This window comes from Anomaloglossus baeobatrachus, chromosome 3, assembly GCF_048569485.1.
Source record: "Anomaloglossus baeobatrachus isolate aAnoBae1 chromosome 3, aAnoBae1.hap1, whole genome shotgun sequence".
Lineage (NCBI taxonomy): Eukaryota > Metazoa > Chordata > Amphibia > Anura > Aromobatidae > Anomaloglossus > Anomaloglossus baeobatrachus.
This window is the reverse complement of record NC_134355.1, coordinates 373,053,812-374,031,796: the sequence shown is the minus strand read 5'-3', so window position 1 is coordinate 374,031,796 and position 977,985 is coordinate 373,053,812. Positions and strand designations below refer to the sequence as shown.

Genomic DNA, 977,985 nt, shown 5'->3' with positions numbered 1-977,985 from the left:
CTCCTGCAGGGTGAGTGTGCGCTCCGCTCCTGCAGGGTCAGTGTGTGCGCTCTGCCATTGCATGGTCAGTGCAGTCATTAAAGAAAGGGGGATTGGGTGGAACGATGCCCTGAGCTTGGCAAGTACCAAGTGTGCACCCAGCACCCTCATTTCCAAAATAATGTAGACACATATATTTTTTTTGGATAGTCATAGTTGAGAAAACTAAACAGGAAAGATTTTTATGGGGCTAAGTGCCCCACGAGACAATCTGATTAGTTTACATTGGGCATTGGGGTTCTGCCATTATGTTCTTTAAAAAAAAATAATATGGAACACCTTGCTTTAAATTCATCTTGGTGCGTCCTACAATCTGTTCAGATAATGTGCAGGAATGTACCAGATAATATGTGCAATGATCACACTGATCTGGTCAGCATTGGGCAATGTATGCCCCTTCAAAAACCAGTGTCCTGAAAAATGTCAGAATTATGATCAGGCTAAGGATCCCCCTATACATTAGCTAAAAGTCAGCGGGACCAGCCAACCATCTAATGTATATGGTGGCCTCATAACTCTCCCTTGAAATAACTGTATGTGAATGGCGCTTTATGTAGGAAGTCATGTGACCAGGCACTTTAAAGGGTTGATGTTGATTTTTGGATTGTTGATTTGAATAAATGGCCCTAAAAACCCTGCTCTGTTCCTCAGTAAGTAGACTAGTTGCCCCAATGCACTCTTTAGACCCTCATTTACTATAACTAATTGCCCCATCTTTTTCCTTTTCATCATAGGAGACCTATATTGAAATACAGACTGAACATCTGCCTCAGCTGCTCCTCCGAATGATCTCTGCCCTGACCAGCCACCTCCAAGCTTTAGACCTCAAGGAATTGACTGATTCCCTAAGACTTTGCTCGAAGATTCTCAGCAAAGTCCAGCCTCCACTTTTGTCCGCAGGCACCGGCTTCCAGCTACCCAGTGTACCAAATGGCTCTGGTAAAGACAAGGAGGATAGGAAGGTAGGCACTACATTATATCTAATGCTGCTTTTATATGTAGCTCATTAATCTGTATGAGTTTAATGACTTCTAGATGGAAACCTTTTCCCATGGAGACCTGGGGACATTTTTCTTCTTTTTTCAACTTAAATACATGTAGAAGGCAAATGATGCAAAAGTTTTAATAAAACTCAATACAAAAATAATTTTTAGCATTAATAAATTGCACTTAAGTAGAAAAAAAAAGTGTCCCCAAAGGTGGTATACCACTTTATAGAGTTGCGTAATTAAATCATTCAAGTTATTATAATGGAAACAAATGTTCTGTGAGTCTCAGCGTAAGGGGTGCTTTACACGCTGCGACATCGCTACCGATACATCGGCGGGGTCACTTTGTTAGTGACGTACATCCGGCGCCGTTGGCGACATCGCAGCGTGTGATACCAATGAGTGACGATCAACGAGCGCAAAAACATGAAAAGTCGTTAGTCTTTGACACGTCGTTCATTCCCTTAATATCGTTGCTGCTGCAGGTACAATGTTGTTAGTCGTTCCTGCGGCAGCACACATCGCTATGTGTGACACCGCAGGAACGACAAACATCTCCTTACCTGTCTCCACAAGCAATGCGGAAGGAAGAAGGTGGGCAGAAGGGTGGCTTCTATTGGCCGGCTGCTTAGTGACGTCGCGGTGACGCTGAACGCACCTCCCCCTTGAAGGAGGGATGGTCGGCGGCCATAGCGACGTCGCTGCACAGGTATGTACGTGTGACGCTGCTGTAGCGATATTGTTCACTATGGCAGAGATCACCACATATCGGAAGAACGACGGGGGCGGGTGCTATCGCACGCGATATCGCTAGCAATCGCTATCGATGTCTCAGCGTGTTAAGTACCCCTTATTAATGACTTCATTCCAGTATTTTTTTTATTTCATTACATTTTCTACAAGCCTGTTTTCCTTTTCACTTTCAGGCTAACTTCATATGTCCGTACTAACGGTCCGTGTAGAGGCTACAATGTCCTGACTGACCGCTGGCCTCTTGACTCAATCTAATAGCCTCATATATGTCTTGCTAGGCAACTCAAGGTTATTCCATATATAGACTGCGAAATACGGACATGTGAATTCAGCCGTATAGGTTCTTTAAAGAAGTTGTCCACCTATGAGGAAATTTTCTGTAAGCCCTGCAGCTTGCTAAATCTTGGCAGTGTGTAATATATATATCGGTAGGATTCTGCCCTGTTGCCGCTTCCATTGGTTGTCACGTGACCACCAATATGCGATTTGTATAGTTGAGGTCATGGGCTGATTTGAGTCTTAGCCACTTCTCTCAATGTTCAGGTGATGACTGTTGAAACCAGCAAGTGGATGAGAGTCCTAACAGTGTGTAGATTGCACACTCCTGGGATTCAGAAAGCAACAGGACTTGTATTCTCTGGGGCGTGTGTTTATGCTGCTTTGTATTATATCCTTTGAGCGACACCCCCTTGGTATTTACCAGAAAAATTAGCACTGATTAAAAAAATCATATCTCTGTAACTGTTGGATTTTTGTAAAGCAAAAAAACTGCATACACTGAGTAGCAGCAGGAATAAAATAAGCGCAAAAATTGGTCCCTACAAAGATCACTCCTTGGAGTCACAATTTGAAATCTTGGGTTGCATTAGCGTTCTTGTGTCAAATTTTGCCTGTGTCATGTTCCTATATACATGTCTAGAGATAATGTTTGGATATAGAAATAAGCAAATCTATTTGTAAACAATCTGATTTGTAACACATTGTCTGAAAAATTCAGATTCTCCATTTTGCTAGATTCAAAAGGCCAGGAATAGGTTAAAAAATGAACTCCTTTAAACTCCCTTCACATTGGCACTTGCATTACCTATCCCTCCGCCACTTGCCACATGACCACTTGGGACTTGTTAATGGTAGGTCCTAAGGGAGAAAACAGAATTGGTATAAGGATGACCAAGGGAACTGTAGAAGTTTTTTTTTTTTTTCTTTTCTTTTTTATTTGTTTTTTTCTTAAATCTTTTTCAATATTAAGGATGATAGTGGAATGCAACCCCTCTTATGGGAATCTGTCAGTATGATCCTCTCTCCTAAAGGCCACTTTACACACAATGACATCGCTAGCGATGTCGCTGGTGAAAGCACCCGCCCCCGTCGGTTGTGCGTCACGGGCAAATCACTGCCCATGGCGCACAACATCGTTAGTCCCTGTCACACTACTTACCTGCCTAGCGACGTCACTCACTGTGGCCGGCGAACCGCCTCCTTTCTAAGGGGGAGGTTCGTTCGGCGTCACTAAGCGGCCGCCCAATAGAAGCGGAGATGAGTGGCCGGAACATTCCGCCCACATCCTTCCTTCCTTATTGCTGGCTGCCGCAGGTACGATGTTGTTCCTCGTTCCTGCGGTGTCAACCGTAGCGATGTATGCTGCAGCAGGAACGACAAATAACCTGCGTCCTGCAAAAGCAACAATATTTGTGATTAGAACGACGTGTCAACGATCAACGATATGGTGAGTAATTTTGATAGTTAACGATCGTTCCTGCGTTTCACACGCAATGGCATCGCTAAAGAGGCTGGATGTGCGTCACGAATTTCGTGACCCCAACGACATCTCGTTAGCGATGTCGTTGCGTGTGAAGCCCCCTTAAGCTTCTATATGGGCATTCAGATCATAGCAAGCTGAATAAAATACCTTGATATCTGCAACCCAATTTGTTTTTCCAGAGAAATCCACATTTTCTTAATATGTAAATAATCTCTGTTAAGATCTATGGTCCGGACATGGATCTCCCTGAGAATCTGGCTCCAGTGCTTATTTACATGAAAGGGGGAGTTACCAGTGTGGGACATGTAATGACTGACAGTCTTCTCTCTTGCTCTATATGTCTCACACTGATAGCAGCCACTTACATTTAAAATAATCTCTGGTGGCAGAATCTCATGCATATACAATGCTTTGCGAAAGTATTCAGCCCTCTTGAATTTTTCAACCACTTCCCACATTTCAGGCTTCAAACATAAAGATACAAATTTTAATATTATGGTGAAGAATCAACAACAAGTGGGACACAATTGTGAAGTTGAATGAAATGTTTAGCTTATTTTAAACTCTTGTAAAAAATAAACTGAAAATTGGGGCGTGCAATATTATTCGTCCCCTTTAAGTTAATACATTGTAGCGGCACCTTTTGCTGCGATTACAGCTGCAAGTCGCTTGGGGTATGTCTCTATCAGTTTTGCACATCGAGAGACTAAAATTCTTGCCCATTCTTCCTTTGCAAACAGCTCGAGCTGAGTGAGGTTGGATGGAGAGCGTTTGTGAACAGCAGTTTTCAGCTCTTTCCACAGATTCTCGATTGGATTCAGGTCTGGACTTTGACTTGGCCATTCTAGCACCAAGATACATTTATTTGGGAACCATTCCATTGTAGATTTTGCTTTATGTTTGAGATCATTGTCTTGTTGGAAGACAAATCTCTGTCCCAGTCTCAGGTCTTTTGCAGATTCCAACAGGTTTTCTTTAAGAATGGTCCTGTATTTGGCTCTATCTATCTTCCCATTAATTTTAACCATCTTCCCTGTCCCGGCTGAAGAAAACCAGGCCCAAACCATGATGCTGCCACCACCATGTTTGACAGTGGGGATGGTGTGTTCAGGGTGATGAGCTGTGTTGTTTTTACGTCAAACATATCGTTTGGCATTGTGCCCAAAAATGTAGATATTGGTTTCATCTGACCAGAGCACCTTCTTCCACATGTTTGGTGTGTCTCCAGGTGGCTTGTGGCAAACTTTAAACAACACTTTTTATAGATATCTTTGAGAAGTGGCTTTCTTCTTGCCACTCTTCCATAAAGGCCAGATTTTTGCAGTGTATGACTGATTGTTGTCCTATGGACAAACTCTCCCATCTCAGCTGTAGATCTTTGCAGTTCATCCAGAGTGATCATGGGCCTCTTGGCTGCATCTCTGATCAGTCTTCTCCTTGTTTGAGAGGAATGTTTGGATGGACAGCCGGGTCTTTGAAGATTTGCAGTGGTATGATACTCCTTCCATTTCAATATGATCGCTTGCACAGTGTTTCTTGTGATGTTTAAAGTTGTGGAAATGTTTTTGTAACCAAATCCGGCTTTAAACGTCTCCACAACAGTATCATGGACCTGCCTGTTGTGTTCCTTGGTCTTCATGATGCTATCTGTGCTTTAAACAGAGCACTGAGACTATCATAGAGCAGGTGCATTTATACGGAGACTAGATTACACACAGTTGAATTATATTTATCATCATCAGTCATTTAGGACAACATTGGATCATTCAAAGATCCTCAATGAACCTCTGGAGTGAATTTGCTGCACTGAAAGTAAAGGGGACAAATAATATTGCACGCCCAATTTTAAGTTTTTTATTTTTTTACAAGTTTAAAATAAGCAATAAATTTAATTCACCTTCACAATTGTGTCCCACTTGTTGTTGATTCTTCACCATTTATTTAAAATTTTTATCTTTATGTTTGAAGCCTGAAATGTGGGAGAAGGTTGAAAAATTCAAGGGGGCCGAATACTATTGGAAGGCAGTTAATATATCCAGCCCATAACAGCTCTTTTATATATAAGATTCACTTTAATGCTATTTATATATAGTTTCACAAGATCATTCATTTTATTTCCTAGTTGTCTCCAAATTCTGCTGAAATTCCAGGCGATGTGTTTGAAGATGGAGAAAATCCACCAAGCAGCCGATCTTCAGAAAGTGGATTTACAGAATTTGTACAGTACCAGGAAGACAAAGCGGATGATATTGACCGGCCGCTGAGTGATGGGCAGAGTGCAGCTGGTCTGCCCTTGGTTAGCACCTCATCAGAAACTGAAACCGCGTCCACTATAGGGTCTGAAGAGACGATTGTATACCCTTGTAAGAGTCCAAAGGGAACAACTACACGGAGTATAAAGGCAGCACAAAAAACAGCGATGCAGTGCTGCTTGGAGTATTTCCAGCAGTTCCTCACCAGACTTATTACTCTGTACATTCTTCCGAAGAGTGTAGCACCTAAAACACTCACATTAGAACAGTCATCAGGAGGTGAAATAGTTAACACTAAATGGGAGGGCACAGATAATACAAGCGAACAGAAAATACATAAACCAATTTCCCCAAAAGAATACCGTCCAGCCTTCATCGCTGCATGCCAGCTATTCCTTGAATGTTCCAGCTTTCCTGTGTATATTGCAGAAGGCAGCCAGACAGCAGACGTTCATTCAGATAAAGGAGATGGGGGTAAGTGTTAGCCCTACATACCTACAACCCGCGATCTAACTAAAAGTCAATGTAAAATGTACCTACCTCACTTTTAGGCACTTATGTGAAATTACAAAGAAATTTTATAATTAAAAATAACCAAAATAAATTGGGCATAGAGGGCTACATAAATATTTCCATATAGGACAAAGATAGTGCCATGCAGGACCATATCGGTTGTTTTGTATGCCCGTCTTTATGAAGTCAATCGAATTTCTGGACGACACTCATAGCTAGAAAACAGTGATGCAAAAGTGCAGAATACCAAGGAATTTGCTTAAATATGAAATTAAAGTTTTAATGATAAGTCAGCATGTGAAAATAGAAAGGATGGCCCATGTTTTGGTCTCATACCTTGATTTTGGCCTGTGTCTTACGGGTCATATTAAATAAAGGGTCTTAAGTGGGCTTTACACGCAACGACATCGCTAACGAGATGTTGTTGGGGGTCACAGAATTCGTGACGCACATCCGGCCTAGTTAGCGACGTTGTTGCGTGTGAAACGCACGAACAACCGTTAAACGATCAAAATTACTCACCTAATCGTTGATCGTTGACTTGTCGTTCTAATCCCGATTATCGTTGCTGTTGCAGGACGCAGGTTGTTCGTCGTTCCTGCGGCAGCACACATCGCTATGTATGACACCGCAGTAACCAGGAACATCACCGTCTCTGCGGCCGCCGGCAATGAGGAAGGAAGTAGGTGGGCAGGATCTTCGGCCCGCTCATCTCCGCCCCTCCGCTTCTATTGGGCGGCCGCTTAGTGACGTCGCTGTGACGCCGAACAAACCGCCCCCTTAGAAAGAAGGTTGTTCGCTGACCACAGTGACGTCGCTAGGCAGGTAAGTAGGTGTGACGGGTCCGAGCGATGTTGTGCGCCACGGGCAGCGATTTGCCCGTGACGCACAACCGACGATGGCGGGTGCTTTCACCAGCGACATCGCTAGCGATGTCGCTGTGTGTAAAGCCCGCTTTACAGCGACTCTCACAGCACTCAATGTGGGAGAGGAGAAGTAGAGCAGAGATGGCAATGCTATAAGATGCAAAAGGTGTTTTTAATGACACACAGTTCTGCTCTACTACCCCCTCCTTGTAACTACAGTAGATTCTGGCAGTGAGCTCAGTGAGGAGAGCAAAGCTTTGTGTCATTTCATGTCTCAGAGAAAGACAGATCTGACATTTTCTGGTGGACGTCTTCTATTATTTTTTTTTCCCTGTATGATGTCTCCTGCTTATGATTGGTCAATTTCATTTAGGGGAAAAAGTACATGCCCCTGAGACATATCTGAGCTAACTCCCCCTTATTTGCAGGCTAAATTACAGTACTTGCACCAACAGCAAACAAAGGTATCCAACCATTTGGCTATAAACTTCATGTAATTATTAGTACAGCTTAAGAGGTTCCAGGTACATTAAAAATATTACATCAAGGCAAAACCCAACTTGTTTTTGACATAGAGCTATTTTTAGACATATTAATCGTGTAATGGACAATTTAAAATGAAAAACCAACTAAAACGAGACTTGCCCAATTAATTACTTACCGAGGCTCCGGCCACCTGTACGCTGCTCCTGCAGCCTCTCGTTCACTTCCTAGGCCACTCATTACCTTCATTACATATGCATTGCTTTCCCTGCCCACCAGTTGTCCTGGTGTCTGTGATTGGTTGTAGTCAGATGCGCCCCCAGCCTGTGTGACAGCGTCTTCCTGCAACCACTCACAGGCTCTGTCTGCGGGACAGTATCATGGTAAAAAAAAATAAATAACACAATTGGCGTAGGGTCGCCCCATATTATGATACCCAGCACAGATAAAGCATATGGCTACAGGCTGCAACCCCCAGCTCTGCGCTTATCCATGCTGGGTATCAAAATAAGAAGAACCGCATGCGGCTTTTTATTTTTAAACTATTTAAATTAATAATTTAAAAAAAAGGGCTTGCGGTCACCCCCCCTTCCCCCTCCCCCAATTTTAATACCCTGCTATGATAAAGCCCGACAGCTGGGGACTGGTATGCTCAGACTGGGGAGGCCTATGGTTATTAGGCACCCCAGCCTAAAAATAGCATTCTGCAGCTGCCCGTGATTGTTGCATGTGTTAGATGCGACAAGCTCGGCACATTACCCGGCTCTTCCCGATTGTCCTTATGTGTTCGCAATCGGGGTAATGAGGGGTTAATAACTGCGCAACTGTTATCAAGCCTAAGCCTAAGTGTCTATGAGACCCCCCCATCACTAATTCTATAAGTAAAAAGAAATACACAAACACCGAGCAAAATACTTTATTTGAAATAAAATACAAAAAACACCCTCTTTCACCACTTTCTTAACCCCAAAAAATACCCCTGCATGTCCAATGTAATCCACACGAGGTCCCACAACAGTCCTGGCTCTGCTACATCCGAGCCTGAGGAGACCGAAAACATGTCCTATCTCTCCAGGCTCCAGGAAACACTGACAAGAAGGTCCCGGCTGACAGCAGTGACATCACTCAGTTCACCAGAGGTCACACACGGGCTGAAGCCTAAAGCACTCTGGCTTAAAGTACGGGGCCGTGCCCCATACCCCGCCAGCCCTTTAACATGACAGTGCTGGCTAGGGGTCGGGAAGTGTAACCCGCACCCCCCTGCCAGCACTTTCACTGTTAAAGGGCTGCATATCTATTCATGAACCAGGAGGTTCAGGATGAGCAGATCTCTGCATCCGCTCACAGAGGAGTGCTGCACGTCTCATGAACTAGGAGGCTCATCCTGAGCCTCCCGATTCATGAATAGATGTGCAGCACCCCTCTATGTGAGCGAGTGCAGAGATCTGTTCATCCTGAGTCTCCTGGTGCATGACACGCAAAGCACTCCAGTGTGAGCAGGTGCAGAGATCTGCTCATCCTGATCCTCCTGGTTCATGAAGCATGAACCAGGAGAAAATCGCAGGCGCAGAGATCTGCTCACCCCCCCCCCCTGCCATCTAGGGGTCTTATTCCCAGACCTCCGCTTCTATTACAAGCAACTCCATACCCACATAGACTTAGAAAAATAATGTTTATTCCATCTGGAAAACATCGGGCTACATTTTCAACTTTCAACATGCCCTCTATAACGTGACAAATTGCGTCATACCTGGAAGGAGGAAGGAGCCCCTACATTCTAGCATCTACCTTTATTTTTAGTGCACGATCTAGAGTTCTAGACGCACGCAGCGCCGGAAGTGAATAGGTGACCTGGAAGCAGCGTATCGCCGTGACATGGAGCCTTGGTGAGTACACCACGTGTGATCCTATCCCCCCCATCTGTTTCACCAACATCTTTAATCGCTGCGATGGATTCTGGTTCCCATAGACTTATATGGGTACCAGATTCCGGACCTGATCCAGATATTTTAAAAAATGTACCTGCCGGTCCTGGTTATCTGCAAGTCTGCTCATCTCTAGTAACCATGCATCCTGCCATGCCAGATTGGATTGTATGAAACTATTGGCTACAGCATGAGAAAGCATTAGCTGAGTACATTTATTAACGTAGATGATAAGTCAACAGCTCACACTCAGCAGAAAAAAATCTATTGGGTGTGTTTTGTTTTAGCTGGTTACTCTTGATAAATAATTTCTAACACTTTATTCATTCCATAACTAAACACAACTGTGTCCGAAATGTGTTGGTTTTTGCCTTGATGCCATATTTTTAATGTACCTAGAACCCTTTAAGCTGTAGTAATAAATTGGAAACATTTTATATCAAACGACTGTATAACATTGCTTTGTCTGAATCTCAAGCCAAGCTTGGCTTTTACTTTCCAGCAAAGGATCTTCACAGGCAATCTACGGGAGCTGGTGACTGACTGGCGTCAAAACACATAGTTATGCAAAGCTTTTGCCTCGATGAGAAACAAAAAAAGGAGTATACCGGTACAGGGATCACCAAATACAGACAGTTGGCAAAAAATTGTAACTTTATTGGTACAGCACAGCAACAACTAATAAAACACACTCGGTGAAAGGACACACCAATAATAAAATCATTTAAAAAGCCTAAAAGGCATAAGATACAGAGTCGGAGCCCTCGGTTAAAGATGATAGATAGCAATAATAAGTTTATAAACCCCTCTGTGACAACATCAACAGATCACAAAATATTTCACAATAGTAAATGCGTAAATATAATTACTATCTCCTAGAGAAACTGTCACTGATAGAAATAGTATGTCAGATCAAATATAGTACTCAGAGACAACAGGTGCACCTGTGTCCCTGAGGCAACAAATTATAGTACAATAGCACAGGCTTAATATACTGACATATATAGGCTCCTAGAACAGTATAAGATCCTTAAAAGAATGTACAAAGTGGACTAACTAGGAAAGCCATCATATTATAGTGACAGTGGTAATCAAGTGTGCACATCTCAGTGCTAATCTCAATGGTCTAATAAAAAGAACAATGCATCCAAGAGACCAAAAAAAGAGGAGAACGCAGATACCACAGACCCAGCCGGGTAGTTATCACAGAGGTGGGAGGGTTCCGGCGTAAATACCCTAACCCACGCGTATCGCCACCTTAGAAGGTGGCTTCCTCAGGGCAAAGGGGCAATGTGTGGCAGGTGGTCGCTATATTTAAATGTGAGAATAATGATCTAATTGCTTACCAGTGTGAGAGGTACAGCATGGCGCGAGGTAGCAGCGATGGCGGCCGCCATCTTGACTGAATCACATGATTCAGATCAGTCAATGAAGATCAAAGTTTCGTTCGTGCAGTGCGCATGCGCATAGAGTGTAAGAAAATCGCTACAGCGCATGCGTTACGAGTACAGCGTAGAGGAGCCTTCATAGAGAGACAGACAGGGCATGTTCATTCGGGACCTACGCAATTAGCGTAAAGTCAGACGGAGAAGACACAGAGTAATGGAGGGAAGGCAAATACTTGTGCAAACCTACAACCCATCTAGATCGCATTTGATCAAAAGATATACCAGCATGATAAGGGAATGTAGAGCTAAAAGGGGACCAACCTACAGCTCACATTGTTGTAAGGTGCATATCGTCAAGGGGAGCGTGAAAACACAGAGACTAATTCAATCCACGGAAAAACCTATTCAAGGAATGGAAAAATAGAAATGGAAATACTCGTTGCATAGTGGATTTAATAAGAAAAAACTCAAATCCATTTTGGTGGTAAAGACGACTCGACTCACAACCACAGGAGCACACTAAGTGGGATCAGGTACAGTATACAATAAAAGCCAGGGCTCATCAATAGGTCTCCTAGAGGGCAACCAGAACTACCAGAAATGAAAAAAATTCTCCCTTTAAATAAATTTCCAAAAAGAAATAATTTTTTAAATCTCAGTCATGTACATAGTATCTAAAGACATATCGAGAAATTGCATATTGATAAAGAGAATGGTACCCAAACATCAGTTATCCCACAGAATGATACGCAAAGCTTTTGCCTCATTTCAAAAGATTTGACAACAGTTTTTCAGATCAGAAAAATCAGACGAGCAAATTTCAAGTGGATTCAACATAGGTACATACAAACTCCCCACTGTGATGTGTCCACTCCATTTACTGTACTTTAGAGATCCCAGACACACTACCTGTCCAATTGGGCAATATATAGTCCAAAAAAAAAAGAAATTATCCGATTCCTGTGTTTAAAATATTCCAAAGTTTATTCTATATTCATTTAAAAATAGGTTGCCATCGCAGGACAGCAGTACATGTTGATGCGTTTCGATCTTACTATCTTAACCCCTTCATGACCTAGAACATAACGGTACGTCCTAAATCATGAAGGGGTAGTCACCCAAGGCTGCTGCGGTGAGCCGACGGTGATCCCTGCACATGTCTGCTGATTTGGACAGCAGACATCCGATCCACCTGCACCTGATAACCTCTAAGATCGCGCTGTCAAAATGTGACAGCACAATTTAAATGGCCACAGTGGGGAAATCGCCTTTCCTCACAGTCATCTGAGGCCCCATGACGCAATCACAGGGAGCCAATGACTTTCATGGTAACAATGGGCCAAACAGCTGTAGTGCTCTGATCAGAAATGAATGGGCAATCAGACTTCTGATCCTTATAGTCCCCTAGGTGGACTAGTAAAATAAAAGTAAAAGAAAATAAGTTTGGTTTTTTTGTGTTTTTTTTTTTTTTTTTTTTACAAATAAAAATAATAAAAAAAACTAAAAGTTCCACCCCCCATTTGCTCCATTGAAAATTAAAGGGTTAGAAAAAATTTGCGCAAAATGCAATAACAGGCGATCAAAGTGTATCATCTGTGCAAAAATGGTACCATTAAAAACGTCAGCTCGAGGCGCAAAAAATAAGCCGTCACTGAGACTCAGATCCCGAAAAAAGAGAACACTAGGGGTTGCAGGAAATGGCGCATAAAGTGCTAATTTTTTTTGGACAAACTTCTGAATTATTTTTAACCTTTACCAATTCATACCGACCTGAGGGAGGCATCACACAGACACATCAGTTTTACCATGTAGTGAACACTGTGAATAAAATACCCCAAAAACAATCGTGCAATTGGACTTTTTTTGCAATTATTCCAGTACACTATATGGTAAAACTCATGGTTTCATTTAAAAGTGCTACTCGTCCCACAAAAAAAAGCCCTCATATGGCTATATTGATAGAAAAGTAAAAAAGTTACAGCTCTCGGAAGAAGGGGAGCAAAAAAACCCCCAGAAAATTGCCCAGGGGTGAAGTTACAATTAAGACAATAAGGTCAAAGCATGTCAACGTGTATTGCTTGTAAAGGGTGCTTTACATGCTGCGAGATCGCTAGCAATCTCGTTAGCGATGTAACACGCCGAGATTGCATGTGTGATCTCGCTTCAAAATATAACCTATGTGCGATCTCGGCAGTTCGCATGTGCGATCTGGCGTGATATATCGCTAACGAGATCGCTAGCGATGTCGCAGTGTGTAAAGCACCCTTAAGGCTATGTGCGCACAGTGCGTTTTTCACGGCGTTTTTGCGCGTTTTTCGGGTGCGTTTTTGGCCTCAAAACTGCAGGACTTTGCTTCCCCAGCAAAGTCTATGAGTTTTCATTTTTGCTGTCCGCACACATCTGTTTTTTTTCAGCTGCGTTTTTGTGGTGCCACAAAAACGCAGCATGTCAATTATTCCCGCATTTTTCACTGCGCTTTTCATCCATTGAGTTCAATGGGATGTTGAAAGACGCAATGAGAAACGCAAATAGCTGCGTTTTGGTGCGTTTCTAAGACCAAAAACGCAGCTATAAACGCAGGAGGTGGGTAGTAAAGTGACGTGTACAGGAAGAGGATTCCTTCTGTCAGTAAACACAGAAGCGTGAATCCTCCCGGTACCGTCACCGCTGACTCCACCTCCCGTCCTGGGCATGTATGCTGCCGTGCGGCGCCATGTCTCGGCGGGAGGTGGAAGCGGCTGCGAAAACAAAAGTTAACAGTAGAAAAAAAAAAAAGTTATACTCCCCTGTCTGCAGCCTCCCGGTGACATGCCCGCTCCCATCTCCTCTCACGGTATCGCCGCTCTGGCTGTGTGCAGACGGCCGGGAAACCTCCGATGGATGCAGGACCTGGCGATGGATCACCTGACGCAGTCACCTGACGCATCAGGTGATCGTAAGTATCGCGGTGACGCGGGCGCCCGGCCGGTTTAACCTATCAGCGGATGCGTCAAGAGACTTCATCCCTGATTACCGGCAGCTGCTGCAGCGATCGGACAGGATCAGACTCCCGCCCTATCGCTGCAGGAGCTGCCGGTAATCAGCACATAAGTATTTTTTTTTTTTTGCACCGATGCTTCAGCTGATTGTATAAACGGCTTTTATACAATCAGCTGATGTGTGATGTGCTTCAGCCCCTAGAATCTGACACATCATCTGATCGCTTTGCCTTCCAGCAAACCGATCAGATGATATTGGATCCGGATTGGACGGCGCGGGACCCTGACCCAGGATTACTGCGGAGGGGGGTTCTTTATTTCAATAAAGATGGAGTCACTAATTGTGTTGTGTTTTATTTCTAATAAAAATATTTTTCTGTGTGTTGTGTTTTTTTTTTATCTTTACTAGAAATTCATGGTGGCCATGTCTAATATTGGCGTGACACCATGAATTTCGGGCTTAGGGCCAGCTATACAGCTAGCCCTAACCCCATTATTACCCAGCGAGCCAGCCGGCTTCAGGGCAGCTGGAAGAGTTGGATACAGCGCCAGAAGATGGCGCTTCTATGAAAGCGCCATTTTCTGGGGTGGCTGCGGGACTGCAATTCACAGCGGGGGTGCCCAGAAAGCATGGGCACCCTGCACTGTGGATTCCAATCCCCAGCTGCCTAGTTGTACCCGGCTGGACTCAAAAATTGGGCGAAGCTCACGTCATTTTTTTTTTTTAAATTATTTCATGAAATTCATGAAATAATTTTAAAAAAAAAAGGGCTTCCCTATATTTTTGGTTCCCAGCCGGGTACAAATAGGCAGCTGGGGGTTGGGGGCAGCCCGTCCCTGCCTGCTGTACCCGGCTAGCATACAAAAATATGGCGAAGCCCACGTCATTTTTTTTGTTTGGGGGGGCAAAGAAATCCTGCATACAGTCCTGGAAGGAGGATGCTGAGCCTTGTAGTTCGACAGCTGCTGTCTGCTCTCCTGCATACACTATTGGATGGAGTATGCTGAGCCTTGTAGTTCTGCAGCTGTCTGCTCTTCTGCATACACTAGTGGAGAATGAAGAACACATTGAAGAAGGAAATGACATCAGACCTTTTTTTTTTGTTCACTGATAAAAAACGCACCAAATCACGGCAAAACGCGTGCGTTTTTTGCCGCGTTTTTTCAACGCAGGTGCGTTTTTGTGCGTTTTTAGCGGCCAAAACCGCACAAAAATGCAGCGTCAAAAAGACGCAGTGTGCAAACCTAGCCTTAAGCTGGTGTCACACATAACGACGACGACAACGACGTCGCTGCTACGTCACCATTTTCTGTGACGTTGCAGCGACGTCCCGTCGCTGTCGCTGTGTGTGACATCCAGCAACGACCTGGCCCCTGCTGTGAGGTCGCCGGTCGTTGCTGAATATCCAGCTTCATTTTTTGGTCGTCACTCTCCCGCTGTGACACACACATCGCTGTGTGTGACAGCGAGAGAGCGACGAAATGAAGCGATCAGGAGCCGGCACTGGCAGCTGCGGTAAGCTGTAACCAGCGTAAACATCGGGTAACCAAGGGAAGACCTTTCCCTGGTTACCCGATGTTTACGCTGGTTACCAGCCTCCGCTCTTGCTGCCAGCGCCGGCTCCTGCACTGTGACATGTGGCTGCAGTATGCATCGGGTAATTAACCCGATGCATACTGTAGCAAGGAGAGCAAGGAGCCAGCGCTAAGCAGTGCGCGCGGCTCCCTGCTCTCTGAACTGTGACATGTAGCTGCAGCACACATTGGGTTAATTAACCCGATGTGTGCTGCAGGAGAGCAAGGAGCCAGCGCTAAGCGCGGCTCCCTGCTCTCTGAACTGTGACATGTAGCTGCAGCACACATCGGGTTAATTAACCCGATGTGTGCTGCAGGAGAGCAAGGAGCCAGCGCTAAGCGCGGCTCCCTGCTCTCTGAACTGTGACATGTAGCTGCAGCACACATCGGGTTAATTAACCCGATGTGTGCTGCAGGAGAGCAAGGAGCCAGCGCTAAGCGCGGCTCCCTGCTCTCTGAACTGTGACATGTAGCTGCAGCACACATCGGGTTAATTAACCCGATGTGTGCTGCAGGAGAGCAAGGAGCCAGCGCTAAGCGCGGCTCCCTGCTCTCTGAACATGTAGCACAGCGACCTTATGATCGCTGCTTCTGCTGTGTTTGACAGCTAAGCAGCGATCATAACAGCGACTTACAAGGTCGCTGTTACGTCACCGAAAATGGTGACGTAACAGCGACGTCGTTGTCGCTGTCGTTTAGTGTGACACCAGCTTAAGACTGTCACCCCCAGCCTGTTTCCATGGTCCATTATGTAATCAGGCCCCCAGTAGTATTCATTGTCCTGTATCTGGTGGGGGGGGTTGTGCATATATTGTTCCTCTCTTCAGGGGGCCTTGCCGACTTAGGGGGTGGGATGTGATCACCCCTCCTCATCTAGGGGGCTGATCTACAAAGAAGTTGATAAGCAAGGATTCATGCTTTTTGGATGTTGTTGGTGCTGAGAAGGACGAGGATCTGCTCCTGTGGCCAGATCCCTGGTGTCACATTCTGGATTAAAGACTGGAAATCATCGGCCCCATGGTGTAGGACATTTTGCACATCCTGCTGGATTTGAGGAAATATTGGAAGGACCAGTGGCTTCTTTTCCTTGGTTTATTTGGATTCTTCACCAGCCTCAGTCCCTGCCTGCTCTGTCACAGTTGTCCTGCAATTACATCCTATTTTTAAATGAATCTGGGATAAACTTTGGCATTTATTAACAGAGGAGCCAGACTTTTTTCTTGTTTTTTTGGGGCTACAGATTTCAAGTGGAACCCATCTCAAATAAGTGATGTGATTGTATTGTGCCAAGATATTGTATGTAAACAGATCTCAGATGGGTGGTAAGTTCACACAGTTTTTTTTGGAAACAAAAAAATCCTACGAATTTTCCAATAGTAAACGCTGCTTTTTTTTATCATTTATTTTATAATTTTCTTGAACAGTTTCTTGGAAAAATACCTAAAAAAATTTTTTTTTATGGTCGACTTTTAGATTCCACCTCAAAGAAGGAATGACACTTTTTTTCCCCCCACAGCAGGGTTTTCAAAACCTTATTGATCAAAGAATAATGCTAAAACAATACTTGCCAGATGACCATTGAAATTAATAAGAACGGTATTCAGAGTGTACTGGAAGTAATGAAAAAAATGTTTTGAAGACCTGTGTGAATGTTACTTAAGGGTGTTGAGCTATCTAGGGTGTTTTATTATATAGGGAAGAGGTGCTTTCAGGATTAAGAAGGCCATGAATAAGAGCTCCTGAGAGGTCTTCAGTGGTCATAGTTCAGTTATAGTGTAGATTATGGTCCACCTAGTATGAGTGAAGGGACTAAATAACGATCCTCCTTTTCCGTTTCTTTTATAAATCTCCTCCTTAGGTGTTTATTTTTACATTGCAATGACTTGATCGCCTGGAAAATGAAGCAGAAGAACTAAGCTGTGAAATGGCTTTTGGCCTGACTGCTTTTAGTCTTCTGCACCTTGGAGGGTTGTGTAATGTCCTACTCATTATTAGTTTTTTTTTTTTTTTTTACTATACAATGATGTGTTTTTTCCCTTATTCGTAGATTGTGAGAAGGTACAGCCACCATTGTGGCTGCAGACCCTCATGAACGCCTGCAGCGCTGCGGTTGACTTCAGCATACAGAGTGTTGCCATATCTCTGGTCATGGACCTGGTCGGCTTGACCCAGTCAGTGGCAGTTGTAACAGGAGAAAATGCAAATGGCCTGGAAGCTTCTCAGCCCTTGAGCCCAAACCAAGGCAGAGTGTCTGTCGTTATCCGACCTCCCCTCACCGAAGGCAATTTGCTGTATATGGCTGAGAAAACGGATTTCTTCAAGGTAGGTTCAATGACATAGGTACTGTTGGGTATTTATATATTTATTCAACATATTCTTACCATAAATGTAATTTATTTTCTCCGATTAAAATCATGTGTTTTTTTCTGTCTGTTACCACCCTCTTCTGTTCTGATTTCAGAATGTGGCTTTAACGTTGTGGCAACAGATGGGTGACCGGACCCCACAACACCATCAAAGAAGTGTAGAACTTTTCTATCAGCTCCACAACCTGGTCCCATCTTCTAGTATATGTGAAGATGTCATCAGCCAGCAGCTGACGCATAAGGACAAGGTACAAGTGTAATTTGCCGCACCTCCTTGTGAGAAGCCGGGCCTACTACCTCAGAGGATGTTCAGGTCACGGTGTCTCCGATGGCTCCAGCAAATCCCTAGGTTAGGTGGCAAATTATAAAGAGAAAAATAACAGAGATAGGAGACTGAGTTGTGGTGATATCTGCCAGGTATAAGGCCACTGAAGGAAGACAGACACCAAGGATTCTGTGAAAACGTAAATGAGGAACTTTACTGAAATCTTGTAGCCAACCTTTAGTCAATCAAAGTTGTTTTTCAATTTCCAATAGACAGTCATTTCATAGCAATAAATAAAGAGATCTCTTACACAGTGGACTAGTTCAAGCGCTTTTCCTATCCCGGCCTTGGGAGGATGGATGTCACTATCAATTGGATTAACTGCGTTTTTCAGTACTCTGTTGTTGCAGAAACGGGGCGCCCGAATAGGGTGATAATTACACTCCACGCATATCTCAATGGAGGTCTCTTTTTTTTCTGCAGCATCACAGCAACTCAACCGCATCTAACCGGTTTTTCTTTTTTAAACTGCCTCCTCAAGCTCCGCCCCCAACAGCCACTTCCTTGCTTTCAAATCAATTGCAATGCAAATTGAAATACAAACCAAGGCAGTATAGGGCAGTGCAAAGCTAAATAATTTACCTCCTCCCAAGGTAGGGAATAGGTGTCACAAATGTAATCACATAGATAATACAGAACACACATTAGTAGTGGCTTTTCTGGTCACTACACAAGTGCCATGCCTTATACACAGTGACCCCTTTTTATTTTATTTTTTTTTCTTTAAACTGGCTTAAAAAAATCTGAAAGCATTTCAATAAACCATTACTTTTTTGCACAGAAAATTAGAATGGAAGCTCATGGTAGATTTGCAGTCCTGTGGCACCTGACAAGGGACCTTCACATTAACAAGTCTTCATCTTATGGCCGCACATTTGACAGGTTTGTGATTATTGAGTAATGCAGGATTCAGAATGAACCATAAAAAGGTGACTAACACACCATTTCTGAAGAATAATGTTGGGGGGCTGTCAAATCACATTACGTTGTTCCCTCGCTATCTAACTATCTATCAATATAAACACACTCCTTAACATTCAAATTGCAGCACCAAGAAGGAAAAGGCATGGAGTTATGGAAATTACATGATCGATTGATGTGTTAATCATGAAAAAATGGAAACAACATTTTCAAAACATCTCCGAGACACTGCAGGCCAAGGTAGCACATTTAGGCCACGCAAGCTGCTAAAAGTAGCACAAGCAACATATAGCCTGGTGATGTGAGCAAGCTGCGTGACCTTAACATGCTACCATGGCGTGAAGAGTATCTGGACTTTCCTCCCATCAAGTACATTTGGGATGTTATTGGATGGTAAAGGTAGCTGCCAGCAGCATATTTTGATGATTTGCTAGCCTAAGTGCATTGAGCATGATAGAATATTCCTGGGAGAACCATTATTAATTTCATTGATAACATGCCCTGGCGTGTATTTGTTTATATAGCACTCATACTCAGCGCTGAATAAATCAAGATGTTTGGAAATGTTTCCTTTTTTTTCATCATTTTAATCACGCTGACATGTTCGGTAATATGTTATAATTTATGTATATACAATACTGTGTATACGTTTTAGATGGGTGTGTAAAAATGCTGCAAAAAAATGCAAAGTGAACGAACCATGAGAAATCTAAATCAAATCAATATTTGGTATGATCAGCCTTTTGCCTTCAAAACAGCATCAATTCTTCTAGGTACACTTGTACGCAGTTTTTGAAGTAACTCTGCAGAGAGGTTGTTCCAAACATTTCAGAGAACTAACCACAGATCTTCTGTGAACCTAGGTTTGCGCAAATCCTTCTTTTTCTTCAGGTAATTTCACACAGACTAGAACAACTTAGAAACTAGTCCCCTCAGTCAGGAAACACACCAGTGGTTCATGTTAAAAAATTATATTTTATTTTATTAAAGTTAAAAAACAGTAAAAAACAGTAAAAAACAGAGATATCCTGCAAGGGACCGGTGTCTGTATAGGTGTTTACCAGCAGCACATATCCAAGCTGTGTTTTGGAGCCTAAGGGTACCTTCACACTTAGCGATGCAGCAGCGATCCGACCAGCGATCTGACCTGGGCAGGATCGCTGCTGCATCGCTACATGGTCGCTGGTGAGCTGTCAAACAGGCAGATCTCACCAGCGACCAGTGAACAGCCCCCAGCCAGCAGCGACGTGCAAGCGACGCTGCGCTTGCACGGAGCTGCCGTCTGGAAGTTGCGGAGACTGGTAACTAAGGTAAACATCGGGTATGGTTACCCGATGTTTACATTAGTTACCAGCGCACAGCTGTGTGTGCAGGGAGCAGGGAGCCGCGCACACTGAGCGCTGGCTCCTTGCTCTCCTACCATAGCTACAGTACACATCGGGTTAATTAACCCGATGTGTAATGCAGCTACATGTGCAGAGAGCCGGAGCCGGCAGCACAGGCAGCGTGAGAGCTGCAGAGGCTCGTAACTAAGGTAAATATCGGGTAACCACCTTGGTTACCCGATGTTTATCTTGGATACAGCTTACCTCAGCTGTCAGATGCCGGCTCCTGCTCCCTGCTCGCTTCATTTGTCGCTCTCTCGCTGTCACACACAGCGATCTGTGTGTCACAGCGGGAGAGCGGCTTTGAAGAAAACGAACCAGGGCTGTGTGTAACGAGCAGCGATCTCGCAGCAGGGGCCAGATCGCTGCTCAGTGTCACACACAGCGAGATCGCTAATGAGGTCACTGCTGCGTCACAAAAAGCGTGACTCAGCAGCGATCTCGGCAGCGAGCTCGCTGTGTGTGAAGCACCCCTTAGTGAGATAATTTCCCTGGTAATCTCCTTGAATATCTAATAGGTTACTGATGGTGTTTGACATGTTAAATATCTAGCCACTGAAAGTATATTAATAAAATCACAGTATAATCAGGTTACTGGTAGCTGTTTAATATGTTAAATAATTAGTCACTGGAGGTGTAATGAGATAATCGCATCAGGCATTCATTGTTTACATTAGGTTGCTGATAGCATTAGCATGTCAAACATCCAGTCACTGGGAGTGTAATGGCACAATTGTAGTAAAGACGCCTGACATGATTAATCTAGGACTTATTGGCAGCTATTGGCTGCCAATAACTCCTTATTACCCCGATTTGCCAACGCACCAGGGCAAATCGGGAAGAGCCGGGTACAGTCCCAGAACTGTCGCATCTAATGTATGCAGCAATTCTGGGCGGCTCCTGACTGATATTGTTAGGCTGGGGGGCTCCCCATAACGTGGGGCTCCCCATCCTGAGAATACCAGCCTGCAGCCGTATGGCTTTATCTGGCTGGTATTAAAATAGGGGGAACCGCACGCCGGATTTTTTAATTATTTATTTATTTTACTGCACAGTATAGACACGCCCACCGGCTGCTGTGATTGGGTGCAGTGACACAGCTGTCACTCAGCGTGTGGGTGTGTCTCACTGCAACCAATTACATTTGCCAGTGGGCGGGGAAAGCAGGGAATACGAGATTGTTTAATGAGCGGCCGGCTTTTTCAAAAAAGGAAAAGCCGCCGGAGCAGTGTGAACGCCGTGCAGCGCCGGGGATCGGTGAGTATGAGAGAGGGGGGGAAATCACCAGCAAATGAGGGGAGTAGCGCGATCAGCTGAGCTGTCACTGAGGTTACCCGCGGCCACCGCTGCATCCACCGCTGGATCCAGGTAACCTCAGTGACAGCTCAGCCGATCACACGGCTCTCTTCATTAGCTGCGTGCAGGTGACAGGAGCGGCTGTGTCTTCTGCTGCTCCTGTCACCTTCATGCAGCAGAGCTGGATGCGACGCTGGAGGACCGTGGATTACGCCGGACAAGGAGGGCTTTGTTGTGGGTAATAAATTGGTAATGAGGGAATTTGTTAGTGTTTTTTATTTCTAATAAAGGATTTTTCGGGTGCGTGTTTTTTAACTGTAATTTACAGATTAATCATGGAAGGTATCTCGGGGTGACGCCTGACATGATTAATCTAGGACTTATTGGCAGCTATGGGCTGCCAATAACTCCTTATTACCCCGATTTGCCAACGCACCAGGGTAAATCGGGAAGAGCCGGGTACAGTCCCAGAACTGTCGCATCTAATGTATGCGGCAATTCTGGGCGGCTGCTGACTGATATTGTTAGGCTGGGGCTCCCCATAACGTGGGGCTCCCCATCCTGAGAATACCAGCCTGCAGCCATATGGCTTTATCTGGCTGGTATTAAAATAGGGGGGACCGCACGCCGGATTTTTTAATTATTTATTTATTTACACGGCACACAGAGCCGCGCGGCATTACATGAAGTCGGGTGAAGTTCACCTGCTTTTTTGACACGTCCCCAACGACCAGCTAGTCGCTCTGCAGGTCCGGATCGCTGTTAGGTCGTTGGCCAGGTCTGCCTGTTTGACAGCTCACCAGAGACTTTGTAGCGATCCCGGCTAGGTTGAGATCGCAGGTTGGATCGCTAGAAAGTCTCAGTGTGTAAACCCAGCTTTAGGTAATTCTTGGATCAAACCCTATTGTGCTTCACCTTTTTATCTAGGTGTTGAGATTAGGGCTCAGTGGGGCCATATTTCACTTCCAGAACTGCTTGTTCTTCATTGTGCTATGTTTTGGGTCATTGTAGAGTAAATTGAAAGTCAATTAGATGCCTCCCTGATTGTATTGCTTGTTGGATAAATATCTGCCTGTATGTCTCAGCAGTGATAATACCATTAACTTTGACCAAATCCCGAACAACATTTTTTCAAATGAACCTCGACCGTGCTTCACAACTGCCTGCAGACACTCATTATTGTACCACTTTTCAGCCCATCGATGAGCAAATAGTCTTCTATTAAATTCAGATATTTCACATTTTGATTCATCCGTTCAGAGCACCTGCTGCCATGTTTCTCATTTTATGTATCCATGCATGATTGAGTCATGTGGCATTGTTTCTACGCTAAAGGTATGGTTTTTAGTTGCAATTCTTCCATAAAGAGCACTTCTGGCCAGACTTCTACAAACAGCAAGTGGGTGTAACTGGGTCCCACTAGTGCCAGTTCTGAGCTGATGGCACTGCTGAACATCTTTTAGATTTTGAAGGGAAGTAAGCATGATGTGTCTTTCAATTGCTGCACTAAGTTTCCTTGGCTGGCCCCTGCATCTACGGTCCTCAACATTGCTCATTTTTTGGAACTTTTTCAAAAGAGCTTGAAAAGTATGTTTGGAAATTCTAGTCTCCTTTGAAATTTTTGCTGAAAGAGACTTTGCTTATGCAGCACAACTACCTTGTGTTTTCTTACTGTGCTGTCTTCATAGTGAATCACCTGTCACATGCAAAAATCCTCTACATTCTCAACTTTGTAACAGGATTTGGCTGTTCACACCCAGTTTTAAGCCTCCTACACATGTTTGTTAATGTCTTTGTTTCATCCTACACATGAAAATGATATCCATATTTACCTGTTTGTATAATTATTTACTTATACACCTAAAGGCCACTTTACACGTTGCGACATTGCTAGTGATCGCACACGCCCCCGTCGTTTGTGTGTCACGGGCAAATCGCTGCTCGTGGCGAACAATATTGGAGGTATGCGTCACACATACTTACCTTCCTAACGACGTCGCTGTGGCCGGCGAACAACCTCTTTTCTAAGGGGGCAGTTCGTATGGCGTCACAGCGACGTCAATCAGCGGGCCACCAATAGAAGTGGAGGGGCGGAGAGCAGCCGCATTCACGTCACTCCCACCTCGTTGCCGGAGGACGCAGGAACGCTGCTGTTCATCATTCCTGGGGTGTCACACGTAGCAATGTGTGCTGCATCAGGAACGACGAACAACCTGCGTCCAAAATGAGCAAAGATATTTGGGAAATGAACGACGTGTCAACGATCAACGATTTTTCACTGTTTTGCGAACGTTAGCGGTCGCTCGTAGGTGTCACACGCAACGACGTCGCTAACGACGCCGGATGTGCGTCACGAATTCTGTGACCCCAAAAATATCTCGTTGGCGATGTCGCTGAGTGTAAAGCGGCCTTAACTATAGGCCCACAAAACTCCTGTCTCTTTGAAAGTGTACCTAGAAGAATTGATTCTTTGATGCTGTTTTGAAGCAATGGGTGGTCACACCATATATTTTATTTGATTTATATTTCTCTTTTGTTTATTCACTAACACTTCTGTTTTGAAATTATTGTTACTCTGCAGCATTTTATTAGTATGAACATAGCCTAACTGGTGCATCAGTTACCGGATGAATATTTACAGAAGAAACATCTCCTGCTGTACCACAAGTCACTGGCACAGGCACAACTTATTTGGGTTTGCTAAGACTTAGCTGATTTGGTGTACCTGGCAGGCACCCGCTGACGTTACTCAATGAGCTCTGTGCAACCTAAAATAGAGAAGACAGAAAGAGTGATACTGCTTCTGTCTTTTTCCCCTGGGTCCCCGGCTGAGACCTTATCTGCTCCTGATATTTTACAGCAATACCAAAAGACATTACTGCAGATTTGGGATTTGGGTGTTCTCAGTCAAAATACAGTAATTGGTTATTATGCGGTTAAAATAAAGTAGTTTTCTGAAGAGGAATTGCATATTGTCATACTATTGTAATTCTTTCTAAGCCTCATCATTTGTCTCCACCATCATGTTGTACTCCATCGTTGCTTGTGGTACATAATTTTTCCGGATTCTCATCTGCAGGTCCCTGTTTATTATGCTGGACAGTCTGAACAGCTTAGATGGCTGCACATCTTCTGTGGGCCAGGCCTGGTTACATCAGGTTCTGCAGAGACATGATATTGCCAGAGTCCTTGAACCGCTTCTACTTCTGCTCCTTCATCCTAAAACTCAACGTGTATCAGTACAGCGAGTTCAGGCTGAGAGACATTGGAGTAAATCTACTCGACACGTGGAAGAAAACAGGAAAACATCTATCAATAATGATGGTAAATAAACCGTGCGGGATGATATGTATAAAATCTGCAGTTTGCTTATCTGCAATAATTCCCTTTTGATATTATATCCGTTTGATACATTAAAGAGTACCTGCAACAAGGTCAATAGTTTACAGTTTTTGCTCTTATTTTAATCCTACTGCTTCCCTGAATATTTTAGTTGTTTTTTGTTTTTTTTTATTTGCCATACTTTTCCAGAGATATGGGCCTTTTTATTTTGGGCTAGTTTTTATGGTCTTTATCATGGGGGCGTGGCTCACAAGAATCTCCGGGGACGTGTCTTTAGGCTGCTCTACATAATTACCATGTGAGCCACGCCTACTTAGGAAAGACTATAATAATTTGTACTAAATCAATCTATCTGTATCTCTGAAACTGTATGGTAGATTTTAAAATACAAAATACTGCAGCATCGGAAATAAAATAAGAACAAAAGCTGGCCAGTTTTGATTGGTCCTCTTTAAGTCCTAATAATAATTATATGTGCTCCTTTAGTAATACTAAGCCAAAATAATATATTTTCTTGCAGCTATTCCAAGCTCACGGCTATGTTCTGGGACAACGTCTAAGCAGGTTCTAATGGACGAAATTGAGAACTTCAGCCTGACAGTGAACCCTTTGAGTGACAGGCTTTCCCTCCTTAGCACAAGCAGCGAGACCATCCCAATGGGAATATCGGATTTTGAGCTTCCAGACCAGCAGATAGAAATCCTGCAGAGCTCGGATTCTGGTTGTTCTCAGTCTTCAGTGGGAGACGAGGTGGATTCCGAGAGTTTGACTGCTCAGGATAGCTCTAGGGAGGACTCTGTGGAGGAGATTGTTCAGCAAGTTATCACTGACTTGGTTTGCAATGTTCTTAGAAATGTTGGTGAAGATCCTGAAGCAAATTTCTCTGATGCGGATCAAGTTGAGACAACTGATGGAAATAATCCATGCAGCACTGCAGTACAGGAATCTCCTGGGAAAGAGAAAGAAGCCCCTCAAGAGAACGGAAATAACTTCTCAGCCAGAGACCCATCTAACTTTCTGTCTGTGTCAGCAGAAGGTGGCATTGAAAGCTTGGCAAATGCTATAACCAGAAACTTATCCTCTCCTTCAATTATGGCTCAGCAGATACCTGTAGAGTTTAATTTCAACATGATGGGGGGACACCATAGAAAACGGAGTCACAGTAGCATCCAATTTAATTTTAAAGGAAAAGTGGCAGAAAAGGACCAAGCTGGTAAGGAAGGGGGAAATAAAGCAACAGGAACAAAACCAAAAGTAAAAATGGCCAGAAGGAAGGATGAGGACAAGAAAAAAGCACAAAATGAGAAGTTGAAGCAGACAAATGTTTTTTTTAGTGATGGATTAGATTTGGAGAACTGGTACAGTTGTGGAGAAGGTGAAATTTCAGAGATTGAAAGTGATGTGGGATCTCCTGGCATCCGTAAATCCCCTCATTTCAACATTCACCCTCTTTACCAGCATGTGCTTTTGTACCTCCAGTTGTATGACTCCTCAAGGACATTATATGCGTTATCTGCTATAAAAGCCATATTAAAAACCTGCCCGACAGTGTTTGTCAATGCTATATCCACCACCAGCGTGAACAATGCATACACTCCTCAGCTATCTTTGCTGCAGAACCTTTTAGCAAGGCATCGGATTTCTGTGATGGGGAAAGACTTTTATAGCAATATTCCTCTGGACTCGAATCACAATTTCCGAAGCTCCATGTATATAGAAATTCTGATTTCATTATGTTTGTATTTCATGAGAAGCCATTACCCTACGCATGTGAAAGTTTCACAGCAAGATCTCATGGGCAACCGCAACATGCAGATGATGAGCGTTGAAATCTTGACCCTGCTGTTTACAGAGTTAGCTAAGGTGATCGAGAGCTCAGCGAAGGGCTTTGCCAGCTTCATCTCTGATATGCTGTCAAAATGTAAGGTACAGAAAGTGATCCTCCACTGCCTGCTATCTTCCATTTTCAGCGCTCAGAAGTGGCACAGTGAGCGCATGGCAGAGAAGAACATAATGGCCATTGAAGAAGGCTTTTCTGAGGACAGTCTGATTAATTTTTCTGAAGACGAGTTTGACAGTGGCAGTACACTACAGTCTCAATTATTAAAGGTCCTTCAAGGTCTTATTGTCTTAGAACATCGGGTCTTGACGGTTCCTGAAGACAATGAGGCTGGCTTTGATTTTGTTATAACTGATCTGGAACACATAAACCCTCAACAGCCGATGACCTCCTTACAATATATGCACTCGCAGCCAATCACATGTCAGGGAATGTTCCTCTGTGCTGTGATCAGGGCATTGCACCAGCACTATACATGTAAAATGCACCCTCAATGGATTGGACTCATCACATCCACCTTGCCGTACATGGGGAAAGTGTTACAGAGAGTTGTGGTCTCAGTCACATTACAGCTCTGCCGGAACCTTGACAACTTAATACAGCAATACAAGTATGAAACGGGATTATCTGACAACAGGTAGGTGAAATAAAGATGCCAGCCTAATATTCATGTTGTCACTGGAAGCTTCAAGAGTTTAACTTTGTGTTCTTTCTAGGCCTCTATGGATGGCATCATTCATCCCACCCGATATAATACTGACTCTACTAGAAGGCATTACAACAATTATTCACTATTGCCTGCTTGATCCTTCTGCTCAGTATCACCAGGTAAAAAGAGCATGTCAAAGATTCCTTGCTATATTCTGTATATTAGGAATTCTCGTGATATACTGATGTAATAAGCAGATTGGAGTTAGTGGAGACTATAAGAAAACTGTTATAGTTTTAGATTGTCTGAAGGATACCATACACTTGGGATGAGGGCACATTGTTGTGATAGCCTCTGGCAAAATTGCGAGAACAAAAGAATCAGGCATTGAATTCAAACTGCTGACCACCCAAGATCTTCTGTCAGAAGAGAAACAGGAGGTCTCCATCACCATTAAGTCACTGGCAGGTTATAAGTCAGTGGATATTAAAGCAGCACCCCAGCTTGTTTTTATTTTATTTCACCGCTGGAGTGGTGCTTCTAATCCAAGTCCCCTGTATGTCTTATACTCACCCTCCTGAGTCTTCATCTCTAAACAGTATAGCTTCGGCCTGTGATTTATGCTGCATTTCTACACTGGACAGGGTGTTTCCGCTCTCCATTGAGGGGTAGCCCATGCACAGGTGAGCTGGCTATTTTGTGCTCTGTTACTTCTCTCCTGTGATTTGTGACGTGCTGCATTTTCCAGTGTTTTCTAGAGCACGCCGAAAGTCACAACTTACTCCAAGTCTGAGAGCCTCGTTCTGGCTCTCATAGACTTGTCATGATAACTTGTGACGTGACTTCTGTCCAGTCAGAGGTTGCGGTTACAAGATGGTGCCATAAAGCAGGAGTGACATCGGAAAAAAGATGAAGACATCGGAGGGTAGATATAATACTAGGTTAGGGACCTTAGCTTACAAGCACCACTCCAGGGCTGAAAAGAAAAACGCCGGAGTGGTGCTTTAATTGTTTGTAAATTAAGGTTCATGTAAGGCCTGACTGGCTGAAAAACACTTAAGTGGTCATCCTAATAGCACTCTGCAAAGTGGCACGATTGCTCAAGTTGCACAACATGGTTGTAACTCCTTTCTACAGATGGTACAATGTTCAGTGGGTGCAACAGCACACACTAAGTGATATAGAGGATGCATTTTCTTTTCTTGCTTTTTTCTTCTCTGTTTGGTGACAAAGTTCCTTCAAATGCCTGTGTGAAACTTTTTTTGCACCAGTCGATCTAAAATATAGCACAACAAATATTCTTGCCATATTAATGTTTTTGCATACAGGTTTTATGGCAAACTATGTGTGGGGGGGATGAAAAAAAAAAGGGGGAAACTTAGTCATGACTACAAGATCAGTTTGTAGTCTGTAGCCATGGATACACAACTGATTAAGAAACCCGCTGAAAAAAAAAACAGCAGAATATTTTTAATCGAGACTATTTGTAGAGGTGCTTCTTCTAGATATTACTTGTCATCTCTAATTATCAGTCATGCTTTCTAGTATTGACTTCATACTTCTTACGTTGCAGCTCATGGTCAATGTAGATCAGAAACATTTGCTTGAAGCTCGCAGTGGAATCCTTTCTATACTCCATTTAATAATGTCATCCGTCACCCTGCTGTGGAGTATTCTGCACCAGGCTGACTCCTCCGAGAAGAACTTCACAGCAGCTGCTGCCGCAGTCACTACCATCAACCTGGGCTCCACAAAGGTAATAGAGGACATCTAAAAAGAGGAAAAATGACTTCTTGGTATTCCTGACATTTTAGATTAACTCGAAATATCCTGTCATCACAAGCTAACCTTCTAATTTCCCTAAATCACACGTGCAGGTGGCAATTAATCTGTCAAAGTTTCCTTTTATTGCTTTTTACTTTAGAATTTTAATCATGATTTTTGGGTCAACAGAATTTAAGACAGCAGATCTTGGAGCTGCTAGGACCTATTTCCATGAATCATGGAGTTCATTTTATGGCAGCCATTGCCTTTGTATGGAATGAAAGAAGACAAAACAAGAACTCAGCACGTACAAAGGTAAAGAAATCATTTTCCAGGACTACATTGTTACATTTATTACAAATTCTTTTAGCTTATGCGGCTGTTTATAGCTCCAGGTAATAGCTTTTAGACCTATTGCTGCAATGAAAATGTTGAGATGCCACATCCATCTTTAACCCTTCCTGAGAATTTTAATGTGATTGGTGGAAGCGGAGTATCACCATAGATTTTAATTGCAATGCTTTTTACAATCCTCATTATTTTGTATTGCTTACATTCTCAGAATGCACATTTATACACCTTTTTTATTATTTTGATTTGTGCTTAGGTGATTCCATTAGCAAGTGAAGAACAACTTCTCCTTGTGGAGTTGGTTCGGTCAATTAGTGTGATGAGGACAGAGACTGTGATTCAGACAGTGAAGGAAGTGTTAAAGCAGCCTCCCGCAATAGCGAAAGACAAGGTGACTTTTTCATATGATATGCTTATACTATTACAGCTGGTGAGATTTTTGAGTTGATTTTTTTTTTGGAATAATGTACATTATATCAACAAATATATTGGGATACTTACAATATTTTTGTGGCCAAAAGTTGTGAGACTGACATACATTTTGTTTTTCACAAAGCTTGCTGCTTCAGTTTTTATTGTGGCAATTTGTATTAACTTTAGATCATGATATGTCATCATATGAATTGCAAACAATTACAAAAAATTTTTCCCAAAAAATTAATTTAATCACAAAATACACATTTCCACAGAATTTCAGCCCTGCCACAAAACGACCTGCTTATACAGTATAATGTCAGTGATCATCTTGTTCTGTCAGGAGAAAGTGTTAAGGAGGACATATCAGCCGATATAACTCTGACAAACTGATTGATTTATAAGACGCAGACTGGTTGCTTTAAAGGGAGGCTTGCTCTTCGATTCATTGTCTTCTGTCAACCATGGTTACCTACAGGGAAACACATGCGGTCAACATTACTTTGCATCAAAAGGGCTTTACAGGCAAGGACATTGTTGCTTATTAAGGCCCCTATACACATTACATTAATGTTGTCCAAACCTGCCCATATCAACGGGTTCGACTAATGGTCTAATGTGTATGGAGGCACTAGCCGACTGATTGTAGAGAGAACTGTCCATCCCACATGTCTGATTTTAGACTGCCACTTGCCTTGTTCTTTCGGAGATAAAGCACCGGCTGACTTTTCGGTCGTTTGCTTTCTCAGAGAGCACAGGAGAACTTGACTCAGCAATCACTCCTATAAATGGGAGAGTCGACTGAGATGGCTATCAATCAAAGCATTAATCAGCCAACAGCCATTTAATGTGTATGGCCAGCTTGATTGCCCCTAAATCAACTCTTTAACTGATGATCAAGAAGTTCAAAGAGAGAGGTTCAATTGCTGTGAAGAAGGCTTCAGGTGCCCAAGAAGGTCCATTCAGGTACAGAATCTTTTCAGCTTGCTCAGGAAGGCAGCATGCAGATGTTAGTGCATTTGCATACACAGAGAAGGGAAGGTTTTTAGAGGTTTACTTGTGGTCAAGAAGTGCGTTCTCTCCAAGAAAAGTATCAATAACAGACTCCAATTTTGCAGGAAGTATAGGGATATGATTGCAGATGACTAGGGTAATTTTATTTTCTTTGTCGCTCCATTGGGAGACCCAGACAATTGGGTGTATAGCTTCTGCCTCCAGAGGCCACACAAAGTATTACACTTTAAAAAGTTTAACCCCTCCCCTCTGCCTATACACCCTCCCGTGGACCACGGGCTCCTCAGTTTTATGCTTTGTGTGGAAGGAGGCACACATCCACTCATGCATTCTCATAACTTAGTTGTCGGTTGGAAGAAAAGAGGACCCCCATGGGGTCCCCGGCATGCTCCCTTCTCACCCCACTATGTCGGCGGTGTTGTTAAGGTTGAGATACCCATTGCGGGTACAAAGGCTGGAGCCACATGCCGTTTTCCTTCACCATCCCTTATGCGGCTCTGGGAGAAGTGGGATCCTGAGCGGTCATCCATTTACTGGGACCGTGCTCCATCCGCAGCCCCTGGTGGAACCTGCCGGACCAGAGCCTTTTCAACCCCAGGGACCGGGCCCTGCTACTTAAAGTTACTCTGTGTCCCCATTGGGGACTGTACAGGGAGCGCACCTTCTTCCCGGAAGCCGCGGTAGTCGTAAGACTGAGGAGGCAGGTGGACTTCCGCGCCGACCGGGCCTGCTTGTCGGACGTGGCCTCAAATTTAGTCCCCGGCTTCACCGCGGCCTAGTCGCGAAACTCCCGCCCCTGGGCCTGCCTGTCAGGGGTAAGAGCGGGATTACCGACATGATGTCGAATGTGACGGCTGGAGCATCCTGCATGTCTTCCTCCCCCCTCACTGGCCACTGTGGGGACCCCAGACGGTACCCATTGCGGGTACGGAGGCTGGAGCCACAGGCCGTCTCCTTCACCATCCCTTATGCGGCTGGGAGAAGTGGGACCTGAGCGGTCATCCATTTGCTGGGACCGTGCTCCATCCGCAGCCCCTGGTGGAACCTGCCGGACCGGAGCCTCTTCAACCCCAGGGACCGGGCCCTGCTACTTAAAGGTACTGTGTCCCCATTGGGGACTGTACAGGGAGCGCACCTTCTTCCCGGAAGCCGCGGTAGTTGTAAAACTGAGGAGGCAGGTGGACTTCCGCGCCGACCGGGCCTGCTGGTCGGGCGCGGCCTCAAATTTAGTCCCCGGCTTCACCGCGGCCTAGTCGCGAAAATCCCGCCCCCGGGCCTGCCTGTCAGGGGTAAGGGCGAGATTACCGACATGACGTCGGATGTGAGGGCTGGAACATCCTGCATGTCTTCCTCCCCCCTCACTGACCACTGTGGGGAACCCAGACTCCCGCTCTTTGCTGGCGCCGCCCTCGGCCCCACTCCTCCCCTGAGAGCTCCGGCGGCCATTTTCTGGCATTCTGCCGGTGGGTGCTTCTCAGGGGAGCTCAGGGTGAACACAGCACCCGCTGCTGGTCCCCCTAGGGTGCCGGATACATATGTATATATTATATATATTTCTGTTCGGACAGACTGTATACCCTTTGTTCACATTTACCTTCAGTGGTCACTCTCCTAGGAGACAACAGGCACAGGTTTTTCTCGCGGTCTGTATCTCTTGTGGGGTTATGTTACCCGCGGGATCCACCTACCCTCACTGTGAGCAATTCTCGACTCCTGCCTAGCTTGCTCAGCCGGAGCCTCGGGCACTGGTGGGCCCCTCGGCTCATGTAGACCCCCCTGCTCCCCCTGAGCAGGCTGCAGGGACAGAGTCACCGGTGTTGGCCCTCAGTCATTTTCATATGATCAAATGGTCTTCTAAGCTCCTTGAGGCATTGCAGTCCAGACTGGACCTTTCACAGGCCCTGGCCCTGTTAGCTTGTCTCATCCAGGCCCTGCTTGGTTAGCGCCGCAGCGCGCTCCCAGGTTGAGCCCTAGGTCTCAGGCGGAGAACTCCTGCCCGGACCGCAGTCCAAGACCGGCTACGCGGTCTCGCTGGGACTCTTCCCCGACTTCCTCACGCTGCTAGGGATCCCAGCTTGAGGACTCTCAGGAAGACGAGGCGGACGGGGGAGCTCAGGGCTCTGGCCCTGACTTCAACCTTAACCTTGATACTCCTGAGGGGGATGCCTTAGTAAAGAATCTTATCTCGTCCATCATCCAGGTGCTGGTTCGCTCTCCTCCGCCTCCTCCTGTAGAGGAGTCGGCTTCTCAGCAGGAGACACTCCAGTTTCGGTTCCCCAAACGTACACGCAATACGTTTTTTGATCACTCTAACTTCAGGGATGCTGTCCAGAAACCCGGAGCGGTCCCGGACAAGCGTTGGGTTAAACGTCACACTGACACGCGTTACCCCTTTCCATACGAAGTCGTTAAGAGTTGGGCTCATTCTCCCAAGATGGATCCTCCAGTCTCCAAATTGGCTGCTAGGTCCGTTGTGTCTGTTGCAAATGGCTCATCCCTGAAGGATGCCACTGACAGACAGAGCTCTTGGTGAAGTCCATCTATGAGGCCACGGGCACGTCTTTCGCCCCGGCCTTTGCAGCCGTGTGGGCTCTCCAAGCAATCTAGGCTTGTCTGAAGGAGTTTAATGCTGTCACATGGAATTTTGCTCCGCATGTTCCGTCTTTGACTCTCGGGCATCAGCTTTTTCGTCCTGCGCCATGAACGCCGTCCTGGACTCCACTAGCCGCACGGCTGTAGCATATGCTAACTCCGTGGCAGTTCGCAGGGCCATGTGGCTGCGCGAAAGGGAACCAGACTCGGCTTAACTGGTTTGCCTTTTTCTGGCGACCGTTTATTTGGCGAACGATTGGATGATATTATTAAGGAATCCAAGGGAAAGGTCTCCTCCTTACCCCAGTCCAAACCTAAGAGACCTCAGCAAAGAAAAATCCAATCGAGGTTTCGGTCCTTTCGTCCCTCCGCCAAGCCACATTCTTCTTCGTCCAACAGGCCGGAGAAAGGCCAGAGGAACTCATATGCGTGGCGGCCCACGTCACGAGCCCAATAGGCCGCAGGAGGCACTGCCTCCAAAACGGCATCCTCATGGCTCTCGGCCTACCCTAGCCGCATCCCCGGTCGGTGGCAGGCTCTCCCGCTTCGGCGGCGCCTGGTGGCCACAAGTTCGAGACCGATGGGTGAGAGACATTCTGTCTCATGGTTACAGGATAGAGTTCAGTTCTCGTCCTGCAGCTCGTTTCTTCAGAACCTCTGGGCCCCTTCTCAGGTGGCGTGTCAACACGTCGCTCTGGCGACTCTCCAGGGACAAACAGCTTTCTCTGCAGGCGGGGGTGCAATCACTTCTTCGGAGTCAGTCACACCCCTTAAGGCGCCTCATGCACTTCCTGGGGAAGATGGTTGCAGCTATGGAGGCAGTGCCGTTCGCGAACCAAGGCGGCACTCGCAGTCGTCAAGTCTTCCAGGAAGTCCGGCGGATTCTGCAGTGGTTGGAAACCACAGGCTCCACCATCTCCGCAGTTCACGTCCTGGGCGTAGAAAACTGGGAAGCAGTTTTTTTCAGTCATCAGGGCATGGACGCGGGGGAATGGTCTCTGCACCCAAAAGTGCTTTGAGAGATCCATCGCCCCTGAGGAACGCAGGACGTCGATCTCTCAAGGTCCCAGCCTTCATGGCACGGTCTCAGGATCACAGACCTCTGGCAGCGGATGCTTTAGTCCAGGATTGGTCGCAGTTTCGACTGCCTTATGTGTTTCCCCCTCTGGCGATGCTGCCCAGGGTACTACGCAGGATCAGGTCCGACTGCCGTCGCGCCATTCTCGTCGCTCCAGACTGGCCGAGACGGTCGTGGTATCCGGATCTGTGGCATCTCACGGTGGGTCAACCCTGGGCACTTCCAGACCACCCAAACTTGCTGTCACAAGGCCCGTTTTTTCCATCTGAATTCTGTGGCCCTCAACTTGACTAGGTGGCCATTGGTCCCTGACTCCTAGAGTCTTCAGGGTTATCTCAGGATGTCATTGCACCACGAGACAAGCCAGGAAGCCAACGTCCGCCAAGATCTATTACAGGTCTTGGCAAGTCTTTCTATCCTGGTGCGCTGATAACGGCTTTCCTACATGGCCGTTTGCCTTACCCACATTCCTTTCATTCCTACAATTTGGAATGGACAAGGGTTTGTCCCTCGGCTCTCTCTCTAGGGCCAAGTATCCACGCTCTCCGTGTTTTTCTTTCAAAAGCGTCTAGCCAGGCTTCCGCAGGTCCGCACGTTCCTGCAGGGGGTCTGCCACATGGTCCCACCTTACAAACGTCCGTTGGAACCCTGGGATCTTAGCAGAGTCCGGACGGCTCTTCAAAAGCCGCCTTTTGAGCTGCTGCGGGATGTCTCTCTCTCCCGTCTTTCGCAGAAGGTGGCCTTCCTAGGGACAGTCACATCTCTTCAGAGAGTGTCTGAGCTTGCAGCGCTGTCATGCAAGGCTCCCTTCCTGGTTTTCCACCAGGATAAGGTGGTTCTTCGTCCTGTCCCGGAATTTCTCTCTAAGGTGGTATCTCCTTTTCATCTAAATCAGGATATCTCCTTGCCTTCCTGTTGCCCTAATCCAATTCACCAGTGTGAAAAGGTTTTGCACTCTTTCGATCTAGTGAGAGCACTCCGGTTCTACGTGTCTCGCACGGCGCCCCTGCGCCGTTCAGATGCGCTTTTTGTCCTTGTCGCTGGCCAGCGTATGGACTCTCAGGCCTCCAAGTCGACCTTGGCTCGGTGGATCAAGGAACCGGTTCTCGAGGCCTACCGTTCTTCGGGCCTTCCGCTCCCTTCAGGGCTGAAAGACCATTCTACCAGAGCTGTAGGTGCGTCCTGGGCATTGCGGCACCGGGCGACGGCTCAGCAGGTGTGTCAGGCAGCTACGTGGTCTAGTCTGCACACTTTCACGAAGCACTATCAAGTGCATACCTTTGCTTCGGCAGCGCCAGTCTAGGTAGGCGAGTCCTTCAGACGGCGGTTGTCCACCTGTAAGAGGGGGCTGTTTACGGCTCTTCTTATTGAGGTATTCTTTTACCCACCCAGGGACTGCTCTTGGACGTCCCAATTGTCTGGGTCTCCCAATGGAGCGACAAAGAAGAAGGGAATTTTGTTTACTTACCGTAAATTCCTTTTCTTCTAGCTCCTATTGGGACACCCAGCACCCACCCCTGTGCCCTTTGGGCTGGTTGTTCTTTTGGGTTATGGTCTTCAGTTCTCCGAACATCCTTCGGATTGAATTTACTCTAGACCAATTTATAAGTTTCCTCCTTCCTGCTTTTGCACCAAAACTGAGGAGCCCGTGGTCCACGGGAGGGTGTATAGGCAGAGGGGAGGGGTTACACTTTTTAAAGTGTAATACTTTGTGTGGCCTCCGGAGGCAGAAGCTATACACCCAATTGTCTGGGTCTCCCAATAGGAGCTAGAAGAAAAGGAATTTACGGTAAGTAAACAAAATTCCCTTCTTCTCATAGAAAGTCCCCTTGAGTGGAATTATTGTCTTCAGAAGAAAAGGTGAGCACTACCATGGGTCCTGTGTCATGTCAGCAGTAAAGCATCCTAAGACCACTCATGTGTGGAGTTATTTTTCACCCAAGAAGTGGGCGCAATCACTGTGTTGCCTAAAAAACCCTGCTATGAATAAAGAATTGTATCCAAACATCCTCCTAAGAGCAACTTCTACTAACAATCCAGGAGACATTTGGTGATGAACAATGCTTTTTCCCACAATTGAGAACCTTGGCTTGATGAACATAACATTTAAATGTTGTGTTCACGACAAGAAAACATCTTTATCTCAATCCCACTGAAAACCTGTGGTCAAAAGCTGGTGGGCAAAGAAAAACACAGAAATTGTGATAAACCCCAAGCACTGATTTATGCAAAAAGGTTTATCATCAGTCTGGATTTGGCCGAGAAACTGATATCCGAGAATTAAGTCTTTGCATAAACTTCATGTATTTGTCAATAAAAGTTTAATAACTTATAAAATGCTTCTAATTGTACTTCAGTAACTATAGAAACATCTGACTAAAATATCTGAAAACATTGACGTAGCAAACTTTATAAAAGGCAAATTTTGTGTCAGTCTCAAAACGTTTTGTAAGAGCTGTTCAGGAGAAATTTCTTGAGAAATGTTTGTAATCTTTTTGCAAAGATTTCCTAGCAAAACCTATGGGAAAAAAATAGCTGTGCGCACACTGCGTTTTTTTCTCAAGAGAATTCTTTCTGCAGAATTTCTTGAGAAAATTTCATGAGAAAATGTGCATGTTACTTCTTTTCCACAGGTACCTGCGGAATACCCCCGGTATTTCACTCCATTCACTGTAATGTAATCGCGAAATACCGCGGGTATAACGCAGGTAGCAAATGATGTGCGGTATACCCTCGGTAGAGCCGCGGTTTACCTGCGGTAATGTTAATCACTGCCTGCCTTTTGCAGGGAAGTGATGTCATTATGAGAGGAAGAGGAAGCGGAGCAAAGAGTAAACACACAGATCACACTCCCTGGACGCCGCACGGAAGCACTTCAGTGTGACCTCTGGCGGGTGCACGTGCAGTCTGTGTCCCGCTCCAGCCATGCGGCTGCCCGCACAGCAGTGTCAGTGTCTGCCCGCACTGTAGGCTCAGCAGCTTCTCACCCTGCAGTGCTGGCAGCTGCGGGGATGACGAGTGCTGCTGTCAGGAGGTTAGATGAGATCATTACCTGCTGTGACGATCTCCTGCTCTCCTGACGTCAGCACTGTCACTGTCTTCTATTCCCGTCTCGCGGGCGTCCCGAGACTGTGATTAGCGCTGATGTCACGGGCTCTCGCGATATTGCTGAGAACGCGGCGGGCATAGAAGTCAGTGACAGCGCTGACGTCAGGAGAGCAGGAGATCGTCACAGCAGGTAATGATCTCATCTAACCTCCTGACAGCAGCGCTCGTCATCCCCTGCAGTGACCTGGACTGACCTATTGATGTTAGCTCAGGTCACTGCACTACTCTCCCAGCTAATGGGGAACATTCTGTTCTTCATTGACTGGGACATTGACTATGGTATGGATTGTCGTGGGACCCCCTTATTGGATTACGCCGGACCTGGAATTGATTGTTCTTTTCAATAAATTGGTGAAAGAGGGAATGTTTTGGGCAGTGTTTTTTCAAATAAAACTCTTTTTGTTGTCTAGTTTTTATTTCTTATTGACTGGGTTCGTGATGTCAGGTATCTGATAGACGCCGTGACATCACTAACCCCAGGGCTTGATTCCATGTGACATTACACATCTTGCATCAACCCCATATATTACCCCGTTTGCCACCGCACCAGGGCAATTGGATGAGTTGGGGCAAAGCGCCAGGATTGGCAAGTCTAATGGATGCGCCACTTCTGGGGCGGCTGTGGCCTGCTATTTTTAGGCTGGGGAGTGTCCAATAACCATGGACCTCCCTAGTCTGAGAATACCAGACCACAGCTGTCCGCTTTACCTTGGCTGGTGATCCAATTTGGGGGGGACCCCACGTTTTTTGTTTTAAATTATTTATTTAATGTAAAATAACAGCGTGGGGTGCCCTCTGTTTTGGATTACCAGCCAAGGTGAAGCTACCAGCTGTGGTTTGCAGGCTGCAGCCGTCTGCTTTACCCTAGCTGGCTACAAAAGATATGGGGAACCTCACGTTGTTTTTTTTTTTAATTATTTATTAATTTTTTTGGCTAAATACAAGGCTAAGCACCCTTTTAGTGCCACATGAAAGTCACTAAAGGGTGCCAGCTTAGAATATGCAGGGAGGTGGGACATTATCTATCTATTCATCTATCTATCTATCCATCTATTCATCTATCCATCTTTCTTTATCGTTCCTATTGGAGACCCAGACCATGGGTGTTTAGCGTCTGCCTCCGGAGGACACACAAAGTACTACACTTAAAAGTATAGCTCCTCCCTCTGAGCTTATACACCCCCTGGAGAACCAGATCTAGCCAGTTTATCGCTTTGTGTTCAGGAGGCATACATCCACACATGCATTCTCATCTGATTTTTTGATTTTTGGAAAGAGTTTGAAGAAAAGCGCGTCCAAGTCTGGACTCCCGGCATGTCCCTTCTCACCCCACTGTGTCGGCGGTGTTGTTAAGGTTGATTCCAAGGCTGGAGCCTTACATGCCGCGCTCCTTCACCATCCCTCCTGGGCTCTGGCTTGAAGTGGGAGCCAGCACGGTCTCCATGCTTGGCAGGAGACCGGTCTCCATCCGCAGCCCTTCAGGACCCTGCTGGACCGGAGCACTCATCCCCAGGGACTTGGAACCCTACGTATCAGCAAGCTAAGTACCTGAGACGTTTATATATTGGGGGTCCCTGTACTTTATTGTTGTGGGAGAGTGTGCTGATTGTGTTTTATGACATTTCCGGCGGGTTCTCTGGCTGTCGCCTGAGAACCGCGCCGATGGTGCCTGCGCACCGGCCGCGCCGCTCAAATTTAGGCCCCGGCTTCGCCGGAGGCCTAGTTTCCGTTTCACTGCCCTCGCATGTCACTCATGCAGAGGGACAGGCTCGGCTCCGCCCGGCGGCCGTTCTACACAGGGGAGGGACACTCCCCACTGCAGTGTGTGTCCCCTCCCCTGTAGGTCTCTATGGCCCTCCAGATCCCGCTCCTCAGCAAGTCCCGCCCCCTCTCTTCGCTCCGGCGGCCATTTTATCAGCGTTCTCTCTGCAATCAGTACATTGCAGCGCTGGTCTGCAGCATCTCTGCTGAGGTGCTGTGCTTGGGGGTACGGGCTTCGGGATCTGGAGGGCACACAACACCGCTCCAGCGGTCTGGTAAGCCACAACCGGTCTCCGGTTGTGGACCTCTGATTATACTCTCTGGGGTTCATTCTCTGGCAGAGCCCCCACTCCAGCAGCATGTCTGACACGAGGAGCAAGGCTCCAAAGCTGTATTCAGTATGATCTGCATGTAAGCTCCTGCTGCCTGAACCGAGCATATTCCCACATTGTGATGCCTGCTCTAACCTGGCGGTGCCTCAGCCTGGAGTCTCACCCCCAGTGGTCTCTCAGGCTGCTCCTGCTCCTGTGGCTGAACCCCCGGCTTGGGTAGAATCCTTTTCTAGGTCTATCTCCAAGTCTTTTGCAGACTCCATGGGACTTCTGTCCATGACTTTGCTGAACATGCATCAGCCCCTTTCACAGGGTGCCTCTGCTGCTAGGGGTCTCTCAGGACCGGAGCTCACAGAGGATTCATCCTCTGGTCCCAGACCCCGTCCTTCTAAGAAGAGACGCAGGGTTCCCTCTCCTTCCTCGTCCCGCGGCTCTGATTCAGGAGCTGACTCGCAGGACGAGGAGGATGCCTTTACGGGGGGCTCGGAGGTTAACTCCATGTACCCCATTGATCTGTCCGAAAGTGACTCAGATGTTAGTGATTTGATTGCGTCCATTAATTCTGTACTGGATCTCAATCCGCCAGTATCAGAGGAGCAACCCTCTCTGGCAGAAAAGCACCAGTTTACCTCGCCTAATAGAGTAAAGAGTGTGTTCTTTAATCACTCCAGTTTTCAGGCCGCTGTAACCAAGCCCAGGGCCTGTCCTGACAAACGCTTCCCAAAGCGTGGTTCTGATGACCGCTTTCCCTTTCCACCTGAGGTGGTCAAGGAGTGGGCTCATTCCCCAAAGGTAGACCCCCCGGTGTCTAGACTCTCAGCCCGGACCGTTGTATCGGTGGCTGATGGCACCTCTCAAGGATTCCACTGACCGCCAGATTGACCTTCTGGCCAAATCCGTATATGAAGCGGCGGGGGCTTCGTTCTCCCCGACGTTTGCAGCAGTGTGGGCTCTCAAAGCCATATCTGCTTCTCTAGAGGGGATGCATTCCCTCGCCAGGGAATCTATGCCCGAAATGGTTACCTTAACTTCCCAAGCTTCAGCTTTTTCATCCTATGCCATGTCTGCCATGCTGGAGGCTTCTCACCGCACTGCGGTGGCTTCGGCTAATTCCCTCGCTATCCGCAGGATCTTGTGGCTTCGAGAGTGGAAGGCAGATGTTTCTTCAAAGAAGTACCTTGCTGGACTCCCTTTTGCTGGGTCCCGGCTGTTCGGTGAACAGCTGGATGAAATTATTAAGGAAGCTACTGGCGGGAAGAGTACTTCCATGCCACAAAGCAAAACCAGGAAACCTGTCCAGGGCAGGAATCAGTCGAGGTTTCGTTCCTTTCGTTCCTCCAACTGGTCGTCCTCTAAGCCCTCGGCCTCGTCCACTAACTCAGCCAAGGACCAGAAATCCAACTGGCGCCCAAAAGCGCGTCCACAAAAGACCGCAGGAGGTGCTGCCGCCAAGGCAGCCTCCTCGTGACTATCTGTCCGCGCCAGCAACATCCTTAGTCGGTGGCAGGCTCTCCCACTTTGGCGACGCGTGGATTCAACATGTCTCCGATCAGTGGGTGAGGGATATCATCTCCCACGGCTACAGGATAGAATTCTCTTCCAGCCCGCCAAACAGATTTTTTCTCTCAACTCCACCCTGCTCCAAGGCCGCCGCCTTCTCACAGGCCGTGGCATCCTTGCAGGCCAACGGAGTAATTGTACCGGTTCCCGCCCGGGAACGGTTCAGAGGTTTCTACTCAAATCTCTTCCTAGTCCCCAAAAAGGACGGTTCCTTCCGGCCCATCCTGGATCTCAAGCTTCTCAACAAGCATGTTCAGGTGCGGCATTTTCGCATGGAGTCTCTGCGATCAGTCATTGCCTCAATGACCCAAGGGGATTTCCTGGCATCCATCGACATCAGAGATGCCTATCTGCATGTGCCAATTGCAGTTTCACACCAGCGTTGGCTACGTTTTGCAATCGGAGAGGAACATTTCCAATTCGTGGCTCTCCCCTTTGGGTTGGCCACAGCTCCTCGGGTATTCACCAAGGTCATGGCAGCAGTGATTGCGGTCCTGCACCTACAGGGGTTGGCAGTGAACCCTTACCTGGACGACCTTCTAGTCAAGGCTTCATCCAGCGTGGACTGTCAGCGGAGTGTCTCGCTCACTCTCGCCACTCTAGCCCAATTCGGGTGGCTTGTCAATCTTCCCAAATCCATTCTGACTCCGACCCAGAGTCTCACGTACCTAGGGATGCAGTTCGAGACTTTGCCGGCACTTGTGAAGTTGCCCTTAGTCAAACAGCAGTCCCTCCAACTGGCGGTGCGCTCTCTGCTGAGGCCCCGCCGTTATTCCCTCAGGCGCCTGATGCAGGTGCTGGGTCAAATGGTGGCGTCAATGGAGGCTGTTCCCTTTGCCCAATTCTTCCATCTGCGTCCCCTGCAGCTGGACATTCTCCGCTGTTAGGACAAGCGGCCTTCCTCCTTGCACAGGTTAGTGGCTCTGTCGGTGGCTCTGTCGCCACAGACCAGGAGCTCTCTTCAGTGGTGGCTTCGGCCCTTCTCTCTGTCCCAGGGGCGCTCCTTTCTGGCCCCGTCCTGGGTGATCCTCACCACGGATGCCAGTCTATCCGGCTAGGGAGCGGTATGTCTCCACCACCGAGCGCAGGGCACTTGGACTCCGTCCGAGTCAGCCCTTTCGATCAATGTGCTGGAAACCAGAGCCGTGCTTCTGGCTCTCCTAGCTTTTCACCATCTGCTGGCGGGCAGGCACATCCGAGTCCAGTCAGACAACGCGACAGCGGTTGCCTGCATCAATCACCAAGGCGGGACACGCAGCCGCCTGGCAATGTTGGAGGTACAACGCATCCTTCAATGGGCGGAGGACTCCAAGTCTACCATATCCGCAGTCCACATCCCAGGCGTGGAAAACTGGGAGGCAAATTATCTCATTCGTCAAACCGTGGACAGTGGCGAGTGGTCCCTGCACCCGGCAGTTTTTCAGTCAATCTGCCGCAAATGGGGCACTCCGGACGTGGACCTAATGGCATCCCGTCACAACAACAAAGTTCCCGTTTACGTGGCTCGCTCCCACGATCCTCAGGCATTCGCCGCGGACGCTTTGGTTCAAGCCTGGTCCCAGTTTCGTCTGTCCTATGTGTTTCCCCCTCTAGCTCTCTTGCCCAGAGTCCTGCGCAAGATCAGAATGGAGGGCCGTCGAGTCATCCTCATTGCTCCAGACTGGCCCAGGCGAGCTTGGTACCCAGACCTGCTCCTTCTGTCCGTAGAGGTGCCGTGGCATCTTCCGGACCGTCCAGACCTTCTCTCACAAGGTCCGTTTTTCCGCCTGAATTCTGCGGCTCTCAAATTGACGGCGTGGCTCTTGAGTCCTGGATCTTGACGGCTTCTGGTATCCCTCCTGAAGTCATCTCCACTATGACTCGGGCCCGTAAGTCTTCCTCCGCCAAGATCTATCACAGGACTTGGAAAATTTTCCTGTCCTGGTGTCGCTCTTCCGGCCATCCTCCTTGGCCATTTTCCTTGCCGACCCTTCTGTCCTTTCTACAGTCCGGTCTGCAGCTGGGACTGTCCCTCAACTCTCTCAAGGGACAAGTCTCAGCTCTGTCAGTGCTGTTCCAGCGGCGTCTCGCCCGGCTGGCTCAGGTCCGCACCTTCATGCAGGGCGCGTCTCACATCATTCCGCCTTACCGGCGGCCCTTGGATCCCTGGGACCTCAATTTGGTTCTCACGGTTTTGCAGAAACCCCCCTTTGAGCCTCTTAGGGAGGTTTCTTTGTTTCGTCTTTCACAGAAAGTGGTCTTTCTAGTGGCCATAACTTCCCTCAGGAGAGTCTCCGATTTGGTTGCGCTCTCTTCGGAGTCACCTTTTTTGGTTTTTCATCAAGACAAGGTGGTTCTCCGTCCGACTCCGGACTTTCTTCCGAAGGTGGTCTCTCCTTTCCACCTTAACCAGGACATTACCCTACCTTCCTTTTGTCCGGCTCCTGTTCATCGCTTTGAAAAAGTGCTGCATACTCTGCATCTGGTGCGTGCTCTCCGGATCTATCTGTCTCGCACCGCTGCTCTTAGGCGGTGCACATCTCTTTTTGTGCTAACCACAGGTCGGCGCAAGGGCCTCTCTGCTTCTAAGCCAACCTTAGCCCGTTGGATTAGGTCGACCATTTCGGACGCCTACCAGTGTTCTCAGGTGCCTCCCCCGCCGGGGATCAAGGCACACTCGACCAGAGCTGTCGGTGCCTCTTGGGCTTTCAGGCACCAGGCTACGGCTCAACAAGTCTGTCAGGCTGCCACTTGGACTAGCCTGCATACCTTTTCAAAGCACTACCAAGTGCATGCTCATGCTTCGGCAGATGCGAGCTTGGGCAGATGCATCCTTCAGGCGGCTGTCGCCCATTTGTGAAGTTAGGTTCTGCCTACTTCTTAGTTTTTTTGTTTATTTCCCACCCATGGACTGCTTTGAGACGTCCCATGGTCTGGGTCTCCCATAGGAACGATAAAAAAAAAGAGAATTTTGTTTACTTACCGTAAATTCTTTTTCTTATAGTTCCGTATTGGGAGACCCAGCTCCCTCCCTGTTGCCTGTTGGCAATTTCTTGTTCCGCGTGTTTTCACCGGCTGTTGTTGTTGACAGAGTCTCCGGTTGTTCCGGTTCTTGCTCTGTTTTTACTTGTGGGTGGCTATTCTCCTTCAGCTTTTGCACTAAACTGGCTAGATCTGGTTCTCCAGGGGGTGTATAAGCTCAGAGGGAGGAGCTACACTTTTAAGTGTAGTACTTTGTGTGTCCTCCGGAGGCAGAAGCTATACACCCAAGGTCTGGGTCTCCCAATACGGAACTATAAGAAAAAGAATTTACGGTAAGTAAACAAAATTCTCTTTTTCCCTCTATTCATTATCTGTCTGTCTGTCTATCTATCGATTATCTATCTATTATCTATATTATTTATTGCAGTTACAGCATAAAAAACCGCAGGGCCCAACCTTTGGTGCAGTTTTTTTCCGCAGGTGCGGTAATCTTTAACTCCCAGAAGTTTCTCAAGAAATTTTCTTGAGAAAAATCACTTTTCTAGTGCGCACATAGCCTAATATGGAGTTGGTTCTACTGAGTAAATTTAATACTTCCGCTCTTCTGAGATTTTCTACAAGATTTTGGAGGCTGTTTTGAGAATTTCTGCCCATTTATTCAAAAGAGCATTGGTGAGGTGATAAAAGGATATTGGATGAGATGGCCTGGCTTGTAATCTCTTATTCTAGTTCATCCTAAGCTATGGATCTTGCTTTTATGCATTGGAACAAGTATACAATTTTCCAAAATGTATTGGTATGCAGAGGCATTAAGCTTTATGTTCATTGGATGTAAAATGCAATGAGGTTGTGTTTTAAAGGTTGTCCCAGACCAGGTTGTTCCAGTTGGACTGGGATAAACCCTGAAAACAACCTCATTGCATTTTCCCTCCCCCAATAAACTCTGTAGATGACACAATGCACTCAGGCACATAACGTTCTTCTGGCGTTCCCTGAACCCAGACTCTCCGATCACATTACCAATGTTTAGAAATGTGATTCACAACTTCAGTCCAGTGGTGGCATGCTTTACACTATTCCATCTGATGCTTGCCATTGTGGTGATCAAAGGATTGCGTACATCTGCTCGGCAATGACCCTCCAAGTACCGAGCTTTTGTGCTGACATTAAAGGGGTATTCCCATCTCCAAGATCATATCCCATTATGTAGTAGGTGTAATAATAGCACATACCTCCAATTAGAAATATAATCTAGTCCTCCTGTTATAGCCATGTCTCTTACTCATGTGCAGACATTTTAGCTTAGGTATCCATGGTTACGTCCACTCATATAATGTCAGTTAGTTGCTCATGGTCGTAATCATGGATACGTAAGCTGCAATGTCTTGCACATGAGGTAAGAGACATGGCTATATCAGGAGAACTATTATTACGTTTCTAATTGGAGGTATTTGCTAATGATATCGTTATTACGCTTACTACATATTGGGAGATGATCTAGGAAATGAAAATACCCCTTTAATGGCGGAGCAGCTTCAAACCACTTCATTAATGGAGCCAGCAAAGCGTTGGTGATGTTTATGCACTATGGGCCTTAACATTACATGGTCACTTTTCAATAATACTAATCACAGTTGAAGCCTTTTTGCAGACAAACCTCGTACCATGGTGGCATCCTATTACAGGGCCATGCTTCATGTTATTAGTCCTGTAGACCTATTCGTTCATAAATGTTAGTCAAGGCAGACCACAAGGATGGGGGATGGGTTTTATGTACCTGTGGTAATGACTGAATAAACCAGAATTCTGTGATTGATGTGAGTCCCAGTACTTTTGTCTAGATAGAGTAGATCTAGGTAGCATTTATAATCTTAAATATGATCTCCTATCTGCCCAGGACCTAAACTTAAGCTGGGTTCACACATAGCGACAGCGACAACGACGTCGCTGTTACGTCACCATTTTCTGTGACGCAACAACGACCTTGTAAGTCGCTGTTATGATCGCTGCTTAGCTGTCAAACACAGCAGAAGCATCAGCGATCATAACGACAAGCGTTGCTGTGCTACATGTGCAGAGAGCAGGGAGCCGCGCACACTGCTTAGCGCTGGCTCCTTGCTCTCCTAGCTACAGTACACATCGGGTTAATTACCCGATGTGTACTGCAGCTACATGTGCAGAGAGCAGGGAGCCAGCACTGAAAGCGAGAGCTGCGGACACTGGTAAGGAAGGTAAATATCAGGTAACCAGGGAAAGGTCTTCCCTTGGTTACCCGATGTTTACCCTGGTTACAGCTTACCGCAGCTGCCAGATGCCGGCTCCGGCTCCCTGCTCGCTTCAGTTCGTTGCTCTCTCGCTGTCACACACAGCGATGTGTGCTTCACAGCGGGAGTGCGACGACCAAAAAATGAAGCTGGACATTCAGCAACGAGCGGCGACCTCACAGCAGGGGCCAGCTCGTTGCTGGATGTCACACACAGCGACAGAAAATGGTGACGTAGCAGCGACGTCGTTATCGTCATCGCTGTGTGTGACACCACCCTTAGAGGGGCATTGTTTGTTTTTCAATTCCCTTATCCATGGAGGTAGCTTGCATACATTGCTCGTCTGGACATTCATGTCTGGAAATACAATGTTCTACATGGCAACCTCCATTTCAGGAGAACAATTTGTACATCTGGTCATGAGGTATGCATTTGTCTGGTATTGTACTGTATGACAGATGTTGTTATGTAGAAAGGGCTTTAGATTGATAGTCAAATGGTTAAAAATTGAGCTTCCTAATACTGTATTTACAGGGAGTAATTTGTGTTATTTGATCATTTGAATGTTTGTCGGTGTCACTAACAATTGAAAGTCTTTTTCTGAACTCAGTCACTTTATATGACTGCAGATTGTTGAATCCTAAAAGTGTGCAATAGGTATACTGTCAGGCTTCAGCAGTCACAAATTAAATACTTACAATCAGCTTAAATAGGAGCAGATGATAAACGTATCCAGTAGTTGGCACGTGACCACCAGTATGGAAATCACGTATCTGTGGTCACTTTACAACTGCTCAAAAGAGCGGAATCCTGACAATTTTCAGAGTGACTGCAGAAATTTTTGTGGAGCCTGGAAAATCATTTTAATAACACCAAATTATGAAAATCATTACTAATGTTAGTTGACTAAATGAGCCTTAAAAACACTACTCCAGCATTGTTTTTGTTTTTTTTTAGAGCTGGAGTGGTGCTTTAAACTGAAGTCGCCTGCCCCAGTCTTACTTCCCTCCAGCTTTTTCATCTTTTCCCCCCGTCAATCCAGTCCCTCAGCGCCATCTTGTGACCAACTTCTGGCTGGAGGTCTGAAGTTATGTCACAAGCTCTCAGTGCATCTCTATGAGAGACAGAACCAGGCTCCCATAGATGTTTAATGAGTTGTGACCTCTGGCGCCCTCTGTAAAACGCTGGAAAATCCAGCAGGTCACAAATCACCAGAGATCAACAGGAGTGACGCTGGAAACAGATGAAGATGCCAGAGGATGAGTATAAGACAAGGGGCAGGGGACGCACATTTAAAGAGGACCAACCACCAGATTTTCCTTTATAAACTAAAGCCAGTGCTAAACTGGCGCCATCATGTTGATTCTTAACATGCCTTTAGTTGTCAGATCGGATCTATACTTTCTGAACTATAGGCAAATAAACTTTGTGAAATACACTGTTACTTGATTAATAGATGCTGCAGGTCGGATTTTGCTATGCATTGCTGCCCCAACTGCCTTCCTGTCCTTCCTTTTCTGTCTCTCTTATGACAGGGGGAGGAAGGACGGGCAGGCAGACAGGAGCAGGAATAATTAGCAAAACCCGAACCACCTATTAGATATTCTGCAGCACCTATTAATCAAGTAACAATGCATTTCACAAAGTTTACTTGCCTGTATTTCAGAAAGTATACATCCAATCTCACAACTAAAGGTATGTTTAGAATCCGTATGACAGTGCCAGTACAGCACTGGCTTTAGTTTATGTATGAAAACCCTGGTGGTTGATCCTCTTAAAGGGAACCTGTCAGCAGGCTTTTGCTATGTAATCTGAAAACCACATGCTGCAAAGGTTAAAACATAGAATTTAGGCATGCCTGTTTTGTCAAGGTCCAATTTGTTGTTTATTTGCTGCTTGTTTAAGCAGCAGGATCCTTCTCATTGCTCAGGCTACAATGTCACATGTACTGCAGTCCAGCACGCCCCCTCCCCTGACACCTGACTGTAAATGTACAATCTCTATAGAGAGCCTGGTGTGGGCGGAACAGCTTTCTCAGCTCTACATGGATAAATCTAAAAACTCAGATTACTGGCCGCAGCTGTTCTGACACAAAGTGATACATCGTTGGATTCAGGATCTCTTTGCCTACATTATGCTGCTCTCAGATAAAATAGCAAAAACCTGCTGACGGATTCCCTTTAACCCCTTCACGACCTTGGACGGATCTATCCGTCATAGATCGTGTCCCGTTAAGCCCCGCCCCCTGCCGCGGGCAGGCGGCGTGGATCGGCACACATATCAGCTGTTTTCAACAGCTGACATGTGTGCCTGCTAGCCGCGGGTGGAATCGCTTCCACCCGCGGCCATTAACCCCTTAAATCTTGCTGCCAAAGTCTGGCAGCAAGATTTAAATGCGCGCGGCCATGTTTGTTACTCACCGCCGCCCCCACCGGAAGTCACGTGTGTTATCACGTGACTATCGGTGGTTGCCATCGTAGCACAGGGTCATGTGATGACGCCTGCTGCTATGATCTTTCACTTTCATTTTCCCTCGGCCGAGAGCAGAGGGAAAACCAAAGTGAGTGAATCTGCTGATTACAGCGGTATTGCTGTGATCAGCAGATAGCGATCAGCGATCGGATTGCTGATTGCTATAGCCCCCTAGGGGGACTAGTAAAATAAAAAAAAAAAAGTAAAAAAAAAAGTTTTAAAACATAAAAAAAAAAACAAAAAACCTAAAAGTTCAAATCACCCCCCTTTCCCCCCATTGAAAATTAAAGGGTTAAAAAATAAATAAATATACACATATTTGGTATCGCCGCGTTCAGAAATGCCCGATCTATCAAAATATAAAATCAATTATTCTGATTGGTAAACGGCGTAGTGGCAAAAAAATTCCAAACGCCAAAATTACGTTTTTTGGTCGCCGCAAGTTTTGCGCAAAATGCAATAACAGGCGATCAAAACGTAGCATCTGCGCAAAAATGGTACCATTATAAACGTCAGCTCGAGACGCAAAAAATAAGCCATCACTGAGCCATTGATCCCAAAAAATAAGAACTCTACGTGTTTCGGAAAATGGCGCAAAACGTGCGCCACTTTTATTGGACAAACTTGTGAATTTTTTTTAACCCCTTAGATACAAGTAAACCTATACATGTTTGGTGTCTACAAACTCGCACCGACCTGAGGCATCACACCCAGACATCAGTTTTACCATATAGTGAACACCGTGAATAAAATATCCCAAAAACTATTGTACGATCCCACTTTTTTTGCAATTTTTCCGCACTTGGAATTTTTTTGCCATTTTCCAGTACACTATATGGTAAAACTTATGATTTCATTTAAAAGTACAACTCGTCCCGCAAAAAACAAGCCCTCATATGGCAAGATTGACGGAATAATAAAAAAGTTACGGCTCTTGGAAGAAAAGGAGCAAAAAACAAAAACGCAAAAACGGAAAGTGCCCGGGGGCTGAAGGGGTTAAAGCACTACTCCAGCGGTGAAAATCCCCCTACTAAAGTGGTGCTTTAAATACAAGATGAGTTTAAGTGATCTGAGAGAGGTAGTGGTCGGAGCACTAAAGAAGAACTTGCTATATCGGCCCCCAAAATATTGTCTGGAAGATATTAGACATGTACAGAGGATGTTGAAAATGTTTTTTTGTGTGCCCGTGACTACTGGTATAACAGTATGCCCTGCTTCTCTCTATTCTTCTATAGCTAATTGTCTACGGTGCTGATACTACTGCATTGTAGACTATAGCCTTTACTTTTAAACGGAATGTATCATCTTTATTTTAACAAATGTAAACCAGATGGTGATAAATGATTCTTTCTTCTTTCTGTACATGATTATGGGCCAACCATGGTGTATCAGCCACTGCTCTGCTAACAGCAATTACATAGGATTTTAGTGTTAGCGAGTTTTCTATGTCAAACTTTTTTTTTTTTTTTATTTTATTTTAATGCAAAAAATTAGAAATAGAAAATAATCAAATGTTTAAAAATATATGATTAACCGACAAAAAAAGTGACAACTATCTTAATCCATTTATCCCCTTCTCTTTTTAGAAACATCTTTCCCTTGAGGTCTGCATGCTACAGTTCTTTTATGCTTATGTACAGAGGTAAGATTATATTTTCGTGTATTATGTGACGCAGTGCCCAATGTTTCTCCTGCTTGGTGTACTAGGTCAGAAATGCAGTACCAGTTCTAATCTATAGCTAATTTTGTCGTCTGATACCTGTTGGGCATCATTAATAGTAGAAAGCATGACCTATGATGTTAGGATTTATGTATAACCTTGTAATATATGTATTTCAGCTGTTTTTATCAATTGTTTCTCTGTTTTAGGGTTCCTGTGTCTAATCTTGTGGATAGTTGGGCTTCTTTCTTTGCCCTTTTGAAAGAGTCCATCCAGCTCAACCTTCCAGCTCCCGGTCAATTTTTGATACTTGGGTAATACATTTATTACTATACTAGAAGGTGGCCGGATTCTAACGTATCGGGTAGTCTAGAATGTGTATGTAGGTTAGCAGATTGAATAATAAGATAATGAATGGACTGGATGGATTTTGTTTAATTTAGTATTCTTATAATTGTTTATTGGTTTTAAAATGACAAACAACAGAAGGAACAGTTTTAATAGATAAGTCTAATGTTTAATGATGTCATGGCTTGTAATGAAAGAAGGCCATGAACAGTGTAAAGTTAAGTAAAAATATGCTGATGCTGTGATGTGGCCCAATGCTGGTATGTCCCCCATCGTGGTGCAGCCACCATCCTGACATGTGTCCCTATCCTGCGGGCGGCGGAGTGCGGGGGGGGGTGGAGCCGAGCGGGGCCATGGCACTGAAGACGGGGACTGCATGGCTGGGGACAGGTGACTATGCAGGTGTGTGTGAGTGTGTGCTCAGTGTATACATGAGGAGGGCGGAGTGTGGGGGGGGTGGAGCCGAGCGGGCTAATGTGTGCGGGGGTGGAGTGCGGGGGGTGCAGCCAAGTGGGGCCATGGCACTGAGGACGTCAGTGCTGGGGACTGCATGGCTGGGGACAGGTGACTATTCGTGTGTGTGTGTTTTCAGTGTATACATGCGGGGGGGTGGAGCCGAGTAAAGTAATGTCTGCAGGGGGCGAAGGCGAGCAGTGGGTATGTGTCAGCTGGGTTGCCGGTGTGGGCTCCCGGGTATGCAGCACTCACCGGGGAGTTGGGGCTCCGTGTGGGTGCGGGGAAAAGTGTTGGGCGTCGTCCTGTCGGCCCGTAGTTCGGGCTGTTCAGTTAGCTGAGCCGTTGGTCGCAGGCTCTTTAGCGCGTGCGGTGTGGCGACGGTTGTCACTGTAATGACGTCATTTTGGAGCAAGACAGACACAGAATAAGGCAATTATATATATAGATGACCCCTTATGTGTTCCAAGGCTGAGATAAAAAATAGAAAATACCATTTAAAAAAAAGACTGTGCTCTTTCATCGTTTTCAAATGTAGCACACTGTTAAAGTTTGGAAGCGATACTGATGAAATAAACTGGTTGTGGGCTTGTTTAGACCAGTTCACCCGGTTCAGTGGTCAAGAGCTGTAGTTTTTCCAAAATTCTCAAATGCTGAAAGTTAGTTTACAAATTATCTCTTCAGTTAGGAAGTAGAACTCTAGTGAAGGTTGCAATCCTTAAAGTCAAAAGTGACTCTTTAACAAGCCTTTCCATATGACTTAAGATTTATGTTAGATCAGAACCTCAATTTGCAGGCACAGTGTTTCGGGATGGTTGTCTCTTGTCAGTGCAAAGTATGAGATCTGATCCAGCTATATGAGAGGCTAAGACGGGGTCTAAGGGTAAGCTATTCTCCATGTGGAGACTGACACACCAATCCAGCAGCATGCCAGTGGTGAGGAGACTTTAAGCCGCAATGTTCCTATAGGACAATTTGAATATTTCCTAGATGAGCATTGCGACTAAGGGTACCGTCACACTTTAGCGACGCTGCAGCGATCCCACCAGCGATCTGACCTGGTCAGGATCGCTGGTGCGTCGCTACATGGTCGCTGGTGAGCTGTCAATCATGCAGATCTCACCAGTGACCAGCCACCAGCGACGCGTGAAAGCGATGCTGTGCTTGGTAACTAAGGTAAATATCGGGTAATCAAGGTTTGTTACCCATATTTACCTTGGTTACCAGCGCACACCGCTTAGTGCTGGCTCCCTGCACTCGTAGCCAGAGTACACATCGGGTTAATAAGCAAACCGCTTTGCTTATTTACCCGATGTGTACTCTGGCTACGTGTGCAGGGAGCCGGCACTGGCAGCCTGAGAGCGGCGGATGCTAGTAATCATGGTAAATATCGGGTAGCCAAGCACAGCGTTTCGCTTGGTTACAGCATCCGCAGCTTCTAGACGCCGGCTCCCTGCACATTCAGATCGTTGCTCTCTCGCTGTCACACACAGCGATGTGTGCTTATCAGCAGGAGAGCAACATCCAAAAAATGAACCAGCACTGTGTGTAACGAGCAGCGATCTCACAGCAGGGGCCAGATCGTTGCTCAGTGTCACACACAGCGAGATCGCTGATGAGGTCACTGCTGCGTCACAAAAAACGTGACTCAGCAGCGATCTCGCTAGCGATCTCGCTATGTGAGAAGTACCCCTTAGTCTCCTCACCACTGGCATGCTGGATTGGTGTGTCAGTCTCCGCAAGGAAATTAGTTTTTTGGGGTTTTTTTATCACTGTCCGAATGCTCTACTATTAATCAGTTTTTGGTCCTCCTGACAGTCTCTACTGCGGATGTCGGCAATGACATCATATTAAAGGGACATGTGACCACTGCAGTCCATCACTAGTCACAGTGATGATTCACTACAGCCAGTGATCATCTGCAGGAGTCCACATGTTCTGTACTGGGTGGTCAGCCAGAAGTAGAAACCAGCAGGGTACCGGGTAGCATTTTAGAAAGTTATCCTTTAGACACCTTCTTACAGTATGTGACTTTTTGATGTTTTTATGAATTACATTGTTTTCTTCAGTATTCATTATTGACATAATTTTGTTTGTTGTATTCACTCGTTTATTTTAGGGTTTTGAATGAATTTATTATGAAAAACCCCACATTAGATAACAAGAAAGACCAGAGGGATCTTCAGGTAATAGAAAACAGATTAAGTGGTCTGTAACTTTCTGAATCTTCTATTGTAGAGGGATATAGTTTTTGTTTTATCATATTCTCCTCCTGAAGTCTGCAAATAATTGAGTTAAAGGAGAGAGAGATGATATTAGAAGAATAAAGCTTGAATTAAGAACTGGCTAGATTCAATTTATATCATCAGTTTATCAGAGATGAGCGAATACATCAGAGAACCCTGAAACATGCATTGCAATTGTACTTATATATACTTTGGAAGATATGCAAATACTGCTAATAAATATTCTACCATTATGTGGACACAGGAGCTGAAAACATAAGAGTCTCCATTGGTCACAGTAAAAGAAAACCTTGTAGAGTCTGATTCTGCAGTCAAACCCCATATTCCGCTCTTTCCGTCTATAATAAATTTTGTTGGTTAGAATGGAAAAGATGGAAGAGAATATAACAGGAGGATCAGACTACACAGTTTGTTGTCTGTTACCATGGAGACCTATATATCTGCATAGCGGCTGTAGACAAAACAGTAAGAAGGTTTTTCTAAAAACTTTGCATAGTTGATTTTGGTTCCTTTATGTGGCTTTATTCTAGCATTTTGGAGTAGATACAATGTTTTGTTCTCCTCTAATCACGTTTTATTGCAATGTTATGTTATGGCGGCCATAAAAAACCTTAATTCTATCATTTTGGGGTTTTTTTTCTGCTTGCGACAGTTACCGATCTGATTAATTTATTCTATATTTCGATGGATCGGACTTCTACAAATGTAGCGATACCAGATGTGTATTTTTTTACAATGGATTTATTTTTAATGGTGCAAAAGGGGGATGATTTGAATTTATTTTTTTCAAAGTTTTAAAAGTTTTAAAACTTCTTTTTTTTTTTTTTACTTTTTGCTGTTTTTATTAGTTCACTTAGGGGACTTGAACTTGGAACATCCGATTGCTTGTACTTACTACTATAAGCGTGCTGCTTGACACTAGAAATCATTATAGTAGTTGTAGTGTTAGTTCTACTAGCAGATCAGTACCTCATCGCTTCCTTCCTTCCTGATTTTCCTTTTAGGATGTTACTCATAAAATTGTAGATGCCATTGGCGTAGTTGCGGGATCATCATTAGAGCAAACAACGTGGTTAAGAAGAAACCTTGAAGTGAAACCTTCACCTAAGATAACTGTAGATGGGCCGACCGTGGAATCTGATGTGGAAGGTAATGTTTTCTTTAGCGCTAAAGTTGACCTTGGCTGTCGAAAAAAACCCCATAAAAAACCCACTTTAAAAGCACCACTCTAGTGTTTGTTTGTTTTTCAGTGCTGCAGTAGTGATTTAAACATAAGCCCCCTGTCATATACTTACCTTCCGGTGGCTTCATTATTTTTCGGATCCACTTTGGTCCCAAAATGCCATCTTGTGACCGTACGTTCTGACTGGCTGGAAGTCAGAAGTTACGTCACAAGGTCTCAACATAACTCTATGAGGGCCAGAACAAGACTCTTATAGAGATGCAAACTGGAGCCACTGGCCGATAACAAATCAGGGAAGCCCAACAGAAGTGATGCTAGAAACAGAGGAAGATGATGTCAGTGTAAAGGCCCAGTCACACACAACGACTTACCAGCGATCCCGAAAACGATGCGACCTGATAGGGATCGCAGGTAAGTCACTGGGAGGTCGCAGGTGAGATGTCACACAGTCAGATCTTACCAGCGATGCAGGAACAATACAGGTCGCAGTACCGACCTGTATAACGATCTCAGCAGTCACTGTGACCCTGTCACACAGTGTCAAACACAGCGATGTGTGCTGCCCAGCAGGACATCGCCTTTGAAGAAAATGGCCTGGACAATTCTGCAACGTCTAGAGATCTCACAGCAGGGGCCTGATCGCTGGTAGGTGTCACACATAACAAGATCGCTATCGGGATCGCTACTGCGTCACGGAAACCGTGACTCAGCTGCGATCTCGCTAGCGATCTCGTTATGTGTGACGGTACCTTAAGACAGGGGACGGGACTTACCTTTTAAAGCACCACTCCAGCGGTGCAATAAAACAAAACACTGGAGTGGTACTTCAGGTCTTAGCGAGGAAATGATGGGCTGTAATACACTTCAGTTTTTTGCACAAATATTGGTATTTGGAGATGTGGATGTGTCACCAACAAAAATAAAATGCGCAGAAATTCACTTGGAGGGTATTTGAATGGAAATACATAAAATAATGTAAATATTTAAATATTGGCCCCAAAGCATAATACATTGTATCAGAAAGATGTAAGAGTAGTGTGTAGTCATACTTAGAAGTAATAAGCCCTCATCTTACCTGGCAGATGAAGGCTAAACTCTTCAGGCTCTGCATCGGAGTCTAGTAGTCTCAGGTGGAGCAGGTGGTTCGCCCGCTGCTGTTAATCTGTTAAATGCTGTTGTCAATCTCTTGCGTTAGCGCACTGGCAGGGACGTGCGCTCTCTTGACCCCTCAACAGCTTGCCCACAATTTAATCACGGCACACTGATGAGTGGTCATGACAGACGGGGGTCAGCTGATGACTAGAGATGAGCAAACTTCAGGCTCGGGGTTCGGGCTCGGAAAATGACGTAAAAATCCCCGTGGTGAGTATCACGCTGTGTGAGTGATTACCTGCTTTGTGCGCACTGTTGGAAGTGTTTGTTTGTTGCAAATTAGGCTTTTATTCAGCGTACTGAGCTGTTTTGTTCACAGAGAATTTAAAAATAAATAAATAAACCCCGCCCACTTTGTTCCGGAAATGTTTTGCTAGGGACCTAAAGCAAAACGTTTCTGGAGGTGGGTGGGCAATGTGTTGTTTTATTTTTGTTGTTTTTTTTTTTTTTAATTCTCCGTGAACAAAACAGCTCAGTACACTGAATGAAAGCCTAATATGCAAACAAACACTTCCAGCAGCCCGCACAAAGCAAGGTAAGATACAAGCACAGCGCGATACTCACCACGGGGTTTTTTACGTCATTTTCCGAGCCTGAGGTTCGCTCATCTGTCCTGATGACCCCTGTGTCTGTCATCACAGTATTCCAATGACAACTAGCCTGTGGCCACTGTTCATAGAAGACTGTGATTTCTTCAATATACAGCAATGCTGTGGCTGTGCTGTGGCATTGCTGTATATAGAACAAGTGATCAGACCATTGCAGGTTCAAGTCCCGTAAGGGGACTCTTAAATGCAGAACAAAGTAGGAAAAAATGTTTTAAAAAATAATAAAACAAATATAAGTTAAAATCACTCCCTTTTACCACATTAAAATTAAGAAATAATAATTTAAGAAATCACCATATATGGTATTACTGCATTCATAAACGTCTAATATATACAATATCATACTGATCTGAAGAATCATACTGCCAGGTCAGGTTATTATTAGTGAATTGAACCCTGAAAATAAAAATATTTAAATAAAATTTTAAAAAAAATCAGTATATAACTTTTTTTTTTTTTTTGCCACACTTGGAATTTTTTTTTCTGCTTCCCATTACTTCATATGATAAAATGGATGGTGTCTTTCAAAAATACAACTTATCCCACAAAAAAATAAGCCCTCACATGGCTATATCGACAGAGAAATAAAATTATGGCTTTTGGAATAAGGGGAGGAAAAAAACTAAAAATCGCCCGGACCTTAAAGGGTTAAATAATTATAAATAATTACATAAAATAATTGAAATATTATCCCCAAAGCATATTCATGCAGGGTATTAGAAGAATAATTCATTTCCTTTGCTTCTTTTCTTCAGATATGCTGTCTCCGGCTATAGAGATATCACATATCACCCCCTCGGTGTACAGCGTACATGCCCTCACTTTACTAGCCGAGGTAAGAGGTCACCTTTATCATTATTACAGCATCATGTATATAAAATGGCTTTATTCTCTGCCTTTGTATGTTTGCCAGGTCCTTGCTCATTTACTCGATATGGTGTTCTACAGCGATGAAAAGGAGAAGGTTATCCCGTTACTCGTCAATATAATGCACTACGTAGTGCCCTATTTACGGAACCACAGGTAACAATACTCTTCACTTTATTGCCACACATCCCAATGGCATTGAAAAGTGACAATATAAGCCCATGAGTGGTGTAATTCTTTTTTTATTTTTTCTGTTTTTTACCTTTTCCTCCTGTTGTGAATCCATTTATGCTGTTTTTACACTATTGACTTCAATGTCAGACACAATACTAACCTGTGGTTTTCCAGGAAACCAATGAAGGCCATGCCTTGTAGTGCTGTAGGTTAAGCTGTTGTCTTTGCCTTTGCAGTGCTCATAACGCTCCCAGCTACCGAGCCTGCGTGCAGCTGCTGAGCAGCCTCAGTGGGTACCAGTACACCAGGCGCACATGGAAGAAGGAAGCGTTTGATCTCTTCATGGATCACAACTTTTTCCAGATGGATGGCTCCTGTGTTAGTCAGTAAGACCCAGCTCTCCTCCTGACATTGTGCATGTGACAATCAGATTACTATATATATATATATATATATATATATATATATATATATATATATATATATATATATATATAATGTAAAAAATAAGAACGGTTTTATTGCTGTAAAGAGCTCTTTACACCTCCATATTTATTATTAGAACATTTTGCAATCCTATGTTTCTTCGTTTGTTAGTTCCGGTTTCTGTTTCTAAGCTACTCCAGCGGATTGATTCTGATATACAAGTATACAAGGATGGTTGTGCTCCACCTCTAATGATGTATTTTTACCTTGTGCTACAGCTGGAGGGCCATCATGGACCATTTGATGACACATGACAAAACCACATTCCGTGACCTAATGAGTAAGTTTTCTGTTTCTCTGAACTTTTTATTTAACTCTCGAAACTTCCATACACATTTGGTGAAAGTCAGCCAAACTGGTCAACTGTGGCAGATCAGTCAACCATCTAAGGTACATGAGGGGTCTCTCGGCTCGCTTGCTTCCTTGGTGCTAAGCAAAGGTTCTTGTGTATAAGGAAGTCAGGAGAGAGAGCTGTCGGCACCTTAAGGCTACTGAAGATGTTTACTCCACTTGTAACCTCTAATTTGCTTTTACACTTGTTGCTACCCTGCATTTTCTGAATTGCATTGTCTGTTATGTCTCCTTGAGATTTATTAGTGAAATGCTCATATCGCTGTGTTATTGATCGTATTTCTTTCTCAGCTCGAGTAGCTGTCGCCCAGAGCAGTTCTCTCAGTCTCTTCACTAACCGTGACGCGGAGCTGGAGCAGAGGGCAATGCTCTTGAAGAGATTGGCCTTTGCTATCTTCAGTAGTGAGATTGACCAGTACCAAAAATTTCTACCTGATATACAAGGTGAGGCAGCATTAGTGCTTGATCATCTCAGTATTTTTTTATTTAATTATATACCGCCATTAATTGCATACATTTCCGGGATTTGAAGCATCAGGCACTTTCTCTTACATGAACATGTGTCATGTGTCTTTGGATTTTAGAAAGATTAGTGGAGAGCCTGCGGTTACCACAAGTGCCCACTCTGCATTCCCAGGTGTTCCTGTTTTTCCGAGTGCTGCTTCTCAGAATGTCCCCACAGCACCTAACCTCATTGTGGCCAACAATGATCACTGAACTGGTGAGTCCTCCTTGCTTTTCTCTTATGTACGTCACTCTCGGTTTGTTCATTATACAAATTGATAAGTAGCTATCAAAAGATATTTGCAATAACCATGTTATTCTGTGTATTACCAGGTACAAGTATTTCTGTTAATGGAGCAGGAGCTTACAGCAGATGAAGATATCACCAGGTAGGCTTTTATCTCCATCGAGTAGCATATATTTCCTGTATCCATCCCCTTTTTTTTTTTTTTTAAAGGTTTTGTCTGGGATTTTTAAAATTGATGACCTATTTTATCCTTAGTATAGGTCATCAATTTCTGATCAGTGAGGGTGCGACAAGCGGCACTCCCGATAATCAGCTGTTCCCGATGCAGTCACAGGTCAAAACTACTCAGTTGCCGAGCTGCACAGCTCAGTCAACTGTATAATGGTAATGGCCGGGTACTGCATATCTGCCACCTGATCAAGTCAATAGGGAGCAGATATACAGTACCTGGTTGAGGCTACAATTCTGTTGACGGAGCTGTACTATGCAGTTCGGCAACTGATTAGTTCCGATAGGTGGCGGCATCAGGACAGCTGATTGGGGGTGCCTTGCCAGGTGTTGTCACCTCACTGATCAGACATTGATCAATTATCATAAGGAAAGGTCATCAATTTTAAAGTCCTGGAGAACTCCTTTAACACAGAAGATTACCAAAATCCTAGTATATTGAAAACCTGTTGGTCAGACTATCTCCTCTCTGATCACGACTTCTCCTGCACCCTCATCCTGTCCTTCGTTACTAGAACCTACAATCTTGCTCTATTATACATGTCTTCCACAAATCATAACTTCTAGTCTACCACACTAATCCCAACCACTTACTCTAGGATATAAAACCTTTCTTGTCTTCTATTCCTCTCTCTTTCTGGAGCTTCCATAGTGAATTTTACATTCTCCAACCCTTGTTTTGTCTATTACTATAAAGATGATCTCTAGCAGCTTTAGATGTCTGGGTACTGTCATTTTGCAGGTTGTATTAACAATCATAAGTTGAGATGTAGCTTCTCAACATTGATTTCTAATGTCGCATTGCCTTATTATCTAGAATAGGGGTCTTAAACTCAGCTGGGTGTTTGGGCCGCATATAGAAAAATAAATTGAGAGGGGCCGCATTTTTTGCATGACAAAGTGACATTTTTAATGAATTCATGTTTTTTTTTCTACACACCTTTGGATCACTTTTTTGAACATTTTTTGCTTATTATAATAAACCTGCACTTTTTTGTTTAGTTAAGTTTTATGTATGAAACAGCATTTTTAATGGAAAAAAATAAAATAAAATTCATGTTTTATTTTGAATTTTATCACCTTCTTGTAATATTGTTTTAAAATTAGCAGCATCATATAGTAATCTTAGACAACATCTTGTAGTAATGTCCCCATCTGTGTGCCCTCTATCATTGTGCCCATCCTTGTTGTATTGTACCCATCTTTGTAGTATTCCGCCCATCCTTGTAGCATTGTGTCCATCCTTGTAGCATTGTGTCCATCCTTGTAGCATTGTGCCCAGTAGTATTGTGCTCATCATTGTAGTATTGTGCCCAGTAGTATTGTGCCCATCCTTATAGTATTGTGCCCTGTAGTATTGTGCCCATCCTTGTAGTATTCTGCCTATCCTTGTAGCATTGTGCCCAGTAGCATTGTGTCCATCCTTGTAGTATTGTGCCCAGTAGTATTGTGCTCATCCTTGTAGTCTTGTGCCCATCCTTGTAGTACTGTTCTCATCCTTATAATATTGTGCCCATGTTTGTAGCATTGTGCCCATCCTTGTAGTATTATGCCCTGTAGCATTGTGCTCATGCTTGTAGTATTGCGCCCATCCTTGTAGCATTGTGTCCTGTAGTATTGTGCCTATCCTTGTGGCATTGTGTCCTGCAGTATTGTGCCCATCCTTGTAGTATTGTGCCCATCCTAGTAGTATTGTGCCCATTTTTGTAGTATTGTGCTCATCCTTGTAGCATTGTGCTCATCCTTGTAGTATTGTGTCCTGCAGTACTGTGCTCATCCTTGTAGTATTGTGTCCTGCAGTACTGTGCCCATCCTTGTATTATTGTGCCTTGTAGTATTGTGCCCATCCTTGTAGTATTGTGCTCTGTAGTATTGTGCCCATCCTTGTAGTATTGTGCCCTGTAGTATTGTGTTCTGTAGTATTGTGCCCATCCTTGTAGTATTGTGCCCTGTAGTATTGTGCCCATCCTTGTAGTATTGTGCCCATCCTTGTATTGTGCCCTGTAGTATTGTGCCCATCCTTGTAGTATTGTGCCCTGTCGTATTGTGCCTATCCTTGTAGTATTGTGCCCATGCGTGTAGTATTGTGACCTGCAGTATTGTGCCCTTACTTGTAGCATTGTGCCCATCCTTGCAGCATTGTGCCCATCCTTGTAGTATTTTAGTATTGTGCTCATCCATTAGTAATAAGCAAAAAAAATAAAAAATCTCCTCACCTTTCCTCCTTTTCCTGAGTGCACACGATCAGGGTTTGCAGCATATTCAATGCAGCATGTTTCAGCTGCGTCCAAAACTCTGTGACATACAGTACAAGCATATTTGATTGGATTTCTAGAAATCCCATGCCCATTGTGCTTGTGCGGCCAGCAGTAAAAACTGGCCTGCAGTGCGGCTTGCAGAGGCCGCAGCATGTGAATTTATGCTGTGAAGTCACATGCGTCCTCCCTAGGGAGAACACAGTGAGGAGACCGCAGCGCTCCGAACCCTGATCTCGGGCACGAGCAGCTGCGCTCTCCTAAGGAGCAGACTTGCGGCCCCGCAGGTCAGGACCCAACACGTCCAAGATGCAGCGGGTCCTGATTGTGAGCAAATACCTGCTTGTTACGGCCCTTGACGATCGCAGCTCTATACCCGGCGCCAGCAGGACTTTACTACAATTGAATAATTTGCGGTGCCGCGCAGAGGAGCTGTCAGCGTTACACCAATGGCTGCGGCCGGCCAATCAGATGCAAGGAGGCGACGTCATACAGCGACGTCACTTTCATCCATCTGATTGGCGGGCAGCAGCCATTGCTGTAACACTGACAGCTCCTCTGCGCGGAACCACAAATGATTCAGTTGTAGTAAAGTCCTGCTGGTGCCGACTCCCGGCATAGAACTGCGATCGGCAGGGGATCCGCAACAAGCAGCCTCAGGGGCCGCGTGTTTGAGACCTCTGATCTAGAACCATAATAAAACGTCATTTATATTATCTCAAATTTGAATTTTAAAGCAATTTTTTTTATTTTTATATGTGAGAATGTAAAATCTCCCCACCGCTTGGGGAAAGTTGTCAATAGATACCTCTGCCCTGCTGTAGTTATGACTTTCACAGGTTGGTCTAGTGCAGATTTGTGGCAAGCACCCAATGCATGGCATTCTTAGGCTGCACAAGGCTCTTAGACAAAGACTATGATCATATGCATGTATTGTGTAATCTGAAAACAGACTCCGCTGCCTGGACCAACCGCTGGACTCTTGAGTTGATCAAACAGCCACCTTCCGCATACTTTGGACATTTCATTCAGATCTGGAGAACCATACTTGGTTTGGGCATCTTGGTCTGTACAACAGTCACACAATCATATTATTTTATCCAAGGGCCATATGTGGTATAGCTAGTGTACAAAGTGAGGAGCAACATAAGAAGGGTGGCTCTGTGGCTATAAATGCTGCTGTCACTGCTCCATGTCAGAGCTGGAGATTGTTATATATGACTATGCAGTTAAGCTGGAGTCACACACGACGACAGCGACAACGACGTCGCTGTTACGTCACCATTTTCTGTGACGTAACAGCGACCCTGAAAGTCGTTACATGATCGCTAGTAAGCTGTCAAACATGTAGTTTAAAACAACGACGGAGCAGCGATCATAACGACCTCGACGGTCATTGGGACGTGTCACACACGTCACCGTGCAACTGCTCAGACCTTGATAGAGGCATGGTGTTTACCCCTTTGCGTTGCCTTTTTCACGCCCCTCTGTTCCGATTGGTGGAAGAATACAACTACTATAATACTGCTCCTATATACAAGACTACTATCTTATATATAACAATTTGAGAACACAAAGCATACCTACCTTTTCAATCACAAGGTATGATGAAAGATCCACAAAGAACGACGCACTAGCGACACCAGACAGAGACTCTACAATGTGGAACACAGAATGGAACTTTAAGAATGAAATCACTGTAACGCCTTTGGCAAGTTACCCAATCGGAACGCTGTTGTGACCACCAATCGGAGTCGTGGGGGCATTGTAAAAAACACCGCAAAAACACGACCTTGTCCTGCCTTCAGTCCCATGTCACTGCCTTCAGCGTCGTCGCGACCGTCGCTGCTACGTTGTCAAACACAAGGATGCATGTAGCGCAGCGGGATAGCAGTGATCAAAAAAATGAACTGGGATATTCAAGAGCGAGCAGCGATCTCGCAGCAGGGATCTGATCGTTGTTATGTGTCACACATAGCAACGTCGCTGTTGAGGTCACTGCTACATCACAGAAAATGGCGACTTTGCAGCGACGTCGTCGCTGTATGTTACACCACCTTTAGAGTACTTATTATAAAGATCCTTGCAGAATTGTTCACCTTCTAACAGGTAGGGATTGTTTTCATGTAAATACAAAGCTTGCTCTGCATGTTCCTTTGCCAAAAGCACCCCCTTTGCACGGACAAAGAGCATCTGTGCCTGATAGTCATCAACAAATATTGAGTGAGCAAAAACCATATTAAGCATCTGAACATAACATAAGCTTAGATAGGGCTAGGATATAGGGAAGGCACAGTTTGAAATCAATGCCTTATAGTGGGAAAACACCTTAAGGAAATGTGCACGCAGCGTCTTATAGATGCCAGCGTACCTGCATACTGAAGACTCTTCATGTAAACATTGTAGATGTTTTTACTGAAGCAGCTTATTTTTTCTCCTTCGTATTTTTCATCCACCCTCCTCAGGACTTCTGGACCTTCTGTAGCTGGTTTGGAGACAACATACACTGGTGGAAACGGATTCTCCACATCATATAACAGCCAGCGGTGGTTGAACCTCTACCTGTCGGCCTGTAAATTTCTTGATTTAGCCCTGGCGCTACCCTCTGATAATCTGCCCCAGTTTCAGATGTAAGTTGTTCCTATTGTTGGTTTGGTATGGTGCAGTAGTATATATTTGCATTACATCTTCTGGTATAACCCCAGTATTATATGGAAAAGTAGAAATTGTAATTGCCCATATTCCGCCCTCCATATAGCCATCTTCATGTCATATGTTCTAAAATTGATATATACCAGACTACAAGGTATTAGTACCTGCAAAAAGTAGCCTACCATCAGTTACTGATAATCTTTCATTGTTATGCACTAGCTTTATCTGCAAAATTTATGTATTTAACATCTGCTTTTCTCCAGTATATTTTACTGTCATTACTATGTTTTTAGGTATCGGTGGGCATTCATTCCAGAAGCCTCAGATGACTCTGGTTTAGAAGTTCGAAGGCAAGGAACGCATCAGAGGGAATTTAAACCATATGTAGTTCGCCTAGCAAAACTCTTAAGGAAAAGGGCCAAGGTATTGTTCCTGAAATTAATAAATTAGGAGATATAAAAGTATCGGAAATAGTCAGAAAATACTGTTGAGCTCTGTTACAATAAGCATCCAGGTTTCCATCTGAAATAGAGACAAAAAAACCTATTTCACCCTATTATATATATTTTACAGTACAGCGTAATAATTTCAGGCAGGTGTGCAAAAAATGCGGAAAAGTACAAATACTTTCAAAAATAGAAGTCTTAATAGTTTTTTATTTTTGACAATTACTAAAATGACAAATGATTAAACAAAAGAGAAATATAAATTAAATCAATATTTAGTGTGACCATCCTTTTGTCTTCAAACATCATTCTTTTAGGTAGACTTGCACAAAGCCAAGGATTTTGTAGGAGTATTGTCAGGTATAGGAGTAACCAATTATTCCAAACACGGGGCATGTCCAGGTCTCAGCAGGGAGTAGACAGTGTTAGGCTATGTTCACACAGGGCTTTTTTGGTAAGTTTTTGTAGCGTTTTTAAGCTGTGGATTTGCCTTGGCGTTATGCAAATCCATGCGAATAAAAAGCTGCTTTTTACAGTCCCAGCAAAGTCTATGAGATTTCTGAAATCTCATGCACACACATAAACACCTGCAGATTTTTTCCTGTTTTGTCAAATACCTGCGTTTTTAGTCAGGTTTTTAAAGAATGAGCATGTCAATTCTTTGCTGCGTTTTTTCATTGATATAACCCATTTTGTAGAAAAAAAAGCAGCAAATCCGCACCAAATCTGCAGAAAAAACGCCACTAAAAAAACGCAGATGACTCAAAGGAGATTTCCTGCCACAAGGTCAGGTATTGGTCAGGAAAAAAAAACTTACCAAAAAAGCCCTGTGTGAACATAGCCTAAAACATAGGGTCGGATGGCGACTATCAGCCCTTAACTGTCATTACACACAGCAAATCCAAGATGGCCGCCCCCAGTGTTTGAGTAAAAATAGAATTAAATAAAAACTAAATAAACAATTTAATTTTGTATTAAAAATAATTGATTCCATCATCACTACTATTAATACAAAATTTAAAAAAACGTGACACCTTACCTTTAACTTTAATAAGATAGACAGAGTCACTTTGTGTTCTGTTTAACCTACTTGTCGGCAGTGTCCACCTTCTTGATATGGGCACAAAAGCGTGGCTGATTGTGCTTTTGTGCTTACTTCAAAGAGGCAGCGACTGCCAAAACAAAGGCCAGAAAGAGCAAAAAAGAGACCATCTGACTTACTAAAATCAATGGCCTCAGTTGGGGTCTCGCCGCCTGACACCTATTTTTCTGGGGTTAAGTCAAAAGCCCCAATGGAGCTACTGCCATTGCAAAACTGCAATGTTAACTTGAGCCCACACTTGTTTTTAAAAACATTCTTTCTTTTGAAGCTTTTCTCCACACCTACCTAAAATGTTTGCACAAGTTTTGTATATAAACCTCACATATTTTAAAATATATATTGTAATTTATTTTTAGGCTGTACTTTTTTTCTCATAAATAGATACTGTCCTGGCCTAAAGTTTTGAAACGGACAAATTTTAGGTTTTTTTTTTTTTATAGTTTGCTGCTGTAGTTTTTCTGATGGATTAACTCTAGATTCTTATGAATAGTGTTCAGATAAATTGTAAAATAAAATTACAAAGTCCTTTCTTTCCATGAAAATTATCTTAATCACAAAACCCCATTTCCACTGAATTTCAGCCCTGCTACAAAATTACCCTCTTACACCATTTCAATGATTTTGTTAACTTAGAAGAAAGTGTTAATGAGGACAGGGCAAGTAATATCACTAATTGAATTATAAGAGCAGAGTGATTGCTTTAAAAGGGGGCTAGTTCTTCACATCATTGTCTTCTTTTGTTAGTTATGGTTCCCTCCAAAGACATGGGCAGTCATCATTTTGCATCAAAAGGGCTTTACAAGCAAGGAAACTACCGTTTGTAAGATTGCTCCAAAATCAACCATTTATCAAATCATCAAGAACTTCAAAGAGAAGGGAATTTTGTTTACTTACCGTAAATTCCTTTTTCTTTGTCGCTCCATTGGGAGACCCAGACAATTGGGTGTATAGGCTATGCCTCCGGAGGCCGCACAAAGTATTACACTAAAAGTGTAAAGCCCCTCCCCTTCTGCCTATACACCCCCCGTGCTCCCACGGGCTCCTCAGTTTTTTGCTTTGTGCAAAGGAGGCAGACATGCACGCATAGCTCCACAGATTAGTCAGCAGCAGCTGCTGACTATGTCGGATGGAAGAAAAGAGGGCCATTAACAGGGCCCCCAGCATGCTCCCTTCTCACCCCACTCTTGTCGGCGGTGTTGTTAAGGTTGAGGTATCCATTGCGGGTACGGAGGCTGGAGCCCACATGCTGTTTTCCTTCCCCATCCCATTTAGGGCTCTGGGTGAAGTGGGATCCTAATCGGTCTCCAGGCACTGAGACCGTGCGCCCTCCACAGCCCCTGGGGTCTCTGCTGGATGAGGAGCCGAGTATCGTCAGGGACATGGCCCTGCTACTTTGAGGTACTCTGTGTCCCCGTGGGGACCGCGCACAGAAACACTCTAGCATTGCTGGGTGTGTTAGTGCGCCGGGGACAGCGGCGCTGACCGCACTTGTGCCATCACACGCTGCAGCGTGGCTGGGTGTGTTAGTGTATTGGGGACTACCGCGCTGACCGCCGCTGCCATTGTTATACATGCGGCGCGGCTGGGACTGTTAGTGCGCCGGGGACATCCGCGCCGACCGCGCTTATACGGCGGCCGCGCTTATAACTATAGTCCCCGGCTTTTGCGGCCTAGTCTCATTCTCTTCCCGCCCCCAGGCCTGCCAGTCAGGGGAAGGGCGGGACGCTGTACAGAATGTCAGCACTGAGGGCTGGAGCATGCTTTGCATACTCCACCCCCCTCACTGTGCACAGTGGGGCACCAGTTTCCCGCACTTTCTAGGGCACGCCCACGGCCCCCTCCTCTCCTCAGGACGCCGGCAGCCATTCCTGTCAGCTCTTCTGACGCTGGAGAGGGGAGGCAAGCTCTGGGAGACCCAGGCAGGGATTCTGGTGGCCACACAACCGCTTTGAGCGGCCGGTAAGCAGCACCTCAGGTGCTGGCCCCACTTGTGCAGAAGTGTACTTATAGATTATATGATTATAGGCTATACTTTACACTGTATAGTGCACGGTTGATTTTTGGCTATATACCCTCCTGGGTTGCTCAGGGGAGACAACAGCATGGCGCCCACAAGAAGCAGGGGTGTCAAAACACAGGCTTACTATGCTGCCTGCGCCGCATGTACGGCTTCACTACCGGCAGGTTCCACTGACCCTCATTGTGTGCACTGCTCAGCCCCTGTGGCACTTACTCAGCCGGAGTCTCTGCTAAGGGTGGCCCAGGGGGAACCACCTGCTAACACTGTCCAGGTGACAGGGACGGAGTTTACAGTTTTTACTGAAAGGCTTTCTGAGACTATGGCTAAGATACTAGAAGCTTTGCAGTCCAGACCGGTATCTCAGACCATGGGCACTGTGGAATCATTGCCACCTGGTTCCCCTCAGTTGGAACAACCATGTCCTCCCGGGGTGTCTCATAGATCCCAGGGTGAGGTCTCTGACACGGACCGCAGTCCCAGACCGCCTAAGCGAGCTCGCTGGGAAATTCCCTCGACATCATCACATTGTTCAGGGTCTCAGCGGGAGGACTCTCTGTATGATGAAGCGGAGGTAGCTGATCAGGATTCTGATCCTGAGGCCGCTCTCAACCTTGATACTCCTGATGGGGACGCCATTGTGAATGATCTTATCGCGTCCATAAATCAAATGTTGGATATTTCTCCCTCAGCTCCTCCAGTAGAGGAGTCAGCTTCTCAGCAGGAGAAATTCCGTTTCAGGTTTCCCAAGCGTACAACGAGTATGTTTCTGGACCACTCTGACTTCAGAGAGGCAGTCCAGAAACACCGGGCTTGTCCAGATAAGCGTTTTTCTAAGCGCCTTAAGGATACACGTTATCCCTTCCCCCCTGACGTGGTCAAGGGCTGGACTCAGTGTCCCAAGGTGGATCCTCCAATCTCCAGACTGGCGGCTAGATCCATAGTTGCTGTGGAAGATGGGGCTTCACTCAAGGATGCCACTGACAGACAGATGGAGCTCTGGTTGAAATCCATCTATGAAGCTATCGGCGCGTCTTTTGCTCCAGCATTCGCAGCCGTATGGGCACTCCAAGCTATCTCAGCGGGTCAAGCGCAAATTGACGCACTCACACGTACGTCTGCGCCGCAAGTGGCTTCCATAACATCTCAAACGTCGGCATTTGCGTCCTACGCTATTAATGCTGTCCTGGACTCTGCGAGCCGTACGGCGGTTGCAGCCGACAATTCGGTGGCAATACGCAGGGCCTTGTGGCTACGGGAATGGAAGGCAGATTCGGCTTCCAAAAAGTGCTTAACCGGTTTGCCATTTTCTGGCGACCGTTTGTTTGGTGAGAGATTGGATGAAATCATCAAGCAATCCAAGGGAAAGGAAACATCCTTACCCCAGGCCAAACCAAACTTACCCCAACAGAGGAGGGGACAGTCGAGGTTTCGGTCCTTTCGGGGTGCGGGCAGGTCCCAATTCTCCTCGTCCAAAAGGCCTCAGAAGGATCAGAGGAACTCCCGATTCATGGCGGTCTAAATCACGCCCTAAAAAGACCGCCGGTGGTGCCGCTACCAAGGCGGCTTCCTCATGACTTACGGCCGCTTCACACCGCATCCTCGGTCGGTGGCAGGCTCTCCCGCTTTTGCGACACCTGGCTGCCACAGGTAAAAGACCGTTGGGTGAGAGACATTCTGTCTCACGGTTACAGGATAGAGTTCAGCTCTCATCCTCCGACTCGATTCTTCAGGACATCTCCGCCTCCCGAGCGAGCCGATGCTCTTCTGCAGGCGCTGGGCACTCTGAAGGCAGAAGGAGTGGTGGTCCCTGTTCCTCTCCAGCAACAGGGTCACGGTTTTTACTCCAACCTGTTTGTGGTTCCAAAGAAGGACGGGTCTTTCCGTCCTGTCCTGGACCTAAAACTGCTCAACAAACACGTAAAGACCAGGCGGTTCCGGATGGAATCCCTCCGCTCCGTCATCGCCTCAATGTCTCAAGGAGATTTCCTTGCATCGATCGATATCAAAGATGCCTATCTCCACGTTCCGATTGCTCCAGAGCATCAGCGCTTTCTGCGCTTCGCCATAGGAGACGAACACCTTCAGTTCGTGGCACTGCCGTTCGGCCTGGCGACAGCCCCACGGGTTTTCACCAAGGTCATAGCTACAGTAGTCGCGGTCCTCCACTCTCAGGGTCACTCGGTGATCCCTTACTTAGACGATCTGCTGGTCAAGGCTCCCTCTCAAGAGGCATGCCAGCACAGCCTCACCGCTACTCTGGAGACTCTCCAGAGTTTCGGGTGGATCATCAATTTTCCAAAGTCAAATCTGACACCGGCCCAATCGCTGACATATCTTGGCATGGAGTTTCATACCCTCTCAGCGATAGTGAAGCTTCCGCTGAACAAGCAGCGTTCACTGCAGACGGGGGTGCAATCTCTCCTTCAAGGTCAGTCACACCCCTTGAGGCGCCTCATGCACTTCCTGGGGAAGATGGTGGCAGCAATGGAGGCAGTCCCTTTCACGCAGTTTCACCTGCGTCCTCTTCAATGGGACATCCTACGCAAATGGGACAGGAAGCCGACGTCCCTCGACAGGAACGTCTCCCTCTCTCAGGCGACCAAAGCTTCCCTTCGGTGGTGGCTTCTTCCCACTTCATTATCGAAGGGGAAATCCTTCCTACCCCCATCCTGGGCGGTGGTCACGACGGACGCGAGTCTGTCAGGGTGGGGAGCAGTCTTTCTCCACCACAGGGCTCAGGGTACGTGGACCCAGCAAGAGTCCTCACTTCAGATCAATGTTCTGGAGATCAGGGCAGTGTATCTTGCCCTGAAAGCGTTCCAGCAGTGGCTAGAAGGCAAGCAGATCCGAATTCAGTCGGACAACTCCACAGCGGTGGCTTACATCAACCACCAAGGAGGAACACACAGTCGGCAAGCCTTCCAGGAAGTCCGGCGGATTTTGATGTGGGTGGAAGCCACGGCCTCCACCATCTCCGCAGTTCACATCCCAGGCGTGGAAAACTGGGAAGCAGATTTTCTCAGTCGCCAGGGCATGGACGCAGGGGAATGGTCCCTTCACCCGGACGTGTTTCAGGAGATCTGTTGCCGCTGGGGGATGCCGGACGTCGACCTAATGGCGTCCCGGCACAACAAGGTCACGGCATTCATGGCACGTTCTCACGATCACAGAGCTCTGGCGGCAGACGCCTTAGTTCAAGATTGGTCGCAGTTTCAACTCCCTTATGTGTTTCCTCCGCTGGCACTGTTGCCCAGAGTGTTACGCAAGATCAGGGCCGACTGCCGCCGCGCCATCCTCGTCGCTCCAGACTGGCCGAGGAGGTCGTGGTACCCGGATCTGTGGCATCTCACGGTCGGCCAACCGTGGGCACTACCAGACCGACCAGACTTGCTGTCTCAAGGGCCGTTTTTCCATCTGAATTCTGCGGCCCTCAACCTGACTGTGTGGCCATTGAGTCCTGGATCTTAGCGTCTTCAGGATTATCCCAGGAGGTCATTGCCACTATGAGACAGGCTAGGAAACCAACGTCCGCCAAGATCTACCACAGGACGTGGAAAATATTCCTGTCGTGGTGCTCTGCTGGGGGTTTTTCTCCCTGGCCATTTGCCTTGCCCACTTTTCTGTCCTTTCTTCAGTCCGGATTGGAAAAGGGTTTGTCACTCGGCTCCCTTAAGGGACAAGTCTCTGCGCTCTCTGTGTTTTTTCAGAAGCGCCTGGCCAGACTTCCACAGGTACGCACGTTCCTGCAGGGGGTTTGTCACATCGTTCCTCCTTACAAACGTCCGTTGGAACCCTGGGATCTGAACAGGGTGCTGATGGTTCTTCAGAAACCACCGTTCGAGCCAATGAGGGATATTTCTCTCGCACGCCTTTCGCAGAAAGTGGTTTTCCTAGTAGCAGTCACTTCACTTCGGAGAGTGTCTGAGCTGGCAGCTCTGTCATGCAAAGCCCCCTTCCTGGTGTTTCACCAGGACAAGGTGGTTCTGCGTCCGGTTCCGGAATTTCTCCCCAAGGTGGTATCCCCCTTTCATCTCTATCAGGATATCTCCTTACCCTCTTTTTGTCCTCATCCAGTTCACCAATGTGAAAAGGATTTGCACTTGTTAGATCTGGTGAGAGCACTCAGACTCTACATTTCTCGTACGGCGCCCCTGCGCCGCTCGGATGCACTCTTTGTCCTTGTCGCTGGCCAGCGTAAAGGGTCACAGGCTTCCAAATCAACCCTGGCTCAGTGGATCAAGGAACCAATTCTCGAAGCTTACCGTTCTGCTGGGCTTCCGGTTCCCTCAGGGCTGAAGGCCCATTCTACCAGAGCAGTGGGTGCGTCCTGGGCTTTGAGGCACCAGGCTACGGCTCAGCAGGTGTGTCAGGCGGCTACCTGGTCGAGCCTGCACACTTTCACGAAACACTATCAGGTGCATACCTATGCTTCGGCAGATGCCAGCCTAGGTAGGCAAGTCCTTCAGACGGCGGTTGCCCACCTGTAGGACGGAGCCGTTACGGCTCTATTATGAGGTATTATTTACCCACCCAGGGACTGCTTTTGGACGTCTCAATTGTCTGGGTCTCCCAATGGAGCGACAAAGAAGAAGGGAATTTTGTTTACTTACCGTAAATTCCTTTTCTTCTAGCTCCAATTGGGAGACCCAGCACCCGCCCCTGTTTTTTTGTGTACACATGTTGTTCATGTTGAATGGTTTCAGTTCTCCGATATTCCTTCGGATTGAATTTACTTTCAACCAGTTTATAATTTTTTTCCTCCTTCTTGCTTTTGCACCAAAACTGAGGAGCCCGTAGGAGCACGGGGGGTGTATAGGCAGAAGGGGAGGGGCTTTACACTTTTAGTGTAATACTTTGTGCGGCCTCCGGAGGCATAGCCTATACACCCAATTGTCTGGGTCTCCCAATTGGAGCTAGAAGAAAAGGAATTTACGGTAAGTAAACAAAATTCCCTTCTCTTCTAGCTCCTATTGGGAGACCCAGACAATTGGGTGTATAGCTTCTGCCTCCGGAGGCCACACAAAGTATTACACTTTAAAAAGTGTAACCCCTCCCCTCTGCCTATATACCCTCCCGTGCATCACGGGCTCCTCAGTTTTGGTGCAAAAGCAGGAAGGAGGAAACTTATAAATTGGTCTAAGGTAAATTCAATCCAAAGGATGTTCGGAGAACTGAAAACCATGAACCCAAAGAACAATTCACCATGCAACAACATGTGTACACAAAAGAACAACAGCCCGAAGGGAACAGGGGCGGGTGCTGGGTCTCCCAATAGGAGCTAGAAGAAAAGGAATTTACGGTAAGTAAACAAAATTCCCTTCTTCTTTGTCGCTCCATTGGGAGACCCAGACAATTGGGACGTCCAAAAGCAGTCCCTGGGTGGGTAAAAGAATACCTCGATAAAAAGAGCCGAAAACGACCCCCTCTTACAGGTGGGCAACCGCCGCCTGAAGGACTCGCCTACCTAGACTAGCGTCTGCCGAAGCATAGGTGTGCACCTGATAGTGTTTCGTGAAAGTGTGCAGACTAGACCAGGTAGCTGCCTGACACACCTGCTGAGCCGTAGCCCGGTGCCGCAGTGCCCAGGACGCACCCACGGCTCTGGTAGAATGGGCTTTCAATCCTGAAGGAAGTGGAAGCCCAGAAGAACGGTAGGATTCAAGAATTGGTTCCTTGATCCATCGAGCCAAGGTTGACTTGGAAGCCTGCGAACCCTTACGCTGGCCAGCGACAAGGACAAAGAGAGCATCTGAACGGCGCAGGGGCGCCGTGCGAGACACGTAGAGTCGGAGTGCTCTCACTAAATCTAATGAGTGCAAATCCTTTTCACATTGGTGAACTGGATGAGGGCAAAATGAAGGTAAGGAGATATCCTGATTGAGATGAAAAGGGGATACCACTTTAGGGAGAAATTCCGGGACCGGACGTAGAACCACCTTATCCTGGTGAAAAACCAGAAAGGGGGCTTTGCATGACAGCGCTGCCAGTTCCGACACTCTACGGAGCGACGTAACTGCCACTAAAATTCCACCTTTTGCGAAAGACGTGATAAAGAGACCTCCCGCAGCGGCTCGAAAGGTGGTTTCTGAAGAGCCGTTAGCACCCTATTGAGGTCCCAGGGTTCCAGCGGACGCTTGTAAGGCGGGACTATGTGGCAAACTCCCTGCAAGAACGTGCGGACCTGCGGAAGCCTGGCTAGACGCTTTTGAAAAAATACGGAAAGCGCCGATACTTGTCCCTTGAGAGAGCCGAGAGACAAACCCTTGTCCATTCCGGATTGAAGGAATGAAAGAAAAGTGGGTAAGGCAAAGGGCCAGGGAGTAAAACCCTTATCAGAGCACCAGGATAAGAAGATCCTCCAAGACCTGTGATAGATCTTGGCGGACGTTGGTTTCTTGGCCTGTCTCATAGTGGCAATGACATCTTGAGATAACCCTGAGGACGCTAGGAGCCAGGACTCAATGGCCACACAGTCAGGTTGAGGGCCGCAGAATTCAGATGGAAAAACGGCCCTTGAGATAGCAAGTCTGGGCGGTCTGGGAGCGCCCACGGTTGACCCACCGTGAGATGCCACAGATCCGGGTACCACGACCGCCTCGGCCAATCTGGAGCGACGAGAATGGCTCGACGACAGTCGGACCTGATTTTGCGCAGCACTCTGGGCAGCATCGCCAGAGGAGGAAATACATAGGGCAGTCGAAACTGCGACCAATCCTGAACTAATGCGTCCGCCGCCAGAGCTCTGTGATCTTGAGACCGGGCCATGAATGCCGGGACTTTGTTGTTGTGCCGTGACGCCATGAGATCGACGTCCGGCGTTCCCCAGCGGCGACAGATCTCTCGAAACACGTCTGGGTGAAGAGACCATTCCCCCACGTCCATGCCCTGGCGGCTGAGAAAATCTGCTTCCCAGTTTTCTACGCCCGGGATGTGAACTGCGGAGATGGTGGAGGCTGTGGCTTCCACCCACTGCAGAATTCGCCGGACTTCCTGGAAGGCTTGACGACTGCGAGTGCCGCCTTGGTGGTTGATGTAAGCGACGGCCGTGGCGTTGTCCGACTGGATTCGGATCTGCCTGCCCTCCAGCCACCGATGAAAGGCCAATAGGGCTAGATACACTGCCCTTATCTCCAGAATATTGATCTGAAGGGATGACTCTATCGGAGTCCAGGTTCCCTGAGCCCTGTGGTGGAGAAAAACCGCCCCCCACCCTGACAGGCTCGCGTCCGTCGTGACCACAGCCCAGGTGGGGGGTAGGAAGGATTTCCCCTGCGACAGAGAGTTGGGAAGGAGCCACCACTGAAGTGACGTCTTGGTTGCAAGGGACAGAGAGACGTTCCTGTCGAGTGAAGTCGACCTCCTGTCCCATTTTCGGAGAATGTCCCACTGTAGTGGCCGCAGATGGAATTGCGCGAAGGGCACTGCCTCCATCGCTGCCACCATCTTCCCCAGGAAGTGCATGAGGCGCCTCAAGGGGTGTGACTGACCCCGAAGAAGAGATTGCACCCCTGCCTGCAGAGAAAGCTGTTTGTCCCGCGGTAGCATGACTATCGCTGACTGAGTATGAAACTCCATCCCAAGGTACGTCAGAGATTGGGTCGGTGTCAACTTGGATTTTGGGAAGTTGATTATCCACCCGAACTGCTGAAGAGTCGCCAGAGCGACGGAAAGGCTGTTTTGACACGCCAACTGAGAGGGTGCCCTGACTAGGAGATCGTCTAAGTAGGGAATCACCGAGTGGCCCTGAGAGTGAAGGACCGCCACAACAGATGCCATGACCTTGGTGAACACCCGTGGGGCTGTCGCCAGGCCGAAAGGCAGTGCCACGAACTGAAGGTGTTCGTCCCTGATGGCGAAGCGCAAAAAGCGTTGATGTTCGGGTGCGATCGGCACATGGAGATAAGCATCCTTGATGTCGATCGATGCTAGGAAGTCTCCTTGTGACATTGAAGCGATGACAGAGCGGAGAGATTCCATCCGAAACCGTCTGGTGCTCACATGTCTGTTGAGTAGTTTGAGGTCCAGAACGGGACGGAATGAGCCGTCCTTCTTTGGCACCACAAACAAGTTGGAGTAAAAGCCGCGACCATGTTCCTGGGGGGGAACAGGGATCACAACTTCTTCTGTTTTCAGAGCGTTCACCGCCTGAAAAAGTGCATCGGCTCGCTCGGGGGGCGGTGATGTTCTGAAGAAACGAGTCGGAGGACGAGAGCTGAACTCTATCCTGTAACCGTGAGACAGAATGTCTCTCACCCATCGGTCTCGAACATGTGGCCACCAGGCGTCGCAAAAGCGGGAGAGCCTGCCACCGACCGAGGATGCGGTTCAGGGATGCCGAGAGTCATGAGGAGGCCGCCTTGGAAGCAGTGCCTCCTGCGTCCTTTTGAGGGCGTGACTTAGCCCGCCACGCATAGGAGTTCCTCTGGCCTTTCTCCGGCCTGCTGGATGAAGAGGATTGGGGCTTGGTGGAGGGACGAAAGGACCGAAACCTCGAATGTATCTGTCGTTGCTGAGGTCTCTTTGGCTTGGACTGGGGCAAGGAGGAGTCCTTTCCCTTAGATTCCTTAATAATCTCATCCAATCGTTCGCCAAACAATCGGTCGCCAGCAAACGGCAAACCGGTTAAGAACCTCTTGGAAGCCGAGTCTGCCTTCCATTCGCGCAGCCACATGGCCCTGCGGACTGCCACAGAGTTAGCGGATGCCACCGCTGTACGGCTAGCAGAGTCCAAAACTGCGTTCATGGCGTAGGAAGAAAAAACTGACGCCTGGGAAGTCAAAGACGTAACCTGCGGAGCAGAATTACGTGTAACGGCATTAATCTCAGCCAGACAAGCTGAGATAGCTTGGAGTGCCCACACGGCTGCAAAGGCCGGGGAAAAAGACGCGCCCGTGGCTTCATAGATGGATTTCATCAGGAGCTCTATCTGCCTGTCAGTGGCATCCTTTAGCGATGATCCATCTGCAACCGATACTACAGATCTAGCCGCCAATCTAGAGACTGGGGGATCCACCTTGGGACATTGAGCCCAACCCTTGACAACGTCAGAAGGGAAGGGGTAACGTGTGTCAGTAAGGCGCTTAGTGAAGCGCTTGTCCGGAACCGCTCTGGGCTTCTGGACAGCATCTCTGAAGTTAGAGTGATCGAAAAACGCACTCCGTGTACGTTTAGGTAACCGAAACTGGTGTTTCTCCTGCTGAGAAGTCGACTCCTCTACAGGTGGCGGTGGAGGAGAGATATCTAACACCTGGTTGATGGACGAGATAAGATCATTTACTATGGCGTCCCCGTCAGGTGTATCAAGATTGAGGGCAACGTCAGTGTCAGAGCCCTGAGCTGCGACGTCCGCCTCGTCCTCCAGAGAGTCCTCACGCTGGGAACCCGAGCAGCGTGAAGAAGTCGGGGAAGATTCCCAGCGTGCCCGCTTAGCCGGTCTGGGACTGTGGTCCGGGCCGGAGTCCTCCCCATGAGACCTAGGGCCCCCCCTGGGAGCGTGCTGCGGCGCGGGCAGAGAGGGGCCTGGGGGTGAAGATCCAACAGGGCCCGGGGCCTGCGTAGGGACCGGTCTGGACTGCAAAGCTTCCAGCAGCTTGGCAGACCATTTGTCCATGGACTGAGCCATGGATTGTGAGAGTGACTCAGAGAGTTTTTCAGCAAAGACTGCAAACTCTGTCCCTGCCGCCTGGACAGGTGGAGCAACGGATTCTACCTGAGCCGAGGGGCCCACTAGTGACCGAGGCTCCGGTTGTGGAAGTAAAACAGGGGTTGAGCATTGCTCACAGTGAGGGTAGGTGGAACCCGCAGGTAACTTAGCCGCACAAGAGGTACAGGTCGCAAAATAACCCTGTGTTTTGGCCCCCTTGCTCCTTGTGGACGACATGCTGTTGTCTCCTAGGAGAGTGATCACTGAGGGTATATGGGAAGGGTATACAGCCCGACCGAACAGAAATATCTAAATATATATAGTATCTATTCCGGCACCCTAAGGGGACCAGCACCGGGTGACCGGTGTGGCTTACCGACCGCTAAAAAGCAGAGTGTGTGTCCTCCAGATTCCCTGCCTTAGGTCTCCCAGCGTTGCAGAGCTCTTTCCAGGAAATCTTCCACAGGCAGAGTGCCAAAAAAATGGCTGCCGGAGCTCTCAGGGGAGGAGAGAAGCCGTGGGTGGCGTTAGAAAAGTGCGGGAATCTGGAGTCCCCACAGTGATCAGTGAGGGGGGGGAGGAACATACAGGATGCCCTGGCACTCACAGCCGACGTCAGGTCGGCAGTCCCGCCCTTATCCCTGATAGACAGGTCCGGGGGCGGGAGTTTTGCTACTAGGCCGCAATTGAAGCCGGGGCCTAAATTTAACACCGCGGCCGACAAACAGGCGCGGTCGGCGCGGAAGTCCGCCGGCCGTCACAAATAAGCAGCTGCTGCAGCGTCCGGGATGTAGGCGCTCCATGCACATCCCCCATGGGGGTACAGAGTACCTTAGTGATGCAGGGCCCGGTCCCTGAGGATTAACCAACTCCTGTCCGACAGATTCCCCCAGGGGCTGCGGAGGGAGCACGGTCCCAGTGACTGGATGACTGCTCAGGATCCCACTTCTCCCAGAGCCGCTAAGGGATGGTGAAGGAGACGGCATGAGGCTCCTGCCTTTGTACCCGCAATGGGTACCTCAACCTTAACAGCACCGCCGACTTAGTGGGGTGAGAAGGGAACATGCCGGGGGCCCCGTGGGAGCCCACTTTTCTTCCAACCGATATAACTAAAATGAGAAGCTGAGTGGATGTGTGCCTCCTTCCACACAAAGCAAAAATCTGAGGAGCCCGTGATGCACGGGAGGGTGTATAGGCAGAGGGGAGGGGTTACACTTTTTAAAGTGTAATACTTTGTGTGGCCTCCGGAGGCAGAAGCTATACACCCAATTGTCTGGGTCTCCCAATGGAGCGACAAAGAAAAGAGGTTTATTGCTGTAAAGACGTCAGGTCACATAAGAAAGGACCATCTCCTAAAGAGGAGTGGGTCAACACTAGTGCAGAGCTTGCACAGGAATGGTAGCAGGCAGGTGTTAGTGCATCTGCATGCACAGTGATGCAAAGACTTTTTGAGGTTAGTATGTGGCAAAGAAGCCACTTGTCCCCAAGAAAATCATCAAGGGCAGATTGATATTATGTAAGAAGTACAGAGATTAAACTGCAGAGAAATGGGTTATTTTCTCTGATGAAGCCCCCTTAAGACTATTGGGACAGTTGGAAGAATAATTGTCCAGAAAAGAAAAGTTGAGCACTACCATGGGTCTTGTCCGTCCCATTGAGAATTTGTGGACAATCCTCAAAAAGCGGGTGGACAGACAAAAACACAGAAATTGTGAATAACTTCAAGCACTGACTAGACAAGAATGGGTTGCCATCAGTCAGGATTTGGCCCAAAAACTGATATCCATCTTCCTAGGTCAAATTGCATACATTGTGAAAAATAAGGGTCATCACTGTAAATATTGAGCCTTTACATAAACTTGAGGAATTTGTCAAGAAAACTTTGTGTAAATTATCATTTCAGACAGGAAGAGTTCTTGAACTCTAGTGCCATCTATTGGAAGTAGTAATCATAAAAGTCAATATCATCTCTATATGAAGCCTTACCATATGACTTTGGCCGGCTTCAGATCAGTGGTATTCTGCCGCAATGCCGGATTTGGAAATGTGGTACAGTTGAATAAAGTTACATGGAATCGCGGAAAGATAAGTTCAAATGCGGCCGCATGTGACCTTATCTTGACGCAATTCCACAGTATTGAGCTGTACCGCATTTCTGACGGATCCGGCATTGAGGCAGAATACCACTGATGTGCGCGCAGCCTTAGGCTATGTGCCCACGGGAGCTTGCTTCTGCAAATTTTGCCACGGAAAACCTCTAGATTTATCTGTATTTTCCAGATAAATCCGCAGATTTCAGCAAGTAAAGACACTCCCCATGTTACCCTATGGGACATGGGGAGTGTCTGTGTCCACGCTGCAGAATGTGCGGCTGAATATGCTGCGGATGTCCCGCAGCCGCACATAACTGCATGTCAATTATTCCTGCGGAAATACCTGCGGAAATCTGCCTTGCTTCCGGTGCACAGGAGCGTGGTAGAGGAAGGAGCAGGAAGGAGGAGGTGGGCGGGGCTTGCACAAGCTCCGGTCATGTGACAGCCAGAGCTAGTTCAGGCCCGCCCACCTTCTCCTGCACAGTGCAGACGCTGACAGACACGGCGGCCAGAAAAGTGAAGTGCTGCATGATGGAGGTAAGTATGAACTCCCGGATCACTCAGCACTTGTTCTGCATTGAGGATGCAGTGCCGAAGCCATGGTACAGTATCCTCAATACAGAATGCCCGCACTATATCCGCAGGACATTCCGCAAATAAACCGCAGCATTGAAACAGACAAAGTTGTGCTGCGGTTTTCTGAGAGCTCCTGCGGATATAACCGCAGGACACTGTCCCCCATGGGCACATAGCCTAAGGATCAAAGCCAAACCAGAATCTCCATTTGTAGACATGGTGTTTGAGGACATTGCCCCTCATCAGTGCAAAGGATGAGATTGGATGTGACTGTATGGCGGTTTCTGACTGGGATCTAAAGGGTAATGTTTCTTCTTGTGGAGAGTGAAATGCTTGGCATGCCAAGAAACTTTCACACTTCTGAAATGCTTCTAATTCTACGTTAGTAACTATAGAAATATTTGATTAAAAGATGTAAAAACACTAAAGCAGAAAACTTTGTGAACCCCAAAATATTTGTATAAGTCTCTACTTTTGGCCATGACTATATATTTTAGAAAAATCCAAAAGAACCGGTTTTGATTTTTTTAATTTATCATTTATTTATTGATCCAGAAAAATCCAGAAGAGGACAGCTCAGGAAGAATATTAGACTGGGACCCTGGGCACTTACTACTTACCATTTCCACCATTCGGAGCATGGAGCAGCTTCTGCCTTTTTTCAACGTACTCAGTCAGGTCTTCAATAGCAAAGTGACGAGCAGATGTGTTGGAGACTCAGGGAGCCCAATCCTTTATCAAAATTCTTTTCCCAACAAGGATATTAAACTGGAGAACCAAAAAATGTTCTCCAGCAAAGCAAGACAGAAAATTGAGGAGATGCTTGAGAGAGATTTTCTGGAAGGAGTGCTGAAGAGCTGACGTGCCCCATGGCTTCATACCACTGAATATATGGACACTTCCGAGATGTACAGACTTTTTTACTCTGTATCTATTGTAACAAATCCCTTCATAATTCTGTTTTGACTCTTATTTAATTTAAAGATTTTTTTATCTGTAAATAAAAGTGACAATTCTGGATGTGAACTAATCAGATTAACGTAAAATTATGGTGCAGAGTTTGTCTTATGATGTCATTGATTGCTCTAAGAAAATACAGATTTGACAATTTTTTATTCAGGATGAGCTTTTTATTTGGACTTTCAAATCTCAAGATCAGATTATGACTGGAATCACACATGCAGGTTTTGAGCCAAAGTCAGGAGATGTAAAAAGAAGGGAAAACTGATACAGGAGTAGATACAGAGGAGAATATATGTCTCAAAAAGCTGCATCAAAAATTGCATGCGTGATCGAAGGCTGCTTTCACATCAGCGTTTTTTGATGGACGTAAAAAAAAACAGGCAAACGCATGTGACCGGATCCTTGACAAATGCGGTCACTTCATCGCATTTTCACTGGAATCGCGGTAAGGTGTGCTTGCATGCGTCATATACTAGATCCGTTGGTTTGCGGTTTTTTACCTTGTTTTAAAATCGCTACTTGTAGCTTTTTTGAGCTCCATCCAAATACTGCATGTCACCGAATCCTGACTGTTCCGCACGCAATATCGCTCTTGCGCTCTCTCAATAACACTTGCATTTGCATGCGTTCACTGATGTGAAAGCAGCCTAAGCAGGTAGTGATTTTATGGTGTATTTGCTGCTAATTTTGTGTTCCGGATTTTATACACTTGAGTTTTTGTAGGAGTATGCTCCGGGGGGGGCGGAATACTCCCAGAGCAATTGTGTATTAGCTGCCCTCCCCAGCACAGGTGAAAGTTATACACAGCTATATGCTTGTTTTTAACTACCGTAACTTACCACTTGATGTGTACACCTGCCACAGTGTCAGAAGTGCTGACATCCTTTAGGTTATGTGCGCACGTTGCGTATTTGCATGCAGTTACGCTGCACCGCAGCGTAACTGCATACGTCCTGCGTCCCCAGCATAATGTATGAAGATTATGCAGGAGACGTGCGCACGTGGCGTATTAGAGTGCAGCACTTCAGCTGCTGCCCGAAGCACGCGCTCTAAGAAGTGACATGTCACTTCTTTCCTGCGCTCTGCATGCATTCCCCGCTCTGTCTATGGGAGGGGCTGCACTCAGAGCTCATGAAATCGGCTTTTTTTTTTTTTCTCATTACGGACTCTTTCTGCAGCGATATGAAGCGCACGTGTGCTGTTCAAATCGCTACAGAAGTTTCTGCAGGGACAGAACGCTACGTGCGCACATAGCCTTATAGTGAGTTACAACACAGCTACATGCTGGCTCTAAAATGGATTGAAGAAAAAGCCATTCTTCTCTGGAGTCTGCCACTCGCAGCATTTGATTGTAGCAAGCTGCTTGGCGTGAAATCTGTCTCACAAATTAATACAGAGGATTGCTTCAAAGCAACAAGCTGGAAAGAATGGGCTAAGAACTATAAGGCTATGTGCCCACGTTGCGTTAGTTTGAGCAGAAAATCTGCACATAAAAACGCATGTTTTAGCAGGAAAAAAGCAGCTGAAAAAAATGCACATTTTTTTTATTGTTTACGCATTTTTCTTCATCGTTCCTTATGGGAGACCCAGACCATGGGTGTATAGCTTCTGCCTCCGGAGGACACACAAAGTACTACACTTAAAAGTGTAGCTCCTCCCTCCGAGCATATACACCCCCTGGATGACAAATCCAACCAGTTCAATGCTTTGTGTTCAGGAGGTCACACACACACATGCATTCTCATCTGATTTTTGATTTCAAAGATTTGGAAGAAAAGCGGGTCCAATCTGGACTCCCGGCATGTCCCTTCTCACCCCACTGTGTCGGCGGTGCTGTTAAGGTTGATTTTACAAGGCTGGAGCCTTCACATGCCGCGCTCCTTCACCATCCCTCGGGCTCTGGCTTGAAGTGGGAGCCATCACGGTTCTCACTGCTTTGCAGGAGACCGGTCTCCATCCGCAGCCCTTTCAGGACCCTGCCGGACGGAGCGCTCACCCCTCAGGGACCTGGCCCTGCGTCTCATAAGCTAAGTATTGAGACGTTATTGTGGGGTCCCTTGTACATTTATTGTGGGGAGAGTGTGTTATTTCACTTTGTTGTGATTTCCGGACGGTTCTCTGGTTTTTTCCTGAGAACCGCGCCGAAGGTGCCTGCTCGTCGGCCGCATGTAAAAATCTAGGCCCCGGCTTCAGATGCGGCCTAGTTTCGTTTTCAGTGCCCCTGCATGTCATGCAGGGGAACAGTGCGGCGCCGCCCACCGGCCGTTCAGCAGAGGGGAGGACACTCCTCTCTGAGGAGATGTTTCCCTCCCCTGTATTTCTCCTTGGCCCTCCGGTTCCCGCTCTTGGACTAAACCCCGCCCCCCCTCCTCACTCCGGCGCCATTTTATCAGCGTTCACACACTGATCGGCGCTGGCTGCTGCAGCTACTGCATCTGTCTGGGGGTCCAAGCTGTGGAATCCGGAGGGCACACAAAAAGCGGTCTGGTAAGCCACAACCTCTGGTTGTGGGCTTTATTATACACTCTCTGGGGGTCATTCTGAAGGAGTGTATTCTTACTGCAGAGCCTCCACCTCAGCAGCATGTCTCTCACTAGGAGCAAGGCTTTACTCTATATGCACTGCATGTCAGCTCATTCTGCCTGAACCGAGCACATATCCACATTGTGATGCCTGCTCTAACATGGTGGTGCCTCAGCCTGGAGTCTCCCCAGTGGTCCCTCCAGCTGCTGAACCCCCGGCTTGGGTAGCATCGTTTTCTAAAGCTATCTCCCAGTCCTTTGCTGACTCCATGGGACAGCTGTCCCGGACTCTGCTGACCATGCATCAGCCCCCTTCTCAGGGCGCCTCTGCTGCTCCGACTCGCTCTGCAGAGCTCACAGAGGATTTTTTATCTGTTCCCGGACCCCGTCCTCCTAAACGGAGACGCAGGGACTCTTCTCCTTCCTCGTCCCACGGCTCTGATTCACGAGCTGAATTGCAGGGCGAGGAGGATGCCTTTACTGTGGGCTCGGACGCTACCTCTATGTACCCCATTGATCTTTCTGAAGGTGATGCGGATGTTAGTGACTTGATTGCGTCCATTAATTCCGTACTGGACCTCAATCCACCAGTGTCAGAGGAACAAGCCTCTCTGGTAGAAAAACACCAGTTTACCTCACCTAAGAGAGCAAGGAGTATGTTTTTTAACCACTCCAGTTTTCAGGCCACTGTGACCAAGCCCAGGGCCTGTCCTGCCAAACGCTTCCCAAAGCGTAGTTCTGATGACCGTTTTCCCTTTCCACCTGAAGTGGTCAAGGAGTGGGCTCATTCACCAAAGGTAGATCCTCCGGTGTCTAGAATCTCAGCCCGGACAGTTGTATCTGTGGCCGATGGCACCTCACTTAAGGATCCCACTGACCGCCAGGTTGACCTTCTGGCCAAATCTGTATATTAGGCGGCAGGGGCCTCGTTCTCCCCGTCTTTTGCAGCAGTGTGGGCTCTTAAGGCAGTCTCTGCTTCTCTGGTGGAGATACATTCCCTCGCCAGGGATTCTATGCCTGAAATGGTTGCCTTAACTTCCCAGGCTTCGGCTTTTTCATCCTATGCCATGTCTGCCATTCTGGAGGCTTCTCACCGCACGGCGGTGGCTTCCGCTAATTCCCTCGCGATCCGCAGGATCTTGTGGCTTCGAGACTGGAAAGCAGACGCTTCTTCCAAGAAGTACCTTGCTGGGCTCCCCTTTGCTGGGTCCCGGCTGTTCGGTGAACAACTGGATGAAATTATTAAGGAAGCTACTGGCGGGAAGAGTACTTCCTTGCCACAAACTAAAACCAGGAAACCTGTCCAGGGCAGGAACCAGTCGAAGTTTCGTTCCTTTCGTTCCTCTAACTGGTCCTCCTCTAAGCCCTCAGCCTCGTCCACTAACTCAGCCAAGGATCGAAAACCCAGCTGGCGCACGAAGCCGCGTCCTCAGAAGAACGGAGGAGCCGCTGCCACTAAGGCAGCCTCCTCTTGACTATCTGGCCGCGCCAGCAATGTCCTTGGTTGGTGGCAGGCTCTCCCACTTTGGCGACGTGTGGTTTCAACACATCTCCGATCAGTGGGTGCGGGATATCATCTCCCACGGCTACAGGATAGAATTTTCTTCCAGCCCGCCAAACAGATTTTTTCTGTCCACTCACCCCTGTTCCAAAGCCGCCGCCTTCTCTCAGGCCGTAGCATCCTTGCAGGCCAACGGAGTAATTGTACCGGTTCCCGCCCGGGAACGGTTCAGAGGTTTCTACTCAAACCTCTTCCTAGTCCCCAAGAAGGACGGTTCCTTCCGGCCCATCCTGGATCTCAAGCTTCTCAACAAGCCTGTTTAGGTGCGGCACTTTCGCATGGAATCTCTGCGATCGGTCATTGCCTCAATGACCCAAGGAGATTTTCTAGCATCCATCGACATCAGAGATGCCTATCTGCATGTGCCAATTGCAGTTTCACACCAGCGTTGGCTACGTTTTGCAATCGGAGAGGAACATTTCCAATTCGTGGCTCTCCCCTTCGGGTTAGCCACGGCCCCTCGTGTATTCACCAAGGTCATGGCAGCAGTGGTTGCGGTTCTGCACCTCCAGGGGTTGGCAGTGATTCCTTACCTGGACGACCTTCTAGTCAAGGCCTCATCCAGTGCAGACTGTCAGCGGAGTGTCTCACTCACTCTCGCCACGCTTGTTCAATTCGGGTGGCATGTCAATCTGCCCAAGTCCACTCTGTCCCCGACCCAGAAACTTACGTACCTGGGGATGCAATTCGAGACTCTGCCGGCACTTGTGAAGCTGCCCTTAGTCAAACAGCAGTCCCTTCATCTGGCGGTGCGTTCTCTGTTGAAGCTCCGCCGTCATTCCATCAGGCACCTCATGCAGGTGCTGGGTCAGATGGTGGCGTCAATGGAAGCGGTTCCCTTTGCCCAGTTCCATCTGCGGCCTCTGCAGCTGGACATTCTCCGCTTTTGGGACAAGCGGACCTCTTCTTTGCACAGGCTAGTGGCTGTCGCCACAGACCAGGAGTTCTCTTCAGTGGTGGCTTCGGCCCCTCTCTCTGTCTCAAGGACGCTCCTTCCTGACTCCGTCCTGGGTGATCCTCACCACGGATGCCAGTCTCTCCGGCTGGGGAGCAGTATTTCTCCACCACCGAGCACAGGGCACTTGGACTCCGTCCGAATCAGCCCTGTCGATCAATGTGCTGGAAATCAGAGCTGTGCTCCTAGCTCTCGTAGCCTTTCACCACCTGTTGGCGGGCAAGCACATTCGAGTCCAGTCGGACAACGCGACAGCAGTTGCCTACATCAATCACCAGGGCGGGACTCGCAGCCGCCTGGCAATGTTGGAAGTTCAACGTATCCTTCAGTGGACGGAGGACTCCAAGTCCACCATATCCGCAGTCCACATCCCAGGCGTAGAAAACTGGGAGGCAGATTATCTCAGCCGTCAAACCGTGGACAGCGGCGAGTGGGCCCTGCATCCGGCAGTGTTCCGGTCAATCTGCCGCAAGTGGGGCACTCCGGAAGTGGATCTAATGGCATCCCGGCACAACAACAAGGTCCCGGTTTACGTGGCTCGTTCCCACGATCCTCAGGCCTTGGCAGCGGACACGCTGGTTCAGGATTGGTTCCACTTCCGTCTGGCCTACGTGTTTCCCCCTCTAGCTCTCTTGCCCAGAGTCCTGCGCAAGATCAGAATGGAGGGCCGTCGGGTCATAATCATTGCTCCAGACTGGCCCAGGCGAGCTTGGTACCCAGACCTGCTCAGTCTGTCCGTAGAGGTGCCGTGGCATCTCCCGGACCGCCCAGACCTTCCCTCTCAAGGTCCGTTTTTCCGCCAGAATTCTGCGGCTCTCAGATTGACGGCGTGGCTCTTGAGTCCTGGATCCTGACGGCTTCAGGCATTCCTTCCGAGGTCATCTCCACTATGACTCAGGCTCGGAAGTCTTCCTCGGCCAGGATTTACCACAGGACTTGGAGAATTTTCCTGTCCTGGTGTCGCTCTTCCGGCCATGCTCCTTGGCCATTTTCTTTGCCGACCATCCTGTCCTTTCTACAGTCCGGTCTGCAGCTAGGACTATCCCTCAATTCCCTCAAGGGACAGGTCTCGGCTCTGTCAGTGTTGGCCCAGGTGCGCACCTTCATGCAGGGCGCATCTCACATCATTCCTCCTTACCGGCGGCCTTTGGATCCCTGGGACCTTAATCTGGTCCTCACGGCCTTACAGAAACCCCCCTTTGAGCCTCTTAGGGAGGTTCCTTTGTTTCGACTTTCACAGAAAGTGGTCTTTCTGGTGGCCATAACTTCTCTCAGGAGAGTCTCTGATTTGGCTGCGCTCTCTTCGGAGTCACCCTTTTTGGTTTTTCACCAAGACAAGGTGGTTCTCCGTCCGACTCTGGACTTTCTCCCTAAGGTGGTGTCTCCTTTCCACCTTAACCAGGACATTTCATTGCCTTCCCTTTGTCCGGCCCCTGTGCATCGCTTTGAGAAAGTGTTGCATACTTTGGATTTGGTGCGGGCGCTCCGGATCTATGTGTCACGCACCGCCGCTCTTAGGCGGTGCACCTCTCTTTTTGTGCTAACCACGGGTCAGCGCAAGGGTCTCTCGGCTTCTAAACCGACCCTAGCTCGTTGGATTAGGTCGGCCATATCCGATGCCTACCAATGTTCTCAGGTGCCTCCACCGCCAGGGATTAGGGCGCACTCGACCAGAGCTGTCGGTGCCTCTTGGGCTTTCAGGCACCAGGCTACGGCTCAGCAGGTCTGTCAGGCTGCCACTTGGTCTAGTCTGCACACCTTTTCGAAGCACTACCAAGTGCATGCTCATGCTTCGGCAGATGCGAGCTTGGGCAGACGCATCCTTCAGGCGGCTGTCGCCCATTTGTGAAGTTAGGTTTTGCCTACTTCTCAGATTTCTGTTTATTTCCCACCCATGGACTGCTTTGAGACGTCCCATGGTCTGGGTCTCCCATAAGGAACGATGAAGAAAAAGAGAATTTTGTTTACTTACCGTAAATTCTTTTTCTTATAGTTCCAACATGGGAGACCCAGCACCCTCCCTGTTGCCTGTTGGCAGTTCTTGTTCCGTGTGTTTTCACCGGCTGTTGTTGTAGACAGAGGTTCCGGTTATTCCGGGTTTTACTCTATCTCTACTTGTGGGTGGATGTCCTCCTTCAGCTTTTGCACTAAACTGGTTGGATTTGTCATCCAGGGGGTGTATATGCTAGGAGGGAGGAGCTACACTTTTAAGTGTAGTACTTTGTGTGTCCTCCGGAGGCAGAAGCTATACACCCATGGTCTGGGTCTCCCATGTCGGAACTATAAGAAAAAGAATTTACGGTAAGTAAACAAAATTCTCTTTTTTTCACATGCTTTTTTCATGTGTCTTTTTGTGCTATGTCATGGCGACCGCAGGGGTTAAGGCGCTGCCGCCGGCTCACTGGCGGATGTTACAGCTGAGACCCAACTCTCGCTACCAGTAGCAGTGCCAGCACCTCTCTCGGCAGTTTAACTATCTGAAAGCTGCGAGAGGAATCTCTTGACTCTCTCTTGCAATCAAGTCCCTTTAATGCGATCACACAGACCCGTTCGCTGCCATGGTAACCCCAGGTTACTGAAGTACGGATTGCCTCACACACCAGGGCACCTACGTCACCGGAGTTCCCTTCATAAAGGACCCGTGGTAAAGACCGTGAGATGGGAAAATGTCTGCTGACACTGGCTATGTGGCCTAGGTGCAGAGAACCCTGGTGACATCACAAGGTGAACGGAGTTCATGCCGGCTCATCTGTAAGAAACCCCGGTGATCCGCCGGGCATGAACTTGATTCACCTTGTGACATCACCGGAATTTTCTGCCGCAAAGTCCCACGGTAAAGACTGAAAGATGAGGAAATGGCTGCAGGGAACCCCAGTGACATTAAAAAGCACATAAAAATGCACACAAAAAAAGCAAAGTGGGCATTACACGTGTTTTTCCTGCGTTTTTCACTGAGTCCATTGAAATCAATTGGTGAAAAAGCAGGAAATAAACGCAGAAACAATTGACATGCTGCTTCTTTTTTCAGCAACAAAATCTGCAAGGAAAAAAGAAGCAGCATGTGCACAGCAAGTCAGGATTCTCAGACTTTGCTGGGATGCGTTTTCCTTGCTTTTATTGATTAAAAAAAAACAAGGATAAAAGCATGAAAAAAAAGAGAATTTTGTTTACTTACCGTAAATTCTTTTTCTTATAGTTCCGACATGGGAGACCCAAACCATGGGTGTATAGCTTCTGCCTCCGGAGGACACACAAAGTACTACACTCAAACGTGTAGCTCCTCCCTCCGGGCTATATACACCCCCTGGATGACAATCTAACCAGTTCAGTGCAAAAGCTGAAGGAGGACATCCACCCATAAGTAGAGATAGAGTAAAACTCGGCAAAACCAGAACTCTGTCTACTAACAACAGCCGGTGAAACACACGGAACAAAAAACTGCCAACAGGCAACAGGGAGGGTGCTGGGTCTCCCATGTTGGAACTATAAGAAAAAGAATTTACGGTAAGTAAACAAAATTCTCTTTTTCTTTATCGTTCCTTATGGGAGACCCAAACCATGGGACATTCCAAAGCAGTCCATGGGTGGGAAATAAACCAAACTGAGAAGTAGGCAAAACCTAACTTCACAAATGGGCGACAGCCGCCTGAAGAATGCGTCTGCCCAAGCTCGCATCTGCCGAAGCATGAGCATGTACTTGGTAGTGCTTCGAAAAAGTGTGCAGACTGGACCACGTGGCAGCCTGACAAACTTGCTGAGCCGTAGCCTGGTGCCTGAAAGCCCAGGAGGCACCGACAGCTCTGGTCGAGTGCGCCTTAATCCCTGGCGGAGGAGGCACCTGAGAACACTGGTAGGCATCGGAGATAGCCGACCTGATCCAACGAGCTAGGGTCGGTTTAGAAGCAGCGAGACCCTTGTGCTGACCAGTGGTTAGCACAAAAAGTGAGGTGCACCGCCTAAAAACGGCGGTGCGTGACACATAGATTCGGAGCGCCCGCACCAAATCTAAGGAATGCAACGCCTTCTCAAAGCGATGCACAGGGGCCGGACAAAGAGAAGGCAATGAAATGTCCTGGTTAAGGTGGAAAGGAGACACCACCTTAGGGAGAAAGTCCGGAGCCGGACGAAGAACCACCTTGTCTTGGTGAAACACCAAAAAGGGCGATTCCGAAGAGAGCGCAGCCAAATCAGAAACTCTCCTGAGAGAAGTTATGGCTACTAGAAAAACAACTTTCTGTGAAAGTCTAAACAAAGGAACCTCCCTGAGAGGCTCAAAGGGGGGTTTCTGTAAGGCCGTGAGGACCAGATTAAGGTCCCAGGGATCCAAGGGCCGCCGGTAAGGAGGGATGATGTGAGATGCGCCCTGCATGAAGGTGCGCACCTGAGCCAGTCGGGCGATACGCCGCTGGAACAATACCGACAGAGCCGACACCTGTCCCTTGAGGGAATTGAGGGACAGTCCTAGCTGTAGACCGGACTGTAGAAAAGACAGGATGGTCGGCAAGGAGAACGGCCAAGGAGCATGGTCGGAAGAGCGACACCAGGACAGGAAAATCCTCCAAGTCCTGTGGTAAATCTTGGCCGAGGAAGACTTCCGAGCCTGAGTCATGGTGGAGATGGCTTCAGGCATTCCCTCTGAGGTCGTCAGGATCCAGGACTCAAGAGCCACGCCGTCAATCTGAGAGCCGCAGAATTCTGGCGGAAGAACGGACCTTGAGAGATAAGGTCTGGGCGGTCCGGGAGATGCCACGGCACCTCTACGGACAGACGGAGCAGGTCTGGGTACCAAGCTCGCCTGGGCCAGTCCGGAGCAATGATTATGACTCGACGGCCCTCCATTCTGATCTTGCGCAGAACCCTGGGCAAGAGCGCTAGAGGGGGAAACACATAGGCCAGACGGAACTGAGACCAATCTTGAACCAGTGCGTCTGCTGCGAAGGCTTGAGGATCGTGGGAGCGAGCCACGTAAACCGGAACCTTGTTGTTGTGCCGGGATGCCATTAGATCCACTTCCGGAGTTCCCCACTTGCGGCAGATTGATCTGAACACTGACGGATGCAGGGCCCACTCGCCGCTGTCCACGGTTTGACGGCTGAGATAATCTGCCTCCCAGTTTTCCACGCCTGGGATGTGGACTGCAGATATGGTGGACTTGGAGTCCTCCGTCCACTGGAGGATTCGTTGAACCGCCAACATCGCCAGACGGCTGAGAGTCCCGCCCTGGTGATTGATGTAGGCAACCGCTGTCGCGTTGTCCGACTGAACTCGAATGTGCCTGCCCGCCAACAGGTGGTGGAAGGCTAGGAGAGCTAGAAACACAGCTCTGATCTCCAACACATTGATCGAGAGGGCTGATTCGGATTGAGTCCAAGTGCCCTGTGCTCTGTGATGGAGAAATACTGCTCCCCAACCGGAGAGGCTGGCATCCATGGTGAGGATCACCCAGGACGGAGTCAGGAAGGAGCGTCCCTGTGACAGAGAGAGGGGCCGAAGCCACCACTGAAGGGAGCTCCTGGTCTGTGACGACAGAGCTACCAGCCTGTGCAAGGAAGAGATCCGCTTGTCCCAACAGCGGAGAATGTCCAGCTGCAGGGGACGCAGATGGAACTGGGCAAAGGGAACCGCTTCCATTGACGCCACCATCTGACCCAGCACCTGCATGAGGTGTCTGATGGAATGACGGCGGTGCCTCAGCAGAGAGCGCACCGCCAGACGAAGGGACTGCTGTTTGACTAAGGGCAACTTCACAAGTGCCGGCAGAGTCTCGAATTGCATCCCTAGGTACATAAGCACCTGGGTCGGGGCCAGAGTGGACTTGGGCAGGTTGACAAGCCACCCGAACTGAACGAGCGTGGCGAGAGTGAGAGAGACACTCCGCTGGCAGTCTGCACTGGATGAGGCCTTGACTAGAAGGTCGTCCAGGTAAGGAATCACTGCCAACCCCTGGAGGTGCAGGACCGCAACCACTGCTGCCATGACCTTGGTGAATACTCGAGGGGCCGTGGCTAAGCCGAAGGGGAGAGCCACGAATTGGAAATGTTCCTCTCCGATTGCAAAACGTAGCCAACGCTGGTGTGAAACCGCAATAGGCACATGCAGATAGGCATCTCTGATGTCGATGGATGCCAGAAAATCTCCTTGGGTCATTGAGGCAATGACCGATCTCAGAGATTCCATGCGAAAGTGCCGCACCTGAACATGCTTGTTGAGAAGCTTGAGATCCAGGATGGGCCGGAAGGAACCGTCCTTCTTGGGGACTAGAAAGAGGTTTGAGTAGAAACCGCTGAACCGTTCCCGGGCGGGAACCGGAACAATTACACCGTTGGCCTGCAGGGATGCCACGGCCTGAGAGAAGGCGGCGGCTTTGGAGCAGGGGGGGGTGGACAGAAAAAATCTGTTTGGCGGGCTGGAAGAAAATTCTATCCTGTAGCCGTGGGAGATGATATCCCTTTCCCACTGATCGGAGACGTGTTGAAACCACACGTCGCCAAAGTGGGAGAGCCTGCCACCGACCAAGGACGTTGCTGGCGCAGCCAGATAGTCAAGAGGAGGCTGCCTTAGTGGCAGCGGCTCCTCCGGTCTTTTGAGGACGCGGCTTTGCGCGCCAGTTGGATTTACGATCCTTGGCTGCGGTAGTGGACGAGGTCGAGGGCTTAGAGGATGACCAGTTAGAGGAACGAAAGGAACGAAACCTCGATTGGTTCCTGCCCTGGACAGGTTTCCTGGTTTTAGTTTGTGGCAAGGAAGTACTCTTCCCGCCAGTAGCTTCCTTAATTATGTCATCCAGCTGTTCCCCAAACAGCCGGGAGCCAGCAAAGGGGAGACTGGCAAGGTACTTCTTAGAGGAAGCGTCTGCTTTCCACTCTCGAAGCCACAAGATCCTGCGGATCGCGAGGGAGTCAGCGGAGGCCACCGCCGTGCGGTGAGAAGCCTCCAGGATGGCAGACATGGCGTAGGATGCAAAAGCCGAAGCTTGAGAAGTTAAGGCATCCATCTCAGGAATAGAGTCCCTGGTGAGGGAATGGATCTCCGCCAGAGAGGCAGAGACTGCCTTAAGAGCCCACACTGCCGCAAAAGACGGGGAGAACGAGGCTCCTGCCGCCTCATATAGACTTGGCCAGAAGGTCAACCTGGCGGTCAGTGGGATCCTTAAGAGAAGTGCCATCAGCCACAGCTACGACTGTGCGGGCTGAGATTCTGGACACCGGAGGGTCTACCTTTGTGGACTGTGCCCATTCCTTAACCACCTCTGGTGGAAAAGGAAAACGGTCATCCGAACTACGCTTCGGAAAACGTTTGTCAGGACAGGCCCTGGGCTTGGTAACAGTGGTCTGAAAGCTGGAGTGGTTAAAAAACATACTCCTAGCTCTCTTAGGTGAGGTAAACTGGTGTATCTCTACCAGAGAGGCTTGTTCCTCTGACTCTGGTGGGTTGAGGTTCAGTACGGAGTTAATGGACGCAATCAAGTCACTAACATCCGCATCACCCTCAGACAAGTCAATGGGGTACATAGAGGTAGCGTCTGAGCCCACAGTAAACGAGTCCTCCTCGCCCTGCACCTCGGCACGAGAATCAGAGCCGTGGGAAGAGGAAGGAGAAGGATCCCTGCGTCTCCGTTTAGGGGGACGGGGTCCTAGGACATGCTCTGAGAGCTCTGCAGAGCTCAGAGCAGCAGGGGCACCCTGAGAAGGGGGCTGATGCATGGTCAGCAGTGTCCGCGACAGCTGCCCCATGGAGTCGGCAAAAGACTGGGAAATAGCTTGTGAAAAGGATGCTACCCAGGCCGGGGGTTCAGCCACCGGAGGGACCCCTGAGGAGGCTCCAGGCTGAGACACAACCATATTAGCACAGGCATCACAATGTGGGTATGTGCTTGGCTCTGGCAGAATGAGCTTACATGCAGTGCATATAGCGTACATGTTTGCAGCCTTGCTTCGGGTGACAGACATGCTGCTGAGGTGGAAGCTTTGCAGCAAGAATACACTCCTGTAGAATGCCCTGAGAGTGTATAATAAAAAGCCCACAACCAGAGGTTGTGGCTTACCAGACCGCTCTCTGTGTGCCCTCCGGATTCCACAGCTCAAAGCCCCAGTAAAGCGTCAGCCTTCCTAAACAGCAGCAGCTGCAGCATCCAGCGCCGTCCAGTGTAAGAACGCTGAGAAAATGGCGCTGGAAGGAGGAGGGGGGGCGGGTATTAGCCCAAGAGCGGGAAAAAGGAGGGCCAGGGAGAGATACAGGGGAGGGAACATCTCCCCAGAGAGGAGTGCCCTCCCCTCTGCTGGCCGGGCGGTGGGCGGCGCCACGCTATGCATCCTGTATGCATGACATGCAGAGAAGCCGAAACCGAAACTAGGCCCAGACTGAAGCCGGGGCCTAGATTTTAACATGCGGCCGACGAGCAGGCACCTTTGGCGCGGTTCTCAGGGAAAACCCCCAGAACCGGCCGGAATTTACAGTAAAGATAAAACACATACTGTCCCCCTAATAAAAGTACCCGGGACCCCTGAAAAACGTCTCAATACTTAGCTTTTGAGACGCAGGGCCAGTCCCTGAGGGGGGGTTGAACGCTCCTTCCAGCAGGAACCAGACAGGGCTGCGGATGGAGACCGGTCTCCTGCAATCAGAGAGGACCGTGACGGCTCCCACTTCAAACCAGAGCCTCTCAGAGGATGTGAAGGAGCGCGGCATGTGAAGGCTCCAGCCTTGTAAAGTCAACCTTAACAGCACCGCCGACACAGTGGGGTGAGAAGGTACATGCCGGGAGTCCAGACTGGACCCGCTTTTCTTCCAAATCTTTAAAATCAAAATAAAAATGAAAAAAATATCAGCGAATGCATGTGTGTGTGTGATCCTCCTGACACAAAGCATTGAACTGGTTAGATTGTCATCCAGGGGGTGTATATAGCCCGGAGGGAGGAGCTACACGTTTGAGTGTAGTACTTTGTGTGTCCTCCGGAGGCAGAAGCTATACACCCATGGTTTGGGTCTCCCATAAGGAACGATAAAGAAAAAGCAACGTGGGCACAAGACCTAAATATGATTATTATGCTTTATTTGCAATTGTAGACTTTTCTAGTCTGTTCTAAAATGTGGATGTAGGAAAATAGAACCCTTATAAGGAATCTGTCACTCCTATCATGCTGGCCAAACTGACATGAATCGGGAGGAGTCCGGCTGCACAATTGCAGACAGTTATGGGTTGGGGTTTTTTTTCGAAAATGCTGCATTTAACATTGCTATCGCCTGGCTCAAGGTGACTGACAGGTCTTTGGCTAGGTACACACATGGGAGAGACCAGTCAGTCATCAGGCGCAGGGTGGGGAGCCCCATCAGACTTCTATCATCTCTATGGTGTCCATGCATATAGTATCATCTGTGATACAAGGGGTCGTTGTAAAGAGCTCACTGATGCCGGCGTGGTTCTGTAATAGTAGATCACCCTTGTAACAAGTCAGTTTGTAAAAATAGTTCCCTCTTAAATATTTCATGATCAACCAGAGGCATTTAGGAACCACAGCAACTCAGCCACGAAGTAGTAGATCATGTAAGGTTAAAGGGGACCTGTCACCAAATTTTTCACATATAAACTGTGCCCACCACCAGTAAGCCCTTATATACAGCATTCTAGCATGCTGTATAGAAGAGTCCAGGCCACTTTCTAGAACATAAACAACAGCTTTTATTATACTCTCCTGCGGAGCGGTCCGATGGGTGTCTCTGAACTTGCCCTGACGCCTTCTTTCTGCTTGTGATGGCAGTCCTCCCTCCTGGCTTCATGTGATGACGCGTTTTACATCATCCAGAGGCCTCCATTGCGCTCCTGGACACGCAAACTTCTCTGCCCTGCTGAGGGGGCGGGACAAAGTACTGTAACGTGCAGTTGTGGGGAAAGGTCAAAGACCGCTAGCACAGGCCCACTGCAGTACTTTGCTCTGCCCTCAGTAGGGCAGAGAGAAGTGTGCAGGAGCACAATGGTGGACACTGTGTGGGTGACGTAGGAGGCTTCATATAGAAGAAGCAGAGAAAAGAGGACGGCGATCACAAGCAGAGAGGAGGTGCCGGATAAAAATCAGCGATGCCCATCGGACTGGACCGTCTACACAGGTGAGTATAATAAAAGCTTTTTCATGTTATATTGAGCAGCCTGGACTGTTATATACAGTATTCTAGAATACTGTATATAAGAGACAATTTATATGGGGAAAAAAAGTGGTGACTGCTTTCCTTTAAAGTCACTGAGGTGCATAGTGCATAAATGTCGCCAATATTCTGCTGACTCAACTGTTAACCGTAATGTGTGGTGGAGGAGGGTTAATGATATGGGGGCTTTCAGAGGTCGGCCGAGCGCCATAGTTCCAGTGAAGAGAAATCTTAATGCTTCAGCATAACAAGAGATTTTGGACAGTTCTATGCTTTTTAACTAATTAACTTGAGGCTTTTTTTTTTAATATTCCAGCAGCACTGTTCCCCATTGCACATAGCAAGATCATAAAAGCATGGTAGAGGGGGAGGGGGAAGTCTGGTGTGGAAAAACCGCACAGAGCCCTGATCTCCACCCCATATAACATCTTTGGAATGAGCTAAAATGGAGATTGTGAGCCAGGTCCTTTCATGTAGTATAGGTGTCTAACCTCGCAAATTTTCTTATGGATGAACGGAAGAAAAATAGCCAGACACCCTCCAAACTCTTACTCTTCCTAGAGGGATGGAATCTGTTTATGCCTGCAAAGGGGACACGGACTCCATATTAATACCTATGGATTTAGAATGTATTGTCATAGAAGCTCCTGTAGGTGTCCCAATACTTTTCTCCATATAGTGTATGTTAAGAATTTATTTTCCATTTCATTATTGAAACATCAGTTTGTACTCTGACCAGAAACCATTAAAATAGACTGACATCATCATCATCCTCCTCAGGATTACAATGTGGGATAACATCTAGATGGCACCGGATCCAACCTTGTTCACACTGAGCAATGACAGAGTATGACTAGAAAATGCTCCCAAAGTCAATGAAAATTCTGCAGTCTGTTTCCTATGGTCCATATAGCTCAGAAAAGATGACCATCCTCATAATATTGTACAAAAAATAGAAACTAATTAAAAATAAAAGAATTGATTAGTATCTACTTGAGTTAGAAATGAGTGAATAAATATGGAGGACCCCGATTCACCGGCCTAGTCAGCATTCCGTAGGTGCCGGATAAGAACCCTGAGAACAGCCTCCTACCAACAGGCATCCGCTGCTCCTGTTTTGATTACCTAGCCTGTCGCAATGTGCTATATGTGTCATACCGCAACAATGACATCCCACAAGGTAGCTAATCAAAACCGGTAGATTCTGCCAAGCCTTGTACATAAGGCTCCTCTCCAGGGCCCATTATAGTGGCCTGGACTTGGATCTTGCAAATTGATATGCTCATCTCTAATAGAAACCCAGTCTATCATACTATGTAACAAAAATAAAATATATATTCTAAATATATATATATTTTTTCTTTAAAGTGTAACAGTTGTTTAAATTTTTATTTCATAAATCAATAGTACACATGGAAATAAGCAACTTTGTAATACATCTTATCAGATAAATTAGCTTCTTTCGCTGCCAGAATTGATCAGTCATTATCCAAATTCGCAATTCTGAGGCGATGGCAGCTCTTACTGATAAGATTCTATGATGGAGGGAGGAGCTGGAGGCAGAGGGTGGAGCTGGAGGCAGAGGGTGGAGCTGGAGGCAGAGGGTGGAGCTGGAGGCAGAGGGTGGACCTGGAGGCAGAGGGTGGAGCTGGAGGCAGAAGGTGAAACTGGGACGCCAATCGGTGGAGCTGGAGGCAGAGGGTGGAGCTGGAGGCAGAGGGGGGAGCTGGAGGCAGAGGGGGGAGCTGGAGGCAGAGGGGGGAGCTGGAGGCAGAGGGGGGAGCTGGAGGCAGAATGTGGAACTGGGACGCCAATCAGTGGAGCTGGAGGCAGAGGGTGGAGCTGGAGGCAGAAGGTGAAACTGGGACGCCAATCGGTGGAGCTGCAGGCAGAGGGGGGAGCTGGAGGCAGAGGGGGGAGCTGGAGGCAGAGGGGGGAGCTGGAGGCAGAGGGGGGAGCTGGAGGCAGAGGGGGGAGCTGGAGGCAGAGGGGGGAGCTGGGACACCAATTGGTGGAGCTGGAGGCAGAGGGTAGAGCTGGAGGCAGAAGGGGGAGCTGGAGGCAGAGGGTGGAACTGGGACGCCAATCGGTGGAGCTGGAGGCAGAGGGTGGAGCTGGAGGCAGAATGAGGAGCTGGAGGCAGAATGAGGAGCTGGAGGCAGAATGAGGAGCTGGAGGCAGAATGAGGAGCTGGGATGCCAATCGGTGGAGCTGGAGGCAGAGGGTGGAGCATAGACGCCAATCGGAGGAGCTGGAGGCAGAGGGAGGAACTGGTGGCTCCTCCTATCTACATAGAATCCCATCAGTAACAGCTGCCATCTCAGTAATGGGAAAGTCTTCACTGAATACAGATATTACCTCAGAATTGCGAATTTTGATAATGGCTGATCAATTCTGGCAGAGAAAGAAGCAAAGTTGTCTGATAAGAAATATTATAAAGTTGCTTATTTTCATTAATATTCCCCTATTGTAATGTGATAATCAACCAATAAGAAAAAGTGACTAGACAAGAAAACAAGGAACAGCCCAGTCAAATTAAGTTTCAAAATAATGTATTAAAAATAAGATCTGCTATCAAATCCTTCAAGGCACTGTGACACAAATCACGACTGTCCGACAGATCTGTGATAGATCGCCCCGATTGTAAACGGTTTAGATTTTTTAATTTGTTTTTAAAAGAAAAAATTCCAGTCCCACAGAACATTATCCAGTTCCATTATCCAGTAGTAGGTGGCCATACAGACAACGTCCAGGCAGTCGGTGGCACTTCATCGTAGAGGCTTTGGTTCCTCTCCAACTCCTCCGGCAAGGTGGAACACGGCCAGGCACACCTCATGGGCCAAGGCATCTGCATTTTCCTGTCAATGCAGAATAATAAAAGATGCTTTACATAGTTATTCCGGTGAAAATAAATTAAAATAAAATGGTTTGTGCCTCCATTTTATGTGATCTGTGACTTATCTTTCTGTCAACAGATCTGTATCAGGACTTTTTTTTCGCGTGTCAAGGTGTCCTTTTCATTGCTATTATTTTAGAGTACATACGATGTTGGCTACTTATTAGGGAGGTGTGGCAACTGAAATATGGCAATTCCGTTCAAATTTTTTCTTCTTTACAGCATTTATTATATGGATTAAATTTTATATTTTGATAGATTGGACTGATCTAAATGTAGTAACAAATATTTTTTTGTTTTTTTCTTTTGTTTTGTCTCTTTCCCTGTCTGTCTGTTTCCCTGTGTCTGTCTCTTTACCTGCCTGTGTCTGTCTCTTAACCTGTCTGTCTCTTTGTCTGTGTCTGTCTCTTTGTGTCTGTCTGTTTCTTACCCTGTCTGCATTGTGACACACCAACATTCCATTTAAGGGCGTGGCTGCGCATTCTGCTGAAGTTCTGTCTGCACTGTGGCTCCCAGCTCCATCCGCTTTAATGGAGGCAGGTTTTTTGATGAATAACTGTAAAGCGCGGGGTTAAAATTTCCCCTCAAAACATAGCCTATGACGCTCTCGGGGTCCAGAAGTGTGAGCGTGCAAAATTTTGTGGCTGTAGCTGCGACGGTGCAGGTGCCAATCCCGGACACACACACACACACACATTAGATAGTTATTTTAAAGCACCACTCCAGCAATTTTGTTTTGCTCAGAGCTATGGTGGCTATTTAAATCTAAGCCCCCTGTCATATTATGAGCTTGAAAGGTGAGTATATAAGTCTATGAGAGCCAGAACAAGGCTCTTTTAGAGATGCATTGAGTTGTGTTCCCAGTGCTGCATGAAACACTGGAGCTGCCAGCAGATCACAAATCAGAGGAGACCGACCAGAGTGGTGGCAATAGACCATGAAACCGCTGGAAGGTGACTATCAGACAGGGGACTTACATTTAAAGCACCACTCCAGCTGTGAAGTTACACAAAAAAAAACGCTTGAGTGGTGCTTTATTAATCTCCAATGAAGCGCAACCATTGTAATGTCACAAGCTGGTAAAGCAAACCCATCAAAACCCTATAATCTCTTCACACGGGGATGAGGGTAGACAGCAGTATGTAGGTGGTTAAACAGCAGTGAGCGAGGGGAGCCTGAATAATTGCTGTTAAAGAGACGTATTGGCTGTATAACACAACCAGGACACATCATTTATAGAGCAGGCTCAGTTTCTGTCCGATCCATATATATGCACTCGACAAGCACCGTACATGGCCAATGGATGACGGGAGGGGGTAAATAGCTATTTTTACTGTCAAATCCAATGGAATTGCTAAATGAAGGCTCTGATGACTGTAAATGTAGCCTTGCTTCACTCTTATGTGTTTCTGAAGATTATATATATATATATATATTATACACACACTGAAAAAATTATAGACGGAATACTTGATTTTGTTTTCATTTTTCATCAGCTGAACTCAAAGATCCAAAGCCTTTTTCTCTTAAATATTGTTCACAAATTTGTCGAAATCTGTTAGTGAGCTCTTCTGTTTTGCCAAGATAATCCATCCACCTCACAGATGTGGCATATCATGATGCTCATTAGAAAACATTATTATTACACAGGTGTGCCTTAGTCTGGCCTGTGGGGGGGGAGGGGGGAGAAGGGGAGGGGAGGGAGGAGGAAGGGGAGGGGAGGGAGGAGGGAGGGGAGGGAGGAGAGGGAGGAGGAAGGGGAGGGGAGGGAGGAGGAAGGGGGAGGGGAGGGAGGAGGAAGGGGAGGGGAGGGAGGAGGAAGGGGAGGGGAGGGAGGAGGAAGGGGAGGGGAGGGAGGAGGAAGGGGAGGGGAGGGAGGAGGAAGGGGAGGGGAGGGAGGAGGAAGGGGAGGGGAGGGAGGAGGAAGGGGAGGGGAGGGAGGAGGAAGGGGAGGGGAGGGGAGGGAAGGAGAGGGAAGGAGAGGGGAGGGAAGGGGGGAGAAGGGGAGGGGAGTGGGGAGAAGGGGAGGGGAGGGGGGAGAAGGGGAGGGGAGGGGGGAGAAGGGGAGGGGAGGGGGGAGAAGGGGAGGGAGGGGGGAGAAGGGGAGGGGAGGGGGGAGAAGGGGAGGGGAGGGGGGAGAAGGGGAGGGGAGGGGGGAGAAGGGGAGAGGAGGGGGAAGGGGAGGGGGAGAAGGGGAGGGGGAGAAGGGGAGGGGGGAGAAGGGGAGGGGGAAGAAAACCAGTCAGTATCTGGTGTGGCCACAGTTTGCCTCATGTAGTGCAACACATTTCCTTCGCATAGAGTTGATCATGTTGTTGACTGTGATGTGTGGATCGTTGGTCCACTCTTTAATGGCTGTGTGAAGTTGCAGGATATTGCCAGGAACATGAACACGCTGTCAAATACGCTAATCCAGAGCATCTCATACATGCTCAATGGGTGACCTCTCCAGGGAGTATGCTGGCCATGCAAGAGCTGAGGTGTTTTCAGCTTCCAGGAATTGTGTACAGATCCTTGCAACATGGAGCCGTGCATTACCATGCTACAACATAATGTGATGGTCGTAGATGAATGGCACAACAATAGGCCTCAGGATTTTCTCACAGTATCTCTGTGCATTCAGAAAGGCATCAATAAAATGCACCTGTGTTCGCTGTCCATAACATACACCTGCCCATACCATAACCCCAATGCCACCATTGGCCACTTAATTCACAACATTGACATCAGCAAATCACTCACCTACACAATGTCATGCATGCAGTCTGCCATCTGTCTTGTACAATGAAAACCTGGATTCATCCATAGAGAAACCTCTCCAACATGCCAGACGCCTTTGTACACTCAAGTAGGTTACAGCGATGAGCTACAGTCAGGTGGAGAACCCGATGAAGACGATGAGCTTCCCTGGGATGGTTTCTGACAGTTTATGCAAAAATTATTGGATTATGCAAATCGAATGTTGCAGCAGCCTCTAGGTGGCTGGTCTCAGATGATCTTGGAGGTGAAGATGCTGGATGTGGAGATCCTGGGTCATGTGGTCTCCAGTTGCGAGGCCGGTTGGATGTACTAACAAATTCTCTGAAATGCCTTTGGAGACGACTTAGGGGCACTTTGCACACTACGACATCACAAGCCGATGCTGCGATGCCATGCGCGATAGTCCCCGCCCCCGTCGCAGCTGCGATATCATGGTGATAGCTGCCGTAGCGAACATTATCACTACGGCAGCTTCACATGCACTCACCTGCCCTGTGACGTCGCTCTGGCCGGCGAACCGCGTCCTTATTAAGGGGGCGGGTCGTGCAGCGTCATAGCGACGTCACACGGCAGGCGGCCAATAAAAGCAGAGGGGCGGAGATGAGCGGGACGTAAACATCCCGCCCACCTCCTTCCTTCCGCATAGCCGGCGTGAGTCGCAGGACGCAGGTAGGAGATGTTCCTCGCTCCTGCGGCTTCACACACAGAGATGTGTGCTGCCGCAGGAACGAGGAACAACATTGTAACATCGGTATTTCCCAATTCATGGAAATGCCGGACCCTACACCGATGATACGATAGACGCTTTTGCACTTGTTAATCGTATCAAAAAGGATTTACACACTACGATATCGACTGCGACGCCGGATGTGCGTCACTTTCGATTTGACCCCACCGCCATCGCAGCTGCGATGTCGTAGTGTGAAAAGTGCCTCTTAGGGTAGAGAAATGACCATTCAATTTGAGGGCAACAGCTCTGGAGGACATTCCTGCACGTTCCATGAAATTTGTGACTTCGGTTGCATTGTGCTGTATGATAAAACTGCACATTTTAGAGTGGCCTTTTATTGTGGCCAGCCTAAGGCACACCTGTGTAATAATCATGTTGTCTAAACAGCATCTTGATATGCTGCACCTGTGAGGGGAATGGATTAACTCGGCAAAGAAGAAGTGCTCAGCAGCCCTGGTGAAGAATATTCGAGAGAAAAAGGCCTTTTGTGTACATAGAAAAAGTCTTAGATCTTGGAGTTCAGCTCATGCAAAATGGGAGCAAAAACAAAAGTGTTGCGCTTATTACACACACACAAACATACTTGTCCTTTTTTTTTTTTTAAAATACTCACCTGCGTGTCCGCCTCGGCATACACACGGACTACATCCTCGGTTCCAGAAGGACGCACAAATGCTCTGGACATATGGTAGCTCTTGACGAGCTCGTCAATTTTCTCCTGCAATCCTGGTGGCTTTACAGTACGTCTCTCAGCATCTGTTGTGTCTATTACTTTTCTATCTGCAACCTATGGTGCACAAAAAAGAAAGCACTAAAACAGATTTCTTCTGCAGCGTGTGAATGGGGATTTCATAAAATCATAATTATAATATCACTTTTGGCTGATGCTAAACAGCAAAACTGCAGTAAAGTGTCACATTGATAACTGTGTATCCTACAAACGCCTCATTTACTATCCATATCCAAGTCGATGAACCTATTGGTTATATCAAGAAAAAACAAATAGAAAGTAATGGTACTTAACCATTCACACAACATTAAGGCCCTGTGCGCACACTGCGTTTTTTGCCGCGGTTTTTGCTACAGAATTGGTGCAGTTTTTGTTCATAACCTTCATGCAGTCCTTCCCCAGCAAAGTCTACGAGAAATCCAAAATGCTGTGAACACGTTGTGTCTTTTTTCCTTAAAGGTTTTGCTGCAGAATTTCTGCAGAAAAAAAAAGCAACATGTCACTTCTTTTCCGAAGGTACCTGCAGTTTTGCCAATGATAATGGTTAAAAACAGCAACAACAAAAATAGCAGCAAATCTGCAGCAAAACCACAACAAACCGCGGTGAAACCGCATGCGGATTTTGGGTGCGGTTTTTTTACGCAGATGCGGTAATTCTGCCAGAGGGTGCGTATTTTGCTGAAGAAACACATCTACCCAGTGCGAACAGACCCTTATTTTGTTTGATTCCATAACACCGTTAAAAACATTGCTTAATGGGAAACAGCAGAGCATGAGGCATCTTAAGAGAGCAGTGACTTAAGTTTCAACTGTTGGAAGTAATTATCCTAAAAGTCAAACCAGAAACTCCATTTGGAGACACGTTTTGAGGTATTTGCCCCTTATCGATGCAGCTCAGGAACAGTGGTTTGGCTGGGTGAGAGGCTTCTGACGGGTGTAAGGGGTAAAGTTTCTTGTGGAGAGCACCAAGTTGGCTTACGGAGACTTAAGCGGGCTTTACACGCTGCGATCTCGCTAGCGAGATCGCAAACGATTGTACCCGCCCTCGTCGGTTGTGCGACACGGGCAAATCGCTGTCCGTCGCGCACAACCTCGCTTACCCCCCGTCACATGGACTTGCCTGTCCTGCGACGTCGATTTGGCCGGTGAACCGCCTCCTTTCTAAGGGGACGGGTTGTGTGGTGTCACAGCGATGTCACACGGCAGCCGTCCAATAAAAGCGGAGGGGCGGAGATGAGCGGGACGTAAACATCCCGCCCACCTCCTTCCTTCCGCATACCCGGTGGACACAGGTAAGGAGATGTACCGCGCTCCTGTGGCTTCACACACAGCGATGTGTGGTGCCGCAGGAACGAGGAACAACATTGCTAATTAGAAGAAAATGATTTTTTGTTTTAGGACGACCTCTCCGCGGCAAACGATTTTTGACGCTTTTGCGATCGTTTTAGGTCGCACATAAGTGTCACACACTGCGATATCGTTAATGACGCCGGATGTGCGTCACAAACAATGTGACCCTGACGATAATTCATTAACGATATCGTAGCGTGTAAAGCCCGCTTTACAGGCCACATTTCTACAAATTTAATTTTTTTATTTAGATTAGCCTAAGTCATGCGGCAACACACTTTAAATGGGTGATACTGACTTTTAGGATTGCGACTTCCAAGAGAAGGCACTAAATTTCCAGTCCTCTCTGAAGAGGCTGTTTCCATAATAAACTTAGAAGGGGTGGGCTGACACCTAAAATGTATTTTCTAACTATCTAACCACTTTATACAAATGCCTTCACTTCTGCCCTAGCTAATCTCTAAAGGTGTATTTAACTGCACTTCCTATAACGTTTTGTTTGAGAGGCATCTCAAATGTGATATCAGAGGAGGCTGGAGCTGCAGTCACTCCCCACAGTGTCCATCACCTCTCCTGGAACAGAACATCACTAGGGAGCAGCGCTGCAGATACTTACTAGTTTCTTGCATCGCCGCTCCCTGAGGATATCCTGCATCTTGGATGATGGGTCATGGACGCTGTAGAGGGGGGTTAGTGGATCGCCAACATGTTATTCATCTCTCTACGGCTACTTCCATTGCTTGTGTCAGAGAGTGGAGGAGAGATGGTGTTTACTTGCCGCGCCAACGGATCACTTAGACAGATGTTTGGATTAATGTCACTTTTATTTTCATATAGGTTGACGCGTTTCTGGAGCTTCTGCCCCCTTCATCAGGACCATCAGATACCAAATAACATCAAAGAGATTTGATGTTATTTGGTATCTGATGGTCCTGATGAAGGGGGCAGAAGCTCCGGAAACGCGTCGACCTATATGAAAATAAAAGTGACATTAATCCAAACATCTGTCTAAGTGATCCGTTGGCGCGGCAAGTAAACACCATCTCTCCTCCACTCTCTGTTATCTGCTGTTTGGTGGCTGCAGCCGTGGATCGATATCACATGCTGTTATAGTAGTTGTGACTCTCACAACTACATCTGGTGAGTGTTACTCCCCCCCTCCCCTCCCTATAGTTTTTGGGGTAAGACCCTATTTGCGCTTTCTTTCCACAGCCTCTTCTCCATTGCTTGTGTGAAAGATGTCCGCTGGGTGGCGGTGCTAGATGCAGTGAATGACCCAACTCCGCCCACAACCTCTAGCACCGCCCTTAAATGAAGCTGCCCCCAGTGACATCCTGTTCCAAGAGGGGCGATAGATGCTGCTGGGAGTGAGTGCAGCCCCATCCTCTCATGACATGTTTGGACTCCTCTCAGAGAAAACGTCACAGGAAGTGCCGTAAAAAGAAAACACCTTTTGGGATTAGATAGATGGGGAGGAGTGTAGGGAAATGTATCATAAAGATAACTACAAAAGTGGATAGGGGGTAAATATACATAGTTAGAAAATACATTATAGGTGTTGGACCACCCCTTTAACACCCCCACCCCCCATTAAAAAAAAGAGAATTTTGTTTACTTACCGTAAATTCTTTTTCTTATAGTTCCGTATTGGGAGACCCAGACCATGGGTGTTTAGCTTCTGCCTCCGGAGGACACACAAAGTACTACACTAAAAAGTGTAGCTCCTCCCTCTGAGCTTATACACCCCCTGGAGAACCAGATCTAGCCAGTTTAGTGCAAAAGCTGAAGGAGAATAGGCACCCACAAGTAAAACAGAGCAAGAACCGGAACAACCGGAGACTCTGTCCACGACAACAGCCGGTGATAACACGCGGAACAAGAAATTGCCAACAGGCAACAGGGAGGGAGCTGGGTCTCCCAATACGGAACTATAAGAAAAAGAATTTACGGTAAGTAAACAAAATTCTCTTTTTCTCTATCGTTCCTATGGGAGACCCAGACCATGGGACGTCTCAAAGCAGTCCATGGGTGGGAAATAAACAGAAAAACTAAGAAGTAGGCGGAGCCTAACTTCACAAATGGGCGACAGCCGCCTGAAGGATGCGTCTGCCCAAGCTCGCATCTGCCGAAGCATGAGCATGCACTTGGTAGTGCTTTGAAAGGGTATGCAGGCTAGTCCAAGTGGCAGCCTGACAGACTTGTTGAGCCGTAGCCTGGTGCCTGAAAGCCCAAGAGGCACCGACAGCTCTGGTCGAGTGTGCCTTAATCCCCGGCGGGGGAGGCACCTGAGAACACTGGTAGGCGTCCGAAATGGTCGACCTAATCCAACGGCCTAAGGTCGGCTTAGAAGCAGAGAGGCCCTTGCGCCGACCTGTGGTTAGCACAAAAAGAGAAGTGCACCGCCTAAGAGCAGCGGTGCGAGACACATAGATCCGGAGAGCACGCACCAGATCCAGAGTATGCAACGCTTTTTCAAAGCGATGAACAGGAGCCGGACAAAAAGGAAGGTAGGGTAATGTCCTGGTTAAGGTGGAAAGGAGAGACCACCTTAGGAAGAAAGTCCGGAGTTGGACGGAGAACCACCTTGTCTTGATGAAAAACCAAAAAAGGTGACTCCGAAGAGAGCGCAGCCAAATCGGAGACTCTCCTGAGGGAAGTTATGGCCACTAGAAAGACCACTTTCTGTGAAAGACGAAACAAAGAAATCTCCCTAAGAGGCTCAAAGGGGGGTTTCTGCAAAACCGTGAGAACCAAATTGAGGTCCGAGGGATCCAAGGGCCGCCGGTAAGGCGGAATGATGTGAGACGCGCCCTGCATGAAGGTGCGAACCTGAGCCAGCCGGGCGAGATGTCGCTGGAACAGCACTGACAGAGCTGAGACTTGTCCCTTGAGAGAGTTGAGGGACAGTCGCAGCTGCAGACCGGACTGTAGAAAGGACAGAAGGGTCGGCAACGAGAATGGCCAAGGAGGATGGCCGGAAGAGCGACACCAGGACAGGAAAATTTAACAAGTCCTGAGATAGATCTTGGCGGATGAAGACTTACGGGCCCGAGTCATAGTGGAGATGACTTCAGGAGGGATACCAGAAGCCGTCAAGATCCAGGACTCAAGAGCCACGCCGTCAATCTGAGAGCCGCAGAATTCAGGCAGAAAAACGGACCTTGTGAGAGAAGGTCTGGACGGTCCGGAAGATGCCACGGCACCTCTACGGACAGATGGAGCAGGTCTGGGTACCAAGCTCGCCTGGGCCAGTCCGGAGCAATGAGGATGACTCGACGGCCCTCCATTCTGATCTTGCGCAGGACTCTGGGCAAGAGGGCTAGAGGGGGAAACACGTAGGACAGACGAAACTGGGACCAGTTTTGAACCAGAGCGTCCGCGGCAAATGCCTGAGGATCGTGGGAGCGAGCCACGTAAACGGGAACTTTGTTGTTGTGGCGGGATGCCATTAGGTCCACGTCCGGAGTGCCCCATTTGCGGCAGATTGACTGAAAAACTGCCGGGTGCAGGGACCACTCGCCGCTGTCCACGGTTTCACGGTTGAGATAATCTGCCTCCCAGTTTTCCACGCCTTGGATGTGGACTGCGGATATGGTGGACTTGGAGTCCTCCGCCCATTGAAGGATGCGTTGTACCTCCAACATTGCCAGGCGGCTGCGTGTCCCGCCTTGGTGATTGATGTAGGCAACCGCTGTCGCGTTGTCTGACTGGACTCGGATGTGCCTGCCCGCCAGCAGATGGTGAAAAGCTAGGAGAGCCAGAAGCACAGCTCTGGTTTCCAGCACATTGATCGAAAGGGCTGACTCGGACGGAGTCCAAGTGCCCTGCGCTCGGTGGTGGAGACATACCGCTCCCCAGCCGGATAGACTGGCATCCGTGGTGAGGATCACCCAGGACGGGGCCAGAAAGGAGCGCCCCTGAGACAGAGAGAGGGGCCGAAGCCACCACTGAAGAGAGCTCCTGGTCTGTGGCGACAGAGCCACTAACCTGTGCAAGGAGGAAGGCCGCTTGTCCCAACAGCGGAGAATGTCCAGCTGCAGAGGACGCAGATGGAACTGGGCAAAGGGAACAGCCTCCATTGACGCCACCATCTGACCCAGCACCTGCATCAGGCGCCTGAGGGAATAACGGCGGGGCCTCAGCAGAGAGCGCACCGCCAGTTGGAGGGACTGCTGTTTGACTAAGGGCAACTTCACAAGTGCCGGCAAAGTCTCGAACTGCATCCCTAGGTACGTGAGACTCTGGGTCGGAGTCAGAGTGGATTTGGGAAGATTGACAAGCCACCCGAATTGGGCTAGAGTGGCGAGAGTGAGAGAGACACTCCGCTGACAGTCCACGCTGGATGAAGCCTTGACTAGAAGGTCGTCCAGGTAAGGGATCACTGCCAACCCCTGTAGGTGCAGGACCGCAATCACTGCTGCCATGACCTTGGTGAATACCCGAGGAGCTGTGGCCAACCCGAAGGGGAGAGCCACGAATTGGAAATGTTCCTCTCCGATTGCAAAACGTAGCCAACGCTGGTGTGAAACTGCAATTGGCACATGCAGATAGGCATCTCTGATGTCGATGGATGCCAGGAAATCCCCTTGGGTCATTGAGGCAATGACTGATCGCAGAGACTCCATGCGAAAATGCCGCACCTGAACATGCTTGTTGAGAAGCTTGAGATCCAGGATGGGCCGGAAGGAACCGTTCTTTTTGGGGACTAGGAAGAGATTTGAGTAGAAACCTCTGAACCGTTCCCGGGCGGGAACCGGTACAATTACTCCGTTGGCCTGCAAGGATGCCACGGCCTGAGAGAAGGCGGCGGCCTTGGAGCAGGGGGGAGTTGACAGAAAGAAGGGAATTTTGTTTACTTACCGTAAATTCCTTTTCTTCTAGCTCCAATTGGGAGACCCAGACAATTGGGTGTATAGGCTATGCCTCCGGAGGCCGCACAAAGTATTACACTTAAAAGTGTTAAGCCCCTCCCCTTCTGCCTATACACCCCCCGTGCTCCCACGGGCTCCTCAGTTTTGGTGCAAAAGCAAGAAGGAGGAAAAAATTATAAACTGGTTTTATGTAAATTCAATCCGAAGGAATATCGGAGAACTGAAACCATTCAACATGAACAACATGTGTACACAAAAAAACAGGGGCGGGCGCTGGGTCTCCCAATTGGAGCTAGAAGAAAAGGAATTTACGGTAAGTAAACAAAATTCCCTTCTTCTTTGTCGCTCCATTGGGAGACCCAGACAATTGGGACGTCCAAAAGCAGTCCCTGGGTGGGTAAAATAATACCTCGTAAGAGAGCCGTAAAACGGCCTCTTCCTACAGGTGGGCAACCGCCGCCTGAAGGACTCGTCTACCTAGGCTGGCATCCGCCGAAGCATAGGTATGCACCTGATAGTGTTTCGTGAAAGTGTGCAGGCTCGACCAGGTAGCCGCCTGACACACCTGCTGAGCCGTAGCCTGGTGCCTCAAAGCCCAGGACGCGCCCACGGCTCTGGTAGAATGAGCCTTCAGCCCTGAGGGAACCGGAAGCCCAGCCGAACGGTAGGCTTCGAGAATTGGCTCCTTGATCCACCGAGCCAAGGTTGATTTGGAAGCCTGTGACCCTTTACGCTGGCCAGCGACAAGGACAAAGAGTGCATCCGAGCGGCGCAGGGGCGCCGTACGAGAAATGTAGAGTCTGAGTGCTCTCACCAGATCTAACAAGTGCAAATCCTTTTCACATTGGTGAACTGGATGAGGACAAAAAGAAGGTAAGGAGATATCCTGATTGAGATGAAAGGGGGATACCACCTTAGGGAGAAATTCCGGAACCGGACGCAGAACCACCTTGTCCTGGTGAAAAACCAGGAAAGGGGCTTTGCATGACAGCGCTGCTAGCTCAGACACTCTCCGAAGTGAAGTGACTGCTACTAGAAAAACCACTTTCTGCGAAAGGCGTGAGAGAGAAATATCTCTCATTGGCTCGAATGGTGGTTTCTGAAGAACTATCAGCACCCTGTTCAGATCCCAGGGTTCTAACGGCCGCTTGTAAGGAGGAACGATGTGACAAACCCCCTGCAGGAACGTGCGTACCTGTGGAAGTCTGGCTAGGCGCTTCTGGAAAAACACAGAGAGCGCTGAGACTTGTCCCTTAAGGGAGCCGAGCGACAAACCCTTTTCCAGTCCAGATTGAAGGAAGGACAGAAAAGTGGGCAAGGCAAAAGGCCAGGGAGAAAAACCCTGAGCAGAGCACCACGACAGGAAAATTTTCCACGTCCTGTGGTAGATCTTGGCGGATGTTGGTTTCCTAGCCTGTCTCATAGTGGCAATGACGTCTTGAGATAACCCTGAAGACGCTAGGATCCAGGACTCAATGGCCACACAGTCAGGTTGAGGGCCGCAGAATTCAGATGGAAAAACGGCCCTTGAGATATTAAGTCTGGTCGGTCTGGTAGTGCCCACGGTTGGCCGACCGTGAGATGCCACAGATCCGGGTACCACGACCGCCTCGGCCAGTCTGGAGCGACGAGGATGACGCGGCGGCAGTCGGCCCTGATCTTGCGTAACACTCTGGGCAACAGTGCCAGCGGAGGAAACACATAAGGGAGCTGAAACTGCGACCAATCTTGAACTAAGGCGTCTGCCACCAGAGCTCTGGGATCTTGAGACCGTGCCATGAACGTCGGTACCTTGTTGTTGTGCCGGGACGCCATGAGGTCGACGTCCAGCACCCCCCAGCGGCAACAGATCTCCTGAAACACGTCCGGGTGAAGGGACCATTCCCCTGCGTCCATGCCCTGGCGACTGAGATAATCTGCTTCCCAGTTTTCCACGCCTGGAATGTGAACTGCAGAGATGGTGGAGGCCGTGGCTTCCACCCACATCAAAATCCGCCGGACTTCCTGGAAGGCTTGCCGACTGCGTGTGCCGCCTTGGTGGTTGATGTATGCCACCGCTGTGGAATTGTCCGACTGAATTCTGATCTGCTTGCCTTCCAGCCACTGCTGGAACGCTTTCAGGGCAAGATACACTGCCCGTATTTCCAGAACATTGATCTGAAGCGAGGACTCTTGCTGGGTCCACGTACCCTGAGCCCTGTGGTGGAGAAAAACCGCTCCCCACCCTGACAGACTCGCGTCCGTCATGACCACCTCCCAGGATGGGGGTAGGAAGGATTTCCCCTTCGATAATGAAGTGGGAAGAAGCCACCACCGAAGGGAAGCTTTGGTCGCCTGAGAGAGGGAGACGTTCCTGTCGAGGGACGTCGGCTTCCTGTCCCATTTGCGTAGGATGTCCCATTGAAGAGGACGCAGGTGAAACTGCGCGAAAGGAACTGCCTCCATTGCTGCCACCATCTTCCCCAGGAAGTGCATGAGGCGCCTCAAGGGGTGTGACTGGCCTTGAAGGAGAGATTGTACCCCTGTCTGTAGTGACCGCTGCTTGATCAGCGGAAGCTTCACTATCGCTGAGAGGGTATGAAACTCCATGCCAAGGTATGTGAGCGATTGGGCCGGTGTCAGATTTGACTTTGGAAAATTGATGATCCACCCGAAACTCTGGAGAGTCTCCAGGGTAGCGTCGAGTCTGTGTTGGCATGCCTCTTGAGAGGGTGCCTTGATCAGGAGATCATCCAAGTAAGGGATCACCGAGTGACCCTGAGAGTGGAGGACCGCTACTACAGTAGCCATAACCTTGGTGAAAACCCGTGGGGCTGTTGCCAGGCCGAACGGCAGTGCCACGAACTGCAGGTGTTCGTTTTCTATGGCGAAGCGCAAGAAGCGCTGGTGCTCTGGAGCAATCGGTACGTGGAGATAAGCATCTTTGATATCGATCGATGCAAGGAAATCTCCTTGGGACATTGAGGCGATGACGGAGCGGAGGGATTCCATCCGGAACCGCCTGGTCTTTACGTGTTTGTTGAGAAGTTTCAGGTCCAGGACAGGACGGAAAGACCCGTCCTTATTTGGGACCACAAACAAGTTGGAGTAAAAACCGTGGCCCTGTTGCTGAAGAGGAACAGGGACCACCACTCCTTCTGCCTTCAGAGTGCCCAGCGCCTGCAGAAGAGCCTCGGCTCGCTCGGGAGGCGGGGATGACCTGAAGAATCGAGTCGGGGGACGAGAGGTGAACTCTATCTTGTAACCGTGAGACAGAATGTCTCTCACCCAACGGTCTTTTACCCGTGGCAGCCAGGCGTCGCAAAAGCGGGAGAGCCTGCCACCGACCGAAGATGCGGAGTGAGGAGGCCGAAAGTCATGAGGAAGCCGCTTTGGTAGCGGCACCTCCGGTGGCCTTTTTAGGACGTGACTTAGACCGCCATGCGTCAGAGTTCCTTTGATCTTTCTGAGGCCTTTTGGACGAGGAGAATTGGGACCTGCCCGCGCCCCGAAAGGACCGAAACCTCGACTGCCCCTTCCTCTGTTGGGGTATGTTCGGTTTGGGCTGGGGTAAGGATGTATCCTTTCCCTTGGATTGTTTGATGATTTCATCCAAACGCTCGCCAAACAATCGGTCGCCAGAAATTGGCAAACTGGTTAAGCGCTTTTTGGAAACAGAATCTGCCTTCCATTCCCGTAGCCACAAGGCCCTGCGGAGTACCACCGAATTGGCGGCTGCAACCGCCGTACGGCTCGCAGAGTCCAGGACAGCATTAATAGCGTAAGACGCAAATGCCGACGTCTGAGTGGTTATGGACGCCACCTGTGGCGCGGACGTGCGTGTGGCTGAGTCAATTTGCGCTTGACCTGCTGAGATAGCTTGTAGCGCCCATACGGCTGCGAACGCTGGGGCAAAAGAAGCGCCGATAGCTTCATAGATGGATTTCAACCAGAGCTCCATCTGCCTGTCAGTGGCATCTTTGAGTGAAGCCCCATCTTCCACTGCAAGTATGGATCTAGCTGCCAGTCTGGAGATTGGAGGATCCACTTTGGGACACTGAGCCCAACTTTTGACCACGTCAGGGGGAAAAGGATAACGTGTATCCTTAAGGCGCTTAGAAAAACGCTTATCTGGACAAGCATGGTGATTCTGGACTGCCTCTCTGAAATCAGAGTGGTCCAGAAACATACTCGGTGTACGCTTGGGAAACCTGAAACGGAATTTCTCCTGCTGAGAAGCTGACTCCTCCACCGGAGGAGCTGAGGGAGAAATATCCAACATACGATTGATGGACGCAATAAGGTCGTTCACTATGGCGTCCCCGTCCGGAGTATCAAGATTGAGAGCGGCCTCAGGATCAGAATCCTGATCAGCTGTCTCCGCATCATCAACCAGAGATTCCCCCCTCTGAGACCCTGCACAATATGATCGAGGGAAAATCTAAGCGAGCTCGCTTAGTCGGTCTGGGGCTGGGGTCTGTGTCAGAACCCTCAGCCTGGGATCCATGAGATACCCCGGGAGGACATTGTTGGTCCAGCTGAGGTGGGCCAGGGAACAAAGATTCAACAGAGTCCCTGTGCTGAGATACCGGCCTGGACTGCAAGGCTTCTAGTATCTTAGCCATAGTCTCAGAGAGTTTTGCAAACTCCGTCCCCGTCACCTGAACAGTGTTAGCAGGTGGCTCCCCCTGGGCCCCTCTTAGCAGAGGCTCCGGCTGAGTAAGTGCCACAGGGGCCGAACAGTGCACACAATGAGGGTCAGTGGAACCTGCCGGTAGCGGGGTCGTACATGCGGCGCAGGCAACATAATAAGCCTGTGTTTTGGCACCCCTGCCTTTCGTGGGCGCCATGCTATTATCTTCCCTGAGTAACACAATAGGGTATATAGCCAGAAATCAACTGTGCACCATACAGTGTAAAACATATATACCATAAACATATAATGTTACACTACTGCACAATGGGGCTAGCACCACAGGTGCTGCTTACCACCCGCCTAAAGCGGTTGTGAGGCCACCAGAGTCCCTGCCTGGGTCTCCCAGACTTTGTCCCCCTCTGCTGCGTCCGAGGAGCTGACAGGAATGGCTGCCGGCGTCCTGAGGAGAGGAGGGAGCCGTGGGCGTGACCCAGAAAGTGCGGGAACTGGTGCCCGCACTGTGCACAGTGAGGGGGGTGGAGTATGCAAAGCATGCTCCAGCCCTCAGTGCTGCTCGTTCTGTGCAGCGTCCCGCCCTTCCCCTGCCTGTCAGGGCTGTGGGCGGGAGGAAAGGAAACTAGGCCGCAAAAAGCCGGGGACTCTAGTAATAAACGCGGCCGCCGTAAAAGCGCGGCCGGCGTGAAAGTCCCCGGCGCACTACAAGTCCCAGCCGCGCCGCAGTGTTTCCATGGCCGTGGCGGTCAGTGCGGCAGTCCCTATACATAAACACACTCAGCAACGCTGAGTGTGTAATGGCGCATATTAACCCGGTCAGCGCCGTGGTCCCCGGTGCACTAGCACACCCAGCAAAGCTGGAGTGTTGCTGTGCGCGGTCCCCACCGGGATACAGAGTACCTCCAAGTAGCAGGGCCATGTCCCTGAACGATACCCGGCTCCTATCCAGCAGGCTCCACAGGAGTTGTGGATGAAGCGCGGTCTCAGTGCCTGGAGACCGATAGGATCCCACTTCCACCAGAGCCCTAAGGGGGATGGGGAAGGAAAAACAGCATGTGGGCTCCAGCCTCCGTACCCGCAATGGATACCTCAACCTTACAACACCACCGACAAGAGTGGGGTGAGAAGGGAGCATGCTGGGGGCTCTATATGGGCCCACTTTTCTTCCATCCGACATGGTCAGCAGCTGCTGCTGACCAATCTGTGGAGCTGTGCGTGCGTGTCTGACCTCCTTCGCACAAAGCAAAAAACTGAGGAGCCCGTGGGAGCACGGGGGGTGTATAGGCAGAAGGGGAGGGGCTTAACACTTTTAAGTGTAATACTTTGTGCGGCCTCCGGAGGCATAGCCTATACACCCAATTGTCTGGGTCTCCCAATGGAGCGACAAAGAAAAATCTGTTTGGCGGGCTGGAAGAGAATTCTATCCTGTAGCCGTGGGAGATTATGTCCCTCACCCACTGATCGGAGACGTGTTGAAACCACGCGTCGCCAAAGTGGGAGAGCCTGCCACCGACTAAGGACGTTGCTGGCGCTGACAGATAGTCACGAGGAGGCTGCCTTGGCGGCAGCACCTCCTGCGGTCTTTTGTGGACGCGCTTTTGGGCGCCAGTTGGATTTCTGGTCCTTGGCTGAGTTAGTGGACGAGGCCGAGGGCTTAGAGGACGACCAGTTGGAGGAACGAAAGAAACGAAACCTCGACTGATTCCTGCCCTGGACAGGTTTCCTGGTTTTGGTTTGTGGCATGGAAGTACTCTTCCCGCCAGTAGCTTCCTTAATAATTTCATCCAGCTGTTCACCGAACAGCCAGGACCCAGCAAAAGGGAGTCCAGCAAGGTACTTCTTTGAAGAAGCATCTGCCTTCCACTCTCGAAGCCACAATATCCTGCGGATAGCGAGCGAATTAGCCGAAGCCACCGCAGTGCGGTGAGAAGCTTCCAGCATGGCAGACATGGCATAGGATGAAAAAGCTGAAGCTTGGGAAGTTAAGGTAACCATTTCGGGCATAGATTCCCTGGCGAGGGAATGCATCTCCTCTAGAGAAGCAGAGATGGCTTTGAGAGCCCACACTGCTGCAAAAGTGGGAGAGAACGAGGCCCCCGCCGCTTCATATACGGATTTGGCCAGAAGGTCAATCTGGCGGTCAGTGGAATCCTTAAAAGAGGTGCCATCAGCCACTGATACAACGGTCCGGGCTGAGAGTCTAGACACCGGGGGGTCTACCTTTGGGGAATGAGCCCACTCCTTGACCACCTCAGGTGGAAAGGGAAAGCGGTCGTCAGAACCACGCTTTGGGAAGCGTTTGTCAGGACAGGCCCTGGGCTTGGTCACAGCGGCCTGAAAACTGGAGTGGTTAAAGAACACACTCTTTACTCTCTTAGGCGAGGTAAACTGGTGCTTTTCTGCCAGAGAGGGTTGCTCCTCTGATACTGGCGGATTGAGATCCAGTACAGAATTAATGGACGCAATCAAATCACTAACATCTGAGTCACTTTCGGACAGATCAATGGGGCACATGGAGTTAACCTCCGAGCCCCCCCGTAAAGGCATCCTCCTCGTCCTGCGAGTCAGCTCCTGAATCAGAGCCGCGGGACGAGGAAGGAGAGGGAACCCTGCGTCTCTTCTTAGAAGGACGGGGTCTGGGACCAGAGGATGAATCCTCTGTGAGCTCCGGTCCTGAGAGACCCCTAGCAGCAGAGGCACCCTGTGAAAGGGGCTGATGCATGTTCAGCAAAGTCCTGGACAGAAGTCCCATGGAGTCTGCAAAAGACTGGGAGATAGACCTAGAAAAGGATTCTACCCAAGCCGGGGGTTCAGCCACAGGAGCAGGAGCAGCCTGAGAGACCACTGGGGGTGAGACTCCAGGCTGAGGCACCGCCAGGTTAGAGCAGGCATCACAATGTGGGAATATGCTCGGTTCAGGCAGCAGGAGCTTACATGCAGTGCATACTGAGTACAGCTTTGAAGCCTTGCTCCTCGTGTGAGACATGCTGCTGAAGTGGGGGCTCTGCCAGAGAATGAACCCCAGAGAGTATAACCAGAGGTCCACAACCGGAGACCGGTTGTGGCTTACCAGACCGCTGGAGCGGTGTTGTGTGCCCTCCAGATCCCGAAGCCCGGACCCCCAAGCACAGCAACTCAGTAGAGATGCTGCACACCAGCGCTGCTGCAGGGAGAACGCTGATAAAATGGACGCCGGAGCGAAGAGAGGGGGCGGGACTTGCATGAGGAGCGGGATCTGGAGGGCCATAGAGACCTACAGGGGAGGAGACACACACTGCAGAGAGGAGTGCCTCCCCTGTGCTGAACGGCCGCCGGGCGGAGCCGAGCCTGTCCCTCTGCATGAGTGACATGCGAGGGCAGAGAAACCGAAACTAGGCCTCCGGCGAAGCCGGGGCCTAAATTTGAGCAGCGCGGCTGGCGCGCAGGCACCATCGGCGAGGTTCTCAGGCGACAGCCAGAGAACCCGCCGGAAATGTCATAAAACACAGTCAGCACACTCTCCCACAACAATAAAGTACAGGGACCCCCCAATATATAAACGTCTCAGGTACTTAGCTTGCTGAGACGCAGGGTTCCAAGTCCCTGGGGATGAGTGCTCCGGTCCAGCAGGGTCCTGAAGGGCTGCGGATGGAGACCGGTCTCCTGCCAAGCATGGAGACCGTGCTGCCTCCCACTTCAAGCCAGAGCCCAGGAGGGATGGTGAAGAAGCGCGGCATGTAAGGCTCCAGCCTTGGAAATCAACCTTAACAACACCGCCGACACAGTGGGGTGAGAAGGGACATGCCGGGAGTCCAGACTTGGACCCGCTTTTCTTCAAACTCTTTCCAAAAATCAGAAAATCAGATGAGAATGCATGTGTGGATGTATGACCTCCTGAACACAAAGCGATAAACTGGCTAGATCTGGTTCTCCAGGGGGTGTATAAGCTCAGAGGGAGGAGCTACACTTTTAAGTGTAGTACTTTGTGTGTCCTCCGGAGGCAGAAGCTAAACACCCATGGTCTGGGTCTCCCATAGGAACGATAAAGAAATAATTTATATTACTGTGTAGCCTTTTAAAAGAGCCAGCCACTCCCTTTTGACCCTAAAGCGCTGATCAGAGCAGTGAGATATCCCATTTTGAAGTTGTGTCTGAAAGAAGGGAATTTTGTTACTTACCGTAAATTCCTTTTCTTCTAGCTCTTATTGGGAGACCCAGACGATTGACGATTGGGGTATAGCTACTGCCTCCGGAGGCCACACAAAGCACTACACTAAAAAGTGCAAGGCCCCTCCCCTTCTGGCTATACCCCCCCGTGGTATCACGGGTTCTCCAGTTTTAGTGCCAAAGCAAGAAGGAGGAAAGCCAATAACTGGTTTAAACAAAGTAACTCCGAGTAACATCGGAGAACTGAAAAACCGTTCAACATGAACAACATGTGTACCCGCAAACAACAAAAAAATCCCGAAGGACAACAGGGCGGGTGCTGGGTCTCCCAATAAGAGCTAGAAGAAAAGGAATTTACGGTAAGTAACAAAATTCCCTTCTTCTTCAGCGCTCTATTGGGAGACCCAGACGATTGGGACGTCCAAAAGCTGTCCCTGGGTGGGTAAAGAAATACCGCATGTTAGAGCTGCAAAACAGCCCTCCCCTACGGGGGTATCACTGCCGCCTGCAGGACTCTTCTACCTAAGCTGGCGTCCGCCGAAGCATAGGTATGCATCTGATAATGCTTGGTGAAAGTGTGCAGACTGGACCAGGTAGCTGCCTGGCACACTTGTTGAGCCGAAGCCTGGTGTCGTAATGCCCAGGACGCACCCACGGCTCTGGGTGAGTGGGCTTTTAGCCCTGAAGGAACCGGAAGCCCCGCAGAACGGTAGGCCTCTAGAATTGGTTCTTTGATCCATCGAGCCAGGGTGGCTTCAGAAGCCTGCAACCCCTTGCGCGGACCAGCGACAAGGACAAAAAATGCATCGGAACGGCGCGTGGGCGCCGTGCGGGAAATGTAGATTCTGAGTGCTCTCACCAGATCTAACAAACGTAAGTCCTTTCCATACCGGTGAACCGGATGAGGACAAAAGGAAGGCAAGGATATATCCTGATTAAGATGAAATGAGGATACGACCTTAGGGAGAAACTCCGGAATGGGGCGCAGCACTACCTTGTCCTGGTGGAACACCAGGAAGGGAGCCTTGGATGAAGAGCTGCCAGCTCAGACACTCGCCGAAGCGATGTGATCGCAACGAGAAACGCCACCTTCTGTGACAGGCGAGAAATGAAACTTCCTTCAGAGGCTCGAAAGGCGGCTTCTGGAGAGTAACTAGTACCCTGTTGAGATCCCATGGATCTAACGGCCGCTTATACGGGGGTACGATATGACAGACCCCCTGTAGGAACGTGCGCACCCTAGAAAGACGTGCTAGACGCTTCTGAAAGAATACGGATAGTGCCGAGACTTGCCCCTTAAGGGAGCCGAGCGACAAGCCCTTTTCTAACCCCGATTGCAGGAAGGAAAGAAAAGTAGGCAATGCAAATGGCCAGGGAGACCCTCCCTGAGCCGAGCACCAGGTTAAGAAAATCTTCCACGTTCTGTGGTAGATCTTAGCAGAGGTGGACTTCCTAGCCTGTTACATGGTGGCAACGACCCCTTGGGATAATCCTGAAGACGCTAGGATCCAGGACTCAATGGCCACACAGTCAAGTTCAGGGCCGCAGAATTCCGATGGAAAAACGGCCCTTGGGACAGTAATTCTGGCCGGCCTGGTAGTGACCACGGTCGGCCGACCGTGAGATGCCACAGATCCGGGTACCACGATCTCCTCGGCCAGTCTGGGGCGACGAGTATGACGCGGCTGCAATCGGATCTGATTTTTGCGCAGTACTCTGGGCAAGATTGCCAGAGGTGGAAACACATATGGGAGCCGGAACTGCGACCAATCTTGCACTAAGGCGTCTGCCGCCAGAGCTCTGTGATCGCGCGATCGTGCCATAAATGCCGGGACCTTGTTGTTGTGCCGAGACGCCATTAGGTCGACGTCCGGCACCCCCCAGCGGCGACAGATTTCCTGAAACACGTCCGGGTGAAGGGACCATTCCCCTGCGTCCATACCCTGGCGACTGAGGAAGTCTGCTTCCCATTTTTCTACGCCCGGGATGTGAACTGCGGATATGGTGGATGCTGTGTCCTCCACCCACATGAGGATTCGCCGGACTTCCTGGAAGGCTTGCCGACTGCGCGTCTCTCCTTGGTGGTTGATGTATGCCACCACTGTGGAGTTGTCCGACTGGATTCGGATCTGCTCTCTTTCTAGCCACTGCTGGAAAGCTAGTAGGGCAAGATACCCTGCCCTGATTTCCAGAACATTGATCTGAAGGGTGGACTCCTGCTGAGTCCACGTCCCCTGAGCCCTGTGGCGGAGACAAACTGCTCCCCACCCTGACAGACTCGCATCTGTCGTGACTACTGCCCAGGATGGGGGTAGGAAGGATCTTCACTGTGACAATGAGGTGGAAATACGCCACCATTGCAGAGAGTCCTTGGCCGTCAGGGAAAGGGAGACTTTCCTGTCCAGGGAGGTTGACTGCCCATCCCATTGGCGGAGAATGTCCCATTGAAGTTGGCGCAGATGAAACTGCGCAAAGGGAACTGCCTCCATGGGTGCCACCATCTTCCCTAGGAAGTGCATGAGGCGCCTTAAGGGGTGCGACTGGCCTTGAAGGAGAGACTGCACCTCTGTCTGCAGTGAACGCTGCTTGTTCAGCGGAAACTTCACTATCGCTGATAGAGTGTGAAACACCATGCCGAGATACGTTAGTGATTGAGTCGGTGACAGAATTGACCTTGCCAGATTGATGATCCACCCGAAAGTCTGGAGAGTCTCCAGCGTAACATTCAGGCTGCGTTGGCATGCCTCGAGGGAGGGTGCTTTGACGAGTAGATCGTCCAAGTAAGGGATCACCGAGTGTCCCTGAGAGTGCAAGACTGCTACCACTGCTGCCATGACCTTGGTGAACACCCGTGGGGCTGTCGCCAGACCGAATGGCAGAGCTACGAACTGAAGATGGTCGTCTCCTATCACAAAACGTAGAAAACGTTGGTGCTCCGTAGCAATTGGCACGTGGAGATAGGCATCTTTGATGTCTGTTGAGGCAAGGAAGTCTCCTTGAGACATTGAGGTAATGACAGATCGGAGGGATTCCATCCGGAACCGCCTGGCGTGCACATGATTGTTGAGCAGTTTTAGGTCCAGAACAGGACGGAAGGAGCCGTCCTGTTTTGGAGCCACAAAGAGATTGGAGTACAAACCCTCGCCCTCGTTCCTGAGGGGGGGACAGGGATCACCACTCCTTCTGCTCTTAGAGCGTCCACCGCCTGCAGCAGGGCATCTGCTCGGTGGAGAGGTGGGGCCGTTCTGAAGAATGGAGTCGGAGGACGAGAACAGAACACTGTCCTGTGCACGTGAGCACAATGTCCGCCACCCACCGGTCTGTGACCTGTGGCAGCTAAATGTCGCCAAAGGCGGGGGAGTCTGCCATCAACCGCGGATGCGGAGAGAGAGAGAGAGAGCTGAGAGTCATGAGGAGACCGCCTTGGTAGCGGTTCCTCCGGCTGCCTTCCTTGGGCGTGATTGAGCCCGGCCGGAATCTGAGCCCGTCTGAGGTTTTGTAGCCCTTTTGCACGAGGACAATTGGGACCTGCCCGAGCTTGGGAAGGACCGAAACCTCGACTGTACTTTTAGGACAGCATTAATAGGGTAAGTCGCAGTGCAGACATTGCGGGGTTACGGACGCCTCTGCGGTACAGATGTACATGTGCTCAAGGCCAGCTGCGCAAGAACAGCTGAACAGGTTAGGTTGCCTATACGGCTGTGAATGCCGGAGCAACCGACACGCCGATAGCCTCCTAGACAGATTTCAACCAGAGTCCATCTGTCTGTGAATTGGCATCTTTAAGTGAAGCCCCATCTCCAGTGCAACTATGTCTCTAGACGCAAGCCTGGAGCTTGGAGAATCCACCTTTGGACCCTGGGTCCAGCGCTTGACCACGTCAGGGGAAAAGGGATAACGTGTATCTTTAAAAAACGTTTGGAGAAAACGCTTATCTGGTAAGCGTGGTGTTTCTGGACTGCTTCTCTGAAGTCAGCGTGGCCAGAAAAATACTCAATATCCGTTTGAGATACTGAAAAGGGACTTCTCCTGCTGTGAAGCTGACTCCTCCACTGGGGGAGCTGAGGGAGAAAGATCCAACCTTCCATTGATGGACGCTATAGGATCATTCCGTATGGCGTTACCATCCGGTGTATCCGGATTGAGAGCGACGTCAGGATCAAAGTCCTGGAGAGCTGCCTTATCCTACAGAGAGTCCTCCTGGGACCCCCCCGTTCCAAATGAGGTTGGTCAGGAAGATTGCCCATGGCCTGTCTGGACTGCAAGTCTCTATCTTATGACAATATATCTGTCGAAACTGCAACTCCGTCCCTGTCCTTGGACAGGGTTGACAGGTAGTTTCTTAGGCCACGACTAGTAGAGACCCCGGCAGACGAAGTGCTAGAGACCCCGGCAGACGAAGTGCTACAGGGGAGCATGCACACAATGGGACGGTGTCATGAATAGCATCCCATGTAGTAAAAACAGCACTGAAAAACTGTGTTGCTTTTTTGCCGCTGCCGACTAGCCATCTAGAAGTATATAGCCAAGAATGGTGACCGTACAGTGCAATGTATAGCATACAAGCATAAAGTACAATGAACACTGCAGCACAAGCAATACAAGCAGCATAGAAGCCTATGCCCTGGCACCCCTGCTCTTCTGCTGCTGTAGACAAGTCATCTAGGGGAATATAGCCCAGAAGAGTGACCATACAGTGCGATGTATAGCATACAAGCACAAGTACAAATGCACACTGCAGCCCATGCAATACAAGCAGCATAGAAAAAAACCTGTGCCCCAGCACCCTTGGTTTTCAGCTGCTGTAGTCTAGCCATTCCAGGAGAATATAGCTAAAACTAGCGACTGTACAGTGCAATGTATAGCATACAAGCATAAATACAAATGAACACTTCAGTACGTGCAATACAAGCAGCATAGAAAGCCTGTGCCTTAGCACACCTGCTTTCCTGCTGCTGATGTGTCGCTCTCCAAGCGGGCATATAGCGACCTATGCAGTTAAAATACACATGTACACACTGCAGTATATATTGGGGTCAGCACTATGTGTGCCGCTTACCGCCCGCCTATAAGCGGGTGTATGGTCGCCATAGTCCTGCCTGGTTGCCGAAAGTCCGAGCTCGTACTGCAGTAATGGCCGCCGGCGTCTTCCCCAGCTCGTGTGAGGAGGGGCGGGCCGTGGGCGTGCCCCAAGTCAGAGCGGGAATCCGGCGTCCGACAGTGTGCAGTGAGAGGGCTGGAGCATGTAAAAAGGCTCCAGCCCTCGGCGCTGCTGATTGCTCAGCGCCTGTCCCCTTCCCTGAGTGACAGGGAGGGGGCGGGAACGAAGCGGCACTAGGCCGCAGAAGCCGGGGACTGGATTTATAAGCGCCGCCGCCGTAAAAGCGCGGTCGGCGCCCAGTCCCCGGCGGACTACAAGTCCCAGCCACGCCGCCGCTCCCGGAGCGTCCGGCGCGGTAGTTCCCAATACACAAAGTCACTCAGCAAAGCTGCAGTGACTGTAACCCTTTACTGTCCCCGGCGCACTAGCACACCCAGCAAGTCTGGAGTGTGCTGTGCCTGTACGGGGACACAGAGTACCTGTAATGGTGCAGGGCCATGTCCCTGAACGGTACTCCAGCTCCGTATCCAGCAGGTTCAAATGGGTCTGTGGATGGAGCCCGGCGTCAGAGCTTTGAGGCCGGCAGGATCCCACTTCCTCAGAGCCCCTCAGGGGGATGTGGAAGGAAAGCAGCATGTGGGCTCCAGCCTCCGTACCAGCAATAGGTACCTCAACCTTACAACACCATCAACGGGTGAGAAGGGAGCATGCTGGGGGCCCTATATGGGCCCTCTTTTCTTCCATCCGAAATAGTCAGCAGCTACTGCTGACTAAAATCTGTGGAGCTATGCATGGATGTCTGACCTCCTTCGCACAAAGCTTGAAAACTGGAGAACCCGTGATACCACGGGGGGGTATAGCCAGAAGGGGAGGGGCCTTGCACTTTTTAGTGTAGTGCTTTGTGTGGCCTCCGGAGGCAGTAGCTATACCCCAATCGTCAATCGTCTGGGTCTCCCAATAGAGCGCTGAAGAAATGCACTTGGTGGTGACTATGCCCTTCTAGTTCTCAGCCTTAGGCCCCCTTCACACATCCGTGTCTGCGGTACGTGTGACGTCAGTTTTCACATCTACCGGAGACAAGGGCACACGTACACCCATTAAAATCAATCGATTTGCGCACACGTGCGTGTTTTCCCATGGACCGTGTGCTCCACACAGACAGGTCCGTTTTTCTCCGGCAGCACGGGTGTCACACGGACCACACAGATGTGCTCCGTGTGACATCAGTGTGACACGTATCGGAGAAAACCACGTTTTTGTGAAATAAAATTAACTTCTATACTCAACTTCTCCAGTACTGCTGTCTCTGCCGCTGCTCTTACTTGCTTCCGACCCCCGCTCATTATGCTCATTGCATATTCACTGCACTTCGGGCTGGAGGCAGTAGCAGCGGAGAGGCGGCAGCAGCAGGGAGTCAGCAGGGTCAGAGACCGCAGAGCGAGAAACATCAGCACCATGGAGTTCAGCACCAGGGACAGGTGAGCAGAAAGTTCCTGCTCTCCGTGTGTTATCATGGCACACGGAGGACCATACGCACCTTTTACACGTCTGTACAAAACGCGCGTGTTTTTCACGGACGTGTGAAAGAGGCCTTACACTGTATTTCCTATCTAGCAGCACCCTGCCTGGTAGATTAGCAGAACAACACCCATATACCAGAGCCAACAAACTGTTGATAAGGCAGGGCAAGGTGCTACTAGGTAGGAAATACAGCACGTGGCTGAGATCTAGAAGGGCATAGTCACCACCAAGTCCACTTCCAGTACAACTTCAAAGCAGGATCTTTTTTTGCTGCTGGAGCAGTGCTTTGGAATCATAAAGAGATCGAATGTCTTACAATTGTGTGGCCCTTTAAAATATATAAATGGATTAAGTTGGGGGTAAACCTTTCTGAAGAGTTCCCTTTAAAGCATGTGTAACTAATAAGCCTTAGGAGTGAATTACTGTATAGTGATCTCATCCCCAAATGCCACCTACAACTAACCTTTACTTTCAGCTGGCGATTGGGAAGGTCAGTGTAAATTTCATTCCACTTCTGTACAGTAAAGCCCTTGAGGGATAGGATGGCTTCGATGACCAGCATATCAGAGATGGCATCTCCCACTGTCTGAAAACACAGGGTAACAGTTAAAAAACATTAATAAAGACAAAAAGAGCAATGTCTGCTGGCACCATGCTGTACACTTTTCTCACTTGCAGTGAGCATATGGTGGCTCAGCTGTATATGGATGGACTCCATTGTTGTCTACAGGAAGGGAATGATAGTCCTTCCTTTCTCACCTGATTAATGAGATTGATGACATTTCCAAGCATCTGGGCAGCCTTTTTAGACTCTTCACTGACTCCTGCACTGGAGAGCTGCCTAATCTGCTCTTCAGCGGCTTTACTAAACAGAACCTGTAAGATACAACGGTGTATTACGTGTCTAATTACAACTGGACTGCAGCGGCTATATTAAGATCTGAAAATGGCCACAGACTTTCAACAGCTGTCAGCCAACCTAATCATCTAGACCACCCTTATGTCAGCCGACCTAATCATCTAGACCAGCCTTATACACATGCACGCTCGGTTCCACCGAGTGTCCATGTATTCAAAATGGTGAGAGGGATGTAAGCTGCTGCCAGACAACCTTCGTCCTTGAGACGAAAAAAATTGATTGTCCAATTTTAATATACCTGGTCCCCTTTTTCCCTAACGTAGGGCAAATGTTGATCAACAATGAAAGACGGGGGGCGTGTCCTGGACATGGAGGAGTGAGGACGCTCGTAGCCGGAGCTCCCGGGCCTAAAGCCTAACACATTCTCCTCCTCTGATCGCACGCAAGCATAATGTCCCCATAGAAACGGCCACCCACGGCACCTGACCCGGCACCTGGCAGAAGACCCTCCGGAGGCCTGGCAAGATTCCTCTCCTCCCCAGCAGCGGCACCTTACAGCGCGGGCAGAGGCAAGATGGCGACAGCTGGAGCAGGGAGCGTGGTAGAGGGGAAGTCCCCGCAGACAGCGCGGCTGCAGCGCCAGCTAAGTGAAGGGGAGAGGGGGGAGTAGGCGGTTGGAGGCACTGCCGCTCATAGAGGGAGCCCAGCCACGACTAAACCAGCGGGGCCCCCACAGAGAGAAGATGGGGAGCAGACCCCGGGAGGCACCCTCATAGTGGTGCCGCAGGCCGCTTCCAGGCCCCTTAGCGCCCCCAGCCTGAGGGAAAGTGACTCTGGGAATCTAGATACCCCCCTGACTTCCCCCTCCGACATGCTGGATATTCAGACCCTGAGGGAGCTCATCGTAGCCCTCCCCAGCAAAAAGGATCTGGAAGAGGTGGCCTCTAGAATAGAGCAGGCCCAGCTGTCAGCACTGTCCTCAGTGAGGGAGGAGATGGGGGTTCTGGAAGACAGGATCACAGCCTCTGAGCAGGCCCAGGGATCAATGGAGGGCAGGCTGGAGCGCCTGGAGAAAGGCTGGGAAGCCTCTAACCTACGCATCAGAGACATGGCCCTGCTTCTGGATGACCAAGAAAACAGAAGCAGGAGAAACAACATCCGACTGAGGGGCATTCCGGAGTACTGGTCACCTGAACTTCTGCGTTCCAATGCCCTGGCTATCTTTAATACTGTCACAGGCAGACCTCTTGATGTAACTTACCTCCTCGACAGGATCCACAGGGTGGCTTGCCCGAATACCAGGGCATCCTCCAACACTAGAGACGTCCTATGCCGTCTCCATTATTATGGAGATAAGGAGCGGATCCTTCAAGGGGCATGGGCACATGGCCCGATAGAGATGGACGGGGCACTCGTGTCATTGTTCCCAGATGTCTCCAGTCGCACCCTATATATGAGGAGGCTACTTCACCCGCTCTTACGCCGAGTTAAGGAGGCGGGCACCACCTACTGCTGGGGCCACCCCTTCCACCTTATTGCCCGCAAAGGAACTGCTGTCTATTTGCCGAGGAGACCCTCAGATCTACCGGGACTGTTCGCATTCCTGGGGATCGACGAGATGTCGGTCCCGGACTGGCTCGCCTGGGACCCCCGACCCCTGTGATGCGGAGGGAGAGGGGAGGGAGGGGTGGTCCCTCTACCTCGACGGATGAGCGGGGCTGATCCTGCCTGATCATTGAGCCTCTCGGTATCTCTACAGTATTGAATGTTGACATGTGCATAATGTTTACCTTCCAAGTGCTTTAGGGTTTAAAGTTTAAGGTCGTTTCTTCTCATATGTAATAATCTCTGTGTTGTGTGCGGCCAGAGAGGGGGGGGGGACTTCTCCTAACCCCAGCTGGGGTACTAGGATGTAAAGTCCGGCCTTTTTATAGCTGGGCCCGGACTCTGGCCCCTCCGTGGCTCCGTACTCGTACCCGCTTTCCTATTTTCCCTGTGGACCCGCGGCTGGTTCCAAGGTCTGCGAGCTTTGTGTGAGCTTCTATACCCTGTGTGTTTTTTCTCTCCTTTTGCCTTCTCCTTTTTCTCTGCTGTACTTCTGTTTGTATCTGCTCCCAGACTCCTTATTTGTTCCCGTTCCTCCCTCCAGCAGGGCGGACACTCTCTCCCCTCCCACCCCCTCCCCTTACCTTTGCTCACTCTCCCTTCTATCTAAAGCTACTCCTCCCTCCCCCCTATCCCCCTTTTTCTTTTCTCTCTCTCTCTCTCCTTTCTTTTCCCCTTCCTCCCCCACCTTCCTCTCTCCCCTTTTTGCTTTTATCCTCTCCCCTCTTCCTCTCTCTCCCCCCCCCCCCCTTTTTTTTTCCCCACTTTATTTTATTTTATCTTCCCTCCCTTCCTCCCAGGGGCCAAGGTCAGTCAGTGATGAAGAAGACGTGTTCTGAGTTACGCATTGGCTCATTGAATGTGAGGGGATTGCACGATCCCGGGAAGCGCTCAATTCTCCTGAACCTCCTGTGGAGGAGCCGTATACAGGTTGCTTTCCTGCAGGAGACCCACTACAGCTTGAAGAAACCATACAAGCTTTCGGACAAAAGGTACCCGCTTGTGTTTCATTCCCCCTCTCCTGACCCCAGATCCAGGGGAACTAGTATACTAATAGCAGGTTCACTACAATGGGAGACACTAGAGTCAAGGACTGAGGGGGAGGGGAGACTTCTACTGGTGAAGGGGCGTATCTCCTCCCAATTATACACATTCGCGGCCATTTACTTGCCAAATACAGGACAATGCACAACGTTATTACGTTTCCTTGAAATAATGGATGACTTTGCCGAAGGCACTTTAGTGATAGGAGGGGACTTAAATTTCACCTTAGACCCTAATATTGACAATTCTGGGGGAGCTTCTTGTTTGCCACAACGGGCAATACAACGTATCAAGCGGGGGTTGCTCGAATTTCAGTTGATAGACACCTGGAGGCTACTCCATCCTTCAGACAAGGACTATTCATTCTACTCTGCAGTTCATGACAGTTATTCCCGTCTCGACCACCTCTTCGTCCGCCACAGGGACCTCCATGCCCTGCTGGCAGCGACAATTGAAAGCATTTATTTCTCTGACCATGCGTTGATTACGATCTCGCTCGCCCTGGACTACCCCGCCTACAGGCAGTGACAATGGACCTTGAGTAACTCACTACTAAATGACCCGACAGTAATGGATGAGATCTAATCGGCTTTGTCGGAATATTTTGGGCAAAATTCAGCAGGGGAGGTGTCACCCAACATGGTATGGGAAGCCCACAAGTGCGTTGCGGGGAGGCTTTTTATCAAGCATGGTTCGCGGCTGAAAAAAGCAGGGGCAGCAGAGGTGGCTGCACTTCTTTCCGAAATTCACCAACTAGAGACCCTCCATAAGAGGTCCTGTGACCCTGGGTCCAGATCTCGACTGATCCAAAAAAGGGAAGAGCTGCGCACCCTATTGACTCACAAGGCAAAGAGTGTCATGGTTAAATGCAGGAGACATTTTTATGAGTTCGGAAATAAGAGCGGCAGAACCCTAGCCAGAGCGCTACGTCTACAAAGAACGCGGGGATATGTTCAGCGGATCCAGAACCCGGGTGGGAGGTTAGCGACTTTGCCCAGGGATATCGCCGCGGCCTTTGGTAAGTTCTACGCCTCCCTCTACTCTATCGATGACGATAGAACCAATCCAGCCCGAGTAGACTTTCGCCTGCGGATCAGGAAATCTATTCATAATTCAGGAATGCATGGGCTCCGTGCGGAGGCCGCAGAAGGCTTAAAGAGACCCATCACAGAACTAGAATTACTCGAGGCTATCAAAAACCCCCCAACGGGAAAGGCCCCGGGCCCCGACGGCTTCCCCCTAGCCTACTACAAAAAGTTGGGATCAACGCTAAATACTCCCTTCCTTCAGGCCTTCAATAACGTTGCAACGTGCGGACTGTCCCCCATCCCTAGAGACACTTTGTCGGCCACCATAGTGGTCATCCCTAAAGAGGACAAGGATCTTACTCAGTGCGCGAGTTACCGACCCATTTCCCTGTTGAACACTGACTTAAAACTCTTTGCGAAGATCCTGGCGGACAGGCTTTCTCCACTGATGGGAGGGCTCATTCACCCGGACCAGGTCGGGTTTCTGGGGGGGGAGAGAAGCCAGGGACAACACGACCAAAGCGCTAAATCTGATCCATAAAGCCCGCCTGGAGAAGCTGCCATTGATGCTTCTTTCCACAGACGCCGAAAAGGCCTTCGATCGTGTCAATTGGGTTTCTTTATCGCCTCATTGGGGGACACAGAGACCATGGGTTGTATGCTGCTGCCACTAGGAGGCGACACTAAGCAAAAAAAGGAAAACTCCTCCTATGCAGTGTACACCCACCAACTGGCATCATTCCTCAGTTTAAGCTTAGTGTCCATAGGAGGTGGACACACTTGGGGCTGCTCCCAGCCCCTCAGGTTTGTATTTTTTAATCTTTTGCTTTTTCGTTTCAGACACAGCTCGACGGGCGACAGGGTGTAATCGCTCACCCTGCTCTCCCCCCTAGAGGCCGGTCGCACAGAAGTGGGGTCCGTCCGCCACTTCCGTTGTCTTCTGTGCCTGTCTGGCAGGACCCTACCCCCCTAACACTCTCAAGACTGTTTGGGGGGCATCCGCACAGAGGACAGGCGGATGGTCCTTGCCCCCCCTCCCCCTGCACGCTCGCCCTCCACAGCCGGCCTGATCAGGGAGGGGAGACGAAAAATCATTGGAAGATACACGTCTCCCTATGTCTTTCCCAGGAGGCCAGGATCTAGCCAAGGAGGACTATCAGCCACCGGGACAGGTACCAATCCCTTGTCCCGGGTCATGGGGGGCTCAGTTTTTAAAAAAAAAATAAAAAATATAATGTCTCTTTAAATGATTATCCATAGAATTAGCTCTCCTCACCCCGGGTCAGTTCCCCTCCAGGCAGGCAGTACGCTCGGCTCCCCCCTCAGTCCCGACCAGTACGCTCGGCTCCCCCCTCAGTCCCGACCCCGTCCTCGGCGCTGTCCACGGCCCCCCCTTGCGGCCTCACCTCAAAATTTAGTCCCCGGCTTCCCTCCGGCCTAGCTCCCGTCCGGCCACGCCCCCTCCCGGCCAGCCTATCGCGTGAGCTCTCACTTCCAGCAGGCCCGCCTGCTCCAGCAGCCAGTCACAGCAGGCCTCTGCGCGCCCTTTTCCGGCCAACCACGGGCCTCCTCTCTCCCGGCCAATCCCTGCAGGTTTTTTTCCCTTACCTGCGCGCTGTTTTTTCACGCGCTTTTTCCCTGCTCCTCTTCCGACCCGGGCACTCAGCAGCAATCTCTGCCCTGCGATCTCCCTCTGCGGCAGACACGCTCCACATGCAGCCACCGGCCTCACGTCCCTGCAGCTCCTCGGAGCCCCCACCTCTGCTCCCTCAGCCTGCAAACTGGAACTGGACACAGAGACAGCTCACACACAGGACGCCAGAATCTGGGTAAGCCCTGCCACTGGGAGGCAGCTCCTTCCCCAGTACTTCATCCTCCTGGCATCCTCCTGACTGTTTTCCCTTGTCTCTCTCTCATTCCCTTCTGTCCCATGTCCAGCACAAGAGCGACCCGCTCTCAGCCACAGGCCATAGTGCTTCACTTCGCCTGCACCACTTGCCTAAAGAAGTTTCCCTCTGGGCAGTCCTCCCCCATCTGCGTAGCCTGTAGCACCCCTACCATGACTACTATGGAGCCCCCCACCGCCCGTAACGAGGACTCGGCCCCCATGCCTGGGTGGGCCTCAGCTCTCTCTCAGTCCGTGGACAACCTAACTAACATGTCTCAATCCTTAGCCTCGGCTATAGACCGTCTGTCCGCCTCCTCCTCTGGAGTCCCCCCGGCGACCCAGAGCGAGTCTGAGCCCGCAGCACCTCCAGCCCGGCAAGGCAGAACACACAGGAGGTCTAGGAAGCGGTCCCTCTCAGGGTCATCCTCCAGCTCCCCTAGCCCTGTTATGGCCGCCAGAGCATCACGCTCGCTGTCTCCTGCCTCTTCTGCAGCAGCCCCAGATTCGGACCAGGACTCTGCTTCTGACTCCGATCTGGACTCTGAACATATCTCCAAGCTGACCAGTATGATGGACACTCTGGTCATTGCTGTCAATCAGACCCTAGAGGTGAAGGACGTTGATCCGGCTCCTACCAGTCAATCAGTCCCTTTCAAAAGGGCCAAGAAGCTGCCAAGAACCTTTGGCAACCACAGGGAGTTTGAGGATGTTTTCTCCAGACAGTGGGAACATCCCGACAAGCGTTTCCAGAAGCGCAAGCGGGCACAGGTCCTTTATCCCTTTCCACCGGAACTTCTTCAGAAGTGGTCAGTGGCCCCTTCAGTGGACCCTCCGATTTCCCGACTCTCGTCCAGCACTACCCTGCCGCTGTCTGATGGCTCCTCCCTCAAGGATCCCTCGGACCGGACCATAGAATCCTTAGCCAGGTCGGCCTTTGAGGCCTCCGGCTCTGCCATCACCCCAGCCTTTGCAGCCACCTGGGTTTCCAAGGCTGTCTCCGCCTGGGCAAAGCTCCTTCGGCGTGGTATCCTGGCGGACGCTCCCAAACCCGAGCTGGCGGATCTGGCAGATCAGATCGCACATGCCGGAAAATATCTAGTTGCGGTGTCCCTCGACTCTGCTGCTTCCGCCGCCCTGGCAGCCGGCAACATTACTGCAATCCGCAGAGCCCTGTGGCTAAAAGCGTGGAACGCAGACTCAGCATCCAAAAAGTCCCTCAGCAGTCTTCCCTTTTTTGGTGCCAGACTCTTCGGGGAAAAGCTGGACAAGATCATCTCTGAGGCTATGGGGGGCAAGAGTACCTTCCTCCCCCAACAGAGGATCTCCCGTGCCCCTCCAAAGCGGCGGCCTTTGCCCTTTCGTCAATTTTCTACCAACACCAACACACGTCGGGAGCGATCCCCAGCAAGACAGGAGAGACAGAAGCCCTCCTTTAAAGGCAACACCTCACTGGCGTTCCTGGCGTTCACGTGGCCAACAGCCCAAGCCCTCCAGCTCCAGATCCAACAGATTCTCCTCCGCATGACTGGGCCCCCGTCCCTGGATCCTCATCCAGGGTCGGCGGTTGTCTCCGCATGTTCAGAGACACGTGGCTTTCCGTGATAGACGACGCCTGGGTTCGAGACATCGTCTCTCACGGATACAAGATAGAGTTTTCTTCGCTCCCAGGCTCACGCTTCGTCAGGTCCAAACCCCCCAAGGATCCCTCCCTCATCAAGGGCTTCTTCGCAGCCATCCAGTCCATGCGAGACTCCGGGGTCATCATCCCCGTCCCCCCTCAAGACAGATTCCGGGGTTTTTATTCAAACCTCTTCGTGGTACCGAAAAAGAATGGCACTGTCCGCCCCATTCTGGATCTCAAGCGCCTCAACAGGCGGGTCCGTCTCCGGCGATTCCGCATGGAGTCTCTGCGCTCAGTGATAGCGTCCATGGAACCCGGGGAGTTCCTTTGCTCGGTGGACATCCAGGACGCCTATCTCCACATCCCGATCTTTCCAGCTCATCAGAGATTCTTACGCTTCGTGGTTCAGGAGCAACACTTTCAGTTCACGGCTCTCCCATTCAGGCTCTCAACAGCTCCCAGAGTCTTCACCAAGGTGATGGCTACTGTCATGGCTATTCTTCGGACCCGGGGAATTCTAGCCATCCCGTACCTGGACGACATTTTGATCAAAGCTCCCTCGGCATCGGAGTGCCGTGACAGTCTCAACATCACTCTGGATACTCTAACCCGTCTCGGCTGGTTGATCAACAGACCAAAGTCATCTCTGATCCCGTCTCAACGCATCTCGTTTCTCGGCATGATCTTCGACACCTCGCAGGCGAGGGTTCTTCTGCCCAAGGACAAGCTCTCAGCTATCCTCAAGGGGATTTGGAAGCTCCAACGAGCACCCCGTTGCTCCTTTTGGTACTGCATGAGCACTCTCGGGAAGATGGTGGCGTCAATGGAAGCGGTACCCTACAGTCAATTCCATACTCGCCCTCTTCAGGGTTTCCTTCTAGCGACATGGGACAAGTCTCTTCATTCCCTGGATCGGCCAATTGCGATCCCCCCTCGAGTCAGACAGTCATTGGAATGATGGAAACGCTCTCCCCTCACCCTCCAAGGGAGATTATTTCTTCCCCTTTGATGGAAGGTCATCACGACAGACGCCAGCCTGATAGGATGAGGAGCCACATTCCAGGACCTCACAGTGCAGGGTCGCTAGACCGAGCCGGAAGCTAAGCTTCCCATCAACATCTTGGAACTCAGGTCAGTTCGCCTAGCCCTCTTTCACTGGACGGCTCTGCTTCGCGGACACCCAGTTCGGGTGCAGTCCGACAATGCAACCACTGTGGCCTACATAAACCATCAGGGTGGAACACGCAGCCGAGCGGCGATGAGAGAGGTATCTCAAATCCTCGACTGGGCCGAACAGAACATCCCAGCAATTTCGGCGGTCCACATCCCGGGTGTGGACAATTGGGCCGCCGACTTCCTCAGCCGAGAAGGCCTCGACGCGGGAGAGTGGTCCCTCAATCCCAGAATCTTCCAACAGATCTGTTCCAGGTGGGGGACCCCCAACGTGGATCTCCTGGCCTCCAGGTGGAATCACAAGGTGCCCCAGTTCGTCTCCAGAGCAAGAGACCCACTGGCGCTCGCAACGGACGCCCTAGCGATCCTCTGGTCGCAGTTCTCTCTGCCGTACCTCTTTCCTCCGCTTCCGCTTATTCCCAAGCTAGTCAAGAAGATCAAGGCGGAAGGAGTTCCGGTGATTCTCGTGGCCCCAGACTGGCCCCGTCGCACGTGGTACGCAGAGCTCGTGCACCTTCTCGCCGACGTTCCGTGGAGACTTCCAGACGTCCAGGACCTTCTCACTCAGGGGCCTTTTCTTCACCAGAATTCACAGTCGCTCAATTTAACGGCATGCCTGTTGAAGCCGCAGTATTAACTTCCTCGGGATTCTCAGAAGGAGTCGTCCAGACAATGATCAAAGCACGGAAGCCTTCCTCTTCCCGCATCTACCACCGTACGTGGAAGGCCTATTTCCGCTGGTGCGAAGCTAACCAGGTCACAGCCATGACCTTCTCCTTGCCAGTTCTGTTGTCCTTCCTGCAGTCTGGTCTGGACGCTGGGCTAGCACTCAGCTCTCTTCCGTTCTCTTTCACAGGAGGATTGCTTCTCGCTCTCAGGTTCGCACATTAATTCAGGGGGCTGCGCATTCGGTACCCCCCGTTCAGCCTCCGGTGGAGCCCTGGGACCTCAACCTGGTTCTGTCTGTTTTACAGCATTCCCCCTTTGAACCTATGCAAGAGGTGTCTCTATCGTTCCTCTCTTGGAAGGTAGCCTTCTTAGTTGCCATCACGTCAATCAGGCGGGTATCTGAACTAGCGGCGCTTTCCTGCCGCTCTCCATATCTTGTCTTCCACCAGGATAAGGTAGTCCTCCGTCCGGTACCGTCCTTTCTGCCCAAGGTGGTCTCCTCTTTCCATCTTAACGAGGACATTGTTCTGCCTTCCTTTTGCCCGAAACCGTCGCACCCTCGCGAGGTTCTTCTCCACAAGCTGGACTTGGTCAGAGCTCTCCGCCTGTACATTTCCAGGACGTCTCAATTCAGACAGATTCCCTCTTTGTGCTCCCGTCCGGCCCACGCAGAGGCCTACCTGCCTCCAAGTCCTCCATTGCGCGATGGATTCGCTCTGCCGTACTGGAAGCCTACCGGGTAAGAGGGAGAACGCGCCCACTCAGGATTACGGCCCACTCCACCAGGGCGGTGGGAGCTTCGTGGGCGGTCCGTCACCACGCTCCAGCGTCGCAGCTTTGTAAAGCGGCCACCTGGTCTTCGCTCTACACTTTCACGAAGTTCTACAGGGTCCACACTTTTGCATCCTCCTATGCGAGCCTCGGTAGACGTGTTCTGCAGGCTGCAGTGGACCGAGGCCAGCCCTGAGAGTAACATTAGACCCACCCGTGGGACTGCTTTAGGACGTCCCATGGTCTCTGTGTCCCCCAATGAGGCGATAAAGAAAAGTAGATTTTGGGTACTCACCGTAAAATCTCTTTGTTGGAGCCTTCATTGGGGGACACAGCACCCGCCCTTGTGTTGGACATATGTTACTGTTCAATGTTACTGTTGAATGTTGAGTTAATGTTCACTTCTGTAAGATTGTTCGTTTTTCCTTGTTATCGCCTATTGCTTTCTCACTAAACTGAGGAATGATGCCAGTTGGTGGGTGTATACTGCATAGGAGGAGTTTTCCTTTTTTTTGCTTAGTGTCGCCTCCTAGTGGCAGCAGCATACAACCCATGGTCTCTGTGTCCCCCAATGAAGGCTCCAAGAAAGAGATTTTACAGTGAGTACCCAAAATCTACTTTTTCATGACGGAGGCCTTGAGAGCGATTGGGTTAGGCAGATCTATGTTGAATTGGATTGGCTCTCTCTACAGTAGTCCTACTGCAGCGGTTAGGGTGAATGGCCTTCTTTCCGACCAGGCAGGGATGCCCCCTGTCTCCTTTAATATTTGTTTTGACCCTGGAGCCCCTACTGTGTCATATTAGAAGAAATCGTGACATTACTGGTCCTCACACTAAGGCTCAAGAATTCAAAATTGCAGCCTACGCAGATGACCTCCTATTTTTCCTTACAAATCCCCAGGTCTCCCTGCCCAACCTGCTCCGGGAATTCGAGATTTACTCCTGCCTATCCAATTTTAAAATAAACATGACCAAGTCTGAGGCCCTGAACGTGAACCTGCCTCCGGGCACGGTTGCTTCGCTCCAATCATCTTTTAGATTCAAATGGGCCTCCAGATCTCTTGGGTACTTGGGGGTTCGGCTGGCGGCGGATACTAACTCGCTTTTCAAACTGAACTTCCTTCCCCTCCTTGGAACTGTCAGGGAGGATTGTACGAGATGGGCGAAAAGCTGGTTCACTTGGTTCGGTAGATGTGACATTTTTAAAATGAATGTCCTCCCTCGCATCCTTTACCTTCTCCAGGCTCTTCCAATACGGATTCCCAGCTCCTTCTTTAAGGAACTAGCCGAACTGCAAACCAAGTTCATCTGGGATAACAAGCCAGCTCGAATCTCCCGCTCTTTACTGAGCAGACCCAAGAGGAGGGGGGGATGGGAATCCCAGACCTGAAGGTCTACTGCTGGGCCTCACACATGGTCAGGGTTATCGACTGGTGTCGCCACACCAAGACGAAACCCTGGGTGGCACTGGAACAAGGTTTCTCTGCGATCAGTCTTACTGCAGCCCCTTGGATATCGAGCCCTCTCCCCGCTAACCTGAGACATCACCCCACAATCGGCGCCACCCTGGAGTGCTGTTCCCTGAGACAGGTCCGCAGATTACTACTTCCAGTCCCTTCTCCTCTCTCGCCCATAATCGGCTCCCCAGATTTCTATCCGAGTCTGTCGGACCCAGTCTTTCGCCGCTGGATAGAGGAGGGGCGCTTCCGGGCGTGTCACCTAATGACTGACGGGGGCTGGCCCTCGCTCGGGGCACTTACAGAATGCGAGACACCGAGACAGTTGGGAACCTGGAGGTCCATGCAACTCAGACATTACATCAGCTCTCTCCCCGACCACTCGCTATACACGGCTCGTCCCACGGAGTTTGAAACGCTGTGTACCCGGGAGGGAGCGCTACGACACTCTCTTTCCCTGGTGTACAGGATGTTAACAGACCCTGGCGACCTCCCCCCCCCTACCCCCACCCCACCCCACCCCACATTTCTCGCACACTGGGAACAAGACCTGGGTCTTTCCCTGACAGATACGCAAAGGACTAAAATTTTGGCGCTCGCTCACAAGACCTCAATGAGCTCCAGACTTCAGGAATCCAATTATAAACTCCTGTCGAGGTGGTATAGGGTCCCAAACAGATTACACAAGATGTTTCCTGGCGTAGACCCCTGCTGTTGGAGATGTGGGACGGCTGAGGGGGACTTTGTGCACATATTCTGGTCGTGTCCGGCCCTCCGAGGGTTCTGGAACGGAGTGGGGGAGGTGATCAAACATGTGACTGGAACGATGCAGACTCTGGGTCCGGAGTTGTTCCTTCTTCAATTGACTGAGACGTCTGTCTCTGCATACAAACAGTCGCTTCTGCACTTTCTGGTGATGGCGGCCAGGTCATGCATCCCCTTGAAGTTGAAGTCGGACGCCCCCCCTATTCTGTCCCTCTGGGCCTCCAGGGTCAATGAGCTTCTACAGATGGAGGAACTGACCTCCTCCCTACATGACCGATACGAGGGCTTCCACGGGATCTGGCTTCCCTGGATGCAATTTAAGTTTTCTAATGAATACGACCTCCTGCTGCGAGATGCGTAGGAGGAGTGCATTCTCCTCTGCCACTGGCCTTTCCCCTCCGGCAAACCCTCTTCCCCCCCCCCCCCTTTTTTTTTCTCTCCTCTTTTCCTCTTCTCTCATCTTCTTCCCCCTTTCTCTCTCTCCCTTCCCCCTCCCTCTTTCCCCATCTTCCCCCTGCTCTGCCTTATCCCTTTCCCCTTCCACTCTTCTTCTACATCCCTCCCTTTCTTTTCTCCCAACTTGTGTGAACTCTCCCCTGTTGAGAGATGTCTGAGTGATCTTTAGGCACTTTTGCTTCCTTTTTGGTACTTTTCTATCTTGCCTATGATAAAAATTTGAAAAAGAACGGACCCGTTCGACAATTTGCAGGGTTGGCTCAGATGCTAATGATTTTGTACTGAGATGTATTCTACCAAACTCTGTTCAACTGTTTTTGTCTATTTTGTCAACTGACTGCTTTATGGCTTGTAAGGGTCTGTTGTATAAATAACAAATTTAAAAAAAAAAAAAAACAAAGCAATGAAAGACACCAAAGGTTTGGCTGGTCCAGCAGAGGTTGGTGGGTTAAGTCGATGCTAATCTAATATCTATGGCCACCTTTAGCTACATAGAACCCAATTGCAGAAAACAGGTTCCCCCAACCAAAAGGTGATATTGTAAGGTGTGTGGCCAGGACTTCCCTCAAATAGCAGTAATTAACCAAGGTGATGATAATTAAATGGGGGGACTTTTTGTAGCTTATGGCTTTGGCTACAAATCAGAACTGCAGCCATCAATACTTTTTTAGAAACTTAGCTCCTCATGCAGAACAGGCACAATATGCCTGTATGCATCATTAAACTTACCGTTCCATGACCGTTTGCTTCAAAGTAAACTCCAATATCAAACTCTTGTGCTTTATGGTGTAGATGCTTCACACCAGTTTTAGCGCAGTACACTGGAACCTAGAATAGTAAAGATAACATAACATAATAAGAACCTATATAGAAACTCTCCCCATATTAAAGGGAACCTGTCACCACTTTTTTGGCGTATAAGCTGCGGCCACCACCACCGGGCTCTTATATACAGTATGTTAGAATGCTTTATATAAGAGCCCAGGCCCTGTGAGAACATAAAAACACTTTATAATACTTACCTAACGGTCGTGCGGTTGGCCATATTGGCGTGTCCAGTGCCGGCGCCGCCAAAAAGAGGCGGCGCCGGCACCAGAGAACGGAGACGCCCATATGGCCAACTGCGCGACTGTTAGGGAAGTATCCTAAAGTGTTTTTATGTTCTCACAGGGCCTGGGCTCTTATATACAGCATGTTAGAAGGCTGTATATAAGAGCCCGGTGGTGGTGGCCGCGGCTTATATGCCAAAAAAGTGGTGACAGGTTCCCTTTAAAGTAGATTCCAGTTTATGATTTCTATATAATTATACATTAGGCACAGAGGCAACTTATTTCTAGTATATTACATGTCTCTTACCTCATGTGCAGGGCATTGCAGCTTAGGTATCTATGGCTACGACCACAAACAACTTTTTGTTGCTATTATGAAAATGTCGGTGGTGCGGGCTTCAAATAATGATGCCCAGAGTCAGCTCGTGCGCAGATGGAGCTCTCGACTGAAGATCTCATTTGCACATGGGCTGCCTTCGGCCCACTGATCTCCCTACAGCAGACTTAAGGAAAATGGCGCTCGGAGGTGGCGTGTGCGCAGATGAGATCTCGGCTTGTCAATGAGCCGAGAGCTCCACCTGCGTACGCACCGACTCCGGGGAACATTTCTTTGAAGCCCTCACCTCCGATAGTTTCTGGATGCTCCCTCTGCCTCATAGTGCCCACAGAGAGCATCTGGGACACCCGCTGCTCCGCCCGCAGCATCGCCTTACTCCAGCAGCGCCCATACTTGTGACCCCCCCTCCAACACCACTGCTGGCCCACACCAGCAAGACACCACCGGATTATAAGACGGACCCCCTCCCCTCACCCCTTTTATTTCCTCTAAATTTGCGGTGCGTCTTATAATTCGGTGTGTCTTATAAAACGAAAAGTATTGTAATGGGAGATATTTGCTAATATTATTGTTACACCTACTACATAATGGGACAGGCTCTTGGAGATGGAAATAGCCCTTTAACTAGTTTTCTTTCTGATAACACTAAAATCCAGAATCAACAAATAATGTGTGCAATTAAAATGACCTTCATAACTTCTTCCAAGTAACGAGTAGAGCTCCCATTGGCGTAGGCCGTTTGTACAACTGCCATATTAAGCTTCAAATCAACCTGCAACAAGAAATCCCACAATATTTCAATGAGGAGATATACAGGCACAATGTGTAAAAACATAACATATCTAGGAGGCATGATATATAGGACAGAAAATAGTGTAAACATCCTTCTATAATACCATCAGTGCATTAGGCTATGTGCCCACGGGACAATATACCCGCGGACTTTGCCGCAGGTTTCCCGCAGCTGGTCCCCGGAATCTGCAGCTATCCATTGCTGCAGAATTTGAGCATTTTTGTTGCGGTAAACCTGCGTGATAAGTGCGGAAATACCTGCGGAAGTCCCGCCCTCTATCTCTATAATGGAAAGCTGGACATCCGCAGATATTTCCGCATGAAAAATTGACATGCAGTTACGTGCGGCTGTGGGAAATCTGCAGCATTTTCCGCAGCCGCACATACTGCAGCACTGATACAGCACTCCCCAAATCCCATAGGATAACATGGGGAGTGTCTGTACTTGCGTAAACCTGCGGATTTAGGTATGTTGTCCCGTGGGCACATAGCCTTAGGCTACCATGTATTTTAGGCATTGCCTACTCAAGTTTCGTATACACCCATTTTCTGGGTGTTTCATGATAGGTCGGGCAACAAGGATATGGTATCCTATATTATGATACCGGTGTCTTAAAGGGAACCTGTCAGCAGAAATTTTGCCCTAAACCTAAAAGTTTCCCCTTCTGCAGCTCCTGGGCTGCATTCCAGCAAGGTTCCTATAGTTATTCTGCCCCCCTTTAGATCAAAATAAATAGTTTATAAAGTGGTACCTTTCAGTTTGAAAACCTTGTTAATGGTACACGGGGGCGGGCTGTCTGTTGTCCGTTACTGTCCCTCCTGCCGCTTTAGGCCGTCCCCCAACGCTCATTTACATACCTCAGGACACCGCCCAGTGCGTCCAATGTCTCGCGCATGCGCCGTGCCACTGTAGCGGGACTGTGCACAGTGGGACCGCTGGTGACATTGCGCAGGCACGAGATTATGGGCGGTGCTGTGATTTTCATCAGTAAGATCCCGCCCATAATCTCGTGCCCGCACTTTCCCGTCTGCCTCCACCGTTCTGCGCATGCCCTGACCAGATGATCAGTGGTGTCCTGCTCCGCTCCTCCCATCTATTTCCTGCTCCAGGGCTAGATGGGAAAGAGGCGACGTTGGGTCATCTGGCCAGGGAATGCACAGAACGGTGGAGGCAGAGGGGAAAGTGCGGGCACGAGATTATGGGCGGGAGCTTGCTGATGAAAACCACAGCGCCACCCATAATCTCGTGCTTGCACGTCACCAGCGGTCCCACTGTGCACAGTCCCGCTACAGTGGCACGGCGCATGCGCGAGACATCGGATGCACTGGGCGGCGTCCTGAGGTATGTAAATGAGTGTTGGGGGGATGGCCTAAAGCGGCAGGAGGGACAGTAACGGACAACAGACAGCCCGCCCCCGTGTACCATTAACAAGATTTTCAAACTGAAAGGTACCACTTTATAAACTATTTATTTTTGATCTAAAAGGGGGCAGAATAACTATAGGAACCTTGCTAGAATGCAGCCCACGAGCTGCAGAAGGGGAAACTTTTAGGTTTAGGGCAAAATTTCTGTTGACAGGTGTTCTTTTATCCACTAAAATACTGATCCTAAATTCAACATACACTCCATCTTGATTCTACATCCTCGAATGGGTGGATGCATTGGAGTTACAGAAGGTGACGTCTCATGCAGCATATTCTACCCTTATCACTGCTCCCATCAAACCCCACAATCTGTGAGAGGAAGTAAAATTGGACCTGTTATTTAGGGCTGCGTTTTATAGAATGGCATGACCCTTTTAAAATGTTCAACGATATAAAAAGAAGCAAAAATTGTGGTCAAAACAGCAGCCCATCTTAGTCATTCATGATCCATAGCACATATCAGCTTAAATAAGTTATCCAGTCTGCAGTCACTATCTGCCAAATCGTGACCATGTGCAATTCCCTGGATTCTGGAAATGGGTGTGCGGTCTCGTGGAGAGTAGGATCTCTTCTGCCTTTCAGTGTTCTAACAGAGGAGCGTCTAGTTGGCATGTGACTGCCCACTCGCATGGAGAATACAGAGACAATACGATTTGGCACTCATGTGACTGCAGACTTTTTTTCTTAGACTGGGCAACCCCGCTAAATGAGCTGTAAAAGAAGGGAATTTTGTTTACTTACCGTAAATTCCTTTTCTTCTAGCTCCAATTGGGAGACCCAGACAGTGGGTGTATAGCTACTGCCTCTGGAGGCCGCACAAAGAACTACACTTAAAAGTGTAAGGCCCCTCCCCTTCTGGCTATACACCCTCCCGTAGGAGTACGGATTCCTCAGTTTTAGTACCAAAGCAAGAAGGAGGAAAGCCAATAACAGTTTCAAAAACAAATTCAATCCGATAACTAGATCGGAGAACTTAAGAAACAACGTGAACAACATGTGCACCCGAAAAAAACGAAACCCTAAAAACAAATAGGGCGGGTGCTGGGTCTCCCAATTGGAGCTAGAAGAAAAGGAATTTACGGTAAGTAAACAAAATTCCCTTCTTTTTCGCTCCTAATTGGGAGACCCAGACAGTGGGACGTCCAAAAGCAGTCCCTGGGTGGGTAAAAAGATACCACATGAACGGGCTGTCATACAGCCTCTTCCTACAGGTGGGCCACCGCCGCCTGAAGGACCCGTCTACCTAGGCTGGCGTCTGCCGAAGCGTAGGTATGCACTTGATAGTGTTTGGTAAACGTGTGCAGACTCGACCAGGTAGCCGCCTGGCACACTTGCTGAGCCGTAGCCTGATGCCTCAACGCCCAGGACGCACCAACGGCTCTGGTAGAATGGGCCTTCAGTCCAGATGGAATCTGAAGCCCAGCAGAACGGTATGTGTGAAGAATTGGTTCCTTGATCCACCGCGCCAGGGTGGATTTGGAAGCTTGCGATCCCTTATGCTGACCAGCGACTAGGACAAAGAGCGCATCCGAACGGCGTAGAGGCGCCGTGCGAGAAATGTAAATCCTGAGTGCTCTCACCAGGTCCAACAGATGTAAACCCTTTTCAAATTGGTGAACTGGATGCGGACACAAAGATGGCAAAGTGATATCCTGATTGAGATGAAAGGAAGAAACCACCTTGGGAGAAAACTCTGGAATTGGACGCAGTACTACCTTGTCTTGGTGAAACACCAGGAAGGGAGATTTGCAAGATAACGCCGCCAGCTCGGACACTCTTCGAAGAGATGTGACCGCTACAAGAAAAACTACCTTTTGTGAAAGCCGAGAAAGGGGAACCTCTTTCAAGGGCTCGAAAGGCGGCTTTTGAAGAGCAAGGAGAACCTTGTTCAGATCCCAGGGTTCCAATGGCCGTCTGTAAGGAGGCACGATATGACAAACTCCTTGGAGAAACGTGCGTACTTTAGAAAGCTGTGCCAAGCGCTTCTGAAAGAATACGGATAACGCGGAGACTTGACCCTTAAGCGAGCTAAGGGACAAACCTTTTTCCAACCCAGACTGCAGGAAGGAAAGAAAAATTGGCAATGCAAATGGCCAGGGAGAAAACCCTTGAGCCAAGCACCACGCTAAGAATATCTTCCACGTTCTGTGATAGATCTTAGCTGAGGATGGTTTTCTAGCCTGTCTCATTGTGGCAACAACTCCCTGAGATAAACCTGAGGCCGCTAGGATCCAGGACTCAATGGCCACACAGTCAGGTTCAGGGCCGCAGAATTCTGATGGAAAAACGGCCCTTGAGACAGCAGATCTGGACGGTCTGGTAGTGCCCACGGCTGGCCTACCGTGAGATGCCACAGATCCGGGTACCACGACCTTCTTGGCCAATTTGGAGCGACGAGTATGGCTCGCTGGCAGTCGGACTTGATTTTCCGGAGAACTCTGGGTAACAATGCTAGAGGTGGGAACACATAGGGGAGTCGGAATTGCGACCAATCCTGAACCAATGCGTCTGCCGCCAGCGCTCGGTGATCGTGAGACCGTGCCATGAAAACTGGGACCTTGTTGTTGTGCCGTGACGCCATCAGATCGACGTCCGGCGACCCCCAGCGGCAACAGATCTGTTGAAACACGTCCGGGTGAAGGGACCATTCTCCTGCGTCCATGCCCTGGCGACTGAGAAAGTCCGCTTCCCAGTTTTCCACGCCTGGGATGTGAACTGCAGATATGGTGGACGCTCTGCTTTCCACCCACGTCAAAATCCGCTGGACTTCTTGAAAAGCTTGGCGACTGCGTGTTCCCCCTTGGTGGTTGATGTACGCCACCGCTGTGGAGTTGTCCGACTGAATCCGAATCTGCTTGCCTTCCAGCCATTGTTGGAAGGCTCGCAGAGCAAGATAGATTGCTCTGATTTCCAGAACATTGATCTGCAAGGTGGACTCTTCCTGAGTCCACGTCCCCTGAGCCCTGTGGTGGAGAAACACCGCTCCCCACCCTGATAGGCTCGCATCTGTCGTGACCACTGCCCAGGACGGGGGAAGGAACGACTTTCCCTGTGACAATGAGTTGGGGAGAAGCCACCAACGTAGAGAGTCCTTGGCAGTCTGAGAGAGGGAGACCGTCCTGTCGAGGGACGTCGATCTCCCATCCCATTGGCGCAGAATGTCCCATTGGAGAGGGCGCAGATGAAACTGCGCGAACGGGACTGCCTCCATTGCTGCTACCATCTTTCCTAGGAAATGCATGAGGCGCCTCAGTGAGTGCGACTGGCTCTGAAGGAGAGATTGCACTCCAGTCCGTAGCGAGCACTGCTTGTCCAGTGGAAGCCTCACTATCGCTGATAGAGTATGAAACTCCATGCCAAGATAAGTCAGAGATTGGGTCGGGGTTAGATGAGACTTTGGAAAGTTGATAATCCACCCGAAAGTCTGGAGAGTGTCTAGCGCCACCTCCAGACTGTGTTGGCATGCTTCTTGAGAGGATGCCTTTATAAGCAGGTCGTCTAGATACGGGATGACCGAGTGACCCTGCGAGTGCAGAACAGCTACTACTGCTGCCATGACTTTGGTGAAGACCCGGGGGGCTGTTGCCAGACCGAAGGGTAACGCCACGAACTGTAGGTGCTCGTCGTGTATGACGAAACGTAGGAAACGCTGATGCTCTGGTGCAATCGGCACGTGGAGATACGCATCTTTGATGTCTATTGATGCTAGAAAATCTCCCTGAGACATTGAGGCTATGACGGAGCGTAGGGATTCCATCCGGAACCTCCTGACTTTTACGTGTCTGTTGAGCAACTTCAGATCCAGGACGGGACGATACGATCCGTCCTTTTTTGGGACCACAAACAGATTGGAGTAAAAACCGTGACCCTGTTCCTGAAGAGGGACGGAGGTCACCACTCCTTCCGCCTTTAGAGCGGCCACCGCCTGCCACAGAGCATCGGCTCGGTCTGGTGGTGGAGAAGTTCGGAAGAAACGAGTTGGCGGACGAGAACTGAACTCTATCCTGTACCCGTGAGATAGAATATCTCTCACCCAACGGTCTTTGACGCTTGCTAGCCAAATGTCGCCAAAGTGGGACAGCCTCCCACCGACCGCGGGCGTGGGTATCGGAGACCGCAAGTCAGGAGGACGTCGTTTTGGCAACGGTTCCTCCGGCTGGTCTTTTTGGGCGTGACTGAGACCTCCAAGGATTTGAACGTCTCTGGTCCTTTTGAGTCTTTTTTGACGAGGCGAATTGGGACCTGCCCTGTCCTCGAAAGGACCGATAACCAGACTGACCCCTCCTCTGTTGGGGCTTGTTTTGTCTGTGTTGCGGTAAGGAAGAGTCCTTACCCTTGGAGTGTTTGATGATTTCATCCAAACGCTCTCCAAACAATCGGTCACGAGAAAAAGGCAAATTGGTTAAGCACTTCTTGGAATGAGAATCTGCTTTCCAATGTCTCAACCACAGAGCCCTACGCAAAACAACTGAGTTGGCTGACGCCACTGCCGTGCGGCTTGTAGCGTCCAGAACAGCATTAATCGCGTACGACGCGAATGCCGCCATTTGCGAGGTCAATGGTGCTACCTGCGGGGCAAATGCACGTGTGACTGAGTCGACTCGCGCAAGCCCGGCCGTGATAGCTTGGAGTGCCCATACGGCCGCAAAAGAAGGCGCTAATGACGCTCCAATCGCTTCATAGATGGATTTCAGCCAGAGCTCCATCTGCCTGTCAGTGGCATCTTTAAGTGCCGCTCCATCTTCAACAGCAACCAAGGATCTAGCTGCAAGCCTGGAAATTGGAGGATCCACTTTTGGACACTGGGTCCAACCCTTGACCACTTCAGAGGGAAAAGGGTAGCGTGTATCTTTAAGTAGTTTAGGAAAACGCCTTTCAGGATAAGCGTGGGGTTTCTGGATTGCGTCTCTGAAGTCAGCGTGGTCCAGAAAAGTGCTTAATGTACGCTTAGGGTATCTGAAATGGATTCTCTCGTGCTGCGAAGCTGACTCCTCTACAGGAGGAGCTGGTGGGGAAATATTCAACATCTTATTGATGTTAAATATAAGATCATTAACTATGGCGTCACCATCTGGTGTATCTAGATTGAGAGCGGTCCCAGGATCAGAATCCTGATCAGTTACGTCCGCCTCATCACCCATAGATTCATCCCGCTGGGATCCAGACCATTGAGATGAATGTGAAGGCCCGTCATAACGAGCCCGCTTAGGCTGCCCGGGGCCATCGTCCGAGTCAGAGTCTTCACCCTGAGGTGTAGATGCCCGTCCCGGAGCTAGGAGCTGAGGGGGACCAGGGGGCAATGATTGCACAGTGTCCGTGGTCTGAAGTACAGGCCTAGCTCGCAATGTGTCAAGAATTTGTGACATAGTGAGAGACATTCTGTCAGCAAAAGCTGCAAACTCAGTTCCTGTCACCTGGACAGCATTCACAGGTGGTACACCCTGGGACACGTCCAGCAGAGGTCCCGACTGTGCAAGCGCCGCAGGGGCCGAGCACTGCACACAATGGGGGTCCGTGGAGCCTGCCGATAGAAAAGTCCCACATGCGGTGCAGGAAGCATATAATGTCTGTGCTTTGGCACCCTTGCGTTTTACGGGCGACATGCTGCTGGCTCTCTGCATGTGAGAGAGTCTATAGCCAAAAGGGCGACCAGCGCTATGCAGTACAAAGTATTTGTAGCAACAAAATACTAAGAATACTACGAGCACAAGAGGGGGTGAGCCCTGAGGGCTGCTTACCGCCCGCTGAACAGCGGGTAAGAGGCTGCAGAATGCCTTGTCTGGGTCTCCCCGGCTCCCCTCTGCAGCGCAGCGTGTCTGGCAAGAATGGCTGCCGGCTTGTGTGGAGAGGGGCGGTCCGTGGGAGTTCCCAAACGAAAGTGCGGGAACAGTGTCCCCTCTGTGCTGACTGTGAGGGCTGGAGTATGTAAAAACGACTCCAGCCCTCAGCGCTGATGCACTGGCCAGCGTCCCGCCCCTCTCCTGACTGGCAGGTCTGGGGGCGGGAACGAACGAAAGCAGGCCGCAAAAGCCGGGGACTCGAGTTATCAGCGCGGCCGCCGTAAAAGCGCGGGCCGCGCTGAAGTCCCCGGCGCACTACAAGTGCCAGCCGCGCCGCTATTCCAGCGGCCGGCGCGACCGAGTCCTAGACGTGGGCAGCGTCCCGCCCCTCTCCTGACTGGCAGGTCCGGGGGCGGGAACGAACGGAAACAGGCCGCAAAAAAGCCGGGGACTGTAGTTATCAGCGCGGCCGCCGTAAAAGCGCAGGCCGCGCTGAAGTCCCCGGCGCACTACAAGTGCCAGCCGTGCCGCAGCCCCAGCGGCCGGCGCGGCCGATCCCATAAGTGTGCCTGCTTCAGCTAAGCTGAATGAGGCCATGGCACAGGCGCCGCAGCGCTGACGTCCCCCGGCGCACTACAACACCCAGCATGCTGCGGTGTGAGCGCCAAATGCACGGGGACCCAGAGTACCTTAAGGAAGCAGGGCCATGTCCCTGACGTACTCCGCTCCATCCAGCATCTTCTCCAGGGGCTGTAGATGGAGCCCGGTCTCAGTGCCTGGAGACCGGTAAATCCCACTTCACCCAGAGCCCTGTAAAAAGGGATGGGGAAGGAATCAGCATGTGGGCTCCTGCCGCCGTACCCGCAATGGGTACCTCAACCTTACAAACACCTCCGACATAAGTGGGGTGAGAAGGGAGCATGCTGGGGACACTGTATGTGTCCTCTTTTCTTCCATCCGACATAGTCAGCAGCTGCTGCTGACTAAAAACAATGGAGCTATGCGTGCGTGTCTGACCTCCTTGCGCACAAAGCTAAAACTGAGGAATCCGTACTCCTACGGGAGGGTGTATAGCCAGAAGGGGAGGGGCCTTACACTTTTAAGTGTAGTTCTTTGTGCGGCCTCCAGAGGCAGTAGCTATACACCCACTGTCTGGGTCTCCCAATTAGGAGCGAAAAAGAAAAATAAAAAGATCTGAAAACTACACATATGAACTAAAAATGCACACAGTCTGGGTTATGAAAAAGTGTTCTACAATGGTGACGTCTTGTAAGGAGAGTGGTCACAAGTCACCTTTACTAAGAGTTCTTTGATGAAAGTGCTGATCAGCGTGGCAATCTTATCCCCATCTAGAAGGTGGAAGCGACCATCACTGTCCTTGTAATAGTATACAATGCGGTCAGCATCGCCATCAAAGGAACAGCATCGCTCCCCAGGCTTCATATCAATACCTACAGAAAGAGCAAGAGGAAAAAGTATAATACATTCAGGGTGAAAAACTCAGACACAAGGTACAGGCGAGAAGCGGATGTACTCGGCAAAAGCTACATACACTTTATCCTTTTTGTTGTATGCCTGCTTGTTGTGTATCCACAGGGTTCATTTTTTCAATTAATGGAATAGGGAAAAAAAAAACATTTTACTGATTGGTGAGTGCCATAGTTACCACATTTAGCACTCTGCGGGTTAATATGATTTGCTTAGTACCCCTATATATCAGTTTCTGAAATTAGTGAATGCTGTGCTAGTCTGCCACCCTCATTGTTAAAAAAGCCCCCCCCAATCAGTGTATATATGCATGTATTGTACTGTGTGTGTTAATATACTCATCTACCGCCACTCTCTCTGGTAACCTGCCCTTTTCTGCTCCTCTTCTCAGTGCCGTCACTGCTCTCCAGTATTTCCTGTGTCCAGCACGATTCTGCTCATCTTCTCAGTGATGGCACCGCTCTCTAGTATCTCCTGTGTCCAGCGCTGTTCTGCTCGTCTTCTCAGTGCAGTCACTGCTCTCTAGACTCTCAGGTGTTCAGCACTATTCTGCTCCTCTTCTCAGTGATGGCACCGCTCTCCAGTATCTCCTGTGTCCAGCGCTGTTTTGCTCCTCTTCTCGGTGCAGTCACCGCTCTCCAAACTCTCTGGTGTCCAGTGCTGTTCTGCTCCTCTTTTCAGTTAGAAAAATAAATGTTCAGCTCACCAATCCACGTGTTGCTCAGCAGCTCCTAGTCCAGAGCTCAAATCAAATGGTTTGGCATCCACAGGTGCAAATCAATCCAAGGAAAGAAGGGGGGGGGAGGAAAAATCCAGCACCGAAGTATATAAAATGTTCTACAGTATTTATTCCAACAATTTAAAAACATGGATACATGTGCAGATACGCCTTACGCGTTTTGGAGAGACAAAAACTCCTTCTCAGTGCAGTCATCGTTCTCCAATATCTCCTGTGTCCAGCGCTGTTCTGCTCGTCTTCTCAGTACCGTCATCACTCTCCAGTATCTCCAGCGTCCAGCGCTGTTCTGCTCCTCTTCTCAGTGTCGTCACCGGTTGTGAATACGTTTTCCAGTTTGGAGCTCCCTCTTGTGGTCAGTGCTGGCAGTGCAGTGGATGTGTGGAATGGAAGCAACACACCTGTAGAGGACTGGCAATCAGGGTTTGACTGGGCTATTTAACTTAGGCTGCTTTCACACATCCGGTTTTTCCTGTGCGGCACAATACGGCGCTTTGCAGAAAAAATGCAACTTTTTTGCCGCCGGTTGCGTTTTTTTTTGCATAGACTTACATTAGTGCCGTATTGTGCCGCATGGGCTTGCGTTCCGTCCGGTTTTTGCCGCATGTGACAGATTTAACCGATGCGGCGGCCGGATGGAACATTGCCTGGCACGTTTTTTTGTCCGGCAAAAAAAAAAAAAAAAAAAACGCATCGCGCCGATGCGGCGCGATTTGCAATGCATGCTTATGGACGCCGCATGCGGCGTCCTGCGGCAAACACCGCATCCGGCCGCCGCATGCGTTTTTTTCCACTGCACATGCTCAGTAGCCTGCCGCAAGCGTCAAAAAACGGACGGAGCACATGTCAAAAACTTATGCAAAGGATGCGGTTTTGTTGCCGCATCCGTTGCATAGGTTTTATAAGCAGATTGGCCGGCTCTGCTAAAACCGGAGGTGTGAAAGCAGCCTTAGTAGCTTTCTGTTACTTGCTGGTGGTCAATTGCTCCTGTGTGTCCAGGACTTTCTGCAACCAGCTCTGCTCACTTCCAGAACTTCCCTTAGATAAGTGGTCTTGTACCTCTGCTGTTTGTTTACCACCTTTTGTTGCTGTTCTACCTTGATACTATGCATGATTCCTAATTTGTCTGTGTGGAGTTGTGATGGAATGGATTATTCCCTGCTGGGAGTGTCTGTATACTTAGCTCCATGATTCTGTAGGACTTGTGTTTTGTCATACCTGGTATTTTTCAGTCCCTCATCTGTATTAGTGTTTTTTGGATCCCAGTAACATCTGAGTGCTAGTACAGTGGGGGAGAGGTTTAGTAACCTCAGGATTTTTCCATATCAGTAGTGCTGGTATTTATTAAGGTTTTTATGGCTGCAGACAGTTGCTCTTTCCTATCCTTTTCTATAAAGATAGTTTGGGCCTCACCTTTGCTGAAATCTGTCCTTTCTAGCTTTGTATTGTGTTTTTCTATATCACCGTAGCCTTTACATGTGGGGGGGCTATCTTTGGGGACTACTCCGAGGCAGATTAGCTTTCTTATATTTCTATCTGTGAGATTATTTAGTTCTCCGGCTTTGTCGAGGCGTCCAGGTCATCGTAGGCACGCCCCACGGCTACTGTTAGTTGTGTGTCAGGATTAGGTCTGCAGTCCATTAAGTTTCCAGCCACTCGGTTACCTTTTGGGATTCCGCATTGTTTGATCCTTCCTGGTCCCTGACTCATAAGTCACCACTCTCCAATATCTCCTGTGTCCAGCGTTGTTCTGCTCCCCTTCTCAGTGTCGTCACCGCTCTTCAGACTCTGCAGATCACTCTGTGCATGACCCGGAAGTGTCTTTTAAAATGTATGCCTATGGAACCTCGTTCCTACACTCCACAGGTTTATTTTGTAAAAGCCCCTTCCAGGTCACACAAAGTGCAGTGTGACCCAAGCGTCTGAAAAGCAGCAATGTCACTGAGAAGAGGAGCAGAAACGGGCTGGACACTGAAGAAAGTGGACATAGGTCAGTATATTAATACACACACACGCACTCACTCACACACATTTAATGAGAAAACAAATTTATGGGAGGAGTGTGTCTTTAAATAATGGAAAGTTCGATAGAAATGTCTAGAAGATCAATTTCTCTCAGTCTAATCTCTAATGAGGAGATGAGGCTTCCGCAGGGGTTTTCTACAGTATATCCGCCCAATTATGTAATATTGTGGAATTGAAAAATCATCACTACATAACTTGTCAGATTTGTCATTTGGAAGTCTGGGAAAGATTAGGGACACTATTTTTAAGCTGAAGTGTCAATAGTACACTCAAAGGGGGTCATGTACCTTCAGGAGGTTTCTGCTGCACCTTCACATAGTCTGCTCCGCACAAATGGTTTAATCTGCCATTGGAGCCATCATTGAACAGCTGGAGGGAAAGCATGGGCTGAAGATGCTGCTGCACCTCTTTTATCTTCAAGGCACCGATGCCATTGGCCCCATCTATGCTCAAGCACTTCTTTTCTGATCCATAGTCAGGAGACTAACGACAGATAAAAATGGCATTTTATTAGCGGCTATATATCAGCATATACAGGATGTTAATTGTACTGTTAATATAAAGTTATAGTAAATGGTGTGCGGCACCTGTTTGACTAAATCATTAAACGCTTTGGAGAGTTTCTGGTAATATCCTTCAACAGTCGGCTCCCCGTATCTTCCATCCGTATTGCGGCAGCACACAATGTAGTGTAGCTGAGGGGTGGTCACCAGGCCATAATCTGCAAACACAACATTAATAGCACTGAGGGCTGCAATAAGAGCTCCGCTGCAAAAATCCAGGCAAACACTGTAAATATTCATAAGAGAGGCCTTCAAAAAACAAAGCTATGCTTTAACGCTTACCTGTCCTCCCACCCCAAACTTGTAGAAAAGCAAGGTCTTGAATACCTCATCCCCTACACGTTAGAACTGCTTTTAGTGCATATAGCAGTCTAATATGTCCAGGAATTGCTTTGTTTCTCAGGCTCAGTAACTCAGCATTCTGCCAGCACTACAGGTGCGGGAACCTCTTTTACATCATGTCCCAGCATGCACCGCTCATACCATTGTTTAATAGCTTACTTTTCCAAAACTCGCCACTGTCTGTATGCTGTTTGAAGTGATTAGGTTGATTTGTATTAATCTCAATTGGGTAATTAGAAATCAGTAAGAAATCTTGAAATCGTGTCTAGTAAGTAGGAAAGCTATGAGATTTAACAAACAAGTCACTGGAACCCTCCATCCCTTAATCTTTCACACTACATAGCTTGTCAAGCTACCACTATGCTCCTTCACTTGCAGGAGCAATTTGCCCCTTCCTTTTTACCTTCAGGCCTTGCACCTATAATACGCCCATTGCAGTATTTTACGTACCTTGGTATTTGGATTCAAGAGCTGAAACTCCATCAATAACTGCAAGGGAAAGGCTCTCACTGCTCGGCCTGCAAACAGAAATATACAAATGGAAATATAGTGTCCTGTGTTGTGTTGTAACCAAACTACTGCCACCATGTGGTTGAGTCACTACTGAGGCGTTACAATATGTAGGCCAATAGAGAAACACCTATGTATCCTGTAGAGGACGCTGTGGCCTGCATGTACCAGCTATTGGAGAGGGGAGATGAGGGAAAATGATGCTGCGGCACCTGCTACAATCAGTCAGCACCTATACCGAAGCACTGTACAGGATTGTACAGCATGATGTACCAAGCAGAGGAGACAAAAAAGGGGCATCACAACCAGAATTACTCCCCTGTGCCCTTCACTCAGCAGTGTGGCGAAGAGCGCCTCCCACTACACTACACTGCTCATTAGCCTTTGCTGCTCCCGCTTCACCAACCTATGGCCGAACACCCCTACTGCATTCACCGCCCACATCAAAGCAATGTGCCAGGATATACAGTGTGATGTATCCCTAATTCCACATAACAAGCTGGAAGATACACACACACATATATATTATACAGTACAGACCAAAGGTTTGGACACACCTTCTCATTCAAAGAGTTTTCTTTATCTTCATGACTCTGAAAATTGTAGATTCACATTGAAGGCATCACAATTATGAATTAACACATGTGGAATGAAATACTTAACAAAAAAGTGTGAAACAACTGAAAATATGTCTTATATTCTAGGTTCTTCAAAGTAGCCACCTTTTGCTTCGATTACTGCTTTAAACATTCTTGGCATTCTCTTGATAAGCTTCAAGAGGTAGTCACCGGAAATGGTCTTCCAACAGTCTTGAAGGAGTTCCCAGAGATGCTTAGCACTTGTTGGGTCTTTTGCCTTCACTCTGAGGTCCAGCTCACCCCAAACCATCTTGATTGGGTTCAGGTCTGGTGACTGTGGAGGCCAGGTCATCTGGCGTAGCATCCCATCACTCTCCTTCTTAGTCAAATAGCCCTTACACAGCCTGGAGCGGTGTTTGGGGTCATTGTCCTGTTGAAAGATAAATGATGGTCCAACTAAATGCAAACTGGATGTAATACCATGCCACTGCAATATGCTGTGGTAGCCATGCTGGTTCAGTATGCCTTCAATTTTGAATAAATCCCCAACAGTGTCACCAGCAAAGCACCCCCACACCATCACATCGCCTCCTCCATGCTTCACGGTGGGAACCAGGCATGTAGAGTCCATCCGTTCACCTGTTGTGCATCGCACAAAGACACGGTGGTTGGATCCAAATATCTCAAATTTGGACTCATCAGACCAAAGCACAGATTTCCACTGGTCTAATGTTAATTTCTTGTGTTCTTTACCCCAAACAAGTCTCTTCTGCTTGTTGCCGGTCCTTAGCAGTGGTTTCCTAGCAGCTATTTTACCATGAAGGCCTGCCGCACAAGGTCTCCTCTTAACTCTTGTTCCAGAGATGTGCGAGCTGCTAGAACTCTGTGTGGCATTGACCTGGTCTCTAATCTGAGCTGTTGTTAACCTGTGATTTCTGAGGCTGGTGACTCGGATAAACTTATCCTCCGCAGCAGAGGTGACTCTTGGTCTTCCTTTCCTTGGGGCGGTCCTCATGTGAGCCAGTTTCTTTGTAGCGTTTGATGGTTTTTGCCACTGCACTTGGGGACACTTTCAAAGTTTTCCCAATTTTTCGGACTGACTGACCTTCATTTCTTAAAGTAATGATGGCCACTCGTTTTTCTTTACTTAGAATTTGTATTATGGCAAGAAAAAAACAGCTAACAGTCTATTCAGTAGGACTATCAGCAGTGTATCCACCAGACTTCTGCACAACACAACTGATGGTCCCAACCCCATTTATAAGGCAAGAAATCCCACTTATTAAACCTGACAGGGCACACCTGTGAAGTGAAGACCATTTCCGGTGACTACCTCTTGAAGCTCATCAAGAGAATGCAAAGCAGTAATCAAAGCAAAAGGTGGCTACTTTGGAGAACCTAGAATATAAGACATATTTTCAGTTGTTTCACAATTTTTTGTTAAGTATTTCATTCCACACGTGTTAATTCATAGTTTTGATGCCTTCAATGTGAATCTACAATTTTCAGAGTCATGAAAATAAAAACTCTTTGAATGAGAAGGTGTGTCTAATTAGCCATTTTCCCTCTCCGGTGTCATGTGACTCATCAGTGTTACAAGGTCTCAGGTGTAAACAGGGAGCAGATGTGTTACATTTGGTGTTATCACTCACGCTCTCTCATACTGGTCACTGGAAATTCAACATGGCAGCTCATGGCAAAGAATTCTCTGAGGAGCTGAAAAAAAGGATTGTGGCTCTTTATGAAGATGGCCTAGACTACAACAAGATTGCCAACACCCTGAACCTGAGCTGCAGCATGGTGGCCAAGACCATACCGCGGTTTAACAAGACAGGTTCCACTCAGAACAGGCCTCGCCATGGTCGACCAAAGAAGTTAACTGAATATGCTCAGTGTCATATCCAGAAGTTGTATTTTCAAAATAGACTTATGAGTGCTGTCAGCATTGCTGCAGTGGTTACAGGGGTATGGGGTCAGCCTGTCAGTGCTCACATCATAAGCCACACACTGCATCAAATTGGTCTGAATGGCTGTCATCCCAGAAGGAAGCCGCTTCCAAAGATTATGTACAAGAATGGCCACAAACAGCCTGCTGAAGACAAGTAGACTAAGGACATGGATTACTAGAACCATGTCCTGTGGTCTGACAATATCAAAATATATTATTTGGTTCAGATGGTGTCAAGCATGTGTGGCGGAAACCAGGGAAGGAGTGCAAAGACAAGTGCGTCTCCAGGCTTAAACCCTATTACGCATCTGTGGGGCATCCTCAAACGAAAGAAGATTGAGAGTCAGGTCTCTAACATCCACCAGCTCTATGATGTGGTCGTCAAGGAGTATATGAGGATTCCCAATGGCTCCTGTGAAGCTCTAGTGAACTCCATAAGCAGGAGAATTAAGGCAGTACTTTAAAATAATGGTGGCCACACAAAATATTGAGATTTTGGGCACAATTTGGCTATTTTCACTTAGGGGTGTACTCACTCTTGTTACATGCAGTTTAGACATTAATGGCTGTGTGTTCAATTATTTACAGGGCACACCAAATTTACACTGTTATATAAGCTGTACACTGACTACTTTACATTATATCTATCGATCTAAATAATATAGTCATTGTCCTGGGATAGGAAGTCTGCCATTAAGTGGATGCATTAAATTCACTGTCCAGAGCGGACAATCTACTATTTAAAGCACCACTCCAGAATTTTTTTTTCAGTGCTTTAAATCTAAGCCCCTCGCCCCGTCATATACTCACCTTCCTGCATCTTCACTGTTTACTGACGCTGCTCTGATTCCAATGTCGCTATCTTGTGACTGTAACCTCTGAATGGCCGGAAGTCAAGAGTTACATCACAAGTGCCCAATGCATCTCTATGAGAGCCAGAACAGGACCTGAATAAGGCTCCATAGAGATGTATTGATTTGTGATTTCCAGCACGCCTTGTGCGCTGTTGGGTCAGAAATCAATGGAGACCGACCGGAACAACAGCAATAGTGGGTGAAGCCGCTGGAAGGTGATTATTCGACAGGGGGCTTGCATTTAAAATAAAATGCTGGAGTGGTGCTTTGCTAACTAATTACGGAACATAGCAAAATAGTCACAATACTGGTTTTGCAGAAAAAGGATTTATTAGTCCTCAGACAGCCCCACCTTGTACAGAGCTGTAAGCACACACAATTATATGTAGATCCCACAGAAATTCTGCAGAGAAAGTATTGGAGCTTCATATAATATATATATATATATATATATATATATAAATATATATATATATATATATATATATATATATATATATATATATATATATATATATATATATATATATATATATATATACACATACACACACACACACACACACACACACACACATACCAAATGGATGAGATGATTAAATGTATATAGATATATATGCAACAATTTGTCAAATTTAAAAAAAAAAAAACAAAACAAAACATACTGCATAGTCAAAAGCTAATCTACTCAATACAACTAGGTTCACATTTTTGCAGAAGATTCAAATTCTGTTATTTCTGATGGGAAGAAGTGTGGTATCCGAGAGGTGGCAGATCCAGTTAGGCTATGTGCACACGGTGCGTTTTTCTCGGCGTTTTTGCGCGTTTTTCGGGTGCGTTTTTGGCCTCAAAACTGCATGACTTTGCTTCCCCAGCAAAGTCTATGAGTTTTCATTTTTGCTGTCCCCACACAGCGTTTTTTTTTCAGCTGCGTTTTTGTGGTGACCACAAAAACGCAGCATGTCAATTATTCCCGCGTTTTTCACTGCGCTTTTCATCCATTGAGTTGAATGGGATGTTGAAAGACGCAATGAGAAACGCAAATAGCTGCGTTTTGGTGCGTTTCTAAGACCAAAAACGCAGCTATAAACGCAGGAGGTGGGTAATAAAGTGACGTGTACAGGAAGAGGATTCCTTCTGTCAGTATAGACAGAAGCATGAATCCTCCCGGTACCGTCACCGCCGCGTCCATCTCCCGTCCTGTGCATGTATGCTGCCGTGCGGCGCCATGTACAGGCAGGAGGTGGAAGCGGCTGCGAAAACAAAAGTTAACAGTAGAATAAAAAAAAAAAAAAAAAGTTATACTCACCTGTCTGCAGCCTCGCGGTGCCATGCCCGCTCCCAGCTCCTGTCACGGTATCGCCGCTCCCGCTCCGGCTGTGTGCAGTCTCCCCGGGGCAGGACCTTGCTTGCAGGACCTGGCGATGGATCACCTGATGCAGTCACCTGACGCATCAGCTGATCGAGTCTCGGGCTGACGCGGGCGCCCGGCCGGTATCAGCGGATGCGTCAGGAGACTTCATCCCTGATTACCGGCAGCTGCTGCAGCGATCGGACGGGATCAGACTCCCGCCCCATCGCTCCGGGAGCTGCCGGTAATTCAGCACATAAGTGAGTATTATTTTTTTTTTTTTTCTACTGATGCATCAGCTGATTGTATAATCGGCTTTTATACAATCAGCTGATGTGTGATGGGATTCACATCCTTTAACCTGACACATCATCTGATCGCTTTGCCTTCCAGCAAACCGATCAGATGATATTGGATCCTGATTGGACGGCGCGGGACCCTGACCCAGGATTACTGCGGAGGGGGGTTTATTTCAATAAAGATGGAGTCACTAATTGTGTTGTGTTTTATTTCTAATAAAAATATTTTTCTGTGTTGTGTTTTTTTTTTATCTTTACTAGAAATTCATGGTGGCCATGTCTAATATTGGCGTGACACCATGAATTTCGGGCTTAGGGCTAGCTGATAATATACAGCTAGCCCTAACTCCATTATTACCTGGCTAGCCACCCGGCATCAGGGCAGCCGGAAGAGTTGGATACAGCGCCAGAAGATGGCGCTTCTATGAAAGCGCCATTTTCTGGGGTGGCTGCAGGACTGCAATTCACAGCGGGGGTGCCCAGAAAGCATGGGCACCCTGCACTGTGGATTCCAATCCCCAGCTGACTAGTTGTACCCGGCTGGACTCAAAAATGGGGCGAAGCTCACGTCATTTTTTTTTTTTAAATTATTTCATGAAATTCATGAAATAATTTAAAAAAAAAGGGCTTCCCTATATTTTTGGTTCCCAGCCGGGTACAAATAGGCAGCTGGGGGTTGGGGGCAGCCCGTACCTGCCTGCTGTACCCGGCTAGCATACAAAAATATGGCGAAGCCCACGTCATTTTTTTTTTTTGGGGGGGGCAAAGAAATCCTGCATACAGTCCTGGAAGGAGGATGCTGAGCCTTGTAGTTCGACAGCTGCTGTCTGCTCTCCTGCATACACTATTGGATGGAGGATGCTGAGCCTTGTAGTTCGACAGCTGCTGTCTGCTGTCCTGCATACACTATTGGATCGAGGATGCTGAGCCTTGTAGTTCTGCAGCTGTCTGCTCTTCTGCATACACTAGTGGAGAATGAAGAACACATTGAAGAAGGAAATGACATCAGACCTTTTTTTTTTTTGTTCACTGATAAAAAACGCAGTGAGCAAAAACGCAGCAAAACGCAGCAAAAAAACGCACCAAATCGCGGCAAAACGCGTGCGTTTTTTGCCGCGTTTTTTCGACGCAGGTGCGTTTTTGTGCGTTTTTAGCGGCCAAAAACGCACAAAAACGCAGCGTCAAAAAAACGCAGCGTGTGCACATAGCCTTAGAGTATCGGTATCCATAATTAACAGAAACCATGAAGTGTGGACAGAGCTGAGCCACGACCCTTCACTGTGCTTACCGCGTGTCTCTTCCAATGGCTACACACGACAAGTCCTGCATGTTGATGGACTCCTGCTTAATTATGTTGCTCAGCACGGTCTGTAATTCGTGCTCCTCAGCATTCGCCAGGTTAGTTGCATATGACTCCCACTCCTGAATAAGCATTTCTCCCATGGGATCCACCAGCTTTACTCCGTTATCTTCCTAGGATAGAATGGTTCAGTGATGTCATCTGGTACACCATGATATCAGAAAACAGAACAAAAGCCATTTCCACTAACCTCAGGGTTGTGAGAGGCAGTGACCATAACGCCAATAACAGCCTTTGTCTTCTTTGACCTAAGCACAGCTAGTAACCCCATGCGATACATAACATGGTCCAGATGTTCTGCTTTGGTCCGAAACCCTGCAGTGCCATACTGGAGTGTGAGTCCGGCAGGCTTGGCATGGCGGGCAGACGATCTCAGCACGGCTTCCAAATGCATCCTGAAAAATATATACGGTAGTTCGTCAATAGTGTAACATCAATACCATCAAGTTTTAGTGTATCACTAGCTACGGTACCAGTGGTGTAAACCTCTGCACTAGCCCAGTGTGAAAAAGCATTAGCCACAATGCTAGTCAGGGCTGTGGAGTCGGTAAGCCAAACCTTCGACTCCGACTCCTCAAATTCTCTTGCACCGACTCCGACTCCGGCTCCGGCTCCGACTCCTACATATATTGCTTATAGTTAGGTGAAAAATTTATTGTAGTACATGAATATGTGTATGTGAACATCAGACATTTAATAATTTTTATGATACAATAATCAAGATATTTGGATAGAACATAAAATATATTTATTGGAATACAACTTTAGAACACAAAAAACTGTAATAAATTGTAAATATGTAATACACTATGTAATATACAGTAGATTACATATATATCTTGTGTGTGTATATACACTGTATATATATATATATATATATATATATATATATATATATATATATATATATATATATATATATATATTTATATATATATATATATATATATATATATATATATATATATTTTACATATTTACAATTTATTAGTTTGTGTTCTAAAGTTGTATTCCAATAAATATTTTATGTTCTATCCAAATATCTTGATTATTGTATCATAAAAACAATTAAATGTCTGATGTTCACATTGTACTACAATAAATTTTTCACTTAAATATAAGCATTATACTAAATGTTATTATTTAGTAAAATATTCAGCACATTCTGCATTGCACTCCTGTCCCCAATTTATTATATATTTTAGGAGTCGGAGTCGGTGCATTTTATACCGACTCCGACTCCACCAAAATGAGCTCCGACTCCGACTCCGACTCCACGACTCCGACTCCGACTCCACAGCCCTGATGCTAGTATTAGAGCCAGCAGGTAACAATGCTGCCCAGACACCCTGCCATGCTGCTTGGGCTCCGCTCCTCTAAATGAGGGGGTTGTCTGTATCCTGATGGTTTAGAAAAACCCAACTGTAAAGAAGCGTCATCATTCTGGCACGGAGAACTGAGTACTGGCAGCGACCTTTCAATGCAGGGATTTGAAGAGCGCCTTCTAGTGGCTATGCACAAGGATTTTCCATTTAAGAGAAAAGTGGTGATTAACGGGAATCTATGCCCATCCACCCAGTAGCATTCACATGTGTTTGCCAACATTCCCTACCTAACCAGCTCTGTATAATGCTATTCACTAAAATCAATGTTTAAAAAAAAAAAAAAGTAGAACGTGTGCTGTTCTTATGCCAATTAGGACTTGGACTAGTTGAAGGGGCATTGTTTCTCCAGACCAGTTGGGCCTCTAACATGATTTCCAAGTGCCAGTGTCATCACAGCTCTTGGAAATCTTGCGCATGCGTGTGGCTCATTGCTGCAACATCAGTATGCCTCTAAAGCTGGGTCTATGCGTCCAGGCTTCAGAGAGGCAACCTGCGCATGATCGGAAGAGCAGAAGCTGTTCTTCCGATCATGCGCAGCCCAACTCTGAAGCCAAGAGCAATATACCTGACTTCAGAGGCGCACTGACTCTGCCGAAATGAGCCATGGGCATAAGCAAGATTTCCAGGAGCTGCAATGACACTGTCACTTGGAAATCATGTTATCACACCCACAGAGGCATGATAACATGGAAAGAAGGCTGATTAGTATGCACAACTAAAGCTCCTTCAACTAGACACAGCCCTAATTAGCATTGGAACAACAAAATTTATAAATGTTTTTTTAAAGGGAACCTGTCACCAGATTTGGCGACTATAAGCTGCGGCCACCACCAGTGAGCTCTTATGTACAGCATTCTAACATGAGCCCACTGGTGGTGGCTGCAGCATATAGTCGCCAAATCCGGTGACAGGTTCCCTTTAAACAATGATTTTAGTAAATAGAATTAAACAGGGCTGTTTAAGCAGGGAATGTTGGCAAATACATGTGAACGCAGCTGGGATGGAGGGCATAGGGGACCTAAAAGGTTATTTTAAGCATTCTTATACTTGAGGCTGTAGTAAGGGCTCATTCAGATGGGACTTTTTCCACGTACTCGTGCCATCTATGTTTTTCACAGATAGCACTCATATCTATGACAGTGTATGGGGCTGTTCACGTGTGATTTTTTTTTTTTTTGTAAAGAAAAGAGCAAATACTACTCAAGTAGTATACTCACCTGTCTGCAGACTCCCGGCATGTCCGCTCCCATCTCCTCTCCCGGCGTTTATACGATCAGATGATGTGTGATGTGATTCAGGCCCTCGAACCTGACACATCATCTGATCCCTTTGCCTTCCAGTAAACCGATCAGATGATATTGGAACCGGATTGGACGGCGCGGGACCCTTGACCCAGGATTACTGCGGAGGGGGAGGGGTTCTTTATTTCAATAAAGATGGAGTCACTAATTGTGTTGTGTTTTATTTCTAATAAAAATATTTTTCTGTGTGTTGTGTTTTTTTTTTATCTTTACTAGAAATTCATGGTGGCCATGTCTAATATTGGCGTGAGACCATGAATTTCGGGCTTAGGGCCAGTTGATAACATACAGCAAGTCCTAACCCCATTATTACCCAGCGAGCCACCCGGCATCAGGGCAGCTGGAAGAGTTGGATATAGCGCCAGAAGATGGCGCTTCTATGAAAGCGCCATTTTCTGGGACAGCTGCGGACTGCAATTCGCAGCGGGGGTGCCTAGAAAGCTTGGGCACCCTGCACTGCGGATTCCAATCCCCAGCTGCCTAGTTGTACCTGGCTGGACTCAAAAATTGGGTGAAGCCCACGTCATTTTTTTTTATTTCATGAAATAATTAAAAAAAGGGCTTCCCTATATTTTTGGTTCCCAGCCGGGTACAAATAGGCAGCAGGGGGTTGGGGGCAGCCTGTACCTGCCTGCTGTACCTGGTTAGCATACAAAAATATGGCGAAGCCCACGTAATTTTTTTGGGGGGGCAAAAAACTCCTGCATACAGTACTGATGAAGGATGCTGAGCCTTGTAGTTCTGCAGCTGCTGTCTGCTCTCCTGCATATACTAGTGGATGGAGCATGGTGAGCCTTGTAGTTCTGTAGCTGCTGTCTGCTCTCCTGCATACATTAGTGGATGGAGTATACTTAGCCTTGTAGTTCTGCTCCCCCTGCCTCTCCCTCCAGCATACAGTCCTGGATGGAGCATGCTGAGCCTTGTAGTTCTTCAGCTGCTGTCTGCTCTCCTGCATACACTAGTGGATGGAGTATACTGAGCCTTGTAATTCTGCTCCCCTGCCTCTCTCTCCAGCATACAGTGCTGGATGTAGCATGCTGAGCCTTGTAGTTCTGCAGCTGCTGTCTGCTCTCCTGCATACACTAGTGGATGGAGTATACTGAGCCTTGTAGTTCTGCTCCCCTGCCTCTCCCTCCAGCATACAGTGCTGGATGGAGCATGCTGAGCCTTGTAGTTCTGCAGCTGTCTGCTCTCCTGCATACACTAGTGGAGAAAGAAGAACATATTGAAGAAGGAAATGACAGACTTTTTTTTTTTTTTCCCAACAATCTTTAATGGCATTGTTCACTCATAAAAAAACGCATTAAAATGCAGTGAGCAAACACGCAGCAAAACGCGGGAAAAACACATGCTTTTTTTTCCGCGAGAGTGTTTTTTCCGGCCTAAAACGCACAAAAATGCAGCATCAAAAAAACGCAGTGTGTGAACTTGCCAATAAGAGGCTCCTCTGTCCTCCACTCATTACCTGTAGCAATGGCACCTGTTTGAACTTCTTATCAGTATAAAAGACACCTGTCCACAACCTCAAACAGTCACACTCCAAACTTCACTATGGTGAAGACCAAAGAGCTGTCGAAGGACACCGGAAACAAAATTGTAGCCCTGAACCAGGCTGGGAAGACTGAATCTGCAATAGGCAAGCAGCTTGGTGTGATAGGAGCAATAATAAGAAAATGGAAGACATAACAGACCACTGATAATCTCCGTCGATCTGGGGCTCCACGCAAGATCTCACCCCATGGGGTCAAAATGATCACAAGAACGGTGAGCAAAAATCCCAGAACCACACAGGGGGAGCCAGTGAATGACCTTCATAGAGCTGGGACCACCGTAACAAAGACTACCATCAGTAACACACTACGCCACCAGGGACTCAGATCTTGCAGTGCCAGACATGTTCCCCTGCTTAAGCCAGTACATGTCTGGGCCCGTCTGAAGTCTGCTAGAGAGCATTTGGATTATCCAGAAGAGTATTGAGAGAATGTCATATGGTCTGATGAAACCAAAGTGGAACTATTTGGTAGAAACACAACTCGTCATGTTTGGAGGAGACAGAATGCAGAGTTGCGTCCAAAGAACACCATACCTTCTGTAAAAAATGGGGTTGGCAACATCATGCTTTGGGGCTGTTTCTCTGCAAAGGGACCAGGACGACTGATACGTGTACATGAAAGAATGAATGGGGTCATGTATCGTGAGATTTTGAGTGCAAACCTCTTTCCATCAGCAGGGGCATTGAAAATGAAATGTGGCTGGGTCTTTCAGCATGATAATGATCCCAAGCACACCGCCAGGGCAATGAAGGAGTGGCTTCGTAAGAAGCATTTGAAGGTCCTGGAGTGGCTTAGCCAGTCTCCAGATCTCAGCCCCATAGAAAACCTTTGGGTGGAGTTGAAAGTCCGTGTTGCCCAGCGACAGGCCCAAAACATCACTGCTCTAGAGGGGATCTGCATGTAGGAATGGGCCAACATACCACCAACAGTGTGTGGTAACATTATGAAGCCTTACAGTAAACGTTTGACCTCTGTCATTGCTAACAAAGGACATATAACAAAATATTGAGCTGAACTTTTGTTATTGACTAAATACTTATATTCCACCATAATTTGCAAAACAAATCTTGCCAAATCAGACAAGGTGATTTTCTGCATTTGTTTTCTCACTTTGTCTCTCATAGTTGGGGTCTACCTATGATGTCAATTACAGGCAAATCTCATCTTAACAGGGAAAACTTGCACAATTGGTGGCTGACTAAGAAGGGAATTTTGTTTACTTACCGTAAATTCCTTTTCTTCTAGCTCCAATTGGGAGACCCAGACAATTGGGTGTATAGCTCATGCCTCCGGAGGCCACACAAAGTATTACACTAAAAGTGTAAAGCCCCTCCCCTTCTGCCTATACACCCCCCGTGCATCACGGGTTCCTCAGTTTTAGTGCAAAAGCAAGAAGGAGGAAAGCAAATAAATTGGTTTAAAGTAACTTCAATCCGAAGAACCTCGGAGAACTGAAACCATTTAACATGAACAACATGTGTACACGAAAAAACAACAGGGCGGGTGCTGGGTCTCCCAATTGGAGCTAGAAGAAAAGGAATTTACGGTAAGTAAACAAAATTCCCTTCTTCTTTGTCGCTCTATTGGGAGACCCAGACAATTGGGACGTCCAAAAGCAGTCCCTGGGTGGGTAAAAGAATACCTCATAATAGAGCCGTAAAACGGCCCGTTCCTACAGGTGGGCAACCGCCGCCTGAAGGACTCGTCTACCTAGGCTGGCATCCGCCGAAGCATAGGCATGCACCTGATAGTGTTTGGTGAAAGTGTGCAGGCTCGACCAGGTAGCCGCCTGGCACACCTGCTGAGCCGTCGCCTGGTGCCGTAAAGCCCAGGACGCACCGACGGCTCTGGTAGAATGGGCCTTTAGCCCTGAGGGAACCGGAAGCCCAGAAGAACGGTAGGCTTCAAGAATTGGTTCCTTGATCTACCGAGCCAGGGTGGATTTGGAAGCCTGTAACCCCTTACGCTGACCAGCGACAAGGACAAAGAGTGCATCCGAGCGGCGCAGAGGCGCCGTACGGGAAATGTAGATTCTGAGTGCTCTCACCAGATCTAACAAATGCAAATCCCTTTCACATTGATGAACTGGATGAGGACAAAAAGAAGGCAAGGAGATATCCTGATTGAGATGAAAGGTGGATACCACCTTAGGAAGGAATTCCGGAACCGGGCGCAGCACCACCTTGTCCTGGTGAAACACCAGGAAAGGGGCTTTGCATGACAGCGCTGCTAGCTCAGACACTCTCCGAGGTGAGGTGACTGCTACTAGGAAGACCACTTTCTGCGAAAGGCGAGAAAGAGAAATATCTTTCAAAGGTTCAAAGGGTGGCTTCTGAAGGGCCAGCAGAACCCTGTTCAGATCCCAGGGTTCTAACGGCCGCCTGTAAGGAGGAACAATGTGACAAACCCCTTGCAGGAACGTGCGTACCTGAGAAAGCCTGGCAAGACGCTTCTGAAAGAACACAGAGAGCGCTGAGACTTGTCCCTTAAGGGAGCCGAGCGACAAACCTTTTTCCAATCCTGATTGAGGAAAGGAAAGAAACGTGGGCAATGCAAATGGCCAGGGAGAAAATCCCTGATCAGAGCACCAAGAAAGGAATATCTTCCACGTCCTGTGGTAGATCTTGGCAGACGTTGGTTTCCTGGCCTGTCTCATAGTGGCAATGACCTCTTGAGACAACCCTGAAGACGCTAGGATCCAGGACTCAATGGCCACACAGTCAGGTTGAGGGCCGCAGAATTCAGATGGAAAAAACGGCCCTTGAGACAGCAAGTCTGGACGGTCTGGCAGTGCCCACGGTTGGCCCACCGTGAGATGCCACAGATCCGGGTACCACGACCTCCTCGGCCAGTCTGGAGCGACGAGAATGGCGTGGCGGCAGTCTGACCTGATCTTGCGTATCACTCTGGGCAACAGTGCCAGAGGTGGGAACACATAAGGGAGTTGACACTGAGACCAATCTTGAACTAAGGCGTCTGCCGCCAGAGCTCTGTGATCGTGAGATCGTGCCATGAATGCCGTGACCTTGTTGTTGTGCCGGGACGCCATTAGGTCGACGTCCGGCATCCCCCAGCGGCAACAGATCTCCTGAAACACGTCCGGGTGAAGAGACCATTCCCCTGCGTCCATGCCCTGGCGACTGAGGAAGTCTGCTTCCCAGTTTTCTACGCCCGGGATGTGAACTGCGGATATGGTGGAGGCCGTGTCTTCCACCCACCTCAGAATCCGCCGGACTTCCTGGAAGGCTTGTCGACTGCGTGTTCCGCCTTGGTGGTTGACGTATGCCACCGCTGTGGAGTTGTCCGACTGAATTCGGATCTGCTTGCCTTCCAGCCACTGCCGGAAGGCCTGTAGGGCAAGATACACTGCCCTGATTTCCAGAACATTGATCTGAAGGGTGGACTCTTGCTGAGTCCACGTACCTTGAGCCCTGTGGTGGAGAAAAACTGCTCCCCACCCTGACAGACTCGCATCTGTCGTGACCACCGCCCAGGATGGGGGTAGAAAGGATTTCCCTTTCGACAATGAGTTGGGCAGCAGCCACCACCGAAGAGAATCCTTGGCCGCCTGAGAAAGGGAGACGTTCCTGTCGAGGGACGTCGACCTCCCGTCCCATTGGCGGAGAATGTCCCATTGTAGTGGACGCAGATGAAACTGCGCGAAAGGGACTGCCTCCATTGCTGCTACCATCTTCCCTAGGAAGTGCATGAGGCGCCTCAAGGGGTGCAACTGGCCTTGAAGGAGAGATTGCACCCCTATCTGTAGTGAACGTTGTTTGTCCAGCGGAAGCTTCACTATCGCTGATAGAGTATGAAACTCCATGCCAAGATATGTCAGCGATTGGGCCGGGGTCAGATTTGACTTTGAAAAGTTGATGATCCACCCGAAACTCTGGAGAGTCTCCAGCGCAACGTTCAGGCTGTGTTGGCATGCCTCTTGAGAGGGCGCCTTGACCAGCAGATCGTCTAAGTAAGGGATCACAGAGTGTCCCTGAGAGTGCAGGACTGCTACTACTGCTGCCATGACCTTGGTGAAGACCCTTGGGGCTGTCGCCAGACCGAAAGGCAGAGCTACGAACTGAAGGTGTTCGTCTCCTATAACGAAGCGTAGAAAACGCTGATGCTCTGGAGCAATCGGCACGTGGAGATAAGCATCCTTGATGTCTATTGATGCTAGGAAAACTCCTTGAGACATTGCGGCGATGACGGAGCGGAGGGATTCCATCCGGAACCGCCTGGTTTTCACGTGCTTGTTGAGCAGTTTTAGGTCCAGAACGGGACGGAAAGACCCGTCCTTTTTTGGCACCACCAACAAATTGGAGTAAAAACCGTGACCTTGCTGCTGAAGAGGAACAGGGATCACCACTCCTTCTGCCTTTAGAGTGCACACCGCCTGCAGAAGAGCATCGGCTCGGTCGGGAGGCGGAGACGTTCTGAAGAATCGAGTCGGAGGACGAGAACTGAACTCTATCCTGTACCCGTGAGACAGAATGTCTCTCACCCAACGGTCTTGGACCTGTGGCAGCCAAATGTCGCCAAAGCGGGAGAGCCTGCCACCGACCGAGGATGCGGAGAGAGGGGGCCGAAAGTCATGAGGAAGCCGCCTTGGTAGCGGTTCCTCCGGCTGTCTTTTTTGGGCGTGACTGAGCCCGCCAAGAATCTGAGCTCCTCTGATCCTTTTGAGACCTTTTGGACGAGGAGAATTGGGACCTGCCCGAGCCTCGAAAGGACCGAAACCTCGACTGTCCCCTCCTCTGTTGGGGTTTGTTTGGTCTGGGCTGAGGTAAGGATGAATCCTTACCCTTGGATTGTTTAATGATTTCATCCAATCGCTCACCAAACAGTCGGTCACCAGAAAATGGCAAACTGGTTAAACACTTTTTGGAAGCAGAATCTGCCTTCCATTCCCTTAACCACAAGGCTCTGCGTAAAACCACGAAGTTGGCGGACGCCACTGCCGTACGGCTCGTAGAGTCCAGGACAGCATTAATAGCGTAAGATGCAAATGCCGACATTTGAGAGGTTAAGGATGCCACTTGCGGAACAGATGTACGTGTGACAGTGTCAATCTGCGCCAGACCAGCTGAAATAGCTTGGAGTGCCCACACGGCTGCGAATGCTGGAGCAAACGACGCGCCGAAAGCTTCATAGATGGATTTCAACCAGAGTTCCATCTGTCTGTCAGTGGAATCTTTAAGTGAAGCCCCATCTTCCACTGCAACTACGGATCTAGCCGCAAGCCTGGAGATTGGAGGATCCACCTTGGGACACTGGGTCCAGCCCTTGACCACGTCAGGAGGGAAGGGATAACGTGTATCCTTAAGGCGTTTTGAGAAGCGCTTATCTGGATAAGCGTGGTGTTTCTGGACTGCCTCCCTGAAGTCAGAGTGGTCCAGAAAAGTACTCAATTTACGCTTGGGATACCTGAAATGGAATTTCTCCTGCTGTGAAGCTGACTCCTCCACTGGAGAAGCTGAGGGAGAAATATCCAACATTCGATTGATGGACGCTATAAGATCATTCACTATGGCGTCACCCTCAGGTGTATCCAGATTGAGAGCGGTCTCAGGATCAGAATCCTGATCAGCTACCTCCGCTTCATCATACAGAGAGTCCTCCTGCTGGGACCCTGACCAGTGTGATGATGTCGAGGGCCGTTCCCAGCGAGCTCGCTTAGGCCGTCTGGGACTGTCGTCCGCGTCAGAGCCTTCACCCTGGGATGCATGGGACATCCCCGGAGCCCGGAGTTGATCCAACTGAGGGGGACCAGGGGGCAATGATTCAACAGTGCCCATGGTCTGAGGTACCGGTCTGGACTGCGAAGTTTCTAGAATTTTAGTCATAGTCACAGACAATCTATCAGCAAGAACTGCAAACTCCGTCCCCGTCACCTGGACAGTGTTCACAGGTGGTTCTCCCTGGGTCACCTCTAGCAGAGACCCCGTCTGAGCAAGTGCCACAGGGGCCGAACATTGCACACAAAGGGGATCAGTGGAACCTGCTGGTAGAACAGCCTCACAAGCAGTACAAGCAGCATAGAAAGCCTGTGCCTTGGCACCCTTGCTTTTTGCGGACGACATGCTGTCCTCTGAGCAATCTAGGAGGGTATATAGCCAAGAATAGCGACCGTACAGTGCAATGTATAGAATACAAGCATAAAAGTACAAATGAACACTTCGGCGCTAGTGGGGTCAGCACTTCAGGTGCTGCTTACCGTCCGCTGAAAAGCGGGTGTGTGGTCGCCAGAATCCCGTGTCTGGGTCCCCCAGAGCTTGTCTCCCCTCTCCAGCTCCGACTGCACACAGGAATGGCTGCCGGCGTCCTGTGAAGAGGGGCGTACCGTGGGCGTGCCTCAGACAAAGTGCGGGAAACTGGCGTCCCACTGTGTTCAGTGAGTGGGCTGGAGTATGCAAGCAGACTCCAGCCCTCGGCGCTGACGTCCGGCACAGCGTCCCGCCCCTCCCCTGACTGGCAGGCCTGGGGGCGGGAAAGCCACGAGACTAGGCCGCAAAAGCCGGGGACTCGAGTAATAAGCGCGGCCGTCCCGAGGCACGGCCAGCGCGGAAGTCCCCGGCGCACTACAAATCCCAGCCGCGCCGCAGTGTAAAACTGACAGCAGCGGCCGGCGCGGCAGTCCCCAATACATTAACTAACTCAGCAAAGCTGTAGTGAGTAGTGGCACAAGCGCGCAGCGCTGTTGTCCCCAGCGCACTAACACACCCAGCAATGCTGCGGTGTGTCTGCGCGCGGTCTGTACGGGGACACAGAGTACCTTGACGTAGCAGGGCCATGTCCCTGACGATACTCAGCTCCATATCCAGCAGATACCCCAGTGGCAGTGGATGGAGCACGGTCTCCTGTGCCTGGAGACCGGTAGGATCCCACTTCACCCAGAGCCCTAAGGGGGATGGGGAAGGAAAGCAGCATGTGGGCTCCAGTCTCCGTACCCGCAATGGATACCTCAACCTTAAACACCGCCAAGAGTGGGGTGAGAAGGAAGGGAGCATGCTGGGGGCCCTAGTATGGGCCCTCTTTTCTTCCATCCGACATAGTCAGCAGCTACTGCTGACTAAACAGTGGAGCTATGCGTGGATGTCTGACCTCCTTCGCACAAAGCTTGAAAACTGAGGAACCCGTGATGCACGGGGGGTGTATAGGCAGAAGGGGAGGGGCTTTACACTTTTAGTGTAATACTTTGTGTGGCCTCCGGAGGCATGAGCTATACACCCAATTGTCTGGGTCTCCCAATGGAGCGACAAAGAAAAACTTTTTTCCCCACTGTACATGACTGTGTGAAGCATCGTTCAGCTGACAGCCATCTAATGTGCATGGTCGGCTTTAGGGCCTCCTGGTTAGCGCCAGGTTGGTGTGGCCCTCATCACCATGTCCTCTACTTGGTATGTCCTACCTCTCGAGGACATATCCCTGCATACCCACAAACTTTTCTCCTCCCTGAAGTTTACCGGCTTCTTCTCTTCATTTCCTCAGCCTGTGTCACACTTGGGTCCTGTTTTGGGTCTCTAGCTGTCCACACTTCAGCCTGGAGACCCTGTATCTCACTTTGTGATCACAGAACTGCTTTGATCTACCTAATCTTCTCCAGTTAGCATTGTATTTATATCTCACCATGAAGTGCTGGATGGTAGTCACCCCTCCATGGTTGTTCTACAATAGGGAGCCTTTGTTTTCTCACATACTATATCACTGATGGAGCCTCCTGACTTCTATTGACCAAGTGATTAAGGTAATGCTAGCTATATGAACTATTTTGTTATACAAAATTATAACTACAAATATTTCGATATCTTATACCAGTACATCTCACAACTCATCACATAAGCCCAAAAAAGAGAATTTTGTTACTTACCGTAAATTCTTTTTCTTATAGTTCCATATTGGGAGACCCAGACCATGGGGTGTTTAGCTTCTGCCTCCGGAGGACACACAAAGTACTACACTTAAAAGTGTAGCTCCTCCCTCTGAGCTTATACACCCCCTGGTAGCCAGTCCTAGCCAGTTTAGTGCAAAAGCTGAAGGAGAATAGCCACCCACAAGTAGAACCGAGTAGGAACCGGAACAACCGGAGACTCTGTCCACGACAACAGCCGGTGATAACACACGGAACAAGAAAATTGCCAACAGGCAACAGGGAAAGAGCTGGGTCTCCCAATACGGAACTATAAGAAAAAGAATTTACGGTAAGTAACAAAGAAGGGAATTTTGTTTACTTACCGTAAATTCCTTTTCTTCTAGCTCTAATTGGGAGACCCAGACAATTGGGTGTATAGCTACTGCCTCCGGAGGCCACACAAAGTATTACACTTAAAAGTGTAAGGCCCCTCCCCTTCTGGCTATACACCCCCCGTGGGATCACGGGCTCATCAGTTTTAGTGCAAAAGCAAGAAGGAGGAAAGCCAATAACAGGTTTAAAGACAAATTCAATCCGAAGAAACATCGGAGAACTGAAACCATTTAACATGAACAACATGTGTACCCGAAAAAAACAAAAATCCCTAAGAAAACAGGGCGGGTGCTGGGTCTCCCAATTAGAGCTAGAAGAAAAGGAATTTACGGTAAGTAAACAAAATTCCCTTCTTCTTTGTCGCTCTATTGGGAGACCCAGACAATTGGGATGTCCAAAAGCAATCCCTGGGTGGGTAAAATAATACCTCGTAATAGAGCCGTAAAACGGCCCCTTCCTACAGGTGGGCAACCGCCGCCTGAAGGACTCATCTGCCTATGCTGGCATCCGCCGAAGCATAGGTATGCACCTGATAATGCTTGGTAAAAGTGTGCAGACTCGACCAGGTAGCGGCCTGGCACACCTGCTGAGCCGTAGCCTGGTGCCGTAATGCCCAGGACGCACCCACGGCTCTGGTAGAATGGGCCTTCAGCCCTGAGGGAACTGGAAGCCTAGCAGAACGGTAGGTTTCAAGAATTGGTTCCTTGATCCACCGAGGCAGTGTGGATTTGGAAGCTTGCGATCCTTTACGCTGACCAGCGACAAGGACAAAGAGTGCATCCGAGCGGCGCAAGGGCGCCGTGCGGGAAATGTAGATCCTGAGTGCTCTGACCAGATCCAACAAATGCAAACCTTTTTCAAATTGATGAACTGGATGAGGACACAAGGAAGGCAAGGTGATATCCTCATGGAGATGAAAGGGGGATACCACCTTAGGGAAAAACTCCGGAATCGGACGCAGAACCACCTTGTCCTGGTGAAAAACCAGGAAGGGAGATTTGCATGACAGTGCCGCTAGCTCGGACACTCTCCGAAGAGACGTGACCGCCACTAGAAAGGCCACTTTCTGTGAAAGACGAGAAAGGGAAACATCCCTCATAGGCTCGAAAGGCGGCTTGTGGAGAGCAACTAGAACCCTGTTCAGATCCCAGGGCTCTAACGGTCGCTTGTAAGGAGGGACGATATGACAAACTCCTTGCAGGAACGTGCGTACCTGAGGAAGTCGTGCTAGGCGTTTCTGAAAAAATACAGATAGCGCTGAGACTTGTCCTTTAAGGGAGCTGAGCGACAAACCTTTTTCCAACCCGGATTGCAGGAAGGAAAGAAAAGTAGGCAATGCAAAAGGCCAGGGAGAAACTCCCTGAGCAGAGCACGAAGATAAGAATATCTTCCACGTCCTGTGGTAGATCTTGGCGGAGGATGGTTTCTAGCCTGTCTCATGGTGGCAATAACTTTTCGAGATAATCCTGAAGACGCTAGGATCCAGGACTCAATGGCCACACAGTCAGGTTCAGGACCGCAGAATTCAGATGGAAAAACGGCCCTTGAGACAGCAAGTCTGGTCGGTCTGGTAGTGCCCACGGTTGGCCTACCGTGAGGTGCCACAGATCTGGGTACCACGACCTCCTCGGCCAGTCTGGAGCGACGAGGATGGCGCGGCGGAAGTCGGCCCTTATCTTGCGCAGCACTCTGGGTAACAATGCCAGAGGTGGGAACACATAAGGTAGCCGGAACTGCGACCAATCTTGAACTAAGGCGTCTGCCGCCAGAGCTCGGTGATCGTGAGACCGTGCCATGAAAACCGGAACCTTGTGGTTGTGCTGTGACGCCATCAGGTCGACGTCCGGCATCCCCCAGCGGCGACAGATCTCCCGAAACACGTCCGGGTGAAGGGACCATTCCCCTGCGTCCATACCCTGGCGACTGAGGAAGTCTGCTTCCCAGTTTCCACGCCTGGGATGTGAACTGCGGATATGGTGGATGCCGTGTCGTCCACCCACGTCAGAATCCGCCGGACTTCCTGGAAGGCTTGCCGACTGCGTGTTCCGCCTTGGTGGTTGATGTATGCCACCGCTGTGGAGTTGTCCGACTGAATTCGGATCTGCTTGCCTTCCAGCCACTGTTGGAAGGCTTGTAGGGCAAGATACACTGCTCTGATTTCCAGAACATTGATCTGAAGGGTGGACTCTTTCTGAGTCCACGTACCTTGAGCCCTGTGGTGGAGAAACACTGCTCCCCACCCCGATAGACTCGCGTCTGTCGTGACTACTGCCCAGGATGGGGGTAGGAAGGACTTTCCTTTCGACAATGCGGTGGGAAGAAGCCACCACCGAAGAGATTCCTTGGCCGCCTGAGAAAGGGAGACGTCTCTGTCGAGGGACGTCGACTTCCTGTCCCATTGGCGGAGAATGTCCCATTGTAGTGGACGCAGATGAAACTGCGCGAAAGGGACTGCTTCCATTGCCGCTACCATCTTCCCTAGGAAGTGCATCAGGCGTCTCAAGGGGTGCGACTGGCCTTGAAGGAGAGATTGCACCCCTGTCTGTAGTGAACGCTGTTTGTCCAGCGGAAGCTTCACTATCGCTGAGCGAGTATGAAACTCCATGCCAAGATATGTTAGCGATTGGGTCGGGGTTAGATTTGACTTTGAAAAGTTGATGATCCACCCGAAACTCTGGAGAGTCTCTAGCGCAACGTTCAGGCTGTGTTGGCATGCCTCTTGAGAGGGTGCCTTGACCAGTAGATCGTCCAAATACGGGATCACAGAGTGACCTTGAGAGTGCAGGACTGCTACTACTGCTGCCATGACCTTGGTGAAGACTCGTGGGGCTGTCGTCAGCCCGAAGGGCAGAGCTACGAACTGAAGGTGTTCGTCTCCTATAACGAAGCGTAGAAAACGCTGGTGCTGTGGAGCAATCGGCACGTGGAGATAAGCATCCTTGATGTCTATTGATGCTAGGAAATCTCCTTGAGACACTGAGGCGATGACGGAGCGGAGGGATTCCATCCGGAACCTCCTGGTTTTCACATGCTTGTTGAGCAGTTTTAGATCCAGAACGGGACGGAACGACCCGTCCTCTTTTGGCACCACAAACAAATTGGAGTAAAAAACCGTGACCTTGTTCCTGAAGAGGAACGGGGGTCACCACTCCTTCCGCCTTTAGAGTGGACACCGCTTGCCGCAGAGCATCGGCTCGGTCGGGCGGTGGAGAAGTTCTGAAGAAGCGAGTTGGAGGATGAGAGCTGAACTCTATCCTGTACCCGTGAGACAGAATGTCTCTCACCCAACGGTCTGTGACCTGTGGCAGCCAAATGTCGCCAAAGCGGGAGAGCCTGCCACCGACCGAGGATGCGGAGAGAGGAGGCTGAAAGTCATGAGGAAGCCGCCTTGGTAGCGGTTCTTCCGGCTGTCTTTTTTGGGCGTGACTGAGTCCGCCAAGAATCTGAGCTCCTCTGATCCTTTTGAGTCCTTTTGGACGAGGAGAATTGGGACCTGCCTGAGCCTCGAAAGGACCGAAACCCCGACTGTCCCCTCCTTTGTTGGGGTTTGTTTTGTCTGGGTTGAGGTAAGGATGAATCCTTACCCTTGGAGTGTTTAATGATTTCATCTAAACGCTCACCAAACAGTCGGTCACGAGAAAATGGCAAACTGGTTAAACACTTTTTGGAAGCAGAATCTGCCTTCCATTCTCTTAACCACAAGGCTCTGCGTAAAACCACGGAGTTGGCGGACGCCACTGCCGTACGGCTCGTAGAGTCTAGGACAGCATTAATCGCGTAAGACGCAAATGCAGACATTTGAGAGGTTAAGGATGCCACCTGCAGAACAGATGTACGTGTGACAGTGTCAATCTGTGTAAGACCAGCTGAAATAGCTTGGAGTGCCCATACGGCTGCGAATGCTGGAGCCAAAGACGCGCCGATAGCCTCATAGATGGATTTCAACCAGAGCTCCATCTGTCTGTCAGTGGCATCTTTAAGTGCCGCCCCATCTTCCACTGCAACTATGGATCTAGCCGCAAGCCTGGAGATTGGGGGATCCACCTTGGGACACTGGGTCCAGCTTTTGACCACGTCAGGGGGAAAAGGATAACGTGTATCCTTAAGCCGCTTGGAAAAACGCTTCTCAGGATAAGCGTGGTGTTTCTGGACTGACTCTCTAAAGTCAGAGTGGTCCAGAAAAGTACTTAATTTACGCTTGGGATACCTGAAATGGAATTTCTCCTGCTGTGAAGCTGACTCCTCCACTGGAGGAGCTGGGGGAGAAATATCCAACATTCTATTGATGAACGCTATAAGATAATTCACTATGGCGTCCCCATCAGGTGTATCCAGATTGAGAGCGGTCTCAGGATCAGAATCCTGATCAGCTACCTCCGCCTCATCATATAGAGAGTCGTCCTGCTGGGACCCTGACCAGTGTGATGAAGTGGAGGGCCGCTCATAGCGAGCCCGCTTAGGCTGTCTGGGACTGTCGTCCGTGTCAGAACCGTCACCCTGGGATGCATGTGACACCCCCGGAGCCTGAAGCTGTTCCAACTGAGGGGGACCAGGGAGCAATGAGTCAACAGTGCCCATGGTCTGAGTTACTGGTCTAGACTGCAATGTTTCAAGAATTTTAGTCATAGTCACAGACAATCTGTCAGCAAAAACTGCAAACTCCGTCCCTGTCACCTGGACAGTATTCACAGGTGGTTCTCCCTGGGTCACCTCTAGCAGAGGCCCCGGCCGAGCAAGTGCCACAGGGGCCGAGCACTGCACACAATGGGGGTCAGTGGAACCTGCCGGTAGAGCAGCCCCACATGCGGTACAAGCAGCATAGAAAGCCTGTGCCTTGGCACCTTTGCTTCTTGCGGTCGACATGCTGTTGTCTCCTCTGAGCAATCTAGGAGGGAGTATAGCAGAGAATCACCAGCGACCGTACAGTGCAATGTATAGCATGCAAGCATAAAAATACAAATGTACACTTCGGCACTAGTGGGGGTCAGCCCTTGAGGGCTGCTTACCGCCCGCTCAAAAGCGGGTGTGTGGTCGCCAGAATCCCGTGTCTGAGTCTCCCAGTCCCCCTTCTCCAGCTCAGGCTGCACACAGGAATGGCTGCCGGCGTCCTGTGAAGAGGGGCGGACCGTGGGCGTGCCTCAAACAAAGTGCGGGAAACTGGCGTCCCACTGTGTCCAGTGTGAGGGCTGGAGTATGTAAAACAGACTCCAGCCCTCTGCGCTGATGTTCTATACAGCGTCCCGCCCTTCCCCTGACTGGCAGGCCTGGGGGCGGGAACGAACCGAAACTAGGCCGCAAAAGCTGGGGACTCGAGTAATAAGCGCGGCCGTCATATATGCACGGCCAGCGCGGAAGTCCCCGGCGCACCACAAGTCCCAGCCGCGCCGCAGCGAAAAAAACTGAGAACAGCGGCCGGCGCGGCAGTTTCAAATGCATGTCCCCACTCAGCAGAGCTGTAGATAGGAATGGCACCAGCGCGCAGCGCTGTTGTCCCCGGCGCACTAACACACCCAGCAATGCTGCAGTGTGACTGTGCGCGGTCTGTGCGGGGACACAGAGTACCTTGAAGTAGCAGGGCCCTGTCCCTGACGATACTCAGCTCCATGTCCAGCAGATTCCCCAGGTGCTGTGGATGGAGCACGGCCTCAGTGCCTGGAGACCGGTAAGATCCCACTTCACCCAGAGCCCGAAGGGGGATGGGGAAGGAAAGCAGCATGTGGGCTCCAGCCTCCGTACCCGCAATGGGTACCTCAACCTTAACAAACACCGCCGACAAAAAGTGGGGTGAGAAGGGAGCATGCTGGGGGCCCTAGTATGGGCCCTCTTTTCTTCCATCCGACAAAGTCAGCAGCTGCTGCTGACTAAACAGAGGAGCTATGCGTGTATGTGTGCCTCCTTCGCACAAAGCATGAAAACTGATGAGCCCGTGATCCCACGGGGGGTGTATAGCCAGAAGGGGAGGGGCCTTACACTTTTAAGTGTAATACTTTGTGTGGCCTCCGGAGGCAGTAGCTATACACCCAATTGTCTGGGTCTCCCAATAGAGCGACAAAGAAATTCTCTTTTTCTTTATCGTTCCTTTGGGAGACCCAGACCATGGGACGTTCCAAAGCTGTCCCTGGGTGGGAATAAACAGAAAAAACTAAGAAGTAGGCGGAGCCTAACTTCACAAGTGGGCGACAGCCGCCTGAAGGATGCGTCTGCCCAAGCTCGCATCTGCCGAAGTGCTTCGAAAAGGTATGCAGGCTAGTCCAAGTGGCAGCCTGACAGACTTGTTGAGCCGTAGCCTGGTGCCTAAAAGCCCAAGAGGCACCGACAGCTCTGGTCGAGTGTGCTTTGATCCCCGGCGGGGGAGGCACCTGAGTACTCTGGTAGGCGTCCGAAATGGTCGATCTAATCCAACGGGCCAAGGTCGGCTTAGAAGCAGAGACCCTTGCGCCGTCCTGTGGTTTCACAAAAAGAGAGGTGCACCGCCTAAGCGCAGCGGTGCGAGACACATAGATCCGGAGAGCATGCACCAGATCTAGAGTATGCAGCGCTTTCTCAAAGCGATGAACAGGGGCCGGACAGAAGGAAGGCAAGGAAATATCCTAGTTAAGGTGGAAGGGAGAGACCACCTTAGGAAGAAAGTCCGGGGTCGGACGGAGAACTACCTTGTCTTGGTGAAAAAACAAAAAAGGTGACTCCGAGGAGAGCGCAGCCAAATCAGAGACTCTCCTCAGAGAAGTTATGGCAACTAGAAAGGCCACCTTTTGAGAAAGACGATACAAAGAAACCTCCCTAAGTGGCTCGAAAGGGTGTTTCTGCAATACCGTGAGGACCAAGTTAAGGTCCCAGGGATCCAAGGGCCGCCGATAAGGCGGAATGATGAGAGACGCACCTTGCATGAAGGTGCGGACCTGAGCCAGCCGGGCAAGACGCCGCTGGAACAGCACTGATAGAGCTGAGACTTGTCCCTTGAGAGAGTTGAGGGACAGTCCTAGCTGCAGACCGGACTGTAAAAAAGACAGAAGGGTCGGCAACGAGAATGGCCAAGGAGAATGGCCGGAAGAGCGACACCAGGACAGGAAACATTTTCCAAGTCCTGTGATAGATCTTGACGGAGGAAGACTTACGGGCCCGAATCATAGTGGAGATGACTTCAGGAGGAATACCAGAAGCCGTCAAAATCCAGGACTCAAGAGCCACGCCGTCAATTTGAGTGCCGCAGAATTCGGGCGGAAAAACGGACCTTGCGAGAGCAGGTCTGGACGGTCCGGAAGATGCCACGGCATCTCCACGGACAGTTGGAGCAGGTCCGGATACCAAGCTCGCCTGGGCCAGTCCGGTGCAATGAGGATGACTCGACGGCCCTCCATTCTGATCTTGCGCAGGACTCTGGGCAAGAGAGCTAGAGGGGGAAACACGTAGGACAGACGAAACTGGGACCAGTCTTGAACCAGAGCGTCCGCGGCAAAGGCCTGAGGATCGTGGGAGCGAGCCACGTAAACTGGAACCTTGTTGTTGTGACGGGATGCCATTAGGTCCACGTCCGGAGTGCCCCACTTGCGGCAGATTGACTAAAACACTGCCGGGTGCAGGGACCACTCGCCACCGTCCACGGATTGATGGCTGAGATAATCTGCCTCCGAGTTTTCTACGCCAGGGATGTGGACTGCGGATATGGTGGACTTGGAGTCCTCCGCCCATTGAAGAATGCGTTGGACCTCCAACATTGCCAGGCGGCTGCGTGTCCCGCCTTGGTGATTGATGTAGGCAACCGCTGTCGCGTTGTCTGACTGGACTCGAATGTGCCTGCCCGCCAACAGGTGGTGAAAGGCTAGGAGAGCTAGAAGCACAGCTCTGGTTTCCAGCACATTGATTGAAAGGGCTGACTCTAACGGAGTCCAAGTGCCCTGTGCTCTGTGGTGGAGATGTACCGCTCCCCAGCCGGATAGGCTGGCATCCGTGGTGAGAATCACCCAGGACGGAGTCAGGAAGGAGCGCCCTTGGGACAGGGAGAGGGGTCAAAGCCACCACTGAAGAGAGCTCCTGGTCCGTGGCGACAGAGCCACTAACCTCTGTAAGGAGGAAGGCCGCTTGTCCCAACAGCGGAGAATGTCCAACTGCAGAGGACGCAGATGGAACTGGGCAAAGGGAACCGCCTCCATGGAGGCCACCATTTGACCCAGCACCTGCATCAGGCGCCTGAGGGAATAACGGCGGGGCCTCAGGAGAGAGCGCACCGCTAGCCGGAGAGACTGCTGTTTGATTAAGGGCAACTTCACAAGTGCCGGCAAAGTCTCGAACTGCATCCCTAGGTACGTGAGACTCTGGGTCGGAGTCAGAGTGGATTTGGGAAGATTGACAATCCACCTGAATTGGGCTAGGGTGGCGAGAGTGAGCGAAACACTCCGCTGACAGTCTGCGCTGGATGTACCCTTGACCAGAAGGTTGTCCAGATAAGGAAGCACTGCTAACCCCTGGAGGTGCAGGACCGCAATCACTGCCGCCATGACCTTGGTGAATACCCGAGGGGCCGTGGCTAACCCGAAGGGAAAAGCCACGAATTGGAAATGATCCTCTCCTATCGCAAAACGTAACCAACGCTGATGTGACACTGCGATTGGCACATGCAGATAGGCATCTCTGATGTCGATGGACGCCAGGAACTCCCCTTGGGTCATAGAGGCAATGACTGATCGCAGAGACTCCATGCGAAAATGCCGCACCCGGACATGCTTGTTGAGAAGCTTGAGATCCAGGATGGGCCGGAAGGTACCGTCCTTTTTTGGAACTAGGAAGAGATTTGAGTAAAAACCTCTGAACCGTTCCTGAGCGGGAACTGGGACAATCACTCCGTTTGCCTGCAAGGACGCCACGGCCTGCGAGAAGGCGGCGGCCTTGGAGCAGGGGGGAGTTGAGAGAAAAAATCTGTTTGGAGGGCTGGAAGAGAATTCTATCCTGTAGCCGTGAGATATGATATCTCTCACCCACTGATCGGAGACTTACTTTAACCAAGCGTCGCCAAAGTGGGAGAGCCTGCCACCGACTAAGGACGTGGCTGGAGCGGGCCGAGAGTCATGAGGAAGCTGCCTTAGTGGCAGAACCTCCTGCGGTCTTCTGCGGACGCGCTTTTGGGCGCCAGTTGGATTTCTGATCCTTGGCTGAGTAGCGGACGAGGCGGAAGGCTTAGAGGATGACCAGTTGGAGGAACGAAAGGAACGAAACCTCGATTGATTCCTACCCTGGGTGGTGGGTTTCCTGGTCTTGGTTTGTGGCATGGAAGTACTCTTCCCGCCAGTAGCTTCTTTAATGATTTCATCCAGCTGTTCACCAAACAGCCGTGAACCAGCAAAAGGGAGCCCAGCAAGAAACTTCTTGGAAGAAGCATCTGCCTTCCACTCTCGAAGCCACAAAATCCTGCGGATAACAAGAGAATTAGCTGAAGCCACCGCAGTGCGGTGAGCAGCCTCTAGCATGGCAGACATGGCATAAGATGAAAAAGCTGAAGCCTGAGCAGTTAAGGTAACCATCTCAGGCATAGATTCCTTGGTGAGGGAATGCATCTCCTCTAGAGAAGCAGAGATGGCTTTGAGAGCCCACACTGCTGCAAAAGTCGGGGAAAACGCGGCCCCCGCAGCTTCATACACAGATTTGGCCAGAAGGTCAATCTGACGGTCAGTGGAATCCTTAAGTGAGGTGCTGTCAGCCACCGACACAACGGTCCGGGCTGAAAGCCTAGACACCGGAGGGTCTACCTTTGGGGAGTGAGACCACTCCTTGACCACCTCAGGTGGAAATGGAAACCGGTCATCAGAACCACGCTTTGGAAAGCGTTTGTCAAGGCAGGCCCTGGGTTTGGTCACAGCGCTCTGAAAACTGGAATGGTTAAAGAACACTCTTCACTCTCTTAGGCGAGGTAAACTGATGTTTTTCTGCCAAAGAGAGTTGCTCCTCTGACACTGGCGGATTGAGATCCAGCACAGAATTAATAGAAGCAATCAAATCACTAAGATCTGAGTCACCCTCAGAGAAATCGATGGGATACATAGCCTCCGAGCCCCCAGTGAGGGCATCCTCCTCATCTTGAGAGTCAGCTCTTGAGACAGAGCCGTGGGATGGGGAGGGGGAGGAAACCCTGCGCCTTCTCTTAGAAGGACGGGGTCTGGGATCAGATGATGAATCCTCCGTGAGCTCCGATGGACGGAGGTCAGAGGATAGGAGTCCTCTGTCAAGAGTATTAGAGGCACCCTGTGAGGGAGACTGATGCATACTCATCAAAGTCCTGGACAAAAGTCCCATGGACTCAGCAAATGACTGGGATATGGACCTAGAAAAGGACTCTACCCAGGCCGGGGGTTCAGTCACAGGTGCAGCAGCAGCCTGAGAGACCACTGGGGGTGAGACTCCAGGCTGTGGCACCGCCAAGTTAGAGAAGACATCACAATGTGGATAGGTGCTCGGCTCAGGCAGCAGGAGCTTACATGCAGTGCATGTAGAATAAAGCTTTGGAGCCTTGCTCCTTGTGTGAGACATGCTGCTGGAGTGGGGGCTTTGCAGAGAATGAACCCCAGGGAGAATATACAGAGGTCCACAACCGGAGACCGGCTGTGGCTTACCAGACCGCTGAGCGCGGTGTTGTGTGCCCTCCAGATCCCGAAGCCCGGTCCCCCAGTCGCAGCACCTCAGCAGAGATGCAGAATGCAGGATGTCCCAGAGCAGAGTGAACTCTGCCTGAGAAGAGGGCGTTCCTATAAAAAGAGCAGAGCGGGAACTGGAGGGCTATAGAGACCTGCAGGGAAGGAGGGACGCCCAGCAGTGGGGAGTGTCCCCCCCTGTGTAGAACGGCCGCCGGGAGGAGCCGAACCTGTCCCTCTGCATGAGTGACATGCGAGGGCAGGAAAATGAAACTAGGCCTCCGGCGAAGCCGGGGCCTAAATTTAAGCGGCGAGGCCGACAAGCAGGCACCATCGGCGCAGTTCTCAGGCAAAAGCTAGAGAACCCGCCGGAAAAGTTAAAACAATCGCATACAGCATACTCTCCCCTTACAATAAAGAACCGGGACCCCCAACATAAACGTCTCAGGTACTTAGCTGCTGAGACGCAGGGCCATGTCCCTGGGGATGAGTGCTCCGGTCCAACAGAATCCTCAAGGGGCTGTGGATGGAGACCGGACTCCTGCCAGGCATGGAGACCGTGCTGGCTCCCACTTCAAGCCAGAGCCCAGAAGGGATGGTGAAGGAGCGCGGCATGTAAGGCTGCAGCCTTGTAAATCAACCTTAACAACACCGCCGACACAGTGGGGTGAGAAGGGACATGCCGGGAGTCCAGACTTGGACCCGCTTTTCTTCAAACTTTTTCCAAAAGTCAAACAAATCAGATGAGAATGCATGTGTGGATGTATGCCTCCTGACACAAAGCAATAAACTGACTAGGACTGGCTACCAGGGGGTGTATAAGCTCAGAGGGAGGAGCTACACTTTTAAGTGTAGTACTTTGTGTGTCCTCCGGAGGCAGAAGCTAAACACCCCATGGTCTGGGTCTCCCAAAGGAACGATAAAGAAACTGTTATTTTGTGCTTAAATGCGGTTTTCCGGGAAAATAATTTATGCCAAATCTTTATTGACAAATATAGAGAAAAAAAAGCTGACCAGCACCTCCAAAAGGTGTGAACAAGGTGCAAGCTGAAAACACAATATAATAATTACAAGAATATATACAGCAGCACTTAAAGAGCTAAAATATGCTAACAGTCAATGGGGGAACTCTGGCATTGAAATACTGCTACAGGAAAATTAAAAAAAAAATGACAATGCATGTGAGCCCGAACACCACAACAAGGTGATCTCTTACCGGGCTCACATGCATTGGCCAATACATAGGCTAAGTAAGTATTTTTTTCAAATATTCCTACAGCAGTAATGCAATACAGAGTTCCCTTACTTAATATTAGCATTCTAGAGTGCAGCTGTATGTGTTTTTGCAAACTTTATTGAGAGGCAGAAGCGGTGATGTCACAACTATAGCACATGTAGACTGATACAGCAGTACTCAACAGTGATGCGAATGTATGTGGCACAATACTGCTTAGCTTAGTGATTGGCTGCAGTGGTCACACGTCCTGAAATTGTGATATCACAGCTGCAGCCTGTCAACAAAGACCTGGCGTGAAGAGGCGCAGGGATAGGGGAAATGAGTAACTGATTAATTCATTATTTACAACTAGCACAACCAATGAACATAAAGCAAATATTACTGGAAACCCCCTTTAAGAACCTGTGATCACTTCACCACCTGCTGAATTGTAACCATTAGTGTGTCCCCTATTAGTGTGTCCCCATGAGTCTTTCCTATTAGTGTGCCCCCATTAGTATGTTCCCATTACTGTGTGCCCATTAGTCTTTCCTATTAGTGTGTCCCCATGAGTCTTTCCTATTAGTGTGCCCCCATTAGTATGTCCCCATTACTGTGTGCCCATTAGTCTGTCCTATTAGTATCTCTATTAGTGTGTCCCCATTACTCTGTGCCCAATAGTATATCTCTATTAGTGTGTCCCCATTAGTCTTTCCTATTAGTGTGTCTCTATTAGTATGTCCCCATTACTGTGTTCCCATTAGCATATTCTATTAGTGTATCTCTATTAGTATGTCCCCATTAGTCTGTCTCTATTAGGGTGTCCCAATAACTGTGTGTCCATTTCTATTTGTTTGTCCCCATTAGTGTATCTCTATTAGTGTGTCCCAATGAGTCTTTCCTATTAGTGTACCCCCATTAGTATGTCCCCATTACTGTGTGCACATTAGTCTGTCCTATTAGTATCTCTATTAGTGTGTCCCCATTAATCTGTGCCCAATAGTATATCTCTATTAGTGTGTCCCCATTAGTCTTTCCTATTAGTATGTCCCCATTACTGTGTGCCCATTAGCATGTTCTATTAGTGTATCTCTTAGTGTGTCCCAATAACTGTGTGTCCATTAGTCTGTTCTATTTGTTTGTCCCCATTAGTGTATCTCTGTTAGTGTGTCCCCATTAGTCTTCCCTTAATCTTTCCTATTAGCGTGTCCCTATTACTGTGTCCCCATTAATTTGTCCCATTAGTGTGTCCCGTGTCCCTATTACTGTTTCACCATTACTATGTCCCTATGTGTGTCCTTTTACTATATCCCTATTACTGTATCATCATTAGTGTGTCCCATTAGTATGCTGTTGGGGTGCTGGCTCCATCACATGACACACAGTAACTTCCTGCTAGGGGTGCCCGCACACAGCCCTGTCCCCCAGCCCCACACACAGACCTGTCCCCCCAAGCCCCGCACACAGACCTGTCCCCCAGCCCCGCACACAGACCTGTCCCCCCAAGCCCCGCACACAGACCTGTCCCCCCAAGCCCCGCACACAGACCTGTCCCCCCAAGCCCCGCACACAGACCTGTCCCCCAGCCCCGCACACAGACCTGTCCCCCCAAGCCCCGCACACAGACCTGTCCCCCCAAGCCCCGCACACAGACCTGTCCCACAGCCCTGTCCCCCCAGCCCCGCACACAGCCCTGTCCCCCCAGCCCCGCACACAGACCTGTCCCCCAGCCCCGCACACAGACCTGTCCCCCCAAGCCCCGCACACAGACCTGTCCCCCCAAGCCCCGCACACAGACCTGTCCCACAGCCCTGTCCCCCCAGCCCCGCACACAGCCCTGTCCCCCCAGCCCCGCACACAGCCCTGTCCCCCCAGCCCCGCACACAGCCCTGTCCCCCCAGCCCCGCACACAGACCTGTCCCCCCAGCCCCGCACACAGACCTGTCCCCCCAGCCCCGCACACAGACCTGTCCCCCCAGCCCCGCACACAGCCCTGTCCCCCCAGCCCCGCACACAGACCTGTCCCCCCAGCCCCGCACACAGCCCTGCCCCCCCAGCCCCGCACACAGCCCTGTCCCCACAGCCCCGCACACAGCCCTGTCCCCACAGCCCCGCACACAGCCCTGTCCCCCCAGCCCCGCACACAGCCCTGTCCCCCCAGCCCCGCACACAGACCTGTCCCCCCAGCCCCGCACACAGACCTGTCCCCCCAGCCCCGCACACAGACCTGTCCCCCCAGCCCCGCACACAGACCTGTCCCCCCAGCCCCGCACACAGACCTGTCCCCCCAGCCCCGCACACAGCCCTGTCCCCCCAGCCCCGCACACAGCCCTGTCCCCCCAGCCCCGCACACAGACCTGTCCCCCCAGCCCCGCACACAGACCTGTCCCCCCAGCCCCGCACACAGACCTGTCCCCCCAGCCCCGCACACAGACCTGTCCCCCCAGCCCCGCACACAGACCTGTCCCCCCAGCCCCGCACACAGACCTGTCCCCCCAGCCCCGCACACAGCCCTGCCCCCCCAGCCCCGCACACAGACCTGTCCCCCCAGCCCCGCACACAGCCCTGTCCCCCCAGCCCCGCACACAGCCCTGCCCCCCCAGCCCCGCACACAGCCCTGCCCCCCCAGCCCCGCACACAGCCCTGTCCCCCCAGCCCCGCACACAGACCTGTCCCCCCAGCCCCGCACACAGACCTGTCCCCCCAGCCCCGCACACAGCCCCGCACACAGCCCTGTCCCCCCAGCCCCGCACACAGACCTGTCCCCCCAGCCCCGCACACAGCCCTGTCCCCCCAGCCCCGCACACAGCCCTGCCCCCACAGCCCCGCACACAGCCCTGTCCCCACAGCCCCGCACACAGCCCTGTCCCCACAGCCCCGCACACAGCCCTGTCCCCCCCCAGCCCCGCACACAGCCCTGTCCCCCCAGCCCCGCACACAGCCCTGTCCCCCCAGCCCCGCACACAGCCCTGTCCCCCCAGCCCCGCACACAGCCCTGTCCCCCCAGCCCCGCACACAGCCCTGTCCCCCCAGCCCCGCACACAGCCCTGTCCCCCCAGCCCCGCACACAGCCCTGTCCCCCCAGCCCCGCACACAGCCCTGTCCCCCAGCCCCGCACACAGCCCTGTCCCCCCAGCCCCGCACACAGCCCTGTCCCCCCAGCCCCGCACACAGACCTGTCCCCCCAGCCCCGCACACAGCCCTGTCCCCCCAGCCCCGCACACAGCCCTGTCCCCCCAGCCCCGCACACAGCCCTGTCCCCCCCAGCCCCGCACACAGCCCTGTCCCGCAGCCCTCAGCCCCGCACACAGCCCTGTCCCCCCCAGCCCCGCACACAGCCCTGTCCCCCCAGCCCTCAGCACGCATCATTACCTGCACGTCTCTCGGGAAGGTGACGATCCCCGGATGACGTAGCAGCTCAGAGATGCCCAAGAGTATGCAGGCGGTGACGTCACCAACTGTGGAGACGTAGCGAAGCCAGCCTGTGGCCCCGCCCACTGTGCCCTGCATCGGAAGGGGTGTGGCTTATGAAGACCAATCAGAACAGTACACTGGAGGCGGATTAAGCTGAGGTGGCACAGGTTGGTTCTCGCTTCCGTTGTACACGGTATACGTTACATGAACAGCGAGTGTGTGACAGGACAGATAGTGCGTAGTTTCCTTGTGAGCTGCACTGTGGGTCCCGAACAGCAGGCAAGAGGAATAGAAGCTGGTAGCGGTAATTTACCAGCAGGGGTCGCTGTGGCCGCTCCTTAGCTAGACATTCAGAGCTCGGATGTGATTGCATGCAGCTACCACAAGGGGGAGCGCGCTGCACACATGTTTACATTCACCCTCCGCATGCCTAAGCCCATATCAGGAGTGGGGCCTCCAGCCAGAACCTGTATGGAGAGGTTCCCAGCTGCAGTCCTGTGCTCTGGAGCCGCTCCTGATGAAAGCATGGCGTGTGAATAAGGCCTGATGTGGTCACAATAGAGCTGGAGTGCAGGAGAGACCCTGACCACACAAAAGGGATCTAAGGCCATTAGGAAAACGAATGCACTAAATGAGTGACCACGACCGGAGCGGCCACCTTATGGCTGTGATCGCACTGTCCGCAGCCCCGGGTGCAGCTCTGTGATATTTAGGAAAATAATAGAACAACATGCAGAGTTCTTCTTGCTGTTAAAAAAAATTGTAAAAGAAACGTCACTGCGTGCATGGCTGACTTAATTCCGGTATGATGGGGAATCGGCGGAGGAGCCCCCGCCCTACTGATTCCAGGACAGGAGGAGTCCCTTTTCTACCCCAGTAATGTCCAGTCACCATTCAGTGGAGAATTGGGCTCCTTCATCCTAGGTTGAATTGGCCGCGGCCATTGTGGCACTCTACTGCGAGGCTCCTGCCTTATCTGCAGTATGTGTGACCTGCGTCTTCTAATATAAAGTATATTTGCACACACGTCCTTAGCGGACTGACTAAAAGCTATCTAGATGCCTTCTGTCCCTTCGTTAATGCCACTCGTTCTCTAGATGCTGGCACAACTGGTCTACATTGGTGCCACATTGTCCTGGGATAGAGCACAGGCCTGGTCACCAGTTTCCTCAGGGTCCCCATAGTAATCTGATGACATTGGTGCGAGCAATTCATAATTTCATAGCCTTTTTTGCTTTGTCCAGGTGCCATACTTCTGTGATATTAGGATGAGTACAGGCGGGAGAGAATGCCTTGAACTTCAGCTCTTAGAGATGGAAATGCTCTTCTCAATGTTTCCTAGCAAGGAGGACATCGTCATCAATGGCGGGACTTCACTTTCCAGCTTGAGAAGTTATTTAGAAGGCACATACGAGTCCCCACCACCATTTTTGCAGTTTTCTATTTTTGTTAAAACTGAGAATCTGAAGGTAAGAAGTTTTTGTATATAATCTAACTATAATTTGTGTTTCTACAATTCCAAGATATTCAGCAGCTCTTTACAATTCATTCAAGATAAGACATTACAGAGTAAAGCCCCCGTCACACACAGCGAGATCGCTAGCGAGATTGCTGAAACGTCACAGGTTTTGTGACGTATCAGCGACCTTTCCAGTAACATCGCTGTGTGTGACAAGCATCAGCGAGCGGGACCCTGCTGCAAGGTTACAAAACGATCAGGACCATTTTTTGCTCGTTGGTCTCCCGCTGTGCAGCATGCATCGGCGTGTTTGACGACGGGAGACCAACGATCTGAATGTGCAGGGAGCTGGCATCTGGCGGCGGTACGCTGGTAACCATGGTACACATCAGGTAACTATGCAAAGCGCTTTGCATAGTTACCCGATATATACCCTGGCTACCAAGCACAACGTTGTTACACGGGTCTCTGGTGGCTGGTCTCTGATCGCTGTGAAGATCTGCCTGATTGACAGCTCACCAGCGACCATGTAGCAATGTTCCAGCAATCCCTGCCAGGTCGGATCGCTGGTGGGATCGCTGGAACGTCGCTACGTGTGATGGGACCCTTACACATAGTTCAAGGCATACCAAGAGGAGTGAGGGCCCTGCTTACAATCTATGAGGAAATAGGGGGTAAACAAAAGGTAAGTGGTAAAAAGTGCTTGTCTTGTAAGGTCCAGCCATCTGTATAATAAATAGGTGCAATCAAATAATGATGCAAGAACCGGTCACCAGCCAGAATGAGTACAAGTACAGGTGCAAATAGCTATCGAGTGCATGGAAGAGAGAGCAGAAATAGTTAGATTAGGTGCGGTGTATACAGGAAATTAATTGGATTGTCTGGGTTAGAGCATTCCAGAAAATTGGTGCAGCATAAGAGAAGTTCTGGAGACAGGAGTGGGAGGTTCTGATTATAGAGGAAGTTAGTATTAGGTCATTAGCAATATGGAGAGGACAGGTAGAGTGGTACACAGAGATAAGGGAGGAGATGTCAGATAGGTGGGGAGCTTTGTGTGTCAGGGTGATAAGCTTATGTAGGCTTCTGTAGCTGATGGGCAACCAGTGCAAAGACTGATGGATCAATGTAGCAGTTGGACAGGAATATGATGCTGGCTGACATATTCATGATAGAGGGGAGAGTTTAGTGAGAAGGAAACCAATTAGTAGGGTAATGCAATAGTCCAGAAGGAAATTAATCAGAGCAACAGTGAGGCCATGTGCACACGGTGTGTATTTGGTGACTTTATACCTCAGTATTTATAAAACCAGAAAACAAGAGCTGGTATAAAATACAGGCGTGGTGACGTGTTTGTAACTTACCAGGGAGGGTCAGTCGTGGGCGAGAGTTGTAGTCCTCAACCCACCCCGACACGCCACAGACACAGGGGGGCAGAGTGGTGTATGAAGTGGGTGTGGAGGTGGTATCTGCTTAAAGCTGCTCCTCTGGGGCTTCGTCTGGCTTCTCTGGATCCCGTTCACTCTCACCGGCATCACACCCCATGCTTTCAGTAACGAGTCCACCAACAGTTAAAAGATGTTACAGTAAAGTTGTTACAGTTTTAACACACAGCTTCCACTTCTTTAAGGCAGTGCTTACACCATATTCTTCCACAGGCCTTTTTTCCTTATAGAACCCGGCTCTTTTGCTACGGCCATCAAGGAAGGGAGGGTTGGGATATTTATCCTTTTTTTTTTTTTTTTTTTTTTCTGAGCCAACCATTTAGCACAGTGGCTGATCTGATGGCTCGGCTCTTTAGCAACGAGAAGACTCCTTCTGTTGGTGCTACCGCTGTGCTAGTGACCCCGCAGGCCATCTGTCTGTACTACTTACAGCTGCCAGCCTAAGAAAGGGACACTGTCCTCTTTTCATCTTTTACTGGAATTACGCTCTAGCTGAGGGGGCTCACACTTCACTTCAGTCTCCTGGACTCATTCTCTTCTTTCTTCTCTCTCTCTATACCTGACTCCTCCACACCACACAACTTCACAATGCTACATCTGACCCTGCAGGTCCTTTCTCTACTACTCTCTATCTGCCTTGTGCCAGGAAGCTTCTTTCCCTATTTGTCCTTTTTGCTGGGGCCTGTCCTCCCCCTTTTAACCCATGCCATCCTGTCACTCCCTCTCCTTTCCCTTACACTTAGGGACCCAGTGACACCTGGTGGTGGCCGACCTAATTACACAGGAGAGACTCATAACTGTACAGCACATTACTGTCATATTTCACTAAAATACACCAATTTATCATAACATCTTCACTTAAACTAGGGGTGGGGATTGTCCAGCCTGTGGGCAGATTCCCGGCCGCTGACCCTTTAAATCCCCTCGTGCGCTGCTTGTGGCAATGGGCTCTCTCACTGGCCAGTGCCAGCGTGCTCAGGACTTACTTTGTGTTTGGTTTAACACTCTGCGCTTCCGTCCACCAGCAGCTTCACCGCTTCCAGCGATGTGTGCCCACTCTCCAGTGCTGTGTGACTTGCGCCCGCTCTTCGGCGCTGTGTGCCCACCCTCCAGCGCTGGGTTCCCTGTGCCTGCTCTCCAGTGCTGTGTGCCTTGCGCCAGCTCTTTGACGCTGTGTGCTCGCTCTCCAGTGCTGTGTGCCCCCTTCAGTGCTGTGTGCAGCTCAGAGTGCTGTGTATCGCCCTCGATATAGTAGAAAAAAAGGGTTTTTCAGCTCTCCAGTTTGTTGTAAATTCAGCTGGATGAAAGCTCCTGGGCGGTGCTCAGTAGAACAAGGGAGGCTGTAGACAATCAAAGTGAGGAGGTACTCTGGCACAAAACGTCCATGCAGACAGAAATTGTTGAAGATTAAAAAGCATCTTTAATTCATAATTAATAATCATAAGGAGAAAACACACTTGTGAAATATAAAAATATATATTTCACTAGTGTGTTTTCTCCTTATGATTATGACTAAAGACCCAGCGTCTGAAATGCCTCAATCATAGGAAATTTTATCCTCACTATGTATTTTATCTATTAAGAATTAAAGATTTTTTTTAATCTTCAACAATTTCTGTCTGCATGGACGTTTTGTGCCAAAGTACCTCCTCACTTTGATTGCTGTGTATCACCACCAGTGTTGTGTTCCCTCCAATGCTCTGTACCACCCCCAGTTCTGTGTGACCCCTAGTGATAGCTGTGCTCCGCAAGTGTTGTCCGTGTCCCCAGTCTCCCCCTAGTGATGTCTGTGCTCCTCCTAGTGATGTCTGTGCCCCCCTACTGATGCCTGTGGCTGCCCAGTGCTGTCTGTGCCCCCCAATGATGCCTGTGCCACCCTAATGATGTCTGCCGCCCTAGTTGCCCCCCCAGTGCTGTCTGTGCCCCACAGCCAAGTTTATGCACCCCAGTGATCTCTGTGCCTCAGCCCCTTTTGTGATGTATATGCCCCCAACCCTTCTGTGATATATATGCCCCAGCCCCTTCTTTGACGTATATGCCCCAGCCTCTCCTGTGATGTATATTCCCCCAGCCCCTTTTGTCATGTATATGCCCCCAGCCCCTCCTGTGATGTATATGCCCCAGCGTTTCCTGTTATGTGTATGTCCCCAGCATCTCCTGTGATGTGTATGACCCAGCCCCTCCTGGTATATACATCACATTGGAGATGCCAGGGGCATATACATCACAGGAGGGGATGGAGCATATACATCACATTGGAGACGCTGGGGACATATACATCACATTGGAGACGCTGGGGGCATAGCATACACATCACAGGAGAGGCTGGGGCATATACATCTGTATGCCATACAAGAAAATACATATAGGGAATATATTCTAATCGAATCACACAAGTTCCCAATACAAAAATTTTATTATGTTAAAAAAACACACATATGGGCAATAAACACACCGCACTAAGACAATTATAGAAAAATAGTGCAATCCTAAAATTCAGGTATAAATCCAACCTATTCAAACCAGCCTTCCAATACAAAAAAAATCCACAAAAAAGATAACCAATATGTTTAGATGGATTCTTATATACACTGATTACCCAGTGGTCTTATATATAGTAGGGAAAGCAGGGTTGGACAGAAAAAGGATTTCCATCTAGTATACCGGCAAAATTTACAAGAGAACCAAGAATGTACACATTATTACTCAGGAAATCCTTTGCAAGCAATACTTAGCTTCATGTGTTATGGGAGATCCTTTACAAACATGTATAAATAAGGGCAGAAGGCCGCAATCCAAAGTTCAGCTGCGTGTGGATATCTCCAACGCTGGGTGGCCCACTAGCTGTATAGATAGTCCTCTTGTATAATGATAGCGGAATTAAAGCCCGCCTCAACGCGTTTCCCCGTTCATGTGGTTCATCAGGAGGCCCGGGATAGACAAATATAAAAACCAAGTGTCCAGATGCAGAGTCCCATAGTGTACGCCAACTGGGGGAGCAGATAATCCCTGGTCACAGACAATGCTGAAATGATACCGTTCAGGCACTACACAGGAAGGAGGCACTATGCTGAACTTTGCATTGCGGCCTACTGCCCTTATGTATACATGATATTTGTAAAGGATCTCCCATAACACATGAAACTAAGTATTGCTTGCAAAGGATTTCCTGAGTAATAATGTGTACATTCTTGGTTCTCTTGTAAATTTTGCTGGTATATTAGATGCAAATCCTTTTCTGTCCAACCCTGCTTTCCCTACTATATATAAGACCACTGGGTAACCAGTGTGTATATAAGAATCCATCTAAATATATTGGTTATCTTTATTGCGGTATTTTTTGTATTGCAAGGCTGGTTTTGAATAGGTTGGATTTATACCTGAATTTTAGGATTGCACTATTTTCTATAGTTGTCTTAGTGTGGTGTGTTTATTGCACATGTGTGTTTTTTTTAACATTTGATATAATAAAAATTTTGTATTGGAAATTTGTGTGATTCGATTGGGGCATATATATCACAGGAAGGGCTGGGGCATTGCAGGAGGGGCTGGGAGCATATACATCACAGGAGGGGCTGGGAACATATACATCACATGAGGGGTTGAGGGCATACATGTGTGTTGTATGTGCCCCCAGTGTCTCCTTTGATGTATGTGTTTCCTGTGATGTATATACAGCAGTCCCAGTGTCTCCCGTGTGATGTATATGCCTCCAGTGATGTATGTGTCTCCTGTGATTTTATATACAGCAGTCCCTGCATCTTTTATGTGATGTATATGGTTTACCAATCTTATTATCACAAAGAGTTGACTGTGCTCCAGACCGAAACATACCTGGAAAAGCAGTTGTGAGAAGCAACATGATTAGTATCACCAAACATCACAGCCGCACCAAATAGAAGCAGCTCCAGCCACCACAGTAGGGGTGAGTTAATTGTTTGACCAAATATATAGCCGGTTCATTTTCACATTGATAATTTTGTGCGGCCCCCAAAAGTTAATAGAAATTTCCAAATGGCCCCTGGTAGAAAAAAGATCCCCACCCCATGACTTATACTATAACGTTCTTCAGGGGCGGCAGGGCACTGGACACCCTCTTACATGTTTCAATTATACTTTTCCTCTGATTGTTCCACTCCCGTGGTTTTGACTACAAATGCTGAGGTTAAAAAAGCACAAAATACTCAACACGTAGATGCGGCCCAAGAGTTTTTGAGAGACAAAGGTAAGAAAAGGTCGAATTCTAGAGATGTTTTTGGAGAGTAGGTAACATGAGTGGACGAGTGATTAGATGTAGAGAGTGAAGGAAACGTCTGAGTCAAATATGACCGCAAGATAGTGGGCGTGCTGCTGGGGAGTAATGGTAGAACCACATGGAAATGGCAGTTTAAGGTTTTGGTAGTTAAATAGAGGGGGGAATCATGGAGTTCGGTTTTTGACAGTTTCAGTTGTATTTACCTTTTGCTGGGTCTGGGTATGCACAGAAATTGTAGGGATCCATACTAATGTTTCCACCAAGACCTGCCCCCGCCAGTCCCCATAAAAAAAACCCCAAACATTATTTTATATTACGTACATATATATTCGACAATGTTTTTTCACACACAAAGCTCTAATGCTTCCCATCACACACACTTAATCATTAGGCGCCATGTAAACCAACCCAGCCAGGTAGAACTGTGAGACACAATTATGCCATTACTACATATTACATGATGGCCGGGCTTACATGTGCCTCCTACAGGTGTAGATGAAGCTGGCCACTTCAGGTCTGAAAGCTCTGACATCATGTTGCTACCATCCTTGATCTTTGACTGTTGTATTAAGATTTAAAAATCATATGGAAAATGTACAGCATATGTCATTTCTGTGTCTTTGTCTCTCATTGCACTTCTCCCGTTCTATAGGCATTAAAATGGAGTGGGTGCCCCCTTTGCACCTATAACAGATTCTGCTTTGCTGGGAAGGTTTTTTACAAGATTTTGGAGTCTGTCTGTGTGAATATGTACCCATTCATCTAGGAGAGCCATTGTAAGATCAGACTTAAGTGTTGGCCCAGAGGCTCTGGCTCGCCATTTCCATTCTAATTTATCCTAAAGGGGTTTGATGAGGTTGAAGTATGGGATCTGTGTGGACCAGATAAGTTCTTCCACAAAGCCAGTGCCCTGCCCCTTCAGTCTATGACTTCATGACTGTCTATATTGGTGTGATAAAGTGTGAGTGGAGTGGCAGGCTACTAATTGGACCTCTACTCAAAGTACTTCGTAAAGGGGTTGTCCAATCTCAGTAAAAAAGTCTGCAGTCACTCTAAGCGACTGCAGACTGCCATTTGGATTAGCATGCAATGCGCACACTGTTAGGAACCCCCTTTACACCCTGTGTGGGTCAGTGGTCACACGACAACTAAACTTAAGGGCCATTTACACGCTGCGACATCGCTAACGATATATCGTTGGGGTCACGGTGTTAGTGACGCACATCCAGCGCCGTTAGCGACATCGCAGCGTGTGACAGGCTGGAGCGACCTTAAACGATCGCAAAAGAGACAAAAATTGTTGGTAAATGAGAGGTCGTTCATTTACCAAAAATCGTTGTCTGGTACTGTGACGGGAGACACTGGAACAGCACACGATAAGTCCACGTAAAACAGATTTGGGGACCCTTCCCGACAATCCTCGGACCGGATAACAAAGTAATCGTCCTTACAGTAGTCCAAAGAGTTCCACACAATCCCACGGGCCACTGATCTCCAGTCTGTAACTGTTCATACACCGGCTCTAGGATCCAGCCTCAGCTATTCCCTCCCAGAGGATCAATCTTCCTTCTTCAAGTTTCACACAGACTGACTGAATCTCCCAGGTAAGCAGAGTTTACACTAGTTGGACTCTAGGCCCACCTCCCCCTACTCCCAGGGATGGAAGTGCCTCAAGAGGATATAACCTTGCATTTTAGGGGGTGATTACCTACAACAATAGAAATGTACACAGAAGTAGTTCAAATAAGACAATGAACCCAGCTTGAAATAGGAATCTGTACAGCATATACAGTGAGAGGGTAAATTACATCTTCACAATCCCTCCCCCTCCCAACTTGTGTACGTACTAGGGACCTCTACAGGTCACTGGTTAAGTACACACAGGCAGAGCGTTACTTACATGTGGCTTCATGCAGCCACGAATTGGCATCGTAGCTCTCCCACATCATTGCCCAGGAGAACAGCTGCAGGCAGACCACCCATCACCCCAACCACACATCGCCTGACCCCAAAACCAAAGTTCAGATCCACAGTGGCTGTGGGAATAGTCCTCCATTGTCCACCAGCCAGTTCAATAACAATCCCAGGTCCTCTATGGATTGCCTCAGGCCGAACCACTCTGGGATCAGCCAGTGTGAGGAAAGCACCCGAGTCACAAAATCCAACAAGTCTCTGTCCATCCAGCACAACCTCCTGCAAGTGCTTACCTCGATGAGCAGAAGTAGTCATAACTGCGGGTCGCACCCCGTAAACTCCTGGTGGTGCAACATGGGGGGCTGAGTCACTAGGCCAGTCCTCACATAACGGTGCCACATCTTCCTCCATGGCACTGGGCTGTAAATAATTAACAATCCGATTGGGTGCAGGATCAGTCCTCATTTGAACAGCTGGGCAGGAGACTTGCCGATGCCCTGGCTGTCCACATTGATAGCATCTGAGCTGGGTCTCCCTCCATCCAAGGCGTCCTCTTGGGTAAGGGGTAGGGGAACTTGGAGGCCGGCTCCCACCTGAAGGTGCTGTAGGGGTTTGAGGATGATTCCTCCATGGCCTGGCTGGGCATGAGGCCTGCAAATGCCCGGGATGCCTACAAACATAACACCTGCGCTCTGTTACTTCCTCTCCCCGGCGTAGTCCAGAAAGTGCAGTAGAAGCAACTGGAGGCACATTAACACGGGTATCAACATGTGGTGGCTTAGAGGAACGGGGAACAATGGGGACAGAATAACTGGGGGCATCCGGTGTTGTGGAGCTGTTAGGCGTCTCTCCATCCTCCAACAGAACCCTCCACTGAGGCTTGATGGTGAGAGCCTCATCAGCGAGAGCAGCAGCTTCCTCCACTGTCGCTGGTTTTCTCTCACGCACCCATTCCCGGATCTCAGCGGGGCACTGGGCAAAGAATTGTTCTTTTAGGATGACCTGCAGGAAGGTCTCCCAAGATAAGGCCTCCTCTGCCTCCAGCCAGCGATTACATATTTGTTTGAGTCTATGAGCATATATCTTAAAAGACACTTCCCCATCACAGGCTAAAGCACGGAACTGAGTCCTGTAAGTGTCTGGGGTCACAGCATAATGTTCTAGAATAGTCTGTTTAATATCCGCATACTCACAGTTCCACCGAGGGTCCATAGCTCTATAGGCTTCAGCAGCTCCCCCCTCTAGGAGCCCAACCAGATGCCGGACACGCTCCCTGTCCGGGACTTCCATTAATCGACACTGATGCTCAAAGTCCTGGAAGAAGCCCTCAATGTCGCCTGCAGCCTCATTAAACGGCTTAAAGTCTTTGCGGGACACCCTGGGAAGTTCCCTCATGATGGGTGCTGGAGTTACAGTCTGTCTGGAACCTCTCGCGGCTTCCACAGCGAGCTCCTTATCCAGCAGTGCCATCTCCTCCATCCTGCGCTCCTTCTCTTTAGCTCCACGCATGGCCTCCCTCTTATCTTCTATGGTAGCCTCATCTCCAAGCAGTGCCATCTCCTCCTTGTACCACACAACCCATTGACTTTTTTGGGTATTCACCTCCGGCTGCCGTCTTTCTTCCGTTTGCTGTGAGGATCCTTCCTCCACGTCATTTTGCGAACAGACTCCTTCTAGCGCCTCAATCAGCTGCTCCTTGGAGAGTCCTTTGAAACGAACTCCTACTTCACGGGCCTTTGATTGCAGGCTCCCCAAGGTCCAGGTCTTGTACTCTGCAGTGCTGGTTCCTGATGTTGAGCCATTGTCCTCCATTCCTTCTGCTCTGATCCCAGCGCTGCCAACCAGTTTGTGACGGGAGTGTACAACAGAGCAAAGGATGGACGAGGCCGAGGGACGATCCAACAGGTTTATTCACAAGAACACTGGAACAGCACACGATAAGTCCACGTAAAACAAATTTGGGGGCCCTTCCCGACAATCCTCGGACCGGATAACAAAGTAATCGTCCTTACAGTAGTCCAAAGAGTTCCACACAATCCCACGGGCCACTGATCTCCAGTCTGTAACTGTCCATACACCGGCTCTAGGATCCAGCCTCAGCTATTCCCTCCCAGAGGATCAATCTTCCTTCTTCAAGTTTCACACAGACTGACTGAATCTCCCAGGTAAGCAGAGTTTACACTAGTTGGACTCTAGGCCCACCTCCCCCTACTCCCAGGGATGGAAGTGCCTCAAGAGGATATAACCTTGCATTTTAGGGGGTGATTACCTACAACAATAGAAATGTACACAGAAGTAGTTCAAATAAGACAATGAACCCAGCTTGAAATAGGAATCTGTACAGCATATACAGTGAGAGGGTAAATTACATCTTCACAGGTACGTAGCGATGTTGTTCCTCGTTCCTGCAGCACACATCGCTATGTGTGACACCGCGGGAGCGACGAACATCTCCTTACCTTCGTCTACCGGCAATGAGGAAGGAGGTGGGCGGAATGTTCCGGCCACTCATCTCCGCCCCTCCTCTGCTATTGGACGGCTGCCGTGTGACGTCGCTGTGGCGCCGCACGAACCGCCCCCTTAGAAAGGAGGTGGATTGCCGGCAACAGCGACGTCGCTGGGAAGGTAAGTCCGTGTGACGGGTGTTAGCGATGTTGTGTGTCACTGGCAGCGAATTGCCCGTGACGCACAACCGACGGGGGCGGGTACGCTCGCTAGCGATATCGATACCGATACGCAGCGTGTAAAGTACCCTTTACAGTCACATGCTGACTAGACTCCTGCACTTCTCCCAATTCCCTTATATTGAGAGATGTTGGGTGACACAAGTCGGCACATGACTGGAAGTATGTAAATCATAAAGCCACATGACTTCTCCCCTCCTTTACCCCCACACAGGGAATACAGTGGAATTGTGAAAGAAGGCATTGCAAGCTGACACGATTCGGCAGTCTGTTGTCTTTTCTTCTGAGACCAGTTAACCTGTTTAATACAGATGCGCAGTGAGATTAAATGATGAAATGGTCCTGTAATCTATAAAGACGATGAGTTTAAGCCGATGTAATAGAAAAGCAATATAATCTGTTTTACAGGATAAAGAAAAAACGAGCAGAAAACGATCAGATGCCAAATATCCAAAATTCTATTTTTATTAGTGTAAATTATTATCAAATTCCCAGTGGGATAGGCAAAATTGCACCATACAGATGTTATTAAAAATAAACGGTCGGGACCGCAGCAGTCATTACGATTGGGACATATAAAATCCTGCACAAAAGTAACCAATCTCTGTGCTCCAGCTCAACAACTAGTTACCACATGACTGGTGTATCTTTATAAAAAACCATACCAGTACAGCCCGCCAGGGGTCACCAAAGGCTCATAATTCAATCCCAATAGGTAAATATATGGGATAACAGAACCTATGCCGTCAATGTGGTAAAGACATATAATTCACACTTGAATATATAGTGTAGCACAGTGGGTAAACCACATATATTTATCTGCTCATGTGCAGTAATAACAAGCGGTCTCACGGCCGTAATCCCAACACGTGTTTCGGCTTCCTGTGTCCTTCGTAAGGGGGCGTGTCAAAAAAGACCGAGGAAGTAAGTTTATATATCTCCCACATCCAATGTTGGGATGTGGTTTATCCACTGTGCTACACTGTACATCTAAGTGTGAATTATATGTTTTTACCACATTGACGGCATAGGCTCTGTAATCCCATATATTTACCGATTGGGATTGAATTATGAGCCTTTGGTGACCCCTGGTGGGCTGTACTGTTTTTTTCTAAAGATACGCCAGTCATGTGGTAACTAGTTGTTGAGTTGGAGCACAGAGATTAGTTACTTTTGTGCAGGATTTTATATGTCACTGTCGTAATGACTGCTGCGGTCCCGACCGTTTATTTTTAATAACATCTGTATGGTGCAATTTTGCTTATCCCACTGGGAATTTGATTCTAATTTATACTAATAAAAATAAAATTTTGGATATTTGGCATCTGATCGTTTTCTGCTCGTTTTTTCTAAGATTCTTCACGATTTTTGCCTTTATTATGTAATCCTTACATGCCAATATAGTTGTATATGGTATATATGTATACTAGTTATGATGCATGGGTATTCACTGTTTATTTGTTTTACTTTAACAGGATAAAGCAGAGCTGCAGGTGCATCTACCACACAGTTACCCCACAAAGGAACCTCAACTGTTTGTCCGCTCCAGTGCTTTGGACAAGCTGCAGCACAACGATCTCAATAAATGTCTAGCAACCTATGTAAGTTCTTTGGACCGTGGGGATCTGTGCATCACAAATGCAATCCAGTGGTTGACGGACAACATCTCCTCTTATGTGGAGAAATCCAAGAACAGCAATGGAAACGAAGCAGATGCAAAAAATGTTACCATGACTTTCCGTCGTATGTGGATCTATAGCCACCACATATATCGTCAGGAACTGAAGAAAAAGATCTTGGACTGTGCTAAACGACTTAACTTGACAGGTTTCTGCTTGACCGGGAAGCCAGGTGTGATATGTATAGAGGGGAATAAGGAACAATGTGAGGAGTTCTGGAGGGACATCCGCTACCCTAACTGGAAACATATCTCATGTAAGCACACCGAAAGCGTCCAAGTGACTGATTCCATGGATGCTCTAAGACTTTTCCAAACCTTTGAAGAGCTGATTTTTGAAGCACATGGAGATTATGGACTGAGGAACGATTACCATATGGACCTTGGGCAGTTCTTTGAATACCTCCGGCAGCATCAGAGCGATCATATCTTTCAGATATTATTTGGAATCGAGGGGAAATCTTGATCAGTTCAGATCCATTTGCTAATATAAATAAATGGGAGTAAACTACAGCAGTAGGGAGTTTCCTTAGAGGAGTCCAATATCATGAACTGGAGAACCCATAAATACAATGGGCCTCATTCATCAAGACAGGCATTAACAACGTCAGTCTTGATTAGGGGCCATGCTGGAGTCAGACGCTTCTTACCTCTCTTCATGAGTCAAGACCATTGGAGAAGTGGCGTGCTCCTCCATGTGCCACACCGTTCCGCCTGCTTTGTTGGAGCTGCGCAAAAATGGGAGTAAAGGGTGCTTTACACGCTGCGACATCGCTAACGATATATCGTCGGGGTCACGGTGTTTGTGACGCAGATCCGGCGTCGTTAGCAACATCGCAGCGTGTGACACCTAGGAACGACCTTAAACGATCGCAAAAGAGGCAAAAATCGTTGTTCTGTGACACGTCGCTCATTTAACAAAAATCGTTGTCTGGTCAGTAGCGAGGTTGTTTGTCGTTCCTGCGGCATCACTCATCGCTATGTGTGACACCGCAGGAGCAACGAACATCTCCTTACCTCCGTCCACCGGCAATGAGGAAGAAAGGAGGTGGGCGGCATGTTCCAGCCGCTCATCTCCATCCCTCCTCTGCTATTGGGCGGCTGCTTAGTGACGCCGCAGTAACGTCGCTATGACGCCGAACGCACCTACCCCTTGAAGGAGGGATTGTTCGGCGGTCATAGTGACGTCGCTGAAAAGGTATGTGCGTGTGACGCTGCTGTAGCGATAATGTTCGCTACAGCAGAGATCACCAAATGTCGCACGAACGACGTGGGCAGGTACTATCGCGCAAGACCTCGCTAGCGATGTCGCAGCATGTAACGCACCCTTAAGAATGTCAAAAGTCGCATAATTTTAGTGCAGCCACAGGCTGCGCCAAAATTTGTAAATTTTCAAAACTTTTTAGTCCAGAATACTGGCATAAAAGGTTTGATGGATCAGGCCCAATATTTCCACAGTCACTTGAACATGTTCAAATAAAACTACCATATCTTTCATTTTATAAGACGTACCAGATTGTAAGACACATCTAAAATTTAGAGGAAGAAAATGGTAAAAAACAAAACTTTTCGTGAAAATGGGGTCCATCTTCTAATCCGGTTGTATCTTACCGTGGGGGTGGAGGGGGGGTCAGATGAAGGCAGGGGCGGTGGTGGAGTAGGTGTGACGAGTATCTTGGCTATGCTGCGGGTGTTGTAAGGCAGGAGTCATCCTTGGTGATTGTAGGTAACAAATTGTCGGCGGTGCAAGCGTCAAAGAAATGTCGATGTATGCGCAGAGATTGAGCTCTTGGTTTAATGAAGAACCAAGATCTCATCTTATCACTGACCTCACTGCTTCACTACCGTGCGGAGCTGTCGCCCGACCACAGTGCGGAGCTGTGGCCCGACCACCGTGCGGAGCTGTGGCCCGACCACCGTGCGGAGCTGTCGCCCGACCACCGTGTGCAGCTGCCGCCCGACCACCGTGCGCAGCTGCCGCCCGACCACCGTGCGCAGCTGCCGCCCGACCACCGTGCGCAGCTGCCGCCCGACCACCGTGCGGAGCTGCCGCCCGACCACCGTGCGCAGCTGCCGCCCGACCACCGTGCGGAGCTGCCGCCCGACCACCGTGCGGAGCTGCCGCCCCACCACCGTGCGGAGCTGCCGCACCACCACCGTGCGGAGCTGCCGCCCAATCTACACCCCACCTACTGTCTCCTCCCCAAAATCCTAAAGAAAGTAAGCCCGCAAGGGTAGGGCCCTCTTCCCTCTGTACTAGTCTGTCTACTGTAACTTGTGTATGTATTCTCTATGTAACCCCTTCTCATGTACAGCACCATGGAATCAATGGTGCTCTATAAATAATAATAATCACGTGTCACCTCTGGGCGCCATTTTCCTTGAGTCCATTTGTGGAAGATCTATGGACTGGAGGCGTCGTGTGTGCAGATGAGCACGCGCTGACTCCGAGCACCATTTCTTTGAAGCCTGCACCGCCAACATATTTAATCCCTGGAGATGACTCCTGCATTGCCAGGACAGCCGCAGCATCGCTCTATTCCTGCCACCGCCATCTGACACTTCACCATTCTCCCCCACCACTCGGTAAGCTACAACCAGATTATAAGATGCACCCCCATTTTCCTCTCACATTTTTGAGAATAAAAGTGGGTCTTATAATCTGAAAATTACGGTATGTTGGTTGTAGAGACCCTGTATGTTGCCATACTGTGCAGAGATATTTTACTGTTGAAGCCTTAATACAGTTGTGTTTATAAGTAGGGATGTATTCGCCACTTTTCGGCATCCGATGGATAATTGGGTATTCAAGGTATTCGGTATCCGATGGCTAATATGATATTCGCTCCGCTACTTTTATTTTCATTTCTGGACTTCCTGGTGCCTTTTTCCAGCCAATGAACACATCTGACGTTGCTTGCCCTCACAGTAACGCCGCAGCCACCTTTGTTGTGGTGTTACTGTGATTGGCTTGGCCGCACGGCGTCATAGGGGCTATATAAGCCAGCGGCCATTATGGTCAGTCGGTCGCTCCCTTTCTCTTCTTACTCACCTATCACGGGCGTGGTGCTGCACGGCTGTCACACTGTGGCGGGTTCTCTAGCTTTTGAAAATGCCGGCCGCACATTATTCCATCTCGTATTCCCTGCTTCCCCCGCCCACAGGCGCCTATGATTGGTTGCAGTCAGACGCCCCCCCACGCTGAGTGACAGCTGTCTTACTGCAACTAATCACAGCCGCTGGTGGGCGGGTCTATATCGTATAGTTAAATAAATAAATAATGTAAAACATTGACATGCGGTCCCCCCCAAATGATACCCAGCCGAGGTAAGCACACAGCAGTGGGCCGGTATTCTCAGGCTGGGGAGGGCGAGGGCCATGGTTATGCCCCCCCCCTCTCGCAGCCGAGAATATCAGCCCGCTGCTGCCCTGAGAATGTTGCATCCATTAGATGCGACAGTCCCGGCGTGTTATCGGCCCTTCCCGATTGCCTTGATGCGGTGGCAATCAGGGTAATAAGGAGTTAATAGCAGCTTATAGCTGTCACTAAGTCCAAGTTTAGTAATGGCAGCGTCTGTGACACGCCATCACTAAGGCTGCTTTCACACTACGTTTTTTTAACATGCGTCATGAATGTTTTTTTAATGCAAAAACGGATCCAGTGCAAATGCGTTTTCATTTCAATGCATTCGAATTGGCTTTGCGTCAACATGCATTCACATGAGTTTGCATGCGTTATAGTGAGGATCCAGCGACTTGCAGTTTTTTTACTTTTTTCAAAAACACTACTTGTAGCGTTTCTGAGCTGCGTCCAAATACTGTTTCTCACTGGATCCTGACTATACTGCACGCAAACGCATGTGAGCGCTGGCATGCTGATAGACAGGATCCTGCTTGCTCTACTGAGCATGCCCAGAAACCAGCCTGGCGTGATCAGTCCCTCTCTCCGCCTCCCACTCTCCCCGTCCCTCTCTCCTCGTCCCTCTCTCCCCGTCCCTCTCTCCCCGTCCCTCTCTCCCCGTCCCTCTCTCCCCGTCCCTCTCTCCCCCTCCCTCTCTCCCCCTCCCTCTCTCCCCCTCCCTCTCTCCCCCTCCCTCTCTCCCCCTCCCTCTCTCCCCCTCCCTCTCTCCCCCTCCCTCTCTCCCCCTCCCTCTCTCCCCCTCCCTCTCTCCCCCTCCCTCTCTCCCCCTCCCTCTCTCCCCCTCCCCCTCTCCCCCTCCCTCTCTCCCCCTCCCCCTCTCCCCCTCCCTCTCTCCCCCTCCCTCTCTCCCCCTCCCTCTCTCCCCCTCCCTCTCTCCCCCTCCCTCTCTCCCCCTCCCTCTCTCCCCCTCCCTCTCTCCCCCTCCCTCTCTCCCCCTCCCTCTCTCCCCCTCCCTCTCTCCCCCTCCCTCTCTCTCCTCTCTCTCCCCCGCCTGACCGCGGCGGACGCTCGTAACCAAGGTAAATATCGGGTAACCAAGCAAAGCGCTTCACTTAGTTACCCGATGTTTACCTTGGTTACGTGTGCAGGGAGCAGGCAGCCCGGCTCCTAGCAGCTACGGACGCTCGTAACCAAGGTAAATATCAGGTATCCAAGCAAAGCACTTCACTTAGTTACCCGATGTTTACCTTGCTTACCAGCGTCTGCAGCTGTCAGATGCCGGCTCCCAGTCTATCACATTCAGTTCCCCTCACTCCCGATCACATGACTTCAATGCCCGCCCATAAACTTCAAGTGGCAGGATCTTGCAAAATAACACATGCGTTTGCATGTGTTTTTCTTTGTAAAAACAGGATCCACTTTTCCAGCAAAAAAACGTTTATGACGCATGTTAAAAAACGTAGTGTGAAAGCAGCCTAATGTGTAAGTAAATTAAATAAACACAACACCGTAGAATCCTTTATTTGAAATAAAACACCAAAAAGCCCCTCTGTCACCACTTTTTTAATCCCCCAAATACCCAGGCCCGGCGTAATCCACACTGATTCAGCGACATCTGTGAGCGAGTGCTCAATGCAGCCTCATTCCGTGAACGATGCTGCAGAGGTAACTCCAGGTCATTTCTCACGGTCGGTGATGTCAACACATTACCGCTTGTGAGAACTTCAGTGCTGCCGTAAAGCACAACTCAGAGTGACGTCACTGACCGGCAGTGACCCTGCGAGAACTCAGATCCAAGCTCTCGCAGGGTCACAGCTCCATCACACATACTGTTGAGGGGGAAACACATACATCACAAATAAAAGCTGTAATATCATCTATCCATCCATCCATTATCTATCCATCCATCTATCTATCTATCCATCTATCCATTATTCATCTATCCATTATCTATCTATCTATCCATCTATCCATTATCTATCTATACATCTATCTATCCATCTATCTATCCATCTATCCATTATCTATCCATGTATCTATCCATTATCTATCTATCCATTATCTACTTATTATGAAAAAGTTTGGGCACCCCTATTAATGTTAACCTTTTTTCTTTATAACAATTTGGGGTTTTGCAACAGCTATTTCAGTTTCATATATCTAATAACTGATGGACTGAGTAATATTTCTGAATTGAAATGAGGTTTATTGTACTAACAGAAAATGTGCAATCCGCATTTTAACAAAATTTCTGTTTGTGCAAATGTGCAAGAATCAGTGACGAAGTTGAAGTTACGCATTGGATGGATATTTCAGCAAGACAATGATCCAAAACACCGCTCCAAATCTACTCAGGCATTCATGCAGAGGAACAATTACAATGTTCTGGAATGGCCATCCCAGTCCCCAGACCTGAATATCGTTGAACATCTGTGGGATGATTTGAAGCGTGCTGTCCATGCTCGGCAACCATCAAACTTAACTGAACTGGAATTGTTTTGTAAACAGGAATGGTCAAATATACCTTCATCCAGGATACAGAACTCATTAAAAGCTACAGGAAGCGACTAGAGGCTGTTATTTTTCCAAAAGGAGGATCTACAAAATATTAATGTCACTTTTATGCTGAGGTGCCCATACTTTTGCACCGGTCAAATTTTGTTTAAATGTGGATTTCACATTTTCTGTTAGTACAATAAACCTCATTTCAATCCAGAAATATTACTCAGTCCATCAGTTATTAGAGATATGACACTAAAATAGCTGTTGCAAAAGCCCAAATTGTTATAAAGAAAAAAGGTTAACATTAATAGGGGTGCCCAAACTTTTTCATATGACTGTATTTTATTTTTAACAACACCTTCCCTTTAAAGGTTTGTTGTTGTTGTTTTTTGTCGTATTTTTTAAGTGTTCCTATGAAGGTATTTTCTTTTCTTATCTTAGACATTTATCCAGAGAAAAGTAGATTCTGCTTTTGAGACACACAGCTATGTTGATAACAGGGTCCCCTGACTCCATGACACCTGTTGAGGTGGTTGGGAATATGCCCATCTTTCTCCATTGTGTTTTGGTTCCCTGTACAGAAACAGACATATTGAGCAAGGTATAGTTTAATACAGTGGCAATAATTTAGATATCCACATTACCAATATGTCATCCACTGGAAAGTCATCTTTTATTGTAATAGTAGCATAGAAATTTGTATGAGATTAAGATGTGATTTGGTTCCATGTCTGATCTACATTTTATAGGTAGGAAGGAAAGGTATAACATGGTAGGTTAGTGGATGAATAGAACATTTTGTGCCAAAAGTGGAATCTTCAATCACAGAAGTAACCATTGGGTGCAATATTTGCCATGTATTACTGCAAATTAGTTCTGATCTGGAAGAATGATGCCAAATGCCACGTTTCAAGGCTGGCATATGACAGCGCCTCAATTAGGACCTATGCTATATTGTTACATGTACTTATACTGTATCATTGTTTCCAGTTCTGTGTAATTGCTATGAGGTCATGCCAAGTGTTTCTGCCTACGAAACCTATCATTTTGCTAAGCTTTCAATCTGCCAGAGATAATCATCTATGAAATGTGACAGTGTGATGGTTTTGGCATTTTTTGCTTTAGGCAATAAGGTTATTTAGAAGCGATAAAGCTATTGGGCACACTTAAAATTGAGGAATGTTGGCCTATATATTGGTATAACATTTAAGATGTTACAGTCTCAGTACCCAGTGGTAATACACACTGGCATGATGAAACTGTTAAATAGCTTTTTGGAACGGTTACGAAGGTTAAAAGCCAAAAATAATGTTAAGTTAGTTAAAAATGTTTATGTTACATAAAGTCCATTAATCATGGAAGGGAATATTTTACTATGGCACACACTAGATTCTTTACATGTGAAATGTTACATCCTGGAAACTTTAATATTGCACTACATCATATTGTGCTTCAGGTAATATATTACTAATAAACAAAAACCTACGTGATTTAAAATGATGTGTGAAATGCCAAAGAAAAATTGGTTTGAGAACCAACATTGTTTCTAATAACGAGCAGAAGGAAACTTTATATACCTTTGTGGAGAAAGAACAGCTTTCCTGGTTCAATTATGCCATGGAGTATCCCGTAATTATTTGGCACAATTTACTTTACTCATGGTTCCAATGGGTGATATTGCTGTAGTTGTGTGGAGAGTGATTTCTTGGCATGCTCTTGGCTTTTTGTTTGATCATGACCATGTACATACCCTTATGGTTATAAATCCATTTGTGATGCACCCAACGACCTGCAGTCACCAAATCCTAATCATTGGGATGCCATGCAATAGTAGCTTTGATCGTTAGTGAGCAATCTCCGGCCATTATCACCCAAGCTCCTTAGGAGATATGTCCAACAAATTGTTGAATCTATAGCAGGCTTTACATGCTGCGACATCGCTAGCAATGTCGTGAGCGATAGCACCCACCCCTGTCGGTTGTGCGTCACTGGCAAATTGCTGCCCGTGGCACACAACATAGCTAACACCCTTTACACATACTTACCTTCCTAGCGACGTCGCTGTGGCCGGCGAACCGCCTCCTTTCTAAGGGGGCGGTTCGTGCGGCGTCACTAAGCGGCTGCCCAATAGAAGCGGAGATGAGCGGCCGAAACATTCAGCCCACCTCCTTCCTTCCTCATTGCCGGCGGCCGCAGGTACAATGTTGTTCCTCGTTCCTGCGGTGTCACACATAGCGATTCCTGCAACAGCAACTATATTTGGGATTAGAACAACGTGTCAACGATCAAGGATTAGGTGAGTAATTTTGATCGTTAACGGTCGTTCATGCGTTTCACACGCAACAACGTCGCTAACGAGGCCGGATGTGCGTCACGAATTTCGTGACCCCAACGACATCTCGTTAGCAATGTCGTTGCATGTAAAGCCCGCGTATGTCTCACATGATATTTGTTGTTTTGAGGGTAATTAGGTTCTGGGAGAGAGCACTTAAAGGGAAGCATGTAAAAATATCAATTTTACAAGACCATGTTTATTCTGATAATGTCCGTTATAGAGATGAGCAAATATGTTCCAGTGGAATTGAATTTTAGTCAAATATTTAAAAAATCCAAATTCACCAAACTGCAGATTTTTTTGTATTTCGCTTGTACAAGGATTCAGCAAATTGTGGACCACTGGCCACCATTTTTTCTAAACCATAAAGAGTCATCAAAAGCTTAAAAATAATATATACTATATGCTCCCATAAGGTAGCAACATGCACAATGACTTGCCTGTGTGTGGGCAGGTAGAACTGTGTCAGGCCCCATCAGAACCTCAGGTCCCGACCTAGAGTGAGGAGGCGCGGGATTCCGTGATCAGAAGACGCAACGACAATACAGGTGATGAGGAAAGGAGGAGCAGTGAGGTGAGTATAACATTTTTTTTATCCTTTAGATGGCTCTTTTTGGTTCACAAAAATGATGTCCACGAGCCACCATTTTGCAAAGTCTGTGCAGAAGCGAATTGCAAAAAATCCATATTTTAGCTAATATGGATTTTGTAATTTTCGAGTAGAATTCAAATCTACTGGAATATATTTACTCATGTCTGTTGTGTGCTTATGTAATAAAACCGGTCTCACATCTTCATATTTAAAGGGAATCTGTCACCGGGTTTTAGCTAATTAATCTGAAAGCAGAGACAAAGACCCTGATTCCAGTGATGTGTCACTTACTGGGCTGCTTAGTGTAATTTTTATAAAATCACTTTTATCAGCAGGGGATTATTATTAGAAAACTAGTAAACCTGCTGCCAGGTAGTCATCCATATTCATGAGCTTTGTATAGCCATGCCCTCAACACTAATTGGCAGCTTTCTGCGTACAGGGTACATGAACAGATAGCTGTCAATCAGTGGTTTGGGCAGAGATCTACAGTCAGATAACTGCTAGATCTGCAGCAAATAAACAGTAATTTTATCAAAATGACAGCAAACATTATGCTCCTTAATAAATACCCCTCGGCAGGTATAGACTGCTGATTTGTGTGGCTGGGTTCCTCCGAAGTCCGATGCAGCCAGACAGAAGGTAAGGTGTCAATAGTAAATAGGCATAGTTGTGCAGCCTACGGCTGCCGGGCACTGCCAAGGGTCTGACAAATAGAAAAATGATAAAAATCAAGGGCTTTTATTAAAAGTATATATGCCGTATTTTTCAGACTATAAGACGCACTGGACCATAAGACGCACCCTAGTTTTAGAGGAGGAAAATAGGAAAATAAAATTTTAAGCAAAAAATGTGGTCATGACACACTGTTATGGGGCAAGGCTCTGCTGCTGACACTGTTATGGGGGTAATGTCCCCAAATTCTTTACTAAGGTATCCCATCCTGTTAATGATCTTTCTGCCTTGTATATGATCCGCATCCTTGTATATATGTCCCTCATCCTGGTATAGCCCCCATCCTGTTATATAGCCCCATCCTGTTATATACCCCCATCTTGCTCATATACCCCCATCCTGCTCATATACCCCCATCCTGCTCATATACCCCCATCCTGCTATATAACCCATCCTGCTCATAATATACCCCCATCCTGATATATACCCCCATCCTGCTCATATTCCCCCATCCTGCTATATGGCCTGCATCCTGTGGCACAGAAAAAAACGTTTATACTCACCTTTCCTCACTCCCTGCAGCATCGATCATCTTCCTCTCTGTGTTAGCAGCGCCGCTGACCTGTGTGGAGCCGTCACCATTCTCCTGCAGCCTCGCGATGTCTTCCTGTCTGCCGGTCAGCTGATGTGTGTGGAGCCGTGCGCACAGGGATGACGTCATCTCTGTCCTCACCGCTCTTTACACAGATCAGCTGGCTGGCAGACAAGAGGACATCGCGAAGCTACAGGGACTGGTGAGTATACCGTACTTATTCACTGCCCCCCACGCTGCTGATGATGATGTGCAGGGGGCAGTGAATATAGCCGCACATGATCACTCCAGGCTGTAGTTGCCAGTGGTGATTACGCAGGCTGGCTGTTTATTATGCACGCATTCCCCGCCCATGATCCCACCCACCTGTCATCGCCGGCTTCAGCGCTGAGAGATGATGGGCGGGAGGATGGGTGTGCATATGAAATGAGCGGACCCACGTGGTCACGGCAGGTACTGCTATAGCCTGCGCATGCCGACGATGACCCGCTCCACTGCAGCACCCTCATTCCCCGCAGCCCTACATTCAGACTATAAGACGCACCCCCACTTTCCCCCAACATTTGGGGGGGAAAAGTGCGTCTTGTGTCCCTTCAATACTATTGCTATTTTGGTTCATAAAAAAAAGCTTTCAACAGATGTAAACATAGATGGATGTTCAATCAATTTTACACAAATCAGACATGATTTAAAAAAAAACTAATATTGTTTAGGTCCCCACCTCATACCAGCAAAACACATCTGAACCAACAAGACATGAACTCAAAAAGACCTCTGAGGTTGCAACAAGACTCATGGTGCAGATGCTTTATGTTCTGTGAGTAGCAAAGAGAAACCTACAGTCATGGCCGAAAGTGTTGGGACCCTTGAAATTGTTCCAAAAAAAAGTATTTCTCCCAGAAAATTATTGCAATTAAACTTGTTTTGTGATACACATGTTTATTTCCTTTATGTGTATTGGAACAGCACAAAACAACTGAGAATAAAGGCAAATTGAACATAATTTCACACAGAACCCCAAAATGAGCTGGAAAAAATTGTTGGCACCCTCAACATAATATTCGGATGCATACCCTTTGTAATAAATAACTGCAAACAATCACTTTCTATAACCGTCAACAAGATTCTTACACTTCACAACTGGAATTTTGGAACATTCTTCTTTTGCAAACTGCTTTGGTCTCTCATATTTGAAGAGTGCCTTCGCCTTCTCCCAACAGGAATTTTAAGATCTCTCCACAAGTATTCAATGGTATTTAGATCTGGACTAATTTCTCACAAATTCAGAAATCTCCAACACTCTGTTTCGATCCATTTCTGGATGCTTCTTGGAGTATGTTTTGGGTCATTGTCCTGCTGAAAGACCTTTGTCCTAGGATGAAAATCCAGTTAACACTGGGCACTACATTGTGACCTAAAATCCTTAGGTAATCTTCAGATCTCATGATGCCTTGCACACAGTCAGGGCACCCAGTGCCAGAGGCACCAAAACAAATCCAAAACATCCTTGAACCTCCACCATATTTGACTGTAATTACTGTGTTTTTTTCTTTTTAGGCCTCAGTCCAGTTTCGGTAAACAGTAGAATGATATGCTTTACCAAATAGCTTGATCATTGTCTCATTTGTCAACAGTGTGCTTTCCCAGAAGAATTTTAGCTTACTCATGTACATTTTGCCAAACTGCAGTCTAGCTTCTTTATGTCTCTGTGTCAGCAGTGGGGCCCTCCTGAATCTCTTGCCACAGCGTTTCATTGGATTCAAATGTCAATGGATAGTTTGTGCTGACACTGATGCAACCTGAGCCTGTAAGTCAGCTTGAATTTTTTTGGAACTTGATTGCGGCTGTTTACCCGCCATCAAGACTATCCTGCGTTGCTACCTTCTACCATTTTATTTTTCTCTGCTGTCCACATCCAGGGAGATTCTGGACTTCTGAACTCTGCTATAAAGACTTCTCCCACAGCCCATTTAATTGCTGGTGATAGTCTCTGCTTAGGCTGGTTTCACACTACGTCTTTTTAACATCCGTCCATAACGTTTTTTTAGCGGAAGTACGGATCCTGCTTTTACAGCAAATAACGTATGCAAACGCATCTGTTATTTTGCAGGATCCTGCACTGGATGTTTAGGGGCGGGCATTGGAGTCATGTGATCGGGAGTGAGGGGAACTAGACTGGGAGGAGGCTTCTGACAGCTGCAGACGCTGGTAACCAAGGTAAACATCGGCCTTGGATACCCGATATTTATCTTGGTTATGAGTGTCTGCAGCTGCTAGGAGCAGGGCTGCCTGCACGCGTAACCAACGTAAACATCGGGTAACTAAGAGAAGTGGTTACCCGATATTTACCTTGGTTACGAGTGTCCGCAGCTCTCAGGTGGGAGAGAGAGGGAGGAGAGGAAGGGGGAAAGACATAGATAGAGAGAGAGAGGGTGAGGGAGGGAGTAGAGAGATAGACAGATCACGCGAGACTGGTTCTGGGCATGCTCAGTACTTTCTGGGCATGCTCAGTACAAAAGCAGGATCCTGTCTATCAGCACGCCAGCGTTCACCTGCGTTCGCATGCTGTTTAGTCAGGATCCGGTGACTTGCAGTATTTTGACGCAGCTCAAAAACGCTACAAGTAGCGTTTTTGAAACATGTTAAAAAACTGCAAGTCACCGGATCCGCACTATAACGCAGGCAAACGCAGGTGAATGGATGTTAACGCGAGTCCATTGCAAATGCATTGAAATGAAAACGCATTTGCACTGGATCCGTACTTCCGCTAAAATAACGTTTTCAACGGATGTTAAAAAGACGTAGTGTGAAACCAGCCTTAGCTTGGCTCTAGCGAGAAACCTGTGAGATGTGAACCAGGAAGCCATTCAGAGATCATTTGCTGTGTGAAAACCTTGTTGTGTGTTTCTCTTCCTTAGTCCTTTTTGGTTTTACCCCTCTGGTCTGTTCCTGATTACTACTTCTTGTTGTTTGGAGTTCTTTGTATGATTGCTGTTTTATTTTACCCTTGTCTGTCTAATCCGCTCTGTGTCTTTAACCTAGAGCGAGACTTAAGGCCCCGTCACACTAAGCAACATCGCTAGGAACATCGCTGCTAACAAACAACTTTTGTGACGTTGCTAGCGATGTTGCTGTGTGTGACATCCAGCAACAACCTGGCCCCTGCTGTGAGGTCGTTGGTTGTTGCTGAATGTCCTGGGCCATTTTTTAGTTGTTGCTGTCCTGCTGTGAAGCACAGATCGCTGTGTGTGACAGCGAGACAGCAACAACTAAATGTGCAGGCAGCAGGAGCCGGCTTCTGCAGAGGCTGGTAACCAATGTAAACATCGGGTAACCAAGAAGCCCTGTCCTTGGTTACCCGATATTTACCTTTGATACCAGCCTCCCCCGCTCTCACTGCCTGTGCTGCCGGCTCCTGCTCTGTGCACATGTAGCTAGCTGCAGGACACATCGGGTTAATTAACCTGATGTGTGCTGTAAGTAGGAGAGCAGGGAGCCAGCGCTAAGCAGTGTGCGCTGCTCCCTGCTCTGTGCACATTTAGCTGCAGCACACATCGGGTAATTAACCCCATGTGTGCTGTAGCTAGAAGAGCAGGGAGCCAGCGCTAAGCATTGTGCGCTGCTCCCTGCTCTGTGCACATTTAGCTGCAGCACACATCAGGTAATTAACCCCATGTGTGCTGTAGCTAGGAGAGCAAGGAGCCAGCGCTCAGTGTGCGCTGCTCCCTGCTCTCTGCACGTGTAGCTGGTCACTGGTTGCTTGTGAGCTCACCAGCAACTCGTGTAGCCACGCTCCAGCGATCCCTGCCAGGTCAGGTTGCTGGTGGGATCGCTGGAGCGTCGCAGTGTGACAGCTCACCAGCAACCTCCTAGCAACTTACCAGCGATCCCTATCGTTGTTGGGATCGCTGGTAAGTTGCTTAGTGTGACGGTACCTTAACATTCCCACTGCCTTGCACGCTATACAGGGCTGAGTTCAGGGAAGGACAGGTATAGGCATGTCAACTCCAAAATTATCCCCGGCACTCCAAGAAGAAAGAAAACAATGTCTGGGTATCTTTGATGTTTTTTATTGTGTAATAGTCTTATCTCAACGTTTCGGTCACACCTTGACCTTTATCAAGAGAATATATCAGACTATAAAGAAAACATAAAAACAAAATTAATACATAACACAAGAGATGATTACCAGGAGACACAGCTCCGGTCACTTATATACAATGTACAAAAAAGAACATGTAACACGCATTACAGTTGCAGGGTGAAAAAAGTACAAACATATGGGGTAATAGCATATATATACCCAGGGAGAAGATTAGGACATCATCCGAAGAAATTTGTGTGCAAACTGAAAGTTTATCATGCGTATGTATGAAGAGACGAACAAATGCACATACCTATGAGGCAGAGGAGTCAATATATGAACACTACTCGAAAAGGAGCGATACGAGTCACCACTCAAAAGGAGAGAATGATTGGTGCGTGTGAGCACTAGGTGAAAAAACAGGATAATCGTATTAAGAATCATGCAGTGAATCATGACATGTACACGACTATTGAGTGATTTGTGGGTACCTGTGACTAAACGATTGAAAGTCGGGGTCAGCCAGTCAAAGTCTTAAGGAAATCATGTAATGGTATATTACCAGGGTAGAAGATCACATGTCAAAGCTAGATATAAGTAAAAGAAGAGTGAAATGTAAAAGAAGAGAAAAGATTGTGGAAGGGGAGAGGGGAGGAGGGAGGGGAAGAGGGGGGGGAAAAAGTTCTCAGGGTAAGGAGAGATGTATAAGATATGTATAAGAAAAGGTACCTGTCCAATAGAGATAAAGAGTTTCAGTGGCTACCGTATAGGTACAGCGCCAATCTCATCCGGGAGGAGACAGCCTAATAGAGGAAGATGGAGTGAACATATCAGTAAGTGGAGAAACGTGTATGTAAGGATAATTATACTATGTTCACTACCTGTCAACCGGCGTGGGAAGGTGTACAAGATATAATATGTATCCGGAAACCAGTGAAACTGATCTGGAATTGGCACAAGTTATCCAGTGGGTAATGCAAGTCTCCTATACTTGCTTTAAAACATATAGCCCATAATGGCGCAGGTTAATATTCTATAAGAGAGAAAAAAATCTCTTTGAATAAGCAGTTCCACAAAATATGCAGCATAAGGTGAGGTAAAACCTCCATAGGAAATGACTCGCGCTTACTCACAATCTATAAACAGCCGTGAGGAGGAATTGTATAGGAGTCCTTGTTAAAGGTGGTAGTGGGATAGCAGGAGTTATCCTGATTGCCAATATCAGTGTCCTATATTCGTTGCGGACTTATGACATAAGAAACAAAGGTTAATGCAATGGTATGCCAACAATTTCTCAACCATAAGCAAAAATGGGTGAATCAAATAACAGTACCTCTGAAATGAAACAGCCTGTGTGAAGACAATGCCCTGTGCAGTAGGTTATTCCCAGGGGGGTTATTTGATTCACCCATTTTTGCTTATGGTTGAGAAATTGTTGGCATACCATTGCATTAACCTTTGTTTCTTATGTCATAAGTCCGCAACGAATATAGGACACTGATATTGGCAATCAGGATAACTCCTGCTATCCCACTACCACCTTTAACAAGGACTCCTATACAATTCCTCCTCACGGCTGTTTATAGATTGTGAGTAAGCGCGAGTCATTTCCTATGGAGGTTTTACCTCACCTTATGCTGCATATTTTGTGGAACTGCTTATTCAAAGAGATTTTTTTCTCTCTTATAGAATATTAACCTGCGCCATTATGGGCTATATGTTTTAAAGCAAGTATAGGAGACTTGCATTACCCACTGGATAACTTGTGCCAATTCCAGATCAGTTTCACTGGTTTCCGGATACATATTATATCTTGTACACCTTCCCACGCCGGTTGACAGGTAGTGAACATAGTATAATTATCCTTACATACACGTTTCTCCACTTACTGATATGTTCACTCCATCTTCCTCTATTAGGCTGTCTCCTCCCGGATGAGATTGGCGCTGTACCTATACGGTAGCCACTGAAACTCTTTATCTCTATTGGACAGGTACCTTTTCTTATACATATCTTATACATCTCTCCTTACCCTGAGAACTTTTTCCCCCCCCTCTTCCCCTCCCTCCTCCCCTCTCCCCTTCCACAATCTTTTCTCTTCTTTTACATTTCACTCTTCTTTTACTTATATCTAGCTTTGACATGTGATCTTCTACCCTGGTAATATACCATTACATGATTTCCTTAAGACTTTGACTGGCTGACCCCGACTTTCAATCGTTTAGTCACAGGTACCCACAAATCACTCAATAGTCGTGTACATGTCATGATTCACTGCATGATTCTTAATACGATTATCCTGTTTTTTCACCTAGTGCTCACACGCACCAATCATTCTCTCCTTTTGAGTGGTGACTCGTATCGCTCCTTTTCGAGTAGTGTTCATATATTGACTCCTCTGCCTCATAGGTATGTGCATTTGTTCGTCTCTTCATACATACGCATGATAAACTTTCAGTTTGCACACAAATTTCTTCGGATGATGTCCTAATCTTCTCCCTGGGTATATATATGCTATTACCCCATATGTTTGTACTTTTTTCACCCTGCAACTGTAATGCGTGTTACATGTTCTTTTTTGTACATTGTATATAAGTGACCGGAGCTGTGTCTCCTGGTAATCATCTCTTGTGTTATGTATTAATTTTGTTTTTATGTTTTCTTTATAGTCTGATATATTCTCTTGATAAAGGTCAAGGTGTGACCGAAACGTTGAGATAAGACTATTACACAATAAAAAACATCAAAGATACCCAGACATTGTTTTCTTTCTTCTTGGAGTGCCGGGGATAATTTTGGAGTTGAGTTGATTGTTTCTCCAGAGCACCCGAATATATATAGTGAGCCAGATCTATACGATTTATAGGTATAGGCATGTGACCGGCGACAGGGTTAAAAAACCCTGTAGGAACATTAGGGATTGTAGAGATCAGCCTCAGGTGAGTTTAGGAGGTGACCCTGCTCCCCTTTCCCTAGCGCCAGGGCCCACCATTTTAGCGTATATCCTGTGTGTATCACAAGATTATAATTTTGTTCCTCTCACTGAGAACATTCAATAATTCTTGTGTGTTGTGGCGCTAGTCAGGGGTTCCCGTGTAGCTGGTAGAACTCTGGTAGACACCGTAACATTTTTCAACAATTTTGGTTCTCAAGTGCTTAGATAGTTCTTTTCTCATTCTATTCTCTGTGCTTTGTGTGGCACACACAATACAAAGATTGAATGAATGTCTCCCCTTTTTATCTGGTTTCAGGTGTGATTTTCATAATGTCCATGTCGTGCCCAGGGATATGGGGTACACGGTTCCGGGCAGTATATGTCTTGGGAATGTCACTGGGGTGGCCGTTGCCCGGTTCCGTGCCCTGGGCCCTTTTTGTAGGGGTGTATTTACAGGGGATTAGGTTAGTGTTCATACGTGACGCCACTTGCGGTGTTGTGGCTATAAGTATGGAGTCGCCTCTGCAGAATGTCACTACTGGGGCTGGTGTTAATTGCAGCCTGGATGGTAGGCCCTCCGCAAGCAGGGCCGGGCCCCAGAGGATGGGTGATGTGACGGTCGTTGGAAGACGGTAGTCCACACAGAGGTGTAGTGCAACTAGTTTTTACTCACTGCTAGTTGGTGGTAACTGGTTACCCGAGGCCGGCTAGTTTCACCTCCAGGTCCCCTTCGTCCCAGTGTCAGTTCAGTACTCTGGTACCTCCTTCCCCTGCACCTGCTTCTGGTAAATGGGTCCCCGTGGCGTAGAGCAACTGGGGGTCCCTGTTCGGTGGTTTGTCCACTTCTGTCCACCTTATGGTAGCGTGAACCCTGTGGGGTTGGAGTCTCTGGTCCTGTTCTCCCTTTGCTACTGAGTCTTCGGATTTTTAGGGTCAGCGAGGTTAACTAGTGGACTGGATTGGCTCCACCTCTAGGCGGCCATCCATTGGTCCGACCCTAGCTATGTACCATTGCATGGGGGATTGTTGGGGAAAAACTGGGATTACCTGGGTTTTTGTTGTTACCGGTACTGGTCTCCCGGGGCCCTAGGGGGTAGGCCCTGCATCCTTGTGGAGATGCAGAACCTTGTAGCACCCTGATGGCTGCAGGGGCGCTACATCCACACCTGTTACTTGCCACAGGTGAGTTTTAACAAGCATCAAATGCTTAAAACAAATTTATTTACTCACAATTTTGGAAAGGTGCCGGCAATTTTGTCCACCCATTTTTGGAGTTTTGTGTGAAATGATGTCCAGTTTGCCTTTTTTCTCTCTCTTTTTTTTTTTTTTTCTTCTGTTATTCTATTACACACAAAGGTATAAAACAAAACATATATTTGAAATCATTTTCTGTTAGAAATACTTCATTTTTGAAAACAATTTCATGGGTGCCAATACTTTCGCCAATGACTGTATATAGATAAGGCTTGATTTTTCTACAAAATGCTGTACTGGAATGACATCCGATGATTTTGGAGGCCAAGTCTGGAACTTGAGACTTTGAACTTTTTCTGTGTTTCCTACATTCCTGCTCAGACTTCGCTCAAGCTTTCCTGGTTATCAACTCTAAAGGGCGCTTTACACGCAGCGATATCGCTAGCGATGTCGCTACCGAAAGCACACGCCCCCGTCGTTTTTGTGTCACGGGCAAATCACTGCCCGTGGCGGACAAAACCGGTAGTGTGTGTCACACGTACTTACCTTCCTAGCGACGTGGCTGTGGGCGGCGAACAACCTCTTTTTTTAATGGGGAGGTTTGTGCGACGGGGGCCAATAGAAGCGGAGGGGCGGAGACCAGCCGCATTAACAACACGCCCACCTCGTTGCCGGAGAACACAGGTACGTTGTTGTTCGTCGTTCCTGGGGTGTCACACGTAGCGATGTGTGCTGCTTCAGGAACGACGAACAACCTGCGCCCAGCACCAGCAACGACATTTGGGAAATTAACGACATGTCAACGATCAACGATTAGGTGAGTATTTTTGATCGTTGGCGGTCGCTTGTATGTGTCACACGCAATGACGTTGCTAACGAGGCTGGATGTGCGTCAGGAATTCCGTGACCCCGATATCTCGTTAGCGATGTCATTGCGTATGAAGCGGCCTTTAGACTTAATTTACTCGTCATTATTGAAATACATACATGAAGAAAAGGTACTGGTATCAGTGTTATAAAATCAGTGTATGGTCCGTGCAGGAAAAAGGGAGTAATCTGGCTCTACATTCAATTTTTTTAATATTCCATTGAATTGCATTACAGACAAATCATAATCGCATTAGTAACCTATCCTTTGGGTCCAATTTCATGGCTATAATAACCCATCCATCTACATCTTGGCATGTATGTTTCCTCATGCTTTAAGGAATAACGTTTGGAACTCCATTCTATGTCTGAACTGGGTGCAAAAAACCTAAAAAACATCACTATGGGGAGATAAGGTATGCACACCAGTGACTATGGAAGGGGAATACATGCAATAGCAGAAACTGCCGTGTGAATACTGACATGAAAAATTCAATAGCTATGTGTAAGAATGAAATGTGAAAAATGGAACCTGCATTACTGCCATGAATATATGAATAAAGAGAAATTTAGCTACTGAATTGATCAATGCAATAGAGCCCCAACACTACGCCAAAGTATTTCTCTACGTTGGGGTCCCTAGCTTGTGTGTGTCCTCTCATGCAGTTAAAAAACATACCGTGTATGGGAAGCTGAGACCCAGGCTATATATACGATGTGGATTGGCAATAGGTGTGTATGGGGAGGGTTCACAAACGAAAAACTACTAACATTAAGGAATAACGTTTGGAACTCCATTCTATGTCTGAACTGGGTGCAAAACTGCATGAGAGGACACACACAAGCTAGGGACCCCAACGTAGAGAAATACTTTGGCGTAGTGTTGGGGCTCTATTGCATTGATCAATTCAGTAGCTAAATTTCTCTTTATTCATATATTCATGGCAGTAATGCAGGTTCCATTTTTCACATTTCATTCTTACACATAGCTATTGAATTTTTCATGTCAGTATTCACACGGCAGTTTCTGCTATTGCATGTATTCCCCTTCCATAGTCACTGGTGTGCATACCTTATCTCCCCATAGTGATGTTTTTTAGGTTTTTTGCACCCAGTTCAGACATAGAATGGAGTTCCAAACGTTATTCCTTAATGTTAGTAGTTTTTCGTTTGTGAACCCTCCCCATACACACCTATTGCCAATCCACATCGTATATATAGCCTGGGTCTCAGCTTCCCATACACGGTAAGTTTTTTAACTGCATGAGAGGACACACACAAGCTAGGGACCCCAACGTAGAGAAATACTTTGGCGTAGTGTTGGGGCTCTATTGCATTGATCAATTCAGTAGCTAAATTTCACTTTATTCATATATTCATGGCAGTAATGCAGGTTCCATTTTTCACATTTCATTCTTACACATAGCTATTGAATTTTTCATGTCAGTATTCACACGGCAGTTTCTGCTATTGCATGTATTCCCCTTCCATAGTCACTGGTGTGCATACCTTATCTCCCCATAGTGATGTTTCCTCATGCTGGCATGTATGTTTCCCCCATCCTGGCATGTATGTTTCCCCATGCTGGCTCTGCTCCCCCCATTCCCACCTTGGCACAGCCGCACACAAGTTAAAAAAATAAAAATAAACAACACACAACTCACCTTCCAGCAACCGCTCCTCCACTGTGCGCCGCTGGGTCCTCAGTTCCGCGCGGCCAGAAGACGTCATTACACCGACGCCGCTTGCTGACACTCTTCCATCTCCTAGGCAACAGACCTGCGGCCTAGGAGAGGAGGAGTGTCAGAGCGAGGAGAAATGTGCTTCCGCTCCAATACAACTTTGAACTGCCGGCATGAACACACCAGCAGATCAAAGGGGCAGGATGAGGCGACAGCGTGCGTGCCGGCAGAAAGGGCTCTGCGTGCCCCGGCTGTTAGGCGTGCCAAAGGTTCGCCATGACTGGCCTAGGGCATCAAAACACCTTGTCTCGGCCCTGCATGGAGTAACTTCCAGCAGCTGCAGGAAGATGAGGCTTTGATGGTTACTAATCGGTGTCAGTACCAGAGAGGTAGAGACAATGACAGAATCCATAGACAAAGATTTGATCGGAAAGCTACCTTCAAGTATAGGTGGTAAACCAAAATAAAACATTGTAAGAAAAAAATCTAATGTCCAGTAGGTAAGCATCATTAAAAATTTCAATAGAACCTACTGTTGTTTTTTCTATAAGGAGGGAAACAGAGGGGATAAAAGAGGTTGTCCCCTACTTTTACATTGATGACCTATCTTTAGGATAGGTCATCAATGTCTAATCGGCTGGGGTCCAACACTTCGCACCACCGCCGATTAGCTGTTTTCTGCGCCGGCAGCAGGTGGACGGAAATGCTCAGTTCCGGAGCTGCCCCATCAACTGATAGCGGTTGCTGCTGGGTGCTACACATCTTCCTCTCATTCAAATCAATAGCAAGCTGATGTGCAGTACACATGTCACGGGCGGAGGAGGGGACGCTGCGCTCACCCACTGCTCGGGTCCGGCTGCTGCTGCTCGGTGGTGGCTCGAGTGGTGGGCCGGATCCCAGGGGCTCGAGCGGCGTTCCTCGCCCGTGAATGAAAAGGGGGTGGTTTGGTGTGTGGTTTAGGGATATTGTCCGTGACGCCACCCACGGTTGTGGTGAGGTTGTGACACCACCGCTGCTCTGGACGAGGATCCCGGGAGCGATGACAGGGAGCAGTTTGGATGTTGTTTCTCCCCTCCGTGGGTAGGGGGGGGTTGCTTGTCCCGGGGCCCGGTGAGGGTTAGGGATGGCAGGCAGGTTACGGGGCCTGGTGAGGTGCAGGATCGCGGGGGTAGCGCTGTGCGGTGTGTTGGTGTAGTTCTGTGACGACCTGGCTTGTCCAGGGCGCCACATTCCCCCTTAGTAAAATGCAGACCATCCGCGGGCTGCCCGTCCATCACCGGTTTTATTTTTGTTTAACTGCAAAAGAGTAAAAATGGTAAAAACATGTAAAGACATCATAAACATTTTTCAATGGTACGGCTTCCGCTCTTCTCCCACCCAAACAACCTGGCCCTGATGCTGCCCCTAAGAAGAGGGAAGCACCTCTTGACCCCAGTCCAGAACCAAGTTGCCCGAGCGGGTACGGTCTCTTTCAGGGGACCCACGTCCATGGGGAACCCCTGAACCCCCGGAGGATCGCCACCGGTTACGGTAGTGGCGGGCCTGGGCCATCACTTTCCTCCAGGCCCATCCTCCCAAATCAGCCTCTCCGGAGGCGGCAACGGTGTAAGCCAAAACACATTTTTTTTTATTTACATTCCACTAAGTTAGTGGTTGCCCTGCAAGTTCTCGGGCTTGTCCGTAAGCAGTTCCTTACGCAAGGATTGCAGACAGTCCCTACGGGGACAACAGTTGCCGGCAACGACTGGTTTAATCAAAACCTCAATCTGGTTACTTCTTTGGTTGATTTATCTTATCATTCAAAAACTTTTAGCGGTACACTCAACACACAAAGCCCCCTTTAAAGAGTAGTTTCCCTGTACCTAAGTGGGGGTCTACCTAGGTTGGGACGAGTGGACCTTCGGGGCCCAGTGTCAGTGGTGATAGGCAGTGGGGCAGGGGGAACAACCAGTTCCTCCTCCCTGCTATCATGTGGGGCAGGCGGAGGCGTAGGGGAGCTGGTTACAGGTACATCCCTGGGCACTGGCTCATGGTTGATCACTTCCATCACTTCCTCATCCTCGGGTTGTGGGAACAGTATCACTGGAAGAATCACCGCGCCGTTCTGCATAGGCCAGTCTGCCGTAAAATCACCCATCATGGTATGGATTACCTCCTTTTCTTTCTCCGCCGGTCTGGGAACTGGAGCTTCAGCCTCTACCCTCAATGCTGGTGGGCACCTCTTTATATGGTCTCGGGAAACCGTGGCCAATGTTCCTCCTTGGTCACGGCTGATCTGATAAGCCTTCCCATTCTCCCATCCTGTGGGCTGTATTACATACGGGGTTTGTTCCCATTGATCATCCAGCTTGTGGGTCCTTCTTTTTCGCTTCAGCACTACATCTCCAGGCTGGAAGGGACCAGCAGACGCCTTCTTGTTGAATCACTGCTCCTGTTGTCCCCGACTCCATCACAAGTTCTTTTCAACATATTCCTGGACCTGTCGGTACTGTGCTCTCCGCCGAGTGTCCCATTCAGCTGTCGAAGGGAGTGCTTCTGGGGCTTCCAAGCCCATTTCCAAATCCACTGGTAACCGGCCGGGACGAGCCCTCATCAGGTATGCTGGAGTGCATTTCGTGGAGCTGGAAGGGATGTTGTTATACATATCGACCAAGTCAGGTAGTTTCTCCAGCCACAGGTTCCGCTCTTCTAGCGGCAACGTCTTAAGAAGGCCCAGGACCAGGTGGTTCATCTTGTCAAACATGCTGTTGGTTTGGGCATGGTAAGGCATGGTCCGGATTTTCTTGCAGCTGTACAACTGGCAGAATTCTTGGAATACCTCCGCTTCAAAGGCCGGACCTTGGTCGGTAAGCACCTTCTCAGGGTACCCATGTGGTCGGCAGAAATAAGCCTGGAACGCTCTAGCGGCGGTACGGCCGGTTAGGTCTTTAACTGGGACAACCACCATGAACCTTGAATAGTGGTCTACAATGGTTAGAGCGTAGGTGTACCCACTTCGGCTGGGGGTGAGCTTTACATGGTCAAGGGCAACCAGCTCCAGCGGTTGATGCGTAATGATCGGGTGTAGGGGTGCCTTCTGGCTGGCCTCGTCCTTCCTTCTCAACGCGCAGGGGCCACATTCTCGGCACCAGGCCTCCACAGATTCCCGCATTCCACTCCAATAGAACCGCTCTCTCAACAACATTTCCAGCTTCTTCCACTCGAAGTGCCCAGCACCATCATGGTATGCTTGCAGGACGGTGGGCACGTTAGCCTGGGGAATCACCAGCTGGCGGATCTTCTCGTGGGTCTTCGGATTAATCAGCTCACGATACAACTTCCCCTGGTGTAGCTACAGCCGGTTCCGTTCTCGCCACAGGCGTTGGGCTTCGGCAGGGGCGGCAGGGTCTATCCCAGCAGAGCCCTGTTCCACCAGGGTCTTGACCAGGCGGACAGCAGGTGCCTGGTCCTGAGCTTCCTGCCACTCCTGACTAGGCAGCGGGTCCAGGTTCACCCGTTGTTGATGGACATGCACCTTCTCAGTTGACGGCCGGTGAAACGCAGGCAACTTAATCTCTTCGAGGTCGTCATCCTCGGGCCCTTCTTCCGACAGGTGGGGCATCTGAGAGAGTGCATCGGCATTAACATTGGCGCGCCGGCCCGGTACTTGATGGTGAAATCGTAGTTGGCTAGCCTGGCCACCCACCGCTGCTCCAACGCACCCAGCTTGGCTGTGTCCAGGTGGGTCAGCGGGTTATTGTCCGTGAAAGCGGTGAATTTGGCTGCTGCCAGGTAATGGCAGAACCGCTCGGTGATAGCCCACACCAGTGCTAGGAGCTCAAGCTTGAAAGAGCTGTAGTTCTCAGGGTTCCTCTCAGTCAGTCGGAGTTTTCGGCTAGCATAAGCAATCACCTTCTCCCTTCCGTCTTGGACCTGGGATAGGACAGCCCCCAAGCCCACATTGCTGGCATCGGTGTAGAGGATGAATGGGTGGCTGTAATCAGGGTATGCTAGGATTTCCTCTCCGGTCAGGGCCGCTCTCAGCTGGCGGAAGGATTCCTCATGCTTTTCTTCCCACACCAGTGGGGCTCCTAGGGGTCTACCACCCTTGGTCTGTCCCACGAGGACTTGCATGGGGGCAGCCATCTTCGTGTACCCCTTCATGAAGCGACGGTAATACCCCACTAGGCCCAGTAACTGCCTCACTTCCCTCACCGTGGTCGGTCTCGGCCAGTCTTGGATGGCGGTGATCTTCTCGGGGTCGGGGGCGACACCCTCCGCACCCACCACATGTCCAAGGTACTGCACTCTGGGCTTTAGCAGATGACACTTGGAGGGCTTCAACTTCATCCCATACTTAGCAAGGGACGCGAACACCTCGGCTAGGTGCTCCAGGTGGGCTTCATATGTCTGCGAGTACACAATCACATCATCCAAGTACAGCAAGACGGTCTCGAAATTTAGGTGTCCCAGACAGCATTCCATCAGCCGTTGGAAGGTTCCGGGGGCATTGCACAGCCCGAACGGCATGCTGTTGAACTCGCAGAGTCCCATAGGAATGGCGAAGGCAGTCTTCTCTCGGTCTTCTGGCACCACGGCCACCTGCCAGTACCCGCTGGTGAGGTCAAGGGTGGAGAAGTAGTTAGCGGTTCTCAGCGCAGCCAGGGACTCTTCAATGCGAGGCAGAGGGTAAGCATCCTTATGCGTTATCTGGTTAATCTTCCGGTAATCCACACACATCCGCATGGTGCCATCCTTCTTCTTAACCAGCACCAACGGGGTGGCCCAGGGACTACAACTGTCCCTAATAACCCCTGCCTCCTTCATGTTCCTCAACATGTCTTTGGCGCATTGGTAGTGCACAGGGGGAATAGGCCTGTATCTCTCTTTGATATGGGGGTGGGTACCGGTAGGGATGTGGTGTTGGACCTCTTTAATCTGCCCAAAATCTAGGGGGTGCTTGCTAAAAACTCGCTCATACTCCCGTACCACCTGGTATACCCCTTCCTTGTGGTGTGTGGGGGTATCATCAGTGCCGACATGTAGCTCTCGACACCATTCGTCTAACTCCCCCAGGGATGGGTGGGGACTGGCAGCAAGCAGTGCGATCGGGGGAACGGCTTCATCGATGGTGTGGGGATCTAGAGTGAGCAATTTGGCAAGGGTAGCGTACCGGGGAAGCCTAACCTCTTCCTCCCCACAGTTCAGTACTCGCACGGGCACTCTCCCTTTTTTGACATCTACCACCCCTCGGGCGGCCATTACTGTGGGCCAGTGTTCGGAGGACATGGGCTCTATCATGGCGGGGTAGTCTCGCCCTTGGGGCCCTACCGCTGCCCTGCACCAAATCATCATCTCGCTCCTGGGAGGCACAATCAAAGGGGCAGCATCCATCACTCTCACTCCACCAATCTCTCCTCCTGTCGAGTTCACATGTTGGCGATACATCAGGGCCCGGATCTCACGCTGCACAGCTCTCTGTCGGCTCCCTGCTGCTGTGGCGACCAGCTGCTGCAGTAGGGTCAGCACGTCACTCATACAGTGCTCCATCACATTAGTCCCCAGCACCACCTTCGGGTTATGATCACTGGGTTCATTCATAATCACAATCAAACCCTGGTGTTGCAGTTCAGCTCGTCCCACAGTCATGGCCACTTGTTTGTACCCCATTTGAGTCAACGGGAGTCCATCAGCGGCAATTAGTGTCATACTGGCATCTGGGGGGGCTAGTTCGTCCTTTCCCCAATACCGCTGATACAGTGTGTATGGTATTGTGGTTACCTGCGATCCAGTGTCCAGGAGAGCCATCAGCGGGATACCGTCCACTGCCACGGGGATGATGGGCCGAGCTCTGATGTACCGGTCCCGCCAGTCGGGGGGGCCACTAGGTTCTACTCCTGAGGATTGGCCCGTGGTCCCAGGGGTTGCTCGTTTAACGGACACCGTCTGGAGTAGTGGCCGGGCTTGCTGCACCTGTAACAAATCGGAGGTCCATACCGTGAGTCATTGGCCCTTCTCCGCTGCATCCAGGGGACGTCCTCGGGGCTGTCGGCGAGCTGCATCTTCCCCGGGGGCTGGGACCTGGTCGGAGGCTGGAGTGCAGCGAGGATCTTGGCGAGGTCCCCATCCATGCGGCGGACTTGGGCAGCCAGTTCCTCCATCATCCCGCTTGGGGCTGCAGGTACCGGAGGTGTTGGGAGGACAGGGGCCACCATGACGGGAGCCGTCTCAGCTGGCCATGGGGCTGCCTCAGGGACTTCCGATGCTGGAGGCTGCAGAGCTTTAATGGCCCGATCCTTTAACACGGCAAAGCCCACATCAGGGTGTTCTAGGGCCCATAGCCGGAGTTGCTTGCGGTCCTCATCCCCTGTACAAACTGCTCCACTAGCATTTTGTTGCTGTCCGCATCGTTGATGGTGTCTACTCGCTTCAGTGTGCGGAGGGCGGTTTGCAGACGCAAGGCGTAGTCCCGAATGCTATCCACGGGCCGTTGCCGGCATTGGTAAAACTGCATCCGCAGCTCGGCTTTGGTATGGGTCTCAAAGGCAGTCTGTAGCTTCTCAAAGATGGTGGCTACAGAGGACCGGTCCCCCTCGGCCCAGGTCTCCGCCTCCTGCTCAGCCGCGCCGGTTAGCTGCCCCAGCACTACCGCTGCACGTTGCTTATCAGTTAGGGGGTACAATTCCAGTAGCGGGCTAAGCTTCTTCCGGAAGACCTGCAATGCATCAGGTTTCCCATCGTACTGCAGCAGCCAGGTAGCTCCGGGCACATAGGGCAAGGAGAACGGCATCACCTGAGCGAGAGCTGGGGCCACGGCACCTCCCGCCAGTGCGGCCGGGGCCGGGGCGGGACCATTCTCATCCGCGGGTGCCACTGCGGCTGCGACTGCCGCTCCTCCAGCGGCTCCATCGGGCGCAGACATCTTGTTTCCGTCCCCCTTAGTCTTTTTCCGGCTCCTCTTCTACAGGGGCGGGGTTTCAGCTTTCGTGCCTCCACTACTCGGGAAGACGCTCGAGCGGGGACTTTTCGCGCCCAAAATGGCGGCTTCTCCAAATTTTCGGCCAGACACATCCGGCGGTCACAAGGTGCACCTCTACCAGACGGCAGAGCGATAAGATCCTGTTCGTGACGCCAAGTTGTCGCGGGCGGAGGAGGGGACGCTGCGCTCACCCACTGCTCGGGTCCGGCTGCTGCTGCTGCTGCTCGGTGGTGGCTCGAGCGGTGGGCCGGATCCCGGGGACTCGAACGGCGTTCCTCGCCCGTGAGTGAAAAGGGGGTGGTTTGGTGTGTGGTTTAGGGATATTGTCCGTGACGCCACCCACGGTTGTGGTGAGGTTGTGACACCACCGCTGCTCTGGACGGGGATCCCGGGAGCGATGACAGGGAGCAGCTTGGATGTTGTTTCTCCCCTCCGTGGGTGGGGGGGTTGGTTGTCCCGGGGCCCGGTGAGGGTTAGGGATGGCAGGCGGGTTACGGGGCCTGGTGAGGTGCAGGGTCGCGGGGGTAGCGCTGTGCCGCACGGCACGGTGGTACTCACTCAGCCAGTAATTCACACGGAGTCTCTGGTCAAACAAACGGCTGGATGGACGGGTCCCACAGGCGGCTGCGGTTGTTCTCCTCCCGGTAGGTTGATGGTGACTGCCTTTCCCTGCACCTGTGTTGTGTTACGGTTCCAATGGCTTCCCACCGGTAACCTGCTCTCCAGCTTGGATGGATGCTGAGGGAGCCCCTTTTGCCTGCAGGCTCTGGCCCTGGGAACTGTAGCCTTGGCGGTGACTGTGTTTCCCTTTACGGTTTGAGCTGTTGCCTTCAATCGGGTCTTGACTGCTGGGAAACCCCGGAGGTTCCCTTCGCTAACGGATTTGACCAGTTTTACGGCGACTCCTAGCCTGGTCGGGGTCCATAGGCCCTGCCGAATGGTGCTGGCTTCTCTTCACTCCCCGATCCGGTACCGGCGGGCCACCGCCCGTCCCCGGTCTGTACGGTTCACTCCAATCAGCCTCTCCTGCAGACGGTCACCACCGTCTGCGAACCTTGCTGTATGTGCCCGGGCCACGCACCCGGACACGGTCAGTCTCCTCTACCACTTCACTTCCTCAACTCCTCAACTCCTCTCAAAAACTGATCTCCGATCTGACTTCCTTTTCCCGCCTCCAGGACTGTGAACTCCTCGGTGGGCGGGACCAACCGCCTGGCCCACCCCCTGGTGTGGACATCAGCCCCTGGAGGAAGGCAACAAGGATTTGTGTTTGACTTCGGTGTGCCTAACCGGGGTGTGGGGTGTGTTGGTGTAGTTCTGTGACGACCTGGCTTGTCCAGGGCACCACATACAGATACAGCCATTGTCAGAAGACCGGGCAGCTCTGGAACGGAGCATTTCTGGCTGCCTGCCTGCTGCCGCCACTGGCATGGAGATCAGCTGATCAGCAGGGTGGAGGGTATCAGATCTTGGCCGATCAGACATTGATGACCTATCCTAAGGATAAGCCATCAATATAAAAGTAGTGGACAACCTATTTAAGCAAAGAAGTATTGTTCCAGTATAGTTATTACAATAAACTCTTAAGGAAACATGTTGGCAGGCAGTGAGTAAATTAATACAAAGAATAATGAAGAAGGCATTATAAAAACCCCTGTCAGGATGTTTGAGCGAGTCAGGTGTAAAGAAAGCAAAGAAGTAAATACAAAGGGAGAACAAAAGTGTTAATATTTATACAGTACGCTTGTTCTCTGCTGATATAATCTTATAAATGTGCCCCAGCTACGTACTGGGGAGTGGCTGTGTCAGACCTTACAGGGACATGGTCAGCACATGTCACAGCTACTGGCCAAGGGAGGAAGCAAAAGAGAATATGTAGACAGGACAGCATGAGATCGCAGCTGCTGCATTTGTGAAGTAAAACATTTCCCTGCCAGTATTATACTTAATATAAAAAAATGTTTTACCTCACAGAAAGAATCAGCTGCTATCCCATGCTGTCCTGTCTGTGTGACGCCCTGGGCAAGCCAGGGGTCACAGGTCACAACACCACATGCACCCCACATTCCCTGCAGGTACACCAAGGCTAACCACAAAATCCTTGTTGCCTTCCTCCAGGGGCTGATGTCCACACCAGGGGGTGGGCCAGGCGGTTGGCTCCGCCCACCGAGGAGTTCACAGCCCTGGAGGCGGGAAAACCAGGCAGATCAGAGAGAGAGTTTGAAGTGTGAGGAGTAAACAGTGAAGTGGTAGAGGAGCTTAGGAGAGAAGCTGAAGTAAAGTGAAAAAAAACAGTTTTGTAAAACCTGAAGTTGGCCCGGGTGTGTGCCCCGGACAGTGACAGCAAGGTCAGCAGACGGCGGTGATAGTCTGCAGGGGGACTGCTCGGAGGTTGCTGGAAGGACCGCGGACGGGTGGTGACCCGGCGGTACCGGAGCAGTATACGAAGAACAGTCAGCACCAGGGCAGGGGCCTCTCGGATCCCGGCAAGGCTAGGAGTCGCCATAATTTGCCAAATCCGTCAGTGAAGGGGACCTCTGTCTCCTAACAACCAAGTCCCGATTGAAGGCAACAGCTTGACTGTGAAGGAGAGACACCACCACCGCCAGGGCACCAGTTTCCCAGGGCCAGCGCCTGCGGGCAAAGTAGGGCTCCTTCGGCCCAGATTGAAGCCGAGGAGTGGGTATCGCTCGAGCCACCGAGCAGCGGCAGGCCACAGCAGCCGCGGCAGCCGGACCCGAGCAGTAGGGAGAGCACGGCGTCCCCTCCTCCGCCCGCGACATCTGCATACTCTTTTGTTTGCACTTCAGGCCAGGAATTGTGGTGTGTGCCGACCATGTTCCTTCATAGTCAGAGACTGCCATTACACAGGACATAGCAGGTACAAATTTAAAAGATTATCTCAGCTCAGGAACATTTTTTCCTTTTTTGAGCATAGCTAGTTGTGAAACTTATTTTTATTCCAAAATCTAATGATTAAAATGTACTTTGTTCGTGGCACAACCAGGAAAAGCAATTACACAGGGTTTAAACTATAGATCTTAAACACGCTGGCCTCATGTGGCCCCTCAAGCTGCTTCTTGTGGCCCGCAGGCATGAGCCCACCCTTGACGATCACGGCCAGTGCAGGAGCCACAGTAGTCTGCACACTGATTTATTTGAGATGAATGTCTTACCGGCACTGGCAGAGTCAAGCTCTCTCTGCATAACTATTCCAATACCAGTCACTGGCCAATCAGAGGCAAGCAGCTGATGCGTATGATGTCACCTGCTTGCCTCTGACTGGCCAGCGACTGACATTGGAGGAGTGCAGAGAGTGTTTGACTCTGCACGGCAACGGCAAAACGTTCATCTGAATTTTAGATGAAGCACTGACAGTGGCCACGAATGTCAAGGGGGGGACGTGCCTGCGGGCCGCAAGAAGCAGGTAAGAGGACGCCAAAGGAAGAGAGGACAGATGAGAAGAATGTTTGTGTGTATGAGTGTGTAGAATGGCACAATAGGGGACCAGGATGGGACATTAATAGTGTGTGTGTGTGTGTGTGTGTGTGTAAAGAGTGGCACAATAGGAGCCCAGGATGGGACACTGTTAGTGTGTGTGTGTGTGTGTGTGTGTGTTTGTGACACAATAGGGGATCAGAATGAGATATTGCTACAAGAAGAGGATCAGTAAAGGGGGACATTACAAGAAGAGGACCTGCATGGATACATTAGTTAAAGGGGACAAGGATGAGCACATTACTACAGGATGGGGACAAGGGTGGGGCACATTTGTAAAAGGGGACAAGGTTGGGTACATTACTGCAGGATGAGGAAAAAGGTGGGACACATTAGTTAAGGGGGACATTACTACAGGATGAGCACATTACTGCAGGATGGGGACAAGGATGGGACACATTACTACAAGATGGGCACATTACTATAACTATAGGATAGGGACAAGGATGGGGCACATTAGTTAAAGGGAACAAGGCTAAGGCACGTTACTACATGAGGGGCACATTACTACAGGATGGGGACAAGGATGGGGCACATTTGTAAAAGGGGACAAGGATGGGCGCATTACTACAGGATGGGCACATTACTACAGGATGGGGATGAGGATGGGGCATATTTGTAAAAGGCGACAAGGATGAAAACATTACTACAGAATGGGAACAAGTATGAGGCACATTACAGGATGGGCACATTACTAAAGGATGGGGGCAAGGATGCGCACATTACTACAGGAATGGCATATTACTACAGAATGGGGCACATTATTACAGGATGGCCACATTACTACAGGATGAGGACAAGGATGGGGTACATTTGTAAAAGGGGACAAGGATGGGCACTGTACTACATTATGGGGACAAGGATGCGTACATATCAGAACAGAGACCAGGATGGGAACATTAGCAAAATTACTATATGGTGCTAATTGTAAGGCTATGTGCCCACGCTGCGGAAAATTAGCGAAATTTGCCGCAATTTTTTCCCGGAAATTCCGCGGATTTTTCAAAAATCCACAGTACAGCGAGTCCTCAGCCATTTCTTTGGCATTTGGGGAGTGCTGTACGCATGCTGCCTTTTTTTTCCGCAGCAGAAATAATGCGGATTTCCCTGCGGAAAAATCTGCAGCATGTGAATTATTCCTACGGATTTTTCCACAGCGTCCTATCCTGCCTTGATAGAAGACACTGGAGTCACTTCCTCCAGTGCAGAGGAGCGCGGTGGAGCCAGAAGTAGGAGGTGGGCAGGGCCTGCACGAGCTCCGGTCATGTGACGCCCACCTCCTGCAAAGTGCAGACAGACACGGCCGGAGAGTGAAGTGCTGTGTGATGGAGGTAAATATGAACGCCCCGATCACTCAGCACTTGTTCTGCATTGAGGATGCAGTGCCGAAGCCATTGTACTGTATCCTCAATGCATAATACCGCAGCATATCCGCAATAAAACCGCAGCATGTAAACAGACAAAGATGTGCTGCGGTTCTCTGGGAGCTCCTGCGGAATGTCCTGCGGATATATCCGCAGGACACTTTCCCTGTGGGCACATAGCCTAAAGGGCCATTTACACGCTGTGACATTGCTAACGATTTATCGTCGGGGTCACGGTGTTTGTGACGCACATCCGGCGTTGTTAGTGACATCGCAGCATGTGAGACGTATGAGCGACCTTAAACAATCGCAAAAGAGACAACAATCGTTTGTCTGTGAGAGGTCGTTCACTTACCATTTATCGTTGTCTGGTCAGTAGCGATGTTGTTTGTCGTTCCTGCGGCAGCACACATAGCTACGTGTGACATCGCAGGAACGAGTAACAGCATCACACCTGCGGCCGCCGGTAATGAGGACGGAAGGAGGTGGGCGGAATGTTAGTTCCGCTCATCTCCGTCCCTCCGCTTCTATTGGGCAGCCGCATAGTGACGTCGCTGTGACGCCAAACGAACCGCCCCCTTAGAAAGAAGGCGGTTTGCCAGCAACAGCGACGTCGCTAGGCAGGTAAGTATGTGTGACGGGTGTTAGCGACGTTGTGCGACACGGGCAGCGATTTTTCCCATGACGCATAACCGACGGGGGCGGATACGCTCGCCAGCGATATCGGTACCGATAACGCAGCGTGTAAAGTACCCTTAAAACTATATTACTTACAAGAAATGGATAAAATGTAAACAAAAATAAAGCATGACTTTTTTTTACCATCAAAGATTTATTTTTAAAAATATATATATAATATAACAAAAAAAAGTGCAAGTTTGTTATAATAAATGAGCAAAAAAATGTTCAAAAAGAGTGATGCAAAGGAGTAATTGAAAAAAAATATGGCAGGAATAAAATTGTCACTTTGACCTGCAATCAATTATTTTTTTCTATGTGTGGCCCATACACCCAGCTGAGTTTGAGACTCCTGGTCTAAACCAAGGGTGTCAAACTTGGCCTGGTAAATGGGCTACGCATGGGAAAAAAATGTGAAGTCGACAAGATTAATTCCTTGTGGGTTGAGATGATGTTTTCAGATATATTTTTTCTTTCATATGAATTGCTTATAACATTTATTCCAATACAGAAATTGGTCATCCAGAAGGGTTAGACATAGCTCTGTGCAATTGGCATGTCGGTAAGACTAAGGCGGGCTTTGCACACTACGATATCGGAGGTGCGATGTCGGTGGGGTCAAATTGAAAATGACGCACTTCCGGCATCGCATGCGACATCGTAGTGTGTAAAGGCTCGCTGATACAATTAACGAGCGCAAAAGCGTCGTAATCGTATCATCGGCGTGACAGTCCGATGTTGTTCCTCGCTCCTGTGGCAGCACACATCGCTGTGTGTGAAGCCGCAGGAGCGACGAACATCTCCTACCGGCGTCACTGCGGCTTCCGTAGGATATGCGGAAGGAAGGAGGTGGGCGGGATGTTTACATCCCACTCATCTCCGCCCCTCCGCTCCGATTGGCCTCTTGCCGTGTGACGTTGCAGTGACACTGCACGACCCGCCCCCTTAACAAGGAGGCGGGTCGCCGGCCAGAGCGACGGTCGCAGGGCAGGTGAGTCCATGTGAAGCTGCCGTAGCGATAATGTTCGCTACGGCAGCTATCACAAGGATATCGCTGCTGCGACGGGGGCAGGGACTATCGCGCTCGGCATCGCAGGATCGGCCTGCGATGTTGCAGCGTGCAAAGTACCCCTAAATCTGCATACAATGAAACATATGATGAAATGGTTGGACTAACAGGGAGAGTGGTAACATGAAGAAATCATGAGGACTTGTCTGCAATGCTAACACGGTATTAAGGCTTGACAATTTGGTCTGCTTGCCCACTGACCGCATTGCCCAGTGTCACAGGAGTGACATATGAAACATTGTTATGAGATCCAGTTCTAATGCTCATGTGCCCACTTTCTTTTGGTGTCGGACAAGCGCAGCCTGTGCTCTATTTCTTCTGATACCTTGCTATAATAGCCTCCATCTTCTTTTTCAGCAGTAGTAACTCTTTCGTGACATCAGACCAGGACTAGTCTTTTATTTGGAGCGGCGTCAATGATCTTTACGCACCAATGATCCTGTCACCGGTTCACCCATTTTTTTCATGCATCACTTTTACAGGGTACTAATCTCCTCAGACCAAGGACATCCCTAAAGACCTGCCATTTAGTAGCTGCATTTTCTCAAACATCTAGACATCACAATGTGGCCCTTGTGAAATTTGCCAAGTTCCATACTATTATAGTATTCCATTACTATATTTTGTTTTCCAGCACATCAACTTTTCACAAACTGACGGTTCCCTTGCTGCCTAATTTATACCACCCCTTGACAAACACCATCGCTGTGAGATAATCTATTTGTTTTTATATCATGGCTGATCGGATTGTTGTTTGTCTTTGCTGAGAGAATAAGATCAGATGTTCTACTGTATAGGCTTGTATTTTGTAGCATTTCTTTCTAATTGAGATCTGAATGGGTGGGCTACACAATATAAAATGCATTTATTACTTCTTATAAAAGGTTTAGAACGCAGAACACACCCTGTATACACAGCGCATGAAATGTGTTTACAGAGAGGGAATTATATAAGGGTGTAGCCGAAAGACACAACACAACTGGCCTGGTAAACAGATGTGTAAGAAATTGATCTACCGTGGTAGTAACACAGGCTACGAGAATGCGCTGTACTAACTGTAGTGTGATGTGTCGTGATCACTTATATCAGTGGATCTGCATTATAATCTTCAGGTATCCAGAACAATTATAAGGTTTGTGGGGCAACTGATAAATATAAGGGGGTTGTGAGGATGATGCTAGAAGGATAAAAAGTGGTGACAACAGTTTGCTTTAAATGCATGAACATTTTGCAAAAGGTTTTTTTTTTTGTTTTTTTATATTTTCCTTTGTTTGGTTTCTGCAGCTTCTGCTTATCACAGTACATGGCATACTACAGAATGCTATTCGTAATGAAATCTATAAGACAGCTCATCTGATGACACAGGTCTCCAACTTAAAAGATACTGAGAGCCCCATACAGCAAGACGACACCGATCTTAAAGAGATGGGTGTACGCCTCTTCATGAAACTGAAGCACCCGTAAGAGTTGTGTGCACCTATCTGGGCGCCTCAACACACCTTCTATTCCAGTCCCTGCAGTGAACACCGCAGCCTGTCATGCTTTCTTCCCATTCTGCCCTAGCCCTGCCCACTTTATTGGAGCTGGGAAAAGATGGTGTAAGGACGCGAAAAGTCGCATAATTTTAACACAGCCGCCAGCTGTGCCGAACTTATGCAGCTTTTTAAAGCTCTTTATGCTAGGATACTGGAATAAAAGTGTTGCTTAATCAGGCCCACAGTATTTGTGACTACTTACCCTGTTGTCCTATATAAACGTTTGTGTAGCGTGGTAGTCATTTATTCCTGTCTTCTGAGTAAGAAATGAGACACAATACTAGATACATCATACAACCAACAAAATTGGTACCAGACATTGACTTGTAATGTGGTTCATAGGGTATGTTTTTGATAGAAAAAATAGCTTGTAGATTTGTGTGTACCACCGCACCAGGACATCTAACGGATGTGCCAATTCTGGGCCAGCTGCAGGCTGCTATTTTTAGGCTGGGGTGGACCCAATAACCATGGGCCTCCCGAGCCTGATAATACCAGTCCCCAGCTTTCCGCTTTATCTTGTCTGGGTATCAAAATAGGGCAGGACTGCACACCATTTTTAAAAATTATTTATTTAAAAATTAAAAAAAAAAACACATGGTCCCTTGAATTTTGATACACAACCAAAATAATGCTCACAACTTCGTGCTGCAGACTCCAGCTGCCTGCTTTATCTGTACTGGGTATCAAAATACGGGTGACGCTATGCCATTTTTTCCAATTGTTGATTTAATTTTACACTCCACATTTGTGTGAGGTCAACCAATCACAGATGCCAGGACGCCGGCAGTCTGTGAAAGCATCTCTGATTGGTTGCAGTCAGAGGTCCAGCCTGATCCACCGAACCTGAACATCTGCGGGTTCCCCAATCTTTACACGTGACTGCAAGTATGCATCCATTACTAACCCATAGGCTTGTAACTCCAAAAGTATTTACTACGTTTCATCCCATCAGGGCAATCGGGAAAAGCAGGGCAAAGCGCTAGCTGTCTGACGGGTGTGCCACTTCTGGGGCAGCTGGGGGCTGCTATTTTTAGGCTAGGAAGAGCCAATAACCATGTGCCTTCCCAGCCTAATAATAACAGACCCCAGCAGTCTATTTTACCTTGTGTGGCTATCAAAAATAGGGGGGATGTCGTGCTCTTATTTCCAATAATTTAAATAAATAATAAAAAAATGGCATGGAGTCCCTTCTATTTTTGATAACCAGCCAAGGCAAAGCAGACAGCTGAGGGCTGCAGCCCCCAGCTGTCTGCTTTACCTGTGCTGGTTATAAAAAATAAGCAGGAGCCCACCTCATTTTTTTCCCTTTATTGTTCACAGCAACATGTAGGCATCTTTTGCATGCAATAAAACTTGTAGATTTAGATGTGCTGAAGCATTTCAACAAACCTTATTAGCACCTAAACAGCACCCAAAAGCTCACTTCAAGCCAAAGACACCCGGTATCCGGTACGAACCCCAAACTTTACTGTTTGGTTTCACTCATCCTTAATCAAAACCATTACATTTACAGAATTATATCACCAATACCACCGTCACTACAGGAATAAATCACCAAAACCATTAACAGTACATGAAACCATCACCAGACCCACCATTAGCACAGAAATACAGCATCACAAGCACCATCAGTACAGCAATACATCACTGGAAGCACTATCAATACAGAAATACATCACCAGAACCATAAGCCATCCAGACATAAGTCACCAGAACCACAAACAGTACCAAAATACATGACCAGAATCACCAATAGTACAGAAATACATCACAAGAACCACAAACAGTCCAGGAGTACATTACCAGAACCATCAGTACAGGAATACATCACCAAAAGCACCATCAGTACATGAATAGATCACCACAACCACCATCAGCATAGAAATACAACATTAAAAACACCATCAGTACAGGAACACATCACGAGAATCACCATCAGTACAGACATACATTACCAAAACCACTTACAGTACAGATATACACCAGAAAACACACCGTACAGAAATATATTACACAAAACACCATCAGTACAGGAATACATCACCAGAACCACAATTAGAACATTAATATAGCACCACAACCACTATCAGTAAAGAAATACTTTACTAAAAACACAATCCGTACATAAATACATCACCAGAACCACCATCAGCACATGAATCCATGACCAGAACCACCATAAGTACATGAATACATCACCAGAACCACCATCAGTCCATGAATACATCACCAGAACCACCATCAGTGCATACATGCTTAGTGTAGCAATCAATTGTAATGTCAATTCACCCCCATGTACAATTACATTTACATGCAGGTACCTTATAGGCAACATATTCTGTGATTATAGTTGTTTTCTTTACTTTCTTCTCCATCTTGTCCAGACATCATGATGACTTTTCATATCCACAGCTCATCTCTACAGACATCTTTTTTCTCCTGTCTTCTGCAGATCATTCTTAAATATTACATTGTCATTATTCTCCTGAATAAAAATATCTGTTCCATGCTGTGCCTCTAAGTAAATAATTACTCTTCACTGTGCTCCCTGCACAAAGTATGACCCCACACTGCCTCCCTTGCAGTACATGGCCTACCCACTATCCTCAATTTATCATACTGGGCCTCTTATTCAAATTGTCCCCTGACACTGTGTCCCCAGTCTCTATACTGTTCTGCCACCTCATGTTTTCCCCCTTTGTTACATACTGTATGTGTATATGTCCTCTCACACTGTGCTCATACACTGCCCCTAGCTATACTGCCATCCCACATTACCTAGTCTCTATATTGTGCCCCCTTCTACTTTTCTCCTTGAATACACCACCTCACATTCCCGTCCCTCTCAAAACTGTCTCCTCACATATTTCCTTCCACCTGGCCATTCTGTCTGCTCATACATTTCCCTCCACCCATACTGTCATTTCACACATTTCTCCCTGCTTCCCTTACTGTTCCTTCACACATTTAACCCCCTTACTGTCTTACATTCCCACCCCTTCCCCTGCCCATACTTTTTCATCACACATTCCCAGCTCTCCCTGCCCATACTGTCTACTCACACATTTAACCCCCTTCTCCACCGCCTATACTTGTCATACTGTGTCTTGTGATACTTACGTTGCCATCAACCAGCTTCTATACGGCGCAGGAGTGACATTAGCAGCATAATTACCTGACCTGATCATGCTGCTGAAGTTGCTCTGACCTGGAAGTGCTCACAGTTATATCTTGAATTGTACTCGTGCCTGCAAGACGCAAATACAACTGAATGCTGGGAGCTGGCAGTCAGCTTGACAGCAGATTTGGAAAATAGCGTAATCACATTCTCGCGGGTAACAAAATGCAGCCACCTGGGCGACACCTTGAGGCCCTGTCACACACAGAGATAAATCTTTGGCAGATCTGTGGTTGCAGTGAAATCATGGACATATTGTTCCATTTGTACACAGCCACAAACCTGGCACTGATTGTCCACAATTTCACTGCAACCACAGATCTGCCGCAGATATATCTCTGTGTGTGACAGATCCTTTGGACCGCTGCCCTCTGCGTCCAGGGCAAATGCCCTGCCTGCACCACCCCAAGATACACAACTGCATGCACAAAATACAGATAATTCAATCCATATTGTGTATCTGTATTAATCGAATTGTGTCAGCTGCATTTGCTGATTAATAATAGTACATGCCCATCTATTAGACAAAAATAACTGCAAAAAGTATAAACTATTGGTGTAACAACAGCTACAGTCACCATTGCAGTTGCAATATGGCCCATAAGTCCCAACTTCAAGAAAATTGTATATTTTTTGTAGGGAATAACACTGACTTTCTGCTATGAAACACTATATATGGGTTTTCTAATATATATGGCGGTATTATCTATGCCTGCAATTGTTGCAATTTATGCTGCTGTTGCAGTATCCTTGTTAGGTAGTGGGCCTGTGATGAGGCCCTATGAATTCTAGTTATGTCACTGGATAGGATAACATAGTTCAATTCTCTGCAAAGGATTTAGCCAGGTATGTATAAAGTGCTGCAAAGTAAAACATTTTCAAAAATAGCAGTGTTAATAGGTTATTTTTTTTAGCCACTAACAAAATGCAAAGGGAGTAAACAAAACAGAAATCTAAATCAAACCAATATTTGATAAGACTGTCCTTGCCTTCAAAACAATATCAAAGCATCAATTCTGCTAGGTACACTCACAGTTTTTGAAGAAAATCAGCAGTTAGGTTATTGCAAAAATCTTGACGCCCTGATCTCAACATCTCATGGGATTACATGAACAGACAGAAGGATTTGTGCAAACCTGCATCCACAGATCTGTGGTTACTTCTCCGCGATGTTTGGAACAACCTCCTTGCTGAGTTAAGCGGGCTTTACACGCTGCGACATCGCTAATGCGGAGTCGTTGGGGTCACGGAATTCGTGACGCACATCCGGCCGCATTAGCGATGCTGTTGCGTGTGACACCGATAAGCGATTTTGCATCGTTGCAAAAACGTGCATAGTCGCTCATCGGTGACATGGGGGTCCATTCTCAAATCTCGTTACTGCAGCAGGAACGAGGAAGCTCCCCTTACCTGCCTCCCGGCCGCTATGCAGAAGGAAGGAGGTGGGCGGGATGTTACGTCCCGCTCAGCTCCGCCCCTCCGCTGCTATTGGGTGGCGGTTCAGTGACGTTGCTGTGACGCCGCACGGACCGCCCCCTTAGAAAGGAGGCGGTTCGCCCGTCACAGCGACGTCGCCAGACAGGTATGTATGTGCGACGGCTGTTGTGCGACACGGGCAGCGATTTGCCCGTGTCGCGCAACAGATGGGGGCGGGTACCCACACTAGCGATATCGGGACCGATATCGCAGTGTGTAAAGTAGCCTTTACTCCAAACATGGTGTGTAAGTACCTAGAAGAATTGTTTCTGTTTTGAAGGTAAAGAATGGTCACACCAAATATTCATTTGATTTGGATTTTTCTTTTGTTCATTAGCTAATGAAAATAAACTATTAACGTTACTAATTTTGAAGCATTCTTTGCAGCATTTTTGCACAGTAGTTTATATGTAATATGTGTCATTTTACTACCACACTCTACATGTAGCATTTCAGTAGCTGGATTATTTCTGCCTTTTATCTACATTAGTGCCCCTAAATCTTGATTTACGACTCAGTCATGTAATAAACAATAAAGGAATTTTTAAGAAGCTCTACATTGCGCTTTTATTTGAAGTGTGATTTATAAAATTTAGTACTAAGTCAATACAAAAAGTGTTAGACAATAACATTTCTTAATGTTTTGGGGGAGAAAAATCAATCTGACTCCTTTCCTTTGTGTCAGATAGTGACAGTCTGAACTTTCATTGCGTCTTCAGGCCAGGAGTAGGAATCCACTACAAACTGGTCATAGTCCGTGCTGTACATCTGGGAACGGACAAACGCCTCCTTATCCTCGGGCTCTGGGAAGACAGATGCTGTATTATCCTTGTAGGCATTCTCCACAACCTGGAAATACATAGGATTATAAACTTTCAAAATAACATCCATCATAACCACAAATGATCTATTACTTCTGCCATGAATGAATCAATCACATAGTGCTAGATCAAACATCCAACAGTGTAAAGTATACTCGCACATCACGCGTGCTAGATTTATCAAAAAGGTTTATTTGAAATTGCTTCTTTCTTCTACTGAATATATTTACACATACCTACCATCGATAAAAATGGCCTGTAAAGTCAAAGCCACCTCTATATAAACCTTCCTGGTGTATACTCCTATTATTCTCAAGGGTGTTACTTAAAGGGGTTGTCCACTTCTTAAATGCTATAAGATTAAAATATCGAAATCTCCCCTCCTGTACCATCGCCATCCTGGATGTTCAAGGGAGGTTTGTGTACTGCAGCTCATTAGTGGCCGCTGATTGGCTGCAGTGCTCACATGACATAAAATATCACACAAGCTGCGGGAGACCATGCACCGAAATTGCTGGAACAGCGACCTCGTGAGAGGTGGGAATCTCCTAGTTTTATTTTTACAAAGTATTTAAGAAGGGTTTATCCAAATAGTGGACAACCCCTTTAATTATACAACAATTACATGTATACAGGATTTATACTGCAAGTTTAATCATTGTGCTTAAACCATTTTCATTAAGTTATTAAACAGCTGCATTTCAACATCTGTATTAGGCCTTATTCACACATTGCTATTTTTCATCAGTATTTAATTAGTATTAATAAGCCAAAACAAAGAGTGGCTTAAAGACTCAGATCAAGTTTGTTCCACCCTAGATGTTGGCTTAGAAATACAGCGGCAATATACTAACTAAATACTGATGAGTATTTAGTAGATGTGATATCTAAGCCAAGTACATGTGATATTCAGACTCCATTTAGTATAACTGTGCCCCTTAGGCGTACTTTGCACACTACGATATCGCAGGTGCGATGTCGGGGGGGTCAAATCGAAAGTGACACACATCCGGCGTCGCTGTCGATATCGTAGTGTGTAAATCCTTTTCGATACGATTAACGAGCGCAAAAGCGTCATAATCGTATCATCGGCGTAGGGTCCGACATTTCTATAATGTAGCTGCAGCGACGGTACGATGTTGTTCCTCGTTCCTGCGACAGCCCACATCGCTGTGTGTGAAGCCGCAGGAGCGAGGAACATCTCCTACCTGCGTCACCTCGGCTCACGCCGGCTATGCGGAAGGACGGAGGTGGGCGGGATGTTTGCATCCCGCTCATCTCCGCTCCTATTGGCCGCCTGCCGCTGTGACGCCGCACGACCCGCCCCCTTAGTAAGGAGGCGGTTCGTCGGCCAGAGCGACGTCGTAGGGCAGGTAAGTGCATGTGAAGCTGCCATAGCGATAATATTCGCTACGGCAGCAATCACAAGATATCGCTGCTGCGACGGGGGCGGGGACTATCGCGCTCGGCATCGCAAGCATCGGCTTGCGATGTCGTAGTGTGCAAAGTACCCCTTAGAGTTTTCTAGTGATAAAAGTGCATAGTCTGGTTGTAAGGTCCGTAATACAGACTTCACTTTCACAGGAGACACCTCACAATTCACAGACCTTTGGACAAATTTATTAAGACTAGATACGCCAGATTTATTGCAATAGTTCATGCTGTATAATAAAATTGCCACATCTCACTCCTGTCTTATCCAACTTTACACCACCGGTTTGGTGAACTATAGGGCAGATTTTTTGCAGCCAAATTTTGCATCAATTCAACGCGTCTTAGCCCAAGCCCTGTTTCTGGCTAAGCCACTCCCATTTTGTCAGTTAAAGAGTACCTATCCACAGTCGTGCCCCAACTTCCATGTTGTGGGATTGCAGCATCCAAAGCAGAATCCCACAACCTTACCTGTAGTGAATTCTCACTCCTTGCACTAACCCAGTGCTGCCGCGTACTTTACTAAGCGGCTATTGAATGATGTCACCATTCAGTGAAATCTTATAGTACGCAGCAGCGCTGGGTTGGTGCAAAGAGCGAGGTCTCCTTCTTGTACTATGAGAGGGTTGGTGGAATCTGATCTGCATGCTGAAATCTAAAAACCCAGAAGTATGTCCCCGACGTTTTCATCGGGCATTACAGTTATTTATGAACACTTTTGTAATCAGCTGATATTAAGAAAAATCCCCAGTCGGTGGCTGCCCTCTTTTTTATGAAGTAAGAAGGGCAGCACTAGACTATTGATAGACAATCTTTAAGACAAAAATCTGAGAGTAGCATAACGTAGGGGCAGAAATCCTGATTCCAGCGATGTTTCACTTACTGGGCTCTGATTAGTGTCACGCGAAGTTTTACACAAAACTTGCCGACTGTTATGACAGCATCAGACGCTGTTCACATTACAGATTCTGACACTCCGCCCAGTGGTTTCTCTAGTGTTTCTGATATACACAGGCAGACTCGGGTGTCAACCAGCAGTATGCTCAGTCATAGACAGGTTAGCAACAGTTATCCTCTGCTAGCCTGCTTGTTAGGCTTCTGGGATCACATGTTGTAAGGGAGCCTGGACAATGTATGGAGAAAAGAGCTACATATAACAGGGAGCACACCTACAATAGTATATATATAAAAGGCAAATCTTTATTGTGACAGCAAGAATAAAAACACTAAAAAATGTGACACACAAGATAACACGGCCTGATACCCCTTGTGACCCCCGTCATATACACAGCATGAGCAATAATATGCAATAATAAAGACGTCATACATATAAAATATGAATCATGCAAAAATGTATAAAGGCTGATGAAATATCTCACATAAATGCAAGATGCCAACTGGCTTGTACACAATCAGAAAAACCTGCTTAAGGGAATATATATAACCATGTAGTAGCAGTGCCAACCGGCCATAATAAACAGTCATATCCCGAAGGAAAATATATGTATAGGCAACAAGCAGTACCAATATATATCAGGGGACCAGTATCACCTCCTAAAACACGTAAATGGCAAGCGGTTATATATCCACAGGCAAAAACTATATAAAATGTGGCAGCCAAATAATGGCAAAGAAATATACCATGTGCAAGTAAGCAAGGCCAAAGGAGGTACACAGGGGACAGAAAATACCGTGGGGAACCCACGCGTATCGCCGCACAGCGGCTTCCTCAGGGCAAGTGTGTACACAAGTGTGTGTGTTGTAAGGGAGCCTATCACATCTGCTCCTCCCATATTTAGGTTGTAGGAGATCTTCCATCCATAGTGACTATAGTTTCTGCTGTGTTGTTCTGTGTGCTTTGGTGCCCCAGATTTGCCAGAGAAAGAGTTGCTTTATGTTTGGTGCTTTTGTGGAGTTACCCATTGTCTTGTTATTTCCACCCTGCTCTTGTTTTCCTCCTAATTTCCTATTGTCTTAACCTCAAGACCCACCTCTTCCAACAAGCCTACAACCTACAATAGCCCTCAGTCCAGTAGACCACTGCACAACCAGCTCTGTCCTCACCTATTGTACCATCACCCATTCCCTGTAGACTGTGAGCCCTCGCGGGCAGGGTCCTCTCTCCTCCTATACCAGTCTGTCTTGTACTGTTAATGATTGTTGTACGTATACCCTCTTTCACTTGTAAAGCACCATGGAATAAATGGCGCTATAATAATAAATAATAATAATAATAATTGTCTTATACCTCTGTGCATGCGTATTGTGTGACCGAGTTTTTGTTTCTCCTGTTTGTCTATTTCTGTGGGTTAAATCACACTACTGTACTGGCCGCCCTTGGGAATACGATCAGGGCTGGTCAGGAGGAGAGCCAGGAAGGAGACCCAGACATCCCCATCATTAGAGGTATCTCTGAGAATAGGGATAGCACAGGACCATCGTAGTCTGAAGGTCCGCTTAGGGGCCCTGGTTTTCCGCTATCCCCATAGTCCCTCGTGACACTAAGGGGCACTTTGCACACTACGACATCGCAGGTGCGATGTCGGTGGGATCAAATTGAAAGTGACACACATCCGGCATCGCATGTGACATCGTAGTGTGTAAAGCCTAGATGATACGATTAACGAGCGCAAAAGCGTCGTAATCGTATCATCGGTGTAGCGTCGGCGTAATCCATAATTACGCTGACGCGACAGTCCGATGTTGTTCCTCGCTCCTGCGGCAGCACACATCGCTGCGTGTGAAGTCGCAGGAGCGAGGAACATCTCCTACCGGCGTCACCGTGGCTTCCGTAGGATATGCGGAAGGAAGGAGGTGGGCGGGATGTTTACATCCCGCTCATCTCTGCCCCTCCGCTCCTATTGGCCGCCTGCCATGTGACGTCGTAGTCACGCCGCACGACCCACCCCCTTAATAAGGAAGCGGGTCGCCGGCCAGAAAGACGTCGCAGGGCGGGTGAGTCCATGTGAAGCTGCCGTAGCGATAATGTTCGCTACGGCAGCTATCACAAGGATATCGCAGCTGCGACGGGGGCGGGGACTATCGCGCTCGGCATCGCAGCATCGGCTTGCGATGTCGCAGCGTGCAAAGTACCCCTTAGTGTAGTTTTGATAAAAATCACTGATTAATCAGCAGTAGATTATCATTACAGGACTACTTGCCGTGCTGCCAGGTAGTCCAGCATATTCATGAGCTCTGTATAACTGCTAGATCTGCAGCACAGAAAACAATGATTTGATCAAAATTACAGCAAACAGCTCAGTAAGAGAGATACCGCTGGGATCAGAGTCTCTGTCTCTACATTATGCTGCTCTTAGATGGCGGAGCAAAAACCTGGTGACAAATTACCTTTAACTAAAAATGACAAAAGAATGTATTCTTATTCTGTCCATGTTATAATAGTTAATATAGTGTAATTTCTTTACTACTCTTCTCTATTTGCTTATGTGCACACTGGTTTTTTACCGAAAACTAAGCAGATTCTTTCCAAATCCTCTTAAAAATGCAAAAATCCTCAAAACTTGAAGTTTCTGTGTAGTTCCTGCTTCAAAAAATCAACATAAAGACTCAGTACGCACACACCCTCACAGGCGCTGTTGCTTACCTTCACAGCTATCTTCACGGAGACTTCTTGTATTGTCTGTAGAGGTGGGTAGAGACGTCCTTCTTCCAAATGTTTATCAGAAACCTCTTTAGCGATGACCTTTGTGCAAAAATATAGAGTGACACCACTATAGATGCTTACATTTCTTCATGTAATAATCTGACTTACATGACATACTAAGACTCTACACATAACGTATTATTAGCAGTGATTAGATTATTTACTACTAGAAATAACCACTACAATTTCCAGAATTGCATATTTTTCACTATTATTTTTTTAAACAGCTGAAAATGCTGAAAGTCAGAACATAGTAGAGTAATGTAAGATGCATGCTAGTTCTACAAACTCCTGATGAAGGTGCGAAACGCATGTCGAGGTGGTCGTGCAGCCTACACAATGTCCGTGGGATGTATTGCAATATTTGCTGTTTTTCTTTTACCATTTGGTGGATACTTTTGGTAGTGTGTTATTGGGTTTATTGTACTCCGTTGTGACTGATCACATCTATTAGTAAGCCTGTGTATCTCATGGTGGTGCATACATACTAAATGAACAAGGTTAGATGTGAGGATTCCGGTATTGTTGTTAGGGGATTCCTTGCATTGTCTTGTGGGATCTGTCTAATTACATTTATTCCAATTATGATTTAGTCCCATGACCCATGTCACTAGGGAACCTGTCATCAAGATTTTATACCTGAAACTAATGACATGTATGTAGAGGGGCTTAAAAGCCGATGAAATCACTAGCTTGATTGTATAAATCCATTTTGCTGTTTTTGAAAAATGCAGAATTGAAATTGTATGCTAATAAGCTGGAAGCGCTTCAGGGTGGCATGTAGCACTTGAAGCTCTCCTGCCCTCTGTTCCTGTTCCTCGCCTGCTGCATGTCTCCTGTGCTTGATTGACGGTTTACTCTTCTTTCATTGACCTGCCTCCTCTGACTGAGATCTTGTGGAACTGCTGTCAGTGCCTGGGATGATGCATGCGCTGTAAAATCCTTATGATGTTGCTTGATCCAGCTTATCAATCTGTGCCCGCATCACGTCCATCCGAGGAAACGAGCAGCACAGGAACAATCAGCGGAAGAAGTGTCAGCGTCAGGTCAGGGTAGTCCGATCACTTAAACAAGAGTGACCTGTCAGACACTGGAAGCAGGCGGGTGAGGAATAAAGTGGGCAGAATCGCTGCAAGTTTAATGTCCCACCCCAAAGCACTTGCAGCTCATTTGCATATGATTTCAATGTTGGATTTCTCAGAGACTCTAAGGCTCTGTGCGCACTGGGAAGTGGAATTTTCTTGAGAAAATTCCGCATGCCCTCAAAGATTACCGCACCCGCGGTAAAAAACCGCGGGAAACCGCACCCGAAAACCGCATGCGGTTTGCCGCGGTTTGCTGCGGTTTTACCGCGGTATTATTCGCGGTATTGCCGCGGTTTTGCCGCGTGCGGGTTGGGATGTGCTTTATTGCATTCAATGCAATAAAGCACATTGAAGAAAAAAAAAAAAGTCATTTAATTCTGAGAGTAGATAGACAGAAGAATAGATAGAGGGATAGATAGATAGATAGAGGGATAGATAGATAGAGAGATAGATGACAGATCGCTGCATTTCCCACGGTCGGCAGTGAGTTCACATTACCGGCCGTGGGAAATGACCGGTAATTACCTCTGCTGCTTTCATTCAGCCTGTGTCTGTGACAGTCGCGGCTGGATGGAAGCAGCGCTGGACGTCGGACCTGGATTACGCCGGAGTTTTGTTGCGGGAGGGGTTAATAAAATGGTGAACGAGGCTTGTTTGTTTTATTTAAAATAAAGGATTTTTCGGTGTCTGTGTTTTTTTCACTTTACTTACGGGTTGATCATGTCAGCTGTCACATAGACGCTGCCATGATCAAGCCTGGGGTTAATGGCGGTGGTCCCCCATCACCATTAACCCCTTGTATTACCTTGCCACCACTGCTACACGGTGGCAAGAAGAGCCGAGGACACGCCGGTATTGTCGCATATTGCATGCGACAGTGCCGGGGCAGCTGCGGCTGATATTCTCGGCTGCCGGAGGGGGAGTGAGGCGGGGGACATTACCCCTGCCCCTCTCCCTCCCCAGCCTGAGAATACCGGGCCGCCGCTGTGTGCTTACCTCGGCTGGACGGTAAATATGCAGCGGAGCCCACGTTCTTTTTTTTCTATAATTCCGTTTTCTTTCTATGTGTGTTCTATGTGTCTGTGTCTATGTGTTCTATGTCTGTGATGTGTTCTATGTGTGTGTGTGTGTTTACTCTGCACGGCTTCCTCTTCCTGTAATGACATCACTTCCCTGCAAAACCGCAGACAGGCGATGCACATTACCGGAGGTAAACTGCAAAATACCGCAGGGAATAACGCAGGAAAACGCAGTGAACCGCACAGAATTTGCTGCCTGCGTTATTCCCTGCGGGATTTCTTGATTAACATTGAGTCAATGGAGTAAAATCCTGCAGCGATGTGCGGAAAAGAAGTGACATGCACTTGTTTTTGCTGCGGGATTCCCGCAGCAAAACATGCAGCTGTCAAATTCCGCCCAGTGCGCACAGGATTTTTTTTCTCCATAGGATTTGCTGGTGATTCACTGCAGAGATGTTATGAACATTTTCTGCAGCGAAACATGCAGCAAATCCGCGGAAAAATCCGCGAAAAATCCGGTAAGTCCGCACATAGCCTAAAACAAATTTCAAGGTACAGATTTAATCAGCATGAAAGCTCCTGTAAATACATATCATTAGTATGACGTATAAATAAAATCTTCAATCTTCACAACAGGTTCCCTTTAAAATAATTTGGTTTTGTTTATCTTTATTGAGTTTGCAGGGTGCGCTCTAAAAGAAAAAGAAATAAGTAGAAAAAAAAGCAAACAACAGAGAAGAATTCAGACTGTCAGTTTTAATAACATGTCGAAACCAGCAGTGTTGGTGGAAGCTTATAATCAGAAATCCACATGATAGAGTCACCGTAGAAATTTAAAGGGGCTGTCCCACAAACAAAGTACAGTCATGGCCAAAAGTTTTGAGAATGCTACAAATATTAATTTGTACAAAGTCTACTGCTTAAGTTTTTCTAATGGCAATTTGCATATACTCAAGAATGTCATAAAGAGTGATCAGCTTAACAGCAATTACTTGCAAAGTCAATATTGGCTAAGAAAATGAACGTTAACCCCCAAAACACATTTCAACATCATTGCATTCCTGCCTTAAAAGGAGCAGCTAACATTGTTTTAGTGATTGTTCCATTAACACAGGAGTGGGTGTTGATGAGGACAGGGCTGGCGATCAATCAGTCATGATTAAGTAAGAATGACACCACTGGACACTTTAAAAGGAGGCTGGTGCTTGGTATCATTGTTTCTCTTCAGTTAACCATGGTTATCTCTAAAGAAACACGTGCAGCCATCATTGCTCTGCACAAAAATGGCCTAACAGGGAAGAGTATCGCAGCTACAAAGATTGCATCTCAGTCAACAATCTATCGCATCATCAAGAACTTCAAGGAGAGAGCTTCCATTGTTGCCAAAAAGGCTCCAGGGCGCCCAAGAAGGACCAGCAAACGCCAGGACCGTATCTTAAAACTGTTTCAGCTGCGGGATCGGACTACCAGCAGTGCCGAGCTAGCTCAGCAATGGCAGCAGGCTGGTGTGAGTGCTTCTGCACGCACTGTGAGACGGAGACTCTGAGCAAGGCCTGGTTTCAAGGAGGGCAGCAAAGAAGCCACTTCTCTCCAGAAAAAACATCAGGGACCGACTGATATTCTGCAAAAGGTACAGGGAGTGGACTGCTGAGGACTGGGGTAAAGTCATTTTCTCAGGTGAATCCCCTTTTCGATTGTTTGGGACATCTGGAAAACAGCTTATTAGGAGAAGAAGAGGTGAGCGCTACCACCAGTCTTGTCTCATGCCAACTGTTAAGCATCCTGAAACCATTCATGTGTGGGGTTGCTTCTCAGCCAAGGGAATCGGCTCACTCACAGTCTTGCCTAAAAACACAGCCATGAATAAAGAATGGTACCAGAATGTCTTCCAAGAGCAACTTCTCCCAACTGTCCAAGAGCAATTTGGCGCCCAACAATGCCTTTTCCAGCATGATGGAGCACCTTGCCATAAAGCAAAGGTGATCACTAAATGGCTCCTGGAACAAAACATAGAGATTTTGGGTCCATGGCCTGGAAACTCCCCAGATCTTAATCCCATTGAGAACTTGTGGGCAATCATCAAGAGACGGGTGGACAAACAAAAACCAACAAATTCTGGCAAAATGCAAGCATTGCTTATGCAAGAATGGACAGCTATCAGTCAGGATTTGGTCCAGAAGTTGATTGAGAGCATGCAAGGGAGAATTGCAGAGGTCCTGAAGAAGGGTCAACACTGCAAATATTGACTTGCTGCATTAACTCATTCTAACTGTCAATATAACCTTTTGGTACTCATAATATGATTGCAATTATATTTCAGTATGTGATGTAAACATCAGACAAACACAATTAAAAACCAGAGGGCAACAGATCATGTGAAAAAATAATTTTGGTGTCATTCTCAAAACTTTTGGCCATGACTGTACATTTTAATCAATGGATCTTGGAACAATAATACGTTCCACAATTGGATGTGTTAAAAAAATGTTCCTGTGCTGAGATAATGTTATATGATTATCTTAGCCCAGGAACAATTTTTCCAACACATCCAATTGTGGAAATTATTATTCCAAAATCTATTTAAATGTACTTTGCTCATGAGACAATACCTTTAAACCTACTAATCCTATGGAGTAATAAAAAGAAACTTCCATGCAGAAACGTTTTCTGTCATACTTTCTACATATGTTCTTGACTTTGGATATAAAAGGATCATCTCAGAAAATAATGCTATTTCTCGTAGCGGAATGACTGTTGTGGCACATTGTGTAAGTGTAAATCTACGATATGTGGACTAATTTACTGAAACTAATATCTAAGGTAGGCTTGGTGTCAGATTAGAGATACTTTATTGCACATTCATTTTTATTTTTTCATTATTATTCCATAAATCAATAGTACTCATGAAAATAAGAACTTTTGTAATATATCTTATTAGAGAAATCTGCTCTTTTTTTTATTTACCATCTCTTAACCCTAGAACGCATACCTGGGGCCTCGCAGGCCTGCTAGGTCATTTGTTTTCTATGGTAGATTGTTATGCTTGCGCGTTCTAGGGTTAATTATCAATATTTTCAATTTACGGGTAAAATCTGTATTCAACGCAGACAGATTTTAAAATTACCATGATAGATGTCAGTTACTACTGACAAGATTCTATCTATGGGGAGGAGGCAAAAAGAGTGATGAGCTAGAGTCAGAGCTATCCCTCCTGTGTACATAGCATCTTATCAGGAGCTACTGTCATCTCCTATCTCAGTAATGAGACCATCTGTGTTCACTGAGTATAGATTTTACCTATGAATGGACAATTTTGAGAATAAATGATCAGTCCTGGCAAAGAAGCTGATTTCTCTGATAAAGTTGCTTATTTTCAATTGGACTGTGTCACACTAGGTACGGGGAAATACCAATCGCACGGTGAAAGGGAAAAAAATGTCTAAAGCGGGCATTACACGCTACAATATATCTTCCGATGTGTCGGCGGGGTCACGTCGTAAGTGACGCACATCCGGCATGATAAGTTATATTGTAGCGTGTGACAGCTACGTGCGATTGCGATTGAACGTTAAAATGTTCATCGCATGCACGTCGTTCAATTGCTAAAAATTGAACGTGAGGTTGTTCAATGTTCCCAAGGTAGCACACATCGCAGTGTGTGACACCCCGGGAACGATGAACAGATCTTACCTGCATCCTGTGGCTCCCGACGGCAATGCGGAAGGAAGGAGGTGGGCGGGATGTTTACGTCCCGCTCATCTCCGTCCCTCCGCTTCTATTGGCCGGCCGCCGCGTGATGTCGATGTGACGCCAAACGTCCCTCCCACTCCAGGAAGTGGACGTTTGCCGCCCACATCGAGGTCGTATGGAAAGGTAAGTACGTGTGACAGCAAATAATCGTTTGTGCAACACGTTCAACAAATTGAACGTGCCGCACATACGATAGGGGCGGTTACGATCGCATACAATATCGTATGCTTAATCGTAACGTGTAAAGCAGGCGTAAGGAGAGAGAAGATGGTGCCCCCTTACCAAACCTACTGCTAGTCCCTGGGGTCCCTCATAGGTTCTGCACCTATGCGCCTACCTAGCCGCATACCTGACCCTAGATATCCCTAGTGCTAGGCTTACTACTCATGCACTGCCTACTCTCAAGAGGCTGCACCTGCACAGAACCCCGAACAGGGCTTTGATTGGCAAGCACTGACAGAAGAGTGACATGTCAATCAATCAAAGACTGGAGGCCAGTAGAGAGCGTCAAAGAGGGAAAAAGCACAGGAGAGCTAAAAGTACCCCATCCCACTGTACTTGTGATTGAAACTTGAAGGAGTGATTTCTCAAATAAAATTTTAACACAGGTAGTTAGTCTTTAAATGTTGTTCATTGGAAATTATATTAGCTTATAACTTTCTAGGAAGAAAAAAAAAGTAAATGACACAGAAGTACGCATACTGGATCTTGGCATTAGTAAGAATAGGCTTTTCGAGAAATGTGTATTATTACGTATATTACCGTATATCCCATGTGGTGTGGGGTAAATGGCACACACAAATCAAGCTCGTCACACATGGTAAAGCAGCACTCTGTATTATTTTCTTCAAGTATCAATGACTTTTATTCTTCCTCTAATAATTTGTAAATGAAGATTGTATCATGCAGCCAGTAAGACGTTCTGCCCAATCATGCTTTCCCACCTCTCCAGCTCCTTGCCATAACAGTCCATTTATTGTCAGCAAGAAAGACTTGATTCAGGTGTTCATTTTCCATGGCCAAATAAAACAGAGTGTAACTTTGATTTGCGTTGATAAATGTAAGGTATTTCTAGCTGTAATACCTACTAATTGCAGACAATTTGACTGTGATGACAAGCAGTGTTGCCTGTTTTTATGAGCTTTATCAAGCAGAACAAAAAAAATGTCAAGGATTTTACGAACTAATGAAATAGTTTTGGCACAGCCGTCTGGATGCCCAAACCAGCTTCATAGATAATCCCATTAAAAATGTCTTCTGGAGAAAACTATGCTGTAGGGAAGCCAAGAGGTGCACGTGCTGCCTATCATTAGCTGGAAGCGGAGCACCAAGAAAATGAAGTTCAAAGAAGCATAAAATCTTGAATGGGCTTCTAGATTCTTTTCCTTATTAAAATTTCATTATTAAAACTGGAAGAAATGATGAAGATTGAACATTAGTTCAATGGTACGGTATATCATGCCCGTTACTGATCTTTTCTGGCAGCTTTCATTATTGATCCCATTAGATTATACGAGACTCCTTAGAGTTTGATCCATGCGGAGACGACGTCCTCAAACCTTTCTCCATATCTCGTCTTTGTCAGGCCAAGGCATCAGCTGCTCAACTAATGGTATAAAGCAAATCTCTGTCCAATCCTTCCATAGTCATCATTGACATACTGCTATCCTGGTATAATCAGAAGAAAGAACCATTCTCCTGAATAATGCCACCGGATGACCTGCAAACATTTAAACAGTCCGACACTCAGCTGAATGCTGGTCTTTACACCAGTCTGTAAACCAAGCATGCACGTCAACATGACATTCCTGTCTGGCAGTGGAGTAATGGCAAACACTATAGTAAGAAATAAGGCTTATTTTTCACTCTGAAAAGGGTGTATTGGAAATACCTTGGGTCAATTTCTGTACCATCTCATAGTTTTCTGTATTTAAAGAGGTCCCATGAGCAGGATATATGAACCCTAATTGAAGGCACGAGTGTAAAGCCCCTTAAATGCTTATTACTTTCATACCTTGTTTGACGTTTTAATCGCAAGTGCAGTGGGGCGGGCAGTGCACTTCCAGATCTGCTGTGCTCCCTCCCTTTTCCCAGCTCACTGCCGGCCTTTGGTATTTTATTGATAAGTCACTCCTCTCTCTGTGACCTGTCTCTCCTGTGCAGGCACCATTAGTGCCTGGCCTTGTTTCATTAGAAGTAGTGGCGTATGCCTAGCAACCTACTAATATTGTGACACCAATAGATTGGCTTACGCATGACCACTGAGGAAGGATTTTCCGGTCGTGATGGTTACTATACCCCTTAAAACTTAACCTAAAAATAATACACCGACTGCATGCGACTTGGTTAAACAAATTGGCCACAGCAGCCTTTATTACCTATTATTAACATACTACCACAAAGGGGGCGCCGTCCAACGGGTGACCCCAAACACACAATAATAGGTAACACATCATAATAAACGGTACATGAAACCCTATGTAGGCCCGGTCCAGAAACCCTTTCCTACACCAATATCCCTGGCCGCAACACTCCGACCCAGAGATGAGGTATTAATCACCCCACGGATTAATACCCCCCAAACTTTGCAGAACCCCGTGCCTGCAATTTCCCGGAACCCAGAGACACCATACCAAGACAGTGCCTCTCGGTCCAGCTACAAATCCCTTCCAACCGCTTCTGGACCAGACCTACCCCCGCTGCTGCGACAAAACATACATCCCTTTTATAATAATTCCTTGTTGTCTTTTTGTTTTGTTTTTTTGAACATAGTTAAACAAACTCAAAAACACAAAAAGGGAGGGTGGGCGGGAATCTGTCGCCGTCCGGAGTCCAAAAGGGGAGGTAAGACCCTCCCTCATCGCTTTTATACTCTCCCCCCCCTCCCCTACAGGGATCCTTTCACCAATCCCCTATACCTTCCCATAATGCCCCTCATTATAACTTTATTAACCCCTCACTCCCTCCCTTCCCTCTGGTCATGTCGCCCCTCCCCCCTATGGGGTCCATGGCTTTCTTGACCACTGAGGAAGGATTTTCCGGTCGTGATGGTTACTATACCCCTTAAAACTTAACCTAAAAATAATACACCGACTGCATGCGACTTGGTTAAACAAATTGGCCACAGCAGCCTTTATTACCTATTATTAACATACTACCACAAAGGGGGCGCCGTCCAACGGGCGACCCCAAACACACAATAATAGGTAACACATCATAATAAACGGTACATGAAACCCTATGTAGGCCCGGTCCAGAAACCCTTTCCTACACCAATATCCCTGGCCGCAACACTCCGACCCAGAGATGAGGTATTAATCACCCCACGGATTAATACCCCCCAAACTTTGCAGAACCCCGTGCCTGCAATTTCCCGGAACCCAGAGACACCATACCAAGACAGTGCCTCTCGGTCCAGCTACAAATCCCTTCCAACCGCTTCTGGACCAGACCTACCCCCGCCACAGGACAGGACACGTGACACCTTACGTGGCCTGGACCCGCCACACGCCCAAGGCTTGCTCCACACCATCCCGCAAACCCAGGGCCCATAAATCAGAACCAATGTCATTAAGATGAACCCCATCACCTCTCCGAAACTGCCACTTCACCGATTCCAGGTCCACATGCCTCACCACCACGCCGCCGTTTCTCCGCACGAAACGCGCAACCACCCTGTTCACTTGTGCCCGGGCGCGATTAATCTTCTCAACCGACCGGGCCCCCCTCCACCATAATCTGGCCACAATATCCGACCACACCACTATCAGGCCCGGATACCTTGCCCATAACCGCAGTAGGTCGATCTTAATGTCCCGAATCAGGTCGCGGGATGCCCGCGAACCCAGGTCATTCCCCCCCACGTGCAAAACCAACACGTTCGGGGGTCTGTCCATCCTGCAATAGTATTCAAATTCCGGCACGACCCTGCTCCATTCCATGCCCCGCACTCCAATCCACTTGACCGATGCCAGCGATCTCTCCACACCCAACTGCCGACCATTCGGGCGAGCGTCGGCCCGACGGGCCCCCCAAAAAACGAACGAGTGCCCCAGGATCCAGATCAGACACACTCCTACAATAAAAGAAACAATTTTAACAACAACACCAGCATTCCCGATTGCCACAAAGAACAACAAAACCTAACAAAGAACAAACAAACTCCCCACCAGAGCCCTCAACGAGATAATAACTGCGGGCGCACATAACCACGAAAACGAGAGGACTCCCACCGACCAATCCATCTCACCATGTCATCTCCAAGACCCCAACGAGAAGCCTCGGTAGCCGCCCCAATCCTGAACGAATGGGACCCGTAATCCTCTGGGCGCTCACCCGCCCAGCGCAAACAACTCTTCAGCACTGCCACAAACTGATAACGAGACAACCAAGCCCCGTCCTCGTGACGTAGCAGCAGGCCCGGAAGACCGCCCCGCAGACCACAAAACTGACTCACCACCTGCACCGGGCACAAGCCATCCCCTTGCACCGCATACAACACTACCAACCTGCCCCGACCCATCTGGTCCGTCTTGGACCGCCGAAGCCGACACTCCACTCTCTGTCCCACTACCGACACATCCTCGAATAGCAAACCACCCCCACTCACCCTTGACGGGCTCACCAATTCTCCTATCCGAAAAGCCCCGAAAAAAGCCAACACGAAAGCAGTTTTAAACAACACCGTCTCATACGCTGAGACACAAATGCCCTGCAAACCATCCACCAAACGCCGTAACAAGTCCAACGAAATGGGCCGCCTAGTGTCCCGCACCTTCACCCCTTTCCGAAAACCTTTCAATGCTTGCCGTACCCGAAAGTCCCGTGAAACGTCCTGCTCACCCCTAACCTTTAACCAGAAGGCCACGGCCGCCACCCTAAGCGCCACAGCCGACGCTGACCTCCCAGCCCTAAAATCCTCACTCACCAATGCCAAGAGCGCCAGTAAATGATCCACTCGCCCGTTACCAAACATCTCACCCAGCACTGCCTGCCACTCAACCCACACCTTAGCATAACGGCACCAAGTCACCTCGGTCACCGAATTCCTAATCAAACCCGCAATCACTGCCTCACCAGGCTCCACAATTCCTCTGGGCACACCGCTCCGACCTCGTCCGCCCCCGGCAGTAACTCCCGAAACCTGTGGAACTGAAAACGAGATAAAGCGTCAGCCACCCCGTTATCCACCCCCGGCACATGTTTTGCAACCACATGAATATTCCACAGCAAACACTTGAGCACCAAATGCCGCAAATATGCCACTACAGGTCCAGATTTCGCTGACAAACTGTTTATTGCATATACAACTGCCTGATTATCGCAATGGAAGCACACTTTACGTCCCGAGAATTGCGACCCCCACAACTCCACCGCCACCACGATTGGAAACAACTCGAGCAGGGCCAGATTTTTGACAAGGCCACCCTGTCGCCAATCCTCGGGCCACCTTCCCACACACCAATGACCCTGAAAAATGGCGCCGAAACCCGCCGACCCGGCCGCATCCGTATATAGTTCCAGAGCATCATTGGGCACCACCTTCTTCAACCACAAAGTGCGGCCGTTAAAATGTCGCAAGAAGACGTCCCAAACCAACAAGTCTGCCTTGATCTCCCGCGTGACCCGCACGAAATGCGCCGATGACCGTACTCCTGCCGTAGCTGCCGCCAACCTCCTGGCGAAAACACGCCCCATCGGCATAATCCTGCATGCAAAATTCAGCTTTCCAAGCAAAGACTGTACCACCTTAAGCCGCACTTTTTTCGCTGCCAGCATTGCTGCAACCGCACTCCGCAAATCCACAATCTTGTCCTCTGGCAACCTACATTCCATGGCCAGCGAGTCGATTTCAATCCCCAGGAACCGCATAACCGGCGCCGGCCCCTCCGTTTTTTCCTGCGCCAAAGGGATCCCGAACCGATCCGCCACTCTCTGCAAGGCGAACAACAAACCAGCGCAAACCATGGAACCCGCCGGACCAACACACAGAAAATCATCCAAATAATGAATAATGGACGACAAGCCGGACACGTCCCGCACCACCCACTCAACAAAGGAGCTAAAAGCCTCAAAATATGAACAAGAAATCGAGCAGCCCATGGGCAAACAACGATCAACATAAAACTTCCCGTTCCACCAGCAACCCAGAAGGTGCTGACTCTCCGGATGCACCGGCAACAAACGAAACGCCGATTCTACATCCGCCTTTGCCATCAATGCACCGCGTCCTGCCGCCCGTACCAAGTCCAACGCTTTGTCGAACGAGACGTAGTACACCACCGACAATTCCGGCGCAATGTCGTCATTCACAGATGACCCCTCCGGAAATGAAAGATGATGAATGAGCCGAAATTTATTCGGCTCCTTCTTTGGCACCACCCCCAGCGGGGACACCACCAAATTACTGCACGGAGGGCTCTCAAATGGGCCCCCCATCCTGCCCAGCTCAACCTCTTTACCCAACTTCTCACCCACAACCATAGGGTGGTCCCTTGCCGACCGTAAGTTGCGACAAACCGGAGGCAATGCCTCAACCGCCGACGGAATCCGAAAACCGTACAAAAAACCAAACCGCAAAAGCGACGCCGCTGCCCCGTCCGGGTACCTACTTAAAAACGGCGCCATCGCCTCTATTTTCACCGGCGTCCTCCCCTTTTTCCAGACCCGTCCCCAGCCTTGCCTCTCCCTTTCTTAAAGCATTTGGACAAACTATGTCCCCCCCCGCAGCCGGAGCACTCATGCTTGAACCTACACGCTGCGCCAAATTTGCACTGGCCTTCGTTAAATTGCCAGCACAATCCCTTTTTCTGGATCCCCGAGGGCCCGGCTCCCGCGCCCCCCGGCACCCGCCACGAAAGGGCTGGCTCGGGGCCGCCATTAAGCGCATCCATAAGGAAATGTCCTTATGGTCCCCACCGCATGCCGGGCCGCAACGCCTTCCGCTGCCTAAACTGCTCATCATACCGCAGCCATGCCAAGCCCCCGTACGTGTGATACGCCTCCCCGATCGCATCCATATAGCCGAATAGAGCCGAGCAGTGCTCCGGCTCCTTTTCCCCTACCACGCTAGCCAAAATTGCGAACGCCTGCAACCAATTGGAAAAGGAACGAGGAATGAGCCTATAACGGCGTTTTTCTTCCTCCTCCTTTTCCTTCTTGGAATCGCTCGGCTTCACCTTGTCTAGGTTAAATTTTTCCAGGGGCAGCAGGGAAAATATCTCCACATACTCCCCTTTCCAAATTTTTTCCCTTACCTCTTTTTTGAGGTGCGCCCCTAGCGGTCCCTCAAAGCACACATACACCTCGCTCTTAGCCCTATCATCCAGCCTCACCACCTCATCTTCCTTCTCCTTCTCCTTTTCTCCCGCTTTATCGCCTGCAGGCTCCACTACTCCGCTACCTACACCCGCCCCCCACCGGCACCTTCTCGCCGCTAGCCGCCGCCGCGCCATCCACCGCCGACCCTGTCCAGGCCGTCGCCGCCGCCGGCGCTCGCGCTAAACCCTGCAAAAGCCCCAGCAACTGGCTAAGCAAAACTGACCCCTCTGGCGCTGCCGTGCCCGCAGCCACCTCCCCAGCACCCGCACCCCGCGCCGCAAGCAATGCCGAATCCACGGCTAGCTCACCCGACCGTGACGCGGAGACGGAATTCGATACTGCGATGTTGTCCGCCAGCGGCTCCTCTAATTCGTCCCCCGACCTGAGGGCTCCTTCTTCCTCTTCGCTGTAGCCGTCCTCCACCGTCCCAGCTCCAGAGGACGCAGCCGATGCGCCCCCTCCACCACAGCCACCCTCCCGGGCAGCCGCGTGGGCACTGGCGGTGGGCGTCCGCTGCTTTCTTTGCGGCGACAGCCCACAAGACCGTTCTGTCCCCTGGGCCGCCGCCGACCGAGTCCTCTTCCTGGAGGAGCCTCTCCCCGAGCTCAGGGGGCTCCCCACCCGCCGGTTCCCGCCCTCCCCGGGCCTCCGACCGAGACCTCCCGCTGGGTCCCCCCCCCCCCGAGCGAGACCGCGTCCGCCGGGCGCAGAGCTGATGATCTGAGGGACCTGGCGCGCCCTGCGGGGGTCCCACTGTCCCTCCTCTCCTCCGCAGCCGTGCAGGTATCCGGGTGGCGCCTGCCCACACCGGTCCCCCCTGCTGGCTGCCTGCGCCCGGCCCCCCCCAACGTCCCCGGGGGGTAGTGCTGGCCTCCATCCCAAGCCGGGCCCGCTCCTGGTCCGAAGCAGCCGCCGGGACGTGCCCCACCGCCGGGGGGCCCGGCGTCCAGAGCAGGCCCCAGGCTGGACACGCCCCCTCTCCGTGCCTCCAGTTCATGCTGGGCACGGCCCGGTCCCCCGGGCTGCCGCCGGCCTGTTAACTCGAGCCCGCGGCCTGGGACCGGAAGTAGGCCCCAGGCCGGGGCCCGCCTCCATCCAGGCCACACCGCTGGCCTCATTCCATCGCCGGGCTCGCTCCCGGCCGGGAGACGCCGCTGGGCTCTGCACTCCCAGCCCGAGGCCTGAGACAGGAAGAAGGCCCCGGGCTGGCCACGCCCCCCTTCTCGGCCGTCGCGGCCGCGTCGGAGATTCCTCCCCGGCGGCCGGAGCGGACGCAGGGAGTCGCCGCTGCCCGCCCCGCCGCGGAGGGTCCCGAGGGGGGCTCTCACTTGGCCTCCTCGCCCCCCCCTGCGCCCGGAGAGTACCTGAGCGGGGGCCTCGAACGCCGCCCGCGGCTAGAGGGGGAGCGAGGGGCAGGTGCCGACGGGGACACACAGGCAGCCCTGACGTGGGATTGCACTGCCTGGGCCCCGTGCACCGCCATCACCGCTCTAATCAGCCGATTAAGCTCCTGGAGGTCCCGCCATGCTGGTCCTTGTGGTCCTTGTCCTGGGTCTCTAATCTGTCGCCGTCCGGAGTCCAAAAGGGGAGGTAAGACCCTCCCTCATCGCTTTTATACTCTCCCCCCCCCCCCCTCCCCTACAGGGATCCTTTCACCAATCCCCTATACCTTCCCATAATGCCCCTCATTATAACTTTATTAACCCCTCACTCCCTCCCTTCCCTCTGGTCATGTCGCCCCTCCCCCCTATGGGGTCCATGGCTTTCTATGTCATCAGTAGTTTGCTGTGCATGCACCACCCCTTCTCATGAGACAAAACTGGGCAATGATGGCGCCTGCACAGAACTTCAGTCAGGGGAAGACAGGCCACTGAGAAAAGAATGACTTGGCAATCAAAGAACGGAGCTTGGTAGAGGGCAGCGAAAAGGAAGATAGTACAGCAAAGCTATAAGTGCAGTGCCCACCATGCTGTACTTGCAATTAAAATGTCCAGGACTGATTTCTCAAAACATGCCCCAGCAAAATACTACATGCAAGGTATGACTGTAAAAAGCATTAAGAGCATGAAAGGGGCCTTAGACTCATGACTTTATTTAGGGGTTGAATAACCTGCTGACAGGCCCACCTTAGCAGGGCTGTATAGGATTAGAAAAACAAGACTACTTTCACCCAGAAAAGGCACGACAACTGTCATACTTTTCATAAAAAAAATAGTTTATGTCAGCATAATAGATGGATGGGGGATGGAAAAAAAATAGTCTGCTTATTCTTGTCTGTAACCTTTAAAGGGAATCTGTCAGGTGATTTTGTAGTACAGTACCAATGTTATCTATAAATAGTGCTTAAGGAGACCTTTCAGGATCAGTAACTTTTATAGCTGTATGTTATCTTGTTATCTTGTTGTAAGCTCTGTAGAATTCAATGTGACATAGTAGCTAGTCAAGCATATGTAAATACAAACTGCATATTCAGTGCTCCCTCCTCCAACCTCTCAGTGTCAGGGTTGCGTTCTCAAAAAATATCCCAATCTCTGATGATCCCCCAGAGCACCATTAAATCCATCATCAAATGGAAAGAATGTGGCACCACAACAAATCTGCCAAAACACTCAGCCCGGCCAAGGAGGGCATTAATCAGAGAGGCAGCACAGAGACAAAAGTAGCTGCAGAGTTCCCAAGTAGAGACTGAAGTACCTGTCCATACGACCTCAATAGGCTGTGCACTCCATAGAACTGGCCTTTATGGAAAAGTAGCCAGAAAAAAGCTTTTACTTACAGCCAAAAATTGGAAGGTTCGTTTTGAGTTTCCCAAAAGACATGTGGGAGACTCGCTAAGTGTATGGAGGAAGGTACTGTGGTCAGATGAGACCAAAATTGAATGTTTTGGCCATCAAGGTAAACACTATGTCTGACGCCAAACCAAACAGTTGATCACACCAAGAACACCATCTCCACAGTGAAACACGGTGGTGGCAGCATCATGCTGTGGGGATGTTTTCCTGTAGCAGTGATAGAGAAAATGGTCTGAGTCATCGGGTAGATGGATGGTGTGAAATACAAGCATTCTATTGCGCAAAACCAGTTTCATTCTGTCAGTAATTTGAGACTGGGACAGAGGTTCACCTTCCAACAAGACAATGACTCAAAGCATACTGCTAAAGTATCCCTCGAATGTTTGAAGGCGGAACATGTAAATGTATTGGAGTGACCTAGTCATAGCCCAGATGTTAATCCAGTTGAGAATCTGTGGTCAGACTTGAAGATTGCTCTTCTCCAGAGGAAACCATCTAACTTGAAGGTTCTGGAGTAGTTTTGCCTTGAGGAATGGGCAAACCTCTCAGTGACAGGATGTGGGAAGCTCATTTAGACTTGCTCATATAGACTTATCCAAAGTGACTTGCATCTGTAATTGCTTCAAAAGGGTTATCTACAAAGTACTGACTTTAGAGGAGTGAATAGTTATGCACATTGAACTTTTCAGTTGTTTTGGCCTATTTGTTTGCTTCACAATAAAAGAAAAACAAATGTTCACAGTTGTGGGCATGTTCTTTACACAAACTGATGCAAACCCTCAAAAAAAAACCTAACTGAAATTCCAGGTTGTGAGGTAGCAAAACATAAAAATGGCAAGGGGGAGAAAACTTTCGCGAGGCACTGTATATGGCCATAAAGGTCATAGGAAGCTGAATAATATGATATCTTGATACCTGCAATCTGACGTCTTATTACAGAGAAATACACATTTTTCTTAGATGCAAAGGAGCTGTTAAAGGGAACCTGTCACCAGTTTTTTGCCCTATAAGCTGTGGCCACCACCAGTGGGCTCTTATGTACAGCATTCTAACATGCTGTATATAACAGCCCAGACCGCTGTGTAGAACCTAAAAAAAGCTTTATAATACTCACCTAAACCAGTCGCTGCGGTGGATGTGGCTGAAATGGGCGTCTTCATCCTCCGGTGCTGGTGCCGCCTCTTTCGGCCATCTTTGTCGCCGCCTCTGTTGTCTTTCTGAAGCCGTGGTGCATGACGCGTCTAACGTCATACACACTCGCAGGCATTCAGGTCCTGAGCAGGCGCACTTTGATCTGCCCTGAGCAGGGCAGATCAAAGTATTGTATTGCGCATGGACACAGGCTTCAGAAGGAGGACGAAGATGGCCGAAAGAGGAGGCGCCGGCACCGGAGAACGAAGACCAGTTTAGGTGAGTATTATAAAGTGTTTTTTATGTTCTACACAGCGGTCTGGGCTCTTATATACAGCATGTTAGAATTCTGTATATAAGAGCCCACTGGTGTTGGGCGCAGCTTATATGCAAAAAACTGGTGACAGGTTCCCTTTAAGATCTATGGCCCGGGCGGGAACTGATCTCCCTTAGAATCTTTAGAGTTTATTTTAAATAAAAGGTGGTGTTACCAGTGTGAGACATGTAATGACTGACAAATTGCTCTCCTGATCACACACAGCTCTGCAATGTGATGAGAGCTAACACAGTACAGCAGAAGTGAACTCTATCTCAATACAAAAATAGAGCACTGCAGATGCAAATGGATTTGACTATTTTTGTAGTGGGACATCACTAACCAAATGAGGTTATGCTGTAACTCTGGATATTGACCAATATCTCGTGCATTTCTACATCTTTTTATTGACCATTTCTTCATCTTTTACAAGATGCTAACAAGCCCTTTGGTGTTGGCTGGGGGAATTTGGAGTACCTGTTCTTGTGTTGTTCACTTACAAGGTGCTGGACAACCCGCCTGATCTAATGCTCCCATGCATGGCTGGCTCCAGGTTTTTGTGGGCCCCGGGCGGAAGAGTCCCAGTGGGCCCCATCCACACACAGACACACACATACACAGATACGAACTGTACATGTACATATACATATTTAAAGACAAACTCCCAAAAATACATATAAACAGACAAATCTATACAGTCATATACACTGACATACATAGATACACATCATACATGCATACAGACACACACAGCTCTGCTGGATACATATAGACAGACACACACACCCACAGCTATACTGCATACATACAGACAGACACACACAGCTCTGCTGCATAAAGACACAGCTCTGCTGGCTTCATATAGACAGACACACACAGCTATGCTGTATACAGACAGACACACACACACACACACAGCTCTACTGGATTTATATAGACAGAGACACACTGCTCTGCTGCATACATACATGCAGACACACACACACACACACACTGCTCTGCTGCATACATACATACAGACAGAGACACACTGCTCTGCTGCATACATATATACATACATACAGACAGACACTGCTCTGCTGCATACACACATACAGACAGACACACTGCTCTGCTGCATACATACATACAGACAGACACACTGCTCTGCTGCATACATACATACACACTGCTCTGCTGCATACATACATACAGACAGACAGAGACACTGCTCTGCTGCATACATACATACAGACAGAGACACTGCTCTGCTGCATACATACATACAGACACATTGCTCTACTGCATACATACATACAGACAGACACACTGGTCTGCTGCATACATACATACAGAAACACTGTTCTGCTGCATACATACATACATACAGACACACTGCTCTGCTGCATACATACAGACAGACAGAGACACTGCTCTGCTGCATACATACATACAGACAGACACACTGCTCTGCTGCATACATACATACAAACAGACACACTACTCTGCTACATACATACATACATACATACATAAAGACACACTGCTCTGCTGCATACATACATACAGACAGAGACACACTGCTCTGCTGCATACATATATACATACATACAGACAGACACTGCTCTGCTGCATACACACATACAGACAGACACACTGCTCTGCTGCATACATACATACAGACAGACAGAGACACTGCTCTGCTGCATACATACATACAGACAGAGACACTGCTCTGCTGCATACATACATACAGACACATTGCTCTACTGCATACATACATACAGACAGACACACTGGTCTGCTGCATACATACATACAGAAACACTGTTCTGCTGCATACATACATACAGACACACTGCTCTGCTGCATACATACAGACAGACAGAGACACTGCTCTGCTGCATACATACATACAGACAGACACACTGCTCTGCTGCATACATACATACAAACAGACACACTGCTCTGCTACATACATACATACATACATACATAAAGATACACTGCTCTGCTGCATACATACATACAGACAGGCACACTGCTCTGCTGCATACATACAGACAGACACACTGCTCTTCTGCATACATACAGGCAGACACACTGCTCTGCTGCATACATACAGACAGACACACTGCTCTGCTGCATACATACATACAGACACACTGCTCTGCTGCATAAATACATACAGACACACTGCTCTGCTGCATACATACAAACAGACAGACACGCTGCTCTGCTGCACACATACATACAGACAGACACACTGCTCTGCTGTATACATACAGACACACTGCTCTGCTGCATACATACATACAGACACACTGCTCTGCTGCATACATACAGACAGACACACTGCTCTGCTACATACATACATACAGACAGACACACTGCTCTGCTGCATACATACATACAGACAGACACACTGCTCTGCTGCATACATACATATAGACACACTGCTCTACGGCATACATACATACATACAGACACACTGCTCTGCTGCATACATACAGACAGACACACTGGTCTGCTGCATACATACAGACACACTGCTCTGCTGCATATATACATACAGACACACTGCTCTGCTGCATACATACATACATACAGACACACTGCTCTGCTGCATACATACAGACAGACACACTGCTCTGCTGCATACATACAGACACACTGCTCTGCTGCATACATACATACATACAGACACACTGCTCTGCTGCATACATACAGACAGACACACTGCTCTGCTGCATACATACATACAGACACACTGCTCTACTGCATACATACATACAGACACACTGCTCTGCTGTATACATACAGACACACTGCTCTGCTGCATACATACAGACAGACACACTGCTCTGCTGCATACATACATACAGACACACTGCTCTACTGCATACATACATACAGACAGGCACACTGCTCTACTTCTTACATACATTCAGACAGACACACTGCTCTGCTGCATACATACAGACACACTGCTCTGCTGCATACATACATACATACAGACACACTGCTCTGCTGCATACATACATACAGACACACTGCTCTGCTACATACATACATACAGACACACTGCTCTGCTGCATACATACAGACAGACACACTGCTCTGCTGCATACATACATACAGACAGACACACTGCTCTGCTGCATACATACATACAAACAGACACACTGCTCTGCTACATACATACATACATACATACATAAAGACACACTGCTCTGCTGCATACATACATACAGACAGGCACACTGCTCTGCTGCATACATACAGACAGACACACTGCTTTGCTGCATACATACAGACAGACACACTGCTCTGCTGCATACATACAGACAGACACACTGCTCTGCTGCATACATACATACAGACACATTGCTCTGCTGCATAAATACATACAGACACACTGCTCTGCTGCATACATACAAACAGACAGACACACTGCTCTGCTGCATACATACATACAGACAGACACACTGCTCTGCTGCATACATACAGACACACTGCTCTGCTGCATACATACATACAGACACACTGCTCTGCTGCATACATACAGACAGACACACTGCTCTGCTACATACATACATACAGACACACTGCTCTGCTGCATACATACATATAGACACACTGCTCTACGGCATACATACATACATACAGACACACTGCTCTGCTGCATACATACAGACAGACACACTGGTCTGCTGCATACATACAGACACACTGCTCTGCTGCATACATACATACAGACACACTGCTCTGCTGCATACATACATACATACAGACACACTGCTCTGCTGCATACATACAGACAGACACACTGCTCTGCTGCATACATACAGACACACTGCTCTGCTGCATACATACATACATACATACAGACACACTGCTCTGCTGCATACATACAGACAGACACACTGCTCTGCTGCATACATACAGACAGACACACTGCTCTGCTGCATACATACATACAGACACACTGCTCTACTGCATACATACATACATACAGACACACTGCTCTGCTGCATACATACAGACAGACACACTGCTCTGCTGCATACATACATACAGACAGACACACTGCTCTGCTGCATACATACATACATACACACTGCTCTACTGCATACATACATACAGACAGGCACACTGCTCTACTGCTTACATACATTCAGACAGACACACTGCTCTGCTGCATACATACAGACACACTGCTCTGCTGCATACATACATACATACAGACACACTGCTCTGCTGCATACATACATACAGACACACTGCTCTGCTACATACATACAGACAGACACACTGCTCTGCTGCATACATACATACAGACACACTGCTCTACTGCATACATACATACAGACAGGCACACTGCTCTACTGCTTACATACATTCAGACAGACACACTGCTCTGCTGCATACATACATACAGACACACTGCTCTGCTGCATACATACATACATACAGACACACTGCTCTGCTGCATACATACATACAGACACATTGCTCTACTGCATACATACATACAGACAGATACACTGGTCTGCTGCATACATACATACAGAAACACTGTTCTGCTGCATACATACATACATACAGACACACTGCTCTGCTGCATACATACAGACAGACAGAGACACTGCTCTGCTGCATACATACATACAGACAGACACACTGCTCTGCTGCATACATACATACAAACAGACACACTGCTCTGCTACATACATACATACATACATACATACATAAAGACACACTGCTCTGCTGCATACATACATACAGACAGAGACACACTGCTCTGCTGCATACATATATACATACATACAGACAGACACTGCTCTGCTGCATACACACATACAGACAGACACACTGCTCTGCTGCATACATACATACAGACAGACACACTGCTCTGCTGCATACATACATACACACTGCTCTGCTGCATACATACATACAGACAGACAGAGACACTGCTCTGCTGCATACATACATACAGACAGAGACACTGCTCTGCTGCATACATACATACAGACACATTGCTCTACTGCATACATACATACAGACAGACACACTGGTCTGCTGCATACATACATACAGAAACACTGTTCTGCTGCATACATACATACAGACACACTGCTCTTCTGCATACATACAGAGAGACAGAGACACTGCTCTGCTGCATACATACATACAGACAGACACACTGCTCTGCTGCATACATACATACAAACAGACACACTGCTCTGCTACATACATACATACATACATAAAGACACACTGCTCTGCTGCATACATACATACAGACAGGCACACTGCTCTGCTGCATACATACAGACAGACACACTGCTCTTCTGCATACATACAGGCAGACACACTGCTCTGCTGCATACATACAGACAGACACACTGCTCTGCTGCATACATACATACAGACACACTGCTCTGCTGCATAAATACATACAGACACACTGCTCTGCTGCACACATACATACAGACAGACACACTGCTCTGCTGCATACATACAGACACACTGCTCTGCTGCATACATACATACAGACACACTGCTCTGCTGCATACATACAGACAGACACACTGCTCTGCTACATACATACATACAGACACACTGCTCTGCTGCATACATACATATAGACACACTGCTCTACGGCATACATACATACATACAGACACACTGCTCTGCTGCATACATACAGACAGACACACTGGTCTGCTGCATACATACAGACACACTGCTCTGCTGCATACATACATACAGACACACTGCTCTGCTGCATACATACATACATACAGACACACTGCTCTGCTGCATACATACAGACAGACACACTGCTCTGCTGCATACATACAGACACACTGCTCTGCTGCATACATACATACATACATACAGACACACTGCTCTGCTGCATACATACAGACAGACACACTGCTCTGCTGCATACATACATACAGACACACTGCTCTGCTACATACATACAGACAGAAACACTGCTCTGCTGCATACATACAGACAGACACACTGCTCTGCTGCATACATACATACAGACACACTGCTCTACTGCATACATACATACAGACAGGCACACTGCTCTACTGCTTACATACATTCAGACAGACACACTGCTCTGCTGCATACATACAGACACACTGCTCTGCTGCATACATACATACATACAGACACACTGCTCTGCTGCATACATACATACAGACACACTGCTCTGCTACATACATACATACAGACACACTGCTCTGCTGCATACATACAGACAGACACACTGCTCTGCTGCATACATACATACAGACAGACACACTGCTCTGCTGCATACATACATACAAACAGACACACTGCTCTGCTACATACATACATACATACATAAAGACACACTGCTCTGCTGCATACATACATACAGACAGGCACACTGCTCTGCTGCATACATACAGACAGACACACTGCTCTGCTGCATACATACAGACAGACACACTGCTCTGCTGCATACATACAGACAGACACACTGCTCTGCTGCATACATACATACAGACACACTGCTCTGCTGCATAAATACATACAGACACACTGCTCTGCTGCATACATACAAACAGACAGACACACTGCTCTGCTGCATACATACATACAGACAGACACACTGCTCTGCTGCATACATACAGACACACTGCTCTGCTGCATACATACATACAGACACACTGCTCTGCTGCATACATACAGACAGACACACTGCTCTGCTACATACATACATACAGACACACTGCTCTGCTGCATACATACATATAGACACACTGCTCTACGGCATACATACATACATACAGACACACTGCTCTGCTGCATACATACAGACAGACACACTGGTCTGCTGCATACATACAGACACACTGCTCTGCTGCATACATACATACAGACACACTGCTCTGCTGCATACATACAGACACACTGCTCTGCTGCATACATACAGACAGACACACTGCTCTGCTGCATACATACAGACACACTGCTCTGCTGCATACATACATACATACATACAGACACACTGCTCTGCTGCATACATACAGACAGACACACTGCTCTGCTGCATACATACAGACAGACACACTGCTCTGCTGCATACATACATACAGACACACTGCTCTACTGCATACATACATACATACAGACACACTGCTCTGCTGCATATATACAGACAGACACACTGCTCTGCTGCATACATACATACAGACAGACACACTGCTCTGCTGCATACATACATACAGACACACTGCTCTACTGCATACATACATACAGACAGGCACACTGCTCTACTGCTTACATACATTCAGACAGACACACTGCTCTGCTGCATACATACAGACACACTGCTCTGCTGCATACATACATACATACAGACACACTGCTCTGCTGCATACATACATACAGACACACTGCTCTGCTACATACATACATACAGACACACTGCTCTGCTGCATACATACAGACAGACACACTGCTCTGCTGCATACATACATACAGACAGACACACTGCTCTGCTGCATACATACATACAGACAGACACACTGCTCTACTGCATACATACATACAGACAGGCACACTGCTCTACTGCTTACATACATACAGACACACTGCTCTGCTGCATACATACAGACACACTGCTCTGCTGCATACATACATACATACATACAGACACACTGCTCTGCTGCATACATACATACAGACACACTGCTCTGCTACATACATACATACAGACACACTGCTCTGCTGCATACATACAGACAGACACACTACTCTGCTACATACATACATACAGACACACTGCTCTGCTGCATACATACATACAGACACACTGCTCTACTGCATACATACATACATACAGACACACTGCTCTGCTGCATACATACAGACAGACACACTGGTCTGCTGCATACATACATACAGACACACTGCTGTGCTGCATACATACATACAGACACACTGCTCTGCTGCATACATACATACAGACACACTGCTCTGCTGCATACATACAGACAGACACACTGCTCTGCTACATACATACATACATACTGCTCTGCTGCATACATACATACAGACAGGCACACTGCTCTGCTGCATACATACAGACAGACACACTGCTCTGCTGCATACATACATACAGACACACTGCTCTGCTGCATACATACAGACAGACATGCTGCATACATACAGACAGACACACTGCTCTGCTGCATACATACAGACACACAGCTCTGCTGCATACATACATACATACAGACACACTGCTCTGCTGCATACATACATACAGACAGACACACTGCTCTACTGCATACATACCTACAGACAGGCACACTGCTCTACTGCTTACATACATACAGACAGACACACTGCTCTACTGCATACATACAGACACACTGCTCTGCTGCATACATACATACATACATACAGACACACTGCTCTGCTGCATACATACATACAGACACACTGCTCTGCTACATACATACATACAGACACACTGCTCTGCTGCATACATACAGACAGACACACTGCTCTGCTACATACATACATACAGACACACTGCTCTGCTGCATACATACATATAGACACACTGCTCTACGGCATACATACATACATACAGACACACTGCTCTGCTGCATACATACAGACAGACACACTGGTCTGCTGCATACATACAGACACACTGCTCTGCTGCATATATACATACAGACACACTGCTCTGCTGCATACATACATACATACAGACACACTGCTCTGCTGCATACATACAGACAGACACACTGCTCTGCTGCATACATACAGACACACTGCTCTGCTGCATACATACATACATACAGACACACTGCTCTGCTGCATACATACAGACAGACACACTGCTCTGCTGCATACATACATACAGACACACTGCTCTACTGCATACATACATACAGACACACTGCTCTGCTGCATACATACAGACACACTGCTCTGCTGCATACATACAGACAGACACACTGCTCTGCTGCATACATACATACAGACACACTGCTCTACTGCATACATACATACAGACAGGCACACTGCTCTACTGCTTACATACATTCAGACAGACAGACTGCTCTGCTGCATACATACAGACACACTGCTCTGCTGCATACATACATACATACAGACACACTGCTCTGCTGCATACATACATACAGACACACTGCTCTGCTACATACATACATACAGACACACTGCTCTGCTGCATACATACAGACAGACACACTGCTCTGCTGCATACATACATACAGACAGACACACTGCTCTGCTGCATACATACATACAAACAGACACACTGCTCTGCTACATACATACATACATACATACATAAAGACACACTGCTCTGCTGCATACATACATACAGACAGGCACACTGCTCTGCTGCATACATACAGACAGACACACTGCTCTGCTGCATACATACAGACAGACACACTGCTCTGCTGCATACATACAGACAGACACACTGCTCTGCTGCATACATACATACAGACACACTGCTCTGCTGCATAAATACATACAGACACACTGCTCTGCTGCATACATACAAACAGACAGACACACTGCTCTGCTGCATACATACATACAGACAGACACACTGCTCTGCTGCATACATACAGACACACTGCTCTGCTGCATACATACATACAGACACACTGCTCTGCTGCATACATACAGACAGACACACTGCTCTGCTACATACATACATACAGACACACTGCTCTGCTGCATACATACATATAGACACACTGCTCTACGGCATACATACATACATACAGACACACTGCTCTGCTGCATACATACAGACAGACACACTGGTCTGCTGCATACATACAGACACACTGCTCTGCTGCATACATACATACAGACACACTGCTCTGCTGCATACATACATACATACAGACACACTGCTCTGCTGCATACATACAGACAGACACACTGCTCTGCTGCATACATACAGACACACTGCTCTGCTGCATACATACATACATACATACAGACACACTGCTCTGCTGCATACATACAGACAGACACACTGCTCTGCTGCATACATACAGACAGACACACTGCTCTGCTGCATACATACATACAGACACACTGCTCTACTGCATACATACATACATACAGACACACTGCTCTGCTGCATACATACAGACAGACACACTGCTCTGCTGCATACATACATACAGACAGACACACTGCTCTGCTGCATACATACATACAGACACACTGCTCTACTGCATACATACATACAGACAGGCACACTGCTCTACTGCTTACATACATTCAGACAGACACACTGCTCTGCTGCATACATACAGACACACTGCTCTGCTGCATACATACATACATACAGACACACTGCTCTGCTGCATACATACATACAGACACACTGCTCTGCTACATACATACAGACAGACACACTGCTCTGCTGCATACATACATACAGACACACTGCTCTACTGCATACATACATACAGACAGGCACACTGCTCTACTGCTTACATACATTCAAACAGACACACTGCTCTGCTGCATACATACATACAGACACACTGCTCTGCTACATACATACAGACAGACACACTGCTCTGCTGCATACATACATACAGACACACTGCTCTGCTGCATACATACATACATACAGACACACTGCTCTGCTGCATACATACATACAGACACATTGCTCTACTGCATACATACATACAGACAGACACACTGGTCTGCTGCATACATACATAGAGAAACACTGTTCTGCTGCATACATACATACATACAGACACACTGCTCTGCTGCATACATACAGACAGACAGAGACACTGCTCTGCTGCATACATACATACAGACAGACACACTGCTCTGCTGCATACATACATACAAACAGACACACTGCTCTGCTACATACATACATACATACATACATACATAAAGACACACTGCTCTGCTGCATACATACATACAGACAGAGACACACTGCTCTGCTGCATACATATATACATACATACAGACAGACACTGCTCTGCTGCATACACACATACAGACAGACACACTGCTCTGCTGCATACATACATACAGACAGACACACTGCTCTGCTGCATACATACATACACACTGCTCTGCTGCATACATACATACAGACAGACAGAGACACTGCTCTGCTGCATACATACAGACAGAGACACTGCTCTGCTGCATACATACATACAGACACATTGCTCTACTGCATACATACATACAGACAGACACACTGCTCTGCTGCATACATACAGACACACTGCTCTGCTGCATACATACATACAGACACACTGCTCTGCTGCATACATACATACAGACACACTGCTCTGCTGCATACATACATATAGACACACTGCTCTACGGCATAAATACATACATACAGACACACTGCTCTGCTGCATACATACAGACAGACACACTGGTCTGCTGCATACATACAGACACACTGCTCTGCTGCATACATACATACAGACACACTGCTCTGCTGCATACATACATACATACAGACACACTGCTCTGCTGCATACATACAGACAGACACACTGCTCTGCTGCATACATACAGACACACTGCTCTGCTGCATACATACATACATACATACAGACACACTGCTCTGCTGCATACATACAGACAGACACACTGCTCTGCTGCATACATACAGACAGACACACTGCTCTGCTGCATACATACATACAGACACACTGCTCTACTGCATACATACATACATACAGACACACTGCTCTGCTGCATACATACAGACAGACACACTGCTCTGCTGCATACATACATACAGACAGACACACTGCTCTGCTGCATACATACATACAGACACACTGCTCTACTGCATACATACATACAGACAGGCACACTGCTCTACTGCTTACATACATTCAGAAAGACACACTGCTCTGCTGCATACATACAGACACACTGCTCTGCTGCATACATACATACATACAGACACACTGCTCTGCTGCATACATACATACAGACACACTGCTCTGCTACATACATACACACAGACACACTGCTCTGCTGCATACATACAGACAGACACACTGCTCTGCTGCATACATACATACAGACAGACACACTGCTCTACTGCATACATACATACAGACAGGCACACTGCTCTACTGCTTACATACATACAGACACACTGCTCTGCTGCATACATACAGACACACTGCTCTGCTGCATACATACATACATACATACAGACACACTGCTCTGCTGCATACATACATACAGACACACTGCTCTGCTACATACATACATACAGACACACTGCTCTGCTGCATACATACAGACAGACACACTACTCTGCTACATACATACATACAGACACACTGCTCTGCTGCATACATACATACAGACACACTGCTCTACTGCATACATACATACATACAGACACACTGCTCTGCTGCATACATACAGACAGACACACTGGTCTGCTGCATACATACATACAGACACACTGCTGTGCTGCATACATACATACAGACACACTGCTCTGCTGCATACATACATACAGACACACTGCTCTGCTGCATACATACAGACAGACACACTGCTCTGCTACATACATACATACATACTGCTCTGCTGCATACATACATACAGACAGGCACACTGCTCTGCTGCATACATACAGACAGACACACTGCTCTGCTGCATACATACATACAGACACACTGCTCTGCTGCATACATACAGACAGACATGCTGCATACATACAGACAGACACACTGCTCTGCTGCATACATACAGACACACAGCTCTGCTGCATACATACATACATACAGACACACTGCTCTGCTGCATACATACATACAGACAGACACACTGCTCTACTGCATACATACCTACAGACAGGCACACTGCTCTACTGCTTACATACATACAGACAGACACACTGCTCTGCTGCATACATACAGACACACTGCTCTGCTGCATACATACATACATACATACATACAGACACACTGCTCTGCTGCATACATACATACAGACACACTGCTCTGCTACATACATACATACAGACACACTGCTCTGCTGCATACATACAGACAGACACACTACTCTGCTACATACATACATACAGACACACTGCTCTGCTGCATACATACATACATACAGACACACTGCTCTGCTGCATACATACAGACAGACACACTGCTCTGCTGCATACATACAGACACACTGCTCTGCTGCATACATACATACATACATACAGACACACTGCTCTGCTGCATACATACAGACAGACACACTGCTCTGCTGCATACATACAGACAGACACACTGCTCTGCTGCATACATACATACAGACACACTGCTCTACTGCATACATACATACATTCAGACACACTGCTCTGCTGCATACATACAGACAGACACACTGCTCTGCTGCATACATACATACAGACAGACACACTGCTCTGCTGCATACATACATACAGACACACTGCTCTACTGCATACATACATACAGACAGGCACACTGCTCTACTGCTTACATACATTCAGACAGACACACTGCTCTGCTGCATACATACAGACACACTGCTCTGCTGCATACATACATACATACAGACACACTGCTCTGCTGCATACATACATACAGACACACTGCTCTGCTACATACATACAGACAGACACACTGCTCTGCTGCATACATACATACAGACACACTGCTCTACTGCATACATACATACAGACAGGCACACTGCTCTACTGCTTACATACATTCAGACAGACACACTGCTCTGCTGCATACATACATACAGACACACTGCTCTGCTACATACATACAGACAGACACACTGCTCTGCTGCATACATACATACAGACACACTGCTCTGCTGCATACATACATACATACAGACACACTGCTCTGCTGCATACATACATACAGACACATTGCTCTACTGCATACATACATACAGACAGACACACTGGTCTGCTGCATACATACATACAGAAACACTGTTCTGCTGCATACATACATACATACAGACACACTGCTCTGCTGCATACATACAGACAGACAGAGACACTGCTCTGCTGCATACATACATACAAACAGACACACTGCTCTGCTACATACATACATACATACATACATACATAAAGACACACTGCTCTGCTGCATACATACATACAGACAGAGACACACTGCTCTGCTGCATACATATATACATACATACAGACAGACACTGCTCTGCTGCATACACACATACAGACAGACACACTGCTCTGCTGCATACATACATACAGACAGACACACTGCTCTGCTGCATACATACATACACACTGCTCTGCTGCATACATACATACAGACAGACAGAGACACTGCTCTGCTGCATACATATATACAGACAGAGACACTGCTCTGCTGCATACATACATACAGACACATTGCTCTACTGCATACATACATACAGACAGACACACTGGTCTGCTGCATACATACATACAGAAACACTGTTCTGCTGCATACATACATACAGACACACTGCTCTGCTGCATACATACAGACAGACAGAGACACTGCTCTGCTGCATACATACATACAGACAGACACACTGCTCTGCTGCATACATACATACAAACAGACACACTGCTCTGCTACATACATACATACATACATACATAAAGACACACTGCTCTGCTGCATACATACATACAGACAGGCACACTGCTCTGCTGCATACATACAGACAGACACACTGCTCTTCTGCATACATACAGGCAGACACACTGCTCTGCTGCATACATACAGACAGACACACTGCTCTGCTGCATACATACATACAGACACACTGCTCTGCTGCATAAATACATACAGACACACTGCTCTGCTGCATACATACAAACAGACAGACACGCTGCTCTGCTGCACACATACATACAGACAGACACACTGCTCTGCTGCATACATACAGACACACTGCTCTGCTGCATACATACATACAGACACACTGCTCTGCTGCATACATACAGACAGACACACTGCTCTGCTACATACATACATACAGATACACTGCTCTGCTGCATACATACATATAGACACACTGCTCTACGGCTTACATACATACATACAGACACACTGCTCTGCTGCATACATACAGACAGACACACTGGTCTGCTGCATACATACAGACACACTGCTCTGCTGCATACATACATACAGACACACTGCTCTGCTGCATACATACATACATACAGACACACTGCTCTGCTGCATACATACAGACAGACACACTGCTCTGCTGCATACATACAGACACACTGCTCTGCTGCATACATACATACATACATACAGACACACTGCTCTGCTGCATACATACATACAGACACACTGCTCTGCTGCATACATACATACAGACACACTGCTCTACTGCATACATACATACAGACACACTGCTCTGCTGCATACATACAGACAGACACACTGCTCTGCTGCATACATACAGACAGACACACTGCTCTGCTGCATACATACATACAGACACACTGCTCTACTGCATACATACATACAGACAGGCACACTGCTCTACTGCTTACATACATTCAGACAGACACACTGCTCTGCTGCATACATACAGACACACTGCTCTGCTGCATACATACATACATACAGACACACTGCTCTGCTGCATACATACATACAGACACACTGCTCTGCTACATACATACATACAGACACACTGCTCTGCTGCATACATACAGACAGACACACTGCTCTGCTGCATACATACATACAGACAGACACACTGCTCTGCTGCATACATACATACAAACAGACACACTGCTCTGCTACATACATACATACATACATAAAGACACACTGCTCTGCTGCATACATACATACAGACAGGCACACTGCTCTGCTGCATACATACAGACAGACACACTGCTCTGCTGCATACATACAGACAGACACACTGCTCTGCTGCATACATACAGACAGACACACTGCTCTGCTGCATACATACATACAGACACACTGCTCTGCTGCATAAATACATACAGACACACTGCTCTGCTGCATACATACAAACAGACAGACACACTGCTCTGCTGCATACATACATACAGACAGACACACTGCTCTGCTGCATACATACAGACACACTGCTCTGCTGCATACATACATACAGACACACTGCTCTGCTGCATACATACAGACAGACACACTGCTCTGCTACATACATACATACAGACACACTGCTCTGCTGCATACATACATATAGACACACTGCTCTACGGCATACATACATACATACAGACACACTGCTCTGCTGCATACATACAGACAGACACACTGGTCTGCTGCATACATACAGACACACTGCTCTGCTGCATACATACAGACAGACACACTGCTCTGCTGCATACATACATACAGACAGACACACTGCTCTGCTGCATACATACATACAGACAGACACACTGCTCTACTGCATACATACATACAGACAGGCACACTGCTCTACTGCTTACATACATACAGACACACTGCTCTGCTGCATACATACAGACACACTGCTCTGCTGCATACATACATACATACAGACACACTGCTCTGCTGCATACATACATACAGACACACTGCTCTGCTACATACATACATACAGACACACTGCTCTGCTGCATACATACAGACAGACACACTGCTCTGCTGCATACATACATACAGACAGACACACTGCTCTGCTGCATACATACATACAGACAGACACACTGCTCTACTGCATACATACATACAGACAGGCACACTGCTCTACTGCTTACATACATACAGACACACTGCTCTGCTGCATACATACAGACACACTGCTCTGCTGCATACATACATACATACATACAGACACACTGCTCTGCTGCATACATACATACAGACACACTGCTCTGCTACATACATACATACAGACACACTGCTCTGCTGCATACATACAGACAGACACACTACTCTGCTACATACATACATACAGACACACTGCTCTGCTGCATACATACATACAGACACACTGCTCTACTGCATACATACATACATACAGACACACTGCTCTGCTGCATACATACAGACAGACACACTGGTCTGCTGCATACATACATACAGACACACTGCTGTGCTGCATACATACATACAGACACACTGCTCTGCTGCATACATACATACAGACACACTGCTCTGCTGCATACATACAGACAGACACACTGCTCTGCTACATACATACATACATACTGCTCTGCTGCATACATACATACAGACAGGCACACTGCTCTGCTGCATACATACAGACAGACACACTGCTCTGCTGCATACATACATACAGACACACTGCTCTGCTGCATACATACAGACAGACATGCTGCATACATACAGACAGACACACTGCTCTGCTGCATACATACAGACACACAGCTCTGCTGCATACATACATACATACAGACACACTGCTCTGCTGCATACATACATACAGACAGACACACTGCTCTACTGCATACATACCTACAGACAGGCACACTGCTCTACTGCTTACATACATACAGACAGACACACTGCTCTACTGCATACATACAGACACACTGCTCTGCTGCATACATACATACATACATACAGACACACTGCTCTGCTGCATACATACATACAGACACACTGCTCTGCTACATACATACATACAGACACACTGCTCTGCTGCATACATACAGACAGACACACTGCTCTGCTACATACATACATACAGACACACTGCTCTGCTGCATACATACATATAGACACACTGCTCTACGGCATACATACATACATACAGACACACTGCTCTGCTGCATACATACAGACAGACACACTGGTCTGCTGCATACATACAGACACACTGCTCTGCTGCATATATACATACAGACACACTGCTCTGCTGCATACATACATACATACAGACACACTGCTCTGCTGCATACATACAGACAGACACACTGCTCTGCTGCATACATACAGACACACTGCTCTGCTGCATACATACATACATACAGACACACTGCTCTGCTGCATACATACAGACAGACACACTGCTCTGCTGCATACATACATACAGACACACTGCTCTACTGCATACATACATACAGACACACTGCTCTGCTGCATACATACAGACACACTGCTCTGCTGCATACATACAGACAGACACACTGCTCTGCTGCATACATACATACAGACACACTGCTCTACTGCATACATACATACAGACAGGCACACTGCTCTACTGCTTACATACATTCAGACAGACACACTGCTCTGCTGCATACATACAGACACACTGCTCTGCTGCATACATACATACATACAGACACACTGCTCTGCTGCATACATACATACAGACACACTGCTCTGCTACATACATACATACAGACACACTGCTCTGCTGCATACATACAGACAGACACACTGCTCTGCTGCATACATACATACAGACAGACACACTGCTCTGCTGCATACATACATACAAACAGACACACTGCTCTGCTACATACATACATACATACATACATAAAGACACACTGCTCTGCTGCATACATACATACAGACAGGCACACTGCTCTGCTGCATACATACAGACAGACACACTGCTCTGCTGCATACATACAGACAGACACACTGCTCTGCTGCATACATACAGACAGACACACTGCTCTGCTGCATACATACATACAGACACACTGCTCTGCTGCATAAATACATACAGACACACTGCTCTGCTGCATACATACAAACAGACAGACACACTGCTCTGCTGCATACATACATACAGACAGACACACTGCTCTGCTGCATACATACAGACACACTGCTCTGCTGCATACATACATACAGACACACTGCTCTGCTGCATACATACAGACAGACACACTGCTCTGCTACATACATACATACAGACACACTGCTCTGCTGCATACATACATATAGACACACTGCTCTACGGCATACATACATACATACAGACACACTGCTCTGCTGCATACATACAGACAGACACACTGGTCTGCTGCATACATACAGACACACTGCTCTGCTGCATACATACATACAGACACACTGCTCTGCTGCATACATACATACATACAGACACACTGCTCTGCTGCATACATACAGACAGACACACTGCTCTGCTGCATACATACAGACACACTGCTCTGCTGCATACATACATACATACATACAGACACACTGCTCTGCTGCATACATACAGACAGACACACTGCTCTGCTGCATACATACAGACAGACACACTGCTCTGCTGCATACATACATACAGACACACTGCTCTACTGCATACATACATACATACAGACACACTGCTCTGCTGCATACATACAGACAGACACACTGCTCTGCTGCATACATACATACAGACAGACACACTGCTCTGCTGCATACATACATACAGACACACTGCTCTACTGCATACATACATACAGACAGGCACACTGCTCTACTGCTTACATACATTCAGACAGACACACTGCTCTGCTGCATACATACAGACACACTGCTCTGCTGCATACATACATACATACAGACACACTGCTCTGCTGCATACATACATACAGACACACTGCTCTGCTACATACATACAGACAGACACACTGCTCTGCTGCATACATACATACAGACACACTGCTCTACTGCATACATACATACAGACAGGCACACTGCTCTACTGCTTACATACATTCAAACAGACACACTGCTCTGCTGCATACATACATACAGACACACTGCTCTGCTACATACATACAGACAGACACACTGCTCTGCTGCATACATACATACAGACACACTGCTCTGCTGCATACATACATACATACAGACACACTGCTCTGCTGCATACATACATACAGACACATTGCTCTACTGCATACATACATACAGACAGACACACTGGTCTGCTGCATACATACATAGAGAAACACTGTTCTGCTGCATACATACATACATACAGACACACTGCTCTGCTGCATACATACAGACAGACAGAGACACTGCTCTGCTGCATACATACATACAGACAGACACACTGCTCTGCTGCATACATACATACAAACAGACACACTGCTCTGCTACATACATACATACATACATACATACATAAAGACACACTGCTCTGCTGCATACATACATACAGACAGAGACACACTGCTCTGCTGCATACATATATACATACATACAGACAGACACTGCTCTGCTGCATACACACATACAGACAGACACACTGCTCTGCTGCATACATACATACAGACAGACACACTGCTCTGCTGCATACATACATACACACTGCTCTGCTGCATACATACATACAGACAGACAGAGACACTGCTCTGCTGCATACATACAGACAGAGACACTGCTCTGCTGCATACATACATACAGACACATTGCTCTACTGCATACATACATACAGACAGACACACTGCTCTGCTGCATACATACAGACACACTGCTCTGCTGCATACATACATACAGACACACTGCTCTGCTGCATACATACATACAGACACACTGCTCTGCTGCATACATACATATAGACACACTGCTCTACGGCATACATACATACATACAGACACACTGCTCTGCTGCATACATACAGACAGACACACTGGTCTGCTGCATACATACAGACACACTGCTCTGCTGCATACATACATACAGACACACTGCTCTGCTGCATACATACATACATACAGACACACTGCTCTGCTGCATACATACAGACAGACACACTGCTCTGCTGCATACATACAGACACACTGCTCTGCTGCATACATACATACATACATACAGACACACTGCTCTGCTGCATACATACAGACAGACACACTGCTCTGCTGCATACATACAGACAGACACACTGCTCTGCTGCATACATACATACAGACACACTGCTCTACTGCATACATACATACATACAGACACACTGCTCTGCTGCATACATACAGACAGACACACTGCTCTGCTGCATACATACATACAGACAGACACACTGCTCTGCTGCATACATACATACAGACACACTGCTCTACTGCATACATACATACAGACAGGCACACTGCTCTACTGCTTACATACATTCAGAAAGACACACTGCTCTGCTGCATACATACAGACACACTGCTCTGCTGCATACATACATACATACAGACACACTGCTCTGCTGCATACATACATACAGACACACTGCTCTGCTACATACATACACACAGACACACTGCTCTGCTGCATACATACAGACAGACACACTGCTCTGCTGCATACATACATACAGACAGACACACTGCTCTACTGCATACATACATACAGACAGGCACACTGCTCTACTGCTTACATACATACAGACACACTGCTCTGCTGCATACATACAGACACACTGCTCTGCTGCATACATACATACATACATACAGACACACTGCTCTGCTGCATACATACATACAGACACACTGCTCTGCTACATACATACATACAGACACACTGCTCTGCTGCATACATACAGACAGACACACTACTCTGCTACATACATACATACAGACACACTGCTCTGCTGCATACATACATACAGACACACTGCTCTACTGCATACATACATACATACAGACACACTGCTCTGCTGCATACATACAGACAGACACACTGGTCTGCTGCATACATACATACAGACACACTGCTGTGCTGCATACATACATACAGACACACTGCTCTGCTGCATACATACATACAGACACACTGCTCTGCTGCATACATACAGACAGACACACTGCTCTGCTACATACATACATACATACTGCTCTGCTGCATACATACATACAGACAGGCACACTGCTCTGCTGCATACATACAGACAGACACACTGCTCTGCTGCATACATACATACAGACACACTGCTCTGCTGCATACATACAGACAGACATGCTGCATACATACAGACAGACACACTGCTCTGCTGCATACATACAGACACACAGCTCTGCTGCATACATACATACATACAGACACACTGCTCTGCTGCATACATACATACAGACAGACACACTGCTCTACTGCATACATACCTACAGACAGGCACACTGCTCTACTGCTTACATACATACAGACAGACACACTGCTCTGCTGCATACATACAGACACACTGCTCTGCTGCATACATACATACATACATACATACAGACACACTGCTCTGCTGCATACATACATACAGACACACTGCTCTGCTACATACATACATACAGACACACTGCTCTGCTGCATACATACAGACAGACACACTACTCTGCTACATACATACATACAGACACACTGCTCTGCTGCATACATACATACATACAGACACACTGCTCTGCTGCATACATACAGACAGACACACTGCTCTGCTGCATACATACAGACACACTGCTCTGCTGCATACATACATACATACATACAGACACACTGCTCTGCTGCATACATACAGACAGACACACTGCTCTGCTGCATACATACAGACAGACACACTGCTCTGCTGCATACATACATACAGACACACTGCTCTACTGCATACATACATACATTCAGACACACTGCTCTGCTGCATACATACAGACAGACACACTGCTCTGCTGCATACATACATACAGACAGACACACTGCTCTGCTGCATACATACATACAGACACACTGCTCTACTGCATACATACATACAGACAGGCACACTGCTCTACTGCTTACATACATTCAGACAGACACACTGCTCTGCTGCATACATACAGACACACTGCTCTGCTGCATACATACATACATACAGACACACTGCTCTGCTGCATACATACATACAGACACACTGCTCTGCTACATACATACAGACAGACACACTGCTCTGCTGCATACATACATACAGACACACTGCTCTACTGCATACATACATACAGACAGGCACACTGCTCTACTGCTTACATACATTCAGACAGACACACTGCTCTGCTGCATACATACATACAGACACACTGCTCTGCTACATACATACAGACAGACACACTGCTCTGCTGCATACATACATACAGACACACTGCTCTGCTGCATACATACATACATACAGACACACTGCTCTGCTGCATACATACATACAGACACATTGCTCTACTGCATACATACATACAGACAGACACACTGGTCTGCTGCATACATACATACAGAAACACTGTTCTGCTGCATACATACATACATACAGACACACTGCTCTGCTGCATACATACAGACAGACAGAGACACTGCTCTGCTGCATACATACATACAAACAGACACACTGCTCTGCTACATACATACATACATACATACATACATAAAGACACACTGCTCTGCTGCATACATACATACAGACAGAGACACACTGCTCTGCTGCATACATATATACATACATACAGACAGACACTGCTCTGCTGCATACACACATACAGACAGACACACTGCTCTGCTGCATACATACATACAGACAGACACACTGCTCTGCTGCATACATACATACACACTGCTCTGCTGCATACATACATACAGACAGACAGAGACACTGCTCTGCTGCATACATATATACAGACAGAGACACTGCTCTGCTGCATACATACATACAGACACATTGCTCTACTGCATACATACATACAGACAGACACACTGGTCTGCTGCATACATACATACAGAAACACTGTTCTGCTGCATACATACATACAGACACACTGCTCTGCTGCATACATACAGACAGACAGAGACACTGCTCTGCTGCATACATACATACAGACAGACACACTGCTCTGCTGCATACATACATACAAACAGACACACTGCTCTGCTACATACATACATACATACATACATAAAGACACACTGCTCTGCTGCATACATACATACAGACAGGCACACTGCTCTGCTGCATACATACAGACAGACACACTGCTCTTCTGCATACATACAGGCAGACACACTGCTCTGCTGCATACATACAGACAGACACACTGCTCTGCTGCATACATACATACAGACACACTGCTCTGCTGCATAAATACATACAGACACACTGCTCTGCTGCATACATACAAACAGACAGACACGCTGCTCTGCTGCACACATACATACAGACAGACACACTGCTCTGCTGCATACATACAGACACACTGCTCTGCTGCATACATACATACAGACACACTGCTCTGCTGCATACATACAGACAGACACACTGCTCTGCTACATACATACATACAGATACACTGCTCTGCTGCATACATACATATAGACACACTGCTCTACGGCTTACATACATACATACAGACACACTGCTCTGCTGCATACATACAGACAGACACACTGGTCTGCTGCATACATACAGACACACTGCTCTGCTGCATACATACATACAGACACACTGCTCTGCTGCATACATACATACATACAGACACACTGCTCTGCTGCATACATACAGACAGACACACTGCTCTGCTGCATACATACAGACACACTGCTCTGCTGCATACATACATACATACATACAGACACACTGCTCTGCTGCATACATACATACAGACACACTGCTCTGCTGCATACATACATACAGACACACTGCTCTACTGCATACATACATACAGACACACTGCTCTGCTGCATACATACAGACAGACACACTGCTCTGCTGCATACATACAGACAGACACACTGCTCTGCTGCATACATACATACAGACACACTGCTCTACTGCATACATACATACAGACAGGCACACTGCTCTACTGCTTACATACATTCAGACAGACACACTGCTCTGCTGCATACATACAGACACACTGCTCTGCTGCATACATACATACATACAGACACACTGCTCTGCTGCATACATACATACAGACACACTGCTCTGCTACATACATACATACAGACACACTGCTCTGCTGCATACATACAGACAGACACACTGCTCTGCTGCATACATACATACAGACAGACACACTGCTCTGCTGCATACATACATACAAACAGACACACTGCTCTGCTACATACATACATACATACATAAAGACACACTGCTCTGCTGCATACATACATACAGACAGGCACACTGCTCTGCTGCATACATACAGACAGACACACTGCTCTGCTGCATACATACAGACAGACACACTGCTCTGCTGCATACATACAGACAGACACACTGCTCTGCTGCATACATACATACAGACACACTGCTCTGCTGCATAAATACATACAGACACACTGCTCTGCTGCATACATACAAACAGACAGACACACTGCTCTGCTGCATACATACATACAGACAGACACACTGCTCTGCTGCATACATACAGACACACTGCTCTGCTGCATACATACATACAGACACACTGCTCTGCTGCATACATACAGACAGACACACTGCTCTGCTACATACATACATACAGACACACTGCTCTGCTGCATACATACATATAGACACACTGCTCTACGGCATACATACATACATACAGACACACTGCTCTGCTGCATACATACAGACAGACACACTGGTCTGCTGCATACATACAGACACACTGCTCTGCTGCATACATACAGACAGACACACTGCTCTGCTGCATACATACATACAGACAGACACACTGCTCTGCTGCATACATACATACAGACAGACACACTGCTCTACTGCATACATACATACAGACAGGCACACTGCTCTACTGCTTACATACATACAGACACACTGCTCTGCTGCATACATACAGACACACTGCTCTGCTGCATACATACATACATACATACAGACACACTGCTCTGCTGCATACATACATACAGACACACTGCTCTGCTACATACATACATACAGACACACTGCTCTGCTGCATACATACAGACAGACACACTACTCTGCTACATACATACATACAGACACACTGCTCTGCTGCATACATACATACAGACACACTGCTCTACTGCATACATACATACAGACACACTGCTCTGCTGCATACATACAGACAGACACACTGGTCTGCTGCATACATACATACAGACACACTGCTGTGCTGCATACATACATACAGACACACTGCTCTGCTGCATACATACATACAGACACACTGCTCTGCTGCATACATACAGACAGACACACTGCTCTGCTACATACATACATACATACTGCTCTGCTGCATACATACATACAGACAGGCACACTGCTCTGCTGCATACATACAGACAGACACACTGCTCTGCTGCATACATACAGACACACTGCTCTGCTGCATACATACAGACAGACATGCTGCATACATACAGACAGACACACTGCTCTGCTGCATACATACAGACACACAGCTCTGCTGCATACATACATACATACAGACACACTGCTCTGCTGCATACATACATACAGACAGACACACTGCTCTACTGCATACATACCTACAGACAGGCACACTGCTCTACTGCATACATACCTACAGACAGACACACTGCTCTGCTGCATACATACAGACACACTGCTCTGCTGCATACATACATACATACATACAGACACACTGCTCTGCTGCATACATACATACAGACACACTGCTCTGCTACATACATACATACAGACACACTGCTCTGCTGCATACATACAGACAGACACACTACTCTGCTACATACATACATACAGACACACTGCTCTGCTGCATACATACAGACACACTGCTCTGCTGCATACATACATACAGACACACTGCTCTGCTACATACATACATACAGACACACTGCTCTGCTGCATACATACAGACAGACACACTGCTCTGCTACATACATACATACAGACACACTGCTCTGCTGCATACATACAAACAGACAGACACACTGCTCTGCTGCATACATACATACAGACAGACACACTGCTCTACTGCATACATACATACATACAGACACACTGCTCTGCTGCATACATACAGACAGACACACTGGTCTGCTGCATACATACATACAGACACACTGCTGTGCTGCATACATACATACAGACACACTTCTCTGCTGCATACATACATACAGACACACTGCTCTGCTGCATACATACAGACAGACACACTGCTCTGCTACATACATACATACATACTGCTCTGCTGCATACATACATACAGACAGGCACACTGCTCTGCTGCATACATACAGACAGACACACTGCTCTGCTGCATACATACAGACACACTGCTCTGCTGCATACATACAGACAGACATGCTGCATACATACAGACACACTGCTCTGCTGCATACATACAGACACACTGCTCTGCTGCATACATACATACATACAGACAGACACACTGCTCTGCTGCATACATACATACAGACACACTACTCTGCTGCATACATACATACATACAGACAGACACACTGCTCTGCTGCATACATACATACAGACACACTGCTCTGCTGCATACATACATACAGACAGGCACACTGCTCTGCTGCATACATACAGACAGACACACTGCTCTGCTGCATACATACAGACAGACACACTGCTCTGCTGCATACATACAGACAGACATGCTGCATACATACAGACAGACACACTGCTCTGCTGCATACATACAGACAGACACACTGCTCTGCTGCATACATACAGACAGACACACTGCTCTACTGCATACATACATACAGACAGACATACTACTCTACTGCATACATACATACAGAGACACTGCTCTGCTGCATACATACATACAGACCGACAGACACACTGCTCTGTTGCATACATACATACATACAGATACACTACTCTACTGCATACATACATACAGACACACTGCTCTGCTGCATACATACATACAGACCGACAGACACACTGCTCTGCTGCATACATACATATAGACCGACAGACACACTGCTCTGCTGCATACATACAGTACAGACCAAAAGTTTGGACACACCTTCTCATTCAAAGAGTTTGCTTTTTCATGACTCTGAAAATTGTAGATTCACATTGAAGGCATCAAAACTATGAATTAACACATGTGGAATGAAATATGTAAAAAAGTGTGAAACAACTGAAAATATGTCTTATATTCTAGGTTTTTCAAAGTAGCCACCTTTTGCTTTGATTACTACTTTGCACACTCTTGGCATTCTCTTGATGAGCTTCAAAAGGTAGTCACTGGAAATGGTCTTCCAACAGTCTTGAAGGAGTTCCCAGAGATGCTTAGCACTTGTTGGCCCATTTGTCTTCACTCTGCGGTCCAGCTCACCCCAAACCATCTTGATTGGGTTCAGGTCTGGTGACTGTGGAGGCCAGGTCATCTGGCGTAGCGCCCCATCACTCTCCTTCTTAGTCAAATAGCCCTTACACAGCCTGGAGGTGTATTTGGTGTTATTATCCTGTTGAAAAATAAATGATGGTCCAACTAAACGCAAACCAGATGGAATAGAACGCCGCTGCAAGATGCTGTGGTAGCCATGCTAGTTCAGTAAGCCTTCAATTTTGAATAACTACCCAACAATGTCACCAGCAAAGCACCCCCACACCATCACACCTCCTCCTCCATGCTTCATGGTGGGAACCAGCCATGTAGAGTCCATCCGTTCAAGTTTTCTACAAAGACACGGTGGTTGGATCCAAAGATCTCAAATTTGGACTCATCAGACCAAAGCACAGATTTCCACTGGTCTGAAGTCCATTCCTTGTGTTCTTTAGCCCAAACAAGTCTCTTCTGCTTGTTGCCTGTCCTTAGCAGTGGTTTCCTAGCAGATATTTTACCATGAAGGCCTTCTACACAAAGTCTCCTCTTAACAGTTGTTCTAGAGATGAGAAGGTGTGTCCAAACTTTTCGTCTGTACTGTACATACAGACAGACACACTGCTCTGCTGCATACATACAGACAGACAGATAGACACACTGCTCTGTTGCATACATACATACATAAAGACCGACAGACACACTGCTCTGCTGCATACATACAGACATACAGACAGACACACTGCTCTGGTGCATACATACATACATACAGACAGACCCACTGCTCTGCTGCATACATAGACAGACACACTGCTCTGCTGCATACATACACACATACAGACACACTGCTCTGCTGCATTCATACGGACAGACACACTGCTCTGCTGCATACATACATACATACAGACATACTGCTCTGCTGCATACATACAGACAGACAGACACACTGCTCTGCTGCATACATACATACAGACACACTGCTCTGCTGCATACATACAGACAGACACACTGCTCTGCTGCATACATACATACAGACAGACACACTGCTCTGCTGCATACATACATACAGACAGACAGACACACTGCTCTGCTGCATGCATACAGACAGACAGATACACTGCTCTGCTGCATGCATACATACATACATACAGATACACTGCTTTGCTGCATGCACACATATATACAGAAAGACAGGCACACTGCTCTGCTGCATACATACATACAGATACACTGCTCTGCTGCATACATACATACAGACAGACACACTGCTCTGCTGCATACATACATGCATACATACATACAGACAGATACACTGCTCTGCTGCATGTGCATGCATACAGACAGATACACTGCTCTGCTGCATGCATACATACAGACAGACACACTGCTCTGCTGCATACATATATACAGGCAGACAGACACACTGCTCTGCTGCATGCATACAGACAGATACACTGCTTTGCTGCATGCATACATACATACAGACAGATACACTGCTCTGCTGCATGCATACATACATACAGACAGACAGACACACTGCTCTGCTGCATACATACATACAGACAGATACACTGCTCTGCTGCATACATACATACATACGGACAGACACACACGCGGCTCTGCGGGGCACACACACACGGCTATGCGGGGCACACACATGCGGCTCTGCGGGGCCCAAACACACAGCTCCGGGGGCCAGCACATACGGCTCCGGGGGGGGCAGGGAATACATCTTGGGGGGGGAGAAGCCCATACAGCTCACCAGGGCCCATAAATCAGGGGACGGGGAGGGCACATACAGATCGAGGAGGGGTGTAGCACATACCGCTCAGGTCAGCTTACCGCTGGCTGGCACTGCGCCTCCTTCATCTGTAGGACTAAGCAAGACGCTGCGCGGTAGCTCCGCCCACAGATGAAGTTCAAACCAGACCGTTCGCTGTGGTCTGCGCGCCTTAAAGGGACGGCAGCCGCAGATTCCTGCCGAGGACTGCGGTCCCACATCTCGGCCCGGGGGCAGCAGAACTGATGAGGTCGAGTGGGCCCCCCCGGCTCTTTGGGGCCCCGGCATTTGCCCGGGTGTGCTGGGTGCTGACGCCGGCCCTGCCCTCAAGCCCTTTGGTATTGGCTGGAGGAATTTTGGGTACCTGTTCTTGTGGTGTCTACTTTCAAAGTGCCTGACAACCCATCTGATCAAATAGTATGGGCGAAAAGCTGTGCATTACACATCTGTGTGACCGGCACCTTATACAAACCTTATCAGTGTGCTTTTATAATATGAGGCAACCACCCCCTTCATGAATGGAAGGTATGTGAGTGGTTGCTTCAATACATTTATTGTACCTCCATCTTTATCATGAAGGCATGCTGCATCCTGCAGAACATTATTAGTGTGAACTGGTGTTGATAAATACGGCTGCCTTTTTTCTGTGATATTTTTAACATAACCTAAGTATTTATTCTTTCAATTTGAATATTTTTGCAGTTAGACTTCGGAACCAAAGGAAATTATGCTGTAGTTGCATGTATTTTATTCACACAAGAGGTTATACTTTGCATGGTTTACATAAGCCATCTATGACACTCTTATATGCCTTTGTTTGAGATCTTACTATATACAGTATCTACAACTGCAATGGGAAATACTTGATGCTGAAATGGAAAACCTAACATAATTTGTCTCAGCAGGGGAACTCAGTACAGTAAGCTACTTGCTAGGAAAATGAAAAAAAAAAAAATATTAATAGTATATAAAAAATTAAATTTTATGAAGTGAAGAGCAGCTTAAACATGAAGTGAGCTGCCAGTGACCTCTCCTGTCACAGCTCGGTTGTCGCTTACCTCAGCAGTAGTCAGGAAGATGTCATCGCTAATATGCCTCACTCCACAAGCTACAATTCCAAGAGCAACACCGGGGAACACATAGGAGTTGTTACCCTGTCCGGGGTACAAGGTTTGCCCATCTGGGAGAGTGACAGGATCAAAAGGACTTCCACTTGCAAAAATGCCACGACCCTGTAGATTTATGAAATGCAAAAGATGTGTTTAAGATGAAAACAATTATATCATAAGGCATATATCCATATTACTCAAGTGCCAAAAGAAAAGAAACACATGATCAGTAATTTCTGCCCAAAATGTTGGCCTACAATTAAGTCATCTTTTACCTTTATTAACACCTTACCACCGAAGCTTGTTTTCACCTTCCTGACTAGACGAAATTTTCCAATTCTGACCAGAGACACTTTATGGTAATAACTCTAGAAATGCGGCAAGGGATCCTAGTGATTATGAATTTTTTTTTCAAAACAAACTGTAGTTCATATTCGTGGTAAATTTAGGTCAAACTTTTCACTTTTATGCCCTTAAACCAGAGAGTTACTGCATATCACAAAAAATAGATAATAAATAAGACTTCCCACGTCAACTTTACATCAGCATAATTTTGGAAACAATTTTTTTGTGCAGACGTTATAAGGGTTAAAAGGTTATCAGCAATTTCTCAATTTTTCACCAAAATTTACAAAATCAATTTTTTTAAGAATTACATCACATTTTAAGTAATTTTGAGGATCCTAAATGACAGAAGATACCCAATAGTGACACCAATTTAAAAACTGAACCTCTTAAAAGTGCTCAAACCACATTCAAAATGTTTGTTATCCATTTAGGTACTTTAAAGGAACTAAAGCAATCTGGAAGGAAAAAAATAAAATGTTACTTTTTCCCACAAATATATTGCTTTAGCCTCAAAATTTGCATTATCATAAGGGTAACAGGAGACAATGGACCATACAATTTGTTGTGCAATTTTTCCAGAGAGACCCGATACGTGGTGGAAAAACTACTGTTTGGGCAAATGGCAGGGCTCGGGAGGGAAATAGCACCATTCGACTTTTAGAGGTCAAATAGGCTGAAATAGCTCTGGGACACCATGTCGCGTTTGCCGAGTCCCTGATGTGCATAAACAGTGGAAACCCCCACAAGTGACCCTATTTTGGAAACAACACCCCTTCAAGAAACTTAGAGGTGTGGTCAGTATCTTGATCCCCAGGTATTTCATAGAAGTTTATAACGTTAAGCCGTAAAAATGAAAAAATACATTTTTACCATAAAAATGCTGCTTTAACCACAAATTTGTAATTTCCACAATGGTAACATGAGAAAATGGACTGTACACTTTGTATATTTTCTCCTGAGTACACAGATACCCCATATGTCACTGAAATATACTGTTTGGGTGCATGGCAGGGCTCAGAAGGGAAGGCATACTATTTGAATTTTGGAGCACAAAATTGGCTAAAATACATAGGGTTCGCCATGTCGCATTTGAATAGCCCCTGCTGTGCCTAGTGAAAACCCCACACAAGTGACCCCATTTTGGAAACTACTCCCCTTAAGGAATTTATCTAAAGGTTTGGTGAGTACTTTGAACCTACAAGTGTGTCACAGAAATTTATAGGATTGAGCAATGGAAATGAAAAACTACATTTTTACCACAAACAAAAGGTGCTTTATCCCCATATATCTCATTTTCACAAGGGTAACAGGAGAAAATGGACCATGCAATTTGTTGTACAATTTCTTCTGAGTGCACAGATCCTCTGTGCGTTGTGGGAAACTACTGTTTGAGCACACAGCAGGGCTCGGAAGGGAAGGATCGTGATTTGAATTTTGGAGTGCCATTTGGGCTGGAATAGACTGCAGACACCATGTAACATTCAAAGATCCCCTGGCATGAACCCCACCCCCATTATTGAATCCATTCTGAAAAATACACCTCTCAAGAAATTCACCTATTGGTAGTGAGCAATTTTAACCCTCAGGTGATTCACAGAATTCAATAAAATTGGGCTGTGAAAATAAAAATACCATTCATTTTCTCCACTAAAATGTTGCTTTGGATCCAATGTTTTAATGTTCTGAAAGGGTAATAGGAAAAAATGGACCATAACATTTATTACACAATTTCTTCTGAGTTCTCCAATACCGCATATGTGGTTGTAAACTACTTTTAAGGCAAAGGACAAAGCTCAGAAGAAAAGAAGCGCCATATTGTAGTTCAGATCTAGTTGGAATGGTGTGGGGGTGCCATGTCACATTGGCAGAGCCCCTGACATGCCAGAAAAGCAGACCTTTACTAAGTGACCCCATTTTAAAAACTACACCCCTCAATTAATTAATCAAGGGGTGCAATGAGCTTATTGACACCACAGGTGTGTCACAGAATTTTATACCATTTGGCAATGAAGAAAGAATAACTTTTTTTTCACTAAAATGTTGTTTTAACCCCAAGTTTTTTATTTTTAGAAGGACTAATGAGAAAAAAAATGGACCACACAGTTTGTTGTCTAATGTTTCCTGAGTGCGGCAATACCCTCCATGTAATCGGGAGCTATTTTTGAGGTAGTGTGTAAAGCTGAGGAGTGAAGGAACATCATATTGGGCTTCAGAATTTGCTGAAATTTTGCAGGTATCATATCACATTGGCAATGTCCCTGAGGTTTCAGAACAACAGAAATCCCCTAGAAAAAAAGCAATTTTTTAAACTGCACCTCTCAATGAATTCATCCAGGGGTGCAGTGAGAATATTGATACCTCAGGTGTTTCACAAAATGTTATACTATTGGGTGGCGAAGAAAAAATAAGTATATTTTTACCATTAAAATGTTGTTTTAGCACCAGATTTCCAGTTTTGATAAGGGGAATAGATGAAACAGGCACTATAATGCATTACACAATTTCTCCTGAATATGGCACTACACCACATGTGACTGTACAGTACTGTTTGACCATACGGCAGGGCTCAGGAGGGAAAGAGCACCATTTGACTTTTGGAACACATATTTTCTTAGAATACTTTGCGGACTCCATTTGCAGAGCCCCTAACTGCCAGAAAAGCAGAAACCCTCTCCAGTAACCACCTTTTGGAAATTACATGTCACATGGAGTTTTGCTCAAACTTCACTGACTGTGTCAGACTCTGTTTATATTGCAGATTCTATCACTCCGCTCGATGGTTTCTCTGGTGTCTAGATCAACACAGGCAAACATGGACCTGCTGTGTGTTGATTCATAGGCAGGCTAGTATGAGTTAATCTCTGTTAGTCTGCTAGCTCCTTTAGGACACATGTTGTTTGGAGGCCTATCACATCTGCTTCCCTCCTATTTATGCTGGTTGAAACTTTCCACCCATGCCAGCTATAGTTTATTCTATGTTGGTCTGTGAGGACTTACTGGTGAAAGTTGTGCTCATTGCTTGGTGCAGTTGTTGACTTTACCCTGTTATATTGTAGTTTCCATCCTGCTCTTGTTTTTCCTCCTGATCCTCTTATTGTCTTTACCTTTGTGTGTGCGTGCTTTGTAACAGAGTTTTGGTTTTCATTTGTCTGTCCTTTTATCTGTGAGGTTTCATCACACTCCTGTTCCATCCCTCCCTGGGGGGGGGGGGGATCATATCAGGACTGGTCAGGAGCAGGGCCAGGAAGTAAACTGGCCAGGAATATCCGTGAGGATAGGGATAGCATAAGGCCCCCTAGCTTGAGGGACAGCTTAGGGGCCCCAGCTTTCCACTATTCCATAGTCATTGTGACATTACACCCTCTGGGAATTCATCTTTGGGTGCACTGACAATTTTGTATCTGGAAAACACCCATGGAGCCAAATGCAATGAATCTTTCAGTATTAAAAATTGATAAAAGGGCTGTGGAAGAGAAAGCGCAATAGGGTCTTACCCAGGTGATGGGAGGGTGAAAGAAAGTGTTACACTCACCTATAATGGTTGTGCCAGTCACAACCACTATGCACGCATGTAAGAATCCAAGTCCGGCAGCAGTCCCAAATTTGGCTGATAACAGAAAGTGGACGAGGAAAACGGGTTGTAAATCCGCGCCAAGGACTCAGAGAATTCAATGGAGATTTTATGCTTCTTTTATTGGCATGCACATGTCAACACATTTCAGGAGTCACAGCTCCCTTCGTCAGGACAGCAAGCAAGGACCATCAAATCTGCTACAAACAGAAACTGAGCAGTATAAAAAACCTTTGTGATGACATCATCGGACTACCCACTCTCAGGCTTCGGTGAGCCGCGCATGCGCGCTACAGAACACAGGTGGGAACGAGCCACTCCACGCGTACGAACGCGCCTGACGGGAGCAGAGAGGATCAATGCAGCTCTCTGATTGGTCCGCACGTGTTCCTGTTCTCTCTGGATTGGTTGTCCAAGTCGCGACTTGGACAACCAATCCAGAGAAAACAGGAACACGTGTGGACCAATCAGAGAGCTGCATTGATCCTCTCTGCTCCCGTCAGGCGCGTTCGTACGCGTGGAGTGGCTCGTTCCCACCTGTGTTCTGTAGCGCGCATGCGCGGCTCACCGAAGCCTGAGAGTGGGTGGTCCGATGATGTCATCACAAAGGTTTTTTATACTGCTCAGTTTCTGTTTGTAGCAGATTTGATGGTCCTTGCTTGCTGTCCTGACGAAGGGAGCTGTGACTCCTGAAACGCGTTAACATGTGCATGCCAATAAAAGAAGCATAAAATCTCCATTGAATTCTCTGAGTCCTTGGCGCGGATTTACAACCCGTTTTCCTCGTCCACTTTCTGTTATCAGTATTAAAAATTGCAAATAAGCCCTTGTAGTGCCCAGTATATTATGCCCTTACATTGTGCCCCGATCATGATTCTAGAGACACACACTCTGCAAATTAAGCAGGATTTCCTCAATACAAAAACGCCAAACATGTGGACGTTAACTGAGGTTTAGGCACACTGTGGGGTTCAGAAGCTGGGGGGGAATTTGAATTTAAAAACTCAGATTTTGCTGGATTTATTTTTTGGAGGGGGGGTCATAGCGCTCTTCAAGAGCCTTTGTGCTACCAGTAATAAGGAAACATATTATATTTCCGTTAACAGATTATGGACCTCAGTGGAGACTTGTTTTTTTTGTGGGGTGAGTTGAATGCTATTGGTACCAACTTTTGGTACAGAACATTTTGGATCACATTTATCGTTTGCTCTATTTCTTACATTACAGTTTCCATCTACATCTCTGAAATACGTGATTCAGGTGACACCCATGACGTGTCCATTCACTAATGGAGTTACTCTGGACTTCTTTTGCCCACTGTTCAGCAGTGTGCTTCTTTTCAAAGGTGCACAAAATAGTTTTTGACTGCGCTTTTAAAAAGACGCTTAAAAAGATGGGCAACTCCAGACCACAGGCCAGACGGAAGGTCAAAGTTACTCCATCTGCCTCATTACAGTGAATTTTCAATTGGGAATTTTGTCTGAGTAACTTTTTTTTTTTTTATAGATTTACGCATACTGTATATCCCAATGTAAGCATTCAGCGACGAATCCAGGATAATTGTGAGCTGAGCCTTACTGCAGGGGCTAACTAGTTCACTGAAGCGGTTAACTAGTGTGACAGTTTTAAAGATCGAGTTCTAGCTATACCAAATATGTGTACTTTTTTGTTTTTACATAAATATACATTTTTTGGTATAATATTTTTTTCATTTGTTTTGTTCTTTATTCTCAGATTTTTTTTTAATTTTTACAATTGTTTTTCACTTTTTTACTTACTTCCTACATGGGACACCAATTGTTATTACTCTGATCACTGGTATAATGCATTGTAATACATAAGTATTGCAATGGATTATACCTGTCAGTTTTACACTGACAGAACGCCTGTTAGAACATCCTGCTGGGATGGTCTAACAGGCTTGCCATAGCTGGCAGACCTGGAGGTCGTCATTTGACCTTGGGCTGCCATTGGACAATGATCTTGTTGCAGGGGCTTTGATTGGGAAGGAGAGGAAGCACACTCCCCCATCCTGATACAATTCTCCCTATCCTGGGCCTATTCATCCCCTTCTTAGTATAATGCCCCCCATCCAAGGCCCCTTTATGGTATAATGCTTCTCATCCTGGGAACACTTGAATAATAATATCCTCAGTTCTTCCACAATATGTTTTACAAAGAAAGAAACAATTATTCTTACACATTCAGGCAAAAGAAGTGCTGGTGTTGGTCGGCCACCTTCCAGCATGGCCCTGAGTGTTCCCGTTTCATCAGAGCTGTACCTAGACTCTCCTTCCACCAGGCAAAAAGTACTATATATAGTACTTTATCTAAATACTTTGGCCCAGGCAAATGTAGCTTCTCAGCATTACACCCCGAACCTCCTCGCCATGGACAAATGCCACAGTTATCACCTGCTAAGACTTAGGCCACAAGTCATTAAGACTGGCGTTTCATATGCCAGGAACAGGGGCGTAACTACAGCGGTCGCAGAGGTCGCGACTGTGACTGAGCCCGGCAGCTTAGGGGCCCGCTCTGCAGATCAGCAAGCAGCTCCTTTCTGTGAGAGGAGCTGCGCTGTTCTGGCGCAGACCACGCGGCCGCTATATGACCTGGTGCCGCCGCTGACACCGGGCCCCCCTGCCCGTTGTCAGCGGCAGCAGCACCGGGCCCTCCTCCTCTGTCATCACGCACAGCAACAATGAAGAAGCGTGGAGCAGCCCGTGCAGCTCCACGCTCCATCATTCTCCCTCTGTGCCTGCGCGGTGACGTCACTCCTGTGCATCTGCTGTGCTGAGAGCACAGAGAACAGGGCGGGAGGATGCCGACCACAGCTGTAGGGAAATGGAGGAGAGGTGAGGACGGAGCAGCGGGGGAATGAGGAGACGTGAGGACAGCAGCGGGGGAACGAGGAGAGAGGTAAGAACTTGTTTGTTTTATGTTTCATTTTTTTGTTTGTTTTTTTGTTTTTTTAAATCAGTGCATACAAGGAGGCCAGGGGCCAGGGCCTGGGGGACGGCATGGGGGGCTGCCAGCATTATACATGGAGCATGGGGGGCTGCCAGCATTATACATGGAGCATGGGGGGGCTGCCAGCATTATACATGGGGCATGGGGGGCCGGCTACATTATACATGGAGCATGGGGGACTGCCAGCATTATACATGGAGCATGGGGGAGCTGCCAGCATTATACATGGAGCATGGGGGGGCTGCTTGCATTATACATGGAGCATGGTGGGGGGCTGCCTGCATTATACATGGAGCATGGTGGGCCGGCTGCATTATACATGGAGCATGGCGGGCCGGCTGCATTATATATGGAGCATGGACGGCCGGCTGCATTATACATGGAGCATGGGGGGCTGCCAGCATTATACATGGAGCATGGGGGGGCTGCCTGCATCTTACATGGAGCACGGGGGGCCGGCTGCATTATACATGGAGCATGGGGGGCTGCCAGCATTATACATGGAGCATGGGGGGCTTCCAGCATTATACATGGAGCATGGGGGGCTGCCAGCATTATACATGGAGCATGGGGGGGAGCTTGCATTATACATGGAGCATGGGGGGGCTTGCATTATACATGGAGCATGGCGGGCTGGCTGAACTATACATGGAACATGGGGGGCTGGTTGCATTATACATGGAGCATGGGGGAGCTGCCAGCATTATACATGGAGCATGGGGGGGCTGCCAGCATTATACATGGAGCATGGGATGGCTGCATTATACATGGAGCATGGGGGGGCTGCCAGCATTATACATGGAGCATGGGGGGCTGCCAGCATTATACATGGAGCATGGGGGGCTGTCAGCATTATACATGGAGCATGGGATGGCTGCATTATACATGGAGCATGGGGGGGCTGCCAGCATTATACATGGAGCATGGGGGGGCTGCCAGCATTATACATGGAGCATGGGGGGCTGCCAGCATTATACATGGAGCATGGGGGGAGCTTGCATTATACATGGAGCATGGGGGGGCTTGCATTATACATGGAGCATGGCGGGCTGGCTGCATTCTACATGGAACATGGGGTACTGGTTGCATTATACATGGAACATGGGGGGCTGGCTGCATTATACATGGAGATGGGGGGCTGGCTGCATTATACATGGAGATAGGGGGCTGGCTGCATTATACATTGAGTATGGGGGGCTGGCTGCATCATACATGGAGGCCTTGGGTGAATTATAATATATGGAGGACTATGGGGCGCAGTCTAATATATGGAGAACTATGGGGTGAATTATAATACATAGAGAACTATGGGAAATGCATTATAATACATGGAGGACTATGGAGCTGCATTCTAATATAAGGAGTTATGTGGGACCCTTTATACAACATGGAAGGCTATGTGGGGGCCATTATAGTACTTGGAGAACTATATACAAGGGGGGACAAAGATACAAGCAGGGGATGGGAACGTTTTCTGCTGAGGGAAAGGGGCTCTTTCCTTCAGCACCCAGCTTTCCCACGCTCTGCTATACATCTCTCAGCATGATCTGATATGGGAAAGCTGGGTGCTGAGGGGAAGATGTATAGTAGAGCATGGGGAAGCTGGGTGCGGAGGATAAGATGGATATCAGAACATAGGAAAGCTGGGTGTTGAGGGAAAGAGCCAAGTGTCAGCGTCATTATCCTGTACCCCGAGTGTTATTGTCCCGTACCCCAAGTGTCGGTGTACGTAGAGGGGGGCCCAGGTCCGAACTTTGCATCGGGGCCCATCAAACTCTAGTTACCCCACTGGCCAGGAATATGATGTGCTGAATACATTAAGAGGAGCCCACTACTCAATGAATTTGGCACATCCTATAATTGCCGTGCACCTCTGTGCGCCCCTTATGAATTTGATATGCGTGTATAGCCACAAGGAGGTACCTGAAACTGGCATAACGATTTGAAAAGTCACAAAATTTTTGTGCAACTCCATTTTACAACTGTTCATGGTGTTTTAAACACTTTGCTCTATCGGCCCCATAGTCTACATGCTAGATGCATTTTTAGATATTCCATATTTAGACATTCCTAAAATGCAATAAAAAATGAAAATAAAAGCAAACATTGCATTGTTCTCTTCCACCAGTTTCACGATACTTCTCGAGGTACCTCAGTCAGACGGTAGCATTGCTCTGCAGTACACTCCGCTTTGCTTGTTGGATTGCTCAGTGCAAATATTATGGGTCGCTTATTGAATGCCGCCATATCTTTGATAATCTGCTCAGTGAATGCTCCGCCAATTGCCGCAACACCTAAAGGAAAAGATCCCTTATTAGGAGCAGAAAACAGACAAGGTAAAGGCTAGAAATGTACAGATACTTAGATTTTACCTATAAGAGCAGTAGGTTTGATTTCTTTAACCACGTCCTCCAAATGTTTCATTTCCGCATGTGCTTGGGCAAAGCGTTCCTTTTCATGTGTCAGTGAAGATCTTCCCTTTAAAAAGATAGCGGCATAGAATGAAAATGAATGCTATGAATTGATCTATCGTTGTGCATAATATTTTTATATTCTATATATACAATTATTGTATATTCCCTCAGCTCTTCCCTCTACTATGTTGAGGCTATCAGCCATGTAATGAGATTTTCTCCGGCAGAACACGTACCCATTGAAGCCTCTGGTGCTATTCACACGTGCGTGGTTTGTTTTTTTTTGCAAACCACGTTTATGCAAAAAAATCATGAAGACATCCATTTTTGATTAGAGTCGTAGATCAAAATTACCCTTACAAGACTACAGGTCCGTGAAAATCACAGGCAGCACATGGATGGCATCAGTCTGCAATCCGTGTGCTGTCCTTCATTAAAATTACAAGGAATAGGTGAAGTTTTGTAATTTATTATTTTTTTATATGTGAAAGTCACTGATACAGCGCTGATGGTAAATTCTGACACACACTGATGAATATAGGATGAGAAGCATTGATGACACTTGGACTGTTTTTGCATATGTAAAAAAAAATAACAGGCTTCTGAATGAGATCTAAAGGTAGTGAGTGGGATACGTTGTGTGACGCCTTCACTTTTATGGTAGTAACTGCACTAAAGTGCAAGTTCTACAAATGTTCATGTCACATAAGCATTAAATAAAAAGCAGACCTTGAAGCTCCTGGATCCTCATGGGCGTAATACCAAGTTATCCACCCATGAAGCGCTGTTTATAATACTGGTGTCTTGTTATGTGCCAAACTAACATTTGGGTCCCCTTAGAGACAGGGCCTGGATTCAACTACTAGCTCTGCAACCTCTTACCTACACCCTTGATTTCCATGTGATTGAAATTGTCACCTAGCCGAGGCCTAACAGTGTAGCACCTACACATATGAAGCAAAAGTCCCTCATATCCTACAAGCTCTCTGGGCGTGATTGGAGCACACTCGGTTTGATAAGGCCACTCTGGGCATGATTGTAGAACTCTGGGTGTGATCAGAGCACTCTGGGCATGATTGTAGAACTGTGGGTGTGATCGGAGCACTCTGGTATGACTAGAGTACTTTAGGCATGATTGGATCACTTTTGCCATGATAGGAGCTCTTTGTGCATGATCAGAGCACTCTGGGCATCATCGGAACACTCTGGGCATGATCAAAGCACTCTGGCAATGCTTGGAGCATTCAGGGCATGATCGGAACACTCTGGGCATGATTATAGCACTCTGGCCATGCTTGGAGCATTCAGGGCATGATCGGAGCACTTCCCAAAACACAGTCTCCCTAACTACATTCCCTGTCCAGCCTCACCTTTCTATGCCTGACTGATACAGTCAGTGAACTGTCAGTCAAGCAGAAGAAGGTGGCAGCATGTAAGTAACAGATACGGGGAGGCAGAGACTTGTGAAGTGCTCTGCTCACACCCAGAGAGCTTCAGCCTCATCTGCGGAAGGATTAAAACAGCCATTTTTGAGGTCGGGGATCAACAGATTACATAAATAAAAGGTTTAGATGACATTATCATTCAGAGAACAAAACGACCATATAAACAGTTTGGTTGAGTGGCTGTTCTGATGGATTTAAAGAAACTGATTTCCATATTTAGTGAAATCTGCCATAAATGTTCCAGTAGATGGCGCTATGTCCTGAAAAGAAATTGTGTATTGCTTTCAACCTACACATTATTATGGCTATAGTTGTATAGTTGGAAAGTATCTGCTATTGTAAGCAAAACTCTGTATACTTATTTTAGGAATTTCACCAGAGGTCACTACTGGTCAGAGACACATAAATCATAGCATACAGTATGTTATCTAGGGCTCTAATGCTAATTACAATAACTGATCATGTGGCTAATACATAGTTTATGCTGCATTATACATATGTGGCACCCCAGGGTTGCCACAGTAACAACACAAAGGGTTAACCCCCCACACACAACACCAAGACCTCCTGGCCAGAAGGGGGAGACCAAGCTGCTTCCCTGTACATTCTGCTGGGGGGAGGAAATGGTCAGAAGTAGTTTCAGTTTGGAAGTTCAGTGCAGAGCACTGAGGAGACAGGATCTCTGCAGGTTGGAAGCTGGCTTTAGCTCACCTCAGGATCCACTGACCAATTCCAGGCCTAGCTGAGGGTCTGAGGAAAGGAGAAAGCGTACACAGAGGAACATTCCTGGGAGACAGAGCATTGCAGAGCTCATCCCCAGTGGAGCACACAGAACGGATGCTGGATCCGAGACTGCAGGTTACATACTGTACAGTTACCACCAGAGAAGTGAAGATTCCAGATCTTTCACCTGTACCACAGACACAAGCAACAAGCGCAGAGTTCAGGAACATACTAGTAAGGACTCGAGTTGCCTGTCAGGTCGGTACCGAGGAGCACAGAGCCAGCTGCATAGTTCACAGCAGCAGGCCACAGACACACAGTGCAGGCAAGGAAGCCAAAACGGCCCGGCTGGGTGGGAGAAACCCTGAACCCCTCACAGACTCCGTGGACAGTACTCTGCTGAATGCCATCTACAGTAAAGGACAAAGAAACTGCAAAACCGTGAGTCTGCCTGTTTATTGTGCTCGTGTCCTGCTCCCCCCCCATAGACTAACACACTGCCCCGGGGAAAAGGCTCTACCCGTGGGGAGCCGTCCCATCTCAAGCTGCTTTCCATCACCCCCGGAGGTTCTGCAGCAGCGGTGGTCATCTCTGATCACATTCCACGGGTGGCGTCACGAACATAACCCCCCTTTTTATTGTGGAACCAGGGAGCACGGACCGGGTCACGACACCGTGATCCCCTTTCCAGAAGCAACCCCTTGGCCCGGTTCTGGGTATCCCCTTAACCCCTGGCGACACAACTTTGGCGTCACGAACAGGATGCGGACTGGACCCGGCTGCAACCCGGGTGACGTGTGCCTGTAAAGACTTATTGCATCGCATAAAAGACTTGCACTGTGAATTGTTGCAACAAAGAACGGACTTTAAACTTTGCAAAGATACCTGGAAAAATCCAAAAACATCATTGGTAACATTTTCCAGGCGCCATCTTTAATCGCGCCATTAGCTGCTACGCGCGGGAGAACAGCGCGCCTAAACTAAGACTCCGCCTACCGCTTGCAGAGGAGGTGCGCTCGGTGCTGCGACCCGAACGAAAACGCAGAAAAGTGTCCCAGGCTTGCTGTCAAGAAGACTGGTGAAATTAACTAAGGGGGCGCAAAGATGTCGCAGCAGGGAGACGCTGTTGTACCCGGCGGTGCAGCGGCACCTATCATGCCGTTCCTGATGCCGTACACCCCGGGTGCAGTGTGGCTGCCGCAGTACTCAGGTGAGCCCAACACACTTAATGACTTTATCGGAAAGCTAAAAATCTACTACAGCATGTACCCCCTGACAGAAGCTCAGCGTGTTGGTATGCTTATGGGACAGTTAACTGGCAATGCCCAGCGGGAGGCTACATCCTGGCCGGACGATGCAAAGGACACTGTAGAGCATATAATAGCTGGACTAAAAGCAGCTTTTGAATCCACTGCTGGCAGCCGGGCTAAAATGAGGTTCTTTGGATGCAAGCAAAAACCTAGAGAGAGCGCAAGAGACTTTGCCTTAAACTTACAGGAGGCGCTCAGAGCACTTAAATTAGCAGAACCTGCCTTAGCCCCTGGAGCAGATAAGCTGCTGATAGACCAATTCCTGGATGGACTCTCATCCCCTTCCCACCGGGGACAACTGAGCATGATGGTGATCCAGGATCCAGGACTAACATTTGCCCAGCTAAAGGATAGAGCCATCCGCCTCCAGCAGGTGGAGGAGCCGCAGGATATAGACTCTGTTCAACACCTTACAGTGGCACCCCAGCAGCCAGTAGTGCCAGTGACATCGGCCATGTCAGCGGCTGCTGCTAACCACCTGGAGCCGATCACTAATGAGGCTCTACATCAAAAGCTTGAAGCCCTTACAGACACTGTTGCTTCCATGGCTAGAATCGTCCAGGAGCTGCGTGGATCCAAGTCTGCACCCAAGATTGAGCTGGCGACCAGCAAGGAGGATGTCCCGTGGATGAGGCCTAGGAGATACCAAGCGACGAGAGGACGACCCAGCGACCGCTACCAGCCGGATGGACAGCCCATTTGCCGCCGTTGCAATGAGCCAGGTCACTTTGCCCGTGAATGTGCTTTAAATGGGGATCCCCTGGGGAGGCGGGCCGCTCCTCAGGAATGAACTCTCAAGGTCCTTCACCCTGGCACGACAAGTATGTGGGGGGACGTCCAGTCATCCCCATCGTGCTGGATGGCATTCCGCTCAACGCCTTGCTGGACACTGGTTCCCAAATATCATCAATTCCGCATGTCCTTTATAAGAGGTACTGGGCTGATTCAGACGTTAGCAGTGGTCCATCTAATGTTGCATTGAATATATGGGCTAGCAATGGTGAATTAGTACCACAGGTTGGTTTCAGAGAAATGACCATTAAGATTGGGAGAGTAGAATTGCAGAATCAGGGTATTATCATTGTTGATGTTGACCGACGAGAACGTGAACCAACTATGCTGCTAGGAATGAATGTAATTGAAAATTGTTTTGCAGAGGTAATTACTGTCTTGCAGCAGATCGTCGAGACTGCCAAACCTGGGCAACAGAGACTCCTGCAGAAGGAAATTAAAGCCTTGATGCTGAAGCAGCAGGTAGAAATGTCAGGAGGTGAAATTGGCAGTGCAAGGGTAAGTGACCCAATACCTATTGTAATTCCTCCCAAAACAGAAATGCTGGTCTGGTGTAGAGCCGCAATAGGCATCAGAGGGCGAGACTATCAGGCCCTGGTAGAACCCGTGTACTCAGACAGTAGGCCCACTGTACTGACGGCCAGAGGAATAGTTGAGGTACACAGGGGGAGAGTGCCAATACGCCTTCTAAATTGTGGGGAAGATGAGGTCACCCTACCTAAGTATGCTACCATGGCTAAGCTATATACGGTTGATAACAACGCCATCACCACCGTTGAGCCCTTGAAGCCGTCAAATCAGGCGGAGGACAATGGCTCAGAGGGAAAGCTGGAGGATTGGTGCCAAAAGCTACATGTAGGTACCGATTCTACACCCTCCCATCAAAAGCATGGAGTATACAGGGTAGTGAATGAATATGAACAAATATTCAGCAAACACCCATTAGACTTTGGGCAGATCAAAGGGGTAGAGCACACTATACCCACAGGTAACCATCCACCCATAAAGGAGAGGTATAGACCAGTACCACCAGCTCACTACCAATGCGCCAAAGACATGCTCAAAGAAATGAAAGAAGCAGGGGTAATAAGAGACAGTTGTAGCCCCTGGGCAGCCCCACTAGTGCTAGTTAAGAAAAAAGATGGGACCATGAGGATGTGTGTAGACTACCGACAGATCAACCGCATTACACACAAGGATGCATACCCATTACCTAGGATAGAAGAGTCATTGGCTGCATTAAAATCCGCTACTTACTTTTCCACCCTAGATCTGACTAGTGGGTATTGGCAAGTTCCTGTGGCAGAGGCTGATAAGGAGAAGACAGCGTTCACCACACCGATGGGCCTCTGTGAGTTCAATTGTATGCCGTTTGGACTCTGCAACGCGCCTGGTACCTTCCAGCGACTGATGGAGTGCTGCCTAGGACATAAGAACTTCGAAACTGTCCTCTTGTACCTGGATGACGTCATAGTCTACTCCAAGACCTATGAACAGCATCTACAAGACCTGGCGGAAGTGTTTGAAGCCTTATCCGGATACGGCATGAAAATCAAGCCATCCAAGTGTCACCTTCTAAAGCCAAGGGTACAGTACCTGGGACATGTCGTGAGCTCAGAAGGGGTAGCACCAGATCCTGAAAAAGTTACCGTGATAAGAGATTGGCCGAGACCCACCAGCGTGAAAGAGGTGAGGCAATTCCTGGGACTGGTGGGCTACTATAGAAGATTTATAAAAGGGTTCACGAAGCTAGCAGCTCCCCTACAAGACATCCTGGTAGGACAGTCAAAGAAGTCTGCAGCCCGAAATCCTCCTTTCCAGTGGAGTGATGAGAGAGAAGAGTCCTTTAAGAAGTTAAAGTGGGCACTGACAGGAGAAGAGATCCTGGCATATCCAGATTACCATCAACCCTTCATTTTGTACACGGATGCCAGCAACGTAGGACTGGGAGCAGTATTGTCTCAAAAGCAGGAAGGCAAGGAGAAAGTTATTGCCTTTGCAAGCAGGAAGCTCCGGCCTACAGAAAGAAACCCAGAGAATTACAGCTCCTTCAAGTTAGAACTACTGGCAGTAGTTTGGGCTGTAACAGAGCGTTTCAAACACTACCTGGCAGCTGCAGAATTTACCATCTTTACTGACAACAATCCGTTGATCCACCTGGACTCTGCAAAACTAGGTGCGCTGGAACAGCGATGGATAGCCCGACTGTCAAACTACAACTTTGTCATCAAGTACAGGGCAGGCCACAAGAATGGGAATGCAGATGCCTTATCCCGGATGCCACACTCGGGGAACGTGGAAGAGGAACCGGAGGGTCTGGAAGAAATTGAGCTGCCGGCCTTTCACCGTCCTAAGGTGGGACAGTATCAACCGAGTGTCTACCAAAAACAACAGCAGGCAACTCTCAACCCATTAGCACACCACGGATGGGCTGACACACAAGACAGCGATCCAGCTGTGAAGCTAGTGAAAGAACTGCTTACACAACAAGGTGCTTACCCTAATCAGAATGCCCCAGCTGAGACGCAACATCTCTGGAAGGAGAGAGGTAAATTGTTCCTGTACCAAGGGAAGCTCTGTAGAAGGCACACCAATCCAAAAACACATGAGTTGGTCTGGCAGATCATCGTGCCCAAGAGAGATGTCAAGATGGTTCTGGAAGCTTACCACAACGGTGCTGGTCATTTTGGTTGGAAAAAGTTGGAAGTGCTCTTAAGAGAAAGATTCTACTGGGTTGGCATGAGAAAATCAATTGAAGATTGGTGTAGAAAATGCGGACCGTGCAACCTCAGAAGAAAGGATCAACAGAACCAGAGAGCTCCACTCCAGTCCATAGTAACCAAGCAACCACTCGAGCTAGTTGCATTAGACCACGTCAAGTTGTCACCAAGCCGGCCTGGCTATGTCTATGCCTTAACCATCGTGGACCATTACTCACGCTTCTTAGTGGTGGTACCCGTGAAAGACCTTACAGCTAGAACAGCAGCTAAAGCATTTCAGACGTACTTTTGCAGACCCCATGGTTACCCAGAACAAGTCCTTGCAGATCAAGGTCCAGCTTTTGAATCACAGATTTTCCAAGAATTCTGCAACATGTATGGCTGTAAAAAGATCCGCACAACAGCATACCATCCCCAAACAAATGGCTTATGCGAGAAGATGAACCATATTGTGATTGACCTGTTGAAGACCTTACCAGAGTCAGAAAGAAATCAATGGCCAGAGAAATTGCCAGACTTGGTGGACTTGTACAATCATGTCCCGGTGAGTTCTACAAACTGCACCCCCGCTTACCTCATGCGTGCAAGGCCCGGTAAACTGCCAATTGATTTAGATATGGGAATTCTGAAGCCAGATGCAGAAGTTCAAGAATCCAATTGGGATACCCTACGTCAGCAGCAGTATCGCCAAGTACAAGAGTGCGTAGAGAAAAGTCTCCAACAAGCTAGGGGAAGACAGGAGAGAAACTTCAACCAGCATGCTCTAGCAACCCCATTGCAACCTGGTGACCAAGTTCTCAAGAGGAAACGGCGCACAAACAAATTGGATAATCAGTGGGAAACCACCCCATATACAGTCTTACCATCCAGTATGGATAATCCCAAAGTGTGTCTCATCAGTAAGGATGAAGGAAGGACATCAGCTGTCGTGTCAAGAGATCAACTCAAACCGTGTCCTGAAACCCTGAAGACACCAGAAGTCACCTTACCCATACAGGTACAACCTGTCAAGGAGGAAGAAGACGTGTTCCATACAGTCTTAGGAGATTTCCCAAAAACATGGCCAAATTACTATGGAGCAGTAGTAGTCCCAATGATCGCCTTCCCTCAAGTGGTGGAACCACCATCAGAACCCATACCACAAGAAGTCCCAAGACATGAAGAACTGGAAGTTGAAACCGTAGAGGAAGAACAGATTCCTGGTCCCAGTGAGCTTGCCAGTCCTACAGTCAGTACACCATCCTCACAAGTACCAGAAACACCAAATAGGTACACTTCCACCCACACCATTATGCTAAGTACACCCAGTACACCAGCAGTACGCAGGTCACAGCGTAGTACTCAGGGTCAGATACCAGCAAGATATAAAGACTAATGTGGAATTGCATATAAAATGTACATATGTTATAATGTTTATATGAAAAACCGTAACAGTTTAGTGTACAGTAAAGGTGAGAGAAGAGTGGTGTAAGGTGGCAGCCCGGAGAGTTACAACTTGATCACATGTTGGTGGCCCGAGGGCCGTGAGGCCTACTGCACTTACGACCAGAGTAGAGACACCTTTAAGAAGTGTTTGTTGATTGAAATGTTTATTTAATTGCAACGTTAAGACCAAAAGCCCAGTACCTACAGAGACTAAACTGTATGAACACTTATATATTTATGAACATTTTGGACTCTTTTTGAGCTTTAAGGTTTTTGTATTTTTTCCTTTTGAGACTCTGTATATATACAATTGTTGTGATAACTTGTTTGTTTGTTTCACAGTCCCGGAGTACTGTTCTTCACTAAGGGGGAATGTGGCACCCCAGGGTTGCCACAGTAACAACACAAAGGGTTAACCCCCCACACACAACACCAAGACCTCCTGGCCAGAAGGGGGAGACCAAGCTGCTTCCCTGTACATTCTGCTGGGGGGGAGGAAATGGTCAGAAGTAGTTTCAGTTTGGAAGTTCAGTGCAGAGCACTGAGGAGACAGGATCTCTGCAGGTGGGAAGCTGGCTTTAGCTCACCTCAGGATCCACTGACCAATTCCAGGCCTAGCTGAGGGTCTGAGGAAAGGAGAAAGCGTACACAGAGGAACATTCCTGGGAGACAGAGCATTGCAGAGCTCATCCCCAGTGGAGCACACAGAACGGATGCTGGATCCGAGACTGCAGGTTACATACTGTACAGTTACCACCAGAGAAGTGAAGATTCCAGATCTTTCACCTGTACCACAGACACAAGCAACAAGCGCAGAGTTCAGGAACATACTAGTAAGGACTCGAGTTGCCTGTCAGGTCGGTACCGAGGAGCACAGAGCCAGCTGCATAGTTCACAGCAGCAGGCCACAGACACACAGTGCAGGCAAGGAAGCCAAAACGGCCCGGCTGGGTGGGAGAAACCCTGAACCCCTCACAGACTCCGTGGACAGTACTCTGCTGAATGCCATCTACAGTAAAGGACAAAGAAACTGCAAAACCGTGAGTCTGCCTGTTTATTGTGCTCGTGTCCTGCTCCCCCCCCATAGACTAACACACTGCCCCGGGGAAAAGGCTCTACCCGTGGGGAGCCGTCCCATCTCAAGCTGCTTTCCATCACCCCCGGAGGTTCTGCAGCAGCGGTGGTCATCTCTGATCACATTCCACGGGTGGCGTCACGAACATAACCCCCCTTTTTATTGTGGAACCAGGGAGCACGGACCGGGTCACGACACCGTGATCCCCTTTCCAGAAGCAACCCCTTGGCCCGGTTCTGGGTATCCCCTTAACCCCTGGCGACACACATACACAGAAAAGTATTTAGATAGACAAATACAGAAAGACAACAGACACACACTGCCAGAAAACATACAGAAAGGTCACGCAGACGCATCCAGTATAAGTAGCAGTACAACTTTTCTATCTTTTGGGAATTAGTAGTGCTTTGATTTAATTTATTACTCAAGCCTGCATACTATAACAGCTAGTTTGTACTGATGGGCGAGCACTGCCAGACTAGGGTGCTCAGCATTCGTAACAATAACAAGCAATCGAACAGTTGGACGGGCTCAACTCGTGTCAAGATCTGGAAAAATACTTGAGTTTCTCATTGGCTTCCATTATACTTGGTCGAGCCGTCCGAGCGTCCAACTGGTCGCTACAAGTACCGAGCACCCGAGCATGGTAGTGCTCGCTCATCACTACTAGTTACGAGTACTGAGCACCTGAGCATGGTAGTGCTCGCTCATCCCTACTAGTTACGAGTACTGAGCACCCGAGCATGGTAGTGCTCGCTCATCCCTACTAGTTACGAGTACTGAGCACCTGAGCATGGTAGTGCTCGCTCATCCCTACTAGTTACGAGTACCGAGCACCCGAGCATGGTAGTGCTCACTCATTGTAATGCCGGATTCCAGTCCCAGCGTGGAATTCCCATGTGTCTCCTCTCACAGGCCCCAGCGGGGGCGCTCTCACTCTCACCTGTCCAAATGCGGTATTCGTGCACACCCCGGATCCCAGGCTCCGGAGGGGGCGTCCTCCCTCTCTCCTGCCTGGTGGCCCCATCCACTCCTCCTCTGCCCTGGGGTCTACCGCGGCCTCCTCCTGCTGCCAAGCCGCATGCACTGCTTCTGCGAGTGCATGTAGGGTGGGCGCACGGCCACACCCCCTTTCTTAAAGGGCCAGTGTCCCATTACCCGGAAGCTGTTCCTAAGGTCATCTGTTACCTTAAAGGTATTTAAGTCCTCCTCTTCTGACAGGAGGTGACAGAGAAACATTGCCTATACTGCATTGCTAGTTCTCAGGTCTCTGAACGTTACTGTGTCTAGTCCTAGTACCAGTCTCATGTCTCTAACCTCTGTCTTGTCCTAGATGTCTAGGACATCTATGCTGTCACGTCCTAGCTACTACCTCCGTGCTGCCACGTCAGAGCCATCACCTCCGTGCTGGCAAGATTTAAAATAAAAATAAATAAATCTTTATTTTTATATAGCGCTAACATATTCCGCAGCGTTTTACATACATCAGGAACACTGTTCCCATTGGGGCTCACAATCTATATTCCCTATCTGTATGTCTTTGGAGTGTAGGAGGAAACCGGAGTACCCGGAGGAAACCCACGCAAACACGGGGAGAACATACAAACTCCTTGCAGATGGTGTCCTTGGTGGGATTCAAACCCAGGACCCCAGTGCTTTGAGTGACCATCACTGTACTGCCACAACCAAGCACACCTGCAGTGGACTTTAGGAGGCTAATCCTGTCCGTAAGAGACAATCTCCTCAGGTACCTGGCTGCAGAGCATTTAGGCCTTCTGTTGGGATGCCACACAATCCATGTATAGGGGTTCGCTGCTGGTTGCTCCTTCAGGGGAGTCCAGTAGGTTCACCTCCGGACGGTCGCCACCCCTCGGCGACCGTAACACTCATCACTACTTGTTACGAGTACCGAGCACCCGAGCATGGTAGTGCTCGCTCATCACTACTAGTTACGAGTTCTGAGCACCCGAGCATGGTAGTTCTTGCTCATTATTACTAGTTACAAGTACTGAGCACCAAAGCATGGTAGTGCTTGCTCATCACTACTCATTACGAGTTACGAGCACCCGAGCATGGTAGTGCTCACTGATCACTACTAGTTACGAGTTCTGAGCACCCGAGCATGGTAGTGCTCGCTCATCACTACTAGTTACGAGTTCTGAGCACCTGAGCATGGTAGTGCTCGCTCATCACTACTAGTTACGAGTTCTGAGCACCCGAGCATGGTAGTGCTTGCTCATCACTACTAGTTAGAGTACCGAGCACCTGAGCATGGTAATGCTCGCTCATCACAACTAATTACAAATACCGAGCACCAGGGCATGGTAGTGCTCGCTCATCACTACTAGTTTCGAGTTCTGAGCACCCGAGCATGGTAGTGCTCGCTCATCACTACTAGTTACGAGTTCTGAGCACCCGAGCATGGTAGTGCTTGCTCGTCACTACTAGTTAGAGTACCGAGCACCTGAGCATTGTAGTGCTCGCTCATCACTACTCGTTACGAGTTCTGAACACCTGAGCATGGTAGTTCTTGCTCATTATTACTAGTTACAAGTACTGAGCACCAAAGCATGGTAGTGCTTGCTCATCACTACTCATTACGAGTTACGAGCACCCGAGCATGGTAGTGCTCACTGATCACTACTAGTTACGAGTTCTGAGCACCCGAGCATGGTAGTGCTCGCTCATCACTACTAGTTACGAGTTCTGAGCACCCGAGCATGGTAGTGCTCGCTCATCACTACTAGTTACAAGTTCTGAGCACCCGAGCATGGTAGTGCTTGCTCGTCACTACTAGTTAGAGTACCGAGCACCTGAGCATGGTAGTGCTCGCTCATCACTACTCGTTACAAGTTCTGAGCACCTGAGCATGGTAGTTCTTGCTCATTATTACTAGTTACAAGTACTGAGCACCAAAGCATGGTAGTGCTTGCTCATCACTACTCATTACGAGTTACGAGCACCCGAGCATGGTAGTGCTCACTGATCACTACTAGTTACGAGTTCTGAGCACCCGAGCATGGTAGTGCTCGCTCATCACTACTAGTTACGAGTTCTGAGCACCCAAGCATGGTAGTGCTCGCTCATCACTACTAGTTACGAGTTCTGAGCACCCGAGCATGGTAGTGCTCGCTCATCACTACTAGTTACGAGTTCTGAGCACCCGAGCATGGTAGTGCTTGCTCATCACTACTAGTTAGAGTACCGAGCACCTGAGCATGGTAATGCTCGCTCATCACAACTAATTACAAATACCGAGCACCAGGGCATGGTAGTGCTCGCTCATCACTACTCGTTACGAGTTCTGAGCACCTGAGCATGGTAGTTCTTGCTCATTATTACTAGTTACAAGTACCGAGCACCACAGCATGGTAGTGCTCACTCATCACTACTAGTTTCGAGTTCTGAGCACCCGAGCATGGTAGTGCTCGCTCATCACTACTAGTTACGAGTTCTGAGCACCCGAGCATGGTAGTGCTTGCTAATCACTACTAGTTAGAGTACCGAGCACCTGAGCATGGTAGTGCTCGCTCATCACTACTCGTTTCGAGTTCTGAGCACCTGAGCATGGTAGTTCTTGCTCATTATTACTAGTTACAAGTACTGAGCACCAAAGCATGGTAGTGCTCGCTCATCACTACTCATTACGAGTTACGAGCACCCGAGCATGGTAGTGCTCACTGATCACTACTAGTTACGAGTTCTGAGCACCCGAGCATGGTAGTGCTCGCTCTTCACTACTAGTTACGAGTTCTGAGCACCCGAGCATGGTAGTGCTCGCTCATCACTACTAGTTACGAGTTCTGAGCACCCGAGCATGGTAGTGCTCGCTCATCACTACTAGTTACGAGTTCTGAGCACCCGAGCATGGTAGTGCTTGCTCATCACTACTAGTTAGAGTACCGAGCACCTGAGCATGGTAATGCTCGCTCATCACAACTAATTACAAATACCGAGCACCAGGGCATGGTAGTGCTCGCTCATCACTACTCGTTACGAGTTCTGAGCACCTGAGCATGGTAGTTCTTGCTCATTATTACTAGTTACAAGTACCGAGCACCACAGCATGGTAGTGCTCACTCATCACTACTAGTTTCGAGTTCTGAGCACCCGAGCATGGTAGTGCTCGCTCATCACTACTAGTTACGAGTTCTGAGCACCCGAGCATGGTAGTGCTTGCTAATCACTACTAGTTAGAGTACCGAGCACCTGAGCATGGTAGTGCTCGCTCATCACTACTCGTTACGAGTTCTGAGCACCTGAGCATGGTAGTTCTTGCTCATTATTACTAGTTACAAGTACTGAGCACCAAAGCATGGTAGTGCTCGCTCATCACTACTCATTACGAGTTACGAGCACCCGAGCATGGTAGTGCTCACTGATCACTACTAGTTACGAGTTCTGAGCACCCGAGCATGGTAGTGCTCGCTCTTCACTACTAGTTACGAGTTCTGAGCACCCGAGCATGGTAGTGCTCGCTCATCACTACTAGTTACGAGTTCTGAGCACCCGAGCATGGTAGTGCTCGCTCATCACTACTAGTTACGAGTTCTGAGCACCCGAGCATGGTAGTGCTTGCTCATCACTACTAGTTAGAGTACCGAGCACCTGAGCATGGTAATGCTCGCTCATCACAACTAATTACAAATACCGAGCACCAGGGCATGGTAGTGCTCGCTCATCACTACTCGTTACGAGTTCTGAGCACCTGAGCATGGTAGTTCTTGCTCATTATTAATAGTTACAAGTACCGAGCACCACAGCATGGTAGTGCTCGCTCATCACTACTCATTACGAGTTACGAGCACCCGAGCATGGTAGTGTTCGCTCATCACTACTCGTTACAAGCTCTGAGCACCCGAGCCACCATAACTAGTCAATAGTTAACTTTCCATTTAAAGAGATACTGTAACTACTCCATCCACAAGTCATGGCTCTCTGTATTTAGTAGGTAAAAGAAACCTTTACATACTAATAGTTGCCATCCTATCAGACTGTAATACAAGCAGCATATTATATTTTAATAAAGTCCAGCTTTGGACTGCCCAATGCCAAGTACAACGCTAAATCGATCATAAAGTTATCATTGTTGGCATAGCAAAAGTTCTGTTTCACTGGCCAATGGAAAACTGAATGGATTCTCCATACAAGTAGTAGGTGGGTGGCAGTATTGAATTACTGGCAATAGCCAGCACTTATTGCCTTCAGGAACTAATTATAAAGTTTCCAGCATTCAAATGTTATAAGATATAGTGATCTAAGCACTGAATATTGAACAAGGAAAGTATTCTACTCCTGGGGGAAGGGAATATCATGCACTTTGTCATAAAATATATGAGAATCTAAATTACAAGAGTGCTAATGAGCACAGAGCTGGAAATTTATGAGTCCAGGAAATTGTGGAATCGCACCTACAATCCAATCAGGGAGTTTAAAAGTGCGAGACTGTGGAAAAGATGAAAGGTTCACACTTCAAGGTGGCGTTTTAAAGTGTAAAATCATTAAATCTGCTATATACCCAATTACCCTAAATGTATGTGCTCACTGACCCCTCCATGCAGCATGCTGTGTAAATCTTTAGTAGATCGTCTCTGCCTATTTGCATATTTGGTATTAGGATCCTTATGTCCCTCATGAATTGTTGCCTATGGCAAAGGATCTTTGTACCGACTATGGAAATTTAGGTGGCTCCCCAGACAGATTGAGGCTCTTCAGAGTACATGTATGTATAGATTTACGCTTTCATGATATCTGATACCAAAGTTTCAATTTGAGTAAATAGTTTATATAATTACAACCCCACAAATATAACTTGAGCATAAATTATATCTTTATACACCAAAAGCTCTATTCATTGTGTAAAACACCTTGAAATGTAGCAACATCTTTGCACACCTTGGAGTTGCTAAAAAATGTTGCTACTTTTTCCATTGTTACGCCAGTGATGAACGGCTTTGTCAAAGTGGGTGGAGCTGGGGTGGGACGGGGCATTGTAAAGCCCACCTGGCAAATTCATCAAAATTTACTTAGCTTTAATGACGTAAACTAAGACAGAAATGTACTCCAGTCCCCGGTCTGGTGGAGCCACCTAAGTGGCATAGGCCTCTGAATAATAAAGGGCACATATCTTCAGTAGTTCCTTTATTAAGACAGCCATGCACAGTCCCAATGATTCAGCCCTTTTATTGTTTTCCATATAATTTCTCAACTTCAGCCGTTAAAGTGGTTGTCCACTACTGGATATCCAAAGGACAGCGCTCGAAGTGAAGGAGTGGTTGTGACGGTCTGGGAGGTAAGTACGCCATTTTCTTATTTAACTTAGAACACTGAGGTCATAAAATAAGGATATCCAGTATTGGACAATTATTGCCTCTCTCTAAATTTCATAGTTCCTTTATTTATTATGCCTTAGTACAGTATCCTTGTAATTTGGCATAAGGCTCATGTTACAGACTGACTTTTCCAATTTTTAATCAGCCCAGAGACATTGTATCACTGCAATGTTGTGACTTTTGAAGAGAGTCCAAGACTGTTGGGTTTGCTATATTAGCGGGTAGGAAAATTCCCCACTCACCAAATGCAGTCTTTATGAAGAAGACACCCACAAGGTGGAGGTTTTTATAAGGCAGATCATGCTTGACCTATATCTTCTCCACAAGATTTTATATCAACACACTATATAGTATGTGTGATTAAAGCTGATCCATAGCTGACATAAGTAATTAGTACTAATAAATATTACTGTATTGTCATAGTAGTGCGGTAGTATTTGTAATAAGACTGGCTACTTTTTATTATTATTATTATTATTATTATTATTATTGTTATTATTATTATTATTATAGAGGTTGCCAATGTTTTGGAAACTCATTTTTTAAACTAGAATCATGTGATGGTATAAAAAATCATCAGAAAATGTGGACAATTTTTTTCTCACTTGTCATCTATAGCCAATGCTTTTTGCTTTGCGACAGCAGTTATTAATGATTTAGAACGAAGACCATTAAAAGGGTGGTTCACCCATATTTTTTATTGTCTAGATCGATATTATATTGAGAAACAATGTTTTCTCTCAAATATCTTATGTTGTCAATATTGACAGTGAGAGGCGCTATTGCAGACCTCTGTTCCACGCTCCGTGACCCCCCTGGCCTCCGTGACTTCGGGGATCCGGTGACGTGACGCCACATCAAGTTACTGACACTGCGGCCGGCCGCAGTGTCCATGAGTGATGGGCTGTGGGTGGTGTTTCACCGCTCGTCACAGCCCATCTGCTCCCTCCTCCCTCACAGCAGGGCGCTGCAAGCAGGCGACATGCTGGGCTGTGATGAGCGGTGAAACACCACCCACAGCCCAGTGAGTCAGGAAGACTGGGGCTGGCCGCAGGGATGTGCGTGTCCGGAACTTGACGTGACGTCACCGGATCCCCGAAGTCACGGAGCCCGGGGTGTCACGGAGCGGGGAACAGCAGTCTGCAATAGCGCCTCTCACAGGCACTATTGCCAACAAGGTATTTGAGAAAAACGTTATTTCTCAATACAATATCGATATAGACAATAAAAAATATTGGTGAACCACCCCTTTAAGGTTTTGTTCACATGTTGCTTTTTTGCTGCTTTTTTTTTCTGCAGCTAAAACCTGGTCTTATAGTAAAGAAGCTGCTTCTAAATAACAGGTTTTGATGTGTTTTTGCAGTTTCTTTGTTTTGTTGTGGGTTTTTTTTTTGTTGCGTCATTTGTCTACAGGTCATGTATTATAAAGTTAGTTTTATTCAACAAAAATGCAGCAAAAACAAATGGTTGCATTTTTTACAGAGTTTTTGCCCTTCCTCATTGCTTTCTATGGTGAAAAAATGGTGGAAAAATGCTGTAAGAATTGACATTCAGCAGTTTCCAAAAACGCAGCAGTTTTCCAATTCAGTAAGGAATAAAAAGCAATAGTGTTCCTGAGATTTCTGAAATCTCATAGATTTTGCAGGCACTATAAAAAGCAGCTTTTAATTTGCATAAAAGACACAACAAAAAAATGCTGCAAAAACGCAACATATCAACATAGCCTTACAGTTACCTATGTTAAATATTGCAATTTATCCATAAAAAATGGATGCTTTACTGTGCTGCGTATGACATTTGATTTTTTTAAACACCCATAGACTTGAAAAGGTGAGTTTCATCCAATCTATGATAGAAACTAATGTATGCTGCAGCTTTTTTCACACGCAGATTTGGTCAGTGAAATAAAATCGCTCATCTGCACTGCTCCATTGAGTAACAGTGGTCGGAGTGTGGTTTGTTTTCTTACAGACAGCACTCAGATCAAAAATACATCATGTGAACGAGCCCTTACAAGACAAAATATAATGGATGTTCACTGATATGAATGAACACTTGCAGTACTTTAGTAAAGAGAGCCATGGCTGATAATGGTCTTGTGTAGGGCCTGGACGCGTAGAAGTTTGGATTTGCCAGGTTTGGACGGACTTTAGTTAAAAGTTTGATTCATGACCTAGACTTCCCCCAAACTTGACCCTGGACCCCGATCCTCTCATAAGTCAATGGGGATCCCAACTTCTGTGCTGTAAGATGGTTGTAAAAATGGTTGTAGTAAGGGCTAGAGAGCTGCAAAAGAAAGCAAAATGAGGGAAATTGCTCTGTAAACAAATGTGGATAGGAAATAAATAAAAGAAAAAATACATGGGTTCCTCCCTATTTTTGATAGCTAGTGCAGATAAAGCAGACAGCTGTGGGCTGCAGCCCTCAGCTGTCAGCTTTACTTTGACTGGTTATCAAAAATAGAGGGGTTCTCACGCCGGTTTTATTAATTATTTAAATAATTAAAATAAACAACATGGCCTCTGCTTTACCTGTAATAACCAACCAAGGTAAAGCAGACAGCTGGAGGCTGGTATTATCAGCCTGGGAAAGCTAATGGTTATTTGGCCCTTCCCAACCTAAAAATAGCAGCTTCATTAGATGCGCCAATTTTGGCACTTCGCCCGGCTATTTCCTTTTGCCCTGGTGTGGTGTTCATGGTTAAGTCCGTGTTTGAGCCCCAGACACCTGGTGTCCGATATGAACCCCAAACTTTGGCATACAGCTTTACTCTTCCTTAGTCTTGTGCAATAGTAATCCCATTCTGAAGACTCCTCCATCTATTTAAAAGGAGCTGTCCAGATTGACAAGGTATTTACAGTAATAGAATCTGCAGTAATTCTCTTGTACTATACAAACGTACAGTTTCTTGGAATATCCTACAGTACAGCTTTCCTTCTATATATTACGTCCCAGCTGTGCTACCACACCACTCCTGAATTACAGCCTTTCGTTTTGTACATGGGTGTGGTAGTCAGAGGCCTACACTTAAAATTCCGCTCTCACTTGGAAAAGACAGGCTGTCAGATGAAGCAAGTCTTTATCATTCTAGTGTAGAAAGAAAATATAGCTTTTAGAAGAAAGTAAAAATGAACAGTTGAAAAGTTTGTAAATTAAGTATTAAATGTAAAGAATGGATTCTAAAGCCAAAGTAAGAAAGAGAACATATTGGAAAGTCTTCACTTGTATATATAACGGGATACTTGGCTGCTGCCAATAGCTGAGCATATGGAGACATTAGCAGATGTGAAGTGTTGACTGGATACAAGCTTCTATTTTTTGCACTGACAATGTGTGGTCAATTATTTTTAACCTGACTTTCTTTGCTGTACAGTCTGGACCACCGCATTTCAGACATACATCATGATGTTGTCACGGCCGGGCGGTCGGGCAGACCCAGGAGGTGGATCCACTGGACCGAACTCTCTGAGATGGTGGTAGGGAGTCCGGCAGCTGAAGCACTGATGTGCAGTAGAACAGTCCGTGCAAGTGAAGGCAGCGGAGGAGTCCCAGGGACCACGGAGTCACAGAAGGTGGTCTTGGTGACGTAGCTCAGGTTCGGAGGCCGAGGTGATATCAGGCGGGGTCCGGAACCTCTGGAGCAAGATGACGGGTCACCGCAGGGATCCGGGATGGTACGGACTGTCAGATGGCAGACGGACAGCGTGCGGGGATCAGGACACGGCAGACTGGATGGCGAGGCAGGTACGGCTCTACAAAGACAGATAGGTGAGTACAGGCACATAAACACCAAGAGACCTGACTCCTAGCTCAGGGAACACGAAGATCAGGCCCCGCCCCCTTGGACAATGACCCCCTATATACCCTGTACCTGTGCAACCTCATTTCCTGTTAATGGACGCTGGCCCTTTAAGAAAGGGTCAGTGACCGCGCGCGCGCCCTAATGCGCATGCGCGCCGCCCGGGTGCCAGAAGCCAGGGAAGGAGGCTGCGAGGAGGACGCAGGGGAGCCGGCCAGGTCCAGGGAAGCTGTCGGGCGCCGGGATCGGGGGCCCGGAGCCCTGGGACGGACGGAATCCGGTGACTGGGGAGCGGAGAGCGTGGCAGGTGAGCCGGGGAACGGGGGTGAGGACCCGGGGAGCGTGACAGTACCCCCCCCCCCACGCCCCCCTCCCCGCAACCGGGACATGAAGGCACGGATAAGAGGAGTGCCCACGTTCTCCCTGGGCTCCCAAGACCTATCCTCAGGACCATACCCTTCCCAGTCCACCAGGAAGAACTGTCGACCTCGTACGGTCTTCATGGCCACGATATCCCTTACCGCATAGATGTCATCATCGGCAATAGGAGGAGGGGCCGGACTGGCAGCAGCGGAGAAGGGACCAAGGACAACCGGCTTGAGCAGAGAGACGTGGAAGGAGTTGGGTATCCTCATCGTGGCCGGGAGCTGTAGCTTGTAGGATACCTCATTGATCTTGCTGAGGACCTTAAACGGCCCGATGTAGCGAGGACCCAGCTTGTAGGAAGGTATCTTCAATCGGATGTACTGGGAAGCAAGCCAGACCAGGTCACCAGGAGAGAAACACGGAGGATCCAGACGTCTTTTGTCAGCGTGTTTCTTCATCCGCTGGGAAGCGCGCCCAAGGGACGCTTTGACAGAGTCCCAAATGGTAGCAAAGTCACGAACTGCAGTATCAGCAGCCGGGACATCCGATGAAGGGGATATAGGCAATGGGACGGCGGGCTGGAGTCCGTAAACAACATGGAAGGGAGATTCGGAGGATGACTCACTGACGTGGTGGTTATGGGAGAATTCAGCCCAAGGCAGAAGCGAGGACCAGTCGTCGTGATGGGCGTTGACATAGTGACGTAGGTATGAGGTCACGATTTGATTGACCCTCTCCACTTGGCCGTTAGACTGAGGATGGTAAGAAGAAGAAAAGTCCAGAGTCACTCCCAGATGTTTGCATAGAGCCCTCCAGAAGCGGGAGGTGAACTGAGTTCCTCTGTCGGACACTATGTGGGATGGAAAGCCATGCAAGCGGAAGATGTGATGTATATAGGCTTCCGCGAGTTCCTGAGCAGAGGGCAGTCCGGCCATAGGAACGAAGTGGGCCATTTTGGAGAATCGATCAACCACGACCCATATGACTGTGTGCCCGGAGGATAATGGCAAGTCCGTAATAAAGTCCATTGCTATGTGTTGCCACGGGACTGAGGGTATCGGTAAAGGCAGAAGACGGCCATGGGGCAAGTGTTTGGGCGTCTTGTTCCTGGCACAGGAGGAGCAGGCAGAGACAAAAGCAGCGACGTCCGTGCGAAGGGATGGCCACCAGTAATGGCGTACAATCGCACCCCATGTTCTCTTCTGACCAGCATGCCCGGCTGTTTTTGAGGCATGACCCCAGTGTAACACTTTTTGCCTGTCGGTATCGGAGACATAGGTCTTCCCGGGCGGTATCTGGGCTAGGGTAACAGGGGCCACCGGAATGATGTTGCTAGGACAGATGATGGGTTGGGTAGTCTCTTCCTCCTGCTCCATGGGCATGAAAGACCTGGACAAGGCATCAGCGCGTACATTCTTGTCCGCGGGTCGGAAGTGAAGCTGAAAGTCGAACCTGGCAAAGAATAAGGACCACCTGGCTTGCCGTGGGTTCAGTCGCTGAGCGGACCGCAGGTATTCTAGGTTCTTGTGGTCCGTGTAGATGATCACGGGATACACTGCACCTTCCAGGAGGTAGCGCCATTCCTCCAGTGCCAGTTTGACTGCCAAGAGCTCTCGGTCCCCGATGGTATAGTTGCGTTCAGGCGCTGAGAAGCCCTTGGAGAAGAATCCACAAGTCACCATCTTCCCGGAGGAGGACTTCTGCATGAGCACTGCTCCGGCTCCTGAGGAGGAGGCATCCACCTCCAAGGTGAACTGGCGGTTCAACTCCGGACGGTGAAGTACAGGCGAGGAAGCAAAAGCCCGCTTCAAAGAGCCAAACGCGGCGTCGGCCGCAGGCGACCAGTCCTTTGGATTTGCCTCTTTCTTAGTCAAAGCGGAAAGTGGAGCAGTCAGAGCAGAGAAGTGAGGGACGAATTGGCGGTAGTAGTTGGCGAATCCCAGGAAGCGTTGGATTGCCTTCAGTCCAGAAGGGGGAGGCCAGTTGAGAATGGCGGAGACCTTCTTGGGATCCATCTGCAGTCCAGTCTCAGAGATGATGTACCCCAGAAAGGGGAGAGAAGACTGCTCAAAGACACACTTCTCATACTTTGCGTACAGACGGTTCTCTCTTAGTCGTCGTAGAACCAGCTGTACGTGCTCTCTGTGGGTTGGGAGGTCCGGAGAGAAGACAAGGATGTCATCTAGATATACTACCACACAGGTGTAGAGGAGGTCTCGGAACACGTCGTTCACCAGTTCTTGGAAGACGGCAGGGGCGTTACACAGGCCGAAGGGCATCACGCAGTACTCATAATGTCCATCGCGCGTATTAAACGCGGTCTTCCATTCGTCACCAGAGCGGATGCGCACCAGATTGTAAGCACCCCGAAGATCCAGCTTGGTGAACAGACGAGCTCCTCTAAGCCGGTCAAACAATTCGGGGATGAGCGGCAGAGGGTACTTGTTCTTAACAGTGATCTGATTCAGACCCCGGTAGTCGATGCAGGGACGTAAATCGCCCTCTTTTTTCTTGACAAAGAAGAAACCTGCTCCAGCAGGAGAGGAGGATCTCCGAATGAATCCCCTAGCCAGGCTCTCTGAGATGTAAGTCGACATAGCCCTGGTTTCGGCTGGAGATAAAGGATATATCCGTCCTCGTGGTGGCGTTGTTCCAGGGAGCAGGTCGATGGCACAATCGTAGGGGCGATGTGGCGGCAGTACCTCGGATTCTTTTTTATCAAAGACATCAGCAAAGGACCAATAAGCCGAGGGCAGCCCTGGTAGGTTCTCAGGAACCGGAGGTCGTCGGATGGGTTGTGTGGATTTTAGGCATCTCTCATGGCACGAAGCACCCCAGCGGGTGATTTCGCCAGTGCCCCAGCTGACTGATGGTTCGTGAGTCCGTAACCATGGAAGGCCCAGCAGGATCTGATGGGACATGTGCGGAAGGACGTAGAAGGCGATGTTCTCGGTGTGAAGAGCACCGATGCGCAGTTCAACCGGCCTGGTGGTCCAGGAGATGGTGTCAGAAAGGGGTCTCCCATCCACAGAGGCAATCACCAGGGGCTTGTTGAGTGGGATAACAGGCACCTGGTATTTGTCCACGGTGGCTTGCTGGATGAAATTGCCTGCTGCCCCGGAATCAAGATAAGCCTCAGCCGTGAACCGCGTCTCTCCCGTTGTCACTTGCACGGTCCATGTGACCGGATCAGAGAGAGTCCCAGCACCTAGGGTGGCCTCTCCTACCAACCCTAGGCTTTGGAGTTTCCCGGCCTTTCCGGACAGGAACGGAGGAGGTGTGTGCCCTCACCGCAGTAAAAGCAGAGACCCTGGGCAAGCCGCTCTGCTCTACGTTGTGCAGACTGACGCACTCGGTCAATCTGCATGGGCTCGTGGACGGGACTCCCAGCTGTTGATGACTGAGGTACGGAGGGCTTCTGAGGAGGAGATGAATGCCGTAACGGGCGTCTCTCACGAGATAGCTCTTTGGAGCGCTCCTGAAAACGTATGTCCACACGAGTTGCTAGGGCAATCAGGGCATCTAGGGTGGAGGGCACGTCCCGGCCCGCCAACTCATCCTTGATGCGACTCGAGAGTCCCTCCCAGAAGGCGGCTGTTAGGGCCTCATTATTCCACCCGAGTTCTGAAGCCAAAGTGCGAAAACGGATGGCGTATTGGCCCACCGTCAGTGTTCCTTGACGTAGGCGGAGGAGTGATGAAGCAGAGGCAGAAGCGCGTCCCGGCTCGTCAAAGGTGCTGCGGAATGCCTGCAGGAACTGTTGAAGATCCTTGGTCATGGGGTCCTCCTTCTCCCACAAGGGGTTCATCCACGCCAGCGCCTCGCCCTCTAGGTGGGACATTATAAAGGCGACCTTGGCTTGGTCGGAGGCGAACAGATGTGGCAGCTGCGTGAAATGAAGGGAACATTGATTTATGAAGCCCCTGCAGGTCTTGGGATCTCCAGCATAACGAGGAGGTGACGCCAAACGGAGTCGGGAAGCATCTGACGAGGTTGCCACTGGTGCGGGGGCCATGGCTTGCCTGGCGGGGGACCTGGGTGCCGCAGGCGTCATTGATGCTTGTAATGTGTACAGGCGGGTGTCCACGGAGGTCATGAATTGCAGCATGCGGGTCTGGACTTCACGCTGGCGTTGGAGTTCCTCTTGCAGAGCCATTAGTGCTGCAGCGGGATCCATGGCCTGATCTTACTGTCACGGCCGGGCGGTCGGGCAGACCCAGGAGGTGGATCCACTGGACCGAACTCTCTGAGATGGTGGTAGGGAGTCCGGCAGCTGAAGCACTGATGTGCAGTAGAACAGTCCGTGCAAGTGAAGGCAGCGGAGGAGTCCCAGGGACCACGGAGTCACAGAAGGTGGTCTTGGTGACGTAGCTCAGGTTCGGAGGCCGAGGTGATATCAGGCGGGGTCCGGAACCTCTGGAGCAAGATGACGGGTCACCGCAGGGATCCGGGATGGTACGGACTGTCAGATGGCAGACGGACAGCGTGCGGGGATCAGGACACGGCAGACTGGATGGCGAGGCAGGTACGGCTCTACAAAGACAGATAGGTGAGTACAGGCACATAAACACCAAGAGACCTGACTCCTAGCTCAGGGAACACGAAGATCAGGCCCCGCCCCCTTGGACAATGACCCCCTATATACCCTGTACCTGTGCAACCTCATTTCCTGTTAATGGACGCTGGCCCTTTAAGAAAGGGTCAGTGACCGCGCGCGCGCCCTAATGCGCATGCGCGCCGCCCGGGTGCCAGAAGCCAGGGAAGGAGGCTGCGAGGAGGACGCAGGGGAGCCGGCCAGGTCCAGGGAAGCTGTCGGGCGCCGGGATCGGGGGCCCGGAGCCCTGGGACGGACGGAATCCGGTGACTGGGGAGCGGAGAGCGTGGCAGGTGAGCCGGGGAACGGGGGTGAGGACCCGGGGAGCGTGACAGATGTTAACAAAGCCATTTGCATGGTGATACATGTGGGCTGCTGTCCTGACACGGGCAGAACAGGATAAGTAACTTGATGTTTTAAAAAATTTCCATAAGAAACTATTTTCATTATTTTTATGGATCTAACAGTTTTTCTTATGATCTCAACTGTTCTTTGTGAGGCTCTGTGAAACTGTGTTACTCAATGTCATATGCCATTAGACACAACATCTCCTGTGCCTGGATCGAGAGTGCGCTGGTCCATCGCGGCATTATGGCTTCAGACCGTGACCTGTATGTCTTAAGACAATTTTTAATGATTGTATCTGACTCCACTTTGTATAATATAACAAAGCATTACTATCAGAGATGGGCGAGTAGTGAAATATTTGTGTTCGGATTTTGCTTACCGAACACTAACCACTATTCTGGTATTCTTCGAGAATAATGAACCTAATGCAAGTCAATGGGGTACTCTAGAAGATTTCCTAGAAAAATGCTTGGGTTTCCCATTGACTTGCTTTAGGTTTGTTATTTGTAACGAATACTGGAATAGTACTCGATATTTGGTAAGCAAAATCCGAACAAGAATATTTCACTATTCGCCCATCAATGATTACTAGATTTGCATGGATTTGGATCTAATATATATGTAAACTCTTCTATTGATGTTTGGGGGAGAGATTTACTTACACTATGCACAGAAATATTGGGGCACCAACACATGATACCTTCAGGAGCTTTTGAGATATCCCATAATATGGAGACATTCTCCCCTTTGTTCCCTCTACTCTTTTTGGAAGGTTTAGGTTTTTATTTCAAGATTTGAGAGTATGTCTAAGTGTCTAAGAGAATTATTGCCTATTCATCCAGAAGAACATTTGTGATTTCAGACACTAATTTTAGATGACAGTTCTAGGATCACAATCTCTGGTCTATTTCATCCCTAAGGAGCTCAACATGATTGAGATCAGGGCTCTGTGGCCAGTTATTTGTTTCCACACTAACTCATCCAACCATGCCTTTATGGATCTTGCTTTATGCAATGGGCACAGCCATGAAGAACAGAATAGGTCCTTCCCCAAACTGTTCCCATAAAGCTGGTAGCAAACAATTGTCCAAAACGTCTTGGTATGCTGAAGCATTCAGATTGTAGGGTCATAACAGGGGAAATATTGCTGTGTGGGACCACAAAGTGGGCACTATTATATTATATAGCTTGCCATTACTATTTGGGGCACTGAAAATGCTATTACACTGTGGGGCACAAAGATCACACTGTAACATGCTTGGAGTTCAAAATATATGGCATGTTTACTGCATTGTGCACTGTACCAGCCTGTGCACAATATGGGGTACTGTCTTTTAAAATACTTTTAGGTACATTATTTATCTGGCTCTATTGTTTTCTGAAGTTCTGTTATTATTTTTTGGGATGGTAACTAAAGGTATGGCAACATTATTTCTGAAGTACCGTATTTGAGTGGCACCTTGCCTTCACAGGTGAACTAAAGGTAGCAAAAAGGAAACAAAAAAAGCACATAATGGGCAGTAGCAACCAGGAATTTGTGTTGGCTGGAAATAAGTGAGAAAAGATGAGCCAAATATGTCTGTGTTGTGAACTCTGTAGACACAAGTTGTGGCAGCGGGAAGTCTTCATTGTGGTCTGGGCCAGTTAGGAACAGCAGAAAGTGAGTATGAGCACGTCAACATGCGCCACTAAGGCCGGTTTCACACATTCGTCATTTTGCCGCTTTGCCGGATCCGTCATATTCCAGTACAGTGCAATACAGTACAATGGCATTGTGGCAAACTCCAGTCACATGCTGTAATGTGCACTGAAAATGTGACCGGAGCTTGCCGCAATGCCATTGTACTGTACTGGAGTGTGACGGATCCGGCAAAGCAGCAAAATGACGGATGTGTGAAACCGGCCTAACAGAATTGAAAAACAGGTCCCATTTTTTCATTTCAGGACCACTGCACATGCAAGAGAGTTTGTAATGAAAATGTAGTACAAGTGCAGACATACAGGAAATTTTGAGGTTTCCAAATACCCACAAAACATAATATGCCACAAGCCTACACGTGAACTAACATATATAGGTGGTGTATTTTCAGATTTACATTGAAGTGGGACCAGAGGAAACCACAAATTACAAAGCTGGTAATGTCACAGTGTTTGAGCTGAAAATACAGTTCTTTATTTCAAACCAATGGACCACAAGTTTATTCTGACATTGTTCTTTCAGTCGTACGAGTTTAGAGCAGTAAATTCATTTCCATGATACAAGTGTTGAAATCAGTGTTGTAGAAGTATCATTATCTTAATTTTATGTATTCAGCTATATGGTTGGTTTGGGATATTTTTCGTCAGGTTGGAGAGTTCTATTCCTTCTATAAAAGAAGATTTCTTCTCATTCTGACATCAGCAGATAATAACTGCTTCTTGAGGTAATAGAATAAACTTTATTAATGTGTGATGTGAGACGTTCATGTCACTGGAATATCCTGTCATACTGAAATGACTTTAAACTCAGCAAAGCTCCCAGAATACAGCAGGAATATTTGTGTGGTTTATGCAAAATATCACTTTATATAATCTGTATGCTCTGACTTGTCTGAAAAGGTTGCTTAAACCCTTGGTGGCGTCTGCCCTACATGTACTATGCTCACTATATGTATAAAGCAGGCTCAGGAAGTGAGCCTGCTCCATACACTGCTGGTGCCAGTTGTATAACTCAGACAGCTAGCTCCAATCACAGCGGTTCAACCCCTTAGATGTCACTTTTAATCGTCACAACGGGTAGATATGCCCTTGCCCTATTGTCATGTCCTCAGGGGGCCTACTAAATGCCCCTATGTTTGATGTGTTTGTACTCCAATGAGAGCGTGTTAATTTTTAGAAAACATTGATTTTACAGGAGATGATCAAACCATCACGTTTGATTGTCTCCTGTAAAGCCACCTAGGGTGGCTTTATTAAGCCACTCTAGGTGGCTTAATAACATTTTTTAAAACTAGTTAAAGATATTTTTATAGTTTTACAAAATATAAACAAGTATATGTATATACGGTGTGTGTGTGTGTATATTATATATATATATATATATAATACTAGAAGGTGGCCCGATTCTACGCATCGGGTATTCTAGAATTTACGTATTGTGTAGTTCATGTATGATTTTTGTTATATATATATATAGATGTTGTTGTGTGTAGTTACCAAGTGTTTGTGTAGGGCGCTGTACATGTTCTGAGTGTCGCGGGGGGTGAGAGTGGTGTTGTATGTGTGTTGCGTGTGTTGCGTTGTTTGTGGAGCGCTGTGTGTCTGTAGCGTTGTGTGTGTGTGTGTTGTGCGGTTTGTGTGTGTGTGGTGTGTTTTGGGGGGAGGTATGTTTTGAGCAATGTGTGTGTTGTGCGGTATGTGCGTATATTTGTGTGTGCAGCGTTGTCTGTGTGTGTGGGTGTCTGTGTAGGGCGTTGTTTGTGATTCCTAGTGTGTGTGTGTTGTGCAGTGCGCGTGTGTGTGTGTGTTGGGGGGAGGTGTGCACCTCTCATCGTGCTCCATCCCCCATGCTGCGCACCCCCCATCGTGCTGCATCCCCCATGCTGCGCACTCCCAAACGTGCTCCATCCGCCATGCTGCGCACTCCCAAACGTGGTCCATCCGCCATGCTGCGCACTCCCAAACGTGCTCCATCCGCCATACTGCGCACTCCCCATCGTGCTGCATCCCCTATGCTGCGCACTCCCAAACGTGCTCCATCCGCCATGCTGCGCACTCCCCATCGTGCTCTATCCGCCATGCTGCACACTCCCAAACGTGCTCCATCCGCCATGCTGCGCACTCCCAAACGTGCTCCATCCGCCATGCTGCGCACCCCCTATCATGCTCCATCCGCCATGCTGCGCACTCCCAAACGTGCTCCACCCGCCATGCTGCGCACTCCCAAACGTGCTCCATCCGCCATGCTGCGCACTCCCAAACGTGCTCCATCCGCCATGCTGCGCACTCCCAAACGTGGTCCATCCGCCATGCTGCGCACTCCCAAACGTGCTCCATCCGCCATGCTGCGCACTCCCAAACGTGCTCCATCCGCCATACTGCGCACTCCCCATCGTGCACCATCCGGCATGCTGCGCACTCCCAAACGTGCTCCATCCGCCATGCTGCGCACTCCCAAACGTGCTCCATCTGCCATGCTGCGCACTCCCAAACGTGCTCCATCCGCCATGCTGCGCACTCCCAAACGTGGTCCATCCGCCATGCTGCGCACTCCCAAACGTGCTCCATCCGCCATGCTGCGCACTCCCAAACGTGCTCCATCCGCCATACTGCGCACTCCCAAACGTGCTCCATCCGCCATACTGCGCACTCCCCATCGTGCACCATCCGGCATGCTGCGCACTCCCAAACGTGCTCCATCCGTCATGCTGCGCACTCCCAAACGTGCTCCATCCATCATGCTGCGCACTCCCAAACGTGCTCCATCCGCCATGCTGCGCACTCCCAAACGTGCTCCATCCGCCATGCTGCGCACCCCCCATCATGCTCCATCCGCTTGGGAGTGCGCAGCATGCCGGATGGTGCACGATGGGGAGTGCGCAGTATGGCGGATGGAGCACGTTTGGGAGTGCGCAGTATGGCGGATGGAGCACGTTTGGGAGTGCGCAGCATGGCGGATGGAGCACGTTTGGGAGTGTGCAGCATGGCGGATGGACCACGTTTGGGAGCGCGCAGCATGGCGGATGGACCACGTTTGGGAGTGCGCAGCATGGCGGATGGAGCACATTTGGGAGTGCGCAGCATGGCGGATGGAGCACGTTTGGGAGTGCGCAGCATGGCGGATGGAGCATGATGGGGGGTGCGCAGCATGGCGGATGGAGCACGTTTGGGAGTGCGCAGCATGGCGGATGGAGCACTTTTGGGAGTGTGCAGCATGGCGGATAGAGCACGATGGGGAGTGCGCAGCATGGCGGATGGAGCACGTTTGGGAGTGCGCAGCATGGGGGATGCAGCACGATGGGGAGTGCGCAGTATGGCGGATGGAGCACGTTTGCTCAGCCTCTCTCCTTCCAGCCTCCCTCAGCATCAGCCTCCCCCTCCCAGCCTTCCCCAAGATCAGCCTCTCTGCTCCCAGCTTCCTCCAGCACGCCGTGCTCCTCTGCCGACACTCACCCACACCCGATCGCATCCACTCACCCACACCCGATCGCATCCACTCACCCACACAACCGATCGCATCCACTCACACACACCCGATCGCATACACTCACACACACCCGATCGCATCCACTCACACACACCCGATCGCATCCACTCACACACACCCGATCGCATCCACTCACACACACCCGATCACATCCACTCAAACACACCCGATCGCATCCACTCACACACACCCGATCGCATCCACTCACACACACCCGATCGCATCCACTCACACACACCCGATCGCATCCACTCACACACACCCGATCGCATCCACTCACACACACCCGATCGCATACACTCACACACACAGACACTGACGAAATCGCACATACGCGCTGATACTCACAACATCCGGGGATATCACATGCTTCTGGCCATGTGATCACCCGGCAGGTCCTGGAAGCTCACAACAGCACAGTATCGCTGCCGAGAAGCAAGCGATATCCCAGGATGTTGTGAGTATGTGGATGCGATGTGATGTGTGAGGTGTGTGTGAGTGTGATCTGATTTGTGTGTATGTGTGTGTGTGTGCTGTTATGTTATGTATGTTCCGCAGCTGCAGGACCTTGATGTGTGGATGCGATGTGATGTGTGTGTGAGGTGTGTGTGAGAGTGAGTGTGAGCCGGTGTACACTGGTAACTATGATACACATCGGGTAACTAAGGGACCTTAGTTACCCGATGTGTATAATGGTTACCAGCTTTCACGGCCTCCGTTAAGATCCCAGCATCGCAAGGTTATGTCTGGCGCTGCTGGGATCGTGACGGAGCCGGTGTAGAAGCAAGCGATATCCCAGCATGTTGTGAGTGTGTGGATGTGATGTGTGAGGTGTGTGTGAGAGTGAGTGTGATCTGATGTGTGTGTGTGTACTCACCTGGGAATCGGAGCCCCGTGTCAGTTGGGCCAGAGCGAGCGTGCATTGCGTGAGGGGGGCGGGGCCTGCAGAGAGCCGGGGCGAGAGGCCAATCCATGTGGGGGGGCGGGGCCATGGCGAACCCAGCGGCCAATCAGCTTTGTGTCACCGTAAGGACATGTCACGGTGACACAATTTTGGAGCATGACAGACAGACAGACAGAATAAGGCAATTATATATATAGATATAAAGCTGACTGTATGTGTGTGTGTATGTCCGCTAAAGGAATCCGCACCGTTGCATTTACAATCACGAAATTTTGCACAGATGTGACCCGGGGAGCGTTGTAGACTATGTTTTGACAGAAAAATGTAACCCCGTGCTTTACAGTTAGTCTCTAAAATCCTGCCGCCATTAAACTGAATGGAGGTGGGAGCTATAGGTTATTAATAGCAACTGTCAGTGGTTGCTATAGGAACAAAATAAACTGTTAGTTGAAGCTTATGCGGGAGGTTATATGATGTCGGTGGAGAGACAGATAGAGAGAAACAGAAAAAGACAGACAGACAGAGACACAGACAGAAACAGACGGGGAAAGAGACAGACAGACAGACAGGGAAAGAGACAGCCCTGGAAAGAGACAGACAGGCAAAAAGACAAATGGGCAAAGAGACAGACCTGGAAAGAGACAGACATGGAAAGAGACAGACCTGAAAAGAGACAGACCTGAAAAGAGACAGCCGGGAAAAGAGACAGCCGGGGAAAGAAACAGCCGGGGAAAGAGACAGCCCTGGACAGAGACAGCCGGGGAAAGAGACAGCCGGGGAAAGAGACAGCCGGGGAAAGAGACAGCCGGGGAAAGAGACAGTCCTGGAAAGAGTCAGCTGGGCAAAGAGACAGCCCTGGAAAGAGAGAGCCCTGGAAAGAGACAGACTGAGAAAGAGACAGACCTGGAAAAAGACAGCCCTGGAAAGAGACAGACGGGCAAAGAGACAGACGGGCAAAGAGACAGACGGGCAAAGAGACAGCCCTGGAAAGAGTCAGCCGGGCAAAGAGACAGACGGGGAAAGAGACAGACGGAGAAAGAGACAGACGGGGAAAGAGACAGACGGGGAAAGAGACAGACAGACACACACACACATAGAGACAGACAGATACAGAGATGGAGACCGATAGACTGATACAAATACAGACAGAGATAGAAATAGTCAGACAGAGACATAGACACAGACAGACAAGGAAATAGACAGACAGAGAGACAGACAGATAGCGACACACAGACAGAGACTGGGAGAGAGACAGAGAGATAGTTACTATCCCGGGCAACTCCCGGGTACTACAGCTAGTATATATATATATATATATATATATATATATATAAATATTCAAATCACCCCTCTGAAATGTAGATAAAATAAAGATAGTTGGTATTGCTGCATCTGTAAAGCCTGCTTTAGACCTTACGATCCAGCATACGATATCGTATGTGATCGTAACCACCCCCATCGTATGTGCAATCGCAATCGCACGTAGCTGTCACACACTGCAATGTACCTTACGATGCTGGATGTGCGTCACTTACGATGTGACCCCACCGACACATTGTAAGATACATTGCAGCGTGTAAAGCGGACTTTACTGCCTGAACTAATAAAAAAAAAAACTCAGAATGAGAAAAAAAAATTTCTAAGTGCTTGTTTTATCATCACTTCTCACCCCAAAAAACTGAATTAAAGAAGATTGTAAAGCCAAATGTACCCAGAAGTAGTACCACTTAAAAACTACAGCTTGTCCCACAAAAAGCCATCATGCATTCACAGTGACAGAACCAAAATATGGCGATAAACCAATAATTAAAAAAAAAAAATACAATCCCAATTGTAAAATAGCTGGGACGTTGTGTAAAATGTACAGAAAATGAGAATATTATGATATGGAAATCTCTTATAGTCATATTTTATTCACCAGAGAAAATAAAGCAAACCAGAAGGTGAAAGTTAAATATTATTCCATTTCGTTTGAAAAAAAAAAAAAAAATTAGGAATTGATGGCAGGAAGTCATTTCAAAAAAGTTGGACAGGGTTAACAAAAGGAAAGTAAAGCTGGGGTCAAATTTCAACTAAGCTACAAGACTGTATAAAAAGAGAAAATTATAGAGGCAGAGTCTCACACACAAAGATGGTCAGAAGTTCATCAATCTGTGAACAACTATAAAAATTGTAGGAAAATTACCTGGTGACAGATTCTTTTTAAGAGGTATGAAATATCATGTTATTTAATAATTGACAGAACAATCTTACCTTAACTATCAACCCTTTGGAATCCACCATCCATATCTTCTTTATTGCTTTTTCTCTTGGCATCCCTTCTTTCTCCATTGCCATAACAATTAAATCAGCAATTCCCATGGCAGCCTGAAAATTAACAAATTACAAAGTGTGTAATTTAAGGTTGCATAATACAAATATATACTATTTTTGGTGATCTATATGTTTACGGGTGAAAAACTACTAATAGTTAAAGAGGATGGCAGGTCTTTTGGTGAAGGTTTGCAGTCACTTTAAGTGACTGCAAAGTTCTAAATCCTTGCAGTGTGTACACTGCACACTGTCAGCATTCCCTGCTGTTGTGTGTGAGAGCGGGTAGTCACTTGGCTGCAAGTATGCGATTTGTATACTTTGGTCACATTCCAACTAGACGTGTTCAGCCTCATTCAATTCATTTGTACTGAGCAAGGCCGAGCATGTCTAGTCGGCACATGTCTGCATGTATGTAAATTGCGGTCATGTGATTGCTCACTCTCTCTGGCAACAGCAATGAATCATGACAGCTTGCAGTGTACACAGTGTAAGGATTCAGAAGTATGCAGTCACATACAGTAAATGCACACTTTCATCTGAAGACCCAATAAGCCCTTTAATGGTGGTCACTTCTTGTTCATCCTAACAGATATATTGGGGACATGATTTTTTGATGTTTACTAGTATATAACTATTACAGGTTCTCCTCCTGCGCTTGTTAGTGCATTCTTCCTCATAGGTTGTACATGTCTCTTGCTCTAAAAATGGTTGCTGATGGAATGCTTATGACCAGGTCTATAAGGTAATCTCCAATTGAAAAAATGGCTTTCCCAAGTGCAGTGTTTTTCAATTGGAGGAGGCTGATGGACAGGTCTGCATCCGCAGCAATTTGTAAAATGCAGTCTGTGAGGAAAGCTGCAATAGCAAGTGCTGGAGAAGAACCTGGAAGTGCCCCAGAATCATATCCTCAACACATTTATTAAGTGTTGTCCAATAATTAGACAACCACTTTTTAAGTGACGTATTCCCTTTTGTGAAATAGCATATACTAGTCACCTTCCACTTCACCGACGACGCTCCAGCGATGTCAGCGCCATGTCTCCCTTGGTCACGTGACAATGAGATGCCATGTGACCCCTGCAGCCAATCAGCAGTGGCTATTTGGCTGCTGTGCTGTAACTACTTTGATGTGAACTTATAGTAGTGAGAGCGCACCAGCCCATTAAAAGCCGCTGATTGGCTGCAAGAATAGCAATATCACACTGGAGGCCTGTCGCTGACATCATAGAATGGCGCTGACGCAAGAGGTGAGTATCTGTCATTTCTACAAAGGGGACTACTTTATGTAAAAAGTGGTTGTCCAGCTAGTGGAGAATCCTTTAAAAAATGTGCCTGAAAATTCAACAGTGGTCACCACTGAGCCAAGTCAGTAATGATTACAGAATATATGGCCATATACATTTTACAGTTAATAGAATTTCTTTACTCAAGCATCTGATGGCCATGACAACCCATCTGGTCCATTATTGATAACCTCCTGACTTGCATTCATGGCAAATACGACACTGAAAAGTGCTCTGCACATAAAGGTTAATGAAGGCTTTTGTCAATAAGTGAGAAGACAGTGGAAAAGAACATTAGACAAATGTTTGAGGAGTTAATCTACCTCTCCAGCTCCTTGAAACAGAATGATGTGGTCGGACAGTTTATTCTTTGTAATACGAAGAGCGGCAAGAAGTCCAGCAACAGCAACCGATGCAGTGCCTGCAATGCAATATTCACATGTATAATAGGGGTAGTTAGAGCTGGTGTGGACACTATGCAGGATTCCGGACTTGTGAAATCAATTGATAATATAGGTAGAAATAAATACATAAAACTCCAAGTTCAAATATTAGAAGATAGTAATGAAACTACTCATAGACTATACATACATCAATAATAAAAAATGTGATGTAAAGCACAAACATGGAATAGTAGTTCCCGTTGAAAATATGGGGTGCGGCTCTAATGCCAGGCAGATGGGTATTCCATACTGGCATTATTAAATCCATATATTCTATATATTTAGCCTGCTTCCAGCATAGTTTAATAAGAAAGTAATGTATTCTTAATATTATTATTGTCATTTTTAACAAAAAACCAAAGTGTGAAACTCGGGATTATTTTGGAAGAGTTTACAAGATTTCATGAAATGAATGATACATAATGAATACCGGATTTGTCCTTTCACCAATCTGCCAGGACATCTTCACAGCCACAATTCCTGACATCTGCAACTTATGTTCTGTACATTGTGTTATTTTAATGTGTATGTTCAATGTATTGTATAAAAAAAAAACAACAAAAAAATAATAAAACCCACAATGGAGACATGGAGGGACGGTTGTAATGTTCTGTTACTATTTATTAATAACACTTGCAACTACAACGTATAACACGAGGTTAGGACACTGCACTAGACCAGATATACTAACACTCCAGGACAGGACTGTAAGGCTATGTTCACACAGGGTGTTCCTGCAACCTTATCTTGTTGCAGGAAGTCTCCTGGTGGTTTTCTGTGTTTTTGATATGGTTTTTGGCTAGGCTTTTGGTGTGGTTTTTATGCCGTTTTTTTCACTTCCTTGTGATGGGCGGACCAAGTCCAGAGCAACGTAAGTTCAAAAGTACCCAAGTGCCTGGCCTGTGCCGGGATTGATCTGGATCCAACACTTGAGCAATTAAAAATACAAAAGTAAAAATAAAGAAAAAAAAATAAAGCAAGCTAACTATACTTTACCAGTGTCCGGTGTGGCTGTATCTGTTCAATGGGAAAGTTGTGCTTATTTTGCTTTACCAATGTGTAACCCATTTCTTTTTGTGTCTAGGATCACATGAGTTTTGATTCTCACATGCGAGGGATTGGATCAATTATGTTAATAATACTCTGATGTCATCCGAGTGCATGCTGATGGTCTCCATGCACCCATAGACTTGAATTGGAGAGCGTTGTCTAATTTGTGCTGCATCGCAAACACTGATCAGCACTTCCCCATAGAATAACATTGGTCCGAGTGGTACCCTATAAAACACCGGATAGTACTCATCTGATGAATACACCTGTGTGAGCCCATAATCTGACAAACCTTTTAAATTACCTTTCAAGGATAATGTGGTTGCTCTGCTCATTGTTTTTCAGGCAATGAAGCAAAGCTGTTGAGCTGCAGAAACAGAGTGAAAAGTGCATGTTTGTGTCTAAAGGGAACTGTCACCTACTCCCCTGTGGGCTGTCTGGTCCAATGGGCATCTCTGATCTCGGTCCTGCGTCACCTATCTCAAGATCGCTGTCCTTCTTGCTTCGTTTGGATGACGTGTTCTATGTCATCCACATAGTGTCTTCCATTGTCATCTTGTGCACCCACACTTCTCTCTGTCCTGAGCAAAGTACTGCAATGCGCAGGAGCAAGGAAACATCAAAGAAAGCCCATGCATGTGCACTACAATACTTTGATCTGCCCTCAACAGGGCAGAGAGAAGTGCAGGAGTGCAATGGAGGACACTGTATGGATGACGTAGGATGTGTTATCCACACAAAGCAGTAAAAGAGAAAGAGAGAAGGCGCCGGATCAAGATCAGTAACGGCCATCAGACCAGACCGCCGTGTAGGTGAGTAGGTGACTGGTTCCCTGTAGATAGTGTGATAACACACTTGGGGATCACCTTTGCTGGGTTCAAAGGGCACGTAGGGTCTGTATTCACCGCAGGCAGACAGCCAAGATCCAGGTGCAACTGACACTGGGTCAGATTTATTTCGGGGAAGCACAAACAGAAAAAAAAACAGCAACAAAATAAATACTTGCCTGTCCAGTCCTAACTATACATGATGATACCCTATCTACAGACTTGAGGGCTTCTCCCTTCCAGTTAAACCATACAAACATCGAGCTGCTCCCACTCTCCTACACAGACAGGCTTTCTGTGTTCCCAGGCGGAGACACTCACCCGACCTTCCAGCCTCCTTTTACATCCGCCCCTCACCTCCCAATAATCCATTAGTAGCCAGGTGATCCTGAGCAGGCTAGGTCACGTAGGAGAGATACCGGGGCGAGATATACCTGCTCTCATCCACTAATCCCACCTGAGCTTCACAATAGTTATAAAAATACAAAACTCTTAAAAATGTGTTTATAACAACTTGATTTAAATAATCATTTTCTAAAGATACATTATTTTTCAAAGTTGAATACTTTTCCCTATTGCAGACATGGGAATTGCACAAGTCGTATTTACGGCTGTACCTTTCATACTCAGCAATTCTGAATATCTGAAGCAGCTAAAAACATGGCTCTACTAGAACTGTATTTTCCCCCAACAATTTCCCACATTCCCACAATCTGTCCTCACGTCCACATCCTGGCATGCCCTTCCCAGCCTGTGTATTAGCTGCAAAAAAACTTCACACTCGGCATTTTAGAGTCTTGGGTTCTGTTCATGGCTATGACAGTCTACCTCCCAAGCCAAAGCAGACATTATAAATTACGGCCAAACCCTTGCTAAAACATCCTTTTTTTATTTCAGAAAATGTTGTCAAGTGGAAATAGTTCTGTCATTGGAATCACCCGTCCTATTGATGACCTGTACATCTGCATAAAACATCTTAATAATAATTCCAGACTTGTTTGGTGCAGACCCAATGGTGCAGAGATTGTAGCATTCACATTAAAGTGTAATATTAACTGTATCTAATATCAGGTTAATTTTGAAGAATAGGCATTGACAAACATAGTGTGCCATTTTGGCTTCCCCCGAATTCTGTATCACGGTATTGCCAAACCCTTTTGGTCATGCCATGCACCCCCTTTCCTCACCCCACTGTTAAGCATGGTTCATGGCTCATATAGAATTGCACATCCCATGAACGGCAGATAGAGAAATACTTAAATTCAGTGTAAGTTAAATTCTCCTAAATTGTGTGATCAGTCCATACCATTTGGCATACTTCGGCCATTAGCGTTAGCCATAATTTCGCTACCTATATTCAGCTGGTTTCGAATGGTTGAAGTTATGGATGTCTACAATCTGAAGGGAAAGCTTCCTCCTTCCCCCAGGCTCCAGCTCTTTTTGGCAATTTATCCATGGTTTATTGCAGCAGCTGGCGTTGACTTCATAGAAATTTGGCCTATATTCCCATATCCTGGTCTGGGTTTCGTATTTTTATCCTTAGCTGGTGTTTTTCCAGCTGTGTCACTGCCATATATACACAAGGCTGAATTAGGCCCACACTTCTCAAGCACACATGTATGAAGCAGAAAATGAAATCTGAAAGCTGAGAGGACAAACATAAACAGGCAGCATAACATAGCTGACAGTGAACATTGCAGAACGAGAATTGTGAATGTCTAAATAAAGCATAAATGTAAAGAATGGATATAGCAGCCTCTATGCATACTCCATCACTTAACCCATTAACTCATGCTAGATCATTCTCCTCCAGAGAGGCCATCATGGATCAAAACTGTTGAGTCCAATCAACGACAATCAATAAGAATTCATATTTTAATTTCCTACTTACAATGGAGAAATGAATCATGGACACTGATAGACTGATATAATGAAGTTACGTTTCTATTAATGTTAAAGGGTTATTCCCATCTCCAAGATCCTATCCCAATATGTAGTAGGTGTATTAATAATAATATTAGCAAATACCTATAGAAATGTAGTATTGTGCTCCTGATTAGCTATGTCTCTTACCTCATGTGCAGGACATTGCAGCTTGGATATCCATGGTTATGTCCACTCATTTAGTGACAGTTAGTTGCGCATGGTTGTAACCATGAATACCTTAGCTAAAATGCCCTGCACATGAAGGAAGAGACATGGCTATATCAGGAGAATTATGCTGCATTTTTAATTGGAGGTTGTGCTAATATTATTATTACTGAGTTACTAGGCAGCAAAGTGCATTGCATATCTGAGTGTCTCGCTCCTGTGAATACTTATTCCCTAACACATATGATGAAGGTGTGACTCTTAACACCAGCACAAATCGGCTGTTTGAAGTGGCTGTGGTGCTCCTAAAGGGGGTGTTACATGCAGCGATATCGCTAGTGATGTCGCTGGTGAAAGCACCCGCCCTCGTCGTTTGTGCGTCACGGGCAAATCGCTGCTCGTGGCGCACAATATCGTTAGGAGCCATCACACGGACTTACCTGCCTAGCGACGTCGCTGTTGCCGGCGAACCGCCTCCTTTCTAAGGGGGCGGTTTGTGTGGCGTCACAGCGGCGTCACTAAGCGGCCGCCCAATAGAAGCAGAGGGGCGGAGATGAGCGGGACGTAACATCCCGCCCACCTCCTTCCTTCCGCATTGCCGGCGGCCGCAGGTAAGCTGTAGTTCGTCATTCCCGAGGTGTCACACATAGCGATGTGTGCTGCCTCGGGAACGACGAACAACCTGCGTCCTCAAGAATCAACGATTTTATGAAAATAAATGACGTGTCAACGATGGACAATTTGGTGAGTATTTTCCATCGTAAACGTTCGTGCGTGTCACACGTAACGACGTCGCTAACGATGCCGGATGTGTGTCACGGAATTCGTGACCCCGGCGATATATCGTTAGATACGTTGTTGCGTGTAATGGGGCCTTTAGAGTGTTATGTTCTCATTGGAGTTCTGCCAATAGTGCCTAGTGCTACACATTAATACTAATCAAGGGAAATGGACAAGCTTCACAATCTCCCATAAACAGGAACACTCCCTCTGCTGAGCAATCCAAAATTGGATATGTCAGATTTTTATCATCCCTGACATCATCTCTTTGGAGCTCTCATTAACATTAGACTGTCAGAGGAATTCGACAATATCAGCAGGTTTCGTCTGTGTTAGTGTAAAATATATGATGGGCTTCAGTCTAATTATGCTGTATGGAAAAAACAAAACCAATGATAGTGTTGGCTTGTTTAATCACTTCCAGACTGTCAATATACTTTAAATCTCCAGGCAGTCAGTGTTCAACAATGGAAACGAGGAGTTGGCCATCAGACACAGCAGAGCTGTCCATAGAGAAGGCAGGGACAGTTTATTACCATCTCTGCCTGCTGCATCATGATATACACAGCGCTCAAAAAGCACTGTGTATACACAAATATCAAGTGCTTACAGTGCTACCTCCCCCAGACTTATGTAATCTCTGGGTGTAAGGGTACCTTCACACTTAGCAATGCAGCAGCGATCCGACCAGCGATCTGACCTGGTCAGGATCGCTGCTGCATCGCTACATGGTCGCTGGTGAGCTGTCAAACAGGCAGATCTCACCAGCGACCAGTGAACAGCCCCCAGCCAGCAGAGACGTGCAAGCGACGCTGCGCTTGCACGGAGCCGCCGTCTGGAAGCTGCGGAGACTGGTAACTAAGGTAAACATCGGATATGGTTACCCGATGTTTACATTAGTTACCAGCGCACAGCTGTGTGTGCAGGGAGCAGGGAGCCGCGCACACTGAGCGCTGGCTCCTTGCTCTCCTAGCTACAGTACACATCGGGTTAATTAACCCGATGTGTAATGCAGCTACATGTGCAGAGAGCAGGGAGCCGCGCACACTGCTTAGCGCTGGCTCCTTGCTCTCCTAGCTGCTGTACACATCGGGTTAATTAACCCGATGTGTACAGCAGCTACATGTGCAGAGAGCCGGAGCCGGCAGCACAGGCAGCGTGAGAGCTGCAGAGGCTCGTAACTAAGGTAAATATCGGGTAACCACCTTGGTTACCCGATGTTTATCTTGGTTACAAGCTAAGCTCAGCTGTCAGACGCCGGCTCCTGCTCCCTGCTCGCTTCATTTGTCGCTCTCTCGCTGTCACACACAGCGATCTGTGTGTCACAGTGGGAGAGCGCCTTTGAAGAAAAAGAACCAGGGCTGTGTGTAACGAGCAGCGATCTCGCAGCAGGGGCCAGATCGCTGCTCATTGTCACACACAGCGAGATCGCTAATGAGGTCACTGCTGCGTCACAAAAAGCGTGACTCAGCAGCGATCTCGGCAGTGAGCTCGCTGTGTGTGAAGCACCCCTAAGGAGAGAGCAGGATCTACTGGGTCATAGGAGACTCATTCAGCTCTATGCAGGGAATGGCCAGTTTTATGTGAACCCAACAGCAAGGTGACCTTATTTTGTTGGGTCCCTATCAAATTAATGCCTTTCTTTGGGTTAAAAAACATACAATTTATGGGCAGACAAGAACCTGCAGATGTTTTACAATATATATATATATACACACAGTGATATCTTGGATTACGAGCATAATTGGTTCCGGGAGTGTGCTCTTAAACCAAGTTACTTTTATATCAAAGCGAATTTACCCATAGGAAATAATTGAAACTCAGACAATGCATTCCACGACCTAAAATATTTGCTGTATTTATTCAAACTTCTTTCAGTAATACAAAATGCTGTCCTGTATTCTTATAAAATTATTACAGTACACTAATACAACATACTGCACAGTACAGTAAAATCATGTAAAACAAATTAAACTGCACGTTAGCTTACAATAGAATTGTTGGTGAACGAGAGGTACAATACAAGCAATGTACTGTGCTGGTTATCAATAAGAAAGTACAATATTGTATCCACAAATGCAAATTCATAGATATGTTATATAGTATATACTGTACTGTACAATGGTATACTGTATACAGTACATATGTACAGAAAGTTACCTCCAGAGCGAGTCCGAGCTAGATGAAAGGACAAAACCAGAAGTGTACACGGTGAGTATTTGCTCTTAGTGCAAAGCATTGCTCTTAAACCAAGTTACAAATGTTTAGAAAGCTCTGCTTGTCTTGCAAAACGCTCTCAAACCAAGTTACTCTTAATCCAAGGTTCCACTATCTATCTATCTATCTATCTATCTATATATATATACTAGCTGTACTACCCGGCTTCGCCCGGGTTAATAACTGTTGTTAACAAAATAGAATGTATTAACAAAAATGTATTCTGCACACAAAAACCACAGAGCAAATAGATAGAAATGTAATTGTTAAAAGGCAAAAACTAAGCTAATAGAAGCATTTCACAACATATATTTCATCACCACAGATATTCCACACAGATTTAACTAAATTGGCCCAGCAATGTGCTCCGTCTGTCTCTTTCCAGGTCTGTCTCTTTCCAGGTCTGTCTCTTTCCAGGTCTGTCTCTTTCCCCATCTGTCTCTTTCCCCGTCTGTCTCTTTCCCCGTCTGTCTCTTTCCCCGTCTGCCTGTCTCTGTCTGTCTCTAGCTCTCTGTTTCTTTCCCCATCTGTCTCTTTCTAGGTCTTTCTTTTTCCCCGTCTGTCTCCCCGTCTCTTTGTCTGTGTCTTTTCCTGTCTGTCTCTTTCCCTATTTGCCTGTCTCTGTCTGTCTCTTTCCTTGTCTGTCTCTATTTCTCTGTCTCTATCCCTGTCTGTCTCTATCAAGGTCTGTGTCTTCCCCCATCTATCTTTGTCTGTTTCTCTAGCTGTCTGCTCCTTCCCTGTCTGCATGTCTGGCTGTCTCTTTCCCCATCTGTCTCTTTCCCCGTCTGTCTCTTTCCCCGTCTGTCTCTTTCCAGGTCTGTCTCTTTCCTTGTCTGTCTCTGTCTTTCACTGTTTGTCTCTGTCTCTTTCCGTGTCTGACTTTCTCTGTCTGTCTGTCTGTCTCTCTGTCTGTCTCTGTCTGTCTCTCTGTCTGTCTCCCTCTATCCGTCTCCCCACCGACATCTTCTTACCTCACATAAAAGCTTCTTAAACTATGAATGTCTTTTGTTCCTATAGCAACCAATCACAGCTCCTACTAATAACCTGTAGTTCCAGGCTCCATTTACTTTAATGAAGTCATGTTTTTTGGACAGTAACTGTAAAGCGCGGGGTTACATTTTTCTGTCAAAACATAGTCTACGACAGTCCCTGGGTCATATGAGGTGTCTGTGCAAAATTTCGTGATTGTAAATGCGACGGTGCGAATACACTTTTCTTTTCACCTTTTCCCCATTATGTAGATAGGGGCAAAATTGATTGGTAAATTGGAATGCGCAGGGTTAAAATTTTGCCTCACAACATAGCCTATGATGCTCTCGGGGTCCAGACGTGTGAGTGTGAAAAATGTTGTGGCCGTAGCTGCGACGGTGCAGATGCCAATCCCGGACATACACACACACACACACACACATTCAGCTTTATATATTAGATATATATATATATATATATATTTAAAATGAAGCACCATGTATTTTCAAAAAAGATTAATTCAATATCCAAACGTGAAATTGTTTTACAGTTTTAACTGTATGTAGAAACAAAACAAACAAAAATGTGCCAGGTCAGGAACAACGGTAGATGTCCTGGTTTTGAACTAGTTAAACAAGTGATCAGTGGAAGTCTCAGGAGATGGACCCATCAATCAACAATCCTAAGGGCAGACCATCAATTTTCATGCACTTGAAAGTCCTTTGAAGCTCCCTATACTCAAGTCTTTTCATTTCATATTACTGCAAATATCTATTGACATTGTCATTACAGAGTTTTCACTAAATGCTCCACACTTGTATACAGACACCTGAAGGAGAAATCACAGACAGAACATTGGATTTCCATTCATATGATTTTCTGGAAACCCAAAACTCGAAATGTCTATACATGCGTATATTACAAAACAAAACCCACTAAGCCCCTCCACCGCCCTCTCCATACTATCCATATCTAACATACAACATTCACCCATAACAAAAGTGTGACGATAGTATGACTATTATATTACTGTGTAGGTAATACAATACACATCATATCCTCAGAACTGTACAGAAAACAAACAAAATCAAGTCAAAGAAGTAGCCTAAAATGTGTTCTCCAGCACTGCTTCTGGTGCTTGTTTGCCAAAAGAAATTTCTCCCCCTTTATTGAAAGCCAAATCAGCTCTTTCACATTGGAACGAAGACATTTTGGCTGCTTCAATTAGATTTCATGATATCGACCTCTAAACAAATATGGCCAGATGTGTGACTGACATCCTAGCGTGTACTGTACAGCCTTTCCCCAGTTTACCCCTCGTGAATTGAAAGCGTATATAGTGTATAAAGCAACATGCAAATAGGAAAATGATGTTCTGGGTATATGTGTGATGAGTATGGGAATGTATAGACTGGTACGATGTGGACTGGTAACATTAAACAATTAGCGCTATATCCTGAGTCTGATTATATTGGTCGTGTAGGAATTCATTTACTCTATCAATCTCTTTTGTTTTTAGATTACAGAAAAAAGCTGATTGATTATTACATTCTGCACAGGGAATAGCAGAACGTGTTTTAGTCTTAGGATGAATAGTGATTATCTATAGGAGATTATGCCAAATAATTAATGTATAAATAAATCTAAAAAAAAAATATATGATGTAGACTGGTATATAATGGCTTTGATTAATCCCAAAGCCGAAAGAATACGTTATTACATTTATGGGAATTATTAGCTAATGCATATAACTGTACACCGTGGGGACATCTGGAGTTGGGTTGCAATATAGTCAATTTTCTTTCATTTCATTGTCCCTCTGCTTCTCCTTATGTCTCTTACCTCATGTGACCTGCACATAGCTAAACAGGAGAACTATACTACATTTCTAATTGGAGTTATTTGTTATTATTATTATTATTATTATTATTATTATTATTATTTCACCTACTACATATTGGGATGGGATCTTGAAGATGGGAATAACCCTTTAAGTCTTTTGGTAGACATTAGATCAGGTAAATTCATTAGTACACAGTTTCAGAAGGAGTCGTCTGATAGACTGACAGCCCATGTTGGGAGAATTAGTATTGAGGTTTTAGTCCTTTTTGGTGCCACAGGGTCTCACTTTTGTAGGGAATCTGGTCTGCTGTCTGCTTAAACAACAGTGTCATAAGGATTCTGAATTAGCTTAGTAGGCCTGGTATGGGATCTCAATTAGTTTGGGGTTCTGGTTTAGGATTTCAAATTAATTTATGGGGCTGTTCTTGGGTCTGAATTTATTTGTGCTACTTTAGCTGTAGAAGCAAAAGCCATAAATGACTATTGAGTAATCAGGGGAAATAGCCATGGTGGACTGAGCCCAATGCAGAGGACATTTACAACCCAACACATCATCTGTGGGTCACTAGATTTACAGAGGATATTCACGTCTCCATATTCAGATGTCACAGTTTTTAGAAAACAGACAAGTTTTGAGAATTGACAGATTCTCTTTAATTGGTATGTATCGTGCCTGTGTCTGCATCGATCAGTAATATAGCCTCTTGTAAAGCATGAAAATGCAGTACAGGCTGGTATAAATCTGGTATCTGACCACTGTGTATCAGTACTCATATAGAGGTACGGCAGCAAACATGGCATGGTTAGGTGTTTCTATACTTTACATTTATTTTCTTATGAATATTGAATAAAGGGAACCTGTCAGGGGATTCAGACCATGGGCATCATGGATCGCAGCCAAGTTGTACAACTGCAGCCAGGTGTATTATTCTCTGAAACGCTCAGTTGTTTCAGAGAAAATAATATTTAAATATGTAGGTAAGGACCTTAGCTAGAGATGAGACTAGTTTGGCTCCACTCCAGCCTGCTCTTTCCAGCAGTGCTGCACATGAACATAGGGAGAGGCCTGTCAATCACTTAGAGCAGCGCTAGGAAATACCATCCACGGTCCGAGTCAGACTAGTCTTATTTCCGGCTATGGTCCTCACCTGGATCTACAAAGTATATTTTTTCTAAAAGTAGCAAGTTTTCCAGAAAATAATATCAATTGGCTGTAATCATACAACAAGACTGTGATTTATACTGCTTGTGTTTTGGGCAGTATGACTTGTCTGACAGGTTCTCTTTAACCTTTTCACGAACTTTGACATACTCATACATCCTGGTTGGGAAAGCATTCATGATTGCCACCAGAAGCTAGACTTACGTAACAGCCGAGACCCAGCTCTCACAGTCAGCAGCGGTGTCTGCACTGCCCTGGGCTATTTAATCCCCTAAATGCTGCAATCAGTATCGATAGCCACATTTAGGAGGCTGGGAGAGGGAGGGAGCTCCCTCTCCAGTCCAATTTGTTCGCCTGCGATGGCTTGATCGCTTCCTTGGCAACGCAAGGTCATCATGACAACATCCGGTCAGCCAAGATGGCAAGCCTCTTACACCATGCCAGGAGCCTGGTCCAAAAGGCTTCTGTCACTGCATCACTGACAGATGTAATGCATTGTTAAAAAAAAAAAAAAAAGCAGCCAAACATAAAAAAAAATATATATATTTGGTTTTGCTGAAATATCACCAATCTGAAGAATAAGGCAATCTAATCACTTATACAGCACAGTTAACAGAGTAAAAAATAACTAAAAACAATTATTGACCTGCTGTTGATTTGTTCATGCTTGGCGCACATTTATCCTGCATTGTATATTGATCCCTTACACCAGGGTTTCTGTGAAAATTTATGAAATACGTGTGTTACGGGGGGCTGTCTGATAATAAACCTAAAGGAATGTCAGAAAGTCAGGGTCCACCGTGCAAAGACTCTGCTGCAGACTTTGGCAGAGGATAAGGGGTATATAAGTGTACCACTGTAAAAAATAATAGCACAAGTGCAGAGTGCAATACCTCTGTTCAACTCACAGAGGAATATAATTAGAAAATAAAGCAATTCCTCCCTTACTTGGAGGGCATGTGGAATGGTCTCTGTTAAAGATCACAGAGACAAAAGCAGTGAGTGTGAAATGGCACCTACCTAGGTCCGTTCCTCTAGTGGTGCCAGGAGACGGACAGCAGCGTAAGCCACACAAAGCTCCTACCTGCGTTCGCTCCACTAGTGTGCGAGGACACGAACCACTAGATATGGCACCTGCCTAGGTCCGCTCTTCTAGTGGTGCAAAAGAGACGGATAGCAGCGTAAGCCGCACAAAGCTCCTACCTGCGTTCGCTCCCCTAGTGTGCGAGGATATGAACAACTGCCAGACGCAGTATAAGGAACGTTACCCTAGCGGCAACGTCCACCTACGAGTAGAATCACAAGGCCCAGCCGGACCATGTGCCTCAGGCACCTGCCTATGTCCGCTCCACTAAGAGGTAAGGATACGGACTGCAGCCGAAGCTGTAAGGTATAAGAATGCTACCCTGCCGGTAGCGCTCACCTAACATAGCCAGAGAGATGCCTAGAGGGACGTGCACAGGGCGTCTACCCTCATGCATGAACCAAGAGGACTGAGCGCCGGGCGGCGTGCGTCAGGGTCTTATATAGACTCTGTGCCTCATCCAAGATGGAGGACACCAGAGCCAATCCACTGCCAGAATGACAGCAATGACGTCACGCTGGCCTATCACCGAGCAAAGCGTCACAAGCACATGACCAGCGACCAATCGGCACAGAAGGTGTCAGAGACATGTGACCACGTGTCACAAGCACATGACCAGTGGCCAATCAGCTTAGAAGGTGTCAGAGACATGTGACCTCGTGTCAGCGATGATGTCACCCGCACATGTGCAATGGCTCCAAGATAGGACTTGTTCTATTTAATTTTTTGCCTAGCGGCTTTAGATCATTGTATTTTTGGGATGTGCGATCCATGTCTTTTTCTTCATAGTATGGTATATATCATTCTATCCCCCCCTTTTTTTTGCTTGGATCTGCGCTCTCCCCATTTGGCACAGGTGATTTTAATCAGCAGGAGACTGCAAGAGGGGTCAGCCTTCTTTTTGCTCCCAGTCCACATATGGGAGCCAGTGGGAGGTGAGTGTACAGCTCCTCTCACTGTGTGCTGGTGCTGTGTGGTGGCTGCTGTTGTGGTGGTGTGGTGTCGGTGGGGCGGCGCGGCCTGGAGCCTTGGGGGCTTTGCCTTGCAGCATGGGTGCTGTGAGGCACCAGGTCGCCCGCCCTGCTGGCGCTTTGTCGCTGCGGCGGTGGTCAGTGCACAGTGCCGCACAAAAAGGTCAGGTTAGGGACCCACTCAAGAGGTTTGCCGTGACGTGGCAGTGGGCTTAATACAATCTGATCAGAATGGTAACAAAAGAACCTCTTGTTCTATTTAATTTTTTGCCTAGCGGCTTTAGATCATTGTATTTTTGGGATGTGCGATCCATGTCATTTTTTTCATAGTATGGTATATATCATTCTATCCCCCTCTTTTTTTTGCTTGGATCTGCACTCTCCCCATTTGGCACAGGTGATTTTAATCAGCAGGAGACTGCAAGAGGGGTCAGCCTTCTTTTTGCTCCCAGTCCACATATGGGAGCCAGTGGGAGGTGAGTGTACAGCTCCTCTCACTGTGTGCTGGTGCTGTGTGGTGGCTGCTGTTGTGGTGGTGTGGTGTCGGTGGGGCGGCGCGGCCTGGAGCGTTGGGGGCTTTGCCTTGCAGCATGGGTGCTGTGAGGCACCAGGTCGCCCGCCCTGCTGGCGCTTTGTTGCTGCGGCGGTGGTCAGTGCACAGTGCCGCACAAAAAGGTCAGGTTAGGGACCCACTCAAGAGGTTTGCCGTGACGTGGCAGTGGGCTTAATACAATCTGATCAGAATGGTAACAAAAGAACCTCATGTTCTATTTAATTTTTTGCCTAGCGGCTTTAGATCATTGTATTTTTGGGATGTGCGATCCATGTCTTTTTCTTCATAGTATGGTATATATCATTCTATCCCCCTCTTTTTTTTTGCTTGGATCTGCACTCTCCCCATTTGGCACAGGTGATTTTAATCAGCAGGACACTGCAAGAGGGGTCAGCCTTCTTTTTGCTCCCAGTCCACATATGGGAGCCAGTGGGAGGTGAGTGTACAGCTCCTCTCAATGTGTGCTGGTGCTGTGTGGTGGCTGCTGTTGTGGTGGTGTGGTGTCGGTGGGGCGGCGCGGCCTGGAGCCTTGGGGGCTTTGCCTTGCAGCATGGGTGCTGTGAGGCACCAGGTCGCCCGCCCTGCTGGCGCTTTGTCGCTGCGGCGGTGGTCAGTGCACAGTGCCGCACAAAAAGGTCAGGTTAGGGACCCACTCAAGAGGTTTGCCGTGACGTGGCAGTGGGCTTAATACAATCTGATCAGAATGGTAACAAAAGAACCTCATGTTCTATTTAATTTTTTGCCTAGCGGCTTTAGATCATTGTATTTTTGGGATGTGCGATCCATGTCTTTTTCTTCATATTATAAGATAGGACTTAGTCTCCAGCGCTTGCACATGTGCAGTAGCAAGAAATCCGGACATAGTCTCCAGAGCCACAGCAACCGTAACAACGTGATTCAGACAGAACATCTGACAAAATGTTTCTATATTGAGGCACTGGGAGTCACTGTGGACGCTGTCTGGCCTATGATCCAGAAGTGTCCCTGTTTTAGGCATCTTCTTAGGCATGCACAAATGTGCGGCAGGCCACAGGTCTGTGCACCTCTGAAAAGCCGGACACCACTAAACAGAGAAGAAATAGAATCTAGAGTAACTCCACCTGCCTCAATAGTGAATGGATCCATCGGGGCTTCATCTGAATTGACGTGTTTCAGATAATTACATGAAAACCATAATATAAGTACCCAGCATAAAACAGTGAATACATGTAAAGTGATCCAAAATGTTCTATACCCCAAAATGGCATCGATAAAAGCTTCACCTAAACCCACAGAAAAGCATATTGTCGCAAAAAATATTGTCCTACATTTACCATTATCATAAAGTACAATGTGTCACGGAAAAAAAACAGTCATAGAATTACTGGGATCCGTTATTACCTCATAAAGTGACACTGGTCAGAATTCTAAAATTGGTCTGGTCAGGAAGTTGAAAACTGGGTGGGAGGTGAAGGGGTTAAGTAGTTTACATCATGTAGCTTAAGATTCCTTATACCAGAATGTTTTAGTCCTTTTTCTACATTCACATCTATTTGTTGGATAGGAAATGTTTAGCGGTTTCAGCCTACATTCGTCAATTTTATGTTTTCTAATCTGTCCAAAAAGGTGGTCCTCTCCTAATCCCAAAGAAATTGCCTCTTCCCATACTTGAGCTCACTGTTTCAATAGATTTGTTATCTAATTGACTTTTAGCTTTTTCTATATATAATATCTTGTATAAATCTTTTCGTCTCTAGGAAAAAATTGGCATACACTGTTGTATTACTTTAATCTTGTTAGTACAAGTAGGTCAACCTCACGGAAACTGTTAGAAATACTGGATTTATTTCCCCAAACAGGAATTTAAAGATAAAGATTAATAGTAACACAGCTGTTCTTTGCAAAAATTCCACTTAAAAATCAGGAATAATTAATGGAATGTATAACTCAACTTAATAAATAACTACATAAAATAATTACCAAAAACACCAATAAAAATGTAAGTCTGAATCCTTATCTCACAAGGAAGAGACCTATAGACTGCTTAAGGTCCATTAAAATTGAGCGTATAAGACCTCACTCAGACGTATTCTGTGTGTGGCCTCTCCATTGCATTTCTATAGAAAATACACAAAGTATGAAGAGAAGATTTTGCTACTAACATAGGAAGCATTAATTGCATTCACACATACCTTTCTCGGGAGGATATAGTCAAAATGTAAAGAAACTATTTCTTTTCCATGGCCCACTTTGTAAGTTTGCAACATATTAAACCTTTTGGGAAAATGAATCCTGTGGACTTTGCTAAAAAGAGAACATTTCTATAAACATATAAGAACAATGGTCGTCCTTTATCCAGAAATATTGCCATTCATGTCTTATTATTAAATCTTACCTTAGACATAAGTAGAAGTGACAGTTGCCCAGGGCACATGCAGGTAAAGATTATTTTTCTTCTACTTCAGCAATGGCCTTCAAAGAATATAATTCTTTTATCCATTGTTTATTGAGTAGATGTAATACCATTAAAGGACACAGGCCAAAGTGTTAGGGTCAAAGTGATGGAGCCCCTTTACCACCCTTTCTAAATATCACCTTTTATTCTTTGGTACAATATCTACATGTGAGAGTTTCTTCTAATTCTACATTTAGAGAGTTATCTTTGTGACCAAAGTACTCATCAAAGCTTCAGAAGTCATTGAACCAAGAAGTTAAGGCAAAACGTCAGTTACGTATAACTATATGTAATATGTTATTGCACTTATTAATGGTATGCTTTTTGCATAACAGATTACTGAATGACTGTGCAATATTAAAGAATTTTCAATATTGTACACTCTCCTATAAATGCATAATTGTAGGAGACATGGCATGTCTTCTGTTCGCTCCAGTTGGGGTCACCTGCCTACTCTGTCATGTTCCAGGATAAATAGGCAGGACAGTATCCCTCATTTTGCATGCTTTCTCCTTTCTATTATACAGTCATGGCCAAAAGTTTTGAGAATGACACCAAAATTATATTTTCACATGATCTGTTGCCCTCTGGTTTTTAATTGTGTTTGTCTGATGTTTACATCACATACAGAAATATAATTGCAATCATATTATGAGTACCAAAAGGTTATATTGACAGTTAGAATGAGTTAACCCCTTAGGCTATGTGCGCACGTTGCGTAAAAACATGCAGTTACGCTGCGCTTTGCAGCGCAGCGTAACTGCATGCGTCCTGCGGCCCCTGCACAGTCTATGGAGATTGTGCAGGGGCCGTGCGCACGTGGCGTCTAAGAGCGCAGCGCTTCGGCTACTGCCGAAGCGCTGCGCAAAAAGAAGTGACATGTCACTTCTTTCCTGCGCTTTGCCGGCAGCTCCTGCTCTGTCTATGGCAGGAGCTGCAGGCAGAGCGCATGGAATCGGCGCTCACTACGGACATTTCTGCAGCGATCTAAAGCGCACATGTGCTCTTCAGATCGCTGCAGAAATTTCTGCAGGGCTTGTACGCAACGTGCGCACATAGCCTTAAGGACGAAGCCAGATTTGTACTTAATGCCCAGGCCATTTTTTGCAATTTTGACCAGTGTCACTTTATAAGGTTATAACTCTGTAACGCTTCAATGGATCCCAGTGATTCTGAGATTGTTTTTTCGTGACATATTGGGCTTCATGTTAGAGGTAAATTTAGGATGATTTTTTTTATTTTATTTGTGAAAAAATCTGAAATTTGACAAAAAAAATTAAAAATTTTGCAAGTTTCAAACTTTTAATTTTTATGCCCATAAACCGGAGAGTTATGTCACACAAAATAGTTAATAAATAACATTTCCCACTTGTCTACTTTAGATCAGCGCAATTTTTGAAACAACATTTTTTGGGGTTAGGAAGTTAGAAGGGTTCAAAGTTCATCAGCAATTTCCCATTTTTTCAACAAAATTTACAAAACCATTTTTTTAGGGACCACATCCCATTTGATGTGACTTTGAGAGGCCTGGGTGACTGAAAATACCCAAAAGTGACACCATTCTAAAACCTGCACCCCTCAAGGTACTCAAAACCACATTCAAGAAGTTAATTAACCCTTCAGGTGCTTCACAGGAACTAAAGTAATATGGAATGAAAAAAAATAAAAATTAACATTTTACCTAAAAATGTTACTTTTGCACTAATTTTCTTACTTTTTCAAGAGGTAACACCAAAAATTGGACCTCACACTTTGTTACCCACTTTCTTATGAGCGCGCCGATACCCCACATGTGGTCAGAAACCTTTGTTTGGGTAAATGGGAGAGCTCGGAATGAAAGGAGCAATATTTGAATTTTGGAAAGCAAAGTTGGCTGAAACAGATTGCGGGCACCATGTTGCTTTTACAGATCCCCTAAGGTACCTAAACAGCAGGAACCCCCCTCAAGTGACCCCATTTTGGAAACTAGACCCCTTAAGGCTTCTATCGAGGGGTATACTGAGCATTTTGGACCCACAGGTACTTCACAGATTTTGATAACGTTACTTTGTCATATTGAAAATTGTTATTTTTTTTCTCAAAAATGTTGCTTTAGCATCAATTCTCTCACTTTTTCAAGAGGTAATTCCAAAAATTTGACCCAAATGTTTGTTACCCACTTTTTTATGAGCACGGTGATACCTCACATGTGGTCTGAAACCTTTGTTTGGACAAATGGGAGGGCTTGGAACGAAAGGAGCAATATTTGAATTTTGGAAAGGAAATTTGGCTGAAAAAGATTGCGGGCACCATGTTGCATTTGGAGGACCCCTAAGGTACGTAAACAACAAAAAACCACCACAAGTGACCCCATATTGGAAACTAGGCCTCTCAAGGAATTTATCTAGATGTTTGGTGAGTACCCTGAACCCCCAGGTGCTTCACAGAAGTTTATAACGTTGAGCCATGAAAATAAAAAAATAAAATTTTACCACAAAATTGTTACTTCAACCAGGTAGCTTTTTTTTCACAAGGGTAACAGGAAAAAAATCACCATGAAATGTATTCTGCAATTTCTCCTGAGTTTGGTGATATCTTATATGTGGTGGAAATCAACTGTTTGGGCACACGGCATGTCTTGGAAGGGAAGGAGTGCAATTTGACTGAACATTTGGCTGGAATAATTAGTGGACACTATGTCGCATTTGGAAAGCCCCTAAAGTGCCTAAACAGTGGAGGCCCCCCACAAGTGACCCCATTCTGGAATCAAGACACCTCAAGGCTTTTATCTAGGTGTATATTGAGCATTTTGAATCCACGAATACTTCACAGAATTTGATAAGCTTAGGTTGCCATATTGAAAATTTTCATTTTTTTCACAAAAATGTTTCTTTAGCATCACATTTCTCACTTTTTCAAGAGGCAACAACAAAACGTGGACCCCACAGGTTGTTATCCAATTTCTTGTGAGCGCAGGGATACCCCATATGTGGCCAAAAACCTCTGTTTGGATATATGGGGGGGCTTGGAATGGAAGGAGCACCATTTGAATTTTGGAAAAGTTGAAATAAATTGCGCGCACCATGTCACATTAGCAGGGCCTCTTGGGTACCTATACATTAGAAACCCCCCACAAGTGACTCCATTTTGGAAACTGGACCCCTCAAGGATTTTATTCAGAAGTATAGTAAGCATTTTGAATCCACAGGTACTTCACAAAAATGTTGCTGTAGCAACAAATTTCTCTCTTTTAGACTATGTGGCCATGATCCAGCGACACGGCGTCTAGTATCCAGTGTCAGCCTTCCTGCAGAGATGTGAGTGTTGTCCACGGGAGAACGCAGCTGCCCATGCCCACGATTTGGGTTCAGGCTGCTGTGGAGCTCTATGCTACCTGCAGAGCACACTCATCTCCGCAGCATAAATTGACATGCTGAGGCTCGGGAAGCTGCGCCACAGGTCGGTTTATGCTGCGGAGAAAAGAAGCACAGTGGGCACGGGATTTCTAAAAATCCTTCCACTGTGCTTCTACTGCACAACGCAGCGTTATGGACGCAAGGAAAACACTCTGCGCCCAAAACGCTGCAAACCCTGATTGTGGGCACATAGCCTAAAATGCTACAATGGATGAATGGATAGATGTCAAACATATATAAGGTCCCACCCCCCTGCATATTCTAAGCTGGCGCCCTTTAGTCCCTTTCATGTGGCACTAAAGGGTGCCTAGCCTTGTATTTAGCCCAAAAAGAAAAAAAAAATAATTAAAATAAATGACGAGGGGTCCCCCCTATTTTTGATAGCCAGCTAAAGTAAAGCAGACAGCTGTGGTTTGCAGGCTACAGCTGTCTGCTTTACTTTAGCTGGCTATCAAAAATAGGGGGGACCCCACGTCAATTATTTTAATTATTTTTTTTTTCTTTTTGGGCTAAATACAAGGCTAGGCACCCTTTAGTGCCACATGAAAGGCACTAAAGGGCGCCAGCTTAGAATATTTAGCCCAAAAAGAAAAAAAAAATAATTAAAATAAATGACGTGGGGTCCCCCCTATTTTTGATAGCCAGCTAAAGTAAAGCAGACAGCTGTAGCCTGCAAACCACAGCTGACAGCTTCACCTTGGCTGGTGATCAATTTGGAGGGCTCCCCAAGCTGTTTTTTTTTTTTTTATTATTTATAAATAAATAATTAAAAAAACAAAACAAACGTAGGGTCCCCCCAAATTAGATCACCAGCCAAGGTGAAGCTGACAGCTGGGGTCTGGTATTCTCAGGGTGGGAAGAGCCATGGTTATTGGACTCTTCCCAGCCTAAAAATAGCAGACCGCAGCCGCCCCAGAAGTGGCGCATCCATTAGATGTGCCAATTCTGGCGCTTCGCCCCAGCTCATCCCGCGCCCTGGTGCATTGGCAAACGGGATAATAAATGGGGTTGATACCAGGTGTGTAATGTCACCTGGCATCAAGCCCAGCAATTAGTTATGTCACGGCGTCTATCAGATACCCGACATAACTAATTGACAGTAATAAAAAAAAAATTGACAACAAAAAAAAAAATTATTTGAAAAAACACTCCCCAAAACATTCCCTGATTGACCAATTTATTGAAAGGAAAAGAAAAAAAAATCTGCTGTAATCCATTTGGACGTCCCACGTCGCCTCTGGACCTTCTAGAATATGGGGGGCACGTTCAGGGAACGTATCCCCCATTTTCTAGTATTGCAGACCCTCCATTTGAGGAGAGTGGGTGCAAAGAATCTGCACCCACCCTCCCTGGGTCACAGCTGCAGTGTGCCGAGCAGCAGCAGCAGCAGCAGCCAGCGTCTCACAACACAGGAAGCTGTCAGCTGCTCGGCACATGTGACCGCACTCACCGGCGTCTGCTGTGAAGGAGGAGGGGGCCGCGGGGGATCAGCACTCCGACAGGTATGTATGACACCGGGGAACACGGGGGGGGATCCGGCAGGGCCTAGGGAGCAGGTTTCTGTCGCATGTGTTATGGCAAATATGACAGAAACCATAAGAAAAGTGTAAATGCGGCCGGCGCGCTGCTGTGCTCGCCGGTGCGCGCGGCCATCTTGGATTTTCGGGAGGGGGTTGGGGGTCGGAGGGGGCACTTTGGGGATACCGAGGGGACCCGAAAGGACCGGGGGATGAGATTTATCTCCCATCTGACATGTTTGTTTATGCCAGATGGGAGATAAATGATTTTTTACCGGCGCGGTCATTTACTGTAACCTGATCATCGGTATACGGTGTATACCGGTCATCAGGTGAGCGGGGACCGGAAAAACCGGCCAGAATCATGATCTCCAGGGTCTCAGCTACCCCCGGCAGCTGAGACCCCGGAAATTTTCTGACTCTGGGGGCCACTAGACCCTTTTTTCTGACCGCCGTTAAAAAGCGGCGGATCGGAAGAAGTACCCTAATTTATCGCCGTTAAAAGGCGTATCGGCGGTCGTTAAGGGGTTAATGCAGCCAGTCAATATTTGCAGTGTTGACCCTTCTTCTTCAGGACCTCTGCAATTTTCCCTGGCATGCTCTCAATCAACTTCTGGATCAAATCCTGACTAATAGCTGTCCATTCTTGCATAAGCAATGCTTGGATTTTGCCAGAATTTGTTGGTTTTTGTTTGTCCACCCGTCTCTTGATGATTGCCCACAAGTTCTCAATGGTATTAAGATCTGGGGAGTTTCCAGGCCATGGACCCAAAATCTCTATGTTTTATTCCATGAGCCATTTAGTGATCACCTTTGCTTTATGGCAAGGTGCTGCATCATGCTGGAAAAGGCATTGTTTGGGCGCCAAACTGCTCTTGGACAGTTGGGAGAAGTTGCTCTTGGAGGACATTCTCGTACCATTCTTTATTCATGGCTGTGTTTTTAGGCAAGACTGTGAGTGAGCCGATTCCCTTGGCTGAGAAGCAACCCCACACATGAATCGTTTCAGGATGCTTAACAGTTGGCATGAGACAAGACTGGTGGTAGCGCTCACCTCTTCTCCTAATAAGCTGTTTTCCAGATGTCCCAAACAATCGAAAAGGGGATTCATCTGAGAAAATGACTTTACCCAAGTGCTCAGCAGTCCACTCCCTGTACCTTTTGCAGAATATCAGTCGGTCCCTGATGTTTTATCTGGAGAGAAGTGGCTTCTTTGCTGCCCTCCTTGAAACCAGGCCTTGCTCAAGCAGTCTCCGCCTCACAGTGCGTGCAGAAGCAGTCACACCAGCCTGCTGCCATTGCTGAGCTAGCTCGGCACTGCTGGTAGTCCGGTCCCGCAAGTGAAACAGTTTTAAGATACGGTCCTGGCGTTTGCTGGTCCTTCTTGGGCGCCCTGGAGCCTTTTTGGCAACAATGGAAGCTCTCTCCTTGAAGTTCTTGATGATGCGATAGATTGTTGACTGAGGTGCAATCTTTTTAGCTGCGATACTCTTCCCTGTGAGCCAATTTTTGTGCAGAGCAATGATGGCTGCACGTGTTTCTTTAGAGATAACCATGGTTAACTGAAGAGAAACAATGATACCAAGCACCAGCCTCCTTTTAAAGTGTCCAGTGGTGTCATTCTTACTTAATCATGACTGATTGATCGCCAGCCCTGTCCTCATCAACACCCACACCTGTGTTAATGGAACAATCACTAAAACAATGTTAGCTGCTCCTTTTAAGGCAGGAATGCAATGATATTGAAATGTGTTTTGGGGGTTAAAGTTCATTTTCTTAGCCAATATTGACTTTGCAAGTAATTGCTGTTAAGCTGATCATTCTTTATGACATTCTGGAGTATATGCAAATTGCCATTAGAAAAACTTAAGCAGTAGACTTTGTAAAAATTAATATTTGTAGCATTCTCAAAACTTTTGGCCATGACTGTAGGTAGTGTCAAAAAATGTTTGAGTAATTTGTCTTATAGTGCATTTTTTGCAGGATTAGATCAGCGTTAGCCACCGATCCCCACTTATTTTAATGAACGTTGAGTGTCCATTACCTAGCTGTCCTGGCTTGAACTATTTTTGTAGGTATTGACCACTTCACCTGCAGAAAACTGCAGTTTTGGAGTTCTTTTAGTCTTTGTAATTTGATCTTGTCAAAGTCACTTAGATTCTTATGCTTTTCCATTTTTTTCTGCTTCCAACACATAAACTTTAAGTGTCTGTTCACCAGTTGCCTCATATATGCCACTCCTGACAGGTGCCATTGTCAAGCTACGTAACAGACGTCACAATATAATAAAGGGACAAGTCTAAGGTAGATGAACAATAGCAATAGTCTTTTATCAAATTTTAGATTGGTGATAAGATAGGGTATCTCCTCACCCAGGGCCGGCGGCAGCACCAGGCACACATGGGCAAATGCCAGGGCCCCTGGACAGCTCGGAGGCCCATTCGCCGTCTTCAATCCTGTGGGCCCCGGGCTTAGTTCTGGGGAATGCAGTGCTTGGGCCAGCAACCACACTATCCTGGATAGTGGAATTGCCGGCCCTTTAATTCACACTGGAACACAGCATTAACTGCTGAATGCTTCGTGCTCGTCCTGCATTGAAGTTCATCTGCGGGCAGAACTACCGAGCAGCATGCTCCAGTCCCACAGATGAAGACGAGCCGCTGCGCAGCACCAGCCAGCACACTGAGCACAGTGTATGGCCCCCCTCCACCTCAGCTGTATGTTCCACCCTCCCTCCCCCCTGATCTGTATGGGGCCCCCCTCAACCTAAGCGGTATGTTCCCCCCTCCTTCCTCCCAGATCTGTATATTCTACTCCCCTGATCTGTATGGGGTCCCCCTCCACCTGAGCTGTAATGTCCACCCCCCCTGATCTGTATGGGGCCCCCCTCCACCTGAGCTGTAAGTTCCACCCCTCCTGATCTGTATGGCACCCCCCTCCACCTGAGCTGTATGTTCCAAGCCCTCTTTTCCCCTGATCTGTATGAGGCCACCCTCCACCTGAGCTGTATGTTCCACCCCCCCGATCTATATGGAACCCCACTCCTGAGCTGTATGGGCCCTCCCAGAGCAGTAGGTGCCCCCCTTGAGCTGTATGGAACCTCCAGAGCCCAGGCCCTACAGAGCCATATGCGCTGCCACACCAGACCTGTATGTGTGGCGCCCCTGACTGTCAGGTGCCACAGGGTACTAAATCCAACCCCGGATTCCTGGAAGACCAGTGCTGGTCAAACACCACAACACACACACACACAAACCACGCCCTTTACCCCAGACTGGGTAACAGGCTAGAAATGGACTTAACGGGTGGTCACCTATAGGCTGGGACGCATCCAATCCACTAGTCAGAAATCTGGGAGGAGGAGGGGCTAATCAGTGAAGTGGACGGACGACGGACATCTTGTCTGATAGAAAGTAACCAGACACCAAGTCAGTCAGAAGTTGATGTGCTGACAGGAAAGTGTGCAGTGACTAACTGAGTAAAAAGGAGTACGGTTGCCAGGGAGAGTAAGGTGAAGTACTCACTGGACCGAGCACCGATGGGGTACAGCGCCCTAGTTCAGGAAGACGATTTAAGCTCACCTGATAACAATCTGCCCGGAAGGGGACTATCAAGGACCTCACCGATGTTAGTGTCCGGGGCACAGCAGCAGAGAGGGAACCTGGGATCAGGGACAGAGGTCTGACCCACGAGAGGTTCAAGCTGCCCGCCATATGGGCCAAGACAGAGAAACCAGGAGGGGACCCCAAGAATGCTCCAAGCTACGGGGACTGACTGACTACTACTACAGGGTGCATGGAGGTAAAGCTCACCAATTCACTACATCGGCACTGGAACAAAGGGAATACCGGATTGGTAAAGACCAAAACAAACCGGGTGGCAGCAAGTCCAAAGCAGTGAGTAAAGCAAAAGTTAACCTGCAGCACCTGTGTCGACTGAGTTCTTCCTACACGTCCGCACCCATATCCTACAACCACCATCATCCTCCCCTGGGGCCTAGCTCTACTTGCGGAGAGCCATTACATCTAAGCTGCCCAATACCACCAGCCCCAGCAGTGAGAGACTTTGCATCGGCGGCTTTCCCCATATAGCCACATACCACAAGTGGCGTCACTTAAAACTCTTTACTTTTATTTATTTTTCCCTTGTACAAATTCCCCTTTTAAGTGACCCGCCAGGGTCAGGGAACCGGGCAACAGCCACCCAGTGAACTATCCCTGTAATATACTGCCCGGGACCGAGTACCCCAAAGCCCTGGAGTGCGTCATATGTGTTGCCATCCCAGAGCCATATGTGCTGCCACCTCAGATATGCATGTGATGCCACCCCAGAGCTGTATGTGCTGCAACCCCAGATATGTATGTGCTGCCCTCAGAGCCGTGTTCTTTGCCCCCAGAGCCGAATACGCTGCCACCCCAGAGCCTTATGTTCTGCATCCAGAGCTGTATGTGCTGCCACCCCAGAGCCATATGTACTGCCACCCCAGAGCAATATGCGCTGCCACCCCAGAGCCTTATGTTCTGCTCCGAGAGTCATATGTGCTGCCACCCCAGAGCCTTACATGTGTCCCCACAGATCCATATGCGCTGCCACCCCAGAGAAGTATGTGCTGGTCCTACAGAGCCATATGTGCTACCACCCTAGAGACATATATGCTGTCCCCATAGCGTATGCACTGAGACCCCAAAGCTGTATGTGCTGCCACCCCAGAGCCGTATGCGCTGCCACCCCAGAGCCATATGCGCTGCCACCCCAGAGTCGTAAGTGCTGCCACCCCAGAGCCTTATGTTCTGTCCCTAGAACCATATCTGCTGTTGTGACGTCCCTGGACTATCAGGTCGTCACAGGGTACTGCACAAACTGCCCTCCCGTGCAGTATTCCAAAGTTACTCATGGTTCTGGGTCCCTATCTTATGGTGTTGCCTCGAACAGCAAATCAAATCGTAGATACACACTTCACCACACCCACCAGGCACACAAGTGGACGGCTTGAGTGGAATAGAGTCACCCACTTGGGAGGTCAGGGAGGGGAGGTGAGGAGTGTAGTCAGAGTGAAGTCAGAAAGAGTGAGTGAGAGGAGATTGGGAGTGGTGGCTCCCAAGAGAAGCTGGTCTGGACCTAGAGGAGTCAGACCCCCAGTCGCAGGGGATTGCGGCTAGGTGCCTGGACCTGTCAAGGAGGACGGTCAGCAGCCTGGCACTATCACATGTCCGGGACCGAATGCACGGCAGGGTACACAGTCCCTAGGTCGGGGAGAAGCTTCAGGCAACCCGGCAATTAACCTGAGGAGAACGGAGCCTTTATGATCTGTTCCCACCCGCTCCAGAATCAGGGCACTAGTGCAACGAGGGGGATAGGGCCTTCCAACAAAACGGTCCAGAAAATCCCAAGCGTGAGCCCTGAGAGCAGGCTCCCACACTTAGCCACAGTGGGGAGCGAGACCCGGCAAGTTTTAGACTACTGGGCCACCACGTTGAAGTTAAACTTAGTGCCAGGAGGCAGGTCACGGATCATCAGGCAACACCATAGGGGACGAGACCCAGATGTGCTCCCCTCAAGCGGCAGCGATACCTCGAGATTTGGTTTACCCAGTTGTCAGCGTCTGCTTATTGACTGAGTGAGTACCTGAGTGACCCCTGCATCCCCCGGCATCACACTGAGTCTCGGGGCCTTCCCATACCCATGGAGGGTGACAACACCTTAGCTGCCCCACTCCATCACCCCGGGTACTTCCAACTGCAGCGGCGGTACTCCCAATTACCGTACACCACGGGTGATGTCACAAACTATATCTCCCTGTAAATACAACCCTCTTCATTCGAGTGTGGCCCCTAGCCCCCGGGTCCGGAGACCCTCGAGCCATGAATAATCACCCCCGTATCCGAGCGGTTCGACCACTGCAGGCGCGGCACACCTTCAAAAAACTTGGCGTCACAAACAGGATCCAAACAGGACCCACTAACATGGGTGACGTGCGCTTTGAAAGTCCAAACTGCGTGTCAAAAGTCCCATTTCCTGCCATCTCCGCCATCTTTGGTGCCAAAACGCCGTCTTCTCGACCAAAAACGCACAAAGCAGAAGCCCTGCCTTTCGTCCTGAGAGTCTGCCCGGAACCGGAAGTTTCCAGAGGGCCCGAGCGAAGCAGTGAGTGGTGGGCAAAAACCGAGGGGTCGTGACGGTATGTAGCAGAGGAAGAGAAGCAGGGACTCCAGGAACTGCCATAACGTTCCTGAACACCGCAGAACAAAAGATAGCGGCTGCGCGAGACTGGTCACCGGAGCGCACTGCTTCCGGAAGCGCGACCTTGATCGAGCAAGAGATGGAGAAGCTCTGAAGGAGGATGCGGACGCAATTCCTCTTCATACTGTACCACTGGAGGGAAGAGATGGAGCCTGGCAATGGCAGTGCGAGCCCGTAAGATAGAAGTCCCACGTGAGGAGCGGGTAAGCAGTTACCCGGTCCCAGTTGATCAGAGCGATCCGGCCTATGCGGCTGTGGGATCCGGTCTGCCCCCGCTCGCGGCAAGCACTTCCCCACCGCCACTCCTGTCCTCGGCGGATGCCGAGCTGCCTATTCCAACCTCGGCAGCGGAACCTTCAGCCCTAATCTGCGAGGAGCCAGCTGCAGAGCTCCCGACCCCGTCGCCTGAGCAGGCCACGACAGCGGTTACCCCAACACCACCCCGACCAGACCAGTCTCTACCTGAAGTCACAGCGTGCAGACATGTTCTGTGCCTGCGCACTGTGACTTCAGTATGTAGCAGAGCTGGAATTGTCATGGGACCTTGTGTGGATTACGTCAGAACTGGGTGTTTTGGAGTTAATAAAGTGGTGAAAGAGGGTGTTTTTTTGTATTTTATTTCAAATAAAGGACTTTTTCGGTGTTTGTGTTTATTTCTTTTCACTTACAGATTAGTAATGGGGGGTCTCATAGATGCCTCCCATTACTAATCTAGGGTTTAGTGGCAGCTGTGAGCTGTCATTAACCCCTTATATTACCTCGATTGCCACCACACCAGGACAATTGGGATGAGCCAGGTAAAGTGGTGGGATTTGTCGCATCTAATTGATGCAACAATTCTGGTCTGCTGCAGGCTGCTATTTTTAGGCTGGGGGGTTCAATAACCATGGGTCTACCCAGCCTGAGAATAACAGCCTCCAGCTGTCGGCTTTATCATGGCTGGGTATCAAAACTGGGAGGATTGCACGCCGTTTTTTAAAATTATTTCTTTCAATAATTTTTTTAAAAAAATCCCACATGGAGTCCCTTTTATTGTAATACACAGCCAAGATGAGCACACGGCTGAGTGCTGCAGCCTGTAAACGTATTCTTTATCTATGCTGAATATCATAATATGATGGATCTTATGCCAATTTTTCTATATTTATTTTAGCACTACTATAGATACCCAGACAGCATGAATGATTCCAAGCAATCAGAAAAGCTGTCATACAGGGAGGGGCGTAGTCTGACTGCAACCATTCATAGTTGCCAGGACTGCCAGTGGGCGGGAAGCAGTGAATATGTATGAGTGGCCCCTGAAGTAGTGTTACCGCCTTGTGGGAGACTCGGTAAGTATAACGCTTCTGCTGATCCCTATATTCTTTCTTTTTCCTTTTTTTTTTTTTTTAAATGAAAGGGGTGGCTGAATCTAGATAGTTACATGGAGTTCCCTGAGAAATCCGTATCTGGGGATGGTGGAAGGATCCCGAATTTTACAGTCTGGGTTCACCCATCACTACTTATAATGTGATGATAACAAACATTATAAACAACGACTTTATTTAATGACATTTTCAGACTCTGGCTAGCTGGTAAGTAATTAAAGGATTGTGGTTCCCTGTCTGGACAAAAGCAGTTTACTCAGTGGAGAAATGGCTTAAGTTAAGAGCTAAGAAGAAGCATGAAACATCTGGGTTGCTACACATGAGGCACCATAACAACACTGGCCTCTAATTATAAGGCTGACATTACCATTAGGGAGGAATAACATCATCAGCCTAAATTTATCTGAAGTAAATCCTGGTGTAGGAGAACTGTCAGCAGCCGTGTGATTGATGTTATATGGATTTCATATTCTGCATAGATTACCTCCGTCTACAGGACTGTTGGATTAGTGTGGTTCTTATAGCAACGTATCTGTATCAGAGCGGTCAGGTCACATAATATAAGAGAATACACAGTGAGGAAAGGAGATCATTTATGAATGAAAATGATACCTTGTAACCACTCATCTCCTAATTCTAAGTATAGAATTGTAATACTTATGACTACTGGGACCTTTCTCTGCAGCACTGGCTGCACAGAAGCAGCAATTTTCTTTCTTTTTCGTGGTAATATTTGAAAAGTCGTTCTACCCAATTGTGAAAAACGTAATAATTAGTAAAGTCGCATAGAGACTTTAAATATACCAAATTATGCATTGGATTTTGGTTACAGTTTAGATATTTCTATGTTACATATGCAGGTGGGTAACGTTTACGGTCATAGGACCTTCTGTAAACATTCTGATTGTAAAGGATGTCACGTGAGAAGCAAAAAGTTCTTCTGGTCGCTAATTAGAAAAACATCCAGGTATAGGGCACGTCCCATACACTGATGGCTTTTACATGCTTGCACAAAAGAGGATTTTTTGATCATGATTAGTGATGGGCGAACCTGAACTTTAAAGTTGGGTGTCCTTACAAGATACCTAATGTCCTTGCATAGATCTCAAGAACGGACTTCTCAGGCAACTCCGTGTTACTGTTTGGGTTCGGCCACTCAGATAATTAAAAAAAATAAAAAAAATAAGGAATAAAGCAGGAGCGTTATACTTATGGAGTCTCCCGTGTGGCTGTAACACTACTACCGGGTCTGCTCATTAACCCTCATACATATTTACTACTTCCCTGACCCACTGTCACTCACGGTATCTGTGATTGATTGCTGTTAGATCACGCCCCCAACCTGTTTGACAGCGTCTGTGATTGGTTGGAATTACACACGCGTCTGTGTCCCTATAAAGGTGTAAATATAAATAGGTAAATAAATTGGCATAGGGTGCCCTCTATTGTGATACCCAGTGCAGATAAAGCATACAGCTATAGGCTGCAACCAACAGCCATGTACTTATCTTGGCAGTGTAGAAAAATGACGGACGCCATGCAACTTTTTTAAAATTATTTACATAAATAAATTAAAAAGCCATTGTGTGGTTCCCCCGACCCCCCCAATTTTGATACCCAGTCATGATAAAGCCACAGCTGGGGGCTGGTATTCTCAGACTGGGGAGGTCCATGGTTACTGGGCCCCCAGCCTAAAAATTGCAGCCTGCAGTGGCCCAGAAATGTTGCATACATTAGATATGACAATCCCAGCACTTTACCTGAGTCATCGCGATTGCCCTGTTGCAGTGGCAATAGGAGTAATATAAGGGGTTAATGACAGCTCACAGCTGCAACTAAGCCCTAGATTATAATGTAAAGCGTCTATAGGACTTGTCCCCATTACTAAACCTGTAAGTGACACGAAATAAACACAAACACGTAAAAAATCCTTTATTTGAAAAAAAATACAAAAAAACCCCACGCTCTTTCTCCAAATTATTAACCCCAAACACCCAGGTCCAACTTAATCCACATGAGGTTCTACGATGATCCTGGCTGAGCCACAGCTGTGACCGGAGACATCACTGAGTTTACCAGTGGTCACAGCTGGAGGTTCCCACGGTACCCAACCTGTGAACGCAGGTAACCTCACCTCAGGTGAACTGATTGAACTCAATGACCTAACGTCAGGTGAACTGAATTCAATCAGACCTGCATCTCCTGGCAGAAAAACGCATTTCTTCTGCCAAGAGATGCAGATTTGGTGCTGAAATTTATATACTGAATTCCGGCACCAATACTGCATCTCCTGACAAAAAAATGCATCAAAACGCGCTGCAGTTTTCAAGCGATATCTTGCCAGGAGATGTCGATTTGGGGCTGAAATTTATACACTGAATACCTGCACCAAATCTGCATCTTCTGGCAAAAAAGTGAATCTAAACGCGATGCGCTTTTGATGTGATACTGATGTGGTTTTGCTAGAAGATCCAGATTGGGTGCAGTAATTTAGTGCATAAATTTCAGCACGAAATCTGCATCTCTTGGCAAAACAAATGCACAAAAATGGTTTTGACATCGTTTCGGTGCAGTTTTCTGCCAGGAGATGCAAATTTGGTGCAGAAATCTGGTGCACACACTTCAGCACCAAATTTGCATCTCCTGGTAAAAAAACACACTAAAATGTCATTAAAACAGTTTTTATGCATTATTTTGCTAAAAGATGCAGATTTGGCGCTTGAATTTATAGACTAAAGTCCTGCACCAAATCTGTATCTTTTGGCAAAAAAAATGCATCAATACTGCATGAAAACTGCATCATGTTTTGATGCGTTTTTTTCCAGAAGATGCAGATATTGTGCAGGTATTTGGTGTATAAGTTTCTGCAACAATCTGCATTTCTTGGCAAAAAATTGCAGTTTCCTGTCAGGAGATGCAGGTGTGATTGAACTTAGTTCACCAGAGGTGAGTTTACCTGTGGTCACAGACGGAGGACCGTGGGAACCTCCACCTGTGACCGCAGTTAAACTCAGTGACGTCATGGATGACAGCAAAGGCTCAGTCTCTGTCTGAAGCTGCTGCAGGGGGTCATTTTCTGTAATGTGCCCATGTGGGACTTTGTGTGGATTACATTGGACTTGCAAGAGTGTTTTGGGAGTTAATTCATCAGTGTCACTTACAGATTAGTAATGAGAGGTCTCATAGACGCCTCCCATTACTAATGTAGGGCTTAATGGCAGCTGTAAGCTGTCATTAACCTCTTATATTACTTCGATTGCCACCGCATTGGGGAAACTGGGATGAGCTGGGTAAAGTGCTGGAATTATCACATCTAATGCAACAATTCAGGACTGCTGCTGGCTGCTATTTTATCCAGGGGCCTCCCCAGCCTCCATATGTTTGCTTTTTCTTGGCTTGGTATCAAAATTGGGGGGGACCGCACACCGCTTCTTTGCATTATTTATTTTAATAATTTAAAAAAGCCACATAGGGTCCATCTTATTTTGATCCATAGCCAAGATAAGTACATGGCTGGGGCCTGCAGGCTGTAGCTGTCTACTTTATCTGCACTGGGTATCACAATATGGGGGAATCCTATGCCAATTTATTTATTTATTTTTACACCACTATAGGGACGCAGACAGCGAGAGTCATTCTAACCAATCACAGATGGTGTCACACAGGGTGGGGGCGTGGTCTGACAGCAACCAATCACAGACTCCGGGACTGATGGTGGGTGGGGAAAGCAGAGAATATGTATGAGAGTAAATTATTGTACTAGGATGCAGTGTGACAGCACAATATTCCCCATAGATTTATATGGGGTCTGGTGTCCAGGTAGATGATGGGGTTCAAGTCTAGTCCCGAACCGGATTTTTTTAAAAAGTGCACACGGACCTGTAGAACCCGAACATCTGTGGGTTCACCCATCTCTAATCATGATTCAACATTTTTGACAGTCAAAGAAAGTTCTACTATGGATTTTCTGAATAAAAAGTATTATGATAGCTTTTCAAAGAGTAGAGTTTTCCATATTGGTTGCAATCAACAGAGTGAGCGCTATTAAGTATTTAGGTATGCAAATGAGGCTGAAGAACTATTTGTAGATGTGAAGCCTCTGTCCCTCCAGCTTTAATACCCACCCAGCACTGCCTCCTCTTGCTTGACTGATGCCTCCTTTTCCTGAAATCACACAACAGAGGCTTTCAGGCAAGCAGGAGGAAGCAGTGCTGGGCAAGGAATAGAGCTGGAGTGACAGAGGCTTTAGATCTACAAATAGCTCTTCAGCTTCACTTGTTAACCAATTCAAATGCTGATTTCTCCGTAATGAAGGAACAGACTTGCCATGCAGAGGTTTTACTAGACTTATCATTGAAAGAGCTACGTTCAGATAAATGTTTTTTGGGGGGTGAAATTTTAATTAATGGACCTGAACAGTGACATTCAATATTCAGTCAAGATTGGGAATCTCAGGGAACCAGATGTTCAGATACAGTAATACCAATATCAACATGACTTACTTTACGTGTTCATATTTTTACCTACATTTGGCCCTTCAATGTATTTTGAGCTGTGAAACGTTTTGATATATGTATATAGTGGAGTGGGATGTCCATGATGCAGTGGGCTGTACATCTCCTACATTGTATGTAAACCCATAAAAAAAAGTATTTTCAATTGTAGTTAATGAAATCCTGTGAGTTGAATAAACCTCTTTCATCCAATGAAATTACCAAGACAATTGTGACCTTTTTACTTGAGTGCAGCATGTGCATTACATTTACTACACCACTATGGCCATGGCAGCAGTTCTACAATTAATCAGCTGAAGCCTTCAAAAAACCTTTTATCCATGGAAATTTAAACTTTTACATGGATGAAAGACAAGTGATTCATCTATTTTTACTTCTTTTATTTTAGTAATTAGTTATATGTGTATAGTGTTTTCAATAACTGAACATTTGCATGGTTTCTGGGTTTAGAAGTAAATACACTCACAAAATAAAAACATAATAATAACAACACAACTTTTCACTTGAAATCTCAATGGAATTCTAAAATGTATAATTGCCGTATCTTAAGTTCTTTAGCTTGAATAACCAGTTTGTCACCTATCCTATGGTAATAACATTTCGATCGGTGTGGGCTCCATCACAAAGACCTAATATAGTTTGTCACTGACATAGGAACCACACATTGGCAAAACCAGGATACAAAGAATGAAGTGACATATACAAAAGAAACGCATACAATTAATAAAATTGATAATGCTATGTGAGGCCAAGTTCATTAGACCATATTTTCAGACCGAGTGGTCCATGAAAAACCGTGACCTCACACTGAAAGAACTTGGAGTAATGTTAATCAATTGGACTGTTCAGATGAGCATTTTTCTCCTGAACCAAATATGCGAGTGAAAAAAATCACACCATACATTAGTCTATTTTGTACTTGGGATGACATTTACCTATTCAAGTCTATGGGTTTGTAAAAAATTCTGATCCCATTCGGATCAACCGTATAGCATCCAATTTTTCTGGATACATTATAATACTTAAATGGGTGGCTCACTACTTTGGAATAGTGGCTACATCCCTGTAAAACTGATAGTGAAGGCTGTTCTTAAATACCTTGTTCAGCTAATTCTGCTTCTGATCGGCGTTATTGTGGTCCGCTCATCCCCATGAGTTGACCCCCCCAGGCTCCATGACCTCTGCTATCTGGTGATGTCAAGTCAACTTCCAGTTGACCCGACATCACTGAGCCCAGAACTGGTCTTCCTGAGTGACTGAGAAACTCGCGCACTCTCTCCTTCGCTGTACTGTTAATCACAGTCGCCAAAACTGCATTCAGGGAATGTGGACAATGACAGTGGACCTTTGTGGGAACATTTTTAAAAATAAATTGGTGAAACAATTTTTTCTTCTGTGTGTGTTTTTTTGCATTACTGATAGATGCCATTACATTACTAACTTCTGACATTACACCAATGACATTAGCCTCCCACAATATTACCCCATTTGCTACTTCACCAAGGCAATCAGGAACAGCTGGGCAAAAAGCCAGAATCTAATGTCATGCGCCAATAACTGGGAGGCTGCATACTGATATTTTTAGGCTAGGAAGGGCCAAAAACACCATGGTCTGGTAAAACCAGCTTGTAGTTGTTTGCTTTACCTTGGTTGGTTCTCAAAAATAGGGGGATCCCACTCCATTTTTTTAGCTATTTATCTATTAGGTTAAACAATGCTAAACGCCGTTTAGCGCCACATTTAATGCACTAAAGGATACAAGTGTACAATATACAATGTACTGCAATAACAGTTAAACCCTGCCTATATGCCTGCTTCAATCTAAGCTCTCCCTCCTAGATCAACTCTCCCTGAACTGATTCCAGAGGACATAGCGGCCCTGAATCTCATATAAGATTTAATGCGGCCGGCAAATCCCAGTTGACATGGCTACGGCATTACCATGTATGACAGGCAATCAGGCAATCTCCAAATGTTTGTTGGCTGTATAACAGCCCCAAAACATGTGGGGTGGGACTCAAACAGGAACTCTTGTTTGACTGTACACTCCTCCCTTCAGCCTAACACCATTTTTAATTAATGCTGGATACTACTTACCCTTTAAATTTGTAGGCTCTAGTGATGAACGAGCTCTATCATGCACGGGTGCTTGGTATTTGTTAACTCGTTAATAGCAGTTGTATTCTCGAATGGGTGCGACTCGAGTACCCGAGTATAATTGAAGTCAATGAGAGACTCAAGCACCTGAGCACTGTAGTGCTCACTCATCACTGGTAGGCTCGTAGCTCAGGGGAGGCATGAAAGTAGGTTAGGGTTTTTAATACCTGCGGATGTATGAAAACGGATCCCATAAAAATGGTATATAAATGACAATTGAAATTAAAATCTTAGGGGTTTTTTTTTTAATGAAACGTGATCGTTTGTTAAGCTCATGTGATCCTAACCTAATAGAAAGAAGTAGTCATGAAAGCTTTGGAAATACATTATTAAATATATACTAATTTTCCCACAAGATGCCTGGAACACAATTTTATTTACCAGTCAGTTCTGGTTTCAGCGCCCCACAAGCCTAAAAAAGAGCCCAGTAGTCCAAAATGATATTAGAATTTTATTAATTATTAATATCTCCTAATTTTGGAACAGATTACTCAATAGGGTGGGTCTATCAGACTTTCACATAAGCTTCTTGGGTGGAAGATCATGTTCTCAGAGTTTTATAAGCTGCAAGGTTACATTCCTATGTGATCTAAGAGCTAATAGGTGCAGCCTAAAATATCTTGACATTTGTTTGGAATTAGTTACTCATCTTTGTAAATGGCAAACTGGCAATTCACATACTATCTAATAGCTCAGCTTCCAGATAAAACTATTGAGCAGCAGGATTGCAGAATATACCCTAGTTGCATGCACTCAAGGGTTATTCCCAACACTGAAGAGAACTATCAATAGATCATTTGTATATTGGGGTGTCTGATGGCTGCAACCCCACACCAATCCCATTGGAAAGGAGCGGTGGCCACACATGCATGCCTCCTTCTATTCGCTATAGGATTGCCAGTGATTGGCAGCCCCATTCAGAATTTATTCTATGGAATTTTAAAGGGCATCTAAATAACATTACTTTTTTTTCTAGCATGGCTTTCAGTGGTCTAAAATAACAAAAAATAATAATACTCACCTTTAAGAGGTTTTCCCACAAAGTTAATTTTAATCAAAATATACTGGAATAAAAATAAGTTCCACAATTGGATGTAATTAAAAAATGTCCCTGTGCTGAGATCTTATATATGTGCCCCTGCTATGTACTGTGTAATGGCCGTGTCTGACCGTACAGGGACATGGTCTGATCATACCACAGCTTCTGGGCAGGTCAGGATGCAGAAGAGTGTATACCGACGTTACAGCATGGGATCCTAGCTGATTCTTTTTGTGAGGTAAAACATTTCCCTACCTGTTTTTAAGCAATGTTTTACCTCAAAGAAAGCATCATTTGTTATATCATGCTGTATTGTCTTTATACTTTTTTTGCGTCCTCCACTTTCCAGGAGATGTGGTATGCTCAGACCATGTCCCTGTACGGTCAGACATGGCCATTACGCAGCACATAGCAAGGACACATGTATAAGATTATCTCAGCACAGGAACATTTTTTTTATCAAATCCAATTGTGGAACTTATTTTTATTCCAAGGGTACTTTGGCAGATGACATGACTCGCCCACCCCAGGGCTATGGGACACCCGGTGCCGGGCCGGACTAGTCCGGTGGTAGTCAGTGGTGGCTGGGCCCGGCTCCGTGGCCCTGGTGGGTGTCAGTAGAATATGTGGCTTGCTTGTTAATGGTTGTGTTCGTGACGCCACCTGTGGTATGCGGCCAATAAGCCGCCGCTGCTGTGTGAGGCCTCCGGGATGATGTTATGGCAGCAATGGTAGTACTGCTCCCCACAGGTGGAGCAATGCCCGGGGCACAGTTGGTGCTTGTGAATGTCTATGCAGCGGAAATAACAGAGACCACTTCAAGGGTGCAGTTCTAGTTCTTTACTCACAGTTCTTGTCACAGCTGTAGGGACCCTTGGGCTGCTGGGACCACTGTCAGGGACCTCCGCCGTTTCTGGGTGATTCTGAGAGTGAAAGCCGGTTCCTTTCTCTTAGTGTCTCTTCCTTCGGCTGTCTTCCCTAGCCTTGCCTTTGTTAGGATGGACCTGGCTTGGCCTCCACTACAGCCTCCAGGCTGGGGGGTCACCTGTCGGCTGATTACCCCTTTTCTGAAGGTCTGCTATGGGTTCTGGCCCTGGGAGTTTACAACGTTCCCTGGGCCTTGGTTTTTACTGTTTGGAGATTGTCTTTGCACTCCTCCAGTCTCTAGGGACCGTCCCCTGTCGCAGCTTAATCACTCCACCGATGTCAATGTGGAACAGGCCACCGCAGCCTGCAACTACCCGTGGCGCCTCTAGGCCCTCGCTTCGGTACCTATCAAGGACTGCTCGTGGTACCTCCAGGACTACCCGCGGCCCTGCGACTCCTGCTGTTCCTACGTGGTGTCACCTGGACCTCTGGGTCCCAGGGTCTTCACCAGGAAGCGTCTCCTTCAGTTCCTCTGCTCCTGTCTGACTTGGAGCTTTCTTTCCTTCTTTCTTTCTTTCTTTTCTTTCTCCTCCTTGCCTGCCTCCAGCAGGCCTCCTCCTCCCTCCTTTCTCTCGTTCTTGTTCTCCAACTACATGCTAGCTCTTCACCCTTGCTCTCCCTGAGGTAGACTGACTAAACTTGACCTTCCTATCTGTGTCTGCTCTCAGATGGCTCCTCCCACCTCCCAGTTGCTAAGCTGTAACCTATAGGAGCAGGGATGGGTCTTACGACCCCTCCCAGCATGCAGCATGGGAGGGTTGCCTGCCACTTTCCCTGGTCCTAGTATGTACCTAACAATGGGTGTAGTGTGGATTTACCAGGGGACCGGAGTTCACTCTCTTCCTCTCCCAGAATGGGGCATCACACCGCTGGTGGGGTGCAATGACCTGTGGCGATGGAAGCCTCAGGGGCGCCACACTCCCCCACAGCAAATCCCAGCACGTCCTCGGGCTGAAAAACAACAAAAACATGTGGAAGAACTGCAAAACATTTTTGGTATGCAAAACATAAAACAATAAAACATTTCTTCCCTTTATGGGAGGCACATATCAGTGAACGTTGCGAACTTCTTATAAAGAAACTATGTGTGCACTTTCAGTTCATTGCGCAGTTTGGGCACTTCCCCCATAATTCTGGTAGGGGGCACAACGGGTGCAACTATATACATTTTCGGCTACAAGTCCAGTAGCCCGGCAGTTCGTTTCTTTCAATCAAACACTAATGGGACAAATCAACCAGCCATTAAGTCCAATGGCCTGGTTACATAGGACACATAAACAACATACCAGTCACTAAGTCCAGTGGCCTGGTAGGACATAACACATACACTTCCACCGGAGCCCACATTCCAGTTCAGTGGCCCGGTAACACATAACATGGGGGGTGACGTCTTCAAAAAGCATTAGGGGCAGTACAGCAGGAAAGGGTGTCATCTTCGAAAAGAATAAGGGGCAAAACACAAGGGACTTCTTCAAAAAGAATGAGGGGCTATGTACAGTTCAGCAACTCCTTACTTCTTTACTTCTTTACATGTAGGGATTCTTCTCCGGCTCCCCACCTAGCAGCAGGTAGACAGCGGTCAGCACAGTCTGCTGGTCTTGGCGGGCCGCGCCTGGCATGGCGGCGGCCTGTATTGGAGTCGCTGCTGTGACCGATTCTTGACGGGCCGCACCTGGCGTGGCTGCGGCCTGGGCTTGGCGGGCCGCATCCGCGGCGTGGATTAACGTCGCCGCTGCGGCGGGATCTTGCTGGTCCGAGCGGGGTATCGCTGCTGGGGCCTGAGCTGGACGGGCCGGGCTTGGCGTCGCTGCTGCGGTGTGGATGGGCGTTGCTCCGGCGGCGAAATCTTGGCGGGCCGCACCTGGCGTGGCTGTGGCCTGGATCGGCGTCGCCGTGCCGGGCGTCCCTCCAGGGACCGCGGGCATGGCAGCGGGGGTTGGGGCACTCGCGCCAGCAGGGGCAGCATGGGACTCACCCAGATCTAGGCTGGAGATGTTCTGCAGCAGGATCGCCATCGCTGATGTGGGCTCCGGATGGTCGTGGGCGGCACCTCCACACGGGCCTCGCTGCACTGACATCTGCAGACTCCTCATGGCCAGCACCATCTCCTTCCCCCACACGGCTGTCTCCCGTCCGCTCTGCTTCTTCATCCCGTCAGCCATCCTTCCGACCTCAGCCTCCAGCCCAGCGGCGGTCACAGGCCTGATCCAGGTAAGCTCCTCCTGGCCTCCGCTTGCAGGAGCCATTTTCTCTCTCTGCTGGTCTGACATTTAGACTCTCTCTGCCAGCCGGCCAGCTTATCTCGTCGCCATTTCTTCTTCTTCCGCCTTCTATGGTGGGCACTGCTTCGCGCTCTTTTCTTGGACAAGGGGGCGGGGCTTCTCTTCGCGCCCTTTCTTCTTTCACGCCCCCCTTCTTCCCGCGCTCAGTGTCTTCAATGGCGGCAGTTTTTCACAGTAAACACAGGCTATTTCACGATTCTTCAGGCGCACAGTACCCGGTGGAACCGGGCACGAAATCCTGTTCACAGCGCCAAAGTTGACTCGCCCACCCCAGGGCTATGGGACACCCGGTGCCGGGCCGGACTAGTCCGGTGGTAGTCAGTGGTGGCTGGGCTCGGCTCCGTGGCCCTGGTGGGTGTCAGTAGAATATGTGGCTTGCTTGTTAATGGTTGTGTTCGTGACGCTACCTGTGGTATGCAGCCAATAAGCCGCCGCTGCTGTGTGAGGCCTCCGGGATGATGTTATGGCAGCAATGGTAGTACTGCTCCCCACAGGTGGAGCAATGCCCGGGGCACAGTTGGTGCTTGTGAATGTCTATGCAGCGGAAATAACAGAGACCACTTCAAGGGTGCAGTTCTAGTTCTTTACTCACACTTCTTGTCACAGCTGTAGGGACCCTTGGGCTGCTGGGACCACTGTCAGGGACCTCCGCCGTTTCTGGGTGATTCTGAGAGTGAAAGCCGGTTCCTTTCTCTTAGTGTCTCTTCCTTCGGCTGTCTTCCCTAGCCTTGCCTTTGTTAGGATGGACCTGGCTTGGCCTCCACTACAGCCTCCAGGCTGGGGGGTCACCTGTCGGCTGATTACCCCTTTTCTGAAGGTCTGCTATGGGTTCTGGCCCTGGGAGTTTACAACGTTCCCTGGGCCTCGGTTTTTACTGTTTGGAGATTGTCTTTGCACTCCTCCAGTCTCTAGGGACCGTCCCCTGTCGCAGCTTAATCACTCCACCGATGTCAATGTGGAACAGGCCACCGCAGCCTGCAACTACCCGTGGCGCCTCTAGGCCCTCGCTTCGGTACCTATCAAGGACTGCTCGTGGTACCTCCAGGACTACCCGCGGCCCTGCGATTCCTGCTGTTCCTACGTGGTGTCACCTGGACCTCTGGGTCCCAGGGTCTTCACCAGGAAGCGTCTCCTTCAGTTCCTCTGCTCCTGTCTGACTTGGAGCTTTCTTTCCTTCTTTCTTTCTTTCTTTTCTTTCTCCTCCTTGCCTGCCTCCAGCAGGCCTCCTCCTCCCTCCTTTCTCTCGTTCTTGTTCTCCAACTACATGCTGGCTCTTCACCCTTGCTCTCCCTGAGGTAGACTGACTAAACTTGACCTTCCTATCTGTGTCTGCTCTCAGATGGCTCCTCCCACCTCCCAGTTGCTAAGCTGTAACCTATAGGAGCAGGGATGGGTCTTACGACCCCTCCCAGCATGCAGCATGGGAGGGTTGCCTGCCACTTTCCCTGGTCCTAGTATGTACCTAACAATGGGTGTAGTGTGGATTTACCAGGGGACCGGAGTTCACTCTCTTCCTCTCCCAGAATGGGGCATCACACCGCTGGTGGGGTGCAATGACCTGTGGCGACGGAAGCCTCAGGGGCGCCACAGACACATGAATAGATAAGGCCGAGGACAGAACACTTTGTTTCACTGTGCATAAACAATGAAGGCATGGGGGTACTGTCTTGGCTTGCCGCTGTAGTATATAACTCCTTCCACTACTTAATGTCAAAGTTTCCAGTTTTGACATGGTTATGTTTGAAATGCTGCTAGAGGGAATGATGATAGTTTATTGGCCCCATAACTAGTGACAGGTTCTTTTTAAACCCTCCACATAAGTACAGGAACTTCAAAAATAATTTATATTTTGGGTTAATATTGCCGTCTTTGCGCCCCTGTGCTGTAACTCCACGAACCATGCTTGTAAGTGAAAATGTCGCTGGCGGGGGACAGATCACAACCGGGGGGCCGCTCGAGGCACTCGGATCCGAGCAGTGGCTGTGGCTCGAGTGGCAGCCGGATCTGGGGCTCGCGCAGCCGTCCGTCGCCCACGAATGAAAAAGGGTTTATTTACAAGGAAAATTGTCTGTGATGCCACCCGTGGGTTGTGGTGAGGGATGTTGACACTGCCGCTGCCTGTTGATGGGGCGCCCGGGGCTGATGGAGCAGGCGCAGCAAGATGGGATCCCCTCCACGGGTAGGGGAGGTGTAGTCCCGGGGCCCAGGGTATTGTGAGGGATTGCAGAGAGCAGGAAACTCACAGTTCGGTTGTCGTGGTGCTAGATGAGCTGCTGATGATTTGGATGGTCAGTCACCACACACAGTCTGTATTGTAAACCAAATTGCCAATGGCTGGTCACCTTTGGCGGGTGTCTTCGGGTCCCACACCCATATATACAGCCAGGGGCCCTTCCTTCCACACTCTCTGTCTGTCTCTTTCTCGTCTGGACTAGTCTGCTTGAATGGCCTCCGGACCAGATTCCCTCTTTCGGCACCGGCAGGCTATAACCCTGCCCCGGTCGGCCTCAGGTTCCCTGCGACCGGATCTCCGTGCCTGTGGCCCTCGCTGCCACCTAGTCCGGTAGTCCAGGGCTCCAACCCCGACTACCAACCTCTCCAGGGAGCACCAACTCCCTCCTGTCAGCTCTTCACTGACTACAGCTCAACTGAAACTAAATTCTGCTTTTTCAATTCTCAAGCTCTCCTCGACCCCTCCCATTTTCCCATTTTCCTGGGGAGGGGGTAAGTAGGGCCAGATTGGCTGGTGTATATCTGTGTGGGGACTGTGATGGTGCCAAGGAGGATTAACTCTTTTGTGACTACCTGGTTTTGCCAGGGTGTCACACTCCCCCTTGGTTGAATACAGCCCGTCCACTGACGTTTTTATTTTTAACTGCTTCTGAAAAGCAAAAAAGATTACATGTAAAACATTCCATTCCCCGGAGGGAAGGCATATCATAAAAAAAAAGAAACATTTCTTAACATTACGAAACTGTCCTGTCACCAACCACCTGGGGATCCAGATGGCCTCCTCCCGGAACATGAGGACGTTCAACAAGGGTGCAATCCTTAAACAGTCATATGGTAACTTTTAACTTGCGGGTAGCTGTCCATGTTCAGCTACCACTGCTGCCGTTGCTGCTGCCGCCGCTCCCAGTGCGGGGCATGGGGTCCGTGCTCTGCCTCCTGCTCAGGAGCCAGTCCCACTCGGATGCCCTGGGCACCGGCTACGACCGGCCTCTTATACTACCGTGGGCCCCATCGCTCAGTGGCCTGCTTCTCCTCTCTGCAGGTGCACTCTGGCTGCTCCACAGCTAGGATGGGGGACCTGGGAGCGGCTGGCGCCGCATCTGGGGTAGAATTCCGGTCGGGTGCCGCCTCCGTTGCAGCCGGGCGGACCGCTGAAGCCGCCGTAATCACCATTGCGGCCGGGTGAACTGCCGGAGCCAACGTCATCACCGTTGCGGCCATACTCGGGGACGGGTGAGATGTCATCGGGGTTGCAGCCAGCTGTGACATCTTGCCGCTCTTGTGTCCAGGAACGGAATTTTGCAGAGTCCTGGCGTCCCTGCACTTTACAGTTCTCGTTACATGCCGCTCCTTCCTGCTCTCCCCCTTGGTTTTTCGACAGCAGTCTCGCGGGAGCCACTGCCCTTTGCGCTTCCAGTTTTGGGAGTCACCGGCTTCCGCCCGCATCCCGGGGGGGGCTTCAACTTCGCGCCTTTTTTGGGGAGGAAGAAGATGGTGCCGTTGGGGTTTATTTACAAGAGCAATTGTCTGTGACGCCACCTGTGGGTTGTGGTGAGGGATGTTGACACCGCCGCTGCCAGATGATGGGGCGGCCGGGGCTGATGGAGCAGGGGCAGCAAGATGGGGTCCCCTCCACGAGTAGGGGAGGTGTAGTCCCGGGGCCCAGGGTATTGTGAGGGATTGCAGGGAGCAGGAAACTCACAGTTCGGTTGTCGTGGTGCTAGATGAGCTGCTGATGATTTGGATGGTCAGTCATCACACACAGTCTGTATTGTAAACCAAATTGCCAATGGCCAGTCACCTTTGGCGGGTGTCTTCGGGTCCAACACCCAGATATACAGCCAGGGGCCCTTCCTTCCACACTCTCTGTCTGTCTCTTTCTCGTCTGGACTAGTCTGCTTGAACGGCCTCCGAACCGGATTCCCTCTCTCGGCACCGGCGGGCTACAACCCTGCCTCGGTTGGCCTCAGGTTCCCTGCGACCAGATCTCCGTGCCTGTGGCCCTCACTGCCACCTAGTCCGGTAGTCCAGGGCTCCAACCTTGACTACCAACCTCCCCAGGGAGCTCCAACTCCCTCCTGTCAGCTCTTACTGACTACAGCTCAACTGAAACTAAACTATGCTTTTTCACTTCTCAAGCTCTCCTCGACTCCTCCCATTTTCCTGGGGAGGGGGTGAGTAGGGCCCGATTGGCTGGTGTATATCTGTGTGGGGATTGTGCTGGTGCCAAGGAGGATTAACTCTTTTGTGACTACCTGGTTTTGCCAGGGCGTCACAAAAACACTCTGCTATGCCCTGCAATATGGCAGACCACATGCTGTATTTCAGATTGTGTGCGGATCCATCAACAGCAGATCAATCCAACAGATCCATACACAACAAGTTGTTGCCATTTCTGGATAGCAAGAGATGATTAAAAAAAATCATAGATACGTAAATGAATACAAAAAATGTTAAAGTATAAATTATATTTTCAGTTATATAACCCATCCAAGTCAATGAAGAATCTTTACTTTGGAGAAATATATGGATTATAGGGGCTGCAATTCCAGAGCCTTCCTACAGTTTAGAAACAGTGTCCTGTCTGCTCAGAGAATATTGATAAAGACATAAATGGTAGAATGAAAGGTCTTAGGAAAATTCTATTTTTGATCTCGTAAGGACTGATCCTGACAGCAGTGTGTTTTAGAAAATTAAGATGATCCAGATAATTCCCTGAAAAGAAAGGTGGGGTTCGGAAACATATTCTATTCACATTGATGGGCTCTGGTTTTAATTTAACTAACACAAGTTTTACTGGAAAGACATATGAGAAGCATCAGGATTATTATTGTGTTTCACTGTCACTAGCAATAAATAATGTAAAGACTAAAGCCTGCTTTACACGCTGCAATGTATCTTACAATGTGACGGTGGGGTCACGTCGTAAGTGACGCACATCCGGCATCGTAAGGTATATTGCAGTGTGTGACAGGTACGTGCGATTGCGATTGAACGTTAAAACGTTCATCGCATACACATCGTACCTTTCTCTAGAATTGCAATGTGTGACACCCCGGGAACGATGAACAGATCTTACCTACATCCTGCGGCTCCCGGCCAGCAATGCGGAAGGAAAAAGGTGGGCGGGATGTTTAAGGCCTGATCAGCTCCGCCCCTCCGCTTCTATTGGCCGGCTGCCGCGTGACGTCGATGTGACGCCAAACGTCCCTCCCACTCCAGGAAGTGGACGTTCGCCGCCCACATCGAGGTCGTATGGAAGGTAAGTATGTGTGACGGGGGTAATTTGTTTGTGCGGCACGTTCAACAAATTGAACGTGCCACACATACGATGGGGGCGTTGCAAATCGCATACGATATCGTATGTGAAATTGCAACGTGTAAAGCAGGCTTAACATTGATTTCAATTGTTCAATTTCCACATAGCAATTATTAGCTATTTTTGCACAGTTTTTTTTGCACTCTTAATTCCTGTAGTGATCAAATGTGATAAGCTGGGATAGCTGTGTCTGACTAAATACTGTATACTGGTCACAAACTTGGGAATATAAGGCATTTATGGTGACGGTAGAGTTGAGCGATGTTCTAGGTTCGATGTTCGCCAATTTCATGTTTGAGTGATTTTGGGGGGTGCTCGAGATCGAACTCGAACTCGAGCTTGTTGCTAAAACACAGTTCGAGTTAGATTCGAGAACGGTTCGATCACCATAAACGTGGCTTTTCACAGTAAGGCGGGCTTTGCACACTACGACATCGCAGGTGCGATGTCGGTGGGGTCAAATTGAAAATGACGTACTTCCGGCATCGCATGCAACATCGTAGTGTGTAAAGGCTCGATGATACGATTAACGAGCGCAAAAGCGTCGTAATCGTATCATCGGTGCAGCGTCGGCGTAATCCATGATTACACTGACGCGACGGTCCGATGTTGTTCCTCGTTCCTGCGGCAGCACACATCGCTGTGTGTGAAGCCGCAGGAGCGAGGAACATCTGCTACCGGCGTCACTGCGGCTTCCGTAGGATATGCGGAAGGAAGGAGGTGGGCGGGATGTTTACATCCCGCTCATCTCCGCACCTCCGCTCCTATTGGCCGCCTGCCGTGTGACGTCGCAGTGATGCCATACGACCCGCCCCCTTAATAAGGAGGCGGGTCGCCGGCCAGAGCGACGGTCGCAGGACAGGTGAGTCCATGTGAAGCTGCCGTAGCGATAATGTTCGCTACGGCAGCTATCACAAGGATATTGCAGTTGCGACGGGGGCGGGCACTATCGCGCTCGGCATCGCAGCATCGGCTTGCGATGTCGTAGTGTGCAAAGCCCGCCTAAGGCTAGGTGCACACGTTGCTATCTGCATGCGTCCTGCGTCCCCAGCACAATTTCTCTCCCTTTCCTACTCACCGATCACGGGTGTCTCGCTGCACAGCTGTCACAAATCTGCGTTGTCTTTTCCTCTTTAGAAAATGGCTGCCGCTTCTTTAGTCAATTAGTTATTCCGTGCTTTCCCCGCCCACCGGCGCCCATGATTGGTTGCAGTCAGACATGTCCCCAAGCTGAGTGACAGCTGTCTCACTGCAACCAATCACAGCCGCCGGCGGGTGGGTCTATATCGTGCAGTAAAATAAATAAATAATAAAAAAAAAAATGCGGTTCCCCCCATATTTGATACCAGCCAGGATAAAGCCACACAGCTGGAGGCTGGTATTGTCAGGATGGAGAGCACCACTTTATCGGGAGCCCACCACCCTAACAATATAACCCAGCAGCTGCCCAGAATTGCCGCATCCATTAGATGTGACAGTCCGGGGGACTCCACCCAGCTCATCCCGGATTGCCCTGGTGCGGTGGCAATCGAGGTAATAACGTGGTTAATCATGCCAGGCGTCTCCCCAAGACACTTTCCATGATCAATCTGAAAGTGAAAGTAAATAAACACACACAAGCAAAAAATCCTATTCAGCAATGCAAAGCAATGCAAAATAATTTATCATTAGAGGGAGTAGACTAGTGGATAGAGCATAACTTCAGGAGTTCTAATCCCAGTCCCAATAAAGAATTTTTTTTTTTTTTTATTTTTAATTTTAAATTATAATTATTATTTATTTATAAAGTGAAAGTAAAGAAACACACACAGCGAAAAATCCTTTATTTGGAATAAAAGACAAAAAAACACCTCATTTACCTCTTTATTAATCACCAAATACCCCTCCAGGTGCGACGTAATCCACACAACACTGTCAGCTCGGCTACATGAATCTACAGCAGCACCGTAGAACATGATCGCGCTGTATCAGCTCTACGTAGCAATGAAGTAAATTGCGCTGTCAGCAGAGACTTCAGCAATGCAGACGTCAAGATTACCAAATCTGCCTATCTTTATCATTAGAGGCAGTAGACTAGTGAATAGAGCGCTTGCCTAAGAAGATAACTTCAGGAGTTCTAATCCCAGTCCCAATAAAGATTTTTTTTGTTTATTTTATTTTTAATTTTAAATTATAATTATATATTTAGAATTATAATTTAATTTAATTATGCACTGAGGGGAGGATCTGGATATCAGCTGTGAGCCGCGGGACACACCTCTAAAATCGGAGCAGTTCACGGAAAGAGGCTGCATTGCTCTCTCCTCTCTCTCCTCTCCTCTCTCTTTCTCTCTCTCTCTCATTCTCTCTCTCTCTCTTTCTCTCTCTCTCTCTCTTTTTCTCTCTATCTCCCAAGGAGAGGGAAGAAAGTGTTTCAGGGAGGGCTGAGAAAGCATACTATAGCCAAGGAGAGGGAAGAAAGTGTTTCAGGGAGGGCTGAGAAAGCATACTATAGACAAGGAGAGGGAAGAAAGTGTTTCAGGGAGGGCTGAGAAAGCATACTACAGACAAGGAGAGGGAAGAAAGTGTTTCAGGGAGGGCTGAGAAAGCATACTACAGACAAGGAGAGGGAAGAAAGTGTTTCAGGGAGGGCAGAGAAAACATACTATGGACAAGGAGAGGGAAGAAAGTGTTTCAGGGAGGGCTGAGAAAGCATACTACAGACAAGGAGAGGGAAGAAAGTGTTTCAGGGAGGGCAGAGTAAACATACTATGGACAAGGAGAGGAAAGTGTTTCAGAGAGGGCAGAGAAAACATACTATATTATAATATAATTATCATTTATTTATAATTTAATTATGCACTGAGGGGAGGAGCCAGACATCAGCCTTGAGCTGCGGGACACACCTCTAAAATCGGAACAGTTCACGGAATAAGGCTGCATTGCTCTCTCCTCTCTCTCTCTCCTCTCTCTCCTCTCGCTCTTCTCTCTCTCTCTTCTCTCTTTCTCTCTCTCTCTTTCTCTCTCTCTCTCTTTCTCTCTCTCTCTGTCTCCCAAGGAGAGGGAAAAAAGTGTTTCAGGGAGGGCTGAGAAAGCATACTACAGACAAGGAGGGGAAGAAAGTGTTTCTGGGAGGGCAGAGAAAACATACTATGGACAAGGAGAGGAAAGAAAGTGTTTCAGAGAGGGCAGAGAAAACATACTATATTATAATATAATTATTATTTGTTTATAATTTAATTATGCACTGAGGGGAGGAGCCAGACATCAGCAGTGAGCTGCGAGACACACCTCTAAAATCGGAGCAGTTCACGGAATGAAGCTGCATTGCTCTCTCCTCTCTCTCTCGTCTCCTCTCTCTCTTTTCTCTCTCTCTTTTTCTCTCTGTCTCCCTCTCTCTCCTCTCTTTTTCTCTTTCTCTCTCTCTCTCTCCTCTCTTCTCTCTCTCTCTCTCCTCTCTCTCTCCTCTTTCTCCTCTCTCTTCTCTCTCTTTTCTCTCCTCTCTCTTTTCTCTCTCTCTCTTTTCTCTCTCTCCTCTCTCTCCTGTCTTTCTTCTGTCTCTCTCTCTCAGACCTGGCGATGATCAGCTGATGCGGTCACCTGACGGAATCAGCTGACACTATAAGTCGAGTGGTGAGGCCAGCTTTTTACCGCCCGGCCGGCTAAACTATCAGCTGATGCTGTCGGACAGGAGTCTGCACTGAAGTGTGTAGTTTGTTTTTGTTTTATTTGCACTGATGCATCAGCTGATTGTATAATAGCTGTTTATACAATCAGCTGCTGTGTCATGTGATTCAGGCCCTTGAACCTGACACATCATCTGATCGCTTTGCCTTCCAGCAAACCAATCAGATGATATTGGATCCGGATTGGACGGCGCGGGACCCTTGACCGAGGATTACTGAGGAGGGGGGTTCTTTATTTCAATAAAGATGGAGTCACTAATTGTGTTGTGTTTTATTTCTAATATAAATATTTTTCTGTGTGTTGTGCTTTTTTTTATCTGTACTAGAAATTCATGGTGGCCATGTCTAATATTGGCATGACACTATGAATTTCGGGCTTAGGGCCAGTTGATAATATACAGCTAGTCCTAACCCCATTATTACCCAGTGAGCCACCCATCACCAGGGCAGCTGGAAGAGTTGGATACAGCGCCAGAAGATGGCGCTTCTACAAAAGCGCCATTTTCTGGGGCGGCTGCGGACTGCAATTCGCAGCAGGGGTGCCCAGAAAGCTCGGACAGCCTGAGCTGCGGATTCCAATACCCAGCTGCCTATAGGGCTTCCCTATATTTTTGGTTCCCAGCCAGGTACAAATAGGCAGCTGGGGGTTGGGGGCAGCTCGCAGCTGCCTGCTGTACCTGGCTAGCATACAAAAACATGGCGAAGCCCACGGAGTTTTTTTGGGGGGCAAAAACCTCCTGCATACAGTCTTGGATGGAGTATGCTGAGCCTTCTAGTTCTGCAGCTGCTGTCTGTCTGTATGGAGGAGAGCAGACAGCAGCTGCAGAGCTACAAGGCTCAGCATGCTCCATTCACTAGTGTATGCAGGAGTGCAGACAGCAGCTGCAGAACTACAAGGCTCAGCATACTCCATCCAGGACTGTATGCAGGAGTTTTTTGCCCACCAAAAAAATGATGTGGGCTTCGCCATATTTTTGTATGCTAGCCAGGTACAGTAGGCAGGTACGGCTGCCTTCAACCCCCAGCTGCCTATTTGTACCCGGCTGGGAACTAAAAATATAGGGAAGCCCTTTTTTTTAATTATTTCATGAATTTCATGAAATAATTAAAAAAAAAACCAAAGTGAGATTCGTCCCATTTTTGTGTCCAGTCGGGTACAACTAGGCAGCTGGGGATTGGAATCCGCAGCACAGGTTAGCCCGAGCTTTCTAGGTGCCTCTGCTGCGAATTGCAGTCCGCAGCCACCCCAGAAAATGGCGCTTTAATAGAAGCGCCATCATCTTCCTGTGCTGTATCCAACTCTTCCAACTGCCCTGATGCCGGGTGGCTTGCTGGGTAATTATGAGTTAATACTAGCTTTGTTTTACTAGCTAGTATTAAGTCAGAGATTGTCAGGCAAGTTTGACCTGGCCATTAAGAATCTCCAATAAAGGGTTAAAAAAACACACCACACAGAGAAAAAATACTTTAATAGAAATAAATACACAGACACATTAGATTAGAGACTCCATGTTTATTACTCCCTGTCAGACCTCCACGATCCTACTCTTCTGTCTTCTTTCTCCGTCAACCCATGCAGCAGCGCTGCATGGGGGAAGACGCTGCTTTCCGTGCAGTCTATATCACAAAGTGAGTGAGCAGCAGCTGCGTGCTGTAAGCGGTGACGTCACTGCTGACAGGCGCGTTGCTATAGCAACGGTGATCTCCATTATTGACCGGCTGTGGCAGCCAGTGAATAACGGAACGGGGAAGCAGAACGGGGAGCCAACCATGTGGCAGAGCATCTTGCCGGTACACGGGGATGCACAAACGAGCACCGCGTGCCGGACAGATGCACTGACAGGACCTAGCAATGACGTCTAGCCATGTGACCAGTCTGTAGCCAATGAGATAATAGACACGTGACTGGTCACATGCTTTTTTGACGTCACGGAAGGTCCTATCATCAGTGCTGGTTACCGGAAGGACACAGCGATTATCGGAAGGAAAAGCGGCGGGAGACAGTGCAGGACGCGTCGAGGGGACAGGTAAGTGTTTTGGAAATGTTTATTAACTGTATGTGTACATTTATAATGTGTTTTTATGTGTTTGTGTTTGCCTGCCATTGGTTTTAATGGGGTTCTAGAGGTTCGTCGAGCCGTTTGCCGAACTCGAACGCGGCCTCCGTTCGACGAAACGAACTGAACTCGAGCCTCTAGAGGCTTGCTCATCTCTGGGTGACGGCCATTTAGACAAGTAGTTGACAATTTAATGCATGGAGGGACCAGATCTGGCAACGCAAAAGCCCTTGTGATAGGAGTTCACATCCCGATGTTACCCTTTTAAATCTTTTGTGCTCAGTTGCACCAGTCTCCTCAATGAAGCCAACAAATGATCATCACATAATAAAAGTGTCCAAACTATTTTGTAGGCTACTGTTACCAAATTTATACACAAATGTCATGCGTACCTTGGATATCATCATTGAATGTGCAATACTGATTTCGGTATTTGTTTAGCAGACGGAAGGCGTTAGCATTGGCAAAGTCCTCAAACTGTATAAGGCAATTCATGCCATACCTGAAAAAGAATAAAGTTCCCATAAACATAGGTAAGTGACAAGTTCATCAATATGAATGTACAATGTCATTAATCAGCTTGCATAGTTTTCTTCATAGCAGTACCAAGATGGCAGTGACATGGGTCTTCAGCAGGCCCCTATTGCGCCCTGCGATCACATAGTTGACGGCAGATGAGAACAACTGCAAGTATCAGCAGCCACTCTATTTTAATAGAGACTGACAGCAGCATGTAGATGGTGAATGGCAGTGCAGTTGTAACACATAGATGTTGGCTATGTAATGAACCCAGCATTTACTCAACTCTTGAGCTCTCTCCACACACAGGACTCAGCAATGATTCACTTATATGTTATGTTGCATTAATGAGTTAATGACGTTCCGTAGTTCTTTTCATGTAGTATTAAGGATAAATTCTGGGTTATCACATATTCTGGATTATGAGAAAATCATAGAAAATACTGGTTCTTCTTAAATTCACAATTTTTCTGCAGTCTGTATAAGAATCAAGTACCAGATTATCAGATTTATCAAATAAAGTGTTGAATTATTTAATATATTAAGAGTTCAAAAGCACAGTTACACCATGCAATATCTCTGTTTAAAGGGAATCTGTAAATAAGATCAATCCCCTCAAACTCTACACATTGGCATGCAAATGGTGCATTTCCTCAATATAATTATTTTATTAATTTCAAAATATTAAAATCATTTTCCATTGACATACATATGTGCAAAACAAGGTCACAAATATTTTTTCACACTGGACTTGCTCCAATACCACTATTATAGGTTATATGGCTGCACTGACTTGTTATTGGCATGTATCATGCCTCTGTAACTTAAATTAGTAATTTTTTCACCTCCTTCTGGATGTACAATTGTACTTAAATACTGCTCCTAATGCCTCCCCAGAGGTATCAATAAGTAGTGTGAATTCAGTGATTCATGGCGAGGTTAGTTACCCTGAGCAGTATTATAGTGGGGCGCAGCTTTTACTAACATGTGCAGAGTTCAATGTGGCACACGTCCCCTGAAGAAGTAGGGAAACGCGCGTCGGGACCAAGGATGGCACAACCACATTGAACTCTGCACAGGTTAGTAAAAGCTGCGCCCCACTATAATACTGCTCAGGGTAACTAACCTCGCCATGAATCACTGAATTCACAGCACTAATTGATACCTCTGGGGAGGCATTAGGAGCAGTATTTAAGTACAATTGTACATCCAGAAGGAGGTGAAAAAATTACTAATTTAAGTTACATATAAAAACGACAAAAAAGAGAAGTCTTTGGATTTGCCTCATATACCATTATATCCCATGGCCCAAAAACCACCAACAACAATGCAAATTGCACATAGAAAAATCTTTAATTGATTGGGTCAAGCATATAATTTTACATGGGATATAAAACATTATAACAGGTAAGGAGGTAAAAAGACACATGAGAGCGAACAAGAAATCCCCATGTGAGGCTGCATGGATCTAGCAGGGTAAACACAAGGGTATATTCCCAGCAGGGCCAGTGTAAGTGCCTTCACAGCAAACAGATTCAATGTGAAAGACAGAGCAGTACTAAGTAAAGAATCATAGGCACATTTACCCAAACACATAGCCCGGCAAGGAATCCACCAAATGTAAAACTCACATGCAGACGCACAGGGGGAGCAGTCCCAATACGTATTTCGTGATGACTTCCTCAGGGGACCGTCATCACGGAATACGTATTGGGACTGCTCCCCCTGTGCGTCTGCATGTGAGTTTTACATTTGGTGGATTCCTTGCCGGGCTATGTGTTTGGGTAAATGTGCCTATGATTCTTTACTTAGTACTGCTCTGTCTTTCACATTGAATCTGTTTGCTGTGAAGGCACTTACACTGGCCCTGCTGGGAATATACCCTTGTGTTTACCCTGCTAGATCCATGCAGCCTCACATGGGGATTTCTTGTTCGCTCTCATGTGTCTTTTTACCTCCTTACCTGTTATAATGTTTTATATCCCATGTAAAATTATATGCTTGACCCAATCAATTAAAGATTTTTCTATGTGCAATTTGCATTGTTGTTGGTGGTTTTTGGGCCATGGGATATAATGGTATATGAGGCAAATCCAAAGACTTCTCTTTTTTGTCGTTTTTATATGTTCCTGAAGTTGTTGCCTTTCACTTCATTGAAGTCTGTTGTGACTGTCTTGGGTGTTGTTAATTTAAGTTACAGAGGCATGATACATGCCAATAACAAGTCAGTGCAGCCATATAACCTATAATAGTGGTATTGGAGCAAGTCCAGTGTGAAAAAATATTTGTGACCTTGTTTTGCACATATGTATGTCAATGGAAAATGATTTTAATATTTTGAAATTAATAAAATAATTATATTGAGGAAATGCACCATCCCAAGTCTCTAATTGTGGTATATATATGTATCAGGTGTGACTCCTACGTAATGTAGGCGCAAAGATAAGGATAAATGATGCAATACATTGGCATGCAAGTCTATGACATCTAAATCTCTCAAATCTTCCTGCATTCCAGACAAATGAAAGTTGTACTTTATATGCAAATGAGAATTAAGTGCTCTGGGTGTGACAGAGCACATCCTGAGACTCTGCCTCCCCAGGTTGTTTAACCTGTTTAACACCAGCCTCTTTAGCTTGATTGATAGTGTCTGCGTGACATCAAGCATTAGGCACATAAATCATACCATGAGCTTTCAATCAAGATAAGGAGGGTGGTGCTGGGTGGGGAAATATCCTGTGAATGTGCGCTATCATACTCAGGGCACTTAATGCCTCATTTGCATATTAATCAAATTACTAAATAATAGGAAATGTTCTTTCTTTAAACCTTTATATTTTCTAACACCTGCATGCACTTATATGCAGTTTGGGGGGGTTGATCTTACTGACAGATTACCTTTAAGTATATGTGCAATTTAATTTCAGCCACTTAAATTCATAGTATACAATCCTAATATTCCTTTGGTCTAAACTCTTAGGAAAAAATTAACAATTTTGTTTCTACATCATAGTTCCCACAGTCAAACATGTTAATAATGCTTAGATTTTATAACCTATGTGGTTTGGATTTCAAGTCCACTCATTGCTGGAATTCCATTATTAAAAGGGTAAGAATCCAGTGAAAAATTGAATAAAGCTATCACAACAGTTCATAAAAGTAAAGGAATTTGAGTAAAATTATATTAGTGGTTAAAAATCATAAACCCTATACTAATCAAACACTTGTCAGATTGTGTGCCCAGGTCATCAATGGTCAGAGACACTTTTTAATTAAAGTTCTTTTTATCAGAAAATTAACCTGAAATTCAGCAAAATGTGTAGTTTATGTAAGTAAATTGAGTTAATGGGAAAAATTGAAAAGTTTTATTTCCTCCACGTTTTTAAGATTTTAATTTTTCATGCATCTGTCAAATTTCTATTGTAGTTCCACATACACAAAGGCGGTTTAGGTCTTCTATTAAGAATGTTGTCACTGCTTAAATGGCATCAAGGATTTTTTCCTGTTTAATCCAGTGACTGTGCACCTTTACTAAATTTAAAAATCATATTAATGCAGCATAGTGAAAACAAAACATAAAACAGAACAATTAATAAATATAAATTAAATATATGTCCTTTTATCTAGACACTAGGGATATAACTTACTTGCTTCTGAAGTTGGACCAACTGGGGGATCAACTACCAGTTTAGAGGCACCATAATGGGGAGTGCCTGTGCCCCCTGTATGTTAATCTGCTTCTGGGCTGGTGAGATGATACTTGTGTCTTCACGGATGATAATTGTAGAAATGGAGAGAATTGAGTTTCATAGATTTTAAAGGTTGAAAGTAGGCAAAAGTCCGTCAAGTTCAATTTATAATCTAATATGTTGAGCTAGAAGAAGGCAAAATTCAAGAGGAAATTCTAAATGCCCTCAAATATGGGAAAATAATTCTTCCCAACTCCACATATGGCAATCAGACTAGTTTCTTGGATGAACATCCCATCACAGCATCTCATACCCATAACCTATATTCATACCTCCCAACCGTCCCGGCTTCAGCAGGACTGTCCCGATTTGAGCACTCTCTCCCGCAGTCCCACTGCTCACTGCTTTTTTCTCACCTGTTCCTCTCAGTTCAGTGAATAAATTAATATAAATTGAATTTCCATCTGCTCCAGTTTCCCAGGAAGGGACTAGAACTCATGAGTTTGTTAGCTCTTAATCCATAGGCAGCATGACAGGAATGCCCTGGTTACCTACTGTTTGGTTACCCCGCCCTTAACTTTGCCCTCAGCCAAAATGGTGGAGTATGCTTACAATAAGCTCCTCCGTCGCTACCTGTTTGTCTTAAGTATCCAACCTGGTTAAATACTCATTGCTTGAGTATTGTGTAAAACTCTTGCTTGCAGTTCTCTTGCGGGAACCGTCTCTTTCCGGATCGTTCCTTCCTCCTAATCTGTATCCCGCACGCCCAGTTTATCGTCTGCACCTGCTGTGGAACTACAAGTCCCAGACTGTAACTGAGTTCCCTTTTGTCAGTGTACTTGCCGCTTCCAGCGTTCTCCCTGGTTCCTGCTATTGGACTCCAGCTATTACCACCAGTATCTTGACACAGCAGCTCTACCAAGAGCCACTGCCTGTACTCAAGTGAATAAGAGGATTTGGTAATCTTGACCTGCATTGCAGGCAGAGAAGCCAGAAGCAGATTATTCAGCTACATAGAGATATAGATAGATAAATACTGCATCTCTATGTAGGTAAAGGAAGAAGTCAGATTCTTTTGTTTCTATAAAATTGTTATAAAAAAATTAGAAGAAGAATAATTTAAAATTATGGCTTGAGATGTGGCTAGCGGTGTGGTCAAAATGTGCCACGGCACACTACGCGCACCGCCTGCTTTGTTCCTCTTTCCGTTCTTCAAAAGTTGGGAGGTATGTATATTGTTATATTTTTCAAGAAAGGCATCCAGGTTCTCCTTGAACTTTTGTTGTGGGACAGATATATAAATTATATATTTGTCATCTGGAAGGGCATAGCTATAGCTTTTGTCAATTATTTTGTTATCCTTAATGATAATACCACAAGTCTACAGTTCACATTTGAGATAAACAAACCTGAAGTACTATTTTGGACATTCTGAATGCTAGGACTGTCAGTGGAGTGATGAAATTAATGGTGAATCGCAAGCCAACAGCAACAAATGCCTAGCTCAAAAGGAAGAGCTATTTTCCACCTACACTTCTTGAGGGGCACTCTAAAGTGGAAATACCTCTGTCTTAGAACTAAAAACAAAAACATCACTAAAACTTGAATTCTTCATTAAAAAATATTATTAAAAACCACTCTCGTGATTAATCACAATTATATTAACTGTAAAGGCCAAAATTAAAATGCCTTGTTAGTATAAGAACTTGTAGATCAAGACACAATAATAGAGCAGCTTAGTAATGGTAGGGTACCAAAATGTAAATGGGGACCTACAATCACCCTAATAATTATCCCTACCTCGCCGCAAAGGTTGGCTCCTAAAAGATATGATCATGGTGCCCTAGCTCAACAAAAACTTTGTCCTAAGCAGTCCCTAAGCATTAAATTGATATATAATTTATATCGGAAAAAAAAGGCAAACAGTTCTTAGTACCACCTTCTAAAATAATTAAGTAACCTTTATCAGTAAAAACAGATATTACATAAATGACCAATGCAGAGTTAAAATTAGCAAGCCATGATAAAAATATTGGCACCTATATACACAACTCACAAAAAGTTAGGGATATTGTTACGACTGAACTCTAATACTCTCACAGGGATCGACAAACCAGGGCAAATGTAAAAGCAAAAATACACATTTCCCAAAACAGGCTAGTGCTTGCCCTACATTGTCCCTTCCTGACAGCGGAAGATAGCACTCTAAGATCATGTACTGTAATGGCACCCCCACTTGTCACTAGCTGACCCTGAGTGTCTTTAAAGAAAATCTGTCAGCAGGTTTTTGCTGCCTCATCTGGGAGCAGCATGATGTAGGCAAATAGACTCTGAATCTAACAATGAATCACTTTGATTACTGAGAGCAACCATATAATCTTAAGTTTTAGATTTAACAAAGCAACAGAGCTAATAGAGCTGTCCCGCCCACACCAGGCTCTCAATAGAGATTGTACATTGACAGTGAGGTGGCAATCACAGCAGGCAGTGTGTCAGATAACATTGCATGAGCCACCTAGTCACTGCAATGATAATCACCAAATGGTTAAGCCTTTAGTTTAAGTAAACAGCATGGAGCCTGATAAGAGAAGCACAGTTGAATTTTTTTTAACCCCTAAAGCATGCTGTTCTCAGCTTACATAGCAAAAACCTCCTGACAGATTCCCTTTAACTGTACCCTAAGCTATAAACCAAGTGTTCCACAACAGTAAACATAACAGAAGTTCACACAAGCAGAGAATGAGACACTAGAAACGTGCAAACACAGTTGTACAGAAATAATGGAATAATCCTCCCCCAAAAGAATAACAGGATATGTGGAAACTGTCCCAAACCTAAATTAAACAAAATAGGAGATAACTGTGAACGGATTCACACAAACGTCAGGGACTAGCAATAGCAATGTCTCAGTAAGAAAACCTTCATCGAGGAGCTGGGACTCCAGACAACCATCCATCCATAAATATAGCCAGGACTGAGGCATGTGAGTAGAGAGTATAAATAGCCACTCCCAAAATGTGATTGGTCAAACCAAAGGACAAAGTACATTCACCTGAATAAAAGTAAAAAAGAAAGGCAGAGAATAAGAAAGAAAGACAAGAGATCGTTCAGCACTTGGACCAACACAAAACAGGCTATGGTATAACCGAGAGGGAAACCGACCAACAACGGAGATCACTGGTTCGATCCCCAGAGTGGAGCTATGACTGTACCCTCCCTTCTATGAAGGGCCACTGGACCCCCAGAAAGGTCCTCCGAATTGACCCAAGAATCCAAAACCCTTCACCTGCAGACGGTGCCTGACCCGCCTGGATCTCAGAACTCGCTCCACTTCATACTCCTGATCCTCCTCCAGATCCACTTCAATAATGTCACAAGGACCAGGCATCCACACAAACCTCTTCAGAAGGGAACAATGGAATGAGTTGTTGATTGTCCAAGCTACGGGAGTTGAAGATTAGCCATTACTGGATTCAAAACTTCAGTAATCCTGTAAGGACCTACAAATATGGGAGCAAATTTCATAGAGAACACTTTGAGCCTTACATTTTGTGAGGACAACCACCCACCACCCTAAAGACAGGAGCCATTCAGTTTGCTCCTTTTTTGGCCTAACCACATGCAACAAAAGGACCTCTTTTCACCTCCTTCAAGACTTTCATCACACAGGAGAAAATTTCTCCACCTCTGGCATGGAGGACTGCAACCCAGAATAATTTTCAAACACTGGAAGAAAACCACCACAACAAAAAATGGCAAGGTTCTGGTAGCCACAGAAGTATGATTAATTAATGCAAATTCAGAAAAACTACACCCAGTCTTCCTGATTAGATGAAACAAAATACCTCAAGTATTGCTTTCTCTGCTTGGTCCATCCTCTCAATCTGTACATTAGTCTCGGGATAGTATCTTGAGTAAAATAACAACTTGATACCCAATATGGAGTAAAAACTACACAAAAAGCTAGCCAAGAACTGAACCCCTCTATCTGAGATATTTTTAGGGACACCATGTAGTCTAGCAATACAAGAAATTGACAATGTAGCTAAACTCTTAGCACTAGACAACTTAGGATAGTATTACCACCAAAAGTAGGTAAATCAGTGACAAAATCGATGGACAAATAAGTCCAAGGCTGTGATGGAATTTCTTTAGGCAGGAGATAACCCGCTAGGGCCTGAAGATAATTTTTAGCCCGGTCACAAACCCTGCATTTCCCAACATATTCAACTATATCCTACTAACATTCTGCCACGAAAAGGACCTAGAAAGAGATCTCCAAGTGGCAATAGAACCCGGATACACAGCCAAAATGGAATCATGCACCACGTCAAGAAGATCAGTGAGTAAAGATGGAGGAACATACAGTTTATTTACTGGCAAACCCTCTGGAGCACTGTCCTGCGCAATATTAATGTGCTATCTGATATCAATCCCCAGAACACCCATCACAACCCCCTCAATAAGAATTTTAACAGGATTTTCATTCCTCAACTTTGGAAGAAAACTGAGAGACAAAGTGTCAGCTTTAATATTCTTAGGTCCAGGGAGATAGGTCACTGAGAAATAAAGCGGACAAAGAAAATAGCCCACCAGGCCTATCTAGTGTTTAGATACCTAGCAGCATCAATATATTGTTACAGGTTTCCAAGAAACACAGGGTAACCTAAGCTGGCCTTAAGGCTAGGGCCCCTGTGCTCACTCTCACACCTGGAGGTACCCTTGAAGGTAGGGAGGTCTGGGCCCCCAACCTGGCCTTATCTCCTGTCTTTGTTATTGATGGTAAGAGCCCCCCCTATACAACACATCACATCACCCGGGGGAAGGGGTAATAACAGAAGTCAACAACTCCACTGACAAATAAAGACTAACAGTGGTATCAACGACAACTTGTACATACAGCAACCACACAAAAAGTGCATGAGGGGACACGGCATAAAAGGGGGGAAGTAAACAGACTACAGGGTAACTTCCAAACTATGCAACCATACAACCTGCACACCACAAACTGCTGAGTTCCACTTACTATCAGAACTTCCACTCACTATCAGAACTACTACTGACTATCAGAACTTTCACTCACTATAACAACTTTCACTCACTGTCAGAACTTCCACTGACTATCCGAACTACCATTCTCTTTCAGGGTGCATTCAGACGACAGCATAAATCGGACCCGATCTTACTGCAATGCACAGACTGACGGCAGCTCTCCCAACCTGAGTGTGACTGCTTTACATATATATTTTTAGGCAGCTGTCACGCTCATGTCGGGAGACATGTGGGAAGTCCAAGTATTGCGGTCCAATCTCAGTCCGATTTATACGGTCATCTAGATGCACCCTCATAACTGCCGCTCAATATCAGACCTAACAAGCACTCACCCATTACCACAACAATGTAGTGTCTTTGAAATTGCTGTAAAATTTTTATTAAATGACTGGGAATGTCTGAAAGTCTTAAAGGTCAAGCATCAATAGAAGACATTCTGTTTTTTATGCATTTTTACTGGAATCTCAACTTTCAATGAAACATGAAATATTTTAATCTGTGCATTAAAGAAGCCAAAGTAAATATAGCCAGACAGATATGTCTGAACTTAAAAAGAACTTTAGACATAAAGACTCTGGCACTAATTTAAAATTTATATTGAGACCATCAGAGCAGATTTAATTGAATTTCCAATTTTTTTTCTATTTTCCTTTATTTTTCTTAGTTAAACTATTTATGTCGCACTCCACTGGGATCTGGATATCAAGTTCTCCTTAATCCATATTCAGGTAGGGATACAGGTGGTGAGGGAGGTGAATACACACCACGCCGGACGACGGCGGGCCGTTTTGCAACAAATTGCTTCCACGGGTCCAGTGCAACAATATATGTTGGCATTCAACGTTCCTTCAATGAACTGTAGCTCCGCACAGCCAGCAACACTCATGCAACTACAAACCATGACACTCCTACCAGCGTGCTCAACTGTAGTCATGACACACTTGTCAATGTACTTCTCACCTGGTTGCTGCCACATACGCTTGACACCATCTGAACTAAATAAGTTAATCTTGGTCTCATCAGACCACAGGACATGGTTCCAGTAATCCATGTCCTTAGGTAAAAATAGAAAGGGTAAAAGCTCACCTGTTAGTTGTTTGTTCAAAGCTGGATGAAGACTCCTGGACGGTGCTTGGTGGACAAGGGAGGCTACAATCAATCAAAACAAGGAGGAACTCTGGCACGAAAACGTCCATACGAACAAAAATTTGAGGAGGATTAAAAAGTCATCTTTATTCCTTAATAGTTAAAAAACATGATGAGTATAAAAACTCCTATGATTTACGCGTTTCAGTCGCTCAGTCCTTAGTCATAATCATCATGTCAATCAATCCATGTCCTTAGTCTGCTTGTCTTCAGCAAACTGCTGGCTTTATTGTGCATAATCTTTAAAAGGGACTTCCTTCTGGGATACCAGCCATGCAGACCAATTTTATGCAGTGTTCAGCATATGGTTTCAGCACTGACAGGCTGCCCCCCCCCTTTAGCCTCTGCAGCAAGGCTGGCAACGCTCATAAGTCTATTTTGAGAAGTCAAACTTCTGGACATGACACTGAGCACGTGCACTCAATTTCTTTGGTCCACCATGGCGAGGCCTGTTCCGAGTGGAACCTGTCTTGTTAAACCGCTGTATTTCTTGGTCTTTTCGCTGCAGCTCAGATTCAGGGTGTTGGGAATCTTCTTATAGCCTAGTTAATCTTTATGTAGAGTAACAATTCTTTTTTCAGATAATAAGAGAATTGTTTACCATGATGTGCCATGTTGAACTTCCATTGACCAGTATGAGCGAGTGTGTGAGTGATAACACCAAATTTATCACACTTGCTCCCCATTCACACCTGAGACCTTGTAACACTAATGACTCACATGACACAGGGGAGGGAAAATGACTAATTGGGTACAATTTGACCAATTTCACTTAGGGGAGTACTCTCTTTAGTTACCCGTGGTTTAGACATTAATGTCTGTGTGTTGAGTTATTTAGAGGGAACACCAAATTTACACTTATACAAGCTGTACACTGACTACTTTACATTGCATCAAAGTGTTATATCTTCAGTGTTGTCACATGAAAAGATATAAAATATTTTTAAAAAATATGAGGGATGTACTCACTTTTGTAATATACTGTACATCACAAAGTTTTTTGTGTACTATTGATTTATGAAAAATAATTAAAATGACAGTGACCCTTTAAATATAGCTTGGTTATTTCTAACCAGAGATTTTAGTTATCATTTGTACACGCAGGATAATCTGTAGTAAAATCTTTACAGATGTATATAATAAAACACACAGACAATAAGTCATACATACAATAAGATATGATTTACAGGCAGGCAGAAAAAAAACCAAGTGCAGTGTATACATTACAGGACATATCTGCAATTTAATTTGCAGTGTTAGAACTTTGGACAATGTTAACACAGGAGAAATGTAACAATCTGTTCCACTAATTGTAACGGCCTGCACTAAGTAATGACTTTGCCATGCCGAGTTAAACAGTTTAGTCACTGAATAATTTAATTAAATAAGGCATGAAAATATGGCTGTGTCTATCTACAAGCGTTAAACTGAGTCTATAACAATACAGTGTCATATGATTTCTAGGTCTGTGCTAGCAAAATAAACATCTGCTTCTCATTACGGGTCATTAAGCCCCATTTATTCTCCACGTTCATGCCAAAGTCTCCATTTTAAGGAAACATTGGTGACAAGTTTGCTAAATACCTGAATTTGTAGATTTACTAAACCTGGCAAGTCACATAAGGCAAATTATAAGATTTGCATGTTCTTGAATGATACTGAGGTAGCAATCTTCTGGCCCTGGGGACATGATTTTGTGTTATTTACCAATAAAAACTGTTAGAGGGTCACATTGTTCTCCTACTTTGTGATTACTGGATGTACAGTATGCATGTGACGTCTTCCTTACAGACTGTACAGCTTTTCTGTTCTCATAACAGCTGCTGGTGACACAGTAGACCTGTCCATCGGCCTCCTCTAACGGCTGACAAACATGTCTGATCATATGATTCTAAATCAGCAGCTGAACTAATTAATTTACCAGATACATTACATCAGTGTGTGTGGACTTCCCCTTTTAATTTGTCAGTTCATCCAGCCATGCCAATGGACATATGGCCAGTTAACCTTCAAAAACATAAATTAACTATACGTACAATACTGTAATAAAGATTTAGAACGCCAAATTCAGACGACTGTATCACTTTCCGAGTAAGAACCTTGATTGACCGATGGGCAGCTGGTCTTCTGACCCGAAACTGAGTGTCATAGGGGTATATGGACATAGTCAAGTCTGGATAAGGAGACACATGGCCAGTCAGTGCTTTGTCATATGCTAGTTCTGATACTCCTTTGATTGCGTCTCATGTGTCTAGTAGTGTTGAGCGGACGCGGACTTGAATAATCCGGATCCGCGCGGTTTCAGTGGTAGATCCGGGTCCGACCCGGACGCGGGATTCCGGTTGCACGATCCGGATTTGGGGATCTCTCTCTTCTCTCTCTCTCTCTCTCTCAATTTGTCTCTTCTCTCTCACCTCTCTCTCTCATTCTCTCTCCTCTCTCTCTCCTCTCTCTTCTCTCTCTCCTCTCTCTCTCATTCTCTCTCTCTTCTCTCTCTCTCCTCTCTCTCATTCTTTCTCTCCTCTCTCTCTCTCTTTCTCTCTCTCTCTTATTCTCTCTCTTCTCTCTCTCCTCTCTCTCTCTTCTCTCTCTCTTTCTCTTCTCTCTCTCTCATTCTCTCTCTTATACTCTCTCTCTCCTCTCTCTCTCTCTCTTCTCTCTCTCTTTCTCTCTTCTCTCTCTCATTCTCTCTCTCATACTCTCTCTTCTCTCTCCCTCTCATTCTCTCTCATCTCTCTCTCTTCTCTCTCTCCTCTTTCTCTCTCTTTCTCTCCTCCCTCTCGCCTCTCTCTCTCCTCTCTCTCTCATTCTCTCTCTCTCCTCTCTCTCTCTCTCCTCTCTCTCCTCTCTCTCTCTCGTCCTGGATTCCACTCCTCATTGACATAAATTGGGCCGGATTCCGGATCGGATCCAGACTTCCTTGTCAAACCGCCACTGATCCGCCGGACCCGGATTATTAGCATTCCGCTCAACTCTAGTGTCTAGTACTGAGAGATACATATGCCCAAAAGCCTGAAATCCCACCTCCCAGATCCTCTAGTCCCCCACAGTGAAGTGTTGCCTGTTATTGTGCAGGTCACCCAATAAGAATCAGAGCATTTATAGTGGTTTGTTAAAGATAACACAGGTTTACAAGTATTGTTGAAAAAATAAGAGGCGATGTTTATATACTTTTGATGGCTGAACTCAGAAAAATATATTGAAAACATCCTATCACAAACAGTTTTTTCACAAGTGCTGACTCCAGGGGCTTTCTCTTGCACTATACTTTGACCCCTTTGCCTCTTTCCTCTTTGCATGACCTTTGGTGGATGGTTTTGGTGTCATTAGACTGGTTAGAAACATATACAGGAGAGACCAAAAGTTTGGACACACCTCATTCAAAGAGTTTTCTTAATTTTCATGACTCTAAAAATTGTAGATTGACATTGAAGGCATCAAAACTATGAATTAAAACATGTGTAATGAAATACTTAAAAAAGTGTGAAACAACTGAAACTATGTCTTATTTTCTAGGTTCTTCAAAGTAGCCACCTTTTGCTTTGATTACTGCTTTGCACACTCTTGGCATTCTCTTGATAAGCTTCAAGAGGTAGTCACCGGAATTGGTTTTCCAACAGTCTTGAACGAGTTCCCAGAGATGCTTAGCACTTGTTGGCCCTTTTGCCTTTACTCTGCGGTCCAGCTCACCCCAAACCATCTCGATTGGGTTCAGGTCTGGTGACTGTGGAGACCAGGTCATCTGGCGTAGCACCCCATCCCTCTCCTTCTTAGTCAAATAGCCCTTTCACAGCCTGGAGGTGTGTTTGGGGTCATTGTCCTGTTGAAAAATAAATGATAGTCCAACTAAATGCAAACCGGATGGAATAGCACGCCACTGCAAGATGCTGTGGTAGCCATCCTGGTTCAGTATGCCTTCAATTTTGAATAAATCCACAACAGTGTCACCAGTAAACCCCCCCCCACACCATTACACCTTCTCCTCCATGCTTCATGGTGGGAACCAGGCATGTAGAGTCCATCCATTCACCTTTTCTACAAAGACACGGTGGTTGCATCCAAAGATCTCAAATTTGGACTCATCAGACCAAAGCACAGATTTCCACTGGTCTAATGTCCATTCCTTGTGTTCTTTACCCAAACAAGTCTCTTCTGCTTGTTGCCTGTCTTTAGCAGTGGTTTACTAGCAGCTATTTTACCATGAAGGCCTGCCGCACAAAGTCTCCTCTTAACAATTGTTCTAGAGATGAGGTGTGTCCAAACTTTTGGTATATATATATATATATATATATATATATATATATATACATACACTGTATATGAAAAGGTGGTGTCCTTTCTTGTCTGGAGAGGTTTGAAGATACACCTGATTTAGAAGATTCAGAACATGGAGAGCAGGATTCCGATAAAGACTTTCATGCTTTCACGCTAGTTCTGATGAGCCCCAGCTTTTTTCTTGGCTCTCTTTCAATGATTTAATCCGGGACTTGGACCCTCCTAAACATTCTGCAGAACTTTAGGCTCTAGACTACAGGAAGAGAACCTGCTAGCTCCTGCTCCTGGTACTTGTTTTTCATAGTACAGAAGCAGAGAAAAATAATTCCTTTTATACTTTTCTCAAGAGGGTGTTCTGATGTATTGCAGTGATGTTCCCTGGGCTGATGGACAAATTTAACATGGAGTACAATGTGGCCAACGAGAACATCATTACAACCTGGATTCAATAACATAGTTGTGGAAAGTTTAGTTGATCCCACTAAAGTTCTCCTGACACCGCTCCATATGAATCTTGTACTAATAAAGCAGTTTATAAAAGTTCTACCGGAAGAAGGAGAGACTTTTAAGTACCCGTGTACCACGTTTCAGGGACTGTCAGAAGAAAAAACTGAAGTAAGGCATTTTTGTGTGTTCAGATATTTGGAAACTCATGAAGGGTGATGTGTTTGATACAAAAATTAAACCTGTTGAGAAAAGGGCTTGGATTTCTTTTGAAGAAGTTGTGAGGAAATTTCTAGGTATGAACAAAGATCCAAAATTGAAACCCATTGTGGATACCATGCTGAAACGTTTCAAAGCCTTGAGGTTTGTGATGAATTTGAAGTTATATTTTTTACATTCACATTTGAACGACTTTTCTCAAAATCTTGGTGCTGTTAGTGAACAGCAAGGAGAAAGATTTCATCAGGATATAAAGGAGATGGAATAACGATAACAAGATAGATGGAATGTGAACATGATAGGAGACGACTGCTGGAGGCTTCACAGAGAAGATCCGCAGCCTTCTATAAGAGAAAAGGTATCAAGGGAAGCTTTGAAGAGAAAAGGAAAAGGCGTAAGAAATAATTTCCAATGAAGTTGCAGAATGAATGTTCAATATGTATATGATGGTTAAAAATAAAAATGTTTTTGGAAATCTGGGCATGAGAAAACAAGAATCAATCATTAGATTTGAAACAATTTTCATAAACCCAAAGTTTGCATACCGGTGTTATTGAAGAACACAAATGATATTCCAAATGAAAACTTGTTAGTCACGTCAGTGGCCTCTCACACAGTCAACTATCAGTTCAAATGTCCTGATTCATTTTTATATGGAGATAAGGTATGCACACCAGTGACTATGTAAGGGGAATACATGTAATAGCAGAAACTACTGTGTGAATACTGACATGGAAAATTCAATAGCTATATGTAAGAATGAAATGTGAAAAATGGAATCTGCATTACTGCCATGAATATATGAATAAAGAGAAATGTAGCTACTGAATTGATCAATGCAATAGAGCCCCAACACTACGCCAAAGTATTTCTCTACGTTAGGGTCCCTATAGAAATACTTTGGCGTAGTGTTGGGGCTCTATTGCATTGATCAATTCATTAGCTACATTTCTCTTTATTGATATGTTCATGGCAGTAATGCAGGTTCCATTTTTCACATTTCATTCGTACATATAGCTATTGAATTTTTCATGTCAGTATTCACACAGCAGTTTCTGCTATTACATGTATTCCCCTTGCATGTTCACTGGTGTGCATACCTTATCTCCCCATAGTGATGTTTATTTGGGTTTTTTGCACCCAGTTCAGACTTAGAATGGAGTTCCAAACGTTATTCCTTATCTGATTCATTTTTATGTCCTTTTTAAGGTTCCTGTGTCAGCACTACTGCCATAAATGACCACAGAATGTCATGATGCCACAATTGCTAGAGCTCTGTCCATCTCCTGCCATTAAAGTACCACTCCAGCATTTTGGCTTTTTTCATTGCTGCAGTGGTGCTTTTATTCTAAAGTCCTTGCTCCTTTACCTTTTATCGATGCCACTTTGGTCCCGTGGTGCCATTTTGTGACCGTAACTTCTGACTGGCTGGAAGGTCAAAGTTACGTAATAAACTTTTAATGCAAGTTTATGAGAGATAAAATGAGGCTTTCATAGAGATGTATTGAAAAGTGACCAGTTCGCTCCATGAAACACTGGAGCTGCAGGCAGGTCACAAACTGCAGAAGACAGACAGGTGCTGATAACAAATGAAGGTGCTGGAGTGTGAGAATAAGACTAGGGCAGGTAAGGCTGCTTTCACATTTGCGTTCAGCACAATCCGTCGCTATGGAGAATAGTGCAGTCCGTTAACGCACCGCACTATTCTCCATAGACTTGTATTGACAATGAACTGTAACGCAAGTGTCTGCGTTGCATGGAAGACGCTGAGTCGTTATTTTGACGCAGCGTCAGGCGAAGGGAACGCTACATGTAGCGTTTTTTGGGTCGTTAAAAAAACGCACCTTAATGGATTCCGTTAAAATCCACCAAGGTGTCTAATGATTGGCTATGGTGGCGGATTCCGCCGCAATACGCTAAGCGGCGGAATCCGCTGACGGATTCCGTCATGTTCTACTGGGTAGAGCATGCTCAGCATGTCCAGCAGAACGATCTAAATCGTTTAAAATCACTCCTGGTCTCTCTTTCTCTGTTGGTCTCTCCCTCTCTCATACTCACAGATCACGGGCGTGGTGCTGCACGGCTGTCACACTGCTCTGGCGGCTTCTCCTCTTGAAATTGCCGGCCGCTCATTATTCCATCTCGTATTCCCTGCTTCCCCCGCCCAACGGCACCTATGATTGGTTGCAGTCAGACCCGCCCCCACGCTGAGTGACAGCTGTCTCATTGCAACCAATTACAGCCGCCGGTGGGCGGGTCTATGTAGTGCAGTACAATAAATAAATAATTTTAAAAAATTGGTGTGCGGTCCCCCCCAATTTTGATACCAGCCAAGCTAAAGCCACACGGCTGAAGGCTGGTATTCACAGGATGGGGAACCCCACGTTATGGGAAGCTCTAAAAATATCAGCCAGCAACTGCCTGGAATTGCCGCATCCATTAGATGCGACAGCCCCAGGACTCAACCCGGCTCATCCCGAATTGCCCTGGTGCGATGGCAATCAGGGTAAGAAGGAGTCAATGGCAGCAGCCCATAGCTGCCACTAAGCCCTAGGTTGATCATGACAGGTGTCTCCCCGAGATACCTTCCATGATTAACCTGTAAGTTAAAGAAAATAAACACACACATCCAAAAAATCCTTTATTTGGAATAAAAGACAAAAAAAACATGCTCTTTCACAACTTTATTAATCCCTAAATACCCCTCCAGGTCCGGGGTAATCCACACGATGTCCCATGACGCATCCAGCTCTGCTACATGAAGCTGACAGGAGCGGCCGTAGAACAAGACCGCTCTCTATCAGCTCCACGCAGCAGCTGAAGTGAGCCGCGCGATCAGCTGTGCCCTCGTTCAGGTTATTCGGGGCCACCGCTCTCAGGTGGAGGACTTCAGCTGTGTCCGCGGGTCACCTGAGTGACGGCACAGCTGATCGCGCGGCTCACTGCGGTCATTCAAGGGATTTGCGGTCAACTCTCTCTCCTCCCACCGCAAATCTCCTTTCCCGGCAAAACATAAAAAAAAAACGCAAAACGTTCTTTCACAGGAATCCGTTACCTTTATTAGCACACTATTTGCAACGCATCCGTCACATGCGTCACACAATGCACTGTGACGGATACCTCACAACGCAAGTGTGAAAGCAGCCTGCCTAACTTATATAAGAAGCATCAATCCAAAGATAAACAACAAAAAAAATAATAATGCTGGAGTGGTGCTATAATGATGCTACAAAAATGGAGTCCTGGGAGCAGGGAAGGATCTCACACACAGTAATGGAGGATAATGTGATACTTTGTCTCTCTCAGGGAGTGTTCACATGATCGTATTTTCAGTCTGAATGCTGTCTCTGAAAAAGACTGACCTCACAAGGGCACTCAGATCAATGTTATTCAGTAGGACGAGTCAGATGACTTTTTTTTATCACACTCAATGACCGAGTGAAAAACATGGAAGCATGGACTGGACTCTTCTGTATTTGAGATGAGACTCGCTTGTTCAAGTGTACGGATGGGCAAAAAAATCAGATCAGATCAACCATGTACCATAGCATCCGATATTTCCAGATACATTGCCCTTATTAATATAGGAAACTACATTTGGTCTTGTAAATTCTAGCTGCTGATATACAAAGCTGAATGTCATACTGATGGAAAGAGCTGACATTGCATACCAATGGCTACACTGATGAAAAATCATCAGTTTTTTGTGGATGAATATAGGACCTTTTTTTTACATGGTCATGTGCACTTAGCCTCACCTACAGGGAAAAACCTCCCCCAATCTTGTACCTTACCATGTGTCCCATCATGCGGTCACGTGATGTGCGGAGCACACTGATTGGTCACCACACCATTGAAAAGAGTCATTTCTATTTTTTAGGCACTGCTTGAATACGAGTACAATTCTGCAAAGAGCTCTTAAAGCACCACTCCAGTTTGTTTTTTTTGGGGTTTTTTTACCACTGAATTGGTGTTGGAAAACCAAATCCGCAGCCCTAAGTCTTATACTTATCCTCCAATGTTTTCAATTTTTAACAGTGCCTCTTCGGTACCGCGGCGCCATCTTGTGACTGTAAATTCTGACTGTCCAGAAGTTAGAAGTAACGTCACAAGCTCTCAAGATAAATAATATATAACGAGACTCTCATAGACTTGTATTGATTTGTGACCTCTAGCGTGCTCCATGAAGCACTGGACCTGCCGGCAGCTCACAAAATGCTGGAGACTGATGGGAGCGACGCTAAAAAGAGATGAAGATGCTGGAAGGTGAGTATAATACAGGGGGCAGCGGACGTAGATATAAAGCACCACTCCAGCAATGGAATAAGAAAAATGCTGTTGTGGGGCTTTAAGAATGATGTCATTGTATGTTTATTGTGATATAACAAAAAAAGATATCTAGCTAAACATACTTTCAAGGCTAAGTTCTCATCTACGCTAAAAATTCTAATTTTTCTTTTCTGTCACAGGACCTGAAAACCGAAAAAAACAATCTGCAAGATCCTTAAAGGGAATCTGTCAGTAACATCAACCTTCCTAAGGTGTCTATATGGACATGTAGGTCATAGAGAATTGAATAAAATGATACCTTAATATGTTTGACTATATGTTTTATTCCAGAATAATCCATGTTATTAATATGTAAATGAGCTGTTTAGATTTTAGGGCTATACAGAGCTTATTATAAATGAAAGGCGGCATTACCAGTGTGAGACATGTAATGGCAGATGACATGATCAACATGTCTCACACTGATAACAGTCCCTTTCATTTAAAATAAGCTCTGATGGCAGATTTTCATGCAGATCAGTGTCCACTCCATGGATCTTAATAGCTTATTTCATATTAAAGGGAATTGGTCACCAGGTTTGACATCTAATCTGAGAGCAGCATAACGTAGGGATAGAGATCCTGATTCCTGCAGTGTGTCACTTACTGGGCTCCTTAGTGTAGTTTTGATAAAATCATTGTTTAATCAGCAGCAGATTATCATTAGAGGACTACTTGGCTTGCTGTCAGGTAGTCCAGCATAGTCATGAGCTCTGTATAACTTTGATTTTATCAAAATAACAGCAAACAGCTCAGTAAGTAACACATCGCTGTAATCAGGGTCTCTGTCTCTACGTTATACTGCTCTCACAGGGGGGAGCAAAAACCTGGTGAAAACATATTTCTCTAGAATAAGACATCAAATCAAAGATATCAAGGCATCCTGTTATTCAACTTTCTATGATCTACATGCCTATACAGAAGGCTTAGGAGGTAGATTCCCTTTAATATGATGGAGACCAATGCTATCCTCCAGAGTACATTTTGATTATCATGGTGTCCGCTGATGGTCTTTGTAATCTTAAAACAAAAAAGAGAGGCACATGCAACATTAATTTTACCACCAAAAATAATGTAATCTGTGGTGCAGGTCACAGCAGTACCTGTGTAGCGAAGGTTTCCATGTATTTGATACTGCACAGTGCCACATTCCATTTTATGAATGGTTGATATTCTCTAGTTTCAAACAGAAATTGAAGGAATCTTTCATTCTTCTGGTAAGAACATTAACTATAAAACAGCTCGGCTTGCCCGGCTTGAGTCGGTTCAGCTTTTATAGGCTGATTTATGTCTAATGTAGATAAACTGCTAAATCTGAGAGTTTTAATATTGGTATAACCTGTTCCAATTTTTAAAGCCATCTGCTGTAATATTAAACGAGTAGGAGAGAGATTTTCATCAATTTAAAGGAAGTAGTGCAGGTATTACCTAAATCCTATGTTTATACTGTATGTCAATAGAAGGGATGCACAGCACTCTAGCTACAGTGTGTACTACTGCATACAAGGTTTAGGTGTTCTGGGATATTATATTCACATACAAGTGCATCGCAATAAATTAGAATATCATCAATAAATTAATTTATTTCAGTAATTCAATACAAAAAGGGAAACGCATATATTATATAGAGTCACTCATTACAGAGTGATCTATTTCAAGTGTTTATTTCTGTTAATGTTGATGATTTTGGCTTACAGCCAATGAAAATCCATAAGTCATTATGTCAGAAAATTAGAATAATTACCATAACACACCTGTAAAGGTTTTTAATAAGCGTTTAAAGTGGTCCCTTAGTCTGGTTCAATAGGCTACACATTCATGGGGAAGACTGCTGACCACAGATGTCCAGAAGGCAGTCATTGACACACTCCACAAGGAGGGTAAGCCACAAAAGGTCATTGCTAAAGAAGCTGGCTGTTCACAGAATGCTGTATCCAAGCATATCAATGGAAAGTTGAGTGGAAGGAAAAAGAGTGGTAGAAAAAGGTGCACAAGCAACCGGGATAACCGCAGCCTTGATAGGATTGTTAAGAAAGGCTATTCAAAAATTTGGGGGAGATTCACAAGGAGTGGACTGCTGCTGGAGTCAGTGCTTCAAGAGCCATCACACACACAGACGTATCCAGGACATGGGCTACAGCTGTCGTATTCCTTGTGTTAAGCCACTCATGACCAATACACAATGCCAGAAGCATCTTACCAGGGCCAAGGAGAAAAAGACCTGGACTGTTGCTCAGTAGTCCAAGGTGCTGTTTTCAGATGAAAGTAAATTTTGCATTTCACTTGGAAATCAAGGTCCCAGAGTCTGGCGGAAGAGTGGAGAAGCCACAATCCAAGGTGCTTGAGGTCTAGTGTGAAGTTTCCACAATCAGTGATGGGAGCCATATCATCTGCTGGTGTAGGTCTACTGTGTTTTATCAAGACAAAAGTCATCGCAGCGGTTTACCAGGAGATTTTAGAGCACTTCATGCTTCCCTCTGCCGCCAAGCTTTTTATAAATGGAAATTTCATTTTCCAGCAGAATCGGCACCTTTTCACACTGCCAAAAGTACCAATACCTGATTTAATAACCACAGTATCATTGTGTTTGATTGGCCAGCATACTCACCTGACCTAAACCCCATAGAAAATCTATAGGGTATTGTCAAAAGGAAGATGAGACACCAGACCCAACAATGCAGACGAGCTGAAGGCTGCTATCAAAGCAACCTGGGCTTCCATAACACCTCAGCAGTGCCACAGACTGATCACCTCCATGCCACGCCGCATTGATGCAGTAATTCATGCAAAAGGAGTCCCGACCAAGTATTCAGTGCATTTACTGTACAGACTTTTCAGTAGGTCAAGTTTTCTGAGTTTAAAATCATTTTTTTCAGTTGGTCTTATGTAATATTCTAATTCTCTGAGATAATGACTTTTGGGCTGTCATTGGCTGTACGCCATAATCATCAACATTAACAGAAATAATCACTTGAAATAGATCACTCTGAAATAAATCTATATAATATATGCATTTCCCTTTTTGTATTGAATTACTGAAATAAATTAACTTTTTGATGATATTCTAATTTATTGAGATACAGCTATATATTCATAAAACACTCCCTGAGGAAGCCTATGTGAAACATGTGTCGGAGGTAGTGGTGAGGGGACAATATTTCTTGACTGTACTATCGGGTCTGTATGCCAAAATTTGTATTATCAAGTCATTATTATAATTGTTAATACTATTGAGCTCGTGCCAATCCTAGCATCACTATATTTCATTGATATTTACTTTTTAAACTGTGGCAGTATCATATTGTTGTTTACAAATATTACATTGGCATGATCATTTGATCTTTTATAATCATATTATGTCTATCTACTAGCATTGTTCCTTCCAACCATCATGCTTTCTTAAATATCCTGTGTGATTTTTGGTTTTATAGCCTTTTTATATCCAGTAGTGATTTTTTTTATTTCTTGGTTATATTGTCATTGTAGCCCTTTTTTAATACAGTACAGACCAAAAGTTTGGACACACCTTCTCATTCAATGAGTTTTCTTTATTTTCATGACTCTGAAAACTGTAGATTCACATTGAAGGCATCAAAACTATGAATTAAAACACGTGGAATGAAATACTTAAATAAAAAAGTGTGAAACAACTGAAAATATGTCTTATATTTTTGGTTCTTCAAAGTAGCCACCTTTTGCTTTCATTACTACGTTGCACACTCTTGGCATTCTCTTGATGAGCTTCAAGAGGTAGTCACCGGAAATGGTTTTCCAACAGTCTTGAAGGAGTTCCCAGAGATGCTTAGCACTTGTTGGCCCTTTTTCCTTCACTCTGCGGTCCAGCTCACCCCAAACCATCTCGATTGGGTTCAGGTCTGGTGACTGTGGAGACCAGGTCATCTGGTGTACCACCCCATCACTCTCCTTCTTAGTCAAATAGCCCTTTCACGGGGGCGTGGCTTGAGCTTGATGGCAGGCGGACGCTTTCTCTAAGAGCTCCGCAGGCTGAGGCGGCAGATTACAAATTACAACCCATCAGGCACCTCCAAACATGCCTGGAAAGAAAGGCACAGACAAACCAAGCAGACCACCAGCGCTGAGGAGCGGCAGCACAGCGGTGGATCACTTTTTCAGAAGTGGGAAGCTGTCCCCGGGTCCCAGGCCTGCTCCTGTCATGGCACCTTCGACCACGAGGCAGACGCTTGCAGCAGGAGGAATTAGCAGAGGACATGGTGTGGAAGCGGCAGGGGAGACTCACATCACAGAGGTACAGAGCGGTGTCAGTGCAGCGCTGACAGGATCAAGCTCTCCACGTGTTTTCCAGACACCAGCGTTGCAGGGGAATACAGGAGGAGAGCCCGCTGTGAGACATATACAGGAGGAGGGAGGGGGGGGAATTCCAACCTCACAGCAAAGATCAGGAAGTCAGGCTGATGCAGAGAACAGGAGCGTGGGTGCTGAGGGAATTAACCCTGTAAGCACAGACAGCATGAACTCTCAAGGGATATCAGGTTCCCAGGAAAACTCATCCCCAAACAATCAGGGGAAGCAAACTGGAGGCCAAATCACACCTATAGTTAACCCTGGATGTCTCTCTGCAGAAACAGATCGCATATTGCAATTACTGTCAGCTCTCCCTACCAAAAATGATCTAGACATACTAGTGACCAAAATGGAGGCGGAACATGAAAGGGCCCTGTCTATTGTGAAAGGGGACATTAACGCTCTGGATACACGCACAACAGCAGTGGAAAAAGACGTATTTACATTATTTGAAAGAGTTAACACACTGGAGCAAGATCTCTCCAATTCCAGAACACACCTGCAAAATGTCGCCATTCTATTAGATGATCAAGAGAATAGGGGAAGGCGAAATAATATCCGATTGAAAGGCATTCCAGAAGTGATAACAGCCAATGCCCTGCTCAAGTCTGTAACTCTAATATTCAACAAGGTGATGGGGGCTGCTGAGGATACCACTTATGTGATTGATAGGGTCCACAGAGTGTTCCGCCAAGGCCCGGGGGATACTGCCCAACCAAGAGATGTTCTGTGCAGACTACATTACTACACCGATAAAGAAGCCATACTGAGAAATGCATGGACCTATGGAACTGTCTCATATGAAGGGTCTGAAGTCAAGCTCTTTCCTGACATATCATCCAGAACCCTGTACATGAGACGCCAACTTATGCCAATTTTGCAAAAGATCAAAGATAAAGGAGCATCCTACAGATGGGGACATCCATTTCACCTAATAGTTCGCCACAAAGGGGACCAATTCCTGCTGAAGCGTCCGGAGGAAGTGGAAAGTCTCTTCCAATTTCTTGATACGCCTGCGGTGGAAATTCCTAACTGGCTACTGATGGACAGACCTGCCGGGTTACCCCAAAGAAAAAGAGGAAGTAGACGTCTGCCTGCGAGATATCAGAAAAGTTCCAGGGACTTCGTGCCGATCGGTTATTGTTCCCAGGAGGAGCCAGATTGATGACTCGGGTTTGATCATGGTTTTTTGTCTCATGGTGGGAGGAGCGGGAGATAGGCCATATTTTTAGGCCTGGTGTGGTCATCATAATATTGTATTAAGGTCTTGCGAAATGTCCTGAAGTATTCATGCTTTTCGCTCTTTTTTTTTTTTTTTTTTTTTTTTTTTTTCTTCCCCCCCCCCTTCTCTCTCCCCCCCTCCTCTCCATGTGGGTTATAAGGACCCTTGAATTGTTAAGTTTTGAGGATAGTCTGGAAATTTTGGTAGTCATCTAAGTTCTGTGCCTCTCACCGCCCTGTCCCAGTATGGGGGGGTGAGATGTGGGTTTGTAGTTTAAAATAGCAATGTCATTTTTGCCTAGAGCCTGTTCAGCTTCTGCCCTTGGTCTTCCACGCACCCCAAGGGTGGTTCTCCCGTTAGGAGGACACCAGGTCTCCGAAAGTTTCAGTGAGACTGTATAGTTTTAGAGTGTATAATTGTACTGGTCGTTCTTTTAGGCCAGCCGGTACGGTCTATAATTATATTTTGTCTAACTCTTAACGTACTCTTTCTCTAACTCATTATCCTTTTCTCCTTCTTGGTTTCTTTCTTTCTTCTGCGTTTTTTCTCTCTGTAGGGTCTGAACCCTTCTCTCTCCTTCCTGACTTTTCTGACCCCCTCTTCCCTTCCATCCCCTATCCCACTCTCTCATATCCCGTCCTCTCCCGTAGGGGGTACACCACAGCTCTTGACATAACTATGCACAGATCAGGGGTCTCGGAAGTGAAATATGGGACACTAAATGTAAAAGGACTACATAGCCCGGGTAAGAGGTCTATCCTGGCAAACTCGTTAAAAAAAAATGGGGTCCAAGTTGCCTTTCTGCAGGAAACGCATTTATGCAAACATAAACCATTCAAACTAACATCACGCTGGTTCCCTGAGGCATACCATAGCTTCTCACCAGACCCGAAGTCCCGAGGAACTAGCATCCTCATCGCTCGCGCAATTCCCTGGGAGTTCATGGACTCTCGCAGTGATGACATGGGCAGACTATTAATGGTGAAGGGCAGGATCGCCAGGCATATTTACACTCTGGTATCCATATACCTTCCCAATATAGGGCAGATTGACACCCTGGCGGGATTTCTGGAGTCAATGGAGGACTTCGTGGAGGGGACACTCATACTAGGGGGGGATCTCAATATTGCTCTAAACCCAGCGCAGGACACTTCGACAGGCACTTCGGCACATCCTACATCAGCTCTCCGCAGGCTGCGGTGCATGTTACATGAACAGCAGCTTGTGGATACATGGAGACTTCTGCACCCGTCCGATAAAGACTACTCTTTCTATTCAAATGCACATGGAGTGTACTCCAGACTGGATTACTTTTTTGTGAAACACAAAGACCTTGAAAGGATCTCTAAAGCCCAGATAGACAACATAACCTTCTCTGACCACGCACTCTGCACAGTGTCGGTCTTGTTGCAGTCCCCGATTCCACAGCAGTGGCAGTGGAAGCTGAACACTTCCTTGCTGGAGGACCCGGGAAGCCTGCAGATGGTACAGAATTCTTTGACAGAATACTTTACAATGAATGCGGGTGGGGACACTTCACCAACAACGGTTTGGGAGGCTCACAAGTGCGTCATTAGGGGGGTGCTCATACAGCAAGGGGCAAGGAGAAAGAGGGAAAGGGAATTGGAGGTTAACAGGTTGCTCACACAGCTGAGGGATTTAGAGACACAACATAAGCAGATGCCCTCAGCAGAGTTGGGGGGATCCTTATTTAAAGTTCGGGATGAATTGCGGAAATTACTTAACAACAAGGCAAAGGGGGTCCTTAATAGATGCCGTAGACACTTCTATGAATACGGGAACAAGTGCAGCAGGACTTTAGCGAGAGCACTCAGACAACAACAGGCGACAACCTTTATATCAAAAATATCCCCATCACATCCCCAGGGTTCAATATTACACTCTTCGGTAGAAATAGCGGAGGCGTTCCAAAAATTCTATGAGTCCTTATATAATCTAGAGACAAATGACCCTGCGAAGTCAAAATCATCTTTTGAAAGAAAAATTTCAGAGTACCTCAGAGAAGCAAAAATGCCGAGGTTGGAAGATTCTGACATAGCTATGTTAGAAACTCCAATCTCAAAGCAAGAACCGGTGGATGGTGGACGCAATTACGTCATCAAAACCGGGAAAAGCTCCAGGGCCGGATGGCCTTCCCCTGATTTACTATAAAAAATTTACAGAGATGATATCTCCACACCTCCTGTCAGCATTAAATTCCAGGGCCTCAGAGGGCTCAACCCCTAATGCAGATTCGTTGAGAGCACATATTACGGTATTACCAAAAATAGGGAAAGATCCAACACAATGCGCCAGTTATCGCCCGATATCCCTGCTGAATGTGGACACAAAATTATTTGCCAAGATCTTAGCGAACAGGTTGGCTCCTTTTCTTTCTTCAATAATTCATCCAGATCAGGCGGGCTTCATGGCGGGCCGTGAGGCACGGGATAATACTGTTAAGGCCATTAATCTGATACATAAAGCTAAAATGGGGGGTCTACCGTCTATGCTTCTGTCAACAGATGCCGAAAAGGCTTTCGACAGAGTAGACTGGACCTTTATGGAAGCCACGCTCGGTTGTCTTGGGTTGGGACGCGGCATGATGAATTGGATCATGTCTTTATACTCGGTACCCTCGGCAAGAGTCCGGGTAAATGGGATTCTGTCCGACCCATTTAAAATATCTAACGGCACCCGGCAAGGATGCCCATTGTCTCCGCTAATCTTCATCCTGACGCTAGAACCCTTCCTCAGACATGTACGAGCCAATTCTGATATTACAGGCATTGGGGTTGGCCAGGCAACACATAAAGTAGCTGCATATGCGGATGATCTTCTGTTTTTCGTTTCGGCACCAAGGATTTCGCTCCCAAACTTAATGAGGGAGTTTCAGAAATTCTCCAGCCTATCAAACTTTAAGATAAATTTCACAAAATCTGAGGCTCTCAACATAAATCTTACTTTTAAAGAAGTGGAAGAGTTGAAAACATCGTTTAGTTTTCGATGGGCAGCCCAATCCCTAAATTACCTGGGGGTACGTCTGACCAGTGACTTGGGTCTACTTTACTCACAGAACTTCCCATCTCTGTTATCTAGTATCAGGAAAGACTGTGACAGATGGGGGAAATTATTATTCTCCTGGTTTGGCAGATGCCAGATATATAAAATGAATGTCCTACCCAGAATTCTTTACCTGTTACAGGCGCTCCCAATCAAAATACCGTCTGGATTCTTCAAATCTCTGGAATCCATTCAGTCTTCGTTCATTTGGGGAGGTAAATCGGCACTCATAAAAAGAGCTATCTTACACAGGACCAAGGGGGGTGGGGGGATTGGGTTGCCAGATATAAGAAGATATCACTTAGCTGGGCATCTTACTAGAATGATTGACTGGTGCAGGAACGGGTCTCAGAAGGCGTGGGTACAGATAGAGCAGTCCTTTTCCCCAATACCCCTCAACAAATTACCGTGGGTACTCTCTGAGGTCCCTGCAAGATTGAAATCACATCCAACTATCGGACCAACCGTGACATACTGCAATACTGGGAAGGTGCAATCGGAGTTGATACCCAGACACTCGAGCCTGACACCGATCTTGAGCCATCCTGCTTTTGAACCAGGTAGAACAGACCCAGTATTTCAGGCATGGGTTCGGGGCGGGGTGGACCGGGTGGAAGACTTTGGGATTCGGGACAACTGGCCGCAGGTGGAGGGTTTGGGGGTTAGACAGGATCCCATCCCACTGGGTCTATGGAGATGCTTACAATTGACGCATTTTTTCAGTAGTCTCCCAGCTAGGACCCACTTTCAACGTCCTAAGACACAGTTTGAAAAATTGTGTATGGGTTCAGGCACAATACGACATTCGCTTTCAGTGGTTTATTCACTTTTGTCTTCGTCCCCTGACCAACAACTTCCCCCGTTTGCTTCACAATGGGAATGTGATTTGGGTATTCAGCTGACACCAATACAGTGGGAACGGATCTTCAGATTGGCACACACATCTTCCATCAGCTCCAGGTTCCAGGAGGCTAGCTATAAACTGTTATCCAGATGGTACAGAGTACCCTCCAGGTTACATGTCATGTTTCCAACAGTAGACCCCACATGTTGGAGATGTGGCACAGCAGAGGGTAACATTTTACATGTGTTTTGGGGGTGTGAGGCGATCCGGCCCTTCTGGAAGGGAGTGTCCGACACCATTCGCCAGGTTACTGGCAATGACGAGGAGCTGGGACCTGCTGCTGCCCTATTGCATCACTGTGGGGTCCCTGAAAAAACCTATAAGAATTCTTTGAGGAAATTCCTTATTATGGCTGCGAGAGTATGCATACCTGAAAGATGGAGGAGCACGACCCCTCCCACGTTGGTCCAATGGATCAATAAGGTCAATGACCTCATGTACATGGAGGATTTAACCTCCTCGCTGCATGATACATATGAGAAATTCTGGTCCACTTGGCGAGAATGGTTGGACTTCCAACATTCAGAGGAATATAGCGTCCTGGTGGGGGGCGATGTGGCTACCGATGGAACCGCAGTTTGCAACACTTAGCTGAATTCCCCTCCCTACCCCCCCCCCCCCCCCGATTTCCTCCCTCTCTCCCCCCCCCTCTCTTCCCCTCCCCCTCCCATTTTTCTTCCTACTTTTCTATTCTTCTCACACTGATTGCCTAATAACTTCTCTTTCTTCTCTAGCCTTTCTATCTTTCTTGTTTTACATGTATTTGTGAGTCACCTTCGTTATCTGTTTTAATGTGAATCTGTATTAAAGCAAAAATGTGGTGGAACCTAGACTTATCAGGAACCCGGGAGGAGATATATGAAGGAACGTGATTCAGCAAGATACAAATATATATTTCCCGTTTGGCATCTTGTTAATGATATATGTATTGTAGTGCAAATTGGCCTGATTGGTCAAAAGAACTGTATTATGTTATGTTGAAGGTTTTCACTTAAAAATAAAGAATTTAAAAAAAAAAAAATAGCCCTTTCACAGCCTGGAGGTGTGTTTGGGGTCATTGTCCTGTTGAAAAATAAATGATGGTCCTACTAAACGCAAACCAGATGGAATAGAACGCCGCTGCATGATGCTGTGGTAGGCATGCTGGTTCTGTATGCCATCAATTTTGAATAAATCCCCAACAGTGTCACCAGCAAAGCACCCCCACACCATCACACCTTCTCCTCCATGCTTCACGGTGGGAACCAGCCATGTAGAGTCCATCCGTTCACCTTTTCCACAAAGACACGGTGGCTGGATCCAAAGATCTCAAATTTGGACACACGGAGAAAGCACAGATTTCCACTGGTCTAATGTCCATTCCTTGTGTTCTTTAGCCCAAACAAGTCTCTTGTGCTTGTTGCCTGTCCTTAGCAGTGGTTAACTAGCAGCTATTTTACCATGAAGGCCTGCTGCACAAAGTCTCCTCTTAACAGTTGTTCTAGAGATGAGAGAGTGTGTCCAAACTTTTGGTCTGTACTGTATGTCTATTTGAGTTTATTTATTGTGATATTCTCATGGCACTTATTACCAGTGTTTACTTTGTTTGGTATTTCCTTCTAATTATGGTGTATTATATTGTTGGAATTTTATTTGTAATCAGTGAGCGAGCACTAAAATGTTCGAGTGCTTGATATTTAAATCAAGCAGGTTGGACACTCGGACAGGCTTGAGTCAAGTACCGAGCATAAACTAGTAAAGCCTATGCACAGTGTGCAAGGCCTGGCAAAAATTAGAAGGATGGACTCGAATACACCCTGGAAGATATGTAGAGGAGGGCCTCAGAATGCAATTTTTTCCCATTAATGAGGAGTAGGACTCCTAGACTAGCAAAGCCTATGCACTGTGTGTAAGGCTTGCTAAAAATTAGAAGGAGGGACTGCAACACACCCTGGAAGACTCAGAGGAAGGCCTCAGAATTTTTGTCCCCATTATTAAGATTGGAACTCCTAGACTAGTAAAGCCTATGCATTATATGCAAGGGCTGCCATAAAATAGGAGGGACTCAAATACTACCTGGAAGACTTGTAGAGAGGAAGGCCTCAAAAAATGTTATTCTCATTATTAAGAGTGGGACTCAGACTAGTAAAGCATATGCAAGTGCTGCCAAAAATTGGAAGGTACTCCAATACACCCTGGAAGACACGTAGAGGAAGGCTTCAGAATTTTTTCCCATTAAGAGTTGGACTCTTAGGGGTACTTTGCACGTTGCAACATCACTACTGCGATATCGTCGGGGTCAAATCGAAAGTGACGCACATCCGGCGCCGGTAACGACGTCGCAACGTGTAAAGCCTAGATGCGCCGATAAACGATCGCAAAAGAGTCGAAAATCGGTGATCTGTGTAGCGTCGGTCATTTTCATAATGTCGCACCAATAGGAGATACAATGTTGTTCCTCGTTCCTGCGGCAGCACACATCGCTGTGTGTGAAGCCGCAGGAGCGAGGAACATCTCCTTACCTGCCTCCAACGGCTATGCGGAAGGAAGGAGGTGGGTGGGATGTTTACGTCCCGCTCATCTCCGCCCCTCCGCTTCTATTGGCCGCCTGCCGTGTGACGCTGCTGTGGCGCCGTACGACCCGTCCCCTTAGGAAGGAGGCGGGTCGCCGGCCAGAGTGACATCGCAGGGCAGGTAAGTGCGTGTGAAGCTGCCGTAGCGATAATGTTTGCTATGGCAGCTATCACAATATATCGCATGTGCGACGGGGGCGGGTATTATCGCGCTCGGCATTGCTAGCCGATGCTAGCAATGTCGCAGCGTGCAAAGTACCCTTTAGACTAATAAAGCAGATGCACTCTTTTCTTTAAAAAAGCACCAGACGTTCGAACACCTAATCCTTAGCCTGGGAACATGCCGCTTCTGTGTGCTATGGGGAACAGTATAATGCCTACTTCCTCTGGCTACCCCACTGCCTCTTCCTGCCTGTTGCAGTGCTGCAGATCCCTATCCCTTTGCACTGTTGTCCTCACTCTGCATGCCACCTTCCTAGCTTGGGTCAGTGATTTCATCGTCCACTACCTCGTATTCCACTTCCGCACTCTGGTCCTTCTCCTGACTTATTAACTTAACAACATGACTTGCCTATATGTCATTAATGCTTAACTTATTCCCTATCCCTTCTCCAGCAGCTCTCACTCCTGTGTTTCCGGGGTAGAGTGTACAGAGCATGGTGTCACCACGTCTAATAGAGATTCAAGGAAGCTACACGGCCCGCCAATTATAGCAATGTCAGTAGCCAACATGTCTATGGCATTACCGTAATTGGCAGGCAAGCCCCGCATTTTTAATGCCTGAAAAACAGCCGCAAAACATGCAAGGCAGGGATTCAAGCATGGCGCTTGAGTACCCATGATACCCAATCGAGTACCAAGCTTGCCCGAGCACCCCGATGGTCGATCAAGTATTGAGCAGTGTGGAGCACGCTCGCTCATCACTAGTAATCAGCAGTGCAGGTATAAAGACGAAAATCAGGACACTCACCAGTGCTAAGCTTCACTCCGTTTATTGAACATAAAACCATGGCTAAATAGTATCATATGAGCATTTGATGTAGTATCAAGGCTCATCAGGGTATTGGTGCTCTAGTATTCTCCTTCCCTTCAATTTATTATCAACAGTTATCTTACCCATGTATATAATAAAAAGCAGAAAAAATGCAATAAATCCAGAGGGATTGGAACTGCACATATTAAACAAGACATGTCAGTACAAAATTCTGTATTTAATGTCTGAGAAATGCTGTTAATTCCTTACGGTCATTTAAGAAGCCCTCCCATGAAACTTTTCTTGCTATAAAGCCTGTGTAAATGTAAGCATACTTTAGTGTAAGTGCATTAATATATGAGGGGCTGCTGATAAGTCTTTCACTTTATGATCTTTTTTGTTTCTATGGTAACGAATGTGACATCACATGAAAGCCTTATGTGTCTAATATATGTTTTCAAAATGTTGTGTTTGTTGCTTATGGCAACAGTGTTCTACGCACGTGAGAAAACAAAATGGCGGAGTCTAATGTGGTATTCACAGCAACTGAGAGCAGAGGAGTTATAACATATTTGTTTTTGCAAGGAAAGTCCGCGAAGGATATTCATGGTGATATGTCGCAGACATTGGGGGATCAATACCCTTCATATTCCACAGTTAAGAACTGGGTTGTCAAATTTAAAACGGTCCACTTCATCACCAATGATGAGGAACGTCCTGGACGAGAGTGGTTGTTGTTCCAGAGATCGTCGATGCTGTGCACAAGCTCATACTACAGAATCGACAAATTTCAGCTAAAGCAATAGCAGACATCATGGGGATTTCCCGTGAATGTGTTTGTGTCATTATTCATGAACATTTGGACATGAGGAAGCCATCTGCAAAGTGAGTCCCGAAATGTCTGACAACAGATTAGAGAAGCATTCGAGTGAAAACTTACCGGTCCATTTGTCAGCGTTTCCAGACTGATAAGAACTGCCTGGTTCAAGTGGTCACTATGGATGAGACCTGGATTTATTTGTATGAACCTGAAAACAAGGAGCAGTCAAAAGAGTGGAGGCACAGTGGTTCTCCTCGTCCAAAGAAGTTCAGGGTGCAAAAATCAGCCACTAAGGTGATGGCATTTGTGTTCTGGGTTAAGGAGGGCATGCTGCTAGTGGACTACCTTCAAAAGGGTTCCACCATCAATGCAAGGTATTGTATTGAACTTTTGGACCAATTGAAGGCAGCTCCGAAGGCCAAAATTCACGGCAAGCTATCTAAAGGAATCTTGTTCCTGCAAGACAACGCCTCCGCTCACACTGCACAAGCGATCATGGCAAAACTGGCAGAGCTGGGCTTCCAGCTGGTTGACCACCCACCGTATTCACCAGATCTAATTCCCTCCGACTAACACCTGTTTCTAAACCTAAAGAAACACCTCAAGGATACCAAATTTCACACCATTTCTGATGCCATGGCTGCTATGGATGCCTGGTTAGAGGCACAACCGAAATTTTTTTTTTTGCTAGGCTTACAGAACTTGGAATACCGATGTAAGAAGTGTGATGACGTCAGTGGAGAGTATGTGGAATAAATACAGTGTGTCCACCCATATCCTGTCCACCGCCATTAACTTGAGAACGGCGGCAGCTATAGGCATAGAAGTGGTGTCTAGGTATAGTAAAGAAGCCATGCGCTACGCAATGAAACCAATGAAACCACCTATAGCGCCACCTGGTGGAAAACAACAGAGTTAGCATTTTTATATCGAAAACGAAACAAGATACAAAAAAAAGTGAATTAGAAAGTTGGAGGGCATCATGAATTCAATATGAATCGACACCTTGCATACAGAAATGCTATGATTAGAATGTGTAAAACTCACAAGGCTGCGGACGTGAAGTGATACCTCATGGTGGAGGGGTTTCATACACCTGCTGTTTGATGTGACAATCACAGAAAGAAGTCCAATGGGGTCAGGTCAGGTGAGCGTAGAGGCCACTCCACGCAGCCACCATACCCAATGACTTGTAGGAAGGTCTCCATGAGGTATCGCTTCACGTCCGCAGCCTTGTGAGTTTTACACGTTCTCAAGTTAATGGTGGTGAACAGGATATGGGTGGACACACTGTATAACATTTCATCCGTTTCTTTCTGGATAAAGCCAAAGACTTATCCGCAGCCCCACGTACTTAAAGATAAATATCTTCCCCGGTTTCCACATGGCTCTTCTCACTCACATAGCATCAATTCCAACTCGTCAGAATGAGCTACACTGTGCACAGAACCCAGTGTGATCTGTTAAAATTGCAGTCATACGGAGAGCTCCCATAGGTGGGTTCAACTTGAGAACTCTCTGACAGACCAGGGTTCGACGAGGAAACTGATGGAGGTGGAATATCTAAAACGTTCTAGGTCCACCCTGTGTCTCTCTACTATGACAGCATCGTTAGCCATATGGCGCAGTCAGATGATCCCTAAGATCCAGGTCCCGCTGTCAGAAATTTGGATCAGAGCATTAGAATCCCATATTCCATATACAAATTTGAGCAAATGGGAGGCAGCGGGTTTTGGAGTTTTGACGGACTTTTACGATGGTGCAGAGATTAGGCCCTTCAACGATATACTTTGGGAGCACCCCTCCCTAAAGGGGTGTTTTTATCAACACCTGCAGATTCGCCATTTTCTAACCACAAAATTTCCCTCGGGATCAAACCCGACCTTACCCACTGTTAAGGCGCTATTGTTTAAAAAACTATTAAGGCAACCGGGAATCTCTTTAACCTACAAATGGTTGAACAACCCCTCTGACGAGCAAAAACTCCCATACATGACTAAATGGGAATCAGATTTAGACATTACCACCTCCCCCTTGGCGTGGCATACTGCGACACAGTGGGTGCAAAGATCCTCAAAATGCATTAACCATTTGGAACAGCTGAAAAAGGTGCATCTACGTTGGTACCTTACGCCGGCAAAATTGGTGCATTACATTCCCAACTACTCACCGCTCTGTTGCAAGGGCTGCCTCCAGAGGGGATCACTGGGACACTATTGGTGGCACTGTCCGAGGATCCAACCTTTTTGGATAGCAGTTTTCAGACTCATTAGCGAAATGACAGCTGTGCACACCAACCCCAACCCAGGGCTGGCAGTTCTGAATTTGGGCATAGACTCGTACCCGCAGAATTTTAGGGGACTGATTGTGCAAATTCTAATAGCTGCCAGACAGTGTCTGAGCCATTTGTGGAAGGCCACTGAAGCTCCCTCTGGAGCGGAGTTATATAGTAGGATCGACCAACAATGCCAATATGAATACTGCCTTGCCCACTCCCTAAAACAAAAAACTAGAATTCTTACAATATGGGAACCTTGGCTGTCATCCAGCCATGCAACACCTATTACACAACTATTCCCCGGGCAAAGAGCACCTAGTTGAGATAGAGCCGATGGAATTATAGCCCTGGCTTGGCTAGCCAGGGGGCTAAAGCATTGAGACCCTGGCTGAGGCAGAAGTTTATGAGAGAAATCTAGGAGGAGTTGATGGCCCCGGCTGGTGGACTGGGGTTGGTAATGCAGGCAGGCATCTAACCCTCTATCCTTACTAACCCCCCCTCCTACTCCCCCCAACCCTACCTTCTTCCCCTCCCACTTTGTTCTTGTTCCCCCTTACTTGAATGAAGTCGCCATCTTTCCTCCCCCCTCCTCCCTCCCCATGTTGTTGTTTGGTTAAAGTGTAAGGCAGAGGAATTGTAACCGGATTGTCTTGGAGTATACTAATGTATGGAGCCCTCATGTGTGGGCAGTTGACAAATGTTATCTTCATTTACCATGTATGATTTTGTATCTGCCGTGTTTTCAATAAAAACTAATTGGATTAAAAAAAAAAAAAAAATTGCAGTTTCAATTGCAATTTCATGACTATGAAAATAGGATTTGTAAACAGAGTAAGATAGCGATTGGTGAGTATATTACTGCACTTACACTAAGCTACATATTGTTGGACATACCACTGGAGCAACCTGTCCACTCGACACAACATGTGCATTTAAACATGTTTAGTTCATACAACATTCCATGAGCATGCTTCTTTAAGACCAAGCACTACTACTGCCTTCAATATATGTATTAATGCGACTTTTTTCCTAAATAGGTTATTAAGTCTGTCACTCCCAAAAATCACAATTTGTACACGTTCTTATGTTCCTGCATCAATAAACAGTTGGTCTTTTTAGTGGTGCATGCCCTGGTTTCATCTTAATTCCTGCAGTATTGATCGGAACATTGCTTTTTTCATCCACTGTGCACCGCTTATGCTATGACCAGCATGTCCAGAAGATGTTTCTTCTGATATATATATTACTAATTCAGCAGTGCTAGTGTTTCTTCTACTTGGACACCCTTTTAGTTCTAATTATCATCTGGAGGCTCACCCTCCTGCATCTAGGTAATCAAAGTGTGACAGCAAAACTCCATCAAATGTATAGTGGCCACTGCTGGGTACTACATATCTGCCCCCTACTGGAATAAGTAGGGAGCAGATATGCAGTACCCGGCAATTGCCACCATTCCATTGATGGAATTGTGCATTGGTAACAGCTGATCGGTGGGGGTGCTGGGTGTTGCACCTTCACCCATCACACATTGATAACCTATGATAGGTCATCAATGTTATATGTCAAAGTCCCAGAGAACTTTTTTATGGATTATAGGATTAGTGAGGGACAACTTTGATGCTACTGGTTATACAATGTACTGCATATATTTTATGTTGTACAGACTATATGACAATACTGTATATTGTTGGGAAAAGTAGGGACAATATATGATGGATAAAGCTTGATGATACACTGCTTCACTACATTATGAGGTAGGGCACTAAAGAGTCTCAAAAAGGAGAACGGGCACCAATCTAGAGAGAGTGCAAACATACCACGTGAGGTGCTAGACCTGAAGACTCTAGCCCTATGTAGTTAAAGGGAACCTGTAACCAAATTTGTCCCCTATAAGCTGCGGTCACCACCAGTAAGCCCTTACATACAGCATTCTAGAATACTATATATAAGCACCCAGGCCGCTCTGTATAACATAAAAAAGGTTTATTATACTCACCTGTAGGGCTGTTTGGTTCGATGGGCAATGCTGGTCTCAGGTTCAGAGTCTCCTCTCTTCTTGTGATCACTGTCCTCCTTCCCAGCTCCGTGTGGATGACACGTCCTATGTCATCCACACAGAAGCCTCCATTGAGCTCCTGCACATTCGCTCTTATCTCTGCCCTGCTGAGGGCATATCAAAGTAGTGCGCATGCGTGGGCGTTCTTTGACCTTTCCCCGCACTTACACATTACAGTACTGCATCTATGTTACAAGATCTTATGGTGATCTAAGTCTAATTTAGTAGAACTATGGGAAGTCTGGTTACTGAAGCTATTATATGGATACTACAATGTGCCTAAAATTTACTCACCTTTTTGAAGCCGTTTTGCCTATTGTTTAAAACACTGTTGGACACAGACAGAAAAGGGTCCCTGAGCAAAAACAGCATATGGGCCCCTTGCTGCCCAATAGCTCACCCCAAAACACTATTCCACCTGTTTTGGAGGTAGAAATGGCCCCATTACCTCCTGTGCCCATATGCGCACACATTGCATCAATGATATGTCGGCCACTGGTTTAAAAGGGTTTATTTTTTATACTTTGCTTTTTACTACAGCGTTGTAGATTATTCTAGAGATATATTGATTAAAGCAGTTGTCTGAGACGAATATATTTATAATATATCCATGGGAAAGGTTATGAATATTAGATTTGTGGGAGTCTTAAGGCCCTGTCACACACAGAGATAAATCTTTGGCAGATCTGTGGTTGCAGTGAAATCATGGACATATTGTTCCATTTGTACACAGCCACAAACCTGGCACTGATTGTCCACAATTTCACTGCAACCACAGATCTGCCGCAGATTTATCTCTGTGTGTGACAGGGCCTTTACACCTGGCACCCCCCAACAATCAGCTGAAAACTGCTCCTGCTACAGCAAGGTGTAAGCAATGTGCGGAGTGGCTGCTGCCACACACTGCAGTTTCTGAACAGAGCCGCGGTGTTCCGCTCCATAATTACTTATATCTTGCGGATGCTGAGGGATCATCAATATGTTAGTTCCAGACAACCAATTAGAGGATATAGCCACTATTATTAGCTGTCCTGGCAGTAGACTTTTTCTTGGCAATGCATTACTTTTTTTTTTATTTCTGGGGACCATTAGTTATTAAGTTATGTGCACATATTTTGCATTATTTTGATTTGTTGCCTTTTAGGTCCTTTTTCACTCACTGGAATTAACTAAAATATCAAACGTATTACAACAGCCACTAGATTTAAATGAAGAATCAAAAAGGAGAACACATTTTAAGTTGAAATTCAGGTTCCTTGTGTTCTTCCCATCATGAAGCTATAGACTGATGTATACAGCATACACAGTCTGTAAATGGATACAGACTACACACAATCGACGGCTGCCTGCGCTGCTCTATGTCACTTTGGTCTTACAGCTCACAGGAGGATTCTCGAGAATATTCTGAACAGCACATCCAAAGGTGGAGATACCTTTACTTTCAATAAGCCCAAGTCTCATGCTTTGGAGTCTAGATGGCCCACAAGCTAGGTTAAACAGATGCCCTATGATTGAAATAAAACCAGTGGAAAAAGAATGAAACTTACCCATTTGTTTTAAAATGTGATACTGGAAATATATTTTCCATGCATGGCTTCCCTTTGGATGGCCTGATTGCAAAGTATTGAAAATATGTTGGCTGCTGGGAGGTATATTTGGAATAGCTCGGTGGAAATTCTATATTACTTGAAATAAGGAATGAGCTAAGTCTCTATACTAACATTATTTGGGGGAATACAGTGAATATTCTATAATATGTCATCTTGAATAGTCACTAACTAAAACTCCTTAGTGGACTTTAGGCCTTATAAGATGTCAGTTTTCACGTACAGTGGGGAAAATAAGTATTTCATACAAGGCTGATTTTGCAAGTTTTCCCACCTACAAAGAATGGAGAGGACTGTAATTTTTATCGTAGGTACACCTCAACTGTGACAGAATTTATAAAATCCAGAAAATCACATTGTATGATTTTTTTTTAAATAATTTGCATTTTATTTATAAAATAAGTATTTGGTCACTTACCAAACAGCAAGAATTCTGGCTCTCACAGACAATTTTTTTCTTTAAGAATCCCCCCTCCCCTGCACTCATTACCTATATTAATTGCACCAGTTTGAACTCGTTACCTGTGTAAAAGACTCCTGTCCACAAACTGAATTCCACTCCAACCTCTCCAACATGGCCCAGACCACAGTGCTGCCTAAGGACCCCAGGTACAAAACTGTAAACCTGCACAAGGCTGGGATGGGCTACAGGACAAAGGGCAAGCAGCTTGGTGAGAAGAGAACAACTGTTGATGCAATTATTAGCAAATAGAAAAAACACAAGATGATTCAGTTTTACTCAGTCTGGGGCTCCATGCAAGATCTCACCTCGTGAGGTAAGGATGATTCTGAGAAAGGTCAGAAATAAGCCCAGAACTACATGGTCAATGACCTGAAGAGAGCTGCGACCATTGACTGAAAGATTATCATTAGTAACACATAACGCCATTATTGATTAAAACACTGAAGGGCACGCAAGATCCCCCTGCTCACGCCAGCACACATCCAGGTCCATTTCAAGTTCGCTAATGACCATCTGGATGATCTAAAGGTGGCATGGGAGCAGGTCATGTGGTCAGATGAGACCAAAGTAGAACTTTTTGGACTCATCTGAGGTGAACCCATTGAACTCAGTGACCTCACCTCAGGTGAAGTCATTGAATTAAATGCTGGATTACCGAATTAGGCAATATGCACAAATTGAGTATTGAGCAAAACAGGCCCAAACCATGATGCTGCCGCCACCACGTTTGACAGTGGGGATGGTGTGTTTAGGGCGATGAGCTGTGTTGCTTTTACGCCAAACATATCGTTTGGCAGTGTACCCAAAAAGTTCTAATTTGGTTTCATCTGACCAGAGCACCTTCTTCCACATGTTTGGTGTGTCTCCCAGGTGGCTTGTGGCAAACTTTAAACAACACTTTTTATGGATATCTTTGAGAAATGGCTTTCTTCTTGCCACTATTCCATAAAGGCTAGATTTGTGCAGTGTACGACTGATTGTTATCCTATGGACAGACTCTCCCATCTCAGCTGTAGATCTCTGCAGTTCATCCAGAGTGATCCTTGTTTGACATGAAATTTTTGAGGGACGGCAGGGTCTTGGTAGATTTCAAGTGGTATGAGACTCCTTCCATTTCAATATGATCGCTTGCATAGTGCTTCTTGGGATGTTTAAAGTTTTGGAAATCTTTTGCAACTAAATCCGGCTTTAAACTTCTCTACAACAGTATCACGGACCTGCCTGTTGTGTTCCTTGGTCTTCATGATGCTCTCTGTGCTTTAAACAGAACACAGACTATCACAGAGAAGGTGCATTTATACGGAGACTTGATTACACACAGGGGGCTTATATTTTTCATCATCAGTCATTTAGGACAACATTGGATCATTCAGAGATCCTCAATGAACTTCTGGAGTGAGTTTGCTGCACTGAAAGTAAAGGGGCCGAATAATATTGCACGCCCCAATTTTCAGTTTTTTAGTTTTTGCAAAAATTTAAAATAAGCAATAAATATCGTTCACCTTCACAATTGTGTCCCACTTGTTGTTGATTCTTCACCATAAAATTTAAATTTTTTAGCTTTATATTTGAAGCCTGAAATGTGAGAAAAGGTTGAAAAATTCAAGGGGGCCAAATACTTTCCCAAGGTACTGTATGTGTGCCGAACATTACTATACTTAACATTTAGTCTTAGGCCGGCTTTGCACACTACGACATCGCAGGTGCGATGTCGGTGGGGTCAAATCGAAAGTGACGCACATCCGGCGTCGCAATCGATATCGTAGTGTGGAAATCCTTTTTGATACGATTAACGAGTGCAAAAGCGTCATTATCGTATCATCGGTGTAGGGTCCGACATTTCCATAATGCCAGTGCAGCGACAGGTACGATGTAGTTCCTCGTTCCTGTGGCAGCACACATCGCTGTGTGTGAAGCCGCAGGAGCGAGGAACATCACCTACCTGCGTCCCGGCTGCAATGAGAAGGAAGAAGGTGGGCGGGATGTTTACATCCCGCTCATCTCCACTCCTATTGGCCGCCTGCCGTGTGACGTCGCTGTGACGCCACACGACCCGCCCCCTTAATAAGGAGGCGGGTTGCCGGCTAGAGCGACGTCGCATGTCAGGTGAGTGCATGTGAAGCTGCCGTAGCGATAATATTCGCTACGGCAACTATCACAAGATATCGCTGCTGCGACGGGCGCGGGGACTATCGCGCTCGACATCGCAGCATTGGCTTGCAATGTCGCAGCATGCAAAGTAGCCCTTAGTGCAGACATTACTTGCAAAGCACTGCCCAGGTGTTCACAACACCAAATACAGTCCACTGCTATGCTTTTCTGTTAACAATCATTTTTGTTAATAAATCCAATTTTTCAGAAATGATCTATATTTAAATCCCTGCCTTGATATTACTTTGCAAATAATTTTATTCGTGCCAGGAAAACTTGAATTCAGCAGGCGGCTTCCATGTTATTGCTATACAATAACGTTGCTAATTGGACCTCACCCTTTTATCATATGTCAAATCATTTAGTAGCTTTTGCTTAATTGAGTCAGTGCCCACTATCCACTTTTTGTTCTTTATGGGGTTATTGTTCCATATATAAACCTTTTCCTCTATTGATGTCTATAGGTTTTCCATAAGAAAATGGGCAATGCTGATGAAATCATAATCTAGACCCTTGTAGTGACTTTTTACAGGCTGGTAGAGCAGATACCGATTCACTTTGAAGATGTATCTGACCACCCCTACATAGGAGAGTCTGCCAGAAGGCAATTAAGTGAGACTTCTAGTATTCTTTCCAAAGTGTTAGCCTCAGACATGTGCCCATCTGTTTTTCCACTGAAATAACTCCCCCTGCCATGTGAGAAATGGTATGCTGGAACTGTGTGGGAGTTTGCAATAAAGTGTTCCCCTCAGCAGGATTTAAGGAGTGAATAGGCAAAAATTCCTATTACCATAGTATTAAATATTCTCTGCTATATAAAACGTAACAGTAAATAATACTAGAACTTTGCACACTGTGCCAAGCAGTATTTTATAAAAATACATTATATATGATGGGATAGGTCAGGGGCAACATTAGACAATTGGCAGCAGGTAAGGACCCAGGCCCTGATGGATATGTAGCGCCCCTGAGACCATCAGGGTGCTACAAGGTTTTGCATCCCCCACAAGGATGCAGGACCTACCACCGAGGGACCCGGAGACCCAGTTCAACCAAAAACCCAGGTAATCCCAGTTTTCCCCCAACAATCCCCCATACAATGGTACCTAGCTAGGGTCGGACCAATGGATGGCCGCCTAGAGGTGGAGCCAGTCCAGTTCACTAGTTGACCAGGTGGGAGGGGCAGACTGTGGAGTAGTCAGAGTAAGTGTCCAACAGGCGAGGAGAGAAGGTGGAAGCAAAGTGACATCCTAACTCGGGTTGACAGTGACTTGGTACTCAGGAGAGTAGTTGCCAGTGGAATACGGTGGAGTACTCCTGGAGCTACGCACCGACGGGTACAGGACCCTAGGACAGGAAAGAGCTTCAAGCCGACCTGTTAACACCTGGACAGTGAGAGGATCATCAAGGACCTCGCTGAACCTAAGAATCCGAAGACTCAGTAGCAAAGGGAGAACCGGGGACAGGACCAGAGACTCCAACCCCACAAGGTTCACGCTACTGTCAGGCGGACAAAAGTGGACAAATCACCGGACGGGGACCCCCAGTTGCTCTCTGCCACGGGGACCCATTTACCAGAGACAGGTGCAGGGGAAGAAGGTACCAGATTATTACACTGGCACTGGGACAAAGGGGACCTGAAGGTGAAACCAGCCGGCCTCGGGTAACCTGTTACCACCTACCAGCAGTGAGTAAAAACCAGACCGGAGTCAGACAGAGGGCAGCTGGATTTCTTCACCAAATGTATCCAGTTAGTCAATAATACAGCGCCATTTCGTTCATGTATTTAACCTTACATTACAAAATCCTGCTAATAGGTTCTGTTTAAGGTAATATTATTTTTAGCAGACCCCATGACACACCGACCCCTAAATTGATAAATTGGGCATAGTGTTCAAATTACATAAAGTTAACTGCTGGAGCTTGGCGCCTTGTTACAACACTTTCATAGTGAGACCTAAACCTAAGCATCCATATTGTACTCAGACACATTGCCTTCCTTGGTATTAATGTTGGAAAGTTACCAGACTTCGTCTCTAGCTTAAAATATCCTCCTTTAATTGACAAAATATTGTCTGAGCTGAAAAAGTGGTTCCATTTCAATTTACAGCTCACAATTACTGTGTAATACTATTGTATGTTCTGAGGATTTCGATAGCGTTAGGGCAATGACAACCAGAGACGAGTTCTTGGTACAAATATGTTTATAACAGGTAACCACGATAGGTACACAACGGAACAAACACAGTAGAACAATAATACACGAAATACCTTCCCGAAACGGAGCGAAGGGAATTCCCGGGGCCACGCACCGGACTCCCCCAGGGAGACCACCAAGAGCGAACCCCTATACAGGGACTGTCTGGCAATCACCCCGGAAGGCCTAAATGCGCAGCAGCCGGGACACAAGGGGCAAGTGGTAAAGTCCAGAAGTGTCCGTACGGGATGATAGTCCAGAGTGGTTACGAACCGGAAGGTACCGGGCAGAAGTGCTGACCGAAGATGGCAGACGGAGTCCGGGCACAGCTTGAAGAAAACGGGGTACGGTCCAGAGACGGTGTCGGTAGTCTTTCAGGAGGATCCAAAGGCAATCAAGAATTAGGAGCAGCAAAGCAGGAGCACACAGCAAGCAGTATACTGAGGCACTGGACTAGGCTTAGAGGCGGCCTTTTAAGCAGCTGGACAGGAAGTAGGGCAACAGAACAGTAAACTCCATCTTAACCGAGGGCAAGCTCTTTCAAAAGAGAACTGGAAATCCCGGAAACCTGACATTACTCCCCCCCCCAGAAACGGCCTCAGGACGGATTAGGGCCTGGCTTGTCCGGGTACCGCCGATGAAACTGAGCAATCTTCCGGGGTGCCCGAATGTTACCCACCGGTTCCCAGGAATTGTCCTCGGGGGCGTACCCCTGCCAACGTACCAGATACTGAAGCCGACGACGATGGAGCCGGGAGTCAATAATGTCCTCAACCACGAACTGCTCCTCGCCGTCAACCATCACAGGCGGAGGAGGAGGCACGACACGACCATGAAACGTATTAGGAGAAACGGGTTTGAGGAGAGAAACATGAAAGACCGGGTGTACCTTTAGATGGTGCGGTAACCGCAGCCGACAGGCCACAGGGCTCACGATCCCGGTGATCCTAAACGGACCGATGAATTTTTGTCCCAGCTTCTGCGAAAGAACACCCAATCTCAGGTTTTTGGTGGATAACCATACAGAGTCCCCTACCTTATACATGGGTGCCGGTCTCCGGTGAGTGTCTGCCGACCTCTTGTAACGCTCCTGAGCCGTAGCCACAGTGTCCTTTAGAACCTCCAGATTTTGTCGTAGCTCTGTCAATCTGTCCTCCACCGCAGGCACAGAAACCGCAACCGGTGACCTAGGCAAAACATTCGGATGGTAACCCAAGTTAGCGAAAAAGGGCGTTACCTTAGTGGAGCTGCTCTGAGTGTTGTTATACGAAAACTCTGCCAACGGAAGCATCTTCAACCAATCGTCCTGCAGATGGCTGACATAACATCGAAGGTATTGTTCCAGGGTTTGGTTAGTCCGTTCGGTTTGCCCATTTGTCTGAGGATGGTATGCAGAAGACAAACAGACATCAATCTGGAGTGCCGTACAAAACCCCTTCCAGAATCTAGACGTGAACTGCACGCCCCGGTCAGAGATGATCTCGTCTGGTACCCCATGTAATCGGAATACGTTCTGGATAACCAAATCCACTGTCTCTGCGGCTGAGGGAAGACCGGTACACGGAATAAAGTGAGCAGCTTTTGTCAACCGATCCACCACCACTAAAATGGTATTGTGACCGCCTGAGACTGGCAACTCCACAATAAAATCCATTGAGATAGAACCCCAAGGGCGAGATGGAACGGGTAACGGTTGGAGGAGTCCCGTAGGAGCCACACGAGGGACCTTGCACCGGGCACAAACCACACATGAGTGGACATAGTCCTTTACGTCCTTTAAACAGGTAGGCCACCAGAAAAAACGGCTCAGAAATTCCTGCGTCTTCTGTACCCCCCTATGACCGGCCAACACGGAGTCATGAACCAACTTGAGAACCCGAAGTCTTACGGCCTCCGGGACATAAATGCGTCGCTCTCTCAACCACACACCATTCCGAAGAACCAGAGTTACATCATTCGGGGGGGCAGCAAGAAATACGTCACCATCATAGGCCAGCTTGATGTCCTTCCACAAGTCCTGGTCCTGGATTACTCCAACGAAATTGGCATCCGATAACACGGTCTGAGACGGGGTTCCAGGCACGGAGTCCACGGCGTGGATTCGGGACAAGGCATCGGCTTTCCCATTACGTGAACCTGGACGGTATGTAACGATAAAATTGAACTGGTTAAGGAATAGGCTCCAACGGGCTTGCCGTGGAGACAGGCACCTGGCAGATTTAAGAAACTCCAGGTTACGATGATCTGTGAGTACTATCACTTGCTGCGCAGCTCCCTGTAAGTGGTGTCTCCATTCCTTAAAAGCTGAAATAATCGCCAACAATTCCTTGTCCGCAATGTCATAGTTCCTTTCTGCAGGGGACAACCGGCGAGAAAAGAAAGCACACGGATGCAAGAGACTCTTGTCCCCAGTCCTTTGAGAAAGGATGGCCCCTAATGCATAGTCGGAAGCGTCGACTTCCACGATAAAGGGAAGTGCGGGATTCGGATGTACTAATATTGGCGCTGAGGTAAAACATACCTTGAGACGATTGAAAGCTTCCTGGGCCTGGGCGGACCACACAAACTTCTGTCCTTTTTTGGTTAACAGAGTGATGGGACGGACGATCTCTGAAAAGTTACGGATAAAGCGTCGGTAAAAGTTGGCAAAACCGACAAAGCGTTGTACCTCTTTCATGTTTCCCGGTTCCGGCCAGTCTAGAATTGCTTGTATCTTGCCAGACTCCATGTTCAGTCCCTGAGGAGAGATGACATAACCTAAGAATTGTATTTGTGAGCAATGGAATTCGCATTTCTCCAGTTTAATGTACAGGTGGTTATCCCTCAGACGGGTCAGTACGGTCTTGACGTGCTCCTGGTGTTACTGTAGGGAATCAGAAAAGATCAGGATATCATCCAGATAAATCACCATGAATTGGTCCATTATATCCCTAAAAATATCGTTAACTAGATGTTGGAAAGCCGCGGGAGCGTTACAAAGTCCAAAAGGCATCACTAGGTACTCATAATGTCCATACCGACATCGGAACGCGGTCTTCCACTCGTCTCCCGGACGTATGCGAAGTAGATTATATGCCCCACGGAGATCCAATTTAGTGAATATTTTTGCCTGTTGGACTCTCTCCAATAGCTCAGGAATCAACGGTAACGGATATCGGTTCCGGATGGTTATTTTATTCAGTTCCCGGTAGTCAATACAGGGTCTCAGAGTCCCCTCTTTCTTTTTCACGAAAAAGATGGGTGCCCCTGCTGGTGAGGTAGACGGGCGAATAAATCCCTTAGCTAGACTTTCATCGATGTACTCTTTTAGTGCTTCTAGCTCAGGTGCCGCCAACGGGTAGACATGCCCAAACGGGATCTCCGCCCCTGGGAGTAAGTCTATGGGGCAATCATACGGTCTATGCGGGGGAAGCCGATCGGCTTTTCTTTTGTCGCATATATCAGCGAAGTCATGATAAACCGGGGGTAAAACAGGTACCTGTACAGTGCCCTCCGCATTCGGTGTTACTGGAACCGGTACAGTTGGACTAATGGTCGGACCACTCTGCGGTGGGAAGGATATTTCCTTAGTCTCCCAATCGATGACTGGATTTGTAGACCGTAGCCACGGAATTCCTAGAATAATCGGAAAATGAGGAGAAGAAATCAACATGAAAACAAGAGTCTCCTGCTGACCCGGCTTCATCACGCATTCTAGGGGTACTGTTTCCCGATCAACTGGTCCAGAAACTAACGGAGATCCGTCTACCGTCTCCATGGTAACCGGTGAGGCTCTTTGCTGAGTCCGGATACCGTGTTTCCTGGCAAAAGAAGAGTCCATGAAATTTCCCCCTGCCCCAGAGTCTATCATTGCCGATGTAGGTATTAGCTGTCCCTCCCACCGGATCTGAATGGGAAGCGAACAATGGGTATATTTCCCTTCTGAGTCCTGCGGTGATGTTGACATTACAGTCAAGGGAAATACCGCATCCAGGTGTCCACTTGCCTCAGAGATATCGGACTCTGCGTCCGTGTTGTCACACTCTGCCATGGCTGCCAATACCTTATTTGGGCGATTTGGACGTCTCGGGCAGTCGATCAAGAAATGGTCCGATTGACCGCAATAGAAACATAAACGCTCACGGAGCCGGTGTTCACGACGTTCGTTGGTCTCTCGCTTTTGCAGAGAGTCCACTTGCATAGGAACGTCCTCGGCCTCCCGTGGCGTCCTGGGAGCGGGTTCTCTGGAAGGAAACGCAAGGTTGGTTACTCGGTTTACAGCTGCCCATTTTTCCTGTCTACGTTCCGTCAAGCGGGTATCAATACGCACACAGTGCTGGAGAAACAGTTCAAAATCCCCTGGAGATTCGGAACGGGCTAACTCATCCTTGATGGTACCGGACAAACCTTTTCTGAAAACAGACAATAATGCATTGTTTCCCCAGTCGGTGTCTACCACTAACCTCTTGAACTCAGTGGCGTATTCAATGACAGAACGCTTTCCCTGACGTAAGGAAAGGAGAGCCGATTCAGCGGTAGCACGGCGATTCGGATCATCAAACATTTGCGCCATTGCGGTCAGAAAGTCATCCAGGTGATTTAAACGGATATCCCGATTCTCTATCATAGGATTAGCCCAAGCCAGTGCTCGTGAGGTTAATAACATGATTATACATAACACTTTTGACCGGTCAGAACGGTAATAATCAGCATGTACATCAAAAAACAGTATACATTGGTTGATAAATCCACGAAACTGACTACGATCACCATTGAAACGGAATGGGGGTAACCTAGGCATACCGGCAGCTGATACGGACGTAGTGGGGACGGCTTCCTGAGCCTCCACTCTGACTTGCAAATCCTGAATAGCCGGACCCAGTACCTGGTGATCATGGCCCAGCTGTGCCTCCACATCTCTAAGTTTAGTTTGTACCGCCTCCATCTCCTGCTGCAAGGAGTTAATCATGGAAAAGAGCTGATCTACTCGTGTCTCAGTCATTGCCCCAGCGAAATCCTTTTTATGGCCTGAGTATAATGTAATACTACTGTATGTTCTGAGGATTTCGATAGCGTTAGGGCAATGACAACCAGAGACGACTTCTTGGTACAAATATGTTTATAACAGGTAACCACGATAGGTACACAACGGAACAAACACAGTAGAACAATAATACACGAAATACCTTCCCGAAACGGAGCGAAGGGAATTCCCGGGGCCACGCACCGGACTCCCCCAGGGAGACCACCAAGAGCGAACCCCTATACAGGGACTGTCTGGCAATCACCCCGGAAGGCCTAAATGCGCAGCAGCCGGGACACAAGGGGCAAGTGGTAAAGTCCAGAAGTGTCCGTACGGGATGATAGTCCAGAGTGGTTACGAACCGGAAGGTACCGGGCAGAAGTGCTGACCGAAGATGGCAGACGGAGTCCGGGCACAGCTTGAAGAAAACGGGGTACGGTCCAGAGACGGTGTCGGTAGTCTTTCAGGAGGATCCAAAGGCAATCAAGAATTAGGAGCAGCAAAGCAGGAGCACACAGCAAGCCGTATACTCAGGCACTGGACTAGGCTTAGAGGCGGCCTTTTAAGCAGCTGGACAGGAAGTAGGGCAACAGAACAGTAAACTCCATCTTAACCGAGGGCAAGCTCTTTCAAAAGAGAACTGGAAATCCCGGAAACCTGACATACTGATTGAAAAAACTAATTAACTGTATAACAAATCAAATTCCGTTAAAAAAAACATTTCTTTATTTGTATGCTATTAAAAAATCCACAATCAACACATAGATATACATCTATAGACTAACAAGTAATGTAAGATTGCTTCCCAAATCTAATGAACTATGGGGTGATGGAGGATATACTCTCTCTATTGTTCACTAGTGCAGTGGCCCTACCTGCTGGCTGTGGAGGTTGGCACCCTAGGTATAGCGCAAGTGGCACCCCCACTCCTCAAAGACTGACCCTCTATAACCTCTATATGTAAACCTATTGTAATCTAATATATAAAGCTGAATGTGTGTATCTATGTATGTGTGTATGTGTGTATGTATGTATGTATGTATGTATGTATGTATGTGTGTGTGTATGTATGTCCGGGATTGGCATCTGCACCGTCGCAGCTACAGCCACAAAATTTTGCACACTCACACGTCTGGACCCCGAGAGCGTCATAGGCTATGTTGTGAGGCGAAATTTTAACCCCGCGCGTTCCAATTTACCAACCAATTTTGCCCCTATCTACATAATGGGGAAAAAGTGAAACAAAAAGTGTATCCGCACCATTAGATTTACAAACACGAAATTTTGCAGAGACACCTCATGTGACCCAGGGAACGTCGTAGACTATGTTTTGACAGGAAAATTTAACCCTGCGCTTTACAGTTACTCTCCAAAAAACATGCCTCCATTAAAATAAATGGCGCCTGGAACTACAGGTTATTAGTAGGAGCTGTGATTGGTTGCTATAGGAACAAAAGACATTCATAGTATAAGAAGCTTATATGTGAGGTAATAAGATGTCGGTGGGGAGACGGATAGAGAGAGACAGACAGAGAGACAGACAGAGACAGAGAGACAGACAGAGAGACAGACAGAGACAGGCAGCGAGAGAGATAGAGAGATAGAGACAGACAGGGAAAGAGACAGACAGAGACAGACGGTGAAAGAGACAGACAGAGACAGACGGGGAAAGAGACAGACAGAGACAGACCTGGATAGAGACAGACCTGGAAAGAGACAGACAGAGACAGACTTGGAAGGAGACAGACCTGGAAAGAGACAGACCTGGAAAGAGACAGACAGGGAAAGAGACAAACGGGAAAGAGACAGACGGGGAAAGAGACAGATGGCGAAAGAGACAGACAGTCTTGCAGACAGGGACAGAGACAGGCAGACAGGGAAGGAGGAGACAGCCAGAGAGACAGATAAAGACAAATGAGGAAAAACACAGACCTTGATAGAGACAGACGGGGAAAGTGACAGAGAAATAGAGACAGACAAGGAAAGAGACAGACAGAGACAGGCAGACAGGGAAAGAGACAGACAGGAAAAGACACAGACAAAGAGACGGGGAGACAGACGGGGAAAGAGACAGACCTGGGAAAGAGACAGACCTAGAAAGGACAGATGGGAAAAGAAACAGAAATAGAGACAGACAAAAAAAGAGACAGACAGAGACAGGCAGACGGGGAAAGAGACAGACTGGGAAAGAGACAGACGAGGAAAGAGACAGACGGAGCACATTACTTGGCCAATTTAGTTAAATCTGTGTGGAATATCTGTGGTGTTGAAATATATGTTGTGAAATGCTTCTTTTAGCTTAGTTTTTGCCTTTTAATAATTACATTTCTATCTATTTTGTTTTGTGTTTTTTGTGTGCAGAATACATTTTTGTTAATACATTCTATTTTGTTAACAATAGTTATTAACCTGGGCGAAGCCGGGTAGTACAGTTAGTGCTTCATATACAGTGCCTACAAGTAGTATTCAACCCCCTGCAGATTTAGCAGGTTTGATAAGATGCAAATAAGTTAGAGCCTGCAAACTTCAAACAAGAGCAGGATTTATTAACAGATGCATAAATCTTACAAACCAACAAGTTATGTTGCTCAGTTATATTTTAATAAATTTTCAACATAAAAGTGTGGGTCAATTATTATTCAACCCCTAGGTTTAATATTTTGTGGAATAACCCTTGTTTGCAATTACAGCTAATAATCGTCTTTTATAAGACCTGATCAGGCCGGCACAGGTCTCTGGAGTTATCTTGGCCCACTCCTCCATGCAGATCTTCTCCAAGTTATCTAGGTTCTTTGGGTGTCTCATGTGGACTTTAATCTTGAGCTCCTTTCACAAGTTTTCAATTGGGTTAAGGTCAGGAGACTGACTAGGCCACTGCAACACTTTGATTTTTTCCCTCTTGAACCAGGCCTTGGTTTTCTTGGCTGTGTGCTTTGGGTCGTTGTCTTGTTGGAAGATGAAATGACGACCCATCTTAAGATCCTTGATGGAGGAGCGGAGGTTCTTGGCCAAAATCTCCAGGTAGGCCGTGCTATCCATCTTCCCATGGATGCGGACCAGATGGCCAGGCCCCTTGGCTGAGAAACAGCCCCACAGCATGATGCTGCCACCACCATGCTTGACTGTAGGGATGGTATTCTTGGGGTCGTATGCAGTGCTATCCAGTCTCCAAACGTCACGTGTATGGTTGGCACCAAAGATCTCGATCTTGGTCTCATCAGACCAGAGAACCTTGAACCAGTCTGTCTCAGAGTCCTCCAAGTGATCATGAGCAAACTGTAGATGAGCCTTGACATGACGCTTTGAAAGTAAAGGTACCTTACGGACTCGTCTGGAACGGAGACCATTGCGGTGGAGTACGTTACTTATGGTATTGACTGAAACCAATGTCCCCACTGCCATGAGATCTTCCCGGAGCTCCTTCCTTGTTGTCCTTGGGTTAGCCTTGACTCTTCGGACAAGCCTGGCCTCGGCACGGGTGGAAACTTTCAAAGGCTGTCCAGGCCGTGGAAGGCTAACAGTAGTTCCATAAGCCTTCCACTTCCGGATGATTCTCCCAACAGTGAAGACAGGTAGGTCCAACTCCATGGAAAGGGTTTTGTACCCCTTGCCAGCCTTGTGACCCTCCACGATCTTGTCTCTGATGGCCTTGGAATGCTCCTTTGTCTTTCCCATGTTGACCAAGTATGAGTGCTGTTCACAAGTTTGGGGAGGGTCTTAATTAGTCAGAAAAGGCTGGAAAAAGAGATAATTAATCCAAACATGTGAAGCGCATTGTTCTTTGTGCCTGAAATACTTCTTAATACTTTAGGGGAACCAAACAGAATTCTTGTGGTTTGAGGGGTTGAATAATAAATGACCCTCTGAATAAACTTTTCACAATTTAAAAAAAAAAAATAAAAAAAGAAATAACATTCTTTTTTGCTGCAGTGCATTTCACACTTCCAGGCTGATCTACAGTCCAAATGTCACAATGCCAAGTTAATTCCGAATGTGTAAACCTGCTAAATCTGCAGGGGGTTGAATACTACTTGTAGGCACTGTAGTTATAGCATTGCTTATGCATAGTGAAAGAAGTCAGATAACTATGCAAAATAAATAGAAAAAATTATCATGCTAAAGAATGATGGCCAGTGGTCCATAGGGAAATCCCTACAACAAGAAGTATAATGTGTCCTGAGTATTTATCTATATTACAGTATAGCTCAACTTTAGGTCATCTTTATTTAAATACATTGGGTAAGTATTAATATGCTCGAAAGTTGAGCTATACGGATATATACCGTATGTCCTTTATTACATCTATATTATCAGCATCAAAATATGTGATCTAAATAATCATAATTGTTGAAATATAGTATAATGTACTTGTACTAACCAATAGGCCAGACCGCATATCAAATATACAAGTTGGGGGTTACTTGGGGAATAGTGATCACAAAATAATAAGTTTTCATGTATTCTTTAGTAAGATGTCTAGTAGAGGGGCTACAAGGACACTAAACTTCAGGAAAGCAAATTTTAAACGGTTGAGAGATGATCTTAGTGCAATAAACTGGGATGATGTACTAAGTAATAAAAGTACACAAAGCAAATGGGAGACTTTTATGAGCATCCTGAATAGGGCTTGTGCAGAAAATATACCCTATGGGAACAAACATGCTAGAAATAGGAGGAAACCCCTATGGCTAAATAGAGCTGTAAGGGAAGCAATAAAAGAAAAACAGAAAGCCTTAAAAGAATTAAAGAGGGTAGGTAGTGATGAGGCATTATATAATTATAGAAAATTAAATAAAATATGTAAAAAGCAAATTAAGTTAGCTAAGTTTGAGACAGAGAGACTCATTGCGAGAGAAAGTAAAAATAATCCTAAAATATTCTTTAACTACATAAACAGTAAAAAACTGAAAAGCGATAGTGTTGGCCCCCTTAAAAATAGTCTTGGTGAAATGGTGGAAGGGGATGAGGGTAAAGCCAACCTGCTGAATGACTTTTTTTCTACGGTTTTTATACAAGAAAATGCCATGGCAGATGACATGATCAGTGATACCATAAATTCACCCTTGAATATTACCTGCTTAACCCAGCAGGAAGTACGCCGCCGCCTCGAAATCACTAAGGTTGACAAATCTCCGGGCCCGGATGGCATACAGCCCAGAGTACTACAGGAATTGAGTTCTGTGATAGATAGACCATTATTTTTAATCTTCTCAGATTCCTTAATAACAGGGTCGGTACCGCAGGACTGGCGCATAGCAAATGTGGTGCCAATATTCAAAAAGGGGACAAAAACTGAGCCGGGAAATTATAGGCCAGTAAGTTTAACCTCTACGGTTGGTAAAATCCTTGAGGGTTTCTTGAGAGATGCTATACTGGAGTATCTCAAGAAAAATAACCTTATGACAGAGTATTAACATGGGTTTATGAGGGATCGATCCTGTCAAACTAATTTGATCAGCTTCTATGAAGAGGTAAGTTCAAGTCTGGACCAGGGAAATGCAGTGGATGTTGTGTATATGGACTTTTCAAAAGCTTTTGATACGGTGCCACACAAAAGGTTGGTACATAAAATGAGAATAATGGGGATAGGGGAAAATATGTGTAACTGGGTTAAAAACTGGCTCAGTGATAGGAAACAAAGGGTGGTTATTAATGGTACGTACTCGGACTGGGTCTCAGTTCATAGTGGGGTACCACAGGGGTCAGTATTGGGCCCGCTTCTTTTCAACATATTTATAAATGACCTTGTTGGGGGCATGCGGAGTAGAATTTCAATATTTGCAGATGATACTAAACTCTGCAGGGTAATCAATACAGAGGAGGATAATTTTATATTACAGGGAGATTTATGTAAATTGGAGGATTGGGCTGAGAAGTGGCAATTGAAGTTTAATGTAGATAAATGTAAGGTCATGCACTTGGGTAGAGGAAATAACATTTATGATTATGTACTTAATTGTAAAACACTGGGTAAAACAGACACAGAAAAAGACTTGGGTGTATGGGTGGATGGTAAACTTCACTTTAGTGGACAGTGTGAGGCAGCTGCTGCCAGGGCTAATAAAATAATGGGATGTATTAAAAGAGGTATAAGTGTTCATGAAAAAAATATAGTTCTACCTCTGTACAAGTCACTAGTGCGACCGTACTTAGAATACTGTGTACAATTCTGGTTACCGATATATAAGAAGGACATAGCTGAACTGGAGAGGGTGCAGAGAAGAGCCATCAAGATTATTAGAGGAATGGGTGGGCTGCAATACCAAGACAGGTTATTAAACTTGGGGTTATTTAGTCTGGAAAAACGAAGGCTTAGGGGGGATCTAATCACAATGTATAAATATATGAGGGGACAGTACAGAGACCTTTCCAAAGATCTTTTTACACCTAGGCCTGCGACTGGAACACGGGGGCATCCGCTACGTCTTGAGGAAAGAAGGTTTAATCATAATCACAGACGAGGATTCTTTACTGTACGAGCAGTGAGACTATGGAACTCTCTGCCGCATGATGTTGTAATGAGTGATTCACTACTAACATTTAAGCAGAGCCTGGATGCCTTTCTTGAAAAATTTAATATTACCAGTTATGTATATTAGATTTTATGACAGGGTATTGATCCAGGGAACTAGTCTGATTGCCGGATGTGGAGTCAGGAAGGAAATTTTTTCCCCATTGGAACTTGTTTGCCACATTGGGGTTTTTTTTGCCTTCCTCTGGATCAACATGTTAGGCTACGGGTTGAACTAGATGGACTTAGAGTCTCCCTTCAACCTTAAAAACTATGATACTATGATACTATGAACTATGATAATGGCTTAATATTAATGATTGTTTTCTGTTTTATTTTTAATCCATATATACTGTACATCTGCCCATTATATGTGGTTAAAAATGTCTCTCCTTTATCTATGAGTCAGGTTAATTTTAGATGACTGCCGAGCATGCACAGAATGAGCGATTGGGAACCATCACAGAGCTTTTTGCACTCTACTCTACGCATGCGCCAAAAGAAGGTAGTCATCAATGGATAGACGACACTGGTGTATAATGACTGTACTTTGTCCACACGCTGGCTTTAGACAGAAGTTTATAGAGTGACATCACCGGCGAGTGTGCAATGGCAGGTGGAAGCTAAAATGATTTAGACCTTTAATGACTGAAGGACTAAAAGCATGCGCAGATGCTAGTTGTACAGGCATCTACACTTTCTTTCTTCAGTCCGGAAGGAAAGAAGAAGCCTGGCATCAGAAGAACAGTGCTTACAGAGATGTTTTTCAGCGAGTCAGAGACTGATCTTCGGCTCCTCTGTAGGCATTAGGCTTCTTCATTACTGGATGCGTACAACTAGCTTCTGAGGTGCACTGACATGTATGTAAGAAAGGCGCATGCATGCATGAGAATTGGAGATAGACATTGATGGTGCCGGTGATCTTGCAAATGATGTTAGCTCGGAAACTTATTTGCATATTGAAAATGGAATTTAAAAGCAGTTTTTATACTGTAGAAAGGAATAGTTATGTAAAGTATTTATATATGAATGTACACCTGCGAGTGAAATGGAAGGCATGGGGGATTTCACAAATTCCCCTTGAGCTTTTTCACTATAAAGACCCTTAATACTTTACAATACAAGTCAATGAGAAGGCTAAACCAAAGCCTAGAAGCCACCCTGCATTATTCTGCATTTCCATCGCAAAAAAGACATTAACATTTTCTTCATTTCATTATGGATATTAAAAAACATACGTAAAATGCCAAAAAAGGAAAAAAAACACATTCAAGAAACAGCTACAAAAAATGCTAGCAAAAGTTGCTTTATGGTTACAGAACTCCAGGGAAAGTTTTTCTGAAACACCGTCTGCTTGAAAAACAGACGTTTCTGACTACTGGAAAATGTGTGAACATACCCAACTCCAAAAATACTACAAAATACCTGACTGTGCAAGTGCATCCTGTAAAACCAGTGGAGCACGTCATTACCCCAACACCAGAAGTTATGAGGCTATAAAGAAGCAACAGATTATATTAGGTGTTGGTGCGTTCCCTTGAATAAAATGCAGGCTACAATGGCAATTGGTGACAGTGGGGACTGGTGTCCTCACTCAGGAATGGAGGGAAGAATGTAGACCATGGAAAACAACTCAAGAATACCTTACTGATGAAGAGGAAACGAGTTTGGTGACTACAGAGTCTTTTTAAGGGCGACGCACTCTATGGTTTACAAGACTATGACAACAGAAAAAAAGGATTGAACAGAAATAGATGATGAACACAATGTCAAAAGTGAACTGTATAGCACAAATGTAGGTGTCTGACCTCATCAAGCATGACAATAGGAACATATATGAACTGTGTCATATTACCAGTTGTGTGGACGAGTATTGTAATGCTACAACTGAACTCTTACAAGGAGACTGCACCACCCTTTCCCTTTGCGTCGCACCTTTAGTTCTTTAAAGCATTTTAATAGTATATTGTCAAGCACAATTGACTTGATCTTGGGCTTAACCCCCTGAAATTGTTCTTCATTTGTATCATGCATGTAGGGTACCTCCTATTTGTCTGACAATATGTTTCACTTTAGTCACCACACTCATATGGCAGCAAAATGCAATTTCATATACATTGATATAGGATACGTGTATTGTATATACAGTACATACATATGCTCTGATGAATTAGTGTAGCGCCCCTGAACACCTCAGGGTGCTACAAGGTTCTACATCCCCACAAGGATGCAAGGCCTACCCATCAGGGACCCAGAACCCCAGTGCCAGTAACACTAAAAACCCAGGTAATCGCAGTTTTCCCCAACAATCCCCCATACAATAGTACCTAGCTAGGGTGGGACCATGGATGGTCGCCTAGGGGTGGAGCCACTCCAGTCAACTAGTTGACCAGGTGGGAGGGGCAGACTGTGGAGAGTAGTCAGTTGAAGTCAATCTAAGTCTGATGAAGGTGGAGGGTGTGACTGAGGAGCATCCTGACTCGGGTTAACGGTGACCTGGTACCCAGGAAAGGTGGTTGCCGGTGGAGTACGGTAGAGTACTCCCGGAACTACGCACCGACAGGGTACAGGACCCTAAGACAGGAAAGAGCTTCAAGCCGACCTGCTAACACCTGCACAGCAAAGAAGACCATCAAGGACCTTGCTGACCCTAAAGAATCCGAAGACTCAGTAGCAAAGAGAGAGCTGGGGTCAGGACCAGAGACTCCATCCCAACAGGGTTCACGCTTCTGTCAGGCAGTCAGAGGTGGACAAACCACAAACTGGAGACCCCCAGTGTTCCATACCGACCCACTTACCAGAGACAGGTGCAGGGGAAGAAGTTACCAGACAACCAGACTGGCACTGGGACAACGGGGACCTGGAGGCGAAACCAGCCGGCCTCGGGCACCCAGTTAACATCTCAAGTGAGTAAACCAGTTACACTGAATACCTGTCTGGACTCCTTCTTCCGACGCCCACCGCACCATACACCTGCTGGGGTAATACCCTACTTGTGGAGGGCCCAAGTCGTCAGACCTGCACATTCCATCAGCCCCAGCAAAAGCTGCAGCGGCGGCTCCCTACACTTAGCCGCAACACTGCAAGTGGCGTCATGAATAACTTTTTTTTCACAACTTCCCTGTAAATATTCCCCATTAGAAAAAGGGCCCAGGGCATGGAACCCGGTAATGGCCACCATTGTGACATTCCCCGTAGAGACACTGCCCGGAATCGAATACCCCATATCCCTGATTGATACATTACCATGACAAAGGGTATTTGCAAGTCATGTGAGACATATCCCTTAAACCTTCACGTATCTCCGTTCCTATGAAATAACCAGACTACACATTAGGGCTGGATTAAATTGGCCACCACAGCCTGTTATGACACAAACAACGTCAAATAAACAGTATAAAACAAATAGCTAAAATTTTAGAGGGGTCGTCCTCGAAACCCCTACCTTAAGACAGGTATAATATGACCACTTCAGCTCAGGTTATATCTTACCTCTAGCCAATTCACAGCAGCTCAGATACACCTGTTAACCAACCTGGCCAATAAGCAAAATCCGTTACTTATGGGTTCTTAAATCCCATTAACCCAAGATTATTTTCAGGGAACCTTTCACCAAGTTTTTCTCTCACGAGCTGTGGTCACCATCAGTGAGCCCTTATATACAGCATTCAAAAATGCTGTATATAAGGGCACAGGCCGCTCTGTAGAAAGTAAAAAACAACTTTACTATACTCATCTAGGGGGCAGTCCAGTCCGATGGGAGTCGCTGCTCTTGGTCCACCGCCTCCTCCATCTTGTGCGATCGCCTGTCCTCCTGCCCAGCCCCATGTGCCCAGCTTCCTGCATCATTCATACAGAGGCCTGCATTGCATTTTTGCGCATGCACACTTTGATCTGCCTGGTTGAGGGCAGATCAAAGTATTGTAGTGTGCATGCATGGGTGGTCTTTGACCTTTCCTCACGCCTGTGCATTAGCTGGCCAGATCAAAGTGCGCATGCGTAGGAGCACAATGGAGGCCTGTGTGTGAATGACCAGGACGTGTTATGCACATGGGGCTGGGATGGAGGACGGCAATCACATAAAATGGAATGGGCGTCGGACCAAGAGCAGTGACACCCAGCAGACCGGACCGCTCCTTAAGTGAGTATAATAAACATGTTTTTAAGTTCTACAGAGCGGCCTGGGCACTTATCTACAGCATTTTAGAATGCTGTATATAATAGCTCACTGGTGGTGGCCGCAGCTTATAAGGGAGAAACCTGGGGAAAGGTTCTTTTTAATTACTTGTTACCACTTAATTAAGTCCTCTTGGAGGGTCCAGAATTTTGTTGGCTTCCTTACCACTGATCCGCAATCAGCCAAAGCCAACAACTTTGAGGACCTCCCCTCCCCATGCCACAAACATAAATGTTTTTCATTCCTCAAACATTTATGGCCCACCATATTCTCAGAGCATGTTCAATACCCTCCTGTACAACTAAGCACCACATGTCCAAACCCACTGAATTTAGGTGCACGCAATCCCTTCTCTAAAATGTAGCTTTGCTCGATTCTAGGCCAACATGATGCACTACCACCACTTCATTTCTTACATGATCTGAGTCACTGCCCGATTTACCTTAATTCTAGCCATATTCACACCCGCCACAGTTTTGGCCTCATGACACACCTTCCTTGGAATAATGTCCAACTAAGTTGTGATAATCTTGGAAGACATTGTCCACTATCTCAACAAATCAAACTTAATACCTTTAATCAATTCACAACATGACCTTTTACCCAAATCATTACCCCGATATAGAGCACCAGTAAATATATGGAGACCGGTTAAGCCTAACAAAATGGTGGAATTCCAGGAGGAATTGACTCCACACCATGCCCCATTTCCCAATCCATTGGAGTATGGCTTCCTTGAAATTCCCAACCGGACCAGTGCTCGCAATCCTGCCCAGAATGCAAACGAATGGCCCATAATCCACACATAGCTGAGAGCTATTATCTGAGAAAAATAAACAGAGTTACGACATCATAGAGTCTTCCATCAAATGAAAAAATGTACCAACCAAACAACTTTTACCCAAGATGGTTGCACATAAAATCTGAATCTCACTGATTCCCATCTCCTAATCCTTTTTACCCAGCCCACTTTTTACCATTTTAGTAGCTGCCCCAATCCTGAAGGAATGTCTACTATAGTTCTTTGATGACACCCCACTGAGTTCCAAGCAATGCTTGAAAGCAGCCACAAGTTGAAAACGTATTGAGGTCTGGGGACTGTGGGGGCCAATCCAATACTTCTACTTCATTCTCATTGAACTATTCCTTCTCCAATCTCAACTATGCTTCGGGTTGTTGTCCTGCTGGAACACTGCCATCTTTTTCATACCCATAGTACTCGAGTGTACAAAGTAACTCGTCTTGTAGGATATTCACATATAGCTCAATATTGAGACCACCATGTATCCTGGTCAAGTATCCAATGCCTTTGGCTGTGAAATAACCCCATATCATCAGGCTTCCTCCAACAAACTTGAGAGTTCCTTAAATTTCTCAATCTGTTAGCTTTTTTTTAACGTGTTTCTTCCAGACGCATTTGCATCCATCAGAGCCTAGTCTATAGCCTTTTTAATCTCATCGCTCCAAATCACTCATTTCCAATCTTCTAAAGTCCACTCTTCATACGTTTTTGAAAAGTGGAGCCAACAATTCTTATGGCGATATTGATGTTGAGGCTTCTTCACCTTTTTTCAGGCCACCATTTCAGGCTTGTGTAATGTGCATTACACAGTGCTTGCATTGACATCTGTGATCTCACTATTATGAAGCATAAAAGACATCTCCACTGCCATGTTTGTTGTGCCACAACCTTGTGAAAATCTGACTTGTTGACTGATATTTTGCCTGGATGGCCATCTTTTGGCTTTTGGATAGATGGATGGACTTCATTCCATATTCTTCCAACTGTCACGGCCCTCACATGATGCAGTTTGGCAAAAACAAAATTCAGGACATACTGAGGATTATCAAATTTGTAGCATACCTGTTATATTGTGGAACCACCTTGGATTTTCACTGAAAATGTCACTCTTTACAATATAAAGAGTAAAATCTGAAGCAGATACTCTAAATATAATTACAGTATATATATATATATATATATATATATATATATATATGATAAATAACAAGCATGCACGTTCTAGAATCAGCACAAGAGATATGGGCATACATAGAAATCAAGATGTCTTATAGCAAAAGTCAAAATTGAAACCCCCTCTCCCCCCAATAAAAGCAGTTATTGTAACTAAATAATCAGAACATGATATTTTCATAATATGCCAGACGAACTAAGTCTGTACTGCCGCAGCAGCAACTCATAACATTGTAATAAGAGGGGATCAAAACATATCGCATCTAGCCATAAATCATATCAGTATGGAAAACACCCACATAGAGAGAGGCGATGTTAGTTAAAGTCTGAATAATAGGAGCAGGATCCCAAGACACCCGAAGTGCATTTCGAATATGAAACGCTGTGAATAAAAATCCCCAAAACAATTGTGGAATTGCGCTTTTTTTCCGCTATTTTGCCAAACTTGGATTTTTTCCAGTGTTCCAGTACATAACATGATAAGAATGGATGGTGTCATTCCAAAGTGTAACTTGCCCCACAAAAAAAAACCAAAAAAAAAACAAGCCCTCACATGGCTTTGTAAACAGAAAAATGTAAAAGTTATGGCTCTTGAAATAAAAGGAGGAAGAAAAATGCAAAAATGAAAATTGGGGTTAAAGCTCTTACTGGTCACTGTTCAGACCATCTCTTCCATCATGTGGCTGCAGCTCTTTCTTGCCGGCTCACACCCTGGATCATTGCTCTCTTAATGTATATCTGTGAGAGCCTCATTCTGAGTTTCATTGACATACATTGAGAAAGTGACTTCTAGTCAAACAGAAGATGCTGTTGTGATTGGGAGAGTCACAACTGTGGTCACATGATCCTGTAAGTATTTTAATTCTTGAATTGAACATACATGACGAATAGTTAGCTTTTCTTTGCCTATTGGCCAAAATGAATCTGCTGACATTTCTGGTCGGAAGGTAGGACTGAATCCAGGAGACCATGCCATGTTTACAAAAGAGGGCAATCACCGTTCAGGGGGTGAATCGAACGCCACCAAATCCAAACAATTCATGGACCCCATAGCTGCTATGAGTTCCATTGGAGGCACAATACTATTAAAAGTATAATTTCATTAAATCAAAAGATCCAATAAATGACAGTGAGAGAACAAGACGGTGGTTGGAAGTCTGTAAGTTAACAGATAGGCCACAGTCCAGCAAACAACGGTGAATACAATAATGGAGTGACCAGTCCCACATTAAAGGGAACCAAACATTTCTATACATTTTTTTATACATATATTTTTTTTAGCCTTGTTCAGTACATTCTCAAGACCTCTACAGATCGCTCAAACTAAGGGACAGAAGCTCTCAACTTATGTTCAATCAAAAGAAAGTCTACAGGTCTAAACAACTCTGTAGAAGAGCTGAAAATCAAGAGAATTGGAGCTGTTCTGCAGCAACTCGCAGTGGAAGCTACACATGGTATGGAGTGGTGCATTGTTCCATTCAATGTGTTTACATCCATCCAGCATCAGAAATTATAACAACTGATCGATTGAGGTACCATGTGTCATACCCCCACTGATCTGATATTGATGATCTCCCTGAAGGATCAATATCAATAGCTTGTGACCGGACAACGTCTTTAATGATAGCTGAGCACTTCTGCTCTTTGGTTTCACTGGAATCCTACCAATCAACAGTAATGAACAGAGGTTACAACTAGGGATGATCAAATACCTCAAATATTCAGCTTCGCAAATATTTGCCGAATAGGTCGCCACTAATAGACTATTCGCGAATATTCGATGCGCAATGTAACTTTATGGGAAACAACTATTCGGAACTATTCAGGCTTCCCATAGACTTACATTGCGCATCGAATATTCGCATAGCAGCGACCTATTCGTAGGATATTCGCAAAGCCGAATATTTGAGGTATTCGATCATCCCTAGTTACAACTCATCAAAAAGTTTTTAAAAGTTTACTTTAACTTCAAATCCATAAATAAAATCAGTACTGTTTTTGGTAAAACATTACATTACTATAAATCTTCATAGTGCTGTAATAAAAATAATAATAATAATAATAATAATAATAATAATAATAATAATAATAATAATAATAATAAAATAAGTAAATGGCTTTAGTTTAATGGATTGTTGAAAGTTTGTCTTGTTTCTGGAATGACCTGAAGTAGGATAACAACTGTCATAATGTATTCCAATATGAACTCTGATTTGTTCATTTATGGAATTTATCTGGATAAGTAGTAACTACAAGTTGACATATTGTAAGGGATTAAAATAGAAGCCAAGTGATATCAATCCATTTGCAGATGAATCATCGGACGATATACAGGCCTTAAATGGTTATGCTACAATAACAATTTCAGTCTTCAGATTTCACTTACCACCATAAATTGCTAAAGCAAAAGTCCTACATTGTGCATTAAAGCAGCATGTGGGGCACATGTGTTGTTTGTATTTTATAGATCTCATGGTATCATTATATTGACTTATAAATATTAATGATCCTGGAAAATCACATGCACTGGGACATTTAACAATTACACAAATGCAAGGCAGAAGGAGTACAGGTGGAGGAATGTAGCAGATGTAGATACATTAGTAAAATTATACAAGATATATAAGATTAAATTCAGGTTTTCCAAGCCATGACTGGAGTCAAACATTTTCAATTGACTACAACTTCAATTCAAAAAAAGTTGGGAAGCTGTGTGAAATGTTAAGAAAACAAAAATACTATGATTTGATAATATAGCCATATTTTATTCTCAAGAGAACATAGAACACAGATCAGAAGTTGAAAGTTATTAATTTCTCTATTTTATTTGAAAATAAAAAAACTTGTGCAGAAATTTACGGCAACAACACATCTCAAAGTTATGACCAGACTAACAAAAGGCTAGAAAAGTAAGTGGTACTTATGAAAAACAGTGGAAAGGTCAATATTAAACCAAGTCACAAAAGAGAGGCAGAGTCTCTCAGGAGCAAAGAAGGTCAGAGGTATACCAATCAACTTAGATCAAAAATTGTGGAATAATTTCAGAAAAATGTACCTTAATGTGAAATTTCAAAATCCATTAAATATCCCACCATCTATAGTACATAATATCATCAAAAGATTCAGAGATTGTGGAGAAATTCAAGTGCACAAGCAACAAGGCTATCACTCAATATTGGATACTCGTGATCTACAGGCCCTCAGGTAGTACTGCATTACAAATAGGTGTAATTCGGCCATGCAAATCACTGCACGGGCTCAGGTATATTTCAAGAAATCACTATCTGTGAGCACAAATCTTCATCAAATCCACTAATGCAAGTCAAAGGTCTATCATACAAAGAAGACGCCGTATAACAGGTGCAGGGAATATACATACATATAGTGTATTATATATAGTGGGTGCATGAGCCTATGTAATGAGTGTCTGTGTATGCAAATGTATAAGAAAATATACGTGCATGTGTGCAATAGATGCCGTTATTACATAATAGGTATACCGTACTATTTGTATATATAGCCATGTATTCATGACATTAGTGGCCTCTGATTGACATATATATGAGGATAATCTACCAATGTACCTCTCAATGGATGCTGGTGGCATTTTTTACCTTTAGGTTCCAATAGTATAACACACAGTACTTTTTTTTATTGTTCATCGCACAGACTAGAATTAGCATACACATTCTACATTGCATAGCACTTCAATATTCTTCTGTGTGCTTCAATAGGAGTCAGACCAATATCTCTTAACCCTTTGAAGAGTTTACTCTCTAATTTATAAACACTGTCGCCCGTCGCATTGCTGAAGATCAGTAGGAGTTGGAGTACGAGTCTTCAAACGAGCTGCACGGTGAGAACAAGCTCTGAAGACTTTCTATTGAATCTTTACTCAACCTCTACACTGGGTTTTGAGAGGCTTGTGGGGGTCTCAGGATATGAGTATATATGCCAAACAGAAATGGTAAGATCTCTGTATTCTCTGTATTATCTTGTTACTTCTAAGGATTACCGTAAAGACTCCCATCCTTTTTATGTTTCTGACATGTTAGTCAAACAAAATAGTAGAAGCAGAGATTCAGAATTTTTCTGACGTAATGGCATACATATTCACAATAATAACAGTATACTTCTATAGATGTATTATAGATTTTCATACTTTTTTTTAATAACTTAACAATGAAATATTCTCATAAAGAGCACTGGATACAATATACAGGTACAGGAAAGATGCCAATAAGAAGTAAAATTTCTAGAAGAAACCCATTTTTCTCAGGCTAAGCCATCGAAATCAGGTTGGCAGCCCTAGTATTAAGGCATATTAGTTAATGTTTTACCATACCATTATCTACACAATGAAATACAACATACTTTAAAGTGAAATGTATCATATGTGTGACGCCCCTAAACTAGTCAGGGTGTCACAGGGTACTGCACTCTTTTATCTTTTGGTGCAGGACTCAACCCCCCATGGTTCTGGGATCCTAACTTTTGGTATTGCTAGTCACACCTCACACCACACCCTGTCAAGCACACCGCCTAGGGGTCAGACAGGCTGGTGGGAGGGGCAGAGTCAGAACAGTGGTAGCCCTCAGAGATTGAGGAGCTAGGGGGAGTTGGAGCTCCCTGGGAGACGTTGGCTAGGTCACAGACAGTGGTCTGGGACCGAAGGAGACCCAGTCGCAGTGTTCTGGAGAAGAGTGTCCGGCTTAGTTTAGGGTAACGGTCGGCACTGGAGTACCTAGTAACCGAACCGGTACCGAGCACGCCGGGGGTACTGGACCCTAGATCAGGGAGTAGCGTCACGCAACCTGATAATTAACCTGTGGAGGATAGTATCTTTATGAACTTTCCCCAAGAGCTCAGAGATCGAAGGCATCAACACAACGAGGGGGATATGGCTTTCCAGCTCATGCGGCCCACTGAAATCCCAAGTGTCAGCCATCGAGAGCACAGCTTCTCTACTTAACAGTGGAGAGCAGGACCCCGACAGCTTCAAGCATAGGGGTCACTGAGAACATCTAAAATATAGTGCATGGAGGCAAGGTACAGATCACTAGCAATACCAAAGGGAGCAGACTCCCGGACAAGCTCCCCTGTCATCTGGCTGCCCCATTCCATCTCCCCCGGGTACTCCCATTGGCAGCGGCGGTACTCCCCTTACCGCGAACCACGGGTGGCATCACAAACTCTTATCCTCTGTAAATACCCCCTTTTCATTTGAAGTGGCAGTAAGCCCCGGATCCAGAGACCCTCGAGCCAAAGCAGACCCCAGATCCGGGCGGTTCGACCGCTGCAGGGGCGGCACATATGCTCTTAGCTTCACTCCCTAGATCATTTTCAGCTGAATACTGTATATTTCATTCATTACAAAATATATGAGAATCTAAACAAAAGTCGATCTCAACCCTAAGATAAAAATATTGTTTATATGTTTGTACAATTAGGCCTTAGCAATTAAAAAAGTTTGTCCAGTGAAAACAAGTTATCACATACAGTATATCACGAAAGTGATTACACCCCTCACATTTTTGTAGCTATTTTACAATATATTTTCATAAGACAGCACTGAAGATATGACACTTTGATACAATATAAGTAGTCAGTGTATTGCTTGTATAATAGTGTAATGACAACACTCAGCCATTAATGTCTAAACCGCTGGTAGCATAAAATGGACAAATTGTGCTCAATTAGCAGTTTTCCCTCCATGGTGTCAAGTGATTCATCCTACAAGGTGTCAGGTGTGAATGGGGAGCAGGTGTGCTAAATTGGTGTTATCACTCACACAGTCTAATACTGGTCACTCGAAGTTCAACATGGCACCTCATGACAAAGAACTCTCTCTGAAAAAAAGAATTGTTGCTCTACATATAGATAGCTTAGGCTCTAAAAACATTGCCAACACCTTGACACTGACCTACAGCATGGTGGCCAAGACCATACAACGGTTTAACAACATAAGTTCTACTCAGAACAGGCGTTCTCATGGTCAACCAAAGAAGTTGAGATCACATGGTTAGCGTCATATCCAAAGGTCTTTTTCAAATTAGACGTATGAGTGCTGCCACCATTGCTGCAGTGGTTAAAGGGGTGGGGAGTCAGCTCTCATGCTCAGAGCATATGCTGCACACTGCATCAAATTGGTCTGCGTGGCTGTCGTCCCAGAAAGAAGCCTCTTCTAAAGATGATGCACAAGAAAGCCCACAAACAATTTTCTGAAGACACGATGACTAAGTACATGGATTACTGTAATCATGTCCTGTGGTCTGATGAGACCAAGACAAAGTTATTTGGTTCAGATGGTGTAAAGCGTGTGTGGTGGCAACAATGTGAGGAGTACAAAGACAAGTGTGTCTTGCCTACAGTCAAGCATTGTGGTAAATTTTCCAATAGCAGTAATGCAATACCTGAGTTCCCTTATTCCATGTTAGCATTTTAGAGTGCAGCTGTATGTATTTTTATAGTTATAGTGTGGTGGAAGTATCATTGAAGATGCATGAGTGCTGCCGGCTGTGGGTAGCTACAGTTCATTGAGGAAATACCAACATGTACTGTGATATACTGAAGCAGAGCATGATCCCCTCCATTCGGCAATTGGACCGCAGCACAGTATTCCAACATGATAATGACCAGATACACACTTCCAAGACAACCATTGCCTTGCTAAAGAAACTGAGGGTAAAGCAGCTAGATCTAAACTCTATTAGGCATCTGTGAGGCATCCTCAAATAGAAGGTGAGTGTGCATAAGGTCTCTAAAATCTTACAGCCATTTTCACTTAGGAGTGTACTCACTTTTGTTGCTAGCAGTTTAGACATTATTGGATGTGTGTTGTTATTTAGAGGGCACACCAAATTTACACTGTTATACAAGCTGTACACTGGCTACTTTACATTGTATCAAAGTGTCATATATTCAGTGTTATCCCATAAAAAGATATAATGAAATATTTTTCCAAAATGTGAGGGGTGTACTCACTTTTGTGAAATACTGTAGCAACAGGGTAGGTGATAACATCTTAATTATAGCGGTCTTAATGCTGTGGCTCACACTGAAAAGCAGAATGGGAAACCTTTATCTGCATTAGAATGGAGTAGTAGTGCACATGCTCGAATACTAGTTCATTCAGCCCCTTTGCATCTGCCAAGAATAGTGCTTGCCTTCCAACCTGATATGCACCTGTCCCTGGTTTGGGCTCCACTAAACGTCAGGCTTTGCAAGTAGCATGGCATTTTTCCATATGATGAAATGCCTTAACCTATTTAAGGACCTCATGGCCTCATGCTTGGGCCCTGGTTTTGGTGGAGACTTACCCTGTTTGCGTGTACTCTGAGGAACTGAGAAGAATCTGTCATGATGTGACTGCAGGACAGGAAGTTCCTATACTGTCCCCCAAACTAGGGGACATTAGGCTATCCCTAATCTCAGGGTTACACCTAATGGTGGAGATTCCTGAGTCCTATGCCTGGCTATTCTCCTGACCAGAACAAATCTGTCCCCCTCTCCCCAGGGGATGAAGGAGTGTCATTACAACACAGATTTAGACAGACAAGGAAACAAAATAAAACTCAGACACACAACAAACTCACAGGAACAAACAGTAAGAAACTAAGGAAAAAAGAAAGAGAATGAAGACAGCAACAAAATGACAACAAGGGTTGACACCAAAACTGCTCACAGCAATAAAATACTACAACCACCAGTAAGTCTGGATCACATCACCTCACCTCTCCAGAGCAGCATAGATAAACTATACCTGGCACTACTGGAAGTGTCCAGCAAGCATATATAGGAAGGGAGTGAATGTGACTGTCTCTCCCATAGCATGTGACCAAAGGAGATTAACAAGCAGCCCAGCAGAGATTAACTCTTGCTAGCCTGCCTACGAACGACAAGTCCATGGGTCAATGCCCGAATCTCCCACTGATCAGAGACATCATAAAGGTTAAAAGGCAGAGTGGAAGAAAGTAGTTTCCACAGATCCTGACAGTTGGTGATTCTTGCAAAAACCTCCTTGTGACAGAGTTGGTTTGTAGTGTTGCATCATGACTTCTATGATCTTCGGAAACCTGTCTCCAACCTGCCCCAGGACTTGGACCTTCTGTCTCATGTCTGTCTTCGATGTTGTGTGGCTTCTTAGGTTGTCAGACTTCCCTGCTACTCCTGAGAGTCATCTGCCTTCCGCCTGTGGTCATTAACTCTGCTACCTTTCTGCGAATTGGCTCCTGTCATACTGTTACCTGTCCACACTTGTCTGCAGTTCTACTAACTGTCTACTAATGTAGCACGGTGCAAGGTGGCAGTCGGGGGTGAAGTCTGCATCTTCTCTTACGCCCTGAAACATTGGGGTCCTGGCTGCGTGTGTGAACCTGTGTTGAGAGGGCAGTACACCCATGCAGGCCTCATGTTCTCGTTGATTTTGCCTGGTCTGGACCAGATTTTAAATAGCTCATCAAGAGAGACCACCAAATCTATAAACACAGTCTTTTACTCTATACAAGTTTGATGAAAACTATGTATAGAGGATAGCGGTCACATATTTTCAAACACAGTCTTTTCCATAATCCCAAGTCTTCCCCCACCACCCAGGTCACCATAACAGCACAGTTTATGAAATTTATCCTGTCCTTCCTGTGATTCCGTGTCTTCTCCTTCTCAAAGGGATAATGCCAATAACGCTGGACTAGGCTCATAGCTTATTGGCGCTTCAGAGATTCCCGACAGAGGCACTTACTTCGTGCCATGTCCTATTCTGTTTTTTGCCCGTTTACCTTTAAGGAGCTATAATCTACTCAGGATCATACTGCTTTGCATCCTATTTAAGGACTCCTTTCACTCGTTCAGTCTGCTGACTTGACTATGTTGGATCACTCTATATTTCAGTTACTTCTTTCTAGGTTTTCTTTTGGATTGCTATCCTTGTCTCTTGTCTCTCCTTGTTACAGGGATACCCACATCATGCGGCCTTGTCTACTACTAGACCTTAGGGCCCAGCCTGTGACTAGAGTAGACCTATCTAATGTTTCACAGAAAAATATCCTTTTCCTTGCATGCTAGCCACTCCCAATATGGGCTAGTCCCAACTATTAACTGTTTCCGCTACTACTGTCAACTTAACACATGCAACACTACTACATAGCACAATTCACATGACACATCACTTCCACAATAACTCAAGACATAATTCACATTATAGTACATGACAATAACACAATTGGTGTCTTCAGTGGAGGAACATGACAACAAGTCCCCGTCCATAATTTTCTCCCCTCTTTAATGATGGTCATCCTCGACCGTCCAATAGACCTAAAAGACACCAATATAAGACCACAGATAACACTAATTAACACCAGTCCCTTTTCTTCGCTGGAATGTGAATGATGTCTTCTTCCATTCTGGGACAACACAAACCCAATCCATTTTTTTTTCACAACCCGGCATAGTCCTTCGGGTCACTTTGGCCCATTTCTACATTGGTCCCCAGGCCAACACATTATGGCACAGTCCTTCCCTGTAAGGGTAGTCTATTTCAGCAAGGGCTCATATCACTCAGTCAATTCTTGCAAAGGAACAGCTCTTCCCTGCAAGCGTACAATCCAGGGTGCCTTCCCCAATCCCCCCAATCCTTAGGACAAGGACACAGTCCATTTTGGGGCAGAGTCGATTCTGGATTGAGTTTAGTCCATGGCGCAGGGTGCAACCGTTTCACGGCTATAAAGTCTCTCAATCCAGCAGGGGGGCATGCAAAGAAACTTGGGGGTAAAGCAAATACTGTCAGTTCTCCGCGATCAAGAACAGAGGGAGTCCCTGATATTTGGGTCCTAAACCCGTGACCTTTCAGTGACTTCGGAACTGTCCCAAGAGGTTAGAGGGTCCATTTTTACCTCCAAAGGTGGTGGAATTGCACATTATGATAAACTATTGAGCTGCAAAGGGCCCATATATTTTTCCTGAATAGGTGCCCATTTCTGACTCTTGCTGCCCCTGCTTGAGGTAACTTGTCTGTTTATGTCATTAATATTATTTTGAATCGGTCAAAAAATTGTCATCTGGTTTTTTCTCTCTTTACAATGTAAAAATAAACTTTCTAGTGACCAAAATTCTGAGTTATCTCATAATATTTGGAAGATTATAGAATTCCCTTGAAAGCTCAAAAAATAAATAATGTGACTCCTTCTTGTCTGGTAAGATGTTTACTTCATCTTACTGGTCCTTCACTACATATGCATATATCAGTATAGCTACTATATGACAAATGGCTGCTATATAGTATACAGAAAACTTTTGTGCATTATTTAATTTTGAAAGGTCTCATGATTTTAGAGATATACAAGGTAATAGTTTCAAAAAGTGATTCAAATAGATGTGCATAAGAAATCTTTAGTATTTTTAGTTGGCCATGGGGAAAAACTATTTCATGGCCATAGCCAGTATTGGGCATATGTTCCAGGAGTGCAGTATGTAAAGGAAGTTTGCAGTGTTCAGTTGCTGGGTAAACCTGAACTGTAAAGTTCAGGGTCCATACCGGGTAGGAGCGCGGTCTGACTGCAACTAATCACAGACTCCGAGATTCAAGATGTTTGTTGTATTTTCTTTACCTAATTTTCAGCTTTGCCCAACACCTGGTCGTCTAATGGTTAGACGGAGACCTGGAGAGGCGTAGAAGCCACAGTGTCTTGCACCCACTGTGAAATTTGGTGGAGGATCGGTGATGATCTGGGGATGCTTCAGCAAGGCTGGAATTGGGCAGGTTAATCTTTGTGAAGGACCCATGAATCATGCCGCATACAAGGTTATCCTGGAAAACCAGTTGCTTCCTTCTGCTCAGGCAATGTTCCCCAACTCTGAGGACTGGTTTTTCCAGCAGGACAATGTGCCATGCCACACAGCTAGGTCAACCAATGTGTGGATGAAGGACCACCACATCAAAACCCTGTCATGGCCAGCTCAATCTCCAGACCTGAACCCCATTGAAAATCCCTGAAATGTAATCAAGAAGAAAATTGAAAGTCACAAGCCATCAAACAAAGTAAAACTGCTTACATTTTTTGAACCAGGAGTGGCATAAGGTCACCCAAAAGCAGTAGTTTCTAGAATGAACAATTTACATTTTACCCAAAAATATACCTAAAAAGAGAAAAATCAGAAAAACTGAAAATTTGGAAGTGGTCTCTTATTTTTGCCAGAGCTGTATGTAATGGCAAATGTTTATGTGCTTTTCAGTCTGAAAATCTGCCCATGACTATCCAGTTTAAAGAACAGTATTTACATAAAAAAAATTCTAAATATTTGACTAAATCCTCAATAGTCTTTATAACATGTGTATTTTCTAATACCTCTTTTGTCATCTGGAAAATGCACTGACTTGCAGTTCCAATGCCAACACATTCAGAGAACAGAATAAACATATTTGTATTCTGCATGGATATTATACATTTTAATTTTACAAACAATTTATAACAAATTAAATACAAACTATGAGGTAGAATCCCCTGAAGAACTCAAATTGTATCATTTTGTTGCCAGAAATTAGAGGGAATCTGTCAGCAAGATTTAACTCTCCTCCCCCAATCCAAACTATTTCTGTGCGAATGTAGATCTTGCAAAGGCAAACCCAAAAGACCAACAATACCGTTCATTACTCCATTACTGACAAATCAGTATTTGAATTGATATGAAAAGTAGGCTGTAGAGCTGAATCCTCTGTCACTCCAGCTCTATTCCTGAACAGTGCTGCTTTCTCCTGGCTGCCTGACAGTTCTTTTGCATGTAGTCACACAGTCAAACATGTGGAGTTGATGCTGGCTAGAAAATAGAGCAAGAAATACAGAAGCTTCAGATTGAAAAATATGGCTTCAGCCTCATTTGCATATCAATTCAAACTCTGGGTGGAGTCCTGTTCACAGATTCCTTTCGAAGGGAATCTGTCACCATATTTGTTCTTTCCCATCTAAGGGGCACTTTGCACACTACGACATCGCAGCTGCAAAGTCAGTGGGGTCAAATCAAAAGTGATGCACATCCGGCCTCGCTGTCGATATCGTAGTGTGTAAATCCTTTTTGATATGATTAACGAGTGCAAAAGCGTCGTAATCGTATCATCGGTGTAGTGTCCGACATTTCTATAATGTAGCTGCAGCGATGGTACGATGTTGTTCCTCGTTCCTGCGGCAGCACACATCGCTGTGTGAGAAGCCGCAGGAGTGAGGAACATCTCCTTACCTGCGTCACCGTAGCTCACGCCAGCTATGCGGAAGGACGGAGGTGGGCGGGATGTTTACGTCCCGCTCATCTCCGCCCCTCCGCTACTATTGGCCGCCTGCCGTGTGACGTGGCTGTGACGCTGCATGACCCGCCACCTTAGGAAGGAGGCGGGTCGCCGGCCAGAGCGACGTCGCAGGGCAGGTAAGTCCATGTGAAGCTGCCGTAGTGTGGGGCATCGCAGCCATGTTTGTGATGCTGCCCCCTGACTGCCGGCCCTAATATGGTCAATAAAGTGATGTCCCCTTTAAGAAGGAAACATCTCATTAGTTATGCAGTGATGCGCAGGTGATGTCACTGGCCCCGCCCCCTGTAGTATATATACCTCAGCACGTCCCGGGGGCGGCCTCTCTATGAAGGACCCGGACCTGTCTGGTCAGCCGGAACAATGGACCCGCTTCAGGAAGCGGTAAGAGAGCGTATCGGCAGGGAAGGGAGCAACTGGCTCACGGCGCTTTTAGCCGCGGGTGACTCCGTTCCTGCCGAGGTTCAAACAACAAAGACCGGGGGGGCGGAGATCTAAAAGGATTGCCCGCCCTCCGGTGCGTTTGAGCCCACATTTACAGTCAAAAAAGAGTGGGAGGAAATTTACCTCAGGCTCTGTCCAGGAAGCCACGCCCACTCGGGTCTCTGAGGTAACCACTGCAGCTGTGGGAATCCCAGTGGGAGTTTATCAACACAGGCCAGTCATTCAGGGGGACAGGGGTTTTATCGAGTCTGGGCGCTGTTTCACCTCAGAAGGGGCTATTCAAGTGCAGCCGAGTTTGAAATTTTTGGCTCCCATCACTGGTGGCTGCAATTTAAGGGAGGGTATAAACGCCCAGCAGGGTAATTTAGTTATTGTTCCCACATACACTGACCTGGGGAGACCCATAATGGGAAATAACCAGAGTGTGAGTCAGGGTTCCTCAGAATCCACTGGTGACCCTGCACCAAGGTGAGATAGCCGAGGCACTATGACAGAATCTCAGAGGGAGGTAGGGAGAGGGGGTGGGAGGACCCCTACCATATTACAATATGCAGCAAGCCAGCAAACAGAGTGGGTTCCTGGAATTGTAACTCCCCCTATATCTCAGGCCACTCTGCCTATGCTTCCCGCCCCTGTAGGGTCTGCGACGGTGCCTCAGGGCAATAATACCCATGCCCAGGTACTTGTTCAACCGGCTCCTCAAGCATTAGGGGAAATATTTAACCCATCTTTAATGGTACAGAGCGGGGTACAGCAGGTCGCAGCAGCGGCGGTTCATAGTACAGAACGGCAGTCGCAGCGGTCATGCGCAGGAACCCTGGCCGGTGCTATGTCACACGGTGCAGGCAGCCACCATGATTTCTCGTCATCCTCATCATCAAGTGAACGGTACGGGCATCGTCATTCAGGGCATTACGGGCATCGTCGGCATAGTAGACGTAATAGGAGCTCGAGATCCAGACGGCGTAGTAGACGATCAAGATCGTCGCGCTGGCGTTCTCCCTCTTCTTCGGAAGATTCACTAGCTGAGTCAAGGATCAGCAGAAGATCAACAAGGGAGCAATCGGTCAGGACGGTCACCCAACCTCCAACACAGAGCGAACCTTTGCAAGAGCTGGTTTCAATGACATCGCCACATGGTGAGTACCCTTATGTGGGTGTATGGAAAGGTGGTTCGTCACAGGGGATGGGGAGTATAGAGCCTTCCGGTCATAAAGTTTTTATAAATCCTAAATTGCTTCATACTGATGGAGTCCCTCCATTGCCCACCCCTTTACGCCCCGATTTATATAAAGAGGGCTTATTTTGTGGAGTCCCTCCATTGGGAGCCCATTTGGACGAACAAGTAAAAGAAGCTATATGGGCTAATAAATATGTGGACATTTGGTCTTTTATATCTACCGAACAGAATGCGGTAGATAGAGAACGGCGTTTCGGGGAGAAGTCTTACGATCGTAAACCTAAGGTCGCTAAGACTATAAACAATTGGTTACAGGCTTTCGCAGTAATGGGTTGTGTTATGGGCCAACGTCATCCGGAACGGTGTTCAGAACTCTTTATTTATATGGATGTTATCTACAATTCATATAAGTCACATGGTGGTTCAGCTTGGTGGAAATATGATGAGGATTTCCGCCGGCGCTTGGATATTCAGCCGCACTTAGGTTGGGGTGTAAAAGCCACGGATTCATGGCTGAGGCTGACGATGGCGCAAAAAACCTTGCAGCCCTTTCCAGGTTCGGCCGCTGGACACGGGAACCAACATACAGGTCCAGTGGCCGTCCGCCGTCCCGGAACATGTTGGGCTTTTAACGAGGGGTTCTGCAAATTTTATGGGCCGTGTAAGTTCAAACATGAATGTTCAGCATGTGGAGCCCTCCACCCGGTTTCAAAGTGCCCAAAACCGGGACACAAAGTTCCAGGACAAAAGCCAAATACCCATAGTGAGCACCGCGACCCCGGTGAGCGTAATCAGGATGGGACCGTGGCTAGACAGGTACCCCAATAAACCGGCAGCTGCACAGCTTAGGTTTGTTTTTTCTTTTGGTTTTTTCATCCCTTTTGTTTACTCTAGGTCTCCATCTTCTTCCCCCTATTTGAAATCTGCGGAGGAACATCCGGAGGTTATTCGGAAAAAACTGGATAAGGAAGTTGCGCTTGGTCGTTTTAAAGGCCCTTTTAGAGTACGGCCTTTTCGCAATTTAAGGGTATCCCCATTGGGGGTTGTGCCCAAAAAAGACCAAGGCCAATTTCGTTTAATCCATCATCTGTCTTATCCAAGGGGCACTTCGGTGAACGATGGTATTCCGGAAGAGGAATCTGCGGTGAAATACGTGTCTTTCGATAAGGCAGTGGAATTAGTTAGGGAGGCAGGTCCAGGTGCCCTTTTAGCAAAATCTGATATTGAATCCGCTTTTCGGTTGCTACCAGTACATCCTGATTGTTATCACCTTTTGGGTGCTATGCTAGAAGGTGCATATTATTTCGACACCTGTCTTCCGATGGGTTGCTCCATTTCTTGTCAGTATTTTGAAACTTTTAGTACATTCCTGGAATGGGTAGTGCGGAAGGAAACAGGATGTTCTTCAATAACCCATTATTTAGATGATTTTTTATTTGTTGGCCCCGGGAATTCGCCTATATGCGCAAATATTTTGGTTCAATTTAAACAACTCATGAAAGATTTTGGGGTTCCACTGTCACAAGAAAAGACCATAGGCCCAGTGACAGAATTGGCATTTTTAGGGATAGTGATCGACTCCAAGGCAATGGAATTCAGGCTCCCACAGGACAAAATATCTGGTTTACTGCACCTTATTCTGGGTTTTCTGTCCGTTAACAAGGTCACGTTAGTTCAAATGCAATCGTTATTGGGATCCTTGAATTTTGCGTGCAAAGTTATGCCTATGGGTAGAATATTTTCAAGGCGCCTTTCTTTGGCCACCCGCGGGGTAAGATTGTCTCACCATAAAATCAGGTTAACTGTTCCTTTGAAGGAGGATTTATTGGTATGGCGGTCCTTCTTGGAAAATTATAATGGCCGCACATGCTTCCAGGAAAATATGCAATCAAATGACGAGGCGGAACTGTATTCCGATGCGGCCGGGTCAGCTGGATTTGGAGTAATTTTTGGTAACCAATGGTGTTCAGAGAAATGGCCTCAAGATTGGGAAGAGCGGGCATGGACGAAGAACCTGACTTTGCTTGAGCTGTTCCCTATAGTGGTCGCTACGGAATTGTGGGGTGAGGCTTTGAAAAACAGGCGTATAACTTTTTGGTGCGATAACGCCAGCGTCGTACACGCTATTAATCATTTGTCCGCTTCCTCTCCTCCGGTCATCAAGTTAATTAGGTTCATGGTTTTAAAATGCTTAAATTTAAATGCGTGGTTTAGAGCAAAATTTGTACCTGGTTATAGTAATAAGATGGCTGATGCGCTCTCACATTTCAATTTCCAGAGATTTCGAGAGCTCCATCCTTCGGCACAGGAGGAAGGTCTGGTATGCTCGGCATGGTTGTGGGATGTCCCCATGCACTAACATCCATGGTTCAAGGATCGGTGGCCCCATCAACCTGGCGTGCTTATGGTAAAGCATGGAGTGAGTGGTGTGACTCGGGAGGTGTGGCTGAGGGCAAGCCCTCAAGTGATGTTTTATTACAGCAAACATTGCATTATTTAACATATCTGAATAACCGGAACACATCTGGGACTGTCGCTCGTAACCGATTATCGGGCCTGGCTTTTCATTTTAAATTGCGGAACTGGCCGGATGTAACAAAGGCTTTTTTAGTGACCCAGGTATTAAAGGGCTGGTTAAAGAGTGCCAAGCGAAAGGATCCTAGAAGGCCCATTTCATTCCTTTTGCTGGCAGAGTTAATAAAGGGCGTGGGAACGATTTGTTACTCACAATATGAGTCCATTTTGTTTTCGGCCGTTTTTGCAATTGCGTTTTTTGGTGCGTTGCGAATTTCGGAGCTTATTCCAAGGACACTGGTATCAGATGGGGGCTTGCGCCAAGATGACATGCTGATATGTGGAGATGGGTTACGTATCAGGCTGCGTAAGTAAAAAACAGATCAGTCAGGTAGAGGCACATGGTTCCCATTGTTTTCTATGGACGGCCCAGTATGCCCGAAGGCATGCGTTACGGCCTTCTTAGGGGTTAGGAGCAATGGCGAACAATTTTTCATTCATGAGGATGGTTCACCTCTTTTGTCGGGACAATTTTTGGCGGTAATGCGAAAAATGTTAAGCTCATTGGGTTTACCCGCGTCGGAATTCGGCACCCATTCCTTTAGGATCGGGGCGGCTACGGAGGCATCGCGGGCTGGCATGCAAGAACTGGAAATCCAGAGGGTAGGAAGGTGGCAATCGAAAGGTTTCATGAGATGTATAAGACCTGATTTGATTCTAAGTCCAGTTTTCTCTACAAATGTTGTTTAGTTCCCCGGAAAACGATGTATATACGGATATACAAAAAAAAAAGGGGATTGTCGGACAGATATGACATTCGGTGGTGGGTTTGTAGTTCTGGTATTAACACAGTTTTTATTACAGGTGAAAACCGGCCTAGCGTTTGGATTTTGGGACATTCGTTTGTATATTGGGCCGCAAGGAGAGCCGATTCCTGTCCCGGTGGTTGAAGTCTAGGATTTCTGGAAGAGGACATCAATTGGAGGGGTTATAGGGGCCTGTCATGGCCACAGGTCCTACCGGAAGTCGTGAAGATTGCAAATAGTGTGGCAGCGCCAGTTGTCTTGGTCATTCATGCAGGGGGAAATGACAGCCTCTTTTCCCTTGGCAGAACTTTTAACGTTAATGAGGTCAGACATGGATAAGTTTCCATGTTTCTTCCCGGTTTTCAAGCTAGTCTGGTCTGAGGTGATCCCCAGGCTTACGTGGCATGGGGCTAGAGAGGGTAGCGCCATGGAGAGAACCAGGCGCACGCTTAATCAGCGAATTTCGAGGTTTGTCCGTTTCAAGAACGGTGTAGTGGTTCGCCACCATCGCCTAGAAGGGGACAACTCCTTTTTCTTGCGTCCGGATGGAGTTCATTTAAATGATTCTGGTTTGGATATTTTTCTGGAAGGGATTCGTGAAGGTATTGCCCAGGCTCTTATGGGCTTGGGGGGGGTCACAGCTCATCAGGATTTCGCTGTTCCTTGGCGGAAGGGGTTGTTAGAGGTGGCTGGAGACACCCGCACCGGACGGCCGGTTTAGGCGGTAAATATCCCAAAAACCCCATTTTTTGTGTGTTGTCCTTGTTAACCCTTTCACGACCGGCCGATTTTTCGCTTTCCGTTTTTTTTTTTCGCCATTCTTTTTCTGAAAGACGTAACTTTTTTATTTTTCAGTCAATATGGTCATGTGAGGGCTCATTTTTTGCGGAACGAGCTGTACTTTTAAATGAAACCATCAGTTTTACCATATTGTGTACTAGAAAATGGCAAAAAAATTCCAAATGCTGAAAAATTGCAAAAAAAGTGCGATAGCACTATGGTTTTTGAGATATTTTATTCACTGTGTTCACTATATGGTAAAACTGATGTGTGGGTGTGATGCCTCAGGTCAGTGCGAGTTCGTAGACACCAAACATGTATAGGTTTACTTTTATATAAGGGGTTAAAAAAAAATCGGAAGTTTGTCCGAAAAAAGTGGCGCACGTTTTACGCCATATTCCGTGACCCGTAGCGTTCTCATTTTTCGGGATCTTAGGCTCAATGACGGCTTATTTTTTGCGTCTCGAGCTGACGTTTTTAACGGTACCATTTTTGCGCAGATGCTACGTTTTGATCGCCTCTTATTGCATTTTGCGCAAAAGTTGTGGCGACAAAAAAACGTCGTTTTGGCGTTTGGAATTTTTTTGCCGCTACGCCGTTTACTGATCAGATTAATTGATTTTATATTTTGATAGATCGGGCGTTTCTGAACGCGGCGATACCAAATGTGTGTATATTTTTTATATTTTTAACCCTTTAATTTTCAATGGGGCGAATGGGGGGTGATTTGAACTTTTAGGTTTTTTTGTTTTTTTTTAATTTTTTAAAACTTATTTTTTTACTTTTTTTTTTTATTTTACTAGTCCCCCTAGGGGGCTATTGCGATCAGCATTCCGATCGCTCTGCAGTATCTGCTGATCACAGCTGGAAGGCTGTAAACAGCAGATACGCTGTCTTTCTCTTTTGCTGTGCCCCGGGCACAGCGAAAGTGAAACCAATTCATGTGTAGTACAGGAGTCATCACATGACCCTGTACTACCATGACAACTATCGGGAGTCACGTGATCGCGTCACGTGACTTCCGGTTTCGGCGGTAAGTAAAACTTTACCGCGATTGCGCTTATAATGGCGCTGTCATGTATTGACAGCGCCATTATAAGGGGTTAATCGGCACGAGCAGATAACGATTCTGCTCGTGCCTAGCAGGCACACATCTCAGCTGTGAAAATCAGCTGAGATGTGTGCCGATCGCGGCATGCTGCCGCCGGAGGACCGCGGGCAGTAAGATTATGTCATTTAGGACGTAATTTTACGGCCCGCGGTCGTTAAGGGGTTAAGGCCTCCTGTTGAGTTTATAAGCTGTGACCTTTAAATTTTTGCCACTGGAGAAAAAGATGAGAGCTTCTAATTATCAGTCTCTCCTTTATATAATAAAATGATATTTAATAAAAAAGTTGGATTTAAAAGAAAAAAGACTTGTTGTGGTGTTTTCTTTTTGAAGGGGACGGTTTGGTGGTGGGTCTGGGCAGTCTGATAATGTTCGCTACGGCAGCTATCACAAGATATCGCTGCTGCGACGGGGTGGGCTTGCGATGTCGTAGTGTGCAAAGTACCCCTAAGAGTAGCATAATCTAAGGTCAGAGACCATGATTCCAGTGATGTATCACTGCTTGCTGTTATTTTGATAAAATTACAATTTTATCTGCTGCAGATCACAGTTAGGCTGGTGTCACACTTGCGATTGCCTCGCGTGTATCTCGCGCGAGTTTCGCAGTGTATTACCCGTCATGGACTCACACTCTGCTCACAGGAGTGATTGCATGCATCTCTATGGAGCCGACGCGCTCCTGTGAGGAAAGTGTGCAGCTGTGCCGGGTGATGCACTGCGAAACTCGCGCAAGATACACGTGAGGCAATCGCAAGTGTGACATCGGCTTTATCTGAATACTGAGCTCCGTATAACCTGGCCCACACCACTGATTGAGAGCTTTCCACCCATGTACACAGAAACCTGCCAATCAGTGGTGATATGTGTATTTTATTTAGGTTTTAATTGTTTTATTTTTAATGGGGCAAAAGGGGGGTGATTTAAATGTGGTTTTTTTTATTGTTTACATACTTTTAAAAACTTTTTTCACCCATTTGTATTGTATTTAATAGTCCCCTTGCGGAACTTGAAGCTGCAATCATTCAATGGCTTGCGCTGTATAGAGCAGGGAACAAGCACTACTTTGTATAGCAGAAATCATGATCTTCTATGAATGTTGGCTCGCGGCCAGCGTTCTCAGGAAGATCATAATGACAGACATAGGGGTCATTAGCTGATACCCGGCTGTCATGACAATATATTAATGCCTTGCGATCACATTGCAGGCGCTTTGATGGGAGCAGGGAATGACACGCCTTCCCTACCGGAGCGTGTTAAATCCTGCTGTCAAACAGCAGCGGGTGGATCTCCGATTATGTCAAAGGTAGTGGAGGGGTTAATATTAAGGTTTGGCCAATAAATCTTAAAGATGCGCCTAGTATTAGCAATAGAAAACATGATCTGTGAAACAGATGAATGTTTTATGGAGTAGAGGATTGCATGTGTCACCAGCACCACAACAATGATAATCAGGAAATCAGAAAACTGGAACACACTGTACGTGGAAACTAAATCTTGGCAAAGAGACTCTTGCAAATGACAAATGGGAAGCTCACCTAATTTGTTTGTACACACATAAAGAACGGAGATAAATGCTATTTATGTTACAAAAGTTGATGATTGTGTGCTAAGAAACCCTGGATAGCTGTAATGGTATTTTATTTGTGTGCCTTTTTTTCTCCAAAAAATTAAGTTTCCAACATTCTCAAGGTTATAATTTTAAGAGAGGACACACAAACCATAGACACCAAATATCTAAGATAAGAATTTCTGCTCCAGAAAATAACACAGATCGTCTAATAACATATTTTTTTCCCTTAACTGACCTATCTTATTATTAAAAGTAAAAATATAGTTCTCTCACAAGAACTATGAGATTGTGGAGTCAATACTAGGGTCAACACTAGGGATGAGTGAGCATGCTTGCCACTGCTCGGTTCTTCAAGTATCAGGGTGCTCACATACTCTTGTTATTCGATCAAGTATTGTGGGTAGTTGAGCACCATGCTCCAGACCTCACCTCGCATGTTTTGTTTCTATTAGACAACCAATCAACATGCGGGGATTACCTGCCATACACGGTCATGACGCAGCCATGTTGGCTACTTGCATTACTGTGATTGGCCGGCTATATCGCGTCATCGGGTCTTATATTAGACTGTGATACTCGGCCCACTGTCCTCTGGAAGCAGTTCAGGCAGAGTTGATCTAGCAGGGAGACCATAGATTAGAGCAGGCATATAGGCAGTGTTTAATTGCTATAGCAATAATTGCATACTGTGCTGCACCACTGAAACAAAAGTCCTTTTCAGGGCTATATATTGTACTTTCTTTAGTAAAACTGCTGAAACCTACATTCAGTGTAGGGATAGCTGGTGGAGGAGGGATAGTTTTGGATTAAAGACATATATGCAGGGTTTATTGCCTAACAGTACTTCTATAGGTATAGTGCTGCTGCAACCTAAACAGAGAAGTCTTTTTCATGGCTACATATTTTCTTTTCCCTATTAATACCAGAAAGCTTGCAGGCATATATTATATAACTAATTTAAAATGCGCGAGATGTGCGGTTAGGGATGGCAAGTGGATGTGCTGCTAATGGTGCACACAGAGGCCAAGGCCATGGATCTGGTAAAATTGCTTGCTGCTCAAACACAATAAACACACTCTTCCACGAGACCTAGCTTCTCTTCCCACTTTCCATGGGGAAGCGGGACACCAGTCATAAAGCCAGAACAGTGCGAACAGGTGGTCGGTTACATTGCCTGTAAGACTCGACACATCGGCTCGTTCTCCACAATTAAAACCAATACACCTTGCGATATAGATAAATGGATCCCAATTTCCAGGGCATTGGAGCTTGAGTAAGGAAAATCATTGTTAGGCCTGCGACACACATCCGTGCCTCTGGTACGTGTGTGCCTTTTTTTTCACGTACCGGAGACACGGGCCCACGTGGTCCTATGTAGTGTTGTTGTTTTGGACACACGTAAGTATTCAGCAACGGAACGTGTGTCCGTTCCGTACTTACGTGTGTCCGTTTTTTAAAAGCGCTGACATGTCCATGTTGCTCCGGCAGCACGGGTGTCACACAGCCCGCACCCATACCACACGTATGTAGTGTGGATGCGGGCCCGTGTGACACGCGCCGGAGTAAGACACGTGTCAGTGTAAAAATAATAAAAACACATACTCATCTCCACCAGCCCTGCAGTCTCTGCCGTGGCTGTCCCCTGCATCCGTCCCCCAGTGAATTTGAACAACGCTTCTTCTTCACTGGGGGCAGGAAGTAGCGTGAGCGGGGCGTGGCTTTGGCCGGACGCTGTCATTCAGCACCACAGACAGCGCCGGATGATGCAGGTAGGCGAAACTTTCCGTTCTCCGTGTGTTATTATGTATAACACACGGAGAACACGTACGTGCCACAAAAACGGAACACGGGGAGCAAACCACCCCTTTAACACGTGTTGACAAAAACGTTACGATTTGTCACGTAAGTGTGGCAGAGGCCTTAAAAGGAATCTGTCAGCAATTTTTGCTATGGAGTCTGATAGCAGAAGAAAGAAGAGTTAGAGAGCCTGATTTCATCTGGACTGCTTGCTGTATTTTTGAGAAAATCCCTGTTTTGTCTGATGTAAATGTAGCAGAGCTAAGACTTCTGGGCTGTGTTTTACTCCGTCCACACCCCCGACTGGCAGCTTACTGTGTACACTGTGAATTGTCAGCAAGCTGCCAATTAGTGGTGGGGGGTTTACACAGATTAGACTGACTGCTCTGCAGTTGAGACATATTTCTCTAGTGAAAATCTCCTGCTGATAAAACATTGATTTTTTGGAAACTACGGCACACAGCCTAATAAGTGACATATCCCTAGAATCAGGCTCTCAACTCCTACATTATGCTGCTCTCTGATTAAATTAAGGGGAACCTGTCAGGTGCAATATGCATGAGCAGTTCTGGGTGCATATTGCTAATTCCTGCCTAACTGTCCCTGTATCTAGTAGCATAGATAAAGGGATCTTTAGAAAAAGTATTTCTAAAGATCCTATATGATATGCTAATGAGCGCAGGGGCTAGCCACATGGGTGTTAGTTCCTGCGCTCATTCCGCGCTCTTTCCATGGTAGCATGTCCACAACAGTGCGCTAACATGCTATTCAATGCAGTGTCACTTGCGGTCATGTGCAGTATGAAGCCAGGTGTACGCGTCCCGGCTTCAGAGAGGTCTAGTGTGTTTGACCGGCAGTGCCCGGACTTGCATCAGGGGTGAAAGCAAACAAAGGTACGCACATCACCGCTAGTGATACTGCATTGAATAGCATGTTAGCACGCCATTGTGGACATGCTATCATGGTAAGACGGCGGAATGAGCGCAGCAAGTAACGCCTTTGTGATTAGCCCCTGTGCTCATTAGCATATAATACAGGATCTATAGAAATACTTTTTCTAAAGATCTCTTTATCTATGCTAGTGTATACAGGGACAGTTAGGAAGGGATTAGCAATATGCCCCAAAACTGCTCGTGGTTCTCCTTAAATAGCAAAAACCTGCTGACAGATTTTTTAACAATGTTAAAATATGTTAACTGTATGTAAAATAGATAATAAATAGGGACAAGGACGGCAAATATACAATTCACAAGATCGGAAAAGTTATATGTGCTACCAAGAAGGTGCGTCTAAAGTATAAAAGTTTTACTTTCAGTGTCCATCTGTAGAAATACTATGTCCCATAAAAGCCCGTAAAGAAGTGAATTCATTGGAGTGATTTATAACACGACTAGTGAAATGTACCTTTAGGATTTAGTCCAGAATATGTCCATAAAATAGATGTAACGTGCTACATAACAGTCTCCGCTATGACATGTTACGTACGGTCAGGAGGGAGAACGGTTATGGTTATTTAAGGAACTGTTACTTTTTCGTTCTGCGTGTTGCTGAACCTTGTTTGTGAGATGTAATGGCATTCCCACTGCATTACAAAGCTGAAAACTCCTACAGCTCCTCCATAGAAAAAAAAATGATTCCTGACACCAAAAGATATTTTTTTGTGTTGTTTAAAAGATATTCATCCTCTTCAGACTTAGTCATACTCTCATATGAATCATGAATATCTGTGTTTCTTGTAACCAGAGGAAGTATTATTTTAAAGCTATGCACAGGAAAGTCAATTGTCAGGTGGCCAATTATCCAATGGAAAAGTGGTCTTAATGGTCTATTAATGTAGAATATATTACATGAACATTTCTATGTAGGTGTGAGTTCACGGTCTGGACCTTTTCATAGTTACATGCAAGGACATCCACTTCTTTCTTCATTTATGTACTACGCATAGGGCTTAAAAATACAAAGGGTTAAAGCTTGAATAAAATAAGGTTTGGACTCAAGGCTCTGAACAGTTTTTGTTACATTTTTAATATTCCTGAAATATGAAACCATGGATAGTTTTGGAACATTCCATTCAAAGTTGTTTTTTGTCCGTATCTTCCTTCCTATAAGGAGCTGTTCCTTTGAAGGTTGTATGCTGGATGTATTAAGGTCACTATGATATTATGGCTTACTTAGAATACTTTCATGACTCCAAACTGGAGAAAATATTACTGAATGTGCTCCTTGAAAAAGGATCTTTAAAGCATTTTCTACAAGCTAATTTGGCCACATTAAGAAAAAGTGGATTCAGAGTGATGTATGTGATACTCTGCAGCTCTCATTTCACAGCACTGACAGTGTGGGGTAGGGGGAGGAAAGAAGAGCTGTGTCTCATTAAATACATTGACACACAGCTATGCTCTCCTCTCCCTGCACTTGTAATCACATGCCAAGACAAGAGCAGTGGTATGTGTCTTTTATAGATGCATGGTGTTTGTAATGAAACACAGCTCTGCTCTCCTCTCCCCACACTGTCAGTGCTGTGAGATGAGAACTAAAGTTTCACATTTTAGGGGGTCAAGGCGACGCCACCCCCTGCAGAAGTAGCCGGCACACAGAAGGGTTTATCAAATGTATTAAATTGTAATGTGTATTGTGTAAATGGCCACCAGGTGGCAAAGTGGTTTTGTGACAGCTGTCCTGGCACGTAGATAGTAAAAGGGTTAAGTGACAGGAGGAGGAGAGTGCATAAATACGGCAGGATCTAGTAGGAGGGCAGGAGAGTCCCCAGTAGAAGAAAGAGAGAACAAGCCAAAAGATTTATTGATTAAAGATCCTAAGGGTCAACCCCTTGATCCCGGACATGCTGGGTCCTGCTTTTAAGAGGACTGTTGGAACTGCATCCCCAGAAGAGGGGTTTAATCTGGTCAGTCGAGGAGGCGTCTATTCTTTCCTGGATTGAAAACCCAAAGAAATCCCCTGCGAGACTGAAAGTTAGTGGGCTCTTAAAGGAGAAGGGCGGAGGAGTGCTGTCACAATACTCCCTTCAACAGCATCAGCTAAATCCCTGTGGGTGGGACCGAGAGGCTAAAGGACTTTTTGAATCGGTTCGTGCAGTGTGACGCCAGACAGGGGAATGAGGGGCCTAGCAGTATCTGAAGGAGATCAGGAGGCAGGAAAGCGGTCGAGCTGTAAATTCTATTATTAGACAAGAAAAAAAGGTAACAGATGGATATCCAAAAATATGTAAAAGGCCACTCAAAATAGTGTTACATATGGAGGAGAAAATGAGTTTGGTAGGGCCATAAATAGTAGGAAACATGAAAAATGCACCCAAACAGTATGAATAAATAATATATATTTATTATATCATTATAACATTACAAATAGGGGCCCTGTCATAACCTAAGTTTATAAAAGTATAACAGTAGCTGAAAGATGAAACAGAGGTATCCCTACTAGGACCTCAACAGCATGTAAAAAATCAATGGGGTAGCCAAAGAAGATTGAAAAATGGTAATATATAGCACAGGAGTACAATATGACATGTAAACAGACCCAAAGGAAAACCAGTCATATCCTATGCAGAATATAAAACAACCACTTACCCATAGCTAAATGCCAGTGCAGTCGCCGTATCAAGGGTCCAGTGGAAAGGAGGGGAAGGTCTGTTTACATGTCATATTGTGCTCCTGTGCTATATATTACCATTTTTCAATCTTCTTTGGCTACCCCATTGATTTTTTACATGCTGTTGAGGTCCTAGTGGGGATACTTCTGTTTCTTCTTTCAGCTACTGTTATACTTATTAAACTTAGGTTATGACAGTGCCCCTATTTGTAATGTTACAATGATATAATAAATATATATTATTTATTCATACTGTTTGGGTGCATTTTTCATGTTTCCTACTATTTATGGCCCTACCAATCTCATTTTCTCCTCCATATGTAAATTCTATTATGTAACGAAATCTGGAGGGAACCCTATTGGGGTAAAAAGCGGTGACCGTGTCATGCGATATGAATGTTTCCCTGTAAAGAATTCAAGTAAACTTTCACTGTTTGAAGAGAGTATATCTGTTTCTGCTTTACTGACTCAGCGCAAGTGTGGACTGTGGCAAAAGCATCCTTTCAGTGGCCTGGCGACCCCTGCATACACGACTACAACAACTGCCTACCCTGTCCCCCTCACAAGATATATCACCCTGGATCTATGCCAGGTGCTTGGCCAGTATTCCCTGATGCCTGGGATAGATGTAGAGCTCTGAATGTCACACAGCACTCCTCACCCATACTATGCACAAGTAGCACACCAGCCATAAATCCAATGTGCATTTCACCTATGCATCTTCCTCGGGGAAGCCAATTATATGACATGTGACGTGATGCTCAGGATAAGCACTTGCGCTTTAAATGCATACAGTTGTTCATATTCATAAATGTTCTGCATGATCACATTGTTTATATATATATATATATATACGGTATATATATATATATATATATATACCGTATATTAGTTACACCTAAAATTCCTTATTTGACTTTATTATTTGGAGATATTGTGTACATGGTACTACTATCATACTTTGCATGTCACTGATTGGTCGCCCAAGCCGCCTGCGACCAATCAGCGACAGGTGCAGTCTAGCCGTGAATTGGCGGGATTTGAACCACGCCTCGCTGATTCGTCGCACACAGATACCGCCGCACAAAGACACCACCGCACACAGAAGCCTCTATATACACCCCAGCAGCCTCTATATACACCCCAGCAGCCTTTATATACACACCAGAATATACACCCCAGCAGGCTTTATATACACCCCACAAGCCAAAGCCTCTATATACACTCCAGCAGCAGCCTCCTGCACACAGTAGAAAAAAAACAAACGATTATACTCACCTTGCACTTTCTTCTATTTTCAAACTCTGTAGTACTTTCTCCCTTCCCTCGCTGGCCCTGCAGGCTGGGAGATGTGGCTGCTTCCTATTTCCTCCTCGGCATGTCCCGCCCACCTCTCTGCTCAGCTGCCTCCGGATTGGATGTGGGTGTTGCTGAGGGAGTGGTGCCGGCAGGCCCCTTAGATACCTGACTGCGGCCTTAGCAATGTGACAGACTGTTTTTGGTCATGGACAACTCTACGTTGCATTTTCAAGAGTTAAAATGAGATCCAATGTCAAGGTTCAAGTTTTTGATACCCCTTTACAAGGAAAGTTGCTTATAGGTAGTCAAAAGGTATTCACAAGAAATGTGGAGTTCAAAAATATTTTAGGTTGATATTGTTAACTAATATATTATAGTGTCGATGTACTTCTTCCGTCCAATGATTTATTTATTTCAAATCTGTTTTATTGATGAAACTGTTGTCAACATACAAACATATCATTTGTGCAATTACAATACATAAACATCATTTTCTCAATGTCGGGATAACATCCAGAAATTGTTACATTACTAAATTTCTTGGAATTCTTCAAATTATCTTTGTGCTATTACCATACAACCACTTATAAATTATAGGTCAGAATTCCCACTTCTTTTGATTTCCCGTATCCTAATATACTCATTCTCCTTGTGTGTCTATTGTCTTATGAATTATTGATAAATCTTTTCATATAAAAAATGAAACTAGAAAAATGCAGATTAATGTTCAGAAAAGAAAGAAAGAAGAGGAAAGATACAAGCATAAAGAAGAGGAAATTAGAGAGAAGGGGGGAGAGGGGGAAAAGCAAGAAAAGAAAAGAAAAAAGGGGGGAAGGAATGAGACTCCCCACCGTTTCTCAGTTCAAAAAGCTCGCCAAACTCTCCACAAACTCTGGGGACTCCATGAACATAATCCATGGTCTCCAAACTGTAGTAAATTTTTCTGTGTTCCCATTTAGTTCTGCTGTCAGCTCCTCCATTCTCTGGAGGTTTGTCATCTTCTCCAACCAATCCAGCACCGTAGGGCATCTAGTCTGTTTCCAAAATCGTGGGATAATCATACGGGCAGCCGCCAGGCAAAATCGCAACATGTCCCTTTTTTGTGTTTTAATAGCTCCTGGGAGCATAGAAAGAAGAGCAACCTGGGGGGATTTTTCTATTTCACCTCCGCTCATCTTTTTGTACAGGCAGAACACTGAGTCCCAAAAGGGTTGCAGCTTAGTACAGCTCCATCATATGTGTAGCATTGTACCTGTGTCTGTGCCACACCTCCAGCACACATCAGACACAGAGGGAAATATAGCATGTAATTTAGTCGGGTAATGGTACCACCTTGTGAGAATTTTATAACTTTTCTCTTGAGCGGCGCACGCCAAGGATAGCTTGTGGGTCCACAGGTACGCTCTGCTCCAATCGTCCTCTGGAATATCCTCTCCCAGTTCCTCTCCCCACCTACAGACAAAGTGAGGTTTATCCACCCTATTTCTCTGGTTCAGCATTTTATAAATGAGTGAGATGCCATGTCCAGGTGATGACCCCTGTAAAAATATTTTCTCAAAAGGAGTAGAGGGTGTCCTCATCCTTCTCTCCCTGTCCTGGTACGAGAGGAAAGATTTCAACTGCATATATTCCATCCAGGAAATCTCTCTCCCTGTGGCCTGCATGGAACTATAAGTTGGTAGGGTGTGTCCCTGGAGCACGTGACAAAAACGAGTATCATCCGCTCGAGTAAATCCCCCGAATCTATGGGAGTGGAGTCCTGGGGGGAACTTCTTATTACCGAATACGGGGGTAAGTGGGCCCTGCTCCTGAGAGAGAGATCCCTTTTTTATCTCTCCATCCCACATCCCCATCGCTGTCTGCGTGAACTCCATTCCTTTCGCTATCTGGATCCTACTTTCTTTCTCTAACCATGGAAGTAAATGTAAGGGAGTTCCCAGCACATCCTGTTCAATCACCACCCATTGTTTCGAATTTTCGAATTACCATGAAAATGCCAGTCCAGTAATCTCGTTAGGATAGCTGCCTTGTAATATAACTGAAAATTTGGGAGCCCCGCCCCCCGTCACTTTTGTGTCTGGTCAGAGTTTTAATTCCTGTTCGGGGTCTCCTGTTCCCCCAGACAAACTCAGACAAGGCTGTCCGGATCTTGGAGAAGTAACTTAGCGGTAGCTGTATGGGTATTGTCTGAAACAGGAACAGGAACCTCGGTAACACATCCATTTTTATCGCGATTATACGCCCAAACCACGTCAATCTCTTTTTGTCATATTTCTTTAAGTTAAGTCCCTGATTGTCCTTTCTAATAAGGGGAAAAAATTGTGATGTACAATTTTTGCTGGATCCCTAGGTACCATAACTCCCAGATATTTTAAAACTGACGGTTGCCACTTAAAAGGGAAGTTTTGTGATACTCTCGCAAGGTCTTCTGCCGATAAAGTCACGTTCATGGCCTCTGATTTGGAAAAATTTACTTTGAAGTTGCTTAAGTTGCCAAACTCTTCGAACTCCTTGAGCAAGGACGGGAAGGATATGTGTGGTTGGGAAATGAACATGAGAAGGTCATCCGCAAATAGAGCCAGCTTACGGTTCTCCCCACCCGCCTCTATCCCGTGGATGCTTGTGTTGTTTCTCAGGGCGACCGCAAGGTGCTCCATGACTATGACGTATAAGAGGGGCGACAGTGGACATCCCTGTCTCGTTCCATTGTGGACCAGAAAGGATGATGATAGAAACCCATTTGTCCTCACTTTTGCTGAGGGTCTCGTATACAGGGACGCAATTCTACCCAAAAATTTCTGACCCAAACCCACCTGTCTCAAGGCTGCCATCATAAAGCTCCAATTGACCCGGTCGAAGGCCTTCTCCGCATCCACTGAAAGTAAACACATGGGGAGAGACTGAGCCCTCGACCGAGCCATCAGGAGGAACAATTTGTTGGTGTTGTCCCGTGCCTCCCGGCCTTTTACAAATCCCACCTGGTCCGTATGTATTATCCCAGGCAGGGACAGGGCAAGTCTGTTGGCAAGTGCTTTAGAGAAAAATTTCAAATCTAAATTAATCAGTGAGATGGGTCTGTAATTTGTAACCAGCAAGTGGTCCTTTCCCGGTTTGGGGATAACACATATGTGTGCTTCAAGAGACTGCGCTACCCACTGGGAGTTTTCAGATATGGAGTTAAATACTTTGGTCATGAACGGGGATAACTGAGTCTGAAAAAATGTATAGAACTTGGGGGTAAACCCGTCCGGACCTGGGCTTTTGCCTGAGGGAGAATCCCTGATAATAGATGCCACTTCTGTCTCTGTAAAGTCTGCTTCTAGGTTTTCAACCTCAGTATTGGGTATAGTCGGCAGGGCTGTTTTAAGTATGTAATCATTTATTTTAGTCTGCAAAGCTTCTTGTGGCATATCCCCAAATTTGCCCCTTATGTTGTAAAGGTCACTATAATATTTTTGAAACTGCTCCGCTATGTGGATTGGGTTCTGAGTCAAAAGGTCGTCCGATTTTTTGATCGTAGGGATGTGACTGGGGTCACCCCTCGGATGTAATAACCTAGCTAGTGGTCTGCCACATTTGTCTGCATATTCATACATAAATCTTTTTAGTCTATTCCTGTGGCGCTCGTATTGTCGGTCCAGAATGGATTTAAGTTCCTCTCTGTTTTTAACTAGCTCTGTCAGTGTCATCGGGGATAATGTCTGCTTATGGATCTTCTCTAGGTCTGAAATATTCTGAAGTAGAGACAGAATAGTTTGGGCTCTCTCCCTCTTAATCCTACCCCTATGTTTGATCAGAATCCCTCTCAACACACACTTTAGTGTCTCCCATTGAACAGGTAGGATAGTAGTGTCTCCTGAGTGTATCTCCAAGAATTCATCTATTGTGTTCTGCAGGTCTTTCAAGCATCCCTGGTCCCTCAGCAGACTATCATTCAACCGCCAAGACCACGGCCTCCCAGGCCCATCCGGCATAGTGAGGCTCAAAAATATGGGGGCATGATCTGACCAAGAGATACTGCCTCTAGAGGCCTGTATCTGCCATGTCAGGGCCTTCTGACTTACAAGGAATAGGTCTATGCGGCTGAACGAAGAGTGAGCTGGGGAAAAATATGTGTAGTCACGGTCTACTGGGTGTAGTGTTCTCCATGCATCCACTAATCTGAGTTCCTGTATACAACGTTTAACCTTCGTTAGTTTCCTTATTGAGAGAAAGTTATGTCCCGACGTTGTGTCTATCTTAGGGTCCAAAGTGAAGTTTAAATCACCACCCACGATCACGGTCCCTTCTGCGAATTCATCCAGTGATGACAGGAGAGAGGAGCAGGTCGTCGCCGGATCTCTATTCGGTAGATACCAATTGACAATGGTAAAGATGAATGAGTTAACATTAATTTTCAGGAATATAAATCTTCCCTCCGTGTCCACCCGTGTATCTAGAACTGTGTGCACTAGGGACTTATGGATGCCTATGGACACTCCCTTGGATGTTGACTCTGGCTTGGAACTGTGGACCCAGTTAGTGTAATATCTGTCTCTAAAGATGGGGAGGTGGCCCGTTTTAAAATGTGTTTCTTGGATCAATAGTATATGGACTCTTTTTTTGTGCATGTCAAAAAATATCTGGCAGCGTTTTTGTGGGACATTAAGTCCCCTCACATTTAGTGAACCCCAATTAATCTGCGTCATTCCAATGCGAAGGAACGGTGGGGACTCTAGGGATAGGTTCTGGGATTAGGGAGAGAGAGAGAGATGTGCAGGCAAGTAGGATAGGAAGAGCAGGGAAAGAGAAGAGGAAATAAAAGAGAAGAGGTAAGAAGGTCGAGAATACAAAAGAAACTACCAACAAAGCAGTAGAAACCAAAGGCAAGGAGGTCAGAGTGCCTCCCGCCTGCAAGGTCACAACAAGACCCTAACGTCGGGTCTAAAAAGACTAAAAGTAACTGTATAGGTATAAGAGAATACCAAACTGTCTAACCTAGGGATGGTGAGACTACGCCACTCTTTTATGGCGTGTTATCCCAATCAGGGAGGGAACTTTCTACAAAGGAGCCCCCTGCCCCGGACTAACAATAAGCAATTATTCAACTTAGTTTGTCAGCCAGAGCCCTATATAATGTGAGGACACAAGGTCTAGAGAGAATATTGTGCTATACACCGTAAGGGGGTGCCCCCTGCCCCCTCTTCCAGGAAGGCGGGAGGGAACCCCCCCCTCATAATCAGAAAGACTTAATCCCCCTGGCAAAAAAATTATAGCAAAACTGGGAGGTACATTCTATTGAGAAACAACCCAATGAATTTTTGTTTATAAACCAATAACTCCTTAAACATCAGACTGGTCTTCCTCTTCGAGGGCCACGCATCCGATCACCATCTAGGGCAGCACCCCATACCCCCATTGGAAACACCGGCCATTGGTCTATAGGCACCAACGGAATGTCCAGGGCTGCAGCAAACGATGGCATATCAGTCGGGTTCCTAAGAACATGCATTCTTCCCGCATGTCGGACCTGCAGGCGGAAAGGAAATCCCCAGCTGTATTGAAACTCATACGAACGGAGCATGTCCAGGAGAGGTTTCAGTGCTCTCCTTCTTTGTAAAGTGAAACGGGATAAGTCCTGCAGAATCTGGACTTGGCTCCCCTCGTATGATGGTGAAACTCCACTGCGCAACTTAAACAGGATGGCCTCTTTAAGGACATAACGGTGGACCCTGCAAATCACATCTCGAGGTTTGTCATTCTGTGTAGGTCTAGGGCCAAGCGCTCTATGCACTCTGTCTAGCTCCAGGGGTTGGCTTGATGGTTCACCCAGGATCTCATTAAACATCACTTGGAGGGCTCTCTGGAGATCCTTAGGTTCAACAGACTCTGGTAAACCCAGGACCCTTAAATTGTTTCTCCGGCCCCTGTTTTCAGCATTGTCCATTGCTTCCACCATATATTGTATTTGGCAGGAGTGTTGATCCAAAATGGCCCCTTGTGCCTGAGTGGTGTCTTCTATATTCTGTATTTTAGCTGCCTGTATTTGGTTCTGAGTGTCCACTCTTTCCATCTCCCCCCTCAGGGCCGACAGCTCTGTGCGGTATGCCTGTTCCAGCCTTGCTATATATGTCTCCATATCTTCTCTGGTGGGCATAGAAGAGATGTGTGCCCGGATTTCATTAAGTTCTGTCAGCACTCCTGGTTCATGTGATCTTATTGTACTTGTGGCAGGCTCTAACTCTGCTTGCATTTCCATATCATACACACTTTGACTCAGGCTGTTTCTCCCTGAAGATAGGAGATTTCCACTAGCAGGGCCCTGTTCCCCATTTGCAGCATTAACAGCCTCTGCTTGAGATTTATTATTGTCCTCCTTCTGTGACAGGGGTAAGGGCACCTCTCCCCCCTCCTGAGGCCTCCCCACTGCAGGTCTGCAATCAGCAATGGTGGGGGTTGTACCCATGCTCCCTGCTCCAGGGATCCCCTGTACCTGAGACCTTGTATACTGGCTGTCTGGGGTTATCAGCTGCCTCTCCTCCACTGCCCGGGTGGTTTCCTCCCTCTGTCTCTGCTGCTGCTGGGACTTCCTCTGCCTCTCCATCTTGGAAGATGTCTGCAGTGCTGTCCTCTGCTTCGGCCCGGTAAGGAAGCCTCTAATTCCCTTCTCCTCTGTCCATGACGCTCCTCTGCTGGGCCCCTGGGAGCTCTCCCTTCTCCTCCACTGCATATCCTTTTCTTCCAGGCTCTTAGGCTGGTTTAATTGTCAGTAATGTAGTCCGGTGGCAGGAGCTGAGACAAACACGTCCTCACTCCTCCATAGCCAGGACACGCCCCCCCAATGATTTATTTAAATACAGTTAGATATTCATGTAATAGTTTATATATTTTGATGATCTGTTTAATAATTTTGTTCATTTGTATTGAGTTTATTATTTATAAATTTTCATAAATAAACTACATACACATTCTAGAATACCTGATGCGCTAGAATCAACCACCATCTAGTTTGTGATAACCAGCTAAGGTAAAGCTGATAGCTTAGGGTTGCAGCTCTTATCTGTCTGTTTAAGGCTGGTTTCACACTACGTCTTTTTAACATCCGTTGAAAACGTTATTTTAACGGAAGTACGGATCCTGTGCAAATCCGTTTTCACTTCAATGCATTTTCAATGGACTCGCGTCCACCTGCGTTCGCATGCGTTTGCGTCCGTTAGACGCAGGATCCGTCCTTTTGCGTTATTTTAACATGTTTCAAAAACGCAACATGTAGCGTTTTTTTGCTTTGTCAAAATAACGCATCTCACAGGATCCTTCACATTGCGCCGCGAGCTGCAATGCATTTCAATGAGTGCTGGATCCTGCCTAGCAGAATGCGTTCAGTTGCGTTGTAACAGGATCCTGCTTTTGTACTGAGCATGCCCAGAAAGTACTGAGCATGCCCAGAACCAGTCTCCAGTGATCTGTCTATCTCTCTACTCCCTCCCTCACCCCCTCTCTCTCTATCTCTGTCTTTCCCCCTTCCTCTCTCTCCCACCTGAGAGCTGCGGACACTCGTAACCAAGGTAAATATCGCGTAACCACTTCTCTTAGTTACCCGATGTTTACGTTGGTTACGCGTGCAGGCAGCCCTGCTCCTAGCAGCTGCAGACACTCGTAACCAAGATAAATATCGGGTATCCAAGGCCGATGTTTACCTTGGTTACCAGCGTCTGCAGCTGTCAGAAGCCTCCTCCCAGTCTAGTTCCCCTCACTCCCGATCACATGACTCCAATGCCCGCCCCTAAACATCCAGTGCAGGATCCTGCAAAATAACATATGCGTTTGCATACGTTATTTGCTGTAAAAGCAGGATCCGTACTTCCGCTAAAAAAACGTTTTCAGCGGATGTTAAAAAGACGTAGTGTGAAACTAGCCTTACCTGTGTTGGTTATCAAAAATTGTCTGGAGCCCACGTCATTTTTTAAAAAATCTTTATTGTTCACAGCAGCATACGGTCATATTCCGAATGCAATATAAGTTGTTGATTAGCTGCATTGCAGCACTTCAATAAACTTTATTAACAAACTTAGGGTATGTGCGCATGTTGCGTTCATATCAGTGCAGAAAATAACGCACCCTCTTAACTGTAGACACTGCATTTGTAAAAAAAAAAATGCATCCAAAACGCATGCATTTTGGATGCCTTTTGCATGCATTTTGCATGCGTTTTGGATGCATTTTTTGCAGTGCAGTCCCACGGCAATTGAGCTCTGTAATGCCCACTGACAGCAGACAGAGTCGAGCGATGAGCATGAACACGGATGAACTTCATCCGACTTCATTGTCATACCGTGGCTCTGTCTGTGTGTCGCGTCCTGATTAGCGGTCACCCGTGAAGGACTCACCAGTGACCGCTAATCCCTTCAGTGAAGTGAGCAGCGCAATCAGCGCTGCTGTCACTCAGGTTACCCGCGGCCAGCTGAAGTCCTCCACCCGAGTCCGCAACTCACTTGTGACGTCATCGCTGATTGCGCAGATCACTTCAGTCACTCAGGCGACTTGCTGTCACAGTTGGACGATCCAGCAGTGGCCACGGTAACCTGACTGACGTCATCGCTGATCGTGTGGCTCACTTCAGTTGCTGCGTGGAGCTGACAGAGAGCGGTCTGGTCTTTGACCGCACTTGTCAGCTTCATGTAGCAGAGCTGAGAGCGTCGTGGGATGTCATGTGGATTACGTCGGAACTGGATGGGTATTTGGGGGTTAATAAAGTGGTGAAAGAGGGTGGGCTTTTTTTTGTCTTTTATTCCAAATAAAGGATTATTTTGGGTGTATGTGTTTATTTTCTTTAACTTACAGGCTAATCATGGAAGGTATCTCGGGGAGACGCCTGCCATGATTAACCTAGGATTTAATGGCAGCTATGGGCTGCTGCCATTAACTCCTTATTACCTCGATTGCCACCGCACCAGAGCAATTCGTGATGAGCCGGGTAGAGTCACGGGACTATCGCATCTAATGGATGCGGCAATTCCGGGCGGCTGCTGGCTGATATTGTTAGGCTGGGGGACTCCCCATAACGGAGAGCTCCCCATCCTGAGAATACCAGCCTTCAGCCATATGGCTTTACCCTGGCTGGTATCAAAATTGGGGGGGACCGCACGTCGGTTTTTTTAATCATTTATTTATTTATTATACTGCACGATATAGACCCGCCGAAAGGCGGCTGTGATTGGTTGCAGTGAACCAGCTGTCACTCAGCATGGGGGCATGTCTGACTGCAACCAATCATAGGCACCGGTGGGCGGGGAAAGCAGGGAATACGAGATTGAATAATGAGCGGCCGGCATTTTCAAAGGAGGAAAAGCCGCCGGAGCTTGTGACAGCTGTGCAGCGCCGTGCTGGTGATCGGGGATCGGTGAGTATGAGAGAGGGGGAGAGACCGACCGACGGACAGAGAGAGGGACAGACAGAGAGAGACCGACGCACAGAGAGAGACAGACAGAGCAACCAACTGACAGAGAAAGAGACCGACTGACAGACAGAGGGAGATTGACCGACATCCACAGACAGAGATTGACCCTCATCGACAGAGAGAGACTGAAAAGACCTGCGTTTTGCTTGTCAAAAAAACATGCGGAACGCAAAAAAAATGCAGTCCAAGTGCATTTTGGTTGCGTTTTGACCCACATCATTGATATCAATGGGTGGAGAACACAGCTACAAGCACAAAAGAAGTGACATGCTGCTTTTTTTTCCGCAGCGATTTTTGGTATCAAAACGCTACGTTTAAAAACACAGCGTGTGCATTGAATTTTCGTCCTTCTCATAGACTTTGCTGGGGAAGCAGAACGCATGCAATTTGGCACTGAAACTCTACAGTTCAAAACGCAGTGTTAACGCGGGAAAAAACGCAACGTGTGCACATAGCCCATACTTTTGATAAAAATCCATGTTCGAGTTCAAGCTCCTACGAATCCAGAACTATACCGTTCGGCTTCTCTCATCCCTATTTATAGGAATCTTGCGAAATCAACCTTTGTTTTTTTTTTTCTAGAATAAGAACGGATGACACACGGATGGTAAAAAGACATATGGATGGATCAAAAATGGACCAAAATCGGTTCAAGAACAAGGGTTAAACACAATTCTATAGGTTTATTTGGTGTAACCTCAGCAGCAGACTATGTAAACTACACTGACCAAAAGTCATAACACCAATCTCAAGGGAAATATTAAGAAAACACAGAAGTTATTTTTGAAAATCGGCCTTCTGTAACTTTTTTCGGCTTTTCCAAGCTTTCCACAGCACTTCCACTCAAGAAAAATAGTCGTCTTTCAGAAGACATCTTTTCTTTGTGCTTCAGTTGGTTCCTGAGTGTAAAATGTTGACATAAGTGTGGTTGAAATGTCAGTGAGTGAAGGCAACATTTTGTTTTGGTTTATATAGTAGTTGTATTACCTTACTTTGTATTTTGTGTGGTATATTAAATCCTGTTGATGTAACATAATTAGAAAATAATACTTTTCAATAGTGTGGAAAAAACACTTAACATTCAAAATATGATGCAACGTACCCTTTTTACCATAATGAATTCTAATCTGAAAAGAAACAAAAATCAAAACCTAAATTAAAATAAATATAGGTGACAGAAAACCCTTTGTGTTTCTTTGCACATGTAAAATCATATAACTTACTAAAACAATGCACTGGATTTTAGCGCTGTCACTGTTGTCCTTAAAACTCCGCTTCTGAAAACTAATAATCTATGCAGTTTTGATATTCTAAGTAAGCAAACTGTATCAGAAAGTCATTTATTTTACCATAATCTATATATATAATTGCCTTATTCTGTCTGTCTGGCTTGCTCCAAAATTGTGTCACGTGACAGTGTCACCGTAAGTGTCATAAAAGTGACAACTGTCGGATTGGCCGCTCGCCTCGGCCTGGCCCCGACCCCGCATGGATTAGCCGCTCTGGGCTTGGCCTTGCTCCGCCCCCCACGGATTGGCCGCTCGTGTCGGCCTGGCCGCGCCCCCCACATGGATTAGCCGCTCGCCCCGGACCTTCGCACGCATCGCCCGCTCCAGCGTACACCGGCTCCCGGTACACATGTGCAGGGAGCCGGCATACGCTGACGCCTCACCCGCTCAACCCCGCTCCAGCGTACACCGGCTCCCGGTACACATGTGCCGGGAGCCGGCATACGCTGCGGTCAATAATGAAGTGTCATGCAGTGGTGAAAGAGTTAAAGACACTGCAAGACTCTTCATTATAGGCAGCGGGCACCCCCAGAAGAGAGAAGACAGAAGAAAGAAAACCCCGCAGTCATACTCACCAGACGCCGACCGGGAGCAGGTGAGCGCATCAAGGTCCTGCAGCAGCGGAACACACACACACACGCACACACACACATAAGAACAGACACACACACATCAGATCACACTCACTCACTCTCACACACACCTCACACACACATCAGATCGCATCCACACACAACAACATCCAGTGATATTGCTTACTTCTCGGCTGCGATATTGTGCGTGCTGTAACCTTCCAGGACCTGCCGGAGGATCACATGGCCGGAAGCATGTGGTATCTCCGGATGTTGTGTGTGTGAGCGCGTATGTGCGATATCGTCAGTGTGTGTGCGTGTATGCGATCGGGTGTGTGCGTGTATGCGATCGGATGTGTGCGTGTATGCGATCGGGTGTGTGCGTGTATGCGATCGGGTGTGTGCGTTTATGCGATCGGGTGTGTGCGTGTGTTCTGATGTGTGAGTGTATGCGATCGAATCTGTGAGTGTCGGCGTGCAGCACGGCTGCTGGGACCGCCCACCGGAGGGCAAAGGGAGAAGTGGGGTGTGAGTGTATGCGATCAGATGTGTGCCTGTATACTGTCTGCTGTGTGACTGTGGAGCACAATGGGGAGTGCGCAGCATGGGGGATGGAGCACGATGGGGGGTGCGCAGCATGGGGGATGGAGCACGATGGGGAGTGTGCAGCATGGGGGATGGAGCACGATGGGAGTGCGCAGCATGGGGGATGGAGCACGATGGGGGGTGCGCAGCATGGGGGATGGAGCATGATGGGGGGTGCGCAGCATGGGGGATGGAGCACGATGGGGGGTGCGCAGCATGGGGGATGGAGCACGATGGGAGTGCGCAGCATGGGGGATGGAGCACGATGGGGGGTGCGCAGCATGGGGGATGGAGCATGATAGGGGGTGCGCAGCATGGGGGATGGAGCACGATGGGGGGTGCGCAGCATGGGGGATGGAGCACGATGGGGGGTGCGCAGCATGGGGGATGGAGCACGATGGGGAGTGCGCAGCATGGGGATGGAGCACGATGGGAATGCGCAGCATGGGGGATGGAGCACGATGGGGGGTGCGCAACATGGGGGATGGAGCACGATGGGGGATGGAGCACGATGGGGGGTGCGCAGCATGGGGGATGGAGCACAATGGGGGGTGCGCAGCATGGAGGATGGAGCACGATGGGGGGTGCGCAGCATGGGGGATGGAGCACGATGGGGGTGCGCAGCATGGGGGATGGAGCACGATGGGGGTGCACACCTCCCACCAAAACACATACACAGCGCCACACGCGCACCGCACAACACACCACACACACACTGGGAACCACAAACAACCGCCCTACACAGACAACGCCGCACACACACAACACCCAACACACAAACCGCGGCATACACAAATATACGCACATACCGCGCAACACACACACTGCACAAAACATACCATGCGGTCAATAATGAAGTGTCATGCAGCGGTGAAAGAGTTAAAGATACTGCAAGACTCTTCATTATAGGCAGCAGGCACCCCCAGAAGAGAGAAGACAGAAGAAAGAAGACCCCGCAGTCATACTCACCAGACGCCGACCGGGAGCAGGTGAGCGCATCAAGGTCCTGCAGCGGCGGAACACACACACACACGCACACACACACATAAGAACAGACACATACACATCAGATCACACTCACTCACTCTCACACACACCTCACACACACATCAGATCGCATCCACACACAACAACATCCAGTGATATCGCTTACTTCTCAGCGGCGATATTGTGCGTGCTGTGACCTTCCAGGACCTGCCGGAGGATCACATGGCCGGAAGCATGTGGTATCTCCGGATGTTGTGTGTGTGAGCGCGTATGTGCGATATCGTCAGTGTGTGTGTGCGTGTATGCGATCGGGTGTATGCGATCGGATGTGTGCATGTATGCGATCGGGTGTGTGCGTGTGTTCTGATGTGTGAGTGTATGCGATCGGATCTGTGAGTGTCAGCGTGCAGCACAGTTGCTGGGACCGCCCACCAGAGGGCAAAGGGAGAAGTGGGGTGTGAGTGTATGCGATCAGATGTGTGCGTGTATACTGTCTGATGTGTGACTGTGGAGCACGATGGGGAGTGCGCAGCATGGGTAATGGAGCACGATGGGGGGTGCGCAGCATGGGGGATGAAGCACGATGGGGGTGCGCAGCATGGGGGATGGAGCACGATGGGGGGTGCGCAGCATGGGGGATGGAGCACAATGGGGAGTGCGCAGCATGGGGGATGGAGCATGATGGGGGGTGCGCAGCATGGGGGATGGAGCACGATGGGGGGTGCGCAGCATGGGGGATGGAGCACGATGGGGGGTGCGCAGCATGGGGGATGGAGCACGATGGGGAGTGCGCAGCATGGGGATGGAGCACGATGGGAATGCGCAGCATGGGGGATGGAGCACGATGGGGGGTGCGCAACATGGGGGATGGAGCACGATGGGGGATGGAGCACGATGGGGGGTGCGCAGCATGGGGGATGGAGCACAATGGGGGGTGCGCAGCATGGAGGATGGAGCACGATGGGGGGTGCGCAGCATGGGGGATGGAGCACGATGGGGGTGCGCAGCATGGGGGATGGAGCACGATGGGGGTGCACACCTCCCACCAAAACACATACACAGCGCCACACGCGCACCGCACAACACACCACACACACACTGGGAACCACAAACAACCGCCCTACACAGACAACGCCGCACACACACAACACCCAACACACAAACCGCGGCATACACAAATATACGCACATACCGCGCAACACACACACTGCACAAAACATACCATGCGGTCAATAATGAAGTGTCATGCAGCGGTGAAAGAGTTAAAGACACTGCAAGACTCTTCATTATAGGCAGCAGGCACCCCCAGAAGAGAGAAGACAGAAGAAAGAAGACCCCGCAGTCATACTCACCAGACGCCGACCGGGAGCAGGTGAGCGCATCAAGGTCCTGCAGCGGCGGAACACACACACACACGCACACACACACATAAGAACAGACACATACACATCAGATCACACTCACTCACTCTCACACACACCTCACACACACATCAGATCGCATCCACACACAACAACATCCAGTGATATCGCTTACTTCTCAGCGGCGATATTGTGCGTGCTGTGACCTTCCAGGACCTGCCGGAGGATCACATGGCCGGAAGCATGTGGTATCTCCGGATGTTGTGTGTGTGAGCGCGTATGTGCGATATCGTCAGTGTGTGTGTGCGTGTATGCGATCGGGTGTATGCGATCGGATGTGTGCATGTATGCGATCGGGTGTGTGCGTGTGTTCTGATGTGTGAGTGTATGCGATCGGATCTGTGAGTGTCAGCGTGCAGCACAGCTGCTGGGACCGCCCACCGGAGGGCAAAGGGAGAAGTGGGGTGTGAGTGTATGCGATCAGATGTGTGCGTGTATACTGTCTGATGTGTGACTGTGGAGCACGATGGGGAGTGCGCAGCATGGTTAATGGAGCACGATGGGGGGTGCGCAGCATGGGGGATGAAGCACGATGGGGGTGCGCAGCATGGGGGATGGAGCACGATGGGGGGTGCGCAGCATGGGGGATGGAGCACAATGGGGAGTGCGCAGCATGGGGGATGGAGCACGATGGGGGGTGCACAGCATGGGGGATGGAGCACGATGGGGGGTGCGCAGCATGGGGGATGGAGCACGATGGGGAGTGCGCAGTATGGGGGATGGAGCACGATGGGGAGTGCGCAGCATGGGGGATGGAGCACGATGGGAGTGCGCAGCATGTGGGATGGAGCACGATGGGGGGTGCGCAGCATGGGGGATGGAGCACGATGGGGGATGGAGCACGATGGGGGTGAGCAGCATGGGGGATGGAGCACAATCTATCTATCCCTCTATCTATCTATCTATCTATCCCTCTATCTATCTATCTATCCCTCTATCTATCTATCTATCCCTCTATCTATCTATCCCTCTATCTATCTATCCCTCTATCTATCTATCTATCCCTCTATCTATCTATCTATCTATCTATCTATCTATCCATCTATCCCTCTATCTATCTATCTATCTATCTATCCATCTATCCCTCTATCTATCTATCCCTCTATCTATCTATCTATTCATCTATCTATCTATCTATCTATCTATTCATCTATCCATCTTTCCCTCTATCCATTATCTGTCTATCGATTATCTTTATTATTTATTGCAGGGACAAACCTGCGGTAAATCCGCGGTAAATCCGCGGCAAATTCGCGGCAAATTCGCGGCAAATCCGCGGCAAAAACGGCAAAAACGCATGCGAATTTGGTGCGGATTTTTTCCGCAGGTCCGGAAATCTTTCACTGGCAGAAGTTTCTCAAGAAATTTTCTTGAGAAACTTCACATTTCTAGTGCGCACATAGCCTAAGACCCTCTTTGAAAGAATTGAAACTATAGTTTCTGAAACACTCAAGTCATACTTAGAGAGAGGCTGGGCCAAGCCAACAGCAGCCAACCATTTGGAAAATGACTTAACGTTTACAGCTGTGAATATAATCATTCATTCTCACTCATCTGAACAAACCATTAGTAACTTTTACATCTTTTCAATTAAAGATTTATAATTTAACACATAGTTTAATATATTACACCACTAAAAGTCTTTTTGCAACTCGATCTATCACATTCTAAAGAAAACCCCATTAATAAGTTACAAAATTATTCTTGTTTTATTTAAGTAGTACAAGACATTAAATATGTCATTGGAGAGGTTTTCCACTTTAATAAAAATGGACCCCAAACACTTTTTTTGTACGTAACATAATAAACAGAGTGGGATCTCACCCTCCCAGACTCCACTGCCGGCTCTCCACTGCAGCTCCAGTCTCATCGGTTTAGCTGCAGCGGTGACATCACGTCGACTGTTCACTGCAGCCAATTATTGAGTTAAGGCGGCTTTACACGCTGCGACATCGCTAATTCGGAGTCGTTGGGGTCACGGAATTTGTGACGCACATCCGGCCGCATTAGCAATGTTGCTGCGTGTGACACCGATGAGCGATTTTGCATCGTTGCAAAAACATGCAAAATCGCTCATCGGTGACATGGGGGTCCATTCTCGATTATCGTTACTGCAGCAGTAGCAATGTAGTTCGTCGCTCCTGCGGCAGCACACATCGCTATGTGTGATGCCGCAGGAACGAGGAACCTCTCCTTACCTGCCTCCCGGCCGCTATGAGGAAGGAAGGAGGTGGGCGGGATGTTCCGGCCACTCATCTCCGCCCCTCCGCTTCTATTGGGCGGCTGCTCAGTGACGTCGCTGTGACGCCGCACGGACCGCCCCCTTAGAAAGGAGGCGGTTCGCCGGTCACAGCGACGTCGCCGGGCAGGTAAGTATGTGTGACGGGTCTGCGCGATGTTGTGCAGTACGGGCAGCGATTTGCCCGTGTCGCACAACAGTTGGGGGCGGGCACCCACGCTAGCGATATCGGGACCGATATTGCAGCGTGTAAAGTAGCCTTTAGGCTGAGTTTACCTCTCCTGTAGTCATCCGTTAGAATGGATCCATTGGGAAACTGAGTTCTGCCAGATTTGTTTTTTACCATGGGAATATATGGACAACGGATCTGTTAATGGATTGCTATTTAGCCATCTATAGTTCTTGCATTTGTAACAGATGTGTTGTTTTCTGAACGGATCTGTTTCAAATAAACGATAAATAGAAATCCATAAACGGATCCATTTTCTATAGACTCCAGATGTTAAAAACGGATCTGGCAGACATCAGTTATTTATCAACAGACAAAAAGGTTGTGCTTGCACAACTTTTTTGCAAATGAATCTCTAACGGATCCATGATAATGGATGACTACAGGACATGTGAACTCAGCCTTACACGGTTTTACTGATGTGTACAACACGGACCACCAAGCTCAGTGATGGGCTACAGAAGTTATATGCACTGCCAATGTGATGTTACCGCTACTACCAGAACACAGACTGTAGCAGTGGCGGGGAGCTGGCACTAGACCCAGTTGCTGTTGTTATGTCATGTTATGCATATAGAAGCATTTAGAGTCTATTTTTAAAGGGAAAACCCCTTTAATACTAATTATGCTTGTTCTACGATCAAGCATAAAAGGGGCTTTACACGCAACGACATCTCTAACGAGATGTCGTTGGGGTCGCGGAATTCGTGACGCACATCCGGCCTCGTTAGCGATGTCGTTGCGTGTGACACCTACGAGTGACTGCTAATGATCAAAATTACTCACCTAATTGTTGATCGTTGACGCGCCGTTCAAATCCCAAATATCGTTGCTGCTTTTGGACGCAGGTTGTTCGTCGTTCCTAAGGCAGCACAAATCGCTACGCGTGACACCCCAGGAACGACAAACGGGAACCTGCGTCCTCCGGCAATGAGGTGGGCGTTTCTTTCATGCGGCTGCTCTCCGCCCCTGCGCTTCTATTGGACGCCTGCCGTGTGACGTCACTGTGACGCAGCACGAACCGCCCCCTTAGAAAAGTGGCTGTTCGCCGGCCACAGCAACGTCGCTTGGAAGGTAAGTATGTGTGACGGGTATTAGCAATATTGTGCACCACGGGCAGCGAGTTGCCCGTGATGCACAAACGACGGGGGTGGGTGCGATCGGCAGCGACATCGCTAGCGATGTCGCTGTGTGTAAAGTGGCCTTAAGAGTTATCCCGTAGCTTCTTGTTCCTGTGACATTAGACATTTACAACCAGAACATTACAATTTAGCCTGTTCTGTTTCCAATATTATAAAATTTATTTTTTTCTATAATTTACCAAACTTGATGGAATATTCTAGAATAGCTAGAAGAAACAAACAATTCTTTAGTCCTAAAAACTTGAAGTGGTCGTCTGGTCACATCACATTCATGAGCTATGTATATAGGATGTAATGACATTAAATAGTGCAGCCAAAGCCGTCCTCAGCATCATCCGCTACACAATGGATTGCGCTGCATCTGACAGTTACTACTGTCACCAAGCAGAGGTGCTCTGAGTATAAAGACTGGATTAGGCAATTCTAATATAAAGAATTTTTCAATCTTTACAATCATTTTGATCTGTTCCCCAATATATAGAAGTATATGCTGATAATGCATACAGTTAGGTCCAGAAAGACTTGGACAGTGACACAAGTTTTGTTATTTTAGCTGTTTACAAAAACATGTTCAGAAATACAATTATATATATAATATGGGCTGAAAGTGCACACTCCCAGCTGCAATATGAGAGTTTTCACATCCAAATCGGAGAAAGGGTTTAGGAATCATAGCTCTGTAATGCATAGCCTCCTCTTTTTAAAGGGACCAAAAGTAATTGGACAAGGGACTCTAAGGGCTGCAATTAACTCTGAAGGCATCTCCCTCGTTAACCTGTAATCAATGAAGTAGTTAAAAGGTCTGGGGTTGATTACAGGTGTGTGGTTTTGCATTTTGAAGCTGTTGCTGTGACCAGACAACATGCGGTCTAAGGAACTCTCAATTGAGGTGAAGCAGAACATCCTGAGGCTGAAAAAAAAGAAAAAATCCATCAGAGAGATAGCAGACATGCTTGGATAGCAAAATCAACAGTCGGGTACATTCTGAGAAAAAAGGAATTGACTGGTGAGCTTGGGAACTCAAAAAGGCCTGGGCTTCTACGGATGACAACAGTGGTGGATGATCGCCGCATACTATCTTTGGTGAAGAAGAACCCGTTCACAACATCAACTGAAGACCAGAACACTCTCAGTGAAGTAGGTGTATCTGTCTCTAAGTCAACAGTAAAGAGAAGACTCCATGAAAGTAAATACAAAGGGTTCACATCTAGATGCAAACCATTCATCAATTCCAAAAATAGACAGGCCAGAGTTAAATTTGCTGAAAAACACCTCATGAAGCCAGCTCAGTTCTGGAAAAGTATTCTATGGACAGATGAGACAAAGATCAACCTGTACCAGAATGATGGGAAGAAAAAAGTTTGGAGAAGAAAGGGAATGGCACATGATCCAAGGCACACCACATCCTCTGTAAAACATGGTGGAGGCAACGTGATGGCATGGGCATGCATGGCTTTCAATGGCACTCGGTCACTTGTGTTTATTGATGACATAACAGCAGACAAGAGTAGCCGGATGAATTCTGAAGTGTACCGGGATATACTTTCAGCCCAGATTCAGCCAAATGCCGCAAAGTTGATCGGACGGCGCTTCATAGTACAGATGGACAATGACCCCAAGCATACAGCCAAAGCTACCCAGGAGTTCATGAGTGCAAAAAAGTCGAACATTCTGCAATGGCCAAGTCAATCACCAGATCTTAACCCAATTGAGCATGCATTTCACTTGCTCAAATCCAGACTTAAGACGGAAAGACCCACAAACAAGCAAGACCTGAAGGCTGCGGCTGTAAAGGCCTGGCAAAGCATTAAGAAGGAGGAAACCCAGCGTTTGGTGATGTCCATGGGTTCCAGACTTAAGGCAGTGATTGCCTCCAAAGGATTCGCAACAAAATATTGAAAATAAAAATATTTTGTTTGGGTTTAGTTTATTTGTCCAATTACTTTTGACCTCCTAAAATGTGGAGTGTTTGTAAAGAAATGTGTACAATTCCTACAATTTCTATCAGATATTTTTGTTCAAACCTTCAAATTAAACGTTACAATCTGCACTTGAATTCTGTTGTAGAGGTTTCATTTCAAATCCAATGTGGTGGCATGCAGAGCCCAACTCGCGAAAATTGTGTCACTGTCCAAATATTTCTGGACCTAACTGTATGTGGCTGTAATCTATAATGTAAATTATGTGGTCAATAAATGCATTCCTGTAGAAGATTGGCGCAATATCATTAGAAGATACCCAAAGTGAAATAACAGAAAACTACCCTATGTTCGACATATAAGTAAATCACATTCTACAAAGTATTAGCAGTGTACAAGCCTTTAACATGTGGCTTATAATATTTTATTGGAAAACATCTGGAAATAGCAGAATAAAGAAGGCCAAAAAGTTAGAAAGCGGTTATTTTCATAGTACTGGTTGATGCCGAGTCTGTGATGAAAATTTATCTTCACATGTATAATAAATATAAAGTATGCGATAATTTAGTGGGAAAATGGTAACCGTGCATATATTTGTCTTTCGTCGGTACGGTTACACAAAAAATTGAATATTTGCTCTAATTAATACTAATATCAGTGGCACACCACATAATGCTTACAATAGCCAGGTCTAATTCACTTAGATAGGGGTCTTTTTGGTAATATGGCTAATTATTTCTACTAAATCCTTGTTCTAAAGGGTGCTTTACACGCTGCGACATCGCTAGTGATAGCTAGAGATGTCGTGCGCGATAGCACCCGCCCCCGTCGCTCGTGCGACATTTGGTGATCGCTGCCGTAGCAAACATTATCGCTATGGCAGCGTCACACGCAGATACCTTTTCAGCAACATCGCTGTCACCGCAGAACAATCCCTCCTTTTAGGGGGACGTGCGTTCGGCGTCCTAGCGACGTCACTGCAGCATCACTAAGCGGTCGCCAAATAGCAGAGGAGAGGTGGAAACGAGCGGCCGGAATATGCAGCCCACCTCCTTCCTTCCTCATTGCCGATGGACGCAGGTAAGGAGATGTTCGTCGTTCCTGCGGTGTCACACATAGAGAAGTGTGATGCTGCAGGAACGACGAACAACATCGTACCTGCAGCAGCAGCGATATTATGAAAAGCAGTGACGTGTCAACGATCGACGATTTTTGACGCTTTTGTGATCGTTGATTGTCGCTCTTTGGTGTCACACGCTGCGATGTCGCTAACGGCGCCGGATGTGCGTCACTAACGACGTGACCCCAACGATATATCGTTAGCGATGTCGCAGCGTATAATGCACCCTTAAGAAATTGTAAGAGTTTGATGTATCATTATATTTTTGAATGAGTAGGGTTGGCACCATTCCCTGGTAGACACAGGCAAGTGGTTGGGCCAACAGTGCCTGGGAGGTCCACTCTACTCATGGTTCAGTTAATGATGTCCACTGCACATTTCTGGTGGATGTGTGCACAGCATGTATGTATCGGGCTCACTAGTTGAACACGCTGCATACATAGTGGGTACCCACTGGGGTATACTGCCAGCAACTGAGTCTAAGTGCTGCAATGAGAACAGTTTCACTTCTTAGATGCCCACTGTCAATCATAGCAGCAGCATTTGGTAGTCTAGAAATGGGGGAAGGTGTCTTTTCCATACACTTCAGACCCTATTGCACTGATAGCACTGTAATGACAGTGAAGAAGGGCTGTGGAACTTACACTAAAGGCCCCTATTTATAAAGTTTGTACACCTCTATAATATACAGAGTCTGTAGTCAATTTGCCTTTCCCCCACCAAAAATGAAAAAAAATAAATAAACAGACAGTCATATAGACCTCAAGATAGTTATGATGAAAACTAAAGCTCTTATGTAATCTTATCAACTGAAAAATAAAACAATATAACTATTGGATGGCAAGTAGGTAGCATTAAAGGCAGAGAGAGGCCTACTGGAACTCTGCTGTGGATGGGCCATCATAAAACTGAAGTCCTGACTATGAGCACCAGACTTTAGAGCAGTGGTCTCCAATTATCTGACCTTGAAAGCCACATTCAGCTCTGAGAGATGGTCACGAGCCACATTCAGCTTTGAGAGGGGGTCTCGAGCCATATCCAGCTCTGTGAGACAGTCACGGGCTACATTGAGCTCTAAGAGAGGGTCGTGAGCAACATTCAGCTCTGAGATAAGGTCATGAGACAAATTCAGCTCTGAGAGACGGTCACGAGCTACATCCAGCTCCTGCCCCCTCACAATAGTGACCCTCATAGCTCTCATTACCAGTAGAATACAGCCAAAGCTATTCCAAGGAAATAACACTGAGGCAGTACACCAAGATCCAGCAACAATACAACCATTCAATTTTCTTGCATCAAGCATTCCCATCACACTGTAACATCAAGCTTCCAGCATCTCCTCTGACCGGTAGTTTCATCCTGTCTCCAGCTTACCATACTTTATTCCTAAATCCCAAAGGTCAGTATATGGACATCCAGATCTGCTCTACTGTGTGTAGTTACTCACATTCATCATCTGGAGACCTGCTCTTCATAACCGTTTGCTAGACCTGGCGCTAATGCAACAAGCTGGCAGACAGCCACGAGCCTCAGATGACTAGCCCGCGAGCCACAGGTTAGGGGCCCCTGCTCTAGATAATCATATGGTCTGCACTTATTCCCCTCAATTTCTCCCATCTTTGCAAATGTCTTGAGGAGATAACAAAGTAGCTATATTGTATTGTATAATATTATTTCCCTCTTTTTGCTGTTTACACAGTGAAGCCTTGTAAAAAAAAAAATACTGTAAATAAAATGGGTGCCGGATTGCCCAAAGGAACCAGTCAGATTTCAGTTGTCATTTTCCTATACAAGGTTATAAAATAAAAGCGTAATCTAATTTTGGGACAATAAGCCGTCTCTCAGACAAGAATTGTTTTAAGAATCTAGCAGATCATTTATAGCAAGGTTGTAAAATGTGATCCCATCTGGCTATAGTCTGACTGCAAGATGGGGCCACAATTCATTAGAGGGAAGACCATGCAAGTGTACGTGAAGCTCATCCAAATATTCTTATTCTGTCTCTTAATGATTAGGTGGATAATGATGTTAGGAAGCATTATTGAGCAATTGAAATTTGACAAAATTTTCTACAGGTTCCGACAAACCTAGCAGGTATGAAGCAGTTTCCACTTAGACTCATCTTATTTCTGTTTTATGTTTGAAGACAATGACTGAGAAGTTCACACCTCACATTACCTAGTAGGTTTATTGGAAAGCATCCTAACTAAATATTACAAACTTTTTTTTCAATGCAATCAGAAGAGTAAAAGGTAATAAAAATGAATAGACGTTTTCCTTCTATCTGCCATATACTGCATTCCCAATGGCTGACCTAATGTAAACTTTAAAAGGGTTGTGTCATATAAAAAAAAAATATTTACTGTGCTTTACTCATGATACATAAGTCCAACGCTAAATCTCTGATGCTACTCCTGATGTTCGATATTGGCTGCAGATCTCACATCTATGTTTTCACACAGACCGTGTAAACCCGCGTGGCCACGCATGCACACACAAAGACATGTCCGTTTTTTCTCCAGCAACACGGGTATCACACGGATCGCACACTGATGTGATCCGTGTGACATCAGTGTGACATGTACTGGAGAAAACATGTGTATTTTTAATAAAAATATTTTCTATATTTTCCTGTATCCAGCGGTGCTGTCTCCGGCTCTGCTGCCTCCCGCTCCTGCCCCACCTCATAATACTCACTGAATATTCACTGCCCTGTAGAGCTGGAAGCCGGAGCATCGTGGGGGACTTCAGTGTCGGGGACTGCATCGCTGAGTGAGTATACAGCAGAGTGTGTGTGTGTGTGTGTGTGTGTTCAGTGTATACACTGTGTGCAGAATTATTAGGCAAGTTGTATTTTAGAGGATTTTTTTTATTATTGATCAACAACTATGTTCTCAATCAACCCAAAAGACTCGTAAATATCAAAGATTAATATTTTTGGAAGTTGGAGTGGGTTTTTTTAGATTTGGCTATCTTAGGAGGAGATCTGTTTGTGCAGGTAACTAATACTGTGCAGAATTATTAGGCAACTTAATAAAAACCAAAAATATTCCTATCTCACTTGTTTATTTTCACCAGGAAAACCAATATAACTGCACGAAATTTAGAAATAAAAATTTCTGGCATGCAAAAATAAACCCCCAAAAAAATTAGTGACAAATATAGCCACCTTTTTTTATGATGACACTCAACAGCCTACCATCCATAGATTCTGTCAGTTGCTTGATCTGTTTACGATCAACATTGCATGCAGCAGCCACCACAGCCTCCCAGATACTGTTCCGAGAGGTGTACTGTTTTCCCTCCCTGTAGATCTCACATTCAATGAGGGACCACAAGTTCTCTATGGGGTTCAGATCAGGTGAACAAGGGAGACATGTCATTATTTTTTCATCTTTTAGACCTTTACTGGCCAGCCACACTGTGGAGTAGTTGGATGCATGTGATGGAGCATTGTTCTGCATGAAAATCAGCTCTCTGCCCTTTACTGATCCAGCCTCTGGCCCATCCATCTAGCCCATCAAGAGTCACTATTATTTCATCAATCCATAAAACCTTTAAAAAAATCAGTCTTAAGATATTTCTTGGCCCAGTCTTGACGTTTTATCTTATGTTTCTTGTTCAAAGGTGGTTGTTTTTCAGCATCCTTACCTTTGCCATGTCCCTGAGTATAGCACACCTTGTGCTTTTTGATACTCCAGTAACGTTGCAGCTCTGAAATATGGCCAAACTGGTGGCACATGGCATCTTGGCAGCTTCATGCTTGATTTTCCTCAATTCATAAGCAGTTAGTTTGCGCCTTTTTTGCCCAACACGCTTCTTGCGAACCTGTTGGATATTTGCCATGAAACGCTTGATTGTTCGGTGATCACGCTTTAAAAGTTTGGCAATTTCATGACTGCTGCATCCCTCTGCAAAACATGTCACAATTTTGGACTTTTCAGTGCCCGTCAAATCTCTCTTCTGACCCATTTTGCCAGAGGAAAGGAAGTTGCCTAATAATTAGGCACACCTTATATAGGGTGTTGATGTCATTACACCACACCCTTCCTCATTATAGAGATGTGCATCACCTGATTTACGTAATTGGTAGTTGGCTCTCAAGCCTATACAGCTTGAAGTAGGACAACATGTATAAAAAGTATCATGTGATCAAAATACTCATTTGCCTAAAAATTCTGCACACAGTGTACATGCCTGTGCGCTGTGTGTGTGTATGTGCTCGGTGTATCCATGTGTGTCTGCTATGTGTGTATATATATATATGTGTGTGTGTACTGGGAACCTGGAAGCCGGAGCATTGCGGCAACAGCATCGGGGACTCATCACGGTTCCCAATGAACTCTGATGAACCCATGAAGCGGATGTCACGGGGGTTATCAGGATGTCATCAGAGTTCATTGGGAACTCCAATGACCTCCTGGATGTCACTGTGCTTGCAGAATACTCACCTGTCCCCTTGATGCTGTCCTCGGTGGTGCTGTCTGTGCCGTGCTGTTCCCTCCGCTGCTCCGGATTCCGGGTCCTGAGTGCGGTGAATAATCAATGAATATAATAAGCGGCGATCAGGAGCGGGAGGCAGCAGAGCCGAAGAAAACAGGTAAATATTTTTATTTCACAGACCCGTGTTTTCTCCGGTACCTGTCACACGTATGCAAACACGGATGTCACACATATGAAACACATGTGACACACATATGACCATAACCGTGTAGTACCTGATTAAAAACGGACGTCTGAAACCGGCCTAAAGTATAGGAAAAAATCTAAGCAAAAGTAGTATTGGTTAATGTTTCACCTATTAGAATTTTATAAAGTAACAGTAATGTAAACACTGAACACAATCCAAATCTAAATGATGGCTTTTTCTCAGTCACATTATTATGATAAGGATATGTATTTTTTTGTTTTTCAAAATAATTGTCTGGCAAGTGTTTGTGAAAAAGACAAAGCACTTTTGATAATGTGAGCTCGAGTTGGCATTCTGCTAGAGAAGTGTTTATGTTATAGTTACAATTTAACACCAAGGGTCTTGGAAATATACATGTAATATTTCTCACTTTATATCCTGCATTGTCAAGTTATTCTGATACTTTGTTTCCACATATGATATCACTTTACACACCTAAAACTATTTCTCTGCACATATGATACGGATTATAACTATGCAATCCAAGCACTAAAGAGCAGAATCAATATAGATACGTCCCAAATCCTTCTACAAGTTGTAATTGATCGGTATACTTTCATTTGAGAGCTCTTAACCATTTAAAGAAAAAATATGGACATGCATGGGAGCATTCGGACTGTCCCGCTTCATGCCGGGAAAAGAAGGAATAGTCTTGTCAATTTGTCAAATTTCACCATGTGCCATCCATTGTTCCCATGGGGGATAAGCATTGTCTACTTTCCTTTATAAAATCAGTGTTTAATGTCATACTAAAATGTTCTCAACTTACCCAGTAATTAAATAAGATATGACTTCATGAATAGGTTTATATAAAGAACCTGTCCGTTTACAGTTTTGATTTTTTCTGTTCACTTGTGAGGGCACCTAAATATACTTATTTTTTATTGATATCCTACAATTCTCCTTTCAAAGCTTCTCCCAGGATACTAAACTCAAGTTCATGGTCCAGTGAAAATGAGATCAAGATCTAAAGGATGACGTTTCTCTCATTCACAGTCCATTGATCTAGAGGATGACTTTTCACTCAAATTCATGGTCCAATGATCTAGAGGATGACTTTTCACTCAAATTCATGGTCCAATGATCTAGAGGATGACTTTTCACTCAAATTCATGGTCCAATGATCTAGAGGATGACTTTTCACTCAAACTCATGGTCCAGTGAAAATTGGATCAAGATCTAGAAGATGACTTTTCTCTCAAATCCATGTTCCATTGTTCTAGAGAATGACTTTTCACTCAAGTTTGTGGTCCAGTGAAAATTGGATCAAGATCTAGAAATGACTTTAACTCAAATTCACGGTTCAATGAAAATTGGATGAAGATCTAGAAATTGACTTTTCTCTCAAATTCATGGTCCAATGATCTAGAGGATGACTTTTCACTCAAATTCATGGTCCAATGATCCTGAGGATGACTTTTGACTCAAACTCATGGTCCAATGATTTAGAAGATGACTTTTCACTCAAATTCGTGGTCCAGTGAAAATTGGATCAATATCTACAAATGACTTCTCGTCAGCTTGATTGGAGATTCTGGTCTAAAATTTGTAATTTAATAAAGATTGTACAATGTCTCTCAATATAACTTTTTAGGGGCAAATACCTTGATTTTCTTTATGCATAATTAATAACATAACCTCGCCCAGTTTATTTGTTTGGCACGTAAAATCCAAACAGTAGCTAGCTGGAAAACCTGATATTTATCTCTCCGATCTGTTAAGGAGAAATTTATTGAATGATGGTATATGAAAATATATATGCCCTCCCATTGGATAGCATGGACCTATTCCTAACCACCTGGCAGCCCTGGATAGACCGGAATGGCTAGTCAGACAGACATGATGCATTTAGTATGGATGAAGTGTGTCTCTCTGGAGCTAATATCCCATTGAAGTGAATGGGAGCTGTGCTGTAGTACCCCTGGATGGCCACTACACAGTGTACCACGCCTTGCTATCCTGGCTGTGTGTAGCTCTGGTCCCCGCAGTATGGCAAACACTGATCCTAAGAATAGTTCTTCAACATACATGTAATGAACAACCCTTTTAACGCCGTAGTATAGTGCTGTACCTATATCTGAATCTATAAATATTGTTTCTTTGTAAATCAGGTTTCTTAAGATATATTTCTTAGGGTCCAGCTATTTCCCTAGCATTACAGTATATAGCAATATGCGCATTGTCGTCCTGGGTACAGATTATTTTCAAGAATCGCTCATACAAAAGGATCCTATCACAAGGTAGCATGTGTGACACAATATATACGGGAGAGACCCTCCAGGTACTCGAAAAAAAGAAACAATAATCTAAAAGTTAATTGAAAAGTTGTCTGCACTAATACAGTGTAAAATGAGGCTTTATTAGGAAACTACTTGGAAAATGGCTCTTCTCTGCCACATCAACAAGAATTGAGATCCTGGCAACATTTTCCTTTTGCTGTAAACAGCGCCCCGCGCAGCCCCAGACTTCTCAGAGCGTCCGGCAAAGTTACTTCTCATATTTTAAATGAAAGAATGTTTCTCCTTCAATGTAATGAAGAGTCCAAAGTTAGTTTATAGGAAAGACATTCGAAAACTAAACTAACCATACGGCTGCACATTCTTTCCTATTTAGAGATATGGAGTCAAACAAAGGAGCCCTCTGTGAGGAAAGTAACATTTTATATTTGCTTGGCTATTTTATAATAACACGGCAGACAGCTGCTCAGGTATAATACACGTATTATCTTTCAGTAAAAGACCGTTTATATGCAAGGCACATTCTCTAATCACTCTATTTTCTATATGTGCATTTCATCACTGTACAAGTGTAATGTATATTTAGAATGGCAGAAATGCGGAAACATTGCTTACATATGTAGATTGATACGTTAGACGTTTCAGGTGGATTTTTGTACATTCCGAATAGAAAATCTGTAGCCAGGTGGTGAAAAACTATCATCAGATTAAAAGGGGAGTACTTTGGGGAACATAAGATTTAATACTAGTGATGAGCACGCTCGGGCGCTCGGTGCTCATAACTAGTAGTGATGAGCGAGCTCTACCATGCTCGGGTGCTCGGTACTACTAACTGGTAGTGATGAGCGAGCTCTACCATGCTCGGGTGCTCGGTACTCATAACTAGTAATGATGTGTCAGCACTACCATTCCCGGGTACTCGGTACTCATAACTAGTAATGATGTGTCAGCACTACCATTCCCGGGTACTCGGTACTCATAACTAGTAATGATGTGTCAGCACTACCATTCCCGGGTACTCGGTACTCATAACTAGTAATGATGTGTCAGCACTACCATTCCCGGGTACTCGGTACTCGTAACTAGTGGTGATGAGCAAGCACTACCATGCTCGGATGCTTGATACTTGTAATGAGTAAGTTGGATGTTCTGATGGGTTCAACTCGTGTATCGAGTATTATGGAAGTCAATGGGGAACTCGAGTATTTTGACGGAAGAGTTCCAGGAAAAATCCTCAAGTTCCCCATTGACTTCCATTACACTCAGTACTTGACTAGCGCCCACTCGAGGATCCAACTGCTCATTACGAGTACTGAGCACCCGAGCATGGTAGTGCTTGCTCATCACTATTTAACACATATTACGGTTGTTTTCATATGCAGTTCTTTACCCCTTGTCTCCATATCTAGTAATGTGATGTTTTTCTGCCTTCAGTCTCAAACTACAATTTGCACATTCCAATAGGGATAAGGAAAACCAGTGCATGAACAGGCGTGTCCAAATTTTTGACCAGTACTGTACATCCGGAAATGGAGTGATAGAAAGGTAACAAACTTTATTTTACATACATTTGCTAAAACCTTCCAACATCCTACACCCCACCGATTACATGTTATTTCCTCCGAGAGCTCCAGCACCTGGAATATACAGCATTGCCGCTATACAGGGATCACGGACTTAACAACCTCACGTGAGCTCCAGGAACAGGAGTACCGACACCGCTGGAATGGTGCACTTGAGGTGAGTTTAAGTTTTTTATTTTAATGGGGCCAAACATGTGGAATAAGAAGAGGTTGACCAAGTAGTGGACACTCCTTTAAGGCCTTCCGACTCTCCTCTGACAGAGGATTTCAGAGGAGAGATGTATTAGGGGTACTTCACACACAGCGAGATCGCTACTGAGATCGCTGCTGAGTCACGGGTTTTGTGACGCACCAGTGACCTCATTAGCGATCTCGCTGTGTGTGACACTGAGCAGCGATCTGGCTTCTGCTGTGAGATCGCTGCTCGTTACACACAGCCCTGGTTCGTTTTTTTATTGTTGCTCTCCCGCTGATAAGCACACATCTCTGTGTGTGACAGCGAGAGAGCAACAATCCTGAATGTGCAGGGAGCAGGAGCCGGCGCTGTCAGCCTGCGGTAAGCTGTAACCAAGGTAAACATCGGGTAACCAAGGTGGTTACCCGATATTTACCTTCGTTACCAGCCTCCGCAGCTCTCACGCTGCAAGTGCCGGCTCCTGCTCCCTGCACACGCTAAGCTAAGCGGTGTGCACTGGTAACTAAGGTAAACATCGGGTAACCATACCCGATGTTTACCTTAGTTACCAGTGTCCGCAGCTTCCAGACGCCGGCTCCGTGCAAGCGCAGCGTCGCTTGCACGTCGCTGCTGGCTGGGGGATGGTCACTGGTCGCTGGTGAGATCTGCCTGTTTGACAGCTCACCAGCGACCATGCAGCGACGCAGCAGCGATCCTGACCAGGTCAGATCGCTGGTGGGATCGCTGCTGCGTCGCTAAAGTGTGACGGTACCCTTAGGCATTTATAATGTGAATTCCTGATTCTTTTGTTTACAGGGAGGATAAGCTGCTGCCAGAAGTGTCTGGCAGTGGTTTTCTCCTCTCTCTCCACTGTGTCGGGGGAGATAGCTGCCTGAAGAAAGAAATCTCATTGTATGGTCAGCTTCACACTTAAGGCCCCTTTACACACTGAGACTTTCTAGCGATCCCACCAGCTATCTCGACCTGGCCGGGATCGCTGGAAAGTCTCTGACAGTCGCTGGTGAGCTGTCAAACAGGCAGATCTGGCCAACGACGCAGCAGCGATACGGACCTGCAGAACGACCTCGCTGAAAAGGGAACGCTAGCATGCCTATGGGCTGGGTCGCTAGCGATGTCGTTGTAACGGTGTCAACCACACTGATGATGCATGCTGCGCAGCGGGAAACAAAGGACCAAAAAATTATCTTGAACGACTTGTAGCGATCAGCGACCTCACAGCGGGGGCCAGGTCACTGATGCGTGTCACATACTGCAATGTCGCTGGGGAAGTTGCTATTACGTCACAAAAGCGGTGAAGTTACAGCGATATCGCTAGAGATGTTGCAGTGTGTAAAGGGGCCTTTACACCTCAGCAGTGTTGTATAATTCGACAGTGGCTGAATCCTAATGGATTCTACAGTACTGTATGAAAAGAATAAATAACTTTACATTCACAGTTCCCAGCAAATGTACCTGGTAGAAATGTATTTACCTTATTGATGACACTGTTTCTAAAGTTATTAGCCCCAATAATCAAGACTGGTGTATTTCATGCTGGTCTTGTTAAGGATGTGTGGTAGAGTCAGACACTCCTGAATCATGATGAGATGTAGACCTCTTAATGAAGCCGAAGCATCTGACAAGCAGCATGCGGCTCTTTGTGTGCCTTGCCCCAAATCTTATTCCAGTCGGGGACTAGAGTAAGATTTCTGGTGTGAGGAACGCCGCCACTCGTCATGAATTTGAAGATTGGGTTTTGCATGAGCCTTTCCCATCTCAGCTCTTCTTACATTGTATTTATTTGCTGGGCAAAAATGTCGTAAGAACGGCAGAAGTCGCAACATTTTATCGCAGCCTTGAGTTGCGCTATAATATTGCGACTTTTCAAAGCTTTTTAATGCCCGAATTCTGGTGAGGAATCGGTCCCACTGACTTTATAATTATATGCCTGCAGCCCCTACCTTTCAGTCACGGCTTTCATGAATTCCTCCACAAGGTCATCATAAGCCTTTCCTCTCACTCGTTTGTGTCTTAGTCCAATATAAAGAGGGTCCTTTAGTAATTCCTGCAAAAAAAATAAAAATATTAACATTATTAAAAGTGGAAACTGGATAAACATATAACTAGGATGATTTAGGAAAACTTGCACTCGCAGGGGGTTGGACCCAATGGCCCTTGAGGTCCCTTCCAACTCCACCAATCTATGATTCTATGATTCTAAAGGCCGCTTTACATGCAACGACATCGCTAACGCGATGTCGTTGGGGTCACGGAATTCGTGATGCACATCCGGCCTTGTTAGCAACGTTGTTGCGTGTGAAACGTACGAACGACCGTTACCGAGCAATTTTACTTACCTTATCATTGATCGTTGACACGCTGTTCATTTCCCAAATATCGTTGCTGTAGCAGCACGCAGGTTGTTCGTCGTTCCTGCGGCAGCACACATCACTATGTGTGACACCGCAGGAACGAGGAACAACCTCGTACCTGCGGCCGGCTGCAATGAGGAAAGAAGGAGGTGGGCGGAATGTTTGTCCCGCTCATCTCCGCCCCTCCGCTTCTATTGGGTGGCCGCTTAGTGACGTCGCTGTGACGCCGAACGAACCGTCCCCTTAGAAAGGATGCGGTTCGCCGGCAACAGCGACGTCGCTAGGAAGGTAAGTAGTGTGACGGGTGTTAGTGATGTTGTGTGCTACGGGCAGTGATTTGCCCGTGACACACAAACGACAGGGGCGGATACGCACGCTAGCGATATCGATAGCGATATCGCTGCATGCAAAGCGGCCTTTAGACAGCTCTGCTGCAAACAAATCAAATAGTAGACAAATACATAACAATGAAGGCAAATATTACTAGCTTCTCCTATTCCAATCCATGGATCTGAGGGATTCACCGTCAAGAGAATTTCAAAATGACAACATTAGGGTATAAAAGGAATCTTGGGAAATAGGGATAAGGGTGGAGTTGCCTTTAAGACACATAAGGTAAAGATCTTCAAAACTTACATACAGAAAACTTTGACCTTTTACAAATCCTACGGACACTAATGTTTTCCTAATGTGAAATCATGACATTTATTATACAGTGGAACAGGACGATATTGCATCCTGTAATTTTCTATAATTAAGGAGCCGATAAATCTTTGTGGTGTATGCTTTTTATTTGCAAAGTCATCCCAGCCATAATGTCATGCTTGGTAGAGATGGTCTCATACACAGGATTGCCAAAAACATAATTGATGCCTTATTTATTGAAAAAAATTACAGATTACATGCAAGTGAGGGTAAATTAAGCTGTGTAATGCTGGACAATATGACATGTCCTGCGGCAATGTTCCATGATAATGTGGATTATAGGGTCCACACCCTCATAATGAAAATGATTATGTACTTTTCCTTTATGCAGTAATAAAAGAATTTCACTTTGTGATGGGGGCAGTGTCTGACCTCAGGGATCCCCATCAATGTGTAGAGTGCTGGTATAGTGCTATAGTCCATTACATTTATATACCCATGCTCCATGGAAATCTTGGAACCCAGCTGTGAAGGCGCCTCATGTACTCAATGGCCTGTGCTGCAGTTCTTGGCCATTCAAGGATGCAGGGATAAAACCGTCAAGGGGACATAATCGTCACTTTAGGCGATAACAAACCACAATAAAATAACACTAAAGTGTAAGTCTATGATTGTTATACTGTTGAATGTACTGTGATCGATTATTCTCTGTGAGCAGCCATTTTAGGCTATAAGGACTATAGTTCTTGTCTCGGGGACTATGGACAGAAAACAGAGAAAAATCCGTTTAGTCATTGATCACTTCCTTATTTTCAGTCCTCTCCAAATAAATTTGCATACAAATAAGTGACATTTTTACTAAATGCTTTTTATAACAGTTTATACACTTTAATAGCCACAGAAACCTGTAGATTTATATAGAACCACAATGAATATTTCATCTCAGCACTAGCTCAGCTATATAGACGACTTCCAGATTAAATCCAAGTTTATAAACACTGTTTATATGCGTTTTAGTCAGTGAGAAAAGACAAATCCTCCTGCCTGATAGCAAAATCTGCCCTTAAAATGTTCTATTTGTCATGCTCGTTATTATTTATAGGGCATGTAAAAAGAGGAAACCACAAAAGTATGACAAAATTTACTATGAAAAATGCCAAATTTTTAGAAGAATAATATTGATAGATGATCCCAATTGTCTATTCTCCTAACAATAGAGAAAAACAGAAACTATAAGGGGGATTTATTAAGCTATTTGTGCCATTTTACAGGTGGAAAACAAAAAAGGCTCAAATTTTGGCACCAAACTGCTTTGTGCAGAAATGTGGTGCTTTTTTCATTTTATACCACTCTTGATACTTTTCTTTAAAGTTGATGGGTCTTGGTGGGATGGGGCATGCCCAACAGCTATTTCAGAAAATGAAAGTTATAGTAGAAATCTGTATTAGCTCATAGCTGCCATAGATTTCATTTACTGACATGAAGAAAAGATGTGCCAAATTTTCAAGCGGTATCCACCTAAAGTAGCATAGGGTGGAGCTATAAATCAAGGAGAGAAAGGTGGCCCAGAGAAGTAGTAATGAAGAAAACGGATACACTCGAATTGTGCTGATGCACCCTATGTCCCTATGTGATTTTTCAGTGCTGGAAGCCATGCTATGGACCATACAGGAATTTGATATTTTTAAGACCTACACAGCCATGTGTTCAGGTTGGTGGCAAGTACAATTGATGAAAGATTCCCTTTAAGACATAAATATAATGTCTCTGCACTCCTCCACTTGGGTGGTTCCTGCTTCCCCCTCCTGGGGCCTGTACACGTGGCATGGGTCCTCCGGAAGTGTTCCTAGGGTGTGCGCATGCATCGCTGCTCTTCTCTTAAAGGGCCTGTGCGCCATTTCCTGGTAGTACCTCTCAGTATATCACTGAGAGGTACTGGGTACTTGAAGTACTCTGCCATTAGGTGAGGTGCCTGATCAACGTGTTCAGTTAGTTAGTGGTTCTGTTGCCTAGCCAGCTAGTTGTCAGGTTTCCTTGTCCCCTCTGCTTCCATTTCAGTTTACAGTGCACTTGCCTGTCTCCCAGTCTCGTTGGTACCCTGTGTCTGTCCAGCCCAGCCATGTCACCAGCCTCAGCTACCTCGAAGCGTCTTGCCATACTAGAGACTGTGCCTATCCACCCCAGCTGTGCTACCAGCCTCAGCTAACCTGGAGGTCCTTGCTAAACTAGAGACTGTGTCCATCCACCCCAGATGAGCCAACAGCCTCAGCTACCCCAGATGCCCTAGCTATACTAGAGACTGTGTCTGTCCATCCCAGCCGTGCCACCAGCCTCAGCTACTCAGGAGGTCATTGCTATACTAGAGACTGTGCCTGTTTACCCCGGCCTTGCTACTGATCTTAGCTACCCTGGAGGTCCTTGCTACACTAGTGACTGTGTCCACTTGTCCCTGTGTCCGTCCCTGCCCGAGGAAGCAGCTGCCACAGTCCTTGTGACTGCCCTGGGAGTTGCACCTGGCATCTTCCTTGTGGTAAGTGCTTAGTCAAGCCTCTGCCACTACGGGTAATCCTGGGGTCCCAATGTGGGCCAGAGTAATATTATTTATTATATGAGGCTGTAAAGCCATATGAGTCAACTAGGATACTATTCAGCCATACTGAGAAAATCCCATTGTCATCAGGATAGTGGTAACCAATTTACAGAGTTCCTCACAGATGCAGAAAGCCAATTACTTTTCATCACTACATTTTAATAAAATGCTAAAATAAAGCAGTACAGGAAAGGAAGGAACGTGTTGCTTTGATTTTGTCCCTTCTTTTTCTGAGTCATGACTTTGGCTTTATTTTCTGCTTTCACATGATATTTTATTTATTATCAGAAGCATTCACGACTGTAAAGCATCATGAGAAAAATAGGTCAGAATGTGCGGTGAATGACCTCATATTACATTAGATAATCCATTTCTGTGTGTTCACAAAACATTACCCTGGAGAAAAAAACTCTCCGATTTGTGGGATTTTTCTATATTGGCCACATGAGTCACACTGAATATTTCTTCTTGTCTTGGCCGCAGCCTTTTTCACTGACTGAACATAAATATGTTTCCTATGTAACATATATATTTTGTACACAGAGAATTCTAGGGAGTTAGATATTTGTAGAGATAGGAGAATGACTTTTTCTTGGACAGATGCTAGGCAGAAAACTGTTCATGGCAGATACTAGTATTTTTTTGGTGCTTAAAATGTTCGACGAAAATCGTGTGTTCCAGTAAAGACTTGCTATTGATCTTTTAAGGGGCAACCAAATTTTATCTATTATACAGTGGTGTGAAAAAATGTTTGCCCCCTAACTGTGGTCTATCACATTTTTTGAAAGCGGAGTACAAATTCCCTAGCCACACCTAGGAATGATAACTGCCACACCTGTTTTCAATCTAGAAATCACTTAAATAGTACCTGCCTGAAAAAAGTGAAGTAGACCAAAAGATCCTCAAAAGCCAAACATCATGCCGCAATCCAAAGAAATTCAGGAATAGATGAGACACAAAGTAATTGAGATCTCAGTCTGGAAAAGGTTATAAAGCCATTTCTAAAGCTTTGGGACTCCAGTCAAACCAAATGGCAACAACAAAGAACAGTGGTGAACCTTCCCAGGAGTGGCTGGGCAACCAATATTACCCCAAGAAAGCAGCAATTACTCATTAAATGGTTCACAAAAGACCCCACAACATCATCCAAAGAACTGCAGGTCTCTCTTGCCACAGGTAAGGTCAGTGTTCATGACTCCACCATAAGAAAGAGAGTGAGCAACAATGGCCTGCATGGCAGAGCTCCAAGACGAAAACGACTGCTGAGTAAAAAGAACATAAAGGCTCTTCTCAGTTTTGCCAGAGAACATATTGGTAATCTCCAAGACTTTTGGAATATTCTGTGGACTGACAAGACGAAAGTTGAACTTTTTGGAAGGTGTATGTCCCATTACATCTGGTATAGAAGTAACACAACATTTCAGAAAAGGAACAGCAAGCCAACAGTAAAATGTGGTGGTGGTAGAGTGATGGTAGTGTACAGGTTGTTTTGCTGCTTCAGGACATGGCAAACTTGATGTGGTAAATGGAACCATAAATTCTGCTGTGTTTTCTACCAAAAAATTCTGAAGGAGAATGTCCGGCCATCTGTTTGTGACCTTAAACTGAAGCACACCTGGGTCATGCAGTAGGACAATGATTCAAAACACATCAGCAAGTCCATCTCTGAATGGCTTAAGAAAAATAAAATTAAGACTTTGGAGTGGCCTAGTCAAAGTCCTGACCTTAATCTGATTGAGATGCTGTGGCCTTAAAAAGGCAGTTCTTGCTCGGAAACCGTAAAATGTGGCTGCATTACAGCAATTCTGCAAAGATGAGTGGGACAAAATTCCTCAAGAGCATTATAAAAGATTAATTGCCAGTTATCACAAATGCTTGATTGCAGTTGATGCTGCTAAGAATGGCCCAACCATTTATTAGGATTAGAGGGCAATCACTTTTTCACACAGGGCCCTGTAATTTTGGATTTCTTTCTCCCTTAGTAATAAAGACCTTCATATATAAACTGCATTTTGTGTTTTACTTGTTTTATCTTTGTCTAATATTTATATTTGTTTGGTGATCTGAAACATTTCATTGTGACAAACATGCAAAAGAATAAGAAATTAGGAAGGGGCAAACACTTTGCCATTGAGTATGCTTTACATATTTATTACCTTATTCAAATGTAGGTGAGTCTAAAGGAACAGCAATATGCACTGACAACAAAATGATTAAAAAAACCCGCATATGTGACAGTCATCGATCCGTATGACAGCTAACAGGAAAAAAAAGTGCTAATGACTTCCTCCACAATCCTACAAATATCTACTTTCTTATCTTTCTCCGGGCTCAAAATATAATAATAATAATAATAATAATACTTATTCACTTATATAGCGCTATTAATTCCACAGTGCTCTATATACATTGACAACACTGTCCCTATTGGGGCTCACAATCTAAGTTCCCTATCTGCATGTTTTTCGAGTGTGGGAGGAAACCGGAGTACCCGGAGGAAACCCACGCAAACATGGGGAGAACATACAAACTACTTGCAGATAGTGTCCTTAGTGGAACTAGAACCCAGGACCCCAGCGCTGCAAGGCTGCAGTGCTCACCACTGAGCCACCAAATCTGCAGATAACATACTTATAGAAAGGTGATTTGCTCAAAGAAAAGTGCAATATACAGTACAGACCAAAAGTTTGGACACACCTTCTCATTCAATGAGTTTTCTTTATTTTCATGACTCTGAAAATTGTAGATTCACATTGAAGACATCAAAACTATGAATTAACACATGTGGAATGAAATACTTAAAAAAGTGTGAAACAACTGAAAATATGTCTTATATTCTAGGCTCTTCAAAGTAGCCACCTTTTGCTTTGATTACTGCTTTGCACACTCTTGGCATTCTCTTGATGAGCTTCAAGAGGTAGTTACCGGAAATGGTTTTCCAACAGTCTTGAAGGTGTTCCCAGAGATGCTTAGCACTTGTTGACCCTTTTGCCTTCACTCTGCGGTCCAGCTCACCCCAAACCATCTCGATTGGGTTCAGGTCTGGTGACTGTGGAGACCAGGTCATCTGGCGTAGCACCCCATCCCTCTCCTTCTTAGTCAAGTAGCCCTTACACAGCCTGGAGGTGTGTTTGGGGTCATTGTCCTGTTGAAAAATAAATGATGGTCTAACTAAACGTAAACCGGATGGAATAGCACGCCGCTGCAAGATGCAGTGGTAGCCATGCTTGTTCTGTATGCCTTCAATTTTGAAGAAATCCCCAACAGTGTCACCAGTAAAGCACCCCCACACCATCACACCTCCTCCTCCATGCTGCATGGTGGGAACCAGCCATGTAGAGTCCATCCGTTCACCTTTTCTACAAAGACACGGTGGTTGGATCCAAAGATCTCAAATTTGGACTCATCAGACCAAAGCACAAATTTCCACTGGTCTAATGTCCATTTCTTGTGTTCTTTAGCCCAAACAAGTCTCTTCTGCTTGTTGCCTGTCCTTAGCAGTGGTTTCCTAGCAGCTATTTTACAATGAAAGCCTGCTGCACAAGTCTCCTCTTAATAGTTGTTCTAGAGATGAGAAGGTGTGTCCAAACTTTTGGTTTATACTATATATATACTGTGTTTCAACAAAAATAAGACAAGGACTTATATTATTTTTTACTTTGATAGATGGGTTGGGGCTTTTTTCAATGGATGTCACATTTATTCTTGAACAAATAAAGCAACATTAAGGCTATGTGCGCACTTACCGGATTTTGCCGCGGATTTTTTGTGGTTTTGCTGCATGTTTCGCTGCAGAAAATGTTCATAACATCTCTGCAGTGAATCACCAGCAACACCTATGGGCAAAAAAAATCCTGTGCGCACTAGGCGGAATTTGACAGCTGCATGTTTTGCTGCGGGATTCCCGCAGCAAAAACAATTGCATGTCAATTCTTTTCCGCACGTCGCTGCGGGATTTCACTACATTGACTCCAATGTTAATCGTGAAATCCCGCAGGGAATAACGCAGGAAGCAAATTCTGTGCGGTTCACTGCGTTTTCCTGCGTTATTCCCTGCGGTATTTCGCGGTTTACCTCTGGTAATGTACATCGCCTGTCTGCGGTTTTGCAGGGAAGTGATGTCATTACAGGAAGAGGAAGCCGTGCAGAGAGTAAACACACACACAGATCACACTCACACAGACATCACAGACATAGATCACAGACACAGGACACAGACACATAGAACACACATAGAAAGAAAACGGAAAAATAGAAAACAAAGAACGTGGGCTCCGCTGTATATTTACCGTCCAGCCAAGGTAAGCACACAGCGGCGGCCCGGTATTCTCAGGCTGGGGAGGGAGAGGGGCAGGGTTAATGTCCCCCGCCTCACTCCCCCTCCCGCAGCCGAGAATATCAGCCGCAGCTGCCCCGGGACTGTCGCATGCATTATGCGGCAGCACCGGCGTGTCCCCGGCTCTTCCTGCCGCCGTGTAGCAGTGGCGGTCAGGGTAATACAAGGGGTTAATGGTGGTGGATCACCGCCATTAACTCCAGGCTTGATCATGGCAGCGTCTATGTGACAGCTGACATGATCAACCCGTAAGTAAAGTGAATAAAACACACCGAAAAATCCTTTATTCTAAATAAAACAAACAAGCCTCGTTCACCATTTTATTAACCCCTCCCGCACCAAAGCTCCGGTGTAATCCACAGGTCCTGCGCTACTTACATCCAGCCGCGACTGTCACAGACACAGCGCTGAATGAATGCAGCAGACAGCAGAGGTAATTACCGGTCATTTCCCACGGCCGGTAATGTGAACTCACTGCCGACTGTGGGAAATGTAGCGATCTGTCCTCTCTCTATCTATCTATCTATCTATCTATCCCTCTATCTATCTATCCCTCTATCTGTCTGTCTATCTATCTATCCCTCTATCTATTCTTCTGTTTATCTATCTACTATCTCAGAATTAAATGACTTTTTTTTTTTTTTTTTCAATGTGCTTTATTGCATTGAATGCAATAAAGCACATCCCAACCCGCACGCAGCAAAACCGCGGCAATACCGCGAACAATACCGCGGTGAAACGGTGCGGTTTGCCGCGTTTTTTTTACCGCGGGTGCGGTAATCTTTGAGAGCATGCGGAATTTTCTCAAGAAAATTCCATTTCCCAGTGCGCACATAGCCTAATTCAACTATTAAGGGTCTGTGCGCACGTTGCATTTTTTTCATGCGTTTATGTAGCGTTTTACACTGCAGCGTAAATGCATGAGTTCTGAGTCCCCAGCAAAGTCTATGACAATTAAGTAAATTCCATTCGCACGTTGCGTTTTGAAACTCAGCATTTTGGATGCCAAATTTTTGACAATATCGATGCATTTAAAAAAGCAACATGTCACTTCTTTTGTGCTTTTTGGTTGCATTTTCCACCCATTGAAATAGATGTCGGTCTATCTCTCTCTCTCTGTCTGTCGGTCTCTCTCTCTGTCAGTTGGTCAGACGGTCTTTCCCTCTCTCTTTTATTCTCACCAATCACCGGCGCAGCGCTGAACAGCTGTCACACTGCTCTGGTGGCTTCTCGTGTTTTTGAAAATGCTGGCCACTCATTATTTTATCTCGTATTCACTGCTTCCCCCACCCACCGGCACCTATGATTGGTTGCATTCAGATGAGCCACCACGCTGAGTGACAGCTGTCTCACTGCAACCAATCACAGCTGCCAGTGGGCGGGCCTATACCGTGCAGTAAACTAAATAAATAAATAATTGCAAAAAAAAGACCAGCCAAGGTAAAGCCACATGGCCGAAGGCTGGTATTCTCAGGATGGGGAGCCCCACGTTATGGGGAGCTCCCCTGCCTAAAAATATCATCCAGTAGCTGCTAGGAATTGTCGCATCCATTAGATGCAACAGTCCCGGGACTCTACCCGTCTCATCCCGAATTGCCCTGGTGCGGTGGCAATCGGGGTAATAAGGAGTTAATGGCAGTCCATAGCTGCCACTAAGTCCTAGGCTAATCATGGCAGGCGTCTATGAGACACCCCCCCATGATTAATCTGTAAGTTAAAGAAAATAAACACATACACCCAAAAAAGTCCTTTATTTGGAATAAAAGACAAAAAAAAAATCCTCTTTCACCACTTTATTAAAATCTCCAAACACCCCTCCAGGTCCGACGTAATCCGTATGAGGTCCCACGACACATCCAGCTCTCCTACATCAGAAGCTGACAGGAGCGGCCATAGAACACGACCGCTCTCTGTCAGCACCACGGAGCAACTGAAGTGAGTCGCGCTGTCAGCGATGACATCACTCAGGTTACCCACAGGCACCGCTGGATCCTCCAACTGTCTCAGATGGAGGACTACACCTGTGGCCGTGGGTAACCTGAGTGATGGCACCGCTGATCGCGTGGCTCATTTCAGTCACTCAGGTGACCCGGGGCGACCATAGCTGGAGTCCTGACAGCAAGTCACCCAAGTGACTGAAGTGAGCCCCTCGATCAGCGGTGCCCTCACTCAGGTGATTTGCAGTGATCGGGTGGAGAACTCCAGCTGGCCGCGGGTAACCTGAGTGACAGCACCGCTGATCACGGGGCTCACTTCAGTCACTCAAGGGATTTGCAGTCACTGGTGAGTCCTTGACCGATGACCTCAAATCAGGCCGCGTCACACAGACAGAGTCGCACAATGACAATGAAGTCGGGAGAAGTTCATCTGAGTTCATTCTGATCCCGCAGCTCTGTCTGGCAGCCAGCCATGCTCTATGGAGATGTAGCAGAGCCAAGTGGGAACACGCTGTCAAAAATGCATCCATTCTGCATTTAAAATGCATCCAGAATCCAAGTTTTGAAACGCACATGCAGTGACAAAATGCTGCGTTTTATTTGTCACACCAGAACGCAACGTGCGCACATACCCTAATTATGGCATTAAACACATTGCACATACACATGTACATACACTGCACATAGACATGTAAAGTCATGGCCAAAAGTTTTGAGAATGACACCAAAATTATATTTTCACATGATCTGTTGCCCTCTGGTTTTTAATTGTGTTTGTCTGATGTTTACATCACATACAGAAATATAATTGCAATCATATTATGAGTACCAAAAGGTTATATTGACAGTTAGAATGAGTTAATGCAGCCAGTCATTATTTGCAGTGTTGACCCTTCTTCTTCAGGACCTCTGCAATTCTCCCTGGCATGCTCTCAATCAACTTCTGGACCAAATCCTGACTGATAGCTGTCCATTCTTGCATAAGCAATGCTTGCATTTTGCCAGAATTTGTTGGTTTTTGTTTGTCCACCCGTCTCTTGATGATTGCCCACAAGTTCTCAATGGGATTAAGATCTGAGGAGTTTCCAGGCCATGGACCCAAAATCTCTATATTTTGTTCCAAGAGCCATTTAGTGATCACCTTTGCTTTATGGCAAGGTGCTCCATCATGCTGGAAAAGGCATTGTTGAGCGCCAAACTGCTCTTGGACAGTTGGGAGAAGTTGCTCTCGGAGGACATTCTGGTACCATTCTTTATTCATGGCTGTGTTTTTAGGCAAGACTGTGAGTGAGCCGATTCCCTTGGCTGAGAAGCAACCCCACACATGAATCGTATCAAGATGCTTAACAGTTGGCTTGAGACAAGACTGGTGGTAGCGCTCACCTCTTCTTCTCCTAATAAGCTTTTTTCCAGATGTCCCAAACAATCGAAAAGGGGATTCATCTGAGAAAATGACTTTACCCCAGTCCTCAGCACTCCACTCCCTGTACCTTTTGCAGAATATCAGTCGGTCCCTGATGTTTTTTCTGGAGAGAAGTGGCTTCTTTGCTGCCCTCCTTGAAACCAGGCCTTGCTCAAGCAGTCTCCGCCTCACAGTGCGTGCAGAAGCACTCACACCGGCCTGCTGCCATTGCTGAGCTAGCTCGGCACTACTGGTAGTCCGATCCCGCAGTTGAAACAGTTTTAAGATATGGTCCTGGCGTTTACGGGTCCTTCTTGGGCGCCCTGGAGCCTTTTTGGCAACAATGGAAGCTCTCTCCTTGAGGTTCTTGATGATGCGATAGATTGTTGACTGAGGTGCAATCTTTGTAGCTGCGATACTCTTCCCTGTTAGGCCATTTTTGTGCAGAGCAATGATGGCTGCACGTGTTTCTTTAGAGATAACCATGGTTAACTGAAGAGAAACAATGATACCAAGCACCAGCCTCCTTTTAAAGTGTTCAGTGGTGTCATTCTTACTTAATCATGACTGATTGATCGCCAGCCCTGTCCTCATCAACACCCACACCTGTGTTAATGGAACACTCACTAAAACAATGTTAGCTGCTCCTTTTAAGGCATGAATGCAATGATGTTGAAAAGTGTTTTGCGGGTTGAAGTTCATTTTCTTAGCCAATATTGACTTTGCAAGTAATTGCTGTTAAGCTGATCACTCTTTATGACATTCTGGAGTATATGCAAATTGCCATTAGAAAAACTTAAGCAGTAGACTTTGTAAAAATTAATATTTGTAGCATTCTCAAAACTTTTGGCCATGACTGTACACTGGAGATCCCACTTAGGGAACAATGTATGATCACTTGCTTTTTTCAGGAATAATGCAATTTACATTAATCAACATTTGAATGTTTTTTGTAAGGGGTTGACCATGCCACTAGAACAGTGTTTTACAAAAGACCCAAAGTTTATCAACATAAAACCTTTATTTTGCCCAAAACGTGATGATCATAATTAGAGAACAACAATAACTGTAGCACAGAGAAAGATTATAACTTAATTTTCTGAAGGTAACAACAGTCACCAATCAGTAGGAAGTGTACAGGCCGTCACTTTGAATGACTTCCGCACATCTGCAGCCACAGGACATCACTAGTCTCTCACACTGCTCTGCTGTGATTTTGGTCCACTCTTGTTCCACTCTCTTCCACAGTTCTTTGATTGTTGAGGGTTTCTTAGCCATAACTTTGTCACCAAAGATTTTCCAGTGATTTTTTTATTGGGTTTAGATCAGGACTCTGGGCTCTCCATTTTAGTTTCAATGTTTTCTGTTTCAAGGAACTGCTTTACCCGTTTTGCTGTGTGACAGGGGGCATTGTCCTGCATGAAAATTGCTGACTGAGTGATGAATGCAAGTTAGGAACCATGTGTTGTTGAAGAAGATTCTGATACACACTTGCATTCACTCTGCCATGTAGCTATATGAGAGGTCCAACTCCTGCTGCAGAAAACATTCCCCTAACCATGACACTTCCTCCACCACCTTTGACTGACTTATTAACACATTTTGGGTTCAGTCTTTCCCCAGTTTGTTGACGAACATAATGTTTCCCATCAGACCCAAATAAATTAAACTTGCTTTCATCCCTACAATGAACCGTGGACACTTCTCCTCTGTTCACACAGCATGCTCCTCACTAAAGGTGAGTCTAGCCTTTTGATTATTTCTGCTAATGAGAGGTTTTCAGTCCAAATGCTCTTAAATGTTGTGACACTGTATAATGAGACAGATTCTTAGCCTGTTCAGTGCTGAACTGGCAAGGAATTTCAGCTGCAGTGTTGAAACGATTACTCATGGAGATTCTCCACATTATCCTGTCCTCTTTTGCATTTGTCTTTCGAGGGCGACCAGCCTCCTTGGGGAACTTCAAAGAGTTTGTGATGTTGTAAAGATGCAATATTCTTAAAATCAGAGACTTGGAACGACCAACTTCTCTTGCTATGGCTGATAGGGTCATAGCTTTGGCCTTCATCTGGATAACCTGTTGTCGGAGTGTTTTAGTCACTTTGGAATGGCACACCATTTTTAAAAGTCAGTGTGACGGCCCTAAGGCTTCAGGCACCACAGGGTACTGCACCTCCATTAGGGTGTAGTACTTATCCTGGGTTCAAGGAAGGTCGGTACCGGTTTCCACTAACACACACACAGTTAGGGGTACTTTACACGTTGCGACATCGCTAGCATTGGCTAGCGATGCCGAGCGCGATAGTACCCGCCCCCGTCGCACATGGGATATGTGATGATTGCTGCCGTAGTGAACAGTATCGCTACGGCAGCTTCACACACACATACCTGCTCGGCGACGTCACAGTGACTGTCGAACTATCCCTCCTTCAAGGGGGAGGTGCGTTCGGTGTCACAGCGACATCACCGCGACGTCAGTAATCGGCCAGCCAATAGAAGCGGAGGGGCGGAGATGAGCGGGACATAACATCCCGCCCACCTTCTCCCTTCCGCATTGCTGTCGGGACGCAGGTAAGGTGATGTTTGTCACTCCTGCGGGTTTACACACAGCGATGTGTGGAGCTGCAGGAACGACAAACAACATCGTACCTGCGGTCGACCCGACATTATGAAAATGAACGACGCTACACAGATCACCGATTTTCAACGCTTTTGGGATCGTTTATCGTCGCACCTAGGATTTACACGTTGCGATGTCACTACCAGCGCCGGATGTGCGTCACTAATGACGTGACCCTGACGATATTTCGGAAGCGATGTCGCAATGTGTAAAGCCCCCTTAACAGTGCGTTGCCCTCCCAAATGGGGACCAGGCCAGGGTTGGGTCACAGTAGGGGGTCACTACAGCGATTGGGTTTACAGGATGCCACTGCACCAGGGGCTCCCCGATCCACTGGAACTGGGGACTCAGGGTCAGGGAGAAGAAACCACCAGGGGGAGTCAGGAGCATACTGTTGGAAGAGCAGGTTGACCTAGTGAGAGTAATGAACCAGCCAGTGGCAGCAGCTGGGGGCAACAGCTTGGAACACACAACCCAACTACAGCAAACTAGAAGAGAAAAGCTTCAGACACAGAGCAGAGCAGACATGCCGTGAGCAGCTCTGTGGGCCAAGGCGTTCAACGCGGTCACTGGGGAGAAGTAGGCGCCTGCTTCTACAGGATAAGCGCTGTCAGGGTACAGAACCCTAGGGCAGGCATACTTCACGTTGTCTACCAACTCTGCAAGGGTCGCGGGAACGGCTAGAAAAGTCACCGGACCTGTCCCACCAAGTCTGTAGCCAAATAGCATATAGGATCCGGGGTTAAGGTTCTCGACCAGCCCCACTTCGGAACTGCGCTATCAGCATACAGAACGGGACACTTTACTGACACCGGGATTCCCAAGTGCTTCACGCTACGGGGATTCGATACTTAACGCATCAAAGGAGGAAGGGCCCATAGACTGATACACACCGGATCTGACCTTACACGGATTCGGGATCGTCTGGAGCCAATCGTGGTGAAGACCGGTACTCTGGGGCAGCGCCTGAAATACCTGTGAGTAAAAAGACCTGAAACCGCAGCCCCTGTCTCAGTAAAAACTGCCTTCCCTTCCTTCTGTATGTCTCGGGGCCATGAAACCGGGCCAGGCTAGCCCGTGACAACGCAGAGGATCTGCAGCACCCCCGACCCGGCGACGTGTTGGGTGAAAACCCCCTCTACCCCAGGGTGTTACATCAGTGCAAACTGGAAAGATAGGCTGCCAGTTACATAGGGTTTGACAGATAATTAAGGAAATTAGCACCAGGTGCCAGATTAACACCAATAACTTGCAGATATCTTAAAGTGTTCTCTTATTTTGATCAGTGTTCTTTTACATTTATCTCATTTACATTTTTATTATGTGCTTTATAATAAAATCAATTTATGAAATAAGCTTAAAATACTTCGAGTTTACTCATGTTAGGATATAATCACATAGGTCTACAAAATGACCTTAACATTTAGGAAATTGTGTGTTGTTCTCTAATTTTGATCTCCACTGTATATACACACTTAACATATGGTACATAGCAGCCTACCTCCTTTTCAGTTCCTTTAGACTCCTGCAGTTAAAGTACTTTTGGTGACAATAGGATCGCAAGATTTTGTTGTCACCAAAGGTCCTTAAGCTGTTCTAACCTCTAAATAGAAATTCTTGGGGCCCCAAAGAGAGCGGATATCCTGAGAAATTGCCATGTTTGCCCCCCTTCCCCTTAACTGGCTCTTCATCCCAGTCTGTCTCCTCTTTAATTCCTCTAAAGTCCCACAGTTAAATAACCTTTGGTGATGTCATGGTCATATGACTGTAATGTAACCAAAGGTCCTTAATAAGTCTTAATCTCAGAATAGAACTTCTGTAGGCTCCTAAGAGAGTGGGAGCCCTGGTAAATTGAACATATTACCCCTACCCCCTTCCTCACCTAACATGGGCTTATATTTCAAGCATATTAAAAAAATCCTGTAAAATCATGCTAGGGTTTATTGTTGGGATAAGTCGTATTTTCAGGGAAACACAGTAGTATGTTTTAAAGGTAAAGTGTTACACATAATGTTTGGTCTAAATGAAGGGGTGACCTTCTCAAACAGTTGGCCTTTCCAAAGTTTTTACTGTATTTTTCTTATTAAATGTTATTTGCTTAGAATTTAAACATTTATGTATGGTTCCTTTCCAGCTAATAAGTATTGGATTAAGATTCCCACTTTGATGCCAATACATCCTTAATATTTTAGCACATTCATTCAATTTGCTGTATTGGTAACAATGAATGAGGAGCAGAAGTTAAGTAAAAGTGCCTGGGGACAGCGGCTACAGTATTTTTAACCTTATTAAAAACATTTGCAAGGATTTCATTACTCGTTAGCGGAGACTATGACTGTCTATGGGAAAATAATGAAGATTTCCAAGAATTTGAAGCAATAAAATTTAAAGTCTCATTCCAATGAACTATGTAAATTATATAGAGAATAAGGAGTGGGACTTTACAGGACACTCAAGCACAAGGAAAACCACCTCCGAAGAGTCCAGTCTGAAATTCCTGGGACTCCTATATATTGTAGTTCACTAATAGTATCATGGACATATATGGAAATTCGTTAAATTGAACTTAGAAGAACAAAATTCCTCTTTTTTATTTGCACTTGCAGAAAGTATGGGGAAATCAAAGTCACTGCAGCCACTCGGCTAGGTGTGGTTGATCACGCCTATATTCTGTGAACAAAAAGTAAGAAGAGATCTTGTGGAACATTGCAGATGCCTTATTGTTAAAGAGAATCTATCACCAGGTTTTTGTTACGCCATCTGAGAACTGCATAATGTAGGGCAGAGACCCTGATTCCAGTGATGTATCCCATACTTTGCTGGTTGCTATGATTAAAATCCCTAATAAAATCTAACAGTTCTCCGAATGCTGAGCTATGGTTGCACAACATGTTTTCTACGATTGTGACTACGCGGAGCTGTGTTTGGATTTTGGGATATACAGTATCTCAGTACCTCAGGAATTTAGGAGCAATTGGGAAAGGTGAGTTGTAGTGCAGATGTGTTATGTGGTGGCTTTGAAATATAAAATGAGGACAGAGATGACAAAATGGATCCTGATCTCTCACACTTATGACCCCGCCCACAGAACGGACTGGCAGCTTTCTCCCCATATACAGTGTACACAGAAAGTGACCAATCAGTGGTGGGTGTAGGTTATACAGAGCTCAAAAATATGGAGGACTATCTCACAGCTGGTTTACTAGTCCTCTAATGCTAATGTACTGCTGATAAAACAGTGATTTTATCAAAACTAAACTGAGCAGCCCAGTAAGGCTGGGTTCACACATAGCGACAGCGACAACGACATCGCTGTTACGTCACCATTTTCTGTGACGCAACAGCGACATTGTATGTCGCTGTTATGATCGCTGCTTAGCTGTCAAACACAGCGACGCAGCAGCGATCATAACGTCGCTACATGTGCAGAGAACAGGGAGCCGCGCACACTGCTTAGCGCTGGCTCCCTGCTCTCCTAGCTACAGTACACATCGGGTTAATTACCTGATGTGTACTGCAGCTACATGTGCAGAGGGGAGCCGGCACTGGCAGCGAGAGCGGCGGACGCTGGTAACGAAGGTAAATATCGGGTAACCACCTTGGTTACCCGATGTTTACCCTGCTTACCGCAGATGCCAGACGCCGGCTCCTGCTCCCTGCACATTCAGGATTGTTGCTCTCTCGCTGTCACACACAGCAATGTGTGCTTATCAGCGGGAGAGCAACAATAAAAAACGAACCAGAGCAGTGTGTAACGAGCAGCGATGTCACAGCAGGGGCCAGATCGCTGCTCAGTGTCACACACAGCGAGATCGCTAATGAGGTCACTGCTGCGTCACAAAAACCGTGATTCAGCAGCAATCTCGTTGTGTGTGAAGCACCCCTAAAGGCCCCGTCACACTAAGCAACATCGCTAGCAACATCGCTGCTAACGAACAACTTTTGTGACGTTGCTAGCGATGTTGCTGTGTGTGACATCCAGCAACAACCTGGCCCCTGCTGTGAGGTCGTTGGTTGTTGCTGAATGTCCTGGGCCATTTTTTAGTTGTTGCTGTCCCGCTGTGAAGCACAGATCGCTGTGTGTGACAGCGAGACAGCAACAACTAAATGTGCAGGCAGCAGGAGCCGGCTTCTGCGGAGGCTGGTAACCAATGTAAACATCGGGTAACCAAGAAGCCCTGTCCTTGGTTACCCGATATTTACCTTTGTTACCAGCCTCCGCCGCTCTCACTGTCAGTGCCGGCTCCTGCTCTGTGCATATGTAGCTGCAGGACACATCGGGTTAATTAACCCGATGTGTGCTGTAGCTAGGAGAGCAGGAGCCGGCACTAAGCATTGTGCGCTGCTCCCTGCTCTGTGCACATTTAGCTGCAGCACACATCAGGTAATTAACCCGATGTGTGCTGTAACTAGGAGAGCAAGGAGCCAGCGCTAAGCATTGTCCGCTGCTCCCTGCTCTGTGCACATGTAGCTGCAGGACACATCGGGTTAATTAACCCGATGTGTGCTGTAACTAGGAGAGCAGGGAGCCAGCGCTCAGTGTGCGCTGCTCCCTGCTCTCTGCACGTGTAGCTGCGTGCGCTGGTAACCAAGGTAAATATCGGGTTGGTTACCCGATATTTACCTTAGTTACCAAGCGCAGCATCTTCCATGCGGCGCTGGGGGCTGGTCACTGGTTGCTGGTGAGCTCACCAGCAACTTGTGTAGCGACGCTCCAGCGATCCCTGCCAGGTCAGGTTGCTGGTGGGATCGCTGGAGCGTCGCAGTGTGACATCTCACCAGCAACCTCCTAGCAACTTACCAGCGATCCCTATCGTTGTTGGGATCGCTGGTAAGTTGCTTAGTGTGACTGGACCTTTAGTAACACATTGTTTAAATGAAGATTACTGTATCTATATCATGCTGCTTTCAGATTAGGTGGCAAAAACCTGCTGACCGATAACTTCTAGCTGATTTCATACCTTTTAGGTACAATATTCTTGTATTTGCAAACATTCTCCAAATGTAAAACCTTCCTTTTAATGTTGAATTCACTGTTCTTTCAGATAAAAATCAATATGAGATCATTGGGGGTCAGATCTTAGGTGAATGGGAGAAAAAATGGAGTACTCAGCAACAACCACTAAACAATGTATGGACCTGCTAAGGCTAAGGAAACTAAACTAAAGCAATTCTACATGCAGCCTTTTTTAATTATTTAAGTAAATAATAGTCCCCCTCAATTTTGATACCCAGCCATGATAAAGTCCAACAGCTAGGGGCTGGTATTCTCAGGCTGGGGAGACCCATGCTTATTGGCCCCCCCAGCCTTAAAATATCAGTCTGTAGCCGTCCAGGATTGTCGCATTGATTAGATATGACAATCCCAGAACTTTAACTGGCTGTTCCCGATTGTCCTGATATGGTGGCAATCGGGGTAATAAGGGGTTAATGTCAGCTCACAGCTGACTCTAAGCCTTAGATTAGTAATGGGAGGCATCTATCAAACCCCTCCCCCCAGTTCAGTGATGCAGCTGTGATGTCGCTGTGACACTGAACGAACCGCCCCCTTAGAAAGGAGGCAGTTCGCCGGTCACAGCGACGTCGCAGGGCAGGTAAGTAGTGTGACGGGTCTGGGCGATGTTGTGCGCCACGGGCAGTGATTTGCCCATGTCGCACAACCGATGCGGGCGGGTACCCACGCTAGCGATATCAGTCACGATATCGCAGCGTGTAAAGCGGCCTTTAATCACAAGTTTTACCTACTGTAGATCTAAGGTTTTAGGTGAGGTGAGCGTAACCATGGAAGTTCAGGTTCACTGGTAATAAAAGTTTGGTTAGGGACCTGGACTTGAACAAAACTTGAACCCCATATAAGTCAATGGATATTCAAATATCTGTGCTGTAAAATAGCAAAATGGCTGTAAAATTGTTGTAGTAAAGGCTATGTGGCTGCAAAAGGAAGCAAAATGGGACAAATTACATTGAAAACTAATGTGGATAGGGAGTAAATATAAAAAAAAAAAAAGAAGTGGGGTCCCCACCTATTTGTTGTTAACCAGTGCAGGTAAAGCAGGCTGCAAAAATAGAAGGGATCCCACAATGTTTTGTTTTTTTTAATTATTTAAATAAATAATTAAAGAAAAGGTCTATTTTTAATAACCAGACAAAGTAAAGTTGACGGTTAGAGGCTGTCATTTTCAGGCTGGGAAGAAGGTCCATGGCTATTTGGCCCCTCCCAGCCTAAAGATGGTATAAGTAATTTAAAAAAATGGTGTGGGATACCATCTATTTCTGATAACTAGCCAAGATAAAGCACTGACAGCTGAGGGTTTCAGTCCCCAGCCGTCTGTGTGTGGGTCCCCGAGGTTCGGTGTCGGTGCAGCGGTGCATTACCTTCAGGGACTCCACTCGGCTGGATCTTGTCACAGGTAGGAATTCCTCTATGTTGATTGTCGTGACGCCACTCTCAGAATTGCGGTCAGTGGGGACCGCCACTGCAGGTTAGGGGTGCCTGGGGCTGATGGTAGGTGCAGTCAGTTGTAATAGCCTCCTGAGAGTGAGGCATGCCCCAGGGTCCCGTGTAGGTGGGTGGAACTACAAGTCGCAGAATAACTCACACGCACAAGCAGGATGTCTTTCAGGGATTTTACTCACTGTTGGTGGCAGGGTGAGTAACCCGGGCGTAGCTGGGATGAACCAGGCTGGAACCAGGTGTCCTTCAGGCTGACTTATGAGGGTGGCTACCAACTCGCCTTCCTTAGCCCGTTGTCTTTTGGGGTAACCCCTGCTTGAAGCCCTGCTGGGGTCGCCCAGGGAAGTTGCTGGTGCCTCTCTCCCCTTCTTTTGGCCCGTTTGCTTGTAGCCTGGACCAGGTCACTCCGGCTGCTTGCCTCCTGTGAACTATGGGCCCTCACTTTGCTACGTGGCTGCGGACTCTGTGGTGTTGTCTTGGGGGTGTAAAGTGCCAAAAGTAATAGCAGGGACTAAAACTTAACTTTTAATATTCCAGATAAAATATATCAACATTACAAAAGTGCAGTAAAATTGCCAAATGGCTATAAACTGAAGTGGTCTCACCCAGATGTTCTCCAGGGATAAAAGGACACACCGATCCAGGGTTGATCAGAGGCGGAAAAAATCAGGGTAAAGCATTGGGAGATGGTAAGATATAAACCCTGTCGTGCCCGGTGCCAATGCTTCCGCCCTGACAAGGGCAGCGCCCAAGTGAGCTGTCTGCCCCACAACCAAAGAAAAAGAAGCGTTCTCCCAACGCGTTTCCCTCTAAGTGAGAAGAGTTCTTCAGGGGAGATTAAAGAACAATTTGAACAAAGGTCATTTGATCAAAGGTACAGGCTATGTGTCCAAGTATAAAGTGGTACCACTTTATACTTGGACACATAGCCTGTACCTTTGATCCCTGCCACTGCAGGTTGATCAGCTTTCTTGGACCCTGCCACTGCAGGTTGTTCAAATTGTTCTTTAATCTCCCCTGAAGAACTCTTCTCACTTAGAGGGAAACGCGTTGGGAGAACGCTTCTTTTTCTTTGGTTGTGGGGCAGACAGCTCACTTGGGCGCTGCCCTTGTCAGGGCGGAAGCATTGGCACCGGGCACGACAGGGTTTATATCTTACCATCTCCCAATGCTTTACCCTGATTTTTTCCGCCTCTGATCAACCCTGGATCGGTGTGTCCTTTTATCCCTGGAGAACATCTGGGTGAGACCACTTCAGTTTATAGCCATTTGGCAATTTTACTGCACTTTTGTAATGTTGATATATTTTATCTGGAATATTAAAAGTTAAGTTTTAGTCCCTGCTATTACTTTTGATATATTGGACTATTGGGCAATATTCACCTGCTTGCAGGTTACTGCTGTTATTTTGGGTGTAAAGTGCCCCCTCATGCAGGTTTGGCAAAGGACAGGTGGATCTATCCCTGCCCCGGGACCTGCTACCCGTTTGGGCCTGGTAACTCCCTGACAGTCTCCTTACTTTCCACTCCGTTGCTCTCTCTTTAGCTGTGTGTGGATTTCAGGCAGCACTACCAGGTGACCGTTCTTCCCTGTCGGTAGTCACTGCGCGGACGCTGTTAGACTGCAACAGCTCCAGGGTCTGCTCCTCACGTCTGCTTTCCCTGAGCTGCACACTAAACTGGCTCACTGCTCCTCCTCTCCTGTTCTTGCCTACGTCACCTAGCAACCAGGCTCTCTACCACACCCCTTGAGTGGAGATGGAGGCTTCGCCCCCTCCACCCCTCGAGTGGAGATGGAGGCTTCGCCCCCTCCTGGGATCCCCAGGGGTCCTCTCAAAGGTAAATGTGTGAGACCTGATCACTATGCGCCTGTGTAGTCACACCTCGGTCAGCCTTCTGGATTACCTGTTTTGTACTGTCCCCAGCATGGGTGCAGTACTCAGTGGTGCCTGACCAGGTCAGGGGCGCCACATCTGCTTTACCTGCGCTGATTATCAAAAATAGGCGGGAGAACACATAATTTCTTTTATTGATCACTCGATCACTGCAGCGTACAGGCAACTTTTGCATGCAATGAAGCTTGTTGATTGGCTGCGCTGCAGCCTTTCAACAAGCTTGTTTAGCATACAGACAGTACTCAAAACCTGAACTCAAACATGGACTTTTTTTTAAAAAAAACTTTACCGTTCAGGTTCAATCATCCCTAGTTTTGAGCTATAGCATTTTCTAAAAATAATAAATTATATATATATATATATATATATATATATATATGTGTGTGTGTTATTATCCTTATGCTAGTAATGAGGTGCACTAGGGTACAACTGTAACTTAGGTATACTCTGCAGCCATATCACTACTATTTTAATATTCTGTACTTTACATCATACACTTGGAGACTAAGGTAATAAAATGTATTTTTAGTTGTAGAGCTTTATTTATTGTCATTTGCATACAATCATTCATATCTTCGCTAATCCTTTTTCCATTACAAAACCTCTGCTTTATTACCCACAGAAGTTGTGGTTTCTGTGCAATTTTGTAGACATACTCAATACTGGGCAAGCATGAGCAGCTCAGACAGTTTGGAATAACAACAGACACAGTAACGTCAATCTTATACTAGTCACTGAATGGAAGCAGAATATTTCTGTGTGATACAGATTAGGGCATGCATAATATTTAATAGGCAAAAGTGATGCAAAATTATGTTTCAGACACATGGTAGATTTTAAACTATGCTTTACCATCTTAAATACTGAGCTTTGTTTGTGGCTAAATGGCTTGAGGATAATTGGCATAGTTATTGGCAGCTTTCAATGTTATGAGCATTTCTGCTAAACCACATGACTCTGTAATATATAGTGGAATGAGGCTGGCAAATTAATATACTATATTCCAATAAAAAGAACCACAGAGAAAAATGTGAATTTAGCGAATAAATTATGTATTTAGCTGATTTGATTGCATACATTTTAATGAAATATGATCATATATTATCAAATATGATGGGGTGGGATAGATGACCAGAAGGAAGAATAGGAAGAATAGGTAGTACCTAAAGAACTGTACCTTATGCAGTCTAAATCAGTTTCATCACCTATAATTCTCAGAGACCAAAAAGTGGTAAGCATGTGACACGCCCGCACCGGGGCCGTGGGGCACTCGTTAGCGGGCCGCGGTTCTGTTTCTGGGACGCTGCAGTGGCAAGGCCTGGTTCCGTGACCCAGCGGTGTCAGTTAAAGTAAAGAGGGGGGATGATAGTTTGTGATGCCACCTGTGGTACTCGGCCAGAAATAACCGACGCTGCGGGATGGGACCTTTGGGGCAAATGGTGATGCACCTTGGTTGGTATAGCTCTCCACAGGTCGAGCTGGGCCCCAGGGCTTTTGGGAGTAGTAGTCTTTGTAATTGATGGAGGGACTTAACGTTGGGCCACAGGACTGAGGACGCCGGTAATAACTGGACAACACAAGGGCCATAGTTTCCTTTACTTTTTACTTGGTAGTTGATGGTACAGGCCTGGGAGACTGGTCCAGTAGGTAATAGAGGTCTGGTTAGCCTGGAAGCAATTGAGGGGATCCACCTAGCCAGGTGGGTTCTAGGCCTTCCTGCTTGAGCTGTGATGTGTGGGTCCCTGCGGCTTGAAGCGACGCTGAGACCCTCTTCCTAGTTTTTGGTTCTGGTTCTCACCCATAAGGTACTGGTGCCACTTCTTCTATCACGGCTCCTGGCTCTATTATGCTGCTGTGCCTCGGGCACTCTGTGGGCCAGAAGACCTGCAGTCTCCTACCCTTTGGATTCTGCTGCGGGGACTTCAGTACCCACATAGCTTCAGACTCTGATGCCGGTTCTATGAGCTTGGCCCTGAGGGAGCTATGGCTCAGCTCTCTTCTCGGCGATCGTCTTCTTTCCACTCCTGACTTGATCTGACCAATTTCACTTTTTGTCTCTCTGTGTGTTCCTAACTCCTCCTCCAGGCCAGAATGCATAGGGATGCTCCCCTCAAACCGGGTCTTGAGCTCCCCCTTCTGGTCTGGAGTAGTAAGTGTTGAGTACTAGTGTACCTAGCATGGGAAACCCCCCCTTTGCTTCAAGGCATAACATTACCCCTGTGAGGAAGGCAATGTTACTGTGACAACCGGATCACTGGGGTGCCACACATGTCTTCTGACTACTTATTAGACCGTCTTCAGGACATAAATATTAAAGTAGATCAAGATAGAGATCATGCATTGATAAGAATGGATTCTGAATAGAGATGAGCAGACCCATGAAAGTCCGGTTCAACGGATACAGTCAGACTTTTGGAAAAGTTCAGTTTGGGACCTGGACTTGACCTTAACCCCAATGGAAGTCACTAATTTGCAAGTTCGGGTGTCCACCCACATGTAACAAGCGATAAACAGATCAGTTCCAGCGGCGAGTGGGCGGTGTTTTTCCATTTTTTTTGGTGGGGGTGCACGCTTCATCCAATCATGCTGTTGTTACCCCCAGTGTAAGTAGATCAAACACCGCAAGTGGCTGAGCACTGAGTGTACCCAAGCACAACAATGCTTGCACAAGTGGTTTGTATCTGTAAATTGCCCAATCTCCAAACTCAAATTCTGTTTTTTTTTTTGTAAAGTCTGTGTTCGGTGTTGTGCTTGCCCATCTCTAATTCCAAATACACTTGCTTATACTCACATATGCTTAGAGGGAATTTGACACTCAGGTCTTTAAATTGTAAATGTATTGACGCCTTTATATCTTCTATCTGTTTCTGCATTCTCGATTGATTTGCATTTTAAGTGATATGCAAGTTAGGTGTTAAGACCTCTAGGTGTTATAGAGTACTTATGCAGCCAGGACATTCAGAGCTGGTGTCCCAAACCAGCACCAGCCCCTTTAAGGTGGTGTCACACACAGCGACGACGACAACGACGTCACTGCTACGTCACCATTTTCTGTGACGTCCCGTCGCTGTCGCTGTGAGTGACATCCAGCAACGAGCTGGCCCCTGCTGTGAGGTCGTTGCTCGTTGCTGAATGTCCTGCTTCATTTTTTCGTCGTCGCTCTCCCGCTGTGAAGCACACATCGCTGTGTGTGACAGCGACAGAGAGCGACGAAATGAAGCGAGCAGGGAGCAGGAGCCGGCGTCTGGCAGCTGCGGAAAGCTGTAACCACTGTAAACATCGGGTAACCAAGGGAAGACCTTTCCCTGGTTACCCGGTATTTACCTTCGTTACCAGCCTCCGCCGCTCTCACTGCCAGTGCCGGCTCTTGCTCTGTGCACATGTAGCTGCAGTACGCATCGGGTAATTAACCCTATGTGTACTGTAGCTAGGAGAACAAGGAGCCAGCGCTAAGCAGTGTGCGCGGCTCCCTGCTCTCTGCACTGTGACATGTAGCTGCAGTACACATCGGGTTAATTAACCCGATGTGTACTGTAGCTAGGAGAGCAAGGAGCCAGCGCTAAGCAGTGTGCGCGGCTCCCTGCTCTCTGCACATGTAGCGACGTTATGATCGCTGCTGCGTCGCTGTGTTTGACAGCTAAGCAGCGATCATAACAGCGACTTACAAGGTCGCTGTTACGTCACAGAAAATGGTGACGTAACAGCGATGTCGTTGTCGCTATGTGTGAACCCAGCTTTAGACTGATTGATAGATCAATGTCTGTGTGACTTCAGAATTAGCTTTTTAAAAGACAAAAAGTCATAGACTATAAACACATGTGAGCAGGTCAAACAAAGGAGGAAAAAACCTTTCAGGGAAGATAAATGAAAACATATGGGCACAGGCAATATGGATTAATGGAGATAAGAAAGAACATATCGTATATGAAGTGATAATACTGTCAAGATAATCTAATTACTGTGACAATTACCCCCACCATAGTAAAGCAGTGCTAGTGCGCATAAAGCACAACTTGCACATAGTCATATCCTCCACCGAACCCCAATGCACGTTTCTCTAAGTTGCATTTTCAAAGGGAGGTATCGGAAAGAATGATCCTGCCAGAGTTTATAATGGCAGCATATAGAAGGTCAATTAGGCGGTCCATGGGCACCACGGTCTACACCATAAAGGGTACATCCACCTGTCGCCCACACTATGCCACACGCATGCTGGGAAAACTTAATCCCATAATGTGAGTGCTGTAATACTTATTCTATGTTCTGAGGATTTCGATAGCGTAGGGCAATGACAATCAGAGACGAGTTCCGGGTACAAGATGTTTTATAGTATGTCACCACGGTAGATACAGAACAAACACAACAACACAATAACACATACAATACTTTCCGGAATAGACGCGCAGGGGATTCCCGGGGCCACGCACCGGACTCCCCCAGGGAGACCACCAGAGCGAACCCCTATACAGGGACTGTCCGGCAATCTACCCCGGAAGGCCTAAATGCGCAGCAGCCGGGATAAGGAGCAAGCGGTAAAGTCAATGAGTGTCCGTACGGAAATGTTTGTCCAGACTGGTTACGAACCAAAAGAGAACCAGGCGGAGTGCTGACCGAAGATGGTAAACGGAATCCGGGCACAGCCTTGAAGAGCCGGGTACAGTCCAGAGTCAATCGGTAGGTAGTCTTTTAGGGGAATCCAGAGGCAATCAGGAATAAGCAGCAAACACAGCAGGAGCACACAGCAGGCAGTATACTCAGGCACTGGACTGGGCTGGGAGGCGGCCTTTTAAGCAGCTGGACAGGAAGTAGGGCAACAGAACGGTAACCTCCATGTTAACCGAGGGCAAGGGCAGTCAAAAGAGAACTGGAAAACCTGGAAACCTGACATTACTCCCCCCCCCACAGACGGCCTCAGGACGGATCAGGGCCAGGTTTGTCCGGGTACCGTCGATGAAACTGAGCAATCTTCCGGGGTGCCCGAATGTTACCCACCGGTTCCCAGGAATCATCCTCGGGGGCGTACCCCTGCCAACGTACCAGATACTGAAGCCGACGACGATGGAGCCGGGAGTCAATAATGTCCTCAACCACGAACTGCTCCTCGCCGTCGACCATCACAGGCGGAGGAGGAGGCACAATACGACCATGAAACGTATTAGGGGAAACGGGTTTGAGGAGAGACACATGAAAGACCGGGTGTACCTTTAGATGGTGCGGTAACCGTAGCCGACAGGCCACAGGGCTCACGATCCCGGTGATTTTAAACGGACCGATGAATTTTTGTCCTAGTTTTTGCGAAGGAACACCCAATCTCAGGTTTTTGGTGGATAACCATACAGAGTCCCCTACCTTATACATGGGTGCCGGTTTCCGGTGAGTGTCCGCCGACCTCTTGTAACGCTCCTGGGCCGTAGCCACGGTGTCCTTTAGAACCTCCAGATTTTGTCGTATTTCTGTCACTCTGTCCTCCACCGCTGGTACCGAAACCGCAACCGGTGACCTAGGCAAAATAGTCGGATGGTAACCCAGGTTAGCGAAAAAGGGCGTTACCTTAGTGGAGCTGCTCTGTGTGTTGTTGTAGGAGAACTCCGCCAACGGAAGCATCTTCAACCAATCGTCTTGGAGATGGCTGACATAACAGCGAAGGTATTGTTCCAGGGTTTGATTCGTCCGTTCGGTTTGTCCATTTGTCTGAGGATGGTATGCAGAAGACAAACAGACATCAATCTGGAGTGCCGTACAAAACCCCTTCCAGAATCTAGACGTGAACTGCACGCCCCGATCGGAGATGATCTCATCCGGTACCCCATGCAATCGGAATACGTTCTGGACAACCAAATCCACTGTCTCTGCGGCTGAGGGAAGACCGGTACATGGAATGAAGTGAGCAGCTTTAGTCAATCGATCCACCACCACTAAAATGGTATTATGCCCGCCTGAGACTGGCAACTCCACAATAAAATCCATGGAGATAGACCCCCAAGGGCGAGATGGCACGGGTAACGGTTGGAGGAGTCCCGTAGGAGCCACACGAGGGACCTTGCACCGGGCACAAACCACACATGAGTGGACATAGTCCTTCACGTCCTTTAAACAGGTAGGCCACCAGAAAAACCGGCTCAGAAATTCCTGCGTCTTCTGTACCCCCCTATGACCGGCCAACACGGAGTCATGAACCAACTTGAGAACCCGAAGTCTTACGGCCTCCGGGACATAAATGCGTCGTTCTCTTAACCACACACCATTCCGAAGAACAAGAGTTACATCATTCGGGGGGGCAGCAAGAAATACATCACCATCATAGGCCAGCTTGATGTCCTTCCACAAGTCCTGGTCCTGGATTACTCCAACGAAATTGGCATCTGATAACACGGTCTGCGACGGGGTTCCAGGCACGGAGTCCACTGCAGGGATTCGGGACAAGGCATCGGCTTTCCCATTACGTGAACCTGGACGGTATGTAACAACAAAATTGAATTGGTTAAGAAATAGGCTCCAACGGGCTTGCCGTGGAGACAGGCACCTGGCAGACTTAAGAAATTCCAGATTACGATGATCTGTGAGTACTATCACTTGCTGCGCGGCTCCCTGTAAGTGGTGTCTCCATTCCTTGAAGGCGGCAATAATCGCCAATAATTCCTTATCCGCAATGTCGTAGTTCCTTTCCGCAGGGGACAACCTGCGGGAGAAGAAGGCACACGGATGCAGGAGACTCTTGTCCCCGGTCCTTTGAGAAAGAATGGCCCCTAATGCGTAGTCGGAAGCGTCGACCTCCACGATGAAGGGAAGTGCGGGATTCGGATGCACTAGTATGGGTGCTGAGGTAAAACATCCCTTGAGACGATGGAACGCTTCCTGAGCCTGGGCGGACCATACAAACTTCTGTCCTTTCTTAGTCAACAGGGTGATGGGACGAACAATCTCTGAAAAGTTACGGATAAAGCGTCGGTAAAAGTTGGCAAAACCGACAAAGCGTTGTACCTCTTTGATGTTTCCCGGTTCCGGCCAGTCGAGAATGGCTTGTATCTTGCTAGATTCCATGTTCAGTCCCTGAGGAGAGATGACATAACCTAAGAATTGTATTTGTGAGCAGTGGAACTCACATTTCTCCAGTTTAATGTACAGGTGGTTGTCCCTCAGCCGGGTAAGTACGGTCTTGACGTGCTCCTGGTGTTCCTGGAGAGAATCAGAAAAGATTAGAATATCATCCAGATAGATCACCATGAATTGGTCCATGATATCCCTGAAAATATCATTAACTAGATGTTGAAATGCCGCAGGAGCGTTACAAAGTCCAAAAGGCATCACTAAATACTCAAAATGTCCGTACCGACATCGGAACGCGGTCTTCCACTCGTCTCCGGGACGTATACGAAGCAGATTATATGCCCCACGGAGGTCCAATTTGGTGAATATCTTTGCCTGTTGGACTCTCTCCAATAGCTCCGGAATCAACGGTAACGGATACCGGTTCCGGATGGTTATTTTATTCAGTTCCCGGTAGTCAATACAGGGTCTCAGAGTCCCCTCCTTCTTTTTCACAAAAAAGATGGGTGCCCCTGCGGGCGAGGTAGACGGGCGAATAAATCCCTTGGCCAGGCTTTCATCAATATACTCCTTTAGGGCTTCTAGCTCAGGTGCCGCCAACGGGTAAACATGACCAAACGGGATTTCTGCCCCTGGGAGTAAGTCTATGGGGCAATCATACGGTCTATGCGGAGGAAGCCGATCGGCCTTTCTTTTGTCGCATATGTCAGCGAAGTCACGATAAACCGAGGGTAAAACGGGTACCTGTACCGTGCCTTCTGCATGTGGTGTTACCGGAACCGGAACAGTTGGACAAATGGCCGGATCACTCTGCGGTGGGAAGGATATCTCCTTAGTTTCCCAATTGATGACCGGATTTGTAGACCGTAGCCACGGAATACCTAAAATAATCGGAAAATGTGGAGAAGTGATCATCATGAAAATAAGAGTCTCCTGCTGACCTGGTTTCATCACGCATTCTAGCGGTACTGTTTCCCGATCCACTGGTCCAGATGTTAACGGAGATCCGTCTACCGTCTCCATGGTAACCGGTGAGGATCTTTGCTGAGTCCGGATACCGTGTTTACTAGCAAAAGAAAAGTCCATGAAATTTCCCCCTGCCCCAGAGTCTATCATTGCAGAGGTAGGAATTAGCTGTCCCTCCCACCGGATCTGAATGGGGAGTGAACAATGGGTATATTTCCCTTCTGAGTCCTTCGGTGAGGTAGACATTACAGTCAAGGGAAATACCGCATCCAAGTGTCCACTTGCCTCAGAGATATCAGACTCTGCGTCCGTGTTATCACACTCTGCCATGGCTGCCAATACCTTATTTGGGCGATTCGGACGTTTCGGGCAGTCGATTAAGAAATGGTCCGATTGACCGCAGTAGAAACACAAACGCTCACGGAGCCGGTGTTCACGACGTTCGTTGGTCTCTCGCTTTTGTAGAGAGTCCACTTGCATAGGAACGTCCTCAGCCTCCCGTGGCGTCCTGAAAGCAGGTTCTCTGGAAGGAAACGTATTATTATTTATACGGTTTATAGCTGCCCATTTTTCCTGTCTACGTTCCGTCAAACGGGTATCTATGCGCACACAGTGCTGGAGAAACAGGTCAAAATCCCCTGGGGATTCGGAACGGGCTAACTCGTCCTTGATGGTACCGGACAAACCCTTTCTGAAAACGGACAATAATGCATTGTTTCCCCAGTCGGTGTCTACCACTAACCTCCTGAACTCAGTGGCGTATTCAATGACAGAGCGCTTTCCCTGACGTAAGGAAAGGAGAGCAGATTCAGCGGTAGCACGGCGATTCGGATCATCAAACATCTGCGCCATTGCGTTCAGAAAGTCATCTAGGTGATTTAAACGGATGTCCCGGTTCTCTATCATAGGATTAGCCCAAGCCAGTGCTCGTGAGGTTAATAACATGATGATACATAACACCTTTGACCGGTCAGAACGGTAATAATCAGCATGTACATCGAAAAACAGTATACATTGGTTCACAAATCCACGAAACTGACTACGGTCACCATTGAAACGGAATGGGGGTAACCTAGGCATACCGGCAGCTGATACGGACGTAGTGGGGACGGCTTCCTGAGCCTCCACTCTGACTTGCAAATCCTGTATAGCCGGACCCAGTACCTGGTGATCATGGCCCAGCTGCGCTTCCACATCTCTAAGCTTAGTCTGCACCACCTCCATCTCCTGCTGCAGGGAGTTAATCATGGAGAACAGCTGATCTACTCCTCGTGTCTCAGTCATTGCCCCAGCGAAATCCTCTAATGGCCTGAGTATAATGTAATACTTATTCTATGTTCTGAGGATTTCGATAGCGTAGGGCAATGACAATCAGAGACGAGTTCCGGGTACAAGATGTTTTATAGTATGTCACCACGGTAGATACAGAACAAACACAACAACACAATAACACATACAATACTTTCCGGAATAGACGCGCAGGGGATTCCCGGGGCCACGCACCGGACTCCCCCAGGGAGACCACCAGAGCGAACCCCTATACAGGGACTGTCCGGCAATCTACCCCGGAAGGCCTAAATGCGCAGCAGCCGGGATAAGGAGCAAGCGGTAAAGTCAATGAGTGTCCGTACGGAAATGTTTGTCCAGACTGGTTACGAACCAAAAGAGAACCAGGCGGAGTGCTGACCGAAGATGGTAAACGGAATCCGGGCACAGCCTTGAAGAGCCGGGTACAGTCCAGAGTCAATCGGTAGGTAGTCTTTTAGGGGAATCCAGAGGCAATCAGGAATAAGCAGCAAACACAGCAGGAGCACACAGCAGGCAGTATACTCAGGCACTGGACTGGGCTGGGAGGCGGCCTTTTAAGCAGCTGGACAGGAAGTAGGGCAACAGAACGGTAACCTCCATGTTAACCGAGGGCAAGGGCAGTCAAAAGAGAACTGGAAAACCTGGAAACCTGACAAGTGCATTCATTGATGGCTGGTAGAATAATCTATAGAGCTCCTTATTTCATATATTGTCTTGAAGTTTCCATGTTCAGGTTACTGAACTGACATCCTTGGTAAGTAATCATGATGCATCTGTGGTGAAGTTTCAGTGAGGTTCCATTTTCTCAGGCTTGACACTTAAGGCCACTTTACACGCAAAGCGATGTCGTTGGGGGTCACGGAATTCGTGATGCACATCCGGCCGCTTTAGCGATGTCGTTGCGTGTGACACCTACGTGCGATCAAAAATGGTCGCAAAATCGTGTAAAATCGTTAATTGTTGACATGCTCCCCTATTCCCAAAAATCGTTGCTGCTGCAGGAACGATGTTGTTCGTCGTTCCTGCGGTACCACACATCGCTATGTGTGACACCACAGGAACGAGGCACCTCACCTTACCGGCAGCTGCCGGCAATGAGGAAGGAAGGAGGTAGGCGGGATGTTCGTCCCGCTCATCTCCGCCCCTCCGTTTCGATTGGGTGGCCGCTTAGTGATGTCGTTGTGACGCTGAACAAACCACCCCCTTAGAAAGGAGGCGGTTCGCCGGTCACAGCGACGTCGCTAGGCAGGTAAGTAGTGTGACGGGTCCGAGCGATTTTGTGCGCCACAGGCAGCTATTTGCCCATGACGCACAAACGATGGGGGGCGGGTACGCATGCTAGCAATCTTGCTAGCGAGATTGCGTGTAAAGCGGCCTTTAGAGTCGTTACCCTGCCAAATGAGCAGGACATCATCGATGTACCAGTGTCAACAGTGCATCCGGTTTGCGGGGTGCGCCCCACCACAATGAAAAATCTGTCTCTCCCTTAATTGCACTTGCACTTTAGGATAATATCCAGTCTTTCTTCTCATTGCTGGTCTCCTTGTTATTCTTTTGCTCACTTCTTGCTCCCCTTTTTTGCCTGCTTCTCTCCTTGTATTCATTCACCTCTGCTATTTCTCGGTCTGTATTTCAACTATTGCTTTATATGTCTCCTCTATTACGGCCACTCCCATCGGCACGCCGTAAAGATGGCAACCAATGTGTGCATGCTCAGTGGGTCCAAACCGCCAGGTTATTCCAGCACCCATCAATGAATGCGCTGCATGCATGTCCTGACATGGGATTATGTTTTGCCAGCAGGCATGTGGCAAAGTGATGGCGACTAGAGTTGAGCGCGGTTCGTGGTTCTCCAGTTCGCGGTTCGAGTGATTTTGGGGGGTGTTCTAGATCGAACTAGAACTCGAGCTTTTTGCTAAAAGTTCGTTAGCTCGAGTTACGTTTGAGAACGGTTCTATCAGCAAAAAGCCAAGCTAATTACTAGCTGGCTTTTCACTGTAATAGTGTAAGTCACTCTGTGACTCACACTATTATGAAATTTCAGCGTATAGTGTGCGGGGACTGCGCGTTCAGATCACTGCTGCAGGGATAATGGCGATCGCCATTTTTTTTTCTTTTCTTCCTTCTCTAAGCGCGCGTGTAGTGGGCCGGGCCAGCATGTCAGCCAATCCCAGACACACAACAGCTAAGTGGACTTTTTGCCTGAGAAGCAAGGGCATGTGTCATAGGCTGTCCATGTCACATGTCCTTGCATTATAAAAATGGACATTTTGTTCCGGCACGACATTATCTGCCTTCTGCGTCTGGGTGTCAGTCACCTCTCACGCAGCTCCTGTCGCTGATCCTGCTGTGTACGCTATACACACAGCGTTCTACAGATTAGGGACAGAATTTTATTTCAGCCCCTTTAATGGCTAATTACAGCTGGCTCAGAGCCATAGGTGACAGTCAGATCCGTGGAAACAGTTTTTAACAGCTACAGATAACAGCGTCTGTGTAGCTAAGCTCAGGGACTTCCTTGCTGCATTTCACCATTAGGAGGGATAGAAAGTGAGGCTTCCTTTCCTCTAAACTGACCCACAACCCGGCCACTGTACCCTCCTGCCCTTTTTAGCAAAGCCATTTTAATTGCAGAGTGCTGCCAGTTAGTGCCATCCAAAGAGTGGCTGCTGTCCTCCATTATTGTGGCACTTGTGCCAAGCAAGTCCCACCACCTCTGCATTCTCCCTTCCTGCACATTTTTACAAAGCCATTTTAATTGAAAAGAGTGCTGCCAGTTAGTGGCATCCAAAAAGTGGCTGTTGGACTGCATTAGTGTCCCACTGGTGTCAAGCAATTTCCAGCACCTCTTCATTGCACCTTCAAGCTCATTTTTACTAAGCCATTATAATAGCAAACACTGAGGAAACTTAGTGGCATTCAAAAAGTGGCTGTTGGACTTCATTAGTGTCCCACTGGTGCCAAGCAATTTCCAGCATCTCTACATTGCACCCTCAAGCTCATTATTACTAAGCTATTATAATAGCAAACACTGAGGAAACTTAGTGGCATCCAAAAAGTGGCTGTTGGACTTCCTTAGTGTCCCACTGATGCCAAGCAATTTCCAGCACCTCTGCATTGCACCCTTAAGCTCATTTTTACTAAGCCATTATAATAGCAAACACTGAGGAAACTTAGTGGCATCCTAAAAGTGGCTGTTGGACTTCATTAGTGTCCCACTGGTGCCAAGCTATTTCCAGCACCTCTGCATTGCACCCTCAAGCTCATTTTTACTATGCCATTATAATAGCAAACACTGAGGAAACTTAGTGGTATCCAAAAAGTGGCTGTTGGACTTCATTAGTGTCCCACTGGTGCTAAGCAGTTTCCAGTACCTCTGCATTGCACCCTCAAGCTCATTTTTACAAAGCCATTATAATAGCAAACACTGAGGAAACTTAGTGGCATCCTAAAAGTGGCTGTTGGACTTCATTAGTGTCCCATTGGTGCCAAGCTATTTCCAGCACCTCTGCATTGCACCCTCAAGCTCATTTTTACTAAGCTATTATAATTGCAAACTGTGCTGCCAGTTTAAGGGCCATAGTTGCATTGTCAGGGATAGTCTGTGTTGTTTCTTCTGCTGTCAATAAAGCTAGACCACCTCTGCAATCTACACCACCTCTCAATTTTTACTACCACATTTTAAGTGGACAATCTTGTCGCAATCAAAATCAGTGGCAAAATGACAGATGCTGGTGGAAAGGGGAACAGGCGTGTTGGAAAAGGAAAAGAAAGTTTGTGTCCGAGGGGAAGGTGGCAAAGCTCCATTAACATCTGCTGAAGATAGGCCATCTTCCAGCAAAAGTAAGATGTCTACTACTTTCCATGGACAATCCGATGTGCTCCCTTTTTTATGGACTCGAACAACTGGAACAAAGGTAGATGATGCCCAAAAAAAGAACATTCTTGAATGAATCTCAAGTGCTCCAACAAGAGCCCTCTCCTCCACCTCAACTACCGCATCCAAAAAAAAAACAGTCCTCTGATTTGACATCCCAATCACACTTGCTTTCTCCCAGCTCTCAAGTCTCCATCCGCCCTGCACAGTATGGTGGAACCGAGATGGCTGAGTCTGCAGAGCTATTCAGTCACACTATAGCCTGGGAATCAGAGGTCTGCTCCCAAGCTACAGTGAGTACAGACCAGGAAATGGTCTGCAGTGATGCCCAGAACCTTTATGACTCAGATTAAGGCCGTGATGATCAAGTTTCTGAGCATAATGTTGACCCTTATTCACAAACTGTAACACCTGTTGTTATAGACAATGAGGAACATACTGATGACGATGAGACGCAGATACCAGATTGGGATGACAAATTAAATATTCGGTCAGGGCAGGAAGAGGCTCGGTCTGAGGGTAAGGAGAGTGCAAACACAACGCTTGATGAGGAAGTTCTAGATCCCACCTACTGTCAATCCACAGTCAGGCACTCGAGGAGGTCAACAGAGGCGGTGGAGGAGGATGCAACTGACGACGAAGTTACCTTGCGCCTTCCTGGACAGAGTCGGAGTACTGGTAGCACGTCTACAACTGCATCCTCAGCCACCACTCTGCCTCTGAGCACTAGTCGGGGTGGCTCAGCAGGTCGCATGCCCTCTAAGCCTTGCCTAGCCTGGTCCTTTTTATGACCTTGCAAAGGATCACCCAAATCATGTGATCTGTAAAATTTGTCGGGAATCTGTTAATAGAGGCAAAAACCTCAGCAGTTTGACAACTTCTTCCATGAATCGTCACATGAATAAATATCATATGTCCCAGTGGGAAGCTCACCATGCTGCAATGTGGCCTAGCGGAGCGGACCATCCACCGCCTGCCCCTTCCAGTGCATCCGCGCGCTCTTCATCTTCTAGGACTGTGGGGACAGCTGTCACACCTGGTTTTCCACGCACAACTTCCACCACTGTAACCGCAACAGGCAGTTTGCTTGGTAGGTCGTCAGTTGGTTTGAAAGGGGAAACAAGTGCGTGTGTACAGCTCTCTCAGACATCGATAGCACCAACATTGGATGAAAGCAACATAATGTCTACGCCTGCACTTTCCTCACAAACCTGCATTTTTCCAGGGACACCCTACTCACCACCGTCTACACACAGCAGCCAGATCTCTGTCCCTCAGATGTGGACAAATAAAAGGCCATTTCCTGCGACCCATGACAAAGCTAAGAGGTTGACTTTATCCCTCTGTAAGCTCTTGGCTACCGAAATGCTGCCTTTCCGCCTGGTGGACACACAGGATTTTAGAGACCTTATGTCTGTCGCTGTGCCCCAGTACCAGATGCCCAGTCGCCACTACTTCTCTAAGAAAGGTGTGCCTGCGCTACACCAGCATGTCGCACACAACATCACCGCTTCCTTGAGAAACTCTGTGTGTGAACGGGTGCATTTCACCACTGATACTTGGACCAGTAAGCATGGACAGGGACGTTACATGTCGCTGACTGGGCACTGGGTAACTATGGTGATAGATGGTGAAGGGTCTGCTGCACAAGTCTTGCCGTCCCCACGACTTGTGTGTCAATTCTCTGTCTGTCCAAGTTCCTCCACTGCTTCTGCCTCCTCAACCTCGTCTGGGTCCTCCACCTCCGTCCCGAGCCTGCCTGGTCAGGCCACCAGCATTGTAACTGCGCAGAAGGAATCACGCACCCCTCATTACTATGCTGGAAGCAGAGCGCAACGGCATCAGGCGGTCTTTATTTTGAAATGTCTTGGAAATAAGAGTCATACAGCGGCTGAGTTGTGGGCAGCTCTAGAGACTGAGTTTGGTAAATGGTTGTCTCCACTCATCCTTCTTCTCTGTGCGATTCCTAAAACTTAACATGGACAAAACAGAATTCATTGTCTTTCCTCCTCCTCACTCATCTCCTCCAACAAGCCTTTCCATCAAACTCGATGGTTGCTTACTCTCCCCAGTCTCACAAGCTCGTTGCCTTGGAGTGACCCTCGACTCTGCTCTATCCTTCAAGCCACACATCCAAGCCCTCTTCACCTCATGCAGATTACAACTCAAAAACATCTCCCGGATCCGTGCTTTCCTTAACCAAGAATCAGCAAAAACATTAGTGCATGCCCTCATCATCCCCCTCCTCGACTACTGCAACCTCCTGCTCTCTGGCCTCCCTTCCAACACTCTTGCACCCCTTCAATCTATCCTAAACTCTGCGGCCCGCTTAATCCACCTCTCCCCTCGCTACTCCCCAGCCTCGCCACTCTGCCAATCCCTTCACTGGCTTCCCATCACCCAACGACTCCAGTTCAAAACACTAACCATGACATACAAAGCCATGCACAACCTGTCTCCTCCCTACATCTGTGACCTAGTCTCCCGGTACCTACCTGCACGCAGCCTCAGATCCTCACAAGATCTCCTTCTCTGCTCCTCCCTTATCTCCTCTTCCCACAATCGCGTACAAGATTTCTCCCGTGCATCCCCCATACTCTGGAACGCTCTACCTCAGCACATCAGACTCTCCCCTACCGTGGAAAGCTTCAAGAGGAACCTCAAGACCCACCTCTTCCAACAAGCCTACAACCTACAATAGCCCTCAGTCCAGTAGACCACTGCGCAACCAGCTCTGTCCTCACCTATTGTACCACCACCCATTCCCTGTAGACTGTAAGCCCTCGCGGGCAGGGTCCTCTCTCCTCCTGTACCAGTCTGTTATGTACTGTTAATGATTGTTGTACGTATACCCTTTCACTTGTAAAGCGCCATGGAATAAATGGCGCTATAATAATAAATAATAATAATAATAACCTGAAGCCTGGTAAGGCTGTGTGCGACAATGCTGCAAATCTGGGTGCGGGCCTTCGCCTGGGCAAGGTGACACACGTGCCTTGTATGGCTCACGTGTTGAACCTTGTTGTCCAGCAATTTTTAACACACTATCCCGGCCTAGATGGCCCTCTGCACAGGGCACGAAAACTGTCTGCTCACTTCCGCTGTTCAACCACCACAGCTGAGCGACTTGTATCGCTGAAGAAGTCTTTCGGCCTGCTGGTTCATCGCCTGAAATGCAATGTGCCGACACGCTGGAATTCGACTCTCCACATGTTACAGCAACTGTGGCAGCACCGCCGAGCCCTGTGCAATACGTCATGACGTATAGCCTGGGCCAACGAGATGCAGAGGTGGGGCAGATCACCCTGATGGAGTGGTCTCAGATCAAGGACATATGCACCCTTCTGTACAGTTTTGACATGGAGACGAATATGTTTAGCGCTGACAATGCCATTATCAGCATGATAATTCCAGTCATTTACATGCTGGAGCAAACGCTAAACACTATTCGGAGTCAGGGGGTGGGACAACAGGAAGGGGAGGAACTACAGGAGGATTCATATGCGCAAGGGACAACAACATCACCAAGGTCCAGACGTTCATCATCACCAAGGCGGCAGGCATGGGACCTTGGGGGACAGGGATCAACAAGGGCGCATGGTAGCAGGCGAAATGTTGAGGAAGGTGCAGGAGAACATGAAGAAATGGAGGATGAACTGTCCATGGACATGGAAGACTCAGCGGATGAGGGAGACCTTGGTCAAATTTTAGTTGCAAGAGGTTGGGGGGAGATGTCAGAGGAAGAAAGAACGGTTAGCACCTCTATGCCACAAACACAGCGTGGACTTGGTCCGCATGGCTGTGCAAGACACATGAGCGCCTTCTTGCTGCACTACCTCCAACATGACCCTCGTATTGTCAAAATTAGAAGTGATGATGAGTACTGGCTTGCCACTCTATTAGATCCCCGGTACAAGTCCAAATTTTGTGACATAATTCCAGCCATAGAAAGGGACGCACGTATGCAGGAGTATCAGCAAAAGCTGTTACTCGATGTTAGCTCGGCTTTTCCACCAAACAACCGTGGTGCACGGAGTGAATCTCCCAGTTGTAACTTCACAAACATGGGACGGTCTCGTCATCTTCAACAGTCTACCCGTACCAGCAGCACCGTATCTGGTGCTGGTAACAGTAATTTTATTGAATCTTTTCATAATTTTTTGAGACCATCCTTTGCAAGGCCACCAGAGACAACAAGTCTGACACATAGTCAATGGCTGGAGAGGATGATACAGGAGTATATCCAAATGAACATCGATGCCATGACTTTGAAAATGGATCCTTGCTCATTTTGGGCTTCAAATCTTGAAAAATGGTCAGAGCTCTCCACTTACGCCTTGGAGATCTTGTCGTGTACAGCTGCCAGCGTTGTCTCTGAACGTGTCTTCAGTGCTGCTGGGTGTGTGCTGACAGTTAAGCGCATGCGTCTGTCAAGTGACAATGTGGACAGACTAACGTTCATCAAAATGAACAAGTCATGGATCCACAAGGAATTTACTACCCCTGTGTCATCCTGGGGAGAGTAAATGCTTGTGTATTTTGAATGTGCTTGATGCAAATCTACCTGTGAAGTGTACAACTGGGGCACAAGTGCTGCCATTGAAGGGGTGTCTGTATGGCCCAATTTTTGGAAAAAAGGGAGACTCCGCTTGCAGTAACCCTTGCTGTGTTTTTAAAAAGGAGCCAAGATGAACAAGTCATGGTTCAGCAAAGACTTTGCTACCTACCACGGTGTCATCCTGGGGATGGTTAATTATGGCATATTTTTAAATGTGCTTGAGGCAAACCTACCTGTGAAGTGTACAACTGGGGCACAAGTGCTGCCACTGAAGGGGTGTCTGTGTGGCCCAATTTTTGGAAAAAAGGGAGACTCCGCTTGGAGTAACCCTTGCTTGCAGTGTTTCTAAAAATGATCCAAGATGAACAGATTTGGGATCAGCAAAGACTTTGCTACCTACCCCGGTGTCATCCTGGGGACGGTTAAGGATGGCGTATTTTTGATTGTGCTTGATGCAAATCTACCTGTGAAGTGTACAACTGGGGCACAAGTGCTGCCACTGAAGGGGTGTCTGTGTGGCCCAATTTTTGGAAAAAAGGGAGACTCCGCTTGGAGTAACCCTTGCTTCCAGTGTTTCTAAAAATGATCCAAGATGAACAGATCTGGGATCAGCAAAGACTTTGCTACCTACCCCGGTGTCATCCAGGGGACGGTTAAGGATGGCATATTTTTCAATGTGCTTGATGCAAATCTACCTCTGAAGTGTACAACTGGGGCACAAGTGCTGCCACTGAAGAAGTGCCTGTGTGGCCCAATTTTTGGAAAAAACGGAGACTCCGCTTTGAGTCACCTTGCTGTGTTTTACATCATTTTAGAAGGGCATGCCATGCCTATATCTGTGTCTCCTCCTCTTTTTCCTTGTCCAGCTCTTCTGTTTTCGCATGAGTATATGTCCTTGTCACTTTCCCATGTGTTTGTGTTGTGTTGTGAGTTGTTTGTCACCTTTTGGACAGCTTTGAGGGTGTTTTCTAGGTGTTTTTATGTATTTGTGATTGCCTCCCATTGTTTCCTATGGGTTCGAGTGGTTCGCCGAACCGGTTCGCCGAACCGAACTCAAACTAGACTTCCGTTCGACGAACCAAGCTCGACCGTTTCGCTCATCTCTAATGGCGACAGGCAGATGTACCCATCATGGTGCAGACTGTGGTGCCCATAGACTGCCAAATTGGCATTCTCTACTTTGCTAATATAAACTCTTTATCATAACTCCCTTTGAGAAAGCAATTTATCGAAAACGTTATCACTATGGGTAAAGCTGGTGTCACACACAGCGACAACGACAACGACGTCGCTGCTACGTCACAATTTTCTGTGACGTTGCAGCGACGTCCCGTCGCTGTCGCTGTGTGTGACATCCAGCAACGACCTGGCCCCTGCTGTGAGGTCGCCGGTCGTTGCTGAATGTCCAGCTTCATTTTTTGGTCGTCACTCTCCCGCTTTGACACACACATCGCTGTGTGTGACAGCGAGAGAGCGACGAAATGAAGCGAGCAGAGAGCAGGAGCCGGCGTCTGGCAGCTGCGGTAAGCTGTAACCAGCGTAAACATCGGGTAACCAAGGGAAGACCTTTCCCTGGTTACCCGATATTTACCTTCGTTACCAGCCTCCCCTCTTGCTGCCAGTGCCGGCTCCTGCTCTGTGCACATGTGGCTGCAGTACACATCGGGTTAATTAACCCGATGTATACTGTAGCAAGGAGAGCAAGGAGCCAGCGCTAAGCAGTAGAGATGAGCGAACCGGTCCCGGTTCGGCTCGAGGTCGGTTCGCCGAACGGAGGTCCCGTTCGAGTTCGGTTCGTCGAACGTTCGACGAACCGAACTCGAACTGCATAGGAAACAATGGCAGGCAATCACAAACACATAAAAACACCTAGAAAACACCCGCAAAGGTGTCCAAAAGGTGACAAACAACTCACAACACAACACAAACACATGGGAAAGTGACAAGGACATATACTCATGCGAAAACAAAACAGCTGGACAAGGAAAAAGAGGAGGACACACAGATATAGGCATGGCACGCCCTTCTAAAATCATGTAAAACACCGCAAGGTGACTCCAAGCGTAGTCTCCCTTTTTTTCCAAAAATTGGGCCCCACACACACCCACCCCTTCAGTGGCAGCAGTTGTGCCCCAGTTGTACACTTCACAGCTAGATTTGCATCAAGCACATTCAAAAATACGCCATAATTAATCGTCCCCAGGATGACACCAGGGTAGGTAGCAAAGTCTTTCCTGATCCCAGCTCTGTTCATCTTGGCTTCTTTTAAAAACACAGCAAGCAAGGGTTACTTCAAGCGGAGTCTCTTTTTTCCAAAAATTGGGCCCCACACACACCCACCCCTTCAGTGGCAGCAGTTGTGCCCCAGTTGTACACTTCACAGCTAGATTTGCATCAAGCACATTCAAAAATACGCCATTCTTATCCGTCCCCAGGATGACACCAGGGTAGGTAGCAAAGTCTTTCCTGATCACAGCTCTGTTCATCTTGGCTTCTTTTAACCCCTTAACGACCTTGGACGTACTGAGTACGTCATGGTGACATGGTGCTAAAGGACCCATGACGTACTCAGTACGTCCTGGCGAAATCGCGGTCCCGGAGCCCCGGGGAGTGAAATTTATTTACTTAAACGGTGGATTCGGGAAGGAGGGGACCTCTGCCTGACGTCAGGAGGGGTGGTGCCTCCTCCCCGAACCTACAGAGGCTGTGATTGGCTGACGAACGCCGCTCAGCCAATTACAGCCACTGTAATGTTCCAGCCATTGAAAATGGCTGGAACATTGAAATCCAGCCCTGATCAGTGCTGCTGTAGCACTGGCCATTGGCTGGAGCTGGGTGATCGATGCTTCACCCGCCCCCAGCTCTGATTGGAGAGACCGGTCTTGTGACCGCTCTCTCCAATCAATGTGGATCTGCGGCCTGTGACCGTCCCTGGAAGCCGAAGCTCTGCGGGTGCCCATCGGTAAGTTGCTGCCCCCGCTCGCCCGCCCCTGTCCCAGCCGCTCGCCCGCCCGCCCCTGTCCCAGCCGCTCGCCCGCCCCTGTCCCAGCCGCTCGCTCCGCCCCTGTCCCAGCCGCTCGCCCGCCCGCCCGCCCGCCCCTGTCCCAGCCGCTCGCCCGCCCCTGTCCCAGCCGCTCGCCCGCCCCTGTCCCAGCCGCTCGCCCGCCCCTGTCCCAGCCGCTCGCCCGCCCCTGTCCCAGCCGCTCGCCCGCCCCTGTCCCAGCCGCTCGCCCGCCCGCCCCTGTCCCAGCCGCTCGCCCGCCCCTGTCCCAGCCGCTCGCCCGCCCCTGTCCCAGCTGCTCGCCCCTGTCTCCGATCGCCCCGCCGCCACGCTCGATTTACCGCTGTCCCCGCCGCCGCTCCGATCCACCGCTGTCCCGGCCGCCGCTCCGATCCACCGCTGTCCCGGCCGCCGCTCCGATCCACCGCTGTCCCGGCCGCCGCTCCGATCCACCGCTGTCCCCGCCGCCGCTCCGATCCACCGCTGTCCCCGCCGCCGCTCCGATCCACCGCTGTCCCGGCCGCCGCTCCGATCCACCGCTGTCCCTGCCGCCGCTCCGATCCACCGCTGTCCCTGCCGCCGCTCCGATCCACCGCTGTCCCTGCCGCCGCTCCGATCCACCGCTGTCCCCGCCGCCGCTCCGATCCACCGCTGTCCCCGCCGCCGCTCCGATCCACCGCTGTCCCCGCCGCCGCTCCGATCCACCGCTGTCCCCGCCGCCGCTCCGATCCACCGCTGTCCCGGCCGCCGCTCCGATCCACCGCTGTCCCGGCTGCCGCTCCGATCCACCGCTGTCCCGGCCGCCGCTCCGATCCACCGCTGTCCCGGCCGCCGCTCCGATCCACCGCTGTCCCGGCCGCCGCTCCGATCCACCGCTGTCCCGGCCGCCGCTCCGATCCACCGCTGTCCCTGCCGCCGCTCCGATCCACCGCTGTCCCGGCCGCCGCTCCGATCCACCGCTGTCCCTGCCGCCGCTCCGATCCACCGCTGTCCCGGCCGCCGCTCCGATCCACCGCTGTCCCGGCCGCCGCTCCGATCCACCGCTGTCCCGGCCGCCGCTCCGATCCACCGCTGTCCCGGCCGCCGCTCCGATCCACCGCTGTCCCGGCCGCCGCTCCGATCCACCGCTGTCCCCGCCGCCGCTCCGATCCACCGCTGTCCCGGCCGCCGCTCCGATCCACATGTGGGGGGAGGGTGGCTTGCAGTGCTCCACATGTGGGGGGAGGGTGGCTTGCAGTGCTCCACATGTGGGGGGAGGGTGGCTTGCAGTGCTCCACATGTGGGGGGAGGGTGGCTTGCAGTGCTCCACATGTGGGGGGAGGGTGGCTTGCAGTGCTCCACATGTGGGGGGGAGGGTGGCTTGCAGTGCTCCACATGTGGGGGGAGGGTGGCTTGCAGTGCTCCACATGTGGGGGGGAGGGTGGCTTGCAGCACATGTGGGGGGGGAGGGTGGCTTGCAGCACATGTGGGGGGAGGGTGGCTTGCAGTGCTCCACATGTGGGGGGAGGGTGGCTTGCAGTGCTCCACATGTGGGGGGAGGATGGCTTGCAGTGCTCCACATGTGGGGGGAGGATGGCTTGCAGTGCTCCACATGTGGGGGGGAGGGTGGCTTGCAGTGCTCCACATGTGGGGGGGAGGGTGGCTTGCAGCACATGTGGGGGGGGGGGAGGGTGGCTTGCAGCACATGTGGGGGGGGAGGGTGGCTTGCAGTGCTGCAAGCCACCCTCCCCCCACATGTGCTGCAAGCCACCCTCCCCCCCCCACATGTGCTGCAAGCCACCCTCCCCCCCCCACATGTGCTGCAAGCCACCCTCCCCCCTCCCCCCTCCATGTTCTGGGGCCCCCCCTCCTCCATGAGCCATCTCTCTCTCCCATCAGACTCTGCCCCCCTCCCCGATCTGCTGCCTGCTCTCTCCCATCCTCTTCATCTACTGCCCCCTCTCACCCTCCTCAATCTGTTGCCTCCTTCATCTGCTGCCTCTTCTGTCTGCTGTGATCCTGCTGCCTAGATCCATCCTGTAAGGTAGGTATCCCCATCTCACCTCCCCCCCCCCATCCTCTGCCGCTCCTCCACCCGCTGCGCCATTTCCCATCATCCATCCGTTGCGCCCTTTCCCATCCTCTGCCGCTCCTCCATCCGCTGCGCCATTTTCCATCTTCCATCCGCTGCGCCCTTTCCCATCCTCTGCCGCTCCTCCATCCGCTGCGCACTTTCCCATCTTCCATCCGCTGCGCCCTTTCTCATCTGCCGCCCCGCCCTCTCGCATCGCATTATCCAGCGCAGTTGCTTGCTTCCAGACTGGAGTGGATGATGCGATACGAGACTCGTGCATTGCTCTCACGTTTGGCACTGGTCTTAGTGGCAGGCGCTCATATTTTTTTTTTTTTTATTCATTTTTTTTTTTTTTTTACTGATGTCTGTATTTTTTATTTCGCCAAACTAATTTTTTTGTATGGGGGGGGGGGGTCTAGTTTCCAAAATGGGATCACATGTGGGGGAGCTCCATTGTTTAGGCACCTCAGGGGGTCTCCAAATGCAACATGGCGTCTGCTAATAATTCCAACCAATTTTACTGTGAAATGGCGCTCCTTCTCTTCTGAGCCCCGCCGTATGCCCAAACAATTGATTTCCACCACATATGAGGTACCTGTGTACTCAGGAGAAATTGCACAATACATTTTATGGTGCATTTTTTCCTGATACCCTTGTGAAAAAAAAGCTACCTGTTTGAAAAAACAATTTTGTGGTAAAAAAAATAATAAAATATTTTCACGGCTGAACATTACAAACGTTTGTGAAGCCTCCAGGGGTTCAAAGTGCTCACTAAATAGCTAGATAAATTCCATGAGGGGTCTAGTTTCCAAAATGGGATCACATGTGGGGGAGCTCCATTGTTTAGGCACTTCAGGGGGGTCTCCAAATGCAACATGGCGTCCGCTAATAATTCCAACCAATTTTGCTGTGAAATGGCGCTCCTTGCCTGCCGAGTCCTGCTGTGTGCCCAAACATTTGATTTCCACCACATATGGGGTATCTGCGTACTCAGGAGAAAATGCACAATACATTTTATGGTGCATTTTTTCCTGATACCGTTGTGATAAAAAAAGCTACCTGGTTGAAGCAACAGTTTTGTGGTAAAAAAAATTTTTTTTCTTTTCACGGCTCAACGTTATAAACTTCTGTGAAGCCCCCAGGGGATCAAAGTGCACATCAAACATCTAGAAAAAATATTTGAGGGGTCTAGTTTCCAAAATGGGGTCACTTGTGGGGGAGGTCCATTGTTTAGGCACCTCAGGGAGTCTTCAAACCCGACATGGCGTCCGCTAATGAGTGCAGCTAATTTTGCACTCAAAAATTCAAATGGCGCTCCTTGCCTTCCGAGTCCTGCCGTGTGCCCAAACATTTGATTTCCACCACATATGGCGTATCTGCGTACTCAGGAGAAAATGCACAATACATTTTATGGTGCATTTTTTCCTGATACCGTTGTGATAAAAAAAGCTACCTGGTTGAAGCAACAGTTTTGTGGTAAAAAAAATTTTTTTTCTTTTCACGGCTCAACGTTATAAACTTCTGTGAAGCCCCCAGGGGTTCAAAGTGCACATCAAACATCTAGAAAAAATATTTGAGGGGTCTAGTTTCCAAAATGGGGTCACTTGTGGGGGAGCTACATTGTTTAGGCACCTCAGGGAGTCTTCAAACCCGACATGGCGTCCGCTAATGAGTGCAGCTAATTTTGCGTTCAAAAATTCAAATGGTGCTCCTTGCCTTCCGAGTCCTGCCGTGTGCCCAAACATTTGATTTCCACCACATATGAGGTATCTGCGTACTCAGGAGAAAATGCACAATACATTTTATGATGCATTTTTCCTGATACCCTTGTGAAAATACTAATTTTTATGGCTAAAGTAACATTTTTGTGTTAAAAAAGTAAAATTTTCATTTTTTCGTCTACATTGCTTTGGTTGCTGTGAAGCTCCTAAAGGGTTAATAAACTTCTTGGATGTGGTTTTGAGCAGAGTGAGGGGTGCAGATTTTAGAATGGGGTCACTTTTGGGTATTTTCTGTCGCCTAGGTTTCTCAAATCACTCCAAATGTGATGTGGTACCTAAAAATTTTTTTTATGTAAATTTTGTTGGAAAAATGAGAAATTGCTGATGAACTTTGAACCCTTCTAACTTCCTAACGGAATTTTTTTTTTTTTCAAAAATTGCGCTGGTGTAAAGCAGACAAGTGGGAAATGTTATTTAGTAACTATTTTGTGTGACCTATCTCTCAGATTTATGGGCATAAAATTTCAAATTTTGAAAATTGCGAAATTTTCAAAATTTTCGCCAAATTTCCGAAATTTTCACAAATTAACGCAAAACATATCGGCCTAAATTTACTACTGACATGAAGCACAATATGTCACGAAAAAACAATCTCAGAATCGCCAGGATCCGTTGAAGTGTTCCAGAGTTATAACCTGTCAAAGTGACACTGGTCAAAATTGCAAAAAATGGCCGGGTCTTTAAGGTGAAAACAGGCTGGGGGCTGAAGGGGTTAAAAACACAGCAAGCAAGGGTTACTCCAAGCAGAGTCTCCCTTTTTTCCAAAAATTGGGCCCCACACACACCCACCCCTTCAGTGGCAGCAGTTGTGCCCCAGTTGTACACTTCACAGCTAGATTTGCATCAAGCACATTCAAAAATACGCCATTCTTATCCGTCCCCAGGATGACACCGGGGTAGGTAGCAAAGTCTTTCCTGATCACAGCTCTGTTCATAGTTACATAGTTACTTAGGTTGAAAAAAGACCTAGGTCCATCTAGTTCAACCTTCCTCCACCAGTTCTACATTTAGTCACTAAGTCATTTATAACCAACAATGTTTTGTGTACTGAGGAAATCATCCAGCCCTTTTTTAAAACCTGTTATAGTATCTGCCATTACTACCTCTTGTTGTAGGGCATTCCACAGTCTGACCGCTCTAACTGTAAAGAACCCTTTCCTATTTAGGTGTCGGAATCGCTTTTCTTCCACTCGCAGTGAGTGCCCCCTGGTCCTTAGTATTGTTTTCGGAAGAAATAAGTTATGTGCCAGTCCTTTATATTGACCACACATGTATTTATACATATAAATGAGATCTCCTCTGAGACGTCTTTTTTCTAAGCTAAACATATCTAACTTTTTCAATCTGCCATCATATGGGAGGCCTTCCATTCCTTGTAATAGTCTAGTTGCCCGCCTTTGAACTGACTCTAACTTCTGAATGTCCTTTTTAAAATGTGGAGCCCAAAACTGGATCCCGTATTCCAGATGTGGCCTTACAAGTGATTTATAGATGGGTAACAATACGTTGGGATCACGGGATCTAATCTCTCTTTTTATACACCCTAGAATCTTGTTTGCTTTAGCAGCTGCTGCCTGACATTGAGTGCTGCTGCTCAGCTTATTTGTAATGAGAATACCCAAGTCCTTCTCCTGTTCTGTAGTCCCGAGTTTACTTCCATTTAATGTATACGCAGCTATAGGATTACTCCGTCCTAGGTGCATTACTTTACATTTATCAACATTAAATCTCATTTGCCAAGTATCTGCCCATTCTGACATCTTATCCAGATCTTTTTGTAATATTGTACTATCCAGGTCAGTTTTTAATATCCTACATAGTTTGGTGTCATCGGCAAAGACTGACACTGTACTATCAATCCCATCCACAAGGTCATTAATATAGAGAGTAAAAAGAATTGGTCCTAGCACAGATCCCTGCGGCACCCCACTGCTGACTATAGCCCATTTAGAGAATGTAGCATTTATGACTACTCTTTGTTTCCTATCTTTTAGCCAATTCCTTACCCAGTTGCATATTGTGTCCCCTAGTCCTTGCTTCTGGAGCTTTAGTATAAGGCTTTTATGTGGTACAGTATCAAATGCCTTTGCAAAGTCCAAATAAATCACATCAGCTGCATTACCAATATCCAGGTTTGCACTTACCCCCTCATAGAACCCCAACAGGTTGGTTAGACACGACTTATCTTTCTTGAATCCATGCTGTTTGTCAGTTATCATATTATTTTCTGCAATATATTTTTGCATGTCATCCCTTAAAATGCCCTCAAAAACTTTGCATACTACTGATGTCAGGCTTACTGGACGGTAGTTGCCTGGATCTACCCTCTTACCTTTCTTAAATATCGGTACCACATCAGCAATCCTCCAATCCTGAGGCACCAACCCTGTTACAAGTGAGTCTAAAAAGATGAGATACAGCGGTCTGTCGATTACGGAGCTCAATTCCCTCAATATTCGTGGATGAATGCCATCTGGCCCTGGGGATTTGTCAATGTTTAATTTACTCAGACGTAGGCGTACTTCATCTTGTGTTAAATTAATTATATCAGGTGGTGGACTTTGATTTTTCACTTGTTGAATGATCCCTGGTACAGTCAGTTCCTTGGTGAATACAGATGAGAAATGCCTATTTAATATCTCAGTTTTTTGTTTGTCCTCTATAACTAACTTGTTATTATATTTTAAGGGTCCGATACTATCCTTTGTTTTCCTTTTGGCATTAATGTATTTATAAAAGATTTTGGGATTTATTTTAATGTCATTGGCGATTTTTGTTTCAGTAGCTAGTTTTGCTTGTTTGATTTCTTTTTTGCATTGCCTATTGATATCTTTATACTCCTGCAATGCTATTTCTGTATTCTCAGCCTTTAAGATGTTAAACGCCCTTTGTTTTTGTTTTATTATACTTTGTACAGTCTTATTTATCCATAGTGGTTTCTTTTTATTCCTGGACATTTTATTACCAGAGGGTATAAGTTTTTTACAGGACTCTAGCAGTATATCCTTAAACTTACCCCATTTATGTTCGGTATCCCCAGTTACCATGACTCTGTCCCAATCTACACATTTAAGCTCTTCCCTTAATTTGTTGAAATCAGCTTTCCTAAAATTCCAGGTTTTAGCATTCCCCCTTTGAAATGTTCTATTGAATATTATGTCGAAGCTTACCATATTATGATCGCTGGTGCCCAAGTGCTCCCGGACCTGTAGATTTGAAATTGTATCCGGTCTATTTGACAGGACCAGATCTAGCAAATTATCTCCCCTGGTCGGTTCATCTACCATCTGAGAGAGGAAATGGTCCTGAATGGTAGATAAGAACTTACAGCTTTTAGCAGAACCAGAAGATTCTATGTCCCACTGTATGTCTGGATAGTTGAAATCCCCCATAATAAGAACCCGATTATTATTATTAGCTGCCTTTTCAATTTGTTCCAGCATTTCACCCTCTATTTGTTCAGGTATGTTAGGAGGCTTATAGCAAACTCCAATTAGCATTTTTCCATTATTCCCCTCCCCATGTACATTTACCCATACTGACTCTACATTGTTGCTGTTCCCCTCAATGTCATCATACAACACAGGTTTTAGGTTAGATTTGATAAATATACACACCCCACCACCTTTTTGGCCTTTCCTGTCCTTCCTAAATGTACTATAACCCTGTATGTTTGTCACCCAGTCATGGCTTTCATCCAGCCAGGTTTCCGTAATGCCCACCACATCATAATCCATGGTTGACATAAGAGTCTCCAATTCATTCATTTTGTTTGCAAGACTTCTTGCATTTGCCAGTAGACATTTAATCCTATTAACACCTTTATTACTCCTAGCCTCCCTACGTTCCTTGTATGTCCCATCCCCCCCTAATCCTTCATTGACCCCTACCGTCTCCCTGTCTCTATCTGCTCTATCTATCCCCTTATTTGCTCCACTACCCTCCCTCCCCCCCGATCCTAGTTTAAAAGCTCCTCCATCCGTCTGACCATTTTCTCCCCCAGCACAGCTGCACCTTCCCCATTGAGGTGCAGCCCGTCCCTACCGTAGAGCCTGTAGCCGACTGAGAAGTCGGCCCAGTTCTCCATGAACCCGAACCCTTCCTTCCTGCACCAATTTCTAAGCCACATATTTATCTCCCTAAGCTCCCGCTGTCTTTCTAGTGACGCTCGTGGCACCGGTAGTATTTCTGAAAACACCACCTTGGAGGTCCTGGACTTCAGCTTCTCTCCTAGTTCCCTGTAATCATTTTTAAGGACCTTCCACCTGCCTCTAACTTTGTCATTAGTACCAATGTGCACCATGACCGCTGGGTTTTCCCCAGCCCCACCCAGCAATCTGTCTATCCGATCCACAATATGCCGAACCCGAGCACCCGGCAGACAACACACTGTTCGGCATTCACGGTCTCGGCGACAGATGACCCTGTCTGTCCGCCTAATTATAGAGTCCCCTACCACCAACATCTGTCTGGGCTTTGCTGCACTCCTATTTCCCTCCTTCCTACAGCAGTTGTTTTCCTGGTTGCTAGGAGCAACATCCTGCTGTAGTGACCCTAGTCCAGGCCCTTCATTCCTAATATCAGCCAAACAGGCATATTTACTAGGTTGTGCCAGGTCAGGACTAGGCTCCCTGACACTTTTCATCTTGGCTTCTTTTAAAAACACAGCAAGCAAGGGTTACTCCAAGCGGAGTCTCCCTTTTTTCCAAAAATTGGGCCCCACACACACCCACCCCTTCAGTGGCAGCAGTTGTGCCCCAGTTGTACACTTCACAGCTAGATTTGCATCAAGCACATTCAAAAATACGCCATAATTAACCGTCCCCAGGATGACACCAGGGTAGGTAGCAAAGTCTTTGCTGAACCATGACTTGTTCATCTTGGCTCCTTTTAAAAACACGGCAAGCAAGGGTTACTCCAAGCGTAGTCTCCCTTTTTTTTCCAAAAATTGGGCCCCACACACACCCACCCCTTCAGTGGCAGCAGTTGTGCCCCAGTTGTACACTTCACAGCTAGATTTGCATCAAGCACATTCAAAAATACGCCATAATTAACCGTCCCCAGGATGACACCAGGGTAGGTAGCAAAGTCTTTCCTGATCCCAGCTCTGTTCATCTTGGCTTCTTTTAAAAACACAGCAAGCAAGGGTTACTCCAAGCGGAGTCTCCCTTTTTTCCAAAAATTGGGCCCCACACACACCCACCCCTTCAGTGGCAGCAGTTGTGCCCCAGTTGTACACTTCACAGCTAGATTTGCATCACGCACATTCAAAAATACGCCATAATTAACCGTCCCCAGGATGACACCAGGGTAGGTAGCAAAGTCTTTGCTGAACCATGACTTGTTCATCTTGGCTCCTTTTAAAAACACAGCAAGCAAGGGTTACTCCAAGCGTAGTCTCCCTTTTTTTCCAAAAATTGGGCACCACACACACCCACCCCTTCAGTGGCAGCAGTTGTGCCCCAGTTGTACACTTCACAGCTAGATTTGCATCAAACACATTCAAAAATACGCCATAATTAACCGTCCCCAGGATGACACCAGGGTAGGTAGCAAAGTCTTTCCTGATCCCAGCTCTGTTCATCTTGGCTTCTTTTAAAAACACAGCAAGCAAGGGTTACTCCAAGCGGAGTCTCCCTTTTTTCCAAAAATTGGGCCCCACACACACCCACCCCTTCAGTGGCAGCAGTTGTGCCCCAGTTGTACACTTCACAGCTAGATTTGCATCAAGCACATTCAAAAATACGCCATAATTAACTGTCCCCAGGATGACACCAGGGTAGGTAGCAAAGTCTTTGCTGAACCATGACTTGTTCATCTTGGCTCCTTTTAAAAACACAGCAAGCAAGGGTTACTCCAAGCGTAGTCTCCCTTTTTTTCCAAAAATTGGGCCCCACACACACCCACCCCTTCAGTGGCAGCAGTTGTGCCCCAGTTGTACACTTCACAGCTAGATTTGCATCAAGCATATTCAAAAATACGCCATAATTAACCGTCCCCAGGATGACACCAGGGTAGGTAGCAAAGTCTTTCCTGATCCCAGCTCTGTTCATCTTGGCTTCTTTTAAAAACACAGCAAGCAAGGGTTACTCCAAGCAGAGTCTCCCTTTTTTCCAAAAATTGGGCCCCACACACACCCACCCCTTCAGTGGCAGCAGTTGTGCCCCAGTTGTACACTTCACAGCTAGATTTGCATCAAGCATATTCAAAAATACGCCATAATTAACCGTCCCCAGGATGACACCAGGGTAGGTAGCAAAGTCTTTCCTGATCCCAGCTCTGTTCATCTTGGCTTCTTTTAAAAACACAGCAAGCAAGGGTTACTCCAAGCGGAGTCTCTCTTTTTTCCAAAAATTGGGCCCCACACACACCCACCCCTTCAGTGGCAGCAGTTGTGCCCCAGTTGTACACTTCATAGCTAGATTTGCATCAAGCACATTCAAAAATACGCCATTCTTATCCGTCCCCAGGATGACACCGGGGTAGGTAGCAAAGTCTTTCCTGATCACAGCTCTGTTCATCTTGGCTTCTTTTAAAAACACAGCAAGCAAGGGTTACTCCAAGCGGAGTCTCCCTTTTTTCCAAAAATTGGGCCCCACACACCCACCCCTTCAGTGGCAGCAGTTGTGCCCCAGTTGTACACTTCACAGCTAGATTTGCATCAAGCACATTCAAAAATACGCCATAATTAACCGTCCCCAGGATGACACCAGGGTAGGTAGCAAAGTCTTTCCTGATCCCAGCTCTGTTCATCTTGGCTTCTTTTAAAAACACAGCAAGCAAGGGTTACTCCAAGCGGAGTCTCCCTTTTTTCTAAAAATTGGGCCCCACACACACCCACCCCTTCAGTGGCAGCAGTTGTGCCCTAGTTGCAAACAGGATGTTTTGATTTGCATCAAGCACATTCCAAATCCACAAGCATTTACTCTCCCCAGGATGACACAGGGGTAGTAAATTCCTTCTGGATCCATGACTTGTTCATTTTGATGAACGTCAGTCTGTCCACATTGTCACTGGACAGACGCGTGCGCTTATCTGTCAGCACACACCCAGCAGCACTGAAGACACGTTCAGAGACAACGCTGGCAGCTGGACATGACAAAATCTCCAAGGCGTAACTGGATAGCTCTGGCCATTTTTCTAGATTTGAAGCCCAAAAGGAGCAAGGCTCCATTTGCAAAGTCATGGCATCGATGTTCATTTGGAGATACTCCTGTATCATCCTCTCCAGCCGTTGACTATGTGTCAGACTTGTTGTCTCTGGTGGCCTTGCAAAAGAGGGTCTAAAAAAATTATGAAAAGATTCCATAAAATTGCTGTTACCAGCACCAGATACGGTGCTGCTGGTACGGGTAGACTGTTGAAGATGACGAGACCGTCCCATGTTTGGCAAGTTACAACTGGGAGAATCACTCCCTGCACCTGCACGGTTGTTTGGTGGAAAAGCCGAGCTAAGATCGAGTAACAGCTTCTCCTTATACTCCTGCATACGTGCGTCCCTTTCTATGGCTGGAATTATGTCACAAAATTTGGACTTGTACCGCGGATCTAAAAGTGTGGCAAGCCAGTAGTCATCATCACTTCTAATTTTGACAATACGAGGGTCATGTTGGAGGTAGTGCAACAAGAAGGCACTCATGTGTCTTGCGCAGCCATGCGGACCAAGTCCACGCTGTGTTTGTGGCATAGAGGTGCTAACCGTTCTTTCTTCCTCTGACATCTCCCCCCAACCTCTTTCAACTGAAATTTGACCAAGGTCTCCCTCATCCGCTGAGTGTTCCATGTCCATGGACAGTTCGTCCTCCATTTCTTCATGTTCTCCTGCACCTTCCTCAACATCTCGCCTGCTACCATGCGCCCTTGTTGATCCCTGTCCCCCATGGTCCCATGCCTGGCGCCTTGGTGATGATGAACGTCTGGACCTTGGTGATGTTGTTGTGTCTTGCGCATATGAATCCTCCTGTAGTTCATCCCCTTCCTGTTGTCCCACCCCCTGACTCCGAATAGTGTTTAGCGTGTGCTCCAGCATGTAAATGACTGGAATCGTCATGCTGATAATGGCATTGTCAGCGCTAAATATATCCGTCGCCATGTTGAAACTGTGCAGAAGGGTGCATAGGTCCTTGATCTGAGACCACTCCATCAGGGTGATCTGCCCCACCTCTGCATCTCGTTGACTCAGGCTATACGTCATGACGTATTGCACCAGGGCTCGGCGGTGCTGCCACAGTCGCTGTAACATGTGGAGAGTTGAATTCCAGCGTGTCGCCACATCGCATTTCCGGCGATGAACCGGCAGCCCGAAAGACTTCTGGAGCGATGCAAGTCGCTCAGCTGCGGCGCTTGAACGGCGGAAGTGAGCAGACAGTTTTCGTGCCCTGTTCAGAAGGCCATCTAGGCCGGGATAGTGTGTTAAAAATTGCTGGACGACAAGGTTCAACACGTGAGCCATACAAGGTACGTGTGTCACCTTGCCCAGGCGAAGGGCCGCACCCAGGTTTGCAGCATTGTCGCACACGGCCTTACCAGGCTGCAGGTTGAGTGGAGACAACCATTTATTAAACTCGGACCGCAGAGCTGACCACAACTCCTCAGCTGTGTGACTCTTATTCCCAAGACATGTCAAGCTAAAGACCGCCTGATGCCGTTGCGCTCTGCTGCCAGCATAGTAATGAGGGGTGCGTGATTCCTTTTGCGCTGTGAGAACGCTGGTGGCCTGACCAGGCAGGCTTGGGGCGGAGGTGGAGGACCCAGATGAGGTGGAGGATGCAGAAGCAGTGGCGGAACTTGGACAGACAGAGGATTGACACACAAGTCGTGGGGACGGCAAGACTTGTGCAGCAGACCCTTCACCATCTATCACCATAGTTACCCAGTGCCCAGTCAGCGACATGTAACGTCCCTGTCCATGCTTACTGGTCCAAGTATCGGTGGTGAAATGCACCCGTTCACACACAGAGTTTCTCAAGGAAGCAGTGATGTTGTGTGCGACATGCTGGTGTAGCGCGGGCACACCTTTCTTAGAGAAGTAGTGGCGACTAGGCATCTGGTACTGGGGCACAGCAACAGACATAAGGTCTCTAAAATCCTGTGTGTCCACTAGGCGGAAAGGCAGCATTTCGGTAGCAAACAGCTTACAGAGGGATAGAGTCAACCTCTTCGCTTTGTCATGGGTCGCAGGAAGTGGCCTTTTATTTGACCACATCTGAGGGACAGAGATCTGGCTGCTGTGTGTAGACGGTGTTGAGTAGGGTGCCCCTGGAAAAATGCAGGTTTGTGAGGAAAGTGCTGGCGGAGACATGATGTTGCCTTCATCCAACGTTGGTGCTATCGATGTCTGAGAGAGCTGTACACACTCACTTGTTTCCCCTTCCAAACCAACTGACGACCTACCAAGCAAACTGCCTGTTGCGGTTACAGTGGTGGAAGTTGTGGGTGGAAAAACAGGTGTGACAGCTGTCCCCACAGTCCTAGAAGATGACGAGCGCGCGGATGCACTGGAAGGGGCAGGCGGTGGATGGTTCGCTCCGCTAGGCCGCATTGCAGCACGGTGAGCTTCCCACCGGGCCATATGATATATATTCATGTGACGATTCATGGAAGAAGTTGTCAAACTGCTGAGGTTTTGACCTCTACTAAGAGAACCATGACAAATTTTACAGATCACATAATTTGGGCGATCTTTTTCTATGTCAAAAAAGGACCAGGCTAGGCAAGGCTTAGAGGCCATGCGACCTGTTGATCCACCCCGAATAATGCTCAGAGGCAGAGTGGTGGCTGAAGATGCAGTTGTAGATGTGCTACCAGTACTCCGACTCTGTCCAGGAAGGCGCAAGGTAACTTTGTCCTCAGTTGCATCCTCCTCCACCACCTCTGTTGACCTCCTCGAGTGCCTGACTGTGGGTTGACAGTAGGTGGGATCTAGAACTTCATCATCAATTGTTGTGTTTGCACTCCCCTCCCCCTCAGACCGAGCCTCTTCTTGCCCTGACCGAATATTTAAGTTGTCATCCCAATCGGGTATCTGCGTCTCATCTTCATCAGTATGTTCCTCATTGTCTATAACCACAGGTGTTACAGTTTGTGACAAAGGGTCAACATTATGCTCAGAAACTTGGTCCTCACGGCCTGAATCAGAGTCACAAAGGTTCTGGGCATCACTGCAGACCATTTCCTGTTCTGTACTCACTGTAACTTGGGAGCAGACCTCTGATTCCCAGGCTATAGTGTGACTGAACAGCTCTGCAGACTCAGCCATCTCAGTTCCACCATATTGTGCAGGGCTGATGGAGACTTCAGAGCTGGGAGAAAGCAAGTTTGATTGGGATGACAACTCAGAGGACTGGTGTTTTTTGGATGCGGTACTTGAAGAGGCTGAGAGGGCACTTGTTGGACCACTTGAGATCCATTCAAGCATTTTCCTTTTTTGGCCATCATCTACCTTTGTTCCTGTTGTTCGTGTCCGTGAAAAAGGGAGCACATCGGATTGTCCACGGTAAGTAGTAGACATCTTACTTTTGCTGGTAGATGCTCTATCTTCAGCAGATGATAATGGAGCTTTGCCACCTTCCCCACGGACAAAACCTTTTTTGCCTTTTCCACCACGCCTCTTCCCCTTTCCACCAGCATCTGTCATTTTGCCACTCATGTTGATTGTGACAAGATTGTGCACTGAAAATGTGGTAGTAAAAATTGAGAGGTGGTGTAGATTGCAGTGGTGGTCTAGCTTTATTAACAGCAGAATAATAAAGAATAAATATCCCTGACAATGAAACTACGGCCCTTAAACTTGCAGCAAAAATTGCTAGTATAATGGCTTAGCTATAATGAGTTGGAGTGTGCAATGCAGGTAGAGGTGCTGCAAATGTCTTTGCACTAGTGTGACTAGACAACAGTCCAATAGCCACGTTTAGGATGCCTCTAGGTACACTGAGTGTTTGCTAGTATAATGGCTTAGTTATAATGAGTTGGAGTGTGCAATGCAGGCAGAGGTGCTGCAAATGTCTTTGCACTAGTGGGACTATAGCAAAGTCCAATAGCCACGTTTAGGATGCCACTAGGTACACTGAGTGTTTGCTAGTATAATGGCTTAGTTATAATGAGTTGGAGTGTGCAATGCAGGCAGAGGTGCTGCAAATGTCTTTGCACTAGTGGGACTAGAGCAAAGTCCAATAGCCACGTTTAGGATGCCACTAGATACACTGAGTGTTTGCTAGTATAATGGCTTAGTTATAATGAGTTGGAGTGTGCAATGCAGGTAGAGGTGCTGCAAATGTCTTTGCACTAGTGTGACTAGACAACAGTCCAACAGCCACGTTTAGCATGCCACTAGGTACACTGAGTGTTTGCTAGTATAATGGCTTAGTTATAATGAGTTGGAGTGTGCAATGCAGGCAGAGGTGCTGCAAATGTCTTTGCACTAGTGGGACTATAGCAAAGTCCAATAGCCACGTTTAGGATGCCACTAGGTACACTGAGTGTTTGCTAGTATAATGGCTTAGTTATAATGCGTTGGAGTGTGCAATGCAGGCAGAGGTGCTGCAAATGTCTTTGCACTAGTGTGACTAGACAACAGTCCAATAGCCACGTTTAGGATGCCACTAGATACACTGAGTGTTTGCTAGTATAATGGCTTAGTTATAATGAGTTGGAGTGTGCAATGCAGGTAGAGGTGCTGCAAATGTCTTTGCACTAGTGGGACTATAGCAAAGTCCAATAGCCACGTTTAGGATGCCACTAGGTACACTGAGTGTTTGCTAGTATAATGGCTTAGTTATAATGAGTTGGAGTGTGCAATGCAGGCAGAGGTGCTGCAAATGTCTTTGCACTAGTGGGACTATAGCAAAGTCCAATAGCCACGTTTAGAATGCCACTAGGTACACTGAGTGTTTGCTAGTATAATGGCTTAGTTATAATGAGTTGGAGTGTGCAATGCAGGTAGAGGTGCTGCAAATGTCTTTGCACTAGTGTGACTAGACAACAGTCCAATAGCCACGTTTAGGATGCCACTAGGTACACTGAGTGTTTGCTAGTATAATGGCTTAGTTATAATGAGTTGGAGTGTGCAATGCAGGCAGAGGTGCTGCAAATGTCTTTGCACTAGTGGGACTATAGCAAAGTCCAATAGCCACGTTTAGGATGCCACTAGGTACACTGAGTGTTTGCTAGTATAATGGCTTAGTTATAATGAGTTGGAGTGTGCAATGCAGTCAGAGGTGCTGCAAATGTCTTTGCACTAGTGGGACTATAGCAAAGTCCAATAGCCACGTTTAGGATGCCACTAGGTACACTGAGTGTTTGCTAGTATAATGGCTTAGTTATAATGAGTTGGAGTGTGCAATGCAGGCAGAGGTGCTGCAAATGTCTTTGCACTAGTGGGACTATAGCAAAGTCCAATAGCCACGTTTAGGATGCCACTAGGTACACTGAGTGTTTGCTAGTATAATGGCTTAGTTATAATGAGTTGGAGTGTGCAATGCAGGCAGAGGTGCTGCAAATGTCTTTGCACTAGTGGGACTATAGCAAAGTCCAATAGCCACGTTTAGGATGCCACTAGGTACACTGAGTGTTTGCTAGTATAATGGCTTAGTTATAATAAGTTGGGGTGTGCAATGCAGGTAGAGGTGCTGCAAATGTCTTTGCACTAGTGTGACTAGACAACAGTCCAACAGCCACGTTTAGGATGCCACTAGGTACACTGAGCGTTTGCTAGTATAATTGCTTAGTTATAATGAGTTGGAGTGCGCAATGCAGGCAGAGGTGCTGCAAATGTCTTTGCACTAGTGGGACTATAGCAAAGTCCAATAGCCACGTTTAGGATGCCACTAGGTACACTGAGTGTTTGCTAGTATAATGGCTTAGTTATAATGAGTTGGAGTGTGCAATGCAGGCAGAGGTGCTGCAAATGTCTTTGCACTAGTGTGACTAGACAACAGTCCAATAGCCACGTTTAGGATGCCACTAGGTACACTGAGTGTTTGCTAGTATAATGGCTTAGTTATAATGAGTTGGAGTGTGCAATGCAGGTAGAGGTGCTGCAAATGTCTTTGCACTAGTGGGACTATAGCAAAGTCCAATAGCCACGTTTAGGATGCCACTAGGTACACTGAGTGTTTGCTAGTATAATGGCTTAGTTATAATGAGTTGGAGTGTGCAATGCAGGCAGAGGTGCTGCAAATGTCTTTGCACTAGTGTGACTAGACAACAGTCCAATAGCCACGTTTAGGATGCCACTAGGTACACTGAGTGTTTGCTAGTATAATGGCTTAGTTATAATGAGTTGGAGTGTGCAATGCAGGTAGAGGTGCTGCAAATGTCTTTGCACTAGTGGGACTATAGCAAAGTCCAATAGCCACGTTTAGGATGCAACTAGGTACACTGAGTGTTTGCTAGTATAATGGCTTAGTTATAATGAGTTGGAGTGTGCAATGCAGGTAGAGGTGCTGCAAATGTCTTTGCACTAGTGTGACTAGACAACAGTCCAATAGCCACGTTTAGGATGCCACTAGGTACACTGAGTGTTTGCTAGTATAATGGCTTAGTTATAATGAGTTGGAGTGTGCAATGCAGGTAGAGGTGCTGCAAATGTCTTTGCACTAGTGGGAATATAGCAAAGTCCAATAGCCACGTTTAGGATGCCACTAGGTACACTGAGTGTTTGCTAGTATAATGGCTTAGTTATAATGAGTTGGAGTGTGCAATGCAGGCAGAGGTGCTGCAAATGTCTTTGCACTAGTGGGACTATAGCAAAGTCCAATAGCCACGTTTAGGATGCCACTAGGTACACTGAGTGTTTGCTAGTATAATGGCTTAGTTATAATGAGTTGGAGTGTGCAATGGCACACCCTTCGGTAACGTTCAAGAGGGGTAAGACAATCAAGGATGAGGTGGTACATAGCCTCTATGTCCCCCCCAAAAAGAGTGGGACGTGGCTGGACAGGAGAGATGTAGGTACCTTCAAATGTGGGGCGTGTATATACTGTATATACTGTAAATATGTGGTTCCATCAAGAGAGTTTTGCAGCGCAGTCACTGGGCGAACATATAAGAATCGTAATTTTGCGAACTGCAAAACAGAGGGAGTAATCTACATCTGCACATGTACATGCCCAAAAGACTATGTGGGAAAGACTAGGAGACAATTTAAAGTACGGATAGGAGAACACTTAGGTGATGTGAGAAATAAACGTGACACACCCCTAGCTCGTCATATTAATTCACATCACAATGGCGATTTGGGGTCTCTTTCTTTTAGGACTATTGAGGTGATTTCCCCATCAATACGTCAGGGAGATTGGGACAAAAAACTGCTCCAAAGGGAGACACGTTGGATTTTCTGGCTGGAATCAACTAGTCCAGGTGGGCTAAATGAACAATTAACCTTCTCTAGTTTCATCTGACCCTAGCATTCAATATATTGGGATATTTATTCCTTCCTAGACATATGGGAAATTAGGTATATGTGTATACAGCCATCCTGTATAGGTCCTTTTGTGGACTGCGGGGTTTACTTTCTTGATCATGGACCTAATGTCCCTGGTTGTGACAGTTTATTCATGTTGACGGATTGGTCCACATGTGCATTTCTTGATATCCCTTTGTGAATTGTAACTATAATGTATCTGTGTGGGGCGTTCTGTGTAAATCAATGGGAAGGGGATGTATTATGTCTTTTGAGCCCACCGGTGACGATGTATGAGTCTATCTAGGCTTAACTCATTTCCTGTCCCCTTAGCACTTTTAACCATGTGGTGCGGGGTCGCGGAGTGCACGACTGTGCCCTGTGATCATATGACTGATATCGTATGTCACATGACTGGATAGCCTCCGCCCCGTATTGATGAGCCGCAGTGGAGCGCATGATGCGTTCCACGCGAGCGGCACTTCCGTTTTAATAGACGTCACTTCCGCTGACGTCAGGAAGCGCCACATGGAGGGTCACCTTCTGTCCCATAGTGATTAGCCGCGGTGGAGCGCATAATGCATTCCACGCGAGTGCGACTTCCGTTCCAACACACGTCACTTCCGGTGACGTCAGGAAGCGCCATTTTTAAAGAGCGCTCTTTTAGTGGACACCATGCACTCGTTTGGATATATCCCCTGGAGTCGCCTATATGGATATCAATTATCCTATGCATTCCATCGGGCATAGATTATAGTGCTGAAACAACAGGTTACCACAATGTATTCCAATAACCTTTGCCTTCGCCTGCTCCCACACATAAATCCAATGAGAGTCAATCAATAACCCAGCACAAGACTCCACACTAGGCACACAGATGGATGGTCCACCGATACAATGACATAGTTAGCCAATAGCATAGACAACCTTCCACTCCAGTCTTATTCACTGTGGATGTAACGATAACATATAGAAAGTACTTAGCTTTTGATGTAAATATGGACAAATCGCCAGATAAACGCTGATACTTCAGTGTAGTTACTGGAAATAAACAGGCCCAGTTTTGGGAACCGCTAGCTCGACGCGTTTCCCCCTGGCACACAGTCCCGCCAAGGTTCATCAGGAGCACCCACAATCGGGTACAGAGTGTCGGCCACAATAAACCGCTCTGCCTCGGTCCTAATCCCCGCCTATTCGCGTGGGGTAAAGAGCGCTCTTTAAAAATGGCGCTTCCTGACGTCACCGGAAGTGACGTGTGTTGGAACGGAAGTCGCACTCGCGTGGAACGCATTATGCGCTCCACCGCGGCTAATCACTATGGGACAGAAGGTGACCCTCCATGTGGCGCTTCCTGACGTCAGCGGAAGTGACGTCTATTAAAACGGAAGTGCCGCTCGCGTGGAACGCATCATGCGCTCCACTGCGGCTCATCAATACGGGGCGGAGGCTATCCAGTCATGTGACATACGATATCAGTCATATGATCACAGGGCACAGTCGTGCACTCCGCGACCCCGCACCACATGGTTAAAAGTGCTAAGGGGACAGGAAATGAGTTAAGCCTAGATAGACTCATACATCGTCACCGGTGGGCTCAAAAGACATAATACATCCCCTTCCCATTGATTTACACAGAACGCCCCACACAGATACATTATAGTTACAATTAACAAAGGGATATCAAGAAATGCACATGTGGACCAATCCGTCAACATGAATAAACTGTCACAACCAGGGACATTAGGTCCATGATCAAGAAAGTAAACCCCGCAGTCCACAAAAGGACCTATACAGGATGGCTGTAAATGTCTTTGCACTAGTGGGACTATAGCAAAGTCCAATAGCCACGTTTAGGATGCCACTAGGTACACTGAGTGTTTGCTAGTATAATGGCTTAGTTATAATGAGTTGGAGTGTGCAATGCAGGCAGAGGTGCTGCAAATGTCTTTGCACTAGTGTGACTAGACAACAGTCCAATAGCCACGTTTAGGATGCCACTAGGTACACTGAGTGTTTGCTAGTATAATGGCTTAGTTATAATGAGTTGCAGTGTGCAATGCAGGTAGAGGTGCTGCAAATGTCTTTGCACTAGTGGGACTATAGCAAAGTCCAATAGCCACGTTTAGGATGCCACTAGGTACACTGAGTGTTTGCTAGTATAATGGCTTAGTTATAATGAGTTAGAGTGTGCAATGCAGGCAGAGGTGCTGCAAATGTCTTTGCACTAGTGGGACTATAGCAAAGTCCAATAGCCACGTTTAGGATGCCACTAGGTACACTGAGTGTTTGCTAGTATAATGGCTTAGTTATAATGAGTTGGAGTGTGCAATGCAGGTAGAGGTGCTGCAAATGTCTTTGCACTAGTGTGACTAGACAACAGTCCAACAGCCACGTTTAGGATGCCACTAGGTACACTGAGTGTTTGCTAGTATAATGGCTTAGTTATAATGAGTTGGAGTGTGCAATGCAGGCAGAGGTGCTGCAAATGTCTTTGCACTAGTGTGACTAGACAACAGTCCAATAGCCACGTTTAGGATGCCACTAGGTACACTGAGTGTTTGCTAGTATAATGGCTTAGTTATAATGAGTTGGAGTGTGCAATGCAGGTAGAGGTGCTGCAAATGTCTTTGCACTAGTGGGAATATAGCAAAGTCCAATAGCCACGTTTAGGATGCCACTAGGTACACTGAGTGTTTGCTAGTATAATGGCTTAGTTATAATGAGTTGGAGTGTGCAATGCAGGCAGAGGTGCTGCAAATGTCTTTGCACTAGTGGGACTATAGCAAAGTCCAATAGCCACGTTTAGGATGCCACTAGGTACACTGAGTGTTTGCTAGTATAATGGCTTAGTTATAATGAGTTGGAGTGTGCAATGCAGGCAGAGGTGCTGCAAATGTCTTTGCACTAGTGGGACTATAGCAAAGTCCAATAGCCACGTTTAGGATGCCACTAGGTACACTGAGTGTTTGCTAGTATAATGGCTTAGTTATAATGAGTTGGAGTGTGCAATGCAGGCAGAGGTGCTGCAAATGTCTTTGCACTAGTGGGACTATAGCAAAGTCCAATAGCCACGTTTAGGATGCCACTAGGTACACTGAGTGTTTGCTAGTATAATGGCTTAGTTATAATGAGTTGGAGTGTGCAATGCAGGCAGAGGTGCTGCAAATGTCTTTGCACTAGTGTGACTAGACAACAGTCCAATAGCCACGTTTAGGATGCCACTAGGTACACTGAGTGTTTGCTAGTATAATGGCTTAGTTATAATGAGTTGCAGTGTGCAATGCAGGTAGAGGTGCTGCAAATGTCTTTGCACTAGTGGGACTATAGCAAAGTCCAATAGCCACGTTTAGGATTCCACTAGGTACACTGAGTGTTTGCTAGTATAATGGCTTAGTTATAATGAGTTAGAGTGTGCAATGCAGGCAGAGGTGCTGCAAATGTCTTTGCACTAGTGGGACTATAGCAAAGTCCAATAGCCACGTTTAGGATGCCACTAGGTACACTGAGTGTTTGCTAGTATAATGGCTTAGTTATAATGAGTTGGAGTGTGCAATGCAGGTAGAGGTGCTGCAAATGTCTTTGCACTAGTGTGACTAGACAACAGTCCAACAGCCACGTTTAGGATGCCACTAGGTACACTGAGTGTTTGCTAGTATAATGGCTTAGTTATAATGAGTTGGAGTGTGCAATGCAGGCAGAGGTGCTGCAAATGTCTTTGCACTAGTGGGACTATAGCAAAGTCCAATAGCCACGTTTAGGACGCCACTAGGTACACTGAGTGTTTGCTAGTATAATGGCTTAGTTATAATGAGTTGGAGTGTGCAATGCAGGTAGAGGTGCTGCAAATGTCTTTGCACTAGTGTGACTAGACAACAGTCCAATAGCCACGTTTAGGATGCCACTAGGTACACTGAGTGTTTGCTAGTATAATGGCTTAGTTATAATGAGTTGGAGTGTGCAATGCAGGTAGAGGTGCTGCAAATGTCTTTGCACTAGTGGGACTATAGCAAAGTCCAATAGCCACGTTTAGGATGCCACTAGGTACACTGAGTGTTTGCTAGTATAATGGCTTAGTTATAATGAGTTGGAGTGTGCAATGCAGGCAGAGGTGCTGCAAATGTCTTTGCACTAGTGGGACTATAGCAAAGTCCAATAGCCACGTTTAGGATGCCACTAGGTACACTGAGTGTTTGCTAGTATAATGGCTTAGTTATAATGAGTTGGAGTGTGCAATGCAGGTAGAAGTGCTGCAAATGTCTTTGCACTAGTGTGACTAGACAACAGTCCAACAGCCACGTTTAGGATGCCACTAGGTACACTGAGTGTTTGCTAGTATAATGGCTTAGTTATAATGAGTTGGAGTGTGCAATGCAGGCAGAGGTGCTGCAAATGTCTTTGCACTAGTGGGACTATATCAAAGTCCAATAGCCACGTTTAGGATGCCACTAGGTACACTGAGTGTTTGCTAGTATAATGGCTTAGTTATAATGAGTTGGAGTGTGCAATGCAGGTAGAGGTGCTGCAAATGTCTTTGCACTAGTGTGACTAGACAACAGTCCAATAGCCACGTTTAGGATGCCACTAGGTACACTGAGTGTTTGCTAGTATAATGGCTTAGTAACAATGAGTTGGAGTGTGCAATGCAGGCAGAGGTGCTGCAAATGTCTTGTCACTAGTGGGACTATAGCAAAGTCCAATAGCCACGTTTAGGATGCCACTAGGTACACTGAGTGTTTGCTAGTATAATGGCTTAGTTATAATGAGTTGGAGTGTGCAATGCAGGTAGAGGTGCTGCAAATGTCTTTGCACTAGTGTGACTAGACAACAGTCCAATAGCCACGTTTAGGATGCCACTAGGTACACTGAGTGTTTGCTAGTATAATGGCTTAGTTATAATGAGTTGGAGTGTGCAATGCAGGCAGAGGTGCTGCAAATGTCTTGTCACTAGTGGGACTATAGCAAAGTCCAATAGCCACGTTTAGGATGCCACTAGGTACACTGAGTGTTTGCTAGTATAATGGCTTAGTTATAATGAGTTGGAGTGTGCAATGCAGGTAGAGGTGCTGCAAATGTCTTTGCACTAGTGGGACTATAGCAAAGTCCAATAGCCACGTTTAGGATGCCACTAGGTACACTGAGTGTTTGCTAGTATAATGGCTTAGTTATAATGAGTTGGAGTGTGCAATGCAGGTAGAGGTGCTGCAAATGTCTTTGCACTAGTGTGACTAGACAACAGTCCAATAGCCACGTTTAGGATGCCACTAGGTACACTGAGTGTTTGCTAGTATAATGGCTTAGTTATAATGAGTTGGAGTGTGCAATGCAGGTAGAGGTGCTGCAAATGTATTTGCACTAGTGGGACTATAGCAAAGTCCAATAGCCACGTTTAGGATGCCACTAGGTACACTGAGTGTTTGCTAGTATAATGGCTTAGTTATAATGAGTTGGAGTGTGCAATGCAGGCAGAGGTGCTGCAAATGTCTTTGCACTAGTGGGACTATAGCAAAGTCCAATAGCCACGTTTAGGATGCCACTAGGTACACTGAGTGTTTGCTAGTATAATGGCTTAGTTATAATGAGTTGGAGTGTGCAGAGGACAGGAGGGTACAGTGCCAGGATTGTGGGGCTCTGGGTAGAGGAATGGAAGCCTGCCTTTTTATCCCTCCTAATGGGGAAATGCAGCGACGAAATCCCTGACCTTTGCTACACAGACGCTGTCGCTGTTTTCAGGACCTGTCACCTATGGCTCTGACCCTGCCGGTACGAGCCCTTAAAAGGACTGATAGAAAGTGCTATCCCTAAGCTGTCCAGCGCTGTGTATGGAGCGCATACAGCTGTATCAGCGATAGGACTCAGGACGCAGCTGCCCAAGTGATGTCTGACACCAAGGACGCAGAATAGATAATGGCGTCCCGGAGGAAAATGTCCGGTTTTATAATGCAGGGACATGTGACATGGACATCCTATCACACATGCCGTTGCTTCTCTGGCTAAAAGTCCACTTAGCTGTGTGTGTGTCTGGGATTGGCTGACATGCTGGCTCGCCCCACTACACGCGCGCGCTTTGGGAAGGAAGACAAGGAAAAAAAAAAAATGGCGATCGCCATTATACAAACAGCAGTGATCTAAAGGCGATGTTCCCGCACAGTATACACTGAAATGTCATAATAGTGTGATTCACAGAGTGACTTACACTATTACAGCGGAAAGCCAGCTAGGAATTAGCTGTTTTTTTGCTGCTAGAACCGTTCTCGAACGTTTCTAGAACTATCGAGCTTTTGCAAAAAGCTCGAGTTCTAGTTCGATCTAGAACAGGCCCCAAAATCACTCGAGCCTAGAACTGGAGAACCTCGAACCGCGAACCGCGCTCAACTCTACTAAGCAGTGCGCGCGGCTCCCTGCTCTCTGCACTGTGACATGTAGCTGCAGCACACATCGGGTTAATTAACCCGATGTGTACTGTACCTAGGAGGGCAAGGAGCCAGCGCTAAGCGCGGCTCCCTGATCTCTGCACATGTAGCACAGCGACGTTATGATCGCTGCTTCTGCTGTGTTTGACAGCTAAGCAGCGATCATAACAGCGACTTACAAGGTCGCTGTTACGTCACCGAAAATGGTGACGTAACAGCGACGTCGTTGTCGCTGTCGCTTAGTGTGAACCCAGCTTAAGTTGTGCTTCATGCACACTAGCACTGCTATACAATTGTCACAGTATTATTTGACCACTAATTGGATTACCTTGACAGCATTATCACTTCATATATAATATGTTCTCACTTCTCTGCATTAATCCCTCTTGCATGTGTTCATATGTTTTGATTTATATGCCATAAAAGATTTTTTCCACCTTCGTTTGACCTTCTCACACATGTGTCATAGTCTATGACTTTTCGTCTTTTAAAAAAATATACTCAATAAAGATATACTAATTTTATTTCAATTTTTTTGGTGGTTTTTGGTTGCTCCAATCCCCCCTTTCTGTGTATCAAAGTTCTCCAGGAGCACTCCAACCTTTACTTTCAATTAGGTGGCGTTCCTCCTTATGGTATGGCTCTTGACCTACTCAGATTTTGTGTGATCTATGAATCTCGTGTTGCCGTCAACTAAAGAAGCTTGTGTTGGGCCTGAAACCACCTAGGTAGGCAGAGCACTTAACGCCTCATTTAGATAGTAAAACAAAATGCTAATTACTCCAGAATATACCCACAGATTGAAGATACAAAGATGTTGATGGATTTTCATTTCAAAATTCTGCATGCACATACACAGTATTTCACAAAAGTGAGTACACCCCTCACAATTTTATAAATATTTTATTATATATTTTCATAGAACAACTCTGAAGATATGACACTTTTATACAATGTAACGTAGTCAGTATACAGCTTGTATAGCTGTGTAATGTTGGTGTGCCCTCTAAATAACTCAACACACAGTCATTAATGTCTTAATCACTGGTAACAAAAGTGAGCCCACCCCTAAGTGAAAATGGCCAAATTGTGCCCACAGTGGCAATATTTTGTGTGGCCACCATTATTTTCAAGCACTGACTTAACTCTCTTGGTTCAGTAGAGATTCACAGGTTGCCCCTCCACTCCTCTTCCACTGTCTCATGACGACATCATAGTGCTGGTGGATGTTAGAGACCTTGGTCTCCTTCACCTTCTGTTTGAGGATGCCACACAGATGCTTAATAGGGTTTAGGGCTGGAGACATGCTTGGCCAGTTGAGCACCTTTACCCTCAGTTTCTTTAGCAAGGCAGTGGTCGGTGTGTTTGGGATTGCTATTATGTTGGAATACGAAGGGAGAGAGATCATGCTCTGCTTCAGTATGTTATAGTACATGTTGGCATTCATGATTCCCTCACTGAACTGTAGCTCCCAACATCGGGCAGACCTCATTATTATTATTATTATTATTTATTATAGCGCTATTTATTCCATGGCGCATTACATGTGAAAGTGGTATACATAATAGGGACAAGTACAATAATCATAAACAATAGAAAACGCAGACTGTTACAGGAGGAGAGAGGTCCCTGCCCGCGAGGGCTCACAGTGTACAAGGGATGGGTGAGGATACAGTAGGTGAGGGTAGGGCTGGTCGTGCGGCGCTGTATCAGACAAAGGGTTACGGCAGGTTTTAGGCTTGTCGGAAGAGATGGGTCTTCAGGTTCCTTTTGAAGCTTGTCAAGGTAGGCGAGAGTCTGATATGTTGTGATAGGGCATTCCAGAGTATGGGGGAGGCACGGAAGAAATCTTGGATGCGATGGTGGGAAGAGGATATGAGAGGGGATTAGAGAAGGAGATCTTGTGAGGATTGAAGGTTACGTGCAGGTAAGTACCGGGAGACTAGGTCATGGATGTAGGGAGGAGACACTGTGGATGGCTTTGTAGGTCATGGTTAGGGTTTTGAACTGGAGTCATTGGGCATTGGGCCCTGGTGCGGTGGCAATCGAGGTAATAAGGAGTTAATGGCAGCAGCCCATAGCTGCCACTAAGTCCTAGGTTAATCATGGCAGGCGTCTATGAGACACATTCCATGATTAACCTATAAGTGAAAGTAAATAAACACATACACCCAAAAAAATACTTTATTTGGAATAAAAGACCAAAAAAACACCCTGTTTCATCACTTTATTAAAATCCTCAAATACCCCTCCAGGTCCGGCGTAATCCACGAGGTACCGCGACGCATCCAGCTCTGCTACATGAAGCTGACAGGAGCGGTCGTAGAACACCGCCGCTCCTGTGAGCTCCACGCAGCAAATGAAGTGAATTGCGCTGTCAGCGGGGACGTCACTCAGGTAGTGCTGGTGTGTGCGGTGATGATGGGGGCGGTAGTGCTGGTGTGTGTGCCGTGAAGATGAGTGCGGTAGTGTGTGCGTGTGTGCGGTGATTATGGGTGCGGTAGTGCCTGCGTGTGTGCGGTGATGATGGGTGCAGTAGTGTCGTGGTGTGTGCGGTGATGATGGGTGCGGTATTGCCTGCGTGTGTGCAGTGATGATGGGTGCAGTAGTGCCGGGGTGTGTGGGGTGATGATGGGTGCGGTAGTGCCGGGGTGTGTACGGTGATGATGGGGGCGGTAGTGCCTGCATGTGCACGGGGATGATGGGTGCGGTAGTGCCTGCGTGTGTGCGGTGATGATGGGTGCAGTAGTGTCGTGGTGTGTACGGTGATGATGGGTGCGGTAGTGCCTGCGTGTGTGTGGTGATGATGGGTGCAGTAGTGCCAGGGTGTGTGTGGTGATGATGGGTGCGGTAGTGCCTGTGTGTGCGGTGATGATGGGTGCAGTAGTGCCGGGGTGTGTGTGGTGATGATGGGTGCGGTAGTGCCGAGGTGTGTGCGGTGATGATGGGTGCAGTAGTGCCAGGGTGTGTACGGTGATGATGGGGGCTTTTTCTCGGCTAAAGAAAACTTAACGCAACGCGTTATTTCACTGGAATCCGTTGCCTTTATTATCACACTTTTTGCAAGGCATCCATCACAATGCGTTGTGTATGCATGCCGTTCAACGCAAGTGTGAAAGTAGCCTAACATTGTTGGAGATTTGTGAGAAAAAGTATTGGAGTACTTTGTAGCAGTATTATTTGGACACTGAATGGCAGCATTTAAGACATATTTGTCATCTTTTCTATAATGTTTGGGAAGCTCGCTGAAAAAAGGGACTCTTTGAAGAGTTGCCAAGCTCTATACAGAGTACATACACTTTCTGTTACTTCCAGAATGTTCCAAAATAAAATTTGGAGAGAGGGAACGCTATGTGTGTACCTGTATCAATAGACCAGGAAAAAATAGAGATAAATGCAATGGATGTTTTTTATGGTTTTGTGGGATTTCTTTTTTTTGGGGGGAAGGGGGCATTTTATGAATAACAAACTTGTTTCCATCAAAGCTTGACTAATACCATGGCTTAATTCATTGTAGTATTAAGTTACCAATTTCACTAATTGATGTGACTGTTCATTTGTGGATATAAGAGGGTGTAGCCCATTGATTGTAACAGCACGTGATGAAGGGGATGGACTGTCCCAGTAATGCGTAGTGTGGAATAAAGGATTTTCAACTTTACTGTACAGAGCAGTACCGTGGTTGGCAGTGCCCGACACCGCTCATTTTTTCTTTTAACCATTTTCCTTTTAACCTTATTTATAACTTCACATTTCCAGAATGTTCCAGACACAGATTTATGGGGCAGGTCTGGGCTGTTGTCACGCTTGCCAAATGTAGCAAGCATGGCGAGGTGCGTTCAGCCCTACATGCGTCGAAGCACAACAAAATACACAAGAAAAGGGGACACCAGGGATTGAAAAACAATAGGAGGCCCTGGAACTAGTGAGAGGGGTAGGTGAGCACCTCCTGACCTCACCGGTAACTGACCCTTCTCTCCTCACCAGTCGCCGAACAGGAACCTACGACCCTCTGAAGACCCTATAGTAACCCTGACTAGTAAGGGGCAGGTGGGGTTCACTAGATCTCACTGCTACACTAAGAACACACCAGGGAAGAAAAGACAAACAACACACCAGGGAAGAAAAGACAAAAAGGGGGAAAATTTACAAACAAAAGGATATAGCCTGAGCACAGGAACTCGCCTTGCAGAATCTTCCTCAAAGGCGGTCAGGACACAAATGAATTTGTATCTTCATCAGGGAATGGTGGGATACGCCACTATTTAAACCTGAAGGACAGGACTACTTAGTAAGCTGATCACTCAGCAAGGAACTGCTTTGGAAAAGCTGCAATAGCAAAAACTGGCACTTAACCACTTCAGTGCCAAGAGAAATAAATAAATAAATCCATTTAAATGAAGTGAACCAGATGAAAGGCTCCAGTCAAAAGGCTATCACTGATCACAAAATACAGGGAGACAATCGTGACAGTAACTCCTCTTAACGAGAGGCCTTCGGACTCTCAAGACAGATATGGTCATTTCAATGTGAACAGGTCCCTCTGGTTACTAGTAGGGGGCAAAAGACACTTCTGGAGCAGGGAGCTGTGGAGTATGTCATGAGTGTTTAGTTCCGGGGGTAACTCTGTACAGCCATAGGATTTAGAATTTTAAGAACCCCAAAAGGACCGATCTACCTTGAGCTTAGAGCCTTAGACACACAAGTACAGCACCAAAGGTAGCACCCAGGCACTTAAGGGTGCTTTACACGCTGCGACATCGCTAGCGATTGCTAGCGATGTTGCGTGCGATAGCACCCTCCCCCGTCGTTCTTGCGATATGTGGTGATCGCTGCCGTAGCAAACATTATCTCTACGGCAGTGTCACATGCAAATACTTTGTCAGCGATGCCGCTGTGACCACCGAACAATCCCTCCCTCAAGGTGGACGTGCGTTGGCGTCATAGCGACATCACTGCAGCGTCACTAAGCGGCCAGCCAATAGAAGCGGAGGGGCGGAGATGAGCGGGACGTAACACCTCCTTCTTTCCGCATTGCCGGTGGACGCAGGTAAGGAGATGTTCGTCGTTCCTGCGGTGTCACACATAGCGTTGTGTGGTGCCGCAGGGACGACGAACAACATCGTACCTGTGGCAGCAATGATATTAAGGAAAGGAGCGACGTGTCAACGATCACCGTTTTTGAACGATTTTTCAATCGTTGATCGTCACTCCTTGGTGTCACACGCTGCGATGTCACTACCGGCGCCGGATGTGTGTCACTAACGACGTGACCCCGACGCTATATCGGTAGCAATGTCGCAGCGTGTAAAACACCCTTTAGTCTCACAAAAACTGCCCCAACTGACAACTTCCCCTGACGGCCAGTCTATCACAGGGTTATGCCTCTTCAACAAGGGAAGTGCCAGCACAATAGGAGAGGGAAAACCCTTCAGGACATAACAGGATAAACATTCCTCATGAACCAAGCCCACCCGCAGCTGATATGGCACGGTATGTGTGAACTCTCTCTGGCCGAGTGGAGCTGAGTCAATAGCCTGGATGGGAATAGACCTTGACAGTGCACTACGCGTCAGACGACCCCGAGTCTGAGCAAAGCAAGAGTCCACCAAATTGGTACCGGCACTGCTGTCCACCAGCACAGAGATCATCTCAGCTTTTTCAACTATAACCACCTGTGCTGAAATGGTGAATTGAGACGCATAGATGAAGGAGATGTATACAGCCTGGTCATTTCCCACCACCACACAAGGCTGTCACTGGTCACAACATGCAGGGAGATGATCGTGACAGCTGTGGATGGAGTGTGGCCTAAAACCACCAAGGTCTATAAAAAAGGAGGCATACTTAAGGGTGCTTTACACGCTGCGACATCGCTACCAATATATTGTTGGGGTCACGTCGTTAGTGACGCACATCCGGCGCCGGTAGCAACATTGCAGCGTGTGACACCAAGGAGCGATGATCAACGAGCGCAAAAACGTGAAAAATCGTTGCTCGTTGACACGTCGCTCCTTTTCTAAATATCGTTGCTGCTGCAGGTATGATGTTGTTCGTCGTTCCCAAGGCAGCACACTTCGCTACGTGTGACACTGGAGGAACGACGAACATCTCCTTACCTGCGTCCACCGGCAATGCAGAAGGAAGAAGGTGGGCAGGATGTTACGTCCATCTCATCTCCGCCCCTCTGCTTCTTTTGGCCGGCCGCTTAGTGACGCCGCAGTGACGTCGCTATGACGCCGAACGCACCACGCTGTAAAGCTATGTGCGTGTGACGCTGCCGTAGCGATAATGTTCGCTACGGCAGCGATCACTAAATGTCGCATGAGCGACGGGGGCGGGTGCTATCGCGCACAACATTGCTAGCAATCACTAGCGATGCCGCAGCGTGTAAAGTACCCTTTAGCGTAACAAAATATTACCCTGATACTTGATAAAAGTTGGCAAATACAAATTAAGTACCGTTGGCAGTACGGTAATATATGAGAATATTAGAAAACTATGAACTATTTTGGGCAGGGTGACGGAAAATATTTCAAACCCTACGGCGGCACCAGTTTGGCACCAGATACAATATAATCACATTTTTCTATCTCATTGGAGACTTCTCTGACTTCTGCTATAGGGCACTGTGATTTCTTTATATTCCCTTACTATTGCCTATGTCAGGTCCACTTAGAATGAATACATTTTTGGCTTAGATTTATTCATCTTGTGGTCAGACTTCTAATTAATAAAGAAGCAAATTAAATATGTAAGTCAGGTCTAACATATTCAGTCTCTGTAATTTTATCAGAATAAATTGTTTTATTCATTATTACAAAGTCCCTCCAAAGATTTATGATATGCCATATAATACACTGTATAAAATGCTGACAGGTATTTATTCCTACCTTGGACATTGAGCAATCCTCTATTAGAACAATATAACAGAGTTCTAATTTCCATCCATATAAACTCCCAGTGCACCTCGATTAACTGCCTTACTGAAAATAGATTCTAAAAGTTGTTTCTCTTGGCCTGTAAAGGATGTCTTTAGGAAATGAGCAAATGGGTATATTGATTTTCTGTTATAAAATCCAAAAGACTAATTATGGAATGCTTAAAGGGGTTCTCCAGTCTAAATCCACAAGTCTGCAGTCACTCTATTGTGTCAGTCTATGTGACTGCAGACTTGTGAGTCCTCACATCGCACGCACTGTGTGCTGTAAGGGCGGCTTTGCACGTTGCGACATCGCACGTGCGATGTCGGTGGGGTCAAATCGAAAGTGACGCACATCCGGCGTCACTTTCGACATCGTACTGTTTAAATGCTAGATGATACGATGAACGAGCGCAAAAACGTCGTTATCGTTTCATCGTTGCATTCACCGACATTTCCATAATGCCGGTGCCGCGACAGGTACGATGTTGTTCCTCGTTCCTGCGGCAGCACACATCGCTGTGTGTGAAGCCGCAGGAGCGAAGAACATCTCCTTACCTGCCGCCGGCGGCTATGCGGAAGGACGGAGGTGGGTGGGATGTTTACATCCTGCTCATCTCCGCCCCTCCGCCACTATTGGCCGCCTGCCGTGTGAAGTCGCTATGACGCCGCACGACCCGCCCCCTTAGGAAGGAGGCGGGTCGCCGGCCAGAGCGATGGTTGCAGGGCAGGTGAGTGCATGTGAAGCTGGCGTAGCGATAATTTTCGCTACGCCAGCTATCACACGATATCGTACCTGCGACAGGGGCGGGGACTTTCGCGTGCGACATCGCAGCATCGGCTTGTGATGTCGCAACGTGCAAAGCCCGCCTAAGGATTCACCAGTGTCAGATCTAGAATCCAGCTAGATGGGCGTGGACTCGCTCAATACACTTATGTTGGGCAAGGCCACGTCCGTCTGGTCAGATTCTGGCTGGGAGTATACATATTACATACTAGTGGCCTTTCCCGGTTCTGACACCAGCGAATCCTCATAGTGCACAGTGTGTGGGGATGTGAGGATTCACAAGTCTGCAGTCATAGTTTGGATTTAGACTAGACAACCCCTTTAAGTCAGAGATCAAGTAGTCCTTTGCATATTAACCCCTTCATCACGTGGACATTTTCCATTTTTGCGCTTTCATTTTGTACATTTTCATTTTTTACTCCCATTCTTTCAAGAGCCATCATTTTTATTTGGCTATCAACATTGTCATATAACAGGCTTTTTTTGTGGGGTGAGTTGTAGTTTTCAATTACCGTACATATTTCAATTACCATGTAATATACTGAAAAATGGGGGAAAAAACTGTTGGAAAAGCCATTCAATGTAATTACCTGATGAAGCTGCTTGAGAAACTGCAATGGATATGTGAAGGATATGTGAAGCTCATCAGAGGAAGATCGGGGCTACTTTTAGGGACCTAACGTTCAATATATAATTGAGTTGTTTAAAACGTGTCTCTTTACTCCTTGTTTCCATAGGTGTTCCTTCATGGTTTTGCTGCGCTCAGTCTGAATCTACAATGTACACATTCCAATAAGAACAAGGAAATTTTGTTGGGTGAAATAAGTATTCATCAGTGGTGAATAAAGAGAGTGCCAGGCAGCCCACCTAATCGAATAGGGGGGGCAAGTAATAAATTAAGTGATGTGTCATAAAGAGAAACGACATAGGGAAAAAGTATTGAGCACGCTTACTGAAATTTTTTTTCAATACTTCGTACAAAAGCCTTTGGTGCTGATGACAGTTTCAAGACACCCCCTGAATTGAGAAGTAGTCACATGCATTATTCAGGTGTGGTTTTGATCCATTCTTCCAAACAAACAATCTTTAAATTCTGAAGGCACCTTTTATGAACTCTAAAAGCAACTGAGAGTTTCACTAGCTGTGTGTTTAGGATCATTGTCTTGCTGAAATGTCAACCCTTAAGCTGGGTTTACACACTGCAACATCTCAAACGACATCGCTGTAACGTCACCGGTTTTGTGATGCAATAGCGATGTTGTTTGCGATGTTGCAGTGTGTGAAACACATCAGCGACCCGGCCCCTGCTGTGAAGTTGTAATCGTTACAAATCGTTCAGGACCATTCCTAGGTCCTTTGTTTCCCGCTGTGCAGCAAGCATCGCTGGAAAGTTTCAGTGTGTGAAAGACTTTGCAGAGACTTTGTTAGCAACTTCCCTTTCAAAAGGCTGCTTATCAACGTCCCAACAACCAGCTAGGTCGCTCTGCAGGTCCGGATCGCTGTTGTGTTGTTGGCCAGGTTTGCCTGTTTGACAGCTCACCAGCGACTTAGCAGAGACTTAGGGAGGTCGCTGTTACGTCACAAAACCGGTGACGTTACAGCGATGTCCTTTGCGATGTTGCAGTGTGTAAACCCAGCTTTACTTCATCTTCATCATCCCGGTAGATAACAGCAGATTTTTATCAAGAAAGTCTTGGTACATTTGTCCATTCATCCTCCCTTCAATTATATGAAGTTTGCCAGTGCTGTATGATTAAAAACAGCCCCACGCCATGATGTTCCCACTTCTAAACTTCACTGTTGCTGTGGTCTTTTTGGGGTGATATGGAGTGCCTTTTGGCCTCCAAACTGTCACACAGTGTTTGGCTCAAAAGTTACAGAGTCAGGACTACATCTGACGCTGTTCACACAGCAGAGTCAATCACTCAACACTATGCTGCTTTTGAGTTGGGCAGACACGCTTGGGTGGGCATCTACCAGATGTGATCTTCTTAGCAATAGGACTTGCAGGAATTAATTTCTTCTAGCCTGTGGACTGGAAACTGTGTTGCAGGAGACCTATCACAGCCACCTCCACCCTTTTTAAAATGGTGGAGTCTGTTCTCCCATGCCGATGATAGCTTTTTGTGATCCCGATCCTTGTGCTTAGTTATCCAGTTGCTGGTGAACTTCAGTGTGTTGTTTGGTGTGTTGTGGAAAGTTTTCTTATTTCTTTCTTTAGTTTCCTTCTGATAACGTACTGACTATAGCTCTGTGAGTGATTGCTGTGAGTTTGAGTTTTGGTACCCCCCCCATCTGTCTATCTGTGTGGGATTAACCACTCCTGTCCAAGCCCTCTCCTTGGTGGAGGTAGGGGGACCACAAAAAGGGTTGTTCAGGAACTAGAGCAAGTAAGGCATCCCAAACATCTTCACTTTCAAACGCACCTTTGGGATCAGGATCAGCTAGGATTCCCTTAGCCTGAAGACCAGTTTAGGCTCCTCTTTCCCTAGTGGTATTGTGAAATCCAATGACACAAACATGGTATGTATTATGGCATCCACAATTTTCAATTTTGGTTTCATCTGACCAGACTATATTCCCCCAGTATTTCACAGGCTTGTCTAATTGTTGTTGAGTGAATTTTAAATAGGCTACAACATGCTTTTTGTTCAGTAATGGAGTCTTGCATGGTGAGCGTGCATACAGACCATGGAGGTTGAGTGTATTACTTATTGTTTTCTTTGAAAAAGTTGTACTTGCTGATTCCAGGTTTTTCTGTAGCTCTCCACAGGTCCTTGGCTCTTGGATGACTCTTCTGATAATTCTTTTCACTCCTCTGTGTCAAATCTTGCGGAGAGCACCTGGTCGTGGATGGTGTCTGGTGAAATGATGTTCTTTCCACTAACGGATTATGACCCCAACAATGCTCACTAAAATCTTAACTAGTTTAGAAATTCTTCTGTAACCAATGCCTCCATCAATATGGTTTACGAAAATAAGGTTGCAAAGATTTTGAGACAGCTCATTGGTTTTACCCATCATGAGATAGTTCTTGTGTGGTACCTTGGTAATGAGACACCTTTTTATATGCCATCAGTTGAACCAGCTGATATTATTTTTCATTTAGTGGCAGGATTGCTTTCTTATTACTGATAGACTTCAGCTGGTGTCATGATTTTCAATGGATTTTTGCACTTCTCTTTCTTCATGTTTTCAATACTTTTTAACTGTGTCATTTCTCATTATTAAACATAACTTAATTTGTGGGACACTTAGGGTTTGATTTCTCTGCATGTGTGGATTGGATGAGTTGTTATCAACATCTGGTGAAACATTCATGTCAATAGCACATTTATAAACATATTTACTTAGAAAACTGTTGATGTGTTCAATACTTATTTCACCTATTGTATATGATAATATCGCCAAGGTTGAAGTGCATAGTGCATACAAGTTGCCCACACTCTGCTCATTAAATTCCAGAGTTTCAGATCTTTTCTGACATTATCATGAGCAGAAAAACTGTGCCTAGATATTTCTGGCATGGGTTTCCAAGCAGCTGCATGCAAGCCTTATATCACCAAGCAAAATTCGGAGCGTCTGATCAAGTGGTGTAAAGCCTCTCAACACTGGACTCTGGAGCAGTAGAAAAGTGTTCTGTGTAATGACAAATCTCACTTCACTATCTAGCAGCCTGGTGGTTGTATTTGAGTTTCACACATTTCACGAGAATGTTAGCTGTCTAACTGGATTGTGCCAATTGTACAGTTTGATGTTATGAGATTGTTTTATTCTGAGGTTGACCTTGGTCCACTACTTTCAGTTATAAGAAATCCTAAAGCTTCTACATAAGACATTTTGGGCTATTTTCTGCTTTCAGCTTTGTAGGAACAGTTTTGAGGAGGGTCTTTACTGTTCCAGCGTGACAGTACCCCAGTGCACAAAGCCATGTCTATATATATATATATATATATATATAAATAGTTGGGGGATTTTGATAAAGAGTAACTTAATTGGCTTGCAGAGAGTCCTGACCTCAACCCCATCAAACTAGAATGGAGATTGTAAGCCAGGCCGTCTCATCCAACATCAGGGTTTGGCTTCACATCTGCTCTTCACGATAAATAGACAAAAAATCCTACATAAACACTCCAAAATGTTGCAGAAAGTTTTCTTTGCAGAAGAGTAAAAGCTGCTATGGATGGGAAAGGAGGTGCTATGAATTTAGACTGAGATGTCATAAATATATATATTTGACACAACAGGAGCTTTCATGGACATCCCACTCTAAGTCCATAGCCATTAATATGGAGTTTTCCCCTACCCCATCCTTTGCAGGTATAACAGCTTCCACAGTTGGGCACAATGAATTGGCCAATCTGTGAACTTTGTGCAAAGTCTCCTTAAGGAGAATAGTGTTCCCCCGTGGTCCCCACATAGCTTTCTCATGAGCCAGATCAGACACCCCCATACTTTGCACTGACGAGGGGCAAGCACCCCGAAACACCGTGTCTGCAAATTGGGATTCTGATCTGGCTTATATATCCTGAGTCATATTGCAAAGGATTGTTGAAAATTCACTTGTGACTTTTAGGATCGCTACTTCCAATAGGTGGCGCTGTGCTAGAGTTTGTCTCCTTTACTGGAGAGACAATTTGAATACCTCAATTTTGTAAGTGTATTCTAAATGGTAGTAAAATATTTTACATTGCACATGTTCTATGTTTGCATATAGGTATATCGGCATCTCCATTGTGCTGCTGCACTCTAATCTGGATTATCACTAATGAATAATAAAAATTCTATTATTGATGCATAATCATCTTGTATCGGATTGGTCGTTCATTTGAGATCCTATAAGAATTCACAAATTAAATTAACCGTTTCAGATACATAATAACGATGAATTACGAGATACTTTTATAGGAAAATCCTGTAGTATTATACTTAAATTATACATAAAGGTACTGTACACATCTTCATGTATATATAGTTTTTTTCATGCCTACCTCATTGTCAGTTCCCACATCCAGCATCACGGGGAGACACTCTTGAGGCTTTACTCCTCCACATGCTGTGTACAGTGCCAGTTTGCCAACTGGAATGCCCATGCCATAACTCCCAAGGTCTCCAAGACCAAGAATTCTTTCTCCATCTGTTATAACAACAGCCTGTAAAAACACAGAATACACCATATCGATAATAAACATGTGTTTTTGTCCATTTGATTCTTCAAAATTTATCATGATGTATTCCTTTCTAAGCTGTTCTAAGCTATTGATAAAGATATATTATGATGGGATGTAATAATAAGCAAAGGCAATGTGGCTAAATCATCACTGCTTAGTGATATATAGGCCAATGTGAGCTAAAATGTAAAAATTGGAAATTATATTTTTAATGTCTGATAATCTGATGCACATTAGGTAAAATGCTATTACAAGAACTTTCATTTGGCATAGTGAAATTGTATAATATCAGAGTATGTAGAAACAGTACTAAGAGTACAATCACACTTGAACCTCTCCTTATCAATGAATAATTAATGAACATTGTCATTAGAGTACAATATTCGCTCCAAATAACATCATACTAAGATTGCAGAAATCCAATAATACCAGTAATGAGAGTTATCCCATCCACTTAAAAGGGTTGTCCACCTCTTCAACACTCTTTCTTATTCCTCATGTTTGCCTCTGTTAAAATAGAGGCGGTGTGGTCACTTATGTTCTTGGGGCTCATGTGAGGTTTTTATTGTTGGGGGAGACCTCTAGGGGGTCTCTTAGGGTCTCAGAGGAGGATTCCAGATTAGATCTGCGCAGATGTATGAGTGAGGAAAAATGACCACAAAGAGATGTGTCTCTATCCGAGAGAAGCTCAATGCTCTTCTAACCCATATATAGTAAAACAATTACAGTTATACAATTCATTCAGTACAGCTGTTCAATTATCTAACCTGATTTCACTTAGGGTACCTTCACACTTAGCGATGCAGCAGCGATCCGACCAGCGATCTGACCTGGTCAGGATCGCTGCTGCATCGCTACATGGTCGCTGGTGAGCTGTCAAACAGGCAGATCTCACCAGCGACCAGTGAACAGCCCCCAGCCAGCAGCGACGTGCAAGCGACGCTGCGCTTGCACGGAGCCGCCGTCTGGAAGCTGCGGAGACTGGTAACTAAGGTAAACATCGGGTATGGTTACCCGATGTTTACATTAGTTACCAGCGCACACCGCTTAGCTGTGTGTGCAGGGAGCAGGGAGCCGCGCACACTGAGCGCTGGCTCCTTGCTCTCCTAGCTACAGTACACATCGGGTTAATTAACCCGATGTGTACAGCAGCTACATGTGCAGAGAGCCGGAGCCGGCAGCACAGGCAGAGGCTGGTAACTAAGGTAAATATCGGGTAACCACCTTGGTTACCCGATGTTTATCTTGGTTACAAGCTTACCTCAGCTGTCAGACGCCGGCTCCTGCTCCCTGCTCGCTTCATTTGTCGCTCTCTCGCTGTCACACACAGCGATCTGTGTGTCACAGTGGGAGAGCGCCTTTGAAGAAAACGAACCAGGGCTGTGTGTAACGAGCAGCGATCTCGCAGCAGGGGCCAGATCGCTGCTCATTGTCACACACAGTGAGATCGCTAATGAGGTCACTGCTGCGTCACAAAAAGCGTGACTCAGCAGCGATCTCGGCAGTGAGCTCGCTGTGTGTGAAGCACCCCTTACTCCTTTATTCGGCTGCAGCTTCTTACATGACCACACTGTACTTGATAAAGCACCTGGAGATAAGCAAAGTCTATATGCATACGTCAGTAGCTTGTTACTGACATGCAAGAAACCAGTCTAAAGGCCCAGTCACACACAATGACTTACCAGCGATCCCGAAAACGATGCGACCTGATAGGGATCGCTGGTTAGTCGCTGGGAGGTCGCTGGTCAGATGTCACACAGTCAGACCTTACCAATGATGCAGGAATGATACAGGTCGCAGTAGCGACCTGTATAACGATCTCAGCAGTCACTGTGACCCTGTCACACAGTGTCAAACACAGAGATGTGTCCTGCTCAGCAGGACATCGCCTTTGAAGAAAATGACCTGGACCATTCTGCAACGACTAGCGATCTCACTGCAGGGGCCTGATTGCTGGTAGGTGTCACACATAACGAGATCGCTAACGGGATCGCTACTGCATCACAGAAACCGTGACTCAGCCGCGATCTCACTTGCGATCTCGTTATGTGTGACGGTACCTTAAGCTAGCCTCCTGAACATCTGCTTTGTTCAGCTTAGCAAGATTAGTTTCAATAATACATTCCAGAAGATGTGCACCCTAGTAAACATGATAGCATTTAAGCAATGGTTATACAGAGACAGATTATCTTATTATTTTGGACAATTGGTTCATAGCCTGGACCTTCACATTATAACACGCAGGCCCCGTGCCCAATCACCATTAGCATCACTGCTCCGGCCTTCAGATGTATGAGTAATCAACAGGAAGTGAGACCTGCAGCTGGCCGCTCACTTCCAGTTGATTACTCATAAGTCCAAAGGTGGGGACAAAGATGCCGATGGTGATTGGGCACGGGGTTTGTGTGATGTAATAACCTCACTAGAGCCCCAGGACAGCGAGTGCCGACACAACTGGAACGTCACCGACAGTAGAGGTGAATATAAGCTTTTTCATTTTAATGGAGCAAACATAAGGATAAACATCCAGTAGTGGACAACCGCTTTAATATCTACTGAATACACTTGGGCACATTGCACATAAAACTTATACAGGAGGGTATATCTGGTCTGTTGAAAGTTTTATCTAGTAGTTCTACAAACAATTTGAGGAGTTCCAGAGGTGTCACAAATTAACAGACTGTCCGCAAAAATAGTGCACCTTTTTTCACTGTCTTTAAAAAATAAATGTGAAGCAGTTATGACTTTTATGAAACTTGTACAGAACATCATGAACGTAAACATCATCATTTTCAAGCTCACAGTGAATAGTGCTTATGTGCGCTTATTATTATTCTCTGCTGTAGCCATAGACTTCTTATAATCTTTCTGGTTTATAATGTCTCTCCAATGTATCTGAAAAAAGTTTACAGATACAAAAAATGTGTCCAGCAAAAATAAAAAAATCAGGCTGGCAAACTTGCTGCGTACTTCACCGGAATGATTTTAGGGGCAAGACCCTTCCTTAAGATTAAGAGTATTCATAAAGTTTCCATTCATGCTAGAATTTACAGTATGCTGAAATTTACAGATTGAATCTTAGAATAAGGCCTTATTCACACATTAGTATTTTTGGACAGTACTTCATTAGTAATTGCAAATAAAAAACAGGAGTGTCTCCAAAATACAGAAGAAGTGTAAATCTTTATAGTTTCTCTCTTTGTAGGTTTCTGTTAGGAAAAACATGTCTGACTTTCAATTTAACGCTAATATGTAACAATATAGGTATTTTTCTGGTATACAGAGAAGCACTGGTATATAGAGATGTGTCTCTATCTACCAGTACAATATGCCTGTAAAGAATACTATTTAAATCCACAAGCAGAGCAAATCCACATATATATGTGACTCCCTGGCAAAACCAGGTAGTCACAAAAGTAGTCCACCCTCCTTGATACCACCAAAAACCCACACCTAGGTACAACACACAGCCATTAAAGCCTTGCCACTCCCTCATGATAATAAGGACACACCAGTGGGCGGGATCAGGCGAATAAGAACGCCCACCTAGGGGTCCTGAGGTGTCAGGGGCGGGAACAAGACAGTCGAGTGGAAAGTCAAGTTGAAGTCTGACAGTTGAGTGGTAGTGGAATGGAAGTGAAGTGCAGACAGAGAAGTGTAGTCAGGGGTAGGGGCCCTTGGACTACCCGGTTAGGTGGCAGACAGTAAACAGGGCCACATGCGACGGAGATCCGGTTGCGGGAGACCTTAAGTGGACCAGGGTAGGGTTGTAGCCCGCCGGTGCCGACAGCGGGAAGCCGGTCCGGAGGCCGTGCACAGACGGGGTGCCTGGACCCTAGGATGAGGAAGGTTGCATGCACCTTGTTAATCAACCAGCAGAGGACAAGGTTTCAGGCCTTGTTCTCCAGAAGCCCAGAGAGCGTAATGGAAACCCAACGAGGGGGATAGGGTGTCCGTCGGAACCCACAGAAATCCCAAGGGTCAGATTTCGCTGGCCACAGCTCACAAAATAGACAGTACCGGGAGTGGACTTCCCCGTTCCATGCGGAGTCGTCCCACAGAAGAGACAAATACAGAGTGCAGGAGGAAGGGACACCTGTTTGGCTACACCCGGGTGTAGGACCCGAATACACCCCCCAACGGCGATCGGTCACTGGCAACTTGGTTTACCACTGGACTTGTGTGTGATTACTGAATTGTGAGTACACCATTGATCCCCGATCCAACCCGGCATGCCACCTCCAGCAGCCTTTCTCCCGTGTACCAACAACGGGACCCGGGACTACACCTCCCCTACCCGTGGAGGGGATCCCATCTTTCTGCTCCGCTCTATCAGCCCCGGGCGCCCCATCACCAGGAAGCGGCGGTGTCACCATCCCTCCCGCAACCCATGGGTGGCGTCACCTCAAACACATCAAATATCCCCCCTTCCGACGGTTGTGAGGACGGACGGCCGTGCGAGCCCGGGTCTGGTCACCCGGATCCGAGCGGCCCCAGAAGCGGCAGCGGCCCTCGCCCGCAACATACACATATAAGACAATCTGTCACCAGCTGTTCCTATGTAATCCGAGGGCAGCAAGAGATAGGAGCTGAGATACTCATTATAGGGATGTGTCACTTATTTGTTTGCGTGCGGTTTCAATAAAATGAATGTTTTATCAGTGAGATTATCACTGACCCAATAGGTTTCACATGTCTTCTGATCCAACCATGCCTCAAGCACTGATTAGCAGCTCACTGTCAATAGACAATGTACACAGAAAGCTGTGGTGTGGGAAGAGTTAGCTTTCTGAGCTTTACTACATGTTTCATCTAAAAACTGATTGTGTCACTACTACTGCACCAAGTAACGTGATACATCGTTGGATTCAGGATCTCTGTCTCTACATCATGCTGCTCTCAGCTGAGGTAGCAACAACCTGCTGACCGATACCTTGCGTGTGACACCAACGAACGGCCGTTAACGATCAAAAATATTTACCTTATCGTTGATCGTTGACACGTCGTTCATTTTCAAAAAATCGTTGATTGTTGCAGGACAGAGGTAGTTCTTGTTCCCGAGGCATCACACATCGCTACGTGTGACACCTCGGGAACGATGAACTACAGCTTACCTGCGGCCGCAGGGAATGAGGGAGGAAGGAGGTGGGCAGGATGTTACGGCCGCTCATCTCCGCCCCTCCGCTTCTATTCGGTGGCCGCTTAGTGACACCGCTGTGAAGCCGCACGAACCGCCCCCTTAGAAAGGAGGCGGTCCGCCGGCAAAAGCGACTTCGCTAGGCAGGTAAGTCCGTGTGACGGCTCCTAACAATTTTGTGCACCACGGGCAGCGATTTGCCCATGACGCACAAACGACGGGGGCAGGTGCTTTCACCAGCGATATCGCTGCATGTAAAGCCCCCTTAAGAAAACCAAATAATTTCTTAACTATATATACTATATGAAGTCATATAATGATCACAAAGAGATCACCCTAAACCAATATCCTGAGATGGAGGGTGTAGAAAACAGCTATTACCGAAGCATCATAAAGATAACAGCATTGTGATTAGGTTCCACTTCCACAAGGCCACTTAAGCAACTGAGCTGGCCGCACATTCAGTATGTCCATCAAAGTTAATCTGGACGTGGGTGAACGTGGATGAAGAAAAGGGGTATGTGTCTAATGAGGAAAAACAATGAGCCATCCTATTCTGCTCTGATTTTTTTTTCTCAGAAAGCATTTAAACATTTTTAGCCATTAACTTTTACTGCTAAAACCAGCTTCTGAGATAGCCATGGATCTGTTGAAAAGTCTCTTATTGTGAAGAACTTCTGAACACGGTTCATGTCTTCTTCTATGAACTAGTACCAAGAAATAAATTGCATGTTCCAGATTAGACCTCAGTAATGCTTTGTAAAAGAGTAATATTGGCACCGCATGCTTTTATTTAGTCTATCATCTACACCCAGATCCTTTTCTAGAATTAATTCTAGGTTAATTCATGCCATGATATTGGTACAATCCATACTCAGAGGTGTAACTTTACAATTATCCACGAGTCTCATCTGCAACATGGATGGCGAAACACTAAAGGGTGCTTTACACACTGCGACATAGCTAGCAATAGCTAGCGATGTCGTGCGCGATAGCACCCGCCCACGTCACTGTTTCGTCAAGGGGGTGATCGCTGCCGTAGCGAACAATATCGCTACGGCAGCGTCACACGCACATACCTGCTTAGCGACGTCGCTGGAGAAACCCAACAATCTCTCCTTTAAGGGGGAGGTTCGTTCGGCTTCACTGCGGCGTCACTAAGCGGCCGCCCAATAGCAGAGGAGAGGCGGAGATGAGCGGCCGGAACATGCCGCCCACCTCCTTCCTTCCTCATTGCCGATGGACGCAGGTAAGGAGATGTTCGTCGTTCCTGCGGTGTCACACATAGCGATGTGTGCTGCCGCAGGAACGACGAACAACCAGCGGCATGCACCACCAACGATATTATGAAAAGGATTGACGTGTCAATGATCAACAATTTTTGACGTTTTTGCGATCGTTGATCGTCGCTCCTAGCTGTCACACGCTGCGATGTCGCTAACGACGCCGGATATGCGTCACAAACACCTTGACCCCGATGATATATCGTTAGCGATGTCGCAGCGTGTAAAGCACCCTTTACTGTGTCCAGGTCAGCTTGTCATTTATGATCTTCTATACACTGCACTACTCCACAATGCTTGGTCTCATATGCAAAACTATAGACAGTGGTGTTAAAACAATCTCGTATAAACACTCAACCGAAATTGCAACAAGAAGGAAAAGTCATGGAATTATGGAACTCATAGGAAGGACAGATATGATAATGATATATAAATTATGAAATTGGAAACATTTTCAAAGCATCTCAATGTTTTCAGTATTAGTGTATGAATGCCACATGCAAAAATACACACACTTATGCGTCTTAGCATGCTATCAATGAGGTAAATTATGGCTGTCTGGAAAATTTTCCTCCCTGCTAGATGCACTTGGCTTGCGAATCATCAACATACACTGTTGGCAGTTCCCTTTGCAGTTGCCAACTAATGGTGTCCCACAAGTGCATGATGGGAGACAAGCTCAAGGATCCTCCAGGCAATGGTAGCACAAGCAATAGGCAGGTTGGCATTGTTGTGTTGCAAAAGGGCTCCTGGGACATTTTGGAGAAATGGTTGTACCATTCATTCCACTGCCTCATCAATTTAACATCAAGTGTTAGAGTATCAGTTAAGAAAACTAGAGGGGTCCAGCTATCACACATTGTGCCACCCCACACCATAATCACAAGTATGATTTTTCCTCATGAATGACTCTTAATGGTATTGGCCATATAATTGGCAGACCAATCTCTGGCTATCATTGCATCGAAGACAAAAGCAAGACTCGTCACTAAATAGGATAGACCTCCACTCCAGCCTCCATTGCCATCTAAAGCCCGCTTTACACGCTGCAATGTATCTTACAATGTGTCGGCAGGGTCACATCGTAAGTGATGCACATCCGGCATTGTAAGGTACATTGCAGTGTGTGACAGGTACGTGCGGTTGAACGGTAAAACGTTCATCGCATACACATCGTACCTTTCTCTAGAATTGCACGTCAGATTGTTCATCGTATCCGGGGTAGCACACATCGCAGCGTGTGACACCCCGGGAACAATGAACAGATCTTACCTGCCTCCTGTGGCTCCCGGCCAGCTATGCGGAAGGAAGGAGGTGGGCGGGATGTTTCCGACCCGCTCAGCTCCGCCCCTCCACATCTATTGGCCGGCTGCCGCGTGACGTCGATGTGACGCCGAACGTCCCTCCCACTCCAGGAAGTGGACGTTCGCCGCCGACATTGAGGTCGTATGGACGGGTAAGTATGTGTGACAGGGTTAATCGTTTGTGCGGCCCGTTCAACAAATTGAACGTGCCGCACATACCATGGGGGCGTTGCAAATCACATACGAGATCGTATGCGAAATTGCAACGTGTAAAGCAGGCTTTACTCTGCACCATGATAGCCTTTGAGAGCAGATACATGAGGTCAATGGAACACCTGGAGCTGGACGTCTGGATCATAGCCCAATGTTGTGCAAATTCCTTCTGATGGAATGGATAGACACTGTTTGAATCCTTAGGCTTGGTATGTCTAATTTCACTTGCAGTAGAAAATGGATGAATTGTGGAACTAGTGGTATGAACTTTTCCCCAAAGTGTCATAGGAGCCATTTTTCAATACAACAATGCATGTTGCTTGTGGTACTGTGAGCAGCCTGCATGGACTAAACAAGCTACTATGGCCATCACCATCTTTGGACTGCACTCCCATAAAGCACATTAGGGATATCATTGGTCAGTAATTGCTGCCAGTAGAGGATCTTGATGATTCGTGTACCCAAGTGGTTTCAGCTTGGCAGAACATTCCTCAGACAACCACTAATAACCTTATTCATAGCATGCCAAGGCGTGCAAGTATGTGATCTTCTGTGCATGGTTCATACTCATTAAATTGAGAAGTTTTGAAAATTTTGTTAACATGTTTTTGCAATATTTGCATATCATTAACAAGTGTACAACTCTTCTATAACTCCATGGCTATTCCTTCTTGGTGTTGAGGAATGTACCGTAATTAATAATAAGTTGAATAATAGTGGACCCAGAACTGAACTTTGTGGTACACCACTTATCACCAGGGACAGTGCAGAGTAGCAATCATTCAGCATAACTCGCTGAATATAATCTACAAACCAGTTTGTAATTTAGTCCACTCAAAATGAACTATATATTTATACAGTCATATGAAAAAGTTTGGGCCCCCCTATTAATTTTAACCTTTTTTCTTTATAACAATTTGGGGTTTTGCAACAGCTATTTCAGTTTCATACAGTTAGGTCCAGAAATATTTGGACAGTGACACAAGTTTTGTTATTTTAGCTGTTTACAAAAACATGTTCAGAAATACAATTATATATATAATATGGGCTGAAAGTGCACACTCCCAGCTGCAATATGAGAGTTTTCACATCCAAATCGGAGAAAGGGTTTAGGAATCATAGCTCTATAATGAATAGCCTCCTCTTTTTCAAGGGACCAAAAGTAATTGGACAAGGGACTCTAAGGGCTGAAATTAACTCTGAAGGCATCTCCCTCGTTAACCTGTAATCAATGAAGTAGTTAAAAGGTCTGGGGTTGATTACAGGTGTGTGGTTTTGCATTTGGAAGCTGTTGCTGTGACCAGACAACATGCGGTCTAAGGAACTCTCAATTGAGGTGAAGCAAAACATCCTGAGGCTGAAAAAAAAGAAAAAATACATCAGAGAGATAGCAGACATGCTTGGAGTAGCAAAATCGGGTACATTCTGAGAAAAAAGGAATTGACTGGTGAGCTTGGGAACTCAAAAAGGCCTGGGCGTCCACGGATGACAACAGTGGTGGATGATCGCCGCATACTTTCTTTGGTGAAGAAGAACCCGTTCACAACATCAACTGAAGTCCAGAACACTCTCAGTGAAGTAGGTGTATCTGTCTCTAAGTCAACAGTAAAGAGAAGACTCCATGAAAGTAAATACAAAGGGTTCACATCTAGATGCAAACCATTCATCAATTCCAAAAATAGACAGGCCAGAGTTAAATTTGCTGAAAAACACCTCATGAAGCCAGCTCAGTTCTGGAAAAGTATTCTATGGACAGATGAGACCAAGATAAACCTGTACCAGAATGATGGGAAGAAAAAAGTTTGGAGAAGAAAGGGAACAGCACATGATCCAAGGCACACCACATCCTCTGTAAAACATGGTGGAGGCAACGTGATGGCATGGGCATGCATGGCTTTCAATGGCGCTGGGTCACTTGTGTTTATTGATGACATAACAGCAGACAAGAGTAGCCGGATGAATTCTGAAGTGTACCGGGATATACTTTCAGCGCAGATTCAGCCAAATGCCGCAAAGTTGATCGGACGGCGCTTCATAGTACAGATGGACAATGACCCCAAGCATACAGCCAAAGCTACCCAGGAGTTCATGAGTGCAAAAAAGTGGAACATTCTGCAATGGCCAAGTCAATCACCAGATCTTAACCCAATTGAGCATGCATTTCACTTGCTCAAATCCAGACTTAAGACGGAAAGACCCACAAACAAGCAAGACCTGAAGGCTGCGGCTGTAAAGGCCTGGCAAAGCATTAAGAAGGAGGAAACCCAGCGTTTGTTAATGTCCATGGGTTCCAGACTTAAGGTAGTGATTGCCTCCAAAGGATTCGCAACAAAATATTGAAAATAAAAAAAAAAATTTTGGGTTTGGTTTATTTGTCCAATTACTTTTGACCTCCTAAAATGTGGAGTGTTTGTAAAGAAATGTGTACAATTCCTACAATTTCTATCAGATATTTTTGTTCAAACCTTCAAATTAAACGTTACAATCTGCACTTGAATTCTGTTGTAGAGGTTTCATTTCAAATCCAATGTGGTGGCATGCAGAGCCCAACTCGCGAAAATTGTGTCACTGTCCAAATATTTCTGGACCTAACTGTATATCTAATAACTGATGGACTGAGTAATATTTCTGGATTGAAATGAGGTTTATTGTACTAACAGAAAATGTGCAATCCGCATTTAAATAAAATTTGACCAGTGCAAAAGTATGGGCACCTCAACATAAAAGTGACATTAATATTTTGTAGATCCTCCTTTTGCAAAAATAACAGCCTCTAGTCGCTTCCTGTAGCCTTTAATGAGTTCCTGGATCCTGGATGAAGGTATATTTTACCATTCCTGTTTACAAAACAATTCCAGTTCAGTTAAGTTTGATGGTCGCTGAGCATGGACAGCACGCTTCAAATCATCCCACAGATTTTCAATGATATTCAGGTCTGGGGACTGGGATGGCCATTCCAGAACATTGTAATTGTTCCTCTGCATGAATGCCTGAGTAGATTTGGAGCGGTGTTTTGAATAATTGTCTTGCTGAAATATCCATCCCCTGCGTAACTTCAACTTCGTCACTGATTCTTGCACATTATTGTCAAGAATCTGCTGATACTGAGTTGAATCCATGCGACCCTCAACTTTAACAAGATACCCGGTGCCGGCATTGGCCACACAGCCCCAAAGCATGATGGAACCTCCACCAAATTTTACTGTGGGTAGCAAGTGCTTTTCTTGGAATGCCGTGTTTTTTTTCCTCCATGCATAATGCCTTTTTGTATGACCAAACAACTCAATCTTTATTTCATTAGTCCACAGGACCTTCTTCCAAAATGTAACTGGCTTGTCCAAATGTGCTTTTGCATACCTCAGGCGACTCTGTTTGTGGCGTGCTTGCAGAAACGGCTTCTTTCGCATCACTCTCCCATACAACTTCTCCTTGTGCAACGTTCGCTGTATTGTTGACCGATGCACATTGACACCATCTGCAGCAAGATGAAGCTGCAGGTCTTTGGAGGTGGTCTGTGGATTGTCCTTGACTGTTCTCACCATTCTTCTTCTCTGCTTTTCTGATATTTTTCTTGGCCTGCCACTTCTGGGCTTAACAAGAACTGTACCTGTGTTCTTCCATTTCCTTACTATGTTCCTCACAGTGCAAACTGACAGTTTAAATGTCTGAGACAACATTTTGTATCCTTCCCCTGAACAACTATGTTGAATAATCTTTGTTTTCAGATCATTTGAGAGTTGTTTTGAGGAGCCCATGATGGCACTATTCATAGGAGATTCAAATAGGAGAACAACTTGGAAGTGGCACCTTAAATACCTTTTCTCATGATTGGATACACCTGCCTATGAAGTTCAAAGCTCAATGAGGTTACTAAACCAATTTAGGGCTTTAGTAAGTCAGTAAAAAGTAGTTAGGAGTGTTCAAATCAAGAAATTGCTAAGGGTGCCCATACTTTTGCACCGGTCAAAGTTTGTTTAAATGCGGATTGCACATTTTCTGTTAGTACAATAAACCTCATTTCAATCCAGAAATATTACTCAGTCCATCAGTTATTAGATATATGAAACTGAAATAGCTGTTGCAAAAACCCAAATTGTTATACAGAAAAAAGGTTAACATTAATAGGGGTGCCCAAACTTTTTCATATGACTGTATATACACACACACACACACACACATATATATATATATATATATATATATATATATATGAAGTATATGTGCTAAAGCTATAAGTTTTCTATTAGGTATTCAGATGTCCGTGTTTTCAGTATGTGTGATATCAGTTATTTTCACGGAAACAGCACATGTCCATTATAATCTAAGGTGCATGTGCTGTATTTTTCACTATGAGTCCGTGCAAAACACCCAGAGACATGTCTGTTTTTTTCCGTCAGCAAGACGACAAGGGCCAATACAAGTCTATGGGTCCGTGACAGATAATATACAGCACATGCATGGCATTGTGTGCCATCCATGTGATGTATGGATTTATCATTACAACATATATGAGAAGCATTGTAATTTAGTTAATGATCCATCCGTGAAAAACATTGACAACACATGTACTGAATACTGATGTCACACCGACCCAAATCCATGATGACACCGGTAACATTTTTTACATACGTGTTTAAACTCTAAAGCCTGCTTTACACATTGCAATTAATCATGCGATCGCACCCGCCCCCATTCTTTGTGCGGCACGGGCAATTTGTTGCCCGTGTCGCACAATGTTGTAACCCCCGGTCACACGTACTTACCTCCCGAACGATCTCGCTGTGGGCAGCGAACATCCACTTCCTGAAGGGGGAGGGACATTCAGTGTCACAGCGACGTCACACAGCGGCCGTCCAATAGAAGCGGAGGGGCGGAGATGAGCGGGACGTAAACATCCCGCCCACCTCCTTCCTTCTGCATTGCCGGCGGGACGCAAGTAAGCTGCAGTTCATCGTTCCCAGGGTGTCACATGGAGAGATGTGTGCTTCCTCGGGAACAATGAGCAACCGGCGCACAGAAGGACGTTCGATATTTTGAAATTGAGTGACGTGTCAACGAGTAACGATAAGGTGAGTATTTTTGCTCGTTCACACTCGCTCATAGCTATCACATGCTACGATCTGTCAAATGATGCCGGATGTGACGTGATCCCGACGACATATTGTATGATATATATTGTAGCGTGTAAAGCCCGCTTTAAGCAGGCTTTACACGCTACGATATCGTTAATGATTTATCGTCGGGGTCACGTTGTTTGTGACGCACATCCGGCGTCATTAACGATATCACAGTGTGTGACCCTTATGTGCGACCTAAAACGATCGCAAAAGCGGGCAAAATCGTTTGCCGCGGAGAGGTCGTCCTAAAACAAAAAATCATTCTCTTCTAATTAGCGATGTTTTTCCTCGTTCCTGTGGCAGCACACATCGCTGTGTGTGACACCGCAGGAGCGAGGAACATCTCCTTACCTGCCTCCACCGCCAATGCGGAAGGAAGTAGGTGGGCGGGATGTTTACGTCCTGCTCATCTTTGCCCCTCCACTTCTATTGGATGGCTGCCGTGTGACGTCGCAGTGATGCCGCACGAACCGCCCCCCTTAGAAAGGAGGCAGATTGCCGGCCAGAGCGACGTCGCAGGACAGGTAAGTCCGTGTGACGGGGGTAAGCGAGGTTGTGCGCGACGGGCAGCGATTTGCTGACGGGGGCGGGTACGATCGCTTGCAATCTCGCTAGTGAGATTGCAGCGTGTAAAGCCCACTTAAAACCATATGTCTACAGCTGCCCTTCTGGTAAAGTTTCAATCCATTTCCTCATAACAATGAATCACAATTCTGCCCTATTGTACCACCACTTTGGTGTTATGGGGACATCTTATCAATTCTTAAATTATGTTTATAGGCATTAAATGTATCACTTTTCCTTAGTTTGTATGTAGTACTTTGAATTCATGGGTAAACTTTGTATTCGGTGAAAATGTATTTTCCCATTACTAAGATAGGAGAGATCATTTGGTGTTTTAAAAATTCTATGGAGAGGGGAGAGGTGGGAGAAGGGAGGAGCTAGAAGCATACGCAAACATTCTGCTGCAAGTTCTCCTGAAACTACAGTTACAGATCTCCATAAAACGTTATGAGCACCAACTGCCATCTCCTATCTCAGCAGTGAGAAAATCTGTAAGCAATAAAAACAGACGTTATCTATATATTGAGAATTTTGAGAATGAACAATCTAATAAGATATATCACAAAGTTACCTATTTTTCACTTGTATTATTGATTAATAAGATAAAATAAAATGATGGTTACTTTTTCAGCTCCGGTAGATTGCTGTGTGCCATAAGTGAAATGCATGACTTTATTATCTGCCCCCGTGTGTGCTTGGTAATTGAAAGCTACTGTGTATCTGGAAGATGAAGCAAAGAAGACTGTTTCCAAGATAAAGTCAATGATGGTCTACTCTTACCAGAATGTCCTTACATGACCTATTTAATTTGGTAAAAATCTCTAACAACTCAGTGAAATAAAACGAAGCATACGTTACCTTAATGTCATTCTCAGGCCATGATTTCATTAGCGTGGATATATGACCACGGTCATGAATGGTAATGAAGAGTCCTCTGCAGAGAAAAACATAGACATATTATGCACTTAAAGTCTATATTTGACAAGCAGAAGTCTGATGAATGCATTATCCGGTGAGGTCACCTATTTGAAAATAGATTTTCTTCCAATTCTAAAGGTATCACATGACATAATCACGCAAATGCCATAATGTTTTGAAGAACAGTACAATCCTTGTGGATATTGAGGAGTTTTTAAGTTTTATGCTCCAGATAGAAGTGACAGAAAGTTGGGCAATGTATAACCAGTTAGTAAAGACATCTTCTTCAGGATTTAAAGGGGTTGTCCACTACTCAGATAATCTTGTCTCAATCAGCCTGTTTGCACCAGTAAAATAATAATGCTTATACTCCCCGGTGCCAACGCCATTACAGCTATGTGAGCACTCGCTCTATCGAGGTTCACATGAGATTGTTATGTCACGTGAACCCTGCTGCCAATCAGTGCCAGCTTCACTCACTCCTCCTTCGGACGAATCAGACGTCAAGGGGAAGTCAGAACTGCGGCTGCCCGGTCACTTCCTCTTGGTGTCTGATATGTCCAAAGGTAAAGAGCGTAAAGTCAATGCTGATTGGGATCAGGGTTCACGTAACATGGCAATGTCACGCGAGTGCCAAGAACACTGGAACGGCGCCGGCACAGGAGGGAGGGGCATATAATCTTATTTTACTGGAGGACAAACATTATAATTGAGACGGACATGTCTGAGTAGTGGACATCCCTTTTAATATCAACTAATTCAGTGATATTTATTGTACAATATGCGTATATTTATTGTATAAGACTACAGCCCTGATTAGTCATGGCGTTTAAGTGGCAACATTTCTGTGTGCCATGAAAAGTTTTTGGCAGTTCTGCACTGTTGGGTAGCCAATGAGGTTAGGAGGAGTAGCAACTCTCATCCAATAAGTTCATTAACAGTAAAGGCATTGCTTACACCAGAAATGTTACTCCAGTCCTTGACTGTAGTAACTTTTCTGCGAAGGCGCATGGAAGTGCACATCAATGAAAACATGTGTCTGACTCAACAAGGGCGGCGTTACACACAACTATTTATCGTGCGATCGCATGAGTGATCGCACCTGCCCCTGTCATTTGTGTGTCACGGGCAATTCATTGCCTGCATCGCACAAAGTTGTTAAACCCCCGTCACACGTACTTACCTCCCTAACGATGTCACTGTGGGCGGCGAACATCCTCTTCCTGAAGGGAGAGGGACGTTTGGCGTCACAGCAATGTCACACAGCGGCCGCCCAATAGAAGTGGAGGGGCGGAGATGAGCGGGACGTAACATCCCGCCCACCTCCTTCATTCCTCATTGCCGGCGGGACGCAGGTAAGTTGTTGTTCATCGTTCTCGTGGTGTCACATGTAGCGATGTGTGCTGCCTCAGGAACGACGAACAACCGGCACGCAGAAGGAGGAACGACATTATGAAAATGAAAGATGTGTCAATGAGCAACGATAAGGTGAGTATTTTTGCTCGTTAACAGTCATTCGGAGGTGTCACACGGTACGACATCTCTAATGATGCCGGATGTGCGTCATGAATTCCGTGACCCCGACGACATATTGCACGATATATCGTACCGTGTAACACCGCCCTTAGTGGCATGTGCCTCTTAAAGCTCACCAATCAGCAGGATTTTCCTAAATGATATAAAGCCAGCACTATACTGGCACTGTCATGCTGATTCTATACGTACCTGTAGTTGTCAGATTGGATGAATAGTTTTTGAAATCCAGACAAGTAAAGTTTGTGAAATGCACAGCATTTTGATTGGCCTAATAGCTAATAGCTGGGGTGGGTTTTCATAGTGATTCCACCCCCCGCACCACCACCTGTTGTTCCTCCCCCTATCTTTTATTCATGCTAATTCTATTATAGAACAGATTTGATTATATTATATTATAGAACAGAAGATGCGAGGGTGCATGCACCGACTTCGCAACAGCAGAAAAGGAAAGAATAATAGGAGGTCACACATCTTCACAAAGATGGCGCCAGCAATAAGCGCTATGTGCAGGTCCCCGACTCCAACGCCAGTTTAGTGAAGATATTAGCAAAACTTTCCTATAATAGAATTTGTATAAATAAAAGATGGGGGAAAAAACAACAAGCAGAGGGTGATAATCACCCAAAACCCACCCCAGCTATTACCGTAGTTATTCAGCAGCTGCTGCCGATCCAAAAGCTGTACATTTTAAAACTTTACTTGCTTGTGTTTCAAAAAAATATACATCCAATCTGACCAATAAAGGTATGTATAGAATCAGCACTAACTTTAGGTTATATACGAAAATCCTGGTGATTGGTGCGCTTAATGAATTAGGAGCTTCTTTTTATCTACAACTATCATTGAGACGGGCAAGCAAAATGCCAGTTTAATGAATGGGGTCTACATGCAATGCCATCTACTAGATTTACCCTGTGAATTGTGTTGCCTGTGGCTCACCTTCCCACACAAAACTCACTGTCCACAGACACAGCAAGTGAGCACTGATCGTTACAGATTATTTACTTATCTGTCCCAGCTCAGGCACTGGGCCTTGTTACCTTTCCTTATTGTCAGATCCCTTTGTGCTAGTCCATGCCGGGTCACTGTGGTAACTCAGTAAACACCTCTAGCACCATCACCCTAATTGGACTGAGGAAAAAAACCACAGCACGCAATGATTGGCTGACTCGCACCCATACAAGTCTATCGATGAGTGTGAAACATTGGACTGCACTCGTATGACATTGGAGTGCAGTGCGATATACGCAGAGACAGGTAACGGAGGAGATGGAGAGATTAATCCCTCCCTCTCCTCCACACCTGTGATTACAAGATTGGACCGCAATAACATGACACTCTGCTCACTCTCGCAGCAGAACCTAAGCCAAGGGTCATTAGCATATCGCATCCGAGGCTCTCGCATCTGATTCCATACACTAGTCTGACACCGGCCTAAGTCATAGAGTATCAGAGGAGAATAGCTGCCACCTTCAGAGCAGCATTTCCAAGCTCTATTGGAAAGCGCTTGTATGGCCTGAGCTTCTTGCCTAGGAGACTGGCCACCATTATTAGACTGCAGCAGTGGCCTGTAACCTAGGCAATGTGCAGTAAACAATTAAATTAAAAATCTCTTGGAGTGGATATTAAAGGGAACCTGTCACCACTTTTTTGGCGTATAAGCTGCGGCCGCCACCAGTGGGCTCTTATATACAGCATTCTAACATGCTGTATATAAAAGCCCAGGCCGCTGTGAGAACATAAAAAACTCTTTAGAATACTTACCTAACAGTCGCGGGGTTAGCCATATGGGTGTCTCTGTTGTCCGGTGCCGGCGCCGCCTCTTTCGGCCATCTTCGTCCTCTTTCTGAAGCCCGGGTGCATGACGCGTCTATGTCATACATACTCGCCGGTCCTGCGTAGGCGCATTACAATACTTTGATCTGCCCTACTCAGAGCAGATCAAAGTGCGCCTGCGCAGGACCTGAATTCCAGCAAGTGTGGATGACGTTGGATGCGTCATGCACCGCAGCTAGAGAAGAAGGAGAACAAAGATGGCCGAAACAGGTGGCGCCGTCACCGGAGAAGGGAAACGCCCATATGGCCAACCGCGCGACCGTTAGGTATGTATTATGTATTGCTTGTTTTACAGTCAGTTTGCAGTTTTAACCATTCATGATAATTTGAATAACCATTTTTCTTTTTGGTGGGAAATGTCCTTTGCCATTGCTGGTTATAAATGGCAGCCATGAGCACAATGAAAGGAATTCAAGCTTAGTACATCAGATAGCTTCTGTTACATCTTATCACCAAGTTCCACGCTTGGATAATTCTGTGAGTGTTTTGATGATAGAAATAAAGGATGCAGTGGAACTGAAAAGTCAGCATGTGTTTGTACGAAAAGTAAACTACATCGACCACAGTGTGATGGAAAAAAGCATTTTTTTGTAATACAGTACTAATAAGTGACAATGCCATGCTTGGGAATAGACTAACATTTTCATGTGAACAGCAGTTCAAATCATTCTCACAACCTTGTCCTTTTATCCTCATCAGCAAATAGTGTAAATGTGTAGGATGGCGGTAATATACTTACATGCTGCACTTGCCAGTAATAACAGATTTCACAAACACTCAAGGACAAATGAAGCATCTAACTAAAGCTGCCCAGTCTCATTTACAGATTTGAAATATAAGTTATTAGTCCAAACACATCTGGGAATATAAGAATAATTTTGGTTGTGAGTCTCGTGACACATTTCAATAATTTGCAGTCTGACATATTAACCGTTACTGTTTTGCTTATGACCATTTCGGTGGATCCTCTAAGCTAAAATTGGTTTAGCAGTGCCTAGGTTAGGGTGGTCTAAGGATGTTCCAGATTTTTACCTAAAGGGAATCTTTCAAGTCAGATAACAGTATTAACCTGCAGATATAGTGTTAATTTGAAAGATTTGGGCTTACTCATGTATATATTGACAATCATCAGTCTACCTTTGTTATGTCTCTGTGTCAGCAGTGGAGTCCTCCTGGGTCTCCTGCCATAGGATTTGATTTCATTCAAATGTCGATGAATAGTTTACGCTCGCACTGATGCCCCCTGTGTCTGCAGGACAGCTTGAATTTCTTTGGATTGGGGCTGCTTATTCACCATCTAGACCAGTCATGGCGAACCTTTCACAGGCCGAGTGCCCAAACTGTAGCCCTAAACCCAAACTTTTTTTCCGAAGTGCCAACCAATCCTATTATGTAAATAATTGATTTTAACCTTACCTTTGCAGTCTTCTCTTCTCCTCAACAGGAGGCACCACGCTCATGCATGCTTACCACACATTGAAGCTGAGCCTCTCCCACTGCCCTTTCCAGACACAGCAGTTGGATTGATCTTTCTGGGAAAAATTGCAGCATATTAGACAGAAAGAGATTTTAGCATGAAATGCAATCAGATTTCCCCCTGTAATCAACATCTACATTTCAAAGTTTGAAGATCTTGAAATCCCATAAAGACGTACGAGTTGCTCCCCTCCCCTTTCATTGTGTAGTTATGTCCCCCTTGCTGGGCCACTTCCTGGTAAACATGCCCCCCATCCTGATATATATTTCCTACATTCTGGTATATTTGTCCCCATCATGGCCTCATCCTGGTAAATGTACCCCATCCCGGCATATTCCTCATCCTGGTAAATGTTCCCCCATCCCAGCAGGTATCCCATTTTTGGTAAATGTCCTCCATCATGATAAATGTTCCCCCATACTGGTAAATGTCCCCCTTCCTGGCATGTTCCCCCATCCTGGTAAATGTCCTCCATCCTAGTAAATGTTCCCCCATCCTGGTAAATGTTTCCCCATGTTGGTAAATGTACCCCATCCTGGCATGTTCCCCCATCCTGGTAAATGTCCCCCATCCTGGTAAATGTTCCCCATCCTGGTAAATGTACCCCATCCCGACATGTTCCCCATCCTGGCAAATGTTCCCCTATCCTGGTAAATGTCCCCCTTCCTGGTAAATGTACCTCATCCTGGAATGTTCCCCCATCCTGGTAAATGTTCCCCATCCTGGGAAATGTACTCCATCCTAGTAAATGTACCCTATCCAGGTAAATGTCCCCCTTCCTGCTAAATGTACCCCATGCCGACATGTTCCCCCATCCTGGTAAATATTCCCGCATCCTGGTAAATGTTTCCCTTCCTGGTAAATGTACCTCATCGTGACATGTATGCTCATCCTGGCATGTTCATGTTTCCCCATCCTGGCATGTTTCCACATCCTGGCATGTTTATGTACCCCATTCCTGGCATGTTCCCCCATCCTGGCATGTTCATGTACCCCCATCCTGGCATGTTTGCCCAATCTGGCATGTTCATGTACCCCATTCCTGGCATGTCTCCCCATCCTGCTATATTTATGTACCTCCATCCTGGCATGTTTACTCCATCCCGGCATGTTTATGTACCCCCATCCTGGCATGTCTCCCCATCCTGGCATGTCTCCCCCATCCTGGCATGTCTCCCCCATCCTGGCATGTCTCCCCATCCTGGCATGTCTCCCCCATCCTGGCATGTCTCCCCCATCCTTGCATGTTTTCTCCTTCCTGGCATGTCTATGTACCAACATCCTGGCATGTTTCCCTTTCCTGCTATGTTTCCCCATGCTGCCATGTCTCCCCATGCTGCCTTGTTTCCCCCATGCTGCCATGTTTCCCCATCCTGCCATGTTTCCCTATGCTGTCATGTCTCACCATGCTGCCATGTTTCTCCCATGCTGTCATGTTTCCCCATGCTGCCATGTTTACACCATGCTGCCATGTTTCCTCCACACTGCCATGTTTCCCCCATGCTGCCATGTTTCCTCCATGCTGCCATGTTTCCTCCATGCTGCCATGTTTCCCTCATGCTGCCACTGCTCCCCATGCTGCCATGTCTCCCCATGCTGCCACGGTACCCCCACCTTGGTACAGCCACACACAGTTTAAAAATAACCTCACCTTCCAACACCAGCTCCACCGCTGCGCGCTGCTGGGTCCTCAGTTCCCGCGCCGCCACAAGACGTCATTATGCCAGCGCCGCTTTCTGATGCTTCCGCCGTCTCGTAGGCAACAGGCCTGTGGCCTAGGAGAGGAGTGTCAGAGCGAGGAGAAATGTCTCCTCTGCTCCAACACAACTTTGAACTGCTAGCGCGATCGTGCCAACAGTGCAAAGTGGCAGGGTGAGGCGACAGCGCACGTGCCAACAGAAAGCATTCTGCGTGCCCAGTCTGGCACGCATGCCATGGGTCACCATCACTGATCTAGACTATCCTGCGTTGCAACCTTTCATCAATTTTTCTCTGTCATCCACGTCCAGAAAGATTAGCTACAGTGCCGTGTGTTGTAAACTTCTTGATTCAGTTGCTCACCATGGACAAAGGAACATCAAGATCTCTGGATATGAACTTGTAACCTTGAGATTGTTGATATTATTCAACAATTTTGGTTCTCAAGTCCTCAGATAAGGGAGTTGTAACTCATATGTCAATTTCTGAGCTCCTTTCAGATGATTTATGACCACATACCAAATCAATGTTGAATGTGCGGAAAAACGCAAAGGTGGTAAAAGCCAACCAGTGCAAAATTTTAATTGAAATGCAATAGCAGAAATTATTTTTAGCCCCAAATATATGCATTTAAATAACAAAAAATGTTTCAAAGGTGGCCAATCTCTTTAAACTGATGTTGCCACTAAATTGCTTTGAAGGTACTGCTGTCACGTGTACAGGGACAGGCTTAGGTCTAGCTCTCACCTTACCATCTAGACCATGCATTTTAAATGGGTTTTCTCCTTTACGCATTTGTGGGGTTAATGCACTTTCTGTTGCAGCAGTAGACTAGTTCAGCTGACAGCAGTTAATCAATTGCCAACCGGAATTTAAGCCCTCTGCTTCCTGGACTTGTTGCTCGATATACTATTCAGTTAGGGGCTAGCCAGGGAGCAAAGAGGATGTCTTATTCACTACTGCTGCTATCTGCTGTTTGTTGTAAGTTGTTCTCCTACCTCCTTTTCTGTGTGCCCCTACCCATACACCTTCTGTTATCCCCTGGTGCAGGTTTTTGGTGTGTTTGTTTTTTGTTGCCCCTGTCTGTTGTTCCGTGTTGGTGGGTTGTTGGGCTCTGTCCGGGTCAATCCCCTGGGTGGTGGGGACATAGTGGTTATTGCCTGGGCAGGAAGAAAGGGCCATGTTGGAGGCATGACCCTGACTACCATTAAGTCTACCGTAGGGATAAGAGACAGCTCAGGATCCCGAGTCGTAGGCTCAGCCTAGGAACCCTATACCATCCTATTCCCCACCCATGACAACTGCTTAATGCCAATTTCAAAGGTACCGTGTCAATTAGTGATGAGCGAGTACCAAAAAGCTCGGGTGCTCGAGGCTCGGGCCGAGCATCCCAAGATACTCGTGTACTCGGCCCAAGCACCGAGCCCAATGTTATCCTATGGGAGACCCGAGTATTTTTATGAAATGACCCCATGGCAGCATGTAGAAACCCTAAAAATGTCACAAAAGTCTCAGAAGAGTACTCAAATGACATGGCAACAGCATGGGGAAGACTTCTTGAAGCATTTATCACTCAAAAGTCAATTTTGTCCGAGTTTTACGCCATTTTTACGGACTCACCAGAAAACCTTACAAAATGACACCAAAATGAATTTTCATGCGGAAATGTTAAGGGCACATACCCAATAGTGAGATAGAGCTGGTGTATGTTATTTTTTGAGATTACATGAAAGATTTTATGTGAAAACGTTGTGTAGCACTCCGATGTCCAAAACGCATGTTTTGTGCTTTTTACTAGCGATGTCGGTCATTTTTTTTTTTTTCATTCTATCTCCCTCAGTCCGTCGGTCGGTCTCTCTGTCTGTCTGTCGGTCTCTCTCTGTCTTGTCTGTCCCCCTCTCACAGTCTGTCGGTCAGTCTCCCCCCTCTCTCATACTTACCGTTCCCCGATCACTGCCGCAGCGCTGCACAGCTGTTCACTAAACTCCGGCGGCTTGTCCTCTTTTGAAAAAGCCGGCCGCTCATTAAACAATCTCATATTCCCTGCTTTCCTGCTTTTCGGCGCCTATGATTGGTTGCAGTGAGACACGCCCCCACGCTGAGTGACAGGTGTCTCACTGCACCCAATCACAGCAGCCGGTGGGCGTGTGTATACTGTGCAGTGAAATAAATAATTAAATAATTTAAAAAAACGGCGTGCGGTCCCCCCAATTTTAATACCAGCCAGATAAAGCCATACGGCTGAAGGCTGGTATTCTCAGGATGGGGAGCTCCACGTTTTGGGGAGCCCCCCAGCCTAACAATATCAGTCAGCAGCCGCCCAGAATTGCCGCATACATTAGATGCGACAGTTCTGGGACTGTACCCGGCTCTTCCCGATTTGCCCTGGTGCGTTGGCAAATCGGGGTAATAAGGAGTTAATGGCAGCCCATAGCTGCCACTAAATCCTAGATTAATCATGTCAGGCGTCTCCCCAAGATACCTTCCATGATTAATCTGTAGGTTACAGTAAATAAACACACACACCTGAAAAAATCATTTATTAGAAATAAAAAACACAAACTAATTCCCTCGTAACCAATTTAATAAGCCCCAAAAAGCCCTCCATGTCCGGCGTAATCCAGGATGGTCCAGCGTCGCTTCCAGCTCTGCTGCATGAAGGTGGCCGGAGCTGGAGAAGACACCGCCGCTCCTGACACCTCCACACAGCAACTGAGGTGAGTAGTGCGATCAGCTGAGCTGCCACTGAGGTCACTTGCGGCCACCGCTGGATCCACCTGACAGCTCAGCTGATCGCACTACTCACCTCAGTTGCTGTGTGGAGGTGTCAGGAGCGGCGGTGTCTTCTCCAGCTCCGGTCACCTTCATGCATCAGAGCTGGAAGCGACGCTGGACCATCCTGGATTACGCCGGACATGGAGAGCTTTTTGGGGCTTATTAAATTGGTTACGAGGGAATTGGTTTGTGTTTTTTATTTCTAATAAAGGATTTTTTTCAGGTGTGTGTGTGTTTATTTACTGTAACCTACAGGTTAATCATGGAAGGTATCTCGGGGAGACGCCTGACATGATTAATCTAGGGTTTAGTGGCAGCTATGGGCTGCCATTAACTCCTTATTACCCCGATTTGCCAACATACCAGGGCAAATCGGGAAGAGCCGGGTACAGTCCCAGAACTGTCGCATCTAATGTATGCGGCAATTCTGGGCGGCTGCTGACTGATATTGTTAGGCTGGGGGGCTCCCCATAACGTAGAGCTCCCCATCCTGAGAATACCAGCCTTCAGCCGTATGGCTTTATCTGGCTGGTATTAAAATTGGGGGGACCGCACGCCATTTTTTTAAATTATTTAATTATTTATTTCACTGCACAGTATACACACGCCCACCGGCTGCTGTGATTGGGTGCAGTGAGACACCTGTCACTCAGCGTAGGGCGTGTCTCACTGCAACTAATCATAGGCGCCTGTGGGCGGGGAAAGCAGGGAATACGAGATGGCTGTGTGCAGAGCACAGCGCGCCCGCCGGTATAAAGGCTCGGTCACACCGTGCGGGCCGGCCAATCACTGCAATTCCACAACTAACAGGGCTGTGGCATTGCAGTGGTCTGCCAGCTAATCCCTGCATGAGGGCTGGCTCTCAAAAGAGCGTCAACATGCAGGGATGAAGACCACGAGTACAGCACGAGTATCGCGAAATTACTCGGTACCTGCCGAGTAGCCCAAGTATAGTGATACTCGTGCGAGTACCGAGTAGTGACAAGCGTACTCGCTCATCACTAGTGTCAATGTATAAATAAATTTCCCATCTGAGACATTTATGACATATTGATTTCATATTCAATAAGTGCATATTTGATAGAGATCTGAACAGAACAGTAGTATGAAAATATCCAATCATGTTGGAAAGGTGGCTATGGATTTTATTTTCTCCATCATAGTGGCATCATATAGGTGAATTCACTTGGTTATTTTCATATTACCAATAGATATAGGTATAGAGTAACCCCACACATGTACTCAATTCTAAGGTATAGTATGTCGAATCCACGTACTATAAAATGTATATCTTTTAAACATATGAATGCTTGTAAAATAAAGTTGTTGTCCGACACAATCCATAAGTCTACAATCATTCCATTTATTCCGTAAGTCAGCACATTTAGATGTAGATGTTTTATAAAGGTCAAGAAAATCACACATCAACTTGAATTTTATCATAAAGGAAAACTATTTGTACGGAATATAAACTGGACCAGCTGTCTAAGCTATAACCTGGAGTCAAGAATGGAATTTTCATATATAACTCATATGGACAGGTCGGTTGTTGCATTTCAGTCCAAGCTTTATCTTAATTTCTAATTATGCACTTGGACAGCAAGTTTTAATTTATTTTATAAATTATGCAAACACGAACTTAAAAAGGATTTATTAATGATTTTGAAGATTTCGCTTCAAGTAAACCCATTCATGTAGGATGAATAACATTCAGTTTGGCCACACTAATTCCTGTGTGTACATTGATGAGGAGGTTGATAATTGGTTGCCAGTTTTCCTAAGTTTAGAAAAACAGGTCTGATATTAGCTTGGCCCTTGGGGACAAAATGCAAATATTGAAGAAATTAGCTCAGGCAGCCCAAAAGTTTACAAGATACTTCCCAACTGGTTAGAAAATGTACTACAAAAAAGTAAATGACTGTTTTATATTAAATACAAGCTTTAGGACACCTCGGAGACTACTAAGCTAAAGACCTGGAGAGAGAGAAGGTAATGAAGATATAAAGGAACGTACTTCTTCTAACTTGTCTCGGTACAGAAACTAAAAGTTCAACATGTGTCAAGGTTAAGGTAGATCCCACCTGGGTCTTTAATTAGCTGAGGCTCCACAAGCCAAAAATCTTGGGGATAGCGGTTTTGTTCGGAGATGTGTCATAGTATGACTCACTCATCCAATAAAACAGGTCTCCAAACTGTGGCTCTCCACCTGCTGCAAAACTAAATTTCTCATGATTCTCTTAAGAGAATTGTAGTTATTAAGCAAGCAGACCACAGGATCTACAAATGGAAGTTTCCCTGTACTCGGAGGCATTGGAAGTTGGTAGTTAAGGGGTGGTCCACTAAACAGCATAGTGGTCACACATCGATGTAAAGCTCATAAAGAAGGCTTTTTTCAAATACCTTGTGTAACCAATTGCGCCCCCTCACATGACCTCTGAGATCCGGTGATGTCATGTCAACTTCCAGTTGACCCGACATCACCGAAGTGGGCCCCAGTCTCCCTGAGTGACTGGGCTGTGGGCGGAGTTTCACCACTTGTCACAGCTCAGCATCTCCATGCTCTCTCCACTGCAGAGCGCCGCAAGCAGAAGAGATGCTGAGCTTTGAAGAGCGGTAAAACTCCTCCCACAACCCAGTCACTCAGGGTGACTGGGGCCGGCCTCGGTGATGTCAGGTGAACTGGAATTTGACATGGCATCACCGGATCTCAGAGGTCACGTGATGGGGATGAACAGACTGCAATAGCAATGCTCAGAGTAACAATTGACTACACAAGGTATTTGAAAAAAGTCTTCTTTATGAGCTTTACATCGATGTGTGAACACTATGCTGTGTAGTGGACCACCCCTTTAATAACATTACTGCATTTTGGTGCACCTCAGTTTAGTCAGATTTTGGAGAAGAAAATGACCATAGCCAAACAAGCAAATATATTATTGTTCATAGCTATGTTCAGTTACATTTTAAGGGTTTCTCTGAAAATTGTTATAAAACAAATAAATAAAATAAATAATATTGATTTAAATATTTTTTGCCTAAATACTTTTATTTAGCAAAAAGGTCTGCTTTATCTAGTGCACTCTGTCAGAATTATAAAGATGCCAGCTGCCACAAAGCAGTGTGCACCTGTCCTCGATTTCAGAGGACACCAGTAGGACGGGCTACGTAAAGAACATCTGCTTGCATTGGCGTAACTAGAGTCTGATGGGCACAGGTGCAAAATTTGGATCTAGGCCCCTACCTCCCTGTTGGTCAGATGAATGGGCCCTTGTAACGTTCTTTATCCTATAAGGACATAGAAATCCTCTGATTATGTAGCAATGTCCCCCATACTAATATATATGTTCCTCATTCCAGGCCCATCCTCGTATAAATGTTCCCCTTTCTGATATATATGTTCTCTATCCTGGTATATACATTCCTCGTCCTGGGCCCATCTGGTATACAGTATATGTTCCCAATCCTGGTATATATATTCCCACTCTTGGGCCCATCTTGATAAATATATTTCCTACCCTGATATATATGTTCTTCAACCCGGGCCAATCCTGGTATATATGGTCTCCATTCTTCTGTATATATCCCCATCCTGGTATATATGACCCTCATCCTGGGCCCATCCTGGTATATATGTCCCTCTGATTGGCCGACAGTTTGTATTGCTGTGTAAGGATTCTTTAGGTCACTGTGCAGTAATACACTTCAACTGAATGTGCGTCCAAGGACGCATATCAAGCTGAAATAAGAACTGGAGCGGGTAGGCCCACTCCACCCCAGGGCCCAGCTGTGACCTTTGCAGCCATAATCATTAAACCCCTATCTGCTTGTGACATACATCAGGTCAGAGCAGAGTCCTATCAGGCATCGTGAACTTGCATTCATCTGTTCAGTCAACTAGGAGAAGATAAACACTTTTCATTAGCTGACTAAGGGGTACTTCTCACATAGCGAGATCGCTAGCAATATCGCTGCTGAGAGTCACAGGTGTGACACTAAGCAGCGACCTGGCCCCTGCTGTGAAATCGCTGATCGTTACACACTGTTCTGGTTCATTTTTTGCTCGTTGGTCTCCCGCTGTGCAGCACACATCGGTGTGTTTGACGGTGGGAGACCAACGAGCACCGAATCTGTGTAAGCAGCGTACGCTGGTAACCAGGGTAAATATCGGGTAACTAAGCAAAGCGCTTTGCTTGGTTACCCGATTTTTACCCTGGTTACCAGCGTACACCGCTTACAGGCTGCCAGCGCTACACAAGTCACTGGTGGCTGGTTGTTGGGAAGATCTGACTGTTTGACAGCTCACTAGCGACCCTGTAGCGACGTACCAGCGATCCTGACCAAGTCGTATCATGGTCGGAATCGCTGGTACGTCGTTTAGTGAGACGGTACCCTAAGAGTGAATATCCATCTCAGCCTGACCATTTTAGATTGTGCACTGAGTTCATTTGTCTCACCCTTCGTGCAGTCTGTCCTAGGAGGGCTACACACTAATAGATGGAGGTTGCCATCTTTAAAATCTCGAAAGAGTGCAGTAGATAAAGCATACCTTTTTGCTAAATAAAGGTATCTACAATAATATATAATATTTAAAAGTATATTTTTTATTCATTTTATCACATTTCTCGGAGAAGCCCTTTAAGCAAAATACATTGATTCCAATTAATATTTAACCACATGGACTGGATCATTTAGAATACATCAATTCTGGTATCTTGCTAGTCTTGCAACTTTTGTGTGGCACGTCCATATATATTTAGCATTATACTGCTAAACTGTTACAAGCTTATAATAATGATAGGAATAAAAAATAAACATGGCCGTAATTTAAAATCTAAAATGTCTACTTTAAGTATGTTATTTATAACATATTCTGCCAACTATCTGTCCACCCACTAAGTTGGCAAGGATGCACATACTTAAGTTCCTGATACCAAATTAATAAACACACAGCTCTTGATAAAGCACAATATAAAACCTCTAGCACAATAATTTAAAACATGTTTAGATCTTGATTACCAAAGCAAAATTATGTTCTTCAAACAATGTGGCTGCTTAAGGCATTTGTTCCTAATTAAAAATGTTGGCCTTTATAGAGAAATATAGAATGACATCTACCAGTGTACAGTTTACTGCAGTATGCAGTGTAGTATGTGTATGAAGCCATGAATATAAAAGCACCTTTTGAGTAAAAAAATAGAACAAACGATAGAGTATATCACAGAAGTGATTACAACTCTCACATTTATGAAAATATTTTATTATATCTTTTCATGCGACAACACTGAAAATGACACTTTGATACAATGTAAAGTAGTCAGTGTACAGCTTGTATAACAGTGTAAATATGGTGTGCCCTTTAAATAACTCAACACACAGCCATTAATCACTAAATTGCTGACAACAAAAGTGAGTACACCTCTAAAGGGGGCTTTACACGCTACGATATTGTTAATGTTTTATCGTCGGGGTCACGTCGTTAGTGACGCACATCCGGCGTCATGAACGGTATTGCAGCGTGTAACACTTACCAGCGACTTTAAACGTCCTCCACGCTGAAAATCGTTCACCATGGAGAGGTCGTCCTAAAACCAAAAATTGTTAATGGTTGTTTATAAATGCTGTTCCTTGTTCCTGCAGCAGCACACATCGCTTTGTGTGACACCGCAGGAGCGAGGAACCTCCCCTTACCTGCGTCCCGCCCGCAATGAGGAAGGACGGAGGTGGGCGGGATGGTCTTTCCGCTCATCTCCGCCCCTCCGCTTTGATTGGCCGGCCGCTTAGTGACGTCGCGGTGACGTCGCCGTGACGCCGAACGCACCTCCCCCTTGAGGGAGGGATTGTTCGGCAGTCACAGCGACGCCGCCGACCAGGTAAGTGCGTGTGAGGCTGCCGTAGCGATAATGTTCGCTGCGGCAGCGATCACACGATATTGCATGCACGACGGGGGCGGGTGCTTTTGCGTACGATATCGCTAGCAATTGCTAGAAATATCATAGCGTGTAAAGCCCGCTTAAGTGAAAAATGGCCAAATTGTACACAAAGTGTCAATATTTAGTGTGGCTACCATTATTTTCAAGCACTGCCTCTTTTGTGTATGGAGTTGACTAGAGTTTCCAAGGAGCCACTGGAATCCTCTCCCACTCCTCCATGACAACATCGCAGAGCTGGTGGATGTTAGAGACCTTGTACTACTCCATCTTCCATTTGAGGATGCCCTACAGAAGTTCAATAACACTGATCAACACAAAAAAAATCATCAGCAAAGGTAATATGTCTGTTTTTATGGAGTTTGATGTGCTGATTCCAAACATATGCTTAGTTTTGCTCTATCACATAAAGTTTCTGAGATAGAGGTATTTTTGTTACTAAGTTATTTCTGCATTTTCAATGTATGCTGGGCCCCTCATGTGATATGCTCAAGATGTTCAAATGGTCTTCGTGAATGGTTGAATATGAGGAAAGTGGCTTTGCCATTTGCTGTTCCCATGATTTGGAGAGAACCCAAAAATCATAGTGATGACTGCTACTTTTGCTTTATCAAACTGAAGGGCTTTTCTACAAAGAACAAATATAGCATTAATTACTCTGAACTTGAATCTGCAATAAGGCCAATTCCACATGATGGTACATTGCCAGTTCCTGTACCACTGTTGTTTGGATTGGATAAAAATGAAGAAGAATATGAAGACTATGGAGCTGAAGGTACTGGCAAAGACATGGAGACCTGAAGTCAAGATGAGTATGTACCTAATGGAGCAGCCGAGCAGCCAGAACGCTTTACTCAACATGAATTAAATGATCTCATCAGAGATCTTTCATTGTCAAAAGGTAAAGCTGAACTTTTTGCATCTAGGTTGAAACAGAAGAATCTTCTTCAAGATGATGTCAAAGTGTGTTATTACCAAAACAGAAGTAACTCTTTAACACAATTTTTCACAGTTGATGGACCAATGGTGTACTGTAACAATGTGAATGGACTCTTTGAAGAACTGAATCAAGAGTATTTTGCTACAGATTGGCGATTGTTTATTGACTCATCCCAGAGAAGTTTGAAAGCAGTGTTGCTTCACAATGGAAATATGAAACCATCAATCCCTATTGCTCACTCATATCATCTAAAGGAAAGTTATGAAAATCTGTCAGTTGTTTTGGATGCTATACAATATAAGCATCATCAATGGAATATCTGGGGAGATTTGAAAGTGATTGGTCTAATGGGAATTCAAGGAGGTTTCACAAAATATTGTTGCTTCTTGTGTTTATGGGACAGTAGAAATACAGTAGAGCATTATGTTCATCATGATTGGGGACAGAGAAACATCTATTTTTCAGGTAGAGACAATGTTCAGCATAATCTTTTAGTTGCTCCAACAAAAATCTTTTTCCTCCACTACATATAAAGTTGGGATTGATTAAAAACTTTGTGAAAGCCATGGCAGAGACAAATTCACAAGGGATCCAGTACATTTCACAGAAATTTTCCAGCATTTCACCAGCAAAACTGAAGGAAGGGATATTTGTTGGTCCTCAGATCAAAGATCTTATGACAGATGATGTGTTTGAAGGAACTCTAAATAATAAGGAATTGAGATCTTAGGTAAGCTTTAAGTGGATCTCTGAAAACTTCTTAGGAAAAAATAAATCTCCAGAATATGTTGAAGGTGCTGAGGAACTGCTAAATGCATATCAGCGTCTTGGATGTCTCAGAAAATGCACTTTTTGTAATCACATTTAGATTTCTTCCCTCAAAATCTTGGGGATGTAAGTGATGAACAAGGCGAGCGGTTTGACCAGGACATTAAAGTAATGGAACACGGCTACCAGAATTTTTGGAATGATTCAATGATGGCAGATTTCTGTTGGATGTTATATAAGGAAAACCCTGAAATATCGTGTCAACGATAGTCTAATGTCAAACACGTTTAATTTCTGCTCATATTTTGGTTTCTATTTTGCATGTGAAATTATTTTGGTTCAATAAAAACTGTTTTGTAAGGTGAAGCATTTTTTTCTGATATATAGATTACTGTTTTCTTAATGTCGCCAGTATATTTCCTATACCGTATAATAATGAAGCTGCTCCATGGAAATCATACGTGCTACAGAAAAACTATATACTTTTTTGAAATCAGGACAAAAAGATGATTCAGAAAAGTGCAAAGTCACCTGCGATGATTACAAAAAAAATTTTTTTGTAGACCTGTGTAAGGAACTAGCTCCCCACAGCCGACACCACTCATGCAGCTCCAAACCATGACACTCCTACCACCATGCTTGACTGTAGGCAAGAAACACTTGTCTGTTTACTCCTCACCTGGTTGCCACTACATACACTTGACAACATCTGAATCAAATACGTTTAGATTGGTCTCATGAGACCAATGTCCTTAGTCTGCTTTTCTTCAGCAAACTGTTTGCAGGCTTTCTTGTGCATCATCTTTAGAAAAGGCTTCCTTCTAGGACTACAGCCATGCAGACCAATTTGATGCAGTGTGCGGCGTATGGTCTAAGCATTAACAGGCTGACCTCCTACCCCTTTAACCTCTGCAGCAATGCTGACAGCATTCATACGTCTAGTTTGAAAAGACAATCTCTGGATATGACACTGAGCATGTGAACGCAACTTGTTTGGTCAACCTTGGTGAAACCTGTTCTGAGTGGAACCTGTCTGTTAAACTGCTGTATGGTCTTGGCCACCGTGCTGTAGATCAGTGTCAAGGTGTTGGCAATGTTTTTAGAGCCTAAGCTATCTATATGTAGAGCAACAATTCTTTTTTTCAGAGAGAGTTCTTTGTCATGAGGTGCCATGTTGAACTTCGAGTGACCAGTATTAGACTGTGTGAGCGATAACACCAATTTAGCACACCTGCTCCCCATTCACACCTGACACCTTGTAGGATGAATCACTTGACACCATGGAGGGAAAACTGCTTCAGGGTGCTGACAATCTTCTCATAGCCAGGCCATCTTTATGTAGAGCATCAATTTTTTTTTCAGCTCCTCAGGGAATTCTTTGCCATTAGGTGCCATTTTGAACTTCCAGTGAACAGTATGAGAGTGTGTGAGTGATAACACCAAATTTAACACACTTGTTTCCTATTCACAACTGAGACTTTCTAACACTAATGAGTTACATGACATCTGGAAAAATGCTAATTTTGCACAATTTGACCATTTTCACTTAGGGGTGTACTCACTTTTGTTACCAGTGGTTCTTACATTAATGGCTGTATGGTGAGTTATTTAGAGGGCACCAAATTTACACTGTTATACAAGCTGTACACTGACTACTTCACATTGTATCAAAGTGCCATATCTTCAGGGTTGTCACATGAAAAGATATAATAAAATATTTACAAAAAATGTGAGGGATGTCCTCACTTTTGTGATATACAGAATGGCCGGAGCACTGACCCCCCCCTCCCCCCGGGCATGTGTGGAGGCCAGCATGACACTGATTGGAGTGGAGGTCATGATGTCACGGGTAGGGGAGGGGGAGTAAGTCAGGGTATAGTAAAAAGGTGAAGCTGGGGGAGGAGCGGCACTTTTCCCGCTCTGGGACACCAGTGAGAGTCCCCATCCCTGTACCTGCTATGGACGCCGGGGATCAGCTCCTGGAGCGGCTGAGAGCTGCTGCTGGGACCATCCCCCCAGGTGGCTGTAGAGCCTGATAGCAAGGATCTTCGGTGGGAGTCCGGGGGGGGGGCAGGGACGGCACCCTTGCGACAGCGGCGCCCCCGGAGGTCTGGACTGGCAGAGAGGCGGTCACCTGACCTGACTCCCAGGGCCCAGCGTCGCCACAGAAGCCCCCTCCGGGGACCCTCCAGGCCGGACGCCGCGAGCTGCGAGGTCCGGCAGGCCCCGGCCTGGGAGGAATTCAGACGGGCGGCTGGGCCCGGCGGCAGTCGGCAGGCCTACGCTGGAGTTGGGGGCGGGGCCTGCTGCTGCCTTGTCGGCGAGTGACGTCGGCGGTGCGGCGGGGCGCTCTGGTGATGTACCGGCCGAGCGCCCTGAGCCTCTCCTCCCTGCAGCGATAGTATCCCGGATGGATCCCTGTGAGGTGGGCGGAGCCAGGCGGCTGCGGTCGGAACTACATCGGGCCTGGCATTCAGGGCCTGCGGCTACAGAGGCCCTGTCTGGGAGAGGGGCCACATGGAGCGGAGCAGGGGGGGCCGTGCTTGGAGACCCCTGAGGATAATATGCAGCTCCCCCTGTTGGTCGGCGCTACTGATCGTCATGTCCAGGATATGCGGCCGGCGGGGCCTCGGGCCGCGCGGCTAAAACAGCAATGGAGCAGAGTCGGATGGGAGGAGCCAAGTCATGCTAGATCGGCAGGAGGGACGTCAGGATACAGGTGGTCCGGCTGGCGAGGTTATACCTTTGTGCAGCCTGGTGAGTATGATTACATGTTTTGTTTGTCTTCACATGCTGTTTAGGTACACAGTAAAGGGGGGGTGACGGGTCAGCTGGGGTTCGGTTTGGGGGTGCCAGCGGGTGTTAGGGGGAATGCGTTGAGTGGGGAGTTGTCAGAATTGAAGTTGCGTTCGCCAGTTGCGGGCCCGGATTAGGGGCCAGGAAAACCCCGGCGCCAGTGGCGGCTTGGGTTAATTTGTCCGTCATTGCGGCTAGTGAGTCCAGTTGGGAGTGTCTCTTCCCCAGTATTAGTGGCAGTTCAGACTGAAAGGAGTAAGAAGGTGGAAAAAATTTATTTTGACAAAGGGGGAAAAGACGATAGCAAGAAGGAAGATGGGGAGAAGTGGCGATGGCACTTGATTCCTCAGACTTATGCTAATAGGTTTAAGGCGTTGCAGTTTGGGCAAGAGTAATTGGCGACAGGCGCCAGAGAATAGTTTTCAGTGGTTTTGCTATATGGGCTCGATTGGTGAGGCCTATAGGATTTATGGGGGGTAGACCTGGATCCGTTATGAGGAGCAGTGTCATCAGAGGATGGCGACCGTCCATCCATAAGATGGGATCAGAAGGATATAGGCTTGTGGTTGCGGGTGATGGCGGCAGCCAGATATGGGCAGTCATTTCAGGGCGGGGCAGGGTTCCCCGGCCGGTCAGGAAGTTGGGGTGCCGGTGGTCAGTACGGACAGACAGGGTCCTAGAAGTCAAGTTCGTGTTGGTAAGTTAATGAGGGGGAAGGCAAGTCAGTGACACTTGTCGTTGTTTGGACATCTCCGCACCTATTGTAACGGAGCATCCCATGGGATGTCCAAGGGTCAGACACCGGTGAGCTTAGTTGCGATGCTGCCGTACTTAAATAGGGATCCTGTTAGGGCCAAAGCTGAGGTTTGAGGTTGGGTTTTGGGGAGGGTTTCAGGATTCCTTCCCCTGTTTTTGAAGTTCCAGGGACAACCAGGAATCTCCCTCGGTGTATCAGCATTGGCGCTGGTAGGTGGAAAGTTAGGAAAGGAGGTGGCGTTGGGGAGAATGGGGGGCACAGTTAGTCACCCCCCTACCTTTTCTTATTTTGTGGTTTCGTCATTCGGGGGGGGGGGGGGCCCAAGGAGGAGCCAGGTAAAGTTCGGCTAATCCACCATTTGTCTCATCCCAGGTGTAGGTCAGCGAATGATGGTATACTGGCTGAGCTTCGTTAGGTGTTGGATACGTCGTTTTATGAGGCTACAAAGTAGGTAAAGAGTTGTGGGAGGGGTATGTTGATGGCAATAGATGGATATTGAGGCAGCTGTCCGGCTCTTACCAGTTCATCCAAAATTGTGTTCGTTATTAGTTTGTTTTTGGAAGGGAAATTGTTTTGGAGACCCCTGCTTGCCAATGGGTAGTGCAGTATCGTGCACATTTGTTGAAACCTTTTGTTCTTTTTTAGAATGGGGGGGGCGTGATGTTTCTGGTTTGGCATCACTGGTACCTTACCGGGATGAATTGTCGGTGTGTGGGATTGGCTGTTTCGGCACAGGCACAAGAATTCTAGCAGCAATGGAATGGATAGCGAGAGGCTTTGGGGTGCCTTTGGCACCTGGGGAAGAACTGTTCGGCCAAATACCTGTATTTAGTTTATGGCCATTGTAATTGACTCAGTGATTTGGGAGGTTCGGCTTCCTGACGACAGGTTGCCACGCTTAAGGTTGAGGTAGCAAGGGCATGCCGGGTGAGGAAGTTACAATTAAAGGAGGTTTAATCGCTATTGGGGGAAACTTAATTTTGCGTGTCGGGTAAGGTCAATGGGCCGAGTTTTCACGTCGGCTAGCTTGCGCGACAGCTGGAGTGCTTGCTCTTCACCCCTACATAAGTTTGTCGGAGGAACATTGAGCGGCCTTGTTGGTTTGGGGAGAATTTTTTGGGGAGCAGGACAATGGTGGTTCGTTGCTTAAGGATGAGGTAGTGGTTAATTTCAAATTGGAATTGTTTACGGATGCTGCGGGTGACTCAGGTTTCGGGGCCTTTTTTCAGGGTCAGTGATGTGCGGATTGGTGACCAGAAAGTTGGATGGCGGAGGGGTTGACAAGGAATGTGTCGCTATTGGAAATTTTTTCCGATGATGGTCGCACTCCATTTGGGGAGTGACCAGTTGTGGAATAAGTAGATCCGGTTCAACTGGGACAATATGGGGGTGGTGCTAGTGATTAATAACGGCTCGGCATATTTTACCCAAGTTGTTCGGGTGTTGCGGCGGTTGGTTTTTATTTGTTGGGAAATTAATACGGGTCACAGCAGCTCAGGTACCAGGTATAGAGGACCTAATAGCGGATTTCCTTTCCTGTTTCAGTGAGATTGTTTTCGGGATTTTGCGGTAGTGGCGGACGGCAGCAGCTTGTAGTCCCCTGCGCAGCTTTGGAGCGTGGTCTTCAAGCAGCAAGACCACGGATTCAGGCAGTTTGACTGGTACCACGTGGGCGGCGTATTAGGCCACATGGGTTCCTGGGAGTGGTGGTTGGGTGGTGGCATGATGAATGAGGATTCCCAGTTAGGACTGTTCCTGGGAAATCGGGGGAGTGGCGATAACAGGTTGGTCTTCCACGAAGTTGAGTCATTTGATTACAGGGTTGGCATTTGGTTTCTGGTTGCGAGGTGTACAGGATTGGGAACAAATTTTTGGGTTGTTCAGGCGTTGAAGGGTGTGCATAGGGGCCATAGGTAGACGGCCTGTGTGATTTAGCTTATTGGAATGTTTGGGTAGGGAATTAAGGTATCATTGTTGCGGTTGGCTTTTCGTTGGCGGTTTTTCGGGGCTTGGTGTATTGGCGAATTGGTATTTCCCAGGGTGACGTGCCCCGGGGGCTTGGGTAATAGTGACGTCCTATTTTTGGAGCATGGGGATCGAATTTTGGATCCAGAAATCAAAAATGGATAAAGTGGGGGCAGGCGGGTTCGTTTAGGGAAGGTTATGGCATCAGGTATGTGCCATTGGCAGTGCGTTTTGAGCTTTGCAAAGGTCCACCCGAGTCAGGATGGCCCATTGTTATGTCTCGAGGACGGGTCTTTTTGTCCAGATATTAGTTCATTAGTGTTTTGTGGGCATGTTTGAAATCATTGGGTCTGGTTGGCGAGGTTTGCGTTGCATTCTTTTCGTCTTGGGACGGCAGTGGAAACCTCTGGGTGTGGTCTCCCTGCTAAGACAGTTAAACAGATTGGTCGATGGAAGTCTCAGCGTTGTAAGTCGTGGGTTCGCAATGTTTCAGGGGCAATTGATCGGAAGACTGGTTCTGATGGAGGGGGGGGTGGGGGGGGTGTCATTCTTTGGGGTGGTATTGGAGCTACTTGGTAATTTTGTTAGTGCTTTGTTTTTCAGACACCCCCCCCCCCCCCCGTTTTTCCAGCCTGGTCTGGATCTTGGGCCATTCTAATGTGTGCTGGGGAACACAGAGAGCGGATACGAGAAGGAACAGGAGACAGCTAAATTTTGTCGGAGGGATAGGGCTCCTGTCGGATGGGTTGGAATCAGGGGTATGGGGTGGAATACGGTGTTGCAGGGGGTGCATAACTATGCTCATTTGGGCAGGCCCCCTGACATTTTGGTTTTACGCGTCGAGGGACCTATTTGGGTGAGCGGCTTTCTCGGACTTTGATAAAGATACTAAGCATGACTTGTTGCGGTTATGGGTGTCTTTTCCAGGCGTGATAATTGTGTGGTGGGACATTGTTCCAAGAAGGGTTTGGGCGGAAAGCATGGTCTGTGGAGAAGCTGAATAAGGTGCGGGTGAAAGTTAATAGGGTTATCTCAAAAAATTTGGGGGCTGCAACGTGGGAGTCGCAGCTCGGCTTTTTGAGCTGGAGCGAGAGGATGACGAATTTTGGTAGGCGGATGGGGTGCATTTGAATGCAGTACGGATTGATTGTGGGCACTTGGATTGCAGGGAGGTATTGAGCGAGCTTTGCTATTGAGGGGGGGTCTCAGGCACTTGAAGGTTATCAAGGTGCCCTCGTTGTGGCAGGTTTTTGGTGGGTCCTTGAAGTTGGTTCTAAATTGGTTCGGGGAACCCATCCGGGTATGGATCCCCTCATTGGCAGAATGGTTGGTCACCTGGTGATTTTTGGGGGATCCCGACGGGGTATGTCGGGGCCCCCGTGGGTGTTTTTGGTGGTTAATGAAGGAATAACCCTTACACTTTGGTGCTCCTGAGCCAGTGTGGGTAACGGCTGGGAGCAATTTGGTTATATGGCTTGGTTATGGGAATCACCAGGGTTTTAGCTTCAAGGACCTTACCACAATGCAAAATTTTACATGTTATGTATTTGTTTAATAAATGGCTGCTATGGCCAAAATTATCCAAAGATAAATTGGTGTCTGAGTGGTTATTAGCAGATAAGGGGGAATTGGAAAAGGGGTGTGTGTGCCTAATTATTATTGGCCGGAATCTACAATTCCAGGGTCAAGAATGGCCGGAGCACTGACCCCCCCCTCCCCCCGGGCATGTGTGGAGGCCAGCATGACACTGATTGGAGTGGAGGTCATGATGTCACGGGTAGGGGAGGGGGAGTAAGTCAGGGTATAGTAAAAAGGTGAAGCTGGGGGAGGAGCGGCACTTTTCCCGCTCTGGGACACCAGTGAGAGTCCCGCCCGCCCTCCCTAAAGACTTTGAGTTCGCAATGGGCTGCAAGTTTTGTGGGAGGCGATATGGAAGTTTATCGGGTCGTAGTGGCCTGGTGGCAGGTTTTTGGTGGGTCCTTGAAGTTGGTTCTAAATTGGTTCGGGGAACCCATCCGGGTATGGATCCCCTCATTGGCAGAATGGTTGGTCACCTGGTGATTTTTGGGGGATCCCGACGGGGTATGTCGGGGCCCCCGTGGGTGTTTTTGGTGGTTAATGAAGGAATAACCCTTACACTTTGGTGCTCCTGAGCCAGTGTGGGTAACGGCTGGGAGCAATTTGGTTATATGGCTTGGTTATGGGAATCACCAGGGTTTTAGCTTCAAGGACCTTACCACAATGCAAAATTTTACATGTTATGTATTTGTTTAATAAATGGCTGCTATGGCCAAAATTATCCAAAGATAAATTGGTGTCTGAGTGGTTATTAGCAGATAAGGGGGAATTGGAAAAGGGGTGTGTGTGCCTAATTATTATTGGCCGGAATCTACAATTCCAGGGTCATGTATATTATAGACATAGTTCTTGTGCACACTGGTATATTCCCAGAACACTAAGCTAGTATGACACCTTTATTACAGAGTAGACAGTAGATATAAGCAATAAAAATCTGAATTTGCAGACTTTGCTGACTTTTCCGAAATTTGCATCAAATAAAGTTTAATAAATCTCAGTACTGGAAAGTTTGTAATTGTTCTAAAAGTACACCTGGGGGACAGCTTATACTTTACAGGTGATAGAGAAAGAGAACCCCGCTGATCATAAGAGCTTACACTCTACATGAGAGAGTGAAGACCGTGCTGATCATAAAGATATTACACTTTTCAGGACATATAAAGATAGAGAGGGAGAGAGGACCCTAAGAGCTCACACAGTTCAGAAGAGAACTAGAACCCTGCTGACCATAGGAACTTACACTCTACAGGAGTGAGAGAGAGGTCCCTGCTGACCAAAAGAGCTTACAGTCTACAGGATAGAGTGAGGTCTCTGCTGACCATAGGAGACAACTTTGCAGACAAGAGAGAAAAAGGACTCTGCTGGTCATAAAAGCTTACACTCTACAGCAGATATAAAGATAGGGAGGGAGAAAGGACCCCTGCTGAACATAAGAGCTCACACACTTCAGAGGATAGAGAGAGAAGCCCGGTTACCACAAAAGCTTACACTCTACAGGAGAAAAAGGACTATACTGATCACAAGAGCTTACACTCTACAGGAGATATAAAGATAGGGAGGGAGGAGAGAAAGGACTATTTGATCACAAGACCTTACACACTACAGGAGGAAGAGAGAGAAGCCCTCGCTGATCATAAGAGCTTACACTCTACAGGAGAGTGAGAGGGACAGGACCCCCCCTGATCATAAGAACTTACCCTCTATAAGAGAGAGAGCGAGAGAGAGAGAGAGAGAGAGAAGACCCCCTGATCATAAGAGCTTACACTCTTTAGGAGGGAGAGAAAGAGGACCCCTTGATCATAAAAGCTTACCCTTTATAGGAGGGAGAGAGAGATGACCCCCCTGATCATACGAGCTTACACTCTATAGGAGAGTGAGAGAGATGACCCAGCTGAATGTTAGAGTTTACACTCTACAGGAGGGAGAGAGAAAATACCCTGCTGATCAAAAGAGCTTACACTATAGGAGAGAGAGAGAGGACTCTGCTGATCATAAGAGATTACACTCTACAGGAGAGAGAGAGTACTCTGCTGATCATAAGAGCTTAAACTCTACAGGAGAGAGAGAGAGAGAGAGGACTCTGCTGATCATAAGAGCTTACACTCTACAGGAGGGAGAGAGAACTCTGCTGATCATAAGAGCTTACACTCTACAGGAGGGAGAGAGAACTCTGCTGATCATAAGACACTACACTCTACAGGAGAGAGAGAGGAGTCTGCTGATCATAAGAGATTACACTCTACAGGAGAGAGAGAGAGTACTCTGCTGATCATAAGAGCTTAAACTCTACAGGAGAGAGAGAGAGTACTCTGCTGATCATAAGAGCTTAAACTCTACAGGAGAGAGAGAGGATTCTGCTGATCATAAGAGCTTACACTCTACAGGAGGGAGAGAGAACTCTGCTGATCATAAGACACTACACTCTACAGGAGAGAGAGAGTAGTCTGCTGATCATAAGAGCTTACACTCTACAGGAGAGAGAGAGGAGTCTGCTGATCATAAGAGCTTACACTCTACAGGAGAGGACTCTGCTGATCATAAGAGCTTACACTGTACAGAATAGAGGGAAAGGACTCTGCTGATCATAAGAGCTTACACCCTACAGAATAGAGAGACCTACCAGTGACTCAGGAGCTAAAAAATGACTGTCACACAAACTGTGCTCCACTAGGAATCATTGACCACCACTGTACTAGGGACGATAATCCGTCATAGCTACAGGGCATTATGGGGAAGCGCATGTAGCAATGCAGAAACATATTAGCCTGCGCTCTGATGCTTCAGCAGTGTGGAAAATGCTGCTGGGCAGGTTTTTTTGTGTGAACTGTGAATCAAATCTCAAGATATTCAACTTTGCAGGAAACCGAAAATTGCAGTAAATTGGATTCTATGTTCTTCATCAGCAAATAATTCCATTAATGTCTGGCACAGAATATGTGCCTTGTCCTACAGGTTCTGTAGGATTCCGAATGGACGAAGATATTCTCTGCTATAGAAAATGTTTTTTTTTGTTTTTTTGGGGAGAATGCCTTCGTATATTCTGTGTGGGGCTGAGAATATTTTCTGCTCCGAGTAAAGTTGTTGCTGGACCAACCACTAGGCCTCATTCACACATTAGTAGATTTCATCAGTGTTTGTGGATTCATTTCAACATCCCTACATGAAGAAACCTATTTGCCACTGAGGGCCACTATAGCCTAAATGTAAAGGGGAACACCACCACCAAGAGACGCCATACATGGATCCACAGAATAACATACTGCACATCAGTGGCAGAAATCCAAGGGTCTGCCCTGAGTTTCTCGTAAGGCTTCTCTTAGATGTCCATGTCAGATTTGGATAAACATTGCATGCTGCCTTTACTGCATAAATAAACATTCTCTTTGTACAGTACATCAGATTTCCTTTAAATTCTTGAAGTCACAATTCTATAATAAGAACCCCCCATTTCTGTGTAATTCAATATCTGCACCCTAAAATCTCAAATGCATCCTTAGGGAGAATGCAATAATCAAAAATAAATCAATCAGCTCGAAGTGCGAACAGTTGTTCATGGAAACTTCAGAATAAAACTGGATTGCATCCTAAGGTAACATGCGAAAACACTATACAGCTGGAATTTATCTGGCTCTTTGTCAATAAAAATGAACTGAACCCATAGGGAAAATAATATGCTTGTATTTTTCCTCTTCATAAAATACATGACCTCACAGAGTCGGGCATTTCTTCTTTCATGCAGTAATCTGAGTGCAAATTGTTCATGCCAAATAGAACAGCACCAGATAGTTCTCTAATCTGATGGAGATCACTTTCAAACACATGGTCTCCTCCTAATTTCTCTAGTCCGCTACTAGATTCTCACTCTCGCTCCCAAAGATAAATGAATACTCTACGGTTCACTGTTGGAAGACCATGTAAGCATGGACAACAGCCGCCAAGTGGAAGTCATGTATAGGGCGGTACAACTGTAAAGTACCATTAGGATGAAGTACATGCAGTAAATGTGTGTTTCTAAAAGGGATATTCTCATCATATAATGTTATGGATAGTGAAAATCCATATTGATGTTTTCATTTCAGAAGTTGAACACACAGATTTATATGCTCCATTTCCACTAGTGTCCACCCATCCACTATAGTCATAGTCATGATATTAAATTGGCAACTGCAAGAATTTTACATGCTTGTTACACTAGTTCAGTGCACTTGAGCGGCTAAATTTCTTAATTGGAGTAAATTAAATAACATATTTTTAGTAATGCATATAATTCAATCAGTGAATAATGGACGATACATGAAGGCATCCAAATGCTGTTGGATATTTTCCACTGACCCATAGACTTGCATTGCCGATTTTGATCCGACACTTGGATCAATAATGGACATGCCTCCGTGATTATGCCCAGACCACTGAGTCTGAAGGGCAAATCTGACACGTGAACAGCCCCATAGATGGTTATAGGTATAAGTGCAATCTGATTATGAAAAAACAGCACTCATACATGAAAAATTGACATTGGAATGAGGATATAATATCCATTTGGATATTAAGAAATAACATACTGACAGATGTTTGTTTTAAAAAAAAACACCTCTAGGCTCTTTATATGTTTTTTGAATTAAACTAACACCAATAAATAATGGTAAGCATTGATAGAATTTTATTTCTTGTGACTCCTGCTCACGCTCGTCTTCCTCGTCTTCCTGCTCACGCTCGTTTTTCTCGTCTTCCTGCCCACGCTCATCTTCCATGGCTGGCTGGAGCTTGGTGTGTGGTCAGTTAGTTTTCACTGCCCTTTTTATAAATTCCACATCTTAATTGTTAATAAATTAATGATTAAAAACCATTCTCCTGTCACAAGACACTGCTATTATCTAAGAAATGCACAAGTCATTTTGAGAGTAACTGGAGGTAAGACGTCTCAGACACAATGGCCGTCTTATACTGCAGATATTGCGTTACAAAATTAAAACACTGGTCTTTGTCATTTCCCAATCTGTGGTTATTGTAAAGAAGATTACGGAGTATAAAGCCTGCAGATCACTGGTAAGTACAGGGTGTTCTTTGTACCTCAGGTCGAATGATTTTCCTCGTAATGGACAGTCTCCATTTCACTCTGTAGGTGGTCCGCAAGCACAGATTGTCAGTTCATGGTATTGGTGTATTGATGCTTACTGTCATCAGTGCCTGGATAATTCAAGAAAACACCAGTATAAAACTGGGTTTTCACAAGATATTTTTATTGTGATTTTAAATCTTTGTATGTGCTTGTTAAATACATGAATGAGGCATACTAAAACAGGTTTGTGTTTTTCTGGCACCATGTTTATTTTCCTAGTTAAGTGAACCTGTCACCAGATTTGGCGCCTATATACTGCGGCCACCACCAGTGAGCTCTTATATACAGCATTCTAACATGCTGTATATAAGAGCCCAGGCCACTGTGTAGAACATAAAAAACACTTTATAATACATAATGGGCCGTGCAGTGCAGACCAGTCAGATGGGTGTCTCCGTTCTCCGGGTCCGACGCCTCCTCTTTTGGCTATCTTTGTCCTTTTTCTTCGGAAGTCTGGGTAAATGACGCGTCCGATGTCATGCACACAGGCCGGCATTGAGGTCCTGCGCAGACACGTATGACGCGTCATGCACCCAGGCCTCAGAAGAAGGAGGACACAGATTGCCGAAAGAAGAGGCGCTGGACTCAGAGAACACCCAACAGACCGGTCTGCACGCACAGCCTGTTAGGTGGGTATTATAAAGTGATTTTTACATTCTACGAGCCTGGGCTCTTATATACAGCATGGTAGAATGGGCCTATAAGACGGCCATTGTGTCTGAGACATCTTACCTCCACTTACTCTCAAAATGACTTGTGTATTTCTTAGATAATAGCAGTGTCTTGTGACAGGAGAATGGCTTTTAAGAAGCCACTGAGGGTGGCCACAGCTTAAAGTCACCAAATCTGGTGACAGGTTCCCTTTAGACATGTTTTTGGAAAATGTTTCACCAAAAACTCCAAAAACTGCATCACTCACTGGCACTTTGCAGTAAAACACACGGCTCTTAAAGGGGTGGTTCACCCATATTTTTTATTTTCTAGATCGATATTATGTTGAGAAACAATGTTTCTCTCAAATACCTAATGTTGGCAATAGTGACTTTGAGAGGCACTATTGCGGACCACTGTTCCCCATGCCTGACCACCGGGCTCTGTGACCTCGGGGATTCGGTGATGTCACATCAAGTTCCTGTTAGCCTGACATCACCGCGACCGGCCGCAGTGCCCGTGAGTGATGGGCTGTGGGCGGTGTTTCACCGCTCGTCACAGTCCATTATCTCCCCGCTCCCTCCTCCCTCACAGCAGAGCACTGCAAGCAGGAGACACGCTGGGATGTGACAAGCGGTGAAACACCATCCACAGCCCAGTGAGTCAAGAAGTCTGGGGCCGGCCGCAGTGATGTGACGTGATCCGGAAGTTGACGTGACATCACCGGATCCCCAACATCACGGAGCCCAGGAGTCACGGAGCAGGGAACAGCAGTCCACAATAGTGCCACTCACAGGCACTATTGCCAACACAAGGTATTTGAGAGAAACATTGTTTTTCAACATAATATTGATCTAGAAAAAAAAAATAAGGGTGAACCACTCTATTAAGTATATTATCAACTTGTTAACAAATGTTAACAAACACCCTCCAAAAAAGTTAAATCAAGAAATAAATACAACAAAATGTTCTGTTAAGACATTCTACAGCTGGCTAAAGATTCTCTGGAATCCTGGAAATGACAATCAGTTAATTTCAGCCAAAATATCCAAACCTCAGCATTTTCTTACACCAATACCAGTAAAGGGCACATTACACGCTACGATATATCTTATGATATGTCGTCGGGGTCACGTCGTTAGTGACGCACATCCGGCATCGTGTGACACATTGTAGCGTGTGACAGCTACGAGCGAATGTGATAGTGCAAAAATACTCACCTTATCGTTGATCTTTGACAAGTCGCTCATTTTCTAAAAATCGAACGTCCTTCTTCGCGCCGGTTGTTCATTGTTCCCGAGGCAGCACACATCGCTCCGTGTAACACCCCGGGAATGATGAACTGCAGCTTTCCTGTGGCCACCGGCAATGAGGAAGGAAGGAGGTGGGCTGGATGTTCACGTCCCGCTCATCGCCGCCCCTCCGCTTTTATTGGCCGCTGTGTGACGTCGCTGTGACGCCAAACGTCCCTCCCCCTTCAGGAAGTGGATGTTCGTCGCCAGCAGCGAGGTCGTTTGGAAGGTAAGTACGTGTGACGGGGGTTACCGACTTTGTGCGACACAGGCAAGAAATTGCCCGTGCCGCAAAAGCGATGGAGGCGGGTGCGATCGCACGAGAAATTGCAACATGTAAAGCAGGCTTAAGTTCTGAAAAATTGCAATACTTTATATTACTTTATATTACATAATTCACCTTAGATAGAAAAATTTAATACACCAATTTTTTGCAATAATTGATATTTTATAATTTCACACCTAGACAAGAGGTCTCCTCTAAGTTTAGAGAAAATAAGTTTGTTACTGGGTTCAAAAAAAACCCAGGAGGACCAACCCCAGTCCGGGAGTTCTCTGTGAACTCCGGATAACGGTTCGGGTCCATGGGAACTGGCTTTCGGCCAGATATCCAGGATCAATTGCTGAGCTGTTTTTATTTATTTTTTTTTTTAACTCGTTTGAACCGCCGATCCCAAGTATCTGCGAGCATGCCCATCACTAGTTATCACTGTAGCCGTCAAGCTTCAAAACCCACCAAGGACAACATCTGCAAGGAGTTTATATGTTCTTCCAGTGTTTGTGTGGGTTTTTTGCTGGTACTCCGGTTTCCTCTTGCACGCCAAAGACATATTGATAGTGAATATAGATTGTGAGCCCCAATGGGGACAGGGATGATATCTGTAAAGCACCGTAGACTTAAAGGGATTCTGGTTGTGTACACTTCCTCTGTTTATACTGTCCCCTCGTTTCTGGGTCCTGAGGCTAAATTGGAGAGGAACAGAACTAATATTCACACTCCGTAGGCTAATCATAGGCCTCGGTGTTTCCCCCGGAGAGGTGGTAGTAAGGGGGTGGCTGTGATTCCTAGGTGTATGGATATACTCCCAGGTAGTTGTCCCTCTGTAGAAGGTCCTTCTGGGGGGGTTACCCAGTTCCATCCAATATATGCATGGGAATAAACATGCAGGTCCAGACCTGTATGTGAATGACTTTGTGTGGGTGTCCTCCGAAAACATCAAGAGGAGGGGTACGTTGAGGGTTCTGGGCTCACGGCTCCTCAATCCTTATTGGGTGGTGGAAGTTATGGGTCCCAAGGTTGTACGGCTGGAGTCACTGCCAATGCTGAACTCCCACAATGTCGTCCACAGATCGGCGCTCTGGAGGTGCTTTTTTGAGCCATCGTAGTTTTTTCTGGCCCTGCATAAGTTTCGGGTAACAGCAGGGGGCTGTTCATACGGGAGGTGAATGCCGCTGTTTGGTGTTTTCTGTTGTTGTATGGTCTGGAGAGTCCTGAAGCCTCGCATTAAAGGGGGAATACCGTCGCGGTCTTCTTTTTCTGAAATTAGTGACAGGCTGGACTCTCGTTTTTCATCTGAGGACATACACATTAAGGCCTTGTGCACACACTGCGTTTTTACCCGTGGTTTTACCCACGGTTTTGCTGCAGAAATTTCTTGAGAAATGTTTGTAATCTTTCTGCAGACATTTCCCAGCAAAACCTATGGGGAAAAAAAATAGCTGAACACACACAATATGGCACAAAGAGGCACCAGACTTATGAATAATAAATAATTAATATGGAATAGACCTTGATGTGTGCAAAAAATACAATATTTATTTATTTATAAAGGGTGGCAAAACACTCACAATTTTAAAATCATTTAAAATCAGACATAAACACTAAACACTGCCTCCAACATGGGACATATGAATTGCATAGACAAGCATATTGAGGGTAAACACAACAATACTGCCCCCTATCTGGGTATTCTTATACAAAATCAAGTATATACTCCATCTATGCTAAAAATGTGCTTGTATTGCATCAAGTTGTTACTGGATATCCTGTGACTGTCACCAAATGGTATATAACAAAGGCTAAACTAGCCAAAAATAAAAATAACAATGAGTCCAAACAGTCACTAAGGAAGGGTACCAAAAACTGCAATACAAGGTCCCGGAGTCACAGTGTGAGAGCCCGACGCGTTACGCCAGTCACGCTGGCTTTATCAGGAGACATACACATTAAGGCCCTGTGCGCACACTGCATTTTTACCCGCGGTTTTGCCCGCGGTTTTGCTGCAGAAATTTCTTGAGAAATGTTTGTAATCTTTCTGCAGACATTTTCAAGCAAAACCTATGGGGAAAAAAATAGCTGTGCGCACACTGTGTTTTTTTCTCAAGAAAATTCTTTCTGCAGAATTTCTTGAGAAAATTTCTTGAGAAAATGTGCATGTCACTTCTTTTCTGCAGGTACCTGCGGTATTTCACTCCATTCACTGTAATGTAATCGCGAAATACCGCGGGTATACCGCAGGTAGCAAATGATGTGCGGTATACCCTCGGTATCGCCGCGGTTTACCTGCGATAATGTTCATCACTGCCTGCGTTTTGCAGGGAAGTGACGTCATTATGACAGGAAGAGGAAGCGGAGCAGAGAGTAAACACACACATATCAGACACAGACATATAGTAAACACACATCACACTCACACACGGACATATATAATACACATACAAATCAAACGTGCATATAAAAAAAAAAAACGCGGGCTCCGCCGTATTTCTACCGTCCAGCCTAGGTAAACACGCTGTGGCGGCCCGGTATTCTCTGGCTGGGGAGGGCGAAGGCCAGGGTTAATGCCCTCCCCCTCCCGCAGCTGAGAATAGCAGCTTGCAGCTGCCCCGGGACTGTCGCATCCATTATGCGGCAGTCCTGGAGTGTCCCGGCTCTTCCAGATTGCCGTGATGCAGTGGCAATCAGGGTAATAATGAGTTAAATGGCAGCGGATCGCTTCCATTTAAGTCCAAGCTTAATCATGGCAGCGTCTATGAGATAGCTTTCATGATTAACCTGTAAGCAAAGTGAATAAACACACACACCGAAAAATCCTTTATTTTAAGTAAAAGACAAAAAGCCCCTTTTTCACCATTTTATTAGCCCCCCCCCAAACACACAGCTTCGGCGTAATCCACCAAGGTCCTACGACGCTGGCATCCAGCCACGACTGACACTGTACAGAATGCAGCCTCGTAACGAGCCTGCAGAGAGGTAATTACAGGTCATTTCCCACGAGTGGTATTGTGAACACACTATCGCTCGTGAGAAATACAGTGTGTCCTCACAGGGACTCTATCTATTGATTGATAGAGGACAGATCAATCTATTGATTATCTATCCCTCTATCTATCTATCCTTCTATCTATCCATTATCTATTTATCTATCTATCCCTCTATCTATCCTATCTATCCTTCTATCTATCTATCTATCTATCCATTATCTATTTATTTATCTATCTATCCATTATCTATCCATCTATCCTTCTATCTATCTATCTATCCTTCTATCTATCTATCCATTATCTATTTATTTATCTATCTATCCATTATCTATCCATCTATCTATCTCTCTATCCTTCTATCTATCTATCCTTCTATCTATCTATCTATATATCTATCCTTCTATCTATCTATGTATCTATCCTATCTATCTATCTATTTATTTATTTATCTATCTATCCATTATCTATTTATTTATCTATCCATTATCTATTTATTTATCTATCTATCCATTATCCATCTATCTATCCTTCTATCTATCTATCCTTCTATCTATTTATCTATATATCCATTATCTATCTATTTCTCTATCTATATCAGAAGGAAATGACCATGCATTTTTCCCGTGGTTTTGGTGCGTTTTTTTACCGCAGATGTGGTAATCTTCAACTCCCAGAAGTTTCTCAAGAAATTTTCTTGAGAAAAATCCCTTTTCTAGTGCACACATAGCCTAAATGTGTGTTTTTCTTTTGCCAGTTGCTGGGTTAATGTCAGTTCTCCTTGCTAGCTGCAAGCTCATTAACCCTGCCCGGGGGTTTTCTCTGAGTACCACTTCCGGTCTGGATAAAAACTCTCTGCTCCCAGCAAAAGTTGCCGTTTATTCAGATCAGTCTGGAGTTAGGCCTGGAGCTGACAGGACGTGTCTGTTGCTGCTGTTGTTTGCTATTTGAGTGTGTAACAGTAGCCCGTTTTGTTTCATTCTCTTTCCTTAATTACCCTTCCCTGTACACCTTTTTGTAGTTCCCTGTTGTTGGTCTTAGGTGTGCATGAGTGTTTGTTGCTACCCCTGTCAGTCTTTATTTGTTGGTGGGGTTGTTTACTTTTTTTCTTGCCCCTCCCCTGGGTAGTGGGTTGTGGAGGGGGGGTCTTACAATCAGGGACAAGGACAAGGGATAGGGAGACTTTGGGGGCCCAGACCTCGCTACATTTAGTGTAGGGACTCTCCACCAGTCACCCCTCCTTTTTCTGTCACCTCGTGACAAACATATGTATGGTGAGCTGAATTTTTCTGTTTGTTATGACTGGGTGCTATTCTCAGTATATGAATTACACTTCACAGTACCACATCTCCTGTCCAATATATATACACTGCACTATACCAGTTCTCCTGTCCTGTATACTAGTTGTTATTCTCAGTATCTTTAATATTCTGTGAATATAAATACTGCACAGTACCACTTCTCTTGTTCTGTACACTGGGTATAATTCTTAGTATCTCTATTATTCGCTATATATACACTACATGGTACCACTTCTCCTGTCCTGTATACTGGGTGTAATACTCAGTATCTGTATTATTTGATAGATATATATACACTGCACTGTACCATTTCTCCTGTCCTATATACTGGGTGTTATTCTCATTCTAATGTCCAGTATATATACACTCCACTGTGCCACTTATGTCCTGGATATTGCTTGTTATTCTCAGTATCTTTAATATTCTGTATCCATACACTGCACAGTACCACTTCTCTAGTCCTGTATCCTGGGTGTAATTCTCAGTATCTGTATTATTCTGCAAATGTACACTGCACAGTACCACTGTATTATTATCTGCTGTATTATTCTGTGTGTGTGTGTGTGTGTGTGTGTGTGTGTGTGTGTGTGTGTGTGTTTGTGCGTGTATTATATATATACAGTCATGGCCAAAAGTTTTGAGAATGACACCAAAATTATATTTTCACATGATCTGTTGCCCTCTGGTTTTTAATTGTGTATGTCCGATGTTTACATCACATACAGAAATATAATTGCAATCATATTATGAGTACCAAAAGGTTTTATTGACAGTTAGAATGAGTTAATGCAGCAAGTCAATATTTGCAGTGTTGACCATTCTTCTTCAGGACCTCTGCAATTCTCCCTGGCATGCTCTCAATCAACTTCTGGATCAAATCCTGACTGATAGCTGTCCATTCTTGCATAAGCAATGCTTGCATTTTGCCAGAATTTGTTGGTTTTTGTTTGTCCACCCGTCTCTTGATGATTGCCCACAAGTTCTCAATGGGATTAAGATCTGGGGAGTTTCCAGGCCATGGACCCAAAATCTCTATGTTTTGTTCCATGAGTTATTTAGTGATCACCTTTGCTTTATGGCAAGGAGCTCCATCATGCTGGAAAAGGCATTGTTGGGCGCCAAACTGCTCTTGGACAGTTGAGAGAAGTTGCTCTTGGAGGACATTCTGGTACCATTCTTTATTCATGGCTGTGTTTTTAGGCAAGACTGTGAGTGAGCCGATTCCCTTGGCTGAGAAGCAACCCCACACATGAATCGTTTCAGGATGCTTAACAGTTGGCATGAGACAAGACTGGTGGTAGCGCTCACCTCTTCTCCTAATAAGCTGTTTTCCAGATGTCCCAAACAATCGAAAAGGCGATTCATCTGAGAAAATGACTTTACCCCAGTCCTCAGCAGTCCACTCCCTGTACCTTTTGCAGAATATCAGTCGGTCCCTGATGTTTTTTCTGGAGAGAAGTGGCTTCTTTGCTGCCCTCCTTGAAACCAGGCCTTGCTCAAAGAGTCTCCGCCTCACAGTGCGTGCAGAAGCACTCACACCAGCCTGCTGCCATTGCTCAGCTAGCTCGGCACTGCTGGTAGTCCGATCCCGCAGCTGAAACAGTTTTAAGATACGGTCCTGGCGTTTGCTGGTTCTTCTTGGGTGCCCTGGAGCCTTTTTGGCAACAATGGAAGCTCTCTCCTTGAAGTTCTTGATGATGCGATAGATTGTTGACTGAGGTGCAATCTTTGTAGCTGCGATACTCTTCCCTGTTAGGCCATTTTTGTGCAGAGCAATGATGGCTGCACGTGTTTCTTTAGAGATAACCATGGTTAACTGAAGAGAAACAATGATACCAAGCACCAGCCTCCTTTTAAAGTGTCCAGTGGTGTCATTCTTACTTAATCATGACTGATTGATCGCCAGCCCTGTCCTCATCAACATCCACACCTGTGTTAATGGAACAATCACTTAAACAATGTAAGCTGCTCCTTTTAAGGCAGGAATGCAATGATGTTGAAATGTGTTTTGGGGGTTAAAGTTCATTTTCTTAGCCAATATTAACTTTGCAAGTAATTGCTGTTAAGCTGATCACTCTTTATTAGAGTTGAGCGCGGTTCGTGGTTCGTGGTTCTCCAGTTCGCGGCTCGAGTGATTTTGGGGCATGTTCTAGATCGAACTAGAACTCGAGCTTTTTGCAAAAGCTCGGTAGTTCTAGAAACGTTCGAGAACGGTTCTAGCAGCCAAAAAACAGCTAAATCATAGCTTGGTTTCTGCTGTAATAGTGTAAGTCACTCTGTGAATCAAACTATTATCACATTTCAGTGTATAGTGTGCGTGAACAGCGCCTTCAGATCACTGCTGTTTCTATAATGGCGATCGCCATTTTTTTTTTTTTTTTTTCTTGTCTTCCTTCCCTAAGCGCGCGCGTCTTGTGGGGCGGGCCAGCATGTCAGCCAATCCCAGACACACACACAGCTAAGTGGACTTTGAGCCAGAGAAGCAACGGCATGTGTGATAGGATCTGCATGTCACATGTCCCTGCATTATAAAACCGGACATTTTCTTCACGGACGCCATTATCTGCCTTCTGCGTCTTTGGTGTCAGACATCACTGTCGCAGCTCCGTCTTCCTGAGTCCTATAGCCGATACAGCTGTATGCGCTGCATACACAGCGTTAGACAGCTTAGGGAGAGCACTTTATAGCAGTCCTTTTAAGGGCTCCAACCGGCAGGGTCAGAGAGCCATAGGTGACAGGTCCTGCAAACAGCAACAGCGTCTGTGTAGCCCAGGTCAGGGATTTCCTACCTGCATTTCACCATTAGGAGGGAATAGAAAGGCAGTCTTCCATTCCTCTACCCAGAGCACCACAATCCTGCCACTGTACCCTCTTGTCCTCTGCACACTCCAACTGATAACTAAGCCATTATACTAGCAAACACTCAGTGTACCTAGTGGCATCCTATACGTGGCTATTGGACTTTGCTATAGTCCCACTAGTGCAAAGACATTTGCAGAGCGCGTCTGCCTGCGTTGCACACTACAACTCATTCTAACCAAGCCATTATACTAGCAAACACTCAGTGTACCTAGTGGCATCCTATACGTGGCTATTGGACTTTGCTATAGTCCCACTAGTGCAAAGACATTTGCAGAGCGCGTCTGCCTGCGTTGCACACTACAACTCATTCTAACCAAGCCATTATACTAGCAAACACTCAGTGTACCTAGTGGCATCCTATACGTGGCTATTGGACTTTGCTATAGTCCCACTAGTGCAAAGACATTTGCAGAGCGCGTCTGCCTGCGTTGCACACTACAACTCATTCTAACCAAGCCATTATACTAGCAAACACTCAGTGTACCTAGTGGCATCCTATACGTGGCTATTGGACTTTGCTATAGTCCCACTAGTGCAAAGACATTTGCAGAGCGCGTCTGCCTGCGTTGCACACTACAACTCATTCTAACCAAGCCATTATACTAGCAAACACTCAGTGTACCTAGTGGCATCCTATACGTGGCTATTGGACTTTGCTATAGTCCCACTAGTGCAAAGACATTTGCAGAGCGCGTCTGCCTGCGTTGCACACTACAACTCATTCTAACCAAGCCATTATACTAGCAAACACTCAGTGTACCTAGTGGCATCCTATACGTGGCTATTGGACTTTGCTATAGTCCCACTAGTGCAAAGACATTTGCATAGCGCGTCTGCCTGCATTGCACACTCAAACTCATTTTAACTAAGCCATTATACTAGCAAACACTCAGTGTACCTAGTGGCATCCTATACGTGGCTATTGGACTTTGCTATAGTCCCACTAGTGCAAAGACATTAGCAGAGCACATCTGCCTGCATTGCACACTACAACTCATTCTAACCAAGCCATTATACTAGCAAACACTCAGTGTACCTAGTGGCATCCTATACGTGGCTATTGGACTTTGCTATAGTCCCACTAGTGCAAAGACATTTGCAGAGCGCGTCTGCCTGCATTGCACACTCCAACTCATTAAAACCAAGCCATTATACTAGCAAACACTCAGTGTACCTAGTGGCATCCTATACGTGGCTATTGGACTTTGCTATAGTCCCACTAGTGCAAAGACATTTGCATAGCGCGTCTGCCTGCATTGCACACTCAAACTCATTTTAACTTAGCCATTATACTAGCAAACACTCAGTGTACCTAGTGGCATCCTATACGTGGCTATTGGACTTTGCTATAGTCCCACTAGTGCAAAGATATTAGCAGAGCACATCTGCCTGCATTGCACACTCCAACTTTTTTAAACTAAGCAATTTTACTAGCAAACACTCAGTGTACCTAGTGGCATCCTAAACGTGGCTATTGGACTTTGCTATAGTCCCACTAGTGCAAAGACATTTGCAGAGCACGTCTGCCTGCATTGCACACTACAACTCATTGTTACTAAGCCATTATACTAGCAAACACTCAGTGTACCTAGTTGTATCCTAAACGTGGCTATTGTACTTTTGTCTATTCACAGTATTGGAACGATATTTGCAGCACGTCTGCCTGCATTGCACACTCTAACTTTTTTAAACTCAGCCATTTATAGTAGCAAACACTCAGTGTACCTAGTTGTATCCTAAACGTGGCTATTGTACTTTTGTCTATTCACAGTATTGGAACGATATTTGCAGCACGTCTGCCTGCATTGCACACTCTAACTTTTTTAAACTCAGCCATTATACTAGCAAACACTCAGTGTACCTAGTTGTATCCTAAACGTGGCTATTGTACTTTTGTCAATTCACAGTATTGGAACGTTATTTGCAGCACGTCTGCCTGCATTGCACACTCAAACTTTTTTAAACTCAGCCATTTATAGTAGCAAACACTCAGTGTACCTAGTTGTATCCTAAACGTGGCTATTGTACTTTTGTCAATTCACAGTATTGGAACGTTATTTGCAGCACGTCTGCCTGCATTGCACACTCAAACTTTTTTAAACTCAGCCATTTATAGTAGCAAACACTCAGTGTACCTAGTTGTATCCTAAACGTGGCTATTGTACTTTTGTCTATTCACAGTATTGGAACGTTATTTGCAGCACGTCTGCCTGCATTGCACACTCTAACTTTTTTAAACTCAGCCATTATACTAGCAAACACTCAGTGTACCTAGTTGTATCCTAAACGTGGCTATTGTACTTTTGTCAATTCACAGTATTGGAACGTTATTTGCAGCACGTCTGCCTGCATTGCACACTCAAACTTTTTTAAACTCAGCCATTTATAGTAGCAAACACTCAGTGTACCTAGTTGTATCCTAAACGTGGCTATTGTACTTTTGTCTATTCACAGTATTGGAACGATATTTGCAGCACGTCTGCCTGCATTGCACACTCTAACTTTTTTAAACTCAGCCATTATACTAGCAAACACTCAGTGTACCTAGTTGTATCCTAAACGTGGCTATTGTACTTTTGTCAATTCACAGTATTGGAACGTTATTTGCAGCACGTCTGCCTGCATTGCACACTCAAACTTTTTTAAACTCAGCCATTTATAGTAGCAAACACTCAGTGTACCTAGTTGTATCCTAAACGTGGCTATTGTACTTTTGTCAATTCACAGTATTGGAACGTTATTTGCAGCACGTCTGCCTGCATTGCACACTCAAACTTTTTTAAACTCAGCCATTTATAGTAGCAAACACTCAGTGTACCTAGTTGTATCCTAAACGTGGCTATTGTACTTTTGTCTATTCACAGTATTGGAACGATATTTGCAGCACGTCTGCCTGCATTGCACACTCTAACTTTTTTAAACTCAGCCATTTATAGTAGCAAACACTCAGTGTACCTAGTTGTATCCTAAACGTGGCTATTGTACTTTTGTCTATTCACAGTATTGGAACGATATTTGCAGCACGTCTGCCTGCATTGCACACTCTAACTTTTTTAAACTCAGCCATTATACTAGCAAACACTCAGTGTACCTAGTTGTATCCTAAACGTGGCTATTGTACTTTTGTCAATTCACAGTATTGGAACGTTATTTGCAGCACGTCTGCCTGCATTGCACACTCAAACTTTTTTAAACTCAGCCATTTATAGTAGCAAACACTCAGTGTACCTAGTTGTATCCTAAACGTGGCTATTGTACTTTTGTCAATTCACAGTATTGGAACGTTATTTGCAGCACGTCTGCCTGCATTGCACACTCAAACTTTTTTAAACTCAGCCATTATACTAGCAAACACTCACTGTACCTAGTTGTATCCTAAACGTGGCTATTGTACTTTTGTCAATTCACAGTATTGGAACGTTATTTGCAGCACGTCTGCCTGCATTGCACACTCAAACTTTTTTAAACTCAGCCATTATACTAGCAAACACTCACTGTACCTAGTTGTATCCTAAACGTGGCTATTGTACTTTTGTCTATTCACACTACTGCAAATCTATGTGCAGCACCTCTGCATGACAACCTCGTGCTCTGTTTTTAATAAGCTATAATGATAGCACAAAATACTGCCATTTTGTGGCATCATAGAACTGGCTGTTGTATTCCATTAGTGCCCCACTGGTGACAAGCTATTTCTAGCACCTCTACATCACACCCTCATGCACATTTAGCTACGCTAATGTTATAGCAAACTCATGGAATTCATTGCTGCATTTCATAATTCGGAGGGATAGAAAGTCAGGCTTCCTTTAGCTTTTCCTTCTGTTCATAGACAGCATCTCCAAGACAAATTTCCCCTCCACGTCTAAGTGTGGAGAGGCAGCTAGTGCGCATGCGTGTGCCGATGTACCCCAGCTGCAGCATAATTACAGTGTTTCGCCTAGTGAGTATGCTCAGCCTGACTGTGCCATTCCTGACGCTAAGTCTTCATTTCGGGATACAGCGCATGCTCCCACACTAAGTGTGAAAAGCCTCTTTGCACAGGTGCTTGCATTCTGTGCCGGGTCTAAGTCCTGTTTTGTGCCTAGACACCATGCTAAAGCTGATAGTCTTTTTTCAGAGACTGTATTTCATGCTACTGAGCATGCTCAGGCACTTCCTGCATCAGAGACTAGGTCCGGTAATGAACTCTTTGGCCCTGGCCCTGATGTGGGGGTCCCATATAGACCACAGGGCATCAGGTGTCCTCCCAAATGGCTTGCAGAGGCCCACACCTATGACTTGTCACCGCATTATTGATGGTCAGACGATGACTGGTGAGGTGTTTGGGTCATGGCAGCCATGAGGTCATCATTGAAGTTGCGTTTCCAAATAGGACGCTAGTTATGCCACTCATGACGTGTCACTCTGCTTTTGTCTCCAGGAGGTGCATTGTGGTTCACCCTGGTTTGGGGCGGACCCAGGTTATAAAAGGGGCTGGAGCCAACAAGGAGGTGCGCAGTCTTCTATTATGCTCCGAAAGAGCACACCTCCATGTGTTGAACCCATTGCGGCTTTAGGCCAGAGGTAGGCAGGGATAGGGTGGTGGATGCAGGCCACCACCACAGTTGGTAACGCAGAACGGTTAAGACCAGCTCCTGTCCTAACAGTCCTGCTTGTGCAGCCCAGTGGCATTAACAGGCCTGCTGCTGCTGATGCGCCTGCTGTCCACAGGTGTGGCCCCTACGCACACGGTCAGCGTACTCAATGGCCCCTGTGTTGTTAACAGGGAGTTCCTGGGCTGGGTGGGCATGTGGACCCTGTGACGCTAACAGGGCTCACAGTCTCCAGATCCGAATGGCGTCTAACTCGGTTCAGGCTACTATTAGTTTCATAGCCACACAGCTCTGTATCCTCCACCAAACCTTCAAGTTGCCAACCTCTCCTTTTCCAACTGGGAGCACGGTGGACACTGACTGCTGAAGGTGATATATACCTTTCTCTTTCTTTTCTTATTAATTTTTGTTATATAGCGGTCACAGATTATATACCACTTTATCCAAATCTGCCAGTCCCACTGTAACAGATGTTGTTTCTTCAGCAAATGTTACAGTTGTTTAACCACCAAATCCACGGACCAAAATTTTTTTCCCCTTTCCAACACACCTGTTCCCCTTTCCAACAGCATCTGTCCTTTTTCAACTCATTTTGGGATATGACCAAAAGTGCAACTGTGCAGGGACACCGTACTCAACGCCATCTCAGCACAGCAGCCATCCCTCGGTCCCTCCGATGTGGACAAGTAAAAGACCATTTCCTCCTATCCATGACAAAGTGTTGAGATTCACTCTGTGCAGCACTGGTGTTTAGTGGAAAAGTAGATCTAAGATTGCGTACCACATTCTGCAGATACTCCTGTATACGTGCGTCTATTTCTATGGCAGGAATTAGTTCGCCAAATTTTGTCTTGTACCGGGGATCTAACAGTGTGGCAACCCAGTATTCAGGATTACTTCAAATTCATACAATCCGAGGGTCATGTAGGTAGTGCAGCAAGAAGGCGCTCATGTGTCTTGTGCATCCAGGAGGACCAAGTCCTTGGTGTGTTGGTGGCAGAGAGGTGAGAATCGTGCATCCTTCCTCTGCCCTCTACCCACAACCTCGCACAACCGAAATGTGAGCAAGCTCTCACTCATCTGCTGAGTCTTCCATGCCCATCGCCAGTTCGTCCTCCATTTCTTCATGGGCTCCTGCACTTTCATCAACACTTTTTGCTGATACTATGCGCCCTTGTTAATCCCTCTCCCTCACCATGACTGCCGCATAGGTGCCGCTGACCATCTGGACCTCGTAGATCTTGTTATCCCTTCCGCATATGACTCCTCCTGTACTTCCTCCCCTTCCTCTTGTCCCAACACCTGACTCCGAATAATAATTACAGTGTGCTCCATCATGTAGATGACCAGAATTGTCACGCTGAGAATGACATTGCCAGTGCTAAACATCTTCGTCGACATTTCAAAACTGTGTAGCAGGGTGCATAGGTCCTTGATCTGACACCACTCCAGCAGCGTGATCTGCACCACCTCTGGATCAACTTATCCCAGGCTATATGTCTTACCGTATTTCAGCAGGGCTCTGCGGTGCTGCCACACACGCTGCAACATGTGCAGATTCCAATTCCTGCGTGTCGGAACATCGCATTTCCGGCGTTTAACTGCCAGACCCTAAGACTTCCGGAGTGATGAAAGTTGTTGAGCTGCTGTGTGCGCACGATGGAAGTGAGCACATAGCGAGCGTGCCCGCTGCACAAGGCCATGTAGGCCGTGATGGTGTTTTAAAAATTGCTGGAGAATTCGGATCAACACGTGAGCCATAAAAGGCACGTGTGTCACATTGCCCTGAGGATGGCCCGCAGCCAGGTTTGCATCATTGCCGCACACGGCTGTTAAGTCACCAACGGAGTCCGCTCCGTCAATTTGTACTCCGGTCGCCAGGTGACAACGTGTTCCTTTCATGAATAGTGCTGATGATGGGAGAGTAGTCGATGCCAGCGGCGCAGGTGGACGCAGGTTATGCTCACCCACTGGGCTGCATTACCTTGACAGATGCAGAATCTCTGGCTGAATGTAGCTGGTGGGTATCTCACAGATGAAATACCATCATTCAGCTACAACCAATGGGAAGACACCACACCCTTTTTTATGCCCATCCTGTCTGCAGACCACTGCCAGACATAGCTATGAACCTCTGGTTAATTTTACCCCCAGTTCAGTTTTATGATTTTGTGTGCTTGTTACCTGACTACTTTTCCTGCTTGCTGTTTATGTACCTTGTTGGCCGATACGCATTTCACCTCTGCTTGTTTTCTGATTAAGTCCTGGCCGTCCCATTCTGTTCCTGTTCCTCAATTAATGTTTTGACCCTGCCTGACTACTATTCTCTGTAATAGCGGTGTGACTCACATTTCCCATACATTTCAAAGTAAAACTTTGACCGCCTGATGGCATTGAGCTCTGCTGCCAGCATAGTAAGGAGGTGTGTGGTAGTCCTTGTGCGCAGTTGCAAGGAAGGGTGGCCTGACCACACAGGGTTTGCGCAAAGGTAGAGGACCCACACGAGGTTGAAGAGGCAGAAGCAGTGTATTAACTTCTACATACAGAACAAGGATTGAAACAACTCGTGGGGACGGCAAGACTTGTACAGCAGACCCTTCTCCATCTCTCACCATAGTTTGCCAGTGCCCAGTCAGTGACATGTAATGACCCTGTCTATGCTTACTGGTCCAAGTATCTGTGTTGAAATGCACCCTGTCGCACACAGATTTTCTCAAGGAAGTGGTGATGTTGTGTGCGACATGCCGGTGTAGCGCGGGCATGCTTTTCTTGGAGAAGCAGTGGTGATTGGGCATCTGGTACTGGGGCACAGCGACAGACATAAGGTCTGTAAAATCCTGTGTGTCCACTACGCGTAAAGGCAGCATTTCGGTAGCCAACAGCTTACAGAGGGATAGAGTCAACCACTTAGCTTTGTCATGGCTCGCAGTAAGTGGCCTTTTATTTGACCACATCTGAGGGACAGAGATCTGGCTGCTGTCTGTAGACGGTGTTGAGTAGGGTGTCCCTGGAAAAATGCAGGTTTGTGAGAAAAGTGCAGGCGGAGACATGATGTTGGCTTCATCTTGCCTTCAGATCTGTTCATCTTGTATCATTTTTAAAAAACACAGCAAGCAAGGGTTACTCCAAGCGGAGTCTCCCTTTTTTTCCAAAAATTGGGCCCCACACAGACACCTTATCAGTGGCAGCACTTGTGCCCTAGTTGCAAACAGGATGTTTTGATTTGCATCAAGCACATTCCAAATCCACAAGCATTTACTCTCCCCAGGATGACACAGGGGTAGTAAATTCCTTCTGGATCCATGACTTGTTCATTTTGATGAACGTCAGTCTGTCCACATTGTCACTGGACAGACGCGTGCGCTTATCTGTCAGCACACACCCAGCAGCACTGAAGACACGTTCAGAGACAACGCTGGCAGCTGGACACGACAAAATCTTCGAGGCGTAACTGGAGAGCTCTTGACATTTTTCTAGATTTGAAGCACAAAAGGAGCAAGGCTCCATTTGCAAAGTCATTGCATCGATGTTCATTTGGAGATACTCCTGTATCATCCTCTCCATCCGTTGACTATGTGTCAGACTTGTTGTCTCTGGTGGCCTTGCAAAGGAGGGTCTAAAAAAATTATGAAAAGATTCCATAAAATTGCTGTTACCAGCACCAGATACGGTCCTACTGGTACGGGTAGACTGTTGAAGATGACGAGGCCGTCCCATGTTTGTCAAGTTACAACTGGGAGAATCACTCCCTTCACCTGCACGGTTGTTTGGTGGAAAAGCCGAGCTAAGATCGAGTAACAGCTTCTGCTGATACTCCTGCATACGTGCGTCCCTTTCTATGGGTGGAATTATGTCACAAAATTTGGACTTGTCCCGGGGATCTAATAGTGTGGCAAGCCAGTAGTCATCATCACTTCTAATTTTGACAATACGAGGGTCATGTTGGAGGTAGTGCAACAAGAAGGCACTCATGTGTCTTGCGCAGCCATGCGCACCAAGTCCACGCTGTGTTTGTGGCATAGAGGTGCTAACCGTTCTTTCTTCCTCTGTCATCTCCCCCCAACCTCTTTCAACTGAAATTTGACCAAGGTCCCCCTCATCTGCTGAGTCTTCCATGTCCATGGACAGTTCGTCCTCCATATCTTCATGTCCTCCTGCACCTTCCTCAACATCTCACCTGCTACCATGCGCCCTTGTTGATCCCTGTCCCCCATGGTCCCATGCCTGCCGCGTTGGTGATGATGAACGTCTGGACCTTGGTGATGTTGTTGTGTCTTGCGCATATGAATCCTCCTGTAGTTCCTCCCCTTCCTGTTGTCCCACCCCCTGACTACGAATAGTGTTTAGCGTGTGCTCCAGCATGTAAATGACTGTAATCGTCATGCTGATAATGGCATTGTCAGCGCTAAACATATTCGTCGCCATGTCGAAACTGTGCAGAAGGGTGCATAGGTCCTTGATCTGAGATCACTCCATCAGGGTGATCTGCCCCACTTCTGCATCTCGTTGGCCCAGGCTATACATCATGACGTATTGCACCAGGGCTCGCCGGTGCTGCCACAGTCGCTGTAACATGTGGAGAGTTGAATTCCAGCGTGTCGCCACATCGCATTTCAGGCGATGAACCGGCAGGCCGAAAGACTTCTGGAGCGATGCAAGTCGCTCAGGTGCGGCGGTTGAACGGCGGAAGTGAGCACTGCAGACAGTTTCCGTGCCCTGGTCAGAAGGCCATCTAGGCCGGGATAGTGTGTTAAAAATTGCTGGACAACAAGGTTAAACACGTGAGCCATACAAGGCACGTGTGTCACCTTGCCCAGGCGAAGGGCCGCACCCAGGTTTGCAGCATTGTCGCACACGGCCTTACCAGGCTGCAGGTTGAGTGGAGACAACCATTTATCAAAATCAGTCTCCAGAGCTGCCCACAACTCAGTCGCTGTGTGACTCCTATTTCAAAGACATGTCAAGCTAAAGACCGCCTGATGCCGTTGCGCTCTGCTACCAGCATAGTAATGAGGGGTGCGTGATTCCTTCTGCGCAGTGAGAACGCTGGTGGCCTGACCAGGCAGGCTTGGGGCGGAGGTGGAGGACCCAGATGAGGTGGAGGATGCAGAAGCAGTGGCGGAACTTGGACAGACAGAGGATTGACACACAAGTCGTGGGGACGGCAAGACTTGTGCAGCAGACCCTTCACCATCTATCACCATAGTTACCCAGTGGCCAGTCAGCGACATGTAACGTCCCTGTCCATGCTTACTGGTCCAAGTATCGGTGGTGAAATGCACCCGTTCACACACAGAGTTTCTCAAGGAAGCGGTGATGTTGTGTGCGACATGCTGGTGTAGCGCGGGCACACCTTTCTTAGAGAAGTAGTGGCGACTAGGCATCTGGTACTGGGGCACAGCGACAGACATAAGGTCTCTAAAATCCTGTGTGTCCACTAGGCGGAAAGGCAGCATTTCTGTAGTCAACAGCTTACAGAGGGATAGAGTCAACCTCTTCGCTTTGTCATGGGTCGCAGGAAGTGGCCTTTTATTTGACCACATCTGAGGGACAGAGATCTGGCTGCTGTGTGTAGACGGTGTTGAGTCGGGTGTCCCTGGAAAAATGCAGCTTTGTGAGGAAAGTGCAGGCGGAGACATGATGTTGCCTTCATCCAAAGTTGGTGCTATCGATGTCTGAGAGAGCTGTACACACTCACTTGTTTCCCCTTCCAAACCAACTGACGACCTACCAAGCAAACTGCCTGTTGCGGTTACAGTGGTGGAAGTTGTGGGTGGAAAAACAGGTGTGACAGCTGTCCCCACAGTCCTAGAAGATGACGAGCGCGCGGATGCACTGGAAGGGGCAGGCGGTGGATGGTTCGCTCCGCTAGGCCGCATTGCAGCACGGTGAGCTTCCCATCGGGCCATATGATATTTATTCATGTGACGATTCATGGAAGAAGTTGTCAAACTGCTGAGGTTTTGACCTCTACTAAGAGAACCATGACAAATTTTACAGATCACATAATTTGGGCGATCTTTTTCTATGTCAAAAAAGGACCTGGCTAGGCAAGGCTTAGAGGCCATGCGACCTGTTGATCCACCCCGAATAATGCTCAGAGGCAGAGTGGTGGCTGAGGATGCAGTTGTAGACGTGCTACCAGTGCTCCGACTGTGTCCAGGAAGGCGCCAGGTTACTTCGACGTCGGTTGCATCCTCCTCCACCGCCTCTGTTGACCTCCTCGAGTGTCTGACTGTGGGTTGACAGTAGGTGTGATCTAGAACTTAATCATCAATTGTTGTGTTTGCACTCCCCTACCCCTCAGACCGAGTTTCTTCTTGCCCTGACCGAATATTTAAGTTGTCATCCCAATCGGGTATCTGCGTCTCATCTTCATCAGTATGTTCCTCATTGCCTATAACCACAGTTGTTGGAAAGGCAGCATTTTGGTAGCCAACAGTTTGCATATGATGAAAGTCAACCTCCAAGCCATTTCATGCCCTTCTAAAAGCATGTAAAACACAGCGAGGGGACTCCAACCACAGTCTCCCTCGTTGCCACTAACTGGGCCACACACACCCCACTTGACTGGCATCGGTTGAGCCCCCTTTTGAAAAAGAAAAAGATGCTTTGCATGAAGCACTCTCAAAAATACGCGTGCCTTTCCCGTCCCCTGGCTGACCCAGGGGAAGAAAAGTCCTCTGAGAGCCATGACTTGTTCATCTTGGTTCTTTTAGAGACACAGCGAGGGGACTCCAACCACAGTCTCCCTCGTTGCCACTAACTGGGCCACACACACCCCACTTGACTGGCATCGGTTGAGCCCCCTTTTGAAAAAGAAAAAGATGCTTTGCATGAAGCACTCTCAAAAATACGCGTGCCTTTCCCGTCCCCTGGCTGACCCAGGGGAAGAAAAGTCCTCTGAGAGCCATGACTTGTTCATCTTGGTTCTTTTAGAGACACAGCGAGGGGACTCCAACCACAGTCTCCCTCGTTGACACTAACTGGGCCACACACACCCCACTTGACTGGCATCGGTTGACCCCCCCTTTTGACAAAGAAAAAGATGCTTTGCATGAAGCACTCTCAAAAATACGCGTGCCTTTCCCGTCCCCTGGCTGACCCAGGGGAAGAAAAGTCCTCTGAGAGCCATGACTTGTTCATCTTGGTTCTTTTAGAGACACAGCGAGGGGACTCCAACCACAGTCTCCCTCGTTGCCACTAACTGGGCCACACACACCCCACTTGACTGGCATCGGTTGACCCCCCCTTTTGACAAAGAAAAAGATGCTTTGCATGAAGCACTCTCAAAAATACGCGTGCCTTTCCCGTCCCCTGGCTGACCCAGGGGAAGAAAAGTCCTCTGAGAGCCATGACTTGTTCATCTTGGTTCTTTTAGAGACACAGCGAGGGGACTCCAACCACAGTCTCCCTCGTTGCCACTAACTGGGCCACACACACCCCACTTGACTGGCATCGGTTGAGCCCCCTTTTGAAAAAGAAAAAGATGCTTTGCATGAAGCACTCTCAAAAATACGCGTGCCTTTCCCGTCCCCTGGCTGACCCAGGGGAAGAAAAGTCCTCTGAGAGCCATGACTTGTTCATCTTGGTTCTTTTAGAGACACAGCGAGGGGACTCCAACCACAGTCTCCCTCGTTGACACTAACTGGGCCACACACACCCCACTTGACTGGCATCGGTTGACCCCCCCTTTTGACAAAGAAAAAGATGCTTTGCATGAAGCACTCTCAAAAATACGCGTGCCTTTCCCGTCCCCTGGCTGACCCAGGGGAAGAAAAGTCCTCTGAGAGCCATGACTTGTTCATCTTGGTTCTTTTAGAGACACAGCGAGGGGACTCCAACCACAGTCTCCCTCGTTGCCACTAACTGGGCCACACACACCCCACTTGACTGGCATCGGTTGACCCCCCCTTTTGACAAAGAAAAAGATGCTTTGCATGAAGCACTCTCAAAAATACGCGTGCCTTTCCCGTCCCCTGGCTGACCCAGGGGAAGAAAAGTCCTCTGAGAGCCATGACTTGTTCATCTTGGTTCTTTTAGAGACACAGCGAGGGGACTCCAACCACAGTCTCCCTCGTTGCCACTAACTGGGCCACACACACCCCACTTGACTGGCATCGGTTGAGCCCCCTTTTGAAAAAGAAAAAGATGCTTTGCATGAAGCACTCTCAAAAATACGCGTGCCTTTCCCGTCCCCTGGCTGACCCAGGGGAAGAAAAGTCCTCTGAGAGCCATGACTTGTTCATCTTGGTTCTTTTAGAGACACAGCGAGGGGACTCCAACCACAGTCTCCCTCGTTGCCACTAACTGGGCCACACACACCCCACTTGACTGGCATCGGTTGAGCCCCCTTTTGAAAAAGAAAAAGATGCTTTGCATGAAGCACTCTCAAAAATACGCGTGCCTTTCCCGTCCCCTGGCTGACCCAGGGGAAGAAAAGTCCTCTGAGAGCCATGACTTGTTCATCTTGGTTCTTTTAGAGACACAGCGAGGGGACTCCAACCACAGTCTCCCTCGTTGCCACTAACTGGGCCACACACACCCCACTTGACTGGCATCGGTTGAGCCCCCCTTTTGACAAAGAAAAAGATGCTTTGCATGAAGCACTCTCAAAAATACGCGTGCCTTTCGCCTCCCCTGGCTGACCCAGGGGAAGAAAAGTCCTCTGAGAGCCAGGTCCACATTGTCAGTGGACAGACACGTGTGCTTATCTGCCAGCAGACCCCCAGCAGCACTGAAGACAGGTTCCGAGAGAACGCTGGCTGCAGGACACGACAAGATCCTCAAGGCGTACGTGGCGAGCTCAGGCAATTTATCCAGATTGGAAGCCTAAAATGAGCAGGGCTCAAGTTGCACAATAATGGAATCGATGTTTCTTTGCATATACTCATATATCTGTGTGTCTCCCTCTTTTTCCTTGTCCAGCTGTTTTGTTTTCACATGAGTATATGTCCTTGTCACTTTCCCATGTGTTTGTGTTATGTTGTGAGTTGTTTGTCACCTTTTGGACACCTTTCAGGGTGTTTTCTAGGTGTTTTACTGTGTTTGTGATTGCCTGCCATTGTTTCCTATGGGCTCGAGTTCGGTTCGTCGAACGTTCGACGAGCCGAACTCGAGCCAGACCCCCCGTTCGGCGAACCGCCTCGAGCCGAACCGGGACCGGTTCGCTCATCTCTACTCTTTATGACATTCTGGAGTATATGCAAATTGCATTTGAAAAACTTAAGCAGTAGACTTTGTAAAAATTAATATTTGTAGCATTCTCAAAACTTTTGGCCATGACTGTATATATACAGTGGTGTTCATAAGTCCTGCATAGGCATAAAGAAAACTATATATTTCATACTTCTGCATCTCTACAGTGAAACTGGTGGAACATATATGTTTTTGTAATCCCTCATTGTATGCCATACTCATTTTTGAATGTCCCAAGTGTATAAATTGTTATGGTATGTGCATTTTTGATATTTTGTTTTACAGCATAACCATACCTACACCAGTACAGTGTGTTGAATGGTGAACAGGTTTCTGAGTTCATTAACTTCCAATGCAAGTTCACACAGAGTTAAATTTTACTTTTTAAGATTTATTATTTTTTATTTAATTCAGAGTCCTGAAAAGGGCCTTTTGAGTGCATCTTTAGCGTCTAATACTTTATTGGCCAGCCTTTGCATCTCTGTGGCATTGAGTGAACAAGCTTCTGCAGATGTTCACGAGTGATGATGTGGTTCCAGGCCTGTATCAGAGCCTCAATCAACTCTCTCTTGGTCCTTGGCTGTTTTTTAGATATCTCTATTGATACCTTGTGCCACAAATTTTCAATTGGATTGAGGTCCGGGACTGGGCTGGCCAGTCAATAGTAGCCACCTTGTTCTTTTTTGTCCATCCCGTTACTGTCTTAGCTCTGTGACAAGTAGCATTATAATCCTGGATGAAATAATCCCCTGAAAACAGGTGTTGAGCAGAAGGCAGCATTTTTTTATTAAGGATGTCTATGTATTTTTTGCATTAACCATACCCTCCAAAATCTGACGCCTTCCAACACCATTGGCTGCCATACAGCCCCAGAACTCTGGCTTGTACTCTTCATGTGAAAACCTTCTCACATAAGACTTGCGAACATTTCCTAAAATGCAAAAAGTGCTTTCATCCCTAAATAGCACTTTTTCCCACTCCTCCTTCCTCCATTTTGAATATTTCAATGCCCAGTTTTCGCCTTTGTCTTTGTATGGCTGCCATCAATGGCTTCTTTCGGGCCTTGCACCCCCTCAATCCTGCTTCCAAACATCTCTTCCTAACAGTTGATGTTGCTACCTCAATATTGCACTTTTCTTGCCATTCTCGCAGAAGCTGAGGAGAGGTGAGCTTTCCATTGGCAAGGGACTTTCTTATCTGTACTCTATCCTCCCTTTTAGTTGACTTTCTGGGCCGACCAGATCTGGGCCTTTCCTGGGTAATTCCAAGCTGCTTATGTTTCTGCAAAATTCTTACAACTGTACTCTGATTACAGCCGACCTTCCTTGCCATCTGGGAGCCAGTATAACCCTCTTCATGTAGCACCACAACTCGCACACGATCCTCCGCTGACAAAAATCTGAAGGCTCCCATCATAAAGGTCTACAGTATGATTCACTGGATAGACCTACAGATAAAACAAACAAACTAAGCAGCAGATGGGATGCAATGTAACGGAATATGATTGGCTGCCATATCCAGGTTATGATTGGTCACAAGAACCTCATCTGTGAGTGGCTAATTTTGGATCTGAAGCTGTACAATATTTAGTTGTGCTTTCAATTCCCATATTGTTGCAATAATTTCAGGCAAAACTGCTTCAAAAGCTAAAAATATTACAGGGAGAGAATGCAAAATTGTTTTCTGAACAAAACCATATATAATATGTCATATTAGCATCGAAGATATTCGACAGAAAACGTTTAAAACTTGAAAAATCAATTTATCCTACGCCTATGCAGGACTTATGAACACCACTGTGTATATATATATATATATATATATATATATATATATATATTTATATATATATATATATAAATATATATATATATATATATATATATATACACACACTGCACAGTTCCACTTCTCCTGTCCTGTACACTTCATGTAATTCTAAGTGTCTGTATTATTCTGTATAAATACACTGCATAGATCACTTCTCCTGTCCTGTACACTGGGTGTAATTCTCAGTACCTGTATTATTCTGTATGCATATGCTGTACAGTACCACTTTTCCTGTCCTGTACACTGGGTGTAATTGTGTGTATCTGTATTATTCTGTATATATACTGTACACTCCACAGTACCACTTCTCCTGTACTGTATACTGGCTGTAATTCTCAGCATCTGTATTATTCTGTATATACAGTGCCTTGCAAAAGTATTCGGCCACCTTGAATTTTTCAACCTTTTCCCACATTTCTGGCTTCAAACATAAAGATAAAAATGTTAATGTTATGGTGAAGAATCAACAACAAGTGGGACACGATTGTGAATTTGAATGAAATGTATTGCTTATTTTAAACTTTTGTAAAAAATAATAAACTGAAAATTGGGGCGTGCAATATTTAATAATATTAAAGTTAATACTTTGTAGCACCACCTTTTGCTGCGATTACAGCTGCAAGTGGCTTGGGGTATGTGTCTATCAGTTTTGCACATCGAGAGACTGAAATTCTTGCCCATTCTTCCTTTCCAAACAGCTCGTGCTGAGTGAGGTTGGATGGAGAGCGTTTGTGAACAGCAGTTTTCAGCTTGGATCAGCACTGCAGTCGGATGATGTTTCACATGCACCCATAGACTTGTATGGGGGTGTGTGAGCCAAGACTCATTTGCAAATGCAGCATGCTGCGATTCATTCCGCATGCCGCCATGGCATGAAAAATCAATCGCAGATGGACACTGTCCCCTAGTTTTGCACTAGAGTGATAGCAATCCGATGTTTCAATGGATTGCACTCCTTCGTGCAAAACGCAAGTGGAATCTAGCCCTAAGTATGGCAAAATTCACTGATCGGGGTGGTGGATGTTATGGTTTAGGGTTCAGTGAGGTTTGCGTGCCAGGTCCCGACCCTGCCGCTAACATAAAAAAGAACTGAACACAGAAACCTAATTAAGGAGCTAAGGCATCTGTATTAAGTTGCTGACAATAAATAAATATGATTCTAGCAAAGTATTCCTGAAGTTCTGGGGATTTTTTCCGAAACGGCGTGCTGTTTCTAACTTTTGTCATCAAAGGTGTCTGTTAAATAAATTAAATGTATGAATTACAGAAAAGCGGTGCCGGGGCTCACAGTAGACCCTGCAGCTCTCGCAAGTCTGTGTATCATATTATTTACAAACCAAAGCCGTCCTGCTGAATTAGTTATGTCACTGGTAAGTATGTACTGTGACTTGCATAGGAAATTCATCAAGGATCTTTTCTTGGCACTTGATACGAGGCAAGGGATTAAGGTAGAAGACTTATGAAGTCTGGCAGCTCAGATATTTTATTTCCTTTTTTTATCCAGATTATTCCTTTGCTTTCCAGATTCTAGCCTACTAGAGAGCTGTATAATTAATTGTGATTTATTATAAGCCAGAGACATGATGGAAAACATCACAGTATACTATTAATACTTACATCTATTCCACATCCTCAGTATTGCTATTACTGTTACCAACATGTCAGTAGGAGAGATACTGCCAGATTGATAAATATCTCCACTGATATTGCTTCATCCGTTCCTAAAATTCTCCATGAGATAAATTCTATTCTAGGGACATTTATTTTATGTATGTGTAGCACCCCTGAGGTATCAGGTGCCACAAAATGTAACCTGTGGAAGCCCAAACCCCAGAATATCCGTGCCAGTCAACACACCAGCACCCTCGGGCCACGTACATAACCCCATTTCCAGACTGGGAGACTACCTAGCAACAGGTAAAAGGGATGGGTACTTATTGGCTAATTGTCATCCAATCTGTAGGGAGAGACCCAGCAAGAGGAGGGGCCAGTGGTCAGTTGACGAGAGGAAGTGAAGGGGAGAGTTGGAACTGAAGGAGTGAGGAGTGAGAGAGTGAGCAGTGAAGTAGAGAAGGAAAGGTGTAAAGACCTAAAGTAAGAACAGGACGCTGTAAAGGAGACAAGGACTGCGGAGTAAGGAACCAGGATTCCAGGAACCGTGAGTTACCTGTGGAAGTGTAATACTCCAGGAACTGTGGGACGGCCTGTGGAAGTCCGGAACAAAGGCTCACAGGACTCAGCACAAGGCGGGGTGCAGACCCTAGGACAGCGGGACACTTTATGGTCAACTGTTAAATCTGCCAGGTGAGGGGATCTCCAGGGTCCCTCACCAACCAAAGAGTTTGAAGCATCAGCAGCAAAGAGGGGACCTGGAACAAGGGACAGACGTCCACCCATTATATAGTCCAGGCTGCCTGCAGTAGGACCAAGACTGAAATGGAGGGGCTCCCCCAGAAGCTCTAAGCCACGGGAGCCCAATACAAATCAGTGTGCAAGGAGGACAGCTACCCCAGGTCACAGCTAGCATGGAGAACAAGGGGAGCGAGAAAACCTGAAACTGGCACCAGCGGGTCCAGGTACCAGGCCACAAATAAAAGGCAAGTTGAAACTGCAATACCGGTGTGGACTGTTTCCTTCTCGCCTCTGTACACATACATTGACTGTCCCCTACTACTGCCCCCTCATCATCCACTGCTGGGGCCTAGCCCTGCTTGTGGAGGACCCAAAACAACAAAGCTGCATTACTCCACCAGCCCCAGCAGGACCCTGCAGCAGCGGCTTCAATAACCTGGCCACACAACGCAAGTGGCGTAGTTGAAAACTCTTTTATTTTATTTTATTTTTCACCCCTTTTTTATCGGACTGACCCCCAGGGTCACGGAATCGGGCATCGGCCGCGTCCACGACTGTTCCCCCAGCGCACCATATGCCCGGGACCAAGTACCCCACAGCCCTGGGGTGTCACATATGCTTGTTTTATTCTTACATCATATCTGAAACCAGGCACGTTACAAGTAATTCTAATCTAAAAAATTAAAACATGTGGGCCCCAATTCATCATTTGCATTTTTAAAGTCACTTTTCCTTAGCCGGGTGAATCAAAATAGGAAATGCAATTAATGAATTTGGCGCAAAATTAAAAAATGTTCCTGCCTTGAACAGTTTTGTGACTTTTGGCACAAAAAGGTGCAAAAAATGAACCAAAATTATGGCATACCCAAAAATACATCAGGAAGACTGGAGTGAAATTGTGCCGAATTTAGCAAGTTTTTAAAAAGTTGCAATTGAATCAGGTGAAAAGTGGAATTACTGGACTTTGCCCACTAAGCGGAAAAAAAGAAACAAAAAAGCGATCACATAAAATAGACTTCAAAAAAGGTGCAAATAGAATAATGAATTGGTGCAAAAAAAGGAGCAAAACACACAAAACTAGACAAAAAACAGGTGCAAAGATAAGGATGAAACGGATCCGTACTCTTATACAAATCATTGCCGATTTTTTTATTAATATACAGCTTATTAAATTTAATATAAATAATGGGCCATGGTAATGATAAATTGTTATACCCATAAAGACAAAACGGTTTTATTCAAATAGCTGTAATCCTATTTGTTCACTAGGCTGACCAGATAACCATTCTGTGCTATTTTAGAGTTTTCCTTTGTTTATTCCTCCAAATCTACTTTCAGTGCATTCCATTTCACAATTTTTTTGTAATATATCTAAGAGATCCCATTACGAGGGGCATTGATACTCCACTTCTTTAATTTGTGGTGGGTACTGTTTCGGGAGCATCAGTTCCTTAAGTTATGTATGGATGGATCGTAGACAAGAAGCTGGAAGAAATCTAATTCCGGGAAAATGACCACTTGAGATCATCCACCACAATTATTTTTTAATACACTTTATTATAATGGGAAAAAGCTGTAGTAGATTTATTAGATATTTTAGTAGGTTTTTTTCAGTCTTTCACAGAGATTATTGAATCTATGTCTGCTTTATTGCCATTGATCTTCACCTGCCCACGCTCCGTTAAGGTAGCAATGGCGTGTCACAGTACAGTACATTACTAATGAAGTTACAAAATATATTAAAGAATTTACAAAAAGCACAATAAACTTGAATGTTTTAATAATAATTAGGGATGATCGAATACCTCACATATTTGGCTTTGTCGCTATTCGACTATTCGCAAATATTCAATGTAACTCTATGGGAAACCCGAATAACAACTATTCAGAACTATTCGGGCTTCCCATAGAGTTATATTGTGCATCAAATATTCGCATAGCGGCGACCTATTCGTCGGATATTCACGAAGCCGAATATTTGAGGTATTCGATCATTCCTAATAATAATGTGTTAAGTCAGTACTGTGAAATGCTGACCATTAAGAATAGGAATCTGGAGAGCCTCATACTTCGCCACAAATCCTTAACATAGTTTTTGACCCTTCCTTATGCCAACTCCTTGCTTTCATGAACTTGGCCTCATTCAGACAAGCATTGTAATGTGCTGTCCGTATGCAAAATGGATAGCTTACGGACACCACACTGACCAATGTAAGCAAATTGATGGTTCGCTTGTCAAAAATGTGGCATACATTACTTTGATCCATATTTTAAATTGGACTCTCCCATTATAAGTCAATGGATGAACAAAAAAACAATCACATACAAGATACCATCCATGTCATGCATTTTTCACAAATCCAATACAATTATTAAATTATTACTATTGGAAACTGTATTTGTCATTTTGTTATTAAATTGTAATGTAAACACTGGATGCCATATAGGTGTACAAAATGGACATACAAGTTGCATATGGATAACAATATAGATGAAAAATCAGCTGTTTTTGTAATAGATGAAATGTGACTGATTTTGCATATGATCCTCTGAACCTAGTGTGTTTGAGATTTTAATTGAAAGCTTGAAAGAGATGTTTTTCATTGAAAGCTTTGAAGGGGTTTTTCCCAAATTTGGAGCTTATAAACCCTGCGCGGGGACTGCCGCCACTCCATTCCAGTGGCTAATATGTTCCCCACCGGCCTCAAGGTATGTAAAATATTACGTGACTGCTGCAGCTAATCAGCGGGTGATGCTCAGCTGCAACCTTCACATTAACTCCAAATGTTTGGCCTGGGAGGCGAGTAAAGATTTTTTTTTTAGAATTCTCTAACCTAGACCCATTCAAGTTTTAAAGTATGAGTAAAAACCTTAAATTGTATTACCTGGTAATCGACTTTCAATAGAATAAAATTGACGCATTATGTGCAGCCATAATCTTTTGTGCCTTTTTAATTTTTCCAGAAAATAATCAGAGTACCTTTTAAAGGGGATGTCCGTTACATGGACAACCCCTACTCAATCCCCTTTTTCGCTCCCGTAAAAATAAATAAGCCTATACTCCCCTCTGATGTGGTTCCAGTGATGTCTGAAGCCGTGATCCTGGGGCCTGTGTGACATTGTTATGACACGTGAACCAATCGACCAATCAGCACCTGGCATCAGTCTCTCCGCCTTTGGACATTTGAGCAGGATATGAGCGCTGCACTGACTTCCTGCTTAAATGTCCGAAGGCGGGGTGAAGGAAGCCAGTGCTGGAAATGCAGCTGCTCCGGAGATGAGTATAGGCTCCTTTATTTTTCTGGGGCGAACAAGGGGAATGAGAAGCGGTTGTCCAAGTAGTGGACAACCCCTTTAAGATATAAAAACCAAAGCCTCCCACTACAAGAACATGGGTGTTTTGGTAATAATTGAACGCCAGATGTCCACATGATTAGGTAAAAAGTAAAACTTACAATCTATAATTAGCAAGCCATTATTCTACTTCCAAATCTTCCATTTTTTTAAATCCTTATTTGGATCGTGAGGCTATGCGCACAGATGCCCAGACCCTTATTACTTTGAGGATCGACTACTGTAATGCTCTCTACATGGGGCTACTGTTGAAAAGTATTTGGAAGCTGCAGGTAGTCCAGAATGCAGCCGCAAGAGCCATAGTGGGACTTCCTAGACGTTCCCATATTTTACCAACTCTCCGCGAACTGCACTGGCTACTGATTAGTTTCCGAGTTTCCATTAGTTTCCAATTCAAGGTGTTGGTGATCATCTATAAAGCCCTACATGCCATAGGGCCAGCATACCTCCGAGACCATCTCTTGCCTCATGTGTCCCAGCGAATAGTCCGGGCCCAAAGGGAAGGCCACCTTCGAGTCCTGTCGATAAATCATTGTCAACTAGTGACTCTCAGGGTTAGAGCCTTCTCTATAGCAGCCCCAACCTTCTGGAACAATATCCCCCCAGAGCTTCGTATTGCTCCTACCCTACTGGCATTCCGTAAAGTCTTTAAGACTTATCTATGTTGGCAATCAATAAAATATAAGGACATGGCACTTCTGTGGGAATGGGTGCACTAGTAGGGTCCAACTCCGTAACAAGATAATGAGACTAGGAACTCCAAGAGTAGATATAATTAGTTGATTTATTGTTTACAGCCAACAGTTCACAACTAGATCAAAAGATGTTTCGGTCAAAACATCAACCTTCATCAGTAGGAACCAGCTGTATATAAGAGATCAAGATGGTATTATCTTTATTTGATGAAGCCTGTTAATAATCACAGGCAAATCGATAATGAGTAGATCGTTGAGAATCAAGAGGCAAGGTCACTGGAAAATGCTCAAAGACTGTGAAGTTAGTGAATATCAAGTATTCAAAAAGAAAGCGCACGAGGGTTAATCCTCACACTAGCGGTGGATACCGTGTTGATCCATGGACGCTTAGCTCCTGGCAGTTACTGGACTTCCTGGATCATTTTCCTTTAGCTGAAGGCTTACTATTCTCCCTGTCTTGCGCATAATCTCCTTTGAGGAGATTGTGAACTCATTTACATACCTTGCACATCTTCTCATTGTCTGGATAATCCAGAGAATTTATGTATGGTAGCTACAATTTGAGGATTCATATTTCATATTTAGATTCACTGAGGGCCCTTATCGTGCGTTTTTCTTGTTGCATACTTGCTATTCACTAACTTCACATCCTTTGTGCATTTTCCAGTGACCTTGCCTCTTGATTCTCATCGATCTACTCATTATCGATTTGCCTGTGACTACTAACAGACTTCATCAGATAAAGATAATGCCATCTTGTTCTCTTATATACAGCTTGTTCCTACTGATGAAGGTTGATGTTTTGACCGAAACGTCTTCTGGTCTAGTTGTGAACTGTTGGCTGTAAAGAATAAATCAACTAATTATTAGTGATGAGCGAGTACTAAAAAGCTCGGGTGCTCGAGGCTCGGGCCGAGCATCCCAAGATACTCGTGTACTCGGCCCGAGCACCGAGCCCAATGTTATCCTATGGGAGACCCGAGTATTTTTGTGAAATGACCCCCGGCAGCATGTAGAAACCCTAAAAATGTCACAAAAGTCTCAGAAGAGTGCTCAAATGACATGGCAACAGCATGGGGAAGACCCCTTGAAGCATTTATCACTCAAAAGTCACAGCTGTGAACAATGTTGTCCGCGTTTTACGCCATTTTTACGGACTCACCAGAAAACCTTCCAAAATGACACCAAAATGAATTTTCATGGCGGAAATGTTAAGGGCACATACCCAATAGTGAGATAGAGCTAATGTATGTTACTTTTTGAGATCAATACATGAAAGATTTTACGTAAAACATTGTGTGGCACTCCGATGTCCCTAAGAAGAGACGTACATAAAGGCCTCTGAGTCTAATGTGCCCATTGTCAGGAAGTGGGTCTATTGTAGTATAGCCCTTAGGCAGGGCAGCCAAAAATTGGGAGGCTCCACGTTGTCCCTGGATAGAGACGTGCATGATGGCCTGTAAACCTGAAGTGCCCATTGTCAGGAAGTGGGTCTATTGTAGTATAGCCCTTAGGCAGGGCAGCCAAAAATTGGGAGGCTCCACGTTGTCCCTGGATAGAGACGTGCATGATGGCCTGTAAACCTGAAGTGCCCATTGTCAGGAAGTGGGTCTATTGTAGTATAGCCCTTAGGCAGGGCAGCCAAAAATTGGGAGGCTCCACGTTGTCCCTGGATAGAGACGTGCATGATGGCCTGTAAACCTGAAGTGCCCATTGTCAGGAAGTGGGTCTATTGTAGTATAGCCCTTAGGCAGGGCAGCCAAAAATTGGGAGGCTCCACGTTGTCCCTGGATAGAGACGTGCATGATGGCCTGTAAATCTGAAGTGCCCATTGTCAGGAAGTGGGTCTATTGTAGTATAGCCCTTAGGCAGGGCAGCCAAAAATTGGGAGGCTCCACATTGTCCCTGGATAGAGACGTGCATGATGGCCTGTAAACCTGAAGTGCCCATTGTCAGGAAGTGGGTCTATTGTAGTATAGCCCTTAGGCAGGGCAGCCAAAAATTGGGAGGCTCCACGTTGTCCCTGGATAGAGACGTGCATGATGGCCTGTAAACCTGAAGTGCCCATTGTCAGGAAGTGGGTCTATTGTAGTATAGCCCTTAGGCAGGGCAGCCAAAAATTGGGAGGCTCCACGTTGTCCCTGGATAGAGACGTGCATGAGGGCCTCAAAACATTGTGTCCATTGTCAGGAAGTGGGTGTATTATAGTATAGCCCTTTGGCAGGGCAGCCAAAAATTGGGAGGCTCCACGTTGTCCCTGGATAGAGACGTGCATGAGGGCCTCAAAACATTGTTCCCATTGCAAAGGAGCGGGTCTCCTGTCGTTGTAATGTCCATTCTGCAAAGAATGAGCGAAAAAATTTACCACTGGGGGTATACCTGAAACAAAGGCCTAACTATTGTAACGGTCATCATGGTGGCGCATGAGGAGAAGGAGGAGCAGTCCAGCGATTATCCAAAGTCCAGAAGTGTGTACCCATGGGTGACTGGAGGTACATGGCAAATTCCCGTTACAAACTTTAAATTCCGCTCTCATTTGCTGGTGGTGTGGTGAAGTCTGGCCCAATCCAACCCTTGTTCATCTTGATCAGAGTCAGCCTGTCAGCATTTTCAGTTGACAGGCGGGTGCGTATATCTGTAATGATTCCACCTGCGGCACTAAAAACACGCTCTGACAAAACGCTAGCGGCAGGGCAGGCCAGGACTTCCAAGGCGTAGAGAGCCAATTCATGCCACGTGTCTACCTTGGATACCCAATAATTGTAAGGCACAGAGGAATGTCGGAGTACAGTTGTTCGATCTGCAAGGTACTCCTTGAGCATCTGGGCAAACTTAGGATTTCTTGTGGCACTACCCCGCACCTCAGGGGCTGTGGTACGTGAGGGGCTGAGAAAACTGTCCCACATCTTAAAGACTGTTCCCCTACCTCTGGCGGATTGGACTTGTGCCTCTCTCGGCTGTACGCCTTGGTTGTCCACTGATTCCTGACCTATGCCGCTAGCGTTTTGTGAGGGGAATGCTTCGCCTACTTCCGTGACTATGGCCTTCTGGAACTGCTGCATTTTGGTTGACCTCTCCGCCTCAGGAATAAGAGACATAAAGTTCTCCTTGTAGCGTGGGTCTAACAGTGTTACCAACCAGTAATGATTGTCGGCCAAGATGTTCTTAACGCGAGGGTCACGAGACAGGCAGCTTACCATAAAGTCAGCCATGTGCGCCAGACTCTTAACAGCCAGGACTTCAGTAGCCTGACCAACACGATAACTGAACATGCTGTCCTCCTCCTCCTCCTCCTCCTCCTCCTCCTCCTCATCTACCCTGTCCTCTGGCCAGCCACGCTGAACCGAGGATATGACTGGTGTGCATGTCATATCCTCAATTTGGCCGGAGATTTGCTCCATGTCTTCATCCTCCTCCTCGTCATAGTCCTCCACTGCACGTTGTGATGAGACGAGGCTGGGCTGTGTGTTATCACCCACACCCACTACTGTTTCTTGCTGCAACTCATCGCGCTCCGCCTGCAATGCATCATGTTTGTTTTTGAGCAGAGACCGTTTTAGAAGGCAGAGTAGCGGTATGGTGACGCTAATAATGGCGTCATCACCACTCACCATCTTGGTGGAGTCCTCAAAGTTTTGGAGGATGGTACATAGGTCGGACATCCATCTCCACTCCTCAGGTGTTATGTGTGGAGTTTGACCCATTTCCAGACGACTTAGGTGATGCAGGTACTCAACAACTGCCCTCTTCTGCTCACATATCCTGACCAACATGTGCAGAGTTGAATTCCAACGCGTGGGGACATCACACACCAGTCTGTGAGCCGGAAGATGCAAACGGCGCTGAAAGCCGGCAAGGCCGGCTGAAGCAGTAGGTGACTTTCGAAAATGTGCAGACAGGCGGCGAACTTTTACCAGCAGATCAGACAGCTCTGGGTATGACTTTAGAAACCGCTGAACCACGAGGTTGAGCACATGGGCCACGCATGGAACATGTGTCAGCTGGCCTCGCCTCAAAGCCGCCACCAGGTTCCGGCCATTGTCACACACGACCTTTCCTGGCTTTAGGTTCAGAGGTGTGAGCCAGTGATCTGCCTGCTGTTTCAGAGCTGTCCACACCTCTACTGCATTGTGGGGTTTGTCACCTATGCAGATTAGCTTCAGCACAGCCTGTTGCCGCTTCGCCGAGGCAGTGCTGCAGTGCTTCCAGCTTGGGACTGGTGTGGAGGGTACAGTGGATGAGGATGCGCAGGAGGAGGAGGAGGCTGAAGAGCATGACATTCCGGAGCTGTAGAGTGTGGGTGAAACACTGACTGAGGTAGGGCCTGCAAACCTTGGTGTGGGAAGGACGTGTTCCGTCCCTCGCTCAGACTGGGTCCCAGCTTCCACAATATTAACCCAGTGTGCCGTCAACGAGATGTAGCGGCCTTGCCCACAAGCACTTGTCCACGTGTCTGTGGTTAGGTGGACTTTGGGTGAAACAGCGTTGTTCAGGGCACGTGTGATGTTTTGTGACACGTGGTTATGCAACGCGGGGACGGCACACCGGGAGAAATAGTGGCGGCTGGGGACCGAGTAACGTGGGACAGCTGCCGCCATCAGGTCGCGGAATGCTTCTGTCTCCACCAGCCTAAAAGGCAACATTTCCAGCGCAAGCAGTCGCGAAATGTTAGCATTTAGAACTGTGGCATGTGGGGTGTTGGCAGTGTATTTGCGCCTGCGTTCAAAGGTTTGCTGAATGGATAACTGAACGCTGCGCTGGGACAAGGACGTGCTTGATGATGGTGTTATTTCTGCGTAGGCAACTGCAGGTGCAGGACCGGAGGAGGCTTGTTCGCAGGCAGCATGGACAGGGGATTGGCTCGCATGTACAACCAGCGAAGACGTAGCAGTGACATCAGCAAGCACTGCTCCTCGACTCTGTTGTACTTCCCACAAAGTCGGGTGCTTGGCTGACATGTGCCTGATCATGCTGGTGGTGGTCAGGCTGCCACGGCAGGTGTTGCAAATGGCCTTTTTAGAATCATCTGGAGCCAACTTAAAAAACTGCCAGACTCGGGAAGACCTAACATTTGTACAGGCACCTTGTGTCGTGTTGTTGTTCCGGGGAACGGTTGCCTGACTTCTGCCTGGAGCAACCACCCTGCTTCTTACTGCCTGTTGGGATGCTACGCCTCCCTCCCCCTGTGCACTGCTGTCCTCGCTCTGCATATCCTCCTGCCAGGTTGGGTCAGTTACTGGATCATCCACCACGTCGTCTTCCTCTTCCGCACCCTGCTCCTCCTCCTGACTTCCTGACAATTGTGTCTCATCATCGTCCACCCCTTGTTGAGACACGTTGCCAACTTCATGAGAACGTGGCTGCTCAAATATTTGGCCATCTGTACATACGATCTCCTCATGACCCACTTCAACATGAGCTGGCGAGAGGCCAGAATGTGCGAATGGAAACGTGAACAGCTCTTCCGAGTGTCCAAGTGTGGGATCATTAATGTCCGAGGACGTGTACTCAGCCTTGTGGTAGGAAGGAGGATCAGGTTCTGAAATGTGCGGTGCAGTATCACGGCTACTGACACTTGACCGTGTGGAAGACAGAGTGTTTGTGGTGGTGCCAATCTGACTGGAAGCATTATCCGCTATCCAACTAACAACCTGTTGACACTGGTCTTGGTTCAAGAGCGGTGTACTGCTGCGTTCCCCAAGAATTTGGGACAGGACGTGCGAGCGACTAGATGTGGCCCTTTGTTGTGGCGAAATTAGAGCTTGCCCACGACCTCGGCCTCTGCCTGCACCACCATCACGTCCACTTCCTTGTTCCTTGCCAACGCCCTTGCGCATTTTGCAATGCTGTGCTAACGTGTATTCACTAGACTTGGGCGTTATATCCAAGTTTGTGCAAATAGTGCACCTGTACGCTGCCACCGACAGGCACACACGTGCGGTTTTTAAATGCAAGCACGGACGCACTAAGAACCTAACAGGTTTTAGGAGCAAAAATTAATGAGAACTCTGACACTATCAGCCACTGCTGACTGACGTGTATTATACACTACACTTGTGCGTTATATAATAGTTTGGTAAAAACGCACACAAGTGCACCTGTACGCTGCCACCGACAGGCACACACGTGCGGTTTTTAAATGCAAGCACGGACGCACTAAGAACCTAACAGGTTTTAGGAGCAAAAATTAATGAGAACTCTGACACTATCTGGACTGTTTTAGACTGTGTATATCAGCCCCAGATATGATGAAAGCTGGTATACGGTCACCACTAGGAATGGCTATATACCCTGCCTGCCTGCCTGCCTGTATACTGCTACAATAGTCCTGACAAGGACTCTTCTGGTCACTAGCCTGTATTCCGACCTGGCTATACCCTGCCTGTATACAGCAACAATAGTCCTAGAAGGACTCTGCTACTGTACTCCGACCTGGCTATACCCTGCCTGCCTGTATACAACTAGAATAGTCCTGAGAAGGACTTCTGGTCACACTGTTTGCAGCCCTGCTACGGAAATAGCTATAAAGGGCCGCAAACCTTTCCCTGAAGCAGCGACACTTTCCCTGCACTGACTGTCTGGATGGCTGTGAGCAGAGCACAGTGCGCCGGCCGGCATAAAGGCTCGGTCACGCTGTGCGGGCCGGCCAATCACTGCAATTCCACAACTAACAGGGCTGTGGCATTGCAGTGGTCTGCCAGCCAGTCCCTGCATGAGGGCTGGCTCTCAAAAGAGTGCCAACATGCAGGGATGAAGACCACGAGTACAGCACGAGTATCGCGAGATTACTCGGTCCCCGCCGAGTAGCCCGAGTACAGTGATACTCGTGCGAGTACCGAGTAGTAACAAGCATGCTCGCTCATCACTACTAATTATATCTACTCTTGGAGTGCCTAGTGTCATTATCTTATCTATGTTGGCAGGCCTGGGACCGTTAATGTTGACTATGCCTAATAATTTAAAAATTGGTGTGAATAGGATATGTTGGTTTGGGTTATAGTGTTTTTGAAAGTTAAATATTGATTTTTTTATGTAAAATGTTCTATTTGTGTAAAACTTTGTATTTTGTATTTATATGTTGTGAGCCGCTCCGAGTCTTTAAAGAGTGTCGGGATACAAGTTTGACATAAATAAATAAATAAATACGTAAATAAATAAATAAATAAATAACAGAAGAACACATTCCCAATGATGCAAATTAATAAGTTCGCAGAAATAGGCCCCAATTTATTAAAGCAATTTTGCCAGAATTCTGGAGTAAATTGCTTTGAAAAGTCGGAACATTTTTATGCCAGGTTTTCCCAAATATGTCTAGATGGGCGCAGCTGTCATCTGATGCCACGGCTCATCTAATTCACGATGAGTGATGAGCTGTGGTCTTATGACAGAAATCTTACACCAGTCAGGAACCGGATTAAGCCTTCTGTCATGGTGAACAGAAACACTCATCAGACACTCCTGATTAATGAAGTGGCGAGCACCTCTTCATGAATCCGGAGCGTCAGACTCCACCACACCCCTCATCAAGACCGGCAAGAAAATCACCAGTTTTAATGAATTGGGGCCATAGTATATAATGATGAACTGGTATATAAAGAAGAGAATGCTGAAAGCATTACAGCATAAAATATACAGAATTCAGTAATTTTATACTGTGAATATTAAGCAAGTATATTGATAATTAACACTAGAACTACTGGACTCGTGACACCTATATAGAAATACATGGTGCAAAGTAGTCAAAATGACTACCTCAGTAGTTCTAGTGTTAAATCTAAAAATCAAAGAAGAGAAACCAGCTACTTCCACTGTACACTTATTCCCATCAACTAAGGGTTACCAAAGATTTAAATAGCTGTTTCATGTTAAATGGGGAGTCCAAGTTATGGCTGATGTCATTTCAACCCCTGCCTCAATCTGCAACATTGATTACATGTTATTAGAAGAGCCCGAATTCTGTTGCACCACACTCTTCAGAAGTAAGAATCAATTAAACTCAGCTTGGAAGACTGAGCACTGTAATTTAATATTTATGATGTGTATAAGCCTGTATATTTCATTGCCAGAGATTTCGGCATTCAAAAAAGCTGTGATTCACTTCTAAAGAGAAAAAGACATTGACTGAGCTGCACAAAATGCATCGAAGATTTAACGTGTTAGGTCAAAATGTCTAAGAGTCAGTAAAGGCCGCTTTACACGCAGCGACATCGCTAGCGATCGCACCTGCCCCATCGTTCGTGCGTCACGGGCAAATCGCTGCCTGTGGCGAACAATATCGCTAGTACGCGTCACACGCACATACCTTCCTAACAATGTCGCTGTGGCCGGCGAACAAACTCTTTTGAAAGGGAGCGGTTCGTGCGGCGTCACAGCTACATCACACAGCGGGCCACCTGTAGAAGTGGAGGGGCGCAGAGCAGCTGCATTAATGTCACTCCCACCTAGTTACCGGAGGATGCAGGAACGCTGTTGTTCATCGTTCCCGGGGTGTCACACGTAGCAATGTGTGCTGCCTCAGGAACGAGGAACAACCTGCGTCCTAAATGAGCAACGATATTTTGGAAAGGAAAGACGTGTCAACAATCGACGATATTTCCTGTTTTTCGGATCGTTAGCAGTCGCTCGTAGGTGTCACACGCAACGACGTCGCTAACGACGCCGGATGTGCGTCACGAATTCCGTGACCCCAGCGATATCTCGTTAGCGATGTCGTTGCGTGTAACGGGCCCTTTACACCTTAACATGGACCTGTATGAGTCAGTAAATCAGGGCCAGGATAAGGCCTTACTCAGACATCCTTGTTGAAAAACACACGGAGATGTCCATCTGCGGCTGTTAATTCTTTTAATTAGCTAGCATGGCATGACATCTCATGTTCATCACGCTGCATGTATGATATAATCAAAAGAAGAGCTGCAAATTCCAGGAAATAGGAAGCGGTTCTCAGGGCTTACATCCAGCAGCCACAGAATACTGAAGGAAGATGGACAACGACTTTAGTCAGAAGACAGTGTGTAAGTAGCCTGTGCCTTTCACACACACGCTGATGTCTTTACCAATGAGTGATTTTTGTTCACAGACAAACAGTTGATGGAAATGATTGTTGGCTGGAGCAGCTACAAACAGTTCATGTGGGTCAGTGCCAGGGCCCACAGGGGAGTGAACCCTTTACTCACCTGTAGCCATTTGGTCAGTGTGAGGCCCACAGGAGAGTGAACACTTTGCTCACCTGTAGCCATTTGGTCAGTGCAAAGGATATAGGGACCGAACCTGTTACTCACATGTAGCCATTTGGTCAGTTCCAGAACCCACAGGGAAGTAAACCCTTTGCTCACCTGTAGTCAATTGGTCAGTGCCAGGGCTCACCGCGGAGTGAACCCTTTGCTCACCTGTAACCACTTGGTCAGTGATAGGGCTCACAGGGGACTGAAACCTTTCCTCACCTGTAGTCATTTGATCAGTGCCTTGGCCCAAAGGGGTGTGAACCCTTTGCTTACCTGTAGCCATTTGGTGAGTGCCAGGGCTTACCGGGGAGTAAAACATTTGTTCACCTATTGAGATACCTTAGTGAAGGGATTAGACGTGACTGCGCCTTCCACACGATTGACCCCACTCCATGGCAATGTTCTGACAATACCAATATTTGTCTCCCCAAATTCAACACAGGTAGCATATTATGCTTAAAATGCCAATCTGCCTATATCCTGCACAGAGCAAACAATTATAAGTCTACAGCCTCAATTCATAAAAACCGACATTGTTTACGCCGATGTTGATACGGGTATGTTCTGGAATCGGCAGTGACTGATTAATTAAAAGACACACGCCTCTTAATGAATCAGGAGGGTCTCACAAGTGGCGTGCGCCTCTGTGAACCTCAGAACAATCCTTACTCTAGATTTAACGCACGCCACAGTTCATCATGAATTAGATGAGCTGTGGTGTCCAGCCCCGTTACTCCCCTGTCCTATCCATTTTGGAAGGGCTCAGCGAAACTGGAGTGAAAACATCAAGTCACAACATTTTTTGCAAACCTTGGGCTATGCAAACACTTTGCGACTTATCAAAATACTTTACACCAGTTTTCTGGTGAAAAAACTTAGATGAATTGGTGTCACCATTTTTGACAAACTTGAACTAACTAAATATGAATGTCACTGCAGGAGCCAGAACTATCATCAAGGAATGGACAACATGACAACACGAAACAGGTTAAAGTATTCGGGTGATTCATACTTCAGCCTTTTTTGGGACAGGACATGGAGAGACAGGCTTATGTAGACATGTCTGATCACTTTTTGAGGGTGCTTTAACATTTTATTTGCAGTGTCAGATGAAGAATTACTTTGGGAAAATGTTCCAAAGTATATCTTAAATGGAGGCTACTTTCTAGGTTCCCATGACAGCTTTCCAAGCACAAATGTAAAGTGAGCACTGGAAAATGCAGCATAGAAGCATCCTGAGTGTTCTTGATATTCAAAGTGGAGAAGGTGAGTACTTTTTAACTTAATTGCCTATGGCACCAAAATACCTTGTCCTGCCCCTGAGTAAATTTACACAAAAATACATTTTGGGCAATACAATGTTGTGCCAAAACATAGGCAACATCCTCTACCTTTTTATATAACAAGGGATTGGACACTAGGGCCTATCATGATTAAACTATCCAATATCACTAAACCCCATAATGTAAATATGAAAAAACAGGAGAAATAGGGGTCCACTAGTGAGGCCTCAGAAAGGCCAAAATAACACAAAATAAATCAACCTCTTTAAATATTCAGTGAAGCTTTTGTTATCAAAAAGTTACAGCCAAAAGAGGAATAGATTAAATTTATAGGTACAAAATATGTATAAAGACAATCAAGTTAAAACCAAGGAAAAGACCGAATACCAGTCACACCGAATAATCAGAAGATGGGATGGTATAGATATGAAATCAAATAACACTGTCAAAGCCCTAACAATAATTAATTTACCAGGTAATAAATGTCCTGAAAAGCCTTTCAGGGAGATGGTCAGAAATCGTCGACAAAAATGACGTAGTAAAGGTCAAAAAAATCGTAGTAGGAATGCTCAATGTGAGCTGCATGCTAAAAAGGCACGGTCAGGTTAACATTATACTAATAAGAAACCCAATGCAGATAAAGAAAGAGCAGATCCAGTCAAGTGTCAGCGATCTAGACCATAAGATGCTAAATCAGGCTAAGAGTATATATTGCCTGATCAAAGGGCCAAAAAGACGGCAGTGCACATAAAGGCAGAAGTATTAGTGCCCACGTTCATCTACCTAGAATAATTCACAAAATATCTAAGAGTCAAATATGAAATCAATAAGCCATAAGCCCAAGGCACTCATCAATACTGACTGCTCGGCGTGGCGTGCTCCGACGCGCACATTTTGTGACCTTCCTCAGGGAGCCTTAATGTGCACTGTCGTCTTTTTGGCCCTTTGATCAGGCAATATATACTCTTAGCCTGATTTAGCATCTTATGGTCTAGATCGCTGACACTTGACTGGATCTGCTCTTTCTTTATCTGCATTGGGTTTCTTATTAGTATAATGTTAACCTGACCATGCCTTTTTAGCATGCAGTTCACATTGAGCATTCCTACTACAATTTTTTGACCTGTACTACGTCAATTTTGTCGACGATTTCTGACCATCTCCCTGAAAGGCTTTTCAGGATATTTATTACCTTGTAAATTAATTATTGTTAGGGCTTTGACAGTGTTATGTGATTTCATATCTATACCATCCCATCTTCTGATTATTTGGTGTGACTGGTATTCGGTCTTTCCCGGTTTTAACTTGATTGTCTTTATACATTTTTTGTACCTATAAATTTAATCTATTCCTCTTTTGGCTGTAACTTTTTGATAATAAAAGTTCACTGAATATTTAAAGAGGTTGATTTATTTTGTGTTATTTTGGCCTTTCCGAGGCCTCACTAGTGGACCCCTATTTCTCCTGTTTTTTCATCCTCTTCCTTTTTATGTAGTTTTACATTTCAGATCTGTTCAAACAAGATCATCTCTATTATTACTATCAAAATTATTGAAATAATAAGTCACTAAATGTGGGTTTACATTACCTTGGTCTTCGGAAGGCTAAGCCGTACTGTTGACAAGCCAAGCCCACAGTCGGAGTGTAAACAATGGGCATGAATCTTTCAATGTCTGATGTCAAAACTTTGTAAAAAAGCTTCTCATTTCGATCCTGAAGACCCATCAGTAAGATATACCTGGAAAATTAAAAACAAAATAAAAAAAAATTCTATTCTGTTTTACTGTACATTGTATTTCATTTTATCATCCAAATTTAGTGTTAAAAGGAATTATTTTCATCAATGTAGGTTTTTTTTTCATAATTTCATATTGAAACAATGAAGAACATATTCATCTTTCTATGTAAAACAAGGGTCCATTTACATGCACAGGTCAAATGCCGAACATACGCACCAGTAAATGATATAGCAAGCCAATAGGTGCTTTTTTAATAACATTCACTTATTGCCGTTATCTGAGGTGGGGGTTCATATTAATGATCAATCATTATAAAGACCTTTACATTCTTGTTATCAGTACATCATAAAAAATGTGATCACTGATCATTTACTCAATAAACTTGTTTACACCAGCCAATGATTGCAAACAATTATTACTATGTGGCCATTTGAGGGATTATTGAGCTGCACTGTAATGTAATATATCCTTTAGCTAACTATAGAACTAAGAAATAATAAATAGCAATGTATTTGTAACACTTAATTGTTTGTGTATTCCTTCATACAGAATAATGAGCTCCAAATAGTCCTCCATGTAGAATAATGGGCCCCACATAATCCTCCAAACGGAAAAATGGGTGCCACATAGCTCTCCGAACAGAATAATGTGCACCACATAGCTCACCAAACAGAATAATGGACCCCACATAGCTCTCCAAACAGAATAATGGACCCCACATAGCCCTCCAAACAGAATAATGGACCCCACATAGCCCTCCAAACAGAATAATGAGCCCACATAGCCCTCCAAACAGAATAATGGGCCCCACATAGCTCCCCAAACAGAATAATGAGCACCACATAGCTCTCCAAACAGAATAATGGACCCCACATAGCCCTCCAAACAGAATAATGAGCCCTCATAGCCCTCCAAACAGAATAATGGGCCCCACATAGCCCTCCAAACAATAATTGGGCTCCACATAGCCTTCCAAACAGAATAATTTGGTCTCACACAGTCATTCATACAGAATAATGGGCCCCACATAGCCCTCCATTCAGAATAATGTTCCCCTCATTATCCTCCATACAGAATAATGGGCCCCACATAGCCGTCCATACAAAATTATGGGCACCACATAGCCCTTCATACAGAATAATGGGACCCACATAGTCCCCCATACAGAATAATGGGCCCCACATAGTCCTCCATACAGAATAATGTGCCTCACATAGCCCTCCATACAGAATAATGGACCCCAAATAGTCCTCCATACAGAATAATGGGCACCACAAGGCCCTCCAAACAGAATAATGGGCCCCATATAGGCCTCCATACAGAATAAATGTGCCCCCATACAGAATAGTGGGACCCACAGTCCTTCATACAGAATAATAGGCACCTGGCATTGCGGGCCAAATAAAATCAGCCTGTCGGCCAGATTTGACATATATGTCCTAGGTCATACTTTCTAAGATAGCTTTTTTTGTTCTAAATATGCCTAAATATAATTAGTGCAGCCTTACAACAATGCTACCTCTACCTGATGGAAAGCTCCAGATTGGAAACCATAAGAGGAGGAGAGCATCCAATATAAGCGGATTGCCCAGCAAATTGAGGATTGGCACTATATATAGAGGGACACACAGATAGAACTTTGTATATTGTGGCATTTGAGTACGTTTTGTATGATGAAGCTGGTGGCTGAGACTTTATTATGGGGCCCAATAGCAATCACTTTATATTAGGGTATGCACCCTTCACTGTATTGGGTGCTTTAGCTGTCACTATACTTGCACCTTTTAGAAATTAATATTTTTAAGTGACTGCAAAAGATCCCAGAAAGACAGGAGGCAAAAAGGCTTTGTAAGACAACAGATCCTCTTTGTCTGTCTGAACGTTGGAGGTATGCATATACTCTGAGACTACTTCATGAGGTCCTTGACATACAGTGCACTCATTCACATACTGTGGACTTTCCTTGCTCAGTCTGGTAGTAACAAACATGGTACAGTTAGCCTTCACCAAAACACACACATAGATGTCGGTTCTTCAGAGAGCACCTGCTTAGCATTAGAAACCATTTTCGGCTATGTCAGCTCATCTGCCAATTACTAATGCTTGTGCCAAGTTCTTAATAAACCACACAGTCTGGCTATTATAAACAATTCTTCATCACGTCAGTCTCGATACTGCCAAAACTACTTAAGGAGAAGCCAAGTTATGATAGTCGTCTAGGTTTCTTGAGGACAATCAGTAGGACTTTTTGCCTTAATATGCAGAACTTAATTAACATACAGCAGCCACAAAAGAACCCCTGCAATGTGAGAATCAGTGCCTTATCCAGGTAATCTAATGTTAGTTGGTCCATGTATTAAAGAAGTGCCAAGGTTCCACAGTGATGTTTGTTTTGCCTTAGTTTTATGGGCAACTCTTTTGCTTAGGATTGTATGAGGTTTGTTCTACCTCGGAGAATTTACTACTATTATTACTTGACAAAACAACCCAACAAGTTATATATTTAATTAAGAAAAATCATGCTATATAATCAGCAAATGTGACATTTTTCAGATCGTAACATACCTTCTAAGTGCAAACATGCCAACCTTACGGCTGCTGTGATTACCCCTATTTATAGAGAAGAGTCCTGAACTTGGTTGGACCAACCCTATGTGTCTTTGTGGTGCAACCTCATGTAGAACTCCCTTCTGTTGGGAAACAAGACAGTGTTAATTCTGCCCAAGGTCCGTGTGCCATGATGTAACTGTAGGTATCACACCAGGTACAAGAGATCTCCCGGCGATTGTTGCAACACAGACGGAACACCAAGGTAGCAATACAATGGAAGGCCCTTCTGCTAGGGAGAGAGGAGCGGGGTCAGCTCCTAACACTCTCCTGAGGCTGATCCCTGCACTACTTAGCGTCTCTAGATGGGTCTTTCCTCTCCTGCACCGTCACATGCCTAGGCCCTTGTTGACACTGAACTCGCCCTGACAGGTGAAGGCTAGTCTCACCACTGCAATAAGAAAACACAAAGAAGGTAAGACAAACAGGTGGAGACAGACACAACAAATAAAATGCCACAGCTTCTCAGGCAGGAACTTCTCAGCTGCAACAGAAACGACACCTCAGCTTCTCCAGAGACTGGCTCCTTCAAAGTGAACAGCATAGGTATGAGCAATAGCTGGCATAAGGAAGAGTGGATATTTATAGCAGGGAGTTGATGCTGCTGAGGTTACAACTACCTGTTAGTCACTGCAGGATAGAAATGATCCATAATACCTTAAGTACAAGATGGAATAAAATACTCTCCAACTCAGGGTAAACGACGCGTGGGCATTAAAGCAGATCTTCGATCAACAATACGCTGTGAACCTTCTCATGCCAGATCACATCAGACCGTGACACACTTGCAACACTGTGGAAAACGCATGGAGAGGGAGTCAAATAATCATTTCTGCCCTGGGTAGGTAAACTTGGCACTCTAAGAGGCGCTCATTTTGTCTTTGCTATAGCACCCATAGGACCCATCTCCTATGTATGTCACATAATACTACTACCAGTGTACCTTTAGAATGGATAGTGAATATTGAAGGCAACTTTCTCTCAATAGCCAGCAGGAGCCACTGGGGCAATTAGACTCATATATTGTTATTCATGATATTGTGGACTCAAAACCAAATGAAAAGATTCCTAATAATATTCCATTTGTCAAAGAAAAATTCACTGATAAATCCGGATTAATATTTGAATCTTATTGCTTGACTGAGTGACAAAGCCCTCTAATAAGTAAACCATGCTGAAAAAAACGGATCCCTTCTGCTATCGGAGCACTACTTTTTATACACTCAGACTTCATTTTTTTCATTCTAATTCAGTCACTTGAAAACCAAAGCTATATGGAAAATATGAAGCAGCCAACTTTATCCAATGGAGATGGTCAGCCACTAAGCTAACACTGTAAACCTGTAACATTCCACATGTATGTAGTTTGTTCACACAAATACCGGTATCTAGTAAGCAGAATACCTGGGAAGCCAGCACAGATCCAAGCTGGCCTACTGAACACAGTGCACCATTGTAGAAGAGCTAGATGACCTAACACGTGTCTGTACGTCTAATACTGCGCAGAGGTTTATTTGCAGTGTGTAAGGTTAAACAACTCCGGAGGAGTTCTAAATGGAGGTAGGAAATCCCGAGACAAAAATATTGCTACAGGTGTATAGTAAAACTAAACAGATATAAAATGTAATGAACTGTTAGAAATGGCAGGCCTCCGGGTTAATTGACCATGTCATTGACAACTTTTATTTGACAAAAAGAATGCCTCGTGTATCTGCTGCAAGGACACAGCGGAGAATAGTGGTGCAAGCATCTGAAGACATCAGATAGTATCAGACTATTACTCCTCTGTCCTATACCTGAATGGCATAAGCACCTTACCAATCACTTACCAAAATTACTTTTTTTCATTAAAATGGACTAGTCACTTAAGGGGGCTTTACACGCTACGACATCGCTAATGCGAACTCGTTGGGGTCACGGATTTGGTGACGCACATCCGGCCGCATTAGCGATGCCGTTGCGTGTGACACCGATGAGCGATTTTGCATCGTTGCAAAAACGTGCAAAATTGCTCATCGGTGACATGGGGGTCCATTCTCAAAAATCGTTACTGCAGCAGTAACGAGGTTGTTCCTCGTTCCTGCGGCAGCACACATCGCTCCGTGTGACGCCGCAGGAACGAGGAAGCTCTCCTTACCTGCCTCCCGGCTGCTATGCGGAAGGAAGGAGGTGGGTGGGATGTTACGTCCCGCTCATCTCCGCCCCTCCGCTTCTATTGGGCGGCCGCTCAGTGACGTCGCTGTGACGCCACACGGACCGCCCCCTTAGAAAGAAGGCAGTTCGTCAGTCACAGCGACGTCGCCGGGCAGGTATGTGTGACGGGTCTGGGCGATGTTGTGCGCCACGGGCAGCGATTTGCCTGTGTCGCACAACAGATGGGGGCGGGTACCCACACTAGCAATATCGGGACCGATATCGCAGTGTGTAAAGCCCGCTTAAGTTTCACAATACACACTGCATTCTTCACAGATCTCTTACACCTGATGATGCGGTTGTGCTCATTTTGAAATTTCAGGGCTGTATAAGGCTATGTGCGCACTAGGCCGTTTTACCGGCGGATTTACCCACGGATTTGCTGCGGAAATTTCTTGAGAAAGGTTTGAAATCTTTCTGCAGACATTTCCCAGCAAAACCTATGGGAACAAAAAATAGCTGTGCGCACACTGCGGATTTTTCTCAAGAAAATTTCTTGAGAAAATTTTCTCAAGAAACTTTCTTGAGAAAATGAGCATGTCCATTATTTTCCGCAGGTACCTGCGGAATACCCCCGGAATTTCACTCCATTCACTGTAATGTAATCGCGAAATTCCGGGGGTATAGCCGCAATTTACCTGCGGTAATGCTCATCGCTCCCTGCGGTTTTGCAGGGAGGGATGTCATTATGCCAGGAAGAGGAGGCGGAGCAGAGTAAACACACACGTCACACTCCCTGGACGCCGCACAGAAGCGCTTCCGTGTGATGTCCGGCGGGTGCCCGTGCAGTCTGTGTCCCGCTGCAGCCCCGCCGCTGCCTGCCCTGCAGTGTGTCAGTGTCTGCCCGCAGTATCAGCGGCTTGTCACGCTGCAGCGCTGGCAGACACTGACACCCAGCAGTGCGTGCAGCCGCGGGGATGCCAAGCGCTGCTGTCAGGAGGTGAGATGAGATCATTACCTGCTGTGATGATCTCCTGCCTCCTGACGTCACCGCGGTCACTGCTGTCTATGCCCGTCTCGCGAGCGGCCCGAGACTGTCACTAGCGGTGACGTCACGGGCTCTCGCGATACTGCTGACAACGCAGCGGGCATAGAAGTCAGTGACAGCGCTGATGGCAGGACTGCAGGAGATCATCACAGCAGGTAATGATCTCATCTATCCTCCTGACAGCAGCGCTCGTCATCCCCTGTAGTGACCTGGGCTATTGATGGTAGCTCAGGTCACTGCATTGCTCTCCCAGCCAATGGGGAACATTCTGTTCTTCATTGAATGGGACAGTGACTATGGTATGGATCACCGTGGGACACCCCCCCCCCTTATTGGATTAAGCCGGACGTGGAATTGATTGTTCTTTTCAATAAATTGGTGAAAGAGGCTATGTGGGGAGTGTTTTTTCAAATAAAACTTTTTTTGTTGTCTATTTTTTATTTCTTACTGACTGGATTGGTGATGTTGGGTATCTGATAGACGCGTGACATCACGAACCCCAGGGCTTGATGCCAGGTGACATTACACATCTGGCATCAACCCCATATATTACCTCGTTTGCCAACGCACCAGTGCAACGGGATGAGTTGGGGCGAAGCGTCAGGATTGGCACGTCTAATGGATGCGGCACTTCTGGGGCGGCTGCGGCCTGCTATTTTTAGACTGGGGAGTGTCCAATAACAGTGGACCTCCCTAGTCTGAGAATATCAGACCACAGCTGTCCGCTTTACCTTGACTGGTGATCCAATTTGGGGGGGGACCCCATGTTTTTTGTTTTAAATTATTTATTTAATGTAAAATAACAGCGTGGGGTGCCCTCTGTTTTGGATTACCAGCCAAGGTGAAGCTGCCAGCGGTGGTCTGCAGGCTGTAGCCGTCTGCTTTACCCTAGCTGTCTACAAAACATGGGGGACCTCACATGGTTTTTTTTTTTAATTATTTATTTATTTTATGGCTAAATACAAGGCTAGGCACCCTTTAGTGCCACATGAAAATCACTAAAGGGTGCCAGGTTAGAATATGCAGGGGGGTGGGACATTATATAGGTCTTTCTCATCTATCTATCTATCTATCTATCTATCTATCTATCTATCTATCTATCTATTATCTATCTATCTATTCATCTATCCATCTTTCCCTCTATCCATTATCTGTCTATTGATTATCTATCTATTATCTATATTATTTATTGCAGTAGTTACAGCATAAAAAAACTGCAGGGACCAACCTGCGGAAAAACCGCGTCAAAAACGCATGCGTTTTTGACGCGGATTTGGTGCGGTTTTTTAACGCAGGTGCGGTAATCTTCAACTCCCAGAAGTTTCTCAAGAAATTTTCTTGAGAAAAATCACTTTTCTAGTGCGCACATAGCCTAATCCTGTTTTAAAGCTTAAACTCAATCTCTGCTCAGCTAACTGATTGACTGTCCTCCCTGTTCCTGTGCTCTCACTGCTCAGTACAATCTGCAACTGTCAGTCAGACAGGATGGGCAGAGAATAATTACACTTATACTCATGAGCTCTAACTATTTAGCTGGACCCATTTTAGTAACAGGATCTGAATTTTTGATTATTCATTTTATTGTCGAACAACAATAGTGCTATCAGTGAATCCAAAAGGTTAATAAACCTATATACAGTATGACATTTTGATTTGTTTTTACTGGTGGCCAAAACACCACATTTTTGGAGTTTTGATTATTTTTTGTCGTTACGGCATTTACCGATAAGGCAAATTAATTTTATAGATTGACAAATTGTACTTTCATGAACATAGCATACCAAATATGTTAATTAAAAAATAATAATAATAATTTCAGCATTTTGAATGGAGATAGTGCAGATGATTTGAACTTTAATATATTTTTAATCTTTTGGACATTTTTAAAAACTTTTTTAGAAATGTTATAATTTATTTTTATTCCCCCTAGGGCACTTAAACCTGTTATCATTTGTATTATATACTACATTACGATGGTATTCAAAGGTAAGGTTGGATCCAGCACCAAACATCCATCGTTTAAAATATTCAAGTTTATTTAGAAAAAACATATAAAAAGGCAGAAGGATGGGGCAAAGTGCATGAAACACCTTACGCGTTTCGGACGGTGATTAAAAGCAGTCCTTAGTCATAGGTGTTTGTGCGAGGGGAAAAAGCATGTTATATGCCAAAAGGTAGGACTAGTAACAGGATTAGGAAACGCTTCTCAAGCTGCGGCGTCCGGGGGGAAGGGGAGTATCACGGCTGGCATAGATTAACAAGCATATGCAGGTAACGTTTTACATAAAGATCAACAATTTCACATTAAAAAATGCATATATCAAAAAGGAGAAAAAGCGGGACACGATCAATATAAATACCATAATAGCTCGTATGAAAATGATGTCATATGCATTGGATATATTTACTGGAATCTTCCATATGAAAGATATACTAAAATTATAATTATCGTTGTTATTAATCAATATATATGATAAATAAATGTATTTGAATAATCGTACCGTAATTATAATTGTACATTTGAATGTATGTGTTTAATACATTAGTTATTAATCAATAGTATATGAAGATGATTGGGATAGAGTCATAAAGGAAATTATTCAATAATTCCATCTACGTAATTAATATTCTATAGAATGTATCTTAATTCGGAACGATAATTTAAGCCGTTGGGGAAACGTACATTTAATTTTAGAATCCATTTAGCTTCTGTATACAAAAGCTTTTGAAACCAGTCTCCGCCTCGATGAGGGCGGTTGACCCTTTCAATACCAATGATCTCAAGATGCGAAAAGTCACCATTATGTGCTTCATAGAAGTGTTTAGTGAGACCTGACATGGCTCTGGGTTTGGTGGTTTGGCCCGAAGTTATATAGGTCGCAGTGGCAGAAATATTTAGATGTTCAGATATGCGTTTGCGCAAATTTTGAGAAGTACAACCAATGTAATGTTTGCTACATGCGGAGCAAGTTGCTCGATATACGACATATGTTGTAGCGCAATTAATAAACGAGGTAATATTATATTTTTATGCTCATCATCTGTAAAACTTAAGGTTTTGTTCATATAGTGACATAAATGACAGAGCCCATGGATTTGAGCCAGGTGTCAGTAGGTTTGTTGGATAAATATAAAGATGGAGATATAATGTTACCTATATTAGTAGATCTACGAGCAATGATATTAATGCCATTGGCAATAATATCCGATAATATACTGTAGGATCTTGGTTAAGCATAGGAGTACATTTATAGAATATTTTTTTTGATATTTTGAAAGTCTTTACTATATGGAGTAGAAAAGACCGTTTTATTATTCCAGTTGTTAGATTCTTGTTTATTAGTATCGGATAGTAAGTCGGATTTATTTTTGCTACCAGCTATATGTATGGCTCTCTTTCTTGTCGTGTGGGAATAACCTCTATGGAGTAGGCGTGATTTAATGTGTTCTTTTTCATGGTTGTAGGCTATCTCAGTAGAACACAGCCGACGGGCTTGTAGTAACTCTCCGACAGGTAGATTGCGTCTGGTGTGGGGGGTATGGCTGCTTCGGGCATGTAAGATTGTGTTGCCACTAATACGTTTTCTATAAAGAGTGGTTTAGATACAACCGGTATTATCAACAATAAGCAGCACATCCAAAAAGGGAGCAGAACTAGCATGTTGTTCCACGGTGAATTGCAAATTAAGATAATTGGAATTGATATAATCTTTGAATGTATTAATGGTATTGTCGAGGTCTATATTAGATTTTTCCATATTATAATCAGGTCGTCAATATACCTAGCGTACCATTTAATATGGGGGAGAAAAGGATTGTCCGGAGTATGAATGAATCTATGCTCCCAACATGTCATGTACAGGTTAGGGACAACCGTTGATTTGAAGATTTTTTTATTAAAGCTGAAAAAGTTATGCTGTAACAAAAATTTGGTAACAGTGATGATGTATTCCTTATAGGATGCATCCATATCAGGGTATGCATTTAAATGGAAACAAAGGGCAGAGATTGCTTTATCGTGTGGGATGCTGGATTGTCACTGTTCACCCAAAATAAATCGAGTGACCATTCAATCGTTTGAATCACCTGAAGCAAGTGTTTCGTGTCACGAATGTATCCTATAGCCTGTTTGACAAGGGGCTGAAAATGTTGTCTAACCAGTCCAATAAATGGCTGGTTAGAGACCCAGTGCTAAACACGATAGGGCAGAATGGTGGGGGAAAGCAGTTTTTGTGGATTTTGGGGTAACCTTGGAATATTGGACAATGGGCATGTCAACGGAAAGGTAATCAAAAGTTTTCTGATCTAAGATGCCCAATTGTAAGCCTTCAGCTAGAATGTGATTAAGTGTGGTAGAAAATGCATTAGTGGGATCGGATGACAAACTGCGATAAGTATTTGTATCTTTCAACATAGAGTAAATTTCTTTTTCATATAAGCCGGAGTCCAATAAAACAAGGGAACCCCCTTTGTCTTCAGCCCTAATCGAGATATGATGGTTGTTGGAAAGTTCCTTTAAAGCTCATCTATTGGAGGAAGTCAAGTTGTCAGAGTCTCCAGGGTCACTGGTCAAAATTTTTCTTAGGGCATGCTCCATAGTATCTTGATAAATGTCCATAATTGGGACGCGGGAGGCAATTGGATAAAAGTCTCTATTATGAGAAGAAAAAACTGGTATTGTGGGTGTGATGATCATATCACCGTTTAGATCTTGTAAGGTTTTAGTTGCTATCTGGTCCTGTAAATCCATGGACAGGGGGATAGGTACAAGATTAATGTCATTAGAATTACTGGGTGGTTCATTATCTTTGTCTCCAAAAAAGTGTTTTTTATAGTCAAATTTCTGATGACTCTATTAAGATTTTTGATAGTCTGAAATAAATTGGCTCGCTGAGCCAGAGCAAAATTTAGACCGCATTGTAAAACATTACGTTGGTTGGAGCTGATGATATTAGCCGAAAGATTGACAGTTGAAAATTCTTGTACATTGGAATCAGTTAGTATCTGTAGTTCCGATGCTTGCGAGGGCGATCTGGGTAGCGTTTTCTTCCACCGATTATGCTTTCGTCCACTTCTATGTGGTTTTTGTTTATAGCACCTGTATGGGAATGTTTGGGGACATTTTTTGACTGGTGATATGAAACAGCGGAAGATGATGATGCGACGGATTCAATGCTGCTGCCTGATGTGTCCATGTCGGTAGAGGTAAATGTAACGGATTTATCAGATTTTAAGATAGATTTTCTTTTTTTGGCATAGGGCCAAGTATAAACCTGCTTAAGTTCGTAGTCAGTGCAATCTCTTCTAAATTTGTCTTGTTTCAACTCAATGATATGCTCCTCCAGCCTGTTAATATTGTCCATAAGTTTATTATTCCATTTGTTGAAATCTGTGGCATTATAAGTGTTCTTTAAAAAATCATGCGTTTCTATGATTTTAATGTCCAGTTCTTTAAGCCGCTCATTCTCTGCCTCTGCCTTGATAATAAGACTGATAAGTTGTAACGAGCATGCGGAAAGGATATTGTTCCACTCCTCCAAAAAAGTGTCGTTGAAGATGAAGGTGGGATTTTTCTTTATACGCAGGCCACGTGGGATCATGTTTTTTTCGGCATATTTTTTTAGAGTTTCAGAATCCCACCATGTTTGGAGCCGTTGCGAAGACACTTTTTCAAGATCCCAAAAGGTGAAACTATTGTTAGTATGCTCGCCAGGTAGAATATTAAGCTGTGTGTCAATGCCTAGAGAGAAAATCTCATCTATTTTTTTGCGTCTGTCCACATTATCCAATGGTAGAGTGGGATCCCTGCTCGAATATCAGAAATCAGGTAATAGTCAAGAGGAACTATGTATTAAATTATATACGTATCCACTTGAAAGTTGTATGAAGACATAAATGTAAATTCACCTGAGCACAGTGATGGTAAGACACGTAAGTAAGAGCCAAAGTCAGAATTGAAAGCAAAGGAACTCCAGCTTGCCGTGAGTCACTGTGCTGCAGGGCTAGGAATGCTCGTGATCCGCCAGGTAGGCCAAGCTGTAGTCAATGGTAGTCAAAGGGAAGGTTGGATCCAGCACTAAAAATCCATCGTTTAAAATATTCAAGTTTATTTAGAAAAAACATATAAAAAGGCAGAAGGATGGGGCAAAGTGCATGAAACACCTTACGCGTTTCGGACGGTGATTAAAAGCAGTCTTTAGTCATAGGTGTTTGTGTGAGGGGAAAAAGCATGTTATATGCCAAAAGGTAGGACTAGTAACAGGATTAGGAAACGCTTCTCAAGCTGCGGCGTCTGGGGGGAAGGGGAGTATCACGGCTGGCATAGATTAACAAGCATATGCAGGTAACGTTTTACATAAAGATCAACAATTTCACATTAAAAAATGCATATATCAAAAATGAGAAAAAGCGGGACACGATCAATATAAATACCATAATAGCTCGTTTCGGACGGTGATTAAAAGCATATTTCTACCACTGCGACCAATATAACTTCGGGCCAAACCACCAAACCCAGAGCCATGTCAGGTCTCACTAAACATTTCTATGAAGCACATAATGATGATTTTTCGCATCTTGAGATCATTGGTATTGAAAGGGTCAACCGCCCTCATCGAGGCGGAGACTGGTTTCAAAAGCTTTTGTATACAGAAGCTAAATGGATTCTAAAATTAAATGTACGTTTCCCCAACGGCTTAAATTATCGTTCCGACTTAAGATACATTCTATAGAATATTAATTACGTAGATGGAATTATTGAATAATTTCCTTTATAACTCTATCCCAATCATCTTCATATACTATTGATTAATAACTAATGTATTAAACACATACATTCAAATGTACAATTATAATTATGGTATGATTATTGAAATACATTTATTTATCATATACGGTATATCGATTAATAACAACGATAATTATAGTATATCTTTCATATGGAACATTCCAGTACATATTTCCAATGCATATGACATCATTTTCATACGATCTATTATGGTATTTATATTAATCGCGTCTCGCTTTATCTCCTTTTTGATATATGCATTTTTTAATGTGAAATTGTTGATCTTTATGTAAAATGTTACCTGCATATGCTTGTCAATCTATGCCAGCCGTGATACTCCCCTTCCCCCCGGACGCCGCAGCTTGAGAGGCGTTTCCTAATCCTGTTACTAGTCCTACCTTTTGGCATATAACATGCTTCCTCCCCTCGCACAAACACCTATGACTAAGGACTGCTTTTAATCACCGTCCGAAACGCGTAAGGTGTTTCATGCACTTTGCCCCATCCTTCTGCCTTTTTATATGTTTTTTTATAAATAAACTTGAATATTTTAAACGATGGATTTTTAGTGCTGGATCCAACCTTCCCTTTGACTACCATTGACTACAGCTTGGCCTACCTGGAGGATCACAAGCATTCCTAGCCCTGCAGCACAGGTACTCACGGTAAGCTGGAGTTCCTCTACTTTCATTACGATGTTATTGCAATATTTAGTGTAAGGCCAGAGTCACACATGCGAGTGACTCGCACGAGTGTCGCATTGGCATCACCCGGACAGCCGCTGGGTCTCCTGAAAGGACCGTGTCCGCTGCAAATAAATACATGAAGCTAACCTGCTCCTGTTAGAGGAGAAGTCAAATGGTCGGGGCAGTGCAATTCGATACGAAAGTGTGACTCCAACCTAATAGAAAGGGGACTGTTTCATCAAAGCTTTTACACCACTATTCTGTCATAAAAGCTTTGAAAAATCACAACATTTTGGTGCAACTCAATGGTGCGTTAAAATTTTGCACTTTTGGCCATTTTTCCAGCTCCGACAAAGAAGGCAGAGCTGGGGCGGGATGAGGGCACGGTGACCTCCTCTCGTTAAATTTGTGTCACAAATCTTTCTCTAGCAGTGACGAGGCACACCACACAGAAGCACACAACACTTGTCCAATGCTCCTGATTTGTTATGAGATGTGAAATTCTTTATGAACTAGGAGTGTCTTACTCTAGCACACTGATGGCCCTTCATTAAGAGCGGAATAAATAACGCCTGACGTGATGAATAGGGGCAAAGTTTCCATCACTCCCTAAGGCCTAAAACACACTTCCGCAAAAAAAAACGTCCGTGTCTCACGGTCCGTTTTTCGGGTCCGTGTTCCGTTTTTTTGGGGCGTTTCTCCGGTACGTATGGCATCTGTGTGATGGCGTATGCGAGCCGTGTGTGCGTGTGGAATGTCCGTATTGACATAAAATACGTACGTGTGCTGTCCGTGTGCTGTCCGTTTTTAAAGGCCCGCATTCTTACCCAATTAACGTTGTTAATCATTCATCATGAGATCCTGGTGTTGTTGTTTGCTTTCAATTCACCTGATAGATTGGAAACAAGTGTTTCAAATTTTGTGATGAAAAACGGACACGGACGATACGTGCTGAACACGGACATACTCCGTGTGCGGTCCATGCAGGCACGGACCCATAGACTAAAGCGGGTCCGTGCCTGCGTGTTGCCGGCCAAAAACGGACATGTCGTCCGTGTAGAAAAGCGCACACACGTACCTACGACACGGACACATGTTCCGTGTGATTTTACGTGTGTGTGCCATCTACCATTGAATAACATGGGTCTCCGTGTGTACGTGTCTCCGGTACATGCAAATACGTACCGCACACGTACAAAAAAAACGGATGTGTGTTGCGGGTCTAAAAGAAGAGTTTCTGAACCAGGTGATAAATGTTTTTGGATCCCATTCTGACACAAAAGAACATCAAAGTTGAAACAATTCAAACTGTGTGAAACCTACTGTAAACATGCTTTGTATTATTTTTCAAAAGATTGGAAAAAAACCCTTTCCTTGAGCACACCATTTTTTGATAAGGTTTATACATGGGGCAAAGACACAAGCAACAAGTCTATACAGTGGCAAAATAATTAAAGTGTTTTATTAAATCAATAGGCCAGTGGTTTTTTTTTTATTGCAGCGCTGGAGTGGTGAATTAAATGTAATTCCCCTACGCCCTGTCTTATACTCACTTGCCACTGTCTTTATCTGTTTCCAGCGCCGCCTCGGTTGGGCTCCTGTGATTTGGGACCTGCAGGCAGCTCCAGTGTTTCATGGAGTTCACTGGAGGTCACAACTCAATAAAAGTTTATGAGAGCCTCGTTGTTGCCTCGTTCTGGCTCTCATAGAGATGTATTGAGAGCTCGTGACTTAACTTCTGACTTACGGCCATTCAGGAGTTATGGGCACAAGATGGCACTGTGGGATCGGAGCAGTGCCAAAAAACTACGAAGCCACCGGAAGGTAAGTATATGGCGAGGAATTAATTTAAAGCGCCACTCCAGCGCTGATAGAAAATAACAAAGAATTCTGGAGTGGTGCTTTCAAAGGCCTTTCTGTGCTACTGATAATACCTTCTTAGGCTATGTGCACACAGTGCGTTTTTCGCGGCGTTTTTCGGGTGTGTTTTTGGCCTCAAAACTGCATGTCTTTGCTTCCCCAGCAAAGTCTATGAGTTTTCATTTTTGCTGTCCACACACAACTTTTCTTTTAAGCTGCGTTTTTGAGCTTAAAAAAAAATGGACATGTCCATTCTTTCCTGCGCTTTTCTGCGTTTTCCCCCCATGCAATGCATTGGAAAACGCATCAAAACGCAGAGATCAAAAATGCAGCAAAACGCAGCCAAAAACGCACCAAAATGCGGTAAAAACGCCACTCTTTTTGCCGCAGGTGCGTTTTTGTGCGTTTCTAGCAGCAAAAAACGCACAAAAACGCAGTGTCAAAAAAATGCAGTGTGTGCACATAGCCTTAAGAACCAGATAGCAGTCCTACCGCATCAAACCTATATATCAATCTGTTCAGCTCCTCCTGATATTGATTGATTGGGCAGTATTTCGAAGCCAACAGGCAAATTTTTATATACACAGAACATTTATGGATCTTTTTGAAGGTGTTATGTACAAAGAGTAATAACTTGAACAATGCTGATAAAATTCATATGACAGGAAAAATTGAAGTATTGAATATATTTGATATTTAAAAAAATGTGTTTTAAGAAGTACTATGAGTATAATATATCACCATAAAAGTTGATTGAATTTCTTTTTAAAGAGATTAAAAAACAACATTGGAACCTGGATCTCTCATTTGGCGGTTAATTTATTGGCCATTGGCTCATGAATTAGGATTTCTATTTCACGGTGCAGATGTTGACTGCATTACTGCATCAGGAAATGCTTTACTACCTCATAAAGTTCTGCTGGTGACTGTGCATCATGTTACGCACCTATTTAAGTAAGTGGCCGCACCTCATAGAAGAATATCACTGACGATGTAAGCAGGACAAATAATAACTGAATTCAAGCGCTTTTCCTATGATCCAGGAAAAGGTTTTAATCAATAGATCTTGGAAAAATAACAATTTCCACAATTGGATGTGTTTAAAATAATGTCCCTATACTGAGATAATCTTATATATGTGTCCCTGCTATATACTGTATAATGGCCGTGTCTGAGTGTACAGGGACATGGCCGGATCATACCACATCTCCTGGGCTGGGGAGGACACAAATATATACAAAAAGCAAATAGTATACAAATAGCACTGCCTGGGATTGCAGCTGATTCTTTTTGTGAGATAAAACATTTCCCTGCCTGTCTTTAAAAAAATGTTTTACCTCAAAGAAAGAATCATTTGCGATCCAGTGCTGTAATTTCTGTTTACTCCTCCCCTGCCCAGTGTAAATTTGATGTGGCCTCTAAATAACTCAATCCACAGCCATTAATGCAACAAAAGTGAGTACACCCCTAATTGAAAATGGTCAAATAGTGCCCAATTAGCCATTTTCTCTCCGCAGTGTCATGTAATTCCTTAGTCTTACAAGGTCTCAGGTGTGAATGGGGGGAAGGTGTGTTAAATTTGGTGTTCTGTATTTAATGTGGTTCTTTGGTGTTGGCTCACACACTCATTCTGGTCGCTGGAAGATCAACATGGCACCTCATGGCAAATAATTCTCTGAGGATCTGAAATATTATTATTTAAATAAATGATTTTAAAAAATAGCATGCTGCCACCCCCTCCCCCCCCCCAATTTTGATACCCAGACAAGATAAAGCCCGATAGCTGGGGGTTGCTATTCTCAGGCTGGGGAGACTCATGTTTATTGCACCCCCCAGCTGAAAAATAGCAGCCTGCAGCCACCCAGGATTTCCACATCCATTTGATGCAACAATCCCAGAACTTAACCCTAGGCCATCAGATATCCGGGATCAATTCCGGGATGTTTTGTTTTTTTTAAAAATCCAGTTAATCACGTCAATTCCGGATATCTACAAGTCCGCCCATCACTACTGAGCATCAAAACCAAGCACTCCAGCTACTGAGTATATGAATAAAAGAACCAATATTTAAATCTATGTAGATTTAGGGTGGGTATACATTAGCTTATACATTAACACCACCACAATTTGTGGCCTTGAACACCTACTTGCGTCCTCCTCCTGTTCCTCCACGTGGTGCCCTGCAGTCGCCGCCTTGGAAGGCGGGAGATCATGACGTGAAGCGTGCCGATTTGCTGCTGGATCCCTACCATTCATTTATAAACCCACACTCCATGCACTATGGCCAAGCCTCCTGACGAAGCCACGCCCGGTGAAACGCACATCGAGGCCCCGCCCACCGCCACCAGCTTGCCTGCTAGCACCTTCCAACATGTCTCAAGGTAATTTCCCTTATATGTACATTTAAGTGACATGTTATCTTAGCGGCTACACAGGGAGAGAGAAACACACTGGTGACTATAACTAGTTTACTCTCAATTACATGTTTTCCCTACTTATCTGGCTATCCGGTTTCTGACATTAACCCCTTGTTTCTAGCAGCCTCATTATACCTGCTGGTGGTGTTTGTGCAACTTTGTGTCTGACGATTTTAGATCTACTCGTCACTACTGTTTGTCCTTATGTCATGTGCACCTCATTAAAATGGATTTTGTATTTCACTAAGTACTTGTCCTTGGTCTCTTCTTTTTACCAGTGGTCTTCCTCTCATCTTATTTATTGGTGCTTTTGACCACTGGGATCTTTTTTGGTTTGTTGTGTGGTAATCATTATTTAATAGGCTGTGTGGAGAGACAGAGTGCATTTCTTATGAGCACAGAATGATCAGTACTAATATTTTTCTGTGCATTCTGCCACTGTTCTCTGCAGCACATCAAACTGTACAAACAGGATGATGTGCTGCCAAGAACGGTGATTTTTAAAAAAGTTGTCCAGTTACCAAAACTGATTTTTTTTTTTTGTTATAAATCTTGCTAATATGTGCCTCTTCACACATCTATCATGTTATTTTAGCAATATTACCTTTTATCGTGCTCTAGCAGCACATCCTCATTTCTGGCTCCAGCTCTGATGGAGTTAATCACTCTCTTGACTTCCTGGGTTCAGTTACTACAACTTCCATAATCCTTTGCAGTAACTAGCAATCTATCTCACACCCACTCTGAGCTCCACCCAAACTGTTCCCTCCCCTCAGATCTCCACCAAAACTGTTCCCTCCCCTCCTTCCTTTGTGCACTGCCTAATCATGGTACTCTGGGACTTGTTGTGCAGGTGACCGGATGCTACATGTCACCAACTGTCTCCACTCTGGGACTTGTTGTGCAGGTGACAGAGTGGAGCAGATTGGTCCCATGCAGCGTCCGGTCACTTTTGCTGCTGGGAGGAGCACATGATCACACTGCCGACACCGCCCGCTCTCCTGACAGCTGAGAACAGCAGGCGGATAGTGTGATCACATACTTGCGTGACAGGGGGGATTTCAGCGGAAGAAACCCCCCCTGTACTCCACACTGGAGCCCATACCTCCCACAGCTAAGCGATGGTAAGCGGCGCACTCTGCCTTCACTGCTCCACACTAAAGCTGTCCGGATCCTCCCCTCGAGGTTGGGCTGTGACGTGCGGTAGTCACTGCCCACAGCCCAGTCAATCAGTGTGAGTGGCGCCAGCATCCTCTGACGTACCCGTCAAGTTTGAGAGCCCGGACTTGACGGGACGTAAGAGGATACTAGCGGCCACAGCTCCAGGGGGTCATGTGATAGACACTGAGCGTGCAAGATAGCGCCACTCAGTGCCAGAACTGGAAATACAAGCCAATGGAGAAAACTCCTATAATGGTAAGTAGAACTCATAGAGAAAATAAAAAAAATGGGTGAACCACCCCTTTAAGCTAGCTTAAAAATAATTTCACCTAACGAACAAATGTTTTGCTAATTTGTCAGGTGATTGGCGGCCTGTTTATTGGGAAATAACATTTCCTAGCTTTATAGATTGATCAGTCTGGCTTTATGCTGCTGTCCCACAGCATTTAGTTAGCATTGAATTGAGATCACAGAAACATTTACTTTACCAGACCCATTGTTGAACATGAAGCATAACAACAACATTGTTAAAAGGAATCTGACACCAGGTTTTTGTTACCTCGCCTGAGAGCAGCATGATGTAGGCAAAGAGACCCTAAATCCAACGATGTATCGCTTAGTTTTCTTGGTGCAGAGTTTTTAGATTTAGCAATGCAGCAGAGGTCAGAAAGGTAATCCGTCCACATCAGACTCTCTATGTACAAAGTTTATAAGTTTATAGACAACGAGGTGCTAATCAGAGGGAGTGGTAGCCTAATCCGACTAGTGTAGTCCAGGCAATGATAATGGCAGGTGATAAAACCCACTATAAGTAAACAACACACAGAATAATAAATGACATATCATTGCACTCTTTGTGTAAAGCTGGGTTCACACATAGCGACAGCGACAACGACATCGCTGTTACGTCACCATTTTCTGTGACGTAACAGCGACCTAGTAAGTCGCTGTTATGATCGCTGCTTAGCTGTCAAACACAGCGACGCAGCAGCGATCATAACGTCGCTACATGTGCAGAGAGCAGGGAGCCGCGCACACTGCTTAGCGCTGGCTCCTTGCTCTCCTAGCTACAGTACACATTGGGTTAATTAACCCGATGTGTACTGCAGCTACATGTCACAGTGCAGAGAGCAGGGAGCCGCGCACACTGCTTAGCGCTGGCTCCTTGCTCTCCTAGCTACAGTACACATAGGGTTAATTACCCGATGCGTACTGCAGCTACATGTGCACAGAGCAGGAGCCGGCGCTGGCAGCAGGAGTCGGCGCTGGCAGCAAGAGCGGCGGAGGCTGGTAACGAAGGTAAATATCGGGTAACCAGGGAAAGGGCTTCCCTTGGTTACCCAATGTTTACAGTGGTTACAGCTTTCCGCAGCTGCCAGACGCCGGCTCCTGCTCCCTGCTCGCTTCATTTCGTCGCTCTCTCGCTGTCACACACAGCGATGTGTGCTTCACAGCGGGAGAGCGACGCCGAAAAAATAAAGCAGGACATTCAGCAATGAGCAACGACCTCACAGCAGGGGCCAGCTCATTGCTGGATGTCACACACAGCGACAGCGAGGGGACGTCGCTGCAACGTCACAGAAAATGGTGATGTGGCGCCCCAGGACCTGGTCGCCACAACAGCATTGCCCCTCCAAAGGGTTAATGCTGAGCCTGGAGGTAATTGGGAGGTCTATTGGCCAGTAAGTTTAACATCCAACGCAGTTTCTCCCTCAGGCCAGCAGGGGAAGCTCTGAACCTGGAGTTCCAGGGAGCATTCCTTAAGTCTGGCCTGAGGGAGGGGTTAGTGTTCAGTCTGTAGGAGAAAGCAGAGAGTGCAGACGCAGAGTGTGCTGTCCTGTGGAACTGGGGCCTAGAGCTGGAGCAGCTTGGCCCAGTGAAGCAGGAGGAGCAGAGAGGCACAGAAGAGACTCGGACATCGGAGTCTGTGGCCACCAGGGCCTAAAATACTCCCTGGTAGCCGAATCCAAAGGGCAGGAGAGCTGAAAGCACCTGGCCCATAAACAGCCCGAAGGTACAGCTGCATCATCAGGGCCCGGTGTGGACTCCAGCAGAGAAGCACCAGAGAGGGCCTGCGCAGCCTACCACACAGGGAGAGGGACGTACCACCGGTCCCAGCAGCAAGAGGGCCATTGCTAAATTCAGAGAGCAGGGTCCTATCACAGTAAGGAAAAGAGCAGGAGTAGGCCTCATACTTATCTGGCCAAAACGACATCTCAGTTACTTGCTGGAGCCCTCTAACACCTGTAACGGTCTCCCAGGACTAACCGTTTGTGAAGTAAAAGAGGAGAAGGTAAAGAGACTGTTGTTTGTGCCTGTTTCTTTCATTGCCTGTCGGCCCTGCACCGTGTTATCCACACAACACCATAGACTCTCACGAGCACCAACAGTGTCCCCGGGGCACCGCTCCACCTGTGGGGAGCAGTACCACCATTGCTGCCATATCATCACCCCGGAGGCCTCATACAGCAGCGGCGGCTTAATAGCCGCAAACCACAGGTGGCGTCACGAAATAAAAACTTTAATTACTCCCAAGTCACCAGCCATATTAATTGACACCCACCAGGGCCACGGAGTCGGGCCCCTCCACCACTGACTACCCCCGGACTAGTCCAGCCCGGCACTGGGTGTCCCATAGCCCTGGGGTGGGCGATTCAGTGACGTAGCAGCAACGTCGTTGTCGTCGTCGCTGTATGTGACACCACCTTAAGCCTCTAGCTCCTGCTGTCTTCAGATTACAGATTACTCACCTAATGGGGCAGTTCAGTCCGATAGGTGTCGCTGCTCTCCTTCCTTCCATTATGTGGGATCGCCGTCCTCCTGCCCAGCCTCATGTGCATGATGGGTCCTGCGTCATTTACACAAAGGCCTCCATTACGCCCCTGCACATGTGCACTTTGCTCTGTCCTCAGCTGGGCTATAGTGCACATGCGCAGGCCGTCTTTGACCTTTTTTTGAGCCTGCATTTTACAGTGCTTTGCTCTGCCCTCAACTGGGCAAATGAAAGTGCGCATATGCAGGAGCACAATGGAGGCTTCTCTGTGAATGATGCAGGACCCGTCATGCACACGAGGCTGGGCAGGAGAACGGCGATCACAAGAAGAGAGGAGGTGTCGGACCGAGCCCAGCGATACCCATCAGACTGGACCGCCCCCTAGGTGAGTATTATAAAGGTGGTTTTTATGTTAGACAGCGTGGCCTGGGCTCTTACATACAGCATATAAGGGCTCATTGGTGGTGGTTGCAGCTCATAATGAAAAACCTGGTGACAAGTTCCCTTTAAAAAGACTAGCAAATCAGATTGTAGTGACCACTTTTGAGGAGTTCATGTTTGCAATAAAGCTGTTTGTAGGAAGTGTAGCCACTTTGGGAAAGAAACCGTGGTAGAACTTTTTAGTCATTCAACAATTATCTCAACATGCTTATTGTCTTGCTCTGGTATTACATGGAGTAAGCTACCTGTGAACATTACAGTCAGAAACGGACAAATGTATATAAAAGATTGTCTTATTCTTACCTGTCAAGGTCACACTTCTGTCTTTCATAGTTTTTCAATACTCTTAAAACCTGCACATCTTGACTGAGGAAGCAAGGAGGTAAAAGTCCATGGATGCCCAGCTGCAACCTTTCTTCAAGAGAGAAAGCCATGCCCTAGTAATGGAAGCACAAATAATAGAAATTAAGCCTCTTTTGCAGAAAAATGATGTTAGAAAAAAAGGAATCAATGTAAATAATAATATTGGACAGATGTTATTGTGACCCAATGACAAAAGTCTCAGTCATCAATCTCTATGAACTACATCAAAAGAAGAGTCATTGGTATCTTGTGTATGTTAAAGTTAAGTAAGAAAAATTCCAGAAAAGGCATTTTTGTAAACATTAAACTGAGAGATACTCACCTGCTCTGAGCCCTGTGGTTCCAGTACAGCCCACTCTGGTCATTTGCTCTGGGAGCAGATATAATGATGTTTTGTTCTTCATTCTAATATATATATGTGTCTCTAATATAATGTATCAGTCACTAGACGATAGCCAATCACAGGCATCAACATCCAGGTGACCCACAAAATTTGCCGTCAATTCTCCTGAGCAAGAAAGGTAGAGCGGGTGAGTATGCCTCAGTTTATTGCTTTACAAACATCCCTGATGAATCCAGATTTGTGTAGATGTCAGTCAACATTTTATGTATAGACATACGTTGCTACAAATGTAAAACTGCATGTATCTTACACTGATGAGCAAAAGGGTAACAACGTTTTGAACTTTTGACTTTCACACCCCATTTCTCACCATCCACTGCAGCTTTGAGAGTGAGACAACCTTCATTTTATAGAAAATCATCTTGTCTATCTCAAATATAAATTTGCTACTAAGTACCATATGATTAGTTATGCAGATTCTTGTCATGTCACTGCATTGTTACTGTTTTGCTCCTAAAAATCTAAATTTGAATTTTTATTATTTTTATTTTAAAAATCCACCTTTGGCTTTCAACACTGCCTTTATCCTTCTAGGCATGCTCTTGATTAGATTCAAGCATGTCTCAACTGATATCTGATCCCTGGTCTTTTCTACACTATCCCAGTGTTGGTGCATACTGGTCTACTCACTGTGTTCAGTCCTCTTCAGGTAAACCCACAGATTTCCAATTAGATTCAGGTCTGGACTCTGGCTGGGAAATTCCTAAACTTTGATCTTTTTCTAGCAAAGCCATTTTTATGTTGATTTGGAGATATGCTTAGGGTCATTGTCGTGCTAAAAGGTGAAATTCCTCTTTTTAGCACAGTCTTCAAGGTTTTGTTGTAAAGTTGATTGATATTTGGAACTGTTCATACATACGTACACCTCAATCTTGATTAAAGCATCAGTTTCAACTGTCAAAAAACAACCCCATAACATAATGTTGCCTTCACACTGTTTCACGGTGGGCATGGTGCTCCTTTAGTGATGTGCACTGTTGGCTTTCAGCCAGACCTACCTTTTGCAATTATGGCCAAAAACGTCAACCTTGGGTTCATCAGACCATAGCATGTTTTCTTGCATGCTTTTAGTAGGCTTTATTTAGGCTTTTGCAAAATCTATCTGGACTTGTATTTTTTTTTGTAAGAAAAGAATTTTCTTGCCACCTTACCACATAGGCGAGAGAAATGAAGAATACAGGAGACGGTTGTATCATGTGGTAGACAACCACTACTTGGTAGAAATGACTCTGGATCTCTTAATGCTACTGTGGGCTTTTTTCAGCTTTTTGGACTAATTTACTTCTTTTAATTTCATCTCTCCGGTTCTAGATAATGTTACTGTTGTGCTAAATTTAAGCCACTTTTTGATTACAGACTTCAGTGTCCCATGGTATATCTAATGCCTTGTAAGAAAAAAATGGTACACTTCTGTCTGATAACTTTCAACAATGAGATTCCTTTGCTGTGTTGTAAGCTATTTACAGACCATGGATTTTGCAGTAAAATGTACTATTAAAAGTAAGTGCAAAAAGTACTATTTAAAATGAGTTTAAATGTGGATGGCTAATTATGAACATAACCACAATCCTCATTGTTAAGGGGGTGTTACATGCAGCGATATCGCTAGCGATGTCGCTGGTGAAAGCACCCGCCCTCGTCGTTTGTGCGTCATGGGCAAATTGCTGCCCGTGGCGCACAAAATCGTTAGGAGCCATCACACGGACTTACCTGCCTAGCGACGTCGCTGTAGCCGGCGAACCGCCTCCTTTCTAAGGAAGTGGTTCGTGTGGCGTCACAGCGGCGTCACTAAGCGGCCGCCCAATAGAAGCGGAGGGGCGGAGATGAGCGCCGTAACATCCCGCCCACCTCCTTCCTTCCTCATTGCCGGCGGCCACAGGTAAGCTGTAGTTCGTCGTTCCCGAGGTGTCACACGTAGCTATGTGTGCTGCCTCGGGAATGACAAACAACCTGCGTCCTCAACAATCAACGATTTTTTTGAAAATGAACGACGTGTCAACGATCAACAATAAGGTGAGTATTTTTGATCGTTAACGGCCGTTCGTTGGTGTCACACGCAACGGCGTCGCTAACGATGCCGGATGTGCGTCATGGAATCCGTGACCCCAGCGATAAATCGTTAGATACGTCGTTGCGTGTAACAGGGCCTTTAGAAGGTGTTCACACTTATGCGACCACATTATTTTAGGTGTTTTATATATATTTGTTTTACTCCTTAAAATTATTTTAGTTTTCCTCTGAATTGATTTGTGGGTGACATTAAAGGTGGAAAAAAATTCTAAAATGATTCTTCTTGGCATAATTTTTTTAAATGACAAAAAACTAGCATTTTAACAGTGGCGTGTAGACTTTCTATATCCACTGTATATATTATGGGATAGTTTTTTTTTTAAAAGCAAGAATTTGAGCTGGGTAGCAGGATAAATGAACACCTGTTCATTAGTCAGTCATACTAGGAACTGTGTGTCTCGTGAGATGAGGGATGAAGTTAGGGTTATCCATCTATGTAAATTAGAAGAACTCGATGGCAGATATGGAAATTCATCTCCCTACTCTTTACATAGGTATAATTTTATTTGTTGTTTTCAGATATGGGTATTTGCAGAATATAACAATTTTATAAACAGCTCATATGATCATATTTGATCATGAACTTTCCTTCAACTATTCAAGGAACAGAGAAGCATAGTTTCAAATACTATTCTATTCAGTCTGGAAAACAAGTTACCTATTCTTCTATATTACAGTAATTGATACTTATTTACCCAGGAGAAAACTGCTGGCCAAGATACAGTTCTTGCATACCTGAAAATATATGATATAAAAATAGCAAAGATCACATTGTGTATCCTAGAGCATCAATGGATAAATATGTAATAGTTCGTTCAAATACTTTAAGCCCCATTACAGCTCCGATAAGAATAATACACTGGAATGAATATGGAAATTGTAAACTAGAGAAGAAAAATGTGTTAGTTAGATATGGCACATTAAAGAGGTTCTCTGGGCATATGATAATGATGGCCTGCAATCATTATTGGATCAGTATGGGTCAAACACAAGGCACCCACACTGATCAGCTGTTACCAGCACAGACAATGGACAATCCAAACAATGAGCAGAGTTTTTAACTCATCTAAATTTACTAAACACAACAATGGCAGTAGTGATATATTTTTGTCTACACCGTGGAGTGATACCTATAACAATATTTAAAAAAAAAATCGTGAAATTCATATAACAATTGAGTTGCAAAAAATATGGACAACAGCACCCAGAAAAGCTAAAACATGTAAACATTGAATATTAGAATTTTGCCACTGCATTACTGCTGTTGGAAAAAATGAGATACTTAGTTTACAAATTGGTCAATTCGTGTAAGCCCGACAGCTGACAACAAGGCATACCTCTCTTTGCAGGGACCCTATCCTAATATGCCTCTATCTGGGTTAAAAAACCTACATGTAATGGGCAGGTAGGATCCAGCTAAATGAACATGCTGGATCCTACCTGTGTATTACATGTAGGGTTTTTTTAACTCAAAGGCGTATTAGGATAGGACCCTGGCAAAAAGAGGTACGCCTTGTCGTTGGTTGTCGGACTTACACGAATTGGCTAATTTGTAAACTAAGTATCTCATTTTTTCCAATGGCAGTAATGCAGTTCCAAAATTCCTATAATTAATATTATTAGAGCTTTTTCATCTCATAGAGAAGTCCAGGCCAACCACTGAAGTCAACACTTAAACAGGAGTATCTTCTCATAAGAGATTCAACATGCAAGTTCAGTTAGCTAAAGAAGTAGAAAGCCCACCCAATGTTAGTGTTTCCCACGATACAATATGGACTGCAGAGGGATGGCATGCATGGATGTTGTCCACGAAGGAAGCCTCTCCTAAAGTCAATGCACAAAAAAACTTTCCTACAATTTGCTGGGTTCCATGTTTTGGAGTGATGAGACCAAAATAAATGTTTTAGTCTTTTTAATCTTATTTTTGTTTTTACTGATGTTATAATTTCCTTACAATTATTGTGTTAAGTGAGATAGTGATTAAAATCTTACTTTTCAAATGGGGTGCACTTATTTATGCTGAGCACTGTATAGGTATGTAGATATTTTATTTAAAACTGCATCTAATAAAGCAACACACAACTAAAAAAAAAGATAATAGAAAGTCATTATTTTATTTGAAACATCGTTCTGAGATTTCTCTACTCTCACGAGTAAGTTTTAATCTATTTTTATTTTTTGGAAGCACCGCCATAAAAAATATTAATATTTGTACAGTGGAACAAAAGAGGTGAATTGTGTAAATTCTAACATTATTTACCAGCTCAATGAAATTAGAAATAAGAGGATTGATTTTTTTATCAAGACAAACGGTTGTCTATGGTTTGTACCTCATATTGTATCTCGGTCTCATATATGCAAGCTCTCGAAGAATTGAAGTAGGAACAATATCCGACCCAGCTCATGGACAAGAGTGGTGCTTTTTATAGAAAAAAACACGCATTATTTTCCATTCTGATAAAAACTTGAATCAGTCGATCTACACTCGGGTTTAGGAAGGAAAATATGCTCTTATGGAGCAAACTGATTCATGTGTTATCGTGGCACCTATGCCCTTTCCTTTATTCACTATTTCCTTCCAGTCCTCAGTTGACTTCAATGCACATGTGTCTTTTCTCAACTTTACTGTGTAATTATATAAAATAGCAGATTTTAATATAAATTGATAATAAAGTAATATGTTTTGTGTTTTATACTTCTCTTTAGGCAAAGAAGACATGGTTATCATTGGTGGAACCTTTTGGGTTATTATGATCAAATACCATCATTATGACCAGCAAAAAAACACCAAAGGTTAAAAGCATCAAATCTCCTTAGACTTCAAAAGGTAAAACGTCTACAATACTGCCACCTGTTAGGCTCCAGGGCATACTGTGTACGGTATAAAGGACAGCCTCAGTACTATAGAATAGTAGTAAGACTTTTTTTCTGCACACTCAGATCACATTTTGTATTTCTAAATATAGAAGTGGATTTAAAATAGTAATTAAGGCAGGAAATAGCACATGTATTGTAGAATGAAAGATTTGCATCAATGAGAATAGATAATTGCATCGGAAACTGAATGTGCATGACTGTTTTATTAGGGAGGGAGTTCGGCACCTGCAATCTGATGTGTAAAATTGGGATTGCTTTTTATTACTATGAAAACATTGTCTTTACTACAGCAAGTGGCATTACATGGAATGGAATCTTATACACCAAATCTACAGCTGGCCAAATAAATGCCATCACCAAACCGTGACATGGAGAGAAACAAGTTATAATGGAAATACTGTCTTCATTAGACACTGGAAAACGTACTATTCAGAGACCATCCCAAAAAGAAGAGACCATGTTATTGCTTTTTATGTTATCCTGGATGAGGATTTTTTCGGCAAATTTTGAGTGGACTTTAGTAGACTAGGCTGGAGTGAGTGGTTCTGCATGGACAGCATAGTTTTTTCAAAAGTGTGGTGAAAAATGTTGCCACAAATAAATTCAAGTTTCCCGGTTTCCTTGCAAGAGTTAGCATTGTTTTTAGCTACAAAATCAAGTAAACAAACTTCTTGGAAAATTGCTTAAGTTCATGTTCACTAACTTATTGAAAGAAAAAGACTGAACTCTATAAATGATACGTTAGCCAACATTTTTTTTCTTTTGGTCATGTCCATATAGGCATAGTACTCTTAGCGTGTGTAAACGTTTGACTTTGTAGAAAGTAATAAAAATACCTTCAAATATTCTCTCTCATTATTCTGGCATTTGGCAAATATAAATAATTTTGGTTCCTGATTGACCTAAAATGGGAGAGTTTTTTTCTGATTTCATGTCAGACAGTGAGAAAAACATGCAGATGTGTCTTTTTTAGATAGTGTATGTAAACTTCTGGTTTCAACTGTATCTCCGGATCTTGTGTGATACAAGCAGTGTCAGCACTCGTGTTCCTTAGACTCACATGAGGTTGTAAACTCACACAAGCCCCACGCCCAATACCGCCTTCTCTCTCCCAGCCTTCGAATGGCGATGATTGGGCACAAAGCTCATATGGTGTCCCAACCTCACGTGAGCCTCAGGAACGCGAGCAATAACAACACTGGAACAGCACCGGACGTGAGTATAAGCTTTTTTATTTTAATGGGGCCCTACAAGGGGAATGAGAAGGGGGTTGTCCAAGTGGTGGCCGTGAATATATTTTTGACAGATTTATACATAACTATAGATAAGGATTAATATTAATCCCATTCAAATGGATGAATGGAATGGATTTCTGCCACATAAACGTTGTGTATTAAATATATCATTTGTGAATATTCTCTTTATTCTTCTCTTGGGATCAAAAATTGTAAATCAGACCTTAAAAACATTCTAAAAAGACCTACCGTAATAAAACCAGCAATTTCTTGACATATCTAAAATGGTTAAACTAAAATGCTTCAAATAAAATCTCAAAGGTGACAACACTTCTTATTTGCAATAATTTTGACTATTTTAAATATCCATGGAGTTGGAGAACTGTTTCATTCATTTACAAACATTTTATATGCTCAAAGCACTAGTCAACCAAATACATAAACTAGAAACCTTTTTGAAGAAATTATACTTTGTTGTTTATATTTAGAGCCTTTTCTTCAAAAAACCTGCCAAAATCTATTAGCATCAAATAAACACTAGAGTTGAGCGCGGTTCGCGGTTCGTGGTTCTCCAGTTCTAAGCTCGAGTGATTTTTGGGGCTGTTCGAGATCGAACTAGAACTCGAGCTTTTTGCTAAAAGCTCGATAGTTCTAGATACGTTCGAGAACGGTTCTAGCAGCAAAAAGCAGGCTTTTTACAGCTACAGTGAGCAGGAGCCATCGCTGGCAGCTTGCCACAAGCTGGTAACCAAGATAAACATCGGGTATCCAAGCAAAGCGCTTTGGTTAGTAACCCGATGTTTATCTTAGTTACGTGCAGGAAGCCCACACTTTCCCGCTCAGCTCGCTCCGCCCCCTCCTGCCCGCGGCATGTACACATACATACACACACACACACACACACAAACACCCCCCCCCCGCCCGCTCGCTCGGCTTACCTGCGGTGATGAAGTCCCGCCATCCCGACCTCAGCGCTGTCACTGTCCTCCATGGCCGCCGCTTGTCACATCACCTCTCGCTTCCGACCCGAGACTGACTAGCGGTGACGTCACGGACCTCTCGCGATACTTGATGTGAAGGCGCCGGTCATTGAGCTCAGTGACAGGGGCTGTCGGCAGTGCAGGAGATCAGCGCAGGTAATGTACCTCGCTGACAGCAGCACTTGTCACCCCCCTGCAGTGACCTGGGCTGACCCATTGATGTTAGCTCAGGTCACTGCATTGCTCTCCCAGCCAATGGGGAACATCCTGCTCTTCATTGACTGGGACAGTGTGGATCGTCATGGCAACCCCTTGGATTACAGCAGACCTGGATTTGTTTTTCAATCTAATAAATTGGTTAAAGAGGGAATGTTTTGGGGAGTGTTTTTTCAAATAAAAATGTGTTTGTCGTCTATTTTTTTTTATTACTGACTGGGTTGGTGATGTCGGGTATCTGATAGACGCCTGACCTCACCAACCCCAGGGCTTGATGCCAGGTGACATTACACATCTGGTATTAACCCCATATATTACCCCGTTTGCCACCGCACCAGGGCGCGGGATGAGCTGGGGCGAAGCACCAGGATTGGCGCATCTAATGGATGCGCCACTTCTGGGGCGGCTGCGGCCTGCTATTTTTAGGCTGGGGAGATTCCAATAACCATGGACCTCCCTAGTCTGAGAATATCAGGCCCCAGCTGTCTGCTTTACCTTGGCTGGTGATCCAATTTTGGGGGACCCCTACGTGCTTTTTTTTTAATTATTTATTTAATTTAAAATAACAGCGTGGGGTGCCCTCAGTTTTGGATTACCAGCCAAGGTGAGGTTGCCAGCTGTGGTCTGCAGGCTGCAGCCGTCTGCTTTACCCTAGCTGGCTACAAAACTAGGGGGAACCCTACGTCATTTTTTTTCATTTTTTTGGCTAAATACAAAGCTAAGCACCCCTTAGTGCCACATGAAAGGTACCAAAGGGTGTTCCACTTTTTCTCCATTTTTTTCTCCACTTTTTCTCCATTTTTTTCTCCACTTATTCTCCACTTTTTCTCCTCTTATTCTCCACTTTTTCTCCTCTTATGCTCCACTTTTTCTCCACTTTTTCTCCTCTTAATCTCCACTTTTTCTCCACTTTTTCTCCACTTTTTTCTCCACTTTTTCTCCTCTTATGCTCCACTTTTTCTCCACTTTTTCTCCACTTTTTCTCCTCTTAATCTCCACTTTTTCTCCACTTTTTCTCCACTTTTTTCTCCACTTTTTCTCCTCTTATGCTCCACTTTTTCTCCACTTTTTCTCCTCTTAATCTCCACTTTTTCTCCACTTTTTCTCCACTTTTTCTCCACTTTTTTCTCCACTTTTTCTCCTCTTATGCTCCACTTTTTCTCCACTTTTTCTCCACTTTTTCTCCTCTTATGCTCCACTTTTTCTCCACTTTTTCTCCTCTTAATCTCCACTTTTTCTCCACTTTTTCTCCACTTTTTTCTCCACTTTTTTCTCCACTTTTTCTCCACTTTTTCTCCTCTTATGCTCCACTTTTTCTCCACTTTTTCTCCACTTTTTCTCCACTTTTTTCTCCACTTTTTCTCCTCTTATGCTCCACTTTTTCTCCACTTTTTCTCCACTTTTTTCTCCACTTTTTCTCCTCTTATGCTCCACTTTTTCTCCACTTTTTCTCCACTTTTTCTCCACTTTTTCTCCTCTTATGCTCCACTTTTTCTCCACTTTTTCTCCACTTTTTCTCCTCTTATGCTCCACTTTTTCTCCACTTTTTCTCCACTTTTTTCTCCACTTTTTCTCCTCTTATGCTCCACTTTTTCTCCACTTTTTCTCCACTTTTTTCTCCACTTTTTCTCCTCTTATGCTCCACTTTTTCTCCACTTTTTCTCCACTTTTTTCTCCACTTTTTTCTCCACTTTTTCTCCACTTTTTCTCCTCTTATGCTCCACTTTTTCTCCACTTTTTCTCCACTTTTTCTCCACTTTTTCTCCTCTTATGCTCCACTTTTTCTCCACTTTTTCTCCACTTTTTTCTCCACTTTTTCTCCTCTTATGCTCCACTTTTTCTCCACTTTTTCTCCACTTTTTCTCCACTTTTTCTCCACTTTTTCTCCTCTTATGCTCCACTTTTTCTCCACTTTTTCTCCACTTTTTCTCCACTTTTTCTCCACTTTTTTCTCCACCTTTTTCTCCACTTTTTCTCCACTTTTTCTCCTCTTATGCTCCACTTTTTCTCCACTTTTTCTCCACTTTTTCTCCTCTTATGCTCCACTTTTTCTCCACTTTTTCTCCACTTTTTTCTCCACTTTTTCTCCCCTTCTGCTCCACTTTTTCTCCACTTTTTCTCCACTTTTTCTCCACTTTTTCTCCTCTTATGCTCCACTTTTTCTCCACTTTTTCTCCACTTTTTCTCCACTTTTTCTCCTCTTATGCTCCACTTTTTCTCCACTTTTTCTCCACTTTTTTCTCCACTTTTTTCTCCACTTTTTCTCCACTTTTTCTCCTCTTATGCTCCACTTTTTCTCCACTTTTTCTCCACTTTTTTCTCAACTTTTTTCTCCACTTTTTCTCCACTTTTTCTCCTCTTATGCTCCACTTTTTCTCCACTTTTTCTCCTCTTATGCTCCACTTTTTCTCCACTTTTTCTCCTCTTATGCTCCACTTTTTCTCCACTTTTTCTCCACTTTTTTCTCCACTTTTTCTCCTCTTATGCTCCACTTTTTCTCCACTTTTTCTCCACTTTTTCTCCTCTTATGCTCCACTTTTTCTCCACTTTTTCTCCTCTTATGCTCCACTTTTTCTCCACTTTTTCTCCACTTTTTCTCCACTTTTTTCTACACTTTTTTTCTCCACTTTTTCTCCACTTTTTCTCCTCTGATGCTCCACTTTTTCTCCACTTTTTCTCCACTTTTTCTCCACTTTTTCTACACTTTTTTCTACACTTTTTTCTCCACTTTTTCTCCACTTTTTCTCCTCTTATGCTCCACTTTTTCTCCACTTTTTCTCCACTTTTTCTCCTCTTATGCTTCACTTTTTCTCCACTTTTTCTCCACTTTTTCTCCACTTTTTCTCCTCTTATGCTCCACTTTTTCTCCACTTTTTCTCCACTTTTTTCTCCACTTTTTCTCCTCTTATGCTCCACTTTTTCTCCACTTTTTCTCCACTTTTTCTCCACTTTTTCTCCACTTTTTCTCCTCTTATGCTCCACTTTTTCTCCACTTTTTCTCAACTTTTTTCTCCACTTTTTCTCCACTTTTTCTCCTCTTATGCTCCACTTTTTCTCCACTTTTTCTCCACTTTTTCTCCACTTTTTCTCCTCTTATGCTCCACTTTTTCTCCACTTTTTCTCCGTTTTTTTTCTATGGTCGGTCTACCCATTAGCTCTGCCATGCATACTGTAGCTCTACACCTACTGCACATGTTACTTTATGATTGACATCTCTTTCGTACCAGAGCTGTCTAAGCCTACTCTGACCCCATATTTGTCATTACTATATTGTCCTTGTACTGTATTATGACATTTGTATCATGTGTTTCATTTCTTGCTGTGTTGCAATTTTTTTGCTGCATCCCAATTGTACCTCTACATTGTTCGAGTTTATGTTATTGTTCTCTCACTCTTATGTGATACTGATTATTGTCATTTTTCATGTTTACATGCAGATAAGTCCAATCTGACGAAGGCTCAGGCCGAAACGTCATTTGTAACTTGTTTTGGACAAAAACATATATGCTTATGAAAAAAAATTTTCTTAATACGGACCAATAAAGAGTGATTTTGCATTACTATCCATTGTGACTTACTGACTTAGTCTGGGAGATATAGAGTGCCGAGGTTACTCACTAATTTTATCTATTATTACCTCTGAGCACCTATATACCAGTGAGCAGAGCTTCCTCTACAGTAGTTCTCCTGATTAGGCATGCCCTTACCTCATGAGCAGGGCATTGCAGCTTTGGTAGCAACCATTACGACATGGACTCTGCTGCTGTGGACCCGGGGAGAGTGAGTGCCGATTCATTGCACCCACACTCCTCACATGAAGGGTCCGCACTCCTAGAAAATGGGGGATACGTTCCCTGAGTGTCTCCCCCCCATATTCTAGACGGTCCAGAGTCGTCGTGGGACCCCTTTATTTTTTTTCGTACAATAAATTGGTGAAAGAGGAAATGTTTTGGGGACTGTTTTTTCAAATAAATTTCTTTTGTCGATTTTTTGTTTTTGTTAGTACTGACAGTTTATGATGTTGGGTATCTAATAGACGCCATGACATCACAAACTGCTGGGCTTGATCTCAGGTGACTTTACAGCTAGTATCAACCCGATTTATTACCCCGTTTGCCACTGCACCAGGGCACGGGATGAGCTGGGGTGAAGCGCCAGGATTGGCGCATCTAGTGGATGCGCCACGTCTGGGGTGCCTGCGGCCTGCTATTTTTAGGCTGTGAAGGCCCAATAACTATGGACCTTCCCACCCTGAGAATACCAGACCACAGCTGTCCGCTTTACCTTGGCTGGTGATCCAATTTGGGGGGGGACCCTACTTTTATTGTGTAATTATTAATATTTATAAAATAATTATAAAAAAGAGCCTGAGGGGACCTCCACATTGGATCCCCAAGCACGGTAAAGCTGCCAGCTGTGGTTTTCAGGCTACAGCCGTCTGCTTTACCCTAGCTGGCTATCAAAAATGGGGGGACCCAACGTAATTTTTTTTTTTTAACTATTTTTTAAATAGAAAAAATTAATGGGCTTCCCTGTATTTTGATTGACAACCAAGGTAACGGCAGGCAGATGGGGGTGGCAACCCATAGCTGTCTGCTTTATCTGCGCTGAGAATCAAAAATACCGCGGAGCGCTACGTCATTTTTTTAAAGATTTATTTTTACAGCACTGTGATGTCCAGCAATCAAAATACAGGGAAGCCCATTTTATTTTTAGTTATTTAAATAAATAATTAAAAAAAATATATATGGGCTCCCGCTGCATTTTTAGTATTGCTAGCTAAGGGTAATCCAAGCAGCTACTGGCTGCTAACCCCCACTGCTTGGTGTTACCTTTACTGGCAATGGAAAATCCAGGGAAGCATTTTTTATTTTTTTTGCCAAAAAACTACAAAAAAAGGACGTGAGCTTCGCCATATTTTTGTATGCTAGCCAGGTATAGCAGGCAGGTGCTGGAAGAGTTGGATACAGCGCCAGAAGATGGCGCTTCTATGAAAATGCCATTTTCTGAGGTGGCTGCAGACTGCAATTCGCAGCAGTGGGGCCCAGAAAGCTCAGGCCAACCGGTGGTGCGGATTCCAATCCCCAGCTGCCTAGTTGTACCTGGCTGGACACAAAAATGGGGCAAAGCCTACGTCATTTGTTTTCTAATTATTTCATGAAATTCATGAAATAATAAAAAAAGGGCTTCCCTTTATTTTTGGTTCCCAGCCGGGTACAAATAGGCAACTGGGGGTTGGGGGCAGCCGTACCTGCCTGCTGTACCTGGCTAGCATACAAAAATATGGCGAAGCCCACATAATTTTTTCAGGGGGCAAAAAACTTCTGCATACAGTCCTGGATGGAGTATGCTGAGCCTTGTAGTTCTGCAGCTGCTGTCTGTCTGTATGGAGAAGAGCAGACAGCAGCTGCAGAACTACAAGGCTCAGCATACTCCATCCAGGACTAGGTAGAAAGAGGTTTTTTGCCCAGCTCACCTGTGTGATGGAAGCCAGTAATCCTGGGCTGTGCACGGAGAAGAGGTTTGGAGAGCCAGTCCATGTGCATTGAAATTGGTTAAGGGATTTCACCAGCACAAAACTCCAGGCATTTTGTTCTTTAAAATAAAACTTCCTTTATTTTCTTATCATTAAAAAGTCCATGCTATGGTGGTCAAGCCCATGTCAGAGAGGACGCGTTTCGAACATCCAGTTCTTATTCAGTCTCTAAACCATCTAGTCACAGAACTGTTTAAAAAGGGCTGAACCCAAACATGTGATCAAATGCAAGGAGAGAGCAAGAAAAAAAAAAAAACCACTTCTTTCACGATGAAAATGAGGTTAATGTTCCTAATGTTTCAAATGCATCAGCTGACATTTTTTTCTCTCCTATGTCATTTAAAGAACAAATGGCTTTACAAGATTTGCATGATTTGTCAAGTGATAGTGGTGCCGGACCCAATCCACACTGTGCGGTTTCCCACTTTAATGTTCCTAATCCCAGTTTTTATCCCATACCTTCGAGGTGTGATCAGATGACTGATTTCCAGAACATAGTAGAAAAGGAGTTAACTGCTCTTTCTCATTTACAAGAACCTATGGTTCAAAATTTGTCTAAGACTGAGAAGGATGCGATTATTTCCTTGCAAAAAAACTCTAACATCATAATAAAAAATTCTGACAAGGGGGGGGCAGTCGTAGTTTTGGATACTGGACTTTATGAAAGGGAGGTAGTGACTATGTTACAGGATTGTGATACCTACAGGAGAGTCGATCATGACCCCTCTGCAGATATAAAAAAATCCTTGGAAAAAATTCTAGAAGAAGGCTTACATTTGGGTTTAATTGATGAAAAATTGAGAGATTATCTTAATCCATCTTATTGTTTAATACCATTATTGCATGCCTTACCCAAGTCACATAAAAACCAATTTCCCCCAAAAATGAGACCGATTGTCTCAGGTATAGATTCTTATACTGAACATCTAGCAGAGTGGTTGGATAACCACCTTCAATTTCTTCCTAAAATGTCTCCTGGCTATGTCCTGGATAGCAAACATGTGTTGAATATTATTTCTCAGATGAAATGGCAGGATAATTTTAGTTGGTTAACTTGTGATGTGCAATCATTGTATACATCCATTCCACATTCTCTTGCCATTTTAGCGTTGAAAGATTTGCTCAAAAAATATTCTGACTACTCACTTGAATTACAGGACTATTTGATTGACGTAACTGAGTTTTTACTCAAAAACAACTATTTTACCTTTTTAAATAAAGGATATATTCAGTTACAGGGATGTTCAATGGGTGCACGGTTTTCCCCCTCTCTAGCAGGCATATTTATGTTTTGGTGGGAAGAACAATATATTTTTAATCAGTGCAATCCTTTTTTCTCGGATATAGCATTATATCTGAGATTTATAGATGATGTACTTATTGTATGGCAAAATCCAAACAAAAAAATTGAGGATTTCATATCATACATTAATAATAATGCCCATAATCTTTTTTTCACTTTTTTTCATGATGTATCAAAAATTAATTTTTTGGATATACAATTCCATGGGAAGGGTGACAATGGAGAAATTAATTGTAGTCTTTACAGAAAACCCATATCAGGCAACTCACTGTTACATGCGGGAAGTTGCCATCCAAAGCATGTTATAAATAACATCCCTACAGGTGAATATATCCGTGCTAGGAGGTGTTGCAACACCCAAAATGGTTTTGAGGTAGAATGCAGCACTATTGAAAAAAGGTTTTTGGCAAGAGGGTATAAAATGACAAATCTCCAGAAAGCCAAAACCAAGGCAATCAAAGTGAGTAGGTCACAATATTTGGACATGAATAAAACCAGAGATAATCCCCAGAAAGAATTGTCAGTTGTTTTTTCAACAACATACAGTAAAAATTATTATGATGTAATCAAAATTATTAAAAAATATTTACCCATTTTATCTACAGATGACACATTACACAAAATCTTAAAAAATGGAGTTAAATTTGTTTCAAAAAGGAACATTACATTGGGATCCATGTTATCACCTAGTGATCACATGAACAGGTGCGGTTCCACTAAAAAAGAAAAAAACACTGGCAATTGGTTACCCAGCACAGGCTCTTTCAAATGTGGCCACAGATCGTGTGGACTATGCGGTTATATGTCAAATGTGAAGGAATTTTCTTCATTTACAGATAAAAAAACGTATAAAATAATGTCACTCATAAACTGCAGTTCAGACCATGTGGTTTATTTAATATCGTGTACTATTTGCCAGTTACAATATATAGGCAGCACTTGTCGTTCTCTCAGAAAGAGGATATCTGAACACATTTATGATGTTAATAATGCCACCACCAGAAAATTATCAGGAGCGTCTCAACATTTTCGCGACGCACATGCAGGTAATTTAACAGGCATGAAAGTCAATGCCATTGAAAAAATTCAACTACCTAGAAGGGGTGGAAATTTGAAAGATATCCTCTTTCAGAGAGAAATAAAATGGATGTTTTTAATGGGCACAAGATTTCCGAAAGGTTTAAATAATAGAAATGAATTGATGTTTGCATATTAATCTGGCTAAAAAATACTTTGTATATATATAAGTGTTATAAGCATTATATGGAGTGATATAACTCAAGGGGTTAATGTTTTTGTAATTGTCTTGCTCTCTCTTTGCATTTGATCACATGTTTGGGTTCAGCCCTTTTTAAACAGTTCTGTGACTAGATGGTTTAGAGACTGAATAAGAACTGGATGTTCGAAACGCGTCCTCTCTGACATGGGCTTGACCACCATAGCATGGACTTTTTAATGATAAGAAAATAAAGGAAGTTTTATTTTAAAGAACAAAATGCCTGGAGTTTTGTGCTGGTGAAATCCCTTAACCAATTTCCATCCAGGACTGTATGCAGAGGTTTTTTGCCCACCAAAAAAATGACGTGGGCTTCGCCATATTTTTGTATGCTAGCCAGGTACAGCTGGCAGCCACGGGCTGCCTCCAACCCCCAGTTGCCTATTTGTATCCGGCTGGGAACCAAAAATATAGGGAAGCCCGTTTTTTTAATTATTTCACTTATTTCATGAAATAATTAAAAAACAAATGACGTGGGCTTCGCCCTATTTTTGTGTCCAGCCGGGTACAACTAGGCAGCTGGGGATTGGAATCCGCAGCACAGGTTAGCCCGAGGTTTGTGGGCGCCTCTGCTGCGGATTTCAGTCCGCAGCCGTCCCAGAAAATGGCGCTCTCATAGAAGCGCCATCATCTGGTGCTGTATCCAACTCTTCCAACAGCCCTGGAGCCGGGTGGCTTGTTGGGTAATCATGAGTTAATACTGGCTTTGTTTTACCAGCCAGTATTAAGCCAGAGATTCTTAATGTCAGGCACGTTTGACCCGGCCATTAAGAATCTCCAATAAAGGGTTAAAAAAAAGACACCACACAGAGAAAAAATACTTTAATAGAAATAAATACACAGACACATTAGAGACTCCATCTTTATTACCCCCTGTCAGCCCTCCACGATCCTGCTCTTCTGTCTTCTTTCTTTCTAGTGTAGTAGTAGTGACGATTGTAGTGAGGATGAGATTCACCAGCTCATCACTTGGGGCTGGGGAACCTCCACCCTCACTACAATGCTCAGTACAATCGGGAAGCAGCGTACAGCCTTCACTCCGTGAGTGATCAGTGCTGGCTGCTAGCGGTAACGCTGACAGACGCGTTACCATAGCAACGGTGCTCTCGGACCCGCGGTTAGCGGTGACGTCACCGCTAACTGCGTTGCTATGGCAACGGTGATCTCCGTTAATGACCGGCTGTGTCAGCCGGTCCCTAACGGAACGGGGAGTCGACCGTGTGCTAGAGCATGTCGCCGGTACACGGCGATACACATATGTGCACCGTGTACCGGAGAGATGCACTCGCAGGTCCTACATGACGTGTCATAGTCATGTGACCAGTCTGTAGCCAATGAGATAATAGCCACGTGACTGGTCACATGGCTATTTTGACGTCACGATAGGTCCTGCTTCTCTGCTGGCAGTGCAGGTCACTGGGAGGATTCAGCGATCATCGGATGGAATAGCGGCAGGAGACAGAGTGCAGAAGGGATCGCGAGGACCGGTAAGTGTTATGGCAATGTTTATTAACTGTTTGTGTACATTTATAATGCATTTTTATGTGTTTGTGATTGCCTCCCATTATAGCCTATACGTTCGAGTTCGGTTCGTCGAACGTTCGACGAGCCGAACTCGAACGGGACCCCCGTTCGGCGAACCGGCCTCGAGCCGAACCGGGACCAGTTCGCTCATCTCTAATAAACACAGAAAAAAATTGGAAATCACATGTCTCGAACATGCTGCACTTGTATATGTTTTATTTCAAAATGAATGTAATTAAACTGGAATAAATGTTTGTTTTTTTAAATTCCGGCCATCAAATGATCAATCTGTACATTATTCAAAGCAAGAACACCCATAAAACTCTGCCAATATATTTAAATTCCACTTTTCTCAACGTAAAGGGTGGCTTTACAAACTGAGTATAATTTGTCAATTTTAGACTAATTTCCGTGTGATACAGTGGGGAAAAAAGTATTTAGTCAGCCACCAATTGCGCAAGTTCTCCCACTTAAAAAGATGAGATTTGCCTGTAATTGACATCATAGGTAGACCACAACTATGAGACAAAATGAGAAAACAAATCCAGAAAATCACCTTGTCTGATTTGGCAAGATTTGTTTTGCAAATTATGGTGGAAAATAAGTATTTGGTCAATACCAAAAGTTCTTCTCAATTTTTTGTTGGCGATGACAGAGGTCAAACGTTTTCTGTAAGTCTTCATAAGGTTGGCACACACTGTTGGTGGTATGTTGGCCCATTCCTCCATGCAGATCTCCTCTAGAGCAGTGATGTTTTGGGCCTGTCGTTGGGCAACATGGACTTTCAACTCCCTCCAAAGGTTTTCTATGGAAAACATATATGAAGATCGGCGTCTGAGGTTATGTTCGGGTTCAAGTCCAGTCTACAGGTGTGTTGTTTTCCACAAACAAGCAGCAATGGCTGTTGCTGAGTGAAAATTGCAAATCTGCCATTGTAGTGCCTAGTACATAGTAGTACCCATAGATTATGCCCAGCTTGTGCTTCTGGAGACACACAGTCCATAAATTAAGCAGACTCTTTTCACTACAGAAATGCCAAATATATGGACACTACATGTGGTTTAGGCACACTGTGGGAATGAGAACAGAAGGGGGCATTTGAATTTGAACATTTTGGATCAGTTCACATTTATCCTGTGCTCCATGCTGAGCACTGATATTAGGGTTTCCATCCAATCTGATCTAATCATTATTGAGGCATCAGAGTTACTACAGACTTGGCTTCTGCTCGGCAGTGTCTGTCTTTTCACAGTTGTACAAAATTGTTGTTGACCACACTTTTGTGCACACCTGAAAAATGCATAAAAAGATGGCCACCACTGGACCACAGGCCAGATGGGAGGTGAAAGTGACTCCCTCTGCCTCATTACAATGAATTTTCGATTGGTTTTGTCTGAATAGCGGTTTTTAAGGATCTACAGTCAATTCCTTATGTATGTGCTCGGCGTAAAGCGCAGGATAAATGTGAGCCACGCCTTACTGCAATCTTTGGAAGGTAGAATGAACAAATCAACAGTATTTGAAGAATTGGCTTTATTACTATATTTTACACTGTTCACATTGCGGTATAAGTGATAAGGTGTCTTTATTCCTCAGGTCAGTCCGATTACAGGAACAGCAGATTTAAATAATTTTTTACGGTTTGGCTCCTATCACACTAAAAAACAGGGTTGATTTTTTTTACAAAATAAAAGCTTTTTTTGCATCACCACTTTTTGAAGGCTATAACTATTCCGATGATTGAGCCATGTTTGACCTTACTTTTTGGGGGATGAGTTGAAGTTTTTAATTCCACCTTGGAGGTGCAGGCCTGCCCTGCAGCTAGTGTGACGCCCTGGGCAAGCCAGGGGTCACAGGTCACAACACCACACGCACCCCACATTCCCTGCAGGAACACCAAGGTCAGAACACAAATCCTTGTTGCCTTCCTCCAGGGGCTGATGTCCATACCAGGGGGTGGGCCAGGCGGTTGGCTCCGCCCACCGAGGAGTTCACAGCCCTGGAGGCGGGAAAACCAGGCAGATCAGTTTAGGAAGAGTCTAGGGAGAGATAGAGAGGAGAGGTGAAGGAGGACAGTGAGAGTAGTGACAGAGAAAGTGACGGTTGAAAAGCCTGAAGTTAGTCCGGGTGTGTGCCCCGGACTGAGACAGCAAGGTTGGCAGACGGCGGTGACCGTCTGCAGGAGAGGCTACTTGGAGGTTGCTGAAAGGACCGTGGACGGGTGGTGGCCCGGCGGTACCGGAGCGGTATACGAAGCGAAGCCAGCACCATTGGCAGGGGCCTTTCGGATCCCGGCAAGGCTAGGAGTCGCCATAATTTGCCAAATCCGTCAGTGAAGGGGACCTCCGGGTCTCCCAGGAGCAAAGTCCCGATTGAAGGCAACAGTCCGACCGTGAAGGGGAGACACCTCCACCGCCAAGGCACCAGTTTCCCAGGGCCAGCGCCTGCGGGCAAGAGAGGGGCTCCTCCGGCTCATATCCAAGCTGGGGAGCGGGTTACCGGTGGGAATCCATCGCTACCAAAGAACTGTACTTAGGTGCAGGGAAGTGACCGTCACCGCTAACTGCAGGGAACATCAGCACCGTAGCCGTCCGAGGGACCCGTCCAACCAGCCGTTTGTTTACCGAGAACTGTGTCATCATCCTTGGGCTGAGTGAGTACCTCCGTGCCGTGCGGCACAGCGCTGCCCCTGCATCCCTGCACCTCCACAGGCCCCATAACCCGCCTGTCCACCATCCGAACCCCATCACTGGGCCCCGGGACAACCAACCCCCTACCCACGGAGGGGAGAACTAACAACTTTGCTGCTCCCTGTCACCGCTCCCGGGATTCCCATACAGAGCAGCGGTGGTGTCCCTACAATCACCACAACCGTGGGTGGCGTCACGGACAATAAACTATCCCAACAACCAAACCCCTTTCACTCACGGGCGAGGAGCGCCGCTCGAGTCCCCGGGATCCGGCCCATCGCTCGAGCCACCGAGCAGCAGCAGGCCGCAGCAGCAGCGGCAGCCTGACCCGAGCAGTGGGAGAGCGCAGCGTCACCTCCTCCGCCCGCGACACTAGCATTTTGTAGAGCGTGTTTTTAGTGCCTGGATTGGCCTAGACCTCTCAACCCCACCAAATGACAGCAGCGGAACCTAAAGCTAAAGCTGTTTCTTTTTTCTGGTGTATTCCCATGCACTCCTTCCCACCCAAAAACTGATTCTTTTTCTTGTCCTCCTCCACCATTTCAACAGGCTCCTCATGTGGCCCCCACATAAAATGTTTAGCAGATCATCTGGCGGCTCTTGCTCCAAATTTTTAAAGGGTCATCAGGCGGCTCTTGTACCAAATTTTAAGAGGGTCAAGAGGTAGCCCTAATTTATAATTTTTATAGGGTCATCATGCGACCCTCATTCTTAATTTTTCCAGGGTGTGAATAATTTCCTCCTTCATAATGTTTGCAGGATGTGCATACAGAAATCCTCTACAATTCTCTTACATATATAGAAGTATACCACGCGGGGTAAATGTTTTTTAGCCCTTGTACTTAGTGCAGAGGCTTTTCCTAGTCTATGAGTCGCACTACTTGAAAAGGGAAAAAATATTTTCTGACGCCCTTCTCTATGTGTCTTCTAGGGTGTATTGCAGTCCCTCCTGCTAATTTTTGGCAACCCTTGCACTTACTGCATACATTTGATGAGTCTAGGAGTCCTACTACCAAGCAATTTTAACAGAATGTCTATGATGCCCTCCTTTATATCTAATATACGGTGTATTGCAGTGCCTTTTCCTTCTAACTTTTGGCAGTTCTTGCATTGTCCATATAGGTTCTGTGCGGTTCAGAGTGTCTCCTTCATAAATTAAACAGGATGGGTGTGACCATGTCATACACACCACATGCCAGATAAGGTAGTAAAATATTAAAAGTACATTTACTGGTGACTACCTGTGGCTGTAGTTTTATTTCCTTATCTACTATGTCATCTACTGTAGTCAAAAGCACCAGTGAAATACAGCTATTATGTGGTGGAGGAAGCAGGGTTTTTTTTATTCTATTTTTACTTTTTCATTTTTCTGTAAAATCCATTTTATCTTCGGTTTTGTATGTTTTATTGTCAGTCCGTAAAAGTGGAGTAATACTTTGACAATATTGTTCCCAGGAATGACCTGGGACTCAGAGATGTATCCAGACGTCTTCCCCAGGCTGTTCCCATTCCATTTGAATGTTGTTTCCATCTATTTCAGCAATTTTCTTGCCTCTCCAGCCCTCTTGGTAGGGTTGCTTGAAAAAAATGCTCGAGTTTCCCACTGACTTTGGTCAGCTGCCTCATATAGTTTTGGTTCTGGGGATATATTTAATCTCCCCCAAACACCCCCCCCCTCCCCCGGTTCTTACGGCGTGCAATACGGCTATAATCTCCTTACAGCTGAATTCTGTGGGCTGCAGTCGTTTCTATCTTGTAATATTAATTTTTCCTGCAGATCCCTAACGTGGTGGATAGGGTACTCTGCATAATATCCGCAGGTTTTTTCCTGCAGATCCCTAATATGGTGGATGGGGTACTCTGCATAATATCCGCAGGGTTTTTGCAGATGACGTGTGCACTATCCAATGATCCTGCTTACTTATTTTAATTTTCAGAATTTATGTTTTACTGTTCTGGTTCTTTACGTTTATACTTATCTGATAGTGCTATAATATCACAGAAATGCCTGTGGATAGTGTCATTGTTATTTTTGACTTCCTGTATCACGGAAAGATATTTGGCTTTGGTCCCGGACTGTTTCGTAGTAGAAAATGCACTAAGTTCTGGCGACTGTCAGCACAGGATCATATGTGTTTTTAGCATACGACGTGGGGGAGGTCTGTTTTTTGGCATCCGTTCAGAGCGCGGTTTGACAGGTCTGCCTGTTGTTATGGCAGCGCGCTCGTGTTCGGGATGTGGGCGTTGTTTGCTTGTATCAACAGCAATACGTCATGAATTAATGAGGCATGACCGTGGAGCATGCGCAATGTGTACCTCGCTCGCTCTAGCGGTAGAATGAAGATGGACATGCGCACTATACCAATCGGAGACAGAAGTCCATTATTGGACACCGGTGACTATGTTACTCTCGTTTGTTTGATATGGTCTATTTAAGCTGCCGGCATAATGGCGGCGGCTGCTGCCATATGAAGACATGTACTATCATTAGAATCTTTCCCTGTCTCCCTGGGCCTCCTGATGAACCGGATTAGAGGGCGGAGAAACGCGTCGAGGCAGTGCGAATGCACTTGATAAAGGGAAGTTAATGCATCAGCTTAAAATGATATTTATTCATGTGTATTGATTGTATAGACTGGCATTGTTCCAGAGGTTGGGATCTGCTTGAAAGCAAGTTTAATGTGTTATCTTAAATTCTTGGGATGACTTGGTGATTGGACTATTTTCTCCCCTGCATCTGAATTTATTCTGGTCATAATTGGGGTACACCAGTCTGATATGGTTATTGGGGCGCTGTGGTACCTAGTATCCCTGTTTATTTGATGGATGACCAGTGACCTAGACAGGTTTGGTTACTGTTCCTTGTGCATAAACCAATGACCAGCTGTTTTTTGAGCATATTATTTAGATAGCTGGTTGGGGTATGTATTATCCCTATACATGAATTAATGACCAGCTGAATTTGAGCATATTAATTGAAGGAGGGGTAGTGATATCTATCCTCCCTGTATATGAATAATGACCAGCTGAATTGGAGCATATTAAACAGGTGGGGGAAAGAGTCCAACCAATAATATAGAAATTACTTGCTCAGGCATTTCTCTGCATATGGTAGGGTATTAATAGGGTAAGTCAGGGAAAGCCACCGAGGAACGGGGGCGCCCGGCTAAGTTAAGGTGATTTACCTCCGTCGGTAGGAAGGTGTGAGGTTGTAGGTCCTGATAGGGCCAGATTAATCCCATTTGGGATCCCATACCCCCGGCTTTACTGCCTCTGATTGTATTTGGTACAGGGGTGGCTACCCTGGTGTATATTTATACTACCCTGATAAATTTTAGATAGGTGAATCACTTGGGAATTTTAAGATATATTTAAAAAAAATTGAATTTTAAAAGGGATTTGTTTTTTCACTATATATGTACTTTCTGACTATCCCAAAAAATAATTTTGATTGTTAGCTTTTGGTTTCATGGCGGGTTTCCTTTCAGGGACTTTGGACGCTGCTAATTGGCTGGAGGACGCGGAGGAGGTCTTTTCAGTTGATGGTGCTTCAACAATAGACCAGGGGGGGACATCCCTTAAAACCATTTTTAGGGAATTACAGGAGGAATATTTTGAGAATTTAAGATGTTGGTGGGAGGTAAAGACAATTGAGAGTTATATTAAGAACAACATAGTACCTAGAGGTCTGCGCATTAATATTTCTCCTGCCCCTAGACTGAGGGACCCTGATTTCTTGGCTTTATGGGAGCAAGAATCTATTGCTTCGTCGATTAGATTTATGACTATTATATTGGATAAAGAAAAGAAAAATTTGTTGGATTCAGGTTTGAGATTGGATAATCTTAGGAAAAAAGCTCTGGAACATAAATCGGAGACAGAGTTTAGTAGAAAAGAAGCCACCCTTCAGAACAACGTTGAAAAACATCAGATTACTCTTAAAAAACGTAAACAAAAACAGTTCGTAAGAGATCTGGGGGACTTCAAAGAGAAGAGGGCGTATAACTTTAATCAGAGTTACGCAGCACCGATATACACTGACATATCTTCCTCAGACCAGGAAACTTCAGACTCTGAAAGACCTGAGTGAAGGGGTGCAAGTAGAGGAGGAGGGAGGGGGAATAGAGGCAGACGGAACAACAGGGGAAGATGGACAAATTGGTGGGGCAACCGCCAGTATCCCCAAACCATGGGAGGACAGATGGCATCTGGAGCCTTGGTTCCCAATGCCTCAGTCCCTGGAAATCCTGTTTCATCTGCTCATGCTTCTCCCTCTTCATCTTTGGCTCCTTCATCTGCCTCTTTTTTAGAGAGGGAGGCCCCCAACCGGTATGGTCTGAGAAATCGCAACACATAAGTGGCGACAGAGCGGCAGGTCAGATTATTAATCTTTCCTCGGTATCCCTTACTCCGGATATGAGGTCCTTACTTCACAAGGGTCTTTCCTTTGTTCCTCGGACTGGCTTTGACAAGTTTGAGTGGACTAAGGACATCCATCTTTTTGGCCGTAAACTTAAATGGCATAAATTTTTTAAAAATAATGATCGGGAAAAATGTGCGGAATTAGGCATTGATCCGGAAGACTTGGGAGCCTTCAATACATTGACAGACCTGCTGGAGGAGGGTGAGTCAACTCGAGGCCTCGGACCATTTACCACATTAAAGAAAAAAAGTCATAGGCAGCCACCGGTGAGTGAACTAAATAGCATTGACATTTTTGTGAAGGTTGTTGAGGAAGAATTGAGTAAGATCAATTATATGGAGGGGGTGGATAATTTGTCTGAGGGAGAGAGGCTGGCGTTACGAACTCTGAGGGAGGAACAAAATGTCATCGTGAAGTCTTCGGACAAGGGTGGGAATCTGGTACTCATGGACCATGGACCGTATAGAGAGATGTGTCTAAGTATATTGAAAGATAGGGACACGTATAATATACTTGATAATGATCCAACTAAGATATTTTGTGCTGGATTGATAGAAAAGCTAGACGAGGCGTTGGATAAACGGTTAATCTCTAAGAACGAGTACGAATTCATGGTGCCTGTGAGTCCCATGATTCCCACTTTCTATACGATACCAAAAATTCACAAGGGTATAGATCCCCTCAGAGGTAGACCGATTGTGTCGGGAATAGGGTCAGTGACGCAGAATGTTAGTATTTATCTGGATAATATCTTGAGACCTTTCGTTTCGACCCTCCCCTCATATATACGGGATACACCGGACTTACTTATGAAGATTCAAGACATGTCGGTGGAAGGTGATTTTTACCTGGCCTCCATCGATGTGGAATCTTTATACAGTTCTATCCCACATGAAAGGGGTTTGGAGGCAGTTAGCCATTTCCTCCGATCCAGAGCAAATTTCCTGTGGGATCATAATAATCTGGTAATGGACTTGCTCAATTTTGTACTCACGCATAATTATTTCATGTTCGACAGTAAGTACTTCCATCAGCTCAGGGGCACTGCGATGGGGAGCTCATGTGCTCCCTCTTACACAAATTTGTTCCTGGGCTGGTGGGAGGAAACTGTCGTTTTTGAAGATGATACTTCATGGTGGGTCCCGCTCATCCTATATTGGGGTAGATATATTGATGACGTTCTAGTCATATGGGTGGGTACCCAACGGGAATTCCTTGAATTTATGCGATATATAAATGACAATGATATAAATTTGAGATTCACCCACCACATTCATAGATCACAGTTGGCGTTCTTGGATGTGGAAATTGGTATTGAGGATAATGGCACTCTATCAACCAGGACCTATAGAAAGCCAACCTCTACAAATAGCCTCCTACGCTGGGACAGTTTTCATCCCACTTCTCTTAAAAAAGGCATACCTAAAGGCCAATATTTGAGGGTGAGGAGAAACTGTTCCAGCGATCGAGATTTCTATGAACAAGCCAGGGATCTTAGGACACGCTTTAGAGAAAGGGGCTACCCGCATGATGTGCTCAGTAAGGCCTTTCGACACGCTCAGGCAAAGGAACGCGGTCCACTCTTGCAGACAAATCAAAGGCAGAACACAGAGGGGGACCTAATCAGAATTATCGGTACATATGACAATCAATCCGATAGAGTGTTCCAGATCCTGAGGAGGCATTGGGGGATTCTAAGAGCCGATCCTGATTTGGTGGATGTCCTTTCCCCACGACCTATGGTCACCTTCAGAAAAGGGGGCTCTTTAAGAGATCAACTGGTGCATAGCCACTACAGTCGACCAGTGCCGGCGGGCACGTGGTTGGACCGGCGACCTTTAGGCACTTTTCGTTGTGGTGGTTGCAAGTACTGCGACTGGATTAAACAGTGCAAGTCGGTCATCAGTGCTAGCACCGGTCGTGAATATTACCTGAGGGATTTTGCTAATTGCAAAAGTGAAGGTCTAGTCTATCTTGCAACATGTGATTGCCCACTTGATTATGTGGGAAAGACCAGGAGGGAATTGAGGAGACGCATAGGGGAACATGTCGGCGACATCAGACATAAAAGAGAGACCCCGATAGCGAGACATGTTTGGGACTTTCACCAGGGTAATATTAAATCAATGGTCTTTAGAGTCCTGGAGGTGATCAGACGGAATCCCAGAGGAGGTGACTGGGACAATAGGATTTTGAGGAAGGAATGTCAGTGGATATTTCGCTTAAAAACCCAATCCCCAAAAGGTTTAAATGAACAACTAAACTACACACCATTTATCTGAGGTGGACCCCTCCTTAGCGCTTCTTTAGAGTAGTTTGTGTCCAATTTCTGGTTAGGTTAGCCTTGAATAAACCACGGAAATGGTGGTTCCTGTACTCCCTGCAGATGTAATGGGGAATTGATCATCTTAGTGGACTTGGGTGATTCACTATAGGAAGTAGTCCATATCACCAGATGAGTAAGCATATCTCTATTCTTTCAACACCAGCATGTCTCTTATCATCAGAGACATTGTTAATGTTTTGTCTAAGTGGTGTCTTTGGTAGTACATAGTGTTGGGTATAATAAGGTATAGTGTGATGGAAACTGAATGTTTTCTCCATATTTGGTCAGCTGCCTCATATAGTTTTGGGTCTGGGGATATATTTAATCTCCCCCAAACCCCCCCACCCTCCCCCGGTTCTTACGGCGTGCAATACGGCTATAATCTCCTTACAGCTGAATTCTGTGGGCTGCAGTCGTTTCTATCTTGTAATATTAATTTTTCCTGCAGTTCCCTAACGTGGTGGATAGGGTACTCTGCATAATATCCACAGGTTTTTTCCTGCAGATCCCTAATATGGTGGATGGGGTACTCTGCATAATATCCGCAGGGTTTTTGCAGATGACGTGTGCACTATCCAATGATCCTGCTTACTTATTTTAATTTTCAGAATTTATGTTTTACTGTTCTGGTTCTTTACGTTTATACTTATCTGATAGTGCTATAATATCACAGAAATGCCTGTGGATAGTGTCATTGTTATTTTTGACTTCCTGTATCACGGAAAGATATTTGGCTTTGGTCCCGGACTGTTTCGTAGTAGAAAATGCACTAAGTTCTGGCGACTGTCAGCACAGGATCATATGTGTTTTTAGCATACGACGTGGGGGAGGTCTGTTTTTTGGCATCCGTTCAGAGCGCGGTTTGACAGGTCTGCCTGTTGTTATGGCAGCGCGCTCGTGTTCGGGATGTGGGCGTTGTTTGCTTGTATCAACAGCAATACGTCATGAATTAATGAGGCATGACCGTGGAGCATGCGCAATGTGTACCTCGCTCGCTCTAGCGGTAGAATGAAGATGGACATGCGCACTATACCAATCGGAGACAGAAGTCCATTATTGGACACCGGTGACTATGTTACTCTCGTTTGTTTGATATGGTCTATTTAAGCTGCCGGCATAATGGCGGCGGCTGCTGCCATATGAAGACATGTACTATCATTAGAATCTTTCCCTGTCTCCCTGGGCCTCCTGATGAACCGGATTAGAGGGCGGAGAAACGCGTCGAGGCAGTGCGAATGCACTTGATAAAGGGAAGTTAATGCATCAGCTTAAAATGATATTTATTCATGTGTATTGATTGTATAGACTGGCATTGTTCCAGAGGTTGGGATCTGCTTGAAAGCAAGTTTAATGTGTTATCTTAAATTCTTGGGATGACTTGGTGATTGGACTATTTTCTCCCCTGCATCTGAATTTATTCTGGTCATAATTGGGGTACACCAGCCTGATATGGTTATTGGGGCGCTGTGGTACCTAGTATCCCTGTTTATTTGATGGATGACCAGTGACCTAGACAGGTTTGGTTACTGTTCCTTGTGCATAAACCAATGACCAGCTGTTTTTTGAGCATATTATTTAGATAGCTGGTTGGGGTATGTATTATCCCTATACATGAATTAATGACCAGCTGAATTTGAGCATATTAATTGAAGGAGGGGTAGTGATATCTATCCTCCCTGTATATGAATAATGACCAGCTGAATTGGAGCATATTAAACAGGTGGGGGAAAGAGTCCAACCAATAATATAGAAATTACTTGCTCAGGCATTTCTCTGCATATGGTAGGGTATTACTAGGGTAAGTCAGGGAAAGCCACCGAGGAACGGGGGCGCCCGGCTAAGTTAAGGTGATTTACCTCCGTCGGTAGGAAGGTGTGAGGTTGTAGGTCCTGATAGGGCCAGATTAATCCCATTTGGGATCCCATACCCCCGGCTTTACTGCCTCTGATTGTATTTGGTACAGGGGTGGCTACCCTGGTGTATATTTATACTACCCTGATAAATTTTAGATAGGTGAATCACTTGGGAATTTTAAGATATATTTAATAAAAATTGAATTTTAAAAGGGATTTGTTTTTTCACTATATATGTACTTTCTGACTATCCCAAAAAATAATTTTGATTGTTAGCTTTCCCACTGACTTCCAACATACTCGGTACCTGAGTCGAGCCTATCCGAGCATCCGACCTGCTCGATTCGAGTTCTGAGCACTTGAGTATTTTAGTTCTCACTCATCACTAATCATAACCTGAGTTGAGTAATTACCAGATCAATCAATATAATTGGTGTAAAAGTGTTTTGTCTAATGGCAGGACTTGATTCTGTTAAAGAATTGAAGAAACAATAATAGAAAGTGGATAAGATTATGCACATTACCTTGCTCCCCCTTCATTCCTAACCTTAGTTACAATGCCTTCCTTTTCTCTGTTTCCCTTCAAATAATTGATTGTGGTAACTACTTTCAGTAATTTAACCATTTGGTTAGAAATAAATAAAAAATGTACATAAAAAAATGTGACCCTGTGCAAATAAATGTCATAGAAAAGATACAACCTTACCAACACCAGTCAGATTACCAATGCACTAGCAGGCTGCAGCAGATCCCATTGATAAAGGTGGGGGCAGCACATGTGCAAAATACTGAGGAAACAGCCGCTCACAACCTTCCTACGTACGTTTAAAAAGTTGTCTACCACTGTAGAAAGTTTACAGAGTGGTAGTGAACATTATATATAATAAAGAACTAATACTTACCACTGGGCTTCCCCACTGTTCAGACCTGCGGCTCTGTCTGGTCCATTGAGGCCACTGATTGGCAGAAGGGTCTGGTCACTGGGGTTTGGGGAATCATCAGATCAGATCCCAGCAAAGGCTGGAACAGTGGGTTGGATTCCAGTGTTAAGTATTAGTTGTTTATTATTTTTTTATAATGATTCCTTCCCTTCATAAAGTTTTTTTTTAAGTAGTGGACAAAGCGTTTAAAGGGAACCAATCATCAAGATTTTCATATATAAGGTATAGCCAGTGCTGTTCTGGCACTATCAGGCAGATTAACTACATACTATTAGTGGTCAGCTCAGATATTTAGGCTTTCAAATCCAAGAACGTGATGTCTAAAAATTCGTCAGCTTTTTTGATTGACAGTTGCACCAGCAGATAATAACCGGGCGGGTATTCATCGCACCCTCGCATCTTCTGCTCTCGTGACCGAGAGAGTGCGCGCAGTCACAACAGCAGAGGAGAACAGCTAATCGGAGGAAACTGTGCCGCCTTAAGACACTGTTCCAGCGCCAGGTTGAAGAAGCCAGAAGATCAAGATTGTGGAGGGGTGAAAGGGAGTAATAAACATGGAGTCTCCAAGTGTGTCTGTGTATTTATTTCTAATAAAGTATTTTTTCTCTGTGTGATGTCTTTTTGTTAATGCTTTATTGGAGATTCTTAATGGCCGGGTCAAACTTGGCCTGACATTAAGAATCTCTGGCTTAATAGCAGCTGGTAAAACAAAGCTGGGATTAACCCCTTATTACCCAGTGTGCCACCTGCCACCAAGGCCGCTGGAAGAGTTGGATACTGCACCAGCAGATGGCGCTTCTATGAAAGCACCATTTTCTGGGGCGACTGCGGACTGCAATTCGCAGCAGGGGGCCCAGAAAGCTTGGGCCACCCTGTGCTGCGGATTCCAATCCCCAGCTGCCTAGTTGTACATAGCTGGACACAAATATCGGGCGAAGCCCATGTCATTTTTTTTTTTAATTATGTCATGAAATTCATGAAAGAATTAAAAAAAGGCTTCCCTATATTTTTGGTTCCCACCCAGGTACAAATAGGCAGCTGAGGGTTGGGGGCAGCCCGTACCTGCCTGTTATACCTGGCTAGCACACAAAAATATGGCGAATTGCAGTCCACAGTTGCCTCAAAAAATGGCGCTTTCATAGAAGCGCCATCTTCTGGCGCTGTATCCAACTCTTCCAGCGGCCGGGTGGCAGACCAGGTAAAGCGGGTTTCAGAAAGATGGCACCAGTGATAAGCGCTATGCGTAGGCACCAACTCCGACGACATATTATTGAATAGAAAAATTAGCATAGAGCCAGAGAGAGGGAGGAACAGCTGGCGGGGGGGGAAGGGGGCGGGAATCCAGATGAATATATAATGTTATTATCTGCTGGTGCAACTGTCAATCAAAAAGCTGACGAATTTTTAAACTTCCCGTTCTTGGATTTGAAAGCCTAAACATCTGAACTGACCACTAATGGTATGTAGATAATCTGCTTGATAGTGCCAGTATAGCACTGGCTTTACCTTATATACGAAAATCCTGATGATTGGTTCCCTTTAAGAGCTAATTAGTTCACAGAATTATTATTCCCATATATGAGTTTCCTCTCATCTACCTGTCCTGATACCTCAGAATGATAATGATGACCACATGTTGAAGTCATTATAGCATGTAATTGGGAAACTTTTTCTAATGTCTGTGGGGTCCTGATTACCATGACGTTGGCATAGTGGAGTCCTGGTGACCCCTTAACTGCTACCATACCCCCAATACTTAACCCCTTATTGAAATGACCACAGACACATAATTGGATAAAATGGCCACAGCAGCCTTTTATTTAACATAACTTATAATAACATTTATAAAACAGGGGGTTGTGGTCCTCGAAGCTCAAACAATCTGGTGATCACCCAATACTCCAATCCTACCTTCCCCCTCAACCCCATTACTCCCAGCCGCAACCACAAACTCGGGAGCACCAAACAAATATGAGGGGGAAGGGTTAAACCACCAAGCACGGGAACCGACCCCACCAAGCCGATGTTCCCCCATGATCACCAGACCACTCCCCAACCAGTAATTAACGTGGGGGATTCCACCTCCATTGGGACCCCCCAATCCAATTTTCACCAACTTCGAGGACCCCACCCCCACCACCACCTCTGCCACTATGACCCAGACAAACAAACAAAACAAAATAAAACAAAACAAAAGGGGAGGGTGGGCGGGACAACTACTTCAGCTGCAGCCGCAGCAATGCCAAGCTTTTCCCCGCTCCTAGCCTAACGGTCCCTAAACCCCCACCCCTCTCCCTCTTCACCCTATCCCCCCTAGCCACGTCATGCCGGCCTCCACCTACCCCCTGGGAGGGGGTGGAGGTTCCAGCCGGGCACTTGACGTTGGCATAGTGGAGTCCTGGTGACCCCTTAACTGCTACCATACCCCCACCCCCAATACTTAACCCCTTATTGAAATGACCACAGACACATAATTGGATAAAATGGCCACAGCAGCCTTTTATTTAACATAACTTATAATAAAATTTATAAAACAGGGGGTTGTGGTCCTCGAAGCTCAAACAATCTGGTGATCACCCAATACTCCAATCCTACCTTCCCCCTCAACCCCATTACTCCCAGCCGCAACCACAAACTCGGGAGCACCAAACAAATATGAGGGGGAAGGGTTAAACCACCAAGCACGGGAACCGACCCCACCAAGCCGATGTTCCCCCATGATCACCAGACCACTCCCCAACCAGTAATTAACGTGGGGGATTCCACCTCCATTGGGACCCCCCAATCCAATTTTCACCAACTTCGAGGACCCCACCCCCACCACCACAACGAGAGCGCTTTGACCCCCTCAAACGCTCGAGACCCCCCTCTACCGGACAATGCCATGGCCCGCTCAATACCCTCCTGAATCCCCAAAGTCCACAAATCTGTCCCCACTGCATTCAGGTGAACCCCATCTGCCAACCAGTAATCCTGATCCACCGCCTCCAAATCAAAATGACGGACCGCCACCCCCCCATTCCTCACTACAAAACCCGAAATGGCCCGATTGATTTTTATACGGGTCTTATTCAGCCTTTCAACTGACCGAGCCCTACGCCATGTCCGTCTCGGGACAATCTCTGACCAGACCGTCCGAAGTCCTGGTACAGCCACCCACAGCCGAAGTAAATCATGTTTTATATCTCTGATCAACTCCCGGCCCGCCACCATTCCCACATCATTCCCCCCAACGTGCAAGACCAGAATATCCGGCGCCCGGTCCAATCGCATTGCCCTATGCACCTCGGGCAACACCCACATCCACCGCATGCCCCGGATACCCAACCACCGGAGTACCGCCACATTTCGTGCAAAGCCCAGCTGACGACCCTCCGATCGGATGTCTGCCCGGATCGCTGCCCAGTGCACAAAGGAGTGGCCCAATATCCAGACCAAACGGGAAAAGTCCCCTGCAAAGGAAGACAACAAAAACATTACAGTACCATACCATAACACAACAAATCCAAAACTCCCCACCTCATAGGCCATGCTAAGGGCGCACATAACTCAAATATCTCCTGGATTCCCACCGACCTATCCTCCGTACTATCTCCGGACTCAACCCGCACACAGCCGCCTCAGTTGCTGCTCCAATCCTAAAAGAATGAGGCGCATAACAACCAGGATCCAGGCCAAGACCTTCCACACACCTCCGGAAAATTGCCCGAAACTGATAATTCGACAAGAAAGAACCATCCTCATGACAAAGCAACGGCCCATCTACCCGCGGTCGCAACCCCCTAAACTCCCGCAAACACCGCACCGGACACATTGACGATTCCGCCACCATCCCCAGTAACACCCGCCGTCCTCTGCCGGATTGATCCGTCTTGGACCTCCGGAGCCAAAATTCCACGCTGGTGTCAGATAAAAGAACATCTCGCGCCTGAATCCCCCCGGAACCTTGCCGACTAACCGCCACCAATTCCCCAATCGGGAGCGCCCCGAAAAACGCAAACGAAAACGCCAGCCGAAACAAAATAACCTCAAAAACAGACGAACACACCGCACTCAGGTGGGCCCCCATTCGCTCCAAGAGAGCAAAAGACACTGGCCTCCTTCTATCCCCACAACTCTGCCCCCGGCGAAACCCCCTCAACGCCTGCCGCACCAAAAAGTTTTTCGTCAAATCCGGCCTATTCCGCAACTTAAAACCAAAGGCCAGGCCCGCCACCACCCGACCCACCTTCGCCTGGGACCAACCCCATGCCGACCACCGCCCAATCCACAAGAGTAACACGCCTACCTGATCCTCCACCGACCGAATCAAACCAAAAGACTGCAGCCAAGCCAAGCCTCCCATTGCTGCCACGCCTGCTGATAAGCCGTCCAAGTCGCCTCTGCCAACGATCCTTTGATCAAATGTCCAACTGCCCTCATACCACACTCCAAAGTTCGGGAGGGCACTGCAATCCCACGGCCATCGCCCCCGGCGCCAATTCCCTGAAGCGATCCCACTGGAAACGAGAGAGAGCATCAGCAATAGAGTTCAACACCCCCGGCACATGCGACGCAGATACACAAGCATTGATGGACAAACAGGCCAGCACTAATCTCCGCAAAACTTTAATCACCGGAGGGGAATTGGCCGAGATATTGTTAATTGCTAACACGACCCCCATGTTATCACAGTAAAACCGCACCCGCCTGTTCCAAAATTCCTCCCGCCACAGAGTCACTGTCACCAAATAGGAAAGATTTCCAACAGCACCAAATTCTTCACCAGCGCCGCCGACCGCCAAACCTCCGGCCATCCCTCTGCACACCACTCTCCTCCAAAATAAGCCCCAAAACCCTGACCCCCAGATGCATCGGTAAACAAGTCCAACTCCGAATTACCCACTAGAGGCTCCATGAAGAGGGACCGCCCGTTATAGTCCGCCAAAAATCGTCCCCACACCTCTAAATCCGCCTTGACGTCGGCTGACAGACGCACAAAATGATGAGGCACTAGCACCCCCGCAGTGGCCATCGCCAGCCGCCGTGAAAAAATCCGCCCCATCGGCATCACCCGACACGCAAAATTGAGTCTGCCCAGCAACGATTGCACCTCCCTCAGGGAAAGCTTTTTGACCCTCAGCGCCCTTGCTACCTGCTCCCTGAGAGCGACCACCTTATCCGCCGGTAACCGAAACTCCCACTTGTCCGAATCAATAACAATGCCAAGAAAAGAAATACATGTCCCCGGACCCTCTGTCTTCCCCGGCGCCAACGGGACTCCAAAACGCTGAGCTACCCACTCGATCGTTGCAAGCAAACTCTGGCAAACCCCCGCATTACCAGGACCAACACAGAAAAAATCGTCTAAATAGTGAATAACAGACTGCAAACCCGAAACATCCTTAACCACCCACTCCAAAAAGGAACTAAATGCCTCAAACAATGAACAGGACAACGAGCATCCCATGGGCAGGCATCTGTCAACAAAATAATTCCCTTCCCAAAAACAGCCGAGCAAGCGTACACTGTCCGGATGAACCGGCAACAACCGAAATGCGGATTCAATGTCCGTCTTAGCCATCAAAGCCCCCCGTCCACACCGCCGCACCCAGGCCGCCGCTTCATCAAACAACGTATACACCACCGAGCATAGCTCAGGATCTATACCATCATTCACCGATCCCCCCCCCCGCGGGTAAGATAAGTGGTGAATCAGCCGAAACTTATTCGCCTCCTTCTTCGGCACCACCCCCAACGGTGAAACCACCAGATCCGGAAAAGGCGGGGACCGAAAAGGCCCCGCCATACGCCCCAAAGACACCTCCTTTTCCAACTTCTCCCGTACCACCTCCGGATGCTGGCTTGCCGACTGTAAATTCTTAAAATGCCCCTGCCCCGGACCTGCTCCAGAAGGAATGCAAAAACCGAATTGAAAACCCCTCGCTAGCAACTCTGCCTCCTCCCTCCTAGGAAACCTATTTAGGTAAGGGAGCATCTCTCGAAGCTTCACTGGAGTCTCCCCCTTTTGAATTACCAGGCCCCCCCTTGACCCTGCTACGTCGGAAACACTTTGACGCCCCGTGATTGGTGCCGCTACAGTGTGAGCAGTGGTGTTTAAACTTACACTGCTCCCCAAACTTGCACTGGCCCTCATTGAAGAGCCAGCAAAGCCCTGCTTTCTGCGATCCCGGCTGACCTCCGGCTCCCCCGCCGGCCTGCTGGCCGTACCGCCCCCCAGCCTGGCCGGAAGCCCCGGCCGCCCCTGGAAAGGATTGCCCATACCGAGTCGGTGCCATGACCCGCAACCAGAGCCCAATATCCTTCTGGTCCCATCTTATGGATGGCCGAATGGCTTTCCGCTGACGAAACTGTTCATCGTACCGCAACCAGGCCTGCCCCCCATACACCCTATAAGCTTCCCCTATAGAATCCAAATAGCAGAAAAGGTGCGAACAGTTGTCCGGCGCCTTTTCCCCTATTACACTGGCTAAAATTGCAAACGCTTGCAGCCAGTTTGTAAACGTCTGAGGGATCAACCGCCACCGCCGCTTCTCATCATCCTCTTTTTTGTTGTCGTCTTTCTTGGGCTTGTCCAAATTAAATTTCTCTAACGGCAACAAAGAGAAGATTTCCACATAATCATCCCTCCAAATTTTTTCCCTAACTTCCTTCTTTAAATGCGAGCCCAGCGGCCCCTCAAAACACACATAAACCTCCCCCCTCGCCTTATCATCCAAATGAATCCGATCCTTGTCTTTTTCCGTCTGCACAGAAACCGACACTGGCTCGGACCCCCGCCGTACCTCCGCCGCACTCGCTGCCGCCACCCCCACACCCGGGACCCCGGATCCCACCCACGCCGACGCACAACTTCCGACACTCCCGCTCCCCTCTAGCCGCGCCAACAACTGCCTGACCTCCGACAAGACCTCCACAACCCCTAGTGACCCCGGCGGAGCCGCCTGCCCCTGAGCCATCCCAGCCCCAGCCGGACCCACTGCACTACCTAACACATCATTAGTCAAAGAAGACAAACAAGACACAGAGCTGTACTCACCAAGCTGCGCAGGAGCTGTGATCCCGCCAGCCGTCAATCCCGAATCCTGACGTCCAGCCGTCCCTGGCGCCGCGTCCCTCTCCTGTCTGAAGTCCTCCACAGGTCCGATCGGCGAAGGTAACCTCGGATCGGTCGGTCCCGAGCCCAATCCAGGTGGTCCACGCACCGCCGCTCCTGGATCCCGACCACCAGGCTGCTGCTGAGACCCAGAGCAGTCCCGCCCTGGCCCGCCGACCTCCTGCCAGGGATCCCGCCGTCCGTCCTGCGTGTCCCGTGCCGACCAGCCAGGCCGCCCGACCGGAACATCGCCAGTGTGGCCCGCCGCAGCCTCCAGGTCCACTTGACTCCAGGTAGCAGCAGGCCCCTCCCCCCTATCGGGCCGAGGCCTGCTAACCACCGCTGACCTCAGCCGCGGACGTGAATTCCTCCCGGCCCGGAGGGGGCTCCCAAGGCTGGACACCCCCCCCACCGCCGGAGGGTCCCTAATGGGGCTTCCCCGCTGCCGCTGAGGCCCCGCAGGCGCTGCATTGGATCGCCCCGGCTCTAACCGCGGCCTGCGAGCAGGCCGCGCCTGCCCTGTGGCCCGCTCGGAACCGCCGGGAGAGAGGCGCTCCGGAGGCCTGGACCTGTGGCATGGCCGCTCCCTAATAACCGGAGAGACCTCCGCGGCCGGCCCCGGAGCCCCCCCCGACCGCCGACCGCCACGAGCGGGCCGCGCCTGCGGCCTAGCCGGGGCAGACGCACCCGACACCACGCCATCAGCCAGCACCGCCCGCAGCTGCTCCTCCAGCCAGCCGGATGGATGGCGCCGGGCCGCCCCCCGCAGCTCCTCCAACAGACCGTCCATAGTAAGTGGAAAACGGTCACTTTCACTTTTTTTTTTTTTTTTTTTTCGGCAGCAGTGTCTGTGACTGGCAGACAACTACTTCAGCTGCAGCCGCAGCAATGCCAAGCTTTTCCCCGCTCCTAGCCTAACGGTCCCTAAACCCCCACCCCTCTCCCTCTTCACCCTATCCCCCCTAGCCACGTCATGCCGGCCTCCACCTACCCCCTGGGGAGGGGGTGGAGGTTCCAGCCGGGCACTTTATTTCCTGTCCTGATTATTACGTAATAAGGTCACATGTCTGCCATCTCAGAGAACTGGCTACAGACCAAGGGTGAACATATCATTGGTGCAACCTGTGCGCCCGCACTAGGGCCCTAGAGATGAGGGAGCCCATTTCTACCTCCAAACCAGGCGAATTGTGCATTTTGATGAGTTATTGAGCTGCAAATAGACCCATATACTGTTCTTGCACACAGGCACTCTTCTGTCTGTGTCCGCCAGTGCTACAGACTATAGTGATCTGATTCGCAGTCTCATGGGACAGTTGTTCAGATTACAATTTTACAGTGTGCGTGGCAGCTTGTAACATTTTCCATTAAAACTGACTGTGGCGCTAATTGGGAACTGGAGTCTTAATAGTAAAACATTACGAAGATTGTCAAACAAATGGAGTGGGCAAAGGAGTGGCAGGAAAAAGTCATTTGTTATTGCAAAGTAATCCCAAACTTCCAGCACTATTTAAGGAACATCCAAATTGAAGCGTGTCTGATGTTTTTCTTGTGCTCTGACAAAAGACAAGCTTTTTGTTGTATAGAAACAGATTGTGACACGTGGTAGGTTTTATGAGAAACCTAGAATTTTGGCCAACACTAACATCAGAGTCCTGTTGTTTAAACTGCATATTGCAGTAACCGAGGAGCCATTGGCAGCATATTTATTTTAGTTTTTGCGCTAAATTCTTGGTGCCGTGCCTTACTAAGGATTTTACATATGTTGAGACAAATATCTCTTTACCCAAGAAAAAAAAAATGGATTCATTCACATCTGTATCAAAGCTGTTGGAGACACCTGAGAAAAAATTGTCCCCAGGAGTGTCATATAATGTGTGGGTAAATTGGTGGTGGGTGCCATTGATCAGGTCCAGATCTACAGTACATGTTACATTTAGCTTGATCTTCTTTTTAACTGTGAAATCAAGAAGCAGTGTAGCTGCCACCTTTTCTTTTCTCAATAAACATGAGCATTCAGACAATTTTTTTTTTACAGCGGCACCAAACCTCTGAACAAGGAAAAAGATTCTCCTACCTAAATTTTCTTTTCGATGGTGGAATTGTTGCTGCATAGTATCTTATTACATCCACAATACCAAGACTTCTTGAGGTCCCACTGAACCAAAACTAGATCACTGTAAAACACTAAAGCAATTTAAAGGGGTAGTTCACTACTTTTTTCCAAGCTACATCGATATAATGTTGAGAAACAAGGCTTCTCTCAAATACCTTGTGTTGCCAATAGTGCCTGTGAGTGATGCATTGTGGTCCACTCATCTCCTTCTTGTGACCTCGCGGGCTCCGTGACCAGTGATGTTCAGTGATGTCAGGTCATCATCACGGCCAGCCCCAATCTTCCTGAGTGACTGGACTGTGAGCAGCATTTCACCACTCATCACAGCACAGTGTCACCGTCCAGCATCTCCCTGTTCTCTCCTTCAGTGCAGCGTGCCGCAAGCAGGAGCGATGCTGCTCTGTGATGAGCTGTGAAACGCCACCCTCAGCCCAGTCACTCAGAGAAACCTGGAGCTGGCTGCAGTGATCTCAGGTCAACTGGCAGTTGATGTGACATCACCGAACATCAAAGGTCACGGAGCCCAGGTAGTCACGTGAAGGGGGTGAGTGGACCGCAATAGCGCAGCTCACAGGCACTATTGGCAACACAAGGTATTTGAGAGAAGCCTTGTTTCTCAACATTACCGTATTTTTCGCTTTATAAGACGCACCGGAATATAAGACGCACCCCAAACTTAGACATAAAAAAGGTAAAAAAAAGAAAAATGGGGTCCGTCTTATACTCCGGTGTTCTCTTACCGGAGGGGGGCAGCAGTGGTGGTGAAGCGGGGTCACAGGAGGCACAGGTTGTGCTGGCAGGCGCGGCAGGTCAGTGGCAGCGGGGTCCGTGGTTGCAGGTGCCGTGGTTGCAGGCGCGGTGGCGTCCGCGGTGGCAGGATCCGTGGGGTCCGTGGTGGCGGCAGCAGCCGTGGCGTGTGAGCCGTGCAGCAGGCCGGTGCAGTGAGTGTCCGCGGTCCCGGTTCAGTGGTGGCAGCGGCGGCGGCAACTGCTCAGTGGTGGCAGCGGCAGGGACTGCTCAGTGGTGGCAGCGGCAGGGACTGCTCAGTGGTGGCGTGTGTCCGCGGTCCCGGTTCAGTGGTGGCAGCGGCGGCGGCGGCTCAGTGGTGGGAGCGGCGGCAACTGCTCAGTGGTGGCAGCGGCAGGGACTGCTCAGTGGTGGCGTGTGTCCGCGGTCCCGGTTCAGTGGTGGCAGCGGCGGCTCAGTAGTGGGAGCGGCGGCGACGGCTCAGTGGTGGAGTGTGTCCGCGGTCCCGATTCAAGTAATGGCGCCCGGAGCGACGCATGCGCAGATGGAGCTCTCATCCAAGGGCTCCATCTGCGCACGCGCTGACTCCCGGAGCAGCGCGTGCGCAGATGGAGCTCTCATCCAAGAGCTCCACCGGCGCCATCATTTGAAAGTGGGACCGCGGACAACTGGTAAGCTGCACAGCCGCCCGCCCCGCATGCACAGAGTGGCAGCCAGCAGGCTGCCCGCCCACCCCGCGTACAAGCCGCCGGGTACCTGTGCTTGCGTGCGGTGGCAGCCGGGTACCCATGGCTGTGTGCGGGCGGCAGATGGGTGACTGTGTGAGGGCGGCAGCCGAGTACCTGCACGGGCACCCGACTGCCGCTCGCACACAGCACCCGGCTGCCGCCCGCACACAGCCATGGGTACCCGTCTGCCACCGCATGCAAGCACAGGTACCTGGCTGCCGACCCCACACAGCACCCGCTGCCGCCCGTACACAGCCACGGGTACCCGGCTGCCGCTGCATGCAAGTACAGGTACCCGGGCGCTTGCATGCAGCCACAGGCACCCGCCCGATCGCCTCAGACAGGACCCCCCCCCCCCCCCGCTACCGCTTTATAAGACGCACCCCCCATTTTCCTCCCAAAATTTGGGGAGGAAAAGTGCGTCTTATAAAGCGAAAAATACGGTATATCAATGTGGCTTGGAAAAATAAGTAGTGTAGGTTCATTTAAACTCAAGGACGAAGTCTTGGATTTTCTTTTTCCTGATAAAGAAGCAAGGCAGCTTCGAAACACAGTGAATCAATAAACTACATTTTTTAAATAACGCACAGCATCATTATTGACCAACAGTGCAGAATAACCACTAATTGTCCATCTCTCCTACTTATTGGCTCTTTGAGCCTGCGGATCTGCAGCAGCGGTCATTTATACAAGGAGCGGACATATCATTGGTGCAACCTGTAGAGATAGGGGGCCCATTTCTACTCTCAAAGCAGGTAGAATTGTGGATTTTGATGACTTATTGGACTGAAAAGGGCCCATATACTGTTTTTGTTTAGGGCCTTTTTTTTGTCTGTGTCCGCCTTATTTAATCCACCAAGGTGACCACATATGATAATTTATATTTCTTTTTTTTCTTGCAGATAAAACTCATGGTGCTGTTTCTCCCTCCTAGCATTACAAAAAAACATATGGAATAGCCCTAAAAAGGTGCACAGTATGGGTAAACATATCCCACTCTGAAACTATACTGTGATATACATTGGAAGTAGTCAGGAGGAGACTTAAGGAGAAATAGCTATGTAACTGGGGCCTGGAAGCTTACTGCGCAAGATGAATTTCTTGACCTCAATAATGTATACAGTGAGTGACAAAGCTCCTGCCTATAGGCTCTATAGCTAAACTTATTGCTATACATTAGAAAAAGGTATACTGATATGATGTGTATACCATCTCAATTGAGGCCAAAAAGATAGTTTAGGTTAATGGAGGCCAATGGAAACGTTTGATGCATATGTGGCACCCCAGTGGTTCTGGGAGCCACAGTGGCATTGTTCTCATCAATGGGGGCAATGCCAAGCTTGAAACCAGTGGGTAAATCTCTGCCAGGCACACTAACATGCAACACCACTAACTCCTCTGGACCAGTAGGGGGAGCTCATAACCTGTGTTGAAGGGAGCCACTTTGGACATACTGACCTGGAGGAGGGATTAGGGAGCAACAGGAAGTGAGACCTCAGAACAGTAGTGCAAAGCAAAGAGAACAGTCGCTGTCTGAGAGCTGCTGCCCAGCTCTCCAGGACCAAGCGCATAGAGCGGGAAAGACTACTGGGTGCTACCGGTCCAGTAGTTATGCCGGAATGCAGAAGAGTTCACCTCCTCTGGCCCACCTAAAATCCGGAGGCGAAGTGGCAAGACAGAGCCCGGGGTCAATGCTACAGAGTGGGCCCCAGTACCGGCTCACGCTAACCATCAGACGGAAGGCTTAACACACTTAGAATGAGGGATGCTGTGCAGCTTCAGGCCACAGCGACCTACAACCATGCATAGAAGGAGACTTATAACCACCGGACAGTGAGAAATTACCCTGCTGCTTCCAGGCTGACCGGGCCACCGACTCCTGGACTTCTCCAGATACCAGTAAAAGGTAAAAGGAGATACCAACCTGTGTTGTCCAGTTCTTTCCGTCGTCCCCCAACGTATTACTCCGTGCCACCATCATCATATCCCTGGGGCCTAGGTTCACCTGCGGGAAGCAATACCACCCTAGCTGCAGTGACATCTGCCCCAGAGGACAGTGACAGCAGTGGCGGCTGTTACCTGGCCGCATACCATAGGTGGCGTCACGATTATCCACAGACTATCCTTGCTACTAGCCTCCACCCTCCTCTCTGTATGCCTTGGGGCAACGGAACCTGGCCAGGCCACCTCATGACATCGCAGAGGATCTGCACCCCAGGCCTGGCAACGAGTAGGTTAAAACACCTGCCCCGTGGGGCGCTACACTTACACCATGCATAGGACAAATTGACACTGCAAAACACAGCACAAAATCAGAAAACTGGTGTTTGTGAGCCAACTTGGTTTTGTAATTTTTATATTAGAAAAAGAATCTGAAACAGATGTGCCGCTATCAGCAGCAGTGGCTACACAAGGATTTGGAGCTGTGTTGTTCAGCCTTGTTCATTATTTAACCTCTTCATGACCAATGTCATATAGGGTCATTGGTCATCTATGGCCTTTTAATGCGGGCTCACACGGTGAGCCTGCATTATTTCCTGCACATGCCAGCTGATCTGATCAACTGATGTGTAGCTAACAGGTGCGGGTGGAGCTGAGATCCACCCGCGCATGTTAACCTTTTAGATCGACTGTTTAACTGACTTGCAATCTAATGCACCCCGGCGGGGGACGCGTCATTCCCTGCCATCATCAGTTGCCCCATGATGCGATGACGGGGCTCCGATCGGTTGTCATGACAGCGAGGGGTCAGATGATGACCCCCTATCGCTGTCATGACTCATTTCCTGTGAACGCCAGCTAAGCGCTGGCATTTAGAGGAGATGATTATTTGTGCTGTGCAGAGCTGTGCATCAGCATGGCTCTGTACAGCACAAGTGATCAGACAGTTTAGGCCTCAAGTACTCCTAGGGCACTAATAAAATCAATAAAAAGTGGGAAAAAAGTTCTAAAAAATATGAAAAAAAAACAAAGCTCAAATCCCTATCCTTTTGCCAAATTGAAAATAACACTATTGAAACATTTTTTTTTTACATATTTGATATCGCCGCGTACAGAAATACACAATCTAGCAAAATAGAACACCAATTAATCCAATCGGTAAACTGTGCAACTAAAAAAAAAAGGGCAAGATGTCAAAATTAAGATTTTTTTGGTCGCTGCAACATTGCAATATAATGCAATAACAGGTGATCAGAACATTACATCTTTACCAAAAGGGTATAATTAAAAAAGTCAGCTGAGGACACATAAAAAGCCATCACAGAAGCCCCAGATCTTGAAATGAGAAAGCCACAGGTCTTGGAAAATGGCAATTCTTTTTTTGACAAATTTCTGAATTTTTTCTTTCAGCACTTAAATAAAAGTAAAACTATATATGTTTGGTATCTACGAACTCGTACTGACTTGAGGAATCATACTGCTGGGTCAGTTTTAACATATAGTAAACATGGTAAATAAAAATACCAAAAAACAATTATGGAATTGCACTTTTTTTGCAATTTCACTGCACTTGAATTTTTTTTCCCGTTTTCCAGTACAATCTGTGGCGGAATGAATGGTGTCATTCAAATGTACAACTCGTCCTGCAAAACACAAGCCTTCATACGGCTATATTGAAGGGGAGGAAAAAACAAAAACAAAAAATTGAAAATCGACTGGGGGTGAAGGGGTTAAATCTAACTGCTGTTAATAGCAGCTGATAAGTATGGGATCCAGGTGTCGGACCCCTATCGATCTCATATTGATGATGTGACATTGATGTTCCACCACCTAAAGGCCCTGTCACACAGAGAGATAAATCTGCGGCAGATCAGACAGCCATGGATCCCCCCTTGGGGAGGAGGGGCGACATGACCAAGGGGGAGTTAGGGAGTGATGGGGTTAATAGGGACAGTTTGGTAGGCAGGCCTAATATGGCATTAAGGGGTGGTTTTAGCTTGGGAGGAAGAGGAGGAGTAGGGAAAGGGTTAGTCTGGGAGAGGAGGGGGTTACCTCCTCTTCTTCTTCCGGACGCCAAGAGATCAGCAGCACGAGGACCACCATGGCTGATCTCCAGGAACTTCAGCGCCTGATTGCAGCAGCCATTGCAGCGCACGGGCCCCTGGAAGTGCAGACCCACATCAGGGCTGCCGGGGTTAACCCGTCGGCGCTTGCCCCTCGCTCCCCCAGCCGTGGTGTGCGCCAGTCGCGGCCCCCCCCGCAGGTATTCCCCGGGTGCGGGGGGGGGGCGAGGAGTAGATGCCAGAGCCCCTCCAGGGACCCTCCGCAGCGGGCCGAGCAGCAGCGGAGTCTGGCTGCTGCTCCCAGCAGCAGCGGGAGGAATCTGCGTTCCAGCCGCGGTGGTCGGGAGGTGGGAGTGGCCAGCGCAGGGCCTACTTCCGGTCCCGGCCTCCGGGCTGGATTTACAGTGACAGCAGCGGCTCCAGGTAGGGAGCGCACTCGGCGAGGGATGGAGGCCAGCAGTTCCCCCTGCAGTCGGCGGGGGGACCGAGGGGCTGCAGGCGGCGGTAGGTCCAGCGCCAGGGGGAGGTCTGTGGTGCCTGACCCTGGCGCGGCAGTGAGCAGGGGTGACGGCGTGAGCCATGCGGTGACCGCCCGGTCATTCAGGACCGCTGTGCAGCCCCCGGATGTGGCGGTGTCCCGTGGGAGCGGGAGGACCCAGCGGCAGGAGGCCTGCAGCGGCCCAGGAGGGCCAGAGGCGGCGACGGCTGGGATCCAGAGCCGGGCGTCCATCAGTCCGCGTCCAGAGTCCCCTGGCAGTCGGCGAGGGGGTGGGCACGGGCGCAAGAGGTCGAGGCCTGGGGTGCCGGCGCGGGGGACAGGACGGTCTCTTGGGCTGTCGCCCCAGGGCAAGAGACGGAGCGGGGACGGCTCTGCCCACGTGGCGGCCCGGTTTGGCGGCCATGGTGGGGGGGGTGCCGCGGCGGCGCCCCCCGGATGTCGGATGGAAGATGTCAGCGGCGAGGATGAGGAGGTCGTGCTGTCGGAAGAGTCGGATGGTCGGCAGACGGAGGACAGCGAGGCGGCGGTATCGGGGGACGCTGAGCTGCGGTTGGGTGAGACGGCAGCGGAGGCGGCAGGGGCTGCGCTGGCGGGGAGTGTCGGTGGCGGGAGGGCGGCCGTGGACACGGCAGTGCCCGGCGGAGTAGCAGTGTGGAGCCAGTTGTTGGGGCTGTTGCAGGGGTTGGCGGCGGTTGCCGGGGCTGGGGGGGGGGGCGGTGCAGGCGCCGGCGGCGGCGTGGGTGGGGACGACAGGTCGGGGGGCGGCGGCGGTGGGAGGGGGGGACGGAGCGGGCGCGGCGGAAGGAGGGGTGCAGGGGGGAGTGCGGCGGAGGGGGCAAAGGAAAAAGAAAAGGAGAAGGAGGATGAGGTGGTGCGCCTAGATGATAGGGCTAAAAGCGAAGTTCATGTTTGTTTTGAGGGCCCGCTGGGGGCTCATTTAAAGAAGGAGGTGCGGGAAAAAATTTGGAAAGGGGAATATGTGGAGATTTTTTCTCTGCTTCCGTTGGAGAAATTTAATTTGGATAGGGTTAAGCCGAGCGACTCCAAAAAGGAGAAGGACGAGGAGGAAAAGCGCCGTTATAGGCTTATTCCTCGGACTTTTGCAAACTGGTTGCAAGCATTTGCGATTTTGGCGAGCGTGGTCGGGGAAAAGGAGTCGGAGCATTGTTCGGCCTAGTTTGGTTATATGGATGCGATAGGGGAGGCTTATCGGGTTTATGGCGGGCTGGCGTGGCTGCGTTACGACGAGCAATTCCGGCAGCGGAAGGCGTTGCGGCCGGATATGCGATGGGACCATAAGGATATTTCCTTATGGATGCGACTGATGTCGGCACCGACTCAGCCCTTTCGGGGGGGTGCCGGGGGACCGGGGGCCGGGTCCCCGGCAAGTCAGACAAAAGGTTTCTGTTGGCAATATAATGAGGGGCAGTGCAGGTTTGGAGCGGCATGCCGCTTTAAGCATGAATGCTCAGGTTGTGGGGGAGGACATAGCCTGTCCAAGTGTTTTAAAAAGGGGAAAGGAAAAGCGGGTGACGGGGTTGGAAAAAGGGATGACGCCGGTGAAGGTAGAAGCGATGGCCCCCTTTTTAAATAGGTATCCGGACGGCGAGGCAGCGGCGTTGTTATGGTTTGGTTTTTCTGACGGTTTCCGTATCCCGTCGGCTGTTAGTCCATCGCCCCCGCCGTACTGTAATTTACGTTCTGCTCGGGATCATGCGGATGTGGTGGATGAGAAGCTGAGAAAGGAGGTGGTTTTGGGCAGAATGGGCGGTCCTTATGACGCCCCGCCGTGTTCGAAGTTGGTGGTTTCGCCGTTGGGGGTTGTGCCGAAGAAAGAGCTGAACAAATTTCGGCTTATTCATCATTTGTCTTACCCAGAGGGGTTATCGGTGAATGATGGCATTGCACCGGAGTTAGCGGCTGTATATTATGTGTCGTTCGACAAGGCGTTGGACCTGGTCAGGGCAGCGGGTCGGGGGGCGTTGATGGCAAAGGCTGATGTGGAAGCGGCATTTCGGTTGTTACCGGTTCATCCAGATAGTCAGCATTTGTTAGGTTGCTGGTGGGATGGCAGTTATTATGTTGATCGCTGTTTGCCAATGGGTTGTTCAATTTCGTGTTCGTATTTTGAGGCGTTTAGTTCGTTTGTAGAGTGGGTGGTTCGGGATGTGTCTGGGCTTACGTCCATTATTCACTATTTGGACGATTTTCTTTGTGTTGGGCCGACGGGTTCAATGGTTTGTGCGGGGTTGTTATTTGCGTTGCAGAAAGTCGCGGGCAGCTTCGGAATTCCCTTGGCTCCCGATAAGACGGAAGGCCCGGCGCCTGTGATGCGTTTTTTGGGAATTGAGATTGATTCTATTGCCATGGAATGTAGGTTGCCGGAGGAGAAGGTTCGTGATTTGAGGGCCGCGGTGGCAGGGGTGAAGGCGGCAAAGAAGGTGCGGCTTAAGGTGGTGCAGTCCTTGCTTGGGAAATTGAATTTCGCTTGCAGGATTATGCCGATGGGGAGAGTTTTTGCGAGACGTTTGGCAACGGCGAGGGCAGGTGTGCGGTCGCCGACACATTTCGTGCGAATCACGAAGGCGATCAAGGACGATCTTTTGGTATGGGATAAATTTTTGCAGTGTTTCAATGGCCGGGCCCTGGTGATGGAGAAGGTGGCGTCTAACGGGGCGTTACAGCTGTTCACCGATGCGGCTGGGTCGGCAGGGTTTGGCGCCGTGTTTCGAGGTCACTGGTGTGTGGGTCGGTGGCCGCAGGCGTGGCGGGAGAGCGGTTTGGTCAGGAATTTGGCTCTATTGGAGCTATTTCCTATCGTGGTAGCAGTGGAGCTGTGGGGGTCGTGTTTTGCCGGGAGGAAGGTTTGCTTCCATTGTGATAACCAGGCGGTGGTGTTTGCTATTAACAACTTGTCTGCTAAGTCGGAGCCAGTAGTGGTGTTTTTGCGGCATTTATTGTTGAGATGTCTGCAGCTGAATGTACAGGTGATGGCAAAGCACGTTCCGGGAGTTGACAATGGGGTGGCTGACGCTTTGTCTCGTTTTCAGTTCAGCAGGTTTCGGGCGCTACTGCCTTGGGCGGACGAAGTCGGAGTGGAGTGTCCCGTGGATTTATGGAATCTGGTGAGGCGGTGATCTCAGAATTGATTCGGAATTCGGTGACTGAGGTGACTTGGTGCCGATATGCTAAGGTGTGGGCTGAATGGGAGGAGTTGCTGGGTCGGATGTTTGATGGGGTAAGCGTGGATTACTTGGTGGCATTACTGGCGTTGGTGAGTGTGGATTTCTCGGCCGGGCGATCGGCGTCGGCCGTGGCGCATCGGGTGGCGGCGGTGGCGTTTTGGTTAAAAATGAGAGGGGAACAAGATGTTTCGCAGGATTTTCGGGTTCGACGGGCCTTGCGGGGGTTCCGCCGCGGTGTGCGTGAGAGGGACAAGAGGCGTCCCGTATTGTTTGGTTTGTTGAGGCGGTTGGTGGGGGGCCTGAGCGGCATTTGTGAGTCGGTTTACGAGACTGTTTTGTTTACAACGGCTTTCGGTCTTGCTTTTTATGGGGCTTTCCGGATCGGTGAGTTGGTAAGCCCGTCCAGGGTGACAGGCGGCGGGTTGCTGCTTGAGGATGTGCGAGTGGGCGGTGATCAGGTGGAGTGCCGGATTAGTCGGTCGAAAACGGATCAGCTGGGCCGTGGTAGGTTGGTGGTGTTATACGCGGTCCCGGGGGAGGAGTTGTGCCCAGTACGTTTGGTGGAGCAATTCATGGCCATGAGGGGGGGTTTACCGGGCCCATTTTTGCGGCACGTGGATGGGTCCTTTTTATCAAGGTTCCAGTTTGTAGCGGTTCTGCGGCGAAGTCTGCGGAACGTGGGGGAGCGCCCGGAGGATTTCGGGTCGCATTCCTTTCGGATAGGGGCAGCTATGGAGGCCGCTCGTTGGGGGCTTGGAGATGAGGTGGTAAAGCGTATTGGTAGATGGGAATCTTCTTGTTTTCGGCGGTACGTGAGGCCGTAGCTGTTGTAGCATTATGGTAACTTTGGTCTAGGTACAGGTGGTCTGGCGGTTTGGAAGTGGTTTATATATGTAAAAGAAAAAAAAAAAAAAGAGGGGGTAATGTACAAGTGTTAGAGGACGGAGGTAGAATGGGTTTTCTGAGAGGCGTTGATGGTGGTGATGTTATTGGTTTTAATTTCTGTTTTCGTTGTCTTTCTTTGTTGTAGTGATGTGCCTAATCTGGATTCTGGGGCATTCCTTCATGTTCTGGGGTGCTCGGCGGGCGGCGGTTCGCCCGAATGGTCGGCAGCTAGGGCTGGATCGTGGGCAGGCGACTGTTCGGTGGATCGGTGTTCGGGGCATGGAGTGGGGCAGGGCGGTCCCAGACTTTGGTCGTTATTGTAAGGTTGACCGGCCTCCGGATGTGCTGGTATTACACGTGGGAGGTAATGATCTGGGAGTCCGGGCGTCACGGGATCTGATCCGGGATATAAAGATCGACTTACTGCGGTTGTGGAAGCAGTACCCGGGTTTGAATGTCGTGTGGTCAGACATAGTGACCAGGTTGTCGTGGAGGGGGGCTCGGTCGGTGGAAAAGGTCAATAAGGCCAGGGCCCAGGTGAATCGGGTGGTTGCCAGGTTTGTGATCAGGAACGGTGGGATTGTGGTGAGGCACAGGGAGTTGGAGCCGGCAAATTGGCGGTTTCGGAGGGGTGACGGAGTGCACCTCAACGACATTGGAGTGGATTTATGGGCATTGGGCCTGCAGGATGGTGTTGAGCGAGCTTTTGGTGTGTGGCGGGTCCAGGCCACGTAAGGTGTCACGTGGTCTGTCCTGTGGCGGGGGGGTAGGTCTGGTCCAGAGGTTGGAAGTGACTGGTAACTGGACCGGGAGTCATTGTCTCGGTATGGTGGCTCTCGGTTCCGGGATGTGGCAGGCACGGGGTTCTGCCAAAGTGTGGGGGTGTCAATCCGTGGGTGATTGGCACCTCGTCTCTGGGTCGGTGTGTTGCGGCCAGGGGCAAGGGGAGTAGTAGTTATGGACTGGGCCTGCCCCCGGGAGGGTCATGTAATTGGCATTGTCTATTGTTATCTGTGTGTTGTTCTGGGTCGCCCGTTGGACGGCGTCCCTAAGGTGCTTAGTTTGTGAACAATAGGCAATAAAAGGCTGCTGTGGCCATTTTGAACCAAGTCGCATGCAGTCCGTGTGTTTATTTTTAGGATAAGGGTTTTGGTAACACAGACATCACGACCGGAGAATACTCCCTCAGCTGGTCATGTGGTTGCAGTGAAATTGTGGACAATCAGTGCCAGGTTTGTGGCTTTGTACAAATGGAACAATATGTCCATGATTTCACTGCAACCACAGATCTGCCAAAGATTTATCTCTGTGTGTGACAGGGCCTTAACTCTGATCTGATATTGATGACTTATCCCCTACCTATCCTATCCTCCAGGCAGGTTTTCAGTATCTGATGCTCTGAGAACCCCATTCAATATAAAGAGTACTGTATAATGAACAATTCATGACTACATTCCAGTTGTTGGAATATTCACTTTTATTAAAAACATAAAACTAACCATGGTTGATGTTTTCTCATTGAATTGCATATTTTCTGCAGATCTCAGCTGATTTTCTTTTAAAACAAGACATTACTCACAAGTCTGAAGTACAAAGAGTGCAATGAACACCGTGAGTCACCTTATTGCAAACCACAAGATCTGGATCCAGAGATGGATTAATTTGTGTTATATTTAATCTATCACATACAATTTCATTTATGAGCAGTAATTTCTATCATAAATTACACTCAGATATGAGAGACAGCATCATCATTACCGGACAAGACAGGATCATACCGCTTATGTGTGTGCACATATAAAACACGTGTAGACAAGAGACTATGGGGAGTGCAGCTGCACCTACAACCTGGGGGTTCATATGAGAAGACTAGTATTATTAAAAACTTGTGATAGTATGGGGACCTATGGGAACTCTTTATATAACACACAGGATGTAAGAATAAAACTTCATGTTGGTGTTTGTTAGCATCTACGCGTTTCAGGACAGCAGCACCCTTAATCCTGAATCATGCTCTCCTGAAACGCGTAGATGCTAACACACACCAACATGAAGTTAAAATCTTATGTCCTGTGTTTTATACTTATCCAATAAAGAAGTCTGCATGTCTGTAGAGCTGGATTCTCTCCCTTTCTTCATCTTTTCTTCAAGCCGCGGCAGATCGGATCTTTCGTGCACTGGACAAGAGGATATGTCATGGAGAGCTGGAGCTTTCCTTTATTTCATAATCTCTACTACTTTTCTCCTACTCTAATATGTAGCTAATTTTGCTAAAGAAAAAAAAAAGCCGCTTCATATTCACCACATGTAAACATACTCCAAAGTAGTACGGTATTTTTTTTCAAACACAGGCAAGCATCATCATCTTCCGTCAAATAGAGCAGTAGTCAGCAGTAAACAGCGTTTTATAATGGAAACCATGATGGTAGTGTGGCGCCCCTGAGGCTTCCGACGCCACAGGTCATTGCACCCCATCCAGCGGTGTGATGCCCCATTCTGGGAGAGGAAGAGAGTGAACTCCGGTCCCTGGTAAATCCACACTACACCCATTGTTAGGTACATACTGGGACCAGGGAAAGTGGCAGTGACCCCCCCCCCCCATGCTGCATGCTGGGAGGGACCGTAAGACCCATCCCTGCTCCTATAGGGTACAGCTTAGCAACTGGGGAGGTGGGAGGAGCCATCCGAGAGCAGAGACAGAGAGGAAGGTCAAGTTTAGCTAGTCTACCTCAGGGAGGGAGAGAGTGAGGAGCCAGCATGTAGTTGGAGAAGAAGAACGAGAGAAAGGAGGGAGGAGGAGGCCTGCTGGAGGCAGGCAAGGAGGAGAAAAGAAAGAAAGAAAGAAAGCTCCAAGTCAGACAGGAGCAGAGAAACAGAAGGAGACGCTTCCCGGTGAAGATCCTGGGACCCAGAGGTCCAGGTGACACCACGTAGAAGACAGAAGGAGTCGCAGGGCCACGGGTAGTCTGTATAGCTGTCGGGGCAGTTTAGAGCTACGGTGGCCTGTTCCACAATAACATCGGTGGAGGGATCAAGCTGCGACAGGGGACGGTCCCTAGAGACTGGAGGAGTGCAAAGATCATCTCCAAACAGTAAAAACCGAGGCCCAAGGAATGTTGTAGACTCCCCGGGCCAGAACCCATAGCAGAACTTCCAGAAAAGGGGTAATCAGCCGACAGGTGACCCCCCAGCCTGGAGGCTGTAGTGGAGGCCAAGCCAGGTTTATCCTATCAAAGGCAAGGCTAAGGAAGACAGCAGAAGAAAGAGACACTAAGAGAAGGGTACCGGCTTTTACTCTCAGAATCACCCAGAAACGGCGGAGGTCCCTGACAGTGGTCCCAGCAGTCCAAGGGTCCCTACAGCGCTGTGACAAGGAGTGTGAGTAAAGAACTTGAACTGCACCCTTGAAGCGGTCTCTGTTATTTCTGCTGCATAGACATTCCCAAGCACCAACTGTGCCCCGGGGCATTGCTCCACCTGTGGGGAGTAGTACCACCATTGCTGCCATATCATCCCCCGGAGGCCTCATACAGCAGCGGCGGCCTATTAGCCGCATACCACAGGTGGCGTCACGAACACAAACTTTATTCATCAAGCCACATATTATACTGACACCCACCAGGGCCACGGAGCCGGGCCCAGCCACCACTGACTACCACCGGACTAGTCCGGCCCGGCACCGGGTGTCCCATAGCCCTGGGGTGGGCGAGTCAACTTTGGCGTCACGAACAGGATTTCGTGCCCGGTCACACCGGGTACTGTGCGCCTGAAGAATCGTGAAATAGCCTGTGTTTACTGTGAGAAACTGCCGCCATTGAAGCCACTGAGCGCGGGAAGAAGGGGGGCGTGCAAGAAGAAAGGGCGCAAAGAGAAGCCCCGCCCCCTTGTCCAAGAAAAGAGCGCGAAGCGGTGCCCGCCATGGAAGGCGGAAGAAGAAGAATTGGCGCCTAGAAAAGCTGGCCGGCTGGCAGAACAAGTCAAAATGCCAGACCAGCAGAGAGAGAAAATGCCTCCTGTAAGCGGAGGCCAGGAAGAGCTCACCTGGATAAGGCCTGTGACCGCCGCTGAGCTGAAGGCTGAGGTCGGGAGGATGGCTGACAGGATGAAGGAGCGGGAAGTTACCAGCCTGCTGCTGAGCAACATCAAAAGTCTGCTACTAGAAGAAGCGACGAGCCTGCTGCTGGGAGATTGTGCAGAAGGAGACGCAGAGAGAATGGCGTCCACACGCAGCAATCCAGAGCTAGACTCCGCTGACTGGTGGGGCTGGGAGATGGACCAGTGGTGTGAAAGGCTGCAGGCGGAGGTGATGCAGCAGATCCGGCAAGCGACGCGCGGAGCAGCGACCGCCAGAACACCGGAGATGCTACTGAGGGGTGAGTCATTTAATGCCCCTGCCGGCGCGAGTGCCCCAACCCCCGCTACCATGCCCGCGGTCCCTGGAGAGATGCCCGGCATGGCGACGCCGATCCGGGCCGCAGCCACGCCAGGTGCGGCCCGCCAAGATTTCGCCGCCGGAGCGACGCCCATCCACACCGCAGATGCGGCCCGCCAAGCCCAGGCCGCAGCCACGCCAGGTGCGGCCCGTCAAGAATCGGTCACAGCAGTGACTCCAATACAGGCCGCCGCCATGCCAGGCGCGGCCCGCCAAGACCAGCAGACGCAGACTGTGCTGACCGCTGTCTACCTGCTGCCAGGTGGGGAGCCGGAGAAGAATCCCTACATGTAAAGAAGTAAGAAGAGATGCTGAACTGTATATAGCCCCTGTCTTCCCCTCATTCTTTTTGAAGATGTCCCTTGTGTTCTGCCCCTCATGCTTTTCGAAGATGTCACCCCCATGTTTATATGTACCGGGCCACGGAACTGGAATGTGGTCCCCGGTGAATGTTTTTGTGTCATGTCTTACCAGGCCACTGGACTTAGTGGCTGGTATGTTGTTTATGTGTCTTACGTTTAAAATGAAGCTGAACGAACTGCCAGGCTACTGGACTTGTTGTAGCCAAGAAATGTATATAGTTGCACCCGTTGTGCCCCCTACCAGAATTATAGGGGATGTGCCCGAACCATGCAATGGACTGGAAGTGCACACATAGAGTTTTCTTTATAAGAAGTTCGTAACGTTCTAATCATTGTGCCTCCCATAAAGGGAAGAGATGTTTACTGTTTTACTGTTATTCATAACAAAAATGTTTTGCAGTTCTTCCACATGTTTTTGTTGTTTTTCAGCCCGAGGACGTGCTGGGATTTGCTGTGGGGGAGTGTGGCACCCCTGAGGCTTCCGACGCCACAGGTCATTGCACCCCATCCAGCGGTGTGATGCCCCATTCTGGGAGAGGAAGAGAGTGAACTCCGGTCCCTGGTAAATCCACACTACACCCATTGTTAGGTACATACTGGGACCAGGGAAAGTGGCAGTGACCCCCCCATGCTGCATGCTGGGAGGGGCCGTAAGACCCATCCCTGCTCCTATAGGGTACAGCTTCGTAACTGGGGAGGTGGGAGGAGCCATCCGAGAGCAGAGACAGAGAGGAAGGTCAAGTTTAGCTAGTCTACCTCAGGGAGGGAGAGAGTGAGGAGCCAGCATGTAGTTGGAGAAGAAGAACGAGAGAAAGGAGGGAGGAGGAGGCCTGCTGGAGGCAGGCAAGGAGGAGAAAAGAAAGAAAGAAAGAAAGAAAGAAAGCTCCAAGTCAGACAGGAGCAGAGAAACAGAAGGAGACGCTTCCCGGTGAAGATCCTGGGACCCAGAGGTCCAGGTGACACCACGTAGAAGACAGAAGGAGTCGCAGGGCCACGGGTAGTCTGTATAGCTGTCGGGGCAGTTTAGAGCTACGGTGGCCTGTTCCACAATAACATCGGTGGAGGGATCAAGCTGCGGCAGGGGACGGTCCCTAGAGACTGGAGGAGTGCAAAGATCATCTCCAAACAGTAAAAACCGAGGCCCAGGGAATGTTGTAGACTCCCCGGGCCAGAACCCATAGCAGAACTTCCAGAAAAGGGGTAATCAGCCGACAGGTGACCCCCCAGCCTGGAGGCTGTAGTGGAGGCCAAGCCAGGTTTATCCTATCAAAGGCAAGGCTAAGGAAGACAGCAGAAGAAAGAGACACTAAGAGAAGGGTACCGGCTTTTACTCTCAGAATCACCCAGAAACGGCGGAGGTCCCTGACAGTGGTCCCAGCAGTCCAAGGGTCCCTACAGCGCTGTGACAAGAAGTGTGAGTAAAGAACTTGAACTGCACCCTTGAAGTGGTCTCTGTTATTTCTGCTGCATAGACATTCCCAAGCACCAACTGTGCCCCGGGGCATTGCTCCACCTGTGGGGAGTAGTACCACCATTGCTGCCATATCATCCCCCGGAGGCCTCATACAGCAGCGGCGGCCTATTAGCCGCATACCACAGGTGGCGTCACGAACACAAACTTTATTCATCAAGCCACATATTATACTGACACCCACCAGGGCCACGGAGCCAGGCCCAGCCACCACTGACTACCACCGGACTAGTCCGGCCCGGCACCGGGTGTCCCATAGCCCTGGGGTGGGCGAGTCAGTAGAGTTAACACAACCTAAGGGTATGTGCCCACGATTAGGACCCGCTGCTTCCTGGACGCAACGGGTCCTTCCTAGGGGGCGCAAGTCTCCTCTACAGGAGAACGCAAGAGACCACAACTGCTCATGCCCACGATCAGGGTTCAGGGCGTTGAGATCTCTCGCTTGTGTTCTCCCGATGGAGGACGCTTGCATCTCCGCAGCAAAGAATTGACATGCTTGCGGCTCGGAAAGCTGCATCGCAGGTCAGTTTTCGCTGCGGGCTATATACGCACAGTGGGCATGGGATTTCTAGAAATTCCATCCACTGTGCTTGTATTGTACAACGCAGCATTTTGGACGCAGAAAAAAAATGCTGCGCTCAAAACGCTGCAAACACAGATAGTGAGCACGCACCCTAATGCTTCTGACAGGAAAAACATCTACACCAGAGCCTCGTACAGAACACTTCCTCTATAATGGAAGCCACAATGGTGTGCTGGATCCATCACCAGATGAATACAATAGTGCCTGATGGATACAAATGACTTATAATAAGGCTCTGTTGGTTCTCCAAGATGTCAGTTGTTTTGACGGTAAGGAATAATACTGCTAGCAGCGTTATTTTTCTTGTCAGGTGAACACAGACTCATTTGGAAAGTTTTAGAACAAATAATTTTTTGTCCAGGTAGTAGAGCAAACGAATCGCAGAAGGATGCGACCTGAGCCAGGGATCAGGTATGTTTTCTATCCATACTCAATGCATAATCAAACATTAAGCTTAGATTAAAAGTTTGCTTTAACCTAATGCTTGCCCCTAGACAAAACAAGCATTTAGCAATACTTAAAGGTATTTATGGTTTATATTTAGTAGTATATATGTTCACTATTTATTTATTTTTTTTTAGTTGCTGGGGAACCCATTTAAGGCCAAAAACACACTTCCGCATAAAAAACGTACGTGTGACACGGTCCATTTTCGGGTCCGTGTCCGTTTTTTTGGGCGTTTCTCCAGTACGTATGACATCTGTGTGATGGCGTATGCTATCCGTGTGTGCGTGTGGAATGTCCGTGTGTGCGTGTGGAAAGTCGGTGTATGTGTACGTGAAATGTCTGTGTGAAATGTCCGTGTGTGTGGTAAAATGTCGTTTGATACATGTCGGCTGACAGCAGACAGAGTTGCACGATGAGAATGAACTCGGGTGAATTTCACCCAACTTCATCCTCATACCGCGGCTCTGTCTGTGTCGCGTACTGATTAGCGGTCACCCATGAAGGACTCACCGGTGACTGCTAATCCCCTGAGTGACTGAAGTGAGCAGTGCGATTAGCGCTGCTGTCACTCAGGTTACCCGCGGCTAGCTGGAATCCTCCACCCGAGACCGCAACTCACCTGTGACTTCATCGCTGTCATTTGGGCGACTTGCTTTCACTGTTGGAGGATCCTGCGGTGGCCGCGAGTTACCTGAGTGACATCATCGCTGATCGCGCGACTCACCTCAGTTGCTGCGTGGAGCTGACAGGAGCGGCGGTGTTCTTCTGCAGCTCCTGTCACCTTCATGTAGCAGAGCTAGAAGCGACGCGGGACCTCCGTGGATTACGCCGGACATAGATGGGTATTTGGGGCATAATAAATTGGTGAACGAGGGATTTTGTTATTGTTTTTTATTTCAAATAAAGGATTTTTTCACTGTGTGTGTTTATTTACTTTAACTTGTAGGTTAATCATTGGGGGTGTCTCATAGATGCCTGCAATCATTAATCTTGGACTTATTGGCAGCTATGGGCTGCTGCCATTAACTCCTTATTACCCCGATTGCCAACGCACCAGGGCAAATCGGGAAGAGCCGGGTAGAGTCCCAGAACTGTCGCATCTATTGTATGCGGCAATTCCGGGCAGCTGCTGGCTGATATTGTTAGGCTGGGGGCTCCCCATAACGTGGGGCTCCCCATCCTGAGAATACCAGCCTTCAGCCGTATGGCTTTATCTTGGCTGGTATTAAAATTGGGGGGACCGCACGCCGGTTTTTTAAATTAATTATTTATTTATTTCACTGCACAGTATAGACCCGCCCACTGGCTGCTGTGATTGGTTGCAGTGAGATAGCTGTCACTCAGTGTGGGGGCGTGTCTCACTGCAACCAATCATAGGCGCCTGTGGGCAGGGGAAGCAGAGAATAGTAGATTGATTAATGAGCGGCCGGCATTTTCAAATGAATTGAAGCCGCGTATTTTCGGCACAGCTGTTCCTCGCCGCGCTGGTGATCGGTGATTGGTAAGTATGAGCCGGGGGAAGAAAAAGACCGAGCGCCAATGTAAGTATGACTGAGAACAGCAGTAAAAAAGGTAAGTAGACTGACTTTATTATAAAAAAAAACAAAAAAAAAAACAATAGATCGTTTGTTTAAAAAAACGCACACGGACGAAACGTGCTGAACACGGCCATGCTCCGTGTGCCATCCGTGCAGGCACGGACCTATTGACTTTAGCGGGTCCGTGCCTGCGTGCTGACTGCCAAAAATGGACATGTTGTCCGTGCGGAAAAACGCACACACGTACTTATCACACGGACACAAGTTCCGTGTGATTTTACGCGTGTGTGCCATCACCCATAGAATAACATGGGTCTCCGTGTCTCCGGTACGTGCAAAAACGTACCAAACACGTACCGGAGGCACGGATGTGTGTTGCGGGCCTAAAGGGAATCTGTCAGCAGGTTTTTGCTATGTAACCTGAAGACAGCACGAGATTTATGCTGAGACACAAAGTTCAATAATGTGCCATTTATTATTCTGTGTGCTGTTGTTTACTTATAGTGAAAGCTTTATCACGTGGGATTATACTAGTATGGCCACATTTCCCCCCCCCCCAAATTAGCTTTCAATATTCAACTGAAGACTCTTAAGGGGGCTTTACACGCAACGACATTGCTAACGAGATGTCGTTGGGGTCACGGAATTCGTGACGCACATCCGGCCTCATTAGCGACGTCATTGCGTGTGACACGTACAAGCGACCACTAACGATGTAAAATACTCACCAATCGTTGATTGTTGACACGTCGTCACTTTCCCAAATGTCGTTGCTGCTTTTGGACGCAGGTTGTTCGTCGTTCCTGAGGCAGCACACATCGCTACGTGTGACACCCCAGGAACGACGAACAGCACCATACCTGCGTCCTCCAGCTACGAGGTGGGTGTGTCTTTCATGCAGCTGCTCGCCGGCCCTCCACTTCTATTGGACGACTGCCGTGTGACGTCGCTGTGACTCCGCACGAACCGCCCCCCTTAGAAAAGAGGCTGTTTGCCGGCCACAGCAACGTCGCTGGGAAGGTAAGTCTGTGTGACGGGTAATAGCGATATTGTGCGCCATGGGCAGCGATTTGCCCGTGACACATAAACGATGGGGGCGGGGGCGATCGGCAGCGACATCGCTAGCGATCTTGCCGCGTGTAAAGTGGCCTTTAGGCCAGACAAAGAGGTAACCCTGGTTGAGGAGGCTGTTTCAGTTGAAGGTATTTGTAAAGTAGTTGTATATACTGAGAGATTCAGAGGGAGCAGTTATGATCTGTTATAATAAATGCTGTCCTATAGTACTGCATACATGACGACCAGTGGTCTTACAGTAATGGTCCTGTTGATATAAATAATGGAAAGGTACATATAATTGAGGGCAGGAGGGTGATTCTGGTCCCACAATCTAATTGAGATTTGTCGGATGCCTGGTAAAGCTGGTGTGTCCTGGCTGCAGTGTAGAGGCAAGTGTGTCTATGATAAAGACCGACTTGTCTTTACGTTAATTTCAGAGGTCGCTATTTTGTTAAAATACACTGTACATTTTGCACTTTATTAAATAAACTAGCTGTAGTACCCGGGCATTGCCTGGGATAGTAACTGTCTCTCTGTCTCTCTCCCAGTCTCTGTCTGTGTGTCGCTGTCTGTCTGTCTTGCTGTCTGTCTCTTTCCTTGTTTGTCTGTTTCTATCTTTCTGTATTTGCATCAGTCTATCTGTCTCAATCCCTGTATCTGTCTGTCTCTCTCTCTCTGTCTCTTTGCCCGGCTGTCTCTTTGCCCGGTCTGTCTCTTTGCCCGCTCTGTCTCTTTCCCTGTCTGTCTCTTTGCCCATCTGTCTCTTTGCCCGTCTGTCTCTTTGCCCGGCTGTCTCCTTGCCCGGCTGTCTCCTTGCCGGGCTGTTTCTTTGCCTGGCTGTCTCTTTGCCCGGCTGTCTCTTTGCCCGGCTGTCTCTTTCCAGGACTGTCTCTTTCCAGGGCTGTCTCTTTCCAGGGCTGTCTCTCTCCCGCTCTGTCTCTTTCCTGCTCTGTCTCTTTCCCGCTCTGTGTCTTTCCCGCTCTGTCTCTTTCCCGCTCTGTCTCTTTCCTGCTCTGTCTCTTTCCTGCTCTGTCTCTTTCCAGATCTGTCTCTTTGCCTGTCTGTCTCTTTCCAGGGCTCTTTCCAGTTCTGTCTCTTTAGGCGGCTGTCTCTTTGGGCGGCTGTCTCTTTGCCCCGCTGTCTCTTTGCCCGGCTGTCTCTTTGCCCGACTGTCTCTTTGCCCGGCTGTCTCTTTGCCGGGCTATCTCTTTCCCCATCTGTCTCTTTCCCCGTCTGTCTCTTTGCCCACCTGTCTCTTTGCCGGGCTGTCTCTTTCCAGGGCTGTCTCTTTCCAGGGCTGTCTCTCTCCAGGGCTGTCTCTCTCCAGGGCTGTCTCTCTCCCGCTCTGTCTCTTTCCCGCTCTGTCTCTTTTCCGCTCTGTCTCTTTGCCTGTCTGTCTCTTTCCAGGTCTGTCTCTTTGGGTGGCTGTCTCTTTGGGCGGCTGTCTCTTTGCCGGGCTGTCTCTTTGCCGGGCTGTCTCTTTGCCTGGCTGTCTCTTTGCCCGGCTGTCTCTTTGCCCGGCTGTCTCTTTGCCCGGCTGTTTCTTTGCCGGGCTGTCTCTTTCCAGGACTGTATCTTTCCAGGACTGTATCTTTCCAGGGCTATCTTTTTCTAGGGCTGTCTCTCTCCCGCTCTGTCTCTCTCCCGCTCTGTCTCTCTACCGCTCTGTCTCTTTCCCGCTCTGTCTCTTTCTCGCTCTGTCTCTTTCCCGCTCTGTCTTTCCCGCTCTGTGTCTTTCCCGCTCTGTCTCTTTTCCGCTCTGCCTCTTTCCCGCTCTGTCTCTTTCCAGATCTGTCTCTTTGCCTGTCTGTCTCTTTCCAGATCTCTTTCCAGGTCTGTCTCTTTGGGCGGCTGTCTCTTTGGGCGGCTGTCTCTTTGGACGGCTGTCTCTTTGCCCCGCTGTCTCTTTGCCCGGCTGTCTCTTTGCCCGGCTGTCTCTTTGCCCCGCTGTCTCTTTGCCCCGCTGTCTCTTTGCCCGGCTGTCTCTTTGCAGGGCTGTCTCTTTCCAGGGCTGTCTGTTTCCCAGTCTGTCTCTCTATGTCTGTCTGTCGTTTTCTGTCTCTCTCTATCCGTCTATCCTATCTTATACTAACAGTTTATTTTGTTCCTATAGCAACCACTGACAGTTGCTATTTATAGTCTATAGCTCCCAGCTCCATTCAGTTTAGTGGCTGCAGGATTTTTGTAGAGTAACTGGAAAGCACAGGGTTAAATTTTCCCGCCCAAACATAGTCTATGACGTTCCCTGAGTCACATGAAGTGTGTGTGCAAAATTTCGTGATTTGAAATGCGACAGTGCGGATTCCTTTAGCGGACATACATACACACATACATACACACACACACACACACACACACACACACACATATACACTGAGCTTTATATATTAGATTTTTGCATTCCAACTTAAGTGCTCAGCCATTTTTGGACTATTTAAACACTTCACTGACAGGCAATTTTTCCTTATTGCCCTTTCTTTTTTTTTCTACCTCTTTTTCCAAGAGCTATAACTTTTTTATTCTTTCAATATATCACCGACCATTTAAGCATGGGGGTGGCACAATCACGCTTTGGGGTTACAGATGCACCAAAACTAAATATGTTTCTTTTTTCTATTTATTTTATTTTTAAGCTCATGAAAGAAGAGGGATTGGAATTTTTTTAAAAACAAAAAAAAAATAAAAACTTTTATTTTATTTTAGTTTCCTTAGAGTACTTCATCCTTTTGATCGCGTCTTTTATATACCACAATACTGTTGTATTGCAGCACAAAGTATAAATGATTGGCTTGATTGGCTGGCTTGACTTCACTGGCGTACCAAGAAGGCAGCCATAGAGAGCTTCACCCGGCCCCTGGCTGCCATGGTAACTCATTGGCATATCATCCACATGTCACAGGGGGCCAATGGGATCAAACATGCTCCTGCTCAAAAAAATGCCAACCCTAATGCAGATGTACAGTAATGTCCTCATGTACCAACTGTTGTAGATTTCAGCTGTCAGCAAAATCAATAACCACTCACACACATTGTAGGATTAATCACTGTTCTACTGTATTTGAGACATACAACAACCATCATCATCTCAACAAAAATAACAACTAAAGGGGGCTTTACACGCTGTGACATCGCTAATGCGGAGTCGTTAGGGTCACGGAATTTGTGACGCACATCCGGCCGCATTAGCGATGTTGCTGCGTGTGACACCGATGAGCGATTTTGCATCGTTGCAAAAACGTGCAAAATCACTCATCGGTGACATGGGGGTCCATTCTCGATTATCGTTACTGCAGCAGTAACGATGTAGTTCGTCGCTCCTGCGGCAGCACACATCGCTATGTGTGACGCCGCAGGAACGAGGAACCTCTCCTTACCTGCCTCCCGGCCGCTATGAGGAAGGAAGGAGGTGGGCGGGATGTTCCGGCCACTCATCTCCGCCCCTCCGCTTCTATTGGGCGGCCGCTCAGTGACGTCGCTGTGACGCCGCACGGACCGCCCCCTTAGAAAAGAGGCGGTTCGCCGGTCACAGCGACGTCGCCGGGCAGGTAAGTATGTGTGACGGGTCTGCGCGATGTTGTGCGGCACGGGCAGCGATTTGCCCGTGTCGCACAACAGATGGGGGCGGGTACCCACGCTAGCGATATCGGGACCGATATCGCAGCGTGTAAAGTAGCCTTTACACTAACAAAAATAATTGAGAGGTTGTACAGACTAAACAAATTTTATAAATTCATACAGTGCAACCTGCTATCCACTCAACACCTCTTCTAAACAGCTAATGCTTAGTCTAATAGGCACAGTCCAGAAATTCTCTATATCCACTGTAAATCCCTTAGGTGAGCAGTACTGTAAGTTCAGAAGTGTTTATTCTTGAAGATCCCTCAGAAAATGGAACTTCACATCAATATACCCATCTGGCTGTTGGGTTACCTCTTTCCATCTGTGGAAGTAACAGACATCCTTGGTTGTTATGTATGGATTTAATTTCTTTATTCATCTATTGGGTTCCTCTTCAGAGAGCTGAGATGTTTTTTTCCAAGATATGGATCTGTATACAGTACATTGACTGTGTGGAGACGCACAGATGGATTACCTTTGTTTTCCCACCGTCAATGTCTGGTGTTGAATTTGTGCTTGGTTATATGGGCAAGCACTGACTTAAGCCACTTGTTCAGAAGTAGCCTAATCACTGATAATTTCTCTTCTGTTCTTCAGCAAAAGTAATAACCGTTGCTAATAGTTTCTCTGTTTTTGGGTTGTCGATTCTGTACTATTTGCAGTTGTCACTGTAACCAACAAATATTTCTAATGCCTGCTTTACACGCTTCAATAAATCTTTCAATCCGTCGTCGGGGTCAAGTTATAAGTGACGCACATCCTGCATCGTTCGTGACGTATTTGCGTGTGACACCTACGTGCAATCAAGATTGAACGAAAATACGGTGATGGCATACACGTCGTTTATTCCTCATACAATGGACGTTTTGTTGTATGAACCTAGTCAATTGAAACGTGTGACATCCCTCATATGATTGTGATGTCTGAGGCTATGTACGCAGGTGTGCGCTCTGCACCGCAGCTTAAAAAAGGTTTGCTTCAGAGCGCAGCTGAAAAGCTGCGTTCTGAAGCGCCTCACAATGTCTGTCATTCACTAATCTCTGTCAGTCCGTCACTATCTCTGTCCCTCTCTCTCTGTCCATGTCAGTCTATCCCTCTTACCCCCTCTCTCATACTCACCGATCTCCGATCCCCGGCCCGGCGCTGCACGGCATTCACACTGCTCCGGCGGCTTTTACTGTTTTGAAAAAGCCGGCCGCCCATTAAACAATCTCGTATTCCCTGCTTTCCCCGCCCACCGGCGCCTATGATTGGCTACAGTGAGACACGCCCCCACGCTGAGTGACAGGTGTCACACTGCACCCAATCACAGCAGCCGGTGGGTGTGTCTATACTGTGCAGTGAAATAAATAATTAAAAAAAACGGCGTGCGGTCCCCCCCAATTTTAAAACCAGCCAGATAAAGCCATATGGCTGAAGGCTGGTATTCTCAGGATGGGGAGCTTCACGTTATGGGGAGCCCCCCAGCCTAACAATATCAGTCAGCAGCCGCCCAGAATTGCCACGTACATTAGATGCGACAGTTCTGGGACTGTACTCGGCTCTTCCCGATTTGCCCTGGTGCGTTGGCAAATCGGGGTAATAAGGAGTTATTGGCAGCCCATATCTGCCAATAAGTCCTAGATTAATCATGTCAGGCGTCTCCCCAAGATACCTTCCATGATTAATCTGTAAATTACAGTAAATAAACACACACGCCCGAAAAAATCCTTTATTAGAAATAAAAAACACAAACATATACCCTGGTTAACCACTTTAATCAGCCCCAAAAAGCCCTCCATGTCCGGCGTACTCCAGGATGGTCCAGCGTCGCATCCAGCGCTGCTGCATGGAGGTGACCGGAGCTGCAGCAGACACAGCCGCTCCGGTCACCTCCACATAGCAAATGAAGACAGCCGCGCGATCAGCTGAGCTGTCACTGAGGTTACCCGCTGTCACTGGATCCAGCGGTGGATGCAGCGGTGGCCGCGGGTAACCTCAGTGACAGCTCAGCTGATCGCGCTACTCACCTCAGTTGCTGCGTGGAGGTGAGAGGAGCAGCGGTGAGTAGCGCGATCAGCTGAGCTGTCACTGAGGTTACCCGCGGCCACCGCTGCATCCACCGCTGGATCCAGTGACAGCGGGTAACCTCAGTGACAGCTCAGCCGATCGCGCGGCTGTCTTCATTAGCTGTGTGGAGGTGACAGGAGCGGCTGTGTCTGCTGCCGCTCCGGTCACCTCCATGCAGCAGCGCTGGAAGCAACGCTGCATCATCCTGGAGTACGCCGGACAAGGAGGGCTTTTTGGGGCTGATTAAAGTGGTGAACCAGGGTATATGTTTGTGTTTTTTATTTATAATAAAGGATTTTTTCGGGCGTGTGTTTATTTACTGTAATTTACAGATTAATCATGGAAGGTGTCTCATAGACGCCTGACATGATAAATCTAGGACTTATTGGCAGCTATGGGCTGCCAATAACTCCTTATTACCCCGATTTGCCAACGCACCAGGGCAAATCGGGAAGAGCCGGGTACAGTCCCAGAACTGTCGCATCTAATGTATGCGGCAATTCTGGGCGGCTGCTGACTGATATTGTTAGGCTGGGGGGCTCCCCATAACGTGGAGCTCCCCATCCTGAGAATACCAGCCTTCAGCCGTATGGCTTTATCTGGCTGGTTTTAAAATTGGGGGGGACCGCACGCCGTTTGTTTTAATTATTTAATTATTTATTTCACTGCACAGTATAGACACGCCCACCGGCTGCTGTGATTGGGTGCAGTGTGACACCTGTCACTCAGCGTGGGGGCGTGTCTCACTGTAACCAATCATAGGCGCCGGTGGGCGGGGAAAGCAGAGAATACGAGATTGTTTAATGGGCGGCCGGCTTTTTCAAAACAGTAAAAGCCGCCGGAGCAGTGTGAACGCTGTGCAGAGTCAGGGATCGGTGAGTATGAGAGAGGGCTGCTCAATTCACTTACTCAGGAGTTTAGCGGTCACCGGTGAGTCCTTCACTGGTGACCGCTAATCAGGACGCGACACAGACAGAGCCGCAGCATGACCGTGAAGTCGGGTGAGGTTCACCCGAGTTCATTCTGACAGTGCGGCTCTGTCTGTGTCTGCTGTCATCTGCCATTCAGCTCTGCTACATGGCTGTCTGTGGCTGCTGTCAGCGGCCATGTAGCAGAGCTGAATGGCAGATGACAGTAAAAACGCATCCCTACACATTACACACGCTTGGCAAGTCAATAAATAAAAAAAAAAAAGGTGCCCAATGCATACGTCACAGAACACATGATCTAAAGGATCGCACACAAAATTGATCAATTTAACATAGACTACTAACGCACGTGTGACAGCAAATGAACGCCCTACGTGCGATCTCATTAAATCGCATATGCGACCTGGGCATGTCACATCGCATACGAGATCGCACACCTAATTGTAAGGTGTAAAGCTGGCTTTATACTGCTCTATTTTGGAGTTTGATGCATTTTACTTTGGAAAGAAACAGACAGGCTTTACGACCAAAAACTCTGATGTATTTTACACATATGTTTTAACCATGTTATAGTACATATTTGTTTTTCCTAATATTTTTCAGGTAGTCCAGAATCGGTCAGCATAAGCTTCAGTCTTCAGTAAGGGTTCTGTTCTTCCATTCAGCTACTCCATTTTGCATGAGACTATCTTTTGATGCTCTATCCCATGATGCTTTTGTATTTGGCATCCTGAGAATTCACCTCCGTTATTACTTTCAAGTATGAGGGGCTTCCACTGTAATTTGTTACTTGTCTTTGTTGCTTAGTCTATTAGGTCTTTCTTAAAATGTTAAGAAAGGAAAATAAAAGCACTCTCTGTGTTAACCAGCTGAGAACAATAAGGCAACCTCAGCGTCTTGGAGAGGCTCACCTGTGGGGATTGTGCTAGTCAGGCACAACGATGGTATGCACAAGGAAGAAAATCCACCGGGTTGCAGCTCCGATCGCCACATAAAGTACAGGACACAGAACAGATTTCTTGAAATGTTATGGGCATCTGAAACATGCTTTAGTCTCCTTCTCGTGTGACACTGTCTCCGTCAATTTAAGATTGATTCTGCTATCACCTTCAATGAAGTCCTGCACAAATTAATTTCTTCTTTATTTTTCTTCTACTGGCCTTGTCTTCACTAACACTAGTGTCAGGTCTGTCTCAAGTGTGTTACTCAAGTGCCAGATAAAACGGATGAGTAATATGGTTGCAACATGGCTGTCTTTTATATTTTCACCCACTGATCTTAGCTGTGTGGTCACATCACTCCAGGCTTGCATTCATTTATTTATTTCTGTTAGCAGAAATAATTTGATTAATAGGCTGGATGTCTCATGCAGCTTTTGCAGGGCTTCCCAAATGCCTCTAGCACTGCCTCATGTGTTATGTGGATCAGATGGTAATTTTCCACTAAAATGCTTATAAAGATTTGATTTTCTTGACCCATTCCTGCTTTTTAGGCCTCATTCACATGTCTGGATTTCAACAGTTATGTAAAAAAATGGTACTGGTGTCAGTGTTTTAAAGGGAACCTGTCACCAGATGTTTATAATACTTACCTAACGGTCGGTGGGGAGCAGACTGGTCGGATGGGCGTCTCTGTTCTCTGGGTCTCGCGCCTCCTCTTTTGCCCATCTTTGTCCTCCTTCTGAAGCTAGTGTTTATGACGCGTTCTAAGTCATCTACATTAGCTGGCATTGAGGTCCTGCACAGGCGCACTACAATACTTTGAACGCGTCATCCACACTAGCTTCAAAAGGAAGATAAAGATGGCCGAAAGAGGAGGTGCAGGACCCGTAGAATGGAGACGCCCATCCAACCAGTCTGCTTCGTACCGACCGTTAGGTAAGATTATGAACATCCGATGACAGGCTCCCTTTAAATCAGTGTGTCTTTTACCATGAGTGTATCATCAGTGGGATTAAAGAATGGACCAATAAATTATAAAGCTTCTCCGATTCTTTTCAATTTTAAAAATGTACAGCACACAGAAGACACACTAATACCATCCGTGTGCTGTACATTGTTTTTCATGGACCCATATTGGCCATTGTCATTTGTGCTGCAGGAAATAACGAACATGTCTAGGTGTTTTACATGGACTCGTGGTCAGTGTAAAAACACGGACATGTGAATAGCACCATAGATTATAATGTGCACGTGCTGTATCTGTGGAGAAACACAGACACAACATGTATGTGCTACAAGGATGTCTGAATGAGGCTTTTTTTGTTTCTTTTTGTAGTAATACCCTCCCATAAGTCATCTCTGAACAGTTACATTTGCACTTAAACTTCCATAACTGGTAATTGTCATTATCCATTATGGCCACTGTAATTTTAAGTTCTGAAATTTTCCTTCTTTCCTTTAAACATATATTACTTGTAGATTGGAAGGAGAACCTCTGAGAAATTACTTGTATTCGTCTGTACATAAAGTCTGGAGAACCTGTCCTGTCCCGGCTGCTCTCAGCCCACTGTCCAGTTATGTGCCGAACAGTATCTCTGGCTTGGTGCTCACTTCAGGCTGAGGTTTTGGCTACAAGCAGGTCCCGATGTTAACTACACATGCTTCCCTCTAGGCCAGGGTTTCAAGCCATGATCAGGCCCCGGTGTGCATGCGCATACACAGTAAGCTCCAAGGCCTGCTCACGGCCAGAAGCCCCATCCTAAAGTAAATAAGGCCTAGCAATGTGGCTCTACTGACAGGCAGAGGACCACACAGTGGTCAACAAGCAGTGGGGGTGGCTGAAGACCATAGTATGAGGTCTATTTTTCCATTTTTACATCTTACGTTTATTATGCTCTGGTGTCAGAGAGACCCTAGAACATAATAGGGAACTTTCAAATCGCTGAAAATAATTTAGCTACAAACCAAATTTCCTGATTTGGCCAGTTTGAATTTTGTCAGATCCCCTCATCTCTAGCCTTGGGTGATAATGTCACAATTGTTTTCCAGATTAGCACAGTCACCCCCTATGGACTTGCATAAAGGGTAAAGCTGGGTTTACACACTGCAACATCTCAAACGACATCGCTGTAACGTCACCGGTTTTGTGACGCAATAGCGATGTCGTTTGCGATGTTGCAGTGTGTGAAACACATCAGCGACCTGGCCCCTGCTGTGAAGTTGCTGATCGCTACAAATCGTTCAGGACCATTCCTAGGTCCTTTGTTTCCCGCTGTGCAGCATGCATCGCTACAAAGTTTCAGTGTGTGAAAGACTTTGCAGCGACATTGTTAGCAACTTCCCTTTCAAAAAGCTGCTTATCAACGTCCCCAACAACCAGCTAGGTCGCTCTGCAGGTCCGGATCGCTGTTGCGTTGTTGGCCAGGTTTGCCTGTTTGACAGCTCACCAGCGACTCAACAGAGACTTAGGGAGGTCACTGTTACGTCACAAAACCGGTGACGTTACAGCGATGTCCTTTGCGATGTTGCAGTGTGTAAACCCAGCTTAAGAGCCATAGAGGAAGGAACTAAGACCCAGTACATGTAACAAACAGGACATTTTGAGATCGGCTTATTGTCAATGTATTTTTCTAAAAATGTTGGAATTTTCCAAAGCAGAGAACACTTTTAATTTCCTGTTGCAAAGGTTTGGATTAATTTTTCATTTAGTGCCCTATCACAGTGAACTAAATGTAATTACAGAATGTGAAACTTGAGGCACATTTTAATGCATAAATTACAACGTGAAAAGGAAGTCACAAGTTAAGAATAGTGTTAAAAATGTTTAGCAAATATAGACAGTCCTCAATAAAGAAGCTTTTTAATTAGTAGAATATGAATGTAGGGGAAATAAAACTGAGGTTAAATAAACCTAACACATGGATATAGTTTTAATTGAGTTCTGAACTAACAATTGCAGCCCTAGATTGTTGAGGAGTTTGCTCACACATTTATTCTGCTTTATATATAGACACTCAGATAATCTTATATATGTGCCCCTGCTATGTACTGTGTACTGGCCGTGTCTGACTGTACAGGGACATGGTCTGGTCATACCACATCTCCTGGTCAGGATAGGACGCAAAATAGTATACAGACCTTGGTATTGCATATAATTCTTTCATTGAGGTAAAACATTTTTTAAAAAGAGGGAAATGCTTTACCTCACAAAAAGGAACAGCTATGATCCTGTACTGTAATGCCTGGATACTCTCCTTTGTTTCTTCCCTGACCCAGGAGCTGTGGTATAATCAGACCATGTTCCTGTACGGTCAGACATGGCCATTACACAGTACATAGCAGGAGAACATATACAAGATTATCTCAGCACCTGAACAGTTTTTAAAACACATCCAAATGTGAAAAGTATTATTATTCCAAGATCTATTGCTTAAAACCAAATTTAAATTAAACTTTGTGGGAAAACCCTTTAAGGCCTCACCCTTCACCTATCTCTTGGTACTTCTTCAAAAAGAACTTGAAAAGCACACCTTGAAACCCCAGTCTGTTTTGAGATCTTTGCCTGAAATACATCTTGCTGATGTAGTATAACTACCTTGTGTCTTGTTGTTGCTCAGTCTTGCCATAGTGTATCACTGTATCTGCAACATGAAACTGTCTTTCGTAACCTCATCTTAGTAGCAGAATTTTACTATTCTTCATCCATTTTTAAGTTTCCTACCCTTATGTTTCTGCCAATGACTGATTTTCAAACCAACATATAACACTGGTGATCATTATCACCTATTTGGGACACTTGACTATAATCTTACAAATCCATGACTTTGTGCAAGTGTACATAGAAGAACTGATGGCATTTTGAAGGCAAAGGGCAGTCACACCAAATATTTATGTGATATAGATTTTGCTTTTGTTGTTTCACTTTACATTTTGTTAATTCATAAAAAAACTATTCTATTTTTTAAAGCATTTTTACTTTGCACATTTTTCCACACTTGCCTAAAACGTTTGCATAGCACTCTATACATATACAAAATTATGACTAGTTCCAGAATTGCATCTTAATTAATAATTGATGCCTTTAGGCATAGCGACTCAATTCTAAGATATTTAAGAAAGGAGAATCTAGAGTACAAACAGTTAAATAAAATAAAAGTGTTTACTGATGAATAGTTAAAAACAGGTGAGTATGTTCAAATAGATGATCCACATGCCTGACATAGTAACTGCAGAAATCAAATATTAGTATATTATCACCATTAGAATAATGACTTTGTGCGCATGAATTTAAAGGATGTCTATTATATCCTATTGCAATAAGGTAAATGTACAAGGTCACTAAGCATATATGAAATAACCTATCTATATCATACATCACTTTAATTTGGGATATTGTGCAATACATACTACCTCATACTATTATACCATATTGCACTGGTTTAAGCGCTTTACGCGCAGTCACTTTACCATCTGACTATTGATTCTTTATGGTTTGCAATATTTCAAACAAAAGCACAATTTAAACTGTTATAACTTAAAAGTTGATATCATTCTTGGGTAACATTAAAGGTAAGGTATCGCGTTTTTTTATTTTTGTATTAAAAATAGTGATTATGAAATAAAGCATTTTTTAATTCTAATTTTACTGGAGGCACTGGGGGCCATGCTGGATTTGCTGTGTGTGTAACGACAGTTACTCACTGCTTTATGGCAGCCACTGTGCATAGAAAACAGTGGTCGGGATCCAACCCCATTCACTAACGTTACAGTAGGCGTCTGCTGTGACCTGGACGCGCCCCCTGGGCTGTCCAGATCACAGCAGAGGGAGGAGATCAGTGCCATCATTGTGGAGCTCACAGCGTATGCTGTTTGCTCCACTGTACCCCTGTCAACCGCCGGGATATGTGAGTACGGGCCGCCTCTCCTCCCCTCCCCCCGCCGTTACTGTCTCCGATGACACCCCATCCCTCCACTCTCCCCAGCCCCCACTCTGCCCCTGCTACTGCTAATGCCACCCCTCCCCCCGCCGTTACCGTCTCCGATGACACCCTCTCCCTCCGCTCTCCCCAGCCCCTGCTCTGCCCCCGCTACTGTTACCGCCCCTCCCCCCGCCGTTACCGTCTCTAATGACACCCCCTCCCTACGATCTCCCCAGCCACCGCTCTGCCCCCGCTACTGCTACCGCCGCCCCTCCCCCCCAGCGTTACCGTCTCCGATGACACCCTCTCTCTCCGCTCTCCCCAGCCACCGCTCTGCCCGCCGCCGCTGCTGTGTGTGTATGTGTGTGTGTGTGTGTGTGTTCCACTGCATGTGAGTACCGCCGATGCTATCACTGATACTGTCTGCACGGCTGTGTATCTAATCCTGTCCTGGATGATACTGTCTGTTGAGCCGTGTATCTAATCCTATCCTGTGTGATACTGTCTGCTGAGCTGTGTATCTAATCCTGTCCTGGATGATACTGTCTGCTGAGCCGTGTATCTAATCCTGTCCTGGGTAATACTGTCTGCTCAGCTGTGTATCTAATCCTGTCCTGGGTGATACTGTCTGCACGGCTGTGTATCTAATCCTATCCTGTGTGATACTGTCTGCACAGCTGTGTATCTAATCCTGGCCTAATTGCCCTCATTATAATGTTGTTTGTGGCAACACATACTAACCTCCTTTCCGCTCCTCTGCCATGCATCTATGGTCGGGGAACTTTCCTGGAACTACGCTGCTAGCAATACAGACCGCCAGGGTAGCTCCAGGGAAATGCCTGTCACCAGTGCAATGACTTTAACAGCCGATGCTGGCGCCAATATGTTTATGTCGGCATCAAGAAGTAGAGCCCAGGGACCGGAGCAGAGTGCCGGGGATCGATATCGTGGTGAGCATGTTTTTTTAAAAAAAAAAATATATATATATATATATATACCTATATATATACCTATATATATATATATATCTATATACATATATATATATATATATATATATATATATGTATATAGATATATATATATATATATCGATATATAGATATATATATATATATATCTATATATATAGATATATATATATATAGATAGATATATACAGTCATAAGAAAAAGTTTGTAATAACTGATGGACCGAGTAATATTTCTGGATTGAAATGAGGTTTATTGTACTAACAGAAAATGTGCAATCCGCATTTAAACAAAATTTGACCGGTGCAAAAGTATGGGCACCCTTATCATTTTCTTGATTTGAACACTCCTAACTACTTTTTACTGACTTACTAAAGCACTAAATTGATTTTGTAACCTCATTGAGCTTTGAACTTCATAGGCAGGTGTGTCCAATCATCAGAAAAGGTATTTAAGGTGGCCACTTGCAAGTAGTTCTCCTATTTGAATCTCCTATGAAGAGTGGCATCATGGGCTCCTCAAAACAACTCTCAAATGATCTGAAAACAAAGATTATTCAACAGAGTTGTTCAGGGGAAGGATACAAAAAGTTGTCTCAGAGATTTAAACTGTCAGCTCTTGTTAAGCCCAGAAGTGGCAGGCCAAGAAAAATATCAGAAAGGCAGAGAAGAAGAATGGTGAGAACAGTCAAGGACAATCTACAGACCACCTCCAAAGACCTGCAGAATCATCTTGCTGCAGATGGTGTCAATGTGCATCGGTCAACAATACAGCGCACGTTGCACAAGGAGAAGCTGTATGGGAGAGTGATGCGAAAGAAGCCGTTTCTGCAAGCACGCCACAAACAGAGTCGCCTGAGGTATGCAAAAGCACATTTGGACAAGCCAGTTACATTTTGGAAGAAGGTCCTGTGGACTGATGAAACAAAGATTGAGTTGTTTGGTCATACAAAAAGGCATTATGCATGGAGGCAAAAAAACACGGAATTCCAAGAAAAGCACTTGCTACCCACAGTAAAATTTGGTGGAGAATCTATCATGCTTTGGGGCTGTGTGGCCAATGCCGGCACCGGGAATCTTGTTAAAGTCGAGGGTCGCATGGATTCAACTCAGTATCAGCAGATTCTTGACAATAATGTGCAAGGATCAGTGAAGAAGTTGAAGTTACGCAGGGGATGGATATTTCAGCAAGACAATGATCCAATACACTGCTCCAAATCTACTCAGGCATTCATGCAGAGGAACAATTACAATGTTCTGGAATGGCCATCCCAGTCCCCAGACCTGAATATCATTGAAAATCTGTGGGATGATTTGAAGCGTGCTGTCCATGTTCGGTGACCATCAAACTTAACTGAACTGGAATTGTTTTTTAAACAGGAATGGTCAAATATACCTTCATCCAGGATCCAGGAACTCATTAAAAGCTACAGGAAGCGACTAGAGGCTGTTATTTTTGCAAAAGGAGGATCTACAAAATATTAATGTCACTTTATGTTGAGGTGCCCGTACTTTTGCACCGGTCAAATTTTGTTTAAATGCGCATTGCACATTTTCTGTTAGTACAATAAACCTCATTTCAATCCAGAAATATTACTCAGTCCATCAGTTATTAGATATATGAAACTGAAATAGCTGTTGCAAAAACCCAAATTGTTATAAAGAAAAAAGGTTAACATTAATAGTAGGGGTGCCCAAACCTTTTCTATGACTGAATATATATATATATATATATATATATATATATATATATATATATATATATATACTGTATATATACAGTCCCTGACAAAAGTTCTGTCGCTTATTCATGTTATGTAAATAAAAGAAATAAAAGCTTATAACCTGACTTCAAATTCATCCATTGGTTTCATAAATTCAGATTTTGGCAAGACAAAAGTTTTGTCGCCCACAGAAATTAATGTGAAATTAAAATAACTTCTAATACAAAGATATGTAGCATAACATTGGTGAATGATGTTGTGGTGCTATTAGAGCCATATTTAATATTTTTTGTGACTTCCATGAGCTTGAGGGACTGCATCCATACGGTTCAACAATGATTCATACAATTTATTGATGAAGTCATCAGGAATAGCAAAGAATGCAGTCTTACATGCCTCCAAGAGATCATCCAGATTCTTTAGTTTTGTCTTCCAAGCTTCCTCTTTCATCCTACCCCAAACATGCTCAATGATGCTCATATCTGGTGACTGGGCTGGCCAGTACTTGATCACCTTGATCTTCTTTGCCAGGAGGAACTTTGTTGTAGAGATTGATGTATGAGATGGAGCACCATCCTGCTGCAGAATTTGACCCCTTTTATTATGGGAATGTAAGAGGTAGCTTATAGTTCTTGATATTTTAGGCTATTGATATTTCCTTCCACCTTGCAAATGTTTCGCACACCCCCATACTGAATGTAAAGCAGGCTTTACATGCTACGATTTCGTTACAGCGATCTCGTTGGGGTCACGGATTTTGTGACGCACATCCGGCCGCTGTAGCGATGTCGTAGCGTGTGACTCCTAGGAGCGATTTTGGATCGTTGCAAAAACGTCCAAAATCACTCCTCGTTGACATGGGGGTCCGCTGCCAGTTATCGCTGCTGTCGCTGGGGTGAAGTTGATCCTCGTCCCTGCGACAGCACACATCGCTACGTGTGACGCCGCAGGAACGGGGATCATCTCCTTACCTGCCTCCGGCCACAATGTGAAAGGAAGGAGATGGGCGGGATGTTACGTCCCGCTCATCTCTGCCCCTCCACTTACATTGGGCGGCCGCTTAGTGACGTCACTGTGACGCTGAACGGACCGCCCCCTTAGAAAGGAGGTGGTTCGCCGGTCACAGCGATGTCGAAGGTCAGGTAAGTATGTGTGACGCGGGTGCGCGATTTTGTGCGCAACGGGCAGCGATATGCCCGTCGCGCACAAACGATGGGGGCGGGTCTCATGCTAGCGATATCGGGCCGGATATCGCAGCATGTAAAGCCACCCTTACCCCAGACCATGATTTTTCCACCACCAAACTTAACTGTTTTCTGGATCCATACGGGCTTCAGTAGGACTCCTGCAGTATTTGCAGCGGCTGTGGTGTAATTCAACTGAAGATTCATCAGAGAAATCCACCTTCTGCAACTTTTCCAGCGTCCCATCTGTTTAGCAGGCTGTGGGACTTGGCAAATACCACACATTTTTTTAATTGCCTTTTGTTTAGTGCTGGCTTCTGGGCACTGATTCGACCATGGAGGCCATTTCGACAGAATCCTACAAACTGTTCTAGTTGACACAGGGACTTGAGGTGACCAGGCCTTTTGGAGCTCTGCTGCAGTGGAAGAGGGGCTGGCTTTGGATTTTCTAACCAACAAATGTTCCTTCTGAGCAGTTGTCTTGCGGGCTCCGCCAGACCTGGGCTTTGCAAAAACATCTCCAGTCTCTTCAAATCTTTTTTTAAGTCTTTGTACTTCACGCTGAGACACATTAAAGGTGCCAGCCACTTCTGCAGTGGATCTGGTATTCAGCCTCTTGATAATCAAGGCTTTGGTCGCAGAGTGGATTTTTGGCATGTTGTCAGAGGGCAAGTTGCAGTTCAAGTGAAGGTCTGGGGTGCTGGGTTTCTTTTTATACACACCCACTAATTAACCGATCATTTAGTGAGCACAGGTAAGGATGTAAACTAGGATTGGGTGCATTATATGACAATTATTCTTATTCTTATTATTATTATTGTTATTATTAAGGCGACAAAACTTTTGTCTTGCCAAAATCTGACCTTTCTGTGATCATTAAATGATCAATATTTCAGCTTTGCAGCAACTTTATTTTCATAACCTAAACCAAATTTGTGAAGGTTTCAGCTTTGAAAAGAGAAATTTATAAAACCAGTGGATGAATTTAAAGACAGGTTATAAGCTATTATTTACATAACATGGATAAGCGACAGAACTTTTGTCAGGGACTGTATAGATTATATATATATATATATATATATATATATATATACAGTGCCTACAAGTAGTATTCAACCCCCTGCAGATTTAGCAGGTTTGATAAGATGCAAATAAGTTAGAGCCTGAAAACTTCAAACGAGTGCAGGATTTATTAACAGATGCATAAATCTTACAAACCAACAAGTTATGTTGCTCAGTTAAATTTTAATACATTTTCAACATAAAAGTGTGGGTCAATTATTATTCAACCCCTAGGTTTAATATTTTGTGGAATAACCCTTGTTTGCAATTACAGCTAATAATCGTCTTTTATAAGACCTGATCAGGCCGGCACAGGTCTCTGGAGTTATCTTGGCCCACTCCTCCATGCAGATCTTCTCCAAGTTATCTAGGTTCTTTGGGTGTCTCATGTGGACTTTAATCTTGAGCTCCTTCCACATGTTTTCAATTGGGTTAAGGTCAGGAGACTGACTAGGCCACTGCAACACCTTGATTTTTTCCCTCTTGAACCAGGCCTTGGTTTTCTTGGCTGTGTGCTTTGGGTCGTTGTCTTGTTGGAAGATGAAATGACGACCCATCTTAAGATCCTTGATGGAGGAGCGGAGGTTCTTGGCCAAAATCTCCAGGTAGGCCGTGCTATCCATCTTCCCATGGATGCGGACCAGATGGCCAGGACCCTTGGCTGAGAAACAGCCCCACAGCATGATGCTGCCACCACCATGCTTGACTGTAGGGATGGTATTCTTGGGGTCGTATGCAGTGCCATCCAGTCTCCAAACGTCACGTGTGTGGTTGGCACCAAAGATCTCGATCTTGGTCTCATCAGACCAGAGAACCTTGAACCAGTCTGTCTCAGAGTCCTCCAAGTGATCATGAGCAAACTGTAGACAAGCCTTGACATGACGCTTTGAAAGTAAAGGTACCTTACGGGCTCGTCTGGAACGGAGACCATTGCGGTGGAGTACGTTACTTATGGTATTGACTGAAACCAATGTCCCCACTGCCATGAGATCTTCCCGGAGCTCCTTCCTTGTTGTCCTTGGGTTAGCCTTGACTCTTCGGACAAGCCTGGCCTCGGCACGGGTGGAAACTTTCAAAGGCTGTCCAGGCCGTGGAAGGCTAACAGTAGTTCCATAAGCCTTCCACTTCCGGATGATGCTCCCAACAGTGGAGACAGGTAGGCCCAACTCCTTGGAAAGGGTTTTGTACCCCTTGCCAGCCTTGTGACCCTCCACGATCTTGTCTCTGATGGCCTTGGAATGCTCCTTTGTCTTTCACATGTTGACCAAGTATGAGTGCTGTTCACAAGTTTGGGCAGGGTCTTAATTAGTCAAAAAAGGCTGGAAAAAGAGATAATTAATCCAAACATGTGAAGCTCATTGTTCTTTGTGCCTGAAATACTTCTTAATACTTTAGGGGAACCAAACAGAATTCTTGTGGTTTGAGGGGTTGAATAATAAATGACCCTCTGCATAAACTTTTCACAATTTAAAAAAAAAAAAAAAAGAAATAACATTCTTTTTTGCTGCAGTGCATTTCACACTTCCAGGCTGATCTACAGTCCAAATGTCACAATGCCAAGTTAATTCCGAATGTGTAAGCCTGCTAAATCTGCAGGGGGTTGAATACTACTTGTAGGCACTGTATATATATATATCCAAGGAGAGACGGAATCAGGCGGCATTTCAGCGGCATCCAAATGGTAGATTTATTCAAAGATATTCTTACCAAGGAGTACAAGTAGTGGGGGAGGATGAGGGCAAAATCACAATGCTGGACGACGGCGAGCCCTTTCACACCTTTATGCTTCCACGGGTCCAGTGATATGAGACGTAAGACCCTTCTCCCTTTAAGGATGATGCGAATCTTACGTCATCTAGCGATTAAAATACATTTAAATACAATTAAATAACAACAACAGTCGCAAGACTGCACAGACAAAAACAAAGAACCATTGCATCCAAATAAAGGCCCGTCCTAATGAAATAAAGACAGACACTATTTTGTTGGCAGATATCGGTCACAGCTTTACTGATATATTATTATTTTACAAACTTTTCCAAACTCATTAAAACTTGTAAAACATATTTTATAAACTTTTTCCAAACTCTTTAGAACTTGTAAAACATAACTTGACTCCAGGTGAGAAGGGACACTCTACCACAAGACCAAGGACTTCCGCTCTCTCACCAGAATGCTGTTGACACATGCTGCTCTGACTTCACTGTACAAACATTTAGAAACTGTTACCAAAAAGAAAAACAAGTAAAAAACAAGCATTAACAATAGGGAGGGAGGGAGGGAGGGAGGGAGGGAGAGCTGCTCCGGATCCTGGGATACCAGGGGAAGAGGCCGGACACCGGCCCAGACCCCAATATATAGGTAGAAATTACACCCTATAGGTGGGATTGGGAATTCGGGAGGGGCCAGGACGGAGTCCCCTCCCAAACACAGGAAGAGCAGGGCCTGGACGGGAGAGGGGGCTGGACAAAAACAGCATTGGGGTTAACCCCTTGCTGCACAGTCTGGGGCAGTTTCATTATGCACTACACTGCCCACCAGACTGCACAGACAAAAACAAAGAACCATTGCATCCAAATAAAGGCCCGTCCTAATGAAATAAAGACAGACACTATTTTGTTGGCAGATATCGGTCACAGCTTTACTGATATATTATTATTTTACAAACTTTTCCAAACTCATTAAAACTTGTAAAACATATTTTATAAACTTTTTCCAAACTCTTTAGAACTTGTAAAACATAACTTGACTCCAGGTGAGAAGGGACACTCAACCACAGGACCAAGGACTTCTGCTCTCTCACCAGAATGCTGTTGACACATGCCAAGGAGGAGACCAGTCTCAAACTGAACTCCGACCCCCACCATTTGGAAAAAAGGCTTGCTCCAGGCCGCCCTGGATCATAGATAAAATTGTATCCAGACCGATATCTGCCAAGAGCACACCATCTTGAAGCATTAACCTTCGGTTGTCACCTTCCAACTAAAATCATCGGAGCAGACAACTGCCTGCTGATGGCAACCACCTCCAACAAGACCTGAGCCATCTCAGGCCTCGAACCCAACCACTAAGCAGTTCAACAGAGTAGAATCCAAGATTGCGACTGTTACCAGCTCTCTGAACAGCCCAAAACACATAGAAATGGCCAACAATCCAAAAACCTTTTTTTTTTTTTTTTTTTTTTTTTTATAGCAATGCCGAACCTTTAAAGAAATTAAAGTAAATGTGCTATAAAATTGGTTACTTCCTGCAATAAATCGTGCGATGCATATCTGACAAAAAAGCAGAGCGCAATTTACCAATATGCACTGTATATCAGAGTCTGATAAAGCCCGCCCTGGCAGCCTTAGTGGCTGCCACAATGAAAAGGAATGAGTCCCAAAGTGATCAGCGGGTGAAAAAACCGCAAGCGGTGAGGCAGCACCGAAAAAAAGGAGCGGTAAACTGGTACCTAGTAAGGGGGGAACCATCCTAATAAACTAACAGTGAGGTACCAGTAGACCGACAAACGAAAATTCCATCAAACGCAAAGGGCAGGTAGGGCCAGGGGAAGGAACAGTCTAATCCCAGAATCTCTGGCCACTTGGTCAGTTTGGGCTCCTGAATGCGGATACGCATGAAGGGTCAATAAGTAGTATGGCACACAATTGAAGGCAACAAAACTATTCTTTGACGGTGTGGCGAGTTCGCTGACTCTGAGGGCCCAGAAAAGGCCAAGTTAAAGGTTGTGGACAACAGGGGTATCTCCCGTGGGATTGAACAAACAGCCTGCATAGTCGATTAACTGAAGAAGCATCAGGTAAAAAAATTGGGATGCCTCTTATCTATGGATTGGTGGGACTTAAACCAGCCGTTAAAGGGATTTGCAAATAACAAGATTTAGTAACGTAGAACATCCCATCAAAAAATGAAACAAAATACAAATAAATGCTTCTGGGCTACAGAGGCGAAAGAACCAAAGTTATAAAGGTGCATCAAATATTAGAGGGTAACCTCCGAACAGGTAAAGTTATCAGAACCGAGGGACCAGCTACAAGCATACCTATACCTAACCACTGTTTCACGCCTATCCATAAAGTTGCCACTTTGAAGGGGGATCTGAAGTCCTAATCTCTGTCAGGAGTTGATCCCGACAAGATCTCGCAGCGGTGTGGCAATGGCAACCCACCGGGCTGGCATTGGGTACCAGCTGAAAAATCCTGCAAACAGAAACGAGACAATCAATATGGAGCATTACTCTGAGAACCCGTAGCCCATGCTCGGATCCAAATGTGTATTGTATGCATCGTAACAGCAAACAAAATATTACAGTTGGCTAGTGACTTGTGGCAAAACTCCACAGCAATGACAATAGGGATCAATTCTGAAAGGGAAAATTAGCAGTCAAACAAAAAGTTAACAAGGTGAGGGCCAGGTGCCCCGGCACCACTGATTGCCAAAAACAGCGCTAAAACCATCAGAAAAAAGACGCATTGGTGAGCAAAAATAAAACCTGGTTAGACACCACAGAACACATGTTGAACATGCACTCATTAAAGGTGAAAAGGAATTGAGACCAAATCAGTAAGTCAGAAGTAATACGTAATCCTGTGGTCAGGGTGAAGCGCCCCTCATGTGAGCACAATAATCCTGTGGTCAGGGTGAAGCGCCCCTAGTGGACAATGAGAGGCGGTGAACTGCATTTGGCGCAATGTAACTTTCCTGTAAAGACACAAATACTTATAACTATACTATGCCTGTAATTCTAATTAGCTCGGACTGTAATTCTGACCTCTCTAATGCTGCCGTTCAGTAATATAACATTACATAAGCAACAAAATTGTCCAACAGAATTTCCAATTAGACAAAGTGAATGTATTTTCATGGCATGTAGAAAATCCCTTTAAGACTGCACCGTACAAAAACAAAACCCACACTCAATTGAAACAGGGTCTGAATCTTTCGTGCCCTACGTTTGTTTGGGGGCAAAGGGACAACAAACTCAATATCAACTGAAAAAATGTCAAAAATTGTTTGCATTCATCGAAGTCACTAGAGCAATTAAAGAAAATCATCAAGTAGTGCGTGACAAATTTTGAGACCGTCTCACACCACCGCACCCATTGAAGAAATGAACTGAAGAGTTCAAAATAATGGAATGACATAAAGCATCCCATGGGAAGTAAAGAATCGCAACAAAAATTGCCCTACATGCAACAACCCAAACTATGGAACAGTACGGATGAACAGGTAACGGACAAAACACAGATTCGATATCAGATTAAGCAAAAGTGCACTGCGTCCGAACTCCCGTATAAGAGAAATTACACTGTAAAAAGACACAGAAATCAAAGCTTACTCAGGAGGGATACCATGATTAACAGACCCACAGTGTGGGTGAGATACAGTAGGTGGTGTATCAATTGAAATCTACCCGGTTCCGTTCCTTTTAGCGACAATAAGGGAGCAATTAGGAAAATTAAATGGAATAAATAAAGTGAAAGAAAAAATACAAAACTGATATGACCAGCCACATCCTTATTGGGATATTTGTCAAGCCACAAGGGGCATCTCTGATACCTTTACCGGGGTCGTCTGAGACATTTGTACCATTTTACCGAGGACCTTGGAAGGAGGGTGAGGGCATCTAACAGCCAAATGGCTCCGCAGCAAGCAGAACACTCGTGCTAGGATTGCATAACCCAAAGAACTAGAAGTGTCAATCATTAAACAACTAACACGCTCCTGGGCGGCGCACGGCCACCATGGCTGGACCTTGTGAAGCTCCCGGCACAGTGGCCGTGGATTGAAAAGTGGTATACTGGCTTCTGTACGGTCATTAACCTAAACCAGAAATCCATGGCTTGGACACTCAAACCAATGCCAGGGTGTAGGGACAAGCCGACGCTGAAAATCCTCATAATACCAACTACACCCATAACCACCGTGAGTTTATAGGAACTATAAATTAGGTATTGATAAATGAACATTTCAGGACCACGGTCGGGATGTTTCTGACCCAGGACTGAAAAACCTGTAGCCAATTACTAATCGTTCTCGTGACCCTGGGTTTCTTATCATAAGTACTGGGACAAATATAAACGTGACTTAGTCGACATGATGCTATCCCAGGGGGAGTATCCATCAAAACACCACCGCTGACGTGACAGCACAAGACCGCCAGGCATCCTCGAAGCGCCCGATCTCTCAAACAATGAAGATGGAGAGAGCTGTAATGCCTTAATCCCCCAAGCCTCCGTGAACACACCGGATGTTGATGTGGATGCCATCTCTGTGGAATTCGCCGTAGATACACCACCGCTGACGTGGGAAGGGGCATACCTCACATCCCCGGGCTGTTCAGTAGCAGACCAAGTCCTCTGTGTCCTCGTAGGCTGCACCATAGATGTTCGTGCACACTCATCAGTCACCCTCGAGACGCTTGAGCCCTCAAAAGGAATTCGAAAGGCGACTTCTACCAGATGAGTGTGAACGCCGGCTTCTGTGTGTACGGGAGAAGCTACGTGAAGAATGCCTCAAGCGCCTCCTGCACCAATCCGGCGAGCGACGCTGATCGTGCAGATCCGACCGATGCAAGGCTATGTGCCCACGCTGCGTTCTATCCCTACAGAAATTTCCGCAGCGATCTGAACAGCACACGTGCGCCCCAAACCGCCGCAGAGACAGTCCGTACTGAAAAGCCGATTTCATGCGCTCCGCACGCAGCCCCCCCCCATAGACAGAGCAGGGGCTGCATGCAGAGCGCACAAAAGAAGCGACATATCACTTCTTAGAACGCAGCGCCCCGGCAGAAGCCGAAACACTGCGCTCCAATACGCCATGTGGGCATGAATTATGCACAATCTTCATAGCTTGTGCTGGGGACGCAGGACGCATGCAGCCACGCTGCGGTGCAGAACGCAGCGTAACTGCATGAAAACACGCCACGTGGGCACATAGCCCAACGCAGAGGGGAAGCGGGACCGATAACTGGCAGGACATAAGCAGGACCCCTGTGGTCTGCAAGGATTTAGACATTGTGAAAGTAGCTGTGGATGTGAAGAAGGGGACAGCTTGGGCATCAAGGGTTAATTGAGAACGTGGCAGACCATCACAGGTATGCAGCACAGGAGGGGATTTAGGGGTGGGGGGGCCAGGGATACAGGCTGGTGAGCAGACACACTGCCCAAAACCTACAGAAGAGGAACTGGTGTCATTGTCCATGGCAGTATATGAGGGGTTAAAGTAATACTGCTGTGATGCTAATGCACTAGGTGCTGGGAGCTGCAGGGGAGATGAAGGGGGCGTGGAGCAAACTGTGCTGTGTGAAAACAACAGGGAGGGGGGCTGAGGGAGCAACAGTTGTGAGGTGTTTATTAAAGCCTGCCTGCCGTGCTAAAGGCAGGGGCAGGAAAAAACAGGGATGCACGTGGGGCAGGGGCCCGAGGGAAGCACCTAGGAGAAGAAACACTTCCCCGGCAGGTGCTGCAGCTCTCTGCAACATAGCCCCTAGCTGTAACTGAGGAGAGCTGAGCTCTGCAAATAAATGAGCCAGTCATCCCTAACCTTCATGCCACGCATGGGCCTGCAGCGTCTCAAGGATGTGAAGGTCCATCGGGTTTCTCCTGCTTCCACCAGGCAGAGCTGCTCCGGATCCTGGGATACCAGGGGAAGAGGCCGGACACCGGCCCAGACCCCAATATATAGGTAGAAATTACACCCTATAGGTGGGATTGGGAATTCGGGAGGGGCCAGGACGGAGTCCCCTCCCAAACACAGGAAGAGCAGGGCCTGGACGGGAGAGGGGGCTGGACAAAAACAGCATTGGGGTTAACCCCTTGCTGCACAGTCTGGGGCAGTTTCATTATGCACTACACTGCCCACCATTACAAAGGTGGACAGGAAAAGGCATACATTTCAATTAGGCATAAAGATTTATGGAAATTTTTAAAAAAAATAGTCTGATTTTTAAAGGAAAACGGATAGATCATTTTTGTCATTCATACCTACGGGGCCTAGAGCGTTTAAGTCCATAATAAGTCTGGACTCTTTTTGACGAAAGAGGTGATGGGTGTCACCTCCTGCAGGACGGGGGTTAACCCTTATTATGCCGGCGAATTTTAAAAGGCATGGATTACCTTCATGACAATCACGCATGTGTTTTATTAAACGGGGTGATCCTGTCCCAGAAGTAAGGGACTTAAAATGCTCTCTGATCCTAACATAAAGTGGTCTGATTTTCTTTCCTATGTAAACACACTGACACGGGCAAAAAATAACGTAAACCAAAAAATTGGATTTACATGAAATAAAGTAATTTATTTAAAAAAAATAATTACCAATTTTAATAGTATCTCCCGTGCAGCGGTAATCACAGAAGGGGCAATGGCCACATTTGAAGTTTCCTATGGCTTTTTTATGATATAACCAGGTTTTTGGGTTTTTTTTGTTACATAGCGATTTTTTACTAATATATCACTTAAATTTTTATTTCTTCTATAAGAAATCAGTGGACCATCGGCTGCTATATCTATGAGATCTTTATAATTTTTTATCAGATGCTGGATGGACACCCATCGCCTCTTACTTCAAAAAGAGTCCAGACTTATTATGGACTTAAACGCTCTAGGCCCCCTAGGTATGGACAAAAACGATCTATCCGTTTTCCTTTAAGAATCAGACTGTTATTTTTTAAAAAAATGTCCATAAATCTTTATGCCTAATTGAAATTTATGCCTTTGACCGTCCACCTTTGTAATTGCGACTGTTGTTGTTATTTAATTGTATTTAAATGTATTTTAATCACTAGATGACGCTAGATCCGCATCATCCTTAAAGGGAGAAGGATCTTTTGTCTCAGCACAAAGTTGTGGAATGAACTGGCAGCAGCCTCTTACTTTGGATTATTGGTGCCCGGTTTTTCTCTTACTCTTGCTATATATATATATATATATATATATATATATAGTGGCTATATAAGGGCTCATACTGTATATAGGGGCTATGTAGGGTCTCACACTGCATATAGGGTCTATGTATTGCCTCACACTGTATATAGGGGCTATGTGGGGGCTTATGCTTAATATAAGGAGCTATGTGGGGGTTCATGCTGTATATATAGGGCTATGTAAGTGCTCATGTGACGCCCTGGGCAAGCCAGGGGTCACAGGTCACAACATCACATGCACCCCACATTCCCTGCAGGTACACAAAGCTAACCCAAAATCCTTGTTGCCTTCCTCCAGGGGCTGATGTCCACATCAGGGGGTGGGCCAGGCAGTTGGCTCCGCCCCCCGAGGAGTTCACAGCCCTGGAGGCGGGAAAACCAGGCAGATCAGAGAGAGAGTTTGAAGTGTGAGGAGTAAACAGTGAAGTGGTAAAGGAGGACAGTAAGAGTGGCGACAGCAAAGAAACAGTTAAGAAAGCCTGAAGTTGGTCCGGGTGTGTGCCCCGGACTGTGACAGCAAGGTGAGCAGACGGCGGTGATAGTCTGCAGGGGGACTGCTTGGAGGTTGCTGGAAGGACCGCGGATGGGTGGTGACCCGGCGGTACCGGAACAGTATACGAAGAACAGTCAGCACCAGGGCAGGGGCCTTTCGGATCCCAGCAAGGCTAGGAGTCGCCATAATTTGCCAAATCCGTCAGTGAAGGGGACCTCTGTCTCCTAACAACCAAGTCCCGATTGAAGGCAACAGCCCGACCGTGAAGGGGAGACACCGCCACCGCCAGGGCACCAGTTTCCCAGGGCCAGCGCCTGCGGGCAAAGTAGGGCTCCTTCGGCCCAGATTGAAGCCGAGGAGTGGGTAACCGGTGGGGACCCATCGCTACCAAGAGACTTTACATAGGTGCAGGGAAGAGACCGTCACCGCAAACTGCAGGGAACCGCAGCACCGTAACCGTCCGAGGGACCCGTCCAACCAGCCGTTTGTATACCGAGAACTGTGTCGTGTTTACTGGCTGAGTGAGTACCTCCGTGCCGTGCGGCACAACGCTGCCTCTGCACCTCCACAGGCCCCATACCCGCCTGTCCACCATACCAACCCCATCACTGGGCCCCGGGATCACCAAAAACCCCTACACACGGAGGGGCAAATCAACAACTGGCTGCTCCATACCATCACTCCCGGGCTCCCCAAACAGAGCAGCAGTGGTGTCCACTTAATCACCACAACCGTGGGTGGCGTCACGGACAATAAACCATCCCAAAACCCAATCCCCTTGCACTCACGGGCGAGGAGCGCCGCTCGAGTCCCCGGGATCCGGCCCATCGCTCGAGCCACCGAGCAGCAGCAGGCCGCAGCAGCCGCGGCAGCCGGACCCGAGCAGAGGGAGAGCGCGGCGTCCCCTCCTCCGCCCGCGACAACTTGGCGTCACGAACAGGATCTTACCGCTCTGCCGTTGGGTAGAGGTGCGCCTTGTGACCGCCGGAGGTATCCGGCCGAAAAATTTCAGAAGTCGCCATCTTTGGCGCGAAAAGTTCCCGCTTGAGCGTCTTCTCGAGTAGTAGAGGCGCGAAGGCCAAAACCCCGCCCCAATAGAGGAGGGGCCAGAAAGAGGCTAAGGGGGGACGGAAACAAGATGTCTGCGCCCGACGGAGCCGCTGGAGGAGCGGTGGTCGCAGCCGCAGTGGCACCCGTGGATGGGAATGGGCCTGCCCAGGTCCCGGCCGCGCTGGCGGGAGGTGCCGCGGCCCCCGTGCTCGCTCAGGTGATGCCGTTCTCCTTGCCCTATGCGCCCGGAGCTACCTGGCTACCGCAGTATGACGGGAAACCTGATGCTTTACAGGTCTTCCGGAAAAAGCTTAACCCGTTGCTAGGACTGCTACCCCCTGACCGATAAGCAACGTGCAGCGGTAGTGCTGGGCCAGTTAACCGCTGCGGCTGAGCAGGAGGCGGAGACCTGGGCCGAGGGGGACCGGCTCTCTGTAGCCACCATCTTTGAGAAGCTACAGACTGCCTTTGAGACCCGGACTGAAGCTGAGCTGAGGATGCAGTTTTACCAGTGCCGGCAACGGGCTGTGGATAGTATTCGGGACTATGCTTTACGTCTGCAAACCGCCCTCCGCACACTAAAGCGGGTGAATCCTATCAATGAGGCGGACAGCAACAAGATGTTAGTAGAGCAATTTGTGCAGGGGATGAGATCCCCTGAGGATCGCAAACAACTCCGGCTCTGGGCCCTAGAACACCCTGATGTGGACTTTGCCGTGTTAAAGGAATGGGCCATTAAAGCACTACAGCCCCCAGCTTCAGAAATCTTGGAGCCAGCCCCGTGGCCCATTGAGACGGCCCCCGTTGTGGTGGACCCTGCCCTATCAACCTCTCCAATACCTACAGCCCCAGGCAGCACGATGGAGGAACTGGCAGCCCAGATCCATCGCATGGACGGAGACCTCGCCAAGATTCTTGCTGCACTCCAACCTTTGACCAGATCTCAGCCTCCAGCACAGATACAGCTTGCCGACAGCCCTGAGGATGTTCCCTGGATGCAGCGGAAAAGTGCTAACAACCCGCGGAGCAAACCTCCAACCTGCTACAAGTGCCGTAAGCCTGGGCATTACTTCCGACAGTGCCCATTAAACGAGCAACCCCTGGGGCCCCGGGCCAATCCTCAGGAGTAGAACCCCGTGGCCCCCCAGACTGGCGGGACCGGTATATCGGGGCCCGGCCCATCATCCCCGTGGCTGTGGACGGCATACCGGTGATGGCTCTCTTGGACACTGGATCACAGGTAACCACCATACCATACACATTGTACCAGCGGTATTGGGGGATAGACGAGCTGGCACCCCCAGATACTAGTATAACGCTAATTGCTGCTAATGGACTCCCATTGACCCAAGTGGGGTATAAACAGGTGGCTATGACAGTGGGGCAAGCTGAACTGCAACACCAGGGTATGATTGTGATCATGAATGAACCCAGTGATCATAACCCGAAGATAGTGCTAGGAACCAATGTGATGGAGCACTGTATGGGTGATGTGTTGGCCCTACTGCAACAGCTGGCCGCCACAGCGGCGGGGAGCCGACAGAGAGCTGTGCAGCGTGAGATCCGAGCCTTGATGTACCGCCAGCATGTAAACTCAACAGGAGGAGAGATTGGTGGAGTGAGAGTGATGGATGTTGCTCCGCTGATTGTGCCCCCTAGGAGTGAGATGATGATTTGGTGTAGGGCAGCAGTAGGGCCTCAGGGGCATGACTACCCTGCCATGATGGAGCCCATACCCTCCGAGCACTGGCCCACTGTAATGGCCGCCCGAGGGGTGGTAGACGTAAAGAAGGGGAGAGTGCCCGTGAGGGTGCTGAACTGTTGGGAGGAAGAAGTCAGGCTTCCCCGGTATGCCACCATTGCCAAGCTGCTCACCCTGGATCCCCACACCATCCACGAAGCCATTCCCTCAGTCTCCCCACCTACTACCAGCACTTCCCCGCCTCAAGGGGAGGTAAATGAGTGGCACCAACAGCTACACGTGGGCACTGACGATACCCCTACACATCACAAAGCAGGGGTATACACGGTGGTGCGGGAGTATGAACAGGTTTTCAGCAAATATCCACTAGACTTTGGGCAGATCAAAGGGGTCCAACACCACATCCCCACCGGTGAACACCCCCCTATCAAAGAGAGGTACAGGCCTATTCCCCCTGCACATTACCAGTGTGCCAAAGATATGTTGAGGAATATGAAGGAGGCAGGGGTTATTCGGGACAGCTGTAGTCCCTGGGCCGCTCCGTTGGTACTGGTCAAGAAGAAGGATGGTACCATGCGGATGTGTGTGGACTACCGGAAGATCAATCAGATAACACATAAACATGCCTACCCTCTGGCCCATATTGAAGAGTCTTTGGCCGCACTGAGAACCGCAAATTACTTCTCTACCCTTGACCTCACCAGTGGGTACTGGCAAGTGGCAGTGGCCCCGGAAGACCGGGAGAAAACCGCCTTCACCACCCCAATGGGGCTCTGTGAATTCAATAGTATGCCGTTTGGGCTGTGCAATGCCCCTGGAACCTTCCAACGGCTGATGGAGTGCTGTCTGGGACATCTGAACTTCGAGACCGTCCTGTTATACCTGGATGATGTGATTGTGTACTCTCAGACGTATGAAGCCCATCTGGAGCACCTAGCCGAGGTGTTCGCGTCCCTTGCCAAATACGGGATGAAGTTGAAGCCCTCCAAGTGCCACCTGCTGAAACCCAGAGTGCAGTAACTGGGGCATGTGGTGAGTGCGGAAGGTGTTGCCCCCGACCCTGAGAAGATCACTGCCATCCAGGACTAGCCAAGACCAACCACCGTGAGGGAAGTAAGGCAGTTTTTGGGTCTGGTGGGGTACTACCGGCGCTTTATCAAGGGGTACACGAAGATGGCTGCTCCCATGCAAGACCTCCTCGTGGGACAGACCAAAGGTGGTAGACCCATCGGAGCCCCACTGGTGTGGGAGGACAGGCATGAGGAATCCTTCCGTCAGCTGAAAGCGGCCTTGACTGGAGAAGAGGTCCTAGCGTGCCCTGACTACGGCTGCCCATTCATCCTCTACACAGACGCCAGCAATGTGGGTTTGGGGGCAGTCCTTTCCCAGGTCCAGGAAGGAAAGGAGAAGGTGATTGCCTATGCTAGTCGAAAACTCCGGCCGACTGAAAGGAACCCTGAGAACTACAGCTCCTTCAAGCTCGAGCTCCTGGCACTGGTGTGGGCTATCACCGAGCGGTTCCGCCACTACTTGGCCGCAGCAAAATTCACCGCTTTCACGGATAACAATCCGTTGACTCACCTGGACACGGCCAAGCTGGGCGCGTTGGAGCAGCGGTGGGTGGCCAGACTAGCCAACTATGACTTCACCATCAAATACAGGGCCGGGCGTGTCAATATTAATGCTGACGCCCTCTGTCGGATGCCCCACTTGTCAGAAGGTGGGTGCGAGGATGATGACCTCGAGGAGATCGAGTTGCCTGCATTCCACCGGCCACCAACTGAGAAGGTACATGTCCACCAACAACGGGTGAACCTGGATCCGCTGCCCAGTCAGGAGTGGCAGGAAGCTCAAAATCAGGCGCCCGCTGTCCACCTAGTCAAGACCCTGATGGAGCGAGGCGCTGCTGGGATGGACCCTGCCGCCCCAGCTGAAGCCCAACACTTGTGGAAGGAACGGACCCGGCTGTGTCTACACCAGGGGAGGTTGTACCGTGAGCTGATCAACCCGAAGACCCATGAGAAAATCCGCCAGTTGGTTATTCCCCAAGCTGATGTACCCACTGTTCTGCAGGCGTACCATGATGGTGCCGGCCACTTCGGGTGGAAGAAGCTGGAGATGCTGTTGAGGGAGCGGTTCTATTGGAGTGGGATGCGGGAGTCTGTGAAGGCCTGGTGTCGAGAGTGCGGTGCTTGTACGTTGAGGAGGAAGGATGAAGCCAGCCAGAAGGCTCCCCTACGCCCGATCGTTACACACCAACCGCTGGAGCTGGTCGCCTTGGACCATGTAAAGCTCACCCCCAGCTGAAGTGGGTACACTTACGCTCTGACCATAGTAGATCATTACTCCCGGTTCATGGTGGTTGTCCCGGTCAAGGACTTAACCGGCCGTACCGCCGCTAGAGCGTTCCAAGCTTACTTCTGTCGACCCCATGGATACCCTGAGAAGGTGCTTACCGACCAAGGTCCAGCCTTTGAGGCGGAGGTGTTCCATGAGTTCTGTCAGCTGTACGGCTGCAAGAAGATCCGGACCACCCCTTACCATGCCCAGACCAACGGTATGTGTGAGAAGATGAACCATCTGGTCCTTGGCCTCCTCAAAACGTTGCCATTGGAGGAGCGGAACCTGTGGCCGGAGAAGCTGCCTGACTTGGTCGATATGTACAACAATATCCCGTCTAGCTCAACGAAGTGCACCCTAGCGTATCTGATGAGGGCTCGGCCTGGTCGACTGCCGGTGGACCTGGAAATGGGACTGGAAGCCCCAGAGACACTCCCCTCAACGGCTGAATGGGACACCCGGCGGAGGGTGCAGTACCGACAGATTCAGGAGTATGTGGAGAAGAACCTAAGTCGGAGTCGAGAACAACAGGAGCAGCGCTTCAATCAGAAAGCGTCTGCGGGCCCTTTGCAGCCTGGAGATGTGGTGTTAAAGCGGAAGAGGAAAACCCACAAGCTGGATGATCAATGGGAACAAATCCCGTACGTCATCCAACCCACAGGATGGGAAGATGGAAAGGCCTACCAGATCAGTCGTGACCAAGGGGGCACCTTGGCCACGGTTTCCCGGGACCATCTGAAAAGGTGCCCGCCAGTATTGAGGGCGATGGCTGAAGTACCAGTTCCTCCCCCAGCAGAGAAGGCAAAAGAGGTGATCCACACTGTGATGGGTGACTTCCGAGCGGACTGGCCTACACAGAACGGCGCGGTGATTCTTCCAGTGATACTGTTCCCACAACCTGTGGATGAAGAAGTGGTGGAAGCGGTCAACCGTGAGCCAGAACCAGTGCCAGTGCCCAGGGATGAACCTGTGCCCAGCTCCCCTATGCCTCCGCCTGCCCCACACGATAGCAGGGAGGAGGAACCGATTGTTCCCTCTACCCCACTGCCCAGCCCCACTGACACCGGACCCCGGAGGTCCACCCGTCCCAACCTAGGTAGACCCCCACTTAGGTACAGGGAGACCATCCTTTAAAGAGGGGATCAGGAAGTCTGTGTGTGTTTGTTTAAAAGTTGAAAAATGATGATAAGCAAAATGATTACCGAAAAGTCATCTGATTCTACCGTGATTGGAAACCGGCCGTTGCCGGCACAGTTGTCCCCGTGGGGACCGTTTGAAAAATATGCATGAGGAACTGCTAATGGACGAGCCCGTGAACTTGCAGGGCAACCACAGATGTTAGTGGCTTGTAAATAAGTTGTGTTACCGTTACCGTTTCCGCATTTACCGCCTCCGGAGAGGCAGGTTGGAGGGAGGGCCCACAGCAGAGCAGGCTGGGGCCCAGCCACCACAGGAACCGGTGGCTACCCTCTGGAGGGGAAGGACAGATCCCGCTCGGGTAACTTGTGCTGGACTGGGGTCAAGGGGTGCTGCCTGGGCTTTAGGGGCAGCATCAGGGCCAGGTTACTTGGGTGGGAGAGAGCGGAGACCGTAACCGTTAACCGTTTTAATGTTTGCAACGTTTAAGAACTGAACCTCCCGATGTGGGATGATGTCATAATTTGTATATATGTTACCGTTTTCCCTATTTTCAGAAAAACAAAAGGAAAATAAAACCGGTGTTGAACGGGCAGCCCGAGGACGGTCTGCGTTTTGCTAAGGGGGAATGTGACGCCCTGGGAAAGCCAGGGGTCACAGGTCACAACATCACATGCACCCCACATTCCCTGCAGGTACACCAAGCTAACCCAAAATCCTTGTTGCCTTCCTCCAGGGGCTGATGTCCACATCAGGGGGTGGGCCAGGTGGTTGGCTCCGCCCCCCGAGGAGTTCACAGCCCTGGAGGCGGGAAAACCAGGCAGATCAGAGAGAGAGTTTGAAGTGTGAGGAGTAAACAGTGAAGTGGTAAAGGAGGACAGTAAGAGTGGCGACAGCAAAGAAACAGTTAAGAAAGCCTGAAGTTGGTCCGGGTGTGTGCCCCGGACTGTGACAGCAAGGTGAGCAGACGGCGGTGATAGTCTGCAGGGGGACTGCTTGGAGGTTGCTGGAAGGACCGCGGACGGGTGGTGACCCGGCGGTATCGGAACAGTATACGAAGAACAGTCAGCACCAGGGCAGGGGCCTTTCGGATCCAAGGCTAGGAGTCGCCATAATTTGCCAAATCCGTCAGTGAAGGGGACCTCTGTCTCCTAACAACCAAGTCCCGATTGAAGGCAACAGCCCGACCGTGAAGGGGAGACACCGCCACCGCCAGGGCACCAGTTTCCCAGGGCCAGCGCCTGCGGGCAAAATAGGGCTCCTTCGGCCCAGATTGAAGCCGAGGAGTGGGTAACCGGTGGGGACCCATCGCTACCAAGAGACTTTACATAGGTGCAGGGAAGAGACCGTCACCGCTAACTGCAGGGAACCACAGCACCGTAACCGTCCGAGGGACCCGTCCAACCAGCCGTTTGTTTACCGAGAACTGTGTCGTGTTTACTGGCTGAGTGAGTACCTCCGTGCCGTGCGGCACAGCGCTGCCCCTGCGCCCCTGCACCTCCACAGGTCCCATACCCGCCTGTCCACCATACCAACCCCATCACTGGGCCCCGGGATCACCAAAACCCCTACCCACGGAGGGGCAAATCAACAACTGGCTGCTCCATACCATCACTCCCGGGCTCCCCAAACAGAGCAGCGGTGGTGTCCACTTAATCACCACAACCGTGGGTGGCGTCACGGACAATAAACTATCCCAAAACCCATTCCCCTTTCACTCACGGGTGAGGAGCGCCGCTCGAGTCCCCGGGATCCGGCCCATCGCTCGAGCCACCTAGCAGCAGCAGGCCGCAGCAGCCGCGGCAGCCGGACCCGAGCAGAGGGAGAGCGCGGCGTCCCCTCCTCCGCCCGCGACACTCATACTATATATATGGGTCTATTTGAGAGCTCATACTGTATACAGCAGGCTATGTGAGAGCTCATACTGTATATAGGGCCTATGTCAGGGCTCATACTGTATACAGGGGCTATGTGAGCGCTCCTACTGTATATAGGGGCTATGTGATGGTTCATCCCATATATAGGGGAGCTGTGTGGGGGCTCATACTATATACAAGGGCTGTGCTTATAAGGGGCTGTGTTGTGTTCATACTGTATGTAGTGGACTGTATTAGGGCTCATACTGTATGTAGGGGTTTGTGTGTGACTTCATGCTGTATATAGGGGGTGGTAAGGCTACTTAATTTCGATCGATATTAAAGGGGACCAACCTCCAGGATTTTGCTATATGAAGTAATGGCAGTGCCATACTGGCACTATGATGCTAAATCCAAGCATACCTTTTATTGAAAGATGGGATGTTGTTTGCTGAAATATCTTCAATCAAGTAAAAATGCACTGCGCTTTTATTGACGTGTGCATCGGGGGCGGGCCTTTGTGGGTCGGGCAGAGGAGAAATGGTAGTGCAGGACCTGTGTGATGTCACGATCATGTGACTGTAATGAGCGGAGCTTAACTCAGCATTGTTAGAAGTTGTCTATGTTTGTGAAGGACCTGTGTATAATTAATTATAATGCAGGGGTGTTAAAAAAAACTTAAAAAAAGAATCCTGCGAGAACTTGACTGACAGTGAATGATCCCAGCAAAAGTGCCGCCCCTATGACTGATATGACTGAACACTAAGGTATTAACTACATTCTCCTAACCATATACAGTTAGGTCCAGAAATATTTGGTCAGTGACACAATTTTCGCGAGTTGGGCTCTGCATGCCACCACATTGGATTTGAAATGAAATCTCTACAACAGAATTCAAGTGCAGATTGTAACGTTTAATTTGAAGGTTTGAACAAAAATATCTGATAGAAATTGTAGGAATTGTACACATTTCTTTACAAACACTCCACATTTTAGGAGGTCAAAAGTAATTGGACAAATAAACCAAACCCAAACAAAATATTTTTATTTTCAATATTTTGTTGCAAATCCTTTGGAGCCAATCACTGCCTTAAGTCTGGAACCCATGGACATCACCAAACGCTGGGTTTCCTCCTTCTTAATGCTTTGCCAGGCCTTTACAGCCGCAGCCTTCAGGTCTTGCTTGTTTGTGGGTCTTTCTGTCTTAAGTCTGGATTTGAGCAAGTGAAATGCATGCTCAATTGGGTTAAGATCTGGTGATTGACTTGGCCATTGCAGAAGGTTCCACTTTTTTGCACTCATGAACTCCTGGGTAGCTTTGGCTGTATGCTTGGGGTCATTGTCCATCTGTACTATGAAGCGCCGTCCGATCAACTTTGCGGCATTTGGCTGAATCTGGGCTGAAAGTATATCCCGGTACACTTCAGAATTCATCCGGCTACTCTTGTCTGCTGTTATGTCATCAATAAACACAAGTGACCCAGTGCCATTGAAAGCCATGCATGCCCATGGCATCACGTTGCCTCCACCATGTTTTACAGAGGATGTGGTGTGCCTTGGATCATGTGCCGTTCCCTTTCTTCTCCAAACTTTTTTCTTCCCATCATTCTGGTACAGGTTGATCTTTGTCTCATCTGTCCATAGAATACTTTTCCAGAACTGAGCTGGCTTCATGAGGTGTTTTTCAGCAAATTTAACTCTGGCCTGTCTATTTTTGGAATTGATGAATGGTTTGCATCTAGATGTGAACCCTTTGTATTTACTTTCATGGAGTCTTCTCTTTACTGTTGACTTTGAGACAGATACACCTACTTCACTGAGAGTGTTCTGGACTTCAGTTGATGTTGTGAACGGGTTCTTCTTCACCAAAGAAAGTATGCGGCGATCATCCACCACTGTTGTCATCCGTGGACGTCCAGGCCTTTTTGAGTTCCCAAGCTCACCAGTCAATTCCTTTTTTCTCAGAATGTACCCGACTGTTGATTTTGCTACTCCAAGCATGTCTGCTATCTCTCTGATGGATTTTTTCTTTTTTTTCAGCCTCAGGATGTTCTGCTTCACCTCAATTGAGAGTTCCTTAGACCGCATGTTGTCTGGTCACAGCAACAGCTTCCAAATGCAAAACCACACACCTGTAATCAACCCCAGACCTTTTAACTACTTCATTGATTACAGGTTAACGAGGGAGACGCCTTCAGAGTTAATTGCAGCCCTTAGAGTCCCTTGTCCAATTACTTTTGGTCCCTTGAAAAAGAGGAGGCTATGCATTACAGAGCTATGATTCCTAAACCCTTTCTCCGATTTGGATGTGAAAACTCTCATATTGCAGCTGGGAGTGTGCACTTTCAGCCCATATTATATATATAATTGTATTTCTGAACATGTTTTTGTAAACAGCTAAAATAACAAAACTTGTGTCACTGTCCAAATATTTCTGGACCTAACTGTAAACTCTCTTATTAAGATAAATACATGGAAGTATTATTTTTAAAACCATGTTAGTAATGCACATTGCATAATGTAAAACACATTGGGGCAGGTTTAATATAAAAAAAAACCAATATGACAGGTTCCCTTTAACTGTTGTTTTAATTTTCATTTAATAAATGAATAATACACATGAAAACAAGAAACTTTGTAATATATCACAGAAATCTGCTTCTTTCTCCTCCTAGACTGATCTTTTGTTCTCAGAATTCTCAATTCCTAATAGAATCTGTTTACAGTGAAGAAATATTAATACATTGCTGACATAAGGGGTGTCAGTTGGTGCTCATGATAGTCTACAGAGAGGTGAGGGTGAAGGAGGAGGGAGGAGCTAGATTCTACATAGAATCTCATCAGTACCAACTGCTATCTCCTATCTCAGTAATGTAACAATCAGATTTTCCTCGGGAAATGAGAATTTTGAGAATGAATGATTTGTCCTGGCAAAGAAAGAAGCAGTTTTCTCCAAATATATATATTATAAAGTTGCTTATTTTCAAGTGTTTTATAAAATAAAAATTGAAACAATGGTTCCTCCTTAACCATATTAGGTGATGTGTCATCTTCCTATTCTTCCAGAGGAAATATTGTTCCCTCTATTTAACTTGTAAATGGTTATTTCTTTTTTTTTTTCTATCACATTAGATAATTCTAGGTCGAGCGTTGTCACCTAATATCTGCGAGGATGGCGCAGCTTCACACAACTTGTTAAGACCCTTTGAAGTTTGTAAACAAATATGTTCTAGTAACTATGTTGTAAAGCACAGTTCAAAGGAACGTCTTCTACATAATAATGATCAAAGAGCAAAATAATATAACATTATTAAAAGACAGACTGTATGGCCACATAGTCAACTTTTACTGATCTTCAGAAATACAAAGATCAATGTGTCACCAGAAACAACTTTTTATAATGTGAAATTCTACTACACTAATTCTGAGGAAACAGCATGTTCTAATATTGGCCAGTTTATGAAGCTTTGGAAGCAGAATTCCTAACTTCAATTGTTTACACAACAACAATGCAATCTGTGAGGAGCTGGCTGCGGATTAAAGACTATTTGACCAATGAACATAGAGAGGAGCCTACAGCTCCAAAGGATTTGTTTGGAGCACCGGGTTTGTCAATCTTATTGTGTTTTATTAGACACTGCTTGCTCATCTGTTTAAGGTACACAATTTGCAGGGGGAAGGGGTTGTAAATCCTGTAATATCCTAGTTGGCCTTCATGGACTCTAATGTAATCATGCCTGCAATAGGATTCATTGTCCTGCATCTGGTGGGGGGTTGTGGGTCTATTATTTCCCTCTACTGGAGGTCTCCAATACACAATCCTGCAGACTGTATGGAGACTGCTCTCCTTCATACTTGGAGTTACATGAAAAAATGTCTAAAGGCCCAGTCACACTAAACAACTTACCAGCGATCCCAACAATGATACAACCTGATAGGGATCGCTGGTAAGTTGCTAGGAGGTGAGATGGTGAGATGTCACACTAAGCGACGCTCCAGCAATCCCACCAGCAACCTAACCTGGCAGGGATCGCTGGAGCGTCGCTACACGTGGAAGCATGCTGCGCTTGGTAACTAAGGTAAATATTGGGTAACCAGCCCGATATTTACCTTGGTTACCAGCGCACACCGCTTAGCGCTGGCTTAGCGCTGTGTGCAGGGAACAGGGAGTCGGCACTGACAGCTGAGAGCGGCAGACGCTGGTAACGAAGGTAAATATCGGGTAACCAAGGAAAGGGCTTCTTGGTTACCTGCTGTTTACCGTGGTTACCAGCGTCCGCAGAAGCCGGCTCCCTGCTCACTGCACATTCAGTTGTTGCTCTGTCGCTGTCACACACAGCGATGTGTGCTTCACAGCGGGAGAGCAACAACTAAAAAATGGTCCAGGACATTCAGCAACAACCAACAACCTCACAGCAGGGGCCAGGTTGTTGCTGGATGTCACACTAAGCAACATCGCTAGCAAGTTGTGACTCAGCAGCGATGTTGCTAGTGATGTTGCTTAGTGTGACGGTACCTTAAAGGTCCAGTCACACTAAACAACTTACCAGCGATCCCAACAACGATAGGGATCGCTGGTAAGTTGCTAGGAGGTTGCTGGTGAGATGTCACACTGCGACGCTCCAGCGATCCCACCAGCAACCTGACCTGGCAGGGATCGCTGGAGCGTCGCTACACGAGTTGCTGGTGAGCTCACCAGCAACAAGTGACCAGCCCCCAGCGCCGCGTGGAAGATGCTGCGCTTGGTAACTAAGGTAAATATCGGGTAACCCACCCGATATTTACCTTGGTTACCAGCGCACGGAGCTACACGTGCAGAGAGCAGGGAGCAGCGCACACTGAGCGCTGGCTCCCTGCTCTCCTAGTTACAGCACACATCGGGTTAATTAACCCGATGTGTGCTGCAGCTACATGTGCACAGAGCAGGGAGCAGCGCACACTGCTTAGCGCTGGCTCCCTGCTCTCCTAGCTACAGCACACATCGGGTTAATTAACCCGATGTGTCCTGCAGCTACATGTACACATAGCAGGAGCCGGCACTGACAGTGAGAGCGGCGGAGGCTGGTAACAAAGGTAAATATCGGGTAACCAAGGACAGGGCTTCTTGGTTACCCGATGTTTACTGTGGTTACCAGCCTCCGCAGAAGTCGGCTCCCTGCTCACTGCACATTTAGTTGTTGCTGTCTTGCTGTCACACACAGCGATCTGTGCTTCACAGCGGGACAGCAACAACTAAAAAATGGCCCAGGACATTCAGCAACAACCAACGACCTCACAGCAGGGGCCAGGTTGTTGCTGGATGTCACACACAGCAACATCGCTAGCAACGTCACAAAAGTTGTTCGTTAGCAGCGATGTTGCTAGCAATGTTGCTTAGTGTGACGGGGCCTTAAGGGAGTGGGTGTGATAACAATTTCTGCCCATGCAAGAGGCTGATCCCATGAGAGGGAGAACAATTAACCGCATGTTTGGTCAGTGAGTTGGTTTTGTGATATAGAGGGGTAAGATCACTTGCTGTGGCCTGATGCACATGACTAGACTATAGAGATTGGAGCTGGATACATGTGCTATTATTGTGACATCCATCGTCTGGATGTGAGGAACCATCCTAAAGACCATTGTTGATAACCGCTGTCTGGATTTGAGGAACTATCTCAAGGACTATTGTTTATATCTGTTCTCTGGATTAGCATAAGTACTATTGTAAAAAAAAAAAACCTGTTGTATCGTTAACCTGCCTAGATGATTAATACAACCCATGACCTCAGATCTTCACACAATCATTGAACTGAAATCTTTGATTTCACTATGTATAGATAGCTACAGAAGACATTGACCGCAATTCAATATTTGATTTTTTTTTTAAATGACTTTTCTTTCTCGTCTTATATATTGAAAGCTGATTTTTACGTCAAATTCTTCAAAATGGTACACAAGGCTGATGATTTTTTTTAGCAAAGTCACTGAAACTTTTTTTATTACATTTTTGTACCTTTCTAAAGCAAAAAATTGCATGATCCTTTAAAATGGTGCAGGTTAGGCTGGTTTCACACTACGTCTTTTTAACATCCGTTGAAAACGTTATTTTAGCGGAAGTACGGATCCAGTGCAAATGCGTTTTCATTTCAATGCATTTGCAATGGACTCGCGTTAACATGCGTTCACCTGCGTTTGCGTGCGTTATAGTGCGGATCCGGTGACTTGCAGTTTTTTAACATGTTTCAAAAACGCTACTTGTAGCGTTTTTGAGCTGCGTCAAAATACTGCAAGTCACCGGATCCTGACTAAACAGCACGCGAACGCAGGGGAACGCTGGCGTGCTGATAGACAGGATCCTGCTTTTGTACTGAGCATGCCCAGAAAGTACTGAGCATGCCCAGAACCAGTCTCGCGTGATCTGTCTCTCTCTCCTCCTCCCTCCCTCACCCTCTCTCTCTCTATCTATGTCTTTCCCCCTTCCTCTCTCTCCCACCTGAGAGCTGCGGACACTCGTAACCAAGGTAAATATCGCGTAACCACTTTTCTTAGTTACCCGATGTTTACGTTGGTTACGTGTGCAGGCAGCCCTGCTCCTAGCAGCTGCAGACACTCGTAACCAAGATAAATATCGGGTATCCAAGCCCGATGTTTACCTTGGTTACCAGTGTCTGCAGCTGTCAGAAGCCGGCTCCCAGTCTAGTTCCCCTCACTCCCGATCACATGACTCCAATGCCCGCCCCTAAACATCCAGTGCAGGATCCTGCAAAATAACAGATGCGTTTGCATACGTTATTTGCTGTAAAAGCAGGATCCGTATTTCTGCTAAAATAACGTTTTCAACGGATGTTAACAAGACGTAGTGTGAAACCAGCCTTAGTTTTCAATTGCAAAAATACAATGACATTTTTTTTATTCCATAATTGTACAAGAGTAAAATTTCACAAAAATGTTGCAATATTTGAAAAATTTGCAAATGGACAATTTATGCCAATACTAAGGTGCAAACATAAAAGTCACTATTGCAAACATTTTTACTCCAGAAAAAGGCCCAAAGACAATGATGAATCAGGACCACTGAGATATCGTAAAAACGAATGTCATTTTGAGGTATTAACTGTCTGCGTAACACGGTGTCTTGTGTAACTGCAGCATTTTACAGCTACAGGTCTGTGCTTTCAAGTTATCAGCACTAAAAAATCAGTCTGCTATTTTGGCTACTGGGAGAATGGATTTTTAGTTTTAATATTCTGCCATTATGCAGCTGTCACCAGATTTTTCCCTTATGAGCTGAGGCCACCACCAGTGAGACCTTATATACATATCTGAAGAAAAATTGTTTGATTTAACATTCTGATCAGACTGTATGAAGCCCACTGCCACGTCACAGCGAACCTCTGTCCCTAACCTATTTGAAGCCTTAAAGGTGCGGCGCTGCACGCCAATCACTGCTGCAACGGCAATGTACCAGCAGGGTAGATGACTTGTTGCCTCACGAGATGTACACTACAAGGCTGAGCCCTCATGACTCCAGGCCACACTGCCCCTCCTGAACCTCTTTTTTCTTAGGCTAATTTCACACTTGCGTTGTGTGGCATCCGTCACAGTGCGTTGTGTGACGCATGTGACTGATGCGTTGTAAATAGTGTGATAATAAAGGCAACAGATTCCTGTGAAATAACACATTGCGTTAGTTTTCTTTAGCCGAGAGAGAGAGCCTCCATCATCACTGCACACATACCGGCACTACCTCCCCCATTATCACTGCACACACCGGCACTACCGGCCCCATCATCACCGCACACACACCGGCACTACCGCCCCCATTATCACTGCACACACCAGCACTACCACACCCATCATCACCGCACACACACCGGCACTACCGCTCCTATCATCACTGCACACACTGGCACTACCGCCCCATCATCACTGCACACACACCGTCACTACACCCCCATTATCACCGCACAAACCGGCACTACCGCCCCATCATCACCGCACACACGCAGACACTACCGCCCCATCATTACCTTACACACGCAGGCACTACAGCCCCCATCATCACAGCACACACGCAGGCACTACAGCCCCCATCATCACCGCACACACACCGGCACTACCGCACCCATCATCACTACACACACGCAGGCACTGCAGCCCCCATTATCACTGCACACACCGGCACTACTACCCCCATCATCACCGCACACACTGGCACTACTGCCCCAATCATCACCGCACACACCGGCACTACCGCACCCATCATCACTGCACACACACCGGCACTACCACCCCCATCATCACCGCACACACACAGGCACTACCACCCCCATCATCATTGCACACACCCCGACACTACTGCACCAATCATCACCGCACACACTCCGGCACTACCGCACCCATCATCACCACACACACGCAGCACAGGCACTACAACCCCCATCATCACCGCACACACACACTGGCATTACCTCAGTGACATCACCGCTGACAGCGCGATTCCCTTCATTTTCTGCGTGGAGCTCATAGAGAGCGGCGGTGCTCTACGGCCGCTCCTGTCAGCTTCTGATGGAGCAGAGCTGAGACCATCGTGGGACCTTGTTTGGATTACGTCGGACCTGGAGTGGTATTTGGGGATTAATAAAGTGGTGAAAGAGGGTGTGTTTTGTCTTTTATTCCAATAAAGGATTTTTTCGGGTGTATGTGATTATTTACTTTCTCTTACAGGTTAATCATCGGGGGTGTCTCATAGTCGCCTGCCATGATTAACCTAGGACTTAGTGGCAGCTATGGGCTGCCATTAACTCTTTATTACCCCGATTGCCACTACACCAGGGCAATTCGGGATGAGCCGGGTAGAGTGCCGGGACTGTCGCATCTAATGGATGTAGAGATTCCGGGCGGCTGCTGGCTGATATTTTTAGGCTGGAGTCTCCCCATAACGTGGGGCTCCCCATCCTAAGAATACCAGCCTTCAGCTGTGTGGCTTTATCTTGACTGGAATCAAAATTGGGGGGGACCGCACACCGATTTTTAAAATTATTTATTTATTGTACTGCACGATATAGACCCGCCCGCTGGAAGCTGTGATTGGTTGCAGTGAGACAGCTGTCACTCAGCGTGGGGGCGCGTCTGACTGCAACCAATCATAGGCGCCGGTGGGCGGGGGAAGCAGTGAATATGAGATGGAATAATGAGCAGCTGGCATTTTCAAAAGCAGGAGAAGCCACCAGAGCAGAGTGACAGCTGTGCAGCACCGCGTCGGTGATCGGTCAGTATCAGAGAGGGGGTGAGAGGGAGAGACCGACAGAGAGAGATAGAGACCGAGAGAGAGACCAACCAACAGACCGACCAACCGATAGAGAGAGACAGAGACTGACCCACAGAGAGAAAGTGACCGACAGACAGAGAGAGACTGACCAACAGAGAGAGAGACCGACCAACAGAGAGAGAGAGAGACAAGGAGTGATTTTAAATGATTTAGAACGTTCTGCTTTTCATGCTGAGCATGCTCAGTAGAACGTGACGGAATCCTGCACTGGAATCCGTCGCCAAACGCATTGCGGCAGAATCCGCCACCATAGACAATCATTATACTTGTTGGTGGATTCCAATGGAATCCGCCAAGGTGCGTCGTTTTGACGACAGCAAAAACGCTGCATGCTGCGTTCCATCTGCCCGGCGCATCGTCAAAATAACGACTTTGCGTAGGCCGGCGGATGCAACGCAGACACTTGCATGGCAGTGCGTCATCAATACAAGTCTATGGGAAACAGCGTAAGGCGCTAACGGATTGCGCTATTTTCCATAGCGGTGGATTACGACAAATGCAAGTGTGAAACTAGCCTTAATGTTTGTGTATGCGTGCTGTGTGACAGAGTTTTGGTTGTACCCTGTCTGTCGTTATCTGTGGATTTCATCTACTCTGTAACATTTCTCCCTGGGAGGAGAGGGAATCAGATCAGGACTGGTCAGGAGCAGAGCCTGGAAGGAGACTCAGGCATCTCCACCATCAGGATTATCCCTGATATTAGTGATACCATGGGGCCTCCTAGCGTGAGGGACAACCTAGGAGCCTTGGTTCCTTGCTATCCCATAGTCATCGTGACAGGATTCTCCGGTGCTGGCGCCGGGAGTGTAACCACAAATATGTGATTTTCATACATGCAGTCATGTCCCGACTAGAGTCCGTCTGGCTTCACTCAAGGCAAGAGTATTGAGCAAGGTCAGAAACAGTGTAGTTGGAATGTGGCCAGAACTTTATAGTGACTGGAGACTTGTAATTTAAGACCGGACAACCCCTTTAACACTAGAACTACTGGACTCGTGACACCTATATAGAAATACATAGTGCAAAGTAGTCAAAATGACTACCTCAGTAGTTCTAGTGTTAATTTGAAAAGGTAGACAATTTTAATGTAAAAAGTGAGTAGCCAGTCGGTAGGGCCAACCTTGAAAACTAGGAAAATACATACGGTAGTAGAAATCTGTTGAAGGGATTTAGGAACTTTTTTAGAACTGGAATAAATCTAAGATCACGGATTCACCAATGTGAAATGTATGACCACAGAAGATCAGTTTTCTAATTCAATCTCCCCTTTAAAACTGATTATTGGTCCATTTATCATTTTGCTCCCTTTCTATGCCACTTGACGAATGATAAGACATCCACAAGACTATGATTGTTGAGAAACTGATACACTTCATTGGTAGGAATGTGTTCAGTACATGAAGAGTTCAATCTCTGTAATCTTAGAAACAAGTTATTCTTCCATTTTGCAAGTAACAGTCACAGCATTGATTTTATTACCAGCGTATTGGAAAGATCATGCGCTATGATTTGCTGAAAAATATATTTACACTCCCCTATAAAGTGAAGATAAGATGTAAATGAATACTCACAAAATCAAATTTAGAAATGAAATAAAGGGAGAGTGCATCTTAGTGACTGCTGCATGACCTGAAAAGAGCTAGAATATAACAGAGCCTTTGTAATGCCCGGAGCTGCTCTCGTGTACTGGACCTGCAGAATAGAATATTATGCGGACTGCGTATGGCACCTCAGTCACTAAAAGGTCAATCTTATTGACAGCAGAAAAATAGAAGTGTGCAAATTACACCTCTTCATTAAGCTTTAAAGGGACGCAAAGTAGAATATGCCATTCATGCGGCACACAAAAAGCAATTCAGATGCTCCCCTTTCAAGCACCACTACAAGAGGTCATGACAAAAATATCCGAAAGGTGCACAAGGAACTTTCTCTCCTGTATACACAGCTGGGACTTACACACTCAACTGATTTGTTGTCCGGAGACGATGGAAAATAAAAGTTTACTGTTAAGTAGAGGCTTAGAGCTAAACTTCAGCGCTGCTTGTAAGGAGGCTGATATACATCCACAAAGACACCATTTCATGTGCACGGTATCCCCCAGCCCTTGCCCTGTTCTTGTTTTACCTTAATTTCCTATTTTCCTGACGTATTTCCTTCTACTAACACTGTTTGAAGAGTATTTAGATAAAGGAGTTCGAACTGTTTTGCTTTCCCATTAGACATAAATTAGACTTAGAGTGTGTACAAGGTACAGTCTGTCATTGAGCGCAATCGATTATTAAGACACAATGTGCATGTTGTGCTTTCATTGGAATCAGGTTCCTAATTATATTTATTTATTTGTAGACGGAATGAAGTCTGAACGGTTGGAAATAGAATGAGACCTGAACTGATTCTTCTTAAAGTGCTGATTGTTTGTAATGCAAGTTACATTATATTTTAGAGGCTTTGAGTATAGCATTTAACCCTAAAAAACCCTAGCATTATGGTATTGAAGTCATTTACTCTTGAAGACAACCCACGTCCATATGTCCTATTAAGACATTTGGACATCTTAGACTAAAGTCAGCCAAACCAGCAGATATCAACAAGAGTCTAAAATATAAGGGTTTCCCGACTCTCCACCAACAGATTGTCATGATTCATGCATGGCTCTGCCGTTCCTGAGCCGGTGCTTATATCCTGCCTCCGGAAGTGGCCTGTATTTTCTGGCTTCGTTCCGGGGGTCACGCCACCATATGTTTGTGCTGCTGCCTCTGGGACGCCGTCAATGATATTTCCGGCTTGGCTACATGCTCTTCTCCTGTGAGAAGGACTTTGTTTCATGTCCTTCTACTCGGTATTATTCATCCTGACCTCTGACCCTTCTGCCCAACTTGACCTCTACCCCTCCTGCCCTGCCTGACCTCCGTCCCTCTTGTTCTGCCTTTCCTCTCTCCTTCCTGCCTGTTCTGTCCTCCGTCTGTCCTGCCCGAACTTCCCTCTGTACCTCCCTATTCTGGTCTTGCAGTGTGTCCTCCACCCACTCTCCCGTGTTCATTTGTTCTCCCGTCATCCGACTTCGGCTCTGTTTCTTGACTTTGGTTTGTTTCCTCCCTGGTACATTCGTGACATCACGAGTTAGGAGAGATCCCAACGATTACGCGTCTGATAGCTATCTAATAGCTAGAGCTATCTAACAGCTAGCGTCCTTTAGCTGGGTCCCCGGCTGGAGGTTAAACCCTATCAGTTGCTCGTATTTTTCAAGTCTGTCCTCTGCCACCATTCTTTTCAGCATTTTATTACATATGTCTATTTCCATGCATCCATGCACTGGGTCTGCCATAATAGGAACCACTCTTACAGAAGGTGGTTATTGAGCTGGATGGATAAAAATGAACAGCCTTGTCCCAGCCATTGCTACTTCAAAAGGCACAGAAACACGTTTCAATCAAATAAATTGAGTTTAATAATAAAAAAAAGCTTAGACTCAACCTGTTACTCCCACTGATACAGATACAAGAGGATTTCAGCCTCACGGAGAAGCAAATCACCCTTGCTGGGAGGTGTTTGATGTTCCAGGCATGTTTTATAGAGTTGTTCTTATCTCATGCACAATTCCACAAGGTTTACAATCTTATTTTGTTACTTTTCACATTAGATTTGGAAGTTAATGCACCAGGGAGTGATGGATAACCCCTTGAAGACATCCATATGCTCTATCATGCATGTGTTGTTGTGGTAAGACAACCCATTTAAAAGGTACTGATCAGCAGATATATCACAACGAGAAGATTATCAGCAGCAACTGGAGATATTTACAGATCAAGAATGTTGTTAAAGGGAACCTGTCACCAGATTTTTGCATTCGAAACCAAAACTAGCACCTTAAGTAGCATCTGTGTTATAAAGGTGCATGTTGTCACTTGACTCTCCCTGTGGACCCCACAAATACCTTTTCATAACATCTCCTGCCATGTATGGTAATCATTGGGTCCAGTTTGATGGGTGTCCTATTTTGCTACTCTTGTCACTTCTTTTGGCGCTGATCGCCGTCCTCCTTTGATGATTGACGTGGATGATGCCTCTGGCTCCTTCCATGTAGCCGGGCAAAATCTCACACCTGTGCAGAGACATTGCCAGCACTTCGCTTTGCCATACTGTGGGCAGAGCTGAAAGCATAACTGCGCCAGCGCGAACCGCCAATGTTTCTGCGCAGGTGTGAGATGCGCAGGTAACGCGCAGGTGTGAGATGCACAGACGTGGATGATGCAGGTAACATCATCGACATCGCCAGGCAAATTCTTGCACCTGTGCAGAGGACTTGCCGACACGGGCAGGCGCACCAATGTTTTTAGCTCTGGCCACAATAGGGCTGAGTGAAGTGTGCCCGCGCAAGCCGGCAATGTCTCTGTACAGGCACAAGATTTTGCCCGGCTACTAGGATGGTGACGGAGGTGTTATCCATGTCAATCATCAAAGGAGGACGGTAATCAGCGCCAAAAGGAGGCACAAGACTAGCAAAATAGGATACCCATCGGACTGGACCCAAATATTTACATACATGGAAAAAGCAATTGCTGATCATTAATAGGTGTTCATTACTAAGATCTCACATGTAACTCCAAGATCAATATAGCATCATGTGTTCATTAAAACATAACCTTTAATATGATCAGTCTAAAATAGACAAACTAGACATGAAGTGATCCTCCGCCTAATAAAACCGAGATTGTTCCAGCTATCTGACAGGTCACCATATGTATCGGGCCCAATTAAATCTCAAAAGAGCGGGCTGTTTTCTTAAGGCCGCTTTACACGCGGCAATTCATCGTGCGATCGCATGTGCGATCGCACCCGCCCCCATCGTTTGTGCAACACGGGCAATTTGTTGCCCGTGTTGCACAAACTCGGTAACCCCTGTCAGACATACTTACCTCCCGAATGACCTCGCTGTGGGCGCCGAACATCCTCTTCCTGAAGGGGGAGGGACGTTCGGCGTCACAGCGACGTCACACAGCGGCCGGCAAATAGAAGTGGAGGGGCGGAAATGAGCGGGACGTAATATCCCGCCCACCTCCTCCCTTCCGCATTTCTGGCAAGACGCAAGTAAGCTGCAGTTCATCGTTCCCGGGGTGTCACACGGAGCGATATGTGCTGCCTCGGGAACAATGAACAACCGTCACGCAGAAGGACGTTCGATTTTTAGAAAAAGAGAGACGTGTCAACGAGCAATGATAAGGTGAGTATTTTTGCTCGATCACAGTCGCTCGTAGCTGTCACACGCTACGATATGTGAAACGATGCCGGATGTGCGTCACTAACGACGTGACCCCCGACGACATATCGGTAAATATATCGTAGTGTGTAACAGGCCCTTTACCCTCTATAGCCTAAACATGAGATAAATACAATTGGATAGCATAAATATATGTACCAATAGTGAATATCCAGTCACTGGACATATTACTATTCTCTTTTCATCAATATAGCATACCTATGTATGCACCCTATAATAAAACACACAGTTGTTTTTCAATATCATGTGGACAAATACATACAGAAAAAAAATACAAATCCAATATAGGACAACACGTGTTCAAATATTCACTCAATAGTTGTTCATAATCGGAATAGTGTATGTAGCATTCTCCTACCGTATGTGCAAAAGATGATTTTATCAAACTATATCACACATTTTTCGAGTAATCATGACGGCCAATATGAATGTTTTGAAGACAAAAACAGCAGAATGTACCCCAAACACTGTTTTAAATCAAATACCACACAATTACTGTATTCTTCAGGATAAAAATATCCCCTTGGTATGGGATTTCGAACTGTTACAACAGCTCTAACAACAATGGCAATGGAAAATACGCATGCACACAAATTGTGTCAAATATAGGATCACACATAAGCTAATAAAAAGTCCACTTAAAAGTGGAATGGTCTCACCAATATCCTCGTTTCTGGGAAAGCTCCGAACGCTCCTGCAGGCTATGATCCATATACCAGAATGCTCAAGTGGTGAGGGAGGTTCGGTCGCACTACCTGTATGGACTGTGCTGACCGTTTTTCTTCCCCAACAAGCTCCCTCCCTTACATGGGCAGTCCACAACTGGCCCTGTTGTGACTGAACCTAACGTTGCTTCCAGGCACCTCCCTACGCGTTTCACCTTAATTGCTCTTCAGGGGATAACATAGCACCTATCTAACTATCAATGATCCATTACTGAGCCCATTTTTTATCAAATCTGGTATCCAATTGTATTTCTCTCATGTTTAGGCTATAGAGGCTGAGAAAACAGCCCCCTCTTTTGAGATTGACCTGGGCCCGATACGTATGGTGACCTGTCGGGTAGCTGGAACAATCTCGGTTTTATTAGGTGGAGGATCACTTTTTGTCTAGTTTGTCTATTTTAGTCTAATCATATTAAAGGTTATGTTTAAATAAACACATGATGGTATATTGATCAAATATTTAAATACATGGCAGGAGATATTTGTGGGGTCTACAGGGGGAATCAAGGGATAACGTGCAGCTTTATAGAATGCAGCACAGGTGCTGCTTAAGGTGCAAGTTTTGGTGTGGAACACAAAAATCTGGTGACAAGTTCCTTTTAACCAGAAAATTCTTCAATAACTGATTAGTATTACGACTGTTGTTAGAAATCAGTAGGTAACACATCAATTATTTATTTGCTAAGCAATCATTATGAAACCTTTTTTTATTGATCTAAGCGTATCAAAGCAAAGAAGGGGTAATACTGGTATTTCAAGTGCAATAATAGCAAGATCATGATAACTGAATGGCTGAGCACAATATATGCCTGGGATATGCCTGTTAGAACATTATATGAAATAAATGGGATTTCTGTAAGAACTATGCCCTACATTATAACTGGCGATGGCTTTGGCACGCGGCTAATGCAAGTAACATGTAGCACTACATACAATATTGTTTAGGAAAGTTGTTCATTTCATATTTACTATCTAAATGAAAACAAAAAAAAATGCAATAAATGAAAAACATTATAGGTTGATGCACACAATATGCAATTCTATGGATAGCATTTTCCCCTAAAACATTCCTACTATGGATAAAGACCTGTTCTATTCTGGTTGGAACCAAAGTTACAATGAAATGTGTCGCGGGCGGCAGGGCGCTGTGCTCGCTAACGCTCGGGTCCGGCGCTGCTGCTACTGCTGCTCGGTGGCTCGAGCGGTGGGCCGGATCCCGAGGACTCGAGCGGCGCTCCTCGCCCGTGAGTGAAAGGGGTGGTTTGTTGGGGTTTGGGATGTCGGTCTGTGACGCCACCCACGGTATGTGGTGAGGTTGGGACACCACCGCTGCTCTATACGGGGATCCCGGGAGCGATGACAGGGAGCAGCTGGGATGGTTCTCTCCCCTCCGTGGGTAGGGGGAATTTTGGTGGTTCCGGGGCTCGGTGATGTTGACTGGAAGGTGGCTGGCGGGTTTGGCGAGGTGCAGGGTCGCGGGGGCAGCGCGGTGCCAGACGGCACGGTGGTATTCACTCAGCCAGTAACGTACACGGAGTCGCTGGTAAAACAGATGGCTGGATGGACGGGTCCCACAGGCGGCTGCGGTGATCACTCCCGGTAGGTTGGCGGTGACTGTCTCTCCCTGCACCTTTGTTGTGTTTTCGGCGCCGATGGCTTCCCACCGGTAGCCCGCTCCCCAGCGGTGTGTTTGCCAGAGGAGCCCCTTTTGCCCGCAAGGCGCTGGCCCTGGGAACTCTAGCTGTGGCGGTAGCTGTATTTCCCTTCACGGTTGAGCGGTTGCCTTCAGTCGGGTCTTTACTGCTGGGAAACCCCGGAGGTTCCCGTCGCTGACGGATTTGACCGGTATAACGGCGACTCCAAGCCTGGTCGGGGTCCGTAGGCCCTGCCGGATGGTGCTGGCTTCTCTTCGCTCCCCGATCCGGTACCGGCGGGCCACCGCCCGTCCCCGGTCCTTACGGTTGTGCGTCAATCGGCCTCTCCTGCAGACGGTCACCACCGTCTGCCAACCTTGCTCTCAGGTGCCCGGGCCACGTACCCGGACACGGTCAGTCTGCTCCAGCTCCTAAACTACTACTTCCTTCCTTCACTTTCCCTCACCGAACTCCAACTCACTCGCTTTTCCCGCCTCCAGGGCTGTGAACTCCTCAGTGGGAGGAGCCAACCGCCTGGCTCCACCCCACCTGGTGTGGACATCAGCCCCTGGAGGGAGGCAACAAGGATTTGTGTCTGACCTTGATGTTCCTAACCGGGGTGTGTTGTTGCAGTACCTGTGACGTCCTGGCTTGTCCAGGGCGCCACAAATGCAGTATAAAGATATTCATAATGACCCATCAATCTAAGTGATCTCAATCTATAATATGTGCAGCTCTACATTACAAGACCTGTTAATTCATATAAAAGATGTTCTCAGTAAACGTTCATGCACTCTGCAGAGCAGTAGTATGGAAGTATAGGCCCCCATATCATGCCGTTATATGCCACAGTAATAGGATGGTGTTCTCCCATAAAAGCAGTTTTGTGTGAATGAATTAAAGCATACAGATAGTAATTCCCCATAGACTGCTATGGTCGTATTATATGGCCATCTACAACTAACAGGTTGCATGAAGCTCAAATATCCTGTGATGTCCTAAGGTGAGAATATTGTATTTTAATTGTGATTTTTCAACTATAGACACAGCAGGTCACAAATACATACAATAGCACATGTACTACCTTCAGGTTTGACATTGCCGGGTGCCTTTAACCAATCCGGACTGCCCATAGACTTTAAATATCCAGGCGGTCCACCCTTTATTCTGAACAGATGTTGCAAAATCCTGCTTGCACAAGATCATGCAGCAGCCGAAGCAGGGAGTCGACAATAAGACATTGATGACTCTACACAGAGAAGACAGGGATGGTTTAATAACCACCCCTCTGCCATCTAAATCTCTGTACGAACATTGCTGAACAATTGCCATGTATAGGAAGAACTGTCAGCCCTTCCACCTCCTGCTCCAGTGAGCATGTGTCAGGCGGCTGAACGTCCCCTGCTGCTAATGTAGGGGGTTAAGGGTTTGGCCCACCCCTGCATTTGTACTCCGCACACTTATGGCCTGTTACTGTAAATACTTTGTATATTTCGCCACCAGGTGGCAGTGTTGCAATGTGTATGTCCTGGCACCTGGGTAGACAGAAGGAGGAGAAGAACAGGGGTATATAAGGGAAAGTTGATAGTAGAGAAGTAGGAGAGTTCTTGGAAAGATGTAAGAGATATAATCCCCACTATGAAGATTCTGATCCTATCGGTCACCCCTGCGGCTATGATATGCGGGATCCGGCCGGATTGATCAACTGCATCCTCCAAGGAGAGGGGTTTAGACCTACAGTCAGGGGTCTGGTGTCCGGTGTCTGTTTTATCTGGCTGCTAAAACTCAAAGAATTCCTCACTCATGGAAAGGTCAGTGCGCCCTCAGGTAGAAGGGTATGGCTGGATGGCCTGGGCACGTATGGAGGGCCCTGTCAGTTGAGGTCCTTCTTGTGCTTCAGCATGCCCTGTGGGTGGGGTGAAGTGGCCCAATGGACTTCATGACATGGTTCGTGCCAGTGTGATGTGTAGTGATGGAAGGAGAGGCCTAGAGGTGACTGAAAGTGCCCAGGTGCCAGAGATATGGACTGCTGCTAAATTATATATGAGCAAAAATATGTAAAGAACCACTATCGGCAGAATAGTACTGGCGAAGCGCAGACCGAGATGTTGCTGAAGACAAAGGAAAATAAAGTTATTTTGTTTTTGAGAAAAGAGACTGTTACTGGACTTTATTTCCTGAGAATGTGAATGTAGTGTCACCTGCAACTGATGCGGAGTCATCCTGTGTGTGGTGGGGCAACAGGGAGGCGAGGGGTTAATGACAGGCTGTGCTGTGACCTGTTGTTCCCCCTGCACTCAAAACTACTACCGCTGCCTGCCCCGTGCCCACCACCACACTAATATAAAATACAATACAGCAATATTTATAATACATTCATATGCTAACCTGACACTGCCAGTCTGAGTGTTGCTGTTTCCACAACTGTAAAAAAAAATGTAATATGTCTAATATAAAAATTAATTTCTAAGGAAAGTGGAATGCAATCAAAAATGTTTTTAGGCAGTCCTTTGTGGTTATGAAATTTTCTTTAAAAATATATGTGAAAATACATGGGAATATAAAAATGACATAAAAAGTAAGCCCAAAGTATCTTGGAAAAGAAAGAGGCAAAATCTTTTTGAATATCTGAACAAGAACATTTTTAGAGGTGATAAAAGCATATGTATGGGGAAAAAAAGTGGCTTGTGAAGAAGGGGAAAATAGCCCGCTTCTCAACTAGTTAGCCCGGGGCAACACGGGGGACTAAAGGGTGCTTTACACGCTGCGACATCGCTGTATCGCTGCCGTTGTATCGATATGTGGTGATCGCTGTCGTAGCGAACATTATCGCTATGGCAGCGTCACACGAACATACCTGTGCAGCGACGTCGCTGTGACCGCCGAACAATCCCTCCCTCAAGGGGGAGGTGCGTTCAGCGTCACCGCGATGTCACCAAGCAGCCGGACAATAGAAGCGGAGGGGCGGAGATGAGTGGGACGTAACATCCCGCCCACCTCCTCCCTTCCGCATTGCCGGTGGACGCAGGTAAGGAGATGTTCGTCGTTCCTGCGGCGTCACACTTAGCGATGTGTGCTGCTGCAGGACCGACGAACAACATCGTACCTGCAGCAACAATATTAAGGAAATGAGCGACATGTCAACGAGCAACGATTTTTCACATTTTTGTGCTCGTTGATCGTCGCTCATTTGTGTTACACGCTGCGATGTTGGTAACGGCGCCGGATGTGCGTCACTACCGACGTGACCCCGACGATATATCGCTACCGATATCGCAGCGTGTAACGCCCTCTTAATGCGATCCTCGCATTACAGTCGGCTTACGCTGGCAGCACAGCGGGAGCCGAGTATCATTGCGACTGAGGTCCGATCATGCGATCAGACCTCAGCTGCGGGGGATGGGACAGATTTATCTCCCTCTCTCATCCGTTGCCGGCTATTGCCATTCTCGCACTGCACTCGTGGTACACCGGTGTACTGCGAGTGCAGTGCGATTTTTCTCTCGCCCCATAGACTTGAATGGGTGCAAGAGAAACCAGGATCGCATTGCACCCGCAGCATGCTGCGATTGTTTTTTCGGTCCGATTGGTGCCGAGAAAATAATCGCTCATGGGTGCTGGCACATAGGCTAGTATTGGTCCGAGTGGAATGTGATGTTTTATCGCATTCCACTTTCTCCGATTTTCATGCCGTGTGTCTTAGGCCTTAATTTCATTAATAACTAACATTAAATTGAAAAGCAACATGTGCTAAAAGGTTTATCCAATGAACTTTAGATCAAGATAGAAAGGAGCTGGAGTCAGCATTAATAAGTCCAATACTTGCAGATAAGACCTGTTATCTTGTGTACATTGCACATTGCTGCCCAGGAAGGATTTAGTAAAACCTTGTCAGTGATTTAAACTCCACTTTTGTTAAATATACAAAGGTTTGTTTTTTAAGTAAAGTATTTCAATAACAAACCTTGGTCAAGAATTGTTGTGACACCACCGTTATTTCCAACAAAAATAATACACACATTGCGTATTTGTAGCACAGATTTTCCAGCGCAGCACCGTCATTTCTTGTTGTGTAATTATATAGGGTGAAGACTGTTGCAATTTTTCAACCATTCAGTAAAACCCGCATGTAATGAGCTGCATGTGCAGTAACAAGACTGTCCATATACATGAGGTAACTGTCAGTTGAACGTTTATGGAGCAAATGTTCAGCTACCTCTATGGGTACCCAATATTCAGTTATCTCTACGGATTTTCAGCGTTCAGATATCTCTACCAATTACCAACGTTTAGCTATTTCTACCGATACCCAATGTTTAGCTATTTCTACTGATACCCAAGGTTCAGCCAACTTTACTGATACCCAAGGTTCATCTACCTCTACCGATACCCAACATTCAGCAACCTCTACCAATACTCAATGTTCAGCTATCTCTACTGATAACAAATGTTCAGCTATCTCTACCGATACCCAACATTCAGCAACCTCTACCAATGCTCAATGTTCAGCTATCTCTACTGATAGCAAATGTTCAGCTATCTCTACCAACGCCCAACATTCAGCTATCTCTACTGATACCCAATGTTCAGCTACCGCTACCAATACCCAAATACAATTGAGCGCACAGCTGGGAATCCATGGGTTTTCAACAGGGAGAGAGAGAAAAGCTGCCGCCAGCCTCCTCTGACAGCGGAATATCGCCCCTGAAAACAAAAGGATCAACCTTTTAAGTTCCAACCGCCTCATCACTCTCTAAACAACGTCATCTGTCGGGGAAGAGTCGGGAAGCTCTCTTACACATCAGATGCTTGGTTGGCAGTTTTGGCTGACTTTCGTCTATTTTGTATGGGTGCATTAAAAGGCCTACATCTCCATTGGGCATGAGCGGTGCCAATGATATAACAACCCCTAACATCTGTCGACAAGTGTGCACGATTCCAGATATCGGGCAAGTCTCCTATTCCAATTAACAAAGCAAATGCACAATATCAACTAACTGCTTCTCAGAAGGTATGTGGAATTATAATGTCAGTGGTAAAGTTCCCTTTTGGTATGAAAGTGAGTGGCTCTGGAAGGCGCCAGAGACCCTTTATAAAGATAGGTTTTCACAGTATACTAAACATATTTTTCATCACCAATTGCATACGGCAGATCCACTGGGTATTACAATGCACAGAAAATTATGTTTAAAAAAAAATATATTTCATGCTCAGAGCAACTAATTATAGCCGAGATTTCATTTATTAAGGCTAGTTTCACACTTGCGCTGTTTTCCTTCAGTTGCAATCCGCCGTTTTGGTAAACAGCGGAATCCGTTAACAGATTCCGCTGCTTCCCATAGACTTGTATGGATGACGGATTGCGAGTGATGGACCTGCGTTGCTTCCGCTGGCTGACACTGCGTTGCTTCCACCGGGCGGAAGGAACGCAGCATGTAACGTTTTTTGAGCAGCGGAATCCTTAGGATTTCACTACGCATGCTCTCTCTGACTCCCTATACACGTAACCAGGGTAAACATCGGGTTACTGAGCAAAGCGATTTGCCTAGTTACCCGATATTTACCCTGGCTATGTGTGCAAGGAGCCAGCGCTAAGCGGTGTACGCTGGTAACCAAGGTAAATATCGGGTAACCAAGCAAAGTGCTTTGCTTAGTTACCCGATATTTACCCTGGCTACGTGTGCAGGGAGCCCAATACTTCCCCGCTTGGCTCCGCCCCCTCCAGGACTCTGCATGTACACACGCGCGCACGCGCACACACACACACACACACACATTCTCACCTGTCCCCAGCAATGCAGTCCCCGTGGCACTGATATCCTCAGCACCATGGCCCCTCTCGGCTCCACCCACTCCGCACTCCGCCCTCCGCACTCCACCCCCCACATACATTCTCGGCGGCCAAACAATCAGCTCATAAATAAGAAAGCCACGGAGACAACATCACGTGTTTCTCAACGCTGCCAAGAAACTAGCCAGGTCTTTCACCGGGAAGGAACAACCACGGGAAGGGCAGTCTCCAGTCAAGGAGACCACCTATACCAAACATGGTATCCATCCACAGACAGCCGTTTCGGGGTATTTGCCCCTCATCAGTGTGGAGTAGGAATCTGGCTAGTGGGGGCAATGCCTAGTAAAAGACTACTTAAGCAAGCATTGTTGACCTTAGGGAGATCAACATATCCACTGCGGAGACACCATCACATGTTTCTCAACGCAGTGATTCTAGAGCAATGCCCCCTGGGAAGTATGCAAATAAGAAAGCCACGGAGACACCATCACGTGTTTCTCAACGCTGCCAGGAAACTAGCCAGGTCTTTCACTGGGAAGGAACAACCACGGGAAGGGCAGTCTCCAGTCAAGGAGACCACCTATACCAAACATGGTATCCATCCACAGACAGCCGTTTCGGGGTAAACAATCAGCTCATCACCGGCGACCGGCTGCTGTGAGTGATCAGCTGATCACCCGGCGACCGGCTGCTGTGAGCGATCAGCTGATCACCCGGCGATCGGCTGCTGTGAGCGATCAGCTGATCACCCAGCGACCGGCTGCTGTGAGCGATCAGCTGATCACCCAGCGACCGACTGCTGTGAGCGATCAGCTGATCACCCGGCGACCGGCAGCTGTGAGCGATCAGCTGATCACCTGGCGACCGGCCGCTGTGAGCGATCAGCTGATCACCCGGCGACCGGCTGCTGTGAGCAATCAGCTGATCACCCGGCAGCCGGGTGATCAGCTGATCGTTCACAATAGTCTGCCGCCGGTAAAACTGTAAAGAAAAAAAAAGCAGATTCTGTTGTTTTGGATGATCCGCGTTGCATCCGTTGTGCCACTATATGCAACACATCTGTTGCATCCGTCACACAACGCAATGCAACGGATGCCGTTCAACGCAAGTCTGAAACTAGCCTAAACTGTTCCAGTAAAATGAAAGCTGTGTAGTGATTGGTTGCTACCAGCAACAAAAAAAGTTTTTCTCTTAGGCAATTAGGATATATGAAGCTCAATGTAACGTAGAATTGTAACCTCAGAAATATGCACTAATTCTCGTACTGAAGAAGGACAGCACTATTCAGCCCTCAGCAGTAATGCCATATTTTCCTCATGTTTTTACATAGTGAGCGCCTTGCAGGACTGTCAGTACCAACTTCACTTGGCATAGGGATGTTGTGATCAGGGTTGCCAACTTGACTTTATATTTTTTCTGGCAGCTTATCAAAAAATCATGGATAGACCATATTTTTTACGGACACATTGTAAAACTATAATAAATCATTATGATTGTAAAGGGAATCTGTCAGCAGGTTTGTGATACCTCATCTGAGAGCAGCATGTGTAAGCAAAGAGACCCTGAATCCTACAATGTATCACTTAGATTACTGGGTGAAGCGATTCTGACACAGACTTTTTAGATTTAGGCTATGTTCACACACTGCATCTTTTACTGCGTTTTTGGTGTACCTAAATGTATGCATTTTCTTCCCCCAGCAAAGTCTAGGAGATTTAAACTTTGCTGTCTGCACAGTGCATCTTTTTTTGGCTAAATCTTGGCTGCGTTTTTGAAGATGCAGCATGTCAATACTTTTTACATTTTTGCCAGCGTTTTTGAGCCCTCCAGTCAATAGAGTTGACTTAAAAAAACACTTTGGGCAATATGATGTAAAAACGCATCAAAAACGAATGTGTTTTTTTGTGTGTTTTTGCTGTGGCACCCCAGGACCTGGTCGCCACAACAGCATTGCCCCTCCAAAGGGTTAATGCTGAGCCTGGAGGTAATTAGGAGGTCTATTGGCCAGTAAGTTTAACATCCAACGCAGTTCTCCCTCAGGCCAGCAGGGGGAGCTCTGAACCTGGAGTTCCAGGGAGCATTCCTTAAGTCTGGCCTGAGGGAGGAGTTAGTGTCAGTCTGTAGGAGAAAGCAAAGAGAGCAGACGCAGAGTGTGCTGTCCTGTGGAACTGGGGTCTAGAGCTGGAGCAGCTTGGCCCAGTGAAGCAGGAGGAGCAGAGAGGCACAGAAGAGACTCGGACATCGGAGTCTGTGGCCACCAGGGCCTAAAATACTCCCTGGTAGCCGAATCCGAAGGGCAGGAGGGCTGCAAGCACCTGGCCCATAAACAGCCCGAAGGTACAGCAGCATCATCAGGGCCCGGTGTGGAATCCAGCAGAGAAGCACCAGAGAGGGTCTGTGCAGCCTACCACAGAGGGAAAGGGACGTACCACCGGTCCCAGCAGAAAGAGGGCCATTGCTAAATCCAGAGAGCAGGGTCCTAGCACAGTAAGGAAAGGAACAGGAGTAGGCCTCATACTCAGCTGGCCAAGACGACATCTCTGTTACTTTCAGGCCGGCCGGAACCCTCTACCACCTGTAACGGTCTCCCAGGACTAACCGTTTCTGAAGTAAAAGAGGAGAAGGTAAAGAGACTGTTGTTTGTGCCTGTTTCTTTCATTGCCTGTCGGCCCTGCACCGTGTTATCCACACAACACCATAGACTCTCACGAGCACCAACAGCGTCCCCGGGGCACCGCTCCACCTGTGGGGAGCAGTACCACCATTGCTGCCATATCATCACCCCGGAGGCCTTACACAGCAGCGGCGGCTTAATAGCCGCATACCACAGGTGGCGTCACGAACACAAACTTTATTCACCCCCAAGTCACTGCAGCCATTTTAATTGACACCCACCAGGACCACGGAGTCGGGCCCCGCCACCACTGACGACCCCCGGACTAGTCCGGCCCAGCACCGGGTGTCCCATAACCCTGGGGTGGGCGAGTCATTGCCGCGGGTGCATTTTTTGGGGCCAAAAACGCTGCATATTTGTGCTTAAGAAAAGATGCAGTGTGTGAACATAGCTTTAGCCATTCCATACAGCAGGGCTCACAATAGGTTCTCTATATAGAATATCTGTAGACAGTAAGATGCTAATCACAGAAGGGGGCGTGTCGGACTAACTGACCTCAAACTGACCTAGTCAGAAGGCAATGATAATCTCCTAAAGCTAAAACAAACATTGCTGGTAAACAACAGCACAGAGTGTGATTAAGATAAGCACCACTGAAATCTCTGTGTTAACCATTATAGCATGCTGTCTTCAGATTACATAGCAAAAACCTGCTGACCTGTTTACAGCTCATAGTGGTGATATGACAACATTAGCTGCATTTACTGGAAACTGTAAAATGATAATCACAGTAAAAATTATCTGTATAAGTTTCTTCACTTCAAAAGAATCATGGAGGCCTTAAAAAATGTTACAAACAAGGCAAAAAAGTGCCTTATTTTACGGACTGTTCTAGAATTTTTAGACGGTTGACAACCCTAATTGGGATACATCCCAAAGATAAAAGAAGTACAGTTGAATTTTGGTTTACGAGTAACCCGGTTTGTGAGCATTTCACTATATGAGCAAATTCTGCTGTAAATTTGCAACTGAGTTTACGAGCAAGCTTTACTGTATGAGCAAATACTCACCGCACACACTTCCGGTTCCGTACTTTAACCACGCTCTGACTCACTCTTGCAGTCCGCACAAACACACACAAACACGCACAAACACACACACATATTATGCTCACCTCACCTTCCGTTCCATTGCTGGTCTCTAAGTTCTTGTAGTTCGCCGGTACAGAATGTGGATCGGGTAACCATCGCGACAATGGAGGAACGTCCGCTGTCAGCCGCTACTCAAAAGCAGCGCGATGGCCAATCAGAGGCAAGCGGCTCCTGCCTTTGACGTCAGCGCTCTGGCAGCAGAAGGTCCGGCATTGGTCGCGATGGTTACCCGATACACATCCTGTACTGGCAAACTATAAGAACCATGAGGCTGGCGATGGAACGGAAGGTAAGGTGAGCATAATATGTGTGTGATAATATGTGTGTGTGCATGCGTGTTTGTGTGTGCTTGTGCATGTGTGGAATGGCACAATAGGGAACCAGGATGGGACATTGAATAAGTTGTGGAACAAATTATCTGAGCTTAGATTTGTAGCTCCAATGAGAGCCTCAGGGCACTACAAGGAACTGCATCCTCTTGGGGATGCAGGACCTACCCCTTGGGACCTGGAGTACCAGTGCCAATTCCACCAACACACATCTAAATCCTAGTTCAACTCTCCACACTGGGCATAAAGGGTTAACCATGTAAGGGGATGGTCGCCATGGGAACGAGTCCCTGGGTATAGCCAGCCTGGTGGGAGGGGTCAGTCAGTCAGAGAGCAGTCTAGAAGAGGGAAGCACACAGGAGAGAGGTTGCCAGGACGGGTTCCGGGAAACCGCTGGAACCTGAGCATGCATGGGGCACAGGGCCCTAGGTAAAATGTCAAGTTTCAAATGGTTTGATAAATACCTGCACGGTGAGGATACCTTCATGGACTTCATCAAACCAATTAATCCGGGGGCATCAGCAGTAAACTAGGATCGGGGTTTGGACTCTTACCTCCCCGCAGGGTCTGCACTGCTCGCCGTACGGAGAAGGAGACTGTACCCCAAAAGGGACATTTGTGGTTCCCAAACGCACCACGCTTAGGGGACTCAATCTACAAAGAGTGCCGGGGATAGAGCAACCTGGGTCACTCCATTGGCACTGATACTCCTGGGACCGGAACCAGCAAGCCGAGGGTCCATGTGAGTAGAGACTGTTAAAGTTAACCTGGTGTGGTCTCCATTATTATACACCATACATCTCCCAGGCACAGCCTTACCTGCGGAGGGCCTACCACCATAGCTGCCACTATCACCATCCCTGGGAGTACCCACATTGCGGCTGTTCTCCATTCTTAACCGCAACCCGCAGGTGGCGTCACGAACATTAACTCAATTATCCCCCGTAAATACCCCCTTTTATTAAGCGTCCCCAGGGCACGGGACCGGGCAACGGCCACCTGAAGTGACATTCCTGTTTGCAACCGCCCGGGACCGAGTACCCCTTTCCCTGGGTGACACACATTATTTCCTATGGGAAATTTTGCTTTGCTAGACGAGTAACTTGGTTAACAAGCACACTCCCAGAACGGATTGTTCTCGTAAACCAAGGATCCACTGTATTCCTATTTGCTTCTTCCTGCCTGCATTAAGTTATAGCACAACATGGTAACAAAGAGTATCTGGCATGAATGCAAGCTTCCTATAGATTGTGCTGTGTAAGCAGAAATGCTAAAGCTCAGGATGATCCAGCATCTTCCTCACATGCACACATTCTCCAATACACGAGCTTTCCTGTCAGCTGTAATACCGGGGAGCGAGTGCAGCGTGTCCACTGCTGTAGATTCTAGATGTTCAGTGTTTTGTTCAGTCTTGTACAATAAGGGTGGACGCTATAAAGATTCCAACAACTGAGGTTATAAACACAGAACGTAAAATACTACTGCACAGAGGAATGTGTCAGATAATTAAGAGCTGCGGTACTGCACTTGACAATGCATTTTTTTTCTGGTCATTATTTATTTTATGTTCTGAGATCCGAACATAAAGATTTATTTTTGAGTCAATGGACAAGTATGAAGGCTTTTTTTTTTTTTAGTTATTTCTTCATTTGGCACATATGATGCTTTTTATTGCATTTTTTGGGAGAAGTACGGAGACAAAAAAAACATTATTTTTTCTATGTACACCATTAACCATACAGTTGTATTTCTTTTATATTGTTATCGTTTGGACTTTTATTGATACAGGGATCCAAATATATTTCTTTTTTTTTTTTCAATACGAAGAAAGGGGGCGAGTCAACCTTTTCATTCTTTTTTCTTCATTTATACTTTGTTTCTTATTTCCTGTTAGGGTTCAAACCAGCAAACGATTGTTCTATTTGCTATGTACTATAAACTGTGCTATTTACTATTTATTGTGACTAGGCTTTATAGTAGTTGAAAGATGGAAAGATGGCAGTATCAGGGGCCTTTGGGATCTCATCGGGGGTGGGGGAGGGGAGCGCGATGGACACTAGAACACCTCCATGACGCAGAGATTGACAGTAGCATTAAAATAGCTAATTTGGAATATTCAGTGATTGGAGAATGTGCAGTACTGTACAAAAGTTTTAGGCAAGTGTAGAAAAACTATTGCAAAGTAAGAACATTTTAAAAAATAGAAGCGTTTATAGTTGATTTTTCTCAGTTAACAAAATACAAAATGAATCAACTAAAGAAATCCAGATCAAATCAATATTTGATGTGACCACCCATTCCCTCCAGAACAGCATCATTTCTTCTCGTTACACTTGCATACAGTTAGGGTATCGCCTCACTAAACCATGTACCAGCGATTCCGACCACGATATGACCTGGTCAGGATCGCTGGTGCATCGCTACATGGTCGCTGGTGAGCTGTGAATCAGGCAGATCTCACCAGCGACCAGTGGCCAGCCAACAGCGACATGTGGAAACAATGCTGCGCTTGGTAACCAGGGTAAATATCGGGTAACCAAGCAAAATGCTTTGCTTGGTTATCCGATATTTACCCTGGTTACCAGTGCACACCACTTAGAGCTGGCTCCCTGCACTCGTAGCCAGGGTATACACCGGCTTACTAAGCAAAGCATAGTTACCTGATGTGTACTCTAGCTACGTGTGCAGTGAGCAGGGAGCCAGCACTGGCAGCCTGAGAGCGGCATACGCTAGTAACCAAAGTGACCAAGCAAAGCGCTTAGCTTAGTTACCAGATGTGTACCTTGGTTACCAGTGTCCGCAGCTTCCAGACACCGGCTCCCTGCTCCCTGCACATTCAGATCATTGCTCTCTCACTGCCAAACACAGCGATGTGTGCTTCACAGCGGGAGAGCAACGAGCAAAAAATGAACCAGCACTGTGTGTAACGATCAGCGATTTCACAGCAGGGGCCAGGTCGCTGCTTAGTGTCACACACAGCAAGATCGCTGATGAGGTCACTGCTGCGTCACAAAACCTGTGACTCAGCAGCTATTCGCTAGCGATCTCGCTATGTGAGAAGTACCCCTTACTGAATAATCTTGGCAGAGAGGTTATACCAAACTTCTTGGAAAATTGACTACAGATCTTCTTTGGTTGTAACCCAACAAATTAAATGATGTTGAGATCAGGGCTGTGTGGTGTATTCCAGGAATACTTGTATTTTTACCCAAAAGATAGTTCTTAATGACATTGGTTGTATGTTTGCGGTTATTGTCCTGCTCCAGAATACATTTAGAACTAATCACACGCCTTCCTGGTTGTATTGCATGATGGATAAGTATCTGCATCTATTTCTCAGCATTGAGGACTCCATTAGGCTATGTGCGCACTTACCGGATTTTGCCGCAGATTTTCCGCGGATTTGCTGCATGTTTCGCTGCAGAAAATGTTCATAACATCTCTGCAGTGAATCACCAGCAAATCCTATGGAGAAAAATAATCCTGTGCGCACTGGGCGGAATTTGACAGCTGCATGTTTTGCTGCGGGAATCCCGCAGCAAAAACAAGTGCATGTCACTTCTTTTCCGCACATCGCTGCGGGATTTCACTCCATTGACTCCAATGTTAATCATGAAATCCCGCAGGGAATAACACAGGCAGCAAATTCTGTGCGGTTCACTGCGTTTTCCTGCGTTATTCCCTGCGGTATTTCGCGGTTTACCTCCGGTAATGTACATCGCTTGTCTGCGGTTTGCAGGGAAGTGATGTCATTACAGGAAGAGGAAGCAAAGCAGAGAGTAAACACAAACACATCACAGACACAGACACATCACAGACACATAGTCAGGGCCAGAAATATTTGGACAGTGACACAAGTTTTGTTATTTTAGCTGTTTACAAAAACATGTTCAGAAATACAATTATATATATAATATGGGCTGAAAGTGCACACTCCCAGCTGCAATATGAGAGTTTTCCCATCCAAATCGGAGAAAGGGTTTAGGAATCATAGCTCTGTAATGCATAGCCTCCTCTTTTTCAAGGGACCAAAAGTAATTGGACAAGGGACTCTAAGGGCTGCAATTAACTCTGAAGGCGTCTCCCTCGTTAACCTGTAATCAATGAAGTAGTTAAAAGGTCTGGGGTTGATTACAGGTGTGTGGTTTTGCATTTGGAAGCTGTTGCTGTGACCAGACAACATGCGGTCTAAGGAACTCTCAATTGAGGTGAAGCAGAACATCCTGAGGCTGAAAAAAAAGAAAAAATCCATCAGAGAGATAGCAGACATGCTTGGAGCAGCAAAATCAACAGTCGGGTACATTCTGAGAAAAAAGGAATTGACTGGTGAGCTTGGGAACTCAAAAAGGCCTGGGCGTCCACGGATGACAACAGTGGTGGATGATCGCCGCATACTTTCTTTGGTGAAGAAGAACCCGTTCACAACATCAACTGAAGTCCAGAACACTCTCAGTGAAGTAGGTGCATCTGTCTCTAAGTCAACAGTAAAGAGAAGACTCCATGAAAGTAAATACAAAGGGTTCACATCTAGATGCAAACCATTCATCAATTCCAAAAATAGACAGGCCAGAGTTAAATTTGCTGAAAAACACCTCATGAAGCCAGCTCAGTTCTGGAAAAGTATTCTATGGACAGATGAGACAAAGATCAACCTGTACCAGAATGATGGGAAGAAAAAAGTTTGGAGAAGAAAGGGAACGGCACATGATCCAAGGCACACCACATCCTCTGTAAAACATGGTGGAGGCAACGTGATGGCATGGGCATGCATGGCTTTCAATGGCACTGGGTCACTTGTGTTTATTGATGACATAACAGCAGACAAGAGTAGCTGGATGAATTCTGAAGTGTACCGGGATATACTTTCAGCCCAGATTCAGCCAAATGCCGCAAAGTTGATCGGACGGCGCTTCATAGTACAGATAGACAATGACCCCAAGCATACAGCCAAAGCTACCCAGGAGTTCATGAGTGCAAAAAAGTGGAACATTCTGCAATGGCCAAGTCAATCACCAGATCTTAACCCAATTGAGCATGCATTTCACTTGCTCAAATCCAGACTTAAGACGGAAAGACCCACAAACAAGCAAGACCTGAAGGCTGCGGCTGTAAAGGCCTGGCAAAGCATTAAGAAGGAGGAAACCCAGCGTTTGGTGATGTCCATGGGTTCCAGACTTAAGGCAGTGATTGCCTCCAAAGGATTCGCAACAAAATATTGAAAATAAAAATATTTTGTTTGGGTTTGGTTTATTTGTCCAATTACTTTTGACCTCCTAAAATGTGGAGTGTTTGTAAAGAAATGTGTACAATTCCTACAATTTCTATCAGATATTTTTGTTCAAACCTTCAAATTAAACGTTACAATCTGCACTTGAATTCTGTTGTAGAGGTTTCATTTCAAATCCAATGTGGTGGCATGCAGAGCCCAACTCGCGAAAATTGTGTCACTGTCCAAATATTTCTGGACCTAACTGTAGAACACACATAGAAAGAAAACGGAAATATAGAAAACAAAGAACGTGGGCTCCGCTGCATATTTACCTTCCAGCCGAGGTAAGCACACAGCGGCGGTCCGGTATTCTCAGGCTGGGGAGGGAGAGGGGCAGGGTTAATGTCCCCCGCCTCACTCCCCCTCCGGCAGCCGAGAATATCAGCCGCAGCTGCCCCGGCACTGTCGCATACATTATGCGGCAGCACTGGCGTGTCCTCGGCTCTTCTTGCCGCCGTGTAGCAGTGGCAGCAAGGTAATACAAGGGGTCAATGATGGTGGGGGACCACCGCCATTAACTCCAGGCTTGATCATGGCAGCGTCTATGTGACAGCTGACATGATCAACCCGTAAGTAAAGTGAAAAAAACACAGACACCGAAAAATCCTTTATTTTAAATAGAACAAACAAGCCTCGTTCACCATTTTATTAACCCCTCCCAAAACAAAGCTCCGACGTAATCCACCGCTCCGGCATAATCCACAGGTCCTGCGCTGCTTCCATCCAGCCGCGACTGTCACAGACACAGCGCTGAATGAAAGCAACAGACAGCAGAGGTAATTACCGGTCATTTCCCACGGCCGGTAATGTGAACTCACTGCCGACCGTGGGAAATGCAGCGATCTGTCATCTATCTATCTATGTATCCCTCTGTCTGTCTATCTATCTATCCCTCTATCTATTCTTCTGTCTATCTACTATCTCAGAATTAAATGACTTTTTTTTTTTCTTTTTTTTTTTTCAATGTGCTTTATTGCATTGAATGCAATAAAGCACATCCCAACCCGCACGCGGCAAAACCGCGGCAATACCGCGAATAATACCGCGGTAAAACCGCAGTAAACCGCGGCAAACCGCATGCGGTTTTCGGGTGCGGTTTCCCGCGGTTTTTTACCGCGGGTGCGGTAATCTTTGAGAGCATGCGGAATTTTCTCAAGAAAATTCCATTTCCCAGTGGGCACAGAGCCTTAATCCTGATCAAATCCCCAATACCATTTGCCACAATGAGGCCCCAAACTTGCAAGGAACATCCACCAAGCTTCACTGTTGTCTGCAGATATTCATTATTTTACAGCTCTCCAACCTGGCCCTTTAGCAAACTGCTTTTAGTTACAGACAAATATTTCAAAATTGGAATCAGTACAGAGCATCTGTTGCCATTTTTCTTCACCTAGGTTCCTATATTTTCATGCATAGTTGATTTTTTTGGCCTACATTCCATTCCATGCTGAAAATATGGCTTTTTGGCTGAAATTCTTCCATGAAGACCACTTCTGGACAGACTTTCTCCAAAACAGTAGATAGGTGTAGCTGAGTCCCACTAGTTGCTGCCAGTTCTGAGCTGATGTCACTGCTGGATATCTTCCAATGTTTAGAAGTTAAGTAGGCATGATGTGGCTTTTATCTCCTGAGATTTCTTTGGCTGAGCACTTCATCTACTGTTCTCAACATTGTCCATTTCTTGGTGCTTCTTCAAAAAGAGAGGTTAGACAGCACATCCTGAAACCTCAGTCTGCTTTGAAATCTGTGCCTCAGAGAAAACCTGATGATGCAGTAGCCTGTGTTTCTTTTGATGTGCCTGAGTCTTGCTGCGCTCAGTCATTTTTTTTTACAGTTTTCTGCAATCTCAACTTTGTAGCAAAGTTTGGCCATTCATTGCCTTGTTTTACTCCTCATACACAGTTGTCTCTGTTTCAGTTACAGACTGTTAAAAAAATGTTTCCGCTTCCGAGCACCACTCCCAAGTTCTTGCAATCTTGTCGCAACTCTCCACAAGTTGCTTGTACATAAATAACAAAAGTTCCAATGCATTTTCATAAGTAAGTTGAAAGAATTCCTGTAACTGAAGGTCCAATGCACAGGATGTTCTCCTCCAAAGGATTTCTTTATTGGCTACTGCATACAAAGGATTAAAAAAAGACTTTTCGGCCACGCAGGGCCTTTATCAAGCCAAATACAACAAAAGGTGTCTTGTTGTATTTGGCTTGAGAAAGGCCTTGTGCGACCGAAACGTCACTTTTTTTTATCCTTTGTATGCAGTAGTTAATTATGAGATCCTTTGGAGGAGAACGTCTGGTGCCTTGGACCTTCAGTTACAAGATTTCTTTTAACTTACCTATGATAGTGATCATTATCACCTGTTTGCTATAAATGGTTACTCAATACTCTTAGGGTACCTTCACACTTAGCGATGCAGCAGCGATCCGACCAGCGATCTGACCTGGTCAGGATCGCTGCTGCATCGCTACATGGTCGCTGGTGAGCTGTCAAACAGGCAGATCTCACCAGCGACCAGTGAACAGCCCCCAGCCAGCAGCGACGTGCAAGCGACGCTGCGCTTGCACGGAGCCGCCGTCTGGAAGCTGCGGAGACTGGTAACTAAGGTAAACATCGGGTATGGTTACCCGATGTTTACATTAGTTACCAGCGCACAGCTGTGTGTGCAGGGAGCAGGGAGCCGCGCACACTGAGCGCTGGCTCCTTGCTCTCCTAGCTACAGTACACATTGGGTTAATTAACCCGATGTGTAATGCAGCTACATGTGCAGAGAGCAGGGGACCGCGCACACTGCTTAGCGCTGGCTCCTTGCTCTCCTAGCTGCTGTACACATCGGGTTAATTAACCCGATGTGTACAGCAGCTACATGTGCAGAGAGCCGGAGCCGGCAGCACAGGCAGCGTGAGAGCTGCAGAGGCTGGTAACTAAGGTAAATATCGGGTAACCACCTTGGTTACACGATGTTTATCTTGGTTACAAGCTTACCTCAGCTGTCAGACGCCGGCTCCTGCTCCCTGCTCGCTTCATTTGTCGCTCTCTCGCTGTCAAACACAGCGATCTGTGTGTCACAGTGGGAGAGCGCCTTTGAAGAAAACGAACCAGGGCTGTGTGTAACGAGCAGCGATCTCGCAGCAGGGGCCAGATCGCTGCTCAGTGTCACACACAGCGAGATCGCTAATGAGGTCACTGCTGCGTCACAAAAAGCGTGACTCAGCAGCGATCTCGGCAGTGAGCTCGCTGTGTGTGAAGCACCCCTTACACCTGACTAGAATCCTACAAAATCCCTGACTTTGCGAGAGTGTACTTAGAAGAACTGATGTCGCTTTGAAGGCAAAGGGCAGTCACACCAAATACTAGTCTGATATAGATTTTTAAAATTGATTATTCACTTGAAATTAATTCTATTTTTTTTAAAGCATTCTTTCTTTGCAGCATTTTTTCCACACCTCCACAAAACTTTTGCACAGTATTGTATATGGGTAAAATTCTCTAAAAAGCAACGTTTCATACACGTAGCACCTGACAGCAGTCACAGTGACTCTTTCCTTCACCCTGCTATTAAATTTGCTGCCCTATACCTGAATCTGTCTGTATAAACTGGCAGAGTCAGTTTTGCTTGTTGGCACCCTATCTGGCCCAAGCACACATACACGTGCCTCTCCAGTTCCCCCCAGCTACACCCAATCCCCACTAACCTGTTTGACAACAGAGCCTAGTTCACAAAGCCTAAAGTAGAGTATATTTATTGAGACATCTTATAAATATATTGTACTATAGATCTCACAAAAATTTCCATGACTAATCAAATCATATTTTTCTTTTAACTTAATAGTGATTTCTTTAAGCAAATCTATAAAGGATATTCTCAAGATTGGAAGTTATCACCTATTTGTGGGATAGGAGATAATTCCCAATCACTGGGGATCTGACCCAAACGGGACCCGCAGCGATCTTAAGAACTGTGGCTCTGAAGACATGACAGTAGCAGTGTTCAATCATGCGCATTGCTGCTCCATTCATTCTTAGGGGGAGTGATAAGACCATCTGATCGCTGCACTCCACTATCTCCAGTGGTCTCCCATTAAAGCGAACCTGTCACCACTTTTTTGGCCTATAAGCTGCGGCCACCACCTCCGGGCTCTTATATACAGCATTCTAACATGCTGTATATAAGAGCCCAGGTCGGGGGTACACCATAAAAAACACTTTATAATACTTACCTAACGGTCGCGCAGTGGGCCTAATGGACGTCTCCGTTGTCCGATGCCGCCTTTTTTGGCCATCTTTGTTCTCCTTCTTCTCTAGCCACAGTGCATGACGGGTCCGACGTCATACACACTCACCGGCATTCAGGTCCTGAGCAGGCGCACTTTGATCTGCCCTGAGCAGGGCAGATCAAAGTATTGTAGTGCGCCTGCGCAGGACTGGCGAGTGTGTATGACGTAGACGTGTCATGCACTGCGGCTTCAGAAAGAGGACGAAGATGGCCAAAAGAGGAGGCGCCGGCATAAGACAATCGAGACACCCATTAGGCCCACCGCACGATCGTTAGGTAGGTATTATAAAGTGTTTTTTATGTTATACCCCCGGACTGGGCTCTTATATACAGCATGTTAGAATGCTGTATATAAGAGCCCAGTGGTGGTGGCCGCAGCTTATAGGCCAAAAAAGTGGTGACAGGTTCCCATTAAGAATGAATGAATCAGAAGGGCAAATGATCAACAACTGCTTCATTCACATGCCCCTCCTTCTCCAAATCAGTGGGGTCCCAGCAGTTGGACCCCAGCGACCCTGAATTTATCTGAATATAACTTCTAAACTTGAGAATACCCTTTAATACAGAAACAATTACTAATGTGAAGTCCTGCTCTTTATGGTAAGTTGGATCATTTGGCTCCGCTCGCCAAAAACAACTGGCTTTTTGGATCCCAAACAGATCCCTGTTAAATATGTATTCACACGCAGGTGAACATATATTTATAGTAAGCATTATAGTTCAATGCAATCGAAAAACCCCATTTTCAGGCTGGATGAGCGGGGTTTTCATGAGAGCCACCACCACTGGGATGCCAAGTCCCACCATTCACAGAAGGGAGCCGGCTCTTGGTCGGGGATCAGTTATGAATGACCCATCGCTAGAGGAGAAAACACAAGACTTGTGAATTTTTTTAGGATGCAACCACTACATACTAATATAGCATCTATATAAGTTTTTAGGACCATACTGTACCACTGAACACCTCTGATTTCATGCAATCATAAAAAGCTCTCTATACGGAACTTGTGTCCCTCCATCCATCACTGGAGCATGTGGCTATGCAGTGTGCACGAGGCCTAATACAACATCATCTACCGGTAACGGAACAAACTGGCGCATCTCACAGAACGCAAGACAAGCACTGGATTACCCATCTTGAATGGTAAACAGAATGAAAGCAACATTCTTACTACTTGATCCTAGTACTGAATGACTCCTGAGCATACACAATATTGTATTATACACGCAGGAACTTGTATATTTGGCAATGACCCTAGATTACACACAAGTATTCCCCCTTAAACTGTGCACAATGGAAGGAAAAGAATGAAATCAACATTATAATGCGGTTTACAGGCCCATTAGCAGCTGTCTGCTGGGGTTGGGACTTTCCAGAGATCACAGCTTTGTATTTAGAGTTTTGTGGTCCTTACTACCTTGTTGAGATGTGGGTCACGGGTTATGTCATAGCCCCTCTTCCTGGTATACTGAAAAGTCTTCCTGGCATCTTGGTCTTCCACTTGTTCTTGTTTCACCACCTGAGAAGACATGGCTGGTGCAATCCCAGTTAGCAGGCAGGGTTGGTGGACTGTGCTGGTGCAATCCCAGTTAGCAGGCAGGGATGGAGCACTGTGCTGGTGTGCAGATGTGGATTGTGAGAGGTATTGTACTGTTAGGTGTGATTGTGTGCTAGTTGTGCCGGCAGAGCTGTGAGGATCAGCTGACAGAGTGACACCAGGGGACAGGAGAAGGGAAGTGCTGAGTCACTGGCAAATAGATAGCAGCTTGCCTCTGCCTCAAGTCTGCTCTTGCTCTTATTTCATGCTGTACACTTTTCCTGTGCTCTGGATATTTCGCAATGTAATCACATCTGCACCAAGGCTGTTCCTGCATTGGGCTGAAATGCACTGAATTCACACTTCATAGACCGCTGTTTTTCCTGTAATGAATCACTATGCTGTGCACATAGTACAGTACAGCCCTCCAAAAATCCTCGGGAACACAACACACAGTTTACCTAGTAAATAATTGACGTGAAAAAGTATGTGTGTTGCTTGCTGCTCAGCATGGACTTTTGTTTCTAGATACTGTTGCTGGGTGAGAGGTGTATTGCTGTAAAAGAGACATTTTTCAAATTATATTGGATTTGGTTTGTAAGATGAGAACGTGCAGTGCAGCGGCGGACATATCATCGGTGCAACCTGTGCAGTCGTACAGGGGCCGAAGAAGCGAGGGGGGCGCTTCTACCTCCAAACCAGGTGGAATTGTGCATTATTCAGGAAGTGTGTCTAGGCTTTTGTGGCGCCCTGGACAAGCCAGGTCGTCACAGAACTACACCAACACACCCTACACCCCGGCTAGGCACACCAAAGTCAAACACAAAAATCCTTGTTGCCTTCCTCCAGGGGCTGATGTCCACACCAGGGGGTGGGCCAGGCAGTTGGTCCCGCCCACCGAGGAGTTCACAGTCCTGGAGGCGGGAAAAGGAGGGAGATTAGTTTTGGAGTTTGGAGAGAGAGTTTGAAGTTGGAGGAAGTGAAGTGGTAGAGGAGCAGTCTGACGGCATCCGGGTGTGTGGCCCGGACGGAACAGCAAGGTTGGCAGACGGTGGTGACCGTCTTCAGGAGAGGCTAATTGGAGCGAACCGTAAGGACCGTGGACGGGCGGTGGCCCGACGGTACCGGATCGGAGAGCAAAGAGAAGCCAGCACCATCCGGCAGGGCTTACGGACCCTGACAAGGCTAGGAGTCGCCGTAAAACTGGTCAAATCCGTTAGCGAAGGGAACCTCCGAGGTTTCCCAGCAGTCAAGACCCGATTGAAGGCAACAGCTCACACCGTAAAGGGAAACACAGTCACCGCCAAGGCTACAGTTCCCAGGGCCAGAGCCTGCGGGCAAAAGGGGCTCCTTCAGCATCCATCCAAGCTGGGGAGCGGGTTACAGGTGGGAAGCCATTGGAACCGTAACACAACACAGGTGCAGGGAAAGGCAGTCACCATCAACCTACCGGGAGGAGAACAACCGCAGCCGCCTGTGGGACCCGTCCATCCAGCCGTTTGTTTGACCAGAGACTCCGTGTGAATTACTGGCTGAGTGAGTACCACCATGCCATGCGGCACAGCGCTGCCCCCGCGACCCTGCACCTCGCCAGGCCCCGTAACCCGCCTGTCATCCATCCCTACCCCTCACCGGGCCCCGGGACAACCAACCCCCCTACCCACGGAGGGAAGAACCAACATCCAAGCTGCTCCCTGTCATCGCTCCCGGGATCCCCGTCCAGAGCAGCGGTGGTGTCACAACCTCACCACAACCGTGGGTGGCGTCACGGACAATATCCCTAAACCAAACCACCCCCTTTTCACTCACGGGCGAGGAAAGCCGCTCGAGTCCCCGGGATCCGGCCCACTGCTCGAGCCACCGAGCAGCAGCAGAGCAGCCGGACCCGAGCAGTGGGTGAGCGCAGCGTCCCCTCCTCCGCCCGCGACAACTTGGCGTCACGAACAGGATCTTACCGCTCTGCCGTCTGGTAGAGGTGCGCCTTGTGACGGCCGGAGGTGTCCGGCCGAAAATTTTGAGAATCCGCCATTTTGGGCGCGAAAAATCCCCGCTCGAGCGTCTTCCCGAGTAGTGGAGGTGCAAAAACCGAAACCCCGCCCCTGTAGAGGAGGAGCCGGAAAAAGACTAAGGGGGACGGATGGCGTCTGGCCGCATGTGAGCTTGTGGCTGTGGAAGCAGGGACGCTGGGACTCTGCGATCTGCTAATTCCTGGAAAGTATGTCTGCTCCACCCAGCTACGCAGAGGCTACAGAGCTGGTGCCCGGAACGGCGGCGTGGCTCAGGGCCCGAACGGCAGGGATCTGCCGACACTACCGGAGTCAGATATGTATGCTGATGGAGCAGTGGACCGCGGAAGTGGAGGAGGTAGCTGCGGTCGCCCGGATGTATGGAATGGAGGCCATGATGGAGGAGCTGGTGAGTGACCCACGCCCCTGTGTCCCGGAGGGACCGGCCGTTGCGGCTGAAGGACCCGGTCTACCGCTGGCCCCCATGCCGCCTCCGCCTTCCCTGCCCGTGCACCGCGCTGCTGCTGGTCCATCTGGCGTACACCCCTTCGTAGCAGTGGCCGAGAGAGTGGCAAGCCCGGAGGCTGCGGCAGCTGGCGGCGACCCGCCTGGCGCAGGGACGGATGATAGCGACTCCGGACCTGACACAGAGCCTGTTTCGGAGGAGGACAAAGGGGTCATTGCCCTGTGTGACATGGAGGCCACTTACATCCCCCGGAACGGAAATAACGGGTACCGGGTGACCCTTCCTCGTCGCGCCTGCTATGCGCTGGAGGGGCTGGTTCCCGTGTTCCTCCACCCGGGGCCGACTGAGGATGATGAAAGCGAGCAGTGATGGCAGCGGAGCCCCACTGCAGTTGTCCCCGTTGGGACCACCAGTTTGAAAATATTTGAATGATAAGTGAAGAATGATCAACCGAAGAAGTTTACCTGATTGAACCGTGATTAAACCGGCCGTTGCCGGCAACTGTTGTCCCCGTAGGGACTGCCTGTAATCCTTGCGTAAGGAACTGCTTACGAACAAGCCCGAGAACTTGCAGGGCAACCACAAACTTAGTGGCATGTAAATAAAAATTTGTTGGCTTGAAACCGTTGCCGCCTCCAGAGAGGCAGATTTGGGAGGATGGGCCTGGAGGAAAGTGATGGCCCAGGCCTGCCACTACCGAAACCTGTGGCGATCATCCGGGGGGTTCAGGGTGTCCCCATGGACGCTGGTCCCCTGAAGGAGACCGTACCCGCTCGGGCAACTTGGTTCTGGACTGGGGTCAAGGGGTGCTGCCCATTTGCTTAGGGGCAGCATCAGGGCCAGGTTGTTTGGGTGGGAGCAGAGCGGAAGCCGTAACCGTTATTTATTAAAAATGTTTAGTAACGTTTAAGTAATGTGCCTCCCGATGTGGGAAGATTGAAAATGCTTGTTTTTATATGTTTTTACTCTTTTGCAGTTAACAAAAAAATAAAACCGGTGATGGACGGGCAGCCCGCGGACGGTCTGCATTTTACTAAAGGGGAATGTGGCGCCCTGGACAAGCCAGGTCATCACAGAACTACACCAACACACCCTACACCCCGGCTAGGCACACCAAAGTCAAACACAAAAATCCTTGTTGCCTTCCTCCAGGGGCTGATGTCCGGTACCGGTACCGGATCGGAGAGCAAAGAGAAGCCAGCACCATCCGGCAGGGCTTACGGACCCTGACAAGGCTAGGAGTCGCCGTAAAACTGGTCAAATCCGTTAGCGAAGGGAACCTCCGAGGTTTCCCAGCAGTCAAGACCCGATTGAAGGCAACAGCTCACACCGTAGAGGGAAACACAGTCACCGCCAAGGCTACAGTTCCCAGGGCCAGAGCCTGCGGGCAAAAGGGGCTCCTTCAGCATCCATCCAAGCTGGGGAGCGGGTTACAGGTGGGAAGCCATTGGAACCGTAACACAACACAGGTGCAGGGAAAGGCAGTCACCATCAACCTACCGGGAGGAGAACAACCGCAGCCGCCTGTGGGACCCGTCCATCCAGCCGTTTGTTTGACCAGAGACTCCGTGTGAATTACTGGCTGAGTGAGTACCACCGTGCCGTGCGGCACAGCGCTGCCCCCGCAACCCTGCACCTCGCCAGGCCCAGTAACCCGCCTGCCATCCATCCCTACCCCTCACCGGGCCCCGGGACAACCAACCCCCCCTACCCACGGAGGGGAGAACCAACATCCAAGCTGCTCCCTGTCATCGCTCCCGGGATCCTCGTCCAGAGCAGCGGTGGTGTCACAACCTCACCACAACCGTGGGTGGCGTCACGGACAATATCCCTAAACCAAACCACCCCCTTTTCACTCACGGGCGAGGAACGCCGCTCGAGTCCCCGGGATCCGGCCCACCACTCGAGCCACCGAGCAGCAGCAGCAGAGCAGCCGGACCCGAGCAGTGGGTGAGCACAGCGTCCCCTCCTCCGCCCGCGACACTTTCTGGCACCCGAATTCTGTATGGCGCCCCCCCCCTCCACGGTTTGAGTAGTCGTCATGTGACCGGTCATTCATATATGATTTGCACACTTAGTCACGTGCAGACAAGCTGCTTTCCTAAGGCTGCTTTCACACTTGCGTTGTTTTGCATCCGTCACAATCATAGGCGGATTATCATGAGGGCAATCTGGGCTACCGCCCGGGGCCCGGGGCTCTGGGGGGCCCATGGTCAGATTGTCCTCCTGTATTATCAGCAGTGGTCCGGGAGCGATCTGATTCCTGCTGTACAGTATAAGCAGTGGAGCCGTAGAAATCCCCCTGTGGCCAGGCTAGAATGTACTTGCTGCTGTGAGGTGATGATGTGACCGGAAGGGGCAGTGCTTCCTCCTCCAGTGTGATCACTGATCAGTGTTTACTGTGGCTGGTGGAAGAAGTGAAATGAGTGAGGGGCTGCACCATGGATGAAGGGGGCTTCGTACAGAGGATTTAGCGTGAGTAATGTGAGGTGGTGTCTGTTTTTTTCTTGTGGCGGGGGAGAGGAGGGGGACTTGGGGGTCGTGGGTCGGAAGGTTTAGGTGCTGCAAAGGAAAGCGATACAATGAATAGTGAATGGCCGTGTTTTGGGTTGGGGTAAACCAAACGAGAGAGAGAGAGAGAGAAAGGATCTCTGTGGCTAGGCGTCTAAGCCAATTGTGATTTCCTATATGTATGCAACAATACAAGACTATTGCTGTATATAGTACAAGTGATCAAACGCTCCCAGGTTCAAGTTCCATAAGTGGACTTGTCGCGCCCAGGGATATGGGGTACTCGGTCCCGGGCAGTGTCTCTCTTGGGAATGTCACGGTGGTGGCCATTGCCTGGTTCCGTGCCCTAGACCCTTTTTATAATGGGGTATATTTACAGTGGATTTAGGTTAGTGTTCATATGTGACGCCACTTGCGGTGTTGCGGCTATATATATATGGAGCTGTCGCTGCAGAATGTCACTTCTGGGGCTGGTGGTAATTGCAGCCTGGGTTGTAGGCCCTCCGCAAGCAGGGCCGTGCCCCTGAGGATGGGTGTTGTGACGGTCGTCGGAAGAAGGTAGTCCAGACAGTAGTTTAGTGGCAATGGTTTTTACTCACTGCTGGTGGTAACAAGTTACCCGAAGCCGGCTGGTTTCACCTTCAGGTCCCCTTCATCCCAGTGCCAGTTCAGTACTCTGGTACCTTCTTTCCCTGCACCTGTCTCTGGTAAATGGGTCCCTGTGGCGTAGAGCAACTGGGGGTCCCTGTCTGGTGATTTGTCCACTTCTGTCCGCCTGACAGTAGCGTGAACCTTGTGGGGTTGGAGTCTCTAGTCTTGTCCCCGGTTCTCCCTTTGCTACTGAGCCTTTGATGGTCCCCTTTGCTGTGCAGGTGTTAACAGGTCAGCTTAAAGCTCTTTCCTGTCTTAGGGTCCTGTACCCCGTTGGTGCGTAGTTTCGGGAGTACTCCACCGGCAACTACTCTCCTGGGTACCAGGTTACCGTTAACTCTTTTTGGCTCATCCTGTCTTTTTGTGTCTTTCTACTTCTGTGTGCTCTCATTTTGTTTTGTCTCTATTTTTTTTTTCAGTCTCTCATTTCCCACTCACATTATCTTTTGGGGGGTTATGTCTACAGGAACTTCTCTCATGACTTGAATAATCCATGAAAAAGAGATCAGGAGGCAGGACCAAAAATCTGCTGGAGAAAGACAAAACTAAAGAGGAACAGAGACCCCACTACTGTCTAGTAAGTGCATTTCTCTTGTCAAGTGCACACAGTCTCTCTACCTAATGTATCACGTGTACGCAGATGTTATTATGACAAACTTAGTTCTTCATTTCTTTTAGGTATTGAAAACTCAAATACATTTCATTGTGCACTTCTTCCTCAAAGTACCAGCCAAACTGTAAGTTCCTCACCAAACGCACACACAGGCTGAGAGAGTACCCATTTTTAGTTTACTAAAAACAATTCTTAAGCTTTATTATTTTATGCTATTAGATGTATTCTTTGCCCAAATCTGGTGCTCAGAAAAGAAAAGAGCAGCGACAGAAGACTCCCAAAAAAATGAAGGGATTTCTAAATTCCTAAATTACAGACTTTCTTTAAAAGAAAATCTACAGAATCTGGTAGGCCAACTGAAAGTGATGTGAATAACAGCAGTGATAAATATACATCTTCATCGTGTTGTCCTAATGACACTAATTCTTTAATTATATTGCCCCAAACTCCTGATGCAGAGCCATAAAATGTAATTGACCAAATTGCATGTGCTCAGGAAGAAATTGAAGCTGCTTCACAGTGTTCAGCAGATATTGGGCTGTGGGGTGAGCAAATTTCAAAAGAAATGCAAGAATATTGTATTGCTAAAGGAGATACTTTTTTCCAAAACTCTAAAGCGGGCTTTACACGCTGCGATCTCGCTAGCGAGATCGCAAACGATCGTACTCGCCACCGTCGGTTGTGCGACACGGGCATATCGCTGCCCGTGTCGCACAACCTCGCTTACCTCCGTCACATGGACTTACCTGCCCTGCGACATCGCTCTGGCCGGCGAACCGCTTCCTTCCTAAGGGGGCGGGTCGTGTGGCATCACAGCGACGTCACACGGCAGGCGGCCAATAGAAACGGAGGGGCGGTGATGAGCGGGACGTAAACATCCCACCCACCTCCTTCCTTCCGCATTGCCGATGGGGGCAGGTCAGGAGATGTTCCTCGCTCCTGCGGTGTCACACATAGCGATTTTTTGATTCAGGACAACCTCTCCACGGCAAACGATTTTGCCCTCTTTTGTGATTGTTTAAGATCGCTCTTAAGTGTTACACGCTGCGATCTCGTTAATGACGCCGGATGTGCGTCACAAACACCGTGACCCCGACAATAATTCATTAACGATATCGTAGCGTGTAAAGCCCGCTTAAGGCAGACTTTAACAATTCTGCTGTGCTGACCACTGCTAACTATCATAGGTTCTGTAAAAAAAATTACTTCACACAAGTAAACCCTAAAACTAATGAAATTTCACCACGAAATTGGCTATGCTATTCACCATGTCATGGTAAAGTGTACTGTTTTCTATGTAAACTGTTTACTAGCAGACGTGGTGCATTTACACATGGTTTTAATGATTGGAAACATGCTGAGGACAGGTTAGTTACTCATGAATGTAGTGAGATCCACAAGCAAGCTGTTTTGTCAGTTGTGAGCAGACAACATGTCGGGTGCACAGTCAGATGCAGTTGCAAATGGAAAGTGAAAACTTATATTGGCGTAAAGTGTTAAAGAGATCCCTTTCAGCTATAATGTTTTTTGCTGAAAGAGGGCTTCCTTTTAGGGGAAAAAAATAAATAATTGGTGCTTCTCACAATGGGAATTATCTTGGATTCATGGAAGTAATGGCGAATGTGGATGAATTCTTCAATGAACATATAAAACTACATGCAAATAAGGGTAGAGGGCATACATCTTATTTGTCTTCCACTGTTTGTGAAGGACTGATACAGATTTTAGGAACCAATATCCTCTCACTTATTGTGCAGGATTTAAAGAAAGCTAAATTTTACTCATTATCTGTGGATTCTGCACCAGATGTTTCCAACTGTGACAAGCTAACATTTATTGTCCATTATGTTTTGCCTTTTGGACCGATTGAAAGATTTTTACAATTCATTCCTATTATTGGTCACACTGGCAAAGAAATAGCAGAGTTGATTGTTAGTATTCTTTCAAAAAACAGTATTGATATTAAAGATTGCCGTGGCTAATCTGATGATAATGCTTCCAATATGAGTAGGAAGTACAATGAGTCCAAGCATATGTTAAAAATGTATGCCCTTATGCCGCATTCATTCCCTGTGCAGCCCATTCCCTTAACCTGGTAGAGAAAAATTGTGATGAAAGTATTCCAGAAATTTACAGATTTTTCAGTACTCTGGAACAACTTTACGTCTTTTTTTCCTCATCTACTGGTAGATGGAGAGTGCTGGTAGAAAAACTGAAACCTCGTGGGTTACCAGTTGTGAAACAGCCTTCTACCACAAGGTGGTCCGCAAGATATGAGGCAGTTTTAGCCTTGTACAAAGGTTATGTGCCAATATGTAATCTTTTACACATCATGGCTACAGATCCAGACTTCAGTTCATGTCAAAATGAGGCTTTGGGTGAAAAGTTCAGTGAATTTGATTCTACCTTTAGGCGGGCTTTGCACGCTGCGACATCGGTAACAATGTGTTACTGATGCTGCAGTGATAGTCCCGCCCCCATCGCACGTGCGATATCTAGTGTAGTGAAAGCTGCCGTAGCGATTATTATCGCTACGGCAGCTTCACACGCACATACCTGCCGTTCGACGTCCCTCTGGCCGGCGACCCGCCTCCTTCCTAAGGGGGCGGGTCGTGTGGCGTCACAGCGACGTCACACGGCAGGCGGCCAATTGAAGCGGAGGGGCGGAGATGAGCAGGATGTAAACATCCCGCCCACCTCCGTCCTTCTCATTGCAGCCGGGAGGCAGGTAGGTGATGCTCCTCGCTCCTGCGGCTTCACACACAGCGATGTGTGCTGCCGCAGGAGCGAGGAACAACATCGCACCTGTCGCTGCACCGGCATTATGGAAATGTCGGAGGCTGCAGCGATGATACGATAACGACGCTTTTGCGGTCGTTCATCATATCAAAAAGGTTTTACACGTTGCGATATCGACTGCGATGCCGGATGTGCGTCACTTTCGATTTGACCCCATCGACATCGCACGTGCGATGTCGCAACGTGCAAAGTCGCCCTTATTCTCGTGGTGTGGCATGCAATTTTTGATCGGTTTCATAAAACCAATCTGTCCCTTCAAGAAGCAGGTCTAAATTTAAATACTGTTGAGGCTTTATTTCAGTCTTTGTTAGACTTTGTCAAAAGTCTGAGAGAAGATTTTGATAAATATGAAAGTGAAGCTATCAAGCTTTGTGGACATAATTTGAATAATTCTTAAGTACGTCGATTTCGGCAGAGAAATTGCCGTTATGATGATGGCAAATTAAAAGACACTGTCTTAACCCCAAGGGATAAATTCAAAATTTAAGTTTTTCTAGGTCTAGTAGATAACTTAATGAGTGGCCTGAGTCAACGTCTTGGAGCATATACAGATGTTTGCTCAAAATTTGGCTTTTTATCAAATTTGTCAAAACTTTCTCCATTGGAGATTAAAGAAGCTGGAAGCAATCTTGTTTGTTCATATCCAGAAGACCTAATGCCAGGTGTAACTGAAACAGAGTTAGTTCAGTTTTCTAAATATTTATCCACCTCCTTTATAAGAGAGAAGACTGTAACAAATGAACTGTCTGAAGTGAATTTGTTTCGCCTTCTACATGAACATAACCTTACTCAGACATTTTGTAACACTAAAATTATACTAAGGATATATTTGAATATGATGGTGTCAAACTGTACTGGCGAGAGGTCTTTTTCCAAACTCAAACGATTAAAAAACGAACTTAGGAGCCAAATGGGTCAAGAGCGTTTAAATCACCTGTCTCTTTTGAGTATTGAATGCAAACTGTTGAAAACCCTTAACATATCCCAAATAATTGATGAATACAGCACCAAGAAATGTAGAAAAAAAATGTGTTAATTTTCATTAAAAAAAAAAGTTTTGAGAATTTTAAAGGGAATCTCTCAGGATCCTTAAGCCTTCTAAACTACAAGCGAGCACATGTGTAGGCCAAAATTCCCTTCCTAACAATCCCATCTAATGCTATACCCACAATCCAATGTTGCAAAAAATTATTTGTATCCTCTGTATTTATTATTTATCCTCTCACTAAGCCTAAGCTCAAGCACAACACAGATTGTATCTATTAAAGGAAACCTGACAGCACATTTGGGGCCTATAAGCTGCGGCCATTACCAGTGGGCTCTTATATACAACATTCTAACATACTGTATATACAGTGCCTACAAGTAGTATTCAACCCCCTGCAGATTTAGCAGGTTTGATAAGATGCAAATAAGTTAGAGCCTGCAAACTTCAAACAAGAGCAGGATTTATTAACAGATGCATAAATCTTACAAACCAACAAGTTATGTTGCTCAGCTAAATTTTAATAAATTTTCAACATAAAAGTGTGGGTCAATTATTATTCAACCCCTAGGTTTAATATTTTGTGGAATAACCCTTGTTTGCAATTACAGCTAATAATCGTCTATAAGACCTGATCAGGCTGGCACAGGTCTCTGGAGTTATCTTGGCCCACTCCTCCATGCAGATCTTCTCCAAGTTATCTAGGTTCTTTGGGTGTCTCATGTGGACTTTTATCTTGAGCTCCTTCCACAAGTTTTCAATTGGGTTAAGGTTAGGAGACTGACTAGGCCACTGCAACACCTTGATTTTTTTCCCTCTTGAACCAGGCCTTGGTTTTCTTGGCTGTGTGCTTTGGGTCATTGTCTTGTTGGAAGATGAAATGATGACCCATCTTAAGATCCTTGATGGAGGAGCGGAGGTTCTTGGCCAAAATCTCCAGGTAGGCCGTGCTATCCATCTTCCCATGGATGCGGACCAGATGGCCAGGCCCCTTGGCTGAGAAACAGCCCCACAGCATGATGCTGCCACCACCATGCTTGACTGTAGGGATGGTATTCTTGGGGTCGTATGCAGTGCCATCCAGTCTCCAAACGTCACGTGTGTGGTTGGCACCAAAGATCTCGATCTTGGTCTCATCAGACCAGAGAACCTTGAACCAGTCTGTCTCAGAGTCCTCCAAGTGATCATGAGCAAACTGTAGACGAGCCTTGACATGACGCTTTGAAAGTAAAGGTACCTTACGGGCTCGTCTGGAATGGAGACCATTGCGGTGGAGTACGTTACTTATGGTATTGACTGAAACCAATGTCCCCACTGCCATGAGATCTTCCCAGAGCTCCTTCCTTGTTGTCCTTGGGTTAGCCTTGACTCTTCGGACAAGCCTGGCCTCGGCACGGGTGGAAACTTTCAAAGGCTGTCCAGGCCGTGGAAGGCTAACAGTAGTTCCATAAGCCTTCCACTTCCGGATGATGCTCCCAACAGTGGAGACAGGTAGGCCCAACTCCTTGGAAAGGGTTTTGTACCCCTTGCCAGCCTTGTGACCCTCCACGATCTTGTCCCTGATGGCCTTGGAATGCTCCTTTGTCTTTCCCATGTTGACCAAGTATGAGTGCTGTTCACAAGTTTGGGGAGGGTCTTAATTAGTCAGAAAAGGCTGGAAAAAGAGATAATTAATCCAAACATGTGAAGCTCATTGTTCTTTGTGCCTGAAATACTTCTTAATACTTTAGGGGAACCAAACAGAATTCTGGTGGATTGAGGGGTTGAATAATAAATTACCCTCTGAATAAACTTTTCACAATTTAAAAAAAAAAAAAAAGAAAAAAGAAATAACATTCTTTTTGCTGCAGTGCATTTCACATTTCCAGGCTGATCTACAGTCCAAATGTCACCATGCCAAGTTAATTCAAGTTAATGTGTAAACCTGCTAAATCTGCAGGGGGTTGAATACTACTTGAAGGCACTGTAAGAGCCCAGGCCTCTCTGTAGAGCGTAAAAAACACTTTATAATACCTAAACGGGCGGTGCGGAGCAGATGGGTCAAATGGGCGTCTCCGGTACCAGCGCCTCCTCTTTCGGCCATCTTTGTCCTCCGTCTTCTGAAGCCTGGGTGTATGATGCATCCTACGTCATCCACACAAGCCGACACTGGAGTCCTGTGCAGGTGCACTTTGAGCTGCCCTGAGCAGGGCAGATCAAAGTATTGTAGTGCGCATGCGTGAAACCTCAATGCCGGCTATTGTGGATGACGTCGGACATGTCATGCAACCAGGCTGCAGAAGAAGGAGGACAAAGATGACCGAAAGAGAAGGCGCCGGTACCGTAGAACAGCTATTTGACCCATCTGCTTCTCAATGACCGTTTAGGTAAGTATTATAAAGTGATATATATGTTCTACACAGCGGCCTAGGCTCTTATATACAGTATGTTAGAATGCTGTATATAAGAGCCCACTGGTGGAGGCTGCAGCTTATATGCCCCAAATCTGCTGTCAGGTTCCCTTTAATAGATACAATCTGTGCTGTGCTTGAGCTTAAGGCCCCGTCACACTAAGCAACATCGCTAGCAACATCGCTGGTAACGAACAACTTTTGTGACGTTGCTAGCGATGTTGCTGTGTGTGACATCCAGCAACAACCTGGCCCCTGCTGTGAGGTCGTTGGTTGTTGCTGAATGTCCTGGGCCATTTTTTAGTTGTTGCTGTCCTGCTGTGAAGCACAGATCGCTGTGTGTGACAGCGAGACAGCAACAACTAATGTGCAGTGAGCAGGAGCCGGCTTCTGCTGAGGCTGGTAACTAATGTAAACATCGGGTAACCAAGAAGCCCTGTCCTTGGTTACCCGATATTTACCTTTGATACCAGACTCCTCCGCTCTCACTGCCTGTGCTGCCGGCTCCTGCTGTGTGCACAGATAGCTGCAGCACACATCAGGCAATTAACCCGATGTGTGCTGTAAGTAGGAGAGCAAGGAGCCAGCACTAAGCAGTGTGCGCTGCTCCCTGCTCTGTGCACATTTAGCTGCAGCACACATCGGGTTAATTAACCTGATGTGTGCTGTAACTAGGAGACTGGGGGCTGGTCACTGGTTGCTGGTGAGCTCACCAGCAACTCGTGTAGCCACGCTCCAGCGATCCCTGCCAGGTCAGGTTGCTGGTGGGATCGCTGGAGCGTCGCAGTGTGACAGCTCACCAGCAACCTCCTAGCAACTTACCAGCGATCCCTATCGTTGTTGGGATCGCTGGTAAGTTGCTTAGTGTGACTGGACCTTTAGGCTAAAGGCCCATTTACACACAACGACATCGTTAACAAAATGTCGTTGGGGTCACGGAATTCGTGACGCACATCCGGTCTCGTTAGCGGCGTCGTTGCGTGAAACACCTACGAGCGAGTGTTAACGATCAAAAATACTCACCTAATCGTTGATCAAGGACACGTCGATCAATTTTCAAAATCTCGCTGGTCGTTGTGGACGTAGGTTGTTCGTCGTTCCTGTGGCAGCACACATCGCTACGTGTGACACCCCAGGAACGACGAACAACACCATACCTGTGTCCTCCAGCAACGAGGTGGGCGTGTCTTTCATGCGGCAGCTCTCCGCCCCTCCGCTTCTATTGGATGCCTGCCATGTGACGTCGCTGTGACGCCGCACTAACCGCCCCCTTAGAAAAGAGGCTGTTCGCTGGCCACAGCGACGTCGCTAGGAAGGTAAGTCCATGTGATGGGTCCTAGCGATATTGTGCGCCACGGGCAGCGATTTGCCCATGACGCACAAACGATGGGGGCGGGTGCTTTCACGAGCGACATCGCTAACGATGTCGCTGCGTATAAAGCAGCCTTTGGTGAAAGGATACTTTGGGTCTACAGTTTCTGATTCTGGCAGCTTTTGAAATATTTGTATATTTATCTATTTATAGAAGTTATGCATCTGACACTTTTTTTTTTAATTGGTATAGCTGTGATGTTTCTATTTTAATGGAAATTTATTTCATACTGTTTTCCACTATATTCTGTGTAGCACTTTGTATATAAAAAACTTGTGAAAATTGGCAATAGTCTTGCTTACAGATTAAAGTTGGACTGTTCAATACTCTGCCTTACTGTTTGGTTTTTTTTAAAAGAGAAATCCCCGGTCCCTGTGTGACGCCCTGGCCTATCAGGTCGTCACAGGGTATTGTGCAATATGCCCTCCTGTGCAATATCCACCTCCTCCTTGGTTAGGGGTCTCTAACAATGGTGTTGCCAAAACCAGCTAATCAAAATCCTAGGAACAATCTGCACCACACCTACCAGACACACCAGTGGACGGCCTGAGTGGAATAGGGTCGGTTGGTAAGGGGAGGTCAGGAGTGTCAGTGAGTTGAAGTTTGGAGTTTGGAAGTGAAGAAGAGAGAAGGTCAGGAGCTGGGCTCCTTGGAAGTTCTAGGTAGCAGACGGTGGTCTGGGCCTGGTAGGAGCTGGACCCCCATTCGCAGGGCATCATGACAAGGGGCACGATATTGTCGAGGAGGACAGCCGGCAGCCTTGTACCATCACTGAGCTGGAGCCAGGGCACGACGGGGTACGTGGACCCTAGGTCAGGGAGTAGCTTCAGGCAATCTGACAATTCACCCGACGAGAACGGAGCCTTCAAGATCCGCTCTCCACCTGCTCCAAAATTGGGGTACTAGCGCAACGAGGGGATAGGACTTTCCACTAAAACAGTCCAAGAAATCACAAGCGTGAACCCTGAGAGCAAGCTCCCTCAGTTAGCCACACTGGGGAGCGGGACCCAATTAGTTTCAAGCTATAGGGGCCAACTAGAAGAGAACAAGGTGCCAAGGGAAAGGTCACAGATCATCAGGCAACACCAGCAGAAACGGGACTCAAACGTGCTCCCCCTCAGCGGCAGCGGTGTCCAGAACTTTGGTTTACTAAGTTGTCGGTGTCAGCTTTATGGACTGAGTGAGTACGCAAGTGACCCCTACCTCCCCAATGGCACGTCCCGCCACCATCACCGAGTCCTGGGGCATCCCCCCTACCCGTGGAGGGGTTAATCACCTAACTGCCCACTACATCGCCACCGGATACTCCCAGCTGCAGCGGTGGTACTCCACCTTACCACACACCACGGGTGGTGTCACGAACTCTAAATACATCCCCTGTAAATATTCCCTTTTTATTCGAGTGGCTGCATGACCCCCGGGTCCGGACGCCCCTCGAGCCACCGCAGGTCCGGATCTGAGCAGCCCCGGCTGCTGACGAGGGGGTGGTACATCTGTATACACTAGCATAAATAAAGAGATCTTTAGAAAAAGTATTTCTAAAGATCTTTTACTGTATGCTAATGAGCGAGGGGACTAGTCCCCTGGGCGTTAGTTCCCCTGGCTAGTCGGCTCCATTAGCATGTTAGTACACCCCTGTGGGTATACTAACATGCTAATGAATGAGCAGTGTCAGAGGATGATCTCATCACCTCTCTGCCGCCATTGCGTCCGACTCTGGATTTTGGCTCAGTGCGCATGATCCCGGAGGTTTGGTCATGCGCAATACTTCAATTCAGTCACAACGCGTACACCCAGCTTCATAGTGCACATGACCAAAACTCCAGGGTCTTGCGCACTGAGCCGAAATCCAGTGTGTCGCCCCTGAATGTCAGGTGCCACTGGGTACTACACCCATCCCGGATTCCTGGAAGTCTAGTGCTGGTAACCACAACAACACACACACACACACCACACACACACGAACCACGCCCTTTTCCTCAGACTGGGTAACAGGCTAGAGATGGAACTGACGGGTGGTCACCTGTAGGCTGGGACGCATCCAATCCACTAGTCAGAGACCTGGGAGAAGGAGCGGCTAGTCAGTGCAGTTTCACACAGACAGACAGGAAGTGACAGTCTGAGGAGGGAGAGGGGAGAAGCAGACAGTCAGTCAGCACGTGTGAAGTGACTTGTTGAGTAAAAATGAGTATAGTCGCTGGGAGAGTACGTACCAGTACTAACAGGACTGAGCACCGATGAGGCACAGGGCCCTAGTTCAGGAAGACGCTTCAGGCTCACCTGATAAAGACCTGCTCGGTGAGGGGACCATCAAGTACCTTACCAACGTTAGTGTCTGGGGCACAGCAGCAGAGAGGGAACCTGGGAATGTGGGCAGAGGTCCGACCCAAGAGAGGTTCAAGCTGTCTGCCGTATGGACCAGGATAGAGACAACAGGAGGGGGACCCCTAAAAAATCTCCAAGCCACGGGGACCCACCCACTACTACAAACTACAGGGTGCATGGAAGTAAAGCTCACCAGTTCACTACACCAGCACTGGAACAAAGGGAATACCGGATTGGTAAAGACCAGCACAGACCGGGTATCAGCAACTCCAAACCAGTGAGTAAAGCACAAGTTAAACCGCAGCCCCTGTGTTGTCTGAATTCATCCTCCACATCTGCACCAATATACAACAACCATCATCATCCTCCCCTGGGGCCTAGCTCTACTTGCAGAGAGCTATCACTCCTAAGCTGCCCAATACCACCAGCCCCAGCAGTGAGAGACTGTGCAGCGGCGGCTTCTCCCATATAGCCGCATACCACAAGTGGCGTCACGAAAAACTCTTTATTTTCCATTGTTCAAAACCCCCTTTTAAGCGACCCCCAGGGTCACAGAACCTGGCAACAGCCATCTAGTGAACTGTTGCAGTAAATTACAGCCCGGGACCGAGTACCCCAATGCCCTGGCGTGCGTCACCAGCGTCGGGCGCAATGGCGGCAGAGAGGTGAATGAGATCATCCTCTGACATTGCACATTCATTAGCATGTTAGCATGCCCGCAGGGACGTACTAACATGCTAATAGAGCCGACTAGCAAGGCGAACTAACGCCCAGGGGACTAGTACCCTCGCTCATTAGCATACGATAAAAGATCTTTAGAAATACTTTTTCTGAAGATCCCCTTATCTATGCTAGTGACCTGACTGCTGGATTGCTGAACTGCTGTGCTGCTTTATCCCACAGTCCGGTAGTCCAGCAGCTAGTTCACCAGCAGTCACACTTGGTACTGTGGGAACCCAGCGGTGAACTCTGGTGACTTAACTGACATCACGGCTTCTCACGTTCCTTGCTGCCCTCAGTATGTGCCAGAAGCTGCAATGATCAGTCACGTTTTCCATTACTGCACCTTTTGGATGTAGGAGAGCCAGGATCATCGTAAGACGTGGTGTGGATTACATCGGACCTGCTTAAAAAGAAAAAGAAAACATGCAACAAGTGGAAGATTGGGATTATACCTAGAGAAAAATACATAGCAGTTTGCAAACTCTGCAAGACAAGCGTCAAAGGAACTAAAGCGGAACACAAATTGAGGCTTGAAAAAGAGGCCAAGGGTTAGGTAAAAGAATTTTGGGGGTATGTTAAAAGCAAAAAAGTAGTGAAGAAGACCATTGAAGTCGTGCAGAATCAAAAAGATGAAACAGTCAACAAGGTGAAACAGCAGTTGGAACTACTAGCTTCGTATTTCGTATCTGTCCTCTCGCAAACAATTTATGGAAGCATTAACGATAATCATGATAGAAATGATGGTCAGGAGGAGGCCAATTTGATATTAAAACACTTAGCCAAGTTAAAGGAAACCAAGTACCCAGGTCCAGATGATTTACACCCTAGAGGCTTGAAAGAAATAGCTGAAGAAATAATAGTACCACTTGCCATAATCTTCAATAAGTAATTGGAAACAGGAGTGGTCCATCTAGATCGGAAAAGGGCAAGTGTGGTTCCAATCTACAAAAGGGGAAATAAGAGGGAATTACAAAACAGTAAGCCTGACCTCCATAGCAGGAAAAATCTTCTAGCAAATTGTCAAGGAACATTTACTTAGGTACCTAGTTTACCAAAGCCAGCATGGCTTTATGATCAATACATTTTGTCAGACCAACCTGATTTCCTTCTATAAAAAAGTCATTGAGTGTTTGGACCAGGGGAATGCTGTGGATAAAGTATACCTTGACTTCAGTAAGGCACTTGATAAAGTATCACATAACATCCTCATTAAAAAATGATCAAGTACGGAATCAACAAAAAAATCAGATGGATTCACAACTGGCTTAATGATCGGGCACAACGAGTAATACTAAATGGCTACACATCGAACTGGAGGAAAGTGAAAAGTGGGGTGCCGCAAGGCACTATTCTGGGCCCAGTACTGTTTAATATCTTTATAAATGATCTGGACAACGGAATAATTGGGGAACTCATAAAATTCGCACATGATACCAATATAGTAGGAGTAGAAAACACTAGAGAGCAAAGAGAGTATTCAAAAAGATCTATATACACTCGAACAATGGGCTGAGGTGAACAATGTTGTTTAACAGGGACAAATGCAGTGTCCTACATCTAGGTAAAAGAAATATAAAAAGCATATATAGTATGGGAGGAATAGAACTAAGTGATAGCACAGGGGAAAAGGACTTGGGCATAATAGTAGATCCCAGATTCAACATGAGCCAACAATGCAGGGCTGCAGCTAAAAAGGCCAACAAAATTCTAGGATGTATCAAGGCACGCATTGAATCTAGATCAAGAGAGGTAATTATTCCCCTCTTCTCTGCCCTTGTCAGACCCCACCTGGAATACTGTGTACAGTTCTAGCTCCACAATTCAAGAAAGACATCAATATATTGGAGAAATTCCAGAGAAAAATAACCAAGATGGTAAAAAGGTCTGCAAACCATGTCTTATGAAAAGCGGCTAAAAAAACTAGCAATGTTTACTTTGCAAAAGAGAAGGCTGAGAAGAGACTTAATAGTGGTCTACAAATATCTGAAAGGTAGTCATAGTGCAGAGGGAACCACTCTATTCTCATTTGCACAAGGAAGTACAAGAAGCAATAGGATGAAACTAAAAGGAAGGAGATTCAGATTAGAAATTAGGAAAATCTTTCTGACAGTGCGGGTAATCAGAGAGTGGAACAGGCTACCACGGGAGGTGGTGAGCTCTCCATCAATGGAAATCTTCAAGCTGAAGCTGGATAACCATATAGCTGGGATGATTTAGGAAACCTGTACCCACTGGGGTTTTAACCCGATGGCACTATGATTCTATGCGTGTTGATGAAAGAGGGTGTTTTTTTATTTTTCCTTTTTATTTATAGGGTTGGAAATGGTGGCGATAGCTCATATACAACTCTCCACTATGAATTCAGGGCTTGATGGTAGCTGTAATTTTTGACAAATCACAGCTAACATCATCCCCATATATTACCCTAATTGCAACCACACCAGGGCAATTGGGATGAGCAAGGAAAAGACCTATAATTGGTGTATCTAATGGATACATCAATTGTGGGCCGGCAACGGGCTGCTATTTTTAGGCTGCGGAGGGCCAAATAACCATGCACCTTCCCAGCCTGAGAATACCAATCTCCATCTGTCTAGTTTACCTGCGCTGGTTATTACAAATAGGTGGGAGACCACACGTCATTTTTATTTTTTTTTACTGCACTTGCCAATCACCGTAATTCCAGTAACAAATGTGCCGCCCCCACGTCGGCAGCCGGGCTGCTCGGATCCGGATTTGCGGTGGCTCGAGGGGCCTCCGGACACGGGGGTCGTGCAGACACTTAAATGAAGGGAGTAATTACAGGGCATTATGAATTTAGAGTTCGTGACGCTACCCGTGGTCTGTGGTAAGGGGGAGTACCACCGCTGCCGTTGGGGAGTACCCGGGGTGATGACGGAGGCAGCCAGGTGTTGCGACCCTCCACGGGTAGGGGGGATGCCCTAGGACTCGGTGATGGAGTTGGGAAGTGCCGTTGGGGGATGACAAGGTCATGCGTACTCACTCAGTTCATGAAGCTGACACCGACAACTTGGTAAACCAAAGTTCTGGACACCACTGCCGCCGAGGAGAGCTAGTTTGGGTCCAGTCCTCGGTGGTGTTGCCTGATGATCTGTGACCATCTCCCTGGCACTTAGTCCACTTCTTAGTTGGCCCCAGTAGCGTAAAACTAATCGGGTCCCGCTCCCCAGTGTGGCTAACTGTTGGAGGTTGCTCTCAGAGTTCACGCTTGGGATTACCTGGACCGTTTTGTGGAAAGTCCTATCCCCCTCGTTGCGCAAGTACCCCGATTTTGGAGCGGGTGGAGAGCGGATCTTGAAGGCTCCGTTCTCGTCGGGTGAATTGTCAGGTTGCCTGAAGCTACTCCCTGACCTAGGGTCCACGTACCCCGTCGTGCCCTGGTCCCTGCCCGGTTATGGAACAATGCCGCCGGCTGTCCTCCTCCACAGTTCTGTTCCCTTTGTGACAATCCCCTGCGACCGGGGGTCCAGCTCCTACTAGGCCCTGACCACCGTCTGCCACCAAGTTACTCCCAAGGACCCCGGCTCCTGACCTCCTCTCCCCTTAACCTCCAACACTACACTGGCTCACTCCTGACGCTCCTGACCTCCCCTTACCAACCCCCCAAGTGGACGACCCTATTCCACTTAGGCCGTCGACTGGTGTGTCTGGTGGGAGTGGTGCAGAGTGTTCCTAGGATTTTGATTAGCTGGTTTTGGCAACACCATAAGTTGGGGACCCGTTACCAAGGAGGAGGTGGATATTGCACAGAAGGGCAGATTGCACATTACCCTGTGACGACCTAATAGGCCAGGGCGTCACACAAAGATAGCTATGGAATTACAGTGATTGACAGGCATGTTTAAAGGCTGAAAATCAGGTGCCAAGCATTTGGGTAGGGGACTTGAAACTCACAAGGAGAACACCAAAATACTCAACGAGTAACAAATATCCAAATACCTTAATATTCATGCAAGTAACGAATAGTGCTGAGTATATTTGCTCATCGCTAATGATTTTTTTAACGCTTCTGTGAACTTCGTCTTAGGCCACATTGACATGACTGTATTTTCAGTCTAAGTACTGTCAAAGGAAAAAACTGACAGTACACCAATCTTATTCAGGTCTGTTCAGGTCTGTTCAGTTTAGTTTGTTTTTTTTAACGGAACCTTCTGTTTTATATTTCAGATGATACTCAAGCCTATGAGTGGGCAAAAAAAAAATGGGATCCTATATGGATCAACCATATTGTATCCCATTTTTACAGATACTTTGTAATTCTTTAACATAGGAGACTCTATTTAGTCTTGTAAATTTTAATAACTACTGATGTATGAAAATGGATGTCATATGTATTGCAAAAGGATTAGAATACAGGTGATAAAACAGATTGCTTTGTTTTTGTACGCTCATGTGAACTTACCTATGGCCATACAAAGTCCCCAACCAGTCTCATCTGCAAATTGGAGACATGACTAGTTCTGTGTGCAGCTTAACATGCTCATCTGCATATTGAATGAGTAGCAGGAGCTACCTACTGCTAATGTGCACTAGAATAGTCCATAAATCAGATTAAGGTCTCTTTCACACGTCTGTTGAAAAAACCCACTTGTTACACAACCCACTTGTTACACGGTCTGTTGTGGACATCCACGTATATGTATGTGTTATCCTTATGCTATCAGTGTGCTATTTGTGTGACATGTACCGGAAAAAATGTATGACATTGAAATTAATTGTTTGGATGTGTAAAAGGTAATAGATAGATAGCTGGCTGCATAGATTGTAAAGCTAATAAGTAAATAAATGAATAAAACGAAATAGGATTCCCCCCATTTTTGCTAAACAGCGCAAGTAAAGCAAACACCTATGGGCTGTAACCCTCAGCTGTCTGCTGTATCTCAGCTGGTTATCAAAAATAGAGTGGCTCCCACGCCATTTTTAAATAATTAAAAAATGGTATGGGGTCCCCCTTATTTTCGTAAAGCAGACAGCTGTGGCTCAGTATTATAAGGATGGGAAAGCCCACGGTTATTGTTCCTTTCTCAGCATAAAAAAACAGCAGCTCTCATCTGCGCCAGAAGTGACACATCACATTAGATGCGCCAATTCTGTTGCTTTGCCTGGCTCTCCCAGATTGCCCTGGTAATAGGTTAATTGGGTTGATGTCAGCTGGCATCAAGCTCAGGGGTTAGTAATGTAGAGGTGTCTATAAAGCACCCCCATTTCTAACCAAGTAGAGGTAAAGAGAAAAAAGCACAACAAAAAAATTCATTTAAAAAACATCCCCCAACTCTAGCCCTCATTCACCAATTTATTAAAAATAAGCCATGAAGCTCCGACATAGTCAGTGAATCCAAAGTAGTCCACAAAAGCGAAACTGCAAGACATAAAAGGAGAGAATTAAACAAATAAAGGCAGGACAGAGTTCCTCCATTGTCAATTTATTCCCAAAAGAACTCCAACGCTGTTACGGGGGCTGTCGGATAATAAGGGAATGGAAGGCTATCCGACAGTCAGGGTCCACTGTGCAGAGCTCTGCTGCAGAGTATGGCAGAGGATAGGGGAAACCTGTACCACCAAAGCAGTACTGACACTGTTGCGTCACAGTGTCACCAAGACCAATAGCGGCGTATACTGTTTAAGTCACAGCGACTACCTTATTAGAATAACATAGGAGTGGAAATGCAAAAGAGTGAGGAATACAACATAAAAGTGCATAGAAGTCTCACACTCTGTGAGCGTGAAAGCACCTGTCTCAGTTAACAGTCACAGAGACTAGGTGTAATGTGTGCAATATGGCACCTACCTATGTCCGCTCCACTTGTGGTGCAAGGATACGGAGAGCAGCAAGGCTGCTAGCTTGAAACTCCTGCCTATGACCGCTCCCCTAGTGTGCGAGGATACGGACTGCTGCAGGAGGCAGCGTAGTGGAGCGTTACCCTAGAAGGCAACGACCACCCAACCTACCTATGTCCGCTCCACTAAGGTGCGAGGACACGGACAACAGTACGGCTGAAAGGTACAGGAGCGCTACCCTACCGATAGCGCTCACCTCAGAGTAGAACCACAAGGCCCAGTCAGACCATGTGCAGCAAGCACCTACCTATGTCCGCTCCACTAAGGTGCGAGGATACGGACCACAGCATAAGCTACAAGGTACAAGAGCGTTACCCTACCGATAACGCTCACCTAGATAGAATAGGTGCCGCAAGGGACATGCACAGAGCGTCTACTTCTATGCAGGAACCAAGAGGACTGAGCGCCGGGCGGCGTGCGTCAGGGTCTTATATAGACTCTGTGCCTCATCCAAGATGGAGCACACCAGAGCCAATCCGCTGCCAGAATGACAGCAATGACGTTACGCTGGCCTATCACCGAGCAAAGCATCTCAAGCACATGACCTGCGACCAATCGGCATAGAAGGTGTCAGAGACATGTGACCACATGTCACAAGCACATGACCAGTGGCCAATCAGCTTAGAAGGTGTCAGAGACGTGACCTCGTGTCAGCGATGATGTCACCCGCACATGTGCAATAGCTCCAAGATCGGACTTAGGTGGGCTTTGCACGCTGCGACATCGGTAACTATGTGTTACCGATGCTGCAGCGATAGTCCCGCCCCCGTCGCACGTGCAATATCTAGTGAAAGCTGCCGTAGCGATTATTATCGCTACGGCAGTTTCACACGCACATACCTGCCGTGCGACGTCCCTCTGGCCGGCGACCCGCCTCCTTCCTAAGGGGGCGGGCCGTGCGGCGTCACAGCGACGTCACACGGCAGGCGGCCAATTGAAGTGGAGGGGCGGAGATGAGCAGGATGTAAACATCCCGCCCACCTCCGTCCTTCTCATTGCAGCCGGCGGCAGGCAAGGTGATGTTCCTCGCTCCTGCGGCTTCATACACAGCGATGTGTGCTGCCGCAGGAGCGAGGAACAACATCGTACCTGTCGCTGCACCGGCATTATGGAAATGTCGGAGGCTGCAGCGATGATACGATGACGACGCTTTTGCGCTCGTTCATCGTATCAAAAAGGATTTGCACGTTGCGATATCGACTGCGACGCCGGATGTGCGTCACTTTCGATTTGACCCCATCGACATCGCACGTGCAATGTCGCAACGTGCAAAGCCGCCCTTAGTCTCCAGCGCTTGCACATGTGCAGTAGCAAGAAATCCGAACATAGTCTCCAGTGCTCGCACATGTGCAGTAGCAAGAAATCCGAACATATTCTCCAGTGCCACAGCAACCATAACACACGCAGCTCCAACGTAGTCCACATGGATGTCCCACAGCGTTCTCCGACTCAGTCACCCAGTGTATGGAGCCTCGTTCATAGAACAACGCCTCATAGGCTGTAACAGCAGCCACTGTTGGGTCTCATAAGTCATAGGTTACCGCAGTTCACAGTGACCGGGTGACCTAGAAGGTAATGTGAAATCCAGTGACAAAGGCAAGCTGTGACGTTATAAGTTTACCGAAGTTCACAGTGGTCGGCTCTCTCGATACCTTCTATGTAACCCGGTACAGTTCAGTGAGGTCACCTGAGGTCAGGTTACCTGTGATCAAAGGTGGAGGACTGTGGGAACCTCCAGCTGTGGCCACAAATAACCTGAGTGATGTTACCGCTCATCGCTGTGGCTTATTCTCTGCCTGAAGCTCACAGAGAGCTATAATTTTCTGCCTGTGCGCTGTCACTTGAAATGTAGCAGCGCTGAAATCAACATCGGACCTGTGTTTATTACATCAGACCTGGGTCTTTTGGGGGTTAATAAAGGGGTGAAAGTTGGTTGGGGTTTTTTGTATTTTATTTCAAATAAAGAATTTTTTCGGTGTTTGTGTTTATTTCTTTTCACTTACAGATTAGATGGGGAATAATCAAAAGAAATCGGGTTAAATGCTGCGCTAAAAACCACAATCCAGAGGTATATCGTGTATTTGCAGCACCCTGGGATATGCTACCCCAGTGATCTGCAGGATCCTAAGGCTTTCTGGAACACCCTCTGCTGACAACACACACCTCACACACAGGTAGGGTCACATTCCCTGAGACCTGGGCGCAGCATGTAAAGGGTTAACAGTGGTCAGATGTGAGAACCAATCCCTTAGCTGTTAGCCTGGGAAAGGTGTGTGGCTTGTGGGAAGCAACAGGTGTTGCTAGGCAGAGTTGGCAGAGGAAAAACGACAGTTGAAGGAGTGACAGTTGAAAGGAGCCAGTGAGTGAGAGGGGTGTGAGGATTGTGAGGAGACCCCCAAAAGGCGACTAGGAGGTAGTAGCCTGAGGGTAGAAAGATCCCAGGCACTACGCACGACCGAGTGCTGGACCCCAGAGTAGACAACAGCTCTAGGCGGTCTGCTGATCCAGCCGTATGTGGTGATGACTTCCAGGGTACCACACCACCCATAGGCTCAGGGACACAGCCTCATATATAGTACCCGGGAGAGGGCACAGAGAAGTAGCCTACCCCACAAGGGACCGTGAGGCCTGTCATACTGGGCCCGGAAAACAAAGGAGTGGAGTGCCGCAGGTCACCAACAGCTTCAGGCAAGGGGGCCATCAGCTCTGCATGTGCACGGAGGGCTCAACTGGGATTCACGTCAGCACCGGGACAAAGGAAAGTCAGTTAACCAGCCGTGCCAAATTGCCCTTGCAACATCAAGTGAGTAAATATCAGTTAATCTGCAAGAACTGTGTCGTGTCTATACTGGCGAACCACAAGGCGCAGCACACCTACATGGGACTTAAGCCCCTACTGGCGGAGGGTGCAAACACACTTGCTGCTATACCATCTGTCCCTAGAACCACAGCAGCGGCGGGACATCTTATTACTGCAACCCGCCAGTGGCGTCACAAGTGACATACAAAATAACCCTGTTACCGAGCGCCCCCAGGTAGCGGCATCGGGCACGGCCACCTGTGACAGTGATCCCCATTATCCACCACCCGGAACCGAATATCCCAAGGGCCTGGGGTGTGGCAGCGCTCTACATATTCCTTTTCTTTATTTTCACAGGTCAACGTGTTTCAAAGGCATCTCCGCCTTCTTCATCAGGACAAAAACCAGAAAGGAACAGCATAACCTGTTATGCTGTTCCTTTCTGTTTTTTGTCCTGATGAAGAAGTCGGAGATGCCTTTGAAACACGTTGACTTGCGAAAATAAAGAAAAGGAATTCACGATATACCTCTGGATTGTGGTTTTTAGCGCAGCATTTAACCCGATTTCTTTTGATCATCCCCCATCTTGTTGCAACATCGGGGCTGCAGCTGACCACCTTTGTATTCATTCATTTTGTGCTGACAAGGAGTTGTGCCTGTCACAACTGAAGCAGGTGAGTACCTGTCCTATTCCCTGCACCTATCTCTCTTGGTTAAAACCCTATGTGCGCTTTCTTTCCATAGTTTTTGCTATCACTTACAGATTAGTAATGGATGCAACAATCCTGGGCGGTTGCAGGCTGATATTTTTAGGCTTGGCCTCCATGGGAATCCCCAGCCTTAGAATACCCGCACCCAGCTGTTGGCTTTATTATGGCTGGGGAGACCTCATGCCATTTTTAAAAATTATTTATTTAAATCATTTTTAAAAAAGTCGCATGCAGTTCCTCTTATTTTGATACACAACTAAGATAAGTGCACGGCTGGTGGCTGCAGCCTGTTGCTATATGCTTTATCTGTGCAGGGTACACCAATTTTTATATTCTTTTATTTATTTTTACACCAATCTAGACACAGACACAATGTCTGTGATTGGTTGCAGTCAGACATGCTGCCACACAGGCTGGGGGCGATGTCTGACTGCTACCAATCAGACGCTGGGACTGCTGGGGTGTGGGGAAGCAGTGAATATGCATGAAGATAATGAGCGGCCTGGAAGCAGAGTTACAGCTGCGCAGAGACCGATAAGTATGAAGCCCTTGCTCTAATCCCCCTACCCCTTCTACCACCATTTTTTAGTGCCTGATTTGGGTCCCTATAGGCTTATATGGGGACCGGCGTCTGACCAGATATCCAAGATCAATTCTGGGCCCGAATCGGGGTTGTTGTTTTTTTTAAAAAAAACTTGGTTGGACCAGCCAACCTCAGGTACCTGCGGGTCCGCCCATTACTAGTTATGATCTGTTTCCCATACACCTTTATGTTAAAAAAAGGGATCTAGTTGCTATTCAATTTTTTTTTTTGTGGGAGTCGGTCAAAAACGTTTTGTAGACTAGACTACATTTTTTGATACAGTTGAAAAATGGATTGCAGTTGTATTGCATATAGAAAGAAAACATTTTTAGAAATCTCTGTTCCCATTCAAATAATTGTATCCTGCATTAGAACAATTCATTTCCATTTTATTTTTTCATCCAAAGTCGGGAAATGATGAATTGACATGTACACAGCCATCTCTCTATTTATGAGATCACACTGATCTTGTTGGTGTTTTTCTCCCAGGCATTAAAGGGTTGTCCACTACTCACACATATCCATCTCTATCACTAGGTTTCCTGGAAGTAAAATATTAACACCTATACTCACCACAGGTGTCCGAGTGATTGTTAAGTCACTCGATCCCTGTGGCCACTTCACTGTCTTCCCCTTTAGATGTAATTGACATCTGGAGGAAATGAGAGCTGCACCTACTGTCTTACTTCATCCGGATGTATAATATGGATAATGCCTACGGGAAAGAGAGAAAAGGTGACACTTTATGAGTGCAGTAAGAAATTAGTTATGATAGTAGAAAGAGAAGTCACTCACCTGGCTAGGTAATGCAATTAGTGCACAACTCCATACATGTTGTCTTCCGACAAGCCTACAACCTGCCGTAACCCTCTGTCTCATATAGCGCCGCACGACCAGACCTACCCTCATCTACTGTATCCTCACTCATCCCTCGTAGACTGTGAGCCCTCACGCGGGCAGGGTCCTTTCTCCTCATGTACCCATCCATCGTAGACTGTGAGCCGTTGCGGGCAGGGACCCTATCCTCCTGTATCAGTCTGTGCCTTGTATTATTTATGATTATTGTACTTGTCCCTATTATATATACCCCTTTCAAATGTAAAGTGCCATGGAATTGATGACGCTATAATAATAAATAATAATAATAATGTTTAAATTGGGGTTGGAGTTGTTGCAGCCAACTTAGGGTACTTTCACACTTGCGTTGTTTGGCAGCTGTCGCAATCCGCCGCTTTGGAAAACAGCACAATCCATTAACGGATGTGCGCTGTTTCCCATAGACTTGTATTGACAACGCATTGCGACTGATGGTCCTGTGTTGTATCAGCTGGCCGATGCTGCGTTGCATCCGCCAGGTGGAAAGAACGCAGCATGTAGCGTTTTTCTGCGCTTACCAGACCGTCAAAAAAACCAGAATGTGCTGGCTTCCGTCGGCGTCCGTCATTTTTACAATGGAAGCCTATGGAGGCGGAATCCGGCGGAATCCGTCATTTGACGGATTGCTGTGACGGATCCGTCTTTACACAACTGCGCATGCTCAGTTGAGTAAATTGCTGAAAAAAAAGCTACAACAGATTCCGTTGTTTTGCAGGATACGTCGCATCAGTTGTGCCACTATATGCAACGCATTCATTACATCCGTCACACAACGCAATGTGACAGATGCTGCACAACACAAGTGTGAATCTAGCCTAAAGGGGGCTTTACACGCTGCGACATCACTAATGCGGAGTCGTTGGGGTCACGGAATTTGTGACGCACATCCGGCCGCATTAGCAATGTTGCTGCGTGTGACACCGATGAGCGATTTTGCATCGTTGCAAAAACGTGCAGAATCGCTGATCGGTGACATGGGGGTCCATTCTCGATTATCGTTACTGCAGCAGTAACGATGTAGTTTGTCGCTCCTGCGGCAGCACACATCGCTATGTGTGACGCCGCAGAATAGAGGAACCTCTCCTTAACTGCCTCCCGGCCGCTATGAGGAAGGAAGGAGGTGGGCGGGATGTTCCGGCCACTCATCTCCGCCCCTCCGCTTCTATTGGGCGGCCGTTCAGTGACGTCGCTGTGACGCCGCACGGACCGCCCCCTTAGAAAGGAGGCGGTTCGCCGGTCACAGCGACGTCGCTGGGCAGGTAAGTATGTGTGACGGGTCTGCGCGATGTTGTGCGGCACGGGCAGCGATTTGCCCGTGTCGCACAACAGATGGGGGCGGGTACCCACGCTAGTGATATCGGGACCGATATCGCAGCGTGTAAAGTAGCCTTTAGTATGTGGAAGGAAATTCTCCAGAATTTCAGCAGAGTGCAATTAAGTATGAAAAATCAAGGTACTGGGTGCTCCCAATTACAAGAAAGAGAAAAGACTGAAAAAATGAAAATTTATTTAAATCCACAAGGTGTTTCGCCTGTGACCAGCCTTCCACTGTTATCTCACCTGAGGAAGGCTGGTTACAGCAGAAACGCATTGTGGTTTAAATACATTTTTTATCTTTTCAGGTTTTTTTTGTTTAATTGGGAACACCCAGTAACAATATTTTTCATTCTTCATACGGATGTCTGATTTGTCCAAAGAAGGGGATAGTAAAGTGGCCGCTGATTTGCCACAAGGTTCGCGTGACATAATGTCATGCAAACCCTGGGAGAGCCAGTGCTTACCGGCAGTGTCAGTACCGACAATTGTATATATTATAATGTAATTTCTGGCTGAGAAAATGCATTTTTCTGTACAGAGATTTTAGTAAATCAGAACAGCAATTCTTGGAGTCACTGGAGGTATGGTGAATTAGAGATGCAAGCATTAGTCTAAACAATCAAGTAAGAAGGAAGTAACAGTTAAAACATTTTTAGGAGGGTTTGCTACAGATTCAAAACAAAGCTGATCTGCTGTCTTTGAGTTTCAAACTCAGTTTTTGGACGGCTGTGAAAATTAATTTTACAGAAAAATCCCCAGCTTACTTGATGTATATTTTCTCAATAGTAACCATAGGGCGTACATGAATATAGAGCAGGAATTGCCCTGAAATGACTATGAAACGTGTTATAGCAATTGTTTACAGTAGTTAAAAGTCTTTTTTTTTCTAATTTGATTTCCAAACAAAAATGTGTTTTATATATAGATTCTAGTTAACAAAAGATGGAACAATATTCTGGATAAGTTTCCAAATGTGAAAATACATTAAACACGTATGATTTAACAAGTCTGACCACTTGCAGAAACAGATGTGCTCAGTAATGTTTTCCATTAAAATAAACTTATTTGGGACACGTTACTGTGGTTTGTGCTGTTTATAGTAACATTGTTTATGCGCTTCAGAAAACTAAGACAATTCAATCAAGATTACTGTGCGATCTTCAGTCATACATCACTTACACAATACAGCACATTAAGTGTGGTTTTACCTTTGGTGAATCCACCATAATACTGTATATTCAGAAGTCACATAGGCTGCTATCCCCTATATACCACATAAGCATGGCTTGGCACTATTATGCTGCAAGGAAATTTTAACCAATTCTCTTTAGTAATTATATAGAAGTTATTGCTGTACATTATATATAATAAAGTATATCTATCATACTGGCATCTTAAGGCCCTGTCACGCACAGAGATAAATCTTTGGCAGATCTGTGGTTGCAGTGAAATCATGGACATATTGTTCCATTTGTACACAGCCACAAACCTGGCACTGATTGTCCACAATTTCACTGCAACCACAGATCTGCCACAGATCTGCCACAGATCTGCCACAGATCTGCCACAGATCTGCCACAGATCTGCCACAGATCTGCCACAGATTTATCTCTGTGCGTGGCAGGGCCTTTAATGTTAGTACTGTAAATCCAAGTTTAGCCTACACATCAACTAACATAAGGCAGATGCAAGATGAACCGGTCTGGCAATGGACTGCATAGCCCGCAACACAGTATCAGAATCAGAATCAGGACATGATTTAAAGCACCAATCCAGCGCTGAAATAAAAAAAAACACTGGAGTGATGCTTTAACAACTGTAGCAGAGCAGAGAGCCATTGGCTCCTTACTCCACCACCCTTGGCTTGCGGCCTGCCCAGAGATTTCAGCGAGGAAGAACACATCACTGCTCGACATTTGTGAGTTGAGAGCGGTACGGTATTAATTTATTTTTATTATTTCCCAGGCATAAGGGGATAAATATTATTACAATCACTATAAAGATACACAGTGGAGGGCAATATTGTAAGGAGGCATAATGGAGGGTCATTCCTGTATCATTATAAGGAAGTACAATTAGGGAAATAATATAAGAAAGCACCATGGGGGTCATTATTATAAAAAGGCACCCTGGAGAGGTCATTATTATAAGGAGGCACAATAGGGCAAATATTGTGAGGAAAAACAATGGGTGGAATTACTATAAGTTGGCACATTTGAGGTATTATTATGTGAAGGGGTGGCAGTAGCCCCAAAACCTCCCTGATGACCTAGCTTCATTTTCTGGTAGGAAGGTGGGTTGGGGTGGAATTCCATAGTTCACCACTAGATGGTACAGTGTCCTCATAATTGAGTTCAGGGGGGAAGGGATTATTTCAGGGGAGATAGGGGAAGGGCAGAAGTGAGAAAAGGGAAGGATATAGGTTTTCAGAAGAGTAGTGAAGAAGACAAGGAAGCAGGAGGCTGCAGAGTAAACACAGAGTGGAGGGTAGTCGTATCCTGGAGCAGAGAAAGTCATCCTGTTCTTTGAGGACTGGCAAGAAAAAATGTTGCTGAGGTTCCACAGAAAGAGGGAGGTCAGAATGGCCAGAGCACCCATATTCGCAGGGAAAGGGACTGGTAAACCAGAAGGCCGATGAAAAACTCTGAACAGCCGGTATAGTGAGAATAGCAAGAAAATGGATGTGTCTGGGAAAAAAGAAGTGCCCTGTCTCAGAGGAAGAAGATGTCTACCAACTAAATAAAGTGAAGATGTTGAATGAGTCTGACTCCGGAGTCTGCCTCTTCTTTATCAGGACTGTATACTACTCCAGAGGTAAACTCCTCAGCATTCCTGGGGGCTGGCATCCTCCTGCCACCCCTGCAACCCTCATCCCTTTTTCATGAAGTGAGCCGGTCGGGGACAACACAACTACATCCCCCAGCCTCGGCAGAGCCCCCGGCCGTTCCTTCAATTATAAGGAGTTTTAATGCAGGACATTATTAGGCTATGTGCCCACGTAGCGTATTTTTATGCAGTTACACTGCGTTCTGCACTGCAGCGTAACTGCATGCATCCTACGTTCCCAGCACAATCTATGAAGATTGTGCCTAATCCATGCCCACGTGGCGTATTAGTTAGAACCAAGCCGAAGCGCTGCGTTCTAAAAAGCAACATGTCACTTCTTTCATGCGCTTTGGATGCAGGTCCCTCTCTGTCTATGGCAGAGGCTGCATCCAGAGCGCATGAAATCGGCTTTTCATTACAGACTGTTTCTGCAGCGATTTGAAGCGCACGTGTGCTGTTCAAATCGCTGCAGAAATTTCTGCAGGGACAGAACGCAATGTGGGCACATAACCTTATAAGAAGGCATATGAGGGGCTTTATTGCAAAAAAGATGCACAGGGGAACATTGTTGTAAGTAAGTGTAACATGTTTTATTATTATAAGGAGGCACAGTAGGACACATTTATTATTAGGAGGCATATAATGGCATTATTATTAGAAGGAGCCATAGGGGAACATTATTAATATAAGGAGGCATTGGGTGATTATTATGAGGAGGCACAAGGGGGCATAGTTATTATAATGGGTAAATTATTGTTATAGGGGGCTGAAATACTATAATGAGACACAGTGGAGCATTATTACAATTACTTTATGGAGACTTAGAAGGGTAATATTTCAAAGGGACACAGAAGGGGCAATGTTAGGCCCCTTTCACACGTCAGTGATTCTGGTACGTTTGTGCTTTTTTTTAAACGTACCAGAATCACTGACATATGCAGACCCATTATAATGAATGGGTCTGCTCACACATCAGTGATTTTTCACTGCACGTGTCTCCGTGCGGTGTACCCGCGTGTGCGTGATTGCCGCACGGAGACATGTCCATTTTTTTCTGGCATCACTGATGTCTCACAGACCACGCAGTGGTGTGGTCCGTGAAACACGTGCCAGAAAAAAACGTGCATTTAAAATAAAAAACATTTTTACTCACCCGGCTTCAGCCGCGCTGTCTGCAGCCCGTGCAGCCTGCTGCTTCTAAGCCGGCTCATTACTGTCGCGCATATTCATGATGCACGACACAGCCGACCCGGAAGCAGCTGCTGCAGGGGTCAGCGCCGGCCGGATGCTGCACCGTGGGAGCGATCAGCACCATGGAGAGCGGGAGCGCGCACAGGTGAGTTGATTTCTAAGTGCAATCACGGGCCACGGAGAACGGAGCCCGGATTGCACTTAGACAACCCATGTGTGCCGTAATTCACGGCACACGCAGGGACATGTGCGTGTTTTACACGCCAGTGAAAAACGTCTGTGTTTTTCACTGACGTGTGAAACGGGCCTAAAGGTGTGGAGCACAAGGTAAGATAACTATTATTTTGCAAGACACCTAGGAGGCACTATTATATTGTATGGTAGTGGTTATAACAACTATATGGTTTTTGTAGAGCTGGAGGAATGTGAGGCCTACGCTGGAAAAGCAATAAGTCAATATGTCTGTGTATTAATTTTAGCAGAGACAAGTCCTCAATGGAAGGAGAGATCATGGTAGTCTGCCCTGAAATGAAATGTAGTGAGTCACTAGATTTATATGTCCACTATGCACATACCTGGTCTGCAGAGCACTCTTGTACAACTGATATCTACGAGAGATGATCAAATCAATCTGCTGTGAATTGGCTTGAAAATAAATTTCAACAATTTGTGATTTGATTCACGTGGTTCACAAAAATAATGCCCTGTACCATTTTATCCATGGCTGAAAATTGCATCAGCTAGAGAATGTGTCGCGGGCGGAGGAGGGGACGCTGCGCTCTCCCACTGCTCGGGTCCGGCTGCTGCTACTGCCGCTGCTCAGTGGTGGCTCGAGCAGTGGGCCTGATCCCGGGGACTCGAGCGGCGCTCCTCGCCCGTGAGTGAAAAGGGGATTTGATTGTGGGGATTGGATATTGTCCGTGACGCCACCCACGGTTGTGGTGATATTGGTGACACCACCGCTGCTCTGGACGGGGATCCCGGGAGCGATGACAGGGAGCAGCCTGGATGTTAGTTCTCCCCTCCGTGGGTAGGGGGTTGGTTGGTTGTCCCGGGGCCTGGTGATGTGGGTTTGGGGGGAATGGCAGGCGAGTGTTATGGTTGCTGTGGCTCAGGAGACTATGTCCGGATTTCTTGCTACTGCACATGTGCAAGCGCTGGAGACTAAGTCCTATCTTGGAGCCATTGCACATGTGCGGGTGACATCATCGCTGACACGAGGTCACATGTCTCTGACACCTTCTAAGCTGATTGGTCGCTGGTCATGTGCTTGTGACGCTTTGCTCGGTGATAGGCCAGCGTGACGTCATTGCTGTCATTCTGGCAGCGGATTGACTCTGGTGTCCTCCATCTTGGATGAGGCACAGAGTCTATATAAGATCCTGACGCACGCCGCCCGGTTCATGCATGAGGTTAGACGCCCTGTGCACGTCTCTCTAGGCATCTCTCTGTCTATGTTAGGTGAGCGCTACCGGCAGGGTAGCGTTCTTATACCTTACAGCTTCGGCTGCAGTCCGTATCCTTACCTCTTAGTGGAGCGGACATAGGCAGGTGCTTGTGATTCTACTCGTAGGTGGACGTTGCCGCTAGGGTAACGTTCCTTATACTGCGTCTGGCAGTTGTTCGTATCCTCGCACACTAGGGGAGCGAACAGAGGTAGGAGCTTTGTGCGGCTTATGCTGCTGTCCGTCTCTTTTGCACCACTAGAAGAGCGGACCTAGGCAGGTGCCATATCTAGTGGTTCGTGTCCTCGCACACTAGTGGAGCGAACGCAGGTAGGAGCTTTGTGCAGCTTACGCTTCTGTCCGTCTCTTTTGCACCACTAGAAGAGCGGGCCTAGGCAGGTGCCATATCTAGTGGTTTGTGTCCTCGCACACTAGTGGAGCGAACGCAGGTAGGAGCTTTGTGCGGCTTACGCTGCTGTCCGTCTCCTTGCACCACTAGAGGAATGGACCTAGGTAGGTGCCATTTCCCACTCACTGCTTTTGTCTCTGTGATCTTTAACAGAGATCATTCCACACACCCTCCAAGTAAGGGAGGAATTGCTTTATTTTCTAATTATATTCCTCTGTGAGTTTAACAGAGGTATTGCACTCTTGTGCTATTATTTTTTACAGTGGCACACTTATATACCCCTTATCCTCTGCCATAGTCTGCAGCAGAGTCTTTGCACGGTGGACCCTGACTGTCTGACATTCCTTTAGGTTTTATTATCAGACAGCCCCCCGTAACAGCGGGGGGGGCCTGGTGAGGTGCAGGGTCGCGGGGGCAGCGCTGTGCCGCACGGCACTGTGGTACTCACTCAGCCAATGATGAGGACACAGTTCTCAGTAAAACACACGGCTGGATGGACGGGTCCCACAGACGGCTGCGGTGTTTCTCCTCCCGGCAGGTTGATGGTGACTGCCTTTCCCTGCACCTGTGTAACGTGTACTGTTCCAATGGGTTCCCACCGGTAACCCGCTCCCCAGCTTGGATGGGTGCTGAAGGAGCCCCTTTTGCCCGCAGGCTCTGGCCCTGGGAACTTTAGCCTTGGCGGTGACTGTGTTTCCCTCTCTCGGTTGGACGGTTGCCTTCTGACGGGACTTGGTTGCTGGGAAACCCAGGAGGTTCCCTTCGCTAACGGATTTGGCAAATTCACGGCGACTCCTAGCCTTGCCGGGGTCCGTAAGCCCCTGCCGGATGGTGCTGGCTTCTCTTTGCGTACCGGTCCGGTACCGCCGGGCCACCGCCCGTCCACGGTCCTTACGGCTAGCTCCAATAGGCCACTCCTGCAGACGGTCACCACAGTCTGCCAACCTTGCTGATCCGTCCGGGCCACACACCCGGACCAACTTCAGGCTGCTTAACTGCCACTTTCCTCCTTCCACTTTCACCTCCAAACTCTATCTGCCTCTTTTCCCGCCTCCAGGACTGTGAACTCCTCGGTGGACGGGACCAACCGCCTGGCCCACCCCCTGGTGTGAACATCAGCCCCTGGAGGAAGGCAACAAGGGTTTTTGTCTGACTTTGGTGTGCCTGACCGGGAGTGTGGGGTGTGTTGGTGTTGTTCTGTGACGTCCTGGCTTGTCCAGGGCGCCACAAATGGGCTTACATGTAATCTATGACATCACATAGTGTAGCACAGCCAATTAGGGAGAATTATCACATGCACCACAACTCATAATTATAGAAAGAGAGGGCGGGACTTAGCTATGGAGAAATAAAGTTGCACATTTATCTGCTCCCATTCCTGGACTCGCTCCAATTCATGCCAGACTCTACAAAACTGGCACAATATTGCTAATGCTGGCAAGAAGAAAGAAGGAATCACTTCAGATGAACTTGTAGCTTTCTACGGCATCTTCAGCAACTATTACTCATTTCTTAAGAGGCCAGCTTCCTCCCTTCCCTTGCTGGAGGGATCTAAGATGGCGTCAGCTCCTCCTGTCCAGCGACCGCTCACCTTGACATCCAACGATGGAAGCGACAAGGAAGATCATATATCTCTCCCACCATCTGCAAGACAGAAACTGAATGCATAGATATGATTTCTCCGGGTTCCTTAATGGCCGCTTAGGACAGGCTTTCTCCTCCTAAAATAGCAGACTGTAAACCCACACCTCCAATACTGGGGTGTAACTCCTATGTTCAAGATGAGTCCTGACCCCAGTTCCCTCATCTCAGATGTCACTCACCCCTCCCTTGTACCCCATAGCCTGGAGTTTGGGCCTCCTGCAGATTCTCTCAGCTCTGCAGAGAGAGAGGGGATCTTTTAATGCGGTACTGTGCCCTTGTTCCCCTGGGCATTCAGAAGGGATTCTACAATATGATCTCTCTCAGTGTGAGAAAGTTTGGAAAGACCTTAGAGCCCGCATACGAGCTATCCCAACCAGGGAAGATATGGAAAACTACATTTCTAGATGGGAATCTTCATGTCAAGTCTGAGTCCATAAGAGTGGAGCTGCAATAATTAACAGAAAGGGTATCTTCTGCCGAAAATCACACAGCTTCTATTGCACAACAATTGGCTATTCATGAACATGCTATTTCCTCTCACTCATTTCACATGGAATATATGACAGATCTTATAGGTGACATTAAAATAGAGGAAGATGTCATAAAATCAGGATTTAGAGGGCTTTCTGAATTGGTTGAACAACATGACCTAGATAAGACTTTACAACACCTTATTTTTTACTCAATTCTAGGCCTACCTTTTGAGGCCGGGTTAGAACTAGACAGAGCACACAGACGTCTAGACCTTCGTCCTACTGATGTGACAAAAGCACATAACATAATATGCCAGGTTCACAGATACTAACAGAAAGAAAGGATTCTAAGTCTCGAAAGATGGATTCTATCATCGACCAGGAGTTTGTTTTCCAGCTTATGCTTAATTTATTGCGTCACACATTATAAAAAGGAAGGGCTCTGAAACCACTTCTGGAGGTTGTAAGACAACAGAACATGCAAAACTCCTGGGGATTTCCTTTTACTCTCCAAGTTTGTCACTCTGGATACTTGCATATCCTTGGTAACTCAGGCGATATAACAGCATTAATTTCGGAAGAACGGTTCCCTTCCATTGCCATCTCTTCCATAGACTGGCTGTGCTTCCTGAGGGTCCCAAGTTGGACAACATCCTGCAACCATGGGGAGAACCAAGGTGTAAATACATAGGACTCAAAGGAGAATTCAGAAGATGGAGTGACAAGGAATCTGTCTGTCCTCGACCAGACTGAATTTCTTTTCCTCGTATTCTTCGCTCTGTTCATTTTACCAGTTTGTAAACCTGGTTTAATTTTTTTTTAGGGATGATGTCCTATTATAACCCTAGATTGGTACATCAGTGTAGTTTGGGTTAGTAATATTGCCGTAGTACATTTACAGTATACAGATATCTTACTCAAATATGTTTTTTGCCTTATTTTTCTCTTTATTACATAAAAGCTGCGGTTGGTTCTTGATTTGTGGGGAGTAGTCTTCTGTAGAAAGTCTGCCTCCTTCTATGGGACCTTCACTCTGTCGGGCAGATGTAGAATATATCTTTCCCCTCATTCCTCACTTTCTTCTTTCTATCTGCTTCTCAGTTCTGTGTTTGGAAGTGCTCCCTGGTCCCTAGAATTTTTTTGAGGTGGAGGGATCATCTCTAACTACTTAGGTAACCCTTCTACCTCTCCCCCTTACCCTCGTTTCATACTTCTACTATAATCATCCCTTCTCTCATTACTTACCTATGGCTTCAATTAAAATTAGCTCGCTGAATGTGAGAGCTTTTAACGTACCACAGGAGCACTCACAGTTCTTTATTTTATGCTTAAACAAAGAGTCCAAATCCTTTTACTGCAATAGACCCATTTCAAGACAGGTCATATAACTATTCTAAAAGACAGAAATTTTTTAACCACAAATCCCTGGCTCATACCCTTTTTGATTCTGATATTGATGATCAGGGCAGATTATCTTTGTTAAATCAAGAATAGCAAATTCAGTTTGTTTGATAGCCAACTGGTGTCTTCCTAATATCTCTCTTTAATTTTACAGAAGGAGTTCTGATCACAGGTGGATATTTCAATTTCACTTTGAACCCCTCAATAGATTCTTCATCTGGATGGGGTACTGTTCCAGTGAGACAACATTGTTCATTGAAAAGGATCCTCCATGCTCTCTGGCTGATTGACATCTGGTGTATTTTAAAAAAACAAGGGAAAGACTACACCTATTTTTCTCAAGCCAACAACTCATGCAGCCGCATACATTTCTTTCTTTTAAGTCACCATGCTCCCTCGTAGTATCCATCTGCTACAATTGGAGACATAATGTGGTCAGACCATACTCCAAGCTTTTGGGCTTGGGAAATGAATGATACATTTCTCAAAACTAACTGTAGTGCCGGCTCCCTTAGTACGCCGGCGCTCCTCTGTGTCCTTGCATAGTGTCCCTGCTCTTCCCTCTTCTTGCCGTCCATGTGTTGTGCAGTCCCCGACTCGTTCCCCGCCTGGATTCCCACGTGTGTGTCGGTTATATGGTAGCGTTGGCTCCACCTGTACGCTAGCGCTATTCTGCATCCTTGTGCAGTGGCCCTGCTCTCACCTCTTCCTGTCGTCCATGTGTAGTGCAGTCCCCAGCTCCTCCCCCCATGGATGCCCACGTGATTGTCAGCTATTGCTCCCACCTAGGCCACAGGCCCTGCACATGTATTGTGGGGTTTCCTACTCTCCAGCTTAGGGGGCGCGCGTGCACACTTCTATTCCTTTATAGGGAGCTGTGCGCACCTTGCTAAGACTGGTTTCACATCAGCGTTTTTCAAACTGCAGCACAAATGGATTCTTTGCCGAAAAGTCGGATCCTTAACAAATGCGTTGTCATTTCAATGCATTTTCAATGAAATCGCGGCAATGTGCGGTCACGTGCGGTTGCGTGCGGCACACACTGGATCCGCCGCTTTGCGGTATTTTACCTTTTTTCAAAAACGCTACTTGCAGCGTTTTTGTCCTCAGGCAAAATACTCCATGTCAATGGATCCGTTAGATTGTGGCGGTAGCTACAAAGTATTTCAATAGGCGCCGGATCCTGCTGTACAGGAAGTGATCTTATCCTGATAGACAGGATCCTGTTTTCTGTACTGAGCATGCCCAGAAAGCAGCCTGGCATGATCAGTACAGAAATCTCTCTCTCTCTCAGACAGAAGACCAGGATCGTGGAGGGGTGAGAGGGAGTAATAAAGATGGAGTTCCTAAGTGTGTCTGTGTATTTATTTCTAATAAAGTATTTTTTCTCTGTGTGAAGTCTTTTTTTAACCCTTTATTGGAGATTCTTAATGGCCAGGTCAAACTTGGCCTGACATTAAGAATCTCGAGCTTTATACCAGCTCGCAAAACAAACCTGGTATTAACCCCTTATTACCCAGCATGCCACCCAGCACCAGGGCTACTGGAAGAGTTGGATACAGCGTCAGAAGACGGTGCTTCTATGAAAGCGCCATTTTCTGGGGCGTCTGCAGACTGAAATTCGCAGCAGGGGGGGGCAGATAGCTTGGGCCACCCTGCGCTGCGGATTCCAGTCTCCAGCTGCCTAGTTGTACTTGGATGGACACAAAAATTGGGCGAATTTGTGAAATAATTAAAAAAAGTGCTTCCGTATGTTTTTGGTTCCCAGCCGGGTACAAATAGGCAGCTGGGGATTGAGGGCAGCCCGTACCTGCCTGATGTACCTGGCTAGCATACAAAAATATGGCTTTATATAGGGTTATGTCTTTGGGGTTTTTGGTTTTTTTTTATTTTTTAATGATTTTTTAAAAAAAAAAATTCGACAGGGGCTTCATTCATCAAGCACCCGGACATTTTACTGCTCACTGATCCCTACTCCTAACCACACAGCCAGCAGAACAATTAATCAGATCAGCTGACTCCAGTGCTGGCTGATTACTTGTTCTGTGTCCCGCTGCATCCATCGCAGAGTGTGCAGGCTGTGAGGTCAGCTGAGTTTGGCTGGCACTGGAGTCAGCTGATTTCAACTCAACTGACCTCACAGCCCGCACACTCTGCGATGGATGTAGTGGGACACAGAACAAGTAATTGGCCGACACTGGAGTCAGCTGATCTGATTACTTGTTCTGCTGATTATGAGGTCAAGAGTTCAGCTGAGTAAAGATCAGTTGGCTACAGTGCCGGCCAAACTCAGCTGAATTCCACAGCCCACACACGCTGGATGCAGGGGGACACAGAACAAGTAATCGGCCAGCACTGGAGTCAGCTGCTCTGAACTCAGCTAAACTCCTAACCACTCAGCTCGCACATGGTCACACGTGATCGGCAGCAGGCAGTGATTGCTGTTAACCTGCATCCATCGCAGTGTGTGCGGGCTGTGAGATCAGGAGTTCAGCTGACTTCCGATCAGCTGATTCCAGTGCCGGACGATAAATTCTGTGTGCAGCTGCATCCATCGCAAAAGCCATAAAAAGTAGAAGCAGAAGGATCCGGTAAAATAACAATTGCGGTTGCATGCGTTACACATTCAATCCACAGGATCCAGTCATATGCAGTTTGCGTTCTTTTGCTTACAGGCAAAAAAACGCTGATGTGAAACTAGCCTAAGATGTCTCCAGCTATATAAGGCCTCTCCCCCGATGGAAGGCGCCAGAGCCTGCTGAGGTCCATGCCTGGTGTTCCCACACCACCCTGCTGCGGTCTAGGTCTGTTGTGCCTGAACTACCCTGATGTCCTATGCCTGATAAGCGGTGCCTGATGACCTGTGCCTGATGATCTGCGTCAGTTGATGACCCATGGCTTATGTCTTATGCCTGATGACCCATGCCTGATGACCTGTGCTGATGTCCTGTGCCTGATGTCCTGATGGCAGTCTCTCTGTCATACATAATGTTTAGTTAGCTATTCCCTGGTACTTTACAGGGCCAGCTAGAACGCGCCAGCTGGATGCGCCAAATCTGGGGCGGCTGCCGGTTGTTATTCTTACCCTGGGGGGGCAATACCTATGTGATCCCCACGGGGAGAATACTAACCCCTAGCTGTTTGTTTTATCTTGGCTGACTATCAAAATTGAGGGGATCCGCACGCCGTTTTTTAAAATTATTTATTTATTTATTGTACTGCATGATATAGACCCACCCACCGGCGGCTGTGATTGGTTGCAGTGAGACAGCTGTCACTCAGCGTGGGGGCACGTTTGACGGCAACCAATCATAGGCGTCGATGGGTGGGGGCAGCAGTGAATACGAGATGGAATAATGTGAGGCCGGCATTTTTAAAAGCAGGAGAAGCCAAAGCCGCCGGAGCAGTGTGACAGCCGTGCAGCGCCGTGCAGGTGATCTGTGAGTATGAGAGAGACCAACAGAGAGTGAGAGGCCGACCGACAGACGGACAGAGAGAAAAAGAGAGAGAGACCAACAGAGAGAGAGACCGACAGAGAGAGGGAGAGACTGACCAACCGACAGAGAGAAAGGGACCCACAGACAGAGAGAGACTTCACCGATGGCTTTCCCGTCTGATGCTTCCCTCCCCGCTGCCCGGTGCTTCGTTCCCCCGCCGCCTCCCCGCCCGATCCTAAATTAGGACCAGGCAGGAAGCACAGCACCAGGGGGCGGGGAGCGAAGCACCGGGCAGTGTTGAGCAAAGCACTAGGGAGCGAAGGACCCAGGCGGGGAGCGTGCATCAGCTGATTGCTTAAAAAAGACGGCGACTTTTTACCGCCCAGCTTTTAAACAATCATGCATCCATTTCAGCCTTTCACTCAGCCCCCAGACCACTTTGTAGGGTCCAGCAGACAATTACATGCATTTCCTATTGACTTGCATTGGACTCGCTACTCGTAACGAGTACCTGAGTATTAGGACCTACTCGTTAAGAGTATAGCGAGTCCAAGTATTTCTCTGCTCGCTCATCCCTAGATGGAATGCATATTCAATAGCAGTTTACAATGCGCCCATTGTGGAACTGGGCTTTACCCTCCTCCTGAAATTTGCCGGTCTGGAACGTAAATTTGTGTGTAAGCCAGAATAGCGAGAGCAGATTTTGTCTTGGATGGCAGACAACAAGGTTTGTTCGCATTTCTCAAGCAGCAACAGATCTTCCATGACCACACAGTGTACTGTGGATACACAAAAGGCTGGCCCATCCAATCCTCAAGCTAGTCCTCCTTCCTTCCCCCATCATCAGTCACAGGAGACATATGACCCCAAGCTTGGCACTCTGAGGATCTGTTTTGTATGTATCCTTTGGTTGTCTCTGGCCTCTCATCGTGCAACATTGAAGAGAGACGTGAGGTGGCAGCATGCGTTGATGCTCAAGTATTTGAGGACCAGAAGAAAGCCACTTTAAGGGATATGATTTACTGTCTCCAGAGGTGGAGGCTGATGATGATGAGACACAGTTGCCATCAGGTCAGCCTACAATCTCAACTGGTAAGGAGGATGAGATGGAAGACGAGGTGGTCGATGATGAGTCCACTGATCCGACCTGGACCATTGACATGCATAGCCAGCACAGCATCACAGAGGAAAATGGATATGTAGCACCAACAGAGGCACCAAGGGCTAGCGGTTTGCTCAGAGTGAGAACTGGATCAACTGTTCCGAAGAGCACCCCCACTGTGCCCAAATCAGAGCAAGGGGTTGTTTAGCTGCAGTCTGGAAGTTTTTTCTGAAAGTCCTTCAGAGAAAAACATTGTAATCTGTAGCATCTGCCATCCAAGTTGGGTAGAGGCTAGGGCAAAGGCAAGCTGAGCACCACCAGTATGCAGAACCACATGGCAGCCAAGCACCTCAGTAATAATAATAATAATAATAATAATAATCTTTATTTATATAGCGCCAACATATTCTGCAGCGCTTTACAATTCAGGAGGTTCATATACAAACAAGTAATAGTTATAGAAAATACAATAATTATAGCAAAAAAGACAACACTGCTCATAAGAGATTATATCTACAATGAGTTGGGGGGGGGGGCAAGTTACAGGTACACTACTCATTTCCAATGACTAACCAGCCATCTCAAAGAAATGGGGGCTAGGTAAAAGCTGCCTGAACCAATTAGCCTATTTTTCAGATGCTTTTGGGTGCAGTAGAGTTCGATGGAGAGTTATGTTGTGAGAAGTCATGGAGAGACTATGTGAATTTAATTTTATTAGGGAGAGTGATAGGCCACCCTAAAAAAATGTGTTTTTAGGGAGCGTCTGAAGCTGAGTAAGTTATGGTTCATCCTGGTTTCTTGGGTCAGAGCATTCCAGAGGATTGGTGCAGCTCGGGAGAAGTCTTGGATCTGGGAGTGGTAGGTTTGGATTAGTGTGGATGTTAGTTGAAAGTCATTTGCAGAGCGTAGAGAATGGGTAGGGTGATAGACAGAGATGAGGGTGGAGATGTAGGAGGGTGCCACAGTGTGGAGAGCTTTGTGGGTGAGAACAAGAAATTTGAATTGGATCCTGTGAAATATGGGCAACCAGTGCAATGACTGGCACAGAGAGGAGGCATCCTAGTAACAGTTAGCCAGATAGGTGACCCTGGCTGCTGCATTAAGGATGGACAGTAGACGAGAGAGTCTAGTTAAGGGGAGACCAATTACAGTGGAACCTCGCTTAACGAGTAACCCAGTTAGCGAGAATTTTGCTGAACAAGTAAAGCTTTCTGTAAATTTGTAACTTAGTTTACGAGAAAGCTTTGCTGTACGAGCAAAATACTCACCGCACACACTTCCGTTTCCATACCTCCACCGCGCTCTAACCCGCTCTTGCAGTGCGCACAAACGCACACAAGCACGCACAAACACACACAAACAAACACGCACACAGATGCATACAGTATTATGCTCACCTTACCTTCCATCGCCGGCCTCATGGTTCTTGTAGTTCGCCGGTACATCGCGATAAGGGAGGAATCCTCGCGGCGAACTGCAAGTTCCAGGAGGCCGGCGATGGAACGGAAGGTAAGGTGAGCGTAATATGTGTACCTTCCGTTCCATCCCCGGCCTCCTGGGTCTTGTAGTTCGCCAGTATAGGCTGTGTATCGGCAAGCATCGCGACGAGGCAGGAACTTCCCCTGTCAGCCGCTACTCAAAGGCAGCGCGCTTGCCGATTAGAGGCAAGCAGCTCCTGCCTTTGACGTCAGCGCTCTGGCAGCGGAAGTTCCTCCCTCGTTGTGATGGTTACCCGATACACATCCTGTATCGGCGAACAGCAACTTCCAGCAGGCCAGCGAGGGAACGGAAGGTAAGGTGAACATAATATGTGTGCGTGCGTGCTTGTGTGTTTGTGCGTGTTTGTGCGTGTTTGTGTGTGTTTGTACGTGTGTGGAATGGCACAATAGGGGACCAGGATTGGACATGTAACAAGTTGTGGAACGAATTGTCTGCATTGCAATTATTTCCTATGGGAAATCTTGCTTTACTGAACTAGTAACTTGGTTAACAAGCACAGTCCCAGAACGGATTGTTCTCGTTAACCAAGGTTCCACTGTAATAGGGAGTTGGAGTAGTCAAGGCGGGAGTGGATTAGGGCCACGGTGAGGGTTTTTGTCGTGTCCATGGTAAGAAAGGGGCAGATTCTAGAGATGTTCTTGAGGTGCAACTAACAGCAGCGGCCAAGAGATTGTATATAGGAGGTTAAGGAGAGATTGGTGTCGAGCTTTGTAATTTGCAAAAGCCACTAGCAACATATGAATGTGGGTGATCTGGATGCCACAAGACAGGCTGTGAACCCCTAAATATTGTGCAAACAGGAACGGTGCTTGACTGCATCAGGCTGCAGTAAATGCTAGAGTACTGCTTTGTAATTATTTGCAAAAGTCACTAGCAACGTATGAATGTGGCTGATGTGGAAAGATGGCACAAGTCAGGCTGTGAAAACCAAACTATTGTGGAAACAGGAACGGTGCTTTACTGTATCACGCAGCAGTAAAGGCTAGACTCTTGCTTTGTATTTGTTTTCAAAAGCTACTAGCAACGTATGAATGTGGGTGATCTGGATGCCACAAGTCAGGCTGTGAACCCCTAAATATTGTGGAAACAGGTCCCGATTCCCTACCTAATCCACAATCTATTCCCTCCCTCCTGTGACTTTGTTCAGTGCTATCAACTCTTAAAAGCGCTATTGTATTGCGGTTTCTGGACTGTACTATGGAGGTAGTGACACACACTGCTTTAAACACTGTCCTTGCTCGGAGGAAATGTGTCCATCCGAATGCTACACTGACCTACACTGTAGGTAGCCTTGAAAAGGGCTTTATGTGTTATTAAGAGGCCTACACTTTCCCTAGCAGCGCTTGCGGTATCCCTACACTGATACAATGCTGCAACCGGAAGCAATGTGCTCAAAATGACGGCAGAAGATCTTTTATAGACCCTATGACGCTGAGCGGCCAGTCAATCACAGTAATGCCATAACCAAGATGGCTGCGGCATTACTGTGATTGGTTAGAAGCCCAGCATGTTTATTGGCTGCAAATCAGGCACCAAAACGGCTGAGCGGGACATCGGAATATAGCGAGGCGAATACACCATTACTCGCAATATAATGAATAGCCCGAGTACCATACTATTCTGCGAATAGTGAATAGTAATGAATACATTCACTCATCACTATTGGTAAATCTAACTCCGCCATGAAGGCTAAGACACACAGCGAGTAAAACGGGCCTAGTGTAATGTGATAAAACAAAACCACATTCCACTCGGACCCATGTTACTCTATGGGGCTGTTTGCATTTGAAAATTTTTTCTCTCAGCCCTAATCAGACCGAGAAAACTGCGGGTGTAATCCGATCCGTATTCATTCACATCCATACAAGTCTATGGGTATTGCACTGCACTAGGATGAATACTCCCCGAAATGAACAAATTTGCTTCCAGATGGCCAAAAGTTGCAATATCCACCCAAAGGAACAAATTTTCCTCCTGACACCCAAAAATTGCAATACCCCCAAAAGGAACAAATTTGCCTCTAGACGACAAAAAGTTGCAATACCCTCTGAAAGGAAGAAATTCACCTTGAGGGCTCCGCCACACATCCGTGAAAACCACGTCCGTGTAAAACGGGCCGTTTTTCGGGTCTGTTTTCCGTTTTTTAGGTCCGTTTTTATGGTATGTGTGGCCTGCGTGTGTATCCCGTATGCTAGCCGTATGTGCGTGTGGAATGTCCGTGTGTGCGTGAGTGAAATAACTGACGTGTGTGTGTTGTCCGTGTGAAATGTACGTGTGTGATGCAAAATGTCGTTACTACATGTCGGAAGACAGAGTAGCGGGATGAGAATGAACTCGGGTGAACTTCACCCAACTTCATTCTCATGCCGCGGCTCTGTCTTTGTGCCGTGTACTGATTAGCGGTCACCTGTGAAGGCTTCACCAGTGACCGCTAATCCCCCGAGTGACTGAAGTGTCCCCTCCTCTCTCATACTCACCGATCCCCGATCACCGGCGCTGCACGGCGTTCACACTGTTCCGGCGGCTTTTTCTAATTTGAAAAAGCCGGCCGCTCATTAAACAATCTCGTATTCCCTGCTTTCCCCGCCCACCGGCGCCTGTGATTGGTTGCAGTGACACACGCCCACCACGCTGAGTGACAGCTGTCTCACTGCACCCAATCACAGCAGCCGGTGGGCGTGTCTATACTGTGCAGTGAAATAAATAAATAAATAATTAAAAAAACGGCGTGCGGTCCCCCCCCCATTTTAATACCAGCCAGATAAAGCCATACGGCTGAAGGCTGGTATTCTCAGGATGGGGAGCTCCACGTTATGGGGAGCCCCCCACCCTAACAATATCAGTCAGCAGCCGCCCAGAATTGCCGCATACATTATATGCGACAGTTCTGGGGCTGTACCCGGCTCTTCCCGATTTACCCTGGTGCGTTGGCAAATCGGGGTAATAAGGAGTTATTGGCAGCCCATAGCTGCCAATAAGCCCTAGATTAATCATGTCAGGCGTCTCCCCGAGATTCCTTCCATGATTAATCTGTAAGTGACAGTAAAAAAACACACACACCCGAAAAAATCATTTATTAGAAATAAAAAACACAAACAAATTCCCTCATTACCAATTTATTTACCCCGACAAAGCCCTCCATGTCCGGCGTAATCCACGGACTCCAGCGTCGCTTCCAGCTCTGCTGCATGGAGGTGACAGGAGCAGCAGAATACACCGCCGCTCCGGTCACCTCCATGCAGCTAATGAGATGAGTAGCGCGATCAGCTGCTGTCAGTCAGGTAACTCGCGGCCACCGCTGGATCCAGTGACAGTGGGTAACCTCAGTGACAGCAGCTGATCGCGCTACTCATCTCACTCTTGAAAGATTTGATTATTATTGGTGTATCTATGAATAAGAAAAAGCAGTCCATGGGAGCGAAAAAAATGCATATTCTTTGCATTAAATTCTATTGTGCTGCTATCCATTTATGATCTGTAAAAATCAGGCAGATTCTATGCGCATAGATCTCAAAAAGCTAAAATTGAATATAAACCTGTTTTATACAAGCCTAATATTTCAATGGAAATAAATGTATACAAGAAACATATATGCAAGAAAATAAAAAAAAAACATATTATACCAGAAGTTGTTTAACATGAGATCATTTAAGTGAGAGAGCGGAAAACAACTAAACTCTTTATAGGCTCATACTTTTGCCAGTTTCCACAATTACTGTATTTGAAGTCGTATTTTAGCTCGCATATTACTTTAGGCACCTGGAATAATCAACAAGAACTATATTTGGCAGGTTTTTTTTCACATAGTACCAAGCTGGCATCAATCTGCTGATTAATTTATTTAATTTACTTCCTTTTTCATTTCACTGAATGTAGGACACCTTGTCATGTATTTTAAGATAAAATGTTATTGTTTTTTTCTGTCATAAAAAAGTGTAAGGTTATGTGCACATGGAGCAGTTCTGGTCCTTGCTTCTGGAGCTTTAGTATAAGGCTATTATGTGGTACAGTATCAAATGCCTTTGCAAAGTCCAAATAAATCACATCAGCTGCGTTACCAATATCCAGATTTGCACTTACCCCCTCATAGAACCCCAACAGGTTGGTTAGACACGACTTATCTTTCATGAATCCATGCTGTCAGTTATTATATTATTTTCTGCAATATATTTTTGCATGTCATCTGATGTCAGGCTTACTTGATGGTAGTTGCCTGGATCCACCCTCTTACCTTTCTTAAAAGGCACCAACCCTGCTACAAGAGAGTCTAAAGGCTGCTTTACACGGTACGACCAATTGTGCAATTTCACAATCGATCGTACCCGCCCCCGTCCTTTTTGCGTCACGGGCAAATCGCTGCCCGTGTCGCACAAAGTCAGTAACCCCCGTCACACGTACTTACCTCTCGTGCGACCACGCTGTGGGCGGCGAACGTCCACTTCCTGGAGTGGGAGGGACGTTCGGCGTCACAGCGACGTCACACGGCCGCCGGCCAATGGAAGCGGAGGGGCGGAGATGAGCGGGACGTAAACATCCCGCCCACCTCCTTCCTTCACAAAGCCGGCGGCGGCCGCGTGACGCAGGTGAGCTGCTGTTCATCATTCCCGGGGTGTCACACGGAGCGGCGTGTGCTACCCCGGAAACGATAAACAACTAAATTAAACGATATTATGGAACCTAGCGAGCAGTACACGACTCACGATTTGTGAGCGATACTGCGTCGCTAGGAGGTGTCACACAGGCCGGCATCGCCAGCGATGCTGATGTGCGTCACAAAAACCGTGACCCTGACGATCTATCGCACGATAGATTGTCTGGTGGAAAGCAGCCTTTAAAGCCACTTTACACGCTGCGATATTGTGACCGATATTGCTAGCGTGGGTACTCGCCCCCATCGGTTGTGCGACATGGGCAAATCGCTGCCGTTGGCGCACAACATCGCCCAGACCCGTCACACTACTTACCTGCCCTACGACGTCGCTGTGACCAGCGAAACGCCTCCTTTCTAAGGGGGCGGTTCGTTCAGCGTCACAGCGACGTCACAGCTGCGTCACTGAACCGCCGCCCAATAGAAGCGGAGGGGCGGAGATGAGCGGGACGAACATCCCGCCCACCTCCTTCCTTCGGCATTGCGGGCGGGAGGCAGGTAAGGAGAGGTTCCTCGTTCCTGCGGTGTCACACGTACCGATGTGTGCTGCCGCAGGAATGAGGAACAACTTCGTTACTGCTGCAGCAACGATATTTGAGAATGAACCCCCATGTCACCAATGAGCGATTTTGCACGTTTTTGCAACGATGCAAAATCGCTCAAAGGTGTCACACGCAACGGCATCGCTAAAGCGACCGGATGTGCGTCACAAATTCTGTGACCCCAACGAGATTGCTTGAGCGATGTCGCAGCGTGTAAAGCGGCCTTAAGAAGATGAGATACAGCAGTCTGTCAATTACTGAGCTCAATTCCCTCAATTTTCATGGATGAATGCCATCTGGCCCGGGAGATTTGTCAATTATAAATTTTCTCAGACGCAGGTGTACTTCTTCCTGTGTTAAATTAGTTATATCAGGTGCTGAACTTTGATTTTTGACTTGTTGAATGATCCCTGGAACAGTAATTTTCTTGGTGAACACAGATGAAAAGTGCCTGTTTAATATCTCAGCCTTTTCTTTGACCTCTATATTTAACTTATTATATTTTAAAGGGCCAATACCATACTTTGTTTTCCTTTTGGCATTAATGTATTTAGAAAAAAAATTGGGGATTTATTTTAACCCCTTCACGACCGGCCGATTTTGCGCTTTCCGTTTTATTTTTCGCCATTCTTCCAAGAAAAGTAACTTTTTTATTTTACAGACAATATGGTCATGTGAGGGCTCATTTTTTGTGGAACGAGCTGTACTTTTGAATGAAACCAAATGTTTTACCATATAGCGTACCGGAAAACGGCAAAAAAAATTCCAAATGCGGAAAAATTGCAAAAAAAACTGCGATTGCACTATAATTTTTGAGATATTTTATTCATAGTGTTCACTATATGGTAAAACTGATGTGTCACTGTGATGCCTCAGGTCAGTACGAGTTCATAGACACCAAACAGGAATAAGTTTACTAAGTTTAAGGGGTTAAAAAAAATCAGAAGTTTGTCCAAAAAAAGTGGCGTACGTTTTGCACCACTTTCCGCAACCCGTAGCGTTCTCATTTTTCAGGATCTATGCCTCAGTGATATCTTATTTTTTGCGTCTCGAGATAACGTTTTTAACCGTATCATTTTTGCGCAGATGTTACATTTTAACCGCCTGTTATTGCATTTTGCGCAAAATTTGTGGCAACCAAAAAATGTAATTTTGGCATTTGGAATAATTTTGACGCTACGTTGCTTACCGATCAGATTAATTTATTTAATATTTTGATAGATCGAGCGTTTCTGAATGTAGCAATACCAAATGTGTGTATATTTTTTTATTTTTTTAACCCTTTAATATTCAATAGGGCAAAAGGGGGGTGATTTGAACTTTTTTTTGTATTATTTTTTAAAACTTTTTTAACTTATTTTTTTTATTTTACTAGGTCCTCTAGGGGACTATAAGGATCAGCAGTCTGATCACTCATTCATTTTTCCCGATCAGAGCTGCATCACTCAGACCTGGAGAAATGATCATCTCTTGTAACAGCCAGTACTCGGCTGTTTGTTTACAGTACCTTAGTCATGTGAGCACAAAAGTCATCACATAACTCTGTGCTACCATGACAACCACCAGAAGTCACGTGATCACGTCATGTGACTTCCGGTATCGGCCTGTAAGTAAATTTTCAGTGGGTTTGCGGTTATAATGGCGCTGTCACTTATTGACAGCGCCATTTAAGGGGTTAAAATACACAGGCAGAATACGATTCCACTTGTGCCTTTATGCCGCCCCGTGCCAGCAGCCGGCGCTGCTCGGGTCCGGCCCTTCTAAGGTGGTGCCACCTAGCCAGAGGCACCAGGGCTCCTACCCGTTCAACTTGAACTTCTCTGCTGGACCTACACTTAGCTCCAGCCCACACTCCTCTCCAAACTAAACTCCAAACACTTTCTGCTTGTTTCCCCGTCCCGGGCTGTCTAGACCCCTGGGTAGGCGTGTCCCAACCGCCTGGTAACGCCCACTGGTGTTTCTATCTTTCCCTAAGGAGGAGTGACTAGGGTTTCAGGTCGGCTGTGTGTTCCTAAATGAGGGAAGGTGTTATGCGGGGGCCTATTTGTGACTACCTGGTTTTGCCAGGGTGTCACACCTTACAGGCACACATGTCAGCTGTATAAATCAGCTGAGATGTGCGCCGATTTCCCCAGGCTGCCGGCAGTAGCCGGGGAAACTTAAGAATATGACCGCTAGGACATAATTTTACCGCCCACAGTCGTTAAGAGGTTAATGTCCTTGGCGATTTTTGTTTCAGTAGCTAATTTTGCTAGCTTGATTTCTTTTTTACATTTCCTATTGATATCTTTATACTTCTGAAATGCTATTTCTGTATTCTCAGCTTTCAAGATTTTGACTGCACTTTTTTGTTTTATTATACCGTACTTTGTACAGTCTTATTTATCCATAGTGGTTTCTTTTTATTCCGAGACGTTTTATTACCAGAGGGTATACGCTTTTTACAGGACTCTAGGAGTATACCCTTAAACTTACCCCATTTATGTTCAGTATCCCCAGTTACCATGACTTTGTCCCAATCTACACATTTAAGCTCTTCCCTTAATTTGTTGAAATCAGCTTTCCTAAAATTCCAGGTTTTAGCATTCCCTCTTTTAAATGTTCTATTGAATATTACGTTGAAGCTTACCATATTATGATCGCTGGTGCCCAAGTGCTCCCGGACCCGTAGATCTGAAATTGTATCTGGTCTATTTCACAGGACCAGATCTAGCAAGTTATCTCCCGTGGTCGGTTCATCTACCATCTGAGAGAGGTACAGTAATTGTCTTGAATAGTAGATAAGAACTTACAATTTTTAGCACGATCTGAAGATTCTATGTCCCACTGTATGTCTGGATAGTTGAAAACGCCCATAATAAGCACCAAATTATTGTTATTATTATTTGTTGCCTTTTAAATTTGTTGCAGCATTTCATTCTCTACCTGTTCAGGTATGTTAGGAGGCTTATAGCAAAACTCCAATTAGCAGCTTTCCATTATTTTCTTCCCCTTGTACATTTACCCATACTGACTCTACATTGTCACAACTTCCCGCTACATGCTCATTGAACACAGGTCTTAGGTTAGATTTGATAAATACAGTTAGGTCCAGAAATATTTGGACAGTGACACAAGTTTTGTTATTTTAGCTGTTTACAAAAACATGTTCAGAAATACAATTATATATATAATATGGGCTGAAAGTGCACACTCCCAGCTGCAATATGAGAGTTTTCACATCCAAATCGGAGAAAGGGTTTAGGAATCATAGCTCTGTAATGCATAGCCTCCTCTTTTTCAAGGGACCAAAAGTAATTGGACAAGGGACTCTAAGGGCTGCAATTAACTCTGAAGGCGTCTCCCTCGTTAACCTGTAATCAGTGAAGTAGTTAAAAGGTCTGGGGTTGATTACAGGTGTGTGGTTTTGCATTTGGAAGCTGTTGCTGTGACCAGACAACATGCGGTCTAAGGAACTCTCAATTGAGGTGAAGCAGAACATCCTGAGGCTGAGAAAAAAGAAAAAATCCATCAGAGAGATAGCAGACATGCTTGGAGTAGCAAAATCAACAGTCGGGTACATTCTGAGGAAAAAGGAATTGACTGGTGAGCTTGGTAACTCAAAAAGGCCTGGGCGTCCACGGATGACAACAGTGGTGGATGATCGCCGCATACGGTACTTTCTTTGGTAAAGAAGGACCCGTTCACAACATCAACTGAAGTCCAGAACACTCTCAGTGAAGTAGGTGTATCTGTCTCTAAGTCAACAGTAAAGAGAAGACTCCATGAAAGTAAATACAAAGGGTTAACATCTAGATGCAAACCATTCATCAATTCCAAAAATAGACAGGCCAGAGTTAAATTTGCTGAAAAACACCTCATGAAGCCAGCTCAGTTCTGGAAAAGTATTCTATGGACAGATGAGACAAAGATCAACCTGTACCAGAATGATGGGAAGAAAAATGTTTGGAGAAGAAAGGGAACGGCACATGATCCAAGGCACACCACATCCTCTGTAAAACATGGTGGAGGCAACGTGATGGCATGGGCATGTATGGCTTTCAATGGCACTGGCTCACTTGTGTTTATTGATGACATAACAGCAGACAAGAGTAGCCGGATGAATTCTGAAGTGTACCGGGATATACTTTCAGCCCAGATTCAGCCAAATGCCGCAAAGTTGATCGGACGGCGCTTCATAGTACAGATGGACAATGACCCCAAGCATACAGCCAAAGCTACCCAGGAGTTCATGAGTGCAAAAAAGTGGAACATTCTGCAATGGCCAAGTCAATCACCAGATCTTAACCCAATTGAGCATGCATTTCACTTGCTCAAATGCTCAAATCCAGACTTAAGATGGAAAGACCCACAAACAAGCAAGACCTGAAGGCTGCGGCTGTAAAGGCCTGGCAAAGCATTAAGAAGGAGGAAACCCAGCGTTTGGTGATGTCCATGGGTTCCAGACTTAAGGCAGTGATTGCCTCCAAAGGATTCGCAACAAAATATTGAAACTAAAAAATTTTTTTTGGGTTTGGTTTATTTGTCCAATTACTTTTGACCTCCTAAAATGTGGAGTGTTTGTAAAGAAATGTGTACAATTCCTACAATTTCTATCAGATATTTTTGTTCAAACCTTCAAATTAAACGTTACAATCTGCACTTGAATTCTGTTGTAGAGATTTCATTTCAAATCCAATGTGGTGGCATGCAGAGCCCAACTCGCGAAAATTGTGTCAATGTCCAAATATTTCTGGACCTAACTGTATACACACTGCTTCACTTTTTTTTGTCTTTCCTCTCCTTTCTGAATGTGGTGTAACCCTCTACATTTGTCACCCAGTCATTGCTTTCATCCAGCCAGGTTTCTGTAATGCCCACCACATCATAATCCATGGTTGACATAAGGCTATGTGCGCATGTTGCATCGGAGTACCTGCAGTTTATTCTGCACGTTTTCCTTCCCTTGGTTTTTGACCAAATAGCTTTTGACCATTTTTTAGCGCTAAAAACACATGCGTATTTACCGCATTTTTACTGCGTTTTCAGCGCTTTTTACCTGCGTTTTCACCTGCGTTTCTGCAGATGCGTTTTGTAGATCAAGACACTGAGAAATAAAGTTGGAATAGTCAAAAAGAATGAAAAAAGAGAAAAAAAGGTTAAAATTAACTTTTAATAAAAATATATGGAACATTATCAATTTTAATGAAATAATAGCGGTTATGCACATTTTAACAGAAAAATAGGTAAAGTTTAATATTTTTTATCATTTAAATTTTCGGTTATTGTGTGTGTGTAAAGGAACATTAGAACCCATTAATTTTATGCCAGAAAAGCATGCGTTTTTAAAGCCAAAAACGCAGTGGAAAAGCAGGTAAAAAGCATGAAAAACGCAGGAAAGTTGATTTTGGTTGCGTTTTGCCATTTCTCATTGACTCCAAAGGTAAGGAAACGCTGCAGAAATGGCAAAAACAACTGACATGCTGCTTCTTTTTCTGCATGGTTTTTGACCACAAATATGCAAATTAAACGCAGCAGAAAAAAAAGCAAAGTGCAGACAGGATTTCATCTTTTCCCATAGACTTTGCTGGAAACCAAAAACGCATGCGTTTTAGCGCAAAAACGCTGCAGCTAAAAACGCTGCGGAAACGCAGGTAAAAACGCAACGTGCGCACGTAGCCTAAGAGTCTCCAATTCATTCATTTTGTTTGCAAGACTTCTTGCATATGCCATATGACATTTAATACTATTAACACATTCTTTACTCCTCATCTCCCTACTTTCCTTGCATGTCCCAGTCCCCCAGACTTTCATTGACCCCTACTGTCTTAATGTCTTTATCTGCGCTACCTATCCCCTTATTTGCTCAAATACCCTCCTGTTCCCTAGATCCTAGATTTGAGCGTGTTTTTCTGCTTCAGGTTTTGAAAAGTGCCTGATGGGAAAAAAATATAGTGTATGTCACTACTTTGAAGTGAGTCTTGATGGAACGCACTCTAAACTAGGCACTGTCTAATGAAAGGGCTGCACAAAAGGCTTTAGGAAAAACCTTTTACAAATACTTAAAAAAAAAATCTCCCGAAATGGTGCACAACAGAGTACATGGTGACTCCTTCTGCATCATTATAGTTACTTGACCCGTCGATGCATACGTCCGAAACCAGGGGGTTTTGCAGGGGGGGTTCGGACAGAATCTTCGACAGGACCACTAAATGGGGGGAGGAAAGGGTGAGAGGAACGCAGTTTTACAGCAGCTAAAGGCCACTTTTCAAGTGACTTTTGGTTATTTTAAAATTATTTTTCAAGTAGTCTTTAACTAGCTTCGAAATTTAGATCCAGCAAGTCATTAGTGTGCTGGAAATCTCTTTAAGGGTAGACTGCATTTTCCTTTGACAATACATTAATTTTAATATTCATGTTTCCTGTTTTCTTTTTTCAGCGTAGATTCAATGCCACCACAGATCAGCAGGAAGAAAGTCTACTCCCTTCCAGGGCGAGTTGGGAAATTACTAGTGGCAATTTGTCTGTTCACAGTTTATAAACTACATCTGACTTACTGTATGGTCCTGTTTTCCTTACTGTAAATATAGCCTTGTTTTATGCCTCTCTGGATATTTTTTGAGAAAACACAGATGGAAATAGAGTGTTGACAAAGATCTTGAGAAGAATGTATTCAAAATAAATCAAAATGTATGCAATGCAGTAACTTCTACCCACATAGTAGCATCTATTATGAGGTTAAAAGTGTAGTAAAGTGTAAAATTTACTAGATGAGGCTAGAATAATAGGAAATTTCTAATAATCTCAGACTTCTCAGCTAACTCGCATTTATCACCCTAATATTAAGTATGATAATATGATAACTTCTTGTAGACCAATTATAAATAGTACATCAGTAAGGCCAAGGCCAGATGGGGATCTACTGCGATCCTCACATGACACTTGGCTCACGCTGGCAGCACCGCAGGAGCCGAGTGTCATGCGAGTGTCACTGAGATCCGATCATGCGTTCGGACCTCAGCTGTGGGGGATGAGCCGGCACTGAGGAGGGGAGGGAGGGATTTATCTCCCTCTCTCCTGTGTAGCCGGCTATTGCCATTCTCGCCCTGCACTCGCAGTAACCGGTGTACTGTGAGTGCAGTGCAATTTTTTTTCTCACCCCATAGACTTGAATGGGTGCGAGAGAAACCTGGATCGCATTACAGTCGCAGCATACTGCAATTGTTTTCTCGGTGAAAATAATCTCTCATGGCTGCTGACATATAGGCTAATGTTGGACCGAGTGGATTGCAATGTTTTATTGCATCCCACTCACTCCAATTTTCACGCCGTGTGTCTTAGGCCTAACAATAAAAATTGCAAAAAAGGTAAGTCAAGTCCATCTGTACCGCCCCACCATCGGCCGAATGGTCGGATCCGGACGTCATTGCTCGTGGCTCAAGGGTCTCCGGACCCGGGGGCTAAAGGGTCACACCCGAATGAAGAAAGGGGTATTTACAGGGGAGATATATATAGTTTGTGAATCCATCCGTGGTGTGCGGTAATAGGGAGTACCGCCGCTGCCGTTGGGAGTACCCGGGGTGATGGAGTGGGGCAGCTAGATTACGTTACCCTCCACAGGTAGGGAATGGCCCGGGACCCCGGATAGTGGGATGGATTGCAAGGGGAGCGCAGGCTCGCTGGTTACAGGGGTTAATCAGGTACTCACTCAGCAATAAAGCAGATGCTGACAACAGGATAAACCAAGTCTCTGGGAGCCGCTGCCCTCTTGAGGGAGCTCGTCCTTGTCTCATCCCCTGCAGCACTGCCTGGTGGTCCGTGACCTGCTTCCTGACACAGAATTCTTAGAGTGTCCTTTGTGGCCCGTCAGCTTGGAGCTTTCTGGGCCCCGCTCCCCACTGTGGCTAAGTATAAGAGTCTGCTCTCAGGAGCTCACGCTTGGGATTTCAGTGGGCTGCTTGCTTGGAAAGCCCTATCCCCCTCATTACGCTAGTGCTCCCGATCTCTGAGCTTCGTGGGAACAGTCCATAGAGGCCCTGTCCTCCACAGGTTAATTGCCGGGTTGCTTGAAGCTTCTCCCTGACCTAGGGTCCGTGTACCCCATCATGCCTTCGGCCCTGGACCGGTGATTAGGCTCAGGCTGCTGACCATCCTCCAAGATAGGTCCCAGGAACTTAGCCTCAATCCGCTGCGACTGGGGTCTGACGCCTCTAGGTTCAGACCACCGTCTGCGACCTAATCTCCTTTTTCCTGGGAGCTACAACTCCCAGCTTCCTCTGAGTTCCTCTCAGCTCGAGGGCTACCACTCCACTGACTTGACACCTCCCACTTCCCTGACTGACCCCTAGGTGGGCGGCCCTATTTCAGCTTAAGCAGCCCACTACTGTGCCTGACAGGGTGTGGTGCAAGGTGTGTCTAGGATTTGTGAATGCTGGTGGAGGCAGTACTGCAAGTTGGGTTCCCAGAACCATTGGGGGTTGAGCCCTGCACGGGGAAAGAAAGATTGTGCAGAACCCTGTGACGACCTGACTAGTCCAGGGCGTCACACATCCAGTTAAGCCTACTATCCTGCAATGTTGATCCAGAAAAGAGCAAAAAATGTGAGGTTAATTTACCATATTTTTCATTTAATAAGGTGCTTTGGATTATAAGATGCATCCCAAATTTGAATGAGGAAAATAGGAAAAAAAAATCATTTGTACGGTAAAAATGAGGGTCCATCTTATAATCTTAGTGCATCTTATATTAGCTCACCAAGGGGGAGTGGTGGTGGTGGAGCGGCTCAGGAAGGTCACAGGAGGCAGGGTAGGCGATGCTGCTAGCTCAGAGGAGGGGTTGTCGCAGCTCATGAGGATCAATGTGCGGAGGGTCGGCGATACTGCGGGCTCATGGAGTGTCACGGCGGCGGGTGCAATTGATCTGCCAGCGGGCTCGGAGGAAAGGAGGTCAAGGCTCAAGAGGGTCTGTGTGCGGCAGCGGAGGGTCAGCAATACTGCAGGCTTGTGGGGTGTTGTGGCAGTGAGCGCCATTGATCTGCCATTGGACTGCGGGCTCCATTGAATCACCAGCCATTGACTCAATGGACTTCTAGAAAATGGCTGCAGAGGCAGCGCGTGCGCAGATTGGCCTCCACAGCCATTTTTTGTTGGAAGTCCATCGTGTCAACTGTCAACAGTACAAAGCAGCCTGCAGATCAATGGAGCCCGCCACTGTGATATCCAACGAGCCCGCAGTATCGCCGACCCTCCGCTGCCACTAACTGACCCTTCTAAGCTGCTCCACTGCAGTGAAACCACCTCCGAGCCCTCCATATACCCTGCGTCATCACTGCCGAAAAATTACCATATTTTCTGGTTTGTAAGACGCCCTTGTTTTCCCCCAAAACTGGGAGGAAAAATGGGGGCGCATCTTATAAACTGCATATGGCTTACCGGGGCGGCAGTGGTAGCGCAGGGTCGGTGATACTGGGGTGTCACGCCGGCGGACTGCGGGCTACTTTGAATCTCTCACAGTTTGAGATCGACTGCAAGAAAATGGCAGTGGAGGCGGAGCGTGCGTAGATAGGACTCCGTGGCCATTTTCTCAAAGTCCATTGCGTCAATCTGCGCACGCGCCACGGCCATTTTCTTGAAGTTGATCTCGTCAACTGCGGGAGATTCAAAGCAGCCTGCTGGCAGATCAATGGCACCCGCCACCGCGACATCCCACAAGGCACGAGCCTACAGAAGTATCGCTGACCCTCCGCACACTGACCCTCTTGAGCCACAACACCCGCTCCTCCGTGCCCGCAGCATCACCGAACCTGCCCCCTGGGACCTTCTGAGCCGCTCCATCACCGCCGCTCCCCCCAGGTGAGTATGGCTCTCATAGAAGTACATTTTAAAATATGTGGCGTTCATGGCTCTCAAAGCCAAAAAGGTTCCCGACCCGTTCTCTAAGCTTTTGCATTATAAGCCATATTACAAATTCGAAAACTATCTGCTCTTTCTCCACTTATTGCTGCTTCTTTCAGTCGATATCACTCCTAATCCAAGACCACCCTGTGCCACCTTCAACCCCTCCCCCATCTCTCATACAAACCCTGCTAACCTTTTAACATTAGAATCCACGGTCTGTATGCAATAAGCTTCCTTACATTTGTGACGCCCTGGCGCCGCCAGGTGGTCACAGAAGAGCACTACACACCACATAACACCTTCCCACACAAGGTACCATCAGCCACGAAATCCTAGCCACCCCCCTCAGGGTAAGAAGGACACATCAGTGGGCAGGACCAGACGGCTTGGGAGCACCCACTTAGAGGGTCTTGAGGATTCAGTGACGGGAACCAGTCAGTTTCTGTTTTGAGTTTGAAGTGGAAAGTTGAAGTTGGCAGCCTAGTGAAGGGTAGCCAGGGTAGTGGCTCTGGTCTACTGGCTAGGTGGCAATCCAAAGTGGACCAGGACAGGGTTGGAGCCCGCCGGTACCGACAGCTGAGATCCGGCCTGGAAACCGTGCACAGGGGGGGTACCTGGACCCTAGTTAGAAGACGGTTGCAAGCCCCTTCTCTAATTCACCAGGCCGGGAGCAAGGTTCCAGACACTGCTCCAGAAGTGTTAGCCCAGATAGAGCGAAACGGCATCCCACCGCGGAGGATAGGGTATCCGCAAACACCCACTGAGATCCCAAGGGTCAGTTTTCGCGGGCACGTCTCCCAACCAGAACATACCGGGAGTGGACTTCCCCGTTCTATGCGGAGTTGTCCCAAAGTGAGGAAAAATTAAAGAGTGCCGGAGGAAGGGACATCGGTACACCAGCCGGGTGTGGGACCCGAGTACACCCCGACGCGGCAGCCGGCCACTGACACCTTGGTTTACCAACAGACTTGTGTGCAGTTATTCAACAGTGAGTACACCAACATTCCCCAGTCCGGCTCAGCGCACCACCTCCGGCCTACAGCGCTCCCCGTGTCCTGGACACCAAACCCCGGGGCATCCACCCCTACCCACGGAGGGGTTGAACAACCAGCTGCCATTCCATCGCCCCCGGGTGCCTCCCGACGGCAGCAGTGGTACTCCATATTACCACACCGTGGGTGGCGTCACAAAGTATCTACAGCAATCCCCGTACATATATGTCCCTTTTTATTTGAGTGTGCGCGTGACCCCCGGGTCCAGAGATCCGTCGAGCCACTGCGGATTCGGATCCAAGCAGCCCGGCTGCTGACGTGGGGGCGGCACACATTCACAATTACTTTCTCAATAACTCTCTTAATCTGCTGGCCCTCACTGTAACCTGGATTCAGGATTCCGATACCACTTCCCCTGCTGCCATTTCTCATTACGGCTTACATTTTTCCCATTCCTCAAGACTTAAAAACAGACATGTTGGTGGAGTCAACTTACTCCTGTCTAGAGATGAGCGATGTTCGAGGTTCGCCAATTTCATATTCGAGTGATTTGGGGGGATGTTCGAGTCGTTCGACGAACTCAAACGATTTGCTAAAAGTTTGGCAGTTCGAGTTACGTTCGAGAACGGTTCGATCACCAAAAGCGTGGCTTTTTACAGCTACGTGTGCAGGGAGCCATCGCTGGCACCCTGCGGTAAGCTGGTAACCAAGGTAAATATCGGGTAGCCAAGCAAAGCGCTTTGCTTAGTAACCTGATGTTTACCCTGGCTGCGTGTGCAAAAATCTCCAAAAGCCACACAGAAGCACTTCCGTGTGACTTCCGTCGGATGCCACTGCAGTCTGTGCCCCGCTCCAGCTCCAGCCCCGCGGCTGCCCACTCAGCAGTGTCAGCATATGCCCGCACTGTACGGTGTCCGCAGCTGCCCACCCTGCAGTGACAGCAGCCGCGGGGATGACAAGTGCTGCCGTCAGGAGGTTAGTGAAGTTCCTTACCTGCGGTGATGAAGTCCTGCCCTCCTGACGTCAGCGCTGTCACTGTCCTCCATGGCCGCTGCTTTTCACATCTCCTCTCACTGCCGACCCGAGACTGTGACTAGTGGTGACATCACAGGCACCCGCAATACTTGGTTGTGAAGGTGGCGGTCATTGAACTCAGTGACAGCTCTGCTATCAGGAGTGCAGCAATCACCGCAGGTAATGTACCTCGCTATCCTCCTGACAGCAGCACTTGTCATGCCCTGCAGTGACCTGGGCTGACCTATTGATGTTAGCTCAGGTCACTGCATTGCTCTCCCAGCCAATATGGGACATTCTGTTCTTCATTGACTGGGACATTGACTATGGTATGGATCGTCTTGGGACCCCCTTGGATTACACCAGACCTGGATTTGTTTTTCTTTCTAATAAATTGGTGAAAGAGGGAATGTTTTGGGCAGTGTTTTTCAAATAAAAATGTGTTTGTCGTCTTTTTTTTTTTATTACTGACTGGGTTGGTGATGTCGGGTATCTGATAGACGCCTGACATCACGAACCCCAGGGCTTGATGCCAGGTGACATTACACATGTGGTATTAACCCCATATATTACCCTGTTTGCCACCGCACCAGGGCAACGGGATGAGCTGGAGCGAAGCACCAGGATTGGCGCATCTAATGGATGCGCCACTTCTAGGGCGGCTGCGGCCTGCTATTTTTAGACTGGGGAGAGTCCAATAACCATGGACCTTCCTAGTCTGAGAATATCAGACACCAGCTGTCCGCTCCTCTGATTTCTGTCGCATGTGACATGACACATGCGACGGAAAACTCCTCCCCAGGCCCTGCCAGGTCACCCCCTATAACTCCACCAGTGTTCCCCGGTGTCCCACGGTACCTGTGCAGCGTTGATCCCCCGCGGTCCCCTCATTCACAATAGACGCTGCCGCATGCACAGAGCGGCTGTCAGCTCAGCTTCCTGTGTTCAGACACAGTGAGTGGCGGTATCCATGCATCTGTAAGCTACTGCAATGCCCTGCTAATGAGGTAAGGAACATAGTTGATCAGGAGAGCTATACTACATTTCCAAATGGAGGTATTTGATTTTATAGTTGCCCTGCTGAACAACTACCAAACATGAGAGCCCGTTATACGCCACAAGAAAACATGTCTAAATAGCGAGCTCTGTTGTTTAGTATTCATTCAGCTGGATAACTGGAGTTAAAGGGGTATTCCATCTCCAAGATCCTATCCCCAATATATAGTAGGTGGAATAACAATAATATCAGCAAATACCAATATTTGGAAATGTAGAATAGTTCTCCTGATTAGGCATGCCCTTACCTCATGATCAAGGCATTGCAGCTTTGGTAGCAACAGTTACGACATGTACTCTGCTGCTGTGGACTCGGGGAGAGTGGGTGCAGATTCATTGCACCCACACTCCTCACATGGAGGGTCTGCAGTCCTAGAAAATGTGGGATACGTTCCCTGAGCGTGTCCCCCATATTCTAGATGGTCCAGAGTCGTCGTGGGACCCCCTTATTTTTTCCCTTACAATAAATTGGTGAAAGGAGGGAATGTTTTGGGGAGTGTTTTTTCAAATACATTTTTTTGTCTATTTTTTTTGTTAGTACTGACAGTTTGTGATGTCGGGTATCTGATAGACGCCATGACATCACAAACTGCTGGGCTTGATGTCAGGTGACCTTACAGCTAGCATCAACCCCATTTATTACCCCGTTTGCCACTGCACCAGGGCACGGGATGAGCTGGGGTGAAGCGCCAGGATTGGCACATCTAGTGGATGCACCACTTCTGGGGCGCCTGCGGCCTGCTATTTTTAGGCTGTGAAGGGCCAATAACTATGGACCTTCCAACCCTGAGAATACCAGACCACAGCTGTCCGCTTTACCTTGGCTGGTGATCCAATTTGGAGGGGACCCTACTTTTTTTTTGTAATTATTAATATTTATAAAATAATTATAAAAAAAGAGCCTGGGGTGACCTCCACATTGGATCACCAACCACGGTAAAGCTGCTAGCTGTGGTTTTCAGGCTACAGCCGTCTGCTTTACCCTAGCTGGCTATCAAAAATGGGGGGACTCCATGTCATTTTTTTTTTAAACTATTTTTTGAAATAAAAAAAATTAATGGGCTTCCCTGTATTTTGATTGCCAGCCAAGGTAACGCCAGGAAGATGGGGGTGGCAACCCTTTGCTGTGTGTTTTATCTGCGCTGAGAATCAAAAATACCGCGGAGCGCTAAGTCATTTTTTTTAATGATTTATTTTTACAGTACTGTGATGTCAGGCAATCAAAATACTGGGAAGCCCTTTTTTTAGTTATTTAAATAAATAGTTAAAAAAAAAATATATGGACTCCCGCTGCATTTTTTTGTATTGTTAGCTAAGGGTAATCCAAGCAGCTACTGGCTGCTAACCCCCACTGCTTGGTGTTACCTTCACTGGCAATGGAAAATCCAGGGAAGCATTTTTTATTTTTGTTGCCAAAAAACTAAAAAAAAATGACTTGAGCTTCGCCATATTTTTGTATGCTAGCCAGGTACAGCAGGCAGGTACGGCTGCCCCCAACCCCCAGCTGCCTATTTGTACCCGGCTGGGAACTAAAAATATAGGGAAGCCCTTTTTTTAATTATTTCATGAATTTCATGAAATAATTTAAAAAAAAAACACCGACGTGAGCTTCGCCCCATTTTTGTGTCCAGCCAGGTACAACTAGGCAGCTAGGGATTGGAATCCGCAGCACAGATTGGCCCGAGGTTTCTGAGCCCCTCTGCTGCGAATTGCAGTCCGCAGCCGCCCCAGAAAATGGCGCTTTCATAGAAGCGCCATCATCTGGCGCTGTATCCAACTCTTCCAGCAGCCCTGAAGCCGGGTGGTTTGCTGGGTAATAATGAGTTAATGCTAGCTTTGTTTTACTGGCTAGTATTAAGCCAGAGATTCTTAATGTCAGGCAAGTTTGACCCGGCCATTAAGAATCTCCAATAAAGGGTTAAAAAAAAGACACCACACTGAGAAAAAATACTTTAATAGAAATAAATACACAGACACACTTAGAGACTCCATGTTTATTACTCCCTCTCATTCCTCCACGATCCATGGTCTTCTGTCTTCTTTCTCCTTCAACCCATGCAGCTCTGCTACATCAGACAGCACTGCATGGGAGAAAGAATGCTGCTGCTCCCATGCAGTCTATTCACTCAGTGAGTGAGCAGAAGCTGCGTGCTGTAAGCGGTGACGTCACCGCTGACAGGCTGGTTACCATAGCAACGGTGCTCCGATCACGTGATTCCCGGTGCTGCTATTTACCAGCTGTGACAGCTAGCTGACTCTGTAAAGAGCGCCCACATGCAGGAACGGGGAGTCGACCATGTGCCAGAGCATTTTGCCGGTACACGGAGATGCTTGAACGATCACTGCGTACCGGAGAGATGCACTGACAGGACCTAGCAATGATGTCTAGCCAGACACGTGACTGGTCACATGCTATTTTGACGTCACGATAGGTCCTATCATCAGTGCTGGTTACCAGGAGGACGCAGTGATTATTGGAAGGAAAAGCTGCGGGAGACAGAGTGCAGGACACGTCGCGGGGACCTGTAAGTGTTATGCAATGTTGATTAACTGTATGTGTACATGTATAATGTGTTTTTATGTGTTTATGTTTGCCTCCCATTGTTTTCAATGGGGTTCGAGTGGTTCGTCGAACGGTTCGTCGAACGGAGCCTCCGTTCGGCTAACCGAACTCGAACGCTAGGGTGGTGGCTCATCTCTACTCCTGTCCCCACAATGCACTTTCCAGGTCATCCCCCCAGCTCCATCACTGTCATTCCCTTATTTCGAGGTTCACACAATCAGGCTCTCCCTCAGAGAAGCAGTTGTTTACTGTCCCCCAGGCTCACCCACCCAGTTGTTGACCATTTTTCTGCCTGACTGCCAAACTCCATGTCCTCGGAATTATGAACCCTTATCCTGGGAGACTTCAACATCCCCACCCCATGAACATCCACAGCTCCCCATCTGCATCCCAGCTTCTATCTCTAACCACCACTCTTGGACGCTCACAGCTCGCAACCTCTAAGACACATGAAGACACATGGTAACATCCTTGACCTGGTCTTTGTACCCCTCTGCTCAATCTCTCACTTTGATAACTCACCTCTTCCCCTCTCTGACCACAATATCCTTCCCTTCACAATCACAAATACTTGCCCATCCCAGCACAATCCCACCTATTACACATTGCAAAATCTACAGGCTATTGATCCCCATACACTTACATACACTTACTTACATACACATACACATACACTTACTTGGACTCTCTACACTCATCACTGTCCCCAATTGCCTCCTTTTCCAGCCCATATCTGGCTATAAATCACTACAATGACACTCTCAGAAGCACTCTGGACCGAGTAGTGCCCCTCACCCTCAGAGCCTATAAAGACAGTAAAACAGTCCTGGCGCACATCGCAAGCTCGATTTCTAGGAGTGCTGAACACCTATGGAGGAAAATTCGCACGCCAGAAAACTTTATCCACTATAAGTTTAGGCTAAGAACCTATAACTCTGCCCTCCACCTCGCCAAACAGACCCACTTCACCACCCTGATCTCCTCACTTTCCAACAATCCAAAAAAGCTCTTGAACACCTGTCACTCCCTTTTCAGTCTTAAAGTGCAGCCTCTTACCACACACCTTTGTACTGATGATCTAGCCTCCTATTTCACAGAAAAAATAGAAAATATCAGGAAATCGGCTCCCGGACACCAAGTGTCATGATTTCCATCCCTCCCACATCCCGTCTTGCTCACTCTCCACATTTGACCCAGGCACAGAAGAAGTCTTCAGACTCCTCTCATTTTCTTGTGCTACCACTTGCACTACTGACCCCTTTCCCTCACACCTACTCCAGTCCGACACTGTTGACTACCATCTCCTACTCTCTATGCTCTACTCAATCAGCCTAAAGGACACTGCTCTCTCCTGGTTCTCTTCCTATCTTTCTGATTGCTCGATCAGCATACATTTGCTGACTTCACATCTTCTCCACTTCCTCTCACTCTTGGGGTCTCTCAAGGTTCAGTCCTTGGCCCTCTTTTCTTCTTTCTCTACACTGCCTCAATTGGACAGACCATCAGCAAACTTGGCTTCCACTACCATCTTTATGCTGATGTAGCACACCTGAATACATCAGGGTGCTACATGGAACTGCATCCTGTCTCCCAGGCGGCAGGGCCTACACCCCATGGTTCCACGTTCCCAACAACAGGGTCACTAACATCCGCACTACAAATCCCAACCACACCTCACACCATGACACACCAGTGGGTTGGTCAGGTTGGAGCAAGGCCACCCACCTAGGGGTCAGGCAGACTGGTGGGAGGAGAGACGAGGAGTTGAGAGTTAGCCCTCAAACAATGAGGACCTGGGGAGTTGTAGCTCCCAGGGAGGCGACAGGTTGGGCCGCAGACGGTCCGGGACCACAGGAATCGGGGACCGGTATCAGGAACACTGGACAGGGGTGTGACGGACATACTGTAGTCTAGGAGGATTGTCGGCACCAGAAAGCCCAACTATCTTACCGGTACCGAGGGGGGGATGGGGTTCTCCAAAGTACACAACCCACTAAAATCCCAAGTGCTAGCCATCAAGAGCACAGCTGCCATACACATAGGTAGTGGGGCCCTGAAAGCTTCAAGCCAAGGGGCCACAATGGTCAATCAATTTGTGTACGGAGGCAGGCACGGAGGCAGGGCTCCGGACTTACCAAGTGACATTGGTGGGAGTGGGAACTGGACGGGATCCCCCACAGAAACTGCGGTACCTATAGACTTTGGTTTACCATATGAGTGATTGTCTGCTTATTCCACCTAATCCAGCACCAAGATTACCGTAATGAGTAACTTGACCCCTGCTCCCTGCTTTCCCAAGGCTGAGCCAGCCGCTCACCAAAAACCCCACTGTCCTGCGGAGGGACTGACACCTTGTTGCTGCCACATCATCTGCCCCAGTACTCCCTTCGGCAGCGGCGGTACTCCCCTTACCAAAATCCGCAGGTGACGTCACGAACATTTATACCCTGTAAATACTCCCTTTACATTTGAGTGGCCGCAAGCCCCGGGGTCCGGAGACCCTCGAGCCACAGCAACTCCGGATCCGAACAGTTCGACTGCTGCAGGGGCGGTACACTGGTGACACACAACTATACAATTCATCACATGACCTCACCGTGGCTGTACTACCGAAACCCAGTGACTGTCCACAGTTTCAAACATCATGTCTACTCTCTATCTGAAACTTAAGCTTTCCAAAACTGAAATTCTTCTACTCCCTTCGTCTACTAACCTCCCTAAACCTGACATTTCCCTCTCTGTGTGCGGCACCACGATAAGGCTGCAGGTTTGCTGTCTGGGTATTCTACTTGACACCGATCTTTCCTTCACCTCCTATATATAATCTCTCTCCCACTTTTGTCACTTGCACTTGAAGAACATCTCTAGAATCTGCCCCTTTCTCATCATGGAAATAACAAAAACCCTCATTGTGACAGTGTTCCACTCCTGCCCTGATTATTGTAATTCTCTAGTAGCTGGCCTAAGCATCTTAGCCTCTTAACTAGCAAAATCAAATCTCATGTTTTGCACTGACAAGGGACAATACCCCAAAACACAGTGTCTGCAAATTGAGATTTTGGTTTGACTTGTATATCCTAAGTCATATGACAAGGCACATTAAAGGGTAGATATTGACTTTTAGAATTGCTACTTTCAATAGTGGCCCCAGAGTTCAAGCCCTCTTCCTCTCTGAAGAGTCAATTTACATATTAGGATTAGAAACTCAAGAGCACTGCAGTCTGACATGTCTCCTGCTGTGATTGACAGCTTAAGGTATTGTCACACTAAGCGACGCTCCAGCGATCCCACCAGCAACCTGACCTATCAGGGATCGCTGGAGCGTCGCAACACAGGTTGCTGGTGAGCTGTCAAACAGGCAGATCTCACCAGCAACCAGTGACCAGCCCCCAGCCAGCAGCAACGCGTGGAAGCGATGTTGCGCTTGGTAACTAAGGTAAATATCGGGTAACCAACCCGATATTTACCTTGGTTACCAGCGCACACCGCTTAGCGCTGGCTCCCTGCACTCCTAGCCAGAGTACACATCGGGTTAATTACTCGATGTGTAGTCTGGCTATGGGAGCAGGGAGCCGGCACTGACAGCGTGAGAGCGGCGGACGCTGGTAACGAAGGTAAATATTGGGTAACCAAGGAAAGGGCTTCTTGGTTACCCGGTGTTTACCGTGGTTACCAGCGTCCGCAGAAGCCGGCTCCCTGCTGCCTGCACATTCAGTTGTTGCTCTCTTGCTGTCACACACAGCGATGTGCGCTTCACAGCGGGAGAGCAACAACTAAAAAATGGTCCAGGACATTCAGCAACAACCGGTGACCTCACAGCAGGGGCCAGGTTGTTGCTGGATGTCACACACAGCAACATCGCTAGCAACATCGCTGTTGCGTCACAAAAGTCGTACCTCAGCAGCGATGTTGCTAGCGATGTTGCTTAGTGAGACGTGGCCTTTACAGTCAATGCACAATCTCTATTGAGAGCCTGGTGTGGGGTGTATACGCTTAGTGCAGGCAGACACGTAGTCTGCTACGTCTGGGCATCCGCCTGTAGAAAACGTATACACTCAAAAATGGTGCAAGACAGAGCATATGCTTGCTCTGTCTGCTACATTATACTCACTGGCCCTGTCGGCGCAAATGTCCAAAACACGTTTTGTGGGCGGAGGGGCAGGATTTTGGACGTATGCCTTAACAAAGCCACTGAAACGCAATGTGAAAGGAGCCTAAAGCCTGCTTTACACGTTGCAATTTGTTGTGCAACGTAGGTCGTTCATTTGCTGTCACACGTGCGTTAGTAGTCTATGTTAAATTTATCAATTTTGTGTGCGATCCTTTAGATCATGTGTTCTGTGACGTATGCATTGGGCACCCTTTTTTTTTTTTTTATTTATTGACTTGCCAAGCGAGTGTAATGTGTAGGGATGCGTTTTTACTATGTCATCTGCCATTCAGCTCTGCTACATGGCCGCTAACAGTAGACACAGACAGCCATGTAGCAGAGCTGAATGGCAGAAGACAGCAGACACAGAAAGAGCCGCACGATCAGAATGAACTCGGTTTAACTTCACCCGACTTCATTGTCATGCTGCGGCTCTGTCTGTGTCGCGTCCTGACTAGCGGTCACCAGTGAAGGACTCACCGGTGACCGCTAAACTCCTGAGTAACTGAATTGAGCAGTCCTCTCTCATATACTCACCGATCCCCGATCTCCGGCGCGGCGCTGCACGACATTCACACTGCTCCGGTGGCTTTTACTATTTTGAAAAAGCCGGCCGCTCATTAAACAATCTCGTATTCCCTGCTTTCCCCACCCACCGGCGCCTATAATTGATTGCAGTGAGACACGCCCCCACGCTAAGTGATAGGTGTCTCACTGCACCCAATCACAGCAGCCGGTGGGCGTGTCTATACTGTGCAGTGAAATAAATAATTAAATAATTAAAAAAAACAGCGTGCAGTCCCCCCCAATTTTAAAACCAGCAGATAAAGCCATACGGCTGAGGGCTGGTATTCTCAGGATGGGGAGCTCTACGTTATGGGTAGCCCCCCAGCCTAACAATATCAGTCAATATCAGTCAGCAGCCGCCCAGAATTGCCGCATACATTAGATGCGACAGTTCTGGGACTGTACCCGGCTCTTCCCGATTTGCCCTGGTGCTTTGGCAATTGGGGTAATAAGGAGTTATTGGCAGCCCATAGCTGCCAATAACTCCTAGATTAATCATGTCAGGCATCTCCCCAAGATACCTTCCATGATTAATTTGTAAGTGACAGTAAATAAACACACACACCCGAAAAAATTCTTTATTAGAAATAAAAAACACAAACATATACCCTCGTTCACCACTTTAATAAGCCCGAAAAAGCCCTCCATGTCCGGGGTAATCCAGGATGGTCCAGCGTCGCTTCCAGCTCTGCTGCATGGATGTGACCGGAGCTGCAGAAGACATAGCCGCTCCTGTAGGCTCCAAGCAGCAACTGAAGACAGCCACGCGATCAGCTGAGCTGTCACTGAGGTTACCCGCGGCCACCGCTGGATCCAGTGACAGCGGGTAACCTCAGTGACAGCTCAGCTGATCGCGCGGCTGTCTTCAGTTGCTGCGTGGAGCTAACAGGAGTGGCTGTGTATTCTGCAGCTCTGGTCACCTTCATGCAGCAGAGCTGGAAGCGACGCTGGACCATCCTGGATTACGCCGGACATGGGGGGCTTTTTCGGGCTTATTAAAGTGGTGAACGAGGGTATATGTTTGTGTTTTTTATTTCTAATAAATGATTTTTTCAGGTTTGTGTGTTTATTTACTGTCACTTACAGATTAATCATGGAAGGTATCTCGGGGAGACGCCTGACATGATTAATCTAGGAGTTATTGGCAGCTATGGGCTGCCAATAACTCCTTATTACCCCGATTGCCAACGCACCAGGGCAAATCGGGAAGAGTCGGGTACAGTCCCAGAACTGTCGCATCTAATGTATGCGGCAATTCTGGGCGGCTGCTGGCTGATATTGTTAGGCTGGGGGACTCCCCATAACGTGGAGCTCCCCATCCTGAGAATACCAGCCTTCAGCCGTATGGCTTTATCTGGCTGGTTTTAAAATTGGGGGGACCGCACACCGGTTTTTTTAATTATTTAATAATTTAATTCACTGCACAGTATAGACACGCCCACCGGCTGCTGTGATTGGGTGCAGTGAGACACCTGTCACTCAGCGTGGGGGCGTATCTCACTGCAACCAATAAAAGACGCCGGTGGGCGGGGAAAGCAGGGCATACGAGATTGTTTAATGAGCGGCCGGCTTTTTCAAAATAGTAAAAGCCGCCGGAGCAGTGTGAATGCCTTGCAGCGCCGCGCCGGTGATCGGGGATCGGTGAGTATGAGAGAGGGGGTAAGAGGGATAGACTGACATGGACAGAGAGAGAGGGACAGAGATAGTGACCGACTGACAGAGATTAGTGAATGACAGACATTGTGAGGCGCTTCAGAACGCAGCTTTTCAGCTGCGCTCTGAAGCGGACCTTTTTTAAGCTGCAGTGCAGAGCGCACACCTGCGCACATAGCCTCAGACATCAAAATCGTATGAGGGATGTCACACGTTTCAATTGACTAGGTTCGTACAACAAAACGTTCAATGTATGAGGAATAAACGACGTGTATACGATCACCGTATTTGCGTTCAATCTTGATTGCACGTAGGTGTTACACACAAATACATCACGAATGATGCCGGATGTGCGTCACTTACAATTTGACCCCAACGACGGATTGTGAGATATATTGAAGCGTGTAAAGCGGGCTTTAGAGTTGCTGGTGTGGCTGCAGTCTTGGTGCTGGCTGCAGCAGTCTGTTGTTGTGTTCCCCCCGGTCTGTCTTCAATCCCTGGTGTGTTGTTTCAGTGCAGCAGTGGGGCTTTTGTTTTTCAACTGCCGACTGCGTAGCCAGGGACTATTGTAGGCTCTTTTCAGGGCTTCAGATTCCTGCTCGGCGACAGGTGAGGAACCTGTATAGGGACTGGCTAGGAGTGCAGAGTACAGCAGCAGGTAAGTCAAGGAGGTGTTCATCTTCCCTCTTACTAGTCCTAGGGCCCTCCGTTGTTTGTGTCCCTGGTGTATCCCTTGTTTGCTGTGATGTAACCCCTATTGTTGTGTGTTTTGGCTCACACTGGACCTCCCCTAGCCCATGCCATGACATGTGAAGGGGTTAAAACAAATAGTCAGACCACAGAAAATATCTCTACCATATGTCTACTTTACCCAATAAATGAAACAACTGTATGGACACATGGCAGGGCTCAGGAGGGAAGAAACACTATTTGATTTTTGGAGCGCAAATTTGGTTGGAATAGACTGTGGACGTTATGTCAAATTTTCAGGGTTTTGAAAGAGAGCAATGGATGCTTAGTAGCAGCTGATGAATACTGCAGTATATTCAACTGAATGCCAGATAAAGTACAGTGCTTGGCAGCAGCTATTAAGTGATGTACTGTAGCGGTGGACGTATCATTGGTGCAACCTATGCGGCCCCATAGTGGCCCACCCAAGAGGTAAAAAGGTCCATCCTGCAAAGCAGGTGCAATTTTGGATTGTTATGAGTTTTTGGGCTGCAAAGGGCCCATATATTGTTCTTGCACAGGGACCCATTTCTGTCTGTGTTTACCACTGATGTATGGAGTTGCTGGCAAGAGCAGTTTTTAGCTTATTTGTGGGGGTGTCAGACTCCCCCCAATCTCTTATTTATGTCTTAAGCCTGCTTTACACAGGACGACCGATTGTGCGATTTCACAATCAATCGTACCCGCCCCTGTTGTTTGTGCGTCACGGGCAAATCGCTGCCCGTGTCGCACAAAGTCGTGAAACCCCCGTCACACGTACTTACCTGCTGAGTGACCTCGCTGTGGGCAGCGAACGTCCACTTCCTGAATGGGGAGGGACGTTCGGTGTCACAGCGACGTCACACAGCCGCCGGCCAATAGAAGCGGAGGGGCGGAGATGAGCGGGATGTATATCCCGCCCACCTCCTTCCTTCCGCAGAGCCGGCGGGAGCCGCGGGACGCAGGTAAGCAGAGTTCATCGCTTCCGTGGTGTCACACGGAGCGACGTGTGCTGCCACGGGAATGATGAACAACCGGCACAAGTAAAAATAAACGATATTATGAAACTGAGCGACGAGTACACGACTCACGATTTGTGAGCAATACTGCGTCGCTAAGAGGTTTCACACGAGACGACGTCGTGTATGATGCCGGATGTGCGACACGAAAACCGTGACCCCGACGATGCATCGCGCGATCCGTCGTCTCGTGTAAAGCATCCTTTATTCTGAAGCCTGGCAATCAATCATTAAATTCTGGACAACTCATTTAAATGAGTTCTCCCCTGTGCAGCAATGTCATAGATGTCAGCAATAATTTTGGTTTGGACACATTAAGGGGCTCAGAAAGGGCCATTCGGCTTTGGGAGCGCACATTTTGGTGGATTGGTCTTTAGTAGCCATTATGCTTTTTCAGTGCCTTAAGGCTGCTTTACACGCTACGACATCGCTAATGCGATGTCGTTGGGGTCACGGAATTTGTGATGCACATCTGGCCGCATTACCGATGTCGTTGCGTGTAACACCTATGAGCGATTTAGAATCGTCGCAAAAACGTTCAAAATTGATCATCGGTGACATGGGGGTCCCTTTTCAAATATCGCTGCTGCAGCGTGTACGATGTAGTCCGTCGCTGCTGCGGCAGCACACATCGCTCCGTGTGACGCTGCAGGAATGAGGAACCTCACCTTACCTGCCGCTGCCCGCAATGCGGAAGGAAAAGGTGGGCGGGATGTTGCGTCCCGCTCATCTCCACCCCTCTGCTTTGATTGGGCGGCAGCTTAGTGACATCGCTGTGACGCCGCACGGACCGCCCCCTTAGAAAGGAGGCAGTTCGCCAGTCACATCGACGTCGCAGGGCAGGTAAGTAGGGTGACGGGTCCAGACGATGTTGTGCGCCACGGGCAGCAATTTGCCCGTGTCGCACAACCGATGGGGGCGGGTACCCACGCTAGCGATATCGGTACCGATATCGCAGCGTGTAAAGTGGCCTTTAGTGCTACTAATAGTGTGGAAACCTCTGATTTTTCTGTTGACAGAAGACAGACCTGAGAGGAGGCTTGTTTTTTTTTCTGGAATATGTTTTTTATTGGTAATATTTGCAAGTAAATAACATTTTTTGTTCTCTTTTATTATAAAATTTATGGTAGAACGAATTAACAAAATGTAAGAAAAACATCTGAATTGCTGTTTTTTATTTATGTGCTGGATAAGTAATAAGACAACTTTATTCATTGATTTAAAAAATGTATTTTTTTTTCATCGCTATATCACGAGAGAATTCTTTTTAACTTTCAGCAGAAAGAATTGTGTAAGGGCTTGTTTTTGTACAGAATGTATTAAAGCTTTTACTGTTACAATTTTGAGCTACATAATAGAGATGATGAGATACTCAGTGGTAAAAAATGCATAGCAATCAAAAAAGTAAATGATAACCAATTGCAATCTAATTATTGGCATGTGATGAGGACTTGTATCAAAAGGACAAGTTACATAAATTAACAAGTTAAAAAAAAGGGAAAAAAATCCCACCAAAGTCCATGCTAAGGTATATAATAAAATACATAAGGACCAATAATTGGGAATGGAGGGGGCACATACAACAATGAGGGAACACACATTCCATATAATATATCCATTAATTTGTATGAGTGGGAGTAGCATGCAAAAATATGTAATTATGAATAATACAATAGTGCTGTTAGATCATATTATAAAGCGCAATAGCATATAAGTGTCGCGCCCCGGGGCAGCCGGGCTGCTTGGATCCGGCCGGTCCGTGGCTCGAGGGGTACCAGATCCGGGGGCACGTCGACCAGTTTTAAATTAAAAATAAAAATAAAATAAAAAGTCCGACTATGCCACTCGCGGTTTGCGGCCAGGGATGATAGGGCCGACACTGCAGGTTCCCACTGGGGATGATGGGTGGGGCAGCATGGATGGTGGAGCCCTCCGCGAGCAGGGCTTTTCCCCAGGGGTAGGTATAGGGTTAATGTGGAGGCGCAGCGCAAGAAGCAGTCCAGACAGAGAGTGCAGTTTGATGGTTTTTACTCACTGGAGGTGTGCCGCCCCATGTCAGTAGCCACGCTGCTTGGATCCGGATCCGCGGTGGCTTGAGGGGCGTCCGGACCCGGGGGTCGTGCGGCCACTCAAATAAAGGGGGTATTTACAGGGGATTGTATGTTTAAAGTTCGTGACGCCACCCGTGATGTGTGGTAAAGTGGAATACCACCGCTGCATCTGGGAGTACCCGGTGGCGATGGAGTGGGCAGCTAGGTGTTTAACCCCTCCACGGGTAGGGGTAATGCCCCAGGACTCGGTGATGGTGACGGAGACGTGCCTTTGGGGAGGTAAGGGTCACTTGCGTACTCACTCAGTCCATAAAGCTGACACCGACAACTTGGTAAACCAAAGTTCTGGACACTGCTGCCACTAAGGGGAGCACATTAGGGTCCCGTCCCCACTGGTGTTGCTTGATGATCTGTGACCTTTTCCTTGGCACCTTCTTCTCTTCTTAGTTGGCCCCTATAGCTTGAAACTAGTCAGGTCCCGTTCCCCAGTGTGGCTAACCGAGGGAGCTTGCTCTCAAGGTTCACGCTTGGGATTTTCTGGACCGTTTGAGTGGAAAGTCCTATCCCCCTCGTTGCACTAGTACCCCAATTTTAGAGCGGGTGGAGAGCGTATCTTGAAGGCTTCGTTCTCATCGGGTGAATTGTCAGGTTGCCTGAAGCTACTCCCTGAGCTAGGATCCACGTACCCCGTCATGCCCTGGTCTCAGCTGCTACTAGGCCCAGATCACCGTCTGCCACCTAGTTACTTCCAAGGAGCCCGGCTCCTGACCTCCTCTCTCCTTCACCTCCAACATTACACTGGCCTTCTCCTGACACTCCTGACCTCCCCTTACCAACCCCCCAAGTGGGTGACCCTATTCCACTCAGGCCGTCCACTGGTGTGTCTAGTGGGTGTGGTGCAGAGTGTTCCTAGGATTTTGATTAGTTGGTTTTGGCAACACCATAAGTTGGGGACCTGCAACCAAGGAGAAGGTAGATATTGCACAGAAGGGCAGATTGCACAATACCCTGTGACGACCTGATATGCCAGGGCATCACATTCCCCCTTGGTTAAACGTAGCTCGTCCTCGAACTACAGGACATCAGAGGGTTTGTTTGTTTTTCAAACTGTTGATATAGAAAATATAAAAAGAAACATTTTTATTTACACAATATGTCCCTCATTAGGGAGGCTGGAACTTAAACGTTACTGGAAACTTTGCGAGTTCATCATTCCAACGGTGGAATGCTACCGGTTTCAGTAGTAGCCGAGGCTCAATCTGCTCCGTTGCAGCCTCTTCCTGCAACAGTCCAGTCCCAATGTCCCGGATCCCATTAACCCGCCACCCAAACAACCTGACCCCCTGCAAACCTATTGTGGGTCCGTGACCAGGTTAAGGTCCCGGGCGTTGTAATAGACGACTCTGGTGGGCACAGGAGGTGCAACTATTTACAATAACACAAGTCTGTGTTGGCCACAACCAGTCCTGTGACCTTGGTCCATTTTTACTATACAAATATATATTTAACGAAGTCCATGTACTGAGTGTACACTCTATAAAAATCTTCTCGCAAATCAGGTAACTTTTACTCTTTTCATTCAGACCTTGTTGATTAGACACTCATTTTCTAACAATCTCTACATGAAAAATAAACTTTGAAAAATAACAAACGAAACATCGATACCTAGCAATTCTGTTATTACATTAGACATTACAGAATTACCGGGTCCCGTAGCCACGCTTCCTTGCGACTACATGCTACCGACGCCGGAACAGACTCTTCTTCTGGCATCTTGTGTTTGGTCACCTCAAGGGCATAGCAGCCTGCTCTCCACAATGCCTGGTATAGGTGACCATATCTTCCGGCTGTAAATTTTGCTCGGGGTGTCCCCTTGGGAGGTGCTGCGCCACATCCCGTCATGACATGAACACCCCGGCTGTGAGGACTGCCTCACAAATTAACCCCCATCACTGCACGGGGTCAAAACGGTCCACCAGACCACGGCACCGTGGCCCCCGAACTCGTGAAACAGCGCTCCTCACTTGTTCCTTCTCCTCTCGGTTGCGGGTGGCAAGTTCCCGTCATCACTGGTCTCGTGTCGTTATCTCTGTCTGTAATTTCTGATGGTGTCGTTCCCAGTAGGGGGCGTCAGCGTCCGGCTTCGACTCCCTAGCTGGCTCTGGCTTTAGTTGCACTCTTGCGGCCCCAACAGCCGTTGGGATGCCGCGCGGCCGTGGATCCGGCAGCTCTCCAGGCTCCACCTCCGCCATTGTAAGCAGAGAAACCGACTTCTCCGCAGCCAGGGTTGCAAAGTCCGGGTGCTCCGCCTCTAAGGATGGGCCCGGTGATGCGGCCAGGTCTGGTCTGGCCGGTGTCGGGGTGACTGCTGTCGTGACTGGGTCGATGGACGGAAGCGGGGTTCCTGCAGCTGGAACTTCGTAAATAGGAACTGAAGGTTCCGATGCCAGGGATGAAGTAGGCAACTCAGCGTCCGCCGAGGATTGGGTTGGTGGTGGTGGTGTGCTCACCGGGAGCGAGGGTGGTCCGTATCCCACAGCCGCATTGGCCGGATTAGGGTAATCAACAGGGACTGGGCAACCGCTTACCCTCTCTTCAAATGGGATTTCGATCTCATGGGCTCGCACCGCCATTGCCAGGCTCCTCATCTCTTCCCTCCAGTGATCCAATATGAACAGGAACTGTGTCCGCATCCTCCTGCAAAGCTGCTCTGTCTCCTCCTCGATCCAGGTCACGGTCCCGGGACCAGCCCGGCTCCGCCATCTTGCCTCTGCGCTACCCAAGAACGTTATGGCAGAGTCCTGGAGTCCCTGCTTTACCGCCATAGTTACATGCCGTTACGCCCCCTTGGTTTTCCCTCAGCACCCTTCTCGATGCTGTGGCCCTCTGGGAACTTCCGGTTCTGGCTTCACACACAGGACGAAGGGCAGGGCTTCTGCTTCTTGCTCTTTCACGGGAAAGATGGCGTTTTGGCGCGAAAAGATGGTGGAAGATGGAATTGGCGGGAAATGGAATTTTGACTCGTGGATTTCCATCTTCAAGGCGCACGTCACCCAGGTAAGTGGGTCCTGCTCGTATCCTGTTCATGACGCCAGAAATTTGAGGTGTGCTGCCCCCACGTCAGCAGCCGGGCTGCTTGGATCCGGATCCGGGGTGGCTCGAGGGGCGTCCGGACCCGGGGGTCTTGCGGCCACTCAAATAAAGGGGGGATTGTATGTTTAAAGTTCGTGACGCCACCCATGGTGTGTGGTAAGGTGGAGTACCACTGCTGCAGCTGGGAGTACCCGGTGGCGATGGAGTGGGTAGCTAGGTGTTTAACCCCTTCACGGGTAGGGGGAATGCCCCAGGACTCGGTGATGGTGACGGGGACGTGCCGTTGGGGAGGTAAGGGTCACTTGCGTACTCACTCAGTCCATAAAGTTGACACCGACAACTTAGTAAACCAAAGTGCTGGACACTGCTGCCACTGAGGGGAGCACATTTGCGTCCCGTCCCCGCTGGTGTTGCCTGATGATCTGTGACCTTTTCCTTGCCACCTTGTTCTCTTCTTAGTTGGCCCCTATAGCTTGAAACTAGTCAGGTCCCGTTCCCCAGTGTGGCTAACCGAGGGAGCTTGCTCTCAGGGTTCATGCTTGGGATTTTCTGGACCGTTTAAGTGAAAAGTCCTATCCCACTCGTTGCGCTGGTACCCCGATTTTGGAGCGGGTGGAGAGCGGATCTTGAAGGCTCCGTTCTCGTCAGGTGAATTGTCAGGTTGCCTGAAGCTACTCCCTGACCTAGGGTCCACGTACCCCGTCGTGCCCTGGTCTCAGCCCGGTGATGGTACAAGGCCGCCGTCTGTCCTCGATCGTCTGCCACTTAGTTACTTCCAAGGACCCCGGCTCCTGACCTCCTCTCTCCTTCACCTCCAACACTACGCTGGCCTTCTCCTGTCACTCCTGACCTCCCCTTACCAACCCCCCAAGTGGGCGACCCTATTGAACTCAGGCGGGCCACTGGTGTGTCTGGTGGGTGTGATGCAGAGTGTTCCTAGGATTTTGATTAGCTGGTTTTGGCAACACCATAAGTTGGGGACCCGTAACCAAGGAGGAGGTGGATATTACACAGAAGGGCAGATTGCACAATACCCTGTGACGACCTGATAGGCCAGGGCGTCACAGATTTACGCCCTGAAGATGTACTGGATTCCAAGTGTGCCCGTGTCCTTGATGGCTGTGGCCGCCAACCTGGTGCCACTCTCCACCTGTGCACTCCTGTGTAAGTGGGTCCTCCCCGGTGTGGAGCACTTGGAGGTCCTCCTGGTGTCTGTGTCCTGTCGTAGGCAGCTTGGACTGTTTAAGGGAATATGTGTCGGTCCCCTCTTTGCTGCTGATGCCTCGGACGTTAGTGGTGGCAGATGAGTCCTGAAAACCCACCCGGCTGGCAGAGTTAACAGATGTCTTGAAGTCCTTGTCTGTTCTGGGATCTGCACCCTTTGTGTGCAAAGTACTGTGAGTCCTGGATGTCCACCCCACAGGATACCTCTGTCCTTGAAGCTTGCTTTCTCGTTCTCCAGCTACTTTCCTCCTCTGAGTGGCTGTTTTTCCTCATCAGGTCTTTGCAGTGTCTTTACTACCACTCTGCCGGCTTTCTTAGGCTCTGTGCGCACTGGGAAATGGAATTTTCTTGAGAAAATTCTGCATGTCCTCAAAGATTACCGCACCCGCGGTAAAAAACCGCGGGAAACCGCATCCGAAAACCGCATGCGGCTTGCCGCGGTTTGCTGCGGTTTTACCGCGGTATTATTCGTGGTATTGCCGCGGTTTTGCCGCGTGCGGGTTGGGATGTGCTTTATTGCATTCAATGCAATAAAGCACATTGAAGAAAAAAAAACAAAAAAACATTTAATTCTGATAGTAGATAGACAGAAGAATAGATAGAGGGATTGATAGATAGACAGACAGATAGATAGAGGGATAGATAGATAGACAGACAGATAGAGGGATAGATAGAGGACAGATCGCTGCATTTCCCACGGTCGGCAGTGAGTTCACATTACCGGCCGTGGGAAATGACCGGTAATTACCTCTGCTGTCTGCTGCTTTCATTCAGCGCTGTGTCTGTGACAGTCGTGGCTGGATGGAAGCAGCGCAGGACGTCGGACATGTGGATTACGCCGGAGCTTTGTTTGGGGGGGGTTAATAAAATGGTGAACGAGGCTTGTTGGTTTTATTTAAAATAAAGGATTTTTCGGTGTCTGTGCTTTATTCACTTTACTTACGGGTTGATCATGTCAGCTGTCACATAGACGCTGCCATGATCAAGCCTGGAGTTAATGGCGGTGGTCCCCCACCACCATTAACCCCTTGTATTACCTTGCCACCACTGCTACACGGTGGCAAGAAGAGCCGAGGACACGCCGGTGCTGCCGCATAATGCATGCGACAGTGCCGGGGCAGCTGCGGCTGATATTCTCGGCTGCGGGAGGGGGAGTGAGGCGGGGGACATTATCCCTGCCCCTCTCCCTCCCCAGCCTGAGAATACCGGGCCGCCGCTGTGTGCTTACCTCGGCTGGACGGTAAATATGCAGCGGAGCCCACGTTCTTTTTTTTCTATATTTCCGTTTTCTTTCTATGTGTGTTCTATGTGTCTGTGTCTATGTTCTATGTCTGTGATGTGTTCTGTGTGTGTGATCTGTGTGTGTTTACTCTCTGCACGGCTTCCTCTTCCTGTAATGACATCACTTCCCTGCAAAACCGCAGACAAGCGATGCACATTACCGGAGGTAAACCGCGAAATACCGCAGGGAATAACGCAGGAAAACGCAGTGAACCGCACAGAATTTGCTTCCTGCGTTATTCCCTGCGGGATTTCATGATTAACATTGGAGTCAATGGAGTGAAATCCCGCAGCGATGTGCGGAAAAGAAGTGACATGCACTTGTTTTTGCTGCGGGAAATCCGCGGCAAAATCCGGTAAGTGCGCACATAGCCTTACTCCTCGCTTTCCTTTCTGTTTCCTTCCACTTTCTCTGTGTCTCAAGAGTTTCTGGTCTGTCTTGACATTATTCTTACAACTCCTCTCCTCAGCTCCTTCCTCTTTCACTTCCTTTCTCTGACTGCTCACTCTCCTCCCCCAGGTCTGGTCCCTCCCTTCCCAATTGGCTGCCTGTTATCTCACAGTGCCCAGCCCTGTCACTTGGCTCTAAGAGGGGTCTCCCACAATGGTTGTGAGTGTAAATTTCCTCGTGTGCTGGTGTGCGTCTAAGACTGGCACAGTCATGTAGGACCCGAGCTGTTACCTTGTTGTTACCTTATTTTTGTGACATCTGGTTACCGCAGGGGCATCACATAAGCATTAATCTCAAGTGAGAAAGAGGCATTAAAAGGCAAGTTACCTACCTATAGATAAGCACAGCATACTCCCAGGGGAACAGTGTACACCCCAGAGAGGTGATATTGCACTTTAAGATGGAATTTTGTAATTTATTTTCAATTTTTTTGTCAAGATACTGTAGATATGAGTGTATAAGGTACAATTTGCATCCACTTATTCATCCAGATTTCTCCATTTAATTTATTTGCAGAGAAGTTTGTTTCCACAAATTTAATGCCCCTTATTATGTTCTGGCTGGGGTCTCTTCAGACCTCAGAGCATAATAAACATAACATGTAGAAAATAGAATAAATCCTTAAACTCACCTTACCACTCTCCTCTCTGGGCCCTCACTCTTCACTGTCATGCGTCCAGTCCTTGCCGCATCGTCTAATTATCGCCGATTGCGCTGATGACATGCGCCATGACTTTTTCTGCACACGTGCAGGACCCTCCGAGGCCTCATTAGAGCCAGAAGCCTCAGTGTAGCGTTACAAACTTAGGAATTTCAGTGTGAGTGGCCATGATGAGTATATGTGGCAAGGTCCCAGACCAGTGGCGGTAAAGAGCAGATGAGCCAGATAGGTGAGCGGTGAAATGAGTATTAGAATTTTGTTTTTCTTTTTAATGATCCTTTACAGCTCACAAGAATGGTAGCCAAAAGCCATCATTTTGCTGTATCTGTAGAGAAGGGAATTAAGGCCGCTTTACACGCTGCGACATCGCTCAAGCGATCTCGTTGGGGTCATGGAATTTGTGACGCACATCCGGCCGCTTTAGTGATGTCATTGCGTGTGACACCTATGAGCGATTTTGAATCGTCGCAAAAACGTTCAAAATCGCTCATCGGTGACATGCACCCCTATTGTCGATTATCGCTGCTGCGTGTACGATGTAGTTCATCGCTCCTGCGGCAGCACACATAGCTATGTGTGACACCGCAGGAACGAGGAACTTCACCTTACCTGCGGCCACCGGCAATGAGGAAGGAAGGAGGTGGGCGGGATGTTACGTCCCGCTCATCTCCGCCCCTCCACGTCTATTGGGCGGTCGCATAGTGACGTCGCTGTGACGCCGAACGAACCGCCCCCTTAGAAAGGAGGCGGTTCGCCGGTCACAGCGACGTCGGTAGGCAGGTAAGTAGTGTGACGGGACTGAGCGATGTTGTGCACCACGGGCAGCGATTTGACCGTGTCGCACAACCGATGTGGGCGGGTACGCACGCTAGCGATATCGGTACCAATATTGCAGCATGTAAAGCGGCCTTTACTCAAAATAACATTTCTTATTACTTTTTTATACATTTTTAAAAGGCAGTATGAACAAGAAAACAACAATTCAAGAATTGTTTCCATCTATTTTATTGTTCTTCAGCGTGCAACAAAAGTGTTAATACAACTGCGTTTTTCCATTGAGTACAATTACAGCATTACCAGATTAAGGCTATGTGCGCACGTTGCGTACAAGCCCTGCAGAAATTTCTGCAGCGATCTGAAGAGCACATGTGCGCTTTAGATCGCTGCAGAAATGTCCGTAGTGAGCGCCGATTCCATGCGCTCTGCCTGCAGCTCCTGCCATAGACAGAGCAGGAGCTGCCGGCAAAGCGCAGGAAAGAAGTGACATGTCACTTCTTTTTGCGCAGCGCTTCGGCAGTAGCCGAAGCGCTGCGCTCTTAGACGCCACGTGCGCACGGCCCCTGCACAATCTCCATAGACTGTGCAGGGGCCGCAGGACGCATGCAGTTACGCTGCACTACAAAGCGCAGCGTAACTGCATGTTTTTACGCAACGTGCGCACATAGCCTTACATAGGTTTTTTTTCGTGCTTTACTACTTTTGCACACTAAGATCTATTTTTTTTTTTTACAAAATAGAATGTTTTTTTGCATTGCCATATTGTGAGAGCTATAAATGCTTTTTTTCACCAACACCCATATGAGGACTTCTTTTTGCAGGATGCGTTTGGTGACTTTTTTTTTTTCTTAAACATATGATTTTCTGAATAATTTTTAATCTATTATATATGTATATATGTATTCTATTATATATACATACATACATCTGACATACGGGGGGAGGTGGGTAAGTCTAAATTCTGCATCAGGGCCCATCGAATTCTAGTTATGCCACTGCTTCTGAGACTGCAGTAATTGCTAAAAGGGGCATTTTGTATTGACTTTGGAGAAACCACCTGTTACATTAGTTGCTTAAAGCGGGCTTTACACGCTACGATATATCAAACGATATGTCATCGGGGGCACGTCGTTAGTGACACACATCCGGCGCCGTTTGACATATCGTAGCGTGTAACACAAATGAGCGACTGTGAACGAGCAAAAAATACTCACCTTATCGTTGCTCGTTGACACGTCGCTCATTTTAAAAATATCGAACGTCCTTCTGTGCTCTGGTTGTTCGTCGTTCCCGAAGCAGCACACGTCGCTCCGTGTGACACCCCGGGAATGATGAACACAGTGTTTACGTCCCTCCGCTTCTATTGGGCGGCCACTGTGTGATGTCGCTGTGACGCCGAACGTCCCTCCCCCTTCAGGAAGAGGATGTTCGCCGCCCACAGCGAGGTCGTTCGGGAGGTAAGTACGTGTGACGGGGGTTACTGAGTTTGTGCGACACGGGCAAGAAATTGCCTGTGCCGCACAAACGATGGGGGCGGGTGCAATTGCAAATGCGATCGCATGAGAAATCTACATGTGTAAAGCAGCCTTTAGAGGTTTAAATTGTTCTTTTTGAAGTGGTTTAATGCAGGAAGAATGTTTGAAAATTCTGCTAACAATCGGAATTTATAGGGAAAGGTGGATGAATATTTTTGTTATTTCAACTGTATATTAAAGAGAATAGGGTTCAATACTGTGGTATCCCACTGGTAATAATAGACTAATCTGAGTATTTCTCATTAATTAATACTATTCATTCATTATTATGCAAATTTTTTTGAAAAATAACACATGTCCTTTACAGAAACATAAAAAGATTTATTGTGGCTTTCTGGCACTCGAGAACTGATAACATACTTGGTTATGAGTAGGTAGGAACTGCTGACATAAATAATATGTACATCCATGACCACAGACAGAAAGTCTTTTGTACAGTAAAAACCATAAAATAGAAGGACCTTTTAAACAGATGGAAAACCCCTTGTGATATCAGTTTCCACAATCTTCACTTGTTCATTCTTATTCCCTTGGATCCAAATAATGCAAATAGTGCAATGATGTCCGACCTACACATTCTCCTACCATTTACTAATATTAATGTTTCAGTTTGTCTTCTATAAAATTGAAAATTTCAGTTTTGAAAAAATAGACATTTGAATAAAGGATTCATTATCTGAGTTGTACCATCTAAAGCAAGGATGTTAAACTCAAATACACAGAGGGCCAAAATGAAAAACTTGGACAAAGTAGCAGGCCAACCTAGTTTCAGGCCCTACATAGTCCTCCATAAAGAATAATGTGCCCCAAATAGTCCTCCAAACTGAATAATGTGCACCACATAGTCCTCCATAGATAATAATGTGCCGCACATAGTCCTTGATAAAAAATAATGTGCCCCATATAGTCCTCCATACAGAATAATGGGTCCTACATACTGTAGCTCTCCATACAGAATAAGGTGCCCCACATAGCCGTCCATATAGATAAATGGACTCCAAATAGTCCTCTATGAAGAATATTGTCCCCCACATAGCCCTCCATACAGAATAATAGGTCCCACATAGTCCTCGAAACAGAATAATGTACCCCACAGAACCCTCCATGCAGACTAATGGAGGTGGATGATTCACACATCAGAAAAGGAACAAGTGAACTGCATGACAAGATCCCTTGTTCAGACTAAGAAGCTTGATTAACAAAGTGGAGACCTGTGCAGGTGATGCGGTAGGACAGATACAGGCAAATACAGACAGATACAGGCAATCCAGTGAATGGTAAAGGGATGCAGACAATCCATTGAGCGGTAGAAGTGAACCTATGAACTGAGGAGGTTGTATTACTAGAGAGGTCGAATGTGTGAGTTGTGGAGGCCGAGTTACCAGAGGGATCTAACGTGTGAGCTGAGGAGGCCATGATTACTGGGGAGGTCGAACGTGTGCACTGAGGAGGCAGGGTTACTGGGGTTGTTGAACATGTGAGCTCAGGAGGCCGAGTTACCAGAGGGGTTGAAAGTGTGCAGTGTGGAGGCCAGGATGCTGAGGTTGAAAGTGTGAGCTGAGGATGTCAAGAGGTTGAGTTACCAGAAAGGTTGAATGTGTAAGCTGAGGTGGCTGATGTGAGATTGGGAGGTAAGGAGGCCGACTTAAGGGACAGTGTACTTGAGGTAACTTGTGGCCAGGAGATCTCTATAACAGTACAGACTTAAAGAGGTTGTGAACAACTTTATATATTTTGTCCATATCCTGTTTATTTTGAAATACCTTGTTTTATCAATTTTGGCACTGAGAGGCGCTATCCCTGTAGCTCAGTGCCGATCACGTGACCCCTGGCTGCTGAAACCACTGGTATCTGAAGAAGTCAAGTCATTTTTTGGGCTCTGGAAGTTGATGTGACATCACCCTATCGTACAGGTACTCACTTGATCGACTGTGCTGTTTCACCATGTGCCGCCCCCATGTGCCGGGGCTGCTCGGATCCGGATCCGTGGTGTCTCGAGGGATCTCTGGACCCGGTGGTCAGGGTCGCGCGGCGGAATAAAAGGGGGGAATATTTACAAGGGAGGATGTGGAAAGTTTGTGACGCCACCCGTGGTGTGTGGTAAGGTGGAGTACCACCTCTGCAGTTAGGAGATCTCGGTGGCGATGGTGGGGGCAGCCTGGTGTTTAACCCCTCAATGGGTAGGGTGAATGCCCCGGGACTCAATGAGGGCTACGGGGAGGTGCCGTTGGGACGGTAAGGGTCACTTATGTACTCACTCAGTCCAATAACGCCAGCTCCTACCAGGCCCAAATTAACGTCTGCCACCTAGTAGTCCCAAGGAGCTCAGCTCCTGACCTCTCCTCTCGAGAGTCACTCCTCAACTCACTGTCTCCTGACACTCCTGACCTCCCCTTAACCAACCCCCCAGTGAGTGACCCTATTCCCTTCAGGCTGTCCACTGGTGTGTCTGGTGGGTGTGGTGCAGAGTGTTCCTAGGATTTTGATTAGCTTGTTCTTGGCAACACCAAAGGTCAGGGACCTGTAGCCAAGGAGGAGGTGGATACTGTGCAGAAGGGCAGATTGCACAATACCCTGTGACGACCTGATAGGTCATGGCATCACAACCACTCACAGCACAGCCTAAGAATGCAGTGCGCAGGTACACGGTGGGCTGGAGCACATGGATACATGGTGGCCTGGAGCGTGAAGGTACAGGGTTCCACACACCCCATCGCCTGCTTCAGCTGGATGTGCATCGCTGAACTGCAAATTGCGGTGGTGCAGGGTCCCAGGAAGCAGGAGCCAACACTGGGGAGAACATGTGTTCCCACTACTTAAGTACATGAATGTCTGCACTGCACCAAGAAGTGGGCGGGATTATGGGCGTGTAAAGCAGTGAATATTCATGTGCTTAAAAAGTGATGTGTTAGGTGCCACTGCAGTGCATGATGGAACTTGTGGTAAGGCTATGTGCGCTAGCTGCATCTTTGTGGTCACCACAGAGATGCAGCCTGTGTTCACAGAAATGCATCCTATGCAAAAAAAAAAGCATCAAAAAATGGATGCATTTTGACTAGGGATAAGCGGATCCAGACTGTAAAAGTCTGGATCCATGCGATTTCAAAGGTACTCGGGTGCCGGGCCTGGGATTCCAGGTGTTTGGTCCATATCCAGCACTCAAGAATATAAGAAAAAATGAATAATAAAGAGGATCTGTCATGGCGGCAAACTGCTTCCATGTCGCGCATTCACTTCTGGTGCCGTGCATTATCTCAACGCATATACTGCTTTCCCTGCTTTCCCCGCCCACCAGCCATCCTGGCGTCTATGAGTAGTTGTAGTAAGCCCTCAGCCTGTGTGTGTGTGACAGTATCAGACTGCATCCACTCACAGGCACTGTCTGCAGGGCAGTATCGAGGTCTAAAAATAAATAAATACAACAATTGGCGAAGGCTACCCCTATATTATGATACCCAGCACAGATAAAGCCCACGGCAACAAGCTGCAGTGCCCGGCCATGTGTTTAACTTGGCTGTGTATCAAAATAAGAGGAACTGCATGTGGCTTTTTAAAAAAATTATTTAAATAAATAATTTTAAAAAAACAGCGTGCAGTCCACCCAGGCATGATAATGCCTGAAAGCTGGGGCTGGTATTCTCAGACTTGGGAGGCCTATGGTCAGGGCCGGATTATAGGCGGGGCAGGCGGGGCTGGAGCCCAGGGGCCCCCACCAAAAGAGCTTCTAAGGGGGCCCCCACCATACTTGGCACTAGGCACCTGTCAGCATTTTTTTTTTCACACCCTCTCCCCCTCCGTAAAGACAGTCTAATAAATCAGCTATTTATTTGCATCTGCGTCTTTAAGACGCAGAAACAAACTGCGGGCACAGGACGCTGATTGATCTCGGAAGTACCAGCGGCCGCTTGAACTTCCGGGGTCAGAGGTGTGCTAATGCTCCCTGCTATGTGCTGCGGCCGTACCTAGAAGCAGGGGCACGGTGTGGTGGGCCGCTGTCTGCTGTCCCCGCTGCGCTCCTTACATGCCAGGCACACTAGCAGGAGCAGGAGGCAGCGCTGTGTGCCGGCTCTGCTGTGTGCCGGCTCTGCTGTGTGCCGGCTCTGCTGTGTGCCGGCATGTACACTGCAGAGGAGCGCAGCAGAGCCGATGACCGCAGCTTCCTCTTTCCGTTCCTATTCAAATGTATTTGCGTCTTTCAGACGTAAATACATTTGAACAGCGCGCCGGGACTGGGCCCCGCCCCCGACGTGCAGCAACGTGATGAGATCAGCACCTTGCTGACGTCATCACAGTGCTGCCGGCGCCACACTGGGGACATGAGGAAGCGAGCGCTCCATGAAGGAGCTGAAGACACAAGTGTAATTAATGGGGATGAGTGAGGAGGGGCAGAGGACACAACGGGGAACATTTGTGAAGGAACACAGCTCTGTGACAGGCAGAGGAGGAGCACTGTATTCCGAGGGAGGGAGGGAGGCAGGAGTGTGTAGGGATGGAGCAGTGTAATTTGTGTGTGTAGGGGGTGATGAGGGTTGTATTGTGTGTGGGGGGAGGGGTAATGGAGGGTGCATTGTATTGTGTGTGGGGGGAGGGGTAATGGAGGGTGCATTGTATTGTGTGTGGAGGGAGGGGTAATGGAGGGTGCACTGTATTGTGTGTGGGGGGGAGGGGTAATGGAGGGTGTATTGTGTGTGGGGGGAGAGGTCATGAGGGGTGCATTGTATTGTGTGTGTGTGGGGAGAGGGGTAATGGGTGCATTGTATTGTGTGTGGGGAGAGGGGTAATGGGGGGTGCATTGTATTGTGTGTGGGGAGAGGGGTAATGGGGGGTGCATTGTATTGTGTGTGGGGAGAGGGGTAATGGGGGGTGCATTGTATTGTGTGTGTGGGGAGAGGGGTAATGGGGGGTGCATTGTATTGTGTGTGTGGGGAGAGGGGTAATGGGGGGTGCATTGTATTGTGTGTGTGGGGAGAGGGGTAATGGGGGGTGCATTGTATTGTGTGTGTGGGGAGAGGGGTAATGTGTGTGGGGGGAGGGGTAATGGGGGTGCATTGTAATTGTGTGTGTGTGTAGGGGGAGGGGTAATGGGGGTGTATTGTAGTGTGTGTGTGTGTGTGTGGGGAGGGGTAATGGGGGGTGCATTGTATTGTGTGTGGGGAGGGGTAATGGGGGGTGCATTGTATTGTGTGTGTGGGGAGGGGTAATGGGGGGTGCATTGTATTGTGTGTGTGGGGAGGGGTAATGGGGGGTGCATTGTATTGTGTGTGGGGAGGGGTAATGGGGGGTGCATTGTATTGTGTGTGGGGAGGGGTAATGGGGGGTGCATTGTATTGTGTGTGTGTGTGTGTGTGTGTGTGTGTGGGGGTAATGGGGGGTGCATTGTATTATGTGTGTGTGTGTAGGGGTAATGGGGGGTGTATTGTGTGTGTGTGTGTGTGTGTGTAGGGGTAATGGGGGGTGTAATGTGTGTGTGTGTAGGGGTAATGGGGGGTGTATTGTGTGTGTGTGTGTGTGTGTAGGGGTAATGGGGGGTGTATTGTGTGTGTGTGTGTGTGTGTGTAGGGGTAATGGGGGTTGTATTGTATTGTGTGCGCGTGTGTGTAGGGGTAATGGGGGGTGCATTGTATTGTGTGCGCGTGTGTGTGTAGGGGTAATGGGGGGTGCATTGTATTGTGTGTGGGGAGAGGGGTAATGGGGGGTGCATTGTGTGTGGGGGGAGGGGTAATGGGGGTGCATTGTATTGTGTGTGTGGGGGGGGAGGGGTAATGGGGGTGCATTGTATTGTGTGTGTGTGTGTGCGTGTGTGTAGGGGGAGGGGTAATGGGGGGTGCATTGTATTGTGTGTGTGTGTGTGGGGGGGGTGCATTGTATTGTGTGTGGGGAGGGGTAATGGGGGGTGCATTGTATTGTGTGTGGGGAGGGGTAATGGGGGGTGCATTGTATTGTGTGTGGGGAGGGGTAATGGGGGGTGCATTGTATTGTGTGTGTGTGGGTAATGGGGGGTGCATTGTATTGTGTGTGTGTGTGTGTGGGGGTAATGGGGGGTGCATTGTATTGTGTGTGTGTGTGTGGGGGTAATGGGGGGGTGCATTGTATTGTGTGTGTGTGGGGGTAATGGGGGGTGCATTGTATTGTGTGTGTGTGTGGGGGTAATGGGGGGTGCATTGTATTGTGTGTGTGTGTGTAGGGGTAATGGGGGGTGCATTGTATATGTGTGTGTGTGTGTGTGTGTGTGTAGGGGTAGTGGGGGTTGTATTGTGTGTGTGTGTGTGTGTGTAGGGGTAATGGGGGGTGCATTGTATTGTGTGTGTGTGTGTGTAGGGGTAATGGGGGGTGCATTGTATTGTGTGTGTGTGTGTGTAGGGGTAATGGGGGGTGCATTGTATTGTGTGTGCGTGTGTGTGTAAGGGTAATGGGGGGTGCATTGTATTGTGTGTGCGTGTGTGTGTAGGGGTAATGGGGGGTGCATTGTATTGTGTGTGCGTGTGTGTGTAGGGGTAATGGGGGGTGCATTGTATTGTGTGTGCGTGTGTGTGTAGGGGTAATGGGGGGTGCATTGTATTGTGTGTGTGTGTGTGTGTGTGTGTAGGGGGTGATGGGGGGTGCATTGCATTGTAGTGTGTGTGTGTGTGTGTGTGTCAGAGATGTGTGTAAGAAGCAGTACTGTGTGTGTATATATGAATTAGAGCAGTCTGTGCGCCCCCCCCCCCCCCAGAACTATATGGGTTCCCCAGAGCGCTATGTCACCCATCGCAGTGATGAGTACACCACCAGAGCTGTTTGCCACTCCAGTAACGTCAATGCCCCCTGCCCCTCCTGTAATGTATATATCGTAGCCCCCAGCCCCTCCTGTGATGTATATACAGCAGTGCTGTCAGTGTGCAGTCATGTGTGTTAGTGACAGCCATCGTGAAACAGCCACATGTCCTGAAGGAGCTGGACGGAAACAAGCGGGAGAGGTGAGTGAGGCTGCTGGCAACTTTCCCATATTAATACCTGTAAGGGCTCATGCGCACGTAACTGCTGAATATTCTGCAGCGATTTGACAGCACATGTGCGCGTCAAATCGCTGCAGAAACACTGCATAATGGATGCAGTTTTTCTGTACAAAAAAAGCCGATTTCATGCGCTCTGGCTGCTGCCCCCACCATAGACAGAGCGGGAGCTGCATCCAGAACGCACGGAATAATTGACATGCTCATTTTATGAACGCACGGATTTGGGTCAACATTTTAGCATCCAAATCGCTGCGTTCATAAAAGCAATGGGTGCACGTATCATGCACAATCTACATAGATTGTATAGGGGACGCAGGACGCATGCATTTACACTGCAGTGCTATACGCAGCGTAAATGCATGGAATTACACAACGTGCGCACGAGCCCTAATGCGTCTGTGTCTGCATGTATGTCAGTGTATATAACTGTGCATATATTTGTCTGTTTATATGTATTTTTCTGAATTTGTCTTCAAATATGTATATATACGCATGCCTGTATGTGTGTGTGCGTGTCTGTGTGTGGATGGGGCCCACTGAGACTCACCCGGAGGCCACAAAACCCTGGAGCTGGCCCTGGCTGCCTTAACATTGGGATCAATAAAAAATATGTGACAAAAGCGGGCTTTACACGCTACAATATATCTAACGATGTCTCGGCGGGGTCACGTCGTAAGTGACGCACATCCGGCATCGTTAGTGATATTGTAGTGTGTGACAGCTACGTGCGACCCTGATTGTGCGTTAAAACGTTGATTGCTGACACGTCGTTCATTTTCTAAAAATTGAACGTCTCTTTGTTCATCGTTCTTGAGGCAGCACACATCGCTCCATGTGACACCCCGGGAATGATGAACACAGCTTACCTGTGTCCCGCCGGCAATGTGGAAGGAAGGAGGTGGGCGGGATGTTTACGTCCCGCTCATCTCCGCCCCTCCGCTTCTATTGGCCGGCCGCTGTGTGACGTCCCTTTCACTTCAGGAAGTGGATGTTCGCCGCCCACAGCGAGGTCATTTGGAAGGTAAGTACGTGTGACGGGGGTTAATCGTTTATGCGACACGGGCAACAAATTGCCTGTTCCGCACATACGATGGGGGCGTGTGCGATCGCGTACGAGATCGAAATGTGTAAAGCAGCCTTAACTCTACTTTCTGTGTGTAAGTGGACAGCTGTGATTTATCCTGGACTGTGTCTGTATTGTAGTACTGTAAATCTGAATGTGGCAGAACAGGATAAGATAAATGTTCATTGGATTTATATCTAAATGCTACGGTTCGTGCTCTACTGTTATGGCTAAAAATGTTAACGTTATGGGGCCCCCACCAGATTTTCTGCCCAGGGGCCCCCACCAACCTTAATCTGGCCCTGCCTATGGTTATTAGGCTACCCCCTAGCCTAAAAATAGCAACCTGTAACTGCCCAAGATTGTCGCATCCATTAAATGCAACAAGCTTGGCACTTTACCCTGCTTTTCCCAATTACCCTGATGCAGTGGCAATCAGGATAATGAGGAGTTAGTAACAGCGCACAGCTGCTATTAAGCCCTAGATTAGTGATGGCAGGCATCTATGAGACGCCCCATCACTAATCTGTAAGTGAAAGCAAATAAACCACAAACACTGAAAAAAAATCCTTTATGTGAAATAAAATACAAAAAAATCACACTCTTTCACCACTTTATTAACTCCAAAACACCCTTGCAGGTCCAACGTACTGTATTCCACACAAGGTCCCATGAGGATCCTGGCTCTGCTACATCCAAGTCACAGCGAGCAGCCAAAGAGCATGACTGCCTTCTGTGACTGCAGAGAATGACTGAGCCACGTGATGTCAGCACAAAATGTGTACCTCGGCAGAAAAAAAAGGGTTTGTTTTGCATTTGTGGGCCAAGAGATGCAAATTTGGTGATGACATTTATTTTTGCTGCAGTATTGATGCAGTTTTCTGTCAGGAGGTGTAAATTCGGTGCATGAATATAGTGTGAAAATTTCAGCACTAAATCTGCATCTCTTGGCAAAAAAACACAGTTTTCTACAAGGAGATGCAGGTGAGTTCACTGACTTTACTGTTGCCACCTAAGGTCAGGTTACCTGCTGGAACTTTCAGTTGTGACCACAAATTACCTGAGTGACGTCACCGCTGATCGTGTGGCTCACTCTCTGTCTGCAGTCACAGCGAGCAGTCATGCTATATGGTGCTTGCTTTGACTGAGATGTAGCAGCAACATGATCGTCATGGGACCTCATGTGGATTACGTCGGGCCTGCAGGGGTGTTTTGTGGTTAATAAAGTGCTGAAAGAGGAGCTTTTTGTATTTCATTCCAAATAAAGGAATTTTTTCAGTGTTTGTGGTTTATTTACTTTCTCTTACACATTAGTGATGGGGGGGATCTCATAGATGCTGCCAACACTAATGTAGGGTTTAGTAGCAGCTGTGGGCTGTTATTAACCCCTCATTAGCCCGACTGACACCGCATCATGGCAATTGGGAAGAGCCAGGTAAAGAGCAAGACGTGCCGCACCTAATGGATGCGACAACCTTGGGCAGCTACAGGTTGCTATTTTTAGGCTGGGAGCAGTCTAATAACCATAGGCTTCCCCTAAGTATACCAGCCCCAGTTGTCAGGCTTTATCATGCCTAGATATGAAAATTGGGGGGAGCTGCACGTTGGTTTATTTATTTAAATAGTAAAGAAAAAAAAAAGCTGCATGAAGTTCCTCAGATTTTGGTACACAGCCAAGATAAGCGCATGGCTGGGGGCTGCAGCTTGTAGCCATGGATTTTATCTGTGCTGGGTATCATAATATGGGGGGACCCTACGCTAATTGTTTTGTTTATTTCTACAGCATGAATAGACGCACACAGCGCCTGTGAGTGGAAGCGTCAGACACGCTGTCACACAGGCTGGGGACGCGTCTGTCGGCAACCAATCACAGTTGCCGGTGGGCGGGGAAAGCAGTGCATATTCAATTATCGGCTCTGGAAGTGAATGTGTAGCACCAATGGGGCAAGGGGTTAACTGTTATTACTCGTCGCCGGGCCTGGTGATGGCGGGTCTGGGGATGTCACGGGTGGTCCTACCCGGCTTTGTGACCCGAGGTGTACAATAAAGAAGGGGGGGATGACGATGGAGGTTTGTCTCATGATGCCACCTGTGGTATGCAGCCAGGGAATAGCCGCCGCTGCTGTGGCTGTCCTCCGGGGCGGAAGGTTGTAGCAGCTAAAATGTTTCTGCTCCCCACAGGTGGAGCGGGCCCTCGGGAGGATGATGAGGGTTGTAGTGATGGAGGGTGCCGAAGCGCGGGCTGGCGTCCTCGGCAAGGACAGGTGGACACAGTCTCTGAGGGTTCAAGGTTTCTTTACTCACAGTTCTGGTTTACCCGGGAGTTACCGGTCACTGCAATCATGGGTGCCAGTTGATTCTGGATCCATTGAAGGTCAGAACCAGTACAGTGGATGGTGGGCCCTTCCTCCTTGCGCCCTATGAGATGGATCCCTGTGAACTGAAGCTTCTTGGGGACCCCGGTTCTTGAGAAGTGTTTTCTACCGTCCCGTATGCAGGTGCTGCGGGTCCGTGATGGGGCCTGACTTAGATCGCGACTCCGGACCCTATGTAGCACTGTGCTCCGGGAACTGTGGTGGCCAGAGGGACCTACAATCCCCCTTTCCTGCAGATTTTGTTGGACAACCTGGTCTAATCCACCCTAGGATTCTGCACCTTGCTCTGCAACGGTTGGTCCCGAGGGAGCAATGAAGCTCTCCCCTTGGCGACCGTGTTGACTCCTGTGTCCCACCAGAGCCACTGGTAAAACCCGACTGCTCTCTTCCTCTCCTGCTAAAGAACTCCTAACTGTTGTGTTGCTCCTAACTCCCCCTGGTGGCTGCTCCTCCCCTGGTTCCCTGTCACTAGTGGGTGGCAGCCCCCCATGTTTGGTGACTGCCTGAAGACCCTACCCTACCCTAGCCGGTACCCAGTGGGGAGGCCAACCTAGTTGTGTGTATGATTTGGTGAGTTGTGTAACCGGTTCTGTCCTCCTCTGGATCCAGGATGAGTACCGCATCTTAAGTGAGGTGCAGTACCCTGTGGCGACTGAAGCCTCAGGGGTGCCACAAATGCGGTGCCACAAATGCGTGATCTGCAAGCAGCTTACCGCCATGACACAAAGCCTCGGTGAGTACACCGTGCGCGCTCCTACCCCCTATCCTTTCCACAACCATTTTTAATCGCCGGATTCTGGTCTCCATATACTAATATGGGAACTGGTTCTGTACCGGAACCGGATTTTTAAAAAAATTTAACAAGGGCCCTCTAGTTTTGACACATTTTTTGATGTGTTTTTGATGCATTTTAGCCAATGCGTTTTTGAGTTGAAATTTATGCCTGGAAGGGCTCAAAAACTCCGACAAAAATAATTGACCTGCTGCATCTTTGTGGTCACCACAAAGATGCAGCAAAGAAAAAAAAAAAAACTGCAACGTGTGCACAGCAAAAATGAAATTTCATAGACTTTGCTGGGGAAGGAAACACATGAAGTTTTGGTACCAAAACTGAACAAAAAAACCGCGGCAAAAACGCTGCAAAAAATGCGCATGCACATGAGGCCTAATAGAACACAGGAAAAAAGATAAATATCGGCTCACCACATAGACGTCTCCTCACAGTAGCCAATGGGAGTATGTAGAAACAATGCACGGATCCTGTGGCCAGTATCCACGTGGAAGCATAGGAAAAAAGGAGGTTGAATCCAGCACTGATAAAATAAACTTCTTGCTTTATTCCATTACGTTAAAAACATGATAGTGAAAAGGATTAAGGCATCTCCAAATTAAAACGTGGCCAAATGACGCGTTTCGAAGAACTATCTGTTCTTGATCACATTGAACATTATGTTGTAGGAGACATTGAGATGTAAGAGTGGTCACAGCAGATATAGTTTGCCAGAAAGAAAGGGCAAACTATATCTGCTGTGAACAGTCTTATATTTGAATGTCTCTCCTTCAACATAATGTTCAATGTGATCAAGAACATATAGTTTTTCGAAACGCGTCATTTGGCCATGTTTTAATTTGGAGATGCCTTAATCCTTTTCACAATCGTGTTTTTAACGTAATGGAATAAAACAAGAAGTTTATTTTATCAGTGCTGGATTCAAACTCCTTTTTTCCTGTGCTAATAGAACACAGGCAGTCAGGAGAGAGGAAGTTTGTATCCAGCTATAAGAATGTGCTGCTAGAGTATAAAAAAGTAATATTGCGAAAATAAGATAACGAATGAGGCAGATATTAACAAAATTTCTGAAAATAAAATCAGTTATGGTACTGGACAACCTAAGCCACACTTAGGGGTACTTTGCACGCTACGACATCGCTAGCCGATGATAGTGATGCCGAGCGCGATAGTACCCGCCCCCGTCGCACATGCGATATCTTGTGATAGCTGCCGTAGCGAACATTATCGCTACGGCAGCTTCACACGCACTTACCTGGTCGGCGACGTTGCTGTGACTGCCGTAGAATCCCTCCTTCAAGGAGGCGGTGCATTCGGCGTCACCACGAAGTCACTAATCGGCCGTCCAATAGAAGTGGAGGGGAGGAGAGGAGCGGGATGTAAATATTCCGCCCACCTTCTCCCTTCCGCATTGCCGGTGGACGGCGGGCGCAGGTAAGAAGATGTTTGTCACTCCTGCGGCTTCACACACAGCGATGTGTGGAGCTGCAGGAACGACAAACAACATCGTACCTGCGGACGCACCGACATTATGAAAATGAACGACGTGACACAGAGCACCGATTTTTGACTGTTTCACTAGGCTTTACATGTTGCATTTGACCCCGACGATATCGCAGTAGCGATGTCGCAACGTGCAAGGTACCCCTTAGAGATGGAGGCAGCCGGAATGGCACGTTGGGGAAGTGTCTTGTCAGTACTCTATGGCAATAGCCTTGCAGCCCAATGGAGAAATAGAGCTGACTCCCGTTGAGGCCTGTTACAGTGATTACCACTACAGACTGAGTGTTTAACTACCACACAAACTTTTACATACCACGGGTGAGGTACCATTAGAAATATTGTTTAGTACATTTGTTAACTTTGTGATTCAGAACTGTTGTAAAACAAAGGTACTGTTTATATCCTATCTACTTAGAATAATAATTCTCTGTATTGTGAATTTGTTTAACATTTCTTGGTTAAAGTCACCACTGAGTCTTCCTCTTCTGTGCCGTTGCATCTGTAGATATGTTTACAAACTTGAATGTATTTTATTGAGGTTTTATGTGATATACCAATACTAAGTAGTAAATATTTGTGAATTGTAAAGGAAATGATACATGGTTTTCTAAATATTTTAAAAATATAAATCAATACTTTATAGAACCACCTTTCTCTGCAATTACTGCTGAAAGTATTTTAGGGTATGTTACCAGCTTTACACCTCTAGAGGCTGAAATGTTTTCTAATTCTTATTTGCAGAATAGCTGTAGCTCAGTGAAATTGGATAGAGAGCGCTTGTAAACAGTTTTTAAGTCTTACCATAGATTCTCAATGGGATTTAGGTCTGGACTGTGACTGGGCCATTCAAATACTGTACATGAACATGCTTTGATCTAAACCATTCCATTGTAGCTCTGGTAGTATGTTTAGAATTGTTGTCCTGCTGGAAAGTGAACCTACAACCAGTCTGAAGTGTTTTGCAGCTTCTAATAGGTTTTTTCCACGATCGTCCTGTATTTATCTCCATCCATCTTTCAATCAACTCTGACCAGCTGCTGAAGAAAAACATCCTCCTAGCATGATGTTGCACCACCATGTTTTCAGAGTGATGTGCAGTGTTAGTTTTCCGCTACACATAGCATTTTGCATTTATTCCAAAAAGTTCTACTTTGATCTCTGTGTCCAGAGAACCTTCTTCCACATGCTAACTGTGTCACCTACATCGCTTTTTATAAACTGCAAATTACACTTTTATGGCTTGCTTTCAAAAATGGCTTTATTCTTGCTACTCTCTCATAAAAGCCATGAGTATTGCGGAGTATATGACTGTCCTGTGGACATAATTTTCCACCCAAGCTGTGAATCTCAGGAGGTGTCTGCCCCAGTAGGGTGAAGTGGAAAAAGAAGAAAGCCCACCCAGTGCAGTATGACAAAGAAAAACATTTGGAGGAGTTTATCAAATGGGACGGTGAGCCAAATTGAACCCAACTTAGTGAAAGGCTACACCCAGTTATATAGAACGCCAAATGGCGAGAGAGGCATCAACATTAGTTCACTGGGATTTGAAGAAAGAGCAGTGCTACATGATGGCGGAGTAGAAACTGATCATGGAGGAGACCTTGCGCCCAGCGAACCTTCCGATGGAAAAGATGGATATGGTCGGTGGAGGCAGATAATGACGCTTATAGAGGAAGATGGAAGGCCAGGTGGCCTGGCAGACAAGGTCACCGAATCCCCTGAAGGATAGCACCAGAGATAAGGTGTGAAACGGAGGTTGAACCTTTGACCTTAGCCTGGTTCAAGGCCCGTGGGAAGACCAAGCAACTGGAAGTCGTATGGACCCAGTCACCAGCAGGTTGCCCACTGACCCCTACAGTAGACCCCACTTCCAAGCTAGTTCCCTATACCACCAGGGCACAGTGGATCGCAAGTGTGATCCGGAACAAGAAGAGAAGGGAAGAGAGGGTGTGGGCCTACCTAGCTGGCCCTAAAGGCAATGATCTTGCTCCGCATATGACATGGTAAATGGTCCTTTTCTGTGACCGAGAGAGAGGATGCGGATACCATGTCTGCCTGCTTGGCCTTGATAGATGCTAGACTGTATGGGCTCCTTCCAGGTATGAGTCATTTCTGTCCCATGATAGGGGCGTGTGAAAATGTAGCCCACACAGTCTAACATCTACCAAGGTCAGGCAGCAGATAGGGGCGGGAATAGATAGCAAAACCTGACCCACATATTCCTGCCCCTGTTGCACCTGTCAATCAAATAGCAGTTCATTGCTGTCACTTTAATTGCATATATTTCTGAAATAAAACCTCCAATCTCAGAACAAAAGCTATGCTTACATTCGGCATCCTAGCACCAGTATAGCACTGGCTTTACTTTATATATCAAAATCCTGATGTTTGATTCTCTTTAAATAATATACTTTTTAATGAATTTCTTTTCAATGCTCCATCAATGAATTCCATCTGAATATCCAAAAAAGGGCGTTTGGACTGAGCCATTGACTTCACTGAGGTATGTAAAAAGTAAAATTACATTTGTGGTTCACTACACTGTTGTATCCAACAAAAATATTCACTACAACAGAAATCAGAATCCAAAATGTCATACTTTAGTCTCTTTTTGCCTCATTAAAGTCAATGTCTCTATCGAGGAGAACATCTGTATGCTGTTTTTCAGGTATTCAGACAGTAATCCATTATAGAGGGCAAAATGAGGACCAGAATGTGTGGTAGAGAAACTGTGCAATTAAGAAAAAGCAGCGTTCCCCACATTAAACCGGGTCCGGAGTCTCAGAGATCTTGGTTGGAACGTTCTTCCTAGAGAATGATAGTTACGTAAGCCATTTCTGTAGAATATGAATTTATAATAGACTGACTTTGTAGGTGAAATAAGTATTGAAAGTGTTAAAAAAAAGAAAAAAAAAGGTTGCATCCTGGAACTCTGCACAAAGGATAATAAGTAGATGTGTCGTAATTGAATGTATTCATGTTGTTCTGTGCAGTGATGCTGCTTGGGCACAGATCTCTGGACCATAGTCTCCTGTAATTACCGGGAGACATACAATTTACAGCAGGAGAAAATAGGTTAACACATAACCTTGATCTTTATAGCACATTTAAAACAGTCACAGTAAATGTAATTACCCTGTATTTAAGAAGACTGGACTACGGAAACTTTTTGCACAGCGCTCCTATGTTAAGCTGGCGGTTCCTTGCAAAACCAAAGAAAAAAACAGCAAGAACCATAGTAAATGCTGTCAAGATATTAGTCATGGAAATATAACAGCATAAGAAGATGTTAAATATTCTATAACTAGAAATATACTGACATTAATACACTCATTACATTCACATTAGTAACGAGCTTTGCACGTTCAGGTCTGTCAGGGAGTTGTGTCTTTATCCTTGAAAAAGGATTCAGACTTGACCCTGTAGACATTTAATTTAAAGGGGTTGGCCACTTTATTGTAATGTGTTGGGGACATGATTTTGTGGCATCTAGTAATATAGAGCAACACTGTGGCTTAGTAGTTTGCACTTTAGCTTTGTAACACTGGGTCCTGGGTTCAAAGTAGTATACGATACAATTGAAAATCCCTCTGTTCTTGAGAACAGAGTGGATTTTTAGTAACAGGGAAATTGTTTTTCAAAGCAATTTGTACTTTTACCCATTTAAGAAAAAAAGACAACCGATTTAAATATATACATGCACACCCCCCATTACTAATCTGTAAGGGAAAATAAACAAACACAAACACCAAAAAAATCCTTTATTTGAAATAAAATACAAAAAAACTCCTCTTTCACCCCTTTATTACCCGCAAACGAGGTCTGACATAATCCGCACGAGGTCCCACAATGATACCAGCTCTGCTACATCTGAAGTGACAGCGCTTGGCCATAGAACATGACCATCCACTGTAAGCTGTTGGCGTACAATACAAAATGCAGGAGGAGGAATATACACCACGCATCCAACCCACAAAGGTCCACCCCCAATATGCACGTCAATCAAAGTTCAGTGAATTTCTGCAACTATGATTAAAGATATTTTAGCAACCAAGCAACTGATCTTTAAACAAATGGTATGCTTGGATGCAGGATCTTAGGCGGGCTTTACATGCTGCGACATCGCTAGCATCAGCTAGCGATGTCCAGCGCGATAGCACATGCCCCCATCGTACATGCGATATATATGGCGTTTGCTTCCGTAGCGAACATTATCACTATGACTGCGTCACACGCACATACCTGGTCGGCGATGTCGATGTGACTGACGAACAATCCCTCCTTCAAGGGGGAGATGCGTTCGGTGTCACAGCGACGTCACCAAACGGCCGGCCAATAGCAGCGGAGGGGCGGAGATGAGCGGGACGTAACACGCCCACCTCCTTCCTTACGCATTGCTGGTGGATGCAGGTAAGGAGATGTTTGTCATTCCTGCGGCTTCACACACAGCGATGTGTGGTGCTGCAGGAACAACAAACAACATCGTACCTGCAGCAGGAGCGACATTATGAAAATGAACGACGTGACACAAATCAGCGATTTTTTTTTTGTCACTTTTGCGCTCGTTCATCGTCGCACCTAGGATTTACACATTGCGATGTCACTACCAATGCCGGATGTGCGTCACTAACGACGTGACCCCGACGATATATCAGTAGCGATGTCGCAATGTGTAAAGCCCCCCTTAGTGCCTGTATGGCACTGCCTTTACTTCATAAAGCAAAATCCGGGTGGTTGGTTCAAATCCGGGTGGTTGGTTCCCTTTAAGGACATCATGGAAAGTTGTTGTATTTGCGCTTTTGTTTTTTCCTCCCCTTCCAAGAGCCATAACTTTTTAATCTTTCTGTCAATATAGCCATGTGATGGCGTGTTTTTTTTGGAGGATGAGTTGTAGTTTTGAATGACACCATCCATTTTTTTATATTAGGTAATGTAAGCGGGAAAAAATTCCAAGTGTTGGCAAAATTGCAAAAAAAAGTGAAATTCTGCAATTGGGTTTTGTGTTTTGTTTTTTTTTATATTTATTTACAGTGTTCATTTTACCATAAAATTGACAAAACAGGCAGTATGATTCTCTGTCATTTTGATTACGTGAATATCAAATATAATTTTTAAGTGGTGAAAAAAAAATCTGATTTTTTATATCTTCTTTATGTCATCACTTTTCAAGAGCCGTAACATTTTCCATGAGAGCTTGTTTTTGTGCCCCGAGCTGATAGTATATTGATATTATTTGATTATTTGGTGGTATATACAGTACATTTTGATCACCTATTATTACATCTTTTTCTGTTATTGTAGCAGACGAAAAACTACAATGGGGTCATTTTAACTTTTATTTTTTCATATTTTTTTAAACCATTTTTTTCTACTTTGTACAGTATTTAATAGTTTCCATAGGGGATTTGGACCTACCATAGTCTGATCATTTCTTCTATATACAGCAGTCCCATAATATTGCTGTATATAGAAGAAATCAGTTTCCTATGAATGCCAGCCACAGGCTGGTTTTCATATGTGTACTGTGATGACAGACACAAGGGTCATTAGCTGACCCCTGGCTGTCATGACAACACATCGGTCCGTGGCCTGTGATCGAAGGCGACGATGAGTGCTTAGAACAGTGCGCGCCCTGCCACGGCATATTAAATGCTGCGGTTAGTGATTGACAGCAGCATATAACAGGTTAACATAGTACATCATGTCATTAAGGGGTTAATACTTCGTACGGAATGTTCTTTAAGCAATGACTGCCTGAAGTCTGAAAGCCATGGATATCATCCAATGATGGGTTTCCTTATTTGTTATGCTTTGCCTGGCCATTAATGCAACTGCTTTCAGTTGATGCTTGCTTGTGGGTCCTTTTGCCTTATGTTTTGTCTTAAATATGTGAAATGCATGTCCAATGGGGTTGTGATCTGATGAGTGACTTGGCCATTGGAGAATATTCCACTTTATTGCCTTAAAAAACTTCCGGGTTTATTTTGCAGTATGTTTTAGGTCATCGTCCATCTGTAGTGTGAAGCGCCGTCTATTCAACTTTAATGCATTTGGTTAAATGTGTCTCCAGTGACATTATGAATAAACACTAGTGACTCGGTGTCATTGGAAGCCATGAATGCCCATGCCATCTCATTGCCTCCACCATGTTTTACAGAGGATGTGGTATTCTTTCAATCATGAGCTGTTCCAAACCATCTCCATACTTTCTTCTTCTCATCATTATTTTACAGATTGATCTTCGTTTCATCTGTCAAAAAATGCTTTTTCAGACCATTTCACCTTTCTTTTCCCGATTTCCCCAATAAAGATCTCTCCTTCCGACTTCCCTCCCCGACTTACCTCCCCCCCAAACAAAAAATGTTTGAACTGTTTACAAAGAAATTGTATAATGTTTCCACTTTGTTTCACTAAACTAATGTAATATATAAATGTTCTAAGGCTGCTTTCACACTACGTTTTTTTAGCATGCGTCATGAACGTTTTTTTGCTGCAAAAGCGGATCCTGTTTTTGCAAAGAAAAACGCATGCAAACGCATGTGTTATTTTGCAGGATCCTGTCACTTTAAGTTTATGGGCGGGCAATGGAGTCATGTGATCAGGAGTGAGGGGAACTGAACGCGAGACTGGGAGCCGACATCTGACAGCTGTGGAGGCTCGTAACCAAGGTAAACATTGGGTAACTTGCTTGGATACCCAATATTTACATTGGTTACGAGCGTCTGCAGCTGCTAGGAGCCGGTTCCCTGCACACGTAACCAAAATATACATCGGGTAACTAAGCCCGCGGTTACCCGATGTTTACCTTGGTTACGAGCATCCTACGCTCTCAGGCGGGGGAGAGAGGAGGGAGAGGGAGGGAGAGGGAGGGGGAGGGAGGGAGGTGGACTGAGAGGGAGGAAGGGAGAGGGAGGGAGAGAGACTGATCACGTGAGGCTGGTTTCTGTGCATGCTCAGTAGAGCAAGCAGGATCCTGTCTATCAGCATGCCAGCGTTCACATGCGTTTGCATGCAGTATAGTCAGGATCCAGCAATTTGCAGTATTTGGACGCAGCTCAAAAACGCTACAAGTAGCGTTTTTGAAAAAAGGTAAAAAACTGCAAGTCGCTGGATCCTTACTATAACGCACGCAAACGCAGGTGAACGCATGTTGACGTGAGTCAATTGCAAATGCATTGAAATGAAAACGCATTTGCACTGGATCCATTTTTCCGTTAAAAAAACATTCATGACGCATGTTAAAAAAACGTAGTGTGAAAGCAGCCTAATATGTAATAATAAAAATATTGTAACCAAAAAATGCTTTTCCAGAATGTGGCTGATTTAGTTACAGTATATGTTTTTTTTAATCTGGCCTATTTTTAAAGCTGATTAATAGTCTGAACCTTGTGGTGAACCCTCTGTATTTGCTCTCATGAAGTCTTATCTTTATCGTAGACTTTGATACTGAAACACCTACTTCCTGGAGAACGTTCTTCATTTTGGTGGATGTTGTGGAATTTTTCTTCCCCATGAAAAGGATTCAGCGATCATCTACAACCTCAATATGTACATGAATACATACATTACCAAAACCATCATCAATACATGTGCAGCACAAGAACCACCACCAGTACCTTAATACATCACCGGAACCACCATCAGTACATGATTACAGCATCAGAACCGCTACCAGTATATGAATACATTGCCAAGTATATAATCCTACAACTCCCAGTATATTTTTAACAATGGAAAGGTAATACTGGTAGTTGTTGTTAACATCCATCATCAACCAGTGGACCATATACAAACCACAGTAATGATGGGATGTAGTATGTATCACAAATATACATTTAAAATCAGGTATTTCATAAGTGACATCTCTGATTGGAGTTGTTCTGATTCCTTTTGCCTCAATCTGGTCCATACTCGATGACTTTTCATATATAAAGCTTGTCTCTTCAAACTTCCATCTTCTGTGGCTTCTGAAGCACACCTTGACCTAATGCCCTTAAAAATAACTGTCTAATTATGTAACTGAATAAAAATATATGCCCTATGCGGTGTCCCTGAATAAATAATTATGCCTCACTGTGCTCCCCGCACAAAATAGGACACCCACACTGTGCCTTTTATGGTATATGGCCTCCTATTAAAGACGTTTCCGATCATAAACTCCAACATTATTTTTAAGCTAATCTATGCTGTATTGTTATCTAAAAGACTCCTACATCTTTTTTTGCTTCTAACTTTTGTTCATCTCGAATTACTTTATTCTCTGCACTCACTTTATTTACCTGCAGCTCAACCAAACTTGTCCTCTTCCTGTGCTTGATTGCTGAACTTCACAGTCAGTGTCCAGCCCCGCCCTCTGCACACTCATTGTCAGTATTCTGCTCAGCACTGACCTCTCATCATTCCAGCATTGGAAATAACATGAGAGATCTTGCTTCTCTCATCTGTGACAGCACAATCACCTCCCATCACATTCACAATGGTAACAGATAGAGTTGTTACATGTTTCTCACCCCTTATAGGTAAATAAATACTGTGTAATGAAGACTATATATTCAGGGGCATAATGACCGCTGTTGCAGAGATTGTGACTGTGACTGGGCCTGGCAGGGTTAGGGGTAACCGATGCCCGCCCTGCAGAGAAGCAGCCGGCTCATCTCTGTGAGATGTGTTCCAGTCTCCACGCCAGCAGTTCCAGGAAGGCGGCGAGCATCCAAAGTTTAGGATGGATCCACTGAACCACAGTGGGAACCCGGACTTACCATTTAGCACAGGGAGCGGCTTGAATAAGCGCCCGCCAAAAGGCGGGATGCCAGGTGCCACTCCAAGGGCAAGCAACAGGTACTGTGGCAGCTGAGTGGGCCAGGGTGACAGCTGGCTGGGAAAGCAGAAACACAGAGCAGAGACCTGAACAGTAATGAGCAAGGTAAGCACCAGCAGACATCAGGCATGAGACACCAATAGTAGGACCTATGGCACGGGTCCCTATAAAAGATTAGGAAGTGGGCATGCGCGTGTCCCCTAGGCTGGAGAGCAGGAAACCCCACACAACATGTGCAGAGCCTGCAGCCTAGGTGGGAGCAGAACCGACCATCACATGGGCATCCACCGGGAACAACAGCCGAGGATTGCACTTTTACGTGGACGGCAGAGAAGAGGGAAGTATCCCTAGTATGCTGGCATGACAGGGATAGGAGCCGTTCTGTTCAGTGGCAGACCACACAGCCGCCAGCAGTGGAACCAGGCTGCCCTCACCTGCGGGCCCTTGCATGTCATTGCTGTGCTCCATCCTTCATCATTCTCATTCTGTGCCTGCGCTCGATGTCTCAGTGCAGCAGAGCGCAGTGACATCACTACTGTGAGCTGCTGAGCTGAGACTACGGAGCACTGGACACTGACCGAAGCAGCGGGGGAACGAGGAGAGGTGAGAACTTTATTATTTTTTTAATCATTTAGTACACGCTGGTCAGAGGCCTATGGGGTGCATTAAATGGCATGGGGGCTGCATAATATAATATGAAGGCCTATGGGGCTGCATTATAAAACATGGAGAACTATGGGGGCTGCATTATAATAAATGCAGGAATATGGGGCTGCGTTATAAAATACGGAGGCCTATGGGTGTGCATTAAACAGTATGTGGGCTGCATAATACAATATGGAGGACTATAGGGTGCATTATAAATTATGGAAGACTATTGGGGCTGCATTACAATATATGGAGGACTATGGGGTGCAGCATAATATATGGAAGACTATGGGGTGCAGCATAATATATGGATGACTATGAGGTGCAGCATATTATATGGAGGACTATGGGGTGCAGTATAATATGTGGAGGAGTAAAGTGTGAATTATAATACATGGATAACTATGGGAGGTGCATTATAATAATTGAAGGGCTATCTTATACATAGAGGACTATAGGAGGTGCATTATAATACATGGAGGGCTATGGGTATGCATTCTAATATATGAAGGGTTATGTGAGACCCATTATTCTATATGGAAGGCTATGTGGGGCCATTATAGTATTTGGAGAGCTATATACCGGTAGGACAAAGATAAAAGCATGGGATGGGAAAGTTTTGTGCTGAGGGAAAGAGGCATCTTTCCCTCAGTACTCAGCTTTCCCATGCTCTGCTATACATCTTTCCCTCAGCACCCAGCTTTCCCATGCTCTGATATCATGGGAAAGCTGAGTGCTGAGGCAAAGATGTATATTAGAGCATGGGAAAGCTGCGTGCTGAGGGAAAGATGTATAGCAGAGCATGAGGAAGGTGCATGCTGAGGACAAGATTGATATCAGAACATAGGAAAGCTTGCTTCTGATAGAAAGAGGGATTTCAGATCATGGGAAACCTGGGTGCTGAGGGAAAGAGCCAAGTGTCATCAACACTATCCCGTACTCTGAGTGTCAGCATAATTATCTGGTACCCCGAGTGTCGGCATCATTATCCTGTACTCCGAGTGTCGGTGCACTGTTGATGGGGGGCCCAGATCCAAACTTTGCACCGGGGCCCATCAAACTCTAGTTACGCCACTGTATATATACAGTGTAGGAAATAATTATTTGATCCCTTGCTGATTTTGTAAGTTTGCCCACTAACAAAGATATGAACACTACAATTTAAGGGTATGTTAATTTTAACAGAGAGAGATAGAATATCCAAAATAAAATCCACAAAATTACATTGTATGAATTTATTTGCATTTTAGATAGAGAAATAAGTATTTGATCCCTCTAGCAAACAAGACTTAATACTTGGTGGCAAAACCCTTGTTGTCAAGCACAGCAGTCAGACGTTTTTATAGTTGAGCATGAGGTTTGTGCACATGTCAGGAGGAATTTTGGTCCACTCCTCTTTGCAGATCATCTCTAAATCATTAAGAATTTGAGGTTTTCACTTGGCAACTTGGAGCTTCAGCTCCCTCCATACGTTTTCTAATGGATTAAGGTCTGGAGACTGGCTAGGCCACTCCATGACCTTAATGTGCTTCTGTTTGACCCACTTCTTTATTGCCTTGGCTGTATATTTTGGGTCATTGTCATGATGGAAGAGCCAGCTATGACTCATTTTTAATGTCCTGGTGGAGGGAAGGAGGTTGTCACTCCATTGTACCATTGATGTGGTGAAGTAGTCCTATGCCCTTTGCAGAGAAACACCCCCAAAACAAAATGTTTCCATCTCCATGCTTGATAGTGGGGACGGTATTATTTGGGTCATAGGCAGCATTTTTCTGGGTTGAATTAAGGTCAAAGAGCTAAATTTTTGTATCTGACCACAGCACCTTCTCCCAATCACTCTTAGGCTAGGTTCGCACACTGCGTCTTTTTGACGCTGCGTTTTTGTGCGTTTTTGGCCGCTAAAAACGCACAAAAACGCACCTGCGTCGAAAAACTTTTTTGATCTCTGCGTTTTGCTGCGTTTTTCCAATGCATTGCATGGGGGGAAAACGCAGAAAAACGCAGGAAAGAACTGACATGTCCATTTTTTTTTTTTAACTCAAAAACGCAGGTAAAAAAAACAGATGTGTGCGGACAGCAAAAATGAAAACTCATAGACTTTGCTGGGGAAGCAAAGTCCTGCAGTTTTGAGTCCAAAAACGCACCCGAAAAACGCGCAAAAACACCGCGAAAAACGCACTGTGCGCACATAGCCCATCGAGGTGTTCATTGGCAAACTTCAGACGGGCCTGCACATGTGCCTTCTTGAGCAGTGGGACTTTGCGAGCACTGCAGGATTTTAAGCCATTACGGCGTAATATGTTACCAATGGTTTTCTTTGTGACAGTGGTCCCAGCTGCCTTGAGATCATTAACAAGTTTCCCACATGTAGTTTTAGGCTGATCACTCACCTTCCTCATGATCCTGGAGACCCCACGAGGTGAGATTTTGCATGGTGCCCCAGATCAATGCCGATTGACACTCATTTTGTATTTCTTCCATTTTCTTACTATTGCACCAACAGTTGTCTCCTTCTCACCTAGCATCTTACTTATGGTTTTGTAGCCCATTCCAGCCTTGTGCAGGTCTCTGATCTTGTCCCTGACATCCTTAGGCCCGTTTCAAACATCCGGCATTTCGCCAGATACCAGATGCGGCACGCATGCAGTACAGTACATAAATTTACAGTGGAAGCGCGACACCATGCGGACAAATGCGGATGTGCATGAAGCACACAACCGCATGGTGTTCTGCTTTAACTGTAAATGAATGTTCTGTACTTCATGTGTTCTTGCTCTTTTGTCTTGCACATGTTGTAGAGGTTAGAGTCTGACTTATTGAGTCTGTGGACAGGAGTCTTTTATACAGGCAGGGCCGGCGTCAGCACGCGGCATACCCGGGCAAATGCCGGGGCCCTGGAGAGCTGGGGGGGCCCACTCGGCCTCGTCAGTTCTGCTGCCCCCGGGCTGAGTTCCGGGGACCGCAGTCCTTGGCACTGGAAACTGTGGCTGCCGGCCCTTTAAGGCCCGCAGACCACAGCGTTCACGGTGTTCTCCTGCATTGAGCATCATCTGTGGGCGGAGCTACCGCCCGGCATCCTGCTCAGTCCCACAGATGAAGGAGTCACAGTACCAGCCAGCGACCCCCAGCACATCGCTTCCCTCCGGCGATGTGTGGGCCCCATCTGCACCGTGACCTGATCAGTATGTGGGACATCACTCCCTCCCCGCCCCTCCCTGTCCCCCCGTGCGTGTGTGGGCCCCGCAGAGCAAGGTGTGTGTCTGTATGTATGTATGTATGTATATGTGCAGCAGAGCAGTATGCGTGTCTGTATGTATGTATATGTGCAGCAGAGCAGTATGCGTGTCTGTATGTATGTACGTATATATGCAGCAGAGCAGTATGGGTGTCTGTATGTATGTATGTATATGTGCAGCAGAGCAGTATGCGTGTCTGTATGTATGTATATATGCAGCAGAGCAGTGTGCGTGTCTGTATGTATGTATATATGCAGCAGAGCAGTGTGCGTGTCTGTATGTATGTATGTATATGTGCAGCAGAGCAGTATGCGTGTCTGTATGTATGTATGTATATATGCAGCAGAGCAGTATGCGTGTCTGTATGTATGCATGTATGTATGCAGCAGAGCAGTATGCGTGTCTATGTATGCATGCAGAGCAGTATGCGTTTGTCTGTATGTATGCATGTATATATGCAGCAGAGCAGTATGCGTGTCTGTATGTATGCATGCAGAGCAGTATGCGTGTCTGTATGTATGTATATATGCAGCAGAGCAGTATGCGTGTGTCTGTATGTATGCATGTATATATGCAGCAGAGCACTATGCGTGTCTGTCTGTATGTATGCATGTATGTATGCAGCAGAGCAGTATGCGTGTCTGTATGTATGCATGCAGAGCAGTATGCGTTTGTCTGTATGTATGCATGTATATATGCAGCAGAGCAGTATGCGTGTCTGTATGTATGCATGCAGAGCAGTATGCGTGTCTGTCTCTATGTATGCAGCAGAGCAGTATTCGTGTCTGTATGTATGTATATATGCAGCAGAGCAGTATGCGTGTGTCTGTATGTATGCATGTATATATGCAGCAGAGCACTATGCGTGTCTGTCTGTATGTATGCATGTATGTATGCAGCAGAGCAGTATGCGTGTCTGTATGTATGCATGCAGAGCAGTATGCGTTTGTCTGTATGTATGCATGTATATATGCAGCAGAGCAGTATGCGTGTCTGTATGTATGCATGCAGGGCAGTATGCGTGTCTGTCTCTATGTATGCAGCAGAGCAGTATGCGTGTCTGTATGTATGCATGCAGAGCAGTATACGTTTGTCTGTATGTATACATGTATATATGCAGCAGAGCAGTATGCGTGTCTCTGTCTGTATGTATGCATGCAGAGCAGTATGTGTGTGTCTGTCTATATGTATGTATGCAGAAGAGCAGTATGTGTGTGTCTGTATGTATGTATGCATGCAGCAGAGCAGTATATGTGTGTCTGTCTGTATGTATGCAGCAGAGCAGTGTGTGTGTGTGTCTGTCTATATGTATGTATGCAGCAGAGCAGTGTGTGTGTGTCTGTATGTATGTATGTATGTATGCATGCAGCAGAGCAGTATGTGTGTGTCTGTCTATATTTATGTATGCATGCTGAGCAGTATGTGTGTGTCTGTATGTATGTAGCAGAGCAGTATGTGTGTGTCTGTCTATATGTATGTATGCAGCATAGCAGTGTGTGTCTCTGTATGTATGCATGTATGATGTGTATCTATGTATGTCAGTGTATATGACTGTATAGATTTGTCTGTTTATATGTATTTTTGTGAGTTTGTCTTTAAATATGTACGTGTATGTATCTGTGTATGTGTGTGTGTCTGCGTGTTTATGGGGCCCACTGGGACTCTTCCGCCCGGGGCCCACAAAAACCTGGAGCCGGCCCTGTATACAGGTGACAATTTAAGACACCTGTCCTTAATGCAGGTAAGTAGTTGATTAGGAGCGTCTAAGTGGTCTGTAGGAGCCAGAACTCTTAATGGTCGGTAGGGGATCAAATACTTATTTCTCTCTGCAAAATGCAAATAAATATATAATTTATGCAATGTGATTTTCTGGATGTTATTTTTGATATTCTGTCTCTCACTGTTAAAATTAACCTACCCATAAAATTGTAGACTGTTCAGATCTTTGTCAGTGGGCAAACTTACAAAATCAGCAAGGGATCAAATAATTATTTCCCTCACTGTAATACCTAATGTGAGTCTATAGTTGATATATGTGTGCATGATATTATATATATATATATCTATATATATAATTGCCTTATTCTGTCTGTCTGTCTGTCATGCTCCAAAATTGTGTCACCGTGACATGTCCTTACGGTGACACAAAGCTGATTGGCCGCTGGGTTCGCCATGGCCCCGCCCCCCCACACGGATTGGCCTCTCGCCCCGGCTGCGCCCCCACACGGATTGGCCAGCCGCTCGCCCAGGCTCTGCCCCCCCCCACAGATTGGCCTCTCGCCCCGGCACCCTGCAGGCATTGGCAACTCGCCCACGCCACGCCCCGCCCCCCTCACGCAATAGACGTTAGCTCTCGCCCCCCCCCCCCCCCCCCCCGCATTGCCCGAACTGACACGGTCACGGAGCCACGAATCCCAGGTGAGTACTGTACTCCCCCCCCTTTCCCCCCTCCCCAACGGAAGCCCACATCAGCGTACGCCGCCGCCGTATGCTGGTGTGGGCTCCCGTGCGAGCGGGGGACGTGTTGCGCTGGTAACCATGCTTGCATAGTTACCAGTAAATCAAGGTCCTGCAACGGCGCGACTTCCACACGCACAAACATAACAGCACACACACACGCATACACACACACATCAGATCGCACTCACTCTCACAAACACCTCACACACACATCGCATCCACATACTCACAGCATCCGGCGATATCGCTTGCTTCTCGGCCTCGATACTGTGCTGTTGTGATCTTCCAGGACCTGACGGAGGATCACATGGCCAGAGGCATGTGGTATGTCCGGATGTTGTGAGTATCAGCGCGTATGTGCGATATCGTCAGTGTCTGTGAGTGGATGCGATCGGGTGTGTGTGAGTGGATGCGATCGGGTGTGTGTGAGTGGATGCGATCGGGTGTGTGTGAGTGGATGCGATCGGGTGTGTGTGAGTGGATGCGATCGGGTGTGTGTGAGTGGATGCGAGGGGCTGAGGCTGGGGACAGAGAGGGGCTGAGGCTGGGGACAGAGAGGGGCTGAGGCTGGGGACAGAGAGGGGCTGAGGCTGGGGACAGAGAGGGGCTGAGGCTGGGGACAGAGAGGGGCTGAGGCTGGGGACAGAGACGGGCTGAGGCTGGGGACAGAGACGGGCTGAGGCTGGGGACAGAGAGGGGCTGAGGCTGGGGACAGAGACGGGCTGATGCTGGGGACAGAAGGCTGATGCTGCGGGTAGAGAGGCTGATGCTGGTGCAGCATGGGGGATGGATTACAATGGGGGGTGCGCAGCATGGGGGATGGAGCACGTTTGGGAGTGCGCAGCATGGGGAATGGAGCACGTTTGGGAGTGCGCAGCATGGCGGATGGAGCACGTTTGGGAGTGCGCAGCATGGCGGATGGAGCACGTTTGGGAGTGCGCAGCATGGCGGATGGAGCACGTTTGGGAGTGCGCAGCATGGCGGATGGAGCACGTTTGGGAGTGCGCAGCATGGCGGATGGAGCACGTTTGGGAGTGCGCAGCATGGCGGATGGAGCACGTTTGGGAGTGCGCAGCATGGCGGATGGAGCACGTTTGGGAGTGCGCAGCATGGCGGATGGAGCACGTTTGGGAGTGCGCAGCATGGCGGATGGAGCACGTTTGGGAGTGCGCAGCATGGCGGATGGAGCACGTTTGGGAGTGCGCAGCATGGCGGATGGAGCACGTTTGGGAGTGCGCAGCATGGCGGATGGAGCACGTTTGGGAGTGCGCAGCCTGGCGGATGGAGCACGTTTGGGAGTGCGCAGCATGGCGGATGGTGCACGTTTGGGAGTGCGCAGCATGGCGGATGATGCACGTTTGGGAGTGCGCAGCATGGCGGATGGTGCACCATGGGAAGTGCGCAGCATGGGAGATGGAGCACGATGGGGAGTGCGCTGCATGGGGGATGGAGCACAATGGGAAGTGCACAACACACCACACACACACACACACACACTGGGAACCACAAACAACTGCCCTACACAGACACCTACACACAAAGACAACGCTGCACACACACAACACCCAACACACAAACACCGCGGCACACACAAATATACGCACATACCGCACAACACACACATTGCACAAAACATACCTCCCCACAAAACACACCACACACACACAAACCGCGCAACACACAACGCTACAGACACACAGCGCTCCACAAACAACGCAACACACATACAACACCGCTCTCACACCCAGACAACACCCAGAACATGTACAGCGCCCTACACAAACACTTGGTAACTACACACAACATATATATATATATATATATATATATATATATATATATATATATATATATATATATATATATATATATATATATATATATATATATATATAAACAAAAATCATACATGAACTACACAATACGTAAATTCTAGAATACCCGATGCGTAGAATCGGGCCACCTTCTAGTATATATATACATATATATATATATATATATAAAAATATGTGTGTGTGTGTGTGTGTGTGTGTGTGTATATATATATATATATGCCGCCCCGTGCCCCGTTACCTTCAGGTCGTCTCAGGGTCTTCAGGGTCGGCGCGTCCTGGCTCCTTCTGGTCACAGGTAGGTTGACTTCTATGGGATTCGTGACGCCACTATCGGTATTGCGGTCAGGGCGACCGCGACTGCAGATTAGGAGACGCCTGGGGCTGATGGTAGGTGCAGTTAGATGGAATAGCCTCCCGAGAGTGAGGCTAGCCCCAGGGCCTGGTTTAGGTGTGTGGCACCACAGGTCGCAGAAGAACTCACACACACGGCAGGAATGTCTTTCAGGGTTTTTACTCACTTCAGGTGGCAGGGGTGAGTAACCTGGGCGATGCTGTGATACTCCAAGTGGAAACCAGGCTCCTTCAGGCTGACTTAGGGGGTGGCTACTGACTCGGCTTCCTAGCCCTTGTGTTTTTGTGGTGACCCAGACTTGTAATCCTACGGGGTCATCCAGGGAAGTTGCTTCTGCCTGTTCTCCCCTTTTTTGTCCCGTCTGCTTGTAGCCTGGACCAGGTCACTACAGCTTCTTGCTTCTTGTGATCTATGGGCGCTCTCGTTGCTATGTGGCTATGGACTCTGTGGTGTTTTGGTGGAGGGTATGAAGTACCCTCACCTGCAGGTTGAGCAGGCCAACTGAATGGGCCCCTGCTCTGGGGACCTGTAACCCCATGCGGGCCTGGTCCTCGCCTGGCAGTCCCCGTACTCAGCCACCTCTCTGCACTCCGGCCTTAGGTGGATTTCGGGCGGCACTACCAGGTGACCGTTCTCCCCTGCCAGCAACCACTGCACCTGCGGTGTCTGACTAGTGACAGCCTCCAGGTTTCCTCCTTGCGACTGCTCTCCCTGAGCTTCACTGACTGACTCGGCTCGCTACTCCCTCCCCTCTGTGCCTGCCTACGCAACTTAGCAACCAGACTATCTACCACACCCCTTGAGTGGAAATGGAGGCCACGCCCCCTCCTGGAGACCCCAGGAGTCCCTTCAAAGGTCAATGTAGGAGACCTGGTTACTATGTGTAACCACACCCCGGTCAGCCTTCTGGATTACCTGTGTTGTACTACCCCCAGCATGGGTGCAGTACTCAGTGGTGCCTGACCAGGTCAGGGGTGCCACATATATACAGTACAGACCAAAAGTTTGGACACACCTTCTCAAAGAGTTTTCTTTATTTTCATGACTCTAAAAATTGTAGATTCACATTGAAGACATCAAAACTATGAATTAACACATGTGGAATGAAATACTTAAAAAAGTGTGAAACAACTGAAAATATGTCTTATATTCTAGGTTCTTCAAAGTAGCCACCTTTTGCTTTGATTACTGCTTTACACACTCTTGGCATTCTCTTGATCAGCTTCAAGAGGTAGTCACCGGAAATGGTCTTCCAACAGTCTTGAAGGAGTTCCCAGAGATGCTTAGCACTTGTTGGCCCTTTTGCTTTCACTCTACGGTCCAGCTCACCCCAAACCATTTCGATTGGGTTCAGGTTTGGTGACTGTGGAGGCCAGGTCATCTGGCGTAGCATCCCATCACTCTCCTTCTTAGTCAAATAGCCCTTTCACAGCCTGGAGGTGTGTTTGGGGTCATTGTCCTGTTGAAAAATAAATGATGGTCCAACTAAACGCAAACCGGATGGAATAGCATGCCGCTGCAAGATGCTGTGGTAGCCATGCTGGTTTAGTATGCCTTCAATTTTGAATAAATCTCCAAGTGTCACCAGCAAAGCACCCCCACACCAACACACCTCCTCCATGCTTCATGGTGAGAACCAGGCATGTAGAGTCCATCCGTTCACCTTTTCTACAAAGACACGGTGGTTGGATCCAAAGATCTCAAATTTGGACTCATCAGACCAAAGCACAGATTTCCACTGGTCTAAATATCCATTCCTTGTGTTCTTTAGCCCAAACAAGTCTCTTCTGCTTGTTGCCTGTCCTTAGCAGTGGTTTCCTAGCAGCTATTTTACCATGAAGGCCTGCTGCACAAAGTCTCCTCTTAATAGTTGTTCTAGAGATGAGAAGGTGTGTCCAAACTTTTGGCCTGTACTGTATATAAACACATACACACAAGAAAAGAGAAAAGCCGAGTTGCCGAGTTTTTCAACCCATTTTTTTTTTTTATGCTGAAAATGCCCCCCCTCCCCCCTCCCTGTCCTTTTACTTGCCACTTGCGGGCCGCAGGCACATAAATCCCTCAGTGATCGCGGCTTGTGCAGGGGCCTCCGCTGTTGTCATAAGTGCTTTATTTCACGACAACAGCGGTGGCCCTGTGTACCAGCCACAATCACCGGGGGGTCTATGAGCCTGCGGTCTTCAAGATGCAGGTAAGAGGACACCGCAGGAATGGAGGACAGGTGAGAATAATTTGTGTGTGTGTGTGTGTGTGTGTGTGTGTGTGTGTGTGTAAAACAGCATAATAGGGGACAAGAAGGAGACCGGAATGAGGGCATTACTGAACGACATACGGTACATTTCCAGAAGAAAATAAAAGATTCTATCATAATACAGACTTCTAATGAGGCTTTAGAAATATCACTGAATAGGAAATGCAAGTGTGCTGCCCCTGCGACAGCCGACGCGGTGTGTGGTAACGTGAGGGACCACCGCTGCCGTTTGGGGGAGAGAGCCGTGGAACGATGGAGTGGCAGCTCGAGATGTTAACCCAATAAGTTAGGACCCTGCTACACCAAATCGGTGCTCTGGAGAAAAATAGTTATATGTAGGAAAGAACTCCGGCACTCTGAATACCCCAGTAAGAGACTTAAACGAATATAATGTTCAAAATGATTTTTTATTCAAAGAAAAAGAGTCCATAAATAAACGTTTTCGACCTAATTCGGTCTTCTTCTGAAAGGACTTATCTATATTCAAGATACAAACAGGAAAATAAAATGACAATTATCCTATACAGAGAAATTATCATATGATGAAATAAAATGCAAAACCTTTATAACCATTTGGTGAAGGAGAATAGTACTGTGCAGGAATGTGGAGAATTGTGCAAATAGACATCGCAAACCAAAGGGATAAGTGACTGGATAGGTCAATTTAAATGATTACCCTAGGTACCGATGGAGATGCAGAAAAAACAACGATCCTCCTGTATGAAAACCTCCTTTATGAATCCACCGTATCAAAACGGACCTGATATCGCAGAAGAAAATCCTTGTCTGTACAGGGAATATTTTATACAAGAAAGACTTTGGTTCCTCATAGAAGATTAACAAAATAGGTATAAGACATTATGTCCCTAATATAGGTAAATTACCTGCTATGCTGAAAAAAAATTTTTGAAAATTTTTTTTTGAAAAAATGTTTTTTTAAAAATTTTTTTTTCTTTGATTGAGGGTGTTTACTAATAATATCCTAATAGCCTGACGGGAAAATGACTTTACCACGTGTTTAAGTCAATCAGCTCTTCTATTAAAAGAAGAAAAATTATAATATAGAAATGTCCAATGACCATTGCCAAAATAACGAAAAAAACCTACCACCACGGTATCATCAAAGATATAAAGATCAATTGCCTTTGGGACTATTCAATGACACAAATTCAGAATGCCGTCCTATGATTATCCAAAATTGGATGTCTATAAAGGGACAAAATACGGGAAAAACACCCTTATTTTGTTACAAACGGTCCAACAATCTCAAGAATCATTTAGTCCATGCTGATATTGGCTCTGACCTGCATAGAACTCGACAAACATTTTTAAATACTCAACAACAGGGCACATTTCCATGCCTGGGGTGTGCTCAATGCTCAAATGTTACAAGGAGCGCTACTTTCACCAATCCCAGAACAGGAAAAGTTTTTCAGATCAGAGGGTTCTTTACGTGTAATAGTACTTATGTGATTTATCTCATAAAGTGCCCTTGCGGTCTCGGGTATGTTGGCGAGACAATCCAACATATCCGAGACCGCATAAATAAACATAAGTCGGACATCCGTTGCGGGCGAGTCTTATTGCCAGTTCCCCAACATTTTGTCTCAAAATGAATTTGTGTCATTGAATAGTCCCAAAGGCAATTGATCTTTATATCTTTGATGATACCGTGGTGGTAGGTTTTTTTCGTTATTTTGGCAATGGTCATTGGACATTTCTATATTATAATTTTTCTTCTTTTAATAGAAGAGCTGATTGACTTAAACACGTGGTAAAGTCATTTTCCCGTCAGGCTATTAGGATATTATTAGTAAACACCCTCAATCAAAGAAAAAAAATTTTTCAAAAAAATTTTTTCAGCATAGCAGGTAATTTACCTATATTAGGGACATAATGTCTTATACCTATTTTGTTAATCTTCTATGAGGAACCAAAGTCTTTCTTGTATAAAATATTCCCTGTACAGACAAGGATTTTCTTCTGCGATATCAGGTCCGTTTTGATACGGTGGATTCATAAAGGAGGTTTTCATACAGGAGGATCGTTGTTTTTTCTGCATCTCCATCGTTTCCTAGGGTAATCATTTAAATTGACCTATCCAGTCACTTATCCCTTTGGTTTGCGATGTCTATTTGCACAATTCTCCACATTCCTGCACAGTACTATTCTCCTTCACCAAATGGTTATAAAGGTTTTGCATTTTATTTCATCATATGATAATTTCTCTGTATAGGATAATTGTCATTTTATTTTCCTGTTTGTATCTTGAATATAGATAAGTCCTTTCAGAAGAAGACCGAATTAGGTCGAAAACGTTTATTTATGGACTCTTTTTCTTTGAATAAAAAATCATTTTGAACATTATATTCGTTTAAGTCTCTTACTGGGGTATTCAGAGTGCCGGAGTTCTTTCCGAGATGTTAACCCCTCCGTGGGAAGGGGGAGTGGTGTCCCGGGACTCTGTGATGAATGGAGTGGGGAACCCGTCCGGAGTGAAGGGATATCGGGTACTCACAGTCCAAAATCACTGATGCTGACACCAGGTAAACCAAACTCTTGAATGCTACGTCTCTGTTGGTTGAGCACGCTGGGTCCGTGCCCCTTTGGTGTTGCTGGTTGGTCTGAAGCCTTGTCCCTTGGCACTGTGTGTCCTTCGTATGGATCCCTTTCGCTTAGAACTACTCGGATCCCGCTCACCCGCGTGGCTAGCAGGGTGAGCTTGCTCTCAGGGTTCACGCTTGGGATTTCTGGACGGTTGTGGGAAGTCCTATCTCTCTCGTTGTGCTAGTACTTTGATTCTGGAGCGGGTGGGGAATGGTTCTTGAAGACTCCGTTCCCGTTGGGTGAATGACTGGGTTGTGTGAAGCTTCTTCCCAGCCTAGGGTCCACGTACCCTGTCGTACACTGGACCCTGCCAAGTTGTAGCACAAGGCAGCCAGCCTGCTCTCTGTAGCAGCACCGTGCCTCCTGTCACTACCGGGGTTCCAGCTCCTTCTGGCCAGGCCAACGTCTGGCACCTGGGACGGGTACAGGAGCCCAGCTACACAGCGTGACCTGTCCTGTCACCGCTGTCTTGCTGCTCAACTACTACTCTACTGACATCTCTGCCCTCCCTCTTCCATCCCTCCATCTGGGTATCCCTATTCCCCTCAGGCAGCCCAATGGGTGTTAGGTGGGTGTGGTGCAGAGTGTTCCTCAGGATTTAGGTATACCTGTTGGTAGCAACACCAAATTGACAGGACCCGTAACCAAGGAGGAGCGGGTACCATGCAGAAGGGCAGATTGCACGGCACCCTTGTGACGACCTGATAGGCCAGGGTGTCACACAAGTATAAAGCAGAAATATCCTGTTAAGACTCCTTTCACATAGCGTTTCACCTCCATTCAGTGGATCAGTCAGGGCTTAAGCCTGCTTTACACCTTACAATTAAGTATAAGATATCGTATGCGATGTGACACGCCCCCATCGTATGTGCGGCACGTTCAATTTGTTAACAGTGTCGCACAAACGATTATTTGCCGTCACACGTACTTACCTACCATACGACCTCGATGTGGGCAACGAACATCCACTTCCTGGAGTGGGAGGGACTTTCGGCGTCACAGCGACGTCACACGGCAGCCGGCCAATAGAAGCGGAGGGGCGGAGATAAGCGGGACAAAAACATCCCGCCCACCTCCTTCCTTCCGCATAGCAGGCGGGAGCCGTGGGACGCAGGTAAGGTGCAATTCATCGTTCCCGGGGTGTCACACACAGCGATGTGTGCTGCCTCGGGAACATTGAACAACCCGACGTTCAATTTTTAGGTTTTGAACGACGTGTATGCGATCAACGTTTTTTCGCTCAATCGCAATCGCACGGAGGTTACACACACTACAATATCACTGCGATGCCGGATGTGCATCACAACGTGACCCCGCCGACACATTGTTAGATATATTGTAGCGGGTAAAGCCCGCTTTACTTCTGAACCCCTTCACAGAACGGGATTCTGCCATATGCACAGACGGGGCCATTGACCATTTATAATGATGGAGTCCCCATGTGTTTTGTCGTTCACCATTTTCAGCTGTATACGTCTATTGGAGGTGGTCAGCAATACGCAGTCTATTACGTTATACAGTAGATGTATGATGCTGCCAAAAATGATGCGTGACAGGACACGGTGACTCCATCTGGATCCTTATAAATAGTCAATGGCTCCGTCGGAGCATACATCTAAATGCGAGGGAGGGTCGGACATAAGATGAATGAAGGAACGAATGCTATGTGAATGTGCCCTTAGACAGTAAACTATACATAATGTCAGGTACTACAGATGGAAGATCTTTAACAGTATTTGCACTTTACTGTTTTAACATATACAGCCAAATTCAGGTTATTTTGGACTACAAAAAGGATTGTCCCACGATGATAAGCCATCATTTCTATAGTCTTGGATAACCCCTTTATGTAAAAAATATAAGTAAAAATAATGGTTATGTATATGTTACGAAAGCAATAACATCTGATCTCTTCTTTCAGGGTCCAGTGAGAAATATATCATGGGCATTAACAATAATAATATACAGATCAATGTTATATGAGCTGGAAATCAAAATAATGGCTGGATAGGAATCTAGCAATGTGCAGGAGTCCTGAGGTACCAGTGAGGATAAGGAGGCAGAGAGGAGGTGTGCCTGCGCCCCCTGGCTGTGGGAACAGCCAGTGCAAGATCTAGCTATAAAGGGGCTGTGCACTTTACTGGTACCTTCATTTCACCTCCTAGAATTGCTTTATCCTCAAATGTCTTCTGGAATCAGTAAGGCAGCTCAGCACTACCCTGCCCCTCCCAGAAGCCCATTTTCTGCTTAGCCCCCTCTTGCTCAGTGCATTGCATATCCCTCCCTCTTCTGTATGGGCTGGAGGTGCTGAATCCTGCTACTACCTCCAGGATTGGACCTCAGTGTCAGCACAGAGTGGGAATGAGGAGCTGTCTGCCTGATGACTGGAGTTCATCGCTTCTTTACTAGGTAAGACAAAACTCTACACATTTGCAAGTACCTGGGCTGACTTCTCTGTATGAAAAAAGCCACCTGAATGCAACATCCAACTATAGAGTATCCTTGGCTTCTTTGGAGGTCTCAGGTGCAGAATGTGCAGAACCACCGGTATTGCTCTTCATAGGACTTCAGCAAATGTTACTATATTATTGGATTCCTGTAATCAATGAGTAGGAAACAAAGAAGTCTTGTAGTTTTAGGATGTGACCCAAAAATGTGTTTCCCATATTAAACTTCTCTTTTCTTATCCTTTCCCTACTAATTGTTGGAATTAAATCAGAGATCCTCCCTGGAAAAGGTTCTGCAACATATTAAATCAGGATCTCACACCGGAGACTTAAGTCAGACTAGGAAGGTCATGCAAAGGATTCCTTCAGGGCTCTAAAAGAAAAAGAAACAATGTGTCTGGCACTAATAATAAAAGATGTATATGTAAAGTTCACAGGTACCATGACTGGTAGGTGGAAGCCAATGGCACCTATAAAAGGTACAGAAAGATCAATACTGTCCAGTATGGATACCACTAATGTCTTCATTGTGCCCGCATTTTTGTAGGGGCAGTCTACACTTTTTACCGAAAACCTAGTAACAGTCACAGTCTCTGTCTGATTTGATTGTTTATTGATATGTAATGCACATAATAACTTTGTATAGTTTTGACATAGTTTGTAAATGATAGATTGGTGCAGAATATGGGCAGAGAATAAATATTGGATCCCAAGGGTTCTTCTAACTATAACGTTGGAAGATATGATCATGCATTAAAGATAGCAATAATAATGTTTTACAATAGGGAGATGTGAAGACTTTGTTTGTAAACACAAAGTTATGAATTAAGTTCATGGTCCGGTTTTATGAAACTAGTCTGATATGGACTCGTAAGTACATCTGCGCTTTCTAGTTGTTTCCTGACACCTAGTGGATTTAGTGAGCATTACATATTGACGACCAGGATCCAGTTATTTACTATACGTTTTACCTATCATTTTATTATATAGTGCCATTTATTCCATGGCGCTTTACATGTGAACATTTATCATATAGCGCAAACAGAAGAGGGACCTTAAGCAAGAACCATTAATGTGCTCTTTGCAGTCCTATAGTTAATGGTAATACACTCCTTTCTGTATCCTTGAGAGAAGTTGCTTGTTCAGATGGACATGACCTCTCGTACCTCTTGATCCCATGTGCACTAATGATATGCCACTGGTGGCGCTAACATATTCTGCAGCAAAGTACACAGATTCAAATCACTCAGAAAATACATTTATATTCTGCATATCAATATATGATAACAAGACATAGAAGTCTGCTGAGAAACACTTGCCTTTGTGATCTTTCTTACTCTTCCTTAGTTATAGTTTAGTTTTACTAAAAATCATAATCTATGGCCAACAATACTACAGTAGCTTGGGCACATCCCATATAAAGCCTGCCCTTCCATGACATGCTCCAGTATTTTCCTTACAGTTGTATTCCTCTTGCATTGAAATTCCCTACAATAATGAAGACAGTCAGTGACGGATGAGACATCCTAAGAGTAAAATATTTAGGATTTGCATGGAAGTGAGACAAGTCTGGAATATTTCAGCAGGTCAAGTAACATTACTTAGATTCCAACAAGCACTTAGGTCCCAAGTATGCCCTGCAGGAAGACAAGCGCTGCATTATATGTCTTTATGTGGACCAGAGTGCTGATAACTCGTGATGGAGTATTAGTAAAGAAAGTAGAAGAGCCTTACTTTCCATGTACGTACCATCTGTCTGCCATTATGTGCTTTGATACGCGCATTGTCCCAATGACCTGAAACCCCTGAATTCACAAAGAGTGAAATTAGAAATAATTTGTCCCATTTCATTTCTGAGATATGTGAAGCTCAATGAAACTTTTTGGGACTTTGTACCGTATGAATCAGTATATGGCATAATCCACTCCTGGTTACTTACACTGTGTACTTTAAAACTGGAAGAAAGGAGCCTGACTTTCCAAAAATTGGGCACATTGCCAACCATCTGTAATTTGTAGGTAGACGCCTTCCCTGGTTTAACCCTTGCAGGCATATGTGACATTTAGTCCGGCTGCAGATGAGCATATAAAAAAAATTGTCCAAGTTTCATCCGAAAAATTTTCATCCACGAGCCATTCATGCATCCGTTTTTAATTTTGTGTGAGATCAGTTTTCATTCATCTACATTAAAAAATGTACATAATCAAATGCAGTTTCTATGTTTCTAATAAAAATGTATCCAAAAAAATTGGATGTTTCATGTGAGATCCGATTTTTTTTTACGTACCCATAGACTTCAATGAGCAAGTCATATTCTATATATGCAAGATTGATTTTCTTCACACTGACAGTTGGATTGAGAGAAAAATCATTCATCTGAACAGCCCTATTGAAGAACATGGTCCAATGTGCTGTCCATGTGCTATCCAAACAAAAATCGGACAGCAAATGTCCAATTTATACACCAGTCTTCATGAGCCCTTACACAGATTTATAGTATGACTACTAAGGTCTTACAAGTGGACTATGCATTTTCTATTGCTCAGTTGTTAAATAATAGACATAAAATATGGACTAGTAATTATATTACAAAAAGCAATAGAATATAAGCATGATTGTTGGATTGCTTTAGATCGTCACACAGTATATGAATCATAATAGTCATGTTAGCGTTATATCAGTTGGCGTCTTCTGGAAAGTATACCTTTTGATGCATTATTTCTTTTTCTAGGTCAGGACCATTGGGCAGAATGTATCGCTTACATCTTTTACTCCTCCTACTCTCTACACTGATGCCAAATACCAGCAAGGCAGATGATGAAGATCAGGAAGGCTACAACTGGCATGTCAAGGAGATACCTCACATTGTCAATGCAGATGTTGTCCAGCTCAACAGTCCAATGTTTCAAGCAGAACCGGTACAGGAACTCCACGGAACCTGTGGGATTGAATGTCAGAAGAACTTACCGCCACCAAGTCAAAATGACCTTGAAAACTACCTTTCCTATGAGACAATGTTTGACAATGGGACACGTATCATGACAAAAGTAAAGGTTCGTCTGCCTGTCAGGTTGGATCAGACCAGCCCATCAGTAAAACATACTCTACGAAGGAAGAGGCAGATTTACGGTACTGACAGTAGATTCAGTATATCTGACAAGCATTTTATGACTAATTATCCATTTAGTACCGCAGTTAAGCTTTCTTCTGGCTGCAGCGGCATTCTCATTTCACCTAAACATGTGTTAACAGCAGCCCACTGTGTACACGATGGCACAGATTACATCAAGAATAGCAAAAAGTTACGAGTTGGAATCCTCAAAATCAGAACAAAGAGAGGAGGTAGAAGACGTAAGGGTGCCAAGAAAAACCGAGAGAGCCCGCCTACTGATGAAGATACGCCAAAGAGGGGTAAAAGAAAACAGAAGAAGTCCGTACAAAAAAGGTCAGTAGCAGAAGAGGCAGACACAGAGGAGACACATCAGAGATCTGGTGGTGAAAAGGGCTCCATAGCTGGAAAGCCTTCCTTCCAGTGGACACGAGTCAAAGCAATTCAGATTCCTAAAGGATGGTTTAAGGATGTATCCCAAAATATGACCCTGGACTATGATTACGCAGTTCTAGAACTAAAGCGCTCACAAAAGAAGAACTACATGGACCTTGGAATCAGCCCTGAGGTCTATAACATGCAGGGCAGTAGAGTGCACTTCTCGGGTTTTGATGAGGACAGACCAGGACAGTTAGTCTACCGTTTTTGCAGTGTGTCAGTGGAATCTAATGAACTTTTTTATCAGTACTGTGATGCAGAACCAGGTTCTAGTGGTTCTGGTATTTACATCCGTCTCAAAGAACCCAACAAGAAAAAGTGGAAGCGAAAAATCATTGCAATCTATTCAGGTCACCAGTGGGTGGAAGTTGGTGCTGAGCAGCAGGATTACAATGTAGCCGTCAGAATTACACCTCTCAAATATGCCCAGATATGTCTCTGGATTCATGGCAATAATGCCGACTGTTCTCAAGGCTGAACCTATGTTAAAAAAAAAAAATCTATGAAAACTTATGGAAGGAAAATTCTAGAGAAAGTTATTTAAAACTTTGACAAAGGGACAATTTTCTAGAAAATGCAATACCAAAGGCAAAATCTAACACATGCCCTAACAAAACACCAGTGAAGGGGATATTGGAAGCTGTAGAAAAATAACAGCTACCTATATAGGAAAAAGGAATTATGAAATGTAAATATTTATTGGAAGAAACCAGCAGATTTGCTGTCAATATAGAGAACTCAGGACTGCCCCGAAGTATGCAGATTGTTTTACAAGATTTACTCCAGGGCGATTACAGAAATGGAGATTCACAATCACTTCACATTGTGATTTTTATTTGTTTCTTTGTGGTAGCAATCATTCAGAGAACACACATTGGTGTTAAGAGCACATGAAACATTCTTGGTTTGTTACAGTGCATGTACCGCACATGGCAAAATAAAAGAATGCAAATGATGTATTCGTGCTTTCCCATAAATCATCTGCCCATGTTGAGGTTAGGTTTTAAGCTTTATCTTAAAGGGAATCTGTCAACTACTTTTTGTTACCTTGTCTGAGAGCAGCATGATGTAGGCAAAAGAGACCGTGAATTCAATGATGTATCACTTAGTTTACTGGGTGCAACGGTTCTGATACAATCAGTTTTAGATTTAGATTTTAGATGCAAACCCCACCCACACCAGGGTCTCTTTGTACACAGTCTATATACAGTGAGCTGCTTATGACAGATAGAGGGGCATGTTGGACTACCAGATATGAGGCAATGATAATCGTCTGATGCTAAAACAGTCATTGCAAGTGAACAACAGCCTGGAACTAGATAAGAGACACATAGCCGAAATCTGTATTTTAACCCCATAGTTAAAACCTGCTGATGGGCTCCCTTTAAATAAATGTTCTGCGTATCTCATGTTTGCACGCACTGGTGTGAGCATGTGTGTGCAGAAATGTTAAAGGGAACCTGTCACCAGGTAGTTCCCTTATAAGCTGTGGCCATCAAACAGTGAGCCCTTATATGCATTCTAGAATGCAGTATATAAGTACCCAGGCTACATCGTAGAACATAAAAAAAGACCTTTATTACACTCACCTGGGGGGCGGCTGGATCCGATTTGCATCGCTGGTCTCGATCCAGTGCCTGCTCTCTTCATTCCATCGCGGTCCTCTTTCCAAGCTGTGTAGATGATGTAGTATCCTACGTCATCCACACAGTGGCCGCCATTGTGCTCCTGCGGTCGCGTACCTCTTTCTGCCCTGCTGCGGGAATAGCACAATAATGGAAAGGCACTGGGAAGGTCAAATAATGCCTATGCATGCACACTACAATACTTTGATCTACCCTCAGCAGAGCAGAGAGAAGTGCATGTGTGCAGGAACGCAATTGCGGCCTGTGTGTGGATGACGTAGGACGAGTCATACACACGGGCTGGGAAGGAGGATGGCGAGTGTACAAGATGTTGGAGACACCGGACCAGAGAGCAGCGATGCTCATTGGACCTGACTGCCAAGATTTTATAAAGTTCTTTTAGGGGTCTGCATCAAAGTGCACCTTCCTAGAATGCAGCCCAGGAGCTGCAGAAGGTGATATTTTTGGTTTAATAGGGAAAAAACTGGTGACAGGTTCCCTTTAAAGCTATGTCCTTTGCATTTATTGCTACTAGAACTCTTAAGTAAAACTATCCATTGTGTCCATAATGAACAGTCATTTTCTGCTTTAAAGACTCCCTTTAAATGTTGGTAATTGAAGACACAGCAGTCATAACATATACATTGTGGAGATATGGCCCTGTGCCAAGAAGTAATGGTGACCTGTCAGATGGTCGACATATATTTTACCCTTGATTACAAGGCAAAAGTTGGGTTAGTACAGAACAATGCTCTCCTGGGAGAAAGCAATATGTCTTCTATTTTCTTTACTGGCAGAGAGCCACTTTCCTTGTAGAGGCATAAAGCAAAGTGGCTGCCCAGGGCGGAGCAAATGTTACTGGTAATTGACCATAGACTGGAGAGGACTCTTATTGTATACAGCCATTTTCTTGTTCCTCTGCATGGATAGTGACTGTCAGCCTAGAGAAGAGTACACTCAATATATTGTATATACAAGACACAGCGCATACAAAGCAAATAAAATAATGTACAGAGCATCACAGTTCATTTCATCTTTAATTCCAAATTCTGTGTACATGCTACTGTTTCCTCCTATGTTAAGACTGAAGAAGGTAAAGAATTCCAGGCCTCTGCTAAAAGTGCCTGAAAATGCTAACATGCTTAAAAAAAAACCCAAAAAAACCCAAAAGATAAATTACAAAGATTACTTTTCAACAATTGTGTCAGTTTATAAATAATTGGAAAGCCTCTTTAGTTAAATCTTATTTCTGTGCAGAGCTATAGCCATTGGAAGCTGCAAGCCTAAACGTTCTTGTGAAAGTCTTTTATGCCTGAAGTTCTTCTGTGAATTCAATTTATCACATTCCCCCAACATCCCCTATATAAACACATCATTGTTCCTATTTGGCCAGGTAGGAGGTTTGCTCTTTTAGACCTCATTCACATGGCCGTATTGCATGTATGTGTTGTATTTACATGTATCCATTGCTTCACTGATGCAACACGTACTCAATATAATCTACTAGCTGTAGTACCCGGGTGTTGCCGGGGGATAGTAACTGTCTCTGTCTCTCTCCCAGTCTCTGTCTCGCTGTCTCTTTCCCCGTCTGTTTTTGTCTGTCTGTCTCTCGCCTCGTCTCTTTCCAGATCTGTCTCTTATCCCATCTATCTTTGTTTGTCTCTCTGGCTGTCTCCTCTTTCCCTGTCTGCCTGTGTCTCTTTCCAGGTCTGTCTCTCTCTATCCCTCTCCCCACCGACATCATATTACCTCACACATATGCTTCTTATACTAACACTGTCCTTTGTTCATATAGCATCAATCACAGCTGCTATTAAAACTAGTAGTTCCAGGCTCTATTTACTTTAATAGAGACATGTTTTTTGGAGAGTAACTGTAAAGCGCAGGGTTACATTTTCCTGTCAAAACATAGTCTACGGCGTTCCCTGGGTCACATGAGGCGTCTGTGCAACATTTCGTGATTGTAAATGCGACGGTGCGGATTCCTTTAGCGGACATACACACACATACATACATACATACATACATACATACATACATACATATATATACACACATATATACACACACACACACATATACATACACTGAGCTTTATATATTAAATGGTGCTGTTCAGATGTCCTCGTTTCTTCATAGACCTAGGTCCTTGCAAAACTCAGAGACATCCATTTTTTTCCAGAATCACGGATGAAAACGGCCAATATAAGGCCCCTTTCACACCATGATCCAATCTCTGTAGAGCGGTCCCGTTGGGGCTTCCATTCAAACCCCCCGCAAAACGGGTTTCGGACGCATGCGCCGACAGGGCCCTTGACTCTAATGGTGCAGATGGATCACCATGTGCTCTGTCATGCACCATTTCCGGAAGTATACGCTTTCTGGAGGCAGACACCCAAACGTTATAGACTACGTCTGGGTGTCCTCCTGCAATAAGCGTATACTCCCGAAAATGGTGCATGACAGAGCACACCGTGACTCCATCTGCAATATTATAGTCAATGGCCCAGTCGGCGCATGTGTCCAAAACCCGTTTTGCAGGGGGTTCGGACGGAAGCACCGATGGGACCACTGAACGGAGATCGGGACGCATTGTGAAAGGGGCCTAAGTGGTACTTTGCACATTACGACATCGCAGGTGCGATGTCGGTGGGGTCAAATTGAAAGTGACGCACATCCGGCATCGCAGGCTACATCGTAGTGTGTAAAGCCTAGATGATACGATTAACGAGCACAAAAGCGTTGTAATCGTATCATCGGTGTAGCGTCAGCGTAATCCATAATTACGCTGACGCGATGGTCCGATGTTGTTCCTCGCTCCAGCAGCAGCACACATCGCTGTGTGTGAAGCCGCAGGAGCGAGGAACATCTCCTACCGGCGTCACCGCGGCTCCCGTAAGATATGCGGAAGGGAGAAGGTGGGCGGAATGTTTACATCCCGCTCATCTCCGCTCCTATTGGCCGCCTGCCATGTGACGACGCCGTACGACCCGCCCCCTTAATAAGGAGGCGGGTCGCCGGCCAGAGCAACGTCCCAGGACAGGCGAGTCCATGTGAAGCTGCCGTAGCGATAATGTTCGCTACGGCAGCTATCACAAGGATATCGCAGCTGCGACGGGGGCGGGGACTATCGTGCTTGGCATCGCGGCATCAGCTTGCGATGTTGCAGCGTGCAAAGTACCCCTTAGTCTATGAAAAACACGTACAACACGGATGGTATCCATGTACAATCCATGTGCTGTACGTATTTAACATTTCGAAGGATAGAAGCTTTGTCATATTTCTCTCTTTAATCATCCATGAAGAACACTGATGACTGATGTTAAAACGGATACACTGACCGTACTCTGATGACACATGGATCCAAAACACTAATGACACTGGTGCTATTTTTTGACTTACATATTTAAACAAGGACGAATGAAACCTTGTGGCCTACAAAAAAATAAAAAATAAAAATCAAAAGTAGACCTGTTTCCACCAGATTTACCTAAATTCAGAATTAGGCTATGGGGTCTGTAGCCCCTGTCAGCAAAACAGAACAACATTTTGTCACAAAAGAACTTATTCAAAAAGTAAAATATTTAATATATTTGACAAGGCACGTCCTACAAGAGCATCTTACAATGTAAATATATTAATAACAAAAAATATCTGGTCTTTGTGCTGTCTTCCATTGCAAATGATCAGCCAGGCAGCAGACAAACAGCTTATGTCTGGGATGAAACTATCAGTAAATATTGTATCTCCTACCAACTGACCCCCAAACCAGTAGACTTTATCTGGTGCTAGCATCAGCAGGAACTACCTAACAGTTTATTACAAAAGTGAGTACACCCCCTCAGATTGTTATAACTATTTTAGATCTTTTCGTAGGACAACACTGATGTACTCACTTTTGTTGACTGTGGTTTAGACATTAAAGGGGTTGTCCACTACAAGGACAAGCCCTTCTTTTTCTACGTTTCCCCTAGGTGAAATAAGAAAACCTATACTCACTTCCTGTACCGGCGCCTTTCCAGCAGTGCTTGGATTCGCAGGTGTAGTTGGGACATCATGTGAGCCCCGCATCCAATCAGCAATGGCTTTTGTCTCCTTGCCTTCAGACCAAACAAGGTGATCAACAGGAAGTGAGCACAGATGCTGCACTCACTGTTGAATGCTCGTTTGGTCCGAAGGTGGGAAGACAGAAGCCGTTGCTGATTTGGTGCGGGGCCCACATGTCACAACCCCTCGGGAGTCCTGGCACCGTGAGTCCGGACACCGCTAGAAAGACACCAGTACAGGAGGAGAGCATAGGCCTTATTTTTCCTGGTGGAACCATGCGGAATAAGAAGGGGTTGTCCTAGTAGTGGACAACCCCGTTATTAGAGGGTGCACCAAATTTACGTTGTTATACTATCTGTACATTGACTACTTTGCATTGTATCAAAGTGTCATATCTCCAGTGTTGTCCCATGAAAAGATATAATATTTACAAAAATGTGAGGGGTGTACTCACTTTTGTGATATACTGTAGCTTGGAAATCACCATTGGCTGATTCCTCACTCATGGCGCCAGGAGAATTGATGAACATGGGAAAGTAGCTTTATAGTTAAATGCCATCTTTGAGGTGTAGTATCTGTTAGTGCACGTATAAACTTCATCTTTTAGATGTTGGGGCACCCCATTCTTTATGAAGCAGAAAACGGGATCAAGCCGGTTGTTGTTTTCCTGAAGTGTCTTCTTGACATCTTGTTTTTTGCTGCGGTTTTGCCTCTAATAGCTTTGTTTTTTTTTTTAAAGTTTTTATATAAAATAGTGGCGGTTTATAAACGGAAGCCACCTGAAGATTGGTCAGGTAACTTCCTTTAGCCGTTTCACGGCTTTTGAAGCCTGAAGTGGCTAAGAGTAAAAAAAAAAAAAAATGGAACATATGTAAAGCAAATCGTTCTGACATTGCTGGGCACATGGCATTTTTAGCATTTATTGAGCACTTTTTGTGCACATACCCTTATTATTTGCCTATTTTCCAGTAAGTTGTATAGTGCACGTGAGCCTAATAGCTGCAGTCAGCCTATGTAAAAAGCCCCATCTTCATACTTTCTCTCAGCTCTACTGTACATAGTTAAAGGAGTGCAGATTTCTTTGAAATTGGGTGACAAGCAGAAGCCTAGACAAGCTTGGCCATACTAATGGCTTTTCTGCATGTTTTCCATAGTGGCTGGAACAGGCAGCCTAGGCTATGTGCGCACTAGAGCTTTTTACCTGCGGATTTACCCGCGGATTTGTGCAGACATTTCCCATGAAATTCAATGAGAAAAAAAAATAGCTGTGCGCACTGTGCGGATTTTTCTCAAGAAAATTTCTTGAGAAAATTTTCTCGAGAAACTTTCTTGAGAAAATGTGCATGTCCATTAATTTCCGCAGGTACCTGCGGTATTCCGGGGGTATTCCGCAGGTAGCAATGATGTGCGGTATACCACCGGAATAGCCGCGAATTACCTGCGGGAATGCTCATCGCTGCCTGCGGTTTTGCAGGAAGCGATGTCATTATGCCAGGAAGAGGAAGCGGAGCAGAGTAAACACAGACGTCACACTCCCTGGACGCCGCACAGAAGCACTTCCGTGCGACCTCCAGGTGCCCGTGCAGTCTGTGTCCTGCTCCGGCCTCGCGGCTGCTTGCCCTGCAGGGTGTCAGTGTCTGCCCGCAGTGTCAGCAGCCTGTCACGCTGCAGCGCAGGCAGACACTGACACAGGCAGACACTGACACTGCACTGCAGGGTGTCAGTGTCTGCCCGCAGTGTCAGCAGCAGGGCCGGCGTCAGCACCCGGCATACCCGGGCAAATGCCGGGGCCCTGGAGAGCCGGGGGGGCCCACTCGGCCTCGTCAGCTCTGGTGCACCTTGGCCGGGGCCCACTCTCCTTAGTTCTGCGGTCCCCGGGCCGAGTTCCGGGGACCGCAGTCCTCGGCAGGAATCTGCGGCGCCGTCTCTTTAAGGCGCGCAGACTTCCTGGTTTGAACTTCATCTGTGGGCGGAGCTACAGACCGGCGTCCTGCTCAGTCCCACAGATGAGAGTTGCAGTGCCAGCCAGCGACCCCAAGCACAGCGTGTCCCTCCGGCGCTGTGTGGGCCCCCTCTCCACCGTGACCTGAGCGGTATGTGCCCTCCCCAACCCCGATTTATGCCCCCCCCGGAGCCCGCGTGTCTGTCTCTGTCTGTATGTAGCAGAGCTAGGTGTGTATGTATATAGCAGAGCTAGGTGTGTATGTATATAGCAGAGCTAGGTGTGTATGTATATAGCAGAGCTAGGTGTGTATGTATATAGCAGAGCTAGGTGTGTATGTATATAGCAGAGCTAGGTGTGTATGTATATAGCAGAGCTATGTGTGCATGTATATAGCAGAGCTATGTGTGCATGTATATAGCAGAGCTATGTGTGCATGTATATAGCAGAGCTATGCGTGTATGTATATAGCAGAGCTATGCGTGTATGTATATAGCAGAGCTATGTGTGTATGTATATAGCAGAGCTAGGTGTGTATGTATATAGCAGAGCTAGGTGTGTATGTATATAGCAGAGCTAGGTGTGTATGTATATAGCAGAGCTAGGTGTGTATGTATATAGCAGAGCTAGGTGTGTATGTATATAGCAGAGCTAGGTGTGTATGTATATAGCAGAGCTATGTGTGTATGTATGTGGCAGAGCTATGTGTGTATGTATATAGCAGAGCTAGGTGTGTATGTAAATAGCAGAGCTAGGTGTGTATGTATATAGCAGAGCTATGTGTGTATGTATATAGCAGAGCTATGTGTGTATGTATATAGCAGAGCTATGTGTGTATGTATGTAGCAGAGCTATGTGTGTATGTAGCAGAGCTATGTGTGTATGTATGTAGCAGCGCTGTGTCTGTATGTATGTATCCAGCAGAGCTGTGTGTTTTTGTCTGTATGCATGTATGATGTGTATCTATGTATGTCAGTGTATATGACTGTATAGATGTGTCAGTTCTATATGTATTTTTGTGAGTTTGTCGTTAAATATGTATATGTATGTGTACGTATGTGTGTCTGCGTGTGGATGGGGCCCACTGGGACTCTTCCGCCCGGGGCCCACAAAAACCTGGAGCCGGCCCTGGTCAGCAGCCTGTCACGCGGCAGCGCAGGCAGACACTGACACCCTGCAGTGCTGGGAGCCGCGGGGATGACGATCGCTGCTGTCAGGAGGTGAGATCATTACCTGCTGTGACGATCTCCAGCCTCCTGACGTCAGCGCTGTCACTGCTGTCTATGCCCGTCTCGCGAGCGGCCCGAGACTGTCACTAGCGGTGACGTCACGGGCTCTCGCGATACTTCTGACAACGCGGCGGGCATAGAAGTCAGTGACAGCGCTGACATCAGCAGTACAGGAGATGATCACAGAAGGTAATGATCTCATCTATGCTCCTGATGGCAGCGCTCGTCATCCCCTGCAGTGACCTGAGCTGACCTATTGATGTTAGCTCAGGTCACTGCACAGCTCTCCCAGCCAATGGGGAACATTCTGTTCTTCATTGACTGGGACAGCGACTATGGTATGGATCGCCGTGGGACCCCCCCTTATTGGATTACGCCGGACGTGGATTGATTGTTCTTTTCAATAAATTGGTTAAAGAGGCTATGTGGGGAGTGTTTTTTCAAATAAAACTTTTTTTGTTGTCTATTTTTTTATTATTACTGACTGGGTTGGTTTTGTCTGGTATCTGATAGACGCCTGACCTCACCAACCCCAGGGCTTGATGCCAGGTGACATTACACATCTGGCATCAACCCCATATATTACCCCGTTTGCCAACGCACCAGGGCGCGGGATGAGCTGGGGCAAAGCGCCAGGATTGGCACGTCTAATGGATGCGCCATTTCTGGGGCGGCTGCGGCCTGCTATTTTTAGGCTGGGGAGTGTCCAATAACAGTGGACCTCCCTAGTCTGAGAATATCAGACCCCAGCTGTCCGCTTTACCTTGGCTGGTGATCCAATATGGGGGGGACCGCACGTTTTTTGTTTTAAATTATTTATATAATTTAAAATAACAGCGTGGGGTGCCCACTCTTTTGGATTATCAGCCAAGGTGAAGCTGCCAGCGGTGGTCTGCAGGCTGCAGCCGTCTGCTTTACCCTAGCTGGCTACAAAAAATGGGGGGACCTCACGTCGTTTTTTTTTAATTATTTATTTATTTTATGGCTAAATACAAGGCTAAGCACCCTTTAGTGCCACATGAAAGTCACTAAAGGGTGCCAGCTTAGAAAATGCAGGGAGGAACATTATATAGGTTTTTCTCATCTATCTATCTCTCTATCTATCCATCTATCCCTCTATCTATCTATCCCTCTATCTATCTATCCCTCTATCTATCTATCTATTCATCTATCTATCCCTCTATATATCTATCTATTCATCTATTCATCTATCTATCTATCCCTCTATCTATCTATTCATCTATCCATCTTTCCCTCTATCCATTATCTGTCTATCGATTATCTTTATTATTTATTGCAGGGACAAACCTGCGGTAAATCCGCGGTAAATCCGCATTCGGATTTGGTGCGGATTTTTTCCGCAGGTCCGGAAATCTTTCACTGGCAGAAGTTTCTCAAGAAATTTTCTTGAGAAACTTCACATTTCTAGTGCGCACATAGCCTAACAGCTTTTATGAAACTACAACTCCAAGCATCTCCTGACAGCTTAGCGGAAGAACCACAAGTGGAGCCCAAAAGGCCCTAGTACTACTTCATCCGAAATTACAAAATATAGGGAGGAATTAATCATTCTATTTGTACCACTTTTCTGGCATAAATTAAAAAAAAAAAAAAAAAAAAAAAAAAAAAAAAAAAAAAAAATCGCAGATTTTTGCAAAAATAGTCATTTTTCTGGATTTACGCAGCTATCTCTTTTCTGGAAGGTAAGTGAGGTTTAGTGAAGGGGTGAGGCGTATCAGCAATGAGGAAGATCTGCTGGTGCACGATAAAAGGTAATATTGGTGAAATGACATAATAGATGTGTGGAAAGGCACATATTAGCAAGATTTAGGAAAAAAACAAAAAAAAAAAAAACACTAAACTGTTTTGGTAACTAGCAACTTATTGAAAGATATTTTCAATAATATGTGGGGCTTATTCGCTTTTGCACCAGATACAACTTTTGAGTTATTGAGAATAGATGCATCCTGCCCTCCAGAGACTTAATTGTTTCAGAGGTCGCTCTGGTTTTCACAAAGTGCAGCTAGAAATTGTTTATGTAGTGTTACATTTCATCCAATAAATTATTCCCTTCCTATCAACCTTCATTTCTGAATCAATCCATCTAGGGCCAGACTGGGACTAAAATTCAGCCCTGGCATTTGGGGGTGCACAGGCCCACTTTTCGTGTGTTGAATGTGTAATATCTTTGTGCACTTGTAGATTGTGTAACACGACTATATAACATGTAGTCACGGCTGCATCCAGTATTACAGCTCAAATTCAGATCCCCTCGAAGTAATATTGATGACCTATTCTACAGGTAGGTGATCAGGGAAGCTGTTGTTTTCACTGGTGATAATTTTGGACACCTACCACTTAGGGTATGTGCAATGACATTTTTTTGGGGGCAGATCCCACCATGAAAACCACTATGAAAAATCCTCGAATGTCCATATGCATCTCCTTGCTGTGCACAGGTTCAGGATTTTGAGCATCTTTTACCCACTTCAGGTTTCTAAAACCACCAAATTATTAACAGAAGTGACCGCTCCATTCTTCTGGTGTTTTCCACTTGGAAAACGCTCTGTATTTTACAACGCAGATCAATGGGAAGGCTCGGAAGATGCCGGAATCTACAACTCCCAGCTTGTCATTAACAATGGTAAGGAGATGCTGGGAGATGTTGTTATCAGACTGCGGACCATACAGGAACCACAATACTGATAAGACGCAGGCAATATCACAAAAAATCATTTACATCCAGGTACCTTTACAGATGACATCTTCTGAGACGATCCCATCCTTTTTGTCTCCACGCAGTACAGATGCCATGATGAGGTTTCGTGCCCACTGCTAGTCTCTGAAGACCTCCCTCTTTATTCTTCAGCAGCACTTCCCCACCCAGCACCTTTAAAAATAAAAGTACCACTATACTGCCCTAAAATATATATTATATATATAAAAATATCCCCAATTCTGTGCCCCTGAATAATTGCTGTGCTTCCTTCACAAAATATCCCCCACTCGCTGCCCTTATCCAAAATACCTCCCACACTGCCTCTCTCCTTAATATACCCCCACGCTGCCTCTTTCCATAATGTCCCCATACACAGCTTCTCTCCATAATGTCCCCTCCACACTGCTCTCTTTATAATATACCCCCACACTGCCTCTCTCCATATCTCCCCATATTGCCCTTTTTTTATTATTATTTATTATTTATATATTCCCCCAAACTGCTCTTTTTTAATCCCCCTCACCCCCCCCCCCCCCACACACACACACACACACAATATACAATGCACCCTCCATTATCCCTCCCCCCCACACGCACAATACAATACACCCCCATTAGCCAAACACACACACACACACACACACACACACACACAATACAATCCACCCTTCATTACCACACACACACACAATCACAATATAATGCACCCTCTACCCCTCCCGCCCCAAACACACACAATACAATGCACCCCCCACATTACCCCTCCCCCCACAAACACACACAATCACCACACACACACACACACACACACACACACACACGCACACAAATACAATGCACCCCCCCATTACCCCCTTCCTATTTTCTAAACACGGCTAGGGCCCTTGCTCGCTGGTCAGTGATGAGGGCAATCTGACCTCTTGTTGTCCGGAGCTCCAGGCTTCAGGGGACCCTGGTCAGATCGCCCTCATTATACGCTGCGTGCCATGCAGGGAGCGATCCTGCATCGCTGCACAGTGTGGGCAGCGGAACGCAGGAATCTCTCTTCTGTTCCCTGCCTGGCACTTTCTCTGTGACAAACGCGGTGTGCCCTGATGACGTCAGTACTGTGCGCGTGTGTCATTTCCAGAGTTTCCGCCCTTCACGGAGAGAAGCAGCATCGGGGGCCCCTAAGAGAACAGCATCGGCGCAGCCAGGGCCCATACAAGAGGAGAAGCAGCTTAACGGGGGGCCCGTACGGAGGTGCCTGAGGAGGGAGAGGTGAGTGGTGACTAATAACCTGAGGAGGGGACAATGAGGAGTGGAGGGGTTACTGGTGACTAATACTGGGGGTGTAGCAGTAGCTTAGCTACCGAGGGGGCGGGGGGGGGGGGGTGGTCGCCCCGAGCTGCTCCCTCCCAGGGCCATGTTAAAACATTTTTTTTTGTTTTGTTTTAAACTCCCATTTCCTTTTGCCATCTAGCAAATCCGGTGTTTTTTTTAAAGGGTGAGGGGATTTAATACATGAGCATTGCAGAGGCAGGGAAGGTCTAATCTTCTCCCATGCAGGACCTGTGATGACGTCATGCCCATGTGGAAGGAGCCAGAAGATACTTGAGTAGCTGAAGCAGGTGAGGGCACATGACAACAGGTAATGAGTGTGAAAAGAGGAGGGACAGGGTGTGAAAAGAGGAGGGACTGAATGACAAGAGAGGGGCAGAGTGTGACGAGAGAGGGGCAGAGTGTGAGGGGCAGAGTGTGAGGGGCAGAGTGTGAGGGGCAGAGTGTGAGGGGCAGAGTGTGAGGGGCAGAGTGTGAGGGGCAGAGTGTGAAGGGCAGAGTGTGAAGGGCAGAGTGTGAGGGGCAGAGTGTGACAGGTGCTGAGCGTGAGGGGCAGAGTGTGACAGAGGGGCAGAGTGTGACAGAGGGGCAGAGTGTGACAGAGGGGCAGAGTGTGACAGAGGGGCAGAGTGTGACAGAGGGGCAGAGTGTGACAGAGGGGCAGAGTGTGACAGAGGGGCAGAGTGTGACAGAGGGGGCAGTGTAGTAGTGTATTATGGAGCAGGGAGGTGTAGAGCGTGTATTATGGAAAGAGGCTGTGTAGGTGGTGTGTTATGTAGAGGGGAGGTGTAGAAGGTGCATTATGGAGAGGGGCGGTGTAGAGGGTGTATTACGAAGAGAGGCGGTGTAGAGAGTGTATTATGGAGTAGGTAGGTGTAAAGCATGTATTATGGAAATATATGGGTTTTTTTTAAGAGTGGTGGCGGACTGTGCAATGTTTGCGGGGTAGAGGCAGAGCTGGGACGGAGTCTGGGTGGAGTCTCAAGGAGGCCCCATAATTTCGCCAGTATGGGGCCCTGAAATTCCTAGTGGCAGCCCTGGCTGAGGAGCGCGGCGGTGACTACAGCGGCCCACTACAGGCACCAGTCCATCTGGCATTTGCCAGAATTGCACTATGGTCAGTCCAAGCCTATCCATCCCAGATTTAAAGATCCCCACCTGCAATCATCCAATATTTATTTAGCACATGGCAGGGACAGATTTTTATCCAGTCAGTAGAGCCAGGAAAGCTAACCGGTACAAACTGGATGATGAGCAGAGACGAGCTGCCAATATATCACAACACTTGGTGCTGTTTTTGGGAAGCCAATATCTCCCATGCATGGTGAGAAACCAGTTGAAGCGGTGATGTTCCTAAAATATGTTCTCTCGAGATCCAAGCGCACATTCACACTTCTGTGGAATCATTCACACTTTTTTTTTTTTTAATGGATTCATTTTTTAGTTCTGTTAAACTCAGGACAAGTCCTATTCTGATATGCAAGGCAAACTAAACTCTGCTATGTATGAAGCTCTATTAAAAACAGGAGACACATAAGTGGGCTAGGGCGTGCAACCGTGCCCTTCTCTGGACATGGGGATACAGCACATCACACAGATGCATCAAATGGCCTTTGGGTGCGGTCAGTGCACATTGTGGACATACAGTATGTATTGTCCAAGAATTTGACCAAACATGGACATCTCAGTTTTGTGCCAAATTCTTCTAAATAGTACGGTGGGTTCATGAATCCTGAATGAAAAGGCAGTCATTTTATATTTCCTAAAGCATTTTATGCAGCGGTTTTGAAGAGTTTAAGCTTTTTTTTTTCCCTAAATATAGATATTTTTCTGATTGGACTGGACCTAGTTTGTAACGTTTTACGCCAGAAGCCACTTCAAAGAAATTATGTGCACTTTATCTCTAAAGAGGCGTTGTTTTTCCTTAGAATTGAATATGTGGATTCTTTTTGAGCCTTTGAGTGTTTTTTCTTTTTCCCCTCACAATTTTAGGGGCAGAACAGTTAAATAAAAACACAAGGAAAAGATATTGTAAATAAATTCAAGTGGGTATGTGTGCATGGAGCTTTGTAAGTAGTCACTGGGCCATTCGCTTAAAAAAAAAAAAAATGCCTGAAAACGTGCTTAAAAACACTGTAGAGACTTATTTTTCTGTCGACAGCCATGTGAGGGCTTTTTTGAAAGATAAGTTGTACTTTCCTTTTTATCATGTACTAGCTGTAGTAACCGGCGTTGCCCGGGATAGTAACTGTCTCTTTGTCTCTCTCCCAGTCTGTCTGCCTGCCTGCCTGCCTGCCTATCTCTTTCTGTATGTGGCTCTGTGTGTCAGTCTCTATCCCTGTCTGTCTGTCTGTGTGTCTCTCCATCTCTGTATCTGTCCGTCTCTTTTCCCCTTCTGTATCTTTTCTGCCTCTGTCTCTCTCTTTCCCTATCTGCCTGCCTCTGACTGTCTGTCTCTCTCTTTCCCTATCTGCCTGCCTCTGTCTGTGCTTATGTCGGTCTGTCTCTTTGTCTCTATCAGTCTCTCCATTGACATCTTATTGCCTCACACAGAAGCTTCTTATACTAACAATTTACTTTGTTCCTATAGCAACCAATCACAGCTCCTATTAATAAGCTGGAGCTCCTATCTCCATTGACTTTAATGGAGACAGGTTTTGGAGAGTAACTGTAAAGCGCGGGGTTACATTTTCCTGTCAAAACAGTCTACGATGTTCCCGAGTTACATGGGGTGTCTGTGTAAAATTTTGTGATTGTAAATGCGACGGTGCGAATTCCTTTAGCGGACATACAAACACAAACACACACACACACACCTTTATATATTAGATGTCCTGGAGAGCAGGATAAAAATTTCAAGCATGGCCAAATAGTGGACCAAGTGCAATAACGCAATTGTTTTATAGGTTTTTTTTTTTGTTTGTTTTTTTATTCACAACGTTCCTTTTACTTGTGTGGCCATTTTCCAAGAGCAGGAGCGGTTCCAATTTTTGGGAAGCCTTGTGGGGCCTTGGATTTCACACCCTGAGCACATTTATTAATTGATTCCATTTTGGGGTAGATACAATGTTTTGATTGAGTCAAACAGTGGGTGGTAAAAAAAAAAAAAAGCAGCATTTTGATTTTTTATTTCCCAATCAAATTAATTCAGTTTATATATTTGATAGATTGTACTTTTATGAAAGTAGCAATACCAAATGTGTATTTTTTAGTTTCTATTGGAGTAAAAGGAGGGTGATTTTAACTTTAAATGTTTACAAACATGAATTTTTTTATTTTTTTTTCATTGAACCCGAGAGCCTCTATTTCCATGTGCTATATACAGCAATACCACAGTATAGCAAGGCATAGGAGTACTGTCAAGACAGGCGCAGGGGCTTCAGCAGATCTCTGGCTGTCATGGCAACCCATCTGCAGTCATGTTGCTGGAGCCCTAAATTGCAGTCAGAATGGCACACCTCCCAGCTGGCACGCTGTCACAGATTGACAATGGCTTTTAACAGGTTAACAGACATGAACAAAGCTCAACTCCACACAAAGCTGTACAGCTAAATTACATAGTTTGGACCTGGGCCCCACATCTGCATTATGGTCCTATCTTTTGGCCCTTGTAGTCAAGATCCTATAGTCATGCATATTTGCCTCCCACATAGTAGCATCACCTATGATGTAATAATATTCCCACCTTGGCCCTTTCCTATAATAATGTCCCCCGTTCTGGTCCCTTCCTGTAATAAAGTCCCCTTCCTGTAATCTCCACCATCATGACATCACTGCCTTGCACCACCCGGGACAGGCATACCGCAGACAGCCTCTGATTGGCTGGCAGCTTGTTTTACAGTGCAAGGAGCCGGCAGGCCTATGCCCCCAATATATTTCAGCTGAATGTGCATACTTACTGATGGAGGAAGGTTGAACTAGATGGACCTAGGTCTTTTTTCAACCTAAGTAACTATGTATACCTGGGCCCCTCTAATTACATTATGGTCAGATGTATGGGCCATTGTAGCATTTTAGATCCTATAAAGACATACATATGTGCTCCACCCTCGTTTAATAATTTTCCCAGCCTGGCCCCTTCCTATAATAATGTCCGCCGTTCCGGACCCTTCCTGTAATGTCCACTATGATTACTTCCCCAGATCAGAAGTAGCTTTGCTGCACCACAACAGAGGAATGAATATAGCAGACAGAGAGATGAGCTGACAGGCGCAGGCCAAGGTAATAGAACTAGATCAGAAAAAGTATTATTAGGGAGAGCCAATTCATATGAGAACAGGTTAAATGAGTGAAAAATCGTTCATAAATGCCTGTGCTAGTCATGATGTCAGAACGTTGTGGCTGATGTGCAGCACATGATAGATTATACTTTGTTCCGACACATTATACGTGTGCGATATCTCGTCAGGGTTGTGGTTTTTGATTAAAGGTGCTGTAAATCCACTCTGTTGGGCCCATTACGGTCTTCTGTTATGCCTCCTTTACAGCAATGGTTACTTTACCTTTTGTTGCAGATTACAAGACTCAAAAGGAGAGACCGGTCAATAAATCCATCTTTAATGAATCAAGCCCAAAATATATATTCTAAAAAGGGAATCTGACAGCAGACCATGGGCAGTATCAAATTCTGGCAGTATGATTTCACCTACGTATGGTTTATGTTGCAGTATTTCAGAGAAAAAAAAAAAAAAATACTTGAAAAGCCTCCAAGCCACACGAGACACTAGTCAAAAATGCCGGACCAAGGAGGCTTCTCCGCACCTGCTATCATTGGGTGCGTGTATAGGGAGAGATGGGGCAGGAAACCACCGAAACTGCCCTACTCAAGCAGTCACCCTTGAGCAAAAACATATGAAACATACTGAAATCATGTAACCAGCTACTCTAACCCCTTAAAGGGCTTGTCCACTTTAAATTTTTCCATTTTTTTTCCTTCCCTTCCAAGAACCAATGTTGACATTACCATGGAGGTGTTTTTTTGTTTTATTTTTGCACGAGGAGTTATGGTTTTGAAAGAGATCATTCAATTTAGCATATTGTAGGTCAGCTTTAACATTTATTTTTAATGGGATATTTGCTAAATTAGGTTAGTTGAAATTTTGAGTGCTTTTTTTAAAATCGCATTTTTGACGCTGCAGATTTTGTCTCTGTTTAGTGCGTCATGTTTTAAATATAGCTGCTTTGATTTTGATACTTTAAAGTGTTGTCAATGCCAAATACCAGATTGATACTGTCATGTATTTTTTTTTTTATTTAGTGTGGTTTCACCACACAAAACTCAGCATACTGAAAATCAGTTTATGCGGCATAGAAAAAATAAACAGTCGGCAAGTGAGTTCTTTAACAACCATCTACTTTGCTGAAACTGTAAAATCGCTGTGCTTTTCCCACACTAAAATCATGTGGCGTCAAAAAAAAAAAAAAAACAACAAACAAACAAACAAAAAACCCAACCTCACTAAAAAACTCATTGTAGGAGGTTAACCTCAGGCACAGATGCTTGCAAGTTAATTTAACAAGCATCAGCCCCAAATAGAACGGACCCAGCTCCTGAGCCTGCACCACCCACCTTGATGTTTT

At 46.6% G+C, this 977,985-nt stretch overlaps 5 protein-coding genes and 3 long non-coding RNA genes across 11 annotated transcripts; 5 read left to right on the top strand and 3 right to left on the bottom strand.

Moving 5' to 3' along the window:
- Positions 1-777: 777 nt before the first annotated feature.
- DOP1A (DOP1 leucine zipper like protein A) lies at positions 778-81,713 on the top strand. 2 transcript variants are annotated; one of them, XM_075340168.1, is made up of 25 exons: positions 778-1,001; positions 5,666-6,269; positions 17,571-17,845; positions 17,985-18,137; positions 18,996-19,096; positions 24,896-25,140; positions 25,679-27,635; positions 27,715-27,826; positions 29,221-29,403; positions 29,601-29,726; positions 30,019-30,153; positions 50,905-50,960; positions 51,188-51,292; positions 53,899-53,965; positions 55,030-55,174; positions 57,724-57,803; positions 57,882-57,991; positions 58,246-58,395; positions 58,714-58,775; positions 59,138-59,290; positions 59,431-59,567; positions 59,684-59,739; positions 64,546-64,710; positions 65,026-65,155; positions 81,168-81,713. In XM_075340168.1, exons 1-25 carry the CDS (start codon positions 825-827, stop codon positions 81,471-81,473), a joined length of 5,790 nt encoding a protein of 1,929 aa, XP_075196283.1. In that variant the 5' UTR covers positions 778-824; the 3' UTR covers positions 81,474-81,713. The 2 variants fall into 2 exon arrangements, with proteins under 2 accessions (XP_075196283.1, XP_075196284.1); XM_075340169.1 differs by lacking the exons at positions 59,431-59,567; positions 59,684-59,739; positions 64,546-64,710; positions 65,026-65,155; positions 81,168-81,713 and having other exon boundaries at positions 58,246-58,391; positions 59,138-59,223.
- Positions 81,714-99,288: 17,575 nt separating this feature from the next.
- On the bottom strand, positions 99,289-188,076 carry PGM3 (phosphoglucomutase 3). The gene is made up of 13 exons (XM_075340164.1): positions 187,950-188,076; positions 160,452-160,656; positions 160,190-160,374; positions 153,812-153,879; positions 153,044-153,177; positions 152,744-152,939; positions 149,501-149,658; positions 140,899-140,982; positions 139,554-139,652; positions 126,248-126,364; positions 125,952-126,074; positions 103,753-103,926; positions 99,289-99,611 (listed from the first exon to the last, which is right to left on the bottom strand). The coding sequence occupies exons 2-13, from the start codon at positions 160,653-160,655 to the stop codon at positions 99,522-99,524; spliced, it is 1,632 nt and encodes a 543-aa protein (XP_075196279.1). The 5' UTR covers position 160,656; positions 187,950-188,076; the 3' UTR covers positions 99,289-99,521.
- Positions 187,966-203,028, top strand: RWDD2A (RWD domain containing 2A). Of its 3 annotated transcripts, none has more exons than XM_075340166.1 (3): positions 187,966-188,158; positions 189,236-189,460; positions 201,221-203,028. In XM_075340166.1, the coding sequence occupies exons 2-3, from the start codon at positions 189,260-189,262 to the stop codon at positions 201,887-201,889; spliced, it is 870 nt and encodes a 289-aa protein (XP_075196281.1). In that variant the 5' UTR covers positions 187,966-188,158; positions 189,236-189,259; the 3' UTR covers positions 201,890-203,028. The 3 variants fall into 3 exon arrangements, with proteins under 3 accessions (XP_075196281.1, XP_075196280.1, XP_075196282.1); XM_075340165.1 differs by lacking the exon at positions 187,966-188,158 and adding an exon at positions 188,428-188,794; XM_075340167.1 differs by lacking the exon at positions 187,966-188,158 and adding an exon at positions 188,429-188,867.
- Positions 203,029-215,779: 12,751 nt separating this feature from the next.
- LOC142295314 (uncharacterized) lies at positions 215,780-216,824 on the bottom strand. Its single transcript, XR_012751414.1, has 4 exons — positions 216,446-216,824; positions 216,294-216,367; positions 216,056-216,151; positions 215,780-215,971 (listed from the first exon to the last, which is right to left on the bottom strand). It is a non-coding gene; the product is annotated as an uncharacterized LOC142295314 (long non-coding RNA).
- A 197-nt stretch (positions 216,825-217,021) lies between these two features.
- LOC142295313 (uncharacterized) lies at positions 217,022-218,071 on the top strand. Its single transcript, XR_012751413.1, has 4 exons — positions 217,022-217,405; positions 217,484-217,557; positions 217,700-217,795; positions 217,880-218,071. It is a non-coding gene; the product is annotated as an uncharacterized LOC142295313 (long non-coding RNA).
- Positions 218,072-242,540: 24,469 nt separating this feature from the next.
- ME1 (malic enzyme 1) lies at positions 242,541-834,541 on the bottom strand. Its single transcript, XM_075340163.1, has 14 exons — positions 834,203-834,541; positions 702,652-702,785; positions 680,285-680,434; positions 607,567-607,642; positions 592,911-593,072; positions 512,520-512,623; positions 391,981-392,090; positions 340,775-340,872; positions 339,109-339,222; positions 305,796-305,901; positions 305,575-305,717; positions 296,484-296,657; positions 247,858-247,956; positions 242,541-242,850 (listed from the first exon to the last, which is right to left on the bottom strand). The coding sequence occupies exons 1-14, from the start codon at positions 834,314-834,316 to the stop codon at positions 242,683-242,685; spliced, it is 1,752 nt and encodes a 583-aa protein (XP_075196278.1). The 5' UTR covers positions 834,317-834,541; the 3' UTR covers positions 242,541-242,682.
- LOC142296495 (uncharacterized) lies at positions 821,661-890,408 on the top strand. The gene is made up of 5 exons (XR_012751641.1): positions 821,661-821,772; positions 840,423-840,533; positions 840,635-840,693; positions 886,628-886,681; positions 890,345-890,408. It is a non-coding gene; the product is annotated as an uncharacterized LOC142296495 (long non-coding RNA).
- A 65,297-nt stretch (positions 890,409-955,705) lies between these two features.
- On the top strand, positions 955,706-962,161 carry PRSS35 (serine protease 35). Its single transcript, XM_075338426.1, has 2 exons — positions 955,706-955,938; positions 958,708-962,161. The coding sequence occupies exons 1-2, from the start codon at positions 955,910-955,912 to the stop codon at positions 959,999-960,001; spliced, it is 1,323 nt and encodes a 440-aa protein (XP_075194541.1). The 5' UTR covers positions 955,706-955,909; the 3' UTR covers positions 960,002-962,161.
- The last annotated feature ends 15,824 nt before the right edge of the window (positions 962,162-977,985 follow it).

Coding starts and splice junctions, on each gene's coding strand:
- DOP1A (XM_075340168.1), top strand. CDS start 825: ATGATCTCTGCCCTGACCAGCCACCTCCAAGCTTTAGACCTCAAGGAA. Junction 27,636..27,714: donor ACGGGATTATCTGACAACAG/GTAGGTGAAATA, acceptor TGTTCTTTCTAG/GCCTCTATGGATGGCATCAT. Junction 51,293..53,898: donor GGTCAATTTTTGATACTTGG/GTAATACATTTA, acceptor CGTTTATTTTAG/GGTTTTGAATGAATTTATTA.
- PGM3 (XM_075340164.1), bottom strand. CDS start 160,655: ATGCATTTGGAAGCCGTGCTGAGATCGTCTGCCCGCCATGCCAAGCCT. Junction 160,375..160,451: donor CTGCCTCTCACAACCCTGAG/GTTAGTGGAAAT, acceptor ATTCTATCCTAG/GAAGATAACGGAGTAAAGCT. Junction 149,659..152,743: donor GCAGCAGAAACCTCCTGAAG/GTACATGACCCC, acceptor CTCTTTCTGTAG/GTATTGATATGAAGCCTGGG.
- RWDD2A (XM_075340165.1), top strand. Junction 189,461..201,220: donor TTAAAACTGAGAATCTGAAG/GTAAGAAGTTTT, acceptor TTACTTTAACAG/GATAAAGCAGAGCTGCAGGT.
- ME1 (XM_075340163.1), bottom strand. CDS start 834,316: ATGTCTTCTCAGGTGGTGAAACAAGAACAAGTGGAAGACCAAGATGCC. Junction 392,091..512,519: donor ATGAAAGCCGTGACTGAAAG/GTAGGGGCTGCA, acceptor ATTCTTTTTCAG/GTATGGCATGAATTGCCTTA. Junction 340,873..391,980: donor ATTCAATGATGATATCCAAG/GTACGCATGACA, acceptor ATTGCATTGCAG/GCACTGCATCGGTTGCTGTT.
- PRSS35 (XM_075338426.1), top strand. CDS start 955,910: ATGACTGGAGTTCATCGCTTCTTTACTAG. Junction 955,939..958,707: donor GTTCATCGCTTCTTTACTAG/GTAAGACAAAAC, acceptor TTCTTTTTCTAG/GTCAGGACCATTGGGCAGAA.